This window comes from Loxodonta africana, chromosome 23 (assembly GCF_030014295.1).
Source record: "Loxodonta africana isolate mLoxAfr1 chromosome 23, mLoxAfr1.hap2, whole genome shotgun sequence".
Taxonomy (NCBI): Eukaryota; Metazoa; Chordata; class Mammalia; order Proboscidea; family Elephantidae; genus Loxodonta; species Loxodonta africana.
Genome location: NC_087364.1, coordinates 6,207,371 through 7,360,803, shown reverse-complemented (window position 1 = coordinate 7,360,803; position 1,153,433 = coordinate 6,207,371). Strand labels below are relative to the sequence as shown.

At 38.9% G+C, this 1,153,433-nt stretch overlaps 1 protein-coding gene and 1 non-coding gene across 3 annotated transcripts; both read right to left on the bottom strand.

Moving 5' to 3' along the window:
* Positions 1 to 334,478: 334,478 nt before the first annotated feature.
* NALF1 (NALCN channel auxiliary factor 1) lies at positions 334,479 to 1,040,986 on the bottom strand. 2 transcript variants are annotated; one of them, XM_010594009.3, is made up of 4 exons: positions 1,039,496 to 1,040,986; positions 379,277 to 379,448; positions 338,429 to 338,473; positions 336,253 to 336,318 (listed from the first exon to the last, which is right to left on the bottom strand). In XM_010594009.3, exons 1-3 carry the CDS (start codon positions 1,040,372 to 1,040,374, stop codon positions 338,451 to 338,453), a joined length of 1,074 nt encoding a protein of 357 aa, XP_010592311.1. In that variant the 5' UTR covers positions 1,040,375 to 1,040,986; the 3' UTR covers positions 336,253 to 336,318; positions 338,429 to 338,450. The 2 variants fall into 2 exon arrangements, with proteins under 2 accessions (XP_003414023.1, XP_010592311.1); XM_003413975.4 differs by lacking the exon at positions 338,429 to 338,473 and having other exon boundaries at positions 334,479 to 336,318.
* A 105,542-nt stretch (positions 1,040,987 to 1,146,528) lies between these two features.
* Positions 1,146,529 to 1,146,633, bottom strand: LOC111751693 (U6 spliceosomal RNA). Its single transcript, XR_002786791.1, has one exon. It is a non-coding gene; the product is annotated as a U6 spliceosomal RNA (small nuclear RNA).
* Positions 1,146,634 to 1,153,433: the final 6,800 nt, after the last annotated feature.

Genomic DNA, 1,153,433 nt, shown 5'->3' with positions numbered 1-1,153,433 from the left:
GCTCTCTCCTTTCCTTGTCCAAAGGGGAGAAAATTTACGCTGCTCCCTCTGAAATTCACCACTTGCCCCCGAGTGGATTCCAACTCATGGCGAACCTGTGTGTGTGTCAGAGTAGAACTGTGCTCCACACTGTTTTCAATGGCTAATTTTTTGGAAGTAGATCTTCAGGCCTTTCTTTGAAGGCACTTCTGGTTGGACTCAAACCTCCAGCTTTTCAGTTAGCAGCCATGCATGTTGTCTTAGTCATGCAGTGCTGCTATAACAGAAATACCACAAGCAGATGGCTTTAACAAAGCGAAATTTATTTTCTCACATTCTAGTAGGCTACAAGTCCAAATTCTGGGCATCAACTCCAGGGGAAGGCATTCTCTTTCTTCAGCTCTAGAGGGAGGTCCTTGTCTTCGATCTTCCCATGGACTAGAAGCTTCTCGGTGCAGGAACCCTGGGTCCAAAGGACATGCTCTGCTCCAGGCACTGCTTTCTTGGTGGTATGATGTCCCCCACTCTGCTCACTTCCCTTTCCTTTTATCTTTTATAAGATAAAAGGTGGTGCAGGCCACACCCCAGGGAAACTTCCTTTATGTTGGATCAGGGATATGACCTTTGTAAGGGTGTTACCATCCTACCCTAATACTCTTTAACATAAAATTGCAATCACAAAATTGAGGACAGCCACATAATACTGGGAATCATGACTTAATCAAGTTGACACGTATTTTGGGGGGACACAATTCAACCCATGACATTCCACCTTTTGGCCCCCCAAAATTCATGTCCTTGCCACATGTAAAACACATTCACCCCAAAAGTCTTAAAGTAACTCCAAGCCTAAAATCCAAAAATTCCTCCTCATCTGTGAAATCTAGAATACAAGATATCTGCTTCCGAAGTACAGTGGCAGAACAGGCACAAGCTAGACATTTCCATTACAAATGGGAGAAATTGGAGGGAGGAAAAGAAGGCATAACAGGCACCAAGCAAGTAAGTAGAACACATTACATTAGCCCTCAAGGCTTTGAAAATAATCTCCTGTTCTCTGAGACAATTTACACAATGGCCTTGCCCCCTGGACTCTAGGTATTGGTCACACTCTCTGGATTCTGAATGGGGGCTCCTCGGCCCTGGGCTTCAGCTCCACCTTCCAGGCCCACGGGGACAGCAACTCTGCTCCCTAGGCTTTAGGCACACCATTCTAGTCCATTTGAGGAGTGACTCCACCTTTAGAAACGCCAAAGGCCATGGCTCCACCCTTTGAAACCCCAGAGGTTGTGGCCATACCTTTTGAGACTGAGACAGCTTGGCTTCTTGTGTTCCTTGTCTCTTCAACTTCTGCTTCCTGGTTTCTTGCCCCTTCAGCTCCTTGGGCCTCATGCCCACATCTGCCCTGCTGGGGCAAGTGTTCCAAAGCTCTGTAGCTCCAGTGATAAGTGCCTGGAGACACCCCACTCTGCCAGGAAGCCTCCTATGCCCAGGTTGGCAATACTAGCTCCACCAATAAGTGCCTGGAGGCACGCCACTCTGCCAGGAAGCCTCCTGCACCCAGGCACTCAGCTCTCGATCCGTGGGTTGGCTCCAGCACTATTTGGCACTGGTCTCCTGGTTCTGCTGCTGCTAGTTCTCTGCTGCTGCCAAATCTCTGCTGCTCCTGTCCCTCTGTTGCTGCTGCTCCTCTGTCCATTCACAGTTTCAAAACTGCTTCCACAATTTACGTATCTGTTGGAGCAGCACCCCACTCTTTCGGTACCAAATTCTATCTTAGTCATCTAGCGCTGCTGTAACAGAAATACTACAAGTGGATGGCTTTAACAAAGAGAAATTTATTTTCTCACATTTTAATAGGCTACAAGTCCAAATTCAGGGCGTCAACTCCAGGGGAAGGCATTCTCTTTCTGTCAGCTCAGGAGGAAGGTCCTTGTCATCAGTCTTCCCATGGACCAGGAACTTCTCCATGCAGGAGCCCTGAGTCCAAAGGACATGCTCTGCTCCTGGCACCGGTTTCTTGGTGGTATGATGTCCCTCACTCTCTGGTCACTTCCCTTTCCTTTTATCTTTTGTTAGATAAAAGGTGGTGTAGGCCACACCCCAGGGAATCTTCTTTACATTGGATCAGGGATGTAACCTTAGTAAGGGTGTTCCAATCCCACCCTAATCCTCTTTAACATAAAGTTACAATCACAAGATGGAGGACAACCACACAGTATTGGGGATCATGGCCTAACCAAGTTGACACATATTTTGGGGGACACAATTCGATCCATGACACGTGTTAACTGTTTACACTACCCCAGAACTCCCTGGAATCCACATAAGCAATGGCGAGTTTCAGAAAGATACATCAAATTGCCTGAATTTTCTACATCCACCCTGGCACTCCCCTCTCCCTTCCCTCTGTATTCCCTGTCCTCACCCCAACAGCTCCAAGTAGGAACAAACTTGTCAGTAGTGTTTCCATTCAAGAAACTCCGAAAATTCCTTATTAATGCTTAGTCTGCAGTGAATTACTTTTCCTTTTTCAAACACAGCAACTTTATGCCTGGCTTTTTTTTGTTGATGACTCTCTTAATAGGACCAGAGAACTGAAGGAGGGTACTTTGTACTTGAGAGAATGGGTCTTGATTCTGCAGGTTTATGATGGTTCTTGGGACTTGAGTAGCTTCTCTTGGTGGAGGTATGGGGTGAGGAAGGGTGAAGGGCTGTGTTTTTTTTTTTTTTTTTGCAAGATCATCTATTTACTGTCTTTATAAACTGAATGACAACAACCACAGGAGGCTTGCAGTCACACTGCTTTAATTTCAGGCTGTTTTTAATTTTAGGAGAGCTAAAGTTTTCTATTTGGTAATTTCCTTTCTTGCTCAAGGTTTTTGCTTTTACAAGGTTTCCCTTTCTTATCAGCTTGGACACTTTGACAGCTATTGTAACTCAACTGTTGACAAAGGAAAAAAAAAAAAAAGCTCTCCAAAACAAGACCACAAAAACAAATAAAAAAAAGAATTTTTTTGTTTGTTTTGGCATATTGCCTTAAAAAAAGGGTATAGTTCTGGGTAACAAAGGGTAACAAATCTCAGGAGCATGAACTGAGACTAAAATTGAAGAAGATGACTTTAATCTTTTTTGGAAAATAAATAATTTCAAGGTAACGCAAAATGGTTTCAAGGGAACTGCTATGTCCTCAGGTCCTTATTTCCTGTTAAAGTAAGTTATTTATCCACAACATCATTGTTTAACATTTTTTATTTCAAATATTTTTAAATTTTTCTTTTTTTAATTGTGCTTTAGGTGCAAGTTTACAGCTCAAGTTAGTGTCTCATACAAAAATTTATACACTCGTTGTTATGCGATCCTAGTTGCTATCCCTATAATGTGACAGCACGCTCCTCTTTCCCATTCTGGATTTCCTGTGTCCATTCAACCAGCTCCTATCCCTTTTTGCATTCTCATCTTGCCTCTGGACAGGAGCTGCCCATTTAGTCTAGTGTATCTACTTGAACTAAGAAGCGTGCTCTTCATGAGTATCATGTCTTAGAGTCCAGTCTAATCTTTGTCTGAAGAGTTGGCTTCAGGAATGAATTTAGTTGTGGGTTAACAGAGAGTTCAGGGGCCATGTCATCTGGGGTTCCTCTAGTTTCAGTCAGATCGGTAAGTCTTGTCTTTTTACATGAATTTGAGCTCTGCACCCCACTTTTCTCCTGCTCCTTCAGGGACTGTCTGTTGTGTTCTCTGTCAGGAAGGTCATTGGTGGTAGGTGGGCACCTTCTAGTCTTTTCTGGTCTCAGACTGATGGAGTCTCTGGTTTATGTGACCCTTTAATATTTTCCTTGTGTCTTTAGTGTTCTTCATTCTCCTTTGCTCCAGGTGGGTTGGGACCAACTGATGCATCTTAGATAGCTGCTCACTAGCTTTTAAGACCCCAGACACCATTCACCAAAGTGGGATGCAGAACATTTTCTTAATAAACTTTGTTATGCCAGTTGACCTAGATGTCCCCCGAAAGCATGGTGCTCAGACCCCTGCTTCTGCTAGTCTATCCCTGGAAGTGTTTGATTGTATTCAGGAAACTTCTTATCTTTTGGTTTACTCCAGTTGTGCTGACTTCCCCTGAATTGTGTGTTGTCCTTCCTTTCACCTAAAATAATTCTTATATACTGTCTAGTTAGTGAATCCCCCCTCTTTCCCTTCCCCACCCTCATAACCATCAAAGAATGTTTTCTTCTGTGTTAAAACCTTTCTTGAGTTCTTATAATAGTGGTCTTATATAGTATTTGCCCTTTTGTGAGTGATTAATTTCACTCAGCATAATGCCTTCCAGATTCATCCATGTTATGAGATGTTTCTTGGCTTCATCATTGTTCTTTATCATTGCATAATATTCCATTATGTGAATATACCATAATTTATGTATCCATTCATCCGTTGATGGGCACCTTGGTTGTTTCCATCTTTTTTGCTATTGTGAACAGTGCTTCAGTGAACATGAGTGTGCATATATCTACTTGTATGGCAGCTCTTATTTCTCTAGGATATATTCCAAGGAGTGGGATTGCTGGATCGTATGGTACTCTTATTTCTAGATTCTAAAGGAAGTGCCAAATTGATTTCCAAACTGGTTGTACCATTTTACATTCCCCCCAGCAGCAGCATATAAGTGTTCCAGTCTCTCTACCACCTCTCCAACATTTATCATTTTGTGTTTTTTGGATTAATGCTAGCTTTGTTGGGGTAAGATGGTATCTCATTGTAGTTTTGATTGGCATTTGATTGTGAACATTTCCTCATGTATCTGCAAGCCACCTGAATGTCTTCTTTGGTGAAGTGCCTGTTCATATTCTTTGCCCATTTTTTTTTTTTAAATTGAACTTTAGATGAAGGTTTACAGAACAAACTAGTTTCTCATCAAATGGTAAACACATTGTTGTATGACATTGGTTAACAACCCCACAACATGTCAACACTCTCCCTTCTCAACCCTGGGTTCCCTATTACCAGCTGTCCTGTTCTCTCCTACCTTCCAGTCCCTGCCCCAAGGATAGTGTGCCCCTTTAGTCTTGTTTTGTTCCATGAGACTGTTCAATCTTTAGCTAAAGGGTGAACTTCAGGAGTGGCTTCATTACTGAGCTGAAAGGGTATCCAGGGGCCGTACTCTCAGGGTTTCTCCAGTTTCTGTCAGGCCAGCAAGTCTCGTCTTTCTTCTTGAGTTGTATTTTTTTTCTACATTTTTCTTCAGCTCTGTCTGGGACACTTTATTGTGATCCCTGTCAGAGCAGTCAGTGGTGGTAGCTGGGCACCATCTAGTTGTACAGGACTCAGTCTGGTGGAGGCCATGGTAGATGTGGTCCATTAGTCCTTTGGACAAATCTTTCCCTTATGTCTTCAGTTTTCTTCATTCTTCCTTGCTCTGGAAGGGGTGAGACCAGTGAAGTATCCTAGATGGCCATTAACAGGCATTTAAGACCCCAGATGCTACTCACCATATTCTTTATAAGCTCTGTTACGCCAACTGAGCTAGATGTTCCCTGAGACCATGGTCCCCACAGCCCAGCACTTTGGTCCCTCAGGGAGTTTGGATGTGTCTATACCATTCCTTTGCCCATTTTTTAATTGGGTCATTTGTCTTTTTGTAGTTAAGGTTTTGCAGCATCTTGTAGATTTTAGAGATTAGACCCTGATCGGCTATGTCATAGCCAAAAATTTTTTCCCAGTCTGTAGGTTGTCTTTTTACTCTTTTGGTGAAGGCTTTTGATGATCATAAGCTCCCAGTTGTCTAGTTTCTCTTCTGGTGTTTGTGCATCGTTAGTTATGTTTTGTTTTCTATTAATGCCATGTATTAGGGCTCCTTGTGTTGTCTCTATTTTTTCTTCCATGATCTTTATCATTTTAGAATTTATATTTAGGTCTTTGATCCATTTTGAGTTAGTTTTTCTGCATGGTGTGAGATATGGGTCTTGTTTCATTTTTTTACAGATGGATATCCAGTTATGCCAGCACCATTGCTTAAAGAGCTGTCTTTTCCCCCATTTAATGGACTTTGGGTCTTTGTCAAATATCAGCTACTCATAGGTGGATTAATTTACACCTGAATTCTCAATTCTGTCCCATTGGTCTACGTATCTGTTGTTGTATCAGTACCAGGCTGTTTTGACTACCATGGTGGAATAATAGGTCCTAAAATCAGGTAGTGTGAGGCCTCCCATTTTGTTCTTCTTCTTCAGTAATGCTTTACTTATGTGGGGCGTTTTCCCTTTCCATATGAAGTTGGTGATTTGTTTCTCTATCTCATCAAAAAATGTCGTTGAATTTGGATCCAGATTACAAGGTATCTGTAGATTGCTTTGCGTAGAATTGACATATTCACAATGTTGAGTCTTTGTATCCACGAGTAAGGTATGTTTTTCCACTTACATAGGTCTCTTTTAGTTTCTTGCAGTAGTGTCTTGTAGTTTTCTTTGTATAGGTCTTTTATGTCTCTGGTTAGATTTATTCCTAAGTATTTTATCTACTTGGGGGTTATTGTAAGTGGTATTGATTTAATTTCCTCTTTGACGTTCTCTTTGTTGGTGTACAGGAATCCAGTTGATTTTCGTATGTTTATCTTCTATCCTGATCCTTCACTAAAATCTTCTATTAGTTCCAGTAGTTTTTTTTTGTGGATTCTTTGGGGTTTTCTGTGTATAAGATCATGTTATTTCCAAATAGGGATACTTTTACTTCTTCTTTAGCAGTCTGGAAGCCCTTTATTTCTTTTTCTAGCCTAATTGCTCTGGCAAGGAACTCCAGCAGAATGTTGAATAAGAATGGTGATAAAGGGCACCCTTGTTTGTTCAGACTGTCTCCATTTAGGATGATGTTAGCTGTTGCCTTTGTATAGATGCCCTTCATTATGTTGAGGAATTTCCCTTCCATTCTTATTTTGCTGAGAGTTTTTATCATGAATCCGTGTTGGACTTTGTCAAATGCATTTTCTGCATCAATAGATAAGATCATGTGGTTGTTATCTTTTGTTTTATTTATGTGATGGATTACATTGATTGTTTTCCTAATGTTAAAACATCCTTGCATACCTGATATGAATCCCACTTGGTCATGGTGAATTTTTTTTTTGATATGTTGTTGAATTCTGTTGGATAAAATTTGCTGAGGATTTTTTTTTTCGTGTATGTTCATGAGGGAAATTGGTCTATGATTTTCTTTTTTTGTGGTGTTTTTACCTGGTTTTGGTATCAGGGTTATGCTGGCTTCATATAATGAGTTCGTTAGTATTCTATCCTTTTCTATGCTCTGAAATACCTTTAGTAGTAGTTGTGTTAAGTCTCTGAAAGTTTGGTCAGTGAAGCCATCATGGTCAGGGTTTTTTTTTTTTGTTGTTGGGAGTTTTTTAATTACCCCTTCAATCTCTTCTTTTGTTTTAGGTTTATTTAGTTGCCCTACCTCTGTTTGTGTTAATGTATGCAGGTAGTGTGTTTCTAGAAATTTGTCCATTTCCTCTAGGTTTTCAAATTTGTTGGAGTACAATTTTTCATAGTATTCTGTTACGGTTCTTTTAATTTTGGTTGGGTCTGTTGTGATATTGCCCATCTCATTTCTTATTTGACTTATTTGCGTCCTTTCCTGTTTTTCTTTTGTCAGTTTGGCCAGTGCTTTATCAATTTTATTGATCTTCTCAAAGAACCAGCTTTTGTCTTGTTAACTCTTTCAATTGTTTTTCTAGTCTCCATTTCATTTAATTCTGCTCTAATTTTTATTATTTCCTTTCTTCTGGTGCCCGAGGGCTTCTTTCGCTGCTCTCTTTCTATTTGTTCTAGTTGTATGGTTAATGTTTTGATTTTGGCCCTTTCTTTTGGATGTGTTTATTTATTGCCGTAAATTGACCTCTGAGCACTGCTTTTGCCGTGTCTCAAAGTTCTAGTAGGATGTGTTTTCATTCTCATTTGATTTTGTGAATTTCTTTATTGCATCCTTAATTTCTTCTATAACCCAGTGATTTTTGAGCAAGGTGTCGTTCGAGTTCCATGTATTTGATTTTTTTTTCCTTGCTTTTTCTGTTATTGATTTCTACCTTTATGGCTTTATGATCAGAAAAGATGCTTTGTAGTATTTTAATGTTTTGGACTCTATTAAGGGTTGCTTTGTGGCCTAATATGTGGTCTATTCTGGAGAATGTTCCATGTGTGTTGGAAAAGAATGTATACTTGGCTACTGTTGGGTGGAGTGTTCTGTATATGTCTATGAGATCAAGTTGGTTGATTGTGACATTTAAATCTTCCATGTCTTTATTGAGCTTCTTTGTGGATGTTCTGTCCTTCACAGAAAGTGGTGTCTTGAAGTCTCCTAATATTATTGTGGAGCTGTCTATTTCCTTTTTAAGTGCTGTTAGAGTTTGTTTTGAGTATTTTGAAGCCCTGTTTCTGGGTGCGTAAATATTTATTATGGTTACGTCCTCCCGGTGCATTGACTCTTTAATCATTATATGACGTCCTTCCTTAACCATTGTGGTGGGTTTTTCTTTAAAGTCTGTTTTGTCAGAGATTAATATTACCACTCTTTTTTGATTGTTGTTTGCTTGATATATATTCTTTCCATCCTTTGAGTTTTAGTTTGTTTGTATCTTTGAGTATAAAGTGTGTCTCTTGCAGGCAGCATATAGATGGGTCTTTTTTTTTTTTTTTAATCCATTCTGCCACTCTCTGTCTCTTTATTGGTGCGTTTAGTCCATTTATATTCAGCGTAATTATGGAGAGGTATGAGTTTAGTGCTGTCATTTTGATGTATTTTGTTGTTGACGGTTTCCTTGTTCCACTGAATTTTCTGTGTGGAGTCGTTTTTCCTTATGTATTTTCTTTTAATCTTTTTCATTGTTGCTGATTTTATATTTGCTGAGTCTTTATGATTTTCTTGCTTTTTATTTTGATGTGTAGGAGTATTAGTTTGCTTTGTGGTTACCTTAATATGTACTTCTATTTTTCTAAGTTTAAACCAACCTTTTATTTCTTGATATCGCCATGACTTCCTCTCCATATGAAAGTTCTATGACTCCATTATTAATCGCTCTTTTTTGTTTTAATGTTGTCATCTTTTACATATTGACATCTCTGTTTCCCTATTTTCAGTGTTTTACCTTTGATTTATGTTTTGACTTCCCCATCTTGGTTGAGAAAACCCTGGTGGCGTAGTGGTTAACTACTACGGCAGCTAACCAAGAGGCTGGCAGTTCGAATCCACCAGACACTCCTTGGAAACTGTGGGGCAGTTCTACTCTGTCCTATAGGGTTGCTATGAGTTGGAATCAACTCAACGGCAGTGGGTTTGTTTCTTTTTTTTTGATCTTCGTTGATATCTTTTTTTTTTTTTTTTCCCCATGTTCTGGTCTTGGGTTGTTATCTGATATTGATTTCCTAATCAGAGGACTTCCTTTAGTATTTCTTGTAGTTTTGGTCTGGTTTTACAAATTCCCTAAACTTCTGTTTTTCTGGAAATGCCCTAATTTTGCCATCATTTTTGAGAGACAGTTTTCCTGCATATATAATTCTTGGCTGGCATTTTTTTTTTTTTTCCTTTAAGGCTTTACGTATGTCATCCCATTGCTTTCTTGCCTGCATGGTTTCTGCTGAGTAGTCAGAGCTTGGTCTTATTGACTCTTATTTGCAGATGACTTTTCGCTTATCCCTATAAAAAAAAAAAAAAAAATCCCTAGCTATGCTTAAAATTCTCTCTTTATCTTTGGTTTTGGCAAGGTTGATTATAATATGTCTTGGTGACTTTCTTTTGAGATCGACCCTGTGTGGGGTTCGATGAGCTTCTTGGATAGATATCTTCTCATCTTTCATGATACCGGGGAAGTTTTCTGCCAACAAATCTTCAACAGTTCTCTCTGTATTTTCTGTTACCCACTCTCCACCCCCTACTCCTGTTCTGGTACTCCAATCACTCCTAGGTTATTCCTTTTGATAAACTGCCACATAATTCTTAGGTTTTCTTTGTTTTTTTTTTTTAAATTATTTTATCTGATTTTTCCTCAAATAAGTTGGTGTCAACTGCTTTATCTTCAATCTCACTAATTCTGACTTGCATTTCTTCAGTTCTGCTCCTCTGACTTTCTATCGAGTTGTCTAATTCCGAAATTTTATAGTTAATCTTTTGGATTTCAGTTTGCTGTCTCTCTATTGATTCTTGCGGCCTGTTAAACTTGTCATTATGCTCTTGTATAACCTTCTTAAGCTCCACTGTTGGTTTTTCTGTGTGTTCCTTGGTTTGGTCTGCATTTTGCCTGATCTCCTTCCTGATTTCTTGAAGTACTCTGTATATTAATATTTGAATTCTACCTCCAGTAATTCCTAGAAGTTATCTTCCATTGGGAGGTTCTTTGTACTTTTTTTTTGGAAGTTTGCTGAAGCCATCATGATCTGCCTCTTTATGTGATTTGATATTGACTGTTGTCTCTGAGTCATTAATATGTTATTATATTTATTTATTTTATGTTTGTTCACTGTGTCCTAGTTTCTTGTTTTGTGTTGTTGTCATATGCCCAAATAGTCTCGTTATGTAAGCTACTTTGATTATTGACATCTTTGAAGCTCTCACTTGCTGTCACCAGGTGGTTGGAGCTATTACTAAGTGTGTGAGCCTAGGAGTCTGTATATTTTTCTTGTGCGGATTCAGCTTAAGTGTCCAGGTCGCCGGCCACTGAGCGTGTAGTACAGGCTCTCACCTACAGTCCTAGACAGGCAGCGGTGATTGGAGTAGACAGAGGTATCTGGCTGCATTAGGGGGTCATGTGCTGAGCTAGGTAGGGGGCTGATAGCTGCCCCTGAGCATCCGGGTGGAAGGCATGTCCCTGTTCCCTAGAGTGCATAGGTGGGTGGGTTTTGCAGCCGGACTTTGGGCACCCAATGCTGTTGGCTGTAAGGACTGGGAGGAACTACTTATTTTTGGACCCCTGTCATAGGTGGCTAGGTGGAGTGTGTGGAGCCACCAGTCCTCAGTACCCTCATGTGGGTAGGTGAGGACGCTGCTTAATGGACAGGGGAGTGTCAAATGTCACAAATCTGCCACTCCTCCTTATAGCTGTAGCTGTTGAAAATAGGCTTCAGGTATATACCCTGTTGTACTGTGCTAATGAGGGCCTATGCTGTTGAAATGGATGCACACAGGGTTATTCAGTGGTGAAAAGCATTCAAAGTCCTTGGACCCCTTATGCCTGTGCCTAGGCAAAGGGGCTATGCCTGTCCTTAGTTCCCTGCTTAGGGCAGCTGGCAGATGATTTTTTCCTGTTTGTTAATTTGTTCTTTCTCCAAAGCCTGGAGAATGGCTTGGGGTGCACGACAGGTCCTACTTCTGACCCAGGAGGCTCAGCAGTCACTGAAGCTGGACTGGGACCTGGAGCAGAGCAGGGAGGGGGTAAGTAAATGGGAGAGAGGTACTTCCCAAAAGGAGGAGGGCAAATATTTTAAAATGTATTTCTTAGCTATCTCCCAATATTTCAAAAAGTGACATTAGCAAACTTATGGGCACATTATCTCTAACTATTTATTATGTATATTTATATATTTTTGTTAGGTACTATTGTGTTTTTATTGAGTTGTTCCTGATCCATAGTGACCCTACGCACAAGAAAATGAAACACTGCCCAGTTTTGCACCATCCTCATGATTGTTGCTACACTTGAACCCGTTGTTGTAGCCACTGTGCCAATCCATCTTTTTGGGGGTCTTCCTCTTTTCTCTGACCCTCCATATATATAACATACATATGATTATATATAACTGTGTATATATACAACCATATTACATAGAACTGTATTATATATATATATATATAGCAAACCGTATCTTGTAGTCCCTGTTACAGGTCAGCGCATATCGTATAGAACCTGAGTAAAATTAAAAGAAAAGGCTTAGTCAGATATCCAGATAGCTTTTCCTATGAATCATGATATATTTGGGAGACTCATCACCTCTGCTCTGTATTAATTTAGTCTTTTTCTATGTGTCGGAAGGACCTAAGCTAGGCACAGACAGTACAAAAATGAATAAGACATAATGACCACCCTTACAGATGACAGAAGACAGACAAGTAAACATGTGATGACCAGGGAGACCTGCTGAGTAACAGGACCACAAAGTATTATATGTGAACTTGGAGTAATAACTCACTCAGCACAGATGTGGAGAGGGGGTGGGCTTGCTCCTGTCTGGAAAGCTGTTCACAGAAGGAGCTATAAACCACTGAAGAGAAGAGCCATTTTCTCCGAAATAACCTTGATGGCAATGAAGAATGAATGCTAAACACTGATGTTTTTCAATCCCTGCCCACAGCAACCCAAGATATGTTATGCGAAACTCATAGTCTGGCTTGAAACCTAATAGGCAGTTTGTATTCTATTCCATAATATTAAGTCGAACCTTATGAAATTGCTGGTTTTGTAGGGAGAAAACATACGGACAGTCATAATTTCATAGGGTTCAAATATATAAGAAGCATGGTTTGCGTGACTTGCTGTTCATATTTTATCCTGTTATTTCATGCACCTATGGCACTATTGCACTGGGGCACAGATGAGGGATGACACTCGGGAACACATATAAGGGATGGCACTGGGGCACAGGCTGAGGGATGGCAATGGGGCACAGGCTGTGGGATGGCACTGGGGAACAGACAGAGGGATGGCACTGGGGCGCAGGCTATGGGATGGCAATGGGGCACAGGCTGTGGGATGGCACTGGGGAACAGACAGAGGGATAGCACTGGAACACAGACTGAGGGATGGCACTGGGGCACAGGCTAAGGGATGGCACTGAGAGACCAGAGGCTTAACCTACTATGTTGGGGGCAGAGAGGAGGGCTGCGTGCAATTGCTTGGAATGACTGAAGTGACTTTCCACAAGAGAGAGGTGAGTGTTCAGGGCAGACAGGTAAGCACGGGAGAAAGCACCAGGTTTGGAAATTATCCTGAGTTATTCTAACAGTGTAAATAAGAGAATGCCTCGAGGATTGTGGGCAGGGATATGATGATTTATGCCCCTAAATTTATTTTATGGAGCCCTGGTAGCACGGTGGTTAAGCGCTTGACTGCTAACTGAAAGATCAGCCATTTGAACCCCATCAGTCACTCCGTGGGAGAAAGATGTAGCAGTCTGCTTCTGTAAAGATCACAGCCTTCAAAATTCTGTGAAGCAGTTCTACTCTGTCCTGCAGGGCCTCTATAAGATGGCAGTCATTTGCTTTGGAAGTTTATTTTGTGGGGAACTGAAGATGGATCTGAGAGACAGAGATTGGGGGTAAAAGGAGCAGTCAGGAGCTAAAAGGTGACAAAAGCCAAGAGATGAGGGTAAAGGGGTGAGGAGATATTTGAGGGTTTTTTTAAGGGTTAGAATCAACAAAACTTGGTAAGTAATTAGATATGGGGGTTAAAAAGGAGAGACGAGTCTAAGATAATAATAGTAAATACTTATCTTTATTGAATGCTCACTAAATGCCAGTACTGTGCTAATCACTTTACTTGGGTTGTCTCACTAAATCCTTATTATAAATCTACAAAATGAGAACTGTTCCCAGGTCCTAAGTGAGGAAATTGAGACTTCCAAATGTAACTTGCCAAAGGTTGCAGAACTTGTAAGCAATTGGTTCAGGGTTCAGATTGAGATTTTTGCTTAAATCATTGGGCAAATCCTGGTGCCATTCATTAGAACAGAGAACAATATAATAATGAGAGTAAGAGAATATAACGTTTATTTAGTGCTTATTATTATGTGCCAGGCAGTATTATAGGCCCTTTGCAGAAATTAACTCTTTTAATCTTCACAAAAAATTCTATGATCTTGTACTGTTATTTTTCCTGGTTTACAGATGAAGAAACAAAGGCACAGAGAGGTGGGTAATTTGAGCAAGATCACACAGATCATAAATTATAGGAGTCAGGATTTGAACCCAGGCAGTCTGCTTCTAGAGTCGATGCTTTTAATGACTTCATTGTACTAAACCTTTGGAAATGTAGGTTAAGGTACCCACTCCTATCTAAAGGACAATGTCCTCAATGGAGTTGGATTTATTGGCTGCAACTTAGAAAGTGATCTCTCTGGAAATGTAGACTAAGAGTCATTGACTCACAGATGACATTTGAAACCTTGGAAGTATGTGGGATCATCCACAGACTACCACAAGCCGTAGATAATACAGCAATCAAATAATTGTTGTTGTTGTTGTGTCAACTCACAGCGACCCGATGTGACATAACAGAATTGCCGCGTAGGGTTTTCTAGGCTGTAATCTTCAGGGAGCAGATCACCAGTTCTTTCTTCCTTGGGGCCGCCGGATGTGTTTGAACTGCCAACCTTTGGGTTTGTAGCTGAGCTCTTAACTGTTATGCCATCAGGGATCCTTAATTAAATAACTACAGCATTGACTATGGGTTCCTTACATGTTCTCTAGCTATACAAACACTATTTAAATGCCTGGCACATAGCTTAACTACAACAAAAACAAAAACCATTGCCATCAAGTTGATTGCTACTCATAATGACCCTATAAGACAGAGTAGAACTGACCCATAGGGTTTCCAAGGAGCGGTTGGTGGGTTAGAACTGACAAACTTTTGGTTAGCAGCCGAGCTCTTAACCACTGCGCCACCAGAGCTCCTCCACAGCATACTAAAACCCATTCCCTTTGAGTTGATTCCAACTAATAACAACCCTGTAGGACAGAGTGGAACTGCCCCCATAGAGTTTCCAAAAAGCACCTGGTGGATTCGAGCTGCCGACCTTTTGGTTAGCAGCCATAACGCTTAACCACTACATCACCAGGGTTTCCTATTACTCTATTCTCTCAGTGAAGTTGTCACTTTCATTGTTGATGTTTACAAGCAAAAAATGTATTATAATCAAGAGCCTTGGCAATGCGTTTATTTTGTCACAGGTTTTTTATTTTGTCTAGTTTCCATTATTGTGGTGGATGGAAAATCACAGTATTTTACTCTCTGCCACTCTGGTCTTTACAATCTGAGTGAAATGAAGAACTGAGGCAATTAATTACATAGTTAAGAGAAAAGTATCATTTGAGATAGTGCAATGATGGAGGGAAGAGTAATTATTTTTTAATATTGAATTATTTCTCAAGTTGTCTCAGTTCTCCAGTCTGTGTGAATATGCCTGTAGCAGCAATATAATCATTAGGAACAAAATTTAACAACTTGATAAAATGTGCAGGCGACAGTAGAAACGGAGTCCATGTAAATTCTTCCCAAAAGTCCTATCTTTTGCTCAGAAGGAAAGGCTCAACTGTATGTTGAAAATAGCAAGAATATTATCAGAGAGTGCTTTGGAAGTTTAAAGGCAAATATTTGCTAATCTTCCATGATTGTGCCTAAACAATGCCAAAATAATGAGTTAGGAAACCACGTATCCAGTGAAATGGCTAGTGTCTAGACAATGGGATCTGGTTAAATCGACTGGATACCATTTTGTTTCTTTCTGTTGTGAAAGCATTCAAATTGTTTTTGGTGTCAGGAAATGAAACCAAGAATCTCGAAATTTGATGTAGGTTCGTTCCCACGATGTTTTAAAACAGCCCCCTGAGTCTTTATTTTACATGTGTTCTTTCACGTGATGCTTATAGCCACTTGGTGGGATGTTATTAACTCCACTATGAAGAAAAGTGTTGAGGTTATGCAGCCCTCGGGGGCCCAGACAAGATTTTAAAAGCAATGTCTTCTATGAGAAATCTTTCTTTATTATGTCAGAATGCTTCTAGGTAAACATTCTCTCAGTCCTAGTCCAAAGTTCATAATACCTTTCTACCTTCAGCTGTTGGTGATTGAGTAGCACATGAGCCCAATTGTTAACAGGCTGGCGGTTTGTTAACTACTAGGACAGATGCCTTGTGTTCAGACCCGGGGAGTGTATGTTGTTGTGGTCAGTTGCCGTCGAGTCGATTATGACTCATAGTGACCCATGTAGAACAGAACGAAACACTGCCCAGTCCTGCGCCATCCTCACAATCATTGCTGTGCTTGAGCCCATTGTTGCAGCCACTGTGTCACTCCATCTCATTGAGGGTCTTCCTCTCTTTCCCTGATCCTCTACTTTACCAAGCATGATGTCCTTCTCCAGAGACTGATCCTTCCTGATAACATGTCCAAAGTATGTAAGAGGCAGTCTCACTATCCTTGCTTCTAAGGAGTACTAGGGCTGTACTACTTTCAAGACAGATTTGTTCATTCTTATGGCAGTCCATGGTATATTCAATATTCTTTGCCAACTCCATAACTCAAAGGCATCAATTCTTCTTTGGTCTTTCCTACTCATTGTACAGCTTTCGCAGCATATGAGGTGATTGAAAATATCATGGCTGGGGTCAGGCGCACCTTAGTCCTCAAAGTAACATCATTGCTTTTTAACACTTTAAGGAGGTCATTGCCCAATGTAGTATATAGTACTCTGACTGAGCCAGGATCAACCCTCAAGGTTTCTGACAAAGCCTTTGTGTATAAGCTGTCAGGGTGACTTCTTTCTTAAATCTGTTTAACTTATGCAATAGGGGTCCACGTTGTTTCAACCTATGTTTAACTTCCTCTTGAATTTTTCTTTCCTTCTTCTGACTGAAAAAAAAAAAAAGATGAATCTCAGCTAAGTAAACTCAGGCTTAAGCCAAACTCAGCTGTAAGCCCAGAATGGGTATCACAAAATATCTCCGAGGAGAGATGCAGTATTGACAATATGTGTGGAAACTTTTCTGTAAATAAACTCATTGGTGGGTATGTAGAAATGAACTCATTAAATGTTAGATGATTACTCTGTAATTTCTCCCACAGTATGCCATTTGTTGAAAAATCACAGAAAGGGAACTATAGATATGTCTGGGGATAATGTTCATGCTATGGTTGAACCAGTCCCTGGAGAAGGACATCATGCTTCGCAAAGTAGAGGGTCAGGGGTAAAGAGGAAGACCCTCAAAGAGGTGGACTGACACAGTGGCTGCAACAACGGGCTTAAGCATAGCAACAATTGTGAGGATGGCGTAGGACCGGGCAAAGTTTCGTTCTGTTGTACATAGGGTCACTATGAGTCAAAACTGACTCGGTGGCATCTAACAACAAACATGGTTGAAGGCTTTGTTCTGATTGAGAAAAAAAATGTTACCCTCCAAGTTCAAATCCAAACCAAACCCATTGCCATCGAGTTGATTCCGACTCATAGTGACCCTGTAGGACAGAGTAGAGCTGCCCCATAGAGTTTCCAAGGAGCACCCGGTGGATTCAAACTGCCAATCTTTTGGTTAGTAGCCAGAGCCCTTAACCACTACGGCACCAGGGTTTCCCCAAGCTCAAATAGTTAATTAAAAAAAAAAAATGTTTTTTTTCTGCCTGAGAAAGCCCTTATTGCCTGAACTGGTATTTCTTTCTGTTCGTATTTCTGGAATCCCTTTCATTCCCCATCCTCGTTTATAACATAACTTGGTCTCCAACATAGGTGGCACAGACTCGTTCATGTAGAGTCACAGAGGGACAGGGATTTGTTGTCTCTTCTTTGATGGGTAAATGTATACAGACTCAACATCCAGAAATTTTTTTTTTTTTTAAAAAAGCCTGATTTTCCTATCCTGTGATAATAACATTTATGCAGATAAGCTTTGGAATAGATGATACGAGTTTTATGGCAGACAGGGTTGGGAAAATGAAGGAGAACTGAGTCCAGGTAGGTCTCTTCTAAGCTCCTCAGACACTGACTTCTCTGACGTGCAGGGAGTTTAAGGATTTCATAACATCGAACAGAGCATGGATGGCAACGGATCCAAAGGCTCATGGTCACTTTTTGTATTTTGGGCAGATGTCAGAGATACAGATCACCAAACCAGGGCCACACAACCCCCATCTGCTGGAAGGCGTGCTCTCATCCCATGCGTTCATTGTTGTTTTGCTGCTTAAATAGCATTATAAAATATGCCAGGAAAAAATATCTGATTGTTATGATGGCTTTCAAATCAAAACTGTTTGGGCTTTGCCATATCCAGGGACTGTGGAGAGTATTTTAAGATCATGTAAATAATCCCAAGGTTTCCGAGAATAAGTACTGGGAACCACTCAGCAAACTTAGCTATTTTAGTTCTCATCCTTCTTCACTTCTGGGTTTCTATTTCTATTCCCAAACTGTGCTTGTCTTCTCTCTCTCTGGCTTTTTTTTTTCCTCTTAAAGGTGATCAACATCATGCCTTAGTAGATTCACAAAGATAAATGCTGTATATATATATGTATATATATTTTTGAATTTTATCATGTTGTCCATGAAGGAAACTGTGATTTTTGTTAGCATATACTGATGTTGGCTAAATTGAGGTTTAAGCTAAAACCTTGGCCCAAATCCTGAAGACCATTAGGAAGCCCAAACAAGTGGTAGCTTATGTGTATTTGCTTTAAATCCAGTGCTAGTTGTCTGTTTACAAAATATATTCAGTTTCTCGAGACGACTTCCTGGAGCCTTTGCCTTGGTGTTGGGTTTCTGAGTCAGCACACACAATGCCCTGGAATTTAGAAAGTCCTGGATTATCCAGGCAGCCAGTCAAAAGGTATGGGTTAAAACAAAGTAGAAAGAAAAAGGATTTCCACAAGGATCCCTTTGGTTATCTGTTCCTGGCGCTTCCGAGAGTGACTCCGAGAGGGACTTCCATTATTTGAAGGGGCCAAAGGTCACATTTTTACTTTTTAAGGCAATACAAATAACAGTTGGTTACTGAAGACGTTTCCTCCCCTCCGGTTTCAGAACTGACTTGTATTTTCAAGTGGTTTGCCTTGGGCGCTGCTGCCCTGAGCAAGTATTAAGAGAGTTTGATACGGATCTGGCTTCAAGTCTTCAATTGCACTTCTCTGTCTCCTTGCACCACCCCAGAGGCTTTTATTTTATTTATTTGTTTTTTTTGGCTTTAACAAACAGAAATTTATTCTCTCACAATTTAGGAGGCTAGAAGTGTGAATTCAGGGTGCCAGCTCCAGGTTGTTATTATTATTTTTTTTCAGTGTGCTAAACGTCACATCTTCAGGTGGAAATCAGTTGATAATGCTTAAGCTGCTAATTCAAGGCAGCAGTATGGTCGTGTTATCTAGTGATACCAAGCTAACCCCAGAAGAGTTACACATAAAATGTCTAACAGTGGTTGTCTAGGGTCTCTAGAGTCAGAATCGACTTGATGGAAACGGATAGGGAGAAGAACTGGTAGGGGAGATGGATCGGGGCCTATTGGTTTCCTTTGAAAACCCTTTGGTACCAGTTTTTAAAATTTGTTTTATTTTTTAAAGAGATTATATGTATAATTTTCATTAAAAACACATTTTAAGTTGAAACATTTGGTTTCTGTTCATAAAAATTTTTCCATATGACTCATTCTAATGTTTAAATGTAGTGTAAAATTTACCCATAATTTAAATTTCCAAATTAAGGTATTTTCCTCATTAATAAATGTTTATTGTCTGGACCCTCAACGAGAACACCCTCAACAAGATGGATTGACACAGTGGCTGCAACAATGGGTTCAAACATAGCAACGATTGTGAGGATGGCACAGGCCCAGGCAGTGTTTCGTTCTGTTGTACGTAGGGTTGCTATGAGTTGGAATCGACTTGATGGCACCTAACAACAACAACAACAATCTGGATCCTAGAAAAACTCCTGTCAAAAACACTTCATTATAATATGTTTTGCAGAAAAGCAGTAGTTGAATGAAGGAGAAAAAGGAAGTTAAGTAGGAAATGTAAGAAACAGAGCTTTATACTTAGGTTTTTTTTATTGCAATAGAAAGAATTCATAATATAGCTTAATAGCATTTATTAAAATGTGTATGGTTTTTTTCAGTTTTATTGTCTCTTTGAAGTTCTGTAACAATCTTCGGCAGTACCTAGATTATCATAAACCTAATTAAGAGATTCATTTTGGAGACAAACTTGGATTTGAACATTGATTCCATCGCTTATTTAGTTTTTAAGTTCAGTCTCTCCCAATTGTAAAATGGACCTAACAGTAGTACCTAGCTTATAATTGTTGTTTAATGATTTAATGGATGATTTGCTTAAAGGGCTTAGTGCATAAAAAGCATGCAATAATTTTTTTTTTAATTATTGATAAAAAAGGAAATAATTCAATAAATCGTACACATATAAAATATTGATTGGCCAGGCGTAGAACAAAAACACAAAATACCCTGGTATTATTCTAACGTAAGTTGAATAAATTTTCCTGTATTTCCTGACACCATAGAGTATAACATTTTATCACTCTGAATTTAGGCAGTATTTGCAAATCTAAGGCTCGAATCAATGCTTAAAACCTGCTAAAGCAAAATATTTTAGTAAGGGATGTTGGTTTCTATTAGAGTTACATCATAAACGAGTTTTCTACTGCTTTCTAGTTTTTACAGGGATGATTTTACTTTCTCAGAAAATTGAGCACATTTGGTAGTTGTTCAAATAAATGCCCAGTGATGCACTCAGAAATTACGCTGTTAAAGACAGAAATCCCCAAAATTAGGAGCCAAGGGAAGATTGTTTTCTCTCCGATGTGCTTTTTTATTCTAGTTTCATAGGAAACAGCTACAGGTTCCCTGTTGCCAGAGAGGCAGCAGGGGAAGGAAAACTTCTTCTGTTGTATACTGTCCTCTTTCTATTGGATCGGGTACATAGCTTGGTCGGTCCTCTTTTCTACCTCAGGCAAAGCCACACCACACTTTCAGTTGTGTTCTTCAATAGGTTGCAGGGAATTAGGCTCAGGATGTGGTATGTAACTGCAGGAGTCGTCTCTATTTTCCATAGGCGCGTGCGCACACATACCTCTATGACCCTAAAGCACATGCATAATTTATAGCCTTGGAAACCCTCTGGGGCAAATTTACTCTGTCCTTGGTCGCTACAAGTCAGAACTGACTCTACGGCAACGGGCTTAGTTTTGGGTTTTATATCAATACTCAAGCCTAGGTCACTTTCATTATCTATCTCAAATTACTTTTGGAAGTAGAAAGTGAACAAAACAAGATCTAATTCCCCTCTGAATACAGCCAGCTACACAATCTGTGGGGCTCGTTGCTAAATGAACATCTGAAGCCCAGTCAGCAGCAGTGAAGTCAATCACCCCTTCCCAAGGATCCACCACCCCAACCTGTGAGATGGCCATCTCCACACCTGGCCACTCTCAGGACCTTGATGGGGATGAGCAGGAGGCCTTGATGAGTCACCTGCTGCTGAATGTGCTGTGCTGTGGTGCTGCCCACCTGGGAAGGGGAGAGTTGCTGGGCTGGCCCACCCCGAGACTCTGTAGGATGCTTGCCTAACCCAACTCCCCATACTATTCCCAGGCTCCCTCCAGGGGGAAACATGGACCTTCCGCTATCAATGTGACCCAGTTGCTGCCCCAGGCACAGAGTAGCAATAGTTGGCAGCAGGGGTGAAGAGGAAGAGGCCAGGCAGGGTCTAGGGTGACAGGAGACAGGGAAGAGGTCAATGAGAACCCATCAAGGTGAGGTAGGGAGGCGGTGAGGAAGTGAGAGGGGACTGTGAAGCTTCCAAGCCCCTGGGCCCTGCTGCATTGTCCTGCTGGACTTCACTTACAAAACATAATTTCAAAAATAAAATGATTAAGATTTCAAGACAGTGACTGCAAAGCATTGTAACCCAAGTGTGGGGCCCTTCTGAGATAGCGCACTGGCTGCAGGCCCATAAAGCCTACTCTGATTTTGCACTTTCTCAGGTATATTCATGCCACCAACTTGATTGGGGAAAGACAAGCTCCTTCCTCCCTCCCTCCTTTCATCTTTCTTTCCTACCTTCTTTTTTTTCAACTGAGCAACTTCTATGTTCCAGGCAATGTTTTTAGGTACTTTTGGGATACAACAGGGAACAAAACAGAGAAAGGTCTTTGCCCTTAAGGAACTCTGATTCTAGTGGGGGTGGGCTTTAAGTGGTGAAATGGTCACAGGCAATGAATGATGAACTTAATAAATAAGTAAAGCATATATTGGGATCTGGAAGGCCTGGGAGGAAATATTAAATAGGTGGTCATCAAGATTTGAGAGACAAATTCGAAGGGCATGAGAGTGTCAGCCAAGCAGTTATTTGGGAAAAGAGCAAGCCAGGGTGAGGGAACAACTAGGGCAAAAGCCCTAGTCTATAGCTTGCCTGGATTAATCAAGGAGCAAACAACAAGGGGCTGGAGCACAGTGAAGGTGACGTTGGAAGAAGATGAGGTTGCACAGTGTCTTAGGCTGGGTTCTCTAGAGAAGCAAAACCAGTGAAATGTATAAATATATAGAGAGATTTATATCAAGGAAAATGGCTTATGCGGCTGTAGGGGCTGGGAGGTTCCAAGTCTGTGGTTCAGGCTGGTGGCTTCTCCTGACTCATGTAGTTGCAAGGGCTGGTGAACCCAAGATCAGCAGGTCAGACAGTAGGCCTCTGGCTCATAGGCTTTCGAGGCCAATGAATTCCAAGGACGGCAGGTAAGCTGCTAGCTCAAGTCCCAAGAACCTGGAGGTCAGAGGAACAGGAGCGAGCTGCAGGATCCAGGGTTGGCAAAAGCCAGCAAGCTTTGCCAGAAAGCCTACCTATATTGAAAGCAGGCCGCACCCCCAAGGAAACTCCCTTTCAATTGATTGGCTGCTCATAACAGATCTCATCATGGAGGTGATTATATCAGATCTCATTATGGAGGTGATTACATCATTACATTTCTGGTAAACTACATCATAACAGCCAAACCAGTGAGAGTCATGGCCCAGCCAAGTTGACACACAACCTTAACCATGACACAGAGGTAAGGGGTGGGGTGGGCACACATCTTCTGAAAGGCCTTGAAGGCTCATTTGTAAGGAGTCGTGGGGTCCATTACAAGATCAAGTTCAGGGAGAGGAGTAATACGATTCCTTACTTAAAAAAAAATCATACTGGCTGCTGCCATGTAGTCTCGTCTCTTCATGATTCCCCTGGAAATCACTGTGTGATTTCTTATAGATTCCATAGTCTCCGTAATCATATGTATTGATATGTATCTCCTTCTTCTTCAACATCAACTGTCTTTTCATACCCTTTTAGCGGATGGCCATGTTTTCCTCAATGGCAGTCTCTAGACCAGAGCAGCCACATGTGTTCCTGTCCTGCCTGGATGACCTTCAGTTCTATACTCCACTCTCATCCTCCCTACAATAAATTCATACATGACATTTAATCCTTAACATCTGTATAGTGGATTTCAAAACACTTTTGTATACATTATGATGTATAATCCTACCTTTGTCCTTGATGGAAATGAAAGCTAGCAATTATCTTACTCACATTTCACAACCATCTTACAAGGCTTGACGATAGGGAAAACAAGGCATAGAGTTTAATAACTCTTTCCTTACCAGTGGGTTAATGGCATACCAGCCATTGTTTTATGCTTCTGGACCTCAGAGGTAAGACGTTATTCTGGTTCTAACGCATTTCTCACTAAGGTGGGTCACTTTGAAATGCGTGAAGCTCAGCAGACCAGAGTTGGTGCCTCATTGTTGTATAGGTCGAGCATTCTATTAGGTGATGTTTCCTGGGTGTGTTAGCTTTGTAAACTTTTGCCTTTTTTTCCTTTATTTCTGTGAGATAAGTCTTGCCAGCATAGTTATGACTTTCCTGTGTGATAGGGAGCCCTGAAGGGTTTGTTTTGGTTTTTCTGTATCATATTTGGAAAACCAGAGGTTCCTCATGTAACCTAATGAAATGGTGCCTGCAATAAACTATCCTATAACTCTCATTGAAATAGTATCAGAGCCCTGGTGGTGCCGTGGTTAAGAGATCGGCTGCTAATCAAAAGTCAGCAGTTCGTATCCACCAGCTGCTTCTTGGAAACTCTATGGGGCAGTTCTGCTTTGTCTTATAGGGTTGCTATGAGTTGGAATCAACTCAACAGCAGTGGGTTTGGTTTTGGTTTGGTACATTGTCTCTTATCACTGATCGTTGGTACCACAGTGCCACTTGTCTTATTGGCGACTTATATTACCAGGTCATATTTCTCAATACCCATATTGCCACCCAAAAAATTTAAACACAATTAATTAAGTATGCATTCCAATACTGAAAACACATGCCATCAAAAAAAAAAAAAATTACAGAGAAAAAATGCAGTGATGAAAGGGATAAATTACTTAAGGTCGCAAAGAAGAGAAATGGTGTATTGAACTTGAGTTTGAACTTAGGTGTAACTAAGTCGCACACATGATGAGAGTTTCTGTTCTCATAGCTCTCTTCATCTCCTCTGTCTTTTAGAGTACACAGACTTTCTCTATCCTGAGACAGAGAAACTTCAAACTAGGAGACTTTCTCTAGATATTATTTTATTTTTTTCTTCTTTCACTACTTCTTCATTTCCCTGACTCTTCATTTTCTCTTCATTATGCCCCTAGGCACACACTTGTTTGATCTTTTTTTTCTCTTGACTTTCTTCAAATATCCTCTCCTTCCAGGGTGCATTTCTTCTGACCTCCCAGTCTCTAGAGGATTTCCAGGAAACATCATATTTCCCAGCACTTGGCTATGTACTGCTACACTGTGTAATTCCCTCCCCCATTCTCTCATGTGTGTTGATCTTGTTTCTAAGTTTGAGGGGAGGGCCAAAAATATTTTAGATACATTTTTTAAAATTGTCCTCACATTAATCAGTGCTGAGAGCTACTAAGTATTCAATAAATACTTGCCAGTACATTGACTGGTAATGAACTTGCAGGTGTGATTTTCTACGGTGCCCTGCAATGGGGAGTGAAAAACAAGAGGGAAGCCAGGTTGCTTATGGAATTTTGCATTTTGTGAGGAATTGAGTGGTTCTCCATGAATTTTTTTGAATTTTATTTGCACATACGTCTACGGCAGAGGGATGGGGATAGTTGAGAAAAAACAGAGAAGGAGGGAACAGAAAATACAGGACACTGTGATGTTAGCAAAGACCCAGTTTCCCCATTCAATTTTGAAGGAGTTAGGATAAAAATATTAAAAGGTACTAATGAGAACTTTTTTCAGTTGAGTAAGTTCAGCTATTAAATCTTCATTCTCTTCGCAATGTAAATTCTTACCCTGAAGTTTTAATGAAATTTAATACATGTTTTTCAACTTCCTCTTGGAGGAACCATAAAGCAGAGACATACAAAAAAGAATATTTGTTGTACTTAGTAAGACTGGTGGCAAAGAAAAAAAGTATGATTACTTGCTCTTAGCACAAACCTAACAACAGAGAAATTGCCAGTACCTTGATAAAACTGTCTTAATGATTCTGGTGCTTTAAAATATATCCAAAGAGCCTCCCTTCAAAAGGAACCTAATTTCCTTCTTGAATGTAGGCTGGATTTAGTAACTTGCTTCTAATAAATAGAATGTGACAGAAGGAATGTTCTGTGACTTTTGAGGCCAGGTCATAAAAAGATAGATTCTGCCTAGTTTGCTGTTTCTTTTGGATTGCCCTCTCTGGAGTAAACCAGCTATTACATGGTGTTATGGATTGAATTGTGTCCCCTGCAAAATGTGTATCAACATGGCTAGGTCATGATTCCCAGTATTGTGTGGTTTCCACCATTTTGTGATCTGATGCAATGATCTTATGTGTTGTAAATCCTAGTCTCTAGGATGTTAATGAGGCAGGATTAGAGGCATTTACGTTAATGAGGCAAGGCTCAATCTACAAGATTGGGTTGTATCTTGAGTTGGGTTGTATCTTTATATCTTTTGAGATATAAAAGAGAGAAGCAAGAAGAGAGGAGAGGAACCTCCTACCACCAAGAAAGAAAAGCCAAGAGCTGAGCATATCTTTTGGACCTGGGGTCCCTGTATAAGAAGCTCTAAGACAAGGAGAAGACTGATGACAAGGACTTTCCCCCAGAGCCAACAGAGAAGGAAAGCCTTCCCCTGGAGCTGGCACCCTGAGCTGACTTCAAGCCTCCTAAACTGGGAGAGGATAAACTTCTGTTTGCTGAAGCCATCCACTTGTGGTATTTCTATTATAACTGCACTAGATAACTAGGACGCATGGTGAGAACAGTTAAATAGACCTGTGAAATGGCCCAAGAGAAGAGAAACTGAGGCCAACTGGCAAAAACCAGCACCAGCTGCCAGACGTGTGTGAGCCAAGTGGGAAGCAGATTCTCCAACCCCAGTTGAGTCTTCAGATGGCTGCAGTCCCACCAATATCTGGATGAAGCATATGAGAAACCTAGAGCTAAAACCAACCAGCTGAGCCAGAACCACCCAGCCAAGCTATTCTCAAATTCATGAGTCATAGAAACTGAGATACATATAAATGCTTATCGATTGTTTCAAGCCACTTAGTTTAGTGTAACTAATACTCATGGTGGGAGCCCTGGTGGCACAGTGGTTAGGTTAAGAGCTACGGGTACTAACCAAAAGGTAGGCAGTTCGAATCCACCACCCACCCCTTGGAAACCCTGTGGGGCAGTTCTACTCTGTCCTATGGGTTGGCTATGAGTCAGAATCGACTCAACAGCAACGGGTTTAATATGGATGGTGAAGACATAGGACATTTAAGAAAACAAACTTTGCTATCATCAAGGTCGTACTCTATCAACTTAAAGAGTAAGTCAAAATGTTACTTGACAATTTAGGGGAAAAATTAAAATTCTGTGCTCTTAAAAGTTTTGTCACTTGTATATTCAAGTAAAATCAGTAGAAAATGCCGTGGGCCACATCATCCAATCTCAGGAGTTAAAACATGAGTTAAAAGTGAAAGCCTGGATGGTAAAAAGTTTAATGTGTAGCCAGAGTTTCCCCAAATACCCAGCCTTCCAGAGTGAATCTTCTCTCTCTCTCTCTCTCTCTTTATTTTAATGTGTTTTAGGTGAACGTTTACAGCACAAATTAGTTTTCATTTAAAAATTTATACACAAATTGTGTTGTGACATTGGTTGCAATCCCTGCAATATGTCAACACTCTTCCCCTTTCATTTGCAACCCTGGGTTCTTCATGTCCATTCGTCCAGTTTTCCTTTCCCTTCTTGCCTTCTCGTCTTTGCTTTTGGGCAGGTGTTATGCATTTGGTCTAGTATACTTGATTGAACTGGGAAGCATGTTCCTCATGTGTGGTATTGTTTGTTTTATGGGCCTGTCTAATCTTTGGCTGAAAGGTGGACTTTTGGAATAGCTTCAGTTCTGAGTTAGCAGGGTGTCTGGGGGCCATAGTCTCGGGGGTTCCTCCAGCCTCTACCAGACACATAAATGTGGTCTTTTGTGTGTGTGTGTGTATGTGTGTGTGAATTCGAATTTTGCTCTACGTTTTTCTCCTGCTCTGTCCGGGACTTCATACTGTGATCACTGTCAGAGTGGTTGGTGGTGGTAGCTGGGTACTATCTAGTTCTTCTGGGCTCAGGCTTGTGGAGGCTGTAGTTCATGTGTCCCATTAATTCTTTGGACTTATGTTTTCTTTGTGTGAGTTCACTCTTCCCTGCCTTTAGAAGTGCATGAACTGAAAGGCTTAGAAACACAGTTATAGTCTCTCTTCATGAGTCCTTTCTTTGAAACCAGGACTGACCAAGAAGAGATCTAGAGCTCTGGGAGAGCCAAGATTGATGTTATCACAAGAATTGCTTCTGACTATGCAGAGCCAAGGGGCCAGAAGTAGAAAAGAGGCAGTAGAGAAAGCAAAGGGTGGGGGCCTGAGAAGATTGATCCGTGTGGAATGAAAAGAGTAAGGCTGAGGTGAAATGCTAACAGTCAGATAGTGGGGTAGTCAATGAAGTTGAGAAAACCAAACCTGTTGCCATCAAGTTAGTAAAGTAAGTCCTTTAACATATTTTATGTGGTTAGATGTTCCTAATATGTAGAAACCCTGCTTGGGAGAGTTGGTTCCTTAGACGACTAGACTGGATAAGACTCTGTAATGATTCTTCACATTCTATGCACAGAGAACCAAGGAATTAAAACGTTCCAAGGAGGTTAGGTTAGATGCACCAATAGCGTGGATTGACTATAAATGAGGAAACCGAATCAAGTTGACTGAGCCATTATTCATTAATATTCTTAAGATTTATCATATTGATTTTATTAGATTTTTTTCCAAATTTATTTTAAATGTACTAAGATTCACATGGAGGCTGAATTTACAGGTTTTAAACCTGGCATTTTAACTTCTTCTTTTTTTTTTTTAGTTTGTGAATCTGTCAGCTATACACATAACCCATTATCCGTTAAGAAACAGATAAAGAGCCATTTCCTGGCCATGTATCTCCCCAGAATTCTTAAGCATTAATCCCTGAAATTTTATCTGTGAAGAAAAATTGTGAAAGCCTAAATATGTCTTAAAATTGAGACTTGAAACAGAAAGTGTTTTGTATCCTTAAATCCAGCATTTGCTACCACACGTCTCCTGGGTAAGGTTAGTCTCTGCATATTGTTATGGAAATATTTCTCTTCCCTTACATTTTATTCTCAGTTCTGTTCTTTTTGTTCAAACGTTCAAATTTTAGCTAGATTCGGGAAGGAGAGAATGATTATTTCTGACAAATGCTATTTGGAAAGAATGATTTCTTTTTTCCCAAGTGTATGTAGGAAGTAAATTTACTTTTTTAAAAAGGACAAAGACACCCCTAGGCTTAGCAACAGGAATATTTAAATATTTTTAACACCTATTTATAGCTTGTTATTTAAATTTGCTTGTTCTTCTTAGTATCCTAGTGAGATAAAGAGTATTTATTTGCCCATTTATGTTTTCCTGTAGGAAATATCTACAGGTACATGGAGCCTACAAGGAGCCCTGGTGGTACAATGGTTAAGTGCACAGCTGCTAACCAAAAAGTCGGCATTTTGAACCCACCAGCCATTTCGCAGGAGAAAAGACCTGGGAACCCGCTCCTGTAAAGATTACAGCCTAGGAAGCTTTATGGGGTAGCTCGACTCTGTCATAGCGGTTGCTACGAGTTGGAATCGACTTGACGGCACACAACAACAGAACAGTATGTTTACGTATTACATCTAGATTTTAAAATATTCCTCACCGTGGTCCTGGAGCCTCTGCTCCAAGATCACCTAGGATGTTTGCTAACAACACAGATTCCTGGTCTCTAACACAAATCTACAAAACTGGAATGTCTGAGGGTGGTATCATGGATTGAACTGTGTCTCCCCCAAAATACCGGTCAGCTTGGCTAGGTCATGATTTCCTTGTATGATTGTATGATTGTCTGCCATTTTATCTCCTGATGTGATTTCCTTATGTGTTGTAAATCTTATCACTCTGGTGTAATAAGACGGATTAGTGGCGGTTATACTGATGAGGTCTAATGGATTAGATAGTATCTTAAGCCAATCTCTTCTGAGATATAAAAGAGAAGCAAGCAGAGAGACATGGGGACCTCATACCACCAAGAAAGCAATGCCGGGAGCAGATCCTGTCCTTTGGGCCTGAAGTTCCTGTGCTGAGATGCCCCTAGACCAAGGGAATATGGATGACAATGACCTTCCTCCAGAGCAGACAGAGAGACAAAGCCTCCCCTGGAGCTGATGCCCTGCATTTGGACTTGTAGCTTCCTAGACTGTGAGGGAATAAACTTCTCTTTGTTAAAACCATCCACTGCGGTATTTCTGTTATAGCTGCGCTAGATGACTGAGACAGGTGGGAGCAGGGAACATGTATTTTAAAACAAACCCTCTGCCCTGCCCTCTGCACACATACATTCTAATGCAGGGGTCAGCAAACATTTTCTGTAAAGGACCAGACTGGACATATTTTAGGCTTTGTGGGCCATATTTTCTGTTGCAGCTGCTCAATTCTGCTGTTGTATACATCATGGAAGCTGCTATAGACAATCTACATATAAAGGTGCATGGCTGTGTTCCTATAAAATTTTTTTAAAGGACACTGAAATTTGAATTTCATAAAATGTTCACTTGTCCTGAAATTTTGGTTTTATTTTGATTTCTTTTAAAGAATTAAAAAAATATAAAAGCTTCTTAGCCCGCCTGTCAAACAAAAACAGACAATGGCCCAAATTTGGCCCATAAGCTGCCGTTTGCTGACCCCTAAAACTTGAGGTGGAGTCCCTGGGTGGCACAAAGGGTTAAGTGTTTGACTACTAGTAGGAAGGTTGGTGGTTTGAACCCACCCAGGGGCACCAGAGAACCTGGTGACATAGTGGTTAAGAGCTACGGCTGCTAACTCAAAGGTCGGCAGTTTGAATGCACTAGGTGCTCCTTGGAAACTCTACGGGACAGTTCTACTCGGTTTTATAGGGTCGCTATGAGTTGGAATTGACTCAAAGACAATGGTTTTATATATATATTAAGGGCACCTCAGAAGACAATGAGCCTATTTGGAGTGACTAAGTTGGATAGCAGAGGGCCTTCTCCAAATATTTACACTGTGTAAACCCTCAGATCTTTGTACAAGTTGGGGGAGCAGAGAGGACTGAAAATAATATGCCTTTATCACCCAAGTGACCAAGGACTGGGGCTTAGATTTAATAAGATTGGAATAAAATTCATACCTCTTATTTAAGTATTTGTTTATCTGTTTCCTTGTAATAATTATTTCCACTTTAATTATATCCACATCAACAATCACAGAAATTTCAACAATTAATAATCAATTGTGAGTATGGCAATTTACTTCAGTTATTGAAGAAAGGAATGCCATTTATTCAATTGGCCTTAATAATATGAAAACTCCAGAATAAGAAATAGACTCTTTTCTGATTTCTGTTTCAATTACATTGAGTGCTTGCTATTATGAGACATTGTAACCGACAAAAGGAGGAATAAGCAGTTGACAGTTCAGTAGGGATGATGATATCTATGAAAATAACATGTATGTAAGATCCCCATACAATATAAGTACTGGGGAAGCTGCATGATAAATTGTATAAAAAGAAATAGGACCAACAGGAGTTTTCTTTCATTTTGTTTTATCAAATTGACAATTAAAAAAACAAAACTAAAAAAAAACCCAGTTGCCATGAGATGATTCCAACTTATCATAACCGTATGTGCTACAGAGGGAAATGGATTCCACTGAGTTTTCAAGGCTGTGACCTTCAGGAAGCAAACTGCCAGGCCTTTCTTCCAGGGCACCTCTGTAGTTGTTAGGTGCCATCAAGTCGGTTCCTACTCATAGCAACCCTATGTACAACAGAACGAAACACTGCACCATCCTGCTTCCCACAGTCATTGTCATGCTTGGGCCCAGTGTTGTATCCACTGTGTCAATCTATCTCATTGATGCTCTTCCTCTTTTTTGCTAACCCTCTACGAAGTGTGATGTCCTTCTCCAGGGATTGATCTCTCCTGATAACATGTCCAAAGTATGTGAGATATAATCTCGCCGTACTTGCTTCTAAGGAGCATTCTGGTTGTACTTCTTCCAAGACAGATTTGTTTTTTCTTTTGGCATTACATGGTGCATTCAATATTCTTTGACAACACCACAATTCAAAGGCTTCAATTCTTTTTTGGTCTTTCTTATTCATGGTCTAACTTTCGCATGCATATGAGGCAATTGAAAACATCATGGCTTGGGTCAGGCTCACTGTCTTAGTCATTTAGAGCTGCTATAACAGAAATACTACAAGTCGATGGGTTTAAGAAAGAGAAATTTATTTTCTAAAAGTCTAGTAGGCTACAAATCCAAATTCAGGGCATCAGCTCCATGGGGAAGTTTTCTCTTCTGTCAGCTCTGGAGGAAGGTATTTGTCATCAATCTTCCCTTGGTCTGGGAGCTTCTCAGTACAGGAATCCCTGGTCCAAAGGACATGCTGTGCTCCTGGTGCTTCTTTCTTCGTGGTGTGAAATTCCCATGTCTCTATACTGACCTTTCTGTTTCATATCTCAAAAGAGATTGGCTTAAGGTGCAATCTAATCTTGTAAATCTTACCAACATAACTGCTGCGAATCCATCTCATTAACATCATAGTGATAGGATTTAAAACACATAGGAATATCACGTCAGATGACAAAATGTTGGACAATCACACAATATTGGGAATCATGGCCCAGCCAAATTAATACACATATTTTGGGGGGACACAATTCAATCCATGACACATACCTTAGTCTTCAAGGTGACATCTTTGCTTTTCAACACTTTAAAGAGGTCTTTTGCAGCAGATTTGCCCAATGCAATGCATCTTTTGATTTCTTGATTGCTGCTTCCATGGGTGTTGATTGTGGATGCAAGTAAAATGAAATCCTTGATAACTTCAATCTTTCCTCATTTATCATGATGTTGCTTATTGGTCCAGCTGTGAACATTTTTGTTTTCTTGATGTTAAGGTGAAATCCACACTGAACGCTGTGGTCTTTGACCTTCATCAGTAAGTGCTACAAGTCCTCTTTGCTTTCAGCAAGCAAGGTTATGTCATCAGCATAATGTAGGTTGTTAGTGAGTCTTCCTTCAATCCTGATGCCCCGTTCTCCTTCATAGAGTCCAGCTTCTCAGATTATTTGCTCAGCATACAGATTAATAGGTATGGTGAAAGGATACAACCCTGACACACACTTTTCCTGACTTTAAACCATGCAGTATTCCCTTGTTCTGTCCAAAGGACTGCCTCTTGATGTATATACAGGTTCCACATGAGCACAATTAAGTGTTCTAGAATTCCTATTCTTCTCAATGTTATCCATAATTTGTTATGATCCACACAGTCGAATGTCTTTGCATAGTCAGTAAAACACAGGTAAACTATTTCTGGTATTTTCTGCTCTCAGTCTGGATCAATTTGACATCAGCAATGATATCCCTCATTCCACGTCCTCTTCTGAATCTGGATTGAATTTCTGGCGGTTCTCTGTTGATATGCTGCTGCAGCCGCTTTTGAATGATCTTCAGCAAAATTTTACTTGCCTGTGATATCAATGATATCGTTCAATAATTTCCACATTCAGTTGGATCACTTTTCTTGGGAATAGGCTTAAATATGGATCTCTTCCAGTTGGTTTTCCAGGTAGTTTTCTTCCAGATTTCTTGACATAGATGAGTGAGCACTTCCAGTGCTGCGCTGCATTCATTTGTTGAAACATTTCAATTGGTATTCCATCAATTCCTGGAGCCTTGTTCTTTGCCAACGCCTTCAGTGCAACTTGGACTTCTTCCTTCACTACCATCGTTTCCTGATCGTATGCTATCTCCTGAAATGATTGAACGTCGAACAATTCTTTTTGGTGCAGTGACTGTGTATTTCTTCTGTCTTCTTTTGATGCTTCGTATGTTGACTAATATTTCCTCATAGAATCCTTCACTATTGCAACTTAAGGCTTGAGTTTTTCTTTAGTGAGCTGAATTGGACTGGTATTGGCCATTTTGAATCAGACATTTGTTCTACTATGCCAGTAATGATAACTTGAAGAGTAATGGTGTTGCATTCATCATCAAAAAGAACATTTCGAGATCTATCCTGAAGTACAATACTGTCAGTGATAGGATAATAGCCATATGCCTACAAGAAACACCAGTTAATATGACTATTATTCAAATTTATGCACCAACCACTAAAGCTAAAGATGAAGAAATTGAAGATTTTTACAAACTTCTGCAGTCCGAAATTGATTGAACATGCAGTCAGGATGCATTGATAATTACTGGTGATTGGACTGCAAAAGTCCAAACAAAGAAGAAGGTTGTTAGTTGCAAAATATGACCTTGGTGATAGAAACAATGCTGGAGATCACATGATAGAATTTTGCAGGACCAACAACTTCTTCATTGCAAATACCTTTTTTCATCAACATAAACGACTATACACATGAACCTCGCCTGATGGAATACATAGGAATCAAATTGGTTACATCTGTGGAAAGAGACAATGGAAAAGCTCAATATCATCAGTCAGAGCAAGGCTGGGTGTCTGACTGGGGAGGAAGCCATCAATTGCTCATATGCAAGTTCAAGTTGAAAGTGAAGAAAATTAGAACAAGTCCATGAGAGCCAAAGTACAACCTTGAGTATATCCCACTTGAATTTAGAGACCATCTCAAGAATAGATTTGATGACTTAAACACTTATGACTGAAGACTAGACGAGTTGTGGAATGACATCAAGGACATCATACATGAAGAAAGTAAGAAACCAAAACCAAACCCACTGCCCTCGAGTTGATTTTGACTCATAGCGAAAGTAAGAGGTCATCAAAAATACAGGAAAGAAAGAAAAGACCAAAATGGATGTAGGAAGAGACTCTGAAACTTGCTGTTGACTGTCGAGTAGCTAAAGCAAAAGGAAGAAATGATGAAGTAAAAGAGCTGAACAGAAGATTTCAAAGGGTGGCTCGAGAAGACTAAAGTATGACGTGGGCAAAGACCTGGAGATAGAAAATTTAAAGGGAAGAGCATGCTCAGCATTTCTCAAGCTGAAAGGCACCTCTGGGTGGGTTCAAATCACCAACCTTTTGGTTAGTAGCTGAACACTGACCATTTGTACCACCCAAGTTGAAAATAGCCCTACTATATTTGCTAATCCTTGAATTTGGGGATATTAAATTTAACCTGTAGGCATTGGTAAGGGCAGGGTGAGGGTTTATTCGTGTTATAGATTAATGGTGCTGATTGAATATTCCCAAGTCTTCTCTGGAGAGTATACCTTCGAAATCTTCTTTTACCACTTTCTTAAATATAAGGCCATAAAGAATTCAGCAATGCTTTTGCATGAATTCACATGTTGTTAATTATAACAACATATGAATAGTTTTACAGATACGGGCAAGGCAGGGCACACCTGAGACACCTGTGAGCGAGAGGGTACCTTGTAATTGAGGCTTCCACAGTTAAGTGAAGCTTCTTGAGTTTGAACCTTGGCTCTGCTCTTACCACCTGTGTGATAGTTACCACATAAACAAGTCAATTTCTTGGAACTTCAGGATTTTCATTTGTAAAATGAGGGTGTAGCCACATCTATGATTTCCAAGCATGGCTTATCAGGATAACTCAGCAAGTTTTTTTTTTTTAAATGGATTCTTTGGCTGAATCTCTCCAATAGTCTCATTCACCGTGTTTGAAGGGGGTTGGTGACTGTTAAATTCATGGAATATTATCATTTTTAGTTTCTGCAAGACTAACTTGCACCTTCATTTATTTTTTTCTTGTTTTTCTGTCAACTTTCATTTCAACATGTTTATTATATGTTCTTGCACATGCATGTATCCTTGGGGATAACGTAGCATTGTGATTTCCGATACATTGTTATTGATCTTACTGTATCTTTAACTAGTTCATTCAGTATTTAGTAATGTCTATTAAGGTTTAAAAAAAAAAAAAATTTTTTTTTTTTTATTAAGGTTTGTCCAGTTTCTTGCATATATATGTGATTCACTTTTTCTAACTTCTGCCAAGTGTTGGATATTATGTATCTACCATAATTTACTTATCAATCCCTAGGCTGCCTTACACACCTCACCACCTCAGACAACACTGGGATGACCATCTTGTCAGTATCTTTTTATGGACCTGGGTGAGAGTTACTCTGGGGCACATATCCCGGAGTGGGGTCTGGTACACAGTAGATGTACATACTTATTTTCTTCAAGGATCCTTCATGGAGGTGGTAATAATTTCCATCTCTACCAGCAATGCATGAAGATACCTACCAACATTCCTTGCCAATATTTGGTATTGTCCTGCTTTCTCATTTTTACTAATTAACTGATGATTTGCTTGTCTTTGAATAATCAGCTCATATATCTTGCCTACATCAAGCATGGCGGACAGGCTTCAGCTGAGCTTCCAGACTAAAAGAGACTAGGACCAAGTACAGAATGCACCTTAGAAGCAAGGATGGTAAGACTTTGTCTCACATATTTTGGACATGTTATCAAGAGTGACCAGTCCCTGGAGAAGGACATCATGCTTAGTAGAGTAGGGGGTCAACAAAGAAGAGGAAGACCCTTGATGAGATGGTTTAACACAGTGGTTGCAACAATGAGCTCAAGCATAACATTGGTTGTGAGGATGTCTAGGACCTGGCAGTGTTTCATTCTATTCTACATGGGGTCACTATGAGTTGGAACTGACTTGATGGTACGTGGCAACAACAATATTTTGCCCAATTTTCTGTTTTAGTTTCTTTCTTTTTCTTGTTGAATTGCAGGAATCCTTTTTATTTTTTTTTTTATATTACGAAGTTTTGTATATTGCCAATATCTTCTCTTAATCTGCCTCTGGTCTAAGCTTTGTATGATGGTATCTTTCATTTAGCAGAAATCCTGCATTTTTACACAGTTAAACTTACAAAATTCATTAGCGCAATGCCTTATGGTTTGTCTTTCTGGGGTCATGTTTAAGAACCATACCGCACCTCAAAGTCATGGAGGTATTCTTTATTGTCTTTAGAATGTTACCTTTTACATTTAGATCTTTGAATAGTATGTGGTAGATGTTAAACTTCATTTTTGAGCTGGTTTTCCAGCATCATTTATTAAAGCATCTAATGTCACGCCACTTACTGCGATGTCTCTTTTATCGTGTCTACCAGGTTCTCAATATACAATGAGGTTTTTTGTTTGTTTTTATCTTTCTACTTTTTTTTGTGCCAGAATTATTTTTATTAATATGACTTTAGTAGTTCTTAATATGCAACAGAGCGAAAACTCAAAGACTGCTCTTCTTCTGGCCTTTTAGTTTTTCATTTAAATTTTAAAATAAACTTGTAGAATTTTGTTAAAAAATCTGTTGTAATTTAGATTGGGTTTAAAATGAATCCATAGATTAATTGAGGGAGAATTGTTACTTTTGTAACATTAAATTATCTCATCCTTGACTATATTAGAATGGCTCCCCTTTTTAAAATATCTTAGTAGAGCTTAAATTTTTTTTTTCTATAAGAATATTTTATTAGTTTCCTAGAGCTGCCACAGCAAAATATTGTAAACTGAGTGGCTTATAAGAAGAGATATTTATTGTTTCGCAGTTCTGGAGGCTATAAGTCCAAGTTGGCCAGGCCATACTCCCTCTGAACTTCCTAGGGGCAGATTTTTTTGTCTTTCTCAACCTCTGGTAGCCCCAGGTTTTCCTCAGCTTGTAGAAGCATCTTCATACGGCTGTCCTGCCTATGTCTTTCTGTGTCTCTCCTTTTTTGTAAGGACACCACTCGGATTGCACTACGACCTCACCTTCTCCAGTGTGACCTCGTATTAACCTAGCTGACAGCATCTGCATCCTATTTCCAAACAAGTTCACATTCACAGGTACCACGGATAAGGATTTCTATACATCTTTTTGGGGGACACAATTCAATTCATTGCAGATATAAGCATTATTATCTAGCTAAGTCCTCACAATTTTTATCCTTTTTTACAGGAATTATATTCAGAATGTAATGTACTTTTAGTTTGTTATTGCTGCTGCAGAACAAAGCCTTTTTTGGGGGGTCATTATGTTTTATACGTGGCAACTCTGCTGCACCTAATTTGTTCTAAGATTATGTCGATTTTTTGGTGTGTGGTTTTCTCTGTTGGTAATCGCATCCTGCAGCTGATAATAATTTTGTCCTTTCATTTTTGTGTACATGATTTTTACTTCTTTCGTTTGTTTTGTTTCATTGGCTATGACTTTTCTCCAACTACCTTGAATATTAGAGGCGACAGTAAGCGCTCTTATCTTGTTTCTGTTCTTAAAGGAAATAAATCTAATATTTCTTCATCAAGCTGGTTGCTCCCTATTGCTTTGTGGTACAGTGTCCATCAAATTATGGAATTTCTTTCTATACTTGGTTCCCTGTGATTTGGTTTCTGTTACTAATATTTTATTTAGGATTTTTTACTTCAATAATCGTAAATAAAATAGGCCTATCATAATTTTTCTTACATTTTCCTTATCAATCCAGTTAGTATTCTATAATCAGTATTATACTAGGTTTATCTAATAAATCAGTATTATACTAGGTTATCTGGTAACTTTTCTGCCCCAATCCTGGCATCAGGTATATCTCTAAGATTACCAGGCTCCTTGTAGTGGGAATTGGTATTTAGAGAACATAGTTTGGGTGCTAGAAGTGTTCATGCTTCTAAACTCAAAGCATACAGCCTGAAAAACTACATATAGCATTTTAAAGCAAAATGAATCATAAAATTGTACTGATCTTTCCAAACCAAATTTATATTGCAAAATATTTAACTTATCTTTTTTATCTTATTTGTTCAGAAATTTGACTTCTGTACTACCGTTTTATTACTTACTCTTAAAATTTTTTTTCGGAAAAAAAAAAAAGCCCTCCCCTTTGCTTACTTAAACATTTTGTGATAGTAAATGTTGTTCTCCACTTAACATCTTTTACTTAAGAATATGGTCTAGAGATCCACATCACTATCTCGAGTTCCTCTTTGTTGCTTTTTTACCGTTAGCTGCATGTATTCCACCTTGTTGACGCATCACAGTGTTTCAGCCAGTCTCCTGTTGATGGTCATTTGGGTTGTTTCCAATCTTTTACTACTAGAAATAATTGTGCAAATAGCATTTTGTATTTTCATCAGTGAATCTCTGAGATAAATTTTAAGAAATAGGGATGCTGGGTCAAAGAGTCAATTCATATGCAACTTCTCTACGGGTGGCCAAATTCCTCTCCACAAGTGTCGAACGATTTTGCATTCCCATCCGTGAGCTGTGAGTGCACGTTTCCCCACAGTCTCACCAATGCACTCCGTCGTCAGAGACTTGGGTTTTTACCGGACTTCTAACGTGCGGTGGTGTTTAATGTACTCTCTTTCCCTTATGAGCAAGACTGACTTTTTTGAATGATCTCTTTCTCCCTGTACTTTTGTTAGTTGCTTCCTTATGTAATGGGAGACAATATTGTTAGATCAATAAATGTTTACAATAATAAAATCCTACGATCTATTGTTATTTTGGAAACTCTCGTGGCATAGTGGTTAAGTGCTACGGCTGCTAACCAAAGGGACGGCAGTTCGAATCTGCCAGGGGCTCCTTGGAAACTCTATGGGGCAGTTCTGCTGTGTCCTGTAGGGTCGCTATGAGTCGGAATCGATTCAATGGCACTGGGTTTGGTTTATTGTTATTTATTTTATACTATATATATGAGATGTAAAATTTGTATTTTGAATTTTTATTTTTGTGTGATATTAAAATTGCTATCTTGGCTTTCTTTTAGTTTATATTTGTCTAGTATACCTTTCTCAATCCCTTGGTTTAATTACTAGATCCTTTGGTTTTAAATGCTGTCTGTAGTACACAACATATTACTCAATCGCTTTGATTTGTAGATTACAAATCTGAGAACGTCTTGATCGCTGAGTGCAATGCTGCAATGAGTCTTATAGTCTGATTTATTTGTGCCATTGATTTTATGTGCTTTTTGAACTATATATTTTAACTTTTATCCTTTTTTATATTTGTTCTTCACATTGTAGAATTATATATTTTTATGCATATGGTAAATCTTAATTTTTTAAAAGTCCTTAATTATTTATCTTTTATTTATTTATTTTTAAGCCTATCAATATCTATATCTTCATCCCTACACAAAACAGAACAAAACAAAATTGTGTAGCACAAAACAAAACATAAACCTTAGCCTGATCTTTTCCTTAGTTCATATTTTTGCACGATACTGGTTTTTACCCTTTTCCAAAATGGCAAACAAGTTATTGACTCATCCATAATTACATGAAATATATTTCATAGGCCTAGATTTATTTTTCTTCTTTCTGGACTATTTCTTTTAAGACGGTTTTGTTTAGTAGAACTTCTGAGGATATCCGTGCTTGAAAATATAATTAAGTGGAAAATCTAGTTTCAAAATTATTATCAACAAGAGATAATTACTCCATTGTCTTCTAGCATCTTGTGTTACTGATGAAAAGTCTGATGTCTGATTTTTATTCCATTGCAGGTGTGCTTCCATTTACACCTGGAAGTTTTTAGAAATTGATGGGCAGCAGCAATATATCTGGATTAAGATAGAAAAAGAAAATTTCTCAATAAAATGCTTTCCTTCAACTCATTCCCCCATGCATCGCTCCTAGTTCACTTCTGTTCTGGATAGCCATTGTCCGTCATACCCCAGGAAACAACCACCTTATTTCTTGCCCCCCTCAAAAAAAACAAAAACAAAAAACCTGTTGCCGTCGAGTCGATTCTGACTCATAGCGACCCTATAGAAGAAAGGAGAATTGCCCTACAGATTTTCCAAGGAGTGGCTGGTGGATTTGAACTGCTGACCTTTTGGTTAGCAGCCGAGCTCTTAACCCCCATACCATCAGGGCTCCTCTATCTTCCCAGAGTTGTCATATAACTTTGATGCCAGTTTCTCACATCCATCAACTCCTTGCTTCTTTTCACTTCTGTAGAATCCCCATAGTTGGGTACTGGAGAGGGAGCTGGCAGTCCGTGTTAATTTGTCATTCTGATAGGAACTGGAACTGCTCCAATTTCATTTGAACTTTAAGCCAAGAGTCTATTTTGTATAGAAAAAAAAAATTTTGTATATGTGACATGAAATCAGTAATATGACTTCTGAGTTATATTCCAAAAACCATCTATTCCTTGATGCATAACAATTATATATTTACAACATAGGTGATCAGGTTTTTGTCATTATTAAAAATATTTATTTATTTATTACCTGTTTTCTTATCATTATGTTAGAAAAGAGAAAGACAGCACCCTGGTGATGCAAATTTAAGTGATTGGCTGCTAACCAAAAGTTGGTGATTTGAACCCATCTGGTGGCCGTGCAGGAGAAAGACCTTCCGTAAAGATTACAGCCGAGAAAACCCTATGAGGCAGTACTACCCTGTCACATGGGGTTGCTATGAGTTGGAATCAACTCAAGAGCACCCAACAGCAAGTATATGTATGGAATTCTCTATTCTATTCATACTGTTTATATATCATTTTCCCATCTAACTAACTGCCTCACAACATACTTTTTGATGGCTGTATAATACTCCATTTTGTGAATGTGTTATAGTTTACCTTTTGTGATGCTTTAAAATTTTGAGGCATTATTGGTTGGGGAGTTTTAACTAGGCAGAGAGAAGGTATGATTAATTTAATAGGCTCTGGAGCATCACTTAAAATATTTTGGCTTCTCATGTCTTAAAAATAGGTAACAACACATATATGACATCTGCTAAGATACCAAAAGCTGCTCTTCAAAAATGGAGAAAAAAAAATCTTATAATCGGTGAAATGACTTAAATTAGGTTGTTCAACTTGGAACTAAATTTTAATTTTATTTTTCTTAAATTCGGTATTCTTAAGGATTGTCCAGAGATGGCCCCAAGTTTTAACTGGGATATGTGCATATGTGTGTGAGCTCATGTATGATTTTCATGGAGTGAAATGAGGAACTGGGGGTCTTTTTTTTTTTTTTTTTTTTACCAATTCAACTTTTTACAGGTGTACACCTTATTGACAGCAATTATGATAATCAGCTGTGCAACCGGATTGATTATGAGTCCTTTTTTTACCAACATCAAATGCCTAAGGCTATTCCTAGAACTTTGCTTTAGGCCAGAGTACTGAAACCTTAATTTTTATGACCCAGTGATTCATTGTGTTTAGGATTTTCATTTGAAATCCAGTTAAAAACACTTGAAAAGCCCATCAGTCTTTATAGTGATACCCTTAAAAACTCAGTGATGGATTATGTTATCAACACCAAAGTTAAACAATTGTTTTTCTCTAATGTGTGATGGGTACAGAATAAAACTACAGACGTTCCTTGGTATCTGAGGGCCGTTGGTTCCAGGACCCCCATGAATAACAAAATCCAAGGTGCTCAAGTCCCTTATATAAAATGGCATAGTATTTGCAATCATCTCTAGACTGATTATAATACCTGATACAATGTAAATGCTATGTGAATAGTTGTACCATCACAATTGGAGACTTGCTCTGGAAGGTAGCCTTTCTCTTCTCGGAGCTTCTTGAGCTCTTCCAGGAATGCTGATGTGGCCTGGTCGTCAGCCAATGTGATTGAACGGTTGTCCTGAAGTACTTGAGGCTGTAGTGTTTTTCAGAGCTAGCCAACCATCCTTTACTAGCCTTAAACTCCTTGCTCTCGCTCTCTCTCTCAGCCCCCTCACGCTTAGCCTTTGAAGGATTGCTTTGACTACTTCATTGCTTTGTAGGAGCCATTGTTTCACAGACACAAAAGGTGCACACTAGTAGCCGATGAATGAAGGAGATGGAGGCAAAGAGTGCTCAAACAACGAGTGCTGGAGAGAGACTCATCTGTGAGATGGTGGGAGGCTACAGCAGGGGGCGCTACACATCCCTTCATTCGCTTGGACTCAGCATAGCGCTGGGCACATGGCAAATTTAAATTTTGCTTTTTGGAACTTCCTTTTCTTTTTTTTTAAAATATTTTCATTCCACAGTTGGTTGAATCTGTGGATGGGGAACCCACGGATATGGAGGGCTGACTGTATATTTTTTAGAACACTTATTCCTCCACCCATGAAATCCAGCAGCCCACATACATGTTTCCTGAAAAATAAAGTGTGGTGTAGCTGTTGGGGCTCCAACAGGGAAGCAGAACCAGCTGGAGATAGAGAGATGATAGATAGATGTGTTATAAAGAACTGGCTTATGCAATTTGTGGGAGCTGGCTGACCAAGTCCAAAGGTCAGGCAGACAGGAAGGGAAGATTACAAGCAGGCTAGAATTGTACAAGTACAAACTAAAGCTTAGAGTCTCGGGGCTCAGAGAAGCCTACACTTATTTTTAAGAGAGCTCCTCTGATTAGGACAGGCCCACCCAGCAATATCTCCCTTTTGATTAGCTTAGAGTCAGTTGATTAGGGACTCTTATAACATCTGCAGAATCTTTTCACAGCAGCGCCTAGATTGGTATGTGTTGAACTGGGGACTGAAGTTCAGCTTAGCCAAGTTGCCATATCGAAAAGCCATTACGTATAGAAATAAAGTAAATTGAATTTAAAGTCCAATTTTGAATACAAGTTGGAAAAAAAAATTGAAAACCTTGTATTGCTTTTTCAGCTGCCAGAGTTAAGAGAGATAGGCAGCACCACTATTAACAACTCATGAGTTCTCAGTTCTTTGGGTTTGCATAGTCAGAAATATAAGAATTGTGTATATGTTTACTCCATTTATTATTGACTTTTACAGTTCTTTAAATGCTTAGCCGCCATTTGCATTAATATTAATATTTAATACAATTATGGCTAATATTATCCTCTGAATGCTTTTATGTAATAATAGCCCTGCATTTATACAGTACCTCTCTTCAAATGATGTGTGAGTGCTTTGTCGACAGTCAGCCAGACTTCTTCCCCTACACAAGCTCTTCTCCTTCCACCCCTAGAGATATATTAACACTGTAGAGCAGGACCTCTATTTGTGGTTATAGCAGAAATAATCAGTGTTCTTAAAGTAGAAGATGCCTCTCTTGTAGAAGTCTGTGTATCTGATAGGTTCTAGGACGATTGTTCAGTGTTTGAAGCACTTTACAAAATATCGTATTGAATAAGTTACTTTTTACACTTGTGAAATCGAACATAGAACATATGATGAAAGTCTGTGTATTTTTTTTTCTTTCATTTTGAAAGCTGGCTAAGTTGCAACTAGAATAATAGGTTGTTTAGACCAATGGGGTTTTCAGACTGTCAAGGCAAGAAGTGCGTGGAGTTAGATCAGGATTGAAGCATTCCTATTATGTACAAAGGACAAGATTTTAATAATCTAGAAGAGAATTGTTCTCAGCTGTAAGGATTGCGGTAACTGAAATATTTTCTCTTTGGCTAGAAGAAATAAGAAGCAATCTATTGTGTTCAGAAAAAGATACTATCAGTAATATGTCCCAGGGGAAATTATCCTCCTCCCATTAAGTAATAAGCAAAGCTGATGTTACTGTAGATAAAACAATGCACTAGGGGGTCATGAAATCTATTCCTCATTCTGCCCTTAAATAGCCCTGTTGTTTTAGCAAATGACTTATTTCTCTGACCTGGTGTCTCTGTTTCTTCATTTATCTGGTGAGAGAATTGGTGTAAATGACATTTCACAACCCTTTTGTGTCTCAAAACTCCAGGAAAGAAGAGTTTCAACATGCTGAGAACAGCAATTACCTAAAGAAATGGTACAAACATTACCATTTGATATTAGAAATGCTTCATTTTTTTGTCCTTACTGCAAAATAATTTCAATACATTATGGGGCAAAGAGGAGCCCTGCTGGTGCAGTGGTTTAATGCTTAGCTCCTAACCTGAAGGTTGGTGGTTCAAACCCACCGGCTGCAAAACCAATGACAGGGCTCCAAAATATATAAACTCCAACAGCACTGGAAAGAGAAATAGCTCTACAATAACAGTAGAAGGCTTCAACACACCACTTTTGGTGAAGGACAGAACATCCAGAAAGAAGCTCAATAAAGGCATGGAAGATCTAAATGCCACAATCAACCAACTTGATCTCATAGATATATACAGAACACTCCACCCAACACCATACCTATTCAATCTGTATGCTGAGCAAATAATCTGAGAAGCTGGATTATATGAAGCAGAACAAGGCATCAGGATTGGAGGAAGACTCATGAATAACCTGCATTATGCAGATAACACAACCTTGCTTGCTGAAAGTGAAGAAGAATTGAAGCACTTACTGATGAAGATCAAAGACTACCCCCTTCAGTATGGATTACACTTCAACATAAAGAAAACAAAAATTCTCACAGCTGGACCAATAAGCAACATCATGACAAATGGAGAAAAGATTGAAGTTGTCAAGGATTTTATTTTACTTGGATCTGCAATCAACAGCCATGGAGGCAGCAGTCAAGAAATCAAGACACATTGCATTGGGCAAGTCTGCTACAAAGGACTCCAAGATGTGACCTTGAAGACTAAGGGGCGCCTGACCCAAGCCATGGTATTTTCAGTCACATCATATGCATGTGAAAGCTGGACAATGAATAAGGAAGACTGAGGAAGAATTGACACCTTTGAATTGTGGTGTTGACGAAGAATATTGAATATACCCAAACCAAAACCCATTACTGTCGAGTTGATTCTGACTCATAGCAACCCTACAGGGCAGAGTAGAACTGCCCCATAGAGTTTCCAAGGGGTGCCTGGCGGGTTTGAACTGCCGACCCTTTGGTTAGCAGCCATAGCACTTAACCACTACGCCACCATGGACTGCCAAAAGAATGAATAAATCTGTCTCAGAGGAAGTGCAGCCAGAATGCTCCTTAGAAGCAAGGATGGCGAGACTGCATCTTACATACTTTGGACATGTTTTCAGGGAGGGATCAATCCCTGGAGAAGGACATCATGCTTGGTAAAGTACAGGGTCAGTGGAAAAGAGGAAGACCCTCAATAAGATGGATTGTTATACTGGCTGCAACAACGGGATCAAGCATAACAACAATTGTGAGGATGGTGCAGGACCGGGCAGTGTTTCATTCTGTGGTACATAGGGTCGCTATGAGTCAGAACTGACGCGACGGCACCTAACAACAACCACCACCACCACCTAACAGCAGCCAAGTATACTTTCTTTTCCAATGTGCACGGAACATTCTCCAGAAAAGACCACATATTAGGCCACAAAGCAAGCCTTATCAGAATCCAAAGCATCGAAATATTCTGTTAACCCAGAACTAAAACCATTCCCAAAGCCAACTCTTCAGATAAAGATTAGACTGCACTGTAAGACATAAAATGATACTTGTGAAGAGTGTGCTTCTTAGTTCAAGTAGATACATGAGACTAAATGGGAAGCTCCTGTCTGGAGGGGAGATGAGAAGGCAGAAAAGGACAGGAACCGGTTGAATGGACAATGGAAATCCAGGGTGGAAAGGAGGAGTGTGCTGTCACATTATAGGAAGAGCAACTAGGATCACAAAAAAAGTGTGTATAAATTTTTGTATGAGACACTGACTTGAGCTGTCAACTTTCACTTAAAGCACAATAATAAATAAATAAAATCCACCAGCTGCTCCACAGGAGAAAGAAGCAGCTGTCTGCTTCCATAAAGATTACAGCCGTGGAAACCCTATGGGACATGTCTACTCTGTCCTACAGGTCATTATGACTTGGAATTGACTTGATGGCAATGGGTTTGGTTTGGTTTTTGATGGGGCAAAGATATAGAGTGTTGTTGTTGTTAGGTGCCGTTAAGTCGGTCCTGCGCCATCCTTACAAAAGTTGTTATGCTTGAGCTCATTGTTACAGCCACTGTGTCAATCCACCTCATTGAGGGTCTTCCCCTTTTCCCCTAACCCTGTACTTTGCCAAGCATGATGTCCTTCTCCAGGGACTGATCCCTCCTGACAACATGTCCAAAATATGTAAGATGCAGTCTCACCATCCTTGATTCTTCTAAGGAGCATTCTGGCTGTACTTCTTCCAAGACAGATTTGTTTGTTCTTTTGGCAGTCCGTGGTATATTCAATATTCTTTGCCAAAACCACAATTCAAAGGCATCAATTCTTCTTCAGTTTTCCTTATTCACTGTCCAGCTTTCACATGCATGTGATGCAGTTGAAAATACCGTGGCTTGGGTCAGGCGTACCTTAGTCTTCAAGGTGACATCTTTCCTTTTCAACATTTTGAAGAGGTCCTTTGCAGCAGATTTGCCCAATGTGATGTGTCTTTTGATTTCTTGACTGCTGCTTCCATGACAGTTGCTTGTGGATCCAAGTAAAATGAAATCCTTGACAACTTCAATCTTTTCTCCATTTATCATGATGTTGCTCACTGGTCCAGTTGTGAGGATTTTTGTTTTCTTTATGTTGAAGTGTTATCCATACTGAAGGGGGTGGTCTTTGATCTTCATTAGTAAGTGCTTCAAGTCCTTTTCGCTTTCAGCAAGCAAGGTTGTATCATCTGCATAATGCAGGTTGTTAATGAGTCTTCCTCCAACTCTGATGCCCCCTTCTTCTTCATATAGTCCAGCTTCTCAGGTTATTTGCTCAGCATACAGATTGAATAGGTATGGTGAAAGGATACAATCTTGATGCACAGCTTTCCTCAGTATATAGAGTGTAATACAGCACAAATGAACAAATTCAATATGTATTCTACAAAATATGGTGACTTTAGGTTTTTTTTTAATGGTTTAGTATTATTTGCAAACTTTGTGAAATTATCTTTAACTTTCAAATTGAAATTACAAGTTTACGTTAGTAGTTCAATTACACCTTTAAAACTGTAATCCCAAGGCTAATTTTTTGGACTCTTTCGGATGTCAAATCCTCTTAAACGTTATAAGAATTTTATACACTGAACATACAAATTATCTTTCCCAAATTTAACACAAAAGTGTTCATTCTATGAATTTGATTTGCATCATTGATATGCTTAATTCTAAACCTTTGCTGGATTATTTGTTATCTATCTATCCATTCCTTGCATCTTCTTTTGATGCTTCCTGCATCGTTTAATATTTTCCCCATAGAATCCTTCACTACTGCAACTTGAGGCTTGAATTTTTTCTTCAGTTCTTTTAGCTTAAGAAACGCTAACTGTGTTCTTCCCTTTTGGTTTTGTATGTCCAGCTGGAAGGAATACACAGAGTCATTATACCAAAAAGAATTAGTTGATGTTCAGCCACTTCAAGAGGTAGCGTATGAACAGTATCCAATGGCACTGAAGGAAGAATTCCAAGCTGCACTGAAGGCATTGGTGAAGAACAAGACTCCAGGAAGTGACAGAATATCAACTGAGATGTTTCACCAAATGGATGTAGCGCTGGGAGTGCTCACTCATCTATGCCAAGAAATATGGAAGACAGCTTCCTGGCCAACTGACTGGAAAAGATCCATATTTATGCCTATTCCCAAGAGGGGTGATCCAACCAAATGTGGAAATTATTGAACAGTATCATTAATATCACATGCAAGCAAAATTTTCCTGAAGATCATTCAAAAGTGGCTGCAGCAGTATATCAACAGGGAACTGCCAGAAATTCAGGCCAGATTCAGAAGAAGACGTGGAACCAGGGATATCATTGCTGATGTCAGATGGTTCCTGGCTGAAAGCAGAGAATACCAGAAGAATGTTTACCTGTGTTTTATTGACTATGCAAAGGCATCTGACTATGTGGATCATAACACATTATGGATAACATTGTGAAGAACAAGAATTTCAGAGCACTTAATTATGCTCATAAGGAACCTGTGCATAGATCAAGAGGCAGGTGTTCAGACAGAACAAGGGGATACTGAGTGTTTTAAAGTAAAGAAAGGTGTGCGTCAGGACTGTATTCTTTCACCATACCTATTCAATCTGTATGCTTAGCAAATAATCTGAGAAGCTGGACTATATGAAGAAGAACAGGGCATCAGGATTGGAGGAAGACTCATTAACAATCTGCGTTATGCCGATAACACAACCTTGCTTGCTGAAAGTGAAAAGGACTTGAAGCACTTACTAATGAAGATCAAAGACCACCCCCTTCAGTATGGATAACACCTCAACATAAAGAAAACAAAAATCCTCACAACTGGACCAGTGAGCAACATCATGATAAATGGAGAAAAGATTGAAGTTCTCAAGGATTTTGTTTTACTTGAATTCGCAATCAACTGCCATGGAAGCAGCAGTCAAGAAATCAAAATTCGCGTTGCATTGGGCAAATCTGCTGATAAAGACTCTTTAAAGTGTTGAAAAGGAAAGATGTCACCTTGAAGACTAAGGTACGCTGACCTAAGCCATGGTATTTTCAATCGCATCACATGCATGTGAAAGCTGGACAATGAATAAGGAAGACTGAAGAGTTGACGCCTTTGAATTGTGGTTTTGGCAAAGAATATTGAATAAACCATGGACTGCCAAAAGAATGAACAAATCTAAATCTATCTTGGAAGAAGTACAACCAGAATGCCCCTTGGAAGCAAGGATGGCGAGACTGCGTCTTAGATACTTTGGACATGTTGTCGGGAGGGATCAATCCCTGGAGAAGGATCTCATGCTTGGCAAAGTACAGGGTCAGTGGAAAAGAGGAAGACCCTCAACGAGGTGAGTTGGCACAGTGGCTGCAACAATGGGTTTAGGCATAACAAGGATTGTAAGGATGGCGCAGGACTGGGTAGTGTTTTGTTCTGTTGTGCGTAGGGTTGCTATGAGTCGGAACTGACTTGACGGCACCTAACAACAACAACATCTATCCATTGACCCCCTCGTGGTGCAGTGGTTAAGACCACAGCTGCTAACCAAAAGGTGGGCTGTTCTAGTCCCCCAGTGGCTCTGTCCTGTAAGGTCAGTATGAGTTGAAATTGACTGGGCAGCAATGGGTATGATTTGGTTTTATCTATCCATTATGGAAAAAATTTCCTATCCCTAATAAATTGGATTGCAGCATTAGTAGTCTGAGTTTGCATATTCAGACTGAGATTTTGGCTAGGGTATGGGGCCTGGAGCAGTAAAGATCCAGGACCATTTTTCCCACAGCTATTAGAGAAAGACTGAACTTTCTTTTAAAGTTTCTTGGTCAAAATTAGTTCTAAGCTCAAATTCTACAAATGGGATGGACTTGCACTTGGGTTTGAGTCTGGAACTCCCTGATTCTCAGCTCTGCCTACAACCTTCTGCCTGGCTATTTTACCCCTAGCTTGGAACCCACTAATGCATTTACTGCTTGTTTTTTCCGGAATTTTCTCCATACTCATCTTACAGCTATTTAAAAGTTATTGGATTGTGTTCTGCCCAACTCTTGTGTCTATATTGGGCTATGTCATAGCCACAGCTTCTTAAGTCATTCTGATGACTATATGGATTTTTACTTTCAAATATACTCTGTCATCTTAGTCTTAACCCTTTCAGGTGGGGAGGACAAAAGTATTATTACTATTCCTATAATTATTATGCATAACCTCTTATTAGGGTATAATCTAGTAAGTTTTATTTTGTTGAATTTGAAGGCTATCCCTAGAAACTAATATAGAAGCTACATGGTACGTAGTTTATTAAGCTGTTGGTAAATAAAAATTAGCTCTGAATTTTTATTATACACTCTTAGTTGTATAATAAAAAACATTTAATTCTTTTATTTTTCTAACTAAGATAAATCTGCTCCAAGATTCCTCTCAGATAAAAGAAAATTGAACTTTAATCCCAATGAACTGGGCTGTAGACTTTGAAGTGGTACCTTATGGTGGCACAATGGTTAAGTGCTCTCCTGCTAAGTGAAAGGTAGGCAATTTGAACCCAGGCAGCGGCCCTGCAGGGGGAGGAAGGGAAGACCTGGCAATCTATTCCTGTAAAGATTATACCTAGAAAACCCTATGGGGCAGTTCTGCTCTGTCACATGGGTCCATTATGAGTCGAAAATCAACTCGACAGCATCTAACAACTACAACAACAACCATGCCAAGTTAGGCAAGCACCTAAGATATAACTCTCAGGGTTAGGATCCCCCGGCGGTCATTCTCCAGGCCAGGCCTCTTCCTTCCATGGGTGAGGAGTACAGTGCCATGATGGCCACTCCTGGGCAATCCTGTCCAAGGTCATCCCCTCTTCAGTCTTAGGAGGCATTTTGCTTCTCTGCATTGCCCCGTCACCCAAACTGAACTCCTTTCTGCCTAAATCTGTGCACTTGTCTTCAAAGTCTATCTCCAGGAAGCTCAAACATAATCTCAGCCTACTTCCCCCAAACTTCCCACTTCTCCCCTCAAAGTCCTAACTAAGTTGTTGGAATGGGGAAGAAAATGGGGATGGAACAAAGAATAAAACAGGAGTTAATAAATTAGCAAACCATCCTGTGGCAAGTGTTTGGAATTATTATCATTACAGAAGCATTATAAATTTAAATGGTGATGTATACATTACAAAGTGTTTTCATATACATATACTTCTTCCAAACTCCCTTGTCAAATAAGAAATTATAGCCACTATTTTGCAAATTAAACACCTGAGACTCAAACAAGCTAAATGACTGTTTGAAAGTCCCGCAGTTTGTGTGTGTGTGTGTTCTCAGCAGTGGTTACACATAGAATAATCAGGGGAACTTCTAAACAACGCCCATGCCACGACTCACCTTGGATGAATGAAATCAACATCTCCAGAGGTAGCTCAACATTATTTCTTTTTAATGTTTTCCCAGTGATTGTAATAGGCAAGCAGCGAGTACAAGAAGTGAACTTTGAACACAGCTTCTCTGATTTCAAATGGAATTAAAAAAAAATTATATCACAATTATCATTTGAATATGGCTAATGAGGACTTTGGAGCCCTCGTGGTATAGCAGTTAAGAGCTCAGCTGCTAACCAAAAGGTTAGCGGTTCGAATCCACCAGCTGCTCCGTGGAAATCCAATGAGGCAGTTCTACTCTGTCCTATACGGTCGCTATGAGTCGGAATTGACTGGACAGCAATGGGTGTTAATGAGGACTTTAATTCTTATTTATTCTGAAAGTAGGAGGGCAAGTGGTTTCATTAGGCATTTCTTGGTGTACTTAGCAGTCCAGGGAGGGGAACTTTAGGATACAACCTGGCAGCAGGTAAAGAAGATAGGGGTAGGACAGAATGCCAGGTATTCCTTGAAGTCCTTGAAGATCCAGTTTCTTTTGACTGATTGCATATATTAGTGTTTCCAAGTGGTTTCTATATCATTAACTCCAATGCGTTATCTTTAACTCTAGACCCGTAACAGTGTGTGCCCTGGGTCCTGGGCAATGGGTAGAGGACCTCTGAAGATGACACCTAGAAGCAATGGCACTTTTGTGGACAGAATTGGCAAGAGTGCTCTACAAGCATGATGAACCATGTTCTTGGGACAACAGTGGGCAGTCAGGGTATGGTGAGGCCTCTTGTCATCATCAGTCATTATCTACGTCACTCGCGCTCCCCTCTGCATCTATTTTGTAGGTGGGGAGAGACTAGAAGAGCGAAAAAAAAAGCTATGTTTTCTTGCTATGCTTTTGTATATATTTACATTGTAGATTCTTTAGGAGGCCTAAGACTCTTTACCATGCTCAGCAAGCAGCATTTTAATAAGACAGCCTTCCCATGTCAAGGTTTTATCCTTTTCATTTGGGCGATACGGATTTCCCTCTATTGGGCAGTTGGAAAAGAAATTTTTATAAATGCAGTTGAACTCATTTTAAGTGTACTTGTTTTATGGGGTGGGGGCTGGGTGGGAATCTTATTTACACAAGAGATAAGTCAGCTGATTAGGGGACAAGCCCATTTAAAATATGTGCTTAACATCTTTATAGGTTTGCTTTTAAAAACTTATGTTCTGTGTAAAATGATATAGCCCCTTAACTGAGTACGTAAAAACTTGAAGATTATAAGGAAGTTAATAAGAAAAGTCATTGTTTGGAAAATAAAGATTTGATCAGGAAAGAGAGTGAAACTTGGAGTGAGTTGTCTCAAAAAAAAAAGGAGCAAGTCAAGAAAATACCTCGAGGCAGCCAGGTGTGGTAAGGTCTTCCAGACTTGGAGATAAAAGTCAGGCTGGCTTCTTATTACCTTAATTGCTTCCTGCCTGTTTGGGTCCCTTGTAGAGTGAAAGCCAAGATATCAGAGGAAGAGAAAAGAACATTCTAGAATGATAAGGAGAGGCACACTGAGAGACCATTTAATTAGTGCCATTGGTCTAAGCAGGTTAGTGATCTCTGATGGTGTGGAGAAAAATCCTTGGCAGGCGTGAGAAGCTGGGGTGGCCCAAGAGGACAAGGGACCCTAATGTCCTATAGCTGAGGTTCTTAAGATGCATGTAAGCCCTGGAAGGGATCCAAACCCAAACCAGACCTCTTGCCTTCAAGTCAATTCTGACTCATAGTGGCCCTATAGGACAGAGTAGAAGTGCCCCATGGAGTTTGCAAGGAGCAGCTGGTGGATTTGAACCATTGACCTTTTGGTTAGCAGCTGAGCTCTTAACCACTTTGCCACTGGAAGGGACACGACCCTAAGATTTGACTTCACAAGGAGTTAGGAGGATACTTTCTAAGGAGGTATAGGGAAACCAACAATGATTTCATTAAGCTATTGTAAGAGCAAATGCTGAAAAAATTAACATTTTACTTAAGTATTTAAAAAATACCTTAGTCTAAAAAAAAAAAAAAGCAGCCAGATTGTCCAACCATAGAGAAATAGTTGACTGAATTTGTTTTTTTCGTTATGGAATATTATTATACAATTTTAACGAAAATTACAATAACAAAACCTAAAAAAAAATATTTAGTCTTTAAGTGCATTTTTATGGCGTATCCTTTGATTTTTATTCTATTTAACTGTTACACTATGTATAAAAGATTACTGAGTAAAGACCTGCGCTGGTTTCTTTATCACCCAGTAGTTAAAAGCTAGTGGTTAAAAGCCCTGGTGACACAGTAGTTAAGAGCTTTGCTGCTAACCAGAAAGTCAATAGTTGGAATCCGCCAGCTGCTCGTTAGAAACTCTATGGGGTAGTTCTATTCTCTCCTATAGAGTTGTTATGAGTCAGAATCAACTCGAGGGCAACGGGTTTAGTGAGAATTGTGGCAGTTCAGGCCATTCAGATGAAGCACCTGCCTCTGATCCTCTAGAGAAAGTGGTCTTTGATGTTGTTAGCTGCCAGAGTCGACCCAGACTCGTGGTGACCCTACGCAAAACACCAAGAAACGCTGCCCAGTTCTGCACCATTCGTAGATGGGCTGTGGATCAGGCTGTTGTGATTCGTAAGTTTTCAGTGGCTGATTTTCAACAGTGGGTCACTAGGCCTTTCTTCTTGGTCTGCTGAAACCTGTTCAGCACCATACCAAAAGCAAAACCCATTGCTGTCGATCCTGACTCAGAGTTGAATCTGGTTTCCCTTGACTCATAGTGACCCTGTAGGACAGAGTAGAACTGCCCCGGAGGGGTTTCCACCACTGATAGAGCATGGTGGCTGCACATGGGTTGGAGGTGCATTAGGTGGGAATCCAACCCAGGTCTACCTTATCGAAGGGTAGAAATCTATCACTGGAACACCAGGGGACATTAACTCTTGACAGTTACATCCACTCCTTTAGCTATGACGTGAACCTTGCAAACATCCTTTCATAGCAACTTAAAAACCGTTCAGAAAAGATTCCTTGATTTGTTCAACAAATAATTGAATTCTGTGTACCAGGCATTTCCTGAGTACTGACTACTGAGATATAGGCTAGCCTGCCCCTCAGAAACTTCTAGTCTAGAGGAGAGACCTAAGGAATAAGCAGTTACCTGGGCTGTGGTAAGGGTCAGCCCAAGATACTATAAGCAAGCTACACTGCCAGCTTCTCAATGTCTCATATTTGCCCTTGAATCACTAGTCCCCAGTCCAGTGCCCGGCACAGGGTTGGCATTCGATAATGCTCATTGAAATGAACTTGATTGTGGGTGTTCAATATGTTTTTGTTGCTTTGTTTTAATGTATATTTACAAATTCATGTTTCCCTTAAGATAAAGTCCTCCCAGTTGCTAGAGTTTGTTGTTAGCGCTGCCAATAATTATAGATCCGGTATCAGGCAGTTTATCTCCATTATCGCGTAACTCAGAATTGATTTGCTCTGCATCATAATTTGAGTCTCATTCTTCTCTGTGTCCTTGCATTGTCTGGGGTGACCTAAGTACATCTCTAAAGCAATGGTGTCATTACTTTTTCCCTGATACTGTTGAACCCTTCTATGCCCTTTGACACCTTTGACTATTAGCTTTAATTACACTCCATTTTTCTTATTATTTGCTCTATATTGCTTTGTGGTCCCCTGTCTCCAATGTCATCTAGTGTCCCTGGATGATATATTCTGAAACCAATTCCGCGTGTCTGGAATATGCATCTATTAGTCAGAATAACCTGTGCTCATCACCTACACTGTCGTGCTAATGGCACTCAGTGATATTTATGGGTCTTTGCAAATACCACAATGGCTTCGGCTGCATTGCTTGATTGTTTTTCTGATACTAATGTTTGGATGTTGGCTAATTTTCTTAAGCATAATGCTGATAAAATAGTGCTATTATAGAAAAGTCTTCCCCACAGAGAGATCTATTGGCTCTTCCATCCTGCATGGTTTCTGGAGTCTTCTTTTTTTCCCCCCAGAATTTCTAATCTTTGAATCACTTTTGACTTTGAATTTCCTTGTAAGATGTCTGTTGTTGCTGTTAGGTGCTGTTGGGTTGGTTCCGACTCATAGCGACCCTCTGTACAAGAAAACGAAACACCGTCCGGTCCTGTGACATTCTCACAACCACTGTTATGTTTGAACCCATTGTTGCAGCCACTGTATCAATCTATCTTGTTGAGGGTCTTCCTCCTCTTCCCTGACCCTCTCCTTTACCAAGCATCACGTCTTTCTCCAGGGACTGGCCCCTCCTGAAAACCTGTCCAAAGTACATGAGATGAAGTCTAGCCATCCTCGCTTCTGGAGCAGTCTGGCTGTATTTCTTCCGAGACAGATTAATTGGCTCTTCTGGTAGTCTGTGGTATGTATATTCAATATCCTTTGCAAACACCATAATTCAAAGGAATCATTTCTTCTTCAGTCCTTCTTATTCACTGTCCAGCTTTTGCATAAATTCGAGGAAATTGAATATGCCATGGCTTGGGTCGGGCAAATCTTAGTCCTCAAAATGATATCTTTGCTTTTTAATACTTCAAAGAGGTCTTTTGTACTGGGTTTGCTCAATGCAATGTGTTTTGATTTCTTGACTACTTCTTCCATTGATGTTGATTGTGGATCCAAGTAAAATGAAATCCTTAACAACTTCAGTCTTTCCTCTCTTTATCATGATGTTGCTTATTGGTCCTGGTGTGAGGACTTTTGTTTTCTTTACGTTGAGGTATAATCCATACTGAAGGCTGTAGTCTTTGATCTTCATCAGTAAGTACTTCAAGTCCTCTTCACTTTCAGTAAGCAAGGTTGTGTCATCTGCATATCACAGGTCTTTAATGAGTCTTCCTCCAATCCTAATGCTGCCCTTTTTTTTCACATAGTTCAGCTTCTTGGATTATTTGCTCAGCATACAGATTGAATAAGGATACAACCCTGATACACACATTTCCTGATTTTAAACCACACAGTATCCCTTTGTTCTGTTTGAATGACTGCCTCTTGGTCTACGTACAGATTCTTCATGACCACAATTAAGTATTCTGGAATTCCCGTTCTTCTCAATGTTATCTATAATTTGTTATGATCCACAAAGTCAAATGCCTTTGCATACTCAATAAAACACAGGTAAACATCTTTCTGGTATTCGCTGTTTTCAGCCAGGATCCATCTGACACCAGCAATGATATCTCTGGTTCCACATCTTCTTCCGAATCTGGCTTGAATTTCTGGCAGTTCCTTGTTGGTGTACTGCTGCAGCTGCTTTTGAATGATGTTCGGCAAAATTTTACTTGTGTGTGGTATCAATGATATTGTTTGATAGTTTCCACATTTGGTTGGATCACTTTTCTTTGGAATGGGCAAAAATATGAATCTCTTCTAGCCCATTGGCCAGGTAGCTGTCTTACAAATTTCTTGGCATAGACACATGAGCACTTCCATCGTAACACCCATTTGTTGAAACATCTCAGTTGGTATTCCATCAATTCCTGGAGACTTATTTTTTGCCAATGCCTTCAGTGTAGCTTGAACTTCTTCCTTCAATACCATTGGTTCTTGATCATATGCTACCTCCTGAAATGGTTGAACGTCGAACAATTCTTTTGGATACAGTGACTCTGTGTGTTTCTTCCATCTTCTTTTGATGCTTCCTGAATCATTCAATATTTTGCCTATAGAATCCTTCAGTATTACGACTGGAGGCTTGAATTTTTTCTTCAGTTTTTTCAGCTTGAGAAATGCCTAGCATGTTCTTTCCTTTAGGTATTCTAACTCCAGATCTTTGCAAATTTCATTATAAATTTTACTTTGTCTTTTTGAGCCCCTGTTTGAAATTTTCTGTTCAGCTCTTTTACTTCATCATTTCTTCCATTCATTTTAGCTACTCTACATTCATAAGCAAGTTTCAGAGTCTCTTCTGACATGCATTTTGGCCTTTTCTTTCTTTCCTGTCTTTTTAATGACCTTTCACTTTCTTCATGTATGATGTCCTTGATGTCATTCCACAACTCATCTGGTTTTGGTCATTAGTGTTCAATGCATCAAATTTATTGTTGCGATGATGTCTAAATTCAGGTGGGATACACTCAAGGTCTTACATTGGCTCTCTTGGGCTTGTTTTAATTTTCTTTATCTTCAATGTGAACTTGCACTTGAGCAATTGATGGTATGTTCCATGGTCTGCCACTTGAATTGTTCTGACTAAATGATATTGAGCTTTTCCATCATCTCTTTCCACAGATGTAGTCGATTTAAATTCTGAGTATTCCATCTGGTGAGGTCCACATTTATGGATGCCATTTATGTTATTGAAAAAAGGTATTTGCAATGAAGAAGTCATTGGTCTTGCACAATTCTTTTATGAAATCTCTGCCGTAGTTTCTATCACCAAGGCCATTTTTTCCCAATTACAGATCCTTCTTCTTTGTTTCCAACTTTTGCATTCCAATTACCAGTAATTATCAATGCATCTTGATTGCATGTTTGATCAATTTCAGAAGTTGGTAAAAGTATTCAATTTCTTCATCTTTGGCATTAGTGGTTGGTGTGTAAATTTGAATAATTGTTGTATTAACTGGTCTTCGTTGGAGGCATGTGGATATTATCCTATCACTGACAGCATTATACTTCAGGATAGATCTTGAATCATTCTTTTTGATGATGAGTGCAATGCCACTTCTGTTTATTTTGTCATTCCCGGCACAGTAGACCATATGATTTTTCTGATTCAAAATGGCTAGTACCAGTCCATTTCAGCTCACTAATGCCTAGGGTATTTATTTTTATGCTTTCCATTTCATTGTAAGACATGTTTGAAACATATTATTGTCATTATAATTATCTTATGTCACTGTCTTACATTTAAATTATTGATACCTTTTGATGGGAATTCACATAAAATAAAAACACCATGGGCATACATAGTCATCTTTTATACCCCTGACTCAAAAGGTAGATTGTATGTTTGTTTATCATCACCATTGATTTTCTCGTTAGTTTTCTGTCATCATTTAAAATAATAACATACTTTCTTGTTTAAGAGAAATTTTCATGCTTCTCTTGAGTAATGCTGTTATGATGTCATTTCCTTCCTTTTACTCAGATGATTTCAATCACCTGTTTTTTCAATTGACTTTCTATTTTTCTATCCGAGTCTTTTCTTATGCCTCTTTTCTCCATGATTATTTTACTTTACCTTGGATTACAATTAAATCCCATTAACACTCTGGAAATATGAAAGTGCTAATTCAGAGCATTATTTGTAAAAATATGTCTTTCTTCTGTGCTTTAACGTCATACTAAGCCCCGAATCCACTCAAATTGGAATCTTTTGAGACCAAAACCCACTCCACTGCTCCTCCTTGTCTTCAGTCAGGACCTAAGGTGAAATCCTAACCATCTATCTATAACTGCACCTTCTTCTCTTAGTCAATGTCACTTCCTTGGTCCCCAGCCTTTTACCTTCTTCCCATCTTCCAAAGCCTTCTTTAATGTAAATGTCCCTGTGCCCTCAAACCCTTCTTTTAGTGTTTCTTCTAGCTTCTTGCATTACCACCTGGCTGTCACCTGGGATCACAACATCTCGTACAGCCCATCAAATAGTTGCTGCTTATTTTCTCACAGTTCATTACTTCAGATACAGAACAAGGCATTGGCTTTTTCCTGCCTTCCCATTGCTGCTTTCGGACCATAAGTTCTCCACTTCATTTATCAAAAGAGAATGAAGCATGAAGAACACCAAAGACACAAGTAAAATATGAGCCCAAGAGGAAGAAAGGGCCACATAAACCAGAGACTCCATCAGCCTGAGACTGGAAGAATGAGATGGTGCCCTGCTACCACCAATGACTGCCCTGACAGGGAACACAACAGTCAGTCCCTGATGGAGCAGAAGAAAAGTGGGATGCAGACCTCAAATTCTAGTAAAAAGATCAGACATCATGGTCTGACTGAGACTAGAGGAACCCCAGAGGTCATAGCCCCCACATTCCTCCATTAGCCCAAAACTAAAACCATTCTTGAAGCCAACTCTTCAGACAAAGATTAGACTGGACTGTAAGACATCAAATGATACTGGTGAGGAGTGTGGTTCTTGGCTCAGGTAGACACATGAGACTATGTGGGCAGCTCCTGTCTGGAGGTGAGATGAGAAGGCAGAGAAGGACAGCAGCTGGTTGAATGGACACGGGAAATACAGGGTGGAGAGGAGGAGTGTGCTGTCACACTATAGGGAGAGCAGCTAGGGTTACATAACAAGGAATGTATAAGTGTTCATATGAGAAACTGACTTGAATTGTCAACTTTCATTTAAAGCATATCAGTGTGGGTGACCTCTATAGCCTGTAGCTACTTGCCCATCCTTGACCTTCTTACCTCCATAGACCTCCATTCTCCTTCATCTTTTTCACTCTCCTGGTCTCATTTTTACACTTGCATGCTTATCATGAATCTTAATGGTAAACACCTCCAAAGTCTAAACAGTGACTTTGGACCACAAATTTTCTCTTAACCTGTGAAACTATTTCTACCACGACTCTTCCTCAAATTTGCTGAGACTTCAACCCGTTGACCTTTCTGTATTTTTTCTCCATCAACCTTCTTTTACTTCCCTCCTGATCCAGCTTACAATTTTGCCAATACTCCAGCCCTCTTGCACTCCTCCACCATGTTTTTTTTTTCCCCTCAACTGATTTAACAAAAATTCACCCTAGATGGACTCAACTATCTCTTTTTTCTGTGCCTGCACCTAAACATTTAAGTGCTTCTGGAGAAAGTCACATATCAGGGGAGACTTGATCTGCTTTAAATTTGTGATCACTACACTGCAATACTGCTTGGCAATTCTACTAGATTTCTCTAGTTAGCTTATTAACTACTCTCTGCAAAAATGAGTTCAGGCTCTTTTCAGTTTCCACAAATCTCTGGGTACTTTCCTGATCCCATACTTTTGGCTGATGATCCCATTACCTCCTTTACAAAGGAAAAAGTACCATTGGATTGGGTTCAATCACCTGGTGGAAAACACACAAGCAAACCTACCTTGAATTCTACACACTCTGCCTTCCCTTCCTTCTGACGTAATAAGCAAACCCCTCCATTTATTTTCTGAACTTCTACCCTCTGCCGTCTTATTCCTTTTCCCGGGAATACATTTAATCTCCTTTTCTCCAGGATCATTTTCACTGGCTTTTAAATATATTCTCATTGTACAGTAATCACCACTCTGTTTTAAAACTCAATATAAGCACCATCAATTCTACAAAGGCAGTAGAACACAGTGGTTAAGAGCACAAAATATGGAGCCATGTTTGTGAGGCCAAGTTCCAGATTCACCACTCCTTAGCTCTGGGACTTAGATAAGTTACCTAAACTGTTCAAGTTTCTGTTCTTCCTCAAAATAAGAATGATTACGACAGAGTTGTGAGGAATAACGGATCAGTATATGCAAAGGGCCACCACTCACCTGTCAGTTTGTCATACTGTGGTGGCTTGCTTGTTGCTGTGATGCTGGAAGGCTGCGCTACCAGCATTTTAATACCAGCAGGGTCACTCATGGTGGACGAGCTGCAGCAGGGAGCTTCGAGACTAAGATAAGCTAGAAGAAAGTATTAATCTCCTTCCAAATATTAGCCAATGAAAGCCCTATACATCACAAGAGAATATGGTCTGGTGAAGTGCTGGAAGATGAGCCCCCCAGGTTGGAAGTCACTCAAAGTACACAGTGACCACAACGACGGACTTACGCATACCGATGATTATGAAGATGGCGCAGGACCAGGCAAGTTTCATTCTGTTGTACATAGGTATTCATGAAGTCACAGAGTTAGCTTTGTATGTGTTTGCTATTACTGTTGGCTCATTCCATAATCAGGCCATAATTTTCTTATAGAGTTTTTTGCCTGTCCTGAAGTTCATATTCACTTCCCTTTTCATTAATGACAGAATAAAGTCTCTTCATTATAAATTCTAGTTTTCATATTATATTGTCCAATGCTCCCCTCTTGCGACCCTCTCTCATAGAGCCCTGTTTCATTTTTCTATCTGGACCAGTAGCCCTCTGGTCTGGTCTACTCTTGGCCTGCTCTCGTCGGGGGCTTTATTTACCTTCTCTTGGCTTGAATCAATTGTTTCCTGAATCCTAGGACTTAGTTTTTCATTTTTTCTTCCTGTACTTGCAGGCTTCTCTTTGGAAGGATTTTCAGAAAAGGGTGTAGAAGAGGTAAAATTCATGAATCTCTGAGTGTTTGGGAAGGTGTTTAGCCTATGCTCATGTGTGATTATAATTTGAGTACAAAATCATTTTCCATCAGGACTTTAAAGGCATTTCTCCATTGTCTCCGGTGCTGCTGCTGAGACATCTATCCATCTCATTCTTGTGCTTTAATAGGTGGCTACCCCACCCTCTGTGGAAGCATTTAAGAGTTTTAATTTGCTATTGTGAAAACGTGTGAGGTATACTTAGGCTTGGGTCTTTTTGCATTTATTTTACTTGATACTAATTGGAATGACTGGCGACTTTGTCCAGATTTGGGGAATTTTTTCCTATTGTATCTTTATAATCTCTTCTTTCTCAGTTGCAGAGTGGTTAAGAGCTACAGCTGCTAACCAAAAGGTCTATGAGCCACACCTTGGAAACCCTATGAGGCAGTTCTACTTCATCAGTCATATATAATTTCTTAAGTGTTCTGTGATTGTAACTTTTTATAGCATTCTTTTTCTATTTTGTAAATATGACAGTTGCTCAAATCTCTCTGACTCTATCAATTAGAGGTTTCCTCTTATTTTTTAAGGTCTCTTTATTCTCTGGAAACCCTGGTGGCGTAGTGGTTAAGTGCTACAGCTGCTAACCAGAGGGTCAGCAGTTCAAATCCACCAGGCGCTCCTTGGAAATCTATTGGGCAGTTCTACTCTGTCCTATAGGGTCGCTAGGAGTCTGAATCGACTCGATGGCACTGGGTTTGGTTTTGGTTTTTCTTTATTCTCTGAATTGTTGGTTGGCTTTTGGGTCCAGCTTTTCTGTTTGTTTTTCTCAGCCTTGCTTTTTCATGCTGATGGTGCTGCACTCTGGTTGTTGTTGCTGCTAGTTACCGTGGAGTCTTGGAGTTGGTTTTGACTCATGGTGAGTCCACGTCACTTGTAGAGTAGAGCTGTGCTCCACAGGGTTTTCAATGGCTGTGACCTTTCGGAGTAGATCACCAGGCTTTCTTGTGAGGCGCCCCTGGCTGGGTTCCAACAACCCACCCTTAGGTTAGTGGTCAAGCACTTTACCTTTTGTGTCACCCAGGGACTCCAGAATGCTGAAACCAAAACCAAACCAAACCCGTTGCTGTCGAGTTGGTTCTGACCCATAGCAGTCCTATAGGACAGAGTAGAACTGCCTCATAAAGTTTTCAAGGAGCGGCTGATTGGTGGATTCAAACTGCCAACCTTTTGGTTAGCAGCCAAGCTCTTCACCACTGTGCCACCAGGGCTCTTGAACGGTAAAGGGGGTTGCTATTACGCTGCACACAAAATTGTAGAAGGAGCCGCACTGTTTAGCCTAGAGAATTTTCAAGAGAACCTGAGAGCTTTATTCAATTCTGATTGCAGAAGAATGCTTGAATTTTTTACAATGCGTGCCCAGAAGTTAGAATTAAGATCAATGAGTAGAAATTATTAGCAAAGTTGGAAATATAAGGATGAATTTTCTAACCATTATGCTATGTAAAAGGAGCCCTGGTGGTGCAGTAGTTAAGCACTCTGCTGCTAACCAAAAGATCAGCAGTTTGAACCCATGAGCCACTCCAGATGTGGCAAACCTGCTTCTGTAAAGACTACAGCCTTGGAAACCCTATGGGGCAGTTCTACTCTGTCCTACTGGGTTTGCTATGAGTCAGAATCAACTGAATATGGCAACGGGTTTGGTGTACTATCTTAGAAATGGAATAGGCCTCCTTTGGAGATAGTGACTTCTCCATCCCTTTAAAATGTAGGATGAACACTTGCCAGAGATTCTGTTTTTGGGATTCCCCCAGAAACTGGCCTTCAGATTTCTTCTCTGAGTGAGTGCCAGACCCCTACTAAGGCTCCTGCCCACAGACCCCAGAGTTAATATTGAGAACCAGCAGGTTTCACCAAGATCAATGAACATAATTAAAGTGCTGGGAGTTTAAAAAAAAAGAAGAAGAAAATTAAAATAACTAAGCCTCTGATTTTTTACGAGAATAAACAACATTGATAATGATATAATTTTCAAAATCACATTGGATGCAGTCAAGAATGACCTTACCAAAAACTCGTTGCCATTGAGTCGATTCCAACTCGTAGCGAACTTACCAGCTCCCCTGCTGCAGTCAAGTTGACTCTGACCTGTAACGACCCTATAAGACATGGTAGAACCACCCCATAGAGTTTCCAAGGAGCACCTGGTGGATTCAAACTGCTGACCTTCTGATTAGTAGCCATAGCACTTAACCACCACGCCACCAGGGTTTCCATAGTGACCTTAGGCTCTCCATTTTGGAGATGAAGAGAAAAAATGTCATTGTCGACAGAGTTTCTTTTAGAGGAAGTTTTGCTCACCGGGCAAACTGTAGAATCCCCTTTTTTCCAGAGAGAAATGTTTCTGAAGTGGCTTAGGCAACATCAGCTAATGTGGAACCTACGGAAACGCTAAGATTCTGTATTATCTTTGGAAATGATTTTGACCCTTACTTAGCTTTTTAAAGATATTCTTCCCTTTAAAATTAGACATGGACAATCTGGATGGTAAACTATAATTCTTTAAAAACATGGATTCTGAATCTTACTCTTTTCTGATATGAAATATATGAAAGTGCTGGGTATATGTTATCTTTTAGTACAAATCAGCATGCCAACCAGCAAACTTAGGTTCCAAATTTTAAGGTGAAAGTGCTAGGTTATTTTTTAGAGGGAGAGAAACATCTTTGAGTTAAGTACTTACAGTTCATGCCAGTGGCAGTGGGAGATACAGCTCCTTGGGAACTGATTTGTTTTGTTTTGTTTTTCTTTTCATAATACAATGAATTTTAATAAGCGAGCCCACTTATTACTCAAATTACCAAGGTCTTACTTGCCAAAGTGAGGCTGGTTGACTGAAGCTCTGGCAGTTACAGAATGCGCTGACTTTGGTTGATCCTCTGACTAGCGTGTTCATCCTTATTATTGTTATTATTTTGATGTTCTGCCTCTGCTTTGTCCTTTACTTTGCTTGTATAGGAAAGAAGAAAAAGAGAGAGATGTGCAATAAGAAATGACATATATGAATAGGGGAGTAAACAAGGGGAAATGTTGGGGATAGGCCAGAGAATGATGGATGAAACGTCATTGCCAAACAGGACACTGCTGTTATTAATTCAATCCCATAGTCTAAGACTCTGAAGTGGAAAAAGGGAGTCGTGGTGGCGGTGGTTATGTTGGCGGTGGGGAGAGGGTGGAGGGAGGGTGGAGCTCGTGCAGGAGAGGCACCCATGAGATTCTGGTGGAGGGGACGACAGGAGCGCCAGCGCCTGACCTCTAAATAAAGGCCTCCTATTTTTAATTTCAATGACTCTATTAAAAGATGTAGAGGCCCCAGGGGACCAAAGTGGACATAAGGCTTTCTTAGGGGATCAGGGCTTTGGTTCAGACTGTTTTCCTTTTGCTCAGAGTGCTCTAGGGGTCTTGGACTCACAGACCGAGGTGTGAAACCTCAGCTACGGAGGAGAAAGGAAGGTAGGGGCAGGTGAGGGAAGTGCGCCCGGCAGGAAGGGAGGCAGGAAGGGAACGCGTTTTACCTTTAGGCATGGCCAAAATCACAGGCCAAAAAACTCTGTAAGAAATGAAGGCGGCCGTCCCTTCTGCAGGCCTGCCAGGCCTCTGCCAGCAGGTTTTGCTAATGCTTTTTAACATTTATTGAGAGCGCGCTGGGTTCTTTTCAGAACAAAGTCGTGGGTATTTTTGCTGCTCAGTGGGACCGAATCTAAATTAAACAAAAGTTGAGATGAAGAAAGTCAATTACTATTTTTGGCCTGTTTAGAGACAAAACCGAGGCAAGAGTGTGAAGGCGCGGACTTTCTGAGCAGTGTCACCAAAATGCAGTCGAATGTCTAGGAAGGGTCCAAACCTTCTACTTCATTCTCGTATGTATTTTGCTGCCAGGATTTTTTTGGGGGTCAGAAATTCGCTTAAGACGGTTTTTTTGGGAGGTATGGGGTAGGGGGAAAAGGTCTGGTAGAACTAATAGGATTTACCTTTCAAATAAACACAATTTTTCTGCTGTTATGTACTGCCCTCTGGTGGCCACATCGATAGTGTTTTATTGGATGCCGAAGTGGGTGGTTAAGAAGGTTTCATTAATTTAAATAAATAAATACAAAAATTTGACCTCTTTTTTTTTTTCTCCTTCTAGGCAAACCTAAAAAAATCTCTAGGTAGCCTCCATATTTAAAATAGTAAATACATTGATGTCATTTCTTAAGCTTTATATATATCCCCCTAAAAATGTAACGGAAGTTTTATTTTACCGGGTAAAAAACATCATTTGGGCTGTCCGGTGTATCTTTCTACTTTAATGTGCTTAAGACTATTCTTATGGGACTAAAAATTCTTGGGTTAATTGATATTTATTAAAGACTAAAGACTAAATGATAATACTTTCCAAAATATTAGACTCTTGTCAGTAGTTCTCGATATGTACAGAAACCCTTTTGGATCTAAATGAAGGAACAAAACCAATAATGCAGTGAAATATATTTGAAGCCCAAACAAAACTTTTCAAGGCACACTTGAAATACAGCTTCTAGAGATTAGGCTATGTTTAATTGTCCGCTAGCAACGACCGCTTTTTCTCCATGGCTTCTAATAATTTAGAACCAATCTTCATACCCAATGGAGTAGATTAAGACTTAATTGTCAAAGGAACTGTGTGTGATCTAGTGAGAGTTAGTTGCAAAGCCAGGCTTGGAATTAATTGTCTCAAAATCCTCAGCCTATAGGCTTCATCGGGTGAACAATAGGCAGTCTTTAATAATAATTAGGAAAAAGAATTTCATGTGTCAACTCCTTTGTTGCAAAACCCAGGTTGAACGGTGAATTCCAATTAAAGTCATTTTATTGTTAACAGGAAACAACAAAACTTTAAAACATCCTTAAAAACGGCCGCTACTATGGCCTGGAGGTGCATTGATCACCGTTTATGTGACTGAAATCTGTTTTAGAGTCAGTTATGTTCTGGTGTTTATAATTATTTGGGGGTTTGGAGGAGCCTTGTGAGGCTTTTCCTAAATTAAATAGCTGAGTTGCACACAGCTCCATTTGGCTATGGTTGAGTAAACTTCTTCAGTGTATTGGGGTATCACATCACTTCCTGGACGAACAGTTGGTTGCTGAGAGCAGACTTATTTAAAGCAAGAAACTCGTTTAAATAAGTCTTTGGTCACGCTGTCGAGGGGGTTGTTAACGCACTGTGAGCAGCGACTGCACATGCCTGGGGAAGTTTATAAAAGAGTCTCTGGTTTTCTGACCGTGTAGGCCTTCCCCAAGCCCCTTTTTGTAAACCCAAGACTTGATGTTCATTTTATTATACACAATCTTCGTTGGAGTCTGAAAAGCGGAGCTACAGGGCGGACTTAAAATTAACTCCTCTTTCAACGTCCTAACCTTTTGGTTCTAATTTATTCACTTGTCAATCTTATGAATGCCTCCTGAACTCCAGCCATTGATTTCCGTCGCCTCCGCTATTTTTCCTGTTTATTATAATATATTGTCCCATTGTTGTTGGCCGTTTGCACTCAGTTCAATTTCCCACACAGTGTGCAGGAAACTGCTTCATGGCATCAGACTTCCTTAGATTGATTTTCACAGAGGCAGGGAGGGACCTGCCCACTTCTGGGCTCTTTGTGCTGGGACTGCACAAGGCCCGGTAAACTGCCCGGGGACACTTCCTTCCAGGCACCCGGGCAGACGGTAGCCTCATCAGGCGGTTCCCACTGCTGTCCCACGCAGCCCAGCCCCTGGGAAAAGCAGCCCTTATCAGCGCTGCGTGTTATGTCATTTCTTTTTACATACGATGTTTATTGTATTTAAGAGCCTGCTCTGTGGGAATGTTCTTTTCAAGGACGACAATGGAGAACCACAGAACAAAACTGGTGAAATGATGCAGCCCGGAGCGTCAGGCCTTCAGGCCTTCCAGTAGCTTAGTAATTAGAAAACAAAACACTCAGCAACAATATTAATGATGTTTTTACACTCTCCGCGTCTTGAATTATTTATTGATAAAAAGCTTTATCACCACCCTAAATGTAGGTTATATATATATATATATATATATATATATATAAAGCCCATGTTTGTGTTACTATTTTGAGTTTTGCTAAATACGCTGAAGCTTTTGGAGGCAAACTTCAGCATGTACCCCAGTGAGTTGGAATTTAAGACGCCTGCCCTACATATTTTCAGCTTTCAGTCAGAAATACTTTTAAACTCAATTTGTCCTAGGCAACACATAGGGTTGTTTTATATGAAAAAAGTAGGTCACTACAATTATTGGTTTGCTTTACATATGTGCTGTTAGACTCAAATTATTATTTTTTTTTGTTTTGTAAATTTAATTGTCTTTTGGGGGACTAGTTTTATTGCAAAATAGAACAAACTCAACTTAGTAGATAATGCTGAGCAGCTGGCAGCACCCTCTGAAAATGATTATTAATTTACACTCTGATATCAGGGATCCCCAAGGACCTCGTTATCAATTAGACAGTCTCCTGCAATAAATAGTCGACAGATGAAGCCAGTCTCCCAACTACAGCTCCAAGCCCATGGAGGCATTCTCTATGTAAAAGAAGATTTTTTTTTTTTTTTGGTTCTTTTTTCCAAGTGCAGAAGATGTCAGACATCCTAGGGAGAAAGATGTGAGTTTTGCGAAGACTTTTATCAAGGGAACTCTCGGCCAGTGTTGTCATATAGCTGAATCTACAGGGAGGAAAGCCAATTTCTATTTCAGAGTTGTAATTGTATGGTGTGAATTATTTACACCTGCGGAAATTGATGGCCAATTTTTAGATCTATTGAGTGAATTCAAGATTTTGGTTAGTAGAAAACCAGGTCTTGTTCACTTGTATTAATAATGGGCAGTACTCATAGAGTTTGATTGAGTTTCATTAAATCGTTCCCAAATTTTAGACTTACTTGAATCGGCTCAATCACAGATTGTTTCTCAGATAAGAAAGGTACAAACATACTCATTTCCATTTTACAGATTTGGAAACTGATGATCACAAAATTAGGTATGTGGTCATAATCTTATTTCTCATCTGCAGTGAGTCACCAGGATGGGAGTGTCTTAGGCTGGGCTCTCTAGAGAAGCAAAACCAGTGAAGTAAGAATATATATGTATAAATGTAGAGAGAAAGATTTATCTTAAAGAAATGGCTCACGTGGTTGTGGAGGTGCGCAAGTCCCAAATTCCTAGGTCAGGCATCAGAGTGGAGGCTTCTCCTGACTCATGTGGTTGCAGGGGCTGACAAACCCACAATCGGTCAGAGAGTAGGCTGTTGGCTTATGGGGCTGCGGAAGCTGGTAAATCCCAGAATCAGCAGGTCAGATGACAGACTCAAGTCCCAAGAACTGCAAATCAGATGTTGACGAACCAGATGCAGGAACCAGAGCAAAGGAAAGCCTTGCCAGAGCATCCATATATATACTGGATGCAGGTCACCCCCCAAGGAAACTTTCCTACATCAGAGTAAGGGTGTGACTTGAGTAACTGTGTGAGCTGAGTCATGCTTTCTTGTAAGGCTGTGACTCAAGATACACCCCACACTAATCCTGCCTCATTAACGTATAGGATAGGATTTACAACAAACAAAATGGAGGATAATTACATAATAGCACAAAATGGAGGATAATAACATCAGGTCACAAAAATAGAAGACAACCACGAAACACTAGGAATCATGGCCTAGCCAAGTTGACATATAACATTATCAATCACAGAAGGTAAACTCTTTTTACCATCCTAAATCTTTGTACTATTCTCTTTATTGGGAGTTGAGGGGTTGTTCTCTTACAGGGAATACATATTAGGAATGAAAATGAGATGACTAGATAATTTAATTTGACAAGAATAGATATTGGAAAATGTCCCAGGTAAATTCTCCTTCAGGGTGACATGTGAATACATACTGTGAGAAGTGACACACACACCCTTGTCCTGAAGTGATTGATATTGTAGTTCACAGTTTTGCTCACATTAATTGTAGAGGCAGACAGGCCATGTAGAAGGCAAACTACTGTTCTAATTATAGATTTCATTATTCATTCTGTAATGGATCTCCTTGGTGTCATAGTTCTAACCTGCTTTCTCCTTGGACTGTAGTTGTAATCCTTGATAAGCCTAGGCCAACATCAAGAGATTATATGTCTTGGATTTTTGCTCACAAATTTTCTTACATAGTAATTGAAAGTTCCCAGATATAAGGGTACAGTGTTGTCTTGAACTATCTTCTTTAATACAATGTTTATTGTTCTCCTGGTAGAGTAGCATAGTGATTTTAGCTGCATCTCCTGGCCCTCTGATTTAAGAGTCAAAGGGTGATCTTGGGAAGAATGAAAAATCTACGTTTGTGGGCAAAGACGGTTACTCTGGAGAGCTGGGGAAAGGGATACAAAAATAGTTAATTGTTTCTTTTAGGGAAGAAATCTAGGAGTACACTAGCATTTCTGGCTTGGCTTATCAGGCTCTTAATAGTGCTAATATCTAACATTCGGAAAATACTAAGAGGAACCAGCTTTGCTTAGGAAGTTGAGTAAATAGCCAGCTCGGTGGAGGATGTGTTGAGTTTGGCATGTCTGTGCACATCCAAATATTAGTATCCAGTAGGTAATTACTCTGGGTGCAAGAAGAGAGAATGGGATTGGATCTAGTTATGAATCTCTGGTCTGTAGATGTCATCAAAATCTTGAAAATATCTGAGATCACCCAGGGCAGAAGAGAGAAAGAAGACCAGTGGGCTAAGGAAAGGAACACCAACTTTAAGCGTATGGGGAGAAAAGCTCAAAATTCAATGAAAAAAAAAAAAGTGACGTAGAGAAAGAATCAGAAAAGAATAATCTCACAGAAATTGTGGCAGTGAATCCTTGTGCAGTCTGAACTCAGGAAGCCATTTGTTGTCGAACAATGTCTCTTTTATCTGGAAACTTCATCAGGAGTTGATAAACTCTTGCTAGGGGTTGTGAGGCTAGATCTATTATATTTTCCAGATATAATTTATATAAATTATACAAGAAGGAGGAGATACAAACATAAGAATGTTTTCACTCTTTACCTATTATTCTGGGCCATGAGAATTTTTTGCATGCTCGTTTCTTCATAGTGTTTCTCCAAAAGTATAGAGAAAACACACCTCTCATTGCCCTTGGGGAAACAAGAAAAGTTGCAACACCAGGCTATCAGTTGGAATCATCTCAACACTGAAAGAAGGAGGCAGGTCACCTCATGAAAGGAGAGCATTAATTAGACCATGTTCATGGAGATGGATTGTGGATAAATTTCTTTTCTTAGGTAGCTTTTTTCTATCTAAATTGTCAAACAGCTCAAGGAGAGGGACCTCTCTAGCAAAGGACAGAGAAAACTAAATGTTTTGTCTTGACCAGGCAACAAACGGAATTTGCTAAACAAACAAACAAACAAAAAACTCTTCTGGTTGAGGTTTAGAATCCATCAGTCACTGCCATGTTAATAAAAACAAACAAGCAAGCTAATTAATACATTTGTACTTTGGAAAGAAGAAGGGAATCTTTCTTGATATTTGGCCAAAGGGATGTTTTAAAATACTGGAAGATAAAGACTGAAAAGTGACAGTAAGAGGATAAAGATGTCTTTGATTCTCTTTGCTAGAGTCATTTGTGTGGCGTCCAGGAGGCAGAAAGCAGCTGGCAGTTGGCGGAGGAATGCTTGGGAAGTGAAGAAGGGGAGGAAGAGAATGAACATGGCAGTTTTAGCACTTTTTAGCCGCTTGGCTGAGAAAGAAAGCCAAAGGGAGTTAGAAAGAGATACAGAGTCCGAAAGAGATTTGTCTTATTTTTGGGAAATAATTTAGTATGCTTAGAGGTCGAGGCAGAGTCTCTGCGTGCTGCAAATGGTTAAGTACTCGACTACTAACCGAAAGGTAGGTGGTTCGAACTTGTACTGAGGCGCCTCAAAACAGAGCCTGGTGATCTGCTTCTGAAAGGTCATGGCCTTGAAAATCCAATGGAACAATTCTACCCTGCACGCATGGGGCCACCATGAGTCGGCATCGACTTCATAGCACCTAGCAACAGCAACAGAGGTTGAGGAGAATCAATATATGGAAGGAGAAACACAAACAACGTGAGAGTACAGATACTGGAGCAGGAGAATGGGATACACAATAACCTTTTTCCTCTTCTCACTTGTCATTAAAAACCAAAAAGCCAAACTCATTGTCGTCGAGTTGATTCTGACTCATAGCAACCCTATAGGGCAGAGTAGAACTGTCCCATAGGGTTTCCAAGGAGTGGCTGGTGGATTTGAACTACCAACCTATTGGTTGGAAGCCAAATGCTTAACCGCTGTACCACTTCATTGGAATAAAACATTCGGCATAAAACCAACATATGTTCTAGGATCATAAAGAAACAATATCCAAGGATACGGTCTAGTCATCTTAAATGTCTTCTAGCTTATTGTCCATGTGGGACAACACATATGTCCACCCTTCTGTTGTCTCCTGTGGAATTTATGACAGCTTCATCCTACTCTTACTTGAGGAGTCTAAAACAAAACCAAACCCACTGCCATCAAGTTGATTCAGACTCAGCAGCCCTATAGGACACAGTAGAACTACCCCATAGGGTTTCGAAAGCTGTAAATCTTTATGGAAGCAGAGTGCCAAGTCTTTCTCCCAAGGACTGGCTGGTGGGTTCGAACCGACAGCCTTTTGGTTAGCAGCTGAGAGCTTAATCAGTGCACCGAATCTAGTAAGACGTAATTATATGAGTATATCCTCAGATTGGGAGCCCTGATGGCACAGTGGTTAAGAGCTCGTCTGCTAACCAAAAGGTACACAGTTCAAATCCACCAGCTGCTCCTTGGAAGCTCTATGAGGCAGTTCTGCTCTGTCCTATAGGGTTGCTGTGAGTCGAAATTGACTCCATGGTCTTTGGGTTTTGTTTTGGTTTTTGGTATCCTAAGATTCACCATGACCTACAGACATATAGTCAGATGCAGGCAAAGGGTTCATGGGTGAATAAAAGCACCTAGTCTGAATTACCCACAAAAAATTCTTTTTACGGACTGATCCAATTGGCTTCCTGAGACAAATAGGAAAAACACTTTGAAAATTATATATCTTAGAGTTTAGGAATTTAGAATCCTCTTAGAATTTAGGAATTTTAGAATCTTCTTAGGATTCAGGAATTGTAGAATCTTCTTAGAATTCAGGAATTTTAGAATCCTCTTAGAGTCTAGGAATTTTAGAATCTGAGAAACTGTCAGACTGGCTTCTGAGTGGCTGTACCATCTGCATCCCCACCTGCAATGAATGAGGGCACCTGTTACTTCACATCCTCACTAGCTTTTGTTATTGTCAGCATTGTATTGGGCAAATCTGCTGCAAAAGACCTTTCTAAAGTATTAAAAAGCAAAGATGTCACTTTGAGGACTAAGGTGCGCCTGACCCAAGCCATGATATTTTCAATCACCTCATATGCATGTGGAAGCTGGATAATGAAATTAGGAGGACTGAAGAAGAATTGATGCCTTTGAATTATGGTGTTGGCAAAGAATATTGAATATACCATGAACTGCCAGAAGAACGAACAAATTCTAAGTACAACAAGATTGCTCCTTGGAAGCAAGGATGGTGAGACTTTGTCTCACATACTTTGGACTTGTTATCAGGAGGGACTAGTCCCTGGAGAAGGACGTCATGCTTGGTAAAGTGGAGGGTCAGTGAGGTAGAGGAAGACCCTCAACAAGATAGATTGACATGGTGGCTGCAACGATGAGCTCAAACATAGCAATTACTGTGAGCATAACATAGGCTTGGGCAGTGTTTTGTTGTACATGGGTTCTCTGTGAGTCAGAACCAACTTGATGGCACCTAGCAACATCAACAATAGGTGGTTAGTGGTATCCCATTGTTGTCTTAATTTGCATCTCTCTAATAGGTTTTTTTTTTTAATAGGTAGCCCTGGTGGCATGGTGGTTGAGAGCTACAGCTGCTAACCAAAAGGTCAGCAGTTGGGATCCACCAGGGACTCCTTGGAAACTCTATGGGGCAGTTCTACTCTGTCCTATAGGGTCACTATGAGTTGGAATTGATTCTACGGCAGTGGTTTTTTTTTTTTTTTTAAATGATGTATGATGTTGAGCATCTTTCCATATGCTTATTTGCCATGTGTGTGTCTTCTTTGTTGAGGTTTTTGTCCAGATTTGTTTTTGTAATTGGGAAGTTAGCTTTCCCGTTGTTGAGTTTTAAGAGTCCTTTTTACATCTTGGATGTTGTCATTTGGTCTAGAGTCAGTTCTGACTTACGGTGAAGTCCTTTATCAGATACGTGTTTTGCAAATATGTTCTACCAGTCTGTGGCTTATCTTTTTATTCTCTTAACTATGTTCAGTGTTTAATCCAAAAGAATACTCCTCAGCTTCAGTCTGGAAGCTTCACCCTCCCCCCTCCCCAAGGGTTGCCATTTTCATGTAGAAAAATAAGTTTCTTATGTTCCATCATAGAATTGTCTGATTGAGGAGCAGCTCCTATTTGCCTTAAGGCTGGAGAGCGAGAGCTTGAATATCACCTGTTCCTGTTGTATGCTGCACATCCAGGAAGGGCTGGGAAGTTCTATCAACTCACCATTCTTCAGCTCCATCATAGGATCGTTTATTTTCTCTCTCACACAGTAAGAAACAGCCCTGCACTTAACTATTTAACCAGCGAAGGCTAAGGCAATTAGGTTCGTCTCTTTTTTTGATGTCCTAGAAGAGATGGTTGGATGAATCTCAGCTGCCCTGTGGTGATGGAAATGTAGTCCCAGCTGACTGGAGTTGTTTTTACAGTTGTCCCTCTTTAGTTTGGAGTTCTCCAAACAAACAAAGAGTGGCCTTGCAAGTTTTTTTTTTTTTTAGTTTATCCTTGGACTAGAAATCATGTTAGTTCGTTCTGTTTAATGCACTCTACTGATTAATCCATTTCCTTAACTTGATTGAAGCACTTTAAAACAACATCACAAATGCAATCCCCATTTCTAAAGATTTCTTCTCTTTTATTACTTTCTAAGTCTTTAATTTGCTTTTATATCTCTTTACTATCTAACTGATTACTTTCCTTAAAGAAAACTCTCTTTTGACCATAATTTCCTCTTCTTCCTGGAAGTGATTGAGCGTGTGAAGGGTTCTTGAAATACCATGAGGATATTAGCTACATAATGAGAAATGGGAACTGAGCTATGAATTTCGAAAGAGAATTTGTGTTACGTGAGTATAGGACAAGAAGATACCATTCAAGGAAGTCAGGTGATTGCAATGCTAAGTTACATTTTTCGTTTTGCTATTGGTTTAAAAGAACTTTTCCTCTTATGAAGGCAAATTTCTACCAATTGCTATTTATTAACTAAGTAGTGATTTCTTTCTTGTCAAAGACAGTTATCTATTCACAAAGAAACCTGAGGCAGTGGAAGAGAGAGAGAAGGAGAAAGAGAAGGAGAGAAAGAGAGAGAATACAGAGTGTTGATCTGATCATCTACCAAAGCTTACAAAAATTGTCAATGAAATGTTGCATGTCTTCACGTCATGCCACTTTCTGCCAATAGGACTGGGTGGTATTTGATGCAATGGATAGAACTTCTTTTCCCTTCAGTTGAATAATTTAAAGATGAATGACCGAGAATAGATGCCTATAAAGAGACCAGTGTTCATTGGTGGTTACCAGCTGGGGAGGGGGAGTATGAGATGGAAGCACTCTTTAGGTCCTAAATACTTGTTATTTTTGGTGATGGGAAAAGTGGCACTGAATGTGGGTGTAGTGAGCACAGCATGATCAAAGTAAATGATGTCGCTAAGAAGCACTAAAGAGAAAAGGATGCCTGTACTAAAGAATTTTACATATATAAGATGGTAACAACTCCAACAAAGCCAAAAAACCAGTGTATGATCACATATGAATGGGTATAGGCATATAGGTATATGGGTAGGTATCATACCTGTTACCATACCCGTTTCTGTCAAGTTGATTGTGACTCATGGCGACCCTATAGAACAGAGTAGAACTGCCCCATAGGGTTTCCAAAGAGCACCTCGTGGATTTGAACTGCCAATCTCTTGGTTAGCAGTCATAGCCCTTAACCATTATGCCACCAGGGTTTCCTGGATAGGTAAAGATTCATACAAACGTGAAAACAGATAGAAGTATCTACATGTATGTGAAAATACGGATATATATGTGCTGACACATATATTCATTGAAAACATAATTATAGATACCCCTCAGACATAACCAAACCCCTTCTGAGTTTGGTTTTCTAGGTTTGAAGGCTTAGGACCACAGTCTCATGGGACAACTCAGTCAGTTGGCATAATATAGTTCACAAAGTTCATGTTTTGCATCCTAATCAAGTGAGTAATATCTGGGGTCTTAAAAGCCTGTGAGTGGCCATCTAAGATACAGCAGTTGCTCTCTTCTCATCAGGAGCAAAAAAGTAAGATGGTAACCAAAACCCCAGAGAAGAAACAAGTCTACAAGGCTGACAGCCAACATGAGCCACACCTCATCTACCCTGAGATCAGAAGATCTAGATGGTATCTGGCTACTACCACTGACTGTTCTGACTGGGGTCACAATAGATGGTCCTGGATAAAATAGGAGAAAAATGTAGAATAAAACTCAAATTCGTAAAAAAAAGTTCAGACTAACTGGACCAATTGAGACCAGAGGATTCCCTGAGACTATCGCCCTGAGACACTTTAAACCTTGAACCTAAATTATCCCCTGAGATCACCTTTTAGCGAAATAGCCTAGTGGCACACAAAATAAAGGATATTACCCGAAGAATGGTGCTCTAGTAAAAAAAACATCCATATGAGACAAAAAGGTCAACATTAATTCTAAAGCGAAGATGAGAAGATAAATGGGCAGGGAAACTAGAGCATTGGAAATGGAATAGTCAGAACACAATTGAATAGAATGTTGACAAAATGCAAAAAAAATGTAACTAATGTCATTCATCAATTTGTGTGGAAATTGTCAAATGAAAACTAACTTGAAGTGTAAACTTTCATCAAAAGCACAATAAAATATTATTTCAAAAACTCCTTTTGTGTTAAAAAAATAAAGATAAGTGAAGAGAAAAGATGATATACCTGTTAACTGAAACCCTTCCATGAAAGAAGACACATAATAAAGACAAAGAGAATACGACCTGCCTTGGCTAGACAAATCAAGTGATAGAGAGATACCTGTCTCTATATGCTGTTTACATACCCAGCACTGGAGGGAAAATTCTAGCCAGAGTCACATTCACGTTCATTTTGTTAATTTTTTTTTTTTTAACCTGAGGGTCATATGATATTGGTTCCATAATTCTCATGGGCTTGGATGTCATGAATTTGATTATTCTATTTGATTTTTGTGAATTTAGGAACCATTCTTAATCTTAGTAATTTATATATATCTGTACTTAGAGGAGCCTAGCTAAAAAGTGAGAAGTTATCAGAGACAGGAAAACCAAAACAATGCATAATTCCTTCTTTTTTTTTAATTAAAATTCCAGTATTTTGATAGCATTTTCTTGTATTTTTCCAACATGTAGATTCAGCCACGATCTCTGATAGCACTGCTTTCCAGAAACAGAGGCAGGGAGAGGAACTAAAAACAATTAAGCTGTCAATTCATCTTTTTAGGTATTTATATATTTCGATTCATCTGCTTTTTGTTTTAATCATTCAGAAACTTTTCCTGAGAGTCAAGGAATCTTGAAAATTATTATTGAGTAAGAAAGATAATTTTATCCTGAAGTCTCAGGTAGAAGCTGGCAGGATGCCCTTCCCTGTCAGTTAGGAAAGATGTTTAGTAATTGAGCCCTTCTCATTCTTCGGCTACGTTAGAGTCATCTGTATTCTGACAGGCTCTTTTTTTCTTTGACCATTGTGAAAACCTCTTGTTACAGTTTTAATTTCACTTTCATCTTTCCTGCTAATTGGCTATCACATACATAGTCTTGATTCAAGGAAAGGTGAAATCTGCTTTTAAATTTTTGAAAAGAGCAAGTGAGGGACAGTAGGCTGTTCTTCTAGAAGGCTGAAAGTCATCCTACCAACTTGATAAACACGGGGGCTATGGAAAGTACCCTCATTTAACTTCTTATCTCAAATAGCTTCCTGTCTTTAAGAGGCTCTTTTACCTCCCATATGTGCTACTTAAAGACATCCATCCTATTCCAAGAAAGTGTCCATCTGAGGATAGGAAACTTCCCCACATCAATAATTGCTTTCCCAATTTTCTTTTCAAAAATTTCTGAATTTTTCCTTTGGCTTGCAGAAAATGTGGGCATTTGGTTCACATTTCAGTCACATCCTTGAGTCCAGGAAGGTCCTCAGGTATAGAAAAAACAAAACTAAGCCCTGGACTTTCCTCTTCTTTGTAAAAACTGAGTTGTGAGTCAGTCAACTGATGTGAAGAAAGGGGAAGGGCTTAAGGGTAATTTTAAATGGAAAAGATTCCTTAATGGCATGGAAGACTAGGGAAGAAAGCTTTAGATGCAATGGACTTCTGAAAGGAGGTTATTACTTGAAGTGGAAAGTAACTGAGAGAGGATGAAGTGGAAAATTGGGCATAAAAATACAGGAATGTATATGATCAAGTTTAAGAAATGTATGATCAAGTTTTTACGCTCAGAGTAACTTTCTAAATATAGCTTGAAGAGTGCTTTAAATTCACATGAGTCATGCCAGCATCTGACAGGGTTCTGGTGCAAGACCTGGCTGAATATCACTGCTGAATTCATCAGATGATAACTTTCTAAACCAGTTCGGAAGAAAAATATTCCGCATAGCGAAGAGAGTATATGTGTTCTGAAATGCTACACAAAAGCGTTTCTCTAAATACCGTGGGAAGTTAGTTTAGGGATCGTACATTTCTATTGCATCTACGGAGAATCAGGGAGGGAGAAATCTCAAATAGTATTATCCTTTTTTGATGCTCAAAACATTTTAGTGTGTTGGCTGTCCTTTTTCTGTGTCCCTGGGTTCCCTAGCACCAGTGCTGCCACAGCCTGGCCCACACACAGTGACAAGACAGAGCCTTCACCACAAACGCATTCCACCTCCGTCTTCACCTTTCCTCCTCTTCCCTCTTTCCTTTCCACCCCAACTCATGGGGAATCCACAAAATGCTTACCACGACCATGGATTACAGTGAAATGAAGACCTATCAAGACAAAACGTTACCTAGCCCTATAAGATAGAAGCATAAAAAAATAGAGTTGAACACAAAAAATATAATATTTCCCAGATTAACTAAAATAAAAAATTAATTAAATCTTGTCAAGATATTTATAACACCCTTGTATACCCACTGGTACCAACTAGTAATTTGTGGAGTAGATTTAAATGGAATAAAATACGTGTTCTCATTCTGTTCTGTTTTATTTTAATAAAATGTGGTGTTACCTGCTGTTGAGTCAATTGCAACTCATAGTGACCTTGTGTGACAGAGTAGGGTTTCCAAGGCTGTAATCTTTATGGGAGCAGATCACTAGGTCTTTTCTTCTGCAAACAGACTGGTGGGCTCCAGCTGCCCACCTTTCAGTTAGCAGCTGAGCGCTTAACAATTGCGCTACCAGGGCTCCTTTAATAAAATGTAGCTCTCTGAAGGGGTAACAGATTAAAAAAAAATTCAAGGTCAAATTTTGGAGGTGTATGGCCTGGGGAAGAATGGTGAAGCTTCTAAAGACTTCTGGTCTGTTAGAGACAGCGTTGCTACTCTATTTTCCCCCTTTTCTTCCTCACTACATCCCATCCAGAATGACTTTGGTGTTCCTTCACAATGCCTCCTTGTTTAAAAATTCTTCAAAAAACAAATTCATTGCCATTGAATGTATTCCTATTCATAGCGACTGCATAAGACAGAGTAGAACTGCCTCATGGGGTTTCCAAGGAGTGGCTGGTGGATTCGAACTGCCGACCTTTTGTTTAGCAGCCAAGCTCTTAACCACTGCGCCACCAGAACTCCACAAAAATTCTTCATGGGTTCCATGTTGTCAGCTGGATAAACTCCACGGTGCTTAGCTGAGCTTACAAAGCCCCCTACCGTCTGAATTCTTGCAGATTAGAGAGCAGTCTCTGTTTTTCCCTTCCTCAGGTTTCAACCACGGCAAAGCCACTGAACTACCATCATGTGCTGCCCTTCCTCTAAAAGTCATGTTTGTTCACACTTCACACCTTGGTAGTTACTCTTCCATCTGCCTGAAATGGTCTTTCACCCCAGAGACTCCTACTTACCTGAAAAACCTCAGCTGGGACGCTTCATCTGGCTAGACACCTTCCCTGGTGGCGCAGTGCTTCAAAGCTTGGCTGTTAACCAAAAGGCTGGCAGTTCGAATCCACCAGCCGCTCCCTGGAAACCCTATGGGACAGTTCTACTCTGTTCTATAGGGCCACGATGAGTCAGAATCAGCTCAATGGTGACGGGTTTGGTTTGATTTGATTTTTTTTAGACATCTTCCAGATTTTTGAAAGCTGTATTAGATTTTCCTCTAATTCCATATTACATGATTTTATTAAAATATTTTTGGCACAGGTGCATTTACTTATGTAGATGTCAATCTTTCTACCACTGCACTGTGCACGCCTTCGGGATGGTGATCATTCCTTATGGATCACTGTGCATTGTGCACACAGCAACACCTGGCAATTAGTCAGTACTCTATTAAAGGTTCAACAAGGAACACACGCACAGCTCTGGCAGGATTGGCTTGATAATTATGTAAGAAGTCCCTCTACCACTGCCTTACTTTCTTAGGGCTGCCATACAAAAATACTACCAAATGGGTGGCTTTAGAGAAGAGAAATTTATTGTCTCTTAGTTTGGAGGATGGAAGTCCAAAATCAAGGTGGCAAGGTTGCTTCCTTCTGAGGGGTCTGAGGGAAAATCTATTCCATGCCTCTCTCCTAGCTTCTGGTAGCTCCTGGCGATCCTTGGTGTTCTTTGGCTTGCAGCTTCATCTACCTCTGCCATCTTGTGCTCTCCTTCCTCTGTCTCTCTCTGTCTCCACGTCTGTTCTCCTCTTTTGTAAGACACCACTCAGAAGGGATTAGGACCCACCCTGCTCTGATATGAACTTGTGGTAACTGATAGCATCTTCAAAGGTCTTATTTGTAAATAAGGTCACATTCACTGGTACAGGGGTTAGGGCTTCAACATAACTTATTGGGGAACACAATTCAATCCATAACAAAAGCCCTCAAATGTCTCCTACTCTTATGAAAGAAAAGGAAGTCTTCTCAGTATAAGTACCAACACACACACACTAGAAGAACAGATTTCTTCATTACGCAGAAGCTTTGAAAAGCTCTATAGCCATTTCCTTTAATTAGAAGAGAGATTAAGAAAATATAATAGAAAATATCACCAAGAATAGAGAAGTATGGAAGTCTGAGACTCCTATTTGGCCTCAAAAAAAAAGGAAAGAGGACCCCAGAGTGAGAAGAAACAAGAATGTCAGAGGCATCATGAAGGCATCACCCTGATCGTGACCAACATCAAGACAATTAATAGAACTTCATGGAGGCAAGAAGTCTTGTCTCTGAAACTCCTCTTAAATCTCTCTTTTAGTTGAGGTTTGGAATATTAAGCTTCAGATTCATCTCATCCTTTTAAATTCAGAGTTGTTATCTTTCTATATCCAAATATATTCTCAGCTTCCACCTATTTTGAAGCTCAATTAGTATTAGTTTTAAATTATTATGTTGAATAAAATTGTGGTGTAATGAATCCCTTTTATATGGGCTTTCTAGCCATGGTCTTATAACTTTCACAAAATGTAACTAGGCCACAATCTTGCAAAGGATTGGTCAACTTACTATGCAAATAGGGGCTTGAAAATCCACCCGATAGGATTGAGCCCCTTATAGACCAGCTAGGGGACTGGTCTGTTTTGCCATCCTGCTAGGCTTATATAAGGGACAATCCCACAAATGTTTGTGGGGACCTCACTACCATCAAGAAGAGTCTGGAGCAGAGCACTTCCTTTGGACCCAGGGTTCCTGTGCTGAGAACTGCCTAAACCCAGATGAAAGGGCTATAAGTTTTTTGTTTGTTTCCTTTTCTTTCTTTTTTTTTTTTTTAGTTTAATATCACATGGGCATGTTGTAGTTATGCTTTGAGGAATAAACACAGGGAACTATTTTTATACTTTTAGCAGTTAGGGGATCCCAATAGCAACATGGAGAAGCCTGTCCAAGACGGTAATGCACAGTGCAGAGACCTGGAGCAGCAGCAGTCTGTGGCCCCATTGGAAGAGACCAGTAGATGAATGTTTCACCAGGTGCTGAAATATGCAAATTTTGTTCTGAGAGTCCCCAAAATTTATTAAAGAGGGTAATTGACTTTTATCCTTTAAATAGTAGCTTGGATATTAAAATAAACAGTAACATCTGATGGACAATTCCATTATATCTGAACATAACTAGAGAAAAAAACATGTCTGTTCTGACTGCTCTCACCCTAAACTCTTAATTACCACCTTTAAGTGGAACCTAAATGGTGCCTGCCAATGAAGCTTCATTTCTCTAGTCCCTTCACTCTCTCAGTCTCCTAGGTATTATTTCATAGTTTCTCACTCCTTTCCCTCTTAGTTATCTAGTGCTACTACAACAGAAATAACACAAGTGGATGGCTTCAACAAACAGAAATTTATTCCCTCACGGTTGAGAAAGTCAGAATTCAGGGTGCCAGCTCTAGGGGAAGGCTTTCTCTCTCCGTTGGTTCTGGGGGAACGTCCTTGTCTCCTTTCAACATATGCAGGCCCAGCATTCCTTAGAGGTCTTTGTTTGTCTTGGCATCAATCTTCTGGGTCTACGAGGTTCTCAGCACAGGGAGCCCAAGTTCAAAGGACACACTTTGCTTTTTGCTCTTCTTTCTTGGTGGTAGTGAGGTCTGCCTCCTCTCTGCTGGCTTCTCTCTTGTAAGATAAAAGGTGTAACTCAATCAAGGATATGACTTGGGTAAGCATGTGACTTGGGTAAGCATGTGACTTGGGTAAGCATGTGACTTGGGTAAGCATGTGACTTAAGTAAGTGTTGCTTGAGTAACGATGTGACTTGAGTCACAACCTCTTGATAGCCTGTGACTCAAGATACATCCTTCAGGCACACCTTAATGGCAGCCCTACACTCCTGAACCAAGTTGGCAAAGACCTGTCTCTTTGAAATCTAGAAGGCCACGGCCCCACCCTTTGAAATCCAGCAGGGTATGGTTCTACTCTTTGAAATTGAGGTAGCCCTGCTTCCCATGCTCCTTGCATCAGTTCTGCTGATCTCTGAGCTGCTCCAGGGATGGTTCTTTTCTTTTCGTGGAGGACAACTGATGTAGCTCCTTTGGCCTGTAGAATTCTTCTAGAATTCCAAGAGGCAGCAACATTCTTTCCTTTCATTCTTTGTCCCCTTCAGTCTAAGCTGATGAGTTTTCTGCTGTGGTAGTTGGTTAGATATATCAGTCACAGGCTTAATCTCTTTACCAAAAGTTTGCATAGCCACGTCCTTGGTGTAAATTCTAGGACACACGTTCTTAGTTTGTACAACAGAATTTTCCAAATCTTTAAGTTCTGTTTTTATTTTGCACTGTTCATTTTTAAGTTCATCTCTTTCCTCTCTCATTTAACTATAAGTAGCAAAGAGAAACTGTGTCACCCCTTTAAGATTTTGCTTGGATATTCCTCAGCTAAATATCTATGTTCATCACTTAAAAGTTCTACCTCCCACCAAACATTCGAACATAATTCAGACAAGTTCTTTGCCACTGCATAAAAAGCCATTGCCCTTCCTCCACTGTCAAATCACATGTCCCTCATCGCCTTTTAAAGCCTCACCAGAAGTGCATTTAATGTTCACATTTCTGGCAACATTCTCTTGCGGCCACCGTGTGTATTCTCTAAGACGATAAAGACTTTCTTTATAGCTCTCCTCACCTCCTTCTGAGACCTCACCAGAATTGCTTTTGACATCCATAATCCTAGCAACAGTCTCTTCAAGGCAATCTAGGCTTTTACTATTAAAAAAACCTTAAAACTCTTCCAGCCTCTACCCATTACCCAATTCCAAAACCGCTTTCACATTTTAGGTATCTGTTAGAGCAGCACCCCCACTTCTCAGTACCAAATTCAATACACAACCCCCTCTAACACCTTCTTCATTCTTATTCTAGAACCTTTCCCCCTATTTCACAGAATTAAATTAATCAATCAGAGCAGAACCTGCACAAATACCCTCCGCTAAATCATCCTCACTCCCTGCACTTACGCTCATTTGCTCTGCCTTTCTTCCTACACATTTATCTTAAGGCAAACCTTCTGGTGTGCACTAGATTCCACCTCCTCTACCTATTCAAAATCACAGTCCCATAAATTCTCCCTTATATCATAGTCATCAGTATTTCTTTCTCTACAGATCAATAATTTTAACATTGCACTACCCATTGCTGTCAAGTCTATTTGGTCTCATAGTGACCCTATAGGACAGAGAAGGACTGCCCCACAGGGTTTCCAAGGAGCTCCTGGTGGATTCGAGCTGCCCTCCTTTTGGTTAGCAACCATAGCTCTTAACCACTATGCCACCAGAGTTTCTATTATTTATTCCATAAAATAAAACACACAGACACACACATGACAAAAACAAAAAAAATCTCTTAAAGCTACCTCCCCTTCCAGCTTCTATCCCCATTCTCTGTTCCTCTTTACCACAAGAGACATTACTGTATTTTCTCAAATTCTGCCCCATATTTTCTCTTTTGGACATCCTCCCATAAATTGTTCTGTCCAACCTGTCATCTAGGTTGCTAAATACATCGTTGAAGTCTCAGTCTTCATTTTACATGACCATCAGCAGCTTTTAATACAGCCTGTACTCCCTCCTCCTTGAAGCATACTTTTCAATCTGTATGCAAAACACCCTCTTCTCTTTGTTTTCTTCTCACCTGTATATTACTGGTATATCTGAAATTTATATTCTCATTTTGAACCTCTCTGTCCCTGGACACCACAATTGGATAAATAATCACCTACTCACATCTCCACTGGTGTCTAATCTTGAACATAAACTCCACATTCCATTTAAGCCTCCAAAAAACCACACCCATTGCCATCGTGTCCATTTCAACAAACTGACTCCTCCTGAGTTCTCCACATCACAGTAAAAGACAATTTTATTTTCTCATAGTGCTCAAACCAAACCCTACCTTAGTGCCTTTGCACTTGCTACGCTTTCTGCCTGGAAAACTCATCTCTGATTTAGCTGCATATGTTGTTGTTTACCATCGTATGAACTCTCTGATATCCCACAGGTCTCTGCTCCATCATTTTTTCTCAGTGTGTTCCTCCCTGGAAAATCCCATTTAAAATTATAAAACTTCCTGACTCTTCTCTGTTTTAATTTAGTGATTTGCTCTATATTTTACTTACATTTTTAATGTGCTACTCCAAAAGAATATAAACTCTCCAAGGGCAGTGATTTTTGTCTGAATTTATTGCTATACTTTCACCATCTAGGCTATGCCTGGCACTGATCTGTATTGAATAAATAATTCGGGGCCAAGATGATGTTTCCATATTCTTTTCTTTAAGATTTATACATGAGGATGGGGGAAGCTTTAAACTAGAATACTAAGAAGCAGTTGAAATTCTGCAAGTTGGGACATTGACTGTTCCATCTTAGGTCAGGCTCAGAGAATTTCTTTGGGGGAATATGGATGTTTGAGGAGGCTAAAGCTGGCTGGGCTGTGTAGGCCAATGGTTAGAAAACTTGTTCTCTTCAGACTCCAGGGTAGGCACTATCTGTTGATGACGTCATTATGGTAGACATGCTTTCATTTATATTTAGAACATATTTCGCTTTAGTTGTTTAATACCTCTTCTGTTTTCAAGATATCTCATATTGAATAGGCTATGGTTACATCTCAATTAAAGAAAGGTAAAAACTGTGGTTATTTCACTGTATTGGAGCTAAAAACAGGCTTTTCTAACTTCCCAAGTGGGCTACTGCATCATTACAGAAAATTCAGACTATTTCATTCATTCAGTCATTCTCAAGATTGGCCTGGTAGCTTCAGTTACCCCAGAAAACAGCTCTTCCTGGAATCAGCATGCCCAAGCCCAAGCCCACTTCCATCGAGTCGATTCTGACTCACATCAACCCTGTATGTAGATATGTAATCTACTAATTGTTAAAGGTTACGGGGGTGCCGTAAGTCTACACTGTTGTAATTGGTGCAAAGTTTCCTGCAATTCACACTGGAACAGGTCTCAGGAGGATGGCTTCTTCTTTACACTAACTGTTATAATTCTAGAATGGTTATCTGTATTCCTATCATAGATCTCAGCTATTCAGGTAAATTACAAAGGCACAGAAACACTTAGGGAAGCTTTGGTTAACCCTCAAGCAACAATAAACTCCAGAAAATAGATCAACCAAGACCTCCAAGCAAGCAAAACCAACCACAGAGTGTACTTTAATACTACTTATCCTGTATCAGCCCTGTGGGGTAGTTCTACTCTGTCCTTTAGGGCTGCTCTCAGCTGGAATCAACTCAATGGAATTGGGTTTGGTTTGATTTTTGTGTATAACAGAGCCCTGGTGGCACAGTGTTTAAGATCTGGGCTGCTAACTGAAAGGTTGGCAATTCCAGTCCATCAGCTGCTCCTTGGAAACACTATGGGGCAGCTCTACCCTGTCCTATAGGGTTGCTATGAGTTGAACTCAACTCGACAGCAACAGGTTTAGTTTGGTTTATGGTGACATTTGGTCAATTAAAAAAAAATTTTTTTTGTGCTTTCAAATAAGTCACAAGAAATCCAACACGTCTAATACATCTTCTCAACTTAAAAGTACTGCCTTCCCAATGTATTAATGTCACTTCCTTGAGACATAAAACCTCAGGGTAAATTTTTGCGCTTTTCTCTACATTGACTTAATGGTCAAATCTTGGTGAATTTGCCATTAAAGTAGCAATTTTTTCTAACTTCAATTTTGCATTTCCCCTGTGAGGACTTCATAACTGCACTAGTCCATTGTAACTGATTTCTTTGCTTCCAGTCCATCTCTTTTCCTTTGTATCCTGGATTTTGTAATCAGGAGTATCTTTGTATGTCAAAAATTCTCAACGTTTTATGTCCTGTGACACTCAGGATAGATGGCTTTAGTATAAGCAACACACTCCCATAGACATAGGCAGCTTTTGACCCCCACCCCCATGACTGCATGTAGAAATGAAGCAACTACTGCTGCGTTTTTAAATGTGGTAGTCATTCAGACATTTTAAAAGCAGAGTGATAAAATCAGCCATTTGCCGATATCAAAAAAATGCCATTTAACTGGAAAAAAATAAATATGGCAATTTTGATTTTAAACATTTTTATTTTTATATGAAATATTTCAAACATACAGAAAGGCAAATGAAAATAATATAACAGACATCCACGTACTGTCCACCCGGATTTAACAGATGTTAACATTTTTCTATATTGGCTTTAGAGTTCTCTTTTTTGTTTTAAAGGTTAAAAAAAAAAAAGAAAAGGAGAGAGAGAGAGATACATCCAAAGCTGGGCTCCCATCCATCCTCCTTCCCTTCCTTCCAAGAGGTTACCACAATCCTGACGTTTCGTATGTCATTACTGTACGTATGGTTATACTCCTATAGATGTTTATATTCATAACCAATTTATATTATTTTCCTGCTTATATTTTTACTTAAATTGTATCACACTGTATTTACCCTTTTGTACCCTGTTTTTATACTAAACATATGTTGATACATGCTGATACAGTTCATTTGAACACTTGTTTCATGGGATTCCAATATCTGGATAAACCAGTGTACTTGTATATTCCCTTGCTCAAAGATAGTAATTTTGTTTCAGCTCCCTCATTACTCACTGTTACAAATGCTGCAGCAACAACAATTCTGTGAACATTCTGAGCTCATCTCCTCCTGTGCACCTGAGAGATCTTCCCTGGAGTAGATACCTAGAAGTGAAAGCCTTGAATTTAGGGTATACGCACCTTCAGCTTTACTAGGTGTTATGGATGGAATTTAAAAAACAAAAACAAAAACCCTTGCCATTGAGTTGATTCCGACTCATAGGGACTCTATAGGACAGAGTAGAACTGCACCATAGGAGTTTCCAAGGAGTGGCTGGTAGATTTGAACTGTCAACTTTTTGGTTGGCAGCTAACAGCTTAACCACTGTACCACCAGGGCTCCTATGGATTGAGTTATATCCCCCTCCAAAAGACATATTAAAGTCCTAACTCCTGGTGACTGTGAATGTGACTGTTATGGATTCAGCTGTGTCCCCGGGAAATGCGTGTTGTAAATCCTAACCCTTACAGTGGTTATAATCCCATTTGGAAATGGGTTTTCTTTGTTATGCTAATGAGGCACACATGGGGTCACCATGAATCAGGATCAACTCAGCAGCAGCTAACAGCAACAACATACAAATCCTTCGGAGTCCCCGGGGTGCCACAGATGGATAAGCGCTTGGCTACTAATGAAAATGTTGACAGTTCAAATCCACCCAGAGGCACGTTGGAAGAAAGTTCTAATGACCCACTTCTAAAAGATCACAGCCACTGAAAACTGTATGGAGCACAGTTCTGCTCTGACACACTTGGGGCCACCATGAGTCAAGGCAACAGCAACTTTTTGTTTTTAATACAAATCCATATATTTTTAAAAAGTATAATTTAATTTACGTAACTCTAACATATTCATAATACAGATACAATGTTGCCAATTCCACATAAACACTTTGCCTTTGATTTTTTTATCCTGAATGATATAGCATTTTTCTAACTCATGTACATTGCAGAAGTGAATACCTTTTGCATGGATTTTTCAAGTCCCTTTTTGCCTTCTTAAATATTTATCTGTAGTTTCAAATTGGAAGACAATGGAAGTATGAATAGCATAAGCGTAAGGCTGTTGTACTCTAGCTGTGTCAAAGATAAGCCGGCTCTGAGCAAGCCCAGCTATATGGGATCTCCCGGTAATTGTTACCCTTCCCTGTCACATAAAATAATTTGAATGCAAGTGACTGGGAGAGATGTTATTACAGCTTCATATTTTGGCAGAGTTATTTATTGCTCCCTGAATACCTATGTGCTTGCTCTCCCACGTTTCCCAACCGTCTTGCAGTATGTGGGGCCATGCGACCAGCTCTAGAAAATGGGCTGTGAGTGGAAGTGAAACGTGTTTACTCCTGAGCCAAGACATCCAAGACCTGGTGTGGGACACCCCTGCGTTCACCTTCTGTGTTGCAGCAACTGTCCAGCCACGTTGCAGATGTCATCATTGTAAGATGGAAAAGCCTGGATCCCTTGGCACAGAGGCTGCTCTTCGAGGGATACCACCAAATGCACTTTAATTCATGAAGCAGTGGTCTTTGCATCTAAAAGAAACAAAAGTTTCTGTGTTGAACCTCTGACATTCCATGGTTTGTTAACACTGCACCACAAACAGTGCAGGTATTGCTCAGGCTGATGTATGTCTTGGGATGCCGGTGGGTGGGGAGATCCATGCGTTCACTAAAAGATTAAAATTATTTCTCTAATGATACAAAGACATTTAAATAAGCACATTCTGAATGCATCTTTGGAAACCCTGGTAGCATAGTGGTTAAGTGCTACGGCTGCTAACCAAAAGGTCGGCGGTTGGAATTCGCCAGGCGCTCCTCGGAAACTCTACAGGGCAGTTCTACTCTGTCCTATGGGGTAGCTATAAGTCAGAATCGACTCGATGGCAGCTGGTTTTTTTGCTTGGATGCATCTTTTAGGTTTTAAAAAAAAAACATTTCCCAGGTGATACCAGCAACATTGGAATCACCTGGGAAATTGCTATGATACCAAGTCTGACTCAGACCTACGAATTCCACAATTTTAACAAAACACTCAGGTGATATACCACATGCATATTTAAGTTTAAGAAACACTGTTTTAACTTATTACCTATAAACTTTACTAACTCCTGACTTCAGTGCCCAAGCTGGCTTCGGTGCTTCCTCTCACACTGTTGTCAGTTCGTGCTATTTGAACGTCATAGGCTAATGAGAAAAAGCAAAAGACAGACTAGAATGTTGTTGTTGTTGTTGTTAGGTGACGTCATTTCGCTTCCGACTCAAAGGTGACGTCATTTCGCTTCCGACTCATAGCAGCCCTATGGACAACAGAAGGAAACACTGCCCGGTCCTGCATCATTCTCGCAATCGTTGCTATGTTTGAGCCCTTTGTTGCAGCCACTGTGTCAGTCCATCTTGTTGAAGATCTTCCTCTTTTTCACTGACCCTCTACTTGACCAAGCATGAAGTCCTTCTCCAGGGTCTGATCCCTGCTAATACTATGCCCAAAGTACTGGTACAGATACATGAAAATGAAACATTTAGCCCAGTGAGGCTCCATGAGGTCTTTCACTGTCTTAACTAGAGAAAAGCCGGGGGGGGGGGGTGCGGAATTTTAGTACATGACACCCAAACTTAGAAGAACTTGGACATGGCCGTAAGAGCTGTCTTCATATTGCAAACAGTGGCCTAATTTTTACAATCATTAGTCATGTTACAATTCTGTTGTTAATGAGTTTTATTGGTTATATAGTTTCTTTTTTATTTAATTTAAAAATTAGTTGAAAATATGCAGATGTATAATAGAAAAACCAAAACCAACCTCGTCGCTGTCAAGTCAGTTCTGACTCATAGTGACCTATAGGACAGAGTAGAACTGCCCCATGTTTCCAGGGAGTGGCTGGTGGATGCGAACTACTAACCTTTTGGTTAACAGCCATAGCTCTTAACCACTGCACCACAGCCTCCAGGGCTCCAGATGTACAACAAGTACAAGATAAAGAACTTATGAATTAATTGACATTTGTACGTCAACTTTGTACTGAAAATGAGTGGTAACTGCATTTGCTTCCCGCGGTTGCAGTAACAACTTGCTACAAATGGGGCGACTTGAAGCAACAGACATTTATGCTCCCACAGTTCTAAAGGATGAAAGTCCAAAACCAATCTCACTGGACAGTAATCAAGGGGTTAGTAGGGCCATGCTCCCTCTGAATGCTCTAGAAACAATCCATTCCTTGCCTCTTCTGCTTCTGGTGACTGCCAGCATATCTTGGCTTGTGGCTGCCCCTTCAAATCTCTCTGTCTGCTTCATCTTCACATCTCTGAGTGCGTGTGAAACCTTCCATCTGCCTACCTCATACGAGGATAGATGTACTCTAGATAATCCAGGATTATCTCCCCATCTCAAGGTGCTTCATTTAATCACATCCCCAAAACCCATTTCTTTTTTTGCGTTTTAAGGTAAGATTCACAGGTTCCAGGGATTAAGATGTAAACATTTTTTTTTGGGGGGGGGGTGGGGGGCATTTTTCAGCCTACCACAGTAACTTTACAATGAAAATATTAGTCAGCTCTGGAGATTAATTAGAGTACTTTTTTTTTTCTTCGACAGTTCCTGTACTACTCAAGTTTGAGAAACCCTATATTATGGGAATAATATTGAATGCACTTATTTATAAGTGCCAAATAAATAATTTGCAAAATTTGATACTTGTGACATTCTGCCACAAAATTGGTGACACACATCAGAGTGTTAGCTGTCTTAGTGACCTATTGCTGCCTTAACACAAATACTACAAGTAGGCAGATTTAAAGAACAGAAGTTAATTTCTTACAGTTCAGGAGGCTTGTAGTCTGAATTTAGGGCATGGCTTTAGGGGGAGGTCCTTCCTTGTCTACTTCAGCTTCCAGTAGATGCCAGCGATCCTTGGTGTTCCTGAGTTTATACATATATCTGTCTTCATCATCTGTCTTCCTCCTCCCCTTGTGTGGACCTGTGTGTCTATTCTGTCCTTTTTATAATTCAGAAGTGATTCGGTTTCGGACCCTAATGAAGATACACCAGTATGACCTCATTAACATAACAAAAGAAAGTATCTATTTCCAAATGGGGTCATATTTACAGGTACAAGAGTGAGCATTTCAACATGTATTTTAAACCAAAAAAAAAAAAACCAAACCCAGTGCCGTCGAGTCGATTCCGACTCATAGCGACCCAGCGACCCCCTATATGATGATGATGACACGTATTTTAGGGGGACACAATTCAATCCATAACAGTTACCAATATCTTGGATACGGACAGTTGTTCTAAAAGATAGACATAATCATATCATTTCATCTTCTTCACTTGGCATTTAATGCCTTTTACAACTTAGTCCTACCTTTCTAGTTTTTTTTTTTTTACTCCATTCCTCTATTTTCCTCTACTTCCCTCCCATCACCCCACCTATGCAGACACTGGGGTGGGGGGCGCAGGCAAAAATGTTGAGGGATAATTATCAGAGATCTATTCCAAACAAAGGCTCATCAAACCCATCTGGCTGTCAGGGGAGGGATGGGGCAGGGGGAGCAGCCAAAATAAGTGGAGGTTTAGGATAAGGGGTAGGAGCTGATGCTGACTATCAACACAGACATGACTGGCCCTTTATCCATGGAAAGCAATGCTGAAAACCATCAGTTTAAGAGTGGTTGGCATATAACTGACGCCTAACCTCCTAATGGTTCCAGAGGAAGAGTTTGGATGCAGGTAGGATTATCTCCAGTGGGGATCACAGGTAGGTTTAGGACTTGGGCAAGAGCTGCCATTTGTTTGTTTTCAGATTTATCGATATGTTTCTCTTTCATCCAGATGGTTAATGACTGAGTAACTGGTAAATTTTGATAAAATAAGGGATCGTATTCATTTCACCTTTGTATCTAGAATCCTGGAGACTCGATGTTTTGCACATAGTAGGAACTCATTAAATAGATTGAGTGTGAATATCTTCATTTTGGTCAGAGACCGTTTCACAACTTGAATGTTTTCCACTGGAAGACAGATTTTCCTAGAAAGGGAAGTTTAAAAAAAAAGAAAAAGAAAAATCTAAAAACAAATTATAGGATGCAGAGGCCAAGCTGAGATTTTTTTTTTGGACAGGAAAGAATGAGTTTTTTGGCTAACTTCAAAGACAGCTGCCCTAACAACTTTAGAGATAATTTTAGGTCAGTTGTGTGGGTGTCTCAGTTTCACATGTTATTCTTGAAATTCTCCTCTCATATATTAAATGCATTTTTTTCTCAGTGACTGTTTTTGAATTGGAATAGAATATAGTCCAATACTAGAAATTTATTATAATGAAAAGTCATGCTACCTAAGAATTATATGTATAACATTTTAAAATTAAAATAAATCCAATGCATTTTGAATTAGAGAATTTACTCCATATTATTCTTACATGTTTAGTTTTGGGGGTTCCTTCCAAACTGATGGTCTCTCGATGTGAAATATTCGTGATTCAATTCCATTCCTTTACTAACAATTGAGGGTGAATCTAACCAATAACTCAGTATAGATTAAGTTGGATCTCACATAAAGTGGTGTGATGAATGCAATTCCATCTGTACCTGTTATGTTGTCATACACCGCATGGCTCAATACCAGGCGTAGCATGACTTGATCCTTGATTTTAACTCTTCCTCTTGAATATGGACCTAGGGGCCACTGAATATGAGAGATCATTCAATATATCTTCTTCTTTGGATCTCTGACAACTTTTCAGTATGTGGGCAAAGTGGGAAGCCAAGGTAGAAATAGCGAAAATGTGGAGATACATCTTGCTGAAAGAGTAGATTTCTGATGGAGAATTCCTCTCTAGAGACACATCTGTAGGTTTTCAGAGCAGCACTTCTCACAAGTAATTTTTGACATATGCCACTCCTGGAAAGAGGGGAAATTGAGTCACAGGTGGAGGGAAACAAATCACAGAACCTCAGATCTGAAAGGTCCCGCAGGAAACATCAAGTTTGATGATTTTCTTTTATTTAAAATGATTAAAAAACACATGCTTATGGTTAAAAAGAAAATCAGAATTCCAATGATCTGGAAAAATAAAATTCCCTTCCTGGACCTTATTTCTATTCCTCAGGGGAAATCAATATTAATTTTTACATTCATGCTTCCTGAAATATTATTTATTCAAGAATACATATTATCTATGTATATGTATGTAGAGATACATATGTGTGTGTGTATGCATGTGTATGTTGTATAGAAATGGAGTTATACTAAATATACTCCTATGCAATTTATTTTTCTTATTTTATAATAAAGTTTGTGGCCCAAAGGTAGAGCACAAGAGCTTTCAAAATGAGCTCCGTACAGCCTTGGGGCTCTACACAGGTGTTTCTAGGGCTATGAAAATTAAAGATTTATTTTTGCCAAACAATTAAAATGTATACTGCCTTGGGGTCCCTTTTATCACTTTCATCTATTTTTTTTTATTTGAGGGGTTCCTTAATAAGATTTCATTTAAAAAATAAGAGTTTTATTGTAAAAAAGCAGGGAGGGAGGAGAAGGATAGAAAAAATAGATAAAAAAAGATCGATCTGTTTTAATTCCCTTATTTTATTGCTCAGAAAATTGAGGTCCAGAAGAAAGAATTAAGGGATAATGAGAACGAGTGAGTACGTCCTGTTTGCCCAGCATTCCATACACGATAGATAGCACACAGGTGCTGGACATGTGATGTCATACTGGTAAGACATTCCTACTGGATTCCCTTTTGATTCTCAGAGCAAGAATTACTTTGTTCTAGGCTCTTTGCTACAGGATTCTAGAGATAAATTCATGTTGAGATTTTATTTGAGAGTTGTGGGGATACAAGAAAACTAAGGGTTCTTGTGAAAAGGTAGTTCAGGAAGATTACACATAGGGAGTAAACTGGGCAGAGATGAAGATGAAGCCAGGAGGGGGCCAATACACAAGAAAATGAAGGAATCGGGAGCATAGAGGCTTAGGGGAAGGCATAGTGGGAATGAGGGATAGAAAACTCGTAGGCTAGGAGGTTGTTCTGATGATAACTGATGATGCTAGGATGGTGAGACTTCATCTCATGTACTTTGGACAAGTTATCAAGGAGGGATCAGTCCCTGGAGAAAGACATCATGCTCGATAAAGTAGAGGGCCAGCCAAGAAGAGGAAGACCCTCGAGGAGATGGATTGATACAGTGGCTGCAACAATGGGCTCAAGCATCACAACGATTGTGAGGATGGCTCAGGACCAGGCACTGTTTTGTTCTGTTGAATATAGGGTCACTATGAGTTGGAACCCACTCGCTGTAACCTAACAACAGCAACGACAAGGTTGTTGGTCAGAGATTGAGATTCTTAAGTTGTGAATTTGTGATGGGGAGATGAGTTGTGGGAGATGAGAAGCTTCAGACTATGGTTGTGGGCGATGACTCATTTGGTAAGGAGATGAAGGTCATTGTAAGTGACAATGTGAGAAACTCCATATAGATATTGAAGAAATTCGTGTTCATGGTGGATGTTGGAGAACAGAGTAACACTGTAGCACTTATAACAGGATCTTTAATGACTGGAGAGGCAGCCAAGGGCTTTGCAGATAACACTGGCATGGTTTGATATGAGGACATTTAAAGGAGCAAAAGTGGCAGCGCAGCATTAGGGCATTAGAATTTACCTCACCTCTTGCTCTTGGTTCCTTGGTGCTGAGGCTTGGAAACAATTTCTGAAGAGGGCTATGAGAAAAGTAGTGTCTAGTCAAGATCAGGAACAGGAAAGACTTTTCTGTGAAGAAGACTCAGGGAAGTAAGTTCCAGAGGATGGAGTGGAAACTCTGAGAAGGGAGGGAAGCTGTCAGAGAGTATCAACACAGAGACAACACTGAGGATTGGAGAGTCACAGTTTAAGTGATTGTCCTCAAAATACAACTAATGAGCAGTGAGGTTTATACTTTGGTAGTGGAAAAGGATGATAAGTACATGGGGCATGGAGTAGTTAGTAGGTCTTAGGATTCCTAATGGAACTCCAGAATAGCGGTTGGTTACTCACAGCCAACTCAATTTGATGCACCCAAGCCCAGGGTGTAAAGAGACTATGGGCAAAAAGAGTGAGGGTCCATGTTCTCAGTCAGCATTTTGTGAGTGCTGACCATGTGCCGGAGCCCTGGTGGTGCAGTGGTTAAGAACTAGGGCTGCTAACCAAGAGGTTGGCAGTTTGAATCCACCAGCCACTCCTTGGAAACCCTATGGGGCAGTTCTACTCTGTCCTATACCTTTGCTATGATTCAGAATCAACTTGATGGCAATGGGTTTGGTTTTTTTGGGTTTGGCCATGTGCCAGGCACTGTGAAAACCAAGAAAAACCATAGACTGTTAAGTAGCTTTGCTGTAGAGTCATAGAAGTAAACAAAAAGTAAAAATGCTACAGAAAGATGTAAGCATAATATAGGAGTTTATAGAAGGAACTGTGAACTTGGGCTGGCCCTGGCCAGGAAGATTTCATAGAAGACGTGGAGGTTGGTGAACTCTGGCGGATGAATGTGCAGTAAAAATTTAGTAATGGGGTAAGAGAAGAGGGCATTTTAGGCAAGTGGAAGGCAAAACCAAAGGCAGAAATGTTGAAGAACACGGCACATTTAAGACACGGAGGTGGGCCTGGAGGCAGAGACCTGATAACTAGAGTTGTTCAAAAGCAGGGCACTTGAATGCCCGATGCCCGACTGCAGTATTTGGCTTGGTCTCTGATCCTTGAGCCTTTGAGAAGGAACAGAATTCAATCCTCTGGCATAATCCAGGCAGGGCTCAGATACTGAAGTAGTCCTGGCACCTTGCTTGGGAGAGTTTTATGTTCTTTGGAGGATAAGACCTACATGACTGCTCTATGGGAGTTCCCTGAGAAACTCATCAAGACTGGCCCTCACCAAGGAGAAGGGAAAGGATCTTGACAGAGTCTATAAAACACAGCGTTATAAACAGGCTCCTACTGACAAATGTCCAGTCATCATTTAGGTTGCTGTGTGTATATTTCAATTAGCAACCCCAATATAATTTTCATTTTTTCAGCTCACTGTTGCTAATGTATCCTCTTGTCATCCTCTGAGAATGTCAAAGGACAGAGTGTTATGGAAACGGTAGATGGAAAAGATGAGATTAACTTTTACCCATCAGCCTCTTAACCTTTGGGTTTTTTTTTCCCCCCTCCCTGATAGTTCTTTTCATTATCTTCAGAATGTGGAAACCCTTCCATTATGTATTATTGTAAAATGACGTGTAGAAGATGTGGGTTTTGATGAAAAGTACCCTCGATAGATAAAAGAGGATGCCAATCAGGCCTAAGCCTAGAGCAATGAGGTGTCAAGGATCACTCCAGTTCCTTCTGTCAGACCACTTTAACTGTGTTCTGTGATGGAGTGATAGGAATATAGATAAGGGGGGAGTAAACAGACAATCTGTGTGGATTTAAGCCTTTTGATCACGGAGAGCACCTAGCAACCGGTTCGGCACCAATCTCAGAAGTAAGCAATGCCAGGATTAGAATTGCTTAACAGTTTAATAAATAATCTATTAAAATGAAGAATTTTAAAAGCATTTATTAGCATGATCACTCATACTAAAACAGATAGGCTTGCTGGATGTGTTTCGGAAGAGAGGAATGCAATTCAAAATAACCGTAAAGAATTAGAAAAACCATGTCACAAGACAGAAAAAAAAATATTTAAAGAGAGAATTTTATGGCAATAGATTTATAATTCATTGATGTATAATTCACCTTGAATTTATAATTCACTGATATTCATAACTCTATGAATCTTCTGGCTGTGTCTTCCAAAAATTGCCATCTCCTTTCTGGAAATGGTCTTAAATAAGCCAAAGCAGTGTTAATATAATGAAGGAATTTAATTTTTCCTGTATCTTATGTAAAAAAAAAATTATGTGCTGTATATTAATTCTTCTCAAACTGTCTGTGATGAGAAGTCCAGTTTTAAAATTTCCATTGCATTGCAAAATCATGTTTGTAAGTAAAAAAAAATAAAGCACTAAAATAACAAAATTTTAAAAAGGTGTATAAAATACAAGCCTCAATTTATTTTTTATTCCTAGATTCAACAGACCTAAAATTACTCTCTTTACACAGCTCTAAGAGGTCCTAAGGAAACCCTGGGGGGTAGTGGTTAAGTGCTACGGCTGCTAACCAAAGGGTCGGCAGTTCGAATCCACCAGGCGCTCCTTGGAAACTCTATGGGGCAGTTCTACCCTGTCCTCTAGGGTCGCTATGAGTCGGAATCGACTCGACAGCACTGGGTTTGGTTTTTGGTTTTTTGTAAGAGGTTCTACATGCTTACTCTCGGTTTCAGTACTTATGTAGTCGGACAGATAACAGTTTGTGGGTCAGCATCACGGCCCTGAGTAGTGCCGCCTATATTTATAGACTCTTTGTGTGCAAGGAGATCTTTGGTCTAATCACGTCATGTACGACAGGTGCCTACTAAGGACAGAACTACCTGTTACACACGGAGAAGAGCAGCAGGATGAGTGAGACCCACTTTCCCTCCTTAACAGGGGACCACAGCCTGGTGCCACATCTCTGGCTAGCTGGATGCGAACTAACTCTGCTTTCGTTCTTAGTTGCCGTGCACTGGTCTCCTGCTCATGGTGGCCTTATGTACAACAGAACTCAGCGTTGCCTGGTCCTGTACCATCCTCATAATCCTGGCTATGTTTGAGCCCATTGTCGCATCCATTGTGCCAATCCATCTCATTGAGGGTTTCCCCTCATTTTCACTGACCCTCTACTTTAGTTATTAATCTATTCTGAGGACATGTCCAGAAACCCTGGGGGTGTAGTTAGTGGTTAAGAGCTAAGTTTGCTGACCAAAAGGTTGGAAGTTCTAATCCACCAGGTGCTCCTTGGAAACCCTATGGGACAGTTCTATTCTGTCTTCTAGGGTGCTGTGAGTTGGGATCCACTCAACGGCAGTGGGTTAGGTTTTTTTTTTTTTGATGACGTGTCCAAAGTAAGTGAGCCCAAGTCTACCTCTACATAATTTTGTTGGAAGTCTTTAAAATGTATATATATATATGTTTTTTAAATGTAAACTAATGAGCTTGGTTATTTGAGAGTCTTTTCCTTTTCCAAATTTCTGGTTCTATGATGATTTTTTGCTACAAGTAGGAATTAACTCGATATCAGTGGTTTAATTATCAACATGAATTTCTTTTTTTTTTTCTTATAAATTCTGTTATTGTCCTTTCTTTGTGGAGTTCTTTTCTTGTTATCCAACCAGAAAAATATCCTTATATCTTTCCCTGTGCTACTGAAGTCAATTCTGTTAATTATTTCAATGTTATTTTGGATCCCGATACTGTTGGGAAAGGTCATAATATGTCTCCTAAGCTATTGTTGGTTCATTTCCTAAGTGAATAGCTTATTTTCTATGTGGTAAAGCTGAAAACACTAAATAGCACTACCTCCCAAACTGACCTCTTACCAAACCCCACTTTATTAAGCGATACAATTGAAATATCATTATTCCTTGATAAATATTTGAATAAAACACCATGATTATGTCTGTTCCAGGGTAACTCTATTATGACCTCCAGCCCTAGTTCATATTCTCAGATTACATGGGAATGTTACAAGAGACAATAAACTTAATTAGGAAAAAATTGTGATGCTATGTCTGCCCTCTAATTTACCAGGCTATTGCTATCGTAGGAAGAAATTATAAAACTTTGACAGCCTTTTTCTTCAGGATGGTTTGTGAATTATTGTCTAGCACTACACGCTCTCCCCTGTGCTCGCAAATTGATTTTTGGATGATTTGTTCCAGTTTTTCGAGGCAAGAAAAATAAGCTCACGCTTGTAGTTCCAGGGTCATCGTTCATCCCATTTTTAAATATAGACGCTATGTTTGCCCTTTTTAAATCCTTTGGTACCTCTCCAGTGTCCTCCATGAGTTTTTAAAAATAATACCGCCTAGCCTTATGAATATTTCAGCTACGTCTTCAAAGTACGTTGAAATACTAAGTTGTTAGGTTGCATAAATTTGAACAAATATAGCTTTAAAAAATGCTCTTTTAAGTAGAAGAAAGCAGGATTATGGCATAATTAGTGGGATAAAGATAAAACCTGTTTAGTCACAGGAGTATCTTTGCTTCTGATAAGAGAACACCAACCAGGTTTTGATACAAAAAGTTCATAAAATACAATTTCTGTTTTTTCTTATGTAAATAAAGCTTTGTATTCAAATAGTCTGTCAGTGTGTGATACTGTTGTGGCTCGCCTGTTGCTGTGACACTGGAAGCTGGGCCATTGGTATTTCAAAAAGCAGGGTCACCCATGGTGGAGAGGCTTTAAGGGAGCTTCCAGACTAAGACACTGGAAGCTGGGCCATTGGTATTTCAAACAGCAGGCCCACTCATGATGGAGAGGTTTTAAGGGAGCTTCCAGCCTAAGACACTGGAAGCTGGGCCATTGGTATTTCAAAAAGCAGGGTCACCCACGGTGGAGAGGTTTTAAGGGAGCTTCCAGACTAAGACACTGGAAGCTGGGCCACTGGTATTTCAAACAGCAGGGTCACCCGTGGTGGAGAGGTTTTAAGGGAGCTTCTGGACTAAGACACACTAGGAAGAAGAGCCTGGTGATCTGCTTCCAAACATTAGCGGGTGAAAGCCATGTGGGCCACAGCAGAGTGTTCCCTGAGAGAGAACTAGCAGATGAGCCCCCTAGGTTGGAAGGCACTCAAAATGCATAGAGGCCACAACAACAGACTCAAATATGCCAGCGGTCATGAAGGTGGCACAGGACGGGCAACATTTTGTCCTGTTGTATATAAGGTAGCTATGAGTGGAAACCTACTCAATGGCAACTAGCAACAACAATTCAAATAGCAGCATATTCTTTTTGTACACCTTCCCACAATGGATGGAACAAAGAACGCAACCTGTCACTACTACCAAGCCTTGAACCAAAATTATAAGCTCATATGGCCCTCTGAGTAGTGACTGCTGGCCAGTTGGCAATAGCTGGCATACTCACCAAAGCTAGAACTGATATAAAGTTTCTAGGAAGGAGAGATGAGCTCCTTGAGAGCAGAGACTGTTTCTGCAAGAACCCTGGACATTGAGTAAGTGGCGAATGAAGGACTGTCCGAATTCTGGAGGTGCCCCTCTGCTTGGGGTGGCTCAGGAGTCCCATCACCTGGGAGGGGCAGTCTCCTTCCATCTTTTATTAGGATGCTATCAGCTGTTAAACTCTTCAGATTTCCATTAACCTTTCTGGATTAGCCTAATGAAGGGAGTCCTTCAGGGAGTTCTGTGTATTTCTACGTAACTTCAGAGCAGTTTGCAAGCACAGCAGTGATAAGAATCTGAAGTACAGGTGACTCAGAGTTCAGTTTTATATGTTTGTGTCTTCTAGTACCCACTCCTGGAAAATAGATATGTAACTAGACATCTGGCAAGCTCAGCTTATGGGTTAATTTGCTTATAAAATATTTAAGAAAAGAAAATCTGTTTCCTGAATCATATAGACATATAGACATTTATATGCATAAAGCTGGCTGCTTGGAGCAGATAATTCATCAAGATTCCACCTAACTCTGTTTCTGCAAGAAATAGGATGCGCGTTTTCTAGGCTTTCAAAACCATCTGGAGTCGTGCGGATGGGGAACTACATTTGCTGAATGAAGTTCTAAATCTGTTGGCTGGAGCAAAACTTTTTATTTATTTATATTTCTTACCTGTTCTCATAAGAAAAAGTGACAGGTGGAATGAAGGTATAATATTTGGACCTCTTCTTTTTAACTTCAACTGCCAAATACCACTTCTACAATAAATGCCTATGTTGCCCAATGAGCCTATAATATTTCTATTCAAATCCAAGAGAGGACCATTTAACAGGTAAGAATGCACTGATACTTATAAAGCGTATGAAGCATCAATTATACCCGAGAGCCTAATGACCGGTGGAAAACGAAACCCATTGCCATCATGTGATTCTGACTCATGGTAACTTCACATATGTCATAGTAGTAGAGCTGCACTTCACTGGATTTTCAATAGTTGATTTTTCAGGAGTAGATTTTTTTTTTTAGATCACCAGGCCTTTATTCTGAGGCACCTCTGGGTGGACTCAACGTCTACCCTTTGTTCTAACAGCCAAGCATGTTAACTATTCGTTCCACTAAGGCACTTTGATCGATGAACAACTAGCCATATATTTAGCATGCTGGTACCACTGTTCTGACTATCTTATTAGTTTGAGAAAGTTAATAAGCCTTTATCATCATACATTCACAGGTTTAGAACTTCAAGGCATCAGAGGGAACAGCAAGTACATTTGGTCACATCTCCTGTTTGAAGTTTCATTTGCCACCCACGTCAAAAAAAATTTATTCGTTTTTTTGGTATTGATGGCTATTTATTACTGGCTAAAATACATAAAAATGTATACTTTTTTGTAAAACATACATTATGTAAAGCATGTAATTATAATATAGAACTTTTAAAAAACTTTTTAAATATACTTTATTTTTTGGAGCAGTTTCAGGTTTACTGGAAAATTCTGTACGAAGTATAGAGTTCCCATATACTCCCTTTTTTTTCCTGTGCCAAATTTCTCCTATGATTAACATGTTGCATTAGCGTGGTTCATTTGTTACCACTGAAGAGCTGATATTGATACATTGTTACTAACTGAAGTGGGTAGTTTACGTTAGGGCTCACTGTTTGTGTCCTACAGTCCTATGAGTTTTGCTAAATGGATATTATCATGTGTCTGCCATTACAGCATCATACAGAATAGTTTTACTGCCTTAAAGTGCCATGTGTTCTATCTACTGACCCCCTTCCCCAGCCCCTGGCTGGTACCATTTTTTTTTTTTTTAATTAAGAGTTAAATCGGAGCTACTGGAGAATCTATAGACATTAATTTTCTGTTACCAAGGTATTTTTTTAATCTTCAACTAAAAGGAAGAAAGAAATGGAAGGATAGCACTAAAGGAGAGATAGAGAGAGAGAAAGACAGAGTGAGCAAGAGAGGCAGAGAGAGAGGGGGAGGAGAGAGAGAGAGAGAGATTTGCTTCATCTTTTGCCCAACTGCATTGAAAAGAAAGGAGTATTTGGCATGAATTGAACTGAAAGTGACCTGGCAGAGCCAACTGGTAAGCGCCATTTGTGATATAATTTAATGACCCTCACATTCTTCTATCAAGGTGTCTGAGGCAGTTTTCCCCTTTCATACAAATCTCGAGGTAACCTTTGCTCCCTAGTGGTTTGAGTCACATTCTTAAGGGATTAAACTGTTATGACAAAAAGAGGAATGTTTAGATATTGGGCTTTGTGGCTCAAAATTTGTCAGATTAGTAACTGTGTATTTTATAATCTTTAGATCAAAGAAGCTCTCTGTCAAAGCCTTATGTCCACTACAATATTTTCCCGACCTTTGTTGAACCCGAATTGTTTTGGATTATCTCACATTGGGTTCACCGAGTATGGCTAGGCTAATGTGGAGGGAAAAGCTTCCTTCCAAATATTTTAAACAGTTCACATGTACAGGGTCTGGGCGCTAAGTCCCCAGTATTAGTTTACTGAGTGGTACAGCCTGCCTTGACAGCCTTTTTAACTCCAGTTTTATATGAGATGCTTTTTGAGATTAGTATGACAGATAAAATCCTATAGGGCAACCATTTATCTTCCATTAAGAACACTGCTAACTTTCTTTAACCGACTGACCGGAGCTCTCCGTAAAGAGGCCTTTTTATAGAGTTTTTATATCTCAATGGATTAGGTATCATTACCCCGTTGGAAAAAGAACAGTTCAATTTTCTCAGAAGAATGGTTTGTCAGAGGAGAGCAGCTTTGTCTTTATCCACCTCTAAATCCAGCAATCATGTTTCCCAAACAGGCACAAAGCAATGATCATTCAAAGTTCAAATTGCCAATTAATTTACAATCTGCTCCCTGAATTCCTTTATTATTGTACTGCCTTGAATCCAGTAAGGGGAACACGAGGCCAACTTGATGGTGTCCATTATAAATATCTTTTTGTGTGAAAGAAAAAAAGTCAATGCAATATTTTTTTTTTTTTAACTGAAACCATTTTTAAAACCATGTTTACTGATGAATAAAACATTTTTAAGGAAAACCAAAATTAAGATTAAGTGCTTTAAAAACCAGTCTTTAGATATAATAGAAAGAAGAATGCAAGAATGTAGCCTGTGCATAATATAATTCAATTGCATTTATTTCTGCACTTAAAGTGTCTTTCATTCATAAATCATAAAGTATTTATTTAATGTACAATGTCAAAGAGGTGAATGACTTATTGTTCTATCCCAGAAAAGCAGAAGAATGTAAATATGAATGTTGGTTTTTCTTTAGACCATCATATTTGTTATAACATACTGATCTCTTACCAAATGAGCCAGTGAAGAGCAGTTTTCAAATGATGCTGTGTTTTAACTCATTGTGCTACTCATGGAATTTTAGGTTCATCACAGGAAACCTACAGGAGAATTTTCTTTCTGTTTTTAGCGCTATGAAGAGTTGTGATTCTTTGCGTGTGACTTAAATGCTTAAGCTATAACCATTCTTTGCTTACAATTTCCTGCACCTGGTAATTTTACTCTATGTCTCTGCCCACAAGAAGATTTAAATCTAAGTTTTTGGCCCAGGTTCAGCAAGTTGGAGAGGAATTTATGGCACACATTTTGCAACTACTTTGAATCCCATTTTACTTTTCAACCTTTCCTTTTACCTTTACGTACTTTCATTATGCTCATTAATTCATTTTATTTTGTTGGATCGTGCATCTCTGCAAGCTGACGTGCTCTGGGGAAAAAGGTAGGGGGTAATTAATAAAAAAATAACTTCTACATGACGTAAAAGGCAAAAACTGAAAATGTCGAGATGCACTGACGTGAGTGATGTGTGAAGTTTGTTTTGGTCTAGAGTCCAGGAGTTTCACTATTTTGGAAGGAAGGCACCTTATGTCAGCATACGCCTGACCAGAGTCCTCTAACAGTTTTGAGTAACTTCCTCAGTGCTCCCCTAAACCTGCCATGTGGGCAGCATGACACCTCCCCATACAAAGATCTGTACTGTGGCTTTAAGATGTTGTATGGTGTCAGAAAACATCCTCCCTGCTGTGGAGGAGCCAGTGTTTCAGTGAGAGAGACAGACTGAATACAGAGAATAGAATTATCGACACGATATTTTGTGTGTGTATATATATAATATATACACATTTATATATGTGTGTGTGTGAGTTGTAGTTTTACAGAGGTATCTTTATACCTTTATGAGAAGAAGCTGTTGGGGTGATTGAGGAAGAAAGAACTGGACAAGCCTAGATGTAGATGTGGGAATTCTAACTTATGGGGCAAGGAGAATGTCTGGATGACACACCTGGATTTAACGTACTTGGATTTTTTTTTTTTCTCCAAGCTGTGATCACTGATGGTTAAAACTGATTCAATTTGGAAAAATAGCTTTTTAAAAATAAAAAGTTGGGGAGAGGCCTACATTTACAGAATATAGGAAAGAAACACTTAATAATTTGAAAAAATAATATCCGTAACACTACTACTTATTGAATAGTATTTTGTCCTCAGTGTAATCCTTGTGACTCTCCTGAGAAGTCGGCATCACTAATTTAATTTATAGATGAAACAGAGACTCGTGTACCCTCATCCAGCAAATAATGACAAAGCAGCAGCAGAAACTAGGCCTATCTGATTGCAAAGATCATCTTCTTAACCGTTCAGTGATGTATTCATGGCTGGTTTGTGTTTACTCCCATGAATAAATTACAGTTTTATGCTTTTTTTTTAACAGCTTTATTGAGATTTGCCTGTTGTGAACAGTTCTTATCAATCAATAATATGTGGTCTTCTGTGACTGAGTTCTTTCATTAAGCATAATGTTTTCAAGGTTCAGCCATGGTGTAGCACATTGTGGCTTGTGTAGGCAATTAATCCATAGACTAGTTTCTTCTTTGAGTCTTTGGTTTCCCTCTTTCTGTTTTGCTCCAGGTGAGTAGAGATCAATAGCTGTGTCTTATATGGCCACTTACAAGCTTTTAAGACCCCAGACACTACTTACCAAACTAGGATGTAGAACGTAAACTTTACAAACTATGTTGTGCCAATTGATTGAGATGTCCAATGAGACTGTGGTCCTAAGCCTTCAAAGCCAGTAAACCAGTCCTGCAAGGTGTCGAGTATCCATGTCAAGTGTCCATGATTGTGCCCCTACATGCTTTATTCTATGTATATATATGCAGCACACGTGAACATGTATGTGCACTGATACATGCACATTTATGTAGACACTTATTCCTTACTGTACACATACATGTGGACATATCTACCTATGCAACCACTCACGTATTTTTTGGTTGTAACCGCAATTGTTGCCAAATTGTGTATGTTATGTTGTTGTTGTTGTTAGGTGCCGTCGAGTTGGTTCTGACTCATAGGGACCCTATGCACAACAGAACGAAACACTGCCCGGTCCTGCGCCATCCTTACAATCGTTGCTATGCTTGCGCTCGTTGTTGCAGCCACTGTGTCAATCCGCCTCGTTGAGGGTCTTCCTCTTTTCCGCTGACCCTGTACTCTGCCAAGCATGATGTCCTTCTCCAGGGACTCATCCCTCCTGACAACATGTCCAAAGTATGTAAGACACAGTCTTGCCATCCATGCCTCTAAGGAGCATCCTGGCTATACTTCTTCTAAGACAGTTTTGCTTGTTCTTTCAGCAGTCCTTGGTATATTCAATATTCTTCACCAACACCACAATTCAAAGGCGTCAATTCTTCTTTGGGCTTCCTTATTCATTGTCCAACTTTCACATGCATAAGATGCGATTGAAAATACCATGGCTTGGGTCAGGCGCACCTTAGTCTTCAGGGTGACATCTTTGCTCTTCAACACTTTGAAGAGGTCCTTTATAGCATTTACCAATAATGTCCCTTAATCTTGTGTACTTCTTAGTGTCATCATTAACCTTGGTCAAGTTGTGCACACTTCACCCACATTTGGTATTGTCTTTCCCATCACCAAAAATAACAAGTGTCTACTGTCTAGAGACTGATTTCCCCTCCCCTTGCACATAGGTTGTTTCCATTTTTTGCTATTGTGAATAATGCTGCAATGAAAATAGGTGTGTATCTGTCTATTAGTGTCACTACTACTAGATTCCAACTATTGTTTTTGAATTTTTTATTTCTCCCTTCAATTTTTGCTTCATGTATTTTGAGGCTCTGTGGGAAACCCAGGTGGGGTAGTGGTTAAGTGCTATGGCTGCTAACCAGAGGGCTGGCAGTTCGAATCCGCCAGGCGCTCCTTGGAAACTCTATGGGGCAGTTCTACTCTGTTTTTCTCAGTCTTGCTTTTTCATGCTGATGGTGTTGCACTCTGGTTGTTGTTGCTGTTAGTTGTCATGGAGTCTTGGAGTCGGTTTTGACTCATGGTGAGTCCACGTCACTTGTAGAGTAGAGCTGTGCTCCACAGGGTTTTCAATGGCTGTGATCTTTTGGAGTAGATCACCAGGCTTTCTTGTGAGGCGCCCCTGGCTGGGTTCCAACAACCCACCCTTAGCACTGGGTTTTGGGTTGGGTTGTAAGTTAGATCTTGCTTTCTGTGAATGTCTGTCTTTTGATTGGCTTTCTTAATCCATTCACATTTAATGTTAATGATAGTCAGATCTATGACTGCCATTTTTGTTTTTTGTTTTCTATATATCTGTTGTCTTTTGTTTTCCTTCATTCCTTCTTTACTGCTTTCTTCTGCAATAAGTGAATATTTTCTAGGGTAATATTTTAATTTCTTTAATAATTTTTACAGTAAATTTTAAAAATTTTCTTAGTGAATTCTTTAAGACTTAAAAATATACATTTTAATTTATCACACTGTATTTCCAACTGGTACCAATTTAATTTCAGTGAGATGGATAGAAACATAACTTGTACATAGCATAATTTTCTCTTCCTCTCGTTGTCCTATTATTTTTATATGTATTACATATATATGTGTATGTGCATATATATATAAAACAAACTAAATAATACTTTGTCATAATTACTACTTTATATTATTTTATGTCTTTTAAAGAGGCCAAGAGAAGAAAAGAGAGCAAGTATATACTTAGTGAGTTTGTTATATTAGCCTTCTTATTTACTATTTCTGGTTCTCTTCATTTGTTCCTGGTATCATTTTCTTTCTCTAAAACAGATTCATTTTCATCTGCCTCTTTCGTGTGTCTTCACCCCCAGCTCCAGGACAGTGGTGCAGAGCTCCAGGAAAGGCATTATAAAAACTATACGATTGCACATTTCTCCCCTTTTCTTCTTGAAACTGATCTAAAAAGCAATGATATAAAACAATATGTAGATAATTATATTGCTGGGCCCATAACACAAAGGCCCAGCAATGTAATTATCTAGATATTATTTTGTATCATTGCTTTTTAGATCAGTTTCAAGAAGAAAAGGGGAGAAATGTGCAATCATATGGTTTTTATAATGCCTTTCCTACAGCTTTGCACCACTGTCCTGGAGCTGGGGGGTGAGAACAGTGGTCCACTTATCCTAGTGTGACACGCTGGATTTCTGAATGGTGCACTGGATGGGGTGTGCCTCTGGTCTTCCCCGCTGGCTTCTCCCAGTATCGAACTTCTGCCCAAGCTGGGTCTAGGGTTCTTGGGGCAGTTCTGCCATACCTGGAGTAGAGCTTCCACCCTACAAGTGGGTCTAGATGGAAGAAGGGAGCCCTAGATCCCTCAGCTGCTCTTAACTGGATTAGAGCTTCTGCAAAATGGAGCTGGAAGGAATGAGACATGCTAGTAGCCTTCTACTCCCGAGGAGGCACCATAGCCCTACAGTGCTAACTGCTGCGTTCTCACCTGCACCCACCCAGCGTGGAGATTCCATCATGCTGAGCAGAGGGTGGGAACATGCAGGTCATGGCTCAAACATCAGACTCTTCCTGTTTTTACTGAAATTTAGTAGATATTCTTGAATAATGATTTCTCAGTTTTTGTATGTCCTTTGAACATTTTCCAGACATTTTAAGTGGCTGTATGGTGTGTGTGTTTTAAAATAATTTTCCCTAGTTATGTTTGTTTCAGTAGAAAGAGGGTCCACAGAATCTTCATGTTGCCATTCCAGAAGCATCTTTTCTGTTTTTTTTTTTTTTTTTTTTTTTGACTAACTTCATTGATTACTCAGTTAACTTGAGGGCAGCCATAACTGCCAACTGAATTGCTCTATTAGATTTGGGATCTCTTTGATGCCCAACTGATTTTACAATTCAATCACAGGTGCTTTTTAAAAATTTTTTTTGGCTTCATTATGTAGCCTTGCATTTATCCTCATTCTATTTTATTGTGGCTTTGAAGAATCATATTTCAAATCGATATGGTATTTTTTCATCTTAAAGCTATATTTTATGGAGTAACCACTAGGGATTCTGCCTAATGTAGCAGGTAAGGAATTATAGGAAATCCTTTCTAAAAGTCAACTTACTATTGCACTAGCTTCTAAATATATCTCAGCATTCGATGATCAGATTCTCTATTTCTCCATCTAGGTCATTAATATGTAAGTTGAATATTGTGAGGCCCAAAGTCATCCTTATGGTACACTCCAAATTGACATTGAGCTACTAGCTGACTATCTTTGGAATAAAACCAAAAAACCAAACCCATTGCTGTTTAGTTAATTCCTATTCATAGCAACCCTATAGGACAGAGTAGAACTGCCCCATAGGGTTTTCAAGGAGTGGCTGGTGGATTAGAACTGCCAACCTTTTGGTTAGCAGTCGAGCTCTTAACCATTGTGCCATCAGGACTCCATCTTTGGAATAGGGCATTTTAATAAAAGAAACTCAACCACGTTATCTTAGTAAATAGAGACCATACCATAACATTCTCATCAACTAGCGGACCTGATCATGATAATGCTACAGGTATCAGAATCCAAAGTCTTATCAAAATCAAGACTGTTTTTTATCTATAGTTTCCCTTTTTCCTGCCTGGCTGCCACTCTGTCAGAGGAAAGTATCAATTGACACCATTTGTTCTTTACAAAGCCGTTTTGATTGTTCCGTAGTGGTATGCTCCTGTAGTGCTTACAGGATTGATTTCATGCTGATGGACAATTTCTGTGAACATTTCCTTATGTATGTATGCTGAAGACATGCTGGGGTGATTGGAAGGAGAGGACTCCAGGGGAATTATAGCACTGATATTAACGTGTTACTGCAGTCAGCATGACCCCCTCATTTTATTTCTGTACGTATGCCCCCTTCCTACTACTGATTGTTTCCTTAGCTCTGATCTTGAGGTTAGCTCAGAGCTGTGAAGCAATAGCAACGAACTTCAATTTTACAAAGAGGTGAAGGGTAAGTAACAGTCCTGAAGACCATTTATAAATCTCTTAAAAGACATTGAGATTGGTGTTTGTGGCCCGATCATGAACAGTGAGCAGTCTTGTGCTGATAGAGCCTTGGATAAATCAATGATGAGTGAGTGGTAGAAAGTACAGTGAGAAAGATAAGTTGGACCTCAGTTGTAAAAATACTTTGAATGACATTCTTGGAGTTTTGCCTTTACTTTGTAAGATAGGCAATGGGGAAAACCATTTTTTGTTGAAGTGAGTTTTGTGATCTTTGTCGTAATTTATAAAGATAATACTAGGATCAAAGAGAGGCAATAGCAGACCAGAGGAAGAAAAAACTGAGGACAGGAAGATAAAATGAGGAGTTTATTGCTGTAGTCTAGGGCAGATAATATGGATCCCCGCACTTAAGCATTGTTGGTGGAAATGGGGATAAATTATTGGACTGAATTCTCTAGAGTCAAGAATATTTAGAGGTAGCTTACTGGGTTTTTGTGCAGCCATGGGGATGAGGATGACTCTTGGGCTGATAGTTTGGGTGACCAGATTTTTGGACTACTGGGATATGAGTAATTTATGTGAGGAATAAGCCCATTGTTATGGACTTTGAGATACCTGTAGCACATATATGAGAAGTCTAACAGGAATTTAGAAATCTGATCTTTGGAAATCAAGAAAGAATTGGTGGATAAAGAAATAAATGGAGAGTCAGCATAGACCTGGCAATTAAATTTCAAATGATGGATGCTGTCACTCAGGAAGAGGGTGTAGGATGAGAAGAGAACCTTAAGAAAACCAATGTTAATGGGAAAACAGATGGGAAGACAAATGGAAAAAATTGGAAGAACTAGACACATACAGGAGGAAATACCGGAAAAGCTACTGTTCAGATGGCCTGTGCAGAAATTCCAGAAGGAAGACCAAAAGAGTGAAAGCTGAAGAGAGGCAACTGAATTCAACATTGCATGGTCATGAGCGGCCCTAGTGAGAGCTGTTTTAGCAAAGCAGGGAAGAGAAATCAGATTGTTTGAAAGGTGAGAAGTAAAAGGGAGTTGAGAAAATGAAGATAGTGTAGAAACATTCTTCCCAATAGATTTGGTACTTTAAAGGATAGGAGAGGAAGGAGCAAAAGAGTCAGAGAAACTCGGTAAGAGTAAAACCGAGATATGAGTTACCAGTTGGAGCTGCCTCCCCCTGTACCTCAATCACAAATATTCTTATTTCTGATCTTGAAATCTGTTTCTGCCCTTCAGACTTTCATGAGCTCCTAATGTCATCCTTTGCCTTAAGGACCATTGTAAGTGGTTCAGAACTTAGGACTTCCTTGTCCAGCACTGCAGTTCTCCTGCTCTTGGAACTCTAGGTTTGAAATCTCAATGTGTTGTCCATTGCATGCTGGTTAGATAGTATAGTATTAAGTCCAAATACTATAATACAGATAAATTTTAACTAGCAAGGCTTTTCAGGACCCCGGGTGTTGTAGTGGTTAAGAGCTACAGTGAGCCACGGCTGTTAACCAAAAGGTTGGCAGTTCAAATCCACCAGCCGCTCCTTGGAAACCCTATGGGGCCTTTCTACTTTTCCTGTAGGGTCTCTATGAGTTGGAATCGACTAGACAGCAACTGGTTTGGTTAAACTTTTACATAAAACCTGTAAAGACATCTGCCTCTGAGATAAAAAAAAAAAAAAAAAAAAACCAAACCCAATGCCGTCCAGTCAATTCCGACTCACAGCAACCCTATAGGACAGAGTAGAACCACCCTGTAGAGTTTCCAAGGAGCGCCTGGCGGATTCGAACTGCTGACCCTTTGGTTAGCAGCTGTAGCACTTAACTACTAAAAATAGTAGTTGATTATTAACCAGTTACCCAAATTGTAATTTTTTTTCCTTAAGTTCCTCGGCAGCAAGGAGTGGAATTGCAGGCCACTGGAACTGGTCACGCACAGATGAGTTTGGGACTGATGATTTTTTCCCGCTCTACTACAACAGCTCCCAAATCCTTGCTCTTCCTCCCATTTCTCTCCTTCTTTGGCAAACCAGCTCTCCTCAAGACACCACTTTACTGAGACAGCTGCCCTTCCTTACCAGTGACCACTGAACTGCGTGAATACAACTTCTCTGAGCTCTTGTCATCACCCACGTAAGGACCCCAAACGACTTCCTCTGGCTTATATCCCCCTTTCTCTGCATACACCCTGTGCTATAGGTCGGTGGTGAACACTTCCTATCCTTCCCCTCAGTGTAGATCGCCACTCTAAAAGTCTAACTGTACAGCCCATCTCTAAATGCCCAGTCTTCATTCTCTACCTTGGGTATTACGTTCTCCTCATTTGAATATCCCAGACGCTTAGTAGCTCTCTTCTGGTCTTTCTTGTCCCTGTTATAGGTATATGTTTATGATCCTTAATAAACTGCACAATCTGAGAGCATTTTTTCCTCTTCTTTGCAATCCTGGTCATACCCGGGACATTCACCTATCCAGAGTGACTGCTATTTATAAGCAGATTTAGTAAATGCAATTGAACCGGAGTTTTCAAGTATGTAAATTTTGGCTTAGCCTGGGAGAGTCCAGGTTCTGGGAATGCTCAGGTCCACTATCTTCTGTGCTCAGATTTTTCTCCTTGTTCCTGACATTCCTTTTCTGCACACAGGGAGCCCTGGGGTCTCTGCCTCCAAACGTGGGCACGTAAAGTTTAACAGGAAAAGAGCTGGGGGCAGTTTAACATTTTTCTCTTTCCATTTCTTTGAAAGCCTGCGATAAGATGATTTTACATCTTAATTTCATAGCATTTCATGCCACATTTTACAACCTGAGAGCCAATTTTCTGCTCAGTTTTCATACTCAGACTTGCACAAAAATGAAATGACTTATTATCCAGAATGTGCTTAGGAATGTAAAATAGAAGAACACAGCCATGTGAGTATTTTTAATCGAACTATTTCCAGGAGTATGTAAACACTAGGGACAAAAAATATGGCTACAAGAAATCTCTAGAAACTCTAGATCACCGAAGAATTGCGTGGTGTGATTTTCAGTTCAATTTAGCAAACAATAACAATTTCTAACATTTCAGCTGAAGAACTTCTCAAACATGTATCAAGCATTGGGATTGATGCTAGAGTGATCACATTTTCCATGATTCTTTTCTTAGTCCTTTGGTAGTTTTGCTTGTTAAATGGCAGCATTTTTAGATCTAGTAATTCTCTGCAAACATTGAAGCATTCATTTCATAACATAAAGCAAGTTCTTTTGCTTTTAGTGTTATTTACAAAAGCATGTCTTGTTGGGCTATAAAAAATTAATGAGTCTGTGATCTGACAGACAGATTAAATCCTTTGGACACCAAGAAATGAGTTGTAAGAAACAAACATGACTTGAACCTCTGAAATACTTTCTTCCCCTCTGCTTTAGAAGACAGGGGAATTTAGAGACCTCTCCCAGAGGTTTTCTAGAACTGTGTTTCAAAACAAAATTGGGCTTTTCATTCTTGAGTCCAAAGACAATTATTTCTCATAGTCATTGCTGCCTTGGGGAATGATAAAATTAGGAAATTGTATTTTTGAAAAGATAGAGTTTATTGCTTTCCACATTATTTTAAGCTAAATTCATTGTATAAACTAAAGAGAAGTTTGTTGTTGTTTATTTATTTATTTGCTTACTTACTATGCATAAACATGTGGAACTGCGTCAGCACCTGGTCAGCTTATTTTAGGCCTCTGTGATTCAACTGCTGTGTTCTCGGACGTCAGCCCCACTCACAAAGTTTTATTGTGCCTTCACTTTCTTAAAGGCATCAAGTCAGAAAAGAGGGGATTTGAGGAATTTTGTTTAGAACTGTGTTTGCCACAGAAAAATTCACCTATCCTGGGAGAACTGACTGTTTTCCTATTCATGCACTTAGCCCTCTGTCAGGGATAAATGTCTTTGAGTTTTATTGGAAATTGATGGGTAACATTTTGTCATCCTGTGTTTCTTAAAACTGTATGTGTGTGGATTGCTAATCCTTCAGTTATAATCCCTCTGAGTGTTTGCCATAATTATCGTCTAAGGGACTTCTCCAACATAATAGTATTCTCACATACTCTGGAGCCTTTGTGGGTTTTCAGCCAGTCTGTTTACTGAAAAGCTCTATATATGTATATGCTTAGAGAAGAGAACTGCAACATTATTTAGATGATAGAACCTTGTTTTAATGTTGACATATATGATATATGTGTATTTATAATATCTATACATATTTTTTATACATATATATTATAAATATGGATAGATGCTTCGTATTTGTCTATATATGTGCCTTATGCCTCTTTAAAATGATAAATATTTAATAAAACATTTAATCAGACCTCTTTGAATGAAGACATATGTTGGGAAGGGTGACAATTATATCCTATATAAATAGTGGTTATTTTCTTACATCTAAAATTTAGGAGAAAACTCAAAAAGAAATGATCGAACAAGGCTAACAGCATGAACAATAATTTATGTTTATTCCCTTATTTAAGAAACAAACACAACATAAGCTTATTTGATCAAAAGACTCAGTCCATGTCAAAACTGAGATAAAAACTAAGATGTGAAAAACCATCATTCCCAGCTAGATGATAGCTTTTTGTTATCATTTGGTATAACTCTAATTTAACATCATTAGAATACATAAAATATATATGTTGAGCCTATCGGTATCTAATCTAATGTTAACCTAATTAAGACAATGTGGCATCCAACCAAACTCTTCCAAAGTGATATATGTATATTAAAAAAAAAAAATGTATATATAGGCCTGTAATTCACAGATCATTTGATTCTTTAGAAGTTCTTTGTTATAACATCTTTTGCTTACATCTTGAATCCAGACATCTGTGTAAAAAGCGTAATACTCAGCATTTCACCCAGCAGCTTCAAACTGTTCATTACTCCATATTACTTAGAAACCATTACAAAGAATTGTTTAGATAAGGTGGCCCGTTATCTGCAAAATTGACTTGACTCTTTGCTGGTTTGATTAAATGGCTTCAGGTTGTAGTCAATAAATAATTTTGGTGCTAAGGAAATTATCTTAGGTCAGCCCTTGGATGAAGTGCTAAAAGAAAGTAAGATGTCAAAGCCTTTTTGTGTCTTTGTCACTCTTTCCTTCCCATCCTCTCATTGTTTAATTAGGAAAGGACTCAGTTTTCTGCATCTATAATAAGCAACAACAACAAAAACAAATCAATAAGAATCAAAACCTGGTTTCTTGAGTTTGCAAGTGCTCAAGTGCTCTCTGCTTGGTTTTAGATGTTAATGCAAGTAAGACAGCCTTCTGGTCAGTGGATCTCAAACTTGAATGTGCATCAGAATCGGGGCTGGGGGTCAGTGTGTATGTGTGTGTGTGTGTGTGTGTACGTTGGGGCACTTGTGGAAATACAGATTGGTGAATTCCTACCCCCAGAACACCTGATTCCAGAAGCCTGATGGCACACTGGTTAAGGTCTCGGCTGCAGGTTGGCAGTTCAAACCCACCAGCCACTACGTGGGCGAAAGATGTGGCAGTCTGCCTCCTTAAAGATTACAGCCTTGAAAACCCTACAGGGGCTGTTCTACCCTCTCTTATAAGGTAACTATAAGTAGGAGTCAACTCAGCAACAAAGAGTTTAGGATTGGGGGTGGAGGCTGAGAATTTGCATTTCTAACAAGTGTTCCAAAAACCCAAACCAAACACATTGCTGTTGAGTTGATTCTGACTCCTAGCGACCCTAAAGGACAGAGTAGAACTGCCCCATAGGGCTTCCAAGGAGCAGCTGGTGGATTTGGACTGCCAACGCTTTGGTTAGCAGCTGTAGCTCTTAAGCGCTGCACCGCCAGGGTTTCCAACAAGTGTTCACTGACCCCAAGACTACATTTAGAGAATAATTGTTGTTTCTCAAGTTCTGCTTGGAAACAATTTCGTATCATGCCTTAAGAAAGCTGGAGTGCTACGTGAAAAGAAGGTTTGTTCTTCCATCATTCCCAGGAAGGAATCACACAGATGCTATTCATGTACTTGTGGGCTTTTGTGATGCTGCTTCAGGTGCTAGGCAACCCAAAGAACGTCCAGTTAAATTTGATTTTCAGTTGAATAATAAATAACTTTTTAGTATAAGTATGCCCCATGCAAAAATTTGCTAAATGTGGAACTTCTACCTTTTGTCATGTAAAGTTACTTTATAGCCCATTTCTTTGTCCTGAAGAATATTCTTTTCAGTTAGACAAAGTGCCATTTCAAAGAACGTGTACATATTACACGCACACACATGTATTTATATACCTACATATATATATGTAGTGTCTGTGGTTATATTAAAGCTTTATGATTTATGTAAGTATAAATCAAATTAGAGGTGACCTTTGAGTTTATAATGTTGCAAATTTACGATGATCACTTTCCATTAATTACGAGGTTTAATTTTATTCCTCCACTATCTTTTCAAAATGATTTTGCTAGAAAATTAAGGCAAATGTGACAGTGTCAAATCGGCAAACTGATCTTACTTTGCTTAAAAAAATATTAGAACACAAAGCGGCTTTGTGCAATGAGAAAAACAAGGGCAAAGGTGGAGACCCGGAGTTGGCTTTTCATGACTTTGCCAAAGCCAACGGCCTCCATCTTCTAACTTGTACAGAGAACTTCAAGGAAACAAAGCTGCACATTTGGTAAATATTAGACTTCAGAAACTCAGCGTTTGAATTGGGGCTCCTTGATCACAGTTGAGCTGATAGATGACAATCCGAGTTACAAAGGTGTTGACCATGTGGGTTTCAAATTATGATTGAATGGAGGACCCTGTTTTGTACTGATGTACAATGTCTAATAACATTGGTCGGAATCTTAGGAGTTAACCGGCGTCAGGTCTATGATTTCTTAAATGAATTGAATTTCTACTGTAATGGCCGTGTTATCATCTTCCTTCCCATCCGAAAGACCCGTTCCAATAGACAAAAATTGATTGCAGTGCTCTTTGGCATGGGCCCATGTAATTCTCATTCACTGAGAAAAGAAAGAGTTATTATTAGAAAGCCAAGCGGTGGCTACCATTAGTGAGACTTCATTAATATTTTTTCACTCAATATGATTAGTGTAATTGCCTGACATGTCAAAGATGAAATTTCTCTTGTACTTCCACTTTTCCAGGAGCTGATTCCGAAGTATTTTGTGTTCCTTTTGGCACGAAGACAAATAATTGAGCCCGATATCTATTACTTAATTTTTTTTTCCTGATTTTTTCTCTTTAGTGTCCTGGAGTTGATGTATCTTTTTTTTTTTTTTCAGAGTGTAAATTTGAGTTACTCCCAGGTTAAAAAATGTTTTCCATGAAGGGCTGTGGAAACTGGAATAAAAATGATGTGCTTCGGTGCTTATGTAAGAGAAAAAGCTTTTAGGAGATTATTTCTTTAAAAAAAAAAAAATACTGGCTTTCCAGGATTTCTTAGTGATCATACTGTAGCCTACAATTTATAAGAAAAAAGTTGTTCAGGCTTTTTGGGTTGAAAGCTAACTAGAGCGTTACTTTGGAACATCCCTATTTGAAGGAACCTTGCCACTAATATTGCTGGAAACCAGGCAGCCCTTGCCAAGCTGCTCAAGTACACCTCGGCTAAACAAGTGTCCTGTGCCCTTCAAACATTTTTGCAAGAAAACAACCCATTTATTTCTCTGGTAAAGAAAACTCTTATTACCCAGCCACTCAGTAAAGAAGGTAGGAAAACCGGTGCCTAGACTGCCAACTTCTTTCTTCCCTTTCTCTCTTGAGTCCACTGCAGGGTGGCTTCTCACCACCACCATGCACTGAAAATACTATCTCTAAGTTGCCACTGACCTCTGTATTGTAAGTCCAGTGGTCATTTCTCAGTCCTCATCTAGCTTATCAGTAGCAATGGATAAAGATGGTACTCTACCTTAAACTTTATCTTGTTTTCCAGGACACCATGCCTGGTTTTCTTTCCAACTCTCTAGCCGATAAATGATCAGCTCCAGTCTCCTCTGCAGGTTGCTCTATCTCCCTGATCTCTTCAGGGCTCAGACCTTGGACCATCGCGTTCCTGTTCACTCCCTGGATAACCTCATCCAGACCATGGCTTTAAATATCATCTTTAGGATGTTTCTCAGATTTCTATCTCCACCACAGACTTTTCCCCCAGACCCAAATATACAACTAGCATCTTAACATTCCCACTTGACTCTCAAACTGATAATACCTCACGTGTTCAAAACTTGCAATTATTTTCTGATGTTTAACTTCCCCTCCCAACCCAATGGACTCTATATTAAAGTGTTGTTGTTGTTGGGTGCTGTCAAGTCGGTTCTGACGCATAGCAACCCTATGTACAACAGAACGAAGCACTGCCCTGTCCTGCACCAATTCTCACAATCGTTGTTATGCTCGAGCCCATTGTTACAGCCACTGTGTCAATCCATCTCATTGAGGGTCTTCATCTTTTTCATTGACCCTCTACTTTACCAAGGATGATGTCATTCTCCAGGGACTGATGTCTCCTGATAACATGTCCAAAGTACTTGAGATGAAGTTTCACTATCCTTTCTTCTAAGGAGCATTCTGGTTGTACTTTTTCCAAGACAGATTTGTTCTTTCTTTTGGCGGTCCATTGGTATATTCAATATTCTTCACCAACATCACAATTCAAAGTCGTCAATTCTTATTCAGTCTTTCTTATTCATTGTCCGGCTTTCACGTGCATTTGAGTTGATTGAAAACATAATGGCTTGGGTCAGGCGCACTTGGGTCTTTAAAGAGGCATCTTTGCTTTTTAACACTTTAAAGAGGTCTTTTGCAGCAGATTTGCCCAATGCAATGCATCTTTTGATTTCTTGACTGCCACTTCCATGGGTGTTGATTGTGGATCCAAGTAAAATGAAATCCTTGGCAACTTCGATCTTTTCTCCATTTATCATGATGTTGCTCATTGGTTCAGTTGTGAAGATTTTTGTTTTCTTTATGTTGAGGTGTAATCCGTCCTGAAGGCTATAGTTTTTGATCTTCATCAGTAAGTGCTTCAAGTCCTTTTCACTTTCAGCAAGCAAGGTTGTGTCATGTGTATAATGCAGGTTGTGTATGCCGGTAAAAAAAAAAAAAAAGTAACAGACTCTATATTCTTCCAGTTACTCAGGCCAAATCCATGGTGTTATCCTTGACTTTATTTTACTTTTTTCGTCTCTCTTCCTCTCTCTCTCTTTTCTCATTCCCTGGCCATCCTATGTAAAATGTCATCTCACCTCTCACCCTGGTATGTCATATTCCTTCTTTTTTTTTTTTTCTCCTTGGCATTTAGGATTATCTCGTATATTTATTTTTTATCTTGTTTTTGTCTGTCTCTTCCCACTAAAATGACGCTCTATCAGGGCAGAGATTTTTGTCTGTTTTATTTACTGTTGTAACTCTAGACCAGAACAGAGTAGCTGGAAAATAAAATCCCAAAGTAGTTGTTGAATAAATGAATAATAAATAACATCGAAGATGTTCTTAGTTGCCATTGAGTCAATTCTGACTCATGGCGACTCCATGTGTACATAGTAGAACTGCTCCATAGAGTTTTCAAGGCCATGACCTTTTAGAAACATATGGCCAGGTCTGTCTCCTGAGGCACTTTTGGGTTGTTCGAACCACCAACCTTCTAGCCAGTAGTCAAATGCTTAGGCATTTACACCACCCAGACCTTTACTAAACTTAAGTGAGATTAAAACACTTAAATAGACAAATTTCAGTAAAATAGCAAAATGATCACTTCTAGCCCCAGATTTTGGACTTGGATAAAGGGGTAAATTGGAGGGATATAGGAAGCTATCATAACAACCGTAAAATAATTAGGGAACCCGTTCAGTTAACATCCCACTCAGCATTTAGTCTTTTTCTGCCCAAATGAGAGAATTCTGTAAGATTTCTCTCACATACATTGACACTGGCTTTTTGCAGAGGGCTCTAGCTGAGCTTGTTAGTTTTAGAGAACAGTAGCTTCCTGGGCAATTCAAGGAAAAGGAGAACAGCAATTGAGAGGAGAAAGTGCTGAAATGACAGAAATACGGTAGGTGAAATCTATGTAATTTGGAGATGTCATCGGGGAATAAGAGACAAGGCTAAGAGCTCTGTGCAATCAACGCACCCACCTTGATTCAGGGATTTGACCAAGACACAAGACCAATGGGAGAACCAAAACAAGGGGAAAGGCATTCTTAAGGTTGAGGATTTCATTAGTGGCTAGTCATTTCTTATGGTTGTTTACATGTAATTATTCTTCAATATACTGCTTAAGGGAAGCCCTGGTGGCATAGTGGTTAAGTGTTATGGCTGTTAACCAAAGGGTTGGCAGTTCGAATCCACCAGGCGTGCCTTGTAAACTCCATGGTGCAGTTCTACTCTGTCCTATAGGGTCGCTATGAGTTGGAATCGACTCTATGGCACTGGGTTTGGTTTGGTTTGGATACCGCTTAATAAACTTTATCACAGTGTTTCTGTATTCTCAACTTTCTTGTCATAGATAACGCTCAGCTCAAAAAAGGACTTAAAAAAAGAAAATCTGTTGCTATCAAGCCGATTCCAACTCGTAGTGACACTATAGGTCAGGGTAGAACTGCACCATAGGGTTTCCCAGCCTGTAATCTTTATGAAAGCAGAGTACCACATTTTTCTCCCATGGAGTGGCTGGTGAGTTTGAACTGTTGACTGTTTGATTAGTAGCCAAGCTCTTAACCACTGTGCACTTTAGGTAGTATTAAAGAGAGGCACAGGTAGTTTCAGCTGCATGTAGTTATGATCCTGGTACCCACATTGAGGAAAGGAAGGAAGGAAAGAAGGAAGAAAACTTTCTTACATAATGGCACCCAAGTAAGACCCATTGTTTGGAAAGGCTATCCCTTTTTCATGGCAGTGGGTTTTATCCCTTTTTCTATGAACAGATCACTGTTGTTTAGAATGTTCAGAAAAGGTGCATTATATCTGTAAGTCCATAAATAGGTGGGATGTGAATTTGATCCCAAAAGTTTTCTTGCCAAATGCTAATCACAATTGATAACTAGCTATGTATCAGGCTTTGTGGTGAAAGCCACGGGTTGTGATGCTCACAACAGCCCTAGGACATTGTAGGAAACTGGCATGAATGAGGATATGAAGGTAGAAATGCTTGCAGTGAGCTTTAGCTGACACTGAGAATTTGTGTTTCAAAGTAAGGGAGATTAAGTTTGGAAGGGAAGGCGGGTGTACTATGGTAACTGGCACTGTCTGCATCTCGTGTGTCCTTACTGCCTTGGAGATGATTTGGGTCTCCTCGACTTATCGTCCCAGGATCTCTTACATTGTAAAGTTTATTTCCAGGACCACTGTTCTCGAGTAAGACTGTGGCAAATTATTCCTGGGTTTTGGCAATAAAGAAAGAGGACTGCCAAAATAAATCTTAAGAACGGCAAACATTTCGGCTATGAAGGCAGGAGATTAATTGATGATCTAGGATTCTTTCTGATAATCCTTAAATCTTATGTAATCAAAACAATGCTATCAGCTCTACCTACATGTCTGCATTTGACCATTGGATCAGAAATTGTGTCTTAGGACCAAGAACTCAATCTTTTGGCAGTTCATTAGAAGACCCACGATTTATTTACTTATAGCTAAAATAATAATATGCTTAGACTATATCTCTTCCAATGCTTTCATAAATTTACTAGCCATTTGGCATAATAGACATCTCTTACTTCTACTGATCCTTCTACCTTCTTTACTCCTCTTCCTCTAAAACTACCTGATCTGAAACTTTTAATGGCATTCGGGTTTGAACCCCTGCTGAGAATTTCCATTTCTAACGAGTTCCCTGATACGAAGTTGCATTTACGCCCCAAATATACTGAATCAAAATCTACATTTTAACAAGATTCCCAGGTGATTCTTGTGTATAACTTCCTGGGAACTTCCTTTGAACTGGCTCTAAGCCCTGGTTACCACTCACCAGCCTTCCCCACCCTCCCTGCCAAAAAAAGAAAAAAAACAAAAAACTTTCCTTCATTCCCTTCAATACGTAGTGAAGTTCTTTGAAGTTCATTAAAAGAATTTCACTAAGATTATCAGTCGTAGAAAGTCAAGTCCTTAAAACAGACTTTTCTTTCTCTTCCCTCTCTTCTTTCTCGGGCCAGCTTCCCTTCCCTGCCATATTACTTTCCCAGTACTCTGCACATGGAATGCACGTGACACATGCCTTTGATGGAGTATTTAGTAGCATTCGTGAAGTATGCTGTTGCTGTTATTGCTGCCAAGGAGGGAAAAAATGAGAGGGTGTTTTTACAGTAACATGGAGGTTTTATGAATCTCGCAGATATATTTTTCTGTTGAAATATTTCTAAATTAATGTGTGACACTTCACTGGATATCGTTTTGAACACAGCTCTAATTTCTGAAGAAAATAAACCTCTAAATCAGGCAGTGTTTATTAGCCAATGTGCTGTTATTTCCTAAAGCACTGTGATAAAGTTGGCAGCCAGGGAGATAAAGACAGTATTTAAAAGTGTTAATATCCACGGGTCCTGGACGAACTGCAGAACTACGGTATGCATTAAATGAAATTTTCCGGTCTTTAATTTTACCTTGATGCTTGGGAAAAACATTATTTAAAAATCTTAGTTATTTATCTTTCCTTCAACTCTGTTTAATTAAAACATTTCATAATTACAGTATGAAGAGGAAGATCAGTTTTTATTCATTTGTCCTCTTTCTTCCTTTAAACGACTAGCTCCTGGTGTTCTCAAATTATAAAGCTTTTTTCTTATTTGTTTTCCATTTCATGTTCTATAATAATGTGTAACTGGTAACTCTGCCTTTTCCTCAGGAACGGGCAGCATATCTAAGTTTGACGATGGCTTTTTGTTGCAGCTTCTGGCAAGATAAAAGGGCTTTGTCAAATCTCAGGAGATTGAGTGCTAATGAACCACACATAGTTATGAAACAGGTGGGAAGGGTTGGCGTGCTGTTTGTATCCAACGATATTCTCTAGAAAGAGCAGGCCTTCTTTCCCATTGCCTTCTGTTCAAGGCCCCAGGGAATTTTAGGCTTTGCCACGCATATTGGGTTTGGGAAGCCCAAATGGTATACATCTCACAAAGCGACTGTAAAGACTCTACTGGAGGTTGACTTGGTGGCCTGTGCCTTTCCAGCAAAGCTGTTACCACTGTGTGTTCTTGCGTATTTATTCCTTTGCTTCTCCCATCCCAGAAGCCAAGATGTCAGTTCCTCCATGTGCCTTGGCAGCATCTCAGACCCATCCCCTGAGAATCCTACAAATATTCTGTTTTCCAGCCATTTATTCTCCTCCCTCTTTCTCCCCCTTATATTACTGTTCACCACCCATCCGCCATTTTGTCATACTGAGCTGGTTTGAATGTTGCTATGATGATGAAAGCTATGCCACCAGTATTTCAGTAGGGTCTCCCATGGTGGACAGGTTTAGCAGAGATTCCAGACTAAGACAGACTGGAGAGAAAGTCCTGGCAATCTACTACAGAAAACCAGCCAATGAAAACCCTATGGACCATAACAGAATCCTGTCCAATAGCATGCTGGAAGATGAGCCCCCTAGGTTGGAAGGCATTCAAAATATACAGTGGCTACAACAATGGACTCTGAGTATATCAACAATCTTGAGGATGACACAGCGCCAGGCAAGGTTTTGTCCCGTTCTATGTGGAGCTGCCATAATTCAGAGCCAACTTGATGGCAACCAGCAATAAGAAAATACAGCTGTCTGGGTGAGCACAAGAGCAGATGTTCTGTGATAAACGATTTTGCAGTGGCATGGGAGAGTTATCTGCAACACAATCTTTACTGAGAAAATATAAAAAGCTGCAATGGCTATCCCACATTTCTAAAAGAAAATTGTGACCACTGTGCCTTCTGAGAGGTTGGTTGATGATTTCTCTGGAGACCGTTGTGATATAATCTGTCTTACCCCCACACATGCACGTGAAAGCTGGACAATGAACAAGGAAGATGGAAGAAGAACTGATGACTTTGAATTATGGTGTGGGCAAAGAATGGTGAATATACCATGGACTGCCAGAAGAATGAGCAAATCTGTCTTGGAAGAAATACAACCAGAATGCTCCTTAGAAGCAAGAATGGCAAGAGTTTGGACATGTTATTAGGAGGGATCTGTCCCTGGAGAAGGACATAATGTTTGGTAAAGTAGAAGGTCAGCGATAAAGAGGAAGACCCTCAGGGAGACGGACTGACACAGTGGCTGCAACATAACAATGATTGTGAGGATGGTGCAGGACCAGGGAGTGTTTTGTTCTGTTGTACTCAGGGTCACTATGAGTCAGAACCGATACGACGGCACCTAACAACAGCACCACCCCCTGCCTCACTAGCCTTCCAGATAGGAATTGCTCTTGCGTTGCCTTCAGCCTCTTGAAATGTGCCGACTCCTTTCTGGATTTCGTTTAAAATTCAGAGCTCTTTTTTTTTTTTTTTAATGACAACTATAAAGATTATTTGATTCTGTCTTTTGTCACAAACAAGCTAGCTGAGTAAGGTGGACCTCCCCATGTTGCCTCTTCAGGATATGCAAGTGGAATGATTTTTCTGGTTGCCAGATGGTTTGGGCTCACGTTGGGTGCTGGTGGTTGCGCAGTCAACACGCTCGCATATTTCCCCTGCATTGGACTGAGACTTCTCCTTTCATACATTATTCACAGCTTGCTGCAAAGAGTGCTTCCACAGGCTGTTAACCTCATCCCAATGTAACCTCACACTCACAATTACACATAATTTGGACGAAGCGTGCTGTGTCATAAGAAGTTGCCGTCTGGGGAAGTTGTTATTGTTGCTGGGATGGAGCTTAAGCTGAGATGGCTTAGAAGGAAAATTGGTGGACGGCAACATTTCTCTGCTTTCATTGGCCTAACAGCTGGGAGGAATCAGCTCACTGTATAAGCCTAGACTGCTGCTGGCCAGCTGGCAGAGAACACTCCCGAGCAAGAGCGGCAGACACTTAACAGCTGTATTACTGCTTATCCATCTGTAGCCCACACCATATGCCAAACCCCCAAGCAAGTGGGGAGGGGGATCCTTTTAAAAAGAGATTTTCAAAGCCACAGAGAAAAAGCATTTCCTACTGTAGCTCGCACACTTTGATCTCCTATTCTCATGTTCTTTTTCCCTTCTTCACCCAATCTGGGACACCCCACATCCTTTAGAGCCGATGCAAAACAACAATGGAGCAGTTGACTTGGTCAGCTTCAGGAAATCATTTTTCAGGTAACTTGTAACGAAACCTAACACCTGTATTCGTTTTTTACAAAAGAACCATGCAATCATTTATTTTGGAAAAGGCTCTCATGATGATTAAAAAATCATTATTTATGTCTCATCATAAAGCCACGTTTCAAACTGTCTTTGAAAAGCACAGAATAAGTACCTTTAGGAAATATTCCAAGATATTCTTCCTCTTAGTAATTTTAGAAGTTAATAATCAACGGTTAAGGAACACCATATCCCAACAAAATCCTTTAGTCCCGTTCTTTCCTTTCCAAGGCCATTGAAGGTCGTGAGAATTGAACTTGTGGGACAGTCTGACCAGATATTCCATTTTATGAAAAGAGATGCCCATTTAAGTAGATGTGAGTTGTAGAATGGAGATTGTTGAGAGTAGTCCATCACATACAGGAATTATTTCCTGCTGGAAATGAGAGTAAGATATTTTCCCACTCTTTGTTGACTATCTTGAAATATGGATGGCAGGAGGCCAGTGGACATGAGAAACGAAATGGCACTTAGTGGTCACTCAGAGATGTCAGAGCCATTTTCTGACTCAGGAGCCCATCTGTGTTGGGAGCTGGTGAGCCAGTTTCTCTTTTATGCAAAACCAGTTGCCATGCTGTCTCCTAGGCTTGGGAGAGCTATCGCTGGAGGTCCGGGGGTGGGGATAGGAAGAACCATATTTTAATTCCATTTTTGTCTTTATCTACTTCTTATTTGGTTTTCTGAGTTTTTTCCTCAATTACTATTAGTAAATAATATTCCATAGTTACACAGTACTGTTTGAAAATGCTTATTCATAAAGTATTTCATTTAAAGACACACCCAATGCAGAAAACTACAGTGTTGTTTGGAAAGTGATGTATGCTGGAACCTAACTAATTGGGGTCAGCATATTTGGTTACATACTTATATATGTATCTAAACATAAACCAAGGCACCACACTGCACAGCATAGTCTTTGCATGGAGTAGCATTTTGAAGAGGAGTCCAGCTGCCAAACAGTAAGTAAAAAATAATTCTGATTTTTACTTCCATTTTCAAAGAACATTGAAGGGAACCCATTTCCTAATTCACAGCAGCACTTCTCAAGAGCTATCTTTCTCTCCTTATCAGTTCTGTACCCATTCTCCAGATTCCGAATCACAGAGAATCTAGGAATAAGCTAACAAAATCCTTGCTGACACCATAGATGTAATGTATACACACATACTTGTATATGTATGTATGTATGATATACATGCTGATGTACTATTACTCATGTATGTGTGTGTATACAAGTATACAAGGAGCCCTACTGGCACAGTGGTTAAAGTGCTTGGCTGCTAACCAACAGGTCTGCAGCTCAAACCCACCAGCTGCTCTGCAGGGGAAAGATGTGGCAGTCTGCTTCGATAAAGATTACAGCCTTGGAAACCCGACATAAATATATAATAATACATGCGTACATACGCAAGCAAATACATGTGCTTCAATATAAGCATGTATCAACATATAAAACAGCCCTAGTGGCGCAGAGGTTAAGAGCTGGGCTGCTAACCAAAAGGTCGGCAGTTAGAATCCACCAGCAGCTCCTTGGAAACCTTATGGGCAGTTCTACTCTGTCCTATAGGGACAACGGGCAGTAATTGTACCAGCACATAATAGTTATCTCGGGAGGCTGGAATTATGGGCAATTTATTTACTTAATTTTTATTGCCATTTATTTTCCAAAAAAAATCTACAATGGATATGCAAAACCATGTCCCAAATAGCACTATTGCCTGTGGAGGAGGCAAAATCTTTGCCCTAGTCATGAATCCTCAGAATTTAGGGAATTCCGAAGGATATAGCAATGTAGTTAATATCACCCCTAAATGTGAGGACGTGTCCCCAACTTTATCTCAAGAAGAGGGTGATAGGATGTGCAGGGGGAAGCAGTGACACTCTCGACAAGAAGGTCATTTGTAGCTCTGTTTCAGTAACTATTCCGGGTTCATGAAATATCTCAGTGGAGGTTTTCAGAGAAGTATGGCTTTGTTTTGTCCCCTAATGCCGAGGTGGCTCCATTGAAATGGGCAAAAGGATCAATGTAGAGGTAACGCAGATGTCCTTTTTGGGGTCCCATGGGGTGAAAGATAATATTATTTCTAGACACAGCAAAGAATCCTTCAAGCCAATATGCGATAGGAAAAAAGAGGCATACACAGAAATTAAAAGAAAAACAAATTCAAAACAGATGTCAGGAAATACTTTACTCCCCAGAGGAGGAAAAAAATAGACGAGAAGAATATTTAAACAAGGCAGTTTACTGAGTTAAAAAAACCGAGATCATCATTTAAAAATAGAGACGTGGGGCTGGGGTGGGGGGTGAGGTAGGTAGACACCAAATTTAGAATGAGAAACATGACCTTCCACAGTGAAAATGAGCCTCATTGTGAGCTAGCTGTATTTAATGTGCCACATCGCCCAGCTGCCTTACTCTCTCCTTGGGTGTTTAAAAAGGTGCACTGAAGTTGTGTTTGTGAGAGAGGAAATACGTGTTTTAGCAGGAAATAAATCTGCCTCTACGGACATAGTTGGCTGTGTATAATGTTAAGTTGGGAACCAATCGTGCCCTTTTTCACCTTTGTTTCCACTTTTGATTCCATCATGTTGACAGACTTCTCCAGACAAAGGCCTCAGAGCCAGTGTTCTGAATGACTCCAGGTCAAGTTTGCAGGACAAAATTTCCTGAGTGATTATGGGTGGGTAAAGTCCACATTTGGCCTTGTCTTTAAAAACTCTCTCTCATTTCAGGGTGTAAGAGTAGTATGGATTGGGAGGCTGAAGGGAAATTCTGTACTGAAAAACATTCAGTTCATTTTAGAAATGCTGGTTCCAAGAAAACCGAACATTTTTTAAACTCCTCAGACAGGTCATCTTCTCTACATTATTAACACACTCCTCCAAATGCCTGAAGAAATTAGCTTACTTAATAACGATGCATAATCCAGTCACCATCAAGTCAATTCTGACTCATGGCAACCCTGTGGGTGTCACAGCAGAACTGTGCTCTGTAGGGCTTTCAATGGCTGTGATCATTTGGAAGTAGATAGCCAGGACCTCTGGGTGGTTTCAAACCGCCAACCTTTTGGTTAGCAGCTGAGTGTTTGGCTGTTTGCACCAACCAGGGACAATAGTGGTATACAAATAGGATAAAGCTTTAGAAATGCAAAATTTGGATAAATTCTGCATGAATATTGAAAAATATTGTGGTCTCTGATGTCAAAATATTCGCAGGATGGTGGAAAGTCAACAACGTACTTACAGCACAGAATGGTAGATCCTGACAAAAGTACATACAAAACACTGTCTTACTTACGTGTTCCCATTGCCTGGCACAAAACTTGGCATGCAGTGAGTGCTCCGTAACGATCATTGAAGGAACAGATATTCCGTGTTCTTCCTCTTTGTTCAGATTACTTCTGCTTTCCTGTTGTTTGTTTTTCATGCCACGCACTGTTATCTGATAGATTGAAGGTCTGTGTAAGCACTGTCTTTCCTGGAAGCCTTCTAGAACAGATGCCCTGCTCCTATGCCACAATCCCGCAAAGAACGTGTTGACCCCTCCTCTTTGCCTCACAAAGAGCTGCTACCCTGTGGGCTCAGGAGAATGTCACTGCGTAGGTGTCTTCAGGCTTTCGCTCGTTTTCTGGCACAGAGCTAATGGCTAGTAAAATTTATTGAACTGAAATGATCCGAGTAATTGTCTCAGTTTGGGTTGACCAAAAAAAAGAGAACGAGAGATAAGGACTTAGGTGCAAGTGGTCTTTTTGGCAGATGATTTCAGAAGCGAGGGCGTGGGAGAGTGAGATAAGGAATGAAAAAAAGCCAATAAAGTTGCATTATTGAGTTGGTTACCAGTGTGAGCGGTACATATGGCAAGGAGTCCTGGTGGCGCAGTGGTTAAGGCACTAGACTGCTAACCTAACAGTCAGCAGTTCAAACCCACCAGGAGCTCCACTTGAGAAAGATGTGGCAGTCTGCTCCTTTAACGATTTACAGCCTTGGAAACCCTATGAGGCAATTCTACTCTGTCCTATAGGGTCGCTACGAGTGGGAATTGACTCATTGGCCATAGGTTTGCTTTTTGGTTTTTTGGTATACATGTGGCAGCCTGCCTTGGTAAAGATTAAAAAACCTATGGGGAAGTTTTACCGTGCCCTACAGTGTCGCTATGAGTGGGGATCGATTCGTCAGTAATGGGTATACCTGCACTGCAAAGGAACCCTGGTGACACAATGGTCAAGCGCTCAGCTACTACCAAAAGATTGGCTGTTTGAGCTTACCCAGCAGCTCCTCAGGAGAAAGATGTGATGATCTGCTTTCATAAAGATTACAGCCTGGGAAACCCTCCGGGGCAGATCTATTCTGTCACCTTGGGTTGATATGAGCCAGAATGTACATGATGGCACCTAACAACAACATACATGCATTGTAGAGTGGGAAGGAACACAAGATTTCATCCTCCTGCCTTAAGGAATCAAAAAGGGCATGCTTGCACGTTTTAACATTTTCACAAGGTTTTATTAGCTCCCATTTTTTATATTCATAACCATTGGAACTCTGGACCCTCATATTAAGTTGTACAAATAATATAAAAATTTGTATTGTACCTTGTCTAGTATCTCTGAAAATTCTTACATAGTATATTTATTTACTGAGCCTAATCATGTTTTCTCTTGGGCCAGAGAGCTGATGCTACAGGTGGGATCGATCCCATACAGAAATGAAATGCTGATGATAAAACAAATTTCCTGACTTTTGACTCCAAGACTGCTTTCTAAATTCAGTAATAGCATTGAATTAAATAAGCAAATCCTATAAGACAAAAGGAAGGAACTTACTGAAAAGGACCTGTGAAAATTACCAGAGCAATGGGATTATTTAAAAAATGTATGCAGCCTCTTTGTGTCAGCCTTTCATCAGATATTTTATCTGTAGGATATTTTTGTTCTCAATCTTGTTTGATACTGGAGTGAGAGAAACTTGATATTTTACTTGGTAGAGAATCTACCTGATTTAGAATTGGAAGGTTGGAATTGTACAAAGAGTGAGGGTGACATTTAAACAGAAGAGAGGATTTCAAAGTTTAAAAAGTTGAGTAATTAGAGAAATAACTCTGTGTTATACTAATAAATGAGTTATGTATCTTCTGCAAGAAATATTAAAAGGAGCAGTACGTCTTAGCAATCTTCAGGTTGAATCAGAAACAAATAACGATTACATTTTAAGTAAGCAAACATGTTCTAGAAGTAACCACATGGGCGGAACCCACTTGTCCTATGACGCTGACTCATTGGGATCACAGATAAATCAAAGGCTGCCTAAGAGTTGTGAAATAAGTTAGTAAGAAGACCCGATTATGAACAGGTTTCAAGAAATAAAGAATGCAAGTGCTAGGAGATAATTTTGTAGATTTGTCTTTGAGGAGGTCTTCACAAGTCAGCACCTCACAGTTCAATTAAAACTGCTTTTTTTTTTAACGGGAATTTTCAGTCCTGTCCAGTCCCACTGTCAGCAGTGACCTTCTCATGGATAAACCCAAGCTGTACGGATAATAATGTACTAGGTACCAAAGATTAAAGCTATTTAGCAAAGTTAAATCCTGTGGTATTAGAGCAGAATAGTCAATCATTTAGTTGGTGTAAAACACACTCTACATACATGTAGAAGCAAAGTAGGATACATCACAGCACTTGATATTTATCTTATTAAGAGAATAAGATGATAAGAAGACTGGCTAGCTTTTTGCAAAGCTGGTTGAGCCTTTCACATGTGTATAAAATCTCAAGTGCGGTTGTTATGGTTAGTTCTCCAGCGAAGGCGGGGAAAGCCCATCCCCTCACCTTTCTGATCCTGGTCTTAAATGGTCCAGAGAGAAAAAGTAAGTTGTGTTTTTTAAGTAATCATAACCTCTCAAAATTAGAATGAACATCAATATTCAAGTATTTATATGAAGCTTAAGTGTTTTCAATAATATGCTTATTTAAATTGTCTGCATGTATGTCTTGAGTTTCAGTATTATTGAAGAATCCAATATTTAGATAAGTTCTTTTTAGAAAGTATTTCCTAAAATTGAGTTTCCCTTTAACTCCTATTTACTGTTTTATGCTCTGAATTTACTATTGTAATCTGCCTAATCGTTTTACCAAATATGCATTATCTAATGTAATCTCTACAGTCAGGAAGGTATGGTAGAAAGAAACCCTCCAATGCCATGTGATTGGAACTCGTAGTCAAAAGAAATTGATTAAAATGTGGGCTTATGAAAATTCACCTATACCTTAAACCTTTTTTATATTAGCTAAAATTATAGAAATATACACTCTCTTGCCAATCTTTAGATACAGGGTCCGGGTCTTCTCTTTAAGTGTAGCTCCACTAACTAGTGAGTTGCAGCAGTCTTCTCTTGTATAAGCCATATCCACAACAATCCTGTGTCTGGTTTCTTTATAGCAGAGAAAATAAATAAATAAAAACAAATGCAAAATAATCGAAGCGTAGGGTCTAATAATAGTGCACATTTTCCCTTGACTTTTCAGTTATTTACCTTTACCTAATTCAGCAGTAAGCACGGTATGCACCAGTCTGCAGTAAGCAAGGTATGTACAGGCTTACTTGTGCTTACTTACTAATCTTTAATGTGGTGAAAAACGGGTGGAATTATATACTACAGATAAGTAAGTGAGCACAAGTAAGCCCGTGTATACTTTACTTATTGGGTAATCCATCCCTGGAAGGAGCCCTGGCAGCAGTGTGGCTAAGCACTTGGCTGCTAACCGAAAGGTAGGCAAGGCAGTTCTAGCCCACCAGCTGCTTTGCTGGAGAAAGATGTGGCAGACTGTTTCCGTAAGGATTTTACAGCCTTGGAAGCCCTATGGGGCCTTTCTACTGTGCCCTATAGGGCTGCTATGAGTCGGAATCGACTCAATGGCAACAGGTAACGTAATAGGAGTTTTAAAAAACAACTCCCTTTTTGGGTAATTTCCAGTGTGTTGAACTCAGGTTTTATAGAAACAATGTCTCTTTATTTATGTATTTATATTCCATTGATTTAAGAGTACCAAGCACAGTTGGTAAAATAGGATTTGGAAAAGCACCATTAACTCTTGGGAAATATGTAACTCAACTGATGGGAAAGTAGTCTATAGCCAGAAATATTCCACATGTAGTGATGCCAAGGTGTTATAAGAGAGAAGAAAGAGCAAGAGTTCATCCAAAAATTAAGTACAGCTAGGTTAAGAGGTTTCCAAGAGGAAAAAAAAAAAAAACCGTTAAGAGGGTTTCTAGTTTATTGTTACCCCAATAATCACAGTAATAGAATCAAGCCTTTAGATAGTTAATTGGTATTTTAGATTACACAATGGTAAGAGAAACTCAACTCAATTTTTTTAGGCCACCACCAGGGCTTACAACTGGTTCCAACCACTTCATTCGTGGCAGACAAAGTAAAACCGGAACAGACTCAAAGTTTTAAAATTTGAGTGGTTTATACTGATAACTGGAATGGGAAAAATTACAGGTCAAAGCCCTAGAATGGAAGACATGGAAGAGGTGTAGTGAGGCTTTTCAGGAGCCTGATGCGTGAGATTGGATTATTGGCAGCACTGTGGGGAATGACACACATTCAAAGTGGCACAGTTGGCCGCCATCTTTGCGCGGGGCACTGCTGTTTCCAACTCTGCTCAAAATCCCACTGATAAGACAGTGGTTGCTATTCAACATGTACGCTGCCCTTGTTTTCTAAGGGAGATTAAGGTTCTAGCAGGGGTTTCACCCATAATTTTTCCAGTTCTGTTTCACCTAAATTTTGAAAATTTGGGTCTGTCCCAGTTTCACTTACTTGGCGATGACTGACCTGGGAAGAATCAGTTCAAAACCCTGATTACTACTCATAGAATCAAATAGAATAAAACTTTAATCCTTTTCCACACAAAGATTTCTCTGATAGTTCATAATACCTAGAGTATTTACCAACATGTGCACTAGGTTTTGTTGTTGTTGTTGTTCCTGATATGTGTGAACTGATGTATATCCTGAGCATTGGCTTCTGTATTGTGAACTATAGGTATTATTATTTATATTATTTACGTTGATACGAGCCGTAATCCATTTACTTAGGTAACATTAATTGCAATTCCAGAAAGATGAAGTTTTGTATAATAATAAATTTACCAATGTAATCTCAAATTTCAGATTATATGGCCTCCTCAGGAACAATGAGACTTACTCCTTAGGTTGCCTCTATGCAAATGTATGCCTTCTATGGAAACAGTAATTTTTAATGCATTTTTAATGATTGAATCTACTGTAGAGTATCCTCGTGGATTAATTTGTAAAGTCACTTGATGTACTATATCTTATCTGATGCATATTTTTATTGCAATTTTTTATCCCTGAAATTTAAAAATTTTGAGGTAAACTTTCAGATATACTCATTAATCCTCGACCTGACCTTTTCTAAAAACTTTTCATCATCCAGGTCTCGCTAACACTTCATAGCACTATTTTAATCATTCTAACACTCAATTTTTATGCTGTCATTCCCATACAGAGAACATGAAACTGTTAAACCACCAGCTAAATTGAGCTGCAGGGTAACAGATTCCTTTATACTCAGAATAATTACTTGCTCACTCGTTAAATAACAACAGCTAATATTTATTGTGCTTGTAGTGTATGCTCTGAGAAGGCAAATTTAACAATACAAGTTTTGATCCTATCCTCGAAGAGTTTGTTGTAGCTTCTGTTGTTGTTGCATACCGTCAAGGTGATTCTAATGCACGGAGACCCCATACGACAGAGCAGAACTGCCCAAAGGGTTTTCTTGGCTGTAATCTTTATGGAAGCAGATCACCAGGTCTTTCTCCCACAGAGCTGCTGGGTGGGTTTGAATCCCCAACCTTTTGGTTAGCAGCTGAGTGTTTAACTGTTGCACCACCAGGGCTCCTTCAATGAATTTACAGCTGACAAATAAGCAAATGGGAAATACAGTATGCCAAGAGTCGGAAACGACTCGATGGCACTAGTTTTTTTTTTTTTTTTTTATAATAACAAGTAGCAATCGAGGTTGTAAAGGACGCTATCAGAGAACTGAGATTTGAGTGGTCAAGGACAAATTGTTGCTAATCTGAGGCTTGTTAAGTAAGGAAATGCTCATCAGGAGCCAGAGGGAATGGACTGGTGTGTTTCAGGTATGTAAGGAGGTCAACATGGCTGCACCATCAAATGCAACGGGAGCATAGTAGGTATGAGGCTGGAGAGGCGACAGGACTGGATGCTACAGACTTTGTTAGTTAGGTTAAATTGTCCTGGATTTTACCCTAGGAGTGACAGAAACCATTATAAAATTTTAATCAGAAGAAAGGCATACTCAGATTTGCAGTGTTGAAGGGTCACACTGCAGTATGAAGAATTTGTTAGACACAAACAACCCTGGAATCAGAGAGAACAATTTGGAACTCTTGTGGCAGTACTGTAAGAGGTAATAGTGGACAACATTGGGGGAGAAGACTTTGGGCATGGGGAGAAAACACAAGTTCAAAAGATACTTAGGTGCTATGATTGATAAGAATTTAATTAAATGCGGTGAACAAGGAAGTGGAAGGAAGTAAATGTGACCCCCAAATTTCTCGCTTGGGCTTCTCGGTAGATAGATGGCTGTGCCTGTCACGAAAATTTGGGACCATGAGAAAGCAGGTTTGGTAGGAAAGAGGATAAGTTTATTTAGGGTCATTACAGTTTGACTTTGCTGGGGGATATTTACGTGTCAAACTACACTAGTTAAAGGACAGAGTCATTTAAATCTCAGGATAGAGATCTGGGCTAGGGATATGAATTTCTGAGTCATCATCTGTCATTGGTAATTAAAGCTGCAAGAGGCGGGGTGGATTAAAAATGTCCATTATTGAAAGAGAAGAGGAGTTGAACTAGGACAGACAATTCACCTAAAAAGGGGGCTCACAAAACAGACTGAAAAAGAGGAACCAGAGGGGCGGGAAGAAAACTAGGATGCACAGTGTCCCTTAGAAAGCCCACGTAACAGAGAAATGTCCATTGGATTTAAAATTTGGCAAAAGCTATTTCAGTAGAATGGTAAAGGTTCAGTAGAATGATGAGATTGGATTGTAGAGAGAAAAGGGACAGTGAATGTTTATGCTATTTCAAAAAATTTAGAATTGAAGTAGTAATGAGAAACAGCAAGGGACAATATCTGTAGTGATGGAAAAACATTCATGGTGAACCATTGATGGGAAGGGTTAATAGAGATGGTGATGATGGACAAGAGATGTGAATGAATTCAAGAGATGTTTGGGAGGTAGAATCTGTTGTACTTGATGACTTATTGAATGGGGGCCTAGTGAGGATGAGAGAATGTCAAAGATGAATCCTCTGGGTTTGATTTGAGCAAGTGCATAGATTGAAGTGCCATTCACTGAGTGTTCAAGAGACTCTCAGGAGTTCAGAGATTCATATTCAGCTTGAGAAACCTATGTAACTTGTAAGTGAAAAGCTGTAATTATAGAGTTGGGTCTTGAGCTCAGAAGAGAGCTCTGTGTGGAAGTGTAGATGGAGGAGATGTCCATTGGACACCTTGCATGGGTGTATGCAAACACAATTAGGAAAAGAAAAATTTTAACAGTAGTTCCTAAGCTATGGATAGCCTGAGCTCTGAGTGCTGTGAAGGGAGTCTGAGGTACTGTGTTAGTAGCATGTAGCACTGATGCCAGGAGTCAACAGGCTTACCTCGACTAATTTGAAATGTGTAAATGGACAATGGGATCAGAATACCGACACCAATCCAGCCAAGACAGCTATATTTTCTTGAAGACCTATACCAAGACCTATACCAGATGTGTGTAAATCACTGTGTAGCTGACTGGGCTTCAGATCCTCTCTTACTTAAGACCCCATTCAAGCCATGGAAGGGCCTTATCAATTTTGTATTCCTTATTTTGTGTTCTTTTTATTACAAAGGGTACACGAAATTGTTAATCTTCAGGCTCGGTAAAACCTGATATCCATCAATTTCTTGTGAAAAGAGATGGATGATTCGGCAGTGGGTTTTGGTTATGTATATATATGGACACTTTTAAGCATATCTTTGTTATGTTGTTGTTGTTTTGTGCCAACGAGTTGATTCCGACTCATAGCGACCTTATAATACAGAGAAGAACTACCCCATAGGGTTTCCTAGGCTGTAAATCTTTATGGGAGCAGATCGCAGGTCTGCCGCTGGTGGGTTTGAACTGCCCACCTTTTGGTTAGCAGTCGAGTGCTTTAACCATTGTGCTGCCAGGGCTCCTTTCGTTATGTATAAAGTCATTTTTATTTTCTAATCTTTTAAAAAATAGTGCATTAAAAAAATAACATATCCTTCAGATATTAAGAAGCATCTGGTAAATTCAGCTGTCGTATGATGTCACTCATGGTGACAAGATTGTATAAATGAGGTAATAGCAATCATTCAATTTTTCACTAAACAAATGGGTCTGCTTCCTCGTTATTCTATATTAGAGGGTAAAGATGTGAGCTACTTTCCTTAACAATACACTTGGGAGTTAATCCTTAGAGTTACACGCTCACACGTTAGAATGCATGGTGAAAAGTAGTGGCTGGATGGCAAGTTTTGTTTGGTATAAACAAATTAATACATCATCCAAGTAACACTGCAGAATATGAACAACAGTCAACTTATGGTTTAATGTAGAAGGCTACTCTAAAGATTGGTCAAATAGTTCCCTGTTGTTTCAGGTTTGCATGAAGGATGTTAGATGAAATAGCTTCCTTTGACCTTCCTCCCTTATCCTATGAGGACTTCCTTGGGAAGCACTCTGAATTGTGAACCCAGGGATCTGAGTTCAAGTCTTGGTGGGACCTTAGTGCATAACTCAAATTAAGAATGTTTGGAAACCCTGGTGACATAGTGGTTAAGAGCTTGGCTGCTAACCTAAAAGATCGGTAGTTTGAATCCACCAGATGCTCCCTGGAAATCCTATGGGTCAGTTCCACTCCGTCCTACAGAGTCGCTATGAGTCGGAATCGGCTCGATGGCAACTTTTTTTTTTTAATGTATGAATAGGAGCCCTGGTGGCCCAGTGGTTAAGAGCTCGGCTGCTCACCAAAAGGTTGGCAGCTTGAATCTACCAGCCGCTTCTTGGAGACCCTATGGGGCAGTTCTACTCTGTCCTATAGGGTCGCTATGAGTTGGAATCGACTTGAGGGCAATGGGTATATATGAATAGGTGCACCAGTGAAGAGTAAATAAAATTCACTATTCCCAGTTTCTGGATGGAAATACTCTAAGATCAGGATAAAGCCCTTTTAACTTACACACGAACACACACACACACACACACTCATACAGCACTGCAGGCACCATGGAGCACTGTGGAATGAGCCTTCAGATGAGATATACAGGTGCAAGGCAGACAAAGCAGCTTGGAGGAGCTGGAGGGGGCAAAGAAGTACAAAGACCAAAAGCAAGAAAAGTGCCGTGGAGCTTCGGACTATGTTCACCCTAGGACCATTCCGCTTTGATTAAAAAACAAAATCTGATTGTTTTGATTTCCACTTTTTTTTTTTCTTCCCTGGTTTTCTTTTCTTCTTTCTCTCTTTTGAATGAGAACTTGATACAGTTAAGCCACTTCTGGTGTCAACAATTTGCAATTAATGGACCAAAAGTTTTTGTTTTTGTTTTCCCCAAGGTCAAACACATTAATGACAATGAATAGGCTTTAGACAGCCCTTCATCCAACCGTACCTTAAATTGTACTTTTCTATTTTTAATTTAGGAAAAAAGTCTGTATGAAGAAAATTAAATATGAATTAGTCATTTTTTTCCTCATTAACAGATGAAAGAAAGTTTAAGGAATATAAGGAGCGCGGCACATGAAATTAGAAACGAGGGCATATAAGGTTTTAAGTAAGTGCTATTTCAGGTATTTAATAGACCAAACCTGAGGGTGCATGCAATAGGGGTGATAATTGTTACTTCAATAATTGTTACTGCAGCACTAGTTATTAAATGAAAGTTTTAGTTGCATTTTAAAAAATATATGACCATCATATGGTGTGAAAAGTTATTTTAGAAAACACACATGCACGTTTCTTTATGTAGTTACTGGCCACATGAATGGACCCATAATTACATATTTGACCATTTCTAAAAACTGGGGGGAAAAGAATTTAAAATCATTTAGTGCAAATTAATATAAGAAATATGACATGATGTCTCATTCTTAAATTCTTATATACTTGGAAGATTAACCAAGCCAAAAAACCCATTGCCAATTGAGTTGATTCCGACGCGTAGCGACCTTATAGGACAGAGTAGCACTGCCCCATAGGGTTTCCAAGGAGTGGCCGGTAGATTCCAACTGCTGGCCTTTTGGTTAGCTGCCAGAGCTCTTAACCACTGGGCCACAAGGGCTCCTGTTTGGACGATTACTTCAATTATTCTCAGTTATTGATATTGATGGGATATTGTACTATGAGAGTCTAGTGCTACCCGTCATAATTTATGTTGCTACAGTTTGAAATATTGGAATCGGAATTGGTGCCTAAGATGTTCTTGGGTGTGGGGCAGGAAGGAATGCAGAGCACCCCATTCTCACTTAAAGTTTCTCGTCCTTCAGTATAGGAAGCTTTGAATAGACACATAATTGATGGGGCATTTTGTCTATTTTCAATATTTGATCAGGCACTTTGGAAATTCAAATTCTTTTAATGCCTTGCCGTTAGTGGAATTTCCTTAGCCTGTTTTACAGAAACCGCCTGTCCTTATCTACACATCCATCGACACTGGGCAACTGTTTTATCACTACTACGCCATCCTATAAAAGACGCAACCAAAATAAAATATAATAATTACAATTGGCAATATTGGTTTATTTACAGAAGTAATGTTCTTCACTATCAGTTTATGAAGCAGCCTTATTTTGAAGGTTTGTGTGACTTTTTTCCAGTACAGAAAGTATACTTAATGAATAATGATAAATAATGAATGCCTAAATAAAACAAACTGTCGTTAGTTGCCATTGAGTCAATTCCAGTTCATGGCAACCCCCTGCAATGAGTAGAATCATTCCATAGGGTTTTCAAGGCTGTGACCTTTTGGAAGCAGGTCCCCAAGCCAGTCCTCTGAGGAGCCTCTGGGAGGGTTCTAACTGATAACCTTTCAGTGAGTAGCTGAGTGCTTAACTGTTGCGCCACCCAGGAACTCCTCTAAACCAAACTAGGCACCAAAATATTAATATTCCTGACCACTTCTCCAACTCCATCCCCAAAAGCCTGCTCTTTCCAGTCTTCCTGGCTTTAATTAACGGCAACTCCTTCTTTCCAGTTGCTTAGGTCTAAAACCTAGGAGTCACCCTCGATGCCTCATTTTTCTCTCACATCTCATCAGCAAATCCTGCCAAATTTACCTTCAAAACATGTAGAAGCTGGCCACTTTTCACCACTTCCACTGACACCACGCCGGTCCCAGCCGCCGTTATCTCTTGGTGGACGTGGCTGTAGCCTCTCGGCGCTTCTCTGGCTTCTACCTTTCCCCCAGGATGTGTGGTCAACAGGTGGACCAACCGATCCATTTATTACTAGGCAGATCAAGTTGCCTTCTGTGCAATTCCCCAGAAACTTCGCATCTGAACCCACATAAATGCCAGTGCAAATGACCCACGTGGCTCTAACAGATCTGCTTCCTGATTTCTCCAGCTTTCTAACCTCATCTCCTTCTCCTCCAGCTCTTCCAACACTGTTGTTCTTCCAACACTGGAGGCGTGTTTCCGACACAGGGCCTTCGCACGTGCTGGAATACTCTTCCTCCATCTATTACTAATGGCTCGCAGCTTCGCCTCTTTCTAGCCTTTAGTCTAATATCACTTCGGTGAGACTGTTCTTGACCACCCTATTTAAAACTTTCAGCCCTCATGACAGACCCTGTATACACATATGACATATATTATGTATTTATTTTATTATCTATCTACCCACCCAACCCGCATAGAATGTAAATTGTCTAAAGGCAGGAATTTGTAAATGTTTTATTGTTTTACACTTCCAGGGCAAAGAAGGGTGTCCAACACGTATGAAGAACCCAATAAGTACTGGTTATATGGACCATTGATGTCAAACATGTCTAAAATCTGTTTTCAAAAACTTTTATAATCGGATTTTCTGCTCCACAGTATGGTTCCCTTTAAAAATCCTGTCACCTAGAAGGTCCTGTCGTCCATCTTTGTGTGTCTCATTCATCTCAAATGCTCCTTTTCCATCAGGCCTTCCTAGATGTCACCAGCTGAAAGTGCTTTCCCCTCTTCCTGAGACTTTCCTGTTGCTACTTAAATCATGCCGTATCTTGTTTCTTGGATATTCATGTGTCTTATAGGGTCTTATATGGCATGTCCTATAAAGCACCTGATGAACACGGGCATTAATATTTGCTCAAGAAATATTTGTTGACTAAAGGAAGACAGAAATAAAGGGGAAAAAAAAAAGGAATGAATGAAAAATGCTGTGCCCTTTAGTGAATAGGAAGAACATACGAAATCTGGAAAGAATTTATTTATGGGTGTATTAGAAGTATCTTGAATATACATTGATGGATTAGGCTGCTGATACCTTTTAATCATACACATCTTGAATACTTTTTCATCTGATTGAACTTCTTTTGGAAGAGATTATCTATTGAAAACTAACATTATCAAAGCTAAGAGCCACATTTTAAACATGAAGCTTCCTCTTTCCCCCAGACCCAATAATGATTTTTTTTCCTATTATAAGTGAACTTTTTTAAAATTATTTTTTCTTATCTCTAACTACCTTTATTTTAGGTAAATTGTTTGTAGGAGTTTTCTAAACGAAGCTAAATCCAGTTGTCACATTAAATTCAGTTGTTATATATGCCCGACAGGAAATATTTGTACATATTAATTCAGGCATTCATTACGAAAAAAATTTTTTTGATACAGTTTAATGAAAGGACCTTTCATACCCTATAAGTGGACTGTTCCAGGAAGCGGAATAATATCTAGGTTATTAGAATTGCAGACTGTTCCTCAGCACAGTTTCCTATGCCAATTCCAGCTCGTCAAAACCCTTTCTCCTAAATTTTTAGAAAGTTGTGGATATATGCGTTTGTGTAAGTTTATTGTGTGTGTGTGAGAGAGAGAGTGCATGTGTGTGTATGTGTGTTTGTTTACACGTATGTCAGTATGGACTTGGTGTATGTTAAAAGAACAAGAAACATTATGGACTAAAAAGAGTTCTTACCTAGAAACCAAAATACACGAGACCTTAAATAATTACATTTACATAAATGCAACAATTTATTGATTGTTTATATGGTACTAAGTGCTTTGCATACATTTCATTAATTACCCCAACAAATGTGTGAAACAAGTACTATTACTTCATTTTCCTGATTAGGAAGCTGAGGCACACACAAAATAAGCGAAGATAATCATGACAAACATTATGACCAAGGTCACACGGCTGGTAAATGCCACATCTAGAATTTACATTTAGATCCATCTGCCTGTAATGCACATTCCATTTGCTAACCTGATCCAACCCTACCATTGATTAACTATGTTTTTTAAAGAAAGTCACTTAGCTACAATTTGAATGGTGCTCTCTGGAAATATGCAATAGAGCTGCCATCTTTCTTTGGCCTTCAATATCTGTATCTGTAAAATGGGGTCATTAACATCTGCTCTATATCTCACGATTGGTTTGTGGTAGAATTTTTACACCAGTTTAACGAAGGATACTAGCAGTGCTGTGGTTAGACTTTAGAGAAGTAATCCTAGTAATGCCAGTATTTATATTTGAATTGTTTAGTCCAACTACTATGATTCTCAGCTCAAACATTTCCCTGCAAACGAATTCCTTTCTTTCCATTGTATTACTTATGCACGTAGTTTTTCCCATCCTAAATTGTTGGCTTCATTGAGGGCAAGACCTACATATTTTCATCATTCCGAGTCTTCCTTAGAATGCTATGTGATCAGTTCTAACATACATCTACGTCATTTATTTCCAGACATAAAATTGATAGATTTTGAACTGTCTCTTGATTATTTTTCTGCAGAATTTCCTGAATGCTGTTAATTCCCAAGCTGGCCAACAATAAAGAAATATCATCTAATTACCTCATTTCTACTCCACGTTCTAGCCCCCATTACTTCAGTTCCTTTCAGATTTGTTGGCTAAGTATGTAAACCAAATACCAAACCTATTGCCATCCAGTTGATTCCAACTCATATCAACCCTGGATGACAGAATAGAACTGTCTCAGAGGGTTTCCAAAGTTTAAATCTTTACAGAAGGAGACTGTCCACCTTTCTCCTTCGGCGTGGCTGATGGGTTCGAAATGCTGACCTTTCGGTTAGCAGCCGAGAGCTTTAATCACTGCGCCATGGGGCAATAAATGAATCTTCTAATCAAGTATTTTCACAGTTCCTGCTTTAAAAGAAAAAAACGTGGTTTAAAACTGTTATTTAAAATACATGATTTGTTTATTTGCATATCAACTGACAAGAACATGGGTAGGAGTTCATATTTATGAATCAATGATTTTTAACTACTTTAAATACAGTCACAATGCATAGAAGTTTTATTTTTTTAACTTCCATAAGTAACATTCCATACTACTGCTCTGAAGAATACTGTTGAAAAACGGATACTTTGGATCTAAAATGGAATGGGTTTGTTGTGTAGACAGCTGGTGTGAAGGCAAGAGTTGAACTTCTGAAACTTGTTGCCAGCATTACTCTTTGCCTCACCCTCTAGAAGGTTGGGCAGAGGCTTGGGACTGGTGTGCCAGGCTTATGTCTAGATGGGTGGGAATCCAGGTGCTTTGCCAGCTGTGACACAGCTGCTTACGTTCTAAGCATAAGGTAATGTGGGAGAGTAAGCCATCTTGAAGTAATCATAATTCTACCTTATTGGAGGAATCCCCGCAGCTGGGATTTACAGTTGACCTTGAAACAACTCCTTTTTAATGACTCTTCTGCATGGACAGAGATGTGGTATGGTAAAACAAAATTGTGGTGATGAAGCTAATCTTCCTTTGCTACATGTGATGTGAAATGATGGGCCTTGTTAAAGCTTGTACAAAACCAGGAATGGAAACCAGAAACCATGTCAAATATATTTTCTCTGTCTCCATGTTGAGCTTAGAATTGCTTCTCAGACATTTCAATTCATTAGATGATAATAGTATGGCCACTTCCTGTTTTTTTTTTTAGAAACCATGACATCTTTGTTTTGGATAGCATCCACCACTGAGTATTATTCGGTCTCTATTGAATTTTTTTTTTTTTATTCACCACATTCACCACGTACTTAACAGTAGTTTAACAGTTCTAAATCTGGCACGTGGTAAAATCGATCTAACACCTGGTTTCTACTTCTCAACCTCTTAGATCTATGTTAGCTTAATTGGGACTAGTTAATAAATTATCGGAAAGGATTTACCCATTTATAGTTTTAATGGCCTTTTATCATATCCTCACAAACTGTAAAGCAATAAAACACAATAAAGTCATTCTAACCTTAGTTTGAATAATTTTAGAAACAATAGACTTCACTGACCAATAATATGTGAAACTCTTGGTAAAAGACAATGTGTGATACCCTTATCTTAACTTCTTTCAATTCATTTTCTAGACTCTTAAATCTTTTATGTATGCATATTGGACTATACCTTGCTTAAGGAATTCCACTGTAGCTACACCATTGCCTTCTGTTGCTGTCCATAGAAATAAACTGCAGGGAAGACATATTTTGCATTCTAACCCACAAAATACTGTTGGAATGCAGATTCCTGTCCAAAAAACCAAACCAAATCCATTGCTGTTGAGTCGATTGTGACTCATTCTGTAGCCAGTATAAATTTATGTTTTTCTATGAAGGACCAAAAAGTAGGTATTAAGAGCTCAAACAAAATATGGCCATCCAAGTTAGTTTAAGGGCAAAATTTAAAGTCTGTTCTATATGCTTGATGGATTTACTTTGGCAAAATGTCTAACTGTGTCATACCAATGAATCTACGGAAATAGATTTCTCAATACAATTTATATTACCAAGTAGAGTTTCATAATAAGCAACACGTAACACCAGATGTAGAAAGAAATGAGGCATAAAATTTCAAAAGAAGTATTTTTTTTGCTTTAGATTTGAGAAAAGACACCAAGCTGAATAATGCAAGTTTTAAAAAGTGTGCCCTTTCAACAAACACGGAGCATAAACATACACACATATCACATATACACTCTCACACATACACAGCACACATTTACATACACATGCGTATTCAAACCATCAATTGCATTAAGTTAACACTTGGTCATTAATAAATTACAAACTATTTTTTCTTTCTCTTATATTACTCATACTTTTTGCTCCACATGATGAAGCAGATGCTGTACACATGTCGTCGTTGCTGGGTACCTTCAGGTCCGTTTTGATTCATGGCGACCCAACGTACAACAAAGTGAAACACTGCCCAGTCCTGCACCATCCTCACAATTGTTGTTATATTTGAGCCCATTGCTGCAGCCACTGTGTCAATCCATCTCTTTGAAGGTCTTCCTCTTTTTCTCTGACCCTCTGCTTTACCAAGCATGACGTCCTTCTCCAGGAGCTGGTCCCTCCTTATAATATATTCAAAGTATGTGAGACATAATCTCACCATTCTCCTTTCTAAGTAGAATTCTGGCTGTGTATCTTCCAAGAGAGATTTATTTGTTCTTCTGGCAGTCCATGGTATATTTAAGATTGTTCACCAACACCATAATTCAAAGGCATCAATTCTTCTTTGTTCTTTCTTATTCACTGTCCAGCATTCCCATGCATATTAGGCGATTGAAAATACCATGACTTGGGTCAGGCTCATGTTGGTTCTCAAAGTGACATCTTTGCTTTTTAACACTTTAAAGAGGTCTTTTGCAACACATTTGCTCAATGCAATATGTTGATTGATATCTTTACTGCTGCTTTCCTGGGTGTTGATTGTGGATCCAAGTAAAATGAAATCCTTGACACTCTCAATATTTTTTTATGTTTTTCGTGATGCTGCTTTTCGGTCCAGTTATGAGGATTTTTGTTCTCTTTATGTTGAGGTGTGATCCATACTGAAGGCTGTAGTCTTTGATCTTCATCAGTAAATGCTTCAAGTCCTCTTCACTTTCAGCAAACAAGTTTTTGTCATCTGCATTTCGCAGGTTGTTAATGAGTCTTCCTCCAGTCCTGATGCCCTGTTCTTCTTCATATAGTCCAGCTTCTCTGAAAATTTGCTCAGCATACAGATTGAACAAGATACAACCCTGACACACACCTTTCCTAATTTTAAACCACGCGGTATTCCCTTGTTATGTTGTAATGACTGCCTCTTGGTCTGTGTACAGTTCCTTATGAACATAATGAAGAGTTCTGAAATTCCCATTCTTTGAAATGTTATCCATAACTTGTTATGATCTACACAGTAAATGCCTTTTCGAAGTCATAAAACACAGATAAGCATCTTTCTGGTAATCCCTGCTTTCAGCCAGGATCCATCTGACATTTGCATCTAGAAAGAAGGACCTGACGATCCACTTCTAAAAAAATTGTCCAGTGAAAACCTTTTGAATAAAAGCTCATATTAGGGACACTCGGTTAAGATCTGTTAACTTTATCTGAATGAGTTCAATGACTATATACAGACTCCTTGGTTCATGGAAAGCCACTTAGATTGGTCTTATTACTTAGTCAAGTAGGCTAAGTAATAAGTATATATATACCTGTTGCCATTGAGTGGACTCTGACTCGTACTAACCCTATAAGGGAGAGTAGAAGTGGCTCATGGGGTTTCCAAGGAGCAGCTAGTGGATTTGAACTGTTGACTTTTTAGTTAGCAGTGGAGATCTTAACCACTGAGCCACCAGGGCTCCAATGTGTCTGTGTGTATATATATGTATATATGTTAGAATATTTATATTTAGAATATATATTTATTTAATATTTTTAGAATATTCTGTTCACTGTACCTGAGTCTGTGTAAGTATATAACATACTCAGATCTATGCATATATACATATATATGTATGCACATATATATATATATATATAATTAATGCCAAATTCTCCTACCATGCTTACATGGATCTGAGTATGTTATAAACTTACATAGACTCAGGTACAGTGGACAGAATATTCCAAATTTGTAAATGTATGCCAGTTGGTGACTCCTAAAATTATGCCATTTTAAAGAATGAGAGCATGACAATTTTGAGTTCGTCTGTCTCTTCCTATTTTCAGCTCCTCTGACACACCATCCCCCTTTCTAATAAGTCTCCAAGTTAGCAGGGAAACAATGCCTAGCCTTCTGGAAGTGGGAGGAATTGTTAACTTTCCTAACAACTACAGAAGAGTGGGTTGTTTTTGCCAAGCCTGGAAATAAGTTAATATGAAAAAAGGACAAGCTAAAAGAACAATTCTTGGGATTTTATTAGCGAATTTTCAAATTTGGTTCACGTTTCCACGTAGGGACTTTTGTAGAACTTTATGCAGTATTTCTCTTCAAATCTTTTTTTTTAATTTTTTTCTCATTGAGGAAAACACAAACTACCAAGAGGACTTCCAGTTTTGCACTTTGTGGTAAACTGGCAGAGGCCAAAGTTCACTACTGTCCCTGAAGTGCTCCACCGTTTGCATAGTAACGAGTCGTGTGCAGCCCGTGGCATCTGAAGTGGAGATCTTTTCCGGTCAGGATGGGGAAATATGATGTGCCTCCTTAAGTGGGAACTTCCAAAGCATCTAATCTAATGTAAACAATGTTTCAGTATCCCCAGGTATAGACCTCACATTCCTGAAAGCTTTCTTGGGTAAGGGAAAGGTCAGCAAAAATAACCAAAATAAAACAGCAAACCAGATAAGATTATCTCGTAAGAGACATAAGATCTGCTTGGCTGGAATGGCCAACCTGTGTGGGAAGTATTTGGTCAACAGGCAAGCCATAAAAGGAGCCAGTGGTTCACATGAGTTTATTGGTTTCATAGAAACAAAATATTGATCAGACAAGTTATTCCACTTGATAATCTCCAAAAGCTGTCTAAATAATAGATGACTGATTTGAAGAGCCCCATTAATCCAACCTCTCTGAGTAGATTCTGAATCGTACTGACCCTATTGGACAGAGTAAAACTGCCCCACAGGGTTTCCAAGGCTATAAATCTTTACAGAAACAGACTGCTACATCTTTCTCCCATGGAGCGGCTGGTGGGTTCGAACTGCTAACCTTTCAGTTAGCAGCCAAGCGCTTAAGCCCTGAGCCACTAGGGCTCCTCCCGATTTGAAGAGTACGACAGACTGTTTTTTAGTAATGGCTTCAGTGTGAAAAAAATCCCTGTTTTACTATATAGAACCCTGAAGAATGTGCTTATTATGAATTGTTAATTCCAAGTGATTTTAGGAGAGAAGTGTAATTCTCTTTTAAGATAGGAATCTTCATCAGGAAGTTGTTCGGTGGTAGTAGGTCTCTCTTTGCCTTCTGAAACTGCCGAAGCGGATGGAGACAAGGGCAAATGTACACCTAGTTGCAAATACGCAGGTCCCTAGGAGGATATACTAATGTAAACGCATATGATCTGTCATAAATTTTGCATTTATCATAATTGCACAAGGAAGCTTGAGTTTTAACCGTAGAGCAGATTGGACTCTATCTGGGTTCCAGACATAAAACCCCATTTTCTTGCAGATGTAGCACTTTCTAAAAGAGAAGTTCTTTTCAAGTATAGAAGGAAAAAAAAAAAAAAAAAATGAAACCAGGGAGATGCCTTTTTGCTAAGGCTATGGTCTGGTTCATTGGATAATATGGAAAATAAGAAAAAGTATTTTAGAAATACTGTGATCATTATGATTTGCTCTTTAGAAAAAAGCAAATCAACACTGTTATTTTTTGTGGCATACCAAGATCATCACCTTCCTACCATTAAATTATTTCTGTGATTTTAGAATCTATTTTGTAGACTCCAAAATATCTTAAGATAGTCTCAACCACGTTATATGTCTCTAACCTACTTGCAGTTTATTTTGTGTTCAGACTTTGTGTAAAGCTGCCAGTTTGATGATAAAAAAAGAAAAAGTGAAAAGAGTTTGTTTTTGCTTCTTTGGTTTATGTTAACATCTGCCATCTCCCTGACCTGAATCCTGACAACACAATTGCTATGAAATATTGGTTTGAACTTAAAACCAGAAATCCTGAGTGTAGCTTTCTGCCAAATAGGTGCTAGTTAGAACCAGCTGCCTGAGGCGGAAATGCAGAAGACTTCAAGGTTGCCTATGATCTGAGCCGATTGCCAGCAGTGCCTTTTCAGAGGAGGAACTGCCACTTCAGATATTGCTCCAGAATGGATTAAGATTTCTCTATAGCACAATCAATGTGTTATTTCTTTTCTGGTTTAATTTATCATTGAGTAAATTCCATTCTGTTATGGAATGAATTATTTCCCCCCAAAATGTGTGTTGTAAATCCTAACCTCTGTCCCTGTGGTTTATAATCCCATTTGGGAATGGGTTGTATTTGTTATGTTAATAAGGCAGGTTACTGTAGGATGTATTTTGACTCAATTGCTTTTGAGATATAAAAAAGAGATTAAACAAGTGAGCAGAGATGGGGAATGGAGATGCCAAGACACAAGAAGATTGCCCAGGAGCGGAAGTTCAGAAGAGACAAGCGCCTTCCTCCAGAGCTAACAGAGGCAGAAAACCTTTCCTTGGGGCTGGCACCCTGAATTCAGACTTCTAGCTTTCTAAAGTGTGAGATGATAAATTTCTGTTTGTCACAGTCACCCACTTGTGGTATTTCTATTATAGCAGCACTAGATAACTAAGACAATATTTGGCACCAGGAGAGTGGGGTGTTGCTCTAACACATACCTAAAATGTGCAAGTGGTTTTGGAATTGGATAATAGGTAGAGGCTGAAAGAGTTTTAAGGTGCCTGATAGTAAAAGCTTGCAACCCTGGTGGAGTAGTGGTTAAGAGCTACAGCTGCTAACCAAAATGTCAGCAGTTCGAGTCTACCAGGTGCTCCTTGGAAACAGTATGAGGCAGTTCTGCTATGTCCTATAGTGTCGCTATGAGTTGGAATCAACTTGACGGCAACAGATAATAGTAAAAGGTTAGATTGCCTGGAAGAGACCGTTGGTAGAATTACGGACATCAAAGACAATCCCAGTGAGGGCTCAGAAGGAAGTGAGGAGAGCTATAAAGAAAGTCTCTATCATCTTAGAGAATACATATGGCTCCAACAACAGAATGTTGCCAAAAATGTGGATGTTAAATGTGCTTCTGGTGAGGCTTTAAAAGAAAATGACTAACATGTGAATGGACAGTGGAGGAAGGGTGATGCTTTTTATGCAGTGACAAAGAACTTGTCTGAATTATGTTCAAATGTTAGTTGGAAGGTAGAACTTGTAAGTGATGAACTTGAATACCTGGCTGATGAGATTTTTAAGCAAGATCTTAAAGGGATCCCATGGCTTCTCCTTACTGCTTAAAGTAAAATGTGAGAGGAAGGAGATGGACTTAAAAATGAACTTTACAAAATGAAAACAGAACTTAAAGATTTGGGAAATTTTGTAGTCCAAACTAAGCACACATGTCCTAGAATGTTCACCAAGGATGTAGCTACACAATCTCTTGTTAAAGAGATTAAGCCTGTGACTGATGGAGCTAACCAACTACCACAGCAGAAAACCCATCACCGTACACTAAAGGAGATAGAGAAAGAATGAGAGGAAAGAATGCTGTCTGCCTCTTCGAATTCTACAGACAGAGGAACAGGCCGAAGGAACTACATCTGCTGTCCTTCAAGGAAAAAAATACCACCCCTGGAGCAATTCGGAGATCAGTAGAACTGTTGGAAGGAGCACAGGAAGCAGGGCCTCCTTGATTTCAAAGTGTGGGGCCACCGTCTCCTGAATCTCAAAGGGTGGGGCCAAGTCCTCCTAGGTTTCAAAGAGTCAAATCTTCGCCAACTCAGCTCCAGAGTGTGGGGCTGCTGTTAAGGTATGCCAAGGGGATGGGGATGCTGCCCAAAGCTGAGGAGGCTGGGTTTCCATGCCCAAGGGGCAGAAGAATGGGGACTGCCGGGGCCACGGTGGTGGGGTTGCCACTCAGATGGACTAAGAGAATGTGGCTGCCCAGAACTGAAGAAACAGAGTTGCCATCCCAGTGGGCTTGGAGGCTGAGCTGAAGTCCAGAGCCAAGGGGTGTCCACCCAGAATCCAGAGGGCATAGCCAATAGCCAGAGTCTGGAGGGCAGAGCCATTGCCCAGATGGTCTTAGAGAACAGAAGATTATTTTCAAGCCTTGATCAAACCAAAACCAAACCCACTGCAGTTGAGTTGGGCAGAGTAGAACTGCCCCATAGAGTTTCCAAGGAGTGCCTGGTGGACTCAAACTGCCAACCTTTTGGTTAGCAGCCTTAGCTCTTAACCACTAAGCCACCAGTGTTGAAGCTAATGTAAATTGTTTTGCTGGGTTTGAACTTGCTTGGTGCCCATTGTCCCTTCTTTCCCTCCAATTTCTCTCATTTGTAATGGAAATGTCTATCTTGTGCCTGTTCTACCACTGTACTTTGGAAATAGATAACATGTAGTCTAGATGTCACAGGTTCACAGATGAAGAGAAATTATGCCTTAGGGTGGAATATGCCTAAAGTCTCACCCATATTTGATCCAGATGACTCAGAAGATGAGATTTTGGACTTGGAGTTGATTTCAGACTTTTGGGATTATGTGATGGGGTGAATTGTTTTGCATGTGGCAAGACATGAATTTTAGGGGGCCAAAGGATGGAATGTTGTGGATTGAACTATGTTCTCCAAAAATATGTGCTGTAAATCCTAACATCTATGACTGTGGTTGTAATCCCTTTTGGAAATGAGCTGTATTTGTTATGTTAATAAGGCAGGATTAGTGTAGGATCTATCTTGAGTCAACCTCTTTTGAGATATAAAAACAGATTAAACAAGCAAACAGAGATAGGGGAAGAGAGATGCCAAGCCACATGAAAACTGCCCAGGAGCTGAAGCTCAGAAGAGACAAGGACCTTCCTCCATAGCTGACAGAGAGAGAAAGCATTCCCTTAGAGCTGAGGCCCTAATTTGGACTTCTAGCCTTCTAAATTGTGAGAAAATAAATTTCTGTTCATGAAAGTCATCCACTTGTGGTATTTCTGTTATAGCAGCACTAGACAACTCAGACACACACTTAAGCAGAGATAATAAAATATAGCCATATTTAATAAATTTAAATCCATTATTTTAAGACTTAAGTAGTGGTAGGAAGGGGTGTGTATGTAAGTGTGTGTGTGTATGTGCGTAGTGTGGAAAGAGAGATGGAATATCAATAAATCCACAAAGTACAGTCACATAGCACATGCTCTGGAAGGAGGCCTTAATTGTGGATGCATAATGGATATTGCAAGTCCATGCAGGCTCAAATCACACCTCTACTGTATATTCTTTGTGCAGTAGGTAACCTTGGATCATCAAAAATCAATCATAAGTTTAACTAACAGAAAAAAATTCTACATGGGTCAAGTTGGCTGTGGTCATCTCATTAAGCACACAGTTCTGTCTTCAACATAATTAGTCATCTAATTACTCATCCAAAATTAGTTAGTGCATTCATATGCCTAATTAATTATAATTTCTTTCAAAGTACCCTGTTGGTAATGTTTTATTCTCTGTTCCAACAAATCGAATTACCAAGGGACAGATTTGATCTGGAAATTGGCTTGGGTTGAGTCTCATCATAAACATATTAAAATATTAATGAATAAAACAGAGTATTAATTTCCATAATAACAATACCCCCCCCCCCCATATTAACCATTTCTAAGGAACACTGGTTTCAAACACTAAAAGCATAAACCTAGGGTCTCAGGTTGATTAGTGAGATTAAAAGAACAAGATCTGAATTCAAATACAGGCAGTCCTCGGTGATGAAGGTCCAGCTTATGTACAACTCATAGTTACAAACCAACCCACATGAAACCTATTGTATTAAAAATTCAAGGTTCGTAATAACAAATAGGTGCTACTTGCCAAGAGCATCAACACATCACTTTTGCAGGAAGCTTTGTGCTCAGTGATGTCCAGCCCTGCTCTCCTCCCACCGCTAGCCCCAATCCCTCAGTCCCAGCCACTGCCCCAGCTCTGCCCTGCCCTCCCCCACCACCTTCCCCCACTCCCCAGCTCCATGGCTCAGCTCATGCACCACCTGGTCTGTCTCATCCTTCCCCCATCCTCTACCCTAAGGCCCTCAGTTCCAGCCCAGTCCCCTCCCCTCTGCTTCTGTCCCTCTGGCCCACCACTGCTGGGCTAGGTCTGACCCTTCATCCTGCTGGCCCTGTGCCTCAGGCAGCTGCTGTTTAGGCTTTCCGAGGGATCCTCTGGTTGGGGTCTTGGGGCTCATTGAGTCAAGGGGCAGTCTGTGGTGGGCCATCATCTTAGTTTCCCGTCCTTTCACCAGGAATGGAAGAGAGAAGGGGAAAGAGAAGAGGCTGCTGCTACAGGGGCAGTAGGCCCCAAGGCACAGGCTGGGCTGGGGGCATGAGTGTGTCTTTAATGTTTTTTATGCATAGAAAGGTACACTATATATTCTAAGACAAATATTTGAATAATTGACATTAGGTATGAACCATACCTAAACGTTCCGACTTACATACAAATTTGATTTAAAGGTGGACTTAGAAACGGAACTGTCAGTGTGTCATACTTTGGTGGCTTGCATGTTGCTATAAACGCCACCAGAATTTCAAATAGTAGCTGGGTCACCCATGATAGACATGTTTCAGCAGAGCTTTCAGACTAAGACTAAAAAGAAGGACCTGGCTATCTACTTCTAAAAGAAAAAAATTGGCCAGAAAAAACTTTATGAATAACAAAGGAACATTGTTTCATATGAAGATGAGCCCCCCAGGTTGGAAGGCACTCAAAATATGACTGAGGAAGAGCTGCCTCCTCAAAACAGAGTCAACCTTCATGACTTGGATGGAGTAAAGCTTTCAGGACCTTCATTTGCTGATGTGGTATGACTCAAAATGAGGAGAAACAGCTGCAAACATCCATTAATAATCGGAAAGTGGAATGTATGAATTATGAATCTAGAAAAATTGGAAGTCATCAAAAAAGAAATGGAATGAATAAACATTGATATCCTAGGCATTAGTGAGCTGAAATGGACTGGTATTGGCCATTATGAATCAGAAAATCATATGGTCTACTATGCAGGAATGCCAAATCGAAGAGGAATGGTGTCACATTCATCATCAAAAAGGATATTTCAGCCATCTAAGATGCATCAATTGGTCTCAACCCACCTGGATCAAAGGAGAATGAAGAACACCAAGGTCACATGATAACTAAGAGCCCAAGAGACAGAAAGGGCCACATGAACCAGAGACCTACATCATCCTGAGACCAGAAGAACTAGTTGGTGCCCGACCACAACCGATAACTGCCCTGACAGGGAGCACAACAGAGAACCCCTGAGGGAGCAGGAGATCAGTGGGATGCAGACCCCAAATTCTCACAAAAAGACCATACTTAATGGTCTGACTGAGACTAGAGGAATCCCGGTGGTCACGGTGCCGAAACCTTCTGTTGGCCCAGGATGGGAGCCATTCCCGAAGACAACTCATCAGACATGAAAGGGACTGGACAGTGGGTAGGAGAGAGATGCTGATGAAGAGTGAGCTATTTGTGTCAGGTGGACACTTGAGACTGTGTTGGCATCTCCTGTCTGGAGGGGGGATGGGAGGATAGAGAGAGTTGGAAGCTGGCAAAATTGTCACAAAAGGAGAGACTGGAAGGGCTGACTCATTAGGGGGAGAGCAAGTGGGAGTACGGAGTAAGGTGTATATAAACTTATATGTGACAGTTTGACTTGATTTGTAAACGTTCACTTGAAGCTCAATAAAAGTTAATAAAAAAAAAAGGATATTTCAATATCTATCCTAAAGTACAAAGCTGTCAGTGATAGAATAATATCCATACGTCTACAAGGAAGACCAGTTAATGCGACTATTATTCAAATTTAAGCACCAACCACCAATGACAAAGATGAAGAAATTGAATATTTTTACCAACTTCTGCAGTCTGAAATTGATCAAACATACAATCAAGATGCATTGATAATTACTGGTGTGATTGGAATGGGAAAACTGGAAATAAAGAAGATACAGTAGGTGGAAAATATGGCCTTGGTGGTAGAAATGACACCAAAGATCCCATGATAGAGTTTTGCAAGACCAACGACCTATTCATTGAAAATACCTTTTTCAACAACAAAAACAGCAACAGTACATGTGAACCTTGCCAGACGGAATACACAGGAATCAAACCAAGTGCATTTGTGGAAAGCTACCACGGAGAAGCTCAATATCAGTCAGAACAAGGCCAGAGGCTGACTGTGGAACAGAGCATCAATTGCTTGTATGCAAGTTCAAGTTGAAGCTGAAGAAAATTAAAATAAGTCCATAAGAACCCTAAAGTACAACTTTGAGTATATCTCTTCTGAAATTACAGACCATCTCAAGAATAGATTTGCCTCATTAAACACTAATGACTGAAGACAGAGAAATTGTGGGTTGACATCAAGGACATCATGCATGAAGAAAACAAGAGGTCATTAAAAAGACAGAAAAAAAAGAAAGACCAAAATGGGTGTCAGAAAAGACTCTGAAACTTGCTCTTGAATGTAGAGTGGCTAAAGCAAATGGAAGACATGATGAAGTAAAAGAGATGAACAGAAGATTTTGAAGAGCAGCTTGAGAAGATAAAGCAAAGTATTATAATGAATTGTATAGGAAGTACCATATGATCAAGAGCTGAAAGTATTGAAGGAAGAAGTCCAAGCTGTGCTGAAGGCATTGGGAAAAAACAAGGCTCCAGGAATTGATGGGATATCAATTGAAATGTTTCAACAAATGGACTCAAATCTGAAGATGCTCACTCTTCTATGCCAAGAAATCTGGAAGACAGCTACCTGACCAACTGACTGGAAGAGATCTGTATTTGTGTCCATTCCAACGAAAGGTGATCCAATAGAATGAGGAAATTATTTGAATAATATCACTAATATCAAATGCAAGTAAAATTTTGCTGAAGATAATTCAGAAATGGTTGCAACAGTACATAGACAGGTAATTACCAGAAATTCAAGCTTATACAGAAGAGGACGGGAAACGAGAGCTATCATTGCTGATATCAGATGGATATTGGCTGAAAGCAGAGAATACCAGAAAGATGTTCACCTATGTTTATTGACTATGCAAATCCATTTGACTGTGTGGATCATAACAAATTATGGATAACATTGTGAAGAATGGGAATTCCAGAACATTTAATAGTGTTCAGGCAGAACCTGTACATAGACCAAGAGACAGTGGTTCAAACAGAACAAGGGGGTATTGCGTGGTTTAAAATCAGGACAGGTGTGCATCAGGGTTGTATCATTTCACCATACTTATGCTGAACTACATGAAGAAGAACACATCATCAGGATTGGTGGAAGACTCATTAACAATGTGTGGTATGCAAATGACACAATTGTGCTTGCTGAAAGCTGAAAGAACTTTGATCACTTACTGATAAAGATCAAGACTACAGCCTTTAATATGGATTATGCCTCAACATAAAGAAAACCAAAGTCCTCACAACTGGACCAATAAAGCAACATCGTGAAGAATGGAGGAAATATTGAAGTTGTCAGGGATTTCATTTTACTTGGATCCACAATCAACCCCTAAAAAGCAGCAGGCAAGAAATCAAACGACATATTGCATTGGGCAGATTTGCTGCAAAAGACCTCTATAAAGTGTTAAAAAACAAAGATGTGACTTTGAGAACTAAGATACGCCTGACGCAATCCATGGTATTTTGAGTCACCTCATATGCATGCGAAATCTGGGCAATGAGTAAGGAAGACTGAAGAAGAACTGATGCCTTCGAATTATGGTGTTGGTGAAGAATAGTGAGTATACCATGGGCTGCCAGAAGAACAAACAAATCTGTCTTGGAAGAAGTACAGCCAAGATGCTCCTTAAAAGTGGATGACAAGACTTCATCTCATGTACTTTGGACATGTTATCAAGAAGGACTAAGTCCCTGGAGAAGGACATCATGCTTGGTAAAGTAGGTCAGTAAAAAAAGAGGGAGACCATCGATAAGATGGATTGACATAGTAGCTGCAACAATGGGCTCAAACACAGCAATGATTTTGAGGATGGTTCAAGACTGAGGCAGTGTTTCATTCTGTTGTACATAGGAACGAACTGAACGGCAGCTAACAACAAGAACGGTGCAGCAAATTTTTGTGGCATACAATCAGGTTTCTTACACTCAATACGTGTTATCGCTGCTCTGGTTTGTCTATTACTCATGGCTTTTATCAGGTGAGATAATTCTAAAAGACAATCAGTTTATCATTGTTCCTCTGTAATGTTAGGATTTTTCTAGGGAAAAAATGAAAACTAGCTTTGATAATCGCACTGATCATGCAGCAGGCCTGTTCAAAGGCCTTTGCATTTCAAATTATTTGATTGTCATCCCAGGACCTTCAGGTAAGTACTAGTGTTATTCCTGTTTTATAGGAGAGGAAATTGAGGCATAGAGAGTTTAGATAACTTGCTAAAATCAACCTTATAGCAATCCATCATGGGCTTTGTCTGGAAGCATCATGCGAATAAAACACTTCTGGATATACAGATTGATTATGGAGAAAAGTAATAAAGACCTGCATTCCCCTTTTATGGGCCATGCTTGTGATTTGTACTCACATTCAGGCATCAAAATGAAATTCGGAATTAAACAAACGCCCACTGCCTTCCTCAAAGCATGTGTGTACCAATAGGACAATGTATGAGGACATAGTTTGATCCTTTTCAGGAAATATAAAGGATGATTACAGCCACCCTTCTTTGAAGTAAATCTGAAGTCTACTAGGGAATGATAAAGTGAAGAAGAGAATACTGGGTGCGTTCAGCAAGTGCTGTGAGAAAGACCGGAATCATAGGACCTATTCTGAGGGTTCATACCACGTATCTGTGACTATTTGCTGTCCTGAAAATGTCTCACAACATGCTGAAATATTGAGGACGCGTTAGTATGACCTAAGGCTTCCCTTGAATTGCCATCTCTACCTTCACCTGGACATTGTGTATCATCTCTGGTATTAGCCAACACCACCTAGAATAGTCATGTGCAAGAATTCTCTGCTTTTTGCCCTAGTTAAATAGAATGCAGCATGTATAAAATAGGTGTATTTCCATGCTGGTTAGATTATTGTTGTTCTAAATCAAAAGGAGCTTTGTCTAGTGGCTGGAGCAGTCTCTAGTAGGCCTGAGTTCTGGTTCCCAGTTGGTTACTAATTAGCAGTACGGACTTGGGTAAGTCACTTAATTTCTCTGAACCCACCTTCTCCTTTCACAAGGTGAAAGGACTGGCTTTCTCAGGCCTAAGAATGTCTATGCTCCCTGAATGACCCAGCACAAATTGTTTCACCTCAGTTGCCTCATATGCATAATAGAAATAATAATCAGTGTATGGCACACCAGGAATTGGTGAAGGGTGATAAGTTATTGTTTTAATAATACAAATTGACTTGGAGAATGTGGCTTTGATATGCATATATGCTATTATGACATATAGTTACTTTTTTTTCTCCTCCTTATTCAAAATTAGCTGTTAAATGCATTCCCAGGAGGCTTTAGGCACAAAAAAAATAAAAAGACCTTAGAATGAAGTGATGCCGCTTTTAAATTATACTGTAAGCTATGTTAAAAAGTCTACTTTAAAAAAAACACAACAGAACTGGGCCACTGATTCATCTTAGCGTTATAGTTATAAAAGGGAAAATTTAAACCCCTCAAGGGAAAGAGACAAAGGAAGAGAACCCAATTACCCAGCTGGAACTGTACAAATACCAGCTCACACGCTCTGCCTCAGAACAATGGGTATTGTCATGAATTACCTTTTATCATGAAAGCCCTCTGTTTCTATCCCCTAGTTTGCTATTTCCTTCTAAGGTTGCCATCTCTTCTGAGCTATAAAGAAATGATGCATTGGTCTCCTTCCCTCAACTCCACCTCTTGAATTCAGCACAAAAATTAAACCATTCATTTTCATTCTTCTCAAGAGCCTTCTGGCCTTAATGAATGTTTTTGTGAGAAGAAAGAAGGCGAAGAGTGAAGATGAAATTTGTAAAGAGACTAGAGAAAACCTTAAAGGGGACAAAAATGGGGAAAAAAAAAGGCGAGGTAAGGAGAAAATAAGAGAATGAGAAAATTAAAAGTGTGGAGACGGGGGCGAGAAGGCGGGGCTTCATGCTCTTTCTTCATTGATTAGTTTTCCACATCTCTTCCTTTCTCCCCTTTCATCTTCCATTCCCCCTCTGTTTCTGATTGTGCTCTTTAAGACTATGCTTTACTAGAAAGGCTACTTGTCTTTTTTCCCAGATCCTCTTTGAACGATGAAATAATATAAGATCTATGCATAATTGCACAGCCCTGTTCAAAAAGCGTTTCTTTAGGGCAGCTTTACACTTCGCCATTTCAGCTATTCATGTGCGTGTGGAGTCTGTCTTCATTCCTAATTATTTTGTCACCATTTTGTTAAGTGTCCAGATCTACATTTGAACTAAGACACTTTAATTATCAAATTAACACAATTTCATGGTTGATATGTTCAATTTCTCACCACCGGTCTTCTTAAATTTTTTTTTTTTTTTTTTTAATTAACTGACTCCTTTCTGGTTCTTTCCGCTATTGGTACAAAGGAACGAATAATACCCTTGTCTTACCTTCATGAATACTTTCCATAAATATCCAGAAATTAAGGGTTGCTAAGAACACCAGTTCTTGCAACAAAGCTTTCCTTGTAGTTTTTCTTTATTGATTTTTAGCTCATCAGTGACATTTATTTATTCACAGGTTAGGAGTTTCAGTTCAGTTGGAAAATATACAATTTTCCTAGCTTTTTGTACAACTAATTGTTTGAACTCCGTACTCTTATGTACAGAAAAAAGAAAGGAACTTTGTGCTAACAAAAAGAATAGAGGCATCAAACATGCTAGCTGACATTCAACCAGGAAAAGAAGAAAGATGAGGGGTTATTTTGTTTTTTTTTAAGTTGCCCAACAGAAATGATAGAAGAAGCAAGGGGTAAAGGGTGAATAAAAGGAAAGTTATTACAAGAGCCAGAATGATTTCTTCAGTTCTCTATAGACCTTATTCATTGCAAAGTACTTAGCACACTTTCCATCCGGTATTAAGGGCTCAGGCATAGTTGCTCTTACATAGTAGCACTGCAATTTGCTTCCTGTAAAATTCAGTGCTGCCTCTTATGAACCGACTCAGAGGCAAAGTAATTGTAATAATTCTCAAGTTTAGAAATTTGTCTTGATACTGCCAACTGGCTGATGACCTGCCTGCATCACTATCTTGATTAGCACTTTTTTTTTTTTTACTTCAGTCCTTCATATACCAATTCAACAGTTTCTGCATGCACAATTCAATGAGGCTGATTACATATTAGGGCGGATGCGTAGGATAATGTACAGATGAAACCTGCTCTGTTCCGTCTAGAGCTAGAGACCAGGAACGTGAGCAGCCATTGCTTTATCATGGCCACACAGAGCCAGGGAGTAGGTGGGACACACATACACACACACACACACACACACACACAAACACACACAAAACCAAACTCATTGTCTTCGAGTCAATTCTGACTCATAGCACCCTGGTAGGACAGAGCAGAACTACTCCACAGGGTTTCCAAGGAGTGGCTGGTGGATTTGAACTGCTGGCCTTGTGGTTAGCAGCCAAACTCTTAACCCCTAAGGCACCAGGGCTCCAGGTGGGACACAGGGGAGGAGAAAATCAAAGTTTTCCCACCATTTAGATGTCGCCCTTTTCTTCGTTTCTTTTTTTCTTTCTTTTTGAACATTTTATTGTGGTCTGGGTGAAATTTTACAGAGCAAATTAGCTTCCCATTCAACAATTTATACACAATTCGTTTTGTGACATTACTTGCAATCTCCTCAATGTGACTGCACCCTCGCCCCTTTCTCCCTGGGTTCCCCCTTTCCATTCACCCATCTTTCTAGCCCCTTCCTGCCTTCTGAACTTTGTTTTGAGGCAAGTGCTACCTTTTTGGTCTCATTTGGTTGATTGTTCTGAGAAGCACGCGCCTCATGGATGTTATTGTTCACTTTATAGGCTTGTCTATTGTTTGGATGAAAGTTGATCTCTACGACTGGGTTGTGTTCCAAGTTTGAAGGCTGTCTTAGGGCCATAGCCTCGGGGGTTCCACCAGTCTCTATCAGACCAGGAGGTCAGGTCTTTTTTATGAATTTGAATTTTGTTCTATGTTTTTCTCCAACACTGTCCAGGACCTCTTATTGCAATCCTGATCAGAGCGGTCGTAGCATCATTTTTTAAACAGCCTTATTAAGGTATAATTTATATACCATAAGATCTGCCTGTATTAAGTATATAATTCAATGAACTTCAGTAAACTTACAGATTTATATAAAAGTTACCATACTTCTATCACCCCAAAAAGATCCTCTGTGCTCATTTCCAGTCAATCACATTTTCCACTCCCCACCCCCAGCCCAGACAACGGCTAATCTACTTTATATATTTTTGCCTTTACAGACACTTCATATAAATTGAATTATATACTCTGTGGTCTTTAGTGTTTGGCTTCCTTCAATTAGCGTAGCGTTTTTGAGGTTCATCCATGTTGTTAGCAAACATTGTTTTTTTTTAACCTCAAGTTTGTGGTTGCAACAGTTCTTTCAACAGTTTTAGTCCAAATCGTGGTTCCATCTATGGTCAGTTTTGCTGAGTCAACTGTATCGTATGGTACATTTCACCGGTTATAAAGATACCAAAGTTAAGGCAAAAAGATAATTTTTTAATTGATCAAAGAAATATTCAGAAGTTGTGTGAGCAAAGCTACAACTTGAGGAACGGGTCATATGTATTTCTAAAATATTCAAAAGGAAGAAATGGCAGCATTTCTTGGCACAAGCATTTGTTAAAGAAAAAGTTATTGTAAATGGAGGCAAAAAGGCAATGCTTGTGTAAAAAAATACATAGGCTGAAATACCTGCATATTTCAACTTGGGAAAAATGTGAAATGGAGCTATCCTTATGTAGAGAGTAAACAGTTAAAAATACAGCAGCCAAGGTTAATTAACTAGAAACAAAATAAATGCAGTAATATTTATAGAATAGTCATCATACTAGATGCTAGAAGGATATATAAAAGGTATGTATTTTTTCCCAAAGAAATCAGGAAATATAAAAACTTCTATATGATCTCCTGGTCTCTCACGAAAATGATTTATGAAAACCAGCGTGGATTTAATACAAGTAATTTGCAGGAAAGGGAAAAAGAAAAAACAAACAACAATGCCAAAAATTCCACAAAGATATATAAGAAATATGGAAAATCAAAAGAGTGGTGAATATCCCCCGGCTTCTGTTTTGCACTTTCAGGCAGAACCTGGACAGAAGGGGTAAGGAGCAGGGGTTACTGCTCAGAAGAACCAATTACAAGTGTAATAATACATTGACATCTGGCAAGAGTAATTGATGTTCTGGTGGATACAAAACAAGGTTATAACACAGAGATATTTAGATTGCAAAGAAATGTTATCTACACTTAGGCTGTGGCTCCTAAACGTTAGGGGAGTCTCAGCCTATGAGGGCAACTGTGTAGTACTATGGGGAAGAGAACTGGGGAGGCTGCTCATTCTTACCAGAGAGACCGTATAACCTACAGTCCAAATTGGACCCTTTTGTGCATGAAAAAGATCATAAACACATGATATATATATATATACATATTTATTAACTTAAATATTAGATTTTGTTGTATTGATGTTCATATCATTACTTCTATTCAAAATCTCTTTTCAAAAATGAAATTCTTTCTAAACCCAAAAATACCCATCACATTAAAGTAAATTAAAATTGCTTCTTTCTTTTTATTGATTATCTGAACACTCAAAGGTAATGTAAGTAGAATGTTTATTTTTGGACATATTCTCATACTGTATTTTTCTGAAGAAGGCTTTTTTAAAATATATTATAACTATAAAAATTTTTTTTTAATATAACTATGTTTAATTTTTTAAGTAAAATTCCTTACAATCTTTTTCACAGTTTTGCTGTTTTGAAATTGGATCTTTTCCATAGACCATCATTTTTTACAAAGTATACATTTATTGCAAGGTTTGATGGTTCAAAATCATAACATGCATTATAGTACTTCTACAGATTTAAGATTATTTCTGGGGGAAAATTCATATACAAATTCGGAGACAGGGAAAACCCACCGACAATTGTAAAATGAATATAAAAAATCCAGTGCTGTGGAGTCGATTCTGACTCATAGCAACCCTATAGGACAGAGTAGAACTGCCCCATAGAGTTTCCAAGGAGCGCCTGGTGGATTTGAACTGCCGACCTTTTGGTTAGCAGCCATAGCACTTAACCACTACACCACCAGGGTTTCCAAAATGAATATAGAGTACATAAATATATTAGTGGTGGTTCCGTGGTAGAATTCTTGCCTTCCATGCAGAAGACCCATGTTGCGTTGCCAGCCAGTGCGCCTCAAGTGTAGTCCCCACCTGTCTGTGTATATATATGTACATATTTCAACATGACAGTTCACTCCCTCTCTTTGCTACCCATAATCAATAAGATTTTGAAATATTTGCACCTTGAATAACCTCCGTTCAATACTCACAATGGTATTAAACTTAATGAAATGGGTTCTTTATATTTTGGCTGCAATTTTGTTCAAAATCAGTTGAAATTCTTTAATCATATCATTCAGTAAGTGGGTTGCCATATAACTTCAGTTTTGGAAGCTTTTAGAAAATGCAATGATTTAAAACAAAGCTTCTGAGTTCGAAGATAGGGTCGTTTGTCCCTATAAAAGTAAAGAAGGAGCAAAACGAATTAAATGGTGAGACGTCAAACAATGTCCAAGACTTAAATTCCGTATACTATTATTGCATTTTGGTGTAAATCAACTTAGCAGAAATATCTTTTGGTGGCGCTCCTGTTTTATATATTTTTTAAACAGATTAAAGTGGACTAAGAAAAGTGCTACAAATTTGCAGCATCTAAATTTCTTTTTTCCCAAAAAACATTCAAAAGGAACTTCTGCAAATATTTGTTGAATAAAGACATTCTAAATGAAGTAATGTGAAAATATTTAGTTCTAAATATTTACACTTGTTAATATGAAGACAAATTGGAAATGACAATATTATCCCACATAGCCTTGTTTGTTCTGAACTTACCAGCTATCTCAGCACCTACACAAAGTATATTTTCTCATTTAAAAATATCATGGTCACGTAAAATTTTTTTGCTCTGTCAGTTGAGAGAGCTTAAACTCGTTACCGTCTAGTCAGTTCCCACTCATAGCAACCCTATAGGACAGAATAGAACTGCCTCCATAGGGTTTCCAAGGAGCGGCTGGTGGATTTGAACTGCCAACCTTTTGGTTAGCAGCCAAGCTCTTAACCACTGAGCCACCAGGGCCCCTGAGAGAGACTAACCCAGTCCAACTCAGTGCCGTCGAGTCGATTCCGAAGCTACAATATCCCAGTAGCAACAAGGATACCTAGTGTTCGGATCTTGGTTCCCAATGTCAATCTTCAATAAAAGGAACCAGAGTTCCGTGGAGAAATGTCTGATTCTAAGACTGGGGCAGGAAATATACAAGATAAGCCTGGAGCATCTGGTAGTGCCAGATACAAGGAAGTAAAAGCAAACAGACAAAACACTGCATTGATAGCACTGTGCCAACTAGAAGCTCCCAATGGCAAAAGCTGAAACAATTTGAGCTACCAAGTAAAGAAGTGTGGGACTAAAACCGAAAGCATAAAATAAATGTCCGTAAGACCATACTGACATAAATAAATGATTGGATAAATAAATAAGTGGATAACTGGTAAGAAAAATTATTCAAAACTTCAAAGTGACCATCAAAGAATATTTTCTTCTCTGTTTAAACTATTTTTCGAGTTCTTATAATAGTGGTCTTATACAATATTTGTCCTTTTGCAACTGACTAATTTCACTCAGCATAATGCCTTCCAGATTCCTCCATGTTAATATTGTATGACTAAAAAAAAAAAAAAAATAATATTATAAGAACTCAAGAAATAGTTTAAACAGAGAAGAAATTATTCTTTGATGGTTCCAAGAGGGGGGAGGGAGGGAAAGTGAGAGAGGGGTATTCACTAATTAGATAGTAGATAAGAACTACTTTAGGTGATGGGAAAGATAACACACAGTACAGGCAAGGTCAGCACAACTGGACTAAACCAAAAGCAAAGAAGTTTCCAGAATAAACTGAATGCTTTGAAGGCCAGTGTAGCAGGGGTGGGGGTTTGGGGACCATGGTTTCAGGGGACATCTAAGTCAATTGGCATAATAAAATCTATTAAGAAAACATTCTGCATCCCACCTTGGAGAGAGGCATCTGGGGTCTTAAACACTAGCAAGCGGCCATCTAAGATACATCAATTGGTCTTAACCCACCTGGATCAAAGGAGAATGAAGAACACCAAAGACACAAGGTAATTACGAGCCCAAGAGACAGAAAGGGCCACATAAACCAGAGACTACATTAGCCTGAGACCAGAAGAGCTAGATGGTGCCCGGCTACAACCAATGACTGCCCTGACAGGGAACACAACAGAGAACCCCTGAGGGAGCAGGAGAGATGTGAGATGCAGACCCCAAATTCTTGTAAAAAGACCAGACTTGATGGTCTGAGACTAGAAGGACACCAGTGGTCATGGCCTCCAGACCTTCTGTTAGCCCAGGACAGGAACCATTCCCAAAGCCAACTCTTCAGACAGGGATTGGACTAGACAATGGGTTGGAGAGGGATGCTGGTGAGGAGTGAGCTTCTTGGATCAGGTGGACACTTGAAACTATGTTGGCATCTCCTCCCTGGAGGGGAGATGAGAGGGTAGAGGGAGTTAGAAGCTGATGAAATGGACACAAAAAGAGAGAGTGGAGGGAGGGAGCGGGCTGTCTTATTAGGGAGAGAGCAATTGGGAGTATGTAGCAAGGTGTATATAAGTTTTTATGTGAGAGACTGACTTGATTTGTAAACTTTCACTTAAACCACAATAAAAAAAAAAAAAGTCAAGGTGGAGCCCTGGTGGAGCAGTGGTTGAGAGCTACCACTGCTAACCAAAAGGTCAGCAGTTCGAATCCACCAGCCCCTCCTTGGAAACCCTATGGGGCAGTTCTACTCTGTCATATAGGGTTGCTATGAGTAGGAATCCACTTGATGGTAATGGGTTTGGTTTAGACCAGATAATTTTCAGCAAGTCACACACAATGTTTTATTTAACATGTTTGGCTTGGAAATTACTCTTTGATTGATTAAATCTTAGACGCTGCAAAGTTACATATTATTTGCAGGCTTTTTTTTTTTTCCTTCAGTAAGAAGCCCTGGTGGATCAGTGGTTAAGCAGCCAGGTAACTGAAAGGTTGGCAATTCAAACCCAGCAGCTGCTACATGGGAGAAAGATGTGGCAATCTGCTTCCCATAAAAGCCGGAGCCTTAGAAGCCCTGTGGGGCAGTTCTACTCTGTCCTCTAAGGTAGCTATGAGTTGGAATTGACTCGACAGCAATGATTTTTTTGTTTTGTTTTCAGTAGAATATAATAGCCCCAAAGATCTGGTTTTATTGCCAGTTTTGTATTTAACCTACTCATCTAATTCTAACATTTTAGTTTTTTCAATGCATTTCCTGATGATCTATCCAAACCTGTCTTCCTTAAATGTTTCTGGAACCAGCATCTTACGGGTTCCCTCACTAACAAATGAATTGGGAGAAAATAAATTTTTGAACCCATTAATTCTCTGTCGGTACACCAAATATATTTGCGACTTTTTCAATGTTTACTTTGCTAGTAGTATATTAGTTAAGAGCTATGGCTGCTAACCAAAAGGTAGACAGTTCGGATTCACCAGCCACACCTTGGAACCCTATGGGGCAGTTCTAATCTGTCTTATAGGGTCGCTATGAGTCAGCATTGACTTGACTGCAACTGGTCACTGGCAGATATTGAGGACCTGTGGTGCACAGGATGTCTGAAGGACAGTCGGGGATAAGATTCTCCTTTAGCTTCTCATTCTCACCGTAGAGACTATTAAGCAAGAATAAGGATGTGGCCCAAATGCCATAGTTTTTGCTAAGGAAGAAAGCTGGCTTTTTTTTTTTTTTTTTTTTGAAAATCAGTAAAGGAACACAGGCCTCTAGTATGGTTGTGTTGGCTGTGCAGTACACAACTTCTGGGCGTTCGCTGACATCTAGGTCTATGTGTTCCTTTGTTGTTATACCAAATTCTTAGCCACAGGGGCTTGTAGAAATCTAAGAGGCAAGTTTGTAAGATTTAAGGACTGTCTTAGTTTACCTAGTGCAGCTAAGGCAGAAATACCACAAGTGGATGGCTTTAACAAAGAGAAATTTATTCTCTTACAGTCTAGGAGGCTAGAAGTCTGAATTCAGGGTGCCAGCTCCAGGGAAAGGATTTCTCTCTCTGTTGGCTCTGGGGGAAGGTCCTTGTCATCAATCTTCCCCAGCTGAGGAGCTTCTCAGTGCAGGGACCCAGGGTCCAAAGCATGCACTATTCTCCTGGTCTTGCGTCTTGGTGGTATGGGGTACCTCTGTCTCTCTGCTCGCTTCTCTCTTTTATATCTCAAAAAAGATTGATTTAAGACACAACCTAATCTTGTAGATTGAGTCCTGCCTCATCAACATAACTGCCACTAATCCCACCCCATTAACATCATTGATGTAGGAAATACAACACTTAGGAAAATCACATCAGATGACAAAGTGGTGGACAATCATACAATACTGGGAATCATAGACTAGCCAAGTTGACAGATATTTTGGAGGGACAGAATTCAATCCATAACAAGGTTCAACAAACAACCCCTTTTCCCATATCCAAGGTGCATCCATACCTTGAAACACACACATCTGGACCTAGAAGTTATAATCACGAGGAAGAGGGAAATACAACATAATTCACTGTTGATGACTTGGGATTCATTTATCCCTTTACTCACTCACATAGACATTACTTTATTATTTTATTCAAAAAATATTTTTAAACCAAACCCAAACCTGTTGCCATCAAGTTGATTCTGACTCATAGCGACCCTATAAGACAGAGTAGAACCGCCCCATAAGGTTCCAAGGTGCGCTTGGTGGATTTGAGCTGCGGATCTTTTGGTTAGCACCTGAGCTCTTAACCACTGCTTTTTTTTAAAAGTGTTTTCTTAGTGTTAGGTATCAGTCTAGGTTCTAGAGATTCAAGGCAGATGTGTTTGGGGGATTAGCAATTAAATAGGTAGTTAAAGTAGAGTGGTAGTAACAGAAAGACAGTGGGGGCTAGATGGGGTGATCCTTACCCCCATCTTGGAGGAGATGATATACAAGGTTATCCCTGAAGGATGAGTAAAAACTATCCAGATGAAAAAAGGGCTGGAAGAGAGTTTGAGGCAAAATGAAAAATGCATGGGCAAAAGACAAAAGCAAAGAAAGAACATGACTGATTGGTGGAATTGGAAGAAGTTAAAGCAGAGAAGCATAAAGTTACACAGAGGTAGAGATGAGAAATGAGGCTAAAGAAAAAGTAAGCAGACGCCAGAACACAATGGGTCTTCAAAACCATCTTAAGGAGTTTGATCTTTTGATATTTTCTAACTAGGACTTCTACTAGTCAGCAAATATTGGCCTATGCTCAGGCGGCTCTGTTGAGAAAGATTTTTGGGTGTTTCAATTGGAAAGAAAAACATTTCTTTACATTTACATCCCTCCTCCCCTCCCCCGATTTTCCTTTTTTTAACTTTCCACTCAGTTTGGAAGCATAAGCCATGAACTTGATCCCCACGCCTAAAGTAAGTATACGATGCTATAAACAGATATTAATCAAATCCTAAATTATTTTACACAGAAATAAGTCAGGGAGTGAGATAATAATGTAGATTGAATTAGGGACTTAAGGTGGGTCAGGAACCACGGTAGACAAGTTGATAGATGAAAAAGAGGAATGATTTTTAGAATTTACATTAAAAAAAAAAACTATTTTGAAGCAATACTTTTTAAGTGGTAGAAAACAAAGGGATCACAAACATATGCCACATATACTAAGGTATAATATAAAAATGGCAAAAAAAAAAAAATTTACTTAAAAATATTTCCTTGCCTGCAAAACCCTCTAGCTGTACTTTGGTGCATTTTAAAATATATTTCAATTTAAAAAGTACTCGATGCAAACATTTTCAAAAACAAATTACTTCAAAGAAAGGTAGAAACATGCCTTACCTCATAAATGACATGAGAGTAATTTATCTCATGTGGAATTGTAACTAAGCAACTCCAAATGTGAACATTTTATGGCATCGTTTTTTTCAGATTAACTTTACTTCTGGTGTAGTTTTTTCAATTTGAATGCTTTTCCTTTGACGCATATTTGTTTACCAGTCAGAAGGGCTTATTGCAATTGATTTCTTTGAATACTCTTTGGTTGTTAGGTCATAAGTAGCCTTTTTCTCAACAGAAATCCCATAGGCCTCTTCATCACACTGTTTGTTTTATTCCCCACACCCTGAAGGGAAATAACCTCCTTACCAGAGCAGCCTCCCTGGGCTCAGCAGGCATTGTAAGTGAAGTGAAGAAGAAGACATTTTAGCCTTCCCTCAATGAATTCCCTAATCTCTACTGTTTGTGTTGAAAAAAAAAATCACAATTTAGCTACAATTAAAAAAAAAAGTTTAGTGTGCAACTTCGGTGAATTTGAGTTGAGCTAGCTATGGCAATGACCTAAGACCATCTTTATTCAAGGATTAGGGATTTCTCTGGAGTCCTATCAGTTATTTTGTATATCTCAGCTATTTTGGTGGTACATTGCTGAAGGTTACAGAAGAAAAGAATTTTTTATTTAGATTTTATAAATAATTATTTACCTGAAATATAGCACATGATACGAAGCTACTGTATGGTGCTTTTTATAAAAGGAAAGTGATGTTCCGAGTTAATTTCTGTGTGTATATATTAGAGAATACCAGAAAGATGTTTACCTGTGTTTTAGTGACTTTGCAAAAGCATTCAGCTGTGTGGATCATAACAAATTATGGATAACATTGCCAAGAACGGGAATTCCAGAACGCTTAATTGTGCTTATGAGGAACCTGTACATAGATCAAGAGGCAGTTGTTCAAATAGAACAAGGGGATGCTGTGTGGTTTAAAGTCAGGAAAGGTGTGAGTCAGGATTGTATCCTTTCCCCACGCCTATTCAACCTGTATGCTCAGCAAATAATTCGAGAATCTGGACTATATGAAGAAGAACAGGGCATCAGGATTGGAGGAAGACTCATTAACAACCTGTGATATGCAGATGATGCAACGTTGCTTGATGGAAATGAAAAGGACTTGAAGCACTTATTGGTGAAGACCAAAGACCAAGGCCTTCAGTATGGATTACACCTCAACATAAAGAAAACAAAAATCCTCATAACTAAACCAATTAGCAACATTGTGATAAATGGAGAAAAGATTGAAGTTGTCAAGAATTTCATTTTACTTGGATCCACACGCAATCAACACCCATGGAAGTGGCAGTAAAGAAATCAAAAGACACATTGAATTGGGGAAATCTGTTGCAAAAGACCTCTTTAAAGTGTTGAAAAGCAAAGCTGTCACCTTGAAGACTAAGGTGCACCTGACCCACGCCATGGTGTTTTCAATCGCCTCATATGCATGCAAAAGCTGGATAAATGAAGAAGACCAAAGAAGAATTGATGATTTTGAATTGTGGTGTTGGTGAAGAATATTGAATATACCATGGACTGCCAAAGAACAGACAAATCTGTCTTAGAAGTAAAACCAGAATACTACTTAGAAGCAAAGATGGCGAGACTATATCTCACGGTACTTTCTACGTATTACTGGGAGGAATCAGTCCCTTGAAAAGGACTTCATGCTTGGTAAAGTGGAGGATCAACAAAAAAGAGGAAGACCTTCAGTAAGATGGATTGACGCAGTAGCTGTGACAATGGTCTCAAGCATAACAACGATTGTGAGGGTCGTGCAGAACCAGGCAGAGTTTCATTGTGTCGTACATAGGGTTGCTATGAGTCAGAACAGATTCGAGAGCACCTAACAACAACAACAACAATGTATACACACACGCACATATACAGGAAAACCTGTGAAAGCCGGAACTTATGTAATGTGAAGGCCTGTCAGAAAAGGAAAATACAAATATTTTACACTAACAGAAAGTGTAGAAAAGTGGTGAGACTGCATCCCATCAAGGTGGAAAACCTTTGAGACCTGTAAAATCAAGGCAGTCCTGTTGGGTTCTGGCTCTCACAGGTTTCACTGTATATACATATATATGTATGTATGTTGTTGTAGGTTCCTTCAGGTCGGATCTGACTCATAGCAACCCGTGTACAACAGAACGAAGTGCGGCCTGGTGCTGTGCCATCCTCACAATTATTGCTACGTTTGAGTCCATTGTTGCAGCCCTTGTGTCAGTCCATTTGGTTGAGCGTTTTCCTCTTTTTTGCTGACCTTTAACAATGATGATGCCCTTCTCCAGGGACTGGTCCCTCCTGATAACGTGTCCAAAGTATGTGAGACGAAGTCTCACCATTCTCCCTTCTAAGTCAAATTCTGACTGTATGTCTTCCAAGACAGATTTGTTTGTTCTTCTAGCAGTCCATGGTATATTCAATATTCTTCACCAACACCATAATTCAAAGGCATCAATTCTTCTTCCTTCTTTCTTATTCATTGTCCAGCTTTCCCATGCATATTACCAAACCAAAACCAAACCCAGCGCCGTTAAGTTGATTCTGACTAATAGCGACCCTATAGGACAGAGTAGAACTGCTCCACAGAGTTTCCAAGGAGCGCCTGGCAGATTTGAACTGCCGACCATTTGGTTAGCAGCCGTAGCACTTAACCACTATGCTACCACGGTTTCCATGCATATTAGGCGATTGAAAATACCATGGCTCGGGTCAGGGGTACCTTAGTCCTCAAAGTGACATCTTTGCTCTTCAACACTTTAAAGAAGTCGTTTCCAGCAGATTTGCCCAATGCAATAAGCTGTTTAATTTCTTGACTGCTGCTTCCATGGGCACTGAATGTGGATCCAAGTAAAATGAAATCCCTGACAGCTTCAATATTTTCTATATTTTTCATGATGTTCATTTTGAATCAGTTGTGAGGATTTTTGTTTCTTTTATGTTAATGTGTAATCCAAGTTGAAGGCTGTAGTCTTTGATCTTCATCAATTAGTGCTTCAAGTCCTCTTCACATTCAGTAAGCATGGTTGTATCATCTGCTTATCCCAGATTATTAAGGAGTCTCCCTCCAATCCTGATACCCTGTTCTTCATATAATACAGTCTCTCAGATTGTTTGCTCGGCATACAGATTGAATAAGTATGGTGGAAGGATACAACCCTGACACACACATTTCATGATTCTAAACCATGCGGTATCCCCTTGTTCTGTTTGAGCAGCTGCCTGTTGGTCTATGTACAGTTTCCTCATAAGCACAATTAAGTGTTCTGAAATTCCCATTCTTTACAATGTTATCAATAATTTGTTATGAATCACACAGTTGAATGTGTTTACATAATCAATAAATACAGGTCAACATATTTCTGGTATTTTCTGATTTTAACCAAGATCCATTTGACATCAGCAGTGATATCCCTGGTTCCACATCCTCTTCTGAATCTGGCTTGAATTTCTGGCAGCTCTCTATCAATGTGGTGCTGCAACTGCTTTGGAAGGATCTTCAGCAAAATTTTACTTGCATGTGATATTAATGATATTGTTCGATAATTCCCACATTCCATTGGACCATCTTTCTTTGGAATGGGCGCACATATGCATATCTTCCAGTCAATTGGCCAGGTAACTGTCTTCCAAATTTCTTGGCATAGACAAGTGAGTGCTTCCAGCGTTGCATACGTTTGTTGAATCGTCTCAATTGGTATTCCATCAGTTCCCAGAGCCTTGTTGTTTGATAATGCCTTCAGTGCAGCTTAGGCTTCTTCCCTCAGTACCATCTGTTCTTGATCTTATGCTACCTCCTGAAATGGTTGAAAGTCAACCAATTCTTTTTGGTTCAGCGACTATGTATTCCTTCCATCTTCTTTTGACATTTCCTGCATCATTCAATATTTTGCCCATAGAATCCTTCAATATTGTAACTTGAGGCTTGATTTTTTTTTCTCTGTTCTTTCAGCTTGAGAAATGTCAAGTGTGTTCTTCCCTTTTGATTTTTAATTTATAGCTTTTGCACATTTCATTATAATGCTTTCTTTGTCTTCTCAAGTTGCCCTTTGAAATCTTCTGTTCAGCTTTTTTACTTCATCATTTCTTCTTTTTGCTTTAGCTACTCTACGTTGAAGACCAAATTTTAGAGTCTCTTCTGACATCCATTTTGGTTTTTTCTTTCTTTGCTGTCTTTTAATTGTCCTTTTGCTTTCTTCATGTATGACGTTCTTGATGTCATCCCACTCATCTTGTCTTCAGCCATTCATATTCAATATTGATGTCAAAGCTATTCTTGAGATGGTCTCTAAATTCAGGTAGGATATACTGAAGGTTGTACTCTGGCTCTCATGGACTTTTTCTGATTTTCTTCAGCTTCAAATTGAACTTGCATATAAGCAATTGATGGCCTGTTCTGCAGTCTGCCCCTGGCCTTGTTCTGACTGGTGATATTGAGCTTCTTCATTATCTCTGCATAGATGTAGTTGATTTGATTCCTGTGTATTCCATCTGGCATGGTCCACATGTATAGTTGCCATTTATGTTGTTGAAAAAAGGTATTTCCAGTGAATAGATCATTGGTCATGCAAAATTCTATCACGTGATCTCCAGCTTCATTTCTATCACCAAGGCCATATTTTCCGATGATCGATCCTTCTTCTTTGCTTCCAACTTTCACATTCCAATCACCGGTAATTATCATGGCATCTTAGTTGCATGTTTGGTCAATTTCAGACTGCAGAAGGTGGAAAAATCTTCAATTTCTTCATCCTTGGCATTAGTGGTTGGTGCATAAATTTGAATAACAGTCATATTAACTAGTCCACCTTGTAGTTGTATGGATATTTTCCTGTCACTGACAATGTTGTGTTCAGGATAGATCTCAAAATATTCTTTTTGACCATGAGTGAAACGCTCCTCTTCTATAACTTACCATTCCGGCATAGTATACCATATGATTGTCTGATTCAAAATTGCCAGTACCAGTCCATTTCTGCGCACTAATGCCTAGGATAGTGATCTTCAAGCATTCCATTTCATTTTTGACAGCTTCCAATTTTCATACATTCGTACTTTGTACATTCCATGTTCCAATTACTAATGGATACTTAGCTGTTTCTTCTCATTTTGAGTTATACCACAAAGCAAATGAAGGTACCAAAAGTTTTACTCCATCCATGTCATTAAGGTTGACTCTACTTTGAGGAGGCAGCTCTTTCTCACTCATATTTTGAGTGCCTTCCAACTTGAGGGGCTCATCTTTACGCACTGTATCAGACAATGTTCCACTGCTGTTCATAAGGTTTCTACTGACCAATTTTTTCAGAAGTGGATCACCAGGTCCTTCTCCTAGTCTGTCTTAGTCTGGAAGTTCTGCTGAAATCTGTCCACCATGGGTGACCTTGCTGGTATTTGAAATACCAATGGCGTAGCTTCCAGCATCACTGCAACATGCAAGCCACCACAGTGTGATAAACTGACAGGTGAGTGGTGAATATCTGTGTGTGTGTGTGTGTGTGTGTGTGTATTTACACTGGGAAAACCTGCTGCAAAAGTCTTCCTTAAAGAGTTCAAAGCAAAGATGCCACTTTGAAGACTAAGATGCACCTGACCCAAGCCATGGTATTTTTAGTCACCTCATATGCATGCAACAGCTGGGCAATGAATAGGGAAGACTGAAGAGGAATTAATGCCTTTGAATCATGGCGTTGGTGAAGAATATTGAATATACATACCATGGACCACCAGAAGAAAGAACAAATGTGTCTCGGAAGAAGTACAGCCGAAAGTTCCTTGGAAGCAAGGATGGTGAGACTTTGTCTCATGTACTTTGGACATATTATCAGAAGGATTAGTTCCTGGAGAAGCAGATCATGCTTGGTAAAGTAGAGGATCATCGAAAAAGAGGAAGCCTCTCAATGAGGTTGATCGCCACAGTGGCTCCATCCATGGGCTGAAGCAGAACAAAGATTGTGAGGATGGCACTGGACTGGACAATATTTTGTTGTATTGTATATAGGGTCACCGTGAGTCAAAACCTAACAACAAATACACACACATATATATATATATAGTCGCTGTCTAGAAAACTGCAATAAAATGAAGGAAAATGCACTTTAAAACATGTAAATTGATAGGTGAGAAAAATCCAAGTTTTTCTTCTTATCATAAAACGAAATGTAGGTCAAATGAATGAGTATATCAGCCCTCTAAATAAGATTTTATTAAAGCTGTAGTGAAGAAGAGACAATAAAGCTGATCTTAACAATGGGCAGAGATTTCAAAAGCAAAGAAAGGAACGTTCCTCTGTATTTGGGGGTAGAGAGCTAAGGAGTTTATGCTAACTGTCAGAGGTGAGAGGGATCATTTGAAAGCCCTTAAGTGAGAATGGAAACCCTGGTGGATAGTGGTTAAGAGCTATGGCTGCTAACCAAAATATCGGCAGTTCAAATTCACCAGGCACTCCTTGTAAACCGTATGGGGCAGCTCTACTTTGTCCTTTAGGGTCTCTATGAGTCAGAATCGACTCAAATGCAATGGGTTTGGTTTAAGTGAGAATGGTGCAGGACTGGGCAGTGTTTCGTCCTGTTGCGTACAGTGTTGCTATGAGTTGGAACCAACACCACGGCACCTAACAACAACAAGAAGTAACCATGTGGCTTGGATGTACAAGCCTAGTAGAAGTGTGTAGGATGCACTGAAGGTAGAGAAAGACTTAGTTTAACTATTACTACTGTTGAGGACTGAACTATGGTAATGGCAGGGGGAACAAAATGAGAAGTTTACCTGATAGAGGCAGGTTGTGGAAGAAAACAAAACAGAGTTAGTGTCTGGATGTGGTTTGAGTAAGCAGGGGGTAACCTCCATATCTGAATGTCTGGGTGTTTATCGCGGGTGTATTCTGAGATCTAACACAGGGCCTGAAACAGAGTAGAAAACATATTTGTTGAATAAATAAATAGTAGGATGAAGTTGAAGATAACTCCAGTATTTTGAACTTAGCCAACCGAAAAAGAATAATGCTGTTATTTAGAGAAAAAGAGGACATGGGGCGTGGGCTGGTTTGCAGTTAAAGATAATGACTGAGATTTAAATATGAGTTAGAAGTGAGGGCATTCTAAGAGAAATTGTTCAATAAGCAAGGCAACTCAGAAGAGAATTTAGGACTGTAGAAAAAGGATTAGGTAATCTTGCATAAAGACAATAGGGGGAGGCTTGAATCTGGGTGACGTTTTCAAGAAACCATGTCCTTAAACCTATCCTCAGTTCTTGTTCCTTTCTCTGTTAAATTCTCCTTTTGTGGTAAGAACTTTCTGTGTATTTTTAGTCCACTAGTTTAGATATCTCACATTTTAGTCAAAAGAGGGGCATTAAAATGACTTATGAGGTAAAATGTAAATCTATTCCCAGCAAGAGACCTGTTTATAATTATTTGTTCCCTTAAAAATAATTATAGGCTTATTCATGCTTTTGGATTTTTTTTCTTCTGGCATTCATTTTTATATCACTATTTGCAAATGGTATCAGACAAAAAATAACCTCCTTCTCCAGCATTCCACTGAAAAAAAGAAAATATGTACCCATCCACACTTAAAGTTATCGACACCTTGGCTTTCTTAAGCCTTTTACTAAGGACTATTATTTAACAATGAGATAATGAGCCAAACCCTAGAAGAAGAGTTTTGCACTTTATGTATTAAGATTTACAGAATGGATTTGTTAAGGTATTTACTTCTCAGATAGATAGAGCTGCATTGAGAAGGAGTCTAATTACTATCCATCAGGTTCCCTGAAAGAGGTGAAGTCTGGAAATAAAGCAGAGTGTGGTTTGGGGGAAGACTGGACTAGTTCAGGGGTGGTGTTATGGATTCAATTGTGTTCACCAAAATTGTGCAATTGTCTGCCATTTTGTTGTCTGATGTGATTTTCCCGTGTGTTGTAAATCCCACCTCTGTGATGTTAATGAGGCAGGGTCAGAGGCAATTATGTTAATGAGGCAGGGCTTAATCTATGAGATTAGATTGTGTCCTGAGTCAACCTCTTTTGTGATATAAAGGAGAAAAGCGAGCAGAGAGACAGGGGAATCTCATTACCAAATAAGTGCCAGAAGCTTGAGTCCTTCTAGTGTTCCTGCACTGAAATGAGAATCTCCTAGACCAAGAGAAGACTGGTGACAAGAACCTTCCCCCAGAACCGACAAAGGGAGAAAACCTTCCCCTGGAGCTGGCACTCTGAATTCAGACCTCTAGCCTCCTAGACTGTGACAGAATAAATTTCTCTTTGTTAAAGCCATCCATTTGTGGTATTTCTGTTACACCAGCACTAGATGACTAAGACAGGTGGGGAGAATTAAACTAAGTTCTGACCAATTCTCTGCCACAAAGAGTGCAACTACTGGGCATAGCTTCTTATTTTCCTACCAAGTAGAATGTTGGAATCAACTCGATGGCAATGGGTTTGGTTTGTTACGTTACTGGAGCCCTGGTGGCATTGTGGTTAAGAGCTCGGCTGTTAACCAAAAGGTCAGCAGTTCAAATCCACCAGCCACTCCTTGGAAACCCTGTGGAGCAGTCCTACTCTGCCCTATAGGGTAGCTATGAGTAGGACTCAACTCGATGGCAATGGGTTTTGTTTGTAATACATTTCTGATAATAACTCATTGTACTGAGATATAGTTTAAATTGGATAAGAAAACTGTAACCTAGAAAATAGGTTGATTTTTCGGAATAATTACTTCATAATATTTCCCATCTCTCTATCCTTCCAAGGTTATAAGCATATTTATGACAAAAATTCCCACATTAGGGTTGTCTTTGAATCCTCAATTGCCTAGCACAGAGCTTGGTAAACAGTATGTGCTCCAAAATATTCGTTGAATGAATGCATGAATGTGTCAAAAATTAAATAAAGGTCTAAGAACGTTAAGCTAGATGACATTTACGGCCTTATTTACCTTCCATACTTCTCCAATTTTATCTATCATCCTTAGTTATCCTGTGCTGCTATAACAGAAATACAAGTGGATGGCTTTAACAAACAAAATTTATTCTCTCACAGTCTAGGAGGCTAGAAGTCTGAATCCAGGGGAAGGGTTTTTCTCTCTGTTGGCTCTGGGGGAAGATCTTTGTCATCAATCTTCCCCAGTTGAGGAGCTTCTCAGTGCAGGCACCACGGGTCCAAAAGACATGCTATTCTCCTGGATCTTGTGTCATGGTAGTATGAAGTTCCCCTGTCTTTCAGCTCGCTTCTCTCTTTTATGTCTCAAAAAAGATTGATTTAAGACACAACCTAATCTTGTAGATTGAGTCCTGCCTCATTAACATAACTGCAGCTAATCCCACCTTATTAACATCATAAAGATAGGATTTGCAACACACAGGAGAATCACATCAGATGATAAAATGGTGGACAATCACACAATACTGGGAATCATGGGCTAGCCAAGTTGATACACATTTTGGGGGACAAAATTCAATCCTTAAGACACTCTAAAACAAAACTCATGTAGTCTATAGTCCTTTTTTCTCCCCCTCAAAACAATGAAATAAAAATCATTTGCAAGATAAGTTATATGAAGACTCAAATAAAAAGAGCCAGAGATTTGGCTGTATCAATCAGTTTGATTGAATAAAAACTGATAAAATGGCAAAGCAGTAGAGTTTACTATGTAGACTACAATTTTACTGCTTCTACCTTGTAACACAGGGTGATAATCAAAGCCGAGTTTCTCATACTGTGGGTTGAGACCCATTAATGGTGGAAGGAATTAATTTATTGGTTGAATGGGATTTTTAAAAATTAACAGACTACTAAAAAAAGAAAAAAAAAAGACTACTAGTGAAGTGAAATGAAGAAAAAGAAGTGAAAAGGGAAAATTCAAAAAAACTTTTGGTTCAGTTACATATGTATACCACATCTTACTCAAATAACATGTGCTTTGTACCTTTTTTTTTTTTTTGCCAACTGTGCCTCCCCCATGAGGTATTTTCACAAGCGCTGCTACTCCAGTTTTACAATAATAAAAAAAAAAAAAACTGACATAGTGGCACTTACAAAAATACCTCAATGGGAGAAGGCGTGGTTGGCAAACAAATGTACAAGGCATGCGTTATTTGCATAAAAATATAGTAAGTGACCAGGTCATAATCACATATACACGTGGGCAAAAGGTTTGAAAAACACTGATCTGGAGAAATACCAATGGTCCCTAGGTGGTGCAAGCTGTTTGCACTCGGCTAATAACTGAAATGTTGGTGGTTCAAACGCAACCAACAGCGCTGTGGAAGGAAAGCCCTGGTGACCTGCTTTTGTAAAGATTACAGCCAAGAAAATCCTATGGGGCAGTTCTACTCTGTAGCACATGGGATTGCCAAGAGTCGAAATTGACTCAAATGTGCAGACAACAGCAACAACAAATAAATTATGCCTTTACAGTTAGGAAATTTCATTTTTCCCTAGGTCTAGATAAAAGGCACAAAAGCACTCTGCCTAATCATTGGCAGGCCATATCTATGTTCTGACAAGTTACTAGCAAACCAATTCAGTAAAATGATTGACTTGGTGTGAATATAGGTGCAGCCTCACTGTATAAAAGTCACTATCTTTCGTGTGGCATTTAAAAAAAAAATTCTGTAAAACATCACTAGTTGTGGGAAAGGTCAAACTGATTCTGTTCTATAACAGAAAAGCCTGTTAAAAAGCACATTAAAAGAAAAACACTTTCATTACTTCCTCACCCACTCAGCTCTCATCTGACTGGGAAAGGCTTAGCGCGTTTGTTAAGTGCTTCACAGAATAATTTAGAAGCAATCATGAGGAGCACAATCATTGTTTGAATGCAGATTGTAGCTAGAATGGCTCAACAATCATTCATTGACCTTAACTCCAAAAAAATATTCATTAATTACCCTTCATTTTCTTGGAAGACCGTATTTTCCATAGCTTGCTGTTAAATATATTATAGTCCACGTTTTATTGATAATTTTGTTATTAAAATTCACAGTACTCAGTCAGCTCTTGTACACAGGTATTAGTTTGTTTATTAAGTAATTAATTCATTCAGCATCATTTATTGATTATTGACAACATTTTACATTATGTGCTAGATGCCAGGGAGGCAATGAATGAAGAGGCACAGTCTCTGCCTTTAGGAAGTTTGCAGTTTGGTTGGGGAAGAAGGCAAGTAGACCAGCCACGGCAGCACAGTGTGATGGGTCTTAGGATAGAGTACTATGGGAATATTGATCAGGGATATCAGGATCAGACAAGGCATTAGGGAAAGCCACTCAGGAAGTGATACAGGAGTTGAGGCTTGAAGGATGAAGAGTTGCTGGCCAGGTGAAGTAGAGGATGATTGACGTTCAAGGTGGTGGAATGGCAGAGGTAAGGCCAGAAGAAGAGTAAAACATTAAGGATGTACCCACCCTAACAGCTTGCTCTCAGAGCACATTATTGCAATAATCTCTTAACTGGTCTCATTGACTCCAACTTCTTCCCCTACACCTCATCCTGCTATATTCTATTTTAAAGTTCCAGAGTCTTCGTTTTCACCTTGTCACTCCTCCTAGTTGTGGAAGACAAATCTTATTCTGACCACTAAGATTCTTCCTGATTAGGGCCCATCTCTCTTTCAACCTTGTGTTCTTTTGTTTTGACACGTGAATTATATGCATCACAAAGACTGGTCCATTGACTGGTTCTGCTTCTTTTCTTATTTTCAATTATTCACCCTGAAACCTACATCAGAGAAAGTAGAGATCACTAAACATTTCAATTTCTTACCCTCTTCCCAGATAAATTGTACCCAATCCCTGCTTCCATCCTCCTGTTTCGAGGAAAAGATGTATTTTTCTTCTTCCTCTTCTGGCCCCTTGCAATGGTTAAGTGCTTGGCTACCATCTAAAAGGCTGGCAGTTCAAACCTACCCTGTGACTGTTCGTAAAAGACCTGGCAATTTGCTCCTTTAAAAAGTACAGCCAAGAAAACTCTATGGGACTGTTCTCCTCTGTCACATGGGGTCACTATGAGTCGGAATTGACTCTATTGCATCCAACAACGATGAATATATGTACTTTAGTGGGTGATTTGGTACATATGTGTGGCTTCAGTTACGATGCCCTGATGACTCTAAAAGCCATGTCTAACCAAGGCTTTCACCCAAGATCCCAGTCCACATATTCAGCTGCCTACTAGACACTGCCGCCTTGTTCTAAGGAGCAGCGCTTAGACTGGAATCAGCAGTGCTTTTTAGCTTGAAGGAAATAGATTTAATTTTTTATTTAAATTAGATGAAAAAGATTCATCAGCTAATATTCACGCAGAAATAAATGGTCATCAATGCCAGTTCAATCCTGAGATCCAGGATGTGTGCTAAATACTCACTTTTTTTAAATCTCATACAATCCTCAAAGCAACCCTAGGTAGCATGTATGATTTTTATCCTAATTTTGTAGATAAGTAATTAGCCGTAGAGAAAAATCCATTGCTGCTGAGTCGATTTTGACTCAGAGAGATCCAGCTGGTGGATTTGAAATGCCAGCATTTACGTTAGCAGCTGAGCTCTTAAACACTGTGCCACCAGGGCTCCAATCTTACAGAGGCTAAGTTATAATTTTCTCGAGATTACGTATCTCATATTTAGCAGAATCTAGTCACAAATACAGGTCTAATCGTATTTCAAAGTCCTTGTTTTTAAATACGTTGCTATAAGCCAAAACCAAACCTCTTGCTGTCGAGTCGATTCTGACCCACAAAGACCCTACAGGACAGACTAGAACTGCCCTAGAGGGTTTCCAAGGAGCGGCAGGTGGATTTGAACTGCCAAGCGCTTGGTTAGCAGCTGAACACTTAAGCATTGTACCACTGCTCTCAAATATACATGCCTTAAAAAAAAAAAAAAAGTATTCTGAAGTCACCTGTGTTCTTCTCAACCCTTACGGGTAAATATATTGTTTCTTCCTCTATTTTTGCCATTTAGGAGCTAGAATACAAGAAACGTGAAGAAAAACTCTCAGATTAACTGTGTTCACACAGCCAATGGCAGATCCAGGAACTGAATTCAAATTTGGAAATGGACATTATAGAACATAAGGAGATAGCACAGACTACAAAAACAAAATTTGAAAAATAATTTAAACCTCTTGATTCTCATATATTTTGAATTTACAAAAAGTTTGAGGACTGTCTACAATATTGATAAAAAAGAATATTTGTTCAGTTCAAATGTAGTTTTTCTAAATTCATATTGATCAAGCCACTCATGATTCTCAAAATCATTAATTAAGCAAGCTTGGCTTTCTCTGTTCAGTATTCTTTTTAAACAAGCATCCTTAGGAAATATTCTCTTTTAGCACATTATGAAGCTACTTTGTGTTTGTGTGTGTGTGTGTGTGTGAGATACGTTATCCATGATGACAGAATGAAATATTACTGCACATTTTTTTTTCTTTTTCCCTAAAGTGAGAGCTAACTGCTGGGACAGTGCCCATGAAAGGGTAGATAACACAGATCCCAAATGACAGAAAGAACAGAAACCAGCGTATCTAAATGCCTTACAGACTTGAGCCAAAGGAAAGATAATTTGTTCCTGAATAATCATTAAGGTCTTGAACAGAAACAACATTAAGCCAATTTCTTAAGGTCAACCTAGAGAGCTAGGCTCTTATTCCTGTGGATACGTATCTGTATCTTGATCCTGTGAACTCTGTCACAGGGTCATAGAGAAAAGAGTCTTATCCCATGTTGTTGACAAATCAAACATTTAAGAAAAGCTGCTAAAGAAGTAACACTTTAGGAAGGAGATAAACCGGTAAATGCTAAAGCTGAGTGAACTTTTGGGGTGATGAATGTAAAGGTCATTTATATAAAGTTTCTAGTCATTTTCAAAGACCACTGCAGAGTGACATAATTTCTTACAATTATCCTATCCCCCGGAAGTAACAGACTTAAGAAATATACACAGCTGTTGTTGCTGTTAGGAGCCATCAAATCAGTTCCAACTCATAGTGACCCTATGTACAACAGAATGAAACACTACCCAGACCTGTGCCATCCTCACAATCTTTGCTATGCTTGAGCCCATTGTTGCAGCCACTCTGTCAATCTATCTCATTTAGGATTGTCCTCTTTTTTGTTGACCCTCTACTTTACCAACTATGATGTCCTTCTCCAGTGAGTGATCCCTTCTGATAACATGTCCCAAGTACATGGGACAAAGTGTCACCATGCTTGCTTCCAAGGAGCATTCTGGTTGTATTTCTTCCAAGACAGATTTGTTCTTTCTTCTACCAGTCCATGGTGTATACAATATTCTTCATCAACACCATAATTCAAAGACATCAATTCCTCTTTGGTCTTTCGTATTCATTGTCCGGCTTTCGCATGCATGTGAGGTGATTGAAAATACCATGGTTTGGGTCAGGTGCACTTTAGTCCTCAAAGTGATGTCTTTGCTTTTTAACACTTTAAAGATATCTTTTGCAGCAGATTTGCCCAATGCTATATGTCATTTGATTCCTGGACTACTACTTCCATGGGTGTTGACTGTGGATTCAAGTAAAATGAAGTCTTTGACCGTTTCAATGTTTTCTTTGTTTATCATGTGTTTATTATGATGTCTGGTCGTGAGGATTTTTGTTTTCTTTATGTTGAGGTGTAATCCATACTGAAGGCTGTAGTCATTGATCTTCATCACTAAGTGCTTCAACTCCAAAGAAAACACTATTAAAATTCCCCAACTTTATACCCCTTTCCCATCCATCCCTTCCAGAACATTCTAGTTCTGGTTGATCTGCTGTGCTTATTTCTTGGATTTTAGTCAAACATCCTGCCATTAGTTGCTACTTTCAACACTCTAGGTTGGGGCTAAGAGTCTCTAGGTGACTTTTACTCTTTTGTGTGATTATTCACACTGCTACAGGCTATGACCCAATAGCTCATGACAACCAGCTCCCATTGCTTGAGGAGTAACACCTAGCACAGAGCGAGGCATAGCACAGGTTCTCACTAAAAAATTTTCAATACAGCTTAGTAGACAACTCTTTGGCTACCACCCACTGCCATCAAGTCAATTCTGAACTCACAGTGACTGTTATTGATTGAATTGTGCCCCACAAAATGTGTGTCAACTTGGCTAGGCCATGATTCCCAGTATTGTGTGGTTTTCCTCCATTTTGTGATCTGATGTAACTTTCCTGTGTTGTAAATCCTAACCTCTATGATGTTAATGAGGCAGGATTAGGGGAAGTTATGTTAATGAGGCAGGACACAATCCACGGGATTAAGCAGTATCTTGAGTCAATCCCTTCTGAGATATAAAAGAGAGAAGCGAGCAGAGAGGAGAGGGACACCATACCAGAAAGAAAGAAGAGCGAAAAGAAGAGCATGTCTTTGGACCTAGGGTCCCTGTGCTGAGAAATTCCTAGACCTAAGGGGAGATTGATGACAAGAAGTTTCCCCCAGAGCTGACAGAGAGAGAATGCCTTGCCCTGGAGCTGACGCTCTGAATTTGCATTTCTAGCCTTCTAGTCTGTGAGAGAATAAATTTCTGTTTTTAAAGCCATCCACTTGTGGTCTTTCTGTTATAGCAGTGCTAGATACCGAAGACAGTGACTGTATAAGATAGGGTAGAACAGCCCCATAGAGTTTCCAAGGCTGTAAATCCTTGTGGAAGCAGATTGCCATATCTTTCTCCCTTGGAGCACCTGGTAGGCTCGAACCACCAACCTTTCAGTTGGCAGCTGAGTGCTTAACCACTTTGCCACCAGGAATTCTTGATTATGTCTAAGTTATATTTAAAAAAGTATTCTTAGATAAGAGATAGGTTTTGTACTTCCTGACTCTCTCATTTTTAAAGTCACACCTGCCTATCTTGATTCTTAAACACATGCCTTCATTTGTACAATATCATGTTATCAATTTGAAATATGTTTTAAGAAGAAGTAGAAAAATCTTCCCTGAAAGCTATTCTTAGGTATCTCCATGGAGATACTGCATTTGGATCCTGAAAAATAAGTAAGAAAGTCCCAGAGTCCTGTCTGAAGTCATGCAGGACCCAGAACTGAAAGAAAAAATTGTTATAACATGAACTTAATGAGGTGATGTTTGATTTCAATGTCTTTTTAAAACCCTCATGAGCATCAAATTAAACATGAGATGTAAGCGTTCAAATTCACAATAACTTGAGTTTTTCCTTTAAAAATTATCTTTAATAATCTCTTATGACTTAATATCCTGAAATATTTGTCACAATGCTGCTATACCATTCAAGTCTCTAAGACCAACATTTAGAAAACAATGGCCTCCCCAGTAGTTACAGCCTTTAAGAAAATCAAGAGCCCTCGTATGTAAAGAATTAGACCACACCGCCTATACATGTTAAGTAGCGATTTCTACTTTTTTTTTTGTCAGATTCATTTGGGAATCTGATTATAGATGACAAACTTCTGCTTAGAACAATTAGTATCCATACGCACAATTTTTGTTTACAATTTCAGGGGCTTCATAATCCCCCTACAGCCTTGAACCCCTACACTGTGTGTTTTTAAAGGCAGTCTAGCTCCGTGGGCTGATCAGCAGCTCAATCCATCATCTTCCTATTCCTAGGTCGCTCAGTCGTGATTCAGTCCTCACCACCCTACAGCCATGAGGGGCCAGTCTCCCTAGCAGAGTCTTTCTTTAGTGCCTCAGGGAAAACTTAAAGCTGATTTAGTTCTAGAAGTTCCCCTTTGTAGCCTGCATAGCAACATTGCAACTGAAGGTAATTTTAAACATGGAGTATACAGTCAAATTCTAGAAAGAAAGATTAATTCCTTTGAGAAGATCAAACTAGCTGTGGCATTAGCTGCTGATACAGTTCATAACAGGATTTATTCACATTTAATTCATCAAAGCAAAATAATTACGGCATTTACAGAGAAAAATCTATGTTACACGTTCTTCATACGTATCACCTGGAATTTTCAAGACATTTTCTCAAGGTAGATGGTATTGTTTTCATTTCAGAATGAACGGAAAGATCTAAGTCATTGGTTCAAAATCACAGTTAGTACCTTGTTGAGGTAAGATTCAATTCCAGGGCTATATTATTACAAAGGCCAACCTGAAAAAAAACTATTGACCACTTAACAATATTTGAGAAGTGTCCAGATGATTGATCACTTGACAGGAATGTAGTAAAATGTCAAAAGTTTTATTTGATTGGTGATTGACAGTTTGGGAGCCTTTCTGAGATTTTATGATTTTATTCAAAATGCAGGTGGCATGGCATGGGTATTTACAACTGAGCCAGGAGACATGTAAGTGGCCCCCAAGGAGTTCATCTCCAAGTAAGATAATTTCTATGATCACAGAGAAATCCCGTTAAAGATGAAGTTTATGAACTGTCTTTCTGGACCTGTAAATAGATTATGGACATCTGCCAGTCTTTTTCAGTCTTTACCCGTTTCCTGAGCTATAGTGGCTGGCCAGTTCTCGGGATAAGGAAGCAGAGATCGGGAAGGTCAATACCATAAGTCAGTCTGACTGAGGCTAGATGGAGATGCGTTATCTAAATCTAAGTCCTTTTTCCTGCTGCCTTGCTTTCTGCCTCTGCTTTTCTCAGTCTAGCATAGGAGGGTTAACTAAATGATTCCCAGCATTAAACCACAATTTGCGTATGACTTTGCCTAGGGCTCCCAGCGGAGTCTCAGAGCTAGTTAAACATTCTTGACCTAATACCGACCCTCCTGTTTTAGACCATATTCTTCCATTATGTGCTCAGATTCGGGAGGAGTGCTTGGGGAGTGGTTAGTGAGGAAGGAAGACGTTGCTAAAACAAGATCCACTACAGAGGCTCTGGGTGACAGATGCTGCAACCAGATACCCTCATGTCCTTGATGTAACCTTGACCTGTGATACTTCTGTTGAAGAGGGTTTGGCTTGTTATCTGGGACTCCTTGTTGAAACCTGAACCTGGGAGTAGCACTACATGGATTTCAAGTGTGAAGGCAGTTTACAACAAATATGCTTAAATATTCCCCCAACCTCCACCCCGCTGTTCCGAAATTATTCTTCCAGGAAATCTCGGTAATGGTTGGAAAATAAACGGTCTTCTTTTTATTCCTAACAAAATGTATTCTGCCACCTGGTTTACAGTCCCTTCATCTTCCTAAAGGTCTCAGATCATGACCTGAAGAACAACAAGGTAATGTTATTAGTTCGGCTTTTTTATAAACACTCGTAATTTATTTTTAAAATAAATAGTCCCTCAAAAATCAAGCCAACCTTCTGAAAAACAAATCAGCTTTCAGCATCTTAGGGTTTCTCGTGTAAAGATAAGATTTGAAAAGCCGAGTTACTTAAAAATCTGAACAGACAGTTCACACCTGCTGATCATCTTAGAAATGTGCAAAATGCAGACACATTCTTAGCAAATATAGAAATAACATCCACACATCGGAAATAGAAACTGAGAAACATGAAAGCCTACTAACTTGCAATACACTTTTGAAAGGGAAAAAAAATAAAGTGGCCCCAAAGGAACCGATCAGTGACTTTCTATCACGCTAATGTCAAAATGGGGAGATGTCCACGATCTTTTCTAACATGTTACTTTTTATATGAAGACCTTTCAAAAGTTACTTGACTGCGAATATAAATTTAAAACATGAAGGAGTTTTCTTAGGAGGAAGGCTTTGCTTTTTCAAAATGCTCTGCAGAGTTGAACGATGAGATTAATGGACATCTTGGTACTAACCCAACTCTAGTCCGTGATGAAGAGTTTGTCCTCATGGAGATTATAAGGGAAGCATGGATACTTTATATTGCCAAGAGATAGAGAGCAGTGTATGATCCAGTAGTAAGTGGAACGCTTATGTCTCTAAATGGAGCAGATGGCTGGGCAAAGAGAGCACACAGAGAACAGCCAAAGGGGAATGAGAGTGTGCTGGAGTCTTCATGAAGGAAATGAAGTGTGCATTTAATGCAACTGACATATGTAAGATATAGCAACAACATTTGTGTTCATTCGGTGAATGACAAGTCCATTAAAACAACAACAACATGGTTTTTCAATGTTTCAAAATCATTTATCTGTATTTGATGGTTTGATAATGTTAGCCTAATGCTGAGCACGACGATCACCCAAATCATGTTTAAGGGAAAACTGTAAGTGATATTCAGGACTCCTGTCATAGTCATAGCATTTAAAAAGCCAACCAGTCCACAGTTCCGATCCATTTTTATGACCCAAGTATTTTTTTTCCTTTTTATTCCTACCATCTCTGTTATAGCTCATGTAAAGTCTAGCCCACTGCACCACTCCAGGGGCTACTATTCATCTGGATTCTAGTCAACAGTTCCCTTTAGAATCCATGTGAGTGGAGCCCCCTAGAGTTGTGCTGTGTTATGACACTGATCCATGTCGTCATACCTTCCTTGGGCTCTGGATACAGCTTTTTATCTGGTTACCTCTTTTCTATTTTTCTCTCTCCTCGTCTACTTTTCTAAGATGACGGAATAATTATCCTTCAAAACTGCAAATCTGACCCTTCCATTCCCATTCGTCACTCATTCATTCCCTCATTTACTCATTAATCAAAAATTACTAAATTCCAATATACTCATATAGTTTTTATAACAACAACTCTGCTTCTCAAGATAAAATGTCCACTACTTATCATAACTTTTTTTAAATTTCATTTTAATAAATATTTTATTGTTATGTGTCAGGAATTCTGCTAAATCAGGGAGCACTCAAAGCCTTCTTGGTTGGACCCCTGCTCATCTCCGCAGGTTCCCGGCTTGTACATTATGATTTTCCCAGAGTCTGGAGCTGTTTTCTGTGACCTATCATGCTTTTTTTTTTTTTTTTATCATGCTATTCATCGACTCTCAGCTTTTTCATGTGCTTTCTCCTCTGCCTGGTTTTTCTTTTCTCTGTCTTTTTCTTCTTCAAGGTCGATTAAAACGTCTGCTATATAAAGCTGCAGAGGGCAAGCATTGTTGCAGTTTTGTTCGCTGATGTATGTTAAGTACCTAGAACAGTGCCTGACACGTAATACCAAAAAACAAAAACAAAACAAAGCCCATTGCCGTCAAAGTGATTCCAGCTCATAGCAACCCCATAGGACAGAGTAGAACCATACGGTTTCCAAGGATGGCTGGTGGGTTTCAATTGCCAACCTTCTGATTAGCAGTCAAGCTCTTAACCACTGCACCACCAGGGCTCCCTGACACATAATAGACACTCAATAAATGTTTGCTAAATGAATGAGTGAACCCAGTTCACATCCCTTCCTCTGGGAAGTACCGAGAATTTCTTAACACCAGCATCCCAACAGCTAAGAGGGCTAATGTTGAGTAGGTGTTTCAAGAGACATGAGGGACTTCCCATACCAGAGTGACCAGAACAACTGCCAGGAACTTTCCCAGTTAGTCTTTTCTGAAAAATAACTCCTGAAAGAAAAAGGAAGTGGTAAGAATTGTGAGATGGAGTTCTGGAAAGTTGTGGATTCTGGTCTTTAGAGGTGCCACTCTTAAAAGAACCTACATTTTTATTTTTTTTTGTTAGCTTTATTTTACTTTACTTGTCTATGAGTAAACTTCTGATGAATCACACAAAATGTGTTTATTGTGTGTAAGTTGGACATATAATACGTGTAAAGTTGAACGGAAGCATGAGGAAGGGGTGAAACAAGCCTGTAAGAACAATGTCAGGAAAGGCTCAAACCCATGACAGAAGGAGTTCATGAAAAACGCTAAAAAAAAAAAAAAAAAAAGAGCTTTTTTTGGTTTGAAGCAACAAGAACAAAGAAGGCACAAGCCTTTGGGAAATATAATGTAACGTTAGCCAAAGGCAAAACATGTAATTTCCATTTGGCTTTAATGTCTTCAACTCAGAGAATGTTTCCAAACTGTAAAATGGAGAACAAATTTGATGGGGGAAGAAATCAAAACTCAAGTTAGCTGCAAAGCAAATTTAAAACAAAGCTTCCCTGTTTAGTTAAAATCAAATCTCTACACAGGTGTTTCATCCGAGTTTGTGAAATAAATTTGTATAATCTCAGAAAAACTATTTGTATATAATATTTTTTAAATAATTTTTATTGAACTTTAAGTGAACGTTTACAAATCAAGTCAGACTGTCACATATAAGCTTATTTTTAAATATGTAGATTATATAAGAAATTTTTTTTTTTTTTTACTGAAGAAAGGCAAATACAGTGAATTTTCTGAAATTTGCAGAAACCCTAGACTGTCCTGGATTTGGCCAAAATACATAATTAACTCTTTACAGTGGATTGTTTTGTGAGTATTTAGGAAAGGACCTGATGGTTGTGAATTCACTAAGAACATGTCATGCCAGGCATACCAATTTCAAATTGTTTTAGGATTTCTAGGCACATGGTTATATGTATTTTGTGCGTTTGACAAAGTTACTCTAGTATCATTGTGACTGTGATGCTGAAATGGTGATGGACAAAACAAGACACTGGGCCTCTCATAAAGCGTCACAACGTCTGGATTCCATCAGCTAATTATCTGTGGTGACTTGGAAGGAGTTCCAAAGTTCACAATGTACTTGTCCTTAGATCCATCTTTCTCAGTATGCTTATTAATAATGTAAATGATGGCATAAAAGACTAATCTATTGGATGTAGATATATTTTAGGACTATCTCATAAACTCTATTGCAAGCACCTTGGTACTCGTAGTTTATTTCAGAATATCAGAGACATCGAATGAATGCGTATTTTGGAGATTAGGTCCAATAAACCATGATAAGAGATGTGTAATATTTCTGATTTATAACAAATTGAAATGTTTTTATTATTGTATGGTTATAGTTGTTGTCCTTAGGTGCTGCTGAGTTGTTCTGACTCATAGCAACCCTGCGTATAACAGAATGAAACGCTGCCTGGTCCTGCGCCATCCTCACAATTGTTGTTATGCTTGAGTCCATTGGTGCAGCCACTGTGTCAATCCATATCATTCAAGGTCTTCCTCTTTTTCTCTGACCTTCTACTTTACCAAGCATGATATCCTTCTGCAGGGACTGATCCCTCCTGATAACATGTCCAAGGTATGTGAGATGAAGTCTCAGCATCCTTACTTCTAAGGAGTATTCTGGCTGCACTTCTTCCAAGGCAGATTTGTTCGTTCTTCTGGCAGTCCATGATCTACATGGCAAAAAATATTGAATGTGGTTATCAAGGTATGAATAAAATTATCGCTTAGAATATGACATTTCATCGGCTAGATTAAGTTCTGCTGATGAGAGAGCATCTTCATTGCCATTACACCATGACAACCATTGCCAAGCATTTGGAATGCCTTTACCTCTTTATCTGTAGGTGCAGCTCTGCTGGAGGCTGTATAACCTTAGTTTGCCTAGTCCTGCATTTTGGGTCCCTACCATTTTATCATGTACAACAGTAAAGCCTTATCACGGAAATCATCGGGAGGAAGCTGACAACTATAGAAACAATATTCAAATATAAGAATTAGAGGAAACTCTTCATTTTAGTATTTATTTCTGTACTAGTGGAAGATATCCTGTAGGACTCAGAAAGGAGGCAAGAAAGGCATTGTAGGTTTAGGCAAAATAAAATGATGTTCATCCAAAATAGAAATTATTTCCCCCGCTTCCCACAAAGGCAAGAATGTGACTTTGAAGTAAAAACTCAGCAGAATGGAAAGAGTACATCCTGGAATTCAAACCCACTTCTGGAGTCATCGCCTGAGGGACCTTCACAAGTCAGTTTGTGAGCCTAGGGCCCAGCTTCCTCTTCAGGTAAACTGAGAGTATCATGTTATATGATGACAAATATAATAACCATTATTCGTATAGCATCTTGGAGTTTACAAAGTGCCTCCATATACGTTACTGATTTGATATTCACAATAACCAAATAAAGGATTATGCGAATTCCTTGTTTTGTAAGTAGGGAATCTGATGCTCAGAGAAGTTGAGGTCCTTACCCGTGAACTTATGGTCAGGCAAGCTTGTACGTGGTGGTGTCAGGACCAAAACCAGGAGCACAGTAGCTGCTCCAATGCTCCACTCTCTAACCCATGCCTGACCACCAGCAAACTGAGAAGAGATCTTGAAGAAGGCCGTTACCCTCTCAAACTACAAATGTCCTTTCTGAAAAGAGGGGGATGAGGAGCCTAGAGTCCTTACAGCCAAGTAATGCAATAATTTCATACCACGAACTATGTTTATGTAAGTGGTTTTACTTTATTTATATAGGTACTGTTAGTATTCCAAATATCATGGTATCATAGAAGGTGTGTCTTCATTTTTCACACCCTAACCAAATTTAAGAACAGTTTTCTAAGAATGTATTAGAAAGAATCCCAGTTGACTTTCCTTTTCATTTATACTATACATGCCCTTGCTTTTCAAAGTTCTAAACCACATCTTAATTTTCAACTCAAAAAAGGTGGTTGCTTCAGTTTATCATGTGTGGATCCCTCCAATATAGTTTTAAATCTTCCAATATAGTTCTAAAATGTCAGCAGTTCAAATCTAGCAGTTTAATCTACCAGCGGCTCCTTGGAAACCCTATGGGGCAGTTCTACTCTCCCCTATATGGTCACTACGAGTAGGAATCAACTGGATGGCAATTTTTCTTTGTTTGTTTGTTTGTTTTTTTAAATATAGTTCTAGAAAAAACTGGTGCGGCCTTTTCAGTCTTAACTAAAGCAGCAACTCTGTCCCTAGAAAGTTCAAATAAGGGATAGCATAGATAGATACAACTTTAAAATAAACTTGGACACAGAATTATTTAGACTTTCCATTCTTGATATATATTTTTATTTTAGCAAGAGAGAAGAAATATGAAAACTTTGGAAGGAGGTCAGAAGTTATGTTCTATATTTTAAATTGATTTGCCTTAACTAGAGTGGGTTTTCAGCACAACATGAACGGTTTTCAGCAAACACATCCTTAAAGGTCCTTTCAACTCTCTGGTTTACATGGATGGTGACTGGACACATATGTTAACGATCTATGTTTACTACCAAAGCTGATGCTGAAATAAAACCACTGGCTATCCATCCATGTTCGGTTGTATTCACAGAGCTGGTACAGCCAAACTGAGACTCTTGTTTTTCTTTTCCAGCTTTTTTATATTCCCACTCTTTCTTCCTCTACCCAAGGAGACAATTTATATTGACATTGTCTGGCTTCGCTCCGCCCTACTCAATCACCTGAAATGTGCCCCATGCTTTCGATCAAGCATAACACAAAACAGGATTAGAGAAAACAGTATAAAAACATTCCTTCCTAAGACCCATTCCTTGAACTTCCTACTATAAAATCGTATTGGTAGTAGCTCCAGAACCTGTCACATTTCAAGGGGGATAATGACCACGATCAGCCCAAAGCTGATTCCCATGAGGTAGAAATCAGACATACCTCTGCTCTTCAACAGCTTTTTTTTTTTTTTAACTAATTTTGACACAAGCTATCACTCCCATAGCACTCTCTACGTCTCTGCTGGGTTTGAAAATTTGTTGCAATAGCCACACAGAACTCACAAACTGTACTTACAGTTCAGTGGTTTATTAAGGAAGCAACAGGATCAACAGGCTACCCCTTGGATCAGGATCAGGGTCAGGAAGAATGTAGGCAAAGTGTGAAAGGTTTCCCCAAAGAGGACAGCACATCCCCCTTCTCCAGTGCAGGAGAGCTTTGTCCACATCTTTTGGCCATGGAAGTAAGCAGGTCCTTCTCTCTGCCGTGCATTTTCCCTCCCAGCCTTGTAGGCTCCTCACATTCCCCTGAGGACAGTTTTTCTTTCAGGCCCCTCAGGATGGGTCTCTCTGCCTTCAGCTTCCCTGCCATCGCCACTGGCTCTGTGGCAGGGCCACTTCTGGGCCTCCTGCTGTCTTCAGTGTTACAGCCCTTGACCCACATTACAACTCTTTTAGGCTCCGTGCCTCCTCTCTCTCTGCTTGCTCTCTCTTCTTGTCTCTTTTTGCCTTTTCCTCTGATTCTTTGTCCTTTCTGTCTGCAAACCTCCATGGGCTTGGCTGCATATATGAGCAAACTCCTGGTCAATTTCAAGGTATAGATTTCCCAGCAGGGCCACGAACTGACCGATCCCCTCTTGGCAGGCAAAGATACTTCATTTGTATAGTAGCCTATAGTCACTTCATTTGCATAACTGTATTGACCAATCCCTGCAAGGTATACAAAATAGACCAATCACAGGACAGGCTGTACTCCAGGGTCGGACAAAATGTATCAAATTACAGTTGTTTACAGCTTATCCAAGAAATATCAATCATCCTGGACAAATGTATCAAACCCTCTGGGGTGGAAAACTAGGTAAAAGGTAACTCCTCAGGGCTTAGGGGAAAAATCTCTCAAGCTGCTCTTCCAAAGAACCAATGCAAAAGGCCACATAAAGGAACTCTTTTTACTACATTTACTTTTGAAATATTACATTTTGTGAACTGATACTCCAAGGCTAATTCCATATACACTTTCTCCTCACTTATCCAACTATTTTGTGCATCAGTGGTTTATGTCTGGCAGTAACAAATGCCGAGGGGTGAGGTTAGAGTAACACTGGCTTTGATGGTTAAGGTTATGTGTCAGCGTGGCTGGGCCATGATTCTCAGTAGTCTGGCGGTTATGTACTGATGTAATTTAGCAGTTATATAATGATGTAGTCATCCTCCATTTCATGATCTGATGTAGTCATCCTCCATTTTCACACAACCCTAGTTTCACATAATGACCTGGTCTTTGGAAACTAACCATGTCAGTAAGAAGGAGAGGGTGTAATAAGTCAATTAAGGTCCTGAAAGAGAGAGATGGTGCAATCTAAGGGTCTAATTAAGGCATCATTTGCTGAGGTAGAGGCAAGGTTAAGAGAACCAACAAAGGAGGATGAAGCACCCAAGAGTTGGCAATCGTGGGAAGCTATTACCACTCCTTGTCCTGAATAGGCAAGGGTATGGACCATATTTCTAGAGCGAGAGGCGAGAATATGAAACTCTATTTCTGGGACCTGGAAAAAGCTTGGAGTCTTAGAGAAAGGCCTTCTCAATAGAAGCAACAATCAAGAATTCAGCCACTGTCAGAACTAAAATCACTGAAGTGTCTCCATTAGGTTGAACTCGTGAGAAAACGGAGAGCAAGGGAGTCTGGACGATGCATTCCCTACAGAACAGTTTCCTGAACCATAAAGCAGAGAAGAAAAGGGTGAAGAATGGATCTGGGTGTAGTGGGTGTAGTGGGGCAAATGGGGAATAAATAACAATACTAGAAGAGGCGACTCCTGGGTTCAGAATACTTTGACTCAAAAGAATTTTTTTTTTTCAGAAGTGGAGTTTCAGATATGAAAGGGCTGCTTTAAGACAATGCTAGTAAGAGCAGACTGAAAATATCCCAAAGTTTGCATGATACCCTATGACATGTGAGCAAAGCTAAATGTAGTTGGTAAATCCTTTAACTTCTCAATTCATATAGTAATCTGAATTCTTACTGAAAATCCTCACTGGAGAGAGAAAGTGACTCACAGCTGAGTTTTACCTCCTCTGGGTAAGATTCAACCATTTTGAATTATAAGGAGGAGCACTTGCTCTTGACAGTATAAGTGAGCAATTACTTATTACTTTTAAAGAAACAATAGAATCTTACTTTAAGCTTCAAAGAGATTGGATTTTCCCTCCCCAGGATCAAGCTGTCTTGATTTTCAGGTTACAAGCCAGGCCAGAAGAGACAATACCACACAATCAAGTTTCTCTTACAGGAATTTTTCTTTCTTTTTTTTTTTAAATTTTGAAACAGTCTTTTTTTAAATGGAAAAATGGCAAGTACAGTATGAAAAAAAACTTATCTTCCCCCTGAACTATTTGAGAATATTTTGCCAATAGGATGTGCCATCACTCCTTAATACTGTGGTATATATTGCCTATAAATAAGCAAATTCTTCTACATATCAAAATATAGCTATCAAAATCAGGAAAATAATGTTGTATGCACATGTCTATCTCCATTGAGATGCAGACTGGCTGAGTCTCAACCTTCCAGGCAGCTATAGTCTGCTAAGACTGAGACATATGTACCCACTGGTATCAACCATTCCACGGGTGCTACCTTCATCTGTGTTCGAGCTGGACACATGAGGGCTTACACAGTGTTGGCCAAGTGAAAACCATTATGATTATTATTTATAGAAATCAAATAGTAAAAAATAACAACAGATTCACAAAAGGAGAACTGCTTACCCTTCAGAGGCATAAGGTGGGGGGAGCTTGCCCACCTGGCGTAAGTCCAATGGGGCACCAAATGAGGCACAGAATGACATTCTGAGCAACACAAACATGAAAGGCGCCTGACTGAGGCAGCTGGGCAAGAGGAGAGAAGGCATTTCAGCTGACATGTCACTGCTATCAATATTTATTCATCTTGAAATTGGGGAGGAGGTGCAACTTAGAGATTGCCCCTTGAATTGGGGGGTGAGTGCAACTTAGAGATTGTCCCCTGGGACTTGTTACTCTCCCTACATCCCTGTTACAAAACCAAAAACCAAATCCACTGCCGTCGAGCTGATTCCGACTCATGGTGACCCTATAGGATAGAGTAGAACTGCTGTATAGAGTTTCCAAGGAGTGCCTGGTGGATTCGAACTGCTGACCTCTTGGTTAGCAGCCGTAGCACTTAACCACTATGCCACCAGGGTTTCGTTACGGTCTTCCAAATCACCCATATGCAGATGGCACAATCTTGTTTGTTAAAAGAGAAGAGGACTTGAAGCACTTACTGATGAAGAACAAAGACTACAGCTTTCAGTGTGGATTACACCTCAACATAAAGAAAACAAAAATCCTCACTATTGGACCAATAAGCAACATCATGATAAATGGAGAAAAGATCGAAGTTGTCAAGGACTTCATTTTACTTGGATCTACAAGCAATGTACAAAGAAGCAACAGTCAAGAAATCAAATGACCTATTGCATTGGGCCTATTTATGCCTATTTATGCCATTCCCAAGAAAGGTGAGCCAACTGAATGTGGAAATTATAGGACAATATCATTAATATCACGCACGAGCAAAATTTTGCTCAAGATCATTCAAAAACGGCTGCAGCAGTACATCGACAGGGAACTGCCAGAAATTCAGGCCGGTTTCAGAAGAGGATGTGGAACCGGGGATATCATTGCTGATGTCAGATGGATCCTGGCTGAAAGCTGAGAGTACCAGAAGGATGTTTACCTGTGTTTTATTGACTATGCAAAGGCATTTGACTGTGTGGATCATAACAGATTATCGGTAACATTGCTAAGAACTGGAATTCCAGAACACTTAATTGTGCTTATGAGGAACGTTTGCATAGATCAAGAGGCAGTTGTTCAGACAGAACAAGGGGATACTGCAGGGTTTAAAGTCATGAAGGGTGTGCACCAGGGTTATATTCTTTCACCATACCTATTCAATCTGTATACTGAGCAAATAATCCGAGAAGCTGGACTATATGAAGAAGAACGGGGCATCAGAATTGGAGGAAGACTCACTAACAGCCTGCGTTGTGCAGATGATACAACCTTGCTTGCTGAAAGTGAAGAGGACTTGGAGCACTTACTAATGAAGATCAAAGACCACAGCCTTCAGTATGGATTGCACCTCAACATAAAGAAAACAAAAATCCTCACAACTGGACCAATGAGCAACATCATGATAAATGGAGAAAAGATTGAAGTTGTCAAGGATTTCATTTTACTTGGATCCACAATCAACAGCCATGGAAGCAGCAGCCAAGAAATCAAAAGACGCATTGCATTGGGTAAATCTGCTGCAAAGGACCTCTTCAAAGTGTTGAAGAAAAAAGATGTCACCTTGAAGACTAAGGTGTGCCTGACCCAAGTCATAGTATTTTAATAACATCATATGCATGTGAAAGCTGGACAATGAATAAGAAAGACTGAAGAAAAATTGATGTCTTTGAATTGTGGCTTTGGCAAAGAATATTGACTATACCATGGACTGCCAGAAGAATGAACAAATCTGTCCTGGAAGAAGTTCAACCAGAATGCTCCTTAGAAGCAGGATGGTGAAACTGGGTCTTACATACTTTGGACATGTTGTCAGGAGCGATCAACTTCTGGAGAAGGATATCATGCTTAGCAAAGTGCAGGGTCAGCGGAAGGCCCTCAACAAGATGGACTGACACAGTGGCTGCAACAATAGGCTCAAGCATAACAACGATTTTAAAGATGGCGCAGGACCAGGCAGTGTTTCGCCCTGTTGTGTGTAGGGTCGCTATGAGTCGGAACCGACTTGATGGCATCTAACAACAACAACAAATTGCATTGGGCAAATCTGCTGCAAAAGATCTCTTTAAAGTGTTAAAAAGCAAAAATGTCACCTTGGAAGATTAAGGTGCGCCTGACCCAAGCCACGGTATTTTCAATCACCTCATATACACTTGAAAGGTGGACAGTGAATAAGGAAGACCAAAGAAGAATTGATGCCTCTGAATTACGGTGTTGGCAAAGAATATTGACTATACCAAGGACTGCCAGAAGAGTGAACAAATCTGTCTTGGAAGAAGTACAGCCAGACTGCTCCGTGGAGGTGAGATGGTGAGACTTTGTTTCAGGTATTTGTACATGTTATCAGGAGGGATCAGTCACTGAAGAAGGACACCATGCTTGGTAAAGTAGAGGGTCAGTGGAAAAGAGGAAGACCGTAGACAAGATGGATTGACACAGTAGCTGTAGTGATGGGCTGAAGCATAACAATGATTGTCTGGATGGGATAGGACTGAGCAGTGTTTCATTCTGTTGCTCATAGGGTTGCTGAGTTGGAACTGACTTGAGGGCACCTAACAACATCAACACTCTTATTTCGCTGGATCGGCACATCGTAGTTCAGATCAGATGGTATGTTCATGTCACTGCTGCCTCTGACTACTACTAAGCTTTGGGGAAGAGGGGGCTGCATGGTCTCAAGGCTTCTGCTCTGCCACTGGGTCACATTGACCTCTGCTGCCAGCTTTCACCATGCTCCCTGGACCTCCACTGCTAGGGGAGGGGGTACAATCCATGCACGAGGCTCACTCAAGCCCTTCTTGCCCTACACAAGCGTTACAGTTCTTTTAGCTCCGCTGGTAAGTCTGCCCAGAGACATCTGGCTGTGCCCTGCTATAGGAAGACCCCTACACAGGACCTCTGAGGCAACCTCTGTGTGGGGCATGCTCAGGCCCCTGCCATGCACAGTCAAGCGTTATGGCTCTGTCTCCTGGGTCTTGGAAGTTCTCAGTGCAGAGACCTTAGGTCTTTGATCTGAAGGACGTGTTCTGCTCCAGACTCTTCTTGGTGGTAGTGAGGTCTCTCCAACCTCTGTGGGGTAAGCCCTTATGTAAGCCTACTTCTTATCAATTTTAAGTCATGGCCCTCCCACCAGGACCATGACCTGACCAATCCTCTAGGTAGGCCACAAATCACTCATTTGCATAGTAAACTGAAGACGGTGGGCCACAAAACTGATATGCATAGTCCCAGCCAATCATTTTGTGGAAGTTAGAAGACCCTGGCTAGAAAGGCCATATAAAAGCAGCTTACTGCCCCACAAACTTTAATAATATATTACCACTCAATCCTCAGACTCCACTCAGTTTTTACAGTTGTCCCAAAAATGTCCTTTAAAGCAAATGATTCAGTTCCGAATCACACATTTAATTGTCATGTGCCTTTAGTTCATTGAATCTGGAAGAGTTTCTCAAGCCTTTCTTGACTTTCATGGCCTTGAAAGGTTTGAAGATTATACACCATTTATTTTGTTTAATATCCCTCAATTTGGGTTTGTGTGAAATTATAGTTTTTATTTTATGCCATATAATAAACATATTAAAAATAATTCTGTATCACAGTCAGCCAAAAAGATTACCGAAAACTCTCTAGTTTAATAATGGTGGTAGAAGTTGTTTTCTACATCCTTAAATTTGCAGCGAAGCCTTTTTTTAAAAAAAGTGAGTTTATATCCTTTAGCTTCTACATTTGAAATTTGGGAATACTAAAATTTTTAGTTTTTTTTATTACAAGGTGGTAGAAATATGCCACAGGAATTGGGCAATTTCATCTATAAATAAATCAACCTTTTGTGAAATGAAAATCTTTTACTGTAAATCTTATATAGATTCTTCAAGGGGGATTCTTTAAAGTACAATTTTGCTTTCAAGATTTTTAAAAAATAATTTTACTCAAAATCAAATTGCATACCTTTACTATTTTCACTGACCTTTTTAACTTAGTGTTGAGTGCTCCACTGAGTAATTCATCCTCAAATCTCTGGGCTTTGGAAATGCTCAAAATCCAAGAACTTCATCTTGTGTCAAGGGAAGGACAACACACAGTACAGGGGAAGTCAGCACAACCGGACAAAACCAAAAGCTGAGGAGTTTCCTGAACTCAACCAAATACTTCGAGGGACAGAGTAACAGGGGCTGGGGTCTGGGAAACATGTTTTCAGGGGACATCTAGGTCAATTGGTATAACAAAGTTTATTAAGAAAATGTTCTGCTTCCTGCTTTGGAAAGTGGTGTCTGGGGTCTTAAATGCTAGCAAGCGGCCATCTAAGATACATCAATTGGTCCTAATCCACTTGGAGCAAAGGAGAATAAAGAACACCAAAGTCACAAGGAAAATATTAGCCCAAGGGACAAAAGGGCCACATAAACCAGAGATTCCATCAGCCTGAGACCAGAAGAACTAGATGGTGCCCGGCTACTACCAATGACTGCCCTGAAAGGGAACACAACAGAGAGTCCTTGACAGAGCAGGAGAAAAGTGTGGAACAGAACTCAAACTCACATAAAAAGACCAGACTTGATGGTCTGACTGAGACTGGAAGAACTCCCAAAGCCGTGGCCCCCTGACTCTCTGTTAACCCAGAACTAAAACCATTCCCCAAATCCACTCTTCAGACAAAGATTAGACTGCTCTATAAGACATAAAATTATACTCATGAAGTGTGTGCGTCTTAGTTCAAGCAGATACAAGAGAACAAATGGGCGCCTCCTGTCCAGAACAGGATGAAAAGGCAAGAAGGAATGAACAGGAGCTGGTTGAAGGGACATGGAAAACCCAGAGTGAACAGGGGGGTGTGCTGTCACATTGTAGGGATTGCAACTAGTGTCACATGAAAATATGTGTATCAATTTTTGTATGAGAGATAACTTGAGCTGTAAACTTTCACCTAAAGCACAAGGAAAAAAAAAAAGGAAGAAAGAAATCCAAGGACAGTACTTCCTATCACACAAGTCCTTGTCTCTGGTCCAGGTCTAATGTCACTAAAACATCACTGCTGGCAAAAATTAAAAAGTAGTATTTTGTATTTTGTTTCTCCACTCACTATTCTAAAATTTCTAAGAATAAAGCTTTTAGGGAAAATCATTTCATCCTAATCGGAAGGACACATTTTTCAGTCTGATCTACCTCGGAGCAATAAACTGGTTTTATTACAAGTGTTTTTAAAACAGTAAGGAACAAGTGGGTGGTGCAAATGGTTAATGAGCTCAGCTGCTAACTGAAAGGTTGGAAGTTCGAGTCCACCCAGAGGTGCTTTGGAAAAAAGGCCCGATGACCTGCTTCTGGAAAGTCAGCCACTGAAAACCCCCTGGCGCACAGTTCTACTCTGACACACATGGAGTCACCATGGGTCGGAACTGACTCAATGGCAACTAGTTGTTAAAATAGGAAACCAATTTTATCTTCAAATAAACAGGTCTTATCTTTTTACTTCTCATGGCCAATATATCTGCCAAAAAGAGAAAAACAAAAAGCCATCAACTGCAGCCTATATTTTTCCATCAGATGGAAGTGCAGTAGAAGTTAGATCAGGATTCTGTAAGCCAAAAAGAAGAGTGTTCTCCAATATGTTCAAAGTACACCTAAATTTTAGCTTCATTGTTTAAGCAGGAAGTCACCCAGTTTCCCCACATTTTATATTTTCTCTCTTTCAAAGCATACATTTAAAGCGTATTTATAGAAATGAGTGTCACACAATCTAGTCAGCTTTCACAGATGACAAAAGCCTTGGGAAGTTAATGTTTGACTATTATTAACATATCAAGCAACCTCAGTCCCAAGGCATTCTTTCAGGCAATAAACCATATTGCTTTTGTTGTTGGCTCACCCTTTATTTTTATGGACCATTAACCAGAGCTGAATTAAAATCAAATTTGTATAAATGATGTAATGGCCATATAAATAGTCTTGCAAACTAGTTAGGTATCTGAATATTCAATACATTCCAATGCCAGAGTAAGTATATGAATCAAATGCTAGCACAGATTTTAAATGCTAGACGGTCAAAAGACATTCTTATTTTTAAAACTGATAGCCAAAAAAAGGGAAAGAAAATGTAAAAAAAAGAAAAAAAAATACTAGTGGTATAGCTTCTAGCGTCACAGCAACATACAAGCCACCACAGTACGGCAAACTGAAGGACAGGCTTACCAACCTGCGATATGTAGATGACACAACCTTAGTTGCTGAAAGTGAAGAGGACTTGAAGCTCTTACTGATGAAGACCAAAAACTACAGCCTTCAGTATGGATTACACCTCAACATAAGAAAACAGAAATCTTTACAACTGGACAAACAAGCAACATCATGACAAACAGAGAAAAGATTGAAGTTATCCAAGGATTTCGTTTTACTTGGATCCACAATTAACACCCATGGAAGCAGTAGTCAAGAAATCAAATGACACATTGCATTGGGCAAATCTGCTACCAAAGACCTCTTTAAAGTGTTGAAAAGCGAAGATGTCACCTTGAAGACTAAGGTGCATCTGACCCAAGCCATGGTGTTTTCAACCACCTCATACTCGTGCAAAAGCTGGACAATGAATAAGGATTGTCTTGAATAAGGAAGACTGAAGAAGAGTTGATGTCTTTCAATTATGGTGTTGGCTAAGAATACTGAATACACAGTGGACTGCCAGAAGAATGAACAAGCCTGTCGTGGAAGAAATACAGCCAGAGTGCTCCCTTCGTCTCTCATACTTTGGATGTATCATTGGGAGGGACCCGTCCCTGGAGAAGGACATCGTGCTTGGTATGGTAGAAACCCCTATTTTGCTAAATCAGAGAGCACTCAAAGCATTCTTGATCCTACCCCTGCTTGTCTCCACAGATTCCCAGCTACTCCTTACCTTGTAAATTACGCCCCATGATTTTCCAGAATGGGCAGCTATTTTCTGTAACCTATTTTTTTTTTTATCATGCTATTCATTGACTCACAGCTTTTCCTGTGCTCTTTCCTCTGCCTGATTTTTCTTTTCTCTGTCTTTTTATTCTTCAAGATCCATTAGAACGTCTGCTACGTAAAGCTGCAGAGAGCAGGGATTATTGCTATTTTGTCTATTGATGTATCTCAAGTGCCTAGAACAGTGCCTGACACATAAAACCAAAAAACAAAACCCATTGCCGTCTAATCGAGTCTGACTCACAGCGACCCTACGTTACAGAGTAGAACTGCTCCATAGGATTTCCAAAGATGTAAATCTTTACAGAAGCAGACTGCCACATCTTTCTCCTGTGGAACAGCTGATGGGTTCCAGCTGCTGACCTTTCGATTAGCAGCCAAGTACTTAACCACTGCACCACCAGATCTCTCTGTATCACCCAGGGCCTCCTTATTCCAAATATAACCATAAAAATAATGATGTTGAGTCATCCAATATATTTTTGTATTATACTTGGTGTAGTCATTAAATTAGGCTAGGCTTGGGGCTACAAAAATAGATAAAAACTTTAACAAGATGAAAGTTTGTATCTGGCTCACATCAAGACTAATATCGATTGGGCCACCCTTCCTGATCTAGGTAGGGGCTAAGCTATCTTAAGCATACAGATTCATGGTCACCAAGGCAGAAGACGAGATGGATAAAGACAGCACACAGCTGAACACTTCGGTTTATAAATGACATAGGTGACTTGCATCCACATTTTATTGGCCAGAATTAGTCACATGACCCCAAAGTAATTGCAAGGAGGTTGGAAAATACAGGAAGCATGTACAGCATTTGATGAACACGCTGTTTGCTATTCGTAGAATACACTCTATTTCTCAAACAGTAAACGAGATATTTTGTCCTGTTTAGAGCAGTACAAAGTTTAGAAAACATGTTTTGCCCTGTTAAAGGCTGTAAAATATTTTCTCCCTGATGTTGCAGTATGAATAAAGGGAGTCCTGGTGGCATAGTGGTTAAGAGCTACAGCTGCTAACCAAAAGGTTGGCAGTTTGAACTCACCAGCAGCTCCCTGGAAAACTTTTGGGGCAGTTCTACTCAGTCCTATAGAGTCACTATGAGTTGGTATCAGCTTAGCTGCCAATTGGAAGGTCGCAAGTTCAAACCCACCAGCCACTCCACAGGCGAAAAATGTGGCAGGCTGCTTCCATAAAGATTTACAGTCTTGGAAACCCTATGGGGCCATCCTACTCTGTCCTATAATGTCACTATAAATCGGAATTGACTCGATGGAAATGGACTTTTTGTTTGGATATTTTATAGTGGTTTTGGGCAATAGTTGGTAATAAAGCCATATAGATAGCATGCTGCTAGATTGGGGAAGCCTTAAGTATTTTGCAGAGGAGTCTGGATTTCATTATATAGAAAATAGGGGAACCTTTGTCCATCTGTGAGGAGCAAATTACATGAAGAAATTTTGCCATTAACCGTAAAGTAAGCATTGCTAGTTCTCCCTGATTTGGGCTGAATTAATGTGAGACTAGAGTTCATAAACACTGATAATTTTAGAGACTATGCCTCAATATGCTCTGGGGAGTTTTTTATTGTTTTCCAAATTTGGATGTGTTTAGTCTTTTCCTTTCTGAATTTCAGTGCACAACATTAGCTATTTCCTGTTACTTTTTAAATTGAGATATAACTCACATACTATAAAATTCATGTTTTTAAAGCATACAATTCAGTGGTTTTTAGTACAGTCACAAAGTTTGCAACCATTCCCATTAATTCCAGAACATTTCCATCACTCTTTACATCTTCCTTAGGTAATTTCACAAAAAGAGTACAGTGTGTATTTCTGCTTGTTCTAGCCTCTAAATGAGCAGAGAGAGAGAGTGGTTGAAGAGGCAATAAAGAGAGAGCAAGCCCCTAGTTTTAAAAAGTGGGAGGTGTTACCAATAGCAAAATTTGATTGCTGAGGAGTTAGATGCCAGCCACCAGCCCTTCTGGTCATTGAAGCCCCTGTGTGAGCAACCAAAACAGAAAAATGAGAGGGAAACAAAAGATCACACATTTAGATAGCACATTCTTGAAATGCGAAGACTTTGAAAATTCCATTTCTTCCTTAGTTGTTCAAAGTGAAATTAGTGAAGTGAGTTATAACCCTAAGCAGGTCCCATCATAACCTGTCTCACACTTTTCCCCTCATACATTTAAGGTCAGTCAGATGCAAGCCAAGGAGGGCATTAAGAGTTGAAATCTTTTCTGATCATCATGGGCTAGGTTTGGTGTTCAAGGCCAAAGAATGCAAAGTTTGTTGACGACAAAGAGGATTAGTGGCCAGTGTTGGGGACCTGCAGTTAACTATCATGGAGCCTCCTGACCAAAGGTCCAGAAGAGATACAGGTGTGGAAAGTCTAGTCCATCTCCCCAGGGTCATGTGATATGATCATTGACTTTGTAAGTCAAGATGTGAGAAACGTTAGGAAGGCACTGCTTTTCTTGTCCCCTTCCCCACCACCACTGAGGTCTACCTTGGTTTCCAGGCACTGGTGAATTCTGAGCAGAATGCTTACCTCAGGGCTCGGTCATCTGTTGTAGCCACAGTGTCCTGGCAACTTGAGGCAACTCAGTGGTGGCCTCGGGGGCCATGGAATGTCTGCTGATGAGGAAGCTCTGCATGGAGCTGATGCTGGAAGCATTGTGCCAGGTTGTGGTCGCACTGTCAGAGGACGTTAGCCCAGGTCCAGATCCCCAAGGATTGCTATGGGAGATGGTGGCTTTTATAGTTGTAGTAGGAATTTTTATTATTAATATTTTTTATTGCTATGTGCAAGGAGAGACAAAGAATTGGGCACTGGAGTTTCCACCTCTCTGAGAAAAAACATCAAATTTTTTGGAAAGTCAACCACATTGAAAGAGAATTTTGGAACACGTAAATCAACTATTCGAAAAGCCAAACTCAAGAACAAACTGTCAGAAAAACTGTATTCTTATGAAAATAATGCACATCTTCTGCATTTGTTTGTCACCTCCCCACCTCCCCCCTACCACCCAGGCACACAAATGCAGAAGGTGCGCCTTATTTGCATACGGATACAGCACTAAGCAAGGAGATCGTGACTAAAGATCAGGAAAGCTACAGCATTTTACTTGGTCTTAAAATAAATAATTTTAGAAAAAGAATGGGGTGAGAGAAACCTAAATGTTTATTAAGTTTGGCTGATGGCTGACATCATAAGCAAGAATAAGTCATTACAAGATTCATCAAAGCAAATCCAATATGAAGTAGCTGAAATCAAACTACCTTTAAAAACCCACCAGAAAAATGGAGACCACCTTTAGACAGCACTAAAATAGGCTTTGGAGAGAAATTCCAATCTTCAGAGAAACAAAAAAGCTGTTTTCACAAGAATCTCCCAAATGGAAAGGAAGAGTGTACAAAAATATTACAGAGAAAAAAAATCTCAGAAAACTCTCAACGGCCTATGGAGCCAGTTCTTTTTTTTAAATATTTTTTTAATTGTACTTTAGATAAAGGTTTACAAAACAAACTAGTTTCTCATTAAAGAGTTAGTACACATATTGCTTTATGACATTGGTTAACAACCCCATGACATGTTAACACTCTCCTTTCTCAAACTCGGGTTCCCCATTATCAGCTTTCCTGTCCCTTCCTGCCTTCTAGTCCTTGCCCCAGGGCTGGTGTGCCCCTTTAGTCTCATTTTGTTTTGTGGGCCTGTCCAATCTTTGGCTGAAGGGTGAACCTCAGGAGTGACTTCATTACTGAGCTAAAAGGGTGTCTGGGGGCCATGCTCTCAGGGTTTCTCCAGTCTCCATCAGGCCAGCAAGTCTGGTCTTTCTTTTTGAGTTATAATTTTGTTCTACATTTTTTGGAGCCAGTTCTTATTAATAAAGAGAGTCAGATTAAGCCTCTAGATGAGCATTTGGTGAAGATGAGCGATTGGGCTCCTGTTCCTGGGGAAGCCAAAACAGACCGTGAGAACTTGGAATGGAATACGTCAAAGGCATCAGTTAGGAATTGAATTGTGTTCCTCTACAATGTGTGCTGTAAATCCTAACCCCTATACTGGTGGATGTAATCCCATTTGGGAACCGGACTTTCTTTATAATGTTAATGAAGTCATATCAGTGCAGGGTTTGTTTCAAGCCAATTGCCTTTGTGAAACAAAAAAGAGTAGATTAGGCAAAGAAAAGGAAGCACCAACAGAGAGGAAGATACACACCAAATAAAGATTGCCAAGGAACCCAGAAACCGAAAGAAGCTAAAGATGGACGAGGATCTTTCCCAGAGCTGATGAAGAGAGAAAGCCTTATTCTAAAGCCAGCGCCCCGAATTCAAACTTTCAGCCTCCTGACTGTGAGAATGGGCCCTCGTGGTGCAGTGGTTAAGAACTTGGCTATTAACCAAAAGGTCAGCAGTTTGAATCCACCAGCTGCTCCTTGGAAACCCTATGGGACAGTTCTACTCTGTCCTGTAGGGTCATATGAATCAGAATTGGCTCAATGGCAATGGGTTTGGTTTGGTTTTTTAATTGTGAGAAAATAAATGTCTGTTCATTAAAGCCAACCACTTGTGATATTTCTGTTATTACAGCCTAAGAAACCAAGGCAGCATCAGAAATGGAGACCTTTTAGATAATGAGTCCAAAGGAGTTTTGAAGAAAACTGATTTATGGGACTCTTAAACTCTTGAAGAGGAAAGAAAGCAAATGTGCATTAAAGTAACTAAAGAAGCTAAAATAATCAGTGTGCTTAAAGATCATATAAAAAGTCCTCAAACCAAGAAAGACATGTTGTAGTCAGACAGCACCCAGTTAGAAAGGGAAAAGTAAAACTCCCGCAGAAGCCTCAGGTTCTTCCTGGCCTGAGTCAAGAGAAAGAAATACATTTTTATGCACTACCTTACTTAGAACTCACCCTATAAAGATGAAGGATAATCTTCCCAAAGCAGATGAATGTGAAGAGCTGCACTCCTACACAATTCAAGCAAAAAACTGCCAAAAAATTCAAAAGAATCACTGGGTATTATCAACCCATCTTATTTCCCTGGAGAGAAAAGCTCATGGTATTAGAATGAGAGCTCTGTTTGAGGAGGGAAATCTCGATAACTTAAGAAAACAAAATATATACATTGCACATAAATTGATAGAGGAAGAATATAAAAGTTCTGAAAATTATCCTTTCATTCCAAATGGGACTTTTGGCAGTGGTCTGAGAGAACAACCAGGAATCCTCCAGACAACCTGACCCTCAGGGAAGGAATATTGGGCTGAGATGGTGTGGGCACATAGTGCCCGTGACCCGTGTGGACCAATTGTTAAAGCCTGAAGTCCCTCCAGTCTGACAGTCTTCATCCTGAGACAGCAGGTCCTTCACTAGAGCAAGACAGAGCTTGACTTGATGCTCCTCACACAGGCAGAAGCTTCTTTTCTTTCAGCCCTCCTACCTGATAGCAGATCACCTGGGCCAAGGCTCTGGACTTCCACATTGTCCTCTTATCAGAGGTCAGATGTAACAGAAGGGTTCCAGGAGGAAATCCTGAGAAGACACATACGCTTCTTTCTGATTGGAAAAGTAAGGATTAAGGCTCCCAAGAGTCCTTTCCACCATGGGTCTTCCCTAGCCTAGCACCAGTCTCCACTGGCAACAAGAAATAGCTCAACACCAAACACTAGATTTGTTCTTCTGTCCACACATCCTGGAAACAGAAGTAATTCACCTTCCTAGCTGATCCACCTTCCAATGAGTCTACTTAAAAATCCAGGACCATAGCAAGACATTTTTATCATTCTCTACTACAGTATTTTTTATTGCCTCTATAGGGTCGCTATGAGTTGGAACCTACTCAAAGGTAACAGATTTAGTATTATTCTATTAAGGGATTGTACAATGGCTTAATTGGGAACTTGATAGGTTATAAGTATTAGTGTAAAGTTTTAGAACGGAACGTAGTGTAATAATAATACAAGTAGAAAAAAGCAATTAGCTGTAAATGTATGGATTTACTTCTCAATTCTATTTCATTTATCTATATGCTTATCCTTATGCCAGTACTGCACTGACTACTCTGACCTTGTAGTTAGTTCTGAAATTGAGACATGTGAGGCCTCCAAATTTGTTCTTTTTCAAGATTGTTTTGGCCGTTATGTGTCCCTTGAATATTCATATGAACTTTGGGATGAGCTTGTTTGTTTCTGCAAAAAAGGCAGCTGGTATTTTGATATGGAATGTATTGAATCCATATAGATCGATTTGGGGAGTATTGCCATCTTAATAATACTAAGTCTTCCATTCCAGAACACTGGACGTCTTTCCATTTATGTAGGTCTTTAATTTCTTTCAGTAATGTTTTGTAGTTTTCAACATAAAAGTTTTGCTCTTCTCTTGTTAAATTTATGCCTATTTTAGTCTTTGATACCATTGTAAATGGAATTTTCTTAATTTCATTTTTAATTGTTCATTTCTAGTTCATTGAAATACAATTGATTTTTGTATATTGTATTCTTCAAGTCTGTTGAACTTGTTTATTATCTCTAATAGTGTCTTTGTAAATTACTTAGAATTTTCTATATACGAGATCATGTCATCTGCGAATAGAAATAGTTTTGCATCTTTCTTTACAATCTGGATGCCTTATATTTCTTTTTCTTGCCTAATTACCCTGGCTAGAACTTCCAGTACAATGTTGAATAGAAGTGGAGAGAGCAGTCATCTTTGTCTTGTTCCTAATCTTATGGGGAGAGCTTTCAGAAAGCCTTTCGTTATTAAGTATGATGGTTTATTTCTAGATACCTTTTGTCAGGTTGAAGAAGTTACTTTCTATACCTACTTCGTTGTTTTCATTGTGAAAAGGTGTTGGATTTTGTCAAATACTTTTTTTTCTGCATCTATTGCGATGATCATGTGATTTTTTTTCTATTAATACACTGTATTACGTTGATTGGCCTTTTGTATTGAACCAATCTGGCATTCCTGGTCATGTTGTATACTGCTTTTAATATATTGCTGGATTCAGTTTGATTGTATTTTGTTAAGGATTTTAACATCTGTGTTCACATTCGACGGTAGTTTTCTTGTGATCTCTTTGTCCGGTTTTGGTGTCAACTGACTGGCTTCAGAGTGAGCTGAGAAGTGTTCTGTCTTCTATTTTTTGAAAGAGAATTGTTGGGGATCAGCTTTAAATTATCTTTAAATATTTGGCAGAATTCAGTAATGAAGCCATCAGGATTTTTTTTTTCTTTTTTTGTGATAAGTTTTATCAAAGATCCTTGTTGGTGCAGTGGTTAAGCGCTTGACTGCTAACCAAAAGGTCGACGGTTCTAACCCACCAGCTGCTCCCAGGGAGAAAGATGTAGCAGTGGGTAAGTTTTATTGATTACTAAAAAAAAAAAAAAAAAAAAATGCAATCTCTTTACTTGTTTTAGATCTATTCTGATTTTCCATTTCTTGATTCATTTTTGGTACTTTGTATTTTTCTGGGAATTTGCCCATTTCATCTAAGTTGTTTAATTGGCTGGTGTACAGTTGTTCATAGTATCCTGTTCTAATACTTTTTTCTATATGTAAGGTCAAGAGTAATCTCTCCTCTTTCATATTAAGTTTTAGTAAATTGAATCTTCTCTTTTTTTCTTGCTCTATCTAGCTAACATTTGTTACTTTTGTTGGTCTTTCAAGGAAACAATTTTGGGTTTTATTCATTTTCTCTACAAATTTTCTATTTTTTTCTTTTAAAGATGTACATTCTAATCTCTATTATTTCCTACCCTTTACTTGTTTTGGATTTAATTTGCTCTTTTTTCTAGTTCCTTAAGGTGGGTGATTATATTGCTGATTTACAATCTTTCTTTTTTAAAAAAGGCATTTTATATCTGTAAGTTTCCGTCTAAGCACTGATTAAACTGCATCCCATAAATTTTGGTATGTTTTTGTATTTTTCTTCACCTCAAAGAATTTTCTAATTTCTGTTGTGATTTCTTCATTGACACATTAGTTATTGAGAAGTGTGTTGTTTAATTGTCATGTTTATAAATTATAAATTTCCCCAATTTTCTTCTGCTATTGATTTCTAATTTCATTCCATTATGTTTACAGAACATACATACAGTACATGGTTTCAATCCTTTTAAATTTATTCAGATCTGCTTTCGGGCCTAACGTGCATTCCTGGAGAATGTCTATGTGCACTAGAGAAGACTGTGCCTTCTGCTGCTGTTGGGTGGAGTGTTCTATAGATGTCTTTTAGGTCTAAGTGGTTTATAATATTGTTCAAGTCTTCTATTTCCTTGTTGATCTGCTATGTAGTTCTTCTATCCCTTATTGAAATTAGGAGTATTGACATCTCAAACTTCAACTGTTGAATTTTCTATTTCTCTCTTTAATTCTGTCAGTTTTTGCTACATGTATTTTGGGGCTCTGTTGTTAGGTCCCTATATGTTTATAATTGCTATGCATTCTCATGGGTTGTTGCTTTTATCGTTATAAAATATTGTGTGTCTCTAGTAAAACTTCTTTTGTTTTAAAGTTTATTTTGTCTGATATAGCTACTTCAGTTCTTTTTTAGTTTGATTAATGAATCTTTTTCCATTCCTTTACTTTCAATTTAGTTCTGTCTTTAAACCTAAAGTGTGCCTTTTTTATAGAGTTGAATTATTTTTTTTTAACCTATTCTGCCAGTCTCTGCCTTTTGATTGGAGTGTTTAATCCATTTATATTTATTGTCATTACCTACAAGGTAGGACTTACGTGTGCCACTTTGCTATTTGTTTTCTATATATCTTATTATTATTATTTTGCTCCTCTATTTCTCAATTACTGTTTTATTGCTTTGTCTTGAATAGATGTTTTCTAGTGTATTAGTTTAATTTCCTTGTCCTTATTTTTACTTTTGAGGGGGTTATTTTCTCAGCAGTTGCTTAAAAATCTTGTTGCCATCGAGTCAATTCTGACACACAGTGACCCTATAGGACAGAGAAGAATTGCCCTATAGGGTTTCCAAGGAGCAGCTGATGGGTTCGAACTACCAATGTTGTTGTTGTTAGGTGCAGTTGACTCAGTTCTGACTCATAGTGAACCTTATGTACAACAGAACGAAACACTGCCCAGTCCTGTGCCATGGGTGTTGATTGTGGATCCAAGTAAAATGAAATCCTTGACAATTTCAATCTTTTCTCCATTTAACATGATGTTGCTTATTGGTCCAGTTAAAGGATTTTTATTTTCTTTATGTTGAGATGTAATCCATACCGAAGTCTGATCTTTGATTTTGAACAGTAAGTGCTTCAAGTCCTCTTCACTTTCAGTAAGCAAGGTAGTGTCATGTGCATAATGCGGGTTGTTAATGAGTCTTCAAGAGGAAGTCGTTAGAATAGAACAAGGGGATACTGCATAGTTTAAAGTCAGGAAACATATATATCAGGGTTGCATCCTTTCACCATACTTATCCAGTCTGTACGCTGAGCAAATAATCCGAAAAACTGGACTATATGAAGAAGGATGAGGCATCAGGATTGGGAGCACGTTAGACTTGTCTTAAATATTTAAGTGGCTGCCATTTTTTGGTAGAGTGATTAGACATTGCAGGCATGTTTTCTGCAAGGTAAAGTTAGAGCTATGAGTGTAAGCTAAAAGAGAGTAAATTTAAGGTAACCAAGAAGAATATTATTTAATGGTTATATATTTACAAAGATGGAAGATGTCTCACGAGCTAGTGTGTTCCCTGTCACTAGCATATCCCAGCATGGGCTCAGTATACTCATGTTACATATTTGTGAAGGAAGCTTATACATCATATCAGGATGATATTTGAATTACTTGCCTTTCAGTATCCCCCCCCAACCTGGGACTTTATGAATCTGTGAGATGAAGCTAAAGTACTAGAAATCATTGAGCTATAAAGCTAATTGGGATACTGGCTTTAAGAAGCAAATCTCAGATACGGTAAGAGAGTTTAAGGTGGCTCTTGGATGAATAAGAGAAGGAAGGTCCTATGAGGGGCTTAGGAGGATGTTCAGGGTTGGGAGAAAGTTCTGAGGGAGTCTGCAGAGCAGGGAAAAGAATCCTCAAACACATTCAGAGATCAGTTCGACTAAAATAAAGCTTTATATGGGATTGTATAAAAACTAGGGCTCTGTGTGATATAAGCTACAAAAACTGGTGGGTGTAGTGTCAGGAACCCTGGCAGCAGGTTAATGCCCCATTCCAAGGTGGACCAAAAGTGGGTGCCCCCACAGAAGCAGCAAGCTCTAGCTTTTAGGGAATGTGGGGCTACACAAGCAGTTGGAATCAAGGGGCAGAACTCTTGTCAATTGAGAGACTAATGAGAGCGAAGCAATACGTAAATCCCAGAGGAATTATGTATCCTCAGCAAATACCAAGATATGAACTTAGATATGGAGTTAAGTACAAATGACTTTCAGGGACAACTCAAAAGCCCAGTTGGCAGGGCTAAGATATAAGATCAGAGAGACACCAGTCAAGAGGCTGACTTATTTCTGTGCCTCTGAAATACTAATTTAAGATTCTTTAAGCTTTTATTCTTACTGAGAATGTTCTTCAGAGCTTGGGTCAGAGCTGAGCTATATAGGTGGAAGTCAAGCAGTCTTAGCTATGTGAACTGGAAATAAGTGAAAGAAGGCACCAAGAGCAACAGATACATTTTAATTTGCAGGTCAACTCTGCTCAGTTGCTAGTGGCTTCCTAAAACATGATACTGAGGAGATTTGAGAAGTGTTACTCAGTCTGAAACAAAGCCCAGTGAACTGATGATGCCTGCCATGGGCATGGGAAAGTGAAGGTCAACACATGCCTCACGTATTCATTATTGCTGTACAAGATCATTCTAAATTAGCCATAAGGCTATGGAATAAGCTGGAGACATCACTAGACCGAAGGGTTATGACTTTGTTTTAGCACTGTGGGAGATATCTGGGAGGCTGTGACCAATGGGGACACATATTCCTGGTGTTAACCTGGCCTTAGCTGAGCAGATTTGTGAAGACAGGTTGACCAGGGTAGCAGTTATTCAACAGCTGTGTTTCTGGCTCTTGGTTTTCACTCCAGTGTGAGAAATGGAATTCCATTCCCTGATGCTAAATATTCTGTGCAGTGAATTGTAAAAGCAATTGCCAATAAGAATTATTCGTGTACACATAATGCCCTGTGCAGCGTCCTGCAAATTTATTCATGATCTTTTCCAGCTAATATGGGGAAACTCAGCTGCTGTGCCAAAATGACAGTATGATTTATATAAAAAACTGCAATCCACGTTAAAATTCTCCCAGTTGATCTGCTCCGGAATTTGAAGGGGAGTACAGGAGATGTTTTCAAAAGGACCCTTCCTATGATAAGATGTGCAGGTAGGCGATTACCACCATTGCTCATGTGGGGCAGAAAGTGTTTCTTATAAATATATGGGATGAAGATGTTGAAGAAAGGCCACCAAAACTAATGTGTAAACTAAGCAAAGGTGATAGAATTTTAATCAATTAAAGCTCTAGTTCAAACCCATTTTTTAAAATAATTTTTATTGTGCTTTAAGTGAAAGTTTACAAATCAAGTCAGTCTCTCACACAAAAAGTTATATACACTTTGCTACATACTCCCAATTACTCTCCCCCTAATGAGACAGCCTCCTCTCTCCCTCCACTCTCTCTTTTCATGTCCATTTCACCAGCTTCTAACCCCCTTTACCCTCTCATCTCCCCTCCAGGCAGGAGATGCCAACATCAAGTGTCCACCTGATCTGAGAAGCTCACTGCTCACCAGCATCCCTCTCCAACCCATTGTCCAGTCCAATCCATGCAAACCCATTTTAAAGATGGAAAAATAGAGACCCACAGAGGGGTAGAGACCCATCCAAGATTCTGTAACTATTAGAGGCAGAACACGACTTGTTAATAAATCTGCTGTGTGCAAAGCCTTTGTGCTTCCTACAACACCAAGGGGTACTTCGAGTTTTTTATTTCTTATAGTAAACCTGTCTTGGAAGAAGTATAGCCAGGATGCTCCTTAGAAGGGAGGATGGCGAGACTTTGTCTCACCTACGTTGGACATGTTGTCAGGAGGGATCAGACCCTGGAGAAGGACATCATGCTTGGTGAGGAAGAGGGTCAGTGAAAAAGAGGAAGACCCTCAATGGAATAGATTGACATAGTGGCTGCAACAATGGGCTCAAGCACAACAACGATTGTGAGGATCAGGCAGTGTTTGTTGTGCATTGAATTTTTATGAAAAATACATCTGATGGTGGTTTATGAGATATAACACAGAGGAAATATAAAGCAAGCTCATCAGTATGCTCCCCCAGAAGCCCATTGAGAGATATGAGTGAACGAAGGGGAAAGGAAGAGGCAGAAACAGAAGTTACGTCAGCAGAAGAGTAGGCGTAAATTAACACTTGAGTGTAGGTAGCATGAGATGAGAGAGGAGGACACTGGGAGTGAGTGCAGTTGACAAAACTGAGAAGTTTAATCTTAGAAATGGGGGATAGTGATATTACTATTGCTATTGTTAGGTGCCATCGAGTCAGTTCTGACTCATAGTTATAAACCATCATCAGGTGTACTTTTTATAAAATGCATTTTATATCTCCTCTCTCTGGATCAGAAGCCTTCAACGGCCTCAGTTTCCTGTTGATTGACGTCAACCATCTTCAGCCTCACATTTAGGATGGCAGTTCAGAACCTCGCCTCAAATCCTAATCCACTTCCAGAAAAAAAAAAAAAAAAAAAACCAAACCACTCCTTTTCTGCTACCCTAGCACTGTGCACACGCACCTGCACTCACACACACGTGCACATCAACACACACACTTACATATGAATATAGTTTACGCACATTTGTGGATGTGTGACATCCTGTAAATGTGTCTACATCTATAAAATTACACACATTGCACTGAATTCTACTTATTGTTTGAAAGTCAGTCTCTACTGAGAGACTCCTCAGAGAACATCTAACCTGACAACCCCGTGCTCAGCTTATTGATTTCCACATTATAAACCTTCAGACATTTAGCGAATAAGTGAAACCTCCCTCCCAATTCATATAAAAGCATTTCCATCCCAGCTGAATTAGCCTAGTCGCTGCCGCAGGCATATATATTGCAGAGTCCCTAATCTAAACACTTGCCTCACCAACCTCTTTCTCTTCCTCTCTCACCCAACATCCAGACTGGATTCTTGTCCACTTTTCCCAATTCTGCTCAAGTGCTTTTGTTTCTTTATGCACCATTCTTGATTACTGTGACTGGAAAGACTCTTTCCTGCTTCCGACCTCTTGTTGTTAGCTGCCGTTGGGTCAGCTTCATCTCATGACGACCCCGTGTACGACAGAGCCAAACATTACCGGGGCCCACACCATCTTCACAATCGCTGATATGCTCGAGTCCATTGTTGAAGCCACTGTGCGTTTTGAGTGCCTTCCAACCTATAGGGTTCATATTCCAAAGTTATATCAGACAATGTTCTGTTGCGATTCATAGGGTTTTCATTGGCTAATTTTTGGAAGAATAGCACCAGGCCTTTCTTCTTAGCCTTGAAGCTCCACTGAAACCTGTCCACCTTGGGTGACCCTGCTGTTCTGTGAAATACCAGTGGCATAGCTTCCAGAATCACAGTGACATGCAAGCCACCACAGTATGACAAACTGACAGATGGGGGATGGTCAGACCTCATATTACTTAACAATTTCAATACAAGGAACTTTTATAAAGCACCCTAAATGCCTTGTATTGCTATTATTAGTCTGCATGTTTTATTTCCTTGTAGATGACAAGGGTGGTCTTATCAATATTTCTATTTCCTAGAGAAGTCAATGCCAAATTAAAGGGGGAATTCAAAATTCCGGTTCATGATGGAGCACTTACCACATTACTTCCTAATAACAGCAGCAAAAATGACACTGAAAATGAAAAGGGAGAGTGTTATCAGCAAACTTGAAATTTTGAAGAACTTTTGATAGGTAGAAAAAAAAAGCTCATATGTATATATAGACTGGTGAACATTTTGATTCTCCACAGGTAAAGAAAAAATTTGAACTTTCTATAGAAAAAAATAAGAGGAAGTCTTAGACACGCACTAGACTTCTCAGTAGCAAAATCTAATGTTTGAAGACAGTGGTCCAACAAGAATAATGAGGGAAAAGTTTTCTTAGAATTCTGCACCCTCCCATATTATCATTCAAGCACTGGGGCAAAATTAAGGTGCTTTTTAAAATAAAGAGATTCAGAAAGTTTATTTAGTCATGCACCTTTTTAAACTACAATCCAACCCATTGCTGCCAAGTTGATTCTGACTCATAGCGACCCTATAAGTCAGAGTAGAACTTCCCCACAGGTTTTCCAGGGAGTGGCTGGTAGATTTGAACTGCTGACCTTTCGGTTAGCTGACTGAGCTCTTAACCACTGTGCCACCAGGCCTCAATACAATAAAAAATAAATATAATAAAGCATCCAAAATAAATCTGAAAAAGAAGAGGACATGGGTTTGCATACAGGTGAAGCTCACTTAGGAGTGGGAAGAAAAATCTCAGATGATTCCTTTGCGCTGGCATAGAAATAATCATTCTAAATTAGAACATGAAGTCTGAGGGCTACATGAAGGTGTCTCCAAGAAGAAAATAGATAGTGTCATACAAAATGAGTGATTGTCTTTTCTGTCATGAAAAAAGGCAATTATAAAGTTGGGTTAAAAAAAAAAGAGAGAGAAGGTGAAAATAAATCATGGTCCCCAAATGAAATTCTGACCTAATTTTTAGCAATTGATGGAGTTTAAAATAACAAAGTCAAACAAATACCATACAGGCAATTCACACGACAAGACGAAGCTGACTGATATTCTCAGTTCAAGAATAATCACTTTAGATTTATGATAGCCACAAGCTCTAATTACTTCACTATGGTTTTCTTTTCTAGAGAGTGATTTATCACTTTTTATGTAATCACCCCAGCTTCTAAAGTTTTCAAAAATTTTTCAACTTTATGGGGACCTTTAAGAATTAATACAGCATGTTGAATGAACATTTTAATTCTAAGTTCAGCACATTTTTCAATTTTGTTTCTATTTCTTCTAATGAATTTGATTGAAATATAACACTTGAATTAAGATAGTAAGCTATTTTCTCATGATTATTTTTTTCTCTATTTTCAAAATTTCAAACCAGTATGTATTATTTTAAGGAAAAATCATTAAGCATTTTACACATTTATTAAAAATACCAAACAAATATCTTTAATGCTTTAAAGTATTGTAACCTAACTCCAGAGACAGTACAGAATTTATGATGTTGTTGTTGTAGTTGTTAGGTGCCTTCAAGTCAGTTCCAACTCATAGCAACCTTATAGGACAGAGTAGAACTGCCCCACAGGATTTCCAAGGAGTGGCTGGTGGATTTGAACTGCCGACCTTTTGGTAAGCAGCCGAGCTCTTAGCCACTATGCCACCAGAGTTCCAGAAGCCCATTGTGCTGGCTGGCATGCTGTCAACTTGCTGTGCTGTCCTTCCTCCCTTTCTGCCTTCTCTCTTTTTAATCAAAAACAGAAATTGCCCTGTGTACATTGAATGTAGGGCTTCAAGTAGTTGTAAGTAAAATTACTGAATAGTATTATTGATATTTGGAGCCCTGGTGGTGCAGTGGTTGAGAACGCTGCTGCTAACCTAAAGGTCGGCAGTTGAAACCCACAAGTTGTTCCTTGGAAACCCTATGGGGTTGCTATGAGTCAGAATTGACTCGATGGCAGTGGGCTTGGCTTCGAGTTTGGTATTATTGATATTTAATCCAAAATTTTCCTTTTATTTTAAGGAAAATGAACTTCAAATTTTATACTGAAAGTCATTGAGATTTACAAGGGAAAAAAAGACTTGCTCCATGGCAAGAGATAAGCCAATCCATTTATTAGGGCTCTTTTTATTTTAATAACTAAACATTGTTGTTGTTGTTAGGTGTTGTCAACTCATACAGACCCCACGTGACAGAGTAGGACTGCACCATTGGGTGTCTTAGGCTGTGATCTTTACAGAAACAGATTACCTGGTCTTTCTTCCTCAGAACCATGGGGTGGGTTAGAACCTCCAACCTTCTGGTTAGCAGCTCAGTGGGTAACCATTGTGCTACCAGGACTTTCAGTTGCCATGGAGTCAGTTCCAACTCATGGCAAGCCCATGTGAGTGGAACTGTGCTCCACAGGGTTTTCAATGGCTGATTTTTCAGACCTAGATTGTCTGGCCTTTATTCTGAGGTGCCTCTGGGTGGACTCAAACCTCAAAACATATGGTTAGTAGCCAAGTGCATTAACTGTTTGCACCGCGTTTAATGACAAAAGATAGTGAAGTGTATGTACAATCATGAAAATGAAAATTAAAAAGTAGAAAGGTGAGAGGACCCTAGGTTGGTGAGTTGGTAAAAGAGAAGATGGTGCACAGCTCAGGTGGAAATATGACGGCACCCAGTAGCATCCTCCAGTGGAAAGAAGGAGGCCAATGGAACTGGGTGCAACTGGGTGGAGCCAGGGCAGCAGAACTAGCCCAGTTTTAGAGTAGTTAGATCCAGATTTGTAGAACCAGGTCGGTGGTTAAAAATGAAAATGTAAGCTTCAGAGTTGGACCGGCGTTGGCTTGAAATCTAGCAGGTAGCACTTGGGCAACCAAATGATTTGACCTCTTTAAGCTTTATTTTCTTTATCTTCAAAATGGTGATAATAACCCCTGCCTTAATCCCTCATCCCTAATTTCTTTTTAGGTCAGAAGCGATTTGTGCATGGCAGGTGGCATAAACCTTGGCATGTAGCATGCACTCTGTGTCTATTACGTGTCCTCACTCTTATACTGGTAGATACTGAGATAAGGGAGATCCAGTCTAACCAGCAAAGGCAGAGGGCCAGGAGTTCCAGGTATCTGGCTAAGATTGAACAGGCAACATTATTGTGGTCCCAGAGGATCAGTTATTACAGAGCAGAGGGATTGGCAGATGGGTGGGGATTCGGAGCAGGGCTTCGGTCCTGGTAGAATTGGAGTGCTGAACGATGGTCATGCAGAATACAAGTTGTATGGAGTAGACACACTCAGGAAGGGACGACAAAGCCTGTACCTCATTTAGCACACCAAGGTTCCTTGGTTTACTTCAAATACATTGGCTACTGGATCTATGACCAAGACAGTATGTTCTAGTTGCTTGGGGTACTTGGGGTACATCTCTGTTTTATGATGTCCTCCAGGCTTTGCCAAGTTTGACTCAAAATTCAGTTGAATTTAATTTATAGGTACTGCCACTCAACTGTATATTTCAATGATTGAAGGAGTTTTAAAAGATACATTTATCCCTGGGTCCTACTCACTAAGATTTTTATTTAATTGGCCTAGTGTGTAGCCAGAATTGAGAAGCACTGAACTAAACTCATTTGTGTATACATCTAAATGGAGCTGAAAAATTTAGGACTGCAAGTTGTATTCTATTATAACAAAGATGCTATCAACCACTCAGCCTTGGTAGTGCAGTGGCTAAGAGATCTGCCGCTAACCAAAAGGTGAGCAGTTCATATCCACCAGCCATTCCTTGGAAATCCTCTGGGGCAGTTCTACTAGGTCCTATAGGGTCACCATGAGTCAGAATCAACTCATCGGCAACGGGTAATGGGTCACCGGCCACTTGTTCTTGACTCTAATTAAAGAAATGACCACTGTCAAGGTCTAATTTCACTTAGATAATAATAATCCATGCCACAGTTTAAAGGACAGGAGATAGCACTTCAAATTAAGTTTGATAACTCTTTGTAGGAGTTGCTGGGTAGTGGAAATGGTTAAACTGCTCAGCTGCTAACCAAAAGGTTGGAGGTTTGAGTCCACCTAGAGGTGCCTTGAAAGAAAGGCCTTGAAATATACTGCCAAAAAATCAGCCATTGAAAACCCTACAGAGCACAGTTCTATTCTGACACACGTAAGATTGCCATGAGTGGAAATCAGCTTGATAGCTACTGGTTAACTCCATACAGTAAACCCTCTTGAATAAAATCATAAAGTAATAGGAAACACCAATGCAAGACTGATAGAAAAGTCTAAGAAGCCCGAGGTTATGTGAGCATGACATTACAATCAAGCTGTGCCTGCCAAGTTTTTAGACAAAAACACTTTGCCTCAGTGATTTTCTTGTCTACGTGAGCCCTCCCCCCCGCCCCCAAAAAAGACATGAACCAGGGTGAGACAGTATTCAAGACCAGTTCATGCATGATTTTGTCTTAGTGTTCAAACTAACAAGGATGGTTGGCTACTGAAGATACTCCTAGAGCTCACGTCTGTGACATTAGCAGATCCCTTTGTATTTATTTATTGACATTTCACACCAAAACATAGCTATTTCATTATCCCACTTAACTTTCCAGTAACAATTTAAGCAATACGGTTTCTCCGTAACCATGACCCCACTTCCTATGCCTGCCCTTGCAGGACGTACCCCAGTGTTCCAATCTAGGCTGAGGCTGGTTAGTGAGTGGCATGTTGGGTTGTCTGTTTGAAAACCCTGAGTCTGTATGATGTGGTCTACAGTCTGCTCGTTTACGCATCATTGCATATGGCCCACTGACAGCCGATAGCAACTGTATTCATCATGACAGTTGGGTGGTTGACAGATGACAGATGTCAGTTAGAAATGACTCTCTTACACACAGCCAGCCAATCACTGGGCACTCACAAAAGGTGGGGACAAAATCCCAACCAACAGATGGCCTGGCCTGTCTTGATGAGACAGTAATTAGACATTTTGGCTAGAAACCTCCTTTTTGAGATTTCCTTTAAGAAGTTGTCACTCAATCCCATATGTACTGATTTATTCCATCCCAAAACATTCTTTCTTTGTCATTCAGGCTCTTGACAGTAGTTAGGACAAGTATATTTCCAGAGAGATTCTAATCAAACTAATTCCAGAAAATCAGAAGATAAATCTAGTAATGTTTAATACATCACAAAGAAACGACTGAAGGACAGATAGCAGCTGTATGGTTATCAGACATGGCTTTAATGGAAGACATGTCTTCTTACAGTTTTCTTTATGTTATTGCTAATATTTATGTTTTAAGAAGATTGTTCTTTTTTTCCCCAACTGGGATTCTCCGTCTGATTATTTGTGCAAAGAGGTTACATCATGAATTTTGGCCAAAGGCATGGTATTTCGGGCTTAGTCCTATAAACACATTGTAAGCACAGGCCTGTGATGAAAGAACCGACTTCATTCAGATGAAAAGGAAGCAGCTTTATGTGGAATGCTCTTCCTCTGAGCACTTCATCCAGACCCACTTTTGTGGATTCTCTGCTTTTGTGTTTCTTATTTCTATTTCACAGAATTTGTCCTGTGGCAGAGTCTTCTGTTTCACAGATACAATTAAAAATATATATATGTGCCTAATGGAAAATATAATGCAGAATTTAAAAGTCTATAAAACATTTTGACATAAAAACGTGAGAGGTGCCATTGAAGAATAAAGTCTTGTCTAGTGTTAATTAGTAAATTAACAAACTTGTACCAAGACAAGTAGTAATATTTGGGGGGAAAAAAAATCATGATCAGTGAAGCCTTTCCTAAGGAAAAATGTCTTTTAAAAAAATCTGAATTTGTCTCAGTGAATGCTGTAGAGAAAAATGATACTAAAAACAAGCTAATGTCTATGACTTACTGATGGAAAAACTTGTTAATATGTTAAATTACGGTGATCAACATGCTTAGTTTCATCCTGTGTCTTACATGACTTAAATTTGATTTAATGTAAGTAATTTTCTTTTTCCTAAAAATAAATGAAAAAAATACACCTCTGGAACTGAATTGTTTATCTGCTGCTTCTTTATGATATTATCATAACATTAGTGGCCACACCCTACATCTGCAGGACCCCAAAGTTCATTGCTCATTGACATATTGGCACATCTTAGCTCCCACAGTTGTCACTGCATGTGGCATAGGCGTGTGGTATGGAACTCTCAGTTCACAGATCATGTGTAGGACAAGGAGATACACCTCTAAAAATCTCCATCACACCAAGCCAGGGAACACTGTCGGGGCCTGTTAACATATGGAGTATTGTTAAAATTGCTCATCATATTTCCTTCAGAGTTGCCCTCATTCACAATATTTAAGTTTACTCAAGGGCTCTTACCTTTGGGCTAGTATTAGAAGTCTTTGTTTTACTAATGGATGGTGCAGGAATGGGCAGCATTCTATTGTACATACGGTCCCTATGAGTCGGAACCGACTTGACGGCACCTAACAACAACAACAACATTTTACTAATGGGAATTTATGAAGCTCACTTTAGTAATGACCTATGTAATCTACATACTTGTAGTCCACATTCTTGAAAATTAAGTCGTTAGAAATCATAGCGAAAAATAATGCATGAGAATTTATGCTTTAAGTTTAGCTTCAAATGTTTTTCTTTAAAACAATCCCCACCTGTGAGAGTCCATAGAAATTTGATTTTTTTTTTTAAATATCGCCGAGTCGACGGCACTGGGTTTGGTTTTTTTTTTGTTTGTTTGTTTTATATATAAGTAATTAATTTCTAGATGTTGATTCTTTATGGACACTATTATAGCTCCAATCTGTGACTCTTGTTTTGGTGACGTAATCGAGCCAGGAAACATATTCAAATCTAGGCTTTGTAACCTTCTAGTCATATACCCACCTGATGCGACTGTCTAAGTTTGACTTCTCCCCTGAGCAGTGCCTGAGCCAAGGATCTGGGTGCAAGTGATTTACTAGGAGCTGGTCCCAAGAATTAGGGAAGCATGGAAGAAAGAGAAGCCAAGGAAGGGTGAGATTTTAGGTGAAGACCCAGAATCACTGAATCCAAAGGAGCTCTGGCAGTGTCTCGCCTTAAGCCAAACTACTGGTTGATTGTACGACCATGCCAGTTACTGGCCAGGGGATCGTGGTGTGATTTAAACTCCCAGGCCCTTCAGGTCGCTTTACCAGGGTGGCATGGACCCAGTGTTCAAGGGTAGTCCCTTGATGGTGGCCACTGTGGCAAGGTCGCAGAAGCTGAGGGAAGGCGCACAGAGCTGGAAAAATGTATGGCTTCTAGGAAATGGGGAGATGCGCACAATTCTAACTGCTATAATGACCTTGGGAAATTATTCACAATCTGAGAAGTCCAGGCTCCTTACCTGTAAGAAAAACCACTGTGGGGCGGGGGATCAAAAGAGAATGCTATTGACCCATTGGTGCAGAGATGGTGCAAAGGTTCATGCCAATGGAAGTTCAAGTCCACCCAGAGGTACCTCTGAAGAAAAGCCCTTGAAAATCCTGGGGAGAACTGTTCTGACACTCATTGAGCCTCCATGAGTTGAGTAGCCATGAGTCTGAGAGCCCTGAGTCTGAGAGCCATGAGTTGAGTGGCCCTGAGTCTGAGAGCCATGAGTCTGAAAGCCATGAGTTGGGGTTGACTGGACAGCAACTGGGCCAGGAGGATTGAGAGGATCAAATGACATCATATGTGAAAGCTACTAGCACAGCATCTCAAATACACTAAACAATTAGAAATCATGACTTCCCCATCAAATTTTTAAACAAAACTACTTTCTATATAGGAATGATGGGTGTTCCTTGTTTCCCTCAGAAAACACCTTATTTTGGTATTTAAAGTCATTTAACCAATGTAAATACATTTTTTCCTAAACACCACATGGTTCAAAACTATTTAACCTGAAGTAGTGTGGGTCCCTCCCACGTGTCTGTCAGTTTGTTGTACTGTGGGGGCCTGCGTGTTGCTGTGATGCTGGAAGCTATGCCACTGGTTTTCAGATACCAGCAGGGTCACCCATGGAGGACACGTTTCAGCTGAACTTCCAGACTAAGAAAGACTAGGAAGAAGGACCCAGCAATCTACTTCTGAAAAGCATTAGCCAGTGAAAACTTTATGAATAGCAGTGGAACATTGCTTGATATAGTGCTGAAAGATGAGCCCCTCAAGTTGGAAGGCACTGAAAAGATAACTGGGGAAGAGCTGCCTCCTCGAAGTAGAGTTGACCTTCATGACGTGGATGGAGTAAAGCTTTGAGGACTTTCATTTGCTGATGTGGCACAACTCAAAATGAGAAGAAACAGCTGCAGACATCCATTAATAATCTGAACCTGGAATGTATGAAGTATGAATCTAGGAAAATTGGAAATCATCAAAAATGAGATGGAACACATAAACATCAATATCCTAGGCATTAGTTAGCTGAAATGGACTGGTATTGGCCATTTTGAATCAGACAATCATATAGTCTCCTATGCTGGGAATGACAACTTGAAGAGGAATGGTGTTGGATCATAACAAATTATGGATAACATTGAGAAGAATGGGAATTCCAGAACACTTAACTGTGCTCACGAAGAACCTTTACATAGATCAAGAGGCAGTTATTCGGACAGAACAAAATGATGCTGATTGGTTTAAAGTCAGGAAAGGTGTGCATCAAGGTTGTATTCTTTCGTCATACCTATTCAATCTGTATGCTGAACAAATAATATGAGAAGCTGGACTATATGAAGAAGAATGGGGCATCAGGATTGGAGGGAGACTCGTTAACAACCTGCGTTACACAGATGACACAACCTTGCTTGCTGAAAGTGGAGAGGACTTAAAGCACTTACTAATGAAGATCAAAGACCACAGCCTTCAGTATGGATTGCACCTCAACATAAGGAAAATAAAAATCCTCACAACTGGACCAATGAGCAACATCATGCTAAACAGAGAAAAGATTGAAATTGTCAAGGATTTCATTTTACTTGGATCCACAATCAACAGGCATGGAAGCAGCAGTCAAGAAATCAAAAGACGCATTGCATTGGGTAAATCTGCTGCAAAAGACCTCTTCAAAGTGTTGAAGAGCAAAGATGTCACCTTGAAGACTAAGGTGCACCTGACTCAAGCCATGGTATTTTCAATAACATCATATGCATGTGAAAGCTGTACAATGGATAAGGAAGACCGAAGAATTGATGCCTTTGAATTGTGGTGTTGGCAAAGAATATTGACTATACCATGGAGTGCCAAAAGAATGAACAAACCTGTCTTAGAAGAAGTACAACCAGAATGCACCGCAGAAGCAAGGATGGCGAGACTGCGTCTTACATACTTTGGACATGTTGTCAGGAGTGATCAGTCTCTGGAGAAGGACATCAGTCTTGGCAAAGTACAGGGTCAGGGGAAAAGAAGAAGACCCTCCAAGAAGTGGACTGAAACAGTGGCTGCAACAATGAGCTCAAGCATGACAACGATTGTAAGGACAGCCCAGGATGGGGCGGTGTTTCGTTCTGTTGTGCAGAGGGTTGCTTTGAGTCAGAACTCACTTGACAGCACCTAACAACAACAGTGTGGGTCCATGAAGTCAATGAACTTTCTGAATTTGTGTGAAAAACGTTCAATGGATATTTTTCTAGAAAGAGGCCCCATCACTTGGAGCGACACAACAGTGTTTGAACCCAAACTCCAGCTCACCTATTTCTTGCTGAGTCACCTCTGGCAACTTATTTAAACCATCTGCATTTCAGGTATGTCACCTGTGAAAGGGGGATATTGGACATACATACCTCATAGTAAGTTAATATCTTTGAAGAACTTACGTGAAAAACTGTGCAAACCACATGAAAATTTATATACATACACATATGTTAGCAATTGTTATTACTAATTGTATTATTGTTTATTATTTATTACGAACAAATCTGTCTTGGAAGAAGTACAGCCAGAATGTTCCTTAGAAGTGAGGATGTCGAGATTTCATCTCACATACTTTGGACATGTTATCAGGAGGGACCAGACCCTGGGGAAAAACAGCAGGCTTGATTAAGTAGGAAAAAAAAAAAAATTTTTTTTTTTTTTTATAGAGGAAAACTCTTAATGAGATGGATTGGCACAGTGGCTGCAAATATACCAACGATTGTGAGAGTGGCGCAGGACAAGGCCATGTTTCCTTCTGTTGTACTTAGGGTTGCTATGAGTTGGAATTGACTTGATGGCACCTAACAATGACAATTTTATTATTGTTTTGTTACCATCATCATATCATCATATGCTCAAAGGAGTCTGTGACCAAAAAAAAAAAAAAAAAAAATTGGGAAATGCGGTCTCTGAGGAATTGCTATTCTAACAAAGTTGGTTTAACTTCTTGCATGTGTGCCTTTACTCATGATCTAACTTCCCTGAAGGCTCCTCTCCTCATAACCCAACTGTACCTCTCCTTCAAGGGCCATCTCCTCCCTCAGCTGTCTCTTGGTCACTCTGGCCTCCAGCAGACTGTCTCTCCCTCTTCTGAACTCCCATCTCAATGACAGTTTATACTCAGCCAGTCAACTGTAATCAAACACTACTTAGACTATTATTAAGTTCCCAACTGTTTATGTCTCTTCTCTCCTAAAACCTTATAAGCATCTTGGGAGGCAGGGTCTTGCTTACACAACTTGGCGTTCTATCCATTAACAGTCTCATAGATTCAGTAAATCCTAAACCCACAGAAGAGACTCTCAAGTGGATAATTATAAGGCGGCTCATCCCTGTTGTCCAAGTACAAACCAAGTAGTGAATTAGTCACTTAAGAAGGGATATTAACATATGGGTGCCTAAAAGAATGCATGGCACATCGTAGGTGCTCAGTAAATATCTACAGAGTTGATAAATGGCTGGTAAGGTTTTACTTACATTACTGTGTTTGTAGTTAATACCCACATTGATGAATTTTATGGTGTATTTTACTCATTAAGCTTTATATTTTAAATTAAATAAAGGAGACCAAAAAAAAAAAAAACCAAACCTGTTGAGGTCTAGTCGATTCTGACTCATGGTGAGTAGAACTGCCCCATAGGGTTTCCAAGGAGAGCCTGGTGGATTCGAACTGCTGCTCTCCTGGTTAGCAGCTGTAGCTCTTAACCACTTTGCCACCAGGGTTTCCAAACAAGGGAGGGAAGGTATTAATCCATCAGTCATGGAGAAGTTAAAGTTTCAAACAGAATAGGAGAAACACACTAGACTTTTCCAAACACTACCATTTCTGAAGTAGTAAAGGGTACCACCAACTATAGCAAGCTATTGAATGACATGAAAATAACTGTTGCTGTGGGGCTGGTTAATGATACCTCGTTAGTAATAGAAGATAATAAGATGATAAGGGCAAGATTCATTGACCTTTCAAAGGCTTTTGATTTACTAAATGACACTGTTGGATAAGCTAATTAAATTTGGCTTTTCTTCTGCAGTGATGGCTGGGTTCTGATCTTATTTGATTAGTAAGAAAAATCAGGGGCTGTTTTAAGCCTATCAGCCTGATTTATTACTATTCCTATCTGATGGTGCCTTAGGGCTCAATAACTGATGGACTTTATTTTATTTAAAATTATCTTTCTGATGCTAGGGATAAGCCAGGAATTCACTTACACAGCAATGATAATACCACTTCAAATAGTGTCTCCCTTAGTGGCCAGGAAGTTAATATGCTTCTCCTTCTAAGTCACTACACCCACCAACAGGGAAGATTCTGAAAGATAGGCTTACCGATGGTGAAAACGTTACTTGGTGGCAAACTCCCGATACACATGAAAGCGAACAAATCTGAATCTAAGAAAAGCAAACAGTTCGGTAATAATTTAGTTTGTCAGCCGGTCCTACCTAATCGTCAGTTTCCAGGTAATTTGTTGCATGTTATGTGATTTTACTTCCAATGGTAATAGCTTGGTATTTTTCTGAATAAACACTGTTTTGGCTCCATTAAATCAAGTCCTACATTGAAATAGAGCCTACTCAGTAATGGGAAAAGATAGCTGCATTTTTTTTTTTAATTAGACGGCAGCATGTATTTAAAATGCTTGACACCTACAAAAAGCTTTTAATTCTATTCTTCACTGGCTGTAGTTAAAGGTAAATAACATAAAGCAATCCTCATTTTAAATAAAATGAGCTTATTTTTCAGAACTTGAGAGAGTAGATTTGTCTTAGACTTTCAAAGACACCTGTAAATAGCCATTCAAAAAACTGAGCTGAATTCTAAGACTGTAGAAAGTCATGATTCGTAGCTAGAGTTTTTAGAATGAGAAATTAAGCTCCTGCTCTGTCTATTACATAGTAGAGACCACCATCAGTTACCCTCGAGTCCACCCCTACTCATGGCAACCCCATATTTGTCAAAGTAAAAATCCTGCTCCACGGGGTTTTCAGTGGACGATTTTTTTTTTTTCAGAAGCAGGTCACCAGGCTTTTCTTCCAAGGCACCTCTGGATAGATTTGAACCTCCAAACCTTTCACTTAGCAGCCTAGTGCATTAACCGTCAGCTTACCAAGGAACTCCAATAGAAAGCAACACAGAGTTAAAAGCCAATTAGCCGAGACATGAAAGTTTACATATGACAATAATCTATGGGAATTGTCCACAGGTTCTGCTTTTTAAAAAAATTACATGCTGAAAAAAAAAAACATGTGTGGAGTAAACATTGCTTTTGACACTCTGGGCATAACTGGGGACTTTGCATTTCTAATATTACCTATTTTCTTTAAACAAAGTAGTTTTTTAAAAAGGGTCTACTTTTTTTTGGTATGTGGTTATCTGGTGGTGTGGCTGGATGGGGGCATGTCGTAGCCTGGTGTACAAATGCATGCTGACGGAGGCAAGGGATGCAAATGAATGGTGACTTCTGGCGAGATAATTAACTCCAAAACTGAATGCCTGGCTCGTTTTTTTTTTCTTTCTCCCTGAACCCACTTCCACCCCGCCCAAAAGTAATTGGTAGATAATGATTTTAGTAGCAAAACAAACCTTCAAATTATGCAGTTTTTCTTGTGGGGAAAAAAAAAATGAATTAAATTCATTTCATGGTTGTAAATGCTAATCAGAATCTGAGAGATGTGTTAAATGAAAGTCCAAATGGTGTTAATATTATTTAGGCCCAATGGACTCAAGGCCTTCAAAAGGGATTTTTTTCATTAGTCATTCTTTACAGTAAGGGGAAATCTTTAAAATGATAACTAAGCTTTATTATTATTATTATTTTGCTTTTAAGTGTTGTCAAGTTTTATATGTTAAGCATTTAAAGTTGATATGACTTTCTTACCTGCTAAATCAATGAAGTGCCTCTTGTTAGGGTTGCCTGTCTTACTGATGGATCCCTCTTGTAAATGACTCACTCAATTGACCAACGTGAAAACACCCGTCCTCCTCCCCCCGTTTGCCAAGACCAGAAGAATGAAAATGGAGAGCCTTTCACACATCACGCAGATTCAGAACCCTCCTCAACACAGCGGTTCCAGGAAGCCACTCGCTTCAATTGTAGGGCAATGAGGCAACCGAAACCAGTTTATTACCATTACAGCAAACGGCACAGTAAATATAGAAAGACCAAGCCTGAAGGCAAAGAGCTGAACCACAGATACAAAACATAATCATAACAAGATGCTTCTTTATCCTACACCTTCCAATCACACCTCTTTTTTAGCCTCTCTGTATATATACGTTCTTCCCACATCTAGAAAGCCGAAGTTGGAGGAGGGAGAACTCGGTATGGGAGAATGTTCTCCTTTTTGTAGTGGAGAAACTCGGCCCAAGATCATTCAGCCTGTATATTCAGGGCATCTGATCCCAGGAGAAGCTCTAGGAGACAGTGATTTCTCAGTATTTTTTCTGGGATGGAAGAGTTGCTTTCATTAATAACCCAAATGGCATAGTCACTTGTGAATCCTAAATAGCTTTGTAGTTATTGAATAATTTATACTTTTTTATAACACTTCTGTAAAGGAGTAACTGAGTGGTCAACACTTCCACTCCCATTTTATGTGCAAAGAAGGTGAACCAGAAGAAGTTAAATGACTTAGTTAGGTGCAGACTAGTTCAGGCAGAGGGAGAGCAATGCATTGCCTTTTATTCTTGCAAATTAGTTTATTTCTCTTGGGAAATCTAATTTCCTTATACCTTCCCATCTACCACTCTCTAGATTCTTATTACGGAAGAAAATCAATGATTCTCCCATCAATATTTTTCTTCCCTCCATAACATTGTAACTAGGACTTAGAGAAATGGAACCCAAACACTTCTTTTTTTCCCCTTGAGGCAATCCATTTGTCACCTGCTATTTCTCCAGCAACTCGAGCAACCACAGTAGGGCTTGAATGTCTTTTAAATATAGGCATAAATATTCTGCTGAAGGAAAAGTGCTACAACTGGGGGGGAGGGGATTTGCTCTATGTTCATTTATTTTGCATCATTATTCGGTGAAAGGGTACTTTCTGGAATGCTTGTCTGATTTCCCCAGATGAAAACATGTGCCTCTGAGTAAGCGTTTCCACATTCCCCCATATGTGTCTCCTGTGATCACTTCATATCCAGATGAGAGAAAGCAGCTTCGGTAATTGCGGGCTTAATTGGTAAGCATGGATCTCCAGGCTACACTTACGTGTCTCATCATGTCAGGTTGCTCGACAATCACCTGTCTCTCCAGTAATCACATTATTCCCAAGATGAGCACTGTACATTCCTTTCATTTTCAATTAATGCTTTAAATTCCACACAGCAGAGGCGAAAACACCTGCAGATACGTCGGCATGTGAAAAGGACACTCCTAGGTGTGTGTGGGGTGTGTGTGTGTGTGTGCAAACTTCAGTCATTAAATTAACAAACTGGTGAGTGTAAAAAAGAGTGAGACGCCCCTGCAGTGTCTTCACGGTCCATAGGCCCCATGGTGTCTTGGCAGGGACAACTGGCTTAGAATTTCTCAGCCGACTGAAGATGAAATTGCTTATTGAAATTGGAAATAAAAATAATGAAACCATAAGATCACAGGAATCCCAGGATTTTAGAGTTGAAAGGAACCTTAGAGAACATCTAACTTAATTCCTCCTTCCATGATGGAATGTGAGGCAGAGTCCCAGCGAGGTTAAAATATTTTAGAGAACATAATTTCATGTTTCTCTTTCCTTTTTCCTTCAGGGGCTTACTATACTTTTGTTTGTTTATTTTTCTGTATTATGTCTTCTTTTATAGGCAACATTTAATTACACTTGATATTAATGTGGGAAAAGCAGATAAAAGAAAGATTATTTATACTTTTATTTTTGAATTTTATGAGTGAGTACATGATGTTCAAGAAATTCACAGTGCTTTGCTGTATCCCTAATTCATTGTCATCGAGTTGATTCTGACTCATAGAGACCCTGTAGAACAGAGTAAAACTGCTCCATAGGGTTTCCAAGGAGCAGGTGATGGATTCAAACTGCTGACCTTTTGGTCAGTGGCCATAGCTCTTAACCACTGTGCCACCAGGGTATCCTAATATCATAATGTAAACTTATTGGCAGTACCTTGTAGGGGTCCAACTTCCTTGTCTTGACCTCCACATTTAAATCCAATCTTCTTTCTTCCAATTCTTCTTCATTCCAACTTAGAATATGTCTAATTAAGTAATGATGGATCAGAGCTGTTTCCCTCTCTGTTGTTCTTGTCGTTGTGTACCTTTGAGTCAATGCTGTTTCACAGCAACCCTGGGTGACAGGGTAGAACTGCCCCATAGGGTTTTCTAGGCTGTAGTCTTTACAGGAGCAGATTGCCAGGTCTTTTCTCCTGTGGAGCCGCTGGGTAGGTTTAAACCACCAAGCTTTTGGTTAGCAGCCCAGGGCATAACCATTGTGCAACCAAGACTCTCTAAACCCCTAAAATAATTATATATTTGTGCTCATTTTAAAATCTAGTGTTTATACATTATCACCAATGCAGGCCACATCTGTCAACAGAGGAGGTGAAAATATCAACAGAAATTTCAAAAAAACTCAGAGCTTTCCTTGTTTTTGCTCCTGGTCGGCGCCTATTTGTAGAATATTCACTATTCTCTAGGTATCACAGAACTTTTGAGAATCTGATAGAGATATGGTCCTTCAACCAGAAAAAAATAGTGTATCCACATACACACAAAATTCTGTTTACAACTTCTAGGGCATATGAAGACCCTGGGACAAGAACCTTTATTAGGAATTATCTGTAAGAAACTGATTACGTTTTCCAGAGTGATTTAAGAGCTGAACTTGTGTTGAGTCAAGCTGTACTGATGGTCGATTGACCAATGGTCAACGAACCAATGTCAAGAATAAGAAGAGCCATTGGAAGATTGTAACTAGAGCTGGTGAAAAATCCAGTGAAAACTCCACTAGCCAAAGACCAAATGCATTTGAAATAATTGAAACCTCTTCCAAAGTGGCAAAATGGGACTCATCAATGAAAAATTGTGATAAATTTAATGATAATTACCTCAGTGCTAAATATGCATAAAAATACAAAGGAGATAAAACATTATTAAAGAAATGTTTTGATATTTCCATAGACCCATAAGTATGCGATGCAAGTTTGGTTGAATTACAAATTGTTATCCCAAACAACCCTCCCATCAAAGGTGAGCCAAAGGTCGAAATAATATAATCCATGAAGAATTGTGTATATTTCTAGAAAGGCAGAATTACGTGAAGTATCAATGCACACAGAGGTAAAGAAAATAGATGTAGTGCACTAGACCCAACTAGACCTTGAAAATTCCTAAAATCACTCTTTGATGAAATACCAGAAACGGTGAGTGTTCAGGGACGGGATCTGAAACAGGAGAATCCATTAGTCAGGAGTTTTAGGAATTCTAGAAAACAGAGTGAATGTATATTTCTTTGAAAGATACACACACTTAGGTAATTATACAAGACAAGAACAAGCTGCAAGTTATAGGTTTGAAGACCTATAATGTAAGTAATAATCATTTATTGCATAAGTGTCTTTTTATTTATTTATTTTCTGGCGCAGGGCTAGGCATGACAGGTAGGGAGGAGAGCAAGATGAGCCCACTTTCGTATAAAATGTGACTTCTACTTTCAAGGAGATTATTGAGAAGAAATGATGTATATAAAACTTAAACAATAACACGAGATGGCGTTTGGATATTGGCACAAAGAACAAAAAGACAAAGGGAGAGATTAATGAAGGTGTGTTTGGGATAAATTGTTCTGGAGGAGGTATGGATTAAGCTGGAATTTTGTTGTAGAGGGGATTTGGAGAGGGCACAGTGCCGGGAGGAAGGGCCTATTGCTTTTTGTTTTAGCTCATCCTGTATTAAAATACTTTCCTGCATTTTGAAGTGTAGGCTGAGGGGGATATTCCGATCAATTTACCATTTACTGAGCTAAAAGGATTGAGGGGACTGAGGGCATTGTAGGTGGCCTTCCAAAGTGATAACTTTAACTGGAGCCACACCTTCCTATTCCCACCTCCCTTAAGGCTGTATGTGGGGGTGCATGGCAAAATCAGGGTGTTCCTGACATCTTGTAACAGCTGTCACCAATTAATCCAGCTAAAGTATTAGCCGATGAGGTTGTTGGATGTCGTGAAGACAAAACAACAGGGTGGAGTTACCGAATCTGTCATTTTAATTGAACTCTTATTTTGAGGACGTGTGATTATGAGTCTCACTTATTATTCCAGGCTTTGAGTGTATCTGTCTTAATGGAAGTATAGCATTTAGGTATTGTAGAAGGAAAATGACGTATCTTCCTTAAGGGAAAGGATTGCTTTCGCCAGTGGAAATTCTTACATGGTAATTTCCAAGAAAGGAGAGGTTAAGGAAAGAAAGGTTTATTATTAATATTTGGGGTTAGGAGTTGGGAGGGGAGTGGTTTATAGGATATATCCCAGAGTACTCCATGGATTTGCCCCAACAAGGTCAAACAAACAAATGCCATCGGCTACTGTGTGGTTCACCTCCATTCTTTCAAATGTGAAAATGCTTTGTTTTATACAGGATTTGAACCTGCGAAAGCTATGCTATCATGGTTTGGATTCTCCAGTGACATAATAGGTCCCTGCCATCATGGACATCATCCAGAGCAGTGTTTTTGTTGGTTGGTTGGCTAATGTTTTTCTTTTTAAAAACCTGTTCTATCTTTTTGGCAAACCTAGATATTCCTTCTTTAATGTTATGTGAAATTTATACATTTACACATGTACATATCAGCAAAACAAAGTCATTATGATAGTGAGCGTGCCCTTCTGTGTATACAATCCGAGGAGATCCAGAAATTCCGATTGGTGAATTCGCCCCTCCTTACCACTGGATAGAAGTTCTGAAGACAGCTGGAAAGCTTTTGAATGGCTACATCTTTGGGAATTTATTTTTCTTCTACATCTTTGGTGCCCCTCTTTTAGCAACACACTTTTAGATGGGTCTTCTTATGTTCAAAAATACTATTTTGATACAAAAAGCAAGCAAATAAGAAGAGGTAAACGAAAACAATAGCCAAGTGTATGCTCAAGAGATAATTACAAAGTACAACGTAGCTTTGGAGCCATCCTTGATCCCCCTTGCTCTTGGATATTTTTAAATAGCCATCTGAAACCATTTCCGGTTTTGCTTTTCTTCCTCAAAAATTTGGTAACAGGGGTCTCTGCATGGGAGCCTAAGCTCTGTTTACAATGTGGATTCAGATACATCATATAAGTCTGAAGGGCTGGGATACGTTTGACTGACATAATCGGAAGCATTGTGGGAAGCCACACACCTAAGGGTATTAATGAGAGTCATTGGGCCCAAGATCTAGGGTTGGGCGAAAGAAAAGAGTAAAGAGGTGATTTTGAGAAACCAGATGTCATTTAGATTGACTTCCAATCTAAGGCCTATGGACCCACACCAGGGTTCTAGGGTGGTAAAGGCTTTATGGAGAGTGAGTAAAGAGAAAAGACGTGTCCATGTAAAATCTCTGAAAGATGCCAATAGTACAGAGAAGCACTGCCTTGTGCCGTGTGAGAAGATGGAACAGAACTGAAAGAGTGCATCTACCCTCCCGTGATCACTGCCACAAATGGGGGCGGGTGCACCAGGGAACACAAAGCAGAGCCTGGGAAGCAGTGCAGTCAACTCCAGAAACAGAGACTCAAGCCCCCAGCCTACACATGGGCTGTAGCCACAGCAAAGGGCTCAGCCACCAAAGACACAGGTGATTTCCACAAGCCTCCCCATGATGTCCAAGAAGGAGACATTTGTATTCTCACGTGACATTCCAATAAAACCCAAATCTCTGTCCAAGTTGGGAGCGACGTGAGGAGTTTGAGATAGTCTCCCAGTTCGCCAGTTAGATACTATGCCAGTGTTCCTGCTGTTGTTACTCCTGGAAAACATGGGACACCCCTGTTCTCAGTCCAGGCCAGGGTCTTTTGAGAGTGGGGGTGCTTCCAGTTTCCTTCAGTTTTGTCAAGAGTAAGACTCCCCAGGGTTTGAACTCTAGTCCCTGCCATTCACTAACCATCTGGCCTTGGTCAAGTTATTTAAGCTTTCTGAACTTCTGTTTTTTCATCTGTAAAACATGGATAAAATCACTACTTTGCCAACCTGTTTGAGGATTAAATGAGATGTAGGTAAAGTGCCTGCATAATGCTGACGGTGTTGTTAAAGGCACCTTTTCCAAATATTGGCCTGTCATACCTGCTAATTATTTAATTAGATCCCTTGGCTTTGACCAGCATCTCTATGTTGATGTCTCCATGTTTACCGCTCTAACCAAGGCTCTGAGTTCTAAACTCGTACATCCAGGTTTCTATACAACTGCCTGAGAGGCAATGTAAGCTTCGGATTGCCTTGGTTCTTCCAATCCATTGCTATGTGCTACTGCACACATTACTCTCTGTGCCTCCAGGTCCCCATGTGTTAATTTGGATGATAATAATAGCACCTGATCAGGTACATTAAAAAGATTCAGTGAGTCAATGTATACGAAGTGCTTAAAACATTGCTTGGTGCCTTGTAAGAACCCAATACATTTTAGAGTTTATCATCTTCATTGAATTTTAATAGACACTTCAAATTGAACACATCTCTCTAAACAGAAAGGAGCTCTGGTGGCACAGCTGTTAAAGTGCTCAGCTGCTAACCAGAAAGTAGGTGGTTAGAACCCACCAGCCCACCCCACAGGCAGTCTACTTTGGTAAAGATTTATAGCCTTGGAAACCCTGTGGGGCAGTTCTACTGTGTCGTATAGAGTTGCTGTGAGTCGGAATTGATTGGACAACAATGAGTTTGGTTTTGGTTTGGTGTCTAAACAGAACTCAGGACTACCCACCATGCCCATGTGGTTCTCCCTCATTCATTCATTCATTTCATCATTCAATCACTATTTACAGACTGGAGATATTGTTGTTTGCAGCCGCTGAGTTGATTCATACTCATGGTGGACCCATCTAGGCGGAGTAGAACTGCCTCATAAGGTATTCAAGGCTGTGACATTTTGGAAACAGATTTTCGGGCCTATTTTCCTAGGTGCCTCTGGATAGGTTTGAACTGCCAACCTTTTGGCTAGTAGTCAAATGCTCAACCATTTGTACCACCCAAGATAGAGTTCCCATTCAGGGGAGAGGCACTCTATAAACAAATGAATACGTAAGAAAATTTTCGGTCTTCCCTGTTTCAGTCAATAGCTCCACCAGCCATACTCTCAAGTCACGTGCTGTAGCACGTGGCTGCTCTGTGACCTCATCTCACACCCTTTCTCCCTGCTGCAGCCACAGTGGACTTCTTTCTGTTTTTTGAATACGCTGGGTTTGTTTCAGACTCTGGATACATTGCTTTCTCTGCCTGGAATCCCCTTCCTGTGATTTTTCCCATGGTTGTTCTGTCTTAGCATCCAGGTCTTGATCCCAGTACCCCATCCTCGAGGAGGCCTTCCTGGGTTTATCTCACTTTGTCCAGCAGCCCCAGTCTGCTGCCTTCTTTGTGTTCCTCCTGTTTTGTTCTCTGAACAGAACCTGTTCACTCTGAAATCATTTATGTTTTCCTTTCTTATTGTCTGCCTCTCACAAGAACAAAAGCTCCATGAAGGCAGGGATCTTGTCAGACTTGTGTATTATCATATCAACCATACCAGATGGTATTTGATCCTGGTAAATGGGCAGCAATATTGACATATAAATGAATGAATAAATGCATAGTGTATAATTGTCGTTTCCCAGTGAGGCCCAATATGTCCACTTGATCCATGCCCTATCTTAAGAAAGGTCCTCAAATTTAGGCTCTAAATGAGATAATGCATGTGATAATTATGATTGCATTGGAAATATTTAAAAAAATTAAAAAGACACTTTGAAATATTACAAATTGTATAATTCTCTTTTGGTGTTTCTTTTAAAATGTGAATGGCCTCACGCCTTACTCAATATCTGAGGCCTGGAGATCTACTTCTAAAAAATCAACCACTGAAAACCCTATGGAACACAGTTCTTCTCTCACACACATGGGGTCACCATAAGTCAGGTCAACTCGATGACATTTGGTTTGGTTTTTGGCTATCTTCTCCTCAAGGCCTTTTGAATGCTCATCCTTCTCTTATCCCAGCAAACTCTGGTTCTGCTGGCTTTTTTGTTGTTGTTGCTAAGGATGTAGAGACGTACTTCTTATTTATGGCTATTACTGAACCAAGTGTTCATATAATTACATAGCTCATAAATCACACATCACACATTTAGATACAAATAGTGAAGTTTGTTCTGACACGTATTTTAAATGTTTCATTATTATTTTACATCTATATTATATATCTATATTTTTATTGCATACAAAATGGTATATATAGTATATGTAATTGTTATGGATTGAATTATGTCCCCCCAAAATATGTGTTGGAACCCTAACCCCTGTACCTGTGGATATAATCCCATTTGGGAATAGGGTTTTCTTTGTTGTGTTAATGAAGCCATATCAGTGTAGGGTGTATTTTAAACCTACTGACATTTGAGATATAAAAAAACCTACAGACATCTGAGATATAGACAGACCTACTGACATTTGAGGTATAAAAAAATAGGGTAGGAACAGACAAGTAAGCATGAATAGGGGAAGGTAGATGCCCAATGGAGATCTCCAAGGAACTCCAAGAAGAACGCTAAAGAAGTTGAGACGAGGATTTTCCCCCAGAAGGTACAGAGAGAATCCTCTCTTAGACCTAGCACCCTGAATTTGGACTTCCAGCTTCCTAAACTGTAAGAAAATGATTTTTTTTTCTTTAAAACCACCTGTTTATGGTGTTTCTGTTACAGCAGCACCAGCCAACTAAAACAATTACATTTTTATCATTTTAGTTAGGATGTCATTTATCAAATACAAAGATTTTGCCCTGTGATAGGTAATAGGTATCATGCTAATTATTAGAGATGCAAAGGAAAATGAGAAATGATCTCCAAGAGTTTACATTCCAATGGGAGAGGTATATATGAGAAAGCCACTTATAATATAATAACAAGAAAATATATATAATAATATAATTATATTTGGATATGTAGGAGCCCTGAAAGCACATTGGTAAGCACCTGATTGCTAACCAAAAGGTCTGTGGTTCAAATCCAGCAGCCACTCCATGGGAGAAAGATGCAGCAGTCCGTTTCCATGAAGATTACAGCCTTGGAAAACCTGTGGGCATTTCTACTCTATCCTGTAGGGTTGCTATGACTCAGAATTGACTTGACAGCAGTGGGTTTGTTTCCTGGGAAGCATGGAAGTGGGACATGCTTTAGTTTAATAATATTGTCTCCTGTCATTCACTTTCATTTCTTTTTAGTCACTTTGTGAATTTCCTCCTTTGCAGAGACGTATTCTTGCCTCTCCTAGCAATGGTATTCACTTGTGTTTGTACTAAGTCACTCAGAATTTGGAGCCCCTGCATGTGTACACACTCCTTTTTCGGAATACAATCACATTAACCGCGACCATCAGTCTGTTCATGGATGTAGGCGCGGCCCACGCGGGGTCATGGGTGAAGAGTTTGGGCAGTGAGGACACTGAGCTCCCGCTGCTAGTGGGATGTTTACGCAGGAGGAACAAGGAGGATCCCGCTTTCAGCCTTGACCCTGAACAGGAAGAGGCTCTCAGGTCTGAGCAGGTTTTAAGACATGCTTTTCAGTGTGTCCAGGGGCTTATAGTACTGACCTAGGCAGAAAGAACAAAGACAAAGAAGAGGGCTGGAGGCTGGGAGCAGGAGGGGCTGAACAAGTGTTAACAGCAATATTTTGTAGAGCAGAGTACAAACAAGCAAGTAAGAGGCGTCGTGGGACACCAAGCAAAGAATCAGCGGATCAGGACAATGCACAGAGTGTCATGAACCAGGCTGGACCCAACAGAGACTTGGCGGAAGGATTTTTGCTGTTGTTGGGTCCCTCCAAGTCAATTCCGACTCACAGCGACCCCATACGACATAGAACTGTCCGAAAGGGTTGTCTTGGCTGCAATCTTTATGGAAGCAGATCTCCAGATCTTTCTCCTGCAGAGCTGCTAGGTGAGTTCAACTGTCCACCTTTCAGTTGCCAGCCAAGGGAGCGCTTAACCGTTTGCACTGCCAAGGCTCTTTGCGGATAGATTGCGACTAGATTATTAGAGAAGAAGAAAAATACAACTTAGAAATTGACATCAGAACCTCACCAAATAGTATTTATTGTTGTTTGCATATATGCTAGGAGCCCTGGTGGAAACCCTATGGGTTGTTTTACTCTGTCCTATAGGGTCTCTATGCGTTGAAATTGACTCGACGGCAACGGGTTTGGTTGTTTGGGTTTGGTATACATGCTTGCATAAAGAAACAACGTTTAGAAATTTGGTTCTAAAATCTTTCTCTCAAATACTTTCGAATTAAAAAGTCCTAAATAGATATAGACATACCCATGAATGAAAATCAACCCGAGGCAAGTGCTAACCGGTAAGGTATGTTGCATCTCAGAGGGAGGGACCGTGCCCTGTGATACGGAGAAGAGGAAATGGAAGTAGTCCAGTGTCACACGGGGTATGGCTTATCAGAGATGGAAAAATAGAATGGAATCCCACTTGTGTACCTGCTGTCTGCTCTAACAAATGGCCTGGGAGGTGGCAGTGTCTCTACTGGCCATCTTGTCACAGCTGCAGTTGACTTGAAAGTTGTGAACAGAGGGAGACAATGCAACTGTTTCCCATGTGACTCTCGAGGGTGGGTCAGCTTTAATAACCCTGCATCCACCTCAAGGAGCGGTTTCCTGAGCACTGACCAAAAGCCCACAGTTCAAAGGCAATTCTCACAAGAGCTTCAACCACATCCCTGTCCCAGCTTTACCAGAGGTTGTGTTAATTACCACAATAAATGTGATACATGTGCCTTCATTTATAAAAATCACTGATATTCAAGATCTGTGGATTGGCTCAAATGTTTCAAAGTTACTTCTTGTCCTTAGAACAGATCCAAAGGATCTAACAGAACCTCAAGGGTGACATCCCAGGCAGTAAACCCTAAATGGTCTTCTGTTCTGTTACAGGTTCAGAGGATTCATGGTTATCTGACTCTGATAGTTCATCATCTGAAACCTGCCACAGCAAGATGGCAGTAGTAACCCCAGATTGAGCTAGGACTTCACAGCCCACATAACAGGCTTCTTGTCCATTTGGTTTGCCATGAAATATCTGCAAGTGTGGCAGAATTTTGCTGTAATCAATTACTCTCATAACTTGGGTGACCGTAAGATGTGATTTTCCCTTGACAGTGCTCATTTATGCTTGCAGTCCAAGCACTCTGCTCTCAGGCTGAAAAGCTTCCTGGTTTGATAACAAGTTTGGAGCAAAGCTTCTAAACCTCATCTACCTCTAAACCATTGGCAGGACCTGATACTTGTCAAGAGGCCAAAACAAGCTACTACAAGTATACTTGGCTAATTGAACCCCAAAGGCAGTCATGTTGGAGCTGTAGAACAACTTGGCATCTGTATTTGCTATGGAGGGAGGAGTCACCAGTCTTTAAGGATGACTCAAGCTTGAAAAATGCGTAGCTCAGTCCACAATGTTGCCTGGAATGCTAGAAGCCCTTTTCAAGTTTCTGAATTTAGTTCATTCCAATCCCCAGACCTGTGGGTTTCCTCATGATGACAAATGTTGAGCAGACATCATTTCTCAAGGCTTTGAGCCAGATTCAATTTAATATAGAAAAGCCTGATGGTTCTTGTTCCGATATTTGGTGCTCATTTATGTCCATTACAGTTGCCTTAATGGAAAACAGTTATTTCAATCATCCTAAGTGGCTGATGCACAATGATTGACTAAAAATGGAAAAATTCAGTTATCTTTGGCCTATTTTCAAGTTGTCCAACACAAATGTCAGTTTAGTGACTTATGGGAAAAGAGAGATGGAACTATTCTGATTTACCTCATCTTGCCCCTCAGGATGTATTTGAGCTAAGCTTATACTAACTTGATTATTATAAACAGTTACAAAATCTTTAACACCCCATGAGGTTAACCACTCTTGATTTCTTTTTTCACTATTGAAACATCAACACTTGGTTCACTGAGTCACATGTTGTAGACTTTCAAATATTTGCTGAATTGAATTCTCATTCATTTAAGCCTGAGCTTGGTTGGCAGTTCAAATCCACTAGCTGCTCCTTGGAAACCCTATGGGGCAGTTCTACTCTGACCTATACGGTCATTATGAGCTGGAATCAACTTGGCAACGGGTTTTTTTTTCTGTTGATTAACATTTAGGTGTAAATACTGGTATCAATCAACTATAATTAATCAACACCCAAGGTTTCTTGAATACTGGGCTAATATAGGTTGTTATTATTGATAGTTGTTGTTGTTAGCTGCCATTGAGCTAGCCCCCAACTCATGGAGATCCCATGCACAATGAAACTAAATGCTGCCCGGTCCTGTGCTACAAGATTTTGTTGTCATCTGTAAGGTTTTCATTGGCTGATTCTCAGAGGTCAATCAGCAGGCCTTGCTTCCTAGTCCGTCTTAGTCTGAAAGTTCTGCTAAAACCTGTTTTGCATCATAGCAACACTCGAGCTTTTATAGATATATATACTGCTTTGCATATATGTACCACATTTTGTTCATCCATTCACCTGCTGATGGATACTTAGCTTGTTTCTGCCATTTGGCTGTTGTGAATACAGCTGCAATGAACGTTGGTGTACCATGTATCTGTTTGTGTTCTGGCTTTCCATTCTTTTAATGATAGGCTAGGAGTGGAAGTGCTGGATCATATGGTAATTCTTTTTTAATTTTTTAAATAATATTTTATCGTGTTTTTGGTGAAAGTTTAGAAAGCAAATTAGGTTCCCATTTGACAGTTTCCACACAAGTTGTTCAGCAACAATAGTTAATTTTTCACAGTGCGTCAACAACATTCTCATCAATTGTGTTCCTGTTGTTCCACTTCCAGTACTATAGCCCCTGCCCTCTTGTTGCCTCCTCATTGCTTAGAGTAATTGTTGACATTTTGGTCTCAAGTAGAAGGTTTTTTAATGTAGCCCATACTAACGGGTAATATCCTTTATTTTATATGTCAATTTGTTATTTTGCTGAAATGTGCCCTCAGGGGATAGATTCAGTTCAAGGTTTAAAGAGTATCTGAGGGTGATAGTCTCAGAGATTCTTCCAGTCTCAACTGGTCCAGTAAGTCTGGACTTTTTAAGAATTTAAGTTCTGTTCTACATTTTTCTCCCATTCTATTTGGGTCCATCTATTGTGGCCCTATTCAGAACAGTCAGTAGGAGTAGCCGGGCACCATCTAGTTCTTCTGGTATCAGGGTATATGATGCTATGGCTTTTTGAAGTTTTAAAAATTGGAGATGTCACTTTGATGACTGAGGTGTATCTGACCCAAGCCCTGGTCTTTTCAATTGCCTCATATGAATGCAAGAGGTGAATAATGAAAAAAGAGGACAGAAGAATCGATGCATTCAAACTATGGTGTTGGCAAAGAATATTGAATGTGCCATAGACTGCCAAAAGAACGAACAAATCAGTCTTAGAGGAAACACAACCAGGATGTTCCTCAGAAGAAATATAACCAGGATGGCATGACTTTGACTCCTTTACTCCGGACTTGTCACCAAGATAGATCAATTTCTAGAAAAGGACATCAAGTTTGATAAAGTAGAAGGTCAGCAAAAACGAGGGGAGCCCTCGGTGAGATGGATTGATACAACAGCCGCCATAAGGAACTCAAACATACCAACAATCACAAAAATGGAGCAGAACTGGGCAATGTTTTGTTCTGTTATATGTAAGGTTGCCATGAATCGGAGATGACTCGATGACAACTAACAACAACAAGGAACAGAAACTTATCAATTAGAACAAGGGCCAGCCAGATATTCATAGCTGGGCTCTGAAGAGCCAGGGGAAGTTGAGCATGAACTCTTTAGTTGCTAGTGAGGTCTAGTGATCCTAGGGGAGAGACCCAGGAGTTATGGACAACATCTATTTACCAAAAAGCCTAGTAATATTTGAATATTGTATCAATTGGTATGGTTATACTCGTAAGTACTGGCTGTATATCAACCTATCAACCCTCTTTGTATCTTAAGTGTATTTACCTCTCATGAGAATTCCCAGTAGAGGTAATCTGCTAAGCCATTGCCAGTGGATGCTGGAGATCAGCCTACCAAATGACTGGGGAAAGGCTGTTTTATACAAATGCATTAATATGGTCCAGTTCTTTGTGATAGGGAATAGAGAAAAGACTTTCAGAGAATAAAAGGGGTTGTTCCTGAGCCCAGCCAGCTCTCCTCCCTTGTGTCTTGTTCTTTTTCTAGGACTGCCTCTAACATCTGCTAAGTGCATCAGTTACATTGCCACAGAGCCTTGGTACAGCTCTCGCATACACTAAACCATAGGAAACTGGCTTTATTAATTAGAGTGCTTCCCCGATGGAATGATTTGCTTCCATTCATAATTCATCGACATCCTTGCTAAATAAATATTGGAGTATTCACTCATTCCAAGCAATTACCTTAAAGAAGCTACATTCATCACAAGGGTTCATAAACTGGGAGGGTCGAGTATTAAAAATTCTAATTAAAGAAAGGCTACTTTTAATAGCCCATGCCCCATTCTCATTCATATGCGTTCAGCACTTACCAGTACTGGAAATGAGATGCAGCTACGATGATAAATGGAAACACAGCAACAGGCCCCTCTCCTGAAGAGTGGCTATTGTAGTGGGACATTCCAACAAGCTTTCTTCACCTATTTGCCCAGAGCAGGTAGGAGTTCTGGCGTCAGTCTTCCCACACCGAGGTGTAGTTGTTCTCCTGCTAGCATCAGAATGGGGGGTAGAACAAACACAGGGACCTGCCAGTAGCGCCTGTGGCTGCTGAGCCTTCTCTTCTATGTCATATGTCATTCAATGACGCAGTGACCTACTCCTACCACTTGGACACCCAGCAGCCATGCCAGCCTGCTTTCAGCATTTAATGAAATTCAGGCAAGGGAGAAAATCAGAACCAACACGTGTTCCAGGATATCAGAGATCAGAGCTGCCCAACGGGAGATTTCTGCCTCACTTACAGGTTTCAGAGCCTTGAAGGAAATCTTAACACCAGCACGTCCCTCTGACATCTTTCTGTTTTTGAATGGCAAATCATTAGGGCTTCCTCTTGGCCTGTGTCAGCTCCTAACTTGAATAAATTATGCATGGGAGTATGCAGTTTTTTTTTTTTTTTGCTGCACTTACACTCTTCATGTGCTTATAGCAGGCTTCTCATGTGGGATAGGATCCGTTTTGGGTATTGTAACAAAATCCCCCTGTTGACTTGATGCAGAGGCTTGGGCAGCAATTCAAATAAGTTTTTTCTTTTGCCAAATCTCTTTCCCTGCATTTATCCCTATGGGAAAAGAGCCTCTTTATCATTATCCACAAAAATTTGATTGAGCACCCTTAAACATGCTACTAGTATTGGCTTACTCACAAATATTTAAGCCGCAATTAGTCATGGAAATTATTTAAGAGAATGTAGCTTCGTACACTCATGTTATCACCTCTGGCTCCACCATTTATTTGTTGATTGATGCACCATATATAATTAAACCCTATTTAACAAAGGACACATTTTTCTACCTACTACTGACTATTTGATCAAGCATAGTAATGTGGAACATGATGAATCAAACACTTCATTTTCTTGAAAATAGAAAAAATTAAAGTACAGAATTCTACTTTTACGATTTTGTAGAATCCTATAAAACAAAAAGCCTGTTAGCTTCTGTTTTCTGGCCTGACACTCAAGTCTTTTGAGCCTGGCCAAATTTAGAAGCATGGGATGATGACTGCGTTAGAAGTTTGTGAGAACAAATATCAATAGTGATATTTAAGAAGGCAGAACCATTCCAATGACGCTGTGAAAAGAGTTTTTGAAATAGAAGTTGACATGTAAGAGCCAGGTGACTGTCACTACTAACTAACACTGGTTCCACGTTTCAACTTCTGTGCCAATTAGCAATATATACCCACTTCACTTCCCTTCTTTTTGTCTTTGTTTCTCCATCTTGAATAGTGAAACGATATTTTCTGCCTGCCATCTGGTTATAACTATTAATGACAAAATACTTGCTTGGCATTTGGCTTTTTTTTTTTCTTTTGCATAAGGTTTAATCTAAGTGTTCAGTAGTTTCATATATTTTAATTGTTTAAAAGAATGTTGAATTGAAAACACTTCTTCCAGCGTATTGTCAGTCCCAATTAATATTAGTTAAGAAACGATTATTGAATCTTTTCAGAGGCACTGCATTGTGTAGGACAGCAATGTTTTATGTCTACATGACAAAACACCAATTCTCTATTATAAACATGAAATATTATACAATTACTCTTCATCCTGAAAGCAGCTATCATTTCCTCCAAAGGCTCTTTCCATAGAAAATAGCAAATCAAGTCTATGTGAAAGGCTCTGTCATTTTCTCAGAAATTGAAATGGTGTTTTCCAAAGCAAGAAGCAAACTATTCATATCATGGAATCAAGGATGTTTTCCAGAAATGTATATTTTTGAGAAAATATGTCTTTCAGATTTCAAAAAATGGCTTACAACTTTGTGATGAGGCATTGCAAGGTGCCAGTTGCCTGCATAGCAATATTCAAAGTATAAAATAAGTATAATTATAATATCTTGATCTTATATAACATACTTATTCTGAAGAATATGTATAGAGTCATATAATCTCATTTAGATATAAAACTTCTGTAAGTTAGTGGAATCTGTTACACTCATTTTTAGATTGAAAGACAGATCCCAAACCAAACCAAACCCATTGCTGTTGATTCGATTCCAACTCATAGCGACCTTATAGGGCAGAGTAGAACTTTCCCACGGGGTTTCCAAGGAGCAGCTGGTGGGTTCGATCTGCCAACCTTTTGGTTTATCAGCTGAAAGCTTAACAACTGTGCCACCAGGGCTCCTGAAGGACAGAATCCATTAAAAGCCCGTTGCCACTGAGTCTCTTCTGACTCATAGCAGCCCTATAGGACAGAGTAAACTGCCCCATAGGATTTCCAAGGAGCGCCTGGTAGATTCAAAATACCGACCTTTTGGTTCGCGGCCATAGCCCTTAACCACTATGCCGCCAAGGTTTCCGAAAGACAGAAGTACAAGTGGAAATGTTGTGTATTTCCAAAATTGGCAATAAGTTGAAATTAGGGTCACACAAACAACTTTACCTGCTATGAAATTATTTTCCATCAATCACTGTTCATGAATAATATTTTGGAAAAAAAATGACAAGTTTCTATGAGGCTGCCTTCTTTCCTTTCCCTGTTTTTTTCCTTTCATTCTTCCTCTGCCTTCCACCGATGTTAGTTCTGTTCATTTACTCACTCATCCACTTATTCATTCAGCAAGTCTTTATTAAGAACATGCTGCATTGTATGTCTTGTACATCATACTGGTAATGGGGATATAGCAGTAAATCAAAGAGAAACAAGTCCCGTTATTTGTTATTATCATCAGTGATCTAATCAGAATGTTCCATGTACTGGAAAAATGTCAACTCACAGTGGTGAATACAATTGTCCAAAATTCTGATTTTTGCTTGAAATTCTTGAAATTTGTTTGGATTGAGATTTTATTATTGGCTACAAATAATGTCAATTGTTTTTTCTTGCAATAATGACTACATTTGATTCATTTTGGGCAAAATATCTGCCAAATACCCAAGTCCTAAAAGCCATAGTTTCTTTGCTGGTTGTTTTTTCAAATAAATATATTGTTCCATGAAAAAAAAAAGCTACTATTTCAGCTGGGAGCTCAATGTCATTAGTACTTTTCCTCAGACAACCGCCCTACTTTGGGTTGCCTCAGAAGTAGTTCTTGCCCACTTCCCATTACCTCACACAGAATAATGGAAACACATGTCCTCAAGGTCAAGTTTTAATAATATTGATAGTTTCACAGTTTAATCAAGAACATGTTTAATTGAAACTAGCATGTTTTAAAATTGCTTATTTGCTCCTTGTTAACCCTATGGGGCAGTCCTACTCTGTCTTATAGGGTCACTATGAGTTGGAACCCACTCGACCACAACAGGGTTTGGTTTTGGTTTTGGTAGTGGTAAAAAGTGTGACCACGAATATAGTTTCATACCACTGTCTTATTTATGCTAAGGCATCAACAGTGTAACCCATCATTGCTTTTATACTAATAGGGCAAATGTTGATACAGTACAAAAGCAAATAACATCTTTGCATTATAAAAATAAGCTTTACCTTGCATCCCGAGTAGGTCTCAGGGATCCCCAGGGACTTGCAATCATACTTGGAGGACCGTTGCTATAGGACTGTAGTTTCCAAACTTAGTGTACGTCAAAGTCACCGGGAAGGTTTATTAAAATACAGGTTGCTGGACCTTACCAGGACAGTGTCTGATTCAGTAGTTCTGGGTGAGGTCCAAGAATTTGCATTTCTGACAAGGTACCAGGTGATTCCGATGCTGTAGAACCACTGCTATAGAAGTTAAATCCAGTTCTTTAATACCCAAACCATCTCTTTTTTGGAAGTTAAGACCCACACCTGTGCAGCTATAAGTATTTCCTCATTACGTCTTCATACCATCTAGCATTGCGTTTTGCACAAAACTGGCATTAAGTCAATAATTTGATAATCAAAAATAATTTGAATGTTATTCCTGCCAGAGATATCTTTTCAGACTGGCAATTTTGAAGAACCTAAAAAATGAAATCAACAAATCTGTTGTTGTTGAGTTGATCCCAACTAATGGCCACCGCATGTGTTACAGGTTAGCTCCATAGGGTTTTCTTGGTTGTAATCTTTACAGAAGCAGATCATCAGGCCTTTATTTTGTGGTACCACTCAGTGGGTTTGAAACTCCCACCTGTAGATTAGCAGTTCAATAACAATCTGCTTGTGCTACCCAGGGATCTTGAAAGAAAAGAGACAATATAACATGGACATGTAATTAGGATACTTGACACATGACTTCTCTCAAGGTTATCAATGGATTAAGGTAAGATCCTGTTCATTCTGATTTCCATTTCTAACGAGTTTCTAGGAGATACTCATGCTGCTGGTTCGGGACCAGCTCTGAGAACCACTGGCAGAGCAGTTGTTCTCGAAATTTACTGTATGCAAGAATGAACCATCTGGGGATCTGGTGAAAATGTAGATTCTGATTAAGTATATCTAGGGTGGCAATGCAAATTCTCAGCAGGAGTTCAAGCCACAACAAACTGGTTTGAAGCCCTGATATTATTTCAAGTATTATGTAGCTTTGGTCAGTTTCCTGAAATGTTTCTGGAGCCGGCATTGAGGTGACTGCTTGATTATGTCTTTGCGCTCCGCGGAAGTACAGCCTTTGAGGGAAGACACTTTGGTGTGGAGCCCAGACTCTTCCAATGCCCCCAGTTTTCAGTGAGAATGAGGGAACTCATGGTCTTATTTTACCTGTTACGGAAATCTCGCTGAAATAAAGCAGGGCTGCTTAACAAAGTTTTAGAACTGCTCTTCAAGGTGACTACATCTGAGTAACTTTAAGGTCATTTCAAGTTAAAAAAGAAAAAAAAGAAACTTGATGGATGGGGAGTTATAAGGGAGACAGGCTCTCATTTCAAATATCAGAATAACTCAAAATGTCCACACTTTAATTACTTTTGTCAAACCACGTATTTTAGATGCATCGAGTTCAGGAAAGGATGGCTAAACATCATGAAAAATTGAAAATGTATTTTTATTTCTGCGGTGATGAAGTGACACTGCGTGTCTCAGCACTCTGCTGTTCGCCGGTTTTTCCAAAATTTATTGACATGATATCCCAGTCAGCCCCAACGTCGATCAACTCTCTTAAATATTTATTTTCTGCTAAGGAAAAACAAACTACATGAAAGTGAGATGTACTAATAATGAACAGCCTGGATGGCTATCAAAAGGCATTTTTTCAAGTGTCTGGTATCAAATTTGTCACCTTTCATTTTATTTATAAGCAGTATTCCTAGATTTTTAACACATTTTCTTTTCTCATAGGTACAATTTCTATTAGAATAGTACAAACACATTTTTACTTATTATAGTTAGGTTTTAGTACATCCATTGTAAACTTTCAAGTTACAGAAAGATGAAGTATAAATGGATCTGATATTAAAATGGCAGCTTAAATCGTATTCTTGCCAAAGAAGGAGGAGGAGGGTGAAATCCTGGTAAAAGAAGATGCTAAATCACACATTTTAGCTGTAATGGGTGAATAATTTTTAGGAAAGAATAATGTTCAAATTCTTAGAACCAATGAAGGTTTTATTTTTCTAAAATTATTACCACCAGCATTGACTTTCAGAAAGTCACAGAACTAGAATAGGTCATCTCTGCTACTCTGAACTGTTTTCAAACTAAGGATTATTGCATTGTATTAACAATAAACCATTATGCTGTCACATTCAATACAAAATTCACTAGTTATCGAAGTTATAACAGTTCACTCACCTTCAACGGATTTCTGAGTTGCCTTCCACATAAAGGCGGTGTGCATTTTGGCTACACCAACCAAAAACGAAAAACAAACCAATGGCCGTCAAGTCAATTATGACTCATATCAACTCTATAGGACAGAGCAGAACTGCCCCATAGGGTCTCCATGGAGCGGCTGGTAGATTTGAACTGCTGACCTTTTGGATAGCAGCTAAGTGTTTAAACACTTTGCCACCAGGCTCCGTACTAAACCAGTCATTACCCCCTTACACTTGTCCTCAATGCATAAATACGCAATTTGTAGGCAGGTAAAATTCTGCTTCTCTCTGAAATGGCCTTTCATATCAGGGCTTTGAACCTGTTCTTTCTGGTTCCAACCCCTGCTGAGAATTTGCATTTCCACCCCAGATATACTGAATCAGAATCTACATTTTAACAAGATCCACAGATGATTCTGATGTATATTAAATTTTGGAATCACTGCTCTGTAATGGTTCTCAGAATTGGTCCCTAACCAGCAGCATGAACACCCCTTGGGAACTTGTTAGAAATGCAAGCTCTCAGCAGGGGTTCAAACCTGCACAAATTCTTCAAAGCCCTGATTTAAATAGAGAGGGTACTCGGATTGCCTGGGCACTCTCAGCATCATTTGAGGCAGCATCCCCTATAGGCCAGCCTGCTGCATCTGGGATGTTTACACAGTGATTGTCCATCTGAAAGGCAGGTTATTTAGTGGGGACATGAGAGAGTCCTACTCACGGTGACCCTATGGAACAGAACAGAACTGCCTCAAAGACTTTCTAAGACTGTAAATGTTTGCGGAAGCAGACTGCCACATCTTTCTCCCACAGAGCAGGTGGTGGGTTTGAACCTCCGACCTTTTGGTTAGCAGCCAAGTACTTTAAACACTGTGCCACCAAGGCTCCTTACTTAAACAACAAACCAAAAAAAAAAAAAAGAAGCCCGTTGCCTTTGAGTGGATTTTGACTCATAGTGACCCTACAGGACAGAGTAGAACTGCACCATAGAATTTCCAAGGAGTGCCTGGTGGATTCGAACTCTCGACCTTTTGGTTAGCAGCCATAGCACTTAACTACTACACCACCAGGGTTTCCCACATACCTAAAAAGCTCCCTAAAATTGCTTCCTGGCAGCAGCTGTGAACTTGAAGAGACAAATGGAACTAGACAAGTACATTTTCCAACGCCAGAGAAGTGCTGCTGTTTCAGAAAGGCAGTTTTTGAGGTGGAGCCCAGATCTCTCTCAATGTCCTATTTCCAATGAAAATGAAGAAACTCATGATCATAGTTCATCTGTCATAGAAATGTCACTAAAGAAAAAGAAAAACTGCTTATCAGTTTTAGCCCTAGCCTCCAAAGTGACTGTCTACCAATTCTTCACTGTTGTTTTCCCCTCTGAGCCCTGAAAACCATTGGAAGGAGAATGAATACGGAGAACACTGAATAATTGCTGGTGGAAGATTGTTTTTAAAGAATATGGCTGTGGAGAGAGAGAAAAAAAAATGTTTTTAGGAGGAAAATGTTTGAGAACTATTGGATTTGAAGAGTAGTACGTCAAGAGACCCTCTTTGTCTACGAGCAATCCCTAAATCTTCTTAGATATTAACACTTCATGCTTACAGCTAGATTTTAAGGAGGAAAATAAAAAAATTACTCTATGATTCAAAAAGTCAATTCCATTTAAAAAATCTTTAAAATAATTATTTAATGTGTAAGCAACAGGCAAGAATTTTGAGAAGTAGTTTATGTCTGGAGCCCTGGTGGCGCAGTGATTAAGAGCTTGGCTGCTAACTAAAAGGTCAGCAGTTCAAATCACCAGTTGCTCCTTGGAAACACTATGGGTCAGTTCTACTCTGTCTTATAAGGTCACTACGAATTGGAATCGACTTGATGGCAATGGGCTTGGTTTTTGGTTTAAGTCTTTGTGATTCAGAAAATTTTGTCAAACTATTTAATTCTGTGAGAAAAATTAGTAAGACTTGGCATTTAGCGTTGGCTACACCAAAGGCGAGAGCAGTGGTGGCTTAGTGGTAGACTTCTCATTTTCTCTGTGGAGACCTAGGATTTATTTCTGGTCAATGCACCGCACACACAGCCACCACCCATCTCTCAGTGGAGGCTTGTGTGTTGCTATGGTGCTGAACAGGTTCCAAGGGAGCTTCCAGACTAAGATGGACTAGCAATAAAGACCTGGTGATCTACTTCTGAAAATCAGCCAGTAAAAACCTTATGAATCACAATGGTTCAGTCAGCAACTCCTCTTGGGGATGGCACAGGAACGGGCAGTGTTTCTTTCCATCGTGTGTGGGGTTGCCAGGAGTCAGGGGCCAACTCCATGGCAGCTGACAACAGCAACAACATACCAAAGATAAATTTTTGCCTACAGTCTTCATTTTGTAATTTGAATATGTTAACAATTGACTGTCAAATTGCCTTGTGCTTAACAAGGTGCTAGATATTTCTGAGAGTAAGAATCAGCTGAAAACAAGGTCCTTGGCAATTTGAAGTCAATAACTATTTTTTAACTATGGATCTATAGAAAGGTGACTCTAGAAATTACACATAAGTTAAATCCTTATGAAATAATCAAGTGAAAGTTAACTTACAGTGAGTTATAGCTAACTGCAGACATCATGTATGTATATATAATATACATACATGATGTATATACCAACCAAAAAGGGAGATCTGTAGAGAGCTCAAAACAAAACAAAAAAAAAAAACACAATGCAAATTTACAGTATTCATTGAGCTTTTAAAGGGAGAGATATTTATCTATTATCTTTAAATATTCCAATCACTAGGGCAATGTACACTATACTAGTACTTGAGTGCTCAATAGGTTTGTATGTGTCCTGGGAAAAGTCTTTACTAATGTTCTAGTCTCTCGTTTTCCTATTGAGGACACTGGTGTTCAGAGGGATAAACTGCTTCTGTGCTATTTTAACTCTCCACACTGAATCATTCCGGAAAAGAGAAAAAAAATCATTGATTTTCTAAACTTGGGAATAGCTGATCTTTAATTATCCTTTTCACTATGAAGAATAAAAGAACACCTCTTACTGGGATTTCCATTAGACCTGAAGTCCGAGTCTCCAGTTTGGCTATGCAATAGGTATACACAGCCCAGAGATAAAAGTCTTTGTGAATATTAAGGAGAAAAAAAAAAGATTTTGTGTCTAATAAATTGCTATAATGTTTAATCCAGGTCCTACAGATTATTGCGATTACATCAGCAAGAGATAATGAGTAATGAGGAAATCAGAGATGATTTTTAAAGAACTTTGGTGGTGTGCGGAAGATGAGTATTTGATGAAGGACTTTGGAATCACTCACGCAAACCAAGGTTTCTTGACCTCGGCACCATTGACATTTTGGGGCAGATAATTCTTTTTTGTTGTTGTTGCAACCCCTGCAGTGTGGCAGCATGCTCCCCTTTTCCACCCCAGGTTCCCTATGTCCATTTCCTAGTTGCTGTTCCTTCCTGACTTCTCATCTTGCTTTTGGACAGGAGTTACTCATTTGATTCTGTATATTTGATTGAACTAAGAAGCACATCCTTCACGTGTGTTATTTTTTGTTTTACAAGCCGATCTAATCTCTGTTTGAAAAGTAGGCTTTGGGAGTGGCTTCTGGGTTAGCAGAGTGTCTGGGGGCCATAGTTTTGAGAGTTACTCCGATCTGTCAGACCAGTAAGTCTGGTCTTTTTTTGTGAATTTGAATTCTGTTCTACATTTTTTTCCTTTTCTGTCCCGGACCCTCTGTGGTGATCCCTGTCAGAGCAATTGTTGGTGGTAGCTGGGCACCATCTAGTTCTTCTGATCTCAGGCTGATGGAGTCTCTGGTTCATGTGGTCCTTTAGTCCATTGGGCTAATATTTTCCTTGTGTCTTTGGTTTTCAAGATAATTATTTTTAATGGGAGGCTGTCCTGGACGTTGTAAAATGCTTAGCAGCATCCCTAGCCTCTAACGCTAGATGCAAGAAGAACCCCTTTCCCCAAGTTATAAAAACCAAAAACATCTCCAGACGTTGCCATGTGTGTCCCTTGGGAGCCAAAAATATCCTGATTGAGAACCACTGATCTAACTACATCAGTAGTTAGAAGTATGTAGTTAGAAGCCTCTGGGAATTATTAAGACAGGAAGTATATGATAGGGGCTTTTAGGAAGATTAATCTGTCATCTGTAGCAGGATGAATTATTTATTTAAACCTTATAACCTATCTGTTTACAAGATAATTTAGAGTGTTTTTAAACAGATGGTTTAAAGGGAGGATATTTGAAGATGATATGCCTTTTAGGAAGGCATTTCATTTATTTTGTTGTTGTTGTTCATTCAAAGCAAGCTTATCGACCACCCAATGTGCACCAGACCACTGGGGAAGTCAAGAGATGAGAAATATGGTTCCTGTACATATGGAGTCTAGAGTGTAGAAGGAAAGGCCATTCAACAAGCAATTACAACTGAGCAGTGGTTCTCAAGGGGTAGTGTGGATAGCATCATCTGGAGGGCCTGTGAAATCACAGGTTGCTGGGCCCAGCCCTTCGGAGTTGTTGATTCAGTAGATCTGGGGAGCACTCAGGGAACTTGCAGTCTAACAAGCTTCCTGGTGATGTTGTTGCCCAAGCGACTGTACTGTGAGAAGGACTGCAACAGAGTCTACCATGATGACGCAATTACCAGTTACATTGGGTGTTTACCTGTAAGCCCCCCTAAAGGATGTGTGAGATGTAGCTAGATGAATGGGTGGACCTTGAGGCCAAGGGAAGATGGTTCTAGACACAAGCCTAGAAGTGAGAGCCAGCGTACCCAAAAACCAAATCCATTGCCATTGAGTCAGTTCCGACTCATAGCGACTGTATAGAACAGAGCAGAGCTGCCCCACAGGGTTTCCAAGGAGCAGCTGGTGGATTTGAGCTGCTGACATTTTAGCTAGCAGCCGAGTTCTTAACTACTGCACTACCAAGACTCTGTATGGCACATAAAAAGTTAAGTTTTTTTTTTACATTTTTTAACAGGAAGCTATTACTAAAGCTTATGCCATTGTGTCAGTGTTAGCCTATATTAATAGGCTTCCAGCTGAGCAAACATAAAGCTGTGTTTTGTGGACAGGCAAACACATATAGACATATTAAGAAGAAACCTTTATGATGATATTGATCACACTGTATTTTAATTGTCTGTATGCATGCTTTTTCAGCTGGACTGAGTATGAAGGTTGAGTCTGGTTTATACCAGTCCCCAGACCAATGCTAGGGAGGGTACCTCTCTCCTGGACAGTACTAGAGATATATTGATCATCTTTTTTTTAGGTTTTTATTTTCTAGTCTCCATGCCCAACATTTTCATATTCAGGTTAAGACTTAGAAAATACTGACATGGTCATGAGTTCCTGAAGTTATGTTAATACATGCTTCCTCCCATCATTTCTGGCTTCCCAGTTGTGTGGGAATCTGGTCCACGGGGTTTTACAAATCTAAAAGGGTGACAAAAGAAAAAAAATGGAGCTAAACACGGAATCTTTAGAAGTGACTCTAATGATAGTCTTATCCAGTGTCCTCTTAATGAAAGATGATAAGTAACCTAGTAAGGTTCCAAATTTCCAAAAACTCCAAGCATATAACTAGAGATGGGAGGGCCTGGGGTATGGATCCAGGTCTTGTAAAGCCCAATCAAGTAGTCCTGTCTCCCTTTGTCGACTCGGTCTTACCAGACAATAAAATTAATTGTGTATGATTTGAAAAGATATGATAATTACTACTGGCAACTAACTCCTGAAAAAATTCTCCAGTTTCTAAACAGAATTGGATCTATCCTAAAAGAGTTATCCCTCCCTTCCCCCCATAAGGCATACCCTACGTGAACTGAGATGTATACACACATAGGAAAGAGAAGATGAATTCGTTAAGCCCTGGAGAAGACAAGCAAGAGTCTCCATTTTCTGAAATGTTTGACTCTTATGGGTATACTTCAAGGATGGCAAAATTCAGCATTCTGTTCCTATCTTAGAAGCATAATTTTCATTAACCTCATTCTTGTGAGCATGCAACATTTCCGAATAGCTCCTTAAAATTGTTCTATTCTAAGTACTTTATAACTGCCTTGTAATTCTCCAAAAGGCTGACTCTGTAATATTTTGGTTGTGAAAGAATTATTTTTAATGATTGCAGTTAAGTGTATCTCAAACTGTCGAGATAATAATGACACTTTGTGCTTATCAAGAGTTTTTCCTCACCGGGGACCATAGTGCTTTGCAAAGCTCTCTAAGATGCTCGGAACCACCCTGCTGAATTTAATTTCAGCTCTGAGAGCTGAAAGGGAATCCTTTACCCATCATCAGACCACATTTGGTTTCTTCACTTTCTTAATTTGAAAGTGAGCATTTCCATTAAATCTATAATGGCATTTTTTTCAGGTGAATATTTAAATCGGGTACTTTTGGGAATTGAGAAGGTTGCTTTTTAACACCAAATCATATGCTCTGGTTTTAAAATTCAAGCATCAAGACATTTTCCCTTGCATCTTTAATTATCTCGATATCTCCAAATATTATGTGACTTTCTTAAAATGCACTTACTAGAGATGAATCTTAGAAAAACGCTTTACCAGTGTGTTGTAAAGTGATGTGGTTTCAAACGGTGGAACAGGCATTGCAAGAACAAAGTCCTTTTCCAGCTCTTTGCTTCATTAAACAGTGTGAAGGGCCTATCTAAAGGGCAAGGCCTTGAATGGTTAGGTTATCACAAGAAAAACCTCAGCACTGAGGAACCTCCTTCGGCGAAGAGACCCCTTGGTGCCTGTGTGTGGATGATAAAAAAGAACAAAAGCTCCAGCCCATTCACAGAGCAAGCATTCACCCAGCCAGGCTTGGTTGTGAGAGCGGAGTTTTCAATGTGCTTAGAGCACAACAGAACTGAGGAAATAATTTACTTCAGTGTTATTACAAACTTAGAAAAAAATCACTTCCAGCTGGGGAGAGACTGGTTTTGACAGCAGATGCATCTAGACAATTAGTAAGTGAATATATATCACAATCATGAAGGAGGCCTGCCTGATCACAGATGGTGTCAATGGTATGGGTCTGACATCTTTGAATAAGCAGCACGTATTTTAGTCTATAGGAGCCCTGGTGGTGAAGTGGTTAAGAGCTCAGGAGTTAGAATCCACCAGCCACTCCTTGGAAACTCTATGGGGCAATTCTACTCTGTTCTATAGGGTTGCTATGAGTCAGAATCAACTCAGTGGCACACAACAACAACAATTTTAGTCTTGGTAATATCCTTGTTATTAACAAAATAAATAAAGTGGCCGAATGGCAGAATAATATTCATTAATAACAAATTCCTGCTCAGTAAATACATTTTGGTAAGTATTACAAGGTTTTTAAATTCTACTGTTTCAAGCATTCGGTAAAAGATAAGAAGAAAGCTTTATTATTCAGCCTTGCAGGTAGACATTTGACAAGTTCTTTGCCAAGTTAAGATAAATCATAAAACCTTTGATCTTCGCTCAGTAAGATAGAAAGAGAATGAATTACAAATATTTATATAGAGTCTAATGTTTCAGGTGGAATGGTTGTAAAATATTGAAAGCTACATAATAAATAGCAAAACACAAGGAATGCTTTGAACAGGGGGGACTTGATACCCATCTGAACATCTTCCATTTTCTACAGCAAACACAATTGATACTGGAAAAGTGGTTTAAATACACAATGAATTTCTTACTCATAAAGATATTGCCCGATCCTTGATTTTATTACCAATTTAACAATTAAAATTTTGTTCTAAGTTTTATACTATTAATTGTAGAATATTTCATTTTGTTTATGTAAGGATGAGAGTAAGGCTTTGTGAGTTTCATTATTGACAGGTTTTTCTAATTATCATGAATTATGAAGGTCCCTGGGTAGAAAAAAATTTGTGCTTGGCTACTAACCTAAAGGTTGGTGGTTCAAGCCCACCCTGCAGCATCATGGAAGAAAGGCCATTTGATCTTCTTCCATAAAAATTATAGCCAAGAAAACCCTATGGAGCAGTATTACTCTGTAACACGTAGGGTTGCCATGAGTCAGAATGGACTCAAGAACAACGGGTATGAAGTGCAGGCAGGAGTCAGCCAACTCACAGGCACGAGGTCTTCTCTTCATGATACTGCCCTCCAGATGCAGAATACTGCATTTGATGTAAACAAATTGTTGTTTCTAAATTCTGCTTCCACATATCAACCTTCAAAAGAAAAAAAGGCTTTTAAGATTTTTTAATAGAGGGAAAAGGTGTTATTAAAACAGGTGGTTCACCTACCAGAATTTAAGAAGATAAGCAAGTGTTTGCTTGCTTACTTGCTTAAAAAACAAAGTGCACTGCAAAAGGGTTCTACTCGGTGTAAAAACCTTCACTGCACCCACCAAAGTGCACCCAATTTTACTTTTTTTTAAGCTCCGCCTATCCCTTTATCTATGGGGCAGTTCTGCTCTGTCCTATAGGGTCGCTATGAGTCGGAATCGACTCGAAGGCACTGGATTTTTTGGTGGGTGGGTTATCCCTTTATCTTGCTCCCGTTTCAGAAGGTCTCTATAGCTGAGAATAAATCGAACTGAAATGGAATTCTTAGTAGGCAAAATTTTCTCCACCTTTGCAAAGAATTCTAGGACAGAATCTGATGAGCTGATCTTATTGCTTCGGCAACAGTTAGATAAGCTTACAACTGCTTCATTCACTCCTCGCTAGAATAGACAGAGCTTGAAAAAATCAAGCCTTAGCCTTATCAAACGCACTTACCCCGTTTACATATATTTCTGTTTGCATTCAGTCACAATACGATTTAAATAAAACATTGTTTTCCGTCTCACTCATATGCTTCACTAAATCATGAGGAAGGTCTGGCTGCAATGCTTGCTTAAAGTCTCGTCATTGACCCAAATGTCTGTCACTGGGTTTTTTGCTCACATATTTGTACCTTTACTTGATCTTTATTGACTCAGAGGGTTGGTGTGATACTCATAAGAGCAGGGCCACAGATTCCGGTGTCGTCTCACTTTGGTAATGTCGCCATCGCTTGCTCTGGCATTGCTGACATTCTCTTGCAAGCTCAGAAATCCAGCTGGATTGGGGCTTTTCCAGGCCACATCTGTTTTGTCTTTACCTTTTTTTTTTTTTTTTACCAGGTTGGTCACGTTCCTACCACCACTCACTCTGTATGGAATGGGTTGGGAGAAAGCAAAAACAATGTTGAAAACCCAAGCATAAATATAGTGTGGTCATGATGAGGCTATTCACCGCACAGCCACTGCCACAGAGGTGGGACAAATAAACGCTTGCTGAATGGAATCAGCTGCCTAGGCCGCCATTTTGGAATTTCACTTAACTTGCAGCTTTATGGGTCTCATAGGACAGGGTTCTATTATGACATTTTTTTTTCTCCTTCTTCCTCTGTGTGTTGTCATGAAATCAATCAAACATAAAGTATCTGCTTTGGTTTATTATACCAAACCCATTGGCACTGAGTTGATTCCAATTCACAGCAACCCTATGAGAACTGCCCCATAGGATTTTCAGCGCTGTAATCTTTACGGAAGCTCACTGTCACAGAGAGCAGCTGGTGGGTTCAAACCACCAACTTTTTGGTTAGCAGCTGAACGCTTAACCACTGCACCACCAGGGCTTTTTGGTTTACCATACCCAATAACATTAAAAAAAAAAAAAATCAATCAATCCTGGCTTATAGAGACACAATCTATGACTTACCCAAACATAGATTACCAGGAAAACTAAATTTGAAGTGAAGAACTCAGAGAATATTCATTAGATCTATTTTACAGGCCTTTGCTCTTTTCCCCCCAACCCCATTTGATTCAGTGCCAGATTGTAATTAATTCTGCCCCGTTGCCTTTGAGACCCAAGGCATGTGGACTACTACTTATTTCACAGTTTTGCTGCAATACGTTTAATTTTTCTATCATTAACAAAACGGCAATAAAACTGACATCTAATTTATGCAGCCTGTGTCTGAGATGTTTGATAGCTTTGTGCCGGGTGAATGAAATATGATGTTTGACAAAATCCTTCTTATGATCTATGACACATAGGTTTGCTGCAGCACATTTCACCATCACTAAAACATGAGTTATATGGTGTCCTCCATCCCTGAAATAAAACCCTGACCCAATCCCCCTCACTATATATCTAGATCTTCCACCTTATTAATGATCTTTTGTGGGCGCGCAGTGACTGATAATAACTGCTCTGTGGAGATTATAATATAATGAATAATTATCTTCTAGGATTCTGCATATGCTGATTCCCTCCCTACTTGAAGTTATAAGACAATAAACAGAAGAATACACGAAGACTGAATTTCCAGTACATAAGCATAAGCAGGACAATGAATAACGAAGACCAAAGAAGAATTGATGGCTTTGAATTGTGGTGTTGGCGAAGAGTATTGAATAGACCACAGACTGCCAAAAGAACAAACAAATCTGTCTTGGAAGACATACAACCAGAATGCTCCTTAGAAGCAAGAATGGTGAGATTGCGTCTTACGTACTTTGGACATGTTGTCAGAAGGGATCAGTCCCTGGAGAAGGACATCATGCTTGGCAAAGTACAGGGTCAGCAGAAAAGAGGAAGACCCTCAACGAGGTGGATTGGCACAGTGGCTGCAACAATGGGCTCAAGCATAACAATGATTGTGAGGATGGCGCAGGACCAGGGAGTGTTTCATTCTGTTGTGCATGGGGTTGCTATGAGTTGGAACCAAAGCATAAGCTGTTGGGTGATTCTGGTCCTATTATTGAAGTACCAGAAACGGACAAAGGTGGGTAGCAAAAGTGGGTGCTACCCACCCCTATCTTCAAGCTGTGTACCACCCATCATTCTCCCCTGACTCCACTGCATTTGGTTTTCCAAACTCATTGGCTCAACCACATTACCTGCTGTTTCCAAAATGTTTGTGTCTTCACTGCACAGTGTGCCTGGAAGAGCACCCTTGAGCTCTACTTGCTTAATGAACTTCCGATCGACCCCAATGACACATTTCCTCTTCTTCCCTAGCTCCTGTAGAGAAAATTAAGTGCTTCCTTCTGGTGAATTCCTGTTGTGGAATACACACACACACACACACACGCATACATAGCAATTAGCACAATCAATAATGTTTGTTTGCATGCCTTTTTTCCTCAAAGGCAGACGTGTGTCAAGTTCAGCTTTATATTATTGCAACACCTAGTCAAGTACCTAGGAACAGGCGCTCAAGAGGTGGTTTTGCGGAATGAATAAATGGATGAATGAAGTGGGATGTGGTAAGTGAAAACATTTTATAGGAAGGAACTCGTAGTATTGCAATTAATATTAAAAATCATTACTGAGTAATAACTATTTAATTTTTACACCTTTGAACATACTGTTTGATTGCTGTTGACCACTTAATAGAGTTGTGGACCAGAGACGGTGCTTTTTTTCTATTTCTTGTTTGTGTCCTGTCTCTCCCACGAGAATGGAAGCTCCTTGAGGGTGGAGTCTTTGACTTGTGTTTCGTTGTATCCCTAGCCGAGCACTGTACCTGACATGAAGCAGGTGCTCAATAAATATTTGTTGAATTAATGCACACCAAATGATTTACAACTGCTTCATTGAGTACTTCAAAGACTCCATTTGCTCATCTAAGTGTTCCCAACATTTCGGTAGTGATGGTAAAAATTTCCTATACTTGGAGACTTCCCCAATCAGCCTTTCAGCATAGCCTATAGCCATCCGGGGGTCTTTCTCAATACAATACAAGTCCCAATATATATATACCTGATTGATAAAAGCACCCAGCCAGGTCCTGTTTTCATAAAATAAAAAGACAAGTTTTTTTTTTTTTTGAGCAACTGCTAATATTCCCAACAGAGTTGTCCGAAGTATACTGGGAGTACAAGAAAACTAACACCTTAATTTCTGCCAGCAACCACTGCAAGTGGTTCATTACATAATCTCTTAAAATTTGGATTGCTTTAGTAATTTATTGTGCCGAAAATCATGAAAGTTAGGGAAAAAAATATAGGAAGCCTCTGAAAATGCTCTTATCTGATATTCAACCTGAAAATTTCAATTTATGAACTATTTTGCCACTTGAAAGATTTCACTTTAAACTCCTTGGGTATTTGATCTACTTGACTATATTCTTCAGTGTCATATTAAACAAACAAACAAACAAACCCAATGCCATCAATTCCAACGCAGAGCAATGCTATAGGACAGAACCGAAGTGCCCTATAGGGTTTTCAAGGAGTGGCTAGTGGATTGAAACTGTTGAACATTTGGTTAGCAGCTGAGCTCTTAACCACTGTGCCACCCGGGCTCCTGAGTATCATATAAAAAAAAAAAAAATCATATAGACAATGCTAAATTCAAATTTTCAGATTATCAATTTCAGACATATTTTTGTCCCTTTTTTATATGTGAAGAGATAGTATTGTTGAGTGGTATGAATATATCAAAAACAACCAAATCATTATCAGTCTTGCTTTGTTGGAAAATGTAATTGACTAGGACTTCTTTAGTAAGATCCATAGTCATTTGGCTTTTGGGAAGAGGGAAAATGCAAAAGCTTGAGAAATAAACCAAACCAAACCAAACCTACTGCCATCGAGTCAATTCTGACTCATAGCAACCCTATAGGACAGAATAGAACTGCCCCGTAGAGTTTCAAGAAGCCTCTGGCAGATTCGAACTGCTGACCTCTTGGTTAACAGCCGTAGCACTTAACCACTATGCCACCAGGGTTTCCTTGAGAAATAAAGGTAATTAAAAAAAAAAAAAGTCACTAAAATTGGCTACTGCTTAAAGGCTCAATGTGACTTGACCCTGTATAGTCTCACCCAGTTAGCGATGCCCTTCAGCCTGCAGGCCTGATCCTCAGTGAAGGGACCTGAAGTTGATCTTTCTGCTCCATGACTGCCTTTCCTAGAGCTGTGAAGACCCCTGTGTGCTCTCATGTTCATCAAGTTATAATCTCTCCCTTCTACTCCACAACATTTGTTTAGTCAGAGACTGAGTGTCTGCCTCAGCTTCCTGACTCGTACCATCATCTCCCTCTGAGAATGGATTCCTGCCCCGGATTTCAGCTGACTCGGGTCTCCTTGGTCAAGCCCCTCTCCGCAGAGACTCGGTTGTTGTCCATCTTCCCAGCCACTCACTACTTCAAACCAGATGGTTATTTCTGGAGGAAAAACCCTGGAGAAGAACCATCGTGTCTCATTCATCATTGTGTTCCCCATGCCTAGCATACCACCTAGCACAGAGTAGGTGGTAATTACCTGCTCAAAAAATTAGGGCTGTATTTCAGCATATACTTCTCAAAAAATAAGGGCTTCCACAATTGATGACTGCCCTGACAGGGAGCACAACAGAGAACCCCTGAGGGAGCAGGAGATCAGTGGGATGCAGACCCCAAATTCTCATAAAAAGACCAGACTTAATGGTCTGACTGAGACTAGAGGAATCCCGGCGGTCATGGTCCCCAAACCTTCTGTTGGCCCAGGACAGGAACCATCCCCGAAGTCAACTCATCAGACATGAAAGGGACTAGACAGTGGGTAGGAGAGAGATGCTGATGAAGAGTGAGCTACTTGTATTGGGTGGACACTTGAGGCTGTGTTGGCATCTCCTGTCTGGAGGTGGGATGGGAGGATAGAGAGAGTTGGAAGCTGGCAAAATTGTCACGAAAGGAGAGTCTGGAGGGGCTGACTCATTAGGGGGAGAGCAAGTGGCAGTACGGAGTAAGATGTATGTAAACTTATATGTGACAGTCTGACTTGATTTGTAAACGTTCACTTGAAGCTCAATAAAAGTTAATAAAAAGAAAAAAAAAAATAAGGGCTTTACCTCAGTCATATACTTCTTCCCTTTACAGTCAATTTTCATGGAAGAGTCATCCTCACCCTCTCCACTTCTACACTGTAAGTGTACTAAGTCTCCTTATTACACTTAAGAATCCTCCTAAAAAAAAACCCTCCAACTGGTAGTGACCCCATGTGTGTCAGAGTCGAACTATGCTCCGTAGAGTTTTTAATGGCTGATTTTTCAAAAGTAGATCACCAGGATTTTCTTCTGAGGTGCCACTGGGTGAACTTGAACCTCCAGCCTTTTGGTTAGCAGCCAAGCAGAGCACGTTACCCTTTTATACCATCCAGGGACTCCGAGTATCCTCCTATGGTGCCCATTTCTCAGATTATTCTCCTCGTGTATAGGGGGGAAAACAGATTGAAATATATTTTGTATCACACTTTAGGAAATTGTAACTTGGAGTGTTGATCACCTACCTTCTTTCTACTCCTGGGACCACCAATAACTATTCCTGGTTTTGGATCTACCTCAAATGAGGATGGGGTGCAAACCAGAATACCCACTGAGTTTTCAGGCTTCACAGGGCTCTCTGAAGTGTCAGATACCTCCTACATTCAAGAAGAAGTGTTAGAGATGGAAATGAGTAGAAAAAAGGTTGAAACATTCTGGGTTAAATAATTAACCTTTTTTACAATTAATTTTCCCTTCTGAAATATAGATATCACAAAGTTCGTCTTAATGAGTCTAGGGACTGGTATTTAGTATTGTAAGCAAAATAGCTGTAAAGTGCTACTTAAATTTGGCTAATAATACCAAAGGTCTACCAAGGCCTTCTTATGAAGGACTCTATGAAATTCATTTATTTCATTACAAATTATATATTTTTTTATGGGATAGAAATTATTCTTATAACAATCTCTAAAAAATTATTCTGCAGGATAAAAGAAACTTAGAGCTATTGAAATCTTTTCAACCATTAATTTTTCAAGGTTTTAAATTTTTAATTTGCCTGACAATTGGGGGAAAAAAAAGTTCACAATTGTCTTATCTTCATAGTGACTTAATCATAGGGTAGAATCCTTTTTTTTCTAATCTGCTATTGATTTTGAGAAAAAAAATCTATATTGTCATATAATAGTAAAGACAATTATTTTACACTCTTTCATTTCCTTCTTTTCTTCCCCTTTAGGATGAGAATACCTAAAGTGAAGAAAAAAAAAAATCAACATTGCGTCAAGTCACAGCTGGTTGAGCAAACTTACAAACAAGCTCATAGTCTTGCTGGTACATTACCGTTTATGGGAAGAAAAAAAAAAGAAAACTATTATTCCATGACTTCATCTTGACCTTTTATCACCAGTCAGCATATTCCAAATTCACAGGATTTGTCATGGGGACAAGAAATTTTGGTTGATTTAGGTGAAGATATAATAAGGTGTTTGACCACCATCCTTTTTTTGTAATAGACTTTATCTTTTAGAGAAGTTTTAGATCTATAGAAAAATTACACAGGAAGTCCATAGAGTTCCCACACGCCCTGCCCACCTAAACCCCTGCTTTTCATACACAGTCTCACCTAGTAGTGGCATTAGTATGGTATAGTTGTTGGAATTGATGAACTAATATTGACACATTGTTATTAATTAAAGTCAGTAGTTTACATTAGGGTTCACACTTTGTGACCTCTAAACATTTCGGAACTGAAATCTATGCTCCAAGAGGGCTAGAAGGCGAGGAGAGAGGAAGACGAATTCTTGAGGCTAATGCGTGCCTGGCATCATGCAATATGCTTTGCATTTCTTCTATTTACCACAGTCTTATTTTTCTCTCTTTTCCTTTTTTCATTTCTCAGATCTCTGTATGTTCTAGCATTTCTTTTTCTAGCACAATCCTGAAGATGGGTATTATCTTCCTCATTCTACCAAGGGCAATCTTGAATCTCAAGGAGGCTGAACAACTAGATCAAGATTACCCAAGTGGCTGGGAAGGATCTGGTAGGCAGGTGAACACAGGCCATTCTGCTGCTACATCCAATGTTCTCTCTACAGTATTGTGCTGCTGCCATGTCTACCCAACTATCCAGGATCACCATGAGTCGGAATTGACTTGGTGGCGACAGGGTTTATTCACATCTTAGCCCTAAAACAAAATCCTAAAATTATAAAATTTCTAGTGCACTTCTTCACTGAAACAGCCTTCTCCAAGGCCATCAACACCCTTCAAATTCCAAACCAGTTGGTCTTTCATCAGTTTTTGTTCTCTGTGTTGGTAACCAGCATGTAGGCTTATTACCTGGCTACTCTTTCTTTAAACTTCTGGCTACATTCTCCTATTTCCTACAGGAGGCATATTCCAGGAGTCGACACTGAAATCCATCTTTTTTTTTTAAATTAATCTCTCCTTTGGTCATTTAATCTCATAGAGTCAGTCACCAAATTTGTATAGGTAACTTCCAAGTATCTATATTCCTTCACAAAGTCTACTTCTAATCTCTTCCCTTCAGAATATCTCCACTTGTGTCACCCCATTCTCATGTCTGCAGTTTATTTTGATTAGCTGGTATACTTCTAGACTTTGCTTTTGGGTTGGTGTGCCCATCAGTCTCGTATACATGATTGAACTATGAAGCCTGACCCTCACGTATGTTGTTGTTGGCCCTATAGCCTGCCTAATCTTTGGCTGAAGGATGAGCCTCAGGAGTGACTTTAGTACTGAGTTAGAAGGGTGTCTGGGGGCCATACTCCCTGGGTTTCTCCAGTCTCTGTCAGACCAGCAAGCCTGGTCTTTTTGTGTGTGTGCATGTGTGTGAATTTGAATTTTGTTTCACATTTTTCTCCCTCTCTGTCTGGGACTCTCTATTGTGATCCCTGCTAGAGCACTCGGTGTTGGTAACCAGACACCATCTAGTTGTTCTGGGCTCAGTCTGGTGGAGGTTGTGGTAGATGTGGTCCATTAGTCCTTTGAACTAATTTTTCCCTTGTGTCTTTGGTCTTCTTCATACTCCTTTGCTCCAGCCAGGACGGGACCAGTAGATATATCTTAGGTGGCCACTCTCAGGCTTTTAAGACCCCAGTCGCTGCTCACCACAGTCTAATGTAGAACATTTTCTTTATAGACTATGTTATGCCAATTGACCTAGATGCCCCGAGATCATGGTCCCAGCCTTCAGCTCAGTCTCTCAGGGTGTTTGGATATGCCTGTAAAGCTTCTATGACTTTGCCCTGGTCAAAAACTTTTTTTTTTTTTTTCAGTGTTTTGAATTTAAATCTTGTTATGTAGGACATATACTTTTCATTTTGCTGCAAGCCTCCCCACTCCCCATTGTTGTTGCTTGTTGCCATCAAGTTGGCTCTGACTCATGGCAACCCTATAGACAACAGAATAAAATGTTGCCAGGTCTTGTACCATCTTCACAATCGTTGGTGTGCTTGAGTCCTTTGTTGCAGCCACTGTGTAGTTTGAGGAGCTCATTTCCCAGCACTATATCAGACAAAATTTTGTTGTGATCCATAGGGTTTTCACTGGTTAATTCTCAAAAGGAGATTCCCAGGACTTTCTTCCTAGTCTGTCTTAGTCTGGAAGCGCCACTAAAATCTGCCCACCATGGATAATCCTGCTGCTATTTAAAATACTTATGGCCATGAACTAGCGACTTACATCATCCTGAGACCAGAAGAACTAGATGGTGCCCGGCCACAACCGATGACTGCCCTGACAGGGAGCACAACAGAGAACCCCTGAGGGAGCAGGAGATCAGTGGGATGCAGACCCCAAATTCTCATAAAAAGACCAGACTTAATGGTCTGACTGAGACTAGAAGAATCCTGGCGGTCATGGTCCCCAAACCTTCTGTTGGCCCAGGTCAGGAACCATTCCCGAAGACAACTCATCAGACATGGAAGGGACTGGACAATGAGTTGGAGAGAGATGCTGATGAAGAGTGAGCTACTTGTATCAGGTGGACACTTGAGACTGTGTTGGCATCTCCCATCTAGAGGGGAGATGGGAGGGTAGAGGGGGTTAGAAACTGGCAAAACGGTCACGAAAGAAGAGACTGGAAGAAGGGAGCAGGCTGACTCATTAGGGGGAGAGTAAATGGGAGTATGTAGTAAGTTGTATATAAGCTTATATGTGACAGACTGACTTGACTTGTAAACTTTCACTTAAAGCACAATAAAAATTATTTAAAAAAATAAAATAAATTACTGGTGGCATAGCTTCCAGCATCACAATAACAGGCGAGCCTCCATAGTACAACTGACAAGTGGTAGTCCACTCTCTATTTCTTATACTATACTGACTCACACATTTATTTTACCTGCTATACACTGCGTGCATTCAGTTTGTGATCCCTCAAAAATTACTTTTTAAAAAATCAGCACATCTTTATTCATCTAGCTTACCCTTTGCCGTCAGGCCAATTCTGATTCATGGCAAACCCATGTGTGTCTGTGTTTGCACTCCACAGGGTTTTCGGTGGCTGCAGTATTATTGAAGTAGCTTGTCAAGCCTTTCTTCCACAGTGCCATTTGGTGGATTTGAATTGCTAACCTTTTGGTTATTAGCCAAGTACAAACCATTACACCAAACAGGGACCTTCGTCTTGCTTAAAAAAAACTAAACTTACTGTCATCAAGTCGATTCTAACTCATAGTGACCCTGTAGGACGGAGTAGAATTGCCCTGTGGGGTTTCCAAGACCATAAATCTTTACATAGCGTACTGCCACATCTTTCTCCAGAGAAGTGGCTTGTGGATTTGAACCATCAACCTTGTTTTTAGCAGCCAAGCACTTAACTACTGTGCCCCCTCATCTTGCTTAGGGTTTGGCAAACTATTATCTCCAGGCCAAACCTGGTCTGCCACAAGCATTTTATAAATAAAGCTTTACTGGAACACAGCCATGACAATTGGTTTATATATTGCCTATGCCTGCTTTTATGCAATGAGAGCAGTTAAGTAGCAAACAGTTGTGAAAGAAACAGTATAACTTCAAAAATAGTTGCTTTCTGACCCTTTGCAGAAAAATTTTGCAGGCTCCATTCTAAATTTGTTTCTTTCAAGTGATAGTACTGCCATTCTTTTTGTCCCGCAGGTTGCAAACTATGTAAGTCATCTTGATTCTTCATTATTTCAACGCTTCCATTTCTAATCACGAGAACATTCTGTAAATGTCCAGTGGTTAAGAGCTTGGCTGCTAACCAAAATGTCGGCAGTTCCAACCCATCAGCTGCTCCTTGGAAACCCCATGGGGCAGGCAGTTCTACTCTGTTCTACAGGATCGCTATGGGTCCGAATCGACTGAACTGCAACGGGTTTTTTGTTTTTGTTTCTTTAACATTCTGTTATTTGCCCATGCTCATCACACTAGTCCACACCCTAATTATAAAACTCTTTTAACTAATTTCTCTACATTAACACTTTTGCCCTCTTATTCATCATGGCGTGTACTGCTTATTAATTTTTCCGAACTCCACGAAATCATCTCTTCTTCAGAAATCTTAAGGAGTCGTTCACTAAAATAAGTCACAGACATAATGTTTGATTTCAAAAAGCTTTAGTGATCACCACTCTACAAGTCTCAACACGTGACACATGAAACCAATGGAGAATGAACAGCTTGTCTAAAATCATCAGGTGGCAGGACTGAGTTTATAGTTCAAGTCTTTTGCCTGATGGTATAAAACCCTTTTTACTGTGTAGCCTCTTACATATACTGTTTCCCAGTCTGGCCCCTCTGAAGCCCCTAAAGATTTCCTTTTACCATCTTAAATGAACCCTATAGCTCTGCAATATGTTTCTACTTCCAACATTTGCATTTTAATTTTAGTCTTTTTTTCTTGGGATATTAACCCTTCTCTCTATTTTTTTTCCTCTATGCTGTTGTTGTTAGCTGTTGTCCATCAGCCTTAGACTCATGGTGACCCCTGACTCATGTCACCTTTGACTCATGGTGACCTTTGACTCATGGTGACCCCACGCACAGCAGAAGAAAACACTGCTTGGTCCTGTCCATTCATATGTTGGTCGTGGGTTGAACCATTGCGATTCACTGAGTTTTCGTTGCCTGATTTTCGTAAGGAGATAGCCAGGACTTTCTTCCTGGTCTTTCTTAGTCTGGCTGTCCCACTGATAGCATTCCGCATCATAGCGACACTTCGGCCTCCACTGACAGACAGGTGGTAGCTGTCAGATGATGCATGGGCCTGGAACTAAACCCAGGGCTCTGGCATGTAAAGTGAGAAGACAAATAATTCTACCATGAAACCACCATAAACCATCTCAAAACCTTTTTCTATAGAATCTTTTACTAGTTTCCTATTCTCTTATGTTCTCTGCCTCCCCACATGTGAGATTCATTATTTGTAGTTCTTCTTTAAACAAATCTAGCTTGTACTGTTATTTATATCTTGCCAAATATGATTTAAGTGTTTTTAACTATATTATAAGCCTATGGCCAAATGGCTAAGTGCTCAGCTGCTAACCAAATGGTTAGCAGTTCAAACCCACCCAGCGGCTCCACAGAAGAAGACATGGTGATCTGCTTCCTTAAAGACTACAGCCAAGAAAGCCCTATGGGGCAGTTCTACTCTGCCATATGGGGTCACTATGAGTCAGAACCGACTCAGCAGGACCTAACAATAAGAACAACTTCTGCTCTTGGGCAGGATCTGTGTTGTCATGACTGCAGAGGAATTAGGCATGGGCCATGCTGGGGCATTGGAAGCCAAAGCCAGCTGGGGAGAGGAGGAAGAAAAGCCAAGTCTAAAAGGACTGAGATTAAGGAGAGCTACACTGTGACAGCATGCCCTCGAGCTTCCTTTCAGCAAATGTTTCTTGTAAGAGGCACAGCAACAGATACACTGCTTGTGTGGAATAATCCGAGTCAGTAGCTCAAGAAGGGAGCCCAGCACCTCATTTCAGGTGTAGTTAGAGGTCAGCCATAGTAAATGGAAGTGATAAGAGATAGGTAGGATAACAGCTGACTAAGTCAGGGGGCTTGAAGTCACTTTAAGACGTATTTCCAGAAAGGAAAAAGGGAGCTGAACTGAAAATAAAACCGAGAGCTTAGTTATAAAGACTGGTCCAGAGTGGTGAGGGTAAGGAGGATCCTGTGATTTTGTGAGCACAGGGGTTTCCAGTCCTCATGAATTCGGCAGGACCCATTCTCTAGTTGGTGTGAGAAGACAGATACACAGGTTGCCTTGATCAGTTTAGGCTTGTGAACCTCTTTGTTGAAGCTGTGACTATCTGCAGATCAGAAGGCCTGGGGAAGGCAGGAGCTGGTTTCTTTCTGCTACACCTCTTGTGATCCCAAGCACTTAGCACAGTGCTCACCCTACACCTGTCACTTGACATGTTTGTTGATGCTACTGAAGACAATGGCAAGTGATTTTGTGTTTACTTAATGCACATACAGGAAAAGAAAGATGGCGGGTGAGGACGGGGGAGGCAAAAGAAGAATAGGTATGAGGCGACAGATAGGATTTAAGGGGTGAAATGTCAGTGCTGTGATACTGTTTATGTTAAGATGAGCAGTGTATGGTGGAGACAGAGCTTTTCATTATTCTGTCATAAAAATGACTAATAGTGAAAGTGAAAGAAAGGAAGAGAAGAGAGGGCATGTGGACAGGAGAATGGAAGATCTTTAAGTCCAGGAGCTATGGGTGGATCACCTTCAGCACTCCTGGCCCATGGTGGCTGCCTGGGAACCTGCTAATTGATTAACTAGAAACAGAAAACCACTCTTTTGGGAGGGAAATGGGATATTCAGAAGGAAGTGGTGACAAGGAAATTGACCATTCATATACTGGATTTGAGAAATATGCTGAAGAAAGATTTTTACAATGTGTCTACCATATCACATCAAATTCACATTCAGCAAAATGCAGAGCAAAGATACTACAGGTGGAAAATATATTGAATAACTCTTCAGTCCGATGACACCTATTTAGATAAGATAGTTGCATCATGGAGAGTGTAAATGCCCTGATTATGGTTACCTACCAGGCTAGTCATTCCAACAGAGCAAGGAGCTACTGCATGGTTTAAAGTTAGGAGAGGTGTGCATCAGGGTTGTATGTTTTCAGCATACTTACTCAATCTGTATGCTGAGCAAATAGTTTGAGAAGCTGGACTATATGAAAAAGAATGTGGCATCAGAACTGGAGAAGAGTCATTAACAACCTGTGATATACAGAAGACACAACCTTGCTTGCTGAAAGCGTAGAGGACTGGAAGCACTTCCTGATGAAGATCAAAGACTACAGTCTTCAGTATGGATTACACCTCAACATAAAGAAAACAAAAATACAACCAGACCAATAAACAACATCATGATAAATAGAGAAAAGATTAAAGTTGTCAGGGATTTAATTTTACTTGAATCCACAAGCAACAACCATGGAAGCAGTGGTCAAGAAATCAAATGAAATATTGCATTGGGCAAATCTGCTGCAAAAGGCCTCTTTAAAGTGTTAAAAAGCAAAGATGTCACTTTGATGACTAAAGTGCTTCTAACCCAAACCATGGTGTTTTCAGTCACTTCACATGCATGCAAAAGCTTGATAATAAGGGAAGAAGAATTGATACCTTTGAATTATGGTGCTGGTGAAGAATATTGAGTATACCATGGACTGCCAGATGGGTGAACAAATCTGTCTTGGAAGAAGTACAGTCAGAATGCTCCTTAGAAGCAAGAATGGTGAGACTTCATCTCACATATTTTGGACATGTTATGAGGAGGGATCAGTCCATAGAGAAGGACATCATGCTTGGTAAAGTAGAGGGCCAGGGAGAAAGAAGACCTTCAGTGAGATGGATTGATGTGGTGGCTGCAACAATGGGCTCCAGCATAATGATTATGAGGTTGGCTCAGGACCAGGCAGTGTTTTGTTCTGTTGTACACAGGGTCACTATGAGTTGGAACCAACTTGATGGTATCTAATAATAAAACAACAATCTAGCCTGAGATGGATTCAAGAACATTTGTCATTGTACTTTGGCTCCTAGTCATCTGTTACTTAACACTCTTCTCTATGAGAGAAGCAAATGGGACGTGTGGTCAGAAAGGAAAGCAATATCCTTCATTGAAAGAAATGGGCAGCCTTCATGGTGGCTTTTGCTTATCTAAATAATGGATTAACATTTAAGATTTAAGGTGAGGGGAGAAAAATCTTGGTTGGCTTAGAATTCTATTTTGAGATAATTTTAAGCTTTGTTTATATCTAATTCTCACATTTTCTTTTTTTTTTTTTTGGCAAAACAGAGCCCAAATTCAGCCCCCTTGGAATCTACTGCCAGTCCTCCTACTCTGAGACTCTCTGCAAATAAAATCCACAAGAGTGTTTATTTAAACGATATTCTTTTATAACAAACCGGGATTTATTCTTAGAGCTGCTGATTGAACACTTTAAATTACAAACGGGTTTCCCAAAGCTTCATAAAGCCACCAGATGCAGAGAAAAGTGTCCACATCACCGTATTCAGCCTGTTTAATGCAGGCAAGATCGTAAACAGCTCTCTGGGGAAGAGGTTTCAGAAATGCATTTAATTGCATTTTCCACTTCTTATAACAGCAAGGGATTAAGCTGAGATGGAACGTAATGGATCCTGCTCCATCCTATCTGCTTAAAGGGAGAGTGAGAGGCAGGCACGATGGTGACCTTGTTAGGAAAAATGCCATCATCTTTATTTGGGTCAGCTCATGAATGATCAAGAGCAAATAAATTAATTTCTATTTTAAGATTCTGGTGGTCGGTTGCAGGGTCAAACATAAAAACTTAGCTCACATTTTTTTTAAAAAAAAACAATTGCATCTCCTATAATGGAATCTCTATTTCAAAAATAAATTCTAACAGGTATTTTATATGCAGCATCATTTTAATTTTTCATATCCTATTGATCCATATAATATATGATGTGGAATATATGGACTGTAGAAACAGGTGAGTCTTATTTGCTGAACTTTCAGCTTACTTGGGGCTGTTGAAATGTCATGAGACATAAGAAGACTACCACCTGGCAATAAAGGCGAGTTAGGCATTGTATTATGGGTTGAAAAGCAGCCCTGGTGGCACAGTGGTTAAGAGCTCGACTGCTAATCAAAAGATTGGTAGTTTAAATCTACTGGCCACTCCATAGAAACCCTATAGGGCAGTTCTACCCTGTCCTATGGGGTCACTATGAGTAGGAATTGGTTTGACGGCAATGGGTTTATTTTTTTATGGATTGAAAGATGTCCTTCAAAAACAAATTGAAGGCCTCACCCCTATAGCTGTAAATACGACCCTGTTGGGAAATAGGGATTTGCCTTTGGTATGTTAAAAAGGTCCTAAACCTACTACAGGAATAAGGTGGTCCTAAAACTAATCTTTTTTGAGTGGTGTCTTAGAAGAGCAGAATAGACACAAAGACACACACAAGAGGAAGACAAGATCCATCTACAAGTCAAAGAACATCAAGGAACACCTGAGACTATAGAAGCTCAATAAGGAAAGAAAAGACTTTCCCTAGAAGCAACACAGAGAGAGCATAGCTCAGAGATGCCTTGAATTCATCTTTCTCACACCCAAAACTGTGAAAGAATAAAATTCTGTTCTTTAAAGCCACCTACTTGTGGTATTTTTTGTGATGGCAGTGCTAGGAAGCTAAGACACATAGATTAAAAAAAAATCCAAACTCTTTGCCATCAAGTCGATTCCAATTCATGGCGGCCCATGTGTTACAGAGTAGAACTGCTCCATGGGGTTTCCTTGGCTATAGTCTTTATGGATGCAGCTTACCAGGCCTTTCTTCTGCAGCACTGCTGGGTGGATTTGAACTGCCAACCTATAGGTTAATAGGTGCAAACTGTTTGCACTACCCTGGCATTTAGGTCCTCTATGTTGTTGTTGCTGTTAGGTGCTGTCGAGTGAGTTCCAACTCATAGCAACCCCACGGACAACAGAAGGAAACATTGCCTGGTCCTGTACCATCCTTACAGTTTTGGATATGTTTGAGCCCACTGAGTTCCTCTATAGCACATGCCAATCTGTGTAATTTTATATTACTATATTGAGTCTCATAAAGGAATCCGACTGGCACAAAAGGTTAAGTGCTCCACTACTAGCTGAAAGGTTGGTGGTTTGAACCCACCCAGAGGCACTTCGTAAGACAGGCCTAAAGATCGGCTTCTGAAAGGTCCCAGACTTGAAATTCCTACGGAGCGGTTCTACTCTGTACACATGGGATGACCATGAGTTGGAATTGACTCGATGGCAACTAACAACAACGGTCTCATAAAGTCTGGGCTGCGTGAGTAAATTAGAGCAAAGGCAGTGTTTCTCCAAATGGGGTTGGTCCTTACCCACCTGTGTCAGAATCACTTGGACGGTTTCTAGACGTGAAAAATGAAGGCCTCCAGCAGTGAGTTTGAATCTGCATTTTTCCCCCAAGTGATCATTGTACACGCTAAAGTTTCTGAGCTGGTCTTCTACAAAAATACTGACAGTCCTATTTGGTCTGTTCATAGAATTTCATTGGACTGGTTAGAAATTGTTTTAACAAGAATTGGCAAGTAGTCCCAAAATGACATAAACTAGCATATGCTACTTGAATTGAAAGACCACAACTTTCACTTTGCCCTTAATTTATTATGTCAGTTTATGGCAAACAGCTGGATACTTCGGAGTCATCTTCAAAACACATATTCTCTCCCCTAACACCAAATGGACATCAATTGTAGTTAGGGTAGGCTAATTGCTATAACAATGTCCAAATCTCAGTGGCTTAAGACAATATGGGTTTATTTCTCCCTCAGTGCCATTGTTCAGAGACCCAGGCTTTTTCCATATGGTGGCTGCACCAGGCCTTATATTCTGGAGTCCTACATGGGATGCTCTGCTCCCACCTGGTGGAAGGGGAAGGGAGTGAGAAAGCACGGGGGAGTCACATAGTGGCCAGGCCAAGAAGTGATAAAAATCACTTATGTCCATTGGCCAGGAATCAGGCATAGGTGCCCACTGCACTTGAGGAAAGTGGGGAAACAGCTGGGCTGTGTGCCTACTGGAAGGAAGTACTGGGTTTGGTGAACACATAACCAACTCTGCCAAACCAAGTATGTCCATTCCACTAAGTGAAAGACCTCTCAGCTCTGTCACCTTGCTTTCTGCCACTGCTGCTGAAGCTCAACAATTTTTTTGCCTCTCTAAAGAAGAATAATTATACCTTCCACAGAAATGTATTTTGATCATTAAATGAGGTAAAATGTGCAAAGTACCCAGAAGGGTGGGTAGCACACAATATGTACTCAATATAAGTAAATCCCAGTGTGTCCTTTGTCTTCTCATAGTAGTATAGAATAGTACTCTGAAGTTCATCATATTATGGGTTCTTATTTGTTTATACGTCTTCTTCCATGGTTTTCTTCATGGCAGAAAATTTCATTAATTTTTATATTCCTAGTGCCTTAGAATAATGTTCTTTAAAAGTACAATGGCCTAATAATGTGTTTAACGCTTCTGTTCTACCTCCTGGCTTGTTGCATAGTGCTTGGGGTCTTAAAAGCTTGTAAGCAGCCACCCAACAGTTGGTCTCTCTTCACTTGAGGGAGAAGGAGAGTCAGGAATAAGAGGAGGATATGGAATGTGTGGCTAATTGCCTCCGGGAACAACTTCTTCATTTGTCATGAGACCAGAAGAACTGGATGGTGCCCGGCTATCATTACACAACATTTTGATCAAAGAGTCCATAGATGAATCCTGATCAAAAGGGGGAAAATGCAGGACAGAATTTCAAATTCTCATGGACTCTAGACTTTTTGGAGCCATGAAGGTTGGATGAACAGCTGAAACTATTGCCCTGACATAATCTTTAAACCTCTCACCAAAAATATCCCCTGAAATCATCTTAAAACTGAACAATAGCTTAAGTAGTGACAAGGGCCTGCCTTGAGCGTTATGCTCTTTTAAAGAACTATCTATATGGAATCAAATTAACAACAACAATTTGAAAGATTAGACAGGAACATTAGGGGGCAGTGGAACCTCAGGGGGCAGTGAGTTTATGTTAATAGAGGAACAGGGACAACTCAGAAAAGGAGAGTGAGAATGGTTGTACAACTCAAAGAATGTAATCAATGTCACTAAATTATACATGTAGAAGGTGTTGAATTGGTGTATGTTTTGCTCTGTATATTCTCAACAACGACAACAAAATTTGAAAAAATTAACAGGTGAAAAAAGTACAACAATGAAGGCTCTGGGTTAAAAATCTAAGATCTACCACTTACCAACTGTTTAATATTTCTTCATCTCAATTTTTAAGCCTATATGCTGAAGATCATAATAGCCCTTACCTCATGAGACTCTTTGTGAATTAACTAACATAACTGCTTAGTAGAGCGTCTGGCAAATAATACACAATAAATGTTAGACATCATAAGTATTAGTCTTACCTTTACTACCTAGTGGGTGAAACTTTGATACAAAGGAATGTGTGCAACAGAAAGGGCTGGTAAACTCCAGCAGGGTTTAATGCCCCCAATCTGTTCACAAAAACCTTTGTGAAATACCTTTGCAGATTGCAGTAGTATATTAAACAATTGACTAGAAAATTTGTAAATGTGCAAGGGATGCATACGAGCAATACTTTGAACTTTATCAAAAAGACCATAAATGCTCCCAAGAAGACCAAAAATGTTCCTATTTTTTTTTTTTTTTAATAAAAAAGATTCTGTGTTAATTTTCTCATATGTAAAACGTAACTCCCATTTAGGCATTAAGAAACCTGAGCTCTTACACGTTGAAATGGGGGTGGAAATGGTGGAGGAAGTTTTCAAAACAGACAGGGTGAGTCAGGGATAGACAGAAAGCACCTCCTGATAAGCTCTCTGGGAAACCGCAGTTTTACTTTATAGTTTGGAACTAAAGTCTAAATGATGGTTAGTATCTATTTAAAAGGTCAGAATAATATGTAGCATAGTTGTCAACAAATTAATACAATTTACTATCAATAATTATTAATACTTCAAAGTGTGTTTCAATCTACTTAAGCCTAGTTAATAAGAAAACCCTCCTTTTTATTTATTTTTTTGCTTTTTACAACGTTAAGCATTAACCAGACATTTCTCTTAACAATATGTCATGAGCCATATATATTCAGCCTGACCTAGGCAACTCTATAATACCTGTACTTGCACAAGCCTAGATATGCAATAAGAGCAAAGTCTGTTTTAACGAAGATTTAATGACATATTTTTGAGGCTAGGCTTAGGTAACACTCACCTGCTTACTTCCTACCTCCTCTGCTCCAGCCCAAGTATGACCTCTAATAATGAAGGAAAAAAAAAAAAAAAAAAAAAACGCGTTAAGAGATAAGAAATTATTTTACTAATCAGAGATTTTGAAGAGCTCCCAAGTAGATAATCTTTTTAAAAAGATAGGTTGATCATTCTTCCCATAGGTGAGTCAGGGCCTCAGTCCCAGGCCGTCCTTGTGTCTTTGCTCTGAAAGGGATAGGAAACCCACAGGATAAACAGTCAAACAAAAACAAGAAAAGGAGTGCCAGTGATAATCTTGTTTTCCTATCTAAGAGTATGAAAATTAGTCAGCTCTGGAATTGCAGTCGGTTCAGATGGCTGGGTTCCCAGTATGTTGGATATTTAAATTGTACAGACAGAGAAAGATAAGGTTTCCTTTAGTCCCAGGAGAAGAGAACAAAGTAAAACTGTGCAATAATAAATGGTAGAACATAGCAATCCTATAGGACAGAATAGAACTGCCCCCATAGGGTTTCCAAGGAGCAGCTGGTACATTTGAACTGGTGACCCCTTGGCTAACAGCCGAACACTTAACCACTGTACCACCAGGGCTCCAAAATAGTAGAATGAGTGGTATAAAACATAGGATTAGACAAGCAGTAATAGGCTAGTAAGGACAAAAACAACCAACTTAGACCACCAACTGCTCAGAACATCCTCCCAGGAAGCTGCAGAATTTCCATCTCTTCAATTTGGACTCCCCTGTAGCTCAGTACCCCAGAGCCTCTGTTTTCTCTGCTTCTTTCCCTCTGGATCTCAAACTTGCCCCTTCTCCTGGAACTATCCCTTGTGTTAAACACTCACTTGTGTTTCTTGCTTGATTTTTGATTACTTAGCAAAATTTAGCATCTCCCCCAATACATAGCCAACTAGACTTTGAGGACTTAAACACTGTTGGTCTACCTATGCCTGGGATCAGCAGCTTGGTTCATACGGTCAAGTGGGGACAATGCTATTTGAACAGTTTGATGTCATAGCTCACACTCTCTATCATTATGCTAAATATTTATTCAACAGCTATTTCTTGAGTGCATACGATGTTCCAGGCAATATTTTAGTGAAAACAAAGATGCAGCAATGAATAAAACAGACACAAAGGCCTGTCCTCAGTGATAACATTCTGGTGTTACTGATAATATAAACAAAACAAAACAAAACCAACAAGCAAACAAACAAAAAAAACCAAACCCATTGCCATCGAGTAGATTCCAGCTCATAGCAATCCAGCTAACATTTATTGAGTGTTTACGACGTGCTAGCTGCTACACTTTTGTTAGGGTCTTCAAGTTAATTCCCACTTATGGAGATAAAACATGTGCAGAGTAGGACTGCTACATAATGTTTTCAAAGCTGTGACCTTTCCAAAGCAGATTTCGACGCTTATCCTCCAAGATGCCTCTAGGTGGATTCTAACCACCAACCTTTCGGCTAGTAGTTGAGCACGTAGCCATTTGTACCACCCAGGGACTCCAGCTGCTGTGCTAAGTGTTGTTATATAATTATCTTATATATTTGAGAAATTATTCCAGTGAGGTGGCTACTATGTTTATTCCACTTTATAAACAAGGAGCATGTTATTTCTCAGTTGCTGGTATTTTGTCTCACTGCACTGAATAACCTTAATAAGTAAGAAACAAGTCTGTCTTTGCTTTATTCCACTAACCCGGAGACTTGAACCGGTTGAAAGGTTGGTTTCTACCAATTTCAGTTATGATGACTTTTTGTGTCTCCTTCAATAGTTTTAGTAAATTAACGGGCTCAATAAATTTTCTACCAATTTACTAGGCTGTTAAAAAAGTTGCCTGATAAATTAATACGACTTTTCCATTTGTAGCTCAACCAAATTGGTGTGGGATGCGACAGGCATAGTTCCCAGGTCAATTTTGTGGGTTAGGCTTCCTGATATTTATCACTAATTACTTTGCATACTTAACTGCAAAGGATTGTTTTGAATATTAAGTTAAATAATTCGTTTAAAGCCTTAGCTTGATGCCTGGTACATACTAAGAGCTCAAATACACAGTGGCCATTAGCTAACCACTGGGGAGATGCCTGGAGTTCCTGGGTGGTGCAAAAGATTAACGTCCTCAGCTGCTAACTGAAAGGCTGGGGGTTGAGTCCACCTAGAGTCACCTCGGAAGAAAGGACTGGTGATCTACTACTTCAGAAACATCAGACCGAAAACCCTATGGAGTCCAGTTCTACTTTGACACACATGGGGTTGCCATGAGCTGGAGTCAGCTCGACAGCAATTGGTTTCCCGGCAGGGAGATGTCTAACAGACTCTCTGGAGAGCACTTTAGGGTATCTAACACGAACTCCAAAACCAGAGGCATGGGGATCAAAATGGAACTGCTACAGAACATGAAGGGGTGTAGGGCCATATGATGGGAGACCCACTAGGAGTTGATTAAGGGAGAAAACTGATTTTAACAAAAATAAGCTGTGTTACTGGATAGAGTAGAGGAGTTGGGATGAAGGGAGGCTCGACTCTTGTGTCCAACAAGGGAAGATACAACAGAAAAACTATGGCTTTTCTTGCTTAAAATGAGGGGATTTTATATATTGAGAATACAGTGCTATGCCCTTGGAGGAAAGGGGAACTGCACAGGAGAGTTGCCTAATATCTGAAAACAGCCTTGGGAAGTTAGGTGGGTGCAGCCTTTCAATACGCTGTTCACTCGGATTCTGTAGACGCTGATTCAGCTGCAGGCACCCCAAGAACATGAAATAAAGATTCATCTTATCTACGTTTTCTTTTATCACAGCTTGTACTTATTTGTGAAATTCAGAAACCAGCAGAGTGTCCAGAAATATCAACCAGTTGGAGTTTGAAAGAAAAAGGAAAGCTGATGGATTGTGTCTTCAAATGTAGGCTCTGGAATACCACCAAAGTGGGATTTGGAGAGCGATGAAGGGGTCCACAGATGTGGGGTCGTGTAGGAGTTGATGCTCAGCAAGTATGTGTTGATTTTATAGCATACTGGATTTGCAAAAACAAAACAAGAAAGTGAAACAAAGCAAAACCCCTCAACGATTACCCAGTTGAACCTCATTACATTCCTCAGTCTTTAATCACTAATCTTCCATTCTCTGCTTGAAGCTCATTTTCTTTACATGAAATTCATTTTTCAGATAAACTTTTGTTCTATTCAGTGGGTGTAATTGTTATTATAAAATTATAAGCTCTTGTTTGAGTTGACCTGAGATCGGCCTCATTGTAGGTAGTTTCTAACCATTGTTCCTGGTTCTGCCAATTTGATTTGAATTGATAGTGTTGGTACCCAAATGGATCGGGGTGCCTCAAAAGCGTTGCTGACTTGCAAATTTTGCCTTGGGCTCTACTGTTCTTCAGGGTCTGCAAAAAACGTTTGTTACTCTTTCTGCATTAAAATGTTCCTTCTCCTAAAACATCTCATGTTCAAATTAACTATTCTCAAGATTCTAAGAAGCATGGTTTCAATGTGTACATAATGACATTCACCCACTCAGCCCGGTGACAACCAAGGCCAGATTTGGACAGTAGATTTACTGTGTTTTGTTCTTTTGGATACATTAAGCTGTAAGATAACTCACGGGGTTTACAAAAGACTAAATTTGTTCCTTTGTTTAGTTTTATTTGTTTTAAGCAAATTTAAGTTTTCTTGGTGAGGCATTCAGACGGTACAAAAACACTAATTTAATCAGGGCTTCGAACAGGGTTCTAAACTGCTCGGTCATGGCTGACATGGGAAACAAGGGCAGGGTGGCATAGGAACCAAATCTTAACAAGTAGGCTTTCGACCTGTGTAGGAAACAGAGAGTGGTGCCCTACTCAAAGATGGCAGCCAACCACACTGCTCTGAAAGTGTGTTGCTCTCTTCTGCCCCGCCAATAATGGAATCTCCGGTTTCTTGATACACACTCAAGTGCTGGCCGCCATCTTTGAGGGGAGCACCACTGTCTGTTTCCTACTCCGATCAACAGCCAATGCTCAAGAGATTTGGTTGCTAAACAACACATAAGCTGCCCTTGTTTCCCTCTTCATGACTGACCTGCTTCCAACCAGTTTGAAGCCCTGCGTTGTTTCCTTCCACCGTGACTGAACCGTTTATAACTGGTTTGAAGCCCTGAATTTAATTTGAAGTAAGTTAAATTATGGGGATAATAAATAAGAGATTTTGGTTAAGCTACAAAGCATAGAATTTAATACACGAAGGATATTGATCGCACTCTTTATATCTCCTTTGATATCTCATTCAATTTAAAGATGAAGAGGAAAACCAAGAAGAAACAAGCACTTCTAGAATATACAATACTAATTTTACATGTAATTAGAGCTAACAATTTCTTTTCATTTACAGAACATACTCCGATGACCTTTGAGGCTGGTGGTGGGATAGGACATTAGCTTGTAATTATGCTTTGATTTGCAATGAAAAATTGAAATGACTATTCCTGTCCAATCTAAGAAATATAAAAATATTTAAGTATGAAACGTTACTGCCATCTCCTGATGTAATTTGGTATATCATCTTCTAGAAAGGAAGGATTTTAACAAGAAACCAAATTTTCACAATCATTTTACACACTGGAAATGAACATTTTCTTTTTTGAATTTCCACCTAATCAATTAAAAAAATCATTATTTCATGGAGTTTTCTAAAATTAAAAATGGGGTATAAATATTTTGAGATCTAGACATGAACTAATGAGCCAGGAAAATGTAAGAAAGATAATAATGGTGGTTAATATCATACATTTATAAGACATTTTCAAAGAGCACTTAATACGTGTTTTCTCATTTAGCTTCACTTCATCCCCAGGAGGAAACAAATCATTGTGTTTTATTTGTTCAACTTCTTAGGTCTGTTAATGCAGCTAGCAATTGACTTTTCAAATGCAAGTCTTAGGCATTTAATTTGCATACTTTTGTGATTCAGTTATGTATTTTCACCCCAGAATATCAGCAAAAGACAGTGCCTAAATACATGTAAGCAACTGATGAAGTCTCTTGGAATAACACTAATCCCCAACCAGAAGGAAAGGGACAGCTAGCTACACATTTTCCAGTGAAGTATCATTCAGTTAGAGCTCTTCGTCATTTCATCCTGTCTTTAAAATGAACAACTTCGATCAAAAGGTAAGATAAGGCACTGTTTATATTTAATTGTGATTTATGATCCAATTAAGCATTGACACCTGCTCCAAATCAGAGTTTACTTTTTATTTTTGTATCCAGAAAAAGAAAATTGCATTTATTCTTTGCTTAAGGACTTGAGGGATTATAGAACGATTGCCTGTACTCTGGTTTATATCCATGGTTGCACAAAGGGAAATCCAGATGGGGAATATTTGCTCTGGATTTGAGCAAGAAATTTCTAGAGGTTTATTAATGCTTTTTTTTATTCTGTCTTCTGGAAACTTCATATTTTTAGGCTGTGCACCCTTGCTTACAGAAATATATTCCTGACTGAACATTTGGGTCACTTCATCCAAAGAGTTGACCTGGGTAGGGCAGCGACAAACTCTTAAAGCCTATCCTAATTGTGCTAAATAAAAATCAATTGCCTTTTATATGTCTTATTTTATAAAGCCTTAGAGAGTTTTCTTGTTAAAGTGTCTTCTAGTATGTTTGTTTTAGTACTTAATGACTAAAGTCTCGGGTGAAAATCAAAGCAGACTTCCTTTTACCCCATTATATCCTATAGAGACTAACATTTCTTACATACTAACATACAGTGACCTCTGTAATAATTCCTTCTTCATTCGCTGATTCAATAAACCCACAAATGTGTAACAAAAGCCTATTACAAAGCAGTCACTTTGTTGTCAGTGTGTATTCTCCTGACAAGCCAAACAGAAGTGGCTTTGCCTTCATAGACCCCAGAGTCCAGCGGTGGAAATAGCTAATTTAAAAAAGAGAGAGAGAGACAAAAAATATATATATATGATTAGGATGAGTTTCTTGAGGAGAAAATCAGAGAATTCCTGTTTAGAGAGAATAACAGTGATTAGATACATTGATATTATATGTACCACTAAGAAGAAAAATGTGGCCAACTAAACTATAACCCAACACTTGCTTTCAAAAGAAATTATTGTAGACTTATTTAGGTACAGATTTTTTTTTTTAATCATATATTACATTTGATCCAACATTAAAAGTAAAGATTGTGGGGGTGAGAAGCAGTGAACACTTGAGGGAGCTATTTAAGCCAGAGAATCAAAAGGATTGATTTGGTTTGATTGAGAGGAAAAGCTGTCAAAAATTCTCAACTTTCTCGGTAGTTCATCGGGATGATGGAACCATTCTTTAAGACAGAAAAAGTTTGAGGACGGTTTGAAGATGTTTTCGGTTTTGATCATTTTTAATTTGAAAAGCCAAAAAGATATCAAGATGGAGAGCTTTAATTGGGATTTGGTTGTGGAAATATGAAGCACAATAGAGAAATCAGGGCTGGCAATACAGACCCAAAGTTATCAACTTATTGATTGTAACTGAAGCCATGGAAGAGAATGAGATCATCTTCTGGGCATAGAGAGAGGAGTGGAGTGTATGGGGCAGAAACTCAGGAGATGAGCTGAGGTAATGGACAAAGCAGGAAAGGAGGCAGGGGAGGGCTGGTTTTGGGAAGCAGGGGGACAATCAGAAGAGTTTAAAGTCATGGAAGCAATAAGGAGAAAACATTTCAAGAAGTAGGGAGTGATCCCGAGCTGCTGAAAGGTCAGGAAAGATAAAGGTGAAAGTGTGCACTGGATTTATTGACAAGGAAGTCATTGGTGACCGCGGTGATAGACGACATTACACTGAAGCAAAAGGGTTAGAAGGTGGATTGCAGGGAGTCAAATAGGGACAGGAAGGTGAGGAGGTAGAGATAGCAAGTATAAACAACTCTTTGAAAAAGTTTGGTTAAAGTGGAGGAGAGAGAGAGCAGAGCTAGTGGGGCCAAGTGTTTAAGATGGGAAAATGAAGCATACTTAAGTAGTGTGTAGAAGAATCCAATAGAAAGGAAAACCTACAGATACAAGAAAAAAATAATCAAGGGAAGAAAGTCCCTGAATATGCCAGGATGGGATGGTGTTCTGAAAACAGATGGAGTAATAAAACCAAAACAAATAATAATAATAAAAAGAACCAAACCTGTTGCCGTCAAGTTGATTCTGACTCACAGCAACCCAATAGGACAGAGTAGAACTGCCCCATAGGGTTTCCAAAGAGCAGCCAGTGGATTTGAACTGGTCACCTTTTGGTTAGCAGCCCATCTCTTAAGCACTACACCACCAGATGGAAGAATATACATATAAACCCATTGTTACTGAGTCAATTCTAACTCATAGAGACCCTATAGGACAGAGCAGAACTAACTGCCCTGTAGGTTTCCAAGGGGCACCTGGTAGATTTGAACTGCCAATCTTTTGGTTAGTAGCCATAGCTCTTAACCACTATGCCACCAGGGATCCCAAATGGAAGAAAAGGTAGGACAAACAGCTCTTCTTACAACTCTTATTACAACAATGGGAAGACAGGAAGGGATGTGTCTGGATGCAAATGGACGGTCATCTCTAGTGATGGAAAGTAGAAAGTTGTGTGACAGCTTGTCTTTAAGAAGTAGGAGTATTGATCACTTGCTGAAATCCAGTGGGTAATAAAAAGGCCAGTGGTTCCAGACAAGAAAAGAATATTTGAAATCACTACTACTATGGACAGAATATCTAAAACAACCACCGCAGAAAAAAAGAAAGAGTCCAGGTAGGGTTAGTATAGTAGGAATGTTTGTTATCTTCTGAGTCCCAGTCATTGTTAGACACGATGTGTTTGCAATGGCACCAAACGGCGTGGTTGTGTATTTTTCTTCTGTGTAAAAATGAGAAGAAATATTCCCCAGGGGTAGGATTTTGACAGGCAAGTGTGATGGAGTGAAACCTAGGTGAAGAGTTTGAACAACACAATAAAACTTATTGTTTGAAGCGATAGGTCATAGAATTTTAACCTGGTAAAGAAGGACTCAAGTGTAACAACAACTGTGAAGATGGAGCAGGACTGGACAGTGTTTTGTTCTCTTGTACTTAGGGTCGCCATGATTTGGAACTGACTCAACAGCACCTTACAACAAGAACAACAGGAAAGGGCATAAATTCAGGACAGGCCTGATAAGGAGATGCCTGGACTGTAGGTCCTGCTGAAGCTAAAGAACGTGTATATAACCAGTACGTTAATTAAAAAAAAAAACACAACCTGCCAATTGTGATCACAATTTAACTTTCCTTCTACTTTTCCATCCCTCTAAACTTGCTCAATTTTCCCCTGCTCCTGGGCGAAGACGCCTGCACTTCTCATGGCTTTTTTGCTCAATCTTAGGTCAGGAAACAGTCTCAATTCAGTCTTTAGAACACTCGCTTTCAGGTGGTAATCAAAATTCCAGAGTTGACTGGGGTTATATTTTCTCCCCTCCCCAAGCCCTTGCCTACTTCAGGATGCAGTACTGAGGTGGGGTGCAGGGAGGGGGAGTATTAAGGCCAGTTTTCTCTTTTTCCCACTGCCCTCCAGCCTACCTCCTCCCACACTGGGGAGTTTCCCACCCTCCCTCCATGAGCTTACACCCATTAGTGGTACTTAACCCATTGGGCTTATCTATTGATCTCAGACTGTTTTTAGGGAGGGGAAGGGTGTATCTATCCACTTGTCTAATGGTGGTGGTTCAGTGGCAGAATTCTTGCCTTTCATAAAGGAGACCTGGGTTTGATTCCCACCCAGTGCAACTCATGTGTAGCCACCCCCTGTCTGTCAGTGGGTGCTTTTGTGTTGCTATGATGCTGAACAGCTTTCAGGGGAGCTTCCAGACTAAGACAGACTAGGAAGAAAGGCCTGGTGAGCTGCTTTAGAAAATCAGCCAATGAAAACCTTATGGATCACAATGGTTTGATCATGGGGATGGTATAGGACACAGCAGCATTTAGCTCTGTTGTGCATGAGTCAGGGAGCCCGACTGGAAGGCAGCTAACAACAAGAACTGTCTGTTTTCTATGTTAATATCCGTTTAGGTTTAGAATGTATGGCAGGATAATATATTTAAATGTTAACGAAAATTATTCTTATGATTTCCCTCTTCCCTTCATTTCATGCTAATAACAGCCAAGCCTTGTTGCACATTGCCCCCAAAAGAACTAAGTAGCTTGGATGCAACAGATTTTCTATATTTTTGTAAAAACCTCAGCTTTTGTAGGGATTAAGATAGAATTCCAGGAGGACAAGGACAGCAGTAAAGGGCTTGGAAAATGAAGATAGAATGAATGGTGAGTCTGGGAGACAAGGAAGGGCCCAGAGACTCACACAAGAAACGGGAGGCCCAGAATCCAGATGCCTGGGGGTTTCCACCCTGACCAAAGGTTGCCGTGGCACAGAAGCCGCATACTCCAGAACTGCAGAAACAATGTGGACCGTTGTCTTAGGCTGGATTCTCTAGAGAAGCAAAACCAGTGAAACTCCTGTATCTCTCTCTGTGTGTGTGTGTGTGTGTGTGTGTGTTATCTCTCTCTCTCTCTCTCTCTGTGTGTGTGTGTGTATAGAAAGAGAGGGAAAGAGAGAGATTTATAGCAAGTAAATGGCTCTCGAGGTTGTAGAGGCTGGAAAGTCCCAAATCCATGAGTCAGGCTGGAGACTTCTCCTGACTCAGGTAGTTTCAGGGGCTGGTGAACCCAAGATTGACAGGGCAGACAGCAGGCCACTTGCTCACAGACTGCAGAGGCAGATCCCAAGATTGGGAGGCAAGCTGCTAGCTTAAGTTCTGAGAACCAGAAGTCACGTAAACAAGACGCAACTGCAGGATCCAGAGGAAGCAAAAGCCCTAGAGCCTTGCCAGAAAGTTGACCAATATTGGATGCAGGCCACAACCCCAAGGAAATTCCCTTTCAATTGATAGGCCACAAACAGCAGATCCCATCGTGGAAGTGATCATATTGTATCAAGTCTTATCATGGAAGTGATTACATCATTATACAACTGCCAGACTACATCATAACTGCCAAACCTCTGAGAATCATGGCCCAACCAAGTTGACACACAATCTTAACAATCACAACCATGTGTGCTCTTTAGTCCCAGGATTGATGAAGGATGTTTGGAGCAGCCTTCCCAATGATTAGGATGCTGTGCATCTTTCCATCATTGTAGGGGAGTTGTTGTTGCTAGGTGCTATGGAGTCGGTTCCTACTCATTGCAACCCCATGTACAACACAATGAAACACTGCCCAGTCCTGCACCATCCTCAGAATTGTTGTTATGCTTGAGCTCATTGTTGCAGCCACTGTGTCAATCCGTCTTGTTGAGGGTCTTCCTCTTTTTAGCTGACCCTCTACCAAGCACGATGTCCTTCTCCAGGGAGTGATCCCTCCGGATAACATGTCCAAAGTATGTGAGATGTAGTCTTGCCACCCTTGCTTCTAAGAGGCTTTCTGGTTGTACTTCTTCCAAGACAGATTTGTTTGTTCTTTTGGCAGTCCGTGGTATATTCAATATTCTTCATCAACACTGCAATTCAAAAGTGTCAATTCTTTTTCAGTCTTCCTTATTCATATTCCAGATTCAACATGCATGTGAGATGATTGGAAACACCATGGCTTAGGTTAGATGCACCTTAGTCTTCAAAGTGATATCTTTGCTTTTTAACACTTTAAAGAGGTCTTTTGCAGCAGATTTGCCCAATGCAATGCATCATTTGATTTCTTGACTGCTGCATCCATGGGTGTTGATTGTGGATCCAAGTAAAACGAAATCCTTGACAACTTCCATCTTTTCTCTGTTTATCTTGATGTTGTTGCTTATTGGTCCAGTTGTGAGGATTTTTGTTTTCTTTATGTAAGGGAGTGGTGACTCCAAAGTAATGAGACTGACCATCGAACAATGCTCGGTCATTTTGGAGGTGGTGAGGGACTCGTAATTAAAATTAAATTGATTTAAAGAAAATGCCGTCGCCATCGAATTGACTCCAACTCCTAGTGACCCTATAGAACAGAGTAGAACTGCCCCATAGAGTTTCCAAGGAGCGCCTGGTGGATTTGAATTGCTAACCTTTTGGTTAGCAGCTGTATCACTTTAACCACTATGCCACCAGGGTTTCCGAAAATGCCAACATGTAGTATATATTGCAGGATTGGAGGAAGACTCATTAACAACGTGCATTATGCAGATGACACAACCTTGCTTGCTGAAAGTGAAGAGGACTTGAAGCACTTACTAATGAAGATCAAAGACCACAGCCTTCAGTATGGATTACACCTCAACATAAAAAAGAAAACAAAAATCCTCACAACTGGACCAACGAGCAACATCAAGATAAACAGAGAAAAGATGGAAGTTGTCAAGGATTTCATTTTACTTGGATCCACAATCAACAGCCATGGAAACAGCAGTCAAGAAATCAAAAGACACATTGCATTAGGAAAATCTGCTGCAAAGGACCTCTTCAAAGTGTTGAAGAGCAAAGATGTCACCCTGAAGACTAAGGTGTGCCTGACCCAAGCCATGGTATTTTCAATCACATCATATGCATGTGAAAGCTGGACAATGAATAAAGAAAACTGAAGAAGAGTTGATGCCTTTGATTTGTGGCGTTGGTAAAGAATATTGAATTTACCATTGACTGCCAGAAGAACAAATAAATCTGTCTTGGAAGAAGTGGGGCCAGAATGCTTCTTAGAGGCAAGGATGGCGAGACTGCACCTTACATACTTTGGACATGTTGTCAGGAGGGATGAGTCCCTGGAGAAGGACATCATGCTTGGCAGAGTACAGGGTCAGTGGAAAAGAGGAAGACCCTCAACAAGGTGGATTGACACAGTGGCTGCAACAATGAGCCCAAGCATAACAACGATTTTAAGGATGGCACAGGACCGGGCAGTGTTTCGTTCTGTTGTGCATAGGGTCACTATGAGTCGGAACCAGCTCAGCGGCACCTAACAACAACAACAGTATATATTGTGCACTACTATTTTTAGTCTTAGACTCATACCTTCTCTTTCTGATAACCAGGAATATAATTGTTTAATTTGTGTACAAAGAACCTAACACAAACTAGAGTCAAATAAACGAGCAGAGAAATGATTTTGTGGCTAAAATAGCATTTTCCCATTTCCAGTGTTTTAGTGCTAATATTTTGTGGAGTGTATTTAGTGAGTTATTCCACTGTTCCTTGTATATACTATTTCAGTGAAAGGTTTCTAACTCTATGGTGCTTTGGTGGTGTTTCTGTGACCTTCACAGAGACTACTGCCGTGGAGGGAGGATAATTTTTCATTCCGATAGCAGATTTCTGTATGGCAAGTCACTGAGCTATTGTGTTCTTTTCTGACATGTTTCTATGTATCTGGCATCATTTTATCAGTTGCTATGCTTCTTAATAACATGGGGTGAAGGCATCGCTAATGGGCCAGTGGGTGCCATGACTTGATAAAATACTTAGGTGACAATCTTATTGTGAAAGTAATAGTTAATGGAATCACTGGATTAACTTAATTTTAATGTTTCTTGAATATTCGTCCACAGAACACCAAGTAAATGCAGTTTAGATAATCTCTTGGAGAGCTTAACTAGCTCTGGCTCCAACTGAGGCAGCTTTGATAACTAAAATTACTTTTCTAAGCCCTTGGTGTTTTACTATGTAATACTGTAAATTTGTAATGATGGTGATAATACAACAGCTAATTTCTATTGAGCCTTTATATATACCAAGCCTTTTTATAAGTTATTTAATGCCACTTAATCTTCACACTCATAAAGTAGATAGCATTATTTTATTTATTTTACAGATGAAGAAATAAAAGCACAGAGAGATTTAGTTATTAGTTGCCCTGGGTCATACACTTAAGCAGTGGCATTACCAGGATTCCAACTCAGCAATGTGGCTCCAATGAATGTCCTTTTACCCTTTAATGATATTTTCTCATGAATGATGCTGTTTCTCCTAATTTGTGCTCCTGCTTTGGCAGCAAAGCCAGAGTGGTTATTTCAGATCATTCAAACTATCTGTCATCTCCTGGGTCCCTAAGCTTGTTCGGTTGTCCCCTCTCAGCCAGTGAACTCATTGAATTGACAAGATAGAGGGCAAGATTCCCTTCCTCCTCTCATAATCCTCCCCATCTCCATTCATATGGTTTCTTAAGCCTAAAACTTCAGCATTATCCTTGACTCCTCTGCTTTCTCACCTCCACATTCAAGCAATCAACAAGTTCAGCTGGCTCTACCTTAAAAAAAATCCCTAAACCAACCTCTTCTGATCACTTCTGTCCCCAGCCAGAAGCCAAAGTCACTGTTTCCTCTCACCTGTAATGGTTTTCACCACCTTCTACTCTGCTAAGTATAGTCTTTTCTCAGCCCTGTGTATCACATCACATCACATCACATCACCCTCCAGTGGCTTTATGCTTAGAATAAAATCTAAGCTCGTTGCCAGGGTTTATGTAGCCAAACACATTGTCTGATTTCAGACTTGAGAAAGTCATGGCTACTGATAAAGCATCTAATCTGGAGTCTCGTTTGCTGACTTCAAGTTTTGGTTCTGCTACACGTTTACGCTGTAATCTTGGGAAAAAATATTTAATTTACTTAAGCCTAATTTGTACCACATGCAAAATGTGGATAGTACAATATTTGAATTTTCAGGGTTCTGAATAAATGTGATAATCTCAATAAATAATTTGGCAAAAGCCTTGGCCCTTCTGAAGACTCTATAAATCATAATCTCCATATAATCACTCAAGTCTTTCCTGGGATATTGCAAGAAATCCTAAGTAGATCACCAGTCTCCAGACTCTTCCCATTTTAAGCTTTTTTTTACACACTATGCTTACAGATTTATTTTTCTGTAATCTGATCTGATCTTGTAAAAAGCTCCTATGGGGATGCAATGTGTTTTAAATAAATGTTAAGCTTCTATTTTGACAATAAACGTGCTAAAAAAAAAAATTGCCAAAAACTAAATATCTATCTGTATCTTGCAGTAACTCTTCTTTCAACCTTAGAAACCTTGTACTGAACTGAAGGTATTTTTCATAGTCACGGAACACACCCCACATTTTCTGAAAGCACAGTGTTGTCTTCATCCTCGTCTGGAATGTCCTTGTCTCGCTTATGAACCTATCATTTCTTTAAGACTTTACTTTTCTAGTAATCCTCCAGCAATCTACCATCTAGAGCCCGTCTTCACTGTACTCCTTAAGCGCTTTACATGAACTTCTCTTGACAGTATTTACCATCAGTTTGCTTTGTTTCACCACAATATATTATAGAGGCTATGGATCTTAGAATACAACTCGAGTGTATAATAAATGCATTTTTATTAATTTTGTTTTAGTATTCATATATATAATTTTTAGTGTATATTCATGTTTTTAAAATGTAATTGTGCAGAAGAACAAAAGGCCTCTACCTCACCCTCTCTACTACTTATGAGAAACTACTATAAACTCCTTCAAATGTTCCTTCTGTTGTGATGACTACATATTTCTATAATATTTTTATCTCACGAATGCCTCCTCGAAGTAGAGGCGACCTTAATGACGTCGATGGAGTAAAACTTTCAGGACCTTCATTTGCTGATGTTGCAAGTCTTCTCCTGGATTCTCTAGAGAAGCAAAACTGGTAAAGTGTAGAAATACATATATAGAGAGAGATTTATATCAAAGAAACGGCTTACTCAATTATAGAGGCTGGAATGTCCCAAGTCCATGAATCAGGATAGAGGCTTCTTTCAATTCACATAGGGGCTGGCGAACCCAAGATCGGCAGGTCAGAGAGTAGGGTTCCTGCTCTCAGGCTGTGAAGATAGATGAATCCCAAGATCGGCAGATAAACTGATCGCTAAAGTACAAAGAGCAAGAGGTCAGATGAATAAGAGGCAGCAGCAGGATCCAGAGTGAGTAAAAAAGCTGGGTGTCTGCTTATAATCGGATGCAGGCCACAACCCCAAGCAAACCCCCTTTCAACTGACTGGCTACTCACAGCAGATTCGATCATGGAAGTGATCACATATTTAATACTGAGAATCATGGCCCAGCCAAGTTGACACACAATCTTAACCATCACATGGAACAGCTCAAAATGAGAAGAAACAGCTGCAAACATGCATTAATAATCAGAATGTGGAAGGTACTGTACTAAGAATCTAGGAAAATTGAGAATCATCAAAAATGAAACATATAAAGATAGTGAGCTGTAACGGACTGATATTGTCCATTTTGAATCAGAAATCTTATGATCTACTATGCTGGGAATGACAACTTGAAGAGGAATAGCATTGCATTCAATGTCAAAATGTCAAAAAGAACATTTCAAGATCTATCCTGAAGTACAATGCTGTCAGTGATAAGATAATATCCATACATCTGCAAGGATGATCAGTTAAGACAACTATTATTCAAATTTATGCACCAACCGCTAATGCCAAAGATGAGGAAATTGAAAAGTTTTACAAACTTTTGCAGTCTGAAATTGATCACACATGCAATCAAGATGCATTGATAATTACTGGCGATTGGAATGTAAGAATTGGAAACAAAGAAGGATCAGTAATGGGAAAATATGGACTTGGTGATAGAAATGATACTGGAGATTGCGTGACAGAATTTTGCAAGACCAATGACGTCTTCATTGCAAATACCTTTTTTCAACAACATAGACAAGGACTATACACATGGATCTTATCAGAGGGAATACACAGGAATCAGATTGACTATATCTGTGGAAAGAGACAATGGAGAAGCTCAATATTATCAATCAGAACAAGGCCAGCAGCCGACTTCAGAACAGACCATTAATTGCTCATATGCAAGTTCAAGTTGAAGCTGAAGAAAATTAAAACAGACCCACAAGAGCCAAAGTACAACCTTTAGTATATCCAGCTTGAGCTTAGAGACCATCTCAAGAATAGATTTGACTCATTAAACACTAAGCACCAAAGACCAGGTGAGTTGTGGGATGGCATCAAAGACATCATACATGAAGAAAGCAAAAGGTCTCTAAAAAAGATAGAAAAGAAAGAAAAGGTCAAAATGGTATCAGAAGAGATTCTGAAAATTGCTTTTGAACATAGAGTAGCTAAAGCGAATGGAAGAAATGATGAAGTAAAAGAGGTGAGCAGAAGATTTCAAAGGGCAGCTCAAGAAGACAAAGTAGTGTATTATAATGAAATGTGAAGAGACCTGCGGTTAGAAAACCAAGAGGGAAGAACACACTTGGCGTGCCTCAGGCTGAAAGAACTGAAGAAAAAAATGCATGCCTCAAGTTGCAATATTGAAGGATTCTGTGGGCAAAATATTGAACGACTCAGGAAGCATCAAAAGAAGATGGAAGGAATACAGAGGGTCACTGTACCAAAAAGAATTGGTCCATGTTCAGCCATTTCAGGAGGTAGCATATGATCAAGAATGGATGGTATTGAAGGAAGAAGTCCAAGCTTCACTGAAGGCATTGGCAAAAAATGAGTATAAGGAATTTACCAAATACCAGCTGAGATGTTAGAACAAATTAATGCAATGCTGGAAGCACTCACTCATCTATGCCAAGAACTTTGGCCAGCGACTACTTGGCCAATCGACTGAAAGAAATCCATATTTGTGCCATTCCAAAGAAAGGTGATTCAATAGAATGCATAAATTATTGAAAATATCATTATTATTACACGCAAGTAAAATTATGCTGAAGATAATTAAAAAATGGTTGCAGCAGTACATCGACAAGAAACTGCCAGAAATTCAAAAACTGCCTGATTCAGAAGAGGACATGGAACAAGGGATATTATTGCTGATGTCAGATGTATCTTAGCTAAAAGCAAAGAATTCTAGAAAGAGGTTTACTTGTGTTTTATTGATTATGCAAAGACATTCAACTGTGTGGATCCTAAGAAATTACGGATAACATTGCAAAGAATGGGAATTCCAGAACACTTAGTTGTGCTTACGCAGAACCTATACATAGACTGGAGACAGTCCTTCAAACAAAACAAGGGGATACTGCATGGTTTAAAATCAGGAGAGTGTGCATCAGGGTTGTATCCTTTCACCATACTTATTCAATCTGTGTGCTGGGCAAGTAATCCAAGAAGATGGGTCATCTGAAGAAGAATGTGGGATCCGGATTGGATAAAGACTCATTAACAACTTGCATTGACACAACCTTGCTTGCTGAAAGTGAAGAGGACTTGAAGCACTTACTGATGAAGATCAAAGACTACAGCTTTCAATATGGATTACACCTCAACATGAAGAAAACAAAAATTCTCGCAACTGGACCAATAAACAGATAAACATGATAAACAGAGAAAAGATTCAAGTTGTCAAGGGTTTCATTTTACTTGGATCACAATCAACACCCATGGAAGCAGCAGTCAAGAAATTAATGACTTATTACACTGGGCAAATCTGCTGCAAAAGACCTCTTTAAAGTGTTAAAAAGCAAAGGTGTCAGTTTGAGGATTAAGGTTTGCCTCACCAAAGCCATGATATTTTCAATTGCCTCATATTTGTGTGAAAGCTGGACAATGAATAAGTAAGATCAAAGAATCAATGACTTTGAATTATGGTGTAGACAAAGTATATCGAATGTACTATAGGCTCTCATGGTGTAGTGGTTAAGGGCTTGGCTGCTAACCAAAATGTCCAAAGTTCGAATTCACCAGCTGCTCCTTGGAAACCCTGTGGGGCAGTCCTCCTCTCTCCTATAGAGTCACTATGAATCAGAATCAACTGGACATCAACACATATAGGTTGCCAGAAGAATGAACAAATCTATCTTGGAAGAAGTACAGCCGGAATGTTCCTTAGAAGCAAGAATGGCAAGACTTTGTCTCTCATAATTTAGACATGGTATCCAGAGGAACCAGTCCCTGGAGAAAAACAACATACTTGGTAAAGTAGAGGGTCAGTAAAAAAGAGGAAAACACTCAACAAGATGGATTGACACAGTGGCTGCAACAATGTGCCCAAACATAGCAATGATTGTGAGGATTAGGCAGGACCAGACAGTGTTTTGTTCTGTTTTACTTAGGGACCAACTTGACGGCACCTAGCAGCAATAATTGCTCATACTGAGAATTCCTTCTACATGCCTCTTCTCCAGCTTCTCCTGTCACTGGTCATCCATTTTCATTCTTTTCAATCCCCTGAACACCGAATATATAGCCTCCTCACATGAATCAGGATAAGTTTGTAACTTTGGCCTTCTGTCCCATCAGACATGGCATAAAACTGGATTGATTTTTCTATAGTGTTATCCTTTAGTATGGGCCAACATGTGACAGAATTTCAGTTCTTGCTGGTGTCTACAGAATGTAAACTAGGTCAGGATCTTTTTATCTTCTGTCAATTTATCATAGGAAAATCCCCATTAGTCCACAGGTGGGATCAAAGGAAAGGGTCAGAGCAGGCCGAAGAGGTGCCCTGGGAGCCCGAGCCGCTTGTGAAGCAACTTGTGTGCCACAAAGACTGTCTTGAGTGTAGACTTGTATATGCACAGTGCGTGATGACCTGCCCAGGTTGCATGGTAACTTGGTGACACCTGGTGAAAAAAAAATTGGGCTTTACCAGGCTTCAGTAACAAGACAGGTGTGGCTTTTCAAAGGATAAGAGTTATCTAAAGAAGAGGACATGGCTTTGTGCAAAAATCTTGTTTCTTCCTTATGATTTTTCTTTAAAGGAGCCTACAGAATATTTCTTGTAACTTTTTTGTTCGTCACAAATATCAACTTTGGATATGCTGAATCGTAATGCTCAAATAGCAGAGCACCTTTCACTGCAAGCTTGCTACTGAAAAGTCTTTTCTTACTCTGAATCCACTCAAAACTAGTTGTTGTTGTTGTTAGATGCCATCGAGTCGGTTCCTACTCATAGCAACCCTATGCACAACAGAACGAAACACTGCCCGGTCCTGTGCCATCCTTACAATCGTTGTTGTGCTTGAGCTCATTGTTGCAGCCACTGTGTCAATCCACCTCATTGAGGGTCTTCCTCCTTTCTGCTGACCCTGTACTCTGCCAAGCATGATGTCCTTCTCCAGGGACTCATCCCTCCTGACAACATGTCCAAAGTATGTAAGATGCAGTCTCACCATCCTTGCCTCTAAGGACCATTCTGGCCACACTTCCTCCAGGACAGATTTGTTCGTTCTTTTGGCAGTCCATGGTATATTCAATATTCTTCACCAACACCACAGTTCAAAGGCGTCGACTCTTCTTTGCTCTTCCTTATTCATTGTCCACCTTTCACATGCATATGATGTGATTGAAAATACCATGGCTTGGGTCAGGCACACCTTAGTCTTCAGGGTGACATCTTTGCTCTTCGACACTTTGAAGAGGTCCTTTGCAGCAGATTTTCCCAATGCAATGCGTCTTTTGATTTCTTGACTGCTGTTTCCATGGCTGTTGATTGTGGATCCAAGTAAAATGAAATCCTTGACAACTTCAATCTTTTCTCTGTTTATCTTGATGTTGCTCGTTGGTCCAGTTGTGAGGATTTTTGTTTTCTTTTTTATGTGGAGGTATGTGGTCTTTGATCTTCATTAGTAAGTGCTTCAAGTCCTCTTCACTTTCAGCAAGCAAGGTTGTGCCATCTGTGTAACGCAGGTTGTTAATGAGTCTTCCTCCAATCCTGATGCCCCGTTCTTCTTCATACAGTTTGTCGTACTGTGGGGGCTTGTGTGTTGCTGTGATGCTGGAAGCTATGCCACCGGTGTTCAGATACCACCAGCAGGGTCAACCATGGAGGACAGGTTTCAGCTGAGCTTCCAGACTAACACAGACTAGGAATAAGGACCCGGCAGTCTACTTCTGGAAAGCATTAGCCAGTGAAAACCTTATGACTAGCAGCGGGACATTGTCTCAAAACTAATAGCTTGGAGTATTCTTTGGTAAATGGGTTTGAGTAGCATACCCAAGCATGGTATATCTTGCTTGAAAATCCAAAAATTCCCAGAAAACATTTTGCCTTTTTCCTGGTAGTAGGCCATGAAAAGGGGAGGAATTTGTTTCTAACATTAAAATGGATGTATACATGTCTAATATCCTTAAAAAAAAAAAAAATCCTTAGAGAACTAGAAATTTAACTGCTCTTATAGGGTTCTAATTTGTGCGTGTCTGTGTGTGTGTGTGTATTTCTCTCCCACCTTACAGTACACATATGTCTTTCCATAGCATATAAATTATTTATTGTTTCCTGGCTACCAGTTTCAATCAGCATGATGATATTAATTTAGTGAAACACTGAAATGTTCTATATAATATTAAGTTGATCAAGGTCCATTTGGGTCATATTTTATGACATAGACATACTATGACATAGAGGGAAACCCTGGTGGTGTAGTGGTTAAGTGCTACAGCTGCTAACCAAAAGGTCCGCAGTTTAAATCCACCAGGCGCTCCTTGGAAACTCTATGGGAGCAGTTCTACTCTGTCCTGTAGGGTCTCAATGTGTCGGACTCCTCTCGATGGCAACGGGGATGACATAGAGTAGTAAACTTGACAGTTTTGAGAGAAGACAGTGAAGGTGTACTGCTGTCTTTCCCAGGTAAAAGTCAACTGTTTCTGACCATTCTTTCCAGTTAGTTTAGAGGAAAAATAAAATGTGTGTAGAACAATGGCTGTTTTGCTTGAATAAGGACACTATTCTTGGAAGAGTAGCTATAATCAGAGTAATGAATATGAAAGTTTATAATTAAATATTTATCCAGCTTTTGCCAAGACCAAACGAGTAAGTCAAAAGAGGATATGAAAGCAATCCCTACTTCTGCAGCTTTCAAGTACTTGACACTGGCATTAATTTCTTCAGTTCCTCTAGGGATATGGTGTTTTGATTTACTCTTATAGTTGGACAGGGAAGTTCCATGGCCTTCCCCGTAGTATTTCTTACCACAATACCACCACTTCAAGGTCAGAGAGGCATTGTGGGTACTCTCATTTTCAGAGTATGTCTATTCCAACCATTCATTCAAGAATTGGGGAAATAATCACAGAATGAGTTTTTATACTCAGTGCATAGTCAAATAGTCTTAGATCATCTCAGCAGTGCTATGTTCCCTCTTATCAGGATCCCACAGTGATGTTTTGAGCTGTCAGGAATTATAGCCAATTCAAAAGCAGTGTCTAATAATCCCTGAATGAAATCATTCTGATAAAAAAAAAAAATCCTAAGAATATCAGAGTATATATTATGTACATACATAGAGTATAGAGTATATACATGTTATTTATTTTATTCACTGTGACTGTGTTGAAGGTACTTACCTCAAGAATATCTAGCCTCTCTTTCAACCAAGAAGACCTAAGTCTGTGAACAGATTTAGTTCTGTATTAGGCAAGAGAACATAAATTCTTATTGCATGGATACATATCAAGAGATTTTACAGGCATACATGCAAGAGAATTTACAGTCATATATATCAGTAAACACTTATTATGCCACGTATCTAATTCCTACAAACACCATAACCAAGTAACCACCTCCACAGGTGCTCTCGGAGCAAAACCCTGTGATTGACACTGTGCCTCTGCTTCCTATTTCCACAATTTCACCTTCTTGTCTCTAACATTTAAGCACTGCATTATGGCCTACATCACTCTGAGATGTCACCATTTATATTAAAATAATAGAGCCCATTTCAACGGATGCATCTCTCACTGTAATACCAAGCTATAGAACTGGTATAGAACAATTATCACAACGTTTCCTGAAGACGCTATTGTTCCCCTCATCTGTGCCCTTCCTAATATCTTAGTAAACTAAGGGTCTCCTGGGCTCCCTCAGTTGGCATAGTAGAGCAATAGGTGAGGTGTTGGTGTGTAATAATCTACTCCAACATTCTCATCCACTTAAGCCTTTAGAATCTTTTCTCTACTTTATGCCAGTGAAGTTCAATCTCATTGAATGTAGTCCACGGTTCAGTAAATCAAGCAAATGAACACATCTATTTTTAGCTACCCAAACACATTAAATTTAGATTTTGAGGGAAGTGTATCCAAAACAATAAATTTAGTCTGATCCAATATTACATTGGTCTTATTTGTCTAACAATCTTACAGTCCATTCCCATACATATTTGCTGGTTTCCTGCCAATACGAATTGGCATGGTCTAGCAATGATTTGTGTGTATGCTGTCTTCCAAGATGACACTTTGCAACCCCTGTTCCCCAAGAGAATGATGAAATTTGGTTGTACTTATGAGCTTCAAGAGGAGGGAGAGGTAGTGTCAGCCCCATGTAAGAGAAATGCCTCAGGTGAGATTTTATGTGATCTTTAAGCAAGAGAAGGCTGGTCTCTTTTGACAAGGAAGGAGAGGCTATGTCTTATGACAAAAAGAGACTCAGGGGGATTTGACATTCAAGATTCTCATTTTCACCCTGATCAAAAATCTCAGGGTCCTAGTCCTTTCTCATCCTTTTTTGAACCTCACTTAAGAAATTTGACAAAGTTGTGAATTCGACTTGCATTTTAAGTATTTGGTCTGCATAATATATAACATTTGGTTGGAGTCTTTAGCCATGCTACACTGTGGCTAGTGGAAATAAGTTTTTAAAGTCACTAAGGAAATTCTTTAATTCTCTGACTAGGAGTTGAGTTGGGAGTTAATATGCTGATCTTTCATTTTCTTTTTTTTAGATTTCCACTGCAGTCATAAATAGAGATCTCACCCATGTATGTCATTACCTGCATACATACCATGAGTTCTTCCCAATAAATGCCCTCACATTAACTTCGGACACCACTCAAGGTTGGGAATTCAGTTGACATTATAATTCAGCCACTCTTACGATAAGATTCTGGATTTGGTTTTTGGCAATATCAGCTCTGTTACTACAAGAAATAAGGCTCTTTCACGGCACAAGTGGAAAGTTTGAGGTCGTTTATGCAACACTTGAGCTTTGTCTCTGAAGCCCTGAGCTTATCTCTTTCTTTCACCAGATTGTCTAGCAAAAGTAGGAATGGCCAACCAGCTTCCTTACACTTCTCATTGTGAAAAAAATTTTAGAAAGGCATCACACATACAATCACCCAGAGCCTACCTTCTGATGAATACTTGATCTATTGATGGTGATATTTTGCATATTTCCATTGCCACCTCATGCAATGAATTAGCCATGACCTCTTTACTACTAGAAGCAGAGGCATCAATATCTTTAAGACTAACCAGACCTAAGAAACAATTTAGAAAACTCATCCTTACAATTTTGTTTCTCTAGAACCACTTTCAGTACCAAATGTCTTAGACTAGTACTCTAGAGAAGCAAAACCAGTGAAGCATATATACGCACATAAAAAAAAAAAAAACATATAAATATATATACAGAGAGAGACAGAGAGAGATTTATCTCAAGGAAATGGCTCACATGGTTGTAGAGACTGGAAAGTCCCAAGTCTGTGGGTCAGGTGTCAGGCTGGAGGCTTCTCCTGACTCATGTAACTGCAGGGGCTGATGAAACCAAGATCCACAGGTCAGACAGCAGGCTGCTGGCTCATGGCTGTGAAAACTGATGAATACAAGATCAGCAGATAAGACAGCAGCCTGCTGGCTCAAGTCCCAAGAACTGGAAGTCAGATGCTGACAAGCCGAATGCAGGATTCAGAACACAGCAGAAGCCGGAAAGTCCACCTCTATCGGATGCAGAGCACACCCCCACAGAAACTCCCTTTCAACTGATTGGCTGCTCACAGCAGATCCCATCATGGAGGTGATCACGTTATATCAGATCTCATCATGAAAGTGATTACATCATTATACGACTGCCAAACTATATCATGACTGCCCAGTCACTGAGAATCATGGCCCAGCCACATTGTCACACAACCTTAACATTCACACCATGATAGTCAGATACAGCACCCACTTTATATCCCAATATATTTTTTCAATTGGCGCTATATCCCAAGCAACTATAGATGATAATGCCTCCTGGTATATTAAGCAACAAAGGTGCCTTGAATAAATAACTTGGGAACTTTTGACTTTAAATGTGAAGCAGATTTTTTATTGTGAAGCTTCTCAGAACTTTCATATTGTAATTGCAATGAAGAATCTTTTTTTCCCAGACTATTTCATTAAACTAATGTTCTGAGGACACGCTAAAGCATACTCTAAGCCTTAGTTTCTCAGTGTGTTCCTCTTTGATGTACTTTGATTAAATGTTTGGGCTTTCTCCCAGGATTAGCTTTCTATTACCATGTAACGTGTTACCACAAATTTAACTGCTTGAAATAACACAAGTCTATTATTTCAGAGCTTCTGAGGAGCAAGAGTCTGGGCATGGTTTAGTTAGGTTCACTGCTTAGATTCTCACAAGGCTGCAGTCAAGGGGTTGACCAGGGCTGCAGAGTCATCTGAGATTCAACTGGGAAAAGATCTAGTTTTTTTTGGCAGAATTCACTTTTTTAGTGATTTTATAACTGAAGCATCTTGTTGATTGACAGCCAGAGGCCACTCTCGGTTCACAGAGGCCATCTTCAGTTCCTTGTCACAAGAGTTTCCCAAAACAGGCAACCCACAACATGGCACCTTGTTTCGTCAAAGCCAGTAGGGGAGTGAGAGACTCAAACAAGACATGCCCTACCATTTTATATAACTTAACCACACATATATAATCCCCTAATTGGCACTAGTTTTTTTTTTTTTAATCACATATAGGAGCCCTGGTGAAGTGATTAAGCACTCAGCGACTAGACTAACCAAAAGGTTTGTGGCTCAAACCCACCAGCCACTCTGCTAGAGAAAGATGTGGCAGTCTGCCTTTGGAAGAATTTACAGCCTTGAAAACTCTATGGGGTAGTTCTACTCTGTCTGATAGGGTCACTATGAGTCGGGAAGGACTGAAGGGCAATGGGCTTGCTTTTGGTTTAATCACATATACATAGCCACATGCATCCCATTACATTTTCCCTGTTCTGTGGGTTAGAAGCAAGTCCTAGAAACACCCTCCCCCCTACACTAAAGGAAGGGAATTACACAAAGTGGTGAATACCAGCAGATAGAGATCATGGGTGTCTAAAGATCCCGCCCACCACACTTCCTTTTTTGAATGGTCTTTGTTTCTATCTGGTCGCAATGTAGTAATTACCTCACTTTGGGGGAAAAAAGATTAGGCTTATCTGTATTATACAGGCCAGACTCTCAGCTTTTCATTTTCTGTCACCTAGTTCCTTCACAGAAGAAGGTAACTAGGTGTTACTCCATCTCAGCCTATTCAACAGACTAGGTTTTCCCATCTGTCTTTTTTGCTATGTCTTGTTTTCTTTTTAACTTTCTACTTGGCACAGTGATTAAGAGCTATGGCTGCTAACCAAAAGATCTGCTGTTCAAATTCACTAGCCGGTCCTTGGAAACCCTGTGGGAGCAGTTTTACTCTGTGCTTTAGGGTCACTATGAGTTGGAATTGACTTAATGGCAACAGGTTTGTTTTTTGTTTACTGCCAGAAGGTTCCTGCTTCAGTCCTAGATGCATAATGGTTCTGGGAGTTATGAGAATTAGGAGGTAAGTCTAGAATTGGGATGTGGAGATGTCATTGGGGAAATCTGTTGTTATTAGTTGCCCTCGAGTCGATCCCGACTCATAGAGAAATTTAGGCTACGTTACATTTTCCAGCACTTAGGGAAAGGAACTCTCCTGATAGAATCCAGAAGGTTTACCTTTGTGGTGTGCTGGTACCTTCTTCATGTGACAAACAATGACAGCTATCAACATCCCATTATTTTCAATATTTCTAAGTGTTACCTTCTCTGGTTTAATATGCTGGCACATTTTTAAATCCAAGGACAACTTCTCTCAAGTGATTTTTAAGTGACTTCTCACTGCCATCATTTGTTTGTACTCAGGAAATACAATTTTTAATATGAAGCAAACAGATTTGTTAAGGTGAACTGGGTGCCAGGAAATAAGTCGAGTGCATAACAAAGCCAGATACGAACAACTCAGGGTTATTCATTCTTCTGCATTACTTTATCTCTTTTCTTCCCCATTAGCATGGAGAATTATCTGTTGATTGAAATTTCAAAGCTGCATCTGCATAAAAAGCCACCCAACTCTCATAAAATTCAATAGTGATTGCAGTGCTCCCTACTTTGAAAATATCCTCTGAACTAATTTGCTTTATTATCTTTCCAAGATACGTCCCTTCCGATTTGAGTAACCTGGAACAGAGTGGTCCATTTGGCCTAATCTAGTGTTTCTTTTGGCTCCTGATCTCATAACATAGTGGTACAACTGACTTGATATTCAGAGTAGAAAAATTGCTCTGCCAACATGGCCTAACAACACTATCTGTCTTTACCACTGGGCACCTAATTATTCTCTAGACAGAACCAGGAACATAAAGAGAAGTTCATTATGTTTTATAAACTTGTTTTTTACCTAGAATTTTTTTTTTCCCCTAAGAAAGGAATTCTTTACCTTTTGGAAAAAAAAATTGGTTATGATCCAAAAGTCAATATTAAAAAATGGTTGGCTGGAATTTTATGCATTTTCCCACCGTTGCAGAGCTACAAATTGTGGCTAGATTTCTAGCATAATAATAACTCTTTCATGCCTAGCAGTACATGTAGCCACCAAGAATGTTTTCAGCCTTGGGGACTTATTGGGGAGTTGTTGTACTACTGATAGTGCAGGCTGCCTCAGGGCAGGGGCCTTTATGACTATTTGAAACCAGAGAAACAGGGGTATGCTGCAAATTACTGTTTTTACAAGGTATTGTATGAGGTGTCTGAATTTTTGGTAGGAAAAAATAGAAATTTTGAAAATTTGTATTTGTTACACAAATGTACCAGTAAACCCCGGTGGGGACTCTGGTGTGTAATTAGTGGTACTTCATATGTACCCCTAAACACTTAGGGTAGGCTTGGAGGAGGAGGCAAGAAAAAAAAAAAAATCCAACTACCTTCCAAAAATTCAGACACACTCAATGATTCAGCATTCTTCCATTAATAAAAACACATGGTACCAACAAAAAATTCAAAGCAGAAAATAATTGGGTTACCAAAGAGATAATAACTGTTTATTGACAGCCTACTATTTGTTAAATGCCTTCATGATTTGTCTCTTGCCTACTTCATCAGTTTTTTATCATCCCGTTCGTCCTGAAATTTCTGTTTCATCTATACCAGAGGTTGGCAAACTTCTTCTGTCAAAGGCCAGCGAGGAAATACTTTAGGCTTTTCAGGCCCTAAGATCTCTGTAGCAACCACTCAATGCTGTTGCTATAATGCAAAAGCAGGGATAGACACTTTGTTGGTGAATGTGGCAGTGTTGATACTTTATTATTTATGGACAGAGAAATTTAAATTTCGCCTAATTTTCGTGTGTCGTGAGATGTTATCTTTTTATTTTACTCAGCCACTTAGAAATGTAAGAATTATTCTTAGCTTGCCAGCTGTGCAAAAAATAGGTGGTGGCAAGATTTGGCCAGTTTTTTTCCCCCTAATTCATTGATACTACTGAACTCTCTCCTGCCTCAGGTTGTTTGTGTAGGCCTTTGTGTCTAGCTGGAGGGCTCCATAATTTTCTCCCTCCCTTTCTTTTACTTCTTACTTTATCAAAGTAATTCACACTCATCTGCACGTCCTTCGGAACTCAGCTCAGTTATGGTGTTCTTAAAGGAGCCTGTCCCTGGATGGTGCAAAGAGGTAACATGCTTGGCTGCTAAGTGGAAGGTTTGAGTCCAGCCAACGGCACGTAGAAAGGAAGATCTGGTGATCCAATTTTGAAAAATCAGCCACGGAAAACCCTCTGGAGCACAGTTCTACTCTGGTGCGTACGGTGTTGCTATGAATTAAGGTTAAAATAATGGCAGCTCTTTGGTTAAGGAAGCCTATCGTGACCCCCCTCCCAACACCAGGTACAGCTCCATTCTCTACCCTAACCTGCATTCCCAGTGCATCCTGTACTTATCGCTAGAAAAGTTTATCGAAATTTTAATAGGTAATTAATTATAAATTCAGCAATGTAATGTCTGAGTTCGCTAAAATCAAACCAAACTGTTTGCGGTCAGAGTTGATTCCAACTCATAGTGACCCTATAGCTAGGTGGCAAAAATGGTTTGGACTCGACTGCCAACCCAAAGGTTGGTTGTTTGAGTCTACCAAGAGGTACCTTGCAAGAAATGGCCTGGTTATCTGCTTTCATAGAGATTACAGCCAAGACAAACCCTATGGAGAAGTTCTACTCTGTACCATGAGATTGCTGTGAGTCGGAATCGACTCGAAGGCAGCCAGCAACGCCTATCTATGCCACTGGGATATAAGCTCCTTGAAAGCGGTGATTGTATTTTTGTTGTTCAGAGCTGTGTGCCAGCGCTTACCACAATGCCTTACGGTGTAGGGGTTCAATAAGGGCTTGTTACAAAAACGGATCACTGAAGACATAAGCCTACAAGTAAATATTCCCATTTGTCATGGATTGAATGATGTCCCCCCAAAAATGTATGTATCGACTTGGTTAAGCCATGATTCCCAGTATTGTGTGGTTGTTCTCCATTTTGTGTTTGTGCTTTTATGTTAAGAGGATTTGGGTGGGATTGTAACACCACCCTTACTCAGGTCACCTCTCTGATCCAATGTAAAGGAAATTTTCCTGGGATGTGGCCTACACCATCTTTTATCCCGAAGAGATAAAAGGAAAGAAGTGAGCAGAGAGTTGGGGACCTCAATACCACCAAGAAAGCAGCACCAGGAGCAGAACATGTCCTTTGGACACGGGGTCCCTGAGCCTGAGAAGCCCCTCGACCAGGGAAAGATTGAGGACAAGGACCTTCCTCCAGAGCCGACAGAGAGAGAAAGCCGTCCCCTAGAGCTGATGCCCTGAATTTGGACTTGTAACCTGCTAGACTGTGAGAAAATAAATTTTTCTTTGTTAAAGCCACCCACTTGTGTTATTTCTATTATGGCACCACTAGATGACTAAGGCATCATTTTATAGATGAATAAACTGAGGCTTCAGTAAGATATATAACTTACTTGAGGCCACAAGGAGCCCTGGTGATGCAGTGGTTAAGCCCTCAGCTGCTAACCAAAAGGTCAGCTGTTCAAATCCAACAGTCACTCACTCCATGGGAGAAAGATGTGGCAGTCTGCTTCCGTAAAGATTTACAGCCTTGAAAACCCCGTGGGGCAGTTCTACTCTGTCCTTCAGGGTCAGTATGAATCGGAATGAACTTGAAGATGGAGCTGAGGCTACAAAATTAAAAAAAGCCAAATTTTTTGACTAAAGTTCTTGCTATTTTCACTATTCTCCTACTGCATTGAAAGATTATATTAATCTACACTAAAGTGGTGAAAGCCATCATTATATTAAAAATAGTAAAATGTTGTGCAAATCTGGTCTATATTTAGATGTTTGTCTTTCCTCATTGGTTTTGTGTGGAATTCAGCAATCCCTTTAAATTTGCAGACATAAGCCTTTCTTTCACTGAGGGCAATTTTCTTCTATTTTTTAAATTGCGTATCTCTCTTCTATTAGGTACTTTTTTCCTTAAGTTTGTGAATCTATCCTTAAAGTCCCCTGCCTTTGACATCATGGTTTCTATCTTTTTCATATCTTCCTCTATGACTTGGAATAACTCTACTACTTGATTTTCTACATCCCTAATTCAAGTCTCCAAAGACTTAATTTAGCACTTGACATTTTGGTTCAAAAATCAGATTTAAAAAAATAAAAATTCCAAAAATGTGTTCATGTGTTTTCTGATACCTAGGTGTCCTTAAGTGCATGTATTATTATTATGATCAGTTTTAAGTTGTCATTGATTTATTCCATTAGCTGTAGTTCATTAACCCAACCCACTGCCGTCGAGTTGATTCCGACTCATAGCGACTCTATAGGACAGAGTAGAACTGCCCCGAAGAGTTTCTAAGGAGCGCCTGGCGGATTTGAACTGCAACCCCTTGGTTAGCAGGCGTAGCACTTAACCACTAGGGAAGTGTTTTATTAATTCTTCCATTCTCTGGCTGCTCAATCTTCTTAAACCAATAGTCCTCATTTGTGTCTGCTCATTGGGTACTTTAAGTGGTAGAGGTTTAGCCAACTTGGCATCCATGGGGTGACAGTTTTCAAGATGATAGAAAAGAACACCACTCCCTGCTCAGGAGCCTGTGGTCCAGCAGAACACAAATGGGCATTCCCCATTAAGACCCCAGAAAAATGCTGTCACTCTTCCTTCATATCCTCACTTTTACTCTGTGCAAATGTTAAGTTTCCTTCATTTCCATGAGGGCCAGACATGACAGGCAGACACACAGCCTATGTCCTCTCTATCCTGGAGGGATGACGATCACTGAAGCCCAACACCTCCCATGGGTTCCTGCCCCTTCTCTCATGCTGATCCCTAGTGTCTCATTTGCCATCAGGAGAGACAATGACCTTTGTAGTATGAAACAAAAATCTTCACAACTGGACTCATAAGCAACATCATGACAAACAGAAAAGACTGACGTTGTCAAGGATTTCATTTTCTTGGATCCACAATCAGCAATCAGGAAATCAAATGACACATTGCATTGGGCACATCTGCTGCAAAAGACCCCTTTAAAGTGTTCAAAAGCAAAGATGCCACTTTAAGGACTAAAGTGCACCTGACCCAAGCCATGTGTTTTCAATGATCTCATATGCATGCAAAAGCTGGACAATGAATAAGAAAGGCTGAAGAAGAATTGATGCCTTTGAATTATGATGTTGGCAAAGAATATTGAGTATACCATGGACTGCCAGAAGAAAGAACAAATCTGTTACAGCCAGAATGCTCCTTAGAAGCGAGGATGGTGAGACTTCATCTCACATACTCTGGACATGTTATCAGGAGGCACTAGTCCCTGGAAAAAGACATCATGCTTGGTAAAGTAGAGGATCAGCAAAAGAGGGAGACACTCAACGAGATGGACTGACACAGTGACTACCACAATGGGCTCAACCATAGCAACAATTGTGAGGATAACACAGGACTGGGCAAGGGTTTGTTCTATTGTACGTAGAGTCGATATAAGCCGGAACCAACTTGACAGCACCTAACAACAACGACAACAGCAGCATTACTAGCGTGTTTTGTTGAGAGTTGAAGAAAGGTACTTCTTTTAGTTGCTTCCTCAAAAGGACCATGGTATTGAAATTCAGGTCACTGATGAGTCTTTTAAATAATTTTAAATAATTGGGCAAACCCCAAAGCAAGACGTACTTATGCTTATTGAGAACAAAACTTCATTTTTAAGAAATAATGCCATATTACTTAGTTATTTGTGTAACATGGAAGACCTGAGCGCCAGCTGCAGCCAAATATTTAGATAACAAATACTGAAGTATATAAGTATGAATTTCAGGGCATAGCCCTTGAAAAGAACTATAATATTAAATAAGATTCTCTTAGTTTTATGTTGATTTGTTTTTGAAAAGATTATGTGTAAAACAGCCACAATATGACTCGAAATAGTATTGAGTTATTTTATTACTTAATATGGGCACTGGTCTCACTGAACTACTACACTGAACTACTATCCTGAGAATTCTAGTTTTGTAACAAATTTTTCATCAAGATATGAGGGGTCACCATGAGTTAACATTGACTCGATGGCAACTAGTAACATTATATACACGTAAAACAGTGAGTCACTGAGTCATCACAACTAGGCCAATTATTTCATTTCTTTGAAATTATTTTCTTACCTGATAAAAATAAAACGAAGCAAAAAAAAATTTTTTTTTCTTTTAGCATTTGAAAAACATCTCCCATCCTGAAGATAAAAGTAAAGGTCTTTCACCATCCTCTCTCCTTTGCTTGTTTGGTTTGCCTGTAGCCATTGAGCTAATGTTTCTAATGAGGGTTCATCTAGGGTTTCATAGTCCCTATTTCTAACTCTAGCTCCAGAGTTCAGGTTTTAATCACAAAACACCTCCAATCAAAATTCCTTTAAAAGAAGTCCAAATAAAATGTTTATTAGACAACAAAGGTCATCTCACCAACACATTCATTGTATATTGTTTAAAATTCTTTTTTTTTTTTTTTGCAAAAATAAACTAAAAAGGATTTTAAGAACTAAGCATTGTTTCCAACATTCAGGGCATTTCTCTATGTGTCCTTTAATGGGATTGTATTTCAATCCAAGGCAGTGGTTCTCAGCCAGGGAGAGTTTCGTCCCTGGGGGACACTTGGCAATGTCTAGAGACATTTTTGATTGTCACAGCTAGGAGGGTGCTCCAGGCATCATATTGGTAGAGGCCAGGACACTGCTACGCATGGCACAATAATCATCCTGCCCCAAATGGGAACATTGTCAAAGTTGAGAAACACTGGTCCAAGAGCATTAACTCATGAAGAAGGACCACAGGGATACTTTTTCTTTGTTATGTTGTTTCTATATATATATATATATAAAACCATTGCCGTTGAGTCAATTCCGACTCATAGCGACCCTATAGGACAGAGTAGAACTGACTCATAGGGTTTCCAAGGAGCACCTGGTGGATTTGAACTGCCGACCTTTTTTTTGGTTAGCAGCCGTAGCTCTTAACCACTACACCATTACGTAGTAATGGTAAGAATTATTGAGAATAGTCTGTAGTATAAACCTGGAAATAGCACATCAGGAGTTTGAATATCCAGGAAGAAAACTGATTTTAGGTTTCAGAGTCAACCTTAGCCTTGGGAGGGGGAGAAGGAATTAAAACCCAAATATGATTCTGAGAAAGTCATTTCATGTTTAGATGCCAGCCAGCAACAAGGCAATATGATTTCATGGGGCCCTCCTTTTATGTGAAATCTCAGGCAGTTGCTACCATCACTTTAGTTTGAAAAGGAAAAGATATCTGAGGCAATTATGAGTATTCCTTAAAAGCAAATCTTAAAAGTTATTGAATATTTAAATAAATACTTGGCTGAACTGGTGCTAAATTATGTTGTTATTGAAAGTCAGTTTGTAGATACTCTTTCTACATATGAACAGGCTTTACTGAATTTCTCTCTGTACTTTATTCTGGTTGTGCTTCTTCCAAGACACAACCGAATTATAGAGTAGATTTACAATGAGGTCTGAGAACCAATCCAGACAACACATTAATACACCCAGGAGAATGCAGGGAAAACAGTGCAAATTCGTACTGTTTACTGGAACGGCATCAGGAAGTGTTTGACCCACTTACTGATAGCGGTCAGCATTGACCCTGTACACAAAATAATATTTATGTGAGGATTCTTTTGGAGATATGGGATTTTTTTTCTCCTGAAAAAACAAAATAATCAAAATTCTGAAATTAAATAGCTCAGGTATTTTTCCCTTTGAATGTATGATCTATTATTACATTGATATATGTATAGGGTCTCTTTGAGTTGACATCAACTGGTCCGTAATGGGATTTTTTTTTTTCTTCTTTTAATCTATGATCTAAGCACTACATTTGAGGATCATGCAGCACCATCTTCTGGGCAGTTTCATTAATTACTTGGCTTTTTGTCTGTAATTAAAAAAAAAGAAAACAACTCATTGAGTGTCTGCAATACTTGATGCATTGTGTTGGCTTTCCTGAGAAGACAGCTATGTAACCAAATAACTACAATACAAAACAAAATTATTTATAAGCAACACACTCTGGGATAAAACAAAAGGAAGGAACAATTAAAGTTTGTATTAAAAAGAATTAAAAATTCATGTAGTGAGTGCAAATTATTTTACTTTTGAAAGTGTCAAAAATAATTCGAAATGTCAACCTTCTTGTTTGGGAGTCTACAAAGTATTTCATTCAAATAATCTTCATGTTATATTGCATCTCTAGGCAGTTATGTCCTAGAAAATATATAGAATAAATTTCTACGCACAAGTCAATGTAATATGTATATCATATCCATAATTAGTACCACAACTTGCTGACAAAAAATGAATTGGTATTTATAGCTAAATAGCCTATCATATAATCTTAAGAATTTGCACAGGATGTGAGAAACCAGTACAAATAAATATTAAAGGGATCTTTATACATTTTGAATTTAATCAGGCAACTTTACATATTAAATATAAAAATACATTTATACATTTATATAAATACATGTTAATGTCTATTCCACATAATTCTATTGGAAACCCTGGTGGTGTAGTGGTTAAAAGTTCAGTTCCTAACCACAAGTTTGGCAGTTCAAACCCACCAGGCACTCTTTGGAAACCCTCTGGGGCAGTTCTACTCAGTTCTATAGTGTCACTATGAGTTGGGATCGACTCAACAGCAATGGGTTTTTTTCTTTTTGATATAAAAATTATTAACCAATACCGACCTATCCAGTTATTATTTGTCCAGGTAGAAAGAGATATTTTGTATGATTGCTTTTTGTTCTTGGTGTGTTTGGAGTTTTTGAATGAATATGACATTTATTAATACGGTGAAAAGACTCATAATTTTTATTTTGTTTTCTACTATTCCAAACCCACAAAATCCCATGCATACTTTCACCTAAATTTATAAATGTTACACTCCTATGGGTGACTGGGTCAGTAGACTCCAAATTTTGGTGGGACAACAATACAAACAAATCAAAAATATTGAATTCCCTGGAGATTGTTGGCATGCACTTGTTAGACCTTGCGAGGAAAAGGAGCTGAAGATGGCATATTGAGCTACCAAGTGTCCAACTATCTGACAGAGAACATAGAGATGCTTCTGAAAACTGTATTCAAGAGAACATAATCTCTCTCACAGCCAATGTTAATTTTTCTATATCGGTTTTGATCTTTTTCTCTTCTCCCTTCCTGATGGCCTGAAGGAGAGTCTGAAGCTCTAGAAGTGGTTTGAATAATGAGATGACTGGGAATAGGAGAAGTGGGACCCAAAACAGAAAGACAAAAGAATCCGGAGTATCTGATGACTTCATAGACTTGTCCTACCAGCCATGGAATAACCATTGCAGTTCATTTATGTAAAAGAATGAATCCTTATTTACTTAAGCCACAATAATTAGGTATTTATTAATTGCAGCCAACTCAATCAGATCAATACAGTTTATTCTGAGGATATATGTTAAGGTAGATAGGAAAGTACTTGTTGATTGATTGTGGGTATAGGGGGAAGAAGAAGGAAGTTGTCAAGGTGATTGGCAGAGATCATATGATAATGGTAGCACCATTTTCCAATTTCAAGGAGATTATGAGAGGAGAAGATGTGGTTCAGGAAGCAGGAGATAAAGGTTTGTTTTTTGACTTGTTAAGTTAGAGGTGACAGTTAGCTATCCAAACAATCGGTTGGATATGAACAGAGAGGTCAGGACTGGAGATACAAATTTGGGATCCATCAGCATAAAGAAGTTATTTAAGGTCATGGGACTGGATGAAATCACCTAAAGAATGAATGTAAAAAGAGAAAGAAGGGTCCCAAAGATTAAGCTTTGGGGTGCTCCATCATTTAGAAATCAGGAATACAAGAATTCAAGATACAATAAAGGAGATGTTGCCAGAGAGATAGGAGGAAAACTGGGAAAATCTAGTGTCCTAGAAACCTAGGAATGTGTTTGAAGAGGAAAGACTGATCAACTGTCCTGGTTGCTGCTTAAAGTCTAAGTAAGATAAGAGCTGATCATAGGCCATTGTTTGCAGCAATATGGTGACCTTATAGAGTATTTTAAGGGAATGGAAGAATGAAGTCCAAGTGGAATGGCTTGCATAAAATGGAAGCAGTGAATACATGAATAGTCTTTCAAGAAGATTTGAAGGGGAGAGACAAAAAGGATAATATGTGTAAATGCATGAGGGTCATGCCACATTTTAATTGGCTTCATATTTGGATTATTTCCTGGATTTAAAATAGCTACATCCTCCTTTTTTCTTTTTGGCAAAATAGCTAGACTTTTTGTTTGTCTAGTCTCTAGCCATACTAGCGATTGAATGGAATCTACTTTCTTCTCAGGGACCACGTTCATACCTTTTCCTCTAATCTGGAAAATTACAATCAAAGCATACTGCACATTCGATATTCTGGGCTTCTTTCTTCTCTGCTCTCCTAGGGTATTATATGTAGTGTCTTGATCACCAATGCTTCTTTCTGAGTTTTTTTTTTTTTTTTTTTTTGCTAGAATCTTTAGTCATGAAAATATTCCTAAAATATTTGTCCTTAACTTGACTGATAGTTTGTCAGGTTAAAAAAAAAAAAAAAAATCTTTCAAATTGTGAAAGCATTGCTAAATTGTCTTCTAACATAGAGGAATGCAGATGAGAATTTTTACACCAGTGTGATTCTCATTCATTTTTATGACGTTTTCTTTGTTTTATCTACCTATTTTCAGGCCCTTCTCTTGAGCTCAGTTATTCTGAAATCTCATCAAGATGAGTCTATCTCAAACTCTTTTTCATTAATTTTGCCAGAATCTTGTTGTACCCTTTCTATCTGACAATCAGTGCCTCTTCAGCTCTGAAAAATTTTCTATTTTGTTCTCACTTTCTGTAACTCTCTGTGGTGGATGCTACTCTGATGGCCCCCGAGGAATCACACCTTTGTGTATGCTGATTATTTCTGTAGTTCTTCTGCAGTGTAGTGAATTACTTAATATGGGCCTTCTAGCCATGGTCTTGTGACTCTCACACAATGATTGGGAGGGACTATGCAAATAAGGTTCCTGTGGCCCACCAAGGGGAATGGACAGATTGCTAATACTGCAAAACAGATACATGGAACAGTTGTGGGGTGGGACCATGCAAATAAAGAATATGAAACACTAACAAGAAGATTGGTCAGTTTTGCCATCCTGCTAGACTTAAAGGGAGCCAATCTCAGAGACGGAAGGGGACCCACTGCCATCCAGAAGAACCAGGAGCAGAAAGTGTCCTTTGGAGCCAGAGTTCTGTGCTGAGAATCTCCTAGACCCAGGAGAGAGAGAGAGCCATAACACCAGAGACAGCAAGAAATGGCTGTGGAGCACCAGCAGCAGCAGAGCCAGGAGACCAGCATGAGATGGTGCAGTGGGCTTCCTGGCCTACAGAGTGAGGAAACTACTGTGGACTTCCTGGCCTACAGAGAGACAAAGAGGAGTGTGGTGCCTCGGGACACTCATCGGCAGAACTAAAGAGCTTTGTAGCATGTGCCCAAGCAGGGGAGGGGTTGAAGGGCAGAGAGCGGAGAAAGAGGCTCGCCTGTGGGAACAGCCGAGAAGCTGTCCTGACCAAAGAACTGTATCCTGAGTCTTTCCTGATCCTGAATTGTAACTTGTTACTTCCCTAATAAACCATACAATCATGATTATAGTCTGTGAGTTTTGTGTGACCATCACAACATATTACTGAGCCCAGCAGAGAAGTATCGAGTACCCTGGGAGGGAACAGAACAAGGGGTTACTGTCTGATCTCCACCTCATAGGAACCAGCCTTGGGCACACTGATGGTGATTCTTTCTCCCACTCCTGAAGTTAGAGGAGCTCTGCCACCATCTTGCCATTTTCACACTCTCCAGTTACACAATGATTCTGTGTGTTGGCCACGTAACTTGTTTTGACAATGAGACATTAGCAGAACAGAAGTTTGATTAGCACTTGCACATTGGAGCTTGTCGTCTTGGAAGGCTTGCTCTCAGAACCCGGAGCCACCATTCTGGTTACTCTGCTGAGAAGACCACATGGAGAGAAACAGAGAGATGCACAGCCTACAGCTATTCCAATGTTCCCAGCTGAGGTATCAGACATGTGACTCAAAACACCATCTTGGACACTCCAACTCCAACAGATTTCATATGGAACAGACTAACCACCCATCTGAGCCTGTCAATCCACAAAATAGTGAGAAGTAACAAAACACCATCATACATCATTTTTAAGGTTTGGGAGTTTTCAACTAGACAAAACCTAACAAAAGCTACATGTAACTCATGTACTATTACTAGTCAAGTATTGGACTTTCTGTATTAACCAACATGAATTGTATCTTTTGTCTCATGTCTCCATTTATTCCAGATATTCTGGGATATTTTGGCAACTTCAGCTTCTCTAAGGCTTTTTTAAAAGAATGTATTTTTTTAATATAAATATTGGTATTAAATGGATATGGAGAAAAAGTAACTTAGATGTGGAATTTAGATCACGTATCAAGATATGAATACCAAAAAGAATAGGTTGATGTTCAGCCATTTCAGTAGACAGCATATGATCAAGAATTGAAGGGCCTGAAGGAAGAAGTCCAAGCTGCATTAAAGGCATTGGCAAAAAACAAGACTTCAGGAATTGATGGAATACCAACTGAGATGCTTCAACAAATGGCTGGAAGTACTGAAAGCACTTACTTGTCTATGCCAAGAAATGTGGAAGACAGCTACCTGGCCAACTGGCTAGAAGGGATCCATCTGTGTGCCCATTCCAAAGAAAGGCGATCCAACAGAACGAGGAAATTATTGGACAATATCAGTAATATCACATACAAGTAAAATTTTGCTGAAGATCATTCAAAAGTGGTTGCAGCAATACATTGACAGGGAACTGCCAAAAATTCAAGCTGGATTCATGAGAGGACGTGGAACATGGGATATCATTGGTGACGTCAGATGAATCCTGGCTGAAAGCAGAGAATATCAGAAAGATGTTTACCTGTGTTTTGTTGATTATGCAGAGACATTCCACTGTGTGGATTATAACAAATTATGGATAACATTGTGAAGAGTGAGAATTCCAGAACACTTAGTTGTGCTCATGAGGAACCTGTACATAGATCAAGAGGCAGTCCTTAGAACAGAACAAGGGGTTACTGTGTGGTTTAAAATCAAAAAAGGTATGCATCAGGGTTGTATTCTTTTACCATATTTCTTCAATCTGTATGCTGAGCAAATAATCCGAGAGGCAGGACTGTATGAAGAAGAAATCGACATCAGGTTTGGAGGAAGACTCATTAACAACCTTCGATATACAGATAACATAATCTTGCTTGCTGAAAGTGAAGAGGACTTGAAGGATTTACTGATGAAGATCAGAGACTACAGCCTTCATTATGGATTAAACCTCAACATAAAGAGAACCAAAAATCTCACAACTGGACCAATAAGCAACATCATGATAAATGGAGAAGAGATTGAAATTGTCAAAGATTTCATTTTCTTGGATCTACAATCAATGCCCATGGATGCAGCAGTCAAGAAATCAAACGATGCATTGGGCAAATCTGCTGCAAAGTCTTTAAAGTGCTAAAAAGCAAAGATGTCACCTTAAAACTAAGATGTGCCTGACCCAAGCCATGGTGTTTTCAATCGCCTCATATGCATGCAAAAGCTGAACGATAAATAAGGAAGACCAAAGAAGAACTGATTCCTTTGAATTATGGCATGGTGAAAAATATTGAATACACCATGGACTGCCAGAAGAAGGGAAACCCTGGTAGTGTAGTGGTTAAGAACTACGGCTGCTAACCAAAAGGTCAGCAGTTTGAATCCACCAGGTGCTCCTTGGAAACTCTACTCTGTCCTATAGGGTCGCCATGAGTCAGAATCGACTCAATGGCAAATTTTTTTTTATCCCCTGGCCAGAAGAAGGAACAAATCTGTCTTGAAAGACGTACTGCCCGAATGCTCCTTAGAAGCAAGAATGGCAAGACTTCCTCTCACATACTTTTGACATTTTATCAGAAAGGACCAGACCCTGGAGGAGGACATCATATTTGGGAGAGGATCAGTGAAAAAGAGGAAGACCCTCAATGAGATGGACTGATACAGTAGCTGCAAGAATGGGCTCATGCATAACAATTGTGAGGATGGTTCAGGGCCGGGCAGTGTTTTGTCCTGCTGTTCATGGGGTTGGAAGCAATTCGAAGGCATCTAAAAACAACAAAATAACCCCCAATTAAATATTGTAAAATATTTTAAAAATTGAAGAAAACTAACGTATTACGAAGTTTTTGAGGAACGATTTCCTGAAACAACAAATAAATTTCAAAGGAAGGGGAAAAAGTCAACGATGTCATGTCAGAATTAAAACTCCAGTATCAAAAAATCAGAAACCAAGACTAACAAACTCACCCGTTTAATCCCAACTGAGATTTTACCCTTCTGTATATTTAAGCTTTCTTAGACAAATTGAATTTAAGGAGCAGCAGCAGGTATGAATCAAATATAACACTCCTGAACTATTTCCTCAGTAGTTTTGCTATGTATTCCATTATATTTGAGGACGCGGTTTTTTCCTTATGTCCTCTGTAATGTACTTGCTCATTGAGGTGGAAAGTCAAAATCATTTGTTCAATATTTAGAATGGTTGATGATTACCGTATTTACACAAATAATGTATGCCTTCTATCTTTGTTTGCCAACAGAGCCCTCCTCCTGAAAGGTATTTTCGTAAGGGCTGCTATGCCAATTTTCTTTTACACATTGCTGTAAAAAACAAAAAAACAAAAAAAAATTAGCATAACACACTTATGAATACCTCACAGGGGAAGGTGCTGTTGACAAATAAATGTAGAAGGAGTGCATTATTTGTGCAAAAATATGGTATTGTTATAATTCTGTTTAGTTAGACAGATAGTGTCTGAATGCTTCCTATATTCTGGTCACAGTGTTGGGTGCCAGAATACAAAGGGGGATAGAAGCTTCTTCCTACCTTCCGTGAGCTTACATCCTTGGGGTAAGACAAGTATACCATACACAGTAACTGCTGGAAACAGTACTAACAAATGAGGTGAGAGCCCAGGAGAAATTTACTTTTAATCTCAGAATTTGTCAGAGGATCAGTAGGACAGAAGCACTTTTCAAGTAAAGGGAAAAGGCAGTTTGGAGAGCTACTACCCGTTTAGGGAATAAACTGGTGGTTTAATAGGACAAAAAGGTAGAATAGGATGCTAAAGAGAGTGGTTGAGCTTATACCGTGTAGCAGGATCAGCGCTGCCACATTTAGGAGCTGTACTGGATTAAGACAAATGGATTGAGTCTGAGTAATATTGGTTCTTTCTGGATTTCATTTTTAGTGCTTTGGCCATCCCTGATGGCAAAGCTGCTTTCAGAACCTGGCTGTTCCCTCACTATGAACCTGGGCAGTGGATCTGGGGCCTGGCCAGGGTTCGCTGTTAAGCAAGAGCACTTCACATCTGTGTAGCTTTAGGAAGATTACTTAACCTCTCTGAACCTCATTTTCCTGGGGCAGAAGAAGGGTGTGCGAATGATATTACATTATTATTCACTCCAAAATATTGTTGTGACTTTTTTTATGATAAAAAATGATTTTTTTTCTTGTGCTTTAGGTGAAGCTTTACAGAGCAAATTTGTTTCTCATTAAACAATTAATACACATACTGTTTTGTGACATTGATTGCAACCCCATGACATGTCAACACTCTCCCCTTCCCGACCTTGGGTTCCCTGCTACCAGCTTTCCAGTCCCCTCTTGCCTTCTCGTCCCTGTGCCCACTTAGTTTCCTTTTGTTTCATGGACCTGTCTAATCTTTGGCTGAAGGGTAGACCTCAGGAGTGACTTCAGTGCTGAATTAAAAGGGTGTTCGGGGGCCATACTCTCAGGGGTTCTCCAGTCTCTGTCAAACCAGTAAGTCTGGTCTTCTTTTGTGTTTGAATTTTGTTCTGCATTTTTCTCCAGCTCTATCCAGGACCCTCTAATGTGATCCCTGTCAGAGCAGTTGGTGGTGGTCGTCGGGCAGCACCTAGCGGTGCTGGACTCAGTTTGGTGGAGGCTGTGGTAGTTGTGGTCCATTAGTCCTTTGGACTAATGTGCTTTTTTTTTAACCAACTTATTTTAGTCCTTTTTATTAATGGCTTCATTGAGAAAAAACTTGTGTACAGTGATCCATTTAACATGTACAATTTCATGAGTTTGTTCAGTTGTGTCCACCTGTGAAACCACTAGCACAGTCAAGATAGAGAACATTTCCATCACCCCTAGAATATTCCTCACTCTCTTTTACAGAACATCTCACCCTCCACCCCAGGTTCTAGAGAATCACTGGCCAGCTTTTTGTTGTTATAAATTAGGTTTCGTATTATATAAATAGAATAATACATGTCATTTGTTTCTGTTTTTGACATTTATTCATGTTGTTGTATCAGCAGTTGGTTATTTTTAATTTCTGAACAGCATCCCAGTGTATGGATTAAGGAAAAAAAAAGCCATTATGAACATTTATACACAAGTCTTTATGTGGGCATTCATTTGTATTTCTTTTAAGTAAGTACCTGAGAGACAAAGGGCTGAGTCGTATGGTAGGTATGTATTTAACTTTCTAAGAAACTCAACACACTGCTTTCAGAATTGATCGCACCATCTTACATCTATTACAAGTTTATGAGAGTTCCAGTTGTTCCATGTCCTTGTCAACATTTAGTATTGTCAGGTTTTGTTTTGTTCCTTTCCTTCCTTCCTTCCTTTCTTTCTTTTATTACTTCACTGTTTCTAAATGAGTATATAGTATACCTCATTGTGGCATGTTATGTGGGGAATTTTTTATAGAAAATACACATCTAAGGTATTCAATGATGATGAGGCTTCAGATCAACTATTGATTCTCAAAATGTTTGAGAAAAGAGGGAAAAAGTTGTTTGTGCTGTTCTTGAAAATTTTCTGTAAGTTTGTGATTGTTTCAAAGTTTTAAAAAAAAAAAAGACTATGAAGTTTTCCATAATCAGAAATAAATTTTATTAAAATAATGGGAATCCTGAGTTAAAAGGGCTGTAATTGACTAAGAACTCTCTCCAGATTATTATATTTGAGTGAATTTTGAACATTTTTATTAGTGGATGAGTGACCTAATTTCATCTCATTGTTTGATAATAAACTGAGAATTTTAGTTTATATGTTCAATAAGTATCAAAAACCTACAATTTTAGTTTTGTTCTCTAAAATATCAGAGCAATATTTTTTTTTCCTTAAAAATCTAATATATGTTTATACTTTCACAGTAATTTTATTGAATAGTATTATGTAGCTTTGGGGCCAATGAGATTTTTGGATCCCTTTATGAGCCCCTGGGTGGTGCAAAATGGCTTGCATTTGACTACCAACTGAAAGGTTGGCTGTTTGAACCCAGCCAGTGGTGCCTTGGAAGAAAGTCCGGGCAAACATCTTCTGTGAGGAGTATAGCCAAGAAAACCTTATGGAGGAGTTCTACTGTATAACACGTGGCATCACCATGAGTCAGAATCAACCGGGCAGCAACAGGTTCGGTTTTGTTTCATGCTCACGTGGCACAATTGTACTCATGAGTATCAACGGAATGAAGGAGAACACGGTGAAACCTGCTTTCCTTATCAACTGGTAAAACCAACTGTAGGGACAACTTTCCTCGTTCCTTCTTCCTCTGAAGCCCTGCATTTTCTTGAGGACCTCGCTTCTTATTTGCCCTCTCACTGTTTGTGTTCTTTTTCCCTGAATTTCTCAAATACTCAACTTTATCACCAGTGTGGCTTTGTTTCTCCTGGCTTCTCATCTCTACAGAAGCCATCTCCTTGTGTGTGTGTTGGTTGAGGGGAGTCTACACTAACTGCTGTGTTATTCTGGCCTTCACCCCGACACCTCTGCTGAAACTGCTCCCCTCAAGTTTACCAACAAGCATTTACTTGTCCATGATTTTCTGTCTTTCTCTCTGATCTCTCTGTAATCTGTTACACCGTTGCCACTTCTTCTTTATGGAAACTCTCTTCCCTTGGTTTTGTAATATTTCTTTTCTGGCTTCCTTTAAATTATGTTTTTGTTATTTTCCAGGAAGTCTTCTTATATGAACCTCAGTGACTGCCTATTCTCTCAAATCTCTGGTAGGAGAGGTCTACAGCATTCACTAAAGTCTCAGAGCGGTTTGTTATCCAAAGATTAAATAAGAACTATTGCCTTAAAGGAGGCATTGGTGGTTCGGTGGTAGAATTTTTGCCTTCCATGCAGGAGACCTGGGTTCAATTTCAGGCCAGTGCATCTCATGTTGGCTATCCAACATCTGTCTGTCATTGGTGAATTGCTTGCTGTTATGATGCTGAACAGGTTTCATTAGAGCTTGCAGACTAAAGACTAAGAAGATAGGCCTGGTGGTCTACTTCCAAAAATCAGCCAACAAAACCCTGTGATCACAAGAGTCTAATTTGCAAGTGATCATGGGGATGACGCAGTCTTTCGTCCTGCTGGGTGTGGAGTTGCCATGAGTCAAGGACCCACAGGGAGACAACAACATTGCCTTGTTTCCCCATGGCTTTGTCTCCTATTACTTTCTTCCTCCTCTGCAGGCATTCATTCCTAGGTCTTCAAATGTCATGTATTTCCTAATGATTCCCAAATGCAATTTTCTATTATACTCTGGTGCCATGAACTGCAAAACAGCATTTTTAGGACAGACAGCTTATTATCCACACAAATTTATACTCCTTGGCCAAGGATTAGAGCAGCGCTACTCACCATGTGGTCTGTGACATCCATCCACCATGATGTAATCATGAAGCTTTAGAGTAAGCATTTAGAAATTTCAGTTGCTAGTTGACAGAGTCATTGTACAATTAAAAAAATAAATTTGTATTATTTGTTTTGATTATTTCCCTTTTCTCATAATTCATTTTTGTCATATTTTTAAAAAGTTTCAGTTTATGGCAGATTAGAAAAACTGTGTCCCTCATCACAGACTTTGAGAAGTACTTCCATGGAGCTATGGTGTTCTCGGGTGGAAGCAGCTGCCTGGGGGGGCTTATATTTCCCAGCTCAAGCTCTTGTATCGAGGTGTGGGCTTTTGCATCAATTCCTGGCCAGCACTTCTTAAAAGTAGATGATTCCTTCCACACTCTCTCTTTCATCGGGATGAATATAAGGACCGAGACCAAGGCTATGGTAGTCTTAAGAATAAGACATTACAGTCAGGGTTTCAAAATCAGCTGCCCATTGTTGGGGAGCACCTATTCTGGGCTATTAACAAGAACAACAAATATCCTCCCATTGTGCTAAGCTGTGGAAATTTGTAGTCTCCTTTTTGGTAGCAGCTAATGAATATCCTGAGCCCTGGTGGCTTGGTGGTAAAGAGCTTAGCAGTTTGAATCTGCCAGCTGTTACTTGGAAGCCCTATGGGGCAGTTCTATTCTGCCCCATAGGGTCATTCTGAGTTGGAATCGGCTCAATTAATGAATATCCTAATATTAAGCTGTCATGAGATATCTCCCCTGAGGTGTTTGCTAGCACATCCAAAGCTTTACAAATTATCTGTGGTCTCAAATCTCTTCTTCCTCCTTCATTCTTTATTTGATGCATGGCCATGACAGACAACTAGATTTCTTTCCTTCCTTCCTTCCCTCCTTTCTTTCTCTTTCTTTTTCCCTCCCTCCCTTTCTTCCTTCCTCCCTTTCTCCCTCCCTCCCTCTCTTTCTTCTGTCCTTTTTAGACTTTCATTCTATCACTGTGTTCAGAAAATTATGAAGTCTCAATAATTTTTTGTCTTGACATTTCTCACATTTTTGCCTTTTCTCTTTCTCATTTGCTACTGCATTTGTTCCAGCTCTCATCGTATCTCTCCAATGTTACTTTCTCTTGACTTTTTCTTTTTCATAAAGCCTCACTTCTCTGAACCTATTCTATTCTGCTGCTGGTATGGTTTGAATTGTGTCCCCAAAACAGATTCATTGAAGTCCTAACTGCTGTACTTGAGAGTGTGACCCTGTTTAAGGAAGAAAGGTTCTTTAAAAAAAAAAAAGGTATTATCAATTAAGGACAGACATAGAAACACACATACACAGAGGAAGCCAGCTTGTGAGGAATTGTCTCAAGACAAGGAATACCAAGAAACTGCCAGGACTACCAGAAACTGGAGGAGACAGGAAGGATCTTCCCTTCGAGCCAACAGAGAGAGTCAGCATAGCCCTGCCAACATCCTCAATTCAGACTTCTAGCCTCCAGGACTGGGAGAAAATAAATTTCTGTTCTTTTAAACCACTCGCTTTGCAGTGTTTTGTTACTGCACTCCTAGGAAATTAAGACAGCTGCAGGGGAAACTAACTTAAATACACAAAGCTTGCTATTTGTCACTGTCGTTAGCTTCAGTGGAGCCAATACTGACTCACAGAGACCACATGTGTGCAGAGTAGAACTGCTCCCTAGGGGTTTCAAGGCTGTGGCCTTTTGAAGGCTGATCGCCACACTTGTCTTCCTAGCCGCCTCTGGGTGGGTTTGAACCACCAGCCTTTTGGTTAATAGTCCAGTGCTTAATGATTTGTGCTACCCAGGGACTCCCTAAAGCTTATTATACTGTACTTAAATATGCATATTTATATTAAACCAATTGTCATTGAGTTTGTTCTGATTCATCGTGACCCTATAGGACAGAACAGAATTGCTCTACAGGGTTTTCAAGGAGCACCTGGTGGATTCGAACTGCCAGCTTTTTGGTTAGCAGCCAAGTTCTTAACCACTGCACCACCAAGGCTATATATATGTATTTAAACATATATATCCCCTTATATATATATTTAAATCTTCCCTTAAGGGTCAGATCCAAACTCCTCACCTTGGTTATGAGGCCAGCCTCTTCTCTGCCCTCTTTCTAAATGGTATCTGCAACCACATGGCTCTCCCTGCATTTCTCTGTGCTTAAGAGCTCAGCTGCTAATAAAAAGGTCAATGGTTTAAGTCCCCCAGCTGCTCCTTGGAAACCCTATGGGGCATTTCTATTCTGTCCTATACGGTGGCTACAAGTCAGAACCAACTTGATGACATTTGGTTTGGTTTTGGTGTTCTTTTCACATTGGGCTATGTACTCCGTAAAAAACCACATACAACCGAACTAGTTGCCCTTGAGTCCAGTCTGACTCATGGAGACCCCATGTGTATCAGAGTACAACTGCACTCCACAGGGTTTTCATTTCAGAAGCAGATCGCCGACCATTTGGTTAGTATTCTAGTGCATAACTGATTTTACTGCCTAGAGGAGCCCTGGTGGCACGGTGGTTAAAAGCTCAGACTGCTAACCAGAAGATCGGCAGTTCCGATCCACCAACCACTCCTTGAAAACCCTAAGGGGCGGTTCTACTGTGTCCTGTAGGATCCCTGTGGGTAGGAATCAACTCGACGGCAACAGATTTTGGTTTTGTTTTAGAAGGCCGGACGTGCATCTGTCTCTCCAAGGCCTAGCCTAGTCCTTGGTACATGGACGATGCTTAGTAAGTTTCTTCAAATAAGCAAATGGAAGCACTGAATGTAGGTAGTTTCTATGTCTGCTTTATCTAAATTAACAAAGGGATGGAATATACATACAAGATATACATACTATCCTCAAAATGAAAAGAAGTAGGTATTGATTTAATATTCAGTTATTTCTCTCCCTTTCTGGAAACCTCAATAAAATAAAAAAGAGGAAAAGTAATCTATATAATGTTACCTTTCAATACCATGAGACACATTTTTATACCCAGAAATTTTATTAGTATCAAATAGGTAATTCAAACAAAACAAGATATCCACTTTGTCCTGTTTTTCTGGTTTGATTGCAGCCTTCTGGTCCCTTTCTCAGTTCCCCGCGGCAGAATAGCTGTGGAGGGGTGTACGTTGTCTGGGAGACGTAGCGTTGTTCTGTCAGACAACGAACATCGAGCCAACCAGGAACTTTGTAAAAGGTATGCAAATCCCATTGTACATGAGCTTCATGATTTTCCCTGTGATGTCCCAAAACACGAACTTTCGCTTTATACTTACCTTTGAGAAACGCTTAAGTTAGAAGATGAATTGATAGACCAAGTTCACGAGCTACAGAAGGAAGAAAACTGGTGTTTATCTGTTTTTATACACATAATCACATGCTGATTTGATACATTAATTAAAGATATTGTGAGAGTTAGCTGTTAATTGTAATTGCTTAAGGTTATCACATGTGAGATGAATTATTCTTAAAAGGAAAAATACGCTAAATTTCTTCTCCTTAGCCTTTAAGCCTTAGATCTTTTCAAATATATCTGCATATCTAAAGCAGTGGTGCCCCCATTGTCTAGTTTGTAAAGTATTCAGATAAATATAAAAATCAGAGAATTTGATGGACGCGGAGTGTATCTTGAAAAAGAAGGGTAAACTCTTACTCAGATACTAAATCTGCATAAAAATATAAAGACAACACCTCCTTAAGGATTCCTTTAAATACTGTGTACAATAAAACTACATTTCCGTATGAGTTGACACACAAGCTTTACTTTTTTTAAGTCAAATTTTGAAAGTATATTTCCTACATTTTATTAGAATATATGAAAACCAAACCTCTAACCCAGAAAAAGTCAAACTCATCCTTTGCATATTCAAATTTATTCTAGGAGAGTACTATATTAGTATTTTTCACGGTCTCTGACAGTTTTCCTAAGTCATCTTAAGAACAATATTTCTTTGTGAGTCATTCCAATAAACTAGTTCATCAAAGTTTTCAGTAAAAAATTAAAGGGTCTTGCTTGATCAATTAAATTTATTCTGATCATAAAATATTTAATATATATCACATACCTTTAATTTTTTTTTCTGATAGAGCCATTTCTTCCTATTCTTAATTCTAAGAATCATGAGACACTCAACATGGTGAAATAATAATAATAATGACAGCAACAATGAGAACAACACTAACACCAGTGTAGCTCACTTTAAATGAGATCAATTCCTGAAGTTGAGACAAAGAGAGATCAGGAAGGAGAGAAGACCAAAGAGTCCAGAATAAATGCACGTAGTTAAATCTACTTGTAAAGAGATGAGTTTTTCATTTTACACATGTCGGGGTTCACAGATGAATAGAACAATTTTTATTGCAAATCTTGTACTTATGATCCTGCATAGTTTCATATGAAATTTGAAAAGATCCAGGTAACTATAAACAAGAAGTTTCTGAAAACCTACATGAATTAAATAAGAAGTTCTGTTTTTTTAAGGGGAAAAGAAAACTGCAAAAAAACAAAAACAAAAAGAACACACTTTAGCTCTAATTATGGAAAAAATATTGGAGAATATTTTACGTCTATTTTACTTCTTTATTCATCGTGTTGTGTTTTTTGCATTTGCTTTATCATATGAATTGACTTTATCATATATCAGAGAAGAAGTTTCATGAAATCAAAATGCTTCGGTTCAACTTGACTTTTGCAAAGAGCAGTGGCAAATATCTCACCAAGATTTTCATCAAAACTGAGTCATGATTTAAAGGCTCAGAAATAAAATTTGTTCTTGTTAGGTTAAAGGGAACCAAAAAATGGAGGCAAATGTTATTTCTGATCTTTCCAAAAAATGAAATCCTTGAGAACTGCTTCAGCAGTAGCCGTGATCATATCATTAAATCATCACATGGTTCATTTAGAGGCATCATCAATGTAGATGTTCAACTCAAGGGCCAAGATGCTAGTGGCCTAATCCAAGTCACTTAAGTTGTCTTGAATTCATAACAGTGGTCCACTGGTCTCCTTAGTGAATTGATAAACCAATAAAATCAAGTCAGCAGATTTTATTCACTTTAATGTACTGCTCCATTATTTCATACTATGTATAAACATGGTTGTTGTTGTTGTTAGGTGCCGTCAAGTCGATTTTTGACTCACAGTCACCCCAAGTGGCAGAGTAAGACTGTCCTATAGAGTTTTCTAGTCTTTACCAGGAGCAGATCACCACATCGTTCTTCCATGGAGCTTCTGTGTTGGTTCAAACCACCAACCTTTCAATTAATAGTCGAGAACTTAACCATTGCATCACCCACTAAAACCAAATAAAACCTCACTGCGACCCTGTAGGACAGAGTAGAATTGCCCCACAGGGTTTCCAAGGCTGTAAATCTTTATGAAGGCAGACTGCCACATCTTTCTCCTGCAGAGTGGCTGATGGGTTGGAACCGCTGACCTTTTAGTTAGCAGACAAGCACTTTAACCACTGCGCCACTGGGGCTCCTTTATATAAACACAGCCAAGGATAAAAAACACAAATGGGACACAAAACAGAGAAAGAAGTTGAGTGGAGCTCTGCAATCTTTATAGTTAACTAGGTAATTTTTTTTTTTGAGAATCAACACACTGAAGTTCTGCCAATTCCGTTTAGTGATGAGTCAGTTGGGTCAACTGCCCAATGACACAGATGGAAAAAACAAAAACAAATTCATCTAAATAATTAATCCAACCCGCAAATCAACAAACAGGGTGTCGATACAGTTTACCTATGGCCTCTATCTTTTTATTACTTGAATTTTAATGATTTTAGAATTTTCAATTTAATTAAGAAATGAAGCATTTTCTTCAGCAGCTATCATGCTGTGTACATAATGATGTAGTGAAACTTGCTGATTTCCACATCTTTCTTAGCGTCTGAGAATTGATGAGATTTGGTCCTTTTACTTCATATTTCTGTTCACTTATTAAGAATTATTTTCAAGTGGATTCAGAAAAACAGTTTAAAAATAATATCTGTGCCTGTATAGTTGTCCCAACTTTTAAGATATTGTACATCATCAACAAATCTAAGCAAAATGGAAATAAAGACTCTTGAGTTTCAGTGCAAACATTAAAACGTTCATCATGGTGTGGAAATAAAACTCACGGAGGAAAATAAAAAAGGTAAAATGCAAATGAACTTCAGTTCAAACTTTTTCTACGTTCCATATTGAACTTTTACTTTAATTTTCAGTTCTTGTTACCTATGTTGAAATGAAATAGTAGGTGGGAACTAGGCATATGTTGAAATTTGCTTTTCAAACAAGTAATCTGGTTAGCTAGCCCAGAGACAACTACCATCTTGAAGTAGGTGGTATCCCACTAAAATGGGCATCTTAGGACAGAGAGCCTCTGAAGAAAGATCTATAGGTCAACATCCATAGTCTGGCTTCCAACAGATTGTAACTTTGAATGTATTTGAAGGTGTTAGTTGTAGGCCAGAAATAAATAGTAGGTAAAAAAAAAAATACAGGAATACACTAGAATATCTATTAGGTGGGTGAGATGTGGGTGGACAGGGAAGAAAGAAAAGAATTCACGAAGAAGACTTAGCTAAGAAGCCTGTTTAATCCATTTACCTAGACTTTATCAAGAAAGTCTCAGGTTTCCTAATGTCTTTCACCCTGACTTCATTCTATAAAAATTATAGTAATAGTTTAAGTCAAAAGAGACATCAATTCAGCTTAGATATATATTCATGCTCAATAAGTTTAAATTTACTGTAGTGTTTTTTTGCTTAAGAAATCCAGAGGCATCAACTATTTACTTTTAAAGAAATCTATGAGTACTTCAGAAACCTCCTTGAGGCTGCATAAATACTTTCATGACCACTCTAGATCAATTTATAGTTGTATATATGGAACCGCTTCCCATTTTGAACGGATTTCTGTGACTTGGTTTACCATCAGCATTTATAAGGAGGGGACATGTAAAGAAACCAAAGCTGCTTGCATGAAAAGTCATCAGAGCTCACTTTATATCAGTAATATAGGCAAGCTCTTTCAAATTATGTTGAAAATACATCGGTGGTCATGCTCTAGATTAAAGGTGTGAGGTGTTTCTAAAAAGATGTAATGGAAAGATAAAGCAGTTCAATTCAGCAACCCTGAAAGGCTTCTAGGAGCAATCTCTGTAAGCAAGTAGATACAGTTGCACTTCGGTTCATGGATAATCATTATAACTAACTGCTGTTGAGGAGCCACTGTGTCTACAAACAGTTATACAGGTAGTGCCTCAGCTATCGGGTATTTGAGTTATGATGACCTGCACTTACTACGATCTGCTCGTTTATTTATTTTTAGACGTATGGTTAATTATATTGTATTTTTACAAAAATGACACCCGCTTTCTACTTTTGTTTGCCACTTCCCCTCCCTGAAAGATATTTTTGCTAGGATGCTTATGAAAATACCTCGAGGCAGAAGGCATAGTTGACAAACAAATGTAGAAGGCACGTGTTATTTGCTTAACAATATGCTATGTACTACATAAACCTGTTGTCCTGGAGTCGATTCAGACTCACAGTAACCTTATAGGACAGAGTAGAACTGCCCCACAGGGTTTTCAAAGAGTGGCTGGTGGAGTCGAACTAAGAACTTTTGGTTAGCAGTCGAGCTCCTAACCACTGAACCACCAGGGCTCCAAACTACGTGCAATTGTACTACATACGATGTTAAAGAATATCTGAAAATTTATGTGTTTCCAACACCCAAAGACAAAGATAGGATTTATAAAGATACTGATAATAATGAAACTAAAAAAAAAAAAAAAATGAGGAATTCAACTTACATCAGAACTGACTACCTTTATTATTTATCTTATTTAAGTCTCAAATGGTCCCATGAGGTTCTTTACCTCATGAGGTGTCTTGTTCAAATAGTTAAGTGGTCTGAGTGGATCACATGGTTATAGGACCAAATCTGGGACTCAAACCACTGCTTTGATGCCAAGATCCTGGCCCTCTTCCCTATGGTGAAAAAGAAATGTAAAAACTCATACTACCACCATTTCTTAGCTGTGAATTTAAAGAAAATAATCCCATGGATCACTATTGCTTTCACTTCAAAAATATCAAATTTACTACAGTGTTTTTTGCTTAAGAAATCTAGAGGCATCAACTACTTACTTTTTACTTTTTTGGAATCTACGAGTACTTTAAAAACCTCCTTGAGTCTGCATAAGTACTTTCATTACTGTTCTAGATCAATTTATGCTTTTATATGGAACCACCTCCCATTTTGAATGGATTTCTGTAACTTTGCTTATCATCAGCATTTATAGGGAGGGGACATGTAAAGAAACATGCAAAAAAAAAAAGTGGAACAAAGTGATATGTGGGCAAACATGCTGTAAGATATTTGCTTGCTTTTTTGAGTAGTTTTTCTTAATTTAATACTTAGTGTTTTTATAAACATCTTGGAATCTAGAACGAAACAAATCCTCTTCCCAGAGTAAGTTGGAAGCCTAACGACCTGATTGTGCACCAGAGTCAAAGTGTGGAATTTGAAACCAGAAGACGTGACTTGATTTCTATATTATCATTGCCTACCTTTGAGGCGCTGGACAAAATATTCAGATGATTCAAGTTTAATCTGAATGTTTTGTGTCAGATAAACAAACCCATGCAATAAACAAACCCATGCAATAAACAAACCCATGCAGTATCTCGAGAACCAAGAACATGGTTAATATTTTGTTTCATGCCGAAGATTATGTTCCAAGGGTGAGAGAATTGACTATTTACATATATTATCATTATTTGGAGAATTTCTAGAATTTGTAGCAGAGTTTGATAGTTTTTGTAAATATCATACAGATATTGCTTTAAACGGAACTTACTTTTTTGCTCCCTATTTCAGTGTTGTTATTCATCTTGGCCTAATGCCTATATAACTTATTCATTTTTTTCTAAACGTGATTAGCACTTGGCAGATGGGGAAGGTTCTGATTATTTCAAGATCGTTATTCCTTCATGAATGGCGACAGTCTGATGGTCTGTTTTCCATATCAAAGTAGGTGTAATTTTTCAAAGAGCATGCTGCTCAAACAAATAGGAACCATTTATTGTGATGCTGTGTGTGTTCGTTGTACCCCACCCCCCCCCCAAAAAAAAGCCCGACTCACAGCGACCCTATAGGACAAAGTAGAACTGCCCAAGGGTATCCAAATTTCCAAGGCTGTAAATCTCTATGGCCTGAATGATTTGGTTGGTAAAGTTTTATTTGTAAATGATATATATACATGTGTACATATATATATATAAAGGTATGCCATAAGATATATGTCCCTTTCTTTATATTTACATATGCATGGATATGTAATAAAATATCTGCCTACAATTCTGATAAAAACAAGATGTACCTTTTATTTCAGTATTCTGATGCAATGCTTCCAGTAGCAAGAACATTGCAAATTTAATTATTTAATAGGAAAAAGGAAAATGATGCCTCAGACTGATCAATATTTTAATGATGTCAAGATATCAAATATGATCTGACAAGTCAGGTATCAGGCACACAGATGTGACATCCAACTACATTTTTCCTTCCCCCTCCACTCCTGGCAAAAATGTTATACTTAATCACTCATATAAAAATCCACTTTCTTCCTCCCTTTCTCCCTCCCTCCCTCCCTCCCGCCCTTCCTTCCTTCCTCCCTCCCTTTCTTCTTCCCTCCCTTCCTAATTTCTTCTTCTTTCTGCTTAATCGCCAGTCTTCTTTTAATTTTAATGACTATATGCTCTGGTACTTAACAATACCAGTCCATTGGTAAGAAATTAAATTATTTTCTGCTATGTCATTTTAAAAGGACAACTTTCACTTATTATAATGTGGGGACAAGGAAGAATACTTTCTTTTTAATGAAACAAAAGTCAATATAATGTATACCCAAATGTAAAAGCAATAAGAAATAACATATAACTTCACTCAAGTTACTTGGCTTAGCAGTATTAACATATTCCACAAACTGGAGTTTCTCTATTAAAGAAAATAGCACAATAATAAGCATGGAGAATGCCTGTTCTATACAATTGTGATATAATTATTATTTACTTGGCTTTCAACTTGCTTGCAGAACTAATTGTTTTAATCATAGTTCATTATCAGATACGCAATAGATATCCACTCTAAGAAAAATGGAATAAGATGTTGCTTAGAAAGAAGCAGGGTCTGAATTTATTCTGTCAAAATTAAGACGTGCACAACATCAAGCATGCTCAAGTTTGTGCCAGAGAAACTACTAGAAATGATAAATGGATGGGGTGAACTTTGCATCATCAATGACTGTTTCTTAACTTTGTAAAGGAGTCATTGCCTCTCTGGATCCTCTAGGAAGACCCTCAACGAGATGGATTGACACAGTGGCTCCAAGAATGAGCTCATACATGGCAATGATTGTGAGGATGGTGCAGGACTGCGCAGTGTCTTTGTTCTGTTGTACACGGGATCACTATGAGTAGGAACCCACTGGATGGTGATTCACAACAACAAAGCTGCCAACAGGAAATATAGTAAATACAAGGCACTGAGATCATTCTCATATAAGAGTAAATGAACTTAAATGAATATGGCAAGATAAAAACAGGGAGAACTGACAGACTTTTCCAATGCTGACTGATTGGTTGAAGAAAAAGGGCTCATTCTCCTTCCTTCCCTACTACCCCTTCCTTACCTAATTTATAGCTTTACATTTGCAATGAATTCGTATTGTTTCTCCCAACTTTTCAAATTGTCTTTTAGGGGGCTTACCTCATGGGTAACGTAGTTTCCCTCTTTTGGCTACCATTCTCTTCAACTGTTCAAACATGGGCCAGTGGAACACTCAGATCCCCTTACATTTGAAGTTTGCTCAGTAGCAAAAGATACTCAGAGAAATGAAACACTATTTTTTTTTTTTTGAGTGATGCTGTTTTTCATCATTTTGCCCCATGTTTAGAAATAGCGACTTTTTGTCATAGGAGGAAAAGTAGATGGGCCAGAACTTACACTGGTGTTGATGTGTCATTTTCCTGAGAGAATGGAAATGCCAACGGCGAGCAAAAGAAGTGTGAGGGAGGTGAAAGGAATGGGTGGTTGCCTTAGCTTCGCACAGCAGGGGTAGCTAGAGGTTATAGCAAACTTTCTCCTGGCGTGTACACTTAAAGTAGTACAGAGGCCCGCTGAACAAGGGCTCACTTAATGAGTGCTTCCTTGGGAATGCAACCTGAGCTATCATTTGTGGGTGCGATATTGCTCCTCCATTTTCATGTCCAACTCCATTGTTAAGATTTTTAAAATGTTGGTTTCTGCAAATGTTGAATCGTTGCCACAACTCAACCCAGTTGATATGTCCGTGCGAGGCACTCCGCCACCCACTCATGGCCCCCCAAAAGCACAGTTTTCATAAGTTAAAATACCTTGCCTATGTGTGTGCACATGTGAACATGAGCATTTGCATTTGAATTAAAATTTTTTTAAAAAAGGAACAAAAGCTGGAGAATTTTGCATTTTGGTGTTTTTTGTTTTGTTTGTATTTGCGCAGACCATTTTAGGATTTTCAGTCTCAACAAAACACTCTTAAAACAAAGAATCTAGGAAAATATTTTGTGCACGTACTGCTAAACAATTCTAGCAATTTTATTAAGCAATACCTTTATTATTTTTTGAATATTCTTAACAGACTGGAACAAAACATTTTTTTTTTTATCCAAAACAAAATATGCATACTGTACGCATGTCGCAGGGTTAAGTATGATGCAGAGGTTAAAGTCTGTTTGAACAAAAACAAATGCCTGGGGGAATTTCATAGCTATCAAGTTAATAACTAAATTTTGATCGCTAAGAGGACCCTTTCTATAATTTTCCTTTATCTCCCAGCTACGCGGCAAATGTATCTGAAGTGCACTTCCCAAGTGTGTTAGAGAATAGGAAGGAATGTAAAGTGTTTTTTTTTTTTATCATGTTTTGTTTTTTTTTTTAAAAACAGCCCTTATTAACTCTTCCTTCCACTGAGTCTACTGTAAACTCATAAAAGCCTTTTTAGAAAGCAAATTCATAGACACTCAGCAGGTAAAATGTTCCCATACAGAAAAAAATAAATACAAACAGGGCAGTCAGATTCCTCTTTTCCTTGACGACCTAGAACATGTTAGAGTGGTAACGTTTTTTGCACTTTCCTAAAAATGGCCAACCTACTTATTTAAAAAAGGAAGTTGTTCCTTTGTGATAATGCATGATTGCCTATACTTTATACCTGAAATAATTTTCAACAATATATTAGGGAAATATTGGGGTAAAATTGTATATATTTTGCATACTGCAGCTGTTTGAGAATTTCTAGTATCTTTTCCACACCAATAAGGAGGAAAAGTCCAGGTTGTTTCCTCAGTCTCTTTGTTCCCATCACCATGGCCAAAATTTGCTGGCATATTAGCGTGACAGAACTGAAGTCACAATGAAAGCCAGCCTCAAGTCTCCAAGGGAATGACTTCCTAACTCCTTACATCCTGATTGTAGATGGCTGCTCCTGTTCAACCAACCAGCGAAAAAAGACTGAACTTCTTAGAAATGGGAACTGGAGCAACGCAGTTCAATACATATATTTTTTCCTTTTATTTTTGTTTCAACATAAAAAATATGTTAACTGACTGATTCCATCTGTTATGGAGAGCACTCGTTGTTCAGTTAAAAGGAACCCCCATCAGGCCCCCTTGGTTCCGCTCAGTTGGGGTTTGCTCAACAGCGGGTCTGAAGCCCACCAGAGCATGCTCACCCATTTACTGTGATTACGCGTACAGAAGCAAGCGGATGTTGTCTGCTTAAGGGGACAAGAGAAGGAAGGGGCCGGAAGGGCATGGGTTCCATAGGTAGAAGAGGGAGTTAGGGAAATTTTTTTTTTTTTTTGTAGTTTTTGTTGTTTTCTTTTTTTTTGTCTTTTTTAATTTTTTTTATTATTATTTTGTTGTTGTTGTTGTTTGCCAGACCGTGAGGTCATAGCAATCATTTCTCTAATAGAAACTGACAAGACACAGAAGACAGAACTATCTGATGAACACACACAATTACTAGAAATATATATAGAGAGAGACAGTGAAAAGACCTAGCTTGCCTCTGAGAAACCATCCCCCCAAAAATAAATCCTGTATTAACAAGTGCAAAAAATAAAATAAACAAACAAATAAACCCAAATCAAAACGAAAGCAAATAAAACCTCCGAACATTAAAACACAGTGTATAAAATGGTGTGAGAAAGTTGTCACTTTTCAGCCTTTTCGTCAATAAAAAGCTGTGTTTGTGTCCTTGTTTGGATTCAGGCCCATCTTTTTTAAATTTTACCCTAAAGGCCTTGCAAGAAGTAATTAAAGGGTAAAAGCACCCAGTTTCTGTTACGTTTGACAGCAGCTTCTTTTTTCATGGTGGGCCGGTTGCTTCTCTGACGACATGTCACCCTTTCCTTAGTCCTCGTTGGTGGAGTTGTCTTCCAGGGTGGTGATACCTCCGTAGCTCAGTCCTGGGGTGTTCTGTGCTGCTGAGGCTGTGAGTACTGTGTGTAAAAGAATTAGTACAAGGACGCACAGTTTGAGTCTGCTGTGGCACAGTCTTGTTGCTGATGACGCTGTGAGCGACGTCCTGTGACACGAGTCACTTTTGTCTACCGTCCCTTTGGATAGGTAACTTGATTGGTCTTCTCTCCTGACGTCACAGCATTCTGGTTCATCACTGGTTAGAAAGGTTTCATAGAGCCCTGTAGGGTAAAGGAAGTAGAGGGTTAAAAGAAAATAAAGACATACAGGAAGGGGTTCACAGTAGTTAACAATGAAGCTGTTTCCTTACATTTTAGATTCACAAAATCTTACAAGCAATTAAATATATACTTGCATTTCTTGCCTGGAGTTGGTATCAACTTACAGTGATCCTACAGGACAGAGTAGAACTGCCCCATAGGGTTTCCAAGGAGCAGCTGGTGGATTCCAACTGCCAACCTCTGGTTAGCAGCCGACCTCTTAACCACTGTGCCACAGGGCTCCATTAAATATATATGTGTGTGTGTGTGTATATTTATATATTTATACATACACACATACCTATACAGTGAAATCTGTGACAGCCAGAACTCAGAGGGACTATCTTGTTTTTCGTGTCTCACAAGTTTTCTGCCTTTGACAGGGTGCAGTCTTGCCACTTTTCTATGGCCGTTTTAGTGGAAAATATTAGTTTTCCTTCTCTGGCAGGTTTCCACCTTACACAGGTTCTGGCTTTCACAGGTTTACCTGAATTTTTTTTTTTTTTTACTGGAAAGTAAAGTCAATACAATCTGGATAACAGTCAACATTTGTCTCAAACCAGTGCTTTTGTGTTCCTCATTTTGTTCTTCTACACTCCTGCTAGTCATACCATGAAATGTCTGGGCTTGCCATGAATACAGAATAAAAGATTCTATTAAGTCAAATCAGAAATTGAAGTTCAGGATCAACTTGGTGGCCAAGTAGATTCAACCATCCTTTCTCTTTAATGGAATTCACAGAGTAATATTAACTAGTTAATGCTAGTGAAATAGCCAACCAATCATAATATCACAGATATGAGAACCACACTTACTAATCACTTCCTCTCGTAAACCTCCATCCTGTCTTGGTGGATGGGCATAACCATCTACTCATCCAATGGGTGACCAGTATTTGACTTATTTTCTAAATATTTCTTGTACCCTTTTATTTGCCATTCTATTTGATGACCGCCTAAGTTGAAGCCTTTATTATGTTTTGTTGGTATCCCTGCACTTGGTGTCTCTCTGCTGTTCGTCTTGTCCTCTTCCATCCTATCCTCCAGTACTGGCCATACTGATTAGCTTTTTCTGTCTTACTTTCTTGCTCTTCTCTTTTCTTCCCTTCTCTTTGTCCCTTCTCTCTTCCTTTCTTCCTCTAAAAATACATATTGTTCTTATTTTAAAGTTGATAAATGCATATTCTGGAAACGTTCAAAGAGGTGGAAATACTAAAACAACTTTCACTGGTTATCTGTAATCTTTCCAATCTTGTCTCTCTCTCTCTGCTTTAGGTAGTTGTATAAGCCATTTTGTATCTTTTTTTTTTCATTTGATCGAAACATTTTCTCAAGAGTGTTACAGTGAACTTTCTATACAGATTTTATCATGTTAGTCTCATGCTTGAAAAACTTAAAACTGGGGATGTTGTTAGAGTTGTGAAGTTTACATGAGATTTTGAATACGAAGTGCTTGGCTCAGTGCGGAGCACCAAGAAAAGACTTGAAAAAATTGGCTACTGTTAATAATAAATCAATATTGTCTCATTGCCTTTACCCAAATAATATACCTAAAAACCCTGCTTTCCTTTCTCTGCAAACTCATCTCTCGATATTTCAGCAATCCTGAACCGCTGGCTCCTCTACAATGTGTGATATTTTTACCCACATCTGACCACTGCCCAATCCACTTTTTCTGCCTGGAATTTCCTCAGCTCCACTACGTAGATTTCATTTATCCCTCAAGTTCAACTCATGAAATTCCCGGTGTGAAGCCTATATTTACATTCATGGGTTACTAGTACATTTTGCAAAATTTTTCAAAAGAAATTTTTTTTTCTTTTAATCAAAATTGTCCATTTTCATGTCAATTTCTCTACTCATCTGTCAACTTAAAAGCAAGGACAGTATACGTTCAGCTTTGCATTTCCAATACGCAGCAGATTGCCTGAACAAAATAGATATTTAGTGAGCACTTATTACATGAACAAACTCAATATATGTTTAATAAAAAGAATCTATTAAATAATATACACTTCAATCTTCAATTTCTTTTAAATAAATGACCAAGATATCCTTATAATGATGCTTACAATATTCATTTCTTCTTAGCATTCAAAGGTAAACTTCACCTTCGCCTAGGTAGAATATGGAAAAAAAACTGAATTAATGAGATCAGCAGCTCTGACATATTTATTGTATGATATTTTCTTTTTTTCCTATAAGCCATCTCACTGGTAAATTAATCATTTATTGAAGTATATGTTTTCCGTTATTATAGTCTACAAAGTAAAAAGTTTATGCCTAAGAATACAGAAATAGAAATTAAAAGCTCATTTCCACTGACATTTTAGAAGGCTAATAGGACATATTTAACAATGGTATCCAAATAAGAAGCTTGTTTGAGGTTGCCCGGGAGCTGACTTGCAGATGTATAACTCAAGGCATTTCAGAAATAAATAAGAACACATTCAGGCCAGTGTTATTATCTGACCCCTTCTTTTTGACTGACAATATTAACACATCTTTTTTCCCCTCCCTGAGTTTTTCTACAGTTACACCCGCACATGTATTCAAGAGTCAAATAATTGCACCAAGTATTTTACAAAAGAAAACAATTCCTCTGCCTCCTTCATCCCGAATTCTTCATTCTCAGAGGCAAATACTTACATCTCTTTTAGCTATTTATGCATTTAGCTCCATTTCTAAAAAGAACATGTTCCATGACTTTCTTGACTTTTTTTTTTAGTTTTTTAACATTGGCTATAGACTTCTCGTGAGGAAATAGGAGGATCAAATAGTCTCCCTTCTGTTTCCTCCAGCATATACATCCCCCCCGCCCCCCCATACCATCATCCATTCCTCTATCTGCAGTAAGCTCAACTTTCGGTGTTCCCTTTATAAGGATTATATAAACACTACTCTCAGCTTCAAGCCATGTAGCAAACTCGAGTTTTTCCATTCCTATAGTATTTTCTGTTTGTCCCAGAGCTAACAAATTGCCTTGTAATTTTTTTTTTTTTCTGTACGTACAGATTTAACCCCAAACACTTTGCCAGTTGGTTCAGGGGCATCAGGTGTTCCATCAGTTTTATCTTTCTGAAGAAACACCTCTTAGAATCTTCTGCCCTTTGAAGTGGTTGTTTTCTGCCTAGTGCATAGCTACCACTTGGCAATTCCATTGATTCCTATTTGCTATATCCTATTTGGAAACCCCGGTGGTGTAGTGGTTAAGTGCTATGGCTGCTAACCAAGAGGTTGGCAGTTCGAATCTGCCAGGTGCTCCTTGGAAACTCTATTGGGCAGTTCTTCTCTGTCCTATAGGGTTGCTGTGAGTTGGAATCGACTTGACGGCAGTGGGTTTGGTTTTTTTTGGTATGCCTACTTTGGAAACTCTGGTGGCATAGTGGTTAAATGCTAAGGCTGCTAACCAAAGGTTCAGCAGTTCAAATCCACCAGACGCTCCTTGGAAACTCTATGGGGCATTTCTACTCTGTGCTATAGGGACACTATGTGTTCGAAGTGACTTGACAGCAACGGATTTGGTTTTTTGGTTTTGATGCCTACTTTGGAACCTAGTTCTTTCTCATTTTGGTGAAACATAACCTCTAGTTATCTTCGTAAGGAAAAGTTCACAGTGGCAAATTCTCAAGATGTCGTATGCCTAAAAATGTATTTATTCTACCTCATATTTAATTGATTGTTTGGCTGGATGTGGAAAGTTTGAAAGAGGTGAAAACACTGACTTCTGGGTTTACTCAAGCATTACTGCAGTATTTGGCTGAACCTCTGGGCCCTGTTATTTAATTTTCTTACCTCGTTTCTCTTCTTTTCCTCTGCTTCTGCTTCCCACAGGATATGGTCAGCTTTATCTTGCAATAATTTCTTTATTTTTTTTATCATGTTTTAATTTCCAAAAGCTCGTTATTTCATCTGAATGTTGATTTCGAAGTGACTATTTTTATTTCACAGTTTCACTATATTCTTTTGTCTCTCTGAGACATTCATAGTACTTTGATCTGTAGTGCTGTATTCTCTCCATCATGGGCACTGTTTTGTCCAAGTTACTTTTTAATTTTTCTCTTATTTTTTCAAGTGGGAAGCTTTACACAAATGTATGTTCTTTCTTGATTGCCTTCACATATTAGAAAGCACTGGAAGCTCTGAACACTAACGGATTTTTAACTATGAGCTGCGCTGTTGGATAGTTAGCCTAAGCTGTTTCCATGCAGAAGCTTTTTCAATTCTTTGGGGTTGATTGGGTTCCTCAGAAAAGGTTACTCAATATCTCTTCAAGAAGGTGAAGGCCGGGCTGCCAGTTTTCTGAGAGCTAGATGGGAGCAGGCTGAAATGAGAGAAATCCTGCTCTCCAGCAGGCATATGTTAACTTAATCCCAAGGAGTTAAAGACAGGATAATTCCATGTTTTTAACTCCTTAGAAACCCTAGTGGCGTGGTGGTTAAGGGCTACGGCTGCTAACCAAAAAGTCGGCAGTTGGAATCCACCAGGCACCCCTTGGAAACTCTACTTGGCAGTTCTACTCTGTCCTGTAGGGTTGCTTTGAGTCTGAATCGACTCATGGCAATGCGTCTTTGGTATCACCCAGTCTGACAAGAGTCTCCTTTACCTTCTCTAAAAGATAGCTTGCCTCCTCACATAAATATGCCACCGATCTTCTTCCTGGGGTGGGGGAAGGGAAACTGCTTGTTTGTAGAGTGGGGAACGGAATATGGAGATATGACTGCTGCTTAAACAGATTTCCACCCGCCCCTCCTTATTTAGTCCCCTTCTGCGAAGTGTCTTATATAGTCAATTCCTGTGGCTAAAGTGAGCGTTGGATTTACAACTGCTTGACACTCTATTTCCTGCTGTTTTAGCATGAATTTTTCCAGGTTTTGGCGAACTCTTTAACATGCATCAATATTATTTCTGGATTCTAGGAGGTATTGTTGTTGTCTCTATATCTACTCTACTATTCTTTTTTTTCCTCAGCAGACTTTTAACTTTTTATTGTATTGTAATACATACAGAAAGGTGCAAATATTCCAAGTGTACAGCTTGATAAATACTCACAGGGTAAACACAACCACATAACCAGCACCCAGATCAAGAAACACAACGTTATCAGCATCCCAGAAAGGTGCCCCTTCCAATCATCACTGCCCCCTTCTGGGGAAACCACTATCCTGCCATCTAACATTATGGATAACCTTGGCCTGTCCTTGGACTTCATAGAGCAGAATCATACATTATGTGTCTTCTGAGTCTTGCATCTTTCACTCAGCAATATGTTGGTGAGATTCGTCCATTATTGTTGCATTTAACAGTAGTTGATTTCTTTTCATTGCATGAATATATCACAATGTATTTACTCATCAATTGCTGATGGATACTTGAATAGTCTCCAATTTAGAGTTACTATAAAGGGTGCTGCCACAAACATTTTAGTACCTGCATTTTGGGGGTACATATGTATACATTTCTTTTGGGCATATATCTAGGGTCATAGAATATGCAGATAAACACATGTGTTCAGCTTTATCTACTACCCTTTTGGATTAATACCTTTAAAAAATTCCTTTTCTGTTTCTATTTACTTGGAACGCTTTATTGCCGCACTTAATATCATTCTGCTCTGTCCTGAACTTGGACAGGTGCCTGCTTTTCTGGTTTTGGAGCCCTGGTGGCACAGTGGTTAAGAGCTCAGACGGCTACCCAAAAGGTTGGCAGTTCTAATCCACCAGCTGCTCTTTGGAAACCCTGTGAGGCACGTCTTCTCTGTCCTATAGGGTCGCTATGAGTCAGAATCCACTTCACCGCAATGGGTTTATCTTCTGTTTTGTTTTAAGCCCAGTATTTCTTTGCTTTCTGTAATACGCCTGTACGTCTCTCAGGAACCGGGCACCCACCTCTCCAGCTATGAATGTTGACTGCAGACGGCTTCCACTGGAGTGTCTCCCCAGAAACTGCCCTTGGTTGAGGTCAACAGCCCTACTCAAGGTTTCTCCCCTGCTTCAGGCAGCCTGCCTCCAATAGAGTTGAGGGTACAAAGACCCAGCCCTATAGACCTGAGTCAGAATATCTCTGAAGGGCCATTCCTACATCACATTTTTTTTTTTCCTCTACCCTATCATCCTTCCCTCACTCCCTCACAAATGTTGTTCCTGAGAGTACTTCCCAATAAACCACCTGTGCAAATATCTTTCTTGTGGGGTGGTTTTCTGGGAGGCTTTACCTACAGTGGAGCCCTGGTAGTGCAATGGTTAAGAGCTCGGCTGCTAACCAAAAGGTCACCATTTCTAACCCACCAGCCAGCTACTCCTTGGAAACCCTATGGGGCAGTTCTACTCTGTCCTATAAGGTCACTATGAGCTAGAATCGACTTGATGACAGTGGGCTACCTAGAGCAGCTTACTCTTGCTTAGACACAAAGAAACTAAGAACATATTTGCGAACTGAAAATAAATAATTTCTCAAACAATAATTTCATTGCACAAATATATAGGGATTGAAGTTAGGAAAGAAAAAAAAGCAAATTTTCATTTAATGCAACATTGTTCTGATATATTTTGCTTACAAAATATTTACTTTGAAATGTCTAATAAATCCTTATCTGTTCTTTGACATTGAATAATACTATTATTATCATTACATTATTATTATATGTAATATAAAAATAACTCTTACTATATCTCATAGTACCAACATCATGAAGTTGTTGTGAAAATTATGACATAATACATATAAACTATTTAGAACAGTGGCCGCAAAATACAAAGGTTTCATGTAATACTAATTATTCCTATTACAAATTGGACTAAGATGTAGAATTAGGATTTATTATTGAAAATGATTTGAAAGAACACTTAATTCAATTTGTTTTTGTTTCTTCAATTAATATAAGTCAAAGAAAACCTCGTTTTTCATGGCTCAAAGCAATTATTCAAGTGTGGTAAATATAAATCTTATCTAAGCAGAGGAAATTCTTAGAATAAACACATAATGTTATTTAAATAAAATCCTTCAATGTCTCAGTGATTTACATTTGACTTTCTTTAAGTCCAGGAATACATGAGACCAAATTTCCAAATATTTGAGCTATTAATATACTTTCAAGTATATTTAATTTCTGATTGTAAAAAGCTGATTTTAAAAAGTAAAATAAAAATAAGGGGGGGAAATCGCTCAAAATTTGACTTCTTAGAATGAAAAGAGGAAAATGACGAAACTACTGGCATTTGTTTGCACTACCTTTTCCGTTAATGTAGACACATATGCTACAGAAATGTAATTTATATGTTTTACAGATGAAAATATATTTAGCTTATGAAATCGTGCTTTGTATTATATTATTCTTTATTTGATTTGCTAACATTTGTTTTATATATTTCTCAAGTTTTAAAAACAGTAATTTTTCTATTATTTACTCTCTAGAACAGTTTATTTTTTAATTCCTTCCTTAAAATTAATTTTTACAATTTTTTCTGTCTTGCATGGTTCCTAATTGGCCAAGGCTATTTTGTGTCAATTTTGATAATTTATACTTCTCTAAAAATACCTTAGTTTATGAGAGTTTAAAATTTATTAATACAGTGTTGTATATAACTATCACTTTTAAAACTCTCAGTTTGTGTATACTGGCACAGCGGTCAACAGCCTGGCTGCTAACCCAAAGGGCAGCAGTTCTAATCCACTGGCCAATCGTGGAAACCCTATAGAGCACTTCTACTCTGTCCTGTAGGGTTGCTATGACTCTGTCCTGTAGGAATCGACTCTATAGCGACAGATTCTTTTCTTTGTTACTATTGTATTTTCTTTTTTTGTCCTTGATTAGATTGGCAAAAGTTTTTTTTTTTTCCTCTTGTATTTGCATTACCAAAGATAAAGCTCTTGACCATGGCAATACCTACTGTTTCCTAATGCATTCATGTCTTCATTTTTGTTAATTCATTTGTCAACTTTTGCTTAGTTTTTTATTTTCCTTCTGACTCTATTGAATTGAAGGCCACTTTTTACTCATTTAATTCATTTTTCTTAATAAGTAAAACATTTTTTGCTCTAAGTTTGCATTTGAGAATAGACCTAGCCAATGACCATTATTTTCATATACAGTGATTTCAGATATACTCTTATTAAAATTTCTATTTTCTTTTGAATTCAAATTATTTCAGACTATTTTATTTGTTTTGTTTTAGTTTCCAATTGTTTGATATATTTTAGATTATACTTCTGCCATTAATTTTAAATTTTATTTACATTAAGTTGAAGAATACAGCCTTTAAAAAGCTGATTTTTTTCTCCTTTGTTTTCTTTATGTCTTATTATAGAATTAGTTTCTATTTTTATTTATTTTTTCCTACTCATAATAACATTAACTGAAAAAATGTGCCTTCTACAACTATTTGTAATGGTTTTGCTTTATATAATTTGCTATTACGTCAGTCCAAGCCAAGGTCAAGCCCGTTGCTGTTGAGTCGATTCTGACTCACAGTGACCCTACAGGACAGAGTAGAACTGCCCCAAAGAGCTTCCAAGGAGCGCCTGATGGATTTGAACCGCCGACCTTTTAGTTAGTAGCTGTAGCACTTAACTACTATGCCACCAGGGTTTCCATTATGTCAGTAGGTACAGGAAATTTCATAATTCTTTATATTTTCACTAAACATTAATAGACTATTAAACAAGAAACATGAATGACACTCTTTGTTCTTATAAAGTGCAAACTTTTTTGTTGTGCTGTTGTTCCAGTTGCAGTTTATATTTTCTTTGGTATTAATATAATCCCTATATATATATATATATATATATATATATATATATATATTTTCTGTATATATTTGCCACCATCCTTCTGTCAGTTTATCATACTGTGGCGCCTTGCATGTTGCTATGATGTTGAAAGCTATGTCACCAGGATTTATTTCAAATACCAGCAGGGTCACCAATGATGGACAGGTTTCAACAGAGCTTCCATGATAAGACAGAGTAGGAAGAAAGGCTTGACAATCTACTTCTGAAAATTAACCAGTGAAAACATTATGCGTCACAGTTGAACACTGTTCAACTCACTTGCTTTGGACATGTCATCAGGAAGGATCAGTCACGGGAGGAGGATATCATATGTGGTGAAATAGAGGGCCAGCAAGGGCAAGGGAAACCTTCTGTTATACTGACACAATAGCCCCAACGATGGACTCAAACATGCTGGCAACGATGAGGATGACACAGGACCAGGCAGTGCTTTGTTCTGTTGTATATGAGGTCACATAAGTCAAAGCTGACTCAAAGGCAGTCATCCATCTCTATATATCTTTGCCCATTTTCCTGATGTCTCTTTATCTCTTATTTTACTTTTTCTTATTCTTTATACTTTTCTCTGCAATGTTTTCTACATTTAAGCATATCACAATTATTGAAAAGGAGAGCGTTTCGGTTATCTATTGTTGCTGTAACAGAAATACCACATCCATACCCACTGCTGTTGAGTCAATTCCGACTCGTAGCGACCACACAGTATAGGACTGAGTAGAGCTGCCTCATAGGGTTTTCAAGGAGCAGCTGGTGGATTCAAACTGCTCATCTTTTGGCTAGCAGTTGAGCTCTTAAACCCTACACTACCAGGGCTCTGAAATACCACAAGTGGATGGCTTTACCAAACAGAAATTTATTTTCTCACAGTTTAGGAGGCTGAAAGTCTGAATTCAGGATGCTGGCTCTAAGGGAAGGCTTTTTCTCTCTGTAAGCTCTGGAGAAAGGTCCTTGTCTCTTTGAATTTCTGCTCCTGAGCAATTGCCATGTGTCTTGGCATCTCTCCTCCTTCATCTGTGCTTGTTTCATCTCTTTTATATCTCAAAAGAGATTGACTCAAGACACACCCTACACAAATCCTGTTTCATTAACGTAACAAAGACAACCCATTCCCAAATGGGATTATAACCACAGACATAGAGGTTAGGAATTACAATACATATTTTGCTGTTGTTAGGTGCCCTCAAGTCAGTTCCGACTCATAGCGACCTATGTACTACAGAAGGAGACGTTGCCCAGTCCTGTGCCATGCTTTCAATCTTTGTTATCCTTGAGCCCATTGTTGCAGCTACTGTGTCAATCCATCTCCTTCAGGGTCTTCCTCTTCTTCCCTGACCTTGTACTTTACCAAGCATGATGTCCTTCCCCAGGGACTGAGCCCTCCTGATAACATGTCCAAAGTATGTAAGATGTAGTCTCGCCATCCTTGCTTCTAAGGAGCATTCTAGTTGTACTTCTTCCAAGGCAGCTTTGTTCGTTCTTTTGACAGTCCATGGTATATTCAATATTCTTGTCCAACACCACAATTCAAAGGTGTCAATTCTTCGGTCTTCCTTATTCATTGTCCAGCTTTCGTACGCATATGATGCGATTGAAAATACCACAGCTTGGGTTGTGTGCACCTTTGTCTTCAAGGTGACATCTTTGCTTTTCAACACTTTAAAGAGGTCTTTCACAGCAGATTTGCCAACGCAATGCATCTTTTGATTTCTTGACTGCTGCTTCCATGGGCATTGATTGTGGATCCAAGTAAAATGAAATCCTTGACAACTTCAGTCTTTTGACTGCTCACCATGATGTTGCTTATTTGTTCCAGTTGTGAGGATTTTTGTTTTCTTTATGTTAAGGCGTAATCCATATTGAAGGCTGTGGTCTTTGATCTTCATCTGTAGGTGCTTCAAGTCCTCTTCACTTTCAACAAGCAAGGTTGTGTCATCTGCATAACACAGGTTATTGATGAGTCTTCCTCCAATCCTGATGCCCCACTGTTCTTCATACAGTCTAGCTTCTTGGATTATTTGCTCAGCATACAGATTGAATAGGTATGGTGAAAGGACACAACCCTGATGCTCACCTTTGCTGATTTTAAACCACACAGTATCCCCTTGTTCTGTTCAAACAACTGCCTCTTGATCTATGTACAGGTTCCTCATGAGCACAATTAAGTGTTCTGGAATTCCCATTCTTCACAATGTTATCCATATTTTATGATCTACACAGTCTGATACCTTAGCATAGTCAATAAAACACAGGTAAACATCTTTCTGGTATTCTTTGCTTTCAGCCAGGATCCATCTGACATCAGTAATGATATCCCTGGTTCCATGTCCTCTTCTGAATCCGGCCTGAATTTCTGGCAGTTCCCTGTCAATACACTGTTGCAGCTGCCTTTGAATGCTCTTCAGCAAAATTTTACTAGCATGTGATATTAATGATATTGTTTGATAATTTCTGCATTCGGTTGGATCACCTTTCTTGGGAATAGGCATAAACGTGGATCTCCTCCAGTCAGTTGGCCAGGTAGCTGTTTTCCAAATTTCTTGGCATAGATGAGTGAGCACTTCCAGCATTGCATCTGTTTGTTGAAACATCTCAATTGTTATTCCATCAATTCTTGGAGCCTTGTTTTTTGCCTTCCATCAATTCTTGGAGCCTTGTTTTTTGCCAATGCCTTCAGTGCAGCTTGGACTTCTTTCCACAGTACCATTTGTTCCTGATCATATGCTACCTCTTGAAATGGTTGAATGTTGACCAGTTCTTTTTGGTGTAGTGACTCTGTACATTCCTTCCATCTTCTTTTAATGTTTCCCGTGCCATTTAATATTTTCCCCATGGAACATTCACTATTGCAACTTGAGGCTTTAATTTTTTTCTCCAGTTCTTTCAGCTTGAGAAATGCCAAGCGTGTTCTCTTTTGGTTTTCTATCTCCAGCTCTTTGCAGATAACCATTAGAGCAAATTTGTGCAAAAAAAAAAAAAAAAAACCAGATGGTGGGAGAGATATTAGAAAACTTCAAGCCTATTTAAAGAAATACAAAGCCAGCAACATGCTAGGCAACATAAAGAATAGAATTAAGGGATTAAATGGCCATCAGAATTGAGCATACCCTCCACCGGGGTGAACTATAGACTTTAATATCTGGGTCCTGCTATACACCTGCCTCATTCCTGTCCTCCTCTGCAGACAAGTAAGTCTTTGCTGCTTTCTTATGCAGATGTACTTGATGACTTCTTTGCGCTCTCTCAGGTCAAAAGCTATCAGTACTGACTGAAATTTCTGGGTTCCAATTCCACATTTGTGGTGAAGCAAATCTAAATGACTTGTTTGCTTGTTTACACCAGTCCAACCAGGAAAGGTTTCCTGTAGTAAAGACATGGCTGATCGTGAGCTGCGTGTCAAAGAGAAATGTGACATCATTCTTAGTTTCCCCAGTCCAATATACTATTTTGCCCCTCTTGGAGCTCATAGGTTATTTTGTTCATTCCCAAAATTCAAGAATCTTTAGAATATGATCTAATTTCCTTAATTTTGCCTGAATGGGTAGAACCATTTTAATCTGCTAATGAGTATCCTTAAGCTCAGGAAAGATATTACCAACTATTTCTTTTTTTGATTTTATTTATTTTCTATGTTTTCATATTGATCACTTAACTTCTCATTATTTTTATATTCTTGGTCCCAGCCTTTGGGCTTTGTCAGCACATCCGTGGAGAATTCTTCAGGTTTGTCCTCCATTTTGTTTATTTCAATCTCTATATGGTTGATACTATACTTGTTTAACAAACATGTAAATTACCCTTTTCCGAGTTTTTATTGCACAGCATTGCAATATTTTCCTTTCTTATTTAACTGCATTTTTATGTATACTTGCATCCCAGGCAAATTTCCTTTTCACTCCTCGCCTCTTGTTTTAAAGGGTCTATTTGTCCTTGATTTTTACTGAAAGCAGATGCTGTCTAGAATTACCCTTGCGGTAACTTTTCTCAAATATATGTAATCATTCTTCGTCTCACGCTTTGTTTTCCTTCTTTTATGTAAAGAGTATTATAAACCAAAAAAAACCCAAACCCATTGCCATCGAGTCGATTCCCACTCATAGAGACCCTACAGGACAGAGTAGAGCTGCCCCATAGAGTTTCCTAGGAGTGCCTGGTGGATTTGAACTGCCGACTTTTTGGTTAGCAGCTATAGCTCTTAACCATTATGCCACCAGGGTTTCCAAGAGTATCATAGAGTAGGCTCCATATTTCATTGTATGTGTATTAATCTTCGAGCAGAGATGTTTATCCATTTGCTTACAAAACAGGTCAGGTGGATGTTTGTAAGCATGCATTTGTTTATTTATCCATATCTCCTTCCCCTCACACTCTGCGAAGGGAGCCAGTGCCCTCGGAAATACTAAGTGAGTTCTCTTCACGGGAATTATTCTATATTATATTGGATACTAGGAGCCTTGGTGGCTTAGCGGTTAAGCACTCGGCTGCTAACCAGCTGTGGGATGAAGATGTGGCAATCTGCTTCCTTAAAGATTAAACCCAAAAACCAAACCCGTTGCTGTCCAGTCAATTCTGACTCATAGCAACTCTGCACTATGGGGCAGTTTTTCTCTGATCTATAGGGTTGCTATGAGTCAGAATCGACTGGACGGCAACAGGTTTGATTTTGGTTTTGGTTAGATTTGATACTAGATGAAGTGTGACCAACTTCTCGCCCTGGTGATACCCTGTACTGCATTTGAGAAGAGCCCAGGCACTTGGAAGAAATCCTCACTGCCTGCAGGCTTTCAGATGATTGAAGCCTCCCCTTGCTCAGGGGTTCCCTTTACAGTTGTCTTGAATGCTTTCAATTAGCACTGGATCAAGGAAACCCTGGAGAATGTTCCCAAACTCTCCCTCAACTTGTCCTCATTGCTAAACCATTTTTCTCCAAATAAGGACCTTATGGGATCACAGGTCTTTGTGATTTACCGCCAACATATTCACAATTCTTTCTTGAGGAGAAGCATCACAGGTGAGCTCTCAGTGCACTTTGATCTTATCCAATCTCTATTACTCTTAAAAAATTCCTCAGATCTTGGCCTCTGGATAGGACCCTTTCTGATCAGCAAGAAGAAACGAAGCCATCTCTTCATCGTTTGGGACTATCCTCAGCTAGACCCTCAAGTTCATTGTTCATAATGTCTGCTTCATTCATAACTGCAGGATGCAATTCTGCTAAGCTTTCTGACTCTAAATAAGAATTTCCTTTCCTCCAAACTACAGTAATACGTTCCTCATTTCTTTCTGACACCTTCATGTACGTGTTTCTATTAACATTCTGTTGATAGCAACCTAGAATTTTTCTATTACGCTCCACAAAATTCTTCAACCTCCACCCACCATCTATTTCAAAGCCGCTTCCATTGTTTTTAGGTATTTGTTACAGGAGCACCCCCACTTCCAGTATCAAAATCTGCATTAGTTTTCTATTGCTACTGTAACATAGTACCACAAACTTAGCAGCTGAAACCAGTATTCATTTATTATCTCACAGCTCTGTAGACCAAAAGTCTGAGTTGATTTGACTAGTTTCTTGGCTCTAGGTTTCACAGGACTGAAATCAAGGTGTTGGCCAGCCTGAGCTCTTATCTGGAGGCTCTCAGGGAGAATCCACTTCCAGGCTTACTCAGGTAGGTGGCAAAATTTAATTTCATGTTTTTTTTTATAAGACTGAGATGCCCATTTTCTTGTTGGTTCTTGGTTGGGTGGTGTTCTCAGTTTATAGAGGCACCCATATTCCCTACCTCATGGCCCCTCTCTCTGACTTCAAAGCCAGCAATGATGGGTTAAGTTCTTTCATTTTTAGTCTCCCTGATCTCTCCTTTTTTTTTTCCACTTCTCTGATTGACACTTCTACTTTTTCTGTGTGACGACATTAAGCCCACCCAGATCATCTGGCATGATCTCCGTATTTTAAACTTAGCTGATTAGCAATCTTAATTCCATTTGCAAAGTCCTTTTTGTTATGCCACATAACCAAATCACAGGTATAATACCAGGGGCAAAGATCACAGGGAGCCAAAATCCTGCCTACCTGATACCACACTGATGTTAACATGGTTTTCTGGAAGGTTTGTTTTCCTCTATGAAACCTCTTCGGATACCCCATTTATTTCTTGTATTCTAAATTTCTAAAATTCCAAGAAGTTTTTTTTAGGCTTACTTTTTTTTTTTTTTTAAATAGCTTTTTCTTGCTGGCTCCTTAAAACCTGTAGTCATGCCTTTCTTTAATACCAAGAAAATTCCTTGTAACCTTGCTTTGAGAAATGGTCTCCTCCCCTATTACCATGTTTTTGTTCTTTTTATTTATTTATGTATTTTCTCTCTCTGGAAAGTTTATATTGGACTTATCCTGGTCCTTCTACATCTGTAGTGACTCTTAACATGCTTCTCACTTGTCACCTTGAATTGTAAGTCTCTCCAATGGACAGATTTATCTTTAGGGTAAGTGAACCCGCCAGATAAAGTGAGTGAATCAAGGACACACATAATAAGAAAGCTGTGAATCTGGGTTCCTCACATCCATTTCAGGTAGAAAGTAGATGCCTGTTTTTATTTTGTTTTTGTAAAAACAATAGCACCATTACATACATAATAACGAGGGTGACGAATTTTCTCAGATATTTGCTTATAGTCTTTAAACTACCAGGTAATTTCTGGCCTTTTTATTTCCTTGCTTTCTATGCTTCCCCCAAACAAACACTGACCACCAAAGGGCTTCTTCTGGAAGAAGGTGCCCACCTTTGCTGTCTTTTGTACTGCCTGCCCTGGGGGCTTTCTCAGCTCAAGTTTAATCATCAATATGGCCCATGTCCATTTTCTCTTCTATGTGTTTTTAAAGTTTCACTCCTAATAGTGTCCTGTTTTCTAGGTTTAGTACTTCTACAAATGTATCTTTTCTTGTAATTTTTACTTTAATTTCAACAAGACTTAGAGAGGAATGGGAAGTAAAATTTTGGCTTCAATTTGCCAGCTTAAAGGAGAAGTCACCTTCAGATGCAATGATTCAATCATTGCCAAGACAGTTCTTTTCCCCATTATGGAAATTGTAGCTTAGTGTCGTGGAAATTTTTTGAAATTACTGTTTAACTTTAGTACCTCTTCATTTTATATTTACTACAATACTGATCTCACAGGAATACAATCTAGGAATTACTTAGAACTAACTTACAAAAGAAATACAAAAACAGTGCCAGTACCCAAATTGTGCCCATCTTTCTTTTTGAAAGGGTAAGAATGATAAAATAAACGATCTCTGGATAATTCGCTAAGAGTATAGGGTTATTTTATATTTAGGCAGGTGAAACAATATAAAATGAGGGGTTAATCTTAAAAAAACCTAGAAAGAAATTTTAAATAGTAGTGACCACCTGCAGAAAGAACTAGACTTATGAATATATATTTATGATGCCTACAGCATCTTTTTAAAGCAAAGGAAAATTTTTAAGTCATTAGGAAATATATCTGAAACAGGGTAGTTTTTTGGGGGGGGGAGGAGTTTCAGATCCGTAATGATGAATAAGTAAGCATTGTTCTTACAGCTAACCTAATATTCATAGCATAATTTTACTTTTCTTTATGTTGATATCGTTGAGGGTAAGGATTACCCCTCTACCGCACCCTCGTATTCTTAGCACCTAGAAAACTGCTTGGCTGCAAAAGTACAATAAGTATTTGTTTAATGAGGGAAAGAACAAAGAAGTAATGCTGCAATGATTTGAATTGTGAGCAAATGTTACAATCAGTTGAAAACTCCGGATCACAGAGCACATAGATGTAATCTAATTGTCAAATGTAACGCAAGTACGCATGTCTGGAAGAACAGTGATACAGAACCTCAAGAAAGGTCCGCAAGTACCTGGTTATACACAGGTCATTCAGAGCTGTTAGCTAAGTGGACATTAAGATGGAATATAAACTGCTCTAAAAACTGAAAATGATACGAAAGGAAATTAAAATCAAAGGCCCACATTAAAATGGCAGAGAAGTTTCACAGAGAATTCACTCACTCATTAAGACCATAAGCTGAGGAACTAATTAGCCTTTCGAATGTCTTGATGGTAAGTAGAGAATTCCCTTAACCAACAATTTCTAAAGTTTTCTGGTATTTCACTAGAGGAACAAAGACTGCATGTAGACAGAAAATAGTCAAAACAGAAGCCTAGGAGACACTGTTCAATATCACATTTCACATTATTTTCCCCCAAAATCATTACAGTGATTTTTTCCCCTAATTATAGAAAACTTATTCTAAGAAAATAGAAAAAAAAAGTTAATGGATAAAGGAAATACATGCTTCATTTTAATTTGCCTCCCCACTGCCAAAGAATCCTTTGATGGCTGATTTAATGATAGCTGGACCTTCAGGGGTGGTGCAGAGGGAAGCTATTTATATTCCTGGAGGGGATGTCGGTAGCCCATTGTGTAGCTGTTCCCATCTGCTCTGAGCTTCAAAACAATGCAGAGTTCAAGGTAGTCAGCATGAGTCTATTCTGGTAAGTTATGTGTACCAATGACTGCAAGGGAACATGGTAAGAATAACCAGGGAAAGTAAAAAGTAGCAACTCCTTTCTCTTCATAATGTTGGCTAACCTTATTCACCAACCACTGTTGTAACATGCTTTCACTATTCAGGTTAGATTTCTCTCAGAAATCTAAAGGGTGTTTAAGAAATTTCATAAAGTGCATTGAAGAATTCAGAATAATTTACTTAAATGTTTCATATGAGTCTGCAGGAAGATGTTAAAACAATTGGACCTCTCTCCTGGGTCTTTCTGTGACTTCATATTTAGTGCTAGCTAGTTCATTATTCCCCCACTTGTCTGTCAGTTTGTCGTACTGTGGGGGCTTGCATGTTGCTGTGATGCTGGAACCTATGCCACCGGTATTCAGATACCAGCAAGGTCATCCATGGAGGACAGGTTTCAGCTGAGCTACCAGACTAAGACAGACTAGGAAGAAGAACCCCGCAGTCCACTTCTGAAAAGAATTAGCCAGTGAAAACCTTATAAATAGCAGTGGAACATTGTCTGATATAGTGCTGGAAGATGAGCCCGCCAGGTTGGAAGGCACTCAAAAGATGACTGGGGAAGAGCTGCCTCAAGTAGAGTTGACCTTAATGATGAGGATGGAGTAAAGCTTTTGAAACCTTCATTTCCTGATGTGGGACAGCTCAAAATGAGAAGAAACAGCTGCAAACCTCCATTAATAATTGGAACCTGAAATGTACGAAGTATGAATCTAGGAAAATTGTCAAAAATGAAATGGAACCCATAAACGTCGATATTCTAGGAATTAGTAAGCTGAAATGGACTGGTATTGGTCATTTTGAATTGGACAATCATATAGTCTACTACGCTGGGAATGACAACTCGAAGAGGAATGGTGTTGCGTTCATTGTCAAAAGGAACGTTTCAAGATGTATCCTGAAGTACAATGCTGTCAGTGATACGATAATATCCATACACCTACAAGGAAGACCAGTTAATGTGACTATTATTCAAATTCATGCACCAACCACTAGGGCCAAAGATGAAGAAATAGAAGATTTTTATCAGCTGCTGCAGTCTGAAATTGATCGAACATGCAATCAAGATGCATTGATAATTACTGGCGATTGGAACGTGAAAGTTGGAAACAAAGAAGAAGGATCAGTAGTTGGAAAATATGGCCTTGGTGATAGAAACAATGCCAGAGATCGAATGATAGAATTTTGCAAGACCAGCGACTTCTGCATTGCAAATACCTTCTTTCACCAACATAAACGGCGACTATACACATGGACCTCACCAGATGGAACACACAGAAATCAAATTGACTACATCTGTGGAAAGAGACGATGGAAAAGCTCAATATCATCAGTCAGAACAAGGCCAGGGGCAGACTGTGGAACAGACCATCAATTGCTCATATGCAAGTTCAAGCTGAAACTGAAGAAAATCAGAGCAAGTCCACAAGAGCCAAAATATGACCTTGAGTATATCCCACCTGAATTTAGAGACCATCTCAAGAAAAGATTTGATGCATTGAACACTAATGACCAAAGACCAGACGAGTTGTGGGATGACATCAAAGACATCATACATGAAGAAAGCATATACGAAGAGGTCATTGAAAAGGCAGGAAAGAAAGAAAAGACAAAGATGGATGTCAGAGGAGACTCTGAAACTTGCTTTCGAATGTCAAGCAGCTAAAGCAAAAGGAAGAATTGATGAAGTAAAAGAACTGAATAGAAGATTTCAAAGGGTGTCTTGAGAAGAAAAAGTAAAGTATTATAAAGACATGTGCAAAGAGTTGGAGATGGAAAACCGAAGGGGAAGAACCCACTCGGCATTTCTCAAGCTGAAAGAACTGAAGAAAAAATTCAAGCCTCAAGTTGCAATAGTGAAGAATTCCATGGGGAAAATATTAAACGATGCAGGAAGCATGAAAAGAAGATGGAAGGAATACACAGAGTCATTACACCACAAAGAATTAGTCGATGTTCAGCCATTTCAAGAGGTAGCACATGATCAGGAACCAATGGTACTGAAGGAAGAAGTCCAAGCGGCTCTGAAGGCATTGGAGTAAATCAAGGCTCCAGGTATTGATGGAATATCAATTGAGATGTTTCAACAAACAGATGCAGCTCTGGAGGTGCTCACTCGTCTAAGCCAAGAAATATGGAAGACAGCTTCCTGGCCAACTGACTGGAAGGGATCCATATTTATGCCTATTCCCAAGAAAGGTGATCCAATCGAACATGGAAATTATAGAACAATATCATTAATATCACACGCAAGCAAAATTTTGCTGAAGATCATTCAAAAACGGCTGCAGCAGTATATCGACAGGGAACTGCCAGAAATTCAGGCCGGTTTCAAAAGAGGACATATGCATTATGATTATTTTCTGCTTTGGTCAAATTAGTTCCAATCATTGTACAATGAATGGGCACTGGACAGAAGAGACATGTCCTGATGCCATGATGAAGACAGTTTTGAGCCAGTCAAGTTCAATATGGGGCCAAGATACATGTTGAATGTGGAGCTCAAGACGGAGCAGAAAGCCTGACTGAAGGTCAGAGAACCTCGTGAACACAGTGGATGAGAAAGAAGAGGAGCAACTCTGAGGCTAGGGGAATTATCAGGAAGTGAGTAGAAGTCAAAATTGCACCATATTTGAAAGAGAACACATCAGTTTCAGGGGAGGACGTGGAACCAGGGATATCACTGCTGATGTCAGATGGATCCCAGCTGAAAGCAGAGAATACCAGAACGGTGTTTACCTGTGTTTTATTGACTATGCAAAGGCATTCGACTGTGTCGATCATAACAAACTATGGATAACATTGCAAAAAATGGGAATTCCAGAACACTTAATGGTGCTCATGAGGAACCTTTACATAGATGAAGAGGCAATTGTTCAGACAGAACAAGGGGACACTGGTTTGTTTAAAGTCAGGAAAGGTGTGCGTCAGGGTTGTATCCTTTCACCATACCTATTCAATCTGTATGCTGAGCAAATAATATGAGAAGCTGGACTATACGAAGAAGAAAGGGAGAACAGAATTGGAGGAAGATTCATTAACGACCTGTATTTTGCAGATGACACAACCTTGCTTGCTGAAAGTGAGAGGACCTGAAGCACTTACTAATGAAGATCAAAGACCACAGCCTTCAGTATGGATTGCACCTCAACATAAAGAAAACAAAAATCTTCAAAACTGGACCAATGAGCAGCATCATGATAAACGGGGAAAAGATTGGAGTTGTCAGGGATTTCATTCTACTTGGATCCACAATCAACAGCCATGGAAGCAGCAGTCAAGAAATCAAAAGACGCATTGCACCAGGCAAGTCTGCTGCAAAGGACCTCTTCAAAGTGTCGAAGAGCAAAGATGTCACCTTGAAGACTAAGGTACGCCTGACCCAAGCCATGGTATTTTCAATCGCATCATATGCATGTGAAAGCTGGACAATGAATAAGGAAGCCCAAAGAAGAACTGACACCTTTGAATTGTGGTGTTGGTGAAGAATATTGAATATACAAAGGACTGCCAAAAAAAAACGAACAAATCTGTCTTAGAAAAGTACAGCCACTTAGAGGCAAGGATGGTGAAACTGTGTCTTACATACTTTGGACATGTTGTCAGGAGGGATGAGTCCCTGGAGAAGGACATCATGCTTGGCAGAGTACAGGGTCAGCGGAAAAGAGGAAGACCCTCAACGAGGTGGATTGACACAGTGGCTGCAACAATGAGCTCAAGCATAAGGATGGCTCAGGACCGGGCAGTGTTTCGTTCTGTTGTGCATAGGGTCGCTATGAGTCGGAACCGACTTGACGGCACCTAACAACAACAACAACAACAAAGAAAAACAACAACAACAGTACATCATTAAAAGAGGCTCAGAGTTTGGCTGCTAACCAAAAGGTGGGCAGTTCAAATCCACCAGCTGCTCCTTGGAAACCTTATGGAGAACTTCTAATCTGTCTCATAGGGTCGCTATAAGTCAGGATCGACTAGACAGCAACGGGCTTGGTTTGGCTTGGTTTGGCTTGGTTTAGTTCAGGATTGGTTTTATTCACAACATTGCCCAAGAAGCCACATAAACAAAAATGTATGTTTTTTTCTTTAGAACTCTACCTATTTTGTTCTATTTCTACCTAAAAAAAAAAAAAAAAGTTGCCATCGAGTCAATTCCGACTCATAGCCATCCTATAGGACAGAGTAGAACTGCCCCATGGGGTTTCCAAGGAATGGCTGGTGGATTCGAACTGCAGACCTTTTGGTTAGGATCCTGAGCTCTTAACCACTGTGCCACCGGGGCTCCTATTTCTACTTACTGTCGTTATTTTCCTCTGTGAAATGGCACCGTGCGGCTCACATATTGTGAATCAATGTCACTGTTTAGTGTATTGCCCACAAAAACAGTCTCTTTTAATTTGGGAAATTCTAAGTTAACCATAACTCTGCAAAAGAAATATCCTTGAAAACAGGAAACCATGTAAATAGTTCTGTGGCTGCAGCACCTTGTAACTGAAGAGGCAGCATAGCTAATGCTTTGATCCGTCAATGTATGTAGAGGATGAACAACAATTCCTGCTTTACTTGTGAGAGAGAAAACCAGACTTTCTGTGTAATCAAAGCATACATACAAAACTATCCCAATGTCTGTGTACACTCCTGCATTCACGGGCATGAATCAAAGACTTCAAGGCATGTAAAATCACCTCATAAATAGACCTGACTTTGAAAAATACGCTCTCTTTTCAATGAGTTAGGGAAAATGATTTTCCTCATTTGATGTACTAGTTTTTTCTGTATTAAATGTTGGGGGTGGGAGGACGGTGGTGATTTTCATCAAAATGTTTTTACTCAATGCAAATGCCAGGACTTAAGTTGGTAATATTCTGATTTTAAACAAAAGCAATGATCTTTTAAACTGAATATGCTTGAACAGTTTCTAGATCAGAGAAGAAAATCAGTCTCACCATTTTAGAGTCAACATTAAATTTAACCAAAACAAACAAACATTAACTAGCATGATTAGCCACCTTTATTTTCATATTTAACCCCCATCAATTGACTTTTAGAAGTTTCAACATTTAGAGGAGAAAATTCAAAGAAAATTAAGCAATATTTTTTAAAAAGGAAGTACAAAAAATCCTGGAATTGGTGACATCATTGATAGCAGGCAGGAAGAGGTTTGGGGGGATGGAGTGTAGATCCATTGGAAGAGAATGACACTTATTGGAATGCATGCTTCAGTTAAAAATAGAGTTGTCTTACTTGTTGTTGTTAGGTGGCGTCAAGTCAGTTTTGACTCATAGCGACCCTGTAGGACAGAGCAGAACTGCCCTAAAGGTTTTCCAAGGAGTGGCTGGTGGATTTGAACTGGTGACCTTTTGGTTAGCAGCCAAATTCTTAACCACTATGCCACCAGGGCTCCATTATCATCTTATAGCTACAGATATTTTCCACTGAATGATAGAAAATAATCATTTAGTTCAGATTCTGACATGTCAATTGCCAAAGGGAAAGTCCCAGGTAGCATACTGAAGGTTTATTCCCTTAGTTACACTACAATGTCCAGTGGCGTAATTATGATTCCTTTCATCCAGTGGCACCTTGGATTATTTCCCTGCATTGCTTTCCAGCCGTTGCCCTCTGGGATTATGGGTTTAAACTATTATTGAAGACACAACACTCCATTAAGCTTTAACGCAATGCAAAGGAGTATGACAAGGGTTACTAATTAGTCAAAACAATGAGTTTAAAGTATTACAGATGCAATTAAAAAAAAAAAAACAGGAAATTATTCTTTACAGGAAAATAACTGGATTTAACACTCACAGCCCTTACTGAGAGACCTAGAATATCTGTTTATAATAACAAAAGCAATAATGCTTTCAATAGTTTAGCTATCTACTGTCTTTTTAATAGTTACATTTTCTAAAAAAAAAAAAAAAGGAAGACTAGGAAGACCTATTGAACCGAGCAAATATGAAGATAATAAAAATGAATTTTCAAAGTGTATGTGGAAACCCTGGTGGCGTAGTGGTTAAGTGCTACAGCTGCTAACAAAAGGTTCAGCAGTTCAAACCCTCCAGGTGCACCTTGGAAACTCTGTGAGGCAGTTCTACTCTGTCCTGTAGTGTTGCTATGAGTAGGAATCGACTTGACGCATTGGGTTTGCTTTTTTGGTTTTTATATCTCTTATTGGAAATACACTATATAAACTAAAGTTGAGCTCCCAGGATCCCCTTCTACTTGACATGTACGAGATTTAAAATATCCATCATTTACCCCATGTGAGTAACACAGCACTTCTTAAAAATTCCGTGTTTCCCATACCTTGCTCACGGATAGGAAGACTCAACACTGTGAAAATGTCTGTTCTACCCAAAGCGACCTACAGATACAATGCAATCCTGAGCCAAATTCCAATGGCAAATTTTTAATGAGATGGAGAAACAAATCAGCAACTTCATATGGACAGGAAGAGGCCCTGGATAAGTAAAGCATTACTGAAAAAGAAGAACAAAGTGGGAAGTCTCACATATTAAACCCTTGTTAACAAATGGTGCTGGCATAACTGGATATCCATCTGCAAAAAAATGAAACAAGACCCATACCTTACACCATGCACAAAAACTAACTCAAAATGGATCAAAGACCTAAATATAAAATCAAATCTATAACAATAAAGATCATGGAAGAAAAAATCGGGACAAAACTAGGAGCGCTAATACATGGCGTAAACAGTATACGAAACATTACTAGCAATGCACAAACATCAGAAGAGAAACTAGATAGCTGGAAGCTCCTAAAAATAAAACACTTATGCTCAACCAAAAACTTCACCAAAAGAATAAAAAGACAACATACAGACTGACAAATCTGAACAGGGTTTAATCTCTAAAATCTACAAGACACTGCAAAACCTCAACAACAAAAAGAGAAATAACCCAATTTAAAAATGGGCAAAGGATATGAACAGGCACTTCACTAAAGAAGAAATTCAGGCAGCTACCAAATACATGAGGAAATGGTCACAATCATTAGGCATTAGAGAAATGCAAATCAAAACTACAATGAGATGCCATCTCACCCCAACAAGGCTGGCATTAATCCAAAAAACAGAAAATAATAAATGTTGGCAAGGTTATGGAGAGACTGGAACACTTATACACTGCTGGTGGGAATGTCAAATGGTACAACCACTTTGGAAATCGATTTGGCACTTTCTTAAAAAGCTAGAAATAGAATTACCATGCGATCCAGCAATCCCACTCCTTGGAATATATCCTAGAGAAATAAGAGCCTTTACACAAACAGATATATGCACACCCATGTTCGTTGCAGCACTGTTAACAATAGCAAAAAGATGGAAACAACCAAGGTGCCCATCAACGGATGACTGGATAAACAAATTATGGTATATTCACACAATGGAATACTACGCATCGGTAAAGAACAATGATGAATCCGTGAAACATCTCATAACATGAGGGGATCTGGAAGGCATTATGCTGAGTGAAATTAGTCGCAAAAGGACAAATATTGTATGAGACCACTATTATAAAAACTCAAGAAAAGGTTTAAACACAGAAGAAAACATTCTTTGATGGTTACAGGGCTGGAGAGGGAGGGAGGGACAGGAGTATTCACTAATTAGATAGTAGACAACAATTATTTTAAGTAAAGGGAAGGACAACACACTATACAGGTGAAGTCAGCAAAACTGGACTAATCCAAAAGCTAAGATGTTTCCTGAATACAACCAAACACTTCGAGGAACAAAGTAGCAGGGGTAGGGGTCTGGGGACCATGGTTTCAGGGGACATCTAGGTCAACTTGCATAACAAAGTACAGAAAGAAAATCTTCTGCATCCCACTTTGGTGAGTGGCATCTGAGGTCTTAAAAGCTAGCAAGTGGCCATCTAAGAAGCATCAACTGGCCTCAACCTACCTGGAGCAAACGAGAACGAAGAACACCAAAGACATGAGGAAAAAATGAGCCCAAGAGGAAGAAAGGGCCACATAAACCAGAGACTCCATCACCCTCAGACCGGAAAAACTAGGTGGTGCCCGGCTGCTGCCAATGACTGCCCTGACAGGGAACACAACAGAGAATCCCTGATGGAGAAGGAGGAAAGTGGGATGCAGACCTCGAATTCTAGTAAAAAGACCAGACTTAATGGTCTGACTGAGGCTGGAGGGACCCCAGAAGACATGACCCCCCGCCTCTCAGCCGAAAACTAAAACCATTCCCAAAGCCAACTCTTCAGACAAAGATTAGACTGGACTATAAGACATAAAATGATACTGGTAAGGAGTGTGTTTCTTAGTTCAAGTAGACACATGAGACTATGTAGGGCAGCTCCTGTCTGGAGGGGAGATGAGAAGGCAGAGGGGGACAGAAGCTGGTTGAATAGACATGGGAAATACAGGGTGGAGAGAAGTGTGCTGTCACATTGTAGAGAGAGCAACTAGGGCCACATAACAATGTGTGTATAAGTTTTTAAGAAACTGACATGAATTGTAAACTTTCACTTAAAGCGCGCATACACACACACACACACACACACACACAAGTTCTATGTACCTATGCATGTATGTATGTACACATACACCCATGACTGATAACAAGCAGATTCATGATAAAAATGTTCCCATCAGATAACTAAAGAATTCAAAAAACAAACCTACAACGCACTGGATTGTGATACAAATCCAAGAATTTAATTTCTGTATGTGAAAATTACATGAATAAATAGCTACAAATAGGAAAAAAAAAATCCCATGTTTCCTACAAGAACAAAGATGCAGGAAAAGGAAAATGTATATGGATGATCAAAAAAAAAAAAGAATTATGAATCAAATCAAGAATTAGATATTAAGATACAATGTAAAAGAGAAATAAAAAAAGGGCTAATGTGCACATCGGAGTCCCGGGGTAGCTCAAATGGTTGAGGAGCGTGGCTGCCAACTGAGAGGTTAGAGGTTCCAGTCTACCCAGTGGTGCCTTAGAAGAGAAGCCAGGAGATCCCCCTTGGAGAAATCAGCCGCTCCAAATCCTGTGGTGCACAGTTCTGCTCTGGCACACTGGGGGTTGCCACGAGTTGGAGTCAACTCAAGGGCAACTGGTAATGTCCATATGAAGTTCAAGGTGCTAGGATTTAAAGAACTGCAAAAAAAGGTAAGATTTTACTTATATGATTGGAAAAAAATTAATTATACTGCCCTAGGTTCCCAGAAAACCCACTGCTGTCCAGTATATTATGACTCATAACAACGCCGTAGGGTTTCTGGGGCTGTAAATCTCTACAGAGGCACACTGGCAAATCCTTCTCCAGCAGAGTCACTGGTCGTTTCAAACCACCAACCTTTCAGTGAGCAATCAATCATCGTAACCACGGTGCCGCCAGGGCTCCCAGAGGAGCTGGCAAACAAGCAGTATAACATACTGTTGGCGCGAACCTATGCTGTTAAAAAGTTTCTGTAGCATTTTTGGCAATAAATACCAAAAGCGTTAAACTTTTACATGCCCTTTGACCTGTCAAGTCCAATTCGATTAATTTGTTTTAAGGAAATAAATCAAAACTTAATTGTAGGGTTTTTTTTTTTTTAGTGAAAAAATAGAAATGACAAAATGTTATATAATTAATAATAATTAATTTACCTTATACTCATATTATGCAGGTAAAATTATGCTGTGGGAACATATTTAATAATATTCATTGTATAAAATGTTATTTTTCTCTGGGTGATGGAATTATGGTTTCTCTTAAAATCTTTTTGCTTATCTGAATTACTAAATATTTTTAAATGATTAGGTATATATTTTCTCATATAAATATAAAAATAAATGTTGCAGAAAATATGCTATGATTTTTTTTGATGTTTGAACACAATGGTTATATTTTCCAAGAGACTGGTTTGTTCCTTCACATTTAGAATGGGCAGCAACGTGTGCAGGAAGGTCAGTGTTTCAGACAAGACTGGTTTGGTCTCCCGCTCAGTCACCTATCAGAAGACTCATGCTGGGAAATTCACTCAGGCTTTTTGGCCTCGTTGGTAATAGGGATGTTTAGTGCAGTTTTCAGTTACATGAGCCAATGAATTAATTGTCTTTTTGCTTAAGCCGTTTTTAGTGAGATTTTGTCACTTGCAAGAGTTCTCACCAACACGCATACCTCACGGAGGCGTCATGAGAGGGCTTGGCTGGATGTCTTGCACACAATAAGCACTCAAATTAGTAGCCGGTAGTGATGCTAGAAGTAATTATAATAGCAGTGGCACTGACATGGATACTCCAGAAGGTAGCCATGAAACTATGAATTAAATCTTCACTGTGCGTTTCATCCTTTGTTTAGGAAATAGCCTATTTAAACCTGAGTAAACGTAATCTCTCTGTACTTCCTTTTTCACATCTGTAAATCTGTGATAATAACAGGTTACATGAGGATTTCTCCAAGAAGTTACAGAGATATCATTAAGTGGTCCCTTCCTCCTCTGCACTTTCTTAATATTTTGCAGGCTATGCCTACAGTCAGGAAATGACCTAATTTGTTTAGTTTCGCAAGTGAATGTGTGTTTCTTTGGTTATGAATCACATTATTGATCGTTTTTGGATTACCAGCATCTAGCACAATGCCTGGCATACCACGGATATAGCAAACATAACAATGACCCCCCAAAAGATGTCCATGTCCTTTGTATGGGCAAAAAACAAGGTTGCAGATGGGATTTAAGTTGCTAATCAGCTGATCTTAAAATAGAGACATTATCTCAGACGTGCCTAGGAAAAGAGGTCTGGCAATCTGCTTCCGAGAGGTCACAGTCTGGAAAACCCTATGGAGCAGTTCTACTCTGCACACCTGGGGTCACGGGGGGTTACATGGGGTTGCCATGAGTAGGAATCCACTCAACGGCAATGAACAATTTCAACTACAATCTGTTATTATGAAGTAGGTTCAGCCTAATCACATGAGCTCTTAAAACCTGAAGAAAGGGGCAGGAGACTGGGTCAGAGATATGTGACTTCAGTAAGAACTCGGTTTGCAGTTGCTGACTTTGAAGATGGAGGAAGGAGGCCATTAGCCAAGGATCACAGGCAGCTTCTAGAATCTGAGAATGACCCTTAGCTCACAGCCAGCAAGAAAACAGGGTCCTGCGTCCTACAACACCAAGGAACTGAATTCTGTCAACAATTCGAATGATCAGAAAACAGACCTTCCTCTAGAGCCTCGGGAAAGGAACTCAGCCTGCAGACACCTGGGTTTTAGCTTGGTGACCATCAGGTCAAACACTGGACCTACAGAATGTGAGATGACAGAATTGTGTTGTTTTAAGCCACTAAGTTAGCACGATTTGTTAAGGCAGACAAAACATTAATACTATGGATTTTTAGCAGATGTTTGTTGAATCAGTGAAAATGCAGAATCTCTTTTGAAGGAAGGGAGGTAGAATCTACTGATTAGTACGTTAAATGCAGTGAAGGAAGAATGTATACAGGTTTTTAGGTACGTTTACCACATTTATTCTTACAAATTTCTCCCTATTTGTAGCAAATATTTTATAACAAAAGCAAGGAAAATACTTTATTGCCACTCTGGAGCCAAGTTTGCAATGAGAAAGTCACAAGTAAGAGAAGTTCAGGTACTCCCATCATAAAATAAAGCTCCAGTGAAAAAAACAGAGCAGAGAAGAGCAATGAACTATGTTAGATGGGGAGTCAGAAGCCCAGTTTCTACTGCTGGCTTTTGTGTGGACTTGGGAAAGCTACTTCATTTCTCTTTTCTTCAGTTTGCTTATTTGCTAAATTTAATAGTTGAGCTATTGTGTTGAACAAAGAAGTAAATTAAGCACCTATCCACTACTGCACTCATGGCAGATATTTTTAATTGCTCACTGGAATCATTCTCAACGAGCTAGTCTGAGACTGCACAATTCTCCTTAACAGTACAGGTCCAACAGAAGTTATTTATCTGTTTGTGTAATACCATAACCAAACTCATTGCATCAAATTCATTCTAATTCATAGCGAGCCTGTGGCTGTAAATCTTTACAGAAGCAGACTGCCACATCTTTCTCCCATGGAGCGGCTGGGGGATTCGAACTGCCCATCTTTCAGTTAACAGCTGAGTGCTTTAACTTCTGTGCTGCTTGTTTGTGTAATAGATAATAAAAACAAATAGAGACATAAGCCATTCTTTAGGAAAGGACTGAAAGGAGCCCTGGTGGCACAATGGTTAAGAGCTCGGCTGCTGGCGGCTCAAACTCACTTACTGCTCCGTGAAGGAAAAGACCTGGTGATCTGCTCCCGCAAAGATTACAGCCTAGGAAACCCTATGGGGCAGTACTACTCTGTCATATAGGGTCTTTATGAGTTGGAGTACACCCGACAGCACACAACAACAACAGGTAAAGATTGAGGTTTGGGATTTGAAACCTATTCAGATATTTAGTAAAACTACTATGTAAAACTATTTTTGTTGTTATTAAGTATCATTGAGTCAGTTCCAACTCACAGTGACCCTATGTACAACACAATGAAACTCTGCCTGGTCCTACGCCATCCTCACAATTGTTGTTATGTTTGGACCATTGTTGTAGCCACCGCGTCAATCCATCTCTCTGAGGGTCTTCTTTTTCGCTTACCCTCTACTTTACCCCGCGTGATGTCTTTCTCCAAGGGCTGCTCCCTCCTGACAACATGTCCAAAGTATGGAAGACGAAGTTTCACCATCTTTGCTTCTAATGACCATTCTGGCTGTACTTCTTCCAAGACAGATTTGTTTGTTCTTTTGGCAGTCCATGGTCTATTCAATATTCTTCACCAACATTATTCAAAGGTATCAATTCTTCTTTGGTCTTCCTGATTCATTGTCCAGCTTTCGCATGTATATGAGGTGATTGAAAACACCATGGCTTGGGTCAGGCTCACCTTAGTCCTTAAAGTGACATATTTGCTGTTTAACACTTTAAAGAGGTCTTTAGTCTATATTTTCTTCTAACACCACAAGAAAGGTAAATAAAATCAGACTAGAAATGATAGAGCAATAGAACAAACACATTTTCAAATAGAAGACAGTTTATCTAGAGAAGGTTTATTTGGTCAGATTTTCAAAATAAAAATTCACAGACTGCATATTCCTGAGATGAAGGGTTTTTCAGACTCAGGTCTAAGACATTCTAACTATTGAACCGTGAAGAATTGGACACAGATTATATGCCAGCATTGCAAAATGATTGTGGTTCTAAATTTCTTCAAAAGAAGATCCATGAAGTTTACAAAAATAATTTCATTTTATAGTAAAAAATGATCTGTAATGCTAATACCCTTTCTTCTTCATTATTACCTTCTCCACATTAATATTATGCTCTAAATCCTCTCGGCCAAGCTCTCTCGTTGCTTTTATAATTCCTTTTTATTGCTTCCTGTCCTCTAATCACCTAAAACTTTTGAAGTACACAGAATTCATCTTCATGTAAGAGTTAGACATTATTCTCTTCTTGAACAAATATGATCGGACATGTCTGTTTTATTCCAAAATTGCTAGGTATTATTCAGTTTTGGGTACCTCTCTAAAATGTAAATTCCATAAGGTTATATGTCGCGTCATTTATTAAGCTTTTTTTTTTTTTTTAAATCCAAGCATTTCAGGTTGTATTGAGCCCAGTGAGGATGATCCGAGCCCTCATATGGCATGTGACAGGAAAGATGGGATATAAGGACAAAAAAAAAAAAAGAGTTTCTAAAATGAAAGATGGCTATTCTTATCTTTACTGTAAAGGGAGAACATTTTGTTAGAGTGTACGTAACTCTCGGTTTCTTTTCGTGTGAACACTCTTATTACCACCTGCAGACAATGAAATGTAGGTAGAAGACACCTGTTGGCTTGGCAGGGCATTGCTTCTACAACCCTGCCTTCCTCAAGTTAGTATTCTTACCTTGGAGGGCTCTTCTGTCTCAAAGAGCAACTCCACAAATTCCTTGATCTTCCTTCCTTCCTTTCTTCCCTCCTGCCCTCCCTCCATCCCTCCTTCCCTGCCAATATTGTTTGTAGAGCACAAACTGTGTCAAGCACTTTTTGGGCACTGGGATACAGTCATGAACAAGAAAGTCCCTACCTAAGCCAACACACCTGTCATGGATTGAATTGTGTCCCCCAAAAATATCCGTTAACTTGGCTAGGTCATGATTCCCAGTACTGTGTGATTGTCTACCATTTTGTCATCTGATCTTATTTCCCTGTGTGTTGTAAATCTTATCACTATGATGTTAATGAGATAGATTAGCAGCAGTTATATTGATGAGATCTACAAGATTCGTGTTTCAAGACAATCTCTTTTGGGATATAAAAGGTAAGTGAGCAGAGAAACATAGGGACGTCATACCACAAAGAAAGCAGTGCTGGAAGCAGAGCACATCCTCTGGACCCAGAGTTCCTGTGAGGAGAAGCTCCTAGTCCAGGGGAAGATTGATGACAAGGACCTTCCTCCAGAACCAACAGAGAGAGAAAGACTTCCACTGGAGCTGACTCCCTGAATTTGGACCTCTAGCCTGCTAGACTGTGACAGAATAAACTTCTCTTTGGTAAAGTCATCCACTTGTGGTATTTCTCATATAGAAGCACTAGAGACCTAAGACATCACCATAACATGGGAAGGTGACAGACAAGTGAACACATGATTAAAATGCAGCTGAGTGAGTGCTAAGAAAGGGGAAGCACAGGAGGTTATAGGGCACATATACTCCTAACCCAGACTTGGGGGTGAGGGAAGGCCTCCCAGTGGGAGTCACCTGACAAATGCTTATGAATCAGCCAGGTGAAGGTCTGAAGGGTAAGTGTACCAAGCAAAGGGAGCTGAGAGATTGGAAGCCATTTGGAGTGCTGGATTCCAAAGAGGAAGTGATGATAAACGAAGCTGGAGGAGTCAACGATGGTTAAACCGAGCATGTAAAGGAGATTGGATAATCTCATAAGGGCATCAGGGGAGTGGCGTGATCACAGTCAAGAATGGGTTGCGTGGCAAATATCCTACAGATGCTAAATGTACAGACTCTGATTCAGCAAGTCTACACCCATTTCTTGGTATAGTATTGGTACAGATGAACTCCCATGTATAGGAAATGATATATCAAAAAAAAAAAAAAAATCCTTGCCAGACTGAATATAATAACAGAAGATTGGAAATAACCTTAATGAGCATCAATTAGGGACTGATTAAACAAAGTATGATAAATCTGTAACTGGTAATGATTGCTGTCAGTGGGAGTGAAGGAGTCAACTTAATTTTTTGCTCTTTTGTGTCTTTTAAATTTTGTGCCACGTGTATCTAATATTAGCTGCTTTAGTTCCAGTGACTTTATTGTGATCATGTTATTTGGTTCCTATTAATGTACAGAGTCACTGAAAATTCTGTTTATAAAACTGTAAGAGATCAAGAGAGCCCCAGTGGCAAAGTGCGTAAGAGCTTGACTGCTCACCAAAATGTCAGCAGTTTGAATCCGCCAACTGCTCCCTGGAAACCCTATGAGGCAGTTCTACTCTGTCCTATAGGGTTGCTATGAGTCAGAACAGGCTTGATGACAATGGGTTTGGTTTTGGGTTTAAGAGATGAAGGAGCAGTGTTGTGCGTGTTGGTGGGGGGCGGGGGGGGGGAGAGTTAAGACAAACCTTCAAACAGTGAAAATGTCTATTAAACTGATTGTCAGATATTACTTATATTGCAAGAGAACAGACAGGTATTGAATATTGTTTCAGCTTTGAATCCATTTCCTGAAAACTGGCCTTGGAAATCTGAATTTTGGTAACCATGTTGACTTTATATGCTTATGTACACACATAAAACACCGTAGAAATGTCAGAAGTAACAGCCCCCGTCTCATCACTGTTATGAAAGGGATTCTACATTTTACAGTTACCTACTTAACAAAAATTTATCACGCAATAAGAAGCAGATCCTATCTTGGGATAATTATTACCTGTGTGAGTTATTTTAATTTCCCTTGCAATGTTTGTTCCCAGTTAATTGAAATTGGACTGCCTTGGGCTTCTTGAGCCACAAGGAAAGACTAAATCCTAGGTCTGGGAGTCATGGGAAAAGTCCCTCCAAGTCACACTCATAACCCCCCGCCCCTGTCATAATGAAATGTCCAGTAAATGAAGGACTATTAGTGGAGTTTACAGTGAACCTCACACTTAGAAGTCAGGGTGAGTGTTTGTGGTGAAGTCTGGATTTTCAGTTTCTGATTACTATTTTAACAGTATAAATCTGCCAATAAAAAGATAATATACCATATTTGGAACTAAAAGGTAATACAACCAATAAGATGATAAAGGTAATAAAACCGTTGCCTTAAAACAGAAACCCAGACATTTTATCTTGAACTGGATTTTGGTTTTTCAAGTTTTCCTTTTGTGAGGTCTTGCATTTCTTTCCTCAGGGGGCTGCTTTTCCTAAACTGGGCTCACTCCGTTTTTGCAATCACCCTCAAAGTGAATTTTGAAGGCTGCTAAAAATCGATATTAAACTTTTAAACCTAAAATGGTTCCTCTTATAATTACCTACAATACTTACAAAACATGGGTATTTGGATTATATATATGTTACATTTGTATAAATTTTATGTATAAATGAATGCTATATACACGTATATATATTTATAATCATCTATGGTTATGTGTGTGTGTGTATACATATACACATTTGAGTAATCTTCCCAAACATAAACAGAATGCTGAAGAATGTGAAAATTATCTCCAAAGAAAATGTTTAAAATTATTTTGAATAATGGCTTCACCATGGGTATAAAAATTGAGCCTCTAAATTTTACTAATTTGAAGAAAAACATCCATGGAAGATAAGATTTAATATTCTTTTTGTAAAGACTAGACACTATGATTATCTGGTAAATTATAATTTATGACAGTGACAATCCCATCCACCTATTTCAGCCCCAAACACCAAAAAGACAGGATTTCAAAATGGAGAAAAATTGGCTCATTTCCTATTTTAAAATTTACCTAATACATTTTTCTTCATGAGACACAAACAAATATTGATGTGTCTGGGTTATAGAAATACAAGATACAAGTACTCAGAAGCGACTGAACAGAAAAAAACGAGAGGAAGACCATTTAGATCCACAGTACTGTTTACGCAAACATTTTAGAAACGTGGGCTCTTTGTCTTTAACGTATTTGTACGCATGTAAATGTGGACTCTAACAAACCTGCTAACCAGTCTGACTGAAAAAGTCAGTCCTAAGCATAAAACTTTCCAGAGAACAGGCGGCTAGAGAAGTTCTCTTTTCTATATTTAACCAGAAACAATGGTCTACGTTGCAAAATCCTTGTAACTTTCGTTTTTAACGTGGTATGTGTTGTGAAATGAGGACCTGTTTGCTGAAGTAGTTGGCACCGCGTAGACTGCAGGCTGAGGCCCTCGCCTTCAGCTTTACCTACTGAGCGGCTTCCTCCAGCTGTCCTACCAAGGAAGCAACACTTGCCTACAGCCTCAAATCTGGAGGGTCTAACTGGTTGTTTTCTCTTCCACTAGTAACAGAAACACTGGACTAGCCAGTATTTGTACATCTATTCTCGTTTCGAGGAGCCCTGGTGGTGCAGGAGTTAAAACGCTCGGTTGCTAACCAAAAGGTCAGTGATTTGAACCCACTAGCTGTTCCGTGGGAGAAAAATCTGTCAGTCTGCTTCTGGTTTCCGTAAAGATTTATAGCCTTGGGAATCCTATGAGGCAGTTCTGTTCTTTCCCATAGGTTCACTGTGAGTCAGAATCAATTTGATGCCCGTGGGTTTGGTTTTTGTTTTTTTTGTAGCTTCTGCAATAACAGATTTTATTGGGGGGGGGGGGCGGCAGGGGGAGATGCGAGACGGTTTAATCCTATGTAAAAGAAGCATTAGACTAGATGACTTCTGTAATCCAGGCTTGCTCTAAAACTGATTGAATCTATAACTATCTGAGATAACCTGCAGAGTCCAAGGTGATTCAGTACCCAGCACAGCTACAAAGTGGGGACAAACCCTTAGAAAAGATACTTTAGCTGCTGACAACTAGGTAAACAAACACCTTTGTTGAGTAAGATTTCATTTGTGTCAGGAAATTCCTCTTTGCCCAAAGTTATCCTTCTTTTTAAACTGAAATTCCAGAATTAGAATTCTTCCTTTGGCTTAATGCTTTGCTTGCTACTGCACTGCAAATACTTCTGAGTTTTATCATTCACGTATAGTTTGGGGGTAGGGGGGCTCTATAATGCTGTGAGTTCCACCACTTCTTGCTTAAGGGATGACCACTGAATGTTTTGATTCAATTCCCACCTAAGCACAGACTACCCAACTCTGCTGTCCAGGTGCCAGGCACTCCCTCTCTATGCAGGTAACCTTCAAGAGTCCTGGCTTGAGCAAACGGGGCTACCATCCTAGATATCTCTGAGCTTATTTGCCAGAAGCAAGTCCTTGTCACTTCTGCTGGAAGGCTAACAGGCAATTGTGGGCTGATGTCAGAGATTCTCCCTAGGTGGCACCAAAGAGGACCGCTAACCCGCTTTCTGCACAGTCCGCCTGTGGTGCTCAGTTGCCTGATGACAGGCCAGTAAATGACCGCTGGCTCGGCTGGACACAGCTCCCTGGAGCTGGCAAACTTGGTGCTCACTGAGGTGGAATTTGGATAGTTCCTGGGACTGATTCAACTCCTGTCCATGTGAAAGCTCAGGAATGGTTTTTTCCATGCTCTCTGGTTTAATCCCTTTCATTTATCCTCTTGGATCAGGCAAAGTATAGAGATGAAATGAAGAAAGACACCTTGAGCTATGTCGCAATTTCTACAAAGTTTGTCTATATAAGCAGAACGGTGAAGGATACAATCAGTTGTCTCAGCACACCTCGAGGTGGATAAGTTTATCCACAAATTCTTCCCGGCTGGGGTCAGGTGTCTTCCTACTCGGACCATGCCACTCCACCAAGCCAAGGGTAAAACCCCAAAGCCCCCTCTGAGGCTATAGCACTTGACCCTTCTGCAAGCACTGTCACACTGGGCCAGACACATTCCCTATTTAGCTGGGGGCTCAACTCTCAGCAACCCTGGGAGCTATGAATTTAGGGAGGCTAAGTGCTGTTGTTTCACTTTTATAGACAAGGAAACTGAAACGTTGTGGTGGGTGTCACTTTCCAATGTAAATAACTATTGGAGGAGCTCAGATATCCCAATTGCTAACCTGGTGCTCTCTTCCCACTTTGAGCTCCCTTGCCAAAGACAAACTTCAGCTGTTGTGAATGTAAGTTGTTGTTTTTAGGTGTTGCCAGTCACTTCTGACTCCTAGCGACCCTATGCCCATCAGAACGAATACATATGGAGATAGAAGTCAGGGAAAACATTTTTAAGTATTCATGACTTGATTTCAGATCTGAAGAGCTGACTTTGAATAAACCTGAAAAGGTACAGTGTTTTAATGAACATGGAATCTCAAACATATGAAGTTACTATATTTTACTTAACTTTTATTTTAACTTATTTTTGTATTTCTTTATTTTATTCTGGCCATCATATTCCCTCCACATTTCCTTTTTGGCCCACACTTTTGATATACTTATTAATATCTTGATAAGCTCAAAAGATTTCATGTAACATTAAATGATGCCATAACTAAAGGGGCATTTATGATTCTTTTTGTAAAAAGAAAATAACTTTTTTTTTTTAATTTATGAAACAGATTGACACACTCGGGAAAATATGGAAATTGAAAAGAGTATGATGGAGCAGTGGTTAAGAGCTATGGCTGCTAACCAAAAAGTCGGCGGTTTGAATCCACCAAGTGCTCCTTGGAAATGCTATGGGGCGGTTCTACTCTGTCCTTATAGGGTCACCATGAGTTGGAATCACCTCGAAGGCAATGGGCTTGGTATGGTATGAAAAAAAAAAAAAAAACACTAAATCTATGGGAAGCAGTTTTGTTTTTTATTTTACAATGACATTCTTCTATTTAGAAAATCTTCTACGTCTTTTTAAAATCTTTATCAACTCACTGAACATACCACAACTGGATTTTGGAAATGTTTCCGCTTTAAGCGTTTCGAACTCTGGCGAGTGAATTAGGAGACACAAAACATCTTTAAAAACTCCTTCCTAATTTGACCAATATGCATATCAAAGTGCTTTTCTCCCTTCTTTCTCTCTCATTGGAATATTTAACTTTCTTGCCCGAAGGCAGTAACCTCTCCTTTTAGATATTCTGTAGTAGCACAGCACGGCCACAAGGTGGCTCAAATCCTCCACTCACAGCAGAATCAGGCCTGTCAAGGTAACTAACAGCAGCCCACAGTATTTTCCCGAGAGACAGAAACATAACCTTATTCTTGTCACAGCTAAAAAAATGGAACGCAGAATTTACATACAATTCTCAAAATATGTTTTATCTCCATTGTCAGTAACACCCGGCAGACCAACTTTCACTTTTTCTTCCTTCTGATAATTTCTCTATGAAAAATAGCACAGCAAACACATCTAGTCTATTTTATCTATCAATCAAACGATAATTTTCATAACATTTGTTACCAGAGCACCATAACCTGGGATACTCTGCTACTTCCATTTTCTTCAGTTCGGTTCACGGTTAAGCAATCAAGCATTTCTCTAGGGGACTCGAGAATAAGACGAGGGAGTGTGGAGAAGGAAACCCACATAATTACCACAGTGATGGGCTGACATGGCAGGATCTAAGAAAGAGTCTCTTTCCCTCACTTGAAAGATGAAGACACAGCGCATTATGTGAACTAAGCCTTGCAAATAGAACCTACTTTTAAAACTTTTAGCTCAGTAATGCTTAACATTGAATGACAGGTTTCATCCTGACAGCACTTCAGAATTTCTCTCTAATCAATTTTCCGAACACTTCATCCGTAATGTGTCAGATCTATTTTTTAACAGGAAAGCCTAGAGAGGTCTTGGGTCATGTGTCTTTCCTTTGTCTCCTACAATGGAATCAAAATTGAACGTACAAGGAGACAGTCTTCTTGTCATCCAGGTCTGCGGTCAGAGAACATTCAGTCATGACCTTCTGTGCCATCCTGACTCAGAGACATTGTGGAAATAGACATGTGTTCTCGGATTTTTTTTTGTTTTTGATACACGACTGGCTAACTAAGGACCATAGATCCACAGAGTGGCAGACAATCAAAAAATATAAACCTGAAACATTCAAATTCAGGACATGGGTAAGTAATGTATACATCATATAGAAAAGAACACTAATCACTGTATTGAATAACTGTTACCAAAATTATAAACGACACATGAGTATTTAGAGGAAATTTTTCTGTTCTGAACCTTCCAAGTGGCTCACCAATCCTAAGGGCTGACTTTCACTCTTTTGTAGATTTTAAGAATCACAAGTATCAGTATATGTCTAATAAAGGTACAGGAGGAAGAACTGGGTGTCCTATAATTTCATATCTATAAAAAGCTGGACGCAAAGGACTCTCAGGATAAGTAACCACCCTAGCACTGGTTTGTCACTAAGGTGAAGCACCTTGAGCAAAATTAAGCCTCAGTGAAGAGCACCTGGCAAAGGGCCGTTTGCAGTAATGTGCTTAGTGAATACTTTTACAGGCTGACCAAGAAGTAAGTGAACGACCCTCAGACCCTCAGTGGCATCTTAGAGGGCATCTCTATAAGCTGCAAGGCGGATGTATTTTCAAATTGTGTGGAAACAACTATAATTATACTTGCTGGATTTGAAGAAAACTCTGTCTAGTCCTTCAGATCTTGATGATAAATGATTATCTTTTTTTTTAGTATAAATAATGGAAATAAAACCATTTACTGAACCAAAAAAAAAAAAAAGAGCAACTCCTAGAAGCAAGGTTAGGACCAACAAGGGTGGTTAATTTCTTTTAATAGTGATGTGTTTAGTGATCATCATGGTACCTAATTCAATGAAGAAGACACCCAAGAGATCTGCTACTGCTTGTGAACAGGTAAAGTTGCTAGGTGCCTGCCGTCCCAGGCAGCCTTAGGTTATCTGCAGCCAGCTGTGAAAGTGGAAAAAATACCCTCTTTCTCTACTATAGGTAGCCTGGTTTACTTGAGCACAGAAGACATTTCATTCATAAATATACCCCTGAGATGGCTTACGTGAACCCCACACTCATCTAAAAGCTCTGTTATTTGGATGGCTGGTTAAAGGCCTTCATGTCCATTTATAAGAAATGAGCCTCCAAAAATCATGTGACTTAAAGTTTGGCAGCAAATGCTATACCTACACGTGTTTTACTCATTTTCCTAGAAGCGTGCCAAGTGATTCAGCTCTGTGGGTTTAACCAGAGGGTGCCCTGGGGCTGCTCTCCATGCTAACGTCTTCTAGGATGGGCACCTTTCAAGACGGATGCTAATCTGGGGCCACGTTCAGGACCTCGTCAGGTCAGCGGTGGTAAGGCAAAAGTGATTAGCATCCACACAGGTTCAGGGTCCTATAGCAAAGCCCTTAAAGGGACATGGGTGCCCTAAGGTGGGAAATGATGGCTGCTAGTTACCTAGATAGGTGGGAATCTGTCAAAGAGGCCTGGGTCACATATTAGAAAAGAAGATTAATCTGAAAATTGGTATCTTTTTCATCAATTTAACAGGACTTCAGAGTAAAATGCTTTCAGAATTTATTCTGCACATTTTTGAGTGACTCTGCAATAAAAGGAGCAAAGACACAAACAAGAGCCGTGAAGGACTGTTAGGCTCCCTGATATTCAGTGATGAGGTTATCCCAGAAAGCCTCTAATGCAGAAAGAATTTTTCCCTGGACTAGATCACACATCCCTCTTTTCCCAGGCCCTGCCTCTTCCCTTTAATGATGTAGGTATGACTACGGAAGAGCTATTTTTTACAAAAATCAAAAGCCACTTAAAAAATAAGGTGGGCTCTCTTCCCATGCGATGCAGGAAGAGATTAAATCCCATCTTTTGGGTTGTGACAGGCTTGTAAGTGCCTTAGCAAAGGGGACGTATATTCAGACCCGTACACCAGGTTCACGTGTACTGATAAAGCGCAGGAAATTGTGGGGGGTGAAAGAAGACAAATCCTTCACCCTTCCTATGGGGTATTTTCTACTTTGAAAACCTGTTAAAAGCTACTGACTTTTTACAGGAAAATTTAATGTGCTTGCAAATGTAAAAGCAGCTTTTACATAAAATTCTTCTAGTTTTGCTGAAGTCACGGATGCCTCATTCATTGAGAGTTCTAAGTAAATACCAAGATAGTAGCCTTTGGTGACTTTTGGCTCAGATTAAAAGGAAAAATGATTGGCTTCCTTCCTTCCTTCCTTCCTTCCTTCCTTCCTTCCTTCCTTCCTTCCTTCCTTCCTTCCTTCCTTCCTTCCTTCCTTCCTCCCTCCCTCCCTCCCTCCCTCCCTCCCTCCCTCCCTCCCTCCCTCCCTCCCACCTTTTCCTGTCTCCCATTCTCTTTCTCCAGGAAAGAGGAGCTACATGAAAAAGACCAGAGCATTGAATCTGTGGAATAACTAAAAATGATTGGTAGATCATTTTATGCCTCACAACTCACTTTCTTGTGTACAGTGGTTATTGCTCACTCGTGACCTACTTCGTCCTGTATCTGTAATCCTCATAGCAAACCTTCATGGGGAGATGGCTATTACTAACTTACTAATGAGGGCATAGTGGCTTAGAGAGAAAACACAATAGAAATAGAACTCAAGCTCATGTCTGCTAACTTTCAGTTAGATGTTCTTCCCACAAATTTGGGCAGCATCAAAAATACTCATTCACTTCTTAGAGGAATTCCTTAGGGGACAACTCGAGTGGAGCGTTTCTTGACAGCTTATCGGTTAGAGTTAGAAGTCAAAGATCAGAGCAGGCAATACTGCAAGTGTGGCTAATGGATTGGTATGTAAATAAGCAATCTGAAACTAATTTGATAAATTCCCCAGGTGATCATCTCAACATGTGACTCTGTTTTGGAAGCATTTGTATGAAGCTTTATGCCTAATATAAAAACAGAGTTTTAGTCTCTCTCCATTCAGGTTACATTACATAGTTTTACAGTGAATACAGTTAGTGCAATGGTTAATGTCATGTGTCGACTTGGCTAGGCCATGATTCCCACTATAATCGAACTGTCCTCAATTTTGTGGTATTGAGTAATAATGTGTTGTAAACCCTAAACCTCTATATGAAATGAGGCAGGATTAGTGTGGGGTGTATCTTGAGCCACGCCCTTACTAAAGGCTTTCAAGTCACACCCTTACTCAAGACACTACCTTGCTTAAGTATCTAATGGAAGTTTCCTTGAGGGTGTGGCCTGCGTGCAATATGTATGAAATCTCCGGCAAAGCTCTCTCGCTCTGGGTGCTTTTCATCATTTGACCTCCGGTTCCTGGGACTTGAGCCAGCAGCCTGCCGTCTGATCTGCCACCGCGGGGATTTGTCAGCTTCCACAGCCCCATGAGCCAGCAGACTATTGTCTGACCTGATTCATCAGCTTCCGCAGCCTTGTGAGCCAGTATCCTGCCACCTGACCTGCCAATTTGAGTTTGTCAACCTCTGCAACCACTTGAGACAGGTGAAGCTTGACGCCTGACTCATGAATTTGGGACTTGCCTCCATAACTGCCTGAGCCATTTCCTTGAAATAAATGTCTCTCTCTCTCTATATATATGCTTCACTGACTTTGCTTCTTTAGAGCATCCAGCCCTTAGGCTGTATAGTTCATATAGTTTTTTTATTCCTACAACTTGAAAACTAAACATGCTACAATTCAAGTCATATAGATACAAGAGCATTCGTTGTACAAGTTTTTACTAAAAGAGAATGTAGGTCTGATTCTCACACCACCCTGGTGAACCTGGTGAAGTAGTTTGCTCTTGCTGTCTACTCATCATTTTAAAAACCAGACTTCTCTGGACCTTCACATCTTACTCTGTGACTAAATTACGTAATGCTTATAAATATCCAGAAAATAAGTGAAGATACTGGTATTTTGCCCAGTCTGAATCATTTGCTGAAAGAAGGAAACACTGTTAATTGGAAATAATGAGAATTGTATATGCCTGGTTGTTAAGTAGCGTTAATACACACATATACATACACACATACACACAACATCGGCAAACATTTCTTTATACTCTTGATACTTATTTAAGATAATGCAACATGGAATTCTCAGGAAATAGACATGGCCGTATAAGCCTGTTACTAATTTGAAGAAGAAATACAACGTTGCTAGCTTCATCGCATCATCTGTTCTTATGTAACACAAAGGTGATGCAGACAGGACCCAACCCACTCTACGGCAAACTGAAGTCTGTCTAATGAGTGCTAATGTTTTACCCTCAGAATTATCATTTTACAAGGTAAATTATTGTGGTCACAGTCATACTGTAGATAAAGTGGCACAGAAGTGGAAACATTTCCAAAACCACTCAGAAGGTTTCTGTACGTCTGTTAATGAAGGCATGGAAAACTACCAGCCCTCTCTTCAAGGTTACATCTGTGGGAGGAAAAACCACAGCAAGCAAGCGTCACAGAGGTGAGCAGGACAACAATGAGAGACTCGTTGACAGAACACTTCCCCACTGTACCTGTACAGATGAAGCTGGACAGTCCTCCATAGATGACTTCATCATTGTCAGGCAATATAAATGGACACCTTGTCTGAACCTCCAAACAGTATTGCTTGCAAGGAATTGTCTTTCTGCAGTTAAACTGTGTGACTTCAAAATACTGGGAACAGAGCCAGGCTTTGTAGACAATCTGAAAAAAGAGAAGAATCAAAAATACGGAGGGATGACAACCGTTCTGTCTCTAACACAACGACACGCTCTGGTGTGAGAAGCATGCTTGGTTTCGGGTGGGTTAGAAGAAAACTCTCATTTTGGAAAAGCATATTTACACCATGCCAACTGCAAGTGCTAACAAGGTAGCAGCAAAAGACTTTGCAGTGAGAGCAAAATGTTATTTGATTGAGCCCTTAATAGGATGCAAAAGATATGCTTTTGGTTTGATGTAGCTTATCTGAAAAACAGTGGATTTAGGCAGGACCTCTGCATTTTCTCACAGATCTGGTGAGATAGAAAGTGAAAGGACTAATTGGCCGTTTTGATAGACTGTAGTTATTTACTGCCACCTGCAAGGTCCCTGGCTAATCTTCCCTGCTCCCTGTACCTCTGTCCCACTGTCTATGCTTCCAGTCGACACTAGATGGCGCTGACTCCTCTATAATGACAACCCAGCAGGCGGGGAGAAAACTTGAACTTCAAGAGGCACGGAAACCAAACCCATTGCCGTCTCTTAGCAGCCCTATAGGACAGAGTTGAACTGCCCCACAGGGCTTCCAAGGAGCTATTAACTACTGCACCGCCAGACCTCCTTCATGAGGCACAGAACAAGCAAAAGTGGCTGCTCATTGTAATGACTCCCATCAAATGCAATAAAAATCTCATTGCCCGAAAGCCCAGAAACATCCAACATAGAGAAGACATGATATTCTGTGCTGTGGTGAAGAGGAAGAGGAAAACCTTACTAGAACAACAGCTTTGACCTTTTAGAGGCTGTGCGATCCATAACATTTAAGTATTTACAGGTAGCTCCCTGCTTATCATGGGTTCCGGTTATGACAAACTGCACTTACCACCGTGTGTTTCGCTGGTAACATGCGCTACATACAATGTTGCAGGGTGTAATTTCCTGATATTATCAGTCTCAGGTGCTCACTTGCAGATGTTCATATGTAGTATTTCCAATCCCCAAAGAAAAATATAGACCAAAGTTATAAAAAAAAGTATGTTATAATGATAATGATAATAAAAGGCAATAATAATACTAAAAAAAAAAAAGAGGTATTGGGCTTATGAGAACTGATTTATGACAGAGTCATCAGAAAGAAACCTCATGTAAGCTGGAGACTACCTGTATTTATTTATTTGTTAATAATTCCTAGTTTAATTTTATTATTGTTTTAGAACATATTCTGCATGTTTCAATTTTTTTTGTGTGTGTGTGTTTTAGGCGAAAGCTTACAGAGCAAATTAGCTTCTCATTAAACAATTAATACACATATGGTTTTGTGACATTGGTTGCCAGCCCCACAGCGTGTGAACACTCTCCCCTTCTCAACCTCGGGGTCCCCATTCCCAATTGTCCAGCTTTCCTGTCCCCTCCTGCCTTCTCGTCCTTGTCCCTGGGCTGGTGTGCCCATTTAGTCTCAAATACACGGTTTAGCTACATGTATTATTATGCATTTACTTTTCAAAATTGTGAAAGGACTATGACTTTATTCATTGCTTTATTTTGTGCCTATTTGGAAAAAAATCGAAAAAGTGAACTTTCTCTAATAAAACGAAGGACACTGAACATAAATTCAAATAAAACAATGACCAAAGAACCCATCTACAGTGGGTCGTTGTTAGTTGCCATGCAGTGGATTCTAATTTACAGCAACACATTGCTGAGCTTCAGAGCTATTCCTGGATCCTTGACGCTGATGGTTTTCATTTGTTTGTTTCTAGATTAACACTTGTTGTTTGGTGCCATAGCATTGGTTCAGACTCATAGTGGCTCTGTGTACAACAGGATGAAACACTGCCCGGTCCTGCAACATTCTCACAATTGTTGCTATGCTTGAGCCCATCATTGCAGCCACTGTGTCAGTCTATCTCATTGAGGGTCTTCCTCTTTTCCATGGCCCTCACTTTACCCAGCATGATGTCCCTCTCCAGGGCCTGGTACCTCCTGATAACATGTCCAAAGTATATGACAAGAAGTCTCACCATCCTCGCTTCCAAGTAGCATTCTGTCTGTACTTCGTCCAAGACAGATTTGTTCATTCTTCTGGCTGTCCATGGCATACTCAACACTTCACCAACATCATAGTTCAAAGGCATCAATTCTTCTTGGGTCTTCCTTATTCTTTGTTCAGCTTTCACTTGCACATGAGGCAATTCCAAGTATCATGGCTCGGGGCAGGTGCACCTTAGTCCTTAAAGTGACATCTTTGCTTTTCAACACTTTAAAGAGATCTTTTGCAGCAGATTTGCCCAATGCAGTGTGTCGTTTGATTTCTTGACTGCTGCTTCTGTGGGCATTGAGGATTAATACTATTTAGGTAAAATGTTTCAAATTATGTTCCACATGGAACAGTGAATACTTTATAGTTTAATATTAAATGAGTTGCCACTGAGTCGATTCTGACGCATGGCAACCCCACGTGTGTCAGAGTAGATCTGCGGTCCACAGGGTTTTCAATGGCTGATTTTTCAAAAGTAGATCTCCCGGCCTTTCTTCCAGGGCATCTCTGGGCGGACTCAAACCTCCAACCTTTTAGGTTAGCAGCTGAGTGTATTGACCTTTTGTACCACCCAGACTCCAAACGTACACAGTTGTTGCATGTTGTCGAGTCAATTCCAACTAACAGTGACCCCATAGGACGGGGTAGAACTGCCTCACAGGATCGCCTAGGCTGTAATCTTTACAAGAACAGGTCGCCAGGTCTTCTCTCCCGTGGATCCACCAGTGGGTTCTAACCGCCGTTCTTCTGGTTAGTAGCCAAGTGCTTAACCAGCAGGGCTAACTAAATGCACACTAAAAGGTCATAGATATTGGATAATAATAGCAAGAATAATAGCTAGTGTGTAACAAGTTAATACACTGTTCTAAGTAATGTTCCAAACAAGTTACACATATTTGTTCCCCCATATAATCCTCACCCCACACTTAGGGAAGTATTAGCCACATTTTGTATAGTAACTATACGAAGTAATGGAAGTAATTCAAACCCAGGGTCCTTAGGATTCCAAAACCTGCATTGTTAACAATCCTCCACTTTTACTCTGAAAACTTGTTTTTGGAAGAACTTACAGGGAAGAGTAGAAATCACAAGGGAGTTTTCATAGCAACCTAAAATCGTAATTGAATTGCACACTGCTGGCCAAAGTCCATTTGTACAAGGAAAATTGTGTAAATTTTTTGAAAAAAACTAATCATTAAAAAAAAAAAATTTGGTCAAAATAAAGTTTTATTCTTTGATAAAAGATGCCCAAATGAGGTATAACAGGGTAAATATGAAATCAGATATAATTTTAGATCACCAACGTAGAGGGTCAGTGAAAAAAGAGGAAGACCCTTAATGAGATGGATTCACACAGTGACTGCAACAATGGGTTCAAACACAGCAACAATTGTGAGGATGGCGCAGAACCGGGAAGTGTTTTGTTCTGTTGTGCAGTCGGAACCGACTCAACGGCACCCAACGACAACAAAGGTAACTTTATTTTCTAAGTCATTAATAGTACATAATAGCCAAATAACTTGTCAGGGAAACATGCAAATGGTTATCATCATTACAGGTCTTTTGAATGGATCTTAACATAAAAGTACACATTGAAAAATTGCCTAGAAAATACTACAATAGTTGAGGAAACACCTAAGAATTCTTAAATTTCAACTAGGAAATGGGGCGGGAGTGTGTGGGTGGGTTTATGGAGGTATAAGTGGCAGGTGGGGGGTGGCACTGCCATGCTGTCAGAAAGAGCTAAGAAGCATTAGTTTCACAGGAAGGAAAATGAAATGGTTTCCTAAACCATACATGGAGGGGGGCGTTAAAGATATTTTTCAAAATACCATTGATATTTGTGCACTACGACATAGTAGTTATAGTATGTAATATGATGCTACATTTATGACACAAGGTAACCTAAGAACGACCAGTGTCTATTTTGTGAGTCCTGGTCTTGAGTGTGTCTTTTAGGTACTAGAGGAAGTTGTATACCCTTATGTATGCAGTTCTAACTGTAAGAAAATTCCATTGGGAGAAAAGCTCACCTTCTGCATATTTCTAGGATTCTAAAGAATAGAGCTTTCTGTTTTCTTTTAGAGAATAGCTTTTTTTCATTATTCCAGACAATTGACATATTTTCTTGGGCCAAGCTCTCTACTCCCCTTCCCAGTTGGTTTTGGTAAAATTAGTCAAATTAAGATGGCTTCTCCATAGCTTGTTACACCCTGTACCTGTAAACTCTGACGAACACCATCTCTTCTCGCTCACAGACAATGGGGTGTTGCTTACTGAAGTGTCTTGAAATATATGCACAACCTCTTTCAATCAGTTTCCTCCAGGACTTGGAACCAGTTTGGACCCCTGCTGAGAATTTGCATTTCTAAAAAGTTCCCGCTTGAGAACTTGTATTCCCACTCTAGATATAAAAAAAAACTGACCCAGAATCTACATTTTAACAAGATCCCCGGGTGATTCTTAGGTATAACTTCCTGGGAACTACTTAGAAATGCGAATTCGTTCCGGTTCAAACCCCTGGTTTCCTCAGCCTTGCCCAATTGAAAGAGGTTCATTTTTACTCTGGTGTCTTAAATCCTATTTCAGCTATATTTTCTTTACAGATTTTCTAACTCAAATATGAGTATATGATCAAAGCCATTTTATAAGTGTCAGGTACTAGCCATGAAGAAAACTGATCATAATTTGCAGAGCCACAAGCAGAATTCAGGAGCTTATATGGGGCTGAAACCATCTCCACAGGGGGACTTCCTTCTCCACAGCCTCAGTTCTCATGATCTGTCTCCAAGACTTCTGAATAGGCAAAGAAAAGTCTTCATCTGAGTCATAAACGTTTTCTAAAATTTTAGTTCTAGGGATGAGATGTGTCAGAAAGCAATGAGGGAAAGAGTATATAGGAGACAAAATAAGTAGGACGGGAGATAAATATTTTATTGTTCTGGAAGAGACGAAGACCCAGAAAAAAATTCTATACAGCTGAAGGATTTCTCTCCCCTGTGAATAGGTGTGTTTATGAACAAAGTGTCTAAGAGAAGCAGAGCTTGTATGCAGCATGTTTGCTAAAATATTCCAGAGGAAAGTGGAAAGGGTTTGCCTAGGGAGTAAGAAAATCAGTCCCTATTCTTTGAACAGATTACTTGAAAAGATAAATACGAGGTTAGTAAAAATCTGAAAACTGTGTTATATAAAAAAAAATAAGTCCCTGGGAATATATTAATATAAATACATTAAGACTAGAAGAAAAAGGGAGATGGGATATCTATTGTTTTCAAAATCTGAGGGAACGACAAGTGCTGATGATAGTAGCTTTTTTCTATGTGGAATCAGAGGATAAGGACAAGATACTTGTTGCCATACAGTCAATTCTGACTCATAGCAACCCTATAGGACAGAGTAGAACTGCCCCACAGGGTTTCCAAGGCGTGGCTGCTGGATTCGAACCACTGACCTTTTGGTTAGCAGCCAAACTCTTAACCAGTGTGCCACCAGAATTCCAAAGATAAGACAGAAAACAATAAATAGGTAAATATTGGTATGATACAAAGAACAGCTCTCTTTCCAGAGGAGATGTAGAGAAACAAAATGGGCTTCTTGGGAGCTACTTGGTTTTCTATAGCTGGGAAAATTCAAAAAAAGTTTAGATAACTTTTGTCCAAATGCTGTGAGAAGGACTCTCGCGCTGGGAAGGTGAGAGAAATACATGGTCCTAAGAGACTTTCCAACCCGTTTCCACAAGTTCTGAAGGAGGTAATTTGAGACAGGTGATGTTTTATGGTAGAATAAAGCTGTAGAAAACAAAATGACTAATTTTAAAAAGTACTAGAGGGTTTTTAAATAAAAGCACAGGATGAACAATGAATACATTTGTCTTATTTCACAAAAACTACCCACTATTAGAAAGGATAGAAGTCTTTTTTAAATAATGTCTTTGCCTTCTCATATGCAGAGAAGTATTAGATAAATCACTTTTGTAGGTCTCACTGAATCATATAAATAATTATATGATGGTAAATAATAATTTGGGAAGGAAGAAAATAATGTGTAAGGTCTCTGGTGACAAATGAATGGTTAAACTATCTACCCCACCCTTCTCACTGAGAGCATTTTACCTTTTCCACCAGTAGAAGTTGTCACATTTGCGAGCTAATTATGCCCATGACGGACAGCTCACATAATCTATTCACTCCCCACACTCTCACCCCTGCCCACGCCCCTTAGAAATAACTATTGACTGTACAAAACTTGGGAAACCCTGGTGGTATAGTGGTTAAGTGCTATGGCTGCTAACCAAAAGCTCGGCAGTTTGAATCCACCAGGCGGTCCTTGGAAACTCTGTCCCCTATAGTGTCGCGATGAGTAGGAATCAACTCGATGGCATGGGGTATACAAAACTTGGCTTGCCAGCTGTTCGCTGTAGAGTAAATGGGGAATATTTTCAAGTTACTGCCTTGAACCTACCTGTTGCCAAAACAACAGACTGAAATATAAAGTGGCATAAATGAGAATGTTGTTTTCACTTAATATTTGGGTAACACTTTTCTCTTTTTTTCCCAAAATTCTTTTTTTTTTTTATTTCATTTGCTATCTTTCTTGATGAAACTCTTGAGATTATTTGGGAAACATTTTACAGATAAGGAAACTGAAGTACACAGATATTATACAGGAAATTAATGGAATTCAGGTCTCTTAACACCTAGACCGTTCCATAGGCTTTCCAAGTAGCAGCTGGTGGATTCGAATTGCTGACATTTTGGTTAGCGGCCGAGCTCTTAACCGCTGCGCCACCAGGGCTACTGGAGGAAGTACAACCAGAATGTTCCTTACAAGCAAGGATGGCGAGACTGCGTCTTACGTACTTTGGACATGCTGTCAGGAGGGATCAGTCTCTGGAGAAGGGTCAGTTTCTTGGTTAAGTACAGGGTCAGTGGAAAAGAGGAAGACCCTCAACGAGATGGATTGACGTGGTGGCTGCAACAATGGGCTCAAGCATAACAAGAATTGTAAGGATGGCACAGGACCAGGAAGTATTTCATTCTGTGGCACATAGGGATGCTGTGAGTCGGAATCGACTTGACGGCACCTAACAACAACAACAACACCTGGGAACTCTCTTAAGTGAAACGCTACTGAAAGGACTTAGAAAGCGATGAAATATGATAGGTCTAGATCTCTGGAGTCACAGAGCCATGGCGTCCCAGAGACGGAGAAGGTTTTGGAGATCATTTAGATCAGCCTCTTCATTTTAAAGTGGGAATTGGGAACTGGGAAGAGCACAGTTGGTGGCAATAGCGGAAGATGGGAGTCTGGAACCTGGATTCTCTGACTTCCAGGCCATTGTTTAAATAGTAACCCACTGCTGTGAAGTGGATTCCGACTTATGGCAACCCCATGGGTGCCAGAGTAGAGCTGCTCCATCGCATTTCTCAGCTGTAATCTTTAGAGAGGCAGATCACCTCGGCTTTCTTCTAAGGTGTTTCTGGGTGGGTACCAACCACCAACCTTTAGGTTAGCAGTGTAGCACAAACCGAATACTTGTATATTTTGAACAGCATCAAGTAAGCGTTGTACATTGCTAAAAAATTCACTTTTTTTGCAAGTCACTTTGTTTTAGAACTGCATCTTGGAAACTTTCACTTATCACTCTGCACAGTGGGCTGTAACAGCCACTTCTCACCTCGCTTTGAGGTGGACTTGCAGTTCTCTTCTCTGCCCTCACCTCGGTTTATCTATCCCTCTGTTACACAGGCCTGTAGGAAGATGTTATCCAGGACGCAAAGGATAAGGAGAGGGAAGGCAATCCAGGGGAACTGTGGTCTAGCAAATGCATTTCCACACTCTTGCTGAAGACTTTTCTTTTTAAGATAATTTTCAATTTTCAGAAGAATGTTGGTTGTAAGGGCACAAGCATGATTGAGTTGAAAACCTCAGAAACTAGCTGGAGGGGAAGCTCTCTGCCCTGTGACTATGGGAAGACATGTTAAGCTATGCAACTCTGAAAGGCAATGGTTTATGTGGCTGTATGGATGAGCCTTAGACAGGTATCGCTGTCATTAATTAGTGGTTAGTTATAAGCGGGGTGCAGCAGAGTCTGGGTTAGCAGTATTCTCACTATAAATGACTGTCAACATATTCCAATGTCAGGTTCTTATTATGCAATTTGATTGCAGCTATAACCCATCACGTGATCTCGTAAAGATCATAAAAGTTCTCAGGTTCATATTTTTCCAGCAGAGGCTCATTAATTCTCATTCATTTTAAATCTGCATGCCCCCACTCCAAATGTCTATTTTTATATTTTTGAGTCCACCCAAGTATTTGCAAACATGCCTAGAAATAAGTTAATCTAGGTTGAAGTTACATGGTCCCCAAACATTCATAAAGGATTTCTTGCCTGGACTTAGCTGCAATATTTAAAAAAAGTGTGTTTAAAACCAGTTGCTGTCAAGTCAACTCCAACTCATGATGACCATGTGCATGTTTAGAATTCAGTACAGAGTAGTCCCTTAATCTGTTCTCTTTTATAAAGCATAGAATGGCCAGATAGCAGTTAGATTTATACTTCCAATTCTTTTTCAACCTTCTGAAAAACGAGTGTCATGAAGGCTAATTTTTTATTATCAAGAAAAATCTCAGATGTTAAAAATGGTTGTCATATTGATATTAGAAGGTTGCCTTCTTTCACATGTGTTAGTAAGGACTTTCTTTTCTCATTTGCTGATGAATTTGATTAGATCTTTTTCTACAAGCTCTAATGCTTTAGTGGCCTGAGTTTTGAGTGTGTGGGGGTGAAATAATTGGTTATGTAAGCATTCGTTTGCTATAGCAACTGCCCCAGGCTAAAGCACCTTATGCATAAGGCATATAGCAACAATTATAAAATAGCCGAGGCAATGGACTTGAGCTTACCAGGGATCATGAAGATGACGCAGGACCAGGCAATGTTTTGTTTGTTGTACATAAGGTCACCAGGAGTCAGAGTTGGCTCGAAGGCAACAACAACAATTATAAAAGGGGTTGAAAGTCAAATGCATTTTGACATTCATATATCCGAATGTCAGCTTTCTTCTTCATCTGTGTCAGTGTTTGGTTAAAGCCTGTTGCACCTGGAAATTGAAAACTGTGATATGTTTTGAGTGACAAACAAGAAAAAAAATCACTGCATAAGGATGGGCTAAGTCACCTGTAGAAGAATATGAAAAATGGACACTTGGGAACCAGGCTAGTGGATATAACTGATAAGGGTCTAATACATAAAATAAATGTTAGATTTCCTTGGAAAATCTATGGGCCAGTTCAACTCTGTTCTATAGGGTCGCTATGAGTCAGAATCGACTAGACGGCATGGGGTGGGTTATGTTATATATATATAAAATATATATGTAATATATAAATTTTATATATAAAATATATAGACTACTTTGACAACTTAACAAAAAGACAAATTACCCAATCAAAAACTGGGCAGAGGACATGAGCAGACACTTCACCAAAAAGGGTATTCAAATGGCTAACAGACACTTGACTGCTCAACATCATTAGCCATCATAGAAACGCAAATCAAAACCAAAACGAGGTATCATTTCACTCCCACTAAGATGGAAACCCTGGGGCATAGGGGTTAAGAGCTATGGCTGCTGACCAAAAGGTTGGCAGTTCAAATCTTCCAGGTGCTCCTTGAAACTCTGTGGGGCAGTTCTACACTGTCCTATAGGGTCACTATGAGTCAGAATTGACTTGATGGCAATGGGCTTATTTTTTTTTGTTTGTTTGTTTAGGATGCCTAAGATGAAAATAGAAAAATAACAAGTGTTGGAGGTGATGTAGAGAAATTGGAACCCTCATCCACTGCTGGTGGGAATGCAAAATGCCCCAGTCATTGTGGAAAAGTCTGGTGGTTCCTCAAAAAACAAGAGGGAGAGCTGCCACATGAGCCAATAATCCCATTCCTAGGTATATACCCTAGGGATCTAATAGAAGTGACATGAACAGACATATGCACACCTATGTTCATCTCAGCACTATTCACAATATTCATAATTGCCTGGTTAAGTTCTACCTATCCTGTGTAACTTACCTGTAAACCTCCTCTAACATGCAACCCTTCTCAAGACTCAGAAATGTCCTTGCCTATGGGCTTATGGGGCTTATGGGAGCCCTGGTGGCACAATGATTAAGAGCCTGGCTGCTAACCAAAAGGTCGGCAGTTCGAATCCAGCAGCTACTCCTTGGAAACGTTACGGGGGCAGTTCTGCTCTGTCCTATAGGGTCGCTATGAATCAGAATCAACTCAATGGCAACAGGTTTTGGTTTTTATGGGCTTGTGCCAGAGTCTCTGGGTGCTGCAAACAGTTAAGTGCTCCACTAATAGGCTAAAGGTTGGTGTTTAGAACTCACCTAGCAGTGTCTCAGAAGACAGGCTTGGTGATCTCCTTCTGAAAGGTCAGAGCCTTGAAAACCCTATGGAGCAGTTCTACTCTGCACATATGGGGTCGCCCTGAGTTGGAATTGATTCGACAGAAACTAACAGCAACCACAACATGGGCTTATATGGAATGTAACCCTGTCTTCTTGTTTGTCTCGCCTTCTAGGCTTTATATGCTTGGAGTGCAGCATTGGAGCCTTGAGTGTTTTTATACACCCAGGGCCTTGAGTGAATGGCAATAATATATCTTTAATGGAACTCTCATTGAAAATTAGTAACTCGGCCTTCAGGTTTGCATAGAAATGTCTTGTGCTTGGGCAGGTATAAGTCAACCATCTGGGTCTGACTTCCTGCACGGAATCTGGTTCTGCAGAGCACAGAATTCAGCCATGAACCTGATGAGCTCCCAAGATCTTAATTCCTGTGAATACTTTTCCAAGTGACCAGCTAACTCCTTTATTGGAGGCCAAAGAAATGCTAAACAAATACATTTTTAAAAGTGAACTTCAACGGTTAGAATCTCTCCTTTCACGTAGCTGTCGTGATTGAAGTCAAAGGCAAAATGTGGAGTTCGTTTGCAATCTGAGAAACATTTCTAAACGAAGAGAAGGCAAAACGTGGCTTATTGCATAGGGCTCATGGAAAGTAAACAGAACTTCACATAGGCAGAATTTATTTTGAAATTAGAAATGGACAAGTTCATTTGTCTGGGATGATGGCACACGTGTTCGGAAGACAGATAATACTAACGCATGCCTTTCCCAAACAGTTTTATCATGCATCCCCAAGTGAAGATTAACAATGATGGTAAAATATGAATTCAGCTCACAGTGAAGAGACAACCACCTCTTCTGGTGTCAAGCAAGATCTTTTTTAATGAGCCTTCATCTGGTTTTCACGTTAGCGACAAAGATGACAGGAGCCCTGTTGGTGGGCATCTGGAAGGGAGGAAGTTCTTTCGTGGACGCTACTGCTCAATCTCTGCCATGAGTGGATCCGCCTGCTGCTTTTTCCAAGTCAGAAAGGGATGAATGGCCCAAATGACAGCTCCTTTATACACTACTGCCAATCAACGCCTTGGGAATACCGCGGTGTTACAGTTCCATGGCTCCTTAAGCAAACCGTTTATTGAAATCTGGACTGTATTAACTGTCAGAAGCACAAGTGATGCTATTAGAATTTGCAGCTCAAAAAAGATGCCAAGCAAACACCTCAGTGTAGATTCAGTTCCGGGCTCCACATTTTAAGTGGGTTGAGAATGTGAAAAAGGGCTTAGAAGTGGGAAAGCAGCCTTCTGAAGAAAAAGAAGTGGAAGTGAGGCTGTAGATAAGAAATCTTAAACTGCCCTTAAGCATATAAAGGTATAATAAAACCAAGGAAAGGGAAAGAATGAATACGGTCCATTGAGAGCCAAAGGTATTTGTGTTAAGCTTTCCTTGTTTTGCAGAACTCAGATAGGAATTCATGGGGCACGTGATGATTAATAAATGAGTGACTATTACCTTACACAATCTAGAGTGTACTTAGAAAATGCCAATGCATTCATTGGTGTGTTACTTGTCATAGCAGAGCTGTAATAAGTAATTGGTAAATTCACTGCAAAATGCCATTATAGTCATTTTTCCATAAAACCAAATAGAGTGGGACTTGCTGTAACTCATTCAAGTAGTAGGAACACACACAAAAAAATCTACAAAAAGTTAATATATAACTTGATCACAGACTTGAAAGTAATAGATGGAAAATTTGAAATAATAAAGTAAAATTACGTATCTAACAATCTGATCATTTTGCTTAGTAGTATACTTTACGGATCAAGAATATAAAATGCTTTGGGTATCTCTCCAAATTTTCTAGCTCTTTGTCATATGGTTGGGATATTTCTGTGGCAACAATGTATTACTGCAGCCTGTTTTACCAATTTCAGGTTCACAAGAGTTACGAGCTAAAAAAAGTGATAATCTGCCTTTGCTCAAAGGTGGTATTGCCTCTTTGTTGAGTAGGTTCTCCACATTCCTTATTTTTCCCATAGACTTGAGGACTTATGGTTTCGTCATCATATAATGGATGAGCAACGAATAGAGTCTAATACCATTGCTATCGTTATTTTTATACTTTATCCTAATTGTCCTGCTAGTGATGAGCAGGGACAGGAATAAGTGACAGCTCCTTCTGTCGACTTTGACCAAACCAGCACCTTGGGGATGCAGTATCACACGTTACATGGCCCTTTATTTAAACCTGGTCTGACTGACTGTCTGCAAAGTGCCAATCATCCTACTGGAATTTATAGCTTTAAACAGCCACAGAGCGAACGCTTCAGTATTCTAATGAGAATACAGAGTTGTAGCCTGTTATCACGAAACAGAAAGAAGCTAACTGCTTTGTATGAACACCGGTTTCTGTTATTAAATCTGTTAATCCAAAATTACTTACTGAGAACCTGTTATGGAGCAGTAGTCTTGGGAGTGAAGGTGGAGGGCAGGTTAAAGATATATATATATATATGTATCTAAAGATATGTATTTATAAACAGTCAAATTAAAGGAGACAGGTAAGATGTGTGCAACCAGTACACTCAGTTTGGAGAAGCAGAAATCAGCGATGACTGGGGGTGTCTGGAGGTTTTATGGAGGAGAAGAAATGGGGCATTATTTGAGAAGGAGTGATATGGACACATCAAAGAGGGGAATAGAGGGGAGGTTATTATAACTATGATGGAGAAAAGAAAAGAAGCAAGGGCAGAGGGCGAGAGGAAAGAAGGGAGGAAGACAGGGAGGAAAGAAGCAGTTAATTAAATATTTACTATCATCTGTTAGTTTGCTGGGCGTTTTCACATGACATGAGTGTTGTTACTCTGACTTTACAAATGTGAACACTAAGGCTCAGAGAATTTAATTTGGACAAGGTCCCACAGCTGAATATAGCAGAGCCAGGATTGGAATTTAGGTCATTTTACTCCCTGCCTCCAGCCCACACCGAAAAGTTTTTGCCCTACACTACATATAGTCCTTATCAGGAGGGAACAGTCCCTGGAGAAGAACATCATGGTTGGTAAAAGAGGAAAAACAGCAAAAAGAGGAAGACCCTCAATGAGATGGACTGACACAGTGGCTGCAACAATGAGCTCAACCACAGCAACAATCGTGAGGATGGTGCAGGACCAGGCATTGTTTCATTCTGTCATACACAGGGTTGCTATGAGTTGGAACTGACTCAATGGCACCTAACAAGAACAACACAGGATAGTCAGATGTAACAAACACTAACGCATAATGTTTAAGAAAAGATGTTTGTGAGTTGCAAGAAAGGCCTCTCTTCTGGGGTTAAGTTTTAGAAATTCCAACATTTCCTAAGCTTCATAGTGCAATCCTGCATATCCCAACAAGCTGTTTCAGCAACTGCTATGTGTATTTTTCTCTATAGTGAGAGACTTTACTTAAAAGATAGCGATGTTTGTGATCTTATAAACGCAAGCTTCAAACCCTGTGAATCGTTGACTTGAGTAATAATATTGCTAGGTCTCATCTTACATTCTTCTCTGTTGCTCTGTGGTTGGTTATTTCTCACATGAACATTTATTAAAATATTAAATTATATAGCAATGAAATTAAATTGCCTATGTTCAAAACTGTACTTGGTAAACACATTTAGTACTCACTCTATCCGTTTAAAAAATGTCAGCATAGTCCCTCTATAAATATGTATTAATAAAGTGTACACAGGAATTATTATATAAAGGATACTTTATGAAAGGGAGAGAATAAGAAAGTATACCATAAGGGACAGAATAAGTGATTACTACAAATAGAATTTTAATGTTTTCTTGTCATATCACAATGGATCACCTTGTGCATGTCCTGGGGGTGTATACACCCTACTTATGAGAAGCCTGGTGCATATTAAAACAGCGATTGCAAACTTCTAAAAAACTGGAAAAAAAAAGCTCATGTGAATTATCAAAAATCATGTCAAGTTGTGCTGCAGACATTTAAAACCGAGCTCTTGCGTGAATTGTGCAAGTAAATTTTGATGAATCTTATCAAACCAACTAGACAAAATTCAAAAATCATTAGGGCAAGAACCTGGTCTGTTTTTGCCATCCGTGAATGCTGCACCAGTGGGGGGCTGGCCTCTGCAGGACTCAGTCATTACTGCCTGAATGAATGAATGAATGGTTGGATGGATGGATGGATGGATGGATGGATGGATGGATGGATGGATGGATGGATGGATGGATGGATGGATGGATGGATGGGCGGGCAGATGGATGGATAGATGGATGGATGGATGGATGGATGGATGGATGGATGGATGGATGGATGGATGGATGGATGGATGGATGGATGCCTCAGATGTAATCTGAAGGTATGTGTCCAAATGGCTGCAGGTCAGTGACAGCAGCCCTACATAAATTTGTCCTGTTGCATTTAGTAGGATTTATTTTTTTAACAAATGATTTTTCTTTTTTTTAACTAGAAACTAAAAACATTCATTTTCACCGATGGATTTTTAAGACAGGCAATAGAAACTGTGCAAACACAATTTTGGATAAGGTGTAATGATGCTGCTGACTTTCAGCAGCTATGGTAGCAATAAAAACTTTTTTTGTTCTAGTTCTGGATCCCTCGTGGCATAGTGGTTAAGAGCTTGTTTGCTAAACAAAAGATCAGCAGTTTGAATCTACCAGCTGCCCCTTGGAAACTCTAGGGGGCAAAAAAGCATAATTGGATAAGCTAATGCTGACTTTAGCAGCTATAAAAAACCAACCCACTGCTATGGTAGTAGTAAAAACTCTCTCTGTAGTCTAGTCAGTATGACTTGCCATGGTTTCTGGTGTCAAAGTAATGCTTTACTCCGTATCCGCTAAGACTGAATTTATTGGCATCTTGTGAAAATATTGCTAATTTTATACATATACCCTATGTACATATTTGTATATAGCATTAAGAAAAATCAGATCATTTGTTGAATTCTAACAAGACACATTGCTAATAACTCCTCTTTTGTATTCTAAAATGCTTCACCAACTTCTGGGGACAGAAGAGGGAAACCCTTTTCTTCGTGAATTTTTCCATTCTTTCTGTATTTCCTCAGTAAACTAAAATACATTCTTTTAACATGTTAATTTCCTAATTAGAAAACACATGTCTTTGAGCGATAAGATAAAAGAATGTTGCATATTAGTGTGTTGTATATTAAAAAATATAAGTGCCATACTATTCATTGAGTTAATAATATAAATATATGTTATATGCCCCTTGGAGCCCATCATTGTAAATGTTGTGTTTAGGAGCACAGAGCTTTAAGGCAAGAAGATTTTTTTGTTCCTACTTGTGTAGAAACAGAATAAGGCAATAATTGTAGGTAGGTATGTCACTCAATGCACTCGGCTGCTAACCAAAATGTTGGAGGTTTAAGTCCACTCGACGGTGCCTAGGAAGAAAGGCCTGGAAATCTACTTCCAAGAAATCACTCACTGAAAACTCCATGGAGTACTGTTCTACTCTGGCACACATGGGGTCACCATGAGTTGGAGTTGACTTGTAGGCAAGTGGTACCACTACCGCCTACCTCTCTGTCAAAGTGCCCACATCTTGCTGTCCATTGTTTATTGTTTCTATTGAGTCGGCATGATGGCAACTGTTGTTGTTGTTGTTGTTAGGTGCTGTCAAGTCAGCTCCAGCTCATAGCAGCCTCACGGGTAACAGAGTGCGAAATGCTCTTCGTGATTATTGCTATATTTGAGTTCGTTGCTTTGGCTATCGCGTCAAATCATTTCATCGAGCGTTTTTCTTGCAACCATGATATCCTTTTAGAGCAATTCCTGATGATAGGTCGAAAGTAAGGGAATCTTAGTCTTACCATCCTTGTTTTATTTCTTCTAAGACTGTTTTGTTTGCTTTTCTGGAGTCCACAGCATATTCAACAGTTTTCATAAACACCACAGTTCAAATGCATCTTCTTTCTTCCTTTTTCTTTGTCTAGATTTCATACGCATATGAGGTGATTGAAAAGACCTTGGCTTAGGTCAGGCACTCCTTAGTCCTTAAAGTGACATCTTGGTTTTTGAAAACTTTCAAGAGATCATCTGTTGCAGAAAATTTACCCAATGCAATATGTCATTTGATTTCTTGACTGCTGTATCCATCCATGTTAATTGTTGATCCAAGGAGAATGAAATCATTGACAACATCAATTTCTTCTTCATTTATCATGATGTTTTTTTATTGGGCCAGTTGTAAGACTTCGCATTTTCTTCAGGTGCAGCTATAATTCATACTGAAGGCTCCAGTCTTTGACCTTCATCAGTCAGTGCTTCAAGTCATCTTTATTTTCAGCAAGCAAGACTGTGCATCTGCATAACACAGGTGTTAGAGTCTTCCTCCAATCATTCTGCCACGTTCTTTTTCAGACAGTCCAGCTTCTCAGATTATTTGTTCAGTATACAGATTAAATAAGTAAGGCAAAAGGATGCACCCCTGCCACACACCTTTTTTAGTTGTGAACCATGCAGTATCCTCTTGCTCTATTTGAATGGCTGTCTCTTGATACATGTACAGGGTCCACATAAGCACAATTAAGTGTTCTTGAATTACCATTCTTTATAATGTTATACATAATTTGTTATGATCCATGCAGTCAAATGCCTTCTCATAGTAGATAAAGCACAGGTAAAGATCTTTCCGGTCTTCTCTGCTTTCAGCCAAGATTCATCTGACATCAGCAATGATATCCCTTGTTTCATGTCCTTTTCTGAATCCAGTTTGAACTTCTGCAGGTGCCCTGTGGAAATATGGCTGCAGCAGTTTTGAATTACCTTTAACAAAATTTTCCTAGCATGTGATATTAGTAGTATTGTTTGATAATTTCTGCAATCTGCTTGATCAACTTTTTTGGAATAGGCATCAATATGGTCTTCCAGGCATTGGCCAGATAGCTGTCTTCCATATTTCTTGACACAGACAAGCAAGTGCTTCCAGTATCACATCCATTTATTGAATCATCTCAATTTGTATTCTGTCAATTCCTAGAGACTTGTTTTTCACCAAGGCCCTCAGTGCAGCTTGGACTTCTTCCTTCATTATTACAGGTTCTTGTTCACATACACATGTAGTCCCCAACTTATGATGTATTTGAGTTTTGAAGAACTGCACTTACAATTCCAGGTTTTTTTTGTTTTATACATTTTATTGTTAGTAATATGTACTACATACAATGTTACAGCATGTAATTTGCTGATGTCATCATATCTGTAAGTTTATTTGTAATGTTTCTAACCCCTGAAGACAAATAAAGATCAGGTTTATAAAGATACTAATAATAAAAGGCAATATCTTCTTCTGATGTTTTCTGTGTCATTTAATTTTTTTGCGCATTAATTCTTTCAGTCTTGCAACTTGAGGCTTGAATTTTCTGTTTGGTTCTTTCAGCTTGAAAAATGTCGATTGTATTCTTCCCTTTTAGTTTTCTAACTCCAGGGCTTTGCAGATTTCATTATAACACTTTACCTTGTCTTCTTGAGCCTCCAATTAAAAGTCTTCTGTTAGCTGTTTTACTTCATCATTTCTTCTATTCGCTTTAGCTATCTGTGCTTAAGAGCAAGTTTCAGAGTTTCTTTTGGTCTTTCCTTCTTTGCTGTTTTCTTAATGACCTTTTACTTTCTTCAAGTATGATGCCCTTGAGTCTTCCCACAACTCTTCTGGTCTTTGGTCATTAGTGTTCAGTGTGACAAATCTATTCCTGAGACTGTTCCCAAATTTGTGTTGGACGTCTTCAAGGTCATACTTTGGGTCTCATAGACTTGCTTTGATTTTCTTCAGCTTTGACTTGAACTTGCTTGTGAGAAATCGATGTTTTGTTCCACAATCAGCCCCTGGCTTTGTCTTGATTGATGATATTGAGCTTCCCCATCATCTCTTATAGTCAATTTGTGGACCATCTGGCTAGGCCCACGTGTCTAATCATCGATTGTGTTGTTGGAAAGAGGTATTTCCAACGAATAAGTCATTGGTCTGGCAGAATCCTTTCATGCATCTCTGGTATTACTTCTATCACCATGGCTGTATTTTCCAGCTACTGTTCCTTCTTGGTTTCCAACTCTGGCATTCTAATAACCAGGAGTTATCATTGTTCATAGTTCCCACTGAAACAACATGATAGTTGTACTTCCTATGATTTCATAATAGTCCACATGTCTCTCTTTGCCCCTGAACTCAGTGTGCAATCAGACATATATTTTAATGTAAAATAATGCTTTTAAGTTTATGAAATATTCACTATTATTAAAAACTATACTTAATGGCATTCATAATCAGCAAAAGTAAGATTTCTGATAACAGCGGAACGTACAACTTCAGGGCAAAGAGTTGATGATTATATACTGTTTGAGTGAAGCCTAACAGAAGGTGCATAACAGCATTAAAATATACTTAAATTAAATTAACAAAAGACTTCTTATATCAGCATGTAATGCTTATATCATAAAATCTGAATGCTTCATCTTAAGATTTTTATTATCTTGAGGATATAGGGTTATATTCATCAATAAAACGTAAGTTATCACATAAACAAATGATACTTCCAGTTTTGAACATTAGATATACTTTATCAGCCCAATGAAAGCAAATGCTAATCAGTGAAAATCTCATAAATTCTATGTCCATGATATCGCTTTAATAATTAAGGTGAACACTTTCCTTCCATAGAGGGTGTTATGCACTGCAGGATGCCATAGTCCCTGAAATAAGCATCTTTAATAAATCATTCTTATTGGATTACAAATGATAACAAGGTTTACAGATCATTTCCATCAACAACAATGATGAATGGCTGTGGTTTAGTACTGATAATGATTTTTAAAAATGTGTATTTTAACACAAAAATCCCAAATTAGGGTTTAGTTTAAAAACCATTAAAAAAAAAAAAAAGCAAACCCTTTACCGTCAAGTTGATTCCAACTCATAGCGACCCTATAGGACACAGTAGAACTGCCCCATAGAGTTTCCAAAGAGCGCCTGGTGGATTTGAACTGCCAACCTTTTGGTTAGCAACCGTAGCTCTTAACTATCAAGCCACCAGGGTTTCCAAAAACTATATAAGACATTAGTTATAAAAAGATTGTTATCACTATGTAAATAAGAGAATATCCATAACTAATAATTTTACATTCTTTATGACCCTCACTGGAAAACACTAACAACAACAAAAAGAAAAAACGGGGGCAACAAAACGACAACCACATCAAGTTCATATCAAAGTAGGAAGATTCAGATAACATTTACTTTTAAGCTTGAATAAACCAAAGCCAAACCCATTGCCATCAAGTCGATTTGGATTTGGACTCATAGCAACCATATATATTGACCAGCTAATAAGGGATCCCTGGAGGAGCCTTGGTGGCACAGTAGTTAAGAGCTTGACCGCTAACCAAAAGGTCGGCAGTTCGAATTCACCCCAGCCACTCCTTGGAAACCCTTTGGGGCACCTCTACTCTGTGCTATGGGGTCACTATGAGTCGGAATTTACTGGACAGCAATGGGTCGAGTTTGGGTTTTTTTCATGGCACAGTGGTTGAAGTGCTCAGCAGCTAACCAAAAAGCCTGTGGTTCAACCCACCAGCTGCTCTTCGGGAGAAAGATGTCTCAGTCTGCTTCTGTAAAGATTTACAGCCTTGGAAACCATACGGGGTAGTTCTACTCTGTGCTATAGGGTCACTATGAGTCGGAATTTACTGGACAGCAATGGGTTGAGTTTGGGTTCTTTTGTGGCACAGTGGTTGAAGTGCTCAGCAGCTCAGCTGCTCTTCGGGAGAAAGATGTGTCAGTCTGCTTCTGTAAAGATTTACAGCCTTGAAAACCATATGGGGTGGTTCTACTCTGTGCTATAGGGTCACTATGAGTTGGAATCGACTTGATGGCAGTGAGTTTGGTAGTGAGGTAGAACAAACAAGTGTATAAATTGATCTCCAAATATCCATTCTGAATCTCAAATAGCAAAGTGAATTTATCATTCAGTCCTCTCATGACATAGAGATACTGAAAAGCCAAATCAAAGAGCCATCAGGTTTGCCTGAATGCTCAGTCCACACACACATGTTATTCTTTATATTTGGTCAAATGCCATGATCACATTAAGGAAAACTATCTTCTGCCTGTGCTTCCTTTTCATTGGAACTGGAACTGAGCTGTTCCTTACAATTAAAAATAAAACAAAATCTACTTTACGTGTACATGAATGTTTCTGGCATTTTTTCCCTTGGTAGAACTATGACTCCAATAGTCCTTAAGGAATTAAGAACTTAAGGAAGATTGTTTTCCTGTGGGTCAGTGAATTAGAAAGAATATGTTTTTCCATAGAGAGAGTCTGGGGTTTAAACACACACCTCAACCAAATAGGAGAAAGCAGATTGCATTGGATGGAAGATTCTGGGAAATTTTGATCAGAAATGAATGCTGTTTGTATGTTATAAAGCAACCAGAAAATTCTGGCAAAAATCATAGTTGTATTTAATTCCTTAGAATACAAAATCCTCTTCATTATTTAGACTCAGCTTGAGCCAGAAAATGTCTTCCATATTTTCTAATGTGGTGACACAGTGGTTAAGAGCTCGGCTGCTAACCCAGAGGTCGGCAATTTGAATCCACCAGGCTCTCTTTGGAAACCCTACAGGGGCAGTTCTACTTTGACCTATAGGATTGCTAGGAATTGGAATCGACTCTAGGTAATGGTTTTTGTTTGTTTGCTTGTTTACGTAAAAGCAAAGTTACGTTAATTATATATTTCTTGGAATCTGTAAATACTTAGATGGAATTGTTTCTTTCACAATAAAAAATTACCAAAAACTTGTTTCTTTCACATGCTACGAATGTAAGAGATGGTTCAAAATGGATTCTTATTCACTGTGGAATAAATTAATTAACAAAAATAGAATGATGTTTGAGCTTCATAGACTTACACTCTAAAATATTTTAACATCAGTTCCCTGACTTCTCATAATCACTATCCAACTAAAGTATTATAATAATGATCATAACAAGTACAGGGAGCTCTGGTGGTACAGTGATTAAGCGCTCTGCTGATAACCAAAAGGTTGGCAGTTTGAGCTCACCAGCCACTCTTCAGGTGAAAGATGTGGCAGTCTGCTTCTATAAAGGTTTACAGACTTGGAAACCCTATGGGGGCAGTTCTCCTCTGCCCTACAGCGTCGCTATGAATCCAAACAGATTGGATGGTAATGGTTTGTTTGGTTTTATTACAAGTAGATAATTTCAAAATGTACAAAATGCAACACATGGTACAAAAGCAAAGATAAGAATCACCAGTGCCAGGAACTGTTGATAAGACCTTTACATGTAATAGCTCATTAAATTCTCACAAAGAATTTCCATGTAAGTACTAATATTTCCCCTTTTTATGGATGTGAAAACTGAGATCCAGGAAGTTTAAGCCCCTGCTGGAAGTTACCAACATAGCCAGAATTCAAAGCCATGGCCTTCTGTGTCCACAAACCCAGCACTAGTTGGCAGGACACCTATGATGACTTCTGGATTTTTTATCTTCACAGAAGTATATAGTTCATTTGTATAATATATATGTTGTATATAGGGAGCCCATGGAGCCCTGGTGGCACAGTGGTTAAGAACTTGACTGCTAACCAAAAGGCCAGCAGTTCAAATCCACCAGCCACTCCTCAGAAACCCTATGGGGCAGTTCTACTCTATGAGTCAGAATCAATTTGATGGCAAGGGATTTTTGTTTTGGTGGCACAGTGGTTAATGCACTCAGCGGCTGACCTTTAACCAAAAGGTCAGCAGTCTGAAACCACCAGCCGCTGTGAGAGAAAGACGTGGCAGTCTGCTTCCATAAAGATTATAGCCTTGGAAACCCCATGGGGCAGTTCTACTCTGTGCTACAGGGACACTCTGAGTTGGAATCAACTTGAAGACAGTGGGTTTGGTTTTGGGTTTGGATGCTGTATGTACACATTCTTGCACGAAGTTATTTCAGGAGATTTCTTTGTGGCAATGTGATGAAAAGTAAGGACTGAACAACTCAAAATGCCATCAGAACGGCATGGAGAATTCTCCTACAATTCTCTTCCCGTTTTACAGGTCAAAGCTCCTGTCCCTCTCTATGTAGTTTCATTTTACAGAACATGGATACTGTGTACTTCTACATAGACTATCACACTTATGTAAAAACTTCCCCAATATTTTTGGTAGAAAAATATTATGACCATCTCTATTTATACATGAGGTTGCTAGGAGTCAGAGCTGACTCAATGGTGACTAACAACCACAGTGGCAGCCAGGCAGGCATTACAGACTCTTTTGAATCCTGTAGTTCTGTCTAGTTGTGAAGCATGCTCCATCTTCCCGTATTTGTTCCACAGCTGCCTTGATTTCTCCTTTGCAGATGATAGTATTACGGCAGTTTTTGTCTATTAGATTATTTATGACAACATTTTGATACTTCCAGTAGCCTTCTGTGTCTAGAACTGTGCCATGATCTCTACACAGTTGTTGAGCGAGCTGGATTACTGCTACAGCCAAAAATGTTTAAGGTACCAAATGTTTTGTAAATGCCATGTCTGTAAAAGGGAGTTCAAAGCATCAAAACAGTGATTATGAATGAATTCAGGCCTTCTGTTCAAATATTCTTCGTAATTACTTCAAGGTGAAATTAGAATAGCAAACTGCTTTTCTGAAACGTCTTTATACAATTCAACATTGTATAGTTCTGCTGATTTTCATGTCTGGGTATTCAGGAAAGAAGGTATGGTTAAAGTAATTGAACCCCACTAATACATTCTGGTTTTTTATCATGGGATTGAAAATGAATGGAACAAAATACATAATGGAAAGAAGAGAGTCCATCAAGGGAGAATGATCAGGTGATACCATGAACAGTGGCATTTATTAGTTGTGATGCGCCACTGAAGTTCATTTATTTGCACTTAGCTTATTTATTTGTGCTTCAGTTAGTAACACAGCCATGTGGCATTTTAGGGAGACTAAAATAACTATGTATATGTAAAGGAAAATAAAATACAATCAAGTCTAACAAAACTTTGCTAATGATATGTGTTGGCAAAGACCCATGTTTCGACAGTAAGCTCTCTTTGTGTGGCACAATAGTAGAACTATCGAAGTTCCCCTTTTGATTAACTTATTCATTCCAACAATATTTACTATCTACTATATGCAGAGCTCATGCTAGGCTCATTGGTAAAAGAAATGCTGCTGCTGTAGATCAATTTGTATTTATTAGTTAATATAGATAACAGTGGTGTCCATGAAGGTTACAGCAGCTGCAATATATTATAGCTGGTTTGGAAAATACATAATAAAAGGTAATGAAGCAGCACAGAATTATAAGCATAGCTTCCGTAATTGTACTGAAGCCTTCTCCCTGTTGCCAAATTCATGGCCTAATTCAGGGAAATCAGATCATCAAACATCTCTCTTAAAAAGGTAGAAAAGTGCAAAGTTCAGTGTTAGGAGACCTGGGAAATTAAAGCAAGTTGCTGTGAAAAGATAATCTCATTGCCAAAGGGAAAAGAGGCCTAGAAGTTAAATTTATAACTGTGTGGGGGATGAAGCGACCACATCACTCATTTAGTAGGCTCTGTTGTCACTTGTATCTCAAACAAAAGCCCCAGAAAATTCAGCCCTTTTCAGTTTGTTATATTGTTATTTGGAGTAACATCAGACATGGAGGACAATGTACACGCTACCGGGTTTTAGAGACTCTTGGCTGATAATGCTTCTGCTACCTGGACGAAAATCCCTCCGTTTCAATCATTGAGGCTCTCTTCTGGTTCAAGCCAACCAGCTTCCCGAAGAATCACGAAAGATACGTCATTTGAATGTTTTATAGTATTTTCTATCCCCAAATAATACTATCTGAACTAGAGAGAGTTCAGATAAAACAGAAAGTATATTTTAGACCCATGTACTCAAGTATTTTGAAGTAACAGGAGACCTAGGTGAGCATATTCATTTTAGATTTCATCTAGAAACTCGTAAGGAGAAAATATATCATGGAGAATACATGCTAATCGAAAAGCAATACCAGTCATCCTGATGGGGACCACGTGATGCTGCAGAAAGGTCCTCTCAGGCGGCTCCCCCTCGGAGGAGAGGGGAATTTTCATTACGTCAGGCCTGTGATAAAGAGAGGGCCACCATCATTTCTCAAGCTGGGGGCCGTGCAACACCTGCAGCATAATTAGGTACTCAAAATCTGTTTGTATTTCCAAAGTGCTTTCTATAACTGTTATTATGCATGAGGGGATGCCTTTGGCTCAGCTGCTAACCTTTTCACAGCATAGTTCAAGAGGGGAGGGGAGTCCTCCATGGGGGCCTCAGAGTGCGTGAGAAATGTGGAGAAAAGCTTGTTTACCAAAAGAAAGCAAAGCTCAAGCAGAAAAAGCAGCGCACGGTATCCGTGGACACTTACGTTTTCATTCCTGGGGTTAAATCAGTTCCCCTCTCTACACCCTGGCTCGGGGAGCAGAGATCGTTAAGAACACATTTAAGTGCTTAATTGGGTTTTGAAGGAGGTTTCTCCATTAACATTAATTAAAGTCTCCCTGGGCTCAGGAAAGCTCATTTGCCAGGTAGGGGTTTTCCAAGTTCGCTTATCTTCTCATTGCTGCCTCAGCAAAACTACTTTTTTTTTTTTTTGCCTCTGATTCCAAACTAAGCTTCCAGGGCCAGCCAGAAGAAAAGGTAAAGCAGACGAATACCTTTCCGTTCCGAGATGAACACATCAGCAAATTATGGGGAAGTCGTTTCTCCTGTGATTTTGCCTTTGAGGGGCAAGATAATTAGAATTCAGCGAAATAATGGGTTCGTTCCTGCTAACTGCCTTCAGTTAACTTTTTGTGGCGATGCAGCCTTCTACTTTTACAGATCGAGAGACACTCTGGAATCTATCCATTTTTGTTAAATTAAAATTTTTTATTTCACAAGTGCGTTAATGTTTTTTAGGTTGAACCCTATGAAATCCTCATATTCAACCATTTTTGAACTACAAAGTGGCAACTTCATATGGTCCGATCTAGTAAACTCCAGAAATTCTACATTTCATACCGGAAAAAAAAAAAGTACCCTACTTAAAAAATTTATTAGAGTCCTTCTTTTTCTCTCCCTCACCTCTGCCTTCTCTTGAATTTCAAAAGCAATTCTCTATCTATGCATATGGTCTGGAAGCATGCGATGGCATCAGCAACTTTATCTTGGTTGCCTGCTGATGTGAAGAAAAAAGCCTAAGTATCTTTTTGGGTGAATACATTGGTATTAGTATATTTACTTTCTTTGTCCTCATCTTTTCTTTGACTATTTTGTTTTGCTTTGTCTTTCAAGATGTAAGGAACAGTAGAATGAAGTAGGAAAATTATAAGCTTCAAGATAATAAATATTTATTGCCTGCTCAGCATGTATTGGGAGGAATACAAATAAGATATGATGAGGAAAACCAGAAAGGAACTAGGGAAAAAAGAGGTGAGAGAGAAATAAAGACAAGCAGGCTAGGCAGTAGGAAAAATGAACCACAGAGGATGTTTTGATGTAAAACCCACTGCTGTGGAGCTGATTCTGACTCATAGCGACCCTACAGGACTAAATAGAACTGCCCCATAGGGTTTCCAAAGAGCACCTGGTGGATTTGAACTGCCGACCTTTTGGTTAGCAGCCCAGCTGTTAACCACTGTGCCACCAGGGCTCCTACTTTGGTAGACATTCAAAAACCAACAACAACTTTGGGAGGTACTCGAGTCAAGAGTTTGTAATTTACCAAAAAGAAGTCTAATTTGCATACATTAAATTTTTTTTTTTAAAAATTGGCAAATTAAGTTTTTACAAAAACATTAACTCAGGCAGGGGGAAGAGGGGATTAGAAGAAAGAATACGAGCTCTAAGACCATTTATATGACAAAGAATTCTTCAAATAAGCTTTGAAATTAAATTGAAAAGCTTTGATTTCTTCAAGTATTTGCATATTTTTGTCTGTGTAATCTCAAATATCTTTCACAAAATTAACACTTTTAAACATTACATATGTATAATTTACAGTAGAGGAAAGCCTTCCAGATTGTGGCTCTATTAACGGGTTCAAACAATCCATGTTGTCGCTGTTTTTCCCAGGCTCTGAATAAGTCTGAATAAGTGAAGTTCTATTATCTTCAGACTAGGAAAAGTGCTTTTACATGGAAGAAGTCCACGTGACAAATCTAAGTCCCATATTTTTATCCTGTTTCTCAGCATTGTTACCAACCAATTACATTTTGGCTTTACTGGTAGCTCTTCTTTGAGGAGCGTCCCCAGGCGGTGCGAACAGTCAACGTGCTCAGCTGTTAACTGAAAGTTTGGAGGTTTGAGTTCACCCAGAGACAGCTCTGCAGAAAGACCTGGCAATCTATTTCTGAGAAATCAGTCCTTGAAGACCCTGTAGAGCACAGTCCTACTCTGACACACATGGGTTGGAACCCACTCAACAGCAAGTGGTTTTCTTCGCCAAAACCTTCTGATGATGATGATAGACGAAAAAGTAGTTTTTGAGGTGTGCAAAAAAATTACCTTTCTTCTCCTTAAGACAGGTTTTTTATTTTGTGTGTGCACGTGTGATTTTGAGAACCAAAATTGATTTGCACATTTGAAACAACAACTCGGAACCACAGAATATGGTAGCAGGTAAAGGAAAAGGAGAACTGAAAAGGTAAGATGTCCTTCAAAAGTCTTAACTTCTCTGCTTAACTAATGATTGCAGAGAACAGCCCAGACAGCAGGAAGTTTTGATGTTTCCTCTTGTATTAAAGTACTCTAACATTTTTAAATTCATCTGATTTCTTTCTTTTTTACTTTTTAATAATAGAGTTCAAAATGGCTAGGTGTCAAAGAAAGGTGTTGGAACTTCTATGAAAGTTAGGGCACTTATAATAATGAGCAAGCCTTGATCAAGCACTTTTATCTCAATGTGAACACTTATAAATAAGGTCTGGAAAGAGTGGAGAGATGCTTTGTACATCAGTCTTATAATCACAGCCATTTCCTCCTTTGCAGTCACCATTTACAGAAGCACTTGGAAGTAAACCAAGATAATGAGATGGGTAAAGGCACGCCATGCTATTCCTATCATGGTGCCTGGCATTTGCATTAAAGGATGAACGAAGGAACAGTTCAAAATAAGGGGGGAAATGTAGCTAATCATTAAAGCTATCTGATAATGGTGTAGCTGGTCCCAGTCAACATATATCTTGGACGTTAAAAAGAACACTTGAGATTTCACATATGGGAGAATAGGGAAACGATGATATGATCCTAAAGATTCCTTCTATCTCCAAGATTTTATGTTATTTCATCTATGACAACAGACCTAGAAATGCACTGAGCATCACATGCCAATAATAAATGGTGTTACCCATTCTTTCGACACAAGGCACATAGAATCTCTTCTTCATGACACCTACCAATATGTTCCCATTAGGAGACGTGTACTTAAAATATAGGAAGTTGCATTATTTTAACAGTATTTCTCACTTCATCCATGATCTACACTGAAACGATGAAAACACTTGCTTGGCCCAGGTGAATGGTACTCAGATAAATAGAGAACTAAAGCACCATTCAAACAGATTTTGTGGATGGTTCCTGGGAATTAATAAAACAATGATAATAGGAGTCTGCGTTTTTGAGGAACTTACTTTTCTGCCATTATTGTTCTAGATATTTTATGTACCGTGACCCATACCGTTCCCAAAATAACTTCATGCAGTAGGTGCTATCATCATCCCTGTCTTTACAGATAAAGCAATTGGAATTCAGAGAAGTTGAGTAACTTGGCTAAGGTCACACAGGCAGTTGACGTCAAAGCAAGACTTTGAACCCAACCAGAGTGACTTCAGAGCCTGCGTACGTTCTTCTCTGCTCTGCTGTGCTGCTTCTCTTTTGCAGAGTATTTTAGGTTCCAAGAGAAACTTATTTATTTCTATGCAGTTAAGAATTGGTAGAAAAATGACCACAATGATTCAGCTGAAATGACATCTGCTTTAATTCTGAGTTTGTGAACAAGTACGAATGAGATTGACATTCTCCCCATGCCACCCAGATTTCAAACTCTCATATAAGGAGGATTGCATAAACCAGCAAGAAACTTTGGCCTATCGGACACAGGAAAGGTGAGCCACCGTGACAGAAACAGAACATGGCCAAAGGAGACCACACCAGAGATAGTTTTCAGTCATCTCTGGCTGGCTGTATCATCTGCTTCTGGACAGAAAAGATTACCAGTTAAAACAAGAAGCCTCTGGATCGTTTACTATACCTGAAAGCAGAAGCTAATAATTCATTAAAAAGTATAAAGGTATAGCATTCACATTCCATAATGTGGATCCAGCAATTCTCATAGCAGTTTAATTTTCATAAAATCCTGAGTTAAAGGATGCTTTGGGGTATTAAAATAGATATTTGAGTGGAAAACACCCCTAACAGCCAATTGCAGCTGAAATTTGGGAGCCCAAAGAGGGAAAAAAAAATGCATGTACTTTGCTTACGAAGTTACAAGGGCTTATGCCTGTCTAGTTCTGCTCCAGATTCCATAAGCAGCAAGGGCAGAGTCACAGTCAATACCAGCTCAGTTGAATGCCTGAACAACTACACTGACCAAACAAGGCCGCCGAGCAGGGAGAGAGAGAGGGCAAGGAAAAGCTGAACGCTCGCGCAAAGTGCTCTTACTTCCGACATAAATGATTAAATAATGAAGCGAGCAGCAGTTTTATTCCCTTCTAAACGACCTACACAAACCCTATTTTATTATCGAATAAAGGCATATAATTATAAACTCTTCATTTTAGAAACTACTTTTGTATCCAACCCTCTACCCAATAAAAGTATCATTTCTTCAACTTTTTCTTGAAAAAAGGCAACATCTAAAAATGATTTATCATTTAAGAATGCATAATGATTTTAAGTCAAGAGAAAATTGACTATGTAGATATTTCAAAATGCAACCATGAGTCAAATAATCATAACTATAAAGGGTATAATTTATAATACATGCCATAAGATTTAACTAACAAAGCATTTTTAAAAAAAATTCATAATATTCTCAAACTAAATGAAAAATATACTGTGGTTAGGAATATCCATAGTCTGTAAAATGATAAAGGAATTATAGATAATAAAATATTGTTCTCAAACTAAGTGAAAAATATACCATGGTTAAGAATATCCATAGTCTGTCTGTAAAATGATAAAGGAGTTATAGATAATAAAGTATTCTCAAACTAAATGAAAAATATACTATGGTTAAGAACATCCATAGTCTTTCTGTAAAATGATAAAAAAAAAAAAAAGGAGCTATAAAAACCCAATTATTATTCTTATTATATCACAGGAACTTATTCTGTTATTTTATTCCTTTTGTTACAGTGTTGTTTGAATTACCACATTCCTATGCAAATTATGGAGCCCTGGTGGTGTAGTGGTTAAGAGCTCAACTGTGAACCAAAAGGTCAGCAGTTCAAATCCACCAGCCACTCCTTGCAAACCCTGTGGGGCAGTTGTACTCTGACCTATAAGGTCACTGTAAGTTGGAATAGACTCGATGGCACCTAACAACGGCAACATACAAATTGTGGAGTTTCCAGATAATGCAAACAGTTGCTGCTTTCCACCGTTAACAGAAAGGTTGGAGCATGGACTCCACCCACGGGCACCTTGGAAGAAAGCCCTGACACACCACTTCCGAAAAATCAGCCATCGAAAACCTTATGGAGCACAGTTCTACTCTGACACACATGGGGCCACCGTGAGTTGGCATCAACTCAACGGCAACTTTTCTTTTTCTTAATGTAAACTATAAGAGAAACACAATAGCACTAGAAATGCAGAATACTGTTAAAAAAAACAAATCTTTAAGATTCCGGTACTATGGGCTGACTGAAGATCCCATTATTCAGAGTCTCAAATGAAACATTAGGGCCAATGTGATATTGTAATTCAAGCCAATAATTTTCACAAGGACAATTGAATGGGGAATTTTGTATGTTAGTTTTTTTTTTTAAGTAATAAGTTAGCATGCTCTGTCCAACACTCTATATCCTTCCTCCTCATATTTTAAAATACAGCAACTTTGTGTATTGCTAACACCAAATGGAAAAGGATGTTTTCCCTGTGGTACCAAGCCCCCTCTTTCTCCAGGAAACTCCTGGTGGCCTTGCCCACATCTTCAGGCACGAGATCACACAACCTGCACAGATGAGGCTGTGCCAAATCGTGACCTGATTATCCTTTCACGAGGGGTACATGTCCTTGAGGTGGCAGGAATTTTTTGTTTTCAGCTTTAATGAGGATGCCATTTTTATAAACATCAAAGACAGGCTGGACAGCCAGCCCCGGCGGGGCAGAGCGCTTCTGCCCAACACTGTCTGTCAGCTGGCCCTGTGCACAGCAAGCTGATTGGGTCACGTGCAAAACAAAAAGCAGAACCCACTCCTTCAAGTTCATCTGCTCTCCTTCACCAAGGGTTACTGAGCCTTGCTAATAACGATCTCAGGTGACTTACGCAGAGTCCCTACCTCGGAATCTAGGCATAACCCAAACAAAACGATAGAGCATCGTAAGCTCCGTTACTCCTTGGCTTTTCAGGTTTTAAAGACTTTCCAGCTTGGTTAATCTTAAGAACTGGTCTATGGCCTCTCTGTTTTGAGTAATTACAGTTTGACTGATTGGCACCCAGAATCCTTTCCTTAGACATCAGACAGACCTGATGACTTGGTAAGCCTACTGATCTGCTCTCTCGAATGCGAATGAGCCGCAATGCGACTCTGGTGCCCTCCCCGCACCCCCGCTTCCTTCATTCTAATGATTCTCCTATCAAATTAATCCCATTTAGCCTTCCTCTGGATGTGGAAGCCTGAAAAGCTCCTCAACATCCATTTTCTACTTTTTGCATATTTTCTGTATAATTTTGCCTTTATTTTAATTGACGAATAAACCAGGATACATTAATTTTATAACTTATTAAAAGTCTTACTAGAAATCAAATAAGTGATATTCATTATCAGACTGCACTGTCTTCCTAATAAGCAGCAAATTATTATTTATTTGCTAATCACACTGCCCGATAAAAAATTTTGCTTCCTACACAAGAACATAAAAATAATCCAGGATTTTGTAAACATACACTTTTAAAGGCAGCCAGTGCCTCCAGGGCAATGTGACTTGTTTGCTTTTATGATTCATAAGATGTCATTTCCAAGAACACTTTAATTAAATGTTTGTAACAGTTCTGTTTATGACAGAAAGATAAGAAATCATGAATGATAGAGATTTATGCTATTCTATTCAGGTCAATTAATATTTATTGAGGGTCTAATTAGGCATAAGATATGGCAGTCAGCTTCTGTAAAGACTACAGCCTTGGAAACCCTATGGGGCAGTTCTACTCTGTCCTGTAGGGTAGCTATGAGTCAGAATCAACTCAAAGGCAATGGGTTTGGTTTGGTTTTTTGGAATATATAAAAGGCATTGTGTTACTGTTATCGTCTTGATGTTTTGAAGACAAGTTAAAGAGTTTTCCTCACTTGTAAATACTATCATTTTACAAAGGGGGAAAAAAAACTTTCCAGAAGAATAGCATGGGTCCTACATGAATTCAATCGCTCAAATTCTCAGAGTAGTGACGAGAGAAGTTTGCTGTAGGCATATACGTCTGCTGCCTCCTTCTCTGACCTTCCCCAGTCCCATCTGCTCATGGTGAAGGGAAAGGCTGGCTAGGCAAAGACTAAAGTCCCCAGGGCCTGCGACTGTTGGCTGCTCTCTGTGTTTCTGCTGGAGTTTGTGCCAGGTCATGGCATTCTGTCTGGTCTCAGACATCCACCTAGAAAAGGGAACAGAGAAGGGATATAGGGTGAGGAGAGGGGGACAGTGAAGTATTGGAAGTTCTCGGACTCTCTGTATATGGGAATAACTTCCAATGGGGTTCAATTGATGTTCCAGGGTAGCTGCATTTAACCGGAGGTCAGTCTCTTCTAATAACCTGTAAGGTTCTTTGAGGATAAAAAAGAACAGGATTGTTCATTTCCCTGACAGTGCAGAGGTAGCAGGACTGTAATCTCCCAAGTTTGAAGAGGCTGCAGAGCTTATAATACTTTCATTCTGAAAGCTGGAATACACATAATAAAGGATATGTTTCTCCATGCTACCCATCAAATTAGTGGAACAGGAGCTGTGTCTCTCATTTCTCCACTGAGTAGTTGAATTGTATTTGACTACCACCACATCCAATACTCCTGGGGACCACATATACACATATAAATTAGGATATATATATATACATATATATATAAAACAGAAAATTATGTAAATATATAATTTCTCTTTTTTTTAATGGGACATTATTGTAAACACATAAAATATAGCATACATACATGACAAATAATTTAACCTGGAGAAAGACAGGAACAAAGTTAAACTCACTTTATAGTGAGTTCTAGGAGACAATTTATAATATAAGTTTGTAGAACATCAAAGTTCTAAATACAAAGAAAAATACTTAGAAATACTGTGTCCTGATTTTGTTGTAGTTATCCAAATTGTACCCAAAACAGTTATATACAGTAAAACCTGAGAAAGCCAGAACCTGCGTAAGGCAGAAACTTGTCAGAGAAGGAAACTCAAATATTTTCCACTGAATAGAGAGCAACAGAAGAGTAGTGACTGTGCCCTGCCAGAGGCAGAAAACTGGAGAGACCAGGAAAATTAAGGCAGTCGCATCGAGTTCCAGCTCTCAGAGGTTTCACTGTAGATGATTAACGTGTAATGATACTAAAAAAAAAAAAAAAAAACCCAGTGCTATCGAGTCGATTCTGACTCGTAGCAACCATGTAGGGCAGAGTAGAACTGCCCTATGGAGTTTCCAAGGAGTACCTGGTGGATTCGAACTGCCGACCCTTTGGTTAGCAACCGTAGCACTTAACCACTACGCCACCAGCATTTCCATTTGCAATGATATATGTGATTAATACACAATAAGTGTGTGTGTGTGTGTGTGTGTGTGTAGGATATGCATATCATATTGGATGGAGAGGTAATGGGCCATCAGATACACTGGTATACTGGTCTAGAACTCAAGAGAGATTGTGGAGTTTCAGAGAAAAATCCAGGAATTAGTTAGATAGAGGTAAGAGATATCTCCCATAGGGGACACATAAACCATGACAATACATTTATTATCTCTAATGTAGAGGGTTATAAAAAGTGTAGGGTAACTGAATAATGCAAGGGTAAATTTTTTTAGGACAAAGCAGGACTACCGAAGGGGTTTTGTTGCTGTTGTTGTTATTAGGTGCCATCAAGTCAGTTCCAACTCATCGTGACCCTATGTACAACGGAACGAAATGTTACCCAGTCCTGTGCCAGGCTCATAATATTTACTGTGTTTGAGCCCATTGGTGCAGCCACTGTGTCAATTCATCTCATTAAGGGTCTTTCTCTTTTTTGCTGACCCTCTACTTTTTTTTTAAAAAAAAAAAAATCAAGCATGATGTCTTTCTCTAGGAACTGGTCCCTTCTGATAACATGTTCAAAGTATGTGAGACAAAGTCTGGCCATCCTCCCTTCTAAGGAGCATTCTGGCTGTACTTCTCCCAAGACAGATTTGTTCTTTCTTCTGACAGTTCTTGGCATACTCAGTATTCTTCGCCAACACCATAATTCAAATGCATCAATTCTTCTTCAGTCTTCCTTATTCGTTGTCCAGCCTTCACATGCATGTAAACCTAAAAAACCAAACCCATTGCCTTCCAGTCGATTCCGACTCATAGCGACCTTATAGGACAGATTAGAATTGCCCCATATGGCTTCTAAGGAGCTCCGGGTGGATTCAAACTGCTGATCTTTTGGTTAGCAGCCATAGCTCTTAACCACTACACCACTAGGGTTTCCTCGTATGCATATGAGGAGATTAAGTATCATGGCTTGGATCAGGCCCACCTTAGTCCTCAAAGTGACATCTTCGCTTTTCAACACTTTAAAGTAGTACTTAGCTCATTGGTAGTTGTGAGAATTTAATGATGAACACAAGTAAAGTCCTTAAAAAAAAAAAAAAAAGATAGCTCATTCACCTGCAAAATGGAAATACCTGTTTCACAGTTTATTGAAATGGGTATGACGAAACAAAACAAAAAACAAACTGTGTAGTGCCTGAGCCCAGTGGTTAGCAGAGTTAGCAGACAAGGTTCAGTTCCCTGCCTTTTTCCCAGAAGTCAGACTCCATGCTTAACTATTCCCAAGGTCTTGCCCAAAGCAGTAAAACTTGGCTGGTATGTGATGGAGGGTCTGCGGACTCTCAAAGATCTAGGGAAATCTTATTTTCCAATTAGTACTGCTCCTACTTTAAAAAAGAAAAAAAACCCAAACTTTGAATGTCTTGGATGGACAGAACATTTAGTCACTAACTGCTACTTTTTTCATTACTTCAAATGGGCCTTGAAAGCCCATTTCCCAGCTTGCATTCTGAGCTCAGCAAGTATGCAGTAACTCTACTTTCAGAAGGGGTCTTCTATGACCAGTGAACGATCTTTGGTCAAAGACTTCCTGGTTCTAAGCATGAAATTGAGGTGTTCCCCTTCTTTTCCTTTTCCACACTCTTCTGCTAGCAGCCTGGTGTCCTCACCTCAGTGGCAATGGCAGGTGGGCAGGGAGGGAGGCCCCTTGCTGGGAAGGTCCTTCCTTCTTCCCCTTGTATGCTCTGCTCCAGGTGAGCGCCCGGTGGGGAGCTGTCAGGCAGTGACAGCAAGGAGGAATGAGACAAAAATATGGAAGAACAGCTAGACACTTTTGAAAAAAGTGATTTCCTTTAGCTTATTTCACAGAATAAAGTACCATGTTGTATTTTCCCAGTGGTAAATTATTTTTCTTTCATAATATTTGAACAGGTTGGGAATATGTTTTGAATTAATTTACCTTTATTTTAATTAGCTGATGAACATTAATTAATTAACACCAAATTAATAAATAATTCAAAGTTGTAGTCACGTGCACATGACTTAAGCCTCTTTATCTGAAGATCCATTTTGCAGTAAGGCACAGTAGTAGAAAGAAGATCACAGTGAGAAGACTTGGTTTATAGACTAGATTCTGTCACTCCTTTGTGTATAGATTATATAAACTCTCTGGTGTATGTTTTCTCCTAAGTATGTTGAAAGGAACCCTGGTGGCGCAATGGTTAAGCACTTCCTTGCTAACCAAAAGGTCCACTGTTCATACCCACAAACCGCTCTTGGGAGAAAGGTATAACAGTGTGCTTCCGTAAAGATTCCCAAAAATCTGTAGCCATTCAGTCAATTCCAACTCATAGTGACTCTATAGACAGAGTAGAACTGCCCCATAGGGTTTCCAAGGCTGTAAATCTTACAGAAGCACACCATTCTTTCATGGAGTGGCTGGTGGGTTTGAACCGACAACCATTCAGCTAGCAGGTCAGCATTTAACCACTGCACCACCAGGGCTCCTTATTACTGCCTTGTAATAAGATTGTAAGATTACAGCCTTGGAAATCCTATGGGACAATTCTACTCTGTCCTACAGGGAAGACTCATTACCAACCTACCCTATGAAGATGACACAACCTTGCTGGCTACAAGTGAGGAAGACTTAAAGCACTTACTGATGAAGATCAAAGACCACAACCTTCAGTATGGATTACACCTCAACATAAAGAAAACAAAAATCCTTACAACTGGACCAATAAGCAACATCATGATAAATGGAGAAAAGACTGAAGTTGTCAAGGATTTCATTTTACTTGGATCCACGATGAACACACATGGAAGCAGCAGTCAGGAAATCAAAGGACATATTGCATTGGGCAAGTCTGCTGCAAAAGGCCTCTTTAAAGTGTTGAAAAGCAAAGATGTCACTTTGAGATCTAAGGTGCGCCTGACCCAACACATGATATTTTGAATCGCCTCACATGCATGTGAAAGCTGGACAACGAATAAGGAAGATAAAAGAATAGATGCCTTTGAATTACAGTGTTGGTGAAGAATATTGAATATACCATGGACTGCCAGAAGAACGAACAAGTCTGTCTTGGAAAAAATACAGCCAGAATGCTCCTTGGAAGTGAGGATGATGGACTTTGACTCACATACTTTGGACATGTTATGAGGAGGGACCAGTCCCTAAGTACCCTCAACCCTTAATGGCATGGGTTGACACAATGGCTGTAACAATGGCCTCAAATATAACAATGATTGTGAGACTGGCTCAGGATCAGGCAATGTTTCATTTTGTTGTCCATAAGGTCCCTATATGAGTCCAAACTGACTCAACAACAACTAATAACATCATAGGGCTGCTATGAGTCAGAATTTACGTGGACACACCCAACAACAGTAACAAGCAGTATATTGAACTTGTTGGACTAGATAAGCCTTGACTACTTTCCATCTTTTGCTCTATTAGCAAGTCCTGTCAATCATGCCTCCAAAGAGTATCTCAAAGTTTTGTCTCTTCTCTCCATCGCCACCACCAGTCTTAAATCAAGTCACCTTCCCTCTCACCCACCCACTTCCATACTGACACACTGCAATCCATCTCCAAACAGTAGATGGGGAGTATGACCCAAATTTGATAACCTCTTTTGAACCCTTCCCTACCCTCTCTTTGCACTTAGAATTACATCCAAATGTCTCATCTATACGACCTTTGTGTGGTTGGTCTGCCTGTTGCCTAGCTCTCCACCATTTGCTTGGGTCTCTCTCCCTAAGATCTGTCACTTTGTGCTTGTTTCATTTCTTCAAACAGTATGAGGTCTTTTCTGCATCTTAAACTTTGTATGTGCTGGGTACCTCTTTCTCCTCTCCTTCAGATTGCAGTGAGGCTGGTTCAGACCACTGGATTTCAATAAGTCTTCCATCGTCACTGCCATCACCCCATCATAGACCCTGCTTTTTTCTTCCAAGGAACTCATCAAAATGTGTGCTATTTATGGATTACTGTACTTGATTTCTTTCTCTCTCTATCTGAACTAAGTCCATAAGAGCAGAGGCTGTGTCTGTCTTCACTGATTGCATAGCATCTCACAGAATGCTTGGAACGTGTTGGCCCTCAGTATATATTTTTGAAGAAATGGATGAATGATCTGTGCATTTGTAAGTATAAAAAAGGCTAAAGAAGGGTGTTGAGATATTTCACGTTGCCTGGTGTACCAGCCTCCTAATTGTTTTAAAACTTTTGTTATTTTCTTTACCTATAGTATTGGGTGAAAATGATGGCTGAAGACTGATGATAGAGCTTTGGTAAATGGAAAGTATAATGTCTGCTGCTGCAACCAGAGGCAGCCAGATGCAAGATAAATGGATTGATGTCCCCATTTGATTCCCATGCTGTGGGTTCTGTGAGTTATTCAGTCTTGCCAAAGGAATGCTTGTGTGGTTTAAGGGTATTTCCCACTTGTCCCTCTTCCTTCCTCTCCCTGCCCTAATCCAATCACTACGGAAAAATACTGGCTACAGCTTTGCCACAAAGCTTCCGAAGTCACAAAATCGGATTAGCCTTGTGAACTATAAGAAAGTTGCCTTTTGTATTGAACTCATCAATTAAAAGGCATATCAAGGACTTTGTAACAATCTGTGCCATCATTTCGTGTCAAAATTTGCTATATAATTTTCCCTCAACAGGAAATCATTTCAAAACCCGCAATAAATTATTCCACTGTCCATACTGGCTCTGTGCAATGAGACTGCAAAAACTGGAGCCAGAACAAAGTGATGATGTTATAAAATAAGTATTAAATTATTATGTTGATTTTACTGAGGAAAAGATGCTTCTTGTGATTTTCTGATGGTCTAAATATTCAAAGAAAAACATCACTGATATAGTGTCTACTGTCACTTTCAAGAGTCGTGTATTAATGTCAAATCCACATCCATTTATTTCTTACTTAAATGCTGTATGAGCTTTATCATGGTGACCAAGCATATTACGAAAATAGATTCCCCTGAAAGACAAAAAACAGGGTATACGAATTTTAGTCTTAAGATGACAGAATTGTTTTTCTTCATGGGTGAGTGTGTTTGTGTCTCTGAGATGGATTCTTCATGTCAACAGTCAGACACAGCCAGTGTTTTGGAACTTCCATAATCTGCTTCCTAAACATCTTTTAGGAGCACTGATGGCGCACCGGTTAAGCCTTCAGCTGCTAACTAAAAGGTCGGTGGTTTGAACCCACCAGCCACTCCACCAGCCGCTCCACGGGAGAAAGACATGTCAGTCTGCTTCCACAGAGATTTAGAGCCTTGGAAACCTTATGGGGCAGTTCTACTCTGTCCTACAGAGTCACTATGAGTCAGAATCAACTCGATGGCAGTGGGTTTGGTTTTTGGAAACATCTTTTGAGGCTTATCTCTCATTGTCCCCCTTTATTTAGTATGAGCAGTTCTATCTCCGCAGCAGACAAAAGCAAAGTCCTTATGGAGGAAAATAATACCTCTCTGCTTACCTCATAGATGGCGTTGCAAGGAAAACAGGTTACGAGTTGTTCCTTGTAGCTGTTGAGTTGGCTCTGACTCATGGTGACCTCATGTATAACAGAACTAAGCATTGCATTGTGTGGTCTTGCGCCCTTTCCAAGATCACTGGTGTGTTTGAGTCCATTGTTGTGACTATTGTGTAGTGCCTTCCAACCTACGGGGCTTATCTTCCAGTACTACACTGGGCAATATCCATAAGCATATCCATGAGCATATGGGTAAAAGGGTAGTATATGGGAAATCGTTTCACAAATTATAAAACTATTTCCAAATATAAGCTATTGTTGTTGTAAAGTTAAAGGAAAGAATTGTTACCTCCCAATTTTGTTTTGCTTCAGTAAATGTTACTATCTGATTCTAATAGATAATCAGCAGGTAGCCCATAGATAGCTATACTTTCCCTAATATTCACTTAACTACTATCCCATGGCCTCATAAGAGCCGTTCAGACTTTTGAAGGAGCCCTGGTGGTGCAATGGTTAAGTACTTGGCTGCTAATCGAAAGGTGGAAGGTTTGAATCCACCAGCAGCTCTTAGGGAAGAAAAGACCTGGTGATCTGCTCCCATAAAGATTACAGTCCAGGAAACCCTATGGGGCAGTTCTACCCTGTCCTGTAGGGTCGCTATGAGTCAGAATTGACTTGATGGCAAACAACGAGTTGGATGAGCAGAAAAAATATTGCAATTTTCCAAAAAAAAAAAAAAAAGAAAAGAGAGAGAGAGAAAGAGCCTCAAGAAGATGGATTGACACTGTGGCTGCAATAATGGGCTCAAGCATAGCACCGACTGTGAAGGTGGTGTAGGACTGGGCAGTGTTTCTTACTGTTGTACATAGGGTCACTATGAGTTTGAACCAACTCAATGGCACCTAACAATAACAACCTAACAACAACGCATATTAAAATTAATAAGAAACTTGTCGTGGATTGAATTGTGTCCCCCTAAGATACGTCAACTTGGCTAGGCTGTGATTCCCAGTATTTTGTTGTTGTCCTCTATTTTGTGATCTGATTATTCTCCATTTTGTGATGTGTTGTAAATCCTAGTCTCTATGCTTGTGGTTATGGATTTCATTAGGGAATGAGCTATCTTATGTTAATGAGACAGGATTAGGTCATGTTAATGAGGATTAGGGTGGGATGCAACACCCTTAATCAGGTCACAGCCCTGATCCAATGTAAGGAAAGTTTCCCTAGGGTGTGGCCTGTGTCACCCACCTTTCATTTTAAAAGAGACAAAGGGAGAGAGAATTGAGCAGAGAAAGAGGGACTTCAGTACCACCAAGAAAGAAGAGCAGAGAGCAGAGTGTGTCCTTTGGATCTGGGGTCCCTACTCTGGGAACCTCCTAGACCCAGAGGAAGATTGATGCCAAGATGCATGGAGATCTCCAAGGGAAGCTGGGCCCACAGATGTTGAAAGGGGACAAGGGCCTTTCCCCAGAGCCAGCAGAGAGAGAAAGCCTTCTCCAAGAGTTGGCACACTGAATTTGGACTTCTAGCCTCCTAAACTGTGAAAGAATAAATTTCTGTTGGTTAAAAAAAAAAAAAAAAAATTGCTATTTTTCAGTTTAACACTAACTTTATAAAGTAGGGGGAAATAGTTATTTCAGTTTGAGATACCAGAATCAAAGAGATGCCTCAAAGATGTCAACATAGAATATTCTGCTCATTATTATGGGTTTGTGACATTAATATTCTATTTCTAATTTTGGAAATTTATTTGCAAGTGTCTGTTAAATGAAAATTAACTTACTTCGTGAGTTGTTCATATAAAGAAAATCATGGATTTTATGTTGATCAGTTCCAAGTCAGGAATTCGTCAACATTTTGAGGTTTACTTTTCGTTATGTTTCTGGTATAAAGTGAAATCCAGAATACAGATTTATTTTGTATTTTAAAACAAAAGCTTGTTTGCTGGATCATAATTATTGTCTCTACTTAGGATCCTTGTACCTAATATATCTTCCTCAACCTCACATCTCCCCCAGGAATGACTCTGATTTCCAAGTCAATACATTTTAATGGTATTTTTTCTCTAATAATTTGCCTTTATTATTTAATCAATCCTAAGAAGATTTTTTTTAAGAAGATAACTTTATGCATTGATAACTTTTATACTCTTTTTTCTGTTTTATTCTTTTGTATCTTTTTTTTTTCCTTAAAAACTTCTGCCATAAAAGAATAAAACCACATCAAACAGAAAAAAGTACTGTCTGCCTATCACCCATGTAATGTCCCAAGATGGTGAAAATGGTTTGCAGTCAGCTATTAACTTAAAGGAGCCCTGGTGGCCCAGTAGTTAAGAGCTCAGCTACTAACAGAAAGGTTGGCAGTTCGAATCCACCAGCCACCCCTTGGAAGCCCTAGGGGACGGTTCCACTTCGTAACACATGGGGTTGCCGCGAGTCAGAATAGACTCAATGGCAATGGGTCTACCACCCATGTAGACTTCCTGGGTGCGTCAAACGGTTAAAGCACTCTTCTGCTACCTGAAAAGTTGGAGGTTTGAGTCCACCCAGTGATGCCTTGGAAGAAAGTCCTGACAATCTACTTCTGAAAAATCAGCTGTTAAAAACGCTGTGGAGCGCAGCTCTAGTCTGACACGTATGGGGCCGCCAGGAGCTGGAATCGTCAACTTGACGATACGGTCATCACACATATAAGAAGAAGTCATATTTTCATTATTTTTTCCAAAATAACTTTCTCTCAAAAAATTTAAAATTAGGAATTTCCTTCTCTGAAATTCAGTTCAAATTAAATTGTATTCCCCAGTCACAGAGATAATTGTCACTTCAGTGTGTCTAACTCCCAAAGCCATACCTCAGTGCCTAACTCCATCTTTGTCCCGAGCTCTAGTCCCCCATCCTGAATGAAAATAGGCATTTCCTCCAGCATGAGGAGGCATCCCACCTGAATTCAGCACCTATAAAATAGAACCCACCACATTTTTCCCCAAGCCAGTTTCACCTCTGCTGGTCCTGATGGTCTCCAAAATGTCCTCCTCTCTCTGCATCCACGTTCCTATATTTCATTCTGCAAAAATGGTGATATTCTACTTCCCTGAATCCCCAGATCATTTATTTCACTCTTCATCTGTATATATTTTTTGTTAACGCTAAGATGTGTTTCAAAAGATTTAAAAAAAAAAACTGTTGCAGATTTTCAACTGTATTTCAAAGAAAGAACTCTTTTATTAGTTTTAAAATGATTTTCAAACTCCACAGAAAGAAATATACCTGTCATTGTGTTCGGCTCTCACTTCCTCCTGAGGCTTAGGAATTTTTCTCTCACACTCTGGATACAACTTTACATTACAGTAAGAAAAACCTAACCAAACCCAGTGGCGTCGAGTCGATGGCGACTCATAGCCACCCTATAGGACGGAGTAGAAATGCTCCATAGGGTTTCCAAGAAGCGACTGGTGGATTCAAACTGCTAACCTTTGGGTTTGCAGCCAAGTTCTTAACCACGGCAACAATGCAAGGTACAGTACTGTAAAGTGAACAGTAGACAGAAAGTATTGGGACTTTCTACAGGGCAGTTGGCAGCCAGGATCACCATCAGGGTTCTCTCTCTTTTTTAGCACTTGGTATAATTATGAGCCATACACATTCTTGTAAGTATGTGTGGGAGGCAGCCTCTAGGATCCTGCTTCCTGGTATTCGCACCCTTACATAATTCTCTTCCCTTGAGTGTGGGCTGGACTTAGTAACTCACTTCTAAAGGAACACAGTGCAGCAGAAGTGATGGATCTGGCGTCCAAGATTAGGTCGTAAAAAGACTGTGGCTTCCTTCTTCTGTGCTTTCTCTCATTCACCCTTGTGTTGCTCGCTCTGGGGAAAGCAGCTGCCATGTCATGAGGCAACCCCATGCAGAGGCCCTGAGAGCTAGACGCAGGTCTGGGCCACACCAACACCCAAGTGAGCCCACTTGGAAATGGGTCCTTCCCTAGTCCAGCCTTGAGATGCCTGTAGCCCCGGCTAAAACCCGGTAAACCACCCAGAGCAAGAACCGCCCAGCTAAGCCACTCTCAGGTTGCTAAACTATAGAAGCTGTGACATAATAGATGTTTGTTGATTTAATATGTTTAATACCTGAAATTGAGGTAAATTTTATTCAGCAATAGATAACCAATATAGTATTTACAGCCTCCCAGTATTTGCACAAAAAGAGAATATTTTTACCTTGACCTGAACATGCGTGGGTATATGGGTTGAGATGGAAAGAGAGGAAGGAGAAGACAAAACAATGGAAATTGACTTTTGCTGACTTTGACAGAGGAAAGTATTGGTTTTTTCATCACTCTTTAAAAGGAACACATTTAAACCAGAGCTACTGAACTGTACTATACATCCTGGAAAATCTTCATTTCTTAGTTCTCCATATAAAATAGGGACAAGCAGGTTTAATTGGTGTAGAATGCTCTGTGTTTTCTTCTTCCAGAATGTTAAATAAGCCGTGTAAAAAGAAAACACACAACTTAATATTTTAGAATGTTCCAGAACAGTCTTGTTGTTATTGTTCGGTGTCATTGAGTGTGTTCCGACTCATAGTGACCCCATGCACAACAGAATGAAACATTGTCCGATCCTGTGTCATCCTCACAAACTTGTTATGCTTGAGCTCATTGTTGCAGCTGCTTGTCAATCCATCTCATTAAGGTTCTTCCTCTTTTTGCTAACCCTCTACCAAGCATGATGTCCTTCTCCAGGGACTGGTCCCCCCTACTAATATGTCTAAAGTATGTGAGATGAAGTCTCTCCATCCTCCATCTTTACTGACTAAAAAAAAAAAAAAAAACTTTACTGACTAGTAGAGCATTATTTCCGAAGTAAATGGCTTTTTTGTTTAAAGCTATTAAATTTCATTATGTTTAAGTAACATGTGGTAATCGTTGTTATTTTTGCTATAGCACGTCCGCAAGAGGAAACATGAATCCATAGTCCATGTGTCCTGGAGGAATGAGAGTTGGTCCAATGTAAGATTTGTATTTACACTAAAAAACATTTGGCCATAAATTGAGACGAGGACTGATTACCATTCATGATGGTCTCTCCTTTCCTAAAAGCTGAATATCTATTTTCCTAGTTTTTTCCAACTTATCTGAGTTCTAAGTATCTCTTTGCACCTCTCAACTTCCACAACTCTGTCCCCTGTAGCCCCAGGTTTGCTCAGATGAGCAGCACGATTTATCTTCCACTGCTTCTTAGTAGTCAAAAAACAAACAAAACCAACTACAATGACAAAAATCACATTCTTCACACTTCAAGGCCCAGATCTTTCCTGTATTATCTTCTGTCCCTGAAAGAGACGAATTTTTACATTATACCTGAATCATCATTGTGATTTTATTGTGTTTAGCTTTTTTTTTTTTTTTGGTTGTTGTTTTGTTTTAAGAAAACAATCATCTGAACAGTTTTAACAGTTCAGGGCTGCAAATGAAGAGTTAAAATCCTGCTACAGTCTCATGCACTGAACCTTGGAATCTTGTGAGGAAATTTAGGGGCATTTTTAAGTCTTTCATCTTCTTGGCTCTCTCTTCCAAATATTATCAAGTTGTTTTTTAAAATGCTTGCTTTGTTTTTCGGAGAAGGGTGAGATGACACACAGAATTCCCATGGGGCAAAAATGTGACTTTCAAAGAGACTGTTCAACCATCTGTATGTACTTTGATTCCTCCATAGTATCAGTGAAGTCTATGGTACGCTATCAAAAACATTTCTCCATCCAGAATGGTTTTGCCATATTTTTTTTTTTTTGGCCACTGAAAAATGTGAAAATGATACAAGACTACTTAAACATGAGAAAATTATAACTTATATTTACTGTTAAAGAAACACGCTATTAATCCAAAAAATACAAAATAATAAATGTTGGAGAGGCTGTGGAGAGACTGGAACATTTATACACTGCTGGTGGGAATGTCAAATGGTACAACCACTTTGGAAATCCATTTGGTGCTTCCTTAAAAAGCTAGAAATAGAACTACCATACGATCCAGCAATCCCACTCCTCGGAATATATCCTAGAGAAATAAGAGCCTTTACATGAACAGATATATGCAGCACTGTTTACAATAGCAAAAAGATGGAAGTAACCAAGGTGCCCATCAATGGATGAATGGAAAAATTAATTATGGTATATTCACACAATGGAATACTACGCATCAATAAAGAACAGTGAGGAATCTGTGAAACATTTCATAACATGGAGGAACCTGGAAGGCATTATGCTGAGTGAAATTAATCAGTTGCAAAAGGACAAATATTGTATAAGACCACTATTATAAGAACTTGAGAAATAGTTTAAACTGAGAAGAAAATATTTTTTTGTGGTTACAAGAGGAGGGAGGGTGGGAGGATGGGAGAGGGGTAGTCGCTAATTAGTTGGTAGATAAGAACTACTTTAGGTGAAGGGAAATACAACACACAATACAGGGGAGGTCAGCACAACTGGACTAAACCAAAAGCAAAGAAGTTTCCTGAATAACTGAATGCTTCGAAGGCCAGTGTAGCAGGGGCAGGGGTTTGGGGACCATGATTTCAGGGGACATCTAAGTCAATTGGCATAATAAAGTCTATTAAGAAAACATTCTGCAACCCACTTTGAAGAGTGGTGTCTGGGGTCTTAAATGCTAGCAAGCAGCTATCTAAGATGCATCAATTGGTTTCAACCCACCTGGATCAAAGGAGAATGAAGAACACCAAGGACACAACGTAATTGTGAGCCCAAGAGACAGAAAGGGCCACATGAACCAGAGACTACATCATCCTGAGACCAGAAGAACTAGATGGTGCCTGGCTACAACTGATGACTGCCCTGACAGGGAACACAACAGAGAACCCCTGAGGGAGCAGGAGAACAGTGGGACGCAGGCCCCAAATTCTCATAAAAAGACCAGACTTAATGGTCTGACTGAGACTGGAAGGACCCTGGTGGTCATGGCCCCCAGACCTTCTGTTGGCCCAGGACAGGAAACATTCCTGAAGCTAACTCTTCAGACATGGATTGGATTGGACAATGGGTTGGAGAGGGATGCTGGTGAGGAGTGAGCTTCTTGAATCAGGTGGACACTTGAGACTATGTTGGCATCTCCTGCCTGGAGGGGAGATGAGAGGGGAGAGGGGGTTAGAAGCTGGTGAAATGGGCATGAAAAGAGAGTGGAGGATGAGAGCGGGCTGTCTCATTAAGGGGATAGTAATTGGGAGTATGTAGCAAGGTGTATATAAGTTTTTATGTGAGAGACTGACTTGATTTGTAAACTTCCACTTAAAGCACAATAAAAATTATAAAGAAAAAGAAATATGCTACTTTGCAGATTATTCTTTATAATAAATTTCCAAACTCTTGTTTATGTTTCGATGTAGGAGAGAAGACAGGAGAAAGCTTTAGCTTTCAACGATACTTTCCATAACTATATAAAAAAAAAAATAATTGTAACTTTCTGGATTAAAAAATATGTTTCTACAATCATTGTTTCACACATTTATGACGGTTCCCACTGGAGTTCTTTTATTAAGGGAACTGTAGTGTTTCTGTTATGAAACCTATTTGTAAGGATTTATTTCTCATTTTTAAAAAGATCACTCAGAGTTGCAACTGAGCACTTCCTAGCTGAGGATAACTTCTCACCTGATTTAATTTTTAATTAGTTTGGCCTTTTTATTTCTATGGATTAACATGAAGGAAAAAAGGGCACAGTGGGAAATGCGGCAGTGATTCCTTTCTCTTCTTTAATATTGACAGGAGCAAATGCTAAGAGTCAGGAATGAAAATTCTGTTTATCTTCTAAATGCATCTAGAATTAGACACTGAAATGAAATGTTTCAAAAGATGCTGAAGGACAACAATCTCTTTACTTGTATTAACTCAACAGATATAGATAATCAATGTTCTTGATGACAGCCAGAAGAGGGGCTCGATTTGTGATGGGATCAAAGCAAATGAGAAAAAGATAATAGAATTTACTGATTCTTTATAAATTCTGATATAAAAGCAACTTTAAAAAATCCTTGGTGGAAAGATGTTTAAAAATGAGACAGCTGCCTCAGGGCAGTAGGAAAAAAAAAAAAAAAGACACACTGAGATCGAGAATTAAATGCTTAGTTGAATCACGTGCGCTTGAAAGAGCTCTCTGCTTCTCAAGGGAGGCATGAGAATATCTGTTATTAGCATCGAAAAGGAATATAATTAATTCAAGGTAGAAAACAAAAAGTAATGATGAGGAAGTGAGATAGGACTAGGAGAAGGGCAAACATGGATCTTAAGAAGTGACTGTGGGATTTTGAATTCACAGAGGCAGAAACAAATAACAACAGTAAACCCTCCATTGGCCCAATCTACCTGCCTTCTGTAGCATAGAGATGCGCCGAATAAAATCAGCGCGCTATTACACAGCCTCTAGAAATGCCACACCCGGGGTATTTTGCTCAAGTTGAGCACATTACAGCAACTTATTGAAGAAGTGGAAAAGCAAAGAATATCGACAACTAGCAAGCATCCTGGAGGATATTAACATTGACAGGAAAGCTTTAAAGCACCTGATAAAAAACTATTACAAACGGTATTATCGTCATGGTTATTGTCTTCCACGTTGCTGTCACCTTACATAACCCACAAAACAAAGACTGGATGAGAAAAATCATTTAGAAAGGAAAAGATAAAAGAGAGCACGAAGACAGTGCAGTATGGGATCGTCATGAAGGAATGGCAAATGGGACTGTCACAAAACAAAAAGGCCCAGGCTAAAGGGGAAAACGACCCAGGTATTCAGTGAAATTTGGAAGGAAATTTTAGGCAAAAACTTTTACTGTAAAATAACTAGCTGCTCTTTGTAGCAAGAATACTATGCTTAGAATCTAGGTTACAACCTATTATTTTCTGCTGATACCTTGCTAGTTTAGTTATCCAACTAATTATGGCTTACTCTTAGGGACTGTAGACAGCCATTGAAAGTAATCTATTCATATGCTTAAATTCTTGCAAAAATTTAGCCAGTCAAAACTTTCAACATTCCCTATGACCTAATGAAAAGTTAACAGTAAAACTTAAGTTAATAAAATCTGCCTAACCTTTCTAATGGAAACCTTGGTGGCAAAGTGGTTAAGCGCAATGGCTGCTAACCAAAAGGTCAGCTGGTTCAAATCCACCAGGTGCTCCTTGGAAACTCTATGGAGCAGTTCTACTTTGTCCTATAGGGTCACTATGAGTTGGAATCGACTCAACCGCAGCAGGTAAGTTTTCTAAATTTTTTTTTTTTGGTGGTGGGGCAGGAACTGCACTGTCCAGTATGGTATCCACTAGCCACTGTGGCTTTTTAAACTTACATTTAAATAAAATTTACATTGAAGAACATGGATAAAGATATTACAATAAACACATAAAAAATAAAATCTTTCCTGAAGGCTGATTTAAGATGACAAATATAATAAACAGATCTGTACCTAGTTTAGACCCTAAAACATGTATTTTTAAAACAAAAATGACATATTGCAAGGTGAAATCTCAGAAAATTTCCTGATTCCACAATTTACATTCACCCCCTAATCGTCAGTCTACTTAGTAAAATTTCTACCATAAAAAAAACTAAAAAAGATTTTAATATTATTTGTACAAAATGGGGAGAAACTATTCAGGTTACTACAGAAACAAGATTTTTCCGTGAAGATTATAATAACAATGATGTGACAGGGAGATAATTTAATTTTCAGTCATAGACAGATATTGTGATGATTTACGGAAAGGAAATTCAAATTAAACAGAGTTTATTGAGAATCTTATTTTCTCATTGAGAAATGGATCTAGAGATGTGCAAAAATACATAAGATCATTGAATGGAAGAAACAGAACACATATCCCAAATGGTCTCTCGTCTGAGTCATCTAATGCTGCTATAACAGAAATACCACAAGTGGGTGGCTTTAATAAACAAATTTATTTTCCCACAGTCTAAGAGCCTGGAAGTTCAAATTCAGTATATCAGCTCTAGGGTAAGGCTTTTTCTCTCTGCTTTGGAGGAAGGTCCTTGTCTCTTCGAGTTTCTGCTTTCTGGTTCCTTGGAGATATCCAGGTGTCTTATCTTCTATTTTCATCTCTGCTCACTTGCTCTCTTATTTAATCTCTATTACGTCTCAAAAAAGATTGACTCAAGACACAATAACCTTGCCACATTAACATAACAAAGACAACCCATTCCCAAATGGGATTATAACCACAGGCAAAGAGGTTAGGATTTATAACACATATTTTTTCCAGGACACAATTCAATCCATAACATCTCTAAAATGAAGACAAAGAAAACTGCACATAAGAGTGCTAGGGAATTCTGCCTATTTTAATTTTTTTTTTTTCCTAATAAAAATACAAACTTTGGGGAGTTGAAAGATATTTAGTGAGTGACTGTAGGATGGATAGTTTTGTACAAAAAGAGCACTGGTACTCAAGATACATCCTGAGGGGAAAAAAAAGAAAAAACTTAGTGGGCCGAATTTTTCAAATAAACAGAGTTTGAAAATAAGTAGTTGTGTATAACTGTGGAGCTTGGGGGTGGGGGGAACAACACTATACCCTGGATCATTACCAGCATGGCTTTGGGATTTGATCCAGGGTATCAGTTTCCCCCCCTCAAGCTCCATAGTTAATTTTAATGTGCAGCAAGGGTTGAGAATTATGAATGAGATTAATTCATCACTACTACCGGGACCCCAGATTAGCATTATACATGATTACTTATTTTCTAACTCTACTTATTTGAAAAATTTATCACTTGAAGAAAATAATACTTACATAATTGAAATCAGCTAAAAACTGTATTCTGTTAATCAAGGTATTTCGTATATCATATTAAACAAATTCAAAATGTTACTTTCAGCTATAGGAACAAGAATTTTTAAATACTTTTTTTTTTTTTTAAAATAAGGGAGCTAGAGACGAGAACACCAAAAGACAGACGATGAGCAGAGCTCTCTCTCACAGTATTCCAATGACATTTTGCATATCAATATTAGGCTTGGTAGGTTTCTGTGATAGGAATATTACCCAGAATATTTCTTTTTTATTTTCACTAACTTATGTTATAAATTTCAGAAAAACAGGAAAATGCAAAATGTCATTGTTCATCAGCTTGGGCACATTTCTTCTCCAGTGAATGGCCTGGGTTTCAATTATATCATACCTGTCCCCTAACATTTGGTTTGCCTCATGTTGTCCCACTCTGTAGGATGTGTGGTGAAAAGTGTACTACTCAAAAGCAAACAACCCCAAGCCAGCAGCGTTTCTTTCTATGCAGATCAAGGGAAACAGTGCACATTCCTCTTCCAAAATCCGTGAAAAGCAATCTTTGAGACCAATGCCTCCATTTCAGGCTCCTTAGATGGAAGATGGAGGAAGTTCAGAGAGCAGCAAACCCAAGGAAGTCCTCTTTCAGGCAGAACAGTAAAGAAGTCACAGGACTAGCAGAATAACACAACACACGGTTCTCCATTTTGTCTCAGTTTTAAAAGGCACAGATTGGGGAAAAGCTGAAGAGAAGACGTTGCCTCTGTAGACAGCTGCGGTACGGTTGCCGCTTAGCCAATTACGACTAAGAGCACTCATTACAGAGATAAACACCTGCCAGCAGCTACAGCCAACAGGCAGCAGTCTTAGAACTCGCTCTGGAATAAGAGGCTATAAACTTTGATGTGGCTTCAAAGACCACTCTGAGTTGAAGGTAAGAGAGCACCAGAGTTCAATTACAGAAATGCCAAGAAGGTGGAGTAATGGAAGCAATATGAGTTAAAGTATGTTGGGAGTATATACTGATTTATTTGTATTCTGTGACTAAGAGGGATTTTTTCTAGTCCCATTTAATTGGGAGTTACATAATTGCATTTGGATAGAAGCCTGAGATTGAATATGCTTTTTTTTACTTGGAAGTCGTAGATTTTTATTTTCTGGAAATATCCTAATGATTTTATTGCATGATTTTCAAAACCAGTACATTCAAAGGGGCTTTTAAAAAAAGCAGTGAGTAAAAAATAAGATAAGCAGAGACTTCCGTTCACCAAAAGAGTGTAATGCTTTACTCCAGGTCCTCCTTCTTACAACTCAAAAAAGCATGGACATACACAAGTAAGCATAGAATTCTGATGGGTGGAAAGAAGTCTGGCTGATTGGGGACCTTGGGACTTAAGGAATGGCAGTGCCATGAGTTCTCTGAGTTTTCTAGTTGCCTCTTATATATCCTGGACAGAAGCCTCCAGCCTGGAACGACCAGCACACACAAACAGAAAAGCTCAGAGAAACCTGTTCCCCTAGCCCAGATGCCAGAAAAAGGGGGGCCCAACAAAAGGAAACTTTTTTGGCAATCCCCATCCTAACCGGTTCCCATGGAGTCAACTGTGCATCGGTTCCACCAGCATATAAGATTTACGACAGCAAGGACTTTGTCTTATGCACGACTGTATTTCCAGTGCCAAAATAGTGTCTGCATATAATGGAGGTTTAATCTGTTAAGTAGTGTATTTGTTTATATAAACTATAAGCACTAGAAGAGTTTGGTAAAAGGAGCTAACAACGATTGAATGCCAACTATACCCAAGCAAAGTCTTGCACACATTACATATTCTAACTCATTTGGTCTTCACAATAGTCCTATGAGGGAGGTGGAGCCCTGGTAGCTCAGGGGTTAAGAACTCTGCTGCTAACCAAAATGTTGGCAGTTTGAAACTACCAGCTGTTCCTTAGAAACCCTATGGGGCAGTTCTGCTCTGTCCTATAGGGTTGCTATGAGTCGGAATTGACTCGAAGGCAATGGGTTTTTGGTTTTTATGAGGGAGATGTTGTTATCATCCTTATTTGATATAAAAGCACACGAACATTAAATTTAACACAGCTGGGAACTAGCACCCCCACATGTCTGTCAGTTTGTCGTACTGTGGGGGCTTGCATGTTGCTGGAAGCTATGCCGCCAGTATTCAGATACCAGCAGGGTCACTCATGGAGGACAGGTTTCAGCTGAGCTTCCAGACTAAGACAGGCTAGGAAGAAGGACCCGGCAGTCTACTTCTGAAAAGCATTAGCCAGTGAAAACCTTATGAATAGCAGTGGAACATTGTTTGATATAGTGCTGGAAGATGAGCTCCCCAGGCTGGAAGGCACTCAAAAGATGACAGGGGAAGAGCTGCCTCCTCAAAGTAGAGTTGACCTTAATGATGTGGATGGAGTAAATCTTTCAGGACCTTCATTTGCTGATGTGGCTTGACTTAAAATGAGAAGAAACAGCTGCAAACATCCATTAATAACCGGAACCTGGAATGCACACAGTATGAATCTAGGAAAATTGGAAATCATCAAAAATGAAATGGAAGCCATAAACATCAATATCCTAGGCATTAGTGAGCTGAAATGGACTGGTATTGGTCATTTTGAATTGGACAATCACATACTCTACTATGCTGGGAATGACAACTTGAAGAGGAATCGTGTTGCATTCATCATCAAAAAGAACATTTCAAGACCTATCCTGAAGAACAACGCTGTCAGTGATAGGATAATATCCATACGCCTACAAGGAAGACCAATTAATATGACTATTATTCAAATTTATGCACCAACCACTAGGGCCAAAGATGAAGAAATAGAAGATTTTTATCAGCTGCTGCAGTCTGAAATTGATCGAACATGCAATCAAGATGCATTGATAATTACTGGCGATTGGAACGCGAACGTTGGAAACAAAGAAGAAGGATCAGTAGTTGGAAAATATGGCCTTGGTGACAGAAACAATGCCAGAGATTGAATGATAGAATTTTGCAAGACCAAAAACTTCTTCATTGCAAATACCTTCTTTTACCAACATAAACAGCGACTATACACATGGACCTCACCAGATGGAATACACAGAAATCAAGTTGACTACATCTGTGGAAAGCTCAATATCATCAGTCAGAACAAGGCCAGTGGCCGACTGTGGAACAGACCATTAATTGCTCATATGCAAGTTCAAGCTGAAACTGAAGAAAATCAGTGCAAGTCCACAGGAGTGAAAACATGACCTTGAGTATATCCCACCTGAATTTAGAGACCATCTCAAGAATAGATTTGACACATTGAACAGTATTGACCAAAGATCAGATGAGTTGTGGAATGACATCAAGGACATCATCCATGAAGAAAGCAAGAGGTCACTGAAAAGACAAGAAAGGAAGAAAGGACCAAGATGGATGTCAGAGGAGACTCTGAAACTTGCTCTTGAACGTTGAGCAGCTAAAGCAAAAGGAAGATTGATAAAGTAAAAGAACTGAACAGAAGATTTAAAAGGGTAGCTCGAGAAGACAAAGTATTATGATAACACGTGCAAAGAGCTGGAGATGGAAAACCAAAAGGGAACAACACACTCGGCATTTCTCAAGCTGAAAGAATTGAAGAAAAATTCAAGCCTAGAGTTGCAATAGTGAAAGATTCTATGGAGAAAATATTAAATGATGCAGGAAGCATGAAAAGAAGATGGAAGGAATACACAGAGTCATTATACTAAAAAGAATTAGTCGATGTTCAACCATTTCAAGAGGTAATGTATGATCAGGAACTGATGGTACTGAAGGAAGAAGTCCAAGCTGCTCTGAAGGCATTGGCAAAAAACAAGGCTCCAGGAATTGATGGAATATCAATTGAGATGTTTCAACAAACAGATGCAGCACTGGAGGTGCTCACTCGTCTATGCCAAGAAATATGGAAGACAGCTTCCTGGCCAACTGACTGGAAGAGATCCATATTTACGCCTATTCCCAAGAAAGGTGATCCAACTGAATGTGGAAATTATAGAACAATATCATTAATATCACATGCAAGCAAAATTTTGCTGAAGATCATTGAAAAACAGCTGCAGCAGTATATCGACAGAGAACTGCCAGAAATTCAGGTCGGTTTCAGAAGAGGACGTGGAACCAGGGATATCATTGCTGATGTCAGATGGATCCCGGCTGAAAGTAGAGAACACCAGAAGGATGTTTACCTGTGTTTTATTGACTATGCAAAGGCATTCGACTGTGTGGATCATAATAAATTATGGATAACATTGCAAAGAATGGGAATTCCAGAACACTTAATTGTGCTCATAAGGAAGCTTTACATAGATCAATAGGCAGTTGTTCACACAGAACAAGGGGATACTGATTGGTTTAAAGTCAGGAAAGGTGTGCATCAGGATAATATTCTTTCACCATACCTATTCAATGTGTACGCTGAGCAAATAATACGAGAAGCTGGACTATATGAGGAAGAACAGGGCATCAGCATTGGAGGAGGAGTCATTAACAACCTGCGTTATGCAGATGATATAACCTTGCTTGCTGAAAGTGAAAAGGACTTGAAACACTAATGGGGATCAAAGACCACAGCCTTCATTCAGTATGGATTGCACCTCAATATAAAGAAAACAAAAATCCTCACAACTGGACCAATGGTCAACATCATGATAAATGGAGAAAAGATTGAAGTTGTCAAGGATTTCATTTTACTTGGATCCTCAATCAACAGCCATGGAAGCAGCAGTCAAGAAATCAAAAGACGCTTTGCATTGGGTAAATCTGCTGCAAAGGACCTCTTTTAAGTGTTGAAAAGCAAAGATGTCACCTTGAAGACTAAGGTGAGCCTGATCCAAGCCATGGTATTTTCAGTCGCATCATATGCACGTGAAAGCTTGGCAGTGAATAAGGAAGACAGAAGAAGAGTTGACGCCTTTGAATTGTGGTGTTGGTGAAGAATATTGAACATACCATGGACTGCCAAAAGAACGAACAAATCTGTCTTAGAAGAAAGACAACCAGAATGCTCCTTAGAGGCAAGGATGGTGATACTGCGTCTTACATACTTTGGACATGTTGTCAGGAGGGGTCAGTCCCTGGAGAAGGAGATCATGCTTGGCAGAGTACAGGGTCAGCAGAAAAGAGGAAGACCCTCAACGAGGTGGATTGACACAGTGGCTGCAACAATGAGCTCAGGCATAACAATGATTGTAAGGATGGGGCAGGACTGGGCAGTGCTTTGTTCTCTTGTGCATAGGGTTGCGATGAGTCAGAGCCAACTCGATGGCACCTAAGAACAACAACAACAACAATAACAACAACAAGGAAGTAGCAGAGCCAGAATTAAACTGACGTTGTTATAAGGAAAGCTTACATATTTACCTTTACACTTTACCGGAAATCTTCATGTGAGAAATAAGATTGAAGTTGGGCAATGGATATTAGGTGGAATTTGATAGACTGAATGGCTGAAGGTGAGCTGTCCATATTCCATAACAGAGATGGGGATGAATGGAGGGCAGGAAAGTAGTAGAAAAAGTCTTGTTGCTGTTGAGTGCCATCGAGTCAATTCCGACACAGTGACCTCATGTGACAGACTAGAAGTGCCCCATAGAGGATTCAAGGTTGTAATCTTTATGGGAGCAGATCTCCAGGTCTTTCTCCTGCAGAGCTGCTGGTGGGTTCCAACTGCCAGCCTCTCTGTTAGATGCCAAGCACTTAACTGTTGCACTACCAGGACTCCTTAGAAAAGGCTTAGTGAAGTTATATAAGGCTATAGTCCAAAAAATTATTATAGGAAGTAGGGAATGGTGATTTCTATAGCTGCTATCACAGTTGTACAAGCTCATTGTTCCTTCATGGTTGCAAAGACTTGTCCTCGGAATTAACAAATACTTGGTACTTGCCCATTTGTAAAAGATTTGTCCTAAGGGAAGTAAACTGCCTAAAGTAAGTGACAAGACAACCTACATAAGGACAAGTTTCCTTTTAGATCCTGGACATCACTGATAAAATTTTTCCTTTTTAATTTATCTTGACCTTTCTAATACATCTATAGGAGCTCTGGTTGTGCAGTGGTTAAGAGTTCGGGTGGTAACAAAAAGGTCAGCAGTTCGAATCCACTAGACTGTCCTTGGAAACCTTATGGGCCAGTTCTACTCTGTCCTATAAGGTCACTATGAGTCAGAATTGACTTGACGGCAATGGGTTTTAATATATCTATACGTCCCGGGGTGACAAAAACCGTTGGTGCTAAGCTATTAACCGAAAGATTGGCAATTTGAATCCACCAACAGTTCCACAGAAGAGAGGACTGGCAATCTATTTCCATAAGATTACAACCATTCAAAACCCTGTGGAGTGCAGTTCTACTCTGAAACACACGGGGTCTCCATTAGTGGTAATACACTCTACAACAATGTTTTTTTGGGGGGGATTAATAGATCTATAATTTGGGGGAAATTATATTTCAGTCTTAAATAATTTAATCAAGCAACTACTTTAATTCTAGTTTTTTTTTTTTTTTTATTGTTATTAGCCTATTGGCTTATTACCCTAAACTATCCATTTTAATTAGACTAACTCAAGAAAAACCCACAGTACGAGTTAATATATATTGTGGAATCTGTGAAAGATTACATTTTCTTAATCTGTTCTTTTCAAAATTAGCCTACTATCTCTTAAAAACAAATGTAAGACTGTTAAATTCAGGATGTGTTCAATATATCTTCATTCTCTTATTCACAGACGTTTCCCAAACACCACCTACAATCCTGTACCCCACAGGAAGAGGATTATATATGACGTGCAGAAAATATCTGTCCATTTTATTTACAGACTTGTGATTCCTATTTTAAAGCTGGAAACATAGACAAATATCAAATTTGCATATTCTCTGCCAGAAGGGTAGTTTACTGGCAGAAAACACAAGGAAGTCTTTCATTCTTTATTATGTCTTTGCTCTTGTAATGGCAGAACATTTTAATCTTTCTTCATTTCAACCAGAAAATTCTATCTTTTTTTTCCTGTTAATTCAATTATGTTTTAACATCTTCAAATGAGCCCTGGTGGTGCAGTGGTTAAGAGCTCGACTGCCAACCAAAAGGTTGGCAGTTCAAATCCATCTGCCTCTCCACCCCTAGGAAACCCTATGCGGAAGTTTTACTCTGTTCTATAGCATCGTGATGAGTTGGAATCAACTCAACGGCAATGGGTTTTTTGGTTTTAATGCTGCAATAACTCCTTTTAGGTTAGAGAGTGGGTCACTATTTAATTCTCTGCATTTCCACAGGATGATGCACAAAATAAGGAGTGAATTCATAAATGACCCCTTACTGTCTGAGTAACATGGCAATATTCACAACCATATTGAGTCAAGCTGAAGCTCAGGGGCAGATTAACAAGTAGGCAAGGTACACATGAGCCTACTTGTGTTTACTTACTAATATATAGTGCCCAATTGCACATGGTTTTCACTACATGCTCGTTAGGTAATCCATCCCTTGTGACATTCCTACAAGGTTTGGGACGAGCAGGAGTAATCAACCCAGTTTTGTAAATGGACAAATCCAACTTCTGTGTAAACATATTGAAGGATCAACTCAAAATTCATAATAATTAACATTTATCAAATATTCATATACGCCAAGTATATACATTACATGCAGGAGTAATGCTTATAACAGCCTGTGATGTTTTTGTTGCCGTCACCATTTTAGAATTTGACACAACTTGGGCCATTTCTTTAGTCCTTCACACCTAGTAAATGACACAGCCAAGATCTGAACTCACTTTTGCTTGCCTCTGAAGCCATCCCATTAATCACTTACCCTATACTGCCTCAAATAAAGGACAAGTAGAATCTTACCAATTGATTAACACATTTACTGACCACCTACTAGGGGAAACATAAAGCCTTCAAGGTGGACTAGAAGGTATTTAGGCCCTTTCTAAACATCAAGTTTGTACTTCTATAAAATCCTACTCAGATATCAAGATCCAGAAACTGTGGTAACAAGGCAATCAGGAGATCTGGGTGCTAATCCAAGTCATGCAGAGAGTTGAAATTTGGATTTCAGTAAATTCAGTTTACCAAAAGACAGAGACTGGAAGAAGAGGGGGACAAGGAAATGATGAAACATATGTGGGTCGATATTAAAAGTCAATGTTGAGAACCAGAGATTGAAGGCCCAAAGTATAAAAAGAGGCAAAAAGAAAGATTAAGGACTAGCGATAAGATGTCCTTGGACAAATACACAGAACAGTATCATTATTCAAAAGCAGCTTAAACATATCTGCTGGAATGTAGTACACAAGAAGGCTCTGTGTTTTAAAGATGGTCCATAGGTGGGATGGAGCATGTGTATTAGCCCATGAATCGTGCTGTTCTCCATGAAAACTTCCCTGTTCACACTCTAAGTAAGACTTCTTATCTCCCTTGAACTCCTGTAGCTCCAGGAATTACCTTCCCACTTCACGCTAGTGCACACTACACTGTGGGTTATGGCTATTTAGATATATACCTTTTCTACTGCATGCTGGTAAACTTCTTGATGCAAAGGCTTTTTACTTTATTAACCTGTGCCTAGCATAGTTTCTTGTAAACAGTGGATCTGTGGGAAATATTTGCTGTGGGTGCCTTAAGTTTGAACTGAGTACTAAGATCAGGAGTCCCACGGATTCATTACTGAAGAATTGAGCTCATAGCCTTTTACAATTCTGCCCTAGAATCTCTGACTTTTTGCAGATCAGAAGTAAGAAAAGCTGTAGATGTTGCTTATAATGTTGTCAAAGTCTACCATTGACTCTTTGGGGTCTGGTATACCTGCCTCTCCTCTGAGCCTGTTAGAAAGCTCAAAGGCTCTAAATGGCACAAGGATACTGTTGAATGAATGAATGAATGTTGAATGAGTGAAGGAATGAATAAATGCCATTTTTCTTCCATGATCTTTGCCCAGAAATATTAGAAAAGAAAGGTATCTCTGTGACCTGGAAGAGACATGGGAAGTTTCAGAGAGGTGGGGCTTAATCTCCCTTTTGCATTATATTTTATGTCTGTGAGCTAATTTAGGGGTTCAAAGGTTAAAATGAAGTTGACTTCCACCATGTTGATAACTGAACTTGGACCTACACATTCTCAGGAAACCCTAGTGGCGTAGTGGTTAAAAGCTACAGCTGCTAACTAAAAGACTGGCAATTCAAATCCACCAAGCGCTCCTTGGAAACTCTATGGAGCAGTTCTACTCTGTCCTATAGGGTCGCTATGAGACGAAATCAACTTGGCAGCAACGAGTTCAACGGGTTATACATTACCAAGATCTCCAGCTAGGTAAGTTGTAATTAGGTAAAATAACCTGGATGAATGATTGTTGAGGTGATTGCATACATCCAATAGCTAGTTCTGTGAACCAGTCAGCTGAGAATCATGCACTCATGTGGATTGAGGGAAAAGATTCTCCTTTCATGATGAGTGGCCAGCATCTGTGACATAGACCTTACATGTTGGAAATAGAGTTCTTTCACTTTTTGGAAATCAGATAAAATTATGATGAAAGCAATATTCTGTTAAATCATGGATGTTTTCAACTTCAGTGCAATTTTCTTGCAGCGCTTGGTTTTCAGAGCTCTCATGAATTTGTAATATAACAACGTTTTCCACTTTGATTTTCCAGTCCTATTTCTACCGTTTTAAAACGGTAGGCAGTGCTGTATTATAGACAGACTGTTGTGATATTGGCTTATTTCAGGATATCTTAGCAGGTTGTGACAGTTCTCTTCTTCTCCTCTTTGTCGTTTTATTCTTCAATCCAGATTATGAATTGAGATGGCCCAGACAGCCAAGATTTTCTGAAATAATACCTGGTAGCCATTTGTGGCAGACTGCTAGTGCATACCATTATTTGTTTTCTCCTTTCTCGCCTGGCACTCATTTCCACACATTTCCCAACTCCTTTGCAGTTAAGGAGAACTGTGAGCCTGAGTTCTGGCCAATAGACTATAAATGACATTAACATACTTCTCTTTCAAGTGTGGCCCATAAAAATGCCTCACACATGATCCTCTATTCTGTCTTCTTCTGTACAGGTGGAAGATGGTGTCTCCAAAAGATGGATGGAGGCTGGATCCCTGAGTCACTGGTTGGAGAAAGATTACCTGGCCTACACTGGATGGGATGTTGTTGTTGTTGTTAGGTGCTGTCCAGGCGGTTTCGACTCATAGCAATCCTATGCGCAACAGAACGAAACACTGCTTAGTTCTGCACTATCCTCACAATTGTTGCTATGCTTGATCCCATTGTTGCAGCCACTGTGTCAGTCTATCTCATTAAGGGTCTTCCTCTTTTTCGGTGACCTTTCTCCAGGGACTAATCCCTCCTGACAACATGCCCAAAGTATGTGAGATATAGTCTCACCATTCTTGCTTTCAAGGAGCATTCTGGTTGTACTTCTTCCAAGACAGATTTGTTCATCCTTTTGACAGTCCATGGCATATTCAACGCTCTTCACCAACACCACAATTCAAAGGTGGCAATTCTTCTTGGGTCTTCCTTATTCATTGTCCAGCTTTCACATGCAATGAAGTGATTGAGAACACCATGGCTTGGGTCAGGTGCACCTTAGTCCTCAAGGTGACATCTTTGCTTTTTAACACTTTAAAGAGATCTCTTGGATGGGATATGACTGGGAAAGAAACTTTACTGAATTAAATAACTAAAATTTTGGATTTATTTGTTACAGCACTTAGCCTATCCCTGCTAATCTATTATTAAGGAGTGGATACAATTAAAAAGTAAATAAATACAAATATATCAAACACATCAGGCCTGTTGTCTGGGGGCTCTGAGAAGGACATGTGTGATATCCACTGTAGGATTAAATCAAAATTTACCTCCCTTTTACACTCACTTGATTCTGTCTCTATACTCAGCCACTTTCCTACCTTCCTTGGGTTTTGCCATGCTACATAGTACTCCCAGTTCCCTCAGTGGATGGAGCTGGTGTCAAAGCGGAAAGATGGCTTAGTGGGTTTTGTTGGCTTCCTATCCATTCCTTATCTTCCCACATCCTACAGGAATTTATTTTCATTTTGGCATACACCCTGACCCATGTTCTTTGAAAGAAGCTGTCTCTACCTCCAAATTTGTTTTTCTTTTTTTTATTGTACTTTAGATGAAAGTTTACAGAACAAACTAGTTTCCCATTAAACAGTATACATATTGTTTTATGACATTGGTTAACAGCCCCATGACATGTCAATGCTCTCCTTTCTCAACTTTGGGTTCCCTATTACCAGCTTTCCTGTTCCCTCCTGCCTTCTGGTCCTTGCCCCTGAGCTAATGTGCCCCTTTAGTCTTGTTTTGTTTTATGGGCCTGTCCAATCTTTAGCTGAAGGATGAACCTCAGGAGTTACTTCATTACTGAGATGAAGGGGTGTCCAGGGGCCATACTCTCAGGGTTTCTCCAGCCTCTATCAGGCTAGCAAGTCTGGTCTTTCTTTTTGAGTTAGAATTTTGTTCTACATTTTTCTCCAGCTCTGTCCGGGAACCTCTATTGTGATCCCTGTCAGAGCACTCAGTGGTGGTAGCCGGGCACCATCTAGTTTTACTGGACTCAGTCTGGAGGAGGCCATGGTAAATGTGATTCATTAGTCCTTTAGACTAATCTTTCCCTTGTGGGTTTAGTTTTCTTCGTTCTTCCTTGCTCCCGAAGGCTACTCCCAAATCTTAACTACAGTTAGTTTCAAGATAAACATATGATCTAAGTGCTTCAGGTAAATCTCAGAACTATTGGTCAGGATCCTGGAACAGAGGGTTTCTCTCTATTTTTTTAGATATCATGGTTATAGGGTCTGCTGGAAGGAGCCCCGGTGGTGCAGTGGTTAAGCATTAGGCTGCTAACCGAAAGGCTGGCAGTTCGAACCCACCAGCTGCTCTGTAGGAGAAAAGACCAGTGTGGTGTGAATTACTTTTGTGTGTGGCCTTTCTAGCCATGGTCTTGTAACTCTGACCCAGGTGATTGTGTGATAAGGTAATTGTGGCCTACTAAGGGGATTGGTCAGTTTTGCCTTAAAAGAGACCCAATTCCAGAGCAGAGAGGAAGACTCCACTATCACCAAGGAAGGAGAGACTCAGCAGCAGGAGACAGTGAGGTGGGCTTCCCAGCCCACGGAGAGAGAAAGCTGAGTGCCTTTAGGCAGAGACTCAGGGCCAAGGAGAGGCACGCCTGTGAGCATGGTTGGGAAGAGGCTGTCCTGATGGAAGAACTGTATCCTGAGTGTTTCTGAGCCTGAATTGTAACTGTTACTTCCCTAATAAACCCCATAATTATAAGTATGGTCTGTGAGTTCTGGGTGGCCATTGCAATAAATTATCAAAACCAACAGAGAAGTAGAGAGTGCTGTGCGAGGAACGGTTGGTGTCAGAATTAGTAAAGACAGGGAGAAAGAAGACTTGTCTGACCCTTGCCTCATAGGAATCAGCCTTGGGCTGTTGATCTTAGTTCTCCTTCCCCCTCGTGAAGTTGGAGAAGGTCAGACATTGCCCCCAAGCCATTTTACACCTGGTAATTTGCTCTCCTAAACATTACAGTTAGGAAACCCTATTGGACAGTTCTACTGTCCAATCGACTGTCAGAATCAACTCAGCAGCAATGGGTTGAGGTCTGCTGGAGTTGTTTTACTACCTTGAGTAAGCAACTTACCAATGAAACCAACACAAATGGAGACACAGCCAAGAGAATGCCAGAGAACAGGAGCAGGAGCCACTGGATCAAAACCCTTTCAGGAAAGGCCATACACCTAGCTTCCGCTTTTTGTTCCTCTGGGGTTCATTGGGAAACTCCTGTCCCACTGACAGTACGTGCTGCCTGCAGGTAGGGCCCTACATAACAGATCGAAATGTAAAAAACAGGCGTATGCTGCAAATTACTGTTTTGACAGGGTATTGTGTGAGGTGATGCTGATCATTGCATTTTTATTAGGAAAAACATGAATTTTGAAAATTTTGATTTGGTGCACATATGTACCTCTGGGCTCCAAGGGGACAATCTGTGGAATGAGGCATAAAACAAAAACTATATGACCTATCAAAAATTCAGACACATTCAATGATTCAGCATGCCCTCCATTGCTGAAAACATAAAATATCATCAAAAAATTAAAGGAAAAAATCATTGGGCCATGAAAGGGTTAAGTTGACCTTAAAGGCTGATCTTCCTCTGACCCATAGTTACCTGAGCAAATAAATTCCTTATTGTTTCAACAAAATATAAATACATATGTTAGAGGGAAAAAAAAAACTCCTACTATTGCAGCTGCAAAATGGAAATTTCAAGACAGTTTTACAGGCATAAAAATTTTCCATTTCTTTTCCCCCCTCCATTTTCAGCAAAGTGCTCCAGACGCAGAAATGTATCTAGGCTGCAGGCACCTTCCAAAGCACTTCTGAGAGCGTTTGTCTATAGCTAGCTCATTAACTTCTGAAGTCTTAGATTAATCCTCCCCAGATTTCAACATTATACCACATTTAACTCATTTCATACTCACTGTGTTAGGACTGGATTTGCATTCGATCCATGTATGTTAAAGTGAAACAAGTAATATTCAAGCGTATTTGAATGCAATAATAGTGTGGCCTAACTACCAATCACACTTATTTATTTGTTATTTCCTTATTTGCTTACATGCTTAAGGCTCACAAATAAAATTGAGCAAACTTCTGCCTATGATTATAACGAATAAAGCTAGCATATGGGAACTGCAGTATTTCTTTCAGGCAATCCTTACACTCCACATCAAACCATCGCGGTAGCCTCCTCGGTGCTCTCTATTTGCCTCAAAAAATTCATTCTCTTCCAAAGGTGTTTGGTATAAAGACAGAAAATGAAATTCTCCCAAAGCAAACCTGATTTCTTTATATATATGATAAATGTATGTATGTAATTTTACATTCTGATAAGAATAAGCACTGTTTATAAAAATACATCACTTAGGCTACCTGAATGAGTGGATGCATCAGACTCAAGCTTTTCCAATATTATCAGTGTAAAAAATTTATCATGGAACTCTACTCATTTGCATAATCCCGCGCACTCTTCCATTCTTGGGCAAAATCACTTCTTTATACGTGGCTGACCTAAATAAATCATGAAAATCAAAGAAGCCACTCACTTGACAATACCTGCCATAAGTGCAATGTTTGCACGTGTCACCCAATGCATCAGATTTGGAAAAAACGCAGAGAATTAAGAATTTGATGCTCATATGTGGATGGTGCAAGGTCCTACCATCAAATGTTTAGTAATAGCAACAACTAGCTTAAATGGGTAGCAAAGGTCAGGGAAAGCTAGGGAACCAATCACCCTGGCTTCCCCTGGGCTTTCCCGAAGCCCTTCATCCCTGGTAAATCAGGATGGTTGGTCACCTCAGGCTGGCCCTACTTCTTAATCTAGCAGCTGAGTGCTTTTTTGAGTGTAAACTCCTAGGCTTCCAGCACCCCATAAAACGGCAATAACAAAAAAATACACAAATACACACATACATACATACTGCATATACATTTACATATATTTAATATATATGTGTCACATATAAATAAGGAGCCCTGGTGGTGCAGTGGTTAAGTGCCTGGCTGCTAACCAAAATGTCGATGGTTCGAACCCACCAATGGCTCTTCCGGAGAAAGACGTGGTACTCAGCTTGGAAATCCTATGGGGGCAGTTCTACTCTGTCCTACAGGGTTGCTATGAGTCAGAATTGACTCGAGGGCAATGCGTCTGGTTTTTTTTTTTTGGTTTATATATAAATGATCATGCATCTATATATCTATCTCGATGGATTTTCATGCAAATGTCTGTGAATCTTTGCTTGATTATTACAAAACCCATCTTGGTTCACTGAAGTTCTTGAGCATGCAGGTCTACCACATATTCATAATCCATTTATTTGTTAATTATTCATAGAGTTGGTCCTATCACATCTCTCTATTATAAAAATAATTCTATACCTTTTCATAGATTAGAAGGATGGAGGTAGGGCAGGGCTCAAAGCTTCCCTCTCGGCCCAACTGGTATTCACGGTTACCTTGTAGTAGTAAACCAAAACCAAACAAACCAAACCCATTTCAGTAAAGTCGATTCCAGAACAGAACTGCCCCACAGAGTTTCCAAGGAGCATCTGGGGTATCTAACTACCGACCTTTTGGTTAGCAGCTATAGATCGTAACCTCCTTATAGCAGTAAAAAAAAGAAGCTGACGCAAATTACTTGGCTGAATTAGAGTATAGTTGACCTTAGCTTATGAAATTATGGACAGATTTAATTTGGTTCTTGCAAAGCATACATCTGGGAGTTCCAGATACAAAATAGATTTAAAAGAAAATGTGTATTAATTTTTTTTTTAATTCATGATATTCAAATCCTCCAATCTCAGAAACACCAGCTTATTTTTATGTTATAATCTTTATATTTTATACTGAAAATATATTTTTTGGTTGTGGTGAGTTAAAATTATATTTTCCATTAATCAGATTGCCAACTTCTTAATTCTTGAGACCATTTTAGATGAATAAGTAATTCATTAAGATTGGTTTATAATAATTGACATATACATACAAATGATTTGTTTCTCATTACATTTTAAAGATTGAATTTACTTAACTGCTTTGTCTAAGAAACCCACTGGGAAGAGTATATGGTTCTGTGACTAAATTGATTTAATTATTCCACTTTTGCTTATAAACTAGTTAGCCCATTTAGATACAGCAAACGGTTGATCTTAAATCAAAGGAGGCAGCTTATTGGGTCTGGGGAAACTATTTGATTATTTTATTTTGCTCTTATTAATCACTAGTTCTATTTGCAAACTCTACACACTTTTTCAATTGGGCCAATGTATCTTTCATTTTTTAATTATGCAAATAATGTATAATTTCATTTTCATTTTAAAACATTTTTAATATAGAAGTATATGTGAAAAAAAGAAACAAAAACGTCCCTTTTAGCAAACTCTGACCCAGCGTCAGTCCCCCCCTCCTCCTTACCCTAGAAGGAACAGCTGTTAATAGCAGTTCGATGTTTATCCTTCCAATGGTTTTTCTAGGCATTTATATTTATATTCACCTGTCTGGCTACTCAACTGTTTTTGGAATTAGCATTTTTCAATATATAGATGAAATCACATTTATATGTTATTATCCTACTGCACAATTTGCTTTTTTGGTTAATATCATTTTAGAGATTAATGTCAGCATGTGTAGTCCATTTTTAATGGCTGTATTGGATTCCCCGTGTATAAGCTTCCTAATTTAATTGACTATTTCCTGGTTGAGGAACATTTAGGCAGTTCTTAATTTTTCACTATTTCAAACAACATTGCATTACATAAGTGTATTTGTCTTGTATATGAGTCTTTGAACACTGCTAAGTATATTTCTGTAGAAGACATTTTTTAAAGATGACCTGTCAGGTGAGAAGGTACATACATTTTATCTTTGGATGGATGCTGCCAAACACACCTCATCAAAATTAGATGTCATTTCCCTTTCCTCCTTTCGACAATTTCTTAATTTAAGAAAAAAAAAAAAAGAAGAGTGAGTTGGTTCTGGCTATAATATATATTTCCCTGATTATTATGAGATTACTGTTCACTAAATATATATTTTCATATATTTAGTGAACAATAATTTTTCCTCCATAAATTGCCTGCATATATGTTTTCCCAATTATCAAGTTGCTTGCCTTTGCCTTAACGATTTGCTGACTTCTTTCTGTTTCTTATTTTCCATCTAGCCCCATCACTGAATTTGGTTATTATTAATATTAATCTATCACTTTATTCTTTTTATTTTGCTGTATTTTTAACATAGTAATTCAACTGCCAAATGTCAAAATTCACCTTAGCCATTAATTTTAAGTCATGCAACATGCTTACGTTTTTTAAAAGTGAGACACATTTAGACGAATGGTCACAATTACTTTGATCTACGAATATGAGGTAAGTTTTCCTATGTAAATACTTTCTTGAAAATCTTGTCATTTTTTTCCACAAGGAAATGCTACAAGCATAGATTAAATAATTCAAGTATTTTTAAAGTGTGTCCTTAAGAAAGAAATCAGCCATGTAGCTTCAGTGTTGGCAGTTTCGAAAGAGAAGAAAATAAAATACTTGGTTTTTCTCTAAGGAGTTGAGAGATCATTTTCTCAGATCTTCTCTCATTAATCCCTTCAAGCTTCCAGGACATCGGACCAAATGTTATAATCTCTATTCCTAAAATCAGGAAATGAGACAGAGAAAGGATCTACAAAATAATCCAGCAGAAGAGAATAGTTCAGTGACCTAAGCTGTGCAACATACACATTCTACAAACAAGCTGAAAATCTATTTTCCATTTTCCATCTTTTCACCCCATGTTGTCCTTTCTATCCCACTGACTGATATTAGCCACCTGGGTTAGCCCTGGGGTTTACTTTGGCATGGGTACAAAATATTCACGTGTGTTTGGTGATTTTTATTTAAGTGAAAACCTGTCACTCTTACTTTATCCTCTAAAATTAAATAAATTACACTTTTATCATAGAAGGGGGTAGAAAGCTATTCACTGCAAGTTAACAGAACACTTTGCCTACTTCAACACGGGCAAATAGATGGCTATAGATATTGCTGACAACACAATCTCACACAGTTGCACAAACATTTATGTTCTTTGTGTGCACTGATTTCTTCTTATTCAGGTCCTCTCTGCCTTTAAGTTCCCCACTCCCTTTTTTCAGCCTTCAACTCTGGAGAAAGTAGATAGATATGACTATATATATATATATAAATATATAAACCCAGTACTCTTAATATGCATAAGTATAGTGTCATGAAACCCTGGTGGCGTAGTGGTTAAGTGCTACGGCTGCTAACCAAAGGGTCAGCAGTTCGAATCCGCCAGGCGCTCCTTGGAAAATCTATGGAGCAGTTCTACTCTGTCCTATAGGGTCGCTATGAGTCAGAATTGACTCGATGCCACTGGGTTTGGTTTTTTTTTAGAGTGTTATAGGAAAACCATACTACAGCAGTTGTCCAAAGTCTGAGACCACCACAATGCAATCTCTAACTGTCAAAAATAAATAAAGGATAGAATATGAAACACGACTGCACATTGTGAAATCACTTGACTATAAAAGTATTTTGGCCTTTGGGTCCTGGTTCCAAAGCCCCACCCAATAGCTGAACTTAATATGAATTGGCTGGGCCTCCCATCCCCAGTAGTTGACCTTTAACAGATTGGCTGCCCCCTCTCCCTGGTGACTGATGAAAACGCTAGAACACGAGGCTCAGATGGGGCTTTCTGATTGATGAGAGCTAAGACAAGAGTGCCTGCTTTGGACACTGGGTCCCTGCACTATGACCCTCCCAGGCAGAGTACACCTGGGATGGTGAGGGAAAAAAAAGAGGGAAGAAGTAGAGAAAACTAGTGAACTCAGACAGTAGCAGCGGAATATAAAGACTGATTCCCAGCTGAGAGCTGAGAGGAGCAACCAATAGCCAGCCTGCCAAGAGTCCTCAGTGAGTTTCCTATTTGTAAGTTTCTCCATTGGTTTTCAGTAGGGATAAGTGGATTTCCTTTTAGATATTGGTACCCCATTCTGGGGCCCCTCCCAAACCTTGTCCCTTGCATGTCTTCATTTCTGTTTATATTCTTCTGTTATTAAAGTTGTTATTGCAGTTATGTTGTTTCCGTGAGTTTTCTGCGATCGTTTCCATGAATTATCAAACCCAGTAGACAAAGAGGGCCATGGGGTGAACATCTGATGTCAGAAATACTGAAGTTGGAGAATGGAGTACATTTGACCTCCACTTCATAGGAACCAGCTTGGCACTGATTTTTATGGTCAGGGCTGTCCTTTCAGTTGGTGTCCATGAAAGTTCTTCCATTTACAATGACTATGTACCAAATCAGCAAGGGAAATTATTTTTTAAATTCTCTTTAATTAAGCGGTACTGCAGTTTTGTTTTGTTTTCCTTCAGGTTAGATTCTAACACCAAAGCTAAACTCTGAATATCATCTCAGAGAGAGGTGTACCACTACAGCATCAGACGGTGTCCTCCAGTTATGCCTCTGCTTCTAACACGCTGTGTTGACGGTAACGTGGCTGGTATTGACCTTAGAATCCAACCCATTCAACCACCTGTGCGAGGGTGTTTACTGAGTAAATACTACTTTATATCCTATTTTCCTTCATTTTAAGCATAGGTTAACCGGAGCCTATACATCAAGTATTTCACCATGGAGCCAGTCCTAGAATCCAGAATTCCCTGTAATTACTTCATTCCTGGGTCAACATTCCTTCCACCATGTTTTTTTTTATTTCATTTTTTCTTAGATTCAGTCAGTCAATAAATGTTTATTGGTCACCTACTTTGTGCCAGGCAATGTGATAGAAGCTGAGAATATGGTGGTAAACAGAGAAATTATAGTTTAGCTGATAAAGTAGACACCAGTAAAAATTGACAAATAAGATTGATAAAGAAACGTATAAAAATGTGAAGTACAAAACAGGTTAGTGGCTGCTAGGGGTTAAGGGGGGTTCGATGGTAGGAGGCCAGTGGGTCTGGCTATAAAGAGGCAACCTGAGAAATTCTTGTGGTGATGAAACTAACCTGTATGCTATCTGTGATGATATATACACAAAATTCTGTATTTGATAAAATGGCATAGGAATGAACACATACATACCAAAAAACTAAATCCATTGCCTTCGAGCTGATCCCAACTCATAGCGACCCTATAAAAAGAGTGGAACTGCCCCATAGGGTTTCCAAGGAGCCCCTGGTGGATTTGAACTGCTGACCTTTTGGTTTGCAGCCATAGCTTTTAACCACTACGCCACCAGGGTTTCCCATAAGATAAATGGATGATATCAATGTCAATATCCTGGTTGTGATATTGTACTACATTTTTGCCAAAAAAAAAAACAAAAACCCATTGCCGTTGAGTTGATTCCGACTCATAGAGACCCTGCAGGACAGAGTAGAACCGCCCCATAGATTTTCCAAGGAGCACCTGGTGGATTCGAACTGCTGACCTTTTGGTTAGCAGCCGTAACACTTAACCACTACACCACCAGGGTTTAGAAGAGGCTACAAACAACAACAATGCACATCAACAGCAATCACTGGAAGAAACTAGGTAGAAGGTACATAGGATCACAACTACATGTAATCAACAATTGTCTTAATAAAAATTTCAATTAAAAATAAGGGGCAGGGGGGTTCATTTAGTCTGCTGAATCACAAAATCTCCCTCAAGGGAATAATCCTTAAACAAAGACCCAGAGTAAGAATTGAAGAGGTGAAGAGAACTAAAGGCAGGTGGAAGCATATATTGTAGACACAGGAAGCAGCATATTTGAAGGACCTGAGGCAGGAAAGCCCAGCTGCGGATACAAAGAAAAGCCCAGTTGAGAGTACAAGACGGGAAGAATGCCTCAAGGTGAGATTCAAGGGTAAGAAAGACGCCAGGTTTTTGAAGGCATTGAAGTCATAATAACGCTTTGAGCTTTCACTTTTTTCTAAGCGTACTGTGTTTTAAGCAGGAGTGTGATCACAGTCACATTAGTGTTTTTATAAAATCACTGTAGAGTGGAGATTTGATTAGACATGGAGGGAAGCAGCTACGGGAGAGTCCGTTAGAAGCTACAGCGGTAGTCAAAGACTGTTATGTACTAAACGAAATCACTGGAATGTGGTGGAGAACAAGGAATAGATTCAGGAGGTATTTAGGTAGTAAAAGAATTTGTCTTGGTAATTGCTTGCATAAATGTGTCTTGCTGAGTGCATTAAAAGAACCCAAAATCCATTGGCATTGAGTCAGCTCCAAATTACAGAGCCAATAGGACACAGTAGAATTGCCCCATAGGGTTTCCAAGGCTGTAATCTTTACAGAACCAGACTGCTACATCTTTCTCCCATGGATTGGCTGGCAGGTTCGAACCGCCGACCTTTCAGTTAGCAGCCGGGTGCTTAACCACTGCGCCATTAGAGACCCCTTGCTGAGTGAATAGTAGTGCTATTATACTAAAACCAGATACACCTAAAAAGAAACAAGGGTGTAGGGGTCAGATAGTAAAATCGATTTTGGGAAGGCTATGGAGATGAGGGAAAACCCTGGTGGCTGTAGTGGTTAAGTGCTACGGCTGCTAATCAAAAGGTCGGCAGTTCAAACCCACCAGGTGCTCCTTGGAAAATCCATGGGGCAGTTCTACTCTGTCCTATAGGGTCTCTATGAGTCAGAATCGACTCGATGGCAACAGGTAAGGGGATGGAGGTGAGAGTGTTTAGATTATTTTAAAATAGACATCCATACAAAAGCTTGAGCTGCGTTTTATTTCAGTAGGTGAATTTTTGTATAACAGCTCATTCCATAGTTCTTTGAGTCATATTCAGGCAGAAAATCAGAAAGTATCCTTTTCCCTTCACTATACAGTATCCTATGGAGGTAGCAGTATGTCATCGGAAGATGTCGGGGAAAGTGAAATGTCCACCTCTGTCAGGTGATAGTCACAAGAGGCAAGAGGCATCGACTGAATAAGGAGTGGAGGACAGGACTTTTGATGTTACTTACTGGCAACTCTATTTTTTTATATGAGGAAGAAATATGTTTCTTATAATATTTCTTTTCATCATGAATGACATATGACTATTTGAAAATGACCAGCTATATAATGTAAAATTTTAACAGTTCCTATTCTGGAAATAACCAAGCTTTTTTCCCAGCATGTTGAAATTTTAATTTCTTTCTATCCAAACGTGTGGTAATTCTTTCCACTGAATTATTAATGGTTTCCAAGAACAATTTCCCAAAGGCTAATTTTGTTATAATTTCATTTTTTTTTTTTTTTTGAAGCAGTACATGCACCATAAACCAGGCTAATTTCTTCAGTGGTTGACTCGGCAGCAAACTGAATGAGCTCATCAGAAGAGGACTTGAGTTCCACTAGAGAACACAGCCTGCCCAGTCTACTCCTTGATTGTGGCTTGTAAGACCCTGAGCAGAGGACCCGGTTATTCTGTGCCCAGAAACTTCCAGGTAATAAAAGGGTCGTTTTAAGCCTCTAAGTTTGTGGTAATTTGTTATGCAGCAGATGAAAACTAATACATAGTTTTAAAGATTATCTGTGAAACTAATGTAAATCTATCACTAGCCTTGTGACTACACACACAAATAAACCCGAACTCATTGCCATGGAGTCAAGTCCAACTCATAGCGACCCTATACGACAGAGCCGAACTGCCAACCTTTTGGTTAGCAGCCGAGTTCTTAAGCACTGTGCCACCAGGGCTCCATGTGACTATCTAAATGACTGCTTAGTAAATGTAGTTTTTTTTCCTTTGGCTGCTAGACCATTACTTTGCTATTTCATAAACTACATATACATCACACTCTAGAACCAAACCTAACTTTCATGGCAAGTTATACTGTGTCACTGAACTTTCTGTTTCTGATGTACAAACTAATATGAACAAATAAGAAGACAGATACAATCTTCCATACTTTATAAATGATAATAGTAATGAGCATTCCACAGGGGCTCACATTTCGGTAGTTCATCCACGTTCTAATCTATTGCTTTGGTTTTAGAAAGCCACCATCTTAAATTTGCAAATTCTTTGTAATAATATAAGTATGAAAGTACTTGCAACAACATGAATATCTCAACATCATATTCATACATATAATATACACACACACAGGTATATAATTAACATATTTGCTGACAAAAATAAGCAACCCTCAGAAATTTCCAAGAAAGGAAAATTCATTATTAGGTTTTGCTTTTTTTTTTATTTTGCAGGGAGGTGGCGGAATATCTGCCCAGTTTTATTTGATGATTCCCTATACAATTCTATATTTTTTACAATTGGAGTGGAGTTACTTTTGTTTAGTAGTTTCTGTTTTGCATAATATAATTCATGCAACCACTTTGAAGTTTCACCAAAAAGCAATAAATCAATAGTTTAATATTCAAATGTATTTTTAGGCCTACAGAAAGCCGTATCCATTTCATAGACTATCGAAACCATCAAAAGACCCTTAGAAAACTTTCAGGCAAGGAAACAAATGTCATAAATGATTGGCTACTTCGAAATGTCAACATATCTGTAGGTACTGTTAAAACTAAAGAAGACTGGAGTCCAAGGAAACCCCATTATAGTCAATAAAGAAAGAAATGAAAATTATACCATTAGAAAATATAACAAATAATACACATTTATAAACTAGACTATGGAAATAATAATAAGGAAGGCATGTGTAGTCTTTCGACAAAGAACAAGTGTATGATACTAACATGCCTCCAAAGGCACGCAAAGTTATGTTCATGTCATCATGCAAAATGTCGTTTTAAGAAGCTTCAGACTGTTTATGCATGCAGACCACCATCTGTGTTATAGCTACATCATTAATGGTGTTCCCAGATTTCATTTCGTTTTTAATCATGACCAAATATCATCAGAAACTGCCATCATCATAATAGCACAAGAGCCGACTCCAAAAGATGGGCTCAGAACATGTTGTTCTTATTGTTGAACTTGATGGTGGAGTAACTGTTGTTTTGTTTTTTTTTTTTCTGTAAGTGTTGTAAAGATATATGTAACACAACATTTGTCAATTCAAGATTTTTCCCATGTGCTGTTTGGGACACTAATTACTGTAATCACTTTGTGCAACCGTCACCAATATCCATTGCCAAATTTTCCATCACCATAAACAGAAACTCAGGGCTTCCTGGTCAATGCTTCTACCTTTCTCCCTTACTTCCCATCCTCTTTTAGGTAATATTTCTATAGCATATGGATCAGAGAAATAAACAGATGAGGAAAACATTATGCGGTAAACAGTAAGCGGAATATACAAGGAGCCGCCTTTACACTCTGAGAAGGAATGTTGCGTCTACACATCAAGTGGACTGAAGACATACGAGCACAGTGAGGAACACCTGGAAAAATACTGCTATGTTGTAGATGAGCCGGAGCCCTGGTGGCGCAGTGGTTACGACCTCACCTGCTAACCAAAAGGCTGGCAGTTCAAATCCACCAGCTACTCCTCGGAAACCCTGTGGTGCAGTTCTACTCTGTCCCATAGGGTCGCTGTGAGTCGGAATCAACTCACTGGCAATGAGCACTCTGTCCTATGTCCTATAGGATCGCTATGAGTTGAAATCAACTGGACGGGAATGGGTTTAGTTTGGTTCTGTTTTAGATTATTAAAAGGAAAAAAAAAACTAAACCCGTTGCTGTAGAGTTGATTCCGACTCATAGTGACCCTATAGGACAGAGTAGAACTGCCCCAAAGCGTTTCCAAGAAGAAGCTGGTGGATTCAAACTGCCAGCCTTTTGGTTAGCAGCCGAGTGCTTAACCACCGTGTTTTTTCTGAAGTGAGTAAACGATTATTAAATTGTTTTTAGGCATTACGAATAAACACTTATTTTAGGATTTCATTTGGCACTGGGTTTAGGATTTCATAGCATCACTGTTTAAACCATGTGCCTTTCCTAAGAGCGTTTTTTCTTATTGATGGGAAAGATAACCTGCTTTTATATTAAATTAGCATTAAATTTAATTACCATCAACTCAACTTTGAGTTCACACGCTGTTTGCCTGACACTTGCAGCCAGAGTTACTTCGTTCTTGGTCCACCCCTGGGTGTGACTGCATTCTTTTCTTTTCCCTAAACCATTTATTGGCTAAGTTGTGTTTTCAAAACTTTTTCTTTTGCAATACATTTATGAGAATTCGTCAAATACACACACACCACACACACACTGAACACACATTGGTGTATCCCTTCCAGCAATTCATTGCTTCAGCTACATGTCTTTTCCTCAGTGGCGATATATTTTAAAAGTCTATAGTGAGATTGAGTTTAAGATAAAGACATTAGATAAATAAGCCATCATGCACTCTGTTATTTTCACACATCTTATGTGTATAAATATCATCATTTTTTAACTGGGCGCATTGTCATCCAGCTAAAAAATGACATTCCATGCCATTCCTGGCAGCTAGAAATACCATAGTTCTAAGTTTTTCTCAACAAGAAATAAGCAGAAAAGTTCAAATGTCCTTATCAGAACAGAGTATGCCTTCTTTACCTTTACCTTCTTCCAGCTATTTTGAAAGTGTGTGTAATAACCGGAGCTACCACTATTATCTTGGAACACTGCCGTCTTAGAAGCCACATACCAAAAACCAAAACCAAACCCGGTGACCCTATAGGACAGAGTAGAACTGCCCCATAGAGTTTCCAAGGAGCCCCTGGTGGATTCGAACTGCTGATCCTTTGGTTAGCAGCTGTAGCACTTAACCACTACACCACCAGGGTTTCCCCATATGGCCCAACAATTATATAGAGGAACCTGGGGCCTCTGAAACCATAAAGCTGCTCTACTCATTCTAATCACTGGTCTCCTAATTTATTTACCTGAGAGAGTAATAAATTCCTCTTTTGGTTAAGGCACTATTGTTTGGGTCTTTGTTACTCGATGCTCAGCCTACTTTTAATTACTAGAACACGAAGACCTGCTAGCATTGGGGCACTGGAGACTGAAAAGAAAACATTAATTATTGGAGGGGGGTGATTTGGTAAATGAATTGAATATTCTTGTTTTCAATAGGTTTAAAGTCCCTTTTTAGCTATGAAGCTCTGTTTATTGGATTTCCTGTAAAATTTTCACCACCGAAGAGATAAGTCAGTCCTACAGCACAAATTAGGTGGAATGGTATTATCCTTTGTCTCTCTATTTTCATTTACTAGACAAGAAAAAGAAGACCCTGACATATTCATCGCCATCATAGGAAAGGCTTATTTCTACATCACACAAACACCACGTTGTTGTTTGCCACCTGAAAAATTAACATATGATGTCAGTAAGACAGGCATTGAATTTGGCTAAAAGGGATTGCTGGGAAATCAACATATTTACTGTCTTTTGGGGCACAAAGTGATGGGGCCCAGGAGAAATAAAAATAAACTTTGGGAAGAAATAAGAATTATGAAAAAGAAGAAGGGCACGCAAGCTGTCTAGTGAAATAACCTCCTTTTAGCTGGTATCCACAATGCAGAGCAGTGACAGCCTGTCCGGGAGGCGCCGGGGCACAGGTCAGAGTGGGGATGCTGAGCGTGCCTCCTCTAAGCTCCCAGGACCATAGAGAAGGGAGAAAGGCATCTGAGAACACATGCAACTCTGGGCGAATTTCTGTGGGTGTGAGCCCTGACACTTTTTCTAGGGAGAGGAATCATTGCTCTCATCAAAGGAGTCTGTGACAACAAAGACGTTAAAAACTACAGCCCAAGACTAAAAGATACATGAGGAAATGCTCTCGATCATTAGCCATTAGAGAAATGCAAATCAAAACTACAATGAGATTCCATCTCACTCCAACAAGGCTGGCATTAATCTAAAAAACACAAAATAATCAATGTTGGAGAGGTTGCGGAGAGACTGGAACACTTACACACTGCTGGTGGGAATGTAAAATGGTACAACCACTTTGGAAATCAATTTGGCACTTCCTTAAAAAGCTAGAGATAGAACTACCATATGATCCAGCAATCCCACTCCTTGGAATGTATCCTAGAGAAATAAGAGCCATTACACGAACAGATATATGCACACTCATGTTCACTGCAGCACTGTTCACAATAGCAAAAAATTGGAAGCAACCAAGGTGCCCATTGATGGATGAATGGATAAATAAACTATGGTATATTCACATAATGGAATACTATGTATCAATAAAGAACAATGTTGAATCCATGAAACATTTCATAACATGGAGAGATCTGGAAGACATTATGCTGTGTGAAATCAGTCAATTGCAAAAGGACAAATATTGTATAAGACCATTATTATAAGAATTGGAGAAACAACTTAAGCAGAGAAGAAAATACTCTTTGATGGTTACGAGAAGGGGGAGGCCGGGAGAGGGGTATTCACTAATTAGATAGTAGATAAGTTTCATTTTAGGTGAAGGGAAAGATGATACACAATACAGAAGAGGTCAACACAAATGGACTAAACCAAAAATAAAGAAGTTTCCTTAGAAAACTGAACACTTCAAAGGGTAGCACAGCAGGGGCAGGGGTTTGAGGACCATGGTTTCAGGGGACATCTACATCTATTGGCATAATAAAATCTGTTAAGAAAACATTCTGCATCCTACTTTGGAGAGTGCTGTCTGCAGTCTTAAACGATAGCAAGGGGCCATCTAAGATGCATCAATTTGTCTCAACCCACCTGGAACAAGGAAGAAGGAAGAACACCAAAGACACAAAATAATTATAAGCCTAAGAGACAAAAAGGACTACAAACCAGAGACTACATCAGCCTGAGACCAGAAGAGCTAGATGGTACCTAGCCACAACCGATGACTGCCCTGACAGGGAACTCAACAGAGAACCCCTGAGGCAGCAGGAGAGCAGTGGGATGCAGACCCCAAATTCTCGTAAAAAGATCAGACTTAACGGTCAGATTGGGATTGGAGGAACCCCGGAGGCCATGGATCCCAGACCTTCTGTTACTCCAGGGCAGGAACCGTTCCCAAAGCCAACTCTTCAGACAGGGATTGGACTGGAATAGGGGATGGCAAATGAGACTGGTGAAGAACAAGCTTCTTGGATCAAGCTGGCACATGAGACTATGTTGGCACCTCCTGTCTGGAGGGGAGATGAGAGGGCAGAGGTGGCCAGAAGCTACCCGAATGTACACGAGGAGAGAGAGTGGAGGGAAGTACTGTGTTATTCATCAGAGGGAGTGCAATTAGGAGTGTATAGCAAGGTGTATATAAATTTTTATATGAGAGACTGACCTGATTTGTAAACGTTCACTTAAAGCACAATAAAAATTAATTAAAAAAAACAAAAAAACTACTGCCTTAGAGAGTTGGCAGAAGAAAGGGATGTGAACCTCCAGACATTGAGTGACCTGTTTTGATTTTGTTTTTGTATTAAAATATATCGCTTTCATATGTAACTTCGTCTTGGTAATTTTATATACTTAAAAAAAAAAAAAGATTCCCAGAAAGCTGTACCTGCCTTGCTAGTGTATGCAGTGAATATCCAAATGGGAGTCCGAATGCTACGTTTCTCATGCTTATGTAAGTAACAGGCTCTTTTCCTTTCGTGGGGACATCTCCAGCAAGGAGCACCTGATTCACTAACCTTATGTCACAGAGTCAATGACGAAAAATAGCAGAAACTCTGACTGATGTGGAAATTCATACACACAAACTCTGGGTCTAATAAAAGTTCACTAAGGCCTACTTTTCTGTAGACCCAGTTCAGTATAGAAGGATATTTGTGTGCCTGCTCTTTTGACAGTTATTAAGAAAACCTCAACGTATTCCATTTTGTGTTTGCATAGATCATGAAAGTTCAACTTATTTTACAAACACATCAAGAGATGAACACATCATTTTCAAGTAAGGAAAATGTATGCATTTGTGTTTACAATTAAAGACATTCTATAATCTAAAAGCCATTTTTAAGCTTAGTTACCTAAATAGAAGAATTTTAACTCTTAATTGCTTTTTTTCCTAAAACTGTTATCTGTTTTGTTGAAACCATGAGTCTGTTGAACCCACATCAAAAACACAAAGGAAGAGAAAAATGAAAAAGAAAATGCCTCAAGAAACATTTTCAAATTAACTAAATTATCTTTCCCCTAAGTAAGTTACACAAGATACAGAACATTTTATTCACGTTCTAGTCTTTCACTGGGTTCTAGGAAACTATTTGAGCTTTCTGGTAATTTGAGGTAATTGTTTTCTTCAACTGTGATTAAGAAATAAGGTACAATGGGTACCTGCCAGAAAATTTTAATTCATTACTTAAAAATCATAAAGTCATTTGTTTCTTCAAGTCTGAGAAGCGTTTTGAGTGCGATAGTTGAGAAATATTTTAATTATTTATGCAAGTGTCTTTCAATTGCCCTAATGATTAGTAAGCCTGTAATTTTGGCTAGTCAGCACATACAACTTGAAGAATTAAGTAATGGGTTATTTTTCTTAGCTTTGCTTCCTTCTCTTAGGAAAGGGAGCATGACATATTCATGTCTACTTTAAGCAATTTTGGCTGAAAACTCAAATGTCCAAAAGAGAAACTTTTTATTCCCCTCCTCAGTCAAGATGTAGCAGTTTTAAGATAGCTGCAGTCCACAAAGAGTCATTAAAAAAACCACATTAGAAAAAAAATTTTTTTTTTTTTTTAAAGACCACATTAGCAGTTCCTAAATATGGATCTTGGCCCTCAGGTCCTCATTAGCATTACCCTGGAAAATGGCTACTTGAAGTCACTTATCCTGCTAATGAAATTGGCTTATAAAACCAGTACCTGAAAGATCTATGTTTCCTATTTCCGTCTTTTTCTCCAGGTCCCTAACTTCCACTTCTGTCCCCACCCACTTGCTGTCTGCCAGCTCCTAGCCTTTCTTTCACTCACCTGTTAGCACCAGTGAGCTTGCTTATGGAAATTATTAGAAACTGTGAACATAAAATCAACCGGACTTTACAAGAACAAGCAAGCTGGTAACAGGCACTGGGCTAAGTGCTTTACATATTCTATCCTAGATTATCTTCATTGAAAACTCCCAGGAATTCTTTTTTTTTAGCTCTTTGACCTTTATTAAACTAGTAGGCAAAAAACATTTCACTGTCCTTCTAACTTGCATTTCTTTCTTTTTTTTTTATTTGCTGTATTTTTTTTTTTTAGGTTGTGTTTTATTTATTTTTTTAAATAATTTTTATTGGCTTTAAGTGAATGTTTACAAATCAAGTCAGTCTGTCACATACAAGCTTATACACACCTTACTCCATATTCCCACCTACTCTCCCCCTAATGAGTCAGCCCTTCCAGTCTCTCCATTAGTGACAATTTTGCCAGTTTCTAACCCTCCCTACCCTCCTATCTCCCCTCCAGACAGGAAATGCCAACACAGTCTCAAGTGTCCACCTGATACAAGTAGCTCACTCTTCATCAGCCCAGGAATTCTTCCTTTCTTTCTTTCTTTCTTTATTATTAACTTTTATTAAGCTTCAAGTGAACGTTTACAAATCCAATCAGTCTGTCACGTATATGTTTACATACCTCTTACTCCGTACTCCCACCTGCTCTTCCCCTATTGAGTCAGCCCTTTCAGTCTCTCCTTTCGTGACACTTTTGCCAGCTTCCCTCTCTCTCTATCATCCCATCCCCCCTCCAGACAATCAGGAATTCTTTTGAACGGATACTGTTTGCTCCATTTTACAGTGTGTAAACATTTTATTAAATATTATTAATATATGCATGCTTTCAACCTTGCTCATCTAAAAACTGATTTGAAAAATGGTCAAAAACAGCCAATGGGTTTTCATTTTATGCCACAGTGTAAAGGTAAGAGCAATTCGTTTTCAAGGGCTGGTTTAAAAGTGTGTCACAAAATATTGTTCCTCATTTAATCAAAGGTTACATTCATGATCTAGCTGTCAATGGCACAAATTTGTAGTTTTGAATGAAAGATTTTAGCTGAATGAAGGGTTTGTTGCTATCTAGATAGTTTTATATGTTTTTAGGCCCATTCATACTCCAGATAGACCTAGAGTGAACGTTGAATTTTGCCTTTCCTAAACTCCTGGCCCCATGTTCTTTCCCTTATCATCTGCTATTTGTTCATTATAGATAGATAGATAGATAGGTAGGTAGATAGGTAGGTAGACAGACAGACAGGCAGACAGACAGGCAGACAGACAGACAGACAGACAGACAGACAGATGATAGGTAGATAGATAGATGGATAGATATAATGTAAGGCATGAGACTGCAAACTCCCCAGCATTAGGGACTGTGTGGGTTTTGCTTTTCTCCTCTTTTTCTCTGACCCTATCGTGTTACCTGGCACTCAGTAGCACTACTCATGTGATCGGTAAATGAATAAATGAATGTATGAATTTCAGCCTAACAAGTTTCTCATAATCCAAGAGGCTAGAGCCAAAAAGAATGCCATTATTTCTGAATATTTTAGCTAATTCTGGATGGCCAGTAAAGTAGTTTATAGCAACTAATTAAGAGACATGAGGTTATTATTATTATTTAATCTGGTAATACCAGTACTTTAGCCTGATTCTATTTAGCTACAAATTTGTGGAATGATTGCCTGGGAAACATAAGAACTTACGGAAACAGGATAAAAGATAGATCATTAGCTTTTCCACAAATATTTTGAGCGATATTTGTCTTCCAGAGTAACTTGGAAGTTTGAAATACTCTGCTAGGCTGCCTTTGCTTGTCAGTAACCAAGATGCCACTTGCTACTTGGCAACAAGGTCACCTGAGAAAGTTGGGAAACGACACTGACTGGATTCAAGGCAAATAAATGTTATCTCTCCCCCAGTCTCCAGCTGCCTATTTTTCTCCCTGACGTTCGCTACGAATTATCTGCACTCCCTCAAGCTCCTTTTGTTCTCCATCCACCTCTAACTAAGCTAGGTTTGTGCTCCTCCATTTTCTTCCTCTTTTGCTCAAAACCTGAACCTCTCTTCTACTTCTTCCCGGAAGCAGAGTAAGGAATGCCTGCCCCTTTGCTCAACCCTCTCTAGTGGGAAGTCCTTTGGAGATGCCCCTTGATTCTTCCTCTTCAGAGACCCTGCCCCGTCAATTATCCTCCTTATTTTTCCCATCTTCAACCTCTCCATCTCCAGGCACTCAACTCTGCCCATAAAATGCTCCCTTGTTCTAAAAACATCTTTTCTGCAAAATTGTTTCTGGGCAACGTACATTCTGATCTCTCCGCTCTTTCCTCTCATCCATCCCCACCCTCTCCACTGGCTGCCCTCTCTCCCTGTCCACCTGTTCAATAATGACTTGCAATCAACTCTCACGATTTAATAGAAATTGTTGCTTTCCAAAGTCACCAGTTACTTTCTACATGCCAGTGAAGATGGCATTTTCTCGATTCTCATGTTCCATCTCCCTACAGCACCATAACTAGTTTGTTCCTCTATAAATCCTCCATTCTCCAGGCGTACTAAATTATTACAAGATCAATACTGCACTCTAAATCTATAATCATCCCTGGAATTCTCCTACTGACAATCTCCAACTGCTAAATTTTCCTCTTTACCCTGAAGGCTCAGCTCAAATGCTTCTTTTTCTATGAAAAAAGGCCTCTCACTACCCTGAAATGGCAGAGCTCTTAGTTCCACCTCTCTTAAAGAATCTTAATTATTTTATTAGTGTCTTGGTCATCTAGTGCTGCCATAACAGAAATACCACAAGTGGATGGCTTTAACAAAGAGAAATTTATTTCCTCACAGTCAAGTAGGCTAAAAGTCCAAATTCAAGGCATCAGCTCCAGGGGAAGGCTTTCTCTCTCTGTCAGCTCTGGAAGAAGGTCCTTGTCCTCAATACTCCTCTGGTCGAGGAGCTTCTTAGGCACAGGGACCCTGGGTCCAAAGGATGTGCTCTGCTCCCAGTGCTGTTTTCTTGATGGTATGAGGTCCCCAACTCTCTGCTTGCTTCCCTTTCCTTTTATCTCTTGAGAGATAAAAGGTGGTACAGGCCACACCCCAAGGAAACTCCCTTTACATTGCTCAGGGAGGTGACCTGAGTAAAGGTGGTGTTACAATCCCACCCTAATCTTCTTAACATAAAATTACAATCACAAAATGGAGGACAATCACACAATATAGGAATCATGGCCTAACCAAGCTGACACATATTTTTGGGGGGACTCAATTCAACCCATGACATTAGTTGTGTAAATGTTATCATTTCACTTACTTACATAGTAAACTGAATGAAAGCACTGACATTTCATGTATCTTTTTTAATTTTTGCTATAAAAGTGTAATAATTGGGATTCTATCAGACACCCAGGAGAGTGTTGGCACATAGGAGGGTACCATGTTTAATCACTAAGTATTTGCTGACTGACTGAAGGATGAAGGTAAACATTCGTTGATTGAAGATCTTACAAACATTAAGAAAGAAGGAAACCCAATAATCGGAGAAGGAACTGGTCTACAGGACTAATTATTTCCATGAACCATGGCCTTGTCTACCTTGGGACCAGGAGAACTAGTTGTTGCCCAGCTACCAGTACCAAACGATCAGATCAGGGTCACAGTAGATGCATCCTAATAGAGACAAATGTGGAAGACAACTTCAGATTCTCAAAGAACCCAGACCTACTGAACCCTATGAGGTTGGAGCAAGCCCCAAGACTATTGCCCTGAGATACTCTTTAAAGCTTGAACAGAAACTATCCTTTGAAGTCACCTGTTAATTTAATAGCAGGCTGACTCAAAAAGTAAAGAATGTCACCCTTGAGTACTGTGATCTTTAAAAAATTAGCTATCTGAGACCATATGGTTAACAGTTACTCTAAAGCATGGATGAGAAGGTTGGGATACAATGAGACAAAATTAACGGGAATGGAACAACTAGAACAGAAATAATGAGAATGCTGACATAACCAGCAGAATGTAACCAATGCCACTGAACAATATGTGTTGAAATTGTTGCATGGGAACCTATTTTGGATGGTCTGCAGTGCTTACTTTGCTTCCAGAATTGATAAAAGCCGTTAGTGAATCAAAAACATGTATTAACCACCGCCTTCATTATCACTACCACCTATGGACAGACACAGTTTAGAAAACTGCTCGGGGCAGACGAGTCAGTGGGACATTCTAACATGCATACAATACTGCCTGGCAGTCAGTCTGGCCACTTAGTGTGTTTTATAAATAAATTCTAATTTGAACTTTTTCCACCTTCAGTGACACGTACAGATCATACATAATGCAGGCTAACATGTTACTAGCTCCTTGGTTGCTCTCTTAGAAGCTCAGGTTGGTTTTCTTTTCCTTAGGACTTCTCCGATACACTGACAAGGGCAAATTAGCAGTCAGCACTACAGATTTCTCCCATAATCCATACAGCTTTTTTTTTTTTTGAAGATAGATTTGTCATATTACATGGGATTCTCACTGCCTACTATGATAGATTTGTATCCTAGCCCAAATGAGCTTCTGAAATTTGTTCGAATTGTATGTGCTTGTCATTGTCTAAAAAATTTAAGCTCCTATGTCTTCCTGGTTCTGTGTTTTTACTGTGAAATACAAATATTTGAAAAGACTTGACTCTCGTTCTAAGTCCTTATCTATTAATTTAGGATAATCAAATATCGATTTTTTTTTTATAGCTAACTCTTCGTTTTTATTATAAAATAACCCTGTCTAATCAAAATTCATGGCTGTTCTTAAAGAAATGTTGACGTCATACCTCAAATGACCAGTATAAATTATACTTAATAAAAGACTAGTCTTATGTCTTGGTAGAATATTTATATGATCTGAAAACATTCTTTATTAGTAAATAAAAGAAACCAATGGAATATGACACTCATTCTTATTCCTGGCATAAGTTCTTTATTAGCTACGTTATGAAGTTAAAACAATAATGAACCAATCAGATATGACAAGCAGTCAGATGGAAAAAAAAAAGTATTCAAAAGACTATTTGGAACATAGATAATTCACCCATGCTCCTTAACGGTGCCTCAGTAACTATAAATAAATAAACCCTGTGAATTTCAGTATCTCATCTGCCATTGTCTTGGGCATCGTACTGTTTACATCTGTGCCTCAAACATTTTTGTTCACTTCCTCTCCTTCCTGAGGCCATCGCTCAAGTATTCCCTGACCGCGCTATCTAAAATAATATTCCTTCAGTTCTGATCATCTCTGAACATTTACCTTGCTTTCTCTTCATAATAATTATATTACATATTAGTCTATTTACTGCTTGTCTAACCACTAAAATAGATATAAAAAAAAAAAAATAGATACTCCTGCTCAATGTCGAATTCCCAAGTCTTAGAATAGTACGTGACACAAAACTGGCACTCAACAAATACCGCAAGAGTTAATACATTACTTTTCTTAAATATCTTATTTTTTTGTTTTGAAATATATATTATGTATTTATAGAGCCTGGAAAACCCTGTGGGGCAGTTTTACCCTGTCACATGGGGTTGCTATAAGTCGGAATCAACTCGACGGCTCCTAAAAACAGTAACAGAATACATACGCACGTATGTATATGGAGGACGTGTGTTCAAAAACTGTTTACTGATTGTTTAGAGACCAGAGAACTAGACAGACGATAATCAGATCCGAACGAGCTGGTCCTTTCAAGGAGCAAGCCTCTGAGTGCACCCATGCAAATATATCAATCTCCATCTGTAGTTTTCCAGCTGAGAGACATTTGGGAAAAAAACAAGCTACTTCCTGATGAAGTCTTCACCAACACTACACCAGAATAGGTTGGAATACAGATGTTTCAACAATGAAAAGAACATAAAAGAAATATGGCCATTCCTACAAGGGGCAATTTATAAACGAATAGATGTTAGGAAGGACCCAAGAATTTAAAAGACAAGTCAATCCCTAGGGCCAGCAGTCACAGGAATGAGCTTGTTTGAATGTGGGAAAGTGGAGGAACGTGCAGGAGAGCAAAGCTGGCAGGTAACAGGATGTTGACACTTCCATGTTCTGAGGAGATAACAGCAAGGTTCCTCTACATTCTAGGAATGTTTGGACTTCAGGAGACTTTACTGGGAGAATTCCTTTGTTATGCTCCTGAGTTGGCGAAGTATCCCCCCTCTTGGCAACCCCACCACGGCCTCACCTCCCTCAAGCGCACATCAACAAGGAAACAGAAATACATTTAGCTACAAATGACGTTTGATGAGTTTTGGATGATTTTATATCACTCAATTTGTTTTAGTAATTTTTGTAACTAGAGTGATTTCGTCCTTGAAAATACATAAAAGAAGGAAAAGATATGTATTTCTTATTTGGGTGTTTTATTTTGAAAATGAACTTACTGCAATTTAAGGAAATGAATTGATATTGAGGCATAACTATGTCACACTCACACACACACATACATGTATTTATGTACATTCTGTCTATAGTTTCTTATAGACTTGCATACATTTCTGGGCTTATCTTCAAAGGTGAATAAATCATTGAATAAAAGGAAAAAGAGTGTCTTAACTGACACATTTGGAAAACAGTTATTAATTGAAGGTTTAGAGTATCCTAAAGTCCTCACTGGAGATTGTGATGCAAATTCCAAAAAACAAAGGCTTTTGATTGCGTTTAGTTTGTTAAAGCTCACTCTTAATTAACTATATTGTACCTCTATGATTTGTCTCTCCTTAGGCAGATTATCTAGTTTGCCATATTTTGAAGTTTAATTATTCTTAATAACTAGTTCAAATGTACAATCAAATATGCAAAGTCCTCTTCCCAAATGTATGTGTTTATTCTGGAAGCCTGTTCTTTTCCCATTAGCTATACTGGTGTAAACAACACATGACAAATTATTCTCTAATTTAGAATTTCTGGTCCATGTTTTTAAGCACTAAATGATAAGTAAGACTAACTAGAATTCCTCCTTTACGTGGTTTATATTGATAAAGGACAACCTGAGGTACCTCCCAAACCAAAGACTTAAATTGCGGTATCTACATTTATTTGTGAAAAGTAAGAAAAATATATATTTTGAAATTTTTTGTTGTAAAAATATAAAGAACACAGCATTTGCCATTCAACATTTTTCACATGCACGATTCAGTAAAATAAATTACATCAATCATGTTGAACAGTCATCACCAACATCCATTGCCAGATTTTCCCTCCTGTAAACAAAAACTCTGTGCTAAGAAAAACATTTTTTGAATGAAATGTTTTATCTTCCTCAAGTGAGCATTTCAGGTAGTTTACCTGAACAATGAGTAATCCAAAATCCAAACCTGCTGCTGTGGAGTTCATCTGGACTCACAACCACCCTACAGGACAGAGTAGAACTGCCCTACAGGGTTTCCAAGGAGCCCGTTTTGGTTAGCAGGTGAGCTCTTCACCGCTGTGCCGCCAGGGCTCTGGACTGTGACTACCCACCCACTGCCCACTGCCGTTGAGTCGATCCCGACTCATAGTGAGCCTATAGGACAGATCCTAAATTGATTTAATTTCCAAATAAAATACATTCATTGAAACTTAGGTGTTTCAATAAAAAGAATCCTGAAATTCACAAGTGAAAAATAATATCCCACCACAGCTATTCTGCTCCTACTGGAGTATGATTCTTTGAAAAGTATGCCTTCATTTTGTTATTAATTATAATTTTCTCTAAGAATAAAAAAATGCTATGCTATTCTTAAGGAGCCCTGATGGTGCAATGGTTAAGAGTTTGGCTACTAAGCAAGAGGTTGGAGGTTCGAATCCACCAGCCACTTCTCGGAAGAAAAGACCTGATGATCTACTCCTGTGAAGATTACCACCTAGGAAACTCTTTGGGGGCAATTCTACTCTGTCATATAGGGTCACTATGAGCTGGAATCAGCTGGACTGCACAGAACTACAACGCTATTCTTATTCTACCATACACCGAAGATTTTAGGAAACTTTGGGGGAACCTCCAGGTCTCATTCACCTTCTTTTCACTTACTGTGGCTTGACAGATATCCATCAGAACAACTAGCTTGGCCTGTCTCCAGACCCAAAAACGCTTCAGGCAGAAAAGACGCAAGCTCAGGCATTCAGTGGTAATTAATACTGAGTTAACCTGCACTGGTATTTCATTAGGCACAGTTTAAGACAGCAATTCTCAAAATTTAGTATTACCTTGAACCTTGGTTAAAAATGCAAATTCCTGAGACTGGTCTTCAGAACTTCTGAAGCGGAGCCCAGGAATGTACATTTTTATGATCCATTCAAGGTTATTTAGAGAAACAGGCTTCAGAGATAAGGAAAACGAAAACAACATCCAGGAAATAGAAAGCATCTTCTTGAATAGGCAATTTTATGTAACAACTTGGAGAAAACAGCCTTATTATTTTATTATTAAGAAAAGCACAAACACTTTACGATGCAGGAAGCAAATTTTGCATTCCAAAAACAAAAAAAGGAGAGGGAGGAAAGAAAACAAGAGGATTTAAAGAAATTTCAAATTCCTCTTAGGCCATTTTAGCTATTTTTCCTACCTAGATGCCAAGAGGGCTTCCTTTGTGTTCTTTTACTGTGAGGTGAGCTTAGCAGGGTATGTTGGAAAAGCACTGCCACGGTGAGTGCTGGGTACTGTTTCTTTGCACTGTCTAGCTGCCACACAGAAATTCTCCTGCCAGTCTTACCACCATCGGGGACCCTGCCAAGCTGAGGAATGTACTAGGGAAGGAGGAGCCAAAGAAGAAAGGGCACGCGTGGGATCCCACAGGCACTGAGAATTTATCGACCCTAGGCAGTGCCTCTTGCTTTCTACATTCATTAATCTATTTAATCCCTAGGACCGCTGAAGGGATAGGATTGTTTTTCTCACTCATTAAGGCAAACTAAGACTTATGTTAGGTTACCACCTGTGGTCACAGAGTTAATAACGTCAGAGCCAAAATTTAAACTCAGGTCTTTATCACCTACTACCTGTGGGACTTTGGAGAAGTTAGTTAAGAATAATGATAATAAGAAGAAGGACAAAAATAACAGCTGAAGTTTATTTAAAAATATTTCCATCTCACCAACATTATTCAACGCCTGACATAGGCCAGGTACTCTTCCAAGCACTTTCCATGTTGCAGCTCGTGTAACCCTCAACAATGCTGTAAGATTGGTTCTCTTATTATCCCCATTTTAGAGATATGGAAACTGAGGCAAAAAAAAAAAGTTCAGGATTCAAACCTCAAACTTCCTATCTGTAGTACGCAAGCTCTTGATGACTTCTTTATAGTGATTCTCAGTATACTTAACCTTCTTTATCTTAAGAATTTGAGTCGAATACCAAATTCAGATGGCTAATGTGAAGATTATGTGAAGATTAAAAAGAGACTAAGTACACAGTTTTGGACCTAGAATAAATGCTAAATAAAATTTTACTGGGGTGGGGGGAGATATTCAGAACAGGCATATCTACTTTGCTTCTGATGTGTCTGAACCTTGATGAATACCATCCCAAATGTGTTAGAACCTTGACTGGTGCCGTTGCAGTCTTGTATTTCTTTCAGAGCTAGCTCAGATTTTCTCAGCTCTTGGAGGTGAGTCTCTCAGGTGCTTCCCTTGCACACTGTCACCCCTCACAGAAGGACCCACCCACCTTCCTTCTCTCCATGAGAGATCTCCTGACTTTCTTGCTAAATGCTCACAAGGGTGACATGCTCTCTACTGCTACAGCCTTTCCCAAATAATTAAGGGAGGAGAAGAAGGAGGAAAAGGTAAACAACAACAATAACCTCTTGGCTTCAAAATGGAAGCATTGGATAACTTTCATTTTGAACTAAAATACTGATATTTTTAAACAACAACAAAAAAAAACTACCATTAGGGGAATAGGGTGAGAATGGTTAGACCACTTGAAGAATGTCATCAATGTTACTACATTGTATATGTAGAAACTGTCGAATTGAGGTATTTTCTTAACAACAAAATAAATAAAATTTAGGAAAAAAAAGAAATCAAATGACATATTGCACTGGGCAAATCTGCTGAAGATCTCTTTTAAAGAAAAAAAATTAGCTACAATATTTTTACGAAAATAGTATGCATCTTCTGCGTTCCTTCGCCAACGGCACCTCCCACCCCAGTTATTTTACATGTTGTTCTAAAAAAATTAGCATAGTGTGCTTACAAAAATACCTTGGTGAAGGAGGGCATGGTTGGCAAACAAACTTAGTGGAGTGTGTTATTTGCATAAAATATGCTATTTTACTTATAAACTAAACTCTGTGGGGATTAAAATCACCTTTGTCTAAGTCTGATATAGAGAAACACTGTTCTAAAACTTTCTTCAAAGTACTCACAGAAACCGCTGATTGTCTTAGCCCTTTTACAAGTTGGTGTTTTGAACTGGCAATGTAAATTCTGAAACAAATCTTGACTGAATTTCTTCAACATGCAAGAAGTTAAAGAACTGAAGAGAAATGCTTGCCAAAGTGCGTTCTGATAATTGTTAAGCACGGTAGATGAAACATTCAAAACATTATTTTTTTTAACCAAACCATTGCCAATTCGAACCATTTCCAATTTTACATATATTTTATCTAATTTAATGAGACACAGATTAATGAAAAAAATTGCATAATATCATCAAATTAACAGCAACTGTATTTACCCTGCCAAAAACTATTGCCAAAAGAGTACTTGTAACGCATCCAAATTAATATTCTTCTGTAATCCTTTACAGTGTTTACTGTTTAATTTTCTTTGAAAGTATCAAAAGAATAACAAGAAGATACAGTAAATTAGTGCTATTAAAAATAGTTACAGATAAATTCGTACATAGTTTATTTTTGTGGGAATAACGTTTATAAGGGATACTTAGTGAATATTCATCAGTCAAACCAAAAATATATGAAGGTAAAATAGGCTATCTAAGGGATGGTTGAGACAGGGAAAGACGACAAAGATGAAGGAGACTTTAGTCCCTAACTTGGGAGTTAGCTTTGTCCCCGAAACAGAAAAAAACAAACCCGTTGCCATCCAGTCAATTCCAACTCATAGCGACCCTACAGGACAGAGCAGAACTGACCCATAGGGCTTCCAAGGAGTGGCTGTTGAATTAGAACTGCCAGCCTTTTGTTAGCAGCCGAGTTCTTCAGCACCTAGCCACCAGGGCTCCAGCATTGCCCTAGAAACAAGTATTTCATTAAAGCTCTTATTTCAAATTGTTGGTTTCAGCTATACTCAGGAAATTTTTAAGATAAAATAATGAAAATGTCATCATTTTAACAAATATTTACTAGGGAATAAATCAAAGCCAGATAGTCTTGTAGGCATGAGGATCACAGCAATGAACAAGTCAAGGTCCTTTCAGGGGAAGATAGACAACATTGTATATCCAACATTAGGATCCCTACTAACCAAAAGGTTGGTGGTTCGAGCCCACCCAGCAGCTCTTCAGGAGAAAGACCTGGTGACCTGCTTCCATAAAGATTATAGCTCAGAAAACCCTATGGAGCCATTTCACTCTGTCACATGTGGCTGCTACGAGTGGGAAATACTCCACTGCGCTCAACAACAACATACATTTAGCAAAAAAATGCATAAAAATACAATTTCAGAGAGTGGCAAGGGCTGAAATGAGTTAATATGATTGAAAGTGTCTGCAGATTTGATTCCAAGGTGGCGGAGGGGTCCTCTGTGTGGGAACCTTTGAACAATAACTTGAATGACAAAGGGGATCCGTCCACACCAATGACTGGGGGAAGACATCACCTTAGGGCACACACAGGCAACTGTATCTGAGAAAGTTCAGAAAATGAGTGCTGCATTATTAGCTGCTACTACTACCCACATGGAGCCCTGGTGGTTAAGAACTCGGCTGCTAACCAAAAGGTCCGCAGTTCGAACCCAACAGCCGCTCCTTGGGAACCCTACGGGGCAGTTCTACTCTGTTCTGTAGGGTTGCTATGAGTCGGAATTGACTTGATGGCAATGGTTTTTATGACCCATGTAGACTAGTGTATTGGCTTTTTATTGATTAACAGAGTCATAATGGAAAAAACAAATGGAATATGCGTTGAGGGATCCCTGACCCACTTGGTCTGTGTTTTGGCCTCTCCTCTATGATCTTATTGAAATCTCTATAAGGGTTCCATTATAACTGTTGATTTTCCTCTGGGTCTCACTAAATGGTAGGCTCTATGGAAGAAAGGGTCATATCTTCTTCACTCTTTTTACCTCAAGTATTGAGGACATAGCAAGCAAAATAATGTTTACTGAATGATTTAATGACTACTTTTTTTTTTTTGATAATGAAGAGGAACCCTGGTGGTGCAGTGGTTTAAGTGCTCAGCTGCTAACAGGAAGGAGGGCGATTCAAACCCACCAGCCCCTCTTTGGAGAAAGACGTGGCAATCTGCTTCCATAAAGACTTACAGCCTTGGAAACACCATGGAGCAGTTCTATTCTGTCCTATAGGGTCGCTATGAGTCAGAATCAACTTGATAGCCATGGTTTTTTTTTTGTTGTTGTTGTTTTTCTGGTACTGATAATGAAACGAAATATTATTTTTCTCAACTTTACCACTACAATCAATGAGATCTTATACAATTCATATAACCTCTCTAAGTTTCATTGGAGTCTCTGGGTGGCACAAACATTAAGCTTTTGGCTACTAATCAAAAGGTTAGCAGTTAGAATTCATGCAGAGCACCTTGGAAGAAGGGCCTGGTGATGTACTTCTGAAAGATCATAGCCATTGAAAACCCCATGGAGCAGTTCTCCTCGGATACACACGGAGTCACCATAAGTCAGAACTGACTGGAGGACAACTGTTCAAAATGAGGTACACCACAGAAATGCCTTCTTTCTCTAAAATTTATGGAGGGAGAAAGCTGGTCTCAGAGTATTAAAAAGAGGGGAAACTTTATCTTTGTATTTTACCCAAGAATTCCCAAACGGCCGTATTTCAGAAAATGTACTTCACAAGAAGAAACAAAAGGAAAATAAAAAGACATCAGAACTTAGGAAGAAAGGAGATGACTGTCAGAATAACTGATGGAAAAATTGAAGGCAGGTCCAGCCTGGCAGATATAATACAATCTAAACTTGAGTTAACCAAACCCAAATCCACTGCCCTCGAGTCAAATCTGACTGTTGAATACACCATGGACTGCCAGAAGAAAGAACAAATCTGTCTGTAAGAAGTACTCCTTGGAGGCGAGGACGGCGAGACTTTGTCTCACATACTTTGGACGTGTTACCAGGATGAACCAGTCCTTGGAGAAGGATGTCATTCTTGGTAAAGGAGAGGGTCAGCGAAAGAGGAAGTCCCTCAGTGAGATAGATTGACATAGCAGCTGTAACAATGAGCTGAAACATAGCAACGATGGTGAGGATGGCCCTGTACTAAGCAGTGTTTCGTTTTGTTGTACATAGGGTTACTATGATTCGGTACCTACTGGATGGCACCTAACAACAGCAACAACAAGCTTGAGTTAAACCCATTTACCGCATAATTTCCTACTTTAATAATTAGGCTTATTTTTATATTTTAATGATGGGTTTTTAAATTATTTAACAGATGGCAACATGCAGCCTACTTAATGAGTCATTGTTGGATAGATCATATTACAGCCACATGGTCGTGAACTGTGCACACATGATACGTAAAATGAGAAACAGAACACTTTTATAAACGTCTGCGTGGATCCACACAGGTCAAATGATGTTACCCAATTCTGTGAGGAATTCTTCAGCAATTAAAAGGAGCACTTATTTACAGTAAAGGCATCTGTTCTCTCCCCAAATTTGCCCTAAACTATGTTGTTGTTGTTAGGTACCCTAAACCGTAGTCAGAATAATTTCTATATTTATGCATTGAAGCCTGGGCAAATTTAATAGCTCAGGTTTTGATTGTAATGAAGCAAGAACATATCTATTTATACCTGTATTTTTTTTTACCTAGTATTTAGAAAATCATAAAAACAGTACAGATGTTTCCTGTCTACCTTGGCCCAGATTCCCTTAGTGATAACATCTGAGATAACTACGGAACAATTATCAAAACACGGAAGCTAATATTGATGCAATACTCTTCTTTTTCCCTGTCACAAATTTTCTGTTTGTAGTTAGTTATTATGTCTCCTTATTTTCCTTCAATCTGTGACATTTTCTCAGTCTTCATCTTCCATGATCTTGACATTTTTGATACTTCTCTTTTAAGGCTTGTCTGCTATTTTCTCGTGTTCAGATTTTTTTTTTCCCCCCAAGAATACACAAGTGACGTTTTGTCCTTGTCAGTGGGTCATATCAGGGGTGCAGTGGGTGGAGTCCCTGGGGGTCACAAACAGGTGCTCGACTACTAACCGAAAAGTTGGTGGTTCGGATCCACTCGGAGCTTTCTCAGAAGAAAGGCCTGGGGGTCTGCTTCCGAAAGATCACAGGTAAAATCCGGTGAAGCACAATTTTACTCTGCAACAACGGGGTCACCATGAGTGGAAGCTGACTCGATGGCAACTGGTTTATGATTTATGTGGCTGTGTCTTATTACTGGTGATGTTAACCCGGATCGCTTGGTAAAGGTGGCGTGTGCTGGGTTTCTCCACCATAAAGCTATTATTTCTTCTTGTAATTAATAGACATTTTGGGGAAGATACTTTGAGCCTTTGGGAATATTTTGTTTTTCCTCACACTTTCAACAACTGATTTTAGAACCTATAAGGGAACCTTCTCTGCAATAATTATTGCTGTGGTGTTTGACTAATGGTAATTTTAAACTTCATTAATTTATTATGTATATATACATTTATGGAAACCCTAGTGGCCTAGTGGTTAAGTGCTATGACTGCCAACCAAAAGGTCAGCAGTTGGAATCCACTAGGCGCTCCTTGGAAACTCTATGGGGCAGTTTTACTCTATTCTCTAGAGTCGCTATGAGTTGGAATCAACTCGATGGCAGTGGGTTTGGGTTTTCTGTAATACATATTTATATGACTGTTTTTTTTGTTTTTGTTTTTGTTTTTTTACCTGTGTAAGGAAGAGACTTTCTTCATCTTTCATTCTTTTTCTTTGTTTCTTTCTTCAGTTACTTCCTTGTAACCCTGGTGGCATAGTGGTTAAGTGCTACAGCTGCTACCCAAGAGGTCAGCAGTTCGAATCCACCAGGTGCTCCTTGGAAACTCTATTGGGCAGTTCTACCCTGTCCTGTAGGGTCGCTATGAGTCGGAATCGACTCCACGGAAGTGGGTTTTTGGTTTTTATCACTATGTTGTCATGGATATATATTTTCTTCTATGGGCTATGATCTGATATTGTCATTACTTTGTTGCACAGATTATCAGAGTTTTGACCAGTGGGGACTTCTTGCAATCACTCCTGAACTCTTTTGACAAGCCCCCTGTCCTTTTTTGAGCCCTTCCTTATTTTCTGGGATCACATCCCAGGCTCCTCTGCATTCTCCCTGCCCCAACCCTAGGGTCAGCGATTTCTTCAAGGAGCCCCCATTCTTCTTATTGGAGAACAGTATTTAGAAAAGAAATGCATTTGTGAATTGGAAATGTGGGTATCTACATTTTAAAAATAATATATTTACCAAAACTCTGTTAAATACTGATTCTCTCAAATTAAAACTGAAGGGATTAAATAGTAAAAAGGATGTTATTTGCTAGTATTTGAGAACCAAGAGATTTTTATACCTAGGTAATTATATAATAGAGAGTCTTGCTGGCGCCAAGGCTAAGCGCTCCGCTGCTAACCCAAAGGTTGAGAGTTTGAACCCACCCAGAGGTTCCGTGGGGGAAAAAAACCTGGCTATCTGCTTCCATAAAGATTACTGTATTTTTAGGAAAATAGTGTCTGTCTTCTACGTTTGTTTGCCAACCTTGCCCTCCGCCCATGAGGTATTTTTGTAAGTGCACTATGCCAATTTTTTTACAGCAACAAGTAAAAAAAAAAAAAAATTGGCATAGCAGCGCTTATGAAAATACCTTGGCGGGGGGGGGGGGCGGGGGGGAGGGCACGGTTGGCAAACAAACGTAGAAGGCAGGTGCTATTTCCATAAAAATATGGTACATCCTAGAAAACCCTATGGGGAGTTCTGCTGTCACGTGGGTGTGACACGAGTCAAAATCGACTCAACGGCACCTAAGAACAACAAAATACACAACACAGTCTCAGGCTGAGTCTAAAAGATTTAGGGACGTCAGAAAAATCAGATAAACTAGTATGAAGATGATACTAAGACCTAGTTTGGTTTGGGGCCAAAGAGATGGCAGGGGAGAATATTATACACTACTGGAGCTTTGTACATATCAGTATCTGTGTATACAAGTGTGCGTGCATGTGTGTGGGTGTGTGTGTGTGTGCGTGTGCGTGAAGTGCTGGAGACAGCTGGAAGACTCAAGTCTGTCCTCTGAAAAATCTTAAATAGAAATTGCTGGTCAAAAGCATATTTGCCTCATTTAAAAATATTTCAATTACTGGTGGGGAATGAGAATTCTGATTCATGAACGGTAACTTGAATGCATTCCTGTTAAGTTCCCTGTGAGGGAAAGAGAAAGCGCAGTGTCTGGAGAAAAAAAAAAAAAAAAAAATCTTTAAATTCTTTCATGTATTGGGGAAGAAGATGTTCTCTTTTCTTCAGCTTGCAGGTCTTTTCACTGAACGTGCAGGCACCGGCCCAGCTGTGCTCCAGGGCACCGGAGTGGTGAGCAGCGCCAGCATAGGGTTTGCCCAGCAGAGCTATGGCCCCCGCTGACAATCAGCGGATGGAGATGGAGTGACCCCAGCGCCAGCCCAGCTCAGTGGGCCCTCCCACAGGTGCAGCCAGGTTGGGGGGATGACTGCAAATTACAGGAGAAAGGTTTTGTTTCCTAGGCCAGGTAAAATATCCCCTGCGGATTCCCACACGAGTTTGGTAGGAAACTGGAGGTCCTATTTGGACATTATGAAGCTATGAGCTCCTAAAATTGAGGCATAAAGACCAATAGAGTTCATTCTCACCCACTACCTGGCACAGTTTGAGGACATTAATGTTACACCCTTAAAGGCTGTAGCTCGAAACAATTAAAAATATAAACTGTACCATGTTCCTGCTCTGAGAACTATCCACAGCCCAGTTCTCCCATCTCTAGCCAGCTAGAGAGCTAGCTTTAAAATTGATCTAGATATTCTCGAATTCAGAAAAAAGACAAAATATGAATATATTCCCTGTATTTGCAGCCAAAGGCCCTAATTTTAATCAGATGGGCCTGCGGTTCCCATTCAACAAGGTAAGCTATCATTCACCGAACCAAACCCAGCCCTGTTGAGTCGATTCCGACTCATAGCGACCCCATAGGACAGAGTAGAACTGCCCCATAGAGTTTCCAAGGAGCGCCTGGCGGATTCGAGCCGCCGACCCTTTGGTTAGCAGCCGTAGCACTTAGCCACTACGCCGCCAGGGTTGCCCTATGGTTCACAGCTCTGCTTTAATTCAGCTCATCTGGACAATTGGTGTGAGTCATATTAATATCTGCGTTATTTCTACATGTCAGAAAACGAACATACTTTACACGTGTACTTGCTTTTTTTTTTTTAACCATCTCTGAAGTATCTACATTTAGTTGTCTGTGATGAAAAATAGCAAAGTATTATTTTCATCTCAAATTTTAATTCTAAGTTAAACGTGCATGCTGTTGGAGTAATTTCACAGTCGTCATTTCCTTACCGACAGATCTTGGAATGAAATATGAAAAGTGCCACATCTAAAGCACAATGAAAACCAACACAACTGACTTAATAAGTAGCTTGTGCGAACGCCTAGTGTTCACGATGGTTTACCTTCCACGGGCAGTTTTAAAACGCATTAGCTAAAATATGGTCCTACCAGGAGGAACAGATTACCTTCTCAAACGATAATGTATTCCAATCAATTCCCCAAAGCTTGAGAATAAATCTCTAGAGTCATCCAAATTCAGATGCCATCCAAATTCAGATGCAAGTTAAATACATTAAATTCACATTATGCAACAACTCTTTCTAATACACTCTTCAATATAATAGAAATACCACAAGTGGATGCCTTAACAAACAGATATTTATTTTCTCACAAGGTATGAGGCTACAAGTCTGAATTCAGGGTGCTGGCTCTAGGGGAAGGCTTTCTCTCTCTGTCGGCTCTGGAGGAAGATTCTTGTCTCTTTGAGCTTCTGCTCTTCGGCAATCTTCACGTAGCTTGGCATCCCTCTTTCCAAATCTCTGCTTCTTTTGCTTCCTTGTTTAATCTTTTTTTATATCTCAGAAGAGATTGACTCAAGACATTCCATACACTAATCCTGCCTTATTAACATAACAAGGACAACCCATTCCCAAATGCGATTATAACCATAAAAAAAAAAAACAAAAAACCAATCCCACTGCTGCAGAGTAGATTCCAACTCACGGCAACCCTATAGGATACAGTAGAACTGCCCCACAGAGTTTCCAAGGAGTGCCCAGAGGATTTGAATTTCTGACCTTTTGGTTAGCAGCCGTAGCTGTTAGCCACTACGCCACAGCATGTATTTTTGGGAGACACAATTCAATTCCTAACTGACATTTTGATTGTTATTCTCATGTTTAGATCTTTGAAATGTATAGTGTAGCTATTTTAATATCACCAAAAGTAGATTTAATTTAAAATGCATCTCCACAGATAAAAAGAGGCATTTCGTAATGAAATTAAGGTACAATCCTAAATACATATGCAACTAAAAACATAGGCTTAAATATATGTACATATATATAACCAACAAAAATGGAGAATTAGGCATTTCTACAATTAAATGATTAAACGGGAGATTTTAACAAACTTCTCTTTGTACTCAGGCTGGATTCTCTGCAGGAGCAAGACCAGTGACCAAAACCAAACCTGCTGCCATGGAGCTGATTCTGACTCACGGGAACCCTACAGGACACAGTAGAACTGCCTCACTGGGTTTCCGAGGCCGTAGTCTTTATGGGAATAGATTGCTACATCTTTCTCCCACAGAACAGCTGGTAGGTTCAAACCGCCAGCCCTTTCTGTTAGCAGCCAGGGCTTTAACCACTGCCCCACCCGTGCTCCTAAAACCAGTGAAGTGTATACACACATGTATAGAGAGAGATTTATCTCAAGGAAATGGCTCACACAGTAGTGGAGGCTGGTGAGACTCAAATTCGTGGGTCAGGCTTCAGACGTCAGGGTGGAGGCTTCTCCTGAGTCACGTGGTTGCAGGGCCTGAGAAACCCAAAATCGGCAGTCAGGTGAAAGGGTGCAGGCTCCTGGGATTGCGGGAGCTAGTGAATTAAAAAATTGGCAGGTCAGGTGGCAGGATGCGAGCTTACATCCCAAGAACCAGAGGTCAGAGGATGACAAGTCTGACAGAGGTTAGAGAATGAGTGAGCAAGTTTTGCCAGAACATCCCCATACACTGGGTGCAAGCCACACCCTGAAGGACACTCCCCTTTCAACTGACTGTCTGGTCACATCAGATCACAAAACAGAGGATGGTTACATAACATCTGACAAGCCACTAAGAATCACGGCCTAGCCAAGTTGACACATAATGAACACTTCTGTGTAGTAAACTAAAAAACACAGTCACGTGGTAGAACATACTACGCTTTTGTACTGGAGGCATAAGTAGTCTAATCCTGTCACTGCTTACCTAACTGAGCTAGAAATTCAATGAAATCACCAAATTCTCAGCATATTATTTTTTGGAAACATTGCCAATGTGATCATAAAATTTATATGAAAATAGAAATGACCAAGAATAACAAAGACAAACTTAAAGAATTACACATTGTGAGAGCTCAAACTACGAAGTATCAAGACATCATTAAAATGCATTAATCCATTCATTGTAGATTAAAATGTAAAACAATAAAGCTGGTAGGAGATAACCTAAGAGAATAACTTCATGATTTAGTAACAGAAAACAATAGAATACCATATATTTTGAGTCGATTGCCATCGATGGTAACCCCATGTGTGTCAGAGTAGAACTGTGCTCCATGGGGTATTCAGTGGGTGATTTTTCAGAAGTAGATAGCCAGGTCTTTCTTCCAAGGCACGTCTGGGTGGACTTGAACTAATAATCTTTCAGTTAGCAGTGAGCTCGTTAACCGTTTGTACTGCCTGGGGACTCTCATATATTATAAGCCATGAAAAAGTAGATAACACAGTAGAAAGGTCGTCAAAATATTTGAGCAGGCACATCAAGCAGAGAAATCCAAATAGACAATGAACATACAAAAAGGTGTCTGCCATCATTACTCATCAGGAAAATATAATTTAAAATCACAGTGCGATGACATCACACACCTAACCAAATGGCTTAACCAAATGGACTGCTGAGAATGTGGAACAAATGGAACTTTCTTACACTGGAAGCTTAACTGGTAAGTCTACTTTAGCAAACTGTTAATATTTACTAAAGCTGAATAAATGCATAACCCATGATGTACCAATTCTACTCCTAGGTGTAAGAATCTTCATGACAGCTTTATCCACAATAGCCTCAAATGGAAGCAAGGAAAATCTTCAACAATACCAGAATGGATAAATCATGCTTGTGAAGCAATGAAATTAAAGATCTAGTGGACGAACCTTACACAAATAATGTTGAATGAAAAAAAGCACATCAGACACAGAAGCTTGGATGCTGTAAGCTACGGACTGAATTGTGTTCCTCCCAAAAATGTGTGTCTACTTGGCTAGGCCATGATTCCCCGTACTGTGTGATTATCCACCATTTTGTCATCTGATGTGATTTTCCCATGAGTTGTAAATCCTACATCTCTGATGTTAATGAGGTGGGATTAGACGCAGTTATGTTAATGAGGGAGGACTCAATCTACTAAATTAGGTTGTGTCTTAAGTCAATCTCTTTTGAGATATAACAGAGAGAAGTGAGCAGACAGACAGGGGGGCCTCATAGCATCAAGAAACAAGAGCCAGGAAAATGGCGTGGCCTTTGGGCCTGGGGTCCCTGAACTGAGAAGCTCCTCCACCTGCGAAGATTGATGACAACGACCTTCTCCCAGAGCTAACAGAGAAAGAAAGGCTTCCCCTAGAACTGGCACCCTGAATTCGGACTTCTAGCCTCCTACACTATGAGAGAATAAATTTCTCTTTGTTAAAGCCATCCACTTGTGGTAATTCTGTTAACAGCAGCACTAGATGACTATGACACTGTATGATTCCATTAAAATAAATTAAAAAAATGGACAAAGGTAATCTATGGCATTAAATAAAAACATTAGGGTATTTGTGTCACAAGTAAAATTATTTTGATTTTCCTTTTGCTTCATTGCTGAAATGCGATTCTTACGGAGTCAAAATTATCTGAACTGTTTAAATTAAATTTCTCCAGTTTCTAAAAATCATCATATTATTGGACTAGATACTTATCATTCCCTACCGTAGTTATTATAAACCCAAAGAATGAAGTTTCTTTTTCCAAGGTCTCCATTTCTCTGACACCATTACACAACCAATTGCCAAACTAATTTCTTGATAGTCAAAATTTATGAAGTTTAGCTGTTCTTTTCAGTAGCTTCTTCTCCTCCTGAACAACTGAGTTTTCAAAAAGGCAGCTCAAAAATATAGCATATGCTGTCTTTTAGCAGACTTTTTTTTTTTCCTGGGAGATATTTATAGTTAAATAATCTGCATAATACTAAATTTTCAGTAATCATATTTTGATTATTTCCTTATTTTATTATTCATTGTAAGGGCCCTCTTTTTGAAAAGTAACACAGACTATTCTCGAGTTCAGTTTCCCATTCAATATTTACAAATAATTAGAGAAATATTCACACTTTCTTTGAGCATATCATTTTCATCCATACCATTTTATCATCCAGTATAATTCAGTAAAGAGAGAGCTAGATCATGATGTATTTGGAAATTAAATTTGGTTACTTTAATATCTTTAACATTGCAGATATATGATCAGGGAAGCATCACTCATCTCCAATTAGCTATATTAGCTTCACATCTGGCCACCCTCACATACTTTGATGGTTAAAACTGGCACTGATGAATATTAACATGAATTTTGGAAGTAACAAATTGGACTTTCAGTCAAAATAGAAAAAAACAAGTTCAGATTTGAGAGTCAACAACACTTACATAAGAGATGGAGCTGTAGAAACAGATAAGTTCACTGAGGCTATACAGATAGCAGAGTCATTGAAGTGCCTTAAATTTGCACTGTAATTTAAGTCTTTTAAAAATTAAGAGTGTTGGACACATTTTGTCTCAACTGATGGTGAAGGAAGCCCTCCCAATTAACCAATAAAATATGCAAGTGTCCATTTTATAATTGGACAGGTTTGAGAGGTGTAATGACATTCACTACACATTTTTAAATTATGGATTCAAGACTAGAATTCTTATTTTCTCATTCCTAGTCCACTGTTCCTTTAAAAACCCTGAATAATAATTACACTTGAGAGCAGGAAGAAAACCCAATTAAAGGAGACAGTTAAGTCAGGAAGGAGATGCACACAGATGCAGTACACCGCCTCGTAAACCAAGGAAACAGAGCCAACACGAAGGCAGTGATAAGAATGTCAATTGCTGGAGAGAGGTCGAGGCTTTGTCAACTCTGTAGCTCCACGCAAATGTTATCTATCATTTATCCCTGTTGTTACCGCTCCATGGACACACTGAAGACCATTAGGTAATTACGAACACTGGCTAAGTCCTGAAAAATAAACGTAGAAGTCTTTGAAGGTCTTATTGGAGTCCTCTTCTGAATACAAAATTATAAGAAATGAAATGTGGTTGTTCAGTGTGCAAAGTAATATTCAGCTATGCAAATGAAGCCATTAGTTTTTTTTGTTTTGTTTTTTTGAGCAGAATCAACACTTCTATTCCGCTCTACACCCTCTCCTCCAAGTATTAGCCTTAGATTCACCAATTAGCTAGAGGTAAGTCTCAGCAAACCGTACCATGTCTTATTAAAACATATACAGTGCTGCTGAGTCAGATCCGGCACAACAGCAACGGGTTTGGTTTTGCTTGTCCGACACTGTGCTTTAGGGGTCAAAAATTAGCATAAGGAGTTTTTTTTTTTCTTCTTCTTCTCCTTTTCTTCTTCAATGGCGGGGCTACTGTCTTTACATTGATTATATTAAGGAAGACAAAATAACAAATCATAAAATCTCACATTTATCAGTTTCTTGTTTAGAAAGAACTTGAAAGTATCGATCGTTTTGATATTAAAAATGGAATTAAAATCCTGTTGCATGTAGGTGAAGGAGATTTCTAAAATGAATAATATCACTAAATCTACTTCCTTCTTTTATTTATCAAAATGCTAATTTTATTTATTCAGGTTAAGTTAAAAAATCTCAAATTAATTTACATTTATCTCCTTCCCTCATGCTTTAGATGTTACCACAGGAGAACAATGCTTGTGTCCATGAACAATTACAACTGTGACCTACTGAGATTGGGAGGAAACAGTCTGGGTATTTAATGACATCACTGAATTGCCAAACCAACCCATATGTTCTCATTGAATACTACGCAACAATAAAAATGAATGAAATACTGATGCGTAAAGCAACACGGATCAATCTTACAGACTTTATGCTGAGCAAAAGAAGCCAGATATAAAAGAATGTATACTGTATGTCTCTTTATATCTGAAATTCTAGAAAAGACAAGAAATAATCGTAACAGTGGTTGCCTCTGTAGGTTGGGGACTGACTGGGTAAATGGTAAGAGGAAAACTTTCTGGAGGAGAAAATGTTTTATGTTGTGAAAAGGTGTAGATTACTCAAGTATATCTACTTGTCGATATCATACCACTAAGATGTATGCTTTTGAATGCATGTAATTTTTACCTTAAAAACTGTAAAAATAATAAGAAATCAAGTTGTAGTGTGGCAAGTGCGTGAAGGTGTGGATGAAATAAGAAGGGCAGAATGCTGATAACTGTTGAGGCTGGGTGATGAATACACGGGGGTTCCTTAGTACTATTTTGATTCCTTTGAATATATTTGAAATTTTCCAAAATTAAAAAAAAAATCTCAAAATAATTATTCATTATATCCAAAAAAAGTTCTTTCTTTTTTTCTAACTACTTAAAGAACAAAGAAAATCCCCAAGACAGACCAAAAACCCATGGTGTGACTTATCACACTGGCATAAGCTCAATATGGGACCTTGGTTGTAGACCCAAATCTCAAAGATGTTTTCTTCCTCTGTCCATCTGTAACAGACATACCAGGCACGTGGATAGCACAGCAAGAGTGGAATCAAAGTCAAAGCCCCCTACCATCTTCCACAGCCACTTTTACAGGTGAATTCTGACATTGCATGTCAATGATTTGTAAACATTCAAAGTTGAATCCACTGTCATTTACAATTTGGTGGGGTTGGACTAGGGAAGAGGCTCTGATCATCTTCTTTCAACAACAACAACAAAATGAATGATAATTTATTTTCAATCAAGAACTGATTGGGGGAAAGAAAAACAAAACCAAACACTTTTCCTGATATTTTTACCATGAAAATTATGAGCAACTTCTATTTTAAATTACTGTGTCCTTGGAATATGAAATCTTACCTGAAAACCCTGACTTGACTTTTATTTTTCCTTAATGAAAGAAGTTTTTTTTTCTTATTTTTAATTCCAACAGATTAATCCTTATTAACAGTTCTATTTACTTTCTAAAGCATATGAACCCAACTGCTAATTATAAAAAAAAAAAATTTTTTTTTTTTTAATTATACCATGTTCCAATTGATGGTGCCCTTGGTCACTTTACTTGATATCTGTGCGCCTATGAACGAGGTGCAGACTCATACTGGTTGTTCTAAAACCTAACCAGTAAGCCAGTTGCCATTCAGTTGACTCTGACTCGTGGAGACACCATGGGCGTTACAGTAGAAGTCCTCCATTGGGTCTTCAAAGGACGATGTTTCTAAAGTAGATCACCAGGTCTTCTGTGTGTACTCAAACCTCCAACCTTTTGGTTTGCAGTGGAGTACATCATCAATTTACATTACACAGGGACCCTTAAACTTTACTTCCAGTATAATCGCTAGGTGTCATGAACTGAATTGTGTCCCCCCAAAATATGTGTATCAATTTGGCTGGGCCATGATTCCCAGTATCGTGTGATTGTCCACCATTTTGTCATATGATGTGATTTTCCTGTGTGTTATAAATCCTAGCTCTATGATATTAATAAGATGGGTTTAGTGGTCGTTATGCTAATGAGGCAGGACTCAACCTACAAGATTAGATCGTGTCTTGAGCCAATCTCTTTTGAGATATAAAAGAGAGAAGCAAGCAGAGAGACATGGGGGCATCATACCGCCAAGAAAGAAGCACTGGGAGCATGCAGTGTCCTTTGGACCTGGGGTCCTTGCACTGAGAAGCTCCTTGACCAGGGGGAGATTGATGACAAGGACCTTTCCCCAGAGCTGACAGAGAGAGAAAGCCTTTTCCAGGAGCTGGTACCCTGAATTTGGACTTCTAGCTGCCTAGACTGTGAGAGAATAAAATTCTGTTTGTTGAAGCCATTCACTTGTGGCGCTTCTGTTACAGGAGCACTAGATGACTAAGACACTGGAGAAGTGTGAAGAACGCCCCATGCCCAGGCTGCACGCTATGCCAATTAAGTCGGCATCTCTGGGAGTGAGACCAACCAGTGACTTAGGGCCTCAGTTGTGCTTTTACTAAGAAAAAAGAGGCCCTAGGTTTTGAAAACCATTAACATGCTCAGCTTGGAAGAAAGGCCTGGTAATCTACTTTCAAAAAAAAAAATCAGTCATAAAAACCGTACAGAGCACAGTTCTACTCTGACACACGTGAAGTCGCCATGAATCAGAACCGACTCGAAGGCAAGTGGTAATAAGAATAAATGTTTCCTTTTCTGTTCTGTTATGACAGTAAAGTCATTGCCTCTATTATGAAGACGCACATTACTTGGGGCAGACTCGAGAGGAAGTGTGAAGTTGTATTTAATGGATTCTGCCTGGGGACTAACATCAGAGCAGCATCTATGATTTTGGCAGAAAAAATGATTAACTTGAAGGGAGGCTCGTATTTCCTAATTTATTTGATTGGTAGGACAGGGTATTGCCTTGACTCTTTTTTATTAAAAGAAAAAGAAGAAGTCATTGGAGCTATAATGGCAAACATTTAATTTGATGACAGGAAATTAAGCAAGCAAATGGAATCAGTCTTAGAATCCCACTGTTCTTTATCATTTTATGAAGCACTATAGAAACTCTGTTCACCCTTGAGCAGTTGAGGGAATTAGGTATTCTTTAACACAAATAGAGTGGTTTGATGACTAAGTACTGAGGGGTGCCCAGGATACATTCAGAAAAGAGAAATCTTCCTTCACTTTATAAAAAATAATTTAAGCTTACCCACAAACTGTGATTGATGTACAGTTAGTTAGAAGTAATATGTTAATCTGTAACTTATGTTGCAATTTATAATTGTAATTAATGATACTGTAACTCTTGTCTGAAGAGCTGTTAACGTTATGAAATACATAATGTTACATACACCCTTAGTATATTGCCAGTATGTGTGTGTGTGTGGAGGTGGATGAATACGGTATTTGTGCTCCTGATGCCATTGTATTTATAGCTTATAACTTACCCAAAAAATTACTGGAATGCTCATTAGAGTTCCACTATTTTATATCTATGGCTTCTAATGTCCATAGCAATAATAACCAAAATTAAAAAGCAAACAAACCAAGAAATATTTTTAACAGTATGAAAATGTTTCATTTTTTAAATTTTTTATTAAAGCCAATAAAGAGACTCTAAATGGGCAAAGAACAAAAATGGTAATTTGGAGATAAGGAAAGACAAGTACCAAAGTCAACTAATGACTGGGAAAATATTCGACATCAGTTGCAATCAAATCAAAACAATGTGTTACCTTCTTGCCTACAAAGTAGAGATTAAAAAAAAAAGAAATCCTAAGAAGATACCGGTGAAGCTAGCAGTCTCACACAGTGTGCATAGGTATGCTCACACAGTGTTCACAGTGTGCTCCTTTAGAAAACAATTTGCAATATATATCCAACTTTGAATGCTAATACCTTTGCTCTACTAGTTCTACTTTTTTATCTCTCTCCTAAAAATTACTCCTGAATAAGAACAACATATTATCTCCCATTTTTTGCAACATTATTTATATTTGCAGGAAAGAGACTTGCTAGAGCAGAGACAACCGATGGGCTGTTCTTCCCAAACCGACACCCACACATCGGTACTGGCCTTTGGGGTCTTTGTTAAGAATTAACCTAAGGTTGGCATGTCTCAGATAAAGGATTTCTGAAACCGATTAGTGATACCAGCCATGGGCAAAAACTTGTACCGTGTACCACTGGTGCTATGAATTTATTGTTGCTGTTATATGGTCTGGGCTTTTCATGTCTAGGATGTCCTTTTCCTTGTCTCAGTGACCAGCCTCTTCAGACTGGGATTGTGCCTGGTCAAACCAAAACCAAACCTGTTGCCATCGAGTCGAGTCCAACTCATAGTGACCCTATAGGACAAAGTAGAACTGCCCCATAGGGTTTCCAAGAAGTGACTAGTGGATTTGAACTGTTGACCTTTTGGTTTGCAGACATGGCTCACGGTAGCTCTTAACTACTGTGCCATCAGGGTTCTGGAACCTATTATTTAATACCTATCTATTTTTTAAAGGTGAAATTTATTTCTAATTCAATTTAAGGCATTTAGGCTACAGACCAGCTACGTTTTGTCTGGCTGTGTATCTAACAGCACCAGTTCCAAAAGAAATGTGTCCATTTACTAACTTAACTCATTTTTTATCTTACCAGGGAGCTCTTCAATGGTGAGGACATCATTTAACTCATTTTGAAAACTTGTAGGTCCTAAAAAAAATGTTGATGAATGAATAAACAATATGCCAACAAAGAAAAGAAACGTCTTTGGTGAGATGCTTTCTCTGCACATAGAAACAGTGAGAAACAATAGGTTTGAACAGGATGGTTGCCAAAATGTCATTTAAACCTCCTAATATTTTGTCTCACATTCATTGGCATCCAGAGCTCTTGACCACTTGAATCATGCTTAGAAATATTCTTTCTTCTAAATGCCAAAGGGCAAGCCAACTCTCATTTTACTTTTTTCAAATTTCAGAGAGAAATCCTGAGGCAAATAATACTCACTCATTGACAATAGAAGGCAGCGTTTTTTGTTTGACTCACGGAGGGGTGAACTGACATTCAGTGAACTAGCAGGGCCCCAATGAGAGGTCAATACAAAGGTCCATGGTAACAAATAGGACCTAGACAGGTCAATCTGGAGACTATATTCAATTATGAAGAAATTTATTTAAGCCTAATGTGGAGGCTGGTGCTTGGTAGATAGGATCAGAGTTTCTGGTGTTCATTCCCAATTCTGAGTCTCAGCATTGTGCTCACCACGGCACTGACTATAATTTAGCTGGAACATACAGCAAATAGTTATTAAGCCCGTGCTTGTTTAATGGATATGGTTATCATCTGGCTTGACTTTCAGCCATCAAAAGTATTTTGATGCATAGTGTGTTTCTTTTCCAATTGTATGTGTCCTCTGAGATTCCACAGTAGAGAGAATTCCTCTTAATACTGTATCCATCTTATTTCTTCATTTTACAGCAGAGTCCCTTTTACAGATTAGGTAAAAGATCCCAGATGTCAATTCCATATGGCACCTTGACTCATGAGCTACCAGCAAGTTGGAATGTATACACTTTGCTAGGGTTTTCTTTTTTTTTTTTTCTTTAATTTTAATTTCTTAATGTCTCAGTACTTCAGGTATCAAAATATGTTTGCCCTAGGAAGTTGAAAAAGAAATGAATTTTCTCCCCACAAGTGATGCTCCTTTACATGAAATTATCACCATAAATTTCACCGCATCAAATAGAAAGTAGAATGGTCACTCTCGTGACATGAAAATAATGCTTAATTACTAGTACTTCTGGTTTTTCCTTTATATCAAGTTATGTGACTATATCAGCCACCTTATCATAAAACACAAGGAAATTCTCTGTCATTATTAAAAACCATATGTGGGTGAAATGACTAGGAGAAATTAGAAAATGTGGCCTAAGGGTTAAAAAAAAAAAAAGAGAGAGATATCAACCTGATAAGAAAACAACATGGTGCTAGCCAAATATCCTGAATGACGTTATAGCACTTTTTTTTTTTTCTAAAAAATGAGATAGTTCTCTAGCTGTTCCCATCTCGTCTATCAGTACTGTTTGTATTATTTTTGCTTGAAGGTACTTCCTCTATAGTCTGAGTAAAAAAAGGAACAGTAAAGGAGGCCTAGTACAGAAAAATAATTCATGTACCCACCCACTGTGCTTCTTTTAAACATACACACATTTCCTATCCAAGTTTATACTGAAATTGAAACCTTATGGCAATTTTAAAATAAGCATCTGAAAATTAAAAGGGTTGATTTTGCTACTTTAATCAGAAACCTGTCATATCTTAAAATATATGCTATCTTAGAACTTATCAAATTTTGAATGAATAAAACATCTATTTATTTGGTATTCACGGGTTTACTGGTTTAGAAGTGAACATTGTAGCACATTAGACAAAGAGTTGTTTGAAGACAGAATTGCATTTAATTGCTTGTTAAATTAAGAGTGAGACACTAAAAAAGCTGACTAGCTCACTCTCAATTAGGAAAGAAAAAGTTTTTATAATATCTCAGGAAAGCTGCCTACTTAAAAAGATTGAAAACAAAACAAACCAAAAAAAAGAAACTTGAAGAAATTGTCATGATATGGGGAAGACCAGAAAGACACAAAAAACACCATTATTACAAAAATTGATCTCCTCACAGAAATTAAAAAAACAAAAAACACTGCATTCATGGTATAAGAATTGAGTACTGGATGTCAACTAACAACAACCACCACTATGAATAGAAACTGGAGAATAAGAACCTCTTAGCTGCAACAATAGTATTAACAAACAGTAATTTAGAAATGGATACATAGGTAGATAGGTATGCCAAGAGGTGTGGGAGGGTATAAGAGAACATACCCGCTTGCAGATAATGGGTTTGGTGTTGCATATTTCTACACACACAACTGTAGACACTAATATATTAATATAGACAATACAGTACACAAAGTCCACAGTCAGGGCAACTTCTTAGACATAACCAAACACCTTGCAGGATGAAGTTCCTAGGCTTGAAGGCAAAGGACCATAGACTCAGGGAACATCTGCCTTAATTGGCACAATATAGTTTCATAAAGACAAAGTTCTGCACCCTACTTTCTTGAGTAGTGTCTGGGGTCTTAAAAGCTTGCAAGTTGCCATCTAAGACACAACTATTGGTTTCTTACCGTCCAGAACAAAGAAGCATGAAGAAAACCAAAGAAAGACTCAAGGGAGCAGTTAGTCCAAAGGACTAAAGGACCAGGTGAACCACAGCCTACAGGAGCCTGAGACAAGAAGAACTAGATGGTGCGTGGTTACCACTACTGACTGCTTTGACTGGGATCACAACAGAGGGTTACGGACAGAGCAGAAGAAAAATTGTAGAACAAAAAATCAAATTCACAAAAAAGACCAGACTTACTGGTCTGACAGAGACTGGAGGAACCTCTGAGACTACGGCCCTAAGACACGCTTCTGAAATGAAACCGAAGTCATTGCCAGAGAGTTCCCTTTAGCCAAACCATAAACAGGCCAGAAAATAAACAGTAACACCTGAGAAGAACACGCTCCTTAGAATAAACAATTATATTTCATCAAAAGGGCGACATTTGCCCAAAAGGAAAGACGAGAAGGCAGAGAGGGGTAGCAAGTCAGGATGAAAGGAAAATGAGGAACCTAGGGCAGAAATGTGGAGAGTGCTGATGCATTGTGGGGAATGAAACCAAGGTCATGGAGCACTTTATGTACCAACTATCGAATGGGAAACTAATTTGCTGTCTAAACTTTCACCTAATGCACAATAAAATTTTTTTAAAAAGGACCAAAAAACCAAACTCATTGCCATCAGTTCCAACTCATAGCAGCCCTATAGGATAGAGTAGAATTGCTCCATAGGGTTGTCCAAGGAGTGGGTGGTGTATTCGAACTGCCGACTTTTGGATAGCAGCCAAGCTCTTAACTACTATGCCACCAGGACTCAAAAAACAAAAAAGAAAGACCTAGGAAATTTAAAATATAATAGCTGAAGGAAAAAATTCAATAGAAAGGTAGAAAGGTAAAATGAGAAAATCTTCATGATGTAACAAAAAGAAAACAAATGAGGAGAAACAATAAGAGAAATGGCCAAGAACAGTAGTAGACCCTGGACACCAACCTTCAGTCAAGCCATGGAGAGGCCCATAAAATAAAGAATAACACCAGAGAAGAATGTGCTCTTTAGAACAAGCAATTATACGAGATCAAAAGGTCAACATTTACCCAAAGCAAAGATGAGAAAGTAGGAAGATGTAGCAATTCAGGACGAAAGAAAACGGGAAACCTGGGATGGAAATGGGTAGAGAGCTGACATATTGTGGGGAATGAAACCAATGCCATGGGACACTTTATATACAAACTGTGGAATGGGAAACTAATTTGCTCGGTAAACTTTCACCTAATGTGCGTGCACACACACACACACACACACACACACACACACAAAACAGGGGTAGAACAACCAACTAATGAAAGCCTCCAAAATATAAAACAGATAATGAGGGACAGGAAATTTTTTAAAAGCAATAAAAAAAGTATTTTTCAGGACTGAAGGCATGGGTTTCTCTACTGAAAAGACTCTGATTATAACCATAACCTAACCCATCTCTAAAGTTAAACTAGAGCAATGAAAGAAAAAATTGTAACACCAAGTTGCTTAATAGTCATGAAATCTCAGACCACTAGGAATAAAAAGACAAGACTAACAGATTCTGGGTGGATAAGAAAGATACCATACACCAAAGATTGGGCATGAAAATGGCCAAGAACTTCTCAAAGACAGCATTTGAAACAGCAATTGAAGAGAGCTAAGCAAGGTCTTTAAAATCCAGAAAAAATAAATTTTTTTTGATCCTAGATTTTTTTTGTGACTTTGAAAGTCTGAGAATATGTTTGTTCATCTTTGACATTAATTGATAACTTGGCTAGGTATAGAAATCTCAACTTCTTGAGATACTATCTTTCTTCAGTTTCATGGTCACACTATTGTTTTCTATAACTTTCTGGCCACTCCTTTTCAGTATACTTGGGAGTATTGCTCTCCAATCAATTTCTTAAATATGAGTACTCAAGGCTTGTCTTTGCCCCTTTCCACCTTTTTTCCTCTCCTCATTTTCTGATTTCATTCACATGATATCATTCATATGCTACTGACTCTCAAGCCTTTATCTCCAGACCAATCATCTCAAATCCACCTCAAACTCAAAATGTTGAAAAATAGACGCATCTTCTTCCCATACAACCTGATTCTGTTGTGACGTTTTCTTTTCTCAAGCCAGATATTTGCGTCATTGTTAATTCTCCCTCTTCTTCCTATCCTCACTTTCCCATCTAATTTTTTACCAAGCCTGACCATTTTCTAATACCTCTTAAATCCACTCATTTTTCTCTTGATCCCCGCTGCCATTACTCCAAAGAAGGCAACCATCATTTCTCTCTCAGAACAATGTGACTGCCTTCTAATTAAGCTTTTGGCCTCTAGCAGTCTCCTGGAATCCACGTTCCACCTGATGGTCTGAGTAATCTTCTATAAATGCAAATCCTGTCATCTCCCCGTTGCCGCAGGATAATGTACTAATTCCTTAATGAGACTCTGCATGACATGACCCTATTTAACACTTTTATTTTGCACCACTCTCTAACTTCTCTTTCTTTACCATCTAGTTACACACTCAGAGCTCTGGTGGTGCAGTAGTTAAGAACTTGGCTGCTAACCAACAGGTCAGCAGTTCAAATCCACCAGCTACTCCTTGGCAACCCTATGGGGCAGTTTTACTCTGTCCTATAGGGTCGCTATGGGTTGGAATCGACTCAGTGGCAAAGGGTTCAGTTTTTTGATTTTTATACACTCATCTTGACTCTCTAGACACATTGATTTCTTTTAGGCCCTCCAATAAACAATTTTCACCATTTCTGTCTCCACCCTTTCGTGTATAATCGTCCATTTAAGTAGAACACGAATGTTCTGGTACTGCAAACGGGCAAAAAATTGGGCTGCTAACTCAAAGGTTGGAGGTTCACGTCCACCCAGAGATGCCCGGGGAGAAAGGCCTGGTGATCTACTTCTAAAAAAGCAGCCATTGGGAACCCCATGGAGTACAGCTCTACTCTGACACACATGAGGTCACCACGAGTCGGGGTTTACTCCACACAACTGGTTGGTTGGTTGGTTGCTAAACTAGAACAAACTCTTCATTCTTCTCTCTCTGCCTAATCTTGTCCTAATTATTTCAGCATTAACATCATTCTCCTTTTGAAAACCTCCATCCACCACAATCTCGGTTACATATACTCTTTATTTTTTACTGAACTCATCCCACTGGATTTTTATGGACTTTTACTTGATTATATTAGACCATCCTCCAGAAAGAACCCCGATTATCTTACTATTAATATGCCCAGTGCACAACACACAGAAAAAATGCATTTATAAATATCGAATTAAAAAATGAACAAACGAATGTAATCAAACAATACACAAGTCAAATGGTGGAATAGGATAACTAATAAAGAATTTTCACTGTGTTCCTTCTTTTGTTCATGGTAATATCAACCCAAGTACTCTTGATATTCACCTCTATGTGAAATCCTTGTCCTCACCTCAAATGAAACCTGAACAAAACTAAAAACATTACCTTTTCCCTTGAATTGGCTCCTTTCCCCAGTAATCCTTTTAGGTATCACATTCAGGAATTCTCTTATATTTTTGTTTTAATACACATTCAATAACATAAATTCTTTATGTTTACCTAGTAATGTCTGTCAGATTTACCCAACCTCATCACCATCCCTCTAAGCCAGGCTCTCTGAAGTGCTACCTTCAGTCACTCCTCCACCCTACCTATGGTGAATAATCAAACCAAACCACTGCCATCAAGTGGCTTCCTACTCGTAGCAACCCTATGGGACAGAGTAGAACTGCCCCATAGGATTTCCAAGGAGCAGGTGGTGGATTTGAACTGCCGGCCTTTTGGTTAGCAGTCAAGATCGTAACTACCGCACCACAAGGGTTCCACCAATATTACCAATAGTGATGCCAAATTCACTTTATTGAAACACAGTTTTCCACTGAGGATGTTTCCTGTCACACCTGTAGCTTTCTCCACCTGACTTGGAAAGCCTTCTATAATCTTACCTTGACTGCCTTTGTCCCATAATGTAAAACACAACGTTATAGGTAATTTCGTAGTGGCATTGAGCGAATGCAGTTTCCAGTGAACTTTGTTTTTTTTTTTTTTTTTTGAGATTTACTTCTTCAGTAAGTGTTTTCTATTTTAGAAATGAAAATTCAGTCATTTCAGATCTTCCAAACTCATCAAGAATTAACTGCAAAAAACTATGCTGCTCTTTCCTATATTCAGCTTTAGTCTTTATTTTTGTTTTAGTGGCTGATTAAAAAAGCTCCAATGTCTTCCTTTGCTTAAAAATATTTTCTGCTTTTGGTTTCCTCTTCATAAAGTAGTAGAAATTAGTGTATTCCCTTCCCAATAAAACCAAAACCAAACCTGTTGCCATCGAGTCAATTCCAACTCATCATAACCCTATAGAACAGAGCAGAACTGCCCCATGGGGTTTCCGAGGCTGTAATCCTTAGGGACGAACTGCCACATCTTTCTCCCAGGGAGCGGCTCAAGGGTTCCAATGGCAGACCTCTCAGTTAACAGCCGAGTGCTTGCCCACTGTGCCACCCAGGCTCCTTGCCCATTAACTGCCTCCATATAGTCACACTTTACTTCCAAACATTTATTTTGCTGAGTCACTTCTGTCATAGATGGTAAAAAATTAGCTGTAAAACTAAGTATGATTGAAAAGTAGTTGCAAAATCAGGATTGCAGTCTTGATTACCAATGTCTATACTATAACTTTATAGTAAAAACATTGGTTTGGCTGCTCACCAAAAAGTTGGTAGTTCAAACCCACCAGCCACTCTGTGGGAGAAAGAGGTGGTAGTCTGCTCCCATAAAGACTACAGCCCTGGAAGCCCTATGGGTCAGTTCTACTCCGTCCTTCCTATATGATCTCAATGAGTCAGAATCAACTTGACGGCAGTGGGTTTGGTTTTTGTTTTTGGTGAATGAGAAAGTTATTTACCTCGCTTTAAGTAATATGAACCTATCATTTTCAAGCACTTTAAAAAGAATATCTAATTAATGTAACTGCTGTACTTATCTCAAGCTTTCTCATCTACCTATTAAAGAAGACCTAGCAATAACCCATTATGAAATACTGAAATAAACAATATTCTTTCCTAATTCAATATTCTAATTTCAGCAGGGCTTTCCCCCAAGTAATGCAAATTACTGAAGCTTTACTGTTGGAGATGTTTTACTCTTTATTTAAACGCCCCTTGAATAACCATCAAAAAAATTTTTTTAATAACCATCAAAAATCAAATATCAATTTCTTACTCAAATGTTCATGTTGTCCATTTTTATGCTATGCATTCTGAGTATGTACTATATTTAATTTCATATTGAAATAAAAATTGATTGTGCTAAGACATTTATTTTTCAACGATATATGTTACGTGGGACTAGGAGTCAGCAACCTTGCATGAATATGGGGGTAACACTGAGGATGCTGAGAGGACCAATGGAGGAGAAAGAGGGTTCTAGTCACATCTGAGCCATGGATGAGGCTCTCAGTTACTTGAGGTAATGGTATTCCTCTTTGCGTTAAGGTTCTTTGGGTCAGGCTTTTATGACCTACAAGTGAAAATCATAAATCTTACTCTTCTATCTGGTTACATTTTATTCTATTTGGCAGAAATAAATTCCATTGGTTTAATTTATGTAGTCATCTTCAAAAAAGAGATGAATTTATCATATTTTACAAGATTGTCCTTGGGGTGAAGAACAGCCTGGCTCTTGTGTTTCTCAATACAGTAAGTTTTAGGAAAGGTCTCAGTTACACATCATCTGAGACAACATTTAGAATGGTCGCTAGTGCAGTGTGGGGAACAACAGGAAAGGTGGCAACAAACAGGAAGCTGATATCAAAAGGCCTGGGTGAAATTCCCACTGTATTATTTTCTACCTGTCTGACTTAGAGTAAGGCATCTAATTTTTCCAAGTCGCAGCTTGTTGTCTCATACATAAAGTTAATAAAATGACTATTTTTCAGACTTATCCAGCCCGTGGATAAGATCATTCACTGTTGTGTAAATGCTTTTGTCTATTTAGATATATATTTGAATGTATGTCTACTAAGACATAATTAAACTGTATTTGTACTTGGATGCCAATCACTGGTTTTTACCAAAACCATTCAGAGATCTCGTGAGAGAGAGAGACTGAGTTAGATCCATTTTGTCCATGATACTGATAACAATTTATATATGTGAGGGGTAAGGAAACCAGAAGTTTGAAAGAAATTAAGAACTCCTGAGAGTCAACTTCAGATTTAAAGTTTAAAATCAATCCCTCTCCTAAAATCTGATCTGCCCAAACAAAAAGTTTAATAATAGTTTAGAAGAGGTAGAAAACAGAGTGCATTGCTAGTCTGACTTAAATCTTATCAATATTAAGAGTGTATACCAAACTATTATACCAAGTAATAGCCATTATATATGCATGTTTATAATATGTAGAAAACAACCTATTGAAAAATAGGGAAGAACCAACGTCTTTTAGGACCTTTAAATAATAATTAAACTATGGTCTCCACATCATAAAAACAATATAAAATAACTGAGACTAAATAACACATTCGAAAAACCAAGCCAAACCACAGCTGTTGAGTCGATTCCGACTCATAGCCACCCTACAGGAGAGAGTAGAACTGCCCCATAAGTCTCTAAGGAGTGACTGGTGGATTCCAGCTGCAGAAATTTTGGTTAGCAGCTGAGCTCTCAACCACTGCACCACCAGGGCTCCAAAATAATGCATTAAATATATAAAATCTAGATTTAAGAAAAAAGGAAAGATCACAAAAAACTTCACATAACATAAAAAAAGCAAAAACTAACAACTGATTTGAATAGAACATAAAAAAGTTAAATTCTGGGAATAAGAAGTCTTCAGAAAAGATGCAAAATCCAATAGCATAAGTTAATAGAACTGGCAGAGGGAACAATAGCTGAGGATTCTAGTACTTTTCTGCTACTTTTCAGAAGAATCATGCAAATATCATGAGAAGATAAGACTATCTCTGCCAGAAAAAAAAAAAAAAGCAAAGGAAGCAAATAACCCATTTTGCATTAATTTCATTTGACCTTGCTGCTAGGAAAATCATTGAACGCTGAGGAATTCTTTATGAATGACTGATAGTTTCCTGACAAAATGTGAATCAAAATAATAACATCAATCAGCACATAATAAGCCTTTTCGAAGTTTTCCCACCTTTTTATCACCATCTGCAAAGCTACCGCTTTAAAGAAATATAAGCTAATATTCATGTTCACATATTCGCACAGAACTTATCATTGCTTTAACAAACTTCTTTAAGTGACTGAATTGTTGGATGCATGCAACTGCAAAAACTGTAATTCGTAAATTCGTTCTATAGGGAGCCATTTATGGGTACTACCTTTTTTGAGTCTAAAATAATACCTGAGAATAGAGGAAATGCTTATAAATTAGAGCTTTCAAGTTGGAATTCATGTTTATTCTGATTAACTTTTAAAAAGTTCATGCTTTTGGGTGAGGGTTAGAAGTACTGGGCCTTCTCTTGTACTCTGGTGGGAGTCAAAGTTAAGACTACCTCTTGGGAGTACAACTTGGAAACATTTATCAAAAATTTAAACCTTCACACCCTTTGACCTAACAATTCTACTTCTAGCAGTTTTTGCAACTCACGCTTTTACACATGGAAGCAAAACTGTGTATACTGAAGTTGGTTAATATATTGTTTATAGAACAAAAATATGAGAGCGACATAAAGGTTCATTAATAGAGAATGGCTTAAATAAAATGTACAACAATTGAAAAGAATTAGATCTACATGTGCTGCATATGAGACATTTGCTATATACTATTAAATTACAAAAGCAAGGTGAACACAGTGGATATACACAGTTGCTCCCATTCATGTACACATTTTTTCTAAGACTTACACATACAGACATATTCTTCAATACATTTACATTTGTGTAGAAGAAGATTATGTAGCAGAGTTCAATTTGCTAAGCCATCACAGTCCTAACATCTTACCACAGTCCAGACATGTTTTCAGTCACCTAGAGAATGGAGACAGAGTATCGTTTGAGAGATGCTAGAGAGAAGGTGCCAACAGATGAGACTCTGCCAATCTGTAGGCAGACCAGCCATGAGGGATCTTATCAATAACACTAAGGGGATTGGGTTTTAAAATAATGAGTCATAGAAGAACATTGATCTGATGAACGCTGAAGAGAAGACTGCCGTGATCATATTTACATATTGGAAGATTACTTGGCCGGGAGCATCAAGGATGGATGCAGGGCAAGACCAAAAGAGGGCAGTTTAACTAAATGACAATTTAAGTCATGACAGGAGCCTGAACTCAGGCAAAAGCAGCAAGGACAGACTGGATGAAATGCATAGAGGAGGGATTTAAAGAAAACACTGATAAAAATTGGTGATTAGTTAGACATAGATGGTGAGGGCCAAGTGCTTACTAAAAGTCTTGCATTGTTCTCAGAGATTTACAAATGCTAACCAATTAAATCCTCGTAACAGCTATGTAAGATAGGTTCTAATATTATCATCCTCATTATACAAATGTGTGAACAGCAGCATAGTTATATTTAAATGACTCTTCCAAGTCATGCAGTCACATAAACGGTGGGTCCAGAGTTACCAACCAAAGCAGTCTAACACCATTTTGTGTGCATCTAACTCCACTCTACTGCTTCTCAGGCTGAACTGATGGCTCTGAGCTGCCAAAATGATGCCAGGACTCCAATTTGGGTGAGTGGGTGAAAGGAGCCACAACTAATCTGACATCTGGAATAAAGGAGAAGCTGGATTAGATGGATGTAAGACCTTGAGGCCAGTTTGGAGAGTTTAAATTTGAGATACCTATGACTTGTCCAAGTTAAGACATCTAAAAACAGGAGTTTAGAAAAGAGAACTTGGTACCAAATATAAATTCCAAGTCTCATTGGCAAATATACTATCTCTGAAGATACAGGCATAGATGTTTCCTAGGGAATGGATTCCAAGTCTTTTGATGTTTTAAGTGTAATGTTACACATACATGTCTCTAGGATAAGTTTTTACCTATGTACATATAAAGTACCTAAACGTGGACTGATGTTAGAGAAAAAAAGGGCAATTTTACTCTTTTCAAATAAATCTTTATGGTCAAGGAGTGAAATGGCCCATCAGGGGCCCTTTTCTTTGGAAAATTTTTTCTAATTCCTTCCACCCACGAAAGACAAAGGCAAAAAACAGAGCTAACCAACCAGCCAGCTGACAAACAAAATTGTATTTTCCTGTCCCACTCAGCTGCTCGTCATAGAAATCCACAAGGTGAAGTTGATATCTTTCAAATCTTTGAGCTATTTCACCACTGCCCCAAGTCAGCTTATTAGTTACAGAGAATGGGATCAGAGATCTAAACAGAGTTAGATTGTCAATAATGGCAAAATCTGAGAAAAATGATAAAGAGTACTGAAAAACGAATTTTGGGATTGTCAGGAATTATTTGTATAATCCTTCCATTATTACTAAATAATTGGTTAATGTTTCAAGGAACATACTTTGAGTAAGTACCACTTGGCATACTGAATGTTTACTAAGTGCTATAACCTGAATACTAGGATAGGATTGCTGACGTGGCAACCTTACTCACATCACCTTTACTGATCGCAGGCTTTCATCTAGCAATGAAGGGTTAGGTTGTATGATCTCTAATGTTTCTTCTAGTTGTGAATCTCCATGAACTTTTATTCATAAGACCATCTTAACAGAAGCCATTGTATCTTTAAGAATACTATTTGCTATAAATATTTATCCATGACTTGTCTGTCAGTGTGTTGTACTGTGGTGGCTTGTGTGTTGCTGTGATGCTGGAAGCTATCCCACCAGTATTTCAAATACCTACAGGGTCACCTAGGGACAGCTTTCAGCCGAGCTTCCAGACTAAAACAGACTAGGAAGAAGGACCTGGCAGTCTACTTAAAAAAAAAAAAAAAAGGCCAGTGGAAACCTTATGAATAGCAGTGGCCTTATGAATAGCAGGGGAACACTGTCTGATATAGTAACTGAAGATAAGTCCCTCAGGTTGGAAGGCACTCAAGATACGGCTGGGGAAGAGCTGCCTCCTCAAAGTAGAGTCAACCTAAATGACAAAGATGGAGTAAAGCTTTTGGCATCATCATTTGCTCATGTGGCACAGCTCAAAATGAGAAGAAACAGCTGTAAACTTCCATTAATAACCAGAACGTGCAATGTATGAAGTCTGAATTTAGGAAAATTGGAAGTCTTCAACAATGAAATGGATGAGTAAACCTCGATATTTTAGACATTAGTGAGCTGAAATGGACTGGTCTTGGCCATTTTGAATTGAACAATCCTATGGTCTCCTACGCCAGGAATGACGACTTAAAGAAGAATGGTGTCACATTCATCATCAAAAAGAACATTTCAAGTACAGTGCTGTCAGTGATAGGACGATATCCATACGCCTATAAGAAAGATCAGTTAATAAGATTATTAATCAAATTTATGCACCAACTGTTAATGCCAAAGATGAAGAAATTGAAAATCTTTACCAACATCTGCAGTCTGAAACGGATCAAACATGCAGTCATGATGCACTGATATTATTAGTGACTGGGATGTGTGAGTTGGAAACAAGGAAGAAGGATCGGTAGTTGGAAAATATGGCCTTGGTGATGGAAAGAACACCAGATATTGCTTGGTAAAATTTTGCCAGACCAACGACTTGTTCACTGCAAATACCTTTTTTCAACGACACAAGCAGCAACTATACATGTATACACATGGACCTAGCCGGATGGAATATAAAACAACAACAACAACAACAAAAAACAAACAGTGCCATCGAGTCAGAATATACAGGAATAAAATCAACTACATCTGTTGGAAGAGATGATGGAGAAGCTCAATATTATCCGTTAGAACAAGGCCAAGGACCGAATGCAGAACACACAATCAATTGCTCACAAGCAAGTTCAAGATGAAGCTGAAGATAATTAAAACAAGTTCACGAGAGCCAAAGTATGACCTTGAGTACATCCCATCTGAATTTATACCACCTCAGGAATAGATTTGGGTCATTGAACACTAATCACCAAAGACCAGATGAGTTGTGGGATGACATCAAGGACATCACACATGAAAAAAGCAAAAAGACAGGAAAGAAAGACAAAAATGGGTGCTAGAACAGACTCTGAAAGTTGTTCTTGAACATAAGAGTCACTAAAGCGAAAGGAGGAACTGAGGAAGTAAAAGAGCTGAACAGAAGATTTCAAAGGACAGATTAAAAAGACAAAGTGTAATGAAATATGCAAAGATCTGGAGCTAGAAAACCAAAAGGGAAGAGTATGCTCAGCATTTCTCAAGCTGAAAGAACTGAAGAGAAAATTCAAGCTTCAAGTTGTAATATTGAAGGAATATATGAGCAAAATATTGAACAACGCAAGAAGCATCAAAAGACGACGGAAGAAATACACAGAATCAATATACCAAAAAGAGTTGGTGTATGTTCAACCACTTCAGGAGGTAGCATATGATCAAGATCTGATGGTATTGAAGGAGGAAGTCCAAGCTGCACTGAAGGAACTGGCAAAAAGCAAGGCTCCAGGAATTGATGGGAATACCAACTGAGTTGTTTCAACAGATGGATGCAACAATGAAAGCGCTCAATAGTCTATGCCAAGAAATTTGGAAGACAGCTACCTGGCCAACTGACTGGAAGAGATCCATATTTGTGTGCATTCCACAGAAAGATGATCCAAGAGAATGCAGAAATTATCAAACAATATCAATATCACGCACAAGTAAAATTTTGCTGAAGATCATTCAAAAAAGGCAGCAGTAGTACATTGACAGAGAACTACCAGAAATTGATGCTGGATTCAGAAGGACTTGGAACAAGGGATATCATTGCTGATATCAGATGGATCTTGGCTGAAAGCAAAGAATACCAGAAAGATGTTTCCCTGTGTTTTATTGACTATGCAATGGCATTTGACTGTGTGGATCGTAACAATTTATGGATAACATTGCAAAGAATGAGAATTCCAGAACACTTACTTATGCTCATGTGGAACCTGTAAATAGATCACGAGGTAGTCATTCAAACAGAACAAGGGGATACTAAAACCAGCAGTGATGTGCCTCATGGTTGTATCTTTTCACCATACTTATTCAATCTGTATGCTGGGCAAATAATCCTAGAAGGTGGACTATATGAAGAAGACTGAGGCATCAGGATTGGAAGAAGACTTAATAGTAACCTGCAATATGCAGATAACACAACGTTGCTTGCTGAAAGCTAAGAGGACTTGAAGTACTTACTGATGAAGATCAAAGACTTCAGTATGGATTGCCCCTCAACATGAAACAAAAATCCTCACAAGTGGCCCAATAAGCAACATCATGATACACAAAGCAAATATTGAAGATGTCGTGGATTTCATTTTACTTGGATCCACAGTCATTGCCCATGGAAGTGGAAGTCAAGAAATCAAATGATGCACACTGCATTGGGCAAATCTGCTGCAAAAGACTTCTTTAAAGTATTAAAAAGCAAAGATGTCACTTTGAGGACTAAGGCGCCCTGACCCAAGCCATGGTATTTTAAATTGCCTTATATGCATGTGAAAGCTGGACAATGAACAAGGAAGACTGAAGAAGAATCAATGCCTTTGAATTATGGTGTTGGCAAAGAATATCAAATACACCATAGACTGCCAGAGGAACAAATAAATCTGTCTTGGAAGAAATACAGCCAGAATGTTTCTTAGAAGCAAGGATGGCAAGACTTTTTCTCACACACCTTGACATGTTATCAAGAGGGACCAATCCCTAGAGAAAAGTAGGGGGTCAGCCAACAAAGGAAGACCCTCAATTAGATCAATTCACATAATGGCTGCAGCAATGGACTCAAACATAGCAACAACTGTGAGGACAGCACAGGACTGGGCAGTGTTTCGTTCTGTTGTACACAGAGTAGCCAAGAATCGGAACCAACGTGATGGCACCTAACAACACAATAAATATTCATAAGAGTTTATGTGAATAGAAATAGGCTAAGTAAGTTTAAAACTTGGAGAAATTTACAATATTACCACGCACTGGATTTTAAGATAAATACAAAATGTTACAGGAGATTAAGCAATCTAGAGAACATTTATTCAAAATGATGGCAAATGTTTTTATTTCTGTTGGTAATGTACTCATTTTACATTTTACTTTATCCATCAATATTAAACATCCTAATTATGGGCTTTTAAATTTGAAAAGTGGAATTTCCGAGATGAATTAATGAGTTGAAGGGAACAGGCCAGCTGAAAGGACAGAACAAGCAATTTTCTGTTTTCTGAATATGGAGACAAAAACATGAGAACATGGCAAGTGATTGATAATGAGGATTATGATTTTCCCTGTAGTTTGTGTAATTTTCACTGTTAGCAGAACATCTCTAACTCCACTGGAAACGTTACATTTGCTTTGTGAGTTGAAAAAGCTACACTTAGCAAGTTGGTTCCAAGCGTTTTAAAGGCTAATTTCAGGAATAATTAGTGAGATGACTTTCTCAGAATAGGGTACGTGCCAATCTCTTCTCTCTGGAAAAGCAGCTCATTCAACTTTCAGACAATTCTAATTCCCCATCTTGACTTGAACTTTGCTTCCAACTAATTTCTGTGGATTTTTCCTAGACCTACGTCAAGAGCTATTTGGATTTTGCCTGTGATTTCTTTCTTAACAAACCCCTCCAGATAGTTAAAGATATCAAGTCCCTTCCAAGTTACCTCTTCTGTAAAATACACAAAGGTTCCCCACGTGGCATCATTTTCATACATTCTAATACTTTTCTATTTTTTATTGGTCAATCTCCCCTTTTAAGATGTGACTTTGAAAATTAAAAAAAAAAAAAAATTGTACATATACAAGAAATTCAAATAGTGTGCGATTTGTACCTCTTATCTATCCTGTTATTGGAATCCAACACTTTGGATTTTTTTTTTAGTAGCCATATAGCCCACCCTATTGATTTACGTTGAATATAGAGTTTTTTTGTTAAGCCCAGTCTCCTTGTATTTGTAAAGACTGTATTTGAACCCAGGTGTAGATCTCTTTATTTCTAGTTAACCATGATTTCAATTGGTTGGTCACACTAGTTCAACCTTTTTTTTTTAACCCTAGCGTTCCTTACTCCTTTCATATTGGTGTTATCCACTTTAAACCACATTCTACCAGGACAGTTGTTCAATAGTTCTGAACTCACCTACTCAGAAAATGAACAAACCTACATATCTGTATCTTACCCAAAAGGCTGTTACATATCTCATTAGGGTCACTGAAGAAGCCCCCCAAAATCAATAATATATAGCATTAAACTAGAGTGACTAATTTTATATTCTTGTGATGACTTCTTGTTTTTCTTAAGTAAATACTAACTAATCACTGAATTCTAGAAGTAGGCAATAAATCTCCATTATGTTAACTTGTCTTTAATTCTTTTTTTCTCCCTTTCAGCTCTTAGGAAAATAATCTATCTGCAATTTTCTGATACCTCCACCTTTTTGCCTGGTTTCTTAATGAATAGCAAGAGCGACTGAAGATCAACCTGGGAAGGGAGTTTTTCCAGCAGCACCTGGGATGTGGTCCTTCTGACCCCGGAAACTTTAGATGATTTCAAGTGGCTCAATGAATTCTCTCTCTCTCACCCAGTTTGGTCTTCAAATTTCCTAACCATGTTTTGCTGCTGTTTCATAGAAGACAATTCTTTTGATAGAGAAGTGAGAGACAAAATGGAGGTAGAGTTGTTCTGCCATCCATAATTAAAAATATATATATAAAAAATAATTACCTCCATAAAATACAATCCAGCCCATTGTGCAGTAAAACATAATCTCTGTTCCAACCGTGACATTTACTTACTCAACCAGATTCCAAATAGAGTGAATGGGGTTCTTGTTACATCACGGGTTTACATTGTTTCAAATGCCACATTCCACACGGTGATAGACCCAAAGCGTTTTTTCACCTCCCTTAAAAACAACCACTGACTTTACTACCTTTTTTTAACTAGCATTAAAATGAGTGTTTGTTTCCAGGGCAGTTACGGGGAAGAGTATCAAATGTACCACACACTGCCAAAAGAATGAACAAATCAGCCTTACAAGAAATACCATCAGGAATACTCCTTAGAAGCGAGGATGGTGAAACTTTGAAACGTCATCAGGAAAGATCCATCACTAGAAAAAGACCTCCTACTTGGGAAAGTAAAGGGTCAGAGAAAATGAAAGAAACTCTCAGTGAGAATGATTGACACAATAGCCGCACAACGAACTCAAACATGACAATGATCATGAAAATGGCACAGGACAAGGCAAGGTTTCTTTTTGTTGTATATAAAGCTGCCATGAGTTGGAGCTGACTTGATGGCAACTGACAACAACAATAAATCTTTTTGTAAAGAAAGTTTTTAACACTTCATTAACAGGCCAGACTAGTACGGGCAAGCAAAGACCTGCTAAGATGTAATTGCTGGATTGGTCGCTCCTACGTTCCAGGCTTCCAGCAGTAAAATTCAAGTTTATAATCCAACAAAATTGTAAATGTCTTCATGTTATAGACCTTGAAATTTGCTTTAAAATATTGCAATAAGAAAATATTATATTTATAAATCCCCAGAAGCTAGTGTACAGCTTCAAAAGCTCTGCTCTGGTTTCAGGACACTTATCCAATCTTGCTTCATTTTGGGGCATCCATCTTCAAATCACCATTCTTAAATTTCTGAGAAAATTCCTCACCACTGCCTCTACATTTTGGGTCTTACACCATTATTGATCCTTTTTTTGTTTTTGTTTCTTTGTTTGGGGGGGGGGGTGTTATTTGTATCATCTTCTGAGTTAGCTTCTAATTTGGCCCCCTCCAATTTTTTCTGTATTTTGTCCTCAGAGAGATATTTAAAAAATTCAAAGCCGATTATTAGTCCCTGTGCTTCAGATCTACTGCTGGGTCCTAATTTCTTATTTGTCTTCCATCCACAAGCAGATGAAGATCTGCTTGTCTTTACAACTCAGGGCTACTACAGTCCCTGTACAACGGTAGACCTGCAAGAAACATTTGTTGAAATAAACAAGAGCGCAATAACTATCTTATGAAAACATGCTATTATGTTTGTCTTTGGTCTTTTGTTTATCCTTCAATTTTTTTTTTTTTGGTTTTTCAACTAACTTTTTGTTTTAAATTTGAACTCATCAGAGAGCTTGTTAATATGTATCTGCCTTTTATTTCTTATAGTGATTATTTCACCAGTCAAAAGGACAGAAGGGACCTTAGAGAATTTTCATTTTTATTATTGTCCCAAAGCTTTGAGAAATATTTCCCAGCACTTCCTATTATTTTTCTAAATTATAGCATCTTATATGTATAATCAAAGATTTATTTCAAAATGTCTATCATTTTAAAACATTTTCCTTTTTATCCATGAAAAGCTTTTTGAAGCCAATTTTATCACTTCCTCCCTCTGGTTTTAGTATGATTACCTAAAGTCACCAGAGACAACTTCAAATTTGCATTTCTGAGGTTTCTGGTTAACAGATTAAACTTAACAGTACTAGATTTCTAAAAGCCTGTATTTATAGGTGCATTCAGGGCTCCTGTGAATATTCAAAGGTAAAATTTTAGAGGCAGATCCCTAACTTCCAAGTAAGTCTCCTTGTGCCAGGTAATATCATTATGTAAAGGTGTACCTGTCATAAATCAAAGCATCGCATTTTCTCACCATGTGTTCACTCATGGTATCTTGTGCATGAAGGAAGCCCTGGTGGGAAGTGGTTAAGTGATATGGCTGCTAACCAAAAGGTTGGCAGTTCGAATGCAGGAGGCACTCCTTGGAAACCCTGTAGGGCAGTTCTACTCTGTCCTGTAGGGTCACTATGAGTCAGAATTGACTCAACGGCAATGGGTTGGTTTTTTCATTTTTTTTTAATTGTGTATGAGTGTGATGTGTGTGTGTATATTATATGTATATGTAAGCTCATGAAACAGAGGTCAAATTTTCCTGAAATATTTCCTCTTCTTCAGCAGCTTCTATTACTTATAAATAAACTATTTTTCATTGCAGAAGAATTGAGGCTAAATTTATTGATGTAGGACAGCTATGCCATAGCATCCACTCTCAAAGATTACAAGGTGTATTACTCAATGCCACATAGTTTCTACACTGTGATATTAACAAAACATGGATGAGTCAATTTGCTCACTTTAATCATCTGAAATGATTTATGTCTATTGCTACAAAATGGATTTCCTGGAGCAATTGAATCAATTGTAAAGAAGACTGTTGCAATCCACTTCAGCCTGTCAAATACAGTCTGTTCAATCAAATACTAGGCTGAAATTGTGAGTGGCTTCCTTAAAAATATGGAGGTTTCCTGTTTAACGTATAATTTATTCTTCATGTTCTCAAAACTAAAGGTTTTCCATGACACTTAACAATTACTATATAGTTTGACGAGCATAGTGTACATATTCTAATAAGAGAATGACATAAAATATAATACAATATAAATAAAATAACAAAAATATTTCTTTAATGCCCTAAAAATATAAAGACGTAATAATAAGTTACTTTCTTCAAGTGTTTATATTTTTTTAAATTCTTTAATATCTAACCATTTCTTAATCATAGGACAATCCCATGTGGCATATGTTATAGTCCTGATTGGACTAAAAAAAGAAGATCATGGAAGATAGTGGCTTGCCAAAAATCAGTCGAGTAGTTTGAGAGCTGAGACCAGAAAAGAGCATCAAAGTCTTCATTTCTCCCCTTGGGCTTCTAATATTTTATTCTATAGTTCCTGTTAGTTTACAAGAAAATAATTAATTCTATTCTCCATCAAATTATTTTGCTACCAACAAATCACCAGAAAAGAACAATATAGTAATTTTCAAAGAATTAAAAAAAAAAAAAGAAAGAATTTTGAAGACCAGAATTCTAGGGAGCAGGATTCAGGAGGCTGGATATTTAGTCTTATGCTATCAGTAGGGCACCTGAAGCAAAGCTGAGTCTGGCTTATGCAGCCACAAGAACACTTGCCTCTTTTCTCCTTCAAATAATGAGTTTGTACGAGCAGAGCTGATCTAAACACCACTTCCCAGGCATTCCTGGCCTGTGATTATATTGCCAATCATAGGCACTACAGCAACATAATACAAATATTCACCTTTATCAATTATTAACATTTCCCTTGTGCGAAGCAATTTATCTGTATTATCTCAGTCAATTGTGCATTGTGCTAATTGATTTATACGCATTATTGCAATTAATTCTTAGAGTAATTCTCTATTATGCTCATTTTACAACATTGAAAACTGAGACATGGGTTCTTAGCAAGGGAGCCCTGGTGGCACAGTGGTTAAGAGCTTGGCTGCTAACTAAAAGGTCTGCAGTTCAAATCCACTAGCCACTCCTTGGAAACCATATGGGGCAGTTTGGAATCACTCAAGGCAGTGGAATTTTTTTGTTTGTTTGTTTGTTTTATTCTTAACAAGTAGAGACTTCCAAATTTGGACTCAGATTCTTTATTTCATACAACCCCCAAAGGGCTGAGTAGTAAACTGGTGTTACAGTGATTTTCCTATTAAAATGACTGTCCCAGATTTGTGGGTTGGCTAAAGAACGGGTTGTACAGGAGCTTCAGACAATTTCCAAATCCATTGTCCTCAAGTCCATTCCGATTAATTGATTCCGACTCATAGAGACCCTATTGGACAGAGTACAACAGCCCCATAGCGCTTCCAAGGAGCGGATTTGAATTGCCAATCTTTTGGTTAGCAGCCAAGCTCTTAACCACTGGGTCACCAGGGAACAGGGTATGAAGAACTAACAAGCATAGAATCTGTATTCTTCAGAACAGTGCCCTAAGCCTAGAGCCTCCATCGGTCTAGGGTGTGGCCATTTTTAATGAGAAGATTCACTTACATGACCCAAACAGAAGGTTATCTGAATTGAATCCTGCCATTTGAACAGAGAAGGCTTGGTTGTGCAGTGGCTAAGAGCTATGGCAGCTAACCAGAAGGTTCCAATCCACCAGCTGCTCTTTGGAAACCCTACGGGGCAGTTCTACTCTGTCCTGTACGGTTGCTATGAGGCAGAATTGACTTCACAGGCAACGAGTACTAGGATAGAGCCCCACCTAGCCTTAAGAACCCTGCATTGAAAATTTTTGTCACCAGGAAGGGCAAGGACGGAGAGCTGGGACTTGGTTGACCTGACAAAACAGCGGATATGACTGCTTCTTTATGGCCAGTTACTAATCAGTGTTTGTTTTTAGAGAGCAATTTGCTTTCTAAATAGTGAAGTTGTTGGCAAGCAGACCTACAGGTCTCACCTGTCTAAAAACATTGGAAGCTACCAAAATCTCTCAATAGGGCGACCATATTTGCCTGGTGGCGCAGTGGTTAAAGCAATCGACTGCTAACCGAAAGGTCGAAACCACCAGCAGCTCCGCCAGAGAAAGATGTGGCAGGCTGCTTCCCTAGGGGTTCATTGCCCAGGAAACCCTATGGTGTCACTATGAGTTGGAATGGACTCATTGGCAGTGGGTAATACCCCGATAGGGTTAGTTGGCTACAGTTTTCCACACCATGATGTGGCCTGGTCTGCTGACTTGTAAAAGGGGAGGTAATGAATACTGGGTTTTGTTCACCTCGAAGCTCCATTTGGACTATGCTCATTTCATTTCAGGAAAAAGTCTTTTTATGAAACAAATGCAGCATGAATGAGACCATGGTGTCCTGAACTATTTTATAATGAATACTATTCTAATAGGTTGTCATTCAGACATGTTAATGCACTCTCTTCTATTATCAGACGTTTGGTATAATTACCACTTAATCAAATGTCACTGAGTGTCCTCAATGTAGCAAGATATCAGGCTTGTGAATAATTTCAGGGTGATTGATGAGACATGATGATAGCAGTACTGTGAAAAGTTTTCACTGACTTGAGTCACCAAAACTTGGAAGCATTTTACTGTGGGTGACCACCATTCCATTTTCTTGTCTCTTTACAGATTGAAGTTGCAATTTCAGCTTTCAAGTGGCTAATGATTTCTTCTTAAGTGCTTTGTAATTAGCCTAAGCAGCCATGAGTTATTAAGGGTCAGAATGGACTCAACAGCAGTGGGTTTTTTTGGTTTTTGTGACTGGACTGTGTATACATTTTTGCCCCATGTATTCTCTCTTTATTGTGTGGCACCTGCTCCACCCAACTCCTAGTCATTTTCTCTTTCTTAAACACCCTTCCTCTTCTTTCAGTTCCCCATGTCCTCAAATACACACACGCACACACAATTTTTGTTCAGCTCTCACTGTTATATGCTTTTGTAAAAAAGAAAGAAAGAAAAAAAAAAACTGCCAAGTGGCTTCCAACTCATGGCAACCTCATGTGTACCAGAGTAGAACTGCTCCATGGGGTGTCAATGGTTGATTTTTTGAAAGAGATTGCCAGGCTTTTCTTTCGAGATGCCTCTGGGTGGACTCAAACCTCCAACTTTTCGGTTAGCAGACAGGCAGGATAACTGCTTGCACCACCCATGGGCTATGCTCTCATAAAACCACACCCATTACCATCCAGTTGATTCCAACCCACAGTGTTTCCGGGGCTGTGACCTTTACAGAAGCAGACTGCCACATCTTTCTCCCACAGAGTGGCTGGCAGGTTGGAACCGCTGGCCTGTTGGTTACCAGTAGAGCGCTTAACCACTGTGCCATGAGAGCTCCTTTTATGCTTACAGAGCAACCTGTAATTTTCCTTCCTAGACTCATCATATTTCTAACCACAGTGCTTGGCCTGCTGTGGTGCTTCAAACAAACTTTTTTTTTTGAGGCTTGTTTAAATCAGTTTCCGATAATTATCTGCCAGCAATTGATCTTTGCTAAAACTCAAAAGTCCAACCCAACATCCCAAGCTCTCACATAAAGCATTTTTTTCTTGCAATTGTTATATTCTCCCCAAAATACAAAACTCATTGCTGTCGAGTCAATTCCAACTCATAGTGACCCTATAGGACGGAGCAGAACTGCTGCATAGGGTTTCTAAGGAATGGCTGGTGGATTCCAGCCGGGGACCTTTTGGATAGCAGCCACAGGTCACTGTAACTCTTAACCACTGCACCACAAGGGCTCAGCAATTATTATAAAAAAACCAAACCAAACACGCTGCCATCGAGTCAATTCCAACTCATAGCGACCCTATAAGACAGAGTAGAACTGCCCCGTAGAGTTTCCAAGGACCGACTAGTGGATTCGAACTGCCGACCTTGTGACTAGCAGACATAGCACTTAACCACTACACCACCAGAGTTCCAGCAATTATTACAGCAGCTGTTTAATGAATGGCTGTGACATACCTTTGGCTTCTTTGCTGACCTCTCTGGATTTTATCAACACACAAGTATTTAGAAGAACAGAATATCTTTCTAGAAGAACAACATGATGCTCTTCAATCTTTAACCCTTGTCCTGAGAAACCAACTTTCTAATCTCACTTTTTTTTAAAGGATGAAATAGAGGGATAACCTTCCAATCCAGAGTCTCAGCCTCTACATTCACAGAAGGAAACGATTAGTATGAAACAGCACTTATGTTTCCTAGAATCAGTCATACTGCTGTTGTCTAAGCTACTGGAAATTTACCTCTATCGCAGAATCCCAAGTAAAAACAATTCCAATGCAAATCAAAAAAGAGGTCCCAAACAAGCATTTTAAGACAATATTTCCACAAAATAATGTGACTAGGTTTTAAATTAGAGGTGCAAATTATTTCACCAATATGACGCTGCAGCATATTAGCTTTTCTAAACAAGGAGGAGCTTCTCAGTAGAGTGAAATGACCAGAAGAATCATGAGATACGCAATACTCGAGAAGAAAAATGTTCAGTAAATATAAAGTGGCTATTTCTTCAAAACACGGAAACATGAAGCTAGTTAGAAACTGAAAATGAGCAGTGTGGAATGTGGAAAAGCAGAGCTGAAGAATAAAAGCTTAATAAACGTTTGTATCGATAAGAGATTGAAATCTGAGTGCAAGAACGTCTGAAACATTTTTCTAGGAATCCATGTAGCAATTTCATAAACAAATGCTGTGGAAAGGAGCATTCTACCTAAGTGTTTGATACCAAGTAGCCAGGAAATACCATGTCCTGATGTAAGTATTTTCCAGCAAGCTTACTTTTCAACGATCCACTAGCTTTTCTCCTGGAAAAAATCTGACTTGACTCTTTCTTTTTTGAGAAAAAGAAATTGTCCCATCTGCTTTATTGCCTAACTTCAAACCTTTGTAACTTTTTAGACCATCTTTTCCACCCAACCTCTCCTCATGTCAGGTCATAGAATGTGGGTGAGTGCAGTTTGGTAGCAAGACATTTACTTTTCGCTTGAGAGGCATCTTTGCTTCTGGAGAACCCAAGCAGAGTGTCCCCAAGGAGAAGGGTCTAGGTACTCCTGCTCAGGAGCAGATCTAGACTCAGTCTTCCCTAGGGAGGGCTGAGAGAGACCCTGCAGTCAGCTGCACTGACCAAAATCCTAGGGAGGCATATCAAGGCAGTTATTGTTGTTAGGTGCCAAGGGGTTGGTTTCGACTCAGAGTGACCCCATGTGACAGAGTAGAACTACCCCATAGGGTTTTCTTGGTTGCTGTCTTCATGGGAGCAGATCGTCAGGTCTTTTCTCCCGTGGAGCTGCCGGTTGGCTACCAACCGAGTGCTTAACCACTGTGCCACCAAGGCTCCTGTCAAGGCAGTAGACCTTATCCAAACTACAGTATGTTTGGCTGAAATGTTCATCAGGGCTCAAGTCCAGAAGAGATACAACCCTCAGAAGTTAGAGGAGCTACTCTGGTTACTCTGTCTCTGAAGATGAGTATTTTGAGACTGTGTTAACTTGATGTCAAAAGGCAAAAGATGGTGACAAAGGCAAACATAGGGACATGCTGTCTCCATGGTGCCTGATGTCCAGGTGTCTATAAACATCAGCTGCTGCTTGGAAGCGCTAGGGGGCAGTTCTGTCCTATAGGGTCACTATGAGTCAGAATCGACTCAACGGCAATTTTTTTTTTTTAATAAAAAAATATCAGCAGACCTGAATAGTTTGATTTTTATCTGTACATTTGGTATTATGATGACATAGATAAAATTATCAGGAATTACACCCTTAATCAAACTAATTCTCATTTGATTCTCAAGTGGAGTTGAAAAATATATCAAAGTAACTATGAGAGTAGTTTATAATTATAATCCAAGGTTAGAAAGCAGAAAATAAAAGGCACTGTATAGCGGGGTTTAAGTACATTTTGTCTTTTTCCCTCTTCTCTAAACCAATCTCAGAAATCCACAATTGCAGAGGTTGGCTTTTTCTTAGATGCTGGTTCTGTGCATTTTTTTGAAGCACTGGGCTTCTGTCACCATAGTTACAGGGGAACACTGGAATAAATGTGGTTCCAGCAATAATTGTTTCATATTTGTGTACAAACAGCTGAACCGCATCTTCCAATTTCAAACGCCATCAGTATAAATTCAAAGGCTGTCATGAAGAACATCCTAGAATGCTCTAAACAGGTAAAAAGGATGATTTATGCTTGTGAATTTCTGTCAAATGCACGAAAACATTTCTATCACTTTAACCCTTTTTGCCATTGTTCTACTTCCATATCTATCCTTTCTTTAATTACACAGTGAGTATTTTTAATGACCAAATACAGCCTGCATCATAAAATCCAGAAATATAAAGTGACCAAGAATTTCCCTAGCCCATGCAATAATTACAAGGCATATAGATGAGAATGATAAAAGACATACAGAAGAAAAGAAGAAACTATTTTAGAAATATGCTTTCTTTCCTCTAAAATGTTTCAAATCAAATTTAAAGACCACTAATTAATGCTAATCTGAAAACTTTGAATAAAAAAGGACTTTTTATTGATTTCACATTTGTTGGCCTTCAGAGGAATTCAAACCTAATCTTTTTTCCTAGTATATTACTGTTATGTAATATTTCAGAAGGCTGTAGACCAGTTTTTCAGTCGTTTGTGAAGACTCAGGAACAATTTGTTCATAAATAATAGAAACAATTTAAGATATAAAGGCCAGTTCTCTGACATGATTAGTTTTTACTATATTCATAGGATCATATTTTTTCCCAGATGGCAGAAACCATAAATGGAATCCAATCTCACCACCTCATTTCACAATTGAGGAAACTGAGGCATCCAAAAATCAAGTAATGGGTAGAATTTCACGAGTAACAAGCAGCAGAGTCAGTACGAAAATCTTGGTCTCTTGACAGCTGTTGCATTCTGATAAAGAGGAATGAATCTTTCCTCTCCAAGTCATCATAATACAATAGTAACTCTTAGATAATTATTCATTAGAATATGTAGCAATTTTTATCCCTAGAAATATAATTTTCTTTCAAGTAGTAATGAGAGGAAATTATTATGCATATTTTTAGTTATACAGAAGGGATCGGACATTTAAGCAAGAAAATCAAAATGCTTAGAAATGTTTTCATGAGACATTTCAATTTCATATACCCTGGAATATCAAAGCTCAGGTTCTAAAGGGCACAGGTTTCAGAGGACTTCAAAACAGTCAGTGAAAATACAAGGGCAAAGCCCATTACATATCCCATGTCTAGTGTCTATTTTTTTTTTAAGAGAAATAATTGTAAAGTAATCCCTTTCACATGAAAACCGTCAGTAAATTTAAATTAAATTCCAATAAAAGAGCAAGTCCTAGATGTGGATAGCAGTGCCTAGTTCCTGGAATTGGACCTTTGTATGTCATTGCGTGCTGTATAAAAACCAATCAGTGTCTGAATAAATAGATGTTGTGAAAGTAGCTGCAAACAGCCAGCTTTCAAACGCGTTCATTTATGGCTTCTATCACAACTCTGGAATGACCCCCTCCCTGGCCCTGCAAATCACCCAGACCAAATGTTTGCAGAAAGGACAGAAATAGTTACATTTAACCACAGTGCCACCTGGCATACAAATAGAGAATTTAAGCCCGGAAGGGAATTAAATCAAAATTGTTTAAACTGAGAAAAAAAAAGAATTCTGCAGAGGCGCCGCAGGAGTAGGAAACATGTCCAGAGGGCACACTTTTCGCCCACAGCGGCAGGCCTTCCCCAGAGCGGCCTACTGAGGAGAAAAGCCGCTCGCCTAGCTAGAGGCCTGGCACTGAAGTACCAGAATACAAATAATGAGTTGGTCGGGGGTGGATTATCCAGTAAACAAGGTATGCAGGGACTCACTTGTGTTTGTGCACAATTTCATATGGGTTTCAACACGTCTCTGATATGAAAAACAGGTAAAATTGTGGACTACAGATTAGTAAGTAAGCGCAAGTAAGCCTGTGTGTACCTCGCTGATGGGGTAATCCGTCCCTAAATCTGCCACTCATGGTCACACTGGAGGAGTATATTTAACAAAAACCTGTTAACATGAATTCCTGTCATAAACAAAAACAAACAGACAAAAAAATTAAAACAAAGTTTCATGTGATTTTATTTCTGATAAGATTTTTCAAACAAAAGGTGAAAAATAAATTACCTGGAAAAAGTACATGAAATATATTCAGAAACGCGGGATGCTCTAAAAGGATTGCACAGAAAAATGTTTCCCAGTGTGCCAAACCAAAACCAAACTCACAGCCACCAAGTCGCTTCTGACTCATGATGATCCTATAGGACAGGGTAGAACTGCCCCCACAGGGTTTCCAAGGCTGTAATCTTCAATGGAAGCCAACTGCTACATCTTTCTGCCTCAGAGCCCTTGGTGAGTTTGAACCACCAAGCTTTTGGAAAGCAGCCTAATGCTCAAGCCACTGCGTGACCAGGGCTCCTTCCCAAAGTACACTGTGCTCAAATGGAGAGAGAGCAAGGGAAAGTCAAAACACAAGTGCCTGGCTGTTCCTCTCTCCTTTGACAGAAGGGACAGAGCAGACTCCTCCAATTTGTACAGGGGAAGGCATCTGTTGATAATGGCTTGTGTTTGCCTCGCTGTTCAAGGATGTACCGTGATTCGCAAATATCAGAACTCCTCATAGATTGAATAATTCAGAGAAGAGGCTGGGTCTTTATTTTTGAAACTTCTTTCGAGTTTCCCTTAAATAAAGGGTATGCATTATGTTCATTCATGTCACTGTTTCATTCATGAAGTTATCTTTAGAAGCTAAGAAATACCTCAGCAAATTTAGAAAGCCACATTTTTAAGACAAACTAAACATAAATGAAATGCTCTTGTTTTATATCATAAATAACGTGGTGGCGGATCAAATCCAAGGAAATCAGGCATACTCCGTGAAAATTCATTGAATACAGCAGTCATATTCTAAGATTTGACTATGGAGGTATCATTATTACCTGGGATATCTTCCCAAACTAGACATCCCAAAATGTATGTATTTTGAAAAAAGCTCCATTGGTGAATCCGATTTGAGCTTTTAGTTGGGAACATTTGGCCCATAGGACCAAGGCCCAGCACCTCCGGTAGACCTTCCCACACCTGCTCTCAGCTTTCCCAGCACCCCCTTCATAAGCCCTCAGCCAGACCCGCTCTGGCTCTCTACAATGGTCCTTCACTTCTCCCTTCCTTCACACATTCATCCAGAAGGCTCCGTCACCCCCTTTGTAAAAGCCTTCAGGAGTTCAACTCCAGTAAGATTATTTTTTAACCTCAAAGGGTGAAAGCTCTGAAAAATTTGTATTTCAAATTTACAAATAGGTTTCTTTTACCAGAAATTGGGCTTTGGTTTATATTTGTGGATGTATGACTTTTTTTTTTTTTTTTAACTTTGGAATGTAAATGGAAAGCACACAAATGCAAAGCAATTACTCTCCATCTATTCCTTGGGGGGAAGCCCTGGTGGGGTAGTGCTTAAGAGATACAGCTGCTAACCAAAATGTCCGCAGTTCAAACCCACCAGGCGCTCCTTGAAAACTCTATGAGGCAGTTCTACTCTGTCCTATGGGGTCACTATGAGTCAGAATCGACTCGACAGCAATGGGTCTATTCCTTGGGGGGGAGGGGGGTACGTGGGGGTGGGGAAATACGAAGCTACCCAAACACTTGACTGAGGATCAAATTGCTAGGTTTGCTATATAAATTGTTATTGATTCTGTCAGTGTTACGGTGTTTTGTTTTGGCGGGTGAAATGAAAAAGCAATGTTCCTAGGCTTAGGTGGAATTTGTAACAAGGGCTTATATCATGACTTGTTATTGGTGGTGCTGTTTTTGTAGTTTTGGCTTAGAGATTTTGAAAGTAGCTTGTCAAAGGTAAAGAAAGAATAGGGAAAACCAAAGGGCCTGCTTTCCTGAGAGACTCTGTATCTATCTGTTCAGAGCTGGAGTGAGGGTGAGGCCGAGAGGGAAGGGTCTGGAGAGAATTCTACTCTACCTACTACATTTATGCCTAATACAGCAACAACGATGGAAAAAAAGAAAAAATTGCTGCAGAGCCTAAATCCTCTGCTGGGGGAGAGAGAGAGAGAGCAACTGGAATGAGACCGGACAGTAATTTCCATGATCTCGTCTTGAATCTCTTGGAAGTGAAAAGTAATGGTCTCAGCTATATAAGAACATCTAATTTCTCAGGACTTTGGTTTAAGGGACACCTGGCAGCTGCTATTGGGCAGTGTAACAAAAATAGCAGTTCCTGAATCTTCCGAATAATAGGTGCTGCCAATAAGGCTGATGGGGTGTTCTCACGCTTTAACTGCTCCTCAGCTGTCTTCAGAGAGGGCTGGAGGAGGCACATCCAAGTTCTCAGGCTGAATCTCAGGGTAATGAGCTTCTTTCATCGGAAGTGAAATATCTCCTTTTAATTTTCCACCACTTTTAAAGTGATGTCAAAACTCCACTTATGGGGAGGCTTATTTTTGTGACTTCTGCATGACTATATAAAAATCTATAGTCATTTAGAAATAGAATTGATTTCATTTCTTTTAACCTCAAGCAAAATACACTTACTTTTTTTGTTTCTTTAATATACTCTAGACCAACCATAATACACTTCTTTGGGGTACAAGTGAGTACCAATCAGGACAGGCAGCTGGCAACATAGAAAAAAAAAAAACATAGAAGGTGGATGAAATTTGCTTCAAATTCTCTGTACCTGATTTTCCACCCTATCCTATGCCCAAATTAGATTTCTGGCCATGTTGGGCCCCAAGTGAGATACTGGACTGCATTTACTTCATTAACAGAGATATAACTTCCAGATTTTAATTTTTTTTTGGTACTAGTAAATGTGATCTTCCAAATTTTAATCAGTTCATTTTTTTCAGCGTATGAAATCAGTCTTTTAATCAAGCCAGTAAGCTGGTGGAGCAGGGAAGTGGGGGTGGTGACGGGAAGGTTGGGCAGCAGGTGATAAATTTCTTTTAGCCTTCGTCTTGCAGAATTAGTATCTTATTACTTAAAATCTAATAATAACTTTGTGAGTGGGAAAGTGTATTCCAGAAGTTTCACAGTGCATTCTTTAAAATAGTTGAATACATACATACGTATATGTATTGTATACGTGTATGTGGAAAGCCTGGTGGCACAGTGGTTGAGAGCTAGAGGTTCTGACCAAAAGGCTGGCAGTTTGAATTTACTAGCCATTCCTTGGAAACCCTATGCCGTAGTTCTACTCTGTTCCATAGGGTCGCTATAAGTTGGAATCGACAGCAACAAGTATGGTTTTGGTTTTCATGTGTACTTTTTTATATACTGGAATAAATGTGGTTCCAAAAATAATTGTACAAATAGCTGAACTGCATCTTTCAATCTCCAATGTGGTCAGTATAAATTCAAACTCTACCATGAGAACATCATAGAATGCTCTAAACAGGAGTAAAAATGAAAATTTACGCTAATAAATTTCTTTCAAATATGCAAAAATATTTCTATCATTTCATCCCTTTTTACCATATCCTTTTTCTACTTATACACCCATCTATAGTTTTTCTGGGAGCCCTGGTGGCACAGTGGTTAAGCGTTTGGCTGCTAACCAAAAGGCTGGCAGTTCAAATCCACCAGCTACTCCTTGGAAACTTTATGAGGCAATTCTACTCTGTCCTGTGGGGTCGTTATGAGTTGACGGCAGTGAGTTTGGGTTTGGTTATACTTTTTCTATTTATACAGTGACAGTGAATATTTTAGTTGATGAATATATTCTGTATCATCAAATACAGAAATATAAGATGGCCCAGAACTTACATAAAATATGTAATAATTGGAATGCGTATATACTGTGATGCATACAGAATTCTTATATATATTTAATGTGTTGGTTGCTCTTAGTACAACTACCACTGAAGCTTTTGGTCTTAGAGGGGACAGCTGTGTGTACTCACTTACTGTCAAGCGCACAAGTTGGGAGAACTAACACACTAACCACCTTCCAGTCATCACTTTCCTCTTCCGTATTAACGGCACTAGAACATAAATGGCATGTTGCTCAAAACCATGAGTAAAGCCCATTATTAGTAACAGTATTTTTTTTCCCTCCTTTTTATATCACCCTGAAGATAATCCACTTTTGAACAGGTTTATTATTTTCTTCCAATAGTCTAATTCAAACAAGACTCAACTGAATGAAAAATTAAATTTAGGTTTATAATTGAGCTTGATCTGAAGTGTCTCCAAGTCATCTAGTTCCCTCATACTCTATTTTACAGACACGATAGGATCAGGATAAAAAATTAAGACTATCTTCTGGAGTGGCAATCAGTATTAATCCGTTCATGAATAAAGATCAACTAAAGGAAATAGAGTTCCCAAATAAAATGAGACAGAATTCGCCATTAAAAACCTGGTGTTGTTCTTGTTTGATCTCAAATACTCAGGTCTTCCTGAAAATAAAATATTTCCTTTCATTGACCAAGAAACACATTAGAAGAGACTTTTCTGGGCCTGACACCTATCATGGTTTGATCTACACCTTGAATAATGGAAGGCCGTGGATGGTCAGACATTTGTTCTAGATCAGAAAGCCTAGGACTGGTCACTTTAAATGCCAGGTACCCATGTCCCAGAACTTGGACCTCCGTGCAATATGTAAATAAATAATTCTATTATTTCTTTGGTGCCCCAGTGGTGCACTGGTTAAGAGCTCAGCTGCTAACCAAAAGACTGGCAGTTTGAATCCACCAGCCGCTCCTTGGAAACCCTATGGGGCAGTCTACTCTGTCCTACAGGGGTCACTATGGATCGGAATCAACTTGACAGCAATGTTTTTTTTTTTTTTTTTTTTTCTTTAAATTTAATAATAGATTACTTTGTAGCAGAGAAAAACTTAGAGAGTAAAATATTTGAAGACTGAAACCCAGCACTGTATCTGTATTTCTTCCAAATGTAACCATCTCTTTTTAATTTTTAAAATACTTTTTCAGCCTTTGAAGGAGTTATGTATTTCATGACTCCTCACTTGTTGTTGAAGTTGGTTGATGTGTAATGTATTTCCTGAGTACAACTAATGCTAATAGATAGAAAAAGGGTGATACTTTTCCTTTGCATCTTGCCTGATACTTCACCCCTCGGTATTCATGTCCTTTCTCTCATTTGATCCTGGTCATTGGGAAGGTATTATCATTTCTGTTTTCTAGGTGAAAATTCAAGATCTGAGGGCCAAGCGACTTGCACAGACAACAGTTAAGAAAGGTATCTGGCGACTAGAGACTGTGGACACATCAGAGTGTGACAGGGCCTAAGAATGGAATCAGAGGATTCCAATATCACTTCTGACTCTACCACTTAAGGCCCGCCCATTGCCGTCGAGCCGTCAAGTTGGTTCTGACTCATAGCGACCCTACAGGACAGAGAAGAACTGCCCCATAGTGCTTCTAAGGAGTGCCTGGTGGATTTGAACTGCTGACCTTTTGGTTGGCAGCTGTGGCTCTTAACCACTATGCCACAGGGTTTCCTACCACTTAATAGTGGCTTGATTTTGAGCGAGTTGCTTAATTTCTCTAAGCTGAAGTTGTGTTATCTGTGTAATGAAAGAATAATAATGATAATATCTGTTACAGACTGAATTGCATCTGCCAAAACTGTGTATCAATTTGGCTAGGCCACGATTACCAATATTGTGTTATTGTCCACCATTTTGTGATTCGATGTAATTATCCTATGAGTTGTAAATCCTAACCTCTATGATGTTAATGAAGCAGAATTAGAGGAAGTTACGTTATTGAGGCAGGACTCAATTTGCAGGATTATGTTGTATCTTGAGTCTATCTCTTTTGAAATATGGAAGAGAGAAGCCAGCAGAGAGGAGAGGGACCTCATGCCACCAAGAAAGAGGAGCCAGGAGCAGAGTGCATCCTTTGGAACTGGAATCCCTTTGCTGAGAAGCTCCTAGACTACGGGAAGATTCAATTGACAAGGACCTTCCCCCAGAGCTGACAGAGAGAGAAAGCCTTTCCCTGGAGCTAGCACTCTGAATCTGGTCTTCTAGCCCCCTAAACTGTGAGAGAATAAAACTTCCGCATGTTAAAGCCATCCACTTGGGGTATTTCTGTTATAGCAGCACTAGATAACAAGACAACATCTTACCAAATTGCTGAGAAAATTAAACATAATATACATACTTGTCGGAATCGACTCGACGGCAGTGGTTTAGGGTATGCATACTTACCACCCTATCAGGTACATTGTAACAACTCAAAAAAAGTAGTAGCTGCTACAGTTATGCTGAGACAATTTGACACACATCACTGATCAAAAGTCTGTTCATACAGAGTGCCATATTTCATGCATTACAAGATGTGCTACTTACGGATAATATCTTCTAAATTCAGTGAAATACAGTACAATACTTACTTCACTTACCCAGTGCCATCTAGTATACTAATAAAAAATCGTAGCTAAATTTGTGTTCTTACTATGCACCAGGTGCAATCTTATCTTTGTATCTCCTATTCCTGGGCAATTCTCCTTACCTTTTGAGGTTAACTAACATTTAAATGCAGTTCCCAACTTAATCCATAAAAATTGCTCAAAAAACATCAGTTCTGACATGTGTATTTCAAAGATGTCAAATCTCCATTAAAGATGTATGTCTCTAGGTATCTCCATTAACATGCCCAATTTGTTCCTTACCTATTTTGATATGCATTCTTTTAAATGCTTCACTTATATTCTTTTTGTTTCTTTTGATTTTATTAACTTAGAAACTAAAGCAGGAGGGGAGAAAGCATTTTCTGGAAGGAGAGACGTTATTTCACTGAAAGCAGAATACAAATACAGTCATTATGTTTGAAGGGTGTCAAGGGCCATGCGGCTGTGTACAACATGTGTGTCTCCTTTTCATTTCCACAGTGGCTATCAGAGGTCTTCATGTCATCCATTTTAGTTTGGGTGTGTTAATACCTCCTTACATTCCTGATTTATTTTCCTCATAAATGTAATTTTAATAAAATATATTATCTTAAACTAACAGCCTGTTTTGGACAGGTTACTCAATCATAGCCCTTCAGCTCAGCCAAAAAGATGGCAGGTTTTGGCTCTAAAACTCCACCTGATTCACAGGATGAAAGGTAGTTGGAAAGATTCAGGGAAAATCTCTATCACTGCAAATTTCTCTTTCTCCTAATATCTCAACTCCTGCAACACCCACACATACCCTTCTTTTTACCAGCATATTGGATAATGGCAGAGATTTTTAAGTCACTCAGTGCTAAGGACAAAGAAGCCTAAAAACAAACAAACAACAATAACAAAAAAAACCAAACCCATTGCCGTGGAGGTGATCCCAACTCATAGTGACCCTATAGGGCAGAGTGGAACTGCCCCATAGGGTTTCCAAGGAGCGCCTGGTGAATTCCAACTGCCAACTTTTGGTTAGCAGCTGAGCTGTATACAATTTGAAAAAACAGATGTCATTTGATCTGACAAAGATACTTTCCATGATCCTACCTTTGTATAAACCCTTAAACAATTGGAACAGGGTTCCTATGTAGTAGAGTGCTTCTCACTTCTTTGTATACTTGAAGACGTGATACGATAGCGTGAAATCATAAACCCATCTAGCTTATGCAAATTGATCTACAAATGTGTGTGTGGGGGGTGGGTACCTTTGTATAAACCCTTAAACAATTGGAGCAGGGTTCCTATGTAGTAGAGTGCTTCTCACTTCTTTGTATACTTGAAGACATGTGATACAATAGAGTGAAATCATAAACACGTCTAGCTTATGCAAATTGATCTAAAATATGTGTGTGTGTGTTTTAAATAATAAACCACTTACGTGTATTGGGTTACTGTTAAGCGTGGGGCTTCTAGAGCCAGACTGCCTGAGTTTGAATCATTGCATCCCTACTTACCAGTTATGTGACACCCTAAGTAACTTAGTTAACTTCTCTGTGGCCCATTTTCCTCATTCGAAAAAATGAGACAGATAATAGTACCCATGAATTTTGGTGAGGGTATATAGAGACTATTATGAATTGAATTGTGTCCCACAAAAATGTGTGTCAACTTGGCTACGCCATGATTGCCAATATTGTGTGATTGCCCACCATTTTGTCATATGATGTGATTTTCCTATGTGTTGTAAATCCTACCTCTATGATGTTAATGAGATGGGATTAGAGGCCATTATGTTAACGAGCAGGACTCAATCTATAAAATTAGATTGAGTCTTGGGTCACTCTCTTTTGACATATAAAAGAGAGAAGTGGACAGAGAAACAAGGGGACCTCATACCACCAAGAAACAAGAGCCAGAAGAATAGCACGTCTTTTGGACCCGAGCTCCCTGCACTGAGAAGCTCCTAGTCCAGGGGAAGATTGATGATAAGGACCTTCTCCCAAAGCCAACAGAGACAGAAAGCCTTCCCCTGGAGTTGGCACCTTGAATTCGGACTTCTAGCCTCCTAGACTATGAGAGAATAAACTTTTGCTTGTTAAAGCCATCCACTTGTGGTATTTCTGTTACAGCAGCACTAGAAGACTAAGACATAGATATATACCCATATTACCTACAATGTGCCGGACTCGTAATAAGTCCTCTGTCAGTGTTGGAAAGCTATGAAATGTTAAGGGTTAGGTATATAACTAAAGACATTTCTCTATTACCCAAACAACTAGACAGTGACATAGATAGCTAAGCAATTCAATTAACTTATCAGCTAGTATAACTTGTCCCATAATTGATCCTGATACATGTTTGCCAAAATAGTTCATTCATTAGCTATGCCCAGTCCAGCCCAAGAGAATAAAGACTAATTCAACCAATTAATCTTTTATGTTTTCCATTGACTTTTTAAAAGAGCGATTATAGCAAAACTAATAGAGACAACTTAAATGCACTGTAGCCTGTTAATGAAGTAATTCCATGCAGTCGAGTAATAGCTTTTTTTTTTTTTTAGGAAAAATAAATTCACAAAAGAACTAGAGAGTAATAAACCTGTCCTTGTCCATGGGAAAAAGGCCTGACGATCTCCTTCCATGAAGATTACAGCCAAGAAAACCCTAATGGGGCAGTTCTACTCTGTTACATGGGGTCACTAGGAGTTGAAATAGACTCGGCAGCACCCAACAACAGGAAGAAGTATATTTTAATTGCATAAAACTTGAATTAAATTGTTATAAAATGTTTAAAAACCTAATATTTTGTTACCAACATTGGAAGAGATGAATTTATTACCCACAGTCACATAAAAAGTCTAAGTTATTATTTTACAGTTAAATCACTGACAAAATTTTTAAAGTACAGGATGTCATAGCCTCAGGATAGACAACTCCAGTTTACCAGGCTCCTCTCCAAGGAACCTCAATCTGCCAGCAGGCTTCAGAACTGCTAACTGCTTGGCTTTCCAAGGACAGCCTCCTCCACCTGCCTTGGGGTCACCCTCTCATTTCATGTTGGCTATCAGGTGTCACTGCTTGCCTGCCAAGGGCACCACCAACCATCTGCTGTCATTTCCTTTCTGTACCTTTTTCTATCTGTTTTAGTCAAGCATCCTTTAAAAACCAGTGGCCATCGAGCTGATTCCAACTCATAGTGACCCTATAGGATGGAGTAGAACTGCCCCATAGGGTTTCCAAGGAGTGGCTGGTAGATTTGAACTGCCGGCCTTTTAGTTAGCAGCCGTAGCTAGTGCAGACCTAAACCCTCTGCCTCCCTAGCAGAGTAAACACACGCAGACATGTTCTGAGTTATGAAACAAGGTTCACAAATAGTCTATGCAATTATTACAAGCCTAAGATAGCCTCTACTTATCCAGCTACTACACGACCTACTTTAAAATTCCATCATCTTGTCTTTCACAGGCGAATATCCTGGCAAGTAAAATAATGATGAGCACAAAATGGTCAAGTGGGAATTGATGGGGCTGCCCTTATTTCCGGGCTCTTGTCTAACAATATGGAGTGCAAATAGAGAGAGAGGTCTGTGTTTTAGTTAAATGAAAAGAAAAGAAAAAAAAAGCTTTCTAGTTACTAACCATACCTCAAATACTGAGGTTACACTGATAACAATGTATAAACTTCAACTTGGACAGTGTCCGCTGAGCCCGCGATGCTGATAAGAGTTAATTGCTGGTTGTCTATGAAATGTTCCGAGCTTCTAAAATGCATGGTTGTTATGACGCAGATGCTGCGGTGGACCCACCCCCCAAGTCAGCAGCCACTCTGTAACCGAGCGAGGTTTGGCTCTTGCTTGTTATACCTCACAGCAAAGGCAGAAGAAGAGTAATGATCCCTTCCTATTCTAGGAAGGGTCAAACCCCTCTGACATTCTTCCCAAAACATTCATTTCAAACTATTGCTATTATTTTACTGACTTAATTTTATTACAATCTAAAAGCCAAAAACAAAGCTCAATTATTTTCACACTATCTGAAAGTAGCTTTTAAGGCTATTTATTTTGTTTCATTTCTGTAGAAAACATCAAAGATCTTTTCAACATTGGATTAGTTGATTTGTCAAGGCATTTTCAGAAGAAAACTAATAATGACATTGCTTACATATTTTATGGATCAAACACTAATTTAACTCAAATAAATTATAAATTATCAGTTTGAAAAAAGCATTTCATTGGTATTTAAAGTTTAAGTTTCCTCAGAAGCAACTTTAACACCTCAATCAAAACAAAACAAAACAAAAAATCCAAACCTGCTGCCACTGAGTCCATTCTAACTCATAGCGACCCTATAGGACAGAGTAGAACTACCCCCATAGGGATCCCAAGGAGCAGCTGACGGATTTGAACTGCTGACTTTTTGGTTACCAGCCGAGCTCTTACCCACTGCGCCACCAAGGCTCCAACAGTTCAATGTTGTTGTTCTTAGGTGCCATCCAGTCAGTTCTGACTCATAGCGACCCTATGTACAACAGAGGGAAACACTGCCCGGTCCTGTGCCATTCTCATAATTCTTGTTATGCTTGAGCCCATTGTTGCAGCCACTGTGTTAATCCATCTCATTGAGGGTCTTTCTCTTTTTTGCTGACCCTCTACCAAGCTTGAAGCCCTTCTACAAGGACTGATCCTTCCTGATAACATGTCCAAAGTATGTGGGGTGTAGTCTCACCATCCTTGTGTCTAAGGAGCATTCTGGTTGTTCTTTTTCCAAGACAGATTTGTTCATTCTTTTGGCAGTCCATGGTGTATTCAGTATTCTTCACCAGAATCACAACTCAAAGGTGTCAGTTATTCTTTACTCTTCCTTATTCATCGTCCAACTTTCACATGCATATGAGGTGACTGAAAACACCATGGTTTGGGTCAGGTTCACCTTAGTCTTCAAGGTGACATCTTTGCTTTTCAACACTTTAAAAAGGTCTTTTGCAGCAGATTTGCCCAATGCAATGCATTGTTTCATTTTTTTGACTGCTGCTTCCATGGCTGTTGATTATGGATCCAAGTAAAATGAAATCCTTGACAACTTCAATCTTTTCTTTGTCATGATGTTGCTTATTGGTCCAGTTGTGAGGATTTTTGTTTTCTTTATATGGAGGCTTTGATCTTTATTAGTAAGTACTTCAAGTCCTCTTCACTTTCAGGAAGCAAAGTTATGTCATCTGCATAACGTGGATTGTTAATGAATCTTCCTCCAATCCTGAAGAAGATTCATTAACAACCCACATTATCCAGATGACATAACTTTGCTTGCTGAAAGTGCTTGGGTTTGTGTCTTTGGCCTTCAACAGAAGCTGCCCTGCCCCTTGAGAACATGAATGGGTCCCCAGTGTTCCATAAAAGTGTTAAAGCTCCGTGGAAGGCAGGCCTGAGGGAAGAGATAAGAAGACCACGTTTGCTAACTTCTTGCAAAATGTCCAGGAGTAGGCCCTCTGACCTGAAATTTAGGTTTGGTATGCATTGCCTTGCTTACGTTCTCTATGTTGTGATAAAACAAGGTGTTACAAAAGCAAGACAAACCAATTTACTAAAACTCAAACGCATTCTGTAAACCTAAGTTGCAATGATATCTTAACTACCAGGTCCTGTGGAACAGCTTTGTGTATGAAAACCACTGACCCTCATGGGGGTGGTGGGAATAACAGGCATCTTTTAAACGGTACACAACAAAGCCATATGATTTTTTAAGAGGTAGGAAAAGAGGCCCTCATATAACAACTCATCTGTGGGCATGTCATTTTTTCATTCCCGAAAGAGACCAAGGACAATCAGTGAAGATGGAGGCAGGTTAATTACCAGCTCCGTGTTCCACAGCTAGTAAATAGTGAAAGAAAGAAAGACTTCGGCTCAAACGGTAACCTGTTTCTACTGTATGACAGAGAAAAGTGGATTTATATGTATTTGATTACAGATGAATGCGTAATTCAGATGAATAACTTCTTCTTGAAGAACAATTCCAAGATGCATATTAGTTTTATATATATATATATATATATATATATATATATATAGTTATTTTTTCTCTTCCCTATTCCTCCCTTAAAGGGAGCATTGCTTCAAGTGGGAATTACTGGGTTATAGTTGTTGCTACTTACCATCGAGTCAGCTCCTACTCATAGTGACCTTATGTGTAACAGGTTATCATGTCAATTCTGACTCAGAACAACCCCAAGTGTGTCAGTGTAGAACTGTGCTCCATGGGGTTTTCAAGCCTGTGACCTCTCAAAAGGAGATCTTCAGGGCTGTCTTCTGAGGCACCTCTGGTTGGGTTCTAACCACCAACTTTTCAGCTAGTGGTCCAGTGCTTCACTGTGTTGCCACCCACGGACTTACACTATACTAGTGGTTCTCAAAATAGCGTGTATCAGAATCACCCAGAGGGCTTATTAATGCAGAGATGGCTGGTTCCACACCCAGAGTTGCTGGTCCACTAGGTGTAGGATGTGGCTTCAGGCACTATGTTTCTAACAAGTACCTAGGTGACACCGATCACACTTCGAAATCGCTGGGCTATAAACATCATCTTGATTTTCTGCCCGCTCTTAGTCCATAAAGAGATTCTATATTAAACGGTAACATTCTTGAACCATAAAGTATCAGTAGCTATCAAGCTCTCCTTTGCTGCTAAAAGCTAGCACCAGTTTTCCACTAAACCTTCCTCCTGCTGGCTTACTTTAAGAAGCTGTGAAGCAGTTACTAAGGAGGTAGTAGTGATGGAAGTTGTCTTCCAAGACATGCCACATCAGTAATATCAGTAATGAGCTGTATTGCTATCTCAGAGTTGGACGAAATGTCTAATTCAAAAGCTGTCCGAGGCTTCTACCATTTCCTGTCTTTTTTTATCTATTGAAAAGAATCACCAACCAACTTTCTTTTGTTAAATTGTATGTGCTGTCTTCAGCTTTGCTCAGTACAAAACTTGGTAGAGATTTGGTAAGGTTTGGAAACTGTAGGAACTAACAAAGAAACAAGTAATGTGTTAATTGAAAATTCTAGATGAAATGGGAAAAGGAGACCCTCCTCATTGGAAAAATGCAGTAGCAAAGATACCAGACATGACCACAACTGAGGCTGTGAAATTCCGTTCTCTTGGTGAGCGAAACAGAACAGAGAAGGAAACTGCAGGGAACTGAAAGGCAAGCCATTGGGGAAAAGGTCAGGCTCTTCTCTATGTGAAATTGCAGACAAGTACTGGAAAATTGATGCCTTTGAATTATGGTGTTGGCAAAGAATATTGAATAGTCCATGGACTGCCAGAAAAATGAACAAATCTGTCTTGGAGAAGTACAGCCAGAATACTCCTTAGAAGTGAGGATGGTGAGATTTCATCTCACATACCTTGGACACTTTATCAGCAGGGACCAGTGCCTGCAGAAGGACATCATGATTGGTAAAACAGACGGTCAACAAAAAAGAGGAAGACCCTCAATGAGATGGACTGGCACAGTGGCTGCAACAATGCATTCAGACATAGCAATGATTGTGAGGATGGCACAGGACCGGACAGGGTTTCATTCTGTTGTACACAGTGTTGACGTGAGTCGAAACCGACTCTACAGCACCAAACAATTGGAAAGTTAGCCTGAGTATTGAGCAAGAAACACAGAGAAAGAATATTAAGTTGTAAAGATTTACTGAGAAGAATGTTACGTGCTAAGTAATCTGGAAGCATCGTAGTGAGCGCCAAGTTTCTGTATGGATCTTGAATGTTGTAGCTATGAGGAAATGTTTGGAGATGAATTCAAAATTCCAATCTACTCAGTTCCGAGAGAGAGAACAAGAGGCAGATGTAAATGTGATTTATTGTAGTTTAATTAGTGATAATGATTTTACATGACATTTAGCTATTGGCTCTTTTGATTTTTTTACGTGTATAATTTGTCTATCTGTCTATCTATCCATACACCACCCCCACCCACCCACCCATTCATCCACCCATTCATCCAACCAACCACCCACCCATCCAGTCCATCCAACCATCCATCCATCCATCCATCCATCCATCCATCCATCCATCCATCCATCCATCCATCCATTATCTACAAAAGCTATCTAGTGTATGGTAGGCAGAAGGATAGTCCTTCAAACACGTCCATACCCTAATCCCTGGAATCTATGAATACGTTACTTTACATTGCAAAAGGAACTTTACAGATATAATTAAGGTTTCAGAACTTTAAAACAGAGAAATGATTCTAGATTTTCTGTGTGGGCCCAACCTAATCACATGGGTCCTTAAAACCAAAACCTTCGTCCACCTGGAGGCAGACAATGTAGCATGAGTGAAAGTCAGTGAGACTCCAAGTGTGAGAAAGATTTGAGGCACCATTGCTGGCTCTGCTATGTCGGGACCTCATTTCTACAATCATAAGAAACCATATCTGCTTGAAGGAGTTGAGCTTGGAAGGAGTTCTTCCCAGAGTCTGCTGATAAAAGTCCATCTGGCTAATTCCTTGCTTTTGGCCCTGTTAAACCTGGAACAGAGAAGCCAGTGGTGTCAACATGGACTTCTGATCTTCAGAACAGCAAGATAAGTGTTTGTTGTAAGCTGCAAACTGTGGTAATTTCTTACAGTAGCAATAGGGATCTAATACAAGTGTTTGAATGTGAACAGATACAAGTCATTGTGCCAGACCTAAATGATGTATGCTAATTTATAATATAGGAATAATCTGTTAACTCATAGGTAACTTTGTATGTATTTATAGTTACATTTTATTTTAATACAAAGAAGATTTGGGTTTCGTGAGCATCTAATAGATGGAGCCCTGTTGGCACAGTGGTTAAGAGCTTGGCTGCTAACCAAAAGGTCAGCAGCTCAAATTACCAGCTGCTCCTTGGAAACCCTATGGAGCAGTTCTATTCTGTCCTATATGATTGCTATGAGTCAGAAGCGACTCGACACCAAGGTTTTTTTTTCCCCCTTAATTCTAAATGCTTAACATTCTATAGAAACCTGTTGCTGTCTCGTAGATTCTGATTCATGGTGATCCTATATGTTACAGAGAAGAACTGCCTCATAGGGTTTTCTTCCTAAAATCTTTATGGAAGCAGATTACCAGGCCTATAACTTCTGTAGAAGAGAGAACTAAATGGAAGGCATTTTTAGCCAATGAGGTGGTAGCTTGGGAGTAAGAGCCAGAGAGAGCACAGTTGTTCTGCATAACATCAAACATTCATTATGGGGACCCCAGGAAAACTCTGGAGGAAAGGGTGAGGAGCAGAAAGGCTTTGGGGTGGGGGAGACAAAACTAAGAAATCTGGGAAATGTGGCTGGTAAGCCAAAATGCTGTCTGCTCCTGGAAATGAGTCTCAGAAGGATTTTGGAGACTGAGAATTTTAACCCTTTTTTTTTTCTTGTGACCTCTTTCTCTGATCCTTGGATCCTTGGTAGAGTCTTCTGTACTTCCAGATGTTTTCAGTGGGAACTCTTGCCTGTGGACAAGCCATTAAGGAGTTTGGGCTTCACATCTGCACTAACATGGGCACAGGAGCAACTCTGCTGGAGAAAAAAAAAAACCTGGAAAACGGAAGGCATGAGAACGTAATCACCCACCCTAGTCTACCCTACCAACTCCAGGATTTTCCAGAGGGTTTGGCGAGAACTAAGAATTTCAGCAAGGGGCTCTGTGGTGTGACAGGTTAAGCGCTTGGTTGCGAACCAAAAGGTTGGTGGCTCAAACTCACCCAGAAGCTCCATGGAAGAGAGACCTGGTGATCTGCTTCCATAAAGATTATAGCCAAGAAAACCTTATACAGTAGTTCACCTCTGTCACATGGGGTTGGTATGAATCAGAATCAACTTGACAGCACCCAACAACAACAAGGATTTCAGCAGGCCACAGAATTGGGAACTTCAGGCCAATTTTTGTGGCAGGGAGACCCCTGTGGATAACTCAGTAATGTCAATCTTTTCTCTTGATTACCTCTACCTATGGATAGCTAAGCCCATGGACCAGGTACTATTGTTCCTCTGGAGGCAATGAGTTAAAGTGAGATGACAAAGTCTCAGAGAAAATAGTCCCTGAAGAACTAGGTTTGCAAACTCAAATTTATCAGCATGTCATTTTAGGGGACAAAGAGTAATTGAACACAGAAAGAGAGTTTTTGAAGCAAAGAAAATAAGCGTAATGGAAGAAATTAAGTCACAAGTTATCCCGAGTAAGACTAATGGATGGGAATCAGTTTCTAACTTCAATTTGAAGAATGTTGGTCTTGACAACCATTAATTTTGGCAAAGTGGTAAGTTCTAGAATGTATTCGTTCTAGAAAGTTCCAAAGAAGAGGCCTGTACAAAGAAGAAAATACTGAAAGCTGAGAAAAATAAAAGAGTAAAATTTTAACCTTGAAGGATATCTGTTTCTAAAGCAGACTATCTCATGCATTTAATCATTAAGCGTTGTAATTCATAGATGTCAAGTCAATTCTAACTCATAATGACCCTGTAGGACAGAGTAGAAGTGCCCCAAAGATTCCAAAGAGTGACTGGTGAATTCAAACTGCAAACCTTTTGGCTAGCAGCCAAGTTCTTAACCACTGCACCACCAGGGCTCCAATATTAAGGTCCTTATTAGCACCTAAAAATCCCAATGAGTTCAGGGTTGGTTCCTACATACTGTCTATCATAGAAAAGTCCCTCTTTACTATAACGTGTTGTCTTTCCAAAATCCTGTGAGATGAGGTCTTGGATGTCCACTTCTTCTCTAACACACAGTAGATGTGATGCTAACACATACACAGTTATCAGCATTTAAAACTTCAGAAGCAACATGGATTTTCTGTGAAGCTCTATACGTGTGACTATTCCTTTGAAAGTAATTATATTTTAGTACTAGTTTATGTTTACAACTTTTTTCCCGCTGTTTAATTCTCAGTGATGATCTATATTAGACATTTAAGGCAGGGGTAGATTGGACAAAAATAAAAACTCCACTGTGCCACAGAGATGCTCGCTAAAAAGGTTTCAAAATGTCAAGAGTCTAAAACAAAACAAAAATTCGTATCTCTGGTGAGATCAGTGCCGAAGTAGCTTCCTGAAAGTTTGATTCTTTCAGATTATTATATCTCTACTAAGAAATCTTAAATAGCTTGGAAAGCAAGGATACAATTTGGTTAGTTTTTGTCCTTTCAAAATTAATACAATCTACTTACCCTCTTTTTCTAGCATGTGCTTGTACTGTGTCCTGCTGTCTTCCCTCCCTCCTCGTCCCCCATCCCTCTCTCATAAGTTAGAACTCAATATCAGGAAAGCTGACATAAATATGCATACCGTTCAATTTATCCCAGAGGACAAACCTTTAGAAATGAAATGATTTACAATAATAACTGGCATCCATGGTTTTAAAAATTCACGATAAAAAAAGATACAAGTAAATAAAGCTGAAATATAAGAGGTCTCTTGTTAATGACAGTGGACGTGAATAGAGACATGTTCTGTGGTCAAATCGACAAGGGTGAACGGATGTCAGTCAAACAGTCATCATCGTTAGAAATTTTAGTTGGCCTTTGAAAAACAATTTGAAAAATAAATGTCAGCCATGCAAAATTCACTGTTTCTCCTGGGCCTTTTGTAGGCTACAATCCTGCTGTTTAAAGGAATATTCGATGACTGCCAGGGTGTCCTACTCATGGTGCCCGCTGTGAAGGACAGGAAGATGAATCAAACATAAAGTGGTCTGTAATTGAGGAGAGAAAGTAAGAGATGAATAAGAGTAACTATAATACCAAGGAGAAAACAATAGTTGCCTTCACAGAGAGATTGTTTAAAAGAAAAGTGTTATGACTCTTCTCAGGAGACGGAAGGATGGCTTCTGGTTGGGAAATTAGAGAAAACGTTATAAAGTGAGTAGCACTGAAGTATGTGAACAGATAAATGGAAAGGAAGGACATTTCAAGTGGAGCTTTCTCTTTACTTTCTCTGCAGTGTTTCACTCCCTCCCATAAAAAATCAATGTTATTCTTTTGTGGTTAGGAGAGAGGGGATGGAGGGAGGGTGGGAGAGGGTTATTTACTGATTAGATAGTAGATAAGAACTACTTTAGGTGAAGGGAAGGACAACACTCAATACAGGGGAGGTCAGCACAACTGGACTAAACCAAAAGCAAAGAAGTTTCGTGAATAAACTGAATGCTTCGAAGGCCAGTGTAGCAGGGGCAGGAGTTTGGGGACCATGATTTCAAGGGACATCTAAGTCAATTGGCATAATAAAATCCTATTAAGAAAACATTCTGCATCCCACTTTGAGAAGTGGCGTCTGGGGTCTTAAATGCTAGCAAGCAGCCATCTAAGATGCATCAATTGGTCTCAACCCACCTGGATCAAAGGGGAATGAAGAACATGAAGGACACAAGGTAATTACGAGCCCAAGAGACAGAAAGGGCCACATGAACCAGAGACTACATCATCCTGAGACCAGAAGAACTAGATGGTGCCCGGCTGTAACCGATGACTACCCTGACAGGGAACACAACAGAGAACCCCCGAGGGAGCAGGAGAGCAGTAGGATGCAGACCCCAAATTCTCATAAAAAGACCAGACTTAATGGTCTGACTGAGACTGGAAGGACCCCAGTGGTCATGGCCCCCAGACCTTCTGTTGGCCCAGGACAGAAACTATTCCCAAAGCCAACTCTTCAGAGATGGATTGGACTGTACAATGGGTTGGAGAGAGATGCTGATGAGGAGTGAGCTACTTGCATCAGGTGGACACTTGAGACTTTGTTGGCATCTCCTGTCTGGAGCAGAGATGAGAGGGAGGAGGGGGTTAGAAGCTGGCAAAATGGTCACGAAAGGAGAGAGTGGAAGGAGGGAGTGGGCTGACTCATTAGGCGGAGAGTAAGTGGGAGTATGTAGTAAGGTGTATATAAGTTTATATGTGAGAGACTGACTTGATTTGTAAACTTTCACTTAAAGCACAATAAAAATTATTTTAAAAAAAACGTGAATAAAAAAATTAATGTTACTGTCAAAACAGCTGAGGCATAATCTGGAAATAATCATGGCAAATGACTCCACATTTTTCTTGCAGAAAGCGATGCAATAACATATGGGCATACATTAGAGAACTTACTTAGTATAATGGATCATTTCTTGAGGGGTTTTCAAATAAACCACTCAGTATAGAGCCCACTGATTCTTCCAGAGTCACTGTCAGGCTCTCCGTATCCATTATTTGCAGGGACTGTGCCAAGCGTAGGTAAATAACTATTCTCAGTGTGCCATTTGGGCTGTGCAAAAAAAATGCACATTTGCAATAATAAATAAATGAATGAGTATGTATAATGAACATATGTGCAAGTATGTACATTCATATGCATATTTATACAACATACACACCTGTATGTATATTATATACCCATGTTTTTTTATGTTACGGATTGAAATGTGTCCCCCAAAGATGTGGGTCAACTTGGCTAGCCCATGATTCCCAGTATTGCCTGATGGCCCACCATTTTGTTATCTGATGTGATTTTCCTACGTGTTGTAAATCCTATCTCTATGATGTTAATGAGGTGGAATTAGTGGCAGTGACGTCAATGAGGCAAGACTCAATCTACAAGATTAGGTCACGTCTTTGAGATATAAAAGAGAGAAATGAGCAGAGAGACATGGGGACCACACATCACCAAGAAACAAGAGCCAGGAGAAGAACGTGTCCTTTGAAACTGAGGTCCCTACACTGAGAAGCTACTAGTCTAGAGAAAGATTGATGACAAAGAACTTCATCCAGAGCTGACAGAGAGAAAAAGCCTTCCCCTGGACCTGATGCCCTGAATTTGGACTTCTACCCCATTAGACTGTGAGAGAATAAGATTCTGTTTGTTGAAGCCATCCACTTGTGGTATTTCTGTTATAACAACAGAGCAGCACTAGATAACTAAGACACTGTATATATACAGAATACATACAAATACACGTGTGTCTATCCATTTCTTTTTTCTCTCTCCCTCTTTTTATGCATATATATATATATATAAAACCCAAACCAAGCCCATTGCCGTCGAGCTGATTCTGACTCATAGTGACCCTATAGGACAGAGTAGAACTGCCCCATAGTTTCCAAGGAGCGCCTGGTGGACTTGAAGTGCCAACCTTTTAGTTAGCAGACATAGCTTTTAACCATTACGCCCTCAGTGTTCCTCTCTCTCTCTCTCTCTCTCTCTCTCTATACGCATATATATACAGTTAGGCATAGCTTAATGTCCAAGATACCTTCTGAAAATAGGATGTTAATATGGTTTGGATGTTGTGCAAACACTGTGTCAAATCATGCCCCCGAGGGCTGCTGTCCCACTGCCCAGGGTGGCCTTCAGGGCAGGGCCCATGAGACACCAGGGCTTGGAGATCATGGGGTCCAGAGGGGGTCTTGTGCGGTCAGCACAGGCTATCTACAGTCAAACCCTCTAGCTTTCCAAAAGAACCAGGCAAGTTTCCTTTTGTGTTGTGTTTGGTCTTGTTCTCCAATATATGTCCAGTTCTCTGGTCGGGATTTCTGAACTCTATTACAATATTGTAACCTCATGGGACCGTGGATGTATATGTGGTTGAACGTTGCCAGATGTTATATGTGCATGACTGCGTCTATTCCAAGGAAACTGTGGCAGTTATGACTATAGGCTCTGGAGCTAGATAACTTGGATTTGATTCCTGGCTTCATTATTTGCTTGCTATGTTACTTTCAGGAAATTACCTAACTTTCTGAGCCTTAGTTTCCCCAACTGCCCAAAGAAGATAATGGCTATAACTCCTTTCAAAGGATTTGAGCTTCAGCGAGATAAAGTCATAAAAAGACATTGCCATGCACGATACATACTAAATACTAAGCAATAGACCTCCCAAATAGTTTTTAAACTCAGTTTTGGTTCATGCGGTCTTGTATGCCATACTCTATGGAATATGGAAACCTAAATGAACTGTTCTGAACACCAGGCCTCATTGTTTAAGGAGACCTGGAGAAGAAACTCCCAGAAGCATGTCTTTTTAAAATATCCAAAGAAACACAGTGTCGGGCATTAAAAATACAATGTCTTCTGCCATTGCCAGGAGAACAAACCATATGTGTGGCCTCTGCATGACTGAACACAATACATTATGCAAGCAAATTTAGTCAACATCTTCAATTTGGGATCTATGCTAGTGTACAAGGTTGAAAAACGATGACAATATGCATAATTCAAATGTTGATTTTGATGAGTAACACGTATTGTTTTCTATTTACACACAAGTTTCTTTGGGATTCTCAAACAGAGGAGGAAAAGCAGAGTCATGCAGAGAGAAAGCTTATCACTGACAGGTGCTTTTTATCATCACTTCAATAACAAAAACACATTCTTAAAATGTCACTACGTGTTAATTCCTGGTTTTACATGCCACCAAAACTCTTGGACATCCAGGAAAATTTTACAGAACTTCCCCTTAATCTTATTTCTCAAGGAAGCATCCATTCCAGCCAGGCTGGTCCACAGGCTCCCCAACACATGCTTTGTACATTCCCTGCCCTGAAATCATGCCCATTGCTCTGTCATTCTCATAATTCCTTCCCCTCTCTTTTCTCAGGTCATATTATTCTCAGCCTTCTCTGTTAGTCACCTTTCTCCTGCTGTGACTTCTCTTCAGACACTCGAACCCACAGTGAACGTCCCTCACTCTGACATTCTTATAGCACTTGCTGATTTATTGTACATTGATTTGTTATACACAGTTAACTGATTTATTTTGTGTTTTTTGTGGCTCCTCTACTAGAATCCTGAACTCTAAAATGGTGTGTGCTATGTCTTTTCATCTTTTGATGTTTAAATAGAGTAATACATTCTTTACTTATACTTAGAATAAAGTATCTATGAAAGATAAAAACAAAGTATACCTTTAAAAGTGGCCAGTTTAATTGATATTAAAAAAAGCATTAAGGTGCCATGTTAATGATACAAATTATGGAGTTCTACTCCAGGGGCCCATTAATTGCTCATAAGCAAGTTCAAGTTGAAGCTGACAAAAATTAAAACAAGACCACAAGAGCCAAAAAACAACCTTGAGGAATCCCACCTGAATTTAGAGACCACCTCAAGAATAGATTTGACGCATTGGACACTAACGACCTAAGCCCAGATGAGTTGTGGGATGACATCATATATGAATAAAGGAAAAGATCACGAAAAAGATGGAAAAGAAAAAACAAAATAGATGTCAGAAGAGACTCTGAAACTTGCTCTTGAATGTAGAGTAGCTAAAATGAAAGGAAGAAATGATAAAGTAAAAGAGTTGAACAGAAGATTTCAAAAGGAAACTCAAGAAGAAAAAGTAAAGTATTATAATAAAATCTGAAAGATCTGGAGTTAGAAAACCAAAAGGGAAGAACATGCCCAGCAATTCTCAAGCTGAAAGAACTGAAGGAATGAAAAAACTCAAGCCTCAAGTTGCAATACTGAAGGATTCTATGGGCAAAAAAATTCTATGGGCAGGAAGCATCAAAAGAAGATGAAAGGAATACACAGAGTCACTGTACCAAAAATAACTGGTTGACAGTTAATCATTTCAGGAGGTAGCATATGATCTTGGACACATGGTACTGAAGGAAAAAGTCCAAGCTGTACCAAAGGCATTGGAGAAAAATAACCTTCAGGAATTGAAGGAATACTAATTGAGATGTTTCAACAAACAGATGCACTGCTGGAGGTGCTCATTTGTCTGTGCCCAGAAATTTGGAAGACAGCTACCTGGCTAACCAACAGGAAGAGATTCATATTCATGCCTATTCCCAAGAAAGGTGATCCAACAGAAGGGCTGAAATTATGGAACAATATCATTAAAGTATTAAAAAACAAAGACGCCACTTTGAGAACTAAAGTGCACCTGACCCAAGTCATGGTATTTCAGTTGCCTCATATGCATGTGAAAGCTGAACAATGAATAAGGAAGACTGAAGAAGAATTGATGCATTTGAATTATGCTGTTGGTGAAAAATACCGAATATACCATGGACTGCCAGAAGAAGGAACAAGTCTGTCTTGGAAGAAGTACAGCCAGAATGCTCCTCAGAAGTGGGGATAACGAGACTATGTCTGACATACTGTGGAGAAGGACATCATGCTTGGTAAACCGGAGGGTCCGCAAATAAGAGGAAGACCCTTGACAAGATGGATAGAAACAGCGGCTGCAACAATGGGCTCAAACATAGTAATGACTGTGAGGATGGCGCAGGTCTGGGCAATGTTTCATTCTGTTGTACATAGGGTCGTTATGAGTCGGAACTGACTCCATGGCACCTAACGACACCCTAAAAGTTTATTTTCTTTTCCCTTCCCTCTTCCTTCCTTCTGTTCACTGATTTTTTCTCGATGACAAATTCTCTTTTGTTGAGGATCCAAATAAAAATATTGCTACCTCTAGACTGTGGCTGTTTAATCACTTTTTTAATAAGGTCCAAAACAAAATGCTCTTAAGGGCTCTAAAGATTTATCTTTGTCTCCCTTCTGAATGGAGTGTGTGTTCCAGGACAATAGTGACAGAAAGAACCTATGTAACCACCTTCGATGATAATTTGCTCATTTGCACTTTAATGAATAAATTATTATGCCACAGCAGTTCTGCTCCACCGTCATGATAAAACTTGCATTTATATAACCTGTAATCATTTTCACTGTGGGCACAAGGGAGAAATTAATTTTTAAAGATGACAACCACAAATATGGTTATGTTATTGCATATACTTGAGAATTTGCAAATGACTTGTAGCAACATGCAAGAGACAAGTTACAATTAAATGCATAGCAGTAGAAATAATTGTTTTGATGATGGCTGGTATGGCACTAATAAAGAGACAATAAAAGTAGGTACTTATATGCATTTACAAGTCTACAAATTGCACTAGGAATAAAATGAATCCCAGCCAAAGGAAGTTTGTGTAGAATTGCTAGTCATTCCTTACTTGATAGCATATTAGAGCCTGAACTTGATTTGAATTGCATACACAATATCCACAAACTTTGGTGCACAGATCCCCAGAGAATTCAGCCTCCAAATTGACTGAACTCTCCACTTCCATATCAGAAACCCATTGGAATCATCAAATCCATTTGGAGCCATACTGCTAATGAGATATCTCACCCTTTTCACATCATGAAAATTGGTGAAGGCTTAGTTGTTATTTACCAAGTTCTATCAAGTATTTTTTTTAATTATGAAAAATTTCAACCATATAAAAAGAAAAGAGAACAGTAAAATTAACTCTTACATAACATAATTGAACTTAGGCCCATCTTATTTTATCTATGTGTCCACCCATTTTTCCCCATTAGCGATTATTTTGAAGTAAATATCAGATATTATGAAGTCACTTTATTTGTAAAAACATGTTTTAGACATAAATGTAACTTCAGTATCATTATCCCATCTAAAAAATAAAAAGAATAACTTAATATAATAGAAGTTTCCCTATCACTTCATAATTTTAATAGTTTATTCAAATCAGAATGTAACAATTTCAACTGACTGATATTTTTTCTTTACTAATTTATAGTATTCTCTCTCTCTCTTCCTGCTTAACCTCTCTCGCTCTTTCCTGGCCTCTTTTTCTGTTTTTATGTCTTTTTCTCTTACAATATATTTGATCATTAAACTATGTCATTTTTCTGTGAAATTTTCTATAATCTAATCTACTGTTTACATATTGGTGATGTTGTTTAACATATTCTTTCTCCCGTATTTGCTGAAAATTGGTAATTAAATCTATAGAATCTAAACTTGATAATTTTCAGGGCCTGTTTTTATCTCAGCCAAGTCTTACTTATATACATATATATATTTTTATTGTATCAGCAATGTGTCAGCAATCAAGGGCTTGCTTTCCTTCACTTTGTAATTTATTCCAACCTTCTATTATTGTGAATTTGTGCTTAGACTGGTAAATAAAAGTTACTATTTATTTAACTATCATATCTAAGTAAATCTGAGGAATTCAGGAAGCGCCTACCAAAGAAAGTGGCTTTTGATGTGAGCCTTGAAACCTCCATTGAGGCTGCTGCAAAAAGTCTGTGGAATGAACAAGAAAGATGGTGGACTCAGGGAATGGTGTGGAGGAGGTAATTGGAAATTTCACCCTGTTGTTCACGAGAAGGTTAAAGGCCAGGAGCATCTATATAAAGAAAGTACTGTGTCTTTATGCAAATAACATGCACCTTCTTTATTTGTTTGCCAACTGTGCCCTCCCCCCATGAGGTATTTTCATAAGTGTAGCTGTGCCAATTTTTTTTACATGTTGCTGTAAAAAAAAAAAAAAAAGATACCATAGTGCACTTACAATGATACTTGGGGGAGTGGGGTTGGCAAACAAACATAGAAAGTGTGCTTTATTTTCATAAAAACACGTAGTTGCAGTGAGAAGTGTTAAGACCATTCAAGTGTCAAGACAACACGGTGGGGAAAAAAAAAAAAAACATTGGAAAAAACCTGAATAGGAGCTTGAATTTAAGGGTCTAGAAGAGGAAGATGAACCAAGAGAAAGGTAAGGGGCTGAGGATGGGAGTAAATCAAAGAGCTAGAGGATAAACAGGATAGTAGAACATTACTAAATGCCTAAAAAGAAAATGTTCTAATCAGATGAGGAGGCACCAGAGACTCCTTTTCCTAAAGAAGCAGGAATAAAGTGAAAAGGTAGGGAATTAATATTTGTTGTGAGTCTACAAGTTTTTATTTAAATCTTACAACAACTAAATAAGGTAAGTATTACCATCCCCATCTGCAAGCGTGAAAAGGAACTTAAGCAATTAGCAAATGTGGTAGACATTACAAGTGCTCACTGATGTATTGTCTTCTTCCCTGCTTCTGGGCACATTTTCCCATCTAGTAGAGATTCTAAAACCAAAAAAACCAAACTCTTTGTCATCGAGTCAATTCTGACTCATGGAAACCCTACTGGTCAGAGTAGAACTGCCCCATAGGGTTTCCAAGGAGCCGCTGGTGAATTCCAACTGCCAACCTTTTGGTTAGCAGACAAATGCTTAACAGATAACAGATTAGGCAAAAACAAACGTTGCTTCGTGCAATGAAATGTGAGTGAAAGAGCAGATGTCACGTCTGGTTCGAAGCATTTAAGAGCCAGTGCTTGCTTCTCCATGCCCTTATCTCCCGCCCATCCAAAAGAAAAAACCAAACCCATTGCCTTCGAGTTGATTCCAACTCATGGCGACCTTACAGGACAGAGTAGAACTGCCCCATAGGGTTTCCAAGGAGTGGCTAGTAGATTAGCAGCTGCAGCTCTTAACCACTGTACCACTAAGTCTCCTGCCTAAACAAATCCTAAATCCTAGTTTTGAGATGGCACGGTCATAAAGTGGGTCCAGAGAGATGGTGATAAATATAACTCCCATTGCCGGCCTGCATTCCACATGTTTGAATGGAGAAGTAAACTCTTCTTTGCTTAAGCCACTGAAATTTTGGAGTTGCTTGTTACTAGAGCATAAACCAAAAAACCCCTTCCCATCGAGTCGATTCCAACTTATAGCGACCCTATAGGACAGAGTAGAACTGCCCCACAGAGTTTCCAAGGAGTGCCTGGTGGATTCGAACTGCCAACCTTTTGGTTAGCAGCTGTAGCACTTAACCACTACGCCACCAGGGTTTTCTACTAGAGCATAATCCATCCTCTATTAGCCAATACTACAAATGACAAGGCTACCTGGTGCCAAAGCCGGTAGTGTCCCAGTGTACTATGCATCCTTTCATAGTCATTGAAAAACTTCAAGTCAGGAGTTTAAGTAGAGTTGTCTCAAGGCTGAAGTCTGCAAAGTTCAAGCAGAGAGAGAAGGAAAAGAAAGGAAGAAGGGAGGTGAGAGAAGAGGCTTAAGACTTTTTGTGGAAAAGGAGATAACGATAGCAATTTGAAGGGAAGGCTCGGTCAGGTGATGGCTTTGATAGTGATATTCATGTAAAGAGGAAAGAACAGTGGTTGGAGTGCTATGGAGCCCCTATGCCCTTGCAGAGCAACGCGTGTTCTGTAATAATTCTCCACACGTGTGTGAGTGCATGACTGCCTGTGTTCACATAGTGATGAATCACTTTGAGTACGAAGTCTGTTTTAAGACAGTGGTCCATCGACAGTGGGTGGAGTGTCTTAGTCATCTATACATATCTTTATGTTCATGATATAGGAAGAACTTCTATTATATATCCTCTCTCACAGAATCACAACGTTCCAAAAATCCAAAGGCTTATTCCATATCAGTTGGAATCGTAACAGACAAAAAAAACAGATCTTACACAGAAAACAAAGCACACACCTAAACTTCCATTGGCATAATTAAATCATTAAATACTGCACGTTTCAAAGTCAAGTCAAGAAGTTTCATTTAGTTTATCCATTCCTATTCAAACTGCCATACCACATATTCCTATAAAGATTTTAGAATTCCTACCATGAACTAATCTTAGCACTTTAAGAGTGATGGAAAAGCATTGCCTATAGCCTTATTCAGAACGCTGTGTTTATCTTGTATGAGCTCCGTGAATTCAGTTTATCCAATTTTCTCAGAATAATATATGATTTTATTTTTGGCTTGCTTATATTTTAGATCCTTAATAAAATGAGAGATGTTTTGCTCTGTTCTAAAATTGTCTTCAGTATTATAAACAAATTCGGCCTAAATAATCCTTGGATCAGAATTTCCTCAATGGTATTTATAAATAAATTCATAAAACATGCAATTTTATTTCAAAGAGATGTTGTAGAAAATCTAGCTCGTGTTGTGTTTCTTAGCCTTCTCGGTGAATGGAGATAGGGAACCTGAGAACTTCATTGACGAGTGGCTCCACTTACAGAGAATGTGGGGAAGTAGTACTTGAGGAAGAGTAGAAATCACCTAAACGAAAACCAGGTACCCTACTGTTGTTCATATGGACATGCTCTAATGAAATTTTAAGTAATAAGAAGTTAGAAACTAATTTTATGTTTTCAGTACCCTTCATAACATCTTACATGGGATATATTTTTCCTACCGAGAAACAAAAGCTGCCTAGTACTAAAGTACCTTTGTTATTAAACAATTCATACAACTTAAGAAACTTAAAAAATATGTAGGGTGTGTCCCTTCAGGCTTTCAAAATAATTTTGATGATCACGAGTAGGAAGGTGACAATTTCTCCATTTCTGAGAGTCTTCAAAATCACAGAGGATAGAGAGCCATAGTACTGTGGATCTGAAATGCAAGGCATTGTGTAAGCATCAAATCTGCACGTTTGCACAAATAAAACACGTGGAAAGTGTGGGAACATGAGCAGTAACATGGCTAGTGGTGCTAAAACACCCAATGGCAAATAATACTTTCACTCCCATCTGTCCCATCCTCACTTGTGGGGACACAGACACAGACACAGGTGACTGGCTTCTGCTCTGACGCTCCCTGTATTTTAAGTACACAGCACAGTGACTTCCACATGGTATAGATACAACATACCTTATATTGTCGAAAAAATGAAAGAGCAATTGATTGGATATTAAATGAGGTTCAAGCAAAGGAGTCCAAACTGTCCTATCCGCCCTTTCTCTTTAAAGTAGTCAAGGATCTTAATAGAAATGGGAGAATGGGGTCAGGAAGAAGCATCTATTAAAGTACAGGAACACCTTGTCCCACTTGTCTGACAGCCTCACCTAAGATGATGGGATTTGTGACACTGAGACAAAGAGATCATACTTTTTCATCCTTCAGAATTATGTCTGAATTGTGTCAATTTTGTTCCTCTTCCCAACTTTGACTCAACAGAAGACTAGTAGTAGCACATCCACTTGAAGACGTCCGCTAACATTGTATTGTGATGGACATGGATATATTATAAAAGCGATCAGACCAAGTTTGAAAAGACGCAGAAAACTCCTAGCTGCAAAAAATACCTCCTAATAAGCTGTAAGTACTTTATCAGATGTGAGGGAAAATGTAGATGGTTGATTTCCTGCTTTCCTCTTTCCAGTTAACCTCCGTCTTTCTTCAAAGCTCAGTCTTGAGCTCTTTTTGCTCTAAATTTATCTTCTGGCATCTGTGTACTAAGCAAGTAATACACATCTCCCAACTTAGTCTTCTTTCACCGTCGGGCTTTCTCTCTAAAGTTCTAAATAAGAAAATACGGCAAAGAGTTAAAGAGCAGAGAAAAAAAAAAAATAGCAGGGGCATGGATATCCTACCTACTGTCCTATGATGTTGTGATTTACCCATGCTTACATCTGGCATGGCCAGGTTGCCAGGGAAAGCTTGATCTAGTCCAGCCAGCAGAAGCATTTTGACTTAAAACAAAGTGTGGACTTCTAAGTCAGATAGTGAATGGACTGTTTAATTCCAAGCAGAAAGATCCTCTTCCAGAAGTATCAGGAGTTTAATAGATTCCCCTGAGCTACACGCTCGTTGGATTACAAACTAACCCCAAACTATGCACCAAATCCATTTTTGTCCTACTCTTGTTCATTATCCTACATTACTAGTCCCCACAGACTGCCCTCCTTACACATCCAGCACCTTGCTGTTTGGCTACAACATGATGAAATCGGAAGTTCAATTAGCAAGTGACAATGACATTACAAAGCCTATTGTGGTCTCTGCTCCGCATTTCCCTGTGTGCTGAATAAAACAAAGTAAGTTATGCAATCAACATAGAAATCATTCTTGATGCACACACAGGCACATAGGGTGCTAAGAAATTATGATTTATTTTGATAAAAACAATAAAATCATTCTTAGCATGCGCAGAGGCTCAAGACCAGAGACAAAATTAGTGTAATAACCTCCTTTATGAAGTACTTCTCTAGGTCTGTTTCTACCACATATAAATTCACATACACAGGGAGTCTGAAGCAGAAATTGCTTACTCTTCTATGAGTTTTTTTTTATTTTGGTAAATATATATGTAACAAATTGCCATTTTAATACAAAAATAGGTTATAAACTCTTGCAGAAAAAGACCAGACTTACTGGGTTGAAAGAGACTGGGGAAACCCCAAGAGTGCAGTCCCTGGACACCCTTTTTAACTCAGTACGGAAGTCACTCCTAAGCTTCACACTTCACCAAAGATTAGATAGGTCCGTAAAATAAAATGAGATTAAATGGGCACACCAGCCCAAAGGCACGGATGAGAAGGCAGGAAGGGAGAGGAAAGCTGATAATGGGGAACCTAAGGTCAAGAAAGGGAGAGGTTTGACATGTCTTGCGGAGTTGGCAACCAATGTTAGAAAGCAATATCCATGTACTAATTGTTTAACAAAGAACTGATTTGCTCTGTAAACCTTTATCTAAAGCACAACAGCAAAAAAATAGGTTATAAATGGGGATATATCTTGCTGTATGATGAAGAATAATTGCAATATAACTAAACTTAACAGGGAATTATAATCATTTTGACTTCCTTCTATATTCCTGTTCCCTTTCCCTTTAGTCTCTCCCCTCTACTAAATTCTCTAATGCAAAGCCAGCTCTAACTTAAAAAAAAAAGGCTGTATATGTGAAATGTGTCAGCTCAGAAAAATCTATACAAATAAAAGGTCTCAGCCCAACTTATGTTGGAGGCAAGATATTCTTATTATAGCGGTATTTTCCCCTCCATTCTACTTCTTCAGTGACACACCGTTTGTCAATATGGTTAATTTAGGCCAGGCTGCAACTCTACGCACTTTTGTTTTGGAAGACAAGGTAAGCTGTGAATGACAGAAAATTCAAAATAGCAGTGGCTTATGCAATGTGGAAGTTTCTATCTTCCCAGTTTAAAAGTAAGCAGTCCGGGGCTGGTCAATGATTCCCACATCTTTAGGGACCCAGGCTCTTTCTCCCTGTTGCTCTACTGCCCTCAGTACAGTTTCCGGACCATCCTCCAAGACAGCTGCTCCAGCTCCAGACATCATGTCCATATTGGAAACGCAGAAATGGCAGAAACATGTCGCTCCCTTTAGGACGCTTCATAGATATTACATTTATCATTTTCACTTATATCCCATTGGCCAGAACTTAGTTACTTGGGAAATGAAGTCTTCATGCTGAGTGGCCCTGTGTACAACTAACATTTAAGAGTTATGTTAAGGGGAGAAGAGAAAAAGGGTTACAGGGACAAAGAGTCCCTTCCTCCAGGATGAAAGTGAAAAGGCAAGAGAGGGGAAAGCTAAAGCTAAGGAACGAAATCCTACAATAAGTAGGATGGACTTAAGTTCGGGGAATTGAAAAAAAGAAAAAAAACCTGAAGGACAGCTGTTCTTACCACACACTCCATCTCCACTGTAAACACACAATGCAAGAATTAATTATAATGATAAAAGGAAGACTGAGCTGTAAAGCAAACATCTTAGAGCCACCGATAGCTGACATAACCCAGACCCCTGTATCATCAACTGGCATTTACTGAGTAGGCACAGGTTTCTCAGTCCTGAATTAGAATGACCTGAATATTGTTTCAGAATTTACGCGGCCCTGACTTCTTATTTCAACCAGAGAAGCCGGAGGACAAAATGTTGTCCTCATTTCCTGCTTGAATATATTGATCATGAATTGATTGTATGATTAGCATCTCTCCTGGCTGACAGAAGAGGCCTGAAACTAAGGCAAGAATTAATTACAAAGGTGGCCTGAATTTTCTCTGTGTAGGAGGAAGCTGGGGTGGAAGAAGGACACGCACAAAGCCTGAGGCTTCATTAGTAGCCTCTTGGGTCCTGTTGGACAAGCTATCCAGCACATTTCCATAACAGTCCCTTATCACTCAAGATCTTCATGGGTAGGAGTGGACTGTTGGGCAGGCGCCTTCTCACATCTAATTTTACAACCTCTCGTGTGAAATACAACAGTATTTCATTTTGATATTCATAAATTTCCTGAGAGACAAACAGGGAAAATATCATTATCCACTGGCAAACTACGCAGTAAACATTCAGACAAGTGACGATAATTGTTCGAATCAGCATCGAGTCTAAGGATGTCAGGTAGACTGTGCAAAAAGAAAAAAAAATTTAAACACAATCTTTATTTTAAAAAGGGATGTCTTTTTGAAGATGCTATCTTTGATTTCGGGGCAACCATTATGCTGAGCACTGTGGTTCCCCATGAAAAGTGCTAAGTGGTAGACTGTAGTAATAATTTCATGTTAACAATTTGAACACTCTCATATGACACATATAAAATATGTGGGTCTGCATATTTATTTTGAGTAATGTCCATAAGCAGACATAAACTGGCTATTTATGCCTCATAATCCTTAGAAACACCCATGAGTCCTTGCAACTAGGTCACAAAGGGTTATTAGCCTTTACACAAAGTTTTAATGCAAATATGGTTGTGTAGTTTCCTGCTAAAATTGCATAAAACTCTTCATTATGTGACATAAGATACCCTTTTTATTAGTTTCTTGTGGCTGCCATAACAAATTACCACAGATTTGGTGGTTTCACTCGACAGAAGTTTATTCTCTCACAGTTTTGGAAGTCTAAAATCATGCTGTCAACAGGGCCACACTCCAGAGGCTCTAAGGAAGAGTCAGATGCTCGCCCTTCCAGTTTCTGGTGGTGGCCAATAATCCTTGGTGTTCCTTGGCCACCCCAACCTCTGCCCCATCTTCACAACATCTTCTCTTCTGTGTCTTCTCTTCTGTTTGTGTGTCTCTTATAAAGACATTTGTCACTGGAATTAGAACCAACCCAGATATGCCAGGATGATCCCCTCATCTCAAGAGCATTAACATGGTAACATCTGCAAAGACCCTTTTTCCAAATAAGATAACATCATAGGCTCTGGTGTTTAGGGAAAAGGCATATCTTTTTGGAGGCCATCATTCAGTCCTCTATACGCTTTAAGGTTTGGCTCCCTGTTTTTGTTTTAACATCATTCACCTGCTGCCATGTCCTACCTCCAACGCAGTCTCTCTTGACTATTGACTCACCAATATCCCATAACGCCAATCATTCACACAGTTTTGAGCAAATGCACATTCTAGTCCCAGTTCCCTTCCATGCTCAACTTGAGATCCTACTTGTTTTTTGTTTAAAAATTCCCAGTCACTGCCTCCATGTCCCTTTCTTCTATGGGAAGTTCAATCTCTCTGGACTCCCATAACACCTTATGTACAACTGTATTAGAGCATTTACCCTGATGCAAGCTAGGTTTCTTTTTACAACTGTGCCCATTTGACTGTGGGTTCCTCTGTCACAGAACATCATGAGTCATCTTTGTATTTATATTTCAATATCTGAACATAATAGTTTTTCTTAGGTGCTATGTATTGTCTCTCAAAACCTTTTTTTCTTACTACAATTAAATTTAGATTATTTAAATAAGTATAACAAAAAAATAGAATTATCTGTAACCCTACCATCAAGAACTAAAAACAGAAAACATTTAATGATTGTATACATTTCCAATATTTATATTTTTTCTTTGTGTGTGTGTATGTATGTGTATATACATAAAAACATTAATTAAAATAAAATTACTTTGTACATGTTCTGTCTTCCTGAAACATAGAATACACTCAATAAATATTTGTTGAATAAAATGATGAAATAGAGAATTAAAAAATACAACCTAAAGAGGGTTAATCTGTTCATTGAATAAAAGGCTTGCAGATGTCATTGTTTTTACTCAAACATGGGCCTCTGCTTGGTTCCTAAAGATATATTTCTAAGATCCTATCAAAAGATGCTTAATTACAATCCAAATTGTATATAGTTTTTTAGACCAAAAGTTGGTTCTTTGAAAAGATCAACAAAATCAACAAACTATTGGCCAGACTCACAAAAGCAAAACAGGGAGAGGAAGCAAATAACCAGATTAAGAAATGAGATGGTACTATCACGACAGACCCAACGGAAATAAAAAAGATCATAACAGAATACTATGAAAAATGTACTCTAACAAATTTGAAAACCTAGAGGAAATGGACAAATTTCTAGAAACACGCTGGCTATCTAAACTAACACAAACTGAGGTAGAAAAACTAAATAAATCCATAATAAAAAAAGAGATTGAAGAGGTAATAAAAAAAACTCCCCCCCCCCCGCAAAAAAGGCCTTGGCCCTGACAGCTTCACAGGAGAATTCTAACAAAGTTTCAGAGAAGAGTACTTCTAAAAGTATTTCAGTGCATAGGAAAGGAAGGAGTACTCCCGAACTCATTCTATGAAGCCAGCATAACCCTGATACAAAAGTCAGGTAAAGACACCACAAATTATATACAATTTTTAAGAACAGAAACAGAAGAAGAAAAAAAATCCTCTCTGTAGTAAATACTATGAAAATCATTTATTCTTGAAATCATCTCTTTTTTATGATTTTTAAAAGAAAGCTAGTACATTTTCTTGCACTCTTAAATTAAGTTTCTTTCCAAAAACAGCCGTGGGGCAAATATCAGAAGATAGTAATGGGGGCCTTATAATAACTGTCTCCTTCATTCATTTACTAAACCAAAGGAGGAATAGAAGATAAACAAACTATTATGGAATTTTTTTATGAGTTCAAATTAATGCAAATTGTCTAGCAGGAGAAAAACTGATCATGGGAGAGCTTGTGGAAAGGATGGCTGGCATTCTTCTGAAACAGCAATTTTACATTGGAAACGCTAAATGTCTATCAGCCTGAGGCACAGAGAGTGCGAATCTGTGAACATGACTTAAGGATAAAACTCCTAATTTCGTTTTCTTCCTTTTTTTTATACTGTAGTTTTGGGGAGAGCAAGTTTTCCTGCAAACATTTGCCTCAAAGAGACCACTGAGTCCTCCATACCTAGTATATAACACATGCGGTGAGATGAATCAGCAAGAGCTCTGAGTTCTCATCCTTCTCTCCCTGAAATAGAGTCTGCTCTGACTTCACTCTGACAGCAATCGCATTTCCTGAGTTCCTACAGAGCATTCAAGCACCGTTTTGGAAAGGTCTGCCTATTATCCTGTATCCTTCCCATGAAGAATCTCAAAGACTTACAAAGGCTAAATCCTTAGCTCCTGGACAACTAAACCAGCAACTAATCTCGGTGGCCATAATTACCTCAGATCATATTAGACTTAAATAAACCAGGGTTAAGCTGCTCTGCATATACGGGTAAAAATGACTTAGTATGAAACAACTTAAAGCTTCTAATTTTCAATTAATCATCCATTAAAAGACTGGTTTCTTCTTCACCCTATCTACTCTATGTTAGAATTTGCCTTTAAACAAAATACTTTGTTGTTTTTGTTGTGTGCCATCAAATTGATTCTGACTCATGGTGACCCTATAGGACAAAGCAGAACTGCCCCATAGGGTTTCCTAGGCTGCCATCTTCATGGCAGCAAATCACCAGGTTTTTGCTCCCACATAGTGGCTAGAGGGTTCAAACCACCGTCCTTTTGCTTAGCAGCTGAGGGCTTAACCATTGGATGACCTGTTTTCTTAAACAAAAGACATAATAGAGTATAAAAATAGTTGCCCTCCAAGTTGCTGTTTCAGAAGACTGCCATCCTCTCTACCAGCTCTCATGATCACTTTTTCTCCTTCGAGATAATTTGTACTAATTCGATTTCATAATGGTGACTGACGGATGATGACCCCATGTGTGTCAGAGTAGAACTGTGCTCCATAGGGTTTTCAAAGGCTGATTTTTCCAAAGTAAATAACCAGACTTTTCTTCCAAGGCACCTCTGGTTGAACTCAACCTCTAATCTTTCAGTTAACAGTAAATGTGTTAACTGTTTGCAGCCCCCAGGGGCACCTAACAGAGTGTGGTGTGGTTCATCGCCCTCAAGTCAACTCTGACTCATGGTGATCTTACGTACAATATAAGGAAATATTGCGTGGTCCTGCACCATCTTCACAATTGTTGGTATGTTTGAACCCATAGTTGTGTCAATAATTCTCAGGGAGGGTTTCCCTTGTTTTCGCTGATCCACTGGAGAGCAGTGGAAAGCAAAGTAGCAAACTTGGTGTGATGTTGTTTGGTGCCTTCCAATCGGTTCCTACTCATAGCAACCCTATGTACCACAGAACGAAACACTGCGTGGTCCTGCGTGCCCAACAGCCCATTGCTGCAGCCACTGTGTCAATCCATCTCATGGAGGGTCTTCCTCTTTTCTGCTGACCTTCTACTTTACCAAGTATGATGTTATTCTCCAGGGACTGGAGAACTTGGCATAGGAGACCTGAATTCTAGCCCTTATTCTCTGAGCCACAGTTTTCTCAACCATACATGGAAGGGAATGTTCTGAAGCAAGAATTTTTGAGATATTCTGAAGGGACAACCCAAAATATAAAACTGTAGAGGTGGTACTTGATTGGAATAAACATATTTAATGAGATTACCCTTAAGCCCAGTATTTATGATAATGTCAATTGATGAGAACAAAGAACCTGTTTTGATAAAGATGCAATTGTGAAACTCAGAGCTTTGGCTGAGGGTTGTGATTTTATTTAGCTCTTAGCATCCAATTTATTTTCCTTTGGTTGAGCTGTATTGAAAGACCCTCACCATAAAGATGGGTAACCCACCTTCCAATCCAGGATACACTTCAATCAAGTGGAAAAGGCAGAAGTTAAATTTGCAGCACTAGTCAAGGGAGAAGTGGTACTGCACGTGTTAAAATCTGTATTACACTCTTAAAAGTAATTGAACACATCTGCTGAAATAAAAATTCAACCAAACTCTTCCAGACCTTTCCTGTTCTAGGACCCAAAGCAATTTAAAAATAACTGAGATGGTTAGTTCTCTAACATCTCTCCCAGCCCTAAAATTCTGTGCATTTCCTCTTTGGAGTTGAACAGGGTCTCCTGCTTGGGAGACCTGCAGAATCCAGCACGTCTCCACAGCTGCCGTATGTAACCACAGAGTAGGCGAGGTGTTGAAAGAATAAATCATTACAGATTAACCGAAGTCCCTAGTTCTTTCATCTTCCAGACTCAGATAATCCCTTGCAATGCTGAGGTTTTAACAATGTGTGTGTATTATAAAGGGCCTTGAAAACTACTTCCCATCAAATTCTTCTCTGACAATGTTTTGATGCCTGAGATTTCTATTTTAGACACCCTCTGTGGTACAACGTGCAATGCTTCTCTTGAGACAATAATATCTTCTCCAGGAGATGTGACACACAAGCCAAGAGCATCCCAGGCGAACGCTGTTTTTTGCATGACCACATTGTTTTATTCTCGTATTGCACAATTATTTACTGAGTGCCTACAAGTCCAGACACTTTGCTTATCTCTAAACTACTTGCTGCCCTCTAGGGATCTGAAATTTAAAGAATATTTAATGAAATTACAATGATAAAATAAATTATCTGATAAACATCATAAAGATAGTTGTAGAAAGGAAGACAAGTTCAGAAATAAAGTTCTTACAGAAAAAGTAGAAAACCAGAGAAGAGCTTCAAGCAGGTCTTCAATTAGATGAGAGATGAGAACAGCCTACAGGGACAGATTAGTGCTTTCAAAACATGTTTTACAAAACTCTATCAACAAAAAATGTCTGGAAGGACGTGCACAAACATCATCAAAGGCCACCAGAAACTCTGAAGAACGCCTGTTTAACTTTGCTTAGCTCAGTGTTCCTCATGCCTATGTAATCATTAAACTAACTCTCTGTCTCTCCCTTTTTGTTTCTCTCTCTTATTAATACCTATTAAAAGAGCTTGGCTGCTAACCAAAGGTCAGCATTCAAATCCATCAACACCTTCTTGGAAACCCCATGGGGCAGTTCTACTTTATCCTATAGAGTTGCTATGAGTTGGAATCAACTCAACAACAACAAGTTTTGTTTTTTTTTTTTAAATAATATCGAAAATATCTGGATCGGATCCTAATTGCTCCACTACTAGACTCTGTTAGCTTAATGAAGTCATTTAACTTCTCTGAGCCTCGGTTTCTTTATCTGTGAAGTGCGGGTAATAACACATACTTGGTTTGATTCTTTTGGAACAGCTCATATAATTATATGTGTTATGTAATCATTATATGAAAAATAATATATTCATATAACCCATACTGAGTACTCATATGAGTCTGAATTGACTTGACGGCAGTGGGTTAGTGGGTTATACTGAGTACTGGAGCCCTGGTGGCACAGTGGTTAAGAACTCAGCTGCTAATCAAAATGTCAGCATTTCAAATCAACCAACCCCTCCTTGCAAGCCCTATGGTGGCAGTTCTAGTCTGTCATATAGGGTCACTATGAGTCAGAATTGACTTGAGAGCAATGGGTTTTTGGTTTTGGTTTTAAACTGAGTGCCTAGCAGAGGACAAGGTGCTTACTAGTCTGTTGCCTTAATAAATGTCAAGTTCCCTGCCTCTCTTCCTTCCGTTCTTTATTAAACAGGAGTAACGCCTAACAAGAAAGAGACTTTTTAAGGATTGCAAAGTGAAGAGCAGAGCTGAGACCAGCATCAAGTTCTCTTGACATCCAGCACCGGGTTCATGAGAAACTGGACATGCAACTTCACTTTCAATAAGAGACGATGGGCGCCTTGAGCAGGGAAACAGGTCTGAGACAGATTAGGGATCCAAAATGGAATAGATTCGTAGAAATGAGTTGAAATTCTAGTTTTTAAGAGTCTCAACTTGAGAGATTGTTGAGTGATTTACTCAAATTACATGTAGTAGTTGGGTACAGCTGGGATCCTAATCCATGATCTCAGCTAACGGATCCCCCACAGCTAATGGAGGATGGGACCTCAACAGGGTCATAACTGATCTAGCAGCATTCTGGAACATGACCAGATTTTCAAGGCTAAATCATATGGAAGAGATATTCCCACATCCAGGTCTTTTCAAGTGGCTGTCTAGTCTTAGAATAGCCACCAGAGGGCAATGCTCTCTCTCTCTCGTTAAGTGTGAGATTTAGTCTGTCTCTAATCAAACAGTGGGTGGGCTAATCACGCAAACACGCGTGGTTCAGGCTTATCAAAGCCAAGGAAATCTGGCTAAGCGTGGTGAAAGGTTATGATTATGTCAGAACAATTCACCTCGTTTACAGAAATTTCCATTGATAAAAAGATTTCACATGGAGATCGATAGTTTAGGATCATACTTAATATTCCTTAAAATGAAACATTGCTTTTCCTCTTACTACCTGAAAAATACATTCCGGATGTCTTTTTATCTTAATGAAAAATATTAAGGTATATAAAAATATTAACTTTACTGGCCTTTAAAAAAAATTGTGGTAAGTATATATAGAAGAAAACATTTGCCATTTCAATATTTTTACATGTACAATTCAGTGACATTAATTACAATCATCATATTGTACAACCATTACCACCACCCATTTTGAAATTTCCCAAAATCCTTAACAAAAGCTTTTTTCCCATGTCATATTTTGTAAGTTTTTTTTTAAATAACTTTTATTAAGCTTCAAGTGAACGTTTACAAATTCAATCAGTCTGTCACATATAAGTTTACATACATCTCACTCCCTACTCCCACTTACTCTCCCCCTCTTGAGTCAGCTCTTTCAGTCTCTCCTTTCTTGACAATTTTGCCTGCTTCCCTCTCTCTCTATCCTCCCATCCCCCCTCCAGACAAGAGTTGCCAATACAATCTCAAGTGTCCACCTGATATAATTAGCTCACTCTTCATCAGCGTCTCTCTCCCACCCGCTGACCAGTCCCTTTCATTTCTGATGAGTTGTCTTCGGGGATGGTTCCTGTCCTGTGTCAACAGAAGGTCTGGGGAGCATGGCCGCCGGGATTCCTCCAGTCTCAGTCAGACCATTAAGTTTGGTCTTTTTATGAGAATTTGGGGTCTGCATCCCACTGATCTCCTGCTCCCTCAGGGGTCCTCTGCTGTGCTCCCTGTCAGGGCAGTCATCGATTGTGGCCGGGCACCAACTAGTTCTTCTGGTCTCAGGATGATGTAGGTCTCTGGTTCATGTGGCCCTTTCTGTCTCTTGGGCTCTTAGTTGTCGTGTGGCCTTGGTGTTCTTCATTTTCCTTTGCTCCAGGTGGGTTGAGACCAATTGCTGCATCTTAGATGGCCGCTTGTTAGCATTTAAGACCCCAGACGCCACATTTCAAAGTGGGATGCAGAATGATTTCATAATAGAATTATTTTGCCAATTGACTTAGAAGTCCCCGAAAACCATGTTCCCCAGACCCCCGCACTTGCTCCGCTGACCTTTGAAGCATTCATTTTATCCCGGAAACTTCTTTGCTTTTGGTCCAGTCCAATTGAGCTGACCTTCCATGTATTGAGTGTTGTCTTTCCCTTCACCGAAAGCAGTTCTTATCTACTGATTAATCAATAAAAAACCCTCTCCCACCCTCCTTCCCTCCCCTCCTCGTAACCACAAAAGTATGTGTTCTTCTCAGGTTTACTATTTCTCAAGATCTTATAATAGTGGTCTTATACAATATTTGTCCTTTTGCCTCTGACTAATTTCGCTCAGCATAATGCCTTCCAGGTTCCTCCATGTTATGAAACGTTTCAGAGATTCGTCACTGTTCTTTATCGATGCGTAGTATTCCATTGTGTGAATATACCACAATTTATTTAAAATCCTTAACAAAATCCTTAACAAAAGCTTTTTTCCCATGTCATATTTTGTAAGTTTTAAGAACCTATTTTTTAAAATTCTTCAATGGTTCCCTGTTTCTCCTACACAAATTATTCTTGGCTCTAAATCAGCCTAGAGCAGTCGCTGTTACCAAGGACATTCTCCCAACACACACACCTTTGTTTAGAACAGCACCCTCACAGCCAGAGTGGAACCATTCATGGTCAAGGTTAAGGCATTATTTTCAGAGATGAGGTTACTTCACTTTAAAAATTCACTTTAATATAGCTTCTAACAACATACAGGAGTCACTGGGTGCAGCGGTTAAGAGCTGCTAACTGAAAGGTGGGCAGTTGGACTCCACCTTTGAAACCTATAGGGCAGTTCTACTCTGTCCTATAGTGTGGCCATGAGTCAGAATCGACTTGATGGCAACGGGTTTGGGTGGTGCAAACAATTAACTGCCCCACCACTAGCAAAAGGTTCTTGGTTCAAACCCACCCAGAGGCTCCTCAAAAGACAAGCCTGGTGATCTGCTTCCTAAAGGTCACAGCCGTGAAAACCCTATGGAGCAGTTCTACTGTGCACACATGGGGTCACCGTGACTTGGAATGGACTCGCAGAAAACTAAAAACAAAGACAACTAACTATATAAATGGCTCAATTACGTCTTCCCCAGCTTTACAGGGGAAAAAGTATGTGCGTAAATCCAATTATATTATTTTTGATAGGACAAATGTGGCACACTTAGAATTCTAACAATTATGATTTAAAGAATAAGTAAATTGTATATGAATGACGTGGGCTGTAAGGTATGTATGTATTTTATATGTTTAGCTTTCAAATGTATAGTCTCAAAAACATTCTTTCCTACCTAATAAAATTCATTAGATATACAAAAACTACACTTGATATTTTCTACTTGACCAAGCCAATGAAGACACATGGGAAATTCTTTTTACAGTTCTCAAGTTCTCAAAGAGTAACTCTGGGAAATGCTAGGTCATACTCCACAAAAATATCGTTTATGAAAATGTATATTAAAGAAGAAAAAGTACTCCAGAAAATATCTATCATGTAGATAACTGGAAAGTGACTCTCATCTTTGTGCTTTGCCCAATTCCAATGATTACTAACTAGCTGTACCATATAACGAAGTGTTGCATGTTTTGTATCATCAAATATGAAAAAATACAGAATACTAGGAATATATGAGAATTTAAGGGTCAAATCTGATTTTTTTAAGTTCAACTATGAGAACTCTAGGAAGAAAAGTAAAATAGAATGAAAATGTAGCTCCAAGTTTGAGGGGAGAATCAACTCAGGATATTACGCTCTTATCTGGATAAACCTTCACACACACTCAAAGATTGTCCTAGGAGAGATTCAGAAAGGAACTACCAAACCGTTAACAGAAGATTAAGGAGTAAAATGAGCAAAGTAGAAAGTGGGTATAGTAGCCAGCCTCCAAGGTGATCCCCAATGATCCCTGCCTACTGATATTCGCACTCTCATAAAGTCACATCCACACACACACTGATTAGAGCTGACCTGAATAGAGTGTAACCAATAGGATATTGTAAAAATGGTGGCATGTGACTTCAAGGAGAGGTCATAAAGGGCTTCGGTCTTGTCTGTCTCAATTGCTTCTCTAAGGGAAGCCAGACCCCATGTCCTGAGCACACTCAGAGCCCCATGAAGAGGCCCACCTGGGGAGGAAATGAGGTCTCCTGCCAACATCAGAACCATGTGAGGGAACCATCTTGCAATCCAATCCTACAGCCCCAGTCAATCCTTCAGATGACTGCAGCCCAAAACTGTAACTATGATCTCCTGAGAGGACCCTGGCCAGAATTATCTAGATAAGCTGTTTCAGAACTCCTGAACCTCAGGGACTTTTTGAGAAAACGTTGTTGTTTTAAGTGCTAAATTTCAGGGTAATTTTTTCCATAGCAATAGACAACTAGTTTAGTGGGATTGACAGATTTTCACTTTCTCCTATTAGTATTCTTGCATTTTTGTTTTACTTAGAATATATTCATGAAAGTATCATAAGAGTGGAAACCTTACCTATCTTGTTTAATTCTCTAACCCCATGCCTGGAACAGTACTTGTCACATAATAAACTCTCAATAAATATTTGTCCATGAACTGAATAAATAATTATTCTCAATTAAGAGTATGTCACATACAAAACTGACCAAAAGGCTCTCTGAAAATGTAATCTGCCACCTTCCCTCCAGGGCACTGCTGAAGGCTGTAATGTAACGGAGTCCATGAACTACTTTCAATATATTAAAAATACCTTAGGTCTTATCTGCAACCTATAAATATACCAAGTGTCTTACAAACCTAAAAAATGGAGTTCATTTGCTAATGTAAGGCTGTAATCCACACCTGCCACAGAGCAAAAACAAAATAAAAATGTACCTAGTGCTTTATCTGGTGTGGTTTAGACAAAAATGGTTCTCCATCCTGACTGCACGGCAGGATCATCTGGGGAGCTTCTAAAATTACAGACCCTTCAGTTTCAATCCCATTAAGCTGAGATATGTTCGCTTGTATATCTCAGTCACTGGCTTACAGAAAAGTGTATGTTCAAAAAGCCTCTCATTTAAGCACGTACAGTACGTGTGGCCATGGTTTAGTACCACTATTCTACCACTAGAAACCCTGGTGGTAGAGTGCTGGAGTGCTACGGCTGCTAACGAAGAAGTCGGCAGTTCACATCCACAGAGGGCCCCTTGGGAACTCTATGGGGCAGTTCTACTCTGCGCTATAGGGTTGCTATGAGTCAGAATCGCCTCGATGGCAATGGGTTTGGTTTTGGTTTGGTTCTACCACTACTCTTGGGCAGAATCTCCAAATGTCCTATCTCTGTGTGCTTTTTTATTTTTGCTGGAATCATCTTTTTATCTAAATAGCACCTTTGTGTCTTTTCCTAATTTTAAAAATAAAAAAAAACCCAGTGCCCTCAAGTCGATTCTAACTCATAGTGACCCTATAGGACGGAGTAGAACTGCCCCATAATAGCATTTCTAAATACATATGGATTATTAGGGAATCTATACAACTTAGCTGTACTGGCTTTGTAAATTACTTAATAAGACTTTCAGTTTTTTTTTCCTCCTGTTTAAATTAAAAAAAAAAAAAAAACTCTCACATGTTTCTCAAAGTTTAACAGAATTGTCTCACTATCCCTCCTCTGTCTTGCTATTATAGCAAATGGCATTACCAAGGCCTGTTGCTGAAGTAAAAAAAAAAAAAAACAACAAAAACCTAGAACTCATTTTTAATTCTTTTTGTCTTCTTATATTCTACATTAAATCTCATACCAAGTGCTGCTGATTCTAACTTCCAAATGTATTCTAAATTCAATCACTTCTTACCTACTACCCTCCCACCCCAAATCTCCTCTAGTCCTTGCCTTTCCTATCTCTTACTTAGACTACTGTAAAAACTTCCTAGTGGGTCTACATGTTTTTCCGCTTCCCTCCTATGGGCAATAATTGATGCAGCAGCCAGAGTGATCTTTCTCGATGATGAGTTTGACCACATGATTTCATTGCTCAAAACCTTCCACAGACAACCATCATACTCATCATGAAACTCCAATCCTTACCATGGTTTCCAAATACATAGTCTGTCACGGGCCAGTCTCTCCAGCTGCTCTCATGGTCTAGCCTCACTTGTCTTGTGGCAGAGACTGAGCTTGTTCTTTCTTGAGGTACTTCTGCTCTAATGTTGTCTCCACATAGAGTCTTTCCCTGACTCTCAGTTTCATAATTCTCTAACCTTGCATTGGGGCCCTGGTGGTGCAGTGGTTAAGAGCTTGGCTGCTAATCAAAAGGTTGGCAGTTCGAATCCACCAGCTGCTCCTTGGAAACCCTATGGGGCAGTTCTACTTGAAATTGACTCGACGGCAAAGGGTTTGGTGTTTTGGTTAACCTAGCACCGTCAGCTCTGCAACAAGACTGAGTAAAAAACCACCTCAAAACTCAGTGGCATACCATGATGGGCATTTCTCTCTCATGAATACATCTTTGAGTCAGCAGGAGTTTAACTTATAAGCTGAGTTAGACTGGGCTTGGCTCTAAGCTAAGGACTGGATCTCTTTCACTTGTCTCTCACCATCCTTGGACCAGCAGCTGCCAGAAACATGTTCTTCTAACGGCAAAACCGAGAGTGCCCTACTGTAGACGCACATTTCAGGCCTTTGCTTGCATCATGTCTGCTAACATCCGTTGACCAAAGCACATTCAAGCCCAAGGTCAATGAGGTGGGGAAGTAATACTCCTCCCATAGAGACTCGGGTATTATCGAACAATAATCTAACCTATAGCAATTCCTTTTTTTTTTTTTTAATATAGCAATTCCTTTACTATGATTCATGTTCCCAATTTCTCTCCATTGTGTTTACTGGCACTCAACATTAAATCGTATCTTTATTTTATATTTGTTTATTTCTGTCTCTACTTCTTGAATTTATCTCCATATCCCCAGAGCCATTGTTAGCTTTATGGTGCATCTGTGTGAATTGGGGAAACATTCTACTTCCTCCAGACCAGCTGAGCATTGGCGGGGTTCAGCCCCAGCTGGTTCCTGGCCTGAATCTCCTTGTACAGGTACTGCCTGGAAACTGTACACAGCAGCCCTGTGTCCAGTATGTGCCAGTGTCTGGCACATACTAAGTGCTCAGTAATACTTGTTAAATAATAATGGGATATATAACAAGGAGATTTTAAGGTTTGTGTGACTAAAATACAATTTGTGATTGATATAATTTTCCTATGTGTTGTAAATCTTAATATCTGCCTGTGTTCATAAATGGCAGCTATTATCCATTAATCGTTATCAGTGCATCATGGCATACTTTAGTATCCACGTCCTTCTCTAAATACACAACTTGATGAAGACATCAACCAAGAGGATAAGCATGGGAGGGTCCAGGCTACTGAGGGGGGTGGGAAGTTACAGAAAGGAAGTACCAAGCTAAATTGATTCTTAGATATTCTAAATGAAAGTCTTTGCTTGATGAAAATAATAAGGAACACTGGGTGTATACAAGCCTAGTTCAGAAAAGAATTGAGTTAATTATTTGTAAAATGCATGCTAAACATCTGCTAAAGAAAAGATCTGCTTTAGATTACTAGCTTGGCCTTCAATAACTGGTAGTTGCCCTTTATTAAGGAAACCCTGGTGGCGTAGTGGTTAAGTGCTACAGCTCCTAACCAAAGGGTCGGCAGTTCGAATCCACCAGGCGTTCCTCGGAAACTCTTGGGGCAGTTCTACTCTGACCTACAGGGTCGCTATGAGTCGGAATCAACTTAACGGCACTGGGTTTGGTTTTTGGTTTGGGCCCTTTATTAAATAGCATGGGTTGTTTTCTTTGCTCAACTTTCTACTTCACTTGTGAAATAGAAATCTCTATCTTGAGGATAAAAATCCAATGTGGTTCCTTCCAGCAGGCCATTAATAGTTCACAATATAAAATTGATGAAATACACATTGCATCAAACACATATGATATTGAGAAACAGATATAATTCTACTGGAGTTCAGATTTCTGGGGTCCATGGAGTTGGACTAATTCATCGAAGCCATTGACCTTAGATGTCATTTTGAACCTTGAGCCTTGAGAAAACTGGTTTCCTAAAGTCATCTTTTTTTTTTTTTAGTCACCTTTAAGTCAAGCAATAGCCTCTTAAGCAACTTAGTGAAGGACATTTGCCTTCGACATTGGGCTGCTTTGAAGACTTACCTGCGTGCAGTTAGTTTCTGGAAATAGAAATTCCAGGGTCCAACTGAAAGCTCTGCCTTAGGATAAATTGTTATTGTGTAATCACTGTTCTGGCCCTTTTCATGGCAATGTCAATAAGATGGGGTATAAGAATTCATGGAAGTTCTTTTCATCTTTGGAACATTTTTGACTCCCTATTTGAAATATGGAAACCCTGGTGGCATAGTGGTTAAGTGCTACGGCTGCTAACCAAGAGGTCGGCAGTTTGAATCCGCCAGGCGCTCCTTAGAAACTCTATCAGGCAGTTCTACTCTGTCCTATAGGGTTGCTATGAGTCGGAATCAACTCGACGGCAGTAGGTTTGGTTTGATTTGAATACAGGAAGGCAGCATCTGATCAGGAACTGATGGAACTGAAGGAAAAGTTCAAGCTGCACTGAAGGCACTCGTGAAAAACAAGGCTCAGGAATTGAGAGGATACCAATAGAGATGTTTCAACAAACGTTAGATGTCGCTGGAAGCACTCACTCATCTATGCCAAGAAATTTGGAAGACAGCTACTTGGAAAACTGACTGGAAGAGATCCATATTTGAGTCCATTCCAAAGAACGATGGTCCAACAGAATGTGAAAATTATTGAACGATATCATTAATATCCCATGCAAATAGAGTTTTGCTGAAGATAATTAAAAACAGTTGCAGCAGTACATATAAAGAGGTTTACCTGTGGTGTTTTTTTTTTTTTTTGGATTTATGGGCTTTATTTATTTATTTTTAATTTTTTAAAAATTGTACTTTAGATGAAGGTTTACAGCGTGAACTATTTTCTCATTGTCTTAGTCATCGAGTGTTGCTATAACAGAAATACCACAAGTGGGTGGCTTCAACAAACAGAAGTTCATTCTCTCACAGTTTGGGAAGCTAGAAGTCTGAATTGAGGGTGTCAGCTCTATGGGAAGGCTTTCTCACTCTGTTACCTCTGGGAGAAAGTCCCTGTCAAGGAGTTTCTCAGGGACCCTGGGTCCAAAGGACGCACTATTCTATTGGCTCTTGTTTCTTGGTGGTGTGAGGTCCCCATGTCTCTCTGCTCGATTTTCTATTTTATATCTCAAAAGAGATTGGGCTAAAAAACAATCTAATCTTGTAGATTGAGTCCTGCCTCATTAACATAACTGCCACTAATCCCTTCTCATTAACGTCATAGAGATAGGACTTACAACACACAGGAAAATCATATCAGATAACAAAATGGTGGATAATCACATAATGCTGGGAATCATGGCCTAGCCAAGTTGACACATATTTTGGGGGGACACAATTCAATTTTAGCACTCATTAAACAATTAATACATATATTGTTTTGTTACATTGGTTGCCAACCTCATGACACGTCAACACATTCCTCTTCTTGACCTTGGGTTCCCCATTACCAGCTCTCCTATCCCCTCCTGCCTTCTTGCGCTTGCCCCTAGGCTGGTGTGCCCATTTAGTCTTGTTTTATATTTACCTGTGTAGGCTGGTGTGCCCATTTAGTCTTGTTTTATATTTACCTGTGTATTATTGACTATCCAAAGGCATTCGACTGTGCAGATCATAACAAATGATGGATAATTGCAAAGAATGGAAATTCCAGAACACTTAATTGTGCTCATGAGGAACCTGTATATAGACCAAAAGGTAGTCATTGGAACAGAACAAGAGGATACTGCACGGTTTAAAATCAGGAAAGGTGTGGGTCAGGGTTGTATCCTTTCCCCATACTTACTCAATCTGTATGCTGGGCAAATAATCCCAGAAACTGGACTGTATAAAGAAGAACTCGGCATCAGGACCAGGGGAAGACTCTTTAACAACCTGTGATATGCAGATGACACAACCTTGCTTGCTGAAAACAAAGAGAACTTGAAGCACTTACTGATGAAGATCAAAGACTACAGCCTTCAGTACAGATTACACCTCCACATAAAGAAAATAAAACCCCTCAGAACTGGACCAATAATTAACATCATGATAAATGGAGAAAAGGTTGAAGTTGTCAAGGATTTCGTATTACTTGGATCCACAATCAACGCTCATGGAAGCAGGAGTCAAGAAATCAAAGGATGTATTGCATTAGACAAATGGGCTGCAAATGACCTCTTTAAACTGTTAAAAAGCTAAGATGTCAGAGAACTAAAGTAAGCCTGACCCAAGCCATGGGATTTTCAATTGCCTCATATCCATGTGAAAGCTGGATGATGAATACAGAAGACCGAAGAAGAATCGATGCCTTTGAATTGTGGTGTTGGCGAAGAATATTGAATATACCATGGATTGCCAGAAGAATGAACAAATCTGTCTTGGAAGAAGTCCAGTCAGAATGATTCTTAGAAGCAAGGATGGTGAGACTTTGTCTCATGTACTTTGGACATGTTATCAGGAGGGACCAGTCCCTGGAGGAGGACACCATGCTTGATAAGGTAGAGGGTCAGCGAAAAAGAGGAAGACCCTCGAGGACACAGTGATACAGTGGCTGCAACAATGGGCTCAAACATAGCAACATTTGTTGAGGATGGCACAGAACCAGGTGGTGTTTCATTTTGTGGTGCACAGGGTAGTTATGAGTTGGAGCCAACGTGATGGCACCTAAAACAACAACAACTCGAAATGTTATCCCAATTTGCAAATGGTCTATTAAGTAAATTTCTTTCATTGGCTTAATACGATTTTTGTTTTAACAGTATATTTTTGAATCACAGAAGTTTTTAGAAGGATAAAACCCATTGCCGTGGAGTCGATTTCGACTCATAGTGACCCTATAGGACAGAGTAGAACTGCTCCATAGAGTTTCCAAGGAGCACATGGTGGATTCAAACTGCCGACCTTTTGGTTAGCAGCCGTAGAACGTCAAAAATAACTTTACCTTTGAAAACACTTTAAAGTTTTATTTTATTTACAAATACTGGTGCATGGTGGCAAATACCAGCATAGGGAGGCATACAACAAAAGTTCAAGGGCAAATAAAGTTAAGTGAAATCACTTTGAACATATCCGTGTCTGCCATACAGAGCTGTAGATGGACTCCAGGCACTGACCTTTCCGCACCCTTTCATTTTATACCCTAGTGCCTGTCAGACAAAAGACTGACCTTGAGTGACTCCTGTTTTCCTGTTTAATTGTGCCATGGACTCGACTGGCTGAAAACTGCTGGAGAAAACTGCACAACCAAGAAAATTGATTACACTCTAAATTTGTGGTAGCTGACCTCAAACTGATCCTCTCAACTGCCCGGCGATTGTTTTGTATTTCTGACGACTCCCTCCTGTTCACCACAATGATTATTTTAAAACCTTTATTCTCCGCAGCCACTTTTAATACTAATAGATCTCTCTGCCAGGCAGATTAGATCACTTCACCTCCTTTGCAGTGGAGAAAACAGAAGCCATCCGAAGGCAACTCACAACTTGCTGCAGTTAAACCCACATGTCTGTCCTTCTCTCCCTTGCTGGGGAAGCCAGTCCTTCCCTGGTCTTCTGCATCCATTCCCTTCCCACCTCTTCAGGAGCTGGTGCTTACTGGAAGTAAGGTTGTTTTTGTCGTTAGGTGCTGTTGAGTTGGTTTTGACTCATGGCAACCCGATAGGACAGAGCAGAACTTTCCTATAGGGTTTCCAAGGAGCAACTGGTAGATTTGAACTGCCAACCTTTTGGTTAGCAGCCAAGCTCTTAACCACTACGCCACCAGGGCTCCAAGAAGTAAGGTTAGCACCCTTTATCTGTCTTTAGATATGTTTTTCCTCAGGAGGTAAGGGTTACATGAGAACAAGAGTGGAGCTGAGAAGTCAGAGCATTGAGAGGAGGAAAGGCGGACATGCAAATTGATCAGTGTCAGGAAATGAGTCTCCTCCTGTTGTTGTTTGTTTGTTTGTTTACAACCAAGTACCTGCTTCAAAACAAGGACAACTGTGGAGAACCTGAGGGAATACATTTTGATTCTTCACTTGGCAAGTACTTTATCAGTGGGTCATAAAAATTAATCTCTCAGGCTCCAAAGAGTCCCTGGGTGGTGCAAAGGGTTAAATGCTCAACTACTAGCTGAAAAATTGACCATTAAAACCCACCTAGAGATGCCTTAAAAGACGGGCCTAGTGATCTGCTTCCGAAAGGTCACAGCCTTTAAAACCCTATTGAGCAGCTCTACAATGCACTCATGGGGTCATGATGATTCAGAATAGACTTGACTGCAGCTAACAATCACTGAGACCTACAAGATAAGAAAGCAGTAGATAGAGACTGAGAAACGCCAAGGGATATTTCCCTATTTGTTTTTCAAATTTACGTGGCAAAGCAAAACAAGACCTGACACCTAGACATCTATTTATTTTCAAAATAATGTAGCAGTTTGGACTAATCTTTTGGTAATAAAGGTTTGGATGAGTTCTAAATGACTTCTAATTCCAAATCCAAAGTGCGAAATGCAGCTAATGTACATAGTTTATGTATCCTGACTTTCCTTTCCCAAAGCATCTTTTTCTTCTTTTCCCCTTGTTCTCTTCTCATAGCTTTTATCTGATTTGATCTCTGTGCTTAAATTCCATCTTCCTGCCTCTTTGGAATGGACTCGAGGGCACATAACAACAACAAGACCTCTTCTTCGTCTCTTATGTAGCTTCCTCAGAGTTTAAACAGAGGTAGAACTTAATGCCTAACAGACAATACATAGTGGGTTGCCATGGGCAGGAGTTGCCTGGAACTTGAAAGTTACGGAAGTTTTTGTTTTACATTCTCTATAATGCTAGAGAGAGCAAACAAACAAACAAAACCTAGTTTCTCAAGTGAACAAACCAGGAGATTCTTACAAATTTGAATAGCATAATTCCCTAAAATTAAGTTCCTCAAGAAACACCACCACACCACCGACGGCAAGAACTATTGGCTTTGTATACATTTCAGTTCTGTATAGGGTGTTTATTACCATTTAACAGCTCCTTATCAGGCTAATAACTTGGGGATGTAAGTTTCTTCAGCAGTCCATCTCTATGTCTCTACCTCTTTAGATATACACACACATGTAGATACATTTTGTAATAGAGCCAATTTCCATGACAGGTCAGCATCCAGATTAAACACACATGGACATACCTCACCAAAAGCTTTTGGGCATTCCAAAATACAAATTACTTCCTCTAAAAGCAAACTTCCTCTGAGAACTTTTCCACTTTTAAACACCATAAACGTGACGGGAATTTGGCACTTATTCTGGTTCAAAATGATAAAATATCTGTGGAGTATTTAAAAATCTGAAAATTAAGTTGTATTATTGTCAGGGCTCATGATGAAAAACAGAAAGAATAGAAAATCCAAAATTTGTAAAAAAAAATCAGATATTGCAACAGATCCTCCCCCTCCCCCCAAAAAACTCTTATATTACTGTTACATAATAAGGCATCAAGTCCTTTGGATTAAAGTCAAAAACAAAAGGCATGCTGATTATGCTGAATCAGGGAAATAAGGGCTTGATATTTGAAACGGAAAATAAAATTAAGATCACACTAATTTAGGACATTTTTATTCTTAGAGATATCTTTAACAAGGTAATGATGAACACTGCGGGTTAACAGACAGCTGCTAACACTATCCCTGGCCTTAGGTGACAGTGACAGAATGACTATTCTGCCCCTTTCAGAAAGGACTTATTTTATCTTTATAGGCTACCTTGCACGTTATGAATGATTTTAGAGTTGGAAGGTTCCATTTCTCATGCAGCTCAAAAAAAATCACTTCATGTTCTGTTGAGTGATAACCCAGAAATCACCCTAGTAGTAGGCTGTTAATTAATTATAGCTTCTCTTGTCACCAAGGAAATGATAAAAAACAAATAACAATAACTTTATATGTCCCTGTCCCAAACTGGGCTTGATATTATGATTGCTATTAGATTCTCAAAACCACCCAGAATATCTAGGTTTCCACAGAGCCTAAACGATAATTTATTGATATGATTTGTCCCAATCTATGAAGACATCTGATCTCAAGGATATTTTAGGCCTGACAAGCAAGTTAGGGAAGAGCAAAGGAAAATAAAGCACAGAGAAAGTTAAGCTCTGTACCCACACCAAAGTTGATCAGGAAATGTAAGCTCTTCTTAGGAAATGTTGCTAACGTGAGTTCAGTCTCGCCATCTGTTCATCGTTTTCACTTATGACTCACAGAGTCATGCTTATAAGCTGTAACCCACCCAGAGAATTCTCTTCCTCCTCTTCACCAGTCCTCATCCAAGAAACCTTGTCTGATTAACTGTGTCTCAGCTTGATCACTTCTTTATTCAACACCTGCTCAGAACTAATTAAGTTTCAGACAAATGACAAGCCTTGAGACAACCTATCACAGAATACTCTTCTATTTAGAAAGAAATCATAACCTGAGAGCATCACATGGGATTTATACTCAAGGCTGAGATTTAAAATTCTCTCCACTAAATCAATATGACATGGAGATGCTAAAAATGTCAAGACAAAGGTGAATAAATGCTCTATTCTAAAGACCTAGACTCACCTGCCAATTCTTTATTAACTCTTTCAGAGTTTAAAGAAAACAAAATTATACACACATACCAAGATTTTTTGTTTTTGTTTTTAATGGCAGATATGGCTTTTTTCCTCTATGATACTGGAAAAATAATAGATTCCCTTATGATTATAAAAGCAACTAATGTTCACTACTAATTTGCTATGTAATTATTTGTGCTATTTTTGAGTCATTAACTGAATATAACTACTGAAAAAAACAATTTAAAAATTAGTATATTTAATGTCCCCACTTCTACAATTTAAATCAACATAGCCTGAAAAATTCAAAATTTCCTGGCCTTTACTAGATATTTGCATACTTGGATTACTGTGTTTCCTTGGTAGTTGTCAGTTTTTGAAAAATCTGCTTATTTATTTATGAGATAGTGACTACAAAAGCAAACTGTGTTAAGAGAAAAAAACTTTTATAAGAATGCAGTAAGGAGGAGTTTGAGTTGAAGGCCTTAACCAATGAAACGCAAAACTTGGGTGTATATTTGCGTGGCAAAGAGATGTGCAAGCCTCAGGAGTGGATTATCTAACAGGCAAGGTAAGCACGGTGCTTACCTTGCTTACCAGATCCTCTGTAGTGAAGAATTTCACATTTTTTTCACCCCATCAAAGATTCTAGTTCTAGTTATGGGTGGCATCTCTCTCCCAACCCCTCGGCACCTTCCTACAGAATCAAAAACTCTTCAAATTTGCAATCCTATGTAAAGCATTCTATAGATTCAATGCAATCTTGATACAAATCTCAACAGCATCCTTTACTGAAATGGAAAAACTACTGACCAATTTCATATATAAAGGAAAGAAACCCTGAAAAGCCAAAGTAATATTGTAGAAAAAGAACTAAGCAGGAGGTCTCACACTTCCCAATATTAAACGTATTAAAAAAAAAAAAAAAAAGACTGTCCAGTTGATTCCAATCCATTGTATTCAAAACAGCCTGGTATTGGTTCAATGATAGACACATAGACCAGTGGAGTACAATTAAGAACCCGGTATTAAACTCAGCCATCTATGGACAACTGATTTTTGATAAGGGTCAAAATCCATTCAGTGGGGCAGAAATAAATGGATCTGGTAAAACTGGATATCCATCTGCAGGACCCATACCTCGTATCATTCACAAAAACGAACTTAAAATGGATCAAAGATATAAATGTTAAATCTAAAATAATAAAATTTCTGGAAGTCAACACATGAAGAAAATTATAGGACTTAATCTTTTGTAAAAATAGGATAACACATTCCAAAAATGCATGAATAACTTTTCTGTGTGCTTTTTGCCTTCTTTAAACATATTTAGCACCAGTCTGAAAATTATCAATTCTTTGCATTGGTCTGGCTTCCACAGGAAAAGATTTCCTGTTCTTCATAGTTTGCTTTTAATTGTTCCTTCTACTCTTGTGATTTCCTGTGTTTTACTAACTTTTGTTGTGCTTGGGCCATTCTGTGGTCTTTTAAAAAAAAATTTGGTTCTATTGATTGTGGGTAAATTTTCCAATTAGGTGCCCTGGTGGCACAGCAGCCACATGCCTGGCTGCCAACTAAAAGGCCAAGGCCCACACCCACCAACCTCTCCACTGGAGAAAGATGCAACAGACCACCTCTGCAAAGGTTCACAGCTCTGGGAACTCCATGGTACAGCTTCCCTCAGTTCTACAGGTTCACTATGAGTCAAGATGACCCTGAGAACCCCTAGACGGCACTTCTATCCTTCGGTTTTTTCCAGCGCTGGTCCAAAAGTTCTGTATGCTTCATCTCTGGAATTCAATACACATTCACAGGGAGTGAGGGAGTGTTAGTTTTTCAGAGACTCTACCTTAAGCAGTGGCTTGACTTCCCTGAGGCGACTGTGTGGGGCTGTCTATGTATTTCCCTCACTGGCACCCCACACAGGTATCCCATGGTGTCCCACTATAGGCCGTTTCCTTTGTCCCTGTCAGTCTGAAGTGTTCCCTTCACCCTGCTGCCCTTGAAGTTACTCCTGGTCCTAGCGCCCATCCATCTGGGGCCTAAACAAAACTCAACAGCTCTCTGAGGAAACACCATGGTCTCTCAGCCCCCTCTCAATTGTATGGCCTGTGAACTCCCAAGGCCAATTTGAGCTACCTTCAAAAAAAAGAAATTGGGCTAGAGCTTGCTCAGATTAGCTCCTTTTCTGTGTTTGGGGTGTTAGCCAGCCCTGTCCCAAAATGGTCGTGATGAGCAAGTGCTTCTGACATTATTGGGTAGGGTCTCCTGGCTTTTGAGCTGATCCTTTCCTTCTCTTCCCCTCTTCTGGACCCATCCTGACTCTCCAATACCTCAGCTGGTGTCCGGAGTTCTGAGATCTCAGTCTATGCTTGTTTTCATTTGTTGTTCGGTGAGTTAGTTGCTAGCAGAGGATATGGGAGCATCCACTTACTTCACCATCTTGTTCTACCTTCCCTATATTGATTTTTCAATTAACTTTTCTCCCTCTGAGAGTAAGCTTTTCAGAAAGAAAGCAAAACTAGAATGGTGAAAGAAAAGGTTAAGAAAGATATATCTACATCTACATGATACTAAAAGAAAAAGAAAACAAATACATTTATAAAGATTTCATGGGGAATATGTTGATTTTGCTTTCGAAGAAAGGATGTATCAAGGTCTTTATCTCCCATTAAGTAGTACACCTAGGAGTTAGACTGCCTGAGTTTGAACCTCAGCTTTACCACTCTCACCTGTGGGGTTTCAGGTAAGCAAATTCTTCCCTCTAAATCTGTTTCTCCATCTGTAAAAAGCAGTTAATAATATTCATACCTACTTCATATGGTTGTAAAGATTAAATTATATAATCAAAGTAAAGTGGTTAGCATAGTTCTGGCACATATTAAGGAGTAATTGAATGTTAGCTATTATTATCACAGTTCCCGGGTGGTGCAAACAGTTAACAAGCAGAGCTGTTAACCAATGTTGGCAGTTCGAGTCCAACCACAGATAGCTCAAAAGAAAGGCCTAGTGGTCTATTTCCAAAAGATCACCATCACTGAAAACCCAACGGAGCACAGTTTACCCTGTCACATATGGGTCAACATGAGTCAGAGTCAACTTGATGGCAACTGGTATATATGTATATACTATTATCATCATTCCTATTTCAAAATACTCTAAAGCTAACAACAAGAAACCCCCCCTTGTTTTATAAATATAAAATTACTTAATTTAACTGAGCATTTAAATGATATAGAGGGATAAAGGCAATGTTTTCCAGTTCTTGGAAATTAATTGCACTGAGAGCATCTTAAAATAACAGGTTTTCATGCTATTTAGAGAAAAAATTCTGTTTTGTTCAATAGTTTGCAATCTGTATGTCAATTCTTAGAAAATGGTGTTAAAAGGAGCAAATCCCATATTTCTACATTCTGTTCTCATTTATAAAAAGTGCTATCTCATAGAATTTTTTCAAAATTCTTCTCACTCAGTAATGTTATTTAACTTGAACAGAAAGGACCTTCCTTAGTTAAATCTAGACACAATTCAAAATAAACAATATGTCTTGGAACATGAGTTGGCCATTAGTCCACCTGAAAAACCCACTGCCATTGATTCAACTCTGACTTACAGCAACCCTATAGGACAGAGGAAAACTGCCCCATAGGGCTTCCAGGGAGTCGCTGGTGAATTTGCACTGCTGACCTCTTGGTTAGCAGGTTTTTATTAGCCCACCACAGGTGCAAACTTTAAAGGGGTATGCTCCAACATGAAACCATTAGATGAGTGGGAGTAACATATGAAAACCAGACACTTTTCCCACTTTTAGTTCTACCTTTAAATAGCATAGAATTGCATTCTTTACTGAACACTACTGAACAAAGGATTATTTTTCCAAAATAAAGTGCCTAAAGGCAATATTTATAGGCAAAAGACTCTTTGATTTGTTGTCTGCAAGTCAAATTATATCTTGCTTCATGTTTAGCAACCGCTTCAGTTATAAGAAAAAATCGATTGTGGAAATTACATTTCTTTTTAGGTTTGTGTACAATTTGCTCTTTCTTATAACTGTACTTTTAGACAATTATTTTGGCTACTCCAGCTACCTCCAAAATCCTTCTCCTGTCTCCTCTGCTAACTGGTCATTCTTTATAACTGTACTGAATTGTCATCTGCTCTGCGAAGATTTTTCTGACTCCCTGAGTCTAGTTATTCCATGATTTTTAGATGAGTGACTCGGTCCTTGCCCTTACTGTAGTAACTAACTGTACAACAGAGACCTGGTAATACAGCGGTTAAGAGCTTGGCTGGTAACCAAAAGATTGGCAGTTTGAATCCACCAGCCACTCCTTGGAAACCCTATGGGGAAGTTCTACCCTGTCCTGTAGGGTCACTATGAGATGGAATTGACTCAACGGCAATGGGTTTAACTGTATAATCCCTGACAATCTTCTGAACTCTGTGATGTGAGGGAAATGGCTGAGATTACCTCAAAGCTCTAATATTCTAATGAAATTTGTTGACTCTGTCACAAATGCGTCCGCACATCTTTTCACTGGCCACTCTGTAAAGTTATCGGAGCTATTCCATTCAGGTGCCCTCACCTGTGTCACACAAAGCCCTTACGTTTCCAATTCCACGCACAGAGCTTAGAGGTCAAAGGAAGGAAACATAAGATGACAGATAGTCCTGGGAAGAGGATGCAAGAAAAGGACAGACTTATCTTTTAAGTAAAAGCGACATGTTAAACAGAAACAGCCCTGTGAACAGGTTCTTCACGCAGTAGCGGGCATCACAGACAAAAATGACACGTTTCCTAGTCTGGAAAGGACTTCAGTTCATGGAGTGGATTTTTTTTCCCCAGAAAAAGTACTAACAACACATCAGTAGCAGCTTCAAAAAAGACGACAATGATAGATGTATACATCCCTGGGTAGAGAGAAGAAAGACACTTAATCAAAGGCATCTTGGTCATTTTACATGACGCAACTGACAGAAATTAAGCTCTTTTCTGGAAATGATCCAAATGGGAACTTTTAAAACTCTGAGACATTTTAGAAATCTGTATCCATCCTTATATGGATTGATTGTCTAATTCTGCAGCAACAGATGGGATAATGTTTGACAGAGCTTCTTCTGTCCCGTGTTCCACCCCCAGTCATGCAAGGCCCAGCAGCAGGTCCCTTCGTTACTTCACAAAGCTGAAGTCTTCCAAATAAGACATGACTTATCTTTGCACCTTTAATGGGCTACCGTCAACCCCTACTGATTGGGTTTCACGGTCTGCCTGTCTACCGCTGTCTGGTTCAATTGAGAAGCACGCTGCTAGATTAAAAGGAAGTTCTCTGGGTAGCACATGGGCTCTGTTCTGTGTCAGGAAAATGCAACCCTCACCTGAAAATGAAACAATTTCAAAGATCAGTTCTGATCTGAGATGAGATTTAAATAACCATGGTGTCATGAAGGGCCAAAACTTCCCCTAAACTGACAGTGGAATTATAGACTCAGAACGTGTGCAGGAGAAAATGGCCAAGTTTGCAGGCCTGTAAAGTTAACAACTGGCTAGGCAGCTGCCCTAGTTTTGCATAAAATAAAATTGGCTGGGATTCATAGGTATTTGGACTTTTTTTTTCAGCTAAGTCGTTTTCAAAATGGTTATAAAGGAAGTTCAGGTGCCTCTGAGTAATTCATGGTGGAGACATCTTCACTGACCTCACCAAACCTTGTTTCCCCTTTTACCTTTTTTCATCTTCTTCTGACCATTCTCATGCATTAAAAAGCATTTGTTTAGCAGCTATCGTGCGCCTTTTCCCATACACTTCTGTTGCCATCCCCGCCTTCCTTTGTTACATGAAAAAATGGTGTCCTCTCTCCCATAGCCTTTCTATTAATGCCCACAGCATGTCAGCAGCACCAGCCTCCGCCCTGCCTTGCCTCCCACCCTCCAGGTTCCCCTTCCGTCCTCACTGACTCTCAGAAGTAAATAGGCTGCTAATCTTTGGTACACTTGTTCAAGGATCAGAGGTATAACATAACGTGGCGTGGAATTTCTCTTATAACACTTATTCATGTATAACATAGATCATTTGAAATACACTCAAAACAGATTTTTTTTTCACCTCTGATCTTATGCAAGAGAAAAAGGCATCATGTATATTTTATTACCCAGAATACTTTCGGGCTGTTGGACAGGGTATAGCACTGAGATTTAAAAGCTTAGATATCTCTGTTTTTCAAAAACTCTATACTGAAAGTTCTTTTCCCCAAAACTGTAAAACTGCAAGAGATTAAGTGTTTATGCTCACGCCTAAATTGATGTTATGTTCTCATCCATAATATTGGCCCTAACACGCTCTCCTTTTAAATACTTAAGAAATTGGGAAGAGTAAACATATCTGAAAAAGTAAACATTTCATACTAAACAAAAACACTTATGAAAGTGCCATACAAAATAAATCAGGTACAGTTTAAGGCAAGATTTTATAACGTAAGAAGAAAACACTAGGTCTGAATAGAGTGAATGCAAGTTTTACAAGACACTGTATCAAGCAAGAGTAAAATATATTTAGAAGGAATGGTTCCTGTTTCTTCACACCTTTTTTATAGTGGGCTTAGAATTTTTAAAAGAAACGAAGAAGCACAAATATTAGAGCCTATAAACTGCTGCAATCCAGAAAATAGATTATGCTTTTACCTACCATGACAAATCTACTAAAAATAATAATAAAAACATATAAAGAAATGTCATAGAGCAAGAAATGTAAGAACATACTATATATTACAGTAAACATTCACGTAAACTATACTTTAACCTGTTATAACTCTCAATGTCTTTGAAGCCTCGTTTCCCACGATACAGTGAAGTGTCAGCATAATGCGGTTCTCGGGCTTTAGGGAATAAAAAAAAAATGCAGTCCTCCTATACAGGATTCTTGGCTACACAAAGACAGCCCCGCTCCCCTGCGCCCATGTGGTAGCTCAGGATTTTCCTGATCCTTGACATTCAGGGACAGGCTGAAGCAGCGGGGTGGTGTGAGGATGCCTTGTGCAAAGATGGTTCTTCTGTACCTATGCACGAGGCTCACTTTCTCATCCCTGGTACCACACCAAAGTACCTTCCAGCATACCATCTAGTTTATCTAGCTATTTATGAATTCATGATTAATTGTATGTCCCTCTCAAGACATGCACACACTAGCATGTAAACACAAAGGTAAGGTTTTATCTGTTTTGTTCACTGATATATCTAGCACAGCTGTTTAGTACCGGAGCTGGCACTTAGCACTGCTCAATGAATGCTTATTGAATGGGTAAATTACTTCCAGGGACAAAATTCATAACATTCAAATGTAATTTGATGTGACAATCAGGTCTAAGCATTAGCGAACAGAACTTGTCTAAGCTATGCCTTGTCAGATGCTTAAACATGAAAATAAGACCTCCAATTTTTTTTTTTTTTAAATTATATATCTACTTCTCTTACAATTTATTGGTGAAGTTAATGATTGACTCACTTTGGTAGGAAAAATATATCCTGTGTTAGAAGATTCAAATGAACTTTTTGCTTGTGACTAGAAACACAACTTGATATTGGACAGCTTAAAGCCTTTTGTGTTTCTGTACCAACTAAGCATCTTGAAGCATAAAATGCAAAAAAAAAAAAAAAAAACAAGTTCACACACATACAAAAAAACCCACATTAGAATTGTAACAAATAAGCAATAATATTCCAAAATTATTGGTATTAGATTTTTAGTTGCAGAAAACTGATCCATCAACATCAAAAACTATTCAAGGCCGATCTCAGGCAATACTGCCATTTTACATATGAGAAAGGAAATGCACAAATAAATTAAGTAAATTGGTATATTTCACAAGAAAATGGCATCTAGAACTCCAGTGGACTGCACAAAGCTACAATAGTAATAGGGCACTTGCAAAACCATTCATACAGCCAGGCAGAGTAGGACAGAAGAACAAAAACATTAGAGGCTTCTTTAGAGAATGGAAGGAATGATGGAGACTTCTCACTACATTCAACGTTTATTTTAAAAACCTTATTAAGCATTTAGTATGTACCAGGCCCAATGACTAGCTCGGGATAAAACATGGAGGAAGAAACGCCTAGCTGGTTTACCCAGTATTCTGAGCCAGTAGGGCGTTTGGAGGTAGCCTCAGAAAGCATCTTTGTTTCCTTGCCTCTGCTACCCATTTAAGTGGATGCCCCGTGGGTGGTTTCCTTCCTGTCACTGTGGATGGAAACCAGGACAGTTTCCATGAAACATCTCATTTTCAGATAATCAAAACATGCTCTAGACACTTTAAACCACTTCAAGTCATGGTCTCAGTTTAGTAAATAAAATATTCAGTCCGGCATAATAACAAAATTTTTCTAACTTCATTTGAATTTAAGACTGCTCTTTGCATCTTATTATGAAGGTGGGACCAAGAGCATATCAACAATTCTTTTTCTGGAAAAAAATACATATATATAATATACTTCGGACATGTTGTCAGGAGGGATCAGTCCCTGGAGAAGGACATCATACTTGGTAAAGTAGAGGGTCAGCAAAAAAGAGGAAGACCCTCAACGAGATGGATTGACACAGTGGCTGCAACAATGGGCTCAAGCATAGCAATGATTGTGAGTATGGTGCAGAACCAGGCAGTGTTTCATTCTGTTGTGCCTGGGGTTGCTATAAGTCAGAGCTGATGTGTGTATGTGTGTGTGTGTGCGTGTGCGTGTGTATGAGCCCTGGTGGTGCAGTGGTTAAGAGCTTGTCTGGTAACCAAAAGGTCGGCAGTTTGAATCTACCAGCTGCTCCCTGGGATCCCTATGGGGCAGTTCTACTCTGTCCTACAGGGTTGCTAGGAGTTGGAATAGACTGCAACGGCAACAGCTTTGGTTTTGATTCATATATATATACACACACACACATATATATATATTTAAATCTCCAGTAATAACTTGGTCTTGCCAACCTCTTTTAGAGGCTTGAAGTCACTTAAAAAAGGGGTCCTCCAAACCTTCTATTGGCCCAGGACAGGAACCATTCCTGAAGCCAGCTCGTCAGACATGGCATGGACTGGACAATGGGTTGGAGAGAGATCCTGATGAGGAGTGAGCTACTTGCCCCATGCGGACACTTGAGGCTATGTTGGCATCTCCTGTCTGGAGGGGAGACAGGAGGGTAGAGGGGGTTAGAAACTGGCAAAATGGTCACAAAAGGAGAGACTGGAAGGAGGGAGCAGGCTGACTCATTAGGGGGAAAGTAAATGGGAGTATGTAGTAAGGTGTATGTAAGTTTATATGTGAGAGACTGACTTGATTTGTAAACTTTCACTTAAATCACAATAAAAATTATTTTTTTAAAAAAGGGGGGTCCTTTTCCCCATAGGGTAGGGGGCGTTATTTAATTTTCAATAACTCCATGGTTGAATGGGTCAGCATCTTTGACCCACAATGGGAGATAAATAACAGAGAAGATTAAAATGAATAAAATCAATAAAAAGTAGCCCTGCTGGCACAATGGTTAAGCACACAGCTGCTAATCAAAAGGTCATTGGTTCAAACCCACCAGCTGCTCCTCAGGTGAAAAGACCTAGTGAGCTGCTCCCATAAAGACAAACCCTATGGGGCAATTCTGTACTCTCCGATATTGTCACCATGAGTTGGAACCAACTTGATGGCACACAATGACAACAAACTCAATGCAAAAAATAAAAAAGAAGAGAATAATGTTTTTATGTTATCCAGCAACAGTCAATGGTAACTAAATTAAACACAGTATAAGAAAATCATTGTCCCAGAGTCATCTCAAACATATCACAACAAGATTCTGCCATAGTAACTGGGAAATTACTCTTCAATGTAAAACCTTATGTGCATTTTAAGTAAAAGCATAGGAAGGAAAAAAAGGAAAAAGATTTACAAACTATTTTTCCAGGTAGAGTCACTGACGTCAAAGAACTAAAGAAGAGGCACTTCCCAAGATACTTGACCAAAAGAAAAAAAAGTAAAGTGCTGCTTTATGAATGGAGGGATTACAGCTGAGAAACCAGTGTTACAGACAGCTAAAAAGTGAGTCATTGTAGCTCTGATTAAAGGAAACCCTGGAATAATGTAACGTATGTATAACGTCAGCCCCGGAGAATCTTCTGGAGCCCTGGTGGCCCAGTGTTTAAGAGCTCAGTTGCTACCCAAAAGATCAGCAGTTCAAATCGACCAGGCTTTCCTTGGAAACCCTGTGTTATAAGTTTACTATGAGTCGTAATTGACGGAACTGCAACGGGTTTGGTGTTTTCTCGGTAAGATAATTCCTGGTTTTGTAGTAAGCACTTTAGTAAGCGGTATTACACCGTCCTTATTAGCATTCACCTTAACGAGGTACTATTTTAGTGGTTGTTCAGGTGACGGCATTAATTAAACATCGTAATCTCCATTTTGCCAGAAGTAACTAGTTCAGTAACTTGTTAAAATGATACTGGGAAATATTTCTACAGCTTTCAGGCTAACTCTGGCAGACTTACTCTGAATAGCTAGTATAGCTGAGAAAATCTCAGTCATTTAAAATAAAGGAGGCTTTAAAATAATGAGGTTTTGCATGTGTGTGTCAAAATTGCCCTATGAACGGGTAGATGATAGGTAGTGTGACCATCCAACTTATCATTCAATCTGAGACACTTTTGAGAGGGAAAGGGGGCCTTTTAATAACTAAGCTATGTCAAAGGGGTAAACTCAGGCCACCCGAGACCAACTGGCATCTACAGATGACCTAAGTGATTACAATTTCAGCAACATCAATGATAGAGTGAGTAGTCTAATTTCACTAGAGCACTGTTTCTTTAAGTATCTACTTCTGAAATTCAAATGTACCTACAGAGATATGTTGCTAATATTATTACAACTTCAGGGCAAATGCCATTATCGGAGACTCTTTTTTACATAAAAATACCTAAGTTAGTTTAAAAGGGGTGAGATAATTATGAACCAGAGGGCATTGGCTAAAAATGTGTCAGCCATGTGGAATGGACTTTGGCAGGCCGAAGGTGGTCTATAAAGGCCAATGGAAGCAGAAACACTGCAAGAAACAGGTAAGAGGGAAGGGCAAAAGAAACTCCACCAGCAGTTTGCTTAAGGCCAAAAAATGTGATAGGAGATGTAGCAAGTTGGGGATTCCAATGGGTACATCCAATGACACCCTGCTTCATGAAATCAAACAACACATTTTTGAGTTCCCATTATATGCAAGGTGCTAAGAGAGATGCAAAAATATAATAAGACTTAGTTCCCACCATAAAGAAGTTAATAAACTTATTAAGAGTAAAATGAGAATTCAGAATTTTAATGTTCTACAAGAAAAGTAACTTTCATATGACAAGAAAAACTAATCTGTTTAATAAAAGTTGGTTGCCTTTGTGTTCATGGCAGCAGTCAGCTGAAGATTGATTTTTAAAAATTAAGGTAATCTTATGGGTCATACTGAGTGAACTGCTTCCACTAACCACTTTTAACTTTAAACTAACACTTTTAACTTCTCTGGAGCTTGTTGAATTGCCTGATGACCATGTTCATTGGGCCAGCTCTGAGGTTGACACTAGGAGAAAGCAAGATCTTCCTAGCACTAAAGTCAGTAACAGCCTTCCTGAAGGCCAGAGACAGAAAGAAAGACAAAGGTCAACTATTAACAGCCCCCCAAGAAGACACAGGCAAGGCAAGTACCTCCTTAAAATTATTTTTGAGATTCCAGGCACCACGGGCTGGGCCTTTGAGCTTTGTCACCATAAATTGACAGGAGTATCCTTCTGAGATTTACTCCCTCATGTTGTTGCTGCTTCTGTCGGACATCAAGTTCATAATGTTCACTGAAACATTTATGTTATCAAGATAGCTCTGAGACGGTCACTTTCTACATTCAGTTTTGGAGGAGGGCAAGAGAAAGCACTCAGGAAAGCTCCCCAGTCAGCATAGCTGTGGTACAAGGCTCTTTCCAAAGATGAGGCCTTCCCAATAACCCATTCCAACGTTTAAAGTATTTAAGGAGTCTGAGCTGCAATGTCTGACTACCACTGAGAGCAAATGATCCTTACAGCAAGGAGTAGACTATCAGCTATCATGGAGACAATTCTCTCGGGTAAGGCCAGGTCAGATGTAAATAATAACATAGGACATTTGTGGAAAATATCCTGAAAAAGCTTCAGTACTATCTAAGGAAAGAACAGGAATACAATGCTATAATGTCATTAAGTTACATAAAGACAGAAGAGGAAGTGCAGTCCTCTTCTGCTGTGGTAGAAATGAGCTTGGAGAAAACCTTCACTCAGCAGACTCTATCCTGCTCAGAGCCCCACTTCAAGAGTTCTGTGGAAACTTTTTTGGCATGTGAAAAATGGCCTTTACGGTCAAGACTATAAAGTAGAAACTTATCAATATTAATCAGACTATATACATATATATTTATATGCTCACATAAATATATATGAAGTAAAATTCTAAGTTCATCTCTTTAAACCACTTAAGGTCATAGCACAGGTCAAATAAAGCAAGGGGGTTTCTCTAGGGACATATTTGGAAGATAAAACTGTACCCTTAGTGAAGGTCCAACATCTGGGATCACTGCTCCAAGGTTATGCTTTTCATTATCCTATATATCAAATGGAGCCCTGGTGGCACACTGGCTAAGAGCCTGGCAAATCCACCAGCCACTTCTTGGAAGCCCTATGGGTCAGTTCTATCCTGTCCTATATATGAGTCGGAATCAATTTCACGGCAATGGGTTTGTTTTGTTTCTGTTTTTTATGTTACAATCATCAATTGCATGGATCTAGGAGATTGCACAAGGAAAACCATCCAAGCATGGTAGCTACAAGAACCGCTTCAAGGAGACCTATTCTTACAGTCAGTCGTCTACAGTTCACTCACCGCAGTCTGTTTCTCTCGCTAACTCTACACAGTGCTGGAGGCTGATTGCCTTCTTCCTGTCCTGGTATTTCTTTCTGTTTCTCTATGCCTACAGGATTATAAGAGAAAGAAATAAATACTTAGAGATGCGTCAAGATTCTACCTTTGCTCTATTTAGTCCTGATGTTAAGATAAAGCTGTCTAGTGTGGAATGTTGAAGAACCTTGACTAGAAATTTGAAATGCTTTTTAGGTTTAAGGCATCCATCCGGTACTTTGAAAGTTAAACTAACAGAGACATTAATCACATGTACAGGTAAACCAACGAAATGATTCACAGGCCCTCTGTGTCATTGGAGGTTATTGACCAGTCTACCTGAGTTTCTGCCTGTATTTGAACATCACAATGAGATTAGTCTGTAGCTTCCTACACTTTAATTTTTTGAAACTCCCCAGAAGACATGGACTTGGACTCATCCCTTGGCTCCATATTTGTCAAGAAGGATAACCTATTAGGGTTTCCATTGTACCCATAGGAACCTGATCCCTCCCTAACCAGTGATCTTAAAAAGGAGAGGGATCGGAAAGTCACTTTGCGTTTAATATCGTTATGCCTTCCTACTTATAGAAGATGCCACCATCCCAACAATAACCCGGGGATTGGCATATCAGGCTCTCGCTCTGTAAAATAAAGGGTGACCATCCGGAGAAGTGGTTAAAAATGAGAGTGGCCAACACACTGTTCCCTAACTGATTCTGTTACAGATGAACTTGACGGATATTCACTTATTCTCTCTCCAGCCGCCTGACAATGTTCCAGAGGCACGGAAAAAATGGACAATTCCCACTTGACCATGATTGTCATTTTCAAGAAAAAAAGAAATTGGTATTTTTTTTCTCTGAACTTCATGGTAAGGGTCAAAATTTCCAGTGTAAAAATCCATTTCGAAAAAAAGAGTGTGGAAGGCAGCTTCTTGCAAAATTATCTTTTATGTATTTTCTTACTATTTGAGCTGTCCAGAATAGCAACCAGAAAAAGTTAGTATTAATAAGGTACAAATTTCTACCACTTATTAAGTAGACTCAGAAAATGAGAATTACTCTTCAACCCAGAAAAAGGGACATGAGATCGTAAGTGCTGGCAGTTGTGACTAATTCATTCATTTGAAAAAATTTTTAAAAGCCAAACAATGCAGAGAATAAATAGAAAATGGGGATGGGAGCGCTCAAGAACATACAGTGCCCTCTTGTGGATCCTTCTGGCAACTGACTGGAAGCATTTTAAAACGGTTCTTACTAATATTCTTCTTGTGTGGAATAAATAAGTATTATAGAAGGATTTGGTAGGAGAAAAATTCATTTATTTTTCATGATTTGTAGCTGTTCCCAATACTAATTATTTCTCCATTTATTGATGATAAACTCACTGACCTGTTAATTCAGAATAAATATATTGATACTCATGACTGTAACTGTTGTATTCCTCCCCACATGCTATGATGTCTGGTATATAGTCGGCAATTAATAGATACTTATTATATAAATGAGTGAAAGATTTGAAGCTTAGGAAAACATAAACAATCACTCTTCCAAGTGCAACAGAAGAGAAAAACAAAATCATTCTCTTTTCATTTTTTTACCAATCAGAAACCCTGGTGGCATAGTGGTTAACTGCTCTGGCTGCTAACCAAAAGTTCAAATCCACCAGATGCTACTGGGAATCTCTATGGGGCAGTTCTAGTCTGTCCTATAGGGCCGCTATGAGTCAGAATCGACTCGAGGGCAATGGGTTAGTTTACGAGTTAGAAAACCAATATTCACGCTGTTAACGTTAAGCATTTCTATATGTAAGGAAGGCTGAATCCAGGACATTGTAGAAAGCTACCATGTTTGGGGCAGAACATCATGGTGCTAAAAAAATGCTTAACCACTGTCCAGGTGGCCAGTTTCAGGAGTGGCATGGTCATATGTTATGGTAAGCCCAGTAAAACCAACACAGTTGTAGACTGCGTGCATCATATTTACTGGAGAAGTTGTAGGTTCAATGACTTGAGTAGACAAGGTACCCACAGTAAAAAAAATTCAGAAACAGCTCTCTTAATTATTTTTGCTTATTGGGGAACAAACAAATGGGAGGAGGGTTGTACAAAACAAAAAAAAAAGCTATATATACACACATACATATACAAACACATACACACATATCCCTAAGACAGATATGTATTATGCCATGCTCTATAAAAGAGAGATGTGTTGAACATTTTACATAAACATGGGTACACACACAAACACTAATAGAGACAAGAGGCAAATGGGTACTTACTTTGGGATAAAATAAGCAAACCAAACCCATCGCCGTTGAGTCAATCCTGACTCATAGCAACCCTATAGGACAGAGTAGAACACCCATAATATAAGGAGATGTTCCACATTCATAATTCATCCAACCTGTACTTCCCCAAAATAAATAGATGAAAAATTATGTACAAGGCGTAAGAGAGAAGAAATAAACCCAGTTGATGGAAGAAAAGGTCACAGCCTCCTGCCTGCCCAGCCCAGTGCTCCTCAAAGCTTCATGGCCCCCGGCCATGTCACGGGCATGCTGCATTCACCCTGTATATTGTGCCTCCAACCCCTTGTTGATCCAAATCCTTTGTTTTACCATTTCTTGGAAGAGTGAAGATCTTCTTCACACTCCACAACTCAGAATTTAAAGTAGAGATGAAAGCCCTGAGATATGGTGCCAACAGAAAAATAAGTAGCTGAATACCCTGATTCCTAGCATCAATTTCTATTAAAATGTGTATTCAACTGCTTTGGTTCTTTCTTTATAAACATGTCATAAGAAAGACCAAGCGAAAACAAACATTGAAAGCAGAAAAAATAAAAGGAGGCATTCAATAATGATAGTGTTCTCTGTACCCTTTTGTTGCAAAGATGAGTTATTTACATAAAATGGTCTGTTAACCAAATTCATTGCATAATAATGCTCTTTTTAAAAGACCATGAAGCTTCATTTTAAATAATTTTACTAGACCAAAAATATAATAAAATAACACCAGAATAGGTGTTCTGCTATGATGTTCATTGAATGATTTATTTATTTGGTACCACTACGTCAACATTGCATACTATGCCTCACGCATGTAATTGATTAATAAACAATTTACAAATTATCTGAATATTTAGCTTTGAATGCACAATTAGTTACATTAACATACATTAATTTGGCCTATTACCAATTATTTATGCTAATTGAGACATGGTTTGTTCAGGAGAGTAGCTAAGTTTTTTAAATAGTAGATGATTTACTTGGCAGTTATTTTTTCTCTATAATTATGCTTAGCTTAGGCAAACTTTAAGAATAATTTACATTTTCAGAATAAATACCAGCAGGAGAAAGATGGCCTTCCACTATGCTTTCTGGCAGTGGTTCTCAAGTTTGAGCATGCTTGAGACTCTCCTGGAGGACTTATCATAAACACAGATTGCAGGGCGTCTGGTGTAGAAGGCCTGGTCGGGGCCTGAGAAACTATTTCTAACAAGTTCCAGTTGACACCGATGCTTGTGGGAGCTCCACATGAAGAATCCTTTAGACAAGGTTAAGCCAAGGGCAATTCCTAAAGCTGAAATTCAAGGTGGAGATCACCGATGGTTAAAAGCCATTACTATCGAGTTGATTCTGCTCACAGCGACCCTATAGGACACAGTAGAACTGCCCCATAGATTTTCCAAGGCTGTAATCTTTAACGAAGCAGGCTGCCACATCTTTCTCCTGAAGGGTGGCTGGTGAGTTTGAAATGCAGACCGTTAGGTTAGCAGCTAAGTGCTGATCCGTGGTGCCATCAGGTCCATTCACTAGTGGTTAGCATAAGTGTGGAAAATAATATCAATACCATCAGATATTTCAAGTTAAAAATCAGTTAATTCCAGTAACTGATTTTTTTTGCAACCAATTCATGGAATCTTAGTAGCCTTTGGAAATTAATTCTGCTCATAGCAAAGCATGTGATATTCTTGTTCTTTAAGATTAATTTCACTCATTTCCAAGTTCAAGTTTTATGGAAAATTGCTTATTGATCATGTTTTAGAAATGTTTTAGCCTTTGAAGAACTACTTTGTAAATTATTTCAGGTACACTAAAGACTTTTTTTTTTTTTTTAAAGACTGCTATTCAACTTTTATTTTAAATAAAGCCTCTCTCTATATATTTTTTTGCTATATTTCTTCAAAATAAACTGGAAATATTTACTCAAAGTACTTGTTAATAAAGCATCAAAACACTTCAGCTTTTTAGTGAATTTCAGTAATGAAAAACAAGCATGTAAACAGAAAAACAGAAACATGTTTTACTAAAGCAATGGAAAACAGAACAAATTATCCTGAGCAAAATACCTGCAGAGTTCAGTGCTCAAGATTTCATTTTTATATTCTGTCCTTGAGCTTTTGAATATCTTACCTCATGGAATGAAAGATTGGAAATTTCTTGTTTAATTGGATAAATTTATAATCTATACCAGGATTTCAGGAAATTTAAAGGCCTACACTTTTGTGACATCTAAATTTGGCAAAATATTCAAAAGAATAAAATATTTTTCAAACAAAGATAGCATGAATTGAATGAAAAAATATGAAAACGTTTGCACTGGGATATCTACCTATTTAAATATAAACAAAGTAACATTGCTAAAAACCTCCAATTCGCAGAATTTGCTTGAATTTTCCAGGTACCTCAGCACTTGTGAAGACCTTTTCCTCAATTAAAAGGGAGCATGGTCACAGTTAATTGAATGTATCAATATTTTCAATTTATAAACTATATCATTACAAAAGACTGAAGGATATTCTTAAAGATAAAAGAGTAAAGCTTATTATAGTGTTGAAAATTTAGACTTGTCTGCTTTATTTTTGATTAGAGTTTTAAGAGGTGATAATTCAGACAGGAGATGAAATATAAATTTTAGGAAAATTAAAGAGACAGAGTAAAATTTGATCAAGCACGTAATGACTGTTCTATTCAAGACAATTCTGAGTATGAAAAGTGATGTTGAACATATGTAATAAAAAAATGTATATCTTGACCAACAAACTATCTTATCATAGTAGTTAATTTATAAAATACTTACATTCAAAATTTTATTTTAGAAATGATAAATTCTTCTAAAAATAAAAATGAATACATACGTATATTAAAACAAAACAAATCCTGCATATAAACTTTAAACAATTATCTGAACACGAAACAATAACATAATCAGAGTAATTATTCTTGACACATTGTCACATTGCTTTGATTGCTCTTTTTTTTGGTCTCAAATACTGTGCCCTGGTATTTACCTGAGAAATGCTTTTCAAAATTTGGCTTCGATTTTTTTTAAAAGATAATTGCCTACAACAGGGGCAGATTACCCAATAAGCAATGTAAGCATGGGTTTATTTGTACTTACTTACTATTTTGTAGTGAACACTTTTCACATGTTTTTCACCACATCTTAGTAAGCACACACTAGTTATAAATCAAGCCTTGATAAACCTCTGTGCTCAAGAGTAATTCACTGAGGCTATTTTAGTTGAGATCTTCATACAGAGATTCGTTCTACAATGACGTTATTTAAAGATCTGATTAGTTGAACCCCACCGAAATGGACTCCAAGAATTCTCAAGAATAAATGAAGCCTTGTTGTTAGGTGCCCTCGAGTCAGTTCCAACTCACAGCGACCTATGTACAACACAATGAAACACCGCCTGGTCCTGCACCATCCTCACAATTGTTGTTATGCTTGAGCCCATTGTTGCAGCCACTGTGTCAGTCTATCTCGTTGAGGGTCTTCCTCTCATTCACTGACCCCCTATTCTGTCTTAATCATATGCATATGCTGATTTGAACAACATGTAAATATTTATTATATATAGGAAACCTAAGCTCAAACCTGGGGCGTTGAAAGGATTCAGCTTTATTGTTCACTATACTGCCTTTTAAAAAACCAAATCTAAAATATCTTTGTCGTATCATATATTCGGGATAAATTAAAACAATTCATGATTTTGTTAACTGCTTTCCATAGGATGCCTTTTTCTAGAGCTGCTCATTTACACATCAAAAAAAATTTGTGCTTCTTTAAAATAAACAGGCCATTTAGAAATTATCCTCACTCGAAGAGCTGTTCCTTTAAAAACCAATGTTAAACTCCTTTCCTGCTGTAGCAACTGCCAATCGGCTCTAAAAGCCTGGACTGTATTGTGTATTAAGGTAGCAATAAAGTCATACTCAAACCCGTGTCCGACAGCTTTGACTTGACAAACAACTCAAATTTTAATGTTTTTAGTAAATTAATTAAGTAAATAACTAATTAAGCTCAGCGTTAAGCTAAATAGATTATACCCACATCATTTCTTACAAAAAGGCACATTAATCTCTATACCAGAGTGGGCGGACTCTAAAATATTCTCTAGTGACCTACATCTGATACAATGTGTAATCCCCTCTTAAACGTGGGCTGGTTTAACATCTTGCTTCTAACCAACAGAACATGGCACAGCTGAGGGGATGTCACGTCTGTGATTATCTTACATAGGACAGTAAGCTCTCTCTTGCTAGCAAGCTCTCTCCCTTGCTGGCTTTGAAGAAGCAAGAAGCCAGGTTGGAAAGGCCCGTGTGGTAAAGAACTGAGGGTGGCCTCTAACCAACCAACAGCAAGAAACTGAAGACCTCAGTCCAACAACCCACAAATTACTGACTCCTGCCAACAACAACTTGAGCTTGGAAATGGGTCTTACCACAATCAAGCCTTCAGATGAAATGCCAGCCCTGCCTGACATCTTGATTGCAGCCTTATGTAAGACCCGGAGAGAGGTCCTAGCTAAGCTGTGCCTGGACCCAGATACACTGAAACCGTGAGATAATAAATATGTGTTGTGTTAAGCTGCTAATTTTGTAGTAATTTATTATGGAGGAATAGCTAATGCAATGCCCTGGTTTTCTTCTGGCTATAACCAAACCTGTTGCTGTTGAGTTGATCCCGACTCATGACAACGCCATGTGTTACAGAGTAGAACTGTTCCATGGGTTTTCTTCAGCTGTAATCTCTACGGGACCAGATTACCAGGCTTTTCTTCCACAGCGCTGCTGCTGAATGGGTTCAAGCTGCCAAACTTCAGGTTAGTAGTAGACGGCACAAATTATTTGTGCCACCCAGGGACCTCTTCAGGTTATGTAAGTCATTAAATGGTTTTGTCTCATAAACACATCAACTAAAACAATCATTGTGCTTCACCCGTATTTTCCTTGTGAGAAAGTACAGTAGCTGCAGGCGCTGAAGTCAGTCAGAACTGAATATGAAATCTGTTGCTTATGCAAAGTATTGAACCTCCCTTAACCGTCCATTCCTTATCTGTAAAGAGGAGCTCTGATAGTCTTACTTTAGAGGACTGAAGGAAGTATAGGAAGTGACCGTACTTAACAGGTTATCTGGAATTATCACTATTGAAGTCATTAAGAAGACGTTATAGTCCATGACTTTTAGGGTTTGGGTTTATTTCTGGACACTGTCTGTCCATTCTGCCAGGTCAACACATGGCCTTGCTAGCACAGTCCATTGCCGTAACTGGCAGACCCCAGCAAGAACTGCATGAAAAGTATTCCAAGGTAGGAGCTTTGTCTCCTTCAAGACATCCAGGTGTTGGTACCTACAGGTCTGACATTTTCACCTCTGACTTGATTGATGGATTGCAGCTTCTTGGCCAAATGCGGAACTGGAGCTTCCAAATCTGACCCTACGTTTTGCTGCGCAGCTTTGCTTTGATGGACGGTCTTGCTCTGGCTTCTTACTCTATTTCCAGTATCTCTATGGTTTGGGTGCAGAAACCCTGGTGGTGTACTGGTTAAGAGCTACAGCTGTTAACCAAAAGGTCGGCAGTTCAAATCCACCAGGCACGCCTTGGAAACCATATGGGGCAGTTCTAGTTCTACTCTGTCCTACAGGGTCACTATGAGTCTGAGTCGACTCAACGGTAGTGGGTTTGGTTTTTTTTTCGTTATGGTTTGGGTGCAGAGAGGGGTGATCATGGAAATAATTCAAAATGCAGATCACGCTTGTACTTAAAAAAGAAATATTTTGAGCTAATTTTTTATTACCTGAGCTCTAACTCTCCTCTGTAACGAATGCGGTCGTTGTAGCAGAGCACGTATGCAATGGGGGAAATTCCACTGATTAAGGAGCTGCTCTGCGGACTAATCTGGTCTGGGAGAAAAACCCGCCTCTCTGAAGCGATTAGTTTTCCAGACTACTTCATTACATTTATTTGGTCTTTAAAATGCATAATTCAACGTCTTAAATATGCCCTGAAGATGAAAAAAAAAATACATTTTTCTTAGTTTATAAGACATGCCCAACAAAACACTATAGCAAGTTGCTAAATCAAGCCTGCACAACAGGGTAAAAAGAGTGGTCAATAGATTTAATAAATGCTAACCACAGAAGGCAAGTTCTTCCGTGAGAAAATCCACTATCTTGTTTTCCGCCGAGACCACAGAAAAATAATGACTTGCTTTTTTCTTAAAGAATATTACATTTATGCTTGAAATGATATACTTTTTTAGTCTTTTAATTTGAACTAACAGAATATTTTTTCCCTTAATTCTCACAGTCTCCTATTATTGAAAAAGTAGTCAAAAGATAGTTTTTGTCCATAAACCAAACACCAAACCTGTTGCCGTCGAGTCGATTCCGACTCATAGCGACCCTATATTTTGTCCATAGTAAAGAATAAAAGAGAACAGTTACTATTATGCCTTAACCTTCTGACTTGGATAAAGTAAAAGACTGAAGATCCGTCCTTATTAACACTTAGTGCTTTCATACTTCAGGGTGCAAGAAATAAAAAATTCAAATAAATAAAGGTTTATTTACAGCCATTTCCATAAGTCACAGACGTGAAAGGATACCATTGTCATAATAAAATTGACCTTAAAGTCTGACTTCACTTTAAATTACAACTTTTTGATAAAGATACGGAATTAACACTGCTTCTCCACTCACTCACCTAGCGTAGAACTTTTTCACCCTGGCTAAAACTTGTTTCTTAAAATGTCTTTGCCTAAGTTTCTATGAGTGTGCAACTTGAAACTTCAAGGTAAACACAACTCCGGAAACCTGCGTTAACCTTGCCACTACAGGAACAATTTTCAAGTCAATGGACATTGCAGTGCCCTCCGTAACACCTTAGCCATTTCCCTGAAATAACGGTGACTTCAAAGAGTTTGCCCACTAGGAGAACCTGATTTATTTCTTAAAAAGGAAAGTCATAACTTTACCAATTATTGTAGTCGTCAAGTAAAGCATTGAGAAAAAATGTTACAGCTAAAATCGCCATATAGGCAGAAAATGCTAAAAACCAACTAAAAAATCCACTTCCTAAGAAGACAGTTATTGAAAAAGGATGCAGTAAGGGTTTGTGAAACCTTGGGAACAAATTGCGGTACTAAATAATAAAGAGGAATGCCAAAGATAATGTTAGAGAATCAGCAAAAATTTTATTAATATCCATCATGTCTACTTTGTAGCCCTGATGGTGCAGTGGTTAAGGGCTCAGCAGCTAACCAACAGGTCGGCAGTTCGAATCCATCAGTCGCTCTTTGGAAATCCTATGGGACAGTTCTGCTCTGTTTTACAGGGTCACTGTGAGTGGGAATCAACCGGACAGCAATGGGTTTTGTATGTCTACTTCGGAAGGCTACAAAATGGATCTTGTGGGAGCTATTATTTGTATCTTGTGCATTTCCCAAAATGAATTTAGGACCACACAGTTCATGTTTTATTTGCTCTGTTGGGTGAGTAGTCCAGTTATGAGGTTTGTGCAAAAATCTTTTAGGAAGAGGGTATAATGAAGTTGACTGTAGCAAGGAATGTGATCCTGTGGCCCTAGCGTCTGGATAAACATTCAATAAAAGTCCGTCTATCTAAGTTTGTCCATGATTACACAACTACAGTGACTACTTTAAACAAAGTTCCTTGTACAGGAAGTGGCGCTCTCCTTCGGATTTGGGTATACTCTACACAGCTTCTGTAATGGTCCTTCCAAACCTGCCAAATCTATAAGAGCCGTGTATTCTGTAAGACACTCTTACTTGTCATTCATTCCCTTATTTTTTTAATTTATTTTGCTAATAAATATAAAACTCTTATCTGACTGGCATAAAGTTCTGAAAATGATATTAATATCCCCTACCCTATTACTGTAAGGAACCCTGTTGGTACAGTGGTTAAAGCACTCAACTGCTACCCGAAAGCTAGATTAGAAGTTGGTGATTATGCTCTGGGGAGAAAGACGTGCCAGTCTGGTTCCGTAAAGATTTACAGCTTTGGAAACCCTATGGGGCAGTTCTACTCAGTCCTGTAGGATCGCTATGACTCAGAATTGACTGGTCGACAACGGTCTGGTTTGGGGTTTTCTTACTGTACCTGGATGGTGCAAATGGTTAACATGCTCGACTGCTAACCTAAAAGGTTGGAGGTTCACGTCCACTCAGAGGCACCTCTGAAAAAAGGCCTGATGATAATACAATACCGAAAATTCAGCCATTGAAAACTGTGCTGTGGAGCACATTTGACTCTGACACGCAACTCCATGAATTGGAATATGCTCTATGGTAATTTTTTTTTTTTTTTTAACCTTCTTACTATGTTGTGATGATAGTATATTAACAGTGTTTGGTATGTGGTAGGCTTTCAAATGCTAAAAAAAAAAAAAAAAAAAAAAAACCAGTGAGCAACCATGTCTAAGCCGTAACAGCAGCTTCTCTTAAGAGTAGGACTATATGTCAATTAAAAGTTGTTGTCACCATTAAATAATTTTTAAAAGCCCTCCTCACTTTTGTTAAATGTCCTAGATTTCCATAAACCCATGCAGAAAACTAAAAAGGCTCCACAAGATCTAGTATCTCTCCACCTTGATATATTCCATGTACTGCCTGATGGTCCCACTCTTCCATCACAGAGTTCTCTAAATCTTCCTGAAATCCAGTGCCTCGTAGTGTGTTTCCTGCTGGTTCCCCAGCCTCCACTTCAGCAGCATCACCAGAATGCCAGATTATTTACTTCTCTTCCCTTCAAATCTATCAAAATTCCCTTTTCATAGGAGCAACTGATCTCAGCCAGTTAGGCGTTCAGTGTTGGATTAATAATTGTGCAATTTCCACTACAACTGCACAACACTCACGGAAGTGTTGATTGTACTTCAAAGTGCATCTTGCAAAAGCAAATCCATTCTGATTGCATCTACGGTAGCCTCGCTGGTGGGGAGTAGGGAATGAAGCCCACAAACACCTCAGTGCACGCTGCTGAAAACCTTGTCCTGAGCCTTGGAAACCTTCTGAAGCTTTCTTCCCCAGTTCTTTGCTGCATCAGAAGAGAAACCAAAAAGTACTTGGATTTTATTTTTTAAAAAAATGCAAGATTTCTGTGCTGGCCAAGATAACCTATTTAGAATAGCAGATTAATAAAAATGGAGAGAGATTCCACAGTAAACCAGGGGCGCAGGATAGGGTTGGAAATAGCAATTACAGAAAATATCATTACCTCAGTTCTTCTACCATCATGAACGCTGTAAATGCGAGCCATTTCCCTATCTCTGGAGATACCCACGATAAGTTCATGCAAAACCTGAAAATTTTCAATGATGTAGATCTCCAAGACAATCGTCATCATTACCCACAACGGATTCCTGGGTTCTGATGGATGTGGACATTCAGGCAACTCGCTATCTTCCTGTCATGAAAAGTAAGTGCTTCAGGATAAAGGCAACAAATCTATGAAAAGAACTCTGCGTACTTCCTCTCTGAGGTCTCTTGATTACTAAGAAAAAAATAAGAATTTTATGACTGTCATTATGATTACATTGCCTTTTGCTCTTGTATTTCCTAAGCAATTTCCATTACTGTCTGTTTGAGCAACTGTGCTGGGAGGCAGTCGTTGACAGTACTGCCAGACAGGCTGTGCATAGGGAGAGCAGTGGGCAAGTCTACGGACTGCTTCTGCCTGGTCACTCTACGTAACACAATTAGAGCTACTGACATCCTTCATGTCTGTGTCCATTCTCAGACAGATGACAATCATCCGTTTGGCCGACAGTTATGGTCAGATTGGCTTCCCAAATGTGCTTCCACAGAGACTGCTTTTACTGAGAAAGATGGTGAATTGTAAAATATTACACACGGAATAAATTACATGCTTCGAGCTCCAAAAATTCTTGCAGAGGGCTTTACTTAATGAAAAGACTGTTGAGTACAGGGGAAAACTGGGATGCTGATAATTATATCTAAATATAGAAATCGGAAACAGCCCTAAATCAAGTATCTCTTTTTAGGGTCTAGTTTATCTCAATCCTGTTCATATTAAAGTGTGCCAACTGATCTCAGAAAATAAAACGAATTCTGTTTTCCTGCAGAGAACAGTAAAATAAAATTAAGCAAGGTCACGATCAGGAGTTCAAAAGATAAAAACAAACAAAATCCAATATGAAATAGGCTGTCAGTTTTACACCGAGAAGAGAAAAGAGGTTTTACTTTGTCCATGCAGTTCTTGGAGACAGGAATGATGGCGACTGACTCGCCCCATGTGGTAGATATCAGGCGTCAACTCAATTTAATAGATTCGCAAGAAGGGTGCAGCTTCTCAAGCACCACGCAACCTCGACTGAGGTAAAATATTGATATTATTCATTCAGCATTGATTCTGCCATTCAACAAATATTGATGGAATGCCATGACCTCAGATGTTGGGGATCTAGCAGAAATGATTCCTCATTGAGCTTATGGGCTTGGGAAGAAACTAATCAGCTCACCACAGGAATAATGCAAAGTTTCAAACTGTGAGGAGTAAAGGAAAGGTAGAGGGAAATATGGGAAAGGAGAACTAAAGCTTAGGTGTTAATTAGCGAGGACCATTTTTTTTTTTATTCAAGCCTAATGGAACAACAGTGTGCACCGAGACACCGGAGTGAGAAAAGACTTGGATACATTCAAGGAACTAAAAGAACATCAATGATGGTAGATTTGGTTAGGAAAATGGACCTATGCTATAAGTTTTGCATGTATTCTGTCACCTAATAATTAGAACAACCAGTAAAATTGGTGTTGGTGTGATTCTCATTGTATTTTAAGTGGAAACAAAGGCTTATAGAAAGTTTAATTATCCACAGGTACCCAGATCATAAATTATAGGTCTGGATTCTGATAGTATCAATGAATATGAATTGCATAGAGACACTGTTATGGATTGAATTGTGTCCCCCCAAAAACGTGTGTCACCTTGGGTAGGTCATGATTCCCAGTATCACGTGATTGTCCAGTATTTAGTCATCTGATGTGATTTTCCTATGTGTTGTAAATCCTATCTCTATGATGTTAATAAAATGAGATTAGTGGCAGTTATATTAATGAGGCAGGACTCTATAAGATTAGGTTGTGTTTTAGGCCAATCTCTTTTGAGATGCAAAAGAGAGAAGCAAGCAGAGAGACACGGGGACCTCATACCACCAAGAAAGCAGCCCAGGGAAGGAACACAACATGTCTTTGGACCCAGGGTTCCTGCCCGGAGAAGCTCCTAGAACAAGGGAAGATTGATGACAAAGACCTTCCTCCAGAGCCAATAGAGACAGAAAGCCTTGCCCTGGACCTGGCACCCTGAATTCAGATTCTAGCCTTGTAGACTGTGAGAGAATAAACTTCTGTTTGTTAAAGCCATCCACTTGTGGTATTTCCATTACAGCAGCACCAGATGACTAAGATAGCACGCAGGTAGACTAGGGATCTCCATCCATATCCTCATCTCTAAAGTCCTCTGCTTCTTTCAGTGCCTCTTACCACATGCTTTGTTGAGAAACTTCCAAATTACAGAACTGCTATGTCATTTTACATTCCCTCCAGTAATGTATGAGTGATCCAGTTTTTCTGCATCCTTGTCAGCATTTGACATTATCGTTATTTTTGTTTCAGCCATTCTGATACATACATACCAATGTGTTATTATGGATTTATGTTTACCCAATGGCTAATGGTGCTCAACAGAAAAAAATTATTTTTATACGTCATTTATATGTGGGACAGCTTGCTGTTCAGAACCAAAGTTTAGTATGTGTTTTCTCTAATTCTGTTTCTTATGTTTTATATGCTCAAGTCCCAAACACTTCGGTGTGTTTACACATTTCTAATGATAATTTGTGTTCAATATAAAAAAATAAATGCCTGAAGGAGGAGGACGAGAAGGAAGAAGGAAAGCATGCACCTGAAATCTCATCTCTGATAATAATACCATACCTGTATGTATAGGTATATACTGACTTATTTGAATTATGGTGCTGGTGAAGAATATTGAGTATGCCATGAGCTGCCAGAAGAACGAACACATCTGTCTTGGAAGAAGTACAGCCAGAAGACTCCTTGGAAGCAAAGATAGTGACACTTCTTCTCACATACTTTGGACATGTTATTGGGAGGTACCAGTCCCTGGAGAAGGACATCATGCTTAGTAAAGTAGAAGGTCAGTGAAAAAGAGGAAGACCCTCAGTGAGATGGACTGACACAGTGGCTGCAACAATGGGCTTAAGCATAACAACAATTGTGAAGATGGTGCAGGACCAGGCAGTGTCTTCTTCCGTTGTACATAGGGTCGCTGAGTTGGAACTGACTCGAAGGCAGGTAACAACAACAACATAGGTGTATATATGTATATGTATATGTACATGTACATGTACATGTATATGTATATGTATATGTATATGTATATGTATATGTATATGTATATGTATATGTATATGTATATTTGCATCTGTATATAATACCTGAAACCAAACCAGTTGCCATTAAGTCTATTCTGACTCATAGTGACCCTACAGAACAGAGTAGAATTGCCCCACAAGCCTTCCAAAGCTGTGATCTTTACAGAAGCAGATTGCCACATCTTGCTCCTATGGAGTGGCTGGTGGGTTCAAACCACTGAACTTTTGGTTTGCAGCTGAGTGCTTAACCACTGCACCACCAAGGCTCCTTCATCCATCCATCCATCCATCCATCCATCCATCCATCCATCCATCCATCCATCCATCCATCCACCCCTCCCTCCCTCCCTCCCTCCCTCCCTCCACCCATCAGCTATCTAGCTATTCACACACAGATATCTTTTTACAATATTGTTAATTGTACTCTATGCAAAATTAGAAATATACTGGATATGATATTTTAATTTCTGCTTTTTAACCTAATATATCAGGAATTTTTCTTCATCATTGTTATCCTACAATATTATTTTTCATGTCAGTGCAGCAGTTCACTGTTTGGATGTAATATTTATTGAGGTAATTTCCATTTTCTTGCTATTCTAATTAAGAAATGAGGCACACTTTGGTTTACCCCTTTTTGTGATATTACATAATGATGTGCAAAGGTTAATTTCCTGGGTGTGGTATTGCTATGTCAAAGATTTCATGCTATCAATAGAGTCACTATGGGACAGAATAGACTTGATCGCAATAGGTTTGGTTTGTTTTTGTTTTTTATAGTGCTTAACCTCTCCAGCCCTTCCTGTTTATTTGTTTGTGCATATGTTGAAATAAGAAAATTTTCAAGAAGGTAAGTCAACTATGGCAAAACCCAGGAAGTGCCTGGGTGGTGTAGACAGTTGAGCGCTCCACTACTAACTGCAGGGTTGGCTATTTGAACCCACCCAGAGGCACCTTGGCAGAACTGGCGGCCTGCTTCTGAAAGGTCACAGCTTTACAAACCTGTGGAGCACAGTTTACTCTGAAACACTGAAATTTCTTGAGTTGAAATGGACTCAATAATTTTTTACTATTTTTTTAATGGCAAAACCCTCATCTTCTACATTGTTCTACAACATATTATTTATGACCTCAGTAAGAAAGAAAAAAATAGAAGACTGCTAAATAATTACGGAGTAAGTCAGTTGCCCAGAAACATTTATGAATTAAGAATTCTGAAAATGTCGGAAATAATCACCCCTCATATTGAGCCAATAGGCATGTGCTTGGCTCTGTGAGACCAGAAACGGTGAGTTTTCTTCTCACCGTTGCACACTTAGCACCTAGCAGAGTGCTTGACAAACAGCAGATGTAAAGCCAACATTGGCCTGACGAAAAAATGAGGTACTACACAGGTGTTTCGCATTTCAAAAAGTGTGTGTTCTGCCCTCTCTAAAAGCAAGAATGCCTCGCCTTTTCCTGGTTTGCTAAGCTGATTAAGGAAGGAGTGGCTGATACAGCTAAGTTATAAATACCAAAGTTACACTTTTCCAGTTTTCTCATTATTATTTTTTCCTCTGCAAGTTCACTCAAGACTCTGGTTATCTTCAGACTGCCTAGGGCCTTCCTTTGCAGAACTCTCTGGAACTGGGCCTATCTAAATGAGGCTTCAGACTCTTAACTCCATCTCTCTTCTTCTGACGAAACTCACCATTCTGAGTCCTGTCACCCTGTGAAGCTCATTTCTATTAAACGAGATACCCACTAAAACCAAACCCACTGCTGTCAGTCGATTCTGACTCATAGTTACCCCGTAGGACAGAGTAGAACTGCCCCATAGGGTTTCCAAGGCTGTAATCTTTACGGAAGCAGATTGCCACATCTTTCTCCCGTGGAGCGGTTGGTGGGTTCCAACTGTCGACCTTTTGATTAGCAGCCAAGCGCTTTAACTACTGGGTCACCATGTAAATGCATCAAGTTTTTTTGTGCTCTGAATAGTGATAATGAGAGCTAACTTTTCTGGAGATTTAACAATATGCTACGTGCTATTCTAAGCTCTCTACGTGCATTACATAAAGCTTCCACTGGCTCTCTCAGGGAACTGTTGTTATTATTCTCATTTTATAGACAGAGAAACTGAGTCACAAAGAGTATAATTCGTCTAATAAGTAACAGAACCTGCATGGTGTCCCCTGTGCTGCTCAACTCCAGCAGCAGCACTCAAAGCAAATTCTGTGTGCCTGCATTTCAAGTCAAGACACCCCAGTGTCACAGCCCCAGTCACAGGCACTAAACTCTTCTCAGGCACCTCGAAACTTCCTGTATCAGAAACTGGCAACTGAGGTCATTGCTAAAGTGTCATGGGTTCTTTGTACCTGGCTTTGGTTAGCTGCACCTAAGAAGGCTTTTGTGGCTCCTGCTGCAGCCAGGAGAATTTAAAAGGCTTCTTACCCAACTCTCGGTCTGGGAAACTGATGTGTTCTCTTTCAAACATGGTGCAATTTAAGTGACTTCTACTCACTTCCTGATAATTCCCCTAGCCTCAAAGTTGCTCCTCTTCTTTCTCATCCACTGTGTTCATGAGGTTCTCTGACCTTCAGTCAGACTTTCTGGTCCTTCTTGAGCTCTACATTCAACATGTGTTTTGGCCCCATATTGAAATTGACTGGCTCAAAACTGTCTTCATCATGGCATCAGGACATGTCTCTTCTGTCCAGTGCCCATTCATTGTACAATGATTGGAACTAATTTGACCAAAACAGAAAATAATAATAATGCATATGTCCTCTTTTGAAACTGGCCTGAATTTCTGGCAGTTCCCTGTCGATATACTGCTGCAGCCGTTTTTGAATGATCTTCAGCAAAATTTTGCTCTCGTGTGATATTGATGATATTGTTCTATAATTTCCATGTTCGATTGGATCACCTTTCTTGGGAATAGGCATAAATATGGATCCCTTCCAGTCAGTTGGCCAGGAAGCTGTCTTCCATATTTCTTGGCATAGACGAGTGAGCACCTCCAGCACTGCATCTGTTTGTTGAAACATCTCAGTTGACATTCCATCAATTCCTGGAGACTTGTTTTTCGCCAATGCCTTCAGAGCAGCTTGGACTTCTTCCTTCAGTACCATCGGTTCCTGATCATATGCCACCTCTTGAAATTGTTGAACACCGACTAATTCTTTTTGGCATAATGACGCTGTGTATTTCTTCCATCTTCTCTTGATGCTTCCTGCATTGTTTAATATTTTCCCCATAGAATCCTTCACTATTGCAACTCAAGGCTTGTGAAAGCTGGACAATGAATAAGGAAGACCGAAAAAAAAATTGACGCCTTTGAAATGTGGTGTTGGCAAGGAATATTGAATATACCATGGACTGCCAAAAGAACGAACAAATCTGTCTTAGAAGAAGTACAACCAGAATGCTCTTTAGAGGCAACGATGGTGAGACTGCGTCTTACATACTTTGGACATGTTGTCAGGAGGGATCAGTCCCTGGAGAAGGACATCATGCTTGGCAGAGTACATGGTCAGCGGAAAAGAGGAAGACCCTCAACGAGGTGGATTGACACAGTGGCTGCAACAATGAGCTCAAGCATAACAATGATTGTGAGGATGGCTCAGGACCAGGCAGTGTTTTGTTCTGTTGTGACAGGGCGGCTATGAGTTGGAACTGACTCAACGGCACCTAACAACAATAACAATGCATATGTGTTAAAAAAAAAAAAATTAAAAAAATGGATTTTTACTGTGCCCTAATGTTTCTACTACTTCAACCTGAGGAGAAATCCAAGTACTAGGAGTTTTAGTCACATAGCATGAAAGTAGGGAAGATCATTCTTGACATGCTAGCACCTTGAAGCATTTGTCTCTACCTGTGCACAGAGTGGCCCTTGTTCCTAGAAATGGAGAAATAGAATATTTATGTAATATTTTGATGGAAGCAATGGGAGGGATAGTATCTAAAATGGGTCATGTCTATATTGGTGGCCATACGCTTGATACACACATTTGCATTTCATATATGTATTTTTGCAGGCATTACTCATTCATTCTCTCATTTGAGAAACGTACAAAGAACACCTGCTGCCTACCAGGAGCTATTTTAGATGACAAGACACTTAGGGCTGTGGAATGTACCTGCGTGTGTATATAGAAGCGGCCCTGGAAAGGTTTTTGAGAGTTAAGTGTCTGGAAGTAGAATAATAGACTTACATGCTAGAGTCCTGAGGAAATACAGGTGTGATTATGTCCTTACTTAGAGCTCATGTAGGTCTTGCTTTACTCAAGCTAATGTGACAGCAGCGGAAATGAGCTTTTCCCAACCATCTTCTGAATACCACATATCTATGCCATACAGGCAGAGCTGGGCTTTCTGAAAATCATGCAGGCGGCAGTGGGCAGGACCCAGAGGGCTGTGCTGGGTGGAGCATAATACTGGAAGAAGATCTGCTTGAGAGACTTTCTGATTGTATAAACTAAGGAACATCTGACCCAGATTATGGACAATGATGTACAAGGGTGAAACAGGGGAGAAAGGAAGAGTTAATATTGAAAAGGATGCAAAAGAGATAACTAAGTTGACTGAGGTGGTTCAAGCAAGAAGTCTGATAAGACATAATGATGCTTATAAAAGAAGTCTAGGCAGGCAATACTCAGGCAGATCTGAAGAAGAAGGTACAGAGAAATCTGATTTTAAATCTATTATATTTGGGGACCTTGGGAACATGGAGGTACAGACATCAATTGGTTGCTGGAGCTTAGAAGAGAGATTGGTGCTAGAAATGTAGTTTATGGAGCAAAGCAGTGTTTAATAATAATAACCAACACTCAAACAGCACTTAAAATGTTTAGGCAGTATTTTCATTCCTTTAATAGTCATAGCTAATGCAGCATCCCAACAACCTATGAGGTAGGTCCTATCACTATTTGAAATTTATAGATAAAAAAAATGGAGGCATATAAAGATTGGAAGACTTGTCTAGAATTCAGCAGTGGGAAAAGCAGTTTTTCTTCCATAACCATTATGTCATTCACTATGGCACATTGGCCAACTTTGGCACCAGCAGTATCTTCCAGGTATTTGTCCTGGAGGAGGTGGGGATGAGGAGATGGTGATGGAAGTGAAATGTAATTAAGGCAAAGAGAGCTAAAATGACAACATAAATAATAACATGTCTTCTAACAGTTTCCAACCTGGAACATACACCCAATAGCTCCGTCCAAGTTCCAGGCTTATATAGGACGTTATCTAAGAGTTGGTGCTTAAGTGATAGATGAGATCCCTAAAGGAGAGAACATTGAGAGAAGATGGACCTTAAAGAACATCTACATTTGAAGGGCTGGGGAAAGTAAAAGGAACTAATGTAAAAGGCCAACTAGTAAGCAGTTGCCATTGAGTGGATTCTGACTCATGGCAACCACATGTGTGGCAGAGTAGAACTGCGTGGTTTTCAAAGGCTGATTTTTCAGAAGGAGATCACCAAGCCTTTCTTCCAAGGTGGACTTGAATCTCCAACGCTTTGGTTAGCAGCCAAGTGCGTTAACTATTTGCACCATCCAGGGAATCCGTGAGAAAGGCAGAGATGTAGTAATTGGGAGGAATGTGGGAAAGCTGGAAATTGCTCTTCACAGCACCATGGGGACTGAGAGGGCCCAGGAGGAGAAGGGCTGCTTCTGTGGTGGGTGTTGCAAAGAGGAGGAAGAGAAGGAAGACACAACCGAACACAGATATTTGGAAGAATTGGTGAGCTTGAAAACTGAGATTTTAATAGAGCAGTTTCTGATGTGGGCTTTAGAAAAGTCCACTGCAGCAAGATGAAATACAGGAGTAAGATGAGAAAATGAAAGCACTGAGCTTAGACAGCTTCCCAGAATCACTGGGGTGTTGCAATGCTTAGGAGACCGAACATTTTTAGCGCAGGAGAGATGAATAGCGGGTAAGAAAGGCTGCTGTGTGTAAGGCTCCTAGAGACACCATTGGTGACATCCCCAGGCTCTGCAGCCTGAACAGGTTTGAAATTGAGAAATACAGTGGGGTTGGGGATTGGGAAGGAACCCGATTTTTTGCCAACCTCATTAGGCACCACTAATAATTATAAACACATAATTTGCAAGAAGATGAAAGAATCCAAATTCATGTTGCCAATACTAAATATTTAACTAATGGAAAATATAGGCTCTGAATTGGCTGTGAAACCCTCAAATGATGAGTTAAATTTTAAATACTCTGTGCCCTGCAGATGATGTGTCAACTCCTGGTTTTGCCAGATGGGATGTGAGTCACAGCACAGGAAATAACACCAGGCTTTCATATGCTTCTGCCGAGACAAAGGATGTGGGCCTTCTGCAACCAGTTGCCCTGTCGACGAAATGAAAACCCAAAGGGAGGCAATTAGAATGACTGTGCTCTACTGAGCAGACCCCGAGTATTGAACAAAGGCTGGGTCAGAGCTCCGTGGCAGGGAACCAGGGATGGCAGGATCCTGCCAGCGCCTGGGCAAGCGGAAACGTTTGCTTCTCCCAGCACCAGAATGCAGATGCCAGATATAAAAACCCATCAGTGAGATTTATTGAACTCTGTAGACTCTTGGGGGAAGGGGGCAGTATCTGGCATGGCTGAGTCAATTAGGTTTTCCTGGTTTCCTCTCCTAATTATTATATTGCGGGTGTCTAACAATATCTTCTTGGGAAACACACATGCTACGTTAGATTCATTTGAGCTTGATAATAAACCATTGCGTCCCCGTCACTTTGGGGTTAAAATCCCCTGAACAAAAAGAAGCCATTAAGTCGTAAGTGTGTGAAATAAAGAGAGCTGGATCTATGAGCCTATGAAATACGAGGGCATAACGTCTTTAAAGAAAAATAAGCAGAATAAGGAGTATATTTGAATAAGCACTGGACATGCTTCAGCCCTTTCCTGTTTTTCTCCATCCCCAGCATCTGTATTTACCTTCTCCCTCATGGTTTCCTCACTTCTGCTTTATACATGAATATAGCTCCCTTAATAATATATATATATGCATATACATATAAAATATATAAAAATATATATATTTTTTCTCTTGACTTTACTTATCTCCCTAATCTCTGATCAGTTACTCTCCTTATCAGACTTTTTCAATAAATAAATTACTACTCTTTCCTATTTAACCCCATTTAACCCCTTTGTCTTTTACCCTTCCCTTAATGACCTCTGTGACCCTACTACTGATCAATGGGTCATAGTGCCAAAGGTCAAAAGTCACCTTACAAGCCAACCAAACGAATTTTCTTCATCCTTATTTTTCATGATGCGTATATAAGAGATATGGTATGTACTTTTGCCTGGGTTTCACCCCATCTGGCTTCATCTCTGCTTCGTTGGCATCCCTGATTTTATTCTATTCTTTTTTATATTGGTCATCTGTCTATCCATCCATCTATCCACCTATTTATCTCTCTCCCTCTCTCCTTCTCTGTCTCTGTTTCTGTCTCTCTCGTATTCCTTTGGCCTCACTATTTCCCTCTTCTTCCTTCTCCTCCCACTCTCAATTCTCAGCACTTTTTCTTAGCCCAGGGCTCCTCAGTGACCTATTTCTCAAGCCCATTCTCTTAGTCTAAAGGTAAAAATATGGGTGACCCCCAGACATTGGTTTTTGCAAATGTGTTGGTTTGGCCTACAAAGTTTTACTTAACATCCAAATACAAAAACAAAAACCAAACCCATTGTTGACTCACAGTGACCCTATAGGACAGAGCAGAACTGCCCCATGGAGTTTCCAAGGAGCAGCTGGTAGATTCCAACTGCCAACCTTTTGGTTAGTAGCCAAGCTCTTAACCACTGCTCCATCAAGGCTCCATTTAACATCTAGGTGGAATTTTTTTTTTTTTTTTGGGGGGGGACCGGATTTTTACACTCTGGCTTCCCTTGAAAATATTGAAGACCTGAAAATACTAGGCCTTTGTTTCTACCTGATAACCAGCTGAAAAGCAGCCCTGAGGATGGGACACAACCTCCCTGGCTCACCCCAGAGCCCACTCCTGAAAATGTCAGCAATGCAGGCTGTCCTACTGGACTCTGTAACTTTTTTTTTTTTTTTTTTACTCTTGTTCTTATTGTTGTAGTTTGGTAGGAATTAAGTATTTTCTGTCATTAGCCACATGAAAAATATTTACATATCATATATTAGGTCTGGTTAATGAAAAGTTTTGCTTTGTTTTTAAGCCCAGTAGTTTAGTTCAGTCTCTCAGGGTGTTTGGATGTGTCTATGGAGCTTCTGTGACTTTGCCCTGGTCAGCTTGTGCTGACTTCCCCATTATTGTATGAATTCTTAGCCTTTTTACCAACGTTACCATTTATCTACTATCTAGTTAGTGTTTTTCCTTCTCCACTCCTCCCCTCCGGTGAATGAAAAGTTTTATTGAATTAAAATGAATTAGAAGTGTTTTAATAATCAATCATTGGTTTCATTGAGCAATACAACCTATTGTTTCTCTAATTAAATTAGGTACTTAACTGTTAATGTTTCTTATGGATCATAACTAAAATCCCACACCACAATTGTACAGTTGTATGCAATTTTTGTCTTTTTTTTCCTCCATCGCTATTTTTGACCATAGAACTGTAGGAATGCAGGGTAGTGCCAGGGGAGCTATGGGAGCCTTCATTACCACAGACAGGACAAGAATCCGAATCCCTGTCAGGGGGTGGAAGAAGCCTGGTATTGGCATTTGTCAAGATTTAGGGCTTTCTCTCGCTTGACACTTTGTTATTGTTCTCAGGTGCCATCGAGTCTATTTTCAACTCAGCGTCCCCACGTGACCGAGAACTGCCACATAGAGTTTCCTAGGCTGTAATCTTTACAGGAGAAGATCTATTCAACAGATCTTTCTCCTACTAAGCTGCTGGGTGGGTTTAAACTGTAGGCCTTTCTGCTAGCAGGTGAGTGCTTAACTGTTGCACTACCAAGCCTCCTTCCTAACACCATTTTCTCCATTTGATTCAGAGCCAGTTAGAACCTGTCTTTCCCCTAAAGAGCACAGCAAAAAAGGGAAAGCAAGGGCAAATATTCACAACATGCTGTTACCCAGATATATGTCTCCCATGACATTTCCCACCAACTTCTAGCTTTTATCTCTTATTTGAATAATCTGCTGTCTATTTTTTTTTTTTAACAATTTAGGAAGTCATATGGAGGGAGGACTAGGAGGATTCAGCCAAACAAATCGTACCACATCTACATGAAACTCTCTACTTGGCCCATTTCAGTCATGTAAAATATTTAGGCATTCTACACAATGTTTCCTGACTCTCCTTCAGGCTCTTACAACTTGGGATACAAGGGTAGATTCATGTTTTAGCCTAGCTTAATCCTCTGCTTTTTTACTTCTGTTAAACGTTGGAGATCATTTCTACCATTTGTGGTTTCAAAAGAAAAATTCCGATGATACATAACATCTTGTCAACTCTTTGAACCCCCTTTGCAGTTTCATATTTCTTATTGGCTTTATTTCAGAGAAAAATAATGAATCAAACCTTTACCATGCTCGGGAGTTGTTGAATTTCTAGCAAAAGTCTATGTGTATGGCATGTGAGAAGTCTCCTTTCATGTTAATATTTTCAAAAAATGATATTTAAAATCTCTCTAAGCTTATATTATCAGGGTAACACCTCATTAAAGAAATGAGATTTGATCGATGCAAATCTTCTCCCATAAAAAAAAAGAGGATTAGATAGTGTCACCACTGAGAAGTTATATAGATTGTCCTGACTTTGTTTAGCTCAGGAGTTTACGATGATAACAGTTACATGACATTTGTTGATGAGAGAGTGTAGAGAAGTGCCAGAAGGAAGGTGCAAGTAGGAAAATTCTGATGTTCAGGCAGAATCATTGGAAAGAGTGTTTCCTTACTTAGCTTTTCCATTAAAATTCACTAAATGCTGTCTTAATAGGAAGATTCAAGTTCAAACATTTACAGTATGGTTTAAAAACTCTTCATGAACAGAAATCCATAGAACGTTATAACTGGAAGAGACATTCAAGGTCATTCAAAAAACAGTGAAGTGACTTCTTCATGGCCCCATTCACCAGGGATGGCCCAGAACACAACATATTCTCCCTGGACCTCAGAGGACTACTGGATGTCATACAGGAGGCTGTGAGAGGACTTGATGGAAATTTTCAGACGCTCAGAACCAACATCAGCATTGACCTGATACAAGACAGAATGTGTTAAGCAAATTTGCATCCATTAACTGGGTGTTGAGGCTGAGGAATGTCTGTCAGGCACCAGAGAAGCAGGAGGGGGTTCCATGCTCTGATTTGGAGCACTTACTAGGTAGAATAAAAAAATACATTCTTATTATTTAGGCTCTTTCTTTTTTTTTTTTTTTTTAGAGGATGTTGAGTATTTCATTTGCCAAATTGGTAACTACATCACACACTAAGATAGAAAAAAGGGTATATAGAGGTTTGTTTGAACTCACTGCAATGTATTGAATGCTCACAACTAGATGGTCAATTGAAGATAATAAGAACCGCTGCAAATAGATATCTACAAGTCTTTTAAACAACTGTTCTAACATTTGTTTAGGTTAAGAAACATAACAAACAATACTTTTCCAAGCATGCTCTTATGGCTTCATTTATTTATTTATTTTTGGCAATCTCTGCTAATTTTTTTTTTTTTCACCGACTTGTGCAATTAGACACTATGGCACTCTTAAAGACATCTCGAACACAAACACAGATGTTGTTTCTACCTTCCCTATTTGTTTGCGTTATTAATTTTTTTTTTTAAGTTGTTCAGACCACATTGTTTAACTGGCAAATATTCAGCGTCACTGCTTTAGCATAACTTCTCACACTCTACCCTTTTCCTCTTACACTATAAAACTCAAGAAGCAGGAATAAAATGATACAGAGGAAAGCATTCCGCATTTATTCGTTTGTTGTTTGGTTCAAAACAGACAAACACAAAACCTATTTAATGCCGATTTTTTTTCAGGGTAGGCATATTGCTAGGGAAAAAAAAAGGAAAACCATGCCCTATATCAGAACTGTTCATCTTTTGAGGAAACTAGGTAAATAACGGACCAGCCTTCCCATGTTGCATAATGATGATTATAGAGACACTGCGAGTTTCTGAGGAGCCCTGGTGGTACAGTGGTTAAGTGCTCAGCTGCTAATTGAAAGGTCAAACCCACCAGCAGAGGGAAAAAGATGTGACAGTCTTAATAAATATTCACAGCCTTAGGAACCCTGTGGGGCAGTTCTACTCTGTCCTATAGGGTCGTTTTGAGTCAAGATACACTTTAAGGCAAAAAGTTTACCGTATGAGCCCCTGAAGAAGCCCTGACAGTGAGGTGGTTAAGTGCTCGACTGCTAACCAAAAGGTTGGTGGTTCTTTCACTTAAAGCACAATAAAAATTATAAGAAAAAAAAAAAAAAAGTTTGGTGGTTCAAATCCACCGGCTACTGTGTGGGAGAAAGATGTGGCCGTCTGCTTCTGTAAATATTACACTCTTAGAAACACTACGGGGCAATTCTACTTCGTCCTATAGGGTTGGCATGAGTCAGAATCGACTTGATGGCAACTGGGTTTTGGGTTGGATGAGTCCCTGGTGGTGAGCACCTGGATGGTACAAATGGCTAAGCTCTCTATTACTAACCTGAACACTGGCAGTTTAAACCCACCTAGAGGTGCTTTGGAAGAAAGACTTGGCAATCTGCTTCCAAAAAGTCACAGCCTTGATGACCCTATGGAATGCAGTTCTACTCTGCACACAGGAGTTACAGTTCACTGGAGGGCAGTGGGTTTGGTTTCTGGGGTATGGCAGGGCATATAAAGGGCACTTTACTCAGACCTAGGGGGTGACAGAAAGCTTTGCCTAGGAAGAGTTGTCAAGAAGAAAAATTTGGAAAAGACACTACCTGCAAAAGGAACAGCTTGTGTGCAAATGCCATGAGGAATGGCAGTTGCAAAGCCTGAGTCAGTTAGGAGTGTAAGGAGTAGACAGAAGAATGACAAAAATGGGACTAGAAAGGGAAGCAGGGTGCTGATCAAGTGCAGGAAAATATGCCTGGACAAAATCAAGTTCAGTTCATTCCACAGGTTATGATAGAAAAGGGTAGAAAGAGAATGAAGGAAGCACAAAGTGAAGTTAAACAGGAAGACATTTAAAGGTTAAAATACTGCCTTGAACTTTAAGATAGTAGGAGACTGACGGAGGAAACTGCTTCCATTTTGTCCACTCTTAAATGCTTAAATTAAACGTTTTAAAATAGTATGCCAGTGGCGCAAAATAGACACACATTTAGGCAGAAGAGAAAACACAGGATTAAGCTTTAATTTTTAGTATATTCCAAAGGTGCTATTTCAACGTAAAGGGAGAAATTATTTAATATAGAAAAACCTGAGTAAGCCGGAACCTGTGTAAGGCAGAAACCTGTCAAGAAGGGAAACTCAAATATTTTCCACTAAAATGAGAGATAGAAAAGTGGTAAGACTGCACCCTGTCAATGGCAGAAAACTTGCAAGGCCCAGAAAAACAAAGCAGCCCAGAGTTCCGGCTTTCACAGGTTTCCCTGTATTTGTTGTTGGCATAAAAAAAAAAAACTATTTTGTAAAATAGATTTCTTCACACCATGGAGCTAATAAATTGTAACTTGATCAAAGTTTTTAAAGACATAAACATAAATAAATAAAAAGAACTATTTTGCTGACATGCAATGAAAAAAGATCTTTCTCAGCACAAACATGAAATACAACATAAAGCATAAAACACCATTGCTGTGTAAAAATATAAAACATCATATATCAAGGACTGCAATAATATCAGACTGTTGTAATTTCTTTGCACTGTTGTATTTTATAGCATGTTGCACTTATTTCAGCTAACAGAGTTCAAAATATATTTGCATCTCAAGAAGTCCTGGTGTCCCAGGGGCTAAGAGCTCAGGTGCTAACGGAAAGGTTGGCGGTTTGAATACACCCAGCCACTCCGAGGGAGAAAGATGTGGAAAGCTACTTCTGTAACGTTTACAGCCTTGGAAACCCTATGAGGCATTTCTACTCTGTCCTATAGGGTTGCTGTGAGTGGGAATCTACTTGACAGCACGCAACAACCACCACCACCAACACCCAAACCCGTTGCCATGGAGTCGATTCTGACTCATAGCAACCCTATAGGACGGAACAGAACTGCCCCACAGGGTTTCCAAGGAGCAGCTGGTAGATTTGAACTGCCAACGTTTTGGTTAGCAGCCAAATGCTTAACCACTGTGCCACCAGGGCTTCAGAAAAAAAAAAAAATTCACATCCCAAGACTGCAATATATGAAAGCCCTAGAAGAGCCCTGCACGCCGAGTTTTGGCATTGAAGCAAAACTAAAACTCCCTGCAGTGTATGAAAATCCTTTCTAAGCATAACTTTCTGCCATTTTTCTAACATCTTGTGTGTATGTGTCTATGTGTACAGAAGTCTTATATTTTGGAACCAAACCAAATGTTTAATTAAAAAGTGAAATGAATATTCCTTTATATCTCACTTCTTTCATCTCAACTCTGAAGAGACAAGAGTGGGAGGGTGACAGGATGACAAATTAAAAAGCAAGAAGCCCAGACTTCTCCAGGGATTCACAACCTCCACAGATACCCCCAAGAGGCAGAGCTCTGCAGACCTCAAACAAGGCTAAGCACACACAGGGACTTGTAGATGGGAGCCCAGCATCCAGGGTTATCAGCTCTTTACATAACATCCAATTATTTTTCTAATTTAACACACTTCTCACGATTCCGAGACTTGGCATCTACCTCTAATATTTTGTGCTAGGAGTAGGTGTGCTCTGTCCCCAAATGCTTACTTTTTGCAAGGCCTTTTATTCTATAAAAAATGTTCCTTGGCATCAAATCCAATTTCTGCAGAAGGTACACAGAATTCTTCGCTTCAGCAAAGCATTGATCTATTTTGCACCCGGCAAGCCTCACGGTAGAGTTTGACATCCAGCTGTCTTGTGTCAGGCGGAACATAATGTTTAAGTCTAAGACTTTACAGGTATTAGCGTTGTTTGTGGTATTACATATGCTGGACTACGTGTACTGATAATAAAAAGTTACCACAGATATATTTCTCAAGGCAAAATTATTCTAAGAATTCTTTTTCTTTTAGAGACGCTTTTTTTTTTTACAGATGCAAGAGCGGTTTTCTTTTACAGGTGTTTTATGGATGCAAGAACATCGCTGGTTAATGGCAGCAGAATTTGATCATGGGTATCTAACTATGAGTCAGAATCGACTCGATGGCAGCGGGTTTTTTTTTTTTTAACTGAAAGGTTGGTAGTTAGAACCCACTCAGAGGCTCTGTACAAGAAAGACCTGGCAATCTGCTTCTGTAAAGACTACAGCCATGAAAACCCTATGGGGCAGTTCTACTCTGTTACTTCAGGTCACGATAAGTCAGAATTGACTCGATGGCACCCAACAACAACAGCAATATTGGATGAAAAAATATGTCACAGAGGTTGTCTTTAATATAATTCTATTTTTGAAAAGGAATCAATTGGCATATGAAGACATGTCTTTTAATATTTTAATGTGGGACCAAAAGCCACCTTATAAAATACAGGGCATAAAATTAGAGTATACTGTCTTGATTTTTGGAGCCCTGGTGGTACAGTGGTTACGGGCTCGGCTGCTAACTAAAGAGTCGGCAGTTCAAACCCACCAGCCTGTTCTTGGAAATCCTATGGGACAGTTCTACTCTGTCCTGTAGGGTCACTCTGAGTCAACTGACAACAGCGACAGGTTTTGGTTTGGTCTTGATTTTAACCGTTCATCTAAAGACCAAAAGTCAGCGTACCACTTTGTTAAAAGGGCCCATTATACAAAAGCTTGAGGAGTTGTTAAAGGCCAAAGCCGTGGAGTGTCCCAAAGTCTCTCTTATTTATCTTCAACACTCTGAAAAAACAGAAATAATTTAGATTTCTTTTTTTCTAAATGAGATCCAATCCAATTATGTTGAGAAAATTATAGTGTTCTCACTGGATATTAAAAATTGAATATAAATTGGAAATGGCCTTGTATTAATCACGGCTATCATCTCTTTTTTTATCATTAACATGAAGTAATTAAAATTGAGCGAATTCACTCTTCAATTTGCATAAACATTCACATTTAATGTCATTTGTGAGCCAAAGGGTTGTAAAGAATATGAAACACATTGTTCGGTTGAAGACAATGAGCTTTACAAAATACTTTGTAGAACACTTCTTTTTCTCTCTACACAGTTCCCCTCATGTGGTAGAAAGAATAAGAAATGTATCCTTTTCTAACATGGGCATTTTGTCTTCCACTAGGTTGAAGATATTGTCAAGAAATTATGTCTGCTTTTTTTCCTTTAATTTCCCCATTTCAGTGCCTAGCATCCACCAAGTATGTTCTACACGCTTTCAAAAGCACTTCTGAACGTTTATGAGACCCAAGGACTTGCACATTCATTGATAAAAGGAGCGAAGGCTAAACTGAACTGAGTAAAGAAGTTTATACATATTCTCCTCCTTTTGCCCTGGTCTCCAATCCTAGATCTTTCTGATCATCTAAAAAAATAAAGGCAGTGGGTTAGTCACCTTCAGATCCTTAGATAGTCATTTATTTAACATTTAGATGCTTCCCGTGGCTTTGCAAATATTGGCTTTTACCCTTATCTTTCCACTATTTCCTTTGAGGGTAAATTCTTCCAAGGAAGGTTTTCTCTGTTTACCCATAAATGTGTGAATTTTACCATTGTGTGTACTTGAAGTTAAAGTAAAGATCACTGTTGAGTTTCTTTGCTTTTTACTGCAACTGCAAATCACCAACAATCTTCGGAAGGCTTTGTGATAATCCAAAGAAATACAAACACAAAATCTGAAGTTGGAAGTAATACAAGTTCATATGTTAGCTGGTTTCCTAAAACACAAGAAAAGCACACACAAAAAAACTTGCCCTTGAATTATTAAAATAATCAAGTTAATTAAATCCAATAAATATATAATGAGTATTATTTACATGGAAACCCTGGTGGCATAGTGGTTAAGTGTTATGGCTGTTAACCAAAGGGTCGGCAGTTCGAATCCTCCAGGTGCTCCTTGGAAACTCTATGGGGCAGTTCTACTCCATCCTATAGGGTCGCTATGAGTCGGAATCGACTCGAGGGCACTGGGTTTTGGGTTATTGTTTACATATATACACGCAAACATATATATACACACATGTACACATATATAGATATATATGTGTGTATGTATATATTTTTATATATATAGTTATGAGGCAATTTTAGGAGTTTCTGAAATTTATTTATTTAACCATTCAACACCGATCTATCGAATATGGAATGCTAAGCAGTGGGAAGACCAGAAGAAGCAGGTGTATACAACGATATTGCCTTCAAGAAGTTGTTAGACTGACAGGCATGGATGGAGAATGAAAAGTGAAAGACCTGTACAGGAATCCATAATATGTAACTGAGAAAAAAATACTCCTTACAGTTGGAAAAGCAGTGTTAGAGATCTTCAGTATGGAAGGAGACGGGTCGTGGAGAGCAAAAAGATTTCACAGATGTGGGAACACTCAGTAGAGAAGGGAAGGAACATGGATCATATTTAAAGTGACAAAAAAAAAGGAAGGGTTGGCATTCCAAAAAGCAGAAAGAGTAGTTAATGAGCACTTCCATCGAAACAGAAGCCGAGCTTGTTCCTGGGAATAATGGTATAATGGCAAGTCAGATTCAGTTCCTTGCCCCTGGGGGGCTCATAATCCAGTTGCGGAAACTGGTGTGTAACAAGACCATTGTAAGTAGAGAGTTGTGCATAAAAGGTTATACTGCCTAGGCGAAAAGCACTACTAATTGTGCTGAAAATAGTGACAGCCTTCACAGGTTCCAACCCATCTGCCTGCCTGACATGGAAACTTATGTTCACATTCAGACAGGAGGGAGAGAATCCCAGCTCCACCACCTACTAAGCTATGTTACCTCAGACAAATTACCTAAGGCCTGTGTCTATTTCTATCATCTGTGAAATAAAATGGAAATACCTTTATTTATCAACTTGCATAAAAATCTGACATATGACAGTTGCAAAAGGACAAATATTTTATGATGCCACTATTATAAGGACTCAAGCAATAGTTTAAACAGAGAAGAAAATATTCTTTGATGGTTATGAGGGTGGGGAGGGAGGGTGAGGGGTATTCACTAATTAGATGGTAGACAAGAACTATTAGGTGAAAGGAAAGACAACACACAATACAGGAGAGGTCAGCACAACTGGGCTAAACCAAAACAAAGAAGTTTCCTGAATACAACCAAATGCCCAGAGTAGTAGGGGCAGGGGTTTGGGACCATGATTTCAGGAGACATCTAGGTCAGCTGGCATAATCTATTAAGAAAACATTCTGCATTCCACTTTGGTAAGTGGTGCCTGGGGTCTTAAATACTAGCAAGTGGCTGTCTAAGATGCATCAATTGGTCTCAACCCATCTGGATCAAAGGAGAATGAAGAACACCAAAGATACAAAGTAATTATAAGCCCAAGACACAGAAAGGGCCACATAAACCAGAGACTACATCATCCTGAGACCAGAAGAACTAGATGGTGCCCAGCTACAACAGATGACTGCCCCGACAGGGAACACTACAGAGAATTCCTGAGGGAGCAGGAGAGCAGTGGGATGCAGACCCCGAATTCTCATAAAAAAGACCAGACTTAAATGGTCTGACTGAGACTAGAAGGACCACAGAGGTCCAGGTCCCTGGACCTTCTGTTAGCCCAAGACAGGAACCATTCCCAAAGCCAACTCTTCAGACAGGGATTGGACTAGACTAGAAGACAGAAAATGATACTGGTAAGGAGTGAGCTTCTCGGATCAAGCAGACACATGAGACTATGTGGGCAGCTCTTGTCTGGAGGCAAGATGAGAAGGCAGAGGGGGTCAGAAGCTGGCTGAATGAACATGGGGAATACAGGGTGGAGGGAAGAAGTGTGCTGTCTCATTAGGGAGAGAGCAACTAGGAGTACATACCCACCCAAAACCCACTGCCATCGAGTCGATTCCGACACCCTAGATAGCAAGGTGTATATAAATTTTGTATGAGAGACTGACTTGATTTGTAAACTTTCACTTAAGGCACAATAAAAAAAACAAATAAAAATCTGATATATTAAAGTGACTGATACACGATAAGTACTCAATGAAAGTTTGCTATCACTACTATTCTGCATGAAAATTTATGATATTGAAATGAGAAACACCTGACGACAGAGTAAATGGGGTGGGTGGTGAGAGAGAGATGGAGCCAAAGGGATACCAAAGTGTCAAAACTAGGGGGCTGGAGGAATGTACCATATTGTTAGTTTTGAATTCTTACAAAAATCTTAATTTGATTTTTTGTATTTGGGGAAATCATGTTCAAATACATGTGATATGACAGGCAACATTAGATTCTGAATGAGTGGAATTCCTGCTCTTCTCCCTTCTGTACCCATTAGAAGGTGGTCTTCTCTTTATTCACTAGGGATTGTGTCTATTGCCTTCTTGATTAACTTTACCTTTTGTGGGTACACTTTTACTGAGAACATAAAAATCAGCAACTATGAAATCTATCTATCTATCTAGGAGCTCTGGTGGCACAGTGGTTAAGCACTTGGCTGCGAGCCAAGAGGTCAGTGGTTCAAACCCACCAGCTGCTTTGTGGGAGGAAGATATGGCAGTCTGCTTCTGTAATGATTACCTAAAAAAAACACTGCCTTGGAATCCCTATGGGGCAATTCTACTCTGTTCTGTAGGGGTCTCTATGAGTCAGAATCGAATAGATGGCAATGGGTTTATGTGTGTGTGTGTGTACGTATAGGGAGACTTGGCGGCTCAATGATTAAGTGCTCACCAGCTAAGCAAAAGGTTGGCAGCTTCAACCCACCCAGAGGCTCTGCAGGAGAAAAGACTTGGTGATCAGCTGTCATAAAGATTACAGCTTAGAAAACCCTGTGGGGCAATTCTACTCTGTCACATGGGGTCAGTATGAGTCGAAATCACCTCGAGGATATCTAACAACATCAACATATATGTGCGTGTATTGTATTATCTACAGCTTCTAACAGTAGTATGTAGTATGTGGAAACTAAGTTAAGATCACAGAGGTGATATGTGTCTCTTTGTGTATGTATGAAGTTTATTATTACGGCATGGATATAAATATATACTTTCATTACCGGGATACTAGGTTAAAAATATTTCTCCGGTTCTCCACAGGAACTGCTGTTACAATATAGTTTCTGTGTAAAATATATTAAATTCTTCACAATCAATCTACCAAGAGGTAACGGTATATTGAATGCTATTTGCTGCCTTTGAGTGTTGCTGTAAAATCAAGCTATTGAAATGCACAATAAAAGCTCTTTTAGCTTTCTTCTCATCCTTACAGCTTAATTGTTATGATTAATAAAAATCAAGTACCAATTAAGAAATCTGTATTATTAATATTCCTTAGGGAGCCCTGGTGGCATAGTGGTTAAGTGCTCGGCTGCTAACCAAAAGGTGAGCAGTTCGAATCCACTAGCCACTCCTTAGAAGCCCTGTGGGGCAATTCTACTCTGTCCCGTAGGGTCACTATGAGTCTGAATCGACTCAGTGGCAACGGGTTTGGTTTTTTTTCTTTTCTTTTTTTTTATTGGTAACTTACTAAAATTTACTTGTAACTACCTGAGGGAATATAGAGGCCAATGTGATTCGATTCAATAAATATTGATAGATACAAAGAACACATATCCATGTCTCTGCCTTCATATCTGGAGGGGGGCTGAACCACCTAACTCTGAAACATAGCAGGATGAAATAAATGCTGAGAAGGTGCTGCTGTGAAGTTTTCTAAACCCAACTCAGCACCTGGTATGCTGGTTAAGAGTGGTTAACCCACTTACAATTTTGTGTTTAAGTTTCCCAATTTTAAAATAGAGTCACTATAAGAAAAATATGGGAAAAAAATTAAAAAAAAAATGGGTTGACTAGATTTCTATATTCAGCAATATAGTTAACTGGAAATATTTTTAAAACCCCAAGTACAAAGCATCTAGAATTATTGGGTAAAATATAACAAATTTCTTTTAAATGCGTAACTGAGCTTACGGAATAGTAAGGGAGAAAACACAGGTATACACAAGTAATTATAAAATGATAATTTTAATAATGGAGATTTGAACAAAGTGTTTTGGAAATAAAGACGAGAAGTAGTATTTGGGAAAGAAGATAGATATTTTATTGGCATATTTCTCAGCTGTTGAACCAAAACATACACACTCCCACTTGCCAAAGAGCTTATTGAAATGATTTTATGATTTTTAATACATTTGCAGAAGTACGATTATAGTCAAAAGCATACGGTATTCCTTGCTGAATTTTGAGCACGTTCCTCAATAGAATTGTTACATTGTTACTATAAAGCTTGAACCTTGATTTCTTCCAAAGTCAATGAAGTCTTATTTTCACAAGCACCCCAGGGGGGGAAAAAAGTGATCTAAAAATCCACTGCATATTTAAAAATCCCAGAGATGAAAAAAGTGGTACAATTTTCTGCTGTTTGAGAAGAGATTCTGTTTGGAACACAGGATTATTTTTCAACCTTAGCTACGTATAAAGTACTTTTGGTTAGCAGCCGAGCTCTTAACCACTGCACCACCAAGCTTATAATAAGACAAATGATTTCTATAGCATAACAGGGTAGCAGAAAATGTTCACAGTATCTATTATGTGGATTGTGGACACAAAGTACATCTTCTTAATCAAGATGGATTTATGACCTACCTCTTAGTACAAATCAATATTCATGACTGCTTTGCTTTTCATACTGATTGTCAAAAAAAAATAATAAAATAAAACAGATTATTTTAAAACAAGCTAGAATCGCTCAGTCTTAGCTGGAAGAATCTAATGGTTCCATACTCAACTGCTTGCTAGATGTTGCTGTCTTGGTTGGTTTTTTTGTTTTGTTTTTTTCCTTTCTTTTTTTGTTTATGTGTATAGTTATTTCTAAAGTATTTATTTCTTAATTGATTTGATAATAGGTAGCATAGATAGGTTTCAAACTGTCAGTACTTTAAGGTCAGTTCTCATCACATATTCATGTATGAAACGAAAAGGAAACTCAGTCTTATCTCTCAGGCAAAATATAAGTCTCATTTGTGCATTCAAGACGGCAGAGCAAAAGTCTGCATGTGTGCTAGAGGTGATCATAAATACCTGTCACCGGAAGTATGCTGGAACCACATGGAGGTTGTCCTAGAACCACATGGAGGTCATCAGTTACGAACCATACCAATGAAAACAAAGACTAATGTGGCCAGAGATTTTATTTGCAGGAAGCTAAACTTTAAAAATATTTACACATTTTTTATGTGTATGTAAGTGTGAAAATCCTTATTGGGGCATTATATTTAAAAGTGAATAAGTTGGAAAAAAATAAGTTTTTTTTCCTCTTAACCACTGATCCTTAGTGGTCACTGGTTAAATAAATTATTGTAAATATATATCATGTGATATGATATAGATATGGAAAAATAGTAAGATTTTTAAATTTATATAGAGGGATGGCCATGAAATATTTTTTGGTTATAAAAGGAGTTTGTATAATCATATTATTCATGAGGCTTAAATATATGTATACATATACATATATACATACAAAAGAATGATATCAACTTACTAATAATATTTATCCTTGATAATCTGAGGGTTATAAAAAAAATAATACCTTATACTTTACGGGCTATTTCTATATTGTTGAATTTTTGCAATGCATATATATTGCTTTTCTATTTTGAAAATGAGAATTAAAAAAAAGAACAGTTTATAACAGAGATCACAATAGAGAGTCTTGGGCAGAGCTGGAGAAAAATGTAGAACAAAATTCTAACTAACGAAAAAATAATCGGACTGACTGGTCTGACAGAGACTAGAAGAACTCTGAGAGTATGGCCCCTGGACACCCTTTTAACTCAATACTGAAGTTACTCCGAGGCTGACCCTTCAGCCAAAGATTAGACAGGCCCATAAAACAAAAATGAAGAAAAAGTAGCTCAACCATGTATAAAAGGCTAAATGGGCACAACAGCCCACGGGCAAGGAAGAGGAGGCAGGAGGAGACAGGAAAGCTGGACAAATGGAAATGGGGAGCCCAAGGTTGAGAAGGGCAGAGTGTTGACATGTCATGGCATTGGCAACAAACGTCACCAAACAATATGTATATTAACTGTTTAACGAGGAACTAATTTGTTCTGTAAACCTTCATCTAAAGCAAAAGGGAAAAGAAAAAATCAGCTCATTATCTTTTGCAAAAAATAATTTAACACTGCTGGAAAATTCTTCAAGAACTATAAAACGCATGGTCGATTGTAATTTTTTTGACATTGTCATTCTCACCCAAACCCTTTTGATAAAGTTATCCATCCTACTTAAAGATGTTGACATAAAAATCAATGATTTTCCAGAATTGTATAAACCGTGGCACATGCGTGTGCATAACACAGTTCACTGCTGTGATTTATTGCTGTGACTTAATTAACACGTGGCTTTAAAGTTTCATCGCATTCGTTAAATTGACTGTTTTTTGTTGGTGTTCTCATTGACATGGATTTTATCCCTTCCCAAAATATATATATATAAAAAAAAGTAAGGAGTTATAAATTTGAAAGTATTTATATTTTAGTTTCCCCCTGCTAGTCATTTATTTACAGCCACTTTGATTTTCATGAAATTAGGAGACATGTAGATATAAGAAAGTAACTTTTAGAAAAGGTAATTTTAGAGCCTCCTGGGTGAGCAGCAGGGTGGCTGGACAGAGGAGGGCCTGCGTTTGTAGTTGAGACAGAAGGCTGGGACGTATCAACACCTGGCTGGAGTGAAAGGAGAGAGGGCCCGAGGGGCAGCTGGCGAGGTGACTACACCAGCAAAATTTCTGCTCTACGTACTCTATTCTTTGGGACTTAATTACAAAGTGCCAGAATTTTGATATAATTTATATTTCTAATTGTTGTTATTGTGGGCCGTCAAGGTGATTTTAACACACAGAGTGAACTGCTCCATAGGGTTTTCTAGGTTGTAATCTTTATGGGAGCAGATTACCGGGTCTTTCTCTCGTGAACTCCCTGAGTTGGTTCTAACCATCAATCTTTCAGTGATCAGCCGAGCACTTAACCGTTGTGCCACCAGGGGCCCTTTAAATGTCTAATAAGACTTCCAAATTCTGCGGAACGATTAATAATTTGTTACATGTCTGATTTTTACTTCTATATCCGTTAGTAAAAAGTTAGGAATAGAGGCTGCTAACGAGTGTGCAGTTTGTGGATGCATACGGTTCCTTCTTTCAGAGTCCTTACTCCGAAATACATTAAATATATCAACAATATACTAATCACACCAATTTGGAAGCTTTGTGGTTTAATAAGGTGATCACACTTCCCGCAACACAACTTAGGCCGTGTAATCTCTTACGTGTCATAAGGACAACAGGCCAAACTATTTGAACTTGGTATTATCCACAACAATGGACAGAAGGTCCTCATTAAAGAACCAGGAAGATGACTAGAATTTGAGAGAAGAGGGCAAAACAGCTGAAACATGAGAGGCAAACAAGATGAGGGATCCCAACGCTTTGAACCTTATATGCAAGTGTACCTGCCACTCATTGAACACATGTGGAAGGTATCTTTCTTTTCAGCTCCAAATACAGCATTTTATTTTCATACATACAATGTTAATTACTATAAAGTGATCAAGTGCTGGCTGTTCTCAAAACCTTGACAATGGACTGCTTGAAGATTTTTAGGGTAATAAGAATTCACCCTTCAAATCAGTGCCTCAAAGATGCTCCCAAAGAGCCAAGGAAAAAAGAAAAACTGAAGAAAGCAAGCATAATTATAACATAATTTTATTTGGGAAATAGCTAAATAAATTCTCAGTGGAATTACTGTCTCCTTCGGTTCAATGAAATGGACACAATTAAATCAGAAAGCAATGGAGTTTGAGGGAGAAATTATCTACTCGGAGAAGCTCTTTATTGAGAGCTGTTCAACCAACTCTACCTAGGAACCCAGAGATGTAGAAACACAAACCCAAAGCCTTTACCAAGTGTTCAAATATAATTTTCTCATTTTTTTAATAAACAAAAGGGATGTAGGAGGGATGAGAAAGAGAGTCTAATAACCCATAAACTACCTCGCACAGGAAGCCCCTGGGGACAGACTCATCGTGAAGAGTCTAGTTCTGTAGACAAACACATTTTCTTGGGAAGTGAATCCATGCTCAGGCCATACATGTGGCTTGTGGAAAAATAATATGAAATCTTTTAGGGTTAGTAAAATTACTTTTAAGAGTGGTATCCTTGAGTTACTAAGAACGTGCTATTCTTGTGGGCAGCAGCCCTCTCACGTCTGACTTGACATTTCATGGACATAAATTACCTGTCTTGAGTTTCGAATTTTGCAATATGAACCATTCATCAAAGAGGGTGATTGTAAATTGAGATATTTTAAACTACAGGGCCTTGAAGATGCTAAGTGGTGTCCAGTAAAGAGCTATAATGCGCGGGTTTAGAATTTCTGCTTCCACCCAACTATCTGACCATGTTTAATTCCTTAACCATCTGAGCACTTTTTTTTTTCCTGATGCATAAAATATAAGAGGAAATTAAATTGATAATTATTTTGGTTTTAGAAGTATGCAATATGGTCTTTAAAAAAACAGATATATTAAACTAATCTAATAATTTTTATATAAGCAAATGGACATTCTAAGAGTAAGAATTCTGAAGTATATTCCTTTAATATCTGAAAGGTATAAAACCATTTGAACCATTTAGAGTAATCTGAACAAAGTTCAGACAAATTTTGGTCACGTGATTAATCCTGATTGAAAGACACCTCACTTTATGCAGGTGGAGTTGAGGATTTTTGCACCCATTCTCATCAGATTATGATGGTAGATTTATACTGGAATCCCTACATGGACACACCTGGTAAAAATTCTCCGGCAGTGGAGACAACCACAGAGACCCTCTGCTGGGTCAATTAATAAAAGTGCTCTTCTAAGGCGCTGAAAGGTATTTAGAAGCTCAGGGATCAAATAATTTGTAAGTCAACAAACAATTTAGAAGAGTAACTACAGCGTTTAAATGGACAGTAATTTCTTTCAGAATACAAATCATTTTAATGTGACCCTGAAAAGCGTTTTCATGTGATGCTTGAAGCTCTCACTAATGGCATTAACAGTCAGGGAAACCGAGTCAAGAAAAAGAAAAAAAATCCCAGTAAAACAAAAACCATTTTTGTACTCTTTTTCAACTTAAAAAAAAAAAAATTGAATGTTCAATTAAATAATGAGAAGTGAGATCTCAAGACATCTTCTAGTTTAACAACCGAGACCAAAAATAAAGACCTTGTGCATCAACATGACTTTACTATTTGTTCCAGCAAATTCCTGCTCAGGAGACAAGTCTGAAAACCAGTAAATAACTTCATTCTTTGCTTCAGGAACTCCCCCAAAACTAAACAGCCCCCTTCTCCACATAGGGGGTTGGTTGCTCAACTGGGCAAACTGCTCTCTTATAAAAATAAAACCAAAACTATCGATACTTGCTTCAAGGCTCTGGCCTCTCTTGGTCCACCAATCCCAAACTAGAGTCCCACGAATTTTCCCAGGCCCAGTCAGATTCCTGCGTTGAAAAACCTACCTTAAATCACTTGAGTTCAGACCCCAAAATCCCATCAATATCCATCACCCTGGCCTCCCACCCACTCCTAAAAATACTGGAAAAACTGCTGCGGTGTTTTCTTCCTTACTGGAGGTAATAAACTCAGCTTTGCTTGATCAAAAGTTTCTTCTAGTAGTCTCTCAGGGAGGTGGAGGTCAACATTCATTTTCTTACACAAAAATGTGGGAGATTTTCAATGCCCACAGACACTGTATTCAAAACTGAAACACGCTGTTGGAAGATAAGATTCCTGTACGTGACTTTTACGTCTAGCTGGACTTTATTTTACTTTTCTCTCAGGGAATGAAACAAATTCTAATTTATTATGCAATCTAGTAAATATTTTTTAATGATTCAAAACACAAATCCTTCCAATAAAACTTTTTACAAATACAATATAAGGTATAACATAAGGTAGAACATTCCTAGGCAAGGCTATAAAAAAAAAATTTAATAATAATTGCCAATATTTACTGAATATTTATTGACAGGTAGCTTCTTTGTACTGAGTCATTTAATCCACACACACACACACACACACACACAACCACTGTGATGTGGATGAAATTATTATGCCCACAATACTGATTTAAAAAACAAACACAAAAGAATGGTTAAGTACCTCCCCCAAGGTATTAAAACGAAGTCCAACAAAAAGAGTCTGGCTTTAGAGTCCTCTATAAAGCACTATGCTATACACACTCTCATCTTTATAGTCAAATGGCTTTATTTATTTTTATTAATATTTTTACTACATTTGCTTTTTGCTTAACTGGGAAACTGAAAGAAGCTAACCTTTCTTGGTTTTTACTTTTAAAGCCCGAGATTAATGGTGTTCTAACACAAATAAAGTCACTATTATATAACTGTATTCCGTAGTATTATTAAAGATTAAAATATGTATTTGGGTTCATTGCACTATTCACAATAGCCAAAAGGTGCAAACAACTGAAATGCCCATCAACTGATGAATGGATAGGCCGTACGCGGTATACACATATGTACAATGGAATATTATGCAGCCATAAAGAGGAAAGAAGTCCTGATGCATGCTACAATATGGATGGACCTTGAGAACGTTACGGTGATCAAATAATTTAGGCACAAAAGGACAAATACTGTATGACCTCACTTATATGAAATATGCAAATATATAGAAATCACAAGTAATTAGCTGTTATCAGAGGTGGTAGAAAAAATAACCCCAAAACCCAATGCCATCGAGGTGGTAGGGAGGGGTAAAAAGGGAGCTTTACCTTGGAGTATGTTGCAGGTTTGCTAACGGTGGTGGGATAGTCTGGAAAAAGAGAGCAAAAATGGGTACACAACTTGAAGAATGTAATCAATGTCATTAAAGTGTACATGTAGAAATTGATGAAATGCTGTATGTGTTGTTGTGAGTCGATTACAATAAAGAAATATGTATTTGGGAAATACACAGCCTCATGAGAAACAAATACACTCGTTCCAAATTCTAAAATACAATAATTTCTGACTTCCAATGAAAGTTACAGTTCAAAAGTTTCTCTAGAGTTTCACCATGCAGAGTACCTGGCAAACTAGGAGAATAAAAAAATTTTCATATCAAAGTAACTTTTTTATTCAAATTAGTTTTAAGTGTCAAAGGAATCCCTGACATTAGTCAGTTCCAGCCTTCTTAGAAGAGGTAGTTCAAACCAATACGTTACAGTACTGTTCATCCCGTTTCCAGCTCCTAGTTTCCTTTCTCCCTGCACAGGTTGTCTATGTTTTAAAAACATCCTGGATGTTTGACTATCTGCATTGGAAATGCAAAAATCCTCACGATATCTACCTTTTAACCACACTTCGCCTGTTAAGAATGTCAAAACTCCTTGCATCGCTGCAATTAACCCCTTCTGAATAATTTTGCTTCATAACACCTCTAGCTTGTTTTTCTTTTGCAGTCAGGTTGGAGACAAATAACAACATTATATGTATATTCTACATTTAGAAATATTTTCATTCCTTTAACATATCTGCCAAAGGAATCTGATTCCAGTTCTGCTCTCTTTACGTTAGCCTTTTGAACAGATATGTTGCTTGTCATTGGCACATTTTCTATATGCATCCACTTTCATAATTGCAACTTTTAGCTCCTTCATGATTAGGAATGCTTGATAGCTGATTTCTAAACTGAATTAAAGTGCTCTATGGGATTTTAATTGAGATCTTCTCTGGAAAAAAAAGAAAAATGGAAAGAGGAGAAACTGGTGTTTTCTTTCTAATCCTATGCACCACTAATTAACATCCATACTGTGCTTTCTAGGAGGATATTATGCTCCTATGATTTTCGCCTTTCATAAAACCATATTTTCAACACATAAAGTGTGAGAGACCTATACTAGAAACTTCCCTGTAATTTATTTTTATTTTAAGTTCAAGCACATTACTTCTTAAGATGAAATTAATTTAGCAGAATGACTCAGTCATTTCTTGAAAGTCATAAACAATTATGTCCACTCGATATTCTCTTTCACTCCCTTTTTCTCTCTTTAAGTTGTACATTAACAAAATCGTTCGCAATGCCAAGCATGAGACTGGTGCTCAGAGAACACAAAAAATCCCATTGCCATCGAGGGGATTCCAACTCACAGTGACCCTATAAGACAGAGTAGCAACACCCCATAGAGTTTCCAAGGAGTGGCTGGTGGATGCAGGCTGCTGATCTTTTGGTTAGCAGCTGCGCTCTTAACCACTATGCCACCAGGGTTCCAATACTCAGAAAGATGGGTTATTTAAGTAATCTGTGGCTTGGTGTAGAGCAAAGAATATATGTTTCAAAGTTCCACTCTCCATAAAGAATAAAACATAATAATCAAAGGAGGGCCATGCCTTTACTCACAACATTGAGACAAAAACTTCAACGCCCAATTGGGCTATAAAAAGCTAACATCATTTGAACACTATTCCTGCTAGGATTAGTCCCATTTTATGTCTGAGAATATCGAGGCTCGGTGAGGTTCACTAAATTGCCCAAGAACACAGAGCCTATAAGTGGAGGAGCAGACATTTGAAACTGGGCAAGTCGACCCTTTTTTAATAGCAACTATGATATGGCTTCTCTGCAGGTTAAACTCACTCATTACTCAAATCACCCATCTGCTAAATCAGTTATTTGCTAAGATATTTATTAACGAAATCATTCCAGTAGACCTGCCTTGCAGTATTTTGACGCAGGAAAATTCCAAATTGCTACATGCCGTGGGTCTTTGTAGTCACTATAAAGCAGTTAATTCTGTTTATATTAAAGGTCGATAGCACTATTTATCATGGTCTAAAGTGGCATATATTAGAAAATGAATACAGATTACATGAGATAATGTAGGCTCCAAGGATCTAAAACCAACCAAATAACGCATTGCTATCGAGTCGATTCCAATTCATAGTGACCCTACAGGACAGGGTAAAAGTGCCCCACAAGGTTTCCAAAGAGCAGCTGCTGGATTCGAACTGGTGGCCTTTTGGTTAGCAGTCATAGTTCTTAACCCCTGCACCACCAGGGCTTCTTTAAGGCTCTAGTGAACATAAATATTAAGAGCAATATGCCTGCGAAATCTCTAATTTTTTACAAGATACACTGATAAAGTTTTCTTGTATCCTTTCATTAATATTTCTACGAATTTTATTTTAAAAAAAAAATTCTAAAGTGAAACAAACTAGGGAAAATAGAAAGAAAGGATCTGACCATTTGGTACTGAAACAATTAATACCTTGATGTCACCTTATAAGGTCAAGCTCAGAATGCTAGTCCTTTTGACTGTCCAAAGGAGTTCTGACAGAGTCTGGTTCTTTGAGGCTAAAGAGTTTCTCTTTTATTAATTACTTTTAAACTGATCTGTCAAACAGCTTACCACTGGATTGACTGCTAAGAGTTTGATTAGCACAGTTAGACAGCAATTGCATTGTAATGTCACTGGGATCAAGAGAAAGCAAATCTGAAGGAAATGGATTCATTTAACGCATAGTTGAATGGATTTCGGATCGTGAAACTTCGCCCTAAAACTGAAAATTGTGCATGCCTAAAATTCCTTATACGTGAAATACTATCTTGAAACTGTTTGCTATAAATCTTGTCGAAATAGTATATCTCAAATGATTTCATGCTCTAAAGATCTTTCCTATTGTCCTTTCCAATTCTAATGGAAAAAGAAAACACCTGGCAATATTTTCTTTTCTATAAAATGAAGTTACTATAATTGAAAAACTGATTTTACTGAATTAACATTTTTTAATGTTACTTCTCTCCAAAGCACAGAAACAGATAAAATGATTTTGACTTTTTATTTGATTTTTAAATTCAGTTAAAATTTATCTATTAAGTACCTCTTAGATTTGAATTATGGTGTTGGCGTAGAATATTGAATATACCATGGACTGAAAGAAGAACAAACAAATCTGTCATGGAAGAAGTACAACCAGAATGCTCCTTAGAAATGGGGATGGCAAGACTTCATCTCACTTACTTTGGGCATGATTATCAGGAGGGACCAGTCCCTGGAGAAGGACATCATGCTTGGTAAAGTAGAGGGTCAGCGAAAAAGAGGAAGACCCTCCATGAGATGGATTGACACAGTGGCTACAACAATGGACTCAAACATAGTAATCATTGTGAGGATGGTGCAGGATGGGGCAGTGTTTCATTCTGTTGTAGGTAAAAAAAAAACAAACCAAACCCAGTGCCGTCAAGTCAATTCTGACTCATAGTGACCCTGCTGCAGGCAGCAAAGCTGTAAGTCGGAACTGACTCGATGGCACCTAACAACAACAAGGTGAAAAGTACTGCTTTAGTAGGACAAAAGATGGAGACACACTGCCTTCGCTGGAAGAGTACTCTTGTATGAAGATGTAGTGAAAATCTGAGAGGAAGAATGTATTAAGTGCTATGACGGCTTAAAGAAAGAGGTGACTCTAATTAGAAGCATAATCAACTGTTCTTGGAAAAGGTGATATTTGATAGGGGCCTTGGAGGATAGGGACTGTTGAGACAAGGCCTCTGCTTCATTACATTGTGACTTTTACGTGATGCTTCCTTACCCAGGTGTAGAAAAGCCACGAGTTTTGGCAGAAGTAGAGGATATTAACTTAGGTCATTCAAGACCTGTTCTATCACCCATAGTTCTGCCATCTGCATGAAACTGATTTCTCAGAGATCTCACCGAGGAGGCTGTTTTGATAATTCTCTTTTATGGCTGCAGTGTAGGAAAGAACTCAAATATAGGACAGAGAGCATTTGAATTAAAAAAAAAAAAAAAGAAGGGAGAAACTGCATTAAGTACCATTTCAGTGGAACAAGTAAAGCTGGCAGCCTACATTTTGCAAAAAAAAAAAAAAAGAAATGAACAAGCCTCTACAGCAGTATAATTAATTAAAACTTGATATAAAATGATTTTTCAGCAAGAGTTTAGGAAGTGGCCTAGAATCATTGTCCTGGGAGAGTAGAGAAGTACATCAGCCCATCCAAACCCAATGGTGAGCGAATCCTGACTCATAGTGACACACAAAACAGAGTAGAACTGCTCCATGGGGATTCCAAGGAGTGGCTGGTGGGTTAGAACTGCTGATCTTTTTGGTTAGCAGCCGAACTCTTAACCACTGGGCCACCAGTGATCCCGTCAGTCCATAGCAGCATGGAAAACATAGAAGAGGATCTGGGGAACTTTGACAGCACAAGGAGGAGAAGAATTTGAACTACATCAATCCAAAAACAGTTGTCTAGCCATAATGGTAAAGATTTATCCTCAATTCCCTATGGATAGTCAATTAAAAAATATAAATCAGAATCTCCTTCCTTTTCCCAATTAACACTCAGCGATTTTTTTTTTTGATCCTCTAGGTCTCAGCTCCATGTAAGTCTCCCAGGAAAGCTTTCCCAGAATCCACTGGGGTCAGCCCCACTGAATGGTTCCCGCCATCATGCACCGCTGGTAGTCCCTAGAAGACCTGGGGTTTTACATTTATTGGTGAGATCTTCTGACTAACGCCAACCTCCCAAATAACACATGAGCTTTTGTATAGAGATACACTGTACTGGTTGTGTCTGTTTTTTATTTATTCACCTAGCATCATGCCTACACATGGCAAGCACTCAATATCTACCAGCTAAACGAAAAGGTGAACGAAGATTATATATTCTACATAACATACGATTTCAGTTAACTCAGGTAAAATGCATACAAATCTCATTCTATATTCCAAATTTCTTTAATTCTAAAACAACTTTACCTGCTGTGTTTTTAACATTTCTGAAATCTGGCTTTTGGTATATTTTAATTGGCAGGTTTTTTTTCTTAGTCTTATAATTAATAATATATTGTTTTGTTTTCATCTAATCAGATTTCTACCTGTAACATATAGGAATCTGATTAACAATCCTTTTTTTTTTTTTTTTAATTTTCATACACATTTATATGCCTAGAAAAGAAGGAACTACTAGGCAAAAGAGACTTCAAATTATTTTAGAACCGGAATAATTCCTTAAGCTCTGTAATCATTTGAACCAATGATTATCACTGGGATTTACTTAGAAAGAAATTGGAGCTTTAACTTAAAACCTGACATTACAACACTATAGCACTAAAACCAGCCTTAAAAATGATAACAATTATATAATATAAATATATTACATAAATATAACAGCTTAAGAATGCCTTGAAGTTAAAAAAATTTGGAGAGGCTATACATGGTGAGAGGATTATACATTATACAAAAAATCTCCTAAGACTCTCACAAAAATATCCAAGGATAGCTATTAGTGGTATTATTCTTGTTGTTCACATTGTTATTAAGCCTTTACAGAATTTTGGAAGTTAAATGATTTATCCACAGTCCCACAGCAAGTATATGGAAAAGTCAGCACTGAGGCCAAACTTTCTACCTCTAAAGTCTCATTCTTTTTCCACCAAACCACCAGAGCACAGAGCAGAAGGCCAAAACAGAACAAGAATGTCATCATTCATTATAGCTTGCTGACAGTGGAGAGGTAATTGAAATAAAGAAATATGTACCCGATATTTTTTATCTATTTCAGTACTCCTGGAAAAAACAGAATGATCTATTTTTCCCTGCATAGTCTATACTCAATATAGAATTGAATTAGTTTTCTGTCCATTTATGACTTGACTTTTTCGCTTCATAAACACTTTCTGGCAAATGACTTTAGGGAATGGCCCTATTTTCAATCATAAGAACACATTAGATGTCTGAAGCTTAAATTATTCTTCACTATTGTGAAATCCCCACAAGACCTTGGCAGGGAGAACTACCTTTGGCAGGGGAAGAGGAAGGTATTGCAATAAAGACGACCTTCCTCTTCGTTCGCCTTTCTTTGTCCTTCTCCCTCATTCAGGTCAAATGAAGAACAAGGAAGACCCTAACAGGGCATTTGACTATCCATCTTTGCCTTCTCTGGGCCATCCAATAAATATTGGTTAATTAATGACTATAAATAAATGATTCCAGTCCACTAGTAGCTCTCATTAACACCCTGTGTGCAAACAGTACACTTAGCATTGTAGGTAGCAGGAAAAGGGGGGAAGAGCAGTAATCTTGAAGATATTCTGGTATTTGTGCAGGGTTGTAAATGGTAGAACAAGGGTGCAATCAAACCCAAAGAACAGCTCCCTATTGGCTGCTGAAGGCAATATTTATTTTTTCAAATCAGAACTCCATGGGCATATAAGCAGAGAAACTCTGCAATGAAACTGGAGTTCACAGCCACAATAATTCATTTTTTAGCTGGAAAGCCTCTCAGAAAGATCACTGTGGCAGAGTATTTGTCCTTAGGGTATTTCGAGTGATCAAAGTACTTGACCAGCAGAACCTGATGGAATATCACATTCAGCTTCTCTTTACACTCTCCCGGGATTTCCTAGCCTCATAAATGCTAGTTAGCTCACAGACGGCTTGAAAAAGATCTTATTTTTCAGCAAATTTCCTAAATGTACAGCTATGATATAAGTGTTGTGAAGTAGGGCTTCCTGGGTAATTGCTATCCTCCCCATAATGAACGCTCCACCAGTTGTGCTGTGTGTGTCTGCCTTCCTTTTGGAGACGAAGGCAGGGTCTTTCCCCGCTGCCTCTCGCAGTGATTGCCAATTAGTAAAAATTAATTAGACACTTTACTGGCACTTCTGCCACAGCCGCAGTGAGCTTGATGCTAAGATCCCATTAGTTCCATTCACACTGCCCAGCATTCGCAAGCTCCAGACATCTGCAAAGACATCGGCTTTCTTGTCTGGTAAGGTGGCGCTGTCAGTGCAAAGCAGTTTGTTGCAGAGTAAAGATCTGAGGGCTATCACTTCATTTCAAGTAAGAACTGCACGTTAACTGCAGCACAAGTCCCCCATCTCACTGGCTGTCAAAGATTCAAAGGGGAAAATGATGAAAATGCATTAGGGACTGTAAACTGCTTGTGTTGTGTTCATTTCTATAGTCCTAGTACCCAGTATGAAGACAACGGCACAGACAATTTTCAAAAAACTATTCATTGAATGAAAAAAAGAAACAACTGCTCCAACATAAATACAGCTGCGTCTGCGCATAGCTTCTTTAAACCATTTCCTATAACATTTCCATCTAAAATTTAAGGAAAGTCAAAATCTTATATGTACATTCAGAGCTAAAACTAAAGGGTCTTTGGTAACGTGGGCTTTTCTCAGTTCCCTGAACACCACGCTCCCTCTGGTGGGAGTGGGGGTAGGGAGTTGTGAAGGGAGATTTGGGGTGTAAAGGATCTCACCCTGGTTCCTCAACACTGCCACTCCTTCTCATAGCTAACTCCAAGTTAATTATATCCTAAGGAAACATGCTCTAAACCCCAGACCACGACAAGTTTCCCTGTTGTATGATCTCAGGTCCAGTGGTTTAACAGTTAAGAGCTCAGCTGCTAACTGAAAGTTTGGCAGTTTGAACCCACCAGCTACTCCTTGGGAGAAAAGACCTGGGAATCTGCCCTTCTAAAGTTTACTAAACCAAACCAAACCCATGGCTGTCGAGTCAATTCCAACTCATAGCAACCCTACAGGACAAAGTAGAACTGCCCCATTGGGCTTCCAAGGAGCAGCTGGTGGGTTTGAACTGCCAACCTTTGGGTAAGGAGCCAAAGCTTACAGCCTAGAAAACCCAATGGGCAGTTCTGCTCTGTCCTAGAGGGTCACTACGAGTCGAAAATCACTTTGACAGCACTCAGCAACAGCACTTAAAACAGTTGCACTTTTTCATCAGTTTGTGGAGTTGTTTGTCTGTCCTGTGTACATCTTGCCCTCCACCCGCCATTCTTCCAAATCTGGTAAGAGGCATTCTTACTCACCATTTATGTCTAGAATTGAACACAGTATTAGATATAGAGTTGAGTGCTCCAAAATACTTGAGCAACTTCAGATTGTTCCAGATTGTACACACTTGCAGGGTGGCCATCTGTGTCCATGGGCTAAAGTGACTGGACAAAATGAGCTTATGTTTAGGCCTTGATCCGATATGGACCAGTTGGCTGGATTCACCTCATAATTAGAATACGATGAAGAGAAAAAAAAAAAATTTTTTTTGTATTTTAGCTGCTAAACCATAGATTAAGGGTAATGGAAGTTGAGAGAAATTGGGGAGGAGGAGTTATAGGGAGAGCTTTTGGATGGAGAAAACCAAAAACCAAAACCAAACCCAGTGCTGTTGAGTCGATTCCAACTCATAGAGACCCTATAGGACAGAGTAGAACTGCCCCATAGAGTTTCCAAGGAGCGCCTGGCGCATTTGAACTGCCAACCCTTTGGTTAGCAGCTGTAGCACTTAACCACTACGCCACCAGGGCTTCCAAGAACAGGGAACATAAGACACCAATAACCTAGGAAGGAATAGGGTTTTTTGTTTTTTGTTTTTTTTTAGTGAAACAGAGTTCAAAATCTTCCTCTTCTCTCAATCCCCATGTCTTTGAGTTTGGAAAGTAGGCCTGGGACCCAAAGGGTAAAGAACTAAAAGACTCCCTCCAGTGTTCCTTGATGTTTCTTGGCCTGGTGTTGGTTGAACCTTGCTGCTCGTACATGTGACTTAGGGAGAGCCATCACAAAGTTGGCTGGGCAAACACAGGCACAGAGGTTAGCCAAAGGGAGCTTTCTTGGTGCCTTTCCTGTGTCTTCTTTCCAATCTGAATTAAATTTCTTGAGGGGGAAGCAAGAAAATGGACGTAGTATTTTCTTCCTTCCCTCCTTAGCATAGCTATATTTCAATTTAGTATCTTTTGGGTGTCTGGGGAGGGGCATCAATTTCATCCTGTTTTCAGAGAAGTCATTAAATCTTGGGGAAATACTACAACCATTTCTCTTATTATGTTCCATAAGATGAATACATTTATTAACAGTATGGGACTAAAAAGAACAGCTGTACACAAAGTTTCTGAACCCTAATTTTAATAAGGCCTCCAGTGAAATATTAGGAGGGGAAACTGGGCCTGTGTAGAGCAGGAAACGGCACAGGTCTAGAATATGCATTCCACAAGCACAGTAACTCTGTGTAGCTCCCTGGGGTGTCCCCAGGATTGCTATTCTCAATAGCATTTGATTAGTTTGACATGAGCCCTGGTAGCACAGTGGTTAAGAGCTCGGCTGCTAACCAAAAGGTCGGTAGTTCGAATCCACCAGCTATTCCTTGTAAACCCTATGGGGCAGTTCTACCCTGTCTTACATATGTCTATGAGTTGGAATCGGCTCGATGGCAATGAGTTTGGGTTTTTTTTTTTTTGATTTATAGGTGATGAGAATCATTTACTATCTACTCACACTCATGCACACATACCATCATATTTGTAGCAACATTAAACTAATTTATTTTTAATATGTAGGCATTTAAGTCAGGGTGGACAACGTTAACAACGGAAAATTGTCTGGGGTAACTAAACCAAAAAACCCGTTGTCGTGGAGTTGATTCCAACTCATAGCAACCTTATAGGACAGAGTAGAACTGCCCCCGTGGGGTTTCCAAGGAGTGGCTGGTGGATTCAAACTGCTGACTTTTTGGTTAGCAGCCGAGCTCCTAACCATTGCACCACAAGGGCTGCTACGGGTAACTAAAACCCACTGCTGTCGAGTCGCTTCTGACTCATAGCGACCCTATAGGACAGAGTAGAACTGCCCCATAGAGTTTCCAAGGAGCACCTGGCAGATTCGAACTGCCAACCTCTTGGTTAGCAGCCATAGCACTTGGCTACTACACCACCAGGGTTTGTTTCCACGGGTAACTAGGGGTGGGCAAAACACCTATAATTTTTGCACACAATTCCATATGGACATGATTTGGGAAATGAGTTTCTAGATAGCTGGATACATCTTCCTCTTTTGAACAGTGAATATTATCATTAGCAAGATACTAGTAGATAGGATACTTTTTTTTTTTTTTTTAGTAGATAGGATACAGTTTTGAAAATACACAGGAATTTATTACCCGTGTTAATGAAAACTTTGTGTAAAGAACTTTTTTTTTTTTTTTTCCTTTCAGCACACAGATTTGTTCACATGCCACAAGGCAGAACCAGTTATGGGAATATATAACCATTAGAATGATAAGCTTTGTGTAACATTTTCTTGTTTTCTCACAAGTTGTTATTTTTTAAAAGGAGTGCTTATTTTTCTACACTCATCACTGGCTTGGGGTTTACTTTGGAAGTTTATTATATAGAAAGCACTGCAGTGCAACAAAATGGGAAATAATGATACAGTGGACTTGAGAGACTTAGAAAAATTTTAATCGATTCTACTCAACCACTATATAGTCTACAAACAAGCATTACAGTGCTGACAGTGTTAGCCAGACATAGAAGGCTGCAGGAAAAAGGATACCCCAACTTACTACTTTACCTTAGCAAAATTAAGTCACGTATTTTACACGCATACTCGACTTAAAAAGGCAACACAATTCTCTGCCTCGATGGCATCTAATACAGGTCTTACGGCTCTAACGAGCCAGTGGAAAACTGCTGGAGAAGTCTGCATTGAGAACAAAGAAAAAAAAAAATGACATGTGAGGAGAGAGAAGGCGTTGTTGCCCTGAGTGGGTTCATTATATAACATCACACCTAATTGAGATGGAAGGAGCTGAAAGGACATCTGTAGACAGGCAGTGGCTATGAAAGCTTGAAGAGTTTCTTTGTGCCTTCCCCTCTAGAGTCACGCACAAATGACTTTGTCAGTTATAAGGAGTGACAGACAATGCCAGAAATCCCTCTTGGCGACGGACTCCAGGCTAAGAGAGAAAAGGCCAAAGCGATCTTTATCTGCAGTGAAGACGTGGTTTTCAGAAGAGCACAGAATACGGAGTCTACTTGGTTGCATAGGATTTGGAGGGTCCAAGGGTGCCCTGGCAAGACAGCAGGTAGATGCTCACATCCAGCCATCCAGCTCCCTTCTGCTCGCCTAGGGGAGACACGAAGCTGAGCTCACCAGAAGTGGATTCTCGATTCAGTTCCCAAAAGGCCTCCCTGATCTCTCTACCTTTCAATCCCTGCAAAGGGTTAAATTGAAGGCACAACCGTAGGAGGCAAAAAGAATAACTGGAATGTGCAAGTCATCAAAACAACCATCTCAGTAACTACTGCTCAGGCGTGACAATGATTGTAGGATGGCTCAGGGCCGGGCAGTGTTTCGTTCTGTTGTGCATAGGGTTCCTATGAGTTGGAACCGACTCGACAGCACCTAACAACAACAACAATCTCTACTTTATCTCATATTTAATTTCTTGTTGAACTATTCCACATTCCTGCTTGCTCCCCGTGCAACATACACACCCTTTCTCTCTCTAGAATACTCAAAACGTTTTAGTAAGCGTCACATGGTGAGAGTTGTAGTGCACATTTAATTAATTCTTACAAATATTAGTCTAGAAAGGTGAAAAAAAGGAGAAAAAAGTTGAAGACAACAGATAAAATGAGTCAAAGTGAAGGAATGATAGGGTGCATGATTTTAAATGGTATTAATGTTAATAATAATTACTATTATTACACCACTGAATGATGCCTGGGCATGTATACCCTTTAAGGTGTTCCGATAGACCTCCAATGTATTATTGCTTCATTTTCATAGGCCGGTCTTAAACTTGTCCCGTCAGTAAATATTGATGGCACCAGAAATAGGACCAGAAATTGATGGTCTAAAAACTCATTTATTTCTCTTGCCTCCATAGGTTTTCTGGTGTTACCCCCCGCAACATTGCCTGCTTAACTTTTTCATTCTATAAAATCTCAACTCATGGGTCACTTCCTCAAGAAGCTTTCCCTGCCTGCCCCAGGGTCCTCCTATAATCTGCCACCATAGCTCTAGAACTGAAATGCTGTATCATCTTTATATAATTGGCTTTTTTTTTTTGTCCCCCTCCTTGACTACTAGGTCTCCCCATTTGAATCAAAGGAAATAAAGGATGATTGAAAAAAAAAAAAAGGTTAACTTATAAGATTCTGCTAATGGGTGCACTTCAGGGTTCGGCAAGGGGGGGGGAATATATATATATATATATATATATATATTCACAGGCAAATATATATTTATGTATTTCTGTACTTATTTAGATTCAAAGCAGACAAAATCAAAGTTGCAAAAAAGAAGAAAAATTTACAATTTCTTTTTTTGGAGGGCAAAACATCTGTAGCTCTAAAGAAACAGCTGTTGTGATGACTTGACTGTAATATTAATATGCAGAATAATTCTTGAAAACCCGAACAATCTATCGCTGAGAACAATAAGAACAAGTGGGGCTAAATTTGAATTTCTCACTGGAATTTTAAGTACCAGTTGATCGTCCACTATTTTATAATTTTTAGAGTTGCCCAAAGTGCTCTCTTAAGTGTATTTTTATATTTACAGTTTATCCTCTCATGATAGCCCAATGACACAGGAAAATATATTACCACTTCTATTTTATGTATAAAGGAAAAAAAATCATACCCATAAAGAGATTTTCCTAAACTGAGGCTCAGCACTGCTGGACAAGCCAGAAATGACAACGAAAGGACTGGATGAGGAGTTACCTGGAAAACTGGACAATATAAAATAACCCCTGAAAGAAATGATCCAAAGTAAAATTTATTTTGAGCCTTTTACCCTATATTATGTAGAGTCTTAGAAACAGGTAACTCAGGCTGTGACAGGATTTAATTTGGAGTCTCAATTGATGAAAACATCTGACATTAAAAAAAGTCACCTTATTTTTACAAAAGGTGCATTTATTCTACCTACAAAAATTTAATTGCAGCAAAAGGGACACTTAGAATATACAGAAATAAGAACTACAAGTGTTCTAAGGAGGTTGGAAAGAAGAGCAGATAGCAAAAATAAAACAAAAGCATTGGAGGAAACTGGACTGTGAGCATGTGAAAGCTGGACAATGAATAAAGAAGGTGGAAGAAGAATTGATGCCTTTGAGTTATGCTGTTGGTGAAAAATATTCAGTATATCATGGACTGCCAGAAGAACAAACAAATCTGTCTTGGAAGAAGTACAGTCAGAACGCTCCTCGAAGCTAGAATGGCAAGATTTCCTCTCACGTACTTTGTACGTCTTACCAGGAAGAACTAGACCCTGGAGAAGGACATCATGCTTGGTAAGGCAGAGGATCAGTGAAAAAGAGGAAGACCCTCAACAAGCTGGACTGATACAGTGGCTGCAACAATGGGCTTAAACATAGCAAGGATTGTGAGGATGGTGCAGGACCAGGCAGTACTTTGTTCTCTTGTGCATAGGGTCGCCATGAGTCAGAACCAACTTGACCGCACCTAACAACAACAACGTGGAATGTGAAGAAGGTTTATTGATTGGTTTCTTCCATATTTAATTTGCTCATCTATAAAATAGGTATAATGCTTTGATTTCAGTAGACGAAAGTCTATTTCTCTTCTTTGTAAGAGTAGTTCTGAAAATGTATAAGGTATGAGAGCCCATATTTGGAAATGGCTAAAAAAGAAAAGAGTGATAAATGTGAGGAATAATCAAAAAAGTATTCATATATGGTCATGGCTTACCCCCTTGCCATGGCTGAAATGACAGGAGAAAGTGACCTCACAAGAATTTGGATAGACAGAATTATCTATTTTTGAGTCATAAAAGGACTGATACATTCCATGGCTGTGGTCACTACTATCAACAGGTTGGCAGGCAGATGAATCCACTGTTATTTTTCATTTTAACAGTTTAAATAGCTTGGTGTAAAGAGGAGTCCATTGACTTTCTTTATTAAAATAAAGAAAGAAAGAAAAGAGGAAAAAAAGAATGAAAGAATATGCCCCGGATCAAAATTTCAACTAAACGGAAGATCTAAACCTGTGAGGTTTAACCCTGAGCCTCTATCTGTACTGTGACTGCTTTCTCCATCTGAACTATTGCTACACTGCCTTCTTTCAGTTCCTCAAAACCTACACACAGCATCCTACCTCAGGACCTTTGCACACACTATTCTTGTTGCCTAAATAGCTTTCTCTGCTACGTCACTCTGAGTAATGCCACCTACGTATTCAATTTAAGTGTGTTGTGATCATCAGCCTTAACAGTCCATCTCCTTTGCCTTTGGATTAACCCTGGTGCTTCCTACCAAGATGATCCTAGTTTAATTTTTAACATTGTGAATATTGTGGCAATGTTTTCTCAGAGTTCAGATAGTGGAAATGAGGATGATTACACCAACACCATCATGGCCCAGACATCACAGTAAGTAAAGGCTCAATGACTACATTATTTTAATGACAGATAGGCTCACAGATACAACTAGGTTGTTGTTGTTGTGTACCATCAAGTCGATTCCTACTCATAGCAATGCTACAGAGCAGAGTAGAACTGACCCATAGGGTTTCCAAGGAGTGGCTGTTGGCTTTGAAGTGCTGACCTGTAGCTCTTAACCACTGTGCCACCAGGGCTCCAAAACTATATCAGGGAAGTAAATAACAAAAAGGAAGCGGGCTGCACAATGTGCGGAAAAGAATTTGGATTTGGGGATGGTAGAGAAAGGGGTGTTAAAACACACATGGAAATCAAACCTCCCTAAGATTGGAAAGTACTTCTAAGTCAATCAAAACCTTTTTGTCTCCTCCTAAGACGCCGATCGATGTTCAGTAGAAAGAGCGGCTGCTGAATTAGTTTGAGGTTAACCACATGAACTGGTGCGCATCATCATATTCTCTCGATTGGTCAATGAAATTGAGAAAAACTCTGCTTCCTGAATCAGAGGTTGCAACTAAAATGTCTCATGGTTGAAAAAAAGGAAGAATTTTGAGAACAGACAAGTTGGCTCTTACAGTGTAGAGCTGACTCTATCAGATCTTACTATGATCACGCTTTCAAGTGATGCGTCCAATCACGAGAAGATTGGACAGTGACAACAACAAAAACGTTCTCCCTAGCACGAATGGACTTTGACTTGAAAAACAGAATTTTGAATCAGCATCTTGATTTCTGTGAAGATTTTAATAAAACCACAGAAAACTTAAACAAAAATTGTTGATATGTCCAAATGCAAACTAGACTTGGTTCATCTACCTGTATATTCAACAGAAGGTACAAATATAAATTTTGCAAATTCATTTACACTATAGATTTACGGGGCCCTGGTGGCACAGTGGTTAAGCATTTGGCTGCTAACTGAAAGGCTGACAGTTCAAATCAACCAGCTGCTCCTTGGAAACCCTATGGGGCAGTTCTATTCTGTCCTATGGGGTCACTATGAGTTGGAATCAACTCGTTGGCAACGAATAACGAGAGTTACAGACTTTATACAAAACAAAATACTTTCTAAATATGCTGTATACCTTGTACACAGTACTGCTAACCATGGCTGTGATCTGTTTTCCTGCCACGTTGAGACTTTCATAATGAAAGTTTTGGTCGGTTTTCAGTTTCCTCAAAATGTACAGAAGCACTTAATGAGATTCTGAATTTTCACAAATGGAAAGATACAGCCTCTTTAGACAAGATGTCTCTCATTGTTGCCAGCCATAAAAAAGATGTTAAAATGTTGGCCGGCTGTAAAATCCTATATTTTCAAAACATAGGACAGGAAGAATGCCCCTCCTAGTGTGGAAATACATTGAGAATGAAAATAGAAAAAAACTTACAGCAAGGCAGAAATTTACATGCTGTTTCTCCAAAACTGTTCGATAACTTTCGAAGAGGACATAGGAGCCTAGAAAGGGAAGAGGACATAGGAGCCTAGAAAGGGAGGAGGACATAAGGAGCCTAGAAAGGGAAGAACTGAGTTGTCTGATGTTGTGTGTAGGTTATGATGAAAATTTATGGAGCAAAATAATAACTTGTTTTTTTGGAAAGGAGGATGCCTCAGAACTCAAAAAAAAAAAAAAAAAAGTTACCCAAGAAGGGCAAACATCAGGTCCTCAATTTCATCATTAAAATTATTATTTATTTCTAAACAACTTTGATTTCACAAGTTCAGATTACCTCTGTCCTTGAAAGCGTTATTCCTGAGAAGGGGAGGTTTAACTTAGGATGACACCCACTTTGCTCTGGAGTGTTTAAAAATGATGGACATTTTAGGCATGGATTAAAAAAAAAGACAAACCATTGCCGTCAAGCTGATTCCGAACCATAGCCACCCCATACGACAGAATAGGCGTGCCCCATAGGTTTCCAAGGAGCAGCTGGTGGATTTGAATTGCCAACCTTTTGGTTAGCAGCTATAGCTCTTAATCACTGTGCCACCAGGGCGTGGATAATTTATATAATAAATTTATAAATACAAAAGATCTAACTGACAGCTGATTTACCAAAACAAGCCTGTAGCTACAAAGTGGACGGCCATTTTTGGAGACCTGGAAACTAATTCTTACGAGCCTGAAACCTGTTGTTCCCAGTAAGTAAAATCCTAAGTATCCAATACTCCAGTGCTTTGACTGAGAGGATATTTAGCTTGATGTGATCACATTGGACTGAGAGCAGGAATCAGCACGACTGGGTCTAATAGGAGCAGAGCTGCAAGTCAGTGTGAATTGTCCATTTGACGGTATTCAGGTTCAGCACTACATTAAAACGGTGAGTGCATGTTAATGCAGAAGGACCAGTGTGGAAAAGGTGGGTGAGAAGGTTTGCACAACTTGAAGAATGTGATCAGTGTCACTGAGGTGTACATGTAGAAATTGCTGAATTGGTGTGTTCTCTGCTGTGTATGTTTTCAACAACCACAAAAATGAAATATTTACAAAAATAAATAAAAATATGTCCTAAAGGCTGCAGGCAGTTCAGAGAGGTGCTACTGTAAAAGAAAAAAAAAAAAAAAAGACTAAAAAAAATCCCACTGCATCATGGAACAAAAAACAATACACCATTGTTATTCTTTTATTAAATATAAGTGATATCTATTTAATAAGCCCTGTTTTCAGTGTTTTCCTTTTTAAAATTCTTATATTTATACATCTTAAGAAAACACAGTAATATAGCCTATGTAATGTAAACATCCAATAAAAACGGTTAAAAGAAGTTGCTGTATCCATGAAAAAATAAATATTATAAAAATATTGTCATTTTTTCACACATACTGTTTGATTACTTAGTCCTGTATTAATACCATAATTCATACTGTTAGCCAGTCCTATTATTATGTTTAAATAATAGCACTTATGTAACAGAAAAGTAAATAATACAGAATACATAATTTCTAAGCAGTACCTATATTTCATATTTTGTTAAAGTAATAACATGTGTATAATTATTTATTACATATAATATTTTTATGTTTTGTTTTTATCTGATATTACTGTATTCTGTGTGGTGTCTATAAAAAGGTGGTCTCTATGATCACCTAACTGGAGACGCACTGGCACAGTGGTTAAGAGCTAGGCTGCTAACCAAAAGGTCAGCAGTTCGAATCCAACAGCCACTCTCTGGAAATCCTATGGGGCAGCTCTACTCTGACCTATAAGGGCACTATGAATCGGAATCGACTCAATGGCAATGGGTTTTATGACCACCTAGGTTATACTCTGCCATTCTCAGCACAAGAAACCTCTCTTTGATGTACACTTTCAGGATAATTTAAGAAGCACGACCAATGTTACCCTATCAATAAAGACTTTTTCCAATCAAAACCAAAAACAAACAAACAAAAAACAGTCATTGCCTTCAAGTGGATTGCAGCTCATAGTGACACTACAGGACAGAGTAGAACTGCCCCATTGGGTTTCCAAGCAGTGGCTGGTGCATTCGAACTGCCAACCTTTTGGTTAGCAGCTGAGCTCTTAACCAGTGTGCCACCAGGGTTCCTTTTCAATCAGAACAATCAAAATGAATAATTCTCAGGGTTCCCACAGCACTTTGGATATAGCTTTATTATGATTTGATTGGTATTATAGATATTTCCTTATCAAATATTAACAGTTCAGGGTTGGGAGCCACGTCTCATTTTTCTTCACATGCTTAAGGCACCTTTGGTTGGTGGAGGTCTTGAGTTAATGATTATTGACTGTGCCTCGGTTGCACCTGACAATTAAATGAAAGAAAATCACTGAGTCATGAGTCAGCAGCTCTGTCACTGGCATGCAGATAAATCCAGTAACTGCAAAATGTGTCTGTCTTCAGACAAACTCTCTGCCCAGGTAAGAACGCAGTAAGGTATATGAGGTACAACCACATTGCTTGACCGCCTCTTAAGTTCAGATTTTTATCTGAACGAAAAAAGATAAAGCCAATCAGGTGAAATTTTTTTTTTCTTATTAATTTGCTGTTCAAACAGGTGTGATACTGATCACCTGACGAATCGCCATGTGAAACACATCTGGCACACAGCATCTTGGTATGAATAACAAAGAAGACGGAAGAAAGCTGTATCTGGTGGTGGTCTTAATTCTCAATCAAAACGAAAGAGATGGGGAAATATTAATCATGTGGCAAAAGGAGGGGGGCAGATGAAAGGCGTCGGATATTAAACAGATCAGAACAAAGACTTCAGTAATTGGATCCATTATAGATGAACTGTGGGTGGAGGTTTCGAAGGGCTTATAAGAAGAACTGAGGCAGAATAGAAACAATTTATGTTCAGGAATATAAGAAAGCAGTGGAGATGTCTGCTTTCTGATCATTGTTAAAAATGGCTTTGCATCTCTGAAAGTCAATCGAATTTGCGCAGTGATTTGGGAAAATAAGTAAGTTTGGGGCAGGAAGAGGTAAGGGAAGATGATGAATAATGATGAACAGGCAAACTTATCACAGCAATTTTAAGAAGAGGATATGGGCAGGCAGAAGACATGAGGAGAAAATGCGGAACCGAGAATGAACTTTAGACCTACGAAGCCTCTTGCAAATGGAACTGTCCCAGTTATGAAAAGAAGGAAAGAAGACTGCATACATATTACAGGAAAATTAAACAGGAGTTTGTCTTTCATTCTTGTTGCTACTATGGTTTTGGCAAAGAGTTTAAGTTTCTTCAACAAGATAAATAAAAACAATACTGACAACTGCCATATTGAAAGCAGTTAGAAGGGATTCTTTTCTGGTTAATACAAAAAATCTCTGGGAAAGATTTAAAAGCAGTTTTTATTCAGGGCAGTTCAAAGAGAACACCACACAGGATACTGTTTGCAACTGGCTGGTATTCTCTTTGAATTGTTCTGAATTGTCCACTGCAATTCACGGTGACCCCATATGAATTATACTTCATTGGACTTTCAATGTCTGATTTGTTGGAAGTCGATTGCCAGGCCCTTCTTCCGAGGTGTCTCTGGGTAGGCTCAAACAGCCAACGTTTCAGTTATTAGTAAGCATGTTAACTATGTGCACCACCCAGGGAGTCAGAAAGAAGAGTAGAAGAAATGCATCCTGTGTGTGTGTGTGTGTGTGTGCGTGTGTGTGTGTATGTGTACTATCTCTCTCTCACACCACACACACACACACACATATACCTGTGATGCAGTCTTAATGAGAATAACACTCCAAGAAAGCTAAAAAAAGGATCAACACTCCCACTGGTAAAACTGATAAGATGCCTCATTTTTAATGATTTTAGTCGATACATTAATACCAGGAAAACAAAAACGGGAACACTTCTTTGGTCACTTCATAAAATTCATGCCCACAGACCACTTGAAGAATAATTCTTCAAACACTGGAAGTGTTTTTTTGCAAACATTTTTAGAATTACCGATCCACAGGACTCACAAAATATTAAAATTAAATCACAGCTTTACCTCTAAAGGTTGTATATACAAAAAACTTTTATTTAAAAGTCAGTTTGTCACAGAAGCAGTGAAAATCCTACCTTTTAATTGGCTCTTCTAGGTTATGTTGCTGTTGTTGTTAGGTACCATCGAGTTGGTTCCGACTCATAGCGACCCGATGTACAACAGAACAAAGCAGTGCCCCGTCATGCGTCATCTTCGCAGCATCCTCTAGGTTACAGGACATGTGTATGCCCTTGTTTAAGTCACTATTTCACACTATTTTAAGAATGTGTGATTTTATACTACCATTCCAAAAGCTGAGGATACTGTTGAAAGAGAAGGCTGAGATTTGGAGCCCAAAACAAAACATAATTGAACAATTATTTCCTTATGTTTTGCATCTGTCTTTCTTGTTTTCCTGAATTGGACATACCTCTCTTATCAGCCTCAATTTTCCTCACGTGCGTATATTTTCAAAGTCAGCTATAAGTGACTTTGAGACTTTTGGTTGCTGTTTACCTGCATCAATCTAATTTTTACTTGTTATATTCTAGTAGTACACTGATAGACAGTTCTATTGTTTCTCAGAGGTGTCTCATTATCTTTAAAACGCACCCTCGTATTCAGTTTAAAAGGTCAGATATAAAAGCAGCATCAAGGGGACGTGTACTATCAAAACAGATCACACAGTGTATAGGTCGGCTATATCAATTACTATGCATAAGGTTAGAAGTTTGCAACTGGGTTTGTCAACAAAAGAACATTGGAAGGTTTGACAGTCTCAGATATATCCCTTCTAAAGTAGACAGGGATATAAAATGACCCCACTACTTTGTTTTTATTTTTGTTCTAAAAAATCATATTTCAGGAACTCATTTGATCCTGGCAACACTTTGCTATGACTCTCATCTCAATTTTGTTAATTTGTTGTTGTTGTTGTCCCTCCTACTCTGTATCACCCTATCCCCTGAGGAAGATATCTGCTAAGAACTAAGTTGCTGAGAAGGCAAATATTTTGTAAAAGAACTCAATAAACTGAATTATTTAGAGAGAAGTTTACTTTTTCAGAATGTCCAACACATCAAGTAAATGTGATTTTATCTATTTACCAAGTCAATTTCCTCATCCAATTTTAGGCAGAAGTGTGTGCATTACTTAGGCTGGATGCTGATAGGATCAGAATTCTACTTTCTGTTGAATTTGTGTGGTTTAAGCAGGATACGTGAAAGATTGATGTACTAGAAAACAAGTAAGAAGGCATTACTTTTTTTTTTTTTTTTTTTTGCGTTCATCCATCCTGTGAAATATATGATTTCTGGCATTTCTTTTCATGTTTGTAAGTCTTTTTGAAGAACAATTAACGATTTATCTATCTAACAGAAAGGATGGAAATTCTGAAGGCATTTCATTACTTTTCATGATAAATGCAAAAGGATTATGGCTGGGGATTCTGTTTGGAGTAGGAAGCAAGGGTTCCCTGCAATTTAAAGGCACTGAATGAGTATTTTGTCACTTGTAGCCTATATCTGACCAAGGACAAGACAAAGATTATTTCTCGGCCCCAAACTGTCAACAGAGGAATCTATTTATATTACTCAGTATTTGTTTCATAAGTTCAAGAGTGAAAATGATACATAGTCTCAAGTAATAGCACAGTCTCAAGAATTTCTCCTTTTTTAATCTTTTGGAGGCTCACGTGAAGATATGCAGATGAGAAATATACCTTGAAAATGCTTCATATTGACAATGAGAAAAGTAGAAAACTTTAATTAATATTAACTTCGATTTTTCAGGAAAAAGGCTTTAAAAGATGTTTGTGGCAGCTTTGAGTTTTTACTTATGGAGACGGAAATTGGTGATGTTGCCCAACTTGATTGAAGTAATTGGTTTTATTGAATTGTGGACATGACTAAATGCTGAACTGGCAAATATCTACATTTTTTTGACAGTTAAAAAAAAAAAAAAAGATGTTGGCGCTTTCCAGGCCACCTTCCATCGCACGAATCCTCATCCTTTTGCAAACACAGCCTGAATCTGTCCTATAACTCTCTGTGTTAAACCCCTTAGGAGATTTTTATTTAAAGAAATGCATTATTGTTCAGCTCTTTGCTAATTTAGAAGAGTAAGCTGAGGTTCATAGAAGATATTCACCTCAGATGATAAGACTAATGAGAAATGTAATGGCTATAAGTTGAGCCCACTTTCCTCAATCCCTTTACTGCAGGGACGTTATCCACTACGGCCCCAAATCTCTTTAATCTATTCCCTTGAGGTTTTGGATGTTGCTGGTGGTGGTGGTGGTGGTAAGTGCCAATAAATCGTTTCCGACTCATAGCGACCCCATAAACAACAGGACGAAACACTACCTGGTTCTGTGCCATCCTCACAGTCGTTGTTATGCTTGAGCCCATTGTTGTAGCCACTGTGTTAATCCATCTCATTGAGGGTCTTCCTCTTTTTTGCTGACCCTGTACTTTACCAGGCATGATGTCCTTCTCCAGGGGACTGATCCCTCCAGATAACACATCCAAAATATGTGAGGTGAAGTCTTACCACCCTTGCTTCTAAGATTTGGATGAACCGTGGCTTTTTAAAAACCTTTGTCAAGTATTACGGCTCTTATATAGACTTAATGAGTCAAGTCTAGAATCTCAGATAGTTTTTAAGACAATGAGATAAAAGTGAGAGCAGACATATGATTAAATCCAGATTTTTTCCCTTATATTTCTGCTTTCTGTGAAATTTAACTTCCTAAAAGCTTTCAGAAAATGCAGCTGAATTCATATTGATACTGATGCTTAATGAGTATTTTTTCTTTAAAAATATATATAAAATGGGAGATGCTGCTTGCTCACTGCTATATTTGGGAAAAGAAGCCATTTTACTACTGGTAACAGTCCTACTGAAATTGTGCTCCAATATATTCCAGCCCCAGGGGCGCCTTAGGGACTTAGCTGATTTGAGTCTGGAGTGCAGTGTTGACAGACTCAGGGACCTCAGGCTGAATCCTACCAAGAGACGGCCTTTATTGGACTGAAAGTTCAAAAACTGAAATTGAATGCCTTTAGCTGGCACAAGCCCTTCCAGCCTTATTTCCCCTAGGAAGCCCTCCAACCAGTTCAGGTCATTCATCTAGGTTTCCTTCCCAACGAATCCTTGAAGGCATTTGAAATTGTAGCTTTTAACATATGACAGAAATGATAAGACCAAACAGACCAACTTTTTAAGTTAATCTTTAGTGAGTATTACTGCTCATTGTAAGTTTGTAAAAAAGACAACTAATTTACTATCAAAAAGGCACAATTACACCACTATTCAGTTCCTTAATGGGTTCACATGTTGTTTATAATATAAAGTCCAAAGTTCTTGATAATGATACCGAAGGTCCCCCCAAAACCTGACCTCCACTTAATTTTTCAATTTTATTCTGTGTACTAACCTCACCCAAAAACTCATGTATTTTTATTGAGTATAACATATTTACACTCAGACCTTTCTCCCTATTGTGACTTCTGCTACCACATCTGGCACCTTTTAACTATCTCAGAGCAACAGTTATGTGCACGGCTGCTAATGGAAAGGTGGGCAGTTTGAACCCATCCAGCTGCTCTGTGGGAAAAAAGACTTGGTGATCTGTGTCCATAAAGATTACAGCCTGAGAAACCCCATGATGCAGTTCTACTCTATCGCATCGGGTACCCATGAGCGGAAAACGGACTTAGTGATACCCAACAACAACACTGTCCTTCAAGTCTAGGGCAAATGGTCATCTCAAATAAAGCTTCTTTGGTCCTCTGGGCCAAGTAACTCCTTCTGTTCACATCTGTCTGTTCAACATCGATTGCCTGGATGACTACTAGATGTGAAGCACTCACTGTTTTAGACCCTGGAGATACAATGTTACACAAGACAAAGGCCTCTGCCTTCAGGGAGGTTACCTTCTGGCAGTGGAAACAGACAATATATAGATCTACAAAGGCTGTTGTCATCGAAAGAAGCAGTAAGTGATGTGGGGAAAAATAAGTACATAAAAAGGGGAAGCCATTAGAGAGTAATTACAGGGTCCAGCAAGGCCTCTCTGTGCAGGCAACAGGGGAACAGAGAACCGGCAGGAGTGAGAAAAGGATCACACAAATATCTGTGGAAGAAGGTTCCAAACAGAGACTACTGCAAATTCCAAGACATCTCAGAGAAAAAACCAAAACCAAACCCACTGCCGTCAAGTTGATTCCGACTCATAGCTACCCTGTAGGACAGAGTAGAACTGTCCCATAGAGCTTCCAAGAAGCGCCTGACAGATTTGAACTGCTGACCTCTTGGTTAGCAGCTATAGTACTTAACCACTACGCCACCAGGGAAGAAGAGAGCATTTTTGAGGACTGCCAAGGATGCTAGATTGGCTGAAGGGCAGTGAGTGGGGAAGACAGCAGCTGATGAAGGTGTTGAGGGTGATGGTAAAGAAGTTTGGACTTTCAGTGTTATGGGACCCTGTTGAAAGGTTGTGAACAGGAGAATGCACGATCTAGTTTGTTGTTAGAAAAGATCACGCTAGCTGCTGCGATGCAGGCACAAGGCAGGAGCACTGAGAACAGAGACAGAGTCCTTGACAGGTGACGGCAGCTGGGGAGAAGGGGGCAGCTGGTTAGATTCAGACTTATGTGGAGCGTAGGGTGGCAAGATTAACCCCTGGACTGAACTGGATGTAGGGAATGAAAGAAAGAGAAAGCTGTGCATGACTCCGAGGCCTCTGGCCTGACAATGGGGAAGAGGGATGGAATTAGAGAACACTGACAGAAGAGCAAGTTTGGTGGACACCAGGCTGGAGCCCTGGTGGCAAAGTGGTTAAAAGCCTGGCTGCTAACCAAAAGGTCAGCAGTTGGAATCCATCAGGCACTCCTCGAAAGCCCTGTGGGGCAGTTCTACTCTGTCCTATAGGGCTGCTATGAGTCGGAATCAACTCGATGGGTTTTAACAGGTTTAGAGATAGATTAAGAGTTACGTTTGGCAGATATATGCACACCCATGTTTATCGCAGCTCAGTTTACAATAGCAAAAAGTTGGAAGCAACCACGGTGTCCATCTACGGATGAATGGGTAAATAAATTGTGGTATATTCACACAATGGAATACTACGCATCGATAAAGAACAGTGACGAATCTCTGAAACATTTCATAACATGGAGGAACCTGGAAGGCATCATGCTGAGCGAAATGAGTCAGAGGCAAAAGGACAAATACTGTATAAGACCACTATTATAAGATCTTGAGAAATAGTAAACCTGAGAAGAACACATACTTTTGTGGTTACGAAGGGGGGAGGGAAGGAGGGTGGGAGAGGGTTTTTTATTGATTAATCAGTAGATAAGAACTGCTTTAGGTGAAGGGAAAGACAACACTCAATACATGGAAGGTCAGCTCAATTGGACTGGACCAAAAGCAAAGAAGTTTCCGGGATAAAATGAATGCTTCAAAGGTCAGCGGAGCAAGTGCGGGGGTCTGGGGAACATGGTTTGCGGGGACTTCTAAGTCAATTGGCAAAATAATTCTATTATGAAATCATTCTGCATCCCACTTTGAAATGTGGCGTCTGGGGTCTTAAATGCTAACAAGCGGCCATCTAAGATGCAGCAATTGGTCTCAACCCACCTGGAGCAAAGGAAAATGAAGAACACCAAGGCCACACGACAACTAAGAGCCCAAGAGACAGAAAGGGCCACATGAACCAGAGACCTACATCATCCTGAGACCAGAAGAACTAGTTGGTGCCCGGCCACAATCGATGACTGCCCTGACAGGGAGCACAGCAGAGGACCCCTGAGGGAGCAGGAGATCAGTGGGATGCAGACCCCAAATTCTCATAAAAAGACCAAACTTAATGGTCTGACTGAGACTGGAGGAATCCCGACGGCCATGCTCCCCAGACCTTCAGTTGACACAGGACAGGAACCATCCCCGAAGACAACTCATCAGAAATGAAAGGGACTGGTTAGCGGGTGGGAGAGAGACGCTGATGAAGAGTGAGCTAATGATATCAGGTGGACACTCGAGATTGTGTTGGCAACTCTTGTCTGGAGGGGGGATGGGAGGATAGAGAGAGAGGGAAGCCGGCAAAATTGTCAAGAAAGGAGAGACTGAAAGGGCTGACTCAAGAGGGGGAGAGCAAGTGGGAGTAGGGAGTGAGATGTATGTAAACTTATATGTGACAGACTGATTGGATTTGTAAACGTTCACTTGAAGCTTAATAAAAGTTATTAAAAAAAAAAAAGAGTTACGTTTGGTACATATGACATTTGAAATGCTTCATATGCAGCCAAATGGAGACAGCCAAGTGAAATTTTGAGTAGGTCATTGGATATGTGAGTCTTGAATTTCTAAGCTGGACATACAAATTTCGGAATCATTAGTGATAGAGCTTAAAAAAAACGACAGCTTATATATGTATTATTGTGTAAATTATTTTAGTCTTAGTATCATTGTTACAGGAGCCCTGGTGACACAATGGTTAAGTGCTCACCTGCTAACAAAAAGGTCTGTGGTTTGAACCCACAGGCCTCTCTGAGGGAGAAAAGGCCTGGTGATGTGGTACAGTAAAGATCACAGCCTGGGAAACTCTATGGGGCAGTTCTACCCCTATCGTATAGGGTTGCTATGAGTCAGAATTGAGTGGATGGCATACAACACCATCTCAATTACATAGCGACAAATCTGTTTTTCCCACCATATCAAATGCTTATTGGAGAGGGAACATAATCTCTGTTTTGCATAATACAAAAAAACAAACAAACTCACGGCTGTCCAGTCAATTTTGACTCATAACGACAGTGATATATGAACACATATGGATATATAGTGAAGGATCTACTATGGATTAAATTGTGCCCCCACTCCCCAAATGTGTTGGATGTGGATGCAATCCTGTTTGGAAATAGAATTTTCCTTGATATGTTAATTAAATTGTACCCAAGTAGGGTGGGTTCTAAACCTAATCATTTCTGATTTATAAAAAGAGCAGATTAGACACAGATAGACATCGCTTGAAGATTGTTAAGAAACCAACAAGGGCCTGGACTATCTACAAGGAAAGAATCCACAGGACCTAAACCCTGATTTGGACTTCTAGCATCCAGAACATTGAGAAAATAAAGTTTTGTTCTTCTAAGACATCCACTTGTGGCATTTCTATTATAGCACTACGAGGTAATTAAGACAGGCTCCATAAACATTGGCTGAAGTTATGATAATAAAATTTCCTAGGTAGGTGGTGTAATTGCTGCATTAAAATTTTGTTTTTAAAACCAGTTTGAAAGTGTTTGAAGTATATTTGATGCTGTTGTGTTGGCATTATTTATTAACAGGACATAAAGCATCTTACCACATCAGTTCTCAAACTTAGAGGATTTTTGTTGTTATTATCGATAATATATGACATCAGAATATATGAAAAATTAAAGACTCAATTTTGACCAGAAAGACTCTAAGACAGCATTAACTGAAGAAACTATGGTCATTTTCAATTATATCAAATCACTCTTATATATTCCTACTCCATTCCTTCACTGGTATGTTTAAAAAAGTATACTGGATTAAAAAAAAATTTTAATAGTTATTGATATATAATTCACATATCATACAGTTCATCCATTTAAGTGTACAATTCAACCGTTTTTAGTATATTCTCAAAGTTGTGCAACCATAACCATAATCTAATATTAAAACATTTTCGTCACCCCCCAAAAAAATCCTGCACTTATTAGAAGTCACCTCTCCATCCCTACGCAACCATTAATCTCATTTCTGTCTCTATATATTTGCTTATTCTGGCCATTTTATATAAATTGATCATAAATTATATGGACTCTTGTGATGAGCTTCTTTTACTTAACATAATGTTTTTTTGAGGTGCAGCCATGCTATAGAAGGTTTCAGAACTCTCTTTCTTTCCCTCTTTCTTTTTTGCAGAGTATTTTTCCATTGCATAGATATACAACATTTTATTTATCCATTCATCAGTTGATGGACATTTGGGTTGTTTCCACTTTTTGACTATTATTAATAACGCTGCCATAAGCATTTGTGTTCAGGTTTTAGGGTGATCCTATGTTTTCATCTTTCCTGAGTATATACCTAGGAGTGGAATTGCTAGGCAATAGTATCTCAAAATAAAACAGTGATTGTTTAAACTGAATTAAACATTCAAAAACTCTCTATAAAGATAATCATCTTTTTTCACTGTTGAAATATGAAAGAGGAAGAATGCTGAATTTCTGGAATACTGTCAATTTTTAAGTGAATAGGTAGACCTTTCATGGAGCATATAAAACACACACACTCTTAATTCAAGAGTTAATAAATGCACATGGAAATACTAAGCTATTTTCCAAAATGAAATCACTATTCACATTGTACTAGAACTTTGCAAATGTAATTTTGTTGTTGTTGTTAAACTGACCTGGTTTAAAGCTTTTTATTGACATTTCCTAGTCCATGGATTCTGGGATAATTGCAGATTTTTAATTATAAAAATGGCAGAAATATCTAGAAGGAAGATACATCTTCTTCAAACTTCCTTGCCTTCACTAGGAATGTAGAACATTTGTTTATAACTGGCCCCAGAGGGATTTCACTTATTTTATGGGATGGATTATTTTAATGATTAAGAAAGAAAAGAAAATGATAAGCAAGCAATTGAGGCAATCTAGGTTAAGGAGCGGGTGGTGAAGGTTCAGTAGTAGAATTCTTCAATTTCTGGCCAAAGCGCTTCATGCGTAACCACCACCTGTCTGTCAGTGGAGGCTCGCGTGTTCCTATAATGATGAATGTGTTTCAGTAGAGCTCGTAGACTAACAAAGGCTAGCAAGAAAGACCTAGTAATCCGCTTCTGAAAATCAGCCATTGAAAACCCTGTGATCACAAGATCTGATCCGCAACCAATTATGGGGATGGTGCAGGACCTGGCAGCCTCTCATTCATTTGTGTATGGGGTGCCATGAGTCTGGGGGTTGACTCAAGGGAAGCTAAGGAGAACAGCAACTGGGTTACGGAACCTGTACACATATGTTTGAAAGCCCACTTCATGTCCTTCTTTTTTTCAAGTTGTCTCATTTGCCCATGTAGCAATGTTTGCTGGTGTGGTGAAGTTACTTTGAAAACAAGCCTTTTGGCTTTAGCTATCTTAACTTGTCTTGCCCTTGTGAAATTTATAACCACTAAACTATACCCTGCTATATTTATTGAAATAATAGGGAATCACTTGCACTCATTGTTGAATGGATAATTGACAAGCCAAATGAAAACTCTAATTAAAAAGGAAAAAAGGAGGCTGGATGGGGAAACTAAAAGAGCAAGCACTGCCCTCAGACTGCACTCCTATGTCTGAACCTTCCCCTACACAACTGTCTTGTCAGGCCTTTCTTCTCTAGAAATTCCTCCTGCCCAAAAAAAAAAAAAAAATTAGCCTCATCATTTAGAAAAAAATAGTAATAAATTATACTCTCCTATTTAAAAATGTAGCTATTATGAGCTCTGACAAGTGGAATTATTCGCAGGAATATTTGGCTCTTAACAGAAGTAGAAAAGGAATGATATACTATTGTTGCTCTATAATCCTCCTGGTGGTAACAATTAGCGGAGATACTACTTGGTTTATGACATTTTGAGAAGCATTGACTCAGCTCTTGTTGTTACCTTGTAAATTGGGTCAATCAATGCAGTGAAATTCTGTGCCGCTTCTGTTCCTAATTGCAGATGCACTTTTCTTCCTCTGACCCTCAGCACCAGAGCTGGTCAGATGTTGCAAGTTAAAGGACACAGTTCTCCAGACTGCCAAGTCTGCCTAAGATTTCAGACACCAGTTGGTGCACAAGCTTGGTGGACTCTCACTTCTGGCTTGCTGGCTACGAATTGGAGGATATCTCATTAGCCTCTCAGAATACTCACCATAACTTCAGGGGTGCCCAGGGCCTCGTTCACTTCTCACCCGCTAGCTTCCGCTACTCCCTCAGGCTTGATAATATGCAGAGAACTCAGGAAAGCACTATGCCCACAATTACAGTCTTACTAGAGAAAAATGGATACAAATGAAGAGACACAAAGGCGAAGTCTGGGACATTTCCCAAAATGAACCTTCCATGTACCTTCAGTACCATCTCAAGTACTGAAGTCTTTCACCAACCAGGAAGCCCAAGGAGCTTCCATAACCACAGCTTGTATTGAGGCATCATTACAAGGCACGACTGATTGAATCATGCTCCCCTCTCCTGAGGGTGGCTGATATCAAGAGGTGGGTGTTTGTGGCATACCCAGCCCCTACCTGAACTCATTAGTCATCTTATTACCATAACTTGTTAAGTAAGTGTGGTCTGGAGCCCTTATTAACAACAAAAACACTCGAATCACTCAGGAAATTCTAAGAGTTTAAAGGTTACCTCTTAGGCACCAAAGACAAATTCTGTGGGTAAAGTTAATTGTAAACCACAGAGCTTGCATAATAACAAGTATGTTGGATTTCCAAGGTCAGTCATAAATGCCTTAGAGGAATAAGTTACCTAAGAAATTTACTATTTACATACATGCACACGCAAACACACATATGAATAATACTCATAGTGATAAGATGCTTTGACGGTAAACTGAGAGCTGAACTGCTTGTCTGGGTGGAAGCTGTATCACTAATCTGCTCTGAACCTTGGACAAGTCATCTAACCTCTCTCAAACTTTGCACTTCCATCTATAACATCAAAATCAAGCCCGTTGCCCTCGAGTTGATTCTAACTCATAGCAACTCTATAGGACGGGGTAGAATTGCCCCATAGGGTTTCCAAGGCGGTAAATCTTTACAGGAGCAGACTGCCACATCTTTGTCCCGCAGAGTGGCTGGTGGGTATGAAGTGTGGACCTTTCAGTTAGTAGCTGAGGGCTTTAACCACTGTGCCACCAAGGTTCCTATCTATAATGTAAGCAGGTGATAAATTAACTTCCAAACTTTTGGAAGAAAATACAGATCTAAGTATCCTGATTTCACCAAGGCCTTTCAAATTCATTCAGCTCTCTCCTTGAGCAGTGTGCTGAAGAAACGGCATCACAAACTAAAACCGCCAGGACAATTCCAGCTGCATATTATTACAGGCTTCAACTAAGCGAAGACTCTCCAATCTCACAAATGATGCAAAATCAGGAATAAAAAGCCAACAAAATAAATCTCATAAAATGGAGAGCAGAGCCAAATAAATCATGGACTTTTTAAAAAGCAAACAATCAAACAAACAAAAAAAAGTGAGAAAACAGAACACTTTCTGTGCCTAATACTTGTAAAACTTGGATTTGGGAAACAGTGCATGGTTAAGAACCCTGCTGTTAACCACAACAGGAAGGCAGTTGGAATCTGCCAGCCGCTTCTAGGAAACCCTATTAAAAAAAAAAAAAGGAGTCATTTTTGACCGCTAACTATGGGATAAAGTAAAACTGCCCCATATGGTTTCCAAGGAGCAGCTGGTAGATTCAAACTACTGACCTTCCAGTTAGCTGTAGCTCTTAACCACTACGCCATCAGGGGTTCCTTGAAACCCTGTGGGGTTGGAATCAACTCGACGTCAAAGTTTTTTTTTGGAGGGGGGGAAGTCTTGTTATACAACACTATTATTACTTTAATAAAAAATTAATATAAAAATATATCATTATTTCCAAATTATATTTTAACAAAGCACCAATGGTTAAAAAAATGAAACTATAGATAATTATAAGTATATATACATAATTTTTTAAGTCAGATATTCTGCTTCAAACAAAACAGCCAAAATTAGAATAAAGCCTGTTGTTTATGTAGACCTGATTCATGGTGATTATACCATTAGTTCATATATTTATATTACATACATACATACAGATTACATACTGCAATGTGATACACAAAAACACATATACGCGCGCGCACACACACACACACACACACACACACCAAGCACTCTTGGTGACTTGGATTAAATTGGCTATTCCATTTATTTTCACTACTTTAAGGCTTTACCTTCAGGAAATCTAGATAAATAATTAAGAAGTAAACTAATAATTAAGAAAAGTGTGACTAAATTTACTGTCCTAAAACCCTCACAACAGAGATTTCAGTACGGAAAGACTTCTGAGAAACAGATTGAAATCGAAATATGGGGGGTGGTTAGAACAACACGCCCTTCATTTTTGGAATAGTCATACTTCAAAGACAGAACATTTGTCTGTCTGTCTCTGAGCCCTATGTAATTTACACAACGTCACTTTCACAGTATTACCACCAACTTGTTTTTCAAAATGTCTGCAGCTCTTACTAGATGCTCTCATCTCTGCACCTGACCCAGTATAAAGGCATGGGAAAAGTTGGGAATATGTAAACATTAACCACTTCAAAAGGCTTCTTTTATAACCATCAGGCAAAAATGGCTTTTAAATTGACTCTTCTTTGAAATACTTAAGAGAAAAATTGGTTTCACTCAAGTTTAAGCTTGATTTTGCTCTTCCTTAACGAAACCTATACGCCTGCATAACCCTTAATGACAGCTCAGATGTGCTTATGATGATCCTGCCATTTGAGTGATAGCATTAAATTTCACTGATGCTTTCACATCCAATTCCCTCTCCTTTCTCTCAGTAACTCTTGGGAAGAATCAGCTGTTATACCTGGTTCTTCTAACACTAGAGTTTCAGGGCCATGCCGTGATTTTGAAGAACAATCACCCTGTGGAAGCTGGGACAGACTAGAAGAGGAATGTTTTCCCATTTGAGCCTCCAACAGAAGGTCTTATTTCATTGCTTGAGAAAACTCAAGGTCAGAATCACAACAGAGGTGGAACATGCTTTGTATTTGGGCAGATATTTAAGGCAGTACCGAAAATAAGCCTGAAATTTTCAAGCACTTAGTAGTTTTAGACACTAGGTGAAATACTTTAAAACCTATATAATTTAATCCTTACTCTAATCCTGCATAGAAGGGCCCTAGCGGTACAGTAGTTAAAGAGCTCAGCTGTCAACCTAATGGTCTGCAGTTTGAATCCATCAACCGCTCCTCGGGAGAAAGATGTGGCAGTCTGTTTCTGAAAAGATTCACAGCCTTGAAAACCCTATGGGGCAGATCTACTCTAACCCGTAGGGTCACTGTGAGTTGGAATCGACTTGATGGCAATAGGCCTGTTTTTTTCTGGCATGCCATATTTTTATGCTAATAACGAGTGCACTTTCTACATTTGTTTGCCAAGTATGCCCTCCCTCTGAGAGGTATTTTCCTAATCACATGCTTACAAAAATTAATCCAGCATACTGAATATTATCTTTTTTTAATACATAGGTGACAAAAGAGTTGAGAAAGAAAAGCAGACTCTGAATTCCTGGAGCTGGCCTGCCATTCACAATGAGGCCTTGATATTCCCTGGAAGGAGCACCAAATATCTGGGTGCTTGGCATAAGGAGAATTTTCTTCCAAAGATGTAGGCCGAACTCCATTTTTGTTGCTTACTGCTCATTCTGAGCTGACTCTCAAAAATCAGCTGGCCAGAATATCCAGGAAGTTTGTGGGGCTTCCCTCTCCTCTCTTCCTCTCACAGCATGTTCCCAGGAAGGATATTCACTCAGGCTGGCCCCCAAAACATTCAGAGATTAGCAAGATGTTAACTGATTCAAACTTTATGGTTAACAAAACAATGCTTAAGTGATCTCATAACTGTCTGGTGTCTGTTAAAGCATGATTATGTAAACGTCAACCTATTAGGATTATTTCCTTGCAACTTCCTGGAATATCTGTACTTAAACCACTGTGAAAAATTCCTTTTGCTGGAGTACTTTTGTGAATCTTCATCAAGTGCTGGCCAACCCAGATCACTGTATTCCTTCATTAATAGCCTTTGGTTTAATTTTAACAGAGACTCTAGTTTGCTCTTTGACAGTATACAATTCAGAGCAATGTCCCACCTCCTTTAACCGTCTTTGAAATCATCCAGCACAAACCTAAATCTGGTACTAAGTCCCTCCTAACATCCTCTTCTGCAGCAGTGATGGTTCAGTGGTAGAATTCTCCCCTTCCATGAGGGAGGCCCCAGTTCGATTTCTGGCCAGTGTACCTCGTGCATGACCACCACCCACCCATCTGTCAGTGGAGGCTGTGTGTTGCTAGGATGCTGAACAGCTTTCAGCATAGCTTCCAGACTGACAGGCTAGGGAGAAAGGCCTAGCAATCTACTTCCAAAATCACCCCATGAACATCCTGTGAGTTAACAACAGTCCAATCCGTCACCAGGTACGGGGATTGTGCTGGATGGGGCAGTGTTTAGCTATTTCCTCCTGCATAGGGTTGCCAGGAGTCGGAGGCTGGCTCAATGACAACTAACAACAGCAACAAACAGCCTGTTACTGAGACACCCCTGTTTCCCCGTGGTGTGTGTTCTTCCTCCATGCAAGGAGGGATAATCCAACTGGTTTACCTACATGTGTGTTCCTTGAATTATTTGGTGGGATACCGTTAACATAATACAACTCAAGAGATTTAAATAACTTAATCAAGGTGACAACTATTTTAACTAGCTCAGGCAGATCTCAAATCTCTTCTGTTGTCTATACCTTTTCTGACTGGATCATGTTATTATGCAGAACCTGAAAATATATGGCATGTGACTGGAATCCCAAGAAGCTCAAATAAAGATTTAAAGGCAATCAGAGGAGAGGTCACGTTAACGGCCTCCAACCAAATAGTGCCAGTTACGCACTGTAGTTAAACAAGCTGGAATATTACCCCTTGCATGGAAGAAGAACAGACACCATGGGGAAACCTGGGGCTCTGGTGCAAGGAGCTGGTAGGCAAAATTCATAGAGAAGGTGAAAGCCTACGCAAATATGCAGACGTGGAAAAGGATAAGAGATGTTATTAAAATGCCGTAAATGCCTGAGTAGAAGGCAAATCCCAAAAGAACAGTAACAGCTAACATGTCAGTTACCGTATTACAGCGAGTGTAGTCTTTCAAGTGCTTCCCGTGAATTAACACATTTTTTTCTCACAACGACATTAATAATAACTAATATTATTGCAATTTTGCAAATGGAGAAATTGTGGCAGAGAGAAACGAAGCAACTTGGCTAAGGTCTCATGCAGGCGGCAAGTGGCTGAGCCAGCCTTTAAACTTTTAGAACAATGGATAATCACATATTTATTTACAATATTTAATTTATTAATTTTGTTTCACATATTGAAAACTGGTGAAAAACATTTTCATTTTATAAGTATTGCTGTTCCCATTCATATTTCCCCAAAATAAAATTATTCAACCTCCACCTACATCTAATAACCTTCACCGTTAAATAATGTTTTGAGTATGTAAAATAGTTTACCCAGAGCAATGGCCTTCACTTGCCAGTTGTCCGCCCTGGTGGTGCAGTGGTTAAAAGCTCGGCTGCAAACCCAAAAGGCGGCAATTTGAATCCACCAGTTGTTCCTTGGAAACAGTATGGGGCAGCTCTACTCTGTCCTATAGGATCGCTCTGAGTGGGAATCAATCAACTCAAAAGCAACCAGTTTGGTTTTTATTTTCCTTTGGGCGATGATTTCACAGAACGTCGAGTGTCAAACCGCAAGAAAACATTGACGTAATAGTAGTACTTTTTGTTCACCTCTGTCGTTATATACGTGAACCACATACTGCATTCCTTTCCAAAGTGATCTTTTAAAAACGCTTGTTTATTTCAGTATCTGAAACTTGCAATTGTAAAGTCATACCCACAAGAACCTAGCTAGAATTAACATCTGCATTAATTTTTTGTACTAATTTTTTAATCATTAGGAAGTTACAGAAAATAAGCATCAAAACCAGTGTTGCTTGCAACTGTCTCAAGTCAATATGTTTTCCCAAAAGAGTGCTTTCAAAGTAGGTGTTTAAAAGAGCCCATCATAGTATGAAGGACTTTCTAAGGCTCAAATAAGACACCACCATCCTTTCTGAAGGATAATTTTTCAGAGAAAACAGAGTTATCCTTGATCTTTGGGCATATATAAGGTAGTTACTGATTACTAGGCACTTGTCATATATCAGAGCCCTGGTGACAGAGTGGTTTACCTTGGCTGCTAAACAAAAGTTCAGCAGTTCAAATCCACCAGCTGCTCCCTGGAAACCCTATGTGGCAGTTCTACTCTGTCCTATAGGGTCACTGTGAGTTTCAATTGACTCCACAGCAAAGGGTTTGGGCTTTTGTCATGTATCAGTTACAGAAGCTCGACGGCTAGATAATTTTTTGAACTATTAATTTAGTTTATCTTTCTGACTTTTTTATTTTGAAAAACATTTAAACCTACAGAAAAGTTGCTGAAATGATATATTTGTGTGTTTTTCTTATGCCATAAATCTTTCTCACTCACCCATCCCAAGCGCTTAGCAAGACTTCTCTACTCCCTTGCCTCAATGGAGGTTTGTATTGTAGGAAAGGACAAAGAGGTTCTATTAGATCAGAGCTTTCCAGCATCTTGTTTTCTGAAATCTGAGCTAATTGAGGGTTATGTTGTTGTAGTAAAGGAGGGAAGTGCCTTTGAGAGTTGATAGTAGAAGTAATAACAAAAAGCAGAAACATTGTCTGGAGCCTAGATCAATGATGGTATTCCATGAATAGAGAAGATGGAAGATGAAGAAGATGGATAAAGAAGAAGGTGGTAGGCCTTCCAGAAGAATGGCTATAGGTACATGAAGGGAGGCTAAAACATGCAGAGGCTTGAGCCCTAGGCAGTGTGGAGGGTCCAGGACAACAGAATTCATGGGACACACTTCAATGGGCAAGGGGTATTTCGTAGGTCATTGGTGTGAACCAATGATTTGTGGCACCTCCTCTATTGTTTTGTTCAGCATAAGAGCCCTGAGACCTCTGAATGACCCCAGGCTTAAGGGGTTTCAGCTGGGTCTGCAACAAAATTGAAGACCAAATTTATGGCTCTTCTGCTCTAAGACGTGATATAAATTAATGTAAGTTAACTTGCTCTACATAAGTGAATTGTTTGAGGAAGATCTGCACCTCCCACGTGGCAGTACTTTATATGCATTATTTTATTTTCTGAATCTTGCCTTTCTTTATTCAGATGGTCTAAGGAATTTGCCCAAGGTTAGAAGTAAAAAAATGGTTGAACTTGTATTCAAACTCTGGTCTGTAGCCCATATTCTCCCTACTTAACATCTTACTCCAGTTTGGCTGAATCATTGGATGAATACCAGGGAATAAAGGTGAAAAAACGGCCAGGCTAAGGAATTATAGTTCATTGACAAAGGAAAATGGGACCAGAGCTGCCTTTCTATTTATTTAACAGGTACAATAAAGAAGCCCTGGTCGTGACGTGGTTAAGAGCTTGACTATTAACCAAAAGGTTGGCAGTTCGAATCCACAAGCCACTCCTTGGAAACCCTGTGGGGCAATTCTACTCTGTCCTGTAGGGTTGCTATGAGTCGGAATCGACTTGACAGCATGGTTTGGGTTTTATTTCGGATTTTTATCATAAACTTCCTGTGGGTGGAGCTGCTGTTCCAGTGGGCCTGGAAGGCAGGTCGAGGGGCCTCCATCCAGAATCCAGAGTTGCTGCCAGCACCCAGAGTCTGGAGGGCAGGGCCGAGGGGCTTCCATCCAGAATCCAGAGAGTTGCTGCCAACACCCAGAGTTTGGAGGGCAGGGCCGAGGGGCCTCCATCCAGAATCCAGAGTTGCTGCCAGCACCCAGAGTCTGGAGGGGAGGGCCATTGTTTAAATGGTCTCAGAAAACATGATTATTTTCAAGCCTTGAGGGCTAATGTAATGTGTTCAGCTGACTTGCTTGGTGACTGTTATCCCTTCTTTCCCTCCAGGTTCTCCCATTTGTAATGGAAAAGTCTAGCTTGTGCCTGTTCTGCCATTGAAGCTTGGAAGCAGATAACTTGTATTCTAGATTCCACAGATGAAGAGAAATTTTTAGATTTTGGACTTGGAGTAGATTTAAGACTTTTGCTATGATATGATGGGGTGAATGTTTTACATGTGGCAAGGACACGAATTTTTTGGAAACCTGATACCATCAAGAAAGCAGCATCGGAAACAGAGCGTGTCCTTTGGACCTGAGGTTCCTACTCTAAGAAGCTCCTAGACCAGAGGAAGATTGATGACAAGGACCTTTCCCCAGAGTCGACAGAGAGAGAAAGTCTTCCCCTGGAGCTGGAGCCCCGAATTTGGACTTCTAGCCTCCTAGACTGTGAGAGAATGAATTTCTCTTTCTTAAAGCCATCCACTTGTGATATTTCTGTTACAGCAGCATTAGACGGCTAAGACAGATGGGTACGGAGACACAGACTCTGCTCTATAAGAGCTCATCACCACCTACTCTAGGAAGATTAAGCTGTTTATGTTACCTGCCAGCTATGTGACCATAATTAAATTACTTAACTTCTCTGAGCAACAGTTTACCGCTCGCAAAATATAAAAAATAAGCATACCTACCTAAAGAGAGGCTTTCCAAATCAAAGGCATTTCTTTCATAAAAGTACACTGTAGTGACCACAGGAACTGCTCAAAACTAGAAATGATTATCATTACAAACAATTGAGTGGTACCTGGGGCCCAAACCTTCCAGCTGACAGAAAGAGTGGGAAAGTTGGATATGGGAAATAGTAGGAAAGAAAGAGAGGGAAGTTAAAAATGACCAGAAACCTTGCCTTTACAAATTCAAGCTTAAAGTATATTGAGTACTGTATTATAGATCAGTATACTGAGTATCTACTATGCGTCAGGCACCGTGCTATGCCTTTTGCATGAATTAATCCATTAAACCCTTATAACGACCTCACATGGTCGCTGTTCCCCGTGAGCCCCATGAATCAGGAAAGAAAACCAACTTAGGAAACCAAGAACACTTGCCCCAAATCATATAGCTTCATAATAACAAATGCTAGGTTTCAAACCGACTCTGTCCAACTACAACATCCATGTTCTTACGCACTGTTTTAATGAATGGTAGCCATGTCTGGGTACACAGGTGTGTTGTTAACATAACCACGTAAAATGTGAGTGTGAAGTTTTTATTTCACATTGTCCTTCTAGCTTTCTACAGAAGCCCATAGAATGCTTGCTTATCACACCCCAGGCAATGAGATAACTCTTCTGTCAGGCTCATTTCTAGAGCTACGCTGAAGTGGAAATAGCCCCACCGTACACACTGAATGAAGACGGCAAGGCTCTAAAGAGCATAAGTTATTTACTTGATGTTCCATGTCCATTAAACGTAATACATTCAAAAGCAACAACCATTTTGTTAAGTATAGAGTAACTGTCTACTAGGACATACCGTCAAAAGGAATTTAATTTAACAAGGAGAAGGAGTAATTTCAGGTCTTGGAGATGAGAGAGCAGGTAGCCCCTGTGATTTGTTAGGAAATTGTATTTCAGGCATTGACTACGGCCTGAAAGGAACTGAGAAAATCTAACAAATAGAAGACTGAATTGACTATTATGGGCTAAGTAGAATGTGATAAGAGAGTGACACATTTCCAGGCTGGTCTGGCTCAATGGCTCTGCAAATAAATGAAAACATTCATTCTGAGGACTGAAGCTATTGGACACGACCTGCCAGGTTTTAAGGAGAAAAAGGCTGACATTTGATCCATGAGCAATAAAGAGATTCTATTCAGCTTTTAAAATGACAGAGGCAAGAATGACAATGAGCAGAGACCAGGTTTGAGGACTCAGATGTGGAGAAAGAAAGAACAGAGTCCAGAACAAAGATGATCTGAACTAACCCATCAATGTGGCCAAAAGTGATGTTTAAAGAAAAGAGCATAAGTTACTTAAATGAGGTTACATGTCCATTAAGAATACCATATTCAAAAGCAAGCATTATTTTGTTAAGTGTAGAATAAAAAAAAAAAAAAAAAAATTTACTACCTTTAAATACTAGCACATACCATGAAAAGGTGAAAAAGAATTTAACTTAACAATTAAGATTAATTTTTGTCAGTTATATTAATGTAAACTATTTTCACAATTTATGGCTAGCCTTCACATCCTGTGTAAAATAATATTTTAAGTTATAAAAAAATTATGTGTATTAATTTTTTGATGAGAAACTAATTTACTCTGAATGACATCTTGAAGAGGAATGGAGTTGCATTCATCATCGAAAAGAACACTTTGAGATCTATTCTGAAGTACAAGGCTGTCAGTGATAGGACAATATCTATACGCCTATGAGGAAGGCCAGTTAATACCACTGTTATTCAAATTTATGCACCAAACACTAAGGCCACAGATGAAGAAATTGAAGATTTTTAGAAGTTTTGCAGTTTGAAATTGATCAAACATGCACTCAGGAGGCACTGATAATTACTGCTGATTGGAATACAAAAGTTGGAAACAAAGAAGAAGGATCGGTAGTTGGAAAATACAGCCTTGGTGATAGTAACAATGCCAGAGATCGCATGACAGAACTTTGCAAGACAAATGACTTCTTTATTGCAAATACCTTTTTTCACCAACATAAACGGCAACTATACACACGGCCCTCGCCAAATGGAAAACACAGGAATCAAATCGACTACATTTGTGGAAAGATATAATGGAAAAGCTCAATATCATCGGTTAGAACAAGGCCAGGGACCGACTGAGGAACAGACCATCGACTGCTCATATGCAAGTTCAAGTTGAAACTGAAGAAAATGAGAACAAGTCGACGAGAGCCAAAGTACTACCAACTGAATTTAGAGGCCATCTCAAGAATAAATATGACTTGTTAAACACTGATGACCGAAGACCAGACAAGTTGTGGAAAGGTATCAAGGACATCACTCATGAAGGAAGCAAAAAGTCATTAAAAAGAAAAGACCAAAATGGATGTCAGAAGTGACTCTGAAACTTGCTCTTGAAGGTCAAGTAGCTAAAGCAAAAGGAAGAAATGAGGAAGTAAAAGAAGTGAACAGAAGATTTCAAAGGGCAGCTCGAGAAGACAAAGTAAAATAGCACAGTGACGTGCAAAGAGCTGGAGATGGAAAGCTAAAAGGGAAGAACATGCTCGGTGTTTCTCAAGCGGAAAGAACTGAAGAAAAAATTCAAGCCTTGAGTTGCAATAGTGAAGGAGTCCATGGGGAAAAATATTAAATGACGCAGGAAGCACCTAAAGAAGATGGAAAGAATACACAGTCATTATACCAAAAACAATTGGTTGACATTCAACCATTTCAAGAGGTAGCATATGATCAGGAACCGATGGTACTGAAGGAAGAAGTCCAAGCTGCACTGAAGGCATTGGCAAAAAAACAAGGCTACAGGAATTGACAGAATAACAATTGAGATGTTTCAACAAATGGATGCAGCGCTGGAAGTGCTCACTTGTTTATGCCAGGAGATCTGGAAGAAAGCTACCTGGCCAACTGACTGGAAGAGAATCATATTTATGCCTATTCCCAAGAAAGGTGATTCAACCGAATATGGAAATTATCGAACAATATCATTAATATCACGTGCAAGTAAAATTTTGCGGAAGATCACTCAAAAAAGGCTGTAGCAGTATATCCACAAGGAACTGCCAGAAATTCAGGCTGGATTCAGAAGAGGACATAGAACAAGGGATATCATTGTTGATGTCAGATGAATCCTGGCTGAAAGCAAAGAATACCAGACAGATGTTTGCCTGTGTTTTATTTACTGTGTAAAGACATTTGACTGCGTGGATCATAACAAATTATGGATAACATCGCGAAGAATGGGAATTCCAGAACACTTAATTGTGTTCATGAGGAACCTGCATGTGGATCAAGAGGCAGTTATTTGAACAGAATGAGAGATACTGAGTGGCTTAAAGTTAGGAAACGTGTGCATTAGGGTAGTATCCTTTCCCCATACTTGTTCCATCTGTATGCTGAGCAGATAATCTGAGAAGCTGGACTGTATGAAGAAGAACCGGCATCAGGATTGGAGCAAGACTCATTAACAACCTGCATTTTGCAGAAGACACAACCTTGCTTTCTGAATGTGAAGCGGACTTGAAGCACTTGCTGATGAAGATTAAAGACAACAGCCTTCAGTATGGATTACACCTCAACATAAAGAAAACAAAAATTATCACAACTGGAAAAATGAGCAACATCATGATAAACGGAGAAAAGATTGAAGTTGTCAAGGATTTCGTTTTACTTGAATCCACAATCAACATCCATGGAAGCAACAGTCAAGAAATCAAGAAACGCATGGCGTTGGGCAAACCTGCTGGGAAAGACCTCTTTAAAGTGTTGAAAAGCAAAGATGTCACCTTGAAGACTAAGGTGAGCCTGACCCAAGCCAAGGTATTTTCAAGTGCATCTTATGAATGCAAAAGCTGGACAATGAATAAGGAAGATCGAAGAAGAACTGACACCTTTGAATTGTGGTGTTGGCAAAGAATATTAAATATACCACGGACTGCCAAAAGAATGAACAAATCTGTCTTAGAAGAAGTACAACCAGAAACTTCCTTAGAAGCCAGGATGGAGAGACTTTGTCTTATATACTGTGGACATGTTATCAGAAGGGATCAGCCCGTGAAGAAGGACACCATGCTTGGTAGAGTCCAGGGTCAGCGAAAAAGAGGAAGACCCTCAACTAGATGGCTTGACACAGGGGCTGCAACAATTGGCTTAAGCATAACAATGATTGTGAACATGATGAAGGACTGGGCAGTGTTTCGTTCTGTAGTACACAGGGCTGCTATGAGTCAGAACAGACTCAACGGCACCCAACAACAACAACAACAATTTGCTCTATAAACTTTCACCGAAAGCACAATTAAAAAAAATTAACATATATTTTAAGCAATCTTGTAACTGTTTACCCATCACGCTTGGTAGAAAAAATATTTCCCATCATGGTGGATTAATCTTTTATTCTCTCCTTTGAAGACATTGAATTTAGCATGTTGGAAACCATGAGTACAATCACATTCCCACTTTTAAACTGAGAATAACAGGGGCATTTCTCCAAGCTCTGACCACTTATGACTTTCTACCAACTGATGAGGGCTTGGAGCCCTGATGGTACAGTGGTTAAGAGCCGGCTTGTAACCAAAAGGTGATCAGTTAGAATCCAGCAGCCGCTCCTTGGAAACCCTATGGGGCAGTTCTATAGCATTGCTATGAGTCAGAATTGAATCAACGGCAACGGGTTTGGTTTTTTTGTTTTGTTTTTTTAATGAGGGTTTTGGGGGCAAAGGTGGTTCAGTGGTAAAATTCTCACCATCCACACAGGAGACCTGGGTTCAATTACTGCCCAGTGTACCTCATGCACAGCCACTACCCATCTGTCAGTGGGGGCTTGTGGGTTGCTATAACGCTGAACAGGTTTCAGGGGAGCTTCCAGACTAAGGCAGACTAGGGAGAAAATCAACCACAAAAAACTTTTTAGATCATAACAGCTCAATTGTATTGTGTATGGGGTCACCATGAGTTGGGGGGCAGACTTGAAGGCAGCTAGCAACAACGAGGGTTTTACTTAATATTGGGACATTCACGGATATTTCCCAATAACAAACGTAAAATTTGTGTCTTGTCGATTTGTAAAAACTGACACTGGTTACTTCCTAAACACAAGAGTCCAAAGCTTTAAATTTCAGTTCTTTAGGGTCTCAGTTATCTAGTGCTGCTATAACAGAAATACCATAGTGGATGGCTTCAACAAACAGTTTATTCTCTCACAGTTTAGGAGGCTAGAAGTCCAAATTCAGGGTGCCAGCTTTAGGGGAAGGCTTTCTCTTTCTGTTGGCTCTAGGGGAAGGTCCTTGTCATCAACCTTCCCTTGGTCTAGGAGTTTCTCAGCGCAAGGACCCTGGATCCAAAGGATGCACTCTGCTCCCAGCTCTGGTTCCTTCATTGTAAGAAGTCCCTCTCCTCTCTGTTTGCTTCTCTCTTTTATATCTCAAGAGATTGAGTCAAGATACAACCCCCCTTGTAGGCTGAGTCCAGTCTCATTAACTGCCTCTAATTCTGCCTCATTAACATCATAGAGGTAGGATTTACAACACATGGGAAAATCACATCAGATCACAAAATGGTGGACAACCACACAATACTGGGAATCATGGCCTAGCCAAGTTGACACACATTTTTGGGGAACACAATTCAGTCCATAATGTTTAGATAGATTGGATGACGAGAACTGTTACATGCTGACATTCACCAAAGAGGATGAATGGTGCCCAGTTTTAATTCGAAGGACTCTTTTCCATTCATATGAAATAGGAAGATATTCCTCACTAGTCCTTTCTTTCTTTTTATTTTCTCAATTTTCAGTTATATATATGAATATCAGCATGGTAATATTTCTGTTCAGCCCATCTACAATATGTGTGTATGTGTGAGTATCTTGGCCCCTGCTTCCTCAACTCTTTAACAAAGTTTAGAAAAAAAAAGATTTTATCCCATTTAATACAAAAACAAATTGAAAACTTTTTTTATAGAAAGAAAGAGAAAACAGATCATTTATATGGGACTCTGCATGACTCTGGTTTCATTTAATTGCTTACAAATTCTCTATGAAACGAGCTCAGGTGTTGGAATTTGGGGGTGTCCAGTAGGTGATGGAGTGAGAGCAGTTTTCATGAAATTAGTGAAATGAGATATGAGGTGCTCATATGTATATACTTGACAAACAAGCTCTCTAAAGCTCCTGAAGTGGGAAAAGGGTTATGGCTCTACAGGCATTTGAGAAAGCCAGAGAAGGGCGATGGCTCTATGAAGGCTCAAGGGAAGTGGAAGGGATATTAAAAATGTACGTCATGTAGTTCAGTGATTCACAAATATTGCTTTGGTGGGATATTGCCATAAAAATTAAAGAGTAATTTTGTTTCTGAATTAGGGAAAATATTAGGCTAATGCACGTAATTTTTTCTAAACTTTAAGTTTCTCTGTCCTATATTTTTCCTTTATTTTTTGTTCTGTTTTCATTCATTCAACCAATATTTATTCATCGCATTGTGTGTCAGTCACTTTTGCAGACACTTGGGGTACTTCGAGTTACAAAACAGAGGTATGTGTTCACACTGAGTTTACATTCTGGTGGAGAGAGACGAAAGATAAGCATAGACATGATAAACGAGTATCTTTACACTATTGTAGAAGGTGATGACTGCTTTGGCAGAAAAAGTTCAAGAAAACAGAACAGGGTAACATGCTCATGAGTGCTGGGTCTGGCCAGCCACACGCAGTACTCAGTATCCAGTGGGTCATTGATCTCATTGGTGCCTGCTATCGCTTTATGCTAAGGTAGAATATTTACTTATTTTGGGTATTCCTCAAAAATCATGATGATTTTCAGATGGATTATCCTAAATAAACTTGAGAATATTTCAACATCACAGTGATTTATCTGGAAAAGTGAATTTGAAGTGGATCCATAGAAGATAACAAGGCCAGAAGGATTCAAGGTAGAAACGAAAGCAGGATTGCAATGCAAAGTGAAAAATAAGACTGAAGTGACCTTTGTGGGAAAGTGAATTGGGATAAGGTTGAAAGGAAAGCAACACAGGGAACAAACACATAAGTGGGCCATGACTCAGGTGATGTCACACTGATGTAAGCATTCTGGTACAAATTTTACTGTGCAGAATTTATACAGCGCCCTCAGGAGAGCTTTGGTTAGGATCCGGTATATTAAAAAAAAAAAAATCCCTAGGTAATGGCTTGTGATCCGTGCGTACAACCAATCACAAGTTCCAGATAACATATAATTTATGTTTTGCTTTGGTCTCCAATCAGAACTCCGGTATTTGAGATTCTCAAAAAGGGGTAAAAACTTCCTTATACACTTATATCCAATTTCTTCTATTGGGAGTATTTGACAATAAAGTTGTATCATAAGCATGAGAAACACAAAGATAATTCTTATGTGATGCCATGTGGGAGGACCTGGGGAAGAAAGGAGAATGTTTCCAAGAACACACCCTAAAGAATGTAACCACCGAAGCCTATATAACTGTAAGTTTTAACTTACAAAACGACCCAGTGTTGTTAAGAACAGTGTTCTGTTGGGTGACTATTCTGGGAGGAGAGGACTGTTTTAGGAGAATAACAACTAATATCCAGTGTATGGCCTACCAAAGGGTTGACATTTGTCCATTATTTGGCAGGCAAAATAAATTTACCCAATTACTAAACAAAGTTGCTTCTTTTTTGCTGGGGGCAAGGAAAAGAAGACTCTATTTCAAATCTTTTGTGGCCACAGAAACTAAAATCTCAAAAGCCAAATATTTAATATCAATATATTAAATGAAATAAATCCACATGACCTAATAAAAGGAACAATACTTTTCAGCCAAACCCACACTTTTCATCCAGTGCGGCTACATCTCATGATATTACCAAGGCAGATAGGAAGAAAGAAAGTAACTAGAATTCTTTTCAGATGTTATTCCACTAGAATGAACTGGGCTTAATCCAGAGGAGCTAGGGAGAACATGTTAACAAATCTCATACTCTGACTAGCTTAAAGTCGCTCATAATATCACTCATTCATTCAAATGGAATGCTACTTAATTAAAATTTAAGAAAGTAAAATTAACACTCTAATGACTGTTTTGTTAGGTGCCATAGAGTCAATTTTGCCTCATAATGACCTCATATGACACAGTAGAACTGCCCCATAGGGTTTCATAGGCTGTGATCTTCACTGGAGCAGATCACCAGGTCCTTCTCACGTGGAGCGGTGGGCTTAAACTACTAACCTTTCGGTGAGCAGCTACGCCTTTAACCGTTCAGCCACCGGGGCTCCTTCTATAACGATTAGACTTTATTTTTTAATGGCTCAGGAAATTCTTCAGCATGTTGTAGTCATTAGGGTCAGCACTATGAAGATCAACTGTAAATTTTACAGGAGAAATTGATAGGAAATTGAAGTTCGCTTGTGCTGGCCCAAGTCGTAACTTGGAAGTTGCTTCTGGAGGCTAAAATAAATATATCTGAATTCATACATGTAGAAGGAAGAAAAAGTACATGAAAACAAAAACAACCAGTTATTAAAGATATCAGTCTCCTTGCTTTTCACTTAGATGATGATTTCCTATTCTGAGACCATGATTAAAACAGTATAAATGAATTCCAGAGCTCCCTGTTTAATTTACATTTCTTCACCACTATGGCTTCAACTGTGTCCCCCCAAAAGTGTGTGTCAACTTGGCTAGTCCATGATTCCCAGTATTGATTATCCACCATTTTTGTCATCTGATGTGATTTTCCTATGTTTCATAAATCCTACGTCCATGATGTTAATAAGGTGGGATTAGCAGCAGTTGTGTTAATGAGGCTGGACTCAATCTACAAGATTAGGTTGTGTCTTAAGTCAATCTCTTTTGAGATATAAAAGAGAGAAATGAGCAGAGAGACATGGAGATCTCATAACAGCAAGAAAGTAGTGCCAGGAGAAGAACATGTCCTTTGAACCCGGGGTCCCTCCACTGAGAAGCTCCTAGACCAGGGGAAGATTGGTGACAAGGCCCTCCTTACAGAGGCTACAGAGACAGAAAGCCTTCCCCTGCAGCCGACGCCCTGAATTTGGACTTCTAGCCTCCTGGACTGTGAGAGGATAAACTGTTTGTTGAAGCCATCCACTTGTGGTATTTCTGCTATAGCAAAACTAGATATCTGATGTGTTTTCCCATACTATGCCTAGAAACAATGCAATCCACATTATTGACCCAATTAATTGGGAGTCTGGATGTCAAAAAATAAAGGCAGAGGGGGGACCAGTTAGATGTTCCTTAAAATTATCCAGGGAAAAGTACCGAGTGGGAATGATAAGGGATGGGATTCAGAGCTATGAGTCTCAGTACTTTTTATTTCTCTGTACCATTTCCAGATGGCAAAACATTCCAACACTTAGAGCCTTCAGCACCCACGGAGATTCTCAAAGTGGAAAGGTGAGCAACCCATGGATATTTCAGAATCTCAGTGGAGGGCGGGGGTCTCCATATACGCCATTCTCCATGGAGATTTTGATATACACATCCATAGCCAACCTTTCTTGAGAATCAGTGTTATAGGTCCAGTTGCCAAGATTTGTCATTGGTGTGAAAGTTGAGGAAGCAGAGATTGCATCCTTAAGGGTCGCATCTCTTAGTTTTCTAGTGTGGGTGTCTGGAGGGTTGGTGGTACCTACCAATGGAAACAGGGCCAATCAAGATGATGTGGATTTTAGGACAAAACCAATAAACTATGTTTTGTTTAAATGTTACCCCCAAAATGAGCACAGTTCTTCTGATTACAAAAATAATGTCAGAGGAAGTCAAGAGAAATTAATATTTAAAAAAGCAATTATATGCTATTTTATAACCTCTTATCTTCAGTTAATAATATTCTGTGGGTGTATTTTTATAACAATAAATGTAAACTTACAATGGCTTCACAGAACTGCATTATATGGAATTATCTTTAAGTTTTTGAGAAAATACCCTACCGATGGATATTGAAGTTATTTTCTTTTTTTTGCTATGAAATAGAGATGAGCCTTGGTTATACTTTTTTGTGCAGATTTGACTTTTTTTTTTAATTCCAAAATGTGGTATTGTTGGTTCAAAAGCCATATCATAAAAACTTTTGGTACCACTAGACAACCTGCGCTCCAAAATTCCTCCCAGTTTGAATTTCCACCAATAATGCAGGAAAATGCCTGTTCCATCCCGCGCCTGTAATGAGTATTGCCAAACACAAGATGCTGACAGAAAGCTCAAGTAAAGATGACCCGACTAATTGGCAAACTGGAGTTCAAGAAAGAGGAGAAGCTGAACTGTAGGTTTGGGAATTGTTTGCATGGCTATTTGTAAGCAGGCCAAAAACCAAAACCAAAACCAAACCCATTGCTGTCAAGTCAATTCCGAATCATAGTGACCGTACAGAACAGAGTAGAACTGCCCTACATGGTTTCCAAGGAGTGCCAGGTGGATTTGAACTGCTGATCTTTTGTTTAGCAGCCGTAGCTCTTAATCACTATGCCACTAGGGTTTCCTTTGTAAGCAGAGTCCACGAAAATTACTGTGATTTCTTGAAGAAATCAGTCTATGGGAGGAAAGAATTTACAGTTCCATGTTTCTACCCTAACAAAATGCCAACGTTTAGAGGTTGAATAAAGGAGAAGATTCAGAGACAATGTTAGAATGGCATGATCAGCAAAGTAGTAGAAAAATAAGAGGGCAGTAAAGCAGAAGGCAAGGTAGATGAGATTAAAAAAGAAAAGAAAAATGGAATGAGAATGCCACATAATAATTAGCACTTAAATCTTCTGTATCCCAAAGTCTCAAAGCACTCTGCAGCCTAATCATTGAATTTTGGAATACCCTTGGCACAGAGACAGTCATTCAATATGAAAACCTGGATAAAGAGAAATAAAATGGATGGCTTAAAAGTTTACTCGACCTTGACAATTTCAGGAACTCAAAAACCTTGGGTGAAGAAAAGAAGTGTTGACTCTCTTCTAAATGACTGTATATATAATATTTATACATCCTCAGTTTCAGATGATTTCCAGAGCCATAGTTCAGCAGCTGCAGCTTAAAAGCTGTGAATTTCAACATCCCAGTGTAACAGCTGAGAAACTTGTCCTCCGTCAGTGAAAAAAAAAAAAATTCCCAGGAGACACAGAGAGCTTCCAAACTTCACAAGATTATCCCACCATTTCTGACTTGTTTTCCACATGGCGCTTTGGCGAGATTAAACTACAGATGATGAAAGGAATACTGAGCATTTCAAAAGGACACACCTAAAGCCCCTTTAAAAAAAAAAAAGCACATTTTAAATTAACACAAAGTCAAATTGATTTTTTTGTGCATACTGTTCTTCGAATTTTCACACGTGTAAATTTGTATAATCACCACCAGAATCAGTGCACACAACTGTCCCGTTATCCCCTCCAAAATCCCTCTAAAGTCACAGAGTCCTTGGGTAGTGCCAATGGTTGACGTTCTCGGCTGCTAACTGGAAGGTTGGTGATTCAAGTCCACCAGATGTACCTCGGAAGAAAGGACTGGCGATCTACTTCTGAAAAAAATCAGTCCTTGAAAACCCTACGAGGCACAGTACTGCTCTGACACACATGTGGTCACCACAAGGCAGAATCAACTCTACAACAACAGGTTTAAAGTCACACAATTCCCCCCCATCCGTCCGCTATCAACCACGGATTCGTTCCCTGTCACTTTAACTTTGTCTTTTCCAGAACGTAATATAAACGGAATCACACAGTGTGTAACTTTTGAGTGTCAGGCTGGCTTCTTCCATTCATAACGCTTCCTCTGACATCTATGGTGTCACGTGTACAGTAATTCGCTTTTTTATTGTTTACTAAGTACTATTCCATGTTATGGATATAGCACAGTTTATTTATCCATTCACCTACTGAAAGACATTTGGGTTGTTTCCCATTCTTAGCCACTATGAAAAGAGCGTTTATAAACATTTATGTACAAACGTTTATGTTTCTTGCTACGTTAATACCTAGGGGTACCTGGGTGTTGCTAAAAGTATGTCGTGGTATCTCACAGTGATTTTTGTCTGCACTTCTGTAACGTTTCAAGATGTTGAACATCTTCTCACATAATTTCCCATCCACAAACCCTCTTTGGTAAAGGGTCTATTCATGCCTTTTTAATTGAGTTGTTTGCTTTCTTATAGTTGGGTTTTGAGTGTCCTTTGTATATTCTAGATGCAAATTCTTTGTCAGACATACGCTTTGCAGATATTTCCCCTCAGTTCATAGGCTGTCTCTTCATTCTCTTAACTGTCTTTCTCAGACAGAAAGTTTTTAATTCCTTTTCTTTGTTATCCTCCTCATTTTTTCTTTTAATTCTTCCCTCTAGACTTATATACTGTCTGCCCCATTTGTTTCAGGAGCATCTGGGTGCTCAGCTAAACTGAAGGATGTCCTTAAGATAATTCGACCCTTTAGCTAAGCCTAAAAGACTGTCCGTGAACTCACCCCTTCTCTGAGCATTCATCAATTGAGGGTTTTTCCTGGCAACAACTGATGTACCTCTTCCTGAGGCTTTTATCTCTTAACTCCGTTTCAATTGATTGTTTCATCTTCTCTGTGCATCCCCTAGCAGAGAAGCCGGGAGTCCTTGTACAGGCTGCTTATTAGTTCAACATTTATTATTCATTTCATATATTAGTGTCCAAGGCAATACAGTAAGCCTGACAATTTTTGAGGTTTGAGCTGCATTCTAAGTACAAATACGATTGTTATCATAGTCGGATAAACAGTGAAAAAAATATTGTTGAGCAATGGAATCCTAACAGAGTGGCTGCAGCAACTGCTCTGTTATCAATATGATTGATGTGATTTAAAGATGGAAACAGAGGAAGAACACCCGAAATTATGGGCCTAGAATTCACCCAGCACAAAGATCTAGCTCACACCTCTGTCTCTAAAAAAAAAAAAAAATCGTTTAGGTTGCATCAATTTTAAGGCATTGAAAATCAAATTCAAATCTTTTAATTTTTTAAAGATCCTTTAGGGTTAAGAAAGAGCATCTGCTGCTCATAAAAAAAAAAAAGGAGTCAAGAAAATACTTTCAGACATGAGGCAGCTTGGAAAGTGTTTATCTACAAAATGACAGGATGAAATTAAATTGAGAACAAGTGTCGTCTAACCTAGTTATGAACCAATTGACCCCACGCTGAAGATCCACCGAGATATTTAAATAGAGCACTCAAAAATCAGGACAAGGATGACTTGTAAAAGGCCCCAAGACTTGCAAGGTCTGTTTTGGAGTTTTCTAATTAACCCCCAGTGGAATGTCAAAAGTTATTCTTCCATTGCCTTCAGCGGTAAGAAGAACAAGTGTCAGGTAGGGCTAGGATGTGCTGATCTTTACCTGGGGAATTACAGCTGCTTGACCTGCTGTCATTGGCGGATCACTTTGATGTGTAGCGGGATGAATGGATTTGCACTGATCCACTCACATGCCTAACTTGACTCCTGTGTGAAATATTGTTAACATTTGCAAAGAGGTTCAGAGGACATCTGCCGCAGCATGAGCAGAGGAACTCTGACAGCTCAGGGAAAAAATACTAATAATGCTCCCCGAGAGCTGGCATAGATGTGCTCCTTTCTGGAGGTGTCAGTCTTCCATTTTCAAACAGCTATTGGAGACACGAACTATTACTTTTAGTTAAATACATGCCCGCATGTAAGCGCACACACACACGCACGCACGTACATGCACGCATCCCCCCACCACCTCCTTCATAACTGTTAATTAGCTACAGAATGTTTTGCCTTGATTTGAAAACCTCTGGATAGCTTGAGGCTGCCCAAATTTTCAAGCTTAAAACATAAGAATTTATATATTTCAAAATTATTTAGTTTACCACAAAGGGAATATAAACATACTGATACATTAAAATTAATGAGGTCATTGACTAACGCACACTTTCTACGTTCGTTTGCCAACTGCTCCCTCCTCCCCTAGAGGTATTTTCGTAAGCACGTGCGGTGTGAATGATTGCTTCTATTAGCCACGGTCTTAGAACTCCCACTCAGGTGACTGGGTAGGACTGTGTGATGGGGTGACTGTGGCCCACCTAGGGCATTAGTTTTGCCTTAAAAGAGAGCGAATTCCAGAGCAGAGAGGAGGATCCTATTGCCACCAAGGAAGAACAGCCGGGAGCAGAGAATGCGTTCTTTGGACCCGGGATCCCTGTGCTGAGAAGCTCCTGGAAGCAGGAGACAGAGAGAGAGAGCTAGCTGTAACCCTGAAGACCATGAGAAGCTGTAGGAGGAGAGACCAGGCAGCAGAGACTGGCCGCAGGAGACAGTGCCAGGGCTTCCTGCTGAGTGCCTTTGGGCAGAGGCCTAGGGCCAGGGAGAGGCATGCCTGCAAGCATGGCTGGGAAGAGGCTGTCCTGAAGAAAGAACTGTATCCTGAGTGTTCCTGAGCCAGAATTGTAACTGTTACTTCCCTTATCATAAACCCCACAAAGGTGAGAATTGGCTCTGAGTTCTGTGTGGCCATTGCAATGAATTATTGAACCCAGCAGAGAAGTGGAGTGCTGTGTGAGGGGTGGTTGGCATCAGAATTAACACAGGTGGCAGAGAGAGGACGCTTCTCTGACCTCCACCTCATGGGAGTCGGTCTTGTGCTGTTGATCTTGGTTGTCCTTTGCCCTTCTGGGGTTGGAGGTCAGACACTGCTCCCAAGCCGTTTTTTACAGCACACTCTGCTAATTTTTTTTTTTTAACATGGCATAGCGGCAGCTTACAGAAACACCTGGGGAGGGGGAGGGAGTGGCTGGCAAATAAACATAGAAGGTGCGTGTTATTTGCATAAAATGTGGTAATTGAAAGAGCATCCACTAACTGGAAAATACAAGTGCATAAAACATAAATATTCCTAAAATACTAGCAAATCATTTTATAAAGACAGCTCTAAAACAGTTTCTGCAATTAATCTAGACAATAATACAATAATTTGCATGTTGATAATGACAATTAAGAAGATGTCCACATATTTTACCGATTAGAGAAGAACTGTTTTCCTCAAAAGGGCCAATTTGCTCATCTACATAATAATGTAAGAGAAATTTTATGTTTATGTCATAATAAAATAAGTTAACAAGTTTAAAAAAGCAGAGTCCAAGAAGTTTCATTACTTAGTGCTTCTACGTACTCTAGTTAAAAAAAAAACAAAGCTACATAACTACATTCTAACAGGCCAACATATCAGATACCCGCTGCCATAGAGTCGATTCCAACTCATAGCAACCCTATAGGGCAGATTAGAACTGCACCACAGAGTTTTCAAGGAGCGCCTGGTGGATTCGAACTGTTGACCTTTTGGTTAGCAGCCTAAGCACTTAACCACTAGGCCACCAGACTTTTCGATATATCAGATACCTACAGTCTAATAGAATCACATGCTCTTTAAAATTTTTAAAATGTCAAGTTAAACAAGGATTCATTACCCAAGTCGCAGGAACTTTTCTACCTTAATATTGGAGCCCTGGTGGCATAGTGGTTAAGAGCTATGGCTGCTAACCAAAACGTTAGCAGTTCAAATTCACCAGGTGTTCCTTGGAAACCCTATGGGGTAGTTCTGCTCTGTCCTATAGGGTCGCTGTGAGTCAGAATCCACTGGACAGCAGTGGGTTTGGTTTCTGGTTTTTATAGTAGTGTATGCAAGCACTCATAAAATGGACTGTAATTCTACACAAAAATAAAAAATACCATGGCTCAAATACTGCCTTTGGGGTAACGAAGCTGCTGTAACATGATAAATGGGAGGGAAAACAATACTGCAAACAACCAAAACTATAGGGAAAACAGGATAGCCATCCTATTATAATTCTATAAACCAGAGTCCTTCCAGAACATTGAGGCTGACAATGTATAAAGAAATGCCTTTCTAAGAAATACATGAACCATGCACTTCTTAGCTCATTCTCCCAATAAGATTTCAGAAATAATATGGAAAACAGCATAAATGCCAGACTGGGTCCAGCTCTGTGCAAAGAATACAGAATACTATATTTTTATTGCAATTTTTAGTGAAGAAATTATGTGTAAAAACTCTTAAAGAGATAACATTCTGCTCTCTGGACTTTATTATAAATAACCCCCTGATGAATATTCTTATTCACAAATATTTGCAACTTAGATATTTTCTTAAGACACATTCTTATTGAAGAAATTACTGGATCAAAGAATATATATAAACACATACTATATAAATTTTATATATTAATATGTAATACAAATATACTATATAAATTTTTAGTGTATACTAATGTACTATACATTTACATATAAATATAGTATATATACTTAACATTGCTCTCCAGAAAGAGCAAGCTCTTGATTCACTGACCCTCATCATCAATTTTCCCCCTAATTACAGTTCAATATCAAATTGCTACTTCTTAGAAATTTACATGGATTATTTTTGCAGGTGTGTGTTTTCTGAGTTGTCTGCCCATACTTTTTTTTTTTTTTTTCCATTTTCTTACCGGCATGCTCATCTTATTCTTTGACTGGCATATGTGTTGCAAATGGTTTTTCTAGGTTCCCACTTGCATTTTAATTTTACAATGCTTTCTGACATGCTAGAGTTTTTGCACTTACTAAGGAAGATCAAAGACCACAGCCTTCAGTATGGATTATAATTCAACACAAAAAAACAAAAATCCTCACAACTGGGCCAATGAGCAACATCATGATAAATAGAGAAAAGACTGAAGTTGTCAAGGATTTCATTTTACTTGGATCCACAATCAACAGCCATGGAAGCAGCAGTCAAGAAATCAAACGGTGCATTGCATTGGGTAAAACTGCTGCAAAGGACCTCTTTAAAGTGTTGAAAAGCAAAGATGTCACCTTGAAGACAAGTGCACCTTGAAGACAGGTATTTTCAATCATGTAATATGTATGTGAAAGCTGGACAATGAATAAGGAAGACCGAAGAAGAATTGACGCCTTTGAATTGTGGTGTTGGAGAAGAATATTGACTATACCACGGACCGCCAAAAGAATGAACAAATCTGTCTTGGGAGAAGGACACAGCCAGAATGCTCCTTAGAAGTAAGGATGGCAAGACTGCGTCTTACATACTTCAGACAGGTTGTCAGGAGGGATCAGTCCCTGGAGAAGGACATCATGCTTGGCAGAGTACAGGGTCAGCAGAAAAGAGGAAGACCCATAACGAGGTGGATTGACACAGTGGCTGCAACAATGAGCTCAAGCATAACAATGATTGTAAGGATGGCGCAGGACCGGGCAGTGTTTCGTTCTGTTGTGCATAGGGTCGCTATGAGTAGGAACCAACTCGACAGCACGTAACAACAGCAATAGAGTTTTTGCCTTTTATGAGGACATATCTGCTGATAATTTGCTTAGGATTTTATTTTATTGGCTTTATGCTTAAGAAGTTCTCTGTCGTTTTGTAATCATGCATTCCTGTGTTTGTTTTTTAGTTTTTAGGGTATCACTTTTCTCTAACATAGCTGATGTAGGGTACTGCTCTTTTTTCTTCTCTAATAGTGATCTTGTTTTTGTTAGGTGCCGTCCAGTTGGTTCGAACTCATAGCGACTCTATGTACAAGAGAACGAAGCAGTGCCTGGTCTTGTGTCATTCTCGCAACTGTATACTTGAGACCATTGTTGCAGTCACTGTGGCAATCCATCTCTTTGAGGGTCTTCGTCTTTTTTGCTGACCCTCTACTAAGCATGATGTACTTCTCAAGAGGCTTATCCCTCCTTATAATATGTCCAAAGTATGTGAGACGTAGTCTCTGCATCCTTGCTTCTAAGTAGCATTCCGGTTGTACTTCTTCCAAGACAGATTTGTTCTTTCTTTTAGCAGTCCGTGGTATATTCAATATTCTTCACCAACAGACATCAATTCTTCTTTGGTCTTCCTTATGAATTGTCCACCTTTCACATGCATGTGAGGTGATTGAAAATATCATGGCTTGGGGCAGGTGCGCCTTAATCTTCAAGGTGACATCTTTGCTTTCCAACACTTTAAAGAAGTCTTTTGCAGCAGATTTGCCCAATGCAGTGCATCCAATAGTGATCTAGTTATCCAAAAAACATTTATTGCAGACGCATTATTTGCTAACTGACTTGGTATACATACTCTCAACCCTTTTAAGTACTTTGTTCTTGCTAGGTGCCGTGGGGTTGGCTCTGACTCACAACAACTTTATGTATAACAGAATGAAACGTTGTCCAGAGCACTCGTCATAAGCTGTGATCAAGTTGGCCCCTGATTCGTGATGACCCCGTGTGTTACAAAGCAGAACTGCTCCATAGGGTTTTCTTGTCTATAATCTTTACGGGAGCAGAGCACCAGGTCTATTTTCCTCGGTGCCTCTAGGTGGGTTCAAATCGACAACCTTTCTGTTTAGCAGCCAATTACAAATCACTCGTGCCACCTAGGCTCCTTGTCTGGGGTACTACAGTCTGATTTTTAGGTTTCTGCTTACAGTCAACCAAGAATTAACACAGCTCACATTGAAATGGAAAGAGAAATAGGAGCATGTAAACAGACTGGGAGTCTGAAAAGCTATAGGCTTTCGAGGACAAATTTTTCCAAGTAAAACTATATTACTTCGTTTGAAATATTGTGAACTTTCCCCAAAGTGAGAGATGTTTCTATGTGAGGATAAGTATTGAAGAATTCATTAACAGTTTTCAATGATTTTTATTTTCCATTGGCTTAGCTATCATCATGGACTATTATGCTTTCTTACTTTACTGAGGAATAAAAATCATTGCTGGTATTTCCTCCCTGTTACTGTGTTTTTGCAAGAAATGTTCATTGTAGTGGCACAGGAGCCCATTGAGAAATATGTAATTTATGTTATCAAACATTCAAGAGTTCAAGTCATCCTGAACATCGGGCTTTTAGTGGGATGTAATTGAAACTCATACTCCACAAACTACTGAAATATAAATCCAAATGTATTAGGTGAAGTCTCCATATACCCATACCTTTTGACATGAATTATCAAAATCATTCGATTATTTCCCATAGACCTCATTCCAACATTGATTTTTCTGTCGCTCCGCCTGCCCCATTTACCGGCTAGCCTTGGATAGTAATGAAATTCCTAAGAACTTCAATTTAGAGAAAATATGAATCCCTGAAAAGTTAGCTATTTAGAAATTAATTTAGGAATATAATTATGTTTTTATGCTGGCTTCTAATATAAAATTGCAACTCTATTACCCAAAGACAAAATGCTGGCCCCTAGACATGCTTCAAAAATTATATTAAAGTCAGTAGCAGAATTATTTAGGAAACTACATAAAATGAAAGCTATGAAGATATCAAAAATGATACCAAAACCAATTTAGTATAAATGCTAAGCTGAAACTTTAAAATACCATCTCAGAGACTGAATTGCTTTGACTAGATCTGATTGTTGCCTGTCTTTTCAAATAAAACTTTTCTTATTTTGCCCAAAGGTAAGTATTCCCAGTAAAATAGACTGTTAGAACCATAACTTCACAGAGGCTCAGTTTGCCAATTTTAAAAATTTCGTCCGATATATTTCAATTGTTAGCTTATAAAGTGACTTTGTTAGAAATCTTTATAGAAATTTACAATTCAAAAAGCATAACTGTATATTAACGGTTATAAAACAGTATCATTCAGGTGTGTTTAGACGTCATCTTTTCAATGATAAGCCTGTGGTATAGGGTAGGATTTGGGAGAGTATTAGAAAGGCCTTACCTTGGAAAACAAAACAAACTTACCACACAAAACAGATATCCCCAAATCCCTCCTCTACGGATGCTCTCTGGTGCCTGAAACCGCACCACCGGAGATATCACAACTTTGGTCAAGACTTTATTAAAAGCTGAATAACTCAAAGGGAGCATGTTCTAAATTACTGAAGTCATCAGCATATTAGGCATAGTCTGTTCTTCCGACTGTTTGGATATATAGGAGCAAATGTTATTGAGGAGGAAAAACTAGATCCATAATTGCCTAGACTGAACAGAAGGAATTAAATATTCCAGGAGGCAAGAGGCTGCAAAAGGAAGTTTTTTTGGACAACGGAGGAAGAGATGAGAGGGAAGAGGAATGGAATATGAGGGAAAAATATAGACTAATGGTTTGTAAAGTGTGGCCCTTAGCACCGTCAGCAACATTTAGACACTTTTGAGAAACAAGTCCTTTGGCCTCATCCCAGACTTATGAAATCAGAACTCTGGGGTGGGGCCCAGCCAGCTGTGTTTCAACAAAGCCTCCAGGTGGTTCAGAGCCCTGGTGGCGCAGTGGTTAAGTGCTATGGCTGCTAACCAAAACGTCAGTAGTTTGAATTTACCAGGTGCTCCTTGGAAACTCTATGGGGCAGTTCTGCTCTGTCCCGTAGAGTCACTATGAGTCGGAATCCAGTCAACAGCAACGGGTCCCCCCCCCCCAATATAATTTAACTGAAAGAAAGGAACAACTTTAAATGTTCTAAATCACATGACTTATATGTTGATACCTACAGTGGTTATGGCCAGGTATCTCTAATAGGTGAACCTGGGCCTCCAACCCTGTCCTCCCTGACTCCAAAACTTATATACTCTAAACTAGCACGATGTATTGATTTTGCTCTATATTACTGAGATGTATAAATTTAAAAAGCCTGTTCCCTAAGTTCCTGAAGATAGCTTAATTTTAATGCTTTTCTAGTTAACGAATAGTTTCTTAAAAGCCCATTTTTAAATCAAGGAAAAAAACATCAAATAACCACCAACTTCTGTTTGCCCAATGAGAATTTAAAGAGCTCCTAAGTTATATAACAATAATCATAGGCAATTTTTAGAAGTTACGAGCCCTAGTGGTACAGTGGTTTAGGGCCTGGCTGCTAACCAAAAGGTCGGCAGTTCGAATTCACCAGCCGCTCATTAGAAACCGAATGGGCTGGTCTACTCTGTCCTATAGAGTTGCTATGAGTCAGAATTGACTCGATGCCAACGAGTTATGGGTATTTAGATTCTGTAGGCGATTCCCAGCAGAATAACACTGCTAAGTCATTCTCTGTGACAGTCTGAGGGATGTTCTTTATGCCTTGGATAGGTGTGAATGGCATTTACCTCAAGTATGGCATATATGGAACTCATGTGCCTCACGGTAAGCCTTTATCCTGCTGAAAGAAAATGTAATGGCAAATTCTTTAGCCTCTGCTAAAGCTGGAAGTACCTAACATGTAAAAAATCATTTAATTTGACAAACCTGAAGAGACCGTCCCTGAGCTTCGATTTGGCCAGCGTTTCAGTATATTTCTACTTCATAAATAACATTTGAAATTTTAATTTCTCTATCATGATGGAAAGATGGTATCATGTACCCTAAAACTGCATTCTTGGTTTTCCAAAGTGAATATTTTATATGTGTATATAGAAATATATATTTTAGAAATACAGACCTTCTAGAAAAGTCTTCTTTTCTAGAAAAGTCAACGATTTCTTTTTGAAATGCACGACTGATTGAAAGCTCTGGTGTCAATTTCCACACTGATGGCGGGTCACATTGGTGCCTGAATTTTAAGGTACTGAATTCATTAGGGGTAAAAATCATATAATCTTTGTCTACACTCAGGACATTTTACATAAATAAAAGTCATCCAATTTCAGAACTCCTGCCAACACAGCCGTGTCAAGGAGAGAAATCTACTCAACAACATAATAACGTATGCCAAAAAAATGTTTTGAGATATATTCAAACAATGAACATTTCAAATATACAAGTCTGATTACAGGAACTGATTTAGATGATCGGCTATTCTGACTAAGGATCCATGAAAGCCCGTGGCATTCTTTTTATAAAGACAATTCCAGTAGCACTCCGTTAGGACTTCCCCCTGTTAAATTAACTTTGCAGGCTTCTAATGGATTTCTTAATTAGACTTGTTATTAACAAGAATATTAAATGAATTAAAAACAGCCCTGACAGCCACTTGTAATAAACAAAATAAAATGAAAAGCAAGATTTATGCTCTTTATTTTTCCCCACCCAATCCAAAGCTTTTAATAACCTTACAAATTTGTTTTAATTAATTATTCAAACTGTCAGAGAATAAAAAGCTAGGATCATTATAAGGCTGAAGGAAGTATCTTGTCATTGCAAAGGTGAGGCTACTCATTGGAGCTGCTGTTCTCTTCTTGCTCATGAAGAGGTTAGCTTGGATGGTACATTGTCCTAAAACTCTGTCATTACTGGAGAGTGTTAAGTTAGTACATCTGCAAGGGAAACCCTGGTGGTGTAGCGGTCAAGTGCTAAGCAATAGGTCGGCAGTTCAAATCCTCCAGGCGCTCCTTGGAAACTCTATGGGGGCATTTCTCCTCTGTCCTATAGGGTTGCTATGAGTCGGAATCAGCTCGACGGCAGTGAGTTTGGTTTTGGTTTTTGGGCATCTGCAAGAATACCTTTTCTCTTCCTTCATTTTTCAGATCAAAAGAAAGAGCATTTAAACAGAAGAGAGAAATAGCTTTAATCAAAATTCAGGACTCTTGAATCACCAATCTCTTGACATTTGGAGACAGAGGTACAAAGAGAGAGCACAAAAAAACACACCAAAGGTCTTATGGTTTGATACTGACTTTCATTGTATATAACTTTAAGCATACAATATGCATTTTATTTTTACTTTGGGAATATGCATATATAATTTGAATAGACATGAATGTTACAGATAAAAGACTAGGTGTATGAACAAAGGTGATCTTATTAAAATGAACAGCTTGACAGTGCAGGATTCTTTAGGGGGGAAGTGTCTCCCAATCGCATCCATGGCCTTTAAATGAAAGTGACATAACAGTCTTGCAATATAAACATGAAACAACAAACCAAGAAATGTAAAAATATTAAACAGTGGAGTCCTGGGTGGTGCAAAAGGTTAACGTATCCAGCTGAAAAGTTGGAGGTTCAAATCCACCTGGAGATGCCTGAGAAGAAATGCCTGCAGATTACTTCTGAAAAATCAACCACTGAAAATTCTATGCAGCACAGTTCTTCTCTGACACAGAATCACACAGGGTCACTATGAGTCAGAGTGGATTCAACGGCAACCAGTTAGGATAAAAAAACCAATAGACTCTGCTTTATACCTTCACTATAATTCTGCCCTTTGACAACTGTTTTGTTTCCGTGAGATTTTAAGGTTCAGAGTGTATGTGGTTCAAAGTGTGTGTGGCCACCCGTGCAGTATTCTACATATCTTACCAACTGAGCAGAAAGATGGTTTAATACTACAGAAATGTGGCTATAAAACATCCTTCTATACATCAAACGCTTTTCTCTTTATCATCTTGATATGTTTGCAAGTAGAAGAAGATACCAAAAAAAAAAAAAATCAAATTAACGTGAAAACAGGCTGGGGGAAGACCTTGTCCCACATCAAGTCCATGCCATTGACTAAACTTTTGGAGCTAGCTTGCATGAACTCGGTTTCTCCTCGGCAGAGATAAAAGGGAGCCTAACCGGCCAGCTCTATGACTGCAAGGTATGGGATTTTGTCTCCATGGAGATAGAATTTGGAGACCAGTTGCATTAACAGCTAACACATTATCCAAAATCCAGACAGCCTGATTTTTTTAGGCAATACTTCAACCGGTTAATTAATTATGTATAGTAAACCGCAAATATTGGCTTGATCGTAATTACAGGTATGCATGGATAGACAGTTTTGCTATGACTGAGACATATATAGAGTCCAGACATCCAATCTATTCATTCAGCAAATGTGTATCAAGGAAAATGTACTGTTGGATGTACTGTGACACAAAGAGTTTATTGCTTTGTGCAGTGCCTGCCCCAAGAGAACTCGCAGTATCATAAGAGTAAGAACAGGCAACAGTTAAAATACAATGCGATAAATGCTGGGATGCAGGGAAGCCCAGGTGTTTTCCTACGTACACAAAAGGCACGTCCGATTCATGTTTTCGAGGATGAACTAGAGTAAACTAAGCAAGGAAAGTAAGCGTTGGCAGAGAATTATTCAGGCTGAGAGTTAGCACCTCCTGAGCACCTACCATGGCAAATGTTAGAGATACTTTGGTGAGCACAGTAGATGGAGAAGGTTACAGCCAGCAGATTATTTGCAATAATTACGTTAACTAAAATGTGCAAAATGAACTAACATAGTTTAAGAGCCGGAGCTCTGGAATCGCATTGCCTGGGTTTGAATCCTGCATAACCCACTTGATAGCTGTGCGCTCTTGGGCAAGTTGCTTCACCTCGCAGTTGTAAGGCTCGAACACAAGAATGCACACGCAGCCCTCGGCACTACATCTGACCTGTAGGTGCTGAGTAAGAGCTGACTACTGAAGGCTTGCAAAGACAAGTGCATCCTTCCACAGGCGCATACGACTGGGCTACCCACCCTCATTGGGAGGAATCAGGAGTTTCTCTGTAGAGGTGACATTTGAGCTGATACTGAAGGATGTAAGAGTGTAGCCGGGGAGGCAGTGAAAGAAAGGAGAGGACAAGAGGGGGATGCAGGCTGAGGAGAGTTTTCCTTTATTTTCTTTGATGAGAAAAGTGTTTCAGCTGGGATTTGACATTATGGGCAAGAGTTAGAAGCACCAAGATTAAAAACAGGTAGAATTAACCTAAGTTAAAAAAAATGAGCAAAGAGTCTGAGTAGGCATTTCTACAAGGAGGCTATACAAATGGCCAACAAACACATGAAAAGATGTTCGACATCATTAGTCATCAGGGAAACGCAAACCAAAACCACGATAAGATACCACTTCACACCCAAGAGGATGGCTAGAATCAAAGTCAGATAACAGTACATGTTGGCTAGGATGTGGGAAAATCAGAGCCTGTTACACTGCTGGTGGGGTTGTAAAATGGTACAGGCACTTTGAAAAACAGTCCTCAAAAGGTTCAACATAAAGTTAACGTATGACCTAGCAATTTCACTGCTAGGTGTATAAACACAAACGTATACGTGAATGTTCATTGCAGTGCTATTAGCAAAAGGCAAAAAAGTGAAAGCAGCCAAAATGTCCTTCATCAGAGAAGTGGATGTATAAAATGTGCTATAGCCTTATACTAGAATCTTATTTAGCCATAAAAAGGAATGAAGTACCAATATATGTCGCAACATGGATGAACCTCGAAAACATTATGCTAAGTGAAAGAAGCCAGTAACAAAAGACCACGTATTACCTTATTTCATTTACGTGCAATGTTCACAATAGGCAAATCTATAGACACAGAGTATAGATCTGTGTTTGCTTAGGTCTGAGATAGAGGGAAATAAGGGGCTGATAGCTGAAGGGTGTAGGGTTTCTCTTTGTGGTGATGAAAACGCTCTAAAATTGACTGTGGGGATGGTTGCACATTTCTGTGAATGTGCTACAAACCAATAAATTGTGTACTTTAAGTGGGTGAATTTAGTATGTATGTTATATCCCAATAAATTAAAAAAAAAAAAAAAAAAGCTGAATTAGATTTGGTCCAAAGGTATGTTCTCTTAAATGAAGAAAAGACAATATTGATATTCCCACTCAGTTTATTGTAGTGGAATTAGACTTGATTCAAACGTATTTATGCCACTTAAAAGAACCAATCTTCAATGTCAATATTTCCACGCTATTCCAAACGTATTTATTTATTTATTTTACTGAATTACTAATTCATTCACCCATTCACTTATCTGATTTAATCTGATGTTTATGCCCATAATTTTTTTTTACTATATTAATCAAAAAAATTGAGCAAAACATGTTATTCCATACATACTGCTGCTACACTATATACTGAAAATCCTACAGAGCTCTTCAAAAGTTATGAATCAAAGCTGAATTTTTAACTTGATTTTTCTTAGAAAATATTAAAAATATTAAAAATTTAGATTATTAAGATGATGCTATGATTTATAATTTTAATTGATGTCTTAAAACATTGGAAGCCAAGGTAATGATTTATAATTTTAATTGATGTCTTAAAACATTGGAAGCCAAGGTATTGAGATACCTTAAATTACATGATATTTTAGATAAATCCTAACAATCCCTTCACCTATCATAATAACCTTTCTTCTGACAATTTACGGTAATCACTGGTCTACCTATCACCTTAGCAAACTTCATTCATGTTGATTTTCTCTTTCCAGTTTTCTAAAAAGTCATGATAATTCATATATACACACATCTACATATATCCTTTTTAACAGCAATGCCTTATAAATTCTTGAAACATATCATTAAAATTTAGGATCAAAAATATTTTTCAGACTTCCTGAGGATGAGTTTAAAAGTCAGATTGTTTCCTTTTCAAGAAGTGAAAAAGCACAGTGGAAATATATCTAACCAACTATGTTATAGCAACAGTGTTTATATTAACAAGCTTACCACTAAACTTGTATACTTTGAAACATAACAAACATAATCTTTTTGCAGGGCAGACCCTGTTACTAAATTCAGAAGGAAGAGCTCCTATATCAGACATTGAACTCCACTAAATATAGCTCAAGGCCCCTGGGTGGCATGGATGATCTTTGCTCAATTATTAACTGAAAGGTTGGTGGTTTGAAGCCACCCAGTGATGCCCAGGAAGAAAGGCCTGGCAATCTTCTTCTGTAAAGATTTCAGCCAAGAAAATCCTGTGGTGCAGTTCTACTCTGTAACATATGGGGTCGCTATGAGTTGGAATCGACTCAATGGCATTGGGTTTCATTTTGGTTTATGTTTACCCTTAAAACCTGAAACTAATGCTATATCATATATTATGATCCAAAGTTCAGTTCATGTTATTTAAAGTAGCAACAAACACAAAACAGAATCACATATCATGGATTCAATTGTAATTAACTTGAAGATGCTACTCAGGCCTGCTCACAGGGAATACGATAAATGACCCAAGTATTATGTCCTGTACTTTTTATATAATATAATAGACAATTATAATTCAGTCAACCGTCAGCGACATCCGCTTACCAGACAACTTCCCAGCGTGTGTGTGGGGGGGGGGGGCGGGAGGAATCTGTCATATATATGTTTTACATATGGAAACCCTGGTGATGCGGTGGTTAAGTGCTAGGGCTGCTAACCAAAAGGTCAACAGTTCAAATCCACCAGGTGCTCCTTGGAAACCCTTTGGGGCAGGTCTACTCTGTCCTATAGTGTCGCTATGAGTCAGAATGGATTTGACAGCAATGGGTTTAGTTTGGTTTTGGTTTTTCTATAAAATATATAATTTCGAATATACATGCTAAATTTTTATTTAAAAATTTTGTCTTTGCCTTTGGAATGATCATATTTTCTAGACTCAAAACTCACTTATTTCCTTTTAAAACCATTTCCAAGTTTTAGAGTTCTGGACCTGACGCAGAGGTGCAGAGAATACAAGAGGGGAAATAGTAGAAATAGTAGGAAAATAGTAGAAACAGAGTGGCCATTTAAAGTGGTAAAATACCTACAGCTGATAAACTATTTTTATCTTCAATATAATATGCCAGCTGCTGTTGGGCTTACTCTGACTCATGGTGACCCCACATGTGTGAGAGTAGAGCTGTGCTCCGTAGAGTTTTCAATGGCTGATTTTTTAGAAGTAGATCACCAGGCTGTTCTTCTGAGGTGCCTCTGGACGGACTTGTACCTCCAACCTATTGGTTAGCAGCTGAGCACACTAACCAATTGGCCACCCAGGAATTCAATATATATAGCCAAATGTTATCTAAAAAAAAAAATTTATATATACAGTAAAAAGAAATCAAAACCCGTTGCCATTGAGTCAATTCCGACTTACAGTGACCCTGTAAGACAGAGTAGAACTGCCCCGTACAATTTCCAAGGAGTGCCTGGTGGATTCGAACAGCCGACCTTTTGGTTAGCAGCCGTAGTTCTTAACCATTACGCCACCAGGGTTCCCATATATCTATATACATATATATCTAACACTAGGTGGGGTGACGTTTCCAAGAAGGCAACAACAATCTAAAAGTCAAAATAAAAACAAAGTTTTGTGATAATTAAATCTATCAGAATGCTTCCCTCTGCTAGAATTAGTCAGATAATTGAAGTGTGCAAATGCAAGAATAAAAAGCTATATGTATGAATTTTAAATTATGAAAAACCATTCTAAGCAAACTGTCAAATAACAATTTGCTAACATAAAGGATGTAGGCGGACATAAGCTTTTAGCTAAGTGGGCCTTGGATCTTCAAATAAACCCTGTGGGACATCCAAAAAGATTAACATTGTGACTTTATGAAATCACTTAGTTAGAAAGACTTGGCGTTCGTGATGTTATTTTAATATGCTCCATATTCCCAGTTCAGATGCGTCTTTATTCCAGACGAGCCTAATCATAATTGAGAATAGATGTGTTAGCTATCTAGAATAAAGAAGCAGTAGCTATTTTCCTCAAACTTTTCCACTAGAAAAAATATATATCTCAGAGGCAAAATAGAAATATGAACAATTTCCAAAATAAAAAATTCTGGTGCGTTCTAAACCATTTTTGCTGCTAAACTTAAGACAACCCAGGAGTTTAACAATATGTGTTTTGGGCTAACTGACCAGAATGTCAACGTGAGCATTAGGCGGAATGACCACTGTTTCTATAATTGCCTTTACGGAGAAACTTTTTTTCTCCCCAGGTCCAGGGAAGAACCTATTAGTGACAGCAACCCATTGTGTGTCACTTGGAGCCCTGGTGGTGCGGTGGTTAAGAGCTCAGCTGCTAACCAATAAGGTCAGCAGTTTGAATCCACCAGCTGCTCCCTGGAAACCCTATGGAGCAGTTCTATTCTGTCCTATAGGTTTGCTATGAGTCGGAATTGACTCGACAGCAACGGGTTTGATTTTTTTCTTTTTTTAATTGTGTGTCATAGGACTTTATTCCCTGCCTTGGATGCGGAAAAGCTGGGAAACAATCTTGGTTCAGAAGTAGAAAAGAGATTCGTTCATTTTAGAAAAAAAAAAAATAAGCATCAAGTCTATGCCTATCAGTGTGTGAGGAGCTGGAGATAGAGTTGAATGACATGGAGTTCACAGTCCAATGTAGGACACAGGCTTTAAACAGTTAGTGACACATATGGAGACCATCAGTGATGCAAATGGTTTTAAACACTCAGCTACCAACCAAAACTTGGAGATTGGCATCCACCCAGAGGAGATTCGGAAGCAAGGCCTGGCAATCTGCTTCCGAAAAATCAGTCATTAGAACCCTACAGAGCATAGTCCTACTCTGCAACATATGAGTTTGCCATGAGTCAAAGGAAACTCAATGGCAAACAGACTCGATGGCAACTGGTTTGTTTTTTCCACTAAGCATGCAAAGGCAAATCGCGCTGCATGTTCTAAAGGAAAAAATACAGGCGATGTGGGAGAGCATAACAAGTGTGCCTGAGCTCAGCTCAGAAGGAGGGAAGGAGGAAGTCAGGAAAGACTTCCTGAAGCAGTGAGGTTGGAGCTGGGATCTGATGCGTGAGTAGGGTCAGAGCTGATGAAGGTGTTGGGGGCAGGGGGGGTGTTTCCAGGCAGGGTCCAGTATGGTCTGGAGGCCTGAGGAAGCAAGAAGTATGGTGCTTTCCAACTAAAATGTTGTCAGTGTGATGGAGATGTGGAGGACAGGGCTCAGAGTGGGATCAGATGAGGTAGGGTAGGTGGGTAGGCAAGGCCTTGAGAACCGGGAAAGAAAACCATTCAGTGAGCTAATATCTAAGCAATGGGCACATTCGATGGTACACTATCTCCCCCGTAAGCTCTAAACCACTGGAATAGATCTAGCAGTGGGACATGCCAATATGTCTAATGACTAGTTTCCTTCTACAGCATGGCTTCTTCCCTACAGCAAAAGTCTTTCTAGAAAGAATGATGGTGCATTTTGCAGGTTTCTGTTTCTTCACCAAAACAAATGACATCAAAAGTGGTGCTTCCTTTATTTGGAGGGCTCAGGGTCTCTGGGTCAAGCATTCAAGAACAATTTTTAGCTTTCCCTTAAGTCTCTTGCAGAGAGTTAGAAGCTGCTAGATCCTTCATTCTTTCGATGGAGTCACAGCCAACAACTCAATAAACCTTGTGAACTCCCAGTGGGCTTCTCACATCCTGGGGCCACTGCTCCAGTGAATTCCACATGGGGTTTATCCTGTCCTCCTGCTTTGTAGACAGTCCTTAGGTAAAGAGAGAGAGTTGCCACTTGACCTTAGTACACTTCACAGATACCTACTGCGTTTGTCCTCCAGGCAAGAGGGATCAATAGAAAGGATAAACACACTGGGCTGTGGTTTTCTAGCCTTTCCTCGTGGCAGGTTTGCCCAGAAAACCTCTTACGTGTTTCATAATTGACCTCATGGGTGCTAAGTGTCCAGAATATAACAGACTGAAGTATTTCATTTGAACTAAATACCACATTCATTTGTAGATTCATGTTCTATGCTGACCTTTTTATTTGTGCTTCCAGAGGGCAAAATAGCTCTAGCTACCACTTTAAGTACCACTAACACAAATCAATAAAACATCACTGAGAGGCAAGCTTATTTATTTTGCTGCTGTTGTTTCTTTCTTTGTCTGTCACCCTCCCCCACTAGTTTTCCTGACACCAACAAACTAGCCTCACTGTAACTATTCTTAAATAAAACTCTAAAGCACTTACTGAATTAAAAAAAAGATAAAATCCCACTGTTGTAGCTTATGAACAAAATAATCTTTTAGTAAAGAATAGAAATGTGATAGATGATACTCAGGTTTTGAAAAAAAAAAAAATATATATATATAAACCCAAATCAAACCTATTGCTGTCAAGTCAATTTTGACTCATATCGACCCTACTGGACAAAGTAGAACTGCCCAAGGATTTCCAAGGAGCAGCTGGGGTTTCGGACTGCCGATCTTTCTGTTAGCAGCTGAGCTCTTAACCACTGCACCAGCAGGGCAAAAGTCCTTCCTGCAGTATAATTGAGTACTTAATAAAGGCCATTTTATTATATAGGGAACAAAATATGATAGAAGAATTTGCATATGGGATGTGGTCAGACCTATTTTTGTAAATCCAATTCGAATCCGAGCTCTATGATGGCCAATAAGCCACTCATCTCTCTTACTGCCTTAGCCTCTTCATATGCAAATAAAAATAATAATACCTACCTCCCGGTTTTGTTAAGAAAAATACATGATAAAATATTCGTAGGGCTCTTTTCTCCGTACCTAACATTTGGAGAGTGTCAAATAAATGATAATCATTCATAATGATCATAAATTATAAATAGAGGTACAAATAACAACATGCATTCCTTTGACTTTTTATGGCATCAGAAAAGTAACTGTATAACAGAACAGTTTGCAATATTTCTGTAATTTGGGAGAAAAAGGGTGGTTAAGGGATATAGTTTTAGTATTTTCCCTAAAGGAAAATACTGTCTTGGAGCTGGGATCCAGAAACGCTTAATTCTGTTACGGAATCTGAGACGAGATTGTTTTACAATACTAGTTAGAACAACATAAATTTAATTATTTGGGAGTTTAAAAGCATCTGTAGTAGGTAACATTCACGGGTTACCAAATTAAGCTCTTTCACAGTGTTGAGTAATAATACGTTGTTCTTGTTAGATGCCTTCGGGTTGGTTCTGACTGATAGTGACCCATTGTACCGCAGAACGAAATGCTGCCCCATCCTGCACCACCCTCACAATTGTTGCTATGTTTGAGCCCGTTGTTGCAGCCACTGTGCCAATCCATCTCATTGAGGGTCTTCCTCTTTTTCGCTGACCCTCTACTCTACCAAGCATGATGTTCTTCTCCAGGGACTGGTCCTTCCTGATGACATGCCAAAAGTATGGGAGATGAAGTCTCGCCAGCCTTGCTTCTAAGGAGCATTCTGGCTGTACTTCCTCCAAGCCAGATTTGTTCATTCTTTTAGCAGTCCACGGTATAGTCAATATTCTTCGCCAACACCATAACTCAAAGGCATCAATTCTTCACCAGTCTTCCTTATTCATTGTCCAGCTTTTGTATGTATATGAGATGATTGAAAACACCATGGCTTGGGTCAGGCACACCTTAGCCCTTAATATAATTTATAGATGGATGGATGGATGATGGATGGATGGACGGACAGACGGACGGGGGGGTGGGTGGGTAGATGGATGGATGGATGGATAGACAGTAATATATAGATAGATAGTAATATAGATAGGCAGTTCTACTCTGCCCTATAGGGTTGCTATGAGTCGGAATCGACTCGACAGCAATGGGTTTTAGTAATATAGATAGTTAGTAATATAATATATAAAAAAATATATATATAATATAGCTAACAATTATTGCCAGGTAGTACACACAAGTACTTTACATGGGTTAGCTCAATGAATCCTCACAACTACACGATCATTACCCTCATTTTACAGATGAGGTACCTGAGGCACGATGGGCCTGCGTAGCACAGGTAGCAAGTGTGTAAAACGTAGGCCAGCAGCTCCAGAGCCTGACAGCCTACAGACCAGCAAAGTACGTCCAACACTTGGGGCCGCAGTGCAGCAAATTTATATAGGAATAACTCAGAGTTCCACAAAGTGGTAAACAGATGGTCATGTTAAATCAAAATGCATTGATCTAGTCTAATAATCGATGAGATCATTAGCTAAGAATACAATATTTAAAGATTTAGATAAAAGATCAATGTCTGCAACAGCACCTGCAGTAGGATAAACGATTTACAGAACAGGAAAAGCTCTCAGAATAAAGGAGGTCAGCCCATACATTTCCTTGTTAGTTCTGTCTAGAAGTCACTTCCCCATCTTGGTGGCTGGCCTAATGTTTATTCCTCCTCCACAATCTATCAAGTAAGGAGCCCTGGTGGTGCCACGGTTAAGTGTTCGGCTGCTAAACGAAAGCTTGGTAGTTCAAATCCACCCAGCGGCTTTGTGACAAAAAGGAGCTGGCGATAAACGAAAGCTTAGAAGTTCAAACCCACCCAGCGGCTTTATGACAAAAAAGACCTGGCGATTTGTTCCCGTAAAGATTACACCCTAAAAAACTCTATGGAGTAGTTCTATTCTGGCCGAGAAAACCTTATGGAGCAGTTCTCCTCCGTAACATGGGACACTATGAATCAAAAATCAACTCGGCAACACCTAAAAACAATAATCTATCAAGTACCACACCTTAGAGATGTTTCTCAACATGTCTACAGGCTGTTGTTTGTTTGTGTCCATTCCTCTGTTGCAGTTCTATACAGTCTACCCTTAGCTCTAAGTGTGCTCTGTTACAACTATCGATGTTTTTGAATAACTTTCTGTACACGGTGAACTTGTGGAGGCATATCTAGGGGCATTCTCCTCTTCGATTCTGATCTATCTACACTTAGGTGTGTGTTACACACACACACATACATAGTTTTAAAACAAATATTGGATTGATTAATTAATTAATTGTAGAAACACAGCCTTTGCTAATACCTTGGGAGTCCAGTTTTGTGCAGCTTCTAACAACGTGGAAAATACTTCTTGGTAATGAAACTGCCCGTCACTCTGATAGCTTATTAACATAATGGCTACAGAACACTTGATATGAGTTTTCACTTCCCAAACCCAGCATATATGATCATCAGTATATTCTGAGACATGAGATAATGGAAGTTACTTTATGAAAATGACCTATGTCAGTAATGTTGACATAAAATCAGTAAGGGCAACCTAGCCCAATTACCACTGAACAAAATCAGTTGAAGTTAATATTCCTCTTGGACCAATCTATGGCATGGTTCCTTATACTCAATAATTGAGGACAAAAGTGGAACCAAGCATATGATAGTGAGTATTAGAAAGGTTTAATGTTTATAAGTGGGAAAAATAGAGAGTTACTTGCTGTATCCCGAGTTGTATATTGAATAATTCTAAAATTTTTAAAAGGTTGTCATTAAGAGGCCTTAAGGATATAAAGTAAATATAGGTATCAATTCATGTGTGAATGACTCAATACAAAGAAAAGCAGATTCAGCTCTGAAGAACTTAACTACAAATTTATCTTTACTTCTTTTAACTTTGATATATTTTAATCTTCAAAAGTTTCAAAAATAGTATAGTGAATCCCAGTATAGCCTTCCCCCAGGTTCTCAAATGATAACATTTTACTACATTTGCTTTATTGTCCTCTGTGTGTGTGCATGCACACGTGCGCACGTGTGATTTTGTGTAGGCCATTTTTTTTCTGAACTATTTGGGAGTAAATTCCAGATGTAATATCACTTTACCTCTTAAATACAAGGATTGTTTCTTACATAACGATAGTACAATTATCAAACTCAGGAAATGAATATTGATGCAGTATTACTATCTAACCTACAGGACTTATTTGAATTCTGCCAACTGCTCCTCTGACGTTCTTTACAGCATTTTATTTTCTGCTCCAGAGTCCAAGGGAGGATCACATATTGCATTTATAGTCATGACTCTCTATTTCCTTCAGTCTGGAACAATTCCTTAGTCTTTCTTTGTTATCTGTGACCTTGGCATTTTTGAAGAGCACAGGTCATTTAATTTTAAGAGAGTCTCTGATTTTTGGTTTGTCTAATGTTTCCTCATGATAAGCCTCAGATGTTTTAATAAAATTTTGAATTCAGGGATCATCCAAAAGATCACCTCACCAAAACCATCCCAGATGTTGATACTTTTGAGAGTCTACACCAAGCAAACATTTTTACAACCTCTTTAGATAACTATTGCTCCCTTTGTCTCAAATGCCCTTTACTGAGCACCTTTCTGGTGAATGTTACTAGTTTTTCAGTATGAGCTCCAGCGCTCACCATCCTCCAAAGCCTTAAGCTTTCTCTGAATCTGTATTCTGGGCTAAGGACCTCTCTGTACTTCTAGAGTATTGACTGACTGATTGGTCACGAATCCTCTCAAAGTTGCTAAAAATGGATAGTAAGTCACTTAAAGAAGCTTTGAAATTTTAAGTCATTTTTTCATACACTAAATAATTTATCACTCAGTTACTAACACTATATAACAATGGGGGTAACTTTTCACCCTTTTCTCTCTGCCTATAGGAATAGTCCAGATCACCATGACTTGAGATTCTTGTTCATCGGTGCACTCTCCTTGACCTCTTCCTCATTATCTAAAAGTCACTACTTTGGTTCAGGCCCTTTTATCATACCCATGCTTGAATATTAAAAGGACTTTACAAATTCAGACTATTCTGTAAATGAGTGATTAATTTTCCTTACATAGTCCTTTGATCAAGAAAGTGAAGAGCTAAAATGGGAAAGAGATTTGGGTTTTGCTTTATCAAAGTAGAAGAAGCCCTGGTGGCCCAATGGTTAAGCGCTCGGCTGCTAAAGGAAAGGTCAGCAGTTTGAACCCATCAGCAGCCCTGCAGGAGAAAAGGCCTAGTGATCTGCTCCTGTAGAGATTACAGCCAAAGAAACTCTATGGGGCAGTTCTACTCTGTCCTATACGATTACTATGAGTTGGAATCGACTGGGTGGCACACAGCACCACCACCGCCAAAGCGGAGAGCTAGACAGAAAAATGGGAATTACTTGCAGTGAGATTTGGCCTTAATATTAGGAAAAGCTTTCTAATCAGTAGAATTACTGAAGAGGTCATGGGCTGCCTCACACATTTTTATCATTGGAAGTATGTATGCAAAGGTAACATGCTGAATTATCAGGGACCTTGTACAAGAGAATTCTGAATCAGACAGATGTTGGAATTCATGGTTTCAAGTCTCTGAAGAATCAATAACCCTAGTTTAGCCCTCGACTCAAAAGACACAAGATACGATTCAAATTTCCTGCCCTCAAATTCAAGGTTTTGTATAACTTTCTAATCAAGATTTAATTATCTACTGACATTTTGTATTCCTGTTACTGATGCTATTTTTTTCCTTCTAGTCTCAATTCTTATTCTTATGTCTTATTCCTCCTTGCCTATTAGTGCATACACCTTATGTCTGAGTGTTCCCGTATGCCATACCTGAAGCTTTGTTTTCCTTGTACCCACTAAGGTGTCCTCTATGACACTTGTCGTTCTGCTGAAGTTTTTTCTCTGCCTAGAAGCCCTTTTCCAACTTTTAAATCTTACCAACTTTGAAGACTCTCAAATTCCATCTTCTCTTTAAAGCTTTCAATATCATCCCGGACTTATTCCACTCTTTCTTCCACTCTTGGAGCATTGTGTTTAAAGTATTTGTTTAGAATCAAGTTTATGTACATCCTATGTTTTTTCTTCTATAGATGATTGCCTTCATTAGTTATTCAAATTTCATATTTACACAACAGTTCATTTCTTTGTGTCTTATCATCTCAGATTCTTCATATGCTCTTTGAGGGCAATGGTCACATCTTTGTCATCTAGAACATTTTGTTTTAATGCACAGTAATTTCCAAAAAAAAAAAAAATTGGCCTCTCCAACCCCTACCTGGCATTGTGCTCAAGCTAAATAAAAATATGTAAAGTTGTATTTCATTTTATTGGACAAAAAAATACCACGACTAAAGTCATTGTTTCTTGTGCCTCCTGGTATTGCTAGCTGAGGAGTCCTGGTGGTACAGTGGTTAAGAGTTCAGTTGCTAAAGAAAAGTTCAGCAGTTAGAATCCACAAGCCGATCCTTGGAAACGCTGGTGGTATAGTGGTTAAGAGCTACAGCTGCTAACCAAAAGGTCAGCAGTTCGAATCCACTAGGTAGGTGCTCCTTGGAAAACCTATGGGTGCGGTTTCACTCTGACCTACAGTGTGGCTTTGAGTCAGAATTGACTCAACTCGAAGGCAACAGGTTTGGTTTGGGTTGTTAGCTGATAGGACTGGGAGTGTTGGCTATCATCTTTATAACCATAACCTCAAGATCCACTCATATTATTCTTAGATTCTTCTCCTCAAGAAATATGTAACTCAATATTAATGCTGAAATTTAACAGTAACTCTTAATAGCTTGCTGTTTTCTTATACATTTCTCTCTCTCTTAACGTGGAGGTGTTTCTTCTACTTATTTCTGGAAACTGAATAATAGATTTCTAACAAGGTGAGCTATCGCACTAAATAGCTCAGGTATATACCTCTCACAGTTTCTCTTCAGTCACTAAATTTTCTTACCTGAGAGTCAGTGGAAGTTAATAAATGAATCAGAATCGACATAAGTTTCTTGGTAACTGGAAAGTAAGAAAAACACATGAAATTATGCTGTTAAAGGTTAATATGTATTAGATTTAAAGTGTTAGGTAAAATTATTCAATAAACCACCAAAATTTCTTGACAGGAATAAATTACCTCCAGAGATGTGCTAAAAGAAAACACATTTTTAAATTCAATACTTTGGACATGTTATCAGGAGGGATCAGTCCCTGGAGGACATCATGCCGGCTAAAGTAGAGGGTCAGAGAAAAAGGGGAAGACCCTCAAGGAGATGGATTGACACAGTGGCTGCAACAATGGGCTCAAACATAGCAACGATTGTGAGGATGGCGCAGGACCAGGCAGTGTTTCCTTTTGTTGTACACGGGGTCACTATGAGCTGGAATTGACTAGACAGCACTTAACACAAATAGAAAGTCACTAAAATTATGTCAGATAGAGGCTCTTTTCCCTCTGCTTTCAATAGGCTTTACCTTCCATGCTTGATATCAGGTGCATTGAGAATTGCAGTGCAGTAGGAATATAACTACATTTAATATACTTAATAGAAAGTCACTAAAGTTATACTAAACGGAGGCTCTTTTCACTCTGCCTTAATTATAAGAAGGAGCCCTGGTAGCGCAGCGATTAAGTGTTCGGCTGCTAACCAAAATGTCAGCAGTTCGAACCCACCAGCCATCTGTGGGAGGAAGATGTGCCAGTCTGCTTCCATGAAGATTTACAGTGGTGGAAACCCTATGGGGCAGTTCTGCTCTGTCCTATAGAGTCGGTAAGAGCCTGAGTCACTCGACAGCAGTGGGTTTTTTTGTTTTGTTTTTAATTATAAGAAGGCATGGCCCGAGGGCCTCATAGTCTTGAAGAGTAATTACGCTATCTGGATCCGTGTTTTGTTACTCAGGATTTATTTTGTCCTAATCATATAACTGATGCTATTTTAGTAACCACGGCACAGTGGAATCTACGTCTACTTTAAAAGAGCATATTCATGAACTTACAGGCAACATGGGGTAAGAAAAAGAATGTGGCCTCTAAGAGTCAGAAAGTTGTCAAATCAATTCAAAACATTCCTCACTTCACTGTTGTTGTTGTTAGGTGCCATTGAGTCAGTTCCGACTCATAGGATCCCACTTACAACAGAATGAAACACTGCCTGGTCCTGCACCATCCTCACAATTGTTGTTATGCTTGGATGCATTGTTGCGGCTACTGTGTCAATCCATTTCGTTGAGGGCCTTCCTCTTTCACTGACCTACTCTACCAAGCATGAAGTCCTTCTCCAGGGTCTAGGTCCTCCTGATAACACGTCCAAAGTTCATGAGATGAAGTCTCACCAGCCTGACTTCTAAGGAGCATTCTGGCTGCACTTCTTCCAAGACGCATTTGTTCGTTCTTCTGGCAGTCCACGGTATATTCAATATTCTTTGCCAACAACATAATTCAAAAACATCAATTCTTCTTTGGTCTTCTTTATTCATTGTCCAGCTTTCACATGCTTACGAGGCAACTGAAAATACCAGGGCTTTTTAACACTTTATAGAGGTCTTTTGCAGCAGATTTGCCCAATGCAATGCGTCGTTTGATTTCTTGACTGCTGATTCCGTGGGTGTTGATTGTGGATCCAAGTAAAAACCCTTACTTGTGGCTGCCTGCTATGTGTCTTGAGGCTTAGAAATTCTGAGACCCTCAGTTTCCCCATCTGCAAATGGGGAGATACTGTGACTTTATATAGTTGTGAAGGTAAGTCAGTGAAGATATAGAAAGCACCTGACATCCTTTAGGGGTTCTTGATCTGTGGTAGACACTCTGGGCTGAACTCAGAATACAGCTCAGAGCAAGAGCCAGGCTGGGTCACATATTCTGGCGGACAGGGTCCTGGGATCCTCTTTGCCTGAAGCTTTATTTGCAGATTTCTGGAGATAAATTGAGAAGACAGAACTGCATTTGTTCTTCTGTCTAGTTCCATGGTCTAGACCAAAGGTCCTAGGGAAAAGCTACAAGGAAAAGCACCTTTTTGGTGAGGGATCTGTGGAGACACGAATCAAAAGGACTGATGTTTCAGTGAGTGGGTGAAGAAAGTCAACACAGAGATGGTCAGTCCTGCACAAAACACATGGCGTAACTAACCGAGGGAGGACCAAAGCGAGGCGATGCAATTATTACCGCTGGCTTTGCAGCAGTGGGACCCAGGAGACCTCACCTTTGGCAGCTTCCTTCCAGAGCACCCAGGCAGCAGCTGGAGCAAGGCTCCGAGGGGCTCAAGCAAAAGCCAAGATACAGGAGCCGGCAGGAAGTTATCAAAGCATGGCCTGGCCCCTGTCACACTGGATATATTATTTACACAAGTTTTAACTCCAGAGTTTGAAATGGACTCTTCCTTTCTAATAGCCTCGGTTTAGGGTGTGCCATTCATATTTGCAGCCCACGGCTTTTTATTGGTCGGTGTGACTCTCTCTCCCTCTGCAGCTGCCACTAAGGCACAGTGATAACATCGCCATTCTTTAAGTGCAGGGAAGGTCTTCGCCTCTGTAGAAGGCTGGCTTGCGGGGCTAGGACACCAGGGTGCTGAGGGAAGAGTGTGGGGAATGCTTAATCAGGGAAGAAACTCCTGTATCTAGGCAGGAGGAAGCCAAGCAGCGACCTGAGACTCTGAGCCACAGATAAGAGTGGAGACGAGGCTTTGAGCCTAAACTACTGCAATTGAATGATGTTTTTTTTCTCTCCCCTATTAAAAAAAAAAAAAAAAATTTTTTTTTTTTTTTTTTTTTTTAGGTAAAGAAGGTTGCTCTGTAAAACAATCACCTTAATTGGAGTGATCAGTGCTACTCTAATTATTCCACTTGGCAGCCACCAAAATAATCCAGTAGATCATTGAGCAGGTGGCTTAATTATATTGTGATTCACAAGCTCTAACCATTAGAACGGGCTGTGGAACAGGATAATATACATTTCTTCATGCAAATTATTGCTTGAAATTTATATTTTGAGGGGAGAAAATATTTGATGATAGTAAAACAAATTTGGGAAGTTTTCAAGAATCCCAAATTCAGTTTAGATAGCAGTCAGTAACTGTTTTTATTCAAATTGCCTTATTGTGCATTGGCGCTTCACTCATCAGCTGACCTCCCAAAGAATAACACAAAAAATAATCTTGAATTATCAAGGGAAGCCGATTTATAAATTAGTTTTAAAAAATGAGACAAGAACTTTAGATCAAATGCAGTTTCACTATTTTAAAGTTTCTATGATCATATAAAAATGAATTATTTTTATTCATTTTTATATGATCATAGAAATATAGCAATATATTATTAAATGCAAACCAAGCAGAATGATATATATTTCGAATATTATTTAAATTGTAACAAGAATTTACTTTTTAAATGCTTTAAAATGACACCGTTGAATATTTTCCAACTCTAAGTTCTACTGAAATTTATTTTAACAGTGTAATATATCTGTTAAGGAAACCCTGGTGGCTTAGTGGTTAAGTGCTACGGCTGCTAACCAAGAGGTCAGCAGTTTGAATCTGCCAGGTGCTCCTTGGAAACTCTATTGGGCAGTTCTACTGCTATGAGTCGGAATCGACTTGACGGCAGTGGGTTTCGTGTAGTGGTTAAGAGCTCGGCTGGAAACCAAGAGGTCAGCAGTTCGAATCCACCAGCCACTCCTTGGAAACCCTATGTGGCAGTTCTGCTCTGTCCTACAGGGTCGCTATCAGTTAGAATTGACTCAATGGCAATGGGTTTGATTTTTTTGGTTTGTATCTGTTAAACAAAAGGGACATATTCTTTTGAAGGTTGTGATTCTGCTTTTAGATTTAAACTAAACTTATTTTAGTGAAGAGAATCTGACCAAATTCTTAGACAAAGAAGATCTGTTGGAGGCATACGGTTGATTAAAACAAAGAGAGAAAAGAAGGAGAAACAAAGAGGAAGAGGGAAAAATTATATTGGACACTGATATGGGACTGCTGATGAGTTCTTACTGCTCATCTTTAAAGCTATGTTGTACTTCGTTTCTTCATTCATTCATTTACTATTATTGTTATTATTATTATTATGAGCCCTGGTAGCACAGCGGTCATCAGTTCAAATCCATCAGTCACTCTGAAGGAGAAAGATGTGGTAGTCTGTGTCCATAAAGATTTACAGCCTTGGAAACCCTATGGGGTAGTTTTACTTTGTCCAACAAGGTCGCTAAGAGTTGAAATGGACTTGACAGCAATGGGTTTGGTTTTGGTTATTATTATTTCTTTCTTTATTTTTGTTAATTTATTGAAAAGCCTCAGGAAGTAATATTTGGATTAGAACTGTTCTTTTTTTCTTTCTCATTTTTAACATTAAAACTCCTTAGGCCTCAAAGAAGCAAACTGAATTCATCAGTTCCTTCAGATTAGGCTCTGCTTATCTATCAGTGTTTAATAAAAGAAGCGGGGGGGGGGGGATCTGCTAACAGACAGTAGAGAAACAAGGACATTCAACACCACACCTAGTACGAGACGAAAGTACCCAGCCTCTGAAAATGCTGTATATGTTGGATTACGGTTTTGTTTACAACAGTTCAACCATTTAACTTCCAAAATGCAGAGAAAAAGTTTAATTAGATTTTGAAACATTGCAAATTATAATATCTGTGCTTTCACTCTTTTTTTTTTTTAAAGAACATTCATTTAGTCAACAAAATTGAGCGCATACTATGCAAAGATGAGACTTAAACTCGCTTACTGGACATATCATCAGGAGGGTCCAGTCGCTAGAAAAGGACACCAGGTTTGGTAAAGCAGAAAGTCAAGGAAAAGAAGGAAGCCCTCAACGAAATAAACTGACACAATAGCAGGAACAATGGACTCAGACATACCAACCATCATGAAGACAGCGCAGAGCTGGACAATGTTTTGTTCTGTTACACATACATAAGGTCTCCATGAATTGGCACCAGCTGGACAGCAGCTAGCAACAACATGTTTAATTCTTATTTAACTCTCCTAGACCTATATTGGAGCCCTGGTGGTGCAGTAGTTAAGAGCTACAACGAGCTACAGCTGCTAGCCAAAAGGTTGGCAGTTCGAACCCACCAGCCGCTTCTTGGAAACCCTGTGGGGCAGTTTTACTCTGTCCTATAAGGTCACAAATTTCACGTAGCCCAATCAGTTTCTTTTTTTTAAATCAGTTTCAGGAAAAGGATGGAAACGTTGGAAAGAGTATGTGGGGAGTGGGAAAGGTTTGCATGCAGCTGGGTAGAAAATGAAGAGCCTGAACTTCACTGGTTATACCTTGTCTTAACCTTCCCTGTTTAGTGTGTACAATAAATAACCCCCCACCCTCACCTCCCATCTCCCTATTTCAAGCCTAATTGGGAATATACTTTCTTCTTTAGTCCTGTGACCTTTTAATATTCTTTAGTTTAGACAAAAGACCTTGCTCAGTTGTTAGTGTTTCTTTTAGCAAATATTTATTTGGCATATCTTTGATTACCTTTAATTATACTTCATTATTTTATTGTTTTTTTTATGATATATTGAAAGTAAGCTATTCTTTATTCGTTTAAATAGCAAAGAGGAATTACCATTGAGAGTGGGCTAGTCTTCCAGCTACTCCTTCTACCAAAAAGTGACACTGGATGACTTCCCAGTGGCTGAAACCACAAGCATGCTAGTGGCCGAGACTCAGATACTATCCTTGTTCAAAACAATCCCTTTGATCTAAACATCAATCTGTTGGTAGACATAAGCAGCTTTACAGCTAAAATCAACATAACTGGGAAACTGTAGGATTTGCCAAGAGATATTCCTACCACGAAACGGAAGCAAATTCCAAGAGACTTAGAGATTATCATGACAATCAATATTTACTTTAAATCCTGTCTCTCTTTGTGAAAGTGAAAGTGTTTACCTGGAGCTGAGATTCTTGCCAATAGGTCAATGTGACATGGGACACTATAAACAAGTTGAATAATATATATGGGCTTTGGTGCTAACTACAATTCTACTCACTTCAGACATCTTCATCATCATCATTGTTGACTAAATAGTCAGCCATGTTTTCCATCTCGCTCGTTTTCACTACACGTGGCTTCCTATGACTTCTGTACATTACATGAAATAATGCATATAAAGGCTTTGTATTACGGTTTGCAATACAATTCCTAACATATGGCAAGTGTTCAAAAAAGCCATTTTTTAAGTTAATGATGTTAGTATTACCTATGGACCCTGTCATTTGTGGCAGCTTTGAATACTAACTGTTCAATGCAACCTCGATTTGATTTTCTTTTAAATCTTCTCTACAGATTGTTGACCATATCAGTTGCCTGTATCAGGCAGAGTTCTAATTTTTAAGCAGCAGAAATAGATTTTGGCTTATTATAACAGAAAATAAATTTTTTGAAAATGCCTTTAAAAGTCCAAGAATTAGACTTGGAACACAGGATGCAATTTGAGCCCAGTCACTGCCAACAATGCCAAAATCACACTGCAGAAGTCAGGGGCTGAGGCCACTGCTGCCACCCCCAGGGACACTTGATGTATCCGTCTGTGCTTCCCACACCAGACAAAGCGGCCACTTCTGGTCCCACTGTTGCTGCTGCCCTGGAAAGTGGATGATGGTTATCTCTCCTTTAGTTACTTTGGTTTTTCAGAAGCGTGGCCTTTTAGAGATGGGGGGAAAAAAAAAACTCACTTTACAGAACAGAACACTCAGGCACAGAAAATTTAAGTGCTTTTCGTAAGGCAAAAAATCCTTGGGTCCTGAATCCTATTTTAATACGCTTTCTACCATACCACACAGTGTAAGAACATACAAACAAGCAAGCCAACAAACCAAATAACTGAAAGCATGCGTGTCATCGACAGAAGAGAGGATTCACAGCAACTCTAATTTTCTTGTATTCTGAAAAAAATATTTAAAATTGTATCAAACATACCTACTATCAACATGGGGTCTGCATGCTAGCTATAGTCATGGATTTCTATCATTGCATCACTTTCGCAATAGTCATTAATAATGGAAAAAGTTTTGGTATTCAGGATGACTGAATTGAGGAAATAGAACCCCAAAACAAATGGTATCCTGGATACACTCAAGTCACTGGCCTATAACTCTCAGAAATCAGAATCATCAGAAAAAAAAAAAAGAATTCTTCAAATGTGGATGAAGATGGTTTCACAAGGGAAAAATTAATAGCTCTCAAATATTGCAAAAATTAGTCATAAACCTATGAATAAAACATGGGTCTACTCTTCCCTAGTACATCATTCCATTATGTTGAAATTTATATCTAAATATTCCGTTGCCATGGAGTCGATTCCGACTCATAACAACCCGATAGCACAGAGTAGAACTGCCCCATAGTTTCCAAGGAGTACCTAGTGGATCTGAACTGCTGACCTTTTGGTTAGCAGCCGTAGCACTTAACCACTATGCCACCAAGGTTTCCACATATGTACGTATATATATGTTGTCATTGTTAGGTGCCATTGAGTCAGTTCTGACTCATAGTGACCCTATGTACAACAGAACAAAACCTGCCGTGTCCTGCACAATCCTCACAATTGTTGTTATGCTTGAGCCCATTGTTGCAGCTACTGTGTCAGTCCATCTCATTGAGGGTCTTTCTCTTTTCTGCTGACCCATGTACTCCATATGAGTCAGAACCGACTAAATGGCACCTAACAACAACAACATACATATACATACATATATGTACACATACATACATACATGTATGTATGTGTATATATATATATATAAATCTTTTTATATATATATATATATATATAGTGTCCTAGGACAAGGACATTATTAAGTTTTTCTGGAGAGGAACAGCTGCTCATCAGGATAGAAATTTCTCCTCTGGGTCCTTACAAGAAACATAAAGGAAATGTAATGAACCATATGCCCAGCATTCAATCTATTCAAAAAAAAAAAAAAAAAAACCAGAATAACACAATCCATAGGGCTGCTATTTGTGTCATGCCTCAGTGTTTGCTAATATTAAACTCTTAAATTATTTCATTTAAAAACTAAAATAAACATAAAAGCTTTATTCAAGGGGGAAGAATAATACTTATTTGAAGTAGATCAATATAGGTGAGAGAAAAAGGAGAGAGAGGTATCCCAGAGGCTGAATCAACAGTGATTAATACGCAATGAGTTGAGGAAGACAGGGAGTCAGAGGAAGGAGCTGAAGATCACCCAAGACTTCCCTCAGGGATAATGAATAATGGAGATATCATTTAGCAAGATAAGAAATACCAGAGAAATTATCAAACCCGTTTGGGATTAGGGCCAAGTGGGTAATGGGGACAACAAGTTGGTTTGGACCTGTTGCGTTTAAGAAGCCAATAGAATTTTTCAGGTACAGATGACCGTCTATGTAGTCTTCAAGGAATACGCACTGGGATTGGCATAGTAATCTGCTGGAGAAGATGAAGTCAGAGAGGCAAGGAGAAAGGTTCTACTGCAAATAGATGGGGAATGTTTGGGGATCCAGAAAGAAGAGAGCGAAACCACTGAAGGGAGCTAATAACAAAGAATCTGTCTGATAGATTTTCTTTCAAGAACATTGTAAATCCAAAAGCAAAGTAGATACCAGCATTATGTTCTCTATTGCTTAGAAAGGCCTTCCTCACTCCAGTATTACATATATTTTATCTCAGCATTTTTATAATTTTATTTTGTACATTTGTTTTTTTAAAGGTCTAAAATGTATTTTTATATTGCATGAATTAGGGTCTGGGTTTTGTTATTTTAAATAGTGATTTGCCAAAACTAATCGCTGGAGCCCAGTTGCACAGTGGCACAGCTATGGCTGCAAATCAAGAGGTCGGCAGTTCAAATCCACCAACCGCTCCTTGGAAACCCTATGGAGCAGTTCTACTCTGTCCTATGGGGTCACTATGAGTTGGAATTGACTTGACAGCAAGGGATTTGGGCTTGATTTGATTATTAGTGAATTCTTTCTGCTCATACCTTCACCATATAGTAAATTCACTCACACACACACACACACACACACACCCCTCTTTATCTGTGTATTTGCCAAGGGATAGAAAAACCTTTCTTATAAAATACTGGCTGAAAGTCTTCACTGCCAACACTGTGTACGCTGGATAAACTCCCCATCAGGGCCTAGAAGCTGGTTAACTACTTCGTTTCAACATACCTTTTCCTAGCCCACTTCCTAGGACTAAAACAAACACCAAACCCGTTGCCATTGAGTCAATTCTGACTCATAGTGACCCTAGAGGACAGAATAGAACTGCCCCATACGGATTCCAAGGAGCACCTGGTGGATTCAAACTGTCGACCTTTTGGTTAGCAGCCATAGCTCTTAACCATACGCCAGCAGGGTTTCCTTCCTAGGACTAGCCACCACTAATCCTACACTTTTGTGGAACGGAAGTTTTAATTTTTTGAAATACTTTATGTTGGTTCATAATTTTGTGCCTTTATACATGTGCCCTGAGAATTGAACACCCTTGCCAGCATGTTCGTATTTTTTTTTTTCTGAATCACTTGAGAACAAGCTATAAAGCCCCTTTGCACTTTTATATTTCGTTTAAGTTCTTATTTCCAAAGGATATTCTCTTACATAATAGCAGTGCAGTTATCAAAGTCAGTGTGTGGAACATAAATACAATATTTCAAATAATGTACGCTCAGAATTGCAACTCTGACAAATGTTCCAGTGATATATTCTTTACAACATCCCCAAGCTCCCATACATCATTCCATCCAAGATTACATCCTGTACTTAGTTGTCCTGTCTAGAATCTGGAACAGTTCCTCAGCTTTACTTCTTGGCCTTCCATAACATCGACATCTTGAAGAACAACGTTATTTTATGGCATGTCCTCACTCTGGATTAGTCTGATGGTTCCTGGTGATCAGCTTCAGGTGTTCTATCCCCACCAGAACAATGCATTGCTGTTATTTCTCACAGCGTCATATTTAAATCCACCCATTGTCTGTCTATTTCCATTGGTGATGTTAATTTTGAATACTTGCATCTAGTAAGTGACCTATAGGGAGACACTCTGAGAGCGTGCAAACAGCCTGCTCCTTGCCAGCCTTGTTACTTTGTGAATTCCTATGTGTTATTTTTTCAGATTACCACTTTTTCTGACTGAAACTTTCACTAGTCCTAGAGCGTTGTTAATTCTCTTCCCTTCTCAGTTTCCAGTGAAGCCTGAGTTTGCTCACTGTGTGTTTCCATAACTGCCTCCTCCCTCTACTGACTCTTCAAGGTAGAGACTACCATATTGCTAGCATTTAACAGTTTTTAACCCTGTGAATTGGCCATATTATTATTTCCGTATTTCATATGATGTTGACTGAGCTCTTCCGCTTGCCATTTTAGATTCACAAAAATTATATATATATATATATATATATATATATATATATATATATGCAAAATGGGTTCCTGTAACTCCTTGAATTTAAGCACATTTTAAAAATATCATCCAGAGAATCTAGCAATGGCTACCTAATAGAATATTGGAAAATGGTTTCAAAAAAGAGATTTTGAACTTTGCTTTGGCATCTAGGAAATGAAAACTGTTGTTTACCTTTTACTCAGGGACCACTCAATGGCTTGAAGATACGCAAACGCTTAAGCGTATGAGATTAGTGTATTTCATTATGTTATTTAATCTTCACTGTCACTCTGTAGTGCGTGCCGTTTTGAACTGAGTCCTTCTGCTAGCATCGGTGCAGTTTTATTTCCAAGAGAAATGACAGTTGGCAGCATGTTTGCCGTTTGTGTATTCTATCCTTAACTCAATATCTGGCTGTACGACTGTTCTAGAAGATAGGAGATTGTAAACTGTGGTCCCTGTCTTTGCTTTTGTTCCCCCCCCCACCCCCCCTGTGCCTGGTCTATTTTGTATGCTTCCCACAGCAGCTACAGCACCGGGTTTTGTGAAGATATCTGATAGAACATACAGAAGTTTCCATTTTATTTTGCTCTGAAAAAAAAAAAAACCCATTCGTAAGTGCTATGCATCTAAGTGGGTCTTTTAAAAAATGTAATCTGCCTTTGTAGAGTCTCTAGGTATCAGCCTCAGGATCTTAAAAATATCAAGGAAAATGAAGTTTGTTTGCAAGACCCTCTGCATTCATTCTTTTGACTTCCTTTTTTTTGAATGTTCACCATGCTTCAGGCAGGAGGTTACAAGGATAATTTAAATCTGGTCCTTGCCCTGAGGCAGCACTGGGCAATAATCTGACAAAAAAGAGCAGTGGCTATGAGCTCTCTTTTTCATTTCAAAGAAAATTTTACCTCCCTGTTGACTAAATCTTCACTGTTTGTTTCCATGTGAAATGTCTATTTTTCTCTCTAAAACCAAAATCCAAACCTATTGCCCCTTGAATAGATTCCGGCTCACAGTGACTCTACAGGACAGAGTAGAACTGTCCTGTAGGGCTTCCAAGACTGTATCCTTATGGAAGCAGACTGACACATCCCTTCTCCCATGGAGTGGCAGGTGGGCTCAAATCGCTGACCTTTTGGTTAGTTAACTGAGTGTTTCAACCACTGCGCCACCAGGGCTCCTCTTTCTCTCCGATGCGCCTCAAAACCGCCAAAGCCTACTTTTGGCTATTTGGAGCGGAGCCCTGCTTAGAACTTAGATGGGCAGGCTTTTTGGAGTTTGAAAAGCTTCTTCAGGTGAACAGTTTAGTGTGAATGAAATTATGGGTCGTTACGTCACAGGTTACATTCCACGTTTTGTTATGTTCGTGTGAATGACAATATATGAAAATATGTTTAACGAGCTTTAATAACTGTGTATTCAATTCAACTGAAAAAAGTTCATGGAGTACAAATGTAGTATAAAGCACTTTCCTTGATATTCATGGGGAAACCCTGGTGGTGTAGTGGTGAAAAGCTATGGCTGCTAACCAAAAGGTCGGCAGTTCAAATCTACCAGCTGCTCCTTGGAAATCGAATGGGGCAGTCCTACTCTGTCCTATAGCGTCACTAGGAGTTGGAATTGACTCAACCGTAACGGGTTTGATATTCAAGGGGCACCAAAAGTGAATGAGACATAATTACTTTGAGGTGATTCTAGTCTGCTGGGAAGAGGACAGTTTTAAGGAGACCTCAGCAGCTGAGAAAAATCACAGCCTTCCTTCCGTGTCAGAAATCAGCTCTCACAGGATCGATAGAATTAAAGAACACACCGGAACACAATGTTCGGTTTGACAAACACAATCATTAGTGTTTGACAAACACAATCTGCTACCCAAAGAACGGTTCAAGTACCACCAGCAGCACCAACACCATTTGGAAGTTCCTTAGAAAGACAGAATTTCAGGCCCCGACCCAGATCTCTGAGTCTACACTGTACCAGGCTCTTCAGGTAATTCGGATGCTCACCAACATTTGAGAAGGTCTGGGATAGCAATTTTACTCTTTTGTTTACATTTCTAAAGTAACATAAATTTGCCAAGGTGATTTCCTATGAGAATAATAGATTGTACCTTTCCTGTAATGTATTATTTATTTATTCCTCTAAAGCCTGAGTGTCCCTTAATTCTGTCCCTTTTGGCTGAAAGTCTTTGAAGACGGTGCAGCTAAATAGCCCTGTGTAGTTACAAGGGAATCAAAAGAAAACATTACCATTCTGGTCACTGGCCACAGCACCAGCTGTTATGTAATTTTGTTATAAAGCTATTTCCTGCTACTGGAGGGTTTGAAATAACATTTACTTGTATAATTCTAATTCTATTTAGTTTATCCATCCGGGACAAATAAAAAGCATAAATTAATCTGCTCTGACTATGTCAGGCAGATAACCATTTTAGAATACGAGACAATTAAATGTTGTTTACAAATACTTTATAACCTTATAAAAATACCTTTCCTAAGATCTCTAAACATTCATGGTATATCCCATATCTAGCGCGCCATTGTTAAAGCAGAGCAGTATTTTCCACACTTTCGCAGTTCTTAACACTCCTCGAAATACATGGGAAAGAGCCCAAAAAGAGGTGTCTACTGAAAGAATGGAGTAAATGTCTCCAACCTAAAGAAGCCCAGGTAATGAGATTTCCTCTATTCCTGAAATCTAAAGCCTAATCGCTCACATTTAAATACGTAACTGATCAATTTTAAGGCTTTATCAAGCTCAAAAATCCAAAGATTCTAAAGAACCTTTTGTTTGATTTCAAGGATTTTAGAAATATATATTGGAACCAAAAATAGCTGTGAATGCAAGAGAACAAAAGTATAGAAGTGTGTGTGTGTGTGTGTGTGTGTGTGTGTATGAGAGAAAGGGAAGTAGAGAGGGAGGGAGGGAGAGAGAGAAGGAAAAAGAGAGGGGGGAGGGAGGGGGGGAGAGAGAGAGAGGGAGGGGGAGAGACACTGAGACTGATTAGCCTAAACTGTCATCAAACTGGTCCAAAGAGGGGCAGTTGCCAGCCACATTTTTATACGGTGTCTCTCTGCCTTCTGACCATATCCTGGAGAAAACTTTAAATCATATCCCCTTCTACTGTCCTTCATCTGTAGGTCGGTCAGTGTGGCTGGTCCTTTCCCCAGTTCCTCCTGGTTACTCCTCCACATCCTTTTCAGCTTAACCTTAAGAACTGGGCACCTCGTTTTTGGAAGTTTGTTTCTGGAGACTAGACTCTGCTTTCTCTCTGAGTAAATGAAACCAACACCCCACATCTTCAGAATGGATGCTGTTTGTCCTGCCAGAAGCCTCTACACGTCTTTCCTCCGTCTGCCATAGATGGAATTACTTGTTCTCAATCAGCCATGAGTTTATTCTATCCCAGGATTCAAGGAGAATTTTTGATAAAGACAGGACTTCTTCTCTGGTCATTTTTTCTAACTCCAAATCCAGCCAGCAGCAGCAGGGTTTCTTCACTCACCTACAGCTACCAGCAAGTTTTTAGATTCTTGAGCCCAAATCTCCCACACAAGCAAATGGTTGATGTTGCCTTTATCGAGAACAGGCATGGCCACTCATTACACGAGCTGCCCCAAATTCTCAAATATCAGGGAATATTACAGGGGATGTTGAGAGCAGATTATATGTACAAGGATGTATATGATTTTAACTTTTATGTTGACCAACACAATTAAACATCAAAACAGAAGCTAACAATAAATGTATTTTCCTGGAATTTTACTTTATATAGAATCATGTCTAAATCAAGGAGAGCAGGAAGACAAAGCTGGTTATATTGAGAGAAACATATTAAAGGAAATGTGTCATTTGATGAATTAGGAAGACAGATCCCGAAGACTAAGAGACAGAAGCAAAATCAACATAATAGAATCAAGGAAAAGACGCAGATAAATCAAGAGGAAAGCAGAGGCAGAACAAAGGATGGGGTAAAATTACAGAAAAAGCAGCAAACAAGGGGTAATTGGGAAACAAATAAACATAAGTCAAAGGAGTAGCAAAAGGAGCAAAACCAATTCAAAGGCATAAACAGCCAATAGAAAATGAAACAAGCTGGTGTCATTAAGAACAAAGATATGCTGGAAAGAGAGCAATACTAAAAGGAAAACAAAAACGGTACTAAAAATTATCTAGAGAAGCGACACACATATATTTTGAAAATAATGCACTTTTAGGAGTTCGAAAACCTCCTTTCTAGAGCTAAGTCTGTCAAAAGTTACCCTGTGACCCAAGCAAGTGATAATTCTCACGAGGGTTCACGCTCCTTATCTGTAAAATAAGGCAGTTAAGATGCTAAATAATGTGTGTGTGTTTCAGGATACGCCCTGTATTTTTTTCTTTTTCTTTTACTTTATAACTTCTCAAGGCTTCTATTTCCTCCAATAAGGGAATAGTTGAATTTTTCTCATTAATCTGATTGACTTTGAAATCGAAGTGATCGGCTGCTAACCGAAAGGTCGGCAGTTCGAATCCACCAGGTGCTCCTTGGAAACCCTATAGGGCAGTTCTACTCTGTCCTATAGGATTGCTATGAGTCAGAATTAACTCAACAGCAATGGATTAGGGTTTATAATGCTTTGCACAGACAAAATTCAGAAAATTTCTGCAAAACTCTTCAACGGATTTCGCTAGTGATCACGAGTAGCCTTCCTAGGAAAACATTTTTGATTGTCTAAATTTCTCTTTGAAGACGAAACACATTTTTTCTCAGCCTCGAAAGCGACAGAACACGCGACTGCTGTTATTGTTTGCTGCCATCCAGTCAGTCCCGACTCACGGCAGCCCTGGGTGTGCAGAGTAGAGCCACCCTCCATAAGGTTTTCACCAACGTGGTTTTTCGGACACAGATCACCAGGCCGTACTTTTCAGGTGCCTCTGGGTAGGCTTACCTCCCAAGCTTTTTTGGTGAGTAGCCCAGCACTTAAACATCTGTACCATCCAAGGATTTCTCATTAGGACTTATTTTTTTTTTTTTAATTGCGTTTCAGTGAAGGTTTACAGAGCAAATTAGTTTCTTATTAAATAATTAATACACATATTATTTTGTGACATTTGTTGCCTACCCCATGACATGTCAACACTCTCCCCTTCTGACCTTCGGTTCCCCATTGCCATTTGTCCAGCTTTCCTGTCCCCTCCTGCCTCCTCGCCCTTGCCCCTGGGCTGGTGTGTCATTTAGTCTCATATACAAGGTTAAGCTACATGTATTATTGTTTGTTTTATACCCATACCCGTTGCCGTTGAGCCGATTCCGACTCATAGTGACCCTACAGGACAGAGCAGAACTGCCCCATAGAGTTTCCAAGGGAGCGCCCGGCGGGTTAAAACCGCCAACCCTTTGGTTAGCAGCTGTAGCACTTAACCACTGCACCACCAGGGTTTCCTGTTCGTTTTATAGACCTAACTAATCTTTGGCTGGAGACCTGGTGATACAGTGGTTAAGAACTCAGCTGCTAACCAAAAGGTCGGCAGTTCTAATCCACCAGCTGATCCTTGGAAATCCCATGGGAGCAGTTCCACTCTGTCCTACAGGGTCACTATGAGTCGGAACCGACTCAACGGCACCTAAAGACGACAACAATTTTTGGCTAAAGGGTGAATCTCAGAAGTGACTTCAGTACTTTAAAAAAAAAAAAAAAAAAGGTGTCCAGGGGCCATACTGGAAACCCTGGTGGCATAGTGGCTAAGTGCTACCGCTGCTAACCAAAAGGTCGGCAGTTTGAATCCACCGGGCGGTCCCTGGAAACTCTATGGGGCAGTTCTACTCTGTCCTACAGAGTCGCTGTGAGTCGGAATCAACTTGATAGCAATGGGTTAGGTGAGGTTAGGTTAGGTTAGGTTAGGGGCCATATTCTTGGGGTTTCTCTAGCTTCTGTCAAACCAGTAGATCTGGTCTTTTTTTGTGAGTTTGAATTTTGTTCTGCATTTTTCTCCAGCCCTGCCTGGGACCCTCTAACGTGATCCCTGTCAGAGCGATCAGTGGTTCTGACTAGGTACCATCTAGTTGTGCTGACTCAGTCTGGGGGAGGCTGAGGTAGACGTGGCTAGGACTTAATTTTCAGTTAAAATATAATCCTATTATTTCCAGATAAAGTAAAAGAATATGTATATATTTTCCTGACACACATGAACTGTAATTTCCTTTGACATGGGCCAAAATAAATTTGAGCATCGTTTGCTAAAAGGTGAAATTTTAAGTGATATGGAACTTCTTCTCAGCAACAGTAAGCTGAAAAGATACCATTTTCTCACTTAAAGTCAAGTAGGACAATAAAAACATTCACTCACAGTGATAGAGAGGATTTTATGAGAGGCATTTCACAAAAGATAGTCACAATTTTACAGGCAAGGAGGGACTTTACAGAAAGCTTCAGCAGAGCACATTCTATTAGAAAGGAGGCATACCTTTGAGCATTTTCTGCTGATTTGTACATCACAAAATAGGAGCGTAAACAGCTACAATAGCAGAAGTAGAGGTGATGAGGTCTCTAGTCGCAGCAGAAACTCTCTGAAATTCAATAGCTGTATCGGGAGCAATTCAGAGGTGCAGAGTCCTGTGAAATATTGGCTGTAACAGTCAGAATCACCCAGTGCTGACTAGGTCTAGACACAGGGAAACGTTTCAAACCTCTTTGCAGACTGACTAAATAACAGAAAAGGGGCAACATTTTGTTCTGTAGGTAGATGCCAGATTTTTTTTTTTTTAATTTTTATTGTGCTTTAAGTGAAAGTTTACAAATCATGTCAGTCTCTCACACAAAAACTTATATACCTTGCTACATACTCCCAATTGCTCTCCCCCTAATGAGAAAGCCCGTTCTCTCCCTCCACTCTCTCTTCTCATGTCCATTTCACCAGCTTCTAATCCCCTCTACCTTCTCATCTCCACTCCAGACAGGAGATGCCAACCTAGTCTCAAGTGTCCACCTGATCCAAGAAGCTCACTCCTCACCAGCATCCCTCTCCATCCCATTGTCCAGTCCAATCCTTGTCTGAAGAGTTGGCTTTGGGAATGGTTCCAATATTGGGCTAACAGAAGGTCCGGGGGCCATGACCTACGAGGTCTTTCTAGTCTCAGTCAGACTGTTAAGTCTGGTCTTTCTAAGAGAATTTGAGGTCTGCATCCCACTGCTCTCCTGCTCCCTCAGGGGTTCTCTGTTGTGTTCCCTGTCAGGGCAGTCATCAGTTGTAGCCAGGCACCATCTAATTCTTCTGGTCTCAGGCTGATGTAGTCTCTGGTTTACGTGGCCCTTTCTGTCTCTTGGGCTTGTAATTACCTTGCGTCCTTGGTGTTCTTCATTCTCCTTTGGTCCAGGTGGGCTGAGACCAGTTGATGCATCTTAGATGGCCGCTTGCTAGCGTTTAAGATCCCAGGTACCACTCTCCAAAGTGGGATGCAGAATGTTTTCTTAATAGATTTTATTATGCCAATTAACTAAGATGTCCCCTGAAACCCTGGTCCCGAAACCCCTGCCCCTGCTATGCTGGCCTTCGAAGCATTCAGTTTATTCAGGAAACTTCTTTGCTTTTGGTTTAGTCCAGCTATGTTGATCTTGCCTGTATCGTGTGATGTCTTTCCCGTCACCTAAAGTAGTTCTTGTCTACTATTTAATTGGTGGATATTCCTCTCCTGCCTTCCCTCCCTCTCCCCTCTCGTAACCATAAAAGAATATTTTCTGCCAGACTTCATTTTATTTTTCTTATTTGATTTTAACTATTTTGTAATTAGAAGAAAAAAAAGAAGAGTATTACAAAAATATACAAATGTTAAATATTAAAGGAATACATAATGTAGAAAGTAAAATAAAAACTCGTATATCCCTGAAAAATCTAACGTCAAGAGTACATGCTTCCAATTTTGTCCATACATTTGGTAGCATATGATATTATTAAAAATTGGACTAATCATATATAATAAATATATAATATATAATTTTTTATTTTAAAAATCAAAATGATATATATATGTATATATATTTCTCCACTTATCAAAACACATTAGCTATCTTCATTGATAACAAATTTTAAATCACAGAACTTATCATGACAATCTCAGCTAGTATTAGATTTAACTTTGTTTTGTTTTTGTTTTTAATAAAAGAGGTATTGGGACACAAAGTCAGGAGTTAGTCAACCATTAAGTTCAACACACATTGATTGGCTTGATATCTTACTTGAAACAACACCCATATTTGGATTTTATTTAGCTTTTTTTATTTTGAAATATTATAGATTCACAGCAGGTTGCAAATAATTATACAGGAAGTCCCCTGCAGCCTTTCTCTAGTCTCCCCCAGTGTTAATGTCTTATACAACTACAGGGTGTACATCAACTACAACTAAAATATAAACCCAATAAATCAACATTGGTATGATCCATAGACCTTATTAACATTTCACAGTCATAGATGCAAGCCCTGCTGGCACAGTGGTTCAGAGCTCAGCTGCTAGCCAAAAGGTCAGCAGTTGGAGTCCACCATGTGCTCCTTGGAAACCCTATGGGACCGTTCTACTCTGTCTTATAGGGTCACTATGAGTCGGAATCGACTCGACAGCAATGGGTTGTCATAGATGGACTCATCTGTATGGGTGTGTGCATGTGTAGCCCTATGCATTGTTATAACACGTGTAGCTTCGCGTATCCACTATCACAACCACCATGCTCAAATATACACTTACCAGAGGTCTACTTCATGTCACCTCTTTATAGTCACAGCCACCAACCCTTTCCCATCCCTAATCCCTGGGAGTTACTAACCCATTCTGCATCTCTGTAATTGTGTTATTTCAGAAATTTTACATAAATGGGATCATGGGTTCTTTTGAGACTGGTTTTTTTTCACTCAGCATAAATTCCTTGAGGTTCATCCAAGTTGTTGTATGTATCAATTCTTTGTTCCTTTTCCATGCTCAGTAGTATTTCATGGTCTGGATGTACCATAGTATCTTTAACCACTCACCCATCAAAGAGCATTTAGATGGTTTCCAGTTTTTGGCTATTCCAAAAAAAGGTGCTGTCAACATATTTGCATACAAGTTCCTGCATGAAAATAAGCCTTTACTTATCTGGAATTAATACCAAAGAGCACAATTATTGGGTCTTAGGGTAACTCATTTTTAGTTTTGAAAAAAAGTGCCAAATTATTTTTAGGTGGCCAGACTATTTTATATGCCCACCAGCAATGTATAAATGATCCAGTTTTCCACATCCTCTTCAATATTTGGCGTTATCACCATTTATTGTTTTGGTCATTCTGATATGTATGCAGTTGTCTCTCATCATAGTTTGCATTTCCCTAATGGTTAACAAGTCCGTCTTAGAAGAAGTATGCCAGAATGTTCCTTGGAAGCAAGGATGGCCACTCTGTCTCACATACTTTGGACATGTTATCAGGAGGGACCAGTCCCTAGAGAAGGACATCATGTTTGATAAGGTGGAGGGTAGGTGAAAAAGAGGAAGACCCTCAATGAGATGGATTGACACGGTGGCTGCAACAATGGGCTAAAATATAGCAAAGACTATGAGGATGGTGCAGGACTGGGCAGCGTTTTGTTCTGTTGTGCATAGGGTCACGACAAGTAGGAATTAATTCAATGGTGCCCAACAACAACACAATTGTTAATGATGTTGAATATCTTTTCATGTGCTTATTTGCCATTTGAATATTCTCTTTAGTCTGTGCACATCTTTTATAATTGTTTAAAAATTTTTTAAATGAAAAAAATTAGACAAATTCAATTGTTTTTTAGTGTTGAGTTTTGAGAGTTCTGTATATTATTGATATAAAAATCTTTGCTGGATATGTGATTTGCAAATATTTTATCTTAGTAATTTTTCTTTTTCTCTTTTAACTGGCTGGGTCTTTTGCACAGTTGAAGTTTTTTATTTTGATGAGGTCCTGTTTGTCAATTCTTCTTCTTATGAATTGTATTTTTGGTGTCCAACCTAAGAACTCTTTGCTTCATCCTAGCCTCCCAAATTTTTCTCCTAGGTTCATTTCTAGAAGTTTAATAGTTTTGTTTTACTTTTAAGCTCATAATTCATTTTGAGTTAATTTTTGTATAAATTGTGAGATTTAGATAAAGATTATTTTGTAATAATTATTTTATGGTTTATAATAATTATTATTACATTATTTTGTGTATGCCTATTCAGTTATCCCAGCACCATTTATAACAAAGGCTATTAATATACATATTTTTTTCTTGTTAAACATCAGTCTGGTATATTTGTGTGGATCTATCTCTAGGTTCTTCTGTCTGCTCCACTGACCTATGTGTCTGTTCCTCCTCTAATACCACAGTTTTGACTACTGCAGCTCTACAGTAGGTCTTAACATCAGGAAGAGTGATTCTTCCCATTTTATTCTTTTCCAAAATTGTTTAAGCTATTCTAGGGCCTTTATCTTTCTACACATTATTTAATTATAACCTTGCCATTCTATTATAAAAATTACTGATATTTTAAAAGAAATAACACTAAACCTGTATATCAATTTGGAAAGAATTGACATTTTTTGTATATTGATGCTTCCAATTTGTGAAAATCATGTGTCTCTCTGTCTTCTTTGATTTCATCATACAGATCTTGTACATGTTTTGTTAGACTTACACCGAAGTATTTTATTTTCCTTGGAGCAATTTAAAAGGCATTGTGTTTCCACTTATCCATTGTCAATACACAGAAATGCAAAATTGACTTCTGTCTGTTGGTCTTGTATCCTATTACATTAGTGAACTCATTTACTCATTTTAAGAGGTTTTTTTTTTTTTTTTTCGATAACTTTCTTGGGACTTTCTATTTAGACAACATAACATTTACAGAGACACTGTTTTATTTCTTCCTTTCCAAACGGTATGCCTTTATTTATTTATTTGCTTATTTATTTCTTGACTTATGTCAGTGGCTTTAAGTGTCAGCGGAGCCCTGGTGGTCCAGTGGTTAAGAGTTTGGCTGCTAAACAAAAGGTCGGCAGTTCGAATTCACCAGTTGCTCATTGGAAACCCTATGGGGCAGTTCTACTCTGTCCTATAGGGTCACTATGAGTTGGAATCGTAGGGTTTGGTTTTCGTGTCAGTAATACATTGAAAGGAATGATGAGAGTAGACATCTTTGCTTTTTTTCTGATCTCAGGGGGAAAATATTAAGTCTTTCACTATGAAGTGCGATGTTATCTGTAGGTTTTATATAGATTCTTTTTTATAGAGTTAAAGAACTTCCTTCTTATTCATAGTATACTGAGAATTTTTAGTATGAATGAGTGTTGAATTTTATCAAATGCTTTTTTGCCTAAATTAATATGATCATATAATTTCCTTCTTTATTCTCTTGATATTGTGCATTGCATAGAATGATTTTCAAATATTGAGCCAGCCTACCATACCTGGAATAAACTTGATTAACTTTTACTTTTTAAAAGTAAAGAAACTACATCAACAGATGCATGTGACATATTTAAAAGCTATTACCTGATATATTTTTCACAGAGGAAGTACCAAGAAATTTTAGTATTAAGCAATGGAGACTTTCAGTTAAATCGGTAATTTCTTTATATTTTTTATCATTTTACTTAAAGTGAATGCTGGAGCCCTGGTGATCCAAAGGTTAAGTGCTAGGCTGTTAACCCACATAGCAGCTCTGAGGGAGAAGGAACTTGGCTATCTGCTACTGTAAAGATTAAAAAAAATTACAGCCTAGAAAACCCTATGGAGCAGTTCTACTCTGTCACAGGGGGTCTCTATGAGTCAAAAATCTACTTGAGGGCACCACCACCACCATCAACAACAAAGTGAATGCAAAAAACTATCCCTTGGGCTAAGTTTCTGTAAGGATTTAGGAAGAGAATTAGAGGCACTTAAACTGCATATTAAAAAAAGGAAAAGACAGTAACTTAGTATTCTTAAATCAGATCTGTATATCTTAAATTCCCATGAATTGCTATGGCAACACAACCTTAAAATTACAACTATATTAGATAGCAAAGCTACCTGATGTAAAAATACTTCTACAAACAACTCACAAACATCTTAACAATGTGTAAGACAAGAAATGAATATTGCTTTTTATAAATCCAGGTGGTTTCAAATCATTGACTTCCAGGTGAATTATACTGTGAAATGTGTGTATGGCATATTGCAAAGCTATCGTGCTTCTAAGGTATCACAACATCTCACTGCCAATATACATAAGACTTTGTATTTATGCTAAAATAGTGTTCAAAACACTATAATTCACATTATAATGGTAATTTAAAAACAATGGAGTTGACAGATCTTGCACAGGTACTTTCAAATGGAACTACCCAAATTGCATTCTGGGGAGACAATTCATGAGTCTTGCATTTCTGCATACTTTGCAAGGGAGACACTGACTGCCTTTTGTTCTTGTCTACCTTTCCAAGGACCACTGTATATTGAACAGCCTTAAAAGAAAGACAGTGGCTCTGCCTGGATCAAGGAGCAAGCATGTGCTCTGCTCACTATGAAAAATCTGGTTATCCTAAACTCAAGGTTCCACTTCTGAAATGCAACCCACTGTGTGCACAGAAGTCACCTGGTCCTATTTGTGGTGCCCTGTGGGAACTGCGGCTCAGAGAACTGGTGCAAAAATGATAATATTCTAGTGCTTGCTATTTTGTAAGTAATAAACTTCCTTTAGTTGGGATGCAGGAATCTTGTGACTTCCATCAGCACCCATGAAACTGTGGCAAGCTAACTTGTTAGCTTGCCAAGTAGGATAAAATTTTAGGCCCTTCGCAATTTTTGGCAGATCTTCATTAGCTTTAATATAACTGAACTAATTTCCATGCAAACTCTTCATTTATGGGAGACAAATGAAATTTTCTTAAGTCCTTACAAAACAGTAATTTAGAAAATGGCCCATCTATGTTCTGGAAGCAAATTTGTCATTCATTTTGATTTCAATTTTTTTATTATTATTATTAAAAATACACTTAAAAAAAAAACTTTTCTTCTAAGACATATATCAAATCATGTCACTCCCCTCCTCAAAACACCCCCAGAGTAAAATCCAGAGCGCGATCCACAGCCTACGCGATCTTTCTGGATTTGGTTCCTTGCTAGTTCTTTGCCATCATCATCTCCCGCACGTACTCCCCTTTGCTCACTCTGAAGCCACACTGGCCTTCTTGCTGCTCTTCAGATACACACTGCACACTTCCTGCTCAGGGCCTTTGCACGTGCTTCATCTCTCTACAGTGCCCTCCCCAGTTCAGTGCCCATGACTCTAGAGTTGCTCTGGATCTGATGACTACAGCACAAAACAGTACAGGGAAGTAGAACTGACATAGGAAAGAATTGCTGTCATGGTAAGAAGTAGATCAACTGATTTTACCATCTTCTCAATATGCTTCTGCTTCTATTTGTCTAATTTTTCTTTTTTGGTGCATATTTTGTGTAGACAGGTTTCTGCCATGACGCAAATTTGACTTCCTTTGTAATTTTTTTTTTTAATTTTACTGTGCTTTAGGTGAAAGTTTACAGCTCAAGTTAGTTTCTCATTCAAAAATTTATACACAAATTGTTTTGTGACATTGCTTGCAATCCCCACAGTATAAAAGCACTCTCGCCCTCCCCACCCTGGGTTCCACGTGTCCATTTGTCCAGCTCCTGTCCCTTCCTGCCTTCTCGTCTTGCTTTTGGGCAGAAGTTGGCCATTTAGTCTAATATATTTGATTGAACTAAGAAGCACGTTCATCATGTGTGTTATTGTCTGTTTTATAGGTTTGTCTAATCTTTGTCTGAAAAGTGGGCTTTGGGAGTGGTTTCAGTTCTGAGTTAGTAGAGTGTCTAGGGACCATAGTCTCTGTCAGACCAGTAAGTCTGATCTTTGTTTGTGAATTTGAATTTTGTTTCATATTTTTCTCCTGCTCTGACCATGACTCTCTATTATGATCCCTGTCAGAGTGGCTGGTGGTGGTAGCTGGGCACCATCCAGTTCTTCTGGGCTTAGGCTGGTGGAGGCTCTTGTTCATGTGGTCCTTTAGTCCTTTGGGCTAATATTTTCCTTTTGGCTTTGGTTTTCTTCATTCTCCTTTGCTCCGGATGGGATGGGACCAATAGCTGTATGTTAGATGGCCACTCACAATTTCTTATAATTTGTATCTTGCCAAGGTGTAGGATAGTAGAAATAGCTTTAAATTGGGAGAATCAGAAAATCCTTGGTATTTGGCATAGAACTGATGTTTGGGGCAGGGTCCTTCTGCCCCAAATGTACATCTCTGTTTTTTCCAATGTGTTCAGCTAAAAGGCTGCAGTTCCAAGTCACTCTTGCATCTAGGTGTGGAAATGTACCTATGTTCTGGCCAATGAGGTGTAAGATGAGCTTGTCTGTGACTGCCAGGAATGCCACTCATTCTATCTTCCTTACTATTGCCTGGCATGTGGTTACCGGGGCTTGAGCTTCAGCATCAATAAGATGATTTTCAGTTCAGAAGCTACTGGTTAGGGGTGTACAAAATGAAGACAGAAGCTCTTTAGGTCCTGGTAAACAGGAGTTAGTGGAACAGCTCTGGATTACCTCTGGACTTCTGTTACGCGCGAGAGAAACAAATTCTGTCCTGTTTAAGCGAGTGTTGTTAAGTTGTTTCTGATTTATGCATTGACACATGATCCTAAATGATGCAGTGCTCAAAGGGATTTGACAGAATAGACAGATGGAATTCACAACCTGAGTTTCCTCTCAAACGGCCATCATTCTCCATTCCGTTCCCTCACCTACATCGTTTTTCTTCTATCACTTATCATCTAACCATTCTGCCTTTATTATTAATTGTTTGCTTATTGACTGTTTTTTCACTCCCCCTCCCAACTAGAATATAAGCTTCATAGGAACAGAGGCTCTGTCTTGGTGACTGAGATATTCCTTTTTCCAATTGCTGTTGAGTCAATCTTGACTTACGGGGACCCCATATTTATCAAAGTAGAAATGTGCTCCATAGGGTTTTCAATGGCTGATTTTTTGGAAATAGATCTCTAGCCTTTTCTTCTGAGGTGCCTCTGGGTGGACTTGAACCTCCAACCTTTCTGTTAGCACCCTAGCACTTAACCTTTTGCACCACCCAGGGATGGGATATTCCTAATTAAAAAAAAAAAAAAAAAAAACTGGCCGTCGAGTGGATTCCAACTCATAGCAACCCTATAGGACAGGGTAGAACTGCCCCATAGGGTTTCCAAGGAGTGGCTGATGGATTTGAACTGCCAACCCTTTGGTTAGCAGCTGTAGCACTTAACCACTACGCCACCAGGGTTTCCAGGGTATTCCTAGCACCTATAAAAATAAGAGCTCAATAAATATTTGCAGAATATATGAATGAATAAATCAATCAGTGAACTTTTACAAGGGAGCTTGTCCTATGAACATATAAAGAGCTAAGACCATTACTTCTGTATTAAAATCATTTACTGGAGATCATGGTTTGCTTTTTCTTGTTAAGTAAGGCTCACAGGTAAAACTGAGTGGCTTGTTCGTAGCAGATCAAAGCCTCACAATCATAAATGGCTGAACAGCCCTATTATTCTGCAGACCTCTGGTTGATTCCACAGCTTGAAACTCCTAAAGGACTCACTGATTCTTCAATCTGCATATCAATGAACAAAAAAAAAAATGCAGCTTTTCTTTAGCAAAGATGTCATCTTTGAATTACAAATGAAAACTTACACTCTGAGTAGAATACAGGGCTGGAAAATAAAGTCAGTATAATCTAGTTTTTCTTTTTTTATTTTTATTTATTTATTTATTATAATCTAGTTTAAGGAGCCCTGGTTGCACAATGATTAAACACTTGGCTGTTAATCTAAAGATTGGCGATTCGAACCCACCAGCCACTCCACAGGAGGAAGGTGTGGTGTCTGCTTCCATAAAGATTAAAAAACTTAAATCAAACCAAACCTATTGCCATCCAGTCAATTCCGACTCTTAGCAACCCTATAGGACAGAGTGGAACTGCCCCCAAGGGTTTCCAAAGCTGTAATCCTTGTGGAAGCCAATTTCCACATCTTTCTCCCGCAGGGTGGCTGATGGGTTGGAACTGCTGATCTCTCCATTAGCAGCCTAGGCCTTAACCAATTCACCACCACGGCTCCTTCCATAAATATTACAGCCTTGGAAATCCTATGGGGGCAGTTTTACTCTGTCCTGTATAGGGTCACTATGAGTCGGAATCAACACGATGGCATCGGGTTTGGTTTCTGGTTATATGGTTGCTGGAAACCCCAGTGGGATAGTGGTTAAGAACTAAGGCTGCTAACCAAAAGTTCTGCAGTTTGAATCCACCAGGTGCTCCTTGGAAACCCTATGGGACAGTTCTACTCTGTTCTCTAGGGTCAGTATAAGTTGGAATCAACTTGACAGCAACAGGTTTGGTTTGGGGTTTTTTTGGTTTGCACTTATATACGTTATGGGTACAGTCCTCAGGAAACAAAATTCCTGGATGAGCGCCATTAAAATCATGAAAAGTCCTTTCTGAGGTTTAGAGTGAGGGGGTTGTTTAACCCTTTTAGCTGTGTTAGGAATAGGGGCATAACTGAGATCTAAGAGGTTGACATGGCCTACTATGCGATTCTATTTTCCACTGACAACAGAAAATTATCTGGATGGCACTAGGTCGCTATGAGTCGGAACTGACTCGACAGCAACGGGTTTGCTTTTTTTGGTTTGGTGGACTTTGATAGTACTGGTTGTTTTGTTATGGAATGGCACCATAGGTTGTTTTGTTATGGAGTGGCACCGTAGGTCTTCGGTGAATTTTTCAGATTAGCAAAATTGGTAGAATCCAGGGATACAAAAACAAAATCTCAGACTCAAAGGGGTTGGTGCAATGTATTCATTTTGCAATTGAGAAAACTGGGGTGCACAGAGATGGAGGGAGGAGTCCAAAGCCAATCTAATAGGGGAGAAAACCAGGACCTGCTCTCGACATAGGATGGCTTGTGCCTCAATTTGGCAGCATCCTAGGAGCTCCACCTTACAGAGTAAGTAAACTCAGTATAGATTCCCTGGTTCTTTTATACGTCCTGGAGAGCAAAACCATCTCAAAATGTCGATGGCACTGGGTTTGGTTTTTTGGTTTATATAGCATGGTAGTGGTGTTTCAGTGGTAGAATTTCTACCTTCCATGAGGGACATCCGAGTTTGATTCCATCCCATGCACCTTAAATGCGGCCATCACCAGTCTGTCACTGGAGGCTGGTGTGTTGCTATGATGCCAACCAGGCTTCAGTAGAGGTTCCAGACTAAGATGAACTGGAAAGAAAGGCCTGGCAATCTCTTTCCAAAGACTCAGCCAGTGAAAACCTTATGTATCACACTGGCTCCAACACGGTAAGCATGGGTTGCCTACGAGTCCTGGGCCATTCTTCCTTTTCCTTCCACCCTCGAGTTTGGCTTTTGTCATTGCCCATCTTCTTAGAAGATATTCACCTTCTTATTTGTGTCATCATTTTCTCATTGTCCAGTATCACGTCTAGTATTTTGTCTTAGCTGCATATCCACAGCCTAAAATTCTTTCAATCTCCATTCGTTTAAAAAATATCTTCTGCAGATCTCCCAACACCTAAACTTCAATGGGTCCAAAATTGAGTTCATGTTATACCTCCTCCAAATCTGGGTCTCCTGTACACATTGTGTTCCATTCTCCAGTCACTGGAACTTACAGTCTGAGTCTATGGCTCCTTTCACTTATTCGTGCTTATCATCCAATTCGATGACATACTCCACCATCTTTTCCTTTTGAATTAAGTCCTAAATATGTCAACTTTTATCTCTTCTGGCTGTTTCTACTCTAGCACAGCGCTCCACTCCCCCTCATAGTGGTCTTCTAACTGATTTCTCTGACATCAGTCACACCTTGTTTAGTGAAATTTACTAATCTCTGACTAGTCTCTTCTGTTTACTGTGATTGATTCTCATCACTCTTCAATTTATTCAACACGCTAAAACAGCAATCATCTCATCCTTCCTTGTGATGTCTTTGTCGACCTAGTATGCTTTCTTCTCTTATGTTTATTTGAGTATCACTTAAACTTCAGTTGACCTTTATGTGACAACCGTAGCCTAGGTAATCATTCTGTCATTTAATTAATACTCATTGTATATTGCCCTATTACTTTTAAAAGATGAGAATCATGTATATATGTTACCCCTCAACTAGATTGTTATCTCAACGGGGACATGAATCATATTAATCTTTATTTTTCTGTGATTCATAGCATATATTAAAACGAGTTACCCTCCATCATTAGGAGGGTCCAGTCCTTGGAGAAGGATGTCATGCTTGATAATGTAGAGGGTCAATGAAAGAGAGAAAGAGCCTCAACAAGATGGATTGACCTAGTGGCTACAATGGGCTCAAGCACAGCAAAAATTGTGAAGATGATACAGGACTTGGCAGTGTTTCGTTCAGTTGTACGTAGGTTCGCTATGAGTTGGAACCGACTTGACGGCACCTAAAAACAACACCCTTGCTGGCCAATTTTTTTCAGAAGTAGACTGCCAGGTCCTTCTTCCTCGTCTGTCTTAGTCTGGAAGCTCAGCTGGAACCTATCCATGAAGGGTGACCCTGCTGGTATTTGAAATACTGGTAACAAAGCTTCCAGTATCACAGCAACAAGCAAGCCACCATAGTATGACCCACTGACAAATGCATGGTGGAACAGCAACACCCTTAGAGTGTATATGATAAATACTTGCATAATAAATAAATGCACCTCCATTCTGAATTCATATATCCATCTAAAATGGATACACAGAACTACACTGTCTGCTGAGAGTAACTGATTTTTAGCTCATTTTTCATTTTATTTCCTAAATTGGCTGCTAATGTCTGTACACTTTAGGGCTTCAAGTCAGAAACCTAGACCTTGTCTTGTGTTCTCTTCTCTCTTTCCTCCATCTTCCATATTTAATCCACCTCAACAAGTCCTTTTAGTTCTACCATATTTTTCTCAGCTACTATTGCTTTGACCCAAGCCATCATTGTATCTGTAATGGATGACTGCTATACCCTCATAACTGATCTCCAAGTTCTCAATTTGATCTCTCTACTATCCTTATCCTGTCATGTTTCTGCTTATATTCCTTCATTCGATATTTACCGAGTTCCTACTTTGTGCAATGCACTGGGGAGAGAACAACGTGAAAAGCCAAGTTTCTGATCTTGGAATGAAATCCAGACTCTACCGCGGACCACATGGCCCTTCAAGATTGGCCCCTGCCTTCTCTCCACCTCATGTCTTACCAGTGTTCTTTTCAAACACATATGTTTCAATATGTCTTCCTTGTGCTTCTTAACGCTTTCAGCTGGTTCCCACTCAAGGGCCTTAGCACATGTTTTCTGGAATGCACTGTTTCAATTCTGTGCATGACTGGATCCTTTCAGTCATTCAAATCTCGGCTCCAATGACACCTCCCCGGAGAGGCCTTCCATGGGCTATCATTCTAAGGGAACATTCCTCCCCCCAGATTCTCTGGATTACATTAGCCTCTTTCAGTTTTTCCATTGTCCTTTCATACCCTCAAATTATGCTACTGTTTATTTATTTTATTATTGTATGCCTTTTTATAAGAATATAAGCTTTAAGAATATAAGGACTTTGTCTTACTTGTTGCTTGTTCCTATACCACCCAGAAGACCATCAGTTAGTATCTACCTAATGAATATAATTATCAGCATATATTCTTTCTGTGTTTTGGGGACAGAAGCTTAAAATTCTGGTATATAATGTAATGAACAGATTTCCCCCCTCTTTCTGAATTATAACTAAACAGTTTTATAAGGACAAAGGTGCAAGGATTTGACAAATTAAGATTAGAGGCTTAGTGGTGGCTCAGGAGTTAAAGGAAAAACAGCTAAGGAGCGAAAAGAAAGAAAAGTCCCTGTAACAGCAGAAGAAAAATGGCCCTTTACTGGGCCAATCTGGACAGGAGCCAAGAGAGGCCTCCAATGACCTGGGAAGAAGAGAGAAGAATGGTCAAAACACAGTAAACCCAGATAAGAGCTAAGTAAAAGGGGCTGACTGTGGTAACCAAGACATATAAGTGATTTCTCAAGAAAAATAGAGTTACTTCTCCTGTTTTGTTTGCAGTGTATGTTCCTTAAAGGTATTTCGATTAGACTAAAGCAAGCAAATAACTGATTCCCCACACGGCTTTTCAAAAGAAAAAAATTGGCTGGGTAATTGCTGTGTTATTGTTTTTCCTGATATTGCTTGAATGTGAACACTTAGTATTTTTTCACATTTAGTATTTTTTCACATAAAAAGTTACCAAATTAAGGACTGAAAAAGGGAGAGCAGAATCAAAAGAGTACTGCTCTGAAACTCGGTGTATACGTAACGCTGTATCTGAGGAAATCCTTTCAAACTTCCTATTTGGCACTTATCTTGATGATTATATATTTCTCAAAAATTTAATATGGAGTTTATTTCCATCTAGAGTAAAGCAATTACAGGATATCAATAAGCTTTCAAATTTAATGGCCTTGCTAATTTAATTAAACACAAACACTCAAAAAATTGTATAGTATAACAAAAATGTTTAATGAGAGAGTACCCAAACCATGAACAAGACAGACAATTCTAGTCATCGTTAGAACAAATTTTTAATAAAATAAAATGAAAGTGTATTCCAGTAAATGTTTAGATAATAGATGCATCCTTGCAAATAAGACCCTGAGTCCTGTTGAATCCTTCATAAGCTAATCAGATGAATTTTCTATATCCACACCAATTCAGGTGCTCATTAATTCACGTATAGTTCATTAAAACCATCTCCTAGTTTTGGAAGACTCTGTTGTCACCCATCATCTTAAATAAATCCATGTTGATGTTCTTATGTGCCGTTGAGTCAGTTCTGACTCAAAGCAACCCTACAGGACGGAGTAGAACTGCCTCATAGGGTTTCCAAGGAGCGGCTGGTGGATTTGAACTGCCAACCTTTTGGTTAGCAGCCAAGCTCTATAACCCTTATGCTACGAGGTCTCCAAAATAAATCCATAGTAATGATAATTATTCTTCTTCCTAAAAATTCCATTCCATAGTGATCATTCTCTCATAAGTTCCCCTTTGGCACGTACACGTTACACGGTTCATTTGCTGCAGAATTACAGGCTTTCTTCTAGTGACTCTTCCATTCTCATTCAACACTGTCATTCAATTCTTCCGCGCCATACATTGCCTAGCACAAAGCCCAGGCCATAGAATCAAGACAATCCTCTATATTATATACAAATTAAAAAAAAAAAAAATGTTCATGGTGATTATGTTGACTAGCTGGTGCCTAAAATTAATACAATGACATGTACACTAAGACATATATTCCTTTAGGACACACTACAAAGTAGACAAAAGCAAATGCATTTACTCCAAACATGGGAAAGTTAATATTTAAAAGCAAAAAAATTCTAAGAAAAATATTTCAATTACGAATTCCCTCCCTTAAATGGAAAAAAAAGTTTATGTGAAATGCAACCAGTTAAAAAGTTTTCATCTGTAATTTATCTAGCAGATGAAACATGTGTCCACACTTGCACGTTCATGCGCGTCCATCTTCCCATTGTTTTCTAATGGGCTTTGCTGTTGAGACATCCAAAGGCTTTGGAATTCCTCATCCCTTGTCCTTCCCCTCTTTCCCCTCCATGGAAGATTTTAGAATTATTCTGTCATTAATGTTTCAAAAGTTCTCACAAAGACAAAAAGAAGAGGTGAGAATATTTTCATCAGTTCTGGGATCATTTCTTGAACTATTTCATTACGGTTCCCTCCCTCAGTTTTTACCATCCTTTTGTCCTAATCACCCAGCCTTTTGACATAGTAGGAAACAAAGATTCTAAATTTGACAGATAAAACACACATGCATACATATATATTATTTATATAAACATGAAATTTATAACATATTTTTTTTAACCATATAGCATGTATATATATATAACACAACTAACCACAACCACAGTAGGTTGATATAATTTGCATGATCTCTGTTTCTGTATAATAAATATTTCTGTCTAATGGTTTTGCGGCCAGTGATGATAAAATATAGCAAGAGTGATCCATTCATATGATAATTTGAAAATGGCTACTGTGACTTTAAGTTAAGTTTCAAAATAATGCATTCTTGAGGATAAACAAATTGTCTGAGCCCTCAATTTAATGAATATTAAAAGTACACAGTTGGCATTCTCTTATCTAAAGAGACCCAGGGTTCTTAACCTGACATCTATGGATGAACATTTTAGGAAATGCTCAAACTCTAGGAAATTGTACACAGAGTTTTGTGTGTGTATACATCCTACCGGGGTGGAAATACGTGGCTTTAATTATATTGTCAAAAGGGTCTGTGTCTCTAAGGAGGTTACCGTCCACTGAAATAACCCTGCTCTCCACTCGCTTGCTCGCTAATGTTTTTTCACTGCCCCTAGGTGTGTGTTTCTGTCCTCCCCTCATTTCTCGTTTCCCTTCATTTCTGACTCCTCTTCAAGGGAGGAGGTTTCCTGTGTCCCGATTGTAAGAAAAAATCTCCCTTACTTCCCCGTTATCTGACATAAGAGAATATACAGTCTCAGGGCCATACAGGGCTTGAGGTTAAATTCTGAAGGGTCCCTGGCAGACGAACGTTTAGAATCTATGCTTTTAATTTACAGAAAATGGTTTTAAAATATCAACAACTGATGGGTTCTCCAATAAACAATTCTCCCTTTCCAGTTTCTAAAAGGAGTAACTGTGTTTTGCTTGAATTAATGTCACATCAGGATCGGGGAGCCTGTCAAATAGTCACATGCAAACACAAGATTAATATGTACGACATGCATAAGAAAATTAGACATATGTCAGGGTGGCATCAGAGGTTTAACAGGAACCGTGATTTGGAATGCCAGGTAGGCGGAAACCACCACTGATAAGACAAGATCCTTGCAGGATAGAATCGCTTCAAGTATTTCACTGCATGGCGGCTGAAGGAAATAAGCTCTTTTTTCTTAATCCTGGATTGGAAGAGCCCACATTTTTCTGTATTCATTAATCAATGCAGACCTACACTTTCATGTCGTGAATTAAACCTCAGGGAAGCGACGATCAATATGCCAAATGTGGACAACCCTTTAAAAAGGCTTCTAAGTTCTTACTGCTTAGGGGAATGTCACCTGTCAAGTGGGTTCTCATTCTCTGTTACTGCATTAAGTGATATTAAGCCAAAATGGAATGTTAACCAAACTGTCAGCTTTTTTAGCTTGTTGTACTTCTAGTTGTGACAAATGGAATGGTTGGCTTCTGACAGCGGGGAGACCTCGCTGCCATTTTTGCTGCTATTCAGATGGAAGTTCTCCCAGCCATGGTTTGTTCCATTCGAAGTGCCCAAATTCCTCACTCAAATTCCTCTTAACTCAGCCCTTCTGAGGATTTCGGAGTCTGTTTCTTCCATGAATTTGTAATGGCGACTTTATTATTGTTACTACTGCTATGGCCACTATTCAATACTGGGATCCCATTCTTTAAGTGTGGATTAGCTACTACATGGAAACCCTGGTGGTGCAGTGGTTAAGAGCTGTGGCTGCTAACCAAAAGGCCAGCAGTTCAAATCCACCAGGCTCTCCTTGGAAACCACATGGGGCAGTTCTACTCCACCCCATAGGGTCGCTATGAGTCAGAATCAACTCAAAGGCAACGGGTTTGGTTTTTGTAGCTATTACATAGTGCTAGCTTCCATAAATAGTTAAAAATAATTTATCCTCACACTTACATTATGAGGAAAAGATTATTTTAATTTTGCAGGCAACCAAGCAGAGGTCCAGAAAGATAAAGTTACTGACTGTGTTCACCACAGATAGAATGTGACAGAATTGCGATTCAAACTTAGGACTTCAGAGACTTATTTTTCCTATTATACTAAAGTATCATGTTCTTTTGAACAAAATAGATGTCTTATCAATCTTTAAATCCTACCCAATGATTTTTTTTTTCCAAAATAGACTGTTAATAGTGAATTGTTTAAATAAATCAAATACATAATCACTTCCCTTCCTTCACCTGAAAATAGACACAATTACATTGAGAAAGTTACCGGACCAAGCCTTCAACCAAAGAGACAAGCCAATCAAAGACAGCATGCCAAGGTGAGTACACCAGACGTATTCAGTAAGCCCAGGGCTTAGAGAAGAAAAGAAAACTCCAATTAACCTTGCAAGCAATGTAAGGTTTCACCTCTTAGATAAGGCCAGTAATTTTATGTCAGGAGCAAAGAAAGTATTACTATTCTTGCAAAGAAGATTTCACAGAGGCGAAGGACAAGACTTCTATACTTTCCTTTCTTAGAAAACTTAAATATTGGACAAAATTCCACAGATGATGTTTTAGTCCAGCACCTATTCATTTCAACAGAGCTTTCTGTAATAGTTGCTCTACCATGGGAAATTACCAACCATTTATCATCACCTGCTTCCTGCTTTCAGGGCCTCGTAGCCCAGCTGACAGGCTTTGCCATCTGTTCTTGGATAATAGTCAAGGACAATAAATACCTCAGCACAACAAAGCACCGCTCTGTGTGTTTATTTTTTGTCTGCCATTGCCACATACCAATCTCATAAACACACTGTATGGTATTTCATTAATTTAATCACTTGTTTCACAAAATCCTTTCAGTTGGTGAAAAATATCAATTCTCTGCAATCTCAAGCAAAGCATTTATTTAATTACGTTTGAACATATGTTTAGCACTGGAACATTTGCGTAGGATAGAAGTAGGATTCAAAGTTAGGGCTCTGAAGTACCTCATGTGAAAACTTAAGATCCGAAAGAGTGCCTGTCACCTGGGCAGCTGACACAAAAAAGTCAGACAATAACCTTCATTTACAGCCACCGAGTACGGAAGACTGTGTGAGACAGAAAGGCAATGTGAGGTGTCTACAGTGCAGGCACATGATAAAATTGCAGTGTCCTAGAAAAAGAACGGAGTCCTGGTGGTGTAGTGGTTAAGAGGTCGGCAGTTGGAATCCACCAGCACCACAGGGAAGAGCTAGTTGAAAGCTACATCTCCACCGCTTACTGCCTATGTAATCTTAACCTCACTTTCCTCATTTAAAAAGTAGGTCGATAATCATCCTACCAACTCACAGACTGGCTCTTCAGCCAGTCATATGGCATTTCCTAGGTAGTGCAAACGGTTAAGCGCATGACTACTAAGCTCAAAGTTGGCAGTTCGTACCCACCCACGGTCACCTCGGAAGATAGGGCTAGGTATCTGCTTCCGAAAGGTCACAGCCTTGAAAGCCCTATAGAACAGTTCTACTCCCGCACATGGGGTGTCCACGAATCAGCAATCACTCAATGTCAACTAGTCTGGTTTTTTCGTTTATGAGATGTAGCCTTCCTGTTCTTTACCAAGAAGAACCCCAGCACTCTCTGTGGCTTAAAGACATATGAATACAATGTTTGAGCGCCAAAGGATCCTTCCATTCCCTGAAGATTTAAGTACCAACCCCACCATGCTGTCTGAATACCAGTATATTATGGGTCCATTTCAAATATTTTGTATTAAAATAAAGAATTGCACTTACAGTATTATTCATGCACAGTGGGTTATTCAACTTGTATTGTAGGAGTATATTTTCAGATAATAACCATTCAGAGGTCATGTCTTTATCCAGAGCTCTCCTAAGTTAATTTGTGCTAGAAATTAGCAAAATGGCATAGGCATCTATAAGGAATACTGTCCAAGAGACTACCATGTCATCAAAATACTACCATTTTTCCTGTCTACTAATATCAACCTTCTCTTGATTGGTTACTTTTGGGTTCTGAGGCATATGTACATAGAAATGGATAGATGGAGAGGCGTAACGGTTCCTACATTCACTATGATTTCTCTTCTATCCTCGTGTACTTCTATAAAGCCACAAATTTGTGGTTGAATGGGTAAATCTCATGAATCTGCAGAAAAGCTGGCCTGATTAAAAAAAAAAAAAAGCCTTGAAAATATTCTTTTCAAGACCTGTACTCATGAGAAACTGACTCTTGCTTCTAGAGTTGAATGATACCACTACTTCTAACTATACTTAGAGTGTTGTTGTACAGCTTCTGGAAAACCAAAGCTGACGAAAGTAAAAAATGCTTCTCTCAATGACACTGAAATCAGAGAGGGCAGGAATATTGTGAGGGACCCGCAGAGATATCACAAGGCTTATAAAAGTTTCTCTACATGAGTTGCAGGGACCCAGGTGCTTTTCATAGCCATTCGTGGATTGTTTAGAAGCAAACATCTCACAAAGCATACAGTAAAAAAGTCAATAATAGGTCTCTTAAGAAGATCAATGTAATGAATTACAAAAAAAAACATACATCTAAGCTATGCTTTTTAGAGTAATCCTTCCCTATTTCAATCATACTGCATTTTTTAACCCCCATTCCTCTGTAGAGAACAAAAGATTTTGAATGTAAAGGTCACTTTAGAGATGGTAATTCCTGCCAAAAGTTCAGGTGATTAAATTTGTTATACCTGGGCAGAGGGGTGAGGAAAAGAAAGGGGCAAGAAAGGAGAAAAAAGGCAGGCAACTGTATAGATGGATCGGAAAAGAAGAACACACTTGGCTTCTGACAGGAAGGGAAAAGTTCTAGTAAATGGACGAAAAGGTGCATAAAATGGCAGCTGAGATTCAGAATTCCTCACAGGTTGTCTAGGGCTGGGTTTCTGGGTTATCTAGGGCTGAATGAGCAATACATTTAGCACTACTAATCAATACTGAAATAGTAAATTTTATTGGTGTTATTATGAACATTATTGTTGCACTTATTTTTACTTTCAACTGGGCTGGGGGAGAGCTGTGAATGGATTCCTGTTACATGGTGTTAGGGATTGAATTGTGTCCCCAAGGTTGTGTTGGAATCCTAACCCCTATATCTGTTGATGGAAACCCTGGTGGCATAGTGGTTCAGTGCTACGGCTGCTAACCAAGAGGTTGGCAGTTCAAATCTGCCAGGTGCTCCTTGGAAACTCTATGAGGCAGTTCTACTCTGTTCTGTAGGGTTGCTATGAGTCAGAATTGACTCAACGGCAGTGGGTTTTTTTTTAAATCTGTTGATATGATCCTATTTGGAAATAGGATTTTCCTTGTTATATTAACGAGGCCATGTCAATGTAGGGTGCATCCTAAACCTACTCACTTCCAGGTGATATAAAGGCATAAAGAGAAATGTAGACACACAGACAAGCGAGCACAATCCCCCACCCAGGGTCAGGGGGGAGAGAGCACCAGGGCTGCAGCCAAGGATCTTCCCCCAGAAATGACAGAGTCTTCCCGTATAGCTGGTGCTCTGAATTTGGACTTCTAGCCTCCGGAACTGTGAGAAAATAAATTTCAGTTACAGCAGCATACTAAACGAAGGCACATGGGTGTATCCCATGAAGATATGGAGAGTATCCATAGTCCTCTCTTCTGTATCCTCAGGACCTAGCACGAAACAATGTCCTGAATGAATGGATAGATGGATGAATGAATGACTTCTAAAGTTTTTCTTGGTTGCCTTAAGAAGGAACTTTATTCCTAAAGACTCATTTAAGCTACCTGCACCTACCACCAAGGGCTGCGTCCACAGTGCCAGCATGAAGTGGACCCCTCATAAGCATCAAACTTCACTTTCTCATGGTGATATCATCCAAGAGATTCCAAAGCCAGAATGTCAGCTGAAGGCCACTATGGATCTACACATATTCTAGTTGGTAATTAGGTCCAGCTGGTAATTAGTTTATCGTATCAGCTAACGGTCCATATCACTTTAGGCAATTTTGAATCTCTGTTCTGATGCAATATGACACAGGATAATTATGGGTACATTGCAGAGTCTGGAAAGAGTAGTTAAGAAACACTGGCATGACAACCTTAGATGTCTAGAAGCTGTAAAGAAAGTCCTGGACTACTGATACAACTTAGGCATACCTGGAAATAACAGGGAGGCCCCAAATAATTAGGCATCTAAGTCGCCTGAGACATGATGGTTTTGCACAAGTAGAAGAGAGGCTGGAGTCACCAAAGAAATACTGCCCATTTCATTGTTTTGGTGTTCATAAAGAGGCTATTTGTGAATGGAGAATGAAAACAAGTAAGTTTTCCTTGAGCAATTTCTGGCATGTAATCTTGTTGTTGTTAGGTGCCATCGAGTCGGTTCTGAAGATCCCACTCATTGCGACCCTGTGCATAACAGAACAAAGCCCTGCCCAGCCCTGCGCCATCCTTAGAATCGTCACTCTGCTTGAGCTCTTTTGTTGCAGCCACTGGGGTAATCCATCTCGTTGAGGGTCTTCCTCTCTTTCACTGACTATTTTACGAAGCATGATGTCCCTCTCCAGGGACTGGTTTCTCCTGATAACCTGTCCAAAGTACGTGAGACATAGACTTGCCATCCTTGCTTCTAAGGAGCATTCCGGCTGTGCTTCTTCCAAGACAGATTTGTTTGTCCTTCTGGAAGTCCATGGTATGTATATTCAATATTCTTCACCAACACCGTAATTCGTAATTCGAAGGTGTCAGTTCTTCGGTCTTTCTTGTTCATTGTCCAGCTTTCACATGCATATGAGACAACTGAAAACACCATGGCATGGGTCAGGTGGACCTTAGTCTTCAAGGTGACATCTTTGCTTTTTTAACACTTTGAAGGCAGTCTCTTGCAGCAGATTTGCCCAACGTAATCTTAGGATTTAGATTTTTTTTATAGCTCCATGATTTTGGCTGCTGGAGAAGTGTCCTTTTACTTTTTCTTTTTTTCTGAATGGGGCATACTTGGCGCCATGAAAATGGCATTCTGCATGGGTATAAAACTGAACCAATCATAGTTTGCAGGGGTAATGAAAAAAAGAGAGTCAGAACACCACATTTTCAAAAGCACTGAGGCCATTTGAGCCTCCATACATGGCAATATAACAATCTGATGTCACTTTAAGAAATAGTGTAAGCGTTTTAAAATGCTGGAAATTGTCAATTTAATCAAAGGTTAAAACCTACTTCTGCCCAAAATAATTTAATTACAATTCATTTTAAGTGAAAATTCGCCTAAAATTATCAGGGCAGAAAATAGCAAACAGGTTGCTGCCAAGATATTTTAGACCACAATATTTTTGTTCATGGATTTTCTTGTTTTTTTGTGGTAGTGTATACAATCAATTCTCAAGAAGTCAAGGATCAAATGCTAATTTTTGAATTATCCAAATTGTTGTTTATCTCATGTGTTTCCTTTCTCTCCCTTTTAACATTTTTATAAACATTGGCTCACTGTGAGTGGTTAGGAAAATGAAGAAAATAAAATGTACTATTTTCACTGACGTTAAAATTTTGGTTAATTTTCTGAGTCATGAGTGAAGCCAAAAGCAAATGCCACTTGCCCGAATTTTGGTAGCTTTTTACTAAATAGTAACTAAAATGTTTCCTACCATAATGAATTCATTTGGGAAAATAATTCTTGAAATATTTTATGCTTTTACAAATGCATTGAGTTAATGGCATATTTAATTAAGTTTTTGAAAGTTTTTTTTAAAATAATCATATGAATTTGTATTAATATTCAAACAATTGTCCTTGACTTGAGGGTCACTAAGCTATTCAATATTTTTTTTTTTTCCTTGTACAATGCAGAATAACTAATAAAAAGAAAAAAAGTGGATTCCGACTCATGGCGACCCCACGGGTGTCACAATAGAAATGTGCTGCATAGGGTTTACAATGGCTGCTTTTTTTGGAAGTAGATTTCCGGGCCCTTCTTCCAAGGCACCTCTGGGTGGACTCAAACTTCCAACCTTTTGGTTAGCAGCCGAGCACATTAACTGTCTGCACCACCAGGGATTCCAGAATAGCTGATATTTGGCCTTAAACATTAATTTCATTTGAGCACACCTGCTATTGCTTAGTCTTCATAACATTTAGTATGAATTTCTCTCATTCGTGTATAATTAGTCTGCAATTGTGATTCAGAACATTAAAGTACAATATTTCCAAAACACAAGAATCCATGTATAATTAGATACTGATTAAGGGGTTAGATTACCTAGTAAACTAGTTTCTTCTTTGATTGCCTGCTTCTTTGGAAATTCCCATGAGGCAGTGACTATATGTTGTGATCGGCTGTGCATAACTTACTTGTATTATCAGGCAGGATGACCAAGCACATTTTATACATAAATATAGCTAGATCATGGACATGTAGCTGAAAGGAAGCAGCAGCAGGCTGTTAGGAATTCCTACCAGTTAAAGGCTAATATTCTCTATTTCAATGGAATTAAATTTTATTTCTATTCCTGTTCTTTTTTTGTAGCAAAGACACTAGCGATATATCAAGATTGTAATTATAACAGTCACAAGTACTGTTTCGACAAATATTCTTATCATGAAAAATATCACCACCATATAGTTAGGAAATGTTTAATTTTTTTTTTTTTTTTTGCTACATAAAGATATATGAAATTATTTTATAATTCTAAACGAACAGTAACAATTCAATGAAAATTACAACATTCAACATCTGGTGTTCAAATTGTATTTGTATAGGTTCTTAAATGAATTAGAAATGGGGTCACTAGCCCCTCAAGTTCCAAAATCGGTGGAAAGAGTAGGTAAGAAACACGCCATGACAGCCTGAGACGTCTGTTGTTGTCAGGTGCCATCGAGCCGGTTCTGACTCATAGCGACCCTATGTACAACAGAACGAAACACTGCCCGCTCCTGCACCATCCTCACAATCATTGTTATGCTTGGGCCCATTGTTGCAGCCACTGTGCCAGTCCATTTCGTTGAGGGTCTTCCTCTTTTTGCTGACCCTCTACTTTAACAAGCATGATGTCCTTCTCCAGGGACTGACCCCCCTGATAACATGTCCAAAGTTGACTGTCTAGAAGCCAGTAGAATGTCTAGAAGTAGATGTCTGGAAGCCATAATGAAAGTCCTAGACAAATGTTACACCACAGTAAATGTTATGAAAACTAAGCAATTGAAGATATGTTCTAATAAAAAATACTGTAACATGAAATTCATGATAATTATTGTATGACATTTTATTTTTTCTTAAATATCATGTGCTGAATATGTCTGTTTATTGGTTGAAAATGACATTGTTTGAAATATAGATCATTAATTTTATAATAAATAAACCAACCTATTTAATTATGCAATGAATAAACCATTTCTATTTTTTTTTATTTATCATAAGAACAAAAAATGCCTGTCTGTTTTATAACAGTGTACAATACAGCTGAATATTTTGTATTTTTTGGTGACACCAAGAAATATTTTAAAAAAAGAAAAGGATGTTATCTAAAATAGGCAGAGTCCTTCTCAGAGGCTGGAAACAAATCTCAACTATTCCTTTGTTGTCAGGTGCCGTCGAGTCTATTACGACTCGTAGTGACCCTGTGCACAACAGAATGAAACACTGCCCGGTCCTGAGCCATCCTTCCAGTCGTTGTTATGCTTGAGCCCACTGTTGCAGCCACTGAGTCAACCCACCTCGTTGAGGGTCTTCCTCTTTTCCGCTGACCCTGTGCTCTGCCAAGCATGATGTCCTTCTCCAGGAACTGATCCCTCCTAACAACATGTCCAAAGTATATAAGATGCAGTCTCGCCATCCTTGCTTCTAAGGAGCATTCTGGTTATGCTTCTTCTAAGACAGATGTGTTCATTCTTTTGGCAGTCCACGGTATATTCAATATTCTTCGCCAATACCACAACTCAAAGGCGTCAACTCTTCTTCAGTCTTCCTTATTCATTGTCCAGCTTTCACATGCATATGATCTGATTGAAAATACCATGGATTGGGTCAGGCGCACCTTAGTCTTCAAGGTGACATCTCTGCTTTTCAAAATTTTAAAGAGGTCCTTTGCAGCAGATTTACCCAATGCAATGCGTCTTTTGATTTTTTGACTGTTGCTTCCATGGTTGTTGATTGTGGACCCAAGTAAAATGAAATCCCTGACAACTCCAATCTTTTCTCCGTTTATCATGATGTTGCTCATTGGCCCAGTTGTGAGGATTTTTGTTTTCCTTATGTTGAGGTGCAATCCATGCTGAAGGCTGTGGTCTTTGATCTTCATTAGTAAGTGCTTCAAATCCTCTTCACTTTCAGCAAGCAAGGTTGTGTCATCTGCATAATGCAGGTTGTTAATGAGTCTTCCTCCAATCCTGATGCCCTGTTCTTCTTCATATAGTCCAGCTTCTCGTATTATTTGTTCATCATACAGGTTGAATAGGTATGGTGAAAGAATACAACCCTGACGCACACCTTTCCTGACTTTAAACCAATCGGTATCCCCTCGTTCTGTCTGAACAACTGCCTCTTGATCTACGTAAAGGTTCCTCATGAGCACAATTAAGTGTTCTGGAACTCCCATTCTTCGCAGTGTTATCCATAGTTTGTTATGATCGACACAGTCGAATGCCTTTGCATAGTCAATAAAACACAGGTAAACATCCTTCTGGTATTCTCTGCTTTCAGCCAGGATCCATCTGACATCAGCAATGATATCCCTGGTTCCACATCCTCTTCTGAAACTGGCCTGAATTTCTGGCAGTACCCTGTCAATATACTGCTGCAGCCATTTTTGAATGATCTTCAGCAAAATTTTGCTTGCATGAGATATTAATGATATTGTTCTATAATTTCCACATTCGGTTGGATCACCTTTCTTGGGGATAGCTTCTCTTTATCTGTTTATACATATATCACTTGTGAACTTCTCTAGGCTTGTGTTTTGATGTAGCCCTGGTGGCACAGTGGTTACAAGCTTGGCTGCTAACCAAAAGACTGGCAGTTCAAATTCACCAGCTGCTCTTTGGAAACCCTATGGGGCAGTTCTCTGTCCTATAGGGTTGCTATGGGTTGAAATCAACTCGATGGCAGTGGGTTTGGATTTTTTTGTTGTTGTTGTTTGCCTTTTGATAGTAGTAAGTTGGTATCACTTTAAATTGTCTTATGAGTAAGAAGTTCAGTCTGTATTTGCCATGTTGCAGTGGTAACTTAGCAGAAATCAAGTACGTCGTTCACGTGCACTTTTGACAGCTTCCCTGTTCTGCTGCCTTCTTCTCCCATATGCCTTTAACAAACACAGAGCTGAAACCCCCGTGTATTAGCTACAGGTGATTCATAACCTATGAAGTCATAAGATCTGCGTGACTATTTTCTAAGCGTACAAAAGTTCATTGACAGAAAGAACTTGTAAATGTGAAATCGCGATGTAGTAAAGAGGAAAAAAATCTATCCAGGAAGTGAAATGCCTAATGGGATTAATAAGGATATATATTATTAATAATAATAAAGGACATGAATAACAAGGAGCCCTGGTGGCATAGTGGTTAAGAGCTTGGCTGCTAACCTAAAGTTCAGCAGTTCAAATCTACCAGCCGCTCTTTGGAAACACTATAGGGCAGCTCTACTCTGTCCTGTAGGGTCGCTGTGAGTCAGAACTGACTCAACGGCACCTAACAACATGAATAACAACAGAATTTCCATATGGACAATTCAATATTTCAGTGGTTCCCAAGTATTTTTTTTTTTAATAAAATGAAAATATATTTACATAGACACCCTGATGTAGTTATGCTTGGCACAGAATCCTGAAAGAAAATAAGTAGAAGATGTTGTATAAGGATAGAGACATTCCAGACTCCTGCCCTTCCAGAGCTTTAATACGAGTAATAATTTTCATTTGAGTAACCACATTTAATACCTACTTCGCAATGTAACAGGCTTAGAGCAATCAGCATTATTGCAGACTTCTTCAGTCTGACTGAAATATTTGACAGCTTCAGAACCTACCTTTTAGGTGAATAACAATATGCAAATGTAAACTCTGATTACAGCATTTTTACATATTGTATTATACCTGTCAATTAAATGCCAGATGCATCACAAGGGATAATTCATTGTATTTTAAGTAGGACTGCAGTTGTGACTTTACTTCCAAATGAGTGAAGTGTGACTGGATTTAGGTTTGTTTGATTTTATACCTCTTCCCACCAGTTTAATAGAAACAGAAGAAAGCGCTGTTTCTTTCCTCCAACTCCACTGAAGTTTTAGAATTGTAGAAATCCACTTGCTTCATTCTGACAGAAACGAATTAAAGAAACTTCTTGATTGACTCAGTGTCAAAGTGAAAAAATGAATAACAGACATCGGACTTCGATTTTAAGGTTTTTCTTAAAATGAAACCAAATATTAACCATAAAAAAATTCCTGATCCCAAATTAATCCCACAGTTGTTTTTTTGTTTTTACCCAAAGTTGCTGTTTTCTTTCCTATTGGAAGTCAGGCTTAAAAGCTCTCAAAACTCATTGCTGTGAGAGTGGATTCCAACTCATAGAGACCCTAAAACTGCCCCACAGAGTTTCCAAGGAGTACCTGGTGGTTTCGAACTGCCGACCTTTTGGTTAGCAGCTATAGCACTTAACTGTTACGCCACCAGGGTTTCTGAAGTCAGGCTTACTTAATTTAAATTCCAAAAAGTATCCTGGCTTCAGGTGGGTGGAGGGCCAGAGAGGACTTCATGACCGGAGGTCAACTGATCTCAATAAAAGAGGGGGAGCAGGGGTCAATCAATAATGTTAAGATTAGCCAGTGGTTGATCTTCTATTCTCCCTCCTCCTCCCTTTGTAAGCTTCTTTATAACAAGCCTAAAAACCCCAAACCAAACCCTTGCCATTAAGTCCAGTCAGACTCATACTCTCAGTAACCAGCCTACCTCAGGCCACTTGCTTTATTATTTTATTCTTTAGATCAGAATGGTCTCCCTAAATGCACACAGAATAACTGCTGAGAATAAACCTTATGTTCCAATTTCTTTGAGTTTTAATTATTTTTAACAACAGTATCTGTTTTTAAAATGTGCATCCAAATTCTATCAAATTGCAACTTTTTGTCAAAGTATTTATTAAAAATTGAACTTGGCCTGAACATTTTTCCCCTGAACAGCCTATCTACATGAAGAAGAACTATTATTTTTGCTACTTCTGATGAAGGATGAGATTCTACAGCCCTCGGACATGCAGCTACACTTGCTCTGTATTTCAAATATTTACATAAACAAATGTAGAGGTTTAACTCAGGTGATACCTTCAAGTACTTTTACTCAAGGATTCTTGCGAAGTTGATATGCTATGATCCCGTTTCTTTCAGGTAAAGAAAGAATATTGGGTGTGTGCCTAAGCAACAAAAAGATTTTTTTTGAAAAGGCGAATAAAAGTATTTTAACTATTTGCAAGGTTTGTCTTCTATTTAAATAACCAAAAATAGACAAATACATTTGCTGGAATTTCATTTAAAGAAAGAATTACATTATTTTTGGTCTATTTCAAAATATTACATTAGCTATCATGATTAAGAAAGAAAAAGAGGGAATGCTGTAAAACTAGGTAATCTACAGATAATGTTGAACGTCCCACCCAGGTTTAAATTATGATCATGAAGTTCGGATTTTTTTCTAGCAATAAGAATTTATTTTTAATATTTTAAATTCTACTTCAACTATGTTTTTTATTACAGGGGACAAATTTCACACAAAGTATGGTTTGTCCTTTGACATTATTGATACAACTACTATGTTTGATATTTATTGAATTCCAAGAAGAAAATAAAATGTAGAATGAAATTGCCATTCAGCATAAAATAAATAATGTCTATTAGCAGAATGGAAAATAGAGAACTGCATTTCTTGGCAAAATAACAGGACACCTTGATTTAGCTTGAGCCAGGCTCATCTTGAGATATTTCGCACTGAATTCTATACAGAAAACAGATACTATTTCTTTTTCACTTACCATTATCAACCTTTGAGTAGGTATCAAGCTCACAGACAGATTTTTCAGATATTTCCAAAAACTTTTTTTGCATGAGTTCTAAGAACATTCGTGGCTCGTGGTAAAATCTTAAAAGAATAAAAAATAAAAACAAATACATAAGAAATTAAACCCTCATAGAATGCAAACCATCTGTTCTTTCAAACCATCCATCCATACTCTGCACTTCCTTTTGTTATATTCAACAGATTTTAATGTTATTGATATCTGGGTCTCAGTCTAATGAAATGTTCATAAATATATATCTTTTATATTATAGGCATGTAAAAATAGGTCTTTATTATTTAATGCTGTTGAGCTCTTCTGAAAGTTTTCTTTTAGTATATATGATTCTAAATGTATTTAAACCTAAAGGTTATTTTAACAATATAAGGTGATCCTATAAGTAAGTCCTTGATAGAGTACATATTTTGCTAAAATTTTCATTAATTACTAAGAAAAGAGATTAAAAGAAACTCAACACAGTTAAGATTATTAATTTGATCAATAAAGTTGCATTTTTTAAGAATTGTGTTAAGGCTAAATATCACATTAGTCTAAAATATAACTGTATTTCATGTATATAAATAAACTTTTAAGACACTGAAATTTTACCACGAATGAAAGTTCCCTTTTCTCCTCCTTCCCTGTGTCTCTAATACGTGGAAGCATTTCAGAAACAACTCTAATCCGGTCTTTTATCAGAGCTGACGTCCCCACCCTGGATTTCAGGGTTACCTCTTCCTCTGCATGCCCCCTAAATGCTGGTTTCCTACAGACTTCCGTTCTTCTTTCACTACCCAGCTAACTCTACACTTTCTCTGAAGATCCCACCTACTCTCTTAGTTTCAATTCTCACCTGCAAATTGATGGCCCCAAGACACAATCTCCAGACCAGATCCTAGAGGTTCTAAGGTTCTGATGTCATATCTAATCACCAAGTGACCGTCTCAAACCCAATATGCCAATCAAAGATTCATCCGCTATTCTTCGTCATCAACTTCCTTACTGTAACAGCATTACAAAATCAACAATTCTAGAAATACAAGTCAATCTTGAGTCCTTTCTAAGCTTTCTCCAATATCCGATTAATTAAAAAAAATACTAATTACTTATCCCTAAATATAATCATGGAGCACAGGTGGCCAATGGTTAAGACCTTGGCTGCTAACCGAAAGCCTGGCAGTTCAAATCCACCAGCCGATCCTTGGAAACCCTGTGGGGCAGTTCTATGAGTCAGAATCGACTCGAAAACAACAGCTTTTGTTTTTTTAAAATTTCCATAAATCATCTCTCAAACGCCAATCCAACTACCAAGAGGCCTCTTCATCTCTCGCCTGATCTACTGGATCCAAGTTGCATCCCATATTCTGGTCTGTACCATCTCCCACACAACTTTCAGTACGATAGAGCCAAGGTGCAAGACCTTACTACATAAGTTTTCTTCTTATTACTCTTTCTCTAACTTGTTGCTTGGAAAGTTAGGCATTTAATAAATATTTGATGAATTGATGTATGAATAATGGATAAATTATTTCATGAAAAATGATACATGAATTATTTGCATGAATCCAATTACTGACATACATAGTTACTTTGTGGCATTCATACTACCGATCTTTCTCTGTATTTTTTTTTCCTCCCACTAAACTGATCACTTGTGCATGCTTTTAAAGATTCCTTCGTTTACTGCCCTTAAAAGAATCATTTAAAAAAAAAAAATTCTACCCATTAGAGTTTAATTTCTGAGAGCAGGAAATAATAAAGACCATGATAGCCAAAATAATTTAGTATTTTCATATATATTTATGTTTAAAGCACAATTCTCTTTATAAAAATACGGTAGTATTTAAGTGATCCCAAATTCAATCGTGACAATTATCTCTGTTAGTTGGAAAATTAAAGTGAATTAATTTTTTTAAAGGAATATTTTGAGACAGTGTTTTCCCAATGACAACTCCACTAAACATTAGAAAACCTTGGCAAAAGAAAAAAAAAAAATAAGTGTACAATGAATTTTCTGTATGCTCTCAGGTAAATAGTTTATTATCATTTAGTTTTATACAATTTCAAATGTTGGCTATTACAGAAATTAATTAGCCTGTTATCATTGTTAACATGTACACATATTCACAGTTGGAATAAGGGGAACATGAGGTGCTAAGACAGCCCCCAACCTATTACCTTCAAGTCAATTTGGACTCATAGTGACCTGAAAGGGCAGAGTAGTATTGCCCCATAGGGTTTCCAAGGAGTGGCTCGTGGATTCGAACTGTTGCCAGTGTCCCTGAAAAGTTTTGGTGTCATAGTAAGGATGAACAGGAACATTTCAGCCTCCTTAAATCAACACTGGCAATCTAGTCATTGTAAAATTGTCACACTGCTTATAAGCAGTGAAAAGCTCTTCCCTTTAATTGGAGTGCATCTAATTTAGCATGTAATGAGCACACTAATGTGGCCCTAAGAAAAACTATTCTTGTGTGTTATATTCGGAACAATAACAAACCCAGAGCATCTCCTCTCTTCTCCATGAGCTTGAAGTACCAAAATTGTTAAAAGGAGATTTTTTCATATATTCCCTTAAATGTATTATAAATAGCAGCAGTATTGATTACTTTGGGCCTTTTTCCTATTATTTCCTGGATCTTTATGCTTTCCACTGTCCACCACCGACTCTGACTCTGTTTCATGACAATCCTAATAAAAACCCATGGCCGTCGAGTCGATTCTGACTCATAGCAACCCTACAGGACACAGCAGAACTGCCCCATGGAGTTTCCAAAGAGCACCTGATGGATTCAAACTGCTGACCTCTTGGTTAGCAGCCATAGCACTTAACCGCTCAGCCACCGGGGTTTCCTACAATCCTAATAAAAAACCAAAAACCAAACCCAGTGTCGCTGAGTCGATTCCAACTCATAGCGACCCTATAGGACAGAGTAGAACCTCCCCATAGAGTTTCCAAGGAGCGCCTGGAGGATTCGAATTCCTGACCCTTTGGTTCGCAGCCTTAGCACTTAACCACTACACCACCAATCCTAATAAAAAAAAAAATTTTTTTTTTTTTTATTAGGTAGCTGGTACTAAATAAGTGAAGTACCACAGCTGAACATGTTTTTATTGAGAAGGAATAGAATTATTTTTAGTGCATGTTTTCTCATTGCTATAACCCTATGAAAGTTTTCTTTACAAGCCTAAATTGCATTTCCCAGATAATCATTTCTGAAGATGATAAATTCAATGTTCTGATTAAAATATCCAAGCTGATACAGCTATCACACTCATCATTTAAGACAATAAGCAGCCTGTGTGGGAAAATTTAAAACAATTCCCAAAAAGTGGAACATTAAGGCTCAAAGAACCCAACACATTTTAATCCCAAGAATAGAAGGGATCCTATTACAGACGGCCATAGGAGCTGTCTGCCACCATTTACTAAAATTCTCCCCACATTGGCATAATGCATGGTCTGGCTTTTCTGCTTCGTGTTGGGATATTGCTGGAGTCCCTTTGTGGTGCAAAAGGTTGACACTGTCTGTTGTTAACCAAAAATTTGGATATTTGAGAGTACCCAGAGGCATCTCAGAAGAAAGACCTAGAGACCTACTTCTGAAAAAAATCAGCCATTGAAAACACTACGGAGCACATTTTCACTCTGACACACACGGAGATGCCAGAGTCGGAATCCACTTGATTTCAACTGGTCTGTTTAGATATTAAGCCATTACCTCAAGAAACCAAACCCATTGACATCAAGTGGATTCCGACTCTATAGAAACTCTGTAGGACAGAGTAGATCTGCCTTGTGGGGTTTCCAAGGAATGGCTCGTGGATTCGAACTGCCAACCTTTTGGTTAGCATTCAAACCCTTAACTACTGCACCACCAGGGCTCCATTTAGCCATCAGCCCCTGAGATAATAAAGAAGATAAAATCAAAGAATATGTGACGAAAAATAAACCCAACTGACGTGTGTGTGTGCGTGTGTGTTGACGTATAATTAGGTCAAGATCTGAAGGCAATAATAGAAAAAATCTTCAGTGGAGGAGAGACCAAACTAAGGAAGATGGCATGTAGACAAAATGCAAGTTAGTGTACAAGTTAGCAGATGTCTTACAACACGATGGTTTCCTCCATGGAACTAACTGGGAGGATAACCATGGTATGTCATATTCTCTAAAGAAGTTTAAGCGCCTTCTCATAGGAATAAGTGATTTTCTCTCCAGTTTATTATTATTTTTTTTTTTTTTAATTGGCAATATGCTTAATGCTACACTTATCCTAGGGAAAGGCCTCCTGCCTAGGAGCTAATTTCTTTGAAGTTATCCCAAGTCATTTAAAATGAGGATGATTGGATCTTCTAAGTATATAACTCTATTTCTTCTACTTCAGTCAGGCATTTGCTTGTGACATTTTGATACATATTTGAGATAAAACTTAAATGACACTTTGCAAATACTGAGGGGGTTACGCTTCATATGTCCTCTGAGAACTTTAGCATTTTTGTAGATAAGATGAATGGACAGATTTCCCAGACCAGTCCATTTAACAAGTTTACTGATTATCAAAGATACCAGCACATGGTATTGCCTTCATGCCTTGTGACTTGTGTATCAAATGCCCACATAAGCCCCTGCCCTCACACCATAGACACAGATGGCATTATTGCATAAGTAGAAGAGCTGAATTAAAGTAAAGCTCAAGTAAGCTTTTTGTATAAGATTTAAGAAACTTCTATAGTAGCACACGCATGCTTCTAATCTGTCATAGATGTGCTACTTCCTTTTCACTCATCTTTACATTATGGGCACTAATCTCTCTTGCTTTTCCATCTACATCTTTAGTTTTGATCTCCTATTCTCTTTTGCTAAATCTTACCCTCCTAATTTCTAAATACTAGAGTGACCCAAGGCTCAATTTTTAAATTTCTACACTCATGTTTCAGGTAATCATAACCAAAGAAAAAAAAAAAAAAAAACAAATCCATTGCTGTCAAGTTGATTCCGACTCAGAGCAACCACATAGGACAAAGTAGATCTGCCCCACAGGGTTTCCAAGGAGCAGCTGGTGGATTCGAACTGCAGACTTTTTGGTTAGCAGCCATCAGTCTTCACCACTGTGCCACCAGGGCTCCAAAGTCTTAAAATAATTTGTACGCTTGCAGTCTTAAAATTTCTCCATAGAATTCCAATTTTATATACCATTGCCAAAACAGCAACAATAATTGAATGCTCCGTGAGCACATCAAATTTAAGTTACCTCAAACCAATTTTTTTATTCTTTCCATCCCCAGAATGCCCTTCCCCAGTCTTGCACATATGAGTAAAACAGCCATTCCATCAGTCAGTCATTGTGGTTTATGACTCCTCTGACTTCCACGTTTTAGAATTTACTGTTCCTCTGTTAGGACCATCTTCCTGCAGATTACTGCATGGTTTTCGTCCTCATCTCGTCCAGGTCTCTGATCACATATCTCTTTGTCAGAGAGAACTTACTTGACTACCCTATTTGGAATAAAAGACTACCGCTTCATTTATCATCATTTACTAACCCTAGTTTATTTTTCTTCTCAGTTTTCATGATCTGACATAATCTGTATTCCCCAATTAAAATGTAACGCAAGATAAATGAGATCTGGGATGGTTTTTTGTTTGTTTTGTTTGTCTTTTCTACTTTACTCTCAGATCCTAGAAGCTCACATGATACACACTAGATGCTCAATAAATATTTGATGAATTTTAAAAATCAGATATTTTATTGGCTTTAGTGAATCCATTAACATGAGTGTATCACAAATTATTTAACTGATGGATATTTGTGTTGTCTCCACATTTTTAGAACAAAAATACTTCAAAAACCCTCATTAGATAAGATTCTCTGGACATGTGAGAATTTCTCTAGAAATATGCCTACAAGTAACATTAAAAAAAAAAAATTAGGCTGTAGAAAATCCAGCGTTGTCTTTAGAAATACCACTAAAGTCCCTCTCTAAAGTATTTATGTAATTTTTCACCCCCACCAAAAGTCTAATTTCCCATTTTTCCACATCCCAATCAATAGTTTGGGGCCCTGGTGGCACAGTGTTTAAGAGCTCAGCTGCTAACCGGAAGGTCAGCAGTTGGAATTCACCAGCCACTCCTTGGAAACCCTACGGGGCAGTTCTACTTTGTTCTATAGGGTCGCTATGAGTTGGAATCGACTTGACATCAATGGGTTTTTTTTTGTTGTTGACCAGTAGTTAATATTACCAGACACTTACTATTTTGTAAGACAAATGGGTGCAAAATACTATTTTATTATTTCTTGTTACCTTAAATTTATTTGTAGATTAGTGAGATTGAGCATCTTTTCTTGTGCCTGTTTTGTTGTTGTTGTTCATCCAGTCTTTATGTGTGAATTTTAACTAGTAAAATGGGATAAAAAGCTAAGAAATATTAATTATTAAAAAGAAACTCAATGAACAAATATGACATGGTTTCTTTACTGAAGTAAACTGAATAGGGCAGGTCAGTTTAGTTGTATCTTTGTACCTGTAGGCATTTGGCAAGTCCCTATCTTAATTTAATAGATCATTAAAAAGTATCCAATTGTTTACAAATCTGCAAATTTAAGCAACTTTAAGCAGTTCCCATTATATAGTCTAACTACATCATAATATAACATTATTACTGAAATGAGACCATCATACATAATCCAAAACCATAGCTCAATGACTCAACTGGTTATCACGTGGTAAGTATAACGTAAATCAAATTCTGGACTCTGCTTTAGAAGCTGTAGAAAACTCACCTCTCTAGGAAACACTACAGATTAGAAAATCACCATGACATTCACAGTTCCAGGTTTAAGACAATGTGGTACAATGACAATGAGAAGACAGGAATACAGCAATCAAATTCAATTAAGTTTATCTAGATAATGTGATAGTCTCTTAGACAATATTCAAGGACATGCAACTTAGTCTGCTCACAGGAAGAAAACAAAGACAGAACAATGTCAACTGTTCAATGCCTCTGTCATGCTTCCAATATTTCTGGGATAGAATGACTTAAGATCTTAATCCCCAAAGGAAACTGCTATTGTTGAAGGAGTTGACAGAAATAGACTTCCCAAAATTTTAATGCAGATAAATGGCTTTTAGAGGTCAGATAGCCTTATCACAATATATTATTTTAATAAACAATATTTTAAGCAAATTCTCAGAAAAATAACATATTTTTTAATAGCCCACTTACTTCAAAGACTCATACACTACTTCAGCTATAAGCTTAATTGTATACCAGTTACTTTCAGTAATTGGTGCCTATTGTGTACGAGCTAGGCACTGTTCTAGATTCTGGGGATATTGGTAAATAAATTAATGTGGGCCCTGACTTCAGGAACTTACAGGTGAATGAAAGATAAAAACAAATAAAGTCATATAAGATTCATTAGGTCAAGGACTGATTGGTGCTTTACCAGTGCTTTGAAATATCCTGGTGCAAAATTTTAACTACACAGTGTTTGCTCAATAAATGAGTAAAGCTGTGTGAACAGGGTCTTGAAGGAAAATTAGAAGTTATCTTAGGCAAGGCGGGGCGAAGGAAGTGTTTTTTGTTAGAGCGGAGTGCCTGGGCAAACTCTTCAAAAGATAAGAGTATTGCTAAATGAAAACGGAGATACTGGGGGCTTTGGAACACAGATCGCATAGGTTTTCCTGGTCAGGTGAAAGATTTTAGCTTTTATCCTACGAAAAATAGAGTCGTTAAGCCTTGTCATTTGGAGACTTAGAAGGTCTGACTGCCCATTTAGAAAGAGTGCTCTAGTTTCTACCTAGGGAAAGGTCTGGAATGCTCAACGCCTCCTCCCACTAAGCGAAGACTGAAAAGGCTCTTCAGGAAGCTGAAGTACTGTTCCAGGTCAGATGTAAAGGTGACCTGCGTTAGTGTGCTGCCAACCAGAACGGAAAAAAGTAGGTGGATTTCAATGTAAGAATTTCCACTATAATACAGACATATGGATTTGAGAATTTGACTTAATCATAAAGGTATTTTATCTATCTTTCACTTTCAGTTCAGGAAATGAGGCCTAAAGAGATGCAGTGACTTCCCCAAAGTTACACAACCCACTTGCCTTCCAACACAGTGATTCTACACCCTTTCTTAAAGAAGTATTTTAGCCAGCCCCTAGAGCTTTCTCTCTTGACTGACACAAATGCAGTTAGCAATTATATTTTTAATTAGGTGGCTTTGTTTGTTTGTTTGTGGTGAATGAAATTATCAGATTACTTCCTTGACTAAAATTTCTCATGGCCTATGGATATTCCACACAGCCAATCTCTTCATAATACTTTTCAAGAAACTGACACAGGACTTCATTCACAACCATTTTAGGGCATTGCCTTTTTTGCTGAGCAGCTTTAGGACTCCCAGAATAAGAAAAAAAAAAAAAAAATATGAGAAAAAACAAGTAAAAATAATAATGAACAAAGAAGAAGTATCATCTTTGCCTGAGTAAAACGGGTCCAGAATATGTTTCTTGATATAGACAAATCCTTGGCTATGAATCGATCATGCTGTGACATAAAATGAATGTCGTTCTTCCCAGAATGAAATTACTTAGCTGTTCTTTCTCTCCTTATGTTATTCCTTCTCCTTCTCCTCTTTCCCTCTCTCCCTACTTCTCCTTCCCCTCTCCTCTTTTAACAGCATAATCTTCCCATTGTTTCCTTTATACATTTTTGTTTATATAGCAACATGATTTGGAAAATTCCTGAAAAATAAGGCTTATATGGTTCAATCTGGATTCCTGGTGGCACAGTGGTTAAAGTGCTCGGCTGCTAACCAAAAACGTCAGTGGTTCGAATGAACCCACGAGCCTCTCTGCGGTAGAAAGACATGGCAGTCTGATTTCTTAAAGATTTATAGCCTCGGAAACCCTATAGGGCAGTTCTACTCTGTCCTATAGGGTTGCTATAAGTTGGAATCCACTGTCCTGTAGGGTCACTATGAGTTGGAAACGGCAGGTTATGGTTTGAGTATATAGGAAGACTTCTGAACTGTATGTAATACACCTGGATGTTAATCCCAGCTCTGCCACTCAGAAGGCCTATATTTTTGAGCACGTTATTTAACCTCTTTGAGCTTTAATGAGTTTATATATTCAACGACAGCTTTGGGTAAGAAGATATATAGATTATTTCAATTCAACTGTCTAGGGAACCTTGAGAATTGAATCTGAAATCTCTATGTCAAATCTTTACAGGTAATGAAAGCATTATGAGTGAAAAAAGGCTTGAGGACAGATTAATTCGAGAGAAGCATGGCCTCTTATAATGTAGGGTTCACTGGACCAGATCACTGCTAACATGGGGCCTTGGGTCAGTCACTCAACCTCTGGGAAGGGGTGTTTTCCCATCTCTTAAAGACATAATGATAAACCTGTTTTCTCTATCTCAAATATTTTAAGCAGATCAATTGAGAAACCGTAGCAAGCTATAACGTAAGAATTTATATAATGATGAAATGCTTTTTTAATACTTTCCTATTTTCCTAAAAAGCCTGGGTGGCACAAGCAGTTTATAGTAGGCTGCTAATCTAAGGTTGAAGCCCACCCAGAGGCTTGGCAGAAGAAAGGCCTGGCTAACTGCTTCCATAATGATTACAACCAAGAAAACCCTATGGAGCCATTCTACTCTGTAACACGTGGGGTCACCATGAGTTGGGGGCTGACTTGAAGGCAGCTAACAACAACAAATTTTACCTAAATATTATAAAACAAATTCCATAGTATATCCTAGCTTGTTAATATATAAACAAATTCCACAGTATATTTGAAAACTATTTGAAAAATGTAAACTTAGTTTGATACTATACTAGGTGAGTTTATCAAATTATTCCTGGGTACCTAGCCCTGCAATTTATTTACTTATATCTGCAAATTTTCACATGACATCACCTTACTCATGCCTCTCATAGCCTTGCAAGACCCAAAAGCATAACTACGTGAAAACACACGATTCTCTACATTCATACGTTGTTAGACATTTAATAATACGTGCTTATCCCATAACTTTTTTCTTTATTCTTATTCTTTGTTTCTTATTCAGTAAAGATAATGTGGCAAAGAGGCCTATTCAGTGAGAGAAAAAATAGGAAAGTTTTAACAGTTCTCATCACATAGATTCTCTGGTCCCAGGCATGTATTCGAAAGAAAATTCTGATAAGTTGAAAATTTTCCTTATTGAGATTTCATTTTGGAAAAAAAAAAAAAAAACTACACATATTCCTTAAATTGTTTTATCAAGCAATGTTAAAGTTAATCAAACTGATCATTTTCTTTTCTTGATCGTTTATGCATTTTACTAATTAGTTTTGAAATTTAAATGCTATTGAAATGTTATTCATCAAGACATCTGTATTTGAAATACACTTCCTCTTCACATTTGTTAGGTGACTTAGGGACTCATGCTACCATTTTCTCTTAGTAGAAAATCTCTTGAAGTATCAGTTAATTTCTCAAGAAGAAAGATGATCATTTTCTACCTCCAATTGCCCAAACTTAAGAAGTTACTCTGAGGTGAATCAGAAAAGATGGCCAAATACAAGGCATCTTTTTATAATTTTGAAGCAGTTCTGAGTTATAATTGCTGTTTTCAAAAACCAGCAGTCATCAACCATGGGAACATCACAGTTGGTCTGAAATCAATGATATGGAATTATTTTCTTAAGACGCCAAAGTGCAGCAAAAATACAAGAGAAAAGTGGATTAAGCCAAGTCACATAAGAAGTGGTTTCCTCTCCTTTTAATAACAGATCAATAATGAACACATTAACAAAGAGCCAATTTTAAACCTGGCCGTAAAGTCCAAGCTGGAGAGGAAAGCAGAACCAAAAACCAAAATCCTCTATCTGTGGGTGACCAGTGATCCGTGCTATTAGTGTCTGCTGCTCCATTTTCTATGTTTCCATCTGTGACTCCAAATGCCAACAGGGTTTTGATGAATACAGTTATCTATTTTGAAAATGCCATGCTTTTTGCACATTTGGACACTCTGACGAGTTACATTTCATAAACGGTGCGCCAAGAGATTGTCACATCCTGCTGCACTGGTGGGGGGAGGGGGCAGAGCGAGGAGTGACACACACAGGAGTCACACGCAGGAGGATGTGTCTTAACTCGAAGAATTTATTTTTAATTGAGGAAGAAGTCATCCTTAATTTCAAATCTTCCAGAAATAATTTGTCCTCTAGCCATATTTGAAGATTAAAAATAAATCATGCAGTTAAAATATATCTAAGCCATCAGAAAAAGCATCCAAGTACCAAAACCAAACCCACTGCCCTCGAGTTGATTCTGACTCACAGCAACCCTACAGGACAGAGTACAAATGCCCCATAGGGTTTCCAAGGAGCGGCTGGTGGAGTCGAACTGCCAACCTTTTAGTTAGCTGCCGAGCTCTTAACCACTGCGCCACCAGTACACAGTACACACCAAGTACACAGAAGTTAAAATACTAACACCACTCCTCCTCCAAACATTTTCTAAATCTGTGACCTTTAGATCAGAAAATGATTGTATTCCTCATAATTGTATTCTTGCTGATAATAATATAATAACAACAATCCTGAAAATGCAACCTCAATAAAATGCTTTTTTTTTTTTTTTTTTTGCTTTTAAGGGAATGGAGGGGCTGTGTTTGATTAGGCATATTATAAGACTCAGAATCAAAATAAAAATAGTTCAAAGCTAATGTAATTCCTACCTGAATTAGTGGATTTTTCATTTCACAGGAAACACATAGGAACAAAACATTGCTGATTTCAAAAGAGTCTTGGGTGTGTGTTAGTTTACATGTTTGATGTTCTTTTTGGCAGGCTCGGTCAAAAAGACAAATAGGAAACTGAATACCTATAATACTAAATAAAAAACTGAATACCTGAGAGACAAAACATGGAAGGAGAAAAGAGGCAGAATATAGCATGTTGTCTCACTGATATTGAAAAATATTTTTACTTTAGAAATATTAAGTTCACAGTGTGAAATTTACCTAAGCAAAAGTGCTGTGCTCCTTCCAAGTTGCCTGGTGACAGTGATTGAGGGTCTGACTGTTACGAAGCTCTGTTGAGTCAAGATCAGATCTGAACTATGGTGTGGAACTGACATGGGTATTTCCACCTCCAATCATCCTGTTAGCCATGAGACAATAACAATGCTACAAATAATGGAATTGCATCATTTTTCGAGTCCTTACTATGTGCCAAAAACTCTATGCTAAGCACCTTGCAGTAAAAAAAAAAAAAGGCACTCTAGTGGCGCAGTAGTTAAGAGCTTGGCTGCTAACCAAAAGGTCCGCAGTTCAAATCCACCAGCCGCTCCTTGGAAACCCCATGGGACAGGTCTACTCTGTCCTATAGGGTTGCCCTGAGTCAGAACAGACTCAAAGGCATATAACAACAACAACAACAAAGCTGATATAGTATTAATAGATGAAAAAGCTGAGAACTAAAAGTTTGGTGATTTGTCCAAGGTCACAGGTCGCTTGCCGAGTCTGATCATGGTTGCTCCAGGAATGAGCTCTTATGTGCTTCGCTGTTACCCCCAACAGGACAATTAAAAAAAAAAAAAAAAGAGTGTTGGTCAACGCATGGTTTCCATTTGTGACGAGGACATCAATTCATCTAATCCCATCTGTGTTCTCCTTAAATCAAAATTCTCCCTTGATGTGCTTCTCCTCCTGTGAAATACTTCAAACTATTATGGCTCACGGCATTAAATATGTAATACATCCTCCTGTCCCCTTTCTAGAGTAACTGGGAGTCACTCTCCTGCCTTCTTGTCCACTGTGGGGGTTTATAAGAGATTAAACACCAGCTTAATTATTAGACCTAGTTACTTAATTCTATTTTATCATGCTTCTGTTTTTACTATTTCCATCTATTAGATTTTGCTATGTATACTAGTTATGGGATTCATTAAAAAAAAAAAAAAAAAGTAGGTCAAAGAAAATAGGACTCTATTCCTAAGAAGAGAAGAATCCTAACTTGGCACTTCTTAGAAATCTCCACCTAGTTGCTTATGTGACACTGCAATGGTCTATTCTACAGGCTGATGATATGGTTTATTTTTTCCATATGGTGTGTTTCTAGAGAGCTAGACAGGGGTGTTTCAGATTCAGCAGAGGGAGATCCAGTCACTGCTGCTGGGAAAACATCTCCTCCACACAGCGAAACATATTAGTTGAAGAAAACATTTGTCGAAACATTCTGTAGCACGCAACCTGCTCCCATGCTGAGAAGCTAATGCCTTTGCCGCTTACATACCAGTTAATTCCTTCCAAAAACACATGCACACCCAGCCAGGCTGTATCATTCAAATCATAATCCATCATGGGACACAAAACTGGGGATGTTTGGATTGTAGTATTTAATCGTCAAATCTCCAGCAGATTTCCTGAAATACCCTAGACAACATAATTCTTCAACTATGTATACTGCAGGCAAAATACACAATTTGAGGAAAATGAGTTTCCTATTTTTCTTTACTGCTTAAACTCATGTGTACACTAAAAAGTCCCCAAATGAGCACATTGTAATCCTTGCTGCAATTACGACAACAGCACAAATTTCATAACGACCAAATTTAAGTCATGACTGAGGACTCCTTTAGCTCTCTGAGGAAACATTCTTTCTCTTCCTATCAATTTTGTATTTTTAACATCTTTTGAGAGAAAACATTTTAAGTATGTTTAAAGATAAATTTTTAAAGATCCAAGTTAAAACAATGAATTTCTTATTACAAATCTTAAACTGAACATTTATGTAGCCCGAGTGCCTTACTTTGATAAATAGAATGCGTTGGAAGTGATGCTGCATGACTTCTGAGGTTAGGATAAAAAGGTAACACAGCCACTGGCGCGCTCGCACAGGATTCTTGCCCTTAGAGCCCAGCTGCCATGTTGTGAGGAAGTCCAATTCATAAGGAGAGGGTATGTGAGGGTCCTGACTAAGGTCCCAGCTAACAGCCAGTACCAACCACCAGGTATGTGAATGAAAGAGCATGCAGGTGATTCCAGGCTCTCCTCAAGCCACCGCGACTCATGTCCAGTAGAGATGAACACAGCTTCCAGTTAGCAAACGTGTGATAGGATAGATGTTAGTGTTTTAATCTGTTACGTAGTGGGCTGGCTTTTTATACTGCAATACCTTACCAGAGAAAACTTTGTTACTGAAAATGGGGTGTGGCCTTATTAAAAAACCTAAACCACACATGAGTAACTTTGGGACTGGTTGGCGGATGAAAGCTGTACTTGGTGATTTGCAGCTTTTCCTAGAAAGGTAAGCAAGGATGATACAGAGTTCTAATACCCAGCGTAATTAACCACATTTAAAAATAAATGGAGAAACAGCATATGATAATTGCAATTGATTAAAAAATCCAATTCAATAAAACTCCCATTCCCTTTTTTCAAAACATCTTTGCAAGTGATTGTCAAAGAGCATAAGAACAAGACAAGCAACATACTTGGAGAAGGTATTTGCATGTACATAACAAATAACAATTATCCAGAATACATCTGTATTTATCTAAATAGATGGAGAAAAATAGAAAAATGGGCAGAGGGAAATGGAAGAGAAAATCCAAACAGCAAAAGGGAGACAGAAATGATGGTGACGATAGATGGGTAGAAGATGATAGAGAGAGAGAGATAGGCAGACAGATGGTAGACAATCAATTTAGAAGTAATTAAGAAACACAAATTAAATTACAATGATACACTCTCCTTCCGCTATTAGATTTATCTAAATGTAAATGATCTGAAAATTAAATGTTGACAAAAATGTGGGGAAAAAGGAACTCACAGGTACTGTTGATGGGAGTGTAAATTGGTACAGCCACTTTGGAGAGCAACTTCGTAGTATATATTACATTCCATATAAACCAAAACCAAACCAAGCCCATTGCCATCAGGTTGATTCCAACTCATGATGACCCTACAGGGCGCAGTAGAACTGCCCCACAGGGTTTCCAAGGAGCGGCTGGTAGATTCGAACTGTCAATCTTTTCGTTAGCAACCGAATGCTTAACCACTGCACCATCAGGGCCCATTTTCCATATAACCAACCAACCAACCCATTACCATCGAGTCAATTCCAGCTCATAGTGACCCTATAGATGAGTCAGAATTTTCCATATGCTACCTATCAATTCTCCTTTTAAGAGTACACACTAGAGAATCACATACCTTTGCACAAGGAGATTGGAGAGCTGTACAAGGATGTCCATTATACCACAGTTTATAAAAGAAAAATTTTTTAAAAAGTCTAAATATCCTTTTATCTAAGTGGATGAATGTGACAATGAGAACACTTAAAAAAATTGTCTATATGCAATGAAAATACCTCACAAACAATTTTAACTAAAAAAATTACAGTATGACACACACGGTATTTTGTCATTTGGAGTCATTAAATAGATATGATGCCATGATATATATTGTCTCTGAATACATTAATATTCCTGGAAGTGTTCAAAAATAGTACTGGAATCACAGATGTCCAATTAATGTCAATGATTGTCTCTGGGTTGTTGATAGCAGTTTCAAAGGATTTGAGCTTTCTGTGTATTTTTAAAGTTACACTAAAATGTATATATAATATTATTTATTTGGAATGGAAATGAAACACAACTGTGCTTGGGAAGTAGAAAAAGGGTGCATGAGCCTATGTATGGGTCAGCCTTCAAGTCAGTACTCAGAGTTCCCTAATTCTACAAAGAAAGATTTGAAGAATGAAGGGATCACTGTGGATGTGGTCTTTTCATCAGTCCGGGAGCAGGAACTGAGCCCGGGGACACCGGATAGCCCTGGGAATTGTGTTGGTTTTGTCTGTGGAGGAGTGAGGTGTCAAGAAAGCAGCTCCGTTGTGACTGAAAACAAGATGGTGCTTGCCATATGTAGCTGAGCAAGAAGATGGAGTGAGAGAAATAAAACAGAGTGCAAGGAAACTGAGCTTACTCACAGCGACGTCTTCTCGGGGCAGAAACTGCCCTTTTAGGTTTAACTATTTTTGTGGTGCATTTTCTGCGATCATTTCCTGTTTGTTCTGCCATGGTATTCAGCAGTTCTTTTTTAAAATACCAATCTGTCTCAGCGAGGGTACGCAAAACCAAGGAAAGGTGTTTTCGTGGAAGTTTTAAAAACGGTGCAGCCTCCCCGGGAGGGAGCTGGGAATTCAGAGTGGAAGGCATCAAAGGAGGGAAGTCAAAGGAAAAGATGAAACTCCAGGAGTAAGTTTTTAAAAAGTTTGCGAACTTGTTTTTTTGTTTGTTTGTTTATGTGTTTCCCCTTCTCACCCAGTCAACCTAATTTTGGAACTTTCCTCTACTAAAACTCTGAAATCTTTTGTTGTGTTAATTTGGCTCTTGAAACAAGAGGAGGTGCACTAATATTCAGAGGCAAACACTGTCATTCCATCCTTCCCCTCTTAAAAAGAGGGCTGGTTTATCTGACCTGTAGGTTTTTTTTTTTTTTTTTTGTAGGTAGCCCCAGCAACAGCCCTGATTGGCTAGTGTACTTCATTCTCCTGGATCACCTTGGGATTCCCTCTCCTGAGGGCTGTAGACTCAGGTCCACAGTGGGCTACTCAACTCAGAGTGTCCCATTAACTATCAAAGAAAACTTGACAATGAAGTTATTATGTCACAGAGGAAGGGACTGAATTTAAAACATAATTTCTCTAAAACAGCTGTATACTTTTTCTCTCAGATTTCAACCTACGTTTATTTGAACTACTTTGGTTTTCCTAATTCTGAACTGTTCCCCCATTCAGCTACACCAGAAAAACAAATTACTACTTCATTTAAGCACCCGTGTTGTTTTTGTTGTTGTTAGGTGTGTTGTTGTTGTTGTTAGGTGGCATCGAGCTGGTTCCGACTCATAGTGACCCTATAGGACAGAGCAGAACTGCCCCATAGGATTTCCAAGGAGCAGCTGGTGGATTCGAACTGCCAACCTTTTTGATTAGCACCTGAACTCTTAACCACTGTACCACCAGGCCTCCATAAGTGCTTGTAATTCTTTGCAAGTTCTTGATTCAGTTAACGTGCTTCCATCCCACTTACCCGAAGGAGTAGAGCTACATGTAGGTCTACGGGTTTCTTTTCTGCGGCAGACTGTGCACACTTTGAGAGATGCATCTTATCTTCCTTGGTAGCACCTTGTACAGTGCTTAGCACAAAGTAGCCATTCAATAAAATTTTCAGGTCAATATGAAATAGGGTTTCTTGGAAAGGATATTGAATTTAATCAGGAATCAGAATTTTCATCCTATTTCTTATTGGAGGAAGAAGAAGAAAATAATCTACCTTGGTGGAGCAATTACTGTGTGCAGGCACCATGTTCATTACTTCTTCTTTTTTTTTTTTAATAATTTTTATTGAGCTTTAACTGAACGTTTGCAAATCAAGTCAGTCTGTCACATATAAGCTTATATACACCTTACTCTATACTCCCACTTACTCTCCCCCTAATGAGTCAGCCCTTCCAGTCTCTCCTTTCGTGACAATTTTGCCAGTTTCTAACCCTCTCCACCCTCCCATCTCCCCTCCAGACAGGAGATGCCAACACAGTCTCAAGTGACCACCTGATACAAGTTTTATCAGCATCTCTCCCCTACCCATTGTCCAGTACCTTCCATGTCTGATGAGTTATCTTTGGGAATGGTTCCTGTCCTGGGCCAACAGAAGGTTTGGGGACCATGACCACCGGGATTCCTCTAGTCTCAGTCAGACCATTAAGTCTGGTCTTTTTATGAGAATTTGGGGTCTGCATCCCACTGATCTCCTGCTTCCTCAGCGGTTCTCTGTTGTGCTCCCTGTCAGGGCAGTGATCGGTTGTGGCCAGGCACCATCTAGTTCTTCTGGTCTCAGGATGATCTAAGTCTCTGGTTCCTGTGGCCCTTTCTGTCTCTTGGGCTCATAGTTATCGTGTGACCTTGATGTTCTTCATTCTCCTTTGATCCAGGTGGGTTGAGACCAATTGATGCATCTTAGATGGCTGCTTGTTAGCATTTAAGACCCCATTACTTCTTTTGACATCCCATTTAACCCTTCTGGCAACCCTGAGAAGTGGACATTGCCTCTACTTTATAACTGATATACTCAGAAGGGTTAAGTGCTGACTCATCTTTTACAAGCTCTTTCAGGATGCTAGAGGACTCTGAAGAGGGGTATAAGGGAGGGATCCTTCTTTCAGACCAAATCTAAACTTCTCATAACATAGCAAGACCAAGCATTCCTGAAAAATATATTCTTTTACCTAAAACTGATCACTTTAAGTGGCATACAAAAAAACGTTGACAGTGCCATCTCCTCAAGGATCACCAGGGATTGAAGAAATGCCTCTCCACATGTATCTTGTTGATAAGCACTTAAATTTCTCATTAAATAGGCAAGCTCTTCGCTGCTTCTTCCTACCCATGCTTCAAGAATCCACTGTGAAGGTAGCAGAGTGAATTCATTAATAGCTTGAACTGTGGAATCAGACCATCTAGTTTTGTGTCTTGGCTCTTTCACTTACTAGCTGTTTGGTCTTAGCCAAGTTACCTAAGCACCCTTGCCTCACTTTCCACATCTGTAAAATGGGAATAATAATACAACATAACTCATAAGGTTGTTATGAGGAGTCAATGAAACAAGTATTTGTAAAACATTTAGAACCATGTTTGGAACTTAGAAAAATACTATTAAGATTGCTCATTAAATAAACCAATTCACTATTTTCTGGGGAAAGGTAGGGGTTTGTCCATGGACCACATATACTGTCTTTGTCTACTCTGAAATACTGGAGGGCAGGTACCTATTTTTGAAACTTTATCCTTTTCTTATTTTCAATCCCACATTTCTTTTTGTTTCTAAACACCAACACCAAATATGAAACTGCCATCTCAAAAATCAACCTATATAAAATTGACCTCCTCATCTTCTTTGCTCAAGTCAGCTAACACTTTGTGTATATATAAACACACATACATATATTTTTTTCTAACAAGAGGCAAAAATAGTATCTCTGAACATGTCTCTTCTCTCTACAGTAACACAGTACTTTGCCCATAGTAGGTACTCAATAAAGCTTAAGCTCTCTTGCCTAGTCTTTGTTTCCTGAGTATATCATTTTCAGGTTTACTGGCTCATGTTTGCTCTTACTGGTCCTACTGCCTAATTACTCTGCCCCACGACTTTCTCCTTGTCTAAATCTCACCATTATTTCATAAATCTTACCTGTATCTGAAACTGACCACTGTCCCCTACAGCTGCCCCTACTTCAATTCCTGTAGCTCCTAAAGCCTATAAAAAAAAAAAGCTTATAGCATGAACTTATTAGCCATTAGGCAGGGAATAGATCACAAGGGCAGCAACATATTGGTCCCCTCTATTTTCAGGGCAACGAGACATGGCCTGGGGTCACTGGAGCCCATGGGTTAATTATTTCCATCTAAAACAGTCTCACCAGCACAAATTTTATTCAGGCATTTTTTCTGTGTTCCCTGATGTGGGAAGGCTGAGAATCATTGGTCTATAGTCATATGATGATTAACCAAAAAAAAAAAAAAAAACCCATTGCCATCGAGTCAATTCCGACTCATAGCAGCCCTATAGGACAGAGTAGAACTGCCCCATAGAGTTTCCAAGGAGCGCCTGGTGGATTTGAACTGCTGACTTCTCGGTTAAGAGCCGTAGCACTTAACCATTATGCCACCAGGGTTTCCAGAGTCTGGCTAGAGGCTGTGTTTTGGGATATATGGCATGTCCTCTGCTTAACTTTAAAATGCACACCTAAGGCCCAGCAATTGAAATCTATCAGCATGACTTTGTGACAATCAGCCTGTGCTTTGTAAGAACTCCCCGGGCACATATACACCACCAGACTTAGGATCCCTGAAGCGCTTGCACATTTTAGTTCAGTAAGACCTAAGCCTTTTGTTGCCAAATACGCTTGCAACCAGAATTTTCTATTTAAAAAAAAAAAAATCTGTATCTTCTAAGGCCACTAATTTCCTCGTCTTCTTGATGGGAAAAATATTAAAACAGAGGTTTGGATACAGAACTCAGGAAAGCCTTCTGAAAACCTAACTGTTAAAATAAGGAGCTGAGATAAGGAGATCCATACTCTTCCCTCTTTTAGTCCAAAGCAAATGTCAATAGCTGTGATTTCATCCATCGTTGGTAGAACAAATGTCAGCTGAGCTGACATAGTGGAAGGCACACAGTGCTTTGGGGTCATCAGGAACAGTGGTAGAAGAATAAAGAAAAAGTCAGTGTCTATGCTGCCCCAGACAGCTCTCCTGCTACAGTGTATTGAGCTGGACCACCGAAAACAACCTGAACAACCCTTTCTTGAATTCACCTGTCCCTGGACTGCAAAAAAATTCTTATCTTTTTTTGCAGTCATATATCACTAAAACCAAACCAAACTAAAAAAAAAAAAAAAAAAAAAAACCCATTGTCATTGAGTCAATTCCAATTCATGGCACCCTGTAGGACAGAGCAGAGCTTCCCCATAGAGTTTCCAAGGAGCGGCTGGTGGATTTGAACTGCTGACTTTTTGGTTAGCAACCATAGCATATAATCACTACGCCACCAGGGTTTCCCATATATTACTAGCCGAGTGAAATGCAGAATTAATATTTAGAAATGAAAAAATAAAAGGCTCTTATAAAACAACTATTGTTTCTTTTTTCCATTTACAATATGAAACGTAATCATTCTTAAGAATTATTTCTTTTTTAACACAAAAAAATCAAGGTATATACAAAATGGATTTCCCCAATACATACAATTAAAGGCACAGTTTGCAAGCTATATTCATGACCACCACTAACCCACTGCCATCGAGTCAATTCCAACTGATATAGCAACCCATATTCATGACAGACACATTTAATTTATCAGGAAATTTTAGAATTCAAGTTAAGGACATTAGGTATTTTCCCCTTTCTTGCTTCCTTTAATATGAACATAGTCATATCTTTGTACATTTAACCATGAACAGTTAAAAATGACAAACCTAGCTCCCACTTTAGAAAGGAATCTAAACATACTCTTTGATACAGAGCACTTTTTGTTGATGCTCTGATGAATAAAAAAACAAAACCAAACCCAAAACCATTGCTGTCCAGTCGATTCCAACTCACAGCGACCCAAAAGGACAGAGGAGAACTGCCACAAAGGGTTTCCAAAGAGCAGCTAGTGAATTTGAACTGCTGACCTTTTGATTACCAGCCAAACTCTTAACCACTGTGCCACCAGGGCTCCCTGTGAACAGAATCACTCAAGTTGTAACTCATCGATGATATTCAACTGTCTCCATGGAGAGGAGTCCTTGCGACAAAGTGGTTAAGCGCTCCGCTGCTAACCAAAATGTCGGCGGTTGGAGCCCACCAGCCGCTCTGTGGAAAAAGATGTGTCAGTCTGCTTCCATAAAAATTACAATCTTATGGCGCAGTTCTACTCCGTCCTATAGGGTCGCTATGAGTTGAAATTGACTCTATAGCAGTGGGTTTGGCATCTAAATGGGGAATCATTAAAATCATTCTGTGGAGAGAATTTTGTAGCTTTTCTTCTTAATTCAGTGAGGAAGGACAGAATGCTTCTATCAACATTTGTTTGTATAACAATTTTAGGTATGAAAAAGAAAAAATTCTCAAGAATTGAAACTAGCCTGACAATCACCACAGTGGGTGGTGAGTGGCCAGGCAAGTCAAGTGCAGATGAGCCACAAAGAAGGAGCCTGGGGACATCAATGAGTTAGAAAACCAACCAAACCCATTGCCATCAATAGGACTGAGTAGTACTGCCCCGTAGTTTGCAAGGAGTGCCTGGTGGGTTCCAACTGCTGACCTTTTGGTTAGCAGGCATATCACTTAACCACTACATCACCAGGGTTTCCAATGAATTGGAGAAGGCAGCAAATAAGGAAAGGGCCACAAATTGAAAAAAAAAATAAATAAGTAAGTTGAGGCAGGAGAGCCTTATAGATAAGGAAGCATGTCGTCTTTGTGCGCCATCCGGTTGATTTTCAACTCAGAGAAACCCCATGTGACAGAGTAGAATTGCCATGTGACAGAGGAGAATTGCCCCATGGCGTTTTCTAGAATAAACTGCCTGGTCATTTCTCCCATGGAGCCTCTGGATGCGTTCAAGCCACCGACCTTTCCATTAGCAGCCAAGGTACATAACAATTGTGCCCCCAGGGCTTCTGAAAAGGCAGCATAGGAATGACAGATTGAAATAACCCTGATATTTTTACCACTTTCCCCCTTTCATTTTTCTCTGTAGCACTCCTACAAGGACCTTCGCCATCCTGTCTTCATAATGAGCTCTGATTGCTTGTAATTCATCACTCTGGGTGACTGACATGCTCGAGGAATTTTGTGATCACGTTCGCTTGTTGAAATTTTCCTTTATTTCATTCTTAAAAGTGATTGCTACAGCTAAACTAATAAATACTAAATGCATCATGCAATTACTAAAAAAAAAAAAGAAAGAAAGAAACAATACATTCAAAGTACCTACAAACTGTGATAAGTACAACAGAGCATATAAACAGAGTGAGTCCAACTACTAACGGAAAGGTTGGCAGTTTGAACCCACCCAGGGTGCCTTGGGAGAAAGGTCTGGTGATCTTCTTCTGAAAGGTCACAGCTTTGAAAACCCTATGGAGCAGTTCAACTTTGCAACACATGGAGTCACCATGAGTAGGAATCAACAAGATAACAAGTGGTTTTCTGGGGGCTTTCAAAGTAAGAGGGTCAAGAAAAGTCTCTTTGAAGAGAGGAGATTTGAGCTGCAATCTGAATAAACCAGAAGACCCAGACATTCATAATGTCCGTGTCAAAGCATTCCTGCATAAAACAGAGAGAATTCAAGCGCAAATTTCCAAGATAAGAAAGAGACTGATATGAACTAGGACAGGGCAGAAGATGGTGTGACTGCAATGTCATGAACCAGAACCATGTGAGAGGAGACCAGGCTGCAGGGCGAGGCATGGGCTGTAATACTACTAGGCATAGGGTTTATGTTTTATCCTAAGAGCAAAGGGGAGTCCATTAAAAGTTTTAAATAGAGTGTGACATATTCTAATTATACTTTAAAAAATCAATTTGGACACTGTGTAGAAAATCAATTAGAGCCAGACCAAGAGTGGAAGCTGAGAGACCAATTTCAATGCTTCCACCACAATCCAGGTGCAAGAGATGAAGGCAGCAAGAACTAGGACGTTGGCAGCAGAGACAGGGAGGAACGGCTGGATTCGAGACACATTTTGGAGGACTCGGTAGTGGACATCCATGGATGCTGGGGTTGGGAGGGAGAAAACTGAAGAAAAGGAAGGAATTAAGCATTGTAATGGCCACTAGGTAGATGACAGTGTCACTGGGGACATGGGGGATATTAAGGATAAGGTTGAGGATTATAGGGTAAAGAGTTGAGGATAAGTGCGAAGGAGCGGGAAGGAAATAAGATTGGCAGTTTGGCCATGCACTAAGACGTAGAAGGAGCCCCAGTGGTGCATTGGTTAAGGGCTCAGTGGCTAACACAAAGGTTGGCAGTTCGAACCCACCAGCTGCTCCACAGGAAAAAGATGTGTCAGTATGCTTCCATAAAGATTACAGCCTTGGAAACCTTATGAGGCAGTTCTACTCTGTCCTATAGGGTCACTGTGAGTCGAAATCAGCTTGATGGCAACAGCTTTTTTTGTTTGTGGTTTGTTTTTTTAAGATGTGGAAACAGTGGCAAAGACTCATTGATTTTATTTCTTAATATTTCTCATATCTGCCCCCTCGTTTTCATTCCTACTATTGCTACTCTAGAAGGTCCTTATCTGACATCTAGAACAGTACTGTCCAACAGAATTTTCGGTGATAAAAATGTCACCACATGTAACTATAGAGCACTTCAAAGGTGATTAATGTAACTGAGAAATGGAACTTTTTAATTTTCATTTACTTATACTTAAAGAACCTCAGGTATCTAGTGACAACCTTATAAAGACAGCATTTGTCTAGAATATTACCCATGTCTTCTAATCTAGAGACATATGGAAACTATGTTTATTTGGTTAAATCAGTCAAGATGTTGTTGGTGTAGTTGTTAGGTGCTGTCTTGGTCACGTAGTGCTGCTATAACAGCAATACCACAAGTGGATGGCTTTAACAAAGAGAAATTTATTTTCTCACAGTCTAGTAGGCTTGAAGTCCAAATTCAGGGAGCCAGCTCCAGGGGAAGGCTTTCTGACTCTGTCAGCTCTGGAGGAAGGTCCTTGTCATCGATCTCCCCAAACGGACATGTTCTGCTCCCCTCACTGCTTTCTTGGTGGTGTGAGGTTCCCCCTCTCTGCTTGCTTCCCTTTCCTTTTATTTCTTGTAAGATAAAAAATGGTACAGGCCACACCCCAGGGAAACTCCCTTTACATTAGATAAGGGATGTGACCTCTGTTAGGGTGTTATGATCCCGCCCTAATCCTCTTTAACCTAAAATTACAATCACAAAATGGAGGACAGCCACACAATACTGGGAATGATGGCCTAACCAAGTTGACACATGTTTTTGGGGCACACAATTCAATCCATGACTGGTGCTGTCCAGTTGGTTGTGGCTCATAGTGACCCTATGTACAACAGAACTAAACACTGCCTGGTCCTGCATTATTCTCACAATTTTTGCTGTGCTTGAGCCCGCTGTTGTAGCCACTGTGTTAATCCATCTCGTTGAGATAGGATTCACCTTTTCTGTCCCCAGTTCAGATGGAAACACTCAGGCATTGAAGTAGTTAAGATATGTGCAGAAAGAGTGGAAAAGTGTGAACTCTGGGTCATAAGAATCAGCTTTTACTATATCAAAAATGTGTTACATCGATTAGGAGCAGCATTCCATCATAAAGTTTCACACTGCCTCACAGCAGAACCATGTCTCTTCTGAAACCTGAAAATCAATAGGGATTTTGTAGGAAGAGAGCTTGGTGACAGGAAATTGAAACTGTATTACCTCAGAATGGAAAGCTACTCTCTTATACATTACAGTTTTATGTATTAGATGACTGTCAAATACATAATCTGTTGCCAAATTCAAATTTTAATGATAAGAGAAAGAATTAGCTGTCTAAAGAATTCCAGATTTATAAAAAACTATAGGCCATTTGAACTAGAAGATATTCAGAGATTGAGTCTTATTACCTGACTTAAACAAATGGGGCAAAGCTGGCAAAGAAAACCTAAGCGACCTGCTTCAGGACACACAACTATTGAATGGCAGAACTAGGGCAAGAACCCAAATCTTCTTATTCTTGATGTGTATCTTGTAAGTTTCTAATATAGCCACCATGTTACATGACAAGATTAGGTCAAAGAGACAGAAGCCAATGCAATTTTTCTTTACTAAGAAAGCCAAGGTAGAAATTTCATAAGCTCTAAAGCCTGGGCATTCTGTTTTCCTGTCAAGTTTCCCATATCATAAATAGATTAGGAGGGTGGAAAAAACAGGTGTCCTTCATTTTGTCTGTTCATTATTAAGTAATCTGGCACACATCAATTGAACATTCTTCTCTGGCATTTGCCAATTGGCTTTTAAAGGGCCTTTAAAACTGAATAATCACTAATTGTTATGTTTGAAATCTGGCCCCAAAAAACCCTCTTCTAGCACAGAAAAAGAGGTGCTAATCTTAGCTAGGAAGCTTATCACTGAAGTCCAAAAGGACCCATTGGAACCACAATTTGAGGATAAGCCAAAGAAGGAATTTCAAAAGAATAGTGATGATGTGGTCAAGTGAGAAATACCCCTGGTATTTAAACCTATCAATACCTGAGGCACAAAGAATCCCATCATACACTAATAGAGATCATCTACAGGGGCAATAATGCACTATTGTTTGAATGAGGCAGGATAATCTCTAATTGTGCTTGTTGGCTGGTAATTACAAGAGGAACAGAAAACACTGCAGCTCTATAACTGAATGTTCACAAACCTTTAACAAGACTGTTTACCAGCTAGACCCTTTATCTGCCACATGTCTCACCTCTATCAACCATAATATTTCGAGATCTATCCTGAAGAACAACCCTGTCAGTGATAGGATAATATCCATATGCCTACAGGGAAGACCAATTAATATGACTTTTGTTCAAATTTAAGCACCAACCACTAATGCCAAAGAAGAAGAAATTGAAGATTTTTACCAAATTCTACAATCTTAAATTGTTAAAAAATGCAATCAAAATGCATTGATAATCACTGGTGATTGGAATGCGAAAGCTGAAAACAAAGATCTATAGTTGGAAAACATGGCTTTGGTGATAGAAATGACACGGGAGATAACAAGATAGATTTTTTTTTTTCTTATGACTTACTCATTGCAAATACCTTTTTTTTCAACAGCATAAACAATGACTATACACGTGTATCACACCAGACAGAATACACAAGAACCAAATCGACTACATCTATAGAAAGAGACAATGGAGAAACTCAATACCATCAGTCAGAACAAGGCCAGGGGCCAACTGTGGAACAGGCCATCAATTGCTCATATGCAAGTTCAAGTTTAAGTTGAAGAAAATTTTAAAAAGTGTACATAAATGTAAGTACCACCTTGAGTATATCCCATAAGAATTTAGAGGCCATCTAAAGAATAGATTTGATGCACTGAACACAAATGACCAAAGGCCAGATGAGTTGTGGAATAATACCAACAAAATCACACATGAAGAAAGGAAAACGTCATTAAAAAGACAGGAAAGAAAGAATGGATGTCAGAAGAGACTCAAACTTTCTCTTGAATGTAGAGTAGCTAAAGAGAATAGAAGAAATGATAAAGTAAAAGAGCTGAACAGAAGGTTTCAAAGGGTGGCTCAAGAAGACAAAGTAAAGTGTTATTGTCTTAGTCATCTAGTGATGTCATAACAGAAATACCAGGTGGATGGCTTTAACAAAGAGAAATTTATTTTCTCACAGTCTAGTAGGTTACAAATCCAAACTCAAGGTGTCAGCTCCAGGGGAAGGATCTCTCTCTCTGTCTGCTCTGGAGGAAGATTCCTTGTTATCAATCTTCCCCTGGTCAAGGAGCTCCTCAGGCACAGGGACCCCAGGTCCAAAGGATGCGCTCTGCTCCTGGTGCTTCTTTCTTGGTGGTATGAGGTCCCCAACTCTCTGTTTGCTTCCCTTTCCTTTTATCCTTTCATCTCTTAAGAGATAAAAGGTGGGTCAGGCCACACCTCAGGGGAACTCCCTTTACCTTGGATCGAGGAGGTGACCTGAGTAAGAGTGGTGTTAAAATCCTACCCTAACCCTCTGAACATAAAATTACAATCACAAAATGGAGGACAACCACACAATACTGGGGATCATGGCCTAACCAAGTTGATATACACATTTTTGGGGGGACATAATTCAATCTATGACAATCATAATAAAATGCGCAAAGACCTGCAGTTAGAAAACCAAAAAGTAAGAACACACTCAGCATTTCTCAAACTGAAAAAAACCAAAGAGAAAAATTCAGGCTTCAAGCTGCAATACTGAAGGATTGTATGGGCAAAATAACGAATGATGTAGGAAGCGTCAAAAGAAGATGGAAGGAATACACGGAGTCACTGTAACAAAAAGAACTGATTGATGTTCAACCATTTCAGGAGGTAGCATATGATCAAGAACTGATGGTACTGAAGGAAGAAGTCGAACCTGCACTGAAGGCACTGGCCAAAAACAAGGCTCCAGGAATAGGCCGAATACCAATTGAGACGTTTCTATACATGGATCCAACACTGGATGCACTCATTTGTTTATGCCAAGAAATTTGGAAGACAGCTACCTGGCCAACTGACTGGAAGAGACTCAAATTTGTGCTCATTCCAAAGAACGATGATCCAACAGAAGGCAGAAATTATTGAATAATATCATTAATATCACATAAAAGTTAATATTTTGCTGAAGATCATTCAAAAATGGTTGCAGCAGTACATGGACAGGAAACTGCCAGAAATTCAGGCTGGATTCAGAAGAGGCTATGGAACGAGAAATATCATTGCTGATTCAAATGGATCTTGACTGAAAGCAGAGAATACCAAAAAAAGGTTTACCTGAGCTTTTTAACCACACAAAGGCATTTGACTGTGTGGATCATAACAAATTATGGATAACATTGCGAAGAATGGCAATTCCAGAACACTTAATTGTACTCATGCGGAAGCTGTATATAGACCAAGAGGCAGTCATTTGAAAGAACAAGGGGATACTGTGTGATTTGCAATCAGGGAAAGGGTACATCAGGGGTGTATATTTTCACTGTCTTTATTCAATCTGTATGCTAAGCAAATAATTCAAGAAGCTGGTCTATATGAAGAAGAGCATGGCATCAGAATTGGAGGAAGACTCATTAACAACCTGTGATATTCAGATGACACAACCTTGCTTCCTGAAAGTGAAAAGGATTTGAAGCATGTACTGATGAAGATCAAAGACTACAGCCTTCAGCGTGGATTACAACTTACCATAAAGAAAACAAAAATCCTCACAACTGGACCAATAAGCAATATCAAGATAAACGGAGAAAATACTGAAGTTGTCAAAGATTTCATTTTACTTGGATCCACAATCAAAGCCCATGGAAGCAGTATCAAAGAATCAAACCATGTAGTGCATTGGGCAAATCTGCTGCAAAAGATCTCTTTAAAGTGTTAAAAAACAAAGATGTCACTTTGAGGACTAAGGAGCATCTGACCCAAGCCATGGTATTTTCAAACGCCTCATATGCATGCATAAGCTGGACAATGAATAAGGAAGATGAACTACATCTGGGAACTGGCTATCTTGTGACCAGAGAGCTACTGGATTTCTTTGAGCTCTTTTATATTCTTTCTTCTTGTGGCATCAAAGTTGATGAATGCCCATTGACTATTCTCATAGAAAGTTCAGTGACATCTGAACCAGTGACTTTAGACATATTGGTCATATCCCAATGTCATGCTATACTCAAAGTCCACTTTATCTACCTTTGTGACAAAAACTGAACTGAAAAATAGCTATGCATTCCAAAGCCCAGTGAAGAAGAATAACTCAGCATCATCTAAAGCAGGAGACACAGAGATCCATCCAGGAATATCATTTGAGAATAGCTCTTCCCCTGTCAATACATACATACTTTTATCCATCCCTCTTAAGTGTAGGAACTAAGCTGTGCGTTCTGGAAGGTGAGGCAACTTTACTAAACCTGGTACCATGGCTGCCTGAAGATTCTTTTGTCTCTTAGAGGTTGGACTAATGCTTATGGATATCACCTTTTATCACTTTAAAAATGTTGTTTTTAAATGAAGAATTTGCCCTGATGCTCATATTTATGAAATCTTTGGGTGGGGAAAAAAAAAAAAAAGGAACTTTTCCAGATTTAAATTTGTAAAGAAGGCATTATTAAAAATAAAGTTTTGAATGTCTTAAAAACAAAAAAAGACTAAATATACCACGGACAAGAATGAACAAATCTGTCATGGAAGAAATACAGCCAGAATGTTCCTTAGAAGCAAGATAGTGTGTCTTCGTCTCACTCACCGTGGACATGTTAGTAGGAGGGACCAGTCCCTGGAAAGGGACATCATGTTTGGTAAGGTAAAGGGTCAGCAAAAAAGAGGAAGGCCCTCAATGAGATGGATTGACACAGTGGCTGCAACAATGGGCTCAAGCATAACCACGACTGTGAGGATGGTGCAGAATGGGCAATGTTTCATTCTGTTGTACGTAGCGTCACTATGAATCAGAACCGACTTGACAGCACCTAACAACAATCAACCACAAGGTGACTCCAGCAACAGTGGATTCCCTGGTGGCTAGACAGAGGTAGCACCAAAACAGCTTTATCACAGTAATAAGAACTCTGGTGCCTATGGTTTCTCTTCTCCATCTACTCTATGGTCAGGTAAGCTATAAAACGGAAATCAATGTGTATATTCAACACACAGCCACACTCAACAACACATCATGCCAGGTGTTGTTGTTGTTGTTGTTGTTAGGTGCCGTTGAACTGGTTCTGACTCATAGCGACCCTATGCACAACAGAACGAAACACTGCCCTGTCCTGCGCCATCCTTACAATCGTTGTTATGCTTGAGCTCATTGTTGCAGCCACTGTGTCAATCCACCTCACTGAGGGTCTTCCTCTTTTTCGCTGACCCTGTGCTTTACCAGACATGATGTCCTTCTCCAGGGACTGATCCCTCCTGACAACATGTCCAAAGTATGTAAGACTCAGTCTTGCCATCCTTGCGTCTAAGGAGCATTCTGGCCGCACTTCTTCCAAGATAGATTTGTTTGTTCTTTTGGCAGTCCATGGTGTATTCAGTATTCTTCACCAACACCACAATTCAAAGGCGTCAACTCTTCTTCAGTCTTCCTTATTCATTGTCCAGCCAGGTGCTGATGGTGCTAAATATTAAGTGTATTTCCTACTCATCCATGTTCTTCCTTTGATATTCCATTCCCAACTGACCATGTGGTAGTGACATCTAGAAATATTTCTTCAGGGGAAACATGAGTGAAAGTTTCCCTATCCTTCTAACTTAAAGCTTCTCCTTGTCCCACTTAGTGACCAGCTCTGTTAATTCATTTCTGCAAAAAGCATCTGGTTTATTGGAAGAGAAACTTCAGTCCCCGATAGCAGAAGTAATTCTTTTTACTGCTCTATCTTTTTCTGTGTGTGTGTGTGTGTGTGTGTGTGTATTTTAGTGGGGAGGACTCATGTTATCCAGATCTTTGTATCTTTCACAGCACCTAGCTCCTTGGAAACTCTATGGGGCAGTTCTACTCTGTCCTACAGGGTCGCTATGAGTCTGAAAGAGATGCTGTCTGGTTGCCTCAACTCATGGCGGCCCCAAGTACGTCAGAGTAGAACTGTACTCCATAGAGTTTTTAATGGCTGATTCTCTAGAAGCAAATTGCCAGGTCTTCTAAGTATAGTAGTATACCCAGAAGAAAGTATACTTTCTTCTGGGTATACTAGAACTTCTAACCTTCCTGTTAGCAGTTGAGTGTGTTAATCATTTGTGACACTCAAGGACTCCACCCAGCTTATTAGGAACTCAAATACAGGACTTGAAACATCATTCTATCAAGTGGAACATGTGATTAATACCAGATCGACTCATGGACTTCTCAGTTTTGCTGCTGAGCCATCCCATTACAGAAGGTATGTGGTGTTCTGGCTGGTCTTCAAGTTAGTAATTACATCCGACTACCTAAAGTCTCCCCACAATTTCATCAGATTCTTCCTGTCCTAAATTCCAGCACTACCATTACAGTCCACAATTAAGTCGTCTGCATACTACAAGGTCAGTGAGGACATCATCTTATTATACTTTTTTTGATAAATATTTTCTAGTATTATTAAGCTGTCTTGAGGTTAAAAGGATTGTACGAATGTGAGGGCAGGCATCTTTGACAAGGATAAACATTCCAGTTTCCATCAAGAAGCTGTGAACTGTGAGAAATAAGGCAGCAAAGGAATCCTGTTTGCTGAACTTTTAAGCTAAATTAGACAGACATGAAATTACAGAGAAAGGATCGCTATGTCCTCAGAAGAAAAGTCCTAGCACCAGGTCTGTGTTTTGCGTGCCTGCTGAATTGTGGTTCAGAGAGGCTCCAGCTGAACACAGCGGTGTTATTTTTGACTTTCTTGTAATTGTTACGACATTACATTCTGCTTCTGGGCATTCTTGTTCACTTGAGAGAATAAACATTTATCCCAGGAATGTCTGAGTCAAATACATGGCAATCTGACACATCACCCATAGGGAAACATTGAATGCTCAAAATCTGTAGAAAAACTGAGCACACTACTCCACCGAGACTATTACGAAGGCCTAGATGAACAAGCAGTGCCCACCCTAGAATTCAGTCCTTTGAGTTTTGATCCGAGATTTTTCATAGATGGCATGAGTCAGCAGACCTATGGCTCCCTCTTTCCTTCAACAGTCAGTTCCGCCATATGTATTTGGGAATAAAATTGTCCTCTACATAGGGGTTTTGCTGTAATTTGTGGAATGATATTGAGACTATATCCACGAGGGAGTTTTCGAGTGAATCATTACTTTGCTGGTCCTTACTTGCTTACCTCATGGGTAAGCTACCGAAAAGACAAAATTATATTACACAACAAAATGCTTCCGGAAATGCATTTAAAGAAGCCTTCATTAAATGTAATTTTTCTAGTTCTCTGAAGTTGAATAAGTTCCTTCTTGGGAGGGGGTCTCAAAAAACCAAAACCCATTACCACTGAGTTGATTCCTACTCATAGCTACTCTACAGGACACAGTAGACTGCCCCATAGGGTTTCCAAGGCTGTAATCTTTACGAAAGCAGATTGCCACATCTTCCTCCCCTCAGAGTAGCTGGTGGGTTTGAACTGTGAATTTTTATTAGCAGCTGAGTGCTTAACTACTGCACCACCAGTGCTCCTTGGTAGGGGAGGGGGTTTCATAAGAGTTATATCCAGTTTTTAGCATATTTTCTGGACCATGATCTATAAATATTTGTTATTTAAAGCTGGCAGGTACAGAACTAGAGAGTCGTCATCTGTTTTGGATTTTGAAACACTACTGGTTTGAGAGACAGAGAACATAGAAAATACATCCCCAACAAGTTAACTTTGTTTTTATAAATTCTGAATATTCAAATGAAAACTTGGGAAAGAAGAGATAAAAATGGAAATAACTCATTTAAAATATAATCGAAACAATAATATTCATAAACATTAAGAACCCATCTGAAGGTTTCCCTTTTCTCTTCCTCAAAGCCACAATCAGATGTAGTTTCCAAAACTAAAAAAATACTAAAGATCTTCTCAATATTATTGTGGGGAACTAAGACATCCAATAACAACAAGAACAACAAAAAAACTAAAATGAACACAAAATGCACATTCTGAATTCATCTTTCTCTCTCGTGCCTTTACAAAGCCATCCACACATCCATTCTTTCCAGCATCTATCTATCTATCCATCTACCTACCTACCTTCCTGTCTACCTACCTTCCTGTCTACCCACCTTCCTGTGTACCCACCTTCCTGTCTACCCACCTTCCTGTCCACCCACCTCCCTGTCTACCCACCTTCCTGTCTACCCACCGTCATGTCTACCCACCTTCCCGTCTACCCACCTTCCCGTCTACCCACCTTCCTGTCTACCCACCTTCCTGTCTACCCACCTTCCTGTCTACCCACCGTCCTGTCTACCCACCTTCCTGTCTACCTACCTATCTACCTACCTATCTATCATCTGTCTATCTATCTATCATCTACCTACCTACCTACCTATCTCTCACTCTCTATCCATCTAATCTTTCTATCTACCTACCTACCTATCATCTATCTATCCATCCATTTTTAAAAGTAAAGAAACAAACATATAGCACTTTTTCTTTACATAATTTTTCTCATGGTAATATTATTAAAGATCTATATTACTCAGGCAGGAAATATTCCCAAGCTTGGAAACAAGGTGAAAAATGTAAAGAAAAATTCAACTCCCCTTGCGTCATGTCCCCAGAGTTACTTTGGGAAGGGTTCTGAAGGCTTACAAATGGTGAATGCAAAAATATTCCAAAGCCTTCAGTCAAATATAAATGTAGTATCTGTACTATTGCTTCTTTCTGTTGCATGAACACTTCAAGTCTGTTGTACAAAACATCTGTAGAAATGCAGACATATGGCATATTTGCTGTGAACTAAGGGCACTGGTGGCACAGTGGCTGAGAGCTCAGGCTGCTAACCAAAGTGTCAGCAGTTTGAATCCACCAGCCACTCCTTGGAAACCCTATAGGGCAATTCTACTCTGTCCTATAGGGTCAGTATGAGTCAGCATTGACTGAACAGCACACAACAACAACAAGGGCAATGAGGTGGCAGCTGATTTACTATGCTCCCCCGATATCTCTTGAGAACACTAAAACACAGTAGATGATCAATAATTATTAATTAATTAAGCAAGTAAAATGGCCACAGCTAGAAGGCAGTATTAATTACAGGAGACATCATGGACTAAGTAATTTTTAGTCAGGGTTTAGAAGGAAGGAAGGAAACTGATTTGACCCGAAGGATCCGGAAATATTTTTTAGATGGAGAGAAAATGGCATACGAAGGCATTTTAAACAATGGGTGAAAGACGTGTTTGGGGATACAGTACCTAACACCACCAACAACATAGCATGTGGATGTATAGATTTGCTTGACTGAAGCATTAACATCATCGAGTTGTATAACAAAACCACCATAGTATCAACTATCTTCTATTCGCATAGACTTTAACATTTGAAAACACTTTTCTTGAATCTTATGGCATTAAGTCCTTGACTGAGAATAATCCAGTGGTGGAGAAATAGTCATCTTGACTTTACAAATGAGGAAGCTGAGGGTCTGGAATGTTAATAAGCGATCCAATTCTACCCACAAGAAAGCCGTACAGCTAGGACTGAAATTTCTTCTGATTTACATCTAACGGTCATTGTGTGATTTACACAAATTTGAATGCATAAAATGGATGGTCAGTGAGAGCAAGGAAAGAAAAACAAAAAACCCGGAGACAATTGGTAGAGCTCTTAAAATTCAAATTATTTATAATAACTCTTGCTTTCCCCAGCACATTAAGGGTTTCCTGGTAAAAATTGTTAAATCGGAGATCTATCAGCCTGTAGTTCTAGAAGAAACCACAGGATGTCATTCTGTCTAACTCTTTTCAGGCAAGCTATTATTAGTTTTGAGATGAATAATGTAATTTTTTAAGACAGCATTTTTCCTTTGATAAAGCGAGTTTTATTATTTTGAGTAAGAATTCATACATCTTCAAAATTAAAATGATTCAATAAATCATAAATTAAAAAGTCCTGTTTCTACTCAGCCTTCTGTTGACCAGTTTCCCAGCCATCCACCTTCATCAACTACATGTAGTGGGTATCCCCCCAGGATGTTCTTTATGCAAACATAGGCCTTTTTATAACATTAACAGGGAGCATATTCAACACATTATTCTACACCAAGTTTTAAGTTAACATAACCTGAGATCTTTTCAAATCAATAGGTCATTTCCAATTTTTTTTTTTTTTAACAGCTGCAGAGTATTTCAATATGTGAATGTTTATGGACGGATGCTTGTGCTTTTTTTCTAATTTTTGTTGTAAACTTTTGGTGTGAATGGTAAAATGTTGTTGTTGTTAGATGCCATGGAGTCAATTTCGACTGGTAGCAACCCCATGTGACAGAGTAGAACCGCCATATAGGGTTTTCTAGGCTGTAATCTTTACAGAAGCAGATTGCCAGGTCTTTCCCCCTTGGAGAGGCTGAGTAGGTTCCAAAGGCCAACGTCTCAGTTATCAGGCAAAGGCTTAGACCTGACACCGCCAGGGCTTCTTGAACTGTAAAGCAGACATAGCTAAAAGGTAACGTTTGATTTGCCCACAAGTATGGTCCTTGACCCTTAGCTACTCTTAGCTACCAACTCAATTCCTCTTTTTATCATCAGGCTTTTTGCTTGCTTATCCTTCAAAGATCACCAGCAGTCCTCCTGCCTTCTCAGTAAAGGAGGAGAGAGGGAGGCAGTATCAGACTATCGAAAAAGATGCTCCACATCTTAGAGGTAAATGCTATGTTAATTTCATGCACTAGGTTATAGGCCAAAGTTAAAAGGAGCCCATTCAGATGTGCTAAACCACAGGCATTTACAGTCACTAGGCTGCTAATCAAAATGTTGGGGGTCTGAACCCTTTGGCTGCCCCTTGGAAGAAAGATATGGCAATCTGATTCCCTAAAGATCACGGCCTCGGAAACCCTATGGGGCAGCTCTACTCTGTCCTGTAGGACTGCTATGAGTCGGAGTGGAGTTGAAGGCAACGGGTTTGATTTTGGTTTGGTTTATTTTAACATATACATTTATTCTGTATGACCTATGGCTTTTCCCAGTGTGCACTTAATCTAACTATATCTGAACATATGATTGCTTTCGCCTATCCTGGCCCCTGAGTCATTTACGCTGAGGAATTACCAGTGATCATGGAGCTGACACAAAACTCCCAATTAGAGTATCACTCTTTCTTGCTTTAAAGATTAAATTTTCACTAGCGGCTGAAAATTTCATCCTAACCTATCTCTACTTGCAGCAGCTTTATGTAGACACAGTATTAGATTCATCTCCACCTAGAGGCACTGTAACTTGGGGGAAAAGAAAATAAAAATGAAATGTGGTTCCATGTTTTTGATAAAAGAGAGTTCTGGAACTGAATGGAAAGCATCTTAATGGCTCAGAAAAGACGTCAGACTTGCTTACATTTGGTAGAAAAGAGCACACGGGTATGAACTACCCACTACAAATAATTAGCTATGTCTTAAGTTATGAAATAATTTATTTAATGTACAATTATTAAAGGTTTTTTATATCAGAGTGTGTTAAAAGTACGTTATAGAGATTGCAAAACACCATAATGTCTCATCTTTCATTAATTTCTACATAGGGTAGTTCTGCATTTTAGGTGAGGCACGGGTTGTCTATACAAAAATATTTCTGGAAAGTCAGAGTTTACAAATGACATGCTTAAAAAAAAAGTCTCTTTTGCTCCAATAACCATTTAGCCCAGCATTCATTTTTTCTTCATCATTCCCTCACCTGGCCTTCCGTCTATCTCCCAGGACAGGGGCACTTTATAGTTCCCAAGAAGGATACTATTTCTAGGACGAATGTTGTTTTTTAGGCTGGAGTTACACGACACCAACAAAACCTGTTGAAAAGTAAAAATTCATTCCTACCTGACACCAAATAACTGTTTTGACTGATTATTTTCTCTGAACTGACAGGTTGTTTTGACAATGTAGACACAAGCTGAGTCAATTCAGTGCATGAATGATGTATGAGGCATTCTGTGTCGAAAGCAAAACATTTTTACAGTTGTTCGCTGAACACCCAAGATATTTATGTGGTTCAATAACACCTCCTGGAAAGTATTAATGACGTAAATTAAGAAAAGCCTTTTTTTTTTTTTAACTTGTTAATTCCATGCCCTATACGAAATTGGACAATATTGGCAATGGTTGCTTACTTGATTTTGTTGATAGCTGACGAGCTAACAGATACGTCAAAACCTTCATAAAATGTACTGAGCTGCTACTTTCATAAATATATCCTAATTACACACCGAAAAGGAGCAAGATGAAAAGCAGAAACAACTGAAATGATCCGAAATAAGAAAGCTGTTGAATAAGTAAGGGTATGCTTTAATTTTCTCAGTCTTCTCTGCAACATACTACAATAAGGAATTCAAAAATGGAGTCAGTTTCAAAACGATACATTGTTCCTATTCTCTATACCTACAATGAGACGTTATAAAAGTTGAGTCATCTTCAGAAATTGAATCAAAACCTAGAGAAGGTGACTTTTGTCACCTGTTGAAGTATTTTTTTAATCCAATTGATTTCATCGTGGCCCTGTGTACCAGTGAACTCAGGGAGGTTTTAATTAGATAGAAAATATATTATTATTTCCCCTGGGATATGGGAAGTAGAGAATGATTTTCAAAAAAGTCATGAAAGGAAATGAGTGCCTTGAGAGATTAAGCCTTGCACCAGCTTGATTCCATCAGAGTCATTTCTCAGACCCTGTATTACTGAAATGAATAGATTTCTTGAGGCTTTTTGCTCCTTATGATTATAATTTGAAAAGAATACAATGGAGCCCACGACTTAAGGGAAAGCCTTATTCTTTTCAATGTTCTTTACCATGGGGGTGGGTTCTTACAACATGTGACAGTGAAACCTTAACGAAGGAGCCCTTTGTGCCTGTATTTTCTCTACATGAAAGTGGCCTGAATGTCAATCATTGGGACACATTCTTCCCTATCAACCTAAGAGTGTGATTTCTTATCAAACTTTTTTATTTTAAAGCCTACACACAAACCCTAAATTAGGGGAAAAAAAGCCATTCCGAAAGCAATATGGAAACAAAGAATCCAATGAAATACCACTTTGGATAAAGAGCTTTTAACTCTGCACTATATGTTTTCTTTTTCGTCCCTATTATTATTAATTCTCAATTTAGTTCTGAAAGCATCCTGCTTTCCCAAAAGTACAAATCTGGGTGCACTCAATATAAATACCCTCCGTAGGTTTGCTGAATTTGTCACCTCCTAGCTGAAATCCGGATCATTTTGACAAGAGGAAAGCAAATTTAAAGGCTTCTTATGCCTTGAAAGTAAAAAAAAATTACAAAAAAAAGGGGGGGTACCATTGAACGTAATTCCAGTTCCATTCCATAGGTAATGTCCAAATAGAATCTAGAAATGTTATGAAGATGAAATTATTCATTCATAAAATCTGTTAAAAAGCAAAGTTGTCACTTTGGGGACTAAAGTGTGTATGACCCAAGCCATGGTGTTTTCAATCACCTCATATGCATGTAAAAGCTGGACAATGACTAAGGAAGACCGAAGAAGAATTGATGCCTTTGAGTTGTGGTGACGGCGAAGAATATTGAATATACCAGGGACTGCTGGAAGAACAAACAAATCTATCTTGGAAGAAGTACAGCCAGAATGCCCCTTAGAAGGGAGCATGGCAAGACTTTGTCTCACATAGTTTGTAAATGTTCTCAGGAGGGGCCAATCCCTGGAGACGGACATCATGCTTGGTAAAGCAGATTTTTTTATGAAAAAGAAGAAGACCCTCAATGAGATGGATTGACACAGTGTATCCAACAATGGGCTCAAGCATAGAAACGATTGTGAGGATGGTACAGTGTTTCTTTCAGCTGTACGTAGGGTCCCTATGAGCTGGAACTGACTTGACAGCACCTAACCACAACAACAAATCTATAAATGTACAAGTTATCACACAAATCAGACTTATATTGTGACACGAACACCTTCCTCACCTACCCAACTGATCTTTTCTCCTGCAGTCTCAGTTTGTTTGTTCTTAATGAACAATCATGAAGGACTGTTACCCTTGTAATGGACAAGTTGACATCTTTCCCAAGCAAGGTGTTTCATTTAAAAAGACAGCTAAGATTCACGCTCTGGTCATTTGGTGCTATAAATCAACTGATATTTATGAGTGCTTCGTGTTGTATTTTCACAGTGCATTTTAGCTGATTTAAGGCAAAATCCAATGCCCTTTTCATGTAAAGGACATTTTATATCTCTAGTCCCCACTTCTCCTTTCACTAGGCCACCCTTGATGTCACTATTTTTTTCACACACCATGTCAAGTGAATATACTAATTAATCTCTTGCTGTTTGGTTTAGTTTGGTTAGCCTCAACAAGAAGCTGAGACTTCCGGTAAATAATTTGAGTTAACAGATTCTCCTTCAAGGCAGGGCAGACTTTACTTCATCTCTTTTGGTATCATAGAAATGTCCGAGAAATCCTTTACCATTTTTACATTTCATAGAATGTTTTCCATTATTAAGGGGTATATCGATATGATGTGCTCACAAAATATAGCAAATGGAAAAAAGAATAATTAGCTAACATAAGTTTGCCAAACTATTTTGCATATCAAAAAGTAACATGATTTTGCAGTTGCTTGAGTTAATTCTCAATGCTCTTTTAAAATGGGAGATTATCACAGATTCAAGTAATGTCCTGAATGTTCTTTCAGTCTTTTTTTTTTTCTGCATTATCCAGGAAGGAAGATGTATTTTTGCAAATGTTACAAAAACAAAAGCAAAACAAATAACAAACCTGCTTTGCTTTCACATAGAATGCCAAATGGGATATGTATTTTTAAAATTATTATTCATGTTGTTCCTCAAAATTATTTGCAAAACACTTGGGCAATTTTTAATAACCAGGGCATCAAGGTACTTCTCTGACAAACATATTTAACCTTGAGTTAAATATGTACTCTTTATCTGGGAAACTTTTCCTTACTTAGCTAAACCCCTATTACATTTTGTTTGTTTATCTCCTCTGCCATTTGTTTTCACTTTGACAGTATTACAGTGCACCCTTCATCAGTCTTCCCCCACATACACACTTACTTGAGAGAAGAAGTCACCTTGTCCACCTTCTTACCCATTTCTCATACCCCTACATCTGCAAAGGACCTTGCATGGAGCTGAATTAGATCTCCTAAGACTAAGGCCCACTAACGAAGTTCTAGACATATAATCGAAGGCCAAGTCAATGTTACCAAATGCTTGTATTCATAACAATCTATAGGACAGAGTAGAACTGCCCCATAGGGTTTCCAAGGAGCAGCTGGTGGATTCCAACTGCCGACCTTTTGGTTAGCAGCCAAAAGCTTGACCACTGTGCCACCAGGGTTCTGTTTATAACCACAGTTATAATAAACTTATTTATTTGACCATTGACTTTACCAACATGTCTTTTGAAAATAATACTAATTTATTTGTAACCATTAATATATAATTGTGCTCTCATGCATTATGTATCTATTTATTTTAGGTCAACATACACAAATGAAATCTTTGCAATATATCTATACAATTATTTGTAATGAATTTACGATATTCTTCTCTAAAGGCATGAAATTATATCACTGAAAACTGAGACTGAGCTTTCTGACAATTAAATAATTTCAGTTAAAATACTCTTTTGATTCACATATCCAAAGTAGCTTCAACTCTGGCCTTTCTCTAGGGCTTCAGATCTTAATTGTTGATAGCCTGGTGGTTGTCACGTTTTGGATATCATAGAGACAGGATAGACTCACCAAGTTCAAAACTGTCCAACTGTCCCTCACCCTGCTAACTTCTCTGTCTCTCATTCTGGATTAACAGTGAGGACGGCATCATTCACCTTGTCACCCAAGCTAGACAGTTTGGAGTCATTCTCTACTCTCTTTTCTTCTTCTCCATTCCTTTTCAATTGATGACCAACTTCTGTGAATTTTACTATATAGCTAGGTAGATAGACTCTTGTCTTGTTTTTTCTGTTTCCAATGAAACCCATATCAATACTTTCTGAACTAATGTAACAACTTCCTAACTAGTATCTTTGCTTCCAGGATCTTCTCATTAAAAACAAGCAGTCAAAATATCTTTTCTAGATACATACAGAGATAGGTAGGTAGGTAGGTAGGTAGGTAGACAGACAGACAGACAGACAGACATACCAACAAAGATGGAAACATATAGATGTTGTTAGCTGCTCTCGAGTCGGCCCTCTAATCATGGCAACCCATTGCACAATGGAACAAAATGCCTCCTGGTCTGCTGCCTGGTCTTGCACCATTGCCATGATTGGTTGTCAATGGGACCCTTGAGTTGAGATTCATAGGGTTTTCATTGGCCCATTTTCAGAAATAGATCATCAGGTCCTTCTTTGATGGACTCCCTTTGCTAATACGATTAAATGCATTTTCTTCAGCATGACACAAGAGGCCCTTTAAAACTTTGCTAAGCTTTCTGTCCACTCCTTCCGGAGTCTACCACATAGGCAACAAAGCAGCCATTCCAGTTCATCATCTTTCCCTAATATACCACGAACTCACTGAACTTTCAGGCTCTTTCTCAAGATGTCAAATGTCATTCCCTGTCCTCAAAATATCACTGAACCCATAGGCATTTCTCAGATTAAGGCCATCATTGTACCAAGTTAATACATCATTATCATTCACTAGAGACCCTCAAAGGGGGGATATTATTTCTATCATCTTTCTACCTACTGTGCCTGCCTTTTGGTAAACTCTCAATACATATTTGTTGAATGAATAACTGGGGCAAAATTATATTTTTTGTTACAGTCACACAATATCTGGTTTAGATCTTATTTTGCATATACAGCTATAATTTAAGTCTGGCAAAAAAGGCAAATACCTTCAAGACTAAAAGAAGTTCTGAAATATGGTTGGTAAAACATATGTGGTGTGTTACGTTAAGAAACACTTTTAATACTACCATCTCTGGGATGGTTGGATGATTAAGTGTTGTTCAGAAAGCATGGGAATTCATGGTCCCTGACAGACAGCTGAGGCAATGAGCTCGGTAACTGAACCCAAACCTCCTCACCTTTTTTATCTACAGACCTGAATGTTGAGACACAAGGTCATTTGAGAAATACGTTATTTTGGCAAAATGGCTTTATAGCTTCCTTTTTCTTTTCCTCTGATTTCAAATATTCTTTAGTGAGCATGTAATCCTAACAGCTGCTATCATAGTGTGCCTGTGCTAGATGCTTATCCACTTCTCCCTCCACTCCCTTCCATGTAAACACTGGCTCCCACCACTTTACAAATGAAACAGATCTGCATATTTATTAATTTAATAATGTGGGAAGAAAAAACAAATGAAGAAAACTACCTTTTAAGACAGCAGCTATATTGTCATATCAGTTTTGATTTTTAGCAAGTTAGAATACAAGAAAAATACTTCAGAAATGTGGTAAACATAATGGAAATGATGCCACTGAGATTACCCTCCATCTGGAATTCAGAGTGGAAGTCCGCCTCGAGAGTTTTATATTGCAAAGGGAGGCTGTGAACAAGGAGAGTGCACAGCAGGACTCACCACTGACAATCACTTAGGAGGCTGATTGCCTTGACATTAGCCATGCACAGACTTGCCAAGACATTAAGTAACGAAATGATTTGTTCCCTTTATGATAAGCTCCATGCATAGGTGTTGACATCAAACTAAGGGAGAAGCCATCCTGCCATATTTTTTTTTTATAGCCAGAAATATTTCACGAGTTTTTTTGTTTGTCAGAACCAACCCTGAAAAGTATCAGTTCAGCCACATTAATAATAGCATGTCTCTCTCTCTCTCTCTGTTTCTCCCCTTCCATTCCACCCTCAAAGGTTTAGAAAAGATGAGACTCTTGCAGGCCTTAAAAAATGAAATAACCCATGTTGTAATCCTCCACATTTAATATTCTGGGTGTAAAACTGAAAAATTGTATGTTGATAACAATGAATAATAGCTACATTTGCATACTGGTTATAGTTGACAAAAACTTTACATATGCTATTTATTTAAATTGCACTTAATGTACCACAAAGGGGTATTATAAGTGTCCATAATAAAAAAAAATAATAGCACACAGCATTTTAAATGCTTTAGTAAATATTGCCTGCTACCTACCTACCTATCTACCCATCTATGTATCTACTAACCTGTCAGGAGAGATCAGTCCCTGGAGAAGGACATCATGCTTGGCAGAGTACAGGGTCAGCGGAAAAGAGGAAGACCCTCAATGAGGTGCATGGATACAGTGGCTGCAACAGTGAGCTCAAGCATAACAACGACTGTAAGGACGGCCCAGGACCAGGCAGTGTTTCGTTCTGTTGTGCATAGGGTCACTATGAGTCCGAACCGACTCGACGGCACCTAACAACGACAACAATCTACACACACGTATGCGCGCGCACACACGCACGTATATGCTTGATTGGCTCATCTCTGCTTTACTTCCTTGGGTTCTCACACCTCTGTGTGACCCTTTTGATTCTGGTACCTGCGAGAAGGAAGTATAAATGAGGGTGGATGACAAGAGCCTGGTCTTGGCTAAAATCTGCAGAAGATCCCTTTCTGGTTCTTCTTTGCTCTCTTCTGTCCTCTCTCTCTCTCCCCTTCTCTAGGAACCCACGTTCCTGATAACATTTCCAAACTCTTATATTTTTCCCCACATGAATATTCTCCAACATCACTAGTCCTTTCCTTTTCTCTTTCTCTTCCAGAAATGGTGGTGGCATCGTGGGTAAGAGCTACGGCTGCTAACCAAAAGGTCTGCAGTTCGAATCCACCATGTGCTCCTTGGAAGCTCTATGGGGCTGTTCTACCCTGTCCTATAGGGTCGCTATGAGTCGGAATCAGCTTGACAGCAATGTTTTTTTTTTCTCTCTCATCTTTTAATGACCTTTCTGCACCTGGTCTTCGACTCCCTCTTCAGGCTGATATCACTTGCTTCTACTCCCTCACCAAACCCAGTAATATTTAAAAAATATATATATATATATATATATAAAGGGGGGAAAAATTTTCCACTTTTAGCTCCTTTCCATCCAAGACGTTTGAAAGGCTAAATTTGGTAAGAGTTTCTATTTAACCAGATTATAAGGCACGACGCATGTCCTAATCAGTGACTTTAAGATAAAACGAGAGTAAACATCATATTCAAAATGAATGAGAAATAAATGGACTGTGATTGTTATATCAAGAACGGTCCAGAGAAGGAAAGCTCAGAAAAGTAGAAGAGATAGCATAAGGCTCTCTTATAGCAAGCCTCAGGAATAACAAATATGAGAGTGCAGGTGTGCACATTTCATTGACACATTTCAATTAGTGTGGCTATTTTTAAAGTTAGCACCTGTCTCCAGTGAGGAGTAACATGCAAAATAAGGCATATGTATATTTTCAGAAAGGGAGAATAATTGACCTGGTATCCTAAAACCATGCTTCAAATTTTCATGTTTACTTTTTTTGTAAACAGACCTTGTATATAAGCAAAAAAATATTTAAATAGCATGTCCAGATATACGGAATGGACACTTTTGATATAAAAGCAGACAATTTCAAAAGGTAGTGGCATTAAAAAAAATAAATGTTTAAAGCTTTCCACGTGTATTGAAGAGATATATAAAATACGCAAATCAATTCTGAAAACAACAGTGTAAAATATAAGGACTATTAGGTCAGGAAACTCGAGAACTCATAAGAACTAAGCTGACAGAGAAAATCCCGTATCCTTTAATCCTCAGTCACCGTGTCCGGAATATGAATTGCTGAAATAGGGGATTCCTGGGGCATTGCAAGCTTCATCGCTCTCCCACAATGCACTGTTTTATAGATCATCTTTGTAAATGATTGTTCTATAGTGTTAATGCTGAAACGACAGCTTATCACTAACATTGCTCCTACCCAATCCATTCGCCACCCCCCATCTGTGTTATGCCTCATGGCCTGGACCTCATCTTTCCTCCTTACTGATGCACTGAGCGATAGTATGAAAACAAACCCAGTTTTATTTTATGTCTTTTATTATATCTGTTCAACGTTTTCTTTTTTAAGCACACACACACATATACATACATATATATATACATAACTGTATGGTAGCCCCTGGATGGTACAAATTGTTAATGCATTCAGCTGCTAAACAAAAGGTTGGTGTTGGCACTCTGAGACAACCCAGAAGTGCTGCAAAAGAAAGGCTTGGCAATGTGTTTCTGAAAAATCAGTCATTGAAAATGCTGTGGAGCACAGTTCTACGCCGATGACACACACGAGGTTACCATGAGTCACAGTCGACTCGGCAGCCGTTGGTAATGTATATAATTTTACACACATGTGCAAACACGAATCCTTTTTTGCAAGCTCGCTCTCGTATTTCTCCTCTAGGAACTCTGATACTCAAAAACATAGAAGGGCTTTAATAACATTTTAAAAGAATGGTAAGTACTGGCTCTTTAGTCCTTTATGAAATTGTGAAGAATTAAGGGCTGACTCGAAATAAGAAACATTAACTGATTAATCAAGAGGCCTTTACTATCCACAGGAGGTATACTTAGTGAATGACTCCAGGAAGGGAGTTAGGGGTGGCGAGGAGGCAGCACGTAACTAAAATGTGAAATCACCGTTCCTGCCATTGTACGTACTTACATCCCACCTGGGAAAAATGCAGTTGATATACGTGAACCAACCAGAGAGCATGTTTGTTCTAAAGCACATGGGATTGCAGCAGAGGTTTCGAAAAAGAAGAAAACTGTAGAGTTTGGAGCAATTTAAAAAGATTTATTTTTGGAGGTGTGACTTCGGCTACATTGTGAAAGATTTAGATAAACAGAGAGAAGGAGAAAGGACACAGAGGTGGGAAAATGACATGAAAACAGACTTAGAGGCAAGTTTTCTGCAGGGAGAGAGGATGAAGACATGGAGAAAGAAGAAAGTTAGACAAAAGAGAGGATATTCAGCATTTTATAGTATCTCTATCAACTGCAGGGAGCAAGGCTGATGGCAAGGGTATAAGGTTACTGTTACATGCAAACAAGATAAACAGTAACTGGGCATATTTGTGAACTGACTTTTGTTTTCTACTTCATATTTATCCAAATAAGTATTAATTAGTTCATAAGCAATAATTAAAATGTTTTTACCAAATATGGATATATGAATGTGCGTGTCACCTAGCATTCCCTCCACAAACTGTTGGGCTTTTGGCATTCGCACACATAAAAACTCAAATTCCTTGATGTATTGATCATTACCACTTAAGGCTATTGCAAGTTACTGAGGAGCTCTCTATATTCAGCCTATTGCGTACTATCTGGTGGGGTAGTGGTTAAGAGCTGTGGCTGATAACCAAAAGGTCAGCAGTTCTAATCCACCAGCCACACCTTAGAAACCCTGTGTAGCAGTTCTCCTCTGTCCTACAGGGTCACTATGAGTATGAAACAGTCATGGTTTCTTTGTTCGTTTGTTTTGTTAACGTACCATCTCCTTATTCACATTGTTGTTGTTGTTAGGTGCCATTGAGTCAGTTCCAACTCACAGCCACCCTATTTACAACAGAAGGAAACACTGCCTGGTCCTGCGCCGCCCTCACAATTGTTATGCTTGAGTCCATTGTTGCAGCCACTGTGTCAATCCATCTCCTTGAGGGTCTTCCTCTTTTTTGCTGACCCTCTACTTTATCAAGCATGATGCCCTTCTCCAGGGACTGATCCCTTCTGGTAACATGTCTAAGGTATGTGAGATGTAGTCTTACTATCCTTGCTTCTAAGGAGCATTCTCGCTGTACTCCTGCCAAGACAGATTTGTTCGTTCTTCTGGCAGTCCATGGTACATTCAATATTCTTCACCAACACCACCATTCAAAAGGCATCCATTCTTCTTCAGTCTTCCTTATTCATCGTCCAGCATTTGCATGCGTATGAAGTGACTGAGGAAACCCTGGTGGAATAGTGGTTAAGTGCTACGGCTGCTAACCAAAGGGTCGGCAGTTCGAATCCGCCAGGCACTCCCTGGAAACTCTAACTCTATGGGGCAATTCTACTCTGTCCTATAGGGTTGCTATGAGTCGGAATCGACTCGATGGCACTGGGTCCGTGGGAGGTGACTGAAAACACCACGGCTTGGGTCAGGCACACCGTAGTCCTCAGGGTGACATCTTTGCTTTTCAAGACTTTAAAGAAGTCTTTTGCAGCTGATTTGCCCAATGCAATGCATCTTTTGATTTCTTGACTGCTGCTTCCATGGGTGTTGATTGTGGATCCAAGTAAAATGAAATCCTTGAAACTTCAATCTTTTCTCCATTTATCATGATGTTGCTTATTGGTCCAGCTGTGAGGATTTTTGTTTTCTTTATGTTGAGGTATAATTCATAATGAAGGCTGTAGTCTTTGATCTTCATCAGTAAGTGCTTCAAGTCCTCTTCACTTGCAGCAAGCAGGTAGTGTCATCTGCATAACACAGGTTGTTAATGAGTCTTCTTCCAATCCTGATGCCCGGTTCTTCTCTATATAGTCCAGCTTCTTGGATTATTTGCTCGGCATACAGATTGAACAAGTATGGTGAAAGGATGCAACCTTGATCCATACCTTTCCTGACTTTAAACCATGCAGTGTCCCCTTGTTCTGTTTGAATGACAGCCTCTTCATCCATGTACAGATTCCTCATGAGCACAATTAAGTTAAACTAAATTCATAATCTGTTATGATTCACACAGTTGAATGCCTTAGCACAGTCAATAAATCACAGGTAGACATCTTTCTGATATTCTCTGCTTTCAGCCAGGATCCACCTGATATCAGCAATGATAACCCTGGTTCCACGTTCTCGTCTAAATCTGGCTTGAATTTCTGGCAGTTCCCTATCAATATACTGCCGCAGCTGCTTTTGAATTCTGCTTGCATGTGATATTAATTACATCGTTCAATAATTTCTGCATTTCGTTGGATCACCTTTCTTGGGAATAGGCATAGATATGGATCTCTTCCAGTCAGTCGGCCAGGTAGCTGTCTTCCAAATTTCTTGGCATAGACAAATGAGCACTTTCAGCACTGCATCCATTTGTTGAAACATCTCAACTAGTATTCCGTCAATCCCCGGAGCGCTGTTCTTCGCCACTGCCTTCAGTGCAGCTTGGACTTCTTCCTTCAGTACCTCTGGTTACTTCCTGAAATGGCTAAACGTCACCAGTTCTTTTTAATACAGGGACTCTGTGTATTCCCTCCATCTTCTTTTGATGCTTCCTGCATCATTTAAATTTTCCCCATAGAGTCCTTCAGTATTGCAACTCAAGGCTTGTTTTTTTCAATTTTTTCAGCTTGAGAAATACTGAGCATGTTCTTCCCTTTTGGTTTTCCATCTCCACCTCTTTGCCCATCTCATCATAATACTTTACTTTGTCTTCTCGAGCTGCCCTTTGAAATCTTCTGTTCTGCTCTTTTACTTCATCATTTTTTCCTTTTACTTTAGCTACTTGATGTTCAAAGGCAAGTTTCAGAGTCTCTTCTGACACCCATTTAGGTCTTTTCTTTCTCTCCTGTCTTTTTAATGACCTCTTGCTTTCTTCATATATGATGTCATTCTACAACTCGTCTGGTCTTTGGTCATTAGTGTTCAACACATCAAATCTATTCTTGAGATGGTCTCTAAATTCAGGTGGGATATGCTCAAGGTCGTACTCTGGCTCTTGTGAACTTCTTCTAATTTTCTTCAGTTTCAATTTGAACTTGCATATGAGTAACTGATGGTCTGATTTGCAGTAGGCCCCTGGCCTTGTTCTGAGTGATGATATTGAGCTTTTCCATTGTCTCTTTCCACAGATGTAGTCTATTTGATTCCTGTGTGTTCCATCTGGTGAGGTCCATGTAGTCGCCGTTTATGCTGGTGAAAAAAGGTATTTGCAATGCAGAAGCCACTGGTCTTTCAAAATTCAATCATGTGATTTCTGGCATCGTTTCTATCATCAAGGCCATATTTTCCAATGACCGATCCTCCTTCTTTGTTTTGAAGTTTCCCATTCCAGTCACCAGTAATTATCAATGCATTCTGATTGCATGCTTGATCAATTTCAGACTGCAAAAGTTGGTAAAAATCTTCCGTTTCTTCTTCTGTGGCCTTAGTGGTTGGTGCATAAATTTGAATAATAGTCGTATTAACTGGACTTCCTTGTAGGCATATAGATATTATCGCATCACTGACAGCTTTGTACTTCAGGATAGATCTTGAAACGTTCTTTTTGACGATGAAGGCAATGCCATTCCTCTTCAAGTTGTCATTCCTGGCATAGTAGACTGTATGATTGTCTGATTCAAAATGGCCGATACCAGTGCATTTCAGCTCACTAATGCCTAGGATATTGATGTTTATGCATTCCATTTCATTTTTGACAATTTCCAATTTTCCTAGATTCATACTTCATACATTCCATGCTCTGATTACTAATGAATGTTTGCAGCTGTTTCGTCTCATTTTGAGTCGTGCCACATCAGCAAATGAAAGTCCTGACAGTTTGACTCCATCCACCTCATCCTCTCTAGTTTGAGGAGGCAGCTCTTCCCTAGTCGTCTTTTGAGTGCCTTCCAACCTGAGGGACTCATCTTCCAGCACTATATCAGACATGTTCCACTGCCATTTACAAGGTTTTCACTGGCTAATTCTTGTCAGAAGTAGACTGCGGTGTCCTTCTTCCTAGTCTGTCTTAGTCTGGAAGCTCAGCTGAAACCTGTTCACCATGGGTGACCCTGCTGTTGTTTGAATACTGGTGGCATAGCTTCCAGCATCACAGCAACACACAAGCCCCCACAGTATGAGAAACTGACAGACATGCGAGAGCTTATTCACATAGCCTTTCTGAATTTCATCTCCTCATGCATAAAACGGGAATGGTAATAATAATAGTAGTGAAGCAATAGGGTTGTTTGCAGAATTGAACATAAGAGTGCATGGAGAATATACAACCCAGGGAACAGCACATTAAGTTCAGTTTTTAGTAGTATTCTTAGCAGTAGCCCAAATAAAAGCTTGAAGAGGAAACAAAAGCCTACTTACAAATTTATAAGTATGATTTGGTGTCCTCCCCTAGTTTACTCAATTATTAAACCTGTAAACCTTAATCAGTTGAGAAATGCTTAAGAAGAACCATCACTATAAATGGGTTGTAAAACAAAAAAAAAATTTTTTTTTTGGAGGTACAGAAGGAAAGATAAGTGGAAGACGTTACCAATTCAAAGTATGAGTTCTCTAATTGGTGTAGTTTGAATCTGTATCGAAGGAAGCATAAAACAGGTCAGTTGAGTTCCTCTTACGTGGCTGAGAAGCACAAACTGTCACTACACAAAACAGTTAAATTATTGAAGCCATTATCCAGCATAACTTGATCCAGAAATCAAAGTTGCCAAACAAGAAATAAACTGGAATGTAATATGGATAAGTTTGCCCATGCATCCATCCACTGAATGCTGCTTTAAAACAATCACACATACAATTACTTGAAATCGTCTGGTGCCAATCCTATAGACATGCAAGCAGAAACAAAACATTTATTGCATGTTATTGAGATGATTGATTTCTGGTTGCCCAAAACAGAGATTGATCAAGAACACTATTTAATCATTTATTTTCAAGAAAAACAAAATACTAAAGGATAAACTTAATAAAAAGACATCTTTACGCAGTGATATTTGCTTATTTTTTTCATGCTTCAATTTTATTTTGCTTTTTGATACGTGAGAAGCAGAGGGTTCTTCTTTTTTTTTTTTTAATTGCTCTTATTTCACATAGTGAGGGGAAATAGAATGGAGACTTTATCAAATTACTGAAGTCTTCAAATCAGTCCTAATTTTACAATTGACATCATAGCCTCTGTGTTGTTATGCAGTATGTCAAAGTTATTTTCTATTTTCTTTAATACTTCCCAATATTCTTTTTTAAAAAAATTTAAATGCAGTGTTTATTATATGATATTAAGGAATTATCTTAATTACTTTAGGGTATGATAAATTTTTTTATAACAATATTTTATTGTGTTTTCAGTGAAGGTTTACACAGTAGTTTAGGTTTCCATTCAACAATTTCTACACAAGTTGTTCAGTGACATTGGTTACATTCTTCACAATGTGTGAATATTCTCATTATTTCTGTCCTTGTTATTCCATTTCTATTAATTTAGTTTCCCTGCGCTTTTACACTCTCATCTTTATTTTAAAGTAACTGTTCACTATTTGGTCTCATATAGGTGATTTTTAAAGGAATACAGTACTTATGGGTGATACTCACTATTTCTGAGCCAATTTGTTATTTAGCTACAAGGTGACCTCAGAGATTAGTTGTGGTTCAAGGTTTGAAGAGTATATCATGGCGATAGTCTCAAGGAGTCCTCCAGTCTTAACTAGTCCAACAGATCTGTTTTCCTTTCTTTTTCTTTTTGTCTTAGGAATTTGAAGTTCTGTTCCACATTCTTCTCCCATCCTATTAGGGTTCATCTATTGTGGCCCGGATTAGAACACTGGTAGTGGTAGCTGGGCACTATCTAGCTCTTCTGGTCTCAGGGTAGATGAGGCCTTTGAATACTTCCCGGTATTCTTTTTTTTCTGGTGCTTTTAAACATATAATATATGAAGTAAGCCTGTTCTATTGATTTGATTTTGTTGTGTTCTCTTGAGAATTTAAAAAAAGTTCTTAAGGCAAAATTTCATTTCTTAAACTCTCGTACAACTTTATTTACTTTATAATTTTTATATTTTTAAATTTTTGTTATTTTTCTCCTATACTCAAAGCTCAAACCATAGCCAAACCACAGTCCTTAAACTACTATTTGATTTTGTTCCGTCAATGAGAGATTAAGCTCTCAGTAATGAATGCTGCTGTGGCAGACACTACATTACATATTTTTTTCTCTGCCAAAAAAGAAAAAATTCTACATGGCTAACCCATGGTTGTATGTTCTGCTCAATATGTATGGTTTTGTTTACTCTACTGTGGTCCTTCTTTCTGCCATTCATTTTGTGCTCTGGTGAAGGCTTTTGACCCATATTGGCATCAAATGAGTGCAAATATAACTGCACAAATAAACCAATGAACGATGTTAAAATACAAGTTTTGGAGAAGAAATAGGTCAAGATCTAGAAAACTTATATACACACAAAAAACACAGTAGATCATCTTATTTTCAGCCTACCCCACTCATTTACTGTACCTGTCTAACAGCCATGGGTATTTTGGCTTGTGATCCTGTCTTAGAATGTCAAATTAGCCTCAATGTGATGAATGCAAAGACTAAAATCCAGTAGATGTGGTTTTAATACATTTCTGTCGCATATTGCCTTTATGACCACAAGCTGCCTTTCCGAGTTCAACTTTCCTCAGAAGTGGCGTCTAAAAAGATACCTCATCATCCGTGATGGAGCAGAACAGTGGGATGCAGACCTCGAATTCTCGTAAAAAGACCAGGCTTAATGGTCTGACTGAGACTAGAGGGAATCCAGAGGTCATGGTCCCCAGGCCCTTTGTTGGCCCAAGACTGGAACCATTCCCAAAGCCAACTCTTTGGACAGGGATTGGACTGGACAATGGGATAGAAAATGATACTGGTGAGAAGTGAGCTTCTTGCCTCAAGTTGACACGAGACTACGTGGGCAGCTCCTGTCTGGAAGTGAGATGAGAAGACATGGGGGACAGGAGTTGGTTGAATGGACATGGGGAATACAGGGTGGTAGGAAGAAGTATCCTGTCTCACTAAGGGGAGAGCCCCTAGGAGAACATAGTAAGGTGTGTATAAGTTTTTGTATGACTGACTTGATTTATAAACTTTCACTTAAAGCCCAATAAATAAATAAAAAGATACCTCATCTGCTCCCTCTTGGGTTGTTTTGGGCTGTTAAGGGAACCAAGTGTGGCAATAAACCCATATATGAAAGCTTTTTTATAAATTCTCTAAAACGTATTTATTTATCTCTTGGAGAAAGTACGTTATTTAACATAAATATTGACAGAGTCCTTTACCTCCCATGGAAAGGGTGTAATTTATTCCTAGGAGTAGATTCTTCTTTAGCTTAGCAAGCCTTCTTACTCAAACTGCTTGTTTATGGTAGCAGGGATATGGCAGCAGGGAACTCCAGATGCACAGCCTGACAGAGGAGGCTTCGTCCATTCATTCATATAATCTTTCGTTCAACACATAATTATTGAGTGCTTACTATGTGCCAGACACTGTTGAAAGCACTGCAGGTATAGCAGTGAAGAAGGCAGACAAGGTCGCTGCTTTATTGAGTCTTAGTTCCTGGGGTAGAGTGTAGGGTAAAGAGGGTGAAAAGCAATTTAAAAAAAAATGCAATGATAACGGAATAAGACAATTTCAGAGAGTGATACAAGTATGAAGAAAAAAGAGGATGAGATAAGAAGGTAGCTAAGGGAGATTCTGTCACATAAAAACAAAAAACCATTGACATCGAGTTGATTCCAACTCTTACCGACCCTACAGGACTATAGGACAGAGTAGAACTGTCCCATAGGTTTCCAAGGAGCAGCTGTTGGATTCGAACTGCTGATCCTTATGGTTAGCAGCTGAGCTCTTAGCCACTGCACCACCAAGGTTCCTTCTGTCACACAGTCCTCTCTAAAGAGCAGAACTTGAATGAAACAGAAGGCAGCCATTTGAATATCTTGGAGAAATGGTTCCCTGGGCAGAGGCAACAGGTGAGAGCAAAAGTCCTGAGGTGCGACTGAGATTGACTTGGTAGCAGCAGCACTACAGAAGGTGGGTGAGCCTGGGGAATATTGAGCTATGAGGACAGGGATATTGGCAGGGATCAGACCCCACAGTGACAGAACAATTCGGAACACCCACATGCTGACATCTGGCTTCGATGTACACACATAACATGTAAAATGCTTTTCATTAACAGGAGCTCAATAAACAGTTGCTGATTGATGATTGTTGCAACAGATGATTGATTACAGAGCATTCCCGGTAAAAGTAAATTGTTCTCCTGAGAGAAATAATGAAAACGATAGCTGTCCTTGTGGAAGAGATAATTTACCTAATATAAGCTATTTATTTTGCTGAAAGCCAAGCGGATTGCTTCTAATCCATCCTCCACAGCAGCCAGAGTGACTTAAAAGGCAAGATCTAATGCCATCATCCTGTGCTTTTCCATAGGACATACTCTGCTTTATGCAGGAATACAAGACCCTGCATAATCTGTTCCTGCCTCCTTTCTCAAACCCATCACTCAAGAACCCTCCCCCGTTTCTTGTCTCCCCCAGTGGCCCAGCCAAACAATTTCTTTTATTTCCCTAGTCATACCGTGCCACCTCCACATTCGCTCATAATGTTTATTCTATCTAGAGTGTGCTTACCCTATATCTCTAACGTATGCTTTAAAAATAGCTTAGGTGGCATTTCTGCTAGGGAACTACCCAGCCTATACCAGCTGCACTCTGTTCTCATTGTAATTTATGCATATTTCGAGCACATATGTCCTTCAATTCCTAGTACCTAAGAACCATTGCTGACACGGTGCAAGTATTCAATTAATAATTGAAGGTAAATGAGCCTACCTGAATCCAATCCAAGTTATCTACTGTCTGATGCCATTTCTCTTTAATGTCATTTCTGAGAGCCCAGGTGGAAAGGCCCATACCTAGCTTTATGTCCTCATTGTACTCAGTGCATTCTTTTATTCTTTTTATCTGTAAATGTCGATACAAATTTATTATGAGTAGGACTATATTCTGCTCATGTTGATATTCCCAATATCTAAGATAGGTAGTTGGCACGTAGTAAATATTTGTTAAGTATATAAACATCTGAGAAATATCTTTTGACTTATTTTATATTATGGTTGTTTTGCACCAATCTTTATAACCAAACATCACTCAAGCAAATATACAATAAAATAATGGCAGATCTCATATTCAGAGGATTAGAATCACTGAATGTTTTAAATATTTATAATTTACTTTCCCTTCTTGTTATTAGGGTATTGCTTTGGCAAATAAAATGGAAATCATTTAAAATTATAATTAGAAAATCCTTCTGCCAAAGCAGAAGAAAACAAGTTCATACAATGTTGAAGGTTATCCACAAATTCTGTGTCTCAACCACCAAGTACCACATTATTACTCAGAAGAACAGAATAAAAATTATAACCTGCTCTAGATGACAAAGCCCACAGCTAAACCGATGAGAACATGACTTGTTTACTCAGTACTGCACACATTTTGAGGATTTAAAAGTCAAGGAGGCAGGTTTTAGAATATGATTTAAAATGAAGTATTCCTCTATATATCAGTCTGTTTGGTTTTACATTAATATAATACTTTTATGATAATTTAGCTATGCACTTTAGACATTTTTCCAGGCACCATTCTCATTCTCTTTCATTAATTTCACACCCATTTTACTTTATAAGATTTTGAATTAATAAATATGAAATGGAAACAATGAGTATAGATTGGGTGTTGTGCTGAGCTGGCTTTGATTCATCACTTCATATAAATATACCTGTAAGAAGGCAGTATTTGTGAAAATATTTCTGCATGATACTTTTTCCCCCTGAAGGCTTCATTTTCATGAATATTTTCTAAGAATAAATGTTTCAGTGAAATAAATTCACTTACAAGATTTGACATCCGGCATTTGTCTTATAAAACGTCATGTGTGGCCAAAGTACAATAATAATTAGAGACAAAAGATTCAAACAAGTAAAAACTGTTTGCTGTGCTCTTTGGGGATCTTGAGATCAGTGTGAGACATGGTGAGACGTGAAAAGTTAAAAGACATAAAACCTCTGTTTAGAGAGTCAGCTTTCAGTTGGGGAAAAAGACAATAAAGATTTGGCGATAAAAATAATAGTAATAGCAAGTAGAAGAAGAAAGTGGGAGGCCTCACTCTACCTGATTTTAGAACGTATTATACAGCCACAGTAGTCAAAACAGCCTGGTGCTGGTACAACAACAGGCACAAAGACCAATGGAAGAGAACTGAGAACCCAGATATAAATCCATCCACGTACGAGCAGCTGATGTTTGACAAAGGCCCAGTGTCACTTAATTGGGGAAAAGATAGTCTTTTTAACAAGTGGTGCCGGCATAACTGGATATTCATTTGCAAAAAAATGAAACAGGACCCATACCTCACACCAAGCACAAAAACTAACTCCAAGTGGATCAAAGACCTAAACATAAAGACTAAAACGATAAAGATCATGGAAGAAAAAATAGGGACAACCCTAGGAGCCCTAATACAAGGCATAAAGAGAATACAAAACATTACCAAAAATGACGAAGAGAAACCAGATAACTGGGAGCTCCTAAAAATCAAACACCTATGCTCATCTAAAGACTTCACCAAAAGAGTAAAAAGACCATCTACAGATTGGGAAAGAATTTTCAGTTATGACATCTCCGACCAGTGCCTGATCTCTAAAATCTATATGATTCTGTTAAAACTCAACCACAAAAAGACAAACAACCCAGTCAAGAAGTGGGCAAAGGATATGGACACGCACTTCACTAAAGAAGATATTCAGGCAGCTAACAGATACATGAGAAAATGCTCTCGATCATTAGCCATTAGAGAAATGCAAATTAAAACTACGATGAGATTCCATCTCACTCCAACAAGGCTGGCATTAATCCAAAAAACACAAAATAATAAATGTTGGAGAGGCTGCGGAGAGATTGGAACTCTCATACACTGCTAGTGGGAATGTAAAATGGTACAACCACTTTGGAAATCTATCTGGCGTTTTCTTCAAAAGTTAGAAACAGAACTACCATACAACCCAGAAATCCCACTCCTCGGAATATACCCTAGAGAAATAAGAGCCTTCACACAAACAGATGTATGCACACCCATGTTTATTGCAGCTCTGTTTACAATAGCAAAAGCTGGCAGCAACCAAGGTGTCCATCAACGGATGAATGGGTAAATAAACTGCGGTATATTCACACAATGGAATACTACGCATCGATAAAGAACAGTGACAAATCTGTGAAACATTTCATAACATGGAGGAACCTGGAAGGCATTATGCTGAGCGAAATTAGTCAGAGGCAAAAGGACAAATATTGTATAAGACCACTATTATAAGATCTTGAGAAATAGTATAAACTGAGAAGAACACATACTTTTGTGGTTATGAGGCGGGGAGGGAGGGAGGGTGGGAGAGGGTTATTTACTGATTAGTTAGTAGATAAGAACTACTTTAGGTGAAGGGAAGGACAATACTCAACACACGGAAGGTCAGCTCAACTGGACTGGACCAAAAGCAAAGAAGTTTCCGGGATAAACTGAATGCTTCAAAGGTCAACGGAGCAAGGGCGGGGGTTTGGAGGCTATGGCTTAAGGGAACTTCTAAGTCAATTGGCAAAATAATTCTATTATGAAAACATTCTGCATCCCACTTTGAAATGTGGCATCTGGGGTCTTAAATGCTAACAAGCGGCCATCTAAGATGCATCAATTGGTCTCAATCCACCTGGATCAAAGAAGAATGAAGAACACCGAGGTCAAACGATAACTATGAGCCCAAGAGACAGAAAGGGCCACAGGAACCAGAGACTTATATCATCCTGAGACCAGAAGAACTAGATGGTGCCCAGCCACAACCGATGACTGCCCTGACAGGGAGCACAACAGAGAACCCCTGAGGGAGCAGGAGATCAGTGGGATGCAGACCCCAAATTCTCACAAAAAGACCAGACTTAATGGTCTGACTGAGACTAGAGGAATCCCAGGGGTCATGGTCCCCAAACCTTCTGTTGGCCCAGGACAGGAACCATCCCCGAAGACAACTCATCAGACATGGAAGGGACTGGACAGTGGGTAGGAGAGAGATGCTGATGAAGAGTGAGCTACTTGTATCAGGTGGACACTTGAGACTGTGTTGGCATCTCCTGTCTGGAGAGGAGATAGGAGGGTAGAGAGGGTTAGAAACTGGCAAAATTGTCACGAAAGGAGAGACTGGAAGAGCTGACTCATTAGGGGGAGAGTAAGTGGGAGTATGGAGTAAGGTGTATATAAGCTTATATGTGACAGACTGACTTGATTTGTAAACGTTCACTTAAAGCTCAATAAAAATTATTTAAAAAAAATAATAATAATAGCAAGAATAATAAAAGCTAGTAATTACCACAAGTAAGGTACTACTCCAAAGCTCTTAAATTATTTAATCCTCTAAATATCCACAGAAACAGACATCTTTATTATCCCCATTTCACAGATACAGAAATGGAAGCTTCCAGAGCTAAATAACTTGTCCAGAGTCACGCGTCAGAAAGTGGCAGAGATGCAATTTAAGTGAAGATAATCAAGCTCTAAATCCTGGGTTTTTATCCACTATATCTGCCCTTATAAAACGATGCACAAGGAAAATAAACTATTTTGGATGTTCCTCAAAAGTAAGGAGCATGTCTTATATAGCTTTTTTTTTCTCTCTCTCTGAAAATTCTGTATGTCTCAGCACAGCGCAGAGAACATAATAAGTGTGCAATTATTGTTTAAGGGTTAACTCATATCACCAAATCTAACTTGTCACAGTTTTAATTTGCTGGGTTATCTCCAGCTGCTTTGGTATAAATGTACTTCATTAGGGAAATGTATTCATGCAATTTCACTTCTAGCCTAAGAACTAAGAGAACCAAACGAAGTTGAAATTAGGGTTTTAGAAAAAAACTTCCTTCCTTTTACCTACACTTTCAGGCTGACTTTGGCGAGGCTTCAAAAGAACTCCATCTGCCATAACCAGTCACCATCTAAACATGGCGACCCCATGTGTGTCGGAGTAAAACTATGGTCCAGGGGATTTTCAGTGGCTGCTTCTTAGGAAGTAGATCACCAGGTTTTACTTCCAAGGGCCTCTGGGTGGACTCAAACCTCCAACCTTTGGGTTAGCAGCCATGTGTGCTAACCATTTGCATGACCTAGGGACTCCCTCAACCATTACAGTTCCAGGATAAAAAGTGGTCAGAGGGCATCAGGATGCTGTTAACATCCTTCCTCCTACATGAGTTCTTCTTATTTATTCAGCAAAGATGCTACTTTGGCAGTATATTTCCATGACAACAAAATGTTGATAATGTATGTACTTATTTTTAATCTAATAATCAGTAAGACTTCCACAACCTGGTGCTTAAACTGATTGTTATCTTAGTCAAGAATTCTTTGATAGCAGCTAACAAAAAGTAGCTTAACCCCAAAAGGCGAGTTTCTGTTGAAGATGCAGAAATATTTCATAAAAGCTAAGGGCAGAAAGTGTAGCTGGATCTTGAAAGGACAGGAACTGTGGGGCCATGAAATCTCCTGAACTCAGTTGTTACTTGCTTGTTTGGCTTCATTCTTCGATCTGTACACTGTCTTATGCCAGAAAACAGCCACCAGCCCAGATTCACCTCACTCTCCATTGTGCATTAGGGAATAATTAGAGACCTACAGTCGTGATTTAACAAATTCCTGAATGACTGCACCGATGTCAGGCATTGAACTCTGGACTTTGGCTGGGGGCAGACTCAGCAGGGCAAGGGGAATTAACAAGCCTTGGGTATTGGTTCTCTACAAACAGTGCTTCTCCAATTTTTCTGTATATAAGGACCACCTGGGAAACTTTAGAAAAACCCCAATGGCCAGACCTTATGCCATAACAATTAAACCTGAATATCTCAGGGGTGGGATTCAGTAGCTTCCAGAGCTTCCCGGGCTATCCCAATATACAGCGACGTTTGAGAAACAGAGCTCTGAGACCTTCCTGCTCCATGCATGGTCCTTGGACCAATAGCACCAACATCACAAAGAGCTTGTTAGAAATGCAGAATCTTGGACCCCATCCCACATCTACCAGATCAGAATTTACATTTTAACAAAATCCCCAGAAAACTTTTACGCACAGTGAAGGCTGAGAAGCACTGCCTTAAACTCATATAAGAGCTGGTAGGAAGTGACTGCTACACCTTGTGCGATTATATTTCCACTAAAAATCAAGTTTGAGTTTCATATTTCTTTCTTTCCCTATGATCCAATTATCCAAGCTCATATGTTGCAATGTTTGCACAATAAGAAAATATCTGAATCAAATTTGGTATTTACCCATTTATTTAACAAATATTTATTGAGACAATACCATGCCCCAGGCACTGGACCAGACATTGTGGAGTTTGGGTTTCTGATAAATAAGAACCTAGATTTTATATGTCCAGCATATAAGACACTGATAGTTGTTCAGATTTCACATTCCTGAGCTGAAAAATCAGATTCTGTTTTGTTTATTCACAATAATCAATTCCTAATGTTTATTTGCTCATGTCAACATATATGTCCTGAAAATATGAATGAGTTTTGTCCTAGATAAACCCCTATTTATCTATTTACTTATTTATGAAGTGTGCACAGTTTCTGTGGAAGGACATTGTGGTATTGCAAAGAAGCATGTGTAGGTAAAAAGATCACAAAGAGGAAAATTAGAAGATGTTTCCCTCAGAATGGAAATGAGTAAAAATCAAACATAACTCAGTCAATGCTATACAAAACTGGCCATAACATATAGTTTATTATTAACTAATGCCTCATTTGATCCTTCTCATTGTTTTACACAGTCATGTCAGAAGCCCTTTTAACTTTACATAAAGATAGGTATTGTATTGTGCTGCTAAATTAGTGGTGTTTCTGGAAAAGGTCTTATGCTAAGACCTCCTATGGAAGTTTCTCGTTAGCATAACTGCCACATATATGAGAATCAGAGAACGAAGAAGACGACAACAGCATATTTCATAGAATAGATTAGCAGGTGGCATATCTCAGAGCAGGGTTATGTCATCACGTTTGCAACTTGTTCTCTATGCACCTAAGGCTACACTCACCAGTCCAGGCCTTGAGCCTTGGCATGGGGCTTAGTCCGCCAGGAGGAAGGGACCTTGCTCCAGTTCCAACAAAGATGCTTTATGGGCTAGTGGTGAACCTCCTGAAGAATGTAGCCCCATAAAACATAAGTTACAAAACATGACTTTTTAAAACCCAAATGAGTGTTTCCATGGCGGCTAAGGGAAAAACAACTGAATGAAATTAGAGATAGTCTTGTAGACTAAGAATATTACCATAACTAAAAAAAAGAAAGTGTCAGTGAGAAAGAAGGGTTAGCAAAGAAATAGGGTATGTTTTGATTAAATATTACCATTCAAAAATGGTAAATGGCAGTTACTCATAATTATGCTTTCATAGAATATGTCCGTTATGGAAATGGCTTCCAACAGAATAAGACAAACTTAAAGAATTGTAAATATAGTGTAATTCCTACATATTGTGTTGGGGCAGGGAGAATGGAAGAAATCAACAACATTTTTTCAAAGGGCTATGTATGAGTACTGAAGCCCTGGTCGTGCAGGGGTAAAGAGCTCAGCTGCTAATCCGAGGTCTGCAGTTTGAATCTACCAGATGCTCCATGGAAACCCTATGGGGCAGTTCTACTCTGCCCTATAGGAGCACCAGGAGTTGGAATTCACTCAACGGCAGCAGAGTTTTAGTTTATGTGTGAGGAGAGGAAGGAATAAAGAGGAAGAAGAGATGGTTAGGAAAATGAATACTTTTAATTTCTTCCCTATGAGTTTATTTCTAATTTTTAAATCTTAATATATTACATTTTTATCATGAGAAAAATGTTTTCAGTTTGAATCACAGAGAAAGTAGCACCATCCCTGATGTCACTAAATATCCCATTCTTACAACGAAATCCCTTTGTGACAGTCCCTGCCCACTAAGAAACCTTCTGGTGACTTGACTTCCTGTGCAGCCTGCCTCAGGGAGATACCATGCCAGTCAGGTCAACACACAGATGCCTGGCCTGCCTTACAGTTATATTTTGCACTGAGAAAGAGAGAGAGGTTTATAGTTAGGAGGTTGAAACTGAATTTCAGAAGATGAATATTCAATGACAGGTCCACACAGCTGTGTAATAGCTTCTGCTAAGACATCGAGCACTGCCACGTACTCAGAACCACGCTTCTGTTATGTATTTCCAATTTTCACAACAGCCCATCGGGTTTGGTATTATTTCCCTCTGTTTATACACAAAGAAAATGAGTTTTAAAAATTTGTCTCATGTTAAATAGGCAATAAAGGCCAGAGGCTGAATTTGAACCTGGGTCTAATTGACTTTAAAGAATTGGCTTCTTCCACTCAATCACATTCCCACCCCTTCATTTAGCTTCCTTAAATAATTTCCAGCTTACTGCAGCATCATAGGACAGAAGAGAATAGCTTTAAGTAAAAAGATATGTATATATTTTCTTTTTTTTTTACTTAAGTTTATATATAATGGAAACTCTGGTGGCATAGTGGTTAAGAGCTATGGCTGCTAACTAAGAGGTTTGCAGTTTGAATCCACCAGGTGCTCCTTGGAAACTTTATGGGGTAGTTCTATTCTGTCCTATAGGGTAGCTATGAGAGAATTGACTCGACGGCAATGGGTTTTCTTTTTTTCTATATGTATATATATATATATATCTTTTTTTTACTGAAGTCTAAAATCATAGAACTAGTCTGTGATTGTTCATTTAAAAAAAAAAAAAAAAAGCCAAACCTACTGCTGTCCCGTGGATTCCGACTCAGCGACCTTATAGAACAGAGTAAAACCACCCCATAGGGTTTCCAGGTAGCAGCTGGTGGATTTGAACTGCCGTCCTTTTGATTAGAAGTTGAGTTCAACCACTGCACCACCAGGGCTCCATATGAGATTGCTCATATGTCTAATATACTGTCTTAAAAGGTACTTTCAATTTTTAGTGTTCAGTTTTAGGGTAAAATCTTAAGTTGAAGTTTGAAATTTAAAAAAAAAAAAAATTGAGCATACCTCCATAACCATTATCCAGATTAGTCACTATCCCTACCTCTACCCTCCTTTCCCCAACAAAAGTAACCACTACCCTAATATTCAAGGAGCCCTGGTTACACAGTGGTTAAAGCACTCAACTGCTAACCAAGGCGTCTGCAGTTCGAGCCCATCAGCTGCTCCATGGGAGAAAGATGCGGCAATCTGCTTTGGTAAAGATTTACAGCCTTGGAAACCCTATGGGGCAGTTCTACTCTGTCTTATGGGGTCACTCTGAGTTGGAACCAACTTGATGGCAACAGGTTTGGTTATCCCAATATTCTAACACCACAGATTAGTTTTCCCTGTTTTTGAACTTTATAGAAATGGAGTCATATACTCCATATTCTTTATGTCCGCTTGTCGTCTTTCCCTCAACATCGTGCTTATAACATTCATCCATGTTGTTCTATGTAGCAAGAGACCATTCATTCTCACTGCTTTATTCCACTAGATGAATGCACCACCATTTAGCCTTTTTACTATTGACAGGCATTTGGGGTTTCCAGATTTTGGCTATGATGAAGAGTGCTGTTATGAATACATGTGAGCATCTCTATTGATGTATACCTAGGAGTGGAACTGCTGAGTCTCAAGGTGTGTGCATATTCCGCTTCTGTAGAGGCTGCCAAAGAGTTTCCAAAGAGACTGTTCAAGTTAATAATTGCAACAGCAGTTACAGCTGCTCCACATCCTAATACTTGGTATTGTCATTTTTATTTTAACCAATCTGGGTGTGTATAGAAATACCATTGTGATTTTAGTGCGCACGACCTTGATGACTGTGGTAGGCAGAACAATGGCACCCAAAAGATGCCCTAATCCCCAGAGCCGTGGGACGTGTTGGTTTAGGTGGCAAAAGGAATGAAGGTTGCTACTCAACTGACCATTTAACAAGGAGATTACGGTGACTACTCCCTGAGGGCTATCTACAGTTGCTCGAACAACTTAATTATGTCTCTGAGTTCAACTTGTCAGAAAATAAATTAGAAAAAAAGGATGGATTATTTTAAATATAATTTAGGAATATCTGTGAGTGTCTACTCTATGTTGTGTAATGCAAACAATGGAGTTAAAAATTATATTCTCCAAATTTTAAGTCAGTAAGATTCATCGCAGGTCCCTGGGTAGCTTAAGAGGTTTGCACTCATCTACTAACCTAACGGTTGGGGGTTGAACTCACTCAGAGATACGCTGGAAGGAAGTCCTGGCCATTTGCTCCTGTAAAGATTAAAATCAAGAAAACTCTGTAGAACAGTTATAATCTGAAAACACTTGGGGTCGCCTTGAGTTGGAATCAACTCAGTGGCAATGAGTTCATTTATTTATTCTGAGCTTCATCACGTGTTAAAAATTGAGGAATATATGTTATTTTAAAACTCATGGGACTGGATTTTTTTTTTTAATGAGCTAATCAGCTAGTAAGCAAAAAACATGTTACTTTAAATTTTACCTTATAATTACAAAAATGTATTTTCTAAATTATGTATATTACATCAAGCTATTAATGATAAAAAATGACTAGCACTGTTTTAAATGTTAAAAAAAAAAAAATACATTACCAGTTATACTCTGATTTAACTTTGTTGCTTTCCTTTTCATCCAACTATCTGGGAACAATCCATTTTCACAGATATTCAGATTTTCATATAGAGATTTTTATTATCTTGAATTATGCAACTAGAGATGAAAATACCAAGAAACATGAGGCTACAGAGCTGAGTTCAGCTTACAGGTAAAACGTTCTCTGAGAAGACACATAGGTTTTAGTATGCTGTACGATGAAATTTACATAAACATTTACAGTTTTCAAATGTACTGACTGTGCAGTTACTGTGTTTTTCCCCAAGGTACAGTTTTGTTTTGTTTAAAATGATTAAATCAGATGTTTCCTTTGTCAGGATTTTCCTTTAAGTTCTGGGCTGTAGAGCCAATTTTTGTTCCACATAAATTGCTTTCCCTGTGATATGTATTTACTGAATACCGTTTATTTGTACCTTTATTCAATAGTCTTAAAGAGGATTTTATTTTAAAAATAAACAAATAAAACTTTTCATGCAAGTAAAAGTTTATTCGGTCATTGAAAAAAATCAGTTTGTCCTGTAAAACCTGAAAAACATTTTCGTGGTTACGCTGCTGTTTTTGTTGTTAGGTGCTGTCAAGCAGGTTCCAACTCATAGCAACCCCACAGAAAACAGAAGGAGACACAGGGTGGTTCTGTGCCATCCTCACAATTGTTACGTTTGAGCCCATTGTGGCAGCCATCTCATTAAGAGTCTTCCTCTCTTTCACTGACCCTCCACCATGCATGATGTCCTTCTCCAGGGACTGATCCCTCCTAATAACACATCCAAAGTATGAGACGAAGTCGAAGTCTCGTCATCCCGGCATCTAAGGGGCATTCTGGTTCTACTTCTTCCAAGACAGATTTGTTCATTCTCGCAGTGCATGGTATATTCAATATTATCCACCAGCACTTTAATTGGAAAGCATCAGTTTTCTTCGGGCTTCCTTATTCCTGGTCCAGCTTTCGAGTGCATATGAGGCAATTGAAAATACCATGGTTTGGGTCAGGCGCACCTTAGTCTTCAGAGTGACATCTTTGCTTTTTAACACTTTAAAGACGTCTTTTCTGGCAGATTTGCCCAGTGCAATACGTTGCTTGATTTCTTGACTGCTGCTTCCATGGGTGTTGATTGTGGATCCAAGTAATATGAAATCCTTGATAACTTTAGTCTTCTCTGTTTATCATGATGTCGCTTATTGGTCCAGTTGTGAGGATTTTTGTTTTCTTTATGTGGAGGTGTAATCCGTGCTAAAGGCTGTAGTCTTTGACCTTCATCTGTATGTTAAACGTTAGTTAAAAGGGAAGCTTAGTATATAACTGAGGTAGAACTAGGTTATATTATCAGTTTAACTTTTTATATAACAGACTATCTCTTATGAAACTTTATTTTTAGTGGTGTGCTGTGTCCTGGAGTCTATTTTAAAGAGACCGCCTTAAGCACCATGATATAGACATGAGTCAATCCCTAGTTCCTAAAAGTCAGCTCGTCCTCCAGAAACTTCATTCTATGTAGATTGTTGTTGATACTTATAAATACATTTGCCCATTTATTATGGAATCTAAAAGGAGAAAGAACTACACCTTAGAAAACGCACTTGATAAATTATCCTGAATTTTAATGGGGATAAATTTGTTCTGCTCATTCCTCCATTTTTAACATGAGTGCTTTAAAGTTGCAAATTAAGTCTGGAATTGGAGGGTATTATATCACTTGTGGCATTTCATGTGCTGTCATTAATAACGTATTTTCAATTTATCTGATAAGAAGAGGACCTGATATGCCTCCCAAGTCAATGATGTACGCAAAGGAAGGTCACTTGAGCTTCAAGGAAGTTAGCAAAGTCTCTACACATGAAAGGACCAACAACCACCTGGCAGTCTACAACTGGCTGGGTGAGAGTGCGATGATGTTGCGCCACCTAGTGGCTTTAATTTAGAGTCTTCGCCAACAAAGGAAACTCTGGTGGCATAGTGGCTAAGAGCTACAGCTGCTAACCCAAAGGTAGGCAGTTTGAATCCACCAGCCGCTCCTTGGAAACCATATGGGGCAGTTCTACTCTGTCCTATAGGGTCACTGTGAGTCAGAATCGACTCCACAGCAACAAGTTTGGTTTTTGGTTTTGGTCACCAACAAAATCAAATACTTATTGGTAGATACAGCCATTTGAATAATATTGCAGGGTTCCTATGAATCAGAATCCACTGGACGGCAATAGGTTCGGGGTGTTTATTTATTTATTGTATGCAAAGAATAATATATCTGTTATCTCATTTGAACCAAAACCCATTAGTAAACTACCTTTGGCTTTGGACATCTTGTCCTATGCTCTTTCCATTTTGCATTTTTTATTTGCGAGAAACAATGATCACGAAGCTATGGCAATCAGTTATGTTGGCCATGCTTTAAAACCATTCCACCGTTCTCACTACACAATGCCAAAATGTCAAGTCACTCAGCTGATTTCATATCATTGCATTCGAGTGCATATTTGAGTATTTCACCGGTTATTTTTGTGTCTTAGAGGCTTGATTTGTTTCTTTGTTGGGGAAATGAGTGTGGGAAAATTCCCTGAAATAATCAAATCCTACATATTGAAAGCACCGAGATTATACATGCAGTCACATAATGAAAAAGTCTAAGAATACAACTATTAAACAGAGATTTATAAACATGCCTGTTCAATGGCACAGCATATTAATTACCTTTAAAATGAATAAACATGTCCAGCTTTCTTATCTCTTTTCCAGGAGATAAAACATATGTCCCACCCACACCTTCATCTTCCAATACTTCCAGCTGTCTCCGAACATAGCGAAACATCAGCTTATTACATGAGTTTCCTAAAGAACAGTTTCAAAATGCTGTGTTTTCAATAATACACGTTTGCAAATTACCGAGTTGCAGATCCAGTTTACTGAGAATAAGATTTCTTAGCGGATCAAAAGGTATAAAGAAGGAGGAACCCATCTTACCATCTTGATGTTCAGATATACATTCAGGACTATAGAGACCACCCTCTGTAAACATATCAAAGCTACCTTGAAACTTGGAAGATTTCCATTTTAATGAACGTGAGATAATAAACAGGAAGCAGACATAACATGGATTTTAAAAAAGTCTGTCTAATTATAGGTTTGACCAACTCTATAAACAGCTTTATTACACTTTGCTGAAAATAGCTTTGAGTTATGATACAGAACTGACTTCAAATTCTGATTCTTGTGCTAAAAAAAGTTTTGAGTAATTCTCTATGACTTGGTCTGGCACTTTGAACAATTCACTTAAACTTTTGGGCTACAGTTTCCTCATCTATGTAATGAGGTTATCGGATAACCTGATAACTAAGGTCTCTCCTTCTATTTAAATTTCTGTGATCCTATTTTGTCTGAAATTACTCTGATATATTTGTCATTCAGATTTCATATTTGCAGTGTCCTTTGTTACTAAGCTTGCTTTAAAGTACATGATGTGAATAATGAGTTATAAATAGTTGAACTTACTAATTAGAGAACTAGTCATTGTTCTTTAAATGAATGATATCTAAATAAAATATTGTTTGAAACACATAATTTAGGTTTCCTTAGAAAGAATACATAGTAACATTGTGGGGTACCAAAATATAAATAATAAATGTCTCATAGGTTCAATAGATATGGATGTAAAATCTCATGTAAGTGGGAAAAAGGACGTCTGAAGTAATCTTTAAAAAGTGGGAGGGGGAGTCAAATTTGAAGAGAAATAATATATTGAGTTCTGTCTTGGGTGCGGTAAATTTGAGTGGTATCTAGAAAGTTAAGGGTTAAGGGCAGAATTCTGTGTTGATCAATGTTGGAGGGGCAAAAAAATAAAAATGACACCTTTACATAATTTAACAAAGGATTATCACAGAGGGAAGTGGTCTGAGTTTGTCATTCAGTGAATATTTATTCAGTACGATGTATGTGTCAGGAAGTACGCTAAAGGCTGAGGGGACAACTTGTATCAAGGATCTCACTGGGTTACCGTCAAGGTATTGGCAGGGCTGCATTCTCTTCGGGAGGCATTGAGAGAGAGTTTGTTTCTATGGCTTTTCCAGCTTCCAGTGGCTGCCACAGTCCTTGGCTGATGACCCCCTTCCTCCATCTCCACAGCCAGTAGCATTGCCTCTCTCGGACCACTCTTCAGTAGTGACCATTCTTCAGTAGTGACCATTCTTCAGTAGTCACATCTCCTCCTAACAGATCCAGGAAAAGTTACTAGCTTTAAAGGACCCGTGTGATTAGACTGGACTCACACTAATAATCCTGGATAATCTCCCCATCTTAAAGGCCTTGATTTAATCACACCAGCAAAGTCCATTTGCCAGGTAATGTAATACATTCATATATTCCAGGGGCTTGTATGTGACCATCTTTGGAAGCCATTGTTTTACCTGCCACATTCTGCCATTTAGCCCCCAAAGAATCATGTCTGCTCCGCAGGCAAAATACAGTCAACCCTATCCAAAAATCCCCCCAAAAGCTCAACCCATTACAGCATCAACGCAAAGTCTAAAATCTCACCTAATATCATTTGCTCAAAAGTCTCACATTTCATCATCTGTCATTTTTTCTAAATTAGACATGAGTGAGACTCTGAGTATAATCTATCCTGGGGCAAAATTCCTCTCCTTCTGTGACCTGTGAAACTAGAAATCAAGTTATCTGCTCCCAAAATACAATTTTGGACCAGGCATAGGATAACAGTCATAGACATTCTGGTTCAAAAAGGGAGAAAATAGAAAGTAAAAAGGAGTCGCTGGTCTCAAGTAATTTTGAAATCCAGCTGGGCAAACTCCATTTGCTTTAAAGGAGTGCGTGGAAATACTCCTCTGTGACAATTTCACAATTTGTACAATTTCATGATTTTCAAGTTCTGCTTTACACGTAACTGCAGGAGACAAGTCTACCAAGTTCTCTGCCTCTATATAAAAAAGGATCCCTTTTCTTCCAACTTTCAATTACTTTTCCCTCATTTCCTTCCGAAACCTCACAAGTTCACTCTTAACATCTATTTCTACTAACAGTCATTTCATGTCTCTAAGATGATATGCGTTTTCTCTATCATGTTCCTCATTTTCTTCTGTGTCCTTACTATCAGTGTCATTAACATCCATATTTCTACTAACTTCTGTTCAAGGTATCTATCCAGGCTTTTTGTATTGTGCTCCTCAAAATTCTTTTATCCCTAGTCCACTGCTCAATTCCAAAGCCACTGCCACATTTTTAGGTGATTGTTACAGTAGGATCCCACTTCTGGCACCAAGATGAAGCCAGTCCTTTTTTTTTAAATTGAGTTTAAAATATCTTGGGAAAACAGACAATAGAGAAACCATTGCAGGAAAGTTGGTTAGTATTATTGTAGGAAAAATTTCAAATACTATAGTCAATTCAGAAAACTTAGGTAATACTTATCTTCCAACACTCTCTACTGTCCAAAATGAAGGGTGTTTACAACCTTCACCTCCTCAAAAATAGATCCCTTTTGAATTATCTCTACTTCAATGAATAGAACTTTCATTAACCAAGTTACACAAATCAAAATCTAGAGGTCATTTTTGACAATCACCTCTTTCTTATTCCCATCAAACTTTTCCACTTCTATGTTGAAATCATCTCTCTCCATTTCAAGTATTGTCTCTCACTTGTACACTGCATTAACATTCTATCCAGTCTTCTTTAGTGCCTAAAAAAAATTTACCTCTCTTCAATTGAGCTCTTCGCCATAGAGCCAAAGTAATCTATCAAAGCTACAAATCTAATCAAGCCATTCCTCTGCTGAAATCATTCAAAGGCTTAGCACCACTCTTAATTTAAAAACCATGACCTATTGGATGATATAGACCTGTATTCCTCTCACTCCCCACCTTATACCCTTAAAAATTTGCTTCTGAGCTCCAGTTACACTGACTTCCTTTCAGTTACTCTGTAACGATATTCTTCCAACCTCAGAACCTTTGCAAGCACTTTTATGACTGCGTAGAAATTTTTTCTTCCTTCTCCAATTACTCAAACAGGTAACTCCTGTTCAGTCTTCAGATTTCAGCTCAGACATCTTTTCCTCAAGGGCATCTTTCCTGATAGACCAGTGGGATGAAATAACATACCCTTGTTATATTCCATTGACGATTGCAAGGAGGGCTGTAATAATCTCTTCTGTCTGTTTGCATTGTTATTTGGATGATCCTGTTTCTCCATATTGTGAATCTGGGCTGGTCTTGTGATTTACTTCAAGCACATAAATACAGCAAAACTGACATTGCAGGACATGTGAGCCTGGGCCTCAAAAGGCTTTAAAGCTTTCTTTCCCATTCCCTTGAAACGCTGCCCTTTGATGGCCATGTAAGGTAGTCTAGAGTACATAGTCCAGTGTTCACGAAGATGAGAGGCTACATGGAGCAGAGACCAGCCATCTGAGCTGAGATCCCTTTAGGCCAACCAGCCAATGGCCAGAACAAATGTAAGGTGTGTGAAAATCCAGCCCAGCTGAACAACCAGGTGACTGTAGCTGCAATATTGACCTTATCTGAGATCAACAGAACAACTCAGCAGAGCCAATCACAAACTTCTGACCCAAAGAATGATGAGAACATACAAAGATTGTTATTGTAAGCCACTAAGTTTTAGGGTAATTCGTTATATAACAACAGATAACTGAAAAACATGCCTCTCTGTCAAGGTCATTCACAACTTTCAGTTAATAGTTAATTATGTAATGTGTGTCCCCCATGGCCAGCTGTAAAAGTGTAGGATCAGTGGTTCTCTTGTGGCACTGTGTTTTTTAGTGCCAAATGAATTACCTTGAGCATAACAGATGTACAATTTTTTAACCATCTTTTATCATTTTTTAATTGAACTTTATTGCTTAACTATAATTATTGATTTTTTGTATACATAAAACCATTGGCAGAGTATGAGTTTAATAATTTTTAGCTAATTAATGGATTTTATGTTTATAAACAAGAACTATACTCCATTCATTTACTTATTATCATTGTAATCTTCTTAAATTGTATACTGTTGGGCCTATAATTTCTTCTTTGCCTATGTCCATGAGGTGCTAAGAAAAAACTGTTAGGTCGTAGTGATTCACAAAGTACACAATGTAAATACTAACAATCATTTGGGGGAAAAACTTAACTAGGTTGCCTCACCTAATTAATAAGACATTTTGACATTATGAAGACAGAAGTTTTAATTACTGAAAAAAAAGAGAATGTGAATGACAGCTACCAATCAATATGTTTCCATCACATCAGATAACAGATGACACATATTATAATATCCTCTCTAAGCCTAATAATATAGAACTGTCCATTTTTGGCCGAAAGGTCAATTCATGATAGTAGAACAGAAACTTTGCAACAACTCACTGTGTATTTTAATCAATACCATATCATGTGTGAACTCATATTAGATATACTCAACACTCAAAACTTGTGTTTGTTTAAAATTATTACTGGTAGGCAAATTTGATGCTCAATTTAAGCTGAATAATTGGTCTCTGGAGGACACAGGGTCACCATTCATTCAGATTTAGGTTAATTTTCCTTCATGGCAATGTTTCTAATGAGCAGTCCAATATTATGTTGATATAAGTACTGAAATTTTTCAGCATTTTCACTCTCCAAGCTCCAAGCCAGATTTCTAACCATGCTCCTCAAAAAAACAAAACAAAACAAAACAAAAACCAACATAGTCCAGAAGTTTTAACTTTAAGAAGGCCAACATGAGTACCTACTTCTATACCTGGGCTAAGAGGTCTCGGGTTCTACCTCATAGTGGCTCCCTTGGGTATGTGTTAAAGACCAAAACCAAACCCATTGCCATGGAGTCGATTCTGACTCATAGCAACCCTATCGGACAGAGTAGAACTGCTCCCTAGGGTTTCCAAGGAGCACCTGGTGGATTCGAACTTCTGACCTTTTGATAAGCAGCCAAGCTCTTAACCACGGCACCACTGGCTGTGTGCAAAAAAGCTAGGAAGCCTTGCATTTCCTGGAAGAGCAATCTTTATATATTTTATGTATTTATATTGTATATAAATCTTTACATATAATAATAATATTCCATTACTTTTTATTTATTTCTTCTCAGTCTGGGGAATCTTCTAGTTAAAGCAAGCTCTTGCTTGGGTTCAAAGGATTTTGCAACCTAAGACATAAAGCGGTAAAAATAAATAAATATATATATATAAGACAAAAAAAAATTTTTTTTTTTCCACTAGGTATCAAATTGGAAACTAATGGCCCTATTTGTTCGTATCATTAAATTGACGAGTACATTTGGGATTTTTAAGATCCAAAAAAATGCCTATGTGTGGGCAGGGAGCCTTAAGTTTACAAAACATTTTTTTTTTAATCCCTTTTAAGTGTTAAAACTTTGACATCATATCCTTGAAATAGTCCCAAAGTGAGTATTATATCACTTCCATTTTTCTGCCTGCCCCTATCTTAATAAGTTCATCATCCTCACAATGCTGGTAAGGGGCTTTCTCCTTGGAATCACTTTATAGTTTATTCCCTTTCCCAATACGGAAAATGCTAATGATTAGAGAAACACTGTACCATTTGTTACATCTGTTTATTGCATTAGGAATTTATTCACAGAATGCCCTATGTCCACTGAGTTGCATTTTTTTTTCCCCTTCATGACTTCTGCCATCTATGTTTCAAAAGAGACAAATGATGATGTAAGAAGAAAACTTCATTCTCTAAGGATTCCAGATTGGGTATGACATTTTCTTTACTTATGAAGAAATAAAATCCCAATACAGAGATATTTTATGGTGTTATGGGTTGAATTGTGTCCTCCAAAAATATGCGATCAAATCCTAACCACTATACCTGTGGTTGGAGCCTTGGTAACACAGTAGTTAAGAGCTTGGCTGCTAACCAAGACGTCGACAATTCAAATCCACAAGCTGCTCCTTGGACACCCTATGGGGCAGTTCTACTCTGCCCTATAACATCACGATGAGTCGTAATTGACTGGATGGCAATGGGTTTGGTTTTTTTGGTTGTTTGTTTTTATACCTGTGGATGTAATCCCATTTGGGAATACAGTTTTCTTTGTTACACTAATGAGCCATATCAGTGTAGGGAATGTCTTAAACTACTTGCTTTTGAGATGTAAAAAGAAGAGATTTGGCACAGAGAAGCAAGCATGAATGGGGCAAAGATAAATGCCACATGGAGATTTCTAAGGAACACCAAGAATCCTAGAGAAGCTGAGACGAAGATCTCCCCTTAGAATGGACAGAGAGGTCCTTCCCCTAGAGCCAGCATCTTAAATTTTAACTTCTAGCCTCCTAACTGTGAGAAAGTAAATTTCTGTTCATTAAAGGCTCCTCTTGTGGCATTTCTGTTATAGCAGCACTAAGAAACTAAGACACATGGTTATATGGACCTCACTAAAAAGGTAATTATAAAGTATGGTCTTGACAACAGTAGGAAAGATGGTAAGATGTTGTTCCATGAAGCTTTTTGTTTCTTTCTACAAGAATTTCTAACTTTGAGAACTAAGTTCGCCTCCCTTGTGGGCTTCAACGAGGTTATTCAAAAGAAACACGAATCGCATCTTTTTTTTTGTTATAGAAACTAAAAAATTAAGCCAAAATTGCAATAGGTAAAGAATTATTAAATTCATGCTTATGGTTTTGTGTTCCCATCTGAGTTGAAAGTATCATGGCTACCGTTTAAAAATAAATACATAAAAAGAGAGAGAAATAAATTTTAACTCTATCAACTAGTTGGCAGAGGAGCATTACAAAACAGCATTCAAGCTTGGTAAGCCTCGATTTTATACAAAACCTAATAAGTCACCCATTGGTTTAAAAAAGCCTTTAAGTCCTGCCAAAAAATCCCTAAATCTCAAAGCTTGTTATGCTGGGTAAAACTCCTTTCATGAATTTTTTCTCACATTTAGAGATTCTTGTCCTATGATTTTTCTATGCTGTTAATGATTAGTTTGTATATTTCTAAAAGCAAATGTACTAATGGCTTTCAATCATATCAAAACAAAGCTCTTTCCTTGAAACTGCATGGCATCTGAGAAAGAATTTCATTTTTTCTCAATAATAATAAAAGGCAGTTTGTCATTAGGAAAAATAATAGATTTCTATAAAACAATTTGGGACTATGTAGGTGGCAAGTAGGCTTCGCTGGCCTTGTTTTCATCATCACTGTCTAACACTCTCACACAATTAGGCAATTTTCACGAGCCAATGAATTACAAAAGTTAAAAGAAAAGAAAAATTTACCATAATTTTAAAAGAAAAGCATCATCACTGTCAACGTTTAATTTATTTTCTGAAGCTAATATAGGATACGATAACCGATTTTAAAAAATCAATACTCCTTTGAGCTCAACAGTAACACCGTATAATTTGGGTAACCCTTGTCTCTCTAAATTTCAGTTGCTGAGTCTCTGAAAACCCGACTGATGGATAAAACAAATAAATACCATTAAAAAAATAATATAAGGGTACTTTTGCATATATTTCAAAGAAGGCTTGGCATAGGCTAGATGTGTCTTTATTCTGTTCTTATTTTGCACATGTGTGGGAGTTAGCTATGTAGTAGAGATCAGAGAGCAGAGAAAAATGGTAGTTTTTTTTGAAAAATAAGGCAATATTCATCTCTGTAAACCCTTCTTCAACACAAAGAATACTGAAAAGAAATCTCTAACCTCAAACTCTGCCAAAAGGTATGCTTCAACCAGGAACAAGACAGAGGTAATAAAAAGGGAATAAGAACAAAGATGACTGGTGAAAATCCAAGTAACAATTTCTAGAGTGATTAAAATGTTATTTCTTGGTCAAGGCTAATTCTGTCAGATTTAAAATGAAAAATAAGGGGTTAACTACAATTCAAATATAATTTACATAAATTACAGCATTATGATTCAACATACAAGCATACTTAATACATGCTGAGCAAATAATCTGAGAAGCTGGACTATATATAGAAGAATGCAGCATCATGATTGGGGGAAGACTCATTAACGACCTGCATTATGCAGATGACACAACCTTGCTTGCTGAAAGTGAAGAGGACTTGAAGCACTTATTGATGAAGATCAAAGACTACAGCCTTTGCTATGGATTACACTTCAACGTAAAGAAAACAAAAGCCCTCACAACTGGACCAATAAGCAACATCATGATAAATGGAGAAAAGACAGAAGTTGTCAAGGACTTCATTTCACTTGGATCCAAAATCAATGCCCACGGAAACTGCAGTGAAGAAATCAAACAACATATTGCATTGGGCAAATCTGCTGAAAAAGACCCCTTTAAAGTGTTAAACAGCAAAGATGTCACTTTGAGGACTAAGATGCGTCTGGCCCCAAAAAAAATAAACTTTTTTTTTTTTTTTAACCCATGGTTATTTTCAGTCACCTCATTTTTCATATGCATGCAAAAGCTGGACAATGAATAAGAAAGGCCAAAGAAAGAATTGATGCCTTTAAATTATGCAGCTGGAAAAGAATATTGAATATACCACGCACTGCCAGAAAAACGAACAAATCTGTCTTAAGAGAAATATAGCCAGAATGCACCTTAGAAGTGAGGATGGCAAAGACTGCATCTCCTGTTGTTTAGACATGTCATCAGGAGAGACCAGTTCCTGGAGAAGGACATTACGCTTGATAAAGCAGAGGGTCACTGAAAAAGGAGGAAGACCCTCAAGGAGATGGACTGACACAGTGGCTGCAACAATGGGCTCAAACATAGCAACGATTGTGAGGATGGTGCAGGACTGGGCAGTGTTTCTTTCTCTGGCACACAGGGCTACTATTAATTGGAACCACCTCGAAGGCACTTAACAACAACTTAATATCAAAATGAAACAGCTCTAAAACATTAGGTACAATACGTTCTTATATCACTTATTAAACTCCTCTACCAGAATGTCTTAATGTCAATTATTAATATTTATAAAACAACATTTTTTGAAAAATCCAGATGATTTTGCATGGGTCACTTAAATAAATGAAGCTCATTCAGACATACTGTGTAATTTGAATATTTACTCAGATGACCTATGTTGTTCTAAAATAGTATTTCATCTGCATGGTATCTGTTAGACTACATCAGTTAATTTATTTAAATTGCTAAATTTAAATATAAAGATCAACTCTACAGCTTTCTATTTTCAGTTTGACTTTTACCACAAACATGACAGGGATACTACTAGAAATATAATATTTGGAGACAAATAGATGCTGGAGTTAATAAATATACTTTTAAAGAAATAAGTATTGCTATGTATAAACAACAATCTTGAAAATTATTTTATGATGATAGTTTGTTCTATATAATTAATACGTAAATTAAAATTTAAATACTTATCAGCAAATATATTTTAACTAACAGAAAGTAAGGACTCCAAATCTCTTTCTTTTAAATTTTCAAATGTACCTATTTCTTGAATTATACAATCTAAAAATTTTCTGGCATGCTATCAAATGAAAAATATACATGTATCAAGGCATGGGGCCAAAGCAGGCATTCAACAATGGCAGTGCTTTCTCTAACATAGCACTTACTATCCTTTCTGTTACTGCTTATTATTTCTTATTTAATCATTTAATTCTCCATAGACTACAAATTGGTGGGGGAAAAAAACTCACTCTCGTGGAGTCGATTCCGACTAAAAAAAAAATCCGACTAGGTGGGACTATATCCATTTTATTCCTATTATATCCCAAATTCCTAGGACATTCACAACGTATAGTCAAGCTTCAATAATTTTTTGTTGAAAGGCTGTATGAACGGATACAATAAATCAGTAAAGGAAAAATTGGGAATTTTTGCATTACAGAAAATGAGTTTGATTTGCAAAACTACCCATTATGGGCTTCTCTAAGAAGAAAATGTTCTTTCTGAGATTAAAATAGGATGTATGAACAAAAAAAGGGAATTTTTTAAGAGTTTGTAAGAACATGCATTTCAGAAAAAACAATCTAGTCTATATCATTTTGCCAAATTTCAATTAGATCAAATGTATACATTTTGTATACTGACTTGTTTATTTTAGTTTTAGCCTAATTAATACACCCTCTTTTTCCATTTATTTTTGCAGGAGGGAAGGTGTGGTAATTGGGAACCCAATTCGCTGAAAGTTACTGGGTTGAAAGAGAAAATAATGTAATAGAAAGAATGATCTCCCCATTACATATTCGTTTTTCCATCGGAGGCTCATTTGTTTTAGTCGCTAGTTGTCTAATACCAACAAATACAATCAAGTCATTGTTGTTTTAGCATAAAGTTATTTTCTCTTTTTTATTACAAAGTATTTTTGAGAAATGTTGGATTCTGTCAGTTAAGTCATTAGCTTCATTTTTTTACTTCCAAAGCATTTTGGGATTTTCATATAGATATGCCATCCCCAAGGAGAACATATTGTCTCTTTTCCTGCCTGGAGTACACATGAGGACAGGAATCTATGACAGCTGACTTTCACAGCTGGAGATCCCAAGAGACCTCCCCAGCTGGAAACAATCTTGGAGGTATTTTCAAGGTCAAACATACTTGCCTCTTAAAATACAGACACACCACACACACAAACGTATACACACAGGAGGAAAATGGTAAACTATAAAAACAAAAATTTCAAGCGAGTGAAAAAATGAGTCTCCGTTTTAAACTCTGTGAGTCCCATTCTTCCTCGGGGCTGCAGAGTAGCTCCAAGAAGTGGGAGAGGATACTTCCTCCCCAGGGACTTCCTAGCTCTGTCCCTTGTCTATGGCAGGCCGGAAAGGCGGTCTCAGAACCAGGCTGCAGGGAAAAGAAGGCAATTCCACCTTCCAGAGGTCTCTGTAGGGCAAGCTTCATGTGCTTCTACCTAGACTTTACGTACACATATTTCAAAGACTGCAAAGGAGATCACATGCTGACACCATGAGCAATCTGTAGGTACTCTGGACAATGAGGAAGTATTTTGGGATCCCAAACAAAGAAGAAAAACTCTCTCTCTCATTCTCCCTCTCTGCAAGTAACAAAAGTAAGGAAGAGAAGACAAATCAGCAAAGTTCTGAACAATCTCTTCTTTATTTGCAACCCACAAAACACCATGGCTATCACTCCTGAGCTCAAAGTAAAAATGGAACCAAACAGATAATCTCAGTCTAAGAATTAAATAGCAACACACACAATAAATATTTGGTAGGATTTGAACCTAACAACTGTGGTACTTGAAGTTAATGCAGTGGTTTTCTTGAATAAGCTCAAATTCCAGGAATCCCATTTCCATCAAGTGAATTCTGACTCATAGATATCCTATAGGATAGAGTAGAACTGCCCCATATGGTTTCCAAGGAGTGGCTGGTGGATTTGAACTGCCACCCTTTTGGTTAGCAGCCAAGCTCTTAACCACTGTGCCACCAGGGCTCTTGTAATGCCAGGCATAAAAAACCAAATCAAATTGGTTGGCGTGGAGTCGAGTCCAACTCATAGCAACCATAATACCAAACCAAAAAACCAAACACATTGCCATTGAGTCGATTCTGACTCATAGCAACCCTATAGGACAGGGTAGAACTGCCCCATAGCGTTTCCAAGGAGCATCTGGTGGATTCAAACTGCCAACCTTTTGGTTAGCAGCCAAACTTTTAATCACTACGCCACCAGGTATTATTTATTTCTCTTTGTTTGGGGAGTTCTCTATGAAAAATGGACATGCTCTTGCTGAGTGTTACTAAACGGTTATGTCTACAAGATGCCAAAATACTCAAATGAAAAGCTGGAAAGCCTCTCAGAGTTTGTGCATACCTGACACTAATATTCAGATTTAGTGAAATATTTTTGTGCTTTCCATATTATAAATATAGCTAATATTTATTATCAAATGTTTTCATGAATTTCTATAGCCATAGCTCTCTCTCCTCTCAAACAGCAGCTCTTCAGGTGGTTTCTTTTGTTGATAGCTTACCGTGTATAAGGTTAAATAAGCAAATAGTAACAAAACCATTTGAATTGTCTGTTAGAAAATACTTCCCCCTACAAAATGCCGTTTTGTGTAAATGGCTGGGTTTATTTATAGAAGCAGTTCAAACTGAATATAATACTTTCTCCATTCAACTGAAATGAGCTCTTCAAAAGAAAGTACCAAGTTTTGCTCATTACCCTGTCCCTCACAGCCTCCAGCAGAGCGCCTACCATGTGGCCATAATTGATAACTATTTATCAATTAGAATATTGTTCATAAATTAAGCAGGTAGAACACTTAACTTTGGAGAGTGTTTTCCATATAGAGAAAACAACAGTAATAATTTTTAACGGTACAGCCAAGTAACTGAAGATAAAATGTATTTTGCCTTGACTTTTTTTTTTTTTCTATGTTATGGGGAAACCCTGGCGGTGTAGTCGTTAAGTGTTACGGCTGCTAACCAAAGGGCTGGCAGTTCGAATCTGCTAGGCACTCCTTGGAAACTCTATGGGGCAGTTCTACTCTGTCCTGTAGGGTCGCTATGAGTCAGAATCAACTCGGCGGCACTGGGCTTGGTTTTCGGTTTGGTCTATGCCATGAGGGCACCTCTTTGTATTTCCAAAGACTAAAAGGAAGAAGAAGAATGAGGATGAGAAGGAGAAGAAGAAGGAAGATGAGAAAGGAAATAGAACACTGTACTGAACTCGGTCATCACCCACAGCTATTTGTGCCTTTCTAAATGTCAAAGCACAGGCTTTTTTTTTTTTTTTTTTTGCATTAAATTTTAACCCGTCTTTTTGATTGTTTAGTATTACAAGTGAATTTAGAATAAAGCGTACTAAAAAGCTGCAAACAAACTCAATCCACTGCTTTCTCTCGATAAAAAACAAGTATTGATTGGACCTTGGCTAATTCTACATCTGAATCCATGCACGTGGCATATTCATTTTGTTGTATGTTTATGCATCATTACTTAGGAATAATGTCTTCATAAATTTACATTTTCAGTTTCAAATTCTCTCAAGAGCCCCAGGCACAGTTATCCAGCCCTTTCATGTTAAAAAATACACATGATGAAATGCTATAGGTATTTTCCATATTTTTTTTGAAACTGATCCAATCACTCCTTTCCCCGACCAAAACACATCCTCCCAAACCCCTGCCCAACAGAAGTTCTTATAAGCTTGCTTTGTTGATTTTTTTTGTTGGTGGTGGTGTTCCACACGAGTGGTTGTGTGTGTGTGTGTGTGTGTGTGTGTATTTGGTGGCAAAAATAGAGAGGAAAAAAAAGTTGGCAATGAGAGTTGTGGAGAGATGGCACATTTTACTGACTCTGTTTTTATTATTGTAGGCACACAGCTTTTACCAGTCTTGGACAGATGTTATCTCCTTATGCTTTGCAGGTCAGTACTCTTAAACAAGACTCTATAACCCACTTCTTTTTTTTTTTTTTTTAACAATTTTTATTGTGCTTTAAGTGAAAGTTTAAAAATCAAGTCAGCCTCTCACACAAAAACCCATATACACTTTACTATACACTCCCAATTGCTCTTCCCCTAATGAGACAGCCCACTCCCTCCCTCCACTCTCTCTTTTCGTGTCCTTTTCGCCAGCTTCTAACCCCTCCACCCTCTCATCTCCCCTCCAGGCAGGAGATGCCAACATAGTCTCAAGTGTCCACCTGATCCAAGAAGCTCACTCCTCACCAGCATCCCTCTCCAACCCATTGTCCAGTCCAATCCATGTCTGAAGAGTTGGCTTTGGGAATGGTTCCTGTCCTGGGCCAACAGAAGGTCTGGGGGCCATGACCACCGGGGTCCTTCTAGTCTCAGTCAGGTCATTAAGTCTGGTCTTATGAGAATTTGGGGTCTGCATCCCACTGCTCTCCTGCTCCCTGAGGGGTTCTCTGTTGTGTTGCCTGTCAGGGCAGTCATCGGTTGTAGCCGGGCACCATCTTGTTCTTCTGGTCTCAGGGTGATATAGTCTCTGGTTCATGTGGCCCTTTCTGTCTCTTGGGCTCATAATCACCTTCTGTCCTTGGAGTTCTTCATTCTCCTTTGATCCAGGTGGGTTGAGACCAATTGATGCATCTTAGATGGCTGCTTGCTAGCCTTTAAGACCCCAGATGCCACTCTTTAAAGTGGGATGCAGAATGTATAACCCACTTCTGATTTCACCTAAGAATGCCCATCCATTTTTGTTTTCTCAAAATACACAAACTTAATCTAAGTGCAAATACCTGAAATGTCAGTACCGTGCATAACTTCGTTTGGATCTACCCACCTATTTACCAATTCCCTTGCTTGGCATTCCTTCTGGCACTTCATACCTACACGAATGGGACCTTTTAGAATTGTATTTATTGTGGGTTGTTGGTAGCAAACTCTCTCAGTTTTTGATGGACTGAAAGCGTCTTTATGTCGTTCTTCTTCTTGAAAATGGGTTTGGCTGGATATGTACCTTTAAGAATACAGTTATGTTTCCAGGGCAAATTCTTTCTTGGTTTCCATAGATGTTTCAAAACCTTTTCATGCATGTGGGATGAATGGTTGCCCACCAACATTTTCTGCCTCTCAGGTTCATTGGGAAGCTCTTTCCCACTAATAGTACATGCTGCTGCAAAGCTGGGGTCTTTATGACTGTTTGAAACCAAAAAAACAGGCATGTGCTGCAAATTACTGTTTCTACAGGATGTTATATGAGGTGTATGCATTTTTGGTAGGAAAAATAGAAGTTTTGAAAAAAAATTTTTTGGAACACATATGTCCCAGTGGGCTCAGGGGAACTCTGGGGGTAGAATTAGTAGGAGAAGGTATACCCCTCAGGACTCTAAGAGTACGCTTGTGAGAAGGGGCAAGAAAAAGAAAAATCCATACTACCTACCAAAAATTCAACAACACTCAATGATTCAGCATGCACCCATTAATGAAAATACGATACCAACAAAAAATTCAAAGCAGAAAAGAATTGGATCTTGAAATGGTTTTAAGAAGGCAATTGTCCTTCCTAAATCTGACAGTGACCCCATTATAGGTTATCTGTCTTTTCTTCCTGACTACTCTTAGGATTTTCCTCTTCGGTATTTTATAGTTTAATTATGTCTCTAGGAGTGAATTTCTTTTTATTTATCTTTGTTGGTATTTGGCGAGCCTGCTGAACAGGAAGATTAGTGGATTTTACTGATTCTGCAAAAGTTTCAGCTATCTTTGAATTTTGCATCTTTCCAATTATACCTCCTGTCTCTAGCAACCTTCATTAGATTATTTCAGAACCATATCTGTCTACCCTCTATGCCTCTTAATTTCTTTTTCTCATTCTTCATCTCTTTGTCTGGTTTTTAATGTATATCACCCCCTGTTCTCTGTTTTAATCCAAAAAAAAAACCAAAAAACAAGAACCAAACCTGTCGCCCTTGAGTCGATTACGACTCATAGTGACCCTATAGGACAGAGCAGAACTGCTCCATAAGGTTTCCTAGGCTGTAATCTTTACACAGAAAGCAGACTGCCACATCTTTCTCCCACAGAGCAGCTGGTGGGTTTGAACCACCAACCTTTTAGTTGGCAGCTGAGCGTTTAACCACTGCACCATCAGGGCTCCTTTCTTTCCTAATTGGATCTAAAAATTTCTGGTCATTTCATATCATTAATCAAGACTCTGCATCTCAAACTGTACTTTATGTTGACTTCTGAATATCTTAATCTCTAAACAAAATGAATTGGTTCTTTTACTTCAGTCTCTGTGATTATTTATAAACCTAGGGCCATTTTCAAGCCTTGCTTCTTTTCATGACCTGAAACTCCTCTACTCCTGAAAACTCCAGTCTCTCATCCTGCCCACAGATTTGTAGAGGGATCTTCTATCCCTGCAACTTTGGTGCCCAGTGGAGAGTTTTTCAGGTTGCAGGCATTAAAAAAAATTAAATGTGTCAATACCTGAAAAGACCTTCCTCTTACCCCTCAAACTATCAACATGTTACTTATCCCTACAGAGGCAACTCTCCCTGCTCTCTCTTGCTGTGTTTAGTTGGTATCTTATTTGAAACATAAAATAGCATTCTAGTGAAACTGGCTATCTCCTTTCTTAAGTAATAGGTATCTCTATGGCAGTGAATGTGTTTTGGCTCTTTTATATGGTGCCTTTTTTTTTTTTTAGTATAGTGTTCATGAAATATGAATTCAATAAATTGAATATATTCTCTCTATATATGTACATATATCTATATATATATTCATGTACATACACATATATAGAGAATATATTCAATTCATTTTATATACGTATGTATATATGTATACATAGAGAGAATATATTCATGTATGTATATATATACACATGTTTTATATATATATAGAATGTATTCATTTACATATGTATATTTATAATTAAGGAATGAGATTTTTACGGCTGCCACTGAATTCTATGTAACTTGTTCTTTCTTAAACATTTGGCTATATAAATAGTCACAGATCTGCCTTATCTTATGACATAGTTTTCCTCAAAAAAATATAAATTATCAAATATTTGCAATAGAGTATGAGAAATTCTAAATCTAATGAAAACCTGGGTAATGTCTGTCCTTTAAACTAAAACAGGTTTTTTGATCATGCAAAGCATAGCCTTTTAAGTTATCTTACAAAAATCTTACTTTTTATACAGCTGTTTCCATTCCTTAATTATTTTCCACTTCTAGGCATAAACTTAGCCACTGCCTGAGAAATGTATCAAACATACAATGAAAAGCTAAAGTAGAAAATGTCAGAAGATCCTTCTCTCCACTGCATAGTTTTATTTGGAAAAACTGCGTGGGTTAACTTCAGCAAGTCACAGAGAAGTAGCTATAGTTTTTTTGTTAGGAGAGGGACTGGAGTTCCACTTAAACAAGTTTTATTCAGTTCTATGAGCTTCTAAATTCTAGGAACTTTCAGAAATTAAAAAGTTTGCATTCATTATCGGAAGAAGAAATTTATTGAGCAACTTTGTGTGGATTTGATTCCAGAATTTCTCACCTGCTTCCAGTGCCACCCCACACTGGGTTCTTCCAAATCTTATTAAAAAAAAAATTATTAGCATGTAGTAAAACCCTTTTTATATCTAAAAATGGGTACAAACAACTAGATTCAATCAGGATGTGTCACCTACTTCCAATTTAATTTGTAAAGTACACAATTTTTGTTAGGTTGGAAAAGAAGTTAAATAGTTTGTCTTGACCTCCACATCTTCTGTTCATGACATATTCAAGGAAGTAAAGAAGACTATCTTATAATGGCCAACAACCAAATTGTAGGCTGCGTCTTTCGCAAGTGGCCAATTGGACTAGTGCTACAGATAACTAATTATGGAAGGCGTGATGGAGAAGCTTCCTAATAAATCAAAAAAATAAATCAAAGCAGTAGGCATATAATACCTCAAACAAGACATGCCACATAACCCAACCCAAGGATTAATTCAATTAGCATTTCATAAACATTCTGTGAAAACTGAATTACATCCCATCTCACGGTTAGAGATAACATCCCGTTATCCATCATCGCTGGGAAAATTCTGGGTTCCACAGCCCAACTCACATGGAGGTAATTGTGCCTAACTGATAAGAAATGTCAAGGAATAAATATATTCTACAACACTAATTTTATACATATTTGAAGCCTGATACTTAAACCTGTTACAGCCTTTTCCAGAAAAAGAAAAAATAAAATGAAAACATGGAAACAAGAAATCTACATAGATTTCTTAAATTTTCTCAATTCTTCAGCTGAATGTATAATTTCACTATTCTCCATGTCACATGTCTGTGACTATAATCTTCAAAAAAAATTGTATAAGGAATTTACTAACAATTGCTTTTGCTCCAAAAGGACTAAATTCGAGAATCTTCATTTGATATAAAAGGGGTAAAGGAACAAAAGCTTCTGCCATTCCACTAAAATGTGTTCTTTTCTCTCGATGTTGTTGAGCACTGAACTCTTCTTACATAGGTGTTTTCTCTCCTCTCCTTGGCAACCATTCCTCTCATTTGCTTTGTGTCCGCCCCACTCATCACAGCCTAGTCAGGGTGGGCAGTAAACATGCCAGAGGTAACGAAGGCCACTGGGTACACTAGGAAATATCCTCACTGCATCCTAAACAGTAGGTTCAACTGGTTGACAATGAAATTCATCATCACTAGGCTACATCTCTCGGGTAGAACAGAGCTGCCAATAAAACATGTCATCTGGTAAACCTCCACATTTTATTCAACAGACTTTTAAGATTATTGATAGCATTAACAGTATTTTCTTAAGTAGAGGAAATTGGGTATGATAGCAATAAGGTACACAGAATCCATAGGAAAAATATGAGAATTAATCTGTCTTGAAGATTGGGTTTTTAGTCATCGTACAAGTACTCCCTATCAATGCGTTTCATACATTCCTCAAGTACAGTCCATTAAAAATAATTTTCAAACAGAATTAATGTCATATTACAATTCTTCTTGTCATTATGAACTATGATTTTAAAGATTCTACAAAAATTAGCAAATTATGATTTTAAAGATTCTACAAAAATTAGCAAATTAAGAAAGAATAAAGAAAAGGGGTCTACATTTATGAGCATATTGTACTCAAGTAATATTACTAATAAAAATACTAAATAATATTACTAGTTGTGAAAAGATACTCCAATTTGGCAGAAGCACAATAAACATGAATACAACTTAAAGCAAATTTAGCCCACGGAAATTAAGACTACACTTTTCAGCTGGATATATTTTTGAGATTATGGAAATTAAAATTAACTGAAATAAGTCATTTCTAAACTAATTTAAAATTTTAATTAACTTTTTCTGATATTTACACATTATTTATAGTAGACATGTGAAAGCTTAATTAATTAATCAAAATTATCAAAATATAAATTCCCTCTCCCCCTACTGTGATACTTAGTTGTCAATTTGATTTGTTCCTTTTCACTAAAAAACAAATTATGTTGGTATTTATAAATACCGTCTCATGGTAATAAACCCTTACACAAAAATTGTACTGTGATATTTCATTCTTGAAGAAAAATGTTCAATTGTGTTTGGAGGTGCTGATAAATTCTAGTGATTCCTCTGATATTTAGTGCATAAATTCATTCATCAGCTCCTAAGGAGAAAAATGTTTTCATGTCCAGGGGTAACAGCCCTGAATAGAAAACTGATGAGGTGAAATTGCTTTATCCCATGGCCAAAAAAGACCTTCAAAAGGTATATAGTGTGTACCACTACTGTGGAAAAAACACACAATTATGCCATCTTTATCAACTGAGAAATGAATTAATTTTTAAGACCTTCAAAGCAGAAAATTCCAAAGAAGTTCAAATGTCAAGATGATAATTTTTTTGTTTGTTTGTTTTTTAAATGTAGAATTTAATACCTATTTTTTTTTTTTTTTTTTCTACCACAATTTAGGAAGAAAGATGTGGCAGTCTGCTCCTGTCAAGATTTACAGCCTTGGAAACCCTACAGGGCAGTTCCGCTTTGTCCTATGAGTCAGAACTGACTTGACGGCACCAAGTTTGGTTTTTTGTTTTTACCACAGTTTAACCACAGTGATACAGGCTAAATTCTCAGTATTATTAGCTCAGGAAATAGATCATAATTTGTTCCAGGCACTTAGGAAACAATGTGCTATTTTTTAAATCAGAAATCTAAAAGCTTATTTTATTATTGAAATCCTAAAAGACGTCACCTTCCAGACAGCCTTTCCCCTTACCCTTCCACAGAAGCTACTCTTGACGAAGTCACCAATGACCTCCTTATTCCTAAACTTAATGATGACAGAGATTAGCTTATTTTAAGACAAAATTATTCCTTTTCTTTAAATAAAACAATGACAAATTCTCAACAATCTTATTGGACTTATCAGTAGCTTTTGCATAGTTGATCCCTCCTTCCTTCAAACACTTTCTTTATTTGATCTCCTGGACACCACACTCTGGGTCCAGTGCTTGGGTACTCCTTCTCATTCTCCGTTGTTGTTCTCTCCTCAACTCATAAATGTCTTAATGTTGGACTAGCCCAAGGCTCTATCCTTGGACATCTTCTCTCTTTATACTCACTTTTTTTTTTTTTAATCTCACCTGATGTCATAGCTTCTGATATCATCTGTATGCTAATGACTCCCAAACGCACATCTGTAGCTCAGAAATCTCCCCTAAAATCCAACCCCACATGCGCAACTGCCTACTTGACACTTCTACTTGGACACTGTCATGGACTGAATTATGTCCCCCAAAAATGTGTGTATCAGTCTGTCTGGGCCAAGATTCCTGGTACTGTGTGATTTACCTACATGTTGTAAATCCTGCCTCTATGATGTTAATGAGGGTGGATGGGTGGCAGTTGTGTTAGTGAGGCAGGACTCAATCTACAAGATTGGATTGTATCTTGAACCAATCCCTTCTGAGATATAAAGAGAGAAGCAATCAGAGAGACAGGGGGACCTCATACCACCAAGAAAGCAGTGCCGGGAGCAGAGCGCATCCTTTAGACCTGAGGAGCCTGTGCAGGGAAGCTCCTAGTCTGGGGGAAGATTGATGAGAAGGCCAACAGAAAGAGAAAGTCTTCCCCTGGAGCTGACACCCTGAATTTGGACTTTTAGCCTACTTTACAGTGAAAAAATAAATTTTTTTTTGTTAAAGCCATCCACTTGTGGTATTTCTGTTATGGCAGCACTAGATAACTAAGACAGACACCTAATGTTACTGTTAATTGCCATGGAGTCAATTTCAACTCAGGGTAACTCCACGTACAATAGAACAATATCTTGTCCAGTCTGGTCAAGTCCATTGTTGTGGCCACTGTGCATTTTTAGTGCCTTCTAACATAGGGAACTCATTTTCTGGCATTACATCACATAAGATTCTCTTGTGATCCACAAAGTTTCCATTGGCTAATTTTCAGAAGGAGATCAGTAGGCTTTTCTTCGTAGTCTGTTTTAGCCTGGGAGCTCCCACTGAAACCTGTCCAACATGGATGGCCCTGCTGGTATTTGAAATATCAGTGGCATAGCTTCCAGCACCATGCCAACATGTAAGCTGCCACAGCATGACAAGCTGTCAAAAAGGAGGTACTAAATAAACATTAAAAAAACATGTCCGTAACTGAAGTCTTCCCTCCACCAAACCCTCCTGCTCCATCCTCTGCCAGTTTTTCTCCATCTCAGTTGGTAGGAATGCCATTCTTTCTGATTTTAGGACAAACCTTGGAATCATCCATTACCCTTCTCTTTTCTCTCATATCTCACACCCCATCTGTCTTCATACCTATCCTGCTGGTCTACCTTCAAGATATGTTCAAAACTCAATCACTTCTCTCCACTTTCCATGCTACTGCCTTGTCCAAGCCCCTCTCCTCTCTCACTTGGATTATCACCACATCAGCCTGCTGATGTCTACTTATACCATTCCTTTTGGTGAATTCTTAACACAGCAGAAAATGTAAAACATGTCCCCTTGTAAACGAAACCTTCTAATGATTTCCTTTCCATTCACGGGAAAAGCCAACACCATTATGAGGGCCTGCAATGCTTTAGCTGGTCTGCGTTCCCACCACCACTCCCAACCTCCAGTCTCTGGCCTCCTTTCTTACTACTCTTCCTTCACCTGCCTTCTCTCCTACTCCATTCATCTCTAATTCATGCCTAGCTGTTGTATATATTTGTTATAAGCATAATCACAAGAAATGGTTCCCCCAGATGTGCAGAGATGTGACTGGGGTACCCCAAAGTTCTTTATTGTTCTCTGCATTGTATTGTTTATTCTAGTGTGATATTCTGTATTCATCCTTATTTAATTTGACCCCAGCATGTTTTCCTTGGACCACTATTGCAGTTTTCCAGTGCACCTTGAATTTGAGGTCTATCTGCCCAGGTGTTTTGGTCTCCCTTCTTTACAACCTACCCCAGGGCTTTGATTTCACTAGTTGATCATACAGTTCACAGAGGACAAAGTGGAACAACCGTAAGATAGTTAAACAGAAAGTGAAAAGATATACCATAACCATACCATAACCCGTATTGGATAACACAACGCTGAGGAGCTGACATAATGTGGTGTGGTAACAGGATAATATTTTTATCCCTGAGCTCCCTGATACGAGTAAAAGAGAAACAGGCTGGATATGGAATTCTCGTTATCTGACAGTGGAATCAAGTATCTGTACCCCAGGCTTTCTTCCCCCCTATTCTTACCATCATTTTTCTATACATAATATAAAAAGAGAATTATCCTAACGAGCAACTTATGAGATTTATCTTTGTGTTTCCTCAAAGAACGTTGAGGATATTTCCAAAGACATTAGGCAGTTGAAGATTCATATTGTTTGTATCATGATAGCTCTTTCTCTGGAGCAAGAGTTTTGTGTTTTACAATATAAGTGCTGCAAATACTGTAACTGACAGGTTTCCATATTAACTTTGGCTGCAACAAAGCTTAAAGATGAATCTGTGGAACACTTCTAACAAGTACAAAGGGTTTCATGATAAGCTAATTCTTAGAAACCACATTTTCCTCTAAATACCAAGGGTACTTTGCAGTTGCATGCCTTACTGAGAGCAGAAATATCCTACTTATTTCCATATTTAATTTTGTTTGACCTCATGTTTTAATATTGTTTATATTTTGCAAGTTCCCTTAAATGCTTGTAAAGAGATGGAGAATAAATAAAGACAAAATCTGTAAAAAAAAAAAAAATTCAGTAACAGAAACTATTAAATCATTTTAAATAGATAGGCAGTTGTATTCATGATCTCATTCAGATTTCTAGTGTCATCATTAATTGCTCAATAAACACATATCCATCAACTGGCATTTATTTGCCATAGGTGATATTTTTTTACTTGAAGGTCACTATAAATTTTATAAGACTCGCCCCCACCCAACACAAGCAAATAAAACATTGGTAAGTCCTGAAAATACCAGTAACCTTTTAAATTCACAAAATCATGCTAAAGGAATAGATCCTATCATTTCTCTTCTTTAATTTTTTTTTTTTACTTTATACCCTTAAAGGATTTTTTTTTTTTTTTTATTCCATTGGAATTCCAATTTTCAAATGCAATTCAAAGACAAAAGAGAAGCAGAGAAGCCAGTATCATTGCTGGTCACTCATTAGTTAAAATGAAGAAGAAAGGGAGACTTCTTTTTTATTTTATTTATTATTACTTAACCATTTGGTCCTCAGCTTCCTCATTAGTTGTGTGAAGTTTTAGACTAGATGATTTCTAAGGTTCTTGAAACATATTTGAAGGTACAGAAGCATCATAAAGGAAAGTGAAATGTTAAAATTTTGATTTAACACAGTAAAATCTGGGAAAGCCAGAAAACATGTAAGGCGGAAATCTGTCAGAGAAGGAAAACTCAAATATTTTGCACAAATAGAGTGTGAAAGAAATGTGGTAAGACTTCACCTTGCCAAAGACAAAAAATTTTAGATATCCCAGAAAACAAGGAAGCAGTTCCATCAAATTCCAGCTCTCACAAGTTCCACGGTATATGATACAAATTTTGAAGTAAAATTTAGTGTTCGAAGTCGATTTTTAAAAAATTCAATTCTTGGGAGTTTTCTTTTAGAAATAAGCCAAATGTCTATCAATTAGAAAAAAAGATGAATCTGTATAGTGTAACTAGTACCCTAGAACTCACTGCCGTCAAGTAGATTCCAACTCCCAGAGACCCTACAGGACAGAAGAGAACTGCCCCATAGGGTCTCCAAGGCTGTAAATCCCCACAGAAGCTGCCTGCCACATCTGTCTCCCATGGAGGGGCTGATGAGTTCCAACCGCCAATCTTTGGGTTAGCAGCTGAGCTCTTTAACTGGTGTGCCACCAGGGCTTCTTGTAACTACTACAGAGGTCAGAAATAAAATGCTTACAGAAAATTTAGGTACAATAAATATTTGATGATACTAATCAACTTAGTATGTTATCAGAGTAAAGGATCATAATTTTTTAAAAAATCTATATAATGGATATTACTTTCTTATTTATTTTTTTATGATGGCAGATCAGTTTTTCTTATTACACATTTATCTGTAGATGATATATGCATATATGCAACTTAATTAACATCTTCAAAATTATAAGAATATAAGGCTATTTGGATATTTTTATCAATTATTATTTTTTGGATGTGGGGAATCACATATTTGGCTGAACAAAATTTTATTGGTAATATGACTAGTTTCTAGTTTATTTTGAAATTGGCCCTTTCAAAAGTTACTGGAGAATGGTAAAGCATACGTTGCTGAACAATTCGCCAAATAGAAATACCTCATTTTTTTTTTAACTAAAATGTAAAAGTGTAAGCATGCAAGGTTTAAAGACATGAAAACAATACGTAATTCTTGTTCAGTTTTGCTTTCAATCTCAACTGCTAACTCATCACCAAGATTTGGAAAATCCTTGAACCTCTATTCCTTCTCATACCTGGCTGAAGTCCAACACCCCAGGCAGATTCCCTGAGGTCCTCTGGCTTGGCAGGAGGATCAGAAGAGTCTGGGCTGTTGCTAAGGCAAGGCTTCCCCATAGCTTTCTATCCTGAGAGTCATTCAGGATGAACTTACCTATACCTATCCAGTGGAGTCGATTCAGACTGAAAGGAAGCCTATAGACAGAGTAGAACTGCCCCATAGGGCTTCCAAGAAGTGACTGGTGGATCCCAACAGTGGACATTTTGGTTAGCAGCTGAACGCTTAACCATTGAGCCACCAGGGCTCCTTACCTAGGAACTCCAAAACTGGGAAATATTTTACAATCAGAAGGGAGTCTTTACTTTGATTCTTCTCCTTATCGTATGCCTAGATAACTAAACCCGCATTTATTTATTTGCATTTGCAAAATGGAGTTAAGAAAATCACGATAAACAGGTGTCCCTGAGTTATGATGGGCAATTATTTACTCTTCTCTTCCCCACCTTGGACTTACACAACAGAGAAGGAGAAAATCAGGAGCAACTTTGCCCTCTGATATCTGAGATGTGCTCATGTAAAGTCCCAGCCTCTCTGCCCTACGAGACTCCATGCATGAAACACCCTATTATAAATCTAACAGCTTTTCATTTATAGTTTAGCCATGGTTCATCACCTACCTCAGAGGAATAGTAGGAAAACTTAATGAAATCGGGTCAAGGGGATGCTATGAGCTTCTTGGAAGACAGACAGCTTGTAAACAGTGTACTAAATATTTAGAATGGACTCCTGAATTTTCACTTTCAGTTAACAAAATTTAAGAAATCACTAAAGTACCACACTTTCAAACCCTTGCTTTTGCTTTCCTTTTGACAGCAAGACTTCTCTCACATACTTCGGATATGTTATCAGGAGGGACCAGTCCTCGGAAAAGCACATCATGTTTGGTAAAGAAGGTCAGCAAAAGGAAAAAAAAAAAAAGACCCTCAACAAGATGGATTAGCCCAGTGGCTGCAACGATGGGCTCAAACATAGCAACGATTGAGAGGATGGCGCAGGACTGGCCAGTGTTTCGTTCTGCTGTGCATGGGGTTGCTGTGAGTCGGAACCAATCTGACAGCACCTAACAATGACAAAATATTGCTGTGAGTCAGAACCAATCTGACAGCACCTAACAACGACAAAATACTACTGAGAAACTCAATCGTATGGCATTAATTTTGAGCCTGCATTTTTCTTAGGTTTGTACTTTTATGTTCACTAACATACGCAGTAAATATTTAGCAAGAATCTATCATACATTAAATACTATCCTAGGCCTGGGATAGAGAAAAATTGAGGAGAGACAGGAGAAAGCGCTGACTCAAGTTTTCAGGAGACACTGAATTTAAATAGGAAATCCTAGCGATAGCTTTTCTTATACATGGTGTTTCCATATAAAAACACTTTTTGAAGTAGCAACCAAGAATAAAAAGTTACTTCTAATAGTCTCTATTTAGAAGATTGTGCAGGAAAGGTTATATCTTAGAAAATGCTTGAAAATTACAAAATATGATACTTGGAGTGTTACTTTAAACTCTTTTATACATATTTACCCAAGTCCCCACTTCAGCCCAAATCGATACAAACAGGGACGAACGATGGCAATCACACAGTATTAACTGTGCAAACCAATTCAATACCACATTAATGAGTCCTCGGGGCCTGCTGAAAGTATTGGATTCCCTGAAGGAGCACAAAGCTGTTGCACGAACAGTCTAACATCTGTTATTTACAACAGGGTTAGCAAGCAGAGCTTTTAGGAGCTCATCACAAAGGTTCACCACACAACCACCTTCTTCAGAGAGGAATGGCATAGTAGCATATTCTTCTACTTCCTTCCAGCAGTGTTTTCAGTTAAGGCTCATGTGCTCAATGTAGTAGCGAAAAATAGGAAAGCGATTGTTGGCTTTTTTTGGAGAAAAGCTAGAGAGGAAAAGTGAACGTGCTTTGGGATATAGCGTAAGTCAGAACCAACATAACTGCAATCAAGGAGTCCCATTTCAGCAGCTATTCTCTCCCTTGCTGGCACTGTGCAGTGTTGTTATTCTCTCTAGGTCATGAAATTTTGTGGATAATGATGCTACAAGTCCTCAGTGGTGAAAGCTCGACTCAACTGAAATGATGTTTGGACTGATTGGCTTTACCCTATGGTTTTTAATGACTTACAGAAAATGTGAGCTGGTTGCTCTTAACGCCTCTTTCAGAACATGAATCCTTTGGACCTCACCTGGTGTGGCTGCACAGCGATAAGTTTACGCTTCCAGTTCTGAGTCACTTATTAATATCGCTCAGAAGTTTTGGTAGATCTAAGATCATAGCAAGAAAATTAGCTTGTGATGGTTAATGGTCAATCTGTTATACAAAAGGATGCACTGAGGCAGGCGTTAACAAGGTGAATTGAAATAAAATTCTGTAGTACATCTAAAGAGTAGGGTCTTAGTGGCTAGTAGAATAGTCATCCCTCTAAAAATACCCTCTTACACCCATACATGCAAATACACACATACACACTCACACACATGCTCACAAAACCACATGAAAGATCATAGTCTCTCCTTTATCTGTTCATTTAAAAAAATTATTGTGGTGAGTGTATATGCAACAAAACCTTTGAAAATTCAACATTCTTCACATGTACAGTTCAGTGACTTTACGTTCCTCTTGTTCAACCACCATGTTTACTGTTCCCAAATTATACAAAAAAAAAAAAGTTTTTTTTTTTTCTTAACCGAAGCTCAGTGTCCCCAAAGTACTGAGTCCCTCTTCCCCCTACCCACTCCTGATAACCACTAAAAAATCTGGTCTCAATACACTTACCTATTCTTGACATTTCGTTTAAGTGGAATCACGCGGTAGGTATTTGTCCTTTTATGACTGACTTATTTCACTCGGCATAATGTTTTCAAGGTTCATCCATGTCGTAGCGTGTATCAGGACTTCATTTCTCTTTAATGTTGAGTAGGATCCCGTTGTATGTATGTACCACATTTTGTTTATCCATTCATTTCCAAGACGATATAATCAACATGAAGTCAGTGACCTGAGTAAGGTCTCTAAGAAAGATGGGCTAAAACTCAACCTCTTCGAACCCCAGTTTTCTCATATAAACTGGGAATAATGGTATCTCTCCTGCAGGGCTTTTGTATATTTTAAATGAGTTAATGTGTATCAAGTGCCCAGCATAGCCCCTCACACATCGAAGGTGCCACATACCAGGCTATTTATAACCTTGCTGTTGCTGCCTGGGGGATCCTTCACTGTTCATACGTCATGGATGTCCTAGAACTTGTTACCATCTCTTCTCAATCATGGTGCCCAGAACTAGTCAAAATCTGTCATGGCTCCTGATCAGTTAGCCATTTGGGGTTGAGAGGCAGCTATAGCACAATCTTACTCAAACTGAGATTGAAATTTAAAAACCGAAAATCTTTTTCTTCTTTTTTTTAAAGTTGCTGTTAAGCAAGGTCTCCTGTGCTAGCTTGACAATGATATCCACCCTCTGCTCCTGGAGTTAAATTTTGCAAGTCAACTCTCGTTCTAAACAGCCAGTCAATGGATTTGTATTTTTTTTTAATTTAATAATACCTTTTTTTTTTTTACTCGATGGCAACAGGCTTGGTTTGGTTTTTTGGTTACCTTTTAGAACATTATGCAACATGCATTATACTAGAAGGTAAGCTCCATGGGAACAGGGATGTTTGACTGCCTGATTGAGGACAGTACCCACAGTGTCTAGCATAGTGTCTGGAGTGGAGAAAACGTGCAATATAGAAGTGTTGAGTGAAAACGTGGCCCTAATAGCAACTATAGTTAGGCCTGGATTATCTTGTTACCCCCTTATAGGTATGGAAACTCATGCTCAGAGAGGGGATTAGTCAAAAAAGAAATTTGGAAGCCCCAGGTTGGCCTGTTGGGAGATTTGGTTATATTTGATATTTCATTCAAGTGAATAAGAAACATTGCCTTTAAAACAAAATCTATGCTTCTTCTATTTATTTTTTCTTGTTGTTGTTGTTAGGCGCCATAGAGTCGGCTCCAACTCAGAGTGACCTGACGTTCAACAGAACAAAATGTGGCCCAGTCTTATGCCTCCTCATGATCGTTGCTATGTTTATGCTCATTGTTGCAGCTGTTGAGTCCATCCATTTTTTCCTACTCCCCCAAAAATCTCTACCAGTTTTCCTTATATTTACTCCCAGTAATATCAAAACAGGTGTTCAGTCAACACTTCCACTCCTCCACAAACTCCCTAATTAAACTCCTGCAGAGGCTATCTTAAAATTCTTCATAGACAAGCTTTCTCCAAGGTCACAAACCAAAAAAAACAAACCTGGTGCCGTCAAGTCCATCCCGATTCATAGTGACCCTATAGGACAGAGTAGAACTGCCCCATAGAGTTTCCAAGGAGCGCCTGGCAGATTCGAACTGCCGACCCTTTGGTTAGCAGCTGTAGCACTTAACCACTACACCACCAGGGTTTCCCCAAGGTCACCAGTGACCTGCTAATCGTAGATTCATCGTGCTCACATATCAATGTTTGACACTTTTTACTGCCTCATCTTCCCCTCTTTTCTTTCTTGTTCCTTCATCCTTTTTCCTTTGTTAGTTCGTCTTGCTGTATGCCTTCCCTCAGAGACATATTTATCCCACAGAATTAAGATGATAACTTCTAACCCAATAATGCTTATAGCAGCTACATATCCAAACCTGATATCAAAGATGCCGATAGCATCTACATCCAAAGTGCCTTTTATACTTCCTTCTTTCTGTAACCATTGCTGCTGCCTGCTTGGACATTTTTGGAAACCCGGGTGGCATAGCAGTTAAGTGCTACGACTCCTAACCAAAAGGTCAGCAGTTCAAATCCACCAGGTGCTCCTTGGAAACTCTATGGGGCAGTTAGTTCTACTCCATCTTATAGGGTCACTATGAGTTGGAATCGACTTGATGGCAATGGGTGGTGTGGTGGTAGAACTTGAACTTTTACCTTATCTTCTCGAGACCTTTCACTGGCTCGTTACTAAGCCTCCTTGTCCTCTCCTCTTTCTCCTTCTGCTCCTCTTCCTTCCTTTCTGTTCACAGTTTAATGGATTTGTCTAATGGATTTGAGTTTTTAGGACAAATGTCTCAACAAAATTAGCAGGTAAAAATAAACAAACAACCAGAAAAATGACCCCACTTTCACATCATCGGTCTTGTAACCAGGGGTGAGGCTTGTCCCAAGGAAACAATTCTGTTGCTGTTAGCTGAAAGATGGCTTGGGGTCAGAGGCTACATCACAGGAGTTTGGTGATTATACCCAATCTGACCACATACACTGTTCCTACTCCCTTAGGATCGAGAAAAATTACAGTTCTTTTGCCAAGCTGGGGAAAGGAATCTGTGAGCACAAGATCACAGAACTTTTCAACAAAACGATAAAAACAATGAAGGAGAAAATGAGGTGAGGACTACAGAAGATACCATTTAGTTGTACCTGTTGGAGCTGATTCAACCGCGGAGGCAGAATACACGGAAATAATACAAGTGTTCTCCCCATGTCAGGGGCCAGCGCCTTATACACTTGGCAGCAGCTATTAAATGTCATCCAAAACATATTTACAGTTCTCACTATTACTGGTCCCAAAGACAGGAGGCAACACCAAACCATCACTTAATTTTCACTTTCAAGTTTCAGCATGGAACTGAAGATCTAATCTGCTGTCCTGGCATCGCCTGCCTGCCTATTAGTCCTGGAAAGGCAAGAAAAAAAGAACAAGTCTAAACTGAGTCTCTGCCTCCATGTTCTCCATTACCCCATTATGGTGGGCCGCAGTATGAATATGGCCTGTAAGTACAATAGGACGTGCCACTGTCCTGTTCCCAAATCCACATTACAGTAAATTATATTCTCAGAAATGCATACAGGCTGTTAACCGTCTTAACTAAACCACGCATTCCAGCCTCATTTTCCATTTCTTCTCTGAGGGCTTTAGCCACATCAGAGTACTCACGGGTCTTTGCATATGACATTGTACCGTCATGACTATAAGCTTTTGTTCATCCTGTCCCCTTTGAACTTTAAGTCCGTCTTTCCAACTTATCCCTCTTGAAACAACTGTAATTTAAGTACTCAATGTTTCCTTTTTAAAATTGCGTCCATTCTACACACCACACAATACCGTAGGCCCTGTGCCTGCCTTCAAGGGGCTAAGACTTGAGGATGAGGAAAGCTTTATAAACATTCAAAAAAATAATAATTTTACAATACATATTAAATAAATGCATAAACAAAGTAAGGCACAGCCCTGAAGGGATAATGAACAAATCTGCTTTAAATACACAGAAGGCCAGACAACAACACAAGCAAAGGTCGAGTGAAGGGCCTTCTGGACTGAGGGAACGGGGTAAAGTTCAGGGCAGCCAGGAGTGAAGTAGTGGAAAGGGTGTTTCTGAAGTAGTAACTCATCTTGCTGTCTTTACTCCCCTTCCACCTACTCAAAGGTGAGATACCGGGAGGAGCTTGGAACTAAATTATGAGGAGTATTTTTTTTTGGCCAGGTGAAGGAGGAGGTGGGCAAGGGTAACAATGATGTCTCCCGTAGGAGTTGGTGAACGTGTGGAGAACGTCCTTGAGGGAGGCAGGTTAGAGGCCCACTACAGTGCTTCAGGCAAGAGAAAACAAGGCACGAACTAGAAGCTACAAAGGAGGCCAGGAAAGTCAGGAGTGGTGAGACATCTCTATGCTTCTTATAAAGGCTCAATTTAAATACCATCTCTCACGTTAAACAATCCCTTCCAGAAAAAAAAGCTGATATTTTGTGCCCCATTTCCACGGCAATTTCCTATACTTCCGTTTTAACATTCACATTACGTTATTCATCGCTGCATATAATCACCAAGTTCCCATTTGCTCACCTCACTAGGTTATGTTGTTGTTGGGTGCCGTCAAGTCGATTCTGACTCATAGTAACTCAGTAGAACAGAGCAGCACTGCCCCACAGGGTTTCCTAGGCTGTAACCACGTCAGGAGAAGACTGCCAGGTCTCTTCTCCCATGGAGTCACTGGGTGGGTCTGAATTGCCGGCCACTTGGTTAGCAGCTGAGCACTTAACCATTGCACCGCCAGGGCTCCTCCCACTAGGTTACAGACAGGCTCTTAGACTGCAGGGATCAGGTTGTCATCCCCGCAGGACCTGGTCACAGGCCATGTCGTCACCCAACAGACTGCTGAACAATTGTGATTAGAGCTTCTCCAAAGGCTTCTCAGTTGAGGTGGGAACAACATTTTTTAAAAGCATTTTTATCACATACCATTCAACTTCTTAGTCTTTTGTTTCTTTCTCAGAAATCTGAATGTGCATCGTGAATTGTTTACCGTAGCATTCTGTCCACATCAAGAAGGACTTTCAAAGCTAAAATCCTACCAAGTAAGTGTAGGACCCTCAAGCTGAAAAGAGGGTACAATGATTTTAGCAATCATATTATATACGGAATCCTTACCTTCCTTCGCTTGCAAAAAGTTACCTTACAGAATTTGTAATATAACCCAAATAATCTCACAAGATTGTGTAGGGTTTTTACAGAATAAGGGTCTCTGTCCTGATTAATTTTGTAGGCTGGAGACAACTGCATAGCCATTGAGCAGTTCATGCACAAAGTTAGCATTAGTCAGCAAGAAAGTTACATAGCAATTATCAGTTACATCACCCAAACACAACTGAAAACACAAGGAGCAAATGCTTGTCTCACAAAAAGGTCCGTGACCTAGGAAATGACACTAACAACTGTCCAGGGGGAAGCCAGATGCCATCAAAACTCCGTTTCCAGCAGCGAGACACACACTGAGGAGGCCACCGGAGGAACAAAGCCGTCCGTGCTCCTCTGAGTCAGCCCTTTTATCTGAATGTATATTTTTCAATCCACAAATCTACTATTCAGAAGGATTTCAGGTGGCTACTTGCCCAATGACTGGCCCTGGTGGTGCAGTGGTTAAGAGCTTGGCTGCTAAATGTTCCTTCTATACAGATGACAGACCAGAAAACCTTAGGGAGCAGTTCTACCCTGCGACCCGTGGGGTCACCATGAGTCAGGGGCCAACTCAACAGCAGCTAACAACAACAACAAGCACAACATATATATTTACACAATTATCCCAACACTGATACATACATTTTTTTTTTTTTTTAATTTCACATTGGTTGTAAATATCTTAGTTGGTGAAATTTCCTATAATTTTTCTCTAAAAGAATACAACATACTCAGAGAATGACTTGTTTTCCATGGAATCTCCTCATAACTTCTACATGGACACTGATTCTGGATTCTCTAGATCAGGAGTGAACAAACTTCTCCTGCAAATGACTAGAATGTAAATATTTTTGGCTTTGTGGGCCACACGAACTATTGTCCCAACTACTCAACCTTGCTATTACAGTGCAAAAGAGACCCAGACGATACATAGACAAATGCGATATATAAATAAATGGTTATGGCTGTGCCCCAGTCAAATTTTATTTATGAATGTTGGAATTTTAATTTTATATATTTTTCACAAAGGAGCCCGGGTGGTGCCAGGGCTAAGCTATTGGCTGCTTACCAAAAGGTCAATGGTCTTCTCACCCACCAGCCTCTCCATGGGAGAAAAGGCTTGGAGATCTGCTCCCATAAAGATTACAGCCCGGGAAAACTTACAGAGCAGTTCTACTCTGTCCTACAGTGTCGCTGTGAGTTGGAATCAACTTAAAGTCACGCAGCAAAAACATATTTTTCACTTATCGTGACTGTTTCTCTTTATTTTTTTTCCCACATCATTTCAAATGTATGAACTATTCTTAGCTAGTGGGCTGTATGAAAGGAGAGAAGTAGGTTTGGCCAATGGGTTGTAGTACTCGGCCCTAGAAAAACACAATTTTCCTTTTTCTTTTAGAAAAATATCTACCAAATATAGCATTACAGCTGTGGTTACTCACCTACTCCTTTTTAATTATGTCGCTCTGTCAACATATCGATGGTTACATTACATATATTATATGGAACAAAAACTTAAACCCATTGCTGTCAAGTCTATTCCAACTCATAGCAACCCTACAGGACTGAGCAGAATTGCCCCATAGGGTTTCCAAGGAGCAGCTGGTAGATTCGAACTGCCGGCCTTTTGGTTAGTAGCTGAGCTCTTAACCACTGCGCCACCAGGGCTCCATATATGTTACGTTACGTTATGTTACTTTATATTACGTTATGTTGTTATGTTATTATGTTACACTATATTATATATTTTATAGAGTTAAAATGTGAAATAATGGAAGCAAAAATAAACAAGCAAGCTATGCAAAATAGTAGAGACCCTTTGACTCTGAAGGCTTGAGGAAGTCTGGATCAGAAGTTCGAGAGGACACTCCATATATCTGGGTTCACAGTAATGGTTTTTCTTTTTACTCTGTACCCTTTTATGTGTACTTCTGCCCTGCTGCACTGTGAAAAATGTCTATAGCAGCAAAGACCTTTTTTCAGTTGAATTATTAATTCTTCCATTTTGTAATAAAACCAAACCCGTTGCAGTTGAGTCGATTCTGACTCACAGCGACCGTACAGAACAGAGTAGAACTGTCCCATAGGGTTTCCAAGGAGCACCTGGTAGATTCGAACTGCCGACCTTTTGGTTAGCAGCCGTAGCCCTTAACCACTACACCACCAGGGTTAAACCACAGAGTCCATCTAATTTGTGCATCAGAATGAAAAATAATATTGGCTGGACAATTTTTGAAATCAGTGACCTTCTTCGAAGCACTTCCAGAGCCACAGGGCGTACACACTCAGCTTTCACCTTAAAGGGATTTCTCTTTCTCCACCATGAAGCTGCTGCACTAGAGGGCATTCTTAATGCTTGGGATTAGCCCTTAGCATACAGCTGGTGGAAACCTGGTGGCGCAGTGGTTAAGAGCTACAGCTGCTAACCAAAAGGTCAGCAGTTCACATCCACGAGGTGCTCCTTGGAAACCATATCGGGCAGTTCTACTCTGTCCTATAGGGTCGCTATGAGTCAGAATTGACTGGACGGCAACGGGTTTGGTTTGGTTCTTTTTATACAGCTGGTGGGAAGGTAGAAAGGTGTGGTGCCAGCAAGAGAGATGGAGGGCGTACTGTCAGGGAGCCTCAAAGTTTCATCTGCAGAAAAAAAATCCAAAGCCATCCATTAGCTTGATAAATGTTTATATAGCCTCTGTCTTTGCTAAATCCATACATAACATTACCACAGACCTGGAGCCTGAGAAGTGGCTTGGGAGGATTACTAAAAATATGCGCTGTCCTAGGGACAAACCCAAATTCTTGTAAACTGGAGTCACTAACCTGTTTGAATGTGGGTTTCATCTATATACCTCATGAGGTTATAAATAAAGGGTCTGGCACAGAACTAATGTTCAATATGCATTCATTATCCTTTCTTGAAAGATCTTTAAGACAGCTAAAATGATGACTGTGAGTTTTAGTTTTTATCCACAATCCATTTCTTTCCTGACTTTCATCTCTAGGCCCATATATTTTGTATGTTCTGGAACAACCTCAGTTTTCTATAGTTTAAAAAAAAAGGTTCAAAAAAGTAATTTATTGGGTCTTATAATTTAATGTTTTATTTTTTCATGACTTTGTCAGTCTTTTCGCTAAATAAATTTACAGCAGAAAAATAGGCCTTTTTCAGGGGAGAGTGCTGACATGTCGTGGGGTTGCCAACCAGCATCACAAAACAATATGTGTACGAATTGTTTAATGAGACGTTAGTTCCTTCTGTAAATCTTCACCTAAAGTACCAAAAAAAAAAAAAAAAAGGTGGCAATTAAAAAAGAAAAATATGCCTTTTTCAGGCCACGTTTTCTGAAATTTTGTTTAACTATAAACATCCCTCCGGGAGGATCCAGGGCGTTATTTCTCTTTATTAATCTCCACTCTCCCCACCCGACATAGCCAGTCCCATACAAATAGGAGACCCTGGGTGGTAAAAGCATTTACCACACTTGAATACAAACCAGAAAATGTGGGCAGTTCAGTCCAATCAGAGGCGCCCCGGTGCTTTGGAAAAAAGGCCTGCTGATCTACTTCCAAAAAAATCAGCCGTCAAAACCCCAATGGAGCACAGTTCTACTCGGACACCCATGGGGTTGCCCTGAGTTGGGGTCAACTCCAGGGCAACTAGTTTGGTTTTGGGATTTAGCATACAATAAGGGCTCCATAGGTATTCGTTGAAGGAGTGGGATGCCGATGCCCTCGCTGGGGGAGGGTGGTGCCTGGGTTTTGGTGGGGGAGGGGTAGCTACAGAACTGGATTTCACCGTGTGTGCACCTTTCGCTCTAACCTTCACATTTTATGCGGGTAAATCTGGTTAGAAATACCATTAGCATTGTACAATGCAATTCTTGAGTGCAGACGACCCCTGTGCACGGAGGAGGTAGAGCACCGCAAACAGACCTCAGCACCCCGACAGAGTTCAGGCAACACCCCCTCAGGACGTGCCACTCCAGGGGTCCTTCACCTCTCAGCATCCCCTGCTTACTCCAGGGCTTTGCCACTGAAGTAGTCCACAGCTGTCCAGAACCCTGTGGTGTCTGTACCCTCGGGTTTCCTAGTATTACGTGGCTTCTATGTGTTTTCATAACATTGAAGAACCTCTAGGTGGAAAACATGGATCTTCAGAATGAAGCCATGACAGCTCACTGTTACTGAAATCTTAGGGCATCTCAGTTAATCTAAGAAGGAGATTTCTTAAACAAAGCCTGTATGCTCTGCAATGGGCTCTGTCTGCATCTATTGACTATCTAGTTACCTTTCTGAAGAGCAAGAAACCAGTTTTCACTACTCTGTTTTTGCTCCCTTTCTTTAATCAGGAGCCATAAATCCTTCACTTGGGCTTGTGTACACTTGAATGTGTCTCACTCGTGGCTGTGGGGAACCAGCGGGGGTTCTCCCAGGACATGGTACTCCCACAGGCTCTGTGGCTCCCTGGGTTTCTGCTGCCAGGTACCCCGCCTGCTCCGCCCACTCAGTGCTCAGCAGCTCTTTCAAGGGGAACGGCTGTTGCCAAGCCAACCCTTCCTAAAATTTGCTGTTTTACTTTCACAGAGAGGAAATGTTCTTTCTGTACAAATGCCTGCGATGACTGTGATGACAAGCAGCTAATGAGGCTGGTCCTGGGGAAGCGTCAACATTGAGGAATTCAGGAGAATAACACATTCCAGGACCGTGAAGACTCAGGTCTGCTTTCTCTGATATTAAATCACATTTTATGTACATATATTTGTGCATATATACATATATACGTACATATATATAGGAACCACATTATGTATATATATATATTTTTAGTTTATCGTATTTTTTGGAAGTACATCATATTTAGTAACAGATGACGTTTGAGCTTTTAAAGAATCACTGTCAATATAATGTGGTCTTGGGGATGCAGTAGTTAAGAGCTTGGCTGCTAACCAAAAGGTAGGCAGTTCGAATCTACCAGCCACTCCTTGGAAACCCTATGGGGCAGTTCTACTCTGTCCTATAGGGTCACTATGAGTCAGAATGGACTTGGTGGCAACCAGTTTGGTATTTGGTTTAGTTGTACCTTGAAAGAAAGAAAAAACCCACTGCTGTTGAGTCAATTCCACGGACTCATAGTGACCCCACAGGACAGAGCAGAACTGCCCCATAGGGTTTCCAAGGTTGTAAATCATTACAGAAGCAGACAGCCTCATCTTTCTCCCACGGAATGGCTGGTGGGTTTGAACCACTGACCTTTCAATTAGCAGCCTAGTGCTTTAACCACTGTGCCACAAGGGCTCTTTCCATTGAGATTACAGCCAACCCAGAAGACATGGCCCCCAGACTCTCTGTTAGCCCAGAACTAAAACCATTTCCAAAGCTGACTCTTCAGACAAAGATTAGACTGGACCATAAAACCTAAAATAGTACTCATGAAGTGTGCTTCTTAGTTGAATCAGATACACGAGACTAAATGGGCAGCTCCTGTCTGAAGGAGGGATGAAAAGGCAGAAAGGGACAGCAGCTGGTTGAATGAACACTGGAAACCTGGGGGGGAAGCGGGAGTGTGCTATCACATTATAGGGATTGCAACTAGGGTCACATAACAATATGTGTATAAATTTTTGTATGAGAAATTAACTTCAGCTGTAAGCTTGCGCCTAAAGCACAATTTAAAAAAAGATTACAGCCAAGTAAATCCTGTGGAGCAATTCTACCCTGTGACACACAGAGTCACAGTAAGTCAGAATCTACTTGAAGACAACCAACAACAACGAGTTCCCCCAGTGGCTTCCTAGTCAAAATTAGAACTCACTCTCATTTCTTCCTGGCGCTCGCTGTTGTTTTCATTTCCAACACTTTTTGTAAAACCTGTCGTTTTTTAAACCAGTCTTAGATTTACAGAAAAACTGCACAGAAAGTACAGAGAATTCCCATAAAACCCCTCTGCCCCTGCACACAGTTTTGCCTATTATTAACATCTTGCATTAGTGTGTATATTTCTTATAATTGATGAACCAATATTGATATGTTATAACTATCTAAAGTCTATAGTTTGCACTGGGGAGCCCGGGTGGCACAAATGGTTTGCACTCGGATGCTAAAGGAAAGGTTGGTTGTTGGAACCCACCCACTGGTGATATGGAAGGAAAGTCTGATGATCTTTTTCCATAAAGATTACAGCCTTGAAAACACTATGGAGCTCAGATCTATTCTGTAACACATAGGGTCACCTTGAGTTGAAATCAAGTCAATGGCAATTTTTTTTTTTTTTTTATAGTTTACGTTAGACTTAACTCTTTGTGTTGTGCATGGGTTTGGACAAATGCATACTGTCATGTGCCCACCATTGCAGTACCATGCAGAATAGTTTTACTGCTCTTAAAACGCTCTGTGCATCACAAGTTTTGAAACTTGCAATCATTTGTGTAAAGGTGCGTTCACCTATTTACTATCTACCACTGGCACTAGACTATCAGCTCTGCGAGGGCAAGCCTCTGTTTGTCTTGTCCATCCTGTGTACCTAGGCTCCAGCACAGAGACTGGCATTTAGTGGAAGCCTTCATGGAGTACGTGATACATTTGCACACAAATAAGAAAATCTGAGATTCGGGCTGAAAGAAGATCTTAATCAAAGTCCAGTGCTCTTTTCAATATACCACTGGTACATCGGTGACCTCAAAGCGTATAAAATGCCTTTTTTTTTTTATCAATTGGAAATTAAATTACATGCTAGGCCAACTTCAGTAACCAACATTCTTTTCTCTCTTCAAATTGTTTGTAGTTGACAATGCATGTGTAAACAGTAAGTTGGATAAACACAACCAGTCATGTAATGAACACACTATTTAATTCTGATTTCCCACCATCCTTTTAAAATATAACTGGTGAAGTAATCGGATCCCTGGTGGCTCAGCGGTTAAGAGCTACAGCTGCCAACTGAAAGATCGGCAGTTCGAATACACCAGCCGCTCCTTGAAAACCTCATGGGGCAGTTCTACTCTGTCCTATAGGATCACTATGAGTCAGAATGGACTCGCTGGCAACGGGTTTGGTTTTTTGGTTTTGGTGAAGTAATCTTCCCCCACACTGGATGAAAACTCTAAGTGTCTCCATACCAGTTCTCCTTCCACGTAGTCAACAGACAGCCTTTAAGATTATTTAAGTTGCAAAATAGTCAATTCTGTGATTAGAGTTGACAGTAAAAGGTGTTATTCCAAATTCCAAACTTAATTTAGTATTGAATTTTCCCAGTTTTCCAGGATTTTCAGCTGGAGGCATGCAGGGGGGAGGGAGGCAGTCCTTTGCTGTCTACTCTTTACTGGTTTCTCTCCTTCCCTACTCTTGTGTTTGCTCCACTTGATTGCGTGGCTTTACTCTCTCACCTGGTGAAGTGGTAACGCTTGGGTCTCCAGAGAGGCCTGGAAGTAATTAAAGCTGACTCTCCTTACTGGTGGAGCCCTGGTGGCAAAGTGGTTAAGAGCTTTGCTACTAACTGAAAAGTCAGCAGTTCGAATCTACCAGCTGCTCCTTGAAAACCCTATGGGGCAGCTGTACTGTCCTACAGGGTCCCTATGAGCAGGAATCAACTCCATGACAACGGGTTTGGTTTTTGGGGGGTTTTCTCCTTACTGGTAACATGCTCAAGGGCTCTTCAGGGATTTTTTTGCTGGTGTTCTCTTGTCCTACACAGTTGCATTTCTATTCTGGGTGGTCACTGGTGATTTCTTTTTCAGCCACTGGGCTCCCTGTGGAACACTGCTTGTGGAATGCTCCCTGTGGATAACTTCCTGTGGAACGCTCCCTGTGGGACACTCCCTGTGGAACGGTCCCTGTGGAACGCTCCCTGTGGAACGCTCCCTGTGGATAACTTCCTGTGGAACGCTCCCTGTGGAACACTCCCTGTGGAACGCTCCCTGTGGAATGCTCCCTGTGGAAAATGCTCCCTGTGGATAACTTCCTGTGGAACGCTCCCTGTGGAACGGTCCCTGTGGAACGCTCCCTGTGGAACGCTCCCTGTGGAACACTCCCTGTGGAACACTCCCTGTGGAATGCTCCCTGTGGAAAACGCTCCCTGTGGATAACTTCCTGTGGTACGCTCCCTGTGGAACACTTCCCGTAGAACATTCCCTGTGGAACACCTCCTGTGGAACGTTCCCTGTGGGACGCTCCCTGTGGAATACTTCCTGTAGAATACTTCCTGTGGAAAACTCCCTGTGGAGGTCTCCTAGACACCTGGGTAACAGGAATCAAATCGACCTATCGCTGACTCTTGGCAACACGTATCCTTGCTCCAAAAACTTGGCAAGCAGTTCAATTCTGGTGCTACCTCCAAAGCATCCTCTCAATCCTTCCCTCACCGCTGGGCTGCCCAGGGTACTTACACTCCAGGCCACAGCCCTCCTCAGCTTTTAGAGACAAGGGTGAGCCACACTTCTCCACACCTCCCAAATGCAGGGAGCACACCTCACAGCTCTCCTGGTGGTGGTTTACAACCCACTCCCCAACATTGGTTCTCAGTAAGAAATGAGTATGAACATCTCCCTCATCCCTAAACCCATAGCTTCACAACACAAAAGGTGGGGGCAGGGAAGGGAGAGGCACTTTCCTGATGCTTTCTTTCTTATCCTTCATTTTGCTACGGAGTCTGAGGCCAAGAACAGTATCTCTAGGCTCGTTTTCTGTGTAAATGTGCACGGGGAGGAAGTGCTTCTATCATACTTACCTTGGTTTTGGTATCTACATATCGATGCCTTAGGAAACTGAAGTCAAAAGACTCCCGTTCTAACATTTTGTTATGTGTAAGAAGACAGCTGCTGTAATATTAACATGATAATCAGAAACCAGTTGACCTCAAATCAACTCCAACTCATGGTGACCCCATTTGCGTCGGAGGAGAAGTGTGTTCCGTAGCGTTTTCAGTGGCTGGTTTTTGGAAGAAGATCACCAAGCCTTTCTTCTTAGCCACTTCCAGGTAAACTCAAACCATTAACCTTTTGGTTAGCAGCTGACACATTAACCATTTATACTACCCAGGGACTCCACTAAAATGCTAGTACTCAGCAATCCTGGATAATTAGTTTTTGTTTGTTTGTTTTTCTTTTTAACGGTAGGGATAAATCCCAAGTGGCAACAGCAAGGATCCGTGGAAGGAAGAAGTCAAGAAGACTACAAATAAAATGTTCAGCCACCATGGAAATATGGACATTTCACTAAAATAGAGTGTGTTTAGGTGAAAAGTTTTATGAAAGAAAAAGGAAAAGACATAATACTACATTTTTTCCAAAAGTACACTCTTATTGCAACTGGAATTTACCAAAGATTTTTAGAAATTGCTTTAACTATGTTTCTACACTTTTTGCGGCATGAGATAATATTGTTTTTCAAAGGGATGCTTGATCTTAGCTGGAGCTAAGTTTTATTTCAGTGATATCCCTCTAAATCTTTAATGAATCAATAGATCTCTCTCTGTAACACCAGATCCGATCCAAATAAAAAGCATGCTGGTGTAACCTTTTTAATCGGCAAGGAATTAAGAACCATATAATTTCGGTTCAGTTGTCTCTAGTGAATCACCTAGCTACCAACTATGAGGGATTTCAGGATACTCAATACTTATCAACAAGCACAGACGGGGACAGATATCTTCAATTCAGCGTAAAGTTTCTAATTAAAATACCACTCTTTGCATAGGCAGTATTAGTAGACCTTAATCCTGAAAGTCTTTTGAGGCCCATGGATTCCCTGGCTGCTAGCTGTGTGTCCGTTTGTTCTCACAGCTAATCAGGCTTTCATTTCCCCCAGGCTTGCATGAGTCGGGTAACATAACTAGCTGGTATTATAGTTATTTGTTCACACATACCATCTTTCCCCTAGATTTAAAAACGTGGTAAAGACATAAACTCTCACTTTAGCATTTTGTTTCATGTAGTTACATGTACATGAAATATTTTTGTTTCGTGTACTTTCAATGTACTTTGGTTTTAGTACACTTGTATCTAAATGCTGGCTCGGGACATGGAGAATATTTGTTGAATGTTAAATTATTTTTTTCAATTGATCAAAAGATTACAGAGGAGAGCAAGTGTTGGAATTCAAGCAATTTTAAGTGAATACTTCTATATTAACTTGGATCCTTGTTGAATGTGTTCGGATGCAAAGTTTTGGGATAGAAAAAGGGAAAGGCTTAATGCTGTTTTTTGTAAAGGAACGTTCTTATTGCAATTGGAGTTTATCGAAAATTTTTAGAAATTGCTTTATATTTCTATACTTTTTATGGCATGAGATAATATTACTTTTTAAGGGGATACTTGATCTTCACTGGAGTTAAGTTTTATCTCAGTGCTGTATCCCTCTGAATCTTTAATGAATGAGTAGATCTCTCTCTGTATATACCAGATCCAAACCAAATAAAAAGGAATGGCATAAAAAGGAAAAGGTTGATCAATGAAAGCAAAGTACAGAAATGCAAATGATAAAATCACCCTGCATATTCATTTAACCAATATATTTTGAGCACCTACTGTTTACCAGAACTGTGTTCTGGGCTCTCGATGTTTAATAGTGAGTATATTAGATAAGGCTCCTCCCTCATAGTCTTATATTCCCGTTGATGTCGGGGATCAGATAATAAACACACAAACCAACGCTCTCATTAACGATAAGTGCTACGAAGAACACAAAACAAGGTAATGTTTGAGAGCATGAAGGCTGAGGACGCGGAGGCATGAGAAGGGCTGGTGAGGTTGCACCTCTTTGAAATGGTGAGGTTTGAACTAAGAACTCAGAAAAACTATGGGAAAAGCAGACGGTAGAATATTTCAATCAGGGCAATAGTCATTTTAAGCTTGCGTAGCAATAACAAGCTTGACATGCAGCAAAGATAGCAAGAGGACCCCTGGGGCTCCACTGTAGTGACAGAAGGAGGGGGTACATGGAAAAGCTTGGTAAGGACTTTATTTTAATTGTGGTGGGACCGGATGAGGGGGGTTTATGCAAGGTCTATTTAAAAAGTTTGCTTGGACCGTAGTGTGCAAAATACGCTATCAGAGAAAAAAGATGAATGGAGGGCAAGCAAAATGAATTTGCAAGAGTCCGGATGAAACAACACTGACTTGGACAGGTATAGAGGCAGAAAGAACTTTTGAGAACATAGATGTTTAACTAGGAATGAGAGACAATACAAGGGAAAGTGATGTATCAAAGATGTGCACTAGGTTCACAAGTATTTATAATATTAACATGAGAATAAATACACCTCATATCTATATAGGCTTTGATGGTTGATAAAATATATCTTACTCCTTCAGCATTCATGACCATCCTTTGAGGTAGGTTTTATCATTCCCAGTTCTCTGTAATTCCCTGCAGTTTGCCTTCTCCATGAGTATTTAAACATCCCCTGTCTTTAACAATAGTGTGAATAATTTAGAAAGAACATAAAATGCATTAGACTTAAAGTAGTTATGAACTTCATCGGGATCATGCTAATCATTCCATTGTTTGTCTCTAAAGATAAATAAATTACACAAAATATTCTGCACTGTTTGATCGAAAATACACAATCACTTCCACCCTTTATTTTTTTTTCAAATCACTATTGATAGCTCACTTGATAGCAGATGATTTTTGGTATTACCAATTCCCTATGTTTGGAGCTTCTATATGTGGGTAATTAAGGAACCCTGATTGTTAAAAAGACAGGAAAAAAAGAAAAGGCCAAAATGGACATCAGAATAGAGTCTGAAGCTTACTCTTGAACGTTGAATAGCTAAAGCAAATAGAAGAAACGATGAAGTAAAAAAGCTGAACAGAAGATTTCAAAGAGTGGTTCAAGAAGGCAAAGCATTTATAATGACATATGCAAAGACCTGGAGTTAGAAAGCCAAAAGGGAAGAACATGCTTAGCATTTCTCAAGCTGAAATACCTGAATTAAAAATTCAAGCCTCAAGTTTCAATATTGAAGGATTCTATGAGCAAAATACTGACCGCATAGGAAGCATCAAAAGAAGATGGAAGGAATACACAGAGTTACTGTACCAAAAAGAATTGGTCAATGTTCAACCATTTCAGGAAGTAGGTTGGATCCTTGGTGAATGTGTTAGATTGTACTGAAGGAAGGAGTCCAAACTACACTGAAGGGAATGGTGAAAAACAAGGCTTCAGGAATTGACTGAGTCCCCAATTCAGATGTTTCAACAAACAGATGCAGTGCTGGAAGTGCTCACTCGTCGATGCCTAGAAATGTTGAAGACAGCTAACTGGCCCACTGACTGGAAGAGATCCATATTTATGGCTATTCCAAAGAAAGATGATGCAACAGAATGCAGAAATTATCGAAAAATACCATTAGTATCACACACAAGTAAAATTTTGCTGAAGATCATTCAAAAGTGGTTGCAGCAGTACATCAACAAGGAACAGCCAGGTATTCAAGCCTAATTCAAAAGAGGACATGGAATAAGCGATATCATTGCTGATCTCAGATGGAACTTGGCTCAAAGCAGAGAATGCCAGAAAGGTGTTGACCTGTGTTTTATTGACCGTGCAAAGGCATTTGATTGTGTGGATCATAACAAAGTACGGGTAACATTGCAAAGAATGGGAATTCCAGAACACTTAATTGTGTTTATGGGGGACCTGTACACAGACCAAGAGGCAGTCATTCAAAAAGAACAAGTGAATACCACATGATTTAAAGTCAGGGAAGGTGTATGTTAGGGTTGTATCTTTCACCATACTTATTCAATCTGTATGTTGAGCAAATAATCCAAGAAGCTGGACCATATAAAGAAGAACGGGGCATCAGGCTTGGAGGAAGATGCATTAGCAACCTGCGATATGCAGGTGGCACAACCTTGCTTTCTGAAAGTGAAGAGGACTTGAAGCACTTACTGATGAAGATCAAAGAGTAGTCTTCAGTACGCATTACACCTCCACATAAAGAAAACAAAAATCCTCACAACTGGACCAATAAGCAACACCATGAGAAACGGCGAAAAGACTAAAGTTATCAAGGGTTTCATTTTACCTGGATCCACAATCAATGCCCATGGAAGCAGCAGTCAAGAAATCAAACAACACATTTCACTGGGCAAATCTGCTACAAAAGACCTCTTTAAAATGTTAAAAAGCAAAAACGTCACTTTAAGGACTAAGGTGCGCCTGACCCAAGCCATCGTGTTTTCGATCACATCATGTGAAAGCTGGACAATGAATATAGAAGACTGAGTAAGAATTGATGCCGTTGAATTATGGTGTTGGTGAAGAATACAGAATATACCATGGACTGCCAGAAGAACCAACAAATCTGTCTTGGAAGGAGTATAGTCAGAATGCTCCATAGAAGCTAGGATGGCGAGACTTTGTCTCACGTACTTTGGACATATCAGGAGGGACCAGTCCCTGGAGAAGGACATAATGCTTGGTAAAGCAGAGGATCAGCGAGAAAGAAGAAGACACTCGAGGAGATGGATTGATACCAAGGCTGCAACAATGAGCTCAAGCAGAACGGCGATTGTGAGCATGGCAAACAGCCAGGCGGTGTTTTCTTCTGTTGTACATGGGGTCACTACAAGTCCGAAACAACTCGATGGCACCTAACAACAAAAAGAATCTTTAAGGAAGCACATCACCAGGTTTTTTCTTTCCCGGAGCTTCTGGTGGGTTCAAACGACTAACCTTTAGCTTAGCAGCTGACTGCTCAGGTAGGATTTTTTCCCCAAATACTAACATACTTAATGTTGCTAAACTTAAATTATATGTCATTTTTATTAACTTAGGTAAGTGATGAATAGTCACAGAAATACCAGTTTTAGAAAAATATATAAAAAGTATAGAAGCCCTTAGAAATGCATGGCAAAGCTCAATTGTTTTTAGAATTTAAAGGAAAATATGACAAAGAATGCCAATTCTAAGGTGACTATTCAAATGAAATGAAAAGTGATCCCTTTTTTCTGCATAGGAAAGATTTTCAAAGGACAAATTCCGGAGCAGTGTCAAACGCAGCAATCTCTTCATTGTCCTGTATCTTCTGGACAGGAAACCATGGCACCAAAGGTCGTGAACCTGCTGCCCGAGAAGTGGATTAGAAATTTAAATCCATTGGAGAAAAACATTTTGGAGGATTCAGAGGTCAGAGGCAGAGGCTGGCAGAGATGCGGCTCCTGGGTCTGGTGACATCACTGCATTACATAATGAAAATGTCACCAAAGTGAGGCTGACAAGAGTCTCGAAATGGAGGTCATTGGTGAGGATGACGGTAATGAGGAGAAGCAGGAAGACATACTTTAAATGGAGAAGAAGGAGGGAAGGAAACAAGAGGAAAAGACTCGGCTGGAAAAGTCTGGGATTTTGCTCTGCCACTCAAGTGGGCAGGAAGGTTACCAGTTTGCTTCTCTGGGGATAATTTCTCTGTAGTCCCCTTGAAAACGTCCAGAGAGAAGTCACCCTGCCAAGATTCACAGCAATGCAGGACATCTGTGTCTGCTCTCCAGGAGTCCGATTTTCAATTCACCTGGCCAGTGCTCATCTTTTCTTCTGTCTCTTGCAACATCACACCCTTCATCCTTGGTCTGCCCTCCTTTTTTCAGCAGCATTATTCATCAAGGTCACAAGCTGGAAACCACTCAAACGCCCATCAACAGTATATTAGTGCATCTGTGGAATATGAATTAATAAGGAGGACCAAAGAAGAACTGAAGCCTTTCAGTTATGGTGTGGGCAAATAATACTGACTATACCATGGACTGCCAGAAGAACAAACAAATCTGTCGTGGAAGAAGTACAGCCAGAACGCTCCTTAGAAGCAAGGATGGCGAGACTTCAGCTCACGTACTCTGGACATGTTATCAGGAGGGACCAGTCCCTGGAGAAGGACATCGTGCTTGGTAAAGTGGAGGGTTAATGAAAAACAGGAAGACCCTCACGAGATGGACTGACACAGTGGCTGTAACAATAGGCTCAAACATAGCAACGACTGTGAGGATGGGGCAGGACTGCACAGTGTTTCCTTTTGTTGTATACATGGTTGCTGTGAGTTGGAAGCGACTTAACGGCACCTAATAAAAACCAAATATAGCCAGGACAAACGCTTTAAAGGCACCTGGGAGAACTGGCACTCAGTGCCCCTCGGAAAGACATCTTAACCCAAGGAATAAAAATGCTGCAGTTGAGATGACGAAGAGAAAATGAGAGGTGGAAATCAATGGATAGTGGAACCTATTTAATTATTCACGCTATAAACACTTGCAGAGAATTTCATGAAGAAGCTACACTCACAAAATGATGGACTAAGAATATAGGTCACTCATGTATTCTTGCAGAGATCTGAAAAATCCTTCTGGGGCAGGTATAGCTGAGCCACGAATTCAGTACCCAGCGTGTAGTTCACTTCTGATTTTTCTGTATGAACCGACCAGCTTGGAGAAGCGTGACCAAGAGTTCCACACGTGCATTTAAGGTCGGAATCAAAGTAAAATGAATAGGTCATATTCTGTCTTATATGACTCAGAGTTTAGTTTTTCTCAATAGCACAATTTTTTCAAAGTAACAACAACAACAAAAGCAGCATGTTCAGCCATTGCCTTACCCATCCCGAAAGAACATGATGAACGTAAGTTAGTGTCACTGAACTGCACGTATGAAGAACACTGAAAATGGAAAAAAAAAATTTTTTACATATATATTTACCACAGTTAAATAAACACATAAATTCAGGGGGAAATGCAGCAATAAATTAAGAGCTGAATACTGAAAAAGGCAAATACCTGAAATTTATTAAGGTGTGTTTTTTTGGTCTCAATATGTTGAATCTGACTTTTATAATTCTTCTGATGATATTGTGATGTATTCCACTAATGCCAAAATTAAAAAAAAAAAAAAAGGTATATGAATTAAACAAGCGCAGGCCAAGAGAGTCTGAACATGAGTGGATAAAATACATGTTTCCTTTAAAAAAATGTAAACCACAATATTCTAAACTCTATTATTTTTGGAAATATATTGAGAACAGGACCTATGACATATTTATTCATTTTATCTCTACCTCTAGGCATAGCTTCTATCACCTTGTACATATTTAATTAATATTTATCAAATGTGTGAATGAACAAATGAAGCAAATTAAACCTTACGGACAAATGAGCAAAGCACATTAGCCATAAATATTAAAAATAAAAGATACACTCAGATTTATACATAATTCAGATTACCTAAAATCATTCACTGGAAAAGCTCGAAAAAAACAAAAAGCTTAATTTACTACTCCTTAAGTTAGACTCTGGCGTGAATGGGGCGCAGTCAACACCAATTTTCTGCTGCCTCTCTTGGGCTGGTATCCATAAAAAATGGGGTACCTAAATTTCTCACATATGAAATGTAATGGTACTGCATAAAAAATGAATTGGGTAAAACAATCTATCAGGTTTTAAATTTTGATAAATGCAGCCAAATACATTTTTTCTCATTTAAAACCTCCATTTTCTTGAAAAAAAAAAAATCACATATAAATCGAGTTTGTATTATGCAAATCTGGCTCAGTTTGAAGTAATCTAGAAATTACGTGGATTCTGGCTATTTATGGATTCAAGTGTTTTCCTTGCAGCTAAAGAAATTCAGACTGTGTGATTCTGGGTAGTTGTTTGGGAGGTCTCAATCAGAATCAAATAAGAATATAAATCTAAAGCCATATTCTAAGTAAAAATTTTCTAACAAACCTTGAAAAAGAACTATGCAATTGACGTAACTAGAGATAATCTTCTGCATTGGGCAGATATTTTGGCTACCTCAAACTAACAACATCAACCCCCACTACTCACTCATCAACATGGTTAGGTTCCAAAGACCAGTTCGTTATGCAAAAATGGAAGACGACCACATCAGATCTCAAAATATTATGTGAGACACGTATGTCCCTCTGGACCCGGTGAAAAATGTAGGTGGGCACTGTACATCCCACTGGTCATGAAAGGGTTACTACCAGATGTACATCATTAATTCACAAAATAGTCAGATTGCAGATTTTTTAGTATTATGGTAAATATGAAATGTCGGATAACAAGATATTGATAAGTGAGGAATCGGTATACTAACATATGGATCTCTGGCTATACATCTACTCACTCACTATGTACCTAAAAAACTACTATAACATAAACGCTATTTTTAAGAAGAAGCAGTTCGTAAACTTTCATATAATTTCTAAACGATTTAATACATTTCTAGGATAAACAAATTGGGAGAAACATTTTTTAGTGACAGTCGTGTAGAATCTTGCATATGCTAATATGTAAGGCAAAGTTCTTTATAAAGTCATTTTCTCTATTTCTATTATTATAGAGGTAAAGGGAAAATCTGTTGCCCCTACTCCATCAGGTAAAAAAAACTATTGCTTATTACGTACTTTGTACCATATTGCCATTCTAAGTTGTTGCTTTGACCCTATGAATGCAGTATAACATGTTTCCCAAAGAGAAGATAATGCTGTAAATGTATACACTGGACATAATACAGTCCGATTTAGAAATGTTAAAATGTGACTCACAGGTACCTCATGGATCTCTTGCAAATATCTCATCAGGTATTATCACCTTCATTTTACAGAGTTGGAAACGGAATATAAGAAAGATTCAACCACACATGCAAAACCATAGACGTAGTGGTGATGTTGCAAACCACCAATTTATCATACAACCTGACTCCAGCATCTCCACAATTCACCATCTCATGAAACAGGACCATGTGGAGAAAGACTTTTTGCTGCAGACAGGAGAATTACTTTACATCGTAATCTGCAGCTAGGAGCAGTACTTGACATACAGCATACCATTAAAAACATGGACAGTGGGTTTTTCAAGCAGATGCTGAAGCTAGAAAGGATTAGGAGAGGACGGAGATACCGTCCCAAATCCTAGGAGCTCCAGCATTGACTGTCTCAGCTTCAATCCTTCTTTTAAAATAGGGTTTCAGGTTATCTTTCAATTTCTTCCTACTCCCCAAGCTCGTTGCTCTTCTACCTACTTTATGCATCTGCTCTATTCTGGCTTTCCATTTCATCTCTATTTTGAGAAGTAAAGAAGAGGCAGACTGTATTAGTTTTCAGTCTATGTACAGCCCACTGGAAAATAAAAATACATGATGAAACCAACCATTGGCTTGCATGGGAATGAATACCTGAGAATTCTGATATATTTTAGTTTGGAGGAAGAGGGAAGAACTGTGTATTATTGAGACCCACAAAGAAAGCACTTAAGTGCTATCGAATTAAAAAAAATCCAATTAGTACTGATTTATTCATGTTTGTGATGTGATCATTTGGTCAGTTTTTCTTAATGTTTTTGCCATGTCTCAGGCTGTATTTTAATAACACCAAATAGTCCTGAATTTCTCAGTAAAAAAATCAATACTATACATCAAATGGTATCGAGAAAATATGTGTATTTTTCCTCCTCTACAAATGCTCTGCTTCTGTGACATTATTTTGGAGTCAGTTGTGGTTATACATCCCAGCTCCTTACCCTCCAAGACTCAGTTTTTCACATATGACACACATCCAACAAGTACTTTTAAGATGAAAGAAAATGCAAATAGAGAAAGCATCTACCACATGTCTTAAAAGAAGCCCTGATGACACAAATGTTAAGCATTTGGCTGTTAACCAAAAGGTTGGCAGTTCAAACCCACCCAGTGACTCCAAAGGAGAAACACTTGGCAATCTGCCTGCAGAGAGATTACAGCCTAGGAAACCCTATGGAGACAGTTCTACCATTTCACATGGGGTCGCTATGAGTGGAAAATCAACTCAACGGCACCCAACAACACCATATATCTTAAAGTCAGAGAAACAAGTATGTTCTAGATAGTTGGCAGAGAGAGTCCTAATGAATTTGAATGTGTAAATAAGGCTACGATACTTTTGATACCACATTTTTAGCTCTGCAGAAACCCACAGACATTAAATCAAATAAATAGCAGGTTGTGGTCACCTTAGCCTAAGACACCATTCAATAATTCCCTTATCACATATTTTTTCAACAAGTTAAAATACCATTTAATGACAGATTTAGTGTTCTGTACCCAAATAACTTTGTTTATTCTCTCCTAGTAGGACTTCTAATTTATTTATTTATTTATTTTATGCTTGCTCAAAACCCAGAACAAGCTTACTTTGAATACTTGCATTTTTATCCAGTTCATTGTATAGATGGAAGCACTCAGGTTCTTGGAGATTAAAAATAATACATGTAGACAGTGAAAGAGCAAATAACAAAGTTCTCCTAGTTCCTAGTTGAGCACTCCTTCCACTACACCATGTATCTTTGGCTTATTGTTCCAGCGCTGTTCTGATACCTAGTTTTATTTAGGACGCCATACCTATTCATTCTGTATGCTCAGCAAATAATACGAGAAGCTGGAATATATGAAGAACGGGGCATCAGGATTGGAGGAAGACTCATTAACAACCTGTGTTATGCAGGTGACACAACTTTGCTTGCTGAAAGTGAAGAGGACTTGAAGCACTTACTAATGAAGATCAAAGACCACAGCCTTCAGTTTGGACTGCACCTCAACATAAAGAAAACGAAAATCCTCAAAACTGGACCAATGAGCAACATCATGATAAACGAAGAAAAGATTGAAGTTGTCCAGGATTTCATTTTACTTGGATCCAAAATCAACAGCCATGGAAGCAGCAGTCAAGAAATCAAAAGACGCACTGCATTGGGTAAATCTGCCACAAAGGACCTCTTTAAAGTGTTGAAGAGCAGAGATGTCACCTTGAAGACTAAGGTGCGCCTGACCCAAGCCATGGTATTTTCAATTGCATCATATGCATGTGAAAGCTGGACAATGAATAAGGAAGACCGAAGAAGAATTGACGCCTTTGAATTGTGGTGCTGGTGAAGAATAGTGAATATACCATATACTACCAAAAGAACGAACAAATCTGTCTTAAAAGAAGTACAACCAGAGCGCTCCTTAGAAGCAAGGACGGCGAGACTGTGTCTTCCATACTTTGGACATGTTGTCAGGAGGGATCAATCCCTGGAGAAGGACATCATGCTTGGCAGAGTACAGGGTCAGTGGAAAAGAGGAAGACCCTCAACGAGGTGGATTGACACAGTGGCTGCAACAATGAGCTCAAGCATAACAACGATTGTAAGGATGGCTCAGGACCGGGCAGTGTTTCGTTCTGTTGTGCATAGGGTCGCTATGAGTCGGAACCAACTCGATGGCACCTAACAACAACAACAACATCCAATTGAGTCCATCTTTATCCAAAGCATAAGTAAGATCCACTTTCAGCACACTGCCTGGTTCAATAAATTTCTGTTGAATGAATTAAGGCAGTTTTGTAGTGGAAAAAATGAGGTAGGTTTGCCCATCCATAATTTCTTAATATGAGCCTTTATTGGTTAGTTATCTTTGAATTTCTGAGTCTTAAAAGAGTTGGAAGTGCAAGCATAGCTTGGGGAAAAGATTTATATATATATAATTTACATTTCAAAATTCCCAACACCTTGCAAGTGTTAATCATGGTGGACATCCAATTGATACTGGGTGCTTCAAAATCCAAGTCCCATATCACAGCTGAGAACCTCATACAAATGAAAAGCAGGATGAACATAGGCAAAAGAGTGTAGTATAAAGGACCTGAGATTCAGACACACTCTGTTTCAAGTATCAGTTCTATTATCTACTAGTCTACTATCTACTACTTGAACTAAGTACTTCACATCTCCAGGTTTTAGAGTCTACATATTGTTGTTGCTGTTGTTAGCTGCTGCTGAAAGAGCTCCAACTCATCGTGACCCCACATGTTACAGAGTAGAACTGCTCCATATGGTTTTCTTGGCTGTAATCTTTACAGAAGTAGTTGGCCAGGCCTTTCTTCCAAGGAACCACTGGGAGGTAATGCTTGCCCTCCAAGGGGGTTGTGCCAATTTATACATCCTATAGCAATTCTGGAAACCCCAGTAGCATAGTGGTTAAGAGTTACAGCTGCTAATCAAAAGGTCAGCGGTTCAAATCCACCAGGCACTCCTTGGAAACCCTATGGGGCAGTTCTACTCTGTCCTACAGGGTCGCTATGAGATAGAATCAACTCAACGGCAATGGGTTTGTTTTTTTTTTTTTTTTTTTTTTTTGGTGTAGCAATTCTAACCTACCCCTTATTCCTCTCCCTCTTCTCTTGTGCTTGCCAGTTCAGCCACGGAAAATCCTCTAAGTGTTCATGACAGTACACAATCAGTGTCACTCTTCTGTTCTCAAAGGCCATTTTCTTCTGTTCACAGTTGTCTTCTACCTGCTCCCATGTAGGCCACTGCAGTATCCAAATATTTTTTGTTAAATAGTATATGCTCCCTATTCAATTATTTGCTGCATGATTAAAGAATCCACCTAAAATATAAAATGTGAATATCCTCTTCTAAGGTCAAGACTACAAGTTGTCTTCCTTTCATCCATTAATTAGGATTTTTAGTTAAGCATAGAAATATGCTGAAAAGGCTACATTACAGCTCAGTGTGGCCCAGAGTCTAATGAAATGTGAGCCAAAGGTGTGTATCCAACTTCTGAGTCTTACCTTCAAAGTGAGGGTGTGCCCCTTCCTTTTCCTTCCTGCCAGCTAGGATGCTGACACAGTGGAGATAAACACCTAGGACCACGAAGACCTGTGATAGCAGAACTACAGGACAGAAGAAGCCTGGGGTCCTGATGATTTCATGGAACAGAGCTGCTTAACAGCTTAGACTTTTACAAGAGAGAGAAAAATAATAGATCTTGTTTACGATGTCTGTCGTTTTGGGTTATAGTAAATCCTTACCATAACTAATACACCTTCCTTACCATATGCAGAAGTGACCCATTGTTCATTCAAATAGGAAGTCTAGAATTTTGGTAAATATTTTATGGCAGTAACATGAATGTGACCCTTTTGTTTGAGAGTATTATTAAATTGTCAGAATCAACGGCAACCAGTTTTGGTTTGGTTTAACCAATAATAATGAACTTCCTTAAATGAATGGGTCATTACACTCAATACCAAACAGAGAGAAGCAACTTGGTGACGGGGTGTTACTGAGCAGTGGACTGTGTTTTTCTGAAGAGGAGTGGAGAGGGGGAAAGTATTTTAAGAGGTTATAAGAGCTTGATTTGGAGGTGGGTGTTCCATAGCATAAAATTCAACTATTTTGAACGCTCTTGGAAAACTGTTCTACCCATAGACACCATTTTCAAAACAGGCAACTGAAAAGTCATCGTCCGAAAAGATTCACTAACTTTATGTCATCTCCAGCCACATCCATGCTAAGCAAAGACCCCCACCAGCTATCTTACCCTAGTATAAAAAAAAATAAGGAGAGGGAAAGCGGGGGAGGCACATTTAAAAACACTTTATTGTTTTCTATCTCCAATTAATAGATGTTGAAGTATGTTCATTTTAATAGGCATGTACTGGTTGGGATGGGACAGGCTTCTGTAACTATGCAGCCATATGGAACAAGTAAGAAAATCCCAACTGGTATGAACTATAATAAAGTCACATACTGCTTCTTCGTAATACCACCTCGCATGACCAAATTTATCTTAGTTTGAAGCCAATTCACACTACATTTTTTTTTTTTACTAAAATGAGAAAATAGTAAGTGTATCCACACACATATGGAAATGCTGACGCTGTGCAATGTTGACAGTACAGAGTTTTGGAGTCAGACAGATAAGATTTAAAATATGGTTCTTACTTACTAGCCGAATAACATTAGCAAGCTTACTGAACTCTTCCTAGGTTTTAGTTTCATTCTGTAAAAGTAATGATGTGAATGGTGACTATTATGATTAATATAAGAAATGAAAAGTTTAAAATACCAATTTCTATTTCAAAGCTTAGAATGGAAAGCATTTCCTATTTAACCCTTATGACTCACCAGTTTTGCTTCTCAGAAGCAACTATTATCACCTGTTTGAATGGTTTCTTTCAGTATTTAAATTTATACTCCTAAAAAGAGAGAAAGAGTTCTTATATAATTAATTCTTGAATGATATATTTTAGAAATTTCCTACTGATTTTCCACTATGGTGAATATTCAACCCTCTTTGTCTCTCACCTTTACCTACTTCCTCATTCTTTAGCTTCCCAAAATAGTTACTTTACATCAACATCTGGGTTAACCAAACCAAACCCCTTGCCGTTGAGTCAATTTTGACTCATAAGGACCCTACAGGACAGAGTACAACTTCCCCATAGGGATTCCAAGGAGCGGATGGTGGATTTGAACTGCTGACCTTTTGGTTAGCAGCCAAGCTCTTACATCAATAATTATTATATACACTTTTACGACTATTTAAATAATTTCCCGCTGGACCCAAAGAGTGCAATACATATTCTTGGTACCAAGTTTGTTTTCCTTAGAATTAACAAATGCATCATATTTCTTCATTTGCTTATTTTTCCTAGCTGAAAGCAGAGAATACCAGAAGAATGTTTACCTGTGTTTTATTGACTGTGCAAAGGCATTCGACTGTGTGGATAATAACAAACTATGGATAACATTGCAAAGAATGGGAATTCCAGAACACTTAATTGTGCTCATGAGGAACCTTTACATAGATCAAGAGGCAGTTGTTCAGACAGAACAAGGGGATACTGACTGGTTTAAAGTCAAGAAAGCTGTGCATCAGGGTTGTATTCTTTCACCATACCTATTTAATCTGCATGCTGAGCAAATAATATGAGAAGCTGGACTATATGAAGAAGAACGGGGCATCAGCATTGGAGGAAGACTCATTAACAACTTGCGTTATGCAGATGACACAACCTTCCTTGCTAAAAGTGAAGAGGACCTGAAGCACTTACTAATGAAGATCAAAGACCACAGCCTTCAGTTTGGATTACACCTCAACATAAAGAAAACAAAAATCCTCACAACTGGACCAGTGAGCAACATCATGATAAATGGAGAAAAGATTGAAGTTGTCCAGGATTTCATTTTATTTGGATCCACAATCAACAGCCATGGAAACAGCAGTCAAGAAATCAAAAGATGCATTGCATTGGGCAAATCAGCTGCAAAAGACTTCTTTACAAGTATTGAAAAGCAAAGATGTCACCCTGAGGACTACGGTGTGCCTGACCCAAGCCGTGGTGTTTTCAGTCACATCATATGCATGTGAAAGCTGGACAATGAATAAGGAAGACCTAAGAAGAGTTGACGCTTCTGAATTGTGGTGTTGGCGAAGAATATTGAATATACCATGAACTGCCAAAAGAACGAACAAATCTGTCTTGGAAGAAGGGCGGCCAGAATGCTCCTTAGAGGCAAGGATGGCGAAACTGTGTCTTACATACTTTGGACATGTTGTCAGGAGGGATCAGTCCCTGGAGAAGGACATCATGCTTGGCAGAGTACAGGGTCAATGGAAAACTGGAAGACCCTCAACGAGGTGGATTGACACAGTGGCTGCAACAATGAGCTCAAGCATAACAACGATTGTAAGGATGGCTCAGGACCGGGCAGTGTTTCGTTCTGTTGTGCAGAGGGTCGCTATGAGTCGGAACCGACTCGATGGCACCTAACAACAACAACATCATATTTCTTTATTTATTTTTTTACATATTCACTGTGCAATTTTCTCAAAGACCTCTGTAAAAGCCCTATCAATTCTAATATCCTTATGTTCAAATGCACAGATAACAAGCTTTGTCTTTTTTTTTTTTTTCCTGGAGTCCTCTACTTGGAACTTTTCTAGGCCAGCCACACAAGCAACTTGTCTTTGCTTCTCTCCTCCACTAAGTCCTGTTTGCTGGAGCTCCTGCTTCTTTCACAGTTTACTCCTTTGCTTATGTGGAGCATAGCCTCTCTACCTTCCTGAGAAATACTGAAGAAAAGGAAAAAAAAAGAAAAAAATTCCCAGATTGTCTTTATTTTTCCCACAGTCTTATGATAGTTTGGCTGGCTATAGAATTCTGAGTTAAAAAAATAATAATTCTCCTTCAGAAATTTAAAGGTTTGCTCATCTGTCCTCTAGCTTCCACTGTTGCTCTAAGGGCTTTTTGCCTTTTTAGACGTTTTTTGATCCCTGCTATTATGTTTGGTCATCTGAAACTTCATGGTTATTTTACTGTGAGTCTCCCTCCCCTCCTACATCAGTCTATTTGCTTGGTGGCTCATCCACTCTAAGGATTTGTATTTTCCAATTCTGGAAAATGACATTAGCAAGCTTACCAAACTTTCCTAAGTTTCTCCAGTTCTGAAAAATACTACTGAATTGTTTCTTTCTTTGATAATTTTCCTTTTTTTCTCTCTTCCTGAAACTCATAATAGTCAGATCTAAGACTTCCTTGATTATTTTCACTAATTTACTAACCTTTCCTGTACTATTCTCCATCTCTTTCCTTTTTATTCTACTTTCTGGGAGATTTCCTCAACTTTAGCTTATAATTCTTTCAAATTTTTTTCTTTTCTTTCAGTTCTCAGACAATTTCTGCTATACACTATTCCATGCTTATCTCATAATGCAACAATGTTTATCTTGAATCAGATATGTCCCAGATTTTAGTGTCAATAAGTCTTTTCTCTGGGGATTATTCCGTTTATCCTAAAAAGACTCCAACCATCTCCAATTCTGGAAATATTTGCCTGCCTACAGGCATTCTCAAACAAAATTATAAAAAATGACAAGGAAAGCCAACTTTTCAGTCTGTAGTGTATATCATAAACTCTCTGTGGTTTTATCTCTAAACGTTACCCTACAATTGAGGCATCCCCAAGTCCTAATTTACCTAGCTCACTTTATCCAAAGAATAAAGCTGGAGGTGGGGGTGCAAGAGAACTCCGGGAAGGTGGGTTTAATTAAGCTGAATACAGACTTTCAACCAGTCAATTAGTTTCGTACCTGGCCTATATAATTTATGAAGGTTGGTTCTTCCATGTTTTGAGGCCCCTTTGTTTTTTTTTTTGTCTATATTAGGTGTCGGGCTTTAAATATATTATCTCATTTAAATGAGATTAACAATATGAAAGAGATAAGATTATCACACCTTGGTGGCACGGTGGTTAAAGCAATCAACTGGTAAACTAAAGATCGACTGTTCAAAACCACCAGCGACTTCACAGGAGAAAGATATGGCAATCTGCTTCTGCAGAGACTGGAAACCCTATGGGGTCGCTATCAGTCGGAATTAATTCAACAGCAGTGGGTTTGATTTTTGGTTTTGGTTTTTTAAAGGCAAGGAAAGGGATGTTCCCAAAGTCACCACGTTAGGAAACAGTGGAGGCAAAGGTCAAACCCAGCTTTGTCCTTCTATAAAGTTTGTACTCTTAACCTCTATGTGGTCCCACCTCCCTCACAAGACTGTCCTGCAGATGGGCCTCGCCATATTGCAGTCCCAATCAATTTTGTGGCCATTGCTACTTGTTTTCCAAAGGAACTAGAATTTAAATAAGTTCAAAGCATTTACTGCAGGTAGCCCAGGAGAGTGCTTGCAAGAAGGGCACACACACAGGAGTATGCATTTGCTTTTACAATATTGGCACGCGACGTCACCTAATGCAGTGAGCTGAAGAAAGTCCATATGCCAAGTCTATATTATGATAGTAGGGCATTTATACACACATACACACACACACATATATATATACTGTTGTGCTGCAAACTGGATCACGTCCACACAGTGACGCATTAGTGTAAGACCAGAGAATTTGCCGTTGATTGTGTTATGAGTGTTGTCAGACGCAAACAAAATCCTGGCTTACAAAGAAGCAAAGTGAGAACGTAATATAATTGTCCATACGATTTATTCCAAAGCCAAGGCACAATGTGAATAAAAAAAGGTTGAATTAGTTACCATCCTCTGCTGAGTACAAAACGGAAATAATTATTCCTTTCGGCTTAAGAAAATATAAGCAGATGCTTCAATAAAAACTGTGTAAAAGTTGGTAGATTTCACTGTTATTATTTTTCATCCATTGAGCGCTTATATTTGATAATAGGTTTGTAATAGTGAGAGAAGAGTTAGCTAGTTGTAGTTCCAGCTGATACATACTGCGGATATTTAAGAGAGAGAGAGAGAAGCCTGCTTAGTGGTGCAGTGACTCAAAACACTGAAGGAGCTGTCAAAGGCTCAACTCCACAGACAGCCAGGATTTTAACTCCTTCGACACCAATGGCTATAACACAGACATCGAGATAAATGACAAGTTACTCAGTTTAAGAACACATTCTCAGCATCCTGCAGAGAAAGAGAAATCTGGAGTATTCTAGAACAACAGAGGATTTAAACTGTAGTAAAAATAAAATGCCTAAACAATGTCTTCCCCCGAAACCCTGATGGAGTAGTGGTTAAGTGCAATGGCTGCTAACCAAAAGGTCGGCAGTTGAATCCACCAGGTGCTCCTTGGAAACTCTATGGGGCAGTTCTACTCTGTCCTCTAGGGTCGCTATGAGTCAGAATTGGCTATGGGTTATGGGCTCCCCACACAGAAGGGAAACTCGTATTAGTCAGACATGTGGCCAGAACTCTGTTTCCCTGCAGACATTATAAATTTATTCTTCCATCCTTTATTCCCATTTCCTTAGATGATATGTAGTGTATATGGAAAAGCAGTTCAGTAAGGTAGATCATGTTGACATTTAATTCTTTAAGTCTAATAAGGTTTAATACTACGGTTTGTCTTTTTGCATGCATTCATTTTAAGTAGATAAGTTTTATCCTAAAATATTTCATCATATTTCTTCATGCCTAATTCTTCAAAGCCCCCCCCATAATAAAAATTCTCAACGCACCCTTTAAAATTAGCATTAAATGCAGTCTATTTACTGTAGTAACTTGGAAGCAGAATTAGTCCTGGCCAAGACATTGTCATCTCAAAAAATAATGAATTTTTTAAATACAGAGATAAATCTCCAGCGCCCACTCCCAGGGAGTAGGCTGTACTAGAATGGGCTGTCCTCGGGCTGGTTTACTTACTGGATATTCTGATGGCCTTCAGATCTTGAACTTCAAACTTTCTCTCTTTTAACGTAAAATATCAAGAAGAAAATACTGAACTCTTCCTATTTTAATCTCACTAGTAGTTGAATAGAATTGCTTCACTGTTTCACATACAAGGGAAGAGGGTGTATGTCTTCCAGTTTTTAAATTAGGTGCGTTAATACGGTACTGTAGGCTGAAGTACATCTAATAATCTGGCAAAATGTAATCTCCTTGCCTTTTTGAGTCATAAAAATAATACAACTGATATCGGTGATAAAGAGATTTAAGCAGATTAATGCACCCTGGAGCTTTTTCATTATTTTTCGTTGCTTAATTTCAGAACCTACCTTCCATGTTGAAGAAATACCCACCGCTTGGGCAGAGCCCAACTCCCTCAACCAGAAAGAAAATTCCTTAGAGTCACTTTCCATTTCTACCCCACAACCAGGGTGCACCCATGACTTAGTGTGGACCATAAGAACTCCCTTCTTACTTTGAATAGGAAACTGCCAATGTGAAGAGCGAAGGGATGCAGAGACCCCGTTGTGGTCAACAGTGTCTCCTATCCCAGAGGTGGTGGTAAAGGTATCTATCTTCGCCACATTTGGGGGAATATGTTCCATTGCTCACAGCTGTACAGCCTTCAAGCTGGGTTAGCTGGTTTCCCTAAAGTTTTTGTTAGCTACCTAATAGCCTGAAATACATTTAACTTGTTCTGCTTAAATTAGTCAGACAGTTAACCAACATGTGTGGCTTGTACGAAGGCTAACTAATGCTCTGCTTTGTTTCTCTAGTTTTCCAGGGTTGGGACTTGTGGATGCAAAAAGTCACACAGCAAGGTCTGATTTGGGAAACGTATGCTGTTCTGATATAAACATCATCTCTTCCAAACTGTTGGAATGGGTAGGTTACTATTATTATTATCGTTCTGAATGGCAGGATAGAAAGAACGAATAAAGTCTATTTGCTGCCATCTAGAAAAATGTTCATAGACATTTTTATTTCAAGAGAATGATGAACATTTGAAAGACATGATAACATTTGTTCCTGGAAATAGTTTAGTCTGAGGTTAAAAGATACTGTCTAAGTTTTTCTCTATTCCATCCAGAAGCAGGGAACTCTTGCTAGGAAAACAAGTATTACTCTTATTCTACGACTATCCTTTAAAGTCACCCTCTCTCTTATTGGCCATGAGTCTGTTTTCCGGATACTTTCTCAGTTACTTCTTCGGTGCTTCTGTCTTACCTCCTGAAAGAATCTCTCCTCCCGACATACGCAGTCGACAACATTGGCTGCGGTAGACGCCACATAAACTGTTGCAGGTAGCAGAAACAACTAAGTCACAGCCTTTGCCTTTAAGAATCTAACAGTATAGGATTAATCTATAAATAATAGTCATAAAAGACAAACTATTATTTTCCTGGGAGGGATATATGTCAAGTTAACTGTGATTTAAAAAAAGAAGAAATCAACATTTGTGGGAATTACAGAAAGATGAATGAGGAAATGGCTCTAGGCTAAGAGTTAGTTTATAAACATGCTATTATGGAAACAATTTCAACACCTAATTGACCCAACAATTTTGCCACCAAACAATTACTTTACACCCTTCTCTCTTGTTCCTCACTTTAGAAAAGTTTTCATTTTCAAAATAAAATGTATTTATCAACAGATAACACACTTTTTCCATTCATATTTATCTGAGACACAGAACAAGCAGAGCTTCTGAGCAACATAAAATAAACTGTGAACTAAAAGCAAACAACAACAAGAAACATAGCAAGGATGTTTTAAAGTAAAAAAACAAACAAACCAAAATTCAGCAAGCCCTGTAATACTTCAGATAATCTGTTTCAGCTTCACTTAAAACAGAAAATTCTATTTGCCTTATAAAACATTAAAAATATGGTATAGAGTCCGCAAATATCACTTCTAGGGACTCAGTGTTACTTACAGAATGATTAAAATGTCAACTAAATTCCATTAACATCTACCATATACTTATGTATATTACAACATAACACCGGTTGGTATGGGTAAAGTTTATATGGCGCAAAGAAAGATGAGGCATGAGAACCCATTCCTGCGTATCCAACACCAACTAGGGAACTGTCCAGGCTTTCCCGTTATCAGACAAGCTGTGCTCTACTTTCAGAACGAGGATAATCTACCACAAACTTTGCCAAGCCTCCAGATCAAATAAACCTAAACACCTTCACCTCTGATAGTATGCTAACTCAACAGTTGTCTGACCAGAAGTGTGTTTGACGAGATAACTTATCTGGAAAGGAGATAGTCTGAATTATAAATACGATTGCTTAGTCACTGAGAAGATGCCCCCTCTAAAGGACAACCACTGAAAACAATTCTGGTTTATCAATCAGTCTCTTGTGAATTGGTTTCCATTAGTCGGCAACGAGAATCAGATTAATATACTCAACATGCATCTCCTAAGCTATTTCACCTTTCACAAGCCCAAGCTATGCATTCAACGACCGTTTTGCCACACCATCTAAAATAATTAAAATAGATAACAATCCCAACCAGGTGTTGGCGGTATATCACACCATGGTTCGACATATTCAAGGTCTCTTTCATAGCCCTCAGTCTCAAGTTTCAGATAGGTTGAAAAGGACTACGTGCAAGTAAGCACATGTACCCACACTGTAAAAACGGTGTGGGGGCAGGGTCTGACCTCCTCTAACTTCACAAGAGAAAAGGAGAATCAAGATCAATAGCCCAAGGCTGATTCCTGTGAGGCAGAGGTCAGACATGCCTCCTCTCTCCGCCATCTTTACCAATTCTGACACCAGCTGTCCCTCCCACGGCACTCTCTACTTCTGTGCTGAGTTCGATAATTCATTGCAATGGCCACACAGAACTCAGAGACCATACCCACGGTTATGGGGTTTATTAGGGAAGTAACAGGTTACAAGTCAGGTTCAGGAACACTCAGGATACAGTTCTTCCATCAGGACAGACTCTCTTCTGCTGTGTTAGCAGACATACCTCCTTCTGGCCCCTTGACCTCTGTCTGGCTCAGGCAAGTGTTACAAAGCTCTTTTAGCTCTGCCAATAAGTGCCCAGAGGCACCCCACTCTACCAATAACCCTTGGCCTGAAGGTGCTCAGCTTTCTTGCTCTGTGGGCCGGGAAGCCCACTGCACCATCCCCTGCCAGTGTCTCTTCCACTGCCATTTCTCTGCAACTGCTTCTTGCCATCTTCATTGTTACACCTCTCTCTCTCGGTCTCCTGATTCCAGGAGATTCTCAGAGCAGGGATCCCAGGTCCAAAGGACATGTTCCACTCCCGGCTCTTCCTTCTTGCTGGTGGTGAGATCGTCTCCTCTCACCTCTGGGTTGGCTCGTTTTAAACCTAGTGGGATGGCAAAACTGACCAATCCCTTTGGTGGGTCACAATTACCTTATTTGCACAGTCATACTCAATCACTTGGGTGGGAGTTACAAGGCCACAGCAAGAAAGGCCAAAGAAAAGTGATCCATCACACCACACTCACCATCGACATACCAAACCTGTAGATATCTCTTCTCTCTTCAAAGAACTGGCAAAAATTGCCCATTAAGTAACAAATAAAATTCAAAATACTTCAGACTGCTCACTCTTGGTTAGACATACTCATTCAATCATCATCAACATATCGGCTAACATCACTGTCTTTTGATCATTATCGCCAACACCACCGCTACCTCCACCAGTGCCCATCAACAAAGACAGGGAGAGGAAAGTCATAAAGTAAGCAAGCTGTTTTGAGCTTCACAACGCAGAAAATTCTCTTGGATTTGGATATTCAAAGCCCTGGAAAGAATCCTCAGAAAACCAGAGTTTCTGGATTAGAGCTCTCTTTCAATCAATTATTCCACAAATATATTTTTTAAATCTCCTGATGAGTAAAATTTACGGTTCTGCTCTTCAAGGAACTTACAATCTAGTGCAGTGTTGTCCAGCAGAACTGTCTGCAACGATGTAAATGTCCTATATCTGCACAGTTCAATATGGCAGCCACTAACCATAGAAAGTAAAATTTTGCTTGGGATTTGATAATTGGGGCAAATATAACAGGATAAGCATCTGAATGGAAGTGAGATGGGCAGGATAACAGTTATTCCAAGTTGATTTGTAAGCCCACTGCCATTGAGTCGACTCCAACTCCAAATGATCCTATAGGACAGAGCAGAACTTCCCTATAGGGTATCGAAGAAGTAGCTGGTGGATTCGAGCTGCGACCTTTTGGACAGCACCCAAACGCTTATCCACTGCACCAACACGGTCCCCAAGTTGCTTTGCAGGCAATCTAATTTTTATTTATTTTTTTAGTATAAAGTTAAACTATTCCAAGTGGCAATGACGTAGCACTATAAAAATTAGCATGGACACTTTCCTCTGGCATATGTTTCACATGGACTATTATACAAACAATCCACATATGATTGTTGTTAGTTGGCGTCCAGTCAGCTCTGACTCAACGCAGCCCCATGTGAAACAGAACGAAACGATCCCTGGTCTTGCACCATCTTCACAGTGGTTGGTATGTCTGAGTCCATTGTTGCAGCTATTATATAGTGCCTTCCAACCCAACAGCTCATCTTCCAGCACTACAGAGACAATATCCTGTCGTGATCCATAAGGTTTTCATTGGCTAATTTTCAGAAGTAGATCACCAGGCCCTTCTTCCTAGTTTGTCATAGCCTGGAAGCTCCACTGAAGCCCATCCACCTTGGGTGACCCTGCTGGTATTTGAAGTACTAGTAGCATAGCTTCTAGCATCATAACAACACACAAGCCATCAGACAGGTGTTGCCAGTTTAAGATAAACCAAAACCAAATCCATTGCAATCGAGTCGATTCCAACTCATAAGGACCCTAGAGGACAGCGTAGAACTGCCCTATATGGTTTCCAAAGCCGTAATCTTTACGGAAGTAGACGGGCACATCTTTCTGCCTCAAAGTGGCTGGTGGGTTCAAATCACCAATTTTTCAGTTAGTAGCCTAGCACTTAACCACTGTGCCACCAGGGCTCCTTCATGTAAGATAAAAAAAAAAAAAAAAGATAAGACGGTATAAAATCAGATTTTAGATCACTGATATAAACCAAGCTTTTTTATTTTTCTTTCACTTGTTAATGTCTCTCTGAGTATTATTTGCTTGGGAATGACTGAATCTAATAATTATTTCAGGACAGATCACCTTAAATGAAACTTAATGTAATTTCTCCTTCCTCTGAAATGTTCAGTTATTTGTTAGTCACAGACATATTTTGTAATTGTTATTGTGCTTTTTTTCCCCCAGTGCAATATAAGTAACTTGAGGGAAGAGGCTGTTTCTTGGACGTAACTATACTGACTACATTAACTAAAACAGCACCATCCTCTCAGTAAATATTCCAGAAATATTTACGGAATTGAATTATGCATTATATCGTAATATTATACCAAAGTCAACATCCTCATTCTGCAGTGTTCTGTTTAACGTACTAAGAAGCATATACACATTTGCAAAGGATGAACTCCTCGGTTGTATGAAGTACCCAGGAAAATGTCCATGGATATATGTTATCAAATGCGTTCCTTATCGTCTAGGGAGTATCTGTGTTCCACAAGAGTTTCTCTAGCAGCTTTTGCTTAAAGAAGAAGAAATTTCTTATTAATCTATAACAAACTCTATGGTCTTCAGCAAGAGTTTCAAAGAGCATTCCCTAGAGTAGTTCTAAATATTGTTTTCTATAGAAACAGAAACAGGGGGGTGCAATGAGTCAGAGTCGACCTGACCACCACTGGCTTTATAGATACAGGAAGGGAGACTGGCTAAAAGCATGTTTTTATTTTGAATATTGATTTTTTTTTCCCTGTTAATAGGAAATATATGCTATGGGACAAAAGACTATTTCTAATGAAAAGACTATTTTAAGATTATTGCTTGAAATAAGAATTTATTGAAATTAGACAATTTTAGATATTTTTCAGAGTAAGGGAAACAAATCTTTATATGGATTCTCTAAAACCACACAGAATAGTCCCTAGCAAGATTATACAAGTGAGCTAGCTCCTACTTATATCAATTTTTCATTCTATATACTACATATTCTATATATTCCATATATATGTATATTCTATCTGGACCTCACGAGGTGGAATACGCAAGAATCAAATTGACTATGTTTGTGGAGACAAATGGAAAAGCCCAATATCAGTTAGAACAAGGACAGGAGTCAACTACAGAACATATCATCAAATGCTCATATGTAAGTTCAAGTTGAAGCTGAAGGAAATTTTAAAAAGTCCATGAGAGCCAAAGTACAGCCTTGAGTATATCCCACCTGATTTAGAGACCATCTCAAAGACAAATTTGATTGGTTGAATGCTAATGACTGAAGACCAGGAGAGTTGTGGGAAAACATCAAGGACATCATACGTGAAGAAAGCAAAAGGTCACTTAAAAGACAACAAAGAAAGGAAAGACCAAAGTGGATGTCAGAAGAGACTCTGAAACTTGCTCTTGAATGTAGAGTAGCTAAAGAGAAAGGAAGAAATGATAAAATGAAAGAGCTAAAAAGATTTCAAAGGGCAGTTCAAGAAGACTAAGTCCAGTATTATAATGAAATGTGCAAAACATGGAGTTAGAAAATCAAAAGGGACGGACTTATTCAGCATTTCTGAAGCTGTAAGAACTAAAGGAAAAATTCAAACCTCGAGGTGCAATACTGAAGGATTAAATGGGTAAAATATTGAATGACACAGGAAGCATCAAAAGAAAATGGAAGTAATACATAGAGTTATTGTACCAAAAAGAATTGGTCAATGTTCAACCATTTCAGGAGGTAGTATATGATCAAGAACCTATGGTGTTGAAGGATGAAGTACAAGATGCATTGAACCTAAACCAAAAAAAACCAAACCTGTTGCTGTCAAGTCAATTCCAAGGAGCAGCTGATGGATTCAAACCGCCAATCTCTTGATTTGCACCCATAGCTTTTAACCACTGCACCACGAGTGCTCTGTATTGAAGGCACTGGCAAAAAAACAAGGCTCCTGGAATTGACCGAATACCAGTTGAGATGCTTCAACAAATGGATGCAGCGCTGAAGGTGCTCACTTGTCTATGATAAGAAATTTGGAAGACATGGTCAATGGACTGGTAGAGATTCATGTTTGTGCCCATTCCAAAGAAAGGTAATCCAATGGAATGCAGACATTATCAAACAATATCATTAATATCACACACTAGTAAAATTTTGTTGAAGATAATTCAAAAGTGGTTGCAGCAGTACATCAACAGACATTTAGGCCTGATTCAGAAGAGGACATGGAGCCAGGGATATCATTTCTGATGTCAGATGGATCTTGGCTAAACGCAGTGAATACCAGAAGTATGTTTACCTGTGTTTTATTGACTATGCAAAGGCATTTGACTGTGGAAATCATGACAAATTATGGGTAACACTGTGAAGAATGGGAATTCCAGAAAACTTAATTGTGCTCATGTGGAACCTGTACATAGATCAAGAGGCAGTCATTTGATTAAAAAAAAAAAAGAAGAAGTCATTTGATTAGAACAAGGGAATTCTTCGTGGTTCAAAGTCAGAAAAGGTGTGTGTCAGAGTTGTAGCCTTTCACTATACTTATTCAATCTGTATGCTGAGCAAATAATCCTAGAAACTGGACTATATGAAGAAGAATGCGGCATCAGGATTAGAGTAAGACTTGTTAACAATCTGCAGTGTGCAGATGTCACAACCTTGCTTCCCAGAAGCGAAGAGGACTTGAAGCACTTACTGATGAAGATCAAAGGCTTCAGTATGGCTTACACTTCAACATAAAGAAAACAAAAATCCTCACAACTAGACCAATAAGCAACATTCTGATAAACACAGAAAATACTGAAGCTGTCATGGATTTCATTTCACTTGGATCTACAATCAATGCCCACAGTAGCAGCAGTCAAGAAATCAAATAGCATATTGGATTGGAAAAATCTGCTGCAAATGACCTCTTTAAAGTGTTAAAAAGCAAGGTGTCACTTTGAGGACTAAGGTCCACCTGACCTAAGCCATATACATATGGAAGCTGGACAATGAATAAGGAAGACTGAAGGAAAACTGATGCCTTTGAATTATGGTGTTGGCAAAGAATATTGAATGTATCATGGACTTCCAGAAGAATGGACAAATCTGTCCTGGAAGAATTACAGCCAGAATGCTCTTTAGAAATGATGATGGCGACACTTTGTTTCACATATTTTGAACACGTTATCAGGAGGGACCAGTCCATGGCATCACTAGGGTTGGTGTCACCCAGTGTGGTAACTGATGGTGTCACCCCCACTCCCCCCTGGCCCGGGGTGGGCAAAGCCAGCCAGCGAATCCCCCTCCCTTGTGGGCAGAGCAGCCTGGCCTCATCTTGCTGCTATGTCAGTCCATCTGGTTGAGGGCTGAGTACAGTGTGGCACAGCCCTGCCCCTTCTGGTCCTGCTTCCAGGGCTCCCTTAGCTCCTCTCCTCTCCCATGCATAAGCCAAGGCAGAGACCCTCCTCTCCATCCAGTGGTGGGAATTGGGTCCCAGCCACCAGCACCCTGATTGGCGAGAGGGGGGTGGGATGCTTGGGGTTGTCGTGACAAGTTACTGCACTGTGTGACACCAACTCCAGTGACCGGCAGGTGACAGGGAGGGGGTTATGAGTTAGCCCACTGGGTGATGGTTGACTCTAAACTTAGTGACACCACTGCCTTGGTAGACCCTCTTTTGGTGGCACCAAACTTCCCATCACAGCCACTTCTACTGCCACTGGAGACCTGGGGTCATTATTTTGGTGTCAGCCCCTCTAACAGTATCAGGCAGCACAGTCTGCATTGCCCGCGCCCCACTAATGATGCCACGGGGGCCAGTCCCTGGAGAAGGACATCATGCTTGGTAAAGAAGAGGGTCAGAGAAAAAGAGGAAGACCCTCAAGGAGATGGATTGACCCAGTGGCTGCAACAATGGGCTCAAGCATAGCAACAACTGTGAGGATGTTGCAGGATTGGGTAGTGTTTCGTTCTGTTGTACACAGGGTCACTATCAGTAGGGTCACTATGAGTCGGCACCCATTCCAGGGCAATTCACAACATAGAATGATGTCCTTTGAAATTCTTATCTTTAATCCATGTATACCTTAATTTTTGAAGCCTACGTTCTTCTTTGCTCTGCTCTACCCTAGAAGATTTATTGATGAGCAGTGACATTCCTAAAAGGTATTCAAAAACCAGAAGGACTGAGCCATAAACAATTGGACTGTCAGAACGGCAATAAAACAGAGGCCAGGGCAACACACAGCCTAAAAAATGTGTCAGATTTTTAACCACAACCACAAATTAAGATCCTGAATTGGCCAAGATCCAGGATGACACACTGAAGCTTTAAAATTCATAAAAATTAATTTTGAAGGTTCTTTTTGAAGATTTGGTTAAAAAGTCAAAGGGACACCACACAGGTTGATACAGATGTAGGAAAGAGGAGAATCACGGCATGCAAAGCATTTTTAACAGCCTCGGCTTAGTTTTAGGGAGAATGAGTGTCTTGCCAGATGGTGAACCGCCGTTCTTAATATTTTTCTATGGCGTGTGCTAGAAGGATTTTAAAAAATGAAAGCACTGAAAATGTCACGCAGTGTGAAAGGCTCGTATGAAAACGTACCGCACTGTCTTTCAGCAGATAGTCTACAAAAGCTTTTCAAATTGTTTGTAGCCTCATAACAGCTGCAGTGCTTTGATTCCTTAAATTCAAAAGGCTCTCTCTCGTATGTGATCAAAGACGGAAGCTGACTTTACTAACCCACACACAAAATAGTGAGTCTGAAGGTCCACGCACGCTTCATTTCCATCTGCCTAGAAATGGACTATGTTCAGCATGTAACCTGAGGCTGGGGAGCGAACCCTTTTTCTGTGCTCCAGAGCAGGGCAAACGGAGCTGCCATGTCCCCGCATCTGCAGAGAAATGACTTTCTGACCCGAATCCACAGGTCAGAACCACATCCGCCCTTAAGGGACAGTCATTACAAAGAAGCACTTAATTCTGTCTATAAATAAGTCCCCTAAATGCACTTTTTAAATTTAATTATATTTTTCTAATGCCCCTGTTTTTTCAGGCATTGGTCATCTATGGAGCGAAATGAATACAAAAGGTTTGTACTCTCTCAAGGCAAAACAATAGAAATTGTGTGTTGTTCCTTTCTGAATTCGTTACAAGGCAGTTTCCTTCTCTATTCTCTTTTAGGAGCAGTGGTTAAGAACTACAGTGAGCTACGGCTACTAACCAAAGTGTTGGTAGTTCAAATCCACCAGCCACTCCTTGGAAACCCTAGGGGCAGTTCTACTCTATCCTGTGGGGTCTCTATGGGTTGGAATCAACTGGATGGCAATGGGTTTGGTGGTCCGGCTAAGCCTATATTGACAGGTGTTCATCTTCACTGCTCCTGTACTACACCTCACCCAATGCCTTACACAAACTGCACACACTATCCTCACAAGAGCACGGTGTGCTCCAAAAAAACCGTCAAGTCGATCGGGACTCATAGCAATCCTATAGTGTGGTAGACACCATTAGTTTCTACATTTCTTGGTAACTGAGGGCTAAAGAGGTTAAACATGTCATCTGAGGTCACACAGCTAGATTTAGGAGCAGGTTGAACAAGGCTGTATCCTTGACATTATGCTCTCATAATTTCATCTCAATTTGGCAACTTAGTCACTGATTACTTCGTAACAGTATGGTATGGAGGCAAGAGAATGATAAAATGGAGAGTTGAAATCAGGTCTTTGAACTGGTTCACTCCAGTTCAAACCCCTGCTGATAATTTGCATTTCTAACAAGTTCCCAGGCTATGCTAATACTGCTGGTTAGGGACCAATTGTGGGAACCACTAGTAGAGCAGTGGTTCTCAAAATTTATTGTACTTAAGAATCACCTAGAGACCTTGTTAAAATGTAGATTCTGATCCAGTGTATCTGGGGTGGTAATGCAAATTCTCACTAGGGGTTCAAATCAGAACGAACTGGTTCGAAGCCCTGGTTTAAATTAATCAAGATATACAATAGGTACATACAATAAAAACAAGTAAATAAATACCAGATATACAATAAATTATGTACTTATTGATCATTTTTCTGTAGCTGAGTTTTAAAAATAAAGAGGAAATGACAGGAATTACCCTAATCATTCCTATGTACAAATATAGTCGTGCATGTTCAAACACCAGAGCTTGAAATTGGGGAAAAAACTGCAAAAGAGGCAGCATGCTATATATACTAAAGGAGAGAAGTGTTCTTAAACAATTAAGTGAACCAAATAAAAATCAAGATGGAGAGAGAGACAGAACAGGGTCAAGGAAAGCGCCTCATATTTGCAGTCAGAGTCGGAAGTCTTGCGTATGAGCCCTACCTTTCTGTAGTATTGAGGCCCGGACGGGGTGGATTAACCAGTAAGCAGTGTATGCCTGGGCTTAATTGTGTTTATTTACTAATCTGTAGGGCACACTTTCACACAGGTTTCACGTTGATTCCACGTGGTGAAAAATAGGTGAAATTATGCATTACAGATTAGTAAGTAAGCATAAATAAGTTCATTCCTACCTTGCTTATTAGGTAACCCGTCCCTGGGCCTGGTACAAACTACACCAAATATAGATCTAGAGGGTCCTTGATTGGCATGAACGGTTTGCATTCAACCACTATCCGAAAGGTTGGCAGTTCAAACCAACCCAGCAGCATCACAGAAGAAAGGCCTGGCAGTCTACTTTCATAAAGATTACAGCCAAGAAAACCCTATGGAGCAGGTCTCCACTGTGACACTTGGGTTTGCCATGAGTTGGTTTCAGCCTTCAGATTCAAGATGGCTTCCCATAAAATCAAGAATGAATCTCTAAAGTCTTCTGCAACTTTTAATTCTGCGATTCCCAATTTTATTTTAGACTCCCATTTCACTTCAAATATTCCTTTTCTTGTTGATCACGGGCTGTGATGATGGGTACATTGTCTAAAGCTTAGAACTGACAAGGTCCAAAGCTCTCCTTCCTGGCCCTCAGACTGGTGCCTACTTCCTAGATTCTCCTGCACCCTGAAATCACCTCCAATCATCTCTGCCTTACACAATTATGCAACCCCTTAACCTGAACAGGGCCCTCATCTCTGTTGTTCTGCTTGAATATTTCTATGGTTTCGTTAGAGATGAGACAAATCATGAGTATGATTTCCTACCTGTTCAATTAAAAATTCCAAAAACCAGGCATTGTGTCCATGGTATTATTTTTGAGTCAGGGAGTGTTTTATACTATGAAATGTCTCACCAATTAACCAGGCTGTTCTATAAAGTGCAGTAGTACTCTAGGTGTGGCCATGGACTATTAGTTACACGCCACGGCAAGTTGAGAGTGTTCAGAAACCTTTTTACAGCTATTTGGTATTACTGTGACATTCCAGCATGGAATCCGGGGACTCTGTTGAACAGGGTGGAGGCTAGTTAGAATATTTTTGAATTTATGTGGTGAGCTGCACGTGGCATGAGCTTTGTACGGTCACGCGCAATAGGATCATGATGGGTTTTGATACACGTGAATAAAAAGTCCTTCAGCAGAGACATTTTGGAAATATTGCTCTGTAGCACAGCATACATTTCCGACCAAGAGGCCTCTAGTGTCTCTATGTTTACCACTGTGTTTGGTCACACATGAACACAAATAATTATTCTGGATTACCTGTGAGTGGGCTTCTTTGAAGATTTTAAAGGAAACCGAAGCTCCAAAGATTTGGATACAGGGCTTCTGGCAAGAGGATATTTGTTTTTCCTATAATCAAAAGGTTTGCTCCATGAAACAGAAAGTGCAAACGGGGTAAAGGACCCAGTGTGCTGGGCATTCTCTCTGACTTCGCTTTATATACCCATTACCATCCAGTCGATTCCGACTCATAGCGACCCTATAGGACAGAGTAGAACTACCCCATAGGGTTTCTGAGAAGCAGCTGGTGGACTCGAACTGCTGACCTTTTGGTTAGCTGCCGAGTTCTTAACTACTGCACCATGAGTGTTCCTTGCTTTATAAAAGTTTGCTGAATTCAATGCATTGAACGTAGTTAACTTTGGGAAGCTAAAAGACTGACGGTACCTGTAAAGATTAGGTGTCCATCTCAGGCGGTATTTCAAACCCACTTACGTCACTCTTGAAGGCAATGATAATATCTGGATCACCCTCTCAACGCTTCCATCAAGGCCATTCGGATGTTCTAAGACGTGTCAGAATTCATTTGCACTTCTTAGCTGGAGTCATTACCAAAGATAATAGAGTGCTGAACGGTGACAACCCATCATAATCTTTGCGTTTCCAAAAGAGAACTTCCAGTCACTCAGGAACAGTGCTCCCTGATTTCAGCCAGGTGTAAAATTCACCAAGGAGAAAGAGTCTCAGCATATTGTATTGCCCTGAACCATATTTTCCTCCTTCACACTCATGGCAAAGCCTTCATAAACGTTCAATGCTGAGGACAGGAGAGGAGACAGGTTAATTAGTTTTCTCTCCTAATCTCACTCTCAGTCCTAATCTCACTCTCAGTACAACTAGGGGGACGGTTTGATATGAGACAGAAGCTCTACACTTAAATTGACAGAGGAGTTGTTTAGGCAACCTGCTTCTTCTTCACTTCCTGTACAGACAGTTGACACTTTTGAAATCCCTATAAGACATAATGCTATAAATATCTCCTTCTCAAAAGTGGAGTATGCACCGGCCAGCTTAGCTTCAGACAGGACAGATGACTACATTTAAACACAGATTTTTTTTTTTTTTAAGATGACATTTCTTTAATGGTTAATAAGGAATTAAACAGGAGTCACAGACTCCTGTAAGAGAAGAGTGGGCTTGGGAGGAAGAGAGTTCAGATATCAACTGTCGTTACTGACGGTGGTGGAGAGGGGTGTGGAGTTATGAAGAGAAAGGCATCATTACAGTTTTTTTGCTTTATTATTCTAACAGACAGCTCTGGAAGGAAAGAGAGCCCAGGCTATCTCGAATGAGAATGTTGAACTTGGGGGGCATCTGAATTACTGAATTTCATAGTTGGAAGGAAGTTTAAAGATCAGCTATTTCAACTGCGTGTTCCATGCTGAAAACTCCCGCAGAATCCTCAGCAGGTGGATATTAAACAGTTCCGGAAGCCCACTGCCTCCCCCCCACACCACACAACCTCTCTGTGAACTAAGTGATTTTCCTGATCCCTTTCTATTCATTAATTCTTGTTGTGCCCAATGGGACCAAATATCAACAAAATTCCTCTTGGAGCTGCCAACCATTTAGTTATTTGAAGGAGCCTGTCATGTTCTCCAGATCAATCAAATACACTCTTAATTTACTAGATTCTCTAAGTGCAGGACGCAGACCAGCAGTATAAACATCACCGAGATCTTTCTAGAAATGCAAAATCTCAAATTTCACTCCAGACAGAATGAATGGGAAACTCTGGGGTGGGCCCAGCAGGCTCTGGTTTAACAAACCCTCCAGGTGATTCTCATGCATTCTGCAGTTTGAGAGCCACTGAGCTAGAAAAGCATTAAAAGGAAGCAGAAGAGAGAAGCAGGGAGGCCTGTAGTATGTAGAAGGAGAAGGGAGCAGAATGTGTTAATTAAGGTAACTCAGGAATACCTAGTAAGAAGCTATTTTGGGGCCCAGAGCACTGCAGTGATCACCAAGAAGTGAAAAGGATGAGTGGGGCTGAATCTAGACAGAAAAGGACTGACTTTCCAAAAAGTATAAATTTCAGCTTCTACCTAAAAAAAAACCCACTGCCATTGAGTCGACCCCAAGTTATAGTGACCCTATAACCCAGACCCAGTGCTGTTGAGTCTATTCCAACTCATAGCGACCCTATAGGACAGAGTATAACCGCCCCATAGGGTTTCTAAGGAGCAACTGGTGGATTAGAAGTGCTGAACTTTCTGGTTAGCAGCCGAACTCTTAGTTACTGTGCCACCAGGACTCCCTAACTCCCCTGTATCCTGTTCCAAATTCCTAAAAGCAGAAGGGTTGTGGAGGTGAAGTGGAATCCTCTGTGCTGCCTTCTGCTCTCCACTCCAAATCCCACAGCCTCAGCCTTACTTTAGTTGCTGAACCAGACATGAGTAGGACATAATGCTGATTAAGGTGTTATATACATAATAGGCTTCAATCCTTCCTCTCTCTTCACCAGGTAATTTTTAGCTTTTTTTAAGATTCAAAATTCTATGTCCTAATGCCTCTACTCCTTGGAAACCCTATGGGGCACTTCTACTCTGTCATATGGGTTCGCTACAATTCAGAATCGACTTGATGGCACACAACAACAACAATGACTTCGCTAGTCCACTGTACTGCTACCTATGATTACTTGCCCCAATCAGACCCAGCCTTCTGCCTGTAATGGCCCAGCTATTGGAAATAACTTCCGTCTTTGGTTCCTAAATTCTGGCAACTGAGCCAGCTTGGGAGCCCTGGTGTGTCAATGGCAAATGCTTATCCATCATCCCTGCACCAGGGTCCTGCTGCTCTGAACACATGTCCTGGATAGTAACATCCACTTGCTTGGTCCTAGATCTTGCCGACCACAGATATCATGATGTCCTGTCTCTACGTTTAGACGTCATTACTTATTTCAGAAGCTTGGCTGCAATGGTTTACACAATTCTGATAAGATTGCTATGGGCTGTAACCCCTGAAATTCAAAACTCCTAGTCATTTTGTCTCAATCAGCCACTTGCTCCAAATCAGGTCCCACGGCATCTACCTGGGTAGGAAGGAGAGAGTCTCATGCCCTTTTATTCCCCATCTTCCCAGTTGCCACCAAACTTACAACTTTACCACATAACTGTATCCTTAGACATTTCTCTTGGAGAGACAATGTGTTCAGCTTGGTTGAGCAGAGATATAGAAGAAATAGGTAGATTCTGTACCTAGAAAAGGGTGCATCTGGGCAGAATATTTAGAGTTTTAAATGTGCACCAGAATTCCTGAGTTTCATGAAACTACTTTAATAGAGGCCCAGTGTAGTTGGAAAAGCACAGACTTGAAGCCAGTATGACTCAGGATCAATGCTGGGCTCCAACATGCCACTTAGTCAACAAATATTTATTGTATGTCTGCCGCAGGCCAGGCCCCGCAAATGTCTAACATCGTAACCATTAGCCATGAGTGGCTATTTACATTTAAACAAATTAAAATGAAAATAAAAATTCAGTTCCTCAGTTACCCTAGTCACATTTCAAGTGCCCAATAGCCACATGTCGCTGGTGACTACTGCATTGGGCTGTGCAGACAAAGAACATTTTCTTCCTCTGAGAAATTTCTACTGGGCAATACTAGATGCAAAACCATGTACTAGTTAGGTAGTTTTGCATAAACACTTGACCTTAAATTCTTCCTGTCTAAAATAGGATCATAATTCCAACAACAACAACAGCAAAACCAAACCTGGTGCTGTTGAGTCAATACCGACTCAAAGTGACCCTATAGGACAGAGTAGAACTGCTCCACAGGGTTTCCAAGGAGTGGCTGGTGGATTCAAACTGGAGAACTTTTGGTTAGTAGTGGAGCTCTTAACCATTGCACCAACAGTGTTAGAATTAAATGAGATAATGTGTGTGAAGTCCTTGGCCCTTTCTTAATAAGTACTCAGAAAATGGTAATTTTTATAATCACTTTTCAGGTTATCAATTTTTCTTTCTGAAAGAGCTACCTCCTATTTCATCACCATATATTCTCTTTATCTACTTGAAAGCTGATCAATGTCCACAAAAGTTACCAATAATCTCTTAGTTTTCAAATGGTCAAGTTACTTCAATATTTTATATTTAATCCTGCTGATTACTCTTATCTCTGTGAAATATTCTTAGATTTTCAACAAGACTTTGTCCAATCCTTCTATAACTGCTCCTACAGAATAGATCTAAATTACTCTTTTTTTTTTTTCATCTCCTGTATGTGTAAGACTTTGCCATACTTACCCTCTTTTTTGGTCATATGATCATGCTTACCATTTCAAATAATAATTTTTAAAGACATTTCCAAAGTCTATCATATTCTGGCCTTTTTCTACCCTTTAAACCCACATTTCCACCTTCCTACTAGACATCTGTAACCAGATGTCCCAACAGAACTCAAACATAATTAAAATCAAGATCCTTGTCCTCTCCCCACACTTCCAACTAAATTCTTCCTCTCTTCTGAATATTGCATTTCTTGTAACAGTACCTGTTTTCTGGGGATCTAGGCTTGAAATTCCACAGTCATTTTTACTCTTCCCTTTCCCTTTGTTTTCAGCATTTACTTATGTCCAGCTGACCCACTCAACCCTCCCCTGCCTCTAACTCAGGTTCTAATAACAGACTTCTAACAGGGGTATTCCTGGACCTTGCTTGCCCAAATCCATTGCAAATATTGCTACATGACTAATTTTCAGAAACGATGATGTCAATCACGCCACCTACTCTTCTGCTTCCCAACGATCACTACACCCAGTGGCTTTGCTCATGTTTTTCTCTGTTCTCGTCCTCCTCATTGCCATCTCGTACAGATTGAACTGTGTCCCCCAACAATATGTGTTGTAAATCTATCCCTATGGTTAAAATCCCATTTGAGAATGGGTTATCCTTGTTGTGTTAATGAGACAGGATGAGTGTAGGGTCTATCTTGAGTCAACCTCTTTTGAGATATAAAAGAGATTAAACAAGCAAGCTAGCAAACAGAGATGGGAGAAGATTGATGCCAAGCCACATGGAGATCTCCAAGGAACCAGAAAACAAACTGAAAAGACAAAGACTTTCCCCCAGAGTCGACAAACACAGAAAGCCTTCCCCTAGAATTTGGACTTCAAGCCTCCTAAACTGTGAGGAAATAAATTTTTGTTTGTTAAAACCATCCACTTTTGGTGTTTCTGTTATAGCAGCATTAGAAAACTAAGACACTACCCACTACTCCTCCACACCAATCTAATCCTATCTGTGACTTCTCTCATTTCTCACCACCTCCAACTAGACATGTATTTTTTATCTCACTGCACCTTGGTGGTACCCGTACTAACAACTCGCCATCCATTACCTTGCATTAGACCTGCATGTGACTTCTCTGCCTTATTAAATTTCCCTGAAGACAATAATGGGCTCAACTCAATTCTGTAACGGTCACAGTTCCCAGCATAATAAGCCAAAAAACTGAACCAGTTGCTGCTGAGTGCATTTAGACTCATAGCGACTCTATAGGACAGGGTAGAACTGCCCCACAGGGTTTCCAAGGAGTGGCTGGTGGACTCGAACTGCTGACCTTTTGGTTAGCAGCCAACCTCTTAATCACTGTGCCACCAGGGCTCCAGCATAATACCTAGTGAATATTAAGAATCCAGTAATACCTGCTGATTGAAAGTTTAAGTTCTGCATTCTTCCACCTAAAGGATTGCTGCAGCAAATTGGTCGAATCAAATGACGGGAGGAACATGGCTGGGAAACCAGAGAGAGTTTAATTTTCACAACTAGCATCCATCTGCCTGCTCCTGCAGTTCTAATCCTAGCCCTGCTAATAACAGATCACGTTAGAGCACAGCCATGCTGGGGTGAGGGCAGTAATTACTCCCACCTTCTGGATAAACACATGTTGAAACACATCTGTTTACACCAAAGGTTGTATACATACTTTTTTGTCTTTTCATACCGGGAGAATAACCCAGAACATTCTATGTATATCCAGTCAAACCTGAACTGAAGACAGAGACAACAGGAGACATTATTTTCTAACTTCGTTTTCTCCTTTACAAGTGTTAACCCCCTTTGTGTGTATTTTATCACGTGTATAATGTGAACAATACACTGGAAGCTCACAGAGGCATCATTTGCTCTGAGGCAGACATTAGTTGAAGGCTGTTTTGTCACTGGATATCAACATATAGAAAAGAACATATCATAAGATGATCATAATTTTCATTTTTCCAGTAGGTATCAAGGACAGCGTTGTGAATTCCTGTGTATAGTTCAGCGGATTGCAAAATAAAGGTAATGCACGTGAAAGGGATATAGGTTCTGAGGGGCTACCCTACAAAACCAAGGTGGATTTGCTGATACTTGCAATTTCTGCCAGCCATCTCGGCCATGAGTTGACGCCTTCATCAGTCTTGCACCAGCACCTAGCTCTCAACAAAAACGCAGTCCTCTGTCTAACACAGACACCGTGACAGTCCTTAAGGAGCACAGTAAAAACAGGAGCTGTGCACGTTTACAGAAGCAAGCAGTGCAGGGAGGATGAGTCAATACCTACAGACCTCCTATTTTTCAATGCTAGACTACATTTCCACTGGAGCAGGTATATGTATTTCAAGTTTTATGTATTCCTGAAAAAAATTATGCAGAACAAAGCTCTCTCCACAGTGTGGTGCAAATTCCGCTTTCTCTCGCTCCATATGGTCGAAACCACTGCCACTTCCCTGCGTGGCCCCGTGCTGCAGGGAACTGCAGGCAGGCTCATCAATCCCTTTTGAAGGGATTTCCTATTTCTGGACTCTGTCCAGAATGTACAGGGCTGCTTCTCTGGAAGAATCCAAACACCTAGTTCCCGGGGAGAGATGGATGCTGGGGGTTTCCTCAATCTGCATTTTCACTTCACATGACAATAATCTTTCTGCCTAGTGATGTGGAGTAGAATATGTATAAAATACTCCCCGTTCTTCCACGCAAGAGAAGGGAATTGCATCTCGAAGAGGCACTTTGGGGACTGCTGATTTCTGAGTGATCACAGCAGCTCATGTACATTCTTCCCCTCATTTCACGAATGTTTTTAAACTTTCTGCAGCTGCATATGCACTCAGAAGGCTTCGGCCATGCTCTGTTTATCCGCAGACTTCCGGCTAATGATAAATTAAAGAAGTCATCTCTGAGGGATTTTTTTTTTCACCTTTGAGTTTTAAGACCATTACAAATGCAAAATAAACTTTCAGCAGGATAAGCAATAAAGATGTTCTGATGGAATTATATGCAGACAGTGACCTAAATCAACACAGAGAGAAAGAAAGAGAATATTAGAGAGCTCATTAAATTGACTTCAGAAAACATGGTCTTATCATAAAGCGAAGCTTGGTATTCATATCCTTTGTGTATTCAGAGAGTGCAAACTGAAGAAAACAAGGAGAAACCAGGTCTCTGAAGCTGGAAGATTTGACAGTTCATGTAATTGTTAATTAGGAGGAACCTTAGCCATACCCCTTATTGCCCTGGCTGTCTTGTCTTCCATGTTCCAGAACAAGGAGCAGAAGTAATGCCATCCTGGTCAAGGAGCGTAGCTGTCTGTCTGTTCCTCAGTGGAGCCTGTCCTGTCAGTACCTTCATGGGGGACTCCTTAAACACTGGCATTTTTCTTCTTAAAGTATCTGTCTCTAGCTCTAGTACCAGAGTAGGTGAGAAAGGCGCTGAATCCAAACAGACCTGAGCTCTCACCTGACTATATCTGGCTGTATCACCTGGGCAATTCACTAAACCTCTCCGACCTTCATTTTCATCTGCAAAATGGAAATAATACGCCACCACCAGGGTTGTGGCAGCGATCTTAAATGTTGTATATAAATCTATCGTTCAGCCCAGTATCAGGTCAGTTTGTTTTACCAATAGGATCGATTCAGCCAACACTTTCCCCTCTGGCTGGATCCTTTGTGTAGGGCAAAAACTGCATGACTCCACACGGCAGCTCTGGGCACAGTGCCTGGTATAGACCCTAAAGTATAGCTATTATAATTATCACATAATTCAGAATTTGCTTTGCATGTTTTCACCACAGATTTTCAAAAACTGAATAAAAACGCTTAAAAATTATCTAGTTAGAACTCATACCCAAAGCTGGAATTCCTTGTGCAATAATCCTGATTAATTATTGCATTCATTCATAATATTGAGCCAACGGGTTGAGCACCCGAGACGTGATCAATGAGAAATGGGGCGTGTATTTTCTGGGTTACTCATTTGTGAACGTCCCAGTGCCAGAATGCCTGGCTGCTTTTGTGGCTCCTGACTAGCCTCCGTAGTATGTGTTCTGCAATCCCTCTTGTGGCTATCCTCCAGACCCTGAAACTGGTGCAGGACCGGGCAGTGTTTCGTTCTGTTGTGCATAGGGTGGCTGTGAGTGGGAACCGACTCAATGGCACCTAACAACAACAACAGTGTACTAGCTTGCAAAACCCATTGCCTCAGAAGCCCTTATAAATGTACTAAAATCTAAATTCCTCAGACATGACTTCAAAGCTGGGAAGGATGGAGCTCAGAAATTCTGAAAGATGGAAACACTGAACCTGGGGATGGGGTGCGGGGGGATACAGGCAAGTAGAACATGGTTCCTGCTTATGAATAACTAAGGCTCAGCAACCTGCTTGAGACCTTTTTGAATGCGGATAACACATAAATCAAAACAAATAAAAGATAGCCTGAAGGCAGGATGGAACTAAAGCTAAACTTTGTTGTTGTGCACCGTCAAGTCAATTCTGACACATAGAGACCCTATAGGACACAGTAGAATTGCCCTCATGGGGTTTCCAAGGCTGTAATCTTTACGGATGCATTTGAAAGCTGGGCAATGAACAAGGAAGCCCGAAGAACTAACGCTTTTGAATTGTGGTGTTAGTAAAGAATAGTGAATATACCACAGACTGGCAGTAGAACGAACAAATCTGTCTTGGAAGAAGTGCAGCCAGGATGCTCTTTAGAGGCGAAGATGGTGAGACTTTGTCTCACATACTTTGGACATGTTATCAGGAGGGACCAGTCCCTGGAGAAGGACATCATGCTTGGTAAAATAGAGGGTCAGTGAAAAAGAGGAAGACCCTCAATGAGATGGATTGACACAGTGAGCGCAGCAATGGGCTCAACACAGCAACGACTGCAAGGATGGCGCAGGACCAGGCAGTGTTTCGTTCTGTTGTACACGGGGTCGCTTTGAGTCAGAACAAACTTGATGTCATCTAACAACTACCTAACAACTATCTTTACAGAACCAGATCGCCAGGTCCTTTCTCCTGCGGAACCACTGGTGGATTCGAACTGCTGACCATTTGGTTAGCAGCCAAGCTCTTAACAATTGTGCCACCAGGGCTCCTTAAGATAAACTTAGACCTACCCCCAAAGAAAAAGATGGAATTGTGAAGTGAATATTGTTTCTTCTTGGTCTTTCATGTGGCACATGTAGCTCAAGCTTAATACACTTTAGAAACCTCATATGATGCCCTTAAACATAAAGTTCCTACCTACCATTCTGGTATATTATACTTCATTACCCTTACTGTTGTCATTATCAGTTGCCTTGAATAGACTGAAAGTCATGGCACCCCCTGTGTGCAATATAGAACTGCTTCATAGGATTTTCAAGGCTATGACCTTTCAGAAGTAAATCACCAGACCCTTCTTCAGAGGTGCCTCTTGTTGGGTTCGAATCACCAACCTTTCGGTTACCCACAAAAACCGTGGTTAGTAGGGCTTGCTAACCATTTGTGTCTCCCAGGGACTCCATCTACTATCCCAATTACCCTTATTGCCCTTAGCCACATTTAACTACTACTGTGCTAGCATGCACTATATCTTTGGCCATGGTATTCTCCCGTAATCCGTCTCTACTCACGTTATTCTCCTTTCTCTTTAGCGCTTTAGTTCAGTATGGCAATATCTAACATTTGATTTACGATCCCCTTTAAATACCCTGCTGATGCAGTTGTTAAGACCTCGGCTGTCAACCAAAAGCTTGGCAGTTTGAATCCACCAGCCGCTCCTTGGAAACCCTTTGGGGTCGTTCTACTCTGTCCTATCGGGTCGCTGTAAGCCGGAATTGCATCAACAGCAATGGGTTGTGGTTTTTTTCTTTTTTTGAATATCATGTGTTCACTCTCATTCAAAAAACAATTACTGAATGCCTAATATGTAACGGGTAGAAGAGACATGATACGTGCCCTCACTGAACTTAGAGTCTAAAAGGACGAAAAAAAAGTTAAAAAATGTATAAAAGATAGATAGATAGATAGATAGACAGACAGACAGCCATATGACAATCATAAGGTAGTATGAGAGAAAATGATAGGAACACAACTTAGATTGGGTCGGCCAAACTTTCAGCTTGCCAGTTCTTAACTGCGCTATAAAAGACGCCAAACTTGTAAACGAGGCAGGAAATGCATTTCCTTGAGTTACTAAGTGAACAAGTGAAACAAAATCGTATTTCAAATGTTTCCAAAATGGAAAACTATAGCTACTTCTCTAGGGATCACATATGACAGTCAGCGTATAAACTGGACTGCGAGTTGAAAGTGAAAAGCTGATGAAAGCATAGGAGGAAATCACATCTGAAAGCTAAAAACGCATCTTGCTGTTCATTCAGGATGCTGCCTGCTGCCGTTGTGAATCCTGCAAAACAGTTCAACAATCTGACTTCCAAACAGAAGGAGACTTTTAGCTGTCACGCCTGAGGTATCACAGGAAAGTGACTTTCTAAATATAAGTATTTACCTTCAAATCTTACCATTTCATTGGTTCCTGTCACAAAACGCCTCCATTCTCACTCGCTTATTTAAACAGGAGGCTTACATGCATGACGGGATACCAGATAGAACGTCAGGATACATGATAAGCAATATCACTCTTACAACTTAATTGAAGGAAGATTCCTATGGTTTCTGACAAATGTGCTGCGCCCTAACATCCAATTACGTCTCCAACCGTCTCTACCACACGACTAAGGCACATATAGGAAAATGGCTGATAAATGTCTTTGTAGGCACATAGTTAGATAACTGTAACGATAGGTATTGTTTACTTTGGAATGAAAAGTTTGCAAATTCGGGCCATCTTTCTAAGTCCAACTGTCCTTATCAAGTGCTCTCTCCCCACATAGCATCCTTGCAGTGGATATTTTTAATTTGTGGAAACTCGTAAGCACTAGCTATACTAAACACTGGAGAATGACATCATTTCCTATTGGTAGGTAAAGACAGTGCTAGACAGGATCAGAAGAGATGTATTTAAATATGATTTAAAACAGAGTAGAAATCCTAGTAGTATATGCCATATAAAGCAATAACATATCGGGTTTGCATTATTCTTCTGGTGTTTTATTTTAGGGCTCTAAAATTAGTACCTATAATACTTAGAACCACATCCCTGACATTTAAAATTCAAAACCAATAAAATCTTAATTAATCAGTGTTCTATCGGAACGATGGTTTTTAAATATGGAAGGTAAAGGGAATGATGCTAAAGTTATATTGTCTCTTTCTTCCCATCATATCTACCTTCAAATTCCAAAATTGCCTTTTTCCAATATTAATATGTTTCCTCGTCATTAGGTAAAAGAAGCAATTGATTAGGGACTTTAACTTATATATTAAAATTTGATTTTGGGTGTCTGAAGCAGAACCTAATCTTTCTGATAAGGCTGGTTGATGGCTAGGTTATTATGTACCGAATAGAGGTGCAATTAACTTTTATTTAAAGCCTTGGCTCAATTCCCGTAGTTACATGCTATAGGCATCCTTTGTAAAAATTTGTTTTTGCTGAATCTTATTTGACTTTTACTAATCAAGCCTGTTTTTTTTTTTTCTTTTTATGATTAGATCACAGGAAATGAAAAGACATCTGTCTAAAGTTATATGAACCAAAAAAACCAAGCCCATTGCCATCAAGTTGATTCTGACTCACAGTGACCCTACAGGACAGAGTAGAGCTGCCCCATAGAGTTTCCAAGGAGTGCCTGGTAAGATTTGAGCTGTCAACCTCTTGGTTAGCAGCCATAACTCAACCACCACGCCACCAGAGTTTCCCAATTTATATATATATAATAAAATTATGGCCCAAAACTACATTTTCTTCACATATGTAACATATAAGTTTATCAAGTTAAACTACCCTTCATATAAGTGACTTATACCAAACAGTTTGTTGTTTGGGAACTATGAAGATAACTGAGTTTATTAATTGATTGGATTCTTACTTTTTTTCCTACAGATCAGAGATGTTCAGGGATTGAAATATATTGCCTTTGATGTCACCCATCACTGACTATAAAGACATTTATATGAAGGTGGAGTCAACAGCCACGTATGTGGATGACCTGATGGAGAAGTGGAAAGGTCCACTTCCTGAGAATTATCACAGTCTTACTACTATACACTTAATTTTTATGGATGTCAAAAGTTCTCCATTGGAGCAGAAATGCCCCATTTAATTCTTTTTACTCAACACTTAGAAAATCACTTAATATCCAGTTGACAGTCAAAACAAGAACATTTCTATGAGACACTGGGCAGGAAGAGCCAGAAAAGAAAGGAATAGAAAGATACCAAAGACATACATACAATACTAATTTTATAGAGTTTTCTTCAGCAGTCTAAGAAAGCTTTGCAAACTTCGGTTTTGCATTCATCCATTATGAAGCCTGCAGAGACACACTGGATCACCGGAGTACATCTTGAAAAAAAAAAATTAAATAAAACAATTGTTGCTGTTAGGTGCCACCGAGTCAGTTCCGACTCATAGCAACCCTACGTACAACAGAAAGAAACACCGCCTGGTCCCGCACCATGCCCACAATCGTTCTAATGCGTGAGCCCATGGTTGCAGCCACTGTGTCAATCCATCTCGTTGAGGGTCTTCCTCTTTTTCATTGACCCTGTACTTTACCAAGCATGATGTCCTTCTCCAGGGACTGATCTAAAACAATTAGCACCTAAGAATCTGTCATTTGGAATTTAATTTACAATAGTTAAATGTGAAATATATGTATGTTTAAAATAGTGTATAGTATGATATATGACATATGCTATATAATGTATGTATGGCTGTAATTTTATATATAATATACAACATGAATACATATGCTCTATGCAATTATGTATAATAAATTTTACGGATAAACATTATATCTATAATATAAACATATAAATACATATAATATCTTGCTAATTTCTCATTGTTTGTTCAAAAGTTCAGGCTTTCCACTATGTACCAGAAATGCAGGTTTTTACTATACATGGACCAAAAACGGAGCTCTGGTGGTACAATGGTTAAGAGTTTGGCTGTTAACCAAAAAAGGTCAACAGTTGGAACCCACCAGACAGCCACTCCTTGAAAACCCTATGGGAGCAAGTCTACTCTGTCCTATAAGGCCACTATGAGTCGAAAAGACTTGACGGCAACGGGTTTGGGTTTTTGTTTGGACCACAAATGAAGGGAGGGCAATAAACCCTTAATCAATAGGGGCCAATAAAATTTTTTAAAAAACAGCCCCTTGTAGCTTAGATGCACACAAAACGGACTTGTGAAGAGTGAAGAAGGAAGAAAATAAACTAGGTTTAACAGTGATAGCAAAGGTATTTAAACAAGCAGAGTGAAATAGAAAAGGATGGCAATCAGGTAATTTCAAGATAAAATATTCCACCTGAAGCTATCAAATAATTAAAGGGAATTATTATTTGGCTGGATTAATTGAATTAACCACAAACTATACCCAAATTTCCAGGTGGCCCTCATGGAAGTCTCCTTTCATAAAGTGAACCCCAAAAAATCCAAACCCTTTGCTATCGAGTCAATTCCAACTCATAGTGACCTTGTAAGACAGAGTAGAACTGCCCCACAGGGTTTCCAAGGAGAGGCTGGTGGATTCAATCTGCTGACCTTTTAGTTAGCAGCCGAGCTCTTAGCCACTGTACCAAGTGAACTCACATCTAGTTTATGATTTTTCTTTTCTTTCTCTCATTTCACTCTTATATATGTTTATATTTATCAATATCCCTTACCATTCCAATTAAATATTTGATTTTTTATATTGATAAACATACTTTTAAAGCTAAATTTTAAGCTAAATGGGTTGAAAAATAAGAGATACATTCCTCATGGAGAGCAGATGGTTGCAAATCAATTTGCAAAGACATACTATTGCTTACAAACAAAACACAGAAAATGAAAGAAGAAAATGTGAGGCTAGCTTCATTGATATGTATACATAGAGAGAGACAGAAGCTCAAGAATATTTTGAACCCCAGTTTTCAAACAGTTCTACTTCAGTTGCTTATTTTTTTGTAAGATCTGTTATTTTCAATGTTTGGTATTTTGTTCTTTCATTAATTCTTCATTTTTATTTTGCTAAATTTGGAATTCATGTCTGCCTTATGGTGTGTACAATTACACACTGCTACATTTTTCCTTAAAACATAAAAGAAATCACCTATCATATGGAAAACTACACAATTCTGAATTTTATCTTTCTTTTCAATGCAGCAAAATATCTGGATAAAGCTGAAGGAATATTTTACATGAAGTGGTGTTAGTTCCTCACTTTGCCAGCTTTATCAGAGGATAAACAATGCACACAAAAGTTGCATTTTTTAGGGAGAGCTTTGCCAGCTGCCTTAATAATGTAACTCAGGGATTCATTTTGCTAACCACCATCATCCCAGATATAAAGAGTATGCTCTTCAGAAATGACCCAGAAATGGAAGGTAACAGATAATTTTTTAGTTAACTCTTGTGATTTTCTGCATCTGGGTAAAAACGAGTGTAAATAAAATTGAGAATTGTTTGCATTTGTCTTGACTTCGAAAATAAGTATGTCCTCAGCCCCATGACATTTAGTTTTATATAAAGTATAACTTAAAAAAATAACTTAAGAATATATTTAAGTTCTCTTGCGTATTTCTCTCTCTCTCTCTGTATGTATATACATATACATCAATTCTACAAATACATAAGTTCTTGGGGCTACATTTTAACCACAAAACATGTTTAATAGCATCAGAAGATCATCTATGATGCATTCTGAATTCTGAGAAAAAAAATCAGTATTTTTACTCTGGCCAAGAAGCCAACTATTAAGGGTCTAAGAGGTGAAGCCAACAACTCTGTGTCAAAGCAAAGCTGACCATCCGACTGCATCCACGCATGTATCACAACCAGGGGCTCTGGAACTGTGATCTGTCACCTCCACGTGCTCAGAGCAGAACTGTACTCCACAGGGTTTTCAGTGACTGATTTTTCAAAAGGAGACCATCAGGCTTTTCTTCCAAGGCACCTATGAGTATATATTTTTCTTTTTTTTTTTTTTTTAACCTGACATTAGTGGTCAAAAAGTTAAGGAATAGGAGTAAATTCAACAGCTTTGAATTTTTAATTAGTATTTTATACTGTTTAGAAAACTCATTCAGCTAGAAAGTAGGTGCACACACACAAATATCATGCGGGATGTGTATGTGTGTGTATATATATATACACATATATATTTATATAAAGAGACAGCGTGTGCACCTATATGTTAAATATACATGTATATGTATGTATATATGTATACATATCTGTATAAAGAGATAGAGTCTACTGGCCGCTTGCTCAGTATTAGCACTAGTAAATATGTAAAGAAACCAAGACATAAAGATTGACAATTTTTCATTTCATTCTATTTTTTTCCTTCATCTTTATGTCCTGGATGTATGAAAATGCAAATCACTCATGATTTTTCGTTCAGCATTCTTGACTACAGAAATGGGTTTATTCATATTCACCCAATACACCAGCTAAAATCGTGGCAAATGGCACTTGAGTCTCAATCTCTCATCTCTTCTGCCTTCTTAATCTAAGATTTAATATTTATGTCATCAAAGCCAAGAAAATTATATTCAGCTGTCTCACAAAACGACACAAAAACATTCTAATAGTTGAATACGCTGAGTTCATATGAGAGGCATGATGTTATATTGCTCAAATTCAAAATGAAGCTGTATTTTGTAAAGGAATGCTGGTGCCCTCGAGTGCGTATAAATAATTTAAAAGTTAAGCAGAATACACTGCTTAAAAACTTCTAACAGTTAAAAGCAGAAGGTACAGCTACTTGTATTTATCTGGAGGCCTGGTGACGGAGTGGTTAAGAGCTCAGCTGCTAACCAAAAGGTCAGCAGTTCGAATCCACCAGTCACCCCTTGGAAACCATATGGGGCAGTACTATCTTGTCCTATAGGGTCGCTATGACTCAGAATCGACTCGAGAGCAGTGGACTTGGACTTGGGACTACGTTATGTAAAGCTTACTTCTTTGAACTCATTCATTGTAGCTACGGCTGTCTCAAAGACTAGAGAAAGACGAATGAAAACCGAAGTTAGACTTTGGTCAAAACAGATGGCCAGACATATGAGGAATACCCCATCTCTGTCTCAGATTCCCTAGGACTATCAAACACGGCAAAGTAGAAGATGAACAAAAAAGTTTAAAAAACAAAAATCCTTAATTAGCCAGAAGACATAGTACAGGGACTTCCCTTAACTATAAAGCTTTAACCACATTGTGCGGAATGTATTTGAGTCTGGTGTGTCTTTTGCTGAAAGGGAGAACAAAGGCACAGTTTGCCATGAAAGAAATAATAATAATAATAAATGGGAGATAATGTGCTCAAAGAAACAAACTAAAATAATCTTTTAAAAATTACATCTGAAAAGGTTAAGATAGGTAGTTGTGTTATGTCATTTCCTCTATTTCTTTGACTTTTCTATGGCTTTGTCCAAAAACTCTGCATGAAAAACTTCCCGAACTTGTGGCAGTTTTCGTCGGTGTTTCACAGGCTGTGAGTTTTCAGAACTTGGGAACTGCCCTACGTCCCTTTAGGAGCTGTATTAGATCATACCCTAGGATTCTGTGGCTCTAGCAGAGTCCCTGGGAACGCTAGGGAAAGACAAAGACCTTCCACGAGTCCAGCAGCAGGCCTCTATTACAGTCCTCAGTTCCAGTACCAGTTTCTGCAATTTCGTCAGCTCCTGAACCTGGAGAGGAAGAAGAATCTGGCTGTAAGGAAAGGTCAGAAGAGATGTCCCCCTTTACTGCAAAACTCGGTGTGAAAGTGGAAAACCAGCCTCTTCTTCAGGGGGTGGCACAGCAGAGATGTCAGTCCGGAGGCAAGGGAAGGGCCGATAGGTCAAAAAGTCATCCACTGAAAAGACTACAACAAGAGAAAAACATGAAGGCACAGAGGAATTTGAAGATAATCCATAATTTTTCAAGGTTAAGGAATTGCTTATATCTGATATATTTGTTCATCGTGGCAAAAAATTCCAGTTTAGATGTCTGTTCCTTAGGGGATGCACCAAATAGCGTTTGAAAAGAAGGTGTTTATTTTTCAAAAACCCAGTGCCGTCCAGTCGATTCCGACTCATAGCGACCCTATAGGACAGAGTAGAACTGCCCCATAGAGTTTCCAAGGAGCACCTGGTGGATTCGAACTGCCGACCCTTTGGTTAGCAGCTGTAGCACTTAACCGCTACTCCACCAGGGTTTCAATGAATTTGATCTAATTGGCCTACTTTGGGAGCCCTGGAGGCACAGAACTCAGCTACTAACCACCCAAAAGTTCAGAGGTTGGAACTCACCAGTTGCTCCTTGGGAGACAGATGTGGCAGATTGTTTCTGAAAAGATTTCTCACCTTGGAAACCCTACAGGGCAGTACTACTCTGTCCTACAGAAGTCAGACTTCGACTGGAGAGCAATGGTTTGGTTTCAGGTTTTGGCATACTACCGCTCGAGGGCTAAATCCAGCCTGTTGTATGTTCTTGTATTGCAAGAATTTAAGAATTTTTTTTTTAAACATTTTTAAGGGGTTGTTAGAAGAAGAAGGAGAGGGAGGCGGAGGCGGAAGAGGAGAATATGTGATGTGATAAAAATCATATATCTCCCAAAAAGCCTTAAGTCTAAAATATTTACTACCTGGCCATCTGTAGAACATTTTGCCAATGACTGGACTAAGCCCTTTTCTAGGCAATCACGACTTTCTTTTCTGCTTTATACTTCAGCTCTGAGTTAGATAATGAGGTGTTGTCGCCATGATATGTTACATTTTTACTGCAAAAAAATGTGTGGAAATGCAATATGCAAAGATGCTCTTAAAAAGTTAGGGACTAATGCATTTTTAGTTTAAAACAAACCAAATTAACTTGGGCCACAGAGCTCCATTTGGCCGCGTGTAGTAAGTTCTACACCAGGGATGAGTTTTTGTGGACATAAGCCTAGAAGAACTGACTCAGTCTACCAGTAGCATTTATCGGGTCCCTCCTTCGACGGCATTGGGTTTGGGTTTCCTTCATGTAAGAACGAAGCTCTGGAGGCACAATGGTTAAGTGCTTGGCAGCTAACCAGAAGCTAACCCAGTGGCTCCGTGAGAGGAGGACCTGGCAATAAACCCGTCGCCATCAAGTCAATTTCAAGTCATAGCTACTGCTCCTGTAAAGATTACGGCCTAGGAAACCCTATGGGACAGTTCTCCTCTGTCACACAGGGTCACTAAGAGTTGAAATCGACTCGAAGGCACCTAACAAAATCAACACCTCTCTATGCAACGCAGTCAAAACATAGTAAATGTTCCAAAGCTATAAAGCTCTTGGCAAATATTTTTAAAAAGCAATTTCTGCTCATTATCAGTAATATAATTTCTATGGCATCTATTTTCTAAGCCTGCCACTAAATTTGCTACTGTAAGAATCAAATACCTGCCTATTCCCGGGAAAATGAGTGAGTGCGATCATAAAGTATGTTTCTACGTACAGATTACTGTCAATAATCTTCTTCTCATTATCACTAATATTTTGCTTTAAGTAAAATGACTTCTCAGCACAAATGAGTTATTAAAAATGTTGCTGAAACATGAATGAATTTCCCACATTTCGTTTATCAGCAGGGATTCAGGCTCAGTCAATACTCTCCTATCCTCATATTCAAGTCATATCCTCCACAACATAAAAATTTACAGGATTTGGGTTCCTAAATTGATTTTTATTTTTGTTGTGACTAACACTGGCTGTTGATTTTTTTTTTTTTTAATCTTTAGGCATTACAACAACTAAACTTGGGAGTTAATTTGATTTAGTGCTTTCTCTGTTCATCTACTTAACTCATTTGCTGAAGCTGAAAGAGACTCTAGTAATTCCAAGTGTTCCCGCCCAATACTTGCTTTCTTTAAAGACATTTGGCATATTTTATAAATTTATCGTAGCTCAGAAACAATTTTTAAAAAATTGCATAGACATCACTTTCAATGTACTTTTCAATCAAAAATATCATATTCCTTTAATATTTAGAGGTACCTGATATTAGTGTGTAAAATCAAGTAACCATTTCGGAATAGAATTGTTACCATTTATTTTAGCTTTTATTTGTACATCAGTAAATAAGTAATGCAGTCTAAGCTAAATGCTAATGATACAGCAGGAATCCAGCAGCATACGTCTCATAGGCTAACATGCACTAAAGTGCCTCGTTTCAGAGTCTGTACATAATTAGGGACACCTTAGCATAGAGCGGAAACCCTGGTGGTGTAGCGGTTAAGTGTTACGGCTGCTAACCAAAAGGTTTACAGTTCAAATCCACCAGGTGCTTCTCGGAAACTCTATGGGGCAGCTCTACTCTGTCCTATAGGGTCGCTACGAGTCGGAATCCATTCGGCGGCAACAGGTTTGGTTTTTAGCATATAGCAGAAACCCTGGTGGCGCAGTAGTTAAGAGCCACAGCCGCTAACCAAGAGGTGGGCAATTCAAACCTGCCAGGTGCTCCCTGGAAATTCTGTGGGAGCTGTTCTATTCTGTCCTGTAGGGTCGCTATGAGTTGGAATCCACTCGATGGCAGTGTGTTTGGTTTGGTTTTGGTTTTAGGATACAGCAGAAAGCCTGGTGGCGTAGTGATTCAGAGTTACAGCTGCTAACCAAAAGGCCGACAGTTAGAATCCACCAGGCACTTGCTGGAAACCCTATGGGGCAGTTCTACTCTGTCACATGGGGTCACTAGGAGTCGAAATCAACTCAAGGGCATCCAACAACAACAACAATAGTGTCCACCAGCCAAAGTGACCAACAGTAAAGCCTGTTTGAGAAGTGAGAAGGTTCCAGAGGTAAAAGCAGTGCGCTGTACAACCGCGTTCCTATTATCCGGCTCCCTGATTCCCACAACGCATCTCTGCTTCACTGTGGAGACGCACTGATCGTCATATTCACCAGTGAATTCATGCTATTATTCACCAGTAAATTCATGCCATTAACAGTTCTGAAGGCTTCTCTTAATTCAGAATGCCTCAAGTTTTAGTTCTTTTTGTGTTCTTGTGTAATGTCTATAGGCAGCGACAGAATTTTAGTCACATGGAAGACGTTAACAGCTTAAAATTATGATTTTTAGTTTATCAAGATATGTCTTTGAAAAAAATTGCATAAATTGCCAAAGATACACATTATATCTACTGCTTTTTAAAACCAAAACGAAACCCATTGCTCTTGAGTCCATTCCAACTCATAGCGACCCTACAGGACACAGCAGAACTTGCCCTCCAAGTGTTTCCACTGAGCGCCTGGTGGATTCATACTGCCAACCTTTCAACCACTGCGCCACCAGGGCTCCGCCTACTACTGATACATAGATACAAACTGTATCCTAGAAACAACTTCCAATTCCATGAAGTATCTAAAAATCCCTACAATAATTAAGCTTCCCTAATGACCAGAAGGAAACCCTGGTGGCATAGTGGTTAAGTGCAAAGGCTGCTAACCAAAGGGTCAGCAGTTCGAATCCACCAGGCGCTCCTTGGAAACTCTATGGGGCAGTTCTACTCTGTCCTATAGGGTTGCTATGAGTCAGAATCAACTCGACGGCACTGGCTTTGGTTTTTTGGTTTTAATAGCCATAAGGAAACCCTGATAGCATGGTGGTTAAGAGCTACAGCTGCTAACCAAAAGGTCAGAGGTTCGAATTCACCAGGCGCTCCTTGGAAGCTGTATCGGGCAGTTCTACTCTGTCCTATAGGGTCGCTATGAGTCAGAATCGACTCGACAGCAACGGGTTTAATGGCCATAAGGAAACCCTAGTGGTGTAGTGGTTAAGTGCTGCTAACCAAAAGGTCAGCAGTTCGAATCCACCACACACTCCTTGGAAATTCTATACGGCAGTTCTGCTCTGTCCTCTAGGGTCACTATGAGTCAGAATCAACTCAATGGCAATCGGTTTTTACAGGATTTAATGGCCATAGTGGCTCTTAATGTCATGATATTTCTACTAGTGATTATTTTTATGCCATTTATTTTTTTCATTATATAGATTAAAAATTCAGTAAAAAAAAAAATCCTATTTTAATTCAAACATATCCTGATTTTAGGCTAATACTACTATATGCCTCTGTGAGCCCTGGTGGCACAGTGGTTAAGAGCTACAGCTGCTAACCAAAAGGTCGGCAGTTTGAATCTACCAGGCACTCCTTGGAAACCCTGTGGAGCAGTTCTACCCTGTCCTATCGGGTCACTATGAATCGGACTCAGTGGCAACGATTTTGTTTGTTTTTACTAGTATAGGGAGTCAAGAGAATATAAGAAACGTGAAGAGGAATTTGGCCTCACTGCCAAATCATTTAATTATGCTGGTATTTACAGTACTGTAAATACTAGCATAACAGCTGCTGACCAGGGTCGGCAGTTTGAATCCGCCAGGCGCTCCTTGGAAAGTCTATGGGGCAGTTCTACTCCGTCCTATAGGGTTGCTATGAGTCGGAATCGACTCGACGGCACTGGGTTATTTACAGTACTATCAGCCATTGATGAATCTTACAATTTAACTAGAGAACATCTATGTTGATGAACTGTGAGGCAGGAGAATATCCACTGATCTTTTTTTCCGCCTTAAAATGCATCACCATGGAATTAAGAGAGAAGTCAAGCACTAAATGCATTAAAGTTGTTGTAAAACAAGTAGTCTTAAAAAAAAAATTCAGTTTAAGCACTACTAGATTTTTGTTTTTTTTAAGCTGGGGTCCATGGTGAACTCTGTGGTGTAGTGAAAACAAGCTTTGAATCTAGGAAGCTGCATTTTACCAATCCATCTCCTCATGCCAATGGATATGGAACAGGCTGCTCAGGCATATCTTGAAGACTACGTGTGCCATGTTTTTTTCCCTTCCCTAGCCCAAGTATGATTTTGCTTTTAGCCCCTCTAAAAGTTCAGAGTTAACCAGTGTTTCCCCTAAGACCATGGAAAAACAAGTGAAATCAATCTAAGCCTGTCAAACAGGACAATGTCCACCAGGATGGCGCTAGTCACCCCCTGGGCTGATGAGACAACGGCAGGAAAAGATCAACATGTTTGAGAGATGACCACTGAAACCACACAAAAAGAGAACAGACATCCCACAAGTTCCTAAAACCCAAGTCTCCTGTTCCCTATAAAACCCCAGCCGGAATCCAGTTTCTTGACACAGACAGGTTTAGGAAGAGATCATTCCCCTCTGTCTTCTATATATCGATACATACAATAAAGCTCTTGCTACCCACCTCACCCCTGTCTCAAGAATATTGGCTGTTCGGGGCAAGAGGCTCTAACTCGCGAATTTGTGATAACAGATGGATGACGTGGACAAGAAGTTTACTGCTTTGACCTTAGTTTTCTCATTAAAAAAAAAAAATGATAATACTGCTCATCTCGTAGAAATAGTTCGAGGATGGAATAAGATAAGGTATGTAATATGCTCCAGTCCATAATAATTATGACAGAATTATCACTGAAAACACACACACTGTATGCTGAAAATTTGTACAAATATTTCTACATAAAAAAAACAAAAACCATTGCTAATGAGTCAATTCTGACTTATAGTGATCCTACCAGACAGAGTAGAACTGCCCCATAGGGTTTCCAAGGAGTGGCTGGTAGATTCGAACTGCTAATCTTTTGGTTATCTATCAGCCAAGCTCTTAACCACCGCACCACCAAGGCTCCAATTCTACCAAAAATGATGGTTTGCATGAGCATCCCCTCCCCATCTTCCCATACTCCAGTCACCACTACAAGGCTAAGTGTAGACACTGCTATGAACTTCTCACTATGCGTGGTAATAAGGCAAACTGGTGAACTAAACTCCATCTGGATTGTCTATGGAAATAAGAGGCTATCACTCCCGGGAGCAGAAGACATGACCTGCAGACTAGAGAGCCTGCCCTCCCATCATGAAAACAATTTCCCAACAGGACACCTGGTAGGCTGAATGCCCAGAAACCCTGGATAAGGACTTGATCCAATGGCATAGAGCCCTGATGGAAAATAGTAACCCAGAGTACATATTCTCTCCAGAGTTCCAGAGAATAAATTTGCAATTAAGTTTTGTTGTATGTCAGCTCCCAATATGACAAGTGAACCTATGGAATTAAGGTATACTGAAGTCAATATGTCTTTGTGGCAGACTAAATAATGAATATTTCTAAATTCCAAGTGATCGGGAATATAACATGGTTGGTTGAATAAAATAATTAATTTGTGATGAATGGCCAAATGTTTTTAGCCAATATTTGCAGTTTGGCAGCCTGCCTCTTTCTGCTGGCTGTAGAATGCTGACTGGCCCTCTTTGCCAAGGAAGATACTGAACAATCAGAAGAATGTTTGTCTCCAAATTCTCTACCTTAATGCATGTATGTTTATTGGTTTTTACGCTTAGATTACTTTGGGAGAGGGCTAAATGGCAAAGGAGTATAGAAAAATGTAATGCTTGCATTGCCTTAAAACAGATTCCTTAAGAGCCCATGATCATAAAATCAGGTTTTTGACTGAATTAGCTAATGGGCAGTACAGTGGTTAAGAGCTCGGCTGCTAATCAAAAGGTCAGCAGTTCAAATCCACCAGCCCTCCTTGGAAGCCCTATGGGGCAGTTCTACTCTGTCCTATAGGGTCGCTATGACTCAATAGCAATGGGTTTTTTAGTAAAAACAGTAGATATTGTACAACAGCTGCAGCCTTCTAGATCTGAATTCACATTATGAAGGGATTATTGTTAGAAGAAGATAGATTTCTGTTCCAGGGTCCCCACACGTATGGGGGTGGGAGGAATATGTAGAAATGCAAGAAGCCACGAAGACTTGTAAATTACATCATCACAGCTAATAAATAAGGCAAATGGCAGTGCCTAAGAGCAAGAATTATGCATTTCTGAACTCCACAATGATTAATGTTAGGTGTCAACTTGGCTAGGCCATGGCGCCCAGTTGTTTGACTCAACACTAGTGTAGTTGCTGTAATTACATCAGTTGGCCTTAAGTAAAGCAGATTACCTTCCATACCGTGGATGAGCTTCTGTCAATCAGTTGACAGCATTACCAGCAGAAAGAAAGTTTCCCTAAAGTATGTTCTACTTCCAGACTAGGAATACATATATTGACCAAACTCTCTCCTCACCCTTCCCCTCACTGACCTATGGATTTGCGGATACAAGCCTGTAGGACTGTCCAGCCTCTTGTCTAACATATGGATTTTGAACTTACCAGCCACCATAATCATGTGAGCCAATTCCTCAAAGTAAATCAGTCTTAATCTCTCTGTCTCTCTGTCTCTCTCTCTTTAAGACAAAGTCCTAACTCTTTAGTCATTTTTCTGTACTCTGACTTTTCTGCACCTCTCATGGCATGCTGTATTTATGTTCATTTTATGTTCTTTTTATCCCTAAAAGGCTATAAATACTCTGAGGGTAGGAATAACTCCAGCATCCTGACAATAAATGGGTGCTGACTTGATCAAAGTTGTCAAGACTTACAGCCCAAAACGGAATGTGAAAGAACAAAGATCACATTTTCATGGCTTCTCTGTCAACCATACCAAGACACACACACACACACACACACCCACACACACACCCCACTAATCAGCTATATCTAAACACTACACTGTGTTTGTAAGAAATTGGCCACCTCGGTAACAAAGTGCAGCAGCCACGTTTGGTTGAGTAATGTTTCTTTGTTGGAGTTTGCTTGTTGAATTGTTCACGTAGGTTGATTACACTCCTGTTGTTGCTGCTGTCAGTAGGTTTTCCTGAAAATGAGATGCTGCAATTCAGCAGGTGGGAATAAATCAGAACAAATAAGCCACAAACCTACTCATTCCTTTGTGTTTTAAAATACTTAGTTATGAATCTCTTTAAAATGTACATACTGTTAGTTCTCTAAAGAACTCCAAAGTATAGAGTACAGCCGCAAGCTAGATTTCACACTCCCACTGTTCAATTTGGGTGTTACATCAGCATTCAAACTGTTAGGGGTTTTAAATAGTTTCTTCTTTCCCTCTCGATTCTGCTGCCTATCAGCTCTGGTCATTTAAGTTATTGTGTTTAGTCAACAGAAGTTGTAAAAGAGGTCAAAAGTGAATCAAAGTCAAACAGCTAATTTGGAGTATGAAAAGGCACTGATAGATGAGCAAAGTAAAGGCCAACAATAAGTGCCAGGGTAGAGACCAATATTTAATACAAAACAAAATGAAATAAACTTCACAGTATTAACACCATTTTTCCTAGACTAACTTGGCAGGGAATTCCCATGCAGTGAAGAAATCCTAACTGCCTGCCAACCACTGGAGATCTGAATTGCCCATTACACATATTTCTGTGAATCATAACTTCATGTTTTATCTATTCAATCAATTTGGAAGCCAGCTGAGAACCACATCAGCTATTCTATATCCTTCTTTTATTCTGAACATGGAAACATTATTATTAAGTCTTTGTTAATAACATCGTTAATAGCCGCATCAGAGTGTAGAGTAAGAAAACACCAGTTCCCCCTTTAAAAAAAAAACAAAAACCCATTGCCATTGAGTCAATTCTGACTCATAGCGACCATACAGGAGAGAGTAGAACTGCCCCACAGGGTTACCAAGGAGTGCCACAGCACTTTTGGTTAGCAGCCATAGCACTCAACCACTAAAAAGAAACCAAACCAAACCCAGTGCCGTCAAGTCGATTCCGACTCATAGTGATCCTATAGGACAGAGTAGAACTGCCCCACAGAGTTTCCAAGGAGCACCTTGCTGATTCGAACTGCCGACCCTTTGGTTAGCAGCCATAGCACTTAACTACTATGCCACCAGCGTTTCTACTTAACCACTATGCCCCCCTTTATTAGGCATTATGTAATTTCCAAGCTTTCATATCTATTAATGATTTCATGAAACTTTTTTAGCAATATACTGTTGTTGCTCCTATAGAAGAGCTAACAGTAAATTAAATTCCTAGATCAAAAGTGATGAACATTTCTAAGTTTACTAAAACAAAAAACCAAACCCACTGCCATCGAGTTGATTCCAACCCATAGTGACCCTATAGGACAGAGTAGAACTGCCCCATAGGATTTCCAAGGAGCAGCTGGTAGATTCGAACTGCTGACCTTTTGATTAGTAGCCAAGCTTACTAAGACATAGTCAAATTATTTTTGAAATAGTTTTTATCAATAGTCCACTGCAATGCTGAATTCCTATTTACTGAATCCTAAACTCCTCTCTGCTATGAGTAGCATTTTGTTAGTTTTAATACAATGAAATCAATTCAATATTATTAAGATAATTCATTTATGACACTATATGGGCTCATGAATAGTGTAACTGACATACAATTCTTAGATCAAATATTTATATATTTTTCTGGCACTAAGGGGATTCTGGAATTCCACTATTTAACTTTCTCCGAGTGTTGATGTCCAAAGTAGCAAACATGACAAAGGATATTTCTACTCACTTCACATGGAAACCTTGCTAAATCATATTTATGATTTGAGAAACAATTTAACTTTTAGGAGAGATATTTATAAAAGCATGGATCGATAAAGTGAACTTATTTTATGCATTGCCTTTGGATAAAGTAAAGCTCTGAAAAAAGAAAAATGTGTTCTTTACTAATAAGAAGTACCTCCTAGGCACCTACCTTAAGGGCTTTAATCTTTTTGAGAGGGAGAACTTATTGAATTCTTATGCCTAAAATGTTACATAGTAATTTAAAAAATGTCTTAAGTAAGTAATCTAAGTTTTATATAGATAGATATATATATAATTTCATACATATTTATGAAGGCAGCCATCTTAAATTATGCCCACTAGCACTGGGTTTAGCACATTTATCAATTCTGAAACCAAACCGCCAAACCAAACCCAGTGCCGGCGAGTCGATTCCGACTCAGAACTGCCTAAATTTAAAAAAAAAAAAAAAAGTTCCTCATGTAGTTTTTTTTTTTTTCCTAGCTATTTATAGGCAAAGAAAAAATTTCTTACAGCTGTCCCTGAAGCAGCGGTGTACCACGGGAAATGTCAGGCACACCCCATCTCTATCAGCCCTCAACTGTCAGTCCTCCTATCCTTGACGTGCACAATTGTCAAGCGAACCCAAGATGCGTTTAAGCGACAGCTTTTAGAAAATGAATCCCGAGCAGCTTTTCAATATGGCAGTTCTGTGGTCTTTACTGCCCTGTAGTTTACTTAATGACCTCACAGCCTTCTTCATGTATACTGTGTTCACGTCCTTGACAACCAACTCTCTCCTTAACTTAAAGGTTCACATTTCTTTTCCACTTTTCCTAACTTCTTGACTAGTGTAGGGAAAACCAAATGATGATCTTTTATTTAAAACTAACACTGGGTCATTCAATTAAAACAAAACTTCTTCACTCTTAACAGTTATTTTATCTCAACATTTTTAAGCCTTCAGTTTCTAAATATAAGTGAAAAATATTTTCCCATACCACATTAAAATCCAACAACAGTCAGCTTTGTGGAGATTGAGAGAGGAGAAGGATCTAGAGACATCTCGTTAATGCGCTGGGTCTATGCAAATGGCAATGAACATAACCTTGATCATTTCATCTACCCACTCCCTTCTGCCAAGGTCTTGAGTCTGCGTTGCACAAGGGAGTGAACCTCATCTCATCCTTTGCTCCACTTGACCATAACCAAAAAAAATGTTATGTTTTCAATAACACTCCATTTTTTGGTTAGGAATTTCTCATTCTTTAATGACCTCATGAATATCACGTACCTCTTCTATTATTTCTATTTACAGTTTTGGGAGTTCTGACAAAACGCCATATCTCCAGAGCACATGCTTGGTCGATAAGGGTATTACCTCCATGTTCATTTAAGCAATATACATAACAGTGCTCCTGGTGGTGGCCAGAAGAAAAGTACAACTAGGAGTGAAAAGTACTCTATTGAATATTTATGGTAAAAGAGGAAACTTGTCTTCTGCTGAATTTGTAGCTTTGGAAGAGATAAAGGTGGAAAGAGAAATAAACACCCACCTGGACAGGCATATCAACCACTGACAAACATTGGTAACAGGCATTAGCTAGATTTTCCTGTTGTCCAAAAGAAACAATTTCAAGATTAAAGCTCTGGGTAGGTTTCACGGAATCAAGTGTCTTCTGAAGTAACAATAACACATTAAAAGCAGAAACTAAATTGGAAGCACTTCCAACAGGAATAAACGTAAAAGCAAGACCACAAAAATATGAATATGCAATGAAGAGTCTGAATTGGCTGAAGCAGATGGTTTATTTGAAGGACAGAGGGAATGGGGATTAAAGAATTAAGTAGAAGTTAGACTTTGACGGCTATGAATGCCTGAAATTTGGATTTTCTTACAAAAATATTGAGGAAGCTTTAATGAGTCTGAACAAGGGCATGCAGATAAAATTGGAGTTCTAGAAAGATTTATATATACGTATAAACTTGACGCGAGTCTTAGGATATGGGTGGATGTAACAAGGTCAGGAAAAAGTAAAAAAAATCTAGAGTGATGACAGATATTTAAGCCTGGGTCATCGTAAGAATGGTGGTATCATGGACAGGAGCAGAAATAACTTGCAAGAATATGAGTTTACGAGTTTGTTTTTGACACACTGAGTTTAAGAACTGGTATACGATCTAGTTGGAACTGTCTGGGGTGGGACTGCGACTCAAGAGGCAGGTCAGGCCCAAGTGGTAGAACTGAGAGTAATTGGAAGAAAAATGGTTTGAAGCTAATTTGGTGCATGAGATCGCTGACGGAAAGAAGTTAAAGTCAAAAGCAAGGAGAGGCAAGGTTTGGTACTTGGCTTATTCTCTAGCTTATGAGCAAGCAAGTAGAAATGGAAGAACTTGTGACAAAAACGTGAGTAGCTATAAAAATCAACGTAGCATAAGCAGCATTCTTCATCCTTGGCACCCACAGACCCTAGTCTATGTGAGATACTCCACAAATAAAAATAATAAAATAAATATTTTAAAAGTTGTCTCACCAGGTATTTGTCATACAATTTCTCAATATGTGGTGATCTGTCTTCAAGAAGTGGCTCACCGTGTCCCCAGGAAATGGCATGAAAACTCAGCTGGAAGTTATTCTCCCCCTCACTCAACATGATCTGGTCCCTTAGCTTTCTGATGGTGCACGGGTCACTTTCAGCTCTTTCATCATGCCAGCCTTTGTGCTTACTGTTCCCGTCTTAGGACCTGACTACTCACACAGCTGGTTCTTTCTTATTCTGCAGTCTTAGCTCAAATGTCATTTCCTACAAGCTCATCACCCTTCCTAGAGGGACCATCCCTCCTTTCAGGTGATTCTCCCTGTTTATGTCCTTACTTGTCTCCTTCCTTCCTTACTGACTCTTTCTAATTGGAGCATAAGCAGATACCACGTCCATCTTGTTCATGGACACATCCACAACCCCTACCACAGAGCCTGGCACCTAACAGACACCAGATACAATTTTCAAGTGAATGAATAAATCAATGGAGGGTACTAAGAAGTAAAACCAAACCCATTGCTGTCCAGTTGATTCCGACTCATAGTGACTCTACAGACAGAGTAGAACGGCTCCATAGGGTTTCCAAGGAGTGCCTGGTAGATTCAACCTTTTGGTTAGCAGCCAAACTCTTAACCACTACGCCACGTAGGGACACAGAAATCCTCAAGGTTTTTCCCTGAAGGAGTATGGCAAACGCTGTCAGTCCTATCTCACACTCATGTCCCCTCAACACAGACATCTCTCATGCATTCTCATCAGCTGTCTGTCTGAGTGCTTTCTCAGGCTGCCTGGTATGCCCAGACTGCTCTGGCCAGACTGGTAGAGCTGGGGAATGAATGTACCTGGGAAGGGTCCTCAACCAGTGACAGATGAAAGTTAGCACATAAATGCCCCTGCTCCCTCCTCCCTAGGGATATTTGACAAGGTCTTCCAGAGATTTCCAGAAGAATTGTGTCTTAGTTTCCTATTGCTCATTAACATGCATCCTTCCCTGTTCTATTTCACTCCCCTACAAGTACTTCCAAAGATCGACTCCAAAATAAATAACTTGCACTCAAATCCCTGTTTCGGTCTCTACTTCTGGGAAATCAGCCTGTGACAAGGAACTCACCGCACTCTGGTAGGAAATGACATTCTAAAGCCACTCTAGCATAACACTGAAAGTAACAAGGGCCATAGTGAAAGTACAGAGCAAGTGCTATAGAAGCTCAGGGGATGGACTTCTACGTGGAAGAATCAGGTAGAGATGGCATTTAAAGAAAAAGGAAGAGATGTCATTTATAAAGAAGAAAGAAAACATCTTTTATATACCAGGCACCTTCCCAAGTCCTTTGCAATAGGCTAAAGCCCATCTGGGTTGTTGGGAGAGATGGTTAAGTATAAACGTGAAGAAATTGCAGCTTTCCTAACAAAAAGAATGAGGAAAGCATTGAGGCCATGGGGCAGGATTGAATACAGACAACAGTGAGAGTCTTTGTTTGGACCGTTGGCTGCATGAACAGGAACAGTAGGAGACGGGTTGGAACAAGACTCTGGAGATGTGTTCACCCAGGAAGTTGGTAATTTTCTATAGGCAATGGGGAGCCTTTAAGATAAGTGACGTGATTAGAATATACCTTAGGAAAACTGATCTTTTAATCATGTAACAGATTAGAATTGGGAAGAGAGTTGTGAAGGCCTTCTGGAAGGCTAGTCCAAACGTTTGGGTAGCAAAAACGTAGTGATGGTCAGAAATACGGGTAAAGCAGTGACAGTGGAAAAGAAAAGACAAAAGGTATATACTAGACATAGGCTGGTTGGTTGTGAGGCAAAGAAAACACTGTACGAATCAAGCACAGAAAGTATAGCAGAGAAAGACACTGCGAGTCAGAAAGAACAAAAAAAAAAAAAAAAAAAAACCCTGCCGCTGAGTCAATTCTGACACATCGTGACCCTATAGGAAAGAGCAGAACTGCCCCACAGGCTTTCCAAGGAGCAGCTGGTGAATTTGAACTGCCATCCTTTTGATTAGCAGCTGAGCTCTTAATCACTGTACCACCAGGGCTCCGAGTCTCCATTGCAAGAACTTAGAGAGAGTTTACAGGCTCTGAGACTTCAGACTTTTCATGTGCACAAAAGGGAAGAAAACACCCTCAAGTCTTGTGCGGCTGATGTATTTAAACCTCAGCAGAGAGCCTGCAGAATATTAAGTGTGCAGATAATTGATGGAAGTTGTTCTTAAAGGATAAATAACTAAGCAAAGTCTTTTTAAAAAGATATCCCCAAGACCAAAACGTAGCCAAAGGTATTAACATACCAAAATAAAACTTTTAACTAGCAGAAGAGGAGTACAGCTAATCAGCCTAGAATTAACTATGAAGAAGGAGAATAAATGAAGGATCAGAGCACCTCTCTATCATGGAGTTCAACGCGTGAGTCTATGTAAAACGTGTGATATATGGTCCTTCCTCTGCTTCAGTGATCTCAAAAGAACCTTGAAATTATAGTTTAGTGCCACGTGTATATCTGACTACAAAGACACAAAACGTTGGCCACGACAACTTGAGAAATCTTTGTGTGAAAGAAGTAGTTTTATTGAAATCTAATAAATTCACCTTTTAAGTTTATGTATCATCTTTTATGATGTTAAGGTGATTGTACTTTCAATATCAAGAAAAAGTCAAGTTTCTAAGAATACAAACCTTAAGATGAGATTCTAGGCCAAGAGGATTTTACCAAAAAATATCCATTTATCTTTTCCATTCACCTCACCGTACCTGGCATGTAGCAGCACTCAGTACTCTTGAATGAATGATTAAACCATATGACTTCTTCATTCTACTCCATTTTTATTCATAATTGAGTGCAATGAGTAAGTTGCAACCATTGCCAACTGGCAATGAAAGGCCCTTAGCAAATACCATACTTCAGTACTCCAGTCCATCATGGGGAAATTCTGGAGCACTAAGTAACTAGATTCAAAGGACACCAACGATGGCTTTTTGTTGCAACTAAAACGTAAACAAAATAAAAACAAGTTAACCCAGATTTTTTTCTTTGTGTGTTTTCTAACTTGTGAAGCAAGGTCTTCTCCCCACTTCCAGAAAGTTACACAGAACACGACTGAAGGTGGGATTTATCCTGATGTCGTTGAAAGAGCACTTGATTGAGAGTTAAACCAGAAGAGAAATCTGCTCTCACTTCTACCACAAATTAGTGGCATAATATTAATTAAATTAGAGACACTCCTTTGTACTTAGTTTCAATAAATATTCAGGTTGTTGGACTAGATGATTATGAAAGCCTCTTGAAGTTTTAACATCCTACCTAAAACTGCTATTGCTCCTTAGCCAATATAGATCTGATCTTACCTCTCACCCCCTTTTTATTTCACAATGGGATTCACATAGATAAATAATAAATAAATAATAAAATATTTAAACTATTCATAGTGTCCTGTGTTTATTTTTATGACTTAAAAAAACTCAAATATAGCAACAGTATTTATTATTTATTATAGCCAGTGAGGCAGAGAAATAACACAGGTCCAGGGTTTACCCCAGCAGATGCCTAATAAATATTGATGATTGACTCTGTGTCTAAATGAAATACATATTGTGTGGAGAAAAAAAATCAGGCTTCTTTTCAAGGCATTATAAGAAATATCCCATTTCTGAATTCAATTTTTCACTTTTAACACTTTGTTTTTGCATAGGTTTTTTTTTTTAGATTGATTTTTCTTTAATTCATCCACAAACTGTGTTAGCAGGGTATTCTATGTATGTAAGATATTTACTATCAAGAAAAAAACATGTTTTTAAGCAATTATTTTCTACTTTTTTGCTGGAGTGGCACTAAAATTTAGAGGCTTCTGGGTATTAGTGGGAAAGCAATATTTGGTTTAATAACTCTGTCAAGGGAGTCTTTCAAACAAGCATTTATACATTTAGCAATAATCAAATTGATTGAAGATTAAGAGTTTCATAATTTTTGGTCATCACACTGAGGCAGAACACATTTCTAGTTCAATAAATGTAGGACACAAGGATCCAAAACCAAAGGCCCAATACCTTGCTTTCACAGAAAATAAGCAATGGAATTAAAATTTCCTAAGAATATACAATACAGGCCATGGCCAATAATGTACATTACATGCGACTTCCATTATTGTGCTTTATTCCAGTGTTCCCGGACAACATCTACAACCCCAAGGTAAATCACAGCCTACGGCACACATGCCACAGACGGTAAAGAGGGGTACTGTTGAGACGCCTATGCCAGCATCCCCCGAGTACCACATCCGAGGGCTTGGGAAATCATTTCCAGAGCTGCCAAGATCAGCATCAGAGCCACAAGCATGGCTCAGGCAGCGTCTGTGATTCACTGTTGTTGCTAATACCCTTAGGACAAAAACAGACAGGATTCTGCCTTTTTTTTTTAATCTCATTTTTCTTACCTCTCTTTCCTACTTCCAGATGACTAGACCCTTTTTTTAACCCTTCATCTCATACACACCCTTTGAACCGCCATCCAATTCTGTTTCTTCATTCAGAAAACCCGAGACAGGCTTGCCTTGCAATATGTAACGTTCTCAAAAAACTATTTCCTTTCCCATTGCTCCTGTACGACAGAAAACTATTATTTAATAATAGCTAACTAATAGCAAACACTTATATAGTCTTACTGTTAATTTGTTTGATGCTCACAATAACTCTGTAAAATTAGTACTATTTGTTATTTCAATTTCGTAGGTGAAGAAACTGCAGTTTATAAAGAATACACCTCTTGTCTGATAAAGGGTAAACCTAACCACAGCAGACCATAACCACAAAAGCCAGCTTGTTTCTCAGAATTTACAGGACTTCAAACAATAAGAAACTACATCAAAGGCGTAGGACAGGGTGCTGTAACCCGTTCAATGGACCATGGACCGTGCCTACAAAAACTAAATAACCGTCTACCCCAGGAAGCGAGTTGAAGATCTACCCAACACCATAAGTAGCCCATATAACAAAACACAACCAACATATGACAGACCCAAGGCACCTGAGCCAAGAGATCAAACTGTAAGAAACAAAAAACAAGAAAAGGTCACTCAATCATGATCTTAGTTCTTTGTCTTTACTTTAACCAATCATAGTCTGTTAAGTAATTGCCTCCGTGGTGCGTGTTCCAATGATTGCAAAGGGCATATTGAAAGACTCTTACTCACAGTGAGTCAGCACCTGTCAAAACTGTATAAAAAGCACCTATAGACTGTACCTCTTTGGATTCTGGTCTGTTTATAGCCTGAGTGCTTGCAGCCAACTTCCCATTTTTGTTTTCTGATATGTCACAATGAAAATCTCTTTGTTGCAGAGGGCTGTAGTGAAAGGGCGTTCACATCAACATGCCCAAGGTCAAGTAAGCGGCGGTACCGGACTGTGAGCTCATTCGTGTGGCTCAAAAGCCCATACTCACAACCACGAAACTTTACTGCCTCTCTACGTCATGTCTGATATAATTTTTTTTAATTTATTAAAATTTGTTGAGAGTTCCTTTATGGGTTGGTAGATGATTTCATAAAGCGTTCCACTGCTAACTGAAAGGTAAGTGGTTCAAAACCCCCAGTGGCTCCCCGAGAGAAATACGTGGCTGTTTGCTTCCATCAAAATTTATAGCCTTAGAAACCCTACGGGGTCACTATGATTTGGAACTGAACCAGCGGCAGTGGATGACATATAAATAAAAAGATATATGCCTAGGGTTTTAATAAATCAGACCTCCTCATCGTGTTGATCAAACACATCTTTATTTTTCATTTTGAGGGAAATGTGTTGAAATCTCCCATTAAAAGTGAATATGCCGATATCTCTCTTAGTTCCGTCGATTTTACTTTGGTTATATTTTAGACTCTTTTATTAATTGCATACAGTCCTAGAATTATATACTTCTCGTGAACAGCAATGAACTCAGAGGGGAGGAAGAAAATTTATTAAACGGATTCTTACTAAAGTGTGAATGAATCCCCATTTGAACTTTCCAAGTCTATTTATATTTTGAACCAAATAGTGATTAACCTAAATAAATCTTTTACTTGTGAACTCTTGTGAAATTGTAGGTGAAGTTATTCTTTAGTAGAGAAGCTTCCTGAACTGCTTAAATCTCACTAGGGCTTTGATCTCAGAGGAAGCTGTCTTCATGCTCACAAAACTTGCCTCCATCCAACCCAATATGCCTCCAAATTTTATCCACTCTGATCCATTCTACTGTAAGATTCATATTTCTAATGTCCATTCATTAATTTTAATTTTTTTTATTGTCGCTGAATAAAATAGGGGTCACGACATCCAAAGCCTTTTACAACTTGACCTTGATTCCATCTTGAGACTTGCTCCCTTACACTAATATTAATTATGCTGTAATTAAACTGCATTTTTGCTGTATCCTGATCATGATTTACATTTTTCTCTTTATGTCCATGCGGTTCCTTCTGGTTGCAAGGCCTTCTTTTCCATCTCTATCTGTAAAATCCTGACATTTTTGTGCAGCTAATTTCCAGTGCTGCCTATTCTGTGAAGTCCAAACCTTTCATCAAATGGGATCTTACTTCCGCTATCCTGAAACTAGGTGTTTTCTTTAAGCTCTCAGAAAATTAACATCCATCCCTTGCTTTTGTTAATTGTATATTTATTTGCTTTACCTCCCTCTACTCCATGACACTCTAAGCATTCTGAGCGTAAAACCTGTTTTACTTATTTCTCCTTTGCCTCTAATACCTAGCTCAATAAATATTTTTCAACTGGCTCGCTACTTTTGGCAGATGGCCAAACTCTGGTGTAAATCTGATATTCGAAGGGCGTCTTGGGATCTAGTGGAGAGTCTTACATATCTATAATCCATCCTCATTAAGTCTTTCATTTTTGTTAGCTATAGGAAACAAAAATTCTGCCATGTAAGAGTTTCTCCTCCTATAAAATAACTCTTCAGGAGAGACTTGTGCTTCCTCAAGAAGGGTTATGAGTTGTTTTTTGGGTTTTTGTTGGTTTTTTCTCCTCAGCGGCTCACAGCCAGAATGTATGTATGGGGACTCCTACTGAAACTGTGTAGTTCTTCAGTTGTACAAATGTTTTAACATGCTCGGCTGCTGACGGAAAGGTTGGAGGCTCCAGTATACCCAAAGGCACCTCAGAAGATTGCTGGCAATCTACTTCGTAAAACTTAGCCTTTGAAAACTCTGTGGAGCACAGTCCTACGCTCGCGCCACGGGCCGCCACGTGGGGCACAGTCCTACGCTCGCGCCACGGGCCGCCACGTGGGGCACAGTCCTACGCTCGCGCCACGGGCCGCCACGTGGGGCACAGTCCTACGCTCGCGCCACGGGCCGCCACGTGGGGCACAGTCCTACGCTCGTGCCACGGGCCGCCACGTGGGGCACAGTCCTACGCTCGCGCCACGGGCCGCCAGGTGGAGCACAGTCCTACGCTCGCGCCACGGGCCGCCACGTGGGGCACAGTCCTACGCTCGCGCCACGGGCCGCCACGTGGGGCACAGTCCTACGCTCGTGCCACGGGCTGCCACGTGGGGCACAGTCCTACGCTCGCGCCACGGGCCGCCAGGTGGAGCACAGTCCTACGCTCGCGTCACGGGCCGCCACGTGGGGCACAGTCCTACGCTCGCGCCACGGGCCGCCACGTGGAGCACAGTCCTACGCTCGCGTCATGGGCCTTCAGATGGAGCACAGTCCTACGCTCGCGCCACGGGCCGCCACGTGGGGCACAGTCCTACGCTCGCGCCACGGGCCGCCACGTGGAGCACAGTCCTACGCTCGCGCCACGGGCCGCCAGGTGGAGCACCGTTCTGTGCTCACGCACTTGGGCTGCCATGTGTCAGATGGACTCCATGGGCAGTTGGCTTTTACTGAGATTCTAAAAAAACTTAAGGTGAGATAATTATTTCTAAATTTAATTATTTCTGGTTTGCTTCCTGTATATAACCAGCAGTACATTTCACAGAATGACTTTATGTCTCACCAAATATCTTCTCTGTTTTGATTATCAGTGAGGAACATCTTAAATGAATCAGTAATCAATTGACAAGAACTCACCATGTTATTTCTGCATCTGAGGTCTTTCACTCTAATAAAGTGGCTGTCTTAGCCACCTAGTGCTGCTATAACAGAAATACCACAAGTGGGTGGCTTTAACAAAGAGAATTTTATTCTCTCACAGTCCAGGGTGCTGGCCCCAGGGGAAGTCTTTCTCTCTCTGTCAGCTTTAGAAGAAGGTCCTTGTCATCAGTCTTCCCTTGGTCTGAGAGCATCTCAGCCCAGGAACCTCAGGTCCAAAGGACACGCTCCACTCCTGGCGCTGCTTTCTTGGTGGTACGAAGTTCCCCTGTCTCTCTGCTAGCTTCTCTCTTTTATATCTCAAAAGAGACTGGCTTAATACACTACCTAATCTTGTAGACCTCATCAGTGTAACTGCCGCTAATCCATCTCATTTCACTATAGTGATAGGATTTACAACATAGGGAAATCACACAAAATGGTGGACAATCACACAATACTGAGACTCATGGCCCAGCTAAGTTGACAGATACTTTTGGGAGACACAATTCAATCCATGACTGTGGCAAAATTGAGGCTCCGCCACAACTTTAATCCAAGGTCGGTCTTTTAAGTAAATAAAGTTGAAATAGTGTCTATTTGTCTCAATATAATATTAACAATATAGCCACATAGGAAATAAACTTAAGAATCTGTATGATAATCAAAACAACTTTGAATTACTAGTAAAAATTAATCATCTTAATTTTCAAACATAGGGAAATAAAATAGAGACAGTAGCAAATTAAACAAAATAGCATAAAAACAGAAACGCACAGTAGTAACATTATTATTTTCATTCTAATTTTTTCCTGTGGTTCCTTCATAAAAGAACTCATTAGAGAATAATAGCTTTGTTACATTTGGAAGATATCAAAAGGGTATGGCTTTTGATCCAACCAATAAAAATAAATGCCATCTTTTAAGAACTTGGAGAATTTGATCATGACATGACCAAGATTCAACACATGTCAAAAGCTACTTATGACCCCTGGCATTTATGGAAAACAACCTGATAGTCATCATGATGACAAACACACGATTCCCACATTCTTCATTTTTTGGAGCACCTGAAGGCTTGTCCTTGTGTTCCTCACAGGAAAGTAGTCACTGAGCTAGAGGTACTACAGTGTATTATGAAGTGATACGCCATCTCAGTGCATTTCAGGGATACCAAGAAACCAAACCCACTGCCGTCAAGTAGATTCCAACTCATAGCAACCTTACAAGCCAGACTAGAACTGCCCCATAGGGTTTCCAAGGAGCAGCTGGTGAATTCAAACTGCCGACCTTTTGGTTAGCAACCTGAGCTCTTAAACTACTGCTCCATCTCAGGGATAGGCAGACTTTAGTAATACACAAACGTTTTCCAATGACTGATTCTGATTTGTGTTGGGCATTCTTGCACCAGGACTAAGTTTGTTCCTTGAAGGCATAATGTGTTTTGTTTGTTTAAATAATGACTTCATATAACTCCTTTCAATTTCCTTTTCTGCCATGTCTTCCACGATGCTTACGGCTAAATCTATTGTTCATCGCAGTTAACAGTGAGTTGGTGTTTGATCTTCTAATTACACTTAACTCTTACTGTACAACTGGTTTATTATGAAGCATGAATGATCCCTTACCGCTAGGTCTGGTGTAAATTAAAAGAATAAAACCAGATCATAATTTTTAGCAAATGAGACAGAGCCTGAATGTTTGCATTTTACACAGGAGCCAGCAGTTTTAAGGTTTTTATTATTGTTTTACTGACTTCTGCCTTTCAGTGGATATATAATGAACTAGAATATATTTCTTCTTTTAATTCATACCTGTCTTTATAATAATGATATATGGGCAGTATTTGTTTTTGTAATGTGAAAATTAGTATCAGCCTTTTTTTCCCCCTTTCCTAAGAGGACTGATCCATTTTTACTTGTGAATTAACATTCTTACTCTTGGATTGGCCTACGTAGCAGGGATAAATTCAAACAGAGGGAATGGAAGAGGAAAGAAAGCAGAGAGAACGTGAAGAGTAAGAGAAGTATTTTGTTCAATATATCAAAACATGAGTGATGAGATCTCCCGTTCTTAGTACTAAAATGTCTAAGCTAGGACTTCCCTGGAATTGGTTTTAGGTAGAATTTAGAGCAAATTATCCTGAACCATTCAAATGCTAAGAAGTCGATAACTACAAGTGTTAAATAATATTAGTTAGATACATATTTTACAGGAATGCCTGTTGCCATCGAGGCAATGCCAACTCACAGAGACCCCGTAGGACAGAGTAGAACTGCCTCACAGGGTTTGGTTGGCTTTTCAGAAATCTCAGGCCTTAGTCCCAGGTCTGCCATGAGACAGTTGTGTCTTTGACACAACAAAAAATATCCCTGGTTTCTCTATCTCTTTCCAAGGACGATGTCACTTTGAGGACTAAGGTGTGCCTGACCCAAGCCATGGTATTTTCAATTGCCTCATATGCAAGTGAAAGCTGGACAATGAATAAGGAACACTGAACAAGAATTAATGCCTTCCAATTATGGTGTTGGCGAAGAATATTGAATATACCACAGACTGCCAGAAGGAACAAATCTCTCCTGGAAGAAGTACAGCCATAATGCCCCTTAGAAGCAAGGATGATGGTGAGACTTTGTCTCACATACTTTGGACATGTTATCAGGAGGAGCTAGTCTCTGGAGAAGGATATCACTCTTGGTAAAGGGTCAGCGAAAAAAAGGAAGACCCTCAACGAGATGGACTGACGCAGTGGCTACAAAAATGGGCTCACACGTAACAGTGATTGTGAGGATGAAGCATTCTGTTCTACAATGTCACTATTAATTGGAACCAACTTGATGGCACCTAACGATGACAACATCAAAGGATCAAATGAGATGTTATGTGTTAAATCATTCTGAAACTTGTAAAGCCACCAGAAAACCAAAAACTGGGAAATTCTATCAAGCAGTGGTTTTCTGGTATGTTTCTCAATAATTTTATATTCTTTATTAATTTGAAATTGAGTAAAAATACTACCATTTCAGTGTAGGGTTTATAAGACGGGAAACTCACTTTTATTTTATGCCTATTATGTGCTAAGGAAACCCTGGTCACACAGTCTTAAGCGTTATAGCTGCTAACCAAAAGGTGGGCAGTTTGAATAGACCAGGCGCTCCTTGGAAACTCTATGGGGCAATTCTACTCTGTCCTACAGAGTCCCTATGAGTTGGAATCGACTTGAAAGCAATGGGTTTGTTTTTTGTTTTGTTTTGTTTTCATGTGCTAAAGGTTACTTTGCACTTCCACGTAAATTACCTCGTGGAGCAAAGTTACCACATAAGTCATCTATGTGGAGCAATGAGAAAATCTCAAAATAATAATAAATGAACAAGACTTGAAGCTACACTGGTACTATTTTTGCAAACTATTCAGCATTTATTTACTGAAACAATTACGCTCCATGAGGTCAGGTTATGAAGTTTCCTGCGTGTCTATCATTACTAAATCTACAGCATCCTTCCTTGGGTAATGTAAACTCTCCATAAATATCTGTTAACTCACCGAAGAATTAATTAGTATTATTAGTCAGAAATAATTTTTGAATCAGAGGCACTGAGTGCCCTCTGGAATTTAACTTAATGTCTTGAATATTAACTTGAAGCTAGCGATAAGAATTACAAATGTTTAGCATATAAAAATATATGTGCTAAGCACTGGGGTGGAGATTCCACACGCTTTATTTGATTTAATTACAACACTTGCTAATTCCCAGAAAAAGGATGCATGAGAGAAAGAGGCAAAGAATGAGAAAAGGACTGTGAGGAGCATAAAGTCATCCATCTGGTAAAATATCTTTTAATCATGAGGAATAAAGTATTTAATAACATGCAAATATCTATGTAGTATGCATGTGGGATGTTATGTGAGTTACTGCCATTTCTAATATTATAATAAAATCTATCAAAATAATATGAGAAATTACATAGCTATTATTATAATTCCCAAAATCTGATCTGTAGAATACTATTCCTGAGAGATGCTCCTTGGAAAATCTTCACAACTGGCCAACAAACAACACTGTGATAATTTTATGCCACTTAGATCAACAATCAGCAGTCATGGAAGCACCAGTCAGGAAATCAAAGATTTATCTCATGGGGCAAATCTGCTGCAAAAGACCTCTTTAAAATCTTAAAAAGACCTAACCCAAGCCTGACCCAAGCGATAAACAAACAAGCAAGTCGATTCCGACTCAAAGCAACCCGGGGTCTTTTCAACTGCCTCAGATACAAGTGAGAGCTGGATGATAAAAAAGAAAAATAGAACAAGAATTGATGCATTTGAATCGTGGTGTTGGTGAAGAATATTGACTATACCATGGACTACCAAAACAATGATTAGTCTTAGGAGAAATACAACCACAATGCTCCTTAGAAGCAAGGATGGCGAGACTTCAGCTTACTTACTTTGACATGTCATCAGGTAAGACCAATCACTAGCAAAGGACATCCCATTTGGTAAGCAGGCCCACTGCCATTGAGACAATTCCAACTCATGGTGACCTCATGTGTTACAGAGCAGAGCTGCTCCATAGGATTTTCTTGGCTGTAATCTTCATGGAAGCAGGTCACCAGGCCTTTCTTTTGCGGCACTGCTGGGTGAGTGTGAACTGCCAACCTTCAGGTTAGCAGCAAATCGCAAACTACCTGCACCATCCAAGGACCTGGTCACGTAGACAGTCGATGAAAACAAGAAAACCCTCAGTGAGATAGGCTGACAACAATAGCCTCAACGATGGGCTCAAAAGTATCAACAATCATGAAGGTGGCACAGTACTGGGCAATGTTTTGTTCTATTAGACATAAGGTCGCTGTGAGCTGACTCAAAGGCACCTGACAACAACATATTAAAACCCTGAGAAACCTTTTCAGCTTTGTTAAACACATATTCATATTTTGGCAATTCTGAGTTTCAAGATGATTTCCTTTTAGTAAATTAAAAAGGAAAAAATGTGTCATACTGGAGAAAATTTTAACCTGTGTGAGGATTTACTGCCAAAGAAAACTTCAGAAGAATTGCTTACCCAATTTCACCTCTATCAGAGAACAATCACTATCTCACTACATCTCAATTGCCAGTGCGGCACAGTGTAATATAAATACAACATGAATCACATTGGTGATTTTAAAAGTTTAATAGACACATTAAAAAGTAAAATGGAACAGTCGGATTAATTTTAATAATACATTTTATTTAACCCAGCATATTCAAGACCTTATTTCAGCACATAACCAACATAAAAATTATTCCCAAAATATTTTACTTCCTTTTTTCTTAGTACATCTCCATAATCTGGTATTTTACATTTATAGCACATTTTAATTCATATGCAAAATTTTCAAAGGTTAAAGTGAAATACAGGCCTATTAAAACCACAAAAAAATATGTTTAATGTAAAAATATTTTCCGGTGCTTCAGTTTTAAAGTTTAAATTACTTAACGAAATTTAAAAATTCTTTCCTCAGTCTCGCTAATCTTATTGCAAGTGCTCAATAGTCACATGTGGCCAGTGCTGCCATACTGGACGGCACAGCCCTAGAGGCTCAGCAGTTCATCTAACAGAGCACCCCACACCGACAGAAGCAGCTCACACAATATTTTCCACTGAGTCTAAAAAATACGACATCATCTTCAAGGCTGCCAAACAAGTGGGCTTGGATCATGCAGAAAGTAACCATGAAAATTGAACTTCTCAAGAAAGGGAAAGGTATGCAATTATTTACCCAGTATTTAACTCATGCAAATTGATGTGCATTGCTATTTTTAAAGCCTCATTATAAATTACAATCCCCTTAATTATTTACAACTGGTTGTATTTGAGAATGAAACTGGCTATTATGAGTTCTGTAATAAAAAAAGGAAAGGGATAAAAGAGAGGAAAAAGAAATAAAATTACTCTTTGTGAAAAATCCCTAACCACCAAAATACTATCTTTTCTAACATCAAAAAAAAAGAAAAGCAACAAGCAAAAACAAACCCACAAATGACATAATAGTAACATAATACCGTTAAGTAGATAGTAGCTTTTCACCAACATAATAATTGAGCTGTAGTTATTTATTCGGCAATTCGAGTAGAAAACAGCAGATTCTAAATGGAAGTCCTTTACACTAAAATATCATAAAATAAAATATTAAAAAATTAGAAAATAAACTCTTTGAAGGAACAGAGTTTTTTTATATATATAATTTATTTAGAAAGTTAAGAGGTACCGAATTTGAAATAGCTGATTTTTGGTTTTTTTTTTTAGTTTGTGCTCTATAAAGCATGTCAAGAGCAAAACAAGCAGATGCAATATAGAAAGCCTACTTTAAATACTAGAGTCGGACATAGGTGAGAGTCTGACAAACAGTAATCTTCGTTTGCAAGCCTCTTGACTGAGTGATACAACAGATAAGAAATTGATTAGTCTCTTTGAACTACAAAGCTGAGTAGAATGTGTTATTCAGCATTATAAAGTGACAACTTCATTGCCTTCAGTGCAAAGCATACTTAGAAAAGAAAGCAGCTTTACTGTAAAATAATCTATTTTGTAGGCTTAGAAGGTTTCCGCTGGGTGACACGTCTTAACCTTTCTGAAGTGGGTAAATTATTGCAAGGCTCACAGCAAAGTGGCAGAGCAGGTCCCAATAATATTTCACATGGTTTTGCCCACGGTGGAGGTAAGAGAAGTTGCATTTGTATGCTTATGGAAACTTTCTTTCCCCAAGATAATGGGAACTGACCTTGAAGAATAGCACCGTATTTTTTAAAGAGTCCGAGAATACCGTTGAGGTAAAATACTTATAGCTAAATGATGCCCAAAACAAGTGGTCTCTGGATTAAACACAAGGCACTCACTGGCCCCACTATTTTGCTTAAAAAGTTTTATTAATTTATCAATTACAAAGTTAGATCAACTCGTATCATACACGCCCAGTTTCCTGGACTGTAATAGTAGTTATTCTTTACTACAGACCTAATTAACGTTAATAGAATTTTCCACTGCAAATATCATCTGCTAAGTGGTATTGAATATGTCCAAATTGAAGCCCGTTAAGACACTGCCTTGTAAAATATTTCTCTCTCAAATGCTAAATCACGATGAGGGACGTAATGCAGAAAGTCATAGATATTATACTCTATGAGGGACTGCCCCCCTCAAAAACCAAAAAAGCCAAACCCACTGGCGTCCAGTCAATTCCAACTCAGAGTGACCCCAAAGGGTTTCCAAGGCTGTAAATCTCTATGGAAGCTGACTGCCACATCTTTGTCTTACAGAGCTGCTGGAGGTTTCGAACCTGCTGACCTTTAGCCAGCAGTCAATCGCTTTAATCACTACACCACCAGGGCCTACCTTAAGAGATTAGAAAAGACCCAAACTTTTCTCATGGTTTTTCACCACAGCAAGTATTCTCCAACATTTAGACTTTGGCCATAACATAAATATTAAGTTTAATAATAGAAGACATTCTTTTCTGAGACTCATAGCTGCTTTTTAATATCAAGCTGTTTATGTTCTAAACTTTTTGAAACAGATTACAGGTGCCTAATGACTTGTTCAATATTTAACTTATCACCTTTTAATAAAAGGTTAGCACAAGAAAAAGAAAAACTTTACCTGGATGACTGTATTCTTAGACTTTAGACAATTGGCAAAGGTCGGTACATACATAAATGTGTTTGCACTTTTCAAATACTGAATCTAACTTAATATCATTATACATATAAAATGGAATAGAAAAGTAACCATGTTTTGATCATTTTCCCCTCCAACTGAACCATGATAAAATTCCAAGTGAGATCCTGTTATAAATTTTGTTGTTCTCAACATAGACATTTATATAAGTATATGCACTGTCCTTAAAAATCAGGGTTATGGCTGCCTTACACTAAACAAGTCTGATTAAGGAGGAAGAAAAGACATATCACCTGCTATCTTCTGTAATGCTCCTTCTGGCTCTCGGTCTCTATTTGGCTACTGTTCCTTTGCTTTGAATATTTGTCTTCCCATACAAGAAACATTTCTAGTATCTTGTCACGTTTCTAGCTTCTTCAAGTCATTACTTTACTATGTGTTTATAGCCATCTTTCTTATTTTTAACTGGTTAATGCTTATAGACTCTTTCCTTCATGTTGCCAGAGGGCCTCAATCCATTCAGGTTTTTTGAGATTACCAATGAAGGTTTGCCACTGGGTCTTGCTCACCTCAAATTAGCTGTTGAATTTCTTGGCAGCAAAATCATACATTTTCTTGGTCATGATGAAAATCATCACAATTATTTTTTTTAATGCTGAACTGATTATGAAGAAATACAACACTGTTTTTGTCAAAACTTTAACCCTGGAAGAATTTTTCATAAAGTCCATAAAACTCAATTTTTATTTATGTCAGCACAAAAAAAAACCTTGAAATACCATTGGTATAGAATTTCAGCTCTGGGATGAGTTTTCTATAATTTTCCTGCTCAATTTTTCAATAGTCTGAAGATGTGAAAAGCAGACTTCACAAAAAAAAAAATATATATATATATATCAACATTTTTTTTGAAAGTTCTCAATATTATGCAATGCTAAACCAAACCCAACAAGATAAACTTGAACAGTGATAAATATAAAGTGCTGCCTTTAGGTTCAAAAAGCGAATTACACAAATAAAGAGGTGGTTTGGCAGAGATGAGAGTTGCAATTGACTACAAGGTGAACAAACTGAACAACAAAGCTGACAAAAATATCTAATACATTATTTGGCTGCACTTATACTGGGAGAATGTCCAAAACAAGAGAAGACTACATTTGAGAGTATTGTGTTCAATCCTGATCTGGCATTTTAAAAACAGGCATTGGCTAAATAGAGGTTACATAAGAGAGCACTCTCGAAATGCTGGCCTGCTAACCACAGAAGTATCTTTTTAATTCATTAGAAAAAAAAAAGAGAGAAAACAATAACTCTTTTTCATCTATTCTGGGTTTTTTTCTTGAAGAAGTTAACTTGTGATAGTCAAGGTCTTCTGGTAAATTAATATGTAGTAGCAATCCTATGGAACCTTGATGGCCCAGTGGTTAAGAGCTCAGCTGCTAACCAAAAGGTTGGCAGTTCAAATCCACCAGCTGCTCCTTGGAAACCCTATGGGGCAGTTCTACCCTGTCCTATAGGGTCATTGTGAGTCAGAATCACGGGTTTGGTTTTAAACAATCCTATGTGATTTAACGGTTAAGCCCTCGGCTGTTAAACAAAAGGGTGGTGGGTCAAATCCACCCAGTGGCTCCAAGGGAAAAAAACATGGAGGTCTACTCCTATAAAGGTTAACCAAAAACCAAACCAAAGCCATTGTCGTCGAGTCGATTCCAACTCATAGAGACCCTATAGGACAGAGCAGAACTTCCCTATAGGGTTTCCAGGGAGCGCTTGGTAGATTCAAACTGCTGACCTTTTGGTTAGCAGCCAAGCTCTTAACCACTAAACCACTGGGGTTTAGAAAATCCTGTGAGGCTGTTCTACTCTGTCACATGGGATCACTATGAGTTGGAATAAACTCAATGGCACAACAGCAAAAGTGATCCTGTGTATCTCCTTCAGTCATTGTTTACTATTTACACTCCAAATCTCAGCTCTGAAGTATTTCATAGAGATGAAACACAAATGTCTACAGCATAGAATGCATTATATATTTTGACTTCATAATATAGACAAGGTGTCTAGTTGTTCATGAGAGTATTGGCGTATAAAAAGTCACAATAGTTATTACCATTGGGGAGCAAAAACTCAAGAGAGAACTTTTCAATAATCTCTAAGGTAAGTAATTTCCTACACCGAAAAGAAAATGCCCTTAAAACAACAAAAGAACATTGATTTGCCTTCTTGCCAGAGTATTCTGCCTTGGTTCCAGTTTAGATCTTAGAACCCTCCCCAAGGACTCACCTATGGCCCCTTTTATCTTGTAAATGAAGCATAAAATTTTAGTTTAGCATTTAACACTTGTAGGATCTAGCTTCAAACTATCCTTCCAGCCTCTCTCTACCATTACAGTCTTACCCTGCTTCACCATTTCCCTCAATTCACCTATTCCCTGCCCGTGTCTTATAATGCTTGCCTTTTTTGTCTTTGTTCACATTATTGATTCCAGTTAAAATGCTCCTTTTTTTTCCCCCACCAGTCGAAGTGCCAAGTATCTTTCAAGGTTAAGTTAAATGCCACTCTATTCAAAACTGTCTTCTTGATTACCGCAGCCAAAGGCAATCAGTATCTCTCTTGTTGCATTTTCATACTGAAGCTCTTTCTGTTCAATTTATCTTGCATGCTAGATTAGAAGTGCCTAGAAGGCAAGAAATGCCCCCTATTTCTCTGTGTAACTGCCCTAGTTACTATAATGAACATATGTTGAAAGGTAAAGGGTTATAGCTACTCAAAATTAATTCTAAACGTGCCTGTGCACACACAGATGCACACACATACATACATAATCTACTGCAGACTCAGAGATAGCCCCAAGTGTGAGTTGGTAGCATTCGTCTCAGGACATAGACTCTTTCTGAGGAGGGCCAAGAGTCCTGTTACTTAAAGAACAATGGAAATCAAATCTAGCAACTTCATTTGACCAAAATGTTTTATTTACATACAATTCTATGTCCTACATATTTCTCTATAAAATATAGATGTTATAATACAGGACAAAGGGGTCCCTAAAAAGAAAGAACCTACTTCCAATGATATGTAGGCTTGTTATACACATAGAATGAGCCCTGGTGGCACAGTGGTTAAGTGCTCAGCTGCAAATTGAAAAGTCGGCATTTCTTAGGGGAGAAAGATGTGGCAGTTTGCTTCCATGAAGATTATAACCCTGGAGACCCTATGGGGTGCAGTTTAACTCTATACTATAGGGTCCCTATGAGTCGGAAATGACCTGATGGAAACGGGTTTGGTTTTTGGCATTCACATGGTATCTAATGCAATCTTCCTTTTTAGTTACTAAAGACATTGTTTCTAATGTTTCTTACTAATATTGCTTACGACACCTGAAAACAAACTCCATCTGCCAAGCAGAAGCTAGAAGAGAAGACCTTTTAAAGTTAAAATACTAAATTATTTTTTTTCCTAGGAGCTATATCGACCTAAATAAAGCTTCTAGGAGAAGATGGCAATTTTTCAAAACCAAGTGTTAATTCAAGTCTAGAGAATGTTCATTTTATAGGGATTTTGAACAATGCTCAAAATTCAATGTGCATGAGAAACACTGGTGGGGAGGGGAGTCTGTTAAAATTCAGACTTTGATTCAACAGCTTACAGTGGCACCTGAATTCTGTATTTTTAACAAGCTCCCTGGTGGCACGAGACCACACTTTGAAGAGCAAGATTGTAGACTGCAGACTCCTATTTCAATTATTCATAACCAAATATTAAAGTGATTTAATGTGAACACATATAAACCATAAAAAAGAAAAAACCTGCTGCCGTCAAGTGGATTCCGACTTATAGCGACCCTATAGGACAGAGTAGAACTGCCCCATAGAGATTCCAAGGAGCGCCTGGAGGATTTGAACTGCCGATCTTTTGGTTAGCAGCCGTAGTACTTAACCACTACGCCACCAGGGTTTCTATATAAACCTAAGTACATATAAAACAAATACACAAATCACAACATCGGCTCTACATTTTAACATAAAGTAGAACAAATATCCAGGCAGGCCAGACACAATTTTTGCATCCTTACAACTGTCATTTATAAAATTTCAGCCATTATTAAACATGCATACTTAACTATAATCAATACCTCTTGGGATTTGTTACCATTCAAAGTATTCCTCGTGGCCCATAAACCGTGAATATCAATTTTCACAAGTGGTCATGGGTCGTAGGCAGTCCTCAGGAGCACAAGGAAAGAGGGTGTCATCAATGAAGACAGTTAACCCTCAGAACAAAGATTTCTACTTTCTGTTTCACACAATAAATAAAGACAGAGGCCTTACTAGATTGCAAAATTAACTGGTAAAATACAAAGGTTTTAAGATACGGTTTTATTGTAACGATGTTAGATATACTCATCACACAAATCTTAACAATTTCATGAAACCTTTGATGCGTTATTCTCATACCAAACCAAACTCATTGCCATCATTGATTCCTACTCATAGTGACCCTATAGGACAGGGTCAAGTAGAACTACACCACAGGGTTTCCAAGGAACAGCTGGTAGGTTTGAACTGCAGACCTTTTGGTTAGCAGCCCAGCTCTTCACCACTGAGCCACCAGCGCTCCAGTTAAGGAGCTAGAGATATGTAAATAGGCAGGCTCTAACTGTGTAAAAATTTGCATTTAATAGATAGTGAAAAGTTACTGTAGATGTAAAGACTTGCACCGATAGTTAATCCCAAAGCATTTTTTCCAATGATGTTGAAAATTTAGGAGAATCCACGTCAATAGGCATCGCATACAAATATTTTCCCCTTTTTACATAACTGGTTAAATTATAATTGTCTCCAAAATACAGATCTGTTTGAAGACTTTAGGGCTTTTATTGGCTGGTCAGTAAAATCAAACATTTATCAAATGAATTACTTGACTAATTTGAAGCTTATTCAAACTAAATGCTTACGGGATTTAAACAGTTGGGAAACTTCTGTCAAACCATCTTGGGGCTTGTGACTGTGTCATCCTTAATGGTAAGGGCTCATCAACAGCCTCTTATTTCAAACATTATGAGTGGTATTTTGTTATTTCCCACTATCATTTTTTTAGGGACTAATCAAAAAAAAAATTTTTTTTTTTTAATCAAGGAGATAACTTGATTATCTCCTTATCTGACTACTGCAATTTATACCCAGCTAATTTTTTTTTTTTTTTAATTGTAGTGACTCCCCATCACTGTCCTTCAGAAATGGCAAGAGGAAGTAAAACTGAAATGCAGCCACTGTCTTCTGCTATTTTGGCAAAGCAAGCAAAATTTCTTAGGAACAAGGTAAAAAAATCGAAGTAACTATGATTAGATTTTTTTTATTTCATAGGTAACTGCTTATCTGTCTTATTCCTACCCACACTAGTACTAAAATCAAAACCCGGATTTTATTCCAAAGAAACTGAAAATTTCCATAATTAATATTTACCCATTTGTGTATTGACACCATCCTATTCATAAATCTCTAATCATCGAAGCTATGAAACTTTTCAGTTTTAATTCTGATATAAAAGCACACACATTACCATATTACCATGTCAATAAAAATCATGTTATATTTATACTTTTGTCTCTTCCAGAACACACATGTTTAAAATACAATGTGTCATGCACAACAGAAAATAAAGTTTAGATATGGAACTTTATTATTCTCTAAATCTCTATACAAATTTCAAGAGGTGAAAAAGAAAAAATCTACATCCAATTGTCAAGATTACATGAACCCACACAAACTCAGTAGACTACCTAGGTTGAGTGTGTCAGGATGACCCATACAGACATTTCAGTTGCCTGGTCAGGGCACCAGCAAGGTCTCAGGATAGGGACATGAAAGGTGCTTCTGAGTTTTGTAGGACTGTGTCCTCTTATGCTAAAGAGTCAAAAAGAAATGACAAACAGCAGGACCAGAAAAAATACCCACAACAGTCTTATAAGGACACTCCTCCATCCGCATAGAAATGGGTAGAGGGAATAGATCCATGTATGCATCTCTGAGTCTCTGATTCTCATGAGTCAAGACCCATCTTCCAACTAGCTCAAAGGGACTGTCTGTTTTAGCAAGTGCCTGTCAGATTGGGTGCTAGCCCCAGTCTTCCAATTTTCATAGAGCCCATATGCCAGCAGACTACCGATGTTCACTTGACCCTACCTACCAGTCTCCTACCTATTCTCTCTGTTTGGCACCTCAGTCAGCTATCTTCGGATCGTTTTTACTTTGATCTATTCTTTTATTCTTTGGGAGCCAAGTGCTTGGTGCTGATGATGTCTTCTCAAAGAATCTATCAATTTTACCAGGATAGGTTTTCCTCAATGTTATTGGTGATTTTCTCCAGCTGTGTTCTCCTGGGAATGAGAAGGCCATCCAGCCAGCAATATGTTGTTTCGTTTATGAAAAAACAAGGCAGGTTATAATAATAATAATTTGTGTCACATTAGAAATGCAAGAGCATGAAGTACCTACCTAGTAACAATCTAAAATTTTACTAAAATGTCAAATTATTTCCATTCTCATCAACAACTCATGACTAAGATACAAAGACAAACTGAATACAATCAACGGAAAACTATCGATAAAACACAAATATAATTTTTGTAAACATAAGAAGGGAAATAATTTCCATACCTTTAAACACAGCAAACGCAGAAAACAATTTAAGCAAAATATTCATTTTGTGATAATTCTGTTTATAAATCCTGTCTATAAAATCGAATTCCATCACTATCTTCCAGTCAATGAAGAGAGGATCACTATGAGATTATATCTTCAGCAGGTACAATTAATTCTTCTATTTTCTTGCTTTCCTGAAACACGAGTTAACACAAGAGAGTCCTACAGAGACTGAGCAACACTGGCAAATTCTTCCCAAGTATGATTGGGTTTCGTGTTACTATTTAATGCAGGTGATAAAAGGAGGTCCAGCTGGCCAAACAGAAAATGCAGTCATAGAAAGTCACAGAAGCAAATCATACCAAGTTATGCTGGTCTGTGCATGCAGCCCAGGAAATTTTCTCAAAAATCACGCACACACACACACACACACACACACACACACACGTCAGTGAATCAAGGTAAATTTCTCATTTCTTTTCAATTAGATATAACGTTTGATTTTCACATGTATATGTGGCATATGGAGTCCGTGGGTGGTACAGTTAATGTGCTTAAATACTAACCTACAAGTTGGCAGTTCGAGTCCAGCCAGAGGCACCTCACAAGAAAGGTCTGGAGGTCTATATCTGAAAAATCAGCTACTGAAAACCTTTTGGAGCACAGTTCTACTTTGACACACGTGGGGTCACCACGAGTCAGAGTCGACTTGATGACGAACGGTTTATGTAGCACTTACAAGTGGAACTATGGAAGCCCTGAGGAGGAAGAGTAACTTATCAGGGTGTTGTGTGTACCCTCAAGTCGATTCTGACTCATAGTGACCCTACAGGACAGAGTAGAACTGACCCATAGGGTTTCCAAGGTTGTAGTCTTTACAGGAGCAGACTGCCAGGTCTTTTCTCTTGTGATGCCCCTAAGGGTTCAAACTGCCATTCTTTTGATTAGTAGCTAAGAGCTTAACTTTAGTGCCAGCAGGGCTCCTTTTTATTTCAAATGAGTGTGACGCTTGTCAGGGCAAGAGAAATGAATGATGAACAAGATAAAGAAGAATATGACTAAAAGAAAAGGGCTTCATACCTCCTGGTGGCCCTGAGGTAGGGTGTCCCTCCTTTTACTCAGATTCTTTATCTTGTCCAGTTTATATCTGTTGTCTTACTTGTTAAGAGTTTCCCCTTCCACTCTCAAAAAATGTCCTGGTTGGATAATGAATTATAGTTTTACTCTAAAATAACTTAATATAATTTATAGTTCTTATTTAGTCACTAACTACCCTTTATTCAGCAAGTCACCGTGGCCCTTTGTAAAACAGAATTGTGATATCCCAACTTTTCTCTCAAGATGAGCTGTGAAATAAAAATGACGTGAGACCTGTGAACATGCCTTCAACGGAACAAGTATTATTCAATTACAAGACATTCTTACTCACAACTCCAGCAAAATATTACCACTCAGTTACAGGACATCGTTTTCTTCTTAAATTTATGCTATTCTTCTACAGTTTGTAACAAGTATAACTCATTTTCTTAGTGTTCATTGCAGTGTATTCCTAACCTAATTCTTTCTCACTAGTTTTTGCCTTTAGCTTTCTCTAATTAAAGGGAAAGAGAGAGAGGAAACAACATTTCAACAACATTTGTTGAAAGCCTACCTCATTACCAGCACTGAGTAAGGCTCTTGACATACATATTAAGACAACAGTGCCTGTCATTTATTGAGTTCTCATTACACATCAGGCGCTGTGCTAAGCACCTTACATAGACCAGAACATTTAGTCTTCAGCACCCATCTTTGAAATGGCTGTTAACTACTCTTATTATAAGTACGGAAATGGGGTCTCCACACATTAAGCAATAATATTTCAAAAAATTAACTTCAGATTCAAGGGGGCACAGTGGTTAAGAGCTTCGTTGCTAACCAAAAGGTCAGCAGTTCTAATCCACCAGCCACTCCTTGGAGACCCCATGGGGCAGTTCTACTCTGTCCTACAGGGTTGCTCTGAGTTGGAATCAACTCAGTGGCAATGACTTTGGGTTTTTTTACATTCAAATGATGGTTCTACTTCTTACAAGCTGTGTGACCTTAAGTCTTTAGTTTAAGGAGATTTTTAATTCCCCCATCCTCTTTACTCTTCTGAAAATGGGTATACTCCAAGTACCTACTTCACAGAGTTATTATGAAGATTAAATTAATTAATATAAGCTTTAAGAAAAATGCCTACTACTAATACATGTTCTGTAAATGTCAGCAATTGGTGCTGCTAGAACTACTATTATTATAATTGTTTGTGTTGATATTATTGTCATCATCATTATCATTATCTTTATTTGCCCAAGGGTACACAACTAGTGGGTATCCAAATAAGACTCAAATCTTAGTATTTCAAGTACTGACCCATTTATTCATCCAAGAAATATTTATTTAGTGAGTGCTATAGTTTTTTGTTTTTTTTTTATAGTGCCAGGAATAAAATGATGAGCAAGACAGAATATTCTTATTTATATAGCTATTGTTTTTTGTTTCAAAAAGCTCACATTCTATCAGAAAAAAACAAACAAATAAAACCTAATTTTTATGATGTCTAGATGCAAGGTGCTATCCAGGTATGTATCTCCCACTCTACATGAGACTTTAAGGTCTCTATCTGAAAGGTGAGCCAGGAGTTAACAATGTAAAGGATTGGGGGAGAGTGTTGCAGCCGATGGGACGAACACGGTTCACCTGAAATGAGAGCTAGAATGGGAGATTGAGAGACTTCGTGTGTGGCTGCAGAGCAGGTTTTAAGTCAACTTGAAAAGCAAGCAATGTAGGCAGGGACCAGGTCAAGAAAGCCTTATAAATCTTATTAAGGAATTTTGATTTTATCTGAGGAGTGAGGGAAGACTATTTTAAGCTTTTTAGACAAGGATTTGGGGCAACCAAAATAGTTACAGAATTTCCACCTCTGGACATTAGTCCTTGAGGATGCTGCAAAAAGTATCAATAAACATATCTGTTTTGATACTTTTATTTTCTTAATGGCCTCAAATTTTAAAGTAAGGAAAATAAATTTATAGCTTTTCCTGGCATTCAGCATATCATTTGAAAAGTATATATCTTATAAAATCTTCTAAACAGAAATGAGAAAATCAATATCTACACAAATAAGGATATCCACTGTACCTCCTCCTTCCCCAAGAATTTGTCACCAATCAGGCCTCCATGGATAAAAATAGTGACTCCAGTAAATTAAATATCCCTTGATGTCATCCTTCATACAACGTCCACTTACTGCCTTAAAATAGTTATTTGCTTGTCCCATTATTATTTTTTTTAGGCTAAATCACTGTTTCTCAAATTATGGACTTTCAGAACATCTGGGTTCTATACTAAAGTGCCCCACTACTGAAAAAAAAAAAAAAAAAAAATGGCAGGCTTTCCCCGTTCACTGGGGAGATAAACAGTAGATGGGATTGTTTCAATTTTAAGCTTCTTTCAAAAATATTTGTTAAAGCTTTGGGGCCTACTTCTGCTTGTCTACAACAAACAACATTAATGAACAAGCAACAAATAGACATTAATGGAAAACAGAAATAGCTAATGATTTCTGTATGCTTGAGGTTACATTACAGTGATATATGCAGAAATATAATGCATTCTTTCTACTAGCAACACAGTTAATATTTTGTATCATTGAATTAATATTACAAACGTTATATACAGAACATATGCCTTGCAGATACCCAACTGTTCAGGCACAATTTCCAACCCCTGGCAAAAAGGGTCTCCCTCACTTATCATAAGCTGTCCCACCCTGCTTGTTCCGTACCCTAAGTACATTGTCCACCATTTTCTCCCCCTTGCTTTGTCTGTAGGTTTCAAACCATTTAAAAATCTTGAGGATTTTAGTTTAGTCATCAAGTCTTTGTGACCCATAACATCAGGGAGAGCCTACCAGGCAGTGTATGTAGGGACACCATAACATTAAGGAAATTTCCCTACTGTGGTCTTGTTGCTTCATTATCCCATTTCTTTCAGCTATGGGAGGAAATATTATGGAAATTTAGCACGTTACAAAAGGAAATAGAAGTCCTGGATACTGGAACACCATAAGGCCAAGCTTCCTTGCTTGTTTCAAAATTAAGTAGATCACATGTATTAAGATTTTGACGTCAGTATCTGGTAAAGCATTCTGATGAAGGGACTTCCTGTTTCATCTAAACCAAACTCTCTGCCTTCGAGTCTACCCCAACTCATGGCGATCCTGTAGGACAGAGTACAGCTGCTCCATAGGGTTTTCAAGGAGCAGCTGGTGAATTAGAACTGTCGACCTTTTGGTTAGCAGCCAAGTTCCTAACCACTGTGCCACCAGGGCTCCTCTGTCTCATCTAGGTGATGATAATGTAAGAAAAACCAACAAAGGGAAAACCCAAGCTCACCTGACTTCTTAAAACTGTTGTTGTTAGGTGCCACGGAGTCAATTTTGACTCAGAGCAACCCCATGTGACAGAGTAGAGCTGTCTCATGGGGTTTCCTCGGCTGTAATTTTTACAGGAGCAGATTGCCAGATCTTTCTCCTGTGAAGCCATTGGGTGGGTTCAAACCACCAATTTTTTGGTTAGCAGCCAAGCACTTAACTGTTGCACCACCAGGACTCCTTTTTCTTAAAACTAACCCCATTGTCATTGAGTCAATTTTGACTCATATCGACCTTACAGGACAGAGTAGAACTGCCCCATAGAGTTTCCAAGGAGCACCTGGTGGATTTGAACTGCCAACTTTTCTGGTTAGCAGCCATCGCACTTAATGACTACGCCACCAGCATTTCCTTCTCAAAACTAGCACCTAAAAATTACTCTTACTATGTCAAAATGTCCATTGAATGTTGTCAAACATGTCAACATCAGCACTAGTATTGAGAAGTGTCTTATTAGTGATTACTTCAGTGGAGTTTACAATTTTTCGGGTAAGATTTTCTCTGTGCTTAGGTCGCTGTACGATCTCAAGTCACGCCATTAGAGGTCCAAGTTCAATTAGCTATTTTCCAGCCGTTGGCCGAAAGAAACCAATGTAAATTCTAAATTGATGTATCTTACAGCTTGGGAGTAGTTTATGAATGAAGAACAGCCAGTTCCAATCTTTTCAAGTCAGTGTAAATTACTTATACATGATAAGAGCTCTCTACAACATGAGCTGCTCCTCACCCACTGATAGAGATGTCTACTAAATGTATTTGTCACTTCTCTGAATGACAGCTACAACTGATGGGAAGAAACTGCGCTGGGAGGATTAGAATATCCCAGAGGTTCCCCCCACCACACACACACAAGCAGCTCAGTAGCAAGGACACTGAAACCTCACAACTTTTTTCATTTTTCAGCTTTGTTGTGTTAATTGCCATTTACAGATTTTTGTTACACCACAAATGTTCAACAAGCCATAAATACCCATTTCCAAAGAGCTGGAGACCACCAGAATCTGTTGTGAATAAATCCAGTCCAATGGGGTTTCTAATTTTCTCTTTGAAATATTTATCCAACAACAAAATTCTGAGGCTCGGTGTCAGGTTCATGTGAATGGGGCAGATATAGGTTGGGTATACAAGTAACAACATCCTGAAGTGCCATCTTATCATCATTATCTAGCCATTTTAGCTGATTACAGAAACTCGAAGCCTGCTAAGACAACATTTACCGATTTAGTTCCAATTATATGTGTGTATTTTTTATTACGTATATACAAATATGTACATACTCATTGCTCTCGAGTCAATTTCAACTCGTAACCACCTTAGAGGACAAAGTAGAACTGCCCCCATAGGGTTTCCAAGACTGAAATCTTTACAGAAGCAGACTGCCATATCTTTCTCCAGCGGAGAGCCTGATGGGTTTGAACCACGGACTTTCTGGTTAGCAGCCTAGCGCTTAACCACTGCACCACCAGGGCTCCTTTAAATATGCATTATGTAATATTTAAAGATAGATTTAAAAGTAAAATTGAGTGTTCATCTATCATGGAACCATTTAGTAAAGAAGATGCCTGCCTGCCCGCCCACCTACTCAAATAGAAACTCACCAGCATCATTTATAAAACCTTGTCTCACTGTGTAGTTCCAGGCTATTGTTCCAGTTCATTTAAACCTACTTCCCTAATAAATATCACCTAGATTATGAAGGCCTTTAAAAAGAGTGAAGTAATTATTTCAGTCATGAAGAATGAGAGTACTTACTTATTGTTAAACTCTTATAAATGTTTGAGGGGCATATCAGGTCCACGACAAATCACATTCTTTAGGGTCTAATCAACCAGCTGCTTTAAATTCCTCTTTATCTAGGTCACATTGCTCTCCTTTTTAAAAATAGCTGTATTGTGGCTGTCTTTTTTCCTTTGCTCGTTGTAAAAATAAAAAGCCCAGAGAAGAGAAAGATCATCCATGATGACTGCAGCAGGGACAGCCACATTTACACGCGATGCCCACTCTTCATATCAAGCTAAGAGGTCAACATGATGGTAGACATAGGTGCAACTATAATGAGGCTGCCAACCCGGCTCCCTTTCTATCAGGAAGAACTATGGCTGATGGGCAGCTTAGTGAATCTCGCCCGGACGGTTTTTGTGAGATGAGTCTTTCCTATCTCTAGTGACGAAGTAAATCAAATAGGTAGCTTTTGTTTTAAAAAGTAAATTAAAGCAACAGTGGCTTAGCAACTGTGTTGGAGGAGGGGCTATGCAAAAGAGTAAATGGGGGCTCATCCAGACACTTTCTTTGCAAATCAAGTGAAAATCAGACATTAAAAAAAAAAAAGTGTGATGAGGTCACTAAAAATTATTTCCTTTCCAGTGAAATTTGACTGCAAAACAGAGTGAAATGCAGGTCTATTCGCATTAATGATGACAGGAGAAATACACACTGAATCCCTGGTGAACGAGTTGTCTCAAATATCTGCTGGGTTAATGACATGTATAATCAGTGCAAAGTTATAAGTGTCAAAATAGGATAGTTTAGAATTGTTACCCATCTATGAGAGGATTAAGATCTATATATGTAAAAAAAAAAGTCCCTTCTCATATTAAAGGTATCATTCTCATACATTTTGGTTAAAGCAACAATAAAACAACGCTGTTACAATTCAAAACAGAAGACAAATTCTACAAAAATATAGCGTCACAAGACATTCCCGATTATGGTAGTATTGATTTCCTGTGTGATCCTCTAAACAGTTCATAGAAAGACCAAGAACGTAGACGCAGCTGTCGTTTTCTTGTTTTAATGGCCCTAGCCCATAAAAAGAATCCCAAAGTTCATTTCTATTTTCTAACCAAAGACAAAGCCTCCCCCCCCACCTCCAAAGAACGCAGAGCTATTTCACATTGTGGCTATTTCACATCGTGGCTAAAGGAAGCAGACAACAGCAGGAAGAAGAAAGAATCAGAAACGTGAAGGAAAATCAGAGAGTAAGACAGACTCAGTGGGAAAATCCAACAGAAGAGAAAATAATGTAGGAGAGAGATGAAGAAAGGAGATCCACCTGCAGAAAGACACACAGAATCCTCACAGAGAATCCTAAATCCTCACTCATGTTTTTTTCCTTCTCACTTTCATGTTTCTCTCTGATAAAAGATACATTTAAGGAGTGGGGAGACATGAATGAAAGTGGACTCTCTGACAGAGCAAGAACTACCAGGAATCATAGTTGGGCAGTCACTCAAGAGAATATCCACAGAGGGACATGTTCTATGAGAGAGGACAGGAGCATGGCTGTGAGTCAGATTAATCTGAACTCAAATCTCAGCTATGTCACTTAGAGACATGCATCCTAGAACAAGTCATTTCACTTCTCTGAGCCTCGGTTTCCTTATCTAACAATGGACTCAGTGATACAAAACCCCTAGGATTATTTTCAGAATAAAGTTAGACAATACACGCACAATGCTTTAGACAGTATTTGGCTATGCAAAGGCATTCAAGCATGTGGATCATAACAAATTATGAATAACACTGCAAAGAATGGCAATCCCAGAACCCTTCATTGTGCTCATGAGGAACCTGTACATAGATCAGACAGAACAAGGGCATACTTATGGTTTAATCAGCAAAGGTATGCATCAGGGTTGTATCCTTTAATCATACTTATTCAATCTGCATGCTGAGCAAATAATCTGAGAAACTAGACAATACAAAGAGCATGGCATCAGGATTGGAAGAAGACTCATTAACAACCTGCGACAGGCAGACAACAGAACCTTGCTTGCTGAAAATGAAGAGGACTTGAAGCACTTACTGGTAAAGATCAAAGACTACAGCCTTAAGTATGGATTATACCTCAGCATAAAGAAAATGAAAATTCTCACAAATGGGCCAATAAGCAACATCACGATAAACACAGAAAATATTGAAGTTGTCGAAGATTTCATTTTATTTGGATCCACAATCAACACCCATGGAAGCAGCAGTCAAGAAATCAAATAACATATAACATATAGCATAAGGCAAATCTGCTGCAAAAGACCTCTTTAAAATGTTAAAAAGCAAAGATGTCACTTTGAAGACTAAGGTACACCTGAACCAAGCCATGGTATTTTCAAATGCCTAATATGCCTGTAAAAGACGGACAATGAATAAGGAAGACTGAAGAATTGACTCCTTTGAATTATGGGGTTGGCAAAGAAGACTGAATATACTATGGACTGCTAGAAGAACAAACACAGACAGAATGCTCCTTAGACACAAGGATGGCAAGACTTCGTCTCATGTACTTTGGGCATGTTATCAGGAGGGACCAGTCTCTGGAGAAGGACATCATGCTTGATAAAGCAGAGGGTCAGCAAAAAAGAGGAAGACCATCAACAAGATGAATTAACACAGTGGCTGCAACAATGGGCTCAAACAGCAACGATTGTGAAGATGGTGAAGGACCGGGCAGTGTTTTGTTCTGTTGTGCGTAGGGTAGCTAAGAGTAGGAACCGATTCTATGGTACCTAACGATAACAACACTTATGATTGGGACTCATTTTAAGGACTAAGGAAAATTTATGGAAACACTGACATGAAGTGGCACAATAAATTAATATTATATAATAGTTTCAAAATTTTTAGTCGGTGAACAAAAATATTGACTTTTTTTTCTACTAATTGAGATCTCCAGAAAGCTCTTACTGAAAACAGGGATAGACAATTTTAATCTCTCTCTGAGTAAGTTTCTCTGTATCTTTAATATCTGATAAACAAATAGAAAAAAAAATGGAAGTGAGGGCATATATTCTTAAAATTAATACCACCAATAAAATCAATACACAACTGTAGCTGATTGGGAGATAGACTAAGGTCTTTAGAGTTTAGAAAGAAACATAGTGCTTAACCTTAGTAACGGTTATATTAACCTTAATGAAACCAGTCAGTCCCCCAATGAGTCAATGGTTGTACATGGATGCAGACATAGAGGAAAATCCTGCTGTTTAGCCTACACTGTAGTGGGGTTACGGTCTTTACTTGGATAATTCGATCAATGAAAAACCAAAACCCAAACCTGTTTGTTGCCTTTGAGTTGATTTCGACTCATGGCAACCTCGTGTGTGACAGAGTACAACTCCTCCATAGGGTTTTCTTGGCTGTAATCTTTACAGAGGGGAGCCCTCGTGGCACAACGGTTAAGTGCTCAGCTGCTAACCGAAAGGTCAGCAGTTCAAACCCACCAGCTGCTCGGCAGAAAGATGTGGCAGTCTGCTCCCATAGGGACTTACAGCCTTGAGACCCTACAGGGCAGTTCTACTCTGACATACAGTGTTGGAATCGGATCAAGGGCAATGGCTTTTTTTTTTTTTTTTTTTGGTTTTGAATCTTCACAGAAGCAGATTGACAGGGTAGGTTAACAGTCGAGCACAAACTGTGCCACACAGAAGAGCCTCTGAATATCTTCAGCTTCAAAATTCACTTTAGTTTTGTATAATTACATTAATCGTCAACAACAGCCCGAGTTACACAAATGTTCTTTTGATTACTTCTATTGTTTGGAGCTATCAAAAGTTCAGGGGGATTTGTTGAGTTCTCATAATCTAGGCTTGCATTGTGAGTGTAAAATGAGGGGTAGACCGCCATCTTAATACGCAATATGGCTTTTGCTTTGTGTACCTAAAACTTTTAAATATTCGAGTGTTATTTAATAGCATTTATGCACAGTAAATTATTAATACGCATATAGAATAGTAAGTCTGGTTTGACACTTAAGAAGAACTCTACATCTTAAGGAAAGATATTTTCCCTAAGTATCTAACTGGGCTTTCATGTCTGAAATATGCTTCAAGCACTATAGTTTAACAAGTAAATAATATGGACTCTCTTATCCAATGATCCTTCTAATCACTTTCAAGCCATTATCCAATTATGTTTCTCAAAAGTGCTGGGTTTACCAACAGCCCTTCTGGGCTCTGCCTTGTATAATTAGGAAGACATATTAATGGCCAGGGTGAAATCTCAATGGGGCCATTGTAAAAGTTCATTTAATGTCTTTGTTCTCTCTGACTTTGACTATTCAATTAAATTTTTAATGACCTAAACTTTCATTTTTCTGCCCCCTTTTTAAAGAACTCGCTGACTTCCTTTTTCACCATGTCTTCTTTGCTCCTGGCAATTCTTTTGTTGCATTGTTGGTTTGGCCTAAATTTTCTTTGACCTTTAGAGGTCCTTGTGAGTCACTTATCTTCGCAGTTCCCAGGAATAAAGGAGCTTGGCTTTAGTACCTTAAATAAAATCACTTAATACATGCTTTTCCAAAGGTCAGAAAATAATTTCCATTTGGAAATGTATTTATTATATATTTAGTATTTTATTTTGTAGTCCATATTTGCATTTATTAGTGATTAACATTCAAAAATATAATTTAAAATATAAAATCAACACAAACTTCTAATTTTACTTTCTGGTTGCCTCCAAATCCTAAAATTCTAGATTGATCCCAGGTTATATTTTAGTATAAGATTGTTAGTATAAGATAAACACTTGGAATTTTACTTTTATGAATGTTTTGCAATTGGAAATATAAATAGATCATAAAGGTCACAAAATCATGAACATAAATAATACACTTGACAGTTGTCGAGTGAACTGGAGGCCATTAAAGAAAACAACCATCCTATGGGTGAGAAGCGAAGGCAGAGAGTACAAAACACTGAGATAGGTGGATCGTTTGATCCTGTGTACTCTACAGAATTTCTATACTTGATGCAGGCAAATCCCATCTTGGCACAAACAACACAGTATTTCTCCATTTCCTGGGACAGATTCAACTGAAAACGTAAACTCAGTGAGGTCCTTGAGAAGTTACCTAAAATATTGTTTTTATTTGGTGCTTTCAAGTCAGTTCCAACTCAGCTACCCTATGCAAAATAAACAATTAAACGATGCCTGGTCCTGCGCCATCCTCACAATCATTGTTATGCTTGAGCCCAGTGCTGCAGCCACTGTGTCAATCCATCTCATTGAGGGTCTTACTCTTTTTCAAAACCCTCTACTCTACCAAGCATGATGTCCTTCTCCAGGGACTGGTCCCTCCTGGTAACATGTCCAAAGTATGTGAGACAATGTCTCACCATTCTTACTTCTAAAATGATGTCAAAAAAAAAAAAAAAAATGATGAATTAACTACTCTGAAATTTACAGCAGCATTTCCTAAAGTGAAAAAAAGTGTGGGAAACACAGTGAACTATATTCTTTATTGGGTCCTGGCTTTGCACATCAGACTATTCAAAGCTCTGAGAAACCTGGGGTCCTAGAGAAACCTGGGGTCCTAGAAAAACAGTTCCTTTACAAATCTCTGAAAGCAGTGATCTATGGAGCCCACCTGGAAAAATATTAGATTTAAAAATTCTATACAAAATTTCTACCATATGTGACTTGTTCCCAGTTAAAAATGTTCAAATTATATGAAACGCTAAATGTCAGGATAGAGCGTTACTATTTTTTTTTTTTAATTGAATGAACATAAATGAGTATCTGGAATGTACCTTGATAGGTACAAGACATATAGGATGAGCAATTCATAGTTCTTACCTTTTTATCTTAAGGAGCTTAATCTCATTACAGGATAATACAAAACTACTTAATTAAGGTAACTTATTAAAGGTAAACAGTATGTTGGGCCTGTGTTTGCGGAAGTCGATTTGTGATATATTTTTTATCCATAGATTTTGACATATTATACCAGTTTTGGTCAGTAAATGATGGATCCTTTTCAATTTTCTCATCAGAAACATGAACTGAAACAAAGACAGCACTAGAGAATTTGAAACTATCTTGATACACATGATAAATCATACTTTTGGGTTATAAATCATACTCATACAATAAGCTCGCTAAAAAATAATGCTGGATAAAGACAAATGTCTTTGTTTAAAGCTACTATATGGCTGTACCTTGGTCGCATTAATGGAATAATCTTGTGACTTCTCTGAGATGGGGTGAACAAGCCAAGATTATAAAATAATCTCAAGAAATTGATTTCTTGTTCTTATCCTAATGATACTCCTCCACTTCTCAATATATTTTTTAAATAAAAAATGATCCTCCAAGAAAACTCATTCATCTCTAATAAAAACATGTTTGCATTTTAAGTTTCATTCCTTATTATTTAAAAATAACAGTGAGGATCACTACTTTGCATTGTTTAAGATTTACTGGGTTGTAAAAGTCATTCTCTTTTTCTAAGGATGATGAAGATTTTTTTTGCTCATGGAATCAATTTCAAAGAGTTCATTATTAAATTAATAAATTACTTTAGTCAGCCTGCTACGATTATATTTATCAACATTAGTTGAGTGTCTACTATGCTCTAGAAGCTATTGTAGACTATTCACTCCTTCATGTAGATAAGGATAGCAGTCCCATGCTTCTGTCATTTCTCTTGACATTCCTGATGTACTTGAGGAGGCTCATGTAGTAGCAGAATTTCTGGGCCAATTTAAGTGTGTGTATTTGTATTTATGGACATACCTGTGTTACCGAGCTCCAATTCTGTGTATCAAGCCATACTTACTTCTAAAGGGTTTTTGAGTATTAGTGGCAGTCTCCATCAAAAAGACTCTCAACAAATTCTATGAGATTTTAAATCATCTAGGAAAATAAAGTGGTAAGTCCATATGTAATCCCCACTTGGTTCCAGAAACAATTCTGAACAATTGATTTTATTCTGGCATTTCTTTCCATATTAGGAGAACAAAAATTGATTTTACAGTCAGAAATCTTATGTTCCTGTCTCTGCTCCTGACTAGATGAAGTATTTTGGCCATGTTACAACTGCTCTGACGCTGATTTTTCATCAGCGAAACTGAGTTAAAAATACTTATCTAACACACAGTATCAGTTTGGTTATTATAGTCACCGTTGTTTAATAGTTCATCCAATAAACATTTATTGAATTCCTATTGTATGTAAGGCTTTGGTTCTAGGAAGTGAGAATGGAAAGTTGGGAAATAACCACTGTATTTGCCCTCATGGGATTTATAGGAACCAATAGCTATAAATTAGCCATACTCTGAAGGCACTGAAAACTTTTTTCAAGGACCAGCACAGAATTCCAACTCTTGCAGATCTTTCTCCTTTTCAGCATCAGGAGGTCTCTTTCTTCCCTGATATCTCTATATAACGAGTATCAAAAAAAAAAAAACTTATGCCCTCAAGTTGATTCCAACTCATAGCGACCCTATAGGACACAGTAGAACAGCCCCATAAGGTTTCTAAGGCAGGGATGGTGGATTTCAACTGCCGACCTTTTGGTTAGCAGCGAGCTCTTAGCCACTGCGCCACCAGGGCTCCCTATTATGTGTGTGTTTAGTACAATATACCTTAGATGCCACATTATCCTGAGTTATTGGTATAAATTCCTACGTGCCCCATTAGACTGTGAATCCCAGCTGAGCAAGAGACACATTTTAGATGCTTTCATATGATATTTCATTTCTCTCTACAGTAATATAAAAAATAGCAAAGTATTATTTTCACCATTTCAAAGAATAATGGAACTTAGGGTTGAGGAGGCTAAGTAATGCCTCTGAGTTTCTCTAGTTAGGAAATGACCGAGCTAGGCCACCACAGCAGGTTGGTTCTTATGCCCACCTGGCCTATAACGGCTCAATAGTAATATCTTAGTGACAGTCACATAGTAAAATAGTTCTAAGTTGGAAATTCACCTTGCTTTTCTCATATGTCAAATGTACAGCTTGCTGGCCTCAGCAGCTAGAGGAAAGAAGGAAGGGTCATATTCTCTCAACATGTAGCTTCTGAAAGCAGTCGAGAGAATGAAAAATAAAGAAAGATTGACAAGAATCTGGGAGAAAGTTGTTGTTTTTAATCATTACTATCCTTAGCACTTAGCAGGGCAGGAAGAAAAGAACAGCAATGATGAGGAGTTTTGGCACTGGAGTCAGACAGGCTGGATTCAAATCCTGGCTCTGTCACTTACCAGCTCAATGACCCTGGGTAAGTTTCTTATCCTCTTTGTTTCTCAGTTTTCTCATCTGTAAATTGGAGCTAATAACTGAACTCATCTCATAGGGTTTTAGTGAGGATTAAATAAGAAATGATACATAAACAGTTTCTGGCACATAGAGTTGATAGTAATACTAATATAATAAATAACATCCACCACTTGTCTGTCAGCTGCAGTACTGTGGTTTCTTGTGTGTTACTGTGATGCTGGAAGTTATGCCACTGGTATTTCAAATACCAGTAGGGTCACTCAGGGTGGAGAAGATTCAGTGGAGCTTCTGGACTAAGAAGACTAGGAAGACGGACCTGGGGGCCAACTTCTAAAAAATTGGCCAGTGAAACCTTATGAATAGCAGCAGAGCTTTCCGATATAATTCCAGAAAATGAGCCCCTCAGGTTGGAAGGCACTCAACATACAACTGGGGAAGAGCTGCCTCCTCAAATAAAGTTGACTGTAAGGACGTGGATGGGGGAAATCTTTTGTGACCTTCATTTGCTGATGAGGTATGGCTCAAAATGAGAAGAAACAACTACAAACATTCATTAATAATCAGAATATGTAATGTACAAAATATGAATCAAGGAAAATCGGAAGATGTTGAAAATGAAATTGAACCCTTGAAGATCGGTATCTTAGGCATTAGTGAGGTGAAATGGACTGGTATTGGCCATTTTGAATCAGATAATCTTATGATCTACTATGCCTGGAATGACAAATTGAAGGGGATGGTGTAGCATTCATTTTTAAAAAGAACATTTCAAGATCAATCCTGAAGCACAAGGTTGTCAGTGATAACATCCATTTATCTACAAAGAAGTCTAGCTAACACTTATTACTCAAATTTACACTCCAACCACTAAGGCCAAAGATGAAGATATTTACCAACTTCTGCAATCTGAAATTGATCAAACATGCAAACAAGATGCACTGATAATTACTAGTCATTGAAATGAGAATGTTGGAAACAAAGCTGAAGGATCAGTAGTTGGAAAACGTGGCCTTGGTGATAGAAACGACACCGGAGATTACATAACAGAATTTTGCAAGACCAACAACCTATTCTTTGGAAACACCTTTTTCCAGCAACATAAAGGGTTTCAATACATGTGGACCTCGCCAGGTGTAATACACAGAAATCAACTTGACTACATCAGCGGAAAGAGACAATGGATAAGCTCAATATCATCAGTCACAACAACGTAAGGGGACGAATGCACAACAGACCATCAATTGCTCCTATGCAAGTTCAAGTTGAAGCTGAAGGAATGGGCCAAAGCATGACCTTGGGTATATTCCACCTGAATTTAGAGACCGTCTCAAGGATAGATTTGATGCATTGAACACCAATGACTGAAGATGGGAAGAATTTTGGAAGGACATCATACATGAAGGAGGCAAAAGGTCACTGAAAAGAGAGCAAAGAAAGAAAAGACCAAAATGGATGTCATAAGAGACTGAAACTTGCTCTTGAATGTAGTTAAAGTGAATGGAAGAATTGATGACATAAAACAGCAGAAGAGAAGATTTCACAGAGTGGCTAGAGAAGACAAAGTAAAGTATTATAATAAAATGTGCAAAGACCTGGAGTTAAAAAAAAAAAAAGGGAAGAACGTACTCAGCATTTCTGAAGCTGAAAGAACTGAAGAAAAAATTCAAGCCTCAAGCTGCAATATTGAAGGATTCTATGGGAAAAATACAGAAAAATGCAGGAGGCATCAAAAGAAGATGGAAGGAGTACAAAGAGTCACTGTACCAAAAAGAACTGGGCAATGTTCAGCCATTTCAGGAAGTAGCATATGATTAAGAACCGATGGTCCTGAAGGAAGAAGTCCAAGATGCACTGAAGGTATTGGTGAAAAACAAGTCTCCAGGAATTGACAAAATACCAGCTGAGATGTTTCGACAAACAGATGCAATGTTGGAAGCACTCTTTCATCTCTGCCAAGAAACTTGGACAGTATCTACCTGGCCAGCTGACCGGAAGAGATCTATATTCATCCCCCTTCAAAGAAAGGTAATCCAACAAATGCAGAAATCATCAAACAATATCTTTAATACCACATGCAAGTAAAATTTTACTGAAGATCATTCAAAAAAGGTTACAACAGTACATTGACAGGGAACTGCCAGAAATTCAAGCTGGATTCAGAAGGGGATATGGAATAAGGGATATCACTGCTGATGTCAGATAGATCCTGGCTGAAAGCAGAGAATACAAGAAGGATGTTTACCTGTGTTTTATGGACTGTGCAAACGCATTTGACTGTGTGGATCATAAGAAATTACGGACAACACTGCAAAAAATGGGAATTCCAAAACACTTAATTGTGCTCATGCAGAACCTACACATAGACCAAGGGGCAGTCGTTTGAAAAGAAAAGGAAATTCTGCGTGGTTTAAAGTCAGGAAAGGTGTGTGTCAGTGTTGTATCCTCTCACCATACTTATTTAATCTGTATGCTACGCAAATAAGCCAAGAAGCTGGACTATATGAAGAAGAATGTGGCATCAGGATTGGGGGAAAATTCAGTAACACCTTTGATATGCAGATGACACAACCTTGCTTGCTGAAAGTGAAGAGGACTTGAGGCACTTACTGATGAAGATCAAAGACCACAGCCTTCAGTTTGGATTACACCTCAACATAGAGAAAACAAAAATCCTCACAAATAGACCCGTAAGCAAAATCATGATAAATGGAGAAGAGATTGAAGTTGTCAATAACTTCATTTTATTTGGATCCACAAGGAACACCCATGGAAGCAGCAGTCCAGAAATCAAACTAAGCAGTGCTTTGGGTACTTTTTGCTCAGAAGCAGAAAAGTCCGCCTTATGTAAACTTTCTTTCCAAGTTTCCTTGAAAGAATACACGCTTACAGCTGTGATACTTTATAGTCTCTGATTCACCCATGTGATGGTACTACTTCCAAATCAGATCCCATGGCTCTCAAACCTTGGTATTTTTCTAAGTGCCTTTCTGCCTTTATTGAGCAAATATAACTAAAATATACAATCACCTCCTATTCCTTCACTTGAAATGTTCTTCCCTTCTCATTTTTCCCTTAGCCAAATCATTTGTAGATGGCTACAGTACATTCATTTCCGCATTCCAAAGGCTGGTTATGTAGTATTCTGCTTTTTAGGCTACGTGTGATACATGTTTACACATTAAGCTGAGCTTTCTCTGCACTTGAATTATTGTACTAATGCATTAAAGCTGCCTTTTGAATTAACTATCTTACCTCCCTTACCACCTTCTTCTCCAAAAACTGTAGGGAAATTTCTTTTATTTATTGGAGCTCAGTATTCTTTTCTCCACATCATCTGGGCCTTTAACTTACTCACTTCTGCTGTAAAATGTAAAGTCTGATTTACGGTCCTAAGCTATTTGAAAAACTAATCTGTAATTTAAAAAATTAATACAAAATTATTTTTTATTTTCACATAATTGTGCTATTATTTAATTCCCTTTGTCCAAAATATACAATTTTTTCCACCCAGAATGTGCTTCATAATTGTTGCAGCCGCTGTTGGCACCACCTTTCATCCTTGGCAGTTCTCTATACAATTTTCTATTCTTAAATGTAAAAATTTCTGGCAGTTAGTCAATCTCAAGCTTCCCTTGCTACTTACATTTAAGCTATTTTCAGGTCTTTCCTCTTATTCAAAGTTTTTACTTATATGCAACACTAACATTAGCACAATTTTTCCCTACCTTCATGGAAAACAGAGCCCTGGTGGCGCAGTGATTGAGAGTTCAGATGCTAACCAAAAGGTTGGCAGTTCAAATCCACCAGCTGCTCCCTGGAAACCCTATGGGGCAGCTCTACTCCATCCTATAGGGTTGCTATGAGTCGGAATTGACTCGCCGGCAATAGGTCTGGTTTGGTTTTTGGTTTTCAAGGAGAATATGACTTAGTTTTCCTGATGTGGAAGGTGGGAGTGATAAAAATGATAGTTATTTCTCAGAAGTGTTGAAAGCAACTATCAAATGAGCTAAAGTATTTGGAAAGAGTTTTAATTTCTATAAAGTGCTTTACAATGATGGTTATCACTAAGTAACCATTTTATATAGGCCCCAAATTGACATTAAAACCCCTTGGCAATGCTTTCACTCTTAAAATGTGAGCTCTTGGGATGGAGACCAGTTTTTCTTCATTTTTATATTCCTGCTATGTAGCATGTTGCCTATCACATTTTAGGTGCTCATTTATTAAATTAATATCTGCTAAGTTTACCAGTTGCGTAAACTAGAAAGCAGAAGTGTCAAATATTTTTTAAATTTATTATGAATCTGTGGCTCATTTTTACCGCAATAATCCTGCAGATTTCTTCTTGTGCAAAGGCCAGAAAATAATAAGTATTGTCTATGATAATTTTATTATGTGAAAGACTTAACTTCATTCGTATATTTTTGAAACTAAAGATGTCTCTGCAAAAAAGAACACTTTTTTTAACTCAATGAATCTTTCCCACATTAATAATTCCAAGATGCAACAGAGCACTAAACGAGAGTTCAAACTACCTTTAGCAGAGGCTTTACTACACAAGTTTTAAGAGATTAAAAATCAACACCCAGTTGAAGAAAACAACAGAATAATCTGTAGTTTTTTTTTTAATTTCATCTACATTTTTTATCTGTACTCAACTTTAATTCAGCCCCCGCCCACCCCTGCTTATAAATTCTGTGCCTTTTCTAACTCTGGGTACTACCTGAGTCTATTCACATCTGTCCCTCCATCTCTAATATTACGTATTTCAATTCTGTATATATGAAAAATGTTTGATGTGATCACTTAAGACTTATTAGCAATTCCCACTACTAGTCAGAGGCACACATTTGTCCATTGATTAGTTGGTGTCAATGGTATGGAAGGAAACCAGTGGGCAAGGAAAAGCCGGGCTATGTGTATTGGTCCACTGCCCAGGGCTGAGAGCAGAAGATGGAATGGCGGAGAGAGAATCCTCCAGAAATGCAACCACAAGCCTGGTATATCAGCATACTCGTTTCAGAGGCGAGACCACTGCAGTCCAACTAGGTTAATGCGCCTACTTAATAGAGTGATTTCAGACCATTCATCGTCTCCTATTCTGTGCTTACTGCTGACCTACACTGGAAATCTACAGGGCCTTAAACTATTCTGCACATCTAACAGTATTATTACATTGAATTGCCATCACTATTAATTATCTGGACTCCTGGTGGCACGGTGGTTAAGAGCTTGGCTTTTAATCACAAGGTTGGCAGTTCGAATCCACCAGCCGCTCCTTGGAAACCCTATATGCTTTCCTTAACTACTCAGGATTTAAAAGCCCATTGCTATGGAGTCGATTCCAACTCATAGCGACTCTACCGGACAGAGTAGGACCGACCCATAGGGTTTCCAAGGAGCAGCTGGTGGATTTGAACTGCAAATCTTTTGGTCAGCAGTCACGCTTTTAACCAATTATTTTAACCAGTTCTCTTAGCCAGAAACCCTGGTGGTGTACTGGTTAAGAGCTATGGCCGCTAACAAAAAGTTTGGCAGCTGGAATCCACCAGGCGCTCCTTGGAAACTCTATGGGGTAGTTCTACTCTGTCCTATAGGGTTCCTATGAGTCAAAATCGACTCAGTGGTAACAGGTTTTATTATATAGCCATAACAAAAAATATTTGCATGCCAAAAAGAAATCCATATACCAATTATTCCCAACAATTTGAAATTCTAACCTTATATTTTTCTAATAATACCTGTAGATGGCAGAAAATATTACCATCACAATTACATGGTGAGAATGGCCATGTAAGTGGCTTATTCACAGATACAAACTTAGAGACTCAAAGATATTGGAAATTCACACAGCTTGAGTCCTGATTATGCCCCTCCTTCTCCTTTTTACTCAAATTTTGTATTTCTTTAATTTTATAGCCAATGATAACAAATCTATCATTCAGTGTCTGGTACTGAAGCAATTAAATAGATATTGCCACAGCTTGTATGAGGTTAAAGGGATGGGGCTCAGGGCCCCTGACTCTGGCACATTCCTATATCACTAGTACATCATTTATTCTAGTCAGTTTGTAAGCAAAATAAAGAATTTCCAAAGTTACCATTTAGGGAAGAAAATATGACAACTAGTTGAACACTCTTGCAAACTGTTATATTGCTCATACCAAAAAAAAGAAAAAAAAATGTTCTCATCCTGAGAACAGAAGAATTAGATGGTGCCCGGCTATAACCGATGACTGCTCTGACAGGGAACACAACTGAGAACCCCTGAGGGAGCAGACCCCAAATTCTCATAAAAAGACCAGACTTAATGGTATGACTGAGACTAGAAGGATCCTGGTGATCATGGCCCCCAGACCCTCTGTTGGCCCAGGACATGAACCACTCCCGAAGCCAATTCTTCAGACATGGATTGGACTGGATAATGGGTTGCAGAGGGACGCTGGTGAGGAGTGAGCTTCTTGAATCAGGTGGACACTTGAGACTATGTTGGCATCTCCTGCCTGGAGGGGAGATGAGAGGGTAGAGGGGGTTAGAAGCTGGCGAAATAGACACGAAAAGAGAGAGTGGAGGGAGAGAGCGGGCTGTCTCATTAGGTTGAGAGTAACTGGGAGCATGAAGCAAGGTGTATATAAGTTTTTGTGTGAGAGACTGACTTCATTTGTAAACTTTCACTTAAAGCACAATAAAAATTACTTAAAAAAAAAAAAAAAAAAAACTTGCCTTTGAGTCTATTCCAACTCACAGTGACCCTATAGGACAGAGTAGAACCGCCCCATAGGGTTTCCAAGGAGCGGCCGGTGGAACTGCCAACCTTTTGGTTAACAGCCGAGCTCTGAACCACTGTGCCACCAGGGCTCTCTATATAGCTCATAGGTTAAACAATTATCACTCTTCCCTGAACTCTATATTGTATGTGCTTAAGTTATTAGTATATGTGCTAATCAAATTTTTCTAGGTGATATAATTCATTTTTTTTCAAACCCTGAGATTTTTCACTCATTACTATGATTCATAAAACTTTAACTCATATTTATTTCCTTATCTCCAGACTTAGGTGTGCCTGGGTCGGTTTCTCCTCCACTGTTGTTTAGCTTGCTCAGTGCAACCACTATTTAAACACTTGGGTAAATCTGAATTTGGGGCGCCATATTTGTCATTTGGGTGCCAAACTTTGTGTTTAAGTCTTCTCCAGCCTCCACACTTGAATCCTAACAAATTGACCTCCTCGTTTATCTGTTTTCCTCCATCTGCCCATCACTGTCTTAGCTGATACTCATCGTTTTTCAACTAGATCACTGCAACAGCCTCCTAACTGTTTCCTTGGCTTCCAATTTTACCTTTCCAATCCATTCTTCACATATGGCCCCAAATGCTCTTTTTCACATGGCAACCGATCATGATTTCTTCCATAAAAATCCTTTTGCATGGGCCATTCACGGATCTAGGCCCCTGGATGCTTTCTCTGACCTCATTCACCTCTCCCTCTTCTTTCTACACTGGTAACCCTTATAGGGTCAAACTTGTTGAATAAATGCACTTCTCCATCTGTTGTATAATCACTACCTTCCTTCCTGAAATAGCCTCTTCCTTCTCCTCTTTCTCCATATGGCTAATCTCTGCTTGAATTTCCAGACTCAGCTTAGTCCTTTCCTCCAGTGATGCTGCCCTGGTTGCCCCGGTCTGTATTAACTGCTCCTCACAGGCGATTCCATTTGGAGTACACCTCCAAATGCTAAGAGTTATTACACAGCTTTGTTTGACTTGGCAATATCGCCTATAACAAAGTGAGCTTCAGAAAGTAGCAGTTTATCCTGCTGACTTAAGCGTTTCCTACAGTGACTGCAACACCTTGGCTAATCAATGAATGTACTTTAATTACACGCATTATTTATTTTATTTTATTTTTTTGTTACCTAATGCGGGCATTTTGTCAGGTTGCTGGAGGAGAAGGAGAGGAGGAACTGAAAAGAGTTTGTGAAGAAAAGTTTAGAAATACGTGATAATTATGGAAATTCAGAACTGGAGATTGATTTTAACCGAAAGCAAATATGTCTAGCCTAGTTAAGTTAATGGAACCTTAATTAGATTGGAGAGAGACCTGGGTGTCTGCCACAAATGGCATTTTGACTGTAGTGAGAAAACTGGCAGGGGGTGACTGAGGGAGTTCATGGACTGACTGATTGCTCCCTTGGGTTGTCAGTGGGATGGAACACAACAGTATCTGAACTGGACCAAGGGTTGAAATAAGAATAAGGAAACACAGTAATATAACAGGGAGAAATAGTATATAAAAAATAGTATACAAACACACATATACAGTATAACAATATATATACACATATACAAATATATATAATGTATGTACATATATAACATTGTATATACTGTATATGTGTATCTGTACACACACACATATAACGTACATATGTGTATGTGTATATATTATTACATATTGTATACATATTCTGTGTATATATATATGTATATGTAAGTATAACTGATATAGAAATATACAGAAAATACAGGACAATAGAGATGGTGATATTAAAATTAAATATCTTAATGGCTTGTCTTGAATTTAGTGAAATTAGCTTTTGTGAGACTTATAATTTTGTAAAGGTCCACACTACAGGGTAAAGGTTTTATATACAGAGAGCTTATTGTTTTGAAATTGCTTATTTGATCTTTAATTCATGATTTCCCTGTCAATCTATTTTGAGATGTATCTAGGCCAGAATGAGAAACAAGAATAATGATGAAGGACTAAAATGTAATGAGCACTTACTATGTGCTAGGCCTTTTTATTTTTTAAGCCTCAATGTTATCCTTAAATAGAATCAGTTTATTTTCATTTTGCAGATAATAAAACCAAGACACAGAAGGGGTTATTTCCCAGGATCACACATCTAAAGTGGCAGAGTTAGATTTCTTCCCAGGTCTCTTTGGTAGAAATACTCACACTTTCTCTCCCACATTATGCTGCCAGACGTAGACGGTTGTAATTACTTAAATTCCTGGTAATTTGTAATATTTGGCCGATCGTCAATCATTTTATTGAATGCCATGTGTAGAAAAAGCAAGATAAAAAGAAACCGAACTTTTGTTTAAGAAAATAAAATTAAAACTGTCCATGTGTATTGTCTGGGAGCTGGTCACATATCTGTACTTTGGACCTATTTAGAAATGTGTAGTATTACATATTTATGGTGATGTCTCAATAAATCATTGCTGTATTAAAAAGCAAAATCCAAAAGACTCATAAATCATAGGCCAAGTTAGGATATAAGGGTGGTTCTGACATAATATTTAAGAATATTTGTAAAACACATTTGTAAGGATAGCAACAACCAACATTCATTGAGTATTTATTCCAGGCACTATTCAAAGTCTCTTATATACACTTACGCACACCAATTAGCTAAAGGAAAATTAAAAGTACTAAACATGGCACAGGACAAAAAAAATGTTAACAGGAAAAAATGGACTAATATGTGGAGTGTGCCCAAATTACCTTTTAAATAGGGAGCAAATTGAAAGAATTGCGGGTGAATATTAAAAGACTAATTTTATTTTAGAAGCTTAGATGCAAGTGTGTATAGAAATCAACTGTGTACTCAGTATGACTAGTCTGCAACTGCTCAGTAAATAACCATGTACTAATGGCTAAGAGCTACGTCTGCTAACCAAAATGTCAGCAGTTCAAATCCACCAGGTGCTCCTTGGAAACCTTATGGGGCAGTTCTACTCTGTCCTATAGGGTTACTGTGAGTCAGAATCGACTTGATGGCAAGGGGTATGAGGTAGAGAATAAATTTACAGTTAGTCAATACCATCTCAATGGATTTATCAAACACAAAGATTCCACCAAATATAATACAAAATGCTATCCTGAACACTTACTTAACACATTTACATAATTTTCCCAAACTGCATTAGTCAACGCCAAGCAAAGTGCAATTATTCCCTAATTCTGCTTCCATTAAGAAGCAGGCAGTCTCAGTTTCAAAGTTTCTGCTGTCACCAAGTCACAAATTTCAGTCAGGCTGAGTTATTCTGAATCCATTTCTACTGGGATTTTAGGTTATAAAGTCTCTCCCACCTACAAAGCATATTATAAATTCTCTTATCCAGACACAAATAAACCCACTTCAACTTACCTACTTTCTTTATAAATTGACGATGAATCATTACAAAGTTTCTTTTTGAAAAAAATTCAGTCTTTGAAAATTGCTTGACATTGCCTGAATAAAAAGTTGAGCTTCAATATCATTTCATAACTCACCCTATTCACTCTTTATTTTAACCAAGGTAATATCTAAACTATTCCAAATAAGTGAGAAAATATTCCGTGTTTTAAAATACATCTAGGAAAAGGAGTTATATACCTTCATTAAGTAAATTATTCCATAGGCAGTTTATATCTAACCCAAATCCATCAAACAGCACCACACATCTTATTCCCTGTCCTATATCCTTGGAAGTCCTGGTACCATAGTTAAGAGATCGGCTACTAACCAAAAGGTTGGCAGTTTGAATCCGCTGCTGCTCCTTGGAAACTCTATGGGGCAGTTCTACTCTGTCCTATAGGGTTGCTATGAGTCGGAATTAACTCAATGGCAACGGGTTTGGTTTTTTTGGTTTTATACTCCTGGTTATGTCACTCTTTCTGTTTCCAATTTAAACAATGGTTGTTTTCGTATGAGTTTCTGACTTCTCCACTCTTGAATAATTGCTGTGCCTTTTATTATTAGTAGTATTACTATTTTAAGAGCTAGACTCCTGAACTGGATAGAGACATCAAGCTCTGATGGTGCTGATTATAACAGGTCTTTTGTTCTCTATTCAGAGTAACATATATTTTGGTGGTTTTGTTTTGTTTTGTTTTTCATTGCAAGTGTTACAATGCATAACACAAAACTGCCAATTTATTGTAAGACCAGTTTTTCCTAAAACTCTTTCTGACCTACCCACTCAAAATAAAAAGCTACTAAAATCTGACATGTGAAACTAGTTTTCACAAGTATTTTTGTAATCAGATATTATTGGGTTAAAAAAAAAAAAAAACAAGAAACCTCAGCATCCCTATTTCCTATTCATGGACATTAGGAATAATGGTATGACCGTTACAGGGTCATCTAAGAATTTAACGTACTGTAAGTCAAATATCTGCCACATAGGAAGCACCAAGTAATTTTCTGTTATGCCCTTGAATGTTGGTACAAAATATCCATGCCTAAGGCTATGTTTAAGTTGCACCAAATAATTGGTTTAAGTTCTTAACCAATAAGGGAAAAAATCTTGCCAAACAAGCAAGTAACACTGAAGATAAGAAAATCTATTCATTCACTTATTCCCAGTCACCTCAATAAAAGAGAATGTAACAATAAAAACAGAAAATAAAATTAGAAACGGCAGTGATTTCTGAAGGTGTTTATCTGCATATAGAAATCAAAAAAGTACACATCAGGAAACAAAACAAAAAAACACTGCCGTCAAGTCAGTTCCAACTCATAGTGACCCTACAAGGGCAGGGTAGAATTGCCCCATAGGGTTTCCAAGGCTGTAAACCATTACAGAAGCACACTGCCACATCTTCCTCCCACGGAGCAGCTGGTGGTTTCGAACAGCCTACCTTTTGGTTAGCAGCCAAGCACTTTAGCCACTGTACCACCAGGGCTCCTCACATAAGAGAAAAGAGGCAAAGTTAAATAAGGTAATTTTGAAGGCCTGTGTTTGTAGTTTCTATTCAGAATAAAAGCGTAATCACAAATCATGCCTGTGTTTCTGGATAAAATAAACCATGTCAGGCAACATCTAGGTCAATATAATTTGCTCGTTGTCAGAAAAAAAAATCAGTACAGACTTGTGAAAGAGGGCAGAGAAGGAAGCTACTGATGTGGAGAAAAAACAAAACCTTTCAAAGGCTCATTACTCACGTGCAGTTTATCAAGCCAGGCACCCTTTTCCAGAAGTCATAGGTCAACACAGTCAACACCGAGAATGGGAAGTCTCGTTTTACAAACTAGTCCAACCCTCTACTTGAAGACTGTCTTGCTACATATTCCTAGCTTTTTAAAAAGTTAGATGGAAGAAAGGATCTTTATTTTTTTCTGTACGAAGCCATTCTCCTGAATTGAGCTCTAAGTTCAGAAGGTGGAAAGCCCTGTTCTATGAATTCAGCATATTCCCTCATCTCAGTGTAATGCTACACACATAACAATTATCACAGCCATCTGTAAAAACATTACATTTTTCCCCATGATTCTTATATCCTGCTTTCTTATGAATATGGGCAGTTTTAACACCTTTCCATTCACTGACGATTAGTGGAGGCCATCAACTGCTAACTAAAGTCAGTTTTAGCTTTGTGTGTTTATTTGCTTTTTATATGAAAAAATTGTTTTTTTCAGAGGGCACAATTAATAAAATGCATATTAAATATATTACTAGTTGAGTGTTCTAAATTCTTGTCTCTAGATTTTTTCATTGAGAATGGAGATACTACTGTTTTTAAAATTTAAAACACAATGTCTCTAATTGATTAGTGAAAATCCCTAAAACTACAGTTACAAATATCTATATTATCATAGTAACACTATTTTCACCAGTTTCTTCTTTCCTTCTTGTATCATTTTACACATTCCTTCCTTCCTACATTTCTTTTATTTGCGTTCTTCTTTTTCTTTTGAATTTCTGAAATACAGTCATGAATAATATAAGCCAAGTAATAAAAAACAAACCAAACCCATTGCTTTCAAGTCGATTTTGACTCATAGCGATCCTATAGGATAGAGTAGAACTGTCCCTGCCCCACAGGGTTTCCAAGGAGCGGCTGGTGGATTTGAACTGCCGACCTGTTGGTTAGCAGCTGAGCTCTTAATCACTGCACTACTAGGGCTCCAGCCAAGTGATAGTACCGTTTAAATTATTAAACACAGGCTATCCAGAGCGGCAATCCTTTCAGTTAGGAATGTATAGTTTTCTTTTAAACATTGCTTCACAGAGTTTGCCAATATGAGGAAAAACATTTATTTTCCAAACTAAGCCTTTCTGTCTAGTCCTACTTTGAATCCATTCTGTAAAGTTCTGGAAATAAGGAAAAACAATCTGCCAAAACATGGCGTGGAATAAGGTGCAACTTATGTCAATTAATAATAAAATACCAATTATGGTCTTTTGACTACTTGTATTATAGGCCAGGGAATTTTATGGTTTCTCTTTTAAATCTATAATTCAAAAGACAGGCATAATTAGCCTTAATTTACAGAAAAAAACAAGCCCCCGAGAGGCTGACACATTCAGTCACGTAACTAGAAAATTACAGATTTAGTAGTCTACCTTGGCTTCTTTACCTTCAAAACCTGTGTTTCTAACCATTGTATGCACTGTCTTCTACTTAGTACCTAATCCTCTCACATTGTACTCACTGCCATTTAGTCCATGCCAACTCATAGCAACCCCATAGGGTAGAGTAGAACTGCCCCACAGGGTTTTCAAGGAGTGGTTGGTGGATTTGAACTGGTTAGCAGCTGAGCTCTTAACCACTGTGCCACCAGGGCTAAGGGACTCTGAAAAACAACTGTGGCCTCCAACATTCACTATAGTGATTTAAACACCTTCTGTGGGACATGAAAGCGTGCAATGAAAAATCATGAACGCGTTACTTTGGTGTAGCCACCAGCCTCCTTTCATTATGCCCTATTTACAGCGTCTTTTATGGGGTGTACTCAGCAGAGGTTCCCTAGCTGGTACTGGTGCTTCAAAATGAGCAAATGTGTGGGAAAGTGCTTAGCACAGTGCCTAGGACAGGATATGTGCTCAAAATAAATAAATAAACACTTGTTTTCTTCTTCCTTTTATTATTCATTTCCATCACATATTTAAACATAAGAATGATAAAGCAACTAGCAATAGTTTCATATCCATCTATTTTTCCACAATTATCCTATCACCACCACCACCACCACCATGGGTAGAAACTAGGTGTTTGGATTCATTTATTTTTACAAGTAACTCTTTCTTTATGCAGATAGAAAATTTGGCAAGAGACACTGGTGATGGTTGCACAACGTGATCAATTTAACTGGTTTTATTAAATTGTAGACATGAAAAATTTTGAATCAGCAAATGTGCTCTCTGGTTTTTTTTACAACAAAACATTTTTCAAAAAGTACTTGTTTTGCTTATAACAAAAAGTCTTTGGGTGTGAGGATATATGAACTGATTCTTAGGAGCTTTAAAAAGTAGAATCGATGCACATTAAGATATTCTTTGCAAAAGAGCAAAGAAGACAATGCTGAAATTTTGAAAACTGTATACATGAGTAAGTCAGTGAATGAAAGAAAATAGCAAACTTGAAGGTCAAAACGTGGTTAGTTTCTCTTATTTTACAAAAGGAGTTTAACAGAAAAACAAAAGGAAAGAATCTCTGGAATTTTAGTTAGTTACATCTGTTTTGAATAACTCTGAGGCAGGAGCAAAAATTCTGCAGAGTGAAGAAAGTCAGCACACCCACTCCCCACTTATTGGCATGGTTGGGTTCCAAAGACCAGGTTATTATGTGAAAATCAGCATTACATGAAAATGGAGGATGACTACATCAGATCACAAAATGGAGGATGACTACATCATTACATAACTGCCAAATTACATCATTATATAGCTGCCAAACTGAAGCAGGCAGTCATGAAAGGGTTATTAGCCATCCCATAGTAGTTGTTTTCAGAAAAGTCTACTCTTGCTACATTTTTGTTACTACGTTTACAGCAGTTCACCATGATTGGTCAAATCCCCAGGTTTCTTGACTTCTCCTGTTAGGCGACCAAGGCACAGGCGCACTGACTCTGAACCTACCCCAATATATAACCTTCCTGGGGTGCCAGTAGCGAGCCATTACCATTTTTTCAGGGCTGGGCACAGTATTTTTAGAGCCCTACACAAAAACCATTCACTAAAATTATGCAGACTTCGCACACATCACAAGACTGAAGATCCTCCCCTCACTGTTCATGCATATGTATGTCACTCCCTATAAAAGGAGCAAATCTGCCCTGGTTCAGGGAGCTGGCCGCCTTAGGTCACGAGACCCTGCCTGTCTCCCGGTTTGCAAACTGTGGATAAACCTTTCTGTTCTTCCAACCCTGTGTCTTGCTGACTTCAATTTGCTAGCTTGCTTGACAAGAACCTATTAGTTGGCGGTTTCAAAACCAGTGAGAACTGTGGCCCAGCCAAGCTGACACATAACCTGAACCACCATAGCCAGCATTACGCTAGCCTCACACCTCAGTCACCATGAGTCAGAATCGACTGGATGGCAACAGGTTTGGTTTTAATTTGTTTTAAGAAACAGAACTGTGTCTAACATTTCTCTTGCAATCCTCACATTTAAAGAGCATAATATTAATATTCATTGGTTGGCTGAGGTATAGAACTATAACGGGGAAAAAAAAACAGAAAGACAAAGAATAGACTGCATTTTGAAATTTTACCTTAGGAATAATTTAGAGTTGTACATTGCCTAACTTTTGTGGGCAAGAAAATTAAGTCAAATGAAACAGAATGTTTAAGACAACTCCCTTTCGAATTTGATATTTTGTTGAAAATCCACTCATATTTTTCTACTGTGTTATTATTATTCATATTATTTTGCCTGAAGCTGTATCATGGCTGGCACTCAAGCAATAAATATAAAATAATTAAAATATTTTTGAAGTTAAAATAATTTCCCGATTGCAAATAAAATAATGTATAAATATTCCTTTTAGCATCATTTGGAATGAGTGAGGGTAGTGTGTTTTTTCTTAAATAATAGATATATGGGGCAAGGCCTTGATGATAGTTCTAGAATTTTCTTTTATCGAACAGAAGAACATTAGCTTATAACAGACAGACTGTCTTATGCTAACCGCACTTGCTCGATCACATTTCAAGGAAAATGGTTTGCATCACTTATTTTGCTACAGGTTCTATACAATCTGTCAATTAACCTACTTAAATATCCTTAAATAGCATGTGCTCTCATTTGCTTTCGCTGGTACTATAGATAATTCTATGGATTATATAAAAAATAAAGGTACACTACTTATCATAATACTAAGATATTTGTTAAGAAGAATTGAGAACCGTAACACAGTGTCACTTGCTGTCAGAGAAATCTAGAAATTCTAGTTGATTGAATATAATTAATTCATTACAATATTCTACACTGCCTCTATAGCTAATTTTCTTTCTAAGGTACCCAAGCATACAAAGGAGCAAGAAGACATCTCCGAGATATTTCAGAACAGTTGATTAACTAGAGTACCAGGATGATGTCAATTTGTTTTAAAATATTTGCAAGAAAGGTTTTGACTAGATGAGCAATTACAAGAGGGGGTGCAATTTTACACAGTCATAGGTAATGCTGAGACACTGTTCTTTTTATGTAAAAGAAATTTCAAGGAAAACCAGTAAAAGGCCCGAATAACAAGACAGATGGATTTTGCAGGACCTTGGCAGCTATCAACAGAAAACACTGATCAGCATATTGCATTTCTTACAAGGTTTTCCTAGAAACTGACTGTGGAAAATTAAAATCCTGTCAGGGGCCAACTAAATATGTGCCCTATATTGCTGACATAATATTCAGCTGGATGTGAACAAATTTTAATTTCATATCCTAATTAACACTGATAGAGAGCAATTTCAAAAATGTTTCACAAGGATGAACTAAGTCTACTCAGTCTGCTCTCTAAAATTGGCCATGAATATAGTATGCATAAGCTCTGTCACCTACTTCCTTCCCCTTTTCTCATCTCACACCCATTAATACACTGGTTGAATGAAATAACAGTGAATTACCCTTTGTCTTTTGTACATTTCATTAGCTAAATTCTGTTTAAAGAAATAAGGTCTCAACTAAGGTTAAGGTCTCATGACAAACAGTGAAGAATTTGAAATTGTCAAGGGTTTCATTTTATTGGATCCAAAATCATCAACCATGGAAGCAGCAGTCAAGAAATCAAACGACATACTGCCTCAGGCAGATATATGGCAAAAGACCTCTTTAAAGTGTTGAAAAGCAAAGATGTCACTTCGATGACTAAGGAGCACCAGACCCAAGCCATGGTATTTTCAATCACTTCATATGCATGTGAAAGCTGGGTGATGAATAAGGAAGACCAAAGAAGAACTGCCATATTCAAGTTGCGGTGTTGGCGAAGAATACTAAATATAGTGTGGTCTGCCAGAAGAACAAACAAATCAGTCTTAGAGGAAGGAGACCAAGAACACTCCTTAGAAGCAAGAATGGCGAGAATCTGTCTCGCTTACTTTGGACACTGCATTAAAAAAAAAAAAAGGAGGGACTAATTGCTGGAGAAGGACATCACGGTAGCTAAAGCAGAAGGTCAGGGAAAAAGAAGAAACCTTCAATAAGATAGATGGGCACAGACAGCATAACAATGGGCTCAAACATAGCAACAATTGTGCAGATGGTGCAGGGCCAGGCAAAGTTTTGTTCCATTATATAGAAGGTCACCATGAATCAGAGCTGACTCAACAGCACCTAACAACAAGTCAATCTGGAATATAGAAGAATGGGCACATCAAAGAGAATTTGACAGAACCTGGCAATTGCCAGGAAGAAGGAATGAAAGTATTTGAAGTTTCAAGTCTTATTGACTCAGGGAAGACTGGTTAAAAATGACTTTCAGTCCTTTGTTTCAACTGAATGCAAACTTTCGTCAGAGAAAAACATTTAAAATACATCATTGCCGTCCCTCAAACTCAGAATGTGTCTCAAAGTATTAGGACCTTGGTTCTAGCAGGGCAGGAGAGTGAGCCAGGGGAACTGAGACAGAGGTATCTTGAATACAATGGGCTGTGCAAATAAATTACACTAAAGAGGATTTGCTTCAGGTATGGCTAATGTTTGTTTCGTTGTGTGTGTGTTTCCCACCAACGTTAAATATGTCTTTACCTCCTCCATACATTCTGTGAGTCCTGCAGTAGAACATCTTTTCTTTGCTTCCCTCCTGGGCACACCATAACCACTCAACGAAGAATGCACTGACGTAAAGTTAAGCTAGACAGATCCAGTAACATGTTTCTGTTTTCTGAGTGGGAATAGATCCACGCGGACAATATGTAGGTGGAAGCATTTTGGAAGGAAATCAATTGCTTTCTATTCAGAATCGACTCAATGGTAATGGGTTTTTAACTAGGGATCCATCCATCCACTTATCTCTGGACACTATGGAACAGAGCTTACTAACAAGTAATGGTCTCTCTTTGCTTTTGGAGCTCACTTTAGAGATGGTTTACTTTTGTTAGGCTGAGAATGGCACTAAGCCTTTCTAAATTGACTGGGAGTTATTATTCAGGCCCTAGTCTTTTGGTAGAGCCCTGGTGGCTCAGTGGTTAAGAGTTCAGTTACCAACCAAAAAGATAATAGTTTGAATCCACCAGCTGCTCCTCGGAAACCTGATAAGGCAGTTCTACTCTACACTATCGGGTCGCTATAAGTCGGAATCGACTCGACAGCAACGGATTAGTCTTTTGATGTTCTTTACTCTTAAATATGAAGAAACTACTGTAGGTACTGGCTAGGACCACAGAACTCAACTCAAAAACTCAGACTTCAGGAGCCACTGACCTAAGTAAAGGCAGATGGGCAAGTTGTTTATACTAAGGAATGGAATCTACTTTACCACACTTGCTTTTTTGCAAAAAAACAAAAGAAACACTTAGTATATTCCCTATGATGAACATTTTCCTCCTGAAATCACTGATTCAGATATGGGCAAAATTCAAATTTTCCAATCCCCCGGTTATTTTTAAAGTGTCCCAATTAGTTTTCCATGATTCTAATCTCAGTGAATTGCTTAGAACAGGAAACTGGTCGTTTCACCAACGTCCCCCTCTGGCGGTATCACAACTGAAAGGAGGCAGTCCTCGGACAAGCAGCTGGCCGTGTCTTCCTTGTCCCTCCCACCGCTAGCATCTCTAGGCTTCAGGGAGGGACCCGCAACCCTGTCGTCGGGACTTTTGCACGTGCTTTTGCTTCTGTCTGGCATGCCCTTCAGTCACTATGCTCCAGACACTACCTTAGAAGTGGGGAGGCAAGAGTAAAAAGTTGGACAAGATCCTATTGTCACTTTCTTCCACGTTTCATAAAACCCTGATATACACTCTTTAGCACACTGCAGTGGGATGCCCTCCACTAGGTACAGAACCACCAGGCAGCCACGTCCCTCTTGTTCACTGTTGTACCCTCAGCACCTCACGTGAACCTGGCATGGTGGAAGCACTGTACACAGATTTGTTGAATTGAATGTATTATTTTTCAACATAGAATACTGGCATGCTGTTCTATGTTCTCGATTTGAAGGCACTATGAACATCTGTACATATCCATCAGATAAAAATACAATGGTATATGCATATTATAATTTCAGACACTGAATTTAAAATTAAAAAATAGGTGTAATACACAATGCCCTAGTGTCTCAAATTTGATTAGTTTCCTAAGAAGCATTTACATGCAGGAGTTGTTGCCCGGAACAAGAAATAAATAAAAATAAAATATGAATGTGTCTCCTAGGAACATATCCTAGAGAAATGAGTCATCACACAAATAGATATATGCACACTCATGTTCATTGCAGCATTGTTCCCAATAGCAAAAAGATGGAAACAATCTAGATGTCCATCAGTAGACGACTGGATAAACAAACTATCGTACATACACAGTGGAGTATTATGCAACAGTAAATTAACAATGATGAATCTGCGAAACTTCTCATAACATGTATTACTCTGGAGGACATCGTGCTGAGTGAAATAAGTCAATCACAAAAGGGACAATGTTGTATGAGACCACTGGTGTAAAAACTCATGAAAAAGTCTACACACACACACACAAAAAAAAAAAACCTTTGACTCCACTGGTCTCACCCCTTCAAGAGCAAGGAAGAATGAAGAAAACTAAAGATATAAGGGAAAGATTAGTCCAAAAGACTAATGGACCACATCTACCACAGCCTCCACCAGACTGAGTCCAGTACAGCTAGATGGTGCCCGGCTACCACCACTGAGTGCTCTGACAAGGATCACAACAGAGGGTCCTGGACAGAGCTGGAGAAAAACGTAAAAAAGACCAGACTTACTGGCCTGACAGAGACCAGAGAAACCCCAGAAGTATGGGCCTCGGAAACCCTCTTAGCTCAGTAGTGAAGTCACTCTCGAGGTTCATTCACCCTTCAGCCAAAGATTAGACAGACTCATAAAACAAAGTGAGACTAAAAGGGCACACCAGCCCAGGGGCAAGGACTAGAAGGCTGGAAGGGACAGCAAAGCTGGTAATGGGAAACCCAGGGTGGAGTAGGAGAGTGCTGACATGTCGTGGGGCTGTTACCCAATGTCATGAAACAATATGTGTACTAACTGCTCAATGAGAAACCAGTTTTTTCTGTAAACTTTCATCTAAACTGCAAAAAATATATACATATGAATGTGTCAATATAAACAAATAAGATATTGTATCTTTTATATTGCATCATAATTCTTTTGCTTCAAATTATGTTTAAGGGAACTTATGCATTCAAATACAACAAACATACAAAAGTAAAGGATATAATTCATAATTTAAAACATTGAAACCTCACTGACTTTGGTGGATTACCCTAAATAATTGCCTTATAAAATAATCACCCTTGAGTCAGGCAACTAAAAACAGTGATTAATATATATTTAGAGAACTGTAATTATCCTCGGTTTATGTTTTTATCAGTCCAATTGTGTGACTTTTTTATGGCATTAACTATATTAGACTGTAAGTAAATTCTATAGGTCATTGCACCATTTTTAAAGGTTTCTAAGAGTTTATTTTTCTATATCATATGCAATCCTGTTAAATATGCATATATAACCATTGATTTCCCCCTCCGGTGAGTCAAAACCTATCCATACCATTAATACTTGCCACTTCAAACATTTTTTTCTCTGTGTTGTCTCATACATTGTTCTATGCTTTTATGGGAGACACATAATATTTTAAGATGTCCAAGATAATTTTGCTCCTTGATAATTACAAAAATAAACACATTTATTCTCTACCATCAGAGGGACTCCTTCCGTCCCTACAGAGAGAAAAAAGACAGAAGGAGCTATAACAGACTGCAGGGTCTATCCACCTTCTGACCCGATCTTTATTTCCATGAGGAATAAAAACGCAGGCTTCAGCCTTTCTAAGTTACACTCCATGGGTAAACAGACATTAGATTGAGGAATAGGTATATTTCATATTTAATCCCATGTGTTATTAGCCCTCAAAATTAGTAATTACAGGAGCAAATTTATACGCAGATGAAGTATTTGACACAGTTTTGGAAGTCTTCAGTAGACATTTTCCAAGTATCTTTTAAATGAATTGGTAGCAACTTTATATATATATATTAGTGCCTCTAACTGCTACTGGAAACCCTGGTGGCACAGTGGTTAAGTGGTATGGCTGCTAACCAAAAGGTCAGCGGTTCAAATCCACCAGGCGCTCCTTGGAAACTATATGGGGCAGTCCTACTTTGTCCTATAAGGTCACTGAGTCAGAATCGACTCGACAGGCTTGGGCTTGGGCTAATTCCTATTAGTTTCAAATTTACACTTTCAATTTAAACTCTTGTGGCTTCTTCAGACCCAGATCCCCGAAATTTATATGGCTACTGATCATAAAATAATAAATACACACACACACACACATATATATAATATACCAAATGAAAAGGCCTGCCAAAATAACATAGGTTTAAAAAAAAAGAAAAGAGATTGACTGCCTTTAAATACTTTTTTGCCATTATTCATTGTTCTAAGTAAGATTTTGTGGAATTATTAGAAAGAAACATGGAGAAACACGTGGGTTAGGAAGCCCATCCCTTCTGAGCAGTTTCCGATTGCAGGGATTTTGAACGAAGCATATAAACCTAAAAGAGACCTAGAGGGAAAAGGAAAGGACGGGAAGGTGCGTGCATGTGTAGAGAGATGACCTAGTTTCTGGTACAAAACGGTCTACTGCGTTGCTAGGTTCCATGACCGACATTGTAAAATGCTCTCTGCCGTTCGGTGTTTCATTAACGTAGTCACTGACGATGAGGCTTAAACATCGGCCTTTTTAATTTGAGGAAAGATGAACTATAATATATCCTGTTTTACTACTTGTAAAGATGTTAAAATGCTGAACGCTAAAACACTCTAGATCAAATTAAAGAAATTATCTTAGAAGAGAACCATAAAAAAGGAATGCTTGAAACACATCAGTTCTTTTTTACAACACCAATTATAACTGCGCCTATCTCTCCGTGTGATTTCATAAAATTTGGGAACAGTAAGAATGTATAATAATTTTAGGAGCTTTATAAACCAATGGCTTGTACATTTATCATTAAATTTGGTGTCAAAATGTGACATATTGTCGGAAGAGCGAAAATGTCTTTATGTGAGCTTGATGCAGCCCATTAAGTGGATGAGAAAATTTGAAATGCGCTTTCAGAATATTTATCACAAAAGTCACTTCTACCATTATGATGGTTTGCAAAGAAACTGAAATGTCTACATTTTATTTTCCTTATAGATTTTCAACCAACTACAACAAATAGAAAAAAAACCCATTGCTGTCGAGTCAATTTCGACTCATAGCAACTCTATAGGACAGAGTAGAACCGCCCCATAGGGTTTCCAAGGAGTGCCTGTGGATTTGAACCGCCAACCTTTTGGTCAGCAGTAGCACTATGCCACCAGGGCTTCCAAGAAATAGAACACAAAGACTTTTTTTAATAGCTCTTTTTTAATCCCAAAATCTTAAATGGAAGAAATCAGTAAAATATGCTTAAAATCTCCTGACTTACAGGCACTAGGCTTTCTTTTCTTTCAAAATCATTCTCATGAATTATATTACCTTTGCCAGTAGACACTCCATAATTCTTTTTCAAAGCTAAAACAATTTTTGGCAGGTTAATCTTATTTCCTAGTTTGGTGAATTTTGATGTGTTTGAAATTCTAAATATCAAGCCAGTAGACACTTATTAAAATACCTGATACTGACTTGTACTTCCAAAGGTACATAATGATGTATTTATTTTCTTTTATTATTAATCACCTCATGACTTATTCTTTGTAAATCAGTTAAAAAATATTTGATACACAAGTATGATTTTATTGATATGAGAGCTTGCTTATTCAGCTTCATAAAACAACTCGCATTGTAGCAAAATAGTATTCTCAATATCTAACATACAATACGCACATCTGAAATACAAAAGTCACAATAGATAAATATATGCTGTGATAAATTATTGAATAATCTCTCTCCACCTGGATGATTCTGCAGAGGCTGACAAAATCAAATCAGTGAAAACAAAATTCTAAAATGCCACACAAAATACAAAAATTTTCACTACTGATGAAAATTAGTTCTCTTTCTGTCTCTCTCTCTCTCTCACACACACACACACACACACACACACACGTCACCAAGAGCCAATGATGGTTACCATCCAAGAACCACTTGTAGATTTTATATTATTCTTTCCACACTGCATTATCTACAGGAACTAAAACAGTAAATGTGGTAGTGATAAATGAACTCAGATGATTTCAATGTGGGTCTTTCCACAAACAATAATTTATGCAGGCAGCAAGTGCATCTCGTGAGTTCTTGGCATCCCTCATTAACAGGCTGTCTGGTTTAGGAAAATTACTTTTTTTCTCTTCAGGCCTCATTTAGCTTATTTATCAAAGGGGACCATAACGGTTACCTAATTTGCAAGGGTGTTGTGAGACCCAAGTGCTTTTGCAGCCTAGATATCTGCCCAACAGGGAATACCTTATAAGGACTACCACACAAATGACTGTACCAACTAAAGTTTATGATGAAATATGTATGATGTTTATTTAGATTTTTCCAAACTAAAGGGATCTTTCCCTATTTTTTTTCCCCTGGAAAGTATACATTTCAATTAAAGTCAGGAAAGTTGTGCGTCAGGGCTGTATCCTTCCACCATACTTGTTCAATCTGGATGCTGAGTAAATAATCTGAGAAGCTGGACTATGTGAAGAAGAATGGGACATCAGGATTGGTGGAAGATTTCCCTGGGAATAAGGGCAAGAAATCTACTCAGGCAGGTCCAAATCAAAGTGCCTTCTCACTAAGGTTGTCCTACTCAGGAGCCACTCTCCAGAGCTGAAGATAGGTGACTATAGGGCCACTGAGTGGGAATCGACTCAAAAGCAATGGGTTTCCTAAGTCTGTATGAACATATAAGCATGATTTTATTAATTAACATCAAAACAGTGCTAAGAAACCTTGTTTTCTGAAGTCATACTTGTGGTGGAAACCATGCCAGTGAGAAAGGAGCAATGCAATCTAGCCTGAAGAATCTGAGCTACCTTAGTCACTGATGCAGGAAACAACAACAACAACAAAAAAACAAAACCCGTTGCTGTTGAGTTGATTCTGACTCATAGTGACCCAATAGGATAGAGTAGAACTGCCCCATAGAGTTTCCTAGGAGTGGCTGGTAGATTCGAACTAGTTAGCAGCCTTTTGGTTAGCAGCCGAACGCTTAACAACTGACACCAAAAGCAGCCTCAATTTCCAAACAACATAGAGCTTCAAATACAGAGTTTGGGGACTCAGCATTCCATACATATTTTAATCATGTGGCTTTCAAAGAAAGAGGGTCCTTGATTCCAAGACCACTTCTCTGCTCTGCTATTACTCAAACTACAACATTCCCAACAGAACATAAAATGATGCTTTTAAGTAGACATAAACAAGGCCATGTAAACAATATTTCTTCCTAAATCACATGACCTCTCTTCTTGTGAGACTGTTGCTTTCTTTCCCAAGATATTCCTGATCCTTCCTACTCCTCCCAGCTCCTGAACTACTGAGATAAGTTATTGATGAACAGACTCTGCTTCACAACAGTTTCCAATTCTGAAGGTATTCCTTGCTTCACATTAGAATATCCTCAGATTTCCAAACCCTGAAAAAGTCTTTCTTAACTCCTTCTGACTGAGATGCCCATAGTTTAAGTGGGTGTGTTCCCTTGGTGGTGCAATGGTTGAGCACTTGGCTGCTAATCTAAAGGTCAGCGGTTTGAACTGACCAGCCACTCCTCAGGAGAAAGATGTGGCAGTCTGCTTCCGTAAAGATTACGGACTAGAAAACTCTACGGGGCAGTTCTATCCTGTCCTATAGGGTGGCTATGAGTTGGAACCACTGGACAGCAATGGTGGTTTTTGTTGTTGTTTTTTCAAATCAGGCTCCCCTTTCCGGCGAGAACGTACAAAGCTGATTTTGCTTGACTCATCAGTTAAGTCCTCAGTTTTGGGGCTTGCTTTTGCCGCGATCAGCTGTCTCATGCTGGATGTGAATATCAAGTCCACTCTGATATCCTCACAGTGACTTTCACAGACAGGATTTTCACTCCCCAGAGTAAAATCTCCACTTTTATACTACTGGTTCTCAGCCTATGTCCACCCTCACGCTTCTCTAAGACTAGAAGAACTTACATTCATGTCAATTTTCGCCGTATTTCTCAATTATCCCTCAGTTGTTTTTTATCCTCATTTGGCATCATCTCATCATCATTGTTCCGTGTCAGAGCAAGCCACTCACAGTCCTTTTGATCTTATTTTCAGTCATTGCCACTCTCTCCATTCCTTCCTCTTCTGTCTTTACCAGCTCCCTTCCCTTAGCTTAAACATATTCATGTTTCCTCCATGTATGAGGTTCGCATGATGATACTATTCCAGCTAACTTTCTTCACTTATAAAATTTTTAAGAAATAATTCATATTTGCTATCTCCACTCCCTTACCCTTCTCTCTTCCCTCAGTATGATCAAACTGGTTTCCTCCCATTTCTCCACTTCTGTGGAAACTGTTTTCTTCAAAACTAGCAACCATTCCCTAACGGCAAATCCCTAATCTCAGTCTACACACCACTCAGTATCTCCATAGCATCTGACACTTACGACCGCTCACGGAATTGTCACCTTCCTTGGCTTTTTGTAAGAATTCATTTCTGCTTGTGCTTCTGGGTCTCTTACAATTCATTTGAGTCTCCTCAACCCTCACCCTCGGTTCAGGTATCGTAAAGATAAGCTCTCTCAGGTTTTTGGTATCATTTCTCTTCTCTCTTTGCTCTATGTATTCAATCCCATAATTCATCACTTCTATGCAGAAAATGGTTGCTATGAGTCGCAGTAGCAACGGGTTTGGTTTCATTTTATGCAGATAATCCTAAATCTATATTTTGCCTGTGACCTCTTTTCTGAATTCTATACCCACTTTTTTTTTCCAACAGGTTTTTATTTTACTTTTTACATTTATTTAGGGATGTTCTGCCAATATCTTTAACCGCAACATCCGAATGGACAAGAAAATAAAGAGTGGAAGCAAAGAGTGCGCTGTCTCATTAGAGGGAGAGCCACTAGGAGTATATAGCAAGGCGTATATAAGTTTTTGTATGAGATACGGACTTGATTTGTAAACTTTCACTTAAAGCACAATAAAAATAAAAAAAAAAAATTCTCGTCCGGCTGCTCCCTCTGCTCCCATATGTCGTTTTGTGATTTGTATCTTCAGCACCTCTCAACAAGTATGTTGCATTAACATCTTGATAATCTTCCATTATCTCCTGTCTCTCCACTTTATCTTCCACTCTACAATCAGATTAACTTTTGTACAACTGTTCATACACGTATAATAATACATTATGAATAATTATGTGTTTATGTGTAATCATATATTATCCATATATCATGTACACATGATCTAACATATACATTAATGCACGAACATATATTGTGATGCATGAGAACATATTACACCTTTATTCAGAATCTACCTATAGAATAACCAAAAACAGCCCAAACTGGTTGCCGTCAAGTCAATTCTGACTCACAGCGATACTACAGGACAGAGGAGAACTACCCCATAGGGTTTCCAAGGAGCACCTGGTGGATTTGAACTGCGGGCCTTTCGGTTAGCAGCCGTAGCTCTTAATCACTACGCCACCAGGGTTTCCAACCTATAGAATAGACCCCAAAAATCCTCAGTGAGGTAGGCTTTCCAAGGTGCTCTTTTTACTTACATTAACATGTATCGCTATACAGGTATAAATAGCCATGTGATTTTTTTTACTCATGTCGATGAAAAAGCATTTTTGAGAATGACTACAGAGACCATATTATAATATTAATACTCAAACTTCTTCTTATAGCTGTGTATTTATTGTCCATGAACCTATCTCAAATTTCACAATAAAATTATTTAATATTTATCTGTACATATACAATTTCTCATGGTTACAAGTAGTTAGTATTTATTTTTATTTTTCCCCGGTCAAAGTTTCTATTTTCAAGGACTATTGGATTCTGGAAATATCTACATGATAACAGCATTCTTTTTATTCATGATGTTATAAGATTTTCTTACCTCACTAGGGTAAGATTAGTAACTTCCTTTATAAATACAAACTGTGGCACAGGTTTGGTTAAATTTCATAAATTGTGAATTCATTAGATTTGAATAAACATGCTTAATTGTATGTGTTATTGGCCCACAGCAAATTACCACCATGACAAAGAAGCCAAAGCTATAATTAAGTTGATAAAAATGACTATTATATTCTGCAACAGCATTAGAGTCATCGAAGGTGGTTTATTTAGAAATGTACACTTCCTACGTAAACAAAACATGAAAGATTACAAATCTACCTGATCATCACAAAACATTCCTTTTTTTTTTTTTCTGTAACTAATTAAATTTTGGAAAACTCACAAAACAAATTTTCAAAAACTCAATCTTTTCTCAATTTTGTGTGTGTGTGTGTGTGTTTTATCAATTTATCAGAATGTTGGTCACATATTTGGTGCACAGTAGATACTTATTGAATTGTCTGCCATTAATACAAATTTTCTGCTGAAAATTTTAGAAAACTATATAATGATACAAAGAACTTTTTCTGTAATGTTATTAAGATGGGAGCTGTGGTTTCAATCAACAAAAAGAGGAAAGTTTCAATTGGATATGTACCTATGAGCTCTTCCAGACCCAAGAATAAATCTGACAAATGCATACTAGTAATTTTTTGTCTATCCAATGGAAAATTAGCCAGGAACCTTTAAAAGCAAAAAATGTTGGTGTGCTAATCAGGCTAATATATTCATGACTGGAATTTCCTATTTCATTATGGCACTTTTTCCTTACTCTTTTGTACAGATCGGTTTCTGGAATTTAATGCAATTTTTTTTGTATTTTTTAAATCTCCCCAGGAATTATTGGCAGTTCCCAGATCACCAACGAATTCCATTCCTAAATCTGTCTTTAAATTGAATTTATACATAAGTTGGAACAGTTAGGTATGGTTTATGGCTAACATGAGTTAGTCAAATGTTTGTCTTCGTATATGGTATATGGTGTACCTTTCCATGCATAAGATACACTTCCGGACACACTAAAACATCTTTAACAAAATAATACAGTAATAATAATAATAGTGTTTTGATGCGTGTCACCAACAGTGCCTGTTTGTTATTACAAACCATTGTATGTACCTCCAATGTTTAATCTAATAGGCTTTAGGGAGGTTGGTTCATAACTATGGGGTGTACATAAGTCAGACGTTCGTAACCCAGGGACTGCCTGTAACTATTCTTGGAAAATGAGGCAGTGCATTTTGAAATTGTAATTTGTACAAAATGACACATAATAGCTACAAAAACAACATTAAACACCTGTGATATCCTCATAACTGTTACTTAGAATGATGGTTCTAAAACTAGCTATAGATTTAAAGAAAGATCTATGACATAAGTACAAACAAGGCAATGAAACATAACCAGCGCTATGTGAAAATAAACATACTATGCTATCCCGAGGGGATCTGGGGATTTTTACCCCGTAAATGTCTTCTATCTTCTTTCCTACTTCCCTCCTCTTAAAGAAATCTCTCTCCCATTTCAAGGCAGTACATTCACTTGTATCATTTTACCCCTTCTTTTTCTTTTTTTAAATACATTTTCAATCTCTCATCAATCATAGAAGACTTCCCCTCAGTCTGTAGTCGTGCTCACGTTTTGTCAATTCTAAATGGAACCTTTCACCCTTTTAACTAAGCCACGTTGCACACCACCCTTTTCCTTCACTGCACTGTCAAATTTTTGAAAGGGCACTCTCTTTCTGAGTCCTATACTTCCTCAAAGGAGCTCTGGTGGCGCAACAGTTAAGCACTAGGCTGCTAACTGGTCAACCTCCCAGCCACTTCAGGGGAGAAAAGACCTGGCAATCTGCTCCCATAAAGATTACAGCCTAGGAAACCCTATGGGGCAGTTCTACTCTGTCCTATAGGGTCTTCATGAGTCGGAATGGACTTGATGGCAAACAGCAACAAATATTTCAACACATCGTCCCTTGTAATATGGCTTCCATGTTTCTTTTTGGTTTTATACTATATTAGTGCACTCTAAAGGACTTTCCTTTCTATAACCATTCATTTGTGAATTTGACAAATATTTGTTGAATTTCAGTTGCTCCGCTAAGTGTTGGGAACACAAAAATGAATAAAACACATTCTTTGCTGTCTACGAGCTGTCAGGAGGTAGAAAGAGAGATGCAATAAAAGTTGAACTCCTAACCTTCTTGAATTCTCCTTTTACATCATATGGTAATCAATGCTCCCTATGTTTAAAATATCTTCCCTGGTACACAAAGAACATAAGGAACACCAGCAGGCATCCCCTGGCTGGGTTCAGGGAGCATATTAATCTCTGCGGGCATCTTGGGAAGAGGGAAACTTGGGCCAGACTCAGTACTGAAGGTCGTGCGCCATCCAAAGGAACCCACCCACCTGTTCCTCTCCCTTTTTAAGGGAGAGGAGAGCATGAGAGTGGGATGAGAAAGCAAAACACTCTGAGTCTGAGTATCAAGCAACACGACTTAGGAACCCCTTGTTTACAGTGCTGCTGGGAACAGCAAGTACTCAATATCTAAGATGTTCAGGGAAGTCAGGTCCATGCACAGCCCCTCCTGCTTGGATGGGTGTGTGAAGTCAGGTCCATGTGAGGGGAGTGTGGGGAGGATGAGTTCCCGTCCCAGAGAACCCCTAACCAGGCAACATGGATTACCTGGTGTTGAGTCATAGGCCGTAGAGTTAGAGTAGCTAGAATCTTTGAACTTGAAGTCAGGATTGGCCCTCAAAATTCAGCCAAGCAAGTTGGAGCCTTCCAGTGCAAGCGTGTATTTACACGTTGAGTGAGAATACTAAGGAATTAAGAAGTGTGATACCCTGACTCTTGAAAATCACACTAGATTATTTTCCTTCTCTTTCCCTTAGACTAGGCATCCTCTCATTGATGCACACCCCCTTTATATCCTGTTATTTTTGTAACACCCATCACGATGGTATGATTTGTTTTTCTATCTCCTGAACTGAGACCAGCCCCTTGCAGATAGGAGGGTCTCAAAAAAACATGCAGTGAATAAACGAATGAATTACATGCAATCTCTTAGCTGAGTAAGTCTCTCTTCCCCACTTCATAAGTAATATGAAGTCAACAACTATATTTACCTTGTTCTCTCTGAATTTCCAACACTTAGCACAGTGACTGGCACAGAAAGAGCAGGCCCTCAATAAATACCTTTCCACAAATGAGTGGTTATATAACTATGGTACGCCCATTCTATCTCAACAGCATTGTGTGCACATGTCTCCTCTGTTTGCCAGCTTTGGGACATCACCATCTTTTGAACGTATCCCACCGCCCTACGCAGCTAAAATCCATTTTATAAACTGCTGCAAAGTCAACCTTTCTAAAGCACAATTCTGTTTCTATTCCTTCATTACTTTACAAATATTAATCACTTAACATTGACCACGCCACATATATTAATCAGTTAATATTGACCACGCCACATAAACCAATGGCCTTTCACTTAGCAACCTAGCACTTAAATGGCTTTAAGAGTGTATTACTTGATTTCTGACACTCTACATTCCCACAAAATAAATCTAGAAATTCCCTTTCTCCCTCCTTCCCTTTTTTTCCTCCCTTCCTGTCTCTGTCTCTCCCCCTTCCTCCCTACCTTCTTGTAGTCCTTAGCACTTTCTGTTTTGTAGGAGTTCTAATTTACCCTTACTTGACTATACAGTTGTCTAACAGGTTCTATCCTATTAACAGTTTCTGTTCTAACAATAGAGTCATTCACAGGGACTCCATGAAACTAAACGGTCAGAATGTAGATTGCAGTCTTCTTGCTCAGGTCTAGCAGGCAGTGTTTTCTATTTCATTACCTAGTGCTGTGTCCTGGAATCCGAGCTTAGTAGAATCCCATGCCTCCTTGCTCCAGAAAGGGGTTCAGATACCCAGGCATTTTGTTATGGATTAAATTGTGTTCCCCAAAAATATGTGTTGTAAATCCTAAACCCCTATACCTATGGATGTAATCCCATTTGGGAATAGGATTTTCTTTGGTATGTTAATGAGAGAATATCAGTGTAGGGTATGTGTTATATATTCAATTGTGTTCCCAAATAACGTGTTGTAAATCCTAACCCCTATGGAATCGGCTCGACGCCAGTGGGTTTTATACATGTGGATGCAATCCTATCTAGGAATACGGTTTTCTTTGTTATGTTGTTGTGTGCCATCAAGTCAATACCAACCAACAGCAAACCTAGAGGACAGAGTAAAGCTGCCCCATAAGGTTTCCTAGGCATGTAATCCTTATGGGAGCAGATATCCAGGTCTTTTCTCCCACAGAGCCAATAGGTGGGTTCCAGCCAATGACCTTTCGATTAGCAGCCTAGCACTTAACCATTGCACCTCCAGAGCTCCTCTTTTTATGCTAATGAGGCCATGCCATTGTAGGGTGTGTTTTAAACCAAACACTTTTGAGGTATAAAAGGAGCAGATTAGGCACAGAAACAAACACAGATGGGAGAAAACAGATTTCAGGTCACACGAAGATCACCAAGGAACCCAGGAACAAAAGTTGAAAAGAGACAAGGACCTTCCCCCAGAACCAAGAGAGACAAAAATCCTTTCCAGAGAGCCAATGCCCTGAATTCGAACTTTTAGCCTCCTAAACTGTGAGAAAATAAATTTCTGTTCATTAAATCTACCTACTTGTGGTATTTCTGTTATAGCAGCCCTAAGAAACTAAGACGCTCTTGCTCATAAGCTTCTTGGGAGTAGATTTTTACCTTACCCATCATTTGCATCCCATCCAGCACTCTACACAGCCTCTGACAGCAGATAAAAACTCAACGAATGCTTCTTTAGAGAATGATGTGTTCTGCTGTTTTTCCTATTCTTTCGAAAAAAATTTCAGAGGCAACTGGACTCACTGCTAAACCATATATTTTCATGAGTAGGACTGTCTCCAACTGCCTGGATCACAGCCAAGTTTTAAAAATTGAATGCCTATGCAGTTCTGACATTTACTTTGGAGGGATAATTCCAAACCCCTTGGCGTGCATCTCACAAGTGGACTGAAACCGCCCGAGGTCTAGTCACCTGCACTTCCCTACCCGCTTGTCAAGGTGCTGATGTGCAAAACCTGCCAGGCAGAAGCTTATAGTGTTTGGGGAGTCCAAAAGCCAAAATGACAATTTTCAGATGAATATTGGGAGAGTTAATCTATTCCCCCTTACCAATTCTATAGATCTTTCCCATCATGCTTCAGGGCTTCACATTTTAATAGAAAATACATGTTTTCCAGCACTCATTACATTGATATTTCTGTCACAGTGTCTGCTGCTTACAGGGATTTTTCCAGTTTTTTTTTTTTTATTAGTCTATAGCTTAATAACCACAGGAGACTCTGATTTGGCAAAATATGATATCATTTCACGACCTATTCCATAATCAAGGAGCCCTGGTGGCACATAGTTAAGCTGCTAACTGAAGGGTCAGCAGTTCCAATCTACCAGCCGCTCCGAGGAAGAAAAGACCTGGTGATCTGTTCCTGCAAAGACTGCAGCCTAGGAAACCCTATGGGACAGTTCTGTCCTGCCATATAGAGTCACTATGAGTCAAAACTGACTCGATGGCACATAACAACATTCCATAATCAAAATTAAAAACCTGGATGCAAAATTCCCCTGTTGTTTACTCCATGTTTTGGTAAACATTAGCCTGTTTTACTCTCACTTTCATATATCTGGATAAAACACACAGATATCCATTTTGCACACTCCCTCCCCTTAGCATGTCATGAAAACTAGGAATATAAGCACATATTACAACCATTATATAAACATGTGTGACACAGCCCATATTAATTAACACAAAGTATGCTTCTAGAGCTGAAAATAAATGCTTCTTTCAAGACTAAAAATGTCTCTGTGCTTCAGAATGATTTTTTACCTTGTTTATTTGTAATTTTGTTGAGTTTATCAAATTTTGATTTATGTATAGCAATATTTATAAGAAAAAGAATGTTTCACCTGACTTGCTGATGGCTTACATTGTGACATCCTTCAACTGCTGAAAAATGAATTTACTCAGCCATTTACTATCATGCATCTTTTACAACTTAGCGCCAGCAATTAGTACACCTGTAGTTAAATAAACACAGGCATAAGTCTAACAGTAGACGATACCACGATGGCCTGCTGATATCATTTACCCTTTGATATGATGTAACGAGAAGGGTGCTTCGCTTCTGTAGTTTTCCACCCCAAAACCCATAACTCCAGTCTAATCATGAGGGAAAACATTAGATGAGCCCATGCACAGGATACTCGGCCAGTGTTTCTCAAAACCATCAGGGTCACACAAAATGACGAAAGACTGAGAAAATTCACAGACCAGTGCTATCTTGGACTGGACTGGACATTAATGGAAAAAAGACATGTGAAATCCAGATAAAGCCTGGAGGCTATTAGTGATAATGTACCAATGTTGGTTTCTCAGGTTTGAGAAATGTACCATGGTTATGTAAGATATTAACAATGGGGAAAACTGTGTGAGGGGTATGCAGAAATTCTCTGCGCTATCTTTATAACTTTTTTTAAGATCTAAAATTATTATAAAATAGGAAGTTTATTTGCTTAAAATAAACTTGTTGCTGTTGTTAGGTGCCGTCTAGCCAGTTCCGACTCATAGCAACCTTATGCACAACAGAACGAAAAAGTACCCGGTCCTACACTATCCTCACAATTGTCGCTATACTTCAGCCCGTTGCCGCAGCCACTGTGTCAAACCATCTCGTTGAGGGTCTTCCACTTTTTCGCTGACCTTTTCTACTTTACTAAGCATGATGTCCTTCTCCAGGAACTGATACCATCTGAGAACATCTCTAAAGTATGTGGATTGTAGTCTCGCCATCCTTGCTTCTAAGGAGCATTCTGGTTGTACTTCTTCCAAGACAGATTTGTTGTTCTTTTGGCAGGCCATGGTATATTCAATATTCTTCTCCAATACCACAATTCAAATGCGTCAATTCTTCTTCAATCTTCCTTATTCATTGTCCAGCTTTCACATGCATATGAGGCGATTGAAAACACCATGGCTTGAGTCAGACACACCTTGGTCCTCAAGGTGACATCCTTGCTTTTCAACACTTTAAAGAGATCTTTTGTAGCTGATTTGTTCAACGCGATGCATCTTTTGACTTCTTGACTGCTGCTTCCATGGGGTTTGATTGTGGATCCAAGTAAAATGAAATCCTTGACAACCTCAATCTCCTATCCATTTATCATGATGCTGCTTATTGGCCCAGTTGTGAGAATTTTTGTTTCCTTTATGTTGAGGTGTAATCTATACTGAAGGATGCAGTCTTTGTTCTTCATCAGTAAGTGCTTCAAGTCCTCTTCACTTTCAGCAAGTAAGGTTGTGTCCTCTGCTTAACACAAGTTATTAATGAGTCTTCCTCCAATTCTGATGCCTGTTTCTCTTCATATAGTTCAGCTTCTCAGGTTATTTGCTCAGCATACAGATTGAATAGGTATGGTGAAAAGATACAACCCTGACACACACCTTTCCTGACTTTAAACCATGCAGTATCCCCTTTTTCTGTCCGAACGACTGCCTCTTGATCTACGTACAGGTTCCTCATGAGCACCATTAAGTGTTCTGGAATTCCCATTCTCCATAATTTTTCCATAATTTGGTATGATGCACACAGTCGAATGCCTTAGCACAGTCAATAAAACACAGGTAAACATCTAAAAAAAAAAGTAGATAATACTTTTACACTAAATACATTCACAGAATCCTATCTTTCTAGGAAAATAATCAATGAACCAAAATGCACTATTAACTCCCCCATCACAGGGAGTCTGTATCATAACAAAAATGAAGATGTCAGTTCAGATAAAGATATCATTAATAATGTTAACAGAAAAGGAAAGAAGAGTTTAAACCATTGAATCTAATTTGTTATTTGTGAAATATTGTGTCATTCTCCTTTTTCTTTCTTACATCTTTAAACAACTTACCTTTATCATACTATAATTGATATTTAAATTTAAGTGTATCTTTAAAAAGATTATATGACTCGTTGGAATGAAGGCCTAGTGGTCTACTCCCACATAATCAGCCGGTGAAGTGCAGCTCTTCCCTGACACACATGGAGTCGCCACGGGTCGGGATCAGCTGAACACCAACTGGTTTTGTTTTTTTGTTTTTTTTTTTAATTTGACTCAAGTGGCCATAATACAACACAATATTCAAAATAACTCGAAAATCCTAACAGATGTAGACAAAAATAATGCATAAACACATTTTCTCCTGTCGTACCATTTATCCTCCCCTGTGTCCATGAAAAATTAATTACAAAGATGTCCCTCTTTCAGAAAACATGTGCGTACCATTTTGCACAGAGTGCGTCCTGGGAGGCTGGCTGGCTACTAGCAAAGTCTCTTGCCGTAAAAGTGCCAGTGCAGCTAGGGAAGGGGCCATAAATTTACCTTCTGCAACAACAAAACGCCCAGTCTGCCTTCCATTCATTTTCATGGCAGTGCATCTGTGTGCTAGAGCGCCTCTCTCCCTCCAATCCAATCAGCTGCTCAGTGCCATACAAAAGTACTTTGAAGAGCCCCTTCCGTTTCAACCAGTGGTTCTCAAAGTCTATTCTCTAAACTAGCTGCATCAGCACACACGGGAACTCTTAGAAATGCAAATACAAGAACTACTGACTCAGAAGCTCTGGAGGTGAGGTCCACCAAGTCTGTTGTGAAACAATCCCTCCAGGTGATTCTGACACACACCTAAGTGTGCGAATCACTGCTTCACCATTGCAGGGATTGAAAGTGAAAAGTGCTTTTACAGCATAAAAATGGCAGGGATGCACAGCCATATCAGAGCCAATGGCAACACGTGAATATTATTAAAGTGCTAAGCTCCATCTCTGTATAACCTGCTTCAATTTTCCTCTATGTTTTAGCACTGGAGCGGCTGCAAATGTTCCACGCTTTGGCACTATAGTGGGATGGAGAGATTGCATTAACATCCTGGGAAGATACTGAGGAAAACTGTCAAATATAAAAATACCAATAAAAAATTCGGCTTCAAAAGAGTAACCCAAAGATGGAAATGGTCAGTTAAACTGCCAAGTTAAACCAAAAATTTATGGCACATGAACATTAATTTATCTTTCTGAGGCAGACTGCACTCTCTTCAAATCGAGTTTTAATACAGTGTACGCCAGTGGCCATAACAAATAACCAAGCGGAAATAACAGTGGTTGGCTGAGGAGTATCTGTGTAAATGTGCTTGGCCACCGCTGACCAAGGGAAAAGTTGTTGCCAAGAATATTTGGCTTTACTAACCTAAACTAACCCGTTGCCGTGGAGTCGATTCCGACTCATAGTGACCCTACAGCATAGAGTACAACTGCTCCATAGGGTTCCCAAAGCTGTAATCTTTAAGAAAGGAGCCGTGGTGGCACAGTGGTTAGGCACTCGCCTGCTAACTGAAAGGTCAGCAGCTGGAACCCACCAGCCGCTCTGCAGAGAAAGATGTGGCAGTCTGCTTCTGTAAAGATGAACTGCAGTTAATTTCTGGTGAGAATACTGGTAAGTGTGTGTGCGCACTGGTTTCCAGTGTGTGTGTATCAGGACTTCTCATCACTACGTAGTCATGGACCACACTTCCTCAGCACCAGTGCCCTTATAAATTTCAGTTTGCCACTTCAGTGGCCAATGGCACAAGTGGGCAAGTAGAAGATAAACGGTTTCCACTTTTCTTGAAGACTAGGACACGATCCAATGTGTCCATGAAACTACTAGTTACAGTGTTGTTATTGTTGTTATTTATTACTTAGACTCCCATGGCATTTTGGACGTTTAGAAAAGAAAGGCCATACTGAGAATAATAAATGCATCATCCACAAAAGTAAAATATAAATGTTGCTTCTACGAAACAATCTAAAGCAATGAAAAACAGGACGGGACGCTGGTTGTTAGTCTCTCTGGCCCATGTAACTTACAAGCTTTCATGTTATGTAGTAAGTAAACTAAAACCAATCTTCCAGAAATTTACTTAGTTTAAAATGAGACTATTAGTCTACTATGAATATGTCTAGAGATCAGAAGACTTTATAAAAATAATTCCATACCTTGTTTCTAATCTAAGGTAAAATAAGTGTGCTATTGAATTGGTGAAATCCTATTTTTCAGTATCAAATGTCATATGGCACCAGAAAAAACGTTGATGCTTTTTGAACTTTTTCATCATTTAATCTTTCGGCAGAACCTTTTTTCCTTCATCTTAACTCTTGCCTCAATCAATAGTCAGGTCTCAATCCTTAAATACCACATCGAAAATACAATTCACAAAGAACATTAACTCAATTGCTGATGAAAATAGTATCTAATAATCAAAACTAGGAGGATAATTAAAAAGAAATAAGTTCACCTACTTATTGAAAATTGCCCGTTTCATTTATCACACAAGCAGCTGTTCACGCAAACTTTTCAAACGGGCAGTTACCAGTCCAACAAAACCCGATTATGTGTCTGTATTTTGATTTAAACTAGTATAAGGGGGAGAATGTTAACGTATCCAGGGGCTTGCAACCAATGTTACTAAGCAAGCTGTGTATAGATTGTTGAATGGGAAACTAATTTGTTCTTTAAACTTATACCTAAACAACAATAAAATGTTCAAAAAAAAAAAACAAAAACTAGTATAATCCACCAGAGAGTAAAGCAATGGTCATCATTCCAGCTGGGAGTCCTTTAAATGCACCCAGTTTGCTGGAGCCTGGAGAATATTTTAGGCTGAGAAAATGAAACAAAACAAAATACACACAAACTTTTGAGAAAAGGTTCATTTCAGGTACATGAAAATGGTCTTTCCAGTCCGTTTAAGTGCCAGATACTTTGTATGTACATGTGCACGGACGTAGGTGTAAGGGCCAACCATGGTGCAAAGTCACTTAACCAGTAACACAAACTCAGCGGGTGTGTCTGAGGGAATCCCAGCAGCTGAAAAACTACCAAACACAGCATGAAACCTGTTGCTGTCAAGTCGATTCCGACTCACGGCAACCCTAGAGGACAGAGTAGAACTGTCCCGTAGAGTTTCCAAGAAGCACCTGGTAGATTCGAACTGCCAACCTTTTGCTTAGCAGCCATAGCACTTAACCACTACGCCACCAGCGTTTCCACACATCATGAGGAGGGTGCAATATAAAGGAAGCAGGAGTACTATTGGCATGCTTAGGACAGCAGAACACGCCCTAGAAAGGCTGGAAGTGTGAAGCAGGAAAATACATATACATATTCCATTTTTTTTTTTTTTTATTCCATAGGAAGACAAGGCGACTTGTAAAATTTTTTCAGCAAGAGCAACTTGGCTGCATAAAGCATATACTAGAAAAGCAGAGAAAATCACAGTGAACTCACAGGGAAGAGGGCCTTTCTCTCTGGAGGAGAAGTGACTTTGGATTCTGACACACTTAATTTGAATTCAGCTTCCCCTTATTAATGTGACCTTGGAGAAAGACACTTAACTCTCTTAGCTTCAGGTTTCTCATTACCATCGATGGCGTCAAACGACTGTTGAAAAAGAAGTGTAGTGCACTTTGCACCTCGTTTGACACACAGGAGGTGCTCAATCTTCTTAAGTTTATGAGAAAAACATGAACTTGCTTAAGTTTATGACAAAAGCAAGAAGAGATGAAGCAAATTAGCATATCAAATTACACTGGAGTATCTCAGGCTACTAAGCCACATAAACTGATTAATTTAAAAGACATTCACTTAGCACCTGTGTTCCAAGCAAGGGATCCTGGTGGTGTGGAGGTTAAGAGCCCTGCTGCTAACCGAAAGGCCCGAGGATGGAACCCACCAGCAGCTCCTCAGGAGAAAGATGTAGCAGTCTGCTTGCATAAAGATTACAGCCTTGGAAGCCCTATGGGGCTGTTCTACCCTGTCCTTATAGGGTCGCTATAAGAATCAACTAGCTGACAACAGATTTTTTTTTGTTTTATGTTCCAAGTACCAACCTTGATACTGAGAACAATCTTCTGACCTTCCCTTTTTGTTCTTGTGTGCCATCGAGTTGATTCCAACTCATAGCAACATTACAGGACAGAGTAGAATTGTCCCATAGGGTTTCCTAGGCTGTAATCTTTACAGGAGCACATTGCCAGGTCTTCTCTCCCGTGGAGCTGCTGGGTGGGTTCAAACAGCCAACTTTTTGGTTAGTAGCAGAGCGCTTAACAATTGCGCCACCAGGGCTCCTTGACATTCCCTTAGGGTTTATTACTACAGGGATCTAAAACGACAAATATTGCAATGTATCTGTTTTGACCAATCAGATCAAATATTACTCGACTCATCTTAAAAATACAGAAATAAATATTAAAATTAAATATATTTAATTTAAGGATTATATGTTTTAAATTATTGAAGAGCTACCCCCAGTGGGGTTCTGAACTGTATTTGTAACTTACTTTGCATTTCTTCCTCTCACATTCTCTCTTTTGCCTTTCATCTAGCTTAGGGTTTGTCTGCACTGAAGATCTACGGACTCCTTGAGAAGAAGCTTTGTCTTTCCTTTGTATTTATTCTACCCCCAGGCACTCAGGAAAAATGTGTGTCAGGGCGAGAGGGTTTCTTTCTTGTAGAACCACTGAGAACAGAACCATTCTGGGAAGCTAAACTCAGCTCCTGGTGACAAAGAACTCGACATAGTTCTGGCCAAAAGGAGATACTAGAATCCAACAATAAATCCAATTTCCCCAGGGCACCTAGTATCATGCTACCACCTCTCAGCCAATTCCCTTCATTCACTTTTAATTAATACTACCCATATTTGTGTTTATTTTATATTTAGTTGATAATTTAACCTCTGCCCTGCCAATAAATACTCTAATTGTATTCACTGAGCATGTTTTAAAAAACTATATGATTGTAAACCCTTTGCTTTATTTTCCACAGGCACATAAAAATAGAATAAATGAAACGCTTCTTCCTTTGTCAGTACAGTACTGAACTGGAAAATATATATATATGATTAATGATTACAATTTTAAGAAAATTGAAATGGAATAAATTTCAGAAAAGACAGTTAAAAAATATGTCTTTTAACTGAGAAAAGAAACTTATATGGAAATATCCACACTCTTATTTTTCTTTGAGCAAAACTGCAGCAGACAGCAACAGACAGTGTTTTGTCCCTCAGTCAGAATCGACTTAATGCCATTTCGGCTACAACGCCAATGTGCATTCAAACTGCTGGGCGCTCAGCAGGTGACACGGGTCTTACGGAGTCCCAACAAACCTAAGGAATCTCTGAATTAGATTTCCCATTATTTCTCATTTGGGCAATGTTCAGCTTAGTCTTCAAAGGCCGATAGCACTTTTATTAAACTGCACAATCTTATCTTTCTTTTTGAAAAGGCTTTTATGAGTAATTAGAATTAAGGCTCCCTTTTAGTACCTTTTGGAAACCCTGGTGGCGTAGTGGTTAAGAGCTACAGCTGCTAACCAAAGGGTTGGCAGTTCGAATCCACCAGGCGCTCCCTGGAAACTCTGTGGGGCAGTTCTATTCTGTCTTACAGGGTCGCTATGAGTCGGAATCGACTCGACCGCAGTGGGTTTTGGGTTTGTAGTACTGTTTGCATTCCCAATGTCTGCTGTTGTACCATGGCCCACGGTCGTCTCATTGCGTGGGACTCGCATCCACAGTCCCTGCCACAAGCACACACACTGTGAAGGCACCAGGCCACGCACGGGACAGCAAATGCATCTGTGTGCCTTAGGTTTGTGCTAAACATTTACCCAGAACTCATTTTATTTGATTAAATCTAATCACTCTGAAAGCGATTTTTGAGATTTTAGCCACAGAGTTGTTGGTTTTCCTTCCCTTGCAAAGAGAAAATCATTATAAGAAAATTCAGAATATACACTGAATATCTACCTACCTACCTATCATGTATCTACCTATCTATGTATCTATCTATGAATCTATCATCTATCTACCTACCTACCTACCTACCTACTTACCTACCTATCTATCATCTATCTAGCTATATTACGTTAATCCTGAGGACAGATATTCCATTGCCATCTGATGCACCAGAAATGGAAATATCGACAAACAGTATTTTCATTTCTGGTGCATCAGATGGTAAGGGAATATCTCTCTTCAGAGAAGGTTAGTTTCTGCTTAGGGAGTCAGAAGAAAGAATAATGGCTTAGCAACTGGGCACCTATTAAAAAGCTGCACAAGAGAGATGTGAGTCCATACTTTTACTTGATAACTAGCACTTACATCTATGTGAATAGGGATGTGGTTTTAGATCAGTTTGGGGATACAGTACTAATTTCTCCATTTTGGTTATGAGTATGTCGTTATTGGAACAAGGACATTTCCCTAAGTAGTTCGATTATTTCCTTTTTTTTTTTCTCCCTCGCCAAAGTTCCATCATAACTTGTCTCCATTGTCACAACTTAGAACTGTGTTTTCAAAGAAGGCTGGATCATAAAAATGCCCACTCGTTTTCTGCAGATAAGATTGTAGCTGGCTGGACAAACCAAAATTAGAGAGGCTGATCTGAGAATGTAAGGCGTATGTTTGAGAATCACAGACACAAACCTGAAAATCTTAGAGGAACAGGCTGAACTAGACAACATGGAATTTTTGAGCTGCTGAATGGGAAGGAATTCTGAAGAACCTAAAAATTAATAGTATACACCAAAAGTTAAAGGAGAGTCAGTAAGTCTTTACTGAATTCTCCAAAAGAGATGAAATACTACAGGGATTTCTCATGACTTATTGCAAGTGACCCTGTAGGACAGAGTAGAACTACTTATATAGGGTTTTCAAGGCTGTAAATATTTACGGAAGCAGACTGCCACGTCTTTCTCCTGGAGCAGCTGGTGGGTTCGAACCACTGACCTTTTGGTTAGCAGCCAAGTGCTTTAAACACTGTGTCACCAAGGCTCCTTTGGAGGCCACTAAACCAAAACGAAGCTCATTGTCCATCGAGTCGGTTCCAACCTATAGGACAGAGAAGAACTGCCCCATAGGGTTTCCAAAGGGTGGCTGGTGGATTTGAACTGCTGACCTTTTGGTTAGCAGCCAAGCACTTTAACCCCTACACCACCAGGGCTCCTGTAAAGAAAAGAAAGACCTTCAGAGGATGTCAGGATGACGCAGAGGTAAAATAAAAACACCTCTACATCCAGAACCCATGTTTGCTCCCCACTGTATCTAGGAGCCCTGATGGCACAGAGGTTAAGAGCTCAGCTGTTAACCAAAAGGTCAGCAGCACGAATCCACCAACGACTCCTTGGAAACCCTATGGGGCAGTTCTACTCTGTCCTATACGTTCGCTATGAGTCAGAATCTACTCAATGACAATGGGTTTGTATCTAGAAAACACCAGTGTGAAGCAGTGACTAATACGCTTCATATAGCTTTGGTTAAGCCAAGGCTGTGGCTTTGATAAAGTAGACCACATCTGCCGTAAACAAGCACACACATACACACACTTCAGAAATTTACTAGACCATAAATACAATGGTGGATTTAACAATTTAATGTTCTTATAATATGTGCCCATAACAAAAAGGAAATAACACAGAAACCAACTCATTTTGTACTTAATAACAGTTGGATAAAATCAGGTCCAAATAGCTATTATGTTTCCAAATTCTTTCAGTCAAAAGCACATTTAAGGGGTCAGGCTATGAACAGAATCTCCTTTCTGAATTTTGATATGATAATACCAAAAAACCAAACCCATTCCTGGTAAGTCAATGCCGACTCACAGAGACCCTACAGGACAGAGCAGAATGCCCCAAAGGGTTTCCAAGGATCAGCTGGTGGATTCGAACTGCCAGCCTTTTGGTTAGCAGCCAAACCACTTAACCACTCTGCCATCAGGGTTTATAATAAAATTTAAGACAACTGCATTAATTACCTATAAAAATAGTATTGGTATGTCACAATTATGACAAAAACATCATGAGCTTCAGAAACCCTCATAAAATAAGTAAAAAAATTTAAATTGACACTGATTTGGCCCACATATCTCTGGCCCATCCTCCTTTCCTACCTCCTCAGGGGTATTCAAAGTTGTCTGACTTAGTATGTGCTCTATAAACTGATAAAGCAGATAATTTACACTGGGACACCAAAATATCTGTTCTTCTAAGGCCAAAAATGCCTCAAAATCTCATTCTTTTAAATGTCTGTTTACTTGAATACATTAAGAACAACATCAAGCTAATTTATTATTTATGCAACACAGTATACCACACTTGTCTTTTGCTTTTCTAGTGCTTTTTTACCAAGTCTATCCAAATTTTATCCAAATTATTCCATTTTCTCCTTCCTCTGTGATCACTATCACTCTTATTCTTTCACAAAACATTCTTTCTGAGGTTTTGCATCATTTGCTGCTCCATACTAAAAACACTTTTCTTTGTCTTCTTTTGGCAGTATCACACTCAAATCATGAAAAGAAATCGTTCACTCACTCACTGATAATTAGACCAATTTTCCTTGTTCTCTTTAGTTTTTTTTTTTTTTTGATATACTTTTCTTAAGGAATCTCTCCAGAAATATGTTGATGCATTTTCACGCAGGATCAAAATTCTAGGATAATCCTAACTAATTGATTTTCTTGTATAAAGCTAACTGTTGGAGTTGTGGGAACATTGTTTCTTCCTCTTTTCTCCAGTTTCATATCTCTAGAGCAAGGCCGTGCTATAGCTTGGTTAAAAATCAACACATTCAAGATGTACTTCTAATCAAATTTACCTCTATCACTCGCTGGCTTCGCCTCTATGACTGGCCAGTTAACCTCCTTGAGTTTCAGTATCCTCATCTGTAAAACAAGGCTCATAATGTCTTCCTCTCAGAAATATTTTAAGGATGAAATTGGTCGTTGCTGGTGTTGCGGCTACTTTTTCTACACTATTGCTAGTGTCGCCAGTGCGGTAAGACTGCAACAGAAGTATCCTAGGTCAAGTAACTATTTCTGTGAATGTCCAAAACCAAACCCACTGCCGTCAAGTCAATTCTCATATAGTAGAATATCGATGGAGAGTACAAAGTATTATCATCCCATCCCTTTCTCTTCTCAGGGAAGAGCCCTTCAACAATCTAATTTTTAGTCCCTCCCTTTCTAGTGATTGCACTTAACAAATATTTAATCTGTTCAAGTCAATTTCCATGCTTCCATAGGATTATGGTTGTATCTTAAATCTGAATCTCTTCACTTATATTCTACAAAAATCGTACAGATAAAACAAGAAGATGAACAAGAACAACAAATAGAATCCATTCACAAAACCTAGCCAGAATTCAGAAAAAACTAAAAACTTCAATTCTGATGTAATTTGGAAAGCGCTAAAACCCAGATGAAGAGCCCTGGTAGCACAATGGTTAAATTCTTGGCTGCTAACCAAAAGGCTGGCCTTTCGAACCACCTAGCCACTCTGCAGGAGAAAGACCTGGCGATCTGCTCCTGCAGAGATTAGGACATCTGGAGTCTTAAATGCTTGCGAGCGGCCATCTAAGATGCATCAATTGGTCCCACCCCACTTGGACCAACGGAAAATGAAGAAAACCAAAGATACAAGGCAAATATTAGCCCAAGAGACTAAATGACCACATAAATCAGAGACTCCACGAGCCTGAGACCAGAAGAACTAGATAGTGCCCAGCTACCACCAATGACCACTCTGACAAGGATCACAACAGAGTCCCAGACGGAGCAGGAGAAGAGTGTGGAGCAGAACTCAAATTCACATAAAAAGAGCAGACTGAATGGTCTGACAGAGACTGGAGGAACCCCTGAAACTACGGCCCCGGACACTCTGTTAACCCAGAACTGAAACCATTCCTGACGCCCATTCTTCAGACAAAGATTAGACAGGACTATAAAATAAAAAATAATACACACAAGGAGTGTGCTTCTTAGTTTAGTCAGGTATATGGGACCAAATGGGCAGCTCCTGCCTGGAGGCAGGATGAGAAGGCAGGAAGGGGCAGGAGCTGACTGAATGGACACAGAGAGCTGGGGTGGAAAGGGGGAGTGTGCTATCACATTGTGGGGACTGCAACTACTGTCACAAAACAATATGTGCATAAATATTTGTATGGGAAATTAATTTCAGCTGCAAACTTTCACCTAAAGCACAATAAAATAAATAAAATAATTAAAAAAAAAAAGATTACAGCCTAGGAAATCCTATGGAGCAGCTGTACTCTGTCACATGGGGTCACTGTGAGTCAGAATTGACTCAATGGCACCCAACAACAACAAAGGCAGAAATGCAGTCTGCACCTGAAAAACAAGAGTGTCTTAGGATAACATTACCCTGAAAGTGACTCCTACTCTGAGTGAGAATACTGAGGACAAGTTGAAGATACGGCCTAGAGATGCAAGGATGGGGCTTGAAAATGGCAGGAACAGCAGGGTCAGCACTGGGAAGGCCAGTGTGTGGGAAACAAAAGACAACCGTACATCCGAAGATATAAAACCCCCTCTCTCCCTTACAAGGAGACATCTATTAAAGACACTGTGCTTCACTCTCCCAACAGGAGGGCATGATATTCAACCACAGGAACCACGTGTGCTACTCGAAGTTCTCACCCCTGCTATTACTGCTGGCCTCCAAAGACATGACATTTCAAAGTGAACAAAAAGGCACAGGCAACATTCATTAGAAGAAAAGAACAAAACATGAAAATCAACGCCTTTCAGGTGATGAAAATTCTCCTGGGCGCAGGGGGCCAGGGATAGGGAGGGAGTAGAAAAAAACAAAAGACATCAAACTGAAGTAAATAATGTGTACCATGCCTCTAAAAGGAGCGAATGAAAAATACGCAACCTGTGCTATACAGATATCCATGGAGTGCTTCCCAGCACAGATGTCCTCCACAAGTTGGTGGCTTTATTCCTGCATGTCTTGACCTCCACTTACCCCTGAGCCCCTTGACAACGGGCTTCTGCCATCTCTGCTCCAAGAAGCTGCTCTTTTGGAGATCTACAAAAATTGCCACTTCTTACTTAAACTGATCTCTGTCTCAGCTGACTGTAAGGTTAACTGCCCCAGCCTTTTGATCTCCTTGCCTTCTGCGGTTTCCACGACCCTGTACCTTCCTGTTTTCCTCCTTCTACTTTGAATCCTCATTCTGTTTTAGACTCCTTTTCGTTTCTCCTTCATTCCCTTAAATATTGCTTTCACTCAGAATCTGCCCTTGGCCCCTTCTGTTTTTCCCTCCAAATACTCTCCCTGTATGATCTCAACCATTCCCACAGTCGTAATTATCTTCTGGACTGCAGGTCTCCAAAGTGGAGTATAAGCAGCCAGTGTGCAGGGTAGATGATTCACTGGGGCAAGGGGGGAAAATATTAGAAATTCTGTTATGCTTTATTGTTGAAATATGAACAGAATTAAGATTAATAAATATTAAGACTGAAACGGGTGCCTTCGCTCCATCCTTATTAAGTGATCAGTCACGTGGTGCGTGAAGCTTCTGAAGGAAATGGAGAAGTTACATAAGGTGGGGGGGTTGACAGTGTTGGCCTCACTCTGGCTACATGGATTACAGTACATAATTATAACTAGACGTTTCAAATGTGCCTGCAAAGAAATTGGGACTGAATGTAGTACTGAAAATGCAAACACAAGGGAACAAGAAAAAAGCAGTGTTGACACTTATCTTCAAAAAAAAAATTTTTTTTCGTTACCTACATTTCAAAGCAAAAACAGTGACAGTCCATTCAGATCTGAACAAGAGACAGCTCCAAAAATTCAAACTATAAAGAAGACTACCCGAACTCCGAATCTACAATGACTGTTGTTAAAAATGAACCCGGCCTTAAAAGCCCTCGAAATATTACCTAAGTAAAAATGAAACCACTAAGTCGCTATGAGTCAGAATAGACTAGATGGCAGTGGGTTTTAAGATTAGCAAGACATTTAAAAGCTAAACTGCAGTAGTTAACAGCTATTGACAATTATTCACAGCTCAAAGAAACTTTTTTTTTTTAAAGAAACATTATAATACAGCAATACTTTATAATAATTTGAAAAGATGGAAAGTGACCAGGACAAAATCTTGGGTCCTGAAGAGATTTGCTGGTTTCTTTTGGGTCAAAGTACCTAAAGAGCGTTGTCAAACTCAAAGGTGAGTAAAATATTTGTCTTTTGAAAAAAAGACATTTTAATTTTTCTGACCATTCCTGTGTTTCAATAGAAAAGAGAGTAAAAAAAATCTGGGGGGTTGAAAAAATAATAACAATTTCAGTTTCGAGAAATGGGATTATCTAATGATGAGTGAGAAAGTCTAGTCGCTGATTTTAGGAAGGCACTTAAGCTTTGGAGGGAGCCTTGCTACCAAAAAAAAAAAAAATGTGTGGCAATATTTGCATCATTTGAGATTTTGTTCCTGAAAACAATGTATGCCACATCTTAACTCTACCCAGACACAGAACGTTTTTAATACGTTTCAAAATATTCTAAAGAGTCAACTCAGGTTTAAATTCTTTTGATAATAATGCAAAAATTCAACTGATTTCTTTTAGTGTGCAAGTACAGCTAATTAATTTTCAAAAAGATGGCAATTCAACAGCCACATTTCCATAGTTTGTGGTAGAAAATTTGCATAATCATTGGAAAAATCTGAAAGTGAACCTAATGATTTAATATATATATCCCCTAATGCTCTTTCTTCAATTTGGAGCTATGTACTTTTGTGGTAACTTTTTCAACTACCATTCCCAATATTAAAACCAAAAATTTTGACCTGAATCAAACTTAGATCTATATGTTACAAGTATTTTCTCATAAAATATTAAACCAAAATTTTCAAAATCTGATGGAAATTCAATCCCATAATTCTCACTTAAATATCAACTATCATGAAGATGGCAAAGGGCCAGGCGATGTTTCATTCACTTATATATAAGGTCACCATGAGTCAAAGCCAACTCTCACCAGCAACTAACCACAACATTCTCACTTAAAGTTTAAATTTAGCATGTTATTCTTAATATATTGCTTGTAATATCTATTCATATCTATTCATCTATTCAAGTGAAAACGTACTCTTTTTCATTAATAGATAAAAAGAAAATATTTTAAAATATAGGTTACTTGAGCTTTATCCCACTTTACATAAATATTTTTGTGTATGTATTTAATGTGTGTAAATATAAATATACATATATATTCGGGCTGATGTATATGTGTATAATATGTAAATAAAAATATTCCTATTTGGGGGTGCATAGTGAAAATTTTCCCACCCCATTTGGATATCCCACAGTCACTTCAAATCCAACAGTTATAAACGATTAAACTTCACACCATCACCACTCAGTTTACCAACAAAAGTGTTCTTTTGCCTTCCCTCTGATGGAATGATACCACTTGCTACTTACTTGTCTGAACTGGAATGCTAAGGGCATCCTTCTTTCTTCCTTTCCCTTAACATTCATCGAGTCCTATCCATTTTAGGTATGATAGCTCTGAAACGTCTTTGGAATCTGTTTACCTTCCTCCATCCCCACAACCTCCATCTAATTTGGATTCTGCTCTCCCTTGTTTGGCTTATTAGAACAGCCATTGCTGTGGATTGAACTGTGTCCCCTAAAAATGTGTGTCAATTCGGTTAGTCCATGATTCCCAGTATCGTGTGATTGTCCACCACTTTACCATCTGATGTGATTTTCCTATGTGTTGTAAATTCTACCTCTACGATGTTCTACTCTGTCCTATAGGGTCGCTATGAGTCAGAATCGACTCAAGGGCAGTGGGTTAGTGGGTTATGATGTTAATAAAGCAGGATTACAGGCAGTTATGTTAATGAGGCAGGACTCAATCTACCAGATTAGGTTGTGTTTTAAATCAATCTCTTTTGAGATATAAAAAAGAGAAGGGAACAGAGAGATGGGGGACCTCATACCACCAAGAAAGAAGTACAGGGAGCATAATGCATCATTTGGACCCAGGATCCCTGCACTGAGAAGCTCCTCAACCAGGGGAAGGTTGATGACAAGGACCTTTGTCCAGAGCTGATGAAAGAGAAAGCCTTCCCCTGGGCCTGGTGCCCTGAATTAGAACTTCTAGCCTCCTAGACTGTGAGAGAATAAACTTCTGTTTGTTTGAATCATTCGCTGGTGGTATTTCTGTTATAGCAGCACTAGGTAACTAAGACAACTACCTAACTAATCTTCCAGTGTTGCTGCCTGCCAGCCCATGCTTCAAGTTGCAGAGGACTGAGCTTTCAAAATAAATACACAAATAAACAAAATAATTATATCATGCCCCTTTTTAAAATCCTTCAGTAGCTTCCCATTGCTCCTAGATAAAATCCAAATTCCTTAACTTCACCAACATGGAGCCTGCTGGCTTCAGTAGCCTTATTCTTCCTTACGTTCTACCATCCAAACAGTAAATTTTTTTTCTGTTCCTCAATGGGCCACGGTCTCTCTGGTGTTTTGAACATATGCCCACTTTTCCTGCCTAACTCATGTCCATTCTACAGGTCGCTGAAAAGTGATCACCTCTGAGGTGAAGCTCTGCTAGATGTTCCAGGAGCATCCCACAAATGCTCCCCTCAACACAGACTCTAGACACTTCAAGAGAGATCTGCTACATTGTTTCAAATGCTTCCAGAACAAGAACTAGGTCTACCTTGCTCACCAATAATACTTGGTGCCTACGCAGTGCCTGGCACAGACCACATACAGGCTCGCTATGAGTCAGCATCCACTGAATGGCAATGTGTTTCTTTATTAAATACACACATGAGTATTGTCAGTATCATTTTACATTAGGTTCAAAATAAGCCATCTGCTATACAATGTGTATTAGTTGGAAGAAAAATTACTTCCTTCTTATTTCCTTTTCTATAGAAGAGCTTGGGATCCTTGGGCATTACAGGTAAACTGCTCAGCTCCAGCCAAAGGTTGGAGATTTGAGTCCAACCAGGGCAGCCTGGAAGAAAGGTCTAGTGATCTGCTTTGGCCACAGAAACCCTGTGGAGGACAGTTACATTCCAACACACACGGGGTCGCCATGAGCTGAAATCGATTCAATGGCAACTGATTTAACTGACAGAAGGGCTTAATTTTTCTATAAAATTATTGTCACTAGTGCTCTTATTATATTACATCTAACTCTTAAAACTAACCTTCTACAGTTCAATGTTCCAATCATGCTGTAGTATCAGATTTATTTAACTTTTTTGTGTGTCATAGTTGACTTTACTTTTTCTTTATGTTCAATGGTCATGGCCCACATTCTAAATTCTCTCAGATAGAAAGATGTTAAATTAAGATACTTTATGTAATAAAGCAATGGAGGAAGAGAAGATTAAAGAATGAGTTTAAAGTTTCTCAATTAGTGAAAGTGTTGAAATGAAAACCAAGACAGTAGTGGTCAAGAGCTATGGCTGCTACCCAAAAGGTCAGCAGTTCAGATCCACCAGGTACTCCTTGGAAACCCCATGGGGCAGTTCTACTGTGTCCTATAGGGTCGCTATGAGTTAGAATGAGAGTTTGGTTTTTGGCTTTGGTATTGACTAATGTTACCTAATGCTTTCCACAGAAAAGTATTGTTACATGACATCATTTTACATTCTTCTCACAACAAAATTTAAATTTTCAATATTTTGCACTTTAATCTCTTATTTTTAATTTTTAATAATGCCGTTGACCAACATATATATTAATTATAGCAACTGTGAGGAAGAAACATCAAATTTAATATTGTACTAGACAATATTTGTCTTTATCTTTGAGTCAGAGAATGTGAGATTAAATTTTTGACATTTTTAAAAATGAAACTACAGCTTACCATTGATGTCAAGAGTTTTGAAAAAAAAAAAAAAGAATGAATCATCCTATTTATCAGCCATGCTGTGAGATAGTAGTCTTCAGGGTACTGGTTGAACAAGGTTGGCAATTAATGATGCCATAACTGGGTAAACAATTAACTAGCGTAATTAAAAAGATTCTGAATCTTATGTCTAAATGTTACCCCAGACAGCTGGATGTCTTCTTGCCTGGAGAGAAGTTCTACTCTCTAATTTTTGATAAGAAAAACGCAATTATTTTTCATTCCATATCCTCTATTTGGACCTAAAGATAACTCTCTAAGGAACATATACATTAAGATATTTCAGCTCTGCTGAGGTATGGGATGCAATTTAATTTAGAAAACTCTGTCAAAACATTATTCCTGTGTAACATTACCTTCCTAACTGTGGGTGATAATTTCCTGTATAACGAATCACTCTAAAAGGTTCCTAGGGAAACAATGCAGGAACACTAAACTAATTCCAGGTTTAATGACAGCAAACGGCACAGAAGAAGAAAGGGAAGATAATTTATAGAAGACTTGCTATAAATGATGGGCTTTAAAGGCTGATTTTTGAAACAACTCTGCAGTGATATATATTTTAGTCCTTCCCGTTTCTGTTTCTTTCTTTCATGGAAATGTCTGGTTTAGATCACTATGATGTCTGATAGAGGGTTTTTTTTCTTTGTTTTAGCATGGTATTTGTTTACAGGTTGGTTGTCATGATACACTGCAGGGTTAAAGTAAATGGAGATCACATAAGCAGGTGAGAGCAAGATCCCATACTATTTAAAATGTCACATAGAAACATTTATTTTTGGATACACAAGAAAATAAAAAGCCTTAAAGATTCTTTATGCAAGCCATCAATATCTTCCTCCTGAATGCTGGAATCACATGTTAGCCTCCCCCACTCCCCCCATCCCATATTTTCTGTAGTGTGAAAATTCTTACAGATGTGTATGGCTGACCTTTGTTAATAAAAAGAGCCATTTTATCACCCAGCCCACTACCCTCAAAATAGGAAGTACCAACCCTGATTTTGGACTACTCCTTCCTTCAGCCTCATTCTGTCCTCAGAACGAGGGAGTCAGGGACTTTAGCCTCCTGAGTCTTTCATGAAGCCTGTTTTGAGTCATTGTGAAGCACAAAGCGAACATAAGAAGAGGCAGAAGATCGACAGGCAAGCCAAAGGCTCAGGCCTTAGCTGGTTATTAACATTTTTGAGGTTTATAAATAATATAGGTCAAGCAACACCAACCTAAAACATGTGAAATGGCAATATTAATTAAGAGAGAGCCCATTCACTGATGCTTGGTATTTTACATTCTTATTTTAATCATCAAAAACCCTATGAGAACGTGGGGCAGTTCTACTCTGTCCTACTGGGTCATTAGGAGTCAGAATCGACTAAAAGGCAATGGGTTGCTTGGAATTTGAGTAGGAGCGGCTGTGACTTCTTTTTAGATTACATTTCCAAATGCTAACGCATGACAAGCTGAGCACAAGGCACACCTGTGAAAAAGTGAGGCTCTGAAGTGCCAGGATTCCACGTTTTCTCCACACCTAAGGGGAAGTTGTGTAGGTATACCATAGATCCTTGCTACTCTGAGCACAGCCCAAAGAGCAGCATCAAAGGCATCGCCTGGGAGCTTGTTAGAAAGGCGTGTGCTCCCCAGCCCTGCAGACACCTGCTCAATCAGAATCTACATTTTAACAAGATCCCAGGTGATTCACAGACATATCTAAAGTGTGAGAAGCACTGCCATAGATATTTTTTCTTAGCCATAAAATAAATTTGAAATTTATTTTTTCTTCTTTACTCAACTACAGTTTTCTTTTGTTTTCCTGTAATGCTTACACTGTGCAGAGCAGCTGACATTTGGAAATCAGTTTGTTTTTCCTTTTCAAAGGGAGTTCAGGGACACATTTCTTAAAGGCATTGGAAATTGTGTTACGCGTACCAGCTAATCGGTGGAAAGCAGGCTTGCATGAATATGCATCCAGGCTATAGCACTGATTAACGAGATTGTAGCACAGACAATGGAGACAGTAACAGTTAAAAAAGTGCTTCAAAGATCTGTTTTATGAAAGCTATCCTTTAAATTTATGCCAAACACACCTCCATGGCAGTCCTCCCCCACCCCTGTGATTTCCCTGGGCTGGAAAAATATCTGCTGTTTGTGAGAGGTTCCAGTTACTGCCGAGCAGGTGGGAGGCTGACACAGAGCTCTTTAATCATTGATCTGCAAGGAGTTTGGGGATGTTTTGAGTATGAGAGTCATTATATGAAAACCAACCATCTTCCATTACATTTTCTTGGTGAGTAATTACTGTGTTCCAGCAAGTGAAGGATTAACAGCGCTGTCTTGCAGGAAGAGGCACAGGCAGATGTTTCCACCCAGGAGTCCGCAGGTGCCTCATCTATCACTTGCTGCAAAACCCAGATTCCGATTCTGTGACTCTGGGCCTTTCCCTCTGGGCCAGCGAGGAATCACGGTGACCTCTGCTTCGCTGAAATAAACTAGTAATTCCCCACCTCCAGGGAGAAAAATATTTAATTTGTAGCAAGATCAAGAGATGGGGGTTGATATTTAGTTGGCCTACCTAGCTGAGTGCTTAGTACAAGTTTTCTGCCATGTAGGTGAAAGCAATCATTCTGGTCAATTCCTGTAAAAGCGCAGCTGCTATTTAAATGGTGTTCTCATACCTCTAGTTTTTCCTTGTTCCATCCAATCTGTCTTCCAGACTCCAATCTCTTTAACCAGCTAAAATCCCTGTTTCTTCATCTAATATGCTTTTCCTTTCAGTTTAATTGGTTTACCTTTTTTTTTTTTTTACATGGATAACATCTAAACTCTTTAGCTTATCATGAAAGGATCTTCACTATAAAAATTGCTGATTATTTGAGAGTGTTTATGCTGAAGATCATTCAAGAGCAGTTGCTGCAGTACAACAACATGGAACTGCCAGAAATTCAAGCCGGATTCAGAAGAGGACATGGAACGAGGGATATCATTGTTCATGTCAGATGGATCCTGGCTGAGAGAAGGGAATACCAGAAAAATGTTTACCTCAGTTTTATTGACTATGCGAAGGCACTCGACTGTGTGGATCACAACAGATTATGGATAACATTGCAAAGAATGAGAATTCCAGAACACTTAACTGTGCTCATGAGGAGCCTTTACATAGATCAAGACGCAGTCGTTCGAACAGAACAAGGAATACTAAGTGGTTTAAAGTCAGAAAAGGTGTGTGTCAGGGCTGTATCCTTTCACCATACCTATTCAATCCGTATGCTGAGCAAATAATCCAAAAAGTTGGACTATATGAAGAACAGGGCATCAGGACTGGAGGAAGACTCATTAACAACCTGCTTTATGCTGGTTGCGTAACAACTTAGCTTGCTGAAAGTGAAGAGGACTTGAAGAACTTACTGATGAAGATCAAAGACCAGAGCCTTCAGTATGGATTACACCTCAACATAAAGAAAACAAAAGTCCTCATAACTGGACCAATAAGCAATATCATGATAAACAGAGAAAAGACTGAAGTAGTCAAGGATTTCATTTTACTTGAATCCACAATCAACATCCACGGGAGCAGCAGTCAAGAAATCACAGGACGCATTGCATTTGGGCAAATCTGCTACAAAAGACCTCTTTAAAGTGTTGAAAAGCAAAGATGTCACCTTGAAGACTAAGGTGTGCCTGACCCAAGTCACGGCGTTTTCAATCACCTCATATGCATGCTAAAGCTGGACAATGAATAAGACCGAAGAAGAATTGACACCTTTGAATCATGGTGTTGGTGAAGAATATTGAATATACCATGGACTGCCAAAAGAACAAACAAATCTGTCTTGGAAGAAATACAACCAGAATGCTTCTTAGAAGCAAGGATAGCAACACTGTGTCTTACATACTTTGGACATGTTATCAGGAGGAATCAGTCCCTGGAGAATGATACCACACTTGGTAAAGTAGGGGGTCAGCAAAAAAGAGGAAGACCCTCAATGAGATGGACTGACACAGTGGCTACAACAATGGTCTCAAGCATAGCAAAAATTGTGAGGATGGCACAGGAGTGGGCAGTGTTTCCTTCTATTGTACACAGGGTTGCTATGAGCCGGAACTGACTCAACAGCACCTAACAACAACATGTCCCAAACGCTGTACATGTAACTATGCAAAAAGAAAAGGAGCAGAGAATCTAGTTTTAGGAACTGTAAACTCCAGGAGAATTATGGCTATTGGGGACTATACAAGCTAGACTTATCTTTAGCTACATGTAATAGTAAAATCTCAAATAATAGTGGTTTAAAGATGGTAGTTTGTTTTTCTTCCACATTAACAGAAAAAAAATCTGGTGCCAGGTGCTCCCCACAGATTTAGTGGCTCCACACAACTACCAGGCTCACAAGCTGAACTGCATCATCCCTATGTGATAAGACCTTCATCTTCAAGGTTCATGATGTCTAATGAAATCTGTGGCCATCACATTTGTATTCCAGGGAACAGAATGAAGGGACAAAAGAAAAAGGAATAGACTTTCCCTTTTAGGAGCCCTGGCAGTGCAGTGGTTAAGAGCTTAGCTGCTGACTAAAAGGTCAGCAGTTTGAATCTACCAACTACTCCTTGGAAACCCTATGGGGCAGTTATACTCTGTCCTATAGGGTCCCTACAAGTCAGAATTAACTCAATGGCAATGTGTTTGGTTTTTGGTTTTCCCCTTTAAGAAGATTTCAGACAAATCTACATGAAATTTCTGTGTACATTTTTATTGGCTAGTCCTTTGTCACATTGTCATATGTAGCTGCCAGTTCTGTTAGTAAATAGAAGGAGCCCTGGTATGGCATGAATAAAAACGAATGACTGCTAACCAAAAGACTGGCAATTTGAAGCCACCAGCAGCTCTTCCAGAGATAGATGTAGCAGTCTGTTTCTATAGAGATTTACATCCTTGAAAACCCTCTGGGGTCACTATGAGTTGGTATCGACTTGATGGCAGTGGGTTTGGGTGGATCAGTAAATAGTAAAGAGAAACTAATGACTGATAAGCAGAGAGGGCAGTGGTAGTTCAATGGTAGAATTCTCATCTTCCATGCTGTGGGAGATCGTTTTTATTCCTGGCCGATGCACAGCAACCACCCATCTATCAGTTGAGGCTTACGTGTTGCTATAATGCAGAACAGGTTACAGGAGCTTCCGGATTAAAGCAGATTAGAAGAACAGCCTGTCAATCTACTTCCTAAAAGCAGTCAATGAAAACCCTATGGGTCACAATGGTTCTATTCTGTTGTTCATGGGGTCACCATGACTAGATGGCAGCTTACAAGAACAACGGCAGGATAGGGACACAAAACAGATCAAAAAAAAAAAAAAATCAAGGCTTTCAGTAAATTAGACACATCAGATCACTTACCATTCCCCTTCACATGATCCCCTTTCCAGTCTCTGTGTCTTTATTCTTGTCAGGGATGGATTACTCAATAAGCAAGGTATGCACAGGCTTCCTTGTGGTCACTTACTAATCAGTAATGCACAATTTCACATGTGAAATGTGGTGAAACCTATGTGAAATTGCATACTGCAGATTAGTAAGTAAAAACAAGTACGCCTCTGCATACCTTGCTCAATGGTTAATCTGCGCCTGATTCCTGGTATTCTGTTACCCAGGATGATCTTTTCTTTCCCTGTTTGTTAAGCTCCTGCTCATCCTTATGGTTCAACTTTAAAGCACTTGTTTATCCCCTTCATAACCCATGGTATATATGGTATAAAAAAATATAAAATATACCACCTACTTTTTCCAGTTCTCAGGTTCTTTGGGAGCATCCTTTTACAACTGAAAGTATTTGGTGCCCTCCGGTGGGTTTTTTTGGTGGGGACTTGAGTAAAGGTGAAACAAACAGTAATTGAAGCAAAATAGCTGGCATATGAGGCTTGCAAGTGAGGTAGTGCAACCAGGAAGTGTGACTGGGTAAAAATTTTGTCTTTTTGGCTTTTGTATTCCTAGATAAGCCTTGTAAGCATATTTACAGTTTCCTGCTTTGTTTTGTTGTATCATATTTGGAAAACCAGAGGTTTCCCATGTAACCTAATGGAAGGTACCATGGAAAACATCAGCAATCAAAGTCCAAAGGTACAGATCGGTGCCCTCAAATTACAGGGTTAAAGAATCTTAAAAGTTCTGTGGTAACCATGTAGCACCAGATAATATTTCTCAAAATCCATATTCCAAAACCAAACCAAACCCGTTGCTGTCGAGTCGATTCCAAATCATAGTGAGCTTATAGGCCAGATTAGAGCTGTCCCATAGGGTTTCCAAGGAGAGGCTGGTGGATTCAAACTGCCAACCTTTTGGTTACCAGCCAAGCTCTTAACTGCTGCACCACCACGACTCCAAAATTCATATTGCCAACCAAAAATTTAAACACACTCCGTGACCCAGCATGCTTCCATTAATGAAAAGACATGGTATCAAAAAAAAAATCAAAGCAGAAAATAATGGTATCTTGAAAGTGTTAATAAATATTTCCTAATCTTCCTTTTGAACTTGATCTCTTGTGATCCCACAGTGTCCTAACTTGGATTATAAATAGTTTTAAACAACTCTGCTTCTCAAAGGACAAATATTATATAAGACCACTATTATAAGAACTCAAGAAATAGTTTAAACAGAGAAGAAAATATTCTTTGATGGTTATGAGAGTGGGGAGGGAGGGAGGGAGGGGGTATTCACTAATTAGACAGTAGACAAGAACTATTTTAGGTGAAGGGAAAGACAACACACAATACAGGAGAGGAAAGCACAACTGGACTAAACCAAAAGCAAAGAAGTTTCCTGAATAAACTGAATGCTTCAAAGGCCAGCATAGCAGGGGTGGTGGCAGTTTGAGGACCATGGTTTCAGGGGACATCTAGGTCAAACGGCATAATAAAATCTATTATGAAAACATTCTGCATCCCACTTTGGAGAGCAGTGTCTGGGGTCTTAAACACTAGCAAGAGGCCATCTAAGATACACGCTTTAAGTTACTGTCCTAAAAGGGGCAGAGCTGACCAAAGACAAAGCGGATGTTTTAGCACAACTGATGGTATTATGAAGTGCTGTTCAGGGCTATTTTCATTTAAATTGAAAAAAAATAATAATAACATTAAAATGTTTGGGCCTGAAAAAGGAAATCCTCAGACTCAAAAGATATACATTAGTATTACAGGTTAACATGCTCTCTCTTTTACTAGTTCCTGGTTCTTCTCAATGAAAATGACTATGGCCTTTTATTGCCCATACAAAACAGAAATGCAAAAGAAAAGCTGGAATTTCCACTTAAAAAAAAAGAAGCCTGAACTAAAAAAAAAAGTTTTCAATTATTTTTCACTTTGTTTTGCTTTGTTTTGTTTTTACATACCACATTTTACAAAGACTGCTTTTACACTGCCGTGGGAAAGCATATTGTTTGACTAAGTTGTAGAAAAAAAGTAGATGGGGTATCTGGTTTACTTTTTATAACATTTCTAGCACGCTTGAAGTGTCGTTGAAATACCAGACATTCTTGCAAAATAATGCTTTTCACAAACCGTATGTGTAGAAACATGCATCTATATTTGAAGTTCTACCATTTTAGAAGTGGAAAACATGTAGACAAAATATAAACCAATAGCTTTATGTTACGAATAATAATGCATTTCATTATGCCTACCATATTTTGAAAACATTCTTATTTATAACTTGGTAAAATGTTTTATTCATTTCACACATATCTGATCACTTTCAGATACTCTGATCCCATTTTGAAACATTTTAGCCAAGGTGACTCCTAAGCTTACAGTAAGGTAAAAAGCAATAGATAACCACTTGTCCCTAAAATACGCACTATATACTTGACGTAAACATGGTCCAAATTTAATATATTCATAGATATCAGAATTGAAAGATACCTGAGAAATTGTTTATTTCATCATTTTACGTCTATTCAAGTGAGGTAAGTCCATTTTATGGGCAAGAAAATCATAACTGATAGAGATCAAAGTACTTGTGTAAGGTCCAAAGAAATAGTGTGTGTACTACATATATGTGGTATGTGGCCATTTTAAGATTATTTACATCGAAAAAAAAGGCCAAAGTAGATGCCATTGCGTCGATTCTTATAATACAAAGATCATAACTGCTTTCAAAATCAAATATGTAGATAAAAAGTACATTATACACAAAGGCCAAGGTACACATTTATGTGTTTACCAACAAATAACAGTTCTTTAAAGGCTCTCTGGGGTTGCTGCCTCAAATTGTACTAGACGGAAATCCCTCACAATGCCTGTTATTAGAGTTTCATGTCTAAATATGTTTGGACATTCACGAAGCACACTGATGTGTAAAAAAACCTCTGAGTAGACTTGCCAGAAAGAAATATAATTTTGTTTAAGCTGGCAATTCTCAGATATACTTTACCACAAACTATCTTCCAATATCTTCTATGCAATTAGTCATTCCTCAACACACTCTCTGGGGAAACTTGACAGTGATTTAACTCAATCTTTGCAAATCTCTGGGAAAAAGACATCTGCCACTGTGATATTTATGGCCCAGCTTTTTATTTAGGTAACACTAGGTTTTAGGTCACCTCCCTAGGACCCCCGGTGGCGCAACGGTTAAGGGCTTGGGTGCTAACCTACAGGTCAGACATTCACTGGCGGTCTGCTTCTGCAAAGATGACAGCCTAGAAACCCTGTGGGGTAGTTCTCTGACACATAGGGTGGCTAGGAAGAGAAAATTGAATCTATTGCACCCAACAACAGAACGCTTCCCTAACCAGCTTTTGTGTTTTCTTCAATGAATGCATCATTGGGGTATTCCCTAAGCTAAGGAAACTCAGGCTCCACGGGTCATGTTCATATTACCCAGATCACTGAAAACTTTCTTGTTGTTGTTAGTTGAGTTGAGTAGATTCCCACTCATGGATATCTGAAACACATTGAACATTCAGCAGACCTTGAGGAGTGACTACTGGCTGGCTGCTAAACTCTACATGTAAAACACATATAATTTATCTACCAAATACTTTTAAGACACTTATAATGTGCCAGGCACTATTCTACGTGTTTTAGTACTCTGAACTTAATCTTCATAACAACTCCAGGAGCTATTGTTGTCCTCATATTGCAAACGAAGAAACCATGTCAGGAAAGTTAAGGAAATGGCCTGAAGTCACACAACTTGTAAACTCCAGAACCAAAGTTTGAATTTAAACAATCTGACTACAGAGTTCCCATACCACCTAGGAAACCATCCGTACAATCTGCTCCTCTATCAAAAGAGGAGCTATATGTTGTTATATGACAGGAGTTCCTCAAAGTTCACCTTGCTGAGGTCAAGTTTTCCCATTTGTGGTGTGCGTTATGATCATACAACAGTGATCTTATAAATACTGGGGCAAGAGCGTTTGAATTTATCAAAGAAATGGCAACCACCTGAGAGCTTTCCGCTGAAGGTTATATTCTCTCACTTTCATGTGGATAAATATGACCTTTTAGTAAGGGCTGCTGCGCAGTGAATTTTCATTTCACCTCACCTTACTGATCATGATTTGAGCACAGAACACATATGAGTTACACTGACAATGCCACAGAGATATAAAAAGACATTCAGTCAACAAATACTCATACTATTTTCTTAGAATTGTGCTGTCCAACTGCGTAGGCGCTAGGCACATGTGGATATTTTAAATTTTAAATAAATTAAAATTAAATATAACAAAAAAATTTCAGTTCCTCAGGTTTACTAGCCACTTTTCAGGTGCTCAATAGCCACATCTGGCCAGTAGCTACTGTACTGAACAGTGAATGTTTCAAACATTTCTATTATTGTGGAAAGGTCTACTGGATAACGCCATTCTTGAATAATCTTAGGTAAAATATGGTTAAGGATCTGTAACTTTCTCTCTAAAATAAGGGGATGGTCAATATCTCCATAAATAAAGAATTATTGGTCTCTTTCATTTAACTTTTGAAGGATTATTTAACATTTAAGGTAAAAATACAATAATACATTAGTCCAAACAACTAACAAACCACATGAATCACAGTCCGAGCCCAGAAGACCTAGACGGTGGCCAGCTACCACCGCTGACCACTTTGAGTAGGATAAAAACAGAGGGTCCCAGACAGACGGGGAGAAAAATGTAGAACAAAATTCAAAATGACAAAAAAAAAAAAAAAAAACAGACTTACTCGTCTGACAGAGACCAGAGGAAACCTCTGAGATTGTGTGCCCCTGCCCCCGATACCCCACTAACTCAGAACTGAAAGCACTCCCTAAGTCCACCTTCAGCCAAAGATTAGATGGGCCTATGAAACAGACAAAATAACACACGAGGAACATGCTACTTAGTTCAATCAAGTATATGAGCCCAAATGGGCAACACCTGCCCAAAAGCAAAGACAAGAAGGCAGGAAGGGACAGGAAAATTGGAAGAATGAACACAGAGATCCTGGGGTGGAAAAGCGGGGGGAGTGCTGACACATTGTGGGGGTTAAAACCAATCTGAGTATAAAATTTTGAATGAGAAACTAATTTGTGCTGTAAACTTTCAACTAAAGCACAAAATTTTTTTTTTAAATACAATAATATTTTAAGATTATAAAGAGGCAATTTAATGAAATTACTTAAATTCTGAAACTTGGTCTAAAAATGGAAGCTTTGGTGCTCTTTTAAATTTTACATAATGTTTTTCAAAATGCTTGAATAATTGCCCATATGCACGTAATTTTCTAATTTTGCAACTGTTATTCTGGGCCTCATTTGACCGATTTCACTCTCAACTTTTTCCCATAATAGCTCTAAATTTTATTAGTAATGTCCTTGATACATGAAATTAATATTATGCTAGCAGTAAGCTGTGGCCAGTCTGCTCATGGAAAGCTTCAAGATGGATGAAAACAAAAAGCTCCTCAGCCAAAGTATGGGGTAGGTGAGGACAGGTTGCTAAACACTTGCCCAAATCAAACTTGAAGGCCCAGAACTCTAGCCTTTTGCTGGGTGACTCTGGTCACTGAGTAGCAGAATGATGGCCTTATATGGGAATAGACATCATTCTTGGTGCTAATGTGGCTGAAGGTAGAAAAGGTAACACACTTATGGGTAAGTGGATGTGGCTCCATAAGCCTGTCTTGTCTCTAGGAGGGGCATATAAAAAACCAAACGTCTTGACTACCCCCTCTGCTTTTACCTTGTTTATATCTTTGCATTGTTTGTTTTCAGCTACCTTGAACCGAGTCCAAGTCAAAAGCTCTCAGTAGTTATCATGGTCTGGCCCAGTACACCACCAGAACCCATGACTCATCGTCTGTCAGATTTCTACACTGGAAATTAAGTACATTATGTGCTATGAGCCTAAAAATACTCCAAACCATCACAAGAGCCCTAAATTGGAATGGAAAGATATCAGACACACTTACATCTTCCACATATTTTCATCATAAATGAACAATCTCTCAGTCTAAACCTATTTGGGGGAGATTTTCCATCTAAAATGTGCACATGTATCCAAACAATTCAACAGAACTTAACAAATTTTATAAACAATGGATGATTCTCTTAAACATATAAGACTTCTGACATTCAGATATTCTAATTTTATGGTAATAATATTCAGATTGCAAAGAGATCAAGTCATACATCTAATTAGAATAAGACATATTTCTTAAATAGCATCAAGTGAAAAACAAAAGGACTAACCATCCACAGCTAAATATATAGAATAAAAAGACAAATGAATCAATTGAAAACAAAATGCCCAGGGGACTAAAGTTGACAAGTAAAAATTCAATAGCTTTTTAAAAAAATTCCTAACTATGGACCTCCAGCTTATATACTTTAGCCATTATTCTGTGCAAGTTTCTACCCTCATTTTATTCACTCCTGATAGACCAAGTACTAACCATAAACTGTCTAATAAATCGTTTTTACCTAAATGAAAAATATCTTTGAAAATATCATTTATGATTCAAAGGCAGAAAAGCAAACTGAGTGGGCTAATGAACAGAAGATTATACATAATGTCAAGCAAATAACTGTCTTTGCAGTAGACAGCCAACAGGTATGGCCGAATTGAGGACCATTATGTATTTTTGTGCTTTTATATGCTGCCTATAATACTCCTCAGTATCCCCAGTTTATTTTCTGGACGGCTGAAGTTAAATATGGGAGCATCTGTAGGGAGAGGTTATAGCTTGACTTGTATCACTGGGAATGTGTTTCCACACCAAGTACAGCATGCTGATTATGAGTGAGGGTCTGAAAGAAAAACAGCTTTCTTAGAGAAGACTGGCATAGTTATATTCTTTATATAATTGGCATAATAATTTCAGGTTTTCAGACATTATTCCTTGAATGACTTGGCACAGAAATTTTAGTCAAGTAATCAAGTCCAGAGAGGAACAACCCCAATAATTATAAACCTCATTCTCTGAAAATGGTTGAGTTTCCAGCAAATAACGGACTTCATACCTAGTATTTCTAAATTGTAGACATTTTTATCAGCTAATTAAAAACTAAAGAATGTAAACTTTTTGCTAAACTGACGAAGACACTCAAGGGTACCCTTATGTGCATACTGCCCTTCAAGGTGCCAACTCTTCTGATGTTTGCTCAGTTGTCTCCTCCAATGAAATAAATGTCTTGAAGTCCACTGACTATCCCTTCTCTCTGTCCCCTACAGCCAGTGCTCTGTTCATGGAATTACCTGGGGGTCTTGATAAAATGCAGGGATGCAAATGACCGGGGATGGGGCTTGAGACCCCATTTCTAACCAGCTCCATTGTCAAGTCTATGTTGCTGACCTAGGGCCACACTTTGAGCAGCAAGGGATCTAGGACTCTCCTCCTCTCTGTCCCTTGCCTCTCTCCTTTCTCCGCCAACTCTGCTGGCTGCCTTTAGGTTTCAGCTTAGACACTCAGTTCCTCTGAGTATGATAGCCTTTCTACATCCCCCATAATCCTTGAGCTTCCACTGTAGTTGCAATAATCACACTGTTTTGCAATTACTTTTCTGAATCTCGTTTGTCCTTACCATCCAGCCCCCTAACAGAATGCCTAAGCGCATGGTAAGATATCATTATATATTTGCTTAATTGATGAAGGACTTATTCTCATAGTGTACAACCCAGGATTATGCCTCAGCAATATGACAAATTAAATCTACAGGTAATGGACTTCAAACTCTGAATGTTAAATCATAAACACCAGGGCTCTGTTAAAATGAAGGCAGGCTGCATCTAAGCAAGGCTCATTGGTATGACTACCTCAAGTGCCACACGCTCACAACTCAAAGCATGGTCTATTTCTTGTACCAGCACACGGTCATCACCTGGAAACTTGTTGGGAACACAGAATCTCAGGCCCCACCCAGACCTACAGAATCAGACTTGACATTTGATCAAGTTCCCAAGTAGTTCCGTTGGTAAAAAATAGATGAATTCACAGGTGAACTAAACAGATCACCGCACTTCCTTGTTTCAGCTTTGTTTAATATCAGATACACCCTCCTAAAGCTTCTAACACGCACGTGGAAGACCTCTTTGCTGCCTTCCCTGGGACAGACGTCATATTGGCCTAAAGTCAGTTACAGAAACAGGAGCAAGTAGAAAAATAAGCCATTTGTAAATGCAATCAAGCCCTAAAATTAATTGAGAATAAACTAAATAACATTTTAAAGATGTTTGGACAGAAGTAGTAGTGTACTAAAGAAATCATATATTAACTAAATATTCAGATACTGCTATTGCTTGTAAAGAGTCAAGACGCTGTAAAAGTATGTCCCATTGACGAATTCCACTCAAATACTGAAGCATCAAAACATGCTTGGCCTTACTGTCTGCCTAACTAAACCTGACGTGAACTAGTTGTATAAAATAATATATACTAATACTCACTCCTCTCTTACCTAATTTCTAAAGGAATCTCTGAAGCGTTCTAAGAATAGTTCACTAGAATAAAATTTTAACTGAAAATTCTCTCCATTAATATTTTCGAATGAAAATTAGAATTATCTATTGATTTTTATTGAGTAGCAAGTTGTTAGCAGCCATAAATAAGATATAATTTTGAAGAGAATTTTATGAAACCAACAGAAGAAAACCAGTAATAATAAAATTATTTCCATTCATAAATATTAGAAAAGAGAATTTTTAAGTTAAATCATGAGTCTAATAAACTATTCTGAAAACACTTCAAAAATGAGGTTCCTTTAGAAACTGGATAAGGGTGACTATTAATGTCTATTATTTTAAACACCAATGCCTGTTCCTTATTGTATTTAAACGGAAAAGGCAAATCATTATGCCAGAGTTTTTGTTTTTTTTTTTTTGCAATATGCAATACGAATTTGAAAATTTATTACCATGTAGGTCATTCTTAAAATATATTTCAATAGAGTTTTAAGGAACAAAATGTCTTGCCTCTAGATTTAATCTTATGACAAGAATATTCAATGCTAACTACAGCTAAATTCAGTATTCGGCAGTTCTCACTGCAGATGAGTTCTTCACACTTCATCTTCTTTTCATTTGTCACAAACCATTAAAATACCTCCAGTCCTTAATAAAGCTAATCATAATACAGTAATTATATGAATCATGCTTTGATTTGAAGAAATCCAACAACTCCTGATGGTTTGACAGTAGAATGAATGCAACTTCAAAGGAAGAGATAGGTTTGTTTAACTCCTTTTTTCTCAATTCAGACACGATTATGACATTGTGATCCAGCATGACTTTATCTAAAAGCCACACAGAAAAGACCAGAGCTGAACTGTACTTGATTTCCTAGAGAGTATTCGTTAAGGGTAGGTTATTCTGAGAGTCATAGCATTTTTAGCCACCTGATCTCTTTTTTTTTTTAATGTTTATGGAATTAAAACTAGCTTTTTAAATGACATTTTATGAAAAATGTCTATTGGACAAATATTTAGTGAACAATTATGTTTCAAGTACAGTGCAAGGATTAATAATACTTAGAATCCTGGATATTTCCCTTCTAGAATAAAGCATCACTGATCATAGACAAAATGCTGAAATACGAAATATATCTTCACTGAACCCAGATTCTCTGCACTTTATCCTTGCCCTCCACGGTAGATCGTATCACAGCTTGCCAAACACTCTAGTTCTCCTCCTGCTCTGCCAAACACAGAAGCGACTTTGTGACTTGTTTCAATGAAATATAGCTGTAAGGGTCATAAATCACTTTTGGGCAGTACTTTTAAGAGCCAGCATATGGCACCATATCTCTTCTCCTTCTGCCAGTGGGGCTATAATGTTGAAGGCAGGCATTGGTCTGTTAGCCTGAATCCTAGAGAGACAAAGCGCAACAGCTCCATAGGCAACCCACAACAGGTATATAACGTTAGCAAGAAAGAAATCTTTGGTTGGTGCCATTGTTGTAAGCCACTGAGATTTGGGGGTTGTTTATTACATTTGCATAACCTGATCCATCTGGATTGATACACTCTTGAATTCTCAGAGCTCTGGTGGCATAGTGGTTAAAAGCTTGGCTGCTAACCAAAAGGTCAGCAGTTCAAATCCATCAGCCCCTCCTTGGAAACCCTATGGGGCAGTTCTGCTCTGTCCTACAGGGTCGCTATGAGTCAGAATCGATTTAATGGCAATGGGTTTTGAGTTTTTGGTCTGACTTCTCAACTCTACTCCATTACTCTCGTTCCTACTCCAGGGATATTTGGAAAACATTTTTTCCTTAAGAATAAATATATACGAACAGGCTTAGGGTTTGTAGTGTAATGAAAATCAATGACTTTGGCTCCTGGAAGAATTTCTGGCATTCTAGAATTGGTAATAAAAGAAGTAATTCTACTAGTAGGGCCAGAGTGTGTGAAGAAAGGGAAATTCCAGAACTCTATTCAAAAGGCGGTTGCCCTAAAGTGCCTTCATGCTTATTTCAAATCCCATTGCTGAAACCCTTAATCTGAATTTCACAGTATGGGCAGCATGCCAGACAAATGAGATTTCTATGGATGACTAAATAGGCATACGTGGTTAGTGTATTGATCTAAATAAGTCGATCTTATTATCAGAGTTATAAGTCACTTAGAAACTACAGGTTGTAAAGATTTCATTAATTTACCCCAATATGCATTCTTAAGACACAAACTGTGTTCTACTAAAGCAATTACATGGCATTTATTATCCCATATAGCAAATTTTGTAACTTAAAAAAAAAAAGTTTCAAGGCAAACCTTAGAATTTCTTTTACACAGAAACAATTTTGGCAGATAGAAGGAAGTCTGGAAACCATCATTTTCAATTTCATTAATTAAAGTCCCATTTTCCCTACAAATAATCACACCTAACAAATTGTATTTAGCTATGTCCCAGCAATAAAACAAATGCGCACTTAATGATGTCAACGGTCTCCTGCATTTATAATAATTAAATATTGTTCATGTAGTTCTTGATTTAGTGACAACACTAAAATAAGAATGGACATGTATCTTGCGTTAGATGACTGAAAACACATTTAAAATAGTCTCTGATTATCTACAAAATAATATGTTTGAGGGACCTTCAGAAGTAACAGACGTGTGACCTGACTCTGAGGTGGCATCCATGATCCCTGCCTCCTGACATTCAAGCCCTTGTGTGAGTCCCTCCCCTTGAATGTGGTCAGGACCTGTGAATTGCTTCTAACCAAAATGGCAAAGGGGAGAGGATGTCACTTCTGAGATTACATTACAGACAACTGTAACATCTGTCTTGCTGAGAGTCTCTCTCTCCCTTGCTGGCTTTAAAGAAGCAAGCTGGCAGGTTGTGAGCTACTCTAGGTAGGACCACATGGCAAAGAACTGAGGGCAGCCTCAGGCAGTCAGTAAGAAACAGAGACCCTCAACCTGAAGGCTTACTGGGAACTGAATTCTGCCAACATCCACGTGGGCATGGAAGCTGACCTTCCTGAGCAGAGCCTCAGATAAGCCCATGGCTCTGGCTGGCATCTTGTTTGTAGCTTGCTGAGGAAGTAGCTAAACTGTGTCCACATTTCTGACACACAGAGACTGACACAATTAACGTGGTGGTATAGTGGTTAAGAGTTCGGCTGCTAACCAAAAAGGTCAGCAATTCAAAACCACCCGGTGCTCCCTGGAAATCCTATGGGGCAGTTCTACTCTGTCCTATAGGGTCGCTGTGAGTCAGAATCAACTCGATGGCAACAGGTTTAACAGGTTAATCTGCCATTAAGTGGGAGTCCCTGGGAGGCGCACATGGCTCGATGCTGGACTACTGACCCAAAGGTCGGCGCGGTCCAAACCCATGCTTCTGAAAGTTCGCAGCCTTGAGAAACTCATGGAGCAGGTCTACTCTGCACACATGGTGTGGCCACGAGTCGAAATCCACTCCACGGCAACTAACGACAACGACGATGACCTGTTTAATTTGTAGTGTTTTGTTACGCAACCACACAATGATAGTCCTTACTTTTTTTTTTTTTGAAGCATAAAAACAAACTGCAGCTGCCGCACCTTGATCTAAAATTCAAAAAGAAATGGAACATACCATTACTTCATTTTTGGAATTACCAGTAAAAAATGGCAACACCTCTGTTGAATAAAAATTCTACTCAGTCACTGAGGAAAATGATCAGTGCTTTCCTGCATGCTCCCAATTACACCATATCCCAATTTTCTTTGGTGATTTCCATGAATATTAGCCTTTAATTCAGAAAATATTTAAAATAAATTGAAGCACCTCAGATGTACAAATATTCTTTACAGTAGTCAAAAGACATGGTTGGGAGTTTTATGATCAAAGAGGTGACGATTATAACATAGGTGTGAAAACACAACTATATTCTCCTAAAAGGCAACAGAAACTTTGTGACTGGAAGGGAATATCACAATAATTGCCCACTTGAAAACGTTTCACGTTCTCGATGCAGAGTAAATGATGTGATTTCAAGAGGACTATTTCACTTGATTTCTTATTTTTTTAAAAAAAATCAAGATGTGAGGATTTAAATTGCATTTCCAGATTTAAAAAAAAAAAAACCTGTTGCCATGAGTCAATTCTGACTCACAGCGACCCTATAAGACAGAGTAGAATTGCCCCATAGGGTTTCCAAGGAGCAGGTGGTGGATCTGAACTGCTGACCTTTTGGTTAGCAGCCAAGCTCTTAACCACTGCGCCTCCAGGGCTCCGAACTTCCAGATAAGGCAACTTTAAAATTACTTTTTGCTCAAAAGTTCAACAGATACATTTTGATGCCTGAATTATTTGGACTCATAGTTTCTGTTTTACTTGTTCCGTATGGACACAGAATAAAACATGTTAGTATAATCCAATAAGAGAAGCAAGAAATACGTCTCCCCCAAATTTCCATCGCGCTCTATCTTTCCATGGCACTGTTCACATTCAGCCTCAAACTGTATCTTTTCTGTTATACAGTACACAACCTGATTCTAGGCATTGTGTCTTATTAACATTTTACATATCTCTTAACTCCTCAGATGATGAATTATAGACAGGAGTGGCTCTATGAATAATGGCTACTGAATGACTTAAATGAGCTGGCAGGGGGAAATGCCATAATAACAGCTTCAAGAAACTACCTGTCAACATTAATATCCAGAGAGGGGAAAAATTCAATAAAAGATACGAGTCTACACAGGTTTGTTTTATTTCAATTTTCATTAATTTTACTCAGTGCTACCTTTCACATAATGGAGAATCATTCAACAAACTATTAATGAGCACTAGCCCAGTTATCTATAGCTGAGTCACAAACCACCCAAAAACTGAGTGGTTTAAAACAACAACTGCTTTTATTATGTTTTAGGGTTCTATAGATCAGAAATGCAGATAATGCACGTTGAAAGCAGCTTTTCTCTCCTCCAAAATACATGGGGGTTTTGCAAGCAGCCATCTAAGATACAACTATTTGTCTCTTCCATTCTGGAGCAAAGGAGGATGAAGAAAACCAAAGACTCAGGGAGTCAATTAGTCTAAAAGGCTAACAGCCCACATGAACCACAGCCTGCAATAGCCTGAGGCCAGAAGAACTAGATGGTGTCCGGCTACTGAATACTCTGACCAGGAACACAGTAGAAGATCCCGGGGTTAGAAAGGGAGAAAAATGTAGAACAAAACTCAAATTCATAAAAAAGACCAGGCTTATAAGTTTGATAGAAACCAATGGAACCACCAACACTCTAGTCCTAAGACACCCCTCTAATGAGGAACTGAAGCCACTCCCAGAGAGCACCTTTCAGCCAAAGAATAGACAGGACCCACATGAGGAATGTGCTCCTTAGAACAACCATCTAGATGACACCAAAAGGATAACATATGCCAAAAGCAAAGATGGGAAGGCAGGGAGGGACAGGAAAAACAGATAAATAGAAATAGGGAACTCAGGGTAGTAACGGGGAAAGTGTTGACACATTGCCGGGATTGCAACCAATGTCCCGGAACAATTTGTATATGAATTATTGAAGCGGAAACTAGTTTACTAAATAAACTTTCACCAAAAGTACAACAAAATGTTCAAAAGAAAAGTTTCTACAAACAAAACATGTTTGATAAAAAGAAAAAATAAAATTCAAAGTCTATCCCAGAACCGAACCACTTTTGATTGTCTAAGTTTCATAGCTTTCAATCTTATCTCCCTCCCCTTAACCTAATCTGGTATTTTCTATTCTTGTTGGACTAACATAATTTAAATTCATTTAAAAAAAAAAAAAACCACTGGGGTTTTGGCTGGAAAGATTTGAATGGCTCGAGGTGACTTAAGTGAGAAGGACTGGAATTATCTGGAGGTTTTTCAACTCACATATCTAGTACCTGGCCTGTGAGGACTCAAAGTCTGGGCTTAACAAAGGCTGTTCTTGTAAACACCTACCCATGGCTTTTCTATGTGGTTGGGCTTGCTCACAGCATAGCGGTCTTGGGTTAATTGAGGTTCTCACATGACAGCTCAAAGCTTCAAGAAAACATGTTCCAGCGAACAAGATAAAAACTGCATAGCCTTTTTATCACCTACCTTGGAGCCACAGAGCATCTCTTCTGCCCCATTCTTCTGGGTGAGGCAGTCTCAACCATGCCCAGATTTAAAGGGAGGCATGCTTGCGTCCTCTCAGTTGGAGGAATATCAGAGAATCTGCAGCCATACTTTACAACCAACAGAAGCTCATTTGTTTTTGTTGATTTTTTTCTTTTTCTTTCTGTTTGTTTTACACGTGATTAGACAAAAATGAATAGCTCTATCTTTAAGAATATTCTCAAAACCTCACAGGAGAAACAAATGGACTGGCTGGTCGCTATGAATCAGAATTGACTCGTCGTCAGTGGGTTTGGTTTGGTTTTGGGGTCTATAATCACCCAGCGTATTTTATAGCTTTATCATGTAAATTAACTGCAAGCATTGCTGGAATTGTCTTAAAGCTAATATTTACAGTGATTTCTTACTTTCTTCCTTTCTCAATAATCTATACTCTTTGAAAGTCAGCACTGGTTTTATACCATAGTGATAGAAAACTAATGTAAAATGGATGTTAAGAGCCTTTTTAAGAGCCCTGGGCCCTAAGCCTTAGTTTTCTTATCTGCAAAATGGGGTAGCTGTAGAACTTCACAGAATTAAATAAATTGGCCTGGCACCAACACTAAGTGCTAATTGTTAATTACTATCTTGCCAGAGAAGAAAACTTCCCTCCACCTTTGGGCATAACTTTGTTGACTTTCCCTAAGTCAAATTAAAGTTTAAAAGTTAAATGTAGTTAAATCACTTATATTTACAAAAAGAAATAAATTTCTCTTACTCATTTTCCACATATTTGAGTTGTTGACTGGTATCAAACTATCTTCAAATCATCTTATCAAAGCATTCACATTAGTTATTTATATTTGTTTCTACATGAGTAACAGATTTTCCTGAATGACCATTAGGAATGTAATACTCTATCCCATTCCACAGTATAGATAACGTTTGGAAAGTGATATTTTTAAACATTTGAATATGATTTGAATTTTTGGAATTATTTAACCTGTACACATGATTTCTCAGCTGATATAATAATTTTGCCGCTTTCAACATGCATGTTAAATTATCCAAACAGGATTTTGTAGTGAATAAAAAAAATCTACAACTTTCATCCCAAGGCTTGAATTAATCAAATGAGTTGCTATTATGCTGTCAGCCTTTCTTGCTCTTTTCTGTTGAGTGGAATGTTCTCTGTTTTAATCTCTTCCTAATTTTAGTTCCCCACATGGTAAGGTTATGTCTTTCCAAACCTGTTGCCATCGAGTCGATTCCAACTCATAGCAACCCTATAGGACATCGTAGAACCTCCCCATAGAGATTCCAAGGAGCGCCTGGTAGATTCAAACTGCCAACCTTTTGGTTAGCAGCCGCAGCTCTTAACTACTACATCACCAGGGTTTCCTATATCTTTCCAATTTCTTACAACTCATGAGGTGATCAGTCGAACCAAATAGTGATATATTTATTTTTAAAGTCTTCTAAATTTGGAAGACAACACTGGCTTACCAAAAAAAAAAAAAAACTGCTTCTGGGAAAAGGTTCACAAATGAATTGTTATTTCTTTTTTTAAATGGCCAGACTAAGGAGTTAACACATCCCAACTGCTAGCTTTGGTGTAATTACACTGCTGTTTATTACTTTTCAAACCCATAATTAGCCATAAAGAAGCATGTACAAATAAAATAGTGTGTTTATATTTCCTATATAAAAAAGCTGTGCTGTTCAGCAGCAAAGACATCAAACACCATATTTTATAAAATTGGTATTTTGTAATCATCTGACTCAGAGCCTACTGTATTTTAAGAGGGAAACAATGAACTTTCCATAGGCAAGCGAGAGGGACAACTTGGGCTTGGAGGTGTAACCCGGTCCTGATTTCAAGGCTCTGAGTAAAATCTAATGTTTACCTGTAGGTTGAAATGAGACCACTGAAAAGGAACATGTGTGAATGAAATTTTTTTCCATAACAGATCATGACCAAAAGAGATTTCAGACAAAGAGCCTTAAATGCCCTTTAACCCTTGTTCTCATTAGCATGAGTCTAAAAAGAGAAAAACAAATATTCTCCCGTGTTTTCCCTCAGATGTCTTCCTTCTCTTGCTTTAATAGTTACTGTTTATTTATGAGCTTTGTATATTTTTAATGTCAACGTATGAGTCACACATGATGAAATGCCTCATTAGTTATTCCTTTCTTAACTCGGTGCCCTGTTGGATATCTCCAATCTCAGTATCTAAATTACCACTGCTATGTAATAACAGTGCTCACATTATCCAAGAACAGTTTCCACTAAAGATCTATTTTTTAAAAGACCATAATATGTTTCTTTCCGTTAGTACACCAAATTATATGGCAAAATGGCTTCTCAGAGGCAATGATCACAAATCAAGCTAGTAAAATGTTCTTTATGCAGCTCCTTTAATGCACCTGGCCGACAATCGCCATATCCTTTGCAAAGAACCACTGTGAGCCTTTCCAGAACGTGGCTGCAGTCTGTTCATCGCTGACAGTGTGTGACCCCACTGACCCACCTGCTCCCTCCACAACAAACACCCCCAGCCCAAAGGACGGCTCTTCGTCATTTCTTGTAGAATTCAGAGGAACTCCACTCAGCGGCCCCTTGGAAAATTCCCTTTAATAATTTACCACACTAAATGAATCATAAAAAATCACAATAGAATAAGAATAGGTCCAGGGTCACACAAAATAACCCAGAATGGAGACAGAGTTACACTGACAAGAGAAAATTGTCATCATCGGTCAAGGGCAGGAAATGGGAACACTCAAATATCATTTTGTGTTCTCCCTGTTGCATCTGCACCATCGTTTCAGCTACTTCATCTTGTTCCATGTATTTCATATGCCAGGCCATTAAGGTAAATTAATATATTTGGATAAATACGTGATTTTTTCCCCCTAAACTATATCTACCACACGTGAGCTTTCCTACAACGCATCTATTCTAGTCTTGACACAGGGATGGGCGGGAAGAAAAAAGAAATTACTGAGTGCTGGGTAGTGTCTATAGCCACTGTGTTGTAATATTATTAATATTGTCAAGCTGTGAAAGAAATGCAGGCTCGACTTTTGCATTTCCAAGTGGATACTATGAGAACATCAAGTACCCATCTCACTAAAGTATAACACACAACAAAGCCTCATCTCCCATCAGTGCTGCACCTTAGTTCTTTTTTTTCTTTTTTAAATTTCATTGTGCTTTAGGCAAAAGTTTACAGTGTAGATTAGTTTCTCATTCAAATCTTTATACACACATTGTTTTCTGACATTGGTTGCAATCCCTGTAACATTACAGCACTTTTCCCTTTTTCACCCCAGGTTTCCTGTATCCTTTTGCCCAGTTTTCCCGTATCCTTTTGCCCAGTTTTCCTGTCCCTTCCTGCCTTCTCAACTTTGCTTTTGGACAGGTGTTGCCCATTTGTTTCGTATATAATGTCCCTTATTTCTGACCAAGACCATCAGCCAAAAAACATTGATGAAGAAAGAATGTTTCAAATCTCCGTAAATTTGCATGTCTTAATTGATTGTAGATATTTATTAGTCTTCCTTTTCCTTCTTTTCTTTGTATTTGTGGACACAGCCAAAAAGAGAGTTAGGAAAATTCAATAAACAGGAGTGAAATGGAATGACGGTTAACTCTGCCAAGTACGTCTTCAGGGCTGTTTTTTGGGCTGTGTAAATTGGGCAAATTCTGGCTAAGCATCTATATTGAGAACTACTCGTGCAGTCAGGGGCATTTTTCAATCTTTACCTTTATGAAATAATTGAGGAACATTAAAGATTAATCCCTAGGGGTTTAAGGAAATAGTTTAGATTTTACTATGAACAGTTCAAGTTCTTAATATCATATATGAAACGTAAATTGAAGAATTGGGACTGGCAAGTATCAATGGACTTTCCTAATTTTTCTGAGATTCTAAAATCATTTGGAAATGAGAAAATTTCCAAGGACTAAACAAACAAAAAAAGGTAACGTGTATTCTTTTATTTTTACTTGCCTTTGCCAGAGAATAAATAAATAGCCTCTTTACTCCATGGTGGTGAAGAGTATATACGTGATTGGCCCATTAGGTCTAAAGGACAACAAAATACCAAAATATCTAAAGATTGGGTCAATTATTTTAATCACCTTTAAGAACCAATTAACTGAATGGGTACATCAAGTCCACTGACAAGCAGCTGACAACTGTGTCGGCTTAAAATGACAAACCATCCAGTTATTAGTCAATTAAGCCAAACTTTGCTGACAAGGGTTTTATTTACTCCAACTTGAATTTGCTCAGCTTTAACAGAATTTTCAGACACGTGGAATAAAAATGAACATTTCAAAAGCCTAAGCTGAAATGATATGAAAGGATTCATTTTTTTAGTGATTTTGAAAAATTCAATATATATTTAGAAACATCATGGGACAGACAGAATATATCTGAGACCTGTCAGAATTTGCCAAGCTTCCCCAAAGCAGCTCAGACGTAGGGGTTCACCGTTTCAGCAAAAGCAAGATCACCGGCAGTTTGTTTCCTCACTTGGACGTCAGCACAAAGCCGTTGCCACAGAAAGCACACACGCCCTACAACTTCTTACCTTGACTGATGTCCCATAGCAAGCTCTAGTTTTCACTATGCTGTTGTTAGGTGCCACTGGGTCAGTTCCGACTCACAGCGACCCTATGCACAACAGAATGAAACACTGCCCTGTCCTTCACCATCCTCCCAACCATTGTTATGGTTGAGCCCATTGTTGCAGCCGCTGTGTCAATCCATCTCGTCAAGGGTTTTCTTCTTTTCCGCTGACCCAGTACTTTCCCAAGCATGACGTCCTTCTCTATAGGTAGGAGAAATCCTGTTTTTAGAAGCTCTGAGATTCAGGTTGACCTTCTGAAAAAACATTTGTTTCTCTTCAGACAGACTCTGACAGTTTATCTAGGGTCAGTATAGTTTCCAGGATTAAACAGATCACCAGTGCCTTTTAAATTTAAATTATCTGTCAGGAAGTTGATATAAACTAGAAGGACAACTTTGATTAAAAACAAATTACTGGCACTACACGGATAAAATCGTCAGTATCACCCACCAACTTGGTATCTAAACAATAGGGAGAGAAGAGCGTTGTCACAGTGCAGTGGGACAAGGTTGCCTCTTGTCTGAAAAGCTTGGAAACTTGAGTGATAGGAAGACAACCAGCACTTTATCACACAGTTATTTCTTCTTTTTTTATCCTACCTACACAATTATACACCTAGTCGCTTCTTTTTCACAGTGACTCCTCAAACTGAGTATCAACTCGTTGCTGTCAGGTCGGTTCTGACTCACAGAGACCCTATAGGACAGAGTAGAACTGCCCCATAGGGTTTCCAAGGAGCACCTGGTGGACTCGAACCATGTACCTTGTGGTTAGCAGCCAAGCTCTTAATCACTGTGCCACCAGGGCTCCAAACTGAATATGAGCACTCCAATTTTACAGCAACTGGTGAAACCCCTGTTTGAATCTACGCCTTTCAGGCTTTTAGACCCAAGCTCTTTCCTTAACAACAAGCTGCTGCTACAACAACAAAAACAAAATTGGATGAAGCAAGTTACATTTTGCTTTACATATTGAAGAATTTTGCATTCTATCCATTCCCCCGTTACCCACCCACTTCTTCAAGAAAAAAAAAGACACAGGTAAATATTTGTGCCATTGTGTGCAGTATAATATAAGAGTTAAAGTCACACCCATGAGATTATCAGTTAAACATGCCTAGCTTTAAATTCTGCCCATGCCACACTTATCTGTGACAACTCTGACATGTTTAACTTCTCTAAGCCTTAGTTATGCCATTTGCCAGAGACAGCTAATTTTGCCCACACAGTTGGACTACTGAATAAGCTAAGAATGCTAAAGTTATTAGCTTAATGGGTGCTATCCCATGAGAGTAGGGATTTTGATACAGTGACTTCAATCCTATTGAAATTCTCTCCAAAACCTGGATATAGGGATGAATGAACAGGTGAAAAGAAGTGCTACGAAACCAATGGAGAAAGCTAATATGAACCGTTTCTTTTCAAGTCCCACCATATTTTTGAGTCCTGCTTTGCTCAAGAGGGTTGTTTGAGCATTTGTAACAGTGACTGATGTGTCTGTGATCAGAAGAGAATAAAGTATATTTATTCTTGATATCAGCAACAACCAAAAAAATATATATATATACATTTATAGATTAGCCTAAATTAGTTTCCCTCTACCTCCGGAACAAGCACACATAATTGATTATTTTATTATTATTCAGATTGATTATAACATGACTAGGAACCAGAGAAATAATTTAAAGTTTTTTAGGTTATTTGATGTCAAGACTTCCCCTTTTAAAAGCAAAGTACTATTGCTATGGCTAAGGTGTTAGGATAAGAAAATTGTTACATTTTGTGTGTAATGGAATTTTACCTTTGAGTGGTGTTGGCAATAAGTATGATCTTACTGCACAAAGTTACTTTTGGGTACCTCATTTTATGCCAAAGGATGTGGAGAGAATATTAAAAATCATGTGGTCTAACCTGAAACTTCATGGCAGACAGCTCCCATCCTGTTTTTACATCTTCTATTTTTTTTTTTTTATGGCAACGCGTTCCTGATTTCACTTTACAACCCATTCTATCGTGGGTGAGCTATGGCCCTTCTAAAAGACCACCCTCCGTTATGTGAAGCAAACGTCTGCTTGCTAAGGAAGCCTATACACAGGCCCTCATTATAACCAAAAACAAACAAACAAACCCGTTGCTGTCGAGTCGATTCTGACTCTTAGAGAGTTAGAACTGCTCCACAGGGTTTTCAAGGAGAGGCTGATAGATTTGAACTGCCAACCTTTTGGTTAGCAGCTATAGCTCTTAACTACTGTGCCACCTGGACTCCATTTAGTGCTACAAAGATGTTGGAGAGGAAGACGTCTCTCCTACGTGACAATTTTTATCGAGTTAAAAAAACTGTGTCTCCCTCTGTCTTCTCTTGGGATAATCATACTTTAACTTGTAGAGCCTGGCTTACAGGTCTTTTCTCTACCCCACTCAGATGTCTATCTCTAGGCACTTGCCACGTCTGCCTCACTGACACTTTGTCCCGGTCTGCTACCTCTAGGTCAGTGCCAGGGCCATTTGTTACTGCCCTCCCTCCCCCACTCCCCTGACCAATAAATCTACTAAAATGTTACTAAATGGCAGGCTTAGAAAAGGTGGGGTGAAGCAGAGAACAGGAACAAGAACAAAATATAAAGCCATCCAGCTATGGCACAGGGCAAGTGCCACACCCTTTTCAACGGTCATCAGAAGCCCATGACTTTGCAATGTCCAACAAACTACAGAAAATTTTTAAAACTATTCCTACCCATAGGTTTTCATGACAATTTTTTACCTACTGTTTCTCCCCGAAAAGAAAGTTTGTGAAAAAAATGCTCAAGTGCCCTGGGGATAATTCAACTTGATCTACTCAGTCAAAAACATAAAGAAAAATGTTAAATACTTAATCTGAAATACCGCTTAGAAAAAAACAATCAAGCTTGAGGGAGGGAAAATTTTTACTCCAACTGAACTTCCATTTTCCATTTTATTCTACCCATTTTATTCTAGAGTTGTTAAATAATTTAGTGTCACTTTTCCAGAGAAACTGAGGGAATACAGATGCAAAAAATCAGGGGATTTTACCATGCAAATTAAAAGCCCGCATATAAAACTCTTGTGAATGAGTGTTGTTTACCAAAAAATTTATATGAGCTCTTACATGAGAATTTATATTAATTTTATTAATTTCTCCCACGGATTTTATATAGTTTTATTTACTCTAAAATGATACTATTAGGAAGAAATGAAAATGATGAATTGCTTCCATTTATTGGGCATGTAAGCCTCATAACTTCCTCCCCTCATCCATCCTATGAGAGAACTATTAGAATCCCCATTTTAAGTAACTTGGACAACACCATACCACTATTGGAGCCCTGGTGGCACGGTAGTTAAGGGATCAGCTGCTAACCAAAAGGTTGACAGTTCAAATCCACCAACTGCTCCCTGGAAACTCTACGGGGAAGTTCTACCCAGTCCTCTAGGGTTGCTATCAGTTGAAACAGACTCAATGGCAATGGGTTTGGATTTCGTTTTATACCACTAGTAAAGGGGAGTTGAACCCAGTCTGTCCTTAATCATTCTTTTAAAAGCCATTTTATTATACTTTCCTTTGGTGACTAAAAATAATTTGTATTTTTGGATTTCTTAATCAAATATATCAATTATTTTTGAAGACAACCTGAAAGAGATAAACCCAGAACCCAGTGAAAGAGATAGCCATATTTAATTAAATTCCTTCTAGAAATATACCACCAAATCCCAGGAGACCATATTTTGAAAGAAAATAATTTATAGTAATGCATGCATATATATTAATTTTTATGATTTCGTACTGACCCAATAATTATTTTACATTATTTGAAAATGTAACAAAACATAATGCGAGTTTTCTACTTCGTTTAAGCACACTGAAGTTGATAATGGTGTTTATTTTCTAAAATACTGAAAGTAAATCACAGTTTCCATTTAGGCATAAATAGAAAAGGAGAGTCTCAGAGATACACCTGGGTATATAAGACACAACTACTTCTCCTCCCCAAGGCTAAGCAATAGATAGATACCATTACCTCTTCGCTGGAATCTGGTACCATAATTATCTCCTTCTGAATCTGGTGCTTTACTTTTACCCTCCCATCTGGGTCCCACATCAAAAGCTACAAATATTCTAAAATTTATTTCATCATAAAACATTTATTTCTTTAAACTCATATCTTCCCACTTATTCCATTCTTCTACGCACTGCCAAACTTAATAGTGATGTTGACTACTCTTTCTGTAGCTCCAACTTACTCCTTAATCCATCGCAATTTGATGTCTCTTCCTATCATTCTATCCAAACTGGTCTTAGAAGAACACAAAGATTTAATTGCCAAATTCAGTAACCCAGCCTTCATCCTACATCCTTTCTGGAACACAGAACACTCTTGACTGATTCTACTTCTTTCTTAAAATTCCTTCTTTTGCCTTTCGTATTATCATATTCTCATGATTCATTCTCTCTCTTCCCTCTCTGTCTCTACCTCTTTACTTCTTGAAAACACCTCTTTACTTTTTAAAGCATCTTTACTCTTTAAAACTTTAAAAAAAAAAAAACTTTCTAAAAAGCAAAGATGTCACTTGGATGACTAAAGTATGTCTGACCCGAGCTATGGTCTTTTCATGCACTTCATATGCACCCGAAAGCTGGACAGTGAAAAAAGAACAGAAGAAGAGTTGATGCGTTCAAACCGTGGTGTTGGCAAAGAATACTGACTATGCCGTGGACTGCTAAAAAAAACAAAAATCAATCTTAGGAGAAATACAACCACAGCATTCTTTAGAAGCAAGGGTGGTGAGACTTTAACTCACTTTGTATACATCATCAGGAAAGACCAATCGCTAGAAAAGGTCATCATGCTTGGTGAAGTAGAGGGGCGGTAAAGGAGAGGGAAACCCTCAATAAGGTGGACTGACCCAATAACCAGAACAATGGACTCCAACATACCAGCGATCGTGAACACGGTACAGGACCAGGCAATGCTTCTTCCTGAATATTTCTTTCATTCATAAGGTCGCCATGAATCAGGGCAGACTCTACTGTAGCTCACAACAACAACAAGCTCTACCTCTCCCTCCACCTCGACCTCGATCTCTGTTCCCTTCTTGGTCTCTTTCGCTGGTTCCTTCTCCGCTCAAAACCTTAAACGTTGATCTTCCTCAGGATGCCTGGCACTCTCCACGTTGTTCTTGTTAGGTTATCTCATCTCTTTCTACAGCTTCTAGGATCAAATCCACAGGTACAGAGTGAATTTCACACCCCAGCTCCCCACTCACATGGCACACAGCCCACTGGACAAACGCTCCTGATACCATTATCTTTGAAAACTATGCCTTATTTCATTCACCAACTTCAGTCCCAACTTATTCTTCCTCCTGTATTTCCTACTCATTAGCATTAACATCCACTCGTTCTCACGTTTTACACAACTTGAGTCATATCCTCCCTCTACATAGTTATCAGTTCCCAAATACTGTCAATTTGAAATCAGAAACGTCTTCAGAATCTGGCCTTTCTTCTCCAGTTATAGCCAACGAAGTAGTTTAGAATTTTATTGTCCAACATGGTAACTACTATCCACGTAAACCAACCAACAAACAAAACCACTGCTGTTGAGCTGACTCCGGCTCATAGCCACCAGGGCTCCTCCACTATCCACATTAAAAAAAAAAAAATAATCCACATAGGGCTATTTAAATTCAAACTAATAATAATTAAATAAAATTTAAAGTTCAGGTCCTCACTCCTACTAGCCATATTTTGAATGTACACACGACTAGTGGCTACCACATTGGCAGCACAGATTATAAAACACTTACATTGTGATAGAAAGTTCTGCTGCAGAGCGCTGATTTGGAAGACGGCCACTTTTACTCGTAAGGAGGACAGCAGCTTCTGAATTGGTCTCTTTGACACCACTTCCCCCTACTCCAACTCACTGTCACATTGTTCCAGAGCTAACTTTTGAGAAAAACAAATAGTTCCATGTCACTTCCTTTATTAAAATTCCTCTCCAATATATTTTATCACACAGAGAACTAAATTCAAAGACCTTGGCATGGGATAAAGGGCCCTTCACATCTCCCCGGAGCTATTTCCTACTGTTCTGGACACATCTTATTCATAGTCACTGTGGAATTCTCATTTTCTCTTCTAGCCTTGTGCTTTTGCAAGTTCTTTTCCATTGCCTTTAAAACCTTTCTCCATTGCTGCATAACAAACTCTTTTCTATGCTTCAAAACTCAGATCTAAAAATCACCTCCTCTGAGAAGCATTTCCTGATGTTATCAGGGAATTCTAGGAACTTCCTCTTCCGTGTTCTCAGGGATCTCAGTTAATTGCCAACTTATCACATTGTGTTATAATTGTTTATTTGCTGAAAACAGGCTGTGAGATTGTTTTGGTCAACGATCTTATCTTGATCACCTCTATGCTCTAAACACCTATTTAAGGCATGATGGACTGAGAAGCAGTACAGTATAATAATTAAAAGAAAAAAAACTTGGAGGTTGTAAATAGACAAACATGACTTAAAATCTTGACTGTACCTACATATCTATACGGCCAGAGGCAAATAATTTCATTTTTATAAGCCTCAGTTTTTTCATATAGAAGATGGGTTTTATAACACATATAATGTCAGTGATAACCTCAGTAGACAGCAGTTACCAGTAATGAAGTGTTTTTTAAATACCATAGCCTGTGTCAAGCATGTTATATAGATTATTTGATTCTTATAACCAAATGATGCAGCAATTACCTCCAATTCACATGTACAATTAATCAAACATCTAAGTAGTCTGAGATTGAGTGGCAGGATGTCATGGCCATTTCCATATTTAAAGAGGTTGTATTCATAGTTTGACCCAGGCGTCATTGATGAGCCCACCTGTGAATTTTTCCACCTTTGGAAAACTACTATGAAACAGAATAGTGAAGGAATTGAAAAGAATGGCTCTTTGCTCCAGGCTGAACTGCTTGCTCTCAAAAACGAGGGGTAAAAATTCAGACTTTTAAGCGTTATGGATATTAGGCAATACATGGCCAATTCTCAACTGAAAAACTCAAGCTCCTTTTTTAAACAATCATATAAAAATGGATCTCTAGCTTCAAAATCACAAACAAATGAGTGTGACTTACTGAACTCAGGAACTCAGTGTAATGAAATATCACAAATCTTCAGGTTTTTTTTCCTCCTACCAAAACCTTCCAGACGTCCTTTCTCCACAACGGCTCTAAAACTCAAATCAGAAGCCCAACTGTTCTGCTCATCTTCGGACCATTTACTCATATTCATATCTCCCCTTGTGGTGGTTGTTAGGTGCCGTCCTGTTGGTTCCCACTCATAGCGACCCCGTGTACAACAGAACGAAACACTGCCTGTTCCTGCACCCTTCTCACAACCCTTGTTATGCTTGAGCCCATTGTTGCAGCCACTGTGTCAACCCATCTCCTTGAGGGTCTTTCCTCTTTTTTGCTGACCCGGAATTAATCGATGGCAACAGGTTTGGTTTAGGTTTTATCTCCCCGAGGCCTTTAAAAAGACGAACCTGGAATTTGTGGCCATCTATCAATTTGGGAGTCAGGTGCTCATGATTCCCAGAGTTCTATGACCTTACATATCATGTGTAAGTTTTTGAAAATAAGTAAATAAAATAAGCGAATACGGCAAAAAAAAATTTTTTTAATCATTAAATCTATGTGACAGGTGTTTGTGGGTTTATTATACTAATCTCTCCATTTTTAAAAATGTTTGAAAATGCCCATAATAAAAAAGAAAATATATTAAAAGTGCTGAAACGAACTTTAACACTAAGCAGCTGTTGGATCTTGGGATATTTAAGATGTTCTCAACTTACTCATCTGTAAAAATGGTGATAATACCCACCTCAGAGAGTTGACATGAGAATTTAATAAATTAGAACAGCTCCTGACATCTAATAAGCTCTAAAGCTTGTGAGCTACTATTAAAGCTTCCTTTCAGCACTTAAATTTCTACTAGTGATTTAAATCGTTTTCTGAAAGGGCTAAGGCATGGTCACGCTTCTCCGTTTACATCTTAGTTCAATCTTCTTTTCAAATAAACCAAGTCAGTGACAGTTTTGCAAGACAAAGACATAAAACTGATTAGTTTTGATGGGAGCTAAGGTGCAGGGACAGGAGAAAAGAATCCTGAACCTTGAGTTTCGTGGGGGACACTGGCCCTAGAAATACAGCTTCCTGGGGACCTGGGGGACACAGCCAGGTGACAGAAAAAAGGCACGCTTACAAGGAGGAGCGGAAACCGAGGGGTGAAGAGACTAAAAAACATGGTAATCAATTCCACGGTTTTGACTACAGCCCGTTTTCCCTCTTGCACAGGGTGGAGCCACTAACATAAAAAAGTCCCTCTGTATTTCCGTAGAAGTGATTAAAAATGGATATATTACTGCATTCACCCATCTGTGTGGTGCACACCTATCTGTGTGGATACAGTACGGCTAAGACCAGTAACAGTATTTAAAGTGAACAACCTTCTACTTTTTGCAGGATTTTTTAACCATCTGTGGTAGCTTCTACAACATTTTGTTTTATAAATGACTGAATGTAGAATCAGACTACCAAGGGAAAAATCAGATATTATCTAACAGTACCTCAAGTCATCCCAGAATTAAGTATTTTCATTCATTCCAGTATATCATTATTAATGATACCCTAAGTTATTGAGTTGGAATCGACTCAATGGCACTGGGTTTTTTTTTAAGTTATGGTGATAACCACAGTGATAACCACAAAAAAAAGACATTTTCTCTTGTTTCAGCTGTACAGAATCAGAGTAACATTTCAGTAAAGAAATTTCACTATTAGATTGAAAACATATTTAATTTCTTATTAGAGAAAAAATTGGCTTTAATTTTTCACAGTATCTTGTAACCTAAAATGTTAAAAAAAAAAAAAAAAGGCTGATGTTGCAATGACGTCAAATCAGAGCAATTATAAGCTTCTTTGAAACTAATTCCTAAATTAGGTTCTAATCTGTGACTACTTAGTAGTTTGTTTTGAAGGTACAAATTCTGTAATAACTTGTTAACAGTCATATAGGTTTTTGAAGATAAACTGTATGACTGTTAACAAGTTATTACAGAATTATAGGAGTGAGTTTAAAAAAAAGTCTCATCGCCACACCCGCCCCCCCCACCCACACACACACAAAGAAGATTTGTAACTTCCTAGGTTTAAAAAAGTGAATAGACAAAGAAAAAACAGACCCTAGATGCATGTCACATATTATGAAAATCCAACAGAATTTCTCACAAAACCAATGATACACTTTCGGGAAAAAAAATCTTAATTTTAGCAATTTTTGTAGGCTAAAATTAGAGGCAAAAACAATGAGACAACAAACAGTTGATTCATCTCACAAAGGCAGTCCTTTGATTTTTGTGCACATGCTCTCAGCCCATTACGTGAACACCAGTAGAGTAACTCAGTCCTGACCAGAAGGCAGAAAATCCATAGCCAGCAGACCCATCCTTACACATTAAAACCTCCAGTCCTCTCCACATCCATCTCATGTTGTCTGGATTCTCCTCTGGCAACCCTTCTAACCCTTTCACCCAGCTCTCTTCTCATCACTTCCTTAGTCTGGTTACCACGTATTTGCTTCTCTGCCATCTGGCTATGCCTGGTTGCCTTTACCACGTTTAAACTCGTCTGTCTGAATTCCACTCTCCTCAGTTGAGCAAATGGGATTATTCCATACTACTGAGATACATATGACAGAAGGTCTTTCCAAGTTAGTCGTCAACTACAACAGTGGTTCTCAGTCTTGACTGCACAATAGAAACACATAGAAATGTGAGAGGCTTTACAAGATCCCAATAACCACGCAGCAACCTAGACCAGCTGAATCAGAATTTCTTGGGGTAGGGATAGGGGCAGCCCTGGGCCTCAGTTTTATGAAAGCTAGCCAGGAAATTCTAACGTGATTCTAAAGACTACTGGTCTAGAGTACATTTTCACTGGTATTGACATAGTGTCTTCCCAATGTAAATTTACATATAGTAAACAACTTAATATTCGGTGTTTAGTCAATGTGAGGGCCATATAGAAAATGAAGCTTTGAAAAGGAAATGGAGAATTGAAAATAGAGGCAATAGCTCACATCATTCCCATTAAAGTGCTTTTTGTTTGAAATGTTATCTGTATGCCTGTTCTTATGTATTCAATGTAGCATGGCCAATTATCTTAATGGATTATGATTTATATGTGGGGGGGTGAGACTGAGAGTACTGCTTGATTTTCTCTCTTTATATTTTAATCCACCTTGTATATGCTGACACTACCAATAAATAACAGCAATTATTCAAAGACTTTTGCGGCTATGCCCTATATAGCTACCAGTTTGACCCAGTTACACATCCAAAGAAAAACATTCATTCTTTAGTCTGTACAACAAACGGCATCTAAAGTTTCGATCAAATTCTGGGTGTTTCCCTACAAAAATGAAACATCGATTGATCATAAATCAGTAGTTTTCTTTAGAGCAAAAATATAAAAAACATAAATCCAGGTCATGAAAAATGGTTACGATAGTGGCTTTGACCTTATTTATAGTCTTATTAATCATTAAAATGTGCGTCGGCATGCCCAGTCAGATCAGACTATTTATTTAGTGGAGAAGCAAAATATGATTTGAAAATAATAAATCAAGTTGTAGAATACAAAGAGAGATACGTTTGCAGATGTAACCTGTGCCTCTGGACAGTGGCTTGTACACACAATAGTAGTTAATCAAAATGAAAATAATATTTTAAGTTCAACATTTAAGTAAAAAGAATTGTAAGATACTTAAATTTCTTTTTTTAATAAAAGCATTTTTTGAGAGTCTATAGTACATAACACCAAAAAAAAAAGCACTTTACAACTGCCTTTTTTTTTTTTCCAAATTGTACATTATGCAAACCAAACTATGCTCTCAAACTGGTTAATGTTTGTGAAAGGTGCCTGCGAAACAGGAAAATATATGTCTCATGATTGTTACACATGCCTACCAGCTGTGAAGTACCCTGCTGGTCAAAGTCTATTAAATGAAAATAAACAATACAATCTGCTTTAATGAGAAATGGTGATGAGAAACTCAAATGCCTGTGTTTATTTTTCAATGTGAAGATTTTTTTAAGGAGTTAGGGTGTTTATAATGTGCTTCTGTGTATATAAGCTAACAACTACTCCTTTATACAAAAATATGGTCCAGAGCTAGTCTGTAACGTTATAAATTAGTTTAACCCACACTACACAGGCCTTATGGCTATGACATAAATACAAAGTTGAGAATTAATTCGGGTCATGGGGAAAGGGCATTTATTATATATTTATTTGGACTTTTGAACAAAGATCTATTTGACATGCTTATTTTAAAGTATGCTGCAGTCTATGCGGCAATATGGACTATCTTCTAAATATTTAAAATTTGAAAATTGGAATTATTAGAAATTGCTATGAGTGTTTACATTCAGGGAAGCAGGAAAATTTAAATTATTACAATGTAGCATTCATAACTAAGCTTCGAGATGTAAACATACTGAAACAGCTTCCACCTTTGAATAATCTCACTTTTACAACTTCAGTGCAACATATCTTGTCGCAATAAGTAACTGCAATAAACACACTAGTCATTCACTATTATTATTTGCACCATGAAGATTAATTCTAATTTCCAGGCGTGAGATATAGTTATACGGTTTAAAAAAAAAAAAAGTAGTAAAGTTTAAGATGCAATTATTAAGTGAAGTTGCATTCTACATTAATGTGATGAACTTAACATTGCTATTTTCGAAGTGGATCTTCGTTTCCGCTCTTAAAGAATGTTAACACAGCAGAATCAGTCTGCATCAGCTTAATTATCAAAAGCACAACTAGTCAGCCCAAGCTAAAATACAGCCCTTGCTCTATGTTCATTTTTAATAGGTATCTCTTATGCTGGTTTTTTGGTCAAAACTTCACAAAATCCTTCGATCCATACTTCCCTTGATTGCACTTTCCCATCACTGTCTCCCTGACAAAAGGCAAGTGAGGCAGAGAGACAGATGTTTTGTATCAGGTTGGGGGAATAGAGAAGAGATAAAAAGAGGATGTGGGGTATTATTTCTGTTGAAAAGCAATGTTTCTTTTGTTGTTGGTAAAGAAGTGATCTTTAGAACAATACATTAAGACTAATTGAGAGTCTGTCATCACTGCTTTGCTACTTAAAGGTCACTGCATCATCTTCAGCTTCAGCAGAATTCTTGGGCAAATCTCGTTTCAGCACCATGGATAGCGACAATTGGTCTACGCACCGATGGTGGCACTGGTCATTTCTTAAGAAACTTGCATACACTTCTTCGCCAATCAGCAAGGGTTATATTCTTTATATAGTCAACAGGAAGAAGCTGAACATAATACAAGTTAAAGAGTTCAGTAAAATTTAGCTCATAGCACCAAGCACTTGCCAGTTAGTAATTACGGAGAGCATTCTGAAAATTCAAGCTAATTACATGAGGTGTCTGATAAATAAACCAACAATGATAATGGATCACTAGATACCCAATTGCAACTTGCCACCCACAGTGGGTCTCAGATGAATGATTACTCACAAGCAAGTCCAAGGAAAAATACAGGCCCCCAGACTTTGTAACCACTACAACGCCTGTAAAAACTGATAAAAATGCTTTTCCTTAAGTCTACTTCAACCACCACAAAAAACTTTCTATCGTCCTGCTAGTCAACCAATTTAATAACGGCATTACGAGAGGATTCAGGTGTGCGAGTCCATCTGCCAAACTGTACATGCTCCTCCTGACTAGTCTGACTTTAGTTAATGATCGTCAGCATGCGGCCCCATCACTGTTTTCCTAAAAAGCGACATTCAAATTCCAGTTTTTAAGAAACCTAACAGAGTTTGAGCTAATTGTATAGTCCTAAGAAACAAATAATAGCATTAGCTTTCTCATCTCAGAAGACCAGGGTCTTCCGTGATCTTCCAAGATGCCCCCCCCACATTCCCCTCCCCACAAAAAATCAGTCCACCTGCAATCCAACAGATAGCCCCAACTCAAACATGAAGTCAAGCTCTTATAACCACGGTAACCACCCCGGGGGCGGGGGAGGGAATATATATATATATTTATATTTAAAAACACTGGAAGATACCACAACCAAGCAAACGGCCAGAAAAACGCAGAAAGGGGGGGGGAATCCACTGTTCCTACCTTACAGTCCTCGGGACACGACTTCACCGAGTACTCCTGCGACTGTAAATATTTATGGAGCACACTTTCAAACTCTTCGTATTTCTCCTGAGCGTGGTGGTCGTAGTCTTGGTAAGCCTCGACGCACTGCCTGCAGGTGGTCATCTCGCCGTCCTCCTTGAGCACCACATCCAGACTACAGTTCAAAGTGCTGGGACTCGACAACCCCGAGAACAACTCCCAAAGTGTGTAGGAATTACAAAACGAAAGGTAAAAATCCGACAAGTTCCAGAGCGTGGTTTGCTGCTTCCCTCTCACCTGCTGCTCCTCCCCCCCGGCCGCCACCCCCCGACTCCAGTTCCTGGCGCACACGGCGTCCGCGTCCTCCACGGTGAAGCACTGGCCCGAAGAGGCGCCCTGGGGGTAACAAGTCTCCAGGCGCCACACGGGTTTGGCAGAGTTTCCCAGAAAAAGAGCCTTGCTCCGGTTGTTTTTGCCTCGGTTGCCCTTGCCGCCGCCGTCTCCCGGAGAGGGGGGCAGGGTGGGGGACGAGGAGGCGGAGAGGAGTCTGTGTGCCTGGGAGGCGGGCGAGGACTCCCCCATGCTGGCCAGGAGCGCCGGCCAGGCGGGCTCGTGCTGCCGCTGCCGCTGCTGCTGCCGCTGCCGCTGCTGGTGCTGCTGCCGCTGCTCCTTGTCCCGGGTCCGGGTCAGTTTGGCCTCGGCGCAGAACCACAAGTGATCAGAGAGCAGGACTGTGAAAAACAAGAGAGATGCCAGAGACAGTCGCCATTTCTGAGCCCTCTCTGAATCGGTGAACGGTTTCTCGTTCTCCCGGGGTGCTGCCAACCAGATTTTTAAGCCGTCGTCATACTGCCGACACATCCAAGCACCCCTGGTCATATTTTGGGAACGCACAGCCCTGGCCGACTCCACCGTGAGGGCTCCTGTGCCGGTCTCACCACAATATGCATTGACTTAAAGGGTTTAATTTCCTTATCCCCTCCTCCCGTTTCTTCTCTCTCCCTCTCTCTCTCTCTCTCTCTCCCTCTCTCTCTCTTTTGCTCTCTCTCCCTCTCTTTTCTCTCTCTCTTCTTTTGCCTACAGAAAGATTACCAGGCTTTGGAGGAAGGGCTGACTGGCTTCCGACCTACTCCTCGGCAGACCCCATCCTCTGTGGAGTGGAAGACAGTAATGCAGAGAGGGACAGAGAGAGAGAGAGAGAGAGAGGCGGAGGAGGCTGGTGCTGGTGGCCGGCGGGGAGGCTGGGTGCAGGAGGTGATGGTGGAGGTGGCGGGGTCCTGGCGCGGCTCCTCTCAGCCCGGCATTGTCAGAGCGCGGGTCCCCATGGCCCTGCCGAGGCCAGCCGGCTCTCCACTGCCCGGGGCATGCCGCGTCTCGGCTGCCCACTGACGGCGACCAGAGCGCCTCCCCTCCTCCTCTTCCTCCTCCTTCTTTCCCTTCGCCTCTTTCTTCTCCTCCTCCTCCTCCTACTTCTGTCTCGCTCTCCCCTGGTCCAGAGCCTGGGCAGCCGCCGCCGGCAGAGCTCTCCCTCCCCCCCACCCCCCACCCCGCGCTCTCGCCGCCGCCGCCGCCGCCGCCGCCGCTGCCGCAGGTCTGCCCGCGGGCGCTGCCGCCGCCGCCGCCGGGGCTCCCGCTGCCCACGCCGCTGCCGGGCTCCTGCGGCGGCCGCGCGCGCCGTCCGCGCCGGGCCTGGGGGCCGAGTCGCGTGCGCCGGGCCTCCCGAGAGCCACGGTCATCTTCAGTCCCCCGGCTAAGTTGCCGCCATCTTCGTCCAGAAGAAACACTTTTTGGGGGGGAGCGCTGGCTTTTGCGTCATCTCCTCCCGCGCCGAGAGCTCTCCACCCTGGCGCATTGGCACCGGCTTCGGCCCGAGGAGGAGGGCGAAGGCTGCGGGGAAGGAGGAGGCGGGGGCCGGCTTCGGGGAGCGTCCCCCAGCCCCCCACCGGCCCGGGGCTTTCTCAGCTCGGGTCCTGGCTCTGTCCTTGCCCTTCCCGGTCCCCACTCTATCTTCTCGTTTAATCACTGGAGAAAAAAAAAAAAAAAGTCAGAATGTGGACCGCATGATTGGGAACGATGTTTAATTTCTTCTGCATCTCCCACTCCCTCTCCTCTCGGTTCCCGGAAAAAGTCCGAGTTTCAGACGGGCGGTTAGAGGTTCCTTTGGGGGCAAGGGTCTGGGTACTGTTTTCTTAGCTAATGAATGGTTTATGTCAAAATAATGGTGGGGGCCGGGGGAGTAAACCCGAGCTGTCTAGAGGAGACAGGGTGATATTTGGTCTCTTTGGATGCACCCCGGGATCTCTAGACAAGTGGAGATTAACAGCATTATAGTGTTAAATTATTTTGTCAACTGATCCTATAATATGGAAGGAATGAGTGTGTGTATACGTTAACAGCTACGTATTTATATTTGTTCATGTTTTCGTATTCTAAAGCAAAAAGAGATTAGAAGTGGCCTCATAAAGTCTTAGGAAAAAACAGTTGAGACCTAGCCCTCTCTTCCTCATTCCATGTCTTAAATTTAGGGGATTCCTCCTGGGACCTGGAGCAGCCTGAGCTCCTGAACCCCCAGCCCCTCCCAAGCCGGCTGTCGCTCCCCAGCCCCCCCTGAACTGGGTGTTCTGCCGTCCAGGGCTTCCGCAGCAGCCTGTGCGCTGGGCGTCTGGGCGTCAGGCGCTGCAGCCCGAGTCTCTGGTGCCCCTTAGCGTTGACTCTCAGAGTTCTGAGAAGGAAAGCACCAAACACGCTGGGAAAATCTGGAGTGCCCTGGCTCGGTCCTGGCTCCTACCGGCCGCTGCTGTGGGCAAACCTTGGATTACTTTTACCCTCTCTGCCCCCCACCCCATGCTGGGGCCAGAGGAGCAGGGACGTGGCGTTGGTGCCGGGCGCCTCCTGTAAGCGCACCAGGCAGAGCGCAGGGCTTAGCCCAGCTCTCTCTGGTGGTCGCCCGTGGCATGCACTTTGCTCCGCTTGACAATCGCGGGGTTGACCTGTGTTCGGTGTTACTAGTGATCCTCCTACAATGCCGGGGTGCACACCCAGAATTGTGGTACTGGCGCGCCTTCGGCCTAAACTGATATCTTGATTAATGTTTATTAGAGGGGCGGTGGTTGTTGGAATTGGGGAGAAGTAGGTATTTTTAAAAAGGGAAGTTGCAAAATGTACTGGCATAATTCAACCAACCGGTTCCTTCGGTGGCATAAGATATATACAAAGCCATGTGGAGCCTTGGTGGCGCAGTGGTTAAGAGCTTAGGCTGCTAACCAAAAGGCTGGCAGTTTGAATCCACCACCCCTAAGAGGCAGTTCTACTTTATCCTGTATGCCAGAATTGACTCCATGGAAATGGGTTTGGTTTTTTTTTTTTTTTTAGACCATGTGCAGTGATCAACAAAGTTCAGTTTGATGGCTGGCTGATCTACAAGTATGTCATATAATATTTTAAAATACTATTTTGGTAAGTATAGCATTCTAATTTTTTGGATTTAAATGTGTTGAAATTTATTGATTAATTGAAGGATCTAAAAATTACCAAATATACCTTACTATGGCAAGTTTATCCTTACTTGAAGCATCTTTAAATAAGCAAAAAATTATGTTCTTTTGAAAATTAAACACCAAAAAAAAAAAAAACATTTTTTTTGAGCTTTGTATCTGAACCTGGCTTAAGCTGAGGAGATAGTCTTTCAGTTCTTCTATCTTTTGCTAATTTAAATTATTTCGACATTGAATAAAATTTTATTTTTTCAGCCAATGACTTGAATAAAGATATAGATTGGGAAGATCTCCTAAAATTTTAGAAAGCATTTTGTTTTGTCTCCCTCCCTATTGTCACAATTGCTTTCTTCTTAAATTTAAAACTTGTCCTCTAAGCCAAGTCAAATTTAAATATAACCTTCAACATAAAAGGCTGCATGCAGACATCAGTGAGTGTAGAGTCTGGCATTTTCTGTTGTCTAAACAAATGCTTGTGGAAGAAAGTATCAGAAATCTGCGTTTCTGTGTCTCAGTCAACATGGCTTTGTAGAACATGAAAGGAAACCTATCACATTCTGAATCCTGAAATGACTCCCTCTCCCTGTTGATCTGAACCTGTAGGGTCTTTGTGATACAGTGTGGATTAATTTAATAATCCAATGCTTTTCTTCTTATAACTCAGCGCTGGATATTTTTTATTTTAAGGGATATTTCTTGTTTCTTTTCTCCTCTTTCTCTCTGTCTCAATTTAGTTGCTTAATGTCTGGGTTACAGGGTTTAATTTTATAAACCATTTTCTCTATCTAGCTTCTTTCTTTTATCCACCCCCATTTCACCTCTCTTCACCTTGTTTCTTCTTAATTTGAAAACGCTGTCTGGAAAGATGTATATTACTCTTTCTCCTGTGTAAGATAGAAAGCTCAGAAAACCCTTGATTGATAAAGCCCACAGGATATCCCTTAGCAGGGAAAGCTTCCACAGAAAATGCACAGGTAGATTTAGACCTAGTTTCCAGACAGGGGTGACCTGAGAGCCTCTGGCTATTTAACATGAAAAGGGAAAACACACCAGAGACCTTCAGAGATTCCAAAGGCAGGAAAGTGAACAAAGTCAGTGTTACAATGGTTCCAGGTCTGAAATAACTAAACCATTTCCCGACTTCTTACAGCTGCCCCTGCCCCCACCAAACCCTTCTTCTTTTCCCACTCAGTGTACCTACAAATCTCGCGGTTTGGACTTTCAAATCAGGTAAGACCTGCTCCCGTTCACAGTGATTCACATAACCTTGGTTATGTTTCAAACCAAACCAAACCCTTTGCCACTGAATCGATTCCAACTCATAGCGACCCTGTAGGACAGAGTAGAACTGCCCCACAGTTTTCAAACAGCGCCTGGTGGATTTGAACTGCTGACTCTTTGGATAACAGCTGGTAGTACTTAGCCACTACGCCACCAGGGTTTCTGGTTATGTGTAAAGACGACATTAACTTCTTCAAAGAAAAAACTGGCAGACAACTGTGTTGAAATGGAATATTGTACTTGCTGTTGAAACACATATTTAGTCTTTCTTTTCTCATGTCAGATATAAAAATCTGGTCAATTCCAACTCATAGAGACCCTGCAGGATGGAGAAGAACTGTCCCACAGGGCTTCCAAAGCTGTAAATCTTTATGGAAGTCGACTGCCCCATCTTTCTGCCACAGCGTAGCAGGTGGGTTGGAACCACTGAACTCATGGCTAGCAACCAAGTGCTTAACTACTGTGCCACCAAAGCTCCTCATGTCAGGTACACCAAAACCAAATCCCCTTGCTGTGGAGTCAATTCTGATTCATAGCAACCCTTTAGGACAGAGTAGAATTGCACCCACCATAGAGTTTCCAAGGGAGCAGCTGGTGGATTTGAACTGCCATGCCCTTGCTCAGCAGCCAGATTCTTAACCACTGCACCACCGGGGCTTTTCTACTAATTCCATTCCCCTAACCCCACCACTCCAGATGTATTTGCTGCTTTAAACGTGGTTCACTGGCCTGGAGCCGTGCTCTCAGTTGAGAGCACATTACACTGTAATGATAGAATCATTACAGCTGTCAGGAGATTGCTTTTAAAACTAAGGGCCAACTAGGGTGTTGGGATCAAACTATTTTTACAAGTAATCTAGGTCAATGTTTCTAACCTTGTCAATACTGACATTTTGAGTTGGATGATTCTTTGTGGCATGGGGTTGTCCTATACTTTGTAAGACATTTGCTAGCATCTCTGGCCTTTTCCCCCAGATACCAGTAGTATGTCCCCTTCCCTACAATTTCGACAGCCAAAAATATTTTCAGGCATTGCTAAATATCCCCTGGGCAAAAATCACCCCCTGTCAAGAACCACTGCTCTAGAAACATCTCAAAGTAGCAGTTACCTACTTCATATGTGCATGGAAGAATTTCTGCTATTAGAGATGAAGGTATAATTTTTCTTTCTATCCAAGGAACTGCAGCCCTGGTGGTGCAGTAGTTAAGTGTTTGGCTGCTAACCAAAAGGTCAGCTGTTCGAATCCACCAGCTGCTCCTTGGAAACCCTATGTGGCAGTTCTACTATGTCCTACAGGGTTGCTCTGAGTCAGAATCAACTCAGTGGCAACAGGTATATGGAAAGTGTTTGAAAAATCTAATAAAAAGTACTGGTTATTGGGGATGGGAGCCTTGAAAGGAGAAATAGGAACTTGCAATTTATGTTTTATATGATTTAAAATCATGTGAAGTCTAGTGATGTGATCATTTTGGCAGCATAATATTTGAAAATCTATAAAATTTTTTCTGAAAATACAAAAAAATCAATCAGGATAGTGAGATGAAAAAATAGTCATGCCATATTCCACAAAATGAGGTGACAGAATTTCCAAAGATCCCAGAGGACAAATCCGTAGTAGTCAGTAACTGTGTGGAGACAAAAGTGCTAATTCAGAGCCTAAAGGTCCTACAGAAACTAGTATATTGCCAACCAATACTCACCTTAAAAAGAGAGGATTAGACACTGGGAAGGCTAAACACCACAGGCAAAACTGGCAAAAGCCATCACAGTCTCCCAGTTGGTGGCAAGCACAAAGATCCAGAAGGTAGGACCTTCAAACAGTGCCGTGGTAGAATGAGCCCCTGGGAGCCTCAGAAATGCCAACAAATCTGCTCTCAGGACATGAGTGCCTCATCCTGAGGAAAAACTACAAAGACAGAAGAACAGAGAAGGAACTCTAGGGGTGAGAGCTAGAGAACGTTCAGGTGGCCCAAAGGGGAGAAGCCCAGGAGAAGCAAATCCAGGAACCACTGGGAAAGCCACACAGAACATCTAAGGCTTAGAACCCTCCTTTCAAGATGTGTTAGCTCTGAGGAAAATATACCACCCTGAGCAAGACTTAATTCAGAGAGATCGAGAAATGGCTACACAGAGAGAGGTAAGGCCATGTTTGAACCCATCATGAAAACAACAGAGGGTGAAGCCCACAAGCCTTCAACCTGAGAAGTCATCCGAACTTACACCTTTCACTACCTCATGTAACAGGGGAACAAAAGAGCAACATAATTTAATCTCACAACAAATTATTACAAGGAAAAAGATGACAATAAACCTCTTAACCTTCTGACATGTAATGAAAACACACCACACACATGGCCACAAAGCAGATGTAACTGTACCCTAATATTTCATATGGAGCTAAAAAGATTAAGAAAATAATAAAAGCCTTGAAATAAATTGAAAATAGCAAAGTTCAGAAATAATATGGCTAAGTCAAACACACAGTAGTATTATTGAATTATTTTGAAAATTGGTTCCATTTTGTTCAAAATTGGTTAGAAATCTTCACTGTAAATATTCAGATAAATAGAGTGCAAAGAAACTTCAGCTTTTGAGTAACTGGGTGAACTGCAGCTATCAAAAATTAACCTTGCAAGCAGAAAAATATTGAAAATGATCCCTACAAAAGCAAGAGAGGAAGGGAACAAATCAAACTGAGAGCTCAGATGCTGTTCAGAGTTTAATTTTGAAATTCTGTAAGTGTGATTTGAAATATCTTGGATTATGAGAAGAATTTTTGATGAAGCTCCTATTTTAATATGATAAATTCATGTTCTGGTTGGAACAGAATGAAATAGAAAAGGCCTGTGATAGTTCATCTTATGAATTTGGTAAAACGTTCATAAGAATCATAAATAAAATCAAATGACTAGAAAAAATTTTTCTTGTAAAAATATTTCATCAAAAAAAGGTGATCAGAATAGAGGCTAGAAGACAGTACTTGGGGAATATTTTGGTAGAAGATTTTCATATTTCATATTTTAAAAAGATGAGAAAATCACCCATTTAGCAGAATTTTCCTTGAGCCTAACAATTACCTCAAGATCTGAGAAGACTATTTTCTCAAAAACACTTTGGTCTACAGAGCAAACTCAATCAAGTTTTGCAACAATTTCAAAATTATTGACCATAAAACAAAATTTTGAAATAGATTATAATAATTGTATAACAAATTATAAATGATAAGATCATACTGAAGAAAAGACCTTTACTTCTGAAAAATACTAGTGACAGATTATTAAATCAGATGTAGGTAAGAAATGACTTTGTGAATATCACCAACATTAATAATTTTGCTTTATTATCTTTTAACGCTGAAAATCAATAACAAGATTTTCTTTTTTTTTCTTTAGTTTGCTTAATCTATAACAGTATGCTGTTACTGTTAGTTTTCTTTGAGTTGATGCTGACTTGTGGCCACCACATGTGTGCAAAATAGAACTGCTGTATAGGGTTTTCAAGGCAGGTCTTTCGGAAGCAGGTTGCCGGGCCTGTCTCTTGAGGCACCTCTAGGTGTGTTCAAACCTACAACCTTCCAGCTAAGAGTTAAGTGCTTAACCATTCACACCACCCAGAGAGTCTTACATAATGCGTATATTTTATAAGTATATTAATTTTTCAGAAATTTTTTTATTTTTCAAAATAATTTTAGATACAATTTCCTATAGATTCACCAATAAAATAAAGTCAAACTATAAATGAATAAATACCTATTTCTAAAATGCGTATAATTTGATTTTTTTTGTGCCTTCTTTCACTCTCAAATGGCCCCAGTTTGGAAAATAAATGGTTACCTTAATTATTCAAGCTGTTGTAATTAATACAGTGTAGTACTGCAGGATAAAAATTCCTGGAGACATAAATATAACACAGAGTTTACAGTATTTCCATAATATTGGTTTTAATAAATGGTACTTTTTACACTGGAATAATTGTCTTAACCTATAGGAAAAAGTGAAGCTTGACACCAATCATGCCAAAAAACTCAAAGTTGTTTACAAAGAAATGCAAAACGAGAAATTTTAAAACTTTAATGCCATAGGGGAATGACTTCCTTACTTCAGGATAAGAAATAACTGTTTAAAAAGGACACAAGAAACAATACCCATAATTCATAGTATTTAGGTGACAATGTATTAGTATCATAACATACAAAGAACAACTTTAAACCCACAGATACACAGCATGTGTGCAAAAAAGACCTAAAAACTAATTAAAGTGTTCAAAAAAGTGAAGAGGTACATCAGACAAGAAAAAATGCAAAGGGTTGATAAACATACGATAAAAAAAATATATATATATGATAAAAAAAAAGAAACACCTGGTGATCTCCTATGGAGTGCAATTCACTCTGAAACACATGGGGTCGCCATAGGTCAGAATCGACTTGACAGCAGCTGGGTTTTTTTTGTTATGTGCAAGACACTTTAGGGGGAAGAAATGTAGTTGATCCTCATTATTCATGGATTCCGTATATGCGAATTTACCTACTCACTAGAATTTCTTTAACTCCAAAATCAGTACTTGTGTTGCTTCCACAGTCAAAGACATGTGCAGAACACTGAATGTAGTCACCCAATGTGCCTGCTCCCAGCTGAGGGTGTTCTGCGTTCTTTCAGCTCTTACACTGTAAACAAGTCCCCTTTTTATGGTCTGTTTAGTACTATAATTTTTGCAGTTTTGTGCTTTTGTTGGTGATTTGATGTCTAAGATGGCCAAGAAGCATAGCACTGAAAGTGCTCTTGGGTGCTCATAAGTACAAAAAGGCAGTGATGTGTCTTACGGAAGAAATATGAAAGGTAGACAAGCTTTGTTCAAGCATGAGGTACGGTGCTGTTGGCCATGGGTTCGATGTTAATGAATCAATGACATACAGTGAAACCTGTGACAGCCAGAACTCCACGGGAGTGCTTTGTTTTTCCGGGTCTTGCAAGTTTTCTGTCTTTGACAGGGTACAATCTTACCACTTTTCTTATCACTCATTTTAGTGGAAAATATTTGAGTTTTCCTTCTCTGACAGGTTTCTGCCTTACACAGGCTCCAGCTTTTGCAGGTATATTAAATAAAGTATCTTTAAACAGTTGTTGTTAGGTGCTGTCAAGTTGACTTCTACTCATTGCAACCCCATGTGACAGAGTAGAACTGCCCTATGGGGTTTTCTAGGCAGTGATCTTTACAAGAGCAAATTGCCAGGCCTTTCTCTCAAGGAGCCACTAGGTGGGTTTGAACTGCCAACCTTTCGGTTAGCAGTCAAGTGCTTAACTGTTGTGCCAGCAGAGCTCCTTTCTTTAAACAGAAACACATATGAAACAAGGTTGTGTATTGATCAGTTAATGAAAATGTCATGACCCTAACCTTGTACTTCCCCTAGAAGCAATTGTTCGGTATTTGCTAACTCAGCGTTCACAGTGACTTTATAGAACATTTGTTGTCGTTAGGTGCTCTTGAATCGGTTCCGACTCATAGCGACCCTATGCACAACGGAATGAAACACTGCCCAGTCCTGCCCAATACTCACAATCCTTGTTATGTTTGAGCCCATTGCTGCAGCCCCTGTGTCAATCCATCTCGTTGAGGGTCTTCTTTTTCGCTGACCCTCTACCTTCTCCAGGACTGGTCCCTCCTGATAATATGTCCAAAGTATGTTAGACGAAGTCTCACTATTCTCACTTCTAAGGAACATTCTGGCTGTACTTCTTCCAAGACTGATTTGTTCATTCTTCTGGCAGTCCATGATATAGTCAATATTCTTCACCAACACCACAATTCAAATACATCAGTTCTTCTTCAGTCTTCCTTTTAGAACATAACTACCAGAAATTTAAAAAAAAAGCAACACAGAGTACAAGAAATAGCCTGAACTGTAGCTTTGAGGGCAGAAAGATCTCAAATGCAGGCTCTACCTGTCTGTGCTTCAGTTTCCGTATCTGTAAAATGGGAATATTAACAGCATTTACCTCATAGAGTTATTATTACTTAGGTTTACCTGAAATTACTCAGGCATTCATTCAACACTGAATGTCTTTTATGCACCAGCCACACAGAGTATAGATACGGTGCTTAAATTCATTCGAAATCAGAGGAATACCAAGAGAAATGATCATTTGATACAATTGCCATTTTTTTTTTTTATCAACCTACTGACAAAAAAAAAAAAAAATCACGTCTGATTGACAGGAGAGGTTCATTAACAGATGAGCCTAGACCTAAGCAAAGCCAATAAAACTCAATCTTGGATTCTTTTTTTAGAACTCTTGGGAAGAGAGGTCCCCTCCCTTTTCACACTGGCATTGCTGAGAGGACAATACTACAGCATGGATTAGCTGACGGCCATCTTGCCATAGCAAGAAGTGAGACTCTCTGATAACAGACCCACAGGGAATAAAGCAGAGCCAAGAGATGGAGACATTGAGATCACCTCAATTTTTGAATGAGGACTTCACAAAAGAAAATCTCTCTCTAGAACTGTTATTTGAGCTGGTAAGTTGCCTTTTGTGCTCAGGAGAGTTCAGATCAGTTTCTATATTCCTAACAACAAGAGATCTGATAAATACAACCTAAGTACTCAAAATGTCCCGACTCACAATTTCACACACCTAACTGCCTGTCACACTTGCATGCCTGCAAAATTATTCCATCAAATAAAAACCAAATAGTGGGTATTTGAAATGCAGGGAAGCAAAGTGCGCCTGGAGCCTAGATGTTCTCCTTTGGGGATCTCCTTTCCCTTTGGCATCTGTCACCATTCACTTTTAACACCCACGCTTGTTTCATGACAATCTGCCATTACCTTCCCTTACTTCACTACCTGGCAGCATAAAAACTAATACAAACCCTTTGCCCTCAAGTCAATTTGACTTATAGCGACCCTATAGGACAGACTAGAACTGCCCCATAGGGTTTCCAAGGAGTGACTGTGGATTAGAACTGCCGACCTTTTGGTTAGCAGCCGTAGCTCTTAACCACTGTGTCACCAGGGCTCCTAACTAATACAAGCCTCACATATTTAATAAAGTTTTTGATGTCACAATTAGGTTTAAATTCTGTCTTCACAGACCACTACATTTGTGACACATCGCAAGTTAAATAACCCAAGTCAATTAACAGCAGTTAATTGGAGCTTAGCTCCACGTCAAGGATTGAATGTGTTCCTTCAAAATATGTGTTGGAATCCTAAGCCCTGTATCTGTAAATATGACCTTATTTGGAAATGAGGGTTTCCTTTATTATGTTAATGAAGTCGTATGAGAGTAGCGTGGGTCCTAAACCTAATCACTTCTGAGCTATAAAAAGAGTAGAATAGACCCAGAGATTCACGTGGGGGAATACAGATACCATGTGAGGGTTGTCTACAAGCAAAGCAATGCCAGCACTCACCAGAAACTAGGGGAGAGGCCCATAGAAAGAATCAACATGACAGACACCCTCATTTGGAACCTTAGCCTCCTGAACTGTGAGAAAATAAATATCTGTTCTTTAAAGCCACCTACCTTCTGTCATGGCTGCACTGGGTAAGTAAGACAATCCTCACCCATAAAAGAGGTGCCAACATAGTGCTTGCTCATAAAGTTGTTGCAAGGACAAAATAAAACAATACATGCAGAAGCTCATAATGAAGTGCTTCAGAGTACCTATTCTGAAGTCACATGGTTTTAAACCTTGGCTCTATCACCTACTAGTTGTGAGAACTTGAGCAGGTTGGTGTTCCAAATGTTCTCATCTATAAAGTCAGGATAAGAACTCAGAGCATCGCTATGAGATTTAGATAACAACAGTTTGTGGAACAGAGTAGAACTGCCCCATAGGGTTTCCAAGGAGCTGCTGGTGAATTCAAACTGCTGACCTTTTGATTAGCAGCCAAACTCTTTATCCACTGTGCCACCAGGGCCTCTAATATTTAATAAGTGCCCAATAATTTCTTGCTTTCAATATTAAAGTCTAATACTTTGAAAAGTGCCTGGCACGTAATAAATGATAATTATTAATATTAATCAAAATGACTAATACCAAGAACGAAAGATCAAATATCACTACAGATTCTACAGTCATTAAAGAATAACAGGGCAATATTATGAATAACTTTATGACAATAGATGAAGTTGACAAATTCTTTGGATAACACTACTTACCAAAATTAATGCAATAAGAAATAGGGAATCTGAAAAAAAGAAAGAAAGAAATAGGAAATCTGAATAGCCTTACACATATTAAAGAAATTTAATTTACAGTTAGAAATTTTTCCACAATGAAACTTTGGGTCCCAGATGGTTTCACTGTTAAATTCTACCATATATGTAAGAAAAGGACAATACCAACATTACATAATGCTTTTCTGAAAATAGAGGAAGAAGAAAAGCTCTTCCTGAATTTATGAAGCTAGTGTAGCTGTTGTTAAAACCTGACAAGGATATCACAAGGCAAAATAGAACTATAGACCAAGAACCTTCAAGAACATAACAGAGCATTAGAAAATCAAATCAAGTAATGTATCAAAAGTATAGTCCATGATGGCCAAGTAGGTTTAGGCTTGTAGTACCAGGTTCATTGGCAAAGAAAAATCAATAAGTGGAATTCAAGATATTAACAGAATGGAGGAGAAAATGTATAGAAACATTTCAATTAATTCAGAAAAAAAAATCTGACAAAATGCAACACTCATTCATGATAACATCTCTCAACAAATTAGGGATATAAGGGAACTTCCTCAGCCTAATTAAGATCATTGAACTGTTTGAATGTTGGCCCCCAAAAGATACGTCCATTTTTTAATCCTCTGAACCTGTGAATGGTCACCTTATTTAGAAAGAGAATTTTTACAGATATAATTAAGGTGAGATCCTCCTGGATTTTCTGAGTGGGTCCTAAATCTAATGAGAAATGCCCTTCTAAGAAATGGATAGAGGATAGACACACATACACAGAAGAGGCGGAGGCAATGTAAACATGAAGGCAGAGATTGGAGAGATGCGGCCACAGCCTGAGGAATGCCTGGAGCCACCAGAGGCTTAAAGAGGCAGGAAATGGAATCTCTCCTAGTGTCTCCAGAGAGAGCATGACCTGGCCAACACCATGGTCTCAGACTTTTGGACTCCCAAACTGTCAAAGTATAAATTTCTGTTGGTTTAAGCCACCCAGTTTGTGGTAATTTGTTATGGCAGCCAGAGAAACTCTACTGGGTTGAATAGCATCTCCCCAAACTCATGTCCACCAGGAACATCAGACAGTGACTCAGTTTCCTATGTATTTCACTGTATGTAAATCATACTCAGTTTTTTTAATCCACATAAAATAGTTGAATGGGAAAATATTAAACAAAACCCTTAAATCCTCAAGGATAGCAGAAGGGAAAATAGACCCATAAAATAACATGACATTCAAGTTGACCTTCCTGCAATGATGTGATAGATTGTTTTAGAAAATCTTCCTATTTAATATATTCCAAAAGACAAAAAAAAAAAAAAAGAAAATCCAAAGTTAGCTTGATGCTTTGTATTTGCTGTCATTTTTCCCATCCAAATTTTGCTAATTGAAAATCTGAAGGTGAACGGCTTCATTAAGTCAAAGTGACAGCTGAGAGGTTGAGACGTTGAGCAGAGCTGTAGGTAGTGGCACAGGATTTAAGAAACAAAACAAAAATCGGGTACAATATAGGGAAATGATTTTGTCCTCTCCTCAGCTGAAACAAGTAAAAGGGCATTTCTTTTTCAAAAGATTCCCTAGGTAGTTTTCTTTTTTTTTCATTCTTAGGGTTTACCCCACAGTTACTCAAGCCTTCTAGGAGTCAGATGGTAAGTTCAAATGAGGTCAAGCCTACCTTTTTGTGACAAGCTCCCCATATCAGAAACACATTAGTTGGTCTCCAACCAGAGTCCTGAGCAGGGGATCCAGAAGTAGGAAGCCTGCCATTTATGTCAAGGAGATCAATTTGGGGGCTGAGTCACACCTGCATCAACCCTACATTTGGAAAGTCAGCCTAATGCTTCAGATACCAACTTCACTGTCAAACCTTGTTTTCTATTTTCTGTCATTCAGCCCTGCCTTCCACTCTTCTTTCTCCTGAATTAACTTTAATAATTAAAAGAATTTAGGGGTATTCTTTAGTCTCGCGTGAAAGTCCTCTTATTTTATTATTTTTTTTAATCAGACTTTATTCAATGTATAGACAGTCTGCTTTCACAGCAGTTTTATCTAACCAGGGCTGATTTTCCAAACTCCACACTACAGCACTTTGTGCAAAAGGAGAGACATATTCTGCTTTCTTGGCTGTATGGAAGAATATTGACATCAGAAATTCTGGCAACTCTCCATATCACTTCCAACAAGTTCAAGTGCACTGCACATCAGTTTAGAAATGGAGGAATCTGAGGGTGTGAGACCAGATATAATTCTTGATGCCAGGCCCTGCAAACTTTCCATTTATATCTGTCACTTCTCCTGTCTGAGGCCTGTCATTTCTCTAAAATTTCAGTGACATATTGTAACGCCAACTCAAAATTCTCCACTCCTGTTTCTGGCACTGTGTTTCCTACAAATATTTCTGGTAACACCAGGAATTCAGACTTGTGCCTGATATCCAGCCCCCTCCCCCCACCAAGTAGCTCTCCTATGTTGGGGGTCACCTGAATCAAAGAAAAAGCCTTTCTTCATACTAAGCGTGACTGCCACACATACCCTTTCCCAGGGCTCATTGTCAGCTCCTACTCACAGTAATCTTATGTGCAACAGAACAAAATGTTGCCTGGTCCCATACCACCTTCATGGTCTTTGATTGGATGTGTCCATTGCTGCAGCTATTGGTTAGTGCCTTCCAGTTTACAGGATTCATCTTCCAGCACTACTGGCCAATATTCTATTGTGATCCATAAGGTTTTTATTGGCTGATTATCAGAAGTAGATGGTTAGGCAAGTCTTCCTTGTCTGCCTCAGCCTGGAAGCTCCGCTGTAACGTGTCCACCGTCGGTGACCCATCCCATGGCTAGACAACTACAACTTCTTGATGAAAATTTAACTCTTGAAACTCAGTTAAACTCCAATTTCTACTTTTCCATATCACCAAGTGTTTTCTCGACCTTTCTCTAGAAATTCATACAGTGTTCCATGGGTATAACTTTGTACCTGAAATATCAAGCTTAAAACCTGCAATGCACAAAAGCTCCAATTAGTATCTTAGAGAAGTTTTCGCAATTTCAGTGACTTTGAGATGGTATGTTAGGGATCATTGCAAACTATGCCTTACTGTTTTCAACTCCGTGACCCCTCACATCCAAGGATTTTTAACAGGCATGGTGAGAGTCCATTCTTGATGAAATTTTAAGGAATGGTTTAGTCTAAAACGTGCCTAGGCATTTCATCTTAGTATAAAAATCCTTTGTTAAAAAAATGCAGATCAGTAAAGAGTCCCAGCTATTTCGAGAACTGAAAATTCTTAACTCTAAGAACTTCTTCAGTAGATTTGAAAATCCAAGCTGTCATCTGCTCAGCCTATGCAGGTCTCAATCAATGTGCCCTTAGAACACACACACACACACACGCACTTCTCTTTGGATATAGTACGTTCCTAAATAATCAAAGGTTTACATGGTGGAATGAGATAAAAGAGTGCACAACCTTCCAACATCTTCCTGGCTTCTTTCTCCTCTAGCATCTTCATTCCTAAAGCCTCCATCTGTCCTATGTTCTGTGTTACATTCCCTGGGAAGCATAAGCCAATCTCTTTTTCCCCCTGCTGTCTTTTCAGTGACTGTCTCAAATTATTGGTCATTTTCTGGAATTTTGGTGAAGAAAATGTTGTCCATTCTTGTTTATTAACATTTGTTATGCACTTAATATGCAGAAAGTTTCGCTTGGTGAACACTATGTATGACCACTAAGGAGCTGTCATTCTAGTAAGGAAAACGTGGCTAACTCTTCGTTGTCCCCAACCTTTCCTAATCTCATTGTTACATGGTTGACTGCACTCTCGGCTTAGATGTTCTAGCCAATTATTTTAACTCTGCATTCTCTAGTGTTCTAAATGTCTAAATCCACCCCCCCCACCCCTCAGCCATCTCACTGAGCTCAGAACACAGTGACCAAGTCAATACCTTACACCCTCACCTAACCTTCACTTCAATTTTTCTTCCACTGTTCGCAGTACAGAGGAAGGAATAGAATTGTGTTGGCTTGTTCTATCATAGACCTATACTTTATACATTTAATTTTGCCTTTTCTACTATTTTGCTTTTAATGTAGAATAGCTAAAGTGAAAGGAAGAAATGATGAAGTAAAATAGATGAACAGAAGATTTCAAGGGACAGCTCGAGAAGACAATAAAGTATTGTAATGAAATGTACAAAGACTTGGAGTTAGAAAACCAAAAGGGAAGAACATGCTCAGCATTTCCCCAGCTGAAAGAACTGAAGAAAAAAAATTCAAGCCTCAAATTGCAATATTGAAGGATTCTACAGAGAAAACATTAAATAACATGACACAGGAAGCATCAAAAGAATATGAAAGGAATACACAGAGTCACTGTACCAAAAAGGATTGGTTGACATTCAACCATTGCAGGAGGTAGCATATAATCAAGTACCTATGGTACCGAAGGAAGAAGTCCAAGCTGCACTAAAGGGATTGGTGAAAAACAAGGCTCCAGGAATTGATGGAATACCAATTTGGATGTTTCGACAAATGAATGCAACACTGGAAGTGCTTCCTCTTCTATGCCAAGAAAATTGGAAGACCGCTACCTTGCCAACTGACTGGAAGAGTTTCATATTTGTGCCATTCCAAAGAAAGGTGATTCAACAGAATATGGAAATAATTGAAAAATATCATTAATATCACACACAAGTAAAATTTTGCTGAAGATAATTCAAAAACAGCTGCAGCAGTTTATCAACAGGAAACTGCCAGAAATTCAAGCCAGATTCAGAAGACTAGGCATAACGAGGGATATCACTGTTGATGTCAGATGGATCTTGGCTGAAAGCAGAGAACAACAGAAAGATGTTTACCCATGTTTTATTGACTATACAAAGGCATACGACTGTGTGGATCATAACAAATTATGGTTAACATTGTGAAGAATGAGAATTCAGAACACTTAACTGTACTCATGAGAAACCTGAACGTAGACCAAGAGGCAGTCTTTCGAACAGAGCAAGAAGATACTGCGTGGTTTAAAAATCAAGAAAAGTGTGTGTCAGGTTTATATCCTTTCACCACACCTATTCAATCTATATGCTGAGCAAATAATCCCAGAAGCCAGACTGTGTGAAGAAGAGCTCAGCATCAGGATTGGAGGAAGTTTCCTTAATGACCTTGATATGCAGATAACACAACCTTGCTTGCTGAAAGTGAAGAGGACTAGAAGCTCTTAGTGAGGAAGATCAAAGACTACGGTCTTCCGTAAGGATTACACCTCAACATAAAGAAAAAATCCTCACAACTGGACCAATAAGTAACATCACGATAAATGGAGAAAATATTGAAGTTGTTAAGGACTTCGTTTTCCTTGGATCCACAGTCAATGCCTCTGGAAGCAGCAGTCAAGAAATCAAACTACGTGTTGCACTGGGCAAATCTGGTGCAAAAGCCCTCTTTACATTGTTTGAGAGCAAAAGCTGCTGCTGTCAAGCTGATTCCAGCTCATAGTGACCCTATGTGACAAAGTAGAACAGCCCTATCAGGTTTCTGAGGAGTGGCTGGTAGATTAGAACTGCTGACCTTTTGGTTAGTAGCCAAACGCTTAACCACCGCACCAACAGGACTTTGTTCAAAAGCAAAGATATCACTTTAAGGGCTAAAGTACACCTGATCCAAGGCATGATGTTTTCAAACATTTCATATCCATGTGAAAGCTGGACGATGAATAAGGATGTTGGCAAAGAACATTGAACATACCGTAGACTCCATCCCTTCTCAACTAGACTAAATTCTGCATCTGTGAGTCTGTACAGATTTAGTCGTTCAGGTTGGAAGGCTGATTTCCTTATTAGTTAAACATAAAAGAACTTTCATAAGTTCTAGGCCCCAAGAATACTAGGGAGTTCTGCTGTGTTTTCTTCCCCCCTCCTCCATTTTAATTTAATTCTGATCAAGATGTCACTTTACGGTGCGCCTCACCCAAGCCATGGTATTTTCAATCCTCTCGTATGCACGTGAAAGCTGGACAGTGAATGAGGAAGATGGACGAAGAAACTGATGCCTTTGAATTACAGAGCTGGCAAAGAATATTGAATACACCATGGACTGCCAGAAGAAAGAACAAATCTCTCTTGGAAAAAGGACAGCCAGAATGCTCCTTAGAAACAAAGATGATGAGACTTCATCTCACGTATTTTGGACATGTTATCAAGAGGGACCAATCCTTGGAGAAGGACACCATGCTTAGTAAAGGAGAGGGTCAGTGATAAAGAACAGCCTCAGCAAGATGTATTGACACAGTGGTGCACCAATGGGCTCAAATATAGCAACCATTGTGAGGATGGCACAGGACCAGGCAGTATTTCGTTCTGTTATACATAGGGTCACTATGAGTCAGAACCATTCGAGAGCACCTAACAATTATACAATTTTTTGTAAAAAATTTACAATTTTTTTTACCCTGGTCGACTCCCTATCCCTATTCTCCAAGCAATCATCCTATACTTTTATTTTTGTACCTAATCTCATTTTTCTACTTTACCCTTTCTTCTTGAATTTTTACTGCTCTCCTGCCATCTTCTTATATTACCTTCTCTTGCCAGGCTTAATTCCTTTTAAAGCTAACATCTCTACAGAGCATTCTTAACAGTGAGTACAAATGGTCTCTCGCAAGCATTATTGGTAGTTGTATAACCTTCTACAGATCAGCTTTGTAAAATATATTGAAATGTAAAATGAGTACATGTGATTCCAAATAGTCATTTCAATGAAATAGTCTAAAGGAAATAATCATATAAGAAGAAAAAGATATATACAAGAACATTCTTTTGTTTTTGTTTTATAATAGTTAAAAAGTAAAGGTAAGAAAAAATATCTAATTATCTGTCAAAAAGAGATAGGCTAAGTAAATTATGATTTGTAAATATGCAGCAGAATCTATTTTGGTCAATTTATCAATGTACTTTCAAGCCTCGCATTTCTTGTGACCCTGTATAGTAGATATATATTTTTGTGTTTTTATAACCAGTTTCCAATTCCCATTAACACTTTGGTTAATTTTGGGAGAGTGTAGCTGCCTTCTACTACAGAAACCAAAGAGGCTTAATCCTCATTCTTCTACATAGTCCCTTCCGGAGGCAAACATAAGACTTAGTCCTGGCTGGTTGAACACTTTATCCCAGGATTTTGAAACTTGAGCAAAGTACAGTGGATTATTGGAGAGCACATTCTTTATGATTTTATCACTATATCTTATGCTTCACTGTAGTCACTGATGCCTGATGTTCATAGATTCCTTGTTTCCAATGCATGGGTGTTTAATTCACAATATAACAATGAAAACAATGCTTCCTAAGGGCTAGGAACTCTCCTACTCATGTGATTTATATTAACTCATATTGAATATACCATGGACTGCCAGAAGAACAAACAAATCTGTCTTGGAAGAAGTACAGCCACAATGCTCTTTAAAAGTGAGGATGGTGAAATTTTGTCTCAAGTACTTTGGACATACTGTCAGGAGAGACCAGTCCCTGGAAAAGGACATCATGCTTGGGAAAGGTCATTGAAAAAGGGGAAGACCCTCAATGAGATGGATTGACAGAGTGGCTGCAACAGAAGGCTAAAACTTAGCAGTGATTGTGAGGATGGCACAGGACCAGGCAGTTCTTCATTCTGTGGTATGTATGGTGACTCTGAGTCAGAATCGAGTCGACAACACCTAACAACTAACAACAAAAACAACTCACTCTTTACAAAAAAACCTATGGATTCAATTATTATATCCATTTTGCAGATAAGGAAACTGAATTACAAAGAAGTTAAATGACTTGCACAGGGCCACAAAGATAATAAGAGAGAGGGTAAGAATTCGAATTCAGAAAGTTTGGCTGAAAATTCATGTCCTTAACCATATGTCATATTGCCTACTTATACTGTCCCTTTAAAGCAAGAAATTTACCTGAAAAACCCTGTCATCCTTCCCAGTTAAGGCAGTAATTATGTTATTCCATGCCTGTTGTCTTAGGGAAGAAATGATACAAGAGAAGGCAGATTATAAAAGATTAAAACTCTCTAATGGTCTAGTACCTACAGCAGGGCTTAAAGACGAGCATTAAAAAGCACAGGTGTGCTTTACTCAAACTGAATAAGAATTCCCTAGCAGAAGGAGGTGAGGAGAAGAAAATCGTTGATAAAGGGGTTTGTGTTTTGACACCAACCTAGTCTAAAATCCAGTTAGGCTACGACAGGGGAAATCATAGAAACCTCAGATAATTATGTGGAAGGCAATGTATAGGAGATTTGTATCACATTACAAAGGCAATCTGGGAAGAGGAGAAAGACTAAAGAACTCCAAGACTTGAAGGCAGGTTAATAGAACTTGTCTAAACTAAAAGGATGAAAAGAAGAGAAAAACTAGGACAGGTTATAAGAACATGTAGGTCTTTCTGAAAAGGTAAAAATATATGAAATTGGAATCTCAGAAGGAGAGCAGAGAAAAGAATGGGACTGAAGCAGTATTTGGAAAAATAACTATGAAATATTTTCTAAAACTGGTGAAAGACATCAACCCATCAATTCATGGCACCTGATATAGTCAAACTGCTAAAAACTAAAGACAGAGAAAAAAAATTTTAAAGTAGCTAGAAGAAAAGACGTGTTATATTCAAAGCAACAGCCACAAAAAAGATAGCTGACTTTCCAGCAAAAACTATGGAAGCCACAAATAAAATCATTCAGGTACACAAAGGAAAAAAATTCAAGTATTCTTTCTATAGGAAAATCTCTCTCAAAGTTGAAGGTAGCATGAAGAAGTTTTTCATGAAAAAAAAGACTGAATATTGACTATTAAAGTCTAACAACAGTAAAATTATCTTGTGAGATTTACATGTAAAATTTAAATTAACGACAAGAGTAACAAAAATAGGAGGCATAAATGAAGTTAAATTTCATAGAGAAAGTTCTAATTTAAAATTGTCTTACGGTAGTAAGGATGCATTTTGAAATCCATAAGTTTCTAATCTCTAATTTTAGGTGTAACTAAAAAGCTAACAGGAAAATGGAAAAAGATTTTAAAAAAGTTATTTTTTTCCTGATTAAACAACAGAAGGAAGAAAAAAGGAAAGATGGGGAAATAAAAAACAAAAAATAAGATAAAATAACAAAACCAGTAATTGCATTAAACTTAAATAATTTAAAGGCTTCATTTAAAAGGCAATACAATAGCAAATATTAGAAAGAAAATAAATGAAAAGAAAAACAATAGAAAGAATCAACAAAACCAGAAGTTGGTCTTTCAAAAGATCAGCAAAGTCAACAAAACTTTAACTAGGCTGACAAAGAAAATAAGAGAGAAGACACAAATACATAAAATCAGAAATGACAGTGGGGACATTACAACCAACCCTACAGAATGTTGACTAAAGATCGCAAGAGAATACAATTGTATGCCAACAAATTAGATTACTTAGAGGAAATGGATAAATTCCTAGAAACATATAAACTACATAAATTGACTCAGGAAGAAACGGAAAATCTCAATAGACTCATAACAAGTGAAGAGATTGAATCAGTAATTAAAAACCTCCCAACAAAGAAAGTCCTGGACCAGATGGCTTCATTGGAGGATTTTACTAAACATTTAAAGAAGAGTTGACATCAAGCCTGGCTCAGAAGCTAGTTACTTTTGACTTTCCCATTTCTTCCTTCTGGTGGGGTGGATGTGTGTATGGAGTGGAGGTTGTAATACTTGGTCTCTGGAGATGGGGCAGCATTTTAAGTCTAATAATTTTTTTTTTTTTTGTATTTGTTAAAACTATTATAATGTGAAAAAAGATACATATTCTAAGAGGATATTTTTCCTCTCCTTCCTCACCTAAATCATTGACACCTTTGTGGCCGGTTAAGTCAGATGTAAGCAGATATAGCTGAATTGGATGTAAGAGAAGGGGAAAAAAAAAAAAGTCTAGTATTTGAAACCTTAACATTTTTAAGAAACTTAATGTAGCTCAGGAGGAAACCCAATTCTCCCGTGTTTACAGATGTTGCATTTGTAAACTTAACTTCTTCTGAATACAGGGCTTCGGTGTTAACTTCTTCCAGAACACAAATGCCATCTACTTGCAGTGATTTATTAGTGCACAGTTTTTTGAGTAGTTCTGCCACTTTCTCTGCAACTTTTCTTAAGCAAAATGAAAGAAAAAGATTCTGACAGGGGACTCCAGAACTCTTCAGTGGGCATTAATGCTGCCAAGAATGTCTTGTAAGCACATCTCTGCTATATTGAGTACCAGACTTCCAACATTTCCTAACCACCTTCTACTCCTTGACTACCACCCAGGGAATTCTCTTTTAACATATCTGATATAATTATGACCTTAAAAAGTACAACAGCCCTTCCTTATTTTTATTATTCAGGATGTGTTCTTTTCTGGCAAAAATATTAAAAAGCTTGTTTTGTCAAAGGTCTTTAAAAAAGTCACTTAGGGTGCTTATGCCTCTAATTATCCCCCACGCGCATTTTACCTTCTTCATTTAGAATTTAATATAACATTTCCATACAATCCTCTTTGAGGAGATATTAATATGACGGTCAAAGAAAAGTCCTATGGTCTAATAATTTCGGGAAATATTGAATATCACTGTATTTTTACAAAAATAACATTTGTCTTCTACATTTGTTTGCCAACCACACCATCTCCCCACAAAGTATTTTCATAAACACCGCTATGCCATTTTTTTACATGTTGCTGTGAGAAGTTTAGCATAGCTGCTTATGAAAATACCTCAAGTAGGGGAAGGGCAAGGTCAGCAAACAAACGTAGAAAAAAAGCTCCTTATTTGCAGGAAAAATATGGTATGCCACATTCTTAGAGATTCAGACTACCCATTTGTGTTAAAAACTCTAAGAAATCCCACCTATGGCAAATTTGCTTAACTTTATTTAAACCAGCATTTTCCAAACTTACCTGACAAACACGACTTCTAGCAGTGAATTAGGTTCTTATCATAAGAACTGCATTCCTACAGTTTTTATTCTTAGCATCTAGTACTAGGCCTAACTCCTAGTAGGCACGACATATGTATTTTTAACAAATGCACAGAGTAGACACTCAAATTTATATATTTAATTGAAAGGCAGCCAGCATATATCTGTTCACGTTCTGTCAATTTATTTCCTGAAAAAAAAATTTTTTTTTGAATGAGGCTAGTTTTATGGACGTTTTCTCTTTTATTTTATTGAAAACTGACATACAGCCATTCAATTCAAATATAAAACAGTAATTTTCACACTTTTTTTTCCTGCTGCAGACATAAATGCAGACCTCCCAATGCATGACACACTTTCACGAGGTACCCAGATTTGCCATTCCCTACACTGCTAATTTGGTGGTGTTGGTGGTCGGGGCAGGGGTGGGAAGGGATGGGAGATCTATAATTTCCTTTTGCCGCAAATCCTAAAAGAATGGCAGTATTCATCAAAAATAACTGAACACATTTTTAATTTTTTTTTTTGATGTACATATTTATATACATTGTGTAAATCACTTCTTTCTCTTCCATTCAAAAAACAACTCTGGGTGCAAATCACTGAGAGTGCTGTCTTTTAATGAAAAACTTGCATTTGTATGTGTGTGTGTGTATGCACGTCTCTCTCTTCGCAAATAATTCACAGTATGCAATAGTAAATTTCTTATCCCATATGTGGCAGTGATACGACTTTGATTTTTTTCTTTTCCTCTCTTTTATCCTCTTTCTTTGGGTCCATTCTTACAACAAATGCTTCTCCATCATTAGCTCAGAGTAGGGTTATGGCAGGGAAGGGAAGGGGTATAAGCATTTAGGGTAGGAATAGCACAGCAAAGGATGGACGAACGACTAAGAAGCATATCCTCACCAATCTCCACACTTTGCAATGTGTAAGATCCTATGGCTGTGTGAGTGAGGATAACTTTATGGGTGCTGTGTTCCTGCAGAATAAAAGCTTTAAACTAAATTTTAAGTTGAATAATAGCAAAGTATATGTCTTGCACATCTGAAATTGTATGCCGAGGCTTTTATCTTCTATATACATTCAGTGGAGCCCTGGTGGTGGAGTGGTTAAAGGGCTTGGCTGCTAACCAGAAGGCTGGCAATTTGAATCTACCGGCTGTTCCTTGGAAGCCCTATGGTGCAGTTCTACTCTGTCCTATAGGGTGTCTATGAGTCAGAATCAACTCCATGGCAACGGGTTTTGGTATACAGATTCAGTAACTGATCAAGACACATCTATGTGTCCTGACTTGCTGTGCTGTGAGGAAGAGCTGTTCTAGAAGGAAATCACTGCAATCAACACCTGAGATGCTCTTTTGGTAAAAAAAAAAAAAAAATCTGCTTTAATAATTATGTTCTACCGTTCTTGGTGGGACTTTCCCTTCAAAATGTCTCATGGTTCTCTTTCACTGGCAAATACACAATTAAATTCGGGTCATAGCTATACACGTACATACTTGTTTCATAGGGCTTTTCTTTTTAAATCAGATTTAGAAAGATTGAAACATGTTTTGTTGTCAGGACTAAATAGGTTGTTAGATTAAACACTATTATGAGTAAGATCTATTACTGAGTCAGAGAAAACAATTGATGTACTGGGAAAAGACAAATCATTAGTAAATCACAGGCCATGATCTAACAACAGTTGAGGGTAGTCCAGATGACCGGATAAACGGGACTTAAAGCAGAGTGATAATGGTGGGGCTTATTAAAAAGCACTTTGGGGACCACAACTCCTAAAACAGAAAGTAGAACACATTGGAACCTATTTTAACAAGTTGATTGTTTATGGAGCTAATTTAATGAAACACGGTGGGTTACATACTGTTTATTAAAGGAATCATTATGGAATACATCACTTCGTGTCAATTGTATTCATTTATTCAATGTTGGGGTATCAACTTTAAACAAGGTAATGCGATTTTTCTGGGTATAAAAGGTTGATTATATCAAGAAGATCCCACCCTAGTGGGGAATACAGATAAAAATAACAAGTAGTATATTTGTGCATCTGTAATATTCAAAGAGTTCATCCTAGTCAATAGGGAATAACAAAATGACACAATGCAAAAGTACGTGCACAAAATACAAGGACAACTATAAGTGGCCTTCAAAGATGAAATTGTATTTAACCTCACTCCCATTAAAAACCCATTGCTAGGGAGGGAGGGAGAGGGTTTTTTATTGATTAATTAGTAGATAAGAACTGCTTTAGGTGAAGGGAAGGACAACACTCAATACATGGAAGGTCAGCTCAATTGGACTGGACCAAAAGTAAAGAAGATTCCGGGATAAAATGAATGCTTCAAAGGTCAGCAGAGCAAGCGCGGGGGTTTGGGGACCATGGTTTAAGGGGACTTCAAAGTCAATTGGCAAAATAATTCTATTATGAAAACATTCTGCATCCCACTTTGAAATGTGGCGTCTGGGGTCTTAAATGCTAACAAGCAGCCATCTAAGATGCATCAATTGGCCTCTACCCACCTGGAGCAAAGGAGAATGAAGAACTCCAAGGTCACACGACAACTAAGAGCCCAAGAGACAGAAAGGGCCACATGAACCAGAGACCTACATCATCCTGAGACCAGAAGAACTAGTTGGTGCCCGGCCACAATCGATGACTGCCCTGACAGGGAGCACAACAGAGAACCCCTGAGGGAGCAGGAGATCAGTGGGATGCAGACCCCAAATTCTCATAAAAAGACCATACTTAATGGTCTGACTGAGACTAGAGGAATCCCGGCGGCCATGGTCCCCAGACCTTCTGTTGGCACAGGACAGGAACCATCCCCGAAGACAACTCATCAGACATGAAAGGGACTGGACAGTGGGTGGGAGAGAGATGCTGATGAAGAGTGAGCTAATTATATCAGGTTGACACTTGAGATTGTGTTGGCATCTCCTGTCTGGAGGGGGGATGGGAGGATAGAGAGAGAGGGAAGCTGGCAAAATTGTCACGAAAGGAGAGACTGGAAGGGCTGAGTCATTAGGGGGAGAGCAAGTGGGAGTACGGAGTAAGATGTATGTAAACTTATATGTGACAGACTGACTTGATTTGTAAACGTTCACTTGAAGCTCAATAAAAGTTAATAATAATAAAAAAAAAATTACCAAGATATTGTAATGGTCTTTGTGGCCAGTCAGCTGCTGGTAAAAAAAAAAAAAAAAAACCCATTGCTGTCCAGTCAATTCTGGCTCATAGTGACCCTAGAGAACAGGGCAGAACTGCCCAATAGGGTTTCCAAGGAGTGCCTGGTGGATTTGAACTGCCAACCTTTTGGTTAGCAGCTGTAGCACTTAACCAGTACACCACAAGGGTTTCCACTGGTGAATGAAAAAATAAAAGATTAGAAGAAAGAAGTGAGAGAAGAAATTCGCCCCCATCTCTCTGGCAGAAATTATAAAAAATGAGAACACACAGTGGTGACAAAGGTAGAGCACTTAGTACTCAAATTTTGGCAAAAGCATTTAATTGTAACAGCTATTTGGAAAGGTAATTTGAAAGTAACAGTTCCCTTTTCTTGAGCCAGCCATCCAATCCTAGGAATTTATCAAAATGAAGCAATTCCGCAAAAGCATGAGATAAATATTATATGTACAAGGTTGTTTGTCCTATGATTATCTGAAGTAGTAATGGCCATCAATAGGAGACCATTTGAATAAATTCTAATATTGCCATACTATAACACTCAAACTTTCAAAAGAATGAAGCTGAGTTATGTGAACTAATATTGTGTGCTGTCCCCTTCATGGGGATAAGGGGAAAATGCATACTGTTGAAGGTTAAAAAAAAAAAAAAAAAAGCAAACTGCAGAATAAAAATACTAACTGGACTCATGTGGAAAACAAAATTCCTTCCACTGAAACAATAAGAACGTGTTGGATAAGCGTGCTTTCCTTTAAGTCTGTCAAAAGGCAATAAATGCAAATAAGTATAAATGAAGTAAACTCTAAAGAAGGATGAGCTGCTCCTAGATGAGCAAAAAGAGACAGCTGCCAATTGTTTAATTTGAGCCAAATGATTAAATTGAATATGGGAAAGTAGAAGGACATGCCCATTATTACTGAAGAGACCTTTCTAGGAAACAGAGAGAGCAGCCACACTTTTTATTAATGCTGATGACTGGCAAACCTGATTGATAACTGACAGAGCCACGAATGGAAAAAATAAATATTTTGGCTTCATGTTTCTTCCCCACTAGAATTTTACTTAATTAGCTGAAGTCAGAGCTGGAAAAAAAGACCGGTGCTGAAATTGAATTTAGAACTAAGCTAAATATAACTAAACCTGCAAACCAGTCATACCCCAGGTATTACATGGAAGACAACATATAAAGAGAACAGTCCTGCTGATGCAGGAAGTTGGGGGTTGAGAAAAAGAACAAAGACTTATTTCTGTAATCTCGTTAGAAAACAGAGTGAAGTAAAACTAAATCTGCAGGACAAAATTAAAACATTAAAAATTAAAGAATTACATAAGAAAGATGAAAGGAGACAAGGATTATTAATTTAGAGGAAAAGGTGGTTAGGGAATATATGGGAAATTCCAGCAAAGGTGGTTAACTAAAATAAATAGTAATTCTGTAACCAAAACATAAAAATATGAAATGAAATATCTATTAGATGATATTAACAGCTCACTTGAAAAATGTAAACAGAAAATATTCAAATCATAAAACAAAAAAAGGAGAAAATGAAATACTAAACACAGCAGCAGAGACCTGTGTGACATCAAGGTATCATAAATGCATTTGGAGGTCCAGAAGGATAGAAAAAGAGAGTAAAGCAAAAAAATACCTAGAGGGACATTGGCCAAGGTTTTCTAAAGCTGATTAGAATAATCAACCCACAAACCAAAAATTTTCAGAATGCCCCAAGGATAAGTACAAAGAGAACTATATCTATGCATGCATACCGTAGTAAAACGCTAAAAAAAACTAACGATAAAGGAGAAAAACTGAAAAAGTGATAGAAAAAAAGACATATGTTCATGAGAAGTACAATGAGAAACATAGCTGACTTTTCCTCTGAAACAATGGGAAAAAAAGTCAATGAAATTAAATAATGAAACTAAAAATTATAAACATAGAATTCTATTTTCAACAAAAAATTTTTTAAAAACAAAGAAAAAAATTTAAGCAAGAAAAAGTCAAGAGAGTTTGCCCCCATACAACAACAAAAATTAAAGAAATGTCATCAAGTTGAAATGAAAAGATACCCAATGGAAATCCGGCTCTGCAAGGAGTGAAGATCACTCAAAATGCTATTTTTTATTTGCAAATATAAAAGGCTATTGTTCTCTTAATATTTAAAATGGATATTGACTGACTAGTTTAAAACAAAAATAAAGACAGTGTATTGGGAGTTTTGTAAGATATAGAATTAAAACATATGGTGGCTGTTATACATGTTTTTGTGATGTTCTCAAATCACCTGTCAAAGCTTCTATGCTTTTTACACTGTTATAATTTTCATAATGCTTTTAAACATCAGTGTATACGTCACTGAAAATGTGAAGTTAGAAATAGAGAATTTCTGAATTCAGAAATAGAAACGTGTATTTCTAAGATATTTTTTATCCGTTAATTGTAAGTCATTAGAAAGTTGTTCTAAGCTTGGAAATGGATAATAGAACTATGTGAAGTGTATAGTAAAGAAGGACATAATATGTCATTTAACAGTCTCTTGTTTTCTAATAAGTAAAATCTCTATAAATTGACCTGGGAACATAAATGCCATACAACTATTCCCTTAATTGCCAATAAAACATACAAATAATTCAAATCTCTATAGATTAGCCAAACACAATTTCCTAATTGGCAATAAAACATACTAATCCTAGTCAAACATAACACCTAACCCTTATTTTGTGAAGTCAAGGTGAAAGAATTGTATATAAACTGTGGATTTCTGCTCATTCCCTGAGAAAAGAAGACAGCAGCAAAGGTCTTTTTGGTTCTGTGTCTGAAGACTGAGAGCCTGCTGAGATATTGCCTGCCACAACCAACCACAGGAGCTAGCAAAGGGAGAGCTCTTCTGAGTTCAAGTGGTGGTCAAGTGTTGCTCATGATACTGCTTGTTAAAGGTGAAAGCCTGAAGACTAAATATTCAGACTCTAATCATTGGACTAACATTGTACTTTTTAATTTTAACTCTCCAGTGCTAAATGAATGTCTTGAGGTCTTAACTTGCATGCCTTGCCATGGCTACCTTGGGATAAAGTAAACGAGTGTATGCACGACAAACCTGAGCACTTCTGTTATTTATTCTTAAGATAAAATTCGTTCAGCCCAACAGCAATGTCACAAAGGGCAGACGGAAGTAAATATAATTGTAATATTGTAAGGTTTCTGCTTTATTCATGAAAATGTATAATATTAATTCAGGCTTGACTGTGATTAGTTAAGGAAACGTAATTTCCAGAGCAGCCAATAAACTTAATGCAAAGAGATTTAGTTTAAAAACCAATAGGAGGATAAATGGAATATAAAAATATTTGATAAATAAAAAAGAAAGTATAAATTAAAAATTAACTGACTTTTTTTCCCAGAAATTATGGGTGGAAAAACAATATTTTTTCAAATATTCACTATTTCCCTTTTTTTTTTCCTAAAGATCTGAGTTTTTGTCTTCTGGAAGTATTTCCTTTCAGCCTGAAGAACTTCTTTTCAGCATTTCTTATAGCCCAGCTGTCAACAAATTCCGCCAGTATTTATTTATCTGGAAAAAATCTATTTCATGTTCATTATTTAAAGGAAACTTTACAAAGCTCAGACTACATAAAATGGACATATGAGTATTGACAAACATATATACCTATTGTCTTAGGGCTCTCTAGAGAAAGAGAGAGATTTGTTCAGAAGAATTGGCTTATGGGACTTTTGAGGCTGGCAAGTACAAAATCTGTAATTCAGGGGACATATTGGAAATTCCATCAATCTTGTGTCTCAAATCAGTAAGCCAGGCTGTGCTGGAGAGACAGGAATTTTGCAGACTATTTATAGTCTGGAGGCAGAATCCTCCTCAGGAAGCGTCAGGTTTTGCTATAAGTCTTTCAACTAATTGAAAGAAGTCTACCCATATTATGGAGGGTAATCTACTTTACTTAAATCCAACTGATTGAAATGATGTTCACATATAAATACTTCACAGAAACATCTAGACTAGTGTTTGATCAAACAGTTGAGCACTATAGCCTCACCAGGTTCACACATAAAACTATCACACACTTGTAACCATCATACCATTCAAGGTATAGAATATTTCATGACTCCAAAAAGTTCCCTGTACTCCTTTGAATTCAATAATATCCCACCTTTCACTATATATTCATTTCCCTGTTTTAGAACATATAATTTGTATCATAAAATATGTATTCTTTTGTGTCTAGCTTCATTCATTTAACTGGCTGGTTATTTTTTTTATTTTTTGAGATTCATCAATGTCGTGTAAATCAGCATTTCATTTCTTTTTATTGTTGAATAGTATTCCATTGTACGATTATGACATAAATCATGTATTCATTTACTTGTGAAAGGATATTTGGATTATTTCCATTTGGGGCTATTATTATAAAATGTTACATGAATTCAAATTTTTTTGTGAACCCATTTTTTTTTTTTTCTCTTGGAAAAATACCTAGGAATGAAAAAACTACGGCTAACCAATGGGTCAGCAGTTCGAATCCACTAGCCGGGCCTTGGAAACACCATGGGGCAGTTCTACTCTGTCCTATAGGGTTGCTGTGAGTTGGAATCAATTCGATGTTAACGGGTTTGTTTGTTTTTTGGTTTATAGTAAGGGTTAGGGTTAGGGCTGGGAGTCGGAATTGACTCGATGGCAGTGGGTTTGGTCTTTTGGTTTTTATAGTAAATGTATCTTTGATTTTAAGGAAATCCAAAAATATTTTTCCACAGTTGAGATACCACTAATGGCAAAACATGAGAGTTCTAGCTGCTCCGTAGGCTAGCCAATGCTTTACATTGTGAGTCTTTTCAAAGGTACTCACTTTAGAGGCTGTGACGTGGTATGTAGTTTTGGTTTTAATTTGCATTTCTTTGATTACTGATGATTTTGAATATCTGTTCTTGTGCTTACTGACCACTCTTTCATATTGTTTGTATAATGTCTAACAAGTTATTTGCCCAGCGTTTTATGTTTTATCTTCTATTAAGGAGTTGTAAGAATTGGCTACATATTAGGGATAAAAATCCTTTATCAAATGTGTGTATTGCAAGCATCTTCACCTAGTCTGTGCCTTGAATTTCATTTTCTTAATAGTGTGTTTTGAAGAGCAAAATAAATTGGATGTAGGTCAGTTTCTCTTTTTTAAAGACTAATAGCCTTTTTTTCAGTTTAAGAAATCTTTGACAACCTCAAGGGTGCAAAAATTTTCTTCTACGTATTTTTCTAGAAATTTTGCTGTTTTAATTTTACATTTATCTCTCTGATACACGTCAAATAAATTTTTGTGTATGGTGTAGACAGGGGTTAAGGTGAATTTTTTCCCCATACTATGATCCAGTTGTTTCAAGTCTTTTTAATTTGAAAGGGTATTCTTTTTTTTTTTTTCGTTGAATTATGTTGCCACACTTGCTGAATAGCAATTAACTGTTATGTCTAATTCTCAACTCTCTGTTCTGTTCCAATTATCTGTATGTCTATCTTTACTCCACACTACGTTGTCTTTATACCATAGTTTTACAATCAAGTATGAAATTTTTCTAAATTTATTTTCCTTTTCCAAAATGTTTTTGACTAATCTAGTCCTCTTTATTTCCATGCATTTGTTAGAATGGAATTGTCAGATTTTACCCCCAAAGTAATAGAATTTTGATTAGAATTTTGTTGATCGTAAGATCAGTTTGGGATAAAGGATATCTTACCACTGCACCACCAGGGTTTCCTATCGCTATGAAGTCTCCTCAACCCGTGGACATGAGCTATCTTTCCATTTATATAAATATAGGCCTTCTTTAATTTCTGTCAACAGTGTATTGTTCATTATTTGTCGATTTTTTTCCCCAAAGGTTTTTTAAAATGAATTATGCAATTAAAAGTGAAATTGTTTAAAACTTAATTTTCCAAATTTTTATTTTTAGCATATAAAAACTCAATTAATTTTGACCTTTGGATTTTAGCTTTGTATCATTCAATCTTGCTAAATTTACTCATTAATTTAATATCTTTATATTTAGTAAATATTTGGTATGATCTTTCCCATTTCAATTCAGTCAATAGTTCATCTGCAAAAGAGGCAGATTAACCTTTCCTTTTAAATCTTTATATTTAATTTTGTTCTTGTTCTGTTGCACTGGCAATATCTTTTTCATAGTTTTGGATGGACTTGGTAAGAGTGAATATCTTTCCCTTATTCATTTTATTAGGAAAAAAATATTCACTATATCACCATTAAGTATTATGTCAACATTATTGTTAATGTAATGAATTACATTGATTGAATTTAGAAGGCTTAACCAGCATTGTATTCCAAGATAAACCCCATTTGGAATTCTTATATTACAGACGTCATATTTTTCATGATTTAATTTAATGTGATGAGGTAATCAAAAAGGTCCCTAAAAGAGGACCTTCATTCCTACTAGACAAAATAAACTCAGTGTTTGGGACTTCAAAAAAAGGAAACCAGCTCAGATCCAATGTAGCACCTTCCTCACCATTGTGGCTAGATAGATCTGCTCAGTGTGAAGCTCGGGGAGCTCTAGGCAAATATCCTATTTCTGATTCGATGGTCTGAGCCATAGCAAAGGCATTCTAGTTGGTTTCTGGTGAGGCTCACAGAACTGTCAAAGCTTCCCACAAAAGCTTCCTGAAGACTTGTTGATCAAGAAAAGTTAAGTCAGACCACGGAAGAGAACAATCTTGGTGAGTCTAGCACTGTCCACAAAGGAAGGAATTCAGGGTATTTATACGGTTTTAGTACCTAGGCTGGGTGATACTAAGGTGGGTCTTGCAAAGTCAACTGCTTCAGATTATGCAGAGTTTGTAACATAATAGTTTGAGACTGATGGCATATCCAGACAAGGTCTTGACCTGAGTTTTGATGAACAAGCTATTGGTCTCAATATATAATCTTTTTAATTGGTTCACAGATTTGTATTCCAGAAGCAAATATTGCTCAGACCAAGCAGCTAAGTTGTTTTTGATTAGTCTTAGTCAATATTGTTTAACACGGAGAAATGAATTTATATTGGTTTCATTTATCAGAAGCAGGATATTTTGCATTTCCTTTCCTCAAGGTTTGATATTTGTTCTGGACTAGTTTTTTTTAGTAACTACTTAGTGTTTCCCATTCTCTCATTTTCTGAATGGAAGATTTTCTTTTGGTTATCCTATTTTTTATCCATCATCTATGTCAGGGACAAGGCCAGGCAATATCCAACTTAATTTCTAAGTTACCAGACCATGACGACCTGTATTAGTCATCTAGTGCTGCTATAACAGAAATGCCACAAGTGGATGGCTTCAACAAAGAGAAATTTTTTTCACAGTCCTGTAGGCTAGAAATCCGAATTCAGGGTGCCAGTTCCAGGGGAAGGCCCTCTCTTTCTCTGTCAGCTCTGGAGGAAGGTCTCTGTCTTCCCTTAGTCTGGGAGCATCTCAGCGCAGGAACCTCAGGTCCAAAGAATGAGCTCTGCTCCTGGCACTGGTTTCTTGGCGGTAATGAGGTATCCCTGTCTCTCTGCTCTCTTCTCTCTTTTGTATCTCAAAAGATTGGCCTAAGACACTATCTAATCTTATAAATCTCATCAATATAACTGTCACTAACCCATCTCACTACATCATAGTGATAGGATTTACAACACATAGGAAAATCACATCAGATGACAAAATGGTAGACCATCATACAATACTGGGAATCATGACCTAGCCAAGTTGACAGATATTTCTGGGGGACACAATTCAATTCATGACGAGACCCACATCTGAGTATGTTTCAGAAAACTAAGACTCACCCTAAAATCTTGCAGAACCTTGATGGGACTTTAGATCTGTCTCCGTTCAAGGAAAGTTGAGCTTATTCTGAGACAGAAGAACATGCAATTGAGTTGAAACCCCATGGGGCAGTTCTACTCTGTCTTATAGGTTCGCTATGAGTCACAACTGACTCGACAACAACAGGTTTAATACACGTGAATGAAGCCAGAGAAGGAACCCAAATACTGAGCCTTGAGGCATGCCTACATGTACACAGAGAGAGACAGACAGACACACAGACAGAAGGAGACACAGAGAGACAGAGATCAAGGAGTATCCAGCACAGAAATCTACAAAAAAAAAAAAAAAAGGCACCAATAATTTAGGAGAAAACTAGGAGGAAATGGTGTCGCAGTTGATTGAATTGTGTCCTTATTTGGAGATACGGCCTTGTTGATGTAATTAGTGAAGCTGAGGTCATACCAGATTATGGTGGCCCTAAATCCAATGACTGGTGGTGTCCTTATATGAACAGCTGGAGTGAACATAGAGGCACACACAGAGAAGGTTATATGAAAATGGAGGCAGAGATTGGAGCGATGCAGTCAAGAAACCGTTCCTACAAGCCAAGGCGTGGTGAGAATTGCTGGGAGCCACCAGATGCTAGGAAGAGCTTCTTCCTAGGAGGGATTCTTCCCTAGAGCCTCCAGAGGGAGCATGGCCCTGCTGACACTTCAATTTCAGACTTACCACCTGCGGAATTGTGAAAGAAGAGATATCTGTTGTTTCAAGCCATCCAGTTTGTGGTAAGGCAGCTTAGGAAACTAATACACGGGTCTTAGAGGATAAAGGAAGAGAATTTCGAGCAATGGCCAAAGTGAGGAAAACGAGGGAAAAAGGTTTTTTTGACCACATAGAGGTTGCTGGTAACCTTGACAATAATACTTTTAGTGGACTCGTTGAGACAAATTTAGACTGAGGTTCCAGGTATCTTATTTCTACATAACAAAAACCTCCAAATTTAGTGAAATAAAACATAAACCTTTGTTTTTTATGCTCATGATTCTATGACTCAGAAATTTTTTTATTCGCAGGAAGGAAGATTTGACTCTGCTCCATGTCCCCAGCTGTAGTTGGCACAGCTCTAATGGCTGGAGATGACTAGGAAGGATGACTGGATCATATGTCTGGAACTTCTTTTCTTCTCTACATGACATCTGATAGAACTGGATTATCCAAGGTGTCCCCTGTACTACATGATTAGTCCCTAGGCTGGAATGATTAGAATATCTTCCTCCTGTCTATTATTGCTCTCTCTATCCAAATTTCTGATTTTGGCTTTCTCCCAGCGTGGTGGTCTCAGGAATGTTGGATTTCACTGGTTGCTTTCCTCCAGAATGAGTATGCAAATAGACTAAGAAAGAAACTCAAAGTCTTTGGGCCTACGCTCAGAAGTCATTTACATAGTCTGGAGTTCAGGGGTCAGGAGAAAATCATGATAACGAAATCATTGTGGTTAACGGTAGAGCATTCAGTGTACAAAAGGAGGGGCTGGAGTCAGCTAGGAGCTTAGGTTTCACTCATTGCCACAGGAGGGAAGGCAGAGCATATGGGTGCTGGTTCAGGTAAGATGGGAATTTAATAAAGGGAGAAGAGAATTTTCTTTTCTATCTATTTCCATTTTCTCAGTTAAATGAGAAGAAAAGTCAACAGTTGAAAATGAAGCCTGGGTTGGTTACAGATAGGAGTTCCTGAATGGTGTAAACGGTTAACAAACTTAACCGCTAACTAAAAGGTTGGGGGTTTGAGTTCACCCAGATATGCAGTGGAAGAAACACCTGGAAACCTACTTCCAAAAAATCAGTCATTGATATTCTGACTTGATGGCAACTTGTTTAACTGGTTAGGTTACGAACAGAAAAAGGTAAGAAATGCTGTTTGGGGAATTAGTTATAATTACGTAGAACAATTAGCAACATGCATATGGCATGCTTTAATAAAACACGTTGTGTCTTCATTGTGAACTCCACTCTGTTTTCTTCTTTGCTACTATCACTTCTATTCTCTTTTCCTCTAAGTCAATTTTGAAAATAAAGGAAAGCTACTTTTGGATAACTCTCATCTCCAGATCTAAATTTCTAACTAATATGGTGAGAATTCATTTGAAACCATCAAGTCAAAAAGCAATAGTGATTATATTTTGTTTAAAATTTTCTTCACAGCTAATTAAATTCTAATCCAAGACCTTATACCACTTGGCTGGAGGGAGAGTCAATCTCATTGATTTCAGAAAACTCCTCCTCTAACCTAAGGTCTCCTAATTTTGAATATTTATAAAATGACATGTTAAGGGGCATAGCCCTACTCTGTTTACTTTCTCGTTTTGTTTTCTGGAACCTTCATTGATCAAGGAGTTCTTTCTAGATAGGCAGTTTTGCTCCTTGGTCATGGGGACATAATCAAAACCTGTTGACCCAGGGATGTGCATGCGACTTCTCCAAGCATTCTGTGCTCTTTCCTGTGCTTCTTTGAGGTCTTGCCACTTACTGGGGTGCAGCCAGGAAGCACAGTGAGGTTTCCTGATACTCAAGGACTCACTAGTCCTAACATTCTCTTGGAAAGTCTCAACCCCTCCTATCATGGCATGCCCTAGATAGCAGCCTCCTCCTAGGTCTTTACCACCTGAAAGGTTTTAGCATTACATCACTGGTCTGGCTTAAACTTTCTTCCAGTTGTCGTATCGTATTTCCTCATTACTTTCTTTGCTGGATCTCGTGTTGAAACAATAGCCCTGTCATTTTAAATGCCAATCTGTACAAACCAGGGGCATCACTAGGGGGGTGTGGGGCGTGCAGACCATGCCAGGTGACACTGTTAGAGGAGGTGACACCAGAATGACTGTCCATAAAGTTTTTGTGCAGTGTTTGAGCAGAAATGTATTACTTTTTATACAAATATCACTGTACTTTATTACAACAACAGAAGAATTTTTCATAAGTCCAGCTTACATCTATCAATATACCTACAAGGCTAAACCTCTATGCTAATGTACTTTTTTGAACCTTCTAACTTTTGGGTTAATGTGTGGCAGTCAGACCCGTTGCCGTCGAGTCGATTCCAACTCACAGTGACCCTATAGGACAGAGTAGAACTGCCCCATGGAGTTCCCAAGGAGCGCCTGGTGGATTCGAACTGCCAAGCTTTTGGTTAGCAGCCACAGCACTTAACCGCTACGCCACCCAGGTAGAGCTGTGATTATTACGCAATTACAATGAGGCTTCGAATCATGTGGTTTCTTTTGCATGTGCTACAAATGCGTGATTTTTGTTGGTGCCGATGTTTCCATAGCGCTGATTTTGTCAAATTTTTTGGTGTTTTATCTACGATATTGTGGTAATAAGCATGGGAAGGTGATACCAGGAGTTACTGCACTTGGTCATACCAATCCTAGTGATGCCACTGGTACAAACCCATTCACCACTAGAAAAATATTTTAGCTATAGAGGTCCAAAAAAAAAAAAAAAAAGAAGCGACATGGTGTCACAGACTATGTAAAGAAAAGCACAAAATGGGTTGTCAGAAATGGTGACAAGCTAGAATTGAGTGCTGATTTGTTAGGCATTGTGATCAATAACCTACTTTTTGAGTATTATTTTGCCACATGATAATGCTAAAATCAAAAGTTTTTCCTGATTCCATACAGTTTACAAAGCCTTTCGGAACACCTTATATTATTTAGTCTTAAAACTACTGGTAAAGACAGGAATTGAGTTGCCCCCAATCTCCTCCACCTTTTTCTTTTTGCTAAATGAATAAACTGAGCTTCTGCCAATACATGAATTTCCCAGGATCAATCAGGAGGTAATAATTTCTGGAGGACTGACTTAGCCTAGATCCTCTGCCCCAGAACAAATTATCTTCTCATTGCAACCAAATATTAAGCCTATCCCTGAAATAAAGAACAATTGATAACCTTAGATATATTCAGAATTGAATTGACAGAGAGAAGAAAATGGGTAATCCCTACCCACAATCTTCAGGCACCGTTTCGTGCTACTCTGCTTTTCTGAGAGGAGGTGATGACTCCCATATTTAAACTTCACTGCATTAAAGGATGATGGCTGTTAGTTTATTTCATATTAGCATTCATTTTCTAGATTTTCCTCTCTGAATAGAAATATCACTTCAACTCCACTCACCATGGCAACAAAACAGCTGAAGGTTTCTTGCAGCTTGCCTAGTGAGGAAAAATACTTGAAAATATCCCTTGATTCTAAAATTGGTTTTGTTTTCACAGTAACACATGAAGCAACTGAGGGATATCACCATACATTTCAGATGGAATTACCCAGCAGAAGAATTGAGGATGTACCAGAGAGGGAGACAATAAAAGGGAGAGAGAGAGAGAAAGAGAGAGGGGTTAGGGGAGGGGACAGGCATTATGTGTTCAAGTACTTGACAACTTGTGCTCCGATAAACTATATCCCATTTATGTCATTGCACTTACTTGTTGACTATTTCCTGTGTACTTGGCTGTCTCCTCCAACTGGACTATGATTTCCTCAGGGGCAGAGACCACACCTTTTTCAGCCTTAAATGCTAATTGTACTTTTTCTGTTTGTGTTGGATAAAAACACTAAATTAAGAGTTTTATTAACCAAAATAATAATAGAAAATAGAGTGTTGAACGTCAAACAACTTTAGAAATATTGCCATGAGAGGAATTGCAAGGATATGTTTTTTCTTGGGTATATTATTTGTGGCAAATCATGTTAACCAGGTCATTTTCCTCCATCCCCTGAGATGGTTACAAAGCCCTCCATCAAAGAGTAATTGCTCAGATGGGTAATGCCTGATTGAGTTAAACTAAACATATTTAGAAAGGTAAATATGCTGTCAAATAAGTGAGATAATGGATTACAAACCCACATTGAAATGATTGTTTATTTTTTTCTTATGTTTATTCTTCGGGTATATAACTGAGATTTAATTATACATCTTGAAGGATGGCTAGGTTGCAGTTCTGTATGGAAACAGCTTGCCATGTTTTCTGGGAAGGAGAAAGGGTTTCCTGCAGAAAATGCTTCTCATAGCCTGGCAGCCATGTTGACGGTATTCTGTTCTCGGCACCTAATCAACAGAAAATCATCTCCATTTTGGATGAGTTGTGTTCGGTGATGTGCTGTCAAATATTTAATAATCAGCTCTCTGTAGCAAAACAAAACAAAAACCACTTTGTAGAAATATACTCCAGTTGGTGCCATCAAATGGATTCCGACTCATAGCTACCCCATGCACAAAAGAACTAAACAGCGCCCTGCCACGCTCACAATCATTGGTTTGTTTGAGCTCATTTTGGCAGCCAATGTGTCAATCCATCTCGTCAAGGAACTTCCTCTTTTTCACTGACCCTCTACTTTACCAAGCATTATATCGTTCTCCAGGGACTGATCCCTCCTGATAACATGTCAAAGTAGGGGAGATGAAGTCTCACCATCCTCACTTCTAAGGAGCATTCTGGCTGTACTTCTTGCAAGACAAATTTGTTCGTTCTTCTGGAAGTCCATGGCATATTCACTATTCTTTGCCAACGCTGTAATTCAAAGGCATCAATTCTTCTTTGGTCTTCTTTATTTATTGTCCAGCTTTCCCAGGCATATGAGGTGATTGAAAATGTCATGGCTTGGGTCAGGCACACCTCAATCTTCAAAGAGTCATCTTTTCTTTTTAACACTTTAAAGAGGTCTTTTGCAGCGTACTTCTGCTTGAACCAATTTTAAGCTACCAGTATAATGTCCCTGAATGCAGTTGGAAAGCGATGTGGCATAGCACACCATTATGTAGTATTTCCACTACACAGAAACAATTAACGTAAATAACCCCAATAGCCTAGATAGTAGCAGTAAAATAACTAGAAAGTGATGAGTTTTGAGTATGTGTTATTTCCATTTCAATATAATTCATCTAATTGTAAGTTTGTGTAATTTAACTTGTATTAATGGCTGTGCTTAAAAACTTTCACGATCAGCTCTTGCAAGTGGGTAAGAGCAAGCTCCAGCACACCACCTGATCCTGACATTCCAGTTTTGCCCTAGATTTCAGTGAGACAGGGGCATGTTACCAGTTTTCCTGACATGGTACCTCCTGGCCCAAGTGAGAAGCTGTGCAGTCTCCCCCTCGTTGTACAACGGTGGCACAGATACACAGCACTAGTAGTGCCCTGCTCTGTGTCTATAAACAAGGGTTACTGAGACAACTCAGAGGCAGAGGAGCGCAGGATGCAGTGTTCCCGCACTGTCTTGCCATTCTGCAGGAAGGCAGCTTGCATTGGGCAGATCTGACTACATTAAGGGAAGTGCATTAATAAAAGAACCCAAACCCATATTTCTCTCCATATTTTAAAGAAAGGAGGGCAGAGTACGTGTGGTGTATTGTGCAACAGTGGGAACTTCCTGCTGAGGAAAGAACTCTTTGAGAATGGAAGAGATTCAGAAGCTGTTCTTCCACTGAATGAACTCATACACATAAAGGCAAATTCTGGTAAACTCCTGAAAAAAAGGAGGAAATGGGCTTTTAGAGCATTCTGGATTTTTTTTTTTCTTCACCCCACAGCATCTTAGTAGACCTTCATAACAAAATAAACTTGGTTATACAATGTTATTGGATTAACTACAGAGCTGTTTTTTCTCTCAGACTAGATTTTAGCTTTCCTGAGCCAGCTAACGTTTCAGTTCAGTGTAGACAGATCCCAGAGTTCTTGGATCTCCTTGCTAGTTCGGTGGTATGGCTAAAAACCTTCTTGTGGAGTCTGAAGTGACAAGGAGAAGACTGACTTCACAGTTATTACCGTGCCATTGATCACCTGGCCGGAGGCTAGAAAGAAGTGGAGGTCACTGCAAAACCAGGAAGAATCCAGGTAGGGTAATGTCAGCTTAGGAGGATAACCAATCATGCAAAATGGAAATGAATTACGAGTTTTAGCAGAAAATTTCAGCAGGATGTCCAGAGCTGAAATCTGGTATTCTGTGGTCATGATTTAAGGAGTAATCGTAAACAACTACTATACAAAGAATCAGCCATTGGGACCACAAGAAGCACCGCCATTGAAGCTCAATTCCACTTTGAAACACATGGGGTTGCCTGGAGCTGGAGTTGACCTGATGGCAACTTTTTTTCTTTAATGCAGAGAAGATCAGCGAGAAGCCACAGAACACAATGGCAAATAGAAGACTCCTACTCCTTTGTTGCCGTAAGAATACAGCAAGTCCCCTCAGACAGCTGAAGTCCATCTTGCATGGAGGAATAAGGTTGGGGGTAATGTTAGAGACATTTTCTCCTAAGAGTGTCAAACCTTTCCTCAAAGGACTCTTTAAATTACCCCATGAGACTGAATTTATTGGATTGGATTTAAATTAAAAATTTCCACTTCCTTTTTTTATTAGTGGGAAGGGCTCTGTTTCAAATAAGAGAGAAGGAAAGAAGCTGAGTTGTATTTGCACATTTGAATATGGGATGGATAAATCTGTGACTTTTCATTAAAAGTATTCTTAGCATTCCAAAACAACGTTCTCACACAGAGGTGCTACCGAGCTTAGTCCACCCCCTTAGACATGCAAAACATTTAATTTTCTCTATTATTTTATACCTCAATTTATGACTATTTTAAGCATCTTTGAAATGCTGTTTAGAAATCAGCTAATATATCCAGATATCACCTACTCAATCCAATTACCTTCCAACTGTACAAATGAAGAAAATGAAGTTCACACAAAAAAGTTAAACGGCTTGTCCAAGGTCAACTGTGAAGCAACTAGTACATAGAGCCAAAGCCTCCCGATGCTTAACGTGATGCTCTTTCCATTTAAATGTGTCACCCCCATTTATTTATTAGGAACATTTATTGGACTACTCACTTGTTCCAGGACCAGGAACCCAGTTCTTTTAGAAAATTTTCTGCCAAAGTTCACGGGAGACTCCCGTCTCTCACCAGCTCCTCGTTCATTTAATTGTTACTTTCTATAAACACTTTGAAAGGTTTAGAGTGGCAAGAATCAGATGTCAAGGGAAAAAAATGAGTTTTCCAGCAAAGTCCCTTTAATTTCTACCAAAAAAAAATTAATAAAGTAACCCAGACATTTTTCTTGCACTGATTTTTCTGGTCCCTGTGGTGAGCTTTCCTTTTTATTTACTTATTTTTGTTTGTTTATTTTAAATACTGGTGCAAAGTAGACCACTTCTACCTTAGAAAAGGCAGACCAGAAGCAGCAGCAGCCCACAGTTTCTTTCTGTGAGCTAAACCTAAGCACTGACTCACTCTTTCTCCTTCCTACCCCTTTTTTTGTTGTTGTTGCTAGTTGCTATTTTTTTTTATGGGGTCGATTCTAACTCATGGTCATCCCATGTGTGCAGAGTAGAAATACTCCGTAGGCTTTTCTAGGCTGTGACCTTTCGGGAACAGATTGCCAGGCTTGTCTTTCAAGGTGCCTCTAGGTGGGTTCAAACCCCAAGTCTTTTTGTTAGTAGTTGGACCTCTTAACCGTTTATACCACCTAGGGATTCACTCCCTATTCCTGTTGTTTTTAGGTGCTGCTAAGTTGGTTCTGACTCTTAGTGACCTACGTACAACAGAACGAAACACTGCCTGGACCTGCACTTCCTGACAATTGTTGTTATGTTCGAACCCCTTGTTGCAGCCACTGTGTCAATCCATCTCATTGAGGATCTTCCTTTTTTTTGCTGACCTTCTACTTTACCAAGCATGATGTCCTTCTCCAGGGACATCCAAATTAGCAAGATGTAGTCTCATTATCCTTGCTTCTAAGGAGCATTCTCATTGCACTTCTTGCAAGACAGATTTGTTTGTTCTTCTGGCAGTCCATAGTACATTCAAGCACTAATAAACTTTGGTCTCTACACACTTGCCTGTTGTTCTAGATTTCTCATATAAGCCATTCACTATTCATTATTCTCTCCAGAGCCCTCCATAAAATCAGGAGTCTGGATAAGTGAGGAAGTAGCCGTGAAGTTGACAAAGTCAATGATACTGAGTTTCTGTTTCCACGACTGGAACAGGAGACAAATAGGGAGAGTTCAATAGAAGCTCCCTCACGTAATGCCATGACATCAAAGGATGACTCCCATTGGGAGCATGTGAGTGAAGGAAGTGAATTCACTTAGCTAAAGGAATTAAAATAAAGGAAATTCATCTGTCTTTAACATGTTGTTGAGTTAAGAAAAAAAATTCTTACCCAAGAATTGATAGCTACAAACTGGTCCTCATGTTTGTTGGTGGCCTAAAGTCAAATTAACAGTGAGACCCAAAAAAGTCTCAAGCTAAGAATTACCTTGTAAAATGATCCCAGTTTGGTAATATCCCCAAGCACCTTTGGCACAACGTTTAAAAAGTTTTCATAGTTAAAATTCCACGTGAAAAGAACTCTCAATGTAAATGGCACAAAATCTATCTGGCAACAAGGTGTGAAAAAAAGATAAAACATTCAGACCCCAGAGACATCCGATATTGGAATTATCTAAAACAAAATAAAAAAACAGATTTAACATTTTAAGGAAAAAAGTACCAAAAGTGAGTGAAGACTAAGAGAGTGTCAACTATGAACTGGAGGTTTTGTAGAATGAGCTAAATATAATTTTTAGAAATGAAAAGAAAATATATTGAAATAAAAAATCCAGTAGACTACTTAATTTTACCAGCCGTAATGGAATGTATACGTAGTGAAATGGAAGATGGTGTTGAATATGAAAAGCCATAGAGAACAGACTGAAAAGTTAAGCATTCATTATATTAGAGTACCAGAAAGAGATCACAGACAGCTGGGAACAGGCAATATTCAAAGAGTTACTACTTTTTAAGAGTTGGTGAAAGATATCAATCTTATAATGCAGGAAGCACAGAAATATCCCAAGTAGAATAAATAAAATAAAATCCATAACTAGACATTCGTTATGAAATTGCATCCCACTAAGTGACTGAGTTCTTAAAAAGCAGAAAAAAAAAAAGTTGCACAGTGGTTAAGAGCTTGGCTGCCAGTCAAAAGGTCGGCAGTTCAAGTCCCTTGGAAACCCTACAGAGTAGTTCTACTTCGTCCTATAGGGTTACTCTGAGTCTGAATCAACTCAACAGCAATGGGTTATCTAAAAAAATAACTCCTCTTTACACTTACACCTGAGTTCTCACCAGCAAGTGTGGAAAGTAGCAAACAGTAAAATAAGGTCATGGAACAAAATATCTGCATCTTATAATATGTATTCAGTGACACTATCTTTAAAGAAGGAGAGCAAAATAAAGACATTTTTAGACAAACGTTTTTCATAAACAGATTATCTCTTATTTCGAAAGGATATGCTTCAGGAAAAAGAAAATGAACTTATCAGGGAGGACAAAAATGCAAGAAATAATGGTAAGCAAACACAATGGAGAAACACATGAATTAAAAAAATTTACTATAACCAGTCAGGATACATGCTAGGCATTGGGAGTACATGAGTGAATTGAAAGAAAGAAAAGCCTTGCCCTCATGCAGCTCACTGGCTAGCACAGAGAGAAAGAGACCACACTGAAAAAAATTTAATATGAGGTTGAAGATCAAATAAAATTGCCATTTTTGTAGGTCATATTGGTCCCTTTCATATAGCTCAATATAATATAGCATGCCAAAAGGTGATATGTGTTAAGGAGGAAACGTATCAGGACAGATGGATATCTCATGCATGAGAATAGCTTTGAAATTTAGAATAGGGTTTCAAGGACTTCTGGAAAACCCAACAAAAGAATTGGTACAACTAATTTGGAAAAACGCTAGGCATTATTTAATACCATTAAAAATAGACTTAAGCTTAGAAATGAGTATTGTTTGGAAACAACTCAACTGTCTACCAGTATTAGAATTAAAATGTAAATTGTGGCAGTTAAATCTCTTGAACATATTGGGAAACAAAAAAAACAAGAAATAGAAGAGTAAGATTGCAATAAGATTGGTTTTGTTGTTAGGTGCCTTCCAGTCAGTTCCAACTCGTAGTGACCCTGTGTACAACAGAACGAAACGCCGCCCGGTCCTACGCCGTCTTCAAATAGGAGCTATGTTTGAGTCCATTGTTGCAGCTGCTGCATCAATCCATCTCACTGAGGGTCTTCCTCTTTTTCTATGACCCTTTCCCAAGTATGATGTCCTACTCCAGGGACTGGTCCCTCCTGAGAACATGCTGAAATTACCCGAGACAAAATATCTCCATTCTTCCTTCTAAGGAGCATTCTCGCTGTACTTCAGAACAAAGACAGATTTGTTAGTTCTTCTGGCAGCCCGTGGTACGTTCAGTGTTCTTGCCCAAAACTGTAATTCAAAGGCATCAATTTTTCTTTGGTCTTCCTTTTTCACTGCTTGGGTTTTTTTTAGCTTTTGCATGCATATGAAGCCATTGAAAATATAATGGCTTGGGTCACGCACACCTTATTCCTCAAAGTGACATCTTTGCTTTTCAACACTTTAAAGTGATCTTTTGCAGCAGATTCTCACAATGCAATATGCTGTTTGATTTCTTGGCTGCTACTTCCATGGGCATTGATTGTGAATCCCAGTAAAACGAAATTTTTGACAACTTCAGTATTTTCCTCGTTTATCAGGATGTTGCTTATTGGTGCAGTTGTGAGGGTTTTTGTATTCTTTATGTTGAGGTGTAATCCATACGAAGTCTGTGGTCTTTGGTCTTCCTCAGTAAGTGCTTCAAGTTCTCTTCACTTTCAGCGAGCAAGGTTATGTCATCTGCGTAATGCAAGCTGTTAACAAGTCTTCCTCAAATCCTGATGCTCCATTTTTGTTCATATAGTCCAGCGTTTCAGATTATTTGCTCTGCATACAGATTGACTAAGTATGGTGAAAAGCTATAACCTGACGCACATCTTTCTCAATTTTAAACCATACAGTATCCCTTTGTTCTGTTTGGACAACTGCCTCGGTCTATGTACAGGTTCCACATGAGTACGATTAAGTGATTTAGAATTTCCATTCTTCGAAATGTTATCCATAATTATTATGATCCACACAGTTGAATACATTTGCATAGTTAATAAAACCAGGTAAACATCTTCTGGTTTTATCTGCTTTCAACCAACAATGATCTGACTTCAGCAGTGGTATGCCTCATTCCATGTCCTTTGGAATCCAGCTTGACTTTCTGGCAGTTCCCTGTCAAGGTACTGCTGTAATTGTTCTTGAATTATCTTCAGCAAAATTTTACTTGTATGTGATATTAATGATAATGTTTGATAATTTCCACATTCCATTGGATCATCTTTCTTTGAAATATGGATCCAAATACAGACCTCCTGCAGTCGGTTGGCCAAGTAGCTATCTTCCAAATTTCTTGGCATAGAGGACTGAGCACTTCCAGCATTTGTTGAAACATCTCAGTTGGTATTCCGTCAATTCCTGGAGCTTTGTTTTTCACCAATGCCTTCAGTGCAGCTTGGCCTTCTTCCTTCAATACCATCAGCTTTTGATCATATGCTACCTCCTGAAATGCTTGAATGTTGACCAACTCTTTTTGGTACAGCGACTCCATACATTGCTTCTACCTTCTTTTGATGCTTCCTGCATCTTTCAATTTTTTGCCCATAGGATTCCCAATATTTCAGCTCAAGGCTTGTATTTTTTTCTTTAGTTGTTTTAGCTGGAGAAATGCTGAGTGTGTTCTTCCCTTCTGGTTTTCTAACTCCAGGCCTCTGCACATTTAATTATAATACTTTGTCTTCTTCAGCCTCCCTTTGAAATCTTCTGTTCAGCTCTTTTACTCTATCATTTCTTCCTTTTGCTTTAGCTACTCGAAGTTCAAGAGCAAGTTTCAGAGTCTCTTCTGACATGCACTTTGGTCTTTCCTTTCTTTTTAATGACCTTTACCTCTTTTCACATATGATTTCTTTGATGTCACCCCACAACTCTTTTGGTCTTTGGTCATTAATGTTCAATAGGTCAAATCTATTCTTGAGATGGTCTCTAAATTTAGGTGGGATATACTCAAGGTCATACTTTGGCTCTCGTAGATTTGTTCTAATTTTCTTTAGCTTCAACTTGAACCTGCCTATGAGTGATTGATGATATGTTCCACAGTCAGCCCCTGGCCTTGCTCTGACTGATGATATTGAGCTTCTCCATTGACTCTTTCCACATATGTAGTCAATTTAATTCCTGTAGATTCTCTCTGGTGAGGTCTATACTGTTTATATTGTTAAAAAAAAAAAAAGTACTTCCAATGAATATGTCATTGGTCTTGCAAAATTCTATCATGCAAACTCCAGTATCATGTCTATCACCAAGACCGTATTTTCCAACTACATATCCTTCCTTCTTTGTTTCCATCTTTCACCTTCCAATCGCCAGTAATTACCCATGCATCTTGATTGCATGTTTGATCAATTTCAGACTGCAGATGTGGGCAAAAACCTTCAATTTCTTCAACTTTGGCATTAGTGGTTGGTGTGTAAATTTGAATAATAGGCATATTAACTGGTCTTCCTTGTAGGTGTATGGATATTATTCTATCACTGACAATGCTGTACTTAAGAATAGACCTCGAAATGTTCTTTTTGATGATGTATGTGATGCTGTCCCTCTTCAATTGTCACTCCCATCTTAGCAGACCATATGATTCTCTCTTTCAAAATGGGCAATGCCGGTCCATTTAAGCTCACTAATGCCTAGGATATCTCTCTTCAAGAGTTCCATTTCATTTTTGACAATTTCTAGTTTTATTATATTCATACTTCATACATTCCATGCTTTGGTTATTAGTGGATGTTTGCAGCTGTCTCTTCTCATTCCGAGTTCTGTCACATCAGAACTCTTTCAGGAGGCAGTTCTTTCCCGATTATATTTTGCGTGCCTTCCAAACTGAGGGGCTCATCTTTCGGTGCTGTATCAGACAATGTTCGCTGCTATTCATAAGGTTTTCACTGGCCAGTTTTTTTAGAAGTAGATAACCAAGTCCTTCTTCCAAGTCTGTCTTAGTCTGGAAACTCCGCTGAAATTTGCCCACCATGGATGACCCTGCTGGCATTTGAAATACTGGTGGCATAGCTTCCAACATCACAGCAACATGCAAGCCACCACAATGAGACAAGCTGACAGATGAGTGGTGGATGGTAAGATTACGTCTTCTTAAAGTCAAAAGCACGCCAAAACTAAACAACACATTATTTTGAAATGCATCAATATGTGATAAAATCATTAAGTGAGTGAATGATAAACCCCAAATTCAGAAGTGTGTTTGTCACTGTAGAGTGAAGGGGGTCAGAGGATTGTGAAGGAAGTGGGCTTTCGCATCCATATCCAAACATAATATTAATTTGCACTTTATATTTTAGTTTTCTACTTGACCTTGTATCAATGTTATATTAGATTCACAAAAATAATTAAGGAGAATTTTTCCCATGCTCTAGAAAAAAGTTTAACATAATTCCCTGTGAAATCATCTGGGCCTAAAGCGTCTTTCAGATTATAGCCATTTGATAACTTTCCCTAACTTTTCTAAGAAATTGGTTTATTTAGAGTTTCCATGTCTTCGTTGATTAGTTTTTTTTTTTTTTCTTGTTTTCTGGTTGTCATTCATTCATCACACATGTTTTCAAAATTATTTGCTAAGCATTGAACAAAAATGTCTCATGAGTTTTAATTTCCTCTCTGTCCTTGGTTATTTTCTTTTTATCATGATTGTTTTGAATAACTGTGATTTGCCCCCTTTTTTTTCTTGAAACAGTTAGCTAGTGATTTATTTACTTTATTGTGCCTTTTTTTTCCTTTGATGATCAAGCTGTTGATATATTTGTTTTGACAATTTTATCATTTTATGACCTTATCTTTATTAAGTTTTATGACCTTATCTTTATTAAGTCTTACCTTCCCTTCTCTTTAGTTTTATTTTTCCTTTTTAGGCTTATTTTGTTGTTATTTTTCTAACTCTTTGAATTGACTACTTGGGTAATAATATCTTGTTCATTACTATTGCAATTATTTATGGTTATAAATTTTTCTTGAGTGTGTATTTGGTTTTATCTTACATGTTCTGTAATACTTTCTTGTAATTACATTAGAGAGATTCTGGAATATTGCTTTTTTTTTTCTCCCCACCACAATTACCACTTGCCCTCCAGTCTTAGCCAAGTTTTTAAAAAGTGTGTTCAAATTTCGAATAGTAAGAGATCTCATTTTCTAGTTTTTCTTCATTTCTTTTTTTTGCATTTTGTTTGATAAAATAGTAGTCTTTTTTACTTCTTTCTGAAATGGTTTAGAGTTTTCTTTGTCAATTTTTGTATTTCAGGATGAATGAGAACTTTGTTGAAAAAAGTCAATATTTTGTAGGTAAAGATTGTTGGAAAGAAAAATATTCTGTAAGGGTAAATCAACCAGTGTTTGAGTATTTGCAGAATATAGACAAATCACTGAAATACTGGGAGATAGCAAAAAGATCAGTGATATTTTCACAGAAGAGGTGAAAGTTTAGCTGTAAAATTCCTCCCCGATGAATGCAAAGCTGTGGTTGATGATACGTGAGAAAATGAAGGTCATGTTAGAACTTCTCAAAGCGTAAAAGTTTCTCCATAGGTTCAGCTAAGTATGTGTTAAGCTTTTAGAAATCCTACCAGTAGTCAATTCTAAATCCATGCCAAAGAAGACCTCACCTAGGCCAGGTGTGAACTATCAATCTCCAAACTATCTTAGACAATTCATTATCCTGTGAAGGGTTGAGAGAGGCAGGGATAGTGGCCTTGGGCACAAAGAAATTCTCATCTGTAACTCACAGATTCTTGGGTTGTGCAATCTGGTTTGAGTGAATTCCAGAATTTAATGCCCAAGAACAAGGATGGGGATCAATTTTTTGTTTAATGTCTTATATGTCAAGAGAGATTGACTCAAAATAAACCCTACTCTAATCCTGCTTCATTAACAAAACAAAGACAACCATTCCCAAATGGGATTATAACCACAGGCATAGAGGTTAGGATTTAGAACACATTTTTGGGGAGGACATAAGTCAATCTGTAACACTAAGACAGACCAACATTGGTAGCTTAGCACATCCATTTAAAAGTTTGTTTGTTTGTTTCATTTTTGTACAATGTTGCTCACAGTTAAAATTTGAAAGTCATCCAAATGTTCAACAATCACGGAAATAGTTGATACAGACATCCAAATTAACGTGTTGATGAAGAATGTTGAACACACTATCGACTGCCAGAAGAATGAACAAAACCATCTTGGAAGAAGTATAGCCAGAATGCTCCTTAGAAGCAAGGATAGTGAGACTTTATCTCACATACTTCGTACATGTTATCAGGAGGGGCCAGTCCCTGGAGAGGAACATCACGCTTGGTAAAGTAGAGGCTCAGCGAAAAAAAAGAAGACCCTCGATGAGATGGATTGACACAGTGGCTGTAACAATGGGCTCAAACACAGCAACAATTGTGAGAATGGTGCAGGACTGGACAGCGTTTCGTTCTGTTGTACAAAAGGTCCCTCAGTGGCACTTAACAACAGACATTCAAAAGAATATTATGAAGTCGTAATAAGACATATGAAACAAATGCTAATATATGGTTATATTGATGACATAATGTTAAATGATGAAGGTAGAATATATATGTATGTATACACACATACGCAACTTATACACTGTTATCTCATGAATCTATATAAATATTCAAAGACATACACCACAATATCGCACAGTGACTATCTCTGGGTAGTCTTTTTGTTGCTGTTTCATTTCATTTTTTTCAAAAAATTTTAAATGAACATGAACTACTTTATTTAAATTATAAAAAATGCTGTCTGGGCCACAATGATTCTAGGAAGTTCTTATTTATTATTCCTTCCTGCCTTTGGCACTACATCTTATTGGCTCTCTAGGTATATTTTGAATCCTAGACATGGACTCAAAAAGCCTTTTTTGCTATATTCTTAAACAAGCACAGATAATGTGTATATACATGATACGTGTACATACAAAATATGTATGTTGTTAGTTGCTGTCAATTGTAACTCTTGGTAACCCCATTTGTGCAAAGTACAATTGCTCCATAGTATTTTCAAGGCTGTCTTCCGAGGCACCGCTGGGTGGGTTTGAAGTGCCAACCTTTTGATCATTAGCCCAGCACTTAACCACTTGGAACACCCAGGGACACCCATATATAATGCATATCACTGTATTTATCTGTATATACATTATTTTTTATTCTCTTACATGATTCTAACCTATGGTTTCTAAGTTCCTTTGCTATTTCTCCTACTCTCTTCTCTCCCCTTTCGTAAGCCTTTGGGAACATCTCAAAGAAATAGAGGAGAAATTTCCTTTTTATTGTGTGAAAACACTGAAGAATGAAATCAGACAGCTTAAAAGCAATCTTCTTTCTTGCAATAGTTTAAACATGGTACATTTCATAAACAAGGACCCAACTTGTTTGCAAAGAAAGAACAGAATTCCCGTGGTAATGATTCCATGAATTCTGATTATCCATCTGATGCAAGGCTAAAATGTCTTCAGAATGTTTCTTTTTGTCAGAATCCCCAAATTTCCCCCACTCCTCTCAAAATTCATTTTGAGCCCTAAGTTTAACATCAATTCAAACCATCAAACTCCATATACAGGATTTTTATGGCCACAAATATTTCATGAGTTATGAAACGATGAGGTAGAACTCATAGGACTTTAAAGAGTCTTCATTGGCCACTTGTGAAACTTACATGATTTTTCCATCCTACTAGGCATTTTCCATGAAAAAAAAAGAAGTTCTGGAATGATTTGCCACAACTTGATGATTGCCATTCACTTCAAATAATCATTTTCTATTACAGGATGTAATCACGGACACAGGCTATTCAAGTGTTCTTTTCCTCTGGGAGGTTATCCTCACAATCAATGCTTTATGACTTGCCTTTGTTACTCCTAGAGTAGTATGCTAAATAAAACTCTAGATTATTGACAGATACAGGCAGACAAAACTAGTAATTATTCTGAATGTACACTCAGATTTTACCAACTCTGCTTTCTTTTATGCTTAGATGAATTTCTGTGAAGTACGTAGTCTGCTCTCTTTTACACAAATGGGAAAATTAAGACTCAGACTGTTTCCCCATTTCAATCCATAAGGAGCTGTCTCAGTCATCTAGCACTGCTATAACAGAAACACCACAAGTGGATAGCTTTAAGAAAGAGAAATTTATTCTCTCACAGTCTAGAAGGCTACAAGTCCAAATTCAGGGTGTCAGCTCCAGGGGAAGGCTTTCTCTGTCTGTCAGCTCTGGAGGAAGGTCCTTGTCATCAACCTTCCCCTGGACTAAGAGCTTCTCCTCAAAGGAACCCTGGGTCCAAAGAATGCTCTGCTCTGGGCCCTGCTTTCTTGGTGGTATGAAGTTCTCACTGAAGACTGAGGTGCACCTGACCCAAGCCATGGTATTTTCAATCACATCATATGCATGTGAGAGCTGGACAATGAATAAGGAAGACCGAAGAAGAGTTGGTGCTTTTGAATAATTGCGGTGTTGGCAAAGAATATTGAATATACCATGGACTGCCAAAAGAATGAACGAATCTGTCTTGGAAGAAGTACGGCCAGAATGCTCCTTAGAGGCAAGGTTGGCAAGACTGCGTCTTACATACTTTGGACATGTTGTCAGGAGGGATCAGTCTCTGGAGAAGGACATCATGCTTGGCAAAGTACAGGGTCAGCGGAAAAGAGGAAGACTCTCAACGAGGTGGATTGACACAGTGGCTGCAACAATGAGCTCAAGCATAACAACGATTGTAAGGATGGCGCAGGACCAGGCAGTGTTTCGTTCTGTTGAGCATAGGGTCGCTATGAGTCAGAACCGACTCGATGGCACCTAACAAGAACAACAACGTGAGGTCAACGTGAGGTCCTCAACTCTCTGCTTGCTTCCCTTTCCTTTCATCTCCTGTAAGATGAAAGGTGGTGCAAGACCCACCCCAGGGGAACTCCCTTTACATTGGCTCAGGGATGTGACCTCAGTAAAGGTGTTACAATTCCACCCTAATCCTCTTTAACGTAAAGTTACAACCACAATACTGGCGATCGTGGCTTAACCAAGCTGACACATACTTTGGAAGGATACAATTCAACCCATGATAGGAGCCTTGGTGCTGCAGTGGTTAAAGCGATTGACTGGTAACTGAAATGTTGGTGGATCAAAACTACCAGCTGCTTCATGCGAGAAAGCTTTGGCAGCCTGCTTCAGTAGAGATTTACAGCCCCGTATCCCCTATGGGGTCACTGTGAGTCGGAATCGATTCGACAGCAGTGGGGGACTTTCACTCCATTATTTTCTTCCAGAAGTCATCCATCAGAAGTTCTGCCTATTTCAAAATGATACTTACCTTTACATTATTTACTTAAGCTTATTTTTACTTTTATGTGAAACTTTTATTTTAATCCTTGTATAATGGAAGAAAAAAAAGGCTCACCACATGGAGGTGGAGAGAATGGTTTTGTGAAGAAAGAAAGGTCTCTTTATCTTTGAAGTCGTACTAGTAAGTATGCTTATAATGCATTTTGTGACTGGTCCAGGGTGGGAATTAGGAGACTGGGCCTTCACCCTTTCTGTACAGGCAGTCTCCGGTTATAAACGTCTGACTTACTGACAACTCGTGCTCAAGAATGGACTGCTGTATTAAAAATTGGAGTTAAATACAATGGTTTGTAATAGCGAAGGCACGTGCTACTTTGTGATGCTCATGAAAACATTGTGCAGTTAGAAAGTGTTTCTTTAGCGTTTTATATGCATCCAGATCCAAACCAAACCCACTGCCGACTCTCGATTCTGGCTCATAGCGACCCTATAGGACAGAGCAGAATTGCCCCATAGGGTTACCAAGGCTGAAATCTTTACAAACACGGATTGCCACATCTTTCTCCACGTAGTAGGTGGTGGGTTTGAACTGCCGATGTTTCAGTTAGCAGCTGGGTGCTTTAACCACTGCACCACCAGGTCTCCTCCTTTATATGCGCAGAAAGGTAAAATATATACTGCATACTAAGACAGACATTTGACTACAAAAAAACCAAACCCGTTACCATCGAGTTGATTCAGACTTATAGCGACCGTACAGGCCCTGTAGGGTTTCCAAGGAGTGGCTGTTGGATTCAAACTGCTGACCTTTTGGTTAGCAGCCTGGGCTCTTAACTGCTACACCACCATTTGACTAACTGATGCCAAGTAAGAACTGTATACACCTGTTCTGACTTACCTACAAAGTCAACTAAAAGGTAGTTTTAGGAACAGATCTTGTTTGCAGCCCGGGAAATGCCTGTACTTCCTTCCTCTCCTCACATATACATAATCCAGAGGGTTTCATAGTTCCAGAGACAGTCACATGCTAGTGGGTTTGAACTGCTGGCCTTTTGGTTAGCAGCTGAGCGCCTTAACCACTGCACCACCAGGGCTCCTTAACCCTGAGTAGTCTTAAATTATTTTCCCAGAGGCTCTTAAACAGAAAATGGCTCCTAAACAGGCTGGGTTCTCTAGAGAAGCAAAACCAGTGAAGCATGTATATGTAGAGAGAGAGCAAGTGAGAGAGAGAGATTTGTATCAAGGAAATGGCTCACATAGTTGTAGAGGCTGGAAAGTCCCAAGCTAATGAGTCATGCTGGAGGCTTCTCCTGACTCACATAGCTGCAGGGGCTGATGAACGGCAGATTGGCAGATAAGCTGGCAGGCTGCTGGCTCACAGGCTGCAGAAGGTGACAAATCCTAAGATCGGCAGGTAAGCTGCTAGCTCACATCCCAAGAACTGGAGGTCAGATGAACAGAGCCAGACACAGGATCCAGAACGAGCAAAAGCCGGAGAGCTTTGCCATAAGTTCCAGGTATATTGGATGCAGGACACACCTCCAAGGAAACTCCCTTTCAACTGATTGGCTGCCCATAACAGGTCTCATCATGGAGTTGATTACATTATAACAGATCTCATGGAGGTGATTACATCATTAACAGTTGCCAAACTACATCATAACTGCCAAACTACTGAGAACCATGACCCAGCCAAGTTGACACACAACTTTAAGCATGACAGCATGTTTACCCAGCTTTTATTATCTGGCATTTGTCCAGCCTTTATTATCTGGTGTTTGTTTTTCAGGGCTGTCAGCTCACACCTTAAATGAAATTGAGGACACATGGCCTGAGACAGTTTTGTTAGATGGTTATTCCCAGAATGGCAAATACTTAAAACTTAGGATCATGTCTGCAAAAGAAGCTGCTAGCTCAAAGCCAAGAGTATCAAAATCCATCCTTTTGGCATTGAAGCAGGAGCACAAGAATGGATCAAAGACTCGGCTATGCTGAACGTGAAACACAAATTGTTTGTTGCCATGTTCGCCTTACCATGTGATTCTTTCATTTTGCCACATCCCTCTTTGCCCTCCTTTCCTTTATTGTAAATTAACCTCCATATTATCAGGACACTTCATCTGAACATTAATCTATTAAAAAGGAATCATGGCAGGCTTTTTCCAGCCACTTGCAGGAAACCAGAAAGAATATAACAGGTTAATTTATATTATTGATGTTAAAAACAGTATTCTATAAACAGTAAATGTAATAATTGATCATTGTGGAAAATACAGAGAAATATAAAGAAAATAATTGCTCTATCAATACCACTAATAAGAGGAAAGCATTTTAAAAAGACATTTTCGCATTCTTGATTTCTTATCGTCTTGTGTGTGTGTGTGTGTGTGTGTGTGTAAGTGTATGAACGTGTGTGCATGCCAGGTCTGGGTTTCTCCATAACACTTTATAAAAAAGTATTGCCACCTTCTAATTTGTCTAATCAAACCAATTCTTACTTAAGTGCACTCTCCTCAATTTTGAGAGAAGTGTAGCTTTTAGGGTGCACTTTCAAGTCCTTTTATCAGACAGACCTCAGTGTTTCTATCAGTCCAGAAAGCCTGGAAGACACCTTGTCTTCTGACATTGTGCTGATCTCCCCCCCACCCTACACCCTCCCACTGAGCTCATGGTCTGCTGTTGTTAGGTGTTATCAAGTTGGTTCTGACTCATACATAGCATGCTTATGTGTAACAGGACAAAACCCTGCTTGATCTGTTCCAACCTCACAATAGTAGGTATGTTTGCAGCCACTGTGTCAATCCATCTCATTGTAGGCCTTCCTCTTTTTTGCTGACCTGTAGGGTTGCTATGAGTCGGAATTGACTTGATGGCACTGGGTTTGGCTTTTTTTGGTGTTACGCCCAAAGTAAGCAAGACAAAGTCTCACTATCCTCACTTCTAAGGAGCATAGCATTCTGGTTGTACTTCTTCCAAGACAGAGTTTATGGTCTAAGTGTATGAAATTTGTTTGATATGGACATCTTCTCTCAAAATGCCAAGCTTACCCTTTCAGTCAAGTTTGGTCATGAGGGAACTTCACCTCAGCTCTCAGGACCTCTGTGGTTGGTTTTCATGCTCTCTCCTTAATTATATTTTATATCTTCCTCTAGTTTTCTAACAAGTTTACAATTGCTAAAACACTTTTTGAACTATTTATTTGGGCTCAGGATAATGCTATCTTTCTCTTCTTAAAAATTTTACTTTTACAAATCTGCAGTTGAAATTTTCTATTAGCTGTTCTTAGAAAAAAAAAATCTTCATTTACCAAAAAGCAGGCTTTCAGCTTGCCTGTTGACCTGCTGTCTGGCCAGATACTCTTGGTTCACCAGCTGGATGACACAACGCTGTGCACAGCTTGAAATAATTTCCATGTCTCTGGAGGGTTTTCTGTAGCTAACATCACTTTGCTACTTGAGATGGGATCATCTTCTTTCTCAATTGTCTGAGTGTCTAGCACACTGAATGGATGAAATATAGACATCTTATTACTTCTGTCATAAGATAAAAATAGCTAAGGAGAGAGCATCTGAGCTCAGTTCTCCTCTTCATTCGTCACTCACTAAGAAGGGGGATGTCAAAAGGCACAAAATCAGCTTATCTCAAGAAAAGGGTTTGGTGCTTCTGAGAAGTGATGAACCAGCGGGGACTCCAACCATCATGTCACAGAGCAAGAGGGAGATTGATGGATTTGCCAACTAAAAAAAGGACCATGAGACATTCATAAGGCATCCAAAACTGTGGGATTTATAGTGTGTGGAGAGAAGCATAGACCAGAAAGAAAGAGGGCTAGGGGCCAGGGATGGGACACAAGGTGTGCTTTTTCCTTGCAGTGGCATAGCTGTAGGAAGGCCACTGGCTGCAAAATATTAGGTTGACACTCGAGCCAGATGGAGTGGAAAGAAGTTATTAATGTGTACATATGGACTGGAGATATTTAAGCATTGACTCCCTCATAAATCCCCTTCCACATCTCAAAGGCAGGATGATTACAATGGAGAAAGATTATTTTTGAAAAATGACAGCGCAAGGACAGAGGAAGAGTATTACAATGCTAGACAATTTCTCTCTTGAGACATACCCTTAGCCCCCTAAACTCACAAGGAGCATAAAGTAGTCACAGCATTTAACAAAACTCTTTCTTAGCACATAGTACTGTTGCGTAAATACTAGCGCACAGGGAAAAATTAAGAGGTTTTAAGAAAGCAATAAGTATAAAGAAAAATTGAAAGGTAAATGCAATCACTTATGCTAGATGAAGTAAAATTAGCGGAACAGATAATGGAAGAATTTAAATTATTTCTACTACATGTTCTCAAAGACATAAGGGAATGTAAGTAATTTTAAAGGGTAAACAAGGGGTTGCATTTTATTACGTTAATTTAGTTTTAATTGTTTATTTAATATTGAAGAATAAATAACTGAATAGATTGGGGAAGAGTAGAATAAACTTAAAGACAAATCAATGAACTCCAAGTTTAGATTGTTATACTTTCCTGTAAGGTGTCAAGGAGGAATAAAGAGTTGGATAATGCAAAAGGAAATTGAGAAATATTTAGGATGAAAGAAATGAATCGATTTCTACATAAAAGGAGAAACCAAGGGTGGAAAAAAATAAAAGAAACAAACACTATCTGAGAATTTCCAAGAATAAGAGGACAAAAATGCAGATTGAAAGATTTTAGAGTACTTAAATAAACATGCCTAGAAATATTTTTGTGAAATTTAAGCAGATAAAAGTCAAAGAGAAATATTACAAAATCTCCCAGAGAGGAAAACATCTTTCTTAGAAAACAGATTCTATCAAATCAACCTCAAACTTTTCAACAGCAATTTTGGTGAAAGAAGAAAATGAGTACTATTTTCAAAGAGCTTAAGTAAAATAACTTCAAAATTGTTGCTTTATATTCAACTAAATTATCATTGAAATGAAAAGTTAAAATAAAGATATTTTCAGCCTTTCAAGGCATCAAAATGGTTGAGCATACCAACATCTGATTTATAAACACCATTGGGAAAAGTACTCTAGTAAGAAGACAGCAATGTAATGAAAGATGGTAGGAATTGATGGAAGTTACTGCTATTAGCTGCTGTCAAGTTCATGCCAACTCATGACGACCTCATGTGTGCAGAGCAGAATTACTCCACAGGGTTTTCAAGACCGTGACTTTTTGGAAGCAGATCATCAGACGCTTGTTCCAGGTATCTCCAGGTGAGTTCGGCTGCCTACCTTTCAGCTAGTAGTTGAATTTAATGTTTTCTCGGTAAGCGAGGAACAAAAACACACACACAAACAATAGATTACGTCCATACCAATGTAGACCATAATTCTAGATGTTTCTCTGTACACTGGTTGAGGAAGGGTATGGCATGTGAGGAGGCAAAAAGAGACCACAGGGATATGGGAACTGGCAAACATATTCATTTTATTAGGGGGGATGATATGAGCAATGATAAATTGATAGGAAAAAATACTTTTAATACCCATTAAGAAAATAAAAGAGAAAAGGAGTGGCATGTAGAAAACCTGAACTAAAAAGTTGAAAATAGATCTGATTATATTAAAGAAAATATAAAGGTGTTAAAATCTCAGAATAGAGAATAACAAATAATAACAAAAATATACTGTAATATATTTTTATAAAGGACACATTGAAGCCCCAAGGGTAGAGAACGTTTGACTATAAAAGGACAGAAAATCTTCCAGAAATCTATGACCTAAAAGAAAGCTAGAATAGTAATTTTAATATTTGGTTTTAACGTAAAAAACATTATGAGATCCAAAAGAATTAACAACAACAAAACTTCTAGAACTAAGATGTGATTATAGGCAGGTGGCAGGATACAAAATTAATATACAATAGTCAATTGCTTTCCTATATACCAGCAACAATTAGAATTTGAAATTGAAATCACACCACCTTGTATATTAGCATCAAAAAATGGAATATTTAGGGATAAGTTTAACAAAATATGTATAAGATCTAGATGAGGAAAACTACAAAACTCTGATGAAAGAGGTAAAAGAAGATCTAGATAAACAGAGAGACATTCCTTGTTCGTGAATAGGGAGGCTTTATATTATTAACATGCCAATTCCTTCCAACGTGATCTATAGATTCATCGTAATCCCAGTCAAATCCCAGGAAGCTATTTTGTGGATATCAAAAAACTGATTCTAAAGTTTATAGGAAAAAGCCAAAAAAAAAAAAAAAAAAAAAAAACAGAATAGCCAACACAATGCTAAAGAAGAACAGAAGGGGAAGACTGACATTACCCTACTTCAATACTTATTATAAGGCAACATTAATCAAGACAGCGCAGTAACTGGCCAAGGAATAGACAAATGGATCAGTGGAACAGAATAGAGAGCCAAAAATAGACCCACAGAAATATAGTCAACTGATCTTTGACAAAGGAGCAAAGGGGCTTCAATGGAAACAGGGTAGTCTTTTCAACAAATGGTGTTGGAACAACTGGACATCCACACATACAAGGTTTACATGTACAGAGTTTACATCTTTCACAAAAGTTAACACAAAAAGAATCATATGCCTAAATGTAAGTCACAAAACTAAAATTTCTAGAATATAACATACAAGAAAATCTAGGTGACCTTGGGTTAGGCAATGACTTTTTAGATACAACACCAAAAGTATGATCCATAAAAGAAAAAAAATTGATAAGTTGGACTCGATTAAAACTAAAGACTTCTGCTCTGCAAAAGACACAGTTAAGAGAATGAAAACACAAGCTACAGACTGGAAGAAAATATTTGCAAAGCATGTATGTGATAAAGGACTTGCATTCCAGATATGTAAAGAACACTTAAAACTCAAACAGAAAAAAGCTAGGAATCCAATTTAAAAGGAGCAAAAAATCTGAGCAGAAATCTCATCAGAAGACACAGGTAGTCCCCAGGCAATGAACGAGATTTGTTCCCAAATGTGTCTTTAAGAATTTGTAGGTAGGTTGAAACAGGTACGTACGGTTCTTATTTAGCCTTATTTTGGTGCATTAAGGAAACCCTGGTGGTGTAGTGGTTAAGTGCTATGGCTGCTAACCAAAAGGTCGGCAGTTCGAATCCACCAGGCACTCCTTGGAAACTCTATGGGGCAGTTCTACTCTGTCCCATAGGGTCACTAAGAGTCGGAATCGATCCGGCGGCAATGGGTTTGGTTTGTTTGGTGGGTTTTGGTGCATTAAAAGGCTGGAAGACTTTTCGATGATGTAAAAGCTGAATGTGTAGCAAGCGAAGGTGATTGTGATGAAGAATTTGTTGCAAGTAGGGGCTGCTTCGGTTGTTTCAAAATGAGGGCAAATTTACCTAACAAAGGAGAAGGAGAAGTTGTCCATAAGTCAGACGTTTGTACTCTGGGGACTTACTGTATACAAATGGCAAATAAGCATATGAAAAGATGTTCAATATCTTTCGTCATTAGGGAATTGCACATCAAAACAATGAGACATAGTTATATATATACCTCTTGTTGTTAACTGTGGTTGAGTCAGTCCCCAACTCATGGCAACCTCATGCACAATGAGATCGGACCATGGTGATCCACAGGATTTTCACTGGCCAGTTTTCAGAAGTATATTGTCTATTAGAATGGCTAAAACTCAAAACACGGACACCATCAAATGATGAATGGGATATGGAGCAACAGGAACAAATATTAATTGCTGGTGGGAATGCAAAATGGTACCATCACTTTGGAAGACAGTCTAGCAGTTTCTAAACATATGCTTACCACATGATCCAGCATTACACTTGTAGGTATTTATCCCAATGAGATGAAAATCTATGTCCACATAAAGACATGTACACAAACATTTGGCATCTTTATCCAAAATTACCATATATCGGAAGCAACTTAGATGTCCTTCAATAGGTAAATTCATAAAGAAACTGTAGTACATCCATACAATGGAGTGCTATTCAGTAATAAAAAAAGAAATGAGCTGTCAAGCCACAAAAATACATGGGCAATCCTTAAATTCATATTGCTAAGTGAAAGAAGCCCATGTGAAATAACTGCATACCATATGACTTGAACTATATGACATTCTATAAAAGGTAAAACTATAGAGACAGTGAAGAGATCAGTGGTTGCCAGGGATTCACAGCAACCTGGAGGAGAGGGGAGGGAAGAATAGGGGTAACACAGGGCATTTTTAGGAAAATAAAATCAATATTTTGTTAGTGGTTTTTGCAGTAGCTTCTATGACTCATAGGGTCTCTGTGCATTGGAATCAACTCAACGGCAGTGGGTTTAGTTTTTTGGGTTTTCCAGAACTAGAGATACAAAGCAGACAAATATTAAATACATATGAGAAGACATAAACAGGATACAAATAACATTTTAATATGCTAAAACCAATGCGTTTGTAGAAAATTTGAATAAAATATTGAATAGACATTATTCAATTATTCAGTCTTGTTCTAGCCCAAAAGAGAAGGCTTGAGAAAACTTTTCCCCTCCCGGTCCCAAATAAAGTCTAAATAATATTTTTTACTGAAAAACAATAAATTATGAACAAATAACAGAAATTTTAAAAACTCTCATTGGTCTGAAAAGCAGCAAAAATTATACTGAAAAATCTTTGGAGTAAAGAGAAAATCATAAGGAAAATGCTAACACTTGGACTTGAAATATATTGAAAGAACTATTGTTACAGTTGTGCTTACAAGGAAATTTATAGGTTTAAATTAATTTATCAAAAAAAAAGGAAAGGATAAAAAGAGACCTGAGTTTCAACTCAAGAAGCTAGAAAAAGACCTACAGAAACACGGTGAAGCAATAAAGAATATACAAAATAAAGTGAAGATAAAATTTAATGACATAAAAACAATTTTAATACTAATAACTCATTGAGCACTTATTATGAGCCAACCTAAGTGTTTTTCATTCTTACATATTTAATCTTCATAATAACTATAGAAAAATAATAATTTTGTCTTTACTTTAGAAGACAAGGAAACCCTGGTGGTGTAGTGAATAATGCTACAGCTGCTAGCCAAAGGGTCGGCAGTTCAAATCTGCCACGTGCTCCTTGGAAACTCTACGGGGCAGTTCTACTCTGTCCTATAGGGTTGCTATGAGTTGGAATCGACTCAATGGCACTGGGTTTTTGGTTAGAAGACAAAATGGAGTTTAGAGAGGTTAATTAATTTACCAGCTCTTACACTTAGTATCTAGCTACACTGAGGTTTAATCCCACTAAGTGTGGTGTCTTAGTCATCTAGTGCTGCTATAACAGAAATACAAGTGGATGGCTTTAACAAAGAGAAATTTATTCTCTCACAGTCTAGGAGGCTAGAACTGCAAATTCAGGGTGCCAGCTCTAGGGGAAGGCTTTGTCTCTCTGTCAGCTGTGGGGGAAGGTCCTTGTCATCAACCTTGCCTTGGTGGAAGAGTTTCTCAGCACAGGGACCTCAGGTCCAAAGGATGCGCTATTCTCCTGGTTCTTGTTTTTTGGTGGTATGAGGTCCCCATGTCTCTCTGCTCACTTGTCTCTTTTATATCTCAAAATAGATTGGGTTAAAACACAACCTAATCTGGTAAATTGAGTCCTGCCTCATTAACATAACTGCCTCTAATCCTGCCTCATTAACATCATAGAAGGTAGGATTTACAACACACAGCATAATCACATCAGATGACAAAATGGTGGACAATTACACAGTACTGGGAATCATGGCCTAGCCAAGTTGACACAAATTTGGGGGGACACAATTCAATCCATAACATCCCACCCTTGGCCCCCCAAAATTCATGACATTGGCACATGTAAAACACATTCACCCCATCATGTCATAGCAAAAGTCTTCAATCAACTGCAAGTCCAAAATCCAAAAATTCCTCTTCATCTGTGAAAACTAGAGTACAAGTTATCTGCTTCTAAAGTACAGTGGAAGAACAGGCATGTGGTAGACATTTCCATTACAAATGGGAGAAATTAGAGGGAAAGAGGGGATAACAGGCACCAAGCAAGTCAGCAGAATACATTACATTACCCCTCAAGGCTTGAAAATAACCCTCTGTTCTCTGAGGCCGTTTAGGCAATGGCCCTGCCCTCCAGACTTTAGATTTGGTCACAGTATCTGGATTCTGAGTGAAGGCCCCTTGGCCCTGGGCTTCAGCTCCAACTTCCAGGCCCACTACAATGGCAGTTCTGCTCCCATGAATTTGGGTGGCCCATCTGAGTGGCAACTCCACCCTTTGATACCCCAGAGGTCATGGCCATACCCTTTGAGACTGAGGCAGCTCTACTTCCTGTGTTCCTTGTCTCTTCAGCTTCAGCTTCCTGGTTCCTTGGCCTCTTGGCCCCCTTGGCCTCACTGCCCGCATATGCCCTGCTGGGGCAAGTGTTCCAAATCTCTGTAGCTCCACTAATAAGTGCCTGTAGGCACCCCACTCCACCAAGAAGCCTCCTGTGCAAAGGCTCTCAGCTCTCTTGCTCTATGGGTCAGCTCCAGTGCTATCTCACACCGGCCTCCTGGTTCTGCTGCTGCTGCTTCTTGGCTCCTGCTTCTTGCCACCTGTACCATCTCTGGTGTTAACAGTTCTTCTCACTTCTTTCTGATCTCTCTCCAGAATTGTCTTTGATGTCTGTAATTCCCCCAACAGTCTCATCAAGGCAATCTAAGTTTTTGCTCTTAGGTACTTTAAAACTCTTCCAGCCTCTATCCAATCACTATTTCAAACCACTTCCATATTATAGGTATCTGGTAGAGCAGCACCCCACTTTTCCAGTACCAAATTCTGTCTTAGTTATTTAGTGCTGCTGTAACAGAAATACCGTAAGTGAATGGCTTTAACAAAGAGAAATGTATTCTCTCACAGTCTAGAAGCCTGTGCCCACCTCCACTATGAACTATGTCTCCATAGAAAATTAATAAAACTCAATTTAGTTCTTAAATACAAGAATGGTTTGACATCAGAAAATTTAGCAAATAAATGAATAAAGTAACTGAATAACTAGAGAGATAACTAAAGAAACTAAGTAAAATGGAAGCATCACATAAAAAATCCTAAAACATACTGAAAAAAAGATTTTTGGAGAAGCCCATTTATGATTAAAACTCAGAAAATTAGCATTATAAGGTAACATCTTTAACTTATTAAAATTACATTCCAAAGACATCAAAAGTATCATATCTAAAGAGTAAATTCAGACAAGCATACTAAATACAGTTCAACGGAACTTGGGACCTGGCCAAGACAATAAAAGAATTAAGAGGTACCGGAAAAAGAAGGCAAGAGGGAGGAAAACTCATTATTTTTACACAATACAATCATCTTTTTAGAATATTTCATGGAATCTCTAAAAAGATGCTCGAACTCATTGAGTTTGGGTAATCAGAAAAATGCAATTATAAACAGCAATGAGATGTAATTTTACGCCTACTACATTGGCAAAAATTATAATGCTGAATAATGCCAAGTGTTGTTGGGGCAGTAGGGATACAGTGACCCTCATGAAGTGTTCCTGGAACTACATACTGGTGAAGTGTTCGGAAGAGCAATCTGCCACTAATTAGTAAATTTGCCCCATGACCCACTAATTCTGCTCCTGAGTGTATGTTACCAAGAATACTCATTACAGGGATGTGAATGAAAAAATTTATTGCAGCAATTTTTGTGGCTGTGGGGAGATGGTGGCAGCCTTGGTGTTCATTGCTGAGGTAAATCATTAACCAGAAAATATAATAGAAAACAGTAATAACAGAAACAACTATATTGTGGTTGGAATTAACCTGATAAAAATGTAGAAGGTGTTTTTAGCAATAAAAAACTAAAACTGTATCAAGAGCATTACGGAAGACATGTAGAAAGAAAAATATACAATATTTATGCATGGAACAAATTATCTTCAATGTTAGTTCTATCCACAATTAATGTGTAAGTTCAGTGCAATTATAATGAAAACACCACCAGAATTTTTTGAGGTAGCCCACAAATTATCCTGAAATTTACAGGAAAAATAAAGGCTCTTTTTTCTTTGTTGTTGTTAGGTACTGTCGAGTCAGTTCCAACTCAAAGTGACCCTATGTACAACGGAATGAAACACTGCCTGGTTCTGTGCTGTCATGGATTGAATTGTGTTCCTCAAAAATATCTGTCAACCTGGCTAGGTCGTGATTCCCCAATATTATATGATTGTCTACCATTTTGTCATCTGATGTGATTTCCCTATGTGTTATAAATCCTGTTACCATGATGTAATGAGACGGATTAGTGGCCGTTATATTGATGACATCTATAAGATTAGACAGTGTCTTAAGGTGATCTCTTTTGAGATATAAAAGTTTCTGCAAGATTTTATGGTGAGTCCTAGTTTTCTAGGACATTCAGATATAGGTCCCATCATGGATTGAATTGAGTCCCCCAGAAATATATGTCAACTTGGCTAGGTCATGATTTCCAGTATTGTCTACCATTTTGCCATCTGATGTGATTTCCCTATGTGTTGTAAATCCTATCATTATGATGTAGTGAGATAGATTAGTGGCAGTTATATCGATGAGATCTATAAGATCAGATAGTGTCTTGAGCCAATCTTTTGAGATACAAAAGAGAGAAGCGAGCAGAGAGACATGGGACCTCATACCACCAAAAAAGCAGTGCCTAGAGCAGAGTGTGTTCTTTGGACCTGAGGTTCCTGTGCTGAGGTTCTCCCAGACCAAGGGAAGACTGATGCATCACAAGAACCTTCCTCCAGAGCCAACAGGGAGAGAAAGACTTCCCCTGGATCTGGTGCCCGGAATTCAGATGTTTAGCCTACCGGACTGTAAGAGAATAAACTTCTCTTTGTTAAATCCATCCATTTGTGGTATTTTTATTACAGCAGCACTGGATGACTAAGACAGAATTTGGTATGGAGAGAGTGGAGTGCTGCTCTAACAGATACCTTAAATGTGGAAGTGGTTTTGAAACTATGAATGGATAGAAGACTCAGAAGGAAGTGAGGAGAACTCTTAATGTTGGAGAAGGTGCAGATGGTGAGAAACTGCAACAGAGGACTGGAGGTGGCAGCAGTGAATCGGCAACAGCAGAACAAGAAGACCAGAGCCAGACAGCACCGGAGCTGACCTACAGAGCGAGAGAGCTGAGTGCCTGTGCACGGGAGGCTTCCTGGGGGAGTGGGATGCCTCTGGGCACTTATCAGGGGAGATAGGCTTGCCCACTCACAGAGCAAGAGAGCTGAGTGTCTGTGCCCAGGAGGCTTCCTGGAGGAGTGGGGTGCCTCGAGGCTACAGTTGAGCTACAGAGCTTTAGAACACTTGCCCCAGCAGGGCAGATGAGGGTGTGAGGCCCAAGTTGCCAAGAAGCCAAGAAACCAGGAAGCAGAAGCTGAAGAGACAAGGAGCACAAGAAGTGGAGCCTCCTCAGTCTCAAAAGGTATGGGCAGGACCTCTGGTTTTCAAAGGGTGGAGCCATGGCCTCTGGTGTTTCTAAGGATGAAGTTGCCATTCAGATGGACTAGGAGAATTGTGTGTCTAAACCCGAGGGAGCAGAGTTGATGTCCCAGGGGGCCTGGAAAGCAGAGCTGAAGCCCAGGGCCAAGGGCCTCCACTCACAATCTGGAGAGTATGGCCAATACCTAGAGTCTGGAGGACAGGCCTATTGTGTAAATGCTCTCAGAGAACAGATTATTTTCAAAGCCTTGAGGGCTGATGTAATATGTTTTGCTGCTTTGCTCAGTACCTGTTATGCCTTCTTTCCCTCCAGTTTCTCCTAGTTGTAATGGAAATGTCTAGCTTGTGCCTGTTCTGCCATTGTATTTTGGGAGCAGATAACTTGTATTCTAGATTTCATAGTTGAAGAGAAATTTTTGGATTTGGGACTTGGAGCTAAGGCTTTTGCTACGGTATGATGAAAGGATGTGATTTTTGGGGGGCCAAAGGATACCATGTCATGGATTGAATTATGTTGTTGTTGTTGTTGTTGTTGTTGTTAGGTGCCGTCGAGTTGGTTCTGACTCATAGTGACCCTATGCACAACAGAACAAAACACTGCCCTGTCCTGAGCCATCCTTTCAATCGTTGTTATACTTGAGCTCATCATTGCAGCCATTGTGTCAATCCACCTCGTTGAGGGCCTTCCTCTTTTCCACTGACCCTGTACTCTGCCAAGCATCATGTCCTTCTCCAGGGACTCATCCCTCCTGACAACATGTCCAAAGTATGTAAGACGCAGTCTTGCCATCCTTGCCTCGAAGGAGCATTCTAGTGGTACTTCTTCTAAGACAGATTTGTTCATTCTTTTGGCAGTCCACGGTACGTATATTCAATATTCTTCGCCAACACCACAATTCAAAGGCATCAATTCTTCTTCGGTCTTCCTTATTCGTTGTCCAGCTTTTACATGCATGTGATGCAATTGAAAATACCATGGCTTGGGTCAGGCGCACCTTAGTCTTCAGGGTGACATCTTTGCTCTTCAACACTTTAAAGAGGTACTTTGCAGCAGATTTACTCAATGCTATGCGTCTTTTGATTTCTTAACTGCTGCTCCCATGGCTGTTGATTGTGGATCCAAGTAAAATGAAATCCTTGACAACTTCAATCTTTTCTCCATTTATCATGTTGTTGCTCATTGGTCCAGTTGTGAGGGTTTTTGTTTTCTTTATGTTGAGGTGTAATCCATACTGAAAGCTGTGGTCTTTGATCTTCATTAGTAAGTGCTTCAAGTCCTCTTCACTTTCAGCAAGCAAGGTTGTGTCATCTGCATAACTCAGGTTGTTAATGAGTCTTCCTCCAATCCTGATGCCCTGTTCTTCTTCATATAGTCCATTTTCTCCTATTATTTGCTCAGCATACAGATTAAATACGTACGGTGAAAGAATACAACCCTGATTCACACCTTTCCTGACTTTAAACCAATCAGTATCCCCTTGTTCTGTCCCAACAACCACCTCTTGATCTATATAGAGGTTCCTCATGAGCACAATTAAGTGTTCTGGAATTCCCATTCTTCACAATGTTATCCATAGTTTGTTATGATCCACACAGCCGAATGCCTTTGCATAGTCAATAAAACACAGGTAAACATCCTTCTGGTATTCTCTGCTTTCAGCCAGGATCCATCTGACGTCAGCAATGATAACCCTGGTTCCACATCCTCTTCTGAAACCGGCCTGAATTTCCGGCAGTTCCCTGTTGATATACTGTTGCAGCCATTTTTGAATGACCTTCAGCAAAATTTTGCTTGCGTGTGATATTAATGATATTGTTCTATAATTTCCACGTTCGGTTGGATCACCTTTCTTGGGAATAGGCATAAATATGGATCTCTTCCAGTCAGTTGGCCAGGAAGCTGTCTTCCATATTTCTTGGCATAGACGAGTGAGCACCTCCAGCGCTGCATCTGTTTGTTGAAACATCTCAATTGATATTCCATCAATTCCTGGAGCCTTGTTTTTCACCAATGCCTTCAGAGCAGCTTGGACTTCTTCCTTCAGTACGATTGGTTCCCAATCATATGCCACCTCTTGAAATGGTTGAACATCAACTAGTTCTTTTTGGTATAATGACTCTGTGTATTCCTTTCATCTTCTTTTGATGCTTCCTGCATTGTTTAATATTTTCCCCATGGAATCCTTCACTATTGCAACTCAAGGCTTGAATTTTTTCTTCAGTTCTTTCAGCTTGAGAAACACTAAGCGTGTTCTTCCTTTTTGGTTTTCAATCTCCAGCTCTTTGCACATTATAATACTTTGCCTTCTTGAGAGGCCCTTTGAAATCTTCTGTTCAGTTCTTTTACTTCATCAATTCTTCCTTTTGCTTTAGCTGCTCAATGCTCAAAAGCAAGTTTCAGAGTCTCCTCTGACATCCATCTTGGTCTTTTCTTTCTTTCCTGTCTTTTCAGTGACCTCTTGCTTTCTTCATGGATGATGGATGATGTCCTTGATGTCATTCCACAGCTCGCCTGGTCTGCGGTCACTAGTGTTCAGTGTGTCAAATCTGTTCTTCAGATGGTCTCTAAATTCAGGTGGGATATACTCAGGGTCATATTTTGGCTCTCATGGACTTGATCTGATTTTCTTCAGTTTCAGCTTGAACCTGCATATGAGCAGTCGATGGTCTGTTCTACAGTTGGCCCCTGGCCTTGTTCTGACTGATGATATTGAGCTTTTCTATTGTCTCTTTCCACAGATGTAGTCAAGTTGATTTCTGTGTGTCTCATCTGGTGAGGTCCATGTGTCTAGTTGCTGTTTATGTTGGTGAAAGAAGGTATTTGCAATGAAGAAGTAGTTGGTTTTGCAAAATTCTATCATTTGATCTCTGGCATTGTTTCTATCACCAAGGCCATATTTTCCAACTACTGATCCTTCTTTGTTTCCAACTTTTGCATTCCAATCATCAGTAATTATCAATGCATCTTGACTGCATGTTCAATCAATTTCAGACTGCAGCAGCTGATAAAATCTTCTATTTCTTCATCTTTGGAACTAGTGGTTGGTGTGTAAATTTAAATAATAGTGGTATTAACTGGTCTTCCTTGTAGGCATATGGATATTATCCTATCACTCACAGTGTTGTACTTCAGGATAGCTCTTGAAACGTTCTTTTTGACAATGAATGCAACACCAGTCCTCTTTGAGTTGTCATTCCCAGCATAGTAGATTATATGATCCAATTCAAAATGGCCAATACCAGTCCATTTCAGCTCACTAATGCCTAGGATATCAATGTTTATGGGTTTCATTTCATTTTTGATGATTTCCAATATTCCTGGATTTATACTTTATATGGATTGAATTATGCCCCCCCAAAAATGTGTGTATTATCTTGGTTAGGCCATGATTCCCAGTATTTTGCGGTTGTCCTTCATTTTCTGATTGTAATTTTATGTTAAAGAGGATGAAGGTGGGACTGTAATGCCCTTACTAGGTCCCATCCCTTATCTAATACAAAAGGAGTTTCCCTGGGGTGTGGCCTGCACCATCTTTTATCTCTCAAGAGATAAAAGGAAAGGGGAGTAAGCAGAGAGTTGGGGATCTCATACCACCAAGAAAGCAGTGCTGGGAGCAAAGTGTGTCCTTTGGACCTGAGGTTCCTATATTGAGATGCTCCCAGGCCAAGGAAAGACTTAAGACGAGGACCTTCCTCTAGAACTGACAGAAGGAGAAAGACTTCCCCTGGAGCCGGAGCCCTGAATTCAGACGTTTAGCCTACTTGGCTGTGAGAGAATAAAATTCTCTTTGTTCAAGCCATCCACTTGTATTTCTGTTACAGCAGCACTAGATGACTAAGATGGATAGGAATTCCTGCTTAGATTACAAGTCTTTAAATGTCACACCTCGTGGGGGCCAATATGGTGGAATCTAAGGCCTCCATTTATGGTTGTGTTTAGGGCACCACTTAGCTCTTCTGCATATCATGTTTCATTGTATGGAATAGTTTTCTCCTAATGGAATGCACCACTTCCTTTTTTTTTTTTTTGCCAAATGCTTTCTGAAAGTTGTATTCTTCAACTGGGTAATAAAGCATAGTATTGATTGTGGGGCAGTAATTGCATTTTGGCCATCTCAAAAATCATCTTCATGCATATTACATGCAAAGTCACCATTTGAACAAGTTAGCCAGGAAATGTTTCATTTTTGCCTGTTTCCACAGCATAATTATAAATGACACCCTCTTTCACTCTCAGAATATCCTGGTTTGTACTATAAATTATATAGCTATCCTAACCACAGATGAAACCCCTTGTTTGTTTTTCATTATTCTTGAACTAAAACACAGTCTGTATCACAATATCCAAAGTATTTGATTTTTCCCTCCTTTTATACCGATTTGAAGGAACAAAAAAAATAAATTTTCAAATGATGATGGGGTAGAACATAAGAATCATTTTTATGTATGATGTAAAATCCCTGGTCCTCAGATCATACAAGAAACCTCTTCATCAAGACGGCTGAAGTGTATACAGGAATACTGTGTTCTCTTTGCACGTTTGCTATAAATCTAAAAATCGTTCTAAATTAAAATGTCATTTTAAAAATCTGACTTGTATATAGCTTTCGTTTTGACAGATAAAGTAGTTAACATTAGGACTAGAAGAGATTATCAAAGGTCATCATCAATAGTTTGGGTGCTTTCTGAAAAGTTATTATATCAAGTGAATTTATGAGAATATAACCTTTTTTAAGAAGAATATTCAGAATGTAGAGATAAAGAAAGCGTTCTTCCTTTCTAACTTCTATATTACCTTCCCTATCTGTTGTAGATGCCAAAGAAGGTGAAAAATCCTCTCGATTTTGGTGTATACGTCTCTTTGCACTGCAAATTTTTGCTTGTCCCATCAAGAGATGGAATCTATTTTTCCAACCCTGAAAGCTGAGGTTGGCCACATGACATCCTTGGACCAATATGACACAGCAGGTGCTTGAGAATTCCTCGCACACACGTTTGTTCTCTTGAAATTGTGAGTCGGCTGTGTGAAGGATTCTGGACTAGACTTCTTGGGAATGAGAGACCATATGGAAAGGGACTCAGCTGACAGCTAGCACCAACTGCCAGACATGTGATTGAAGCCATCTTGGAACACCCAGACCTAGTGGAGCCACTGAATGACTGCAGCCACATGAATGATCCCAAGTCAGACTAGCAGAGCCACCCAAATCAGCCCAGGCCAAACTGCAAATTCAAAGAATTGTGAGCACGTAAAATGTTGTTGTTTTAAACCACTAAACTTTGAGGTGGATTTTTATGCAGCGATAGATAGCAATGACACCAACCTCTGTTCCAGCCATGTTAGCATAAGTACGTACAGTCCTCTGTGCAGACCTGTATGTGATGCTTCCAAACCTTTATACATCTTGGACTTTCTTCATGCTATTAAATCCCACTCATCACTCTGCTGTGATTTTCTTGAGTAAAGGGACACTATATCATAGACACCTTCATTTTTTAGTTTCTAATAGCATTTTTTTTTTTTAAATAGCGTAGCTAGTATAAAGTGGAAGTCCAGGGAAAATGTGTTTGATCTTTCCAAATGCATTTTTTTGGAACAAAGTGTAAATATTTTGGTTCTTTGGTAGTATGAAAGACTATGTGTGCAAAGACATCCCTCTTGGCACAGAAGGACTCAATATTTAAGAAATAGGAAAAAAATGTATTTTTTATAAAATGGCTGAATAAATAGGAAAGAAAGGGAAACATCCAGGTGTCAGAAGCAGCAAGAAAGTTCAACTTCATGGGCTCAAGAAAGGAACCTCTGCTAGGCAAAAGCTTGAGTTTAATGGGGCATGTTCTCAGGGAAAGGATACAATATCTGGAGTTCAAGCAGAGCAAGAGGTCAAATATGAGTACCCCTAAAAAGCCAGAGACTTTGCAAGCATACAGTATCACCGGGTGAACTGAGGAGACACTTAAGAGGCAAAAAGACACAATCCTGTCTCAGCCTTCAATATAGATACAGATGAAAAAGAAAAAGAAAAAAGATTTTTAACCTCAAGATGGTATAAACCAAAAATCCAGTGCCGTCGAGTCAATTCCGACTCATAGAGACCCTATAGGACAGAGTAGAACTGCCCCATAGAGTTTCCAAGGAGCGCCTGGCGCATTCAAACTGCCAACCCTTTGGTTAACAGCCGTAGCTCTTAACCACTACACCACGAGGGTTTCCTCAAGATGGTATATAGGGCAAAAATTCATATCCCTTATGTGGCCCTATAAAAATTCAGCCTTAGTGGATTATCTAAAGTTATCCTAAAGCAGTCGTATTTAAGTACACCTTCTAAGTATGTAAGAGTAGAGCAAAGCCAACTGCTTCTTGGAGGAATGTAGTTTAAAAATAAATTCTAGAAATAAATTTCAAAGGATTATTAAGCTCTAAAAAGACGTTAAAGATATAAATGAAGTTTTCGAGAATAAGATTTGGCATTAAATACTGCAACAATACATAAAGCCTGCAGGTTTTATAAAAATTAGACAACCATTTAAAAGCACATTTAGTTATTAAAAGAATAAAAGATGTGAAAAAGAAACAAGTGATTATAAAAATGATAAGTCAGAAAAGGATTAAAATAGATTTTATCAGTGAAAAATGTAGAAGTGAATTTTCAAAACTAAATTATTCAAGCAGAATGTAGACATAGCTGAAGTAATAAATAGCAAATAGGAAGATAGGTAAAAATTACAGAATGAAGTAGTCACACTTAAAAAAATAATTAGAAAATCTGATCAAGATAAGAGGACAAAATTATAAGGTCCAACAATCAAATATTTGTATTTCTAGAAACATAGAATTGAGAATAAAGGAAAGAGGTAATTTTCAAAAAGATAATGGCTAAAGATATTCCAGAATAGACACAAGAAATAATTCCACAGATTTAGAATTATCAGCTAATCCAAAGCAGGAAAAATGAAAGACAAAAAGAAAAACTTGAAATCAGCCGGAGAGAGAAGATAGACTACATACAAGAGAACAATAATTAATTTAACAATAATTAATTTAACATTGTCTTATCAACTGAAAGAGTGAAGATCAGAAGACAAGGGCATAATATCTACTTAGGAGGAAATAAAACAATAATCAAACATGACTTTAATATTCAACAAAATAATTCTTTAAGAAACAAATTAAATAATGTCATTTCTCATGAAGAAACTGTGAGGATTTACTAACAAGCTACCATCTCTCAAAGATTTTCCATAAAAGTACTTTTTCAAAGAAGGAAACAGTTTCAGAAGTAGGCCTGTGTCCAGTCACTGTCGAGGGAAAAAAAAAAACTGTGAGTAACTTTACATAAATATTGACTCCGTAAAATAGTAGCATGATGTTAGGTTAAAAATTAAAAATGAAACTGCATTATCAGCAATAGCAAAGAACTTAAGAAGGTGAAATCAGAGCTGAAGTAATAAAGAATTCCTCGAAATTTTAGAAAGAAAAGTTTATTTGTGTGTGTGTGTGTTTTTAAACCATTTTCTAGATAAATATAAGTGATGGTATCTCTGTAATAGCCCCCAAGTGAAAAGAAATTAAAAAAAAAAAATTTTTTTTTTAATAGGGCGTCTAAATTCCAAATTTTCCAACTTTCGCAAGAAAGAGAAAATGGAATGAGGAAGGAAATGAAATTCAGTCACTCTGTCAGAATGTAATACAGAAGGAAAATGAAAAAGAGAGAGAGAAAAAAAATAAGACATTAAAAAAAAACTAAATAAGATGTTATAAAATAAATCAAATATACCAAAAACAAAAACCCGTTGCTGTCGAGTTGAATCCAACTCATAACGACCCTACAGGACAGAGTAGAATTGCCCCACAGAATTTCTAAGGAGCACCTGGATGACCTAAAATCTCCAGTTAAAACAAAACTTGTCAGGTTAAAAAAAAAAAAATGCCATTATACGCTGCTTAACATAGAAGACACAGAAAGATTAAAACAAAAAATATGTTCATGTGGGAAGCCCTACTTAGAAATTCTACTCACCTTGCTATATTACTGTCAGAAAACGTGGTATATGATATATAAAGACCAAATGGGGAAATAAATAAACCATAACCATGAAAGGTTTTAATATAACTCTTTCTGATTCTGACAAGGACATACTTCGAATATGAGTAGATATATGCAGACTTAAGCAACGCGATTATCCAACTTGAGCTAATTAATATATATGGTATAATGCATCCCAAGCCTGCAGAATACATTCTTTTCAATTGCACATTGGAAATTTTCCACACGAAACCGTAGTCTTGGCCATGAGTAAGTGTTACCAAATTTCACAGTTTGAAAGCAAGCAGAGTATATTCTCTGACCACAGTGTAATTAAGCTAGAAATAAAAAAAAAAAAAAAGTTTGTTAATCTCCAAATATTTGGAAATTAAGCAATACGTAATAAAATAACCTGAGTCAAAAATAGAAATAACAATGAACATTAGAGACTTTTTGAATTGAAAGAATCAAAACATGATATAATTAAGATTTAAAATGCAGTTATAACTATATTGTGGTTGTTGCCTGGTGCCATCAGGTCTGTGCAACAGAAGGAAACACTACCCAGCCCTGCACCATCCTCACAATCGTTGTTATGTGTGAGCCCATTGCTGCAGCCACTGTGTCAATCCACCTCGTTGAGGGTCTTCCTCTTTTTCACTGACCCTCTACTTAACAAAGCATGATGTCCTTCTCCAGAGACTGATCCCTTCTGATAACATGTCCAAAGTTTGTAAGCTATTCTACCTTCTAAGGAGCATTCTGGCTGTACTTCTTCCAAGACAGGTTTGCTTGTTCTTCTGGCAGTCTATCATATATTCAATATTCTTCACCAACACCATAATTGAAAGGCATCAATAATTGTCTGGTCTTCCTTATTCATCATCCAGCTTTCACATGTATATGAGGCTATGGAAAATGCTGTGGCTTGAGTCAGGCACACCTTAGTCCTTGATGTGACATCTTTGATTTTTGATACTTTAAAGAGGTCTTTTGCATCAGATTTACCCAGTGCCCTACATTGTTTGATTTTGTGACTGCTGTTTTCATAAGCGTTGATTGTATATTCAAGTAAAATGAAATCCTTGACAACTTCAGTCTTTTCTCCATTTATCATGGCTTATTGGTCCAGTTGTGAGGATTTTTGTTTTCTTCATGCCTGAGGTGTAATCTATATCGAAGGCTGTATTCTTTGATCGTCTGCAGTGAGTATTTCAAGTCCTCTTCACAGTTGTGTCATCTGCATATCAGGGGTTGTTAATGAGTGTTCCTGCAGTCCTGATGCCCTGTTCTTCTTCATATAGTCCAGCTTCACAGATTATTTGCTCAGCATACAGATTGAATAAATATGGTGAAAGGACACAACGCTGACGCACACCTTTCCTGATTTTAATCTAAAATTACGTTATTATTTTATTCTGATACATTGTGCAATTCTTTAGTCTATGATGGGTTGAACAAATTTGTGTCGTACTTTTTTTTGAGGATTTATGTATATTCACAAAAAAAAAAAAAATATAAAAATGCCAAAGCATTGATAATGCAGAAGTGCTTTTAAGTTGAGCCATACATTCATTTTGGAAAATAAAGCATACATAAAAAAATATTGTGAGTGGTGAGAAACAGTAAACATTGCTCGTGTGGTATCTCTTTGAATGTCTAAAAATCTGTAGAATATTAATGCGTTCTTAGCTAGAGGGTCTTCTTTATATACTAGAAAGTTGTTCTTTTATTTTAGACCTGTATTCATGACATTTAGTTAACACCGTTTGATCCATTCATTCATTCATTCAACAAATACGTATTGAACCCACACGATGTATACCGCATTGTGCTAAATACTTCATGAATGTCACCTTTAATGCAATATTAAGAACAATATATGAGCTAGGTGTAATAAAGTGAAATCCAGGTAGGTAAGTTGCTGGTGCACTAGAGGTTGTTGCAAAATACGGACTGAATAAATTATTTTAATTTAAAAATGAATGAATGGATTAGAAATTGACCAAAATTCACCCAATGAGTAAGCATCAAAATTGGGATTTGAATCCAGGGTTCTCTGAAGCCTTGATATTTGCGCTGCATTCATTTAACACATATCTGAATCCTGCTTTGATCCCAGCTCTGGCAGCAGGCTTCAGGACATGCCGCCAGTACTCGCCTCCTTTTCCTGGTTAAATTCATACTCTGCTACCCTTTAGCAAATTAGCGGAAATGAATTAACGTATTGTTAACCTACTGTACGGTTTCAAACGATGTCATTTTTCAAGGTTAGAAACAGATATTTGAGTCGGTGAAAAGTCTATACCAACAAATACGTAGAACGGTCGGGGGTGGTTGCTGGTGTGGCTGGAGAAATAGTGTATGACTCAGCCCTAGTGCAGCATTTTTTTTTTTTTATTACATTTGAAATGTAGATTTAACCAAGAGCCTAAACTTAACTGATGCATGGAGCTTGCCTCCATAATTTTCTAGCTCATTCTATACAGCATTTCAGTGAATCACTGGAGAGGTATTTTCATGACACGAAATGCGCTGAGGGAATTTGAGGGCAAACCACCTACCTTCATTTATGCCCAAAATACCGAATATTAAAAATGCAAATAGAAGCACTCTTTTCTCTGCATGCCCAACACTCTGCAAATCTAAACTTAGAAAAAAGTCCAACACAATAGGTAACAGAAAAGTAAATAACAAGCACACTCTCTTGACATATTTTGTAATTCAGTAATACAAGTCTCTTTGTTTACAAAGGAATTTCAGGGTGCTGCTCCTCATGTTTTTTTTTTTTTTTTTTGCTCCTCATGTTTATATTCTGCTTGAAGATGTCTTGAGTTGTGAGTTGGAAGAGTTTCCCCCCCTTTGGTATGTTAAATAAACATAAATATTTGTGAGAGCTTGGGTGAATATGGGTAGCCTTTCATTACGTAAAACAGCAGCAGCCAGGCTAGTGTTTAATACACTCTAAAGGAAGAAGAAACAGTCAAGAAATTAACACTTAATGAGAGATCTAAGATATTAGCACATGTCGGCTTCTAGAGAATATTCACTGTTATAGTTGATTTTATTCCTTTCTGAATCATGTTATTTCAGAAGGCTATTGCTTGATCAATCAAAATATCTTTTTTAGAATTTACAATGTTTACATAAAAGTGTGTATACCAAAATAGTACAGTTATCACTAAAAAAAACTAAGTACACATAAATGCATGCATGTGTACGGGAAATAAAAATGTCCTAGAGATAGACATATTCAATTCAGAGCAAGGCATTAGCGTTTTCTAAAATGCAGTGTCTCAAAAGAACAATATACATATATATAAACCTGTTGCTATCCAGTCGAGTTGAACTCATAGCGACCCTACAGGACAGAGTAGAACTGTCCATAGGGTTTCCACGGAGCAGCTGGTGGATTCAAGCTGCCTACCTTTTGGTTAGCAGTTGAATTCTTAACCACTGCGCCACATTGGTTAAGACATATATAAAATATATATGTTGTTCAGTTATCAATTTTCTTTCACAGTCGAATAGCTGACTTAAATGAGGGCAAATAAAGAATATCCCATAAAGAATATGAAAAATGTTAGGAAAATGTAGCCAAAAAAAGAAGCTCTATATGTGAAGGACATGACTTGTCAGCGGCAAACACGTATGAATTGGCAGTAGCATCCCTGCCTCAGATCCCTCCTCTCCGATGCCTCTTCCACAGTCCTTAGGGCTCTTCTTCTAACTTCTAACATGCAAATATGACTACATCAATCTCCATTTCAAACTTGTTCAAAAGCTCTTTTTCACAGGGATAAAAAAGAGAACCCTGTTTTTATAATATCGTGATCTGGTTTTGCCTATCCATCATGCTCATTTTCCTTATTTCCTAATGATTTTTGTTTGTTTCTTAGGCTTTACTTGTATCTTTTTTCAGCTTATAATCTATTTTGGAAGTCATCTCATAAGAATTTGCAGTGATCCATTTATTTTATATGCTCAGAATCAGACTATTACCTCCTGTCCTGATCCAAGAGGTAGGCTTGTGAAATCAAAATCAGCAAGTCAGAATAAGCCGTATCTTTGGCAACTGTAATTAGTTCAGGAAAGAGAAAATGACCTCCAATAAGCCAATCCACTTCCTACACAGAATTTTTACTAGAGCCTTTAGGAAATAACAATGACAACCACAATAAGAATACTCTCTAGTCCTCTAGATTAGCTAATGCATGTGAGTCTTCAACTTTGGCCACCATTTTTATCAATTCAATGAGTATGAAACCAGCACAGAAGAAAGAAGAGACAAGGGATGGAGACACAAATAGAGTCCAGATGACATTATTTGAATCCCTGGATATGGCTATGCCAAAACCCATGTTCTTTTAAGTTACACGACCCCAAGTATTTCTCCATTTACCCCTAAATTTGTTTGAGGTGAGCTTCCATCTTTTTAACCAACGGAGCCATTATTAATACATCCTCCCATTCTGCATCTCAAACATTAACATCCTGCAATATTGAATTTCTTATATTTGTCAAGATAACTCATATTATTTCACAGTCTATACTCAGTTTGACCCAAAGATGTCTGTGGATGGTCTGTCAGGTGTGGCTTGAAGAAGTCAGACTCATATAAGGAGGCCAGAAAAAAACTCACAGTTCCCAGGGACATGGAGGCACAGCAAGCCATGATGCAGGGCCACACAGGGGTTGTACTTCGTGATAAGGTAAGAACAAGTTGAGATTCTAGCACAGGGCTTATGTATGGCAAGCAGGGTGGGATTAACTAGGTTTTGTAGGCTTCCTAGGAATTGGGCGTTTTAAGTTATTCTGGAGGCCCAGGGGCCATAGGGGCTCTCCCTAGTTTTTGTTGCCTGGCCTCAGGGGCAATTAGGATGGGTGCATAGTGGGCTAGAAGTATAAGAATCTGAAAAAAGGGGTTGGGGAATGGCCTTAATCAGATGCTCGAGAAGGTGAACAGACCAGCAACCAGCAAGGGCCTGAAAACTGGGTCAAGGCAGCATTTAAAGGAAATGTATCACAAGTAACCCCTTCATGTCTTGACATCAGTTTTGAGCTTGATTGTTTGGGTGGCTTGAATGTGGAGGAGACTTTCTGGGAATAGGGTATAAGTTGCCTTAAACAGGGTAGAAAACATTTTATTATGACAGTAAAATGGAGGGAAACAAGAAGTACAAGAAATTTTCAAAGGTTGGTCTCATAATTAATTTTCTCCTTTATGTGGTATTCGCGAAGTAAATAAATCTGAAATTTTGGGAATCTCTAACAATATCTTGGTGGAACTGTAAAGTATGTTAAAGTATGGGCTATTTTTTTAAGGATAACAATGGTACATTTCTTGTGTCAGAAAGGTTAGTGGTATTTGTAACTAAGAAGGGGTAGTTTTGGTGACATGGTCAAAGACACAGGGCGAGGGGTCGTGGAGTAAAACTGGAGTGGGGAAAGCAGGAGAAAGCACTTGGGAGTGGGAGATCTTACCTCAGGAGCTTGAGGGGCAGGAGGATATGAGTCAGTTGCCTCCTAGAGACAGTAGTAATCACTATTAATCTTCAGTAACCTTTTCAAGATTTCCTCTTAAGGATAGTAGTATAGGGTTGTATGTTTTGGCAGAGAGTCAGAGGCATAACAAAATCATAGGCTGAACAAACAGCAAGCTCAAGAAACATTATAGAATTCATAAAGTCAAAAGAAGAAAGGCAATAAATGTCCCTGTCTAATTTGTCAGCACCTCGGGAGAGGCAGTCTGCAGGCATCGCTGGGCCAATGGTCTCCGTGTCTGGGGTGCAGTCATCTCTGGCACAGAGGGTGATGTTGTCTGAGGGTGTGGGGGTGGTGTATCAGTCTCAGGTGGACACCCATTGGGTTGATCCAGATCACGTAGTTAGTAAGGCTCTAGACTGATTTCCAATTAAGATAGCTGTAGCTGAGATTGGAGTCCCCATAGCATCCTATAGACAGACTCTCCAATTTAGCCAGTTACTATGGGTCCTTTGCCTCAGTTGTCAGTTCAGGTGGTGATGGGCTTCTGGGGCAATCCGTAGATAATGAGTCCCAGCAGCATATGTACACTTGATCCAGGCTCCAACCCTTATATGATGGGGGCAGGATAGATAATTTGTAAAGATAAGGGAAGACATTATTAAAGGGCCTGATATATAATGAGTTATACATATGGAGGTTAGATACATCCTTCTTTAAATATAGTAAAAAGTGATGAGAAGGCTGTTTTCTTTAAGTTGGTACGAACTGTGGGTGGGGCAATGGCCTTAAATTACTTAGCCTAGCTAACCACTTCTCACCAATTTCCCCTCAAATGAAATGCTTTCTGTGCTTTCAAGATGCTTCTGGCTCCACTAGATATTTAGTTCCTCTTTATTCTCCTCTTTCACATACTACAAAATTTGTGTCCAATAAAACATGTCGTTTTGCATGAATGTTTTTATACTAAATTCTATACAACATGAAGTCGGGGACTATGAATGCTAAAACGAATTCTGACTGTATCTGGTACTTGGTTGGTGTTAGATACTCACTGGAGAAATAAACAAATACCTGTTGTCATCGAGTCGATTCCAACTCATAGTGACATGACGGGACAGAGTAGAACTTCCCCATAGGGTTTCCAAGGAGTGCCTGGCAGATTTGAACTCCTGACCTTTTGGTTAGCAGCCATAGCTCTTAACCACTATGCCACCAGGGTTTCCAAATAAATAAATGGACAAGTTAAATACTTTCTTTCAAAACTTTATTCTCTTTTATTTGGGAATGGGGTGTGAGTATGTATTAAAGCATCTTTTGTTTTCAAGTAACCAAGGGTTTTTTTCTTTTTTAATATAGTACTGAAAATATTGGAATGTTCTCTTCTGTCATACTAACTGGATGACCTATGCATTACACTTAAATTTTCACTTCAGAACACTCTGGGGTATATGGAGCTTTTCCTACAAGTCAGCCCAGTTGCTCCCTATGGATATCATCAATGTATTTTTTCTTTTATGCATGAGTTAAACACTAAAGTTGTAGGTATGTGACTATTACAGAAACGTGTTGACTGAGCTATTAAATATTTATGGGTCATGAGTTATTATGATAACTTTGAATTAGTAGTTTTCTACGCCCAGTGGGATGATGTAAATAGGTCATAGTTATAAAAAAAAATGAGCAAAATATTTAAATAAGGCTTCTAAGTCAATGAGTTGGATAACTGTCCCCCCTACACACATATATACACACACAGCTATCCATAAAATTTGGGTTTCACATTTCTTGCCTCAACTCCTGCACATAAGCTCTACAGCTGCCATACTTTGAAAGTTTCTTCTTATATACCTTCTCAACCTGCTGACCAACGCCTAAATTTCACTTTTCTTACCATAGTTTGACTCAGATCCTTGACAAAATACAAAAACCTAGAGAGAGATTAATTAAAATCACCTGACACACAGAGACCTGCTTGTTCTTTGGAAATGAAGCAAAGAATGTGCATTCCCCAAATTGTATGCAAAAGTGAGTGTGTGTGTGTGTGTGTGTGTGTGTGTGCATTTCAAGCAGGGGTGTGCAAAAGCTACTATAAGATTCAAAAAGCAGTTTACTCATTCAACAAATATTTACTGAGCCCTACCATTTTCACCATTGCCTGTGTTGATTAAAAGGCGAAGAGACAAAGCTGATTCTGCCTTTATGGAGTTAGAGTCTTTGAGAATGAGGACATTAATTACAAAAAATTACAATAGTGATGAGTGTAAAAAAGGAAGTTCAGATGTTAACAAACATGACAGAGTAGGAAAACACAAATGTCTACCACTCTAGAAAAGAAACAAATAGCCTAGCAAAAAAAATCAGAATTCTGGAAAATAATCAAAAGCTTACAGCAATGAAACCCAAAAAACCAAACCCACTGCTGTCAAGTCGATTCTGACTCATAGCAACCCTATAGGACAGAGTAGAACGCCCCATAGAGTTTCCAAGAAGTGCCTGGTGGATTTGAACTGGTGAACTTTTGGTTAGCAGCTGTAGCACTTAACCACTATGCCACCAGGGTTTCCACAGCAACCAAAGGAATGGTTAATAAAGAAAAATAATAAAAATAATAACTTGACCCTTGATGTTTAAGGAAATTTTTACCGAATCACTAACTGACCACTAAACTAATGGAATAGAGACATCTATTGCCACCACACATGACAAAGAATACAGACTTTACAAAATTAGCTCAGAAAAGTTACTAAACAAGCAGCAACAACTAAGACTAATAGCAACAATATACAGTGGGGAAGAGGGAGAATCTGATTTCCAGAGTCATCACATTAGAATATTCAAAACACCCAAATTTCAACCAAAAAAGTTATGAGGCATGCAAAGAAACCAAAAGCTTTGGCCAATACACAGGAAAAAAAAAAGAAAAGAAATTAGTAGAAACTGTCCCTGAAGAAGCTCAGACATTGGACTTACAAGAAAAAAAATGGTTTTAAGTAAACTATTTTAAACATGCTCAAAATTCTAAAGGAAACAATGGACATATCAGAAAGAAACAATCAGAATTATGTCTCACCAAAGAGAGAATATTAATAAAGGTATATAAATTATAAAAAAAAAACAAATAGAAATTCTAGAGTTGAAAATTTATTCACTAGAGGGGTTCAAGAGTAAATCTAAGCAGGCAAAAGAAAGAATAAGCAAACTTGAAGATAGGCCAATTGAAATCATCCAGCCTATGGAGCAGAAAGAAAAAAGAATGAAGAAAAATGAACAGAACTTAAAAGACTTGCAGACATCAGGACACATACCGCCATATGTATAGTGGGAGCCCCAGAAAAAGAGGAGAGACAAAAAGGGGCAGAAAGAACACTTGAAGAAATAATGACTGAGAACTTCCCAAATGTGAGGAAAGATATGAATCTACAAGTCCAAGAAACTCAACAAACAACCAACTCGGACTAACTCAAAGAGACAGAATCAAACTGTTGAAAGACAAAGAAAGAATTTTGAGAGCAGCAAGAGAGAAGTGACTCACCATGAGTATAATTAACAGCTGATTTCTCATTAGACACCAAGGAGGCCAAAAAAGTAGTAGGAGGATATATTCAAGGTACTAAAAGAAAAAAAAAAGGTCAGTCAATAATTCTATATCTGGCAAAGTTATTCTTCAGAAATAAAGGAGAAATTAAGGCAGTGGGTTGGGTTTATAGCTAAACAAAAACTGAGTGTGTTTTTTGCTAGTAGACCTGTCTTAAAAGAAATGCTAAGGGAATCCTTCAGGTTGAAATGAAAGGACACTAGACAGTATTTTGGAAGCTGTGGTGGGGTAGTGGTTAAGAGCTACTGCTGCCAGCCAAAAGGTTGGCGGTTCAAATCCACCAGGCGCTCCTTGGAAACTCTGTGGGGCACTTCTACTCTGTCTTATAGGATCATTATGAGTCAGAATTGACTCGATGGCAATGGGTAGAGAGTATCTCAAATCCATACAAATAAAGAACACAGGTAAAGGAAATGCCATAGGAAAATATGAGTCAGTATTAATGTATTTTTGGCTTGTAATTTCTTTTTTCTTTTACGGTTTAAAAGAAAATGCAGAAAACAATAATTATAAATCTGTGTTGCTGGGCATACAATGAATAAAGATATAACTTGTGACAATAGCAAATGACTTCAGTTTCAGATTTTTCACATACATTTGTTAAACTTTAACTTCAGTAATAAATAACTTTTTTACTTGAGCTAAGTTTATGAGTTTTTCACAAATATCTATTAGGCAGACACATTTTTTAAAATCATATATATCTGCCAAGAAGTCTCCACACTGAGAGCTGTATTTTTTTCTTGTTTTAGTGTTTTGAGAAGAGTAAAATACCTAGGTAAATGGATGAATCTTAAATATTTAGATGATACGGAAGATTTGTTCTTGTAATTAGTTGCTGTCAAGTTAGCCCTTGACTCACAGTGACCCCCTACACAACAGAACTTGACATACTGCCTGGTCCTGTGCCGCCATTGTGATCCATAGAGTTTTCACTGGCTGATTTTCAGAAGTAGATTTCGAGGCCATTCGTCTAGTCCATCTTAGTCTGGAAGCTCTGCTGAAATCTGTTCAGCATTATAGCCACATGCGAGCCCCCACTGTCAGCCGGGTGGTGGCTGTACATGAGATGTGTTGGCTGGAATTGGAACCTGGGTCTCCCACATGGAAGGCAAACCATGAACCATCATTGCCCCCATGACTCCGAAGATCCAAAAAACCAAACCAAACCCACTGCTGTCAAGTCGACTTCGACTCATAGCGACGCTATAGACACTGAAGATAGACTGTGGAAAATCATTAGAAGTACCAGAAATATGTGGAAGGAAAAGAAAATCAGAAAACTCAGGCATTTTCCAAGGATGTTACCAAAAACATAACCAGGATGTGGTGGGTAGCAAAAGAAGTATAATGGAAGGCAGTCTAGGCTTTGGGTTCTGGAAGGATATAAGGCTAGAGTTTCTCAATTATCCAAGAGCTCTTTTGCTTTTTTATTTTATTTTTAATCTCATCTAGAAACAAAGTTTTGATTTTGGGATTGGAAAGTGTTCTGAAGGAAAGCTTTGGGTGAAAAGAATTCTGGAAAAATTTGGTGGTTATTTAGCTGACTTCTCATAGCCCTATTCAATCCTCAGATCTGGTTGCAGGCACCGTGGAACAAAAAGAAGTAAATAAAACCTAAAACTAAAATGAAAAATACTGACTGGTTTATTCCTAATATAAAATGTGTTAGTAAATCCTTTGAAATTAAATTGGCTTTTTATTTTCCAGAATTAGGCCAAATAACATAAAAGCAATCGATACATCTTTTAGGGTTGACAGTGAAGGCCTGGCTGTGTTTCTTTGGCCACAATTCTTTCCTGATCAGGCATATGCCAAGATGAACTCTTCTGTTTATACTTACTTTATTTAGAAACTGTTGTTGTCACCGTTGTTAAGTGCTATCAAGTCGGCTCTGGTTCATGACAACCTTCTGTATAAAAGAAAAGTCCTCTGCCGTCCTCATGACCGTTGGTATGTTTTAGTCCGTTGTTGTAGCCACGGTGTCCATCCCTCTCCTTGAGGGTTTCCTTCATTTTTGCTAACCCTTTACTTTATCCAACATGATGTCCTTTTCTAATAATAGTCAACAACTAATCATAGCCCTGGCTGAAACATATATCATTTGAGAGGAAGTGTTGTTTGAAAATTTAGAATGTAAAGGATCTTTTTGTTAGAAGACAAAATGCCAATATGATAAAATATAAATGAAAAAAACCACTATGCTAATTAACTCCATTTCCATTGCTTAGGTAAAATTTTAAAGCCTTGTTAGATCACTGTTCACAGTATCTCAGCATGTGAAAATAATCATAGCCAATTACATTCTTCTCTTCAACACCAGAGTATTTATTTTTAAAAAATGCATGTATGCATCTTGAGATGCGGTACTCTTTCCCTAAACCAGGTTTTTATCTCTGTTTGGAAATGAGACAAATAAAACAGAAATTTCCTAAAACAATATCTTATTATGAATGACCAGTATTCTCTTTTTAGCTCCTTTAAATCTGTTTTTTTCTATTATGTGACATTCAGCTGAAAATGAAATGGGTGATGTTTTAGTTATCAACAAGGCAAGAGCGCAGCTTTGTAATATTTAGAGAAGTTAATAACAACAAAAATCTTAAGTCTATTTTAGAATATGTAGAAACTAGGCTTTGCACTTGATGGTCCATAGCACCTACTGGCAGAACAAGATGCATACTACTAAATGTTGTCAGCTACAATTCATAAATATTAACTATTGGAAGCATTCTTCATTGCTTATAACTATAAATACAGTACACACTTCTAAAATTCCTCACTACATTTAATGCTGCTTATGTGAGGCAAAAACTCCCATTTTGTGGCTAGTATTTAAGCAGTTGGCACCGGAATTAATCTAAAGGGTAATTTAAATGAGGCGTGTAGGGTTTTTATAGTGAGTTAAGATAAATCAGTACTTAAGCGCACATGCGCATGGCTAAGTTAGATCTTACGTTCTTCTTGTAGGAGATATTTCTCTCTTTCTCTGAAGACTGGCTATTTACTGGCAAGTAAACTCAGAGAGCCAGATGGCCAAAGCCATACGAGATCATTAGACAGTCCCTGTTAAAATTCTGGACAACAATTAACAGAAGTCCAGCAGGAGTTCCCCACTGTTGGCCCCTAAAGGGTGGCTGATCAGCAGCATATGTGTTTATTTATACCAGCAGGCCCTTTTAATTAACAGCTCTGAGGTGTATATTTTTTGGAGGTTAGTACAGTATATTAGAAAACAGTTCTGACAAGGTCCAGTTATAAAGCATAATTCATATTGAAGGGAGAAGAAAACAGAATGTCAAGAGGTCTAGTAATGGTACAGATTGAGCGAATATTTATAGGATCCCCTCAGAAAAATTCCTTCAGCTAGTTCCTTTTAAAGCCCTTTGCCAACTGTTGGTCCTGTTTCTATTCTTCCCCTCAATCTGGACAAATTTATATAATCTATGAGCATATTTTTTATGAGCATGGTACTGGCCTAACACTTGGAATACCACTACCTGTACCGACTTCATAATTATTTTGCCTGCCCCTTGAAATCGGTCCCCTTAACTACAATGAAGCCCTGGTGGTGTAGCGGTTAAGAGCTTGAAAACCCTGAGGAGCAGTTCTACTCTGTCCTATAGGGTCCCTATGAGTCAGAATTAACTCCACAAAGATTTTTTTTTTTTTTGGTTTAACTGCTTTGAGGCAGATATGGGCAGAACTCAAGTCAGCTGCATAGTATGTGTGATATGCGATAGACAGTGAGGTACTGAGAAGTTAACGGTAATATCACGTCTTAATCCCAAATTTGGAGTTGGTATAAATTATGCTTTTTCCATAATTAGGATAAATAGAAATACTCAATATTAAAAAAGTATGTAAATTCTCCCCTTTGGTCCTAACATAAAACATTATTTTGAAGCACATAGGGTCATGGGATAATACGGTGGAAGGCTGACACTTGAAGAAGCAGAAACGCCATCTTCAACACCAAATTGATTTCTGAATTTCTTGCGATTATCATTGTATCACAAGCAATGCAAACCCCTGTGACAAGAATTCCATAAATCTTGATTTATGTATGCTTTTAAAGGCTATTAGATTTACTTTGGAGCTTTCCAAATGTAAAAATAACCAGCAATCTTAATGACACCAAATACATTAATAGAAGCAAATGTTCTTTTTATTTTGGAATAAATGCTTGGTTCCATTCTTAATATCGTAATTTTAATCTGAAAGTGTCTCTGAAAATGACATTAGTAACTGATCTCTATCCTGCACATCTTTCTTTGATCTTTGATGACGCATATAATTCCCATGCTTTTCTCATTGATTTGATGCTTAGCATTTCATTTGATTTTGGCAGTAACTCTATGAAGTGGTCAAAGCGATGTCATTATCCTCATTTTATGGTGAGAAGGAGAGTGAGACCCATAACGTCACAGCAGGCCGTTCTGATCTATCATTCTGATCCTGATTCCGTGAGGAATGTTTTCCTCCTCTTACCATACTGACTCCTTAACATCTAAGCCCATTCAAGAAATGGCAGGGCGTCCCTCACTTTTGGGGGAAGTATATATTGGATTAAAGTGCTAATTATTTCCACATTCTTAGATCATGAAAGTGAGATTTTCATGGATATAAAGAAGTTTTATAAAATGCTTATGTACAATACTTATTTTTTTTAAATTTTAATACAAAAGTCATTCTACAGTTATGTTTATTCATTGTGATTCTCCAAGATGGAAGATTTTGCAGGATTCATCTTAAATGTTAGATAATAACCCCATAATGTCACTAGAACGTGCATCTTCAATTTGAATAAAAATCTTATGTTTTTGGCTTTGCTTGAGATTAAATAACATTTACAGGGTCCCAGAAATAAAGCATTGCATCACATTTGATAAATAGGGCCCCAGTATTTCTACCAGGATAAGAGCAAATTTCACTTGGTATTTTTCTATTGGGAGAAGATGAAGTTTCAATTATCTATTTTTATAAAACAAAATGATATTGCTCAAATTAAATGCTAGAGAATAAGACTCTTAGTGAGTGCCTTTAAAAAAAAGATTACTGGATTTACTTAAAAATAAAACAGTTTCAGTTCTCTCCCTTTCCTGTGACCTAACCATGTCACTAAAACCCAATGCCCTCGAGTCGATTCTGACTCATAGCGACCCTACAGGACAGAGTAGAACTGCCCCATAGAGTTTTCAAGTAGCGGCTGGCAGATTCGAACTGCCGACCCTTTGGTTAGCAGCCGTAGCACTTAACCACTACACCCCCAGGGTTTCCATCATGTCACTAGCAAGCAGTAATTACTTGAATCAGTGATACAATGTTGATATAATCTTAGTGGAGAAAGAGTATAAGCAAGGGGACGAAAGCAGTTATACCATAATGGTGCATAATGCATAAAGAAAAGACATCATGACCCGGGATGTTGACATCACTGATTATACCTAGATCCTAAATTGCATTTGAGCAAGTCACTATATTCAGTACCGGGCACGCTTGGAATGGAATGAATATCAAGATAAGGCCAAGATGTTCTGAACAGATTCATTCTGTTGAAAAAGCATGCTATAGACACTTAGGTTCTGCTGAGACTGCATGGAACATACTACTTTATTTACACAGAAAAAACATGAGGAACGACACCATGATAAATCTATGGCAATAGTGTCACATCACAGCAGGAGACTCTCAAACTCTTACGAGGCTCCTTAAAATCACACTGGCATCAAAGAGCAATGATGAGACTTCATCGTGTATGCTGTGGTTACATTTTAGCAATTCATTGCCTTGCATTTTTATAGATTGATTCATAATATTTTGCTTAGACAATGAAGGAGTAAACCTATTCAAATAATAAGCGGATAAAAAGTGCAAATACTGTTTTATATATTTTAGTAGACCAGTTTATATCACAGAATCAGAGGCTTTAAATACCGGTAAGGACTTGAGCAAACAATCTTATCACAATTTTTTTTAACATCTTGGAAACTTCAGGTTCTTCATTTTAACTTAATTACTTACACAAAAAAACCTATAGTTAATTTTGGCAGAGCTAAGATTGGAATCCAGATTATGACTTGTTCAGTACATTTCCAACCACTATGCAATATGCTCTGAATATCGGGTGACTGATTCATTGTTGGGATGTCTTTCCATTTTGTAAGTCTCTTGTAGTCATGTTTTATCATTTTCATTGTATAAATTCTTTTATGTCCCTGGTCAGGTTAATCTCTAGTTATTTTATTGATTTGGGGACTATGTAAGTGGTATTGTTTTCTTGAATTATTTTTTTGGAGTACTCTTTGTTAGTGTAGAGGAACCCAACTGATTTTTGTGTGTTGATCTTGTACCCTGCAACATTGCTAAATTCTTCTATTAATTCCAGCACTTTTCTTGTGGATTCCTTAGGGTCTTCTGTGTATAGAACCACGTCACCTGCAAATAGAGATAGTTTTACTTCTTCCTTTCTGATCTGGATACCTTTTATTTCTCTTTCTTATCTTGTTGCTCTGGCTAGGACTTCGAGAGCAGTGTTGAATAAAAGTGGTGATAATGGGCATCCTTGCCTTGTCCCCATTCTCAAAGGGAAGGCCCTCAGCCTTTCTCTGTTGAGTATAAATTGGCTGTTGGTTTTGCATATATGCCCTTAATTATGTTGAAAAATCCCCCTTCTATTCCTGTTTTGCTGAGACTTTTTATCAGGGACAGTGTTGAATTTTATGAAATATCTTTTCTGCATCAGTTGATATGATCATATGGTTGTTTCCCTTTTTTTTATTTATGTGGTGGATTACATCGATTGATTTTCTAATGTTGAACTACCCTTAATCCAGCTATGAGTCCTACTGGATTATGATTTTTTTTGATATGTTGCTGAATTCTGTTGAAAATTTTTGCATCTATGTTCGTAAGCCCTATGGGCCAGTTCTACTCTGTCCTATAGGGTCGCTATGAGTCAGAATCTACTTGACAGTAACAGGTTGTGGAAAGCCTCGTGGCACAGTGGTTACGAGCTATGGCTGCTAACCAAAAGGTCGGCAGTTGGAATTCACCAGGCACTCCTTGGAAACCATATGGGGCAGTTCTACTTTGTCCTATAGGGTCGCTATGAGTAGGAATCAACTCGACGGCAACAGATATGGTTTTCTGGTTTAGGTTCAGAAGGGACATTGGTCTGTAATTTTCTCTTTTTGTGAAGTCTTTGCCTCGTTTAGGTATCAGGGTTATGCTGGCTTCATAGAAAGAGTTTGGGAATGTTCTTCCTTCTTCTGTTTTTGAAGAGATTGAGTAGGACTGGTGTCAGCTCTTTTCTGAATGTTTGGTAGGATTTTCCAGTGTAGCTATCTGGTCCTGGGTTTCTTTTGTTGTTGTTGCTGGCAGTTTTTTGGTGACATCTTCAATTCTTCTTTTGTAATGGGTCTATTTAAAATTTTCCACCTCTGTTCGTGTTAGGTAGGTAGGTGGTGTGTTTCTAGGAATTTGTCCATTTCATCTAGATTTTCAAATTTGTTGGAGTACAATTTTCCATAGTAATCTCTTATGGTCTTCTTTATTTCTCTTAGATTGGTTGTAATGTCACCAATTTCATTTATCTTCTGGCTTTTTTTTTTTTTTTTTGGCAATCTAGGCAGTGGTTTGTGTATTTATCGATCCTTTCAAAAAACCAACTTCTGGTTTTGTTCATTCTTTCTGTTGGTTTTCTATTTCATTTCTTTCTGCCCTGATCTTTATTATTTCCTTTTTTCTGATAGCTTTTGGCTTCTTTTGCTCTTCTTTTTCTATTTTTTCAAGTTCTCACTTTAAGTTAATGATTTTATCTTTCTTCTTTTTTAATGTAGGCATTTATTTTTATGAATTTCCCTCTGAGTACTGCTTTTGGTGTGTCTCAGAGGTTTTGATAAGTTATGTTTTCATTTTCATTTGATTCTACGAGTTTTTTAATTTCACTTTGACTTCTTCTATGACCCAATATTTTTTTAGTAGTGTATTATTAAATTTCCATGTTTTTTTTTTCCCCCGCTTATTTTTCCTGGTGTTGATTTCTAGCTTCATAACATTATGGTCCAAGAAGATGCTTTGCATAATATCAATCTTATTCATTTTGTTGAGACTTGTTTTGAGTCCTAGCTAAACGAATAATTTCTTTTAAAAGGATCAGCACAAAGCTGGTTCCTATGAGGCAGAGGTTAAAGATGTCCCAAATATCCAACTTTTCCAAGGTGCTGTACAATACCATTATCTCTAACATCAACTACTCCCTTTCCCCTCAGTCCTCTCCCTCCCATCTTTGGGTTCTCTAATTTACTGCAACTTCTCACAGAACCCACAAGCCATAATAAGGAAATAGTTCATGCAGTTGTGGAGGCTGGCAAGTCCCCAATCCGTAGGTCAGGCACAGGTTTCTCCCTACCCATGTGGTTGCAGAAGGTGACGAACCCAAACTGGGAATTCAGACCACAGGCTTCCAGCTCACAAGGCTGTGGAAGCTGGCGATTCAGGTCATAAGATAGGCCAACAACCCAAGGGGCTGTGGAGGCCAGCGAATCTCAAAACTGGCAGGTCAGTCAACAGGCCAATGGGGAGGTCACTTGATCACGAACTGGATGTGGGATCTAGATGCAGAGAGCCTCACCAGTACACACACGCACATATCTTAGATGCAGGTCACACCTCAGGGAAGGGCGTAACTTTAATAAGGGTGGGGCTTGAGTCACACCTTCCTGGAAGGCTTCAACCCAAGACACACCTTACACCAATCCTGCCTCATCAATCTGTAGAGGTCAGGATCTACAACACATAAAATGGAGGGCAACCACACAATACTGGGAATCAAGGCCTAGCCAAGTTGACATAAAGCCCCAACCATCACAGGTTCTGTATATCTTATTTGCATAGTCGCACTCAATCATTGTGTGTAAGTCACAAAGATCATGGCTAGTAGGATGATATTAAGTAATCCATTGCACCTCACTAGCGTATGGTCTATTCTGGAAAATGACACACCTGCACTGGAGAAGAAGGTGTATTATTGTGATATTGGGTGATCTTCTTAAATGTTCTGTCTATATTTGAAAGTGGTGTGTTGAAGACTCTACTTTTATCGTGGAGTTGTCTATTTCTCCTTCATACTAGTCGGAATGTATTTCATGCATTTTGGTGCATTGCTGTTAGGTGCATACATATTTATAATTGCTACGTCTTCTTGTTAGATTGACCCTTTTATTATTATGTAATGTCCTTCTTAATCTCTTTTAATAGATTTTGATTTAAAGTCTATTTTGTGTGATAACTGTATGGCCACTCCTGCTCTTTTTTTTTATTGGTTGCATGGTATATTTTTCTACATCCTTTTATTTTCAGTCTGTTTGTGTCCTTCTGTCTAAGGCGTGTTTCTTGTAGACAGCAAAAGGATGGATTGTGTTTTTTAATCCATTCTGCCACACCCTGCCTTTTGCATGGGATGTTTAGGCCATTTACATTTAAGGTTATTACTGAAAACAAAATGTCTACCTCACTCATTTTGTTGTTTTTGAGTGTTTTCTATCTTCTTTGTTTTTAATTCTGATTTTTCTGGTTTTTGTTTGTATTCGCCTGCTTTCTTAACGATGAGCCTTTTTTCTTTCTTCTTTCTTTTCTTCTTGGTGATTTCTTAGTGGTTACCACATATATTACATTATACAACATACAATTGTTACAATTTTAAACATATGAACAATAGTTAACATAAAACCTTAACATAATAAATCTAGTCCTAATATGCTCCTTCCTCCCCCATTTCTGTCAGTGTGTTTCCATTAACATATATATACAACCTATATTTGATAAGTTCACTTTGTGCTTATTTCTTACAAACTTGATGTTGTATTGTTTGTAGGGTTTAATTATTGAGCTTATTCACTGAAATATCATATACTTGGTCCGTATGATTGCCCGTGTTGTTGCATTTTTTGGAGATCTCTCTCTCTTTCTTTATTTTTTTTTTCTTTCCTGTGTATAGATACGAGTATTATTTAATGCTCTTTTCTTTCTGTTTGGAGTACTCCCACAAGCAATACTTGCAAAGCTGGTCTGGTAGTGGCAAATTTTCAGAATTCTACTTATTTGGGAACATCTTGATTTCTCTGTTTGTGAATGACAACTTTGCTGCGTAAAGAATTCTTGGTTGCCAACTGTTTTTATTCAGTGTTTTATATATGTCACGCCATTGTCTTCTGACAATGCCTTTAGAGCTTCTCAGGAGAAATCTGACTTATTCTTATGAAAGATCCTTTGTATGTTATATTCCATTTTTCTTTTGCTGCTTTCAGAATTCTCTCCTTGCTGTTGATTTTTAAGAATTTTATTAGGATATGGCACGGACTTGATCTTTTTGTATCTTTTCTGATTGAGGTTCATGTAGTTTCCTGTATTTGCAGGCTTGGTTCTCTGTTCAGGTCTGGAAAATTTTCTTTGATTATCTCTTGAAAAATTGTTTCTATGCCTTTATTATTGACATAGTGCTCTGGGATTCCAATAATTCTAATATTATATTTCTTAATTGAATTCTATATTTCCTTTTGGGTTTGCTAGCTTTTGTTTCTCTTGAGACTTGATAATTTCAGTTATTTTACATTCCTGTTTATTTATTCTAGCTGCTGTCCAATTCTACCGTTGAATGCTTCTCTTGTTGTTTCCGATTCAGTTGCTTTATTCTTCAGTTCCAGTAGGTTCTCTTTGGGTTTATTTGTTTTGATGTTTTTAATATCCTTGTTGTTTCTCATTTTATTCCTCCATTTGTTTCCTGATCTCCGCTAGTTGGTTTTCTGTGTGCTTTTCGCTTTCTTTAAACATATTTAGCACGACAGTCTGAATATTATCAATTCTTTGTGGTAGCCTGACCTCCACAGGAGAAATTTCCTCCTCTTGATGTTTTGCTTTTGATTAGTCCTTCTTCTCTTGTGATCTTGTGGGTTTTACCTTTTTTGTTGAACTTGAGCCATTTTGTTATCTTTTTTTTTTTTTTGTCTCTGTGGGAAAATTTTCTGATTGGGCACCCTGGTGGCACAGGAACCAAGCACCCAGCTGCCAGCTGAACAGCCTGCCTTCGCCCGCTCCCAGTTACATGGCCTACAAAATGCGATGGCCAATTGCATCACCTTAAAAAAAGTTGGGCTACAGCTTTCTCAGAGTAGTTCCTTTTCTGTGTTCCTTGTTTGTGATGCTGCCCAGCCCCATCCCAAAATGGCTGCAATGAGTGAGGGCTCCTGATGATAGCAGGTAGATTCTCCGAGCTTCTGTGCCATCCTTGCTCTCCTCTCTCCCACTTCTGGACTCACACTGACTCTCCAACACCTCAGCTGCTTTCTGAGGTCTCAATCTGTGCTTGTTTTATTCACTGGTCAGTTGATTAGTTGCTTGGGGAGTAAATGCGAGCATGCACTCACTTTGCCATCCGGCTCTCCCCTGGGTATGCATTTTCTAGAATAGTTTGGAGGATACTGAGTAGCCTATAGCTATTGCCTTTGGATAGGTGACCAACTCTAATCCAATAATCTGTGGCCAGAATGGCTGAGTCATATACAACAAAGGGTAATAACATTTTTGAAAGGGTTTACTTGCATTCTCAGGCATTTGCAAAGGGAAGTGATGAAACTTCCAGTTATTATCCTTGAGCTAGTGTTGGGTGCTGTCAAGTCAATTTGCATTCATGATAACCCCATGTATTACATAGTAGAACTGCCCCATAAAGTTTTCTTGGCTGTAATCTTAAGGGGAGCAAATTGCCAGGTCTTTCTCCTGTGGACCCCCTTTGAACCACCAACCTTTCAGTTAGTAGCCAAACACTTAACCCTTTCCATCACCTGAGCCACACATTCTTGAGTTAGTACATGCTAATACTGGCACCCACAAAGTATTAGCTATCATCGTCATCACCACAATTATCATTATGATCATGATGACAATGCTTATAGGTTTATTCATTTCAAATCCTTAACAACTCTAAGGCATAATACTAATACCATTAATGAAAATGCCCTTTGGGCAAACTTTACCTACTGGATTGAAGTCCTGTTTGTGAAATGATGGCATTCTTTCTGATTCATGCTTAAATCTGAGGCTTCATTTACCCTTTGCATTTTGTTTCCTTACTAATGAATGTGCTAGCACAAAGGATGTACCCAGGTCTAAGAATGAAGTTGTCAGCTCTCACAGCTGGTTCCATTGTTAGAGCTGGCTTCTCTAGTCTTAAGTTACAACTCACAAATTTCCTACATGAAACCAGCAGAACTGCATAGGTGCTATACCATATGGGATGGTTTGACTATCACATTTTTCATTTTTGTCTTGATCACAGAATGAATGGCACAGAATGAGTCATCAGTCCCTTTTTTGATTTTTATCTGAGTATCTAGGCTTCAGTGATTGCCAACATGGCTATTAATCACAGAATTATTCAAGCTAATGGGATACAGCTATTTTGCTGATGACTGCTTTTGGAATTTTAGCATTTCTAATGCTTAAGTCTTGCAAAAATGAAAACGGTAATGCTAAAACATATCGTTCCCTACTAGAATTGTATTCAAGAAAAATGATTATAAGTATATGCAGAATATAAAGTAGAATCAGAGGTAATTATTTAGATAATAGAGGCAAAACGTGATATCTGCATGAGTGAAACGATACTCATGAGTAAATGTTTAAAGTATTCAAATCAATTATTTTTATTTTATTAATATCCTATGGAATATTTGATGGTTTTCTTTCTATTACATGGTGCTGAATGTTGCCCAAACTTACACATTCATTGACATCAGCAAACCCGAAATTATTTAGAGGGGACATTATTAATAAAGAATTGAATACATAATCCATTGAAAACGTATACTGAATTGTTCTGATTTATAAACATACATATCATGTTTGTTAAATCTTAGTTATCCAGTTGTGTTTCAAACTCAGGTAAAACAAGATAATTTTCTATAATTAACTCCTGCATATCAATTTTAAAGACTCCCATTAATGTTTAAAAAGTCTTCAATTTGGATTAAGGCATGCTTATTGCTGAAAGCAGGAAGTATTTTAGAAATATCGTATACAGGCTGTCATTGTTAGTGGTTGCCACCTTGGCCCTCAACTCATGGTGAACCCATGCACAACAGAACAAAACACCCCCACAGCTCTGTGTCATCCTCATGACTGGCTGCAGATCAGTGGCCCACAGGGTTTTCATTGACTTATTTTTGGAAACAGATCACCAGGCCTTTTTTCCTAGCCCATCTTAGTCTGGAAGCTCCACTAATACCTGTTCAGCACTATGGTAACATCCAAGTCTCCACTGCCAGACATAAGGTCACTGCACTTCAGATACACTGGTTAGGAATTGAGCCCAGCCTCCTACATGAAAGGGGAGAATTCTACCATAGAACCACCAATGCCCTCTAAATATAGGTTTAAAAAAAAAAAAGCCTTTGCTGTCAAGTCAATTATAGCGCATTGTGACCCTATAGGACAGAGTAGAACTGCCTCAATAGGGTTTCCAAAGAGTGGCTGGTAGATTTCAACTGCCGACCTTTTGGTTAGCAGCCAAGCTCTTAAGCACTACGCTACCAGGGCTCCTAATATAGGTTAATATAAATAAAATAAGTTAATAATAAATAACAAGTCTTCTAAAATAATCAGTCCACATCTACCAAAATGAAGATACTGCACAATATGTTAGAGGAGATAAGTCTGGAGACATATTGATATATCTATATTTCAGTTAACCTCAGAAACTTATTACTAATGATTTAACGTTTCTTATCAATGCCCTGTTATGCACAATCAAATCATACTGATGATTCACTAGAAAACGCATTTAGGGTTAATGTTAAGAGGCCAGATGATAGGTCCTTCTCTAACAGATTTTTTGATAACTGAAACTTCTTGAACGTTGTCATAGGGCTTGCTCAGTGTGGCTCACCATTTGGAATGGGAACCTGTTTTGAAAATAAGCCCTTTATAATCGACAGTAATAAGAGCAAAAATAAAAGGATATATAAAATATGACGTTAGCAAAGGGACATGTGCAATGACCTGTGTGGGGAAAGTTACTGGAGAAGATGACTGCTGAGCTAGATTTTTAAGAATGAAAAAAATTATTCCTTGTACAAAAACATTCCAGAGGAAACAACAACAACAAAAAGCACGTGAAAAATATATAGAGGCCTCTTCATCTGGAGTCCCTAAGTGGAGTTCTAGGCTGCTAACTGAAAGATGTGCCTCAGAAGAAAGACCTGGCAATTTACTTTCTAAAAATCAGGCATTAAAAACCTAATGGAGCATAGTCCTACTCTGATAGACATGGGATTGTCCTGAGTTGGAATCCATTTGACGACAACTGGTGTTTAAGTATTCATCCAATTTACTTTCACTTCAGTCATTCTGTGTCCTACCCAAGATTTCAACCTAGATTCTAGTTTTATTTCCAGCTTTCCCCCTTTGTAACGTCATTAAAGTTGGAAGTGTCTATAAAATAGCAACGTGTTGATCAAATCAGTATTTTTTAAATGAAAGCTTCCAAAAAAGTTGAAAAAGAATTGTAAACATTAGGGTATGTGGCTGGTTGGCAGCAATAAGAGAGATGCTTCTTTAATTTAAGAGCAGGAAATTCATAAGACACGTCTTCCCTTAACCCTACTGCCCACTCTCATCCCTCCAGCTCACCAGTCTCAGTGTTCTCCACCTGTTACAGACATCGCTAATCAACTGCAACTCGCCGTCCTGCTGACAGGCGTGCAGCTGGAGTCCTCATCTCAGCACTGAGGCGACCACTGTCAGTTAATCAGCATGGTGTGCGTGTGTGTGTGTGTGTGTCTGTGTCTGTGTCTGTGTTAGTAAGAAGGCAAGGTGGAAGTCGGGGAGCTATGGATTCCATCAGAAGGGGTGAAATAGATGAATGGAGTAGGTAAGGATTTTAAGGATGAGAATAGACCAAAAAATAGAAAAGGGGATCGTATCTTGTGAAGCCAAAAGAAAATAAATTTTTACTTCCTAGAAAATATATGCTATGCAGAATACGTTTTATTCATTTATAAGAAGCTTTTGATCATCTTCATGTAATGCCACAGCAGATGACACCAGCCTGCTCTCTTAAGTGTATTTCATATAGCATAATTTATGGATTTTAGGTGCAAAATAACTACCATTTATCCTGTCTGGCGCCTTTTCCTTCTTCTCCTCTATCAGAGCGTCAACTCTGAGTAGAGTGGCCTCCAGCACTGAGGCCTCTTGGACAGCTGTTCTTCCCTTCCCTGCTTGGCAGAGCTAGCTGGGGGTGTGTCACTCCTGTGTTGCTCTCCGGCAAAACAGATGTAGTGCTGGGTCGGTGCCACAATTCACATTTTTAAAGTTTCTTAATAAGAAAGTCTGATATCTGCAAATAACTGAATAAAATGAACAGAATGATGGCTCTGAGGTAGAAGGTTGCATGGGTTCTTTCAGCTGCTTGAGTACAGCACATCTTACCTGTGCTCATTTAACTCTAAGCATACAGGGAGGAAAAATTTCAAGATATGTTGTTGTTGCCAGCTCCAGTGGAGTTGGCCCCTGACTCATGGTGACACCATGCACAACTGGATTGGACCAAAGTGCACCATAGGGTCTTCATTAGCTCATTTTCCAGAAGTAAATCACCAGGCCTTTACTCCTATTCTTTCGTAATCTGGAAGCTTCCCTGATACCTGTTCAATATCATAGTGACATGAAAGCCTTCACAGACAGATGGGTGGTGGCTACGTTTGAGATGCATTGACCAGGGATGGGATCTGAGTCTCCCACACGAGAGGTGAGAATTTTACCACTGGACCACAACTGCCCTCTTTGGAAGATATGAGAACAATGAAGGTAGAACTAATAGGATAAAGGGCCATTTTTCTTCAGATACCTGCTTTCTTTGTGTAAGTCTGGCTATCTGATTTGCAGGGCAAATGTAAGACGAATACGTAGGGCCTCTTTCTTAAAAAGTGTTAAGAATACCATGACAATTACATCAGAGCATTAAACCAAGTCTGGGCCCCCCTGAGCACAGGCCTGTGTGATTGTATAGGTTGTGTACCCAAGAGGCTGCCCCTGTCTTCATGGGTGGATTCAGCCGTATTCTACGTGTATTTCATCACAATTTGATCTAAAATTTTCTTTTACCAATGATCCCTTTGCTTTTCTTTTCCTATGATGGATGAACTTTCCCTTTGTTCATAGTCTTGTTTGAATGTGGCAAAATAAATATGAAATACAGTTTTTACTTTACTTACTATTGACCAAACAATCAATTCCTTCCTAGGCAGAAAAGTTATCTCAAAAAATTTAGAATTCTTTCAGTTATAAAAAGAGAACATAAATGCCTTGAAAATTAGTTACCATTATTTAGACATAATTAATTTACAGTAATAACATATTAGACAGTCTAATTCAGAAATCACCTTAAATTAAGTCACAAATTTTTCATGTTATTTTTTGTTGATTTGCCAATCTGAACTCAGCATTGCTGAATAGAGAATTTATCCTTCCAATTATTAAAAAAGTTAAGAACAAAAGGAGTGAAATTTTACAAACTGAATGTATTCCAATATATCAGCTTTGCACTGATTAAAAGGCAGATCTGAGCTCCCTGACTGTAACTGCTAAAAATTCAGTTCAACTCACATTTTGTTGCACGCACAACCCATTGACTTCTATTTCTTTATCCTTCCAAAAAAGAGAGGGAGAAAAATATTAATATCCAAATTAACTCACTCTTCTTAACATCTTTTTGAGGTATATTTTAATATAATGCACAATTCACTCACTTTCTGGTGTACAATTTAATGATAACTTTACCAAGTGGTGTGACCATTACCATAAATCAGTTTCACAACACTTTTTTTCCTCCAAAGAGATCCCCATGCCCATTTACAGTAAATCTCTGCTCCCACCCCTCACCCTGGACAAACACTAATCTATTTTCTGTTCCTATAAATTTACTTTTTTTGGATATTTTATATAAGTGGGATCATACCACATGTATCTCTTGTGTCTGGCTTTTTTTTTTTTTTTTTTACTTAGCATAATGTTTTTGAGGTTCATCTATGATGCGGTTTATTATTATTATTTTGGGATAATACTCCATTGTGTGGATGTACACATCTTATCTGCTTGTTTCCAGTTGATAGACATTTAGATTGTTTCTGGTTTGGGGCTATGATGAATAATGCTGCTATGAACATTTACCTACGAGTCTTAGTATGGATGTATATTTTCATTTCTCTTGGCTAGGCAGCTGTGGAATTACTGCATCATATGGTAATTTTATGTTTAGCTTTTAGAGAAACTGCTAAGCTATTTTGCCACAGTGGCTTAACCATTTTACATTCCCATAAGAAATGAAGTTTTTTCTTTCTCCACTTCCTTGCCAACATTTGTCATTTTCTGTCTTATTCATTGTAGGAATTCTTGTGGGGGTGAAATGGTAATTCCCTGTGGCTTTAATCTGCATATCTCTAGGATTAATGATGTTGAACATCTTTTCATAGGCTTATTATCGTCTTTGGTATGCCTGTTCATGTGTTTCATTCATTTTTTGTAGCAGTGCTTTGTAAATTCTAGATACAAGCCCTTTATTAGATATGGGTTTTGTAAGTACTTTCAGTCACATCCTTCTTTTTCATTTTCTTAACGATGTAGCAAGCATCACAGGAAGATGGAAGTAATACGCAGAGTCACTATACCAAAAAGAATTGGTCAATGTTCAACCATTTCAGGAAGCAGCATATGATGAAGAATTGATGGTATTGAAGGAAGAAGTCCAAGCTGCACTGAAGGCATGGTCAAAAAACAAGGCTCCAGGAATTGACGGAATACCAATTGAGATGTTAGAACAAATGTCGCAACGCCGGAAGGACTCACTCATCTATGCCGGGAAATTTGGAAGACAGACATCTGACCAACCAACCAGAAGAGACGTGCCCATTCCAAACAAAGGTGATCCAACAGAATGTAGAGATTATCAAATGATATCATTAATATCACCTGCAAATAAAATTTTGCTGAAGATAATTCAAAAGTGGCTGTAGCAGTACATCGACAGGAACTGCCAGAAATTGAAGCCAGACTCAGAAGAGGCTTTGTAGAATGAGTACTACCATTGCTGATGTTAGATGGATCTTGGCTGAAAAAAGAGAATACCAGAAAGATGTTTACCTGTATTTTACTGACATATCCATACAAATTATGGATAACGTTGCAAAGAATGGGAATTCCAGAACACTGATTTGTGCTCATGAGGAACCTGTACATAGACCAAGAGGCAGCTGTTCAAACAGAACAAGGGGATACTGAGTGGTTTAAAATCAGGAAGAGTGTGTGTCAGGGTTGTATCCTTTCACTATACTTAATCTGTATGCTGAGCAAATAATCTGAGAAGCTGGACTATACGAAGAAGAACACAGCATCAGAATTGGAGGAAGACTCATTAACAACCTGCAAATGCAGATGACACACCTTGATTGCTCAAAGCAAAGAGTACTTGAAGCACTTAGTGATGAAGATCAAAGACTACAGCCTTCAATATGAATTACATCTTATCATAAAGAAAACAAAAATCCTCGCAACTGGATAAATAAGCAACATCATGATAAACAGAGAAAATTTTGAAGTTGTCAAAGATTTCCTTTTACTTGGATCCACAATCAACACACATGGAAGCAGTAGTCAAGAGATCAAAGGACATATTGCAGTTGGCAAATCTGCTGCAAAAGACCTCTTTATCGGGTAAAAAAGCAAAGTCCTTGAGGACTAAGGTGAGCCTGACCCAAGCCATGGTATTTCCAATCGTCTCATATGCATGAGAAAGCTGAGTGATTATTAAAAAGACCTAAGAAGAATTGATGCATTTGAATTATGATGTTGGTGAAGAATATTGAGTATACCATGGACTGCCAGAAGAATAAACGACTCTGTCTTGGAAAAAGTACAGTCAGAACATTCCTTAAAAGTGAGGATGGCGAGACTTCATCTCACATATTTGGATATATTATTAGGAGTGACCAGTCCCTGGAGAAGGACATCATGCTTAATAAAGTAAAGGGTCACCCAAAAAAGAGGAAGACTCTAGACTCTCAGTGAGATGGACTGACACAGTGGCTGCAACAATGGGCTCAAATAGAGCAACAATCGTGAGGCTGGCTCAAGACAGGGCAGTGTTTCTTTCTGTTGTACACAGGGGCGCTATGAGTTAGTATGATTTGACAGCACCTAAATGGTGTCTATTGAAATGCAAATGTTTAATTTATGAATTTTTATAAGGTCGAATTTACCTTTTTATTTTTCTTTTATGGCTTGTGATTTTTAGTGTCATATCTAAGAAATATCTGCCTAACCCAAAGTCTCAAAGATTTTCTCTTATAAATTTTATTGTTTTAGTTATTACATGTAAGTCTCTGATCCATTTTGATTTAATTTTAGTGGATGGTGTGCAATGCATGAATCGGAATCGACTAGACGGCAGTGGGTTTGGTTTTGGTTTTTGGTGTGAAATGTAGGCCTAAGCTCATCTTTTTGCATGTGTATAACTGATTGTCCCAGCACCATTGGTTGAACAGACTATCTTTCCCCCATGAATTGCCTTGGGACCTTTCTCCAAAGTTGAGTGACTGGAAATATAAGTATTTATCTCTGAACTCTCACTTCTGTTCCATTTTTCTATATATCTGTCCTATGCCAGTACCGGAAACCCTGGTGGCGTAATGGTTAAGTGCTATGGCTGTTAACCAAGAGGTGGGCAGTTCAAATCCACCAGGTGCTCCTTGGAAACTATATGGAGCAGTTCTACTCTGTCCTATAGGGTCACTATGAGTCAGAATCTACTCGACAGCAGTGAGTTTGATTTCTTTGATTTTATGCCAGTACCACTCTGTCTTGATAACTGGAGTTTTATAGTAAATTTTTTAACTAATAAGTGAAAGTTCTCCAACTTTGTTCTTCTTTGTTCAGATTGTTTTGCCTGTTTTAGGTGTTTTGCATCTCTACATAAACTTCATGAATTCTTTGTCAATTTCTGCAAAGAAGAGCCCCAAAACTCTTCTATCTTCTGATAGAGATTGAGTTGACTAAATCAATTGATTTGGGGAGAATTTCCCTCTTAACAATATTGATATTGAGTCTTCCAAACCACAAACATGGACTGTATCTCCACTTATTTAGATCTTTAATTTCTCTCAGCAAAGTTTTGCAATTTTCAGTATACTTCTATTTTAAAATTTATTCAAAAGTATTTCTTTTAAATGCTATTGTGAATGGAAATTTATACTTATTTTTATTTTCAGATCATCTTTGCTTATAAACATATATTACTTTTATGATCTGCCTGACAAAGTGCGATAAGGGGGAATAAATGTCCTGGCTATATATATGGAAAAGGGGAGAGAAAATACAAACTAATACCTAAATGAAATTAAAGTGCTGTGCATCTAGAACTTTTTGAAATAAAAAAAAAAAAAACCTGTATTTTCATTTTGTTACATTTTTAAGGAATAAATATTAATTTTAGAAAAGAGTCACTGGAAGCTACAAGGGAGTTGTCATGCCTACATTGTCTTGGTTCTCTGGTCCTGACTCTCTGTACATATGCATGTCAGCCAAAGTTGTGATAGTCACTAATTTCCAGAGCCTTTTTCTTGCCATCTTCTCTACATAAATATTTTATTTTAAATTTATTTTAGTTTTTGCTTATTGTTTAGAATATACATAGGAGAATATACACCAATTCAACAGTTTCTACATGTATAGTTTAATGACATTGTTTCCATTTTTTGAGTTGTGCAACCATTCTCACTCTCCATTTCTGAGTTATTTCTCCCTCATTCACATGATCTCACTGTCCCCTAAGTTTCCCGTCTAAACTTTCCAGTGGCCGCTGTCAATTTGATCCCATATAGATAGATCTAAACAAGCACAATGCTCAAGGCAGGCATTATTTATTAGTTAAGCCATTGTTTGGTTTTAAGAAGATTTCAGGGGGTAACTTCGGCTTAAGGACTAAAGAGTATCTCAGGGCAATAGTCTCAGGGATTTATCCAGCCTCAATGGTTCCATAAATTCTGGAGTCCATGAGAATTTGAAATTCTATTTTGCATTTCTCCCTTTTGATCAGGATTCTTTTATAGAATCTTTGCTGAAAACATTCAGTAATGGTAGCCAAGAACCATCTACTTCTGGTCTCATGGCAAAGGAGGCAGTTTATTCATGTAGGCAATTAGCCACACATTCCATATCCTCCTCCCATTCCTGAGTCTCCTTTTTCCTCTGTTGCTGCAGACGAATAGAGTCCAATTGTTGTGCCTTGGATGGCCACTTGTAAACTTTTAAGACCCCAGGCACCACGAAACGAATGAGGAGGTAAAACAGAAGCACTAAACACGATACTAGGCCAGTTAACAGGGATGTTCCATGAAACCATGACACTAAACCTCCAAACCAAGGAATCAAATCCCGTGAGTTGTTTGGTTGTATATAAGCAGCCTCAGCAGCTTTTTTTTTTTTTTTGTAAATATATCTGTCATGGATTGAATTATGTACCCCCAAAATGTCTGTATCAATTTGGCTGTGCCATGATTCCTGGGATTGTGTAATTTTCCTATATGTTGTGAATCCTGTCTCTATGATTCTAATGGGGGAGGATGAGCGGCAGTTGTGTTAGTGAAGCAGGACTCAGTCTACAAGACTGGATTGTGTCTTGAGGCAATCTCTTAAGATATAAAAGAGAGAAGTGAGCAGAAAGACAGGGGGGCTTCATACCACCAAGAAAGCAGAGCACGCCCTTTGGACCTGGGGTTCCTGCGTGGAGAAGCTCCTAGAGCGGGACTGATGACAAAGGCCTTCCTCCAGAGCCAACAGAGAAAGCCTTCCCCTGGAGCTGACGCCCTGGATTTGGGCTCGTAACCTACTAGACTGTGAGAAAATAAATTTCTCTTTGTTAAAGCCATCCACGTGTGCTATTTCTGTTATAGCAGCACTAGATGACTAAGACAATATCTGAGAGGACTTTTGCCAATCCAACTTTTTACCACTGTGTAACTTGTTGACAGAAATTACATTAATCAGCTGTGCCACCCTACCCGTAATCAAAGCAGTTTTTCCATCATTGTAAAATGAAGCTCAATACTCCCTAATGAAAAACAAAACAAAAAAAAAACTGCTTCCTGAATGTATGTGTCATCCTTGTGCAAGGACTGTACTAATCTTCTCTACACTGCTCCAATTTTAGTGTATGTGGGGCTGAAGCAAGCGCAGTAAATGTTTTCTTGACAGACTGATGAGTTTAGTGGTTAAATGCGTAGATTCTGGATTCCCATTCTAACTCTTCACACACTAGTTGTGAGGCCCTGAGCAGGTTGCTTATCCTCTAAGTACTCCCATTTCCCCATTTGTAAATGGAGATGAGAATACTTACATCCTAGAACATTTATGAGGGCAAATGAGTTAAATGACTTAAATCAGTGCTTAACACATAGTAAGTGAGCAATTAACATTAATTATATTTTTTCTTTTTTCTTCCCTTCTTCTTTTTGCCCTCCCTCTCTTCCTTTCTTCCCCTCTTTCCTTGCTACCGGATTTCATCACTCTAGTAAGTTCATATCCGAACTGCTGCTTAAGACAACTGCTCTTGAACAGTACATCCTCTCAAAAACTTTGATGTCAACTTCAGGATAGTTTCTACAACTTATTTTGGGACAGTTCTCCAATGACCACCATTGCTTCCTCACAGTCCTCTAGCCCCTCCAACATGCCTCTCAGCTCTCCTTTCTCTTGACCCCAAATTATAGCTCAGGTTCAATTTGTGGCAGCTTAGCCCCTTGGAGGGTCATTTCCCAACGTTTGTGACTTCAGCATCCTCTTATGTTTTCTCTGAGTTCTTGATTTTCCTCTCCACCTCTACATCTGCATGCAACGTTTTAACTTGGCTTTGTGTTGATTGAGATGCAGTTTTGGGCTTCTTTACTATTTACTGCTAAAAAATACAGTCCCACTCGTATTTCTACCAATACGATAACTTCAATGAAGCCTCAGGAAGTTACGGGGAAAGCTTGCAACACACACTGCAGTTTTGTTGCCGCCTCTTCCATCGTTCCTCACCTCGCTACAGCCTGTATTCCCCAGGACAGAGACAGTGGCCCTGCTGGCCTCCCCCTTATTGTGGAAAGAATCTATGGCCAAATATATTTGCCTTTCCCAGCTCCTATGGAATCCTGATCAATGACAGCAGGGGAGTTCTAAACTACAGGAAAAAAAAAAAAGAAAAGAAAAGCACTGATATTTTTATTAACCAGGATTAAGCATTATTATTAGAATACTGAAAGCACCTTTCATATAGTTTTTCAATTTTCTGCTACAATCTGGTGTTTAAGACGATTGAGGCTCTGGGTATATTACGGTTTAAGCAGTCAAAATATCAAATTACATTAATGTAATCCCCTATCAAGCACCTAAGAATTTGAACAAGCTACTTCATACACATTGACTAGTGAGTTGACTAGTGAGTTGAAGTCTTGCCATCTTTGCTTCTAAAGAGCGTTCTTGTTGCATTTCTTCTGAGATAGATTCGTTTGTTGTTCTGGCAGTGTGTGGTATAGTCAATATTCCTCACCAACACCACAGTTTGAATGCATCAATTCTCCATCAGTCTTCCTTAGTCATTGTCCAGCTTTCACATGCATATGTGAAAAGACCATGGCTTGGGTCAGGTGCACCTTAGTCATCAAAGTGACAACTCAGCTTTTAAACTTTTAAAGAGATCTTTTGCACCAGATTTGTTAAAACTCAGATATCCTAATGCGTTCCTGGATACTAATTACACATTCTTGAGGAAGTCACTTTACTTGGGGAGCTTCTGCTTCCTTAATTATAAAAAGGGGAGGTTGTAATCCTTTCTGAGTTCTCTCTGGTCCAATAATCTACAAACATATAAAATGTTTGTGCTTCTACTAATTTAACACAAAATTAAACTGAAAATGCTGTCTCTGTTTTGAAAAAGATAACACACGCATTTATGTTATTTAGTACAAACTTAATTCTGTAACCACAGATAAAGATAATTTTATCACAGTATTTTGTGATCCTTACATATGCAAAAAAGTTTAGATAGTGAAATTTTAAAAATAAACTGATGCTAATGTATTAAAAATCAATGACATTGCAGATAAAAATAAAACCTATGTGGTACTTTAGAATATTGGTCCTTGATTTTGAATTTGGAGAGAGGATTTAATGAGATTATACCACAATTTCTCTATATTCTTCAATAGAAGAGCAATTGCTAGTTATCGCTCATAGACAGCTTCATGTATTTAACGATTTAAAAAATTTTTAGATCTCCAATGACAATTACTCACCAAAGACAAACTGTCCTAACATGACTGAAAGTAAAAATGAAGGTTTAGTTGGTTCAGAGGTCTTAAAATTGTTAGATGAAGGGTCCAAAAGTAAATATTCGCCAGCGACATCATTGCTGACTTGCCACCCTGCACGTTGGACATTTTTGCAGCACTTCCCGTATTATACAGAATCACCATGTTCCTGGTAAAATGCCTATCGGGCTTAATCGTTTTTGCTGAAACAAACAAGATAATTTTGTCATTTTTGGAGTGGCTTCCATTCTGTAACTTATGAGTTAAGTGCTGCTTTTAAGCGTGTCCATAAAACACCCTTGCTTGCCTTTTTTACATTTATTCGCTTTAAAGTATTAACGTACCCGATAATACTTAAGAGGTTTTCAGCCGTGTATGGACAGAATTGGGTCTTATCATGCAATTTATTTCTTAAGAACAGCTATGTGGTAACTTTTTTTTTTTTTTTTTAAAGATAACTAGTGCCAAAACCAAGATCTATATGGTATGAAAACAACCTAGTTATCAAGACTGTATGAACAGCCCAAGTGGGGAAAAGAATGCAAACATTTTCTAAACGAATGCAGCATCAAGAACAGGGTGGCTGTTAAACAATTCTTTTCCAAGTGTACAAACATTTCTATCAGCAATGTCTTGCAACTGAGAATGAGTATGTACCCAGCAAAAACGAAATCAGATATGGTAGGGTTGTTTTGCTTTTAGGTGCACTCTAGTCAGTTCTGACTCATAGCAACGCCAAGTACAACAGAAGGAAACACTGCCCGGTCCTGTGCAGTTCTCACAATTGTTATGCTTGAGCCCATTGTTGCAGCCACTGTGTCAATCCACCTTGTTGAAGGTCTTCCTCTTTTTTGCTGACCCCCTACTTTGCCAGGCAGGATGTCCTTCTCTAGGGACTGGTTCTTCCTGATAACATGTCCAAAGTATGTGAGACAAAGTCTTGCCATCCTTGCTTCTAATGAGCACTTTGGTTCTGCCTCTTCCAAGACAGATTTGTTTGCTCTTCTGGCAGTCCACAGTATATTCAATATTCTTTACCAACACCATAATTAATTCTTCTTTGGTCTTCTATTCTTTGTCCAGCTTTCACACGCATATGAGAAAATGGAAAATACCATGGCTTGGGTGAGGTGCACCTTAGTCCTTAAGGTGTCCTCTTTGTTCTTTAACACTCCAAAGAGGTCATTTGCAGCAGATTTGCCCAAGGATTTCTTGACTGCTGCTTCCACGGATAATGATTGTGGATCCAAGTAAAATGAAATCCTTGACAACTTCAATATTTTCTCCACATATCATGATGTTGCTTATTGGTCCAGTTGTGAAAATTTTTGTGTTTTCCTTATGTTGAGGAGTAATCCATACTGAAGGCTATAGTCTTTGATTTTCATCAGTAAATGCTTCAAGTCCTCTTTGCTTTCACCAAACAAGGTTGTGTCATCTGCATGTTGCAGGTTGTTAATTAGTCTTCCCCAATTCTGATGTGTTCTTCTTCATATAGTCCAGCTTCTCAGATTATTTGCTCAGCATACAGATCAAATAAGTATGGTGAAAAGAAACAACCCTGATGCACACCTTTCTTGACTTTAAATCACACAGTATCTCCTTATTCTGTTTGAATGATTGCCTCTTAGTCTAAGTACAGATTCATCATGTGCACAATCAAATGTTCTGGAATTCCCATTCTTCCCAATGTTATCCATAATTTGTTATGATCTACACAGTTGAATGCCTTTTCATAGTCAATAAAACACAGGTAAACATCTTTCTGGTACGATATGATATTGTTCAATAATTTCCACATTCTTTTGGATCTTTTGGATCACCAGGTAGCTCTCTTCCAAGCTTCTTGATATAGACAAGTGAGTACCTACAGAGTTGCTTCCATTTGTTGAAACATCTCAATTGGTAATTTGTCAATTCCTGGAGCCTTGTTTTTTGCCAATGCCTTCAGTGCAGCTTGGACTTCTTCCTTCAAGAACCATCAGTTCTCAATCATATGCTACCTCCTGAAATGGTTCAACATTGGCCAATTCTTTTTTTGTGTGGTGACTAGGTATTCCTTCAAACTTCTTTTGATGGTTTCTGCATCATTCAACATGTTGCCCATAGAATCCTTCAATGTTGCAACTTGAGGCTTGAATTTTTTCTACAGTTCTTTCAGCCGGAGAAATGGTGAGTGTGTTCTCCCCTTTTGGTTTTCTAACTCCAAGTCTTTGCATATGTCATTATAATACTTTGCTTTGCCTTCTCAAGCTGCCCTTTGAAATCTATAGCATGGTAAATCTTAGAAGTTTGGGACTAGAAGGCTCAGGACTGCTGTCGACTTTTTCCCTACTTCCTCAACCCACATCTAATGGAACAAAGCATGGTCTTATAATTTCTAAAGTCCCTTCTGGCTCTGACATCTGATGGTTTCATAAAAGAGATGTGTGGGTGTAGTTAGGGCTGGTTTCATGGTTGCATAACCTTTGCAGTCACACGGTGCCCCATGCTTAGAAAAGCCCCATGCTTGGTTTAGGCCTCTGCAGTTGCTGTCTTCAATTTTTTAAATAATTTTTGAACAAGGGGTCCTGCAGTTTCATTTGGCACCAAGTCTTACAAATTTTGTAGCCAATCCTGCTTGTAGTATTTTTGCTGAAATTTTTAGAACAAATTCTATGACGAACTATGTGATTGGGGGAACAACTTTAATTTTCCTCATGTATAAATTTAGATGACTATGAGCCTAATGTGACCAAATGCTTTTAATTAAGTATGGCTTAAAACAGTTGGGCAACACTCTGAATGTTGTACATTGCTTAGATACTGAAGGAAGGTGGCTGCTTTCCAGCATGAGATTCGCTTCCCACTGTCTCCATGGCTACCCATGACCACTTAATTGTATTAAGACACACACCCAGTGGAGTCAGTTTCTCCTGGTGGCTTTTAAACTGCTATATCAGTAATCAGAATATGCAGGCTCACACAGTTAATTTTGTAGCTAGAAAAGAAATGTTCTTTCGAGTCATACATCTATGATCACAGAACTGTTATGCTGTTTGAATTTGAACAAAGCTTGGCAACAGGATGGCCAGACCAGGTGCATCTGAAAAAAGGTCCCTTCCTCTTACCCCTTTCCCTGTTCCCACACACTCTGAGGTATAAAACCCCTAGATCCCTTTGCCTTGTGGTCGTTCTTTTGCAATGCAAATGTGGAGCCTTACATGTGCAGAACAGATTTCCTATGTCAATTCACCCCAGAATGGGGGTCTGAGGGAGGCTGACCCCGCAATGAATCTGATCCCATTCATCTACGTTTAACAGATATGTAAGGAAATAAAAGCTTGTGATCTTACCACTGGGTAATGTCAATTAATTACGGAGAGCTATAGCTCTCTCTACCAGCCCATTTTTCATCGTGGCTTACTGCAGTTACCTAGTACTGTCATCACAAAAACAGCAACCAAAAAAAAAAAAAAAAAAAAAATACCACAAGTGGGTAACTTTAAAGAATAGGAATTTGTTTTCACAGTTTTGGAGGCTGAAAGTCCAACTCAGGGCATCAGCTTTAGGGGAGGGTCCTTCCTTGGTGTAGCCCTCGAAGTTCCTTGGAGTGCCTTGGCAATCTCTGGCATTTCTATCCCCTGTGTGTGTGTGTGTGTCTGTCTGCACCTATTCTATTGTTTTTATAACTGAGAAGTAATTACGTTCAAGGCCAACTGTACTGTGTTATGCCCTCATTAACATAACAAAAACTGTATTTCCTAACAGGATCACATCAACAGGTATGAGAGCCAGGACTTAATTAACACAAGCTTATGACCCATACTTACTTATTCAAGGGGAATGATTGTAACACCCGATTCCCATCATGAATGGGGTTCAACAAGTTACCCATGCCTGCTGTAGAGAATTAGTATTTGGGGAGGAGACAGAATTCAACTCATAATGTACACCTTAAACTTCCTTTAAAAATAGTAATTTAATGTTGCAATCTGTTTTAATGTGCTTTTAATCGAGACATTCAATCTCTTACAGAAGACAAATCAGTTTCTATAAATAAATATACCCAAATGGACCTATTCTTTAGAGCACATTCTGCAATGTTACAAACAGTGGATGCATGAATTAACGCAAAAAAAAAAAGAAAGAGAGAGAGAGAGGGAAGCTTTAAAGCTAAATAGGCTTGAGTTGATCCTTGCCTTTAATACAAGTTATTTATAGATATCCAGCTGCTAACATCCTCCTTAATGATGAATCCTTCTGTCCATGGATGAGGACAAGGCAAAGTCCACTATCACCATTTTATTCAGCACTGTACTAGAGTCTTAGAAAGAAGAGAGCAATAATTCTAGAAATTGGAGGGAAAAAAATTCATCAAAGCCTGCTTTGTTTAAACAAATGCAATATATTTAAAAACGACACATTTAAAATCATAAACTGTAGAGTTTTTCTAGGATAATATACTTTACCAAAAGTGACCCTAAAAGAGTTATAAATCTTAAGAGGTCAATTTTCAGAGAAGTAATAAATAACTCCTCACCAAAAGTATCAAGTCCAAACAGTTGAAGAGAAATTCTACAAAATCCTTAAGAAGATTATTTCAATGGCGCTTAGACTATTGTAGATTATATAAGACAATGAAAGCTTCTAACTGATTTGAATACAAATAATAAAGAAAAAATAGAGATAAAAAGATTGCC

What these genes read in the sequence shown, in the direction of transcription:
- NALF1 (XM_003413975.4), bottom strand. Translation starts at nt 1,040,374, where the DNA reads ATGACCAGGGGTGCTTGGATGTGTCGGCAGTATGACGACGGCTTAAAA. An exon ending in CGTGTCCCGAGGACTGTAAG is followed by an intron (nt 379,449 to 1,039,495) that starts GTAGGAACAGTG and finishes CTCTTTTTTCAG; the next exon opens with ATTGTCTACAAAGCCTGGCT. An exon ending in GTCCAGCTTCATCTGTACAG is followed by an intron (nt 336,319 to 379,276) that starts GTACAGTGGGGA and finishes TTTACCCTACAG; the next exon opens with GGCTCTATGAAACCTTTCTA.